At 45.6% G+C, this 1128301-nt stretch overlaps 20 protein-coding genes and 8 long non-coding RNA genes across 80 annotated transcripts; 10 read left to right on the forward strand and 18 right to left on the reverse strand.

Annotated features, from left to right (window-relative positions):
- Window positions 1-11206: 11206 nt before the first annotated feature.
- On the reverse strand, window positions 11207-34059 carry LOC101943731 (complement component receptor 1-like protein). Its single transcript, XM_065594584.1, has 8 exons — window positions 33840-34059; window positions 32370-32555; window positions 28343-28436; window positions 26705-26790; window positions 24930-25124; window positions 23693-23872; window positions 19109-19138; window positions 11207-12096 (listed from the first exon to the last, which is right to left on the reverse strand). The coding sequence occupies exons 1-8, from the start codon at window positions 33919-33921 to the stop codon at window positions 12041-12043; spliced, it is 909 nt and encodes a 302-aa protein (XP_065450656.1). The 5' UTR covers window positions 33922-34059; the 3' UTR covers window positions 11207-12040.
- A 6883-nt stretch (window positions 34060-40942) lies between these two features.
- LOC101943449 (complement receptor type 1-like) lies at window positions 40943-471973 on the reverse strand. Its single transcript, XM_065594544.1, has 49 exons — window positions 471814-471973; window positions 471243-471428; window positions 469412-469505; window positions 467412-467497; window positions 466363-466557; window positions 308293-308481; window positions 303820-303919; window positions 300326-300408; window positions 299314-299508; window positions 295750-295938; window positions 292883-293071; window positions 291232-291331; window positions 289015-289097; window positions 279447-279540; window positions 276164-276249; window positions 275126-275320; window positions 226669-226857; window positions 223797-223985; window positions 222158-222257; window positions 218868-218950; window positions 215723-215911; window positions 212829-213017; window positions 210458-210557; window positions 207038-207120; window positions 202814-202907; window positions 201737-201822; window positions 129693-129887; window positions 126681-126774; window positions 125605-125690; window positions 124569-124763; window positions 121541-121634; window positions 120465-120550; window positions 119429-119623; window positions 116417-116510; window positions 115341-115426; window positions 114304-114498; window positions 113009-113203; window positions 112012-112080; window positions 59717-59779; window positions 57376-57444; window positions 56458-56499; window positions 55580-55648; window positions 52616-52684; window positions 51244-51312; window positions 50075-50122; window positions 48393-48521; window positions 46704-46749; window positions 44003-44061; window positions 40943-41087 (listed from the first exon to the last, which is right to left on the reverse strand). Exons 1-49 carry the CDS (start codon window positions 471893-471895, stop codon window positions 41065-41067), a joined length of 5718 nt encoding a protein of 1905 aa, XP_065450616.1. The 5' UTR covers window positions 471896-471973; the 3' UTR covers window positions 40943-41064.
- Window positions 43293-43996, reverse strand: LOC135983354 (uncharacterized). Its single transcript, XR_010600944.1, has 2 exons — window positions 43622-43996; window positions 43293-43454 (listed from the first exon to the last, which is right to left on the reverse strand). It is a non-coding gene; the product is annotated as an uncharacterized LOC135983354 (long non-coding RNA).
- LOC135983355 (uncharacterized) lies at window positions 175482-184458 on the reverse strand. Its single transcript, XR_010600945.1, has 2 exons — window positions 184282-184458; window positions 175482-182371 (listed from the first exon to the last, which is right to left on the reverse strand). It is a non-coding gene; the product is annotated as an uncharacterized LOC135983355 (long non-coding RNA).
- Window positions 178671-182262, forward strand: LOC122172920 (uncharacterized). Its single transcript, XR_010600938.1, has 3 exons — window positions 178671-178685; window positions 180446-180634; window positions 182133-182262. It is a non-coding gene; the product is annotated as an uncharacterized LOC122172920 (long non-coding RNA).
- Window positions 252792-259947, reverse strand: LOC135983351 (uncharacterized). Its single transcript, XR_010600939.1, has 2 exons — window positions 259807-259947; window positions 252792-252975 (listed from the first exon to the last, which is right to left on the reverse strand). It is a non-coding gene; the product is annotated as an uncharacterized LOC135983351 (long non-coding RNA).
- Window positions 254068-257822, forward strand: LOC135983350 (uncharacterized). Its single transcript, XR_010600934.1, has 3 exons — window positions 254068-254210; window positions 255950-256138; window positions 257643-257822. It is a non-coding gene; the product is annotated as an uncharacterized LOC135983350 (long non-coding RNA).
- On the reverse strand, window positions 269618-381116 carry LOC112060902 (complement receptor type 2-like). Of its 3 annotated transcripts, XM_065594578.1 has the most exons (14): window positions 370442-370897; window positions 365340-365528; window positions 364202-364405; window positions 362977-363171; window positions 361521-361703; window positions 359802-359984; window positions 358155-358202; window positions 355498-355566; window positions 354325-354372; window positions 351985-352053; window positions 350814-350861; window positions 349345-349392; window positions 347637-347691; window positions 343186-344339 (listed from the first exon to the last, which is right to left on the reverse strand). In XM_065594578.1, the coding sequence occupies exons 1-14, from the start codon at window positions 370518-370520 to the stop codon at window positions 344318-344320; spliced, it is 1440 nt and encodes a 479-aa protein (XP_065450650.1). In that variant the 5' UTR covers window positions 370521-370897; the 3' UTR covers window positions 343186-344317. The 3 variants fall into 3 exon arrangements, with proteins under 3 accessions (XP_065450651.1, XP_065450650.1, XP_065450652.1); XM_065594580.1 differs by lacking the exons at window positions 350814-350861; window positions 351985-352053 and having other exon boundaries at window positions 343250-344339; XM_065594579.1 differs by lacking the exons at window positions 343186-344339; window positions 347637-347691; window positions 349345-349392; window positions 350814-350861; window positions 370442-370897 and adding exons at window positions 269618-270632; window positions 380661-381116.
- Window positions 323702-332710, reverse strand: LOC135983349 (C4b-binding protein alpha chain-like). The gene is made up of 5 exons (XM_065594585.1): window positions 332537-332710; window positions 331936-332121; window positions 328198-328392; window positions 325204-325403; window positions 323702-324554 (listed from the first exon to the last, which is right to left on the reverse strand). The coding sequence occupies exons 1-5, from the start codon at window positions 332622-332624 to the stop codon at window positions 324399-324401; spliced, it is 825 nt and encodes a 274-aa protein (XP_065450657.1). The 5' UTR covers window positions 332625-332710; the 3' UTR covers window positions 323702-324398.
- Window positions 381264-387839, forward strand: LOC112061431 (complement component receptor 1-like protein). Its single transcript, XM_065594586.1, has 6 exons — window positions 381264-381468; window positions 381839-382018; window positions 383438-383467; window positions 384525-384600; window positions 385805-385889; window positions 387057-387839. Exons 1-5 carry the CDS (start codon window positions 381393-381395, stop codon window positions 385884-385886), a joined length of 444 nt encoding a protein of 147 aa, XP_065450658.1. The 5' UTR covers window positions 381264-381392; the 3' UTR covers window positions 385887-385889; window positions 387057-387839.
- Window positions 405213-411302, forward strand: LOC135983353 (uncharacterized). Of its 2 annotated transcripts, XR_010600943.1 has the most exons (5): window positions 405213-408580; window positions 409035-409224; window positions 409378-409827; window positions 410238-410381; window positions 410929-411302. It is a non-coding gene; the product is annotated as an uncharacterized LOC135983353 (long non-coding RNA). The 2 variants fall into 2 exon arrangements; XR_010600942.1 differs by having other exon boundaries at window positions 409378-410381.
- A 9669-nt stretch (window positions 471974-481642) lies between the features above and the next one.
- On the reverse strand, window positions 481643-578597 carry LOC103306413 (complement decay-accelerating factor-like). 5 transcript variants are annotated; one of them, XM_042848973.2, is made up of 15 exons: window positions 578019-578592; window positions 577265-577453; window positions 575788-575976; window positions 574405-574504; window positions 571492-571574; window positions 570279-570473; window positions 568947-569015; window positions 566839-566886; window positions 565737-565805; window positions 564975-565022; window positions 492634-492702; window positions 491462-491509; window positions 489974-490021; window positions 486656-486710; window positions 481643-484435 (listed from the first exon to the last, which is right to left on the reverse strand). In XM_042848973.2, the coding sequence occupies exons 1-15, from the start codon at window positions 578107-578109 to the stop codon at window positions 484414-484416; spliced, it is 1323 nt and encodes a 440-aa protein (XP_042704907.2). In that variant the 5' UTR covers window positions 578110-578592; the 3' UTR covers window positions 481643-484413. The 5 variants fall into 5 exon arrangements, with proteins under 5 accessions (XP_042704907.2, XP_042704908.2, XP_065450654.1 ...); XM_042848974.2 differs by lacking the exon at window positions 564975-565022 and having other exon boundaries at window positions 578019-578436; XM_065594582.1 differs by lacking the exons at window positions 564975-565022; window positions 566839-566886 and having other exon boundaries at window positions 578019-578437.
- Window positions 502440-640715, reverse strand: LOC103306410 (complement receptor type 1-like). 5 transcript variants are annotated; one of them, XM_065594547.1, is made up of 21 exons: window positions 640599-640715; window positions 639851-640038; window positions 598165-598356; window positions 597060-597159; window positions 593679-593761; window positions 592791-592985; window positions 547609-547702; window positions 545612-545697; window positions 544313-544498; window positions 543566-543748; window positions 537740-537928; window positions 530672-530860; window positions 528604-528792; window positions 527857-528039; window positions 521186-521374; window positions 519403-519591; window positions 516852-517040; window positions 516101-516283; window positions 505916-506104; window positions 504173-504361; window positions 502440-503444 (listed from the first exon to the last, which is right to left on the reverse strand). In XM_065594547.1, the coding sequence occupies exons 3-21, from the start codon at window positions 598226-598228 to the stop codon at window positions 503404-503406; spliced, it is 2910 nt and encodes a 969-aa protein (XP_065450619.1). In that variant the 5' UTR covers window positions 598229-598356; window positions 639851-640038; window positions 640599-640715; the 3' UTR covers window positions 502440-503403. The 5 variants fall into 5 exon arrangements, with proteins under 5 accessions (XP_065450619.1, XP_065450617.1, XP_065450618.1 ...); XM_065594545.1 differs by lacking the exons at window positions 639851-640038; window positions 640599-640715 and adding exons at window positions 599026-599214; window positions 599782-599941; XM_065594546.1 differs by lacking the exons at window positions 593679-593761; window positions 597060-597159; window positions 639851-640038; window positions 640599-640715 and adding exons at window positions 599026-599214; window positions 599782-599942.
- On the reverse strand, window positions 602877-670328 carry LOC135982814 (complement receptor type 2-like). Its single transcript, XM_065591018.1, has 31 exons — window positions 670102-670328; window positions 661911-662099; window positions 660752-660955; window positions 659619-659807; window positions 658172-658354; window positions 655800-655979; window positions 655188-655391; window positions 653626-653814; window positions 651923-652105; window positions 649554-649733; window positions 647748-647930; window positions 646645-646830; window positions 645756-645935; window positions 644413-644612; window positions 643527-643678; window positions 633901-633983; window positions 633072-633263; window positions 623826-623875; window positions 621995-622226; window positions 617977-618165; window positions 616821-617021; window positions 615665-615853; window positions 613911-614093; window positions 612156-612344; window positions 610699-610881; window positions 609319-609498; window positions 608665-608847; window positions 607495-607680; window positions 606113-606292; window positions 604298-604497; window positions 602877-603538 (listed from the first exon to the last, which is right to left on the reverse strand). Exons 1-31 carry the CDS (start codon window positions 670178-670180, stop codon window positions 603383-603385), a joined length of 5457 nt encoding a protein of 1818 aa, XP_065447090.1. The 5' UTR covers window positions 670181-670328; the 3' UTR covers window positions 602877-603382.
- Window positions 670329-671256: 928 nt separating this feature from the next.
- Window positions 671257-701736, reverse strand: LOC101943703 (C4b-binding protein alpha chain-like). Of its 12 annotated transcripts, none has more exons than XM_065594559.1 (17): window positions 699996-701736; window positions 696213-696364; window positions 695860-696019; window positions 694438-694623; window positions 693812-693911; window positions 691542-691627; window positions 690374-690586; window positions 688610-688792; window positions 687785-687973; window positions 686990-687172; window positions 682234-682422; window positions 681409-681597; window positions 680748-680930; window positions 676414-676602; window positions 675135-675320; window positions 673547-673746; window positions 671257-672286 (listed from the first exon to the last, which is right to left on the reverse strand). In XM_065594559.1, the coding sequence occupies exons 3-17, from the start codon at window positions 695945-695947 to the stop codon at window positions 672125-672127; spliced, it is 2526 nt and encodes an 841-aa protein (XP_065450631.1). In that variant the 5' UTR covers window positions 695948-696019; window positions 696213-696364; window positions 699996-701736; the 3' UTR covers window positions 671257-672124. The 12 variants fall into 12 exon arrangements, with proteins under 12 accessions (XP_065450631.1, XP_065450634.1, XP_065450630.1 ...); XM_065594562.1 differs by having other exon boundaries at window positions 695860-695979; window positions 696213-696417; XM_065594558.1 differs by having other exon boundaries at window positions 696213-696417.
- A 689-nt stretch (window positions 701737-702425) lies between these two features.
- LOC135983352 (uncharacterized) lies at window positions 702426-706183 on the reverse strand. Of its 2 annotated transcripts, none has more exons than XR_010600940.1 (4): window positions 706110-706183; window positions 705719-705848; window positions 704315-704486; window positions 702426-702628 (listed from the first exon to the last, which is right to left on the reverse strand). It is a non-coding gene; the product is annotated as an uncharacterized LOC135983352 (long non-coding RNA). The 2 variants fall into 2 exon arrangements; XR_010600941.1 differs by lacking the exon at window positions 706110-706183 and adding an exon at window positions 705992-706103.
- A 5917-nt stretch (window positions 706184-712100) lies between these two features.
- On the reverse strand, window positions 712101-758282 carry PFKFB2 (6-phosphofructo-2-kinase/fructose-2,6-biphosphatase 2). 11 transcript variants are annotated; one of them, XR_010600947.1, is made up of 18 exons: window positions 745483-745650; window positions 744687-744825; window positions 741179-741304; window positions 740198-740294; window positions 738063-738129; window positions 737856-737930; window positions 731138-731194; window positions 729942-730066; window positions 729330-729537; window positions 725590-725736; window positions 724177-724281; window positions 723463-723592; window positions 721749-721811; window positions 721062-721135; window positions 718189-718383; window positions 716932-717003; window positions 716256-716505; window positions 712610-715910 (listed from the first exon to the last, which is right to left on the reverse strand). XR_010600947.1 is itself a non-coding variant. In XM_005306457.5 (17 exons), exons 2-17 carry the CDS (start codon window positions 744781-744783, stop codon window positions 715853-715855), a joined length of 1647 nt encoding a protein of 548 aa, XP_005306514.1. In that variant the 5' UTR covers window positions 744784-744825; window positions 745483-745658; the 3' UTR covers window positions 712101-715852. The 11 variants fall into 11 exon arrangements, 10 of the variants coding, with proteins under 10 accessions (XP_005306514.1, XP_005306516.1, XP_005306515.1 ...); XM_005306457.5 differs by lacking the exon at window positions 716256-716505 and having other exon boundaries at window positions 712101-715910; window positions 716981-717003; window positions 745483-745658; XM_005306459.5 differs by lacking the exon at window positions 716256-716505 and having other exon boundaries at window positions 712101-715910.
- On the forward strand, window positions 746258-752161 carry YOD1 (YOD1 deubiquitinase). The gene is made up of 2 exons (XM_005306456.5): window positions 746258-746544; window positions 747818-752161. Exons 1-2 carry the CDS (start codon window positions 746337-746339, stop codon window positions 748522-748524), a joined length of 915 nt encoding a protein of 304 aa, XP_005306513.1. The 5' UTR covers window positions 746258-746336; the 3' UTR covers window positions 748525-752161.
- Window positions 758283-761634: 3352 nt separating the features above from the next.
- C4H1orf116 (chromosome 4 C1orf116 homolog) lies at window positions 761635-771323 on the forward strand. 6 transcript variants are annotated; one of them, XM_024109349.3, is made up of 4 exons: window positions 761635-761736; window positions 766265-766416; window positions 768282-768459; window positions 769036-771323. In XM_024109349.3, exons 2-4 carry the CDS (start codon window positions 766324-766326, stop codon window positions 770406-770408), a joined length of 1644 nt encoding a protein of 547 aa, XP_023965117.2. In that variant the 5' UTR covers window positions 761635-761736; window positions 766265-766323; the 3' UTR covers window positions 770409-771323. The 6 variants fall into 6 exon arrangements, with proteins under 6 accessions (XP_023965117.2, XP_023965113.2, XP_023965112.2 ...); XM_024109345.3 differs by having other exon boundaries at window positions 761669-761848; XM_024109344.3 differs by lacking the exon at window positions 761635-761736 and adding an exon at window positions 761867-762062.
- Window positions 771324-800753: 29430 nt separating this feature from the next.
- On the forward strand, window positions 800754-816372 carry LOC135982901 (polymeric immunoglobulin receptor-like). Of its 2 annotated transcripts, XM_065591491.1 has the most exons (12): window positions 800778-801111; window positions 806035-806188; window positions 807390-807770; window positions 808113-808442; window positions 808617-808946; window positions 810229-810424; window positions 810548-810670; window positions 810792-810914; window positions 812751-812869; window positions 813578-813712; window positions 814969-815034; window positions 816054-816372. In XM_065591491.1, the coding sequence occupies exons 2-11, from the start codon at window positions 806152-806154 to the stop codon at window positions 815028-815030; spliced, it is 1836 nt and encodes a 611-aa protein (XP_065447563.1). In that variant the 5' UTR covers window positions 800778-801111; window positions 806035-806151; the 3' UTR covers window positions 815031-815034; window positions 816054-816372. The 2 variants fall into 2 exon arrangements, with proteins under 2 accessions (XP_065447564.1, XP_065447563.1); XM_065591492.1 differs by lacking the exon at window positions 810548-810670 and having other exon boundaries at window positions 800754-801111.
- On the reverse strand, window positions 800789-829429 carry LOC135982902 (uncharacterized). Its single transcript, XR_010600380.1, has 5 exons — window positions 829321-829429; window positions 824584-824697; window positions 821940-822008; window positions 805012-805084; window positions 800789-800919 (listed from the first exon to the last, which is right to left on the reverse strand). It is a non-coding gene; the product is annotated as an uncharacterized LOC135982902 (long non-coding RNA).
- PIGR (polymeric immunoglobulin receptor) lies at window positions 819828-850089 on the forward strand. Of its 9 annotated transcripts, XM_065591486.1 has the most exons (13): window positions 819937-820138; window positions 822725-822850; window positions 834752-834837; window positions 835733-835828; window positions 837040-837378; window positions 839659-839988; window positions 841938-842261; window positions 842812-843126; window positions 844179-844293; window positions 845059-845177; window positions 845859-845987; window positions 847468-847526; window positions 849418-850089. In XM_065591486.1, the coding sequence occupies exons 3-13, from the start codon at window positions 834831-834833 to the stop codon at window positions 849493-849495; spliced, it is 1911 nt and encodes a 636-aa protein (XP_065447558.1). In that variant the 5' UTR covers window positions 819937-820138; window positions 822725-822850; window positions 834752-834830; the 3' UTR covers window positions 849496-850089. The 9 variants fall into 9 exon arrangements, with proteins under 9 accessions (XP_023965109.2, XP_023965110.2, XP_065447557.1 ...); XM_065591485.1 differs by lacking the exon at window positions 834752-834837 and having other exon boundaries at window positions 819836-820132; XM_042848982.2 differs by lacking the exon at window positions 834752-834837 and having other exon boundaries at window positions 819847-820138.
- Window positions 850090-853575: 3486 nt separating this feature from the next.
- On the reverse strand, window positions 853576-853900 carry LOC101936674 (small nuclear ribonucleoprotein F-like). Its single transcript, XM_005306452.2, has one exon. It carries the CDS (start codon window positions 853853-853855, stop codon window positions 853601-853603), a length of 255 nt encoding a protein of 84 aa, XP_005306509.1. The 5' UTR covers window positions 853856-853900; the 3' UTR covers window positions 853576-853600.
- Window positions 853901-854208: 308 nt separating this feature from the next.
- Window positions 854209-869318, forward strand: FCMR (Fc mu receptor). Of its 2 annotated transcripts, none has more exons than XM_024109338.3 (7): window positions 854209-854523; window positions 856294-856626; window positions 856969-857073; window positions 859938-860145; window positions 860327-860445; window positions 861367-861528; window positions 868521-869318. In XM_024109338.3, exons 1-7 carry the CDS (start codon window positions 854487-854489, stop codon window positions 868565-868567), a joined length of 1011 nt encoding a protein of 336 aa, XP_023965106.2. In that variant the 5' UTR covers window positions 854209-854486; the 3' UTR covers window positions 868568-869318. The 2 variants fall into 2 exon arrangements, with proteins under 2 accessions (XP_023965106.2, XP_065447565.1); XM_065591493.1 differs by having other exon boundaries at window positions 861403-861528.
- Window positions 869319-899644: 30326 nt separating this feature from the next.
- LOC101942319 (interleukin-20) lies at window positions 899645-906090 on the reverse strand. Of its 2 annotated transcripts, none has more exons than XM_065591496.1 (6): window positions 905601-906090; window positions 904961-905157; window positions 904199-904264; window positions 901691-901843; window positions 901141-901215; window positions 899645-901037 (listed from the first exon to the last, which is right to left on the reverse strand). In XM_065591496.1, the coding sequence occupies exons 2-6, from the start codon at window positions 905117-905119 to the stop codon at window positions 900960-900962; spliced, it is 531 nt and encodes a 176-aa protein (XP_065447568.1). In that variant the 5' UTR covers window positions 905120-905157; window positions 905601-906090; the 3' UTR covers window positions 899645-900959. The 2 variants fall into 2 exon arrangements, with proteins under 2 accessions (XP_065447568.1, XP_065447567.1); XM_065591495.1 differs by having other exon boundaries at window positions 900827-901037; window positions 904961-905123; window positions 905601-905741.
- A 45373-nt stretch (window positions 906091-951463) lies between these two features.
- Window positions 951464-958757, forward strand: IL10 (interleukin 10). The gene is made up of 5 exons (XM_005306473.3): window positions 951464-951681; window positions 952967-953029; window positions 953597-953749; window positions 955213-955278; window positions 956795-958757. The coding sequence occupies exons 1-5, from the start codon at window positions 951523-951525 to the stop codon at window positions 956885-956887; spliced, it is 534 nt and encodes a 177-aa protein (XP_005306530.1). The 5' UTR covers window positions 951464-951522; the 3' UTR covers window positions 956888-958757.
- A 22964-nt stretch (window positions 958758-981721) lies between these two features.
- On the reverse strand, window positions 981722-1062672 carry MAPKAPK2 (MAPK activated protein kinase 2). The gene is made up of 10 exons (XM_005306451.4): window positions 1062086-1062672; window positions 994977-995116; window positions 992052-992116; window positions 991284-991363; window positions 989306-989432; window positions 988259-988334; window positions 986906-987030; window positions 985349-985434; window positions 985136-985216; window positions 981722-983872 (listed from the first exon to the last, which is right to left on the reverse strand). The coding sequence occupies exons 1-10, from the start codon at window positions 1062356-1062358 to the stop codon at window positions 983729-983731; spliced, it is 1197 nt and encodes a 398-aa protein (XP_005306508.1). The 5' UTR covers window positions 1062359-1062672; the 3' UTR covers window positions 981722-983728.
- A 42248-nt stretch (window positions 1062673-1104920) lies between these two features.
- DYRK3 (dual specificity tyrosine phosphorylation regulated kinase 3) lies at window positions 1104921-1124972 on the reverse strand. 4 transcript variants are annotated; one of them, XM_005306449.4, is made up of 3 exons: window positions 1124524-1124972; window positions 1122004-1122119; window positions 1104921-1112100 (listed from the first exon to the last, which is right to left on the reverse strand). In XM_005306449.4, the coding sequence occupies exons 1-3, from the start codon at window positions 1124561-1124563 to the stop codon at window positions 1110529-1110531; spliced, it is 1728 nt and encodes a 575-aa protein (XP_005306506.1). In that variant the 5' UTR covers window positions 1124564-1124972; the 3' UTR covers window positions 1104921-1110528. The 4 variants fall into 4 exon arrangements, with proteins under 4 accessions (XP_005306506.1, XP_005306507.1, XP_065447571.1 ...); XM_005306450.4 differs by lacking the exon at window positions 1124524-1124972 and adding an exon at window positions 1123738-1124453; XM_065591499.1 differs by lacking the exon at window positions 1124524-1124972 and adding an exon at window positions 1120465-1120575.
- Between the last annotated feature and the right edge of the window lie 3329 nt (window positions 1124973-1128301).

Raw genomic sequence — 1128301 nt, forward strand, 5'->3', positions numbered from 1 at the left:
GCCTGGGCTCTTCCCTAATTCAGCTGTAAGGCCTCACCAGTTCTGGAGGGAGAAAATACTGGCTACAAATTTCTGTAATTAGCTACCACTAGAACTACAGAGCTATCTGTGCTCAAGTGTCAGAAATTGCTAGTTCATCTCCTGCTGATGAGCTAAATAAGGGGTTGTTATAGTTGCATGCAATAAAATTTTCAAAAATACTAGGAAATTGTATTCAGTAAGAACTCCTGCAGCATATAGGGACTGCAAAGGGAATGGTGTAGTCCGCACAGGAATTCCCCCAGTGCAGGGAAAGCATATGCTGGCATACGCAGCCTGAAAGCTGCCTCTCATACACCCCCTGGTGTAGGGTACTGCCAAAGGCATGAAGAGAAGTGGCCAGAGCACTTCATGCTTTGGAATTCTTGGCTGCAGGGGAACCCATTGGCAGCGGCCATGGGAAAGCTGCTGAGGGTTATGTGGGGGTTGTGACTATTCCAGAAACAGGTGGGACCTGTGTGGGCGCATAGTGCTGTAACATACACAGGAGGCTGCACATGCCCTCAGAGCCTGAGAAGCCCAGAATCGGAGAGGTATGAAGGGGGCTTAAAGCCCCGACGTCCTGATCACAAGAGGCGTGGCACACAAGGCGTTGAGCAGCAGCAGCACAGAGTCTTGCTCATAGCTTTCAGTTGCAGCACTTCCTGTCAGTGAAGGTTTGAACTGTTAGTGGTCATGACAAGGCATTTCTGTTCTGGCTCTGAACACTCACCTTCTACGTTAGTGACTCTCAATCTTACCAGACTACTGTACCCCTTTCAGGAGTCTGATTTTGTCTTACATAACCCCAAGTTTCACCTCACTCACTACTTGCTTACAAAATCAGACAAAAATATAAGGGTGTCACAACACCCTATTACTGAAAAATTGCTGACTTTCTCATTTTTACCATATAATTGTAAAATAAATCCATTAGAATATAAATATTTTATTTACATATCCGTGTATAGTATACAGAGAAATAGAAACAAGTTATTGTCTGTATGAAATTTTAGTTTGTACCGACTTCGCTAGTGCTTTTTATGTAGCCGGTTGTAAAATTAGGCAAATATCTAGATGAGTTCATGTACACCCTGGAAGACCTCTGTGTACCCCCAGGGGTATGCATACCCCTGGTTGAGAACCACTGTTCTACATCATCTAGGAGAAAACGTACATTGAGGTGCCAAAGTAGCTTTTAGCTTTCCACAAAGGTATGTACACAGTCTGCTCCCCAGGGCCGCCCAGAGGATTCAGGGGGCCTGGGGCAAAGTGGGGAAGCTGCGGTGCTTGTACTTACCTGGCGGTGGTCCAGGTCTTCGGCGGCATTTCGGCAGCGGGGTGTGTGGGGGGGGGAGAATTCAGTCACTCTGCGTCTTCGGCAGCACTGAAGGACCCGCCGCCGAAATGCCGCTGAAGACTCGGAGCGACTGAAGGGTCCCTCGCCGCCGAAATGCTGCCGAAGATCTGGACCACTGCCAGGCCAGGGCTCGCGGGGCCTGGGGCAAATTGCCCCACTTGCCCCCGCTCTGGGCGCCCCTGCTGCTCCCTCCCCTCTCACACATTCCTAACACAGCCAAGTTCATGAAAGAGAATTCCATGCGTAAAATATTCACCAATCAGTCATTTTGAGCACCAGGAAGTTGATACTTTTTCTTTATATTTCTAGTTAGTTTTAATAAGGAACTTGGAATTCCATCGGCATTGAGGGCGTTCGGGGTCAGACTCCCAAGGATTGTCTACATTAGAAAGTTGTGCCAATTTAACTATATCAGCACAGGTAGAGTCCCATAGTGCACACTCAGTTATATCAGTACAAAGGTGTTTGCTTATAGCAGTAGAGCAAATCTTGTATGGGCAAGAGAATAAGTTATGCCACTGTAACGGCATCCATATTAGAGCTTTTACCAGTGTAACTATTCTGCTAACACATCACACATCTAATGGAAATAGCTAGACCAGTCAAACTTTGGACCAAACTGTAGTGCAATGTACACCTAGGGATGGGTGATGAGGCCAGTTGCCCTGAGTGCCAATTTCCAGGCAATTTCCTGCCTCTCTCTCTCTCTCCTTAAATTTGTATCTATGGCCTTTCACATAAAAATACATATTTCCAAAGCCACCATACAAGAGGGAGATACTTGGACCATAATGGCCTTAGTTTATTGACCATTGGGGCAGACTGCAAGGCTCTTTTTCCCTAGCTAGAAGTAGTTTTGGGACTGTTTTCAGAGTTCCAACCTTCTTAACATTTGTTTTTTTGCCACTGCATAGCAAAGAAACACCTGGAAGCAGGAGAGAAATTCATCTTAGTTCACTGAACTCCTCCTAGCTGCAGTCTAGTGCATAGGACCAAAATTTAGTTGTTTAAAACAAATACATGGATGGGCCCCTGGTCTGCCCCATTATGTGGGGAGCCCCATCGGGAGCAGGGATGTTGTGTGAGGGCCAGGGGAATAGGTGGGGATGCGGAGGGAACCAGGGTGGGGAACATGTATATTCCTTTTTGATGTCTCCCCTGCTCTAGGGGGAGAGCTGCCTCTGTCTGACAAAGCCTGTGTTATGAATGCCAGGATCTTCTGCAGAAGTAGCTCTAAAAAAAGAAGAACAGGAGTACTTGTGGCACCTTAGAGACTAACAAATTTATTAGAGCATAAGCTTTCGTGGACTACAGTCCACTTCTTCGTATGCATATGAGTACAAGTAGCTCTGTGGCATCTCGCCTTGTCAGTTCACACCCTAACGGGAAGTGAGGGTGGGGGAAGGACTGCAGCTGTAGTTAACGCCATAGCACTGATCTCAGCTCTGAGCAGTGGGGTCTCCTTCCTCTGACAGCGATCCCGCGGGAGTCTGGCTAGACAGAACTGAGTCAACTTCTGACACATGTTATGAAAATCCTTCCACTACTAGTAAAGATACTTATCTGCAAGAGGAAAGGAGAGAACTTCTTTCTGTTCTGTAACCAGCTAGCGATTAGATGAGAGCACAGGGCTAGATCTCAATATCACTTTTAAATAGTTAATGAGACAGTTTCTATTAACAGGTATGGAAATAATATCAGGATGCTGGAGTCTTTCTTCAGTATCCCTTTTATTTAGGAAAAGGGCCTATTCCAAATAAGACATGGTAAATAACACAGATATCTTCAATTATAGTATTTTCAATAGTTGTAAATATTTCTTATTGCTAAATAAAACTCAATGCAGCTTGCAGTCACAAAAAAGGGTGTAAATAACATTGTTATCTGTTTTATAAGATTTAAAGATTTAAAAAGTGTTTGATTATAAACACCCTCTCTCAGCAGCAGTGAGAGACATTTCCTGAATATAAAAAAGCTTATATTAAGATCTACAAAGACAGCTTTTGACAACTAACATATAAAAATAATGTGGGCACTAAACCACTGGAGAACTTCTCAGGAGGACACTTTTGATCTTACTGCTTACTTCTAATAAGAAAGTGCTAGAGAATTGCAAGGAAACAAACATGATTTCTTATTCTCACATTGAGAGAATTTTTAGCAAATCAGTAGTGAGTATTCTGAGCATCTTTGGAACCACACGTAAATTCACATTACTTTTAATTTTCTTTTGGGGGGAGACACACTAGATATCAAGTTTGTGGTAAGAATACACATTGTGGAGCTGGTAACAAAAGTTAAAAAAATCTGTAGATGGAGAGTAAATTTGAAGAAAGGTCACATGAAAGCCAAAACTATAACTGGGTTAAAAAAAGAATGAGATAAGTACATGGAGGATGGTCAGGGATCAGGGCCGGCTCTAGGCACCAGCGCTCCAAACATGTGCTTGGTGCGGCTCTTTCCAAGGGGCGGCACTTGGGCTCCTTTTTTTTTTTTTTTTTTTTAATTGCTTGGGGTGGAAAAAGCCAGGAGTGGCCCTGAGCAGAGGTGAGCTGCAGCAGTGGGGGGTGCAGGGAGGGCCGCAGGAAGTAGCCCCGGGGAGGGGGGGGCAGAGGAACTGCCCCCCACCGCCGCAGCTCATCTCCGCTCCGCCTGCTCCCCTGAGCACGCCGCCGCCGCTCTGCTTCTCCCCCCTCCCTCCCAGGCTTGCCGCGCGAATCAGCTGTTTTGAGGCAAGCCTGGGAGGGAGGGGGGAGAAGCGGAGCGGCGGCGGTGCGCTCAGGGGAGCAGGCGGAGCGGAGGTGAGCTGCGGCGGTGGGGGGCGCAGGAAGGGCTTCAGGAAGTAACCATGGGGGGGGGGGGGCAGAGGAACCGCTCTAAGGTGCCACAAGGACTCCCGTTGTTTTTACTGATACAGACTAACATGGCTACTCCTCTGAAACCTATCAATGTCAAACACATTCAGTATATTCCATTGATATCACAGATGGCAGTGAATGATCAGTCAGGAAAGGTAACAGTGACAAACCATTTTTAACAGGAACAGCAAAGTGAAATGGACTAGAGATTGATCCCTCTATTTAACCACATTTACTTCTTACACTTCAAAGGCTTAGAAAAATTAGCCCATGGGGCTGCTTGTGGAGTGAAGTATTACTCAATCTGAGTAAGGGTGACAGGATTGGACCCAGAAGAGTGGGGTAGGTAGTGCACAAAATGATTGGTAAAGTGTGGCCTCTAGTGGTAGATGGGCACATAGAAAAGATCACATTGCCTACCTTCATCCAGGACAGCACAGGAAAGCAGCCGTGATGAGAAGTCAGAGGCTGTGGGTCAAATTCAACTCAGTCTCTGCAATTAGAGGGACTGCCTGGGTGTGCGGGCTCATGGCAATGCGATGCTGCAGAGGACAGGTGAGACAAGCAGCCAGAACCCCCCAAAACAGAGCTAAGCAGCCAGAGACGGAGCTTGGATGTGCTGAGTCAGTGCAACTTCTGGGCTGAACTCCTAGGATCCCCGGGATGGATTTAAATTGCTTCCTGCTCCCTGACACCACTAGCTCTCCCAACAGCAAGTCACCCCTGCCCCGCTCTGAGCTCAGTAGTGCTCACAAGTCCAAGGAAACAGAAGCTTCCCGCACCCGCAAAGGCTGAGTCTGCAGGTTATTTCTCTGCTGCTGTTCTTTTTCCATTCACTGCTCCTGGCTTTATACAGCTAAGGGTTCTCACTGGAGGAGACGGCAGCACTGTTACATTTCTGGCATAGGGACAGTCACAAGTGACGTTATTCTCAGAGCAGCGCTATGCTATCCCTTCCTGAGCAAAGCCTCCACTGCAGCAATGATTTCTGAGACAGAATCATTTACCAGCCATGTTTCCTACTTATCCTATTGGCCAAATTAATCCCTGCTGTTACCCCAGGAATGTAGCTGAATCTGTGACCCCCGTGGGTCCATCAACAGTTGTAAAAAAAAAAAAAACCCTAGAAACTGGCATGCCCCCCTTATTCCACAGGACAAGCTTCCCTTCCACCACCTTGCCAGTTCAATCAACCCGGACCACTCTAGGTGTGACGGGAAGAGTCAAACTCCATGGGCAGACTCAGACTAATCACTGGGCTATAGGAAGAGGAGGAATTAGTTCTTCACTCACAGTGAAAGGATCCTTTAAACACGCTGGGCATCTGCCTGCCTTACAGCCAAAGGGACAAAGTTTTAAAAACAAAGACAATCAGCAGCTATTACAACTGGATTTTATTGTAGCCCTGAAGAGCAGGAATAATTACTTGATCACGAGGTGTATGTTACAGAACACCCCTATTGTTTATTGGGGAAATGGCTCTGATGATTGCTTCTCTACACTTCAGGTTGCTATCATCTACTCCTAATGCGTGTGTGGCTGAGTACAGCTATAGAAGTGCCATGGGTGATAGCAGATTTCAAAAATAGCTCTGTTCAGTTTGGCAAGGCTGAGTGTCCCTAAAAGGAAGCATCCTGCTGACCTTGTAATTGAGCAGACAAGACAGACAAGGCTTTTTTCAGCCCCTACACATTTTTAGAGTGGTGCAGGAATTTATTAACATCACTGCTCTTAAGGTGTGGGGAAATCGGGCATTTAAATACCCATTCACCACTTTGAATGTGTACGTTTTGATGCATTAAAGTTAAATGTCAACAGTAAGTTAGTCTTGAGTTTCTTTTGCATAGGAGCTAAAGCTCATATCAACTGATAATTTGCTTCCATGCTACTTGGTTAACCTACCTGAGGAAAACCAAATCTCAACTCAATCCTTCACTATCACTATAACCTCTAAAACCTGTGTGAGGACTTGAAATCCCTAGTTTATCATCGAGTGGAAAATGAAATTTGTGAAATTCAAGGGGAAAGAACAAAAAAATCCTAAAAAATGGTGCCTAGGAAGGAAATCTGATCCCTGATTTACTGCCTATTCCGAGTTATTAGCTGTATTAGCAAGTTCTATGAAATCAGTAAGAATGAGCCTGTGTGTAGTGTAATTATATAAACTGCATCCAAAGGGGAGACAGTTTAATCACAATATGGATCGCAGGTCTCACTAGTCATTGTGACTTTAGCTCCTGCTTCAGTTTCTCAATCTCCAGATACAGTTTCTGCTGTATTACTGTTTGTAATAGGGAAGTTTTCCTCCTGTTGTGATTTTTACCCTCCAAATTTACTTTTTGCATGGAGCAGCTACTATAAAAGGAAGATGGCTTTTTTTAAAAATAAGAGATGGGTGTAGTGAGGGATAATTTGTTTTGTTTTCAGATAAATATGGTTTTTCACCATATGGTGTATCAGTGGCACATGTCCCTACCCAATCACAAAGACCTCATGAAGTTAAGGCTTTGCTTCATTAAATCAAAGCATGGTTTCTACTATCCTTTATATTAGAAATTGGGCAGGGTGCATCAAGAAACCCAACTTGGCAGTGATACTTACACTTTGGTAATGCTGTCCAGCTGCTGTCCGCTAAACAGGTAATACTAAATCTGTCTTTTGCAGGCAGGTGGGAATGGCTTGAAAACTGGTACCCAGGAGAGCATTTGAAAGGAATGGTTTCATTCACACTGTACCCCATTTTTTCATCCAATGCATTGACCATGTCTCCATTTTGCACCTCTGGCTTTGGACACCCAACTGAAAAGAAAATGCAGAAGAGAAGGTAGTTCACTGAGAGGAGCAGATGCACTGTGAATGCTGGTTATTGCTCGAAATGGAAGAGAACAGATACACCCAAGACCCTTTACCCACAGTTTATTTCACTGCTGTTGTTCTGGTTTATAAACAACCCATAAAATCAGCTACCCTGTGAATCTCTCTCTCAATAGAGAAAGAGGGTCTATGATTGAGTGTGGAGCCAACCATGAAGTGAATTGGAATAGCAGGTGTTCAATACCTTTCAGGGTTCAGCTCAGAGCGAGTATCAAGCGATCCAATCAACACCTTCAATGAAGCATTCGATTCCAGGCCCACCATTCTACAAAACCAAGACCTAAAGAAAAGCATTTGAGTTAAACACAGAAATCCCATCTAGTATTTTATTGACTGGCATTTCGTGGAGGTGTCACCAGCTGGGGCAGCAGAGCACAGGTGGTTTTTGGGATCGTTAACATGCAGTTTGTTCCTGTGCACACTTGTGTAAAAACTTCTTCCCGTTATTGCAGTCGGACTCCTCTGCAGCAAGGGACAAGTGCACGCAAGTCAATGGAGTCACCTGGGATTTCACTGGTGGAATGAAGAGCAGAACTTGCTCCTTAACAGTGTCTTACACTCCTATAGTGACTTTCATCTTGAAGGATCCCAGGGGGCTTTTCTAGATACTACACGGGTTTGCACTTTACAGGAGCCCCTTCCCCACTGAAATGCAGCCTCTTCTAGGGCAGGGCACAGAATCCAAGCAGACAGAGGTTCATGTTAAGTCTGGGACAAGGAACAACCAAAGCTAGTGCACTTATGGCAGCTGACCTATTTCCCAGGCAACTCACACTGAAAACCCTGCCACACAGGAACAGCAGACTAAAGCTTAACCTCTTACTAGAATTTTTCCTTAAAAAAAAAAAAAAAAGTTTCTTCCTGCCCTGGATTTTCAATGATGTTGGGACGACTGGCAGGTTATTCCCACTTTTTGGAGTCAGGCTGTTTCACAAACTCCCTGATGTTACATCCAGACGGCACCAGATACTTCAAGGGATGATACCAGGAGAGCTGAGTTGGGAAACCAGAAACCTGGAGACGGATGACAGGCTGACCATATCCTGGACAAACCGTATGGAATTAAGATTAATTTAATTCAATGACGTTTAATCTTATTGAATTAGGGTTAATACCTTTCGGGTCCATTGTATTTAAACGCAATTGTGAATGTGTAGTGGCATTGCATGTACCTTCTCTAGAGGAAGGGGGATGCTAGTGTACTTCCTCGGTTATCAGCCTTTGAAGTCAGCCCCCAGAGAGATGGATATATTAGTTTAAACTGGAGTCTCCAGGGACTGACAAAGAAAGCGTTTTTGGATAGATAGCTTGTTTGGTTTTTTTTTTTTTTTTAAAACAACCTCAGGGCTTTCTTCCTCATCCAGCAAATGGATAGGACCCCTTGTCCATGGAGGGCCCCAATCCTTTAGAAAGGGTTGGAAGGATCAGGTGCTTGTTCTGAGCTAGAGCTGTGAGGAATTAAGAACCAGAAGGAATCCCCCTTGGGTGGGAGATGAAGGACTGTGCCTGCCAGAATGCAGAGATGTGGTTGGGTTAAATCTGGGAAGCTTATTAGCATGCATGTTGTTCTCTCTGTAATGCTTTTTAAACTTAAAAATAAGGTAGACCTGCATAGGAAGAACTGTGCGGTATGTATAACTGTAGCAATTATACCTGTTAAAAACCCTCTGAAGAGAAAGCAAGCAGATGTCCCTGGTCAACCTGTCTGTGCTGGGAAATATATGGTGAAAGGAGGGTACTGTGCTGCCTGTAGATACTCCAGTCAGAAGGGACAGAGACACAGGTCTTCATCCAATAGGCAACAGCTGAGGTGCTCTAACCTTTATACCTTCACCTACATGGTGCGAGGGCATCCAGGGAACAGACACCACCCCAGTGGACACTGCTACTCAAAAGATCCTGTCTTGCACACATGGGGCTCATGCACTCCACAAGTGCAATCTGTGTAGATAATCACTCAAACAACATTTAACATCAATTACACTGCAGCATCTCCAGTCGTGGACTGTTCTTAAAACCATTAAAGTGAGCTTACATTCACATTCCTGCTTTTGGGAGCTTTATATTACACAGTGAAGTTAGCAACCCACCAAACCATGCCTCTAAAAGCCTCAATCCCAGTTGTTAAGATGGGCAGCCATCAAGAATAAGCCCAAGATGGTGGAGCTGCTTGGATACCAACTATATAAACATAGTTAGCTAAATGCAGTGTGTGAATGAACACGGCCCTGCAGTCACCAACATGAGGATTGCACAATGACCTTTATTCCCCCAAAGAAGTATGAGCCTTCACTGCCAAGGAGCCCTCCCAGAGAGTTCTGAAAAAGAGGGTTGCCAAACAATCTTGGTTATATGTCTTCCCCTTCCCTTTTCCCCTTCCCTCTCCCCCCCTTCAGCACTCAAATAGCAGGGCACTGGCATAAAAGCAAAACCTTAGTTTAAGAGTTTTGTTCTACTTAAAGTCAACTATCAGAGGGGTAGCCGGGTTAGTCTGAATCTGTAAAAAGCAAGAGGGTCCTGTGGCACCTTTAAGACTAACAGAAGTATTGGGAGCATAAGCTTTCGTGGGTAAGAACCTCACTTCTTCAAATGCAAGTAATGGAAATTTCCAGAGGCAGGTATAAATCAGTATGGAGATGACAAGGTTAGTTCAATCAGGGAGGGTGAGGTGCTCTGCTAGCAGTTGAGGTGTGAACACCAAGGGAGGAGAAACTGCTTCTGTAGTTGGATAGCCAGAGTCTTTGTTTAATCCTGATCTGATGGTGTCAAATTTGCAAATGAACTGGAGCTCAGCAGTTTCTCTTTGTATGGAAAGTTGTGAGCAGAATCACTATGCTACAGAACAGAGTCAGGCAGCTAATATGACTCACATCAACTCCCCTTCATCTCAAGTCAGCTCCCAACAACTTTCAATAGGATTTTTCCTCCTTAACTCACTTAGGCTCTTGAAAATACCATTGTGTTTAAAATGCCAGTAGCACCCACTGGCCCATCTACACTAAGCTTCCCAATGCTACCACCATTGGTAGTCTTGTGTACACTGAGGGGTGGTCTACACTAATGCTGTAAGTCAATCTGAGTTATGCAAGTTACGTAACTGAAGTTGACTTAACTTGGGTTGACTTACAGCAGTGTCTACACCGCGCTGCATTGATGGAAACGCTTTCCTGTTGATGTCTGTACTCCACCTCCCTGAGAGGCAGAAGCTGTGTCAACAGGAGAGTCCTCTCCCATCAACTTAGTGTCTTCACTGGACCCAGTAAAATCGACACCGCTGCATCAATTGCAGCAGTGCCGATTTAGCCGGTAGTATAGACATGGCCTGAGCCTTTGTCCTGCTTTCATCACTAGTGGTCTGACACCAATATAGCTCCATCAGTGCTCAGCCACAGTGTAGACAGGAAAACTGCTATAAACTGCAGTTTGCACTAGTGCAGCTTACACCTACCCATGCTTGAAAACATAAGCTGCACTAGTGCAAAACAAGGCTTGATAGAGGAAACCTGATGCTATGCTGGGGATTTGAACTGCTAACTGAAAATCAGGACACATCCCCACTGTAGCTATGACCTTAGCAACAGTGGGAAATTAAAACATCTAAATCCAGTCACATCCTTCAGGTAATCTGAGCAAAGGCAAAGCATCATTAAACATCTTTGCAGTTTCTAATGAGTATCAGAAATCTGTTTCTATCACATAGATCCTAATCCTATTGTAACGCAGGCAGGATCGGACTGACTGCCTGTTAGCTAAGGCTGTGGACCAGACTCATTTTAGGTCTCTAAGTGGTCTTGGTGCCACTAGATGGGTCAGACCACCACACCCAGGAGATGTGTGGGTTATACTATCACGCTAGCATTCAGTTTGAATAGTATTTTGTAGTACATGGCAGTGCGTTGTTACAAGGCTGACAAAGTGCTACCCCTTGCTAGAAAGATCCATGCCCTAGGAAATCAGATTTTTGGGGGGGCGGAGTGGGGTGCAAAAAGTAGTACTAGTTTCATCTGCTCTGGAAAGCAGTTAGTGACCAGATCACAATAAAGGAGTAGATTTCAACCACATTTTTACATCGCTATTGAGAGTCAGGATGCTATAGTTTCTACAATATTCCTTTTATTCAGAGAAAAGGCTTAAGTACAACACAGAAATTCCAGTTTTTTCATTTGATAAATATGCAGATTGCCAAGTAAAATTCTGTACAACTTGTATAAATACAAAATGATAGGTTTTCAGTGATAGTGACAAAACAGCATTTGGTGATGCACACCTTCTCAGAGCAGAGAATTATTTCCTGAATGGAATAAGCTTGCTTTAAATGCTACCAAACTTATTTTCAGCTACTGAAATATAAAAATAAAGACATTTCATTTAGGCACGGAATCATAGAAGAATTTGCTCACAAGTATAACCATTTTATTGCTTACTTATCAGAAAGTGCTCATAAGGAAACTGAGGTAATTTATTTTGGCTCTCAATACTGGCTTAAAAATTTGATAGTGTGGATTCTGAACACCTGAGTCAGACAGACATCCGCACACTTCACTCTGGGATGCCACACTGAGGACACACTAAATACAAGACTTGGGGTAAGAATAGTTTGGGGTTGTTTTTGTTATTGTTGTTTCTGGAGTTTTTTGGACATGAGAGCAAAGGAACACGGATTATTCTGGAGATTTGAATTAAAAACAGAGGATACATTTGAATTAACAAAAGCCTACAGCAGTTCAATGAGTATCTTTGGCATCATTAATCTGTATTTTAAAAGGGATAATAAGAAACCTCCAAATAGAAATCTCAAAAGGCTCTTGCTCGCAACAGCAAAATCCACAACCCCGAATACAATTGTAGTGGGAGGACTCTGGGATCACGAGAGACGTTTAATGCTATCATATGAGGTTTCCCTCAATTTTTCCATTTTCTTCCAATATGTTCACTGTCTGATGAACAAGTTAGTCATCAGCACTGCCAGAATGACAGGCATCTTTCCTGCAAAACCAAAATAAAGAAAGTTAAAACCAAAGTAAAAATGCACAATATCTTGACTTCACTCTAGATGTTTAGGATAACGAGATTTTTCATTTTATGTTCTGTCTGAAAGATTTGTTTTGTTAATTTTAGAGAGTTACATTAACACAATTATAAACTAATTTCCAATTAAAGCAGAGTTCATGCTGTTTCTTCTCAGAGGCCATGTCCAAAACAGAAAAGAGGCAGAAAAAAATTCATGAGGTTTAATCTGTAATCAAAGTTAGCAAACAGTGATAAGTTAGGTATTACATATCCTAAATACAGGAGAACTGGACTATCTATGCTCCCTCCCCGCAACGCTCAACTGTTTGAGCACTGGAAAGGCGAGGGGGTCATCTATAACATAACGCTGTTTTAGGACATATTAGTTTCTTCCACTGACTAATCACATTATAGAAGAATCTTATTCAACTGTACACCTCAAGAATACTATGTAGAGTACTGTTAAAAAGAGTCAACAGAACCTTTGTAGCACTGTCAGGGCCTAGGGTTTCACAGTGAATCCACAATGAAACACCAACACCTGCTGAGCTCTTCAGCAGAGATTTGTTTAGCATTTCCGGCCTGCTGTATATAAGCTCCACATATACAATTATATTAACTAAAACTTGTAGCATATAGACTTTATATTACTCCTCCTCTACCGAACGAAGTCTCATATTAAGGATATAATCACAGCCTTACACCAGAAATGAAAATCCAAGATGGGCTTTGTATCATTAATATTCTTCTGGAGAAAATATTTGTTCTTATATTATCAAAATGGTAATATACTGAAGTAACGTTTATATATTAAGACAGAGCTGTTATGATAAGTAACATCACAAGATAAGGCACACAATGCATTCGTAACCGCTGTAGTTGACAAAATGGTTACATAGAAATGGAGAATTTAGTAGATATTCACATGTGTCGCATTCAACATATCTGTTCAGGCCAAAGAAGAAAGGTAACCTAAGAAAGTAATTTATAGTCTCAATTTGATATGCTGCATAGTTGTATTATGTTCTTGCAGATAATGGTTCATCAGAACCTCACCATCTTTTCACACTGAAGTAAATATTTTCTGTAAAACCCCTTTCAAGATCCAAGTTAGGTTTTTCCCCCACGTTCCTGTAGATCACTGAAGTGCTGATTTGCATCATATGGGCTGAACAGCAGGAAAGGAGAGAAACTAATTCAATAAAGTATGACTCCAGAATTCAAGAGTAAAAATCAAAGTTGCTTTTGCTTCCTTAAAAGGAGGCTTTTTATATCATTAGAACTCCCAAGAAAACTGATACTGAATATTAGGAAATGTTTTGATGGCAATGGATTTTTTTTTGGAGTGGGGGGGGGGGGAGGGGCAGGGGGAAGTAGTGTAAGCCCTATTACCTGAAACTTTTAAAACTAGCATGGACTAAAATAGTAGAAAAAGTACTGTAGAGAAAAATCCTGCCTTTGCAGGGCCAGGATGATTCAACAGATCCTCTCTCTCTCACACACTTCTATAGTCATCAGGTTAACTGGTTTAAAAAAAAAATCCTTGTTATTTCCATATCATTAGATGATTAACAAAGTGAAAGATTTTTTTTTTAACTAGTTAATGCTATTTACGTCTGCATTTCTTTCAATGTACATAGGGATTTTTTTTTTTAAACTTTCCAAGCACTAGCACAATGAAGCATAGCAGTGTTGCAAACTCTAAGAGAATGTTTAAATTCAAAATTTTTCTAAAATTGTACGTACAATTTTCTATTAAAACTTAATTGTGAAAGAAATCCCATACAAGGTAAAATATATATGCAATCTATCCAGCGGTGCCCCTTTTAAAGGAGGACAGTTTTCCCTTAAGCTTCCTATCAATATTTATATTCATATTTCTGCCAAACATCCCCAGGGGACTGCAGCAAACAGAGGTGTCAAGCTTCAGGTTCACATGATTGGGTGTATAGGATTAATTTATAATTAGTGTGTGCGCTAGTACCCCTTTATTGAACGAAGTCTCAGATTTATTTGAGCATATTGCTCTTCTAGAAAACAGTCAAAAGAGCTATTAATAGTTTGACAAGAGATTGGTCAATATGCAATTTAATTAAAGACAAGTATAAAGCTTTTAAAAGTGTTTCCTAAAAACTGAAGTTAAATCATTGGAAAAACCTATGGCTTTAAATTTTCAGATAACTTAATCGCAGAGACAGTTTTCCAACACAAAAACAATACATGATTTTTTGCTCTAATGTGCGCCCTCTATTTAATAGATAGTTCTGGTTAAAATGTATAGGAGGACAACGAGTTACCTCATTTAAATCCTAGCAAGTCAGTATTTTTCATAGTCTGAGAAAGACTACATAGCAACATGTTACTTGCAAGTCATCTTAATATTGGATTTGTTTTATTCTGGCAGTAAAAGCCCATTTTAAATGCAAGTATCTTTTCTTGTGAACCTCCAACACTAAATATTATTCAAAAATTTTACTAATTGGGCTTCTGAATACAATATGACCTTCAACAAGCACCAGGCTTGACGATCATGACAAAAATGCAACACGTCACAAGCAGCATAAGTGTTGCTTCAAAGGGATAATGTCTAATAGCTCACGACTTGAATTATATTGTGCTTGAGTGCAACTGGTCAATGTACCTCTTCTAAAAAAGCATTAAAGGATATCGAAAATAAAAGGAAAGCTGAAAGTGATACAAAGCAGAAAGGATCTCTAAAGTCAGTTACCTGTGTAGCTGGAGACAGCTACAAATTAACAGTTGTAGGATGCTGCGCATTTCATTAGCTTAAGACATGACATGGGACACCAGGTGTTGTTAAAGGCTTATGATCACTGGCCTTTGCTTACATATGAAGGACAAAATAACTCTCATTTACCCTACAAAAGATATTAGGCAGGTGCTTTGTTGAAATGTCCTGTAAGCTAAGAATGTTTATTATGTGGATGGGAAGATTTGAGGCTCTGCCTACAGAGGTAACAAGCAATACTGTCATTTCTAAGAATGGGAATACAATAAAAAGCAGGTTTCACAGCATCAAGGTGTCTCTAGCAAAGTCAGGGCTAAACACAAAGAAATTTAGATTGAAACTAGATCTTGGGTGCAAATGAAAGACACTTCAGAATCAATGGAACACAAGGGAACTTTAATTTAAATGGCAGTTTTTCATTTTAAAAAGCTTTTACACAGTGTTAATTAGCAGCAAGACAAAATCTCCACTGTGAACGCTGTAGCAAGCAAATCTTGAACAGCAGATCAACAGGATTATGTTTTTAAGTGAGCCATATTCACTTTTTACAAGCTTGAAAATGTTACAGACGATTCTGAAGACTTTCTGGGCCTGAATCTCGGGAGGTCCAGGGGAAAAAGCTCTGAGTCACACACCTAGTTTGTGGATAGCTCAAGTATTCCTATTTTGTTAATGGGAGAAGAAAATCAAAATCGAGAAGACACTTTGGATTGGGGGATTAGGACAGATACACTAAGGCTTGGTCTACACTAACCCCCCAAATCGAACTAAGGTACGCAACTTCAGCTACGTGAATAACGTAGCTGAAGTTCGAAGTACCTTAGTTTGAACTTACCTCGGTCCACACGCGGCAGGCAGGCTCCCCCGTCGACTTCGCGTACTCCTCTCGCCGAGCTGGAGTACCGCAGTCGACGGCGAGCACTTCCGAGTTCGACTTATCGCGTCCAGACAAGACGCAATAAGTCGAACCCAGAAGTTCGATTGCCAGCCGCCGAACTAGCGGCTGGGTATAGACGTACCCTAAGGGTAGGTCTATACTTACGCGATGGTTCGGCGGCAGGCAATCGAACTTCTGGGTTCGATTTATCGCGTCTTGTCTGGACGCGATAAATTGAACCCGGAAGTGCTCGCCGTCGACTCCAGTAATCCTGCTCGGCGAGAGGAGTACGCGGAGTCGCCGGGGGACCCTGCCTGCCGCGTCTGGACCGCGGTAAGTTTGAGCTAAGGTACGTTGACTTCAGCTACGTTATTCACGTAGCTGAAGTTGCGTACCTTAGTTCGAATTGGGGGGTTAGTGTAGACCAGGCCTAAGGCTATGTCCATACCGGAGCTGGAGATGTAGTTTGCAACTCAGGTAGACATAGCCCAGTGCTAGCGTGCTAAAAACAGAAGTGTAGCTGTGGCGGCACGAGTGGCAAGACAGCCTTCCAAGTACAGCACCACTGCAGCTACACTTCTGTTTTTAGCATGCAGGCTCAATCCGAGCTAATGCAGGTATGTCTACACCTGAGCTCAAAGTTACACCTCCAGCTCCAATGTAGACAGACACTAAGTCTCAAACCACCAGACACCGCTCCTTCCCTCCCACTGGCCAAGCTGAATGTGCCCTGATTTTTCCTTTTTACATGGATCTACAGTGTAAAAATGGAGCTTTAATTGTCCTTGGTTGTACAAAGGGAGTGATTTGTAGAAGCTGAAAAAGCTCTAGTGTTCCACTTTTAAAAGACTGCTATGTTGACAGGACAGAAATTGATTTCTATTATCTTAGAAATAAGATTAAGGTATATAGTATGAAAAGGAGTGCGAGCAAAGTACATCAATTCCCTACATTATAGCTGGGGACAGAGGAAAATGAGGTAGTGTAGAACCTTTTTGTACAGTGCTTTTGGGCTGCCTGTGCAGAATTTTGGATCATTTATTCATTTTTCTATCTGTACTGATTTTAAAGTAATATTCTGAAAATTTAATCTAACTGCTGAACTTACTAAGTTGTGCAAAAGGAACTATATGCAGTAAATCTCTGCCATGTTTTCCCCTCCCCCCTCCCCCCCAGGCTGCTGAGGAGATGGGCTGAGGGTTAAATGGATATTTAAGGGCAACTCTTCATAGTATTACACACAAAAGTTCTACGTTAAACATCCTATGTTAAAGGAACATTAATAAGGCTGCAAAGTCAAGCACTCCGTTACAAAAGGCAAGAATTAAGGTTGCCTGTACAACATGAGTAAAGCCCCCATGTCCATACGCATGGTGATCAGTCTTTAGTTATATGATCACCCGCTGTTTTCTCCCCACAGGACCCTTGCCTCACTCAGTGCATAGGACAGATATTACTCACTTAAGGAGCAGCTTATATTTTGTTTAGAAATACGCTTAGAAAAGAGAAGACTAACAGGGGATATGACGGAGGTCTCCAAAAATCACGAACAGTATGAACAAAGTGTTATTTACCTCCCCTCCCATAACACAAGAATCAGGGGTCACCCTATGAAATTAAGAGGCAGTAGGTTTAGCACCAACACAGAGTCAACCTGTGGAACTTGTTGACAGGCCAAAAGTTTAACTGGGATCACAAAAGAATTATGGTAGTTATGTTCATGGAGGATAGTTCCATCAATGGCTATTAGCCAAGATGCTTAGGGATGCAAGCCCATGCTCTGGGTGTCAGCACACCTGCCAGCACCTGAGACTGGGCAACAGGGAATCAATCTCTTGAGAATTGCCCTGTTCTGTTCATTCCCTCTGAATCAACCAACAGTGGCCACTGTAAAAAGACAGAATATTAGACTAGATGGACCATTGGTCTGACCCAGTATGGCCATTCTTATGTTGTGTTTTCTCCTTATTGTACAGCTGTGTCCCCAGGACTTATTTACTTCACTCTTCAAACCCTGCTCTGAAGACAAACATTAATTCTGTTTCTGAATCACTTGGCTACACAGTTGTCACAGAACCTCTGTGAGATAAGGGTGTGGAAGTGCTGACAGGATTGGGGCTTGAGTTTCCACAGCCGTAGGGCTGGGTTTTTTTTGGGGGGGGGGGGGGGGGGCAGGGAATGGTTCAGGCAATTAAGCATGTGTTAGTTTTGCTTTATGTAAGGTGGGGTTACTACGCTTAGCAAGACACATTCAGCTGTAAAGATATAAAACAAAAAAAATGCAAACCAGTTCTATCCTAAACTTTCAGCATCCAATACCGATCTCTGCACAACACAGGATGTCTTCCAGCAAAAGCAAATACAACAAATGCGGTATTCAGCAGCACACTTCACGTTGTTTTTCTTAATGCAGAATAAATTTTCCTGGAATGGCAAAGTAGCATTACACGAAGCATGGGAGAGTTAGAGAAAATAGTCCATTTCAATCACTTAGAAGGTTCTGCACTTGGCTGCTGGTAAAAATTTGAGATGCGATTCTAGAAAAGCCTCTATGTATAGTTGGGAAGTGTCACTGCTTCAGAGCTGCAGTTGTGGAGAGCCATGCCTTTGCTTTCTCCTGGCATGCAAGTAAGAAAAGACGCAGGCTGCTAAACTAAATAAAAATCAGGTAAAACCTCAGAATATATAAGTGCCGGCAGCACTTGAACTACGATAGGAAAGAAAAGGTGAACGACTCTGAAGAATTAGTGAGACATCAGGATCTATTTTGGTAGATTGAATCTGGAGAAAACTGAGGGAGAAGCAGGTCAGAGTATAACAGCCATTAACATATTTGAATAAAGAGGACAATGATCAATTGTTCCCAATGTCCACTGGAAGGCAGGACAAGAAGTAATGGGCTTAATCTGCAGCAAGGGTGATTTAGATTACATATTAGGAAAAACTGTAATGGAAGTTAAGCACTGATTAAGCTTCCAAAGGAGACAGTGGAATCCCCATCACGGGAGTATTTTAAGAAGAGATTGGACACATCTTTCAGGGATGGTCTAGGTGTACTTGGTCCTGCCACAGCACAAGGGCTGGACTTAAAAATGACCTCTCGAGGTCCCTTCCAGCTCTATATTTCTTTGATTCTTTAAGTCAAGCATCTGCCTCATGAGCTTTTATATAGCACCACTGGACAGAACATAATACAAGAAGAGACAAACTAGCTGCTTGGAGTAGATTCCTCACATAGTGAAGCAGTGGGGAAAAAATGGTATGAGATTGAGAAAGTGGAACATTAAATATCTTACGCTATTACTGCATCTTACTATGTACAGTCTGTGCATTGAATTATTTTTAAAGTTTATATTACTTACCAATAGCAATCGTGGTACCAGTGTTCTGCCCTAGAAAGAAAAAACGCAATGTGAGCTGAAGTGTGAAGTTATATGAATGCCAGCTAACTATAGGAATCCATTCATTCATATTGGTGCAACATTTAGTATCTTAAGCCACACGCTAAATTAAATAAATGGACTCAAATTAATACCATCATGCAAATTACAGAATTTATAAAGTATATAGGAAACCATGATCTGATCCCTAGATCTTTCAATATTGAAAGAAGAAAGGCAGCTTTTCCAGGTATTCTATTACTTGTACATTGTAATAGAGGCATGCTGACAGTCCTGAGAATTGATCGGGCAAGTCCTCTATAAAGATTTTCTCTATTTTGAATGAATGCTCTCATTTGCAGAATTCTTGCGCACCTTTCTGAGACCAGAGGGCCCTCCCCTCCAGACACTGTCAGGATCTCATCTGCCAAATTCTGCACTGACCTGATGAACAGCTCTGGGAAAGCTTGAAAGCTTGTGTCTCACCAACAGAAGTTGGTCCAATAAAAGATATTGCCTTACTCACTTTGACTTTCTAATATCCTGGGACCGACATGGCTACAACAAAACACTGCACACAAATTCTGCACTGGTCAGCCACATTTTTACCTACAGCAAACGTCACTAGAGGTGGAGTGTGTGAAAGTGAAATGAATTATATTAAAGAAATAGAATGAATTAAAGAATGCTGTATGTACCTTTAAGTAGAAATGAGAAATGCTGCAAGCTAGGGGGCAGGAAAGCAGACATTAACTGCTTAATGAATTGCCCCACTTAAGGGCCATTGGTGAAGCATTAGCCTCGGATTGATAAGAGTTAATAAGGAAGCAGGATATGCATATTGTGCCCCATGCAAATTTTACAATTTTGATCTCTGTCTCTTTGTTTAGTTCGCACCCTTTTATCTGTATAAATAAGACTGTTTGAATCTTGCATGGAGGCTCACATTATCTGAATGTATTAGCAGAGCGCTGTGCTAATAAACAGAGTGGTCTTGACAAAATTGTGAGTCCTGATTCTAACTTTGACAAGTGTTTGGATCAGCTACCATAAAACATGTAACCACAGGATTAGTGACATCAAGTTATCTGCCAACCTGTACTTATTTGGGAGTAGAGAAGCAGAAACAAGAGAAAAGTGGTATTTTTATTTTGATACTCCTGCTGTCATTACCAGAGGATCAGTGAACTCAAGCCTAACCATTACTTACAGAAAAAAAAGTGAACTGAGTAGACATCTCATCGGAGTGTAGTTTGACACTTGACTACCAGTTAAGCCTGTAGTTGCTTGTGCCATTACTGTGCAGAATTTGGATTGATGGTTTCCTACAGCTGACATTTTATACAGATATACTGAGTGAGCGGGCATCAGCAGGTGGGTATTACTATACACAGACCAGTGGGGGGAAAAAAGTAGCAAAGGAAGAGATAGTTCTGGGTGGGAGACAAGACTACTACAGAGGTACAGAAAGTAATTCTAGCCTCAGGCTTATAATTCACACCTGAGCATATGGGGCATTCAGGTGACCACTACCGTACTTTATGAAGCACTACATATTAAGTGCAAATTGAAGTGCAATAATTGAATGCTCCAGTTCAATGTGTCAACCAAAGTCTCTGCTATCCACCATGAGGATTCTAGGTATCTGATCACAGTGGTTTTTCGCTCCCTTTATAGTCATCAGGTTTACCTGGACTCTTTAGGGCCACTTGGGGTTGCGTTCAAAGTAGGTTCTGCATAAAAAGGAGACTTACAAGAGGATACAGGAGCAACCCACTTCTCTGAATGTGCTGAACAAAGCCACGCCACGCATGGAAAGACCTCAAAGGCGACAAGACAACTAGAGTGATTTTACAATGTTAGTTTGCAACAAAACATGCTAAAAAGACCCAGTCCCAAGATTGCTCCTTTTCTCTCCCATCAAAGGATCGAGCACTACCTCCTAGCACACTACTGACCTACAAAACACAGACAAGCTATTTTGCCCATTTTGTTTTCCTTAAGATTTCTGTTGAGTTTGCACAGTGAAAAAAAAGTGTCCACATGCATTAGGTATATTACTCTTACAGCCATGCCAACAACTAACTCTTTGAACCAGAAGCCATCTACTCCTACAAAAAACAATTAGTACAGTTTTTGAGATGATTATCTTCGGCCAAGTCAACATGCCTGGAGTGCCACACCTCGCTTGGTACATGGTCTGCCCCATTCTCAAAAGCCATCCTCTCATCCCACCTATCCCTCCAAACTGTTCCCCTACCTCCCTTCGTTTGTAAGTTCTCCCAACACACCCCTGCCTTGTGTTTCTTCACTCCAACACCATCCTTCACCCCCTCCAACCTGGTTTGTCCCCTTCATTCCATCCCAACTTCTCCAACCAAGCTTTTTAACTGCTCCTTCCCAGACCAGTCTCAGGCCTGTACTTCGCTCCATCCTCCTCTTCCTGTTGGACCCAGGTGATCCTATCAAGGCTGTTTAACCTGGGCATCTACAAGACTGTCACCCCTGTCTCTTTCCCCTCTGGCTGCCTCAGCCGAGTCTCTTGCAGGTTCCGCCTCTTCCTTTTGACTTTGGCTTCGCTCTGGACTCATGCCCGCAGTGCTATGCAATGACTGGAGAAGCATATCAGCTGCCACTGGACATGGTGTGAGGAATGCCAGGAGTTGGGAGTCTTGGTGCCACAGGTGATTAATACAGATCATGCTATCATCACTCCAAGAGCTAGAACCATACTGGAGAGGATCCTGAAGATGCCATCCGCTGCCAATACATGGAAAACCTGAAACAGAAGCCAGACCAGGGCAAGACATTCGAGAGGACGTGCAAGTGGGACCCCAGCAACCACTTCCTCCCTGGGGGCAGCTTCACCCGATTTGCCGACTGGAAGTTCATCCACAGGGCCCAGCTCAACTGCATCCCACTGAATGGGGCTGTCCGGGACAAGTGATGAAGGAAGCATGGCTTCGCCAATGAGACGCTACCCCACGTCCTGTGTAGCTGCAAGACCCATTCAAGAGTTTGGCAGCTGTGACAACGCCATCCAAGATCGCCTGGCCAGGGCCATCCCACCGCCCCTGGGGAAGGTTGCCTTGAACTCGGCTGTCAGTTCCGGGGATGGCGAACTGCGACCAGACATCGTCATCACCAACGAGGACCGAAAGATCAGCATGGTGGACATCACAGTGCCCTTCAAGAACAGGACCCCGGCCTTCCACAATGCTCGAGTCCGAAAGGTAGAGAAATACGGCCCTCTGGCTGAAACCTTGAGCGCTAAGGGTTACCAGGTCCTGACACATGCACGGATAGTCGGAGCCACGGGCACATGGGACCCCAGTAATGAGCGAGTGCTAAGAAAATGCAGAATCGGTCAATGCACTTGGCTGATGTGGCAACTCATGGTGTTGGATGCCATCAGGTGGTCGAGGGACATCTACATAGAACACATCACCGGACATCGGCAATACCAGGAGAGAGGAGCTGAAGTGCTCATGAGAAGCGCAGTCAGGAAAGTAACAAATCCTTTCCTCATGGACTGTATTTTCTAAATGGACAACCAACTTAATTCTCAAGTACTGAGGGACAGCCGCCATTCATTGATATATTTCGCTTTTCACAACCAAATCTCTGTACAACTTTTCATGAGTGATGTACCCGAGTACTAATATCTAAACTGTATTGTTAAATCTACTCACCTAAGTTTGGGTTATTGCTGATTATGTGCTCGATGTATCATATGACTTTTAAAAACTAACTTTATATTTGTGGATAATCTAAGCACTATACCCAGACGTATTAGCAGGAGTATTGTAAGCAAGACACGAGAAGTAATTCTTCTGCTCTACTCTGTGCTGATTAGGCCGCAACTGGAGTATTGTGTCCAGTTCTGGGCACCACATTGCAGGAAATATGTGGACAAACTGGAGAAAGTCCGGAGAAGAGTGACAAAAATGATTAAAGGTCTAGAAAACAGGACCTATGAGGGAAGATTGATAAAATGGGGTGTGTTTAGTCTGGAGAGGAGAAGACAGAGGGGACATAACAGTTTTCAAGTACATAAAAGATTGTTACAAGGTAGAGGGAGAAAAATTGTTATTCTTAACCTCTGAGGATAGGACAAGAAGCAATGGGCTTAAATTGCAGCAAGGGTGGTTTAGGTTGGACATTAGGAAAAACTTCCTATCAGAGGGTTAAGCACTGGAATAAATTGCTTAGGGAGGTTGTGAAATCTCCATCATGGGGGGTTTTAAGAGCAGGTTGGACGAACACCTGTCAGGGATGGTCGAGATAATACTTAATCCTGCCGTGAGTGCAGGGGATTAGACTAGATGACCTCTCGAGGTCCCTTCCAGTTCTGTGATTGTATATACAGACTTTTTCCAAACTATGCATTAAATAATTTTTTTTAACATTTAACATTAGTGTTAATAAAATTTGTGTGTGTTATGCCTATGACAAAAAGGGGACACAGACACTCAAACTTTACTTTTGAGTAGCCATGTTATAATGATGTAATAAGCTTCCTAGACATTAGCATATAAAATGTTCAACACAACTGCTTATACTTACGTAGACAGGTTGGCAAAGATGGAAACCATGAATTGTTAGCTTCACATTTAACTGAACTGCTACCCTTCAGAGTGTAGCCAGAATCGCATTCAAATATTACGGTGTTTCCATATGAATAATGGAGTCCATACCCAGATTGCTTTTTTCCATTTTTGACTTCTGGCTCTGGACACTTGACCACTGAAAATTAAAAGTACCAGCATAAGAATGTTTTGCACAGGAAGCATTTTTTGGAGGGGGGGGGGGAGAGAAGAGGAGGAGAAGGGGGTAGAGGAAAGAAGAAAAAGCCCTGATACTTGACTACAGCAGGTAAAATATATTTTAAAATGCAGTTATACAACTTTGGATCTTTCCGTTTAAAAAGATGTTAGTCTACATACAGCACAACACCCAACTGTATGGGTATCAGCCCTCCCTAGTAAACTGCACGAGTTAATCATCATCATTTTATGAAGCCATCAGGAATTTGGGTCAAGCTACAAGAGATCTACATACAATGACTTTCTGGAACTGAACTTCGCTGCTTTTGGGGGAGTTAACATTAAGTAGCCATGTGACCAACCTGCCTAATGCCTCTGAAAAAGCCTCCTTCCCAGCTGTTAGACTGGGTAACTCAGCAAGAATAAAAGCAAGTTGTTGCAGCTGCTTGAATATCATTGTACATAAATGCTTTGTTAGCTAAATGCAATAGTGTGCGTGAGCACTGCCGTCCCCCAAATGAGGATTGTACAATGACCTTTATTTCCCCCTCCTAAGAACTTTATGGCTGTGGTATGAACTCACAGAAGCCTGAGCCTTCACTGTCAAGGAGCCCTCCCAGAGAGTTCTGAAAAATATGGTTCCCAAACAATCCTGCTTCTCAGGCTCTCTCTCCCCATCCCCTTTAGCACTGAGTAGTAGGGTACTGGCATAAAAGCAAAACCTTAGTTTAAGAGTTTCTCTCCACCTAAAAATAAACTCTTTGTGACATGAGAATTAAATGCAGTCTTGGAACACTGAAGGGAGACAAAAAAAAATACAAGATATATTAGAGGCAAAAATGGTTTCCAGGAGTGATTTATGAACTGTCCGTCATTCTTTAATTTCCAACAGTAACTAGTTATCATGATACGTATTTAGGGGGACTAAGCACTAGCTGAATTTCCTCAGGTTTATGGGTTTACTTAACAATCAAAATATACTTTTTCCTGGAAGGAGATGGTAGAATAAGAAGAGGAAAAAAACAGATGCTACTAACCTTTGCATTCAGGAGCAGGTCCACTCCACTGTCCATTGACATTATCTTTTGTTGTACAATGAATGGAGGCCTCTCCAATAAGAGAGAAGCCCTGGTCACATTTGTAAGTTACCGCTGAGCCAAAGGAAAACTCTTGTACAGTCTGACCAGTATGGGATCCATGGGTGATACCAGGAGGTGGAAGACAAGGTATTGCTGAAGCAAAGAATGTCAACATGAAAATTAAAGTTTACATTGAAGGTGAACTGAAAAGAGTTTCACTAAGAAAGTTGTCTCAGCTCCCCCCAGAAAGCTATTTAGCCATTTGGAAGGGTACTTAACATTGCATTTTAACATTTGAAGTAAGACCCCTTTCAGATTCTGAAGGTTTTTCTGCTTTTAGGCTTGACCGAACCTACTACGTCCATTGCTCAAGGAGGATGCTCCATAAAACACCAGCTCTGGAAGAAGACCTTAACCGAGTGTGCCCCTTCCCAACATTAGCTTCAGGGAGCCAGAACCTCTTGCCCAGCATCTCTAGAGGTAGTATTGTTCCACCAGCAGAAAACTAAGCTAGGACACTGCTTGTAGCAGCAGCTGATTCTAGACTGGACGTCAGCAGCATGATTGAAGTTAGAGGCAAATTAATTGTGATTCACTCCCAAAGAGCCTCAGATTAAGTGGACAGTCAGGTTTGGGAAGGGTCAAAACTTCTTGAAGTCATTATCATGCCTTTTACTTAGGGCTTGGCTACACTTGCAGATGTAGAGCGCCAGGAGTTAAACCAGCCCTCAGAGACAGCAGCAGGGAAAGCACTGCTGTGTGTTCACACTGTCAGCTGCAAGTGCAGTGGCATGGCCAGGCCACATTAGCAGCTCTTGCAACGCCACAGAGAGCAGAGCATTGTGGTAGCTATCTCAGTGTGCAAGTGGCTGCAGCGTGCTTTTCAAATGTGGGGGAGAGGGGAGTGTGACAGGGAATGTGTATGTGGAAGGAGAGACTGTGTTTTGGGGGACAGAGAGTGTGTCAGCATGCTGTCTTGTAAGTTCAGACGACAGCAGCAGGGGGAAAGGGGAAACCCCGACATCAGCCCCCACTCCCTGCCTCTCTCACATGCACACGCCTGCCTCTGCAGCAGGAGCATCCCACAGTAATGTTTTGCCATGTGTCCTGGAGCAGATAAGCATGCCGGCTGTCAGAAACGGAGCTTTGAAAGGGGATATCCACATGCCTGCAGCTGAGTTCAAAACGATGACGAGAGTGGCCACTTGACTTCAAGGGATTATGGGATGTTTCCGGAGGCCAATTACAGCACAGTAATGGAACACACCCTCCACACTGACACCCCGGCATTTCAGCCAGGTCGCATCAAGCTCTATGCTTCTCATGGAGGTGGATTACCAGGGGTGTTCCAGCTCTAACTGCCTTGCCAGTGTGAATACCTCAGGAGTTAGGGCGCCCAGGACTGATTTAATGCGCTCTAACTTGCAAGTGTAGACACGGCCTTTGTGAACAGCAGGATTACACAGATACAACAGTGAAGAGGAGCCATGAGGCCTGTTGGATTATGTATATTAAACAGTGCCAGGTGAACAATCTGAAAGGGACTTTAAAAAAAAATTGATTCTGTAGGAGTCATCCAAACACCATGAAGAACCACAGTATAATTTCATTCCTCCCCGAAGTCAACTGCCATTTGGATTAAATGGCAAAGAAACAGAGACTCCTCGGAAGCACCAGCTATGCTGCACCATCTCCAGACATGAACCGTTCTTAAAACCATTCGATTAGTTTACCTTCGCAATGTGGAAGCTCCTTATCCCAATCAACTCCATTTCCCACAACCACACATTGGGCAGAAGTCGGTCCATTTAATCTGTACCTAAAGCAAGAAAAAGGGTTCAAGTTTGTTACTCATGTAAGCAAAGAGCTAGTTAACCATCCAGAAAGATGGAACATGGTTTCTTTCTGCCAGTAGGTGGAGACAAACCATTGAAAAAGGGACACATCTAACACCATAGGACCAAGGAACACTAAGGCCAGGTCTATACTACCCATGTATATCGGTATATATACACACACACACGGTTTCTGCCTGCCATCTTTCTGTGAGGAACAGTCACCCAATAGTAGTTGAGGGGGCAACTAACCTAGTTTGAGAGAGAGCCAGGCAAGTTTATGGGTGCAATTATATGATGGGGTTGCTTGTGATGGCAGGGCTCCGCAACCCCAGGGTGTGTTTCCAGTGTGTGTGTTATGTTCCTAACAGCTCATGCTTCAGGATTTTAGCTAGTCCCCTGCAGCAGTCAGGCAGGGATTCCCCACCCAATGTATTCTGAGTTGGTTTCTTTTATCTCCTTCCTTTGAACCATCAGGGATGGCCATGGCTGACGATGGGACACTGGATGGGGAAGGCCAGGACTTGGAGGTGGCATCAAGGACTCTCACCTCAGTGCTTGGCTTGCTGGTTCTTGCTCACATGCTCAGGCTCTAGTATGTGGGGTTGTTAAGTGATTTCCCCCAGGTCAGATTGGCAGTGACATTGGGGTGAGTCTTTTTGCCTTCCTCTGTAGCATGTGAGTACAGGTCACTCGCCAGGATTATCTCATATCTCACTTCAAAATCTCTCTGCCATGACAGGGGCCCAAGGAATTTGTACATTTAAGGCCTCCTAGTCTCTGCCCATAGCACATAATGGTCTAAGCTCCGGTGGGCTGTAGCATTTTAGACTAATTTTGGTTGAGTTTCGTATGTGGGTCCCTGGGAAGCGTTGGTGGCCTGTGATATACAAGAGGTCAGACTGGAGGATCTGATGGTCCCTTCTGGTCTTAAACTTTGAGACCTCAAAAATCCAAAACACCCCTGCTCAATGCAATGAAGTCACAAGCTATTTTTGATTCCCCAAGGCTTGGCACATTAACCCATAGGGACAAATGCAACAAATGCACCCGAGGCTATCCTGGGTAATACTGACATCTACAAGGGAGGTACAGACAAATATTTGCTATTGTAGAGCAGGAAGAGGTCAATATTCTGCCACTAGCTCCCAGCACTCAGACAGAAACCCCTGTAACAAGGGAGAGATGGCACAGGTCAGTAAGTGCCACATGACCCCTGAGGTGGGACTCTCAATCTCATAAAACAACCCCTGCTGGATGATCCCCTGAGGGCTCTAGGCTGGGATCTTCAAAAGCACCTGAGCGAGTCAGGTGCCCATCTCCCATTGCATGACAACCGCAGCTGGGTGGCTCTCTTCCTTCAACTCCTTTGAAAAAAATCACAGGTGTAATTCTTGATACAGATTTATAGCACACCACTCACTTCTGTCCTTGAAGTTAAGCAGGCTTTCTAGTCTCATTTTGCCAGATGTCACCAGCAGTTTCACACCAGTCTAGAGTCTGTTAATTAGTCAAAAGAAGCAACTTGCCACTCACCCTTCATTACAGGAGAAGTTTGCTGTTGCACCAAACCGGAGATCCATGAAATGAACTCTGCCATTTTCTAGTTCTAGTTGTTTACATGGTCTTCCTAGAAGAGAAGAAGACTAATATTAGCGTTACCTCATATTACCTTAACGGGAGAAAGGGGATATGTTAACTTGCACCCCCTAACATAGCAAATACCATGGCAGATCAAAGCCAATGGTATTGGAGTCCACTATTTGTCCTGTACAACAGCGGTCAGCACCAAAGGCTACAGAGGAAATCTTACAACCCACATTATGGATAATTTTGTAACATGCCCAGGGGAAGTGAGGACAAGTGGAAGTGGGATGATGCTTCCTAATCCCACACAGAGAATGGTTGCCTTATATCCTGAATCAAGATAATTAAGTTCCCCTTGCAGATTTAGCATAAGTGCAAATATTCCTATTGTCGGAGAATAACAGAGGAGGGGGAATGTACAGCAAGTCAGATACTTTATTTTCTCTAACAATTGCTTAGAGAGAGAGAGCGCGCGCTAAACAGGTCTCTCTACAAGTAAACAATTAAAGCAAACCTTTATACCTTTCATTACAGACAATAATAAGCAACAGGTGCATTTTGTTTATACATAGGTCATCTTGATATCTTCTTTTTCTCACTTGTTTTGACTCTAGTCTACATACAATATTTTCTACACAAGGTCGCAACAACATCTCACACAGTTCTTTCCCACTCACCTCACACAATCCTCGCTTCTACAAATCTCGCGTTATTAGGGTTACAGTTAGTTCGTTAGCAAGAGTCAGGCTGTCATGCATTGCATCCCCTTCCTGACAGTTCTTTCTCTGCTTCCACACTATTGTACCTCCTAAAGACCAGATCCTGAAAACTCATATGCATAACTATATTCATGTGGGTAGACCCATTGACCTCAACCGGCAGCAATTACAAATAAAAAGCAACATAATACATGGAAAAAAGGATAGATGGCATAAGTTACGAAATGTAAAAATTGATATGGGAAGCTAAAGACATCAGTGAAAGAGTCACAACTGGCATGGTTACAGACAATAAGGAGAAGGTTTTGCAGTTCCTTAGGAACAAAAAAAATCCTACTGTAAGAGAATGTACACATGTCCACACCCTAGAGACTGCTGTAATAACCTTTGTACAAAGTATGCCTTGTGAGGTATCTGAAAATGTAGAGTTTACTGGTCAATAGTGTCCTGATAAAATGCATGGCAACACTGTATGTGAAGTTAAAAGATTTCCCTGTATAATGTTTACTTATGTTGCAAACCACAGCACAAGTTGGCAAACAGGTCTGTCTCAAAGGAATGTGTGCTCTGCTTAATTTGCATTTAAGCAGTCATCAAGCAAGGAAAAGCAGCAGGGAAGATCTTCCTCTATAGACTAGGGTGACCAGATATCCCCATTTTATAGGGACAGTCCCGATTTTGGGGTCTTTATCTTATATAGACTCCTATTACCCCCCGCTCCTATCCCGTTTTTCCACTTTTGCTGTCTGGTCACCCTACTATAGACCTTTTGTCAGCTTGGAATGTTTTCCAAGGGGCAGGACTGACACCATAATAAAGGAGGGACAAACACTCCCAGGCACCCCTCCTCCCTCTCACTCTGTCCATCGAATCACTGCACTAGAAGAGACAAAGGAAGCAGCCACTAAGCTGAAGAAGGGGTCCTCAACTAAGAAGTTTGGTCAGTAAGACTGCTGGGAGCATGTGGTAAGAAAACTTTTATTTTGAGTTTAACATAGTTCGTTAACTTGGGCACCAGTTGTATTTTATCTTGACTTCTCTTGTAACCATTTCGGACTTATGCCTCATTACTTGCCTTCACTTAAAACCTCTTTGTAGTTAATAAACTTGTTTGATCTAATCCAATGTGTTTAAACTGCAGTGTTTGTGAAACTCTATTTGGGTAACAAGGTGTTAACATATTTCTATTGAAGAAATACAGACTTGATATGAATTTGTATTGTCCAGGAAAGGGCTGGGCAATACAAGACCTACTTCTCTGGAGGGAAAAAAGACAAAATGAATACTAGGAGTTTGTTGGGGTCACCCTGCAGTATAACCAAGGCTGGTGAGAGCCAAGGTATGACTGGCTGAGACACAGCCTCCAATGTACAAGTAACTCCCAGCTGTTTGTGAGCAGTCCAGACTGGAGCTACAGCAGCAAAGCATTGTAAAGGGCACCCAGGTTAGAGGACAGAGGTGACATTCTCATTCGTCTGGATGATACATTGAGTATACCACGCCTAGTTACTAAATGGAGATGGTAAAACAATTATGATGCAGGAAAGGCAGGAGTGTTCAGTAATTATTTCCCTTTTGTATTTGGAAAGAAGCATGACAACATAGTCTCATCATAAGAGTATGATGAAGTACTTTCATGTCTATTAGTAATTAAGGAGGAAGTTAAACTACATCTACTAGGGATAAACATTGTTAAATCAAAATCTTGGGATAACTTGCACCCGAGCATTCTAAAAAGTTGGCCAAGGAGATCTCTAGTCCACTGATTAACTTCTAATAAATCTTGGAGTACCAGGAAATTGAAGAAGAATGGAAGAGCGCTGATCTTGTGCCAGTATTCAAAAAGGACAAGCAGAATGACCTAGGTAACTATGTACTAGTCAACATGATCTCACTCACAGGCATAATAATGTAAAGGTATTGTGGGATTCATCAATTCTAAGGGCAAATGTATTCTGACCTCTTGAGCAGTGTAGGCAGGGCCAGCTCCAGGCACCAGCGTAGCAAGCAGGTGCCTGGGGCGGCCAATGAAGAGGGGGGGTGGCACGTCCGGCCACGGGGCCGTCACTCCCTCTCAGAGCGAAGGACCTGCTGCCGAATTGCCGCTGTAGAATGAAGTGGCGGTAGAGCTGCTGCCGAGCACGGCTTTTTTTTTTGGGGGGGGGGGGGGGGGGTGTTGCAAAAACGCTAGAGCCGGCCCTGAGTGTAGGGCCAAATTTTCCCAATTCATAAGGAATTAAGAACAGAAATATAATTAATACCAATCAATATGGTTTTATGGAAAATCAGGTTTGTTTGATAAACCTGACCTAGTTCTTTGTAGTTACAAATTTGTTCGATAAATGTAACTGATGTAATATACCTAGACTTTTGTAATCTGTTTGACTTAGTACCACACAACATTCTAATTAAAAATTAACACTTCAGTATCAATAGAGCACAAGTTAAGTGGAATAAAAGTTGGCTAAGAGGGTGAGGTAATATCTTTTATTGAACCAACTTCTGTTGGTGAGAAACTTTCAACTTTTCACAGAGCTCTTCTTCAGATTTGGAATACATTTCCAGACGAAGAATTGTGGCGTGTAAGCTCGAAAGCTTGTCTCTCTCACCAACAGAAGTTGGTCCAATAAATGATATTATCTCACCCACTTTGTCTCTCTAATATCCTGGGACTGACATGGCTACACCACCACTGCAGGGAATATAGCATATATAGTCTTGAGATGAGGAAACTTGCAAATATCTTATTGTACTCTTAGCAATGAAGCCAAGAGAAGTATTCTCTAAGTTTTGTTATTAATTAGTATTTTGTCCAAGTTTGTAACACACATTATTCAGTAATGGGTTTACTTTTAGTACAGTGAATTCAGTATATTTCCTTATCAGGGATACAGCAACTACAATTTTTCAAAAAAGACAGACACTTGCCACACCAACGTGTTTTACTTTATTCTAACAGGTTTCAGAATGGTAGCCATGTTAGTCTGTATCAGCAAAAACAACTAGGAGTCTTTGTGGCACCTTAGAGACTAACAAATTTATTTGGGCATAAGCTTTCATTGGCTAAAACTGACTTCATCAGATGCATGGAGTGAAAAATACAGCAGAGAGGTATAAATACACAGCATATGAAAAGATGGGAGTTGCCTTCTTTTCATATGCCAACAGAAGAGAGATACCCAATAGAAAAGAGATTCCTAACTGTGTCAAGATGTCTTGCACATCAATTGAAATGGAAAAGCAACAAAGATACTCACCTACACAAAACTCAGGGTCTACTGACCATGTTGAATTTGCAAGACATGTAACATAAGGAGACTTTCCAGAGCCCAACATGTATCCTGGGCGACAGGAGTATTTCAGTTTGGTCCCAACAGGATAGGAATTGTTCACTACCCCAGGCAGCTCAGCAAAACTCAATCTTGGAGGAGAATCACAAATGCCTAGCAATAGAGACAGACAAGGAAGGGAAAAAGTTAACTACGAAAGACATTCAGTAGTTTGTTGTAACGGAACACTTGTTTTTGAGAAGCCACAAATGATTTTATTGGGGACAATTTGGATGTACTTGTTTTCATTAGAGCCTTGAAGCTAGTTTACTGAATGGCCTTGATACAAAACTGCAGTACATTCAAATTTTACATTATTTACCATGTATCCTTCACCCTGGGCATGTAAGGTAATGCAAGGTAAGTACATTGTGCAAAACAGGACATTCCTCCACCTCACAGAGCTTATGATCTAATGCAGGACAGGCTCAGCGAGACTGTTGCAACCATACAGAGTGACATGAAAGAAGGTGACGTACAGGACAAAAGAGACCAAGAGTACATGAAACATGTATGGGGTTAGAAACAAGTGAGAACAGCTGGTGGAAAGCTCTCTCTGAGACAGCGGACTTTCATATTTCTCATGAGATGCATGGAAACTGTATGACAGGCATGAGGACAAGTGCCAATGAGAAGCAAAGTCAGGAAAGTAACTGAAATTCTTCCCGATGTTCTGTATTGTATTGTCTAAGGGGCAACCGATCCTAAATTCTCAATTACTGAGGGACAATCTTTACTCCTTACTATATTTGCTTTCCACAAGCTACTCTTAGTATAACCTTTTATGGGCAATGTACCCAAAGAATTGGATGCTAATACCTTAATCGTATCACTGAATTTATTAACCTTAATTTGGGATACTGCAGATTATGTACTATATGGACCTTATGACTTTCAAACCAAATTTTGTAATTTGGGGTAATTTAAGCGATATACCCAGATGTACAGACACGTTTTTCTTACCCTGTGTATTAGATCATTTTAACATTTGCTTTAATAAAGTTTTATATCTATTTCTGTACAGTCACAAACCTAAGACTACAACAGGGGAACTTGCTCATTTTATAATCTTTAGGCGTTTTATACCCCAAACTTCGTTTTACTGACACTGGTACAGCTACAACAGCTGCACCTTTACCTGCTGTTCGAAGTGGCTTTCCCCCGCCCCAACCACGGACAGGAGACACCCCCAGCAACAGGCTCTGGGCATTAACACTCACCAACGGGGCAGAGTTTAACCTCCCAGGCTGAGATGCGGAGCCCGCCCCAGGTGCCGGGCGGGGACTCTGGGCTCCGCTCCCCGCCCGGCACCGATGGAGGGGCAGGCGGAAGAGAACCGAGGGGATTCTGTGCCCGGGCAGGGGCCGCCTGTGGCCCCCTCCACCAAGCCCCACTCACCGCGAGCCCGAGGCAGGGGCAGCAGCAGCAGCAGCGCCAGGAGCCCCCAGACGCCCGGCGGGCAGCGCAGAGCCGAGACCATGGCGGGGCCGGCGGGAGGAGATGCGCAGTGAAGGCGACGGAGCGGACCCAGGACGATGCTGCTTCGACGACGAACCCGCGGGGACTGACTCAAGAAGCGGCCCCGGCGCCTGCCGTCAGCTGAGCCAGCGGGGGCGGGGCCAGCAGCGGGGGGCGGGGTCTGCAGGCTGCGGGGCGGGGCCTGTGTCGCTGCTCACACCGGGCGCTCGCTGCCTGTGCCGCGGGGCGGGGCTGCGGGGTCAGCCCAGCGATCGGCGCCCGCCCCGGGCTCCAGCCCCTGCACCCACCGCCCCAGCTCGGCCGCCGCCAGCAGCCGCCGCCGCTCCCCCGGGCCGCTCCGCCCCATCGCCTCTCACGGGCACACACGGCCCGGCTGTGTCCCGTGGCGGGCCGGCGCCACTTCCCCCTGTCCCGGCGCTAGCGCCGAGGAGCCCCGGGGACAAGCGCTAGACCGCAACAAACCCACCTCAGCGCGCTTTGCTTTCATAGAGGAGGAGTCGGGCAGCCCGGCCGAAATGCTGTTTGTTTAAATAAATATTGGCTTTGGCAGACTGGGCACACGCTACTTAATCCCGTACAAACATTGGTGCCACACCTGGAGATTGCGGTTGGCCAATACAAGGAAACGGGTAGCTGATCAGATTTTGTATATATAAACAAGCTACTTCCCCCTTTGCTTCTAGCGAATGTAACGCCCAGGTTACACCACCAAGGAGCGAGTGGAAGAAAGGGACCGGCCTGGGTGATGGTGATTGAATCACCACTGACGCATTTTCCCCCCAACAGCTCAGTGTTTGTCATGGAGGAGTCAGGCTCTGATCTCAGAGCTGTGGCGCTTCCAAAGTGCTGGGGTTTGCTGCTAATCCGACACAAGGGGCGAAATCAGTAATTCTCTTTTGTACCGGTGACCCCCTTTCCCGCAGCAAGCCTCCGAGTGCAACTCCCCTTATACATTAAAAACACAGTTTTTTACATTTAACACTATTATAAATGCTGGAGGCAAAGCGGGGTTTGGAGGCTGACAGTTCACAATCCCCATGTAATGACCTTGTCACTCCCTGAGGGGTTATGACCCCCCAGTTTGAGAACCCGTGGGGTAAATCCAGAAATCATTCCTCAGCCTTTAATCGGGCAAGAATCATTGACTGCAATGGGATTGAGTGAAAAGCAAATGTAACCCACACACCTCCTGGGTGTGGTGTTCTCACCCATCTAGTGGTGTTGAGACCACTTAGCAAGAGATTAGTAAATCTGGCTTTTAGCTCATGCAGTAGAGGTTTGTGCATTATTCCCGGCTCTTTGAGCTCTGGTCTACTCCGGTTTCTCCTCAGCTCTAGAGGTCCTAGGTTCAATCCCACCTGCCAACAATCGGGGTCTGTTGGTGTTACACAAAGACAGGAAGATTTGCCCCCATCTCTGCAAATGGATCATACAGATTGTCACTGAGAACATGATATTTATGTCATCCACATGTGGGTTGGGGAGGAGGAATAGCTCAGTAGTTTGAGCATTGGCCTACTCAACCCAATATTGTGAGTTCAATCCTTAAGGGGGCCACTTAGGGATCTAGGACAAAAATCAGTACTTGGTCCTGCTAGTGAAGGGAGGGAGCTGGACTCAATGACCTTTCAAGGTCCCTTCCAGTTCTGTGAGCTAGATAGGTATATCTTCATATATTTTAGATGCTTGTCTAAGACACATCAGCCCTCTGCTGCCAGAGGCTTGACCCTTTGCAGCACTGCGGTTGGTTTCAGTGGGGCTCCATGCATCTACCGGGTCTGCTCACACAGTACAGTTTGCAGGAATTGTGCTCACATTTGTTTTATGTTTTAAATAAAAAGCATATCATATTTTACACATCTCCTTTCTGCAGAACTCAGAGTGGGGTCATTACTTTGATCTGGCCACAAAGGCTAGCCACAGTTAGGCAAAGCATAACCTGGTAATTGTGAAATAATTATTTACAGTTAGGACACCTGTTCCCTTTATTTCACTACAGACAGAGCTGCTGGTGACCCCTATATGAGGGTAGCCATGTTTTTCTATTACAAAAGAGTCTTGTGAAGTTAGATTTTCTCAACCATCGCCATTGTTTGCAGCAGCCCTTTGAAATTCAGCAGGCAGAAAGCGCTCAGGTTAGAGATGTGCCTTTTTTTTGTGTCCCTTCCCAGGCAATTCCATTCATGGTTGGCTGAGATATCAACTTAAAAAAAAAAAAATCACCAGAAAAATGTTGGCAGCCTGCCAAAAAAACCCCCAACACAAATCTTTTAAGTCCTACACTATGCCATTACAGCAGCAAGACGCTTCACTAGGAGTGCCTGGGAGCTACAATGGGGTTGTGGCAAACACTGGGTCTGGGGCCCCAACCAGCCCCCATAGGTAGCACATGTGTCGTGGTAGAGCGTCTCCCACTCTGGGGGCACCACACTAGGCAGGAGTAGGCATAAGTGAGGAAGCCAGGCCTGGGCTCTTCCCTAATTCAGCTGTAAGGCCTCGCCAGTTCTGGAATGAGACAACACTGGCTACAAATTTATGGAATGAGCTGTGTAGCTCTAGTGGCAGCGATCTGTGCTCAAGTGTCAGATATTGCTAGTTCATATCCTGCTGATGAGATGTATAAGGGGTTAGAGTTGCACACAAATTTTTCAAAAATACTAGGAAATTGTATACAGTAAGAACTCCTGCAGCATATAGGGACTGCAAAGGGAGTGGCGTGGTCCCCAGAGGAATTCCCCCAGTGCAGGGAAAGCATATGCTGGCATAAGCAGCCTGAAAGCTGCCTCATGCAGCGCCTGGTTTAGGGTACTGCCAAAGGCATGAAGCGAAGTGGCCAGAGCACTTCATGCTTTGGAATTCTTGGCTGCAGGGGAACCCATTGGCAGCGGCAGTGGGAAAGCTGCTGAGGGTTCTGTGGGGTTGTGACTATTCGAGGAACAGGGGGGAGTGGGACCTGTGTGGGCACATAGTGCTCTAAGCCTAAGGTACACAGGAGGCTGCACAGGCCCTCAGAGCCAGAGGAGCCCGGAATCGGAGAGGTATAAAGGGGGCTTAAAGCCCCGACGTCCTTGTCAGTGCCTTGTGTGCCACGCCTCTTGTGAACGGCAGCACAGAGTCTTGCTCATATCTTTCAGTTGCAGCACTTCCTGGCAGTGGTCATGACAAGGCATTTCTGTTCTGGCTCTGAACACTCACCTTCAACATAAGTGGCTCTCAACCATACCAGCCTACTGTACCCCTTTCAGGAGTCTGATTTTGTCTTACATACCCCCAAGTTTCACCTCACTTAACTACTGGCTTACAAAATCAGACAAAAATATAAGGGTGTCACAGCACACTCTTACTGAAAAATTGCTGACTTTCTCATTTTTACCATATAATTGTAAACTAAATCCATTAGAATATAAATATTTTATTTACATATCCGTGTATAGTATACAGAGAAATATAAACAAGTTATTGTCTGTATGAAATTTTAGTTTGTACCGACTTCGCGAGTGCTTTTTATGTAGCCTGTTGTAAAATTAGGCAACTATCTAGATGAGTTCATGAACACCCTGGAAAACCTCTGTGTACCCCCAGGGGTATGCATACCCCGGTTGAAAACCATTGCTCTACATCATCTAGGAGAAAGCGTACGTTGAGGTGCCAAAGTACCTTGTAGCTTTCCACAAAGGTATGGAAACAGTCTCCTCCCTTGCCTCTCACACATTCCGAACACAGCCAAGTTCATGAAAGAGAATTCCATGTGCAAAACATTCAACAATCAGTCATTTTGAGCACCAGGTAGTTGATACTTTGTCTTTATATTTCTAGTTAGTTTTAATAAGGAACTTGGAATTCCATCGGCATTGAGGGCGTTCGGGGTCAGACTCTCAGGGATTGTCTATATTAGAAAGTTGTGCTACTTTAACTATATCAGCACAGGTAGATTCCCATAGTGCAGACTCAGTTATATCAGCACAAAGGTGTTTATAGCAGTATAGCAAATCTTGTATGGGCAAGAGAATAAGTTATACCACTCTAACTGCATCCATATTAGAGCTTTTACCAGTGTAACTATTCTGCTAACACATCACACATCTAATGGAAATAGATATACCAGTCAAACTTTGGATCAAGCTGTAGTGCAATGTACACCTAGTGATGGGTGAGGGGGCCAGTTGCCCAGAGTGCCAATTTCCAGGCAATTTCCTGACTGACTATCTCTCTCCTTAAATTTGTATCTATGGCCTTTCACATAAAAATACATATTTCCAAAGCCACCATAGAATAGGGAGATACTTGGACCATAATGGCCTTAGTTTATTGACCATTGGGGCAGACAGCAAGCCTCTTTTTCCCTATCCAGAAGAAGTTTTTGGATTGTTTTCAGAGTTCCAACCTTTTTAACATTTGTGTTTGCCACTGCATAGCAAAGAAACACCTAGAAGCAGGAGAGAAATTAATCTTAGTTCACTGAACTCCTCCTAGCTGTAGTCTAGTGCACAGGACCAAAAATTTAGTTGTTTAAAACAAATACATGGATGGGCCCCTGGTCTGCCCCACTATGTCGGAAGCAGGGATGTTGTGTGAGGGCCAAGGGAATAGGTGGGGATGCGGATGGAACCAGGGTGGGGAACATGTATATTCCTTCATTGATGTCTCCCCTGCTCTAGGGGGAGAGCTGCCTCTGTCTGACAAAGCCAGTGTAATGCATGCCAGGATCTTCTGTAGAAGTAGCTCTGTGGCATCTCGCCTGGCCAGTTCACACCCTAACGGGAAGTGAGGGTGGGGGAAGGACTGCAGCTGTAGTTAACGCTATAGCAATGATCTCAGCTCTGAGCAGTGGGGATCTCCTTCCTCTGACAGCGATCCTGCGGGAGTCTGGTTAAACATAACCGAGTCAACTTCTGACACGATGCGAAAATCCCTTCCACAAGAGTAAAGATACTTATCTGCAAGAGGAAAGGAGAGAACTTCTTTCTGTTCTGTAACCAGCTAGTGATTAGATGAGAGCACAGAGCTAGATCTCAACATCACTTTTAAATAGTTAATGAGACAATATCTTATTGCTAAATAAAACTCAGTGCAGCTTGCAGTCACAAAAAGGGTATAAATAACATTTTAAATCTTTAAATTTTGTAAGACAGATGCCAAATGTTTGATTATATACACCTCTTCTGAGCATCAGTTGAAACATTTCCTGAATATAAAAAAGCTTATTTTAAGATCTACAAGGACAGTTTTTGACAACTAACATAAAAATAATGTGGGCACTAAACCACTGGAGAACTTCTCAGGAGGACACTTTTGATCTTACTGCTTATTTCTTATAAGAAAGTGCTAGAGGATTGCAAGGAAACAAATGTTATTTCTTATTCTCATATTGAGAGAATTTTTAGCAAATCAGTAGTGAGTATTCTGAGCATCTTTCGAACCACATGTAAATTCACATTACTTTTAATTTTCTCTTAGGGGAGACACACTAGATAGCAAGCTTGTGGTAAGAATACACATTGTGGAGCAGGTAACAAAAGTTGTTTTTTTTCTGTAGTATCACTTAAAAAAAAATCCGTAGATGGAGAGTGTCATAACTATAAAGGGAAGGGTAACAGCTGTCCTGTGTACAGTACTATAAAATCCCTCCTGGCCAGAGACTCCAAAATCCTTTTCCCTGTAAAGGGTTAAGAAGCTCAGGTAACCTGGCTGGCATCTGACCTAAGGGGACAAGATACTTTCAAATCTTGGGAGGGGGGAAGGCTTTTGTGTGTGCTCTTTGTTTTGGGTGTGCGTTCGCTCTTGGGACTGAGAAGGACCAGACATCAATCCAGGTTCTCCACATCTTTCTAAACAAGTCTCTCCTATTTCAAACTTGTAAGTAAATAGCCAGGCAAGGCGTGTTAGTTTTCCTTTGTTTTCTCAACTTGTAAATGTACCTTTTACTAGAGTGTTTATCTTTGTTTGCTGTACTCTGAAGCTAAGACTAGAGGGGAGTCCTCTGAACTCTTTAAGTTTGATTACCCTGTAAAGTTATTTTCCATACTGATTTTACAGAGATGATTTTTACCTTTTTCTTTAATTAAAAACCTTCTTTTTAAGAACCTGATTGATTTTTCCTTGTTTTAGATCCAAGGGGGTTGGATCTGTATTCACCAGGAGTTGGTGGGAAGAAGGAGGGGGAATGGTTAATTTCTCCTTGTTTTAAGATCCAAGGGGTTTGGATCTGTATTCACCAGGGAATTGGTGAAGGTCTCTCAAGGCTTCCCAGGGAGGGAATCTATTGGGATGGTGGCAGCGGACCAGAGCTAAGCTGGTAGTTAAGCTTAGAAGTTTTCATGCAGGCCCCTACATTTGTACCCTAAAGTTCAAAGTGGGGATACAGCCTTGACAGAGAGTAAATCTGAAGAAACGTCACATGAAAGCCAAAACTATAACTGGATTCAAAAAAGAATGAGATAAGTTCATGGACGATAGCCAAGATGGCCAGGGATACACCCCCATGCTCTGAGTGTCCCTAGTCTCGGATTGCCAGAAGCTGGGACTGGCTGACAGGGGATGATGGGTCACTCGATAACTGCTCTGTTCTGTTCATTGCCTTTGAAGCACCTGGCTAGATGGACCATTGGTCTGACCCAGGATGGATGTTTTTATGAAGAATCTACGACATTCCACCTAGTGTCTGGCATCTTTACATTTGTGTTTAAAGAGTAATACGCACTCCATGATGGGAGCTTGTAAGTAGGGATCTGAAGAGGTTCTCTTGCTGTCTGCAGTTACAGCCACAACTCACAATCCAAACCATGCCATGCTCTGATGGTGACTATGTTCTTTAAGGGGAAACATTTAGCACTATGGAGAGACCAAATAAGCAACCAGCTGCATGTTCGGAAGGGCAAGTAATTTTGATGCTGCCAACTGCCTTGCTTGCTTCAGAAGCCATTTTCAAGGGCAAGAGCAATGATCTCTCCGGTCTTTCTGCTTTACTCAAATGCAGTGGATTCCTACTACAAGTCCAGCTCAATGGAAGAAAGAAGTTGTAGTGAAAGTTACCTGAGAAGGGTTTTATTTTCACTAAAGAAATTTCAGTACAAATGTAGGACATTTATCTGCTAACTTTTCCATGATTTTCTTCCAATGTCTGTTAATGTGTAAACCAGAGCCATCAGCCAGCATCAGTCATGTATCCTGCAAAAGGAAGATAAACAATTAAAATGAAAATAGTTCTATACTTCAGTCTTACACACATCTTTCTTTAGACTTCAAAGTATTCATTTAGACTAAACTTTTCATTGGTTGTACTTTTCAGTATTGTCAGGAACAAATACTTGTTCTTGTATTACGTGTAACTGCATAGAACAGAAACATTTTAAACTCATTTCAGGTTAAAGCAGAGGTTATGGCATTTTTTTCGTAGTGCAAAATCTTAGAAAAAGCAGGAAAAAACACGCATTCTGATGTCACAGGGCTAGGGTTAATTTTTCAGCAGAAGTAGTAACTGCAAGGGACAAACAACAAAAGGTGACTGATGACAAGTGTTGATAATTACACAAGCTAACTAACGGAGAACTAGGCTGTCCATGAATCTGCTCTTCTTCCCACTATAAAACAAAACTAAGCTGAAGCATTCCTCTAGAAGTTCCGCTCTGCTCCAGGAATGGACACCTACAGAGATGTTCATTAGGGGGAGGGATAGCTTAGTGGTTTGCGCATTGGCCTGCTAAACCCACAGTTGTGAGTTCAATCCTTAAGGGAGCTATTTAGGGATTTTCTCTGGGGAGAAAAAAACAAAAACTGTCAGGGCCAGTACTTGGTACTGCTAGTGAATGGAGGGGACTGGACTCAAGGTCCCTTCCAGTTCTATGAAATAGGTGTATCTCCATATATGTATATAAACAACATTTTTATAGCAGGATATTAGTTTCTTCAGTGTCTAGTCACATTGAATATTCTTATTTAACAATGGACCATGTGTATGCTATGCAAAATACTGTCTAGTCCTTATGAAGCCCACGTGAGATTCTTTATCGTATATATTCAATGCAATTAAGCAATTACTTTAGTTCACATACCTGTTTTAAAGCACCATGTACTGTAACTACACACTCAGAGCACCATATCATCCATCTGAGGAACTAGCACATGCAATGCTGCCTCCTTATAGATGAAATCTTTTATTTGCTTATAATCTTTCTGGTTTTATATATTTATTTTTCACCCAAAGAACAACATATCATTTTCTCCTTCATTCTTAATAGAGGACTATGGAAGGCTACTGGGAGCACATCAGAGCTCTCCTCTGCGCTCCACACTGGCTCAAAGCAGCAGAAGCATGACTTGAAAAGCTGGGGGGCTGAGGTTTGAGTGGGGGGCATGTATCAAGGAGTCAAAGGTTCAGAGGGTTCGTCTACACAGGGTAAAGGGCGGACCCAGGATGATGTTGCCTTGGTGACGCACCCACAGGGTCTGACTTGGGCTTCTAGCATGGCCGTGGCTGGCCCATGTCAGCTGACTCAGGCTTGGGGGGCTCTAGGACCTTCGCAGAGCCCCAGCCAGAGCCCACACAGCAATTTTTCAGCTCCAGAGCCTGAGCCCTGCGAGCCCCACTCAGCTGACCCAGGCCAGCCACCAGATTTTTTATTCCTGTGTAGACATTCCCAGAGAGAGCCTGGGCAGCAGGGCAGGCACTCACCTTGGCATGGCAGGCTAAGGAAATGGTCAGGACAGTGTCCCTGGTCCTGCTTCCCTACTCTGGGCACCCTAAGCAAATGCTCGCTCAGCTCCCAGTCTTCTGCTCCTGAGAGGAAATGCCGGCCCCCCTCAAAATGATGTGGCTTCGCTCAGCCAAGTTCCATTCCCTGCCTCCAGGTATGTCCTCTGCCCAGTGCCCAGGGGGTGGGGACACAGGAAGAGGAAAGCCCGGGCTGCCTGATTTCACACTCTCCCCAGGCACTGAGGAAATATTGCTCGGGGGGACGGGGAGGACATAGATCAGCCCCCGCAATATTTCCACTGCAGAAGCGCTAGCCCCCACTGGCCCTCCAGTTCCGCCACCCCAGTACTGCTTTCCCAGAGAATACCGGATCACATTCAAGGTTTCTGTCCTTATCGTCAAGGCACTCCGTGGCCTGATATCTACAGCACTGCCTAAGGCCCCAGGACAAAAATCATGTTTGACAACTACACTCCTCTCTACAATAAATATCAAGCTCCTCTGCATGGGAGACGTAACTTTCTCTGGAGCTGGGCTGAGACTGTGCAATGAACTTCCCCAGAAACTACACAAACCTTATCACCTTCCACTCCAAGTGAAAGACGCATTTCTTTGACCTGCCGTCTCTAACAGATACATAACAGAATTCACGTTAAAAAGCCACCACGTATGCTCCCCGCCCTCCAGAGAAAACCTACCAACAAAAGATAGTCCACTGGACTCCTTTCTCCCCTCAGGGAGAGGATCAGAGAATAAACACTACATGACAAATGTTAGTCACGATGCTTAATGTGCTAGCGGAAGGTGCTCAGATACGACGTTGATAAGCAGGGTATAAGAACCTATATCATAACAGAAGTAATGAAATGGAAATAACATTTATATTAGACAAATACCTGTTTCCAACATACTGCATTTAACAGACAAAGCACACAAAGTCTTCAAGTTTGCTGTGGTTGCCGAAAAACATAGGCATGCAGTGTTTTAGTAGATAATCAAATATTATTACATCAAATATTTTTGCATGCAGTGTAGTTGTAGCTATCTCAGGCCCAGGATATTAGAGAGACAAGGTGGGGGAGGTATTATCTTTTATTGGACCAACTTCTGTTGGTGAGAGAGACAAGCTTTCAAGCCACACAGAGCTCACCCACCTTCTCTCTCCAAAGAAACATTTTTGTTCATGACATGGAAGAAAAAAGAAGAAATAACCCATAGAAGTAATTTATATTCTCAATTTGTATTTAGTATTTTAAACTTCTACCCTACTCTCTCAGATGACATTTAAACAGACGACCACCACACCACCTGCATACTTTTGGGTACAGGAAAATATTTTTGTATAAAAATAGATACCTTTGAAGATCAAATTACATTTTGTTTCACTCACCTTGAAATCGTGTTGTTGTAATTTGATGCTTTGAGGAATCCGGATTTACATTGTAAGAACTGAATAGCAAGAAAGGAGAGAACATTTGCTGAATAAAATATGATCACATAACAAACAACTTGAATTTAAAGTAGTTTTTTTTTTTTAAAAAGATGAAGCCTTTTTATAAAACTAGAACTGTTTAAATAAAAAATTGGAGGCTGAATATTAGGAAAATATTTCGATTGTAAGATGTATTAACCAGTAGAATTCTCTAGCAAGCGCAGTGGTAGAAGCATTACCGTTCTGGAATTTTACAGCTAGCAAGGACAAGATAATTAAAACATTGTGTCCTTCTGTAAAATGCTTCTCAAAATAAAACAAACCATGTTTGCAAAATCTTATGTCCCTTATACTTTTCAAGAACGTAAAAAATTCTCACAGGGATTACGTTTTAACAATACAGAAAAACAATATTCAGCATCAAGCATTTAGTTTTTAGGTGTATGTGTGTACCCTTTATAATTGTCCTTCACCAAGAGGGGTAAGTATTGTACAAGTAATTTCACAAAACTAGCAATATTTTTGCCATTGGAACGAGGTCTCTTAGTCAGAATGTTATTCCCACACAGAGTCACTTCTGTATAAGTATAATTTATCTTGCAGACTCAATAGCTCAATAAAAGCAAGAACAGATTAGTATTTAATTTTCTTTTTTTGTCTGATAAGCATGTTTTGCTGCCTATATTTTGCCAGCAATATACAAACAAGACTTCAGTAACCACATTTAGGTCAGTTCTCTTTCAATATTGTTCACAGTGAAATTCTAGCACCCACTAGATTTCATAGCATGGAAGAAATTGCACATGACAACATGACGCATGTGAGTCAACAACATTGGATTACTTCTACTACAATAAAAGCCCATTTCTGCTGGGTGAGTATCTTCGCTTATGAACTGCCAACACTGGATATTTTATTCAAATAACATTGCAAACTGGGCTTCTGAATATAAAGCTTATCTTAACCAAGCTACCTGCTTGATGATCATGACAAAACTGAACAGGATTGCATGATCATAAACTTCACTTCAGTGGGATAAAGTCCAATAGTCCACACTATTAAATAAGCCTCCTTAAAAACACTCACTAGAATGAAACATATAGTGAGAAATGAGAAGGCAAGTTGGAAATTCTAGAAGTCAGAATGGATTTCTGAAGAATTTCGTTCTACATATTTAGGAGGGCATTGGACCAATGATTGTTTGTAGGTTGCTGCAGTCTATTAGCTTAGTCAGGGCTTGGAAATTAAATTTATTTTAGAAGCTTAACATCACTGGCTTTACTTGTATGGATTCCAGGGAGTGTTGTACTAGAAATCTCATTCACCATAGAACAATACCGGGCAGGTGCTTTTTAAAATTAAGTTGTAAGCCATGTTTATGTGGGAAGGCAAATATGCAAATCTTTTCACAACAGTTAATAAAAGATGTGTCACCTAGAAGGAGTAACCAAGTTAATCAGTAAAAGGCAGACTTCACACAATCCAACATGTCAATAGCAAAATTAATCTTTAATTAAAATAAAAATTAGATTAAAAATAGACTAGATATTAGGTGCAAGTCAAAGGCATCTCAGTATAAATGAACCCCAGGGGAATATTATTCAAGTGAATATGTTATAAAGCAAAGCAACTATTTAAAAAGCCTTTACACAATATTATCTGGCAGTGATACAAAGAAAGCCTGTACTGTGAGAACACAACTTCCTGAGCAGTTCTATACAAATCCCAGTTTGGGTTTTTAATTTGCCATATTGATGTTTTGCAGGTTTGAAGACTGAGATGCCCCTTATGAGAAACATTCCTGAAGGTGCACACTTTGGGCCTTAGCCATAGCCACTCCACGTGCAGAATTCCTGCTGAAATAAACTAGAGTGCGGCTACGGGGTTGTGTCCCAAGGTGGTGCAACTTAAGGAGCAGACAGGGAAGGGTCAAAGGAAGCAAAAATTTGAAGAAGGAGTTTTGGACCAAACCACAGCAACAAAGAATTTCTAAATCTATCAGAGATATTTGTATTTTCATGGTACCTGGAGCAGCCCAACACACATCCATGGCTCTGTCTTGTTTTCGTGACCTGCAGTCTTATTTATAGCATCTTTTCCTTCTTGTGCATTTAAGACTTATGCATTGATGAAGCACAATGGTCATGTGTTGGATCACAGCATCAGCTAGTCCAACAATTTTCAAACTATGGTCCATGGAGCATTTTGCAGGCAGTCCATGGAGAGCTAACCGTTACATGATGCAGACTCTCATTCTAGTTTCAAACTGTTAAATCACAGTGAAAGACAGCTCTGGGACTCCGAGAGAGGGCAGGATCCCACAGCTTGGGCTCCAGTCTGAGCCTGAACGTCTACACAGCAATTTTCAGTCCTGCAGCCCTTGCCCTGCGAGCCCATATCAGCTGAGCTGGGCCAGTCGCGGCTGTGTTGTGGTTCTTTTATTCCAGACCAACTAAACAGCATTCCTTCAATGCTGCATTTTCAGAGCACCATATATGTAACTTTTCCTGACATCCAGGTACAGGCAAGAAAAGACAAACTTTGCTGAGAAGGTAGAGTAAATCTTAGAAGGAAATACCTGTTCATGCAGTAAGGAAATGCCATGAGGATAAGTTGAAAATGAGTAAAGAATAAAAATAAATATCTTCAATTAGCTTACCTTTTTTTCTTTTGGTATTGTATGATCAAAACTGCAACTATTCCACCTTGAAGAAAAACAAAAAAAACAGGAATCAGGCAATGAAGTTATATTTTATTTAACATTTTGGTAAACACAGCTAGCAAACTTCACAGATAAGTAGTATGGAAAAGTCTCTTGTATCTCAGATCACAAATCACGAGAAGCCTTTACTTATCCAGAAAATGGTTCTGATGTTGGATCTCCCAATTTAATGTGTCTATACACTGCTGAATGTTTAGATTTTTAGCTCACTTGGAATGTTTAGTATTCAATCTACTTAACATTCAAGATATTCAAGCTTTCCATCATCTGTTTCCCTTCAAGCACCTCCAAGCTGTTTAAGGAATTTTCTCAACCAAATAGTCATAGGATATATTCTAATGTCCAAGGCTTAGTTTGGCTTATTTAATTTCTTCCTTGACTGATGAAATATTTAAAAAGAATAAATAAAAAATAGAAAATGTATCCCTCTGCATGTGTCAGATTCTCTCAATCTTGAACTTGAAATGAAAACCTCTAATCAGACTTGGCTAGCAAAAAATACATTGAAATTCTGCTATTGAGATTTCAGCACAGTTTTCCCTGATTAGCACACAGGGGCTGTTACATCTTAGAACCATTCAACAGGAATACAGACTGCACAGTAGTTTGGGTTTGCATATTCTCCGTCCACGTGGATCGGGAAAACTGCTAGAAACCTGCTTGTAACAGCCGCCTCTAGCATTGCTGTGCCCCAAACACACAGGGACCGTACCCGCTGCTTGACAAAGCTGCTCTATGGCTCCAATTTAACAAGTCACTTAAACACAAACTTAAAGCACATACTTAATTCTGATTGACTTCAGTGGGATTTATACATACGCTTAAGTGCTTTGACGAATTGGGGCCTATACAGTGAAAAAATAGTTCACAAAGGTGAAGCTACTACAGCCTTTGTGGGAATTCTTTGGGAAAAGGTTGCACGTGTGTTCAGAATTTGCTAGCGTGATGACAAAACACCCATGCTCTGGTAAGTGGAGCCCTTGAAGACTGACTAACTAAATGGTGGGAACTTCATTTATATAAGTAACAATTTTCTTATTCCCACGATGCTAGACTGTCAAATCCAACCTAGGAAGGGCTTGCTTGGATCTCATGACAATTTCCCTTCCTGGCTTCTATTCTTTCCATTGTTGGTGAGCACCAGACAAACACACGGTCCTAAGTGTGGAGGAAGTATTCTCACCCAAGACAGAATTACAGAAGTGAAACTTTTCTTGAGGGAGCAGGGGGGAAATGAGATTTTTCACTCCCTTTTCGTTCCCCAATATTGTGCACACATATTTAAGACAGAATCACAGCAGGTTTCTTAGCTCAGGAAAATATTGTGAATAAATTACAAACCTACAGACAGAGAAAATAACGAAGAGTATTAATACAGGCGTCTCTCCAGGGAACGGCAGTGCAATCTCAATCATGGGCATAGATTTTACATGGAACCCAAGGACAAAAAGTTAGTCAGTGGCAGAGAAATCCAAGAATCCTAAATCTAAGGACCTTTAGGAGTTAAGCAGGGGGCGGGAAATGAGACAGAGGAAGTGCAATACTCAAATAGCCTGGATTGTGGACCTCAAAACACAGTCATAGCTTTAGTGTATCAAATTATTTTTTCACTATTAAGTTACTTACAAATGGCGATGCAGACGATGATGGCGATGCCGGCGATGATGGCGATGATGGCGATGCCGGCGATGATGGCGATGCCGGCGATGCTAAGGCCGATGCCGGCGATGCCAAAGGGTGTATCAATGCCAGGCCCTAAAGAGAACAAAAATGTGAGCTAAAATATGAATCCATATTCATGTCAATAACCTACAGGAACTCATCCACAATCCATGCATATGAAGCCTCACTTAGTACCCAAGATTATACCAGAGATGAGTGAAAAATCAATGGAGTATAATAAAAATCTACATTATAAAATAAATAATCATTAGCTACTGGAAACCATGATCTGAGCCCTCGAGAACTTCCCAAAGAAGAAAAGCAGCTTTGCAAGGGATTGCATACATACATATCTTCTAATGCAGGCAGGAAAGCGATTGCAAAAATGGAAGAACCAATCTCAGTTTAAAGGCTTTCTACAATATAAACCAAGGGATGTTTACTATTCTCTTACACATGCTTCTAGGCTCTCATTTTCCAAGCCTGCACTGGCCATCCATGTGTTTGCCAAAACACTGAGTAAGCACAGAATCATTACATGTGGGCTGTCTAGATTGGGTATCATGCCTGGTTTCTTGGGCTAAGGGGCTGTTTAACGGTGATGCAGATATTTGTTGCATCTTCTTGTTAATCTGGATTTTGAGTTCTTTAGGGCAGTAGTTTTCAATTTTTTTTTCTGGCGACCCAGTTGAGGAAAATTGTTGATGTCCGTGACCTAACAGAGCTTGGGATGAGGGGTTTGGGGTGTGGGAGGGACTCAGGGCGGGACAGAGGGCTGGTGTGTGGGGGTGAGGGCTGCAGGGTGGGGCCAGGAATGAGGGGTTCAGGGTGAGGGAACAGGCTCTGGGCTGGGGCATGGAGTTGGGGTGCGGAAGGGGGTCAGGGCTCTGGGCTGGGAGAACATGCTCTGGGCTGGGGATGAGGGGTTTGGGGTGCAGGAATGAGCTCAGGGTTGGGGGGGGGTCAGGGCTGGGGCAGGGAATTGGGGCATGGGGTTGGGGCACAGGCTTCCCTCGGTCAGCTCCCTGTCAGTGGTTTATGCCTGTTCTGGCACCGTGGACCGTGCTGCACCCTGGAAGTGGCCACCTCACAGGGTCCTAGAACTCCTAGTATGATAAATGGAGTGTACATATTCACTTGTAACCATATTGTTCATCATAACTGTAGGTGTAGGACTCAGGTTTACCTAATGGCTTTAGTGTTGGCAGAAACACACAATTTGGGTTCTTTTTTGTTGTTCCTGTATAAGTAAAGCTAAATGAAAAACATTTCAAAAACCAGGCAGGAAACTGGCTAATAGAGAAAAAAGAGTTAGAGGGGGGAAAACGCACAGAAAGAAATCTAGCTGATTTAGAAACAAATGTATAGTTGCGGTCTCCCTAAGTTACTGACTAGAAGGGAATTTTTATTTAATTTCTTCATTTTTGGCAGAAATTCAATGCGATTCCAATCTCATGCACATAACTCAGCCACATGGATCAGCAACGTTAACGGGTTCCTTAGTGTGATAGATTTGAAAAACAATTGAAAGGATGTGGCCAGCTCCAGTTCTGAAGCTCCCAACAGCCAGGCTTCCCTGCTCACCACACACACTGCGCTCCCCAGTCTAACAGCTCAAGTGTTTCTCTCTCCCCTCAGTACCTCACCTTCCCCTTCAGGTACAGTAGAGTTGCCAGCTGTGTTCAGTGCAGAACCTGTACAGAAAAGAAAGTTTTATAAAATACTTGACGTGCTCTCACCACAACTGACTATTTTAAATACCCAAAAGCCGGCAGAGATTCCAGGCACGTAAAGACATCAACACCCATAAATAGACTGGAGTGAAGTTCATCTTGCCAAGCAGAGGACAAAAGATATTGAATTTTAAAGAATCAATTCCACAAATGCTAACATTGTCTCCCCAAAATATTTGAAGAAACCCCCCCAAGCATGCCAGTGAAAGCACTGTCAGGCTCAATAACTGCTAGAGTCAACCCCCTCCTGGTGTTTTACCCACTTGATTTTCTCTAATATTTCGCTCTGTTGGGTATACCTTCAAGTCTGCACAAAGCAGAAGATCCACATGCATTAGGTGCATTACCCCTATCGTCATTCCAAGAACTAATTCTCTCAGCTGTAAATTATCTACTCCTGAATTCTCATCCTTGGGATAACCGTATGGATTTGGGGACTAACTGTCTTTGTCCCAGTTAAATCTACACCAAAGTAAGAGAGTTTGTGCCACTGAAATGATCAGAGCTTGGATGCCATAGAGTGATAGAAGATTTTCACACACCAGCCCCTACTGCAGCCACTAGTGTTGTTATTAGTTGTGCTGCAATAGCGCGTGAGGGCTCAAGTCATGATTCAGGGCCCCACTGTGCTAAGCGCTGTAGAACCACACAACAAAAAGGAGGTCCTTGCCCCCATCGCTCTCATCAGAGCTGCCATCAATCAGCACGGACAATAATATTCCTTACCCACAGTATTGGCCACATCACTCTCCTTTTGAAAGGAATCAGAGGAAAGGGTCAAGGTCAGAGCACTGTGGGAATCCTTTGGAAAGTGGAAGCGGGAGAAGGACCAACCAAAAGGCTTTGATAACCAAAAGAAATGGTCCAGGAACAATGAGAGAGGTAGGAAAACCAGGAGAGCATGGAGTGTGCAAATGAACAACGAGCTCTCTGTCAAGTTTGTAGGCAAGCAATAATAGCAGCGTGAATAGCAGAATTATAGAAATTAAATGACTTTCACACTGTACATTTCATTTTTATTCAAGTGGAAATTTGAACCCAAAACTCTAGACTTTAAGCAAATCCAAGTTCTTCCAATTTACCTGAGGAAGTACCAGCTACTTCTCCTCCTTTGGGGGGGACAGTTGTGGGTTTGTCCTGGGTAATTATGTCTAAGGCAAAAAGAAGAGGAAAAAGCAGTTATGAACATTACATCAGTCTCCCATCACCAGCTGGCCACTCAGATGTGAAAGGCTCAATGTGGTGTCTCTTGCTGCCACCATGAGTTACAAACTGCCAAAATCTGTCATTTCCCTTCAGTTTTACTCATCAAAACTTCCTACAGGGACTTCTAAAACCCCTGAACATGCTGTTCTCACTGAGCATTCTCTGCAAGGTGTTGCCATGTGCAACTCAGAATTATGCATCTCCATTCCTCACATCAACATACCCTTTGGCCTAGGAGAAGGTGCACCGTGTTGGGAACCAGGAGATGATGAGTTCAATACTCATTATTTCTACTGACTGGTGTTAACAATCCTGTGCCCTTCAAAACCGAAGTGTGGCGGGGTCAGACCACCCCGCCTTATCCCGGACCAAGTTAAGCCCCAGGGATGGGCAGCGGAAGTTCCGCCTCCCTGGGAAGACTGGGCATGCTCCAGGTGCTACAGGAGTATAAAGGGAGGGAGACCAGCTCATTCTGGGCTGTAGTCTGTAGGAGAAGGACCTGCTGGGGGGAGCTCCTGCGGAGGGCCAGCCACAGCCGCTGACTGCACCGGGAAGCGACGCCGTCCACGGCCCGCCTGCACCCCGGCGATTGGAGGAGACCCGGGAGACGACCGGATCCGCAGAGTACCGAGGACCCGACGACTCCTGGGAGACCCCAACGGAGAGCCGGGTAGGAAGTGTCACCGGGAGGGTGACAGAGTGGTACCTTCCCCCCCTGGGGAAACTCAGCGTATTGCTACCAGGGCTGTGACATCCCAACGATAAAGACTCTGGCCGCTAGGCCACGCTACCCTCCACCAAGGTTCGCTTTATGCACTCTAGCTGGTAGGCCCTACTGCCCTGTAGCCAAGGGCCATATTATACTGAGTAAACACAGAATCATTACACGTGGGCTGTCTAGATGGAGTATCATAATATTCACCCTCGCATGTTGTCATAGGTTAGTGTTAGGGTACGTCCACATTGCAATTCTAAGCCTGCAGCTGGCCCATGCTTGGTTTCTCGTCACTCTCCTATTGAGAGGAATCAGAGGAATGGACCAAGGTCAGAGCACTGTGTGCAAATGAACAACGAGCTCTCTGTCAAGTTTGTAGGCAAGCACTAAGCGAGCATCATCATATTTGCATCTGTGAATAGCGGAATTATAGAAATTAAATGACTTTCACACTGTACATTTCATTTTTATTCAAGTGGAAATTTGAACCCAAAACTCTAGACTTTTAGCAAATCCAAGTTCTTCCAATTTACCTGAGGAAGTACCAGCTACTTCTGTTCCTTTGAGAGGGACAGTTGTGGGTTTGTCCTGGGTAATTATGACTAAGGCAAAAAGAAGAGGAAATAGCAGTTATGAACATTACATCAGTCTCCCATCACCAGCTGGCCACTCAGAGCCAGGAGCTTGCCAAACTAATGTTTAGGAATCTTCATCTTTAGTGAGAAGACAGACTTATCCCAATTACACGTTGTCACAGCGAGAGCCCCTGTACTATCAGCTGGGCTACCCCTGCAGACTGCTGCTGGGATCCCATTCAGATATTCTAGGGGAAGCCCATAGCAACCCCTACATTGAGCTGCCTACCACTTCCCTTTATAAAAATTCTCTCTCTCTCTCTTTTTTTTAAGAGCTCTAACAGTTCCGTGCTTTGCAGCAGGGATGTGAAAGGCTCAATGTGGTATCTCTTGCTGCCACCATTAGTTACAAACTGCCAAAATCTGTACTTTCCCTTCAGTTTTACTCATCAAAACTTCCTACAGGGACTTCTAAAACCCCTGAACATGCTGTTCTCACTGAGCATTCTCTGCAAGGTGTTGCCGTGTGCAACTCAGAAGTGTGCATCTCCATCCCTCACATCAAAATATGCTTTGGCCTAGGACAGGGGTCGGCAACCTATGGCACGCGTGCCAAAGATGGCATTCAAGCCGATTTTTAATGGCATGCTGCTGCCTGCCGTGCCATTAAAAATCCTGCCTGTCCCGGCCCGCTCTTCTCCCCCTCACGTCCGGGCAGGGGGCAAGGGGCAGAAGCTTGGTCCTGCTGGCTCCCCTGCCTCTTCCCACAGTGTGCTGGGTTCCTGCCCCTCCTCCTCTCCGTCCCTCCCTGCCGGCCAATCAGCTGATGGCCCTTGCGAGGGAGGGGGTCGGGGAGGAGTGGAGTCACAGTGCTTGCTGCCCCTGGAGCAGGCAGAGAAGAAGTGGGGGCAGGGCCTTGGGGAAGGGGGGGGGTGGAATAGGGGCTTATCCCCTCCAGCCCCCTGCGTGAGCACGCCACGACCCCCCCTCACACACACCCATCCCTCTGCCCTGAGCCCTGCACCCCCGCACACACCCCAGGCCCGTGCCCTGAGCCCTGCATCCCGCACACACACCCCAGGCTCCTGCCCTGAGCCCTGTACACCCCTCACACACATCCAGCCCTCTGCTTGACTCCTTCACCCCCCCCCACCCAAGATCCTGACTCTGACACCCCCAAACATATCCAGGCCCCCCCACACTCCATGCCCTGACTCTTGCACCCCCACATACCCAGCCTTCACACACCCCATGCACCACCCACATCCTCAACTCTTGAACCCCCCACATCGCCGCCCCCACCCTGAGCACCAAACGGGAGCTCCTGCACACCCCCCCCACATTCCCACCTGCACCCCTCGCACCAAATGGGAGTTGCCCAGGTAAGCGCTCCACACCCAAACCTCCTGCCCCAACCCTGAGCCATTCTAGCTCCTTGCCAGACCCTTCACCCCCAGCCCTGTGCTCAGTGCACTCCCACCCTCAGCTCAGTGTAGAGAGAGAGGAAGAGAATGGGCCAGAACCAGGGAGAAGGTAGGTACCTACTGTATGTGGGCAGAGCTGAGACCCCAGACCAGCAGCGGGTTGAGTGGGTCCCGCAGCCGGGATCCTGGCTGGCAGGAGTCGGCGGATGGAACCCCTGAGCGGCAGCAGGCTGAGCCACTCAGCCCACTGCCGGTCTGGGGTCCCGGCCACTGGCCCTGCACAGCCCTCTGCCGGTCTGGGGATCTGGCTGCTGGACCCTTGCCAGCCGGGGTCACGGCCACAGGCACCGCTCAGCCCGCTGCCGGCCTAGGTGAACAGAACCCCAGACCAGCAGCGGCTTGAGCGGGCTGGTGGCGTAAGTTCAACATTTTAATTTAATTTTAAATGAAGCTTCTTAAACATTTTGAAAACCTTGTTTATTTTACAATACAACAATAGTTTAGTTATATAATATATACACTTACAGAGAGAGAGAGAGACCTTCTAAAAAACATTAAAATGTATTACTGGCACGTGAAACCTTAAATTAAAGTGAATAAATGAAGACTCGGCACACCGCTTCTGAAAGGTTGCCGATCCCTGGCCTAGGAGAAGGAGCACCATGTTGGGAACCAGGAGATGATGAGTTAACCTCTCATTATTTCTACTGACTAATGTTAACACCCCTGTGCCCTTCAAAACCCTAGTTATCACTGAACAATCCATCCTCTCTGAATGAAAGTCACACAAGCTAGGAAGAGCACCCAGATCTCTAATATTGCAGAACCAAGTCTCATCCACTTGACCTAACCAAAAGAATTTGCCAAATCTAAATACTTGGCTACGCGGTTTGTACAATGAGGTTATTCAAGCATATATAATCCAATGTTTTAGTGTGTTGGGCATCCTCCTCTAGTGGTTGGTCCATATAACAATCTACTCCTGCTGCCACCTATTATAATTACTTCTTTAACTTGATAGAGCTCTATGCTACAGTACCTTAGGCCCAAGTGTCAAACTTCAGTGACACATGGAGGTGGGGGATGGGACATTAGTTTCACATAGACTTCTTTTTTCTTTTTAAAAAGGCCAGAAGTTACATAAAGCCCACGTTATTGGCCACATCACTCTCCTTTTGAGAGGAATCAGAGGAATGGGCCAAGGTCAGAGCACTGTGGGAATCCTTTGGAAAGTGGAAGGGGGAGAAGGACCCACCAAAAGGCTTTGATAACCAAAAGAAATGGTGCAGGAACAATGAGAGAGGTAGGGAAACCAGGAGAGCATGGAGTGTGCAAATGAACAACGAGCTCTCTAAGTGAGCATCATCATATTTGCATCTATGAATAGCAGAATTGTAGACATTAAATGACTTTCAAACTGTACATTTCATTTTTATTCAAGTGGAAATTTGAACCCAAAACTCTAGACTTTTAGCAAATCCAAGTTTTTCCAATTTACCTGAGGAAGTACCAGCTACTTCTGTTCCTTTAGGAGGGACAGTTGTGGGTTTGTCCTGGGTAATTATGTCTAAAGCAAAAAGAAGAGGAAAAAGCAATTATGAACATTATATCAGTCTCCCATCACCAGCTGGGGTCTGTCTAGATGGGGTATCATAATATTCACCCTAGCATGTTGTCATAGGTTAGTGTTAGGGTATGTCTACATTGCAATTCTACACCTGCAGCTGGCCCATGCTTGGTTTCTCGGACTAAGGGGCCGTTTAACGGTGATGCAGATATTCGGGCTCGGGCCTGCGACCCTCCCACCTCGCAGGTCCTAGAACTCCTAGTATGATAAATGGAGTGTACATATTCACTTGTAACCATATTGTTCATCATAACTGTAGGTGCAGGACTCAGGTTTACTGATGGCTTCAGTTTTGGCAGGAACATACAATTTGGGTTCTTTTTTGTTGTTGTTGTATAAATAAAGCTCAACGAAAAATATTTTAAAAACCAGGCAGGAAACTGGCTAATAGAGAAAAAAGAGTTAGGAAAACAAAACAAAACAAAAAAACCCACACAAAGAAATCTAGCTGATTTAGAAAAAAATTATAGTTACGGTCTCCCTAAGTTACTGACTAGAAGGGATTTTTTATTTAATTTCTTTATTTTTGGCAGAAATTCAACATGATTCCAATGTCATGCACATAATTCAGCCACATGGATCAGCTACATTCAGGGGTTCCTTAGTGTGATAGATTTGAAAAACAAACAAAAGGATGTGGCCAGCTCCAGTTCTGAAGCTCCCTACAGCCAGGCTTCCCTGCTCACCACACGCATTGCACTACCCAGTCTAACAGCTCAAGTGTTTTCTCTCTCCCCTCAGTACCTCACCTTCCAACTCAGTAGAGTTGCCAATTGTGTTCAGTGCGGAATCTGTACAGAAAAGAAAGTTTTATAAAATGTTTGAGGTGCTCTAAACACAACTGACTATTTTAAATACCAAAAAGCCGGCAGAGATTCCAGACACATAAAGACATCAACACCCACAAACAGACTGGAGTGAAAATTATATTGCCAAGCACAGGACAAAACATATTGAATTTTAAAGAATCGAATCCACAACTGCTCCCCAAGACATTTGAAGAAAAGCCCGCACGCATGACTGAAAGCACTGTCAGGCTGAATAACTGCTAGGGTCAACCCCCTCCCAGTGTTTTACCCACTTGATTTTCTCTAATATTTCCCTCTGTGGGGTATACCTTCAAGTCTGCACAAAGCAGAAGATCCACACGCATTAGGTGCATTACCCCTATCGTCATTCCAAGAGCTAATTCTCTCAGCTGTAAATTATCTACTCCTCAATTCTTTTCCTTGGGATAACCATATGGATATTAATAATAATAAGCCAATTATAATAAGACAATAATATTCCTTACCCACAGTATTGGCCACGTCACTCTCCTATTGAGAGGAATCAGAGGAATGGGCCAAGGTCAGAGTGCTGTGGGAATCCTTTGGAAAGTGGAAGCGGGAGAAGGACCCACCAAAAGGCTTTGATAACCAAAAGAAATGGTGCAGGAACAATGAGAGAGGTACGAAAACCAGGAGAGCATGGAGTGTGCAAATGAACAACGAGCTCTCTGTCAAGTTTGTAGGCAAGCACTAAGTGAGCATCATCATATTTGCATCTGTGAATAGCGGAATTATAGAAATTAAATGACTTTCACACTGTACATTTCATTTTTATTCAAGTGGAAATTTGAACCCAAAACTCTAGACTTTTAGCAAATCCAAGTTCTTCCAATTTACCTGAGGAAGTACCAGCTACCTCTGCTCCTTTGAGAGGGACAGTTGTGGGTTTGTCCTGGGTAATTATGACTAAGGCAAAAAGAAGAGGAAATAGCAGTTATGAACATTACATCAGTCTCCCATCACCAGCTGGCCACTCAGAGCCAGGAGCTTGCCAAACTAATGTTTAGGAATCTTCATCTTTAGTGAGAAGACAGACTTATCCCAATTACACGTTGTCACAGCGAGAGCCCCTGTACTATCAGCTGGGCTACCCCTGCCAAAGATGGCATTCAAGCCGATTTTTAATGGCATGCTCCTGCCTGCCGTGCCATTAAAAATCCTGCCTGTCCCAGCCCGCTCTTCTCCCCCTCACGTCCGGGCAGGGGGCAAGGGGCAGAAGCTTGGTCCTGCCGGCTCCCCTGCCTCTTCCCACAGTGTGCTGGGTTCCTGCCCCTCCTCCTCTCCGTCCCTCCCTGCCGGCCAATCAGCTGATGGCCCTTGCGAGGGAGGGGGTCGGGGAGGAGTGGAGTCACAGTGCTCGCTGCCCCTGGCACAGGCAGAGAAGAAGTGGGGTCAGGGCCTTGGGGAAGGGGGGGTGGTGGAATAGGGGCTTAACCCCTCCAGCCCCCTGCACGAGCACCCCACGACCCCCCCTCACACACACTCTGCCCTGAGCCATGCACCCCCGCACACACCCCAGGCCCGTGCCCTGAGCCCTGCATCCCGCACCCCCCCCCAGGCTCCTGCCCTGAGCCCTGTACACCCCTCACACACATCCAGCCCTCTGCTTGACTCCTTCACCCCACCGCCCAAGATCCTGACTCTGGCACCCCCACACATATCCAGGCCCCCCCACACTCCATGCCCTCAGTGCGGAATCTGTACAGAAAAGAAAGTTTTATAAAATGTTTGAGGTGCTCTAAACACAACTGACTATTTTAAATACCAAAAAGCTGGCAGCGATTCCAGACACATAAAGACATCAACGCTCACAAACAGATTGGAGTGAAAATTATCTTGCCAAGCACAGGACAAAACATATTGAATTTTAAAGAATCGAATCCACAAATGCTAACATTGTCTCCCCAAAATATTTGAAGAAACCCCCCCAAGCTTGACAGTGAAAGCACTGTCAGGCTCAATAACTGCTCGAGTCAACCCCTCCTGGTGTTTTACCCACTTGATTTTCTCTAATATTTCCCTCTTTTGGGTATACGGTCAAGTCTGCACAAAGCAGAAGATCCACGCGCATTAGGTGCATTACCCCTATCGTCATTTCAAGAGCTAATTCTCTCAGCTGTAAATTATCTACTCAATTCTCCTCCTTGGGATAACTGTATGGATTTGGAGACTGTCTTTGTCCCAGGAAAATATACACCTACGAAATAGAGTTTGTGCCACTGAAATTTAAGACAGAATCACAGCGGGTTTCTTAGGGCAGGAAAATCTTATGAATAAATTAACTGTGTGTTAACTATTCTCTTACACATGCATCTAGGCTCTCATTTTCCAAGCCTGCACTGGCCAACCACGTGTTTGCCAAAACATTGAGTAAGCACAGAATCGTTACACATGGGTACTGTAGACGGGGTATCATAATATCCACCTTAGCACGTCATCATAGGTTAGTGTTAGGGTACGTCTACATCGCAATTATACACCTGCAGCTGGCCCATGCTTGGTCTCTCGGGTTAAGGGACTGTTTAACGGTGATGCAGATATTCGAGCTTGCGCAAGGTCATACAACCCCGGCTCAAACCAGAGCCCAAACAGCTGCAAAACAATTAAACCATCCCTTAGCCTGAGCCCCGTGAGTACGGATCAGCTGGCACGGGCCAGCCGCAGATTTCGAAAAATCAGTATTTCAAAATTATCCATCAGTATTTGAAAAATCAGATTGTTTCAAGAGACACACTTTTGCTGTCCTTACTAGAGTAAAGTCATTTAGTATCTTCCATAGCTGCTGATTAGACATTAAATGGGTAACTCCTTGCCACAGATTGAACAGAACCACAGTCACTGATGTCAATGAGTTTTGCATTTAGAAATCAGACCCATGTAAAAGCAATGCTCAGACTAAGATTTTTAGGGTAACTGTATGAAAGATTATATAACAGTAACAGCGAGGGTAAAGAGTGCTCTGAAGTGGCCTTTCAATGGCTCCTGGAATTACTGAACCTATTTGCCCTTAGATCTGAACCTATTCACCCATGAGATCTTAATTTTTCCTCTGTGTGTGTATGTGAAGCGAGAGCAATTTTTTAAGGATTACATTTCCAACAGCAACCTAACTGTGGAACCTGGGGGCAGGGGAGATAGCTCAGTGGTTTGAGCCTCAATCTTCGAGGGGGCCACTTACTTCTACCAGCTACTTCTACTCCTTTAGGAGCGACAGTCTTGGGTTTGTCCTGGGTAATTATGACTAAGGCTAAAAGAAGAGGAAAAAGCAGTTATGAACATTATATCAGTCTCCCATCACCAGCTGGTCACTCAGATGTGAAAGGCTCAATGTGGTGTCTCTTGCTGTCACCATGAGTTACAAACTGCCAAAATCTGTCATTTCCCTTCAGTTTTACTCATCAAAACTTCCTACAGGGACTTCTAAAACCCCTGAACATGCTGTTTTCACTGAGCATTCTCTGCAAGGTGTTGCCATGTGCAACTCAGAACTGTGCATCTCCATCCCTCACATCAACATATCCTTTGGCCTAGGAGAAGGTGCACCGTGTTGGGAATCAGGAGATGATGAGTTCAACTCTCATTATTTCTACTGACTGGTATTAACAATCCTGTGCCCTTCAAAACCCAAGTTATCGCTGAGCAATCCATCCTCCCTGAATGAAAGTTACACAAGCTAGGAAGAGAACCCAGATCTCTAATATGGCAGATCTAAGTCTCATCCACTTAGCCTAAATGAAAGAATTTGCCAAATCTAAATACTTGGTTACGCAGCATGTCCAATAAGGCTATTCGTGCATATAGAATTCAAAAATATCTATATGACTGACAATCTAAATTGAGTGAATATAAAACACACATGAAAGGTCTGTAACAGTTACTCTGCAACAGCTCCAATCAGGCGTTCTTCTTAAAGCCATAAAAATAGCCTGACCTTCACAAGTTGGAAGTTGACTCCATTCAACTTGATCCCCCTTCAGCGTACATTGGATGAAAGGCCTCCCACGTAATCTGAACCTAAAGTAAAGAGAAAAAGTTTCTTACCTAACTCTCCAGTTGCTCCTGTAATAGTCCAGAACTTGGGAAAAGGGGTTCTTTCTGCCAGTAAGTGACCCTGTAGGGTCATTCCTGCTGTAAGTACCAACATGAATCCTAGGACCAAGGAATGCTGAGCGGTTAAAGCCAATGTAGAACAAGCAAATAGGTGGGTATAAGATTGCAGAGACCATGTTAGCAGGTGAAATCCTTCCCCTTAAAATCTATACTAGCTAGATGCTTGGGAATTTCTGGGCAATATCTTTGTTGAACCTTAGCAAAGGGAAACAAGTAAGTCTCTCTTATCCACATTTTTAATGCTGATTTCTTACATCCCCAGAAGGTGGAAGAAGTCCCTAAAGAAGTTCCATTATTTGAAAAATACTAAGGAAATTAGTAATTTTCCAGACCGTTAATCTTCTCAGAGTGTTCGCATGTGAAAGACGTTTGGCTTTGCAGAATGGAGACTGCGCCACATCTCCCTCATTCCAATCTGCAGAACGGTGCTCGGGATGTGTGCTGCTGGCATTCTACACCTTGGATTACTGTCCCAGAGAAATGGGGAGCAACTTACTAAAAGGGGTGTCTCTGTCACTCTGGAAGTTAGTAGCTCAGCCTGCTTAGTGCCATCATTCCTCTTCCTATTTTAATTTTGCTCTTCTACCAAAGAGTTGGCAACAGTCCACATCCAAGACCCACTTAGCTAGACCTCTAGCTAATTCTTGCACAGGGAGTTCTGCATAGTGGCAATGCAGTCACTTAGCCTCCGCTACTTCCTTTAACACTACAGGCTAAAGGTCATGGCCTTATTTATTTGTCAAGGAGGTTTAGAGAAACAGATGAAAGGTGCACCTAGTAAAGCTGGTCTCTGCAGGTTCTTTAACCGGTCTGCTGAAAGGACAGGGGCCACCAAGGATAGACATGAACATCATGTGTGGCCAGGTGGCTACCACTTTTCTTCCAACTTAGAACATTACACCCAAAGGCCACTTGTGCTGACAGCAACAACCGGGAGAGAAGACAGCTGCCCAAGGGCTGTCCCACTGCTGCCACTCTTTCAAAACCTGAACATCTCAATGTCCAAACCTAATCAGCCCATTTAAACCCAAAGCTTTTGTTGGCGGACACAATTCCAAGGTGTGCAGCTTCTGTACTCTTCTGCATAGGAAAATGTTAAGTATCACAACAATAGCTTGGACAACAAGGAGCCCTTGTGGCACCTTAAAGACTAACACATTTATTTCAGCATAAGCTTTCATGGGCTAAACCCCACTTCATCATTATTAGCCTACGAAAGCTTATGCCACAATAAATGTGTTAGTCTCTAAGGTGCTACACGGACTCTTTGTTGTTTTTTCTGATACAAGCTAACACAGCTACGTCTCTGAAACAACAGCTTGGACATTCTTGTGGGTGCAACTCAGCTGCAGTATTGCCTAGAGGAAAAACCACTGGATTGGGACTCAGGAAACTTGGATTCCATTCTCATTTCTGCCTCTGGCCTGTGGGTGACCTTGGGAAGTCACTTCCCCTCTGTGCTTCAGTTTCCCCATCTGTGAAATGGGGATTTGATATCTGATAACAGCTAGTTTTTATTACATCACCTGAGAAGAACGTAAGAACGGCCATACTGGGTCAGACCAAAGGTCCACTGAGCCCAGGATCCTGTCCTCTGACAGAGACCAATGGCAGGTTCTCCAAAGGGAATGAACAGACAGGTTATCATCAAGTGATCCATGCCCTGTCACCCAATCCCAGCTTCTGGCAAACAGAGCCTAGGGACACCATTCCTGCCCATCCTCACTAATAGCCATTGATGGACCTATCTTCCATGAATCTATCTAGCTCCCTTTTGAACTCCGTTATAGTATTGGCCTTCACAACACCCTCTGGCAAGGAGTTCCAGAGGTTGACAGTGTGTTGTATGAAAAAATACTCCTCATATGGAAGCCGTTCTATACCCCTAATCATTTTTTGTTGCCCTTTTCTGAACCTTTTCCAATTCTAATATATCTTTTTAGAGATGGGGCGACCACATCTGCATGCAGTATTCAAGGTGTGGGCATGACATGAATTTATATAGAGGCAATATGATATTTTCTTATTATCTATCCCTGATGGCTCAGCTACAGGAAAAGACATTCTCTTTGTCTCCTAATCCCTGTGGGGTTTGAAGACAGAGAATCATAGGACTGGAAAGAACTTCGAGAGGTTTTCTAGTCCAGTCCCCTGCACTCAGGCAGGACTAACTATTATGTAGACCATCCGTGAGAGGTGTTTGTCTAACCTGCTGTTAAAAATCTCCACAAATTCCCTAGGCAATTTATTCTATAACCAGCCGCTCCCAATCATCCTGATCCCAGCACAGGGAATTTAACCCTTGTTGCCTGCACAAACAACCTAAATGGGTGACACAGTGAAAAACAAAATGATATATCAATTAAAACAAAGACATCCATGCTCATGGCATGTGCTTCCCTGTTCAATTACTCTGATGTCCTGAAAGTACCTGCACTATCCAATGAAACCAGAACCCAATCACATATTATGGTAGTTTTTTCCAACAGCAGCTTGATGAAATTGAAGCGCACCCCATGATACCGTAGCTGCACCAGCTTTCTCCCAACTTAATCTTTTAAATTAGATCGAAATTTCTATTATTAATTTTCCACTGTTCACCAAACTAAGCTCTGTGACTTAATCAGCACCGGTTGCCCAACACTCACCCTTCATCACAAATGATGTTTACTCTTGCACCATACAGGTAATTTGTTGTATCAACAGCTCTGCCATGCTCTGGTCCTTTTGGAACACCACACGATTTCCCTAGCACAGAACAAGATCAGTGTTAGCGTGTTATGTTGATGCAACAAACTCTAACAGACTTCGAAGAGACTATAGCCGGGGTGGCCAAACTGTGGCTCACAAGCCGCATGTGGCTTTTACACAGTGAAAGTGCAGCTCACAGAACCCTCCTACCAGACTTGGGGTGGGGGGGGGCAGCGTGGGACCTCTGCCTTGGAGCAGGGTGGTGTGCTGGGGGTTTCTGCCCAGCAGGGAGGCAGGTTTCAGGGCTTCAGCAGGAGTGGGGCTGAAGCCCCGAGCACCAGCAGGTGCCTCCTGTTCCGGCTCTTGAACTTCTGAAGATTGTTGTATGCGGCTCGAAGGGTCAGTAAGTTTGGCCACCCCTGGACTATGGCAATGGCAGACTAGCAGTGCAGTTAGTTCACTCTCCTCTCTGGGGGTTTTTCCTACTTAACTGTGGATATTCTTATTGTCCATATTAAGTGTTGAATTCTATCACTTTGTCAACTTCAATGGCAAAGACTCCTCCTACCTGGTACAGGGAGTTATTTGTGATGCTTCCTCTGGTGCCAGGCACTTATTACCAGACAGAACACACCATCAGCCATTCACCATGTCCACATGCCAAACAGAAGAGACATGCTGCATTCAGGGACCACAGAGAAAGCTACAAACAGCACTAATGAGTATATTGGGAAAACATCTCTGTCCTTGATGTGGATAAGGATTTTTGCACATCAAAATATATGGCCTGTTATATACATGAAGTATTTTCCTAATCAGGCATGCCAGACTACTTGAGTCTAAGCCCTGGTCTACACTACGAGTTTAGGTCAAATTTAGCAGCGTTAGGTCGATTTAACCCTGCACCAGACCACTTGACCAAGCCTGTTTTGTCGACTTAAAGGTCTCTTGAAATTGATTTCTGTACTCCATTTGTGTGATGAATTAATAAAGAATGCATGATTTTGGAACAATAATGACTTTATTGTCTCTGAAAGCAGTGATCAAAGGGGGGAGGGCGGTTGGTTTACAGGGAAGTACAGTCAACCAAGGGGGTGGGTTTTCATCAAGGAGAAACAAAGAGAACTGTCACACCGTAGCCTGGCCACTCATGAAACTGGTTTTCAAAGCTTCTCTGATGCGCAGGGCACCCTGCTGTGCTCTTCTAATCGCCCTGGTGTCTGGCTGCGCGTAATCGACAGCCAGACGATTTGCCTCAACCTCCCACCCCACCATAAATATCTCCCCCCTACTCTCACAGATATTGTGGAGCACACAGCAAGCAGCAATAACGATGAGAATATTGGTTTAGCTGAGGTAAACTGCGCCAGCGAGCTTTTAAACATCCAAATGCACATTCTACCACCATTCTGCACTTGCTACGCCTATAGTTGAACTGCTCCTTACTACTGTCCAGGGTGCCGGTGTATGGCTTCATGAGCCATGGCATTAAGGGGTAGGCTGGGTCCCCAAGGATAACTATAGACATTTCAATACCCCCAACGGTAATTTTCTGGTCTGGGAAGTAAGTTCCTTCATACAGCTGTTCAAACAGACCAGAGTTCCTCAAGATGCGAGCGTCATGCACCTTTCCCGACCATCCCACGCTGATGTTGGTGAAATGTCCCTTGTGATCCTCCAGTGCTTGCAGCACCATTGAAAAGTGCCCCTTGCGGTTTACGTACTGGCTGCAAAGGTGGTCCAGTCCCAAGATAGGGATATGCGTTCCGTCTATCACCCCACCACAGTTAGTGAATCCCATTGCAGCAAAGCCATCCATTATGACCTGCACATTTCCCAGAGTCACTACCCTTGATAGCAGCATCTCAGTGATTGCATTGGCTACTTGGATCACAGCAGCCCCCACAGTAGATTTACCCACTCCAAATTGATTACCGACTGACCGGTAGCTGTCTGGCGTTGCACGCTTCCAGAGGACTATCGCCACTTGCTTCTCAACTGTGAGGGCTGCTCTCACCTTGGTATTCTGCTGTTTCAGGGCAGGGAAACTCAAGTCACAAACTTCCATGAAAGTGCCCTTACACATGCAAAAGTTTCACTGCCACTGGGAATCATACCAGACCTGCAACACTATGCGGTCCCACCAGTCTGTGCTTGTTTCCCGGGCCCAGAATCGATGTTCCACGGCATGAACCTGCCCCATTACCACCATGATGTCCAAATTTCCAGGGCCTGTGCTTTGAGAGAAGTCTGTGTCCATGTCCTCATCACTATCGTGATCACGCTGTTGTTGCCTCCTCGCCTGCTTTTGCGGGTTCTGCACATACTGCAGGATAATGCGAGAGGTGTTTACAATGCTCACAACAGCAGCGGTGAGCTGAGCAGGCTCCATGCTAGCTGAGTGGGCTCCATGCTAGCCGTGGTATGGCATCTGCAGGAGAGCAGGAAAGCAGAGCTTCAGCGGAAGCAGTGGATGACAACGGATGACATGAGAATAGATATTTATACCAAACGACGAGAGGACCTGAGAGGTGGATTCATGGCACCAGGAAAGCAGGAGAGCAGAGTTGCAGCGGAAGCGGTGTATGACGATGGTTTGAAGACCTACTGCACAGTCTGCTGCCAGCAGCACCCAAGACACAACAGTGGCGGTGTCGGTGAGCTGAGCTGAGCGAGCTGCACGCTTGCCATGGCATGGCGTCTACGCGGAAAAAAGGCGCGAAACGATTGTCTGCCGTTGGTTTCACAGAGGGAGGGGAGACTGACGACATGTACCCAAAATGACCCTTGACAATGTTTTTTGCCCCATCAGGCATTGGGAGCTTAACCCACAATTCCAATGGGCGGTGGAGACTGCAGGAACTGTGGGATAGCTACCCACAGTGCACCGCTCCGTAAGTCGATGCTAGCCACGGTAGTGAGGACGCACTCCACCAACTTAATGCTCCTTGCGCCTCTTGCTCCCAGCTCCTCACACTCTCGCACTACAAACTGAAGTGAGCTCCTTTTAAAACCCCGGTGCCCTGATTAGCCTGCCTTAATTGATTCTAGCAGCTTCTTCTTAATTGGCTCCAGGTGTCCTAATTAGCCTGCCTGCCTTAACTGATTCTAGCAGGTTCCTGATTACTCTAGTGCAGCCCCTTCTCTGGTCACTCAGGGAACAGAAAACTACTCATCCAGTGACCAGTATATTTGCCCTCTACCAGACTCCTGTACCCCACTGGTCTGGGTCTGTCACATAAGATATAGCCTATGTTTGTCAAACAGAATATAAGACAGACATGCAAGGAGCTGTGGTTAAGGGTGATCACTCAGTTGGCTCCTTCCTCTCACCCTGTATTGATGTAGGTTTTTAAATGGAATACAAGAGATACAGACTCAATATGGGTAGCTTTGCCAAAACTTATGGCATTATTCACAATGCAGGCCATTCATCATTTAAATTTTGTTATGTATTTTGGGGTATTTGAACAACTCTGCCATGCATATAGTTATTAAATATTGCATTTATGTTTTAATACGGTGAGTCAGTTTGGTTGAACTGTATGCTGAATGAGCGCTCTCTGAGGCTAGAATTTTTAAATGTGTGAATTTTAACAACAAAAATAATACACCTCTACCCCGATATAACGAGACCCGATATAACATGAATTCTGATATAACGCGGTAAAGCAGTGCTCTGGGGGGGGGGGCGGGACTGCGCACTCCGGTGGATAAAAGGAAGTTTGATATAACGCAGTTTCACCCATAATGCGTTAAGATTTTTTGGCTCCCGAGGACAGCATTATATCAAGGTAGAGGTGTACTATTATTCTCCTTCACATGTAGTTTCCAGGGATACTGTGCTCACCATTTTTAAATGGATATTTACCACAGCATGATATTAACTTTTACTTCATTATTTGTGATTTCCTATTGCTGCTGGGAAGCACAACGAACACAATGAAAAGCTTAACTACTGCAAGCGCTGTCTAACGTTCAATAGTACTCACATTGATTTCTCTCTCCATTTAAAGCTTAATTGAAATTTTACATCAAAACCTGACAAAAAGGTTTTTCAAACTAACATTGACAAGCCAGTACTGAAATGTGAACCAGCTGCTTAACACAAAACACTCCTATCTGCTCACAGAGGGCCACTCGCTCAATGGAGAGAGAAAAGTGACAAAAAAGACACCCACCTCTACAGAACTCAGGGGCTTCTGACCACGTTGAATTCTCAAGACAAGTAATGACAGGTTTCAGTTCGGTGCTCTCATATCCTGGACGACAGACATAACTCACAGTGGCCCCATTAGCATGGAAATTCTTCTTCTTATCTTCCTCACTTAAGGCAGCAGATTTTAACCTTGGTGTGGCACCACAGCTAGCTAGCAAGGAAAAAAAAATAGGCACAAAAATGGTACTTTTAACTTTCTATGTATATATAAATACACACACACATATATATATTAAAAAAAAAAAAACAGAAACACTAAGTGTGCACAACTCTGTAACATAAGTGAAGGGTACCAAACAGGTAACAGGTACCCTGCCCAAACATTTATGATTTAGAGGCAGCAGCAGCTATTACAGTACAGCTACAGAACAGCATATGAGCATTAGAGCAGGACATGTTGGGACTGTTGCCTGGAGATCTGGAGAAAAGTGGACGATGGATCCTGGCTTCACTGGGGTTTTCTTGGCGGAGGCCCCAGATGCCATCCTTGGTTGGGCCCCGGCGTCAGCGCCCTGGAGGAAGCGTGAGGATGACTTGCAAGGGATCCGGGAGACCCAAGAGGGACTATGGGAGGGGCAGTGGGCCTGCCACAAACAGTTGGTGCAGCTGGAAAGGGAGCAGCGAGCCCTGGTAAAACTCCTCCAGAGGGAGTTTCTGAGGAGCCGCTGAGAGCGTGACAAAGTCGAGCACCAAGGCCAGGAGGCCTGGGGCTAAGTGCTGGACTTGTTATGCCTGTGGGTGTCAGGGACATTTGAGATGGGACTATCCCTACTGGGTTGGGGGCAGGGAGACGTACCCAGAATAGGGGAAGGGACAAGACCCTGAGAAACACTGTTGGGTGAAGAAACCCAAGAGGGGATCAACATGTTGGGCCTCTGGGCAGTGAGGGCACCTGTGGAGGGATTGCCCAGAACCAAGGAACACGGCCCAGGCAGCCCAGAGAGAGCTAGGCCCGGGAAGGACTGGAAAAGGCCCAAGGCCGGGAGGAGGCAAGGAGCTTGCTTCTTCTGCCAGGAGAGGGGCCATATTAGGAGACACTGCCCCTTCAAGGGACGAGGGGTGCAGGGCGGGATACCCAAGGACCCTGGTGGGGGTGTGTGTGTGAAGGCCGGCAGGGTCAACACTGCAGTGGGAGCAGTAGACCTACCAGGGGGCCAGACCCAACGGAATGTATCCGAGAAAGGTACTGCGACAGAGTGGGTCCAGCAGGAAGCGGGGGCCCAGACTGACAGAGAGCAGGCTACAGCGGGAACCCAGACCCTGAAGTTAGAGGGCCTGGGGGATGTTAGCCTAGGTATGCGACTGATGGCAGCAGAAGAGGCCCGCCGGACAGCGGAGGTGGAGCTACAAAAAGCCGAAAAGGGGAAGGAAGACCCAGCCTTAAAACTGAAGGACAGTGAGGAGAGGTGAGTGCAGCTGGCGGGACATCTCTGGGCTGCACAGGCTAGAGGACCCCCCTTCCCCCAGGCGTGGGATTTTGAGGAGGGTGTGGGTAACGGGGCAGTTACCCTGCTCCTGAGAGAAAAGGCTGGGCTGATGGGGAAGCAAGGACAGCTGGGGCCACGCCCCAATTAGGCCACAGCTGGCTCTAGCTAAGGGCTGTGAGCCAGGGGCTGAGTCAGTCTCTGCAGAGGTGAAAGTGAGCTGGTACGCTGTGCCGGACCGGACCGGACCAGACCAGTTTCCCCAGGCTGGTGCTTTAATGGGCCCAGGGCTCCCTGCAGCAGCAGGAGCCCCGGGCCCTTTAAATCGCCTCCAGAGCCCCGCTGCTGCTATCCCGGGGCTCAGGAGCCCCCGGGTAGCGGTGGTAGGGCTCTGCTGGCGATTTAAAGGGCCTGGAGCTCCGCTGTGGTAGCGGCGGCCAAAGCCCCGGGCCCTTTAAATCGCCCCTTAGTCCCAGAGCTCTGTAGCTGGTAGCTCTGGGGGTGATTTAAAGGCCCCACCTCTTCCATGCTCCCGCTCAGGACTCCAGCATACGAGTAAGTCCTTTAAGTTACTTTCACCCCTGAGTCTCTCTCTAGGTGTGGAGAGAGAAGGGCCTGGCTGCCTGGGAGAAAAGGGTATTTGAACTGGAGCAGGGCAAGGGAGATGGGGCGCTCCAGTCTGGTAAACCCCCAGGCTGCAGGCCTTATACAAGGCCTAAAGAGAGGTACTGGGGTTAGGCAGAGGCAGCTGGTCCAAACCCCCTTTGCCAGTAATGAGTGGTTTAGAGACTGCAGTGAGCAGGGGCTAAGTGATGACTGGCAGTTGCCACTGAGGCAAGGTGGGGATAGGGGGCTCGGGGTTCCGCTGGGAGGGGAGACCCAGAGCGGGGGTACTGCAGGGGAAGAACCCCGAGGTAAAGGGCACCAGGGTCCAGGCGGGACATGGGGCCTGATGCAGGTGAGCCACCGACTTGCAGAGTATCAGAGGGGTAGCCGTGTTAGTCTGAATCTGTAAAAAGCAACAGAGGGTCCTGTGGCACCTTTGAGACTAACAGAAGTACTGGGAGCATAAGCTTTCGTGGGTAAGAACCTCACTTCTTCAGATGCATCTGAAGAAGTGAGGTTCTTACCCACGAAAGCTTATGCTCCCAGTACTTCTGTTAGTCTCAAAGGTGCCACAGGACCCTCTGTTGCGACTTGCAGAGGGCGCTCCGGGCTGAAGTCGAGCTAATTCCCAGGAGCACCAGCAGGAGGCGCCGCGCCGATGAGTCTCACTTCACTACAGGGACAAACTGTCTCTTTATTACATATGTACAGAGCACAGCACAAGGGGCCCATGATACCCAATTGGGACCTTTATGCAATATTGGAATATAAGTGGTACTATGCAGGTAAATCATTTCTGAAAGAGCTTTATTTCATATTTACCTAGTGATGCAGGAAAACTGTCTGAGCATCCCAACCTATTTCTGTGCAGTCAAAACTCAAATATAAATTTACTTCCCATTCCTGTCGGTCTAAACCGAACATTCCTGAATCAAACACAAGTCGTCTCACTGATGGATGTTCCCAGATTGCTTTGCAACAAGATTCTTGAATAAGCAGGTTAATTGGATATTGTCACTGATCCAGCAAGGAACTTGAAACTAGTTATTAAAGCTAATTTTGAGTAGACCTATTCAGTGGGGGAAAGTCTGACATTTCCATCAGCGAAGGGTGGCCTGAGCAAATTTGTTCCAGAGAAAATAAAATACTTACAACCACAAAACTCTCCAATGGTTGACCACTCAGAGTTTGAAAGGCAAACGAGTGTGTCTGACTGTCCAGGGATTTTAAAAAAGCCGTCACGGCACCTGTATGTCACTTCTGTGCCGACAGGGAAGCCCTCTGTGCGACTAGTATCATGGTGGACGGCACGACTGAACGTTGGCGGGGCCCCACACAGACCTATCAGAAAAACATAAGAACAGACTCTCATTTAATAGGAGAGAGATTTATTTTAACTAATTTCACACAGCTGGCTTCGTTGAAAAGGATCCTGACATGCCTTAGATGCTACAGGGACCTGCCACAGGCCAGGTGAGCCCCGTTCTGGGGGGTTCCTCATTGTTGTGTATTTGGTTGTCGTGGTTTTTGTTCCTATGGAAACTGAGTTAGATTATTAGGGGATGGCCCAGCCAGTTTTGGCTGGTTAGGTCAGCTCAGTATCTGTAAATAAATGGTTGCTTTGTAAGCTTGCTGCTCTCTAGTCTCAAGTGATTTCTTCCTAAACCTGCTACCCGCAAGGATATAACAAAGTGGCGACGAGGGTGGGATACCTGTGCTGCCCCAGCAACAGAAGGAAGTAAAAGTCAAGGTAAACAAACACAAACAAACAAACAAACAAACAAACAAACAACTGCTTGTTGGCACGCACTCTAAGCAAAGCAGAAACTAACTATGCCCAAATCGAACGTGAGGCATTGGAAATCGTTTTTGGAATTCAAAAGTTTCATCAGTACCTGTTTGGGCGGAAGTTTACTCTTCTCACAGACCATCGACCTCTGACGTCAATTTTTGGACCCTACACAGGCATTCCCCCATTAGCTGCTAGTCGTATGCAATGTTGGGCACTGTTACTTTCAGCGTGTAGATCAATCTCTGATAATTTTCACATGACTCTACATTGTGCCTCTTCATATAACCTTGTGGTGGGTCTACCCACGTGTGACCTCTGTTTTCATGGAACTTTGTATCAAAGCCTCATTTAGAAACTTTGCATTGCCCTTGGTATAATATTATAGCCCCTAAGGATAGAATAAGATAGAAGAAAAATTTCTTTTTGCTAGCAGTAGAACAAGAGCTCTCCCCCCCGCCTCCACTCTTACTCAATTGCCTTGTTGAATGAATGAGGTGTGGATGAGCAAGGCATGGAAGGCAGCACCTCCAGACAGCCTCAACTGTTGGAGAGGGGCTGGGAGCCAGACCCAAGGACAATAAAACGTGTCAAGTGGGCTCATTAAAGACAAGCAGACATACTGACGGCCTCGGGGGTTAGAAGCAAGCACCTTCTTTTGAAAACACCCTCTTTGCAGCATTGGAACAACACTCAAAAGAAAGCAGCACAAAGGACCAATGGACACAGACACAGAGTTTGAATCTGGTATAGATTTGCATGAGAAGAAAGCTGCTATAAAAGTGAGGTGTCTTGCAGAAGACCCCGGGTCTCGTCTTGTCAACATGGGAGCATCGATCCGGATCGGCAGAAGCCCGGCTCCACCCCCTCCCTCATCTAACTCACCTGGCCAGTGAAGTTAAGGGGAGCAACTAATTGGTAACAACAAGATGGAGTGTGTTTGTGTGTGTGTGTGAGTGTAAGTGTAATATATTATATGCATATAATACAGTGTTAATGAATACATGTATTACTAATAAATGTGGCGTTTTGTCTTATTCCCCCTGAAAAGATCCTGTGCAGTACTTTAAGTACAACAAGCGCACACACATAAAATCAAATATCGAAAATCCACTCTGCACGGCAATGCAGATGGCCTCTCAAGGGTGCCTTTGCTGGTCAAACATCAAGATAGTGCCCAAAAGAAAATCTTCTATTTTGAACAGGTAGACAACACATCCATCACTGCTACTCAAATAAAAAAGGCAACTCGCGTTGACCCAGTATTGTCCCAAGTTATGGACCTGGTGATGCATGGAACATCTCGACGAACCTCTTCGGTCTCACCCAACCTTGTTACCTACATGTCCAGGAGGACGGAGTTATCAATCCAATCTGGTTGCTTGTTGTGGGGGAGATGTGTCATTATCCCACCACTACTGAAATCACAGATGTTAAAACAGCTAAATTCTGGTAACTGTGGAATAGTGCGCATGAAGGAAATTGCACGAAGCTATTTTTGGTGGCCTGGATTGGACAGTGCTATTGAAGAGAAGGCAAAAGCTTGTATGTCATGTCAGGGTGTGAGAAATGCACCCCAGTGGCACCCCTACACCCATGGGACTGGCCTGAAAACCCATGGCAATGTATTCACGTTGACTTCGCTGCCCCCCTTAAAAGAAGCATGTTCTTGGTGGTGGTAGATGCCCATTCTAAATGGCCAGAAGTCTCTATAATGCAGTCCACTACTGTAAAGTGTACTATCCAAAAACTATGGGAACTCTTTAGTCGTTTCGGTCTGCCAGAACAACTTGTGAGCGAGAATGGACCGCAGTTTGTCTCTCAGGAGTTTCAAAATTTTATAAAGGCAAATGGAATACACACATCACTTCAGCACCATATCATCCATCCACCAATGGATTAGCTAAAAAATTTGTGCAAACAATGAAACAAGCTTTAAAATCGGCAAGGGGACAACACTCCATTCAAAAGCATCTGGATACCTTCTTACTTTCCTACAGAAACACACCTCATGCTACGACCAAGGCATCCCCAGCCTTTCTAATGATGGGACGACAGCTGCGCACTTGCTTTAATCTGCTAAACCCTTCTGAACCTTGACAAATTGTGCAATGTCAGCAATAATATCAAGTCATCAGATGGGCACCCAAAGCAAAAAACCTAACCTTTAGCTCGGGACAGCCAGTTTTGGCTCGAAATTATACTTCTGGAGCTAAATGGGTCCCTGCCACAATCTTCACTCAAACAGGACCTGTTTCCTACACAGTCCGGACTGCAAAAAATCTCACCTGGCGGCAACATGTAAATCAGCTGTCGCCAGGTCATGCCAGTCCTCAGAACACCTCTTCAGTTAAGTTGTCTGACTTCACCTCTTCTGGCAAGACACCAAATCAAAAATCACCTGTTCCTAACTGTTCTCCTCCATTACTGCCGGCGGCTGAGATACCCCTTTGCCCGGCACGAGCTGATATCACCTCCTCACCCGTTCGCGCTGTGAACCCATTGTCAGGCCTGCGCGCAAGGTACTTTTGGGTGCAACAGCACCAGAAGTTCACCATAATCCATCTAGAGACAAAAAAACTCCTCAATGGCTGGATCTTTAGCTAGGGCGAACCCACGGTTATGGGGCAAAATAATCCCCAGGGTTTAGCTGGGAATGGTGACAGTCTACCCTCCTTCTCTAGTCTAGTGTTTGTTTTATTTAGGGAATGTTCTTATTAAGGGGGGAAGAATATGTTGTTTATTTGGTTGTCGTGGTTTTTGTTCCTATGGCAACTGAGTTAGATTATTAGGGGATAGCTCAGCCAGTTTGGGCTAGTTAGGTCAGCTCAGTGTCTGTAAATAAATGGTTGCTTTGTAAGCTTGCTGCTCTCTAGTCTCGAGTGATTTCTTCCTAAATCTGCTGCCCCCAAAAATATAACATGCAGGTTTTCCAGCAGCCTATGAGAACAGAAAAGGTTCCCACAGCCCGGGCTTTAAATTAAATGCATCTTCACGGCTGTGCTAGGTGAAGTTATCTAAACAGGAATTAGCCGAGCAAGACCAACCACGCTGCACAATAACTGTGGAGGTGGAGAGAGTGATTGGATTAGCAGCACCGAGTAGCTGAGTCCCCACTGCATGACGAGCTCCAGCCTCAGCAACTCTCAAGCTCCCACCCACACTCCAAGTGCGCCAGCTAGTGGCCAACTCAAGCCGGAGAGATTCGTCCCTTAAACAAAGCTTCTTTTGACCACCATGAATCCTGTGTTCAGAGCTAGACTGGATATTTCTCCCCCTTACACTCACCAGATTTATTTGGGGGTTTTCAGGGGTGCCTGGGATTCTTTTCAGCATATAAAAAGGAATTTTGCAAAAGGAAAGATCGTCAGTTCACTCATCTGACTGTTCTGAAAATCATATAAACAGCCACGCCACTCACAGAAAGACATCAGATGCCACATGATGACTAGAGTGACTTTTACATTGTTAGAATCTGACAAAACAGGCTAAAAGAAAAGAGGCCCAATCCCAGAATTGCTCCTTCTCTCTCCTACAAATATTTCGAAGCTCTGCCTCCTAACACACGTGAAAGTACCACTGAACAACATCGCTAAGATAAACAAACAAAAAAAGCAACTAATTTTACTCATTTCATTTTCCTTAGTATTTCTGAGACTGCACAGTGCAAGATGTCCATATGCATTAGGTGTGGCCACACCACCTGTCAAGGCTGCTTCCCCACTCTGAACTTCAGGGTACAAATGTGGGGGCCTGCATGAAAACTTCTAAGCTTAACTACCAGCTTAGATCTGGTCCGCTGCCACCATTCCCAAAGCTAATTCCCTTTCCTGGGAAGCCTTGAGAGACTCTTCACCAATTCCCTGGTGAATACAGATCCAAACCCCTTGGATCTTAAAACAAGGAGAAATTAACCATCCCCCCTCCTTCCTCCCACCAACTCCTGGTGGATCAAGATCCAATTCCCTTGGATCTAAAAACAAGGAAAAATCAATCAGGTTCTTAAAAAGAAGGCTTTTAATTAAAGAAAAAAGGTAAAAATCATCTCTGTAAAATCAGGATGGAAAATAACTTTACAGGGTAATCAAACTTAAAGAGCTCAGAGGACCTCCCTCTAGCCTCAGGTTCAAAGTACAGCAAACAGAGATAAACACTCTAGTAAAAGGTACATTTACAAGTTGAGAAAACAAAGTAAAACTAACACGACTTGCCTGGCTATTTACTTACAAGTTTGAAATAGGAGAGACTTGTTTAGAAAGATGTGGAGAACCTGGATTGATGTCTGGTCCCTCTCAGTCCCAAGAGCGAACGACTTCCCAAACAAAGAGCACAAACAAAAGCCTTCCCCCACCCAAGATTTGAAAGTATCTTGTCCCCTTATTGGTCCTTTGGGTCAGGTGTCAGCCAGGTTACCTGAGCTTCTTAACCCTTTACAGGTAAAAGGATTTTGGAGTCTCTGGCCAGGAGGGATTTTATAATACTGTACACAGGAGAGCTGTTACCCTTCCCTTTATAGTTATGACACGCCCCCCAAATCACAGATAGTGTTGGACAGCCAGTTCCACACTGGCTGTGATTTCTTCCTGGAGCTCTAGGAGAAAACAGAGTTAATAAGACACATGCACCTTTAGACATACTACTGATTATATAAAAACTAACAATATGTTCCTCATTCCAAGAACAATTTTTAACCAGTTGATTCTGGGAAACTTTCCCGGGAGAGTGCATCAGCCACTTTGTTAGAAGCCCCTGAAATGTGTTTTATTTCAAAATCAAAATCTTGGAGAGCTAAACTCCACTGAAGAAGTTTTTTGTTATTCCCCTTGGCGGTATGAAGCCACTGTAGCGCAGCATGGTCTGTTTGTATTTGGAAACGCCGTCCCCAAACATATGGGCGTAGCTTTTCCAGCACGTACACAATGGCGTAGCATTCCTTTTCGCTGATTGACCAGTGGCTTTCCCTCTCAGACAGTTTCTTGCTGAGAAACACGACAGGATGGAATTCTTGATCCGGTCCCTCCTGCATTAAAACTGCTCCTACGCCCCGCTCGGACGCATCTGTGGTTACTAGGAACGGTTTGTCAAAGTCTGGGGCCCTTAGCACAGGGTCAGACATGAGTGTCGCCTTAAGCTGGTGAAAGGCCTTTTGACACTCATCAGTCCACTGAACTGCATTTGGCTGTTTCTTTCTGGTTAGGTCTGTCAGCAGGGCGGCGATTTGGCTGTAGTGTGGTACAAATCACCTATAATATCCGGCCAAGCCTAAGAAGGATTGGACCTGTTTCTTTGACTTTGGAACCGGCCACTTTTGGATAGCATCCACTTTGGCCTGTAGGGGATTTATAGTTCCTTGACCCACCTGGTGCCCCAGGTAAGTCACTCTGTTTTTGCCTATTTGACACTTTTTAGCCTTAACAGTTAGTCCTGCCTGTGGGATGCGCTCGAAGACTTTTTCCAGGTGCTCCAGGTGTTCTGTCCCTGAGTCAGAAAAAATGGCCACATCATTGAGGTAGGCAACTGCAGATTCTCCCAATCCCGCTAGGAGACCATCTACAAGTCTTTGGAAGGTGGCGGGTGCATTTCGCAACCCGAAAGGGAGTACATTGAATTCATACACCCCTGCTTGGGTGACGAAGGCTGACCTTTCCTTAGCGGGTTCATCTAGTGGTACTTGCCAGTACCTTTGGTTAAGTCTAAAGTAGAGATGAATTGGGCATGTCCCAATTTCTCCAATAGCTCATCTGTGCGTGGCATTGGATAGTTGTCAGGACGAGTTACAGCATTTAGCTTATGGTAGTCCACGCAAAAGCGTATTTCCCCATCTGGTTTGGGAACTAGAACCACTGGAGATGCCCATGCACTATTAGAGGGGCGGATTATACCCATCTGTAGCATGTCCTGGATCTTCCTTTGTTTAGCAGTTTGGGCATGAGGTGACTCCCGGTAGGGTGGGGTTCTAATTGGGTGAGCATTACCTGTGTCAATGGAGTGGTATGCCCATTCGGTACGTCCTGGAATGGCTGAGAAAATTGGTGCAAAGCTTGTGCACAGCTCCTTGATCTGCTGTCGCTGCAGTCGTCCAAGGGTTGCGGAGAGGTTCACCTCTTCCACGCCGCCATCCCTTTTTCCTTCGTAGTAGACACCTTCAGGCCACTTCGCGTCATCTGTTTCCTGGTCTGTAAACTGGCAAACATTTAATTCTCTGGAATAAAAGGACTTAAGAGAATTAACATGGTATACCTTAGGCTTTATGTTGGAGGTGGGGGAGGCTATGAGATAGTTAACAGCTCCTAGGCGCTCCTGGACCGTGAATGGTCCTTCCCTCGATGCTTCCATTTTATGGGCCTGGAGCGCCTTTAAGACCATGACTTGGTCTCCTACTTTGAAGGACAGTTCTCTGGAATGTTATCATACCAGGCCTTTTGCTCTTCCTGAGCATCCTTTAGGTTTTCTTTAGCAAGGGCTAAGGAGTGTCGGAGGGTGCTTTGTAGGTTGCTTACAAAGTCTAGAATGTTAGTTCCTGGAGAAGGCGTAAACCCCTCCCATTGCTGCTTCACCAACTGTAATGGCCCCTTAACCTCGCGGCCATACACAAGTTCAAATGGTGAAAACCCTAAACTGGGATGTGGTACAGCCCTGTAGGCAAAAAGCAACTGCTGCAACACTAGGTCCCAATCATTGGAGTGTTCATTTACGAATTTACGTATCATGGCCCCCAAAGTTCCATTAAACCTCTCCACCAGGCCATTGGTTTGATGGTGGTAAGGGGTGGCAATCAAGTGATTCACCCCATGAGCTTCCCACAGGTTTTTCATGGTCTCTGCCAGGAAATTAGTTACCGAATCGGTAAGGATGTCGGAGGGCCAACCTACCCTGGCAAAAATGTCTGCTAATGCCTGGCACACACTTTTAGCCCTGGTGTTGCTTAAGGGTACTGCTTCCGGCCATCGGGTAGCAAAATCCATGAAAGTCAGTATGTACTGCTTTCCTCTGGGTGTCTTCTTTGGGAAAGGACTCAGAATATCCACAGCTACTCGCTGAACTGGGACTTCAATTATGGGTAGTGGCTGGAGAGGGGCTTTAACCTGGTCTTGGGGCTTTCCCACTCGTTGGCACACCTCACAAGACCGGACATAATTAGCAACATCCTTGCCCATTCCCTCCCAGTGGAAGGACTTCCTCAACCGGTCTTTGGTTCTGTTCACCCCAGAATGGCCACTGGGATGATCATGGGCTAAGTTCAAGAGCTTTACCTGATACTTAGTGGGAACTACCAACTGTCTTTGAGGATGCCAGTCTTCCTGGTGCCCACCAGAAAGAGTCTCCTTTTATAAAAGTCCTTGTTCTACAACAAACCGGGATCGGTTAGAAGACCTGAGAGGTGGTGAGGTGCTCCGTGCTGCCGCCCAAGCTTTCTGAAGGCTGTCATCTGCTTCCTGCTCAGCCTGGAACTGTTCCCTTGAGGCTGGAGACATCAGTTCCTCCTTGGACTGTGGACTGGGGCTTGGTCCCTCTGGAAGCGATGCAGGTGCTGGGGCTGTTTCCATTGACTGTGAACCCCTGTCCGCTGGTGCACTATGTGGTATCTCAGGCTCTGGCTGAGCCTCTTGGGTAGGGTTATCTGCTGCTTCCGCCAGGTCAGACTCGCTGGTGCCCTCTGGCATTGGAGTTGTAGATGGGTTTGCAAGCGCTGGACTCAGTGCTGGCAATGGTTCTGGTGCCGGTTGCGTTGCCAGTTCCGGTTCTGGGACTGCCTTTGGCTGGGTCTCTGGGATTGGATCCACTACGGCTGTTGCAGTCGTTGGCAGGGGATCCGGTTCCACCACCTTTGTCTGGGTCTCTGGTAACACAGATGGGGCCCTGGTGGACGGCTCAGGAACAGGGATGGGGGTGAAAGCTGGCTTAGCCTGGCTGCGGGTGACTATTCCCACCCTTTTGGCTAGCTTCACATGGTTGGCCAAGTCTTCCCCCAGCAGCATGGGGATGGGATAATTGTCATAGACTGCAAAAGTCCACATTCCTGACCAGCCCTTGTACTGGACATGCAACTTGGCTGTAGGCAAGGTTACAGACTGTGACACAAAGGGTTGAATTGTCACTGGAGCCTCTGCGTTGATGAGTTTGGGGTCCACTAGGGATTGGTGGATAGTTGACACTTGTGCCCCAGTGTCCCTCCAAGCGATAACTTTCTTTCCGCCCACTCTCAAGGTTTCCCTTCGCTCCGAGGGTATGAGAGAGGCATCTGGGTCTGGGGATCTTTGGTGTGATTTTGGTGTAATGAACTGTAATCGGTTGGGGTTCTTGGGGCAGTGAGCCTTTATATGTCCCAGTTCATTACATTTAAAACATCGCCCTGCTAAGGTATCACCGGGGCGATGTTGGTTGGTGGAGACTGGTGTGGTGGGGTGAGAAGGCGTCTGGGGTTTCCCTTGGGCTGTGGGTGGGGCCTTGGGTTGTCCCCGGTGGTAAGGTTTTGTTTCGGCTTGCCCCTTCTGATACTCGCTCCAACTGCTACTAGTTTTTTTCTTTTCTGCCACCTCCACCCATTTGGCTCCAATCTCCCCCGCCTCGGTTACAGTTTTGGGCTTCCTATCTAGGATGTACCTTTCTATTTCCTCAGGAACACCCTCTAAAAACTGCTCCATTTTTACTATGGAAACCAGATCTTCCAGAGATTTAACATTTGCTCCTGATACCCAGGCATCACAATTTTTGTCAATGTGGTAGGCATGCCGGGTAAATGACACGTCTGGTTTCCACCTTAGGGCTCTGAACCGCCGACGGGCATGCTCGGGTGTTAGCCCCATTCTGAGTCGGGCCTTGTTTTTAAAAAGTTCATAACTGTTCATGTGTTCCTTAGGCATTTCAGCCGCCACCTCTGCTAAGGGTCCACTGAGCTGCGGCCTCAGCTCTACCATGTACTGGTCTGTAGTGATGCTGTATCCAAGGCAGGCCCTTTCAAAATTTTCTAAGAAGGCCTCAGTATCATCGCCTGCCTTGTAGGTGGGGAATTTTCTGGGATGGGAAGGGGTACCTGGAGAGGGGTTGCTAGGATTGGCTGGTGTACCCGGCCTAGCTCATGCTAATTCCAGTTCATGCTCCATTTCTTTTTCTCTCAGCTCCATAGCTCTCTTGTGGGCCTCCTCTTTGGCTTTTTCTTCTTTTTCTTTCAGCTGCATAGCTCTCTTGTGGGCCTCCTCTTTGGCTTTTTCTTCAGCTTCTCGCTCGAGTTTTTTTAATTGAAGCAGTCTCTGATGTTTTTTCTCATTTTCTTCTGCTTCTAGTTTGGCCAGTTCTATTTTGTTAGCTACTTCTTTGGTAGTCATTTTCCTGTTTTCTTGTGCTAGGCCACACCCCTCTGCAGTTGCCTAGGGAGGTTGTGGAATCTCCATCTCTGGAGATATTTAAGAGTAGGTTAGATAAATGTCTATCAGGGATGGTCTAGACAGTATTTGGTCCTGCCATGTGGGCAGGGGACTGGACTCGATGACCTCTCGAGGTCCCTTCCAGTCCTAGAATCTATGAATCTATGAAACTGGGATGCACTCAGATCAGGCTGCTGCTGAGGTAACAGAGACTTTCTAAATAGCTATTTCCGAGGAGTTAGAAAGAAAAAAAAAACAATTCAGCTTGTAAATTCCTTTTACCAACTGTTTGCTCATTGATTGAACCCTTCTCTTAACAAAGGCCCTTTCTAAAAAAAACTTAACACGTCTGCCTTCAGGCAAGGAGAGAGAAGATATGCATCTACCTTCAGCTCTGCTTTCCAAGCAGCTAGAAGGAAAAAAAAATCTTACTGGCTTTTGGGTTTAAAATGAATCCCACCGCTCTGCCACCATGTCAAGGCTGCTTCCCCACTCTGAACTTCAGGGTACAAATGTGGGGGCCTGCATGAAAACTTCTAAGCTTAACTAGCAGCTTAGATCTGGTCCGCTGCCACCATCCCAAAGCTAATTCCCTTCCCTGGGAAGCCTTGAGAGACTCTTCACCAATTCCCTGGTGAATACAGATCCAAACCCCTTGGATCTTAAAACAAGGAGAAATTAACCATCCCCCTCCTTCCTCCCACCAACTCCTGGTGGATCAAGATCCAATTCCCTTGGATCTAAAAACAAGGAAAAATCAATCAGGTTCTTAAAATGAAGGCTTTTAATTAAAGAAAAAAGGTAAAAATCATCTCTGTAAAATCAGGATGGAAAATAACTTTACAGGGTAATCAAACTTAAAGAGCTCAGAGGACTCCCCTCTAGTCTTAGCTTCAAAGTACAGCAAACAAAGATAAACACTCTAGTAAAAGGTACATTTACAAGTTGAGAAAACAAAGTAAAACTAACACGCCTTGCCTGGCTATTTACTTACAAGTTTGAAATAGGAGAGACTTGTTTAGAAAGATGTGGAGAACCTGGATTGATGTCTGGTCCCTCTCAGTCCCAAGAGCGAACGACTTCCCAAACAAAGAGCACAAACAAAAGCCTTCCCCCACCCAAGATTTGAAAGTATCTTGTCCCCTTATTGGTCCTTTGGGTCAGGTGTCAGCCAGGTTACCTGAGCTTCTTAACCCTTTACAGGGAAAAGGATTTTGGAGTCTCTGGCCAGGAGGGATTTTATAATACTGTACACAGGAGAACTGTTACCCTTCCCTTTATAGTTATGACACCACCCTTGTAGTCACACCACCAATAGTTCTTTGAACCATACAATCTATTCCTGTGCACAACAGTGAGGATTATAGTACAATTTTAGAGATGGATAATCTTTGGCCCATGCCTGGAGTGCCATTCTCAATAGGAGACCCCTGACACATTAGCATCTCACTAGAATCACATGTGAACAAGCTCTGGTCTTCCCCAGTCTCAAAAGCCATCCTCTGATCCCACCTATCCCTTCAACTATTGCCCCACATCCCTCCCTCCCTTCCCTTAACATCAGTGAACATGATGTTGTGAAGGCCAAAAGTATAACTGAGTTAAAAAAGAATTAGTTAAGTTCATGGAGGGCAGGTCCATCAATGGCTATTAGCCATGATGGTCAGGGGTGGAACCGCATGCTCTGGGCGTTCTTAAACCTCTGAGTGCCAGACTCTGACACTGGACCACAGGGGATGGATCACTCTATAATCACCCTGTTCTGTCCGTTCCCTGGGAAGCATCTGGCACTGACTACTATCAGAGACAGGATACTGGGGTAGATGGACCATTGGTCAGACCTACTACGGCCTTTCTTAAGGTCACTGCCTTGTGTTTCTGCCTTCTAACAGTATCCTTGCTCCTCTCCAGTTCTATAACTGCTCCTTCCCAGACAAGTCTCCTCCTTCTCCTCTTGTCTGAGCTCACTGATCAAATTATCTTTCTTAATCCTGTCTGATCTGGCTCCCATTAGCCTGCACTCCCCTGCTGATCCTGTCCTCTCTTGGGACCATCTCATCAGCTCACAAGACTTCAGCTACCAGCTCTGTGCTGATTCCTTACAAGACATCCAGGTGCTGGGGGCATCGTCCCTGGAGCCAACAACTTATTCTCCCCACTTCACAGTGAGACGGTGGCAGGATGAATTACACTAAAACCAGGTTGAGAGGCCGCATCACCAATAGAGGAACCAGCACAGCCGGAGTAAAGCCAGGGGCCGGGTGAGCAAAGGGCTCCACGCACAGTTATCTGGGGTCCCACCCCAGACCCCGGCCCCGCACAGCCCCGCTGCAGACGGTGAGTTGGTTTCCCAGGCCGGGGGACGGGCACTGGGGAGCTCCGGGCTTGTCTCTCACGGGCAGAAGCGGGGCCAAGACAAGACATCGCCCCGGCGGGTCTCTGGCAGCGGAAACACCCGCCCCGACGGGCCGTGGGGCCAAGCCCGCTGCCCCGCCCGCTCACACCTGTCCCCCGGCCCGGGCTGTCCCGCGGCCGCTCGCTCCCCAGGGCCCCGACTGGCCGGGCCGAGCCCCTGCGCCCGCAGCCAGTGGGGCGGTGCCGCCTCGGGCGGGGCTCGCTGCCCCCCGCTCCGCACCCCGCGCAGCCAGTGCGGGGCAGCCGCAGGTCCCCGCCCGCCGGCCCCGCACAGCCCGGGGCACCGCCCGCTGCTGGGGCCGCCGCGACTCACCGCGAGCCCCGGGCAGGGGCAGCAGCAGCAGCAGCGCCAGGAGCCCCCGGGCGCCGGGCCGGTAGCGCGTAGCCGAGACCATGGCGGGGCCGGCAGCGGAGTCTCAGGGGCGCGACCGCTTGCTCCGGCTCTGCCTGCACCGTCGGGGGCCGGAGTTCGGGGACAGCAAGGAAAGGGGGCGGGAGCAGGGGCGTGGCCATTAGTCTATGGGGGCGGGGCCTGAAACTGGGGGCGGAGCTTGTGTCACTGCTTTGGCCCCAGGCGCTGTCCAGGGAGCAAGTGCTGGGGCGGGAGGGGAGAAGAGGCTTATCTGCAAGGCCATTCCCCCAATTTCCCCCTCTTGACATCTACTTCTGCCATGATGCCTACAGGGAACGAGCTAGCTGATCATGGCAAGTTCAAGAAATTATTGGCATTACATAGCATCCAGGGCCCACCTTTGGCCATCTTAAGTTTAAACTATAAGCGAAATATCCACCAGGAAGTGTCGGAAAGAAGAGCTGAAATGCAGGATTGGTTGGTGGGAGACAGGTTACGATTACGCTGGTCTACAATTTTTGAGACGTCGTCTGCTTCAGAGATAAAATATGCTATTTATTATGTATAAATAATAATGTGATGTGCTGAATTCAAAGATGACAATTAAAACAACTGATCGGCTACTGTTTTGAAGATATTTAAGTTTTTACATTTTATGTCTATGTATATTGTGTAGATAGTAGAGTTTTAATCATAAATTGTAAACCTAGGTCTTTTCATGTGTTTATGGTTGCTTTACATGATAATATTTCACCTGTCCTGTTTATGTAACACTTTAAAAATCAGCAAAAGGGTTATATAAATAAAATTTATTATGAAACAAAAGGCAAAAAACTATTATGTACATAATTTAGTCCTATTCAGTGTCTACTTGGCGCTTCTTGGCTTGTCTCTTTTATTCATTCAATGGAGCATCTCTTGTCACTGTCCAGCAATAGTCTGCAAGTATTGAGGGGCTCCATTTGCCCTGATAGCGTTTCTCCATTGTTGCAATGTCCTGGTGAAATAGCTCGCCATGTTCGTCGCTCACTGCTCCGCAGTTCAGTGGAAAAAAATCTAGATGAGAGTGCAAAAAATGTATCTTTAGTGACATGTTGCAACCAAGGCTTTTGTATGCCTTGAGGAGGTTTTCCACCAACAACCTGTAGTTGTCTGCCTTGTTGTTTCTGAGAAAATGTATTGTCACTAACTGGAAGGCTTTCCATGCCGTCTTTTTCTTGCCACGCAGTGCATGGTCAAATCCATCATCTCGAAGAAGTTCACGAATCTGAGGACCAACAAAGACACCTTCCTTTATCTTAGCTTCACTTAATCTTGGAAATTTTCCACGGAGGTACTTGAAAGCTGCTTGTGTTTTGTCAATGGCCTTGACAAAGTTCTTCATCAGACCCAGCTTGATGTGTAAGGGTGGTAACAAAATCTTCCTTGATTCAACAAGTGATGGATGTTGAACACTTTTCCTCCCAGACTCCAATGACTGTCGGAGTGGCCAATCTTTCTTGATGTAGTGGGAATCTCTTGCACGACTATCCCATTCGCAGAGAAAACAGCAGTACTTTGTGTATCCAGTCTGCAGACCAAGCAAGAGAGCAACAACCTTCAAATCGCCACAAAGCTGCCACTGATGTTGGTCATAGTTTATGCACCTCAAAAGTTGTTTCATGTTGTCATAGGTTTCCTTCATATGGACTGCATGACCAACTGGAATTGATGGCAAAACATTGCCATTATGCAGTAGAACAGCTTTAAGACTCGTCTTCGATGAATCAATGAACAGCCTCCACCCATCCGGATCGTGAACGATGTTGAGGGCTGCCATCACACCATCGATGTTGTTGCAGGTTACAAGATCACCTTCCATGAAGAAGAATGGGACAAGATCCTTTTGACGGTCACAGAACATGGAAACCCTAACATCACCTGCCAGGAGATTCCACTGCTGTAGTCTGGAGCCCAACAGCTCTGCCTTACTCTTGGGTAGTTCCAAATCCCTGACAAGGTCATTCAGTTCACCTTGTGTTAGGAGGTGTAGTTCAGAGGAGGAGGATGGGAGAAAATGTGGGTCCTGTGACATTGATGGTTCAGGACCAGAAGTTTCATCCTCTTCCTCTTCCTCGTCTGACTCAAGTAAGAATGATTCTGGTGCATCAGGAACCGGCAGTCCTTCTCCGTGGGGTACTGGGCGTATAGCTGATGGAATGTTTGGATAATGCACAGTCCACTTTTTCTTCTTTGACACACCTTTCCCAACTGGAGGCACCATGCAGAAGTAACAATTGCTGGTATGATCTTTTGGCTTTCTCCAAATCATTGGCACTGCAAAAGGCATAGATTTCCTTGTCCTGTTCAACCACTGGTGAAGATTTGTTGCACAAGTGTTGCAGCATATGTGTGGGGCCCACCTCTTGTCCTGATCTCCAATTTTGCAGCCAAAATAAAGGTGATAGGCTTTCTTAACCATAGTGGTTATACTGCGCTTTTGTGATGCAAAAGTCACTTCACCACAAACATAGCAGAAGTTATCTGCACTGTTCACACAAGTACGAGGCATCTCTGCTCACTTTGGCTAAACAGAAATGTGTCCCTTTGCAAAATCAAACACTGACAAATAAGAGAGCACGACACTGTATGATTTCTAGAGCTGATATAGGGCAATTTGTTCAGCAGAGTGATGTAAGCTTCGTTATGATTGCATCATCCATGACTTCTAGGAATAACATGATGCAATTCCTATCATGTATGACGCAATACCAGCATCAGATTGCATCATTCATTGTTTTGCCTAAAAAGCAAGTACTGTCCAATCCCAGTCATAGATTTATTCATAGATCCAGTCAAAGATGTATTTTAGTCATTTCTGGTTTAAATTGAGATCCCTTCCCTTTATAACTCACTTATCCTCCGCCATTTCCAAGTCAAGGGTCGTATATACTGACCCAATAGCATATCTTGAAAACTAGAGCCAATCAACAATTTTAAGCATCATTTTCATTCTCAGTGACCCAGAATTAGTAAAGCTTGACTACATTTATTTCAGAAGCATTTTGGCTGTAGAGCAGTGTTAGTAAAGTAGATTTGAGAATCATCAGGATAAAGAAGGTAGCTAACACCAACCATGTCAACAGATGAGATCATTTAGCTAAGAGGCGCAGAGAGAAAAGAAAAATGGGCCAAAGTGAGAGTGCTGGATCATTATTAGCAATTGGTTTTACAGCTGATCCTATGACGAGATTACACGTAAATACACTAAAAATGAAGATGCCATGGAATTAATCGAAATAACCAAAGAGCACCACCTTTTCTCTATTCCCTCTTCTCCTGAGCTACAATCAGAGAACAAAGGCTCCAATCCAGAGTCACATAGAGCCTACCTAAAATAAGCAAGCTATATTACATACCTATACTTTTAGAGGAGTAAGCACAGGCCCTGCGGCTTCCTAATATTATTCGCCTGAAGACCAACATCCAGTTTGCATTGTCGGTGCAGGGGGTGATACAGTCCCAGCCTGGGAGGTGAGATTGTGGGTGTGCACAGGTCTTTTCTGCACACCCAGCAAGGCTCAGCCCAAGAGAGCTCTGAACAGATCTAAAACCAACCTCATTTTCTAATAAGGTATATTCCTCTACTCATCCTGTGGGACCCCCAAAACACCAAGCTAAAACTCCTGCAGGCTAGTGGGTCAAGCTCATCAGCCCTACTCCAGAATCTGAGAAGGGGGCCATATACTCAACGCTATTGGGAAGTGTGGGGGTTTTTGCCTCATACTGGGAAGGATTATAGCATTTGATCACTCCTTGGCTCTGTTCCCTTAGGACACAACCACCTCCCCTTTGCATCTCTGTGCTCTAAAGCAGCCTTCCTATGTTCCTCTTTACCGCCTTCCTTTTCCATTTCCTTTCAAATGGCCAAGTGAACATAGATCTACTGAGCTCCACCAGGACAAATACGTAACTGGCAGCTGTACGTTTTGATAGCAGCACTGGGTCTGTTCCGATGAAAGAGTCTATGACAACATGTTTTAGCCTGCTTGGAAACTCCTTTGCCCAGCCCAGATGTTCTCCCAGAGATAAGTTGAGTAAAACAGATCAGGCCAGGCAGATGTTAAGGGGATAAAAATGAAAGCAAGTGCAACACAAACAAGACCCCTTTTTGAACTACATGCCTGATCTCCATTCTACCATGCCTAGGAGCATGATCAGATGCTACCTAGCATAATGATCTGATGAACAAAAGCCTTGGAGTCCCTGAATTCTGCTATTAACTGTAGAGCTCAACCTCCTTGCTTAGGGTCAGATGGTGATCTCCTCTTGAGTGTAACATTGGGGTTATTCCATAGATTTCACTGGAGTGATCACCAGCTTTACGCCAGTGTAAATATAAATCAGAATCTGTCCCTTGGCATATAACGGGTAAGGCTGGACCTGTTAGTTTTAGTGGGGGATGCAGGGCACAGTCCTGTAAGATGCTGGGCACCTTATGGGAGCTGCTTAGTGTCCTCCACTCCCAGTGGAGGGCACTGAGCATCCTGCAGGACTGGGCCCTCAATGTCTGCAGCCAGGCCCTGGTTGCCCATCAAAGACATATCACTCTCACCTGCTATGTTATCTCCAGTGATTAACAACTCTGTATTATCAGATGTGTGTGTGTGTAGAAACAAAGATCCTGAGAATGCCACAGACAACAGCATAGATCCTAGTGTAAAGTGTTGTCTACGTTAATGCAGATCATGTAAACCAAGGCCGGTGGTGCTCTCCACTCCAGTGCAGACGATGCAAAGTAAGTCTGACTTGCCCTGGCTTTTACAACAGCCACAGTGACAACTAGCAAAATTTCTGCAGCAAATCAGACATGTCAGCAAGGCCCTGCCCAGAGTTTGAACTCTGTTGCGAGACTCTTGATTGCTAGGGTGTCATCAACTGTGACATAAGGGACACAGTCTGGCCACATTGCTAGTCTTGCCCTCCCCCTCCCCCTCCCCTAGCAGAGGCACTGGGCAAAGGGCATAGGCACAGTTGCTTGGTATTTATTTCTCTGTGGGTACAATCAAGCCCTTATCTCATTTATTTTGCTCCAGTGGCACAGGAAGCTAGAGGACTGTGATGGGGTGTGCAGATCTTTGGGAAACCCTGGTAGGGGATCTGAATCACACCCCACACCGCACCCATGTGGTGTCACTTGGAGGAGATCCTGAGGAGCCAACCAGCAGCCTGGTGCCATGTGGGTTAATGCCCAGCCAGGCTACAGGGGCAGATCAGGAAGCTAAGGGCAGCTGAGCTTCTTTAGGCTGAAAGCCCTGCAAAAGAAACGTGTGACTCTCTGGCCATGGCCGCTTTAAGAAAACTACTCACTGCTGACAATGACCATGGTCTCTGAAATGGTACCGAAACCACAATTTGCCTCAGTTATACTTACAGTTAACCATGCTCAACACTGATTCAGCTGCACATACTGCTGCCACCTATTCTCAGCAATGGATACACCAGGCTTCAAAGAGGGGAGAGAGAGAAGGTGGCTGTGCTGACCACAACCAGGGCAGGGAGCTCAAGGGAAGCATTTGAGCTACCAGGCTACATGGTTTCTACATCTGGTTTGGTTGTTTTGAGTTAACTGCATGGCAGAAATGTGCCTCTACAGACCTTTGTCAGATCAGTGTCAGTTCAGATCAAACCCAACCTAGAGAGGTGATTTCTATGTTCATAAGTCAGTCTCAGGTGGACTCTGTTTTAAGAACTGAGTGTCCAAGTGAGACATGGTTTTAACAGCAGCATGTCTTAGAGTGTCAAAAGCAAATGAGATGTGGAGGAAGACAGATCAGAGGCCCTAAAATTTGGCCATAAAGAGGCTGTTGAAAACAAAAGCACTTGAAATCCTATCAGACTGCCACGTGCGCAGGGCATATCTACTCTGTACCATGGTCATACAGCTGTACGTTCAGCTTCATGAATGCAAACCTCACATTTAAAGAGATTAAAAGTGGGGCTTTTTTTTTTTAAACTTGGGTCATTATTAGCAATTGGTTTTACAGCTGATCCTATGACAAGACATTACACGTAAGTACACTAAAAACAAAGAGGCCATGGAATTAATCACAATAACCAGTGAGCACCACCTTTTCTCTATTCCCTCTGCTCCTGAGCTACAATCAGAGAACAAAGGCTCCAATCCAGAGTCACACGGAACCTACCTAAAATAAGCAAGTTATATTACATACCTATACTTTTAGGGGAGTAAGCACGGGCCCTGCAGCTTCCCAATATTATTGGATCAGAGACCAACATCCAGTTTGCATGGTCGGTGCAGGGGTGATATTGTCCAAACCTGGGAGGTGAGATTGTGGGTGTGCACAGGTCTTTTCTGCACACCCAGCAGGGCTCAGCCCACGAGAGCTCTGAACAGATCTAAAACCAACCTCATTTTGTAACAACGTATATTCTCTACACCCTCTCATCCTGTGGGATCCCAAGACACCAAGGTGCCCTAAAGCTCCTGCAGGCTAGTGGGTCAAGCTCATCAGCTCTTGTACAGAATCGGAGAAGGTGGCCAGATACTCAACGCTATTGGGAAGGGTGGGGGTTTTGCCTCATACTGGGAAGGATTATAGCATTTGATTCCTCCTTGGCTCTGTTCCCTTAGGACACAACCACCTCCCCTTTGCACCTCTGTGCTCTAAAGCAGCCTTCCTATGTTCCTCTTTACCTCCTTCCTTTTCCATTTCCTTTCAAATGGCCAAGTGAACACAGATCTACTGAGCTCCATCAAGACAAATACGTAACTGGCAGCTGTGCGTTTTGATAGCAGCACTGGGTCTGTTCCGATGAAAGAGTCTATGACAACATATTTTAGCCTGCTTGGAAACTCCTTTGCCCAGCCCAGATGTTCTCCCAGAGATAAGTTGAGTAAAACAGATCAGGCCAGGCAGATGTTAAGGGGACAAAAATGAAAGCAAGTGCAACACAAACAGAACCCCTTTTTGAACTACATACCTGATCTCCATTCTAAGATGCCTAGGAGCACGATCAGGTGCCAACTAGCATAATGACCTGATGAACAAAAGCTTTGGAGTCCCTGAATTCTGCTATTAATTATAGAGCTCACCCACCTTGCTTAGGGTCAGATATGGATCTCATCTTCAAAAGTGTAACAATGGTGTTATTCCATAGGTTTCGCTGGAGTTAGCACCGGTTTTACACCAGTGTAAACATAATCAGAATCTGTCTCTTGGCATATAATGGGTCAGGCTGGACATATTAGGCCAGATTCCAGGCTGCTTTGTGCCACTCCTGCAACATATAGGGACTGCAAAGGGAGGGGTGTGGTCCCCAGAGGAATTCCCCCAGTGCAGGGAAAGCATATACTGGCATATGCAGCTCGAAAGCTGCCTCTCATGCAGCCCCTGGAGCAGGGTACTGCCAAAGGCATGAAGAGAATTGGCCAGAGCACTTCATACTTTGGAATTCTTGGCTGCAGGGGAACCCATTGGCAGCGGCAGTGGGAAAGCTGCTGAGGGTTACGTAGGGGTTGTGACTATTCCAGGAACAGGTGGGACCTGTGTGAGTGCGTAGTGCTCGAACGTACACAGGAGGCTGCACAGGCTCTGAGAGGCAGAGGAGTCTGGAATCAGAGAGGTATAAAGGGGGCTTAAAACCCCGGCATCCTGGTCAGTGCCTTGTGCGCCACGCCTCTTGTGCATGGTAGCACTGAATCTTGCTCGTATCTTTCAGTCGCAGCACTTCCTGTCAGTGAAGGTTTGACCAGTGATCATGACAAGGCATTTCTGTTCCACCTCTGAACACTCACATTCTACATTAGTGGCTCTCAGTCTTTCCAGACTACTGTATCCCTTTCAGGAGTCTGATTTTGTCTTACATACCCCCAAGTTTCACCTCACTTAACTACTGGCTTACAAAATCAGACCTAAAAATACAAGAGTGTCACAGCCCACTCTTACTGAAAGATTGCTGACTTCCTCTTTTTTACCATATAATTGTAAAATAAATCAATTAGAATATAAATATTTTATTAACTTATCAGTGTATTGTATACAGAGCAATATAAACAAGTCATTGTATGAAATGTTAGTTTGTACTGACTTTGCTAGTGTGTTTTATGTAGCCTGTTATAAAATTAGGCAAATATCTAGATGAGTTGATGTACCCCCTGGAAGACTTCTGTGTACCCCCAAGGGTACCCAGACCCCTGGTTGAGAACCACTGTTCTACATTATCCAAGAAAAAAAATGTACTTTGAGGTGAAAATTAGCTTTTAGCTTTCCACAACGGTATGTACACAGTCCGCTCCCTCCCCTCTCACACAATCCTGTCCTGGGCCTTAAAATAACACAGCCAAGTTCATGAAAGAGAATTCCATGCAGAAAACATTCACCAATCAGTCATTTTGAGCCCCAGGTAACTGATAATTTTTCTTCATATTTATAGTTAGTTTTATTAGGAAACTTGGAATTCCATCGGCATTGAGGGTGTTCAGGATCAGACTCTAAGGAATTGTCTATATTAGAAAGTTGTGCCAATTTAACTATATCACAGATATAACTGAGTCCCGTAGTGCAGACTATCAGTACAAAGGTGCTTATAGCAGTATAGTAAATCTCGTATGAGCAAGGGAATAAGTTATACCACTCTACATCCATATTAGAGCTTTTACCAGTGTAACTATTCTGCTAACACATCACACATTTAATGGAAATACCTAGACCAGTCAAACTTTGAACCAAGCTGCAATGCAATGTTCACCTAGGGATTGGTGATGAGGGCAGTTGCCCTGAGTGCCAATCTCTCTCCTTAAATTTGTATCTATGGCCTTTCACATAAAAATACATATTCCCAAAGCCACCATATAAGAGGGAGATACTTGGACCATACTGGCCTTAGTTTATTGACCACTGGGGCAGATTGCAAGGCTCTTTTTCCCTATCTAGAAGAAGTTTTTGGATTGTTTTCTGAGTTCCAACTTTCTTAACCTTTGTTTTTTGCCACTGCATAGCAAAGAAACACCTGGAAGCAGGAGAAAATTCATCTTAGTTCACTGAACTCCTCCTAGCTGCAATCTAGTGCATAGGACCAAAATTTAGTTGTTTAAACAAATACACGGATGGGCCCCTGGTCTGCCCCATTATGGTGGGAGCCCTGTCGGGAGCAGGGATGTTATGTGAGGGCCAGGGGAATAGGTGGGGATGCAGCGGGAACCAGGGTGGATAGTATGTAGATTCCTTTGTTGATGTCTTCCCCTGCTCTAGGGGGAGAGCTGCCTCTGTCTGACAAAGCCTGTGTTATGAATGCCAGGATCTTCTGCGGAAGTAGCTCTGTGGCATCTCGTCTGGCCAGTTCACACCCTAACGGGAAGTGAGGGTGGGGGAAGGACTGCAGCTGTAGTTGATGCCATAGCACTGATCTCAGCTTTAAGCAGTGGGGATCTCCGTCCTCTGACAGCGATCCCGTGGGAGTCTGGCTAACAGAACCGAGTCAACTTCTGACACATGTTATGAAAATCCCTCCACACTAGTAAAGATACTTATCTGCAAGAGGAAAGGAGAGAACTTCTTTCTGTTTTGTAACCAGCTAGCGATTAGATGAGAGCACAGGGCTAGATCTCAACATCACTTTTAAATAGTTAATGAGACAGTTTCTATTAACAAGTATGGAAAAAATATCAGGATGCTGGAGTCTTTATTCAGTATCCCTTTTATTTAAGAAAAAGGCCTATTCCAAATAACACATAGTAAATAGCACACATCTTCAATTATAGTTTCTTCATTTGTGGAAAAGATTTCTTATTGCTAAATAAAACTCAAAGCAGCTTGCGGTCACACAAAAGATGTAAATAACTTTTTAAAGCTTTAAATCTTATAAAACAGATGACAAAGTGTTTGATTATAAACACCCCCTCTCAACAGCAGTGAGAGACATTTCCTGAACATTAAAAAAAGCTTATTTTAAGATCTACAAAGACAGTTTTTGACAACTAACATATAAAAATAACGTAGGCACTAAACCACCGGAGAACTTCTCAGGAGGACACTTTTGAACTTACTGCTTACTTCTTATAAGAAAGTGCTAGTGGATTGCAAGGAAACAAATGTGATACCCAAGATCGATAGCCAAGATGGCCAGGGATACAACCCCATGCTCTGAGTGTCCCTAGTCTCGGATTGCCAGAAGCTGGGACTGGCTGACAGGGGATGATGGGTCACTCGATAACTGCCCTGTTCTGCTCCTTCCCTTTGAAGCACCTAGCCAGGGCCGGCTCCAGCATTTCTGCTGCCCCAAGCCAAAAAAAAAAAAAAAAGCTGCGGCAGGTCCTTCACTCCTAGAAGGAGTGAGGGACCTGCCGCCCCAGAATTGCCACAGGTGCCGCCCCTCTCCCTTAGCCGCCCCAAGCACCTGCTTGTTAAGCTGGTGCCTGGAGCCGGCCCTGCACCTAGCTAGATAGACCATTGGTCTGACCCAGGATGGATGTTTTTATGAAGAATCTACGACATTCCACCTGGTGTCTGTCATCTTTAAATTTGTGTTTAAAGAGTAATACACACTCCATGATGGGAGCTTGTAAGTAGGGATCTGAAGAGGCTCTCTTGCTGTCTGCAGTTACAGCCACAACTCACAATCCAAACCATGCCATGCTCTAATGGTGACTATGTTCTTGAAGGGGAAACGTTTAGCACTATGGAGAGACCAAATAAGCAACCAGCTGCATGTTCAGAAGAGCAAGTAATTTTGATGCTGCCAAACTGCCTTGCTTGCTTCAGAAGCCATTTTCAAGGGCAAGAGCAATGATCTCTCCGGTCTTTCTGCTTTATTCAAATGCAGCTCAACAGAGGAGAGAAGTTGTAGCGAAAGTAACAGCAGTTACCTGAGAGGGGTCTATTTTCACTACAGAAATTTCAGTACAAATGTAGGACATTTATCTCCTAACTTTTCCATGATTTTCTTCCAATGTCTGTTAATGTGTAAACCAGTCATCAGCCGGCATCAGTCATTTATACTGTAAAAGGAAGATAAACAATTAAATCAAAATAGTTCTATACTTCAGTCTTACACACATCTTTCTTTAGACTTCAAAGTATTCATTTAGACTAAAGTTTTCATTGGTTGGATTTTCAGTATTGTCAGGAACAAATACTAGTTCTTGTATTATGTGTAACTGCACATAACAGAAACATTTTAACTCATTTCAGGTTAAAGCAGAGGTTATGGCATATTTTTCTTAGTAGCAAAACCTTAGAAAAAGCAGGAGAAAACATGCATTGTGGATGTCACAGGCTAGGGTTAATTTTTCAGCAGAGGTAGTAACTGCAAGGGACAAACAACAAAAAAGTGACTGATGACGAGTGTTGATAATTACACAAGCTAACTAACGGAGAACTAGGCTATCCGTGAATCTGCTCTTCTCCCCACCATAAAACAAAGCTGAGCTGGAACATTCCTCTAGAAGTTCCGCTCTGCACCAGGAATGGCACCTACGTAGATTTACATAAACAACGTTTTTAAAGCAGGATATTAGTTTCTTCAGTGTCTAGTCACATCGAATATTCTTATTTAACATGGACCATGTGAATGCTGTGTAAAATACTGCATAGTCCTTATGAAGTGCACGTGAGCTTCTTTATGATATATCCTAAACACAATTAAGCTCTTCATGATATATACTAAATGCAATTAGCAATTACTTTAGTTCACATATCTGTTTTAAAGCACTGTGTACTGTAACTACACACTCAGAGCGCCATATCATCCATTTGAGGAACTAGCACATGCAATGCTGCCTCCTTATAGATGAAATCTTGTATTTGCTTATAATCTTTCTGGTTTTATATATTTATTTTTCACCCAAAGAACAACATATGATTTTCTCCTTCATTCTTAATAGGGGACTATGGAAGGCTACTGGGAGCACATCAATCCTGTCCTCTGCTCTCCACACTGGCTCAAAGCAGCAGAAGCTTGACTTGAAAAGGTGGGGGGCTGAGGTTTGGGTGTGTGTGGGGAGGTGCATCAAGGAGTCCAAGGCTCAGAGGGTACGTCTACACAGGGATACAGGGCTTCTAGCATGGCTGTGGCTGGCCCACGTCAGCTGATTCAGGCTTGGGGGGCTCGGGCTGCAACCTGAGCTCTAGGACATTCCCCCTTCACAGGGCCCCAGCCCAAGCCCAAACATCGACACAGCAATTTTTCAGCTCCAGAGCCCGAGCCCTGGAAGCCCCACTCAGCTGACTCAGGCCAGTCAAAGTTTTTTATTCCTGTCTAGACATTCCCAAAGAGAGCCTGGGCAGCAGGGCAGGCACTCACCTTGGCATGGCAGGCTAAGGAAATGGTCAGGTCAGTGTCCCTGGTCCTGCTTCCCTACTCTGGGCACCCTGAGCAACCGCTCACCAAATTCCCAGTCTCCTGCTCTGGAGAGGAAATGCCGGCCCCCCCTCACAATGATGTGGCTTTGCCCAGCCCAGTTCCATTCCCTGCCTCCAGGTACGTCCTCTGCCCAGTGCCCAGGGGGCGGGGACACAGGAAGAGCAAAGCCCGGGCTTCCCTATTTCACACTCTCCACAGGCACTGAGGAAATATTGCTCAGGGGGGAGGGGAGAATATAGATCAGCCCCCGCAATATTTCCACTGCAGAGGCATTAGCCCCCACTGGCCCTCCAGTTCCGCTACCCCAGTACTGCTTTCCCATAGAATACTGGATCACATTCAAGGTTTCTGTCCTTATTTTCAAGGCACTCTGTGGCCTGATATCTACAGCACTGCCTAAGGCCCCAGGACAAAAATCATGTTTTACAACTACGCTCCTCTACAATAAATATCAAGCTCCTCTGCATGGGAGACGTAACTTTCTCTGGGGCCGGGCTGAGACTGTGCAATGAACTTCCCCAGAAACGACACAAACCTTATCACCTTCCACTCCAAGTGAAAGACGCATTTCTTTGAGCTGTCATCTCTAACAGATACATAACAAAATGTACCTTAAAAAGCCATCACATATGCTCCCCGCCCTCCAGAGAAAACCTACCGACAAAAGACAGTCCACTGGACTCGTTTCTCCCCTAGGGGAGAGGATGAGAGAATAACCACCACATGACAGATGTTAGTCACGATGCTTAACACGCTAGCAGAAGGTGCTCAGATATGATGTTGATAAGCATGGTATAAGAACCTATATCATAGCAGAAGTAATGAAATGGAAATAACATTTATATTAGACAAATACCTGTTTCCAACATACTGCATTTAACAGACAAAGCACACAAAGTCTTCAAGTTTGTTGTGGTTGCAGAAAAACATAGGCATGCAGTGTTTTAGTAGATAATCAAATAATATTACATGAAATATTTTTGCATGCAGTGTAGTTGTAGCTATCTCAGGCCCAGGATATTGGAGAGACAAGGTTGGTGAGGTAATATCTTTTATTGGACCCAGGACCGGCTCTAGGCACCAGCGTTCCAAGCATGTGCTTTTCAAGGGCGGCATTCTGGCTCCTTGGGGGACGGCACTTTTCAAGGGGCGGCACGCGGCACGCCGCCTTTTTTTTTTTTTTTTTTGCTTGGTGTGGCAAAAAACCTGGATCTAGCCCTGACTGGTGAGAGAGACAAGCTTTCAAGCCACACACAGCTCACCCACCTTTTCTCTCTCTCCAATGAAATGTTTTTGTTCATGACATGGAAGAAAAACGAAGAAATAACCCATAGAAGTAATTTATATTCTCAATTTGTATTTAATATCGTAAACTTCTAGCCTACTCTCCCAGATGACATTTAATCAGAAGACCACCACACCACCTGCATGCTTTTGGGTACAGGAAAATAATTTTCTATAAAAATAGATACCTTTGAAGATCAAATTACATTTTGATTCATTCATATCGAAATAATGTTCTGTGGTAATTTGATGCTTTGGGGAATCCGGATTTACACTGTAACAACTGAATAGCAAGAAAGGAGAGAACATTTGCTGAATAAAATATGTTCACATAACAAACAACTTGAATTTAAAGTAGTTTTTTTTTTTTTAAAGATGGAGCCTTTTTATAAAACTAGAACTGTTTAAAGAAAAAATTGGAGGCTGAATATTAGGAAAATATTTTGATTGTAAGATGTATTAACCAGTGGAATTCTCTACCAAGCACAGTGGTAGAAGCATTACCGTTCTGGAATTTTACAGCTAGCAAGGACAAGATACTTAAACATTGTTTCCTTCTGTAAAATGCTTCTCAAAATAAAACAAACCATATTTGCAAAATCTGATGTCCCTTATACTTTTCAAGAACGTAAAAAATTCTCACAGGGATTACGTTTTAACAATACAGAAAAACAATATTCAGCATCAGGCATTTAATTTTTAGGTGTATATACCCTGTCACCAAGAGGGGTAAGTGTTGTACAAGTAAATTTCACAAAACAAGCAATATTTTTGCCATGGGAACGAGGTCTCTTAGTCAGAATGTTATTCCCACACAGAGTCACTTCTGTATAGTATAATTTATCTTGCAGACTCAACAGCTCAATAAAAGCAAGAACAGATTAGTATTTAATTTGCTTTTTTTGTCTGATGAGCATGTATTTTGCTACCTATATTTTGCCAGCAATATACAAACAAGACTGCAGTAACCACATTTAGGTTGGTTCTCTTTCAATATTGTTCACAGTGAAATTCTAGCACCCACTAGATTTCATAGCATGGAAGAAATTGAACATGACAACACAACGCATGAGAGTCAACAACATTGGATTACTTCTACTACAGTAAAAGCCCATTTCTGCTGGGTAAGTATCTTCGCTTATGAACTGCCAACACTGGATATTTTATTCAAATGACATTGCAAACTGGGCTTCTGAATATAAAGCTTATCTTAAACAAGCTACCTGCTTGATGATCATGACAAAACGGAACAGGATTGCATGATTATAAACTTCACTTCAGTGGGATAAAGTCCAATAGTCCACACTATTAAATAAGGCTCCTTAAAAACACTCACTAGAATGAAACATTTAGTGAGAAATGAGAAGGAAAGTTGGAAATTCTAGAAGTCAGAATGGATTTCTGGAGAATTTCGTTCTACATATTTAGGAGGGCATTGTATAAATGATTGTTTGTAGGTTGCTGCAGTCTATTAGCTTAGTCAGGGCTTGGACATCACTGGCTTTCCTTGTATGGATTCCAGGGAGTGTCATACTAGAAATCTCATTCACCATATAAACAATACTGGGCAGGTGCTTTTATAAATTCAGTTGTAAACCATGTTTATGTGGGAAGGCAAATATGCAAATCTTTTCACAACAGTTGAGTAACCAAGTTAATCAGTAAAAGGCAGACTTCACACAATCCAACATGTCATTAGCAAAATTAATCTTTAATTAAAATAAAAATTAGATTAAAAATAGACTAGATATTAGGTGTAAGTCAAAGGCATCTCAGTATAAATGAACCCCAGGGGAATATTATTCCAGTGACTATGTTATAAAGCAGAGCAACTATTTAAAAAGCCTTTAAACAATATTATCTGGCAGTGATACAAAGAAAGCCTGTACTGTGAGAACACAACTTCCTGAGCAGTTCTACACAAATCCCACTTTGGGTTTTTAATTTGCCATATTGATGTTTTGCAGGTTTGAAGACTGAGATGCCCTTATGAGAAACATTCTTGAAGGTGCACACTTTGGGCCTTAGCCATAGCCACTCCACGTGCAGAATTCCTGCTGAAATAAACTAGAGCGCGGCTACGGGGTTGTGTCCCAGTGCGGTGCAACTTAAGGAGCAGACAGGGAAGGGTTAAAGGAAGCAAAATTTTGAAGGAGTTTTGGACCAAACCACAGCAACAAAGAATTTCTAAATCTATCAGAGATATTTGTATTTTCATGGTACCTGGAGCAGCCCAACACACATCCATGGCTCTGGCTTGTTTTCGTGACATGCAGTCTTATTTATATAATCTTTTCCTTCTTGTGCATTTAAGACTTAAGCATTGATGAAGCACAATGGTCATGTGTTGGACCACAGCATCAGCTAGTCCAACAATTTTCAAACTATGGTCCATGGAGCATTTTGCAGGCAGTCCATGGAGAGCTAACCGTTACATGATGCCGACTCTCATTCTAGTTTCAAACTGTTAAATCACAGTGAAAGACAGCTCTGGGACTCCAAGAGAGGGCAGGATCCCAGAGCTTGGGCTCCAGTCTGAGCCTGAACGTCTACACAGCAATTTTCAGTCCTGCAGCCCTAGCCCTGCGAGCCCATATCAGCTGAGCTGGGCCAGTCGCGGCTGTGTTGTGGTTCTTTTATTCCAGACCAATTAAATATCATTCCTTCAATGCTGCATTTTCAGAGCACCATATATGTAACTTTTCCTGACATCCAGGTACATGCAAGAAAAGACAACCCCTGCTGAAAAGGTAGAGTAAAACTCAGAAGGAAATACCTGTTCATGCAGTAAGGAAATGCCATGAGGATAAGTTGAAAATTAGTAAAGAATAAAAATAAATCTTCGGCTAGCTTACCCGGTTTTCTTTTGCCATTTTTTATTCAAAGCTGTATACATTCCTTGAAGAAAAGCAAAAAAACAGCGATAAGGCAATGAAGTTATATTTTATTTAACATTTTGGTAAACACAACTAGCAAACTTCACAGATAAGTAGTATGGAAAAGCCACTCTTGTATCCCAGATCAAAAATCATGAGAAGCCCTTTCTTATCCAGAAAATGGTTCTGATGTTGGATCTCCCAATTTATCACATCTTTAATGTGTCTGTACACTGCTGAATGTTTAGATTTCTAACTCGTTCAGAATAATGTTTAGTACTCAATCTAATTAACAGTCAAGATGTTCAACCGTTACATCATCTGTTTCCCTTCAAGCGCCTCCAAGCTGTTTAAGGAATTTTCTCAACCAAATAGTCATAGGATATATTCTTATGTCCAAGGCTTAGTTTGGCTTATTTAATTTCTTCCTTGACTGATGAAATATTTTAAAAGAATAAATAAAAATTAGAAAATGAATCCATCCATATGTGTCAGATTCTCTCAATCTTGAACTTGCAGATGAAAACCTCTAATCAGATTGGGCCAGCTAAAACCACATTTTAATTACACTTAAGATTTCAGCACAGTTTTCCCTGATTAGCACACAGGGACTGTTGCATCTTAGAACCATTCAACAGGAATACAGACTGCACAATAGTTTGAGTTTGCATATTCTTAGTCCACATGTGTGATAAATAAAGTGGGGGATAGCTCCCTTTGATGGATATCCAGCCAGCCACTTAGCTGTTAAAAAAAAAAATTAATGGAGATATCCCATCTCCTAGAACTGGAAGGGACCTTGAAAGGTCATTGAGTCCAGCCCCCTACCTTCACTAGCAGGACCAAGTACTGATTTGCCCCAGATCCCTAAGTGGCCTCCTCAAGGATTGAACTCACAACCCTGGGTTTAGCAGGCCAATGCTCAAACCACCGAGTTATCCTCCCCCCATCTTGGTAGCTGTTCTTTACTGGCTTTACCTGTAAAGGGTTAAAAAGTCCCCCAGATAAAGAAGAAAAGTGGGCACCTGACCAAAAGAGCCAATGGGAAGGAAGAACTTTTTAAAATTGGGAAAGAAACTTTGCCTTTGTCAGTTGCTCTTTGCCTACAGGGCTGTACCACACCCAGTTTGGGATTTTCACCCTTTGAACTTGTTTATGGCCATGAAGTTAAGGGGCCATTACAGCTGGTGAAGCAGCAATGGGAGGGGGTTACATCTTCTCCAGGAACTAACATTTTGGACTTTGTAACCAACCTGCAAAACACCCTCAAAGGGTCTCTAGCCCTTGCTCGAGAAAACCTACAGGATGCTCAACAGGAGCAAAAGGCCTGGTGTGATAAACATGCCAGAGAGCGTTCCTTCAAAGTAAGTGACCAAGTCATGGTCCTGTAAGTGCTCCAGGCCAATAAGATGGAAGCATCGTGGGAGGGGCCATTTTTGGTCCGAGAGTGCCTGGGAGCTGTTAATTACCTCAGAGCGTTCCCAGACCCTACCCTAAAACCTAAAGTATACCATGTTAATTCTCTAAAGCCTTTTTATTCCCGAGAAATCAAGGTTCTCCAGTTTACAGCCCAGGAGAGAGATGACGCTGAGTGGCCTGAAGGAGTCTACTACGACAGAAAAAGCAATGGTGGTGTGGAAGAGGTGAGCCTTTCCATGACCCTTGGGCATAAGCAGCAACAGCAAATCCAGGAGCTGTGCACTAGCTTCGCGCCAATGTTTTCAGCCACCCCAGGACGGACAGAACGGGCGTACCACTCCATTAACACAGGTGATTCTCGCCCAAGTAGAGCCCAACCCTACCGGATGGCTCCTCAAGCCAAAACCACATTAGAAAGGGAGATCAAGGACATGTTACAGATGGGTGTAATCTGCCCCTCTGAGAGTGCCTGGGCCTCTCCAGTGGTTCTGGTTCCCAAACCAGATGGGGAAATCCCCTTTTGTTTAATGTTGCTCTCTGGGCTGAAGAGAAGGGGCAGCAGGAATGCTCTGTAAAGTTTGAACCAGATATGAAAATCATCAGATCACATCTAGAACTACTTTTAACAACCCAAAGGTGTAAGTAGATCAGAATGTTTAGCTAGATGCGATCAGGTTTATTTCTGTTTATTTTCGTTATTTTGGCTTGTGGAGCTCCTCTGTGCTAACCCCAGAAGCTTTTGTTTGCTTGTAACCTTTAAACTGAACCCCAAGAAAGCTATTTTGGGTGCGTGATTTCTGGAATTGCTCTTTTAAAACCTAGAAAAAGCCTAAGTTCCAGATGTATAGTCTTTCTTTTTGTTTTTAATAAAATTTACCTTTTTTAAGAACAGGATTGGATTTTTGGTGTCCTAAGAGGTTTGTGCATGTTGTTTAATTAGCTGGTAGCCATAGCTAATTTCCTTTGTTTTCTTTCTCAGCTCTTCCCCTGAGCGGAGGTGAAAGGGCTTGAGGGTACCCCACAGGGAGGCATTCCCAAGTCCTCCTTCCTGGGTTCAAAGGGGTTTTTTTTTGCATTTGGGTGGTGGCAGCGTTTACCATGCCAAGGTGAGAGAAAAGCTGTAACCTTGGGAGTTTAATACAAGTCTGGAGTGGCAAATATTTAAATCCTTGCGGGCTCCCACTTACTGCACTTAGAGTGACAGAGTTGGGAATCAGCCTTGACAACATGGATCAGGAAAACTGCTAGAAATCTGCTTGTAACAGCCGCCTCTAGCATGGCTGTACTCCAAACACACAGGGACCGTACCCGCTGCTTGACAAAGCTGCTCTATGGCTCCAATTTAACAAGTCACTTAAACACAAACTTAAAGCACATACTTAATTCTGATTGACTTCAGTGGGATTTATACGTAAGCTTAAGTGCTTTGATGAATGGGGGCCTATACAGTGAAAAAACTGTTCACAAAGGTGAAGCTACTACAGCCTTTGTGGGAATTCTTTGGGAAAAGGTTGCATGTGTGTTCAGAATTTGCTAGCATGATGACTAAACACCCACGCTCTGAGAAGTGGAGCCCTTTGCACTGCAGACTGACTAACTGTATGGTGGGAACTTCATTTATCATAGAATATCAGGGTTGGAAGGGACCTCAGGAGATCATCTAGTCCAACCCCCTGCTCAGAGCAGGACCAATCCCCAGACAGATTTTTGCTCCAGATCCCTAAATGGCCCCCTCAAGGATTGAACTCACAACCCTGAGTTTAGCAGGCCTATGCTCAAACCACTGAGAGTAACAACTTTCTTATTCCCACAATGCTAGACTGTCACATCCAACCTAGGAAGGGCTTGCTTGGATCTTCTGACAATTTCCCTTCCTGGCTTCTATCCCTTCCATTCTTGGTGAGCACCAGACAAATACTCAGTCCTAAGTTTCAGAGTAGCAGCCGTATCAGTCTGTATCCGCAAAAAGAAGAACAGGAGTACTTGTGGCACCTTAGAGACTAACAAATTTATTAGAGCATAAGCTTTCATGGACTACAGCCATATGCATATGCATCCGAAGAAGTGGGCTGTAGTCCACGAAAGCTTATGCTCTAATAAATTTGTTAGTCTCTAAGGTGCCACAAGTACTCCTGTTCTTCAGTCCTAAGTGTGGAGGAAGTATTCTCACCCAAGACAGAACTACAGAAGTGAAACTTTTCATGAGGGAGCAGGGGGGAAATGAGATTCTTCACTCCTTCAGTTCCCCAATATTGGGCACACAAATTTAAGACAGAATCACAGCAGGTTTCTTAGCTCAGGAAAATATTGTGAATAAATTACAAACCTACAGACAGAGAAAATAACTAAGAGTATTAATACAGGCGTCTCTCCAGGGAACGGCAATGCAATCTCAATCATGGGCATAGATTTTACATGGAACCCAAGGGCAAAAAGTTAGTCAGTGGCAGAGAAATCCAAGAATCCTAAATCTAAGGACCTTTAGGAGTTAAGCAGGGGACGGGAAATGAGACAGAGGAAGTGCAATACTCAAATAGCCTGGATTGTGGACCTCAAAACACAGTCATAGCTTTAGTGTATCAAATTATTTTTTCACTATTAAGTTACTTACTGACGGTGATGCCGGCGATGCTGGCGATCATGGCGATGCCGGCGATGCTAAGGCCGATGCCGGCAATGCCAAAGTGTGTATCAATGCCAGGCCCTAAAGAGAACAAAAATGTGAGCTAAAATATGAATCCATATTCATGTCAATAACCTACAGGAACTCATCCACAATCCATGCATATGAAGCCACACTTAGTACCCTAAATTATACCAGATATGAATGAAAAATCAATGGAGTCACATAACACACCAGAGTATAAAATGAATAATCATTAGCTACTGGAAACCATGATCTGACCCCTTGAGAACCTCCCAAAGAAGAAAAGCAATTTTTCAAGGGATTGCATACATATGTATCTTGTAATACAGGCAGGAAAACCGTTGCAAAAATGTATGAACCAATCTCAATTTAAAGGCTTTCTACAATATAAACCAAGGGATGTTAACTATTCTCTTACACATACTTCTAGGCTCTCATTTTCCAAGCCTGCACTCAGGGCCGGCTCCAGGCACCAGCTTGGCAAGCAGATGCTTGGGGCGGCCACTCCGGAGAGGGGCGGCAGGTCCAGCTATTCGGCGGCAATTCAGTGGATGGTCCCTCACTCCCGCTCGGAGCGAAGGACCTTCCACCGAATTGCCACCGCAGATCGCGACTTTTTTTTTTTTTTTTTTTTTTTTGGCTGCCAAAACCCTGGAGCCAGCCCTGCCTGCACTGGCCAGCCATTTGTTTGCCAAAACACCGAATAAACACAGAATCATTACACGTGGGCTGTCCAGATGGGGTATCAGAATATCCACCCTGGCACGTCGTCATAGGTTAGTGTTAGGGTACGTCCACATTGCAATTCTACACCTGCAGCTGGCCCATGCCTGCTTTCTCGGGCTAAGGGGCTGTTTAACGGTGATGCAGATATTTGGACTCAGACCTGTGACCCTCCCATCTCGCAGGGTCCTACAACCCCAGCTCGAGCCTGAGCCCAAACATCTACAGCACAATTAACAGGTTTCAGAGTGGCAGCCGTGTTAGTCTGTATCAGCAAAAAGAACGAGGAGTCCTTGTGGCATCTTAGAGACTAACAAATTTATTTGGCCATAAGCTTTCGTGGGCTAAAACCCACTTCATCGGATGCATGGAGTGGAAAATACAGTAGGAAGATATATACAGTAACTCCTCACTTAACGTTGTAGTTATGTTTCTGAAAAATGCGACTTTAAGTGAAACGATGTTAAGTGAAGCCAATTTCTCCATAATAATTAATGTAAACAGGGGGGTTAGGTTCCAGGGAAATTTTTTTTTGCCAGACAAAAGGCATTATATACAAGCAATTTAATACAGGTATAAGTTTTAAACAATTTTAAAGAAACAATTTAATACTACAATCACCACTGCTGAGTATGAAGCTTGGTTGAGGAGGTGGAGTCAGAGAGTGGAAGAGGAAGGATTGTCCGGCTGCGCCTCTTGCTGTTCTTGCAAGCACAGGCACTGACTTTGCCGGGGGCAGGGAGCTCAACCCTCGGCCCATCCACTCCCCCCTTTCCCCAAACCCCCACCCTTGACCCACTTCTCTCCCCGCACCTCCTCCCCAGGGCCAGGGCAAGGATATTTTGCGCCCTAGGCGAAACTTCCACCTTGCGCCCCCTCCCCCAAAACATCGGTTCATTGAGGGGCAAATCCCAAGGAGTCTTTATAGACCCCAGGGGCCAGCCATGCCCAGAGGCTGCTCCCCAGACCAAGTTCCCCCCTCCCTGCCCCCTGAACTCCCCTGGAGGGTGCACAGCCCCCCCGCGAGCCCTCCCCACCCGACCCCAGCGGCCCCCACCCCGAGTCCACTCACTGGCTTTGCCGGGCTTGGGCCGCTGCAGCAGCTTGGCAGGGAGGAGCCGCCTTCTGGGGGCTCCTGCAGCAGATGCATGCGGGCGGCGGCCACCGTGTACCCCCTTAGCTCCCCCCTCACCACGCTCGGGCTCTGCGGCTCCCAGGAGTGTGAGTCACCACCGCCACTGCCCCTCCTGGAGCAGGCTCAGGGCCCCGCGCCCCAGCGGTGGCTCACATGCCCGGGAGCTGCAAAGCCCAAGCGTGGCAATGGGGAAGCTGGGAGGTGCACGAGGGCCTCTGCCTGCATGCATCTGCTGCAGCCTGCAGGAGCCCCCCAGGGGGACGCCAGGCCGGAGCCTGGGCAGGAGGGGCGGGGCTGCTCCCTGTTAGCGACGCCGCTGCCTCTGCAGGGCTCCTGCCCCCCTGCGCTGTGCTGGCTCCTCCATGGCTGGGGCTCACCGCCCCCGCAAGCTGACGCTCTGGCTCTCCGGTGCCTCTGGACGGTGGCTCCTTCCTGCCAAGCCAGGACACCGCTTTTTGGTGCCCCCAGGGCCGTCCTTAGGATTTATGGGACACTATGCAGTATTATTAAACTGGTGCCTCTATGCCCGACGGCAGCCTGAGCTTGCAGCCCGACAGGGGCGGAGGGACAAAGCAGAAAGAACAACAAGATGCCTGGCCCGCCTCACGGTGGCGGAGAGTCACAGTTCCCCACAGAGACCCCTGTACCCTCTCCCTCACGCAGAATGGACATGCAGAAGGGACCTAATTAAAAGCACAAAACTTGGCAATAAAAAAATGTCAGTCACAGGTTTTTTGATATGCCCTGAAGTTTGTCAGAAATTTATTTGCAAAAACTTTGTAGTAAGGGTGAGTCAGCTGTCTTGCTGAATACAACATTAAATATTATGGAATACATGATGCAGCTCTTCTCTGTTTTACATTTTCTTAATCAGTATTTCTAAGCTGATTGTATATTTTAAATGTACTCTTAAGCCTTCATAAAGTAATCATTCCAGATTACTACGTATTTAACTCACTCAGACATTATTTTAAATTAATCAGTCACAGAGGTTGAGTGTGGTCATAACAGTGTTCATTGCTTTTAGAAAAAGAGAACACTAATTTACTGTGTGTGATCTCCATAACAATACACATGTTTATGAAATTTCATCAACTTTAAAAAATATGTTTCCAAAGATTTTAGGCATAACAAAGGATTTTATATCTTACTAAGGTACTGATTTTGCTTAAAACTAGTTCATCAGATAGTCAGAAGTAAAGAAAGGGAAACTCTTTGTCCAGCTATCTGGAAGCAAAGGGCTGTTGCTTCCTTCAATGGGAGGGGAGAGAGGAGGGGAGAGGGGGTGAAGGGAGAAATGGAGGACAGAAAGGACAGGAAGACTTTGGAAGTAAGTTTTTTTACTATAGTAATTAAAATGTGTATTTTAGATAAGGGTGGTCTTTTGAAGAATTTATTTAAAAAACCGTATGTCTGAAGATCCACGCATTTAAGGCTAATGATGATTGTGCATCTGAAAAATCTATGCAAGGATTTTTTAGAGATGTGATTTTATAATCTTCACCAACTCACTAATGAAATATCTTTAAAGCAAATTTTAAACTAAGGTCCTGTAGACTGACATGTCCTGAGTAAACTTAGATAATTTTTTCACATCTTAGCTCATAGAGCCAAGACGCTTGATCTGCTTGCCGAGGAGCAATGCACAACTGTTTTTGTCAGTACATTCAGAAACTGACAGTAGATACCTCCGGCTTGGCAAATGCCTGTTAAATGTCTTCATTACCCCTTAAATGGCTCTTTAACAGTTTCAGTGTTGTGCTAATAGGTCTGGCAGGCTGGAGACTTTTTCTCTTTTAACTAGTAGATCCCCTTCCCAGGAAGACTCAGAGCCTGCCGGAAGGGTCAGAACAGGGATAGGAAAACCAGGGGGGTGGACACTAAGACCCAGCAGTGCTCCACCCAGCTGCCCATGCCTGAGGACAGCCCTGGGTGCCCCCAACCACTTGCCGCCCTAGGCGACTGCCTAGTTGGCCTAGTGGTTGCACCGGCCCTACTCCTCCCCCTTTACTTCGCAGGCCTTGTCCTCGCTCCTCCCCCATCCCTTCTGAACGCTGCAAGCCAGCTGATTGCTGCAGGCAGGAGGCAGGGGAGGAAGGGGGGAGGCGCACCAAGTCCTTGTTCCTCCCCCCTCCCTCCTGCCCGGGGCAATCAGCTGGCTTTCCATGTTCGGGAGGCAGGGGAGGGAGGAGGAGCCTGCGTGCTGAGTCCTCGCTCCCCCCCCCCGCCTCCCAAACGCTGAAAGCCAGCTGATTGCCCCGGGCAGGAGGGAGGGGGAGGAGCAAGGACTCGGCGCACAGGCTCCCCCTCCCTCTCCCCCGCCTCCTGCACAGGGCAATCAGCTGGTTTTCAGTGTTCAGGAGGCAGGGGAGGGAGGGGGAGCCTGCGCGCCGAGTCATCGCTCCTCCCCTCCCTCCTGCCTCCTAAACGCCGCAAGCCAGCTGATTGCCGTGGGCAGGAGGGGGGCTGGGAGGAGGGGGACGGCGCTGATCTGCGGGGTCTGCTGGCGGGTGGGAGGTGCTGGGAGGGAGGGGGGTGTAGGGAGGCTGCCAGCTGTGGAGAAAGCAGGCAGCCAAACAACGCAAGAGTGGAGCATTGCACAACTTTAAATGAGCATGTTCCCTAATTGATCAGCAATGTAACAATGAAACAACGTTAACTGGGAGTTACTGTATACACAGAGAACATGAAAAAATGGGTCTTGCCATACCAACTATAACAAGACTAATCAATTAAGGTGGGCTATTATCAGCAGGAGAAAAAAAAACTTTTGTAGTGATAATCACGATGGCCCATTTCCAACAGTTGACAAGAAGGTGTGAGTAACAGTAGGGGGGAAATTAGCATGGGGAAATAGTTTTTACTTTGTGTAATGACCCATCCACTCCCAGTCTTTATTCAAACCTAATTTAATGGTGTCCAGTTTGCAAATTAATTCCAATCCTGCAGTTTCTCTGTTTTTGAAGTTTTTTGGCTGGAGAATTGCAACTTTTAGGTCGGTCACTGAGTGACCAGGGAGGTTGAAGTGTTCTCCAACTGGTTTTTGAATGTTATAATTCTTGATGTCTGATTTGTGTCCATTTATTCTTTTATGTAGAGCCTGTCCGGTTTGGCCAATGTACATGGCAGAGGGGCATTGCTGGCACATGATGGCATATCTCACATTGGTAGATGTGCAGGTGAACGAGCCTCTGATGGTGTGCCTGATGTGATTAGGTCCTATGATGGTGTCCCTTGGTCTCGTTATAGACAGTATGGCAACACCCATTTTTTCATGTTCTCTGTGTAGAGATATATATATATATATATATATATATTCCTATTGTATTTTCCATTGCATGCATCCAATGAAGTGGGTTTTAGCCCACGAAAGCTTATACCCAAATAAATGTGTTAGTCTCTAAGGTGCCACAAGTACTCCTTGTTCTTTTTGCTGATACAGACTAACACAGCTACCACTCTGAAACCTGTTACTAGAGTAAGGTAATTTAGTATCTTCCATAGCTGCTGGCAAGGCCAGCTCCAGGCACCAGCCGACCAAGCACGTGCTTGGGGCGGCACCTGGTAAGGGGCAGCCAATCTTGGGTTGGCGGTGGGGGGAGCTCAGGGTTGGTTTTTTTGGGGTTCGGTCGGGCGGCGCTGGTGGTGGGGTGGGTTGTTTTTGTTTCGGCGGCTGGGCGCGCGGGGGCGGGATTCGGGGTGTGTGTGGCGGCGAGGCTCGGCGGTGGGAGTGTTTGGCGGGAGATGTGTGTGGCGGCGGGGGGGGGGGGGGGTTCGGCAGCGCGGCACTCGGCAGGGGGGTTCAGCAGCACGGCGCTCTGCAGGGGGTGTTCGGCGGCGCCCAGCGGCGCTCCGCAGGGGGGGTTGGGGAGTTCGGTGGCGCGGCGCGGGGGCGGTGTCTTTGGCGGCACTCTGTGGGAGGCTGGGGGGTTCGGCGGCGTGGTGCTCTGCAGGGGGCTGGGGGTGTTTGGCGGCGCGGCGCTCCGCGGGGGGGGTGGGGGGTGGCGGCGCGGTGCTGAGCATGTGTGTTATGGCGGTGCTATGGAGGGCGGCACTCTTCTTTTGCTTGGGGCTGCAAAACAGTTAGAGCCGGCCCTGGCTGCTGGTTAAACATTAAATCGGTAATTCCTTGTCACAGATTGAACAGAACCACAATCACTGATGTCAGTGAGTTTTGCATTTAGAAATCAGACTCATGTAAATGCTATGCTGAGACTAAGATTTTTAGGGAAATTGTATGAAAGATTACAATAGTAGCAAAGAGTGCTCTGAAGTGGCCTTTCAATGGCTCCTGGAATTACTGAATCTATTTCCCTCAGGAAATACATCACTGACAAATTTATAGTCTCAAATGTAAGAATGTTAGTATGACAAATGGAATGTACATATTCACTTGTACCCATATTGTTCATCATAACTGTAGGTGTAGGACTCAGGTTTACTCATGGCTTCAGTGTTGGCAGAAACACACAGTTTGGGTTCTTTTTTGTTTTTGTATAAATAAAGCTCAATGAAAAACATTTTAAAAACCAGGCAGGAAACTGGCTAATGGAGAAAAAAGTTAGGAAAAAAACAAAAAACAAAAAATTTAAGCTGATTTAGAAACAAATGTATACTTGCGGTCTCCCTAAGTTACTGACTAGAAGGGAATTTTTATTTAAATTTATTTATTTTTGGCAGAAATTCAATGTGATTCCAATGTCATGCACGAAATTCAGCCACATGGATCAGCAACATTCAGGGGTTCCTTAGTGTAATAGATTTGAAAAACAATTGAAGGGATGTGGCCAGCTCCAGTTCTGAAGCTCCCTACAGCCAGGCTTCCCTGCTCACCACATGCATTGCGCTACCCTGTCTAACAGCTCAAGTGTTTTCTCTCTCCCCTCAGTAGCTCACCTTCAACTCCAGGCTCAGCAGAGTTGCCAGCTGTGTTCAGCGCAGAACCTGTACAGAAAAGAAAGTTTTATTAAATTCTTGAGGTGCTCTCCACATAACTGACTATTTTAAAAACCAAAAAGCCGGCAGAGATTCCAGGCATGTAAAGACGTAAATGCCCACAAACAGACTGGAGTGAAACTTGTCTTGCCAAGCACAGGACAAAACATATTGAATTTTAAAGAATCAAATCCACAACTGCTCAGAATCTCTCCCCAAGACATTTGAAGAAAAGCCCCCAAGCATGCCAGTGAAAATTCAGTCAGACTGAATAACTGCTAGCGTCAACCCCCTTCCCAGTGTTTTACCCACTTGATTTTCTCTAATATTTCTCTCTGTTCGGTATACCGTCAAGTCTGCAGAAGATCCACACGCATTAGGTGCATTACCCCTATTGTCATTCCAAGAGCTAATTCTCTCAGCTGTAAATTATCTACTCCTGAATTCTCATCCTTGGGATAACTATATGGATTTGAAGACTAACGGTCTTTGTCCCAGGAAAATCTTCACCTAAGAAACAGAGTTTGTGCCACTGAAATGATCAGTGCTTAGATGCCATAGAGCAATAGAAGATTTTCACATGCCACCCCCTACTACAGCCAACAGTAGTGTTGTTAGTTGTGTCGCAATAGCGCGTGAGGGCTCAAGTCATGACTCAGGGCCCCACTGTGCTAAGCGCTGTAGAAACACACAACACAAAGGAGGTCCCTGCCCCCATCCCTCTCATTAGAGCTGCCATCAATCAGCCCAGACAATAATATTCCTTACCCACAGTATTGGCCACGTCACTCTCCTATTGAGAGGAATCAGAGGAATGGGCCAAGGTCAGAGCGCTGTGGGAATCCTTTGGAAAGTGGAAGGGGGAGAAGGACCCACCAAAAGGCTTTGATAACCAAAAGAAATGGTGCAGGAACAATGAGAGAGGTAGGAAAACCAGGAGAGCATGGAGTGTGCAAATGAACAACGAGCTCTCTAAGTGAGCATCATCATATTTGCATCTGTGAATAGCAGAATTATAGAAATTAAAATGACTTTCACACTGTACATTTCATTTTTATTTAAGTGGAAATTTGAACCCAAAATTCTAGACTTTCAGCAAATCAAAGTTTTTCCAATTTACCTGAGGAAGTACCAGCTACTTCTGTTCCTTTGGGAGGGACAGTCGTGGGTTTGTCCTGGATAATTATGACTAAGGCAAAAAGAGGAGGAAAAAGCAGCTATAAACATTACATCAGTCTCCCATCACCAGCTGGCCACTCAGAGCCAGGACTAATTGCCAAACTAATGTTTAGGAATCTGCATCTTTAGAGACATGACAGACTTATCCCAATTACACGTTGTCACAGCGAGAGCCCCTGTACTATCAGTTGGGCTACGCTGTAGACTGCTGCTGGGATCCCATTCCTATATTCTAGGGGAAGCCCATTGCAATCCCTACATTGAGCTGCCTACCACTTCCCTTTACAAAAGTTCTCTCTCTCTCTCTTTTTTTTTTTTTTTTTAAGAGCTCTAACTGTTCCGTAGTTTGCAGCAGGGATGTGAAAGGCTCAATGTGGTGTCTCTTGCTGCCACCATGAGTTACAAACTGCCAAAATCTGTAATTTCCCTTCAGTTTTACTCATCAAAACTTCCTAGAGTGACTTCTAAACCCTTAAACTTGCTGTTCTCACTGAGCATTCTCTGCAAGGTGTTATGTGGAACTCAGAACTGTGCATCTCCATCCCTCACATCAAAATATCCTTTGGCCTAGGAGAAGGTGCACCGTGTTGGGAACCAGGAGATGATGAGTTCAACTCTCATTATTTCTACTGACTGGTGTTAACAATCCGGTTAACAGAAACAAGTTATTACAATTGCAAAACACTAAGAATTTAGGAAACCACAGAGTTAAGGTTACCCATGGAGATCTTAATTTTTCCTTCTTGTGTGTACGTGCAGTGACAGCCACTTTATAAGGATTATGTTTCCAACAGCAACCAGATTTCCCACAAGTTATATCTTTAGATGATTAATGCCAAACTGAATTTCCTTATGTTTATGGGTTTGCCTAGCAATCAAAATAGTTTTTTTCTGGTGGGAGAAAGTAGAGCAAGAGGAAGATAAAAACAGACAGTCACCTTTGCATTCAGGGGCAGACCCATTCCAGACTCCATTGATGTTATCTTTAGTTGTACAGTGAATGGAGGCCTCTCCACTAAGTGAGAAATTATCATCACATTTGTAAGTTACCGATGAGTTACAGTCAAAGATTTCCATGTTGCTGCCATTGTGCATCCCATTGGCAATATTAGGAGGAGGAGCACAAGTAATCGCTGAAGGAAAAGAGAACGGCATCATGAGTATTAATGCACATTTCAGTTAAAGGAGAACTGTAAAGATTAAGTAAACATTTGTTTACAATTCCTCCCAAAAAGGGGGAAAAATTCAACCATTTGAGAGTGTAAATAGTACTGTGCTTTAACAAAACGTGAGGCACATCCGTTCAGCTAGAAGATTTTGGCTCCATTAAACAAATCCCGGATAACAGCCTTATCAGAACACATCCCTCCCCCACATTATATATAAGGAGCTGGGACTCTTTGATTGACATCCTTGAAAGACAACAGTTGCACTTCTACAATGTTCCAGAAGCTGAATGCTTAAATTAGAACTTTCCTCCTAACTGTAGCTGCTTCTAGACCAGATGGCGAAAGCCTGGTTGACAGATCCACCCCAGGTAGTGTCCAAAAGGACAAAAAAGTTAAAGCAAATAAATTGGGAAGAAGTTTTAATACTGGGTTTCACTCCAAAACAGCCTCAGATTTTGAGTGTGGAGTCCAGGGTCGGTTGGTTGGTTTTGAGGGAAAGGGAAGGGAATAGTTAACAGGGAGGAATTACACTAAATAAAAAAAAGTTGGATGAAAGACTTCAAAAGCAGCAGAGATTATTTGGTGAGGAATGAGAAACTAATCGAACCCCACCATCTACGTGTTCAGGGTTCAATTGTGTTTAGGTCGTTAGTTGGGCTGGAATCTATACACCAGACAGCAAGCTCTAGGGGAATGTTCTGTAGGGATAGAGAGTGCTCTGGGTTTCTTTTGTTTGTTTGAAATGTGGCTTCTACAGAAGGAACCAGCAACACAATGGATCCTCCTACACTTTCATCATGTCTCCCCGCTCCCAAAAATATCGATATGATCGACAAATGAAAAATATGATTTCCAAACAATCCTGCTTCTAAGGCTCGCTTATTTATGAAGTGTTAGTCATTCTTTACTTTCCCAACAGTAACTAGTTTTCATTATACGTATTTAGAGGGACTAAGCACTAACTGAATTTCCTCAGGTTTATGGGTTTACTTAGTAGTCAAAACACAGTTTTTCCTGGGAGGAGATAGTAGAACAAGAAGGGGATAAAAACAGACGCTACTAACCTTTGCATTCAGGGGCAGGCCCACTCCACCCTCCATTGACATTATCTTTCATTGTACAATGAATGGAGGCCTTTCCAATAAGAGAGAAGCCCTGGTCACATTTGTAAGTTACTGCTGAGCCAAAGGAAAACTCTTGTACAGTCTGACCAGTATGGGATCCATGGGTGATATGAGGAGGTGGAGGACAAGGTATTGCTGAAGCAAAGAATGTCAACATGAAAATTAAAGTTTACATTAAAGGTGAACTGAAGAGAGTTTCACTAGGAAAGTTGTCTCAGATCCCCCCAGAAAGCTATTTAGCCATTTGGAAGGGGACTTAACATTGTATTTTAACATTTGAAGCAAGACCCCTTTCAGATTCTGAAGGTTTTTCTGCTTTTAGGCTTGACCCAGCCCAGTACGTCCATTGCTCAAGGAGGATGCTCCATAAAACACTAGCTCAGGATGACGACCTTAACAGAGCATGCCCCTCCCCAACATTAGCCTCAGGGAGCCAGAACCTCTTCCCCGCCATCTCTAGAGGTAGTGTTGTTCCACCAGCAGAAAACTAAGCTAGGACATTGCTTGTAGCAGCAGCTGATTCTAGACTGGACATCAGCAGCATGATTGACAGACCAAGCCCAGAAAGCATCCAAGAGATCAAATTAAGGTAGAGGCAATTTAATTGTGATTCACTCCCAAAGAGCCTCAGATTTTAAGTGGATAGTCAGGTTTGGGAAGGGTCAAAACTTCTTGAAGTCATTATCATGCCTTTTACTTAGTGAACTGCAGGATTACACCAGATACAACAGTGAAGAGGAGCCATGAGGCCTGTTGGATTATGCATATTAAACAGTGCCAGGTGAACAATCTAAAAATTGATTCTGTCGGAGTCATCCAAACACCATGGTGAACCACAGTATGATTTCATTCCTCCCCCCAACTCAACTGTCATTTGGATTAAACGCCAAAGTAAGAATAGAGACTCCTCTGAAGCCCCAGTTATGCTGCATCATCTCCAGACATGAACTGTTCTTAAAACCATTAGATTAGTTTACCTTCGCAAAGTGGAAGCTCTTTATCCCAATCAACTCCATTTCCCACAACCACACATTGGGCAGAAGTCGGTCCATTTAATCTGTACCTAAAGAACGAAAAATGGTTCAAGTTTGTTACTCATGTAAGCAAAGATCTAGTTAACCGTCCAAAAAGATGGAACGTGGTTTCTTTCTGCCAGTAGGTGGAGACAAACCATTGAAAAAGGGACACATCTAACACCACAGGACCAAGGAACACTGAGGCCAGGTCTACACTACTCAGCTATATGGGTACAACTATGTTGCTCGGGGTGTGAAAAATCCATACCCCTGAGTGACAGTTACACTGGCCTAACCCCGCCAAGTAGACACCGCTTTGTCGAGAGGAGAACTCCTGCCAACATAGCTACTGAGTCTTGGAGAGATGGATTAACTATGCTGACAGGAGAGGCTCTCCCATCAGTATAGGAGCATCTTTATATACAACAGTACAGCTGTGCCGTTGTACATGAAGACCGAGCCCTGTGTAGTTAAAGGCAATTAAGAGCTACAAACCAGAAGATAGAGCTCCCAAAAGCATTAGCAGGAGAGAGTCCTCGCTTCTGGGCTATGCTTATCAGATGTTTGGGAATACTTGTTAATCCTCGGCAAAGGGGAACAAATTACCCCTCTTCTAAATTAGAGATTTTTGCACTCCTATCTCCAGTAGGTGACAGGAGGCCCTACCACCTCTGCTACGGAACTCTTCAAATACCCAGAAAACTAGTTAATTTACAGATCACATGACCCAACCCCTACTGGATGATCCTGAGGCCTCTAGGCTGGGATCTTCAAAGGCACCTGAGCGAGTTAGGTGCTCATCTCCCACTGAAAGCCACCCAGCTACGGTTGTCAAACTTCCTTCAACTCCTTTGAAAAAAATCGCAGGTGTAATTCTTAAAAAGGGCCCAGCCCGTGGCTATAGATTTATAGCACACCACTCACTTATGTTCTTGAAGTTACGCAGGCTTTCTAGTCTCATTTTGCCAGACTTCACCAGCACTTTTACTGCAGTCTAGGTTCTGTTAATTAGTCAAAAGAAGCAACTTGCCACTCACCCTTCATTACAGGAGAAGTTTGCTGTTGCACCAAACCGGAGATCCGTGAAATGAAACCTGCCATTTTTTAGTTCTAGTGATTTACATTCCATTTCTAGAAGAGAACGAAGCTAATATTAGCGTTACCTCATATTACCTTAACGGGAGAAAGGGGATATGTTAACTTGCACCCCCTAACATAGCAAATACCATGGCAGATCAAAGCCAATGACCTTGGAGTCCAGTATCTGTCCTCTACCACAGCGGTCAGCAGCAAAGGCTGCAGAGGAAATCTTACAACCCACATTATGGATAATTTTGTAACATGCCCAGGGGAAGTGGGGAGACGTGGAAGTGGGGTGATGCTTCCTAATCCCACACAGACAGTGGTTGCCTTATATCCTGAATCAAGAGAATTAAGTTCCCCTTGCAGATTTAGTATAAGTGCAAATATTCCTATTGTACATGTTAAGGCCCAGATCCTGAAAACACATAGACATAACCATATTCGTGTGGGTAGATCCATTGACCGCAACTGGCAGCAATTACAAATAAAAAGCAACATAATATATGGGAAAAAGGATAGACAGCATAAATTATGAAAGGTAAAAATCGATATGGGGAGCTAAAGACATCAGTGAAAGAGTCACAACTGGCATGGTTACAGACAAGAAGGAGAAGGTTTTAAGTTCTTTTGTTCCTAAAGTAATCCTCCTGTAAGAGAACATACCTGCGTCCACACTCTAGAGACTGCTGTACTAATTTTTGTACCGAGTATGCCTTGTGAGGTATTTGACCATTTATAGTTTAATGGTCAATACTGTCCTGATAAAATGCATGACAACACCGTTATAAGTTATAAGATTTCCCTGTATAACGTTAACTCATGTTGCAAACCACAGCACAAGTAGGCAAACAGCTCTGTCTCAAAGGAAGGCGTGCTCTGCTTAATTTGCATAGAAGCAGAAAAGCAGTCATGAAGCATGAAGATAAAAAAACTCCAAAAAAAGCAAGGGACAGCAGCAGGGAAGATCTTTCCCTATAGACGTTTTGGCAGCTAGGAATGTTTTCCAAGGGGCAGGGCTGACACTATAAAAAAGGAGGGACAAACACTCCCAGCCACTTCCTCCCTCTCACTCCATCCACTGCACTAGATGAGACAAAGGAAGCAGCCACTAAGGGGTCCTCACCTAAGAAGTTTGGTCAGTAAGACTGCTGAGAGTATGTGGTAAGTAAAAGCTTGATTTTGAATTTAACATAGTTCATTAACCTGGGCACCAGTTATGTTTTATCTGGACTTCTCTTGTACCCATTTCGCACTTATGCCTCATTACTTGCCTTCACTTAAAATCTCTTTGCAGTTAATAAACTGGATTGATCTAATCCAGTGTGTTTAAATTGAAGTGTCTGTGAAACTCTATTTGGGTAACAAGGTGTGTGCATATTATTTCTACTGAAGAAATGGAGACTTTTTATGAATTTGTATTGTCCGGGAGAGGGCTGGGCAATACGAGACGTAGGTTTCTGGAGGGGAAAAAAACAAAACGAATGCTAGGAGTTTGTTGGGGTCACCCTGCAGTATAACCAAGGCTGGTGAAAGCCAAGATGTGGCTGGCTGGGACATAGCTGGGAGTGACTTGCACATTGGAGGTTATTTGTCAACAGTCCAGACTGGAGGCTAAAGCAGCAAAGCATTGTAACGGGCACCCCAGGTTAGAGGGCAGGGGTGACAGATTCTCCTTAGTCTGGATGATACATTGAGTCTACCACGCCTGGTAACGGTACAAACCTGTTACTAAATGGAGAGGATAAAACAATTATGATGCAGGAAAGGCAGCTGTTTTCAGTAACTATTTCCCTTTTGTAATTGGGGAGAAGCACGACAACATAGTCTCATCACAAGAGTATGAAGAAGTACTTTCATGTCTATTAGTAATTAAGGAGGAAGTTCAACTACATCTGCTAGGGATAAACATTGTTAAATCAAACTCTTGGGATGACTTGCACCCAAGCATCCTAAAAAGTTGGCCAAGGAGATCTCTAGCCCACTGATTAGCTTCTAATTAATCTTAGAGTACCAGGAAATTCTTCCATTCTTCTTGAGCGCCGATCTCGTGCCAGTATTCAAAAAGGGCAAGCAGAATGACCTAGGAAACTATACACTAGTTAACATGATCTCACTCACAGGCATAATAATTTAAAGGTATTGTGGGATTCATTAATTCCAAGGGCAAATCTGTTCTGATCTCTTGTGCAGTGTAGGCCAAATTTTTCGCAATTCATAAGGAATTAAGAACAGAAATATCATTAATACCAATCAATGAGGTTAAGCACATTTGTGTTTGCCGGACCAGGTTCTAAGTGTCTCATCCTTTTTTGAATCCTACCATGTTCTTTGCCTCCATTTTCTGGCAGTATGTTCCATAGGCTTGTTATGCATTTTGTAAATATTTGTTATTAGTTTTCTTGATACATGAATCCTGATTTTAGACAGCTAAAAACTGCACGTTCCTCAGTGAAGCTCAGTGGAAGAGCTTTTCTTTATAATGACCTTTATTTCCCCCTCCTAGGAACTTTATGGCTGTGAGATGAACTCACAGAGGCCTGAGCCATCACTGCCAAGGAGCCCTCCCAGAGAGTTCTGAAAAATATGGTTTTCAAACAATCCTACTTGTAAGGCTCTCTCTCTCTCCTTCCCCTTTAGCACCGAGTAGTAGGGTACTGGCATAAAAGCAAAACCTTAGTTAAAAATCAACTGTTTGTGACATGAGAATTAACTGCCACCTTGAAACGCTGAAGGGAGACAAAAAATACAGGATGGATTAGAGGCAAAAATGGTTTCCAGGAATGATTTATGAAGTGTCCGTTAATCTTTAGTTTTCCAACAGTAACAAGTTTTCATGACACGTATTTAGGGGGACTAAGCACTAACTGAATTTCCTCAGGTTTATGGGTTTACTTAGCAATCAAAATATAGTTTTTCCTGGGAGGAGATAGGAGAACAAGAAGGGGATATAAACAGACGCTACTAACCTTTGCATTCAGGGGCAGGCCCACTCCACTCTCCGTTGACATGATCTTTCGTTGTACAATGAATGGAGGCCTCTCCAATAAGAGAGAAGCCCTGGCCACATTTGTAAGTTACCACTGAGCCAAAGGAAAACTCTTGTTCACTCTGACCAGTACGGGATCCACGGGTGATATCAGGAGGTGGAAGACAAGGTATTGCTGAAGCAAAGAAGGTCAACATGAAAATTAAAGTTTACATTGAAGGTGAACTGAAGAGCGTTTCACTGAGAAAATGATCTCAGATCCCCCCAGAAAGCTATTTAGCCATTTGGAAGGGGACTTAACATTGCATTTTAACATTTGAAGCAAGATCCCTTTCAGGTTCTGAAGGTTTTTCTGCTTTTAGGCTTGACCCAACCCAGTACGTCCATTGCTCAAGGAGGATGCTTCATAAAACACCGGCTCTGGAAGATGACCTTAACAGAACGTGCCGCTTCCCAATATTAGCCTCAGGGAGCCAGAACCTCTTGCCCAGCATCTCTAGAGGTAGTGTTGTTCCACCAGCAGAAAACTAAGCTAGGACACTGCTTGTAGCAGCAGCTGATTCTAGCCTGGACATCAGCAGCATGATTGACCGACCAAGCCCAGAAAGCATCCCAGAGATTGAATTAAGGTAGAAGCAAATTAATTGTGATTCACTCCAAAAGAGCCTCAGACTTTAAGTGGGTAGTCAGGTTTGGGAAGGGTCAAAACTTCCTGAAGTCATTATCATGCCTTTTTACTTAGTGGACAGCAGGATTACACAGATATAATAGAGAAGGAGCAGCCATGAGGACTGTTGGATTGTGCATATTAATCTGTGCCAAGTGAACAAACTAAAATGTACTTTTAAAAAAACCTGATCCTGTAGGAGTCATCCAAACACCATGGAGAACCAGAGTACGATTTCATTCCTCCCCTCAACCCAACTGTCATTTGGATTAAACGCCAAAGTAAGAACAGAGACTCCTCTGAAGCACCAGCTATGCTGCATCATCTTAAAACCATTAGATTAGTTTACCTTCGCAAAGTGGAAGCTCTTTATCCCAATCAACTCCATTTCCCGCAACCACACATTGGGCAGAAGTCGTTCCATTTAATCTGTACCTAAAGAAAGAAAAAGGGTTCAAGTTTGTTACTCACGTAAGCAAAGAGCTAGTTAACCATCCAGAAAGATGGAACGTGGTTTCTTTCTGCCAGTAGGTGGAGACAAACCATTGAAAAAAGGGACACATCTAACACCATAGGACCAAGGAACACTGAGGCCAGGTCTACACTACTCAGCTATATTGGTACAACTACGTTGCTCGGGGTGTGAAAAATCCATATCCGAGTGACAGTTACACTGGCCTAACCCCGCCACGTAGACACCGCTTTGTCGAGAGGAGAACTCCTGCCAACATAGCTACTGAGTCTTGGAGAGATGGATTAACTATGCTGACAGGAGAGGCTCTCCCATCAGTATAGGAGCATCTTTATATACAACAGTACAGCTGCGCCGTTGTACATGAAGACCGAGCCCTGTGTAGTTAAAGGCAATTAAGAGCTACAAACCAGAAGGTAGAGCTCCCAAAAGCATTAGCAGGAGAGAGTCCTCGCTTCTGGGCTATGCTTCTCAGATGTTTGGGAATACTTGTTAATCCTCGGCAAAGGGGAACAAATTACCCCTCTTCTAAATTAGAGATTTTTGCACTCCTATCTCCAGTAGGTGACAGGAGGCCCTACCACCTCTGCTACAGAACTCTTCAAATACCTAGAAAACTAGTTAATTTACAGATCACATGACCCAACCCCTACTGGATGATCTCCTGAGGCCTCTAGGCTAGGATCTTCAAAAGCACCTGAGCGAGTTAGGTGCTCATCTCCCACTGAAAGCCACCCAGCTACGGTTGTCAATCTTCCTTCAACTCCTTTGAAAAAATTGCAGGTGTAATTCTTAACAAGGGCCCAGACCATGGCTACAGATTTATAGCACACCACTCACTTATGTTCTTGAAGTTAAGCAGGCTTTCTAGTCTCATTTTGCCAGACTTCACCAGCACTTTTACACCAGTCTAGGTTCTATTAATTAGTCAAAAGAAGCAACTTGCCACTCACCCTTCATTACAGGAGAAGTTTGCTGTTGCACCAAACCAGAGATCCGTGAAATGAACCGTGCCATTTTCTAGTTCTAGTTGTTTACATGGTCTTTCTAGAAGAGAAGAAGACTAATATTAGCGTTACCTCATATTACCTTAACGGGAGAAAGGGATATGTTAACTTGCACCCCCTAACATAGCAAATACCATGGCAGATCAAAGCCAATGACCTTGGAGTCCAGTATCTGTCCTGTACCACAGCGGTCAGCACCAACGGCTACAGAGGAAATCTTACAACCCACATTATGGATAATTTTGTAACATGCCCAGGGGAAGTGGGGAGACGTGGAAGTGGGGTGATGCTTCCTAATCCCACACAGACAGTGGTTGCCTTATATCCTGAATCAAGAGAATTAAGTTCCCCTTGCAGATTTAGTGTAAGTGCAAATATTCCTTTTGTACATGTTAAGGCCCAGATCCTGAAAACTCATATACATAAAAATATTCGTGTGGGTAGATCTATTGACCGCAACTGGCAGCAATTACTAATAAAAAGCAACATAATATATGGGAATAAGGATAGATGGCATAAATTATGAAAGGTAAAAATCGATATGGGGAGCTAAAGACATCAGTGAAAGAGTCACAATTGGCATGGTTACACACAAGAATGAGAAGGTTTTGAAGTTTTTTAGGAACAAAAGTAATCCTCCTGTAAGAGAACGTACCTGCGTCCACACCCTAGAGACTGCTGTACTAATTTTTGTACCGAGTATGCCTTGTGAGGTATCTGACCATTTATAGTTTACTGGTCAATACTGTCCTGATAAAATGCATGACAACACCGTTATAAGTTATAAGATTTCCCTGTATAATGTTAACTCATGTTGCAAACCACAGCACAAGTAGGCAAACAGCTCTGTCTCAAAGGAAGGCGTGCTCTGCTTAATTTGCATTCAAGCAGTAAAGCAGTCATGAAGCAGGAAGAAAAAAAAAACTCCAAAAAAAGCAAGGAACAGCAGCAGGGAAGATCTTTCCCTATAGACGTTTTGGCGCTAGGAATGTTTTCCAAGCGGCAGGGCTGACACTATAAAAAAGGAGGGACAAACACTCCCAGCCACTTCCTCCCTCTCACTCCATCCACTGCACTAGATGAGACAAAGGAAGCAGCCACTAAGGGGTCCTCACCTAAGAAGTTTGGTCAGTAAGACTGCTGAGAGTATGTGGTAAGAAAAAGCTTGATTTTGAATTTAACATCGTTCATTAACCTGGGCACCAGTTATGTTTTATCTGGACTTCTCTTGTACCCATTTCGCACTTATGCCTCATTACTTGCCTTCACTTAAAATCTCTTTGCAGTTAATAAACTGGATTGATCTAATCCAGTGTGTTTAAATTGAAGTGTCTGTGAAACTCTATTTGGGTAACAAGGTGTGTGCATATTATTTCTATTGAAGAAATGGAGACTTGATATGAATTTGTATTGTCCGGGAGAGGGCTGGGCAATACGAGACGTATGTTTCTGGAGGTGAAAAAAACAAAACGAATGCTAGGAGTTTGTTGGGGTCACCCTGCAGTATAACCAAGGCTGGTGAAAGCCAAGATGTGGCTGGCTGGGACGTAGCTGGGAGTGACTTGCACATTGGAGGTTATTTGTCAACAGTCCAGACTGGAGGCTAAAGCAGCAAAGCATTGTAACGGGCACCCCAGGTTAGAGGGCAGGGGTGACAGATTCTCCTTAGTCTGGATGATACATTGAGTCTACCACGCCTGGTAACGGTACAAACCTGTTACTAAATGGAGAGGATAAAACAATTATGATGCAGGAAAGGCAGCTGTTTTCAGTAACTATTTCCCTTTTGTAATTGGAGAGAAGCACGACAACATAGTCTCATCACAAGAGTATGAAGAAGTACTTTCATGTCTATTAGTAATTAAGGAGGAAGTTCAACTACATCTGCTAGGGATAAACATTGTTAAATCAAACTCTTGGGATGACTTGCACCCAAGCATCCTAAAAAGTTGGCCAAGGAGATCTCTAGCCCACTGATTAGCTTCTAATTAATCTTAGAGTACCAGGAAATTCTTCCATTCTTCTTGAGCGCCGATCTCGTGCCAGTATTCAAAAAGGGCAAGCAGAATGACCTAGGAAACTATACACTAGTTAACATGATCTCACTCACAGGCATAATAATTTAAAGGTATTGTGGGATTCATTAATTCCAAGGGCAAATCTGTTCTGATCTCTTGTGCAGTGTAGGCCAAATTTTTCGCAATTCATAAGGAATTAAGAACAGAAATATCATTAATACCAATCAATGAGGTTAAGCACATTTGTGTTTGCCGGACCAGGTTCTAAGTGTCTCATCCTTTTTTGAATCCTACCATGTTCTTTGCCTCCATTTTCTGGCAGTATGTTCCATAGGCTTGTTATGCATTTTGTAAATATTTGTTATTAGTTTTCTTGATACATGAATCCTGATTTTAGACAGCTAAAAACTGCACGTTCCTCAGTGAAGCTCAGTGGAAGAGCTTTTCTTTATAATGACCTTTATTTCCCCCTCCTAGGAACTTTATGGCTGTGAGATGAACTCACAGAGGCCTGAGCCATCACTGCCAAGGAGCCCTCCCAGAGAGTTCTGAAAAATATGGTTTCCAAACAATCCTACTTGTAAGGCTCTCTCTCTCTCTCTCTCTCTCTCTCTCCTTCCCCTTTAGCACCGAGTAGTAGGGTACTGGCATAAAAGCAAAACCTTAGTTAAAAATCAACTGTTTGTGACATGAGAATTAACTGCAACCTTGAAACGCTGAAGGGAGACAAAAAATACAGGATGGATTAGAGGCAAAAATGGTTTCCAGGAATGATTTATGAAGTGTCCGTTAATCTTTAGTTTTCCAACAGTAACAAGTTTTCATGACACGTATTTAGGGGGACTAAGCACTAACTGAATTTCCTCAGGTTTATGGGTTTACTTAGCAATCAAAATATAGTTTTTCCTGGGAGGAGATAGGAGAACAAGAAGGGGATATAAACAGACGCTACTAACCTTTGCATTCAGGGGCAGGCCCACTCCACTCTCCGTTGACATGATCTTTCGTTGTACAATGAATGGAGGCCTCTCCAATAAGAGAGAAGCCCTGGCCACATTTGTAAGTTACCACTGAGCCAAAGGAAAACTCTTGTTCACTCTGACCAGTACGGGATCCACGGGTGATATCAGGAGGTGGAAGACAAGGTATTGCTGAAGCAAAGAAGGTCAACATGAAAATTAAAGTTTACATTGAAGGTGAACTGAAGAGCGTTTCACTGAGAAAATGGTCTCAGATCCCCCCAGAAAGCTATTTAGCCATTTGGAAGGGGACTTAACATTGCATTTTAACATTTGAAGCAAGATCCCTTTCAGGTTCTGAAGGTGTTTCTGCTTTTAGGCTTGACCCAACCCAGTACGTCCATTGCTCAAGGAGGATGCTTCATAAAACACCGGCTCTGGAAGATGACCTTAACAGAACGTGCCGCTTCCCAATATTAGCCTCAGGGAGCCAGAACCTCTTGCCCAGCATCTCTAGAGGTAGTGTTGTTCCACCAGCAGAAAACTAAGCTAGGACACTGCTTGTAGCAGCAGCTGATTCTAGCCTGGACATCAGCAGCATGATTGACCGACCAAGCCCAGAAAGCATCCCAGAGATTGAATTAAGGTAGAAGCAAATTAATTGTGATTCACTCCAAAAGAGCCTCAGACTTTAAGTGGGTAGTCAGGTTTGGGAAGGGTCAAAACTTCCTGAAGTCATTATCATGCCTTTTTACTTAGTGGACAGCAGGATTACACAGATATAATAGAGAAGGAGCAGCCATGAGGACTGTTGGATTGTGCATATTAATCTGTGCCAAGTGAACAAACTAAAATGTACTTTTAAAAAAACCTGATTCTGTAGGAGTCATCCAAACACCATGGAGAACCAGAGTACGATTTCATTCCTCCCCTCAACCCAACTGTCATTTGGATTAAACGCCAAAGTAAGAACAGAGACTCCTCTGAAGCACCAGCTATGCTGCATCATCTTAAAACCATTAGATTAGTTTACCTTCGCAAAGTGGAAGCTCTTTATCCCAATCAACTCCATTTCCCGCAACCACACATTGGGCAGAAGTCGTTCCATTTAATCTGTACCTAAAGAAAGAAAAAGGGTTCAAGTTTGTTACTCACGTAAGCAAAGAGCTAGTTAACCATCCAGAAAGATGGAACGTGGTTTCTTTCTGCCAGTAGGTGGAGACAAACCATTGAAAAAAGGGACACATCTAACACCATAGGACCAAGGAACACTGAGGCCAGGTCTACACTACTCAGCTATATTGGTACAACTACGTTGCTCGGGGTGTGAAAAATCCATATCCGAGTGACAGTTACACTGGCCTAACCCCGCCACGTAGACACCGCTTTGTCGAGAGGAGAACTCCTGCCAACATAGCTACTGAGTCTTGGAGAGATGGATTAACTATGCTGACAGGAGAGGCTCTCCCATCAGTATAGGAGCATCTTTATATACAACAGTACAGCTGCGCCGTTGTACATGAAGACCGAGCCCTGTGTAGTTAAAGGCAATTAAGAGCTACAAACCAGAAGGTAGAGCTCCCAAAAGCATTAGCAGGAGAGAGTCCTCGCTTCTGGGCTATGCTTCTCAGATGTTTGGGAATACTTGTTAATCCTCGGCAAAGGGGAACAAATTACCCCTCTTCTAAATTAGAGATTTTTGCACTCCTATCTCCAGTAGGTGACAGGAGGCCCTACCACCTCTGCTACAGAACTCTTCAAATACCTAGAAAACTAGTTAATTTACAGATCACATGACCCAACCCCTACTGGATGATCTCCTGAGGCCTCTAGGCTAGGATCTTCAAAAGCACCTGAGCGAGTTAGGTGCTCATCTCCCACTGAAAGCCACCCAGCTACGGTTGTCAATCTTCCTTCAACTCCTTTGAAAAAATTGCAGGTGTAATTCTTAACAAGGGCCCAGACCATGGCTACAGATTTATAGCACACCACTCACTTATGTTCTTGAAGTTAAGCAGGCTTTCTAGTCTCATTTTGCCAGACTTCACCAGCACTTTTACACCAGTCTAGGTTCTATTAATTAGTCAAAAGAAGCAACTTGCCACTCACCCTTCATTACAGGAGAAGTTTGCTGTTGCACCAAACCGGAGATCCGTGAAATGAACCGTGCCATTTTCTAGTTCTAGTTGTTTACATGGTCTTTCTAGAAGAGAAGAAGACTAATATTAGCGTTACCTCATATTACCTTAACGGGAGAAAGGGATATGTTAACTTGCACCCCCTAACATAGCAAATACCATGGCAGATCAAAGCCAATGACCTTGGAGTCCAGTATCTGTCCTGTACCACAGCGGTCAGCACCAACGGCTACAGAGGAAATCTTACAACCCACATTATGGATAATTTTGTAACATGCCCAGGGGAAGTGGGGAGACGTGGAAGTGGGGTGATGCTTCCTAATCCCACACAGACAGTGGTTGCCTTATATCCTGAATCAAGAGAATTAAGTTCCCCTTGCAGATTTAGTGTAAGTGCAAATATTCCTTTTGTACATGTTAAGGCCCAGATCCTGAAAACTCATATACATAAAAATATTCGTGTGGGTAGATCTATTGACCGCAACTGGCAGCAATTACTAATAAAAAGCAACATAATATATGGGAATAAGGATAGATGGCATAAATTATGAAAGGTAAAAATCGATATGGGGAGCTAAAGACATCAGTGAAAGAGTCACAATTGGCATGGTTACACACAAGAATGAGAAGGTTTTGAAGTTTTTTAGGAACAAAAGTAATCCTCCTGTAAGAGAACGTACCCGCGTCCACACCCTAGAGACTGCTGTACTAATTTTTGTACCGAGTATGCCTTGTGAGGTATCTGACCATTTATAGTTTACTGGTCAATACTGTCCTGATAAAATGCATGACAACACCGTTATAAGTTATAAGATTTCCCTGTATAATGTTAACTCATGTTGCAAACCACAGCACAAGTAGGCAAACAGCTCTGTCTCAAAGGAAGGCGTGCTCTGCTTAATTTGCATTCAAGCAGTAAAGCAGTCATGAAGCAGGAAGAAAAAAAAAACTCCAAAAAAAGCAAGGAACAGCAGCAGGGAAGATCTTTCCCTATAGACGTTTTGGCGCTAGGAATGTTTTCCAAGGGGCAGGGCTGACACTATAAAAAAGGAGGGACAAACACTCCCAGCCACTTCCTCCCTCTCACTCCATCCACTGCACTAGATGAGACAAAGGAAGCAGCCACTAAGGGGTCCTCACCTAAGAAGTTTGGTCAGTAAGACTGCTGAGAGTATGTGGTAAGAAAAAGCTTGATTTTGAATTTAACATCGTTCATTAACCTGGGCACCAGTTATGTTTTATCTGGACTTCTCTTGTACCCATTTCGCACTTATGCCTCATTACTTGCCTTCACTTAAAATCTCTTTGCAGTTAATAAACTGGATTGATCTAATCCAGTGTGTTTAAATTGAAGTGTCTGTGAAACTCTATTTGGGTAACAAGGTGTGTGCATATTATTTCTATTGAAGAAATGGAGACTTGATATGAATTTGTATTGTCCGGGAGAGGGTTGGGCAATACGAGACGTATGTTTCTGGAGGGGAAAAAAACAAAACGAATGCTAGGAGTTTGTTGGGGTCACCCTGCAGTATAACCAAGGCTGGTGAAAGCCAAGATGTGGCTGGCTGGGACGTAGCTGGGAGTGACTTGCACATTGGAGGTTATTTGTCAACAGTCCAGACTGGAGGCTAAAGCAGCAAAGCATTGTAACGGGCACCCCAGGTTAGAGGGCAGGGGTGACAGATTCTCCTTAGTCTGGATGATACATTGAGTCTACCACGCCTGGTAACGGTACAAACCTGTTACTAAATGGAGAGGATAAAACAATTATGATGCAGGAAAGGCAGCTGTTTTCAGTAACTATTTCCCTTTTGTAATTGGAGAGAAGCACGACAACATAGTCTCATCACAAGAGTATGAAGAAGTACTTTCATGTCTATTAGTAATTAAGGAGGAAGTTCAACTACATCTGCTAGGGATAAACATTGTTAAATCAAACTCTTGGGATGACTTGCACCCAAGCATCCTAAAAAGTTGGCCAAGGAGATCTCTAGCCCACTGATTAGCTTCTAATTAATCTTAGAGTACCAGGAAATTCTTCCATTCTTCTTGAGCGCCGATCTCGTGCCAGTATTCAAAAAGGGCAAGCAGAATGACCTAGGAAACTATACACTAGTTAACATGATCTCACTCACAGGCATAATAATTTAAAGGTATTGTGGGATTCATTAATTCCAAGGGCAAATCTGTTCTGATCTCTTGTGCAGTGTAGGCCAAATTTTTCGCAATTCATAAGGAATTAAGAACAGAAATATCATTAATACCAATCAATGAGGTTAAGCACATTTGTGTTTGCCGGACCAGGTTCTAAGTGTCTCATCCTTTTTTGAATCCTACCATGTTCTTTGCCTCCATTTTCTGGCAGTATGTTCCATAGGCTTGTTATGCATTTTGTAAATATTTGTTATTAGTTTTCTTGATACATGAATCCTGATTTTAGACAGCTAAAAACTGCACGTTCCTCAGTGAAGCTCAGTGGAAGAGCTTTTCTTTATAATGACCTTTATTTCCCCCTCCTAGGAACTTTATGGCTGTGAGATGAACTCACAGAGGCCTGAGCCATCACTGCCAAGGAGCCCTCCCAGAGAGTTCTGAAAAATATGGTTTCCAAACAATCCTACTTGTAAGGCTCTCTCTCTCTCCTTCCCCTTTAGCACCGAGTAGTAGGGTACTGGCATAAAAGCAAAACCTTAGTTAAAAATCAACTGTTTGTGACATGAGAATTAACTGCCACCTTGAAACGCTGAAGGGAGACAAAAAATACAGGATGGATTAGAGGCAAAAATGGTTTCCAGGAATGATTTATGAAGTGTCCGTTAATCTTTAGTTTTCCAACAGTAACAAGTTTTCATGACACGTATTTAGGGGGACTAAGCACTAACTGAATTTCCTCAGGTTTATGGGTTTACTTAGCAATCAAAATATAGTTTTTCCTGGGAGGAGATAGGAGAACAAGAAGGGGATATAAACAGACGCTACTAACCTTTGCATTCAGGGGCAGGCCCACTCCACTCTCCGTTGACATGATCTTTCGTTGTACAATGAATGGAGGCCTCTCCAATAAGAGAGAAGCCCTGGCCACATTTGTAAGTTACCACTGAGCCAAAGGAAAACTCTTGTTCACTCTGACCAGTACGGGATCCACGGGTGATATCAGGAGGTGGAAGACAAGGTATTGCTGAAGCAAAGAAGGTCAACATGAAAATTAAAGTTTACATTGAAGGTGAACTGAAGAGCGTTTCACTGAGAAAATGGTCTCAGATCCCCCCAGAAAGCTATTTAGCCATTTGGAAGGGGACTTAACATTGCATTTTAACATTTGAAGCAAGATCCCTTTCAGGTTCTGAAGGTTTTTCTGCTTTTAGGCTTGACCCAACCCAGTACGTCCATTGCTCAAGGAGGATGCTTCATAAAACACCGGCTCTGGAAGATGACCTTAACAGAACGTGCCGCTTCCCAATATTAGCCTCAGGGAGCCAGAACCTCTTGCCCAGCATCTCTAGAGGTAGTGTTGTTCCACCAGCAGAAAACTAAGCTAGGACACTGCTTGTAGCAGCAGCTGATTCTAGCCTGGACATCAGCAGCATGATTGACCGACCAAGCCCAGAAAGCATCCCAGAGATTGAATTAAGGTAGAAGCAAATTAATTGTGATTCACTCCAAAAGAGCCTCAGACTTTAAGTGGGTAGTCAGGTTTGGGAAGGGTCAAAACTTCCTGAAGTCATTATCATGCCTTTTTACTTAGTGGACAGCAGGATTACACAGATATAATAGAGAAGGAGCAGCCATGAGGACTGTTGGATTGTGCATATTAATCTGTGCCAAGTGAACAAACTAAAATGTACTTTTAAAAAAACCTGATTCTGTACGAGTCATCCAAACACCATGGAGAACCAGAGTACGATTTCATTCCTCCCCTCAACCCAACTGTCATTTGGATTAAACGCCAAAGTAAGAACAGAGACTCCTCTGAAGCACCAGCTATGCTGCATCATCTTAAAACCATTAGATTAGTTTACCTTCGCAAAGTGGAAGCTCTTTATCCCAATCAACTCCATTTCCCGCAACCACACATTGGGCAGAAGTCGTTCCATTTAATCTGTACCTAAAGAAAGAAAAAGGGTTCAAGTTTGTTACTCACGTAAGCAAAGAGCTAGTTAACCATCCAGAAAGATGGAACGTGGTTTCTTTCTGCCAGTAGGTGGAGACAAACCATTGAAAAAAGGGACACATCTAACACCATAGGACCAAGGAACACTGAGGCCAGGTCTACACTACTCAGCTATATTGGTACAACTACGTTGCTCGGGGTGTGAAAAATCCATATCCGAGTGACAGTTACACTGGCCTAACCCCGCCACGTAGACACCGCTTTGTCGAGAGGAGAACTCCTGCCAACATAGCTACTGAGTCTTGGAGAGATGGATTAACTATGCTGACAGGAGAGGCTCTCCCATCAGTATAGGAGCATCTTTATATACAACAGTACAGCTGCGCCGTTGTACATGAAGACCGAGCCCTGTGTAGTTAAAGGCAATTAAGAGCTACAAACCAGAAGGTAGAGCTCCCAAAAGCATTAGCAGGAGAGAGTCCTCGCTTCTGGGCTATGCTTCTCAGATGTTTGGGAATACTTGTTAATCCTCGGCAAAGGGGAACAAATTACCCCTCTTCTAAATTAGAGATTTTTGCACTCCTATCTCCAGTAGGTGACAGGAGGCCCTACCACCTCTGCTACAGAACTCTTCAAATACCTAGAAAACTAGTTAATTTACAGATCACATGACCCAACCCCTACTGGATGATCTCCTGAGGCCTCTAGGCTAGGATCTTCAAAAGCACCTGAGCGAGTTAGGTGCTCATCTCCCACTGAAAGCCACCCAGCTACGGTTGTCAATCTTCCTTCAACTCCTTTGAAAAAATTGCAGGTGTAATTCTTAACAAGGGCCCAGACCATGGCTACAGATTTATAGCACACCACTCACTTATGTTCTTGAAGTTAAGCAGGCTTTCTAGTCTCATTTTGCCAGACTTCACCAGCACTTTTACACCAGTCTAGGTTCTATTAATTAGTCAAAAGAAGCAACTTGCCACTCACCCTTCATTACAGGAGAAGTTTGCTGTTGCACCAAACCGGAGATCCGTGAAATGAACCGTGCCATTTTCTAGTTCTAGTTGTTTACATGGTCTTTCTAGAAGAGAAGAAGACTAATATTAGCGTTACCTCATATTACCTTAACGGGAGAAAGGGATATGTTAACTTGCACCCCCTAACATAGCAAATACCATGGCAGATCAAAGCCAATGACCTTGGAGTCCAGTATCTGTCCTGTACCACAGCGGTCAGCACCAACGGCTACAGAGGAAATCTTACAACCCACATTATGGATAATTTTGTAACATGCCCAGGGAAAGTGGGGAGACGTGGAAGTGGGGTGATGCTTCCTAATCCCACACAGACAGTGGTTGCCTTATATCCTGAATCAAGAGAATTAAGTTCCCCTTGCAGATTTAGTGTAAGTGCAAATATTCCTTTTGTACATGTTAAGGCCCAGATCCTGAAAACTCATATACATAAAAATATTCGTGTGGGTAGATCTATTGACCGCAACTGGCAGCAATTACTAATAAAAAGCAACATAATATATGGGAATAAGGATAGATGGCATAAATTATGAAAGGTAAAAATCGATATGGGGAGCTAAAGACATCAGTGAAAGAGTCACAATTGGCATGGTTACACACAAGAATGAGAAGGTTTTGAAGTTTTTTAGGAACAAAAGTAATCCTCCTGTAAGAGAACGTACCCGCGTCCACACTCTAGAGACTGCTGTAATAATTTTTGTACCGAGTATGCCTTGTGAGGTATCTGACCATTTATAGTTTACTGGTCAATACTGTCCTGATAAAATGCATGACAACACCGTTATAAGTTATAAGATTTCCCTGTATAATGTTAACTCATGTTGCAAACCACAGCACAAGTAGGCAAACAGCTCTGTCTCAAAGGAAGGCGTGCTCTGCTTAATTTGCATTCAAGCAGTAAAGCAGTCATGAAGCAGGAAGAAAAAAAAAAACTCCAAAAAAAGCAAGGAACAGCAGCAGGGAAGATCTTTCCCTATAGACGTTTTGGCGCTAGGAATGTTTTCCAAGGGACAGGGCTGACACTATAAAAAAGGAGGGACAAACACTCCCAGCCACTTCCTCCCTCTCACTCCATCCACTGCACTAGATGAGATAAAGGAAGCAGCCACTAAGGGGTCCTCACCTAAGAAGTTTGGTCAGTAAGACTGCTGAGAGTATGTGGTAAGAAAAAGCTTGATTTTGAATTTAACATCGTTCATTAACCTGGGCACCAGTTATGTTTTATCTGGACTTCTCTTGTACCCATTTCGCACTTATGCCTCATTACTTGCCTTCACTTAAAATCTCTTTGCAGTTAATAAACTGGATTGATCTAATCCAGTGTGTTTAAATTGAAGTGTCTGTGAAACTCTATTTGGGTAACAAGGTGTGTGCATATTATTTCTATTGAAGAAATGGAGACTTGATATGAATTTGTATTGTCCGGGAGAGGGCTGGGCAATACGAGATGTATGTTTCTGGAGGTGAAAAAAACAAAACGAATGCTAGGAGTTTGTTGGGGTCACCCTGCAGTATAACCAAGGCTGGTGAAAGCCAAGATGTGGCTGGCTGGGACGTAGCTGGGAGTGACTTGCACATTGGAGGTTATTTGTCAACAGTCCAGACTGGAGGCTAAAGCAGCAAAGCATTGTAACGGGCACCCCAGGTTAGAGGGCAGGGGTGACAGATTCTCCTTAGTCTGGATGATACATTGAGTCTACCACGCCTGGTAACGGTACAAACCTGTTACTAAATGGAGAGGATAAAACAATTATGATGCAGGAAAGGCAGCTGTTTTCAGTAACTATTTCCCTTTTGTAATTGGAGAGAAGCACGACAACATAGTCTCATCACAAGAGTATGAAGAAGTACTTTCATGTCTATTAGTAATTAAGGAGGAAGTTCAACTACATCTGCTAGGGATAAACATTGTTAAATCAAACTCTTGGGATGACTTGCACCCAAGCATCCTAAAAAGTTGGCCAAGGAGATCTCTAGCCCACTGATTAGCTTCTAATTAATCTTAGAGTACCAGGAAATTCTTCCATTCTTCTTGAGCGCCGATCTCGTGCCAGTATTCAAAAAGGGCAAGCAGAATGACCTAGGAAACTATACACTAGTTAACATGATCTCACTCACAGGCATAATAATTTAAAGGTATTGTGGGATTCATTAATTCCAAGGGCAAATCTGTTCTGATCTCTTGTGCAGTGTAGGCCAAATTTTTCGCAATTCATAAGGAATTAAGAACAGAAATATCATTAATACCAATCAATGAGGTTAAGCACATTTGTGTTCTAAGTGTCTCATCCTTTTTTGAATCCTACCATGTTCTTTGCCTCCATTTTCTGGCAGTATGTTCCATAGGCTTGTTATGCATTTTGTAAATATTTGTTATTAGTTTTCTTGATACATGAATCCTGATTTTAGACAGCTAAAAACTGCACGTTCCTCAGTGAAGCTCAGTGGAAGAGCTTTTCTTTATAATGACCTTTATTTCCCCCTCCTAGGAACTTTATGGCTGTGAGATGAACTCACAGAGGCCTGAGCCATCACTGCCAAGGAGCCCTCCCAGAGAGTTCTGAAAAATATGGTTTTCAAACAATGCTACTTGTAAGGCTCTCTCTCTCTCCTTCCCCTTTAGCACCGAGTAGTAGGGTACTGGCATAAAAGCAAAACCTTAGTTAAAAATCAACTGTTTGTGACATGAGAATTAACTGCCACCTTGTAATGCTGAAGGGAGACAAAAAATACAGGATGGATTAGAGGCAAAAATGGTTTCCAGGAATGATTTATGAAGTGTCCGTTATTCTTTAGTTTTCCAACAGTAACAAGTTTTCATGACACGTATTTAGGGGGACTAAGCACTAACTGAATTTCCTCAGGTTTATGGGTTTACTTAGCAATCAAAATATAGTTTTTCCTGGAGGAGATAGTAGAACAAGAAGGGGATAAAAACAGACGCTACTAATCTTTGCATTCAGGGGCAGGCCCACTCCACTCTCAGTTGTCATGATCTTTCGTTGTACAATGAATGGAGGCCTCTCCAATAAGAGAGAAGCCCTGGTCACATTTGTAAGTTACCGCTGAGCCAAAGGAAAACTCTTGTTCACTCTGACCAGTACGGGATCCATGGGGGATATCACGAGGTGGAAGACAAGGTATTGCTGAAGCAAAGAAGGTCAACATGAAAATTAAAGTTTACATTGAAGATGAACTGAAGAGAGCTTCACGAAGAAAGTTGTCTCAGATCCCCCCAGAAAGCTATGTAGCCATTTGGAAGGGTACTTAACATTGCATTTTAACATTTGAAGCAAGACCCCTTTCAGATTCTGAAGGTTTTTCTGCCTTTAGGCTTGACCCAACCTACTACGTCCATTGCTCAAGAAGATGCTCCATAAAACACCAGCTCTGGAAGGGCGTGTCCAAAAGGACAAAAAAGTTAAAGCAAATAAATTGGGAAGAACTTTTAATACTGAATTTTACTCCGAAATAGCCTGAGATTTTGAGTGCGGTTGGGTTCGTTGGTTTTGAGGGGAAGGAAGGAGAATAGTTAACAGGGAGGAATTACACTAAATAAAAGAAGTTGGATGAAAGACTTCAAAAGCAGCAGAGATTATTTGGGGAGGAATGAGAAACTAATCAAACCCCATCATCCCCGCGTTCAGGGTTCACTTCTGATTAGGTCGTTAGTTGGGTTGGAATCTATACACCAGATAACAAGCTCAAGGGGAATGCTCTTTAGGGATAGAGGGCTGAGGGTTTTTTTGGTTTGTTTGAAGTGTGGTTTCCACAGAAGGCTCCAGCAACACAGTGGATCCTCCTACACTTTCATCATGTCTCCCCCTTCCCAAAAATATCTAGATGATCGACATAATCTACATCGAGTGAACATAAAGCACACATGAAAGCTCTGCAACAGTTACTCTGCAACAGATCTGATCATGAGTTCTTCTTAAAATGGTAAGAATAGCCTGACTTTGACAAGTTGGAAGGTTACTCCATTCAAGTTGATCTCCCTTCAGCATGCATTGGATGAAAGGCCGCCCACATAATCTGAACCTAAAGAAAAGAGAAAAAGTTTCTTACTTAACTTTCCAGTTGTTCCTGTAATAGTCCAGAACTTTGGAAAAGGGGTTCTTTCTGCCAGTAAGTGACCCTGTAGGGTCATTCCTGCTGTAAGTACCAACATGATTCCTAGGACCAAGGAATGCTGATTGGTTAAAGTCAATGTAGAACAAGCAAATAGGTGGGTATAAGATTGCAGAGACCATGTTAGCAGGTGAAATCCTTCCCCTTAAAGACTATCCTAGCCAGATGCTTGGGAATTTCCAGGCAATATCTTTGTTAAACCTTAGCAAAGGGAAACAAATAAGTCTCTTTTCTCCACATTTTTAATGCTTCTTATATCTTACATCTCCAGAAGGTGGAAGAAGTCCCGAGATAAGTTCCAGAATTTAAAAAACACTAAGGAAATTAGTAATTTTTCAGACTGTTAATCTTCTCAGAGTGTTCGCATGTGAAAGAGGTTTGGATTTGCAGAGTAGGAGGCTGCGTCACACCTCCCTCCTTCCAATCTGCAGAACAGTGCTCGGGATGTGGGCTGTTGGCATTCTACACCTTGGATTACTGGCCCAGAGAAATGGGGAGCAAAGTACTAAAAGGGGTGTCTCTGTCACTCGGGAAGTCAGTAGCTCAGCCTGCTTAGTGCCATCATTCCTCTGCCTATTTTAACTCTGCTCTTCTACCAAAGAGTTGGCAACAGTCCACACCCAAGACCCACTTAGCTGGACCTCTAGCTAATTCTTGCACAGGAAGTTCTGCATAGTGGCAATGCAGTCACTTAGCCTTCGCTACTTCCTTTAACACTACAGGCTAAAGGTCATGGCCTTATTTATTTGTCAAGGAGGTTTAGAGAAACAGATGAGAGGTGCACCTAGTAAAGCTGGTCTCTGCAGGTTCTTTCACCGGTCTGCTGAAAGGACAGGGGCCACCAAGGATAGACAAGAACATCATTTGTGGCCAGGTGGCTACCGCTTTTCTTCCAACTTAAAACGTTACACCCAAAGGCCACTTGTGCTGACAGCAACAACAGGGGGAGAAGACAGCTGCGCAAGGGCTGTCCCGCTGCTGCCACTCTTTCAAATCCTGAACATCTCAATGTCCAAACCTAATCAGCCCATTTAAACGCAAAGCTTTCGCTGGCGGACACAATTCCAAGGTGTGCAGCTTCTGTACACTTCTGCATAGGAAAATGTGAAGTATCACAACAACAGCTTGGTCATTCTTGGGGGTGCAACTCAGCTGCAGTATTGCCTAGAGGAAAAACCACTGGACTGGGACTCAGGAAACTTGGATTCTATTCTCATTTCTGCCTCGGGCCTGTGCGTGATCTTGGGAAGTCACTTCCCCTTCTGTAAAATGGGGTAAACAATACTGCCCTCCTTTGTAAAGGGATTTGATCTCTGATAACAGTTAGTTGTTATTACATCACCTGAGAAATAGGCTGACGGCTCAGCTACAGGAAAAGGCCTTCTCTCGGTCTCCCAATCTCTGTGGCGTTTGAAGACAGAGAATCATAGGACCGGAAGGAACCTCAAGAGGTTTTCTAGTCCAGTCCCTTGCTCTCAGGCAGGACTAAGTATTATCTAGACCAGGGGTCTCAAACACGCAGCCCGTGGGCCACATGTGGCCCGCGGAGCTCTTCCCTGTGGCCCGTGGAGATCCCCACACCTCCCCCCATTACTTCCTGTCGCTGCCAAACTCCCCTCACCCCCGCCCCCTTGAGTTATTTTCTGTGCCTGTTAAGCTCCCCGTGCGCTGCTCCCCAATGTTTGGGGCACCTGCCACCCCCACACGCTCCCCCGCCCGGAGTGTCTCCTGGCCCCCACTTGCTGCCTCCTCACTGCCCCGGAGCCTGGAGTCTGCAGCACACGTTGAATCCGCTCCGCTCTGCAGGCTGCGGGCAGGTCCTAGTATCCCTCTTCACTAGGGCCAGGGCAGGCTGCCCTTCCCCTGCCCTTCTGCCCTAGTCCTGAGCCTCTCTCTTCAGGGAGGTGCTGCCACCCTGGAGTCGCTCTAGGTAAGCGGCGCCAGGCCGGAGCCCGCACCCCGCACCCCAACCCCCTGTCCGGAGCCCCCTGCCACATCCCACACCCTCCCGCACCCCAACTCCCTGCCCTGAGCCCCCTGCCACATCCCACACCCTCCCGCACCCCAACTCCCTGCCCTGAGCCCCCTGCCACATCCCACACCCTCCCGCACCCCAACCCCTGCCCTGAGCCCCCTGCCACATCCCACACCCTCCCGCACCCCAACTCCCTGCCCTGAGCCCCCTGCCACATCCCACACCCTCCCGCATCCCAACTCCCTGTCCGGAGCCCCCTGCCACATCCCACACCCTCCCGCACCCCAACCCCCTGTCCTGAGCCCCCGCCACATCCTGCACCCCGACCCCCTGCCGCACCCCGCACCCCTCTTGCACCCCACACCCCAATTCCCTGCCCTGAGCCCCCTGCTGCACACCTCCTGCACCTCAACTCCCTGCCCTGAGCCCCCATCACACCCCGCACACCTCCTGCACTGCCTGGGGGCAGAGAGGGGGCAGAGTTGGGGTGAGGACCTCGGGGAAGGGGTTGGAATGTGAGCAGGGAAGAGGTGGAGCAGGGGCGGGGCCTCATGGAAGGCGTGGAGAGGGGGCAGGGCTGGGGGCAGCAAGGGGTGGGTGTCAGTGATGCAGCCCTCGGGCCAATGCACTAGTCCTCATGCGGCCCTCGTGGTCATTTGAGTTTGAGACCCCTGATCTAGACCATCCCTGACAGGTGTTTGTCTAACCTGCTCTTAAACATTTACAATGACAGAGATTCCACAACTTCCCTAGGCAATTTATTCCATAACCAGCCCCCTCCCAATCATCCTGATCCCAGCACAGGGAATCTAACCCTTGTTGCCTGCGCATACCACCTACATGGGTGATACAGTGAAAAACAAAATGATATATGAATTAAAACGAAGACATCCATGCTCATGCCATGTGCTTCCCTGTTCTATGACTCTGATGTCCTGAAAGTACCTGCACAATCCAATGAAACTAGAACCCAATCACGTATTATGGCAGTTTTTTCCAACAGCAGCTTGAACAAATTGAAGCGCACCCCATGATACCATAGCTGCACCTGCTTCCTCCCAACTTAATCTTTCAACTGGAGGACTGAGGCATCATGAGCCACACCTGGCCAAATTCAGCGTGAAGGTTATACTTTTTCAATAGGGCCCTGAGGCCAGGACAGCAGATCTGTAGCACTTGCTTAGATTAGGTTTTTCAATTAGATCGGAATTTCTATTATTAATTTTCCACTGTTCACCAGTAGTTCTACACCAAACTAAGCTCTGTGAATTCATCAGCACCGGCTGCCCAACACTCACCCTTCATCACAAATGATGTATAGTTTTGTACCATACAGGTAATTTGTTGTATCAACAGCTCTGCCATGCTCTGGTCCTTTTGGAACACCACACGATTTCTCTAGCACAGAACAAGATCAGTGTTAGCGTGTTATGTTGATGCAACAAACTCTAACAGACTTAGAAGAGACTATGGCCGGGGTGGCCAAACTGTAATTCGCGAGCCGCACGTGGCTCTTTTACTGTTAAAGTGCAGCTCACGGAGCCCCCCTACCAGACTTGGGTTGGGGGAGAAATCTTGGGACCTCAGTCTTGGACCAGGCTGGTGGGCTTCTGCCCAGCAGGGTGGCGGGTCTCAGGGCTTTAGCAGGAGCGGGGCTGAAGCCCTGAGCCCCAGCAGGTGACTGCTGCTCCGGCTCTTGATTGTTGTATGCAGCTCAAAGCGTCAGTACATTTGGCCACCCCTGGACTATGGCAATGGCAGACTAGCAGTGCAGTTAGTTCACTCTCCTCTCTGGGGGTTTTTTCCTACTTAACTGTGGATATTCTTATTGTCCATATTAAGTGTTTAATTCTATCACTTTGTCAACTTCAATGGCAGAGACTCCTCCTACCTGGTACAGGGAGTTATTTGTGATGCTTCCTCTGGTGCCAGGCACTTATTACCAGACAGCACACACCATCAGACACTCACCGTGTCCACATGCCAAACAGAAGAGACATGCTGCATTCAGGGACCACAGAGAAAGCTACAAATAGCACTAATTATTATATTGGGAAAACATCTCTGTCCTTGACGGGGACAAGGATTTTTGCACATAAAAATATATGGCCTGTTATATACATCCAGTATTTTCCTAATCAGGCATGCCAGACTACTTGAGTCTAAGACTGCACAAGAAATTCACATCAGTATTAAGACATATTCTGTTTGACAGAAATAGGTTATAACACCTACATACAAAGAGCTGCGGTTAAGGGTGATCACTCCGTTGGCTCCTTCCTCTCACCTTGTATTAATGTAGATTTTGCACGGAATACAACAGATACAGACTCAATACAGGGAGTTTTGCCAACACTTATAGTATTCTTCACAATGCAGGACATTCGTCAGTGAAGTTTTGTTATGTATTTTGGTATTTGAACCACTTTGTCATACACATAGTTATTAAATATTACATTTATTTTTTAATACGGTGATTCAATTTGGTTGAACTGTATGCTGAATGAGTGGTCTCTGAGGCTAGAAATTTTAAATGTGTGAATTTTAACAACGACAAAAATAATACCATTATTCTCCTTCACATATAGCTTCCAGGGATACTGTGCTCACCATTGTTAAATGAATATTTACCAGAGTATGATATTAACTTTACTGCGTTGTTTGTGATTTCCTACTGCTGCTGGGAAGCACAACGAACACAATGAAAAGCTTAGCTACTGCAAGCGCTGTCTAACGTTCAATGGTACTCACTTTGCTTTCTCTCTACATTTAAAGCTGAATTCAAATTTCAAATCAAAACCTGACAAAAAGGGTTTTCAAACTAACATTGACAAGCCGGTGCTGAAATGTGAACCAGCTGCTTAACACAAAACACTCCTATCTGCTCTCAGAGGGCCACTCGCTCAATGGAGAGAGAAAAGTGACAAAAAAGACACCCACTTCTACAGAACTCAGGGGCTTCTGACCATGTTGAATTCTCAAGACAAGTAATGACAGGTCTCAGTTCAGTGCTCTCATATCCTGGACGACAGACATAACTCAGAGTGGTCCCAGGAGGACAGTAATTCTTCGTCGCATCTTCCGCACTTAAGGTAGCAGATTTTAACCTTGGTGTGCCACGACAGCCACCTAGCAAAAACAAATGAACAACAAACAAAAACATGGTCTGAAAGATTTAGCTATAGAGATAGGCATAAAAATTGTACTTTTAGCTTTATGTTTATAAATAAACACACACACACACACACACACGTATTTAAAAAAAAAAACAGAAACACAGCTCTGTAACATAAGTGAAGGGTACCAAACAGGTACCCTGCCCCAAAAGTTTATGATTTAGAGATAGGGTGACCAGATGTCCCATTTTTAAAGGGACAGTCCTGTTTTTTGGGAATTTTTCTTATATAGGCGCCTATCCCCCCCCCCCCCCCCGATCCCCTACCCCCTGTGCCGTTTTTTCACAGTTGCTCTCTGGTAACCCTATTTAGAGGCAGCAGCAGCTATTACAGTACAGCCACAGAACTGCATATGAGCATTAGAGCAGGACACTTTACAAAATATGTAGGGGAAGGGAGATTTTAAAAAAATTATTTTTAAGGAAGAGAGGCAAGCAACTTCAACAAAGTTAACTGGGTGCTGCTCCAAATAGCGGGTGGTACGAAGTAAGGAGTAAAAAAGAAAAGGAAGGAGCTAAGAGAGAGAGAAACGAATTAGTAGATTAAAGCTGCAGAAAGAGAGAGATTTTCACCTGCACTCATCTCCAATTCTAACTGAACGTTCTGTTTACAACCACTGTGTTGGGGTTACTATGCCTGCCTGAGCCAGAGTTCTTCCATGTTTAAACTCTGTTCTTCCATGTTTAACTCTGATCGACCTTAATAACCAAGGACAGGTATTGGAATGTGTAAATAGCTAGTTAGCAATTATGACCTTGCTCATTTCAGGTACCAAACAATAATGATGAGGTTTGCATGTTTCTAGCTGGGGAAGGGGTAATAAACTAAGGGTAAACAGGACCAAATAACTGTTTAGAGAGAAGTTACTAACAAACTAGATTTATAGCCCTAGAATGATTTAGTTGCTTAAATGTATAAACATGCCTTCGGTAGAGAGGGGAGGGGGAGTAGAGGGGGGTGGTAGAGAGGGGGAGAGAAGGGGGGCTTAGTTGTAAAATGTATAAAAAAGAGAGAAACTGGTTTTGCTGGTGTGCTCGATTTGAGACTTGCCTGTCTCCTTGCACCACTTTGAGATCTCAAATAAACTTTGATTGTTTCTCCACCCCGGTACGTTTATTGGCGTGAAGCACTCCGGGCACCAAACCTCACTGTTGCTATCCTCGGGCCCCTGTGCCGGCAACAGTCTTGGCGTCCCTGGGTGGGCTCGAGGCTGAAATTTAGCCTTGTCCGGATCCCTCCTGGTGGCCGACGGATTACGGCGACGACCAACGCCCAGCGCGCACCGGTGACTTCATCGGGGGCCTCGGCGGAGATGTGATTTGGTCGACCCCGGAGGGCACAACGCGCTTGATTAGTGGAGAAACAGCTGTGGGCGACGGTGCAGAACCGGACCCTTGGATAAGGTAGGAACAGTCCAGTGGGGACTTTACCTGTTTTGACCTGGGGACGCCCAGTGTCTCCCTAGAGTATGGGGCAGGGACAGAGTACTGCAGGCAGGGCAAGGTGTACACCCTTGGAATGCATTCTGGTGAACTGGAAAGTGTTTGGATCGGATCCGTTGATTAAAAGTAAATTAAAAAGATTCTGTACAGTAGACTGGCCTCAATATCAGCTAGAGGACCAGGAAAGGTGGCCACCGGAGGGATCACTTAATTATAATACGATCCTTCAATTGCTTTTGTTTTGTCAGCGTATGGGTAAATAGAATGAACATATGTATGTACAGTTGTTTATGTTGTTAAGAGATAGATCAGATCTTTTGCAAAAGTGTAATTTGACTCAGACAGGTTCGGAAGTAACTATTGTTAGTCCTCAGAACCCTCCCCCGGTTGTAATGGCAGAGTCGGTGTCCCCTTCGGCTCCAACACCCCCACCGTATAAAGATAAGGTGCCTCAGGTCCCAGAGATTGCCCCCTCGGTGGGATTCTATCCATTGATTACTGAGACTCGGATAGCCCATACTGGAACAGACAATCGCCCAGCCACTACAATGCAGGTTTATACCCATGTGCCTTTTAACCCAGTGGACCTAGCAGCTTTTAAGGCACAGGCAGGGGAATTCTCTACGAATCCAAGCAAGTTTATCTCGGTCTTTGAAGGGTGTCTGGCTAGCCATAAGCCTGACTGGGATGACTAATGTCCTTATGCGGACCCTGCTGTCTGAGGTGGAGCATAATCAGGTTGTGTCTAAGGCACGAGAGGAGGTACAGCTTAGACATGAGGCAAACGCAGCAAACGTTCCTGTTGCTGCAGTTCAGGTCCCTACAGCAGACCCCCGGTGGAATCCCAACGTGCCGGCAGATCTCACCTGTCTCACTGTATACAAGGAGCTCCTATTACATGGTCTCCGACACTCAGCTGTCCGACATAACAATTGGGCTAAGCCGTATGAGCTAGTACAGGAGCCAAAAGAGAGTCCGGTTGCTTTTCTGCAGCGTATTCGGGATACTATCAGGCAAACTACTAATGCAAACCCCGATGATCAGGCTACTGAGGCAATAATGAAGGGTATCTTTACCAGCCGTGCCGCCCCTGATATTAAAAGGAAACTACAGAAAAAGGAGGATTTGATGGGCATGACCATGGCACAGATTTTGGAAACTGCAAACAGGGCTTACAGCCTTAGGGAGGGAGAAAAGGAAAAGAGGCAAGTGAAAATGATGGCTGCAGCAGTACAGGCTGGTGGCAGGGGAAGATTTCAGGAAGGTGGAAGGGGCCGGGGAATGAGAGGACGTGGACGTGGCGCCTTGGCTCACAGGAAAAGCGTCTGGGTCGCAACCAGTGTGCTATATGCCGAAAGGAGGGACATTGGAAAAATGAGTGCCCCGAAAGGGAAGGTACCCCTATGATGGCAGCGGAGGATCAAGAATAGGGGTGTCAGGGGAGACGGACTATCCTGCCCCCGGAACCCCGAGTAAAAATGCGGGTGGGAGATTCAGACATAGACTTTTTAATAGACTCTGGAGCTGCACAAACTGCTGTAAAACAACCCCTTCAGCTGCCTGTGGCAGATTCCCTCACTGTGGTGGGAGCCACAGGGAAAGGAACTAAGTGCCCAGTATATGCTCCAGCGGAATGTGCTTTGGGAAACAGAACTCTATCTCACAGACTGGTTTACCTCCACGATTGTCCAACGCCTCTATTAGGACGGGATCTGCTTTGTCGCTTAGGTGCCACCCTGCATTTCACTCAAGATGAAATAAGTCTCACCTTACCTCCAGAGAATGCCTGGATAATGACGCTTGCAATTGAACCCTCAGCCATGCAAGCCCCAGAGTGGAGACAGTGAGAGAAGTGGGTTTTTCCTCTGGTATGGGCATCAGGGATCCCAGGAAAGGCAGCCCATCATACTCCTATTACTGTTCAGCTCTTGCCAGGAAAAGGTCCAGTGCGAATTAAGCAGTATCCGATCAAAAGGGAAGCCAGAGAGGGATTGCAGGAAACTATAGACCAGATCCTAAAGTGTGGGGTACTTCGAGAATGCCAGTCAGCTTGGAACACTCCAATCTTGCCTGTACAAAAGCCCAATGGCACATACCGGCTGGTCCAGGACCAGAGAGCAGTTAATGAGAGGGTTAAGACTCTACACCCCCTTGTTCCAAATCCGTATACACTGTTGGCCTCTATAGGGGGGCAGTACACCCATTTTTCAGTCCTGGATTTAAAGGATGCTTTCTTCACGATTCCGGTTGACCTCCAGTCTCAGGAGATTTTCTCCTTCGAATGGGAGGACAAAAGGAGGGTTAGAAAGCAGCTTTGCTGGACAGTGTTGGCTCAGGGATTTAAAAATTCCCCCACCCTTTTCAGCCAGGCCCTGGCTAGAGACTTGGAGGAGTGGGACAATGAGGACAAAGTCCTCCTGCAATATGTGGATGACTTGTTAATTGCTGCAGTGGGTCTAACCTCTTGCCTTAAAGCCACTGTGAGCCTCCTGAACTTTGTTGGACTCCGAGGATATCGAGTAGCACAGAGTAAGGCTCAGATTGCCCTTCCAGAAGTTCACTACTTAGGATTTTATATAAGGCAGGGGGAACGTCAGCTGTCAAACGAAAGAAAGGAAGCTATCTGTCAAATTCCTATCCCAAGCAATCGTAAGCGGCTCAGGGCATTTCTGGGCATGGCAGCTTCTGTAGGATATGGATCCCAGAGTTTGGACTGTGGGCTAAACCCTTGTACGAATGTGTTAAGGGAGCGGATCATGACCCCTTTCACTGGTCCCCAGAAGCCGACAAGGCATTTAAGGTTTTAAAAAGGAAACTGATGGAAGCTCCAGCCCTGGGTCTGCCAGACCTCTCTAAGCCATTCCAACTGTATGTCCATGAAAGGAAAGGAGTGGCCCTAGGAGTGCTTACTCAGTTATTAGGCACCTGGAAACGTCCCGTGGCATATTTCTCTAAACAACTGGATCAAGTTGCTAAGGGATGGCCGGCATGTTTGCGAGCGGTCGCAGCAACTGCCCTAATGCTTGGGGAAGATGAGAAATTGACACTGGGAGGAATTGTGCAAGTGTATACTCCCCACATGGTTCAAGCCCTGCTGGATACTAAGGGTGGTCTCTGGCTTACACGGGCTCGAGTTGCTCGGTATCAGGCAAAGCTTGTAGAAAATCCTGAAGTTACCTTACAGACCTGTCCCTCCCTTAACCCAGCTACCCTGTTACCGGAGACAGAGGAGCAGGAACATGACTGTTTGGAGGTCATAGATGCCCAATATTCTAGCCGCCCAGACTTGAAAGATCAGCCTCTCCTGAATGCTGATTATGAGTGGTATACAGACGGCAGTAGTACAGTTGTAAATGGGCAAAGGAGGGCTGGCTATGCTATTGTATCTCTCCATGAAACTGTGGAAGCAGAGAGTTTACCTGCTGGGGCATCAGCCCAGCTGGCTGAATTGGTAGCCTTAACTCGTGCACTTGAACTGTCAAAAGGGAAAAGAGTTAACATTTTTACTGATTCCAGATATGCCTTTGGAGTACTACATGCCCATGCTGGTCTATGGAAGCAACGAGGAATGTTGACAGCGCAAAGCTCTCCTGTCAAACATGGACCCCAGATTCTCCAGCTTTTAGATGTGGTACAGCTCCCCACAGTGGTAGCAGTGGTACATTGCAAGGCTCATCAAAAGGGAGATCAAGATGTGGCCAGAGGTAATGCTAGGGCAGATAGGGAAGCTAGGCGAGCTGCTACCCTGGAACCACTAGAAGCTGAAGATGCCCATATGCATGCCCTCATCCCATCAGTGGGTGAGCTCCCGACTCCTCAGTACTCTGACGAAGAAAGGGATCTGGCCGACAGACTCGGTCTCCAGGAGAAAGGGGGGTGGTTCCACTCCCTGGAAGGAAAGATCCTACTACCAAAGAGCCTAATTCGGTCAGTGCTGCAGAAACTACATCAAACCACTCATGCAGGGAGAGAGGCTCTCTCTCAGCTAATGGGTAAATATTTTTTAACCTCTGGACTTAGGCCTCTGGCGTCCCAGGTGCAGACTGAATGTTTAGTCTGCCAAAAGAACAACCCTCGACCGGGAGTGTCAGTACTGCCAGCCACTCTGGAGCCTACCCCAGGCCCGGGACTGGTGTGGCAAATAGATTTTACTGAGTTTCCCCGGACCCAAGGATTCAGATACCGCCTCGTCTTGGTAGATCGATTCAGCGGATGGCCTGAAGCCTTCCCATGCCGTAATAACACTGCCAAAACAGTGGCTCTTAAATTTGTTAAAGAGATCATTCCTCGCTTCGGACTCCCCCAGTGGATGGAATCTGACAACGGAACACACTTCACATCCCAAGTCGTTCAAAAGATATAGGATGCCCTACAGATCCCCTGGAAGCTTCACACGCCATGGCGACCGCAGGCCAGTGGGGTAGTGGAGCGTACAAATCAGACACTTAAGCGGCACCTCTCAAAGGTTTGCCAAGAGGCTTCCCTTAAGTGGCCTGATGCTTTGCCCCTTGTTCTGCTCCGCATTCGCGCTCTCCCTAAGGGCAGGTTAGGGCTCAGTCCCTTCGAGATTATGTTTGGAAGGGCATGGCCTATGAATGGTACACCGGTTCTGGCAGGGGAGTGGGAACTGGGGTGTGGCTTCTTATCTCAGTATATGTGCTCTCTGTCTGCTGTTCTCTCCACAGGTATACCAAAGATTTGCAACCTCTCCCGCTGGATGCCCCGATCCACTCCCTGCAACCAGGCGATTCCGTACTCGTCCGGACCTGGAAGGACGAGCCTCTCCAAGAGAAGTGGAAGGGACCCTACACCGTCCTGCTGGTCTCCCATACAGCAGCAAAGGTTGAGGGACACAAAAACTGGATTCATCACTCTCGTCTGAAAGCAGTGCCTGCTCCTGAACAGTGGACCGTCCAGCCTGCAGAGAAGACTGCCAGCGACGATTTGGGACTTAAGCTGTTATTCAGACGACAATAGTGTCTGCTGGGAATGCCCTGTGATCTCTGTGGACAGTCACAGCGCACTCCCTGCGAGACCTCTGAGCGTTGGTTGTGTTTGTTTTCACAGGGCCGGCCTAACCTGGTGGCCTGGTCCCTTTTGTTTTAATCTGCTTACTATTGGTAATTGTTATTTTGTGGGTATTTGGGGAATTGTGATTGTTGGGCCCTAGGATCACCTGCCTAATATGAGTTCAGATCCAGGGTCTGCCATAGTGGTGCTCTTTGCCATAGGGACACTCCTCTTGTTAACTCCCGTTTCCCCCCAGGTACATGCGGGATGGAAAGGAATCCCTACTAACTTAGAGACAAACACATATGAGTCCCTGAAGGTTTGCTTTGCCCAAGAGTTTAACCTCTCCAACTGCTGGGTATGCTCCCAAATCCCACACCATGCTGCAGGGTTACCCTGGAGGGTGGTTCCCCAGAAATCCCAGCATTCTCTCTCATTGAGAACCCCAGCTCCATGGCACTCAATCGTATTTTGTCTACAGAATATGAGAAAACTCAGCCAAAAGCTTGTTGAGTATTCTCAAAGGAGGGAACTGTTGGGGTTACTATGCCTGCCTGAGCCAAAGTTCTTCCATGTTTAAACTCTGTTCTTCCATGTTTAACTCTGATCGACCTTAACAACCAAGGACAGATATTGGAATGTGTAAATAGCTAGTTAGCAATTACGACCTTGCTCATTTCAGGTACCAAACAATAATGATGAGGTTTGCATGTTTCTAGCTGGGGAAGGGGTAATAAACTAAGGGTAAACCGGACCAAATAACTGTTTAGAGAGAAGTTACTAACAAACTAGATTTATAACCCTAGAATGATTTAGTTGCTTAAATGTATAAACATGCCTTCGGTAGAGAGGGGAGGGGGAGTAGAGGGGGGTGGTAGAGAGGGGGAGAGAAGGGGGGCTTAGTTGTAAAATGTATAAAGAAGAGAGAAACTGTTTTTGCTGGTGTGCTCGATTTGAGACTTGCCTGTCTCCTTGCACCACTTTGAGATCTCAAATAAACTTTGATTGTTTCTCCACCCCGGTACGTTTATTGGCGTGAAGCACTCCGGGCACCAAACCTCACTGTTGCTATCCTCGGGCCCCTGTGCCGGCAACAACTGCATGGGTGTCATTTTCAACTGCAACCTTGTGGCCCTCTCTATTCTCTGTCCACTCTCTCCACTTTATTGAAGTCTCACACAATTCCCAGGGCCTCTACCCCACCCCATTCTCCTTGACCTCTCAGTGCCTTGGACACCATCAAGCATTTTTACTTCTTTTAATCCCATCATCTGCTGGCTTTTGTCACTCCATCCTCTCACAGTTTTCCTCCAGACTCTTCCATCTTGTACTTTCAGGTCTGGTTTGGGGGATCCTCTAACTCTCCCCAAGCCCCACCCCATCAGTGAGAATCTGCCAGGATTCTCTCCTTGGCCCACCCTCTTTTTCTTGTGCACCTGTCTTTGGGATCCCATCTGCTCTCACAGCTTTGGATGTGATCGTTATATCGACAACTCACAAAATTCCCGTTTGGATTCCTTGCCAGTAGCTTACAGTGCACATGGCAAAAACAGAGCATGTTCCCTTGCAAATCTTTCCTTCTCTACATCCTCAGTTACCACTGATTGAACAAAATCATCCTCCCCTCAGCTGCTCAGGCCTGGCAGGGAATTGGGGCATGGGCTTACATGAGGCGGCTCCCTGTCAGCGGTGCAGTGGGGATGCCAGGACAGGCTTCCTGACTGTCCTGGCACCGCGAACTGTTCTGTGCCCCAGAAGCGGCCAGCAGCAGGTCCAGCTCCTAGGCGGAGGCACGCAATTGGCTCCACGGGACTCTCTCCTGGAGACACTGCCCTCCCCCGCCAGCTCCCAGCCAGGATGCTTATGCAATTTTGTAATATAAGTGAAACTATGCAGTAAATCATTTTCAAAACAGCTTTATTTCATATCTACCTGGCAATGTAGCAAAACTGTATGAGCGTCCTGAGGATGAAAGCATCCCCACCTAATTCTGAGCAGTCAAAACTCAAATAGAAAATTACTTCCCATTCCTGTCCATCTAAACCACACATTCCTGAATAAAGCCCAAGTCGTCTCATTGATGGATGTTCCCAGATTGCTTTGCAACGAGATTCTTGAATAAGCAGGTTAATTGAATATTGTCAGGGTAACAACCCTCCTGTATACAATACTATAAAATCCCTCCTGGACAGAGGCACCAAAATCCTTTTACCTGTAAAGGGTTAAGAAACTCAGGTAACTTGGCTGACACCTGACCCAAAGGACCAATAAGGGGACAAGATACTTTCAAATCTTGGATTGGGAGGGGAGAAGGCTTTTGTTTGTGCTCTTTGTTTTGGTGGTGTTCGCTCTTGGGACGAAGAGGGACCGGACATCAAACCAGGTTCTCCAAATCTTTCTGAACAAATCTCTCCTATTTCAAACTTGTAAGTAACAGCCAGGCAAGGCATATTAGTTTATCTTTGTTTTCTCAACTTGTGAACTTTTCCTTTGCTAGAGGGAGGTTCATCTCTGTTATGTTGTAACTTTGAACTAAGGCTAGAGGGGGTTCCTCTGGGCTCTTTGAATCTGATTACCCAATAAAGTTATTTTCCATCCTGATTTTACAGAGATGATTTTTACCTTTTCTTTTTAATAAAATCCTTCTTTTAAGAACCTGACTGATTTTTCCATTGCCCAAAGACCCAGGGGGTTGGGTCTTTGCTCACTTTGTAACCAATTGGTTAGGATATTATTCTCAAGCCTCCCCAGGACAAGGGGTGTAAGGGCTTGGGGGGATATTTTGGGGGACGAGGAACTCCAAGTGGTCCTTTCCCTGTTTCTTGATAAATCACTTGGTGGTGGCAGTGTACCAGGTTTTAACCTAAGCTGGTAGAAATAAGCTTAGGGGGCTTTCATGCGGGTCCCCACATCTGTACCCTAGAGTTCAGAGTGGGGAAGGAACCCTGACAGCTTTGCAACAAGATTCTTGAATAAGCAGGTTAATTGTATATTGTCACTGATCCAGCAAGGAACTTGAAACTAGTCATTAAAGCTAATTTTGAGTAGACCTATTCAGTGGGGGAAAGTCTGACATTTCCATCAGCGAAGGATGGCCCGAGCAAATTTGTTCCAGAGAAAATAAAATACTTACCATTACAAAATTCTTCAATGGTTGACCACTCTGAGTTTGAAAGGCAAACTACAGTGTCTGACTTTCCAGGGATTTTAACAAAGTCATCACTGCACCTGTATGTCACTTCTGTGCCGATCGGGAAGTCCTCTGTGCGACTAGTATCATGGGGGACGGCACGACTGCGCGTTGGCGGGGTCCCACACTGACCTATCAAAAAAACATACTCTCATGTTAATAGGAGAGTGATTTATTTTAAATAATCTCACACAGCCGCCTTCGCTGAAAAGGATCCTGATGTGCCTTAGATGCTACAGGCACCTGCCACAGGCCAGGTGAGCCCCATTGTGGGGGTTCCTCAGGTTTTCCAGTAGCCTATGAGAACAGACAAGCCTCCCACAACCAGGGGTTTAAACTAAAGGCGTCTTCACGGCTGTGCTAGGTGAAGTTCTCTAAACAGGAATTAGGCGAGCGACAGCGACCGCGCTGCACAATAACGGTGGAGGTGCAGAGTGATTGGATTAGCAGCACCGAGTAGCTGAGTCCCCACTGCATGACGAGCTCCAGCCTAAGCAACTCTCCAGCTCCCACCCACACTCCAAGTGGGCCAGCTAGTGACCAACTTGAGCTGGAGAGATTCATCCCTTAAACAAAGCTTCTTTTGATCATCATGAATCCTGTGCTCAGAGCGAGAATGGATATTTCTCCATCTTACAATCAGCAGTTTTATTTGGGGTTTTTTTCAGGGATGCCTGGGATTGTTTACAGCACAGACACTGTAGAAAAAGGAATTTTGGGAAAGGAAAGATCGTCAGTTCACTCATCTGACTGTTCTGAGAATCATATAAACATCCAGGCCACTCCCGGAAAGACATCAGATGCCACAAGATGACTAGAGTGACTTTTACAGGGTTAGTATCTGACAAAACAGGCTAAAAGAAAAGAGGCCCAATCCCAGAATTGCTCCTTCTTTCGCCTATAAATATTTCAAATCTCTGTCTCTAACACACAAGTGAAAGTACCACTGAACAACATAGCTAAGACAAACAAAAAAATGCAACTAATTTTACTCATTTCATTTTCCTTAATATTTCTGAGACTGCACAGTGCCAGATGTCCACACGCATGAGGTGTACTGCCCTTGTAGCCACACCATCAATTAACTCTTTGAACCGTAAACAATCTATTCCTCCGCACAAGAGTGAGGATTATAGTTCAGTTTTAGAGATGGATAATCTTTAGCCCTGTCAACATGCCTGGAGTGCCATTCACAATAGGAGATCCCCTGACACATTGTCATTTCATGAGAATCAAATGCAAACAAGCTTTGGTCTCCCCCAGTCTCAAAAGTACTCCTCTGATCCCACTAATCCCTTCAACTATTGCCCCATATCCCTTCCAACATCATTGAACATGATGTTGTGAAGGCCAAAAGTATAACTGAGTTGAAAAGAGAATTAGTTAAGTTCATGGAGTGCAGGTCCATCAATGGCTATTAGCCAAGCTGGTCAGGGGCACAACCACATGCTCTGGATGTCTTTAAACCTCTGACTGCCAGACTCTGGCACTGGACCACAGGGGATGGGTCACTCTATAATCACCCTGTTCTGTTCATTCCCCGTGTAGCATCCGGCACCGACTATCAGAGGCAGGATACTGGGGTAGATGGACCATTGGTCAGACCCACTACAGCCATTCTTATAGTCACTGCCTTGTGTTTCTGCCTTCTAATAGCATCCTTGATCCTCTCCACTTCTATAACTGCCCCTTCACAGACAAGTCTCATCCTCCTCCTCCTCTTGCCTGAGTTCACTGATCAAATTCTCTTTCTTAATCCTGTCTGATCTGGGCTTCCATTAGCCTGCACTCCCCTGCTGATCCTGTCCTCGCTAGGGACCATCTCATCAGCTCACAAGACTTCAGCTATCAGCTCTGCGCTGATTCCTTACAACACATCCAGGTGCTGAGGGCATCATCCCTGGAGCCAACAACTTACTCTCCCCACTTCCCAGCGAGACGGTGAAGGGGTTAATTACACTAAAACCAGGCTGTGAGGCCACATCACCAATAGAGGAACCAGCACAGCCGGAGTAAAGCCAGGGGCCGGGTGAGCAAAGGGCTCCACGCACAGTTATCTGGGGTCCCACCCCAGACCCCGGCCCCGCACAGCCCCGCTGCAGACGGTGAGTTGGTTTCCCAGGCCGGGGGACGGGCACTGGGGAGCTCCGGGCTTGTCTCTCACGGGCAGAAGCGGGGCCAAGACAAGACATCGCCCCGGCGGGTCTCTGGCAGCGGAAACACCCGCCCCGACGGGCCGTGGGGCCAAGCCCGCTGCCCTGCCCGCTCACACCTGTCCCCCGGCCCGGGCTGTCCCGCGGCCGCTCGCTCCCCAGGGCCCCGACTGGCCGGGCCGAGCCCCTGCGCCCGCAGCCAGTGGGGCGGTGCCGCCTCGGGCGGGGCTCGCTGCCCCCCGCTCCGCACCCCGCGCAGCCAGTGCGGGGCAGCCGCAGGTCCCCGCCCGCCGGCCCCGCGCAGCCCGGGGCACCGCCCGCTGCTGGGGCCGCCGCGACTCACCGCGAGCCCCGGGCAGCAGCAGCAGCAGCAGCAGCAGCAGCAGCAGCGCCAGGAGCCCCCGGGCGCCGGGCGGGCAGCGCGGAGCCGAGACCATGGCGGGGCCGGCAGCGGAGTCTCCGGGGCGCGACCGCTCGCTCCGGCTCTGCCGGCTCCGTCGGGGACAGCAAGGAAAGGGGGTGGGGAACAGGGGCGTGGCCAGGAGAGATGGGGCGGGTTCTGATAAGTGGGGGTGGGGCGCAAGGGGCGGGGCTTGTGTCGGGGGGAGGAGGCTGCGGTGGGCCCTGAGTTATTGGTTGGCCCCAGGGATCAGCATCGAGCCTGTGTCCCAAGAGGCAGGGGGAACTACCCAGGCACATACATGGAGGGGGCCGGCTCGCCCGCGGCACCTGTGTCTTTGGGGGTGTAGCCGTGGGCACATTACACGGAGGGGCAGCTGCTCCTGGGGTCACCCACCAGATCTAACCCCCGTTTACTTTTGTTCATTAGAGTGTAAAATTGAAACATTTAGAGCCCTCCACGGGTTTCCCTTCCCGTCTGTATTCCTGAGTGCAACAGCCTTCCCCGGGACTGCTTCCAAGAGCAGACTTCCTACCGCTGGCTAGAGCTGTTTCTTTCAAAAGATATAAAACCCATTGTTTGTACTAACCTAACTCTGTTCACATTTTTTCCTTTTGTGAACAACCTGTACGACACTGTTATTATATCAGGTCGCAAGAATCTGAGACAGGGCGCTTAGACAGGGACTGTGTTATTTAGAATTTTTTATTTAAAAACAACTTCCTCTTTGACCGAAACTCAACCATCAGGTACGGCTGGTATTTAATCTGAATATTGATGCATTTCCCACAAAGGCTCAGTGTTGAGAGAGGTGCGGGTGGAAGGAAGAGGAAACAGTCCCCTAATGCATAGACCTGGTCCATTCCACACGGCTCTATTTAGTTTCTGATCCAATACAGTAGGACACATGTCTGACATTCTGTTTTTGTTAGTTTTCCTTTTTTAAATTATTCTCGGTAAAATCAATATAAACGGTGAGTCACTACGATTGGAGAAAATGTTGTATAGCACGGAAAACATGTAGTGCTTCATAGCTGAATAGCAAGGTCTTTTTCCCCACAAAGTTTACAATCTAAGGCCGTTTCTGTACGCGGCTCAGTGCTGCTGTTCTGGGCTGAACTCCACCCATCTCTCTAGGAAAGTGGCCTTTATCATCCTGAAATTCTTTCTCAAATGTCTGTCACCACCACCATTCTGTCACACCAGTCAGAGCTGGTTTGCCAAGGCCAGAAAGGGTGCTCAGTGGAGCGAAGCTGCTCCAGGAAAGCTTCTCACAGTTACCCTTCTCTATGGCACTTGCCTCACAGGGCAGTGATGGGCTTCTGAGCCACCCACGTGTGTGATTCCAAATACCTGTTGTGATATGGTGAGGTGAGGGCTCTGTTACCCCCGTCCTGCACCCTAGGATGCCTTACAATGCCTTGTGGAAGTAACGCCCACCTGGGCCATCCACAAACAGCCTTCCTTCGTGCAAGTCACAAGCTGCCAGCCACACCTGGGTTACACGCTGGCTTTTATCAGCCTTGGTTACTTTTTCAGGGTAAACCTAAGACACTCCCACTCCCAGATTTACCCCCTCCCTCCCAAAAAAATTTCTGGGCAGTCCAGAGATAGTTCTATTGTCCTTTTAAGGTAGGTGTGAATAAACTACGGCCTGCAAGCCATTTTAAGCAGGCCCCCAGGCTTCCACTGGAGCTTGCCCCACTCCCGTGCTCCAGCTGGGGTGCTGGGGCGGGGGCTGCACCACACGACTCGCCCCCGCTCTGGCACTCCAGCCAGGGCACTGGGTCAGGGGGCTCCTCCTGCGTTCCAGCTAGGGTGCTGGGTTGGGGGCCACACCACACGGCTCCCAGAAGCTGTGGCATGGCCCCGCTCCGGTTCCTACGTGCTCCGATGGCCCCCTCCAGGGCTCCAATGGGAGCTGTAGGGGTGGTGCCTGCAGATGGGCAGCGTTCAGATCCACCTGACTGTGCTTCCATGTAGGAGCTGGAGAAGGGACATGCCACTCCTTCCAGGCTGCTTGGAGCCTGCACCCCCGAGCCTCTCCCTACACCCCAAACCTGTCCCAGCTCTGATCCCCCTCCTGCTCTCCAAACCCCTTGATCCCAGCCCAGAGCACCCTCCTTCACCCCAAACCTCTCATCTCTGGCCCTACCCCAGAGCCCACACCCCCAGACAGAACCTGCACCTCTTCTCGTACCCCAACCCCAATTTTGTGACCATTTATGGCCCGCTGTACAATTTCTATTCCCCGATGTGGCCCTCGGGCCAGAACATTTGCCCACCACTGCTTTAAGGGAACAATACACAATAATTTGTCACCTCAAATTGAGTTACCCTGACAATTTAACTTCATTTCCATAAAAGAATAAAAACAGATTTATTTAAACTACAAAGAGAGAGATTTTAAGGAAGTACAAGAAATGGTGCATGAAAGTTAGAAATGGTTACATGAAAAATAAAGATAAAAAGCTTCCTGGTACTTAACTTAAACTATACTTGATTCAAAAGTGAAGTCCTTACCCCATCCTATCAGCATTACAGACTGACCTCTTCCAGTCAGGACACCTCCCTCATGTCCAGCAGCTGTTTCTTCTGGTCTTCTCCGGTACAAACACGGAGCTGGACAGGGAGAGAGGAGTGGCTTGGGGTGTTTGCCCCTCACTTTTATATTTCATTTACCCCTTGGAAATGCAAGCCCTTGAGAGCACTTTCTAGTACAAATTCCTTCCATGTGAGAGCCAGGCAGAAAAATCTCCTGGTAAAAAGTCCCATGCTGTTTTTTCTCACCCCTGTTTGCTGAAATGCAGACCTCTCTTGTCCTCTGCCTTCCCCCTTTCACTGTCCGAGGACTCTGTTTACATGGAAATTTGAGGTAAACCCACATCCCTTTAAAACCTGCTTGACCTGTTTTGCCTAACTATTGTGGAGTTTGAACATGCCCCATCAATGCCATGCAGGGGGAAATTCATAACTTTACATATAATGCCCCGCACACATTTTACTATGATATTGACCAGTGAATTATAAGTTTTCAAATGATACCTTACAAGGCATCCTTTGTGCAAAGATTATTACAATAGCATGTAGGGTGTGAATACAGGGTGTATTCGGTCACACACGTGCATTAGCCTCTACGCATTAACAAGCGCCTGGCCCCCAGTGTCCAGCTATGCCTCCTTCATGCTCTTTGATTCCATGCGCTGACTCACCAAACAGCTGAATGATGGAATGTGAGCAGAGGAATCCTGGGACTTTGGATGAGTTATCAACTGCTAAAAATGTCAGTGAAACATGCCCAGGAAAATGTTTAACTTGTCACAATAATGGAACAGGGCTCTTCTAAGACTCAGCCCATGCATTGGGAATGGCTGGGAGCTGCCACAGGGCAAGGAAGGAAAGAAGCAGGCTGAGCTCGATTCAAATCACTCATAGACTCTCTCAAAGTCAGTACAGGACCACCTCCCTCTTGTCCCCCAGGACATCCCTCAAGCTGGGGGAACCAACCCAGGCAGGCGCAGCCCCATTTCATGGAGGAGGTGATGGTTGTGAGAGGCAGAGTTGGGCTGAGTTCCACCCAAATCAGCCTACGAACCCAGTGTCTGAGGAGCTATTCTGGGATAACAACCTTCTCCTGCTGCCAGCTAACAGAGTGAGTTCTGTAGATGAAGTGGTAGCTCTCTGTGGTAGTGTGTGCAGGGGCAGGGCCGGCTCCAGGCACCAGCTGAGCAAGCTGGTGCTTGGGGCGGCAGACTGTTGGAGGCGGCATTCTGCCCAATCCTAGGGCGGTACGGAGAATCAGAGAATTTTTTTTTTCTTGTTCCACTCTGGCCGCCTTGTAGGGGGCGGCGGCACGGAGAATCAGAGTGCCCTGCAGGGCAGTCCTCTTCCTTCCCTCCCCGCTGACCGGAGCGGAGCCCTAGTGGCTGGCGGCAGAAGGCGGCGCAGCAGGAGGGGTCGCGTGGCAGCACCCCTGCTGTAGCCCTGGCCTCCCCCTTCTCTCTCTCTCCCACCCGCTCCCTCCCGCTCCCTTCCCCCCAGCCGGTCCCGCGCCGCAAGGTTTTTTTTTTTTTTTGGCTTTGCCGTTCTGGCCGCCCCATTTTTTTGTTTTGTTTTTTTTTTGCTTGGGGCAGCCAAAAAGCCAGAGCTGGCCCTGGCAGGGGAGAGATTTGCAGTTGTACATAACAGAATTAGTTAGCTGTTTAAAAATACTAGGAAATTGTATTCAGTAAAAATTGATTTAGGTTGCAAAGTCAAGCACCAAGGAGTTCAATCCAGCATTTCTTAAGATTGCTCATGCGTAACACCAGACTGGAAGCTGCATTTAAACAGCACCTAGGACATGGAGGCCCTCTACTAATACAAATAAAGAATGCAACGAATCTGTGGTAGACCCAAAAGCAGAGCTGAAAACAGAACCCACAACTTCTGACTATTATGCTGATGCTTTAACCATGTAACCACCTTCCTCCCTCACACCCACTCATCTCATCCTCTGTGGATCCTGGATGTGAAGGTCTTATCTGTAACGGCAAGTTGTCAAGTTTAAAACTTTCACTGTTTAACTACCCCAACGGGATAATATCTTAATCACAAGGAAATGCCCCTACACCCCCTTTTCTGGGGAGGCTTGAGAATAATATCGTCACCAATTGGTACAGGTGAACACAGACCCAAACCCTTGGATCTTAAACAATGAAAAATCAATCAGGTTTTTAAAAGAAGAATTTTAATTAAAGAAAAAAGGTGAAAGGAGTACCTCTGTAAGATTAGAATGGAAGATAATTTCACAGGAAAATCAGATTCAAAACACAGAGGGGTTCCCTCTGGGCAAAACTTTAAAGTTACAAAAAGAAAACCAGGAATACCCTTCCTCTCACACAAGGGAAAACACAAGCCAAAATAAAGGTAAATTAATGCATTTCCTTGCTAAATACTCACTAACTCTATAGGCATTGGATTGCTTGCTTCCTTGATTTGTGTCCAGCAAAGCACACACACACACACACAGACAAAGACTTTCCTCCCTCTCAGATTTTAAAAGTATTTTGTTCCCTTATTGGTTCTTTTATTCAGATATCAGCTAGGTTATGAGCTTCTTAACCCTTTACAGGCAAAAAGGAAATTAACCCCTAACTATATGTTTGTAACACCTATATTTTCCCTATTTAGAAAAAATGGCATTGTTTTCACAGTGCCAACCTCCTTAACATTCCTTTTCATAATCTAACAGGTGGTAGGGAGAGTAGGAGAGAGGCAGCTGAAGCCAGAATAGGGTTCTGAGCTCATTTTCAGTGGGTTCTTCTTCGGACATCCTGTGGGACATGGACCAAAGAGGAATATTCATCCAGATTACATCCTTTCTGACTGGTTAGGAAATCCGTGCACTCTAGTACAGTTGCTTACCTGCAACAGCAAAGAGGCAAACTTCCTTCTGTTCTGTGAGCAGCCAGTGATTGGATCAGGGCTGAGCGCTAGATTTCAACTTCACTTTTAAATAGTTAACCAGACAATTTCTAGTAACAAGTATGAAAACAGAGTCAGGATCTTTATTCAGTATTCCTTTTATTTATTTATTTATTTTAAAAAGGACATCCCAAATAAGACATTGTAAATCCCACAGATTTCTTCAACTATAGTTTCTTCACCTGTGGAAAGATTTGTTCATATTGCTAAACAAAACTCAGTGCAGTTTGTGGTTGGCCCCAAAAGAGAAACAAACACGTTTTAAATCTTACAAGAAAAATGCACCTTTATAATCAACACCCCCTCCGTAGCAGAGAGAATCATTTCCTGAATTTAAAAAGCTGGTTTTAAGATCTCCAAAGAGTTTTTAACGACTAAAATATGAAAATAATATCACTATAGTCACTACATAGTCTCTATACCACTGGGGAATTTGCTCTGGAGAAGTACACTTTTGATCTTACTGTACTTCTTATCAGGAAGTGCTTGTTGATTGTATGGATTGTAGTTTTGATACTCCACACTGAAAAACTAGTTTCAGAAGCAAGCATGAGGAAGAACAGGACATTTTATACCACACAAACGTGCGTTAGGTGTTTGTCTAAAGAGGCATTGACCCTGTGCTGCCAGACCCTTGAGCCTTTGCAGAACCTTTGTTGATTTCAGGAGGGCTCCACACAACCGCAGGGTCTGTTCACACAGTGCAGCTTGCAGAAGTAGAGCTGAGATCTGTTTTTAACTAAAAATACCATCTTATTCTGGACTTGTGCTTTCTGTGGAACTCAGGGTGGTGTCATTACTATTAGCTGACCACAAAAGTTAAGCACATTTAGTAAGACAGGGTGTAACCCGATAGTTATGAGATATGGGGAAATGGTGTGTTTACGGTTTCACAGCCTGTTCCCTTTATTTCTAACTCACAGAGGGAGCTGGTAGTGACCCCTGTGTGAGGGTGGCGATGTCTTTCTATTACAACAGAGTCTTGTGAAGTTAGATTTTCTCAAACATCACCATTGTTTGCAGCAGCCCTTTGAAATTCAGCAGGAAGAAAGCGCTCAGGTTAGACAGGTTCCTTTTTTGTGCCCCCTCCCAGGCAATTCCATTCAGGATTGGCTGAGATATCAACTTAAAAACAAACAAACAAATAAATAAATCCCCATTTCCCGTCTCACTCACGGTTCCAAAAATGTTGGCAGCCTGCCAAAAACCAACACAAATATCCCAAGTCCTACACTATGCCACTACAGCAGCAAGACGCTGCACTAGGAATGCCTGGGAGCTGCAACACTGGGTCAGGAGCCCCAAGAGCCCCCTTAGCTAGCACATGGGCCCCTATAGATCATCTCCCACTCTGGGGGCACCACACTGGGCAGGAGCTAGAGGCCAGTGAGGAAGCCCTGGAGCCCACCAGTGAAAGAACTGTCAACCGGAAACGTTAGTAGCAGAGGTGCTGGAACAATGTCTATAATGGGGGTGCTGTGAGCCATTGAACCAAACTGTAAACTCTGCATACAATAGAAACTACTTCAAGCCAGGGGGTGCAGCAGCACCCCCAGCACCTCTAGTTAGTAGAGAAAATCCCTTCTTAATGTTTTTCCCACTTCATTGTCTCTAATATTTCTCTCTGTTGTAGGGTTACCAACCCTCCCGGTTTCACTGGGAGTCTCCTGGAATCAGGCCCTATTTCCCGGAGGCTACTGCAGCCAAACCGGGAGATTTGGGGCGCTAGCAGTCCAGCAGCTCAGCGGGGCTAAGGAAGGCTTCCTGCCTGCCCTTGCTCTGCACTGCTCCCGGAAGCAGCTGCCATCGTCCCTGCGGCCCCTGGGGGGTAGGGGTGGAGGCAGGGATCTCCGCACGCTGCCCCCGTAACTCCCATTGACCAGGAACTGCGGCCCATGGGAGCTGCAGGGGTGGTGCCTGCAGGCAGGGGCAGCATGCAGAGCTCCATGATCACCCCCATGTCTAGAAGCCGCTGCCAGAGGGATGTGCCGGTCGCTTTTGGTAGCTGCCCAAGGTAAGTGCTGCCCCCCTCACCCCCTCCCGCATCCCAACCCCTGCCCCAGCCCAGAGCCCGCATCCTGCGCCCAAACTCCCTCCCAGAGCCTGACCCCTCCCACATGCAAACTCCCTCCCAGAGCCCACACCCTCTCCTGCAGCCCAAGCCCCTCCCCTGGGCTCAGCCCAGAGCCACCTCCTACACTCTGAACGCCTTGTCCCCACCCCCCAGCCCAGAGCCTGAACTCCCTCCCGCACCTCAACCCCCTGCCCCAGCCTGGTGAAAATGAGTGAGGATGTCACTTCCATCAGCTCCACAGCATCAAGTTCAAGCTTCTACCAACTGACTACAGAGACCTGCCTAACTCAGCCCCTTCCTTCTGCTCTGACCTGGTTTTGCATTGCTCTCTGCCCTCTCAAAACCAATCTGTGCCTTTCCCCACACTAATATGCCCAAAGACCCTCAATGAGCTCATCTGCAAGGCCATTCCCCAATTTCCCCCTCTTGATGATCTACTTCTGCCATGATGCCTACAAAGAACTAGCTAGCTGATAATGGCAAGTTCAAGCAGTTATTGGCATTACATGGCATCCAGGGCTCCCCTTTGGGCACGTTAAGTTTAAACTATTAGCAAAATATCCACGAGGAAGCGTCAGAAAAAAGAGCTGAAATGCAGGATTTGGTGGACTGAGACAGGTTATGGTTGGCGAAGTAGATCTGAGAGTCATCAGGATAAAGATGGTAGCCAACACCAACCATGTCAACAGATGAGATCATTTATCTAAGAGGCGCAGAGTCAGAGTGCTGTGGGAATCCCGTAGAAAGTGAAAGCGAGAGAAGGACCCACTCCCGGCACCAAAAAAAAAAAAAAAAAAAAAAATAGTGAAGGCACAAAGAGAAAGGTAGGAAAATCATGAGTGAACACCAAGGGAGGATACTGTTTTAAGAACAGCATGTCTTAGAGTGTCAAAAGCAAATGAGATGTGGAGGAAGAAAGATTAGAGGCTCTAAAATTTGGCAACAAAGAGGCTGTTGAAAACAAAACAGCACTTGAAATCCTAGCAGACTGCAGTTTGCACATGGCATATCTACTCTGTATCATGGTCATACAGCTGTGTATTAAGCTTCATGAATGCCAACCTCACATTTAAAGAGATTAAAGGTGGGGCTTTTTTGTTTTTTAAACCTGGATCATTATTAGCAATTGGTTTTAGAGCTGATCCTATGACAAGAGATTACACATAAGAACACTAAAAACAAAGATGCCATAGAATTAATGAAAATAACCAAAGAGCACCACCTTTTCTCTATTCCCTCTTCTCCTGAGCTACAGAGAACAAAGGCTCCAATCCAGAGTCACACGGAACCTACCTAAATTAAGCAAGCTATATTACATACCTATACTTTTAGGGGAGTAAGCACGGGCCCTGCGGCTTCCTAATATTATTGGACTGGAGACCAACATCCAGTTTGCATTGTCGTTTCAGGGGGTGATACAGTCCCAGCCTGGGAGGTGAGATTGTGGGTGTGCACAGGGCTTTTGTGCACACCCAGCTGTAGCCCAGTGGGCCAACTTATTTGTATTATATTTATTGTTTTGTTAACGATGATTAAAAACTCGAGTTCAGTGCACCTTTCTTTGATGTTTGTCTGTGTTATGGCTTTCTCTTCCTTACTAAGAAAAGTGGACATAATAGACTAAAGGCAAAGAACCAGAAGAGAGGAACAACAGCTGAGTGGAAAAAGAGGAAGTTCCCCTGCTGAGTTACACTGAGTGTTTCTGACAGGCACCAACTTCTGACTGAGAGGTTGCCTGGATTTTTCATTTAGATTCTGATTTAGAATTTTCAAAGATGAGTTACCTATCCCGGGTAGGTAGGTTACCCCCTGTGTGCCACTCGGAGTCCCATCTGCGGTGCCATCTGTAGCCTGACCCAAAGTTGGGTCTATATAATTGTAATTTAAGGATAAACAGGTTTTTGTTCCAAGATTAGGCCTAGTAAGATTATTGTAAAATCATCATATAATTTGGGAACCCCGATGTGCACAGGTGCAACACTCACACTATAGGAACTTTTCCTATATATAAATATATGATTTATTAATAATTTAGCAAAGATTATACACACACTTAAACTTAATAAGGCAGATAGAGATAATACAGAAAGTACATTTGGACGTCTATACTTACACCCTTATCTTTTATACTTAACTATTATCTTTCTTATTACCATTATCGTCCTCATTTTCCCGGTGGCCATTATTTTGGCCCCTCCCAAGGCCTACATCTCTCCAACCTATTTGCTGCCCTGGGATGTTACTTTTATAGTAGGTTACGCTGCCGCTGCCGTGACCAATGCCTATTTAATAGAGGTTCTTATTTGTATTTACTCCCCTTAAGGTATCCATTTTTATAGGTTAGTATATGTATGATGTTACCCTATTAGCATATACGTTAATTTGCTGTCACGGTCAGAAGTTCTGTTCGGAACCTTCCAGATGCTGATGTCAGCAATGTTCTGTGCTGGTGTCGCCTATGTTTTGTGGGTGGCTGATATCAGTATTTCGGACAAAATTCTCCCTCTGGCATGCCACTTTTAGTTCCCTATAACTTATGAGAAACTTAGTATAAGGCTTGAGGCCGATAAACTTATCCACTAAAGCCAAATCTTATAAAAGCCTGTAGGTTCCTTGCATCACTACTAAATATAATAAAGCAGGCTAGCAAAGCAATGACTGTAATACAGGTAAGCTGGCCCACTGGGCTACAGTCCCCCTGCCCCTTTGATAGGGTGATTGCCAATGAACCCTGTCACTTAAATTAGGGCTTTACTGTATGTTTAAAGTCTGTGCCTTACATACATTAGATGACTGATGGAAGCACCACCTGCCCCATTAAGATGTGAGTAAAAATGCCTATGGAGTGTAACAAAATTTAATGTGCCCGTACCCTTCAATTGACCATAATTTTTTTTTGATATTTGGTCATTGCCATACTCGCCACTTTCGATAAATGTTACCCTCTAGATACTTGGTTAACCAGGTGGGTTACCAATTATGAAGATTACGACGGATTTCGTTGGTACTTCCTTCTGGCCACACTGCTGTGTGTTCACCTCAAACATTACTCTGATATACTGATTCCCTTATTAGAACACCAGGCCATCAGTGAAACTTTTCACCTTGGGAGAAATACTACCAGAGGAGGTACTTTGCTGTGATAGTAGTAGACATTATTTTTCAGGTGACCTACTGAGTGGAGCTGCCAAGTGACCAAATACATCCTCATCTGGATTGGACCCAGTTAACGAGGTACCATATTGCCATCTTAGTTAAATAAGAGTTTTAATTAGGATATAGTATTACAGATCCCCTATTTGAGCTGCCCTCCATAGAAAGCTGTGGCATTTTTCAATAAGGATTAGAGCAAGTGGCTCTTCTTGTTTTATATTTAAAACCAACTTTAATATTACTATATTGCAACTACATATTTTGGATTAAATGTGGGGGGGTTTCAACCCATAATTATGTGTATACTGTATGCAGAAATGTGATATATGACATGGTTTTTATGATCTCTTTGATATAAGTGTAGCCACCTCCCACACTGGAGTTATTGATGAGAGGATAGTTTTTTTTCAGGTTGCTATAGGTGACATGGTTACATTTGTTAGCTGAGGGTTACACCTTTACCTGATATACCCTTTTACCATATGTTTAGTTTTTATACATATTGTAATTCAATACATATATACACACACATCGATATTATTCGTTTAGGCAATAAACTTAATACTGTCAGTTTTGATTATTAATTTTTTCCAGGTTTGATATACTGGGGATGAAATTATATGGCTTCAAGGCAGGCACCAATATACCAAAGACTGTTCTTGCACCAGAGCAACAAAAAGTGTTCTTATATTAATTCTTAAGCAAAACCACCAAAATATTTTACAAGGGCAAATTCACAAATAACAAATAGTTATTTGTTATATTATTATACTATTTGTTGAATAGTTAACAGGATTAATTTTTACTAGACATATATTAAAGCCAACCTCATTTTGTAACGACGTCTATTCCTCTACACCTTCTCATCCTGTGGGATCCCAAGACACCAAGATGCCCTAAAGCTCCTGCAGGCTAGTGGGTCAAGCTCATCAGCCCTACGACAGAATATGAGCAGGCGGACAGATACTCAACACTGTTGGGAAGAGTGGGGGTTTTGCCTCATACTGGGAAGGATTATAGCATTTGATTCCTCCTTGGCTCTGTTCCCTTAGGACACAACCACCTCCCCTTTGCACCTCTGTGCTTTAAAGCAGCCTTCCTATGTTCCTCTTTACCACCTTCCTTTTCCATTTCCTTTCAAATGGCCAAGTGAACATAGATCTACTGAGCTCCACCAAGAAAAATATGTAACTGGCAGCTGTACATTTTGGTAGCAGCACTGGGTCTGTTCCGATGAAAGAGTCTATGACAACATGTTTTAGCCTGCATGGAAACTCCTTTGCCCAGCCCAGATGTTCTCCCAGAGATAAGTTGAGTAAAACAGATCAGGCCAGGCAGATGTTAAGGGGACAAAAATGAAAGCAAATGCAACACAAACAGAACCCCTTTTTGAACTACATACCTGATCTCCATTCTACCATGTCTAGGAGCACGATCAGGTACCAACTAGCATAATGACCTGATGAACAAAAGCTTTGGAGTCCCTGAATTCTGCTATTAATTATAGACCTCGCCCTCCTTGCTTAGATTCAGATGGTGATCTCATCTTCAGGAGTGTAACAATGGGGTTATTCCATAGATTTCACTGGAGTTAGCACCGGTTTTACACCGGTGTAAACGTAATCAGAATCTGTCTCTTGGCATATAATGGGTCAGGCTGGACATGTTAGGCCAGATTCCAGGCTGCTTTGTGCCACTCCTGCAGCGCACAGGGACTGCAAAGGGAGTGGTGTGGTCCCCAGAGGAATTCCCCCAGTGCAGGGAAAGCATATGTTGGCATATGCAGCCCGAAAACTGCCTCTCATACACCCCCTGGTGTAGGGTACTGCCAAAGGAATGAAGAGAAGTGGCCAGAGCACTTCATGCTTTGGAATTCTTGGCTGCAGGGGAACCCATTGGCAGCGGCCGTGGGAAAGCTGCTGAGGATTCTGAGGGGTTGTGACTATTCCAGGAACAGGTGGGACCTGTGTGGGCGCGTAGTGCTCTAACGTACACAGGAGGCTGCACAGGCCCGTAGAGCCTGAGGAACCTGAAATCGGAGAGGTATAAAGGGGGCTTAAAGCCCCGATGTCCCAGTCAGCGCTTTGTGTGCCAAGCCTCTTGCAAGCAGTAGCACTGAATCTTGCTCCTATCTTTCAGTCGCAGCACTTCCTGTCAGTGAAGGTTTGATCAGTGATCATGACAAGGCATTTCTGTTCCACCTATGAACACTCACATTCTACATTAGTAGCTCTCAACCTTACCAGACTACTGTACCCCTTTCTGGAGTCTGATTTTGTCTTACATACCCCCAAGTTTCACCTCACTTAACTACTGGCTTACAAAATCAAACATAAAAATACAAGTGTCAAAGCACACTCTTACTGAAAAATTGCTGACTTCCTCATTTTTACCATATAATTGTAAACTAAATCGATTAGAATATAAATATTTTATTTACATCAGTGTATAGTATACAGAGAAATATAAAGAAGTTATTGTCTGTATGAAATTTTAGTTTGTACCAACTTTGCTAGTGCTTTTTATGTGGCCTGTTGTAAAATTAGGCAAATATCTAGATGAGTTGATGTCCCCCCGGAAGACTTCTGTATACCCCTGCTTGAAAACCAACGTTCTACGTCATCCAAGAGAAAACGTACATTGAGGTGCCAAAGTAGCTTTTAGCTTTCCACAAAGGTACGTACACAATCCGCTCCCTCCCCTCTCACACATTCCTGTCCTGGGCCTTAAAATAACACAGCCAAGTTCATGAAAGAGAATTCCAGGAGAAAAACATTCACCAGTCAGTCATTTTGAGCACCAGGTAGCTGATAGTTTTATTAGGGAACTTGGAATTCCATCGGCATTTAGGGCGTTCAGGATCAGACTCTCAGCGATTGTCTATATTACAATTTAACTATATCAGCATAGATAGTCCACACTACAGGACTCAGTTATATCAGTACAAAGGTGCTTATAGCAGTATAGCAAACCTCGTATGGGCAAGGGAATAAGTTATACCACTCTAACTGCATCCATATTAGAGCTTTTACCAGTGTAACTATTCTGCTAACACATCACACATCTAATGGAAATAGACATAGCAGTCAAACTTTGGACCAAGCTGTAATGCAATTACACCTAGGGATGGGTGAGGGGGCCAGTTGCCCTGAGTGCCAATTTCCAGCACATGCAAATCAACATCTGGGTTGTGTGCACCCTTTAATTTTGCTCTGACTTTGCTTTTTGCTTATCCATTTGCAGGGGATCAGAAAACGAAACACCTAGGGCCAGCCATAGGAATGAACCACTATTTAAACACTTCTTTCTTGGTTGTGGTATCATTACCTGGACATCTCAACTAAATCTAGTTGTAAAATTTGATGTGAGGTGCTCTAACTAGCACACACATTAGTAAATGCAGCAATACCTGTGTGACCTTGCACTCCATATGTTTTATGGAAATATGCTTATGCGTGTAAATATAATGCAACTGGAATATGGTGTATGCAAAAGTCTTTTGTAAGGTATCATTACAAAGCTTATAATCTACTGAGTATGTTCATCCTATTTGTATGAATGTATCATTCCTGTATCTGAAGCTAGAAATATGAAGTATTACTCTGAAGTCCTATTGTAACTATGCAAAATGTGGGCCATTAATGATGGCTTGGAATCTTGATGGCTCCCATTAACTGGGACAATTGGTTGTGAACAGCTCTGTTTTCTCGCAAACCTTCCTGGGTACTGCAGGCCAGCCCTGAAAGACTGGAGAATAAGGTCTTAGATTGACATGTGATCATGTCACCTGGTAGTGAAATCCATCTTAAACTTGGTGCTTTTCCATTTTGAAGGAGGGGTGGGAGCCCAGAGAGACAAAAGATTACCGCCTTGTGCCAAAGCGATAAAAGGGGGTGGAAAAGAACAAAGGGGGCTCCCAGTCATGGGAAATCCCCTGCTTTTCACCTAAGATGCCTGCTGGGACTAACAAGGTCTGTACCAGGGGAAAGGATTGGGCCCAGACTAGGAAGGAGTCTAGTCTGTGAAAGAAGCTTATTGGAACATCTGTGGGGGTGAGATTCACCTGTATTCAGTTTCTTAATGGATTATGCTTAGACTTGCGTGTTTTGTTTTATTTTGCTTGTTAACTTACTTTGTTCTGTTATTACTTTAAACCACTTAAATCCTACTTTTTATACTTAATAAAATCACTTTTGTTTATTAATTAACCCAGAGTAAGTGATTAATACCCGGGGGAGCAAACAGCTGTGCATCTCTCTGTATCAGTGTTATAGAGGGCAGACAGTTTATGAGTTTACCCTGTATCAGCTTTATACAGAATAAAAGGGATTTATTTGGGGTTTGGATCCCATTGGGAGCTGGGTGCTGGAGACAGGAGTACTTGCTGAGGTGTTTTCAGTTAAGTTTGCAGCTTTGGCGGCATGGTTCAGACCCTGGGTCTGTGTTGCAGCAGGCTTGCATGTCTGGCTTAACAAGACAGGGTTCTGGAGACCCAAGTTGTCATGGAAGACAGGCTCAGAGGTAGTTTCAGGAAATCAGGTGACAGTCCCAAGGAGGTCTCTATGACCGAACCCGTCGCAACCTGTAGGTCAGATTTTCACCAGACACTGAGTGCAGTGTAGAGACTACAGACTGTTGCCACTATTATTAATTATATTGCAAAACATAAGCCAAAACACATCAGTTGAGGAAGCAAAATACTTGTTGAAAGAAAAATCCTGTGATCAAGCACTGGCCAATTATTTAACCTACTAACCATGGGAGAATTAGGTGCAATGAGCATTAAAAATGATATTTATAGAGGGAAACAAAATTGCAGCACCATAAGATATTAAAAAAATAATTGTTTGGGTAATCTGAAAATTCTATATTTTTGTATGTGTGTATTTCTGCAAGGCTTCCAGGTACAATTCAAAAAGGAAATGGAGAATAAATGCATCCCCGATATAATTTTAGCTATAATTTCAGTGTAGTAATTTCTAGGCAAACAGAAGAATTCCTCTGCTATTGTAAAGGCTTCAAGAAATCACTCAACTAATAGCATGTAGAGTTAAATCCTATTACAGGATTTAGTTTGAAAGGAAGGTGGTATGATGATTTCAGGAAACACATCTAGCCAGTAAAAATAATTCAGAGTGAAACATTCTCTTTTTCATAGCAGGAAGACAAACACTTGTCACATGTAGCACCTTTCTTCATGAGGGACCTTAACATGCTTTAGAAATTATATTAAACTTACACACCATTACCATATAGAACATTAAGAATTCTAATGACATGTTGACACCTATAGAGTGGAAGGCAGCAATGGATACACCAGGCTTCAAAGAGGGGAGAGGGAGAGAGAGAGAGAGAGAAGGTGGCTGTGCTGACCAAAACCAGGGCAAGGAGCTCTAGGAAAGCATTTGAGCTACCAGGCTACATGGTTTCTACACACACACTGCTTACTGTATTTTTCACTCCATGCATCTGATGAAGTGCGTTTTAGCCCACGAAAGCTTATGCCCAAATAAATTTGTTAGCCTATAAGGTGCCACAAGGACTCCTCGTTGTTTTTGCTGATACAGACTAAAATGTCTACCACTCTAAACGCTATAGAGCCTCATCCAAGACTTTTGCATCAAGTGCATAACTTCTAGTGGAGCTACAGCATCTCTTTAGAAAGATGTCCAGTCTTGATTTTTAAAAAAAGTTAGGTGATGGAAAATCTGCCACATCCATAAGTAGATTGGTCCACTGGTTATTTACCCTCAGTTAAATATTTACACCTTATTTCTACTCTGAATTTAGCCTTATTTTGTGTCCAGCTTCTCACTTGTCCTCTTCAGTAGCCACTTAGCTTCCCATTAGCCTCTTCTGTTTGTAGTTAGATATTCCCAAATTATCAAATTTTTAAAAATAAAAATACATCAATGTGCATAACGGTGCCCCTTAGACATTACACAGAGGGATAAGCGTTGATAAACAATGGTGTTTGGCAGCACATTTGTTTATTTGTTTTCAGTGTCAGACCGCCCCGGTAATTTTGAACACTTTGGTACAACCCTGGTTAGAACCTAATAGATCAAAGGTGGCACAATTAAAAGTGATCAGTCTCGTTAAACAACCATTCTGTGTACCACATTCAGCCCTTGGACTAGCGAGAGATTCATCAGTGTAAAAGAAAGTTCCCTCTTCGATGGAAAAACAAGCAACAAATAACTATGTAGCCATCTAGTTTAACTCAGAGGAAATTTAAACAAAGACACAAATGACGGGACATTTGCAGCATGGTCCACAGGGGCTAAATGTAACTCCCCTTGACAACCATGGGAGAACACGTAGCAGCCTACTCAACTTGTTAAAAATACAGCTCAGTTTGGCACCTTAAGTGCTTTGTTTACCAGAGAAATAAGTCTGATCATGTGCCCATTGAAATCAATAGCAAAAGTACCTATGACTTCAGGATTGGGCCTTTGGAAAAGAAAAGCCAAGGAATAATAGACCCATTAATTAGATAGTGACAAATAAATGCCCATGAAGGGGCAGATGCTGAGAGGTGATCAACAGCTGCATTTTCCATTGATGGCGATGGGAGATGTGGTACTTAGTAACTAATCATTTCAATCCTGCTCCCATTAACGTCAGTTGCAAACCTCCTGCTCGGTGTGAGACACTCAGATTTTTAAGGTGGTGGGGCTGGGGAGCCCTTGCCCCCTCCAAATTTGCATTGTTCAGCATATACTGGTACAATTCACAGGCTCACCTATAGCATGTGAATTACTTAAACAAAAAATCAGAACAAAATGTCCATGTTATTACTCTCCAAGTGAGATGGAAAACCCAGAGGCCTCTAAAGTAGGCACCGACTGACATCAGTTACAAACCTCCTACCACCAACCAGAACGTTTAGTTGGTGAGAGTTATCACTGGCCCTGAACCACTAAGGGTGGCTCTAAGTCATCTCTAAGCAATGAGCTATGTACATAATGAGTTTTGCATAGTTAGATACAAAGTTACGATTTTCACAAATGAATCCTAGGGAGTGTTTGAATCTCTGCCTTCTTCATATTTCACAATACTTAAGACAATAGCCAGCCCTCAAGCAAGGTACCTGGAAATGAGTTTTCCTGAGATTCCCCCCATTCAAACCTGTCATTTTCTGGATCGGACTACAACAAACCACACTGCCTGAAATAAAACATTCTTCCGTGGTAACAGATGCTTTGCAGACCACAACTTACTGACATACACACACACACAAAAACAGGAAACTGTCCCCGCCTATATGAGCTCAAACAGACTCAGTTCCTGATGGTTGAAAGTTTCTCTGCAAGGTGTCATGTGTCTGGTTCAGAAAGCGATGCAATGTTCTCAAACTCAGTTTCTCAGAACTGGCACAACAGGAAGTATGAACTCATTTGTTATCAGCATTGAAACATGATGCTTAGTGTATTACAAATGGGAAATAGCTTATCTATGCATTTCTAATGGCTTATTTTTACTTGAAGCTCTAGCTAGTCTCTGCTATATTTCATCATAAAACTACCCTGGGGATGTTAAAATGGCAACATTAATTCCAGTAACTCTTGTGTAGTTCTAGGGGAAGTTTCAATTTGCAAAACACAAAACCCAAGCTGGTAGTCCCAGCAGTAACCAGGGGCTGAATGGGCCATGGACATGGAGCTCCCATCTCATCGAAGGTAGTCCCTACAGGGCAGGATTTAGGACATGTTGCCAGGGGCAGCGCAGGGAAGCTTACAGTGCTGCTACCCTTGCTGTACTTGTGCTGAGAATGAAGAACTTCCCTCTCCAGGGCTGGCCATGTAACATTTCAATAGCAATGAACAGGTCACTTCCTTCCCCATCTATTCTGTTCCAGCCTGCTTCTGAGCCTTGACCCAGCGGTTAGATGCCACTGTGATGAATGCTGAATAAATACCTGAGAGATATGAAAGCTCTTTGGGGCTGGGACAGACTCTGGATTTACATCATGTACAACACTGAGCAAACAGCTGACAGATTTTTTTGGAAAAAAAAAATCCACCTTGCTGCCATCCTGAACCCTGAGTTTGGTTAATTAGTGATGTTTATACTACCAATATTCAGCCCAGGTCATACAAGCATACATCAATGTCAAACACATTCAGTATATTCCCTTGATATCACAGATAGCAGCAAATGATCAGTCAGGAAAGGTAACAGTGACAGCTTTGATCAGAAACAGCAAAGTGAAATGAGCTAGAGATTGATCCCTCTATTTAACCACATTTACTTCTTACACTTCAGAGGCGTAGAAAAATTAGCACATGGGGCTGCTTGTGGAGTGAAGTATTACTCAATCTGAGTAAGGGTGACAGGATTGGACCCAGAAGAGTGGGGTAGGTAGTGCACAAAATGATTGGTAAAGAGTGGCCTCTAGTGGTAGATGGGCACATAGAAAAGATCACATTGCCTACCTTCATCCAGGACAGCACAGGAAAGCAGCCGTGATGAGAAGTCAGAGGCAACGGGTCAAAATCAACTCAGTCTCTGCAATTAGAGACACTGCCTGGGTGTGCGGGCGTGTTGCGATGGGATGCTGCAGAGTACAGGTGAGACAAGCAGCCAGAACCCCCCAAAGCACAGCTAACAGCCAGAGATGCAGCTTGGATGTGCTGAGTCAGTAACTTGTGGGCTGCGCTCCTAGGATCCCCGGGGTGGATTTAAATTGCTTCCCGCTCCCTGACACCACTAGCTCTCCCAACAGCAAGTCACCCCCTGCCCCGCTCTGAGCTCAGTAGTGCTCACGGGTCCGAGGAGACAGATTCTCCCACCTGCAAAGGCTGAGGCTGCAGGTTATTTCTCTGCTGTTCCAAGTGTTTTCTCGGCCCCGCCTGTCTCCAGCCACGGACAGGAGACACCCGCAGCCCCCCGCCCTGGCCATTAACTCTCTCACCAGCGGGGCAGAGTTTAGCCTCCCAGGCAGAAGCGCTCCCGGGGGCTCGAGGCTCGCAGAGGGGCGGGACCCGCGACCCGCCCCAGGTGCCGGGCTGGGGCAGCGGGGACCTGTCGCTGCCGCGGCGTCTGACTCAGCAACGCATCTGCCGCCAGGTGAGCCAGCGGGGGCGGGGCCAGCAGCGGGGGGCGGGGTCTGAAGGCTGCTGGGAGGGGCCTGTGTCCCTGCCGGGCGCTCGGGCGCTGTCCGGGCAACAGGTGCTGCCTGAGCCGGGGGGCTGCGGGTTCATTCACTAACATGAGCATAATTATCCGTTTCCCTTTGTGTTTGCAGGAGTGGCGGGCCGGGAGAGGTGCGCTACACCTCTGCCGGGCTGACCCTGCAGCTATCCCCTCACTGGAGCTTACACCATCCATACAGGCACTGGGATAACGCCCGTTACAGCTGCAGACATGGATTTCTCCGCCCAGGCTCCGGAGCGAGAGAAAGGTTTATCCCCATGTTCGAGAGGAGGAACTGGAGCCCCAGAAAGGGTAGGACCTGGATGCACAAAAGGAGTTAGGCATTGCGATGCTGAGCACCTGGAAACGTTCAGGTCCCTTGACAATCGCTGTGATCCACAAAACCCGAATTAGGCACCTCAGGTTCTATCAAAGGAACAGAGGGCGACAGGCACCTTAGACTGTGATCCACCAAAGCCGGCGCGCAAAGCCGGGAGCCACCTCAGCTGGCCAATGGGCGATGTTGAGGAGACACGGCTCTTCAGCCCCCCCCCCCGAGATAGGCAGCTAGCTTCGGGGACTCCTCCTCTGGAGTCAGGCAACTTCACTTTCTTACCGGAATGAGATCGGTGCCTGCCTCACTCTGTGTAAAATGGCTGGAGGTGGCATTAGCTGCACCCACCTGATAACATTTAGCCCCATAGTGAGCTGCTGGGATGTGGGGAGACCCAGGTTCAATTCCCCAATCAGGCACAGGGGGAGAAAGGATTTGAACACAGGTCTCCTACGTCTCTCAGCAGAATGCTGTAACCACTGACTATGAGCTATTCTGATGGGGGCTCCCTCCGTCTATCCACTTGAAGCTGCTGCACTGTGGGGAAACAATGAAAGTGACTGGAGCTAGTATCTCTCATCACCCAGATGACCATCTGCTCCACCCGACTACAGAGTCTCTCTGGCTCTATGACTATTGAAGTACGTACCTAGAGTGGAAAACTGAGCTAAAAGTGATAAGGGGGCACTGGCACCACCACCTCCTCCTCCTTCTGAGGGTTAGGTGGAATGGGTTTGGGCATCACAGAGATGCTGAAACCAGGACTTAGGCATGTACAGCAGGGCCTCGGGCACCTAATTCCTTTTGTGCATTCTGGCCCATGTGACTTACCCGAGGCTGTACAAAGAATCTGTGGGAGAGACAAAACCAGCTGAAAACAGAACCCACATAGCTTCTGACTCTTAGTCCTGTGCTTTAAGCACACGAGCTTTCTTCACCCCCTTCCCTTTGCCAGCTTTTCCTGTGGAACCTGTATATGAAGGTTTCATCTGTGACAGAAAGTTGGAGTATTTTGTAGCTACTTAAATACCCCAAAGGAGCAGCACCTTACTCAAGGGAAGTGACTCAAAACCCTTTTTTACAGTCTCTGCCTATCCCTCTCCTTAAATTTGTATCTATGGCCTTTCACATAAAAATACATATTCCAAAGCAACCATATAAAAGAGAGATACTTGGACCATAATGGCCTTAGTTTATTGGCCACTGGGGCAGACTGCAAGGCTCTTTTCCCCTATCTAGAAAAAGGTTTGGGACTGTTTTCAAAGTTCCAATCTTCATTTGTTTTTGTCACTGCATAGCAAACAAACACCTGGAAGCAGGAGAGAAATTTATCTTAGTTCACTGAACTCCTCCTAGCTGCAGTCTAGTGCACAGGACCAAAATTTAGTTGTTTAAAACAAATACACGGATGGGCCCCTGGTCTGCCCCATTATGTGGGGAGCCCTGTTGGGAGCAGGGATATTGTGTGAGGGCCAGGGGAATAGGTGGGGGATGCGGAGGGAACCAGGGTTGGGAGCATGTATATTCCTTCTTTGATGTCTCCCCTGCTCTAGGGGGAGAGCTGCCTCTGTCTGACAAAGCCTGTGTTATGAATGCCAGGATCTTCTGCAAAAGTAGCTCTGTGGCATCCCGCCTGGCCAGTTCACACCCTAACCGGAAGTGAGGGTGGGGGAAGGACTGCAGCTGTAGTTAACGCCATAGCACTGATCTCAGCTCTGAGCACTGGGAATCTCCATCCTCTGACAGCGATCCCACGCGAGTCTGGCTAAACAGAACTGAGTCAACTTCTGACACGTTACGAAAATCCCTCCACACTAGTAAAGATACTTATCTGCAAGAGGAAAGGAGAGAACTTTTCTGTTCTATAACCAGCTAGCGATTAGCTGAGGGCACAGGACTAGATCTCAAAATCACTTTTAAATAGTTAATGAGACAGTTTCTATTAACAGGTATGGAAAAAAATATCAGGATGCTGGAGTCTTTATTCAGTATCTCTTTTATTTAAGAAAAAGGCCTATTCCAAATAAGACATTGTAAATAACACATATCTTCAATTATAGTTTCTTCATTAGTGGATGTGACAGGATTGGGACTCACCACCTGGCGCCCCCTGATGGATGTCTCCGGGAATTAGCTCTGTCCAGTGGAGTGCCCCCTCCTGGTGGTGTCCCGTCCATCATCTCGCCCTCGGTTGGCATCTGGACCCGCATTGCTCACAACTCTCGGTGTCCTCTTCCGGACCACTGCCCTCCGGCAGTGCCCCTTAGTCCATCCACACCCCCTTCCGAGGGGGGGCAGGGTTTCATACGCAGTCTCTCTACGCCCCAGCCACCATGTCCAACCACACACCCTAAAGTCTAATCCCTCTTATCAGGGATCTGGCGTAGTCTTTGATGGCCACTCCCTACGGCCAATGGCTGGGTGTACTGCAAAGGGGGGAACCCAGGGCCACCCACTACTCTGGGACCCCAACCCAGGGAACCTCTAATGTCAGCCGTCCTGCCCTCCTTCTCTCCCTCAGTCTGTCCACGTCCCTGGGCCGATTCCCCTTCGGCCCCTCACACCGGCTAGGCCCTTCCCCTAAGGGCCTGCAGCCTGACAGACACCAGGCTGGAGTTACCTTCTGCTCCCCTGGGCCTGCCCAGCACGGCGCTGTCCCAGGTGCTAGTCTCCCAGCTCTGGAGACAGACCTTCCCCTCTGGAAGGCCTGGGACAGACGCCCTACTGCACTTCTGGGCAGCCCTTATATAGGGCCAAGCTGAGCCCTGATTGGCTGTCCCCAATCTCGTCCCTGATTGGCCCTCAGTAATTCTTTCCTGATTGGCTGCCAGCCTGCGCAGCCTCTCTGGCCTACTCTAGTCTCCTCTCACATGGGAGTGGGGCACTAGCCCCGCCACAGTGGAAAAGATTTCTTCTTATTGCTAAATAAAACTCAATGCAGCTTGCGGTCACAAAAAAGGTGCAAATAACATTTTAAATCTTTAAATCTTCTAAGACAGATGACAAAGTGTTTGATTAGAAACACCCCCTCTCAGCAGCCGTGTGAGACATTTCCTGAACATAAAAAAGCTTATTTTAAGATCTACAAAGACAGTTTTTGACAACTAACATATAAAGATAATGTAGGCACTAAACTACTGGAGAACTTCTCAGGAGGACACTTTTGATCTTTACTGCTTACTTCTTATAAGAAAGTGCTAGTGGACTGCAAGGAAACAAGTGCGATAGCCAAGATCGATAGCCAAGATGGCCAGGGATACAACCCCATGCTCTGAGTGTCCCTACTCTCGGATTGCCAGAAGCTGGGACTGGCTGACAGGGGATGATGGGTCACTCGATAACTGCTCTGTTCTGCTCATTCCCTTTGAAGCACCTGGCTAGATGGACCATTGGTCTGACCCAGGATGGATGTTTTTATGAAGAATCTATGACATTCCACCTAGCATCTGGCATCTTTACATTTGTGTTTAAAGAGTAATACGCACTCCATGATGGGAGCTTGTAAGTAGGGATCTGAAGAGGTTCTCTTGCTGTCTGCAGTTACAGCCACAACTCACAATCCAAACCATGCCCCAGATGGTGACTATGTTCTTTAAGGGGAAACATTTAGCACTATGGAAAGGCTGAATAAGGAACCAGCTGCATGTTCAGAAGAACAAGTAATTTTGCTGCTGCCAAACTGCCTTGCTTGCTTTGGAAGCCATTTTCAAGGGCAAGAGCAATGATCCACCTCCGGTCTTTCTGCTTTACTCAAATGCGGTGGATTCCTGCTACAAGTCCAGCTCAACAGAGGAGAGAAGTTGTAGCGAAAGTAACAGCAGTTACCTGAGAGGGATCTATTTTCACTACAGAAATTTCAGTACAAATGTAGGACATTTATCTGCTAACTTTCCCATGATTTTCTTCCAATGTCTGTTAATGTGTAAACCATAGCCATCAGCCGGCATCATTTATACTGTAAAAGGAAGATAAACAATTAAATGAAAATAGTTCTATACTTCAGTCTTACACACATCTTTCTTTAGACTTCAAAGTATTCATTTAGACTAAAGTTTTCATTGGTTGGATTTTCAGTATTGTCAGGAACAAATACTAGTTCTTGTATTATGTGTAACTGCATAGAACAGAAACATTTTAAACCCATTTCAGGTTAAAGCAGAGGTTATGGCATATTTTTCTTAGTGGCAAAACCTTAGAAAAAGCAGGAGAAAACATGCATTGTGGATGTCACAGGGCTAGGGTTAATTTGTCAGCAGAGGTAGTAACTGCAAGGGACAAACAACAAAAAAGTGACTGATAACAAGTGTTGATAATTACACAAGCTAACTAACGGAGAACTAGGCTATCCGTGAATCTGCTCTTCTCCCCACCATAAAACAAAGCTGAGCTGGAACATTCCTCTAGAAGTTCCGCTCTGCACCAGGAATGGCACCTACGTAGATTTACATAAACAACATTTTTATAGCAGGATATTAGTTTCTTCAGTGTCTAGTCACATCGAATATTCTTATTTAACATGGACCATGTGAATGCTGTGTAAAATACTGCATAGTCCTTATGAAGTGCACATGAACTTCTTTATGATATATCCTAAACACAATTAAGCTCTTCATGATTTATACTAAACTCAATTAAGCAATTACTTTAGTTCACATACCTGTTTTAAAGCACCATATACTGTAACTACACACTCAGAGCACCATATCATCCATCTGAGGAACTAGCGCATGCAATGCTGCCTCCTTATAGATGAAATCTTGTATTTGCTTACAAACTTTCTGGTTTTATATATTTATGTTTCACCTAAAGAACAACATACGATTTTCTCCTTTATTCTTAATAGGGGACTATGGAAGGTTCCTGGAAGCACATCACACCTGACCTCTGCTCTCCACACTGGCTCAAAAGTAGCAGAAGCTTGACTTGAAAAGCTGGGGGGCTGAGGTTTGGGCAGGGAGGATGCGCTAAGGAGTCCAAGGCTCAGAGGGTTCGTCTACACAGGGGTAAAGGGCTTCTAGCATGGCCGTGGTGGGCCCTTGTCCCCCATGATACTAGTCGCACAGAGGGCTTCCCTGTAGGCACAGAAGTGACATACAGGTGCCGTGATGGCTTTGTTAAAATCCCTGGAAAGTCAGACACTGTCATTTGCCTTTCAAACTCAGAATGGTCAACCATTGGAGAGTTTTGTAATGGTAAGTATTTTATTTTCTCTGGAACAAATTTGCTCAGGCCACCCTTCGATGATGGAAATGTTAGACTTTCCCTCACTGAATAGGTCTACTCAAAAGTAGCTTTAATAACTAATTTCAAGTTCTTGCTGGATCAGTGACAATATACAATTAACCTGCTTATTCAAGGATCTTGTTGCAAAGCAATCTGGGAACATCGATGAGTGAGAGGATTTGTGCTTGATTCAGGAAGGTGTAGTTTAGATGGACAGGAATGGGAAGTAATTTTCTATTTGAGTTTTGACTGCCCAGAATTAGGTGGGGATGCTTTCATCCTTGAGATGCACATACAGATTTGCTACATCGCCAGGCAAATATGAAATAAAGCTGTTTTGAAAATGATTTACCTGAATAGTACCACTTATATTACAAAATTGCATAAACGTCCTGGACAATGGGAGCTGGGGGTGCAATGCCTGCGGGAGAGAGTCGCGCGGAGCCAATTGCGCGCCTCCGCTTAGGAGCTGGACCTGCTGCTGGCCGCTTCCAGGGCACAGAACGGTTCGCGGTGCCAGGACAGGCAGGAAGCCTGCCTTAGCACCCCTGCTGCACTGCTGACAGGGAGCCGCCTCAGTGCCCCAATCCCCTGCCAGGCATGAGCAGCTGAGAGGAGGATGATTTTGTTCAATCAGTGGTGACTGAGACTTGGAGAAGGAAAGATTTGCGAGGGAACACAAGCTCTGTTTTTGCCATGTGCAGTTTAAGCTACTGGCCGGGAATCCAAACAGAAGTTTTGTGAGTTGTCAATATAACGATCGGATCCAAAGCGGTCAGAGCAGATAGGACCCCAAACACAGGGTGCACAAGGAAAAGAGGGTGGGCCAAGGAGAAAATCCTGGCAGAGTCTCGCTGATGGGGTGGGGATGGGGGAGAGTTGGAGGATCCACCAAACTGAAAGTACGAGATGGAAGAGTCAGGAGAAAAACCATGAGAGGATGGAGTGACAAAAGCCAGTAGATGATGGGATTAAAAGAAATAGAAATGTTTGATGGTGTCCAAGGCACTAAGAGGTCAAGGAGAATGGGGTGAGGTAGACGCCCTGGGAACTGTGTGAGACTTCAATAAAGTGGAGAGGATGAACACAGACTAGAGAGGGACACAAGGTTAGAGTTGAAGAAGACAACCGTGCCGTGGTTGTAAACAGAATGTTCAGTTAGAATTGGAGATGAGGAGCAGGGAGAAAAATCTGTCTCTCTCTTTCTACATGCTTTAATCTACTAATTCCTTTCTCTCTCTTAGCTCCTTCCTTTTCTTTTTTACTCCTTAGTTCGTACCACCCGCTACTTGGAGCAGCACCCAGTTAACTTTGTCCAAGTTGCTTGCGTCTCTTCTTTAAAAATAATTTTTTTAAAATCTCCCTTCCCCTACATATTTTGTAAAGTGTCCTGCTCTAATGTTCATATGCAGTGCTGTGGCTGTACTGTAATAGCTGCTGCTGCCTCTAAATAGGGTTACCAGAGAGCAACCATGAAAAAACGGTACAGGGGATGGGAGGGTAATAGGTGCCTATATAAGAAAAAGTCCCAAAAAACAGGACTGTCCCTTTAAAAATGGGACATCTGGTCATCCTACCTCTAAATCATAAACTTTTGGGGCAAGATACCTGTTTGGTACCCTTCACTTACGTTGCAGAGCTGTGTTTCTGTTTTTTTAAAATATATGTGTGTGTGTTTATATATAAACTGAAACCGAAAAGTACAATTTTTATGCCTACGTATTGCTAGGTGGCTGTGGTGCCATACCAAGATTGAAATCTGCTGTCTTAAGTAAGGAAGATGAGAGGAGGAATTACTGTCCTCCTGGGACCACTGTGAGTTATGTCTGTCGTCCAGGATATGAGAGCACTGAACTGAGACCTGTCATTACTTGTCTTGAGAATTCAACATGGTCAGAAGCCCCTGAGTTCTGTAGAGGTGGGTGTCTTTTTTGTCACTTTTCTCTCTCCATTGAGCGAGTGGCCCTCTGTGAGCAGATAGGAGTGTTTTGCGTTAAGCAGCTGGTTCACATTTCAGCACCGGCTTGTCAATGTTAGTTTGAAAACCCTTTTTGTCAGGTTTGGATTTGAAATTTGAATTCAGCTTTAAATGGAGAGAGAAAGCAAAGTGAGTACCATTGAACGTTAGACAGCGGCTGCATTTTGTTTTGCATTAAGCTTTTCATTGTGTTCGTTGTGCTTCCCAGCAGCGATAGGAAATCACAAACAATGCAGTAAAGTTAATATCATACTGTGGTAAATATTCATTTAAAAATGGTGAGAATAATCGTATTTTTGTTGTTGTTAAAATTCACACATTTAAAAATTCTAGCCTCTGAGATGACTCATTCAGCAAACAGTTCAACCAAACTGAATCACCGTATTAAAAAATAAATACAATATTTAATAACTATATGTATGGCAGAGTTGTTCAAATATCAAAATACATAACAAAACTTCAATGACAAATGTCCTGCATTGTGAAGAATACTGTAAGTTTTGGCAAATCTCCCTGTATTGAGTCTGTGTCTGTTGTATTCCGTGCAAAACCTACATTAATACAGGGTGAGAGGAAGGAGCCAACTGAGTGATCACCCTTAACCGCAGCTCCTTGCATGTATGTATTATATTCTGTTTGAAAAACAGCCTATATCTTAATACTGATGTGAATTTCTTGTGCAGTCTTAGACTCAAGTAGTCTGGCATGCCTGATTAGGAAAATACTTGATGTATATAATAGGCCATATATTTTTATGTGCAAAAATCCTTGTCCACATCAAGGACAGAGATGTTTTCCCAATATACTCATTAGTGCTGTTTGTAGCTTTCTCTGTGGCTCCCTGAATGCAGCATGTCTCTTCTGTTTGGCATGTGGACATGGTGAATGGCTGATGGTGTGTGCTGTCTGGTAATAAGTGCCTGGCACCAGAGGAAGCATCACAAATAACTCCCTGTACCAGGGAGGAGGAGTCTTTGCCATTGAAGTTGACAAAGTGATAGAATTCAACACTTAATATGGACAATAAGAATATCCACAGTTAAGTAGGAAAAAAACCCCAGAGAGGAGAGTGAACTAACTGCACTGCTAGTCTGCCATTGCCATAGTCCAGGGATAGCCAGACTTACTGACCCTTCGAGCCACATACAACAATCTTCAGAAGTTCAAGAGCTGGAGCAGGAGGCACCTGCTGGGGCTCGGGGCTTCAGCCCCACTCCTGCTGAAGCCCTGAGACCCACCTCCCTGCTGGGCAGAAGCCCCCAGTCCACCACTCTGCTCCAAGGCAGAGGTCCCAATCTCCTCCACCCCCAAGTCTGGTGAGCTGCACTTTCACTGTAAAAGGGCTACAGTTTGGCCACCCCGGCCATAGTCTCTCGTAAGTCTGTTAGAGTTTGTTGCATCAACATAACACGCTAACACTGATCTTGTTCTGCGCTAGGGAAATCTTGTGGTGTTCCAAAAGGACCAGAGCATGGCAGAGCTGTTGATATAACAAATGACCGGTATGGTGCAAGAGTAAATATCATTTGTGATGAAGGGTGAGTGTTGGGGAACCGGTGCTGATTAATTCACAGAGCTTAGTTTGGTGAACAGTGGAAAATTAATAATAGAATTTCCGATCTAATTTAAAAACCTAATCTGAGGCACGACTGAGCCTTGGCAGGGCCCCACACAGACCTATCAGAAAAACATAAGAACATACTCTCATTTTAACAGGAGAGAGTTTTATTTTAAATAATTTCACACAGCTGCCTTCGTTGAAAAGGATCCTCACATGCCTTAAATGCTACAGGGACCTGCCACAGGCAAGGTGAGCCCCGTTGTGGGGGGTTCCTCAGGTTTTAATAATAATATAATATATGGAGACATACCTATCTTCTAGAGCTGGAAGGGACCTTGAAAGGTCATTGAGTCCAGCCCCCTCCCTTCACTAGCAGGACCAAGTACTGATTTTTGCCCCAGACCCCTAAGTGCCCCCCTCAAGGATTGAACTCACAACCCTGGGTTTGGCAGGCTAATGCTCAAACCACTGAGCTATCCCTACCTCCTTTTAGTAGTCTACGAGAACAGACAAGCTTCCCACAGCCAGGGGTTTAAACTAGCAACATCTTCACTGCTGTGCTAGGTCAAGTTATCCAAACAGGAATTAGCCGAGCAGGATGGTGGAGATGCAGAGAGTGATTGGATTAGCAGCACAGAGTAACTGAGTCCCCACTGCATGAGGAGCTCCAGCCTAAGCAACTCTCAAGCTCCCACCCACACTCCAAGTAGGCCGGCTAGTGGCCAACTCGAGCTGGAGAAATTCGTCCTTAAACAAAAGCTTCTTTTGACCACCATGAATCCTGTGCTCAGAGCTAGAATGAATATTTCTCCACCTTACAATCACCAGTTTTATTTGGGGTTTTTGTCCGGGGTGCCTGGGATTGTTTTCAGCATAGACACTGTAGAAAAAGGAATTCTGCAAAAGGAAAGATTAGTTCACGCATCTGACTGTTCTGAAAATCATATAAACAGCCAGGCCACTAACAGAAAAATATCAGATGCCGTAAGATGACTAGAGTGACTTTTACAGGGTTAGTATCTGACAAAACAGGCTAAAAGAAAAGAGGCCCAATCCCAGATTTGTTCCTTCTCTCTCCTACAAATATGTCGAAGCTCTGCCTCCTAACACACACGTGAAAGTACCACTGAACAACATCGCTAAGACAAACAGGAAAAAATGTAACTAATTTTACTAATTTCATTTTCCTTAATATTTCTGAGACTGCACAGTGCGAGATGTCCACATGCATTAAGCGTACTGCCCTTGTAGCCACACCATCAATTAACTCTTTGAACCTAAACAATCTATTTCTGCACACAACAGTGAGGATTATAGTTCAGTTTTAGAGATGGATAATGTTTGGCCTAGTCAACATGCCTGGAGTGCCATTCACAAAAGGGGATCCCCTGACACGTAGCCAGCTCACTAGAATCAAATGTGAACAAGCTCTGGTCTCCCCCAATCTCAAAAGTCTTTCTCTGATCCCACCTATCCTTCAACTATTGCCCCATATCCCTTCCCTTAACATCAGTGAACATGATGTTGTGAAGGTCAAAAGTATAACTGAGCTCAAAAGAGAATTAGTTAAGTTCAGGGAGGGCAGATCCATCAATGGCTATTAGCCAAGATGGTCAGGGGCACAACCACATGCTCCGGGTGTCCTTAAACCTCTGCCTGCCAGGCACTGGACGACAGGGGATGGATCAATCTATAATGGCCCTGTCCTGTCTTCTGCAGCGGAAACACAGCGGGTCTCTGGCAGCGGAAACACCCGCCCCGACGGGCCGTGGGGCCAAGCCCGCTGCCCTGCCCGCTCACACCTGTCCCCCGGCCCGGGCTGTCCCGCGGCCGCTCGCTCCCCAGGGCCCCGACTGGCCGGGCCGAGCCCCTGCGCCCGCAGCCAGTGGGGCGGTGCCGCCTCGGCCGGGGCTCGCTGCCCCCCGCTCCGCACCCCGCGCAGCCAGTGCGGGGCAGCCGCAGGTCCCCGCCCGCCGGCCCCGCGCAGCCCGGGGCACCGCCCGCTGCTGGGGCCGCCGCGACTCACCGCGAGCCCCGGGCAGGGGCAGCAGCAGCAGCAGCGTCAGGAGCCCCCGGGCGCCGGGCCGGCAGCGCGGAGCCGAGACCATGGCGGGGCCGGCAGCGGAGTCTCCGGGGCGCGACCGCTCGCTCCGGTCTGCCGGCACCGTCGGGGGCCGGAGCTCGGGGACAGCGAGGGAAGGGGGCGGGGAGCACGGGGCGTGGCCAGGAGAGGAGGGGGCGGGGCGCGCTCAAAAGGGGCGGGGCGTGTCACTGCTTTGCACCCAGGCGCTGTCCGGAGAGCCAGTGCTGGGGTCGGGGGAGGGGAGAAGAGGCTGCGCTGGGCCCCGAGTTATTGGTTCACCCCAGGGATCAGCATCGAGTCTGTGTCCCAGGAGGCAGGGGGACCTGCCCAGACACATACATGGAGGGGGCCGGCTCGCCCCGCTGCACATGTGTCTTTGTGGGTGCAGCCGTGGGCACGTTACACGGAGGGGCAGCTGCTCGTGGAGTCACCCACCAGATCTAACCATCATTTGTTTTTGTTCATTAGGGTGTAAAATTGAAACATTTAAAACTCTCCACGGGTTTCTCTTCCCGTCTGTATCCCTGAGTGCAACAGCCTTCCCCGGCGCTGCTGCCGGGAGCCGGCTTCCTACAGCTGGGCGGAGCTGTTTCTTTCAAAAGATATAAAACCCATTGTTTTTAAATAAGTCTAGTGCTTTGAATTAGGTACCTTCTGCATGTCCAGTCTTCATCTTCTGGCTTGCAGTGGAAAAGAAATCACAGAAGAGTGGGGTTTTTTTTAAAATGTCATTTGCTTCATTTGGGTTCAGGAATTTGGCCGGAAGGGGGTGATCAGGGAGCGGGAGGGAGACAGTGGGGAGAGGGCGGGGCCTGGGCAGAGTAGGGGCAGGGCCTGGGGCAGAGCAGGGCTGGAGTATGGGCGGGGCTACAGGTGGGCTGGGGAGCAAACCTCCCCAAGCGGCTGCTTCACCCACAGCCCATAACAGCAGGTAAGAGCAGTTCGTCTCCCACATACCCTGCAGTCTCCTTAGGCAGGGGCTGTCCACGCCACACATTCTGCGTGAGGGAGAGGGTACGGGGGTCTCTGCGGGGAACTGAGACTCTCTGCCACCGTGAAGCCGGGCGGGTGGCTTGGTATACTTTGCTGCCTCGTCCCTCTCTCCCTCCCCCTCCCCCGGGCTGCGAGCCCAGGCTACCATCGGGCAAAGGGGCACCAGTTTAATAATACTTTATAGGGTCCCATAAATCCTAAGGACAGCCCTACCTGCCAGCCACACTTGGGTTACTCTCTGCCTTTTATCAGCCTTGGTTACTTCTTCAGGGTAAATCCAAGACACCCCCACTCCCAGATTTCCCAGGTAATCCCAAGACACTCCCACTCCCTTCCCACCCCCACCCCCAAAATGTTCCGGGCTGTCCTGAGATAGCTCTGTTCTCCCTTTAAGGCAGGGGTGGGCAAACTATGGCCCATGAGCTGTTTTAAGACGGCCCCCAAGCTCCCGTTGGGGAGCAGGGTCTGGAGATTGCCCCGCTCCGGTGCTCCAGCCAGGGCTCTGGGTCAGGGGGTGGACTACGCAGCTCCCAGAAGCCACGCAATGGCTCCTACATGCTCCAATGACCCCCTCCTGGGCTCCAATGGGAGCTGTACGGGCGGTGACTGCAGATGGGGCAGCATGCAGAGCCACCTGGCTCTGCTTCCACGTAGGAGCCAGAGAGGGACATGCCCATGCTTTCAGGAGACATTTGAGATAAGCGCTGCTCTAAGCCTGCACACCTGAACCTCTCCCCACACTCCAACCCCCTGTCCCAGCCCTGCTCCTCCTTCCGCTCTCCACCCCCCTCGATCCCAGGACGGAGCACCCTCCTTCACCCCAAACCTGTCATCTCCAGCCCCACCCCAGTGTCCGCACCCCCAACCACAGCCCTTACCCCAACCCCAATTTTGTGAGCTTTCATGGCCCGCCATACAATTTCTATTCCCCAATGTGGCCCTCAGGCCAAAATGTTTGCCTACCCTTGCTTTAAGGGAACAATAACTCAATTTGCCACCTCAAATTGAGTTACCCAGACAATTTAACTTAATCAGACTGGATTAGTTTCAATTAAAGAATAAAAACAGGTTTATTTAAACTGCAGATAGATTTTAAAGAAGTACAAGTAATGATGCATGAAAGTTAGAAATGGTTACATGAAAAATAAAGATAAAAAGCTTCTTGGTGCTGAACTTAAAGTGTACTTGAATCAAAAGTGAAGTCCTTACCCCATTACAGACTGAACTTTTCCCATCGGGACACCTCCCTCATGTCCAGCAGCTGTTTCTTCTGGTCTTCTCAGGTACAAAGAGGGAGATGGACAGGGAGAGAGGAGTGGCTTGGGGTGTTTGCCCCTCACTGAATAAAGACTGGGAGTGGATGGGCCCCTTCTTGTCAACTGTTGAGAATAGGCCACTTCCACCTTGATTGCATTGGCCTTGTTAGCACTGACACCCCACCCCCTGCTGACTTGGTAAAGCAACTCCCATCTTTTCATGTGCTGTATATATATATATATATACATATACACACACACATACACACACACACACACACACACACACACACACACTACTTACTGTATTTTTCACTCCATGCATCTGATGAAGTGCGTTTTAGCCCATGAAAGCTTATGCCCAAATAAATTTGTTAGCCTTTAAGGTGCCACAAGGACTCCTCGTTGTTTTTGCTGATAAGGACTAACATGTCTACCACTCTAAACGCTATAGAGCCTCATCCAAGACTTTTGCATCAAGTGCATAACTTCTAGTGGAGCTACAGCATCTCTTTAGAAAGATGTCCAGTCTTGATTTTTTAAAAAAAGTTAGGTGATGGAAAATCTGCCACATCCATAAGTAGATTGGTCCACTGGTTATTTACCCTCAGTTAAATATTTACACCTGATTTCTACTCTGAATTTAGCCTTATTTCGTGTCCAGCTTCTCACTTGTCCTCTTCAGAAGCCACTTAGCTTCCCATTAGCCTCTTCTGTTTGTAGTTAGATATTCCCAAAGTATCACATTTTTAAAAATAAAAATACTTCAATGTGCATAACGGTGCCCCTTAGACATTACACAGAGGGATAAGCGTTGATAAACAATGGTGTTTGGCAGCACATTTGTTTATGTGTTTTCAGTGTCAGACCGCCCCGGTAATTTTGAACACTTTGGTACAACCCTGGTTAGAACCTAATAGATCAAAGGTGGCACAATTAAAAGTGATCAGTCTCGTTAAACAACCATTCTGTGTACCACATTCAGCCCTTGGACTAGCGAGAGATTCATCACTGTAAAAGAAAGTTCCCTCTTCGATGGAAAAACAAGCAACAAATAACTATGTAGCCATCTAGTTTAACTCAGAGGAAATTTAAACAAAGACACAAGTGACGGGACATTTGCAGCATGGTCCACAGGGGCTAAATGTAACTCCCCTTGACAACCATGGGAGAACATGTAGCAGCCTACTCAACTTGTTAAAAATACAGCTCAGTTTGGCACCTTAAGTGCTTTGTTTACCAGAGAAATAAGTCTGATCATGTGCCCATTGAAATCAATAGCAAAAATACCTATGACTTCAGCAGAAGCAGTTCAGAGATAGGCATTTGGCAGGAGCTAGTACTATGATTAAGGACTCCCCAGCAGGTTAATGAAGCAGACTCACTAGCTTAGCCTGGCAGAGAGTAATAATTGGCACACAAGAGGTTGGCTGTCCTTGGGCTCCTACACAGAAAGTCACGGTGATGAAAGGCGGTTGCTTATAGAGAGAGTTCCTAAGTTCCTTCATTTAAACCTACCCACGTTCTGTAGAAAACGAGAATAATAAAAGGTGTCATGGAAGCACTGACTAAGCTAACACTTGAACTTTGAGGCTTTTGTGTAGAGAAAAAACAAGTGCAAGGAATTTTAAAAAAAAGCGGTTGCCAGAGCAAACCTTGGTTTGAAGGATCACGCTTTGAAAGGGAGAGCGAAGGGTTAACTCTACATAGCTTGGAGGTGACAGCTGGTGTTCCAGACTAACAAATTGCATTTTGATTTGTCTGCTGAAATTTATATCAAGGTCCAAGCCTGCGAATTGTTCTTGAGTGACTTAATTTTACCATCATACAGAGTCTTTCATCCAACTGGATCCAAAGTGATTACACAAACTAGACATGTAAGAATAATTTTACCCTGAACCCCCAGCCGAGAGCAGCCATCTCTGGGAAGCAAAGTGATTCCCGTTAAACAGCACAAAGCAACTTTACATAATAAGTTTAGGGCAGGGACTGAAGACACCAGATTTAATGCTTTTAGTCTTGCACAAATGGCCACTAGCAGTGAAGATCTTGGCTTTACCTCTCATCTGAAATCTAGCACCAGCCAGCATCATGCAAGGATTCATGGGGCACATCCAGAGGGAAGAGCACTAGCATTATTTCTTGCAACAAATGATTTTCCAGGTCCCCTATCCAAGTAATAACCCAGATCCAACACTGTGTAGTTGGTGAGATCTGACGAGCTCTTTAGTATCGGAGAATGCAATAAAATAATTGTGACTAATATTGATTGCTAACTGTTGCATGCGTCCATCAAGTAATGGGTGCATACATTTTCCCAATAATCAACAATCTCCAAGATGAAATCGGAGTGCTATTCAGAAAGGTACAGAGGACACAAGTAACATTAGATACTAAGGAATCTGTGAGCAAGATGTATTTATACAAATGCAGGAGATCCACATCTGACTTGGCAAGTTAGCCAGTGACAACCAAGCTGAGAACGTCTTTTATACATGCAAGTGAAATTGTCTTCATTTAAAATTAGATGCATTTCACGTGATTTCCCAATTCTAAGTTGGTCCTGGGAGGTATAAGCCAAACCATGAACAGCAATTATAACCGTTGGGCTAGTTACGGCAACAGGTCTGTGTTGCTAAAACAAGTAGGGAGATGGACAGTGGAAACTCCCCAGAGAAGCTGCTAGTGACACTGTAGAGCCCTTTTGGAATCTTTGAAGCCAGCCCTAGAGGCTTCTGAGGAAATAGCTCTCAACCCCCTGCTGATTGCCATCCTCGGGGAGACGCTATTATACACCAAGGACTACATCCATTTAACACACATGGATCACACTGGAGCAACACCTTGTGCATGTTAATCTGTTGGCTATAACCACAAACTACAGATCAAACCATCTCAGTTGTACAATTAATACGTATATTAAGTACTCAAGGAACTCAGGGGCAATGGACTGGAGCATTTTCCTTACTTTTTTGTGGAAATCTGGGTTCTAAAGCCAAGCCAACCCACCCACCCCTACCCCCAAAAAATCTCATGTGTTTCATCCCAGTCCCATTTATGCAATCCATCACAACACTACAAACATCAGCATGGCTGGTAGTTTCTCCAGAGAAGAGGCCCTGGATTAAAGAGGAGAGAGTGCTGGTAAGAATCCCATTCTTTGGGTAAAACAGGGAGTGGAAAGAGGGATTTACTGTTAAATAGAAGGGTGTGTTGTAGATAGAATTAAGGAGCGCTGACACAGCCCCGCAGGAGCTCCTGCCAGGAACAGCAGGGGATTGAAGGTACTGACAAAGCTGTGTGGGGGAAGATTGCACTGTGCCTGGCTGTACGTGCCTCTGCTCAGTGCTATTTTTCCCTCCCTTTAAGCAGCACTAAATTGACTAACCAACAAAAAGTAAAAGCCAGTTGTTGCTTAAGCAGCAGGAGTGAAATTCTATCGAGCCTCTCCTGCTCTGAGCAGAAACAGCATTTTGCCACGTTTTGTGCCAGTTGAAGCACATTTTCAAACTCTTGGTAAAAAGATACTGAAGACTTGAGTTACTTGGTACTCATACATTAGAGATGATATTTGGGTTGCCTGAAATACTCAGAGTTGCTAAGGCTGATGTCGCTTGTCACTGAGTGTGTGAATACAGTTTTATTCCTTAGCCTGAGCCACTAGTCTTGCAAGGTGTTTAACTTGAGGAGAAGAAACTGATAGGATTTGGATATAGTCTTTGGTGAAGTCCTGTTTACAAAGAACGTACACCAAATGCTTTTCCCCTGAACACAGTACAAACAGAAGGATGTTTCTCATTATTTCCAAGTCTGCCTCTCCAGGGTGTCCTCTGCCCAAGATGCTCGGTGTCTCAGCTCCTTCTCACAGCCCTTTCTGCCTCTAACACATACAGCTTACTAAACACAGTCCCCTTCCCCTGCATTTGCAACCATTCCCAGGGGAAACCCTTCTTAATTTCCTGAGGTTACATTTTTATTTGATCTGGCCTTGCAATGTGGCCCATTGCCTTGGGCGGTAGTTTCTGTTGTTTCCAGCTACCTCACTACATAAAAGGAGCATTTCATTGTTCCTACCATTTAGCCTGAAAAAAAGCTTTTACCACACATACGTTTTAACCAGATCTGTGATTGATTTATAGACAAAGACCCACTTAAGCACCGCCAACACCTTCCAGCACGACAGCATCGCCACACTGGTGAACATGCAGATCATCTCCTCCATCAGAGCAAGTGCACCTACTGACAAAGTGAACCACATAGTCCTAAAAGCACCACTTTGAAGCTGAATTTGTCTGTTATGATGAACACAGGTGGAGACTTGGTCTCGCATCTCCAGCAAAACACAAAAGCAACAACAGAACTGACATACCAAAACCAAACAACACTGTGGATTTTGTTCCTTTGCTGACTGCTTCCTGATAAAAGGTTTTAGCTTTGGAGCAGGCAGGTACTTGGCAGAGAGGCATACGTTACACAATGTCTGTGTCTGTACTGAGACGGGAAATGGAATGGCTTCATTTAGATGGGGATGGGGGAGACTTGTCCAGAGAAGTGCCAAAAGAATTGGGATTTTTACGCAAGATGAAAAAGGGGAGGGGAAGTGCAAAGAAGGTTCCTACGTAATGTGAAGACGCCGAAGTCTGAATTTGGGAGGAGACGGAAACTACAGTGCAAAGAGTGTCGCCTAAATTCACGGTCGATATAAACTGGCCTCACCCTAGTGCAGTTAGAGCTGTGCCTATTTACATGAGCTGAGAATCTGGCCCTGTGTTCACAGTGTAGGAAGCTCACAGGCCATCAGAGGTGTAGTAGGAAGGGAGAGCCTGAAACATGAGGCCTGGTATCAGAGCCCTGAGGCCTGAACTAAAGTAGTAGTCAGGCCCTGCTGATACAAAAACAAAGTTAGCAAATGTGATCTGGCCCTGTTAAGAACAGATTTAAAAATTTTATTAAGATGATGTTAAAAAAAAATAGTGAACAGCGTTTGAGCATAGAAGTTTCTGGTTATCAGGGAATAACATACAGATTATAGAGGGTGCAAAGTTTGGTTTAAGATAAAGTGGCATGAGGAATACATAATCTGCAATATCCCCGATTGGGGGGTAAAGGATGATGGGTCAAAGTACAGACATTGAGATATGAGGGTATGAACTTCATAAAGTGGCTATGTTCGGCTGTGGATTATAATGAGTGGATATGATGATGAGGATGGATGGACCCTCATTTGGTGAGATTTAATGTTTAGTGAGTTTATGGTTCCAGTTCATATGATCCAACGGAGAAGGTCACTTGGTCCCTTTCTCGTAGTGGGAGAACGATGTCGCTTGCAAGCTCACAGAACCTGAAAGAACAGGGCTGGTATTGCAAAACCACACACATTCCTAAGAAATGACAGGACACTCACAGAAACACATTCCAGAAGGGTGGTACCAGAACACCCCATATCAAGTATGCTACAAACGCACTCCCCAAAGATAAAAGGAACATGTTCACCTCTGTTAAACAGGTAAGGAGATAAGGTTAGGATGACACTGATGGAAAGAGGTGTTTGATTGAACCAGCACGTACCAGGTAAAGGGTGCTAACTAACCATGTCAGAGAGGCAATACGTAATATGTTTGTATCGGTGTATAAAGAATGGTCTCAGAGGGAGTGTCTTTGTCTGGCTGAGGAGGGAACAGAAAGTCATAAGAATAGCCATATGGGATCAGACCAAAGGTCCATCTAGCCCACTGTCCTGTCTTCCAACAATGAGCAATGCCAGGTGCCCCAGGGGGAATGAACAAAACAGGTAATCATCAAGTGATCTATACCCTGTCTCCCAGTCCCAGCTTCTAGCAAACAAACAGAGGCTAGGGACACCATTCCTATCCATCCTGGCTAATAGCCATTGATAGACCTATCCTCCATGAACTTATCTAGTTTTTTTTAATCAACATATTCTGGCAATGAGTTCCACAGGTTGACTGTGCATTGTGCGAAAAAATACTTCCTTTTGTTTGTTTTAAATCTGCTGCCTATTTAAGTCCTGCCATTCAGTGAGCTGGTCTGTTGTTATAGGCATACATGTGCTAGTGTAACTGAAGACATTGATCGGGGGCGCGAGGACCATGCTTTGTCAACAGTAAACCTGGCTAGGTGCCTTTGCTACTGAAACGGGGCTGTGGTTTTATTGGGCAATTCGATGGAGGTCTGCTGTGTCCCCTAGCTGCACAGAGCTGGGACAGCACACTGAAAGAAAACACACACACAGCCAACAGGCAGCCTACCCTGCCATAAACTATTCTCGTAGCTGAAGTTGCGTATCTTAAATTGATCCCCCCCCCAGGGTAGATCAGGTATGTATCCGCAAAAAGAACAGGAGTACTTGTGGCACCTTAGAGACTACCAAATTTAGATGGGCACATAAAAAAGATCACATTGCCTACCTTCATCCAGGATAGCCCAGGAAAGCAGCCGTGATGAGAAGTCAGAGGCTGTGGGTCAAATTCACCTCACTCTCTGCAATTAGAGAGACTGCCTGGGTGTGCGGGCGTGTTGCAATGGGATGCTGCAGAGGACAGGTGAGACAAGAAGCCAGAACCCCCCAGAGCACAGCTAACAGTCAGAGACGGAGCTTGGATGTGCTGAGTCAGTGCAACTTCTGGGGTGAGCTCCTAAGGATCCCAGGGATGGATTTAAATTGCTTCCTGCTCCCTGACACCACTAGCTCTCCCAACATCAAGTCACCCCTGCCCTGCTCTGAGCTCAGTAGTGCTCCCAGGTCCGAGGAGACAGAAGATTCCCCCACCCGCAAAGGCTGAGTCTGCAGGTTATTTCTCTGCTGCTGTTCTTTTTCCATTCGCTGCTCCTGGCTTTATACAGCTAAGGGTTCTCACTGGAGGAGACTGCAGCACTGTTACATTTCTGGCATAGGGACAGTCACAAGTGAAGTTATTCTCAGAGCAGCGCTATGCTATCCCTTCCTGAGCAAAGCCTCCACTGCAGCAATGATTTCTGAGACAGAATAATTTGCCAGCCATCTTTCCTCCTTATCCTATTGGCCAAATTAATCCCTCCTGTTCCCGCAGGAATGTAGCTGAATCCGTGATCCCTCTGGGTCCATCAACAGTGGTAAAAATGCTAAAAACTGGCACGTCCCCCTTATTCCACAGGACAAGTTTCCCTTCTACTACCTTGCCAGTTCAATTCAACCCGGACCACGCTAGGTGCGAGGGGAAGGATCAGTCTCCATGGGCTCGCTCAGACTAATCACTGGGCTGGAGGAGGAGGAGGAATTAGTTCTTCGCTCTCAGTGAAACGATCCTCTAAACACGCTGGGCATCTCCCTGCCTTACAGCCAAAGGGACAAAGTTATAAAAACAAAGACAATCAGCAGTTATTACAATTGCATTTTATTGTAGCCCTGCAGGGCAAGAATAATTACTTGATCACAAAGGTGTAGGTTACAGAACACCCCCATCATTTATTGGGGAAATGGCTCAGACGGTTGCTTCTCTACACTTGAGATTGTATCATCTACTCCTAATGCGTGTGTGGCTGAGGACAGCTATAGAAGTGCCATGGGTGCCAGCAGATTTCAAAAATAGCTCTGTTCAGTTTGGCAAGGCTGAGTGTCCCTAAAAGGAAGCATCCTGCTGACTTTGTAATTGAGCAGACAAGGCAGAGAATAGGCTTTTTTCAGCCCCTACACATTTTTAGAGTGGTGCAGGAATTGATTAACATCACTGTTCTTAAGGTGTATGGAAATCAGGCATTTAAATACCCATTCACCACTTTGAATGTGTACGTTTTGGTGCATTAAAGTTAAATGTAAGCAGTAATTGTGGGATGTCTACAAAGCTGAAGTTAGTCTTGAGTTTCCTTTTGCATAGGAGCTAAAGCTCGTATCAACTGATAATTTGCTTCCATGCTACTTGGTTAACTTACCTAAGGAAAACCAAATCTCAACTCAATCCTTCACTATAACCCCTAAAATCTGTATAAGGACCTGAAATCCCTAGTTTATCATCAAGTGGAAATGCAAATTTGTGAAATTCAAGGGGAAAGAACAAAAAATTCTAAAAAAAGCACCCAAGATGGAAATCTGATCCCTGATTTACTGCCTATTCTGGGTTATTAGCTATATTAGCAAGTTCTATGAAATCAGTAAGAATTGTAATTATAGAACTGTAATTATATGAACTGCATCCAAAGGGGAGACAGTTTATCACAATATGGATCACAGTTTTCAGCTATTCATTGTGACTTTAGCTCCTGCTTCAGTTTCTCAATCTCCAGATACAGTTTCCGCATTTCCAGCAGAGTTCTCAGTTTCTCCAGAGGCACACCACACTCTGTGAACTCTCTGCTCTCCAGAACCATCTTACACACATCAGAAGTGCTTTGCTTGTTCTGTAAATCAAAGAGGGAACATGGTTATGCTGCAGAAGAGAAGGACTTACCCTCTCAAGTATGCTTGCTGCTTTGAGTCTGAACCATCATCCAGTGCGTTACATGTATCTGCCTCGGGCCTGAGCATGCTGCGCACCCTCACATCCTAGTCAGTTCTACAGAAACTGACTGTGCTAAGCAACAGTGATGAGGTTTTGAGCAACATAAGGTTCTGGCACATAGATTAGAAACACATTGGGGAGGAACCAGCCTTCCTTTTACATAGAGCTGAGCACACTGCAATCTCTCACTAATTAGTAACTACACACTTGAATAGTAACACACTCTCCAGTGATTAACAACTCTATATTATTGGATGTGTGTGTGTGTGGCAGGGGGAATGGAGGGAGTAATAGAAATGTAAAGATCCTGAGAATGCCGCAGACAATAGCATAGATCCTAGTGTAAAGTATTGTCTACATTAATGCAGAGATCTCCTTGGCCAACTTTTTAGAGCTCAAAACGTATCCTGGGCGACAGGAGTATTTCAGTTGGGTCCCAACAGGATAGGAATTGTTCACTACCCCAAGCAGCTCAGCAAAACTCAACCTTGGAGGAGAATCACAAATGCCTAGCAATAAGGACAGACAAGGAAGGGAAAAAGTTAACTATGAAAGATATTCAGTCATCTGTTGTAACGGAATATTCCTTTTTGAGAAGCCACAAATGATTTTATTGGGGTCAATTTGGAAGTACTTGTTTTCATTACAGCCTTGAAGCTAGTTTTCTGAATGGGCTTGATACAAAACTGCAGTACATTCAAATTTTACATCATTTACCATGTATACATCATCCTGACCATGTCTGGTAATGCAAGGTAAGTACATTGTGCAAAACAGGACATTCCTCCACCTCACAGGGCTTATGATCTAACGCAGCACAGGCTCAGCGAGACTGTTGCAACCATACCGAGTGACAGGAAAGAAGTTGGCGTACAGGGCAAAGGAGACCAAGGGAGCCATCTATAGAAGAGTACATGAAACATGTCTGGGTTTAGAAACAAGTGAAAAGAGCTGGTGAAAAGCTAATCTCTGAGACAGCTGACTTGCATATTTCTCATGTGATGCATGGACACTGTAAGACAGGCATGAGGACAAGTGCCAATGAGAAGCAAAGTCAGGAAAGTAACTGAAATACTTCCCGATGTTCTGTAATGTATTGTCTAAGGGGCAACCGATCCTAAATTCTCAATTACTGAGGGACAATCTTCACTCGTTGCTATATTTGCTTTCCACAAGCCCAGTTCCATTCCCTGCCTCCACAACTGCACATATTCTCTCCCAAAAACATTTGAAGAGCCCCCCAAGCATGCCAGTGAAAGCACTGAGGATAAAGTGCTAGAGTCAACTCCCTCCCAGTGTTTTACCCACGTCATTGTATCTAATTTTCCCTCTGTGGGGTATACCTTCAAGTCTGCACAGAGCAGAAGATCCACACACATTAGGTGCATTACCCCTATCGTCATTCCAAGAGCTAATTCTCTCAGCTGTAAATTATCTACTCCTGAATTCTCATCCTTGGGAGAACTGTATGGATTTGGAGACTAACTGTCTTTGTCCCCATAAAATCTACACCTAAGAAACAGAGTTTGTGCCACTGAAATGATCAGTACTTGGATGCCATAGAGCGATAGAGTAGCCACTCGCTACTGCAGCCAGTATTATCAGTTGTGTTGCAATAGCGATGTCATGACTCAGGGCCCCACTGTGCTAAGTGCTGTAGAACCACACAACAAAAAGGAGGTCCCTGCCCCCATCGCTCTCATTACAGCTGCCATCAATCAGCCCAGACAATAATATTCCTTACCCATGGTATTGGCGACATCACTCTCCTTTTGAGAGGAATCAGAGGAATGGGCCAAGGTCAGAGCACTGTGGGAATCCTTTGGAAAGTGGAAGGGGGACAAGGACCCACCAAAAGGCTTTGATAACCAAAAGAAATGGTGCAGGAACAATGAGAGAGGTAGGAAAACCAGGAGAGCATGGAGTGTGCAAATGAACAACGAGCTCTCTGTCAAGTTTTTAGGCAAGCACTAGGTGAACATCATCATATTTCCATCTGTGAATAGCAGAATTATAGAAATTTAAAAGACCCTCACACTGCACCTTTCATTTTTATTCAAGTGGAAATTTGAACCCCAAATTCTAGACTTTTAGCAAATCCAAGTTCTTCCAATTTACCTGAGGAAGTACCAGCTACTTCTGCTCCTTCGGGAGGGACAGTTGTGGGTTTTTCCTGCGTAATTATGTCTAAGGCAAAAAGAAGAGGAAAAAACAGCTATGAACATTACATCAGTCTCCCATCACCAGCTGTCCACTCAGAGTCAGGAGCTTGCCAAACTAATGTTTAGGAATCTGCATCTTTAGAGAGAAGACTTATCCCACTTACACATTGTCACAGCGAGATCTCAGTTGGGCTACCCCTGCAGACTGCTGCTGGGATCCCATTCAGATATTCTAGGGGAAGCCCATAGCAACCCCTACATTGAGCTGCCTACCACTTCCCTTTACAAAAGTTCTCTCTCTCTCTCTCTCTTTAAGAGCTCTAAGAGTTCCATGGTTTCCAGCAGGGATATGAAAGGCTCATCAAAACTTCCTAGAGGAACTTCTAAAACCCCTGAACATGCTGTTCTCAATGACCATTCTCTGCAAGGTGTTGCCATGTGCAACTCAGAACTGTGCATCTCCATCCCTCACATCATAATATTCTTTGGCCTAGGAGAAGGTGCACCATGTTGTGAACCAGGAGATGAGTTCAACTCACATTATTTCTACTGACTGGTGTTAACAATCCTGTGCCCTTCAAAACCCAAGTTAGCACTGAGCAACCCATCCTCTCTAAATAGAAGTTACACAAGCAAGGAAGAGCACCCAGATCTCTAATATGGCAGACCCAAGTCTCATCCACTTAGCCTAACCGAAAGAATTTGCCAAATCTAAATACTTGGCTACGCGGTGTGTACAATGAGGTTATTTGTGCATATATAATCCATTGTTTTAGTGTGTTGGGCATCCTCCTCTAGTGGTTGGTCCATATAACAATTTACTCCTGCTGCCACCTATTATAATTACTTCTTCAACTTGACAGAGGTCTATCCTGCAGTACCTTAGGCCCAAGAATCAAACCTCAATGACACATGGAGGTGGAGGACAGGACATTAGTTTCACATAGACTTCTTTTTTCTTTTTAAAAAGCCCAGAAGTAACATAAAACCCACAGCAGACACAAGTTATTAAAATTGCAAAGCACTCAGTAGTTAGGAAACCACAGAATTAAGGTTACCCATGAGATCTTAATTTTTCCTCCTTGTGTGTATGTGCAGAGACAGCCACTTTTTAAGGACTATATTTCCAACAGCAACCACGTTTCCCACAAGTTATATCCTTAGATGATTAATGGCTAGCTCAATTTCCTCATGTTTATGGGTTTGCCTAGCAATCAAGATATTGTTTTTTCTGGTGGGAGAAAGTAGAACAACAAGATGATAAAAACAGACAGTCACCTTTGCATTCAGGGGCAGACCCATTCCAGACCCCATTGATGTTATCTTTAGTTGTACAGTGAATGGAGGCCTCGCCAGTAAGTGAGAAATTATGGTCACATTTGTAAGTTACCGATGAGTTACAGTCAAAGATTTCCACATTGCTGCCATTGTGTATCCCATTGGCAATATTAGGAGGAGGAGAACAAGTAATCGCTGAAGGAAAAGAGAACGGCATCATGAATATTAATGCACATTTCAGTTAGAGGTGAATTGTAAGGATTAAGTAAACATTTGTTTACAATTCCTCCAAAAAAGGGGGAAAAATTAACCCTTTGAGAGTGTAATTCATACTCAGTTTTAAAAAAATGTGAGGCATTACCATCTTTAGATTTACAAGCCTTTCTGCTTTCAAACTTTTCTCCACTCCCAACATCCATTCATCTAGAAGATTTTTGGCTCCATTGAACAAATCCCGGATAACAGTCTTATCAGACCACAATGACAAAAGAGTTAAAGCAAATAAATTGGGGAGAAGTTTTAGTACTGGGTTTCACTCCAAACTAGCTTCAGATTTTGAGTGTGGAGTCCAGGGTTGGTTGGTTTGTTTTGAGGGGAAGGGAGGAGAATTGTTAACAGGGAGGAATTACGCTAAATAAAAAAGTTGGATCAAAGACTTCAAAAGCAGCAGAGATTATTTGGTGAGGAATGAGAAACTAATCGAACCCCACCATCCCCGTGTTCAGGGTTCACTTGTGTTTAGGTCATTAGTTGGGTTGGAATCTATACACCAGACAGAAAGCTCAAGGAAAACGATCTGTAGGGATAGAGAGGGCTGTGGGGTTTTTTCTTTGTTTGAAACATGGCTTCTACAGAAGGCACCAGGAAACAATGGATCCTCCTACACTTTCATCATGTCTCCCCCTTCCCAAAAATATCTATATGATTGACATAATCTAAAGTGAGTAAATATAAAATACACATGAAAGCTCTGTAACCAGGGCCGGCTCAAGGTTTTTTGCCTCCCCAAGCAAAAAAGAAAAAAAAAAAAAACCAAAAATCAAAATATTATACATATATTATATACATATAGATATTATAATATACTTGATATATACACACACACATATCAAGTATTTTTCTAATCAGGCATGCCAGACTATTTCAGTCTAAGACTGCACAAGAAATTCACATCAGTATTAAGATATAGCCTGTTTGTCAAACAGAATATAATACATACATGCAAAGCCTGATACTTGACTACAGCTGGTACCAACATGTATTTTAAAATAAAGTTATATAAGTTTGGATCTTTCCCTTTAAAAAGATGTTTCCCATACAGTTGGGTGCTGTGCTGTATGTAGACTATGAGGCCCCGCCCACATCCCCCTCCAGTATACCGCATGAGTTAAACATCATCATTGTATGAAGCCATCAGGAATTGGGGTCAAGAGATCTACATACAATGACATTCTGGAACTGAACTTCCCCACATTTGGGAGAGTTAATATTAAAGTAGCGAGGTGACCAACCTGCCTAATGCCTCCGAAAAAGCCTCCATCCCAGCTGTTAGGCTGGGTAATTCAGCAAGAATAAAACTAAGTTGTTGCAGCTGCTTGAATACCAAGTACATAAATGCATTGTTAACTAAATGCAATAGTGTGCGTGAGCACTGCCGTCGCCCAACTGAGGACTGTACAATGACCTTTATTTCCCCCTCCTAAGAACTTCATGGCTGTGAGATGAACTCACAGAGGCCTGAGCCTTCACTGCCAAGGAGCCCTCCCAGAGAGTTCTGAAAAACAATCCTGCTTGTAAGGCTCTCTCTCTCTCTCTCCCTCCCCTTTAGCACTGAGTAGTAAGGTACTGGAATAAAACCAAAACCCTAGTTTAAGAGGTTATCTCCACCTAAAAATAATCAACTGTTTGTGACATGAGAATTAACTGCAACCCTGGAACACTGAAGGGAGACAAAAAATACAGGATGGATTAGAGGCAAAAATCGTTTCCAGGAATGATTTATGAATTATCAGTCATTCTTTACTTTTCCAACAGTAACTAGTTTCCATGATACGTATTTAGGGGGACTAAGCACTAACTGAATTTCCTCAGGTTTATGGGTTTACTTAGCAATCAAAATATAGTTTTTCCTGGGAGGAGATAGTAGAACACGAAGGGGATAAAAAACAGACACCACTAAACTTTGCATTCAGGGGCAGGCCCACTCCACTCTCCATTGACATGATCTTTCGTTGTGCAATGAATGGAGGCCTCTCCAATAAGAGAGAAGCCCTGGTCACATTTGTAAGTTACCGCTGAGCCAAAGGAAAACTCTTGTACAGTCTGACCAGTATGGGATCCATGGGTGATATCAGGAGGTGGACGACAAGATATTGCTGAAGCAAAGAATGTCAACATGAAAATTAAAGTTTACATTGAGGTGAACTGAAGAGAGTTTCACTAAGAAAATTGTCTCAGATCCCCCCAGAAAGCTATTTAGCCATTTGGAAGGGGACTTAACATTGCATTTTAACATTTGAAGCAAGATCCCTTTCAGGTTCTGAAGGTTTTTCTGCTTTTAGGCTTGACCCAACCCAGTACGTCCATTGCTCAAGGAGGATGCTTCATAAAACACCGGCTCTGGAAGATGACCTTAACAGAGCATGCCCCTCCCCAACATTAGCCTCAGGGAGCCAGAACCTCTTGCCCAGCATCTCTAGAGGTAGTATTGTTCCACCAGCAGAAAACTAAGCTAGGACCCTGCTTGTAGCAGCAGCTGATTCTAGCCTGGACATCAGCAGCATGATTGACCGACCAAGCCCAGAAAGCATCCAAGAGATCAAACTGAAGTAGAGGCAAATTAATTGTGATTCACTCCCAAAGAGCCTCAGATTTTAAGTGGACAGTCAGATTTGGGAAGGGTCAAAACATCTTGAAGTCATTATCATGCCTTTTTACTTAGTGGACAGCAGGATTACACAGATACAATAGAGAAGAGGAGCCATGAGGACTGTTGGATTGTGCATATTAATCTGTGCCAGGTGAACAAACTAAAAGGTACTTTTAAAAAAAATTGATTCTGTAGGAGTCATCCAAACACCATGGAGAACCAGAGTACGATTTCATTCCTCCCCTCAACTCAACTGTCATTTGGATTAAACGCCAAAGTAAGAACAGAGACTCCTCTGAAGCACCAGCTATGCTGCATCATCTTAAAACCATTAGATTAGTTTACCTTCGCAAAGTGGAAGCTCTTTATCCCAATCAACTCCATTTCCCACAACCACACATTGGGCAGAAGTCGGTCCATTTAATCTGTACCTAAAGAAAGAAAAAGGGTTCAAGTTTGTTACTCACGTAAGCAAAGAGCTAGTTAACCATCCAGAAAGATGGAACGTGGTTTCTTTCTGCCAGTAGGTGGAGACAAACCATTGAAAAAAGGGACACATCTAATACCATAGGACCAAGGAACACTGAGGCCAGGTCTACACTACTCAGCTATACTGGTACAACTACGTTGCTTGGGGTGTGAAAAATCCATACCCCTGAGTGACAGTTATACTGGCCTAACCCCGCCACGTAGACATGGCTATGTCGAGAGGAGAACTCCCGCCAACATAGCTACTGCCTCTTGGAGAGATGGATTAACTATGCTGACAGGAGAGGCTCTCCCATCAGTATAGCAGCATCTTTATATACAACAGTACAGCTGTGCTGCTGTACATGAAGACCGAGCCCTGTGTAGTTAAAGGCAATTAAGAGCTACAAACCAGAAGATAGAGCTCCCAAAAGCGTTACAGGAGAGAGTCCTCGCTTCTGGGCTATGCTTATCAGATGTTTGGGAATACTTGTTAATCCTCGGCAAAGGGGAACAAATTACCCCTCTTCTAAATTAGAGATTTTTGCACTCCTATCTCCAGTAGGTGACAGGAGGCCCTACCACCTCTGCTACAGAACTCTTCAAATACCCAGAAAACTAGTTAATTTACAGATCACATGACCCAACCCCTACTGGATGATCTCCTGAGGCCTCTAGGCTGGGATCTTCAAAAGCACCTGAGTGAGTTAGGTGCTCATCTCCCACTGAAAGCCACCCAGCTACGGTTGTCAATCTTCCTTCAACTCCTTTGAAAAAATTGCAGGTGTAATTCTTAACAAGGGCCCAGACCATGGCTACAGATTTATAGCACACCACTCACTTATGTTCTTGAAGTTAAGCAGGCTTTCTAATCTCATTTTGCCAGACTTCACCAGCACTTTTACACCAGTCTAGGTTCTATTAATTAGTCAAAAGAAGCAACTTGCCACTCACCCTTCATTACAGGAGAAGTTTGCTGTTGCACCAAACCGGAGATCCGTGAAATGAACCCTGCCATTTTCTAGTTCTAGTTGTTTACATGGTCTTTCTAGAAGAGAAGAAGACTAATATTAGCGTTACCTCATATTACCTTAATGGGAAAAAGGGGATATGCTAACTTGCACCCTCTAACATAGCAAATACCATGGCAGATAAAAGCCAATGGTCTGGGAGTTCAAGATTTGTCCTGTACGACAGCGGTCAGCAGCAAAGGCTACAGAGGAAATCTTACAACCCACATTATGGATAATTTTGTAACATGCCCAGGGGAGGTGGGGAGACGTGGAAGTGGGGTGATGCTTCCTAATCCCACACAGACAGTGGTTGCCTTATATCCTGAATCAAGAGAATTAAGTTCCCCTTGCAGATTTAGTGTAAGTGCAAATATTCCTTTTGTACATGTTAAGGCCCAGATCCTGAAAACTCATATGCATAATTATATTCGTGTGGGTAGATCTATTGACCGCAACTGGCAGCAATTACAAATAAAAAGCAACATAATATATGGGAAAAAGGATAGACGGCATAAATTATGAAAGGTAAAAATCGATATGGAGAGCTAAAGACATCAGTGAAAGAGTCACAACTGGCATGGTTACACACAAGAAGGAGAAGGTTTTGAAGTTTTTTAGGAACAAAAGTAATCCTTCTGTAAGAGAACGTACCCGCGTCCACACCCTAGAGACTGCTGTACTAATTTTTGTACCGAGTATGCCTTGTGAGGTATCTGACCATTTATAGTTTACTGGTCAATACTGTCCTGATAAAATGCATGACAACACCGTTATAAGTTATAAGATTTCCCTGTATAATGTTAACTCATGTTGCAAACCACAGCACAAGTAGGCAAACAGCTCTGTCTCAAAGGAAGGCGTGCTCTGCTTAATTTGCATTTAAGCAGTAAAGCAGTCATGAAGCAGGAAGAAAAAAAAAACTCCAAAAAAAGCAAGGAACAGCAGCAGGGAAGATCTTTCCCTATAGACGTTTTGGCAGCTAGGAATGTTTTCCAAGGGGCAGGGCTGACACTATAAAAAAGGAGGGACAAACACTCCCAGCCACTTCCTCCCTCTCACTCCATCCACTGCACTAGATGAGACAAAGGAAGCAGCCACTAAGGGGTCCTCACCTAAGAAGTTTGGACAGTAAGACTGCTGAGAGTATGTGTTAAGTAAAAGCTTGATTTTGAATTTAACATAGTTCATTAACCTGGGCACCAGTTATGTTTTATCTGGACTTCTCTTGTACCCATTTCGCACTTATGCCTCATTACTTGCCTTCACTTAAAATCTCTTTGCAGTTAATAAACTGAATTGATCTAATCCAGTGTGTTTAAATTGAAGTGTCTGTGAAACTCTATTTGGGTAACAAGGTGTGTGCATATTATTTCTACTGAAGAAATGGAGACTTGATATGAATTTGTATTGTCCGGGAGAGGGCTGGGCAATACGAGACGTATGTTTCTGGAGGGGAAAAAAACAAAACGAATGCTAGGAGTTTGTTGGGGTCACCCTGCAGTATAACCAAGGCTGGTGAGAGCCAAGATGTGGCTGGCTGGGACGTAGCTGGGAGTGACTTGCACATTGGAGGTTATTTGTCAACAGTCCAGACTGGAGGCTAAAGCAGCAAAGCATTGTAACGGGCACCCCAGGTTAGAGGGCAGGGGTGACAGATTCTCCTTAGTCTGGATGATACATTGAGTCTACCACGCCTAGTAATGGTACAAACCTGTTACTAAATGGAGAGGATAAAACAATTATGATGCAGGAAAGGCAGCTGTTTTCAGTAACTATTTCCCTTTTGTAACTGGAGAGAAGCACGACAACATAGTCTCATCACAAGTGTATGAAGAAGTACTTTCATGTCTATTAGTAATTAAGGAGGAAGTTCAACTACATCTGCTAGGGATAAACATTGTTAAATCAAACTCTTGGGATGACTTGCACCCAAGCATCCTAAAAAGTTGGCCAAGGAGATCTCTAGCCCACTGATTAACTTCTAATTAATCTTAGAGTACCAGGAAATTCTTCCATTCTTCTTGAGCGCCGATCTCGTGCCAGTATTCAAAAAGGGCAAGCAGAATGACCTAGGAAACTATACACTAGTTAACATGATCTCACTCAGAGGCATAATAATTTAAAGGTATTGTGGGATTCATTAATTCCAAGGGCAAATCTGTTCTGATCTCTTGTGCAGTGTAGGCCAAATTTTTCGCAATTCATAAGGAATTAAGAACAGAAATATCATTAATACCAATCAATGAGGTTAAGCACATTTGTGTTTGCCGGACCAGGTTCTAAGTGTCTCATCCTTTTTTGAATCCTACCATGTTCTTTGCCTCCATTTTGTGGCAGTATGTTCAATAGGCTTGTTATGCATTTTGTAAATATTTGTTATTAGTTTTCTTGATACATGAATCCTGATTTTAGACAGCTAAAAACTGCACGTTCCTCAGTCAAGCTCAGTGGAAGAGCTTTTCTTTACAATGACCTTTATTTCCCCCTCCTAGGAACTTTATGGCTGTGAGATGAACTCACAGAGGCCTGAGCCTTCACTGCCAAGGAGCCCTCCCAGAGAGTTCTGAAAAATATGGTTTCCAAACAATCCTACTTGTAAGGCTCTCTCTCTCTCCTTCCCCTTTAGCACCGAGTAGTAGGGTACTGGCATAAAAGCAAAACCTTAGTTAAAAATCAACTGTTTGTGACATGAGAATTAACTGCAACCTTGGAATGCTGAAGGGAGACAAAAAATACAGGATGGATTAGAGGCAAAAATGGTTTCCAGGAATGATTTATGAAGTGTCCGTCATTTTTAGTTTTCCAACAGTAACTAGTTATCATGATACGTATTTAGGGGGACTAAGCACTAACTCAATTTCCTCAGGTTTATGGGTTTACTTAGCAATCAAAATATAGTTTTTCCTGGAGGAGATAGTAGAACAAGAAGGGGATAAAAACAGACGCTACTAATCTTTGCATTCAGGGGCAGGCCCACTCCACTCTCCGTTGTCATGATCTTTCGTTGTACAATGAATGGAGGCATCTCCAATAAGAGAGAAGCCCTGGTCACATTTGTAAGTTACCGCTGAGCCAAAGGAAAACTCTTGTTCACTCTGACCAGTACGGGATCCATGGGTGATATCAGGAGGTGGAAGACAAGGTATTGCTGAAGCAAAGAAGGTCAACATGAAAATTAAAGTTTACATTGAAGATGAACTGAAGAGAGCTTCACTAAGAAAGTTGTCTCAGATCCCCCACAGAAAGCTATTTAGCCATTTGGAAGGGGACTTAACATTGCATTTTAACATTTGAAGCAAGACCCCTTTCAGATTCTGAAGGTTTTTCTGCTTTTAGGCGTGACCCAACCCAGTATGTCCATTGCTCAAGGAGATGCTCCATAAAACATCAGCTCTGGAAGGGCGTGTCCAAAAGGACAAAAAAGTTAAACCAAATAAATTGGGAAGAACTTTTAATACTGAATTTTACTCTGAAATAGCCTGAGATTTTGAGTGCAGTTGGGTTGGTTGGTTTTGAGGGGAAGGGAGGAGAATAGTTAACAGGGAGGAATTACACTAAATAAAAGAAGTTGGATGAAAGACTTCAAAAGCAGAAGAGATTATTTGGGGAAGAATGAGAAACTAATCAAACTCCATCATCCCCGAGTTCAGGGTTCACGTCTGATTAGGTCGTTAGTTGGGTTGGAATCTATACACCAAATAACAAGCTCAGGGGGAATGCTCTATAGGGATAGAGGGATGTGCTTTTTTTTTTTGGTTTGTTTGAAGTGTGGCTTCCACAGAAGTCACCAGCAACACAATGGATCCTCCTACGCTTTCATCATGTCTCCCCCTTCCCAAAAATATCTATATGATCGACATAATCTAAATCGAGTGAATATAAAACACACATGAAAGCTTTGTAACCAGGGCCGGCTCTAGTTTTTTTGCCTCCCCAACACAAAAAAACAAAAACAAAAACAAAAAACAGAAAACCAAAACCAAAACCGAGAGCGCAACTGCCAAAGCAAAAGAAATAAAAAACCACCCGGAATGCTGCCCCTGGAATTCTGCCACCCCAAGTACGTGCTTGGTTTGCTGGTGCCTAGAGCCGATCCTGTCTGTAACAGTTACTCTGCAACAGCTCCAATCAGGAGTTCTTCTTAAAGCAATAAAAATAGCCTGACCTTCACAAGTTGGAAGTTGACTCCATTCAACTTGATCTCCCTTCACCATACATTGGATGAAAGGCCGCCCACGTAATCTGAACCTAAAGAAAAGAGAAAAAGTTTCTTACCTAACTCTCTAATTATTCCTGTAATAGTCCAGAACTTTGGAAAAGGGGTTCTTTCTTCCAGTAAGTGACCCTGTAGGGTCATTCCTGCTGTAAGTACCAACATGATCCCTAGGACCAAGGAATGCTGAGTGGTTAAAGCCAATGTAGAACAAGCAAATAGGTGGGTATAAGATTGCAGAGACCATGTTAGCAGGTGAAATCCTTCCCCTTAAAGACTATCCTAGCCAGATGCTTGGAAATTTCCGGGCAATATCTTTGTTAAACCTTAGCAAAGGGAAACAAGTAAGTCTCTTTTCTAAACATTTTTAATGCTTCTTATATCTTACATCTCCAGAAGGTGGAAGAAGTCCCGAGATAAGTTCCAGAATTTAAAAAACACTAAGGAAATTAGTAATTTTTCAGACTGTTAATCTTCTCCGAGTGTTCGCATGTGAAAGAGGTTTGGATTTGCAGAGTAGGAGGCTGCGTCACACCTCCCTCGTTCCAATCTGCAGAACAGTGCTTGGGATGTGGGCTGTTGGCATTCTACACCTTGGATTACTGTCCCAGAGAAATGGGGAGCAAAGTACTAAAAGGGGTGTCTCTGTCACTCGGGAAGTCAGTAGCTCAGCCTGCTTAGTGCCATCATTCCTCTGCCTATTTTAACTCTGCTCTTCTACCAAAGAGTTGGCAACAGTCCACACCCAAGACCCACTTAACTGGACCTGTAGCTAATTCTTGCACAGGAAGTTCTGCATACTGGCAATGCAGTCACTTAGCCTTCACTACTTCCTTTAACACTACAGGCTAAAGGTCATGGCCTTATTTATTTGTCAAGGAGGTTTAGAGAAACAGATGAGAGGTGCACCTAGTAAAGCTGGTCTCTGCAGGTTCTTTCACCGGTCTGCTGAAAGGACAGGGGCCACCAAGGATAGACATGAACATCCTGTGTGGCCAGGTGGCTACCGCTTTTCTTCCAACTTAGAACATTACACCCAAAGGCCACTTGTGCTGACAGCAACAACAGGGGGAGAAGACAGCTGCGCAAGGACTGTCCCGCTGCTGCCACTCTTTCAAATCCTGAACATCTCAATTTCCAAACCTAATCAGCCCATTTAAACGCAAAGCTTTCATTGGCGGGCACAATTCCAAGGTGTGCAGCTTCTGTAACACTTCTGTATAGGACAATGTGAAGTATCACAACAACAGCTTGGTCATTCTTGTGGGTGCAACTCAGATGCAGTATTGCCTAGAGGAAAAACCACTGGACTGGGACTCAGGAAACTTGGATCCCATTCTCATTTCTGCCTCGGGCCTGTGCGTGATCTTGGGAAGTCACTTCCCCTTCTGTAAAATGGGGTAAACAATACTGCCCTCCTTTGTAAAGGGATTCGATCTCTGATAACAGTTAGCTGTTATTACGTCCCCTGAGAAATAGGCTGATGGCTCAGCTACAGGAAAAGGCCTTCTCTCGGTCTCCCAATCTCTGTGGCGTTTGAAGACAGAGAATCATAGGACTGGAAGGAACCTCAAGAGGTTTTCTAGTCCAGTCCCTTGCTCTCAGGCAGGACTAAGTATTATCTAGACCAGGGGTCTGAAACACGCGGCCAGTGGGCCACATGTGGCCCGCGGAGCTCTTCCCTGTGGCCCGTGGAGCTCCCCACGCCCCCCCCGTTACTTCCTGTCAATGCCAAACTCCCCTCACCCCCGCCCCCTCAAGTTATTTTCTGTGCCTGTTAAGCTCCCCGTGCGCTGCTCCCCAATGTTTGGGGCACCTGCCACCCCCACACGCCCCCCGCCCCGGAGTGTCTCCCGGCCCCCACTTGCTGCCTCCTCACTGCCCCGGAGCCTGGAGCCTGCAGCACACGTTGAATCCGCTCCGCTCTGCAGGCTGCCGGCAGGTCCTAGTATCCCTCTTCACTAGGGCCAGGGCAGGCTGCCCTTCCCCTGCCCTTCTGCCCTAGTCCTGAGCCTCTCTCTTCAGGGAGGTGCTGCCACCCTGGAGTCGCTTTAGGTAAGCGGTGCCCAGCCGGAGCCCGCACCCCGCACCCCAACCCCCTGTCCGGAGCCCCCTGCCACATCCCACACCCTCCCGCACCCCAACTCCCTGCCCTGAGCCCCCGCCACACCCTGCACCCCGACCCCCTGCTGCACCTCTCACCACTCCTGCACCCCAACTCCCTGCCCTGAGCCCCCGCCACACCCTGCACCCCGACCCCCTGCTGCACCTCTCACCACTCCTGCACCCCAACTCCCTGCCCTGAGCCCCCGCCACACCCTGCGCCCCGACCCCCTGCTGCACCTCTCACCACTCCTGCACCCCAACTCCTTGCCCTGAGCCCCCACTGCACCCTGCACCCCGACCCCCTGCTGCACCCTGCACCCCTCCTGCACCCCACACCCCAATTCCCTGTCCTTAGCCCCCTGCACCCAACCCCCTGCTGCATCTCTCACCTCTCCTGCACCTCAACTCCCTGCCCTGAGCCCCCATCACACCCCACACCCCTCCTGCACCGCCTGGGGGCAGAGAGGGGGCAGAGTTGGGGTGAGGACTTCGGGGAAGGGGTTGGAATGGGGGTAGGGAAGAGGTGGGGTAGGGGCGGGGCCTCATGGAAGGGGTGGAGTGGGGGCGGGGCCGGGGGCAGCAAGGGGTGGGTGTCAGTGATGCAGCCCTCGGACCAATGCACTAGTCCTCATGCGGCCCTCGTGGTCATTTGAGTTTGAGACCCCTGATCTAGACCATCCCTGACAGGCGTTTGTCTAACCTGCTCTTAAACATTTACAATGACAGAGATTCCACAACTTCCCTAGGCAATTTATTCCATAACCAGCCCCTCCCAATCATCCTGATCCCAGCACAGGGAATCTAACCCTTGTTGCCTGCACATACCACCTAAATGATATATGAATTAAAACGAAGACATCCATACTCATGTCATGTGCTTCCCTGTTCAATGACTCTGATGTCCTGAAAGTACCTGCACAATCCAATGAAACTAGAACCCAATCACATATTATGGTAGTTTTTTCCAACAGCAGCTTGAACAAATTGAAGCGCACCCCATCATACCATAGCTGCACCTGCTTCCTTCCAACTTAATCTTTCAACTGGAGGACTGAGGGATCATGATCCACACCTGGCCAAATTCAGCGTGAAGGTTATACTTTTTCAATAGGGCCCTGAAGCCAGGACAGCAGATCTGTAGCACTTGCTCAGATTATGTTTTTAAATTAGATCGGAATTTCTATTATTAATTTTCCACTGTTCACCAGTAGTTCTACACCAAACTAAGCTCTGTGAATTCATCAGCACCGGCTGCCCAACACTCACCCGTCATCACAAATGATGTTTACTCTTGCACCATACAGGTAATTTGTTGTATCAACAGCTCTGCCATGCTCTGGTCCTTTTGGAACACCACACGATTTCCCTAGCACAGAACAAGATCAGTGTTAGCGTGTTATGTTGATGCAACAAACTCTAACAGACTTAGAAGAGACTATGTCCAGGGTGGCCAAACTGTGGCTCGCGAGCCGCATGTGGCTCTTTTACAGTGAAAGTGCAGCTCACGGAGCCCCCCTACCAGACTTGGTTTGGGGCAGAAATCTTGGGACCTCAGTCTTGGACCAGGCTGGTGGGCTTCTGCCCAGCAGGGAGGTGGGTCTCAGGGCTTTAGCAGGAGCGGGGCTGAAGCCCTGAGCCCCAGCAGGTGCCTGCTGCTCCGGCTCTTGATTGTTGTATGCGGCTCAAAGCGTCAGTACATTTGGCCACCCCTGGACTATGGCAATGGCAGACTAGCAGTGCAGTTAGTTCACTCTCCTCTCTGGGGGGTTTTCCTACTTAACTGTGGATATTCTTATTGTCCATATTAAGTGTTAAATTCTATCACTTTGTCAACTTCAATGGCAGAGACTCTTCCTACCTGGTACAGGGAGTTATTTGTGATGCTTCCTCTGGTGCCAGGCACTTATTACCAGACAGCACACACCATCAGACACTCACCGTGTCCACATGCCAAACAGAAGAGACCTGCTGCATTCAGGGACCACAGAGAAAGCTACAAATAGCACTAATGAGTATATTGGGAAAACATCTCTGTCCTTGATGGGGACAAGGATTTTTGCACATAAAAATATATGGCCTGTTATATACATGAAGTATTTTCCTAATCAGGCATGCCAGACTACTTGAGTCTAAGACTGCGTAAGAAAGTCACATCAGTATTAAGATATAGGCTAGGTTTGTCAAACAGAATATAACACATACATGCAAAAAGCAACAGAGGGTCCTGTGGCACCTTTGAGACTAACAGAAGTACTGGGAGCATAAGCTTTCGTGGGTAAGAACCTCACTTCTTCAGATGCAAGAAGTGAGGTTCTTACCCACAAAAGCTTATGCTCCCAGTACTTCTGTTAGTCTCAAAGTTGCCACAGGACCCTCTGTTGCTTTTTACAGATTCAGACTAACACGGCTACCCCTCTGATACTTGACAGTCTCAAAGTTGCCACAGGACCCTCTGTTGCTTTTTACAGATTCAGACTAACACGGCTACCCCTCTGATACTTGACATACATGCAAGGAGCTGCGGTTAAGGGTGATCACTCAGTTGGCTCCTTCCTCTCACCCTGTATTAATGTAGGTTTTGCATGGAATACAACAGATACAGACTCAATACAGGGAGCTTTGCCAAAACTTACAGTATTCTTCACAATGCAGGCCATTCGTCAGTGAAGTTTTGTTATGTATTTTGGTATTTGAACAACTTTGCCATACACATAGTTATTAAATATTACATTCAGGGCCGGCTCTAGGCACCAGCAAAACAAGCTGGTGCTTGGGGCGGCACATTTTTAGGGGCGGCATGGCCGGCGCCAGAATGCCGCCCCTAAAAATGTGCCCCGGCCGCCCTAGCTCACCTCCGCTGCTGCTGCCACGGCGCACGAAACAGCTGATTCGCGCACCGCTACTCGCCCTCCCTCCCAGGCTCTCAAACCTGGGAGGTAGGGGGAGATCCCGAGCGGCTGTTTTGCGCGCCTCTGCTCCCCCTCCCTCCCAGGCTTGGGAGCCTGGGAGGGAGGGGGAGAAGCGGTGCCCGCGCCGCGGCCACTCGGAGTCTCCCCCTCCCTCCCAGGCTCTCAAACCTGGGAGGGAGGAGGAGACTCCGAGTGGCCGTGGCGCGGCGCCGTTTCTACCCCTCCCTCCCTCCCTCCTAGGCTTGAGAGCCTGGGGGGAGGAGGCAGGGCTGGGGATTTGGGGAAGGGGCGGAGTTGAGGAGGGGCTGGGGGTGGGGTAATTAAAGAACGGGGGCGGCCAAAATTGTTTTTGCTTTGGGCGGCAAAAATCCTAGAGCCGGCCCTGATTACATTCATTTTTTAATACGGTGATTCAGTTTGGTTGAACTTCATGCTGAATGAGTTGTCTCTGAGGCTCGAATTTTTTAATGTGTGAATTTTAACAACAACAAAAATAATACCATTATTCTCCTTCACATATAGTTACCAGGGATACTCTTGCCATTTAAACTTAATTGAAAATTAATGACAAAACCTGACAAAAAGGGTTTTCAAACTAACATGGACAAGCTGCTGCTGAAATGTGAACCAGCTGCTTAACAGAAAACACTCCTATCTGCTCACAGAGGGCCACTCGCTCAATGGAGAGAGAAAAGTGACAAAAAAGAAAAAAAAAGAAAGACACCCACCTCTACAGAACTCAGGGGCTTCTGACCATGTTAAATTCTCAAGACAAGTAATGACAGGTCTCAGTTCGGTGCTCTCATATCCTGGACGACAGACATAACTCACATTGGTCCCAGGAGGACAGTAATTCTTCTTTGCATCTTCCGCACTTAAGGCAGCAGATTTTAACCTTGGTGGGGCACCACAGCCACCTAGCAAAGAAGACACAGGGTCTGAAAGATTTAGCTATAAAGATAGTTAAAAGTACAATTTTATGCCTTTCTATTTATATATGAACACACAGACACACACATATATATATTTAAAAAAAAACAGAAACACTAACTATGCCCAGCTCTGTAACATAAGTGAAGGGTACCAAACAGGTAACAGATACCCTGCCCCCAAAGTTTCTGATTTAGAGGCAGCAGCAGCTCTTACAGTACAGCCACAGAACTGCATATGAGCATTAGAGCAGGACACTTTACAAAATATGTAGGGGAAGGGAGATTTTTTAACAATTATTTTTAAGGAAGAGAGGCAAGCCACTTGGACCACGTTAACTGGGTGCTGCTCCAAGCAGCGGGTGGTACGAACTAAGGAGTAAAAAAGAAAAGGAAGGAGCTAAGAGAGAGAAAGGCATTGGTAGATTAAAGCATGTACAAAGAGACAGATTTCCCCCCTGCTCCTCATCTCCAATTCTAACTGAACATTCTCTTTACAACCACGGCACGGTTGTCTTCTTCAACTCTATTAATGAATCATAGAATATCAGGGTTGGAAGGGACCTCAGGAGGTCATCTAGTCCAACCCCCTGCTCAAAGCAGGGCCAATCCCCAACTAAATCCCCAAATGGTCCCCTCAAGGATTAAACTCACAACCCTGGGTTTACCAGGACAATGCTCAAACCTACTTTGTGACCCTCCCCAGTCTGTGTCCATACTCTCCACTTTATTGAAGTCTCACACAATTCCCAGGGCCTCTACCCCACCCCATTCTCCTTGACCTCTTAGTTCCTTAGACACCATCAAGAATTTCTACTTCTTTAAATCCCATCATCTACTGGCTTTTGTCACTGCATCCTCTCACGGTTTTTCTCCTGACTCTTCCATCTCGTACTTTCAGGTGTAGTTTGGTGGGTCCTCCAACTCTCCCCCACCCCCACCTCATCAGCGAGAATCTGCTAGGATTCTCTCCTCAGCCCACCCTCTTTTCCTTGTGCACCTGTCTTTGGGATCCTATCTGCTCTCACAGCTTTGGATGCGATTGTTATATTGACAACTCACAAAACTCCCGTTTGGATTCCCTGCCAGTAGCTTAAAGCGCACATGGCAAAAACAGAGCTTGTGTTCCCTCGCAAATCTTTCCTTCTCCACGTCCTCAGTCGCCACTGATTGAACAAAATCACCCTCCTCTCAGCTGCTCATGCCTGTAATCTGGGCATTAGTTTTGACTCAGGCCTTTCTATGGACCCTCATGTCCTGGCTACATCCAAATCTTGCCATTTTCCCTTCTTAACTTCTCCAAGATCCAGCTTTTCTCAGTCCAGACTGCCAAAGCTCTCATCCAGTCCCTTATATTCTTCTCTATGGACCTGGCTTTTTTTCAGGTTATGTCAACCCCTTTTCTGTGCATCCCTCCACAGGGACTCCCTTCTTTACCACATCAAAAATAAGTTTCGTATCCTCTCTTTCAAAGCACATCTCATCACAGCCCTGCCTTAACTCCAGATGTCTCATCTCATGATGTCAACTAGCAACTGAGCTCTACCAACATACCCAACCTTCATCGCCTCTTAAGCCAGGTCTCCTAGAGAACCTCCAGGCTTTCTTCCTTACCTGTCAGACAGGCTCCCTGAAAAAATTCATAGCCGCTCACTTAACCTCTAAAATAACCTATCCAAAATGAGGCAAGCCACACTGCACGCACAGCTAATCTACATGAAAACATGCTGCCCTCCCTCCCCACCACCTTCTCCCATTTGTTGCATCTTGTTGTTAATCTGGATTTAGAATTCTTTAGGTCAGTGGTTTTCAAATTTTTTTTTGGCAACCCAGTTGAAGAAAATTGTTGATGCCCACGACCCAACAGAGCTGGGGATGAGGGGTTTGGGGTGTGGGAGGGGCTCAAGGCTGCGGGGTGGGGCCAGGTATGAGGGGTTCAGGGTGTGGGAGGGGATTCTGGACTCGGGGGCGGAAGGGGGTCAGGGCTCTGGGCTGGGGGTGCAGGCTCTGGGATGGGGGTGGGGATGAGGGGTTTGGGGCACAGGAATAGGCTCCGGGTTTGGCGGGAGATCAGGGCTGGGGAAGGCGACTGGGGCACAGGCTTACCTCGGGCAGCTCCCTGTCAGCTGGGGTGCAGCTGGGGTGCTAAGGCAGGCTGTGCTGCACCCCGGAAGCGCCAGCAGCAGGTCGGGCTCCTAAGCGGAGGCGCACAAGCGGCTCAGTGTAGCTCTCGCCCACAGGCACTGCCCCCCCCAGCTACCATTGGCCAGGACCTTTATGCAATATTGTAATATAAGTGGTAGTATTCAGGTAAATCATTTTTGAAACAGCCTTATTTCATATTTGCCTGGTGATGCAGCAAAACTGTATGAGCAACCCAAGGATGGAGGCATCCCCACCTATTTCTGTGCAGCCAAAACTCAAAAATAAAATTACTTCCCATTCCTGTCGATCTAAACCGCACATTCCTGAATCCAGCACAAGCGTCTCACTGATGGATGCTCCCAGATTGCTTTGCAACGAGATTCTTGAATAAGCAGGTTAATTGTATATTCTCACTGATCCAGCAAGGAACTTGAAACTAGTCATTAAAGCTAATTTTGAGTAGACCTATTCAGTGGGGGAAAGTCTGACATTTCCATCAGCGAAGGGTGGCCCGAGCAAATTTGTTCCAGAGAAAATAAAATACTTACCATTACAAAATTCTTCAATGGGTGACCACTCTGAGTTTGAAAGGCAAACTACAGTGTATGACTTTCCAGGGATATTAACAAAGCCATCAAGGCATTTGTATGTCACTTCTGTGTTGATCGGGAAGCCCTCTGTGCGACTAGTATCACGGGGGACGGCACGACTGAGCGTTGGCAGGGTCCCACAGTGACCTATCAAAAAAACATAAGAACATACTCTCATGTTAATAGGAGAGAGATTTATTTTAAATAATTTCACACAGCTGCCTTAGTTGTAAAGGATCCTGACATGCCTTAGATGCTACAGGGACCTGCCACAGGCCAGGTGAGCCCCGTTGTGGGGGGTTCCTCAGGTTTTCCAGTAGCCTATGAGAATAGACAAGCTTACCACAGCCAGGGCTTTAAACTAAAGGCATATTCACTGCTGTGCTAGGTCAAGTTCTCTAAACAGGAATTAGCCGAGCGGGAGCAACCGCGCTGCACAATAACGGTGGAGGTGCAGAGAGCGATTGGATTAGGAGCACAGAATAGCCGAATCCCCACTGCATGCATAGCTCCAGCCTCTGCAACTCTCCAGCTCCCACCCACACTCCAAGTGGGCCACATTTGAACCCAAAATTCTAGACTTTTATCAAATCCAAGTTCTTCCAATTTACATGAGGAAGCACCAGCTACTTCTGCTCCTTCGGGAGGGACAGTTGTGGTTTGTCCTGGATAATTATGACTAAGGCAAAAAGAAGAGGAAAAAGCCACTATGAACATGACATCAGTCTCCCATCACCAGCTGGCCACTCAGAGACAGGAGCTTGCCAAACTAATGTTTAGGAATCTGCATCTTTAGAGACAAGACAGACTTATCCCACTTACACATTGTCACTGCTAGAGCCCAAGTACTATCAGTTGGGCTACCCTGTAGACTGCTGCTGGGATCCCATTCAGATATTCTAGAGGAAGCCCATAGCAACCCCTACATTGAGCTGCCTACCACTTCCCTTTACAAAAGTTCTCTCTCTCTCTCTCTCTAAGAGCTCTAACAGTTCTGTGGTTTGCAACAGGGCCGTGAAAGGCTCAATGTGGTGCCTCTTGCTGCCACCATGAGTTACAAACTGCCAAAATCTGTCATTTCCCTTTAGTTTTACTCATCAAAACGTCTTAGAGGGACTTCTAAAACCCCTATACATGTTGTTCTCACTGAGCATTCACTGCAAGGTGTTTCCATGTGCAACTCAGAACTGTGCATCTCCATCCCTCACATCAAAATATCCTTTGGCCTAGGAGAAGGTGCACCGTGTTGAGAACCAGGAGATGATGAGTTCAACTCTCATTATTTCTACTGACTGGTGTTAACAATCCTGTGCCCTTCAAAACCCAAGTTATCACTGAGCAACCCATCTTCCCTGAATGGAAGCTACATAAGCTAGGAACAACCCAGATCTCTAATATTGCAGAACCAAGTCTCATCCACTTAGCCTAACCGAAAGAATTTGCCAAATCTAAATACTTGGCTACGCGGTGCAAATAATGAGGCTATTCATGCATATATAATCCATTGTTTTAGTGTGTTGTGCATCCTCCTCTAGTGGTTGGTCCGGATAACAATTTACTCCTGCAGCCAATTATTGTAATTAGTTCTTTAACTTAATAGAGGTCTATGCTACAGTACCTTAGGCCCAAGAGTCAAACCTCAATGACACATGGAGGTGGAGGATGGAACATTAGTTTCATATAGACTTCATTTTTCTTGTTAAGAAACCCAGAAGTTACATAAAACCCACAGCAGAAACAAGTTATTACAATTGTAAAGCACTCAGCAGTTAGGAAACCACAGAATTAAGGTGACCCGTGAGATCTTAATTTTTCCTCCTTGAGTGTACGTGAAGCAACAGCCATTTTTTAAGGATTACGTTTCCAACAGCAACCAGGTTTCCCACAAGTTATATCTTTAGATGATTAATGGCTAACTGAATTTCCTCATGTTTATGGGTTTGCCTAGAAATCAAAATATTGTTTTTTTCTGGTGGGAGAAAGTAGAACAAGAGGAAGATAAAAAGAGTCAGTCACCTTTGCATTCAGGGGCAGGCCCATTCCAGACTCCATTGATGTTATCTTTAGTTGTACAGTGAATGGAGGCCTCTCCAGTAAGTGAGAAATTATCATCACATTTGTAAGTTACCGATGAGTTAACAGCCTTATCAGAACACATCTCTCCCCTACATTATATACAAGGAGCTGTGACTCTTTGATTCACATCCTTGAAAGACAATAGATGCCCTTCTACAATGTTCCAGAAGCTGAACGCTTAAATTAGAAATTTCCTTTTAACTGCAGCTGGTTCTAGACCAGATAGCGATAGCCTGGTTGACAGATCCACCCCATGTAGTGTCCAAAAGGACAAAAAAGTTAAAGCAAATAAATTGGGAAGAAGTTTTAATACTGGGTTTCACTCCAAAATAGCCTCAAGATTTTGAGTGTGGAATCCAGGATTGGTTGATTGGTTTTGAGGGGAAGGGAGGAGAATAGTTAACAGGGAGGAATTACACTAAATAAAAAAAAGTTGGATGAAAGAGTTCAAAAGCAGCAGAGATTATTTGGTGAGGAATGAGAAACTAATCGAACCCCACCATCCCCGTGTTCAGGGTTCACTTGTGTTTAGGTCATTAGTTGGGTTGGAATCTATACACCAGACAGCAAGCTCAAGGGGAATGCTCTGTAGGGATAGAGAGGCCTGTGGGGTTTTGTGTTTGTTTGGAATGTGGCTTCTACAGAAGGAACCAGCAACACAATGGATCTTCCTACACTTTCATCATGTCTCCCCGTTCCCAAAAATATCTATATGATCGACAATCTAAATCGAGTGAATATAAAACACACATGAAAGCTTTGTAACCAGGGCCGGCTCTAGTTTTTTTGCCTCCCCAACACAAAAAAACAAAAACAAAAACAAAAAAACAGAAAACCAAAACCAAAACCGAGAGCGCAACTGCCAAAGCAAAAGAAATAAAAAACCACCCGGAATGCTGCCCCTGGAATTCTGCCACCCCAAGTACGTGCTTGGTTTGCTGGTGCCTAGAGCCGATCCTGTCTGTAACAGTTACTCTGCAACAGCTCCAATCAGGAGTTCTTCTTAAAGCAATAAAAATAGCCTGACCTTCACAAGTTGGAAGTTGACTCCATTCAACTTGATCTCCCTTCACCATACATTGGATGAAAGGCCGCCCACGTAATCTGAACCTAAAGAAAAGAGAAAAAGTTTCTTACCTAACTCTCTAATTATTCCTGTAATAGTCCAGAACTTTGGAAAAGGGGTTCTTTCTTCCAGTAAGTGACCCTGTAGGGTCATTCCTGCTGTAAGTACCAACATGATCCCTAGGACCAAGGAATGCTGAGTGGTTAAAGCCAATGTAGAACAAGCAAATAGGTGGGTATAAGATTGCAGAGACCATGTTAGCAGGTGAAATTCTTCTCCTTCAAGTCTATCCTAGCCAGATGCTTGGGAATTTCAGTGCAATACCTTTGTTAAATCTTAGCAAAGGGAAACAAGTAAGTCTCTCTTCTCCACATTTATTAATGATTCTTACTTCTTACATCTCCAATAGGTGAAAGAAGTCCCTAGATAAGTTCCAAAATTTGAAAAGCACTAAGGAAATTAGTAATTTTCCAGACTGTTAATCTTCTCAAAGTGTTCGCACGTCAAAGAGGTTTGGATTTGCAGAATAGAAGGCTGCGTCACACCTCCCTAGCTCCAAACTGCAGAACAGTGCTCGGGACGTGTGCTGTTGGCATTCTACACCTTGGATTACTGTCCCAGAGAAATGGGGAGCAAAGTACTAAAAGGGGTGTCTCTGTCACTCTTGAAGTCAGTAGCTCAGCCTGCTTAGTGCCATCATTCCTCTGCCTATTTTAACTCTGCTCTTCTACCAAAGAGTTGGCAACAGTCCACACCCAAGACCCACTTAGCTGGACCTCTAGCTAATTCTTGCACAGGAAGTACTGCATACTGGCAATGCAGTCACATAGCCTTCACTACTTCCTTATATATTTGGCCGTGGTCTTATTTATTTGACAAGATGGTTTAGAGAAACAGATGAGAGGTGCACCTAGTAAAGCTGGTCTCTGTAGGTTCTTTAACCGGTCTGCTGAAATGGCAGGGGCCAACAAGGATAGACATGAACATCATTTGTTGGTGGCTACCGCTTTTCTTCCAACTTAGAACATTACACGCAAAGGCCACTTGTGCTGACAGCAACAACAGGGGGAGAAGACAGCTGCGCAAGGGCTGTCCCGCTGCTGCCACTCTTTCAAATCCTGAACATCTCAATGTCCAAACCTAATCAGCCCATTTAAACCCAAAGCTTTCATTGGTGGGCACAATTCCAAGGTGGGCAGCTTCTGTACACTTCTGCATAGGATAATGTGAAGTATCACAACAACAGCTTGGTCATTCTTGTGGGTGCAACTCAGCTGCAGTATTGCCTAGAGGAAAAACCACTGGACTGGGACTCAGGAAACTTGGATTCTATTCTCATTTCTGCCTCTGGCCTGTGCGTGATCTTGGGAAGTCACTTCCCCTTCTGTAAAATGGGGTAAACAATACTGCCCTCCTTTGTAAAGGGATTTGATCTCTGATAACAGTTAGTTGTTATTACATCCCCTGAGAAATAGGCTGATGGCTCAGCTACAGGAAAAGGCCTTTGCTCTGTCTCCCAATCTCTGTGGCGTTTGAAGACAGAGAATCATAGGACTGGAAGGAACCTCAAGAGGTTTTCTAGTCCAGTCCCTTGCTCTCAGGCAGGACTAAGTATTATCTAGACCAGGGGTCTCAAACACGCGGCCAGTGGGCCGCATGTGGCCCGCGGAGCTCTTCCCTGTGGCCCGTGGAGCTCCCCACGCCCTCCCCCCCGTTACTTCCTGTCCCTGCCAAACTCCCCTCACCCCCGCCCCCTCGAGTTATTTTCTGTGCCTGTTAAGCTCCCCGTGCGCTGCTCCCCAATGTTTGGGGCACCTGCCACCCCCACACGCCCCCCCCCCCCCGGAGTGTCTCCCGGCCCCCACTTACTGCCTCTTCACTGCCCCGGAGCCTGGAGTCTGCAGCACATGGTGACTCAGGAGCCTATAGCACACATTGAATCAGCTCCGCTCTGCAGGCTGCCGGCAGGTCCTAGTATCCCTCTTCACTAGGGCCAGGGCAGGCTGCCCTTCCCCTGCCCTTCTGCCCTAGTCCTGAGCCTCTCTCTTCAGGGAGGTGCTGCCACCCTGGAGTCGCTCTAGGTAAGCGGCGCCAGGCCGGAGCCCGCACCCCACATCCCAACCCCCTGTCCCGAGCCCCTGCCACATCCCACACCCTCCTGCACCCCAACTTCCTGCCCTGAGCCCCCGCCACACCCTGCGCCCCGACCCCCTGCTGCACCTCTCACCTCTCCTGCACCCCAACTCCTTGCCCTGAGCCCCCACTGCACCCTGCACCCCGACCCCCTGCTGCACCCCGCACCCCTCCTGCACCCCACACCCCAATTCCCTGCCCTGAGCCCCCTGCTGCACACCTCCTGCACCTCAACTCCCTGCCCTGAGCCCCCATCACACCCCACACCCCTCCTGCACTGCCTGGGGGCAGAGAGGGGGCAGAGTTGGGGTGAGGACTTCGGGGAAGGGGTTGGAATGGCGGTAGGGAAGAGGTGGGGTAGGGGCGGGGCCTCATGGAAGGGGTGGAGTGGGGGCGGGGCCGGGGGCAGCAAGGGGTGGGTGTCAGTGATGCAGCCCTCGGACCAATGCACTAGTCCTCATGCGGCCCTCGTGGTCATTTGAGTTTGAGACCCCTGATCTAGACCATCCCTGACAGGCGTTTGTCTAACCTGCTCTTAAACATTTACAATGACAGAGATTCCACAACTTCCCTAGGCAATTTATTCCATAACCAGCCCCTCCCAATCATCCTGATCCCAGCACAGGGAATCTAACCCTTGTTGCCTGCACATACCACCTAAATGGGTGATACAGTGAAAAACAAAATGATATATGAATTAAAGCAAAGACATCCATGCTCATGCCATGTGCTTCCCTGTTCAATGACTCTGATGTCCTGAAAGTACCTGCACAATCCAATGAAACTAGAACCCAATCACATATTATGGTAGTTTTTTCCAACAGCAGCTTGAACAAATTGAAGCGCACCCCATGATACCGTAGCTGCACCTGCTTCCTTCCAACTTAATCTTTCAACTGCAGGACTGAGGGATCATGAGCCACACCTGGCCAAATTCAGTGTGAAGGTTATACTTTTTCAATAGGGCCTTGAAGCAGGACAGCAGATCTGTAGCACCTGCTCAGACAATGTTTTTAAATTAGATCAGAATTGCTATTATTAATTTTCCACTGTTCACCAGTAGTTCTACACCAAACTAAGCTCTGTGAATTCATCAGCACCGGCTGCCCAACACTCACCCGTCATCACAAATGATGTTTACTCTTGCACCATACAGGTAATTTGTTGTATCAACAGCTCTGCCATGCTCAGGTCCTTTTGGAACACCACACGATTTCCCTAGCACAGAACAAGATCAGTGTTAGCGTGTTATGTTGATGCAACAAACTCTAACAGACTTACAAGAGACTATGGCTGGGGTGACTAAACTGTGGCTCGCGAGCCACATGTGGCTCTTTTAGAGTGAAAGTGCAGCTCACGGAGCCCCCCTACCAGACTTGGGTTGGGGGAGAAATCTTGGGACCTCAGTCTTGGACCAGGCTGGTGGGCTTCTGCCCAGCAGGGAGGTGGGTCTCAGGGCTTTAGCAGGAGTGGGGCTGAAGCCCTGAGCCCCAGCAGGTGCCTGCTGCTCCGGCTCTTGATTGTTGTATGCGGCTCAAAGCGTCAGTACATTTGGCCACCCCTGGACTATGGCAATGGCAGACTAGCAGTGCAGTTAGTTCACTCTCCTCTTGGGGTTTTTTTCCTACTTAACTGTGGATATTCTTATGTCCATATTAAGTGTTGAATTCTATCACTTTGTCAACTTCAATGGCAGAGACTCCTCCTACCTGGTACAGGGAGTTATTTGTGATGCTTCCTCTGGTGCCAGGCACTTATTACCAGACAGCACACACCATCAGACACTCACCGTGTCCACATGCCAAACAGAAGAGACCTGCTGCATTCAGGGACCACAGAGAAAGCTACAAATAGCACTAATGAGTATATTGGGAAAACATCTCTGTCCTTGATGGGGACAAGGATTTTTGCCCATAAAAATATATGGCCTATTATATACATCCAGTGTTTTCCTAAGCAGGCATGCCAGACTACTTGAGTCTAAGACAGCACAAGAAATTCACATCAGTATTAAGATATATTCTGTTTGACAGAAATAGGATATAACACCTACATACAAAGAGCTGCGGTTAAGGGTGATCACTCTGTTGGCTCCTTCCTCTCACCCTGTATTAATGTAGGTTTTGCACGGAATACAACAGACACAGACTCAATACAGGGAGCTTTGCCAACACTTATGGTATTCTTCACAATGCAGGCCATTCGTCATTGAAGTTTTGTTATGTATTTTGGTATTTGAACAACTTTGCCATGCACATAGTTATTCAATATTGCATTTTTTTTTAATACGGTGATTCAATTTGGATGAACTGTTTGCTGAATGAGTGGTCTCTGAGGGTAGAATTTTTAAATGTGTGAATTTTAACAACCACAAAAATAATACCATTATTCTCCTTCACATATAGCTTCCAGGGATACTGTGCTCACCATTGTTAAATGAATATTTACCACAGTATGATATTAACTTTACTGCATTGTTTGTGATTTCCTACTGCTGCTGGGAAGCACAACAAACACAATGAAAAGCTTAGCTACTGCAAGCGCTGTCTAACGTTCAATGGTACTCACTTCGCTTTCTCTCTACATTTAAAGCTGAATTCAAATTTCAAATCAAAACCTGACAAAAAGGTTTTTCAAACTAACATTGACAAGCCGGTGCTGAAATGTGAACCAGCTGCTTAACACAAAACACTCCTATCTGCTCACAGAGGGCCACTCGCTCAATGGAGAGAGAAAAGTGACAGAAAAGACACCCACCTCTACAGAACTCAGGGGCTTCTGACCATGTTGCATTCTCAAGACAAGTAATGACAGGTCTCAGTTCGGTGCTCTCATATCCTGGACGACAGACATAACTCACATTGGTCCCAGGAGGACAGTAATTCTTCTTTGCATCTTCCGCACTTAAGGCAGCAGATTTTAACCTTGGTGGGGCACGACAGCCAACTAGCAAAAACAAACAAACAAACAACAAACAAAAACATGGTCTGAAAGATTTAGCTATAAAGATAGGCATAAAAATTGTACTTTTAGCTTTATGTTTATAAATAAACACATATGTTTAAAAAAAACAGAAACACAGCTCTGTAACATAAGTGAAGGGTACCAAACAGGTACCCAGCCCCAAAAGTTTGTGATTTAGAGATAGGGTGACCAGATGTCCCATTTTTAAAGGGACAGTCCTGTTTTTTGGGAATTTTTCTTATATAGGCGCCTATCCCCCCCGACCCCCCACCCCCTGCGCCGTTTTTTCACAGTTCCTCTCTGGTAACCCTATTTAGAGGCAGCAGCAGCTATTACAGTACAGCCACAAAACTGCATATGAACATTAGAGCAGGACACTTTACAAAATATGTAGGGGAAGGGAGATTTTTAAAAAATTATTTTTAAGGAAGAGAGGCAAGCCACTTGGACGAAGTTAACATGGTGTTGCTCCAAATAGCGGGTGGTACGAAGTAAGCTGTAAAAAAGAAAAGGAAGGAGCTAAGAGAGAGAGAAAGGAATTAGTAGATTAAAGCATGTAGAAAGAGAGAGACAGATTTTCTCCCTGCTCCTCATCTCCAATTCTAACTGAACATTCTGTTTACAACCACGGCATGGTTGTCTTCTTCAACTGCAAACTTGTGGCCCTCTCTAGTCTCTGTCCACCCTCTCCACTTTATTGAAGTCTCGCACAATTCCCAGGGCCTCTACCCCACCCCATTCTCCTTGACCTCTCAGTGCCTTGGACACCATCAAGCATTTTTACTTCTTTTAATCCCATCATCTGCTGGCTTTTGTCACTCCATCCTCTCACAGTTTTCCTCCAGACCCTTCCATCTTGTACTTTCAGGTCTGGTTTGGGGGATCCTCCAACTCTCCCCCAGCCCCACCCCATCAGTGAGAATCTGCCAGGATTCTCGCCTTGGCCCACCCTCTTTTTCTTGTGCACCTGTCTTTGGATCCTATCTGCTCTCACAGCTTTGGATGTGATCGTTATATCGACAACTCACAAAACTCCCGTTTGGATTCCCTGCCAGTAGCTTAAAGTGCACATGGCAAAAACAGAGCTTGTTCCCTTCCAAATCTTTCCTTCTCTACATCCTCAGTTGCCACGGATTGAACAAAATCATCCTCCCCTCAGCTGCTCAGGCCTGGCAGAGAATTGGGGCACGGGCTTACATGAGGCGGCTCCCAGTCAGCGGTGCAGTGGGGATGCCAGGACAGGCTTCCTGCCTCTCCTGGCACCGCGAACTGTTCTGCACCCCAGAAGCGGCCAGCAGCAGGTCCAGCTCCTAGGCGGAGGTGCACAGGCGGCTCCGCATGGCTCTCTCCTGCAGGCACTGCTCTCCCCCACCAGCTCCCATTGGCCAGGACGCTTATGCAATTTTGTAATATAAGTGGAACTATGCAGTAAATAATTTTCAAAACAGCTTTATTTCATATTTGCCTCGTGATGTAGCAAAACTGTATGAGCATCCTGAGGATGAAAGCATCCCCACCAAATTCTGAGCAATCAAAACTCAAATAGAAAATTACTTCCCATTCCTGTCCATCTAAACCACACATTCCTGAATAAAGCCCAAGTCGTCTCATTGATGGATGTTCCCGGATTGCTTTGCAACGAGATTCTTGAATAAGAAGGTTAATTGAATTTTGTCAGGGTAACAACCCTCCTGTATACAATACTATAAAATCCCTCCTGGCCAGAGGCACCAAAATCCTTTTACCTGTAAAGGGTTAAGAAACTCAGGTAACTTGGCTGACACCTGACCCAAAGGACCAATAAGGGGACAAAATACTTTCAAATCTTGGATTGGGAGGGGAGAAGGCTTTTGTTTGTGCTCTTTGTTTTGGTGGTGTTCGCTCTTGGGACGAAGAGGGACCGGACATCAATCCATGTTCTCCAAATCTTTCTGAACAAATCTCTCATATTTCAAACTTCTAAGTAACAGCCAGGCAAGGCATATTAGTTTCTCTTTGTTTTCTCAACTTGTGAACTTTTCCTTTGCTAGAGGGAGGTTCATCTCTGTTTTGTTGTAACTTTGAACTAAGGCTAGAGGGGGTTCCTCTGGGCTCTTTGAATCTGATTACCCAATAAAGTTATTTTCCATCCTGATTTTACAGAGATGATTTTTACCTTTTCTTTTTAATAAAAGCCTTCTTTTAAGAACCTGACTGATTTTTCCATTGCCCAAAGACCCAGGGGGTTGGGCTTTGCTCACTTTGTAATCAATTGGTTAGGATATTATTCTCAAGCCTCCCCAGGAAAAGGGGTGTAAGGGCTTGGGGGGATATTTTGGGGGACGAGGAACTCCAAGTGGTCCTTTCCCTGTTTCTTGTTAAATCACTTGGTGGGGGCAGTGTACCAGATTTTAACCTAAGCTGGTAGATATAAGCTTAGGGGGCTTTCATGCGGGTCCCCACATCTGTACCCTGGAGTTCAGAGTGGGGAAGGAACCCTGACAGCTTTGCAACAAGATTCTTGAATAAGCAGGTTAATTGTATATTCTCACTGATCCAGCAAGGAACTTGAAACTAGTCATTAAAGCTAATTTTGAGTAGACCTATTCAGTGGGGGAAAGTCTGACATTTCCATCAGTGAAGGGTGGCCCGAGCAAATTTGTTCCAGAGAAAATAAAATACTTACCATTACAAAACTCTCCAATGGTTGACCACTCTGAGTTTGAAAGGCAAACTACAGTGTCTGACTTTCCAGGGATTTTAACAAAGTCATCAAGGCACCTGTATGTCACTTCTGTGCCGATAGGGAAGCCCTCTGTGTGACTAGTATCACGGGGGACAGCACGACTGAGCGTTGGCAGGGTCCCACACTGACCTATCAAAAAAACATAAGAACATACTCTCATGTTAATAGGAGAATGATTTATTTTAAATAATCTCACACAGCCGCCTTCGCTGAAAAGGATCCTGACATGCCTTAGATGCTACAGGGACCTGCCACAGGCCAGGTGAGCCCCGTTGTGGGGGTTCCTCAGGTTTTCCAGTAGCCTATGAGAACAGACAAGCCTCCCACAACCAGGGGTTTAAACTAAAGGCGTCTTCACGGCTGTGCTAGGTCAAGTTCTCTAAACAGGAATTAGCCGAGCGACAGCGACTGCGCTGCACAATAACGGTGGAGGTGCAGAGCGTGATTGGATTAGCGGCACCGAGTAGCTGAGACCCCACTGCATGAGGAGCTCCAGCCTAAGCAACTCTCCAGCTCCCACCCACACTCCCAGTGGGCCAGCTAGTGGCCAACTGGAGCTGGAGAGATTCGTCCCATAAACAAAAGCTTCTTTTGATCACCATGAATCCTGTGCTCAGAGCGAGAATGGGTATTTCTCCATGTTACAATCAGCAGTTTTATGTGGGGTTTTTTCAGGGGTGCCTGGGCTTGTTTTCAGCACAGACACTGTAGAAAAAGGAATTTTGCAAAAGGAAAAATCATCAGTTCACTCATCTGACTGTTCCGAGAATCATATAAACAGCCAGGCCACTCCCAGAAAGACATCAGATGCCACAAGATGACTAGAGTGACTTTTACAGTTTTAGTATCTGACAAAACAGGCTAAAAGAAAAGAGGCCCAATCCCAGAATTGCTCCTTCTTTCGCCTATAAATATTTCAAATCTCTGTCTCTAACACACCAGTGAAAGTACCACTGAACAACCTAGCTAAGACAAACAAAAAAATGCAACTAATTTTACTCATTTCATTTTCCTTAATATTTCCGAGACTGCACAGCGCGAGATGTCCACATGCATGAGGTGTACTGCCCTTGTAGCCACACCATCAATTAACTCTTTGAACCGTAAACAATCTATTCCTCCGCACAAGAGTGAGGATTACAGTTCAGTTTTAGAGATGGATAATCTTTGGCCCTGTCAACATGCCTGGAGTGCCATTCACAATAGGAGATCCCCTGACATGTTACCAGCTCACTAGAATCAAATGCGAACAAGCTCTGGTCTCCCCAATCTCAAAAGTACTCCTCTGATCCCACCAATCCCTTCAACTATTGCCCCATATCCCTTCCTGCGTCCCATCAGTGAACATGATGTTGTGAAGGCCGAAAGTATAACTGAGTTGAAAAGAGAATTAATTAAGTTCATGGAGCGCAGATCCATCAATGGCTATTAGCCAAGATGGTCAGGGGCACAACCACATTCTCTGGATGTCTTTAAACCTCTGACTGCCAGACTCTGGCACTGGACAACAGGGGATGGATCACTCTATAATCGCCCTGTTCTGTTCATTCCCCGTGTAGCATCTGGCACCGACTACTATCAGAGGCAGGATACTGGGGTAGATGGACCATTGGTCAGACCCACTACAGCCATTCTTATAGTCACTGCCTTGTGTTTCTGCCTTCTAACAGCATCCTTGATCCTCTCCAGTTCTATAACTGCCCCTTCCCAGACAAGTCTCCTCCTCCTTCTCTTGCCTGAGTTCACTGATCAAATTCTCTTTCTTAATCCTGTCTGATCTGGGCTTCCATTAGCCTGCACTCCCCTGCTGATCCTGTCCTCTCTAGGGACCATCTCATCAGCTCACAAGACTTCAGCTACCAGCTCTGCACTGACTCCTTACAATATATCCAGGTGCTGGGGGCATCACCCCTGGAGCCAACAACTTATTCTCCCCACTTCCCAGTGAGACGGTGACAGGATGAATTACACTAAAACCAGGCTGAGAGGCCACATCACCAATAGAGGAACCAGCACAGCCGGAGTAAAGCCAGGGGCCGGGTGAGCAAAGGGCTCCACGCACAGTTATCTGGGGTCCCACCCCAGACCCCGGCCCCGCACAGCCCCGCTGCAGACGGTGAGTTGGTTTCCCAGGCCGGGGGACGGGCACTGGGGAGCTCCGGGCTTGTCTCTCACTGGCAGAAGCGGGGCCAAGACAAGACATCGCCCCGGCGGGTCTCTGGCAGCGGAAACACCCGCCCCGACGGGCCGTGGGGCCAAGCCCGCTGCCCTGCCCGCTCACACCTGTCCCCCGGCCCGGGCTGTCCCGCGGCCGCTCGCTCCCCAGGGCCCCGACTGGCCGGGCCGAGCCCCTGCGCCCGCAGCCAGTGGGGCGGTGCCGCCTCGGGCGGGGCTCGCTGCCCCCCGCTCCGCACCCCGCGCAGCCAGTGCGGGGCAGCCGCAGGTCCCCGCCCGCCGGCCCCGCACAGCCCGGGGCACCGCCCGCTGCTGGGGCCGCCGCGACTCACCGCGAGCCCCGGGCAGGGGCAGCAGCAGCAGCAGCAGCGTCAGGAGCCCCCGGGCGCCGGGCGGGCAGCGCGGAGCCGAGACCATGGCGGGGCCGGCAGCGGAGTCTCCGGGGCGCGACCGCTCGCTCCGGCACCGTCGGGGTCCGGAGCTCAGGGGCAGCGAGGAAAGGGGGCGGGGAACAGGGGCGTGGCCAGGAGAGATGGGGCGGGTTCTGATAAGTGGGGGTGGGGCGCAAAGGGCGGGGCTTGTGTCGGGGGGAGGAGGGTGCGGTGGACCCTGAGTTATTGCTTCGCCCCAGGGATCAGCATCTAGCCTGTGTCCCAGGGGGATCTGCCCAGGCACATACATGGAGGGGGCCGGCTCGCCCGCGGCACGTGTGTCTTTGGGGGTGTAGCCGTGGGCACATTACACGGAGCGGCAGCTGCTCCTGGGGTCACCCACCAGCTCTAACCCCCTTTTGCTTTTGTTCATTAGGGTGTAAAATTGAAACATTTAAAGCCCTCCACGGGTTTCCCTTCCCGTCTGTATCCCTGAGAGCAACAGCCTTCCCCGGCGCTGCTTCCAAGAGCAGACTTCCTACCACTGGCTAGAGCTGTTTCTTTCAAAAGATATAAAACGCATTGTTTGTACTAACCTAACTCTGTTCACATTTTTTCCTTTTGTGAACAACCTGTACGACACTGTTATTATATCAGGTCACAAGAATCTGAGACAGGGCGCTTAGACAGGGGCTGTGTTATTTAGAAATTTTTATTTAAAAACAACTTCCTCTTTGACCGAAATTCAGCCATCAGGTACGACTGGTATTATTCTGAATATTGATGCATTTCCCACAAAGGCTCAGTGTTGAGAGAGGTGCGGGTGGAAGGAAGAGGAAACAGTCCCCTAATGCATAGACCTGGTCCATTCCACACGGCTATATTTAGTTTCTGATCCAATACAGTAGGACACATGTCTGACAGTCTGTTTTTGTTAGTTTTCCTTTTTTAAATTATTCTCTGTAAAATCAATATAAACGGTGAGTCACTACGATTGGAGAAAATGTTGTATAGCACGGAAAACATGTAGTGCTTCATAGCTGAATAGCAAGGTCTTTTTCCCCACAAAGTTTACAATCTAAGGCCATTCCTGTACGCTGCTCGGTGCTGCTACTCTGGGCTGAACTCCACCCATCTCTCTAGGAAAGTGGCATTTATCATCCTGAAATTCTTCCTCAAATGTCTGTCACCACCACATTCTCTCACACTTCTGAGCCACCCATGTGTGTGATTCCAAATACCTGTTGTGACATGGTGAGGTGAGGGCTCTGTCACCCCTGTCCTGCACCCTAGGATGCCTTACAATGCCTTGTGGAAGTAACGCCCACCTGGGCCATCCACAAACAGCCTTCCTTCGTGCAAGTCACAACCTGCCAACCACACCTGGGTTACACTCTGGCTTTTATCAGCCTTGGTTACTTTTTCAGGGTAAACCTAAGACACTCCCACTCCAAGATTTACCCCCTCCCCAAAAAAAAATTTCTGGGCAGTCCAGAGATAGTTCTATTGTCCTTTTAAGGTAGGTGTGAATAAACTACGGCCTGCAAGCCATTTTAAGCCGGCCCCCAGGCTCCCGCTGGAGCTTGCCCCACTCCCGTGCTCCAGCTGGGGTGCTGGGTTGGGAGCTGCACCACACGGCTCGCCCCCGCTCTGGCACTCCAGCCAAGGCACTGGATCAGGGGGCTCCTCCTGCGTTCCAGCTAGGGTGCTGGGTTGGGGGCCACACCACACGGCTCCCAGAAGCTGTGGCATGGCCCCGCTCCGGGTCCTACGTGCTCCAATGGCCCCCTCCAGGGCTCCAATGGGAGCTGTAGGGGTGGTGCCTGCAGATGGGCAGCGTTCAGATCCACCTGACTGTGCTTCCATGTAGGAGCTGGAGAAGGGACATGCCACTGCTTCCAGGCTGCTTGGAGCCTGCACCCCAGAGCCTCTCCCTGCACCCCAAATCCCTGTCCCAGCTCTGATCCCCCTCCTGCTCTCCAAACCCCTTGATCCCAGCCCAGAGCACCCTCCTTCACCCCAAACCTCTCATCTCCGGCCCTACCCCAGAGCCCACACCCCCAGCCAGAACCTGCACCCCTTCTCGTACCCCAACCCCAATTTTGTGACCATTTATGGCCCGCCGTACAATTTCTATTCCCCGATGTGGCCCTCGGGCCACAACATTTGCCCACCCCTCCTTTAAGGGAACAATACACAATAATTTGTCACCTCAAATTGAGTTACCCTGACAATTTAACTTCATTTCCAAAAAAGAATAAAATCAGATTTATTTAAACTACAAAGAGATAGATTTTAAGGAAGTACAAGAAATGGTGCATGAAAGTTAGAAATGGTTACATGAAAAATAAAGATAAAAAGCTTCCTGGTACTTAACTTAAACTATACTTGATTCAAAAGTGAAGTCCTTACCCCATCCTATCAGCATTACAGACTGAACTCTTCCAGTCAGGACACCTCCCTCATGTCCAGCAGCTGTTTCTTCTGGTCTTCTCAGGTACAAAGACAGAGCTGGACAGGGTGAAAGGAGTGGCTTGGGGTGTTTGCCCCTCACTTTTATATTTCATTTCCCCCTTGGAAATGCAAGCCCTTGAGAGCACTTTCTAGTACAAATTCCTTCCATGTGAGAGCCAGGCAGAAAAATCTCCTGGTAAAAAGTCCCATGCTGTTTTTTCTCACCCCTATTTGATGAAATGCAGACCTCTCTTGTCCTCTGCCCTCCCCCTTTCATTGTCTGAGGACTCTGTTTACATGGAAATTTGAGGTAAACCCACATCCCTTTAAAACCTGCTTGACCTGTTTTGCCTAACTATTGTGGAGTTTGAACATGCCCCATCAATGTCATGCGGGGGGAAATTCATAACTTTACATACAATGCCGCACACATTTTACCATGATATTGACCAGTGAATTATAAGTTTTCAAATGATACCTTACAAGGCATCCTTTGTGCAAAGATTATTACAATAGCATGTAGGGTGTGAATACAGGGTGTATTCGGTCACACACGTGCATTAGCCTCTACGCATTAACAAGCGCCTGGCCCCCAGTGTCCAGCTATGCCTCCTTCATGCTCTTTGATTCCATGCGCTGACTCACCAAACAGCTGAATGATGGAATGTGAGCAGAGGAATCCTGGGACTTTGGATGAGTTATCAACTGCTAAAAATGTCAGTGAAACATGCCCAGGAAAATGTTTAACTTGTCACAATAATGGAACAGGGCTCTTCTAAGACTCAGCCCATTCATTGGGAATGGCTGGGAGGTGCCATAGGGCAGGGAAGGAAAGAAGCAGGCTGAGCTCCATTCAATCACTCTCTCCAAGACAGTACAAGACCCCTCCCCCTCCGCCCCCAGGACATCCCTCAAGCTGGGGGAACCAACCCAGGCAGGCGCAGCCCCATTCCATGGGGGAGGTGATGGTTGTGAGAGGCAGAGTTGGGCTGAGCTCCACCCAAATCAGCCTACGAACCCAGTGTCTGAGGAGCTATTCTGGGATAACAACCTTCTCCTGCTGCCAGCTAACAGAGTGAGTTCTGTAGATGAAGTGGTAGCTCTCTGTGGTAGTGTGTGCAGGGGCAGGGCCGGCTCCAGGCACCAGCTGAGCAAGCTGGTGCTTGGGGCGGCAGATTGTTGGAGGCGATATTCTGCCCAATCCTAGGGCGGTACAGAGAATCAGAGAATTTTTTTTTCTTGTTCCGCTCTGGCCGCCTTGTAGGGGGCGGCGGCACGGAGAATCAGAGTGCCCTGCAGGGCAGTCCTCTTCCTTCCCTCCCCGCCGACCGGAGCGGAGCCCTAGTGGCTGGCGGCAGAAGGCGGTGCAGACGGAGGGGCCGCGTGACAGCACCCCTGCTGTAGCCCTGGCTGCCCCCTTCTCTCTCTCTCCCACCCGCTCCCTCCCCCCCCCCCCCCAGCCGGTCCCGCGCCGCAGGTTTTTTTTTGGCTTTGCCATTCTGGCCGCCCCATTTTTTTTGTTTTTTTTTTTTTGCTTGGGGCAGCCAAAAAGCCAGAGCTGGCCCTGGCAGGGGAGAGATTTGCAGTTGTACGTAACAGAATTAGTTAGCTGTTTAAAAATACTAGGAAATTGTATTCAGTAAGAATTTATTTAGGTTGCAAATTCAAGCACCAAGGAGTTCAATCCAGCATTTCTTAAGATTGCTCATGCCTAACACCAGACTGGAAGCTGCATTTAAACAGCACCTAGGACATGGAGGCCCTGCTCCATGACTAAGGCTCCTTGGCTCTCTACTAATACAAATAAAGAATGCAATGAATCTGTGGTAGACCCAAAAGCAGAGCTGAAAACAGAACCCACAACTTCTGACTATTATGCTGATGCTTTAACCATGTAACCACCTTCCTCCCTCCCACCCACTCATCTCATCCTCAGCGAATCCTGGATGTGAAGGTCTTATCTGCAACGGCAAGTTGTCAAGTTTAAAACTTTGACTATTTAACTACCTCAACGGGATAATATCTTAATCACAAAGAAATGCAATTCAAAACCTTTATGCACTCATTGCCTATCCCTTCTTACATTTTCTGTTATGGCCTTTCAGTTAAAGATACCTTTTAAATATCTGGTAGCTTTGGAAATACATATCATAATAGCCTGTTTATTGACCTCTTGCCCACAATAGAGTGCCTGTTGTTAGGGTTCCCTCCCCACTTTGAACTTTAGGGTACAGATGTGGGGACCCTCATGAAGACCCCTAAGCTTATTTTTACCAGTTTAGGTTAAAAACTCCCCAAGGCACAATTTTCCTCTTATGCTTCGGATTAGGTAATTGCTGCCACCACCAAGTGATTTAGACAAACATTTAGGGAGAGCCACTTGGAGTTCTGCCTTCCCCAAATATCTCCCCAAGCCCCTACACCCCCTTTTCTGGGGAGGCTTGAGAATAATATCGTCACCCATTGGTACAGGTGAACACAGACCCAAACCCTTGGATCTTAAACAATGAAAAATCAATCAGGTTTTTAAAAGAAGAATTTTAATTAAAGAAAAAAGGTGAAAGGAGTACCTCTGTAAGATTAGAGTGGAAGATAATTTCACAGGAAAATCAGATTCAAAACACAGAGGGGTTCCCTCTGGGCAAAACTTTAAAGTTACAAAAAGAAAACCAGGAATACCCTTCCTCTCACACAAGGGAAAACACAAGCCAAAATAAAGGTAAATTAATGCATTTCCTTGCTAAATACTCACTAACTCTATAGGAGTTCGATTGCTTGCTTCCTTGATTTGTGTCCAGCAAAACACACACACAAACACACACACAGACAAAGGCTTTCCTACCTCTCAGATTTTAAAAGTATTTTGTTCCCTTATTGGTTCTTTTATTCAGATATCAGCTATGTTATGAGCTTCTTAACCCTTTACAGGCAAAAAGGAAATTAACCCCTAACTATATGTTTGTAACACCTATATTTTCCCTATTTAGAAAAAATGGCATTGTTTTCACAGTGCCAACCTCCTTAACATTCCTGTTCCTAATCTAACAGGTGGTAGGGAGAGTAGGAGAGAGGCAGCTGAAGCCAGAATAGGGTTCTGAGCTCGTTTTCAGTGGGTTCTTCTTCGGACATCCTGTGGGACATGGACCAAAGAGGAATATTCATCCAGATTACATCCTTTCTGACTGGTTAGGAAATCCGTGCACTCTAGTACAGTTGCTTACCTGCAACAGCAAAGAGGCAAACTTCCTTCTGTTCTGTGAGCAGCCAGTGATTGGATCAGGGCTGAGCGCTAGATTTCAACTTCACTTTTAAACAGTTAACCAGACAATTTCGAGTAACAAGTATGAAAACAGAGTCAGGATCTTTATTCAGTATTCCTTTTATTTATTTATTTATTTATTTTAAAAAGGACATCCCAAATAAGACATTGTAAATCCCACAGATTTCTTGAACTATAGTTTCTTCACCTGTGGAAAGATTTGTTCATATTGCTAAACAAAACTCAGTGCAGTTTGTGGTTGGCCCCAAAAGAGAAACAAACACGTTTTAAATCTTACAAGAAAAATGCACCTTTATAATCAACACCCCCTCAGTAGCAGAGAGAATCATTTCCTGAATTTAAAAAGCTGGTTTTAAGATCTCCAAAGAGTTTTTAACGACTAAAATATGAAAATAATATCACTATAGTCACTACATAGTCTCTATACCACTGGGGAATTTGCTCTGGAGAAGTACACTTTTGATCTTACTGTACTTCTTATCAGGAAGTGCTTGTTGATTGTATGGATTGTAGTTTTGATGCTCAACACTGAAAAACTAGTTTCAGAAGCAAGCATGAGGAAGAACAGGACATTTTATACCACACAAACGTGCGTTAGGTGTTTGTCTAAAGAGGCATTGGCCCTGTGCTGCCAGACCCTTGAGCCTTTGCAGAATCTTGGTTGATTTCAGGAGGGCTCCACACAACCGCAGGGTCTGTTCACACAGTGCAGCTTGCAGAAGTAGAGCTCAGATCTGTTTTACGTTTTAACTAAAAATAGCATCTTATTCTGGACTTGTGCTTTCTGTGGAACTCAGGGTGGGGTCATTACTAGTAACTGACCACAAAAGCTAAGCACATTTAGTAAGACAGAGTGTAACCCAATAGTTATGAGATATGGGGAAATGGTGTGTTTACGGTTTCACAGCCTGTTCCCTTTATTGCTAACTCACAGAGGGAGCTGGTAGTGACCCCTGTGTGAGGGTGGCGATGTCTTTCTATTACAGAGTCTTGTGAAGTTAGATTTTCTCAAACATCGCCATTGTTTGCAGCAGTCCTTTGAAATTCAGCAGGAGGAAAGCGCTCAGGTTAGAGACGTGCCTTTTTTTGTGCCCCCTCCCAGGCAATTCCATTCAGGATTGGCTGAGATATCAACTTAAAAACAAATAAATAAATAAATCCCCATTTCCCGTCTCACTCACAGTTCCAAAAATGTTGGCAGCCTGCCAAAAACCAACACAAATATCCCAAGTCCTACACTATGCCACTACAGCAGCAAGACCCTGTACTAGGAATGCCTGGGAGCTGCAACACTGGGTCAGGAGCCCCAAGAGCCCCCTTAGCTAGCACATGGGCCCCTATAGATCATCTCCCACTCTGGGGGCACCACACTGGGCAGGAGCTAGAGGCCAGTGAGGAAGCCCTGGAGCCCACCAGTGAAAGAACTGTCAACCTGAAACGTTAGTAGCAGAGGTGCTGGAACAATGACTATAATGGGGGTGCTGTGAGCCATTGAACCAAACTGTAAACTCTGCATACAATAGAAACTACTTCAAGCCAGGGGGTGCAGCAGCACCCCCAGCACCTCTAGTTAGTAGAGAAAATCCCTTCTTAATGTTTTTCCCACTTCATTGTCTCTAATATTTCTCTCTGTTGTAGGGTTACCAACCCTCCCGGTTTCACTGGGAGTCTCCTGGAATCAGGCCCTATTTCCCGGAGGCTACTGCAGCCAAACCGGGAGATTTGGGGCGCTAGCAGTCCAGCAGCTCAGCGGGGCTAAGGAAGGCTTCCTGCCTGCCCTTGCTCTGCGCTGCTCCTGGAAGCAGCTGCCACCGTCCCTGCGGCCCCTGGGGGGTAGGGGTGGAGGCAGGGATCTCCGCATGCTGCCCCCGTAGCTCCCATTGACCAGGAACTGCGGCCCATGGGAGCTGCAGGGGTGGTGCCTGCAGGCAGGGACAGCATGCAGAGCTCCATGACCACCCCCATGTCTAGAAGCCGCTGCCAGAGGGATGTGCCGGTCACTTTTGGGAGCTGCCCAAGGTAAGTGCTGCCCCCCTCACCCTCTCCCGCATCCCAACCCCTGCCCCAGCCCGGAGCCCGCATCCTGCGCCCAATCTCCCTCCCAGAGCCTGACCCCTCCCACATGCAAACTCCCTCCCAGAGCCCACACCCTCTCCTGCAGCCCAAGCCCCTCCCCTGGGCTCAGCCCAGAGCCACCTCCTACACTCTGAACCCCTTGTCCCCACCCCCCCAGCCCAGAGCCTGAACTCCCTCCCGCACCTCAACCCCCTGCCCCAGCCTGGTGAAAATGAGTGAGAATGTCACTTCCATCAGCTCCACAGCATCAAGTTCAAGCTTCCACCAACCGACTACAGAGACCTGCCTAAGTCAACCCCTTCCTTCTTCTCTGACCTGGTTTTGCATTGCTCTCTGCCCTCTCAAAACCCATCTGTGCCTTTCCCCACACTAATATGCCCAAAGACCCTCAATGAGCTCATCTGCAAGGCCATTCCCCAATTTCCCCCTCTTGATGATCTACTTCTGCCATGATGCCTACAAAGAACTAGCTAGCTGATAATGGCAAGTTCAAGCAGTTATTGGCATTACATGGCATCCAGGGCTCCCCTTTGGGCAGGTTAAGTTTAAACTATTAGCGAAATATCCACGAGGAAGCGTCAGAAAAAAGAGCTGAAATGCAGGATTTGGTGGACTGAGACAGGTTATGGTTGGCAAAGTAGATCTGAGAGTCATCAGGATAAAGATGGTAGCCAACACCAACCATGTCAACAGATGAGATCATTTATCTAAGAGGCGCAGAGTCAGAGTGCTGTGGGAATCCCGTAGAAAGTGAAAGCGAGAGAAGGACCCACTCCCCACACACACACACACACACACAAAATAGTGAAGGCACAAAGAGAAAGGTAGGAAAATCATGAGTGAACACCAAGGGAGGACACTGTTTTAAGAACAGCATGTCTTAGAGTGTCAAAAGCAAATGAGATGTGGAGGAAGAAAGATTAGAGGCTCTAAAATTTGGCAACAAAGAGGCTGTTGAAAACAAAACAGCACTTGAAATCCTAGCAGACTGGAGTTTGCACATGGCATATCTACTCTGTATCATGGTCATAAGCTGTGTATTAAGCTTCATGAATGCCAACCTCACATTTAAAGAGATTAAAGGTGGGGCTTTTTTGTTTTTTAAACCTGGATCATTATTAGCAATTGGTTTTAGAGCTGATCCTATGACAAGAGATTACATGTAAGAACACTAAAAACAAAGATGCCATAGAATTAATGAAAATAACCAAAGACACCACCTTTTCTCTATTCCCTCTTCTCCTGAGCTACAGAGAACAAAGGCTCCAATCCGGAGTCACACGGAACCTACCTAAATTAAGCAAGCTATATTACATACCTATACTTTTAGGGGAGTAAGCACGGGCCCTGCGGCTTCCTAATATTATTGGACTGGAGACCAACATCCAGTTTGCATTGTCGTTTCAGGGGGTGATACAGTCCCAGCCTGGGAAGTGAGATTGTGGGTGTGCACAGGTCTTTTGTGCACCCCCAGCTGTAGCCCAGTGGGCCAGCTTATTTGTATTATATTTATTGCTTTGTTAACGATGATTAAAAACTCAAGTCCAGTGCACCTTTCTTTGATGTTTGTCTGTGTTAGAGCTTTCTCTTCCTTACTAAGAAAAGTGGACATAATAGACTAAAGGCAAAGAACCAGAGAAGAGGAACAACAGCTGAGTGGAAAAAGAGGAAGTTCTCTGCTGAGTTACAGTGCGTGTTTCTGACAGGCACCAACTTCTGACTGAGAGGTTTGCTGGATTTTTCATTTAGATTCTGATTTAGAATTTTCAAAGATGAGTTACCTATCCCGGGTAGGGAGGTTACCCCCTGTGCGCCCCTCGGAGTTCCATCTGGGGTGCCATCTGTAGCCTGACCCAAAGTTGGGTCTATATAATTGTAATTTAAGGATAAACAGGTTTTTGTTCCAAGATTAGGCCCAGTAAGATTATTGTAAAATCAGCATATAATTTGGGAACCCCGATGTGCACAGGTGCAACACTCACACTATAGGAACTTTTCCTATATATAAATATATGGTTTATTAATAATTTAGCAAAGATTATACACACACTCAAACTAATAAGGCAGATAGAGATAATACAGAAAGGACATTTGGACGTCTATACTTACACCCTTATCTTTTATACTTAACCATTATCTTTCTTATTACCATTATTGTCCTCATCTTCCCCACTAGCCATTATTTTGGCCCCTCCCAAGGCCTACATCTCTCCAGCCTATTTGCCGCCCTGGGAAGTTACTTTTATAGTAAGTTACGCTGCCGCTGCCATGACCAATGCCTATTTAATAGAGGTTCTTATTTGTATTTACTCCCCTTAAGGTGTCCTTTTTTATAGGTTAGTATATGTATGATGTTACCCTATTAGCATATATGTTAATTTGCTGTCACGGCACCTTTGCGGTCAGAAGTTCTGTTCGGAACCTTCCAGATGCTGATGTCAGCGATGTTCTGTGCTGGTGTCGCCTATGTTTTGTGGGTGGCTGATGTCAGTATTTTGGACAAAATTCTCCCTCTGGCATGCCACTTTTAGTTCCCTATAACTTATGAGAAACTTAAGTTTATCGGCCTCAAGCCTCATACTATCTACTAAAGCCAAATCTTATGAAAGCCTGTAGGTTCCTTGCATCACTACTAAATATAATAAAGCAGGATAGCAAAGCAATGACTATAATACAGGTAAGCTGGCCCACTGGGCTACAGTCCCCCCGCCCCCTTGATAGGGTGATTGCCAATGAACCCTATCACTTAAATTAGGGCTTTACTGTATGTTTAAAGTGCCTTACATACATTAGATGACTGATGGAAGCACCACCTGCCCCATTAAGATGTGAGTAAAAATACCTATGGAGTGTAACAAAATTTAATGTGCACGTACCCTTCAATTGACCATAATTTTTTTTTGATATTTGGTCATTGCCATACTCGCCACTTTCGATAAATGTTATCCTCTAGATACTTGGTTAACCAGGTGGGTTACCAATGATGAAGATTACGACGGATTTCATTGGTACTGCCTTCTGGCCACACTGCTGTGTGTTCACCTCAAACATTACTCTGATATACTGATTCCCTTGTTAGAACACCAGGCCATCAGTGAAACTTTTCACCTTGGGAGAAATACTACCAGAGGAGGTACTTTGCTGTGATAGTAGTAGACATTATTTTTCAGGTGACCTACTGAGTGGAGCTGCCAAGTGACCAAATACATCCTCATCTGGCTTGGACCCAGTTAACGAGGTACCATATTGCCATCTTAGTTAAATAAGCGTTTTAATTAGGATGTAGTATTACAGACCCCTTCCTTTTCCATTTCCTTTCAAATGGCCAAGTGAACACAGATCTACTGAGCTCCACCAAGACAAATACGTAACTGGCAGCTGTGCGTTTTGATAGCAGCACTGGGTCTGTTCCGATGAAAGAGTCTATGACAACATATTTTAGCCTGCTTGGAAACTCCTTTGCCCAGCCCAGATGTTCTCCCAGAGATAAGTTGAGTAAAACAGATCAGGCCAGGCAGATGTTAAGGGGACAAAAATGAAAGCAAATGCAACACAAACAGAACCCCTTTTTGAACTACATACCTGATGTCCATTCTACCATGTCTAGGAGCACGATCAGGTGCCAACTAGCGTAATGACCTGATGAACAAAAGCTTTGGAGTCCCTGAATTCTGCTATTAATTATAGACCTCGCCCTCCTTGCTTAGATTCAGATGGTGATCTCCTCTTCAGGAGTGTAACAATGGGGTTATTCCATAGATTTCACTGGAGTTATCACCGGTTTTACACCAGTGTAAACGTAATCAGAATCTGTCTCTTGGCATATAATGGGTCAGGCTGGACATGTTAGGCCAGATTCCAGGCTGCTTTGTGCCACTCCTGCAGCGTATAGGGACTGCAAAGGGAGTGGTGTGGTCCCCAGAGGAATTCCCCCAGTGCAGGGAAAGCATATGTTGGCATATGCAGCTCGAAAGCTGCCTCTCATACACCCCCTGGTTTAGGATACTGCCAAAGGCATGAAGCAAAGTGGCCAGAGCACTTCATGCTTTGGAATTCTTGGCTGCAGGGGAACCCATTGGTAGCGGCCGTGGGAAAGCTGCTGAGGGGTTGTGACTATTCCAGGAACAGGTGGGACCTGTGTGAGCGCGTAGTGCTCTAACGTACACAGGAGGCTGCACAGGCCCGCAGAGCCTGCGGAGCCCGGAATCGGAGAGGTATAAAGGGGGCTTAAAGCCCCGATGTCCCAGTCAGCGCTTTGTGTGCCAAGGCTCTTGCAAGCAGTAGCACTGAATCTTGCTCCTATCTTTCAGTCGCAGCACTTCCTGTCAGTGAAGGTTTGAACTGTTAGTGGTCATGACAAGGCATTTCTGTTCCACCTATGAACACTCACATTCTACATTAGTGGCTCTCAACCTTACCAGACTACTGTACCCCTTTCTGGAGTCTAATTTTGTCTTACATACCCCCAAGTTTCACCTCACTTAACTACTGGCTTACAAAATCAGACATAAAAATACAAGTGTCAAAGCACACTCTTACTGAAAAATTGCTGACTTCCTCATTTTACCATATAATTGTAAACTAAATCGATTAGAATATAAATATTTTATTTACATCAGTGTATAGTATACAGAGAAATATAAAGAAGTTATTGTCTGTATGAAACTTTAGTTTGTACCAACTTTGCTAGTACTTTTTATGTAGCCTGTTGTAAAATTAGGCAAATATCTAGATGAGTTGATATCCCCCCTGGAAGATTTCTGTATACCCCTGCTTGAAAACCAACGTTCTACATCATCCAAGAGAAAACGTACATTGAGGTGCCAAAGTAGCTTTTAGCTTTCCACGAAGGTATGTACACAGTCCGCTCCCTCCCCTCTCACACATTCTTGTCCTAGGCCTTAAAATAACACAGCCAAGTTCATGAAAGAGAATTCCATGCAGAAAACATTCACCCATCAGTCATTTTGAGCACCAGATATAAAGAAAAAGTATCAACTATTTCTAGTTAGTTTTATTAGGGAACTTGGAATTCCATCGGCATTGAGGGCGTTCAGGATCAGACTCTCAGCAATTGTCTATATTACAATTTAACTATATCAGCATAGATAGTCCACACTACAGGACTTAGTTATATCAGTACAAAGGTGCTTATAGCAGTATAGCAAACCTCGTATGGGCAAGGGAATAAGTTATACCACTCTAACTGCATCCATAGTAGAGCTTTTACCAGTGTAACTATTCTGCTAACACATCACACATCTAATGGAAATAGATATACCAGTCAAACTTTGGACCAAGCTGTAGTGCAATTACACCTAGGGATGGGTGAGGAGGACAGTTGCCCTGGGTACCAATTTCCAGGACATGCAAATCAACATCTGGGTTGTGTGCGCCCTTTAATTTTGCTCTGACTTTGCTTATCCATTTGCAGGGGATCAGAAAACGAAACACCTAGGGCCAGCCATAGGAATGAACCACTATTTAAACACTTCTTTCTTGGTTGTGGTATCATTACCTGGACATCTCAACTAAATCTAGTTGTAAAATTTGATGTGAGGTGCTCTAACTAGCACACACACAGTAAATGCAGCAATACCTGTGTGACCTTGCACTCCATGTTTTATGGAAATATGCTTATGCGTGTAAATATAATGTAACTGGAATATGCTGTATGCAAAAGTCTTTTGTAAGATATCATTACAAAGCTTATAATCTACTGAGTATGTTCATCCTATTTGTATGAATGTATCATTCTTGTATCTGAAGCTAGAAATATGAAGTATTACTCTGAAGTCCTATTGTAACTATGCAAAATGTGGGCCATTAATGGTGGCTTGGAATCTTGATGGCTCCCATTAACTGGGACAATTGGTTGTGAACAGCTCTGTTTTCTCGCAAACCTTCCTGGGTACTGCAGGCCAGCCCTGAAAGACTGGAGAATAAGGTCTTAGATTGACATGTGATCATGTCACCTGGTAGTGAAATCCATCTTAAACTTGGTGCTTTTCCATTTTGAAGGAGGGGTGGGGGCCCAGAGAGACAAAAGATTACCACCTTGTGCCAAAGCGATAAAAGGGGGTGGAAAAGAACAAAGGGGGCTCCCAGTCATGGGAAATCCCCTGCTTTTCACCTAAGATGCCTGCTGGAACTAACAAGGTCTGTACCGGGGAAAGGATTGGGCCCAGACTAGAAAGGAGTCTAGTCTGTGAAAGAAGCTTATTGGAACATCTGTGGGGGTGAGATTCACCTGTATTCAGTTTCTTAATGGATTATGCTTAGACTTGCGTGTTTTGTTTTATTTTGCTTGTTAACTTACTTGGTTCTGTTATTACTTTAAACCACTTAAATCCTACTTTTTATACTTAATAAAATCACTTTTGTTTATTAATTAACCCAGAGTAAGTGATTAATACCTGGGGGAGCAAACAGCTGTGCATCTCTCTGTATCAGTGTTATAGAGGACAGACCGTTTATGAGTTTACCCTGTATCAGCTTTATACAGAATAAAAGGGATTTATTTGGGGTTTGGATCCCATTGGGAGCTGGGTGCTGGAGACAGGAGTACTTGCTGAGGTGTTTTCAGTTAAGTTTGCAGCTTTGGTGGCATGGTTCAGACCCTGGGTCTGTGTTGCAGCAGGCTTGCAAGTCTGGCTTAACAAGACAGGGTTCTGGAGACCCAAGTTGTCATGGAAGACAGGCTCAGAGGTAGTTTCAGGAAATCAGGTGACAGTCCCAAGGGGGTCTCTATGACCGAACCCGTCGCAACCTGTAGGTCAGATTTTCACCAGACACTGAGTGCAGTGTAGAGACTACAGACTGTTACCACTATTATTAATTATATTGCAAAACATAAGCCAAAACACATCAGTTGAGGAAGCAAAATACTTGTTGAAAGAAAAATCCTGTGATCAAGCACTGGCCAATTATTTAACCTACTAACCATGGGAGAATTAGGTGCAATGATTATTAAAAATGATATTTATAGAGGGAAACAAAATTGCAGCACCATAAGATATTAAAAAAATAATTGTTTGGGTAATCTGAAAATTCTGTATATTTGTATGTGTGTATTTCTGCAAGGCTTCCAGGTACAATTCAAAAAGGAAATGGAGAATAAATGCATCCCCGATATAATTTTAGCTATAATTTCAGTGTAGTAATTTCTAGGCAAACAGAAGAATTCCTCTGCTATTGTAAAGGCTTCAAGAAATCACTCAACTAATAGCATGTAGAGTTAAATCCTATTACAGGATTTAGTTTGAAAGGAAGGTGGTATGATGATTTCAGGAAACACATCTAGCCAGTAAAAATAATTCAGAGTGAAACATTCTCTTTTTCATAGCAGGAAGACAAACACTTGTCACATGTAGCACCTTTCTTCATGAGGGACCTTAACATGCTTTAGAAATTATATTAAACTTACACACCATTACCATATAGAACATTAAGAATTCTAATGACATGTCGACACCTCTAGAGTGGAAGGCAGCAATGGATACACCAGGCTTCAAAGAGGGGAGAGAGAGAGAGAGAGAGAGAGAGAAGGTGGCTGTGCTGACCAAAACCAGGGCAAGGAGCTCTAGGAAAGCATTTGAGCTACCAGGCTACATGGTTTCTACACACACACTGCTTACTGTATTTTTCACTCCATGCATCTGATGAAGTGCGTTTTAGCCCACGAAAGCTTATGCCCAAATAAATTTGTTAGCCTGTAAGGTGCCACAAGGACTCCTCGTTGTTTTTGCTGATACAGACTAACATGTCTACCACTCTAAACGCTATAGAGCCTCATCCAAGACTTTTGCATCAAGTGCATAACTTCTAGTGGAGCTACAGCATCTCTTTAGAAAGATGTCCAGTCTTGATTTTTTAAAAAAGTTAGGCGATGGAAAATCAGCCACATCCATAAGTAGATTGGTCCACTGGTTATTTACCCTCAGTTAAATATTTACACCTGATTTCTACTCTGAATTTAGCCTTATTTTGTGTCCAGCTTCTCACTTGTCCTCTTCAGAAGCCACTTAGCTTCCCATTAGCCTCTTCTGTTTGTAGTTAGATATTCCCAAAGTATCAAATTTTTAAAAATAAAAATACTTCAATGTGCATAACATTACACAGAGGGATAAGCGTTGATAAACAATGGTGTTTGGCAGCACATTTGTTTATGTGTTTTCAGTGTCAGACCGCCCCGGTAATTTTGAACACTTTGGTACAACCCTGGTTAGAACCTAATAGATCAAAGGTGGCACAATTAAAAGTGATCAGTCTCGTTAAACAACCATTCTGTGTACCACATTCAGCCCTTGGACTAGGGAGAGATTCATCAGTGTAAAAGAAAGTTCCCTCTTCGATGGAAAAACAAGCAACAAATAACTATGTAGCCATCTAGTTTAACTCAGAGGAAATTTAAACAAAGACACAAATGACGGGACATTTGCAGCATGGTCCACAGGGGCTAAATGTAACTCCCCTTGACAACCATGGGAGAACATGTAGCAGCCTACTCAACTTGTTAAAAATACAGCTCAGTTTGGCACCTTAAGTGCTTTGTTTACCAGAGAAATAAGTCTGATCATGTGCCCATTGAAATCAATAGCAAAAGTACCTATGACTTCAGGATTGGGCCTTTGGAAAAGAAAAGCCAAGGAATAATAGAGCCATTAATTAGATAGTGACAAATAAATGCCCATGAAGGGGCAGATGCTGAGAGGTGATCAACAGCTGCATTTTCCATTGATGGCGATGGGAGATGTGGTACTTAGTAACTAATCATTTCAATCCTGCTCCCATTAACGTCAGTTGCAAACCTCCTGCTCGGTGTGAGACACTCAGATTTTTAAGGTGGTGGGGCTGGAGAGCCCTTGCCCCCTCCAAATTTGCATTGTTCAGCATATACTGGTACAATTCACAGGCTCACCTATAGCATGTGAATTACTTAAACAAAAAATCAGAACAAAATGTCCATGTTATTACTCTCCCAGTGAGATGGAAAACCCAGAGGCCTCTAAAGTAGGCACCGACTGACATCAATTACAAACCTCCTACCACCAACCAGAACGTTTAGTTGGTGAGAGTTATCACTGGCCCTGAACCACTAAGGGTGGCTCTAAGTCATCTCTACGCAATGAGCTATGTACATAATGAGTTTTGCATAGTTAGATACAAGGTTACGATTTTCACAAATGAATCCTAGGGAGTGTTTGAATCTCTGCCTTTCCTTCATGTTTCACAATACTTAAGACAATAGCCAGCCCTCAAGCAAGGTACCTGGAAATGAGTTTTCCTGAGATTCCCCCCATTCAAACCTGTCATTTTCTGGATCGGACTACAACAAACCACACTGCCTGAAATAAAACATTCTTCCATGGTAACAGATGCTTTGCAGACCACAACTTACTGACATACACACACACACAAAAACAGGAAACTGTCCCCGCCTATATGAGCTCAAACAGACTCAGTCCCTGATGGTTGAAAGTTTCTCTGCAAGGTGTCATGTGTCTGGTTCAGAAAGCGATGCAATATTCTCAAACTCAGTTTCTCAGAACTGGCACAACAGGAAGTATGAACTCATTTGTTATCAGCATTGAAACATGATGCTTAGTGTATTACAAATGGGAAATAGCTTATCTATGCATTTCTAATGGCTTATTTTTACTTGAAGCTCTAGCTAGTCCCTGCTATATTTCATCATAAAACTACCCTGGGGATGTTAAAATGGCAACATTAATTCCAGTAACTCTTGTGTAGTTCTAGGGGAAGTTTCAATTTGCAAAACACAAAACCCACAGCTGGTAGTCCCAGCAGTAACCAGGGGCTGAATGGGCCATGGACATGGAGCTCCCATCTCATCGAAGGTAGTCCCTACAGGGCAGGATTTAGGACATGTTCCCAGGGGCAGCACAGGGAAGCTTACAGTGCTGCTACCCTTGCTGTACTTGTGCTGAGAATAAAGAACTTCCCTCTCCAGGGCTGGCCATGTAACATTTCAATAGCAATGAACAGGTCACTTCCTTCCCCATCTATTCTGTTCCAGCCTGCTTCTGAACCTTGACCCAGCGGTTAGATGCCACTGTGATGTATGCTGAATAAATACCTGAGAGATATGAAAGCTCTTTGGGGCTGGGACAGATTCTGGATTTACATTATGTACAACACTGAGCAAACAGCTGACAGATTTTTTTGAAAAAAAAATCCACCTTGCTGCCATCCTTAACCCTGAGTTTGGTTAATTAGTGATGTTTATACTACCAATATTCAGCCCAGGTCATACAAGCATACATCAATGTCAAACACATTCAGTATATTCCCTTGATATCACAGATAGCAGCGAATCATCAATCAGGAAAGGTAACAGTGACAACTTTGATCAGAAACAGCAAAGTGAAATGAGCTAGAGATTGATCCCTCTATTTAACCACATTTACTTCTTACACTTCAGAGGCGTAGAAAAATTAGCACATGGGGCTGCTTGTGGAGTGAAGTATTACTCAATCTGAGTAAGGGTGACAGGATTGGACCCAGAAGAGTGGGGTAGGTAGTGCACAAAATGATTGGCAAAGAGTGGCCTCTAGTGGTAGATGGGCACATAGAAAAGATCACATTGCCTACCTTCATCCAGGACAGCACAGGAAAGCAGCCGTGATGAGAAGTCAGAGGCAACGGGTCAAAATCAACTCACTCTCTGCAATTAGAGAGACTGCCTGGGTGCGCGGGCGTGTTGCGATGGGATGCTGCAGAGGACAGGTGAGACAAGCAGCCAGAACCCCCCCGAGCACAGCTAACAGCCAGAGATGCAGCTTGGATGTGCTGAGTCAGTAACTTCTGGGCTGCGCTCCTAGGATCCCCGGGGTGGATTTAAATTGCTTCCCGCTCCCTGACACCACTAGCTCTCCCAAGAGCAAGTCACCCCTGCCCCGCTCTGAGCTCAGTAGTGCTCCCAGGTCCGAGGAGACAGATTCCCCCACCCGCAAAGGCTGAGGCTGCCGGTTATTTCTCTGCTGTTCCAAGTGTTTTCTCCCCCCCCCCGTCTCCAGCCACGGACAGGAGACACCCGCAGCCCCCCGCCCTGGCCATTAACACTCTCACCAGCGGGGCAGAGTTTAGCCTCCCAGGCAGAAGCGCTCCCGGGGGCTCGAGGCTCGCAGAGGGGCGGGACCCGCGACCCGCCCCAGGTGCCGGGCTGGGGCAGCGGGGACCTGTCGCTGCCGCGGCGTCTGACTCAGCAACTGGCCCCGGCATCTGCCGCCAGGTGAGCCAGCGGGGGCGGGGCCAGCAGCGGGGGCGGGGTCTGAAGGCTGCTGGGCGGGGCCTGTGTCCCTGCCGGGCGCTCGGGCGCTGTCCGGGCAACAGGTGCTGCCTGAGCCGGGGGGCTGCGGGTTCATTCACTAACATGAGCATAATTATCCGTTTCCCTTTGCGTTTGCAGGGGTGGCGGGCCGGGAGAGGTGCGCTACACGTCTGCAGGGCTGACCCTGCAGCTATCCCCTCACTGGAGCTTACACCATCCATAGAGGCACTGGGATAACGCCCGTTGCAGCTGCAGATATGGATTTATCCGCCCAGGCTCCGGAGCGAGAGAAAGGTTTATCCCCATGTTCGAGAGGAGGAACTGGAGCCCCAGAAAGGGTAGGACCTGGATGCACAAAAGGAGTTAGGCATTGCGATGCTGAGCACCTGGAAACGTTCAGGCCCGTTGAAAATCGCTGTGATCCACAAAGCCCGAGTTAGGCACCTCAGGTTCTATCAAAGGAATAGAGGGCGACAGGCACCTTAGCCTGCGATCCACCAAAGCCGGCCCGCAAAGCCGGGAGCCACCTCAGCTGGCCAATGGGCGATGTTGAGGAGACACGGCTCTTCAGCCCCCCGAGATAGGCAGCTAGCTTCGGGACTCCTCCTCTGGAGTCAGGCAACTTCACTTTCTTACCGGAATGAGATCGGTGCCTGCCTCACTCTGTGTAAAATGGCTGGAGGTGGCATTAGCGGCACCCACCTGATAACATTTAGCCCCATAGTGAGCTCCTGCGATGTGGGGAGACCCAGGTTCAATTCCCCAATCAGGCACAGGGGGTGAAAGGATTTGAACACAGGTCTCCTACGTCTCTCAGCAAAGTGCTGTAACCACTGACTAGGAGATATTCTGATGGGGGCTCCCTCAGTCTATCCACTTGACGTTGCTGCACTGCAGGGAAACAATAATGAAAGTGACTGGAGCTAGTATCTCTCACCACCCAGCTGACCATCTGCTCCACCCGACTACAGAGTCTCTCTGGCTCTATGACTATTGAAGTACGTACCTAGAGTGGAAAACGGAGCTAAAAGTGATAAGGGGGCACTGGCACCACCACCTTCTCCTCCTTCTGAGGGTTAGGCGGAATGGGTTTGGGCATCACAAAGATGCTGAAACCACGACTTAGGCATGTACAGCAGGGCCTCGGGCACCTAACTCCTTTTGTGCATTCTGGCCCATGTGACTTACCCGAGGCTGTACAAAGAATCTGTGGGAGAGACAAAACCAGCTGAAAACAGAACCCACATAGCTTCTGACTCTCAGGGTACATCTACACTACAGGGGGGAGTCGATTTAAGATACGCAAATTCAGCTACGTGAATAGCGTAGCTGAATTTGACGTATCGCAGCCGACTTACTCCGTTGTGAGGACGGCGGCAAAATCGACTTCTGCGGCTTTCTGTCGGCAGCGCTTACTACCACCTCCGCTGGTGGAGTAAGAGCGTCAATTCGGGGATCAATTGTCGCGTCCCGACGGGACGTGATAAATCGATCCCCGAGAGGTCGATTTCTACCCGCCGATTCAGGGGGGTAGTATAGACCTAGCCTCAGTCCTGTGCTTTAAGCACACGAGCTTTCTTCACCCCCTTCCTTTTGCCAGCTTTTCCTGTGGAACCTGCATGGGAAGGTTTCATCTGTGACAGAAAGTGGGGGTATTTTGTAACTACTTAAATACCCCAAAGGAGCAGCACCTTACTCAAGGGAAATGACCCAAAACCTTTTTTTACAATCTCTGCCTATCCCTCTCCTTAAATTTGTATCTATGGCCTTTCACATAAAAATACATATTCCAAAGCAACCATATAAAAGAGATACTTGGACCATAATGGCCTTAGTTTATTGACCACTGGGGCAGACTGCAAGGCTCTTTTCCCCTATCTAGAAAATGGTTTGGGACTGTTTTCAAAGTTCCAATCTTCATTTGTTTTTGCCACTGCATAGCAAAGAAACACCTGGAAGCAGGAGAGAAATTTATCTTAGTTCACTGAACTCCTCCTAGCTGCAGTCTAGTGCACAGGACCAAAATTTAGTTGTTTAAAACAAATACACGGATGGGCCCCTGGTCTGCCCCATTATGTGGGGAGCCCTGTTGGGAGCAGGGATATTGTGTGAGGGCCAGGGGAATAGGTGGGGATGCGGAGGGAACCAGGGTGGGGAGCATGTATATTCCTTCTTTGATGTCTCCTCTGCTCTAGGGGGAGAGCTGCCTCTGTCTGACAAATCCTGTGTTATGAATGCCAGGATCTTCTGCAGAAGTAGCTCTGTGGCATCGCGCCTGGCCAGTTCTACACCCTAACGGGAAGTGAGGGTGGGGGAAGGACTGCAGCTGTAATTTACGCCATTAGCAGTGATCTCAGCTCTGAGCAGTGGGGTCTCCTTCCTCTGACAGCGATCCCGCGGGAATCAGGCTAAACAGAACTGAGTCAACTTCTGACACGTTACGAAAATCCCTCCACACTAGTAAAGATACTTATCTGCAAGAGGAAAGGAGAGAACTTTTCTGTTCTGTAACCAGCTAGCGATTAGATGAGGGCACAGGGCTAGATCTCAACATCACTTTTAAATAGTTAATGAGACAGTTTCTATTAACAGGTATGGAAAAATTATATCAGGAGGCTGGAATCTTTATTCAGTATCCCTTTTATTTAAGAAAAAGGCCTATTCCAAATAAGACATTGTAAATAACACATATCTTCAATTATAATTTCTTCATTAGTGGATGTGACAGGATTGGGACTCACCACCTGGCGCCCCCTGATGGATGTCTCCGGGAATTAGCTCTGTCCAGTGGAGCGCCCCCTCCTGGTGGTATCCCGTCCATCATCTCGCCCTCGGTTGGCGTCTGGACCCGCATTGCTCACAATTCTAGGTGTCCTCTTCCAGACCACTGCCCTCCGGCAGTGCCCCTTAGTCCATCCACACCCCCTTCCGAGGGGCGGCAGGGTTTCATAAGCAGTCTCTCTACGCCCCAGCCACCATGTCCAACCACACACCCTAAAGTCTAATCCCTCTTATCAGGGATCTGGCGTAGTCTTTGATGGCCACTCCCTACGGCCGATGGCTGGGTGTACTGCAAAGGGGGGAGCCCAGGCCCACCCACTACTCTGGAACCCAACCCAGGGAACCTGTAGTGGCAGCCGTCCTGCCCTCCTTCTCTCCCTCAGTCTGTCCACGTCCCTGGGCCGATTCGCCTTCAGCCCCTCGCACCTGCTAGGCCCTTCCCCTAAGGGCCTGCAGCCTGACAGACACCAGGCTGGAGTTACCTTCTGCTCCCCTGGGCCTGCCCAGCACGGCGGTGTCCCAGGTGCTAGTCTCCCAGCTCTGGAGACAGACCTTCCCCTCTGGAAGGCCTGGGACAGACACCCTACTGCACTTCTGGGCAGCCCTTATATAGGGCCAAGCTGAGCCCTGATTGGCTGTCCCCAATCTCGTCCCTGATTGGCCCTCAGTAAGCCCTTTCCTGATTGGCTGCCAGACTGCGCAGCCTCTCTGGCCTACTCTAGTCCCCTCTCACATGGGAGTGGGGCACTAGCCCCGCCACAGTGGAAAAGATTTCTTCTTATTGCTAAATAAAACTCAATGCAGCTTGCGGTCACAAAAAAGGTGCAAATAACATTTTAAATCTGTCATCTGTCTTAGAAGATTTAAAAAGTGTTTGATTAGAAACACCCCCTCTCAGCAGCCGTGTGAGACATTTCCTGAACATAAAAAAGCTTATTTTAAGATCTACAAAGACAGTTTTTGACAACTAACATATAAAGATAATGTAGGCACTAAACTACTGGAGAACTTCTCAGGAGGATACTTTCTTATAAGAAGTAAGCAGTAAAGATCGAAAGTGTTAGTGGACTGCAAGGAAACAAATGTGAAAGCCAAGATTGATAGCCAAGATGGCCAGAGATACAACCCCATGCTCTGAGTGTCCCTAGTTTCGGATTGCCAGAAGCTGGGACTGGCTGACAGGGGATGATGGGTCACTCGATAACTGCCCTGTTCTGCTCATTCCCTTTGAAGCACCTGGCTAGATGGACCATTGGTCTGACCCAGGATGGATGTTTTTATGAAGAATCTACAACATTCCACCTAGTGTGTGGCATCTTTACATTTGTGTTTAAAGAGTAATACGCACTCCATGATGGGAGCTTGTAAGTAGGGATCTGAAGAGGCTCTCTTGCTGTCTGCAGTTACAGCCACAACTCACAATCCAAACCATGCCCCGGATGGTGACTACGTTCTTTAAGGGGAAACGTTTAGCACTATGGAGAGACCAAATAAGCAACCAGCTGCATGTTCAGAAGAGCAAGTAATTTTGATGCTACCAACAGCCTTGCTTGCTTTAGAAGCCATTTTCAAGGGCAAGAGCAATGATCTCTCCGGTCTTTCTGCTTTACTCAAATGCGGTGGATTCCTGCTACAAGTCCAGCTCAACAGAGGAAAGAAGTTGTAGCAAAAGTAACAGCAGTTACCTGAGAGGGGTCTATTTTCACTACAGAAATTTCAGTACAAATGTAGGACATTTATCTGCTAACTTTCCCATGATTTTCTTCCAATGTCTGTTAATGTGTAAACCAGTCATCAGCCAGCATCAGTCATGTATCCTGCAAAAGGAAGACAAACAATTAAAATCAAAATAGTTCTATACTTCAGTCTTACACACATCTTTCTTTAGACTGCAAAGTATTCATTTAGACTAAAGTTTTCATTGGTTGGATTTTCAGTATTGTCAGGAACAAATACTAGTTCTTGTATTATGTGTAACTGCATAGAACAGAAACATTTTAACTCATTTCAGGTTAAAGCAGATGTTATAGCATATTTTTCTTAGTAGCAAAACCTTAGAAAAAGCAGGAGAAAACATGCATTGTGGATGTCACAGGCTAGGGTTAATTTGTCAGCAGAGGTAGTAACTGCAAGGGGCAAACAACAAAAAAGTGACTGATGACGAGTGTTGATAATTACACAAGCTAACTAACGGAGAACTGGGCTATCCGTGAATCTGCTCTTCTCCCCACCATAAAACAAAGCTGAGCTCGAACATTCCTCTAGAAGTTCCGCTCTGCACCAGGAATGGCACCTACGTAGATTTACATAAACAACATTTTTATAGCAGGATATTAGTTTCTTCAGTATCTAGTCACATTGAATATTCTTATTTAACATGGACCATGTGAATGCTGTGTAAAATACTGCATAGTCCTTATGAAGTGCACATGAACTTCTTTGTGATATATACTAAACACAATTAAGCTCTTCATGATATATACTAAACTCAATTAAGCAATTACTTTAGTTCACATACCTGTTTTAAAGCACCATATACTGTAACTACACACTCAGAGCGCCATATCATCCATCTGAGGAACTAGCGCATGCAATGCTGCCTCCTTATAGATGAAATCTTGTATTTTGCTTACAAACTTTCTGGTTTTATATATTTATGTTTCACCTAAAGAACAACATACGATTTTCTCCTTTATTCTTAATAGGGGACTATGGAAGGCTACTGGGAGCACATCACACCTGACCTCTGCTCTCCACACTGGCTCAAAAGTAGCAGAAGCTTGACTTGAAAAGCTGGGGGGCTGAGGTTTGGGCAGGGAGGATGCGCTAAGGAGTCCAAGGCTCAGAGGGTTAGTCTACAGGGGTAAAGGGCTTCTAGCATGGCCGTGGTGGGCCCTTGTCCCCCATGATACTAGTCGCACAGAGGGCTTCCCTGTAGGCACAGAAGTGACATACAGGTGCCGTGATGGCTTTGTTAAAATCCCTGGAAAGTCAGACACTGTCATTTGCCTTTCAAACTCAGAATGGTCAACCATTGGAGAGTTTTGTAATGGTAAGTATTTTATTTTCTCTGGAACAAATTTGCTCAGGCCACCCTTCGCTGATGGAAATGTTAGACTTTCCCACACTGAATAGGTCTACTCAAAACTAGCTTTAATAACTAGTTTCAAGTTCTTGCTGGATCAGTGACAATATACAATTAACCTGCTTATTCAAGGATCTTGTTGCAAAGCAATCTGGGAACATCGGTGAGTGAGAGGATTTGTGCTTGATTCAGGAAGGTGTAGTTTAGATGGACAGGAATGGGAAGTAATTTTCTATTTGAGTTTTGACTGCCCAGAATTAGGTGGGGATGCTTTCATCCTTGAGATGCACATACAGTTTTGCTACATCACGAGGCAAATATGAAATAAAGCGGTTTTGAAAATGATTTACCTGAATAGTACCACTTATATTACAAAATTGCATAAACGTCCTGGCCAATGGGAGCTGGGGGTGCAATGCCTGCGGGAGAGAGTCGCGCGGAGCCAATTGCGCACCTCCGCTTAGGAGCTGGACCTGCTGCTGGCCGCTTCCAGGGCGCAGAACGGTTCGCGGTGCCAGGACAGGCAGGAAGCCTGCCTTAGCACCCCTGCTGCACTGCTGACAGGGAGCCGCCTCAGTGCCCCAATCCCCTGCCAGGCATGAGCAGCTGAGAGGAGGATGATTTTGTTCAATCAGTGGTGACTGAGACTTGGAGAAGGAAAGATCTGCGAGGGAACACAAGCTCTGTTTTTGCCATGTGCAGTTTAAGCTACTGGCAGGGAATCCAAACAGGAGTTTTGTGAGTTGTCAATATAACGATCGGATCCAAAGCGGTCAGAGCAGATAGGATCCCAAACACAGGGTGCATAAGGAAAAGAGGGTGGGCCAAGGAGAGAATCCTGGCAGAGTCTCGCTGATGGGGCGGGGATGGGGGAGAGTTGGAGGATCCACCAAACTGAAAGTACGAGATGGAAGAGTCAGGAGAAAAACCGTGAGAGGATGGAGTGACAAAAGCCAGTAGATGATGGGATTAAAAGAAATAGAAATGTTTGATGGTGTCCAAGGCACTAAGAGGTCAAGGAGAATGGGGTGAGGTAGACGCCTTGGGAATTGTGTGAGACTTCAATAAAGTGGAGAGGATGAATACAGACTACAGAGGGACACAAGGTTAGAGTTGAAGAAGACAACCGTGCCGTGGTTGTAAACAGAATGTTCAGTTAGAATTGGAGATGAGGAGCAGCGAGAAAATCTGTCTCTCTCTTTCTACATGCTTTAATCTACTAATTCCTTTCTCTCTCTTAGCTCCTTCCTTTTCTTTTTTACTCCTTAGTTCATACCACCCGCTACTGGGAGCAGCACCCAGTTAACTTTGTCCAAGTTGCTTGCCTCTCTTCCTTAAAAATAATTTTTTTAAAAATCTCCCTTCCCCTACATATTTTGTAAAGTGTCCTGCTCTAATGTTCATAAGCAGTTCTGTGGCTGCCTCTAAATAGGGTTACCAGATAGCAACCGTGAAAAAACGGTACAGGGGATGGGAGGGTAATAGGCACCTATATAAGAAAAAGTCCCAAAAAAGAGGACTGTCCCTTTAAAAATGGGACATCTGGTCATCCTACCTCTAAATCATAAACTTTTGGGGCAAGGTACCTGTTTGGTACCCTTCACTTACGTTGCAGAGCTGTGTTTCTGTTTTTTTAAATATATGTGTGCATGTTTATATATAAATTGAAAGCTAAAAGTACAATTTTTATGCCTACGTATTGCTAGGTGGCTGTGGTGCCATACCAAGATTGAAATCTGCTGTCTTAAGTAAGGAAGATGAGAGGAGGAATTACTGTCCTCCTGGGACCACTGTGAGTTATGTCTGTCGTCCAGGATATGAGAGCACTGAACTGAGACCTGTCATTACTTGTCTTGAGAATTCAACATGGTCAGAAGCCCCTGAGTTCTGTAGAGGTGGGTGTCTTTTTTTTGTCACTTTTCTCTCTCCATTGAGCGAGTGGCCCTCTGTGAGCAGATAGGAGTGTTTTGTGTTAAGCAGCTGGTTCACATTTCAGCACCGGCTTGTCCATGTTAGTTTGAAAACCCTTTTTGTCAGGTTTTGATTTGAAATTTGAATTCAGCTTTAAATGTAGAGAGAAAGCAAAGTGAGTACCATTGAACGTTAGACAGCGCTTGCATTTTGTTTTGCATTAAGCTTTTCATTGTGTTTGTTGTGCTTCCCAGCAGCGATAGGAAATCACAAACAATGCAGTAAAGTTAATATCATACTGTGGTAAATATTTATTTAAAAATGGTGAGAATAATCGTATTTTTGTTGTTGTTAAAATTCACACATTTAAAAATTCTAGCCTCAGAGACTACTCATTCAGCAAACAGTTCAACCAAACTGACTCACCATATTAAAAAATAAATACAATATTTAAGAACTATATGTATGGCAAAGTTGTTCAAATATCAAAATACATAACAAAACTTCAATGACGAATGGCCTGCATTGTGAAGAATACTATAAGTGTTGGCAAAGCTCCCTGTATTGAGTCTGTGTCTGTTGTATTCCGTGCAAAACCTACATTAATACAGGGTGAGAGGAAGGAGCCAACTGAGTGATCACCCATAACCGCAGCTCCTTGCATGTATGTGTTATATTCTATTTGACAAACCTAGGCTATATCTTAATACTGATGTGAATTTCTTACGCAGTCTTAGACTCAAGTAGTCTGGCATGCCTGCTTAGGAAAATACTTGATGTATATAATAGGCCATACATTTTTATGTGCAAAAATCCTTGTCCCCATCAAGGACAGAGATGTTTTCCCAATATAATCATTAGTGCTATTTGTAGCTTTCTCTGTGGCTCCCTGAATGCAGCATGTCTCTTCTGTTTGGAATGTCTACATGGTGAATGGCTGATGGTGTGTGCTGTCTGGTAATAAGTGCCTGGCACCAGAGGAAGCATCACAAATAACTCCCTGTACCAGGTAGGAGGAGTCTCTGCCATTGAAGTTGACAAAGTGATAGAATTCAACACTTAATATGGACAATAAGTATATCTACAGTTAAGTAGGAAAAAAAAAACCCAGAGAGGAGAGTGAACTAACTGCACTGCTAGTCTGCCATTGCCATAGTCCAGGGATAGCCAGACTTACTGACCCTTCGATCGGCATACAACAATCTTCAGAAGTTGAAGAGCTGGAGCAGGAGGCACCTGCTGGGGCTTGGGGCTTCAGCCCCACTCCTGCTGAAGCCCTGAAACCTGCCTCCCTGCTGGGCAGAAGCCCCCAGCCCACCACCCTGCTCCACGGCAGAGGTCCCAACCTCCCCCACCCCCAAGTCTGGTGAGCTGCACTTTCACTGTAAAAGGGCTACAGTTTGGCCACCCCGGCCATAGTCTCTTCTAAGTCTGTTAGAGTTTGTTGCATCAACATAACACGCTAACATTGATCTTGTTCTGTGCTAGGGAAATCGTGTGGTGTTCCAAAAGGACCAGAGCATGGCAGAGCTGTTGATATAACAAATGACCGGTATGGTGCAAGAGTAAACATCATTTGTGATGAAGGGTGAGTGCTGGGGAACCGGTGCTGATTAATTCACAGAGCTTAGTTTGGTGAACAGTGGAAAATTAATAATAGAAATTCCGATCTAATTTAAAAACCTAATCTGAGGCACGACTGAGCCTTGGCAGGGCCCCACACAGACTTATCAGAAAAACATAAGAACATACTCTTATTTTAACAGGAGAGAGATTTATTTTAAATAATTTCACACAGCCGCCTTCCTTGAAAAGGATCCTGACATGCCTTAGATGCTACAGGGACCTGCCAGAGGCAAGGTGAGCCCCGTTGTGGGGGGTTCCTCAGTTTTTAATAATAATATATGGAGACATACATATCATCTAGAGCTGGAAGGGACCTTGAAAGGTCATTGAGTCCAGCCCCCTCCCTTCACTAGCAGGACCACGTACTGATTTTTGCCCCAGACCCCTAAGTGTCCCCCTCAAGGATTGAACTCACAACCCTGGGTTTAGCAGGCTAATGCTCAAACCACTGAGCTATCCCTATCTCTTTTTAGTAGTCTATGAGAACAGACAAGCTTCCCACAGCCAGGGGTTTAAACTAGCGACATCTTCACTGCTGTGCTAGGTCAAGTTATCCAAACAGGAATTAGCCGAGTGGGAGCGACCACGCTGCACAATAACGGTGGAGGTGCAGAGATTGGTTGGATTAACAGCACAGAGTAACTGAGTCCCCACTGCATGACGAGCTCCAGCCTAAGCAACTCTCAAGCTCCCACCCACACTCCAAGTGGGCCAGCTAGTGACCAACTGGAGCTGGAGAAATTCGTCCTTAAACAAAAGCTTCTTTTGACCACCATGAATCCTGTGTTCAGAGCTAGAATGGATATTTCTCCCCCTCACAATCACCAGTTTTATTTGGGGTTTTTGTCCGGGGTGCCTGGGATTGTTTTCAGCATAGACACAGTAGAAAAAGGAATTCTGCAAAAGGAAAGATCAGTTCACGCATCTGACTGTTCTGAAAATCATATAAACAGCCAGGCCACTAACAGAAAAATATCAGATGCCGTAAGATGACTAGAGTGACTTTTACAGGGTTAGTATCTGACAAAACAGGCTAAAAGAAAAGAGGCCCAATCCCAGATTTGCTCTTTCTCTCTCCCACAAATATGTCAAAGCTCTGCCTCCTAACACACAAGTGAAAGTACCACTGAACAACATCGCTAAGCCAAACAGGAAAAAATGTAACTAATTTTACTCATTTCATTTTCCTTAATATTTCTGAGACTGCACAGTGCGAGATGTCCACATGCATGAGGTGTACTGCCCTTGTAGCCACACCATCAATTAACTCTTTGAACCTAAACAATCTATTTCTGAACACAACAGTGAGGATTATAGTTCAGTTTTAGAGATGGATAATGTTTGGCCTAATCAACATGCCTGGAGTGCCATTCACAAAAGGGGATCCCCTGACACGTAGCCAGCTCACTAGAATCAAGTGTGAACAAGCTCTGGTCTCCCCCAATCTCAAAAGTCCTCCTCTGACCCCACCTACCCTTCAACTATTGCCCCATATCCCTTCCCTTAACATCAGTGAACATGATGTTGTGAAGGTCAAAAGTATAACTAAGCTCAAAAGAGAACTAGTTAAGTTCAGGGAGGGCAGATCCATCAATGGCTATTAGCCAAGATGGTCAGGGGCGCAACCACATGCTCCGGGTGTCCTTAAACCTCTGCCTGCCAGGCACTGGACGACAGGGGATGGGTCACTCTATAATGGCCCTGTTCTGTCTTCTGCAACGGAAACACAGCGGGTCTCTGGCAGCGGAAACACCCGCCCCGACGGGCCGTGGGGCCAAGCCCGCTGCCCTGCCCGCTCACACCTGTCCCCCGGCCCGGGCTGTCCCGCGGCCGCTCAATCCCCAGGGCCCCGACTGGCCGGGCCGAGCCCCTGCGCCCGCAGCCAGTGGGGCGGTGCCGCCTCGGGCGGGGCTCGCTGCCCCCAGCTCCACACCCCGCGCAGCCAGTGCGGGGCAGCCGCAGGTCCCCGCGCGCCGGCCCCGCGCAGCCCGGGGCACCGCCCGCTGCTGGGGCCGCCGCGACTCACCGCGAGCCCCGGGCAGGGGCAGCAGCAGCAGCAGCGTCAGGAGCCCCCGGGCGCCGGGCCGGCAGCGCGGAGCCGAGACCATGGCGGGGCCGGCAGCGGAGTCTCCGGGGCGCGACCGCTCGCTCCGGTTCTGCCGGCACCGTCGGGCCTGGAGCTCTGGGACAGCGAGGGAAGGGGGCGGGGAGCAGGGGGCGTGGCCAGGAGAGGAGGGGCGGGGCGCGCTCAAAAGGGGCGGGGCGTGCCACTGCTTTGCACCCAGGCGTTGTCCGGAGAGCTAGTGCTGGGGTCGGGGGAGGGGAGAAGAGGCTGCGCTGGGCCCCGAGTTATTGGTTCGCCCCAGGGATCAGCATCGAGCCTGTGTCCCAGGAGGCAGGGGGACCTGCCCAGGCACATACATGGAGTGGGCCGGCTCACCCCGCTGCACATGTGTCTTTGTGGGTGCAGCCGTGGGCACGTTACACGGAGGGGCAGCTGCTCGTGGAGTCACCCACCAGATCTAACCATCATTTGTTTTTGTTCATTACGGTGTAAAATTGAAACATTTAAAACCCTCCACGGGTTTCTCTTCCCGTCTGTATCCCTGAGTGCAACAGCCTCCCCCGGCGCTGCTGCCGGGAGCCGGCTTCCTACAGCTGGGCGGAGCTGTTTCTTTCAAAAGATATAAAACCCATTGTTTTTAAATAAGTCTAGTGCTTTGAATTAGGTACCTTCTGCATGTCCAGTCTTCATCTTCTGGCTTGCAGTGGAAAAGAAATCACAGAAGAGTGGGGTTTTTTTTTAAATGTCATTTGCTTCATTTGGGTTCAGGAATTTGGCTGGAAGGGGGTGATCAGGGAGCGGGAGGGAGACAGTGGGGAGAGGGCGGGGCCTGGGCAGAGTAGGGGCAGGGCCTGGGGCAGAGCAGGGGTGGAGTATAGGCGGGGCTACAGGTGGGCTGGGGAGCAAACCTCCCCAAGCAGCTGCTTCACCCACAGCCCATCACAGCAGGTAAGAGCAGTTCGTCTCCCACATACCCTGCAGTCTCCTTAGGCAGGGGCCGTCCACGCCGCACATTCTGCGTGAGGGAGAGGCTACGGGGGTCTCTGCGGGGAACTGAGACTCTCTGCCACCGTGAAGCCGGGCGGGTGGCTTGGTATACTTTGCTGCCTCGTCCCTCTCTCCCTCCCCCTCCCCCGGGCTGCGAGCCCAGGCTGCCATCGAGCATAGGGGCACCAGTTTAATAATACTTTATAGGGTCCCATAAATCCTAAGGACCGCCCTGCCTGCCAGCCACACTTGGGTTACTCTCTGCCTTTTATCAGCCTTGGTTACTTCTTCAGGGTAAATCCAAGACACTCCCACTCCCAGATTTCCCAAGTAATCCCAAGACACTCCCACTCCCTCCCCACCCCCAAAATGTTGCGGGCGGTCCTGAGATAACTCTGTTCTCCCTTTAAGGCAGGGGTGGGCAAACTATGGCCCATGAGCTGTTTTAACATGGCCCCCAAGCTCCCGTTGGGGAGCAGGGTCTGGAGATTGCCCCGCTCTGGTGCTCCAGCCAGGGCGCTGGGTCAGGGGGTGCACTACGCAGCTCCCAGAAGCCACGTAATGGCTCCTACATGCTCCAATGATCCCCTCCAGGGCTCCAATGGGAGCTGTACGGGTGGTGCCTGCAGATGGGGCAGCATGCAGAGCCACCTGGCTCTGCTTCCACGTAGGAGCCAGAGAGGGACATGCCCATGCGTTCAGGAGACATTTGAGATAAGCGCTGCTCTAAGCCTGCACACCTGAACCTCTCCCCACACCCCCACCCCCTGTCCCAGCCCTGCTCCTCCTTCCGCTCTCCAACCCCCTCGATCCCAGGACGGAGCACCCTCCGTGACCCCAAACCTGTCATCTACAGCCCCACCCCAGTGTCCGCACCCCCAACCACAGCCCTCACCCCAACCCCAATTTTGTGAGCTTTCATTGCCCGCCATACAATTTCTATTCCCCGATGTGGCCCTCAGGCCGAAATGTTTGTCTACCCTTGCTTTAAGGGAACAATAACTCAGTTTGCCACCTCAAATTGAATTACCCAGACAATTTAACTTAATCAGACTGGATTAGTTTCAATTAAAGAATAAAAACAGGTTTATTTAAACTGCAGATAGATTTTAAGGAAGTACAAGTAATGATACATGAAAGTTAGAAATGGTTACATGAAAAATAAAGATAAAAAGCTTCTTGGTGCTGAACTTAAAAACTGTACATGAATCAAAAGTGAAGTCCTTACCCCATTACAGACTGAACTTTTCCCATCAGGACACCTCCCTCATGTCCAGCAGCTTTTTCTTCTGGTCTTCTCAGGTACAAAGAGAGAGTTGGACAGGGAGAGAGGAGTGGCTTGGGGTGTTTGCCCCTCACTGAATAAAGACTGGGAGTGGATGGGTCACTACAAAATGTAATTTTCCCTCTCTTGATATTCACCCCGTCTTGTCAACTGTTGAGAATAGGCCACTTCCACCTTGATTGCATTGGCTTTGTTAGCACTGACACTCCACCCCCTGCTGACTTGGTAAGGCAACTCCCATCTTTTCATGTGCTGTATATATATACACACACACACACACACTGCTTACTGTATTTTTCACTCCATGCATCTGATGAAGTGGGTTTTAGCCCACAAAAGCTTATGCCCAAATAAATTTCAGAGTAACAGCCGTGTTAGTCTGTATCCGCAAAAAGAAGAACAGGAGTACTTGTGGCACCTTAGAGACTAACAATAAATTTGTTAGTCTCTATGGTGCCACAAGTACTCCTGTTCTTCTTTTTCCAAATAAATTTGTTAGCCTGTAAGGTGCCACAAGGACTCCTTGTTGTTTTTGCTGATACAGACTAACATGTCTACCACTCTAAAGGCTACAGAACCTCATCGAAGACTTTTGCATCAAGTGCATAACTTCTAGTGGAGCTACAGCATCTCTTTAGAAAGATGTCCAGTCTTGATTTTTTAAAAAAGTTAGGTGATGGAAAATCTGCCACATCCATAAGTAGATTGGTCCACTGGTTATTTACCCTCAGTTAAATATTTACACCTTATTTCTACTCTGAATTTAGCCTTATTTCGTGTCCAGCTTCTCACTTGTCCTCTTCAGAAGCCACTTAGCTTCCCATTAGCCTCTTCTGTTTGTAGTTAGATATTCCCAAAGAATCACATTTTTAAAAATAAAAATACTTCAATGTGCATAACGGTGCCCCTTAGACATTACACAGAGGGATAAGCGTTGATAAACAATGGTGTTTGGCAGCACATTTGTTTATGTGTTTTCAGTGTCAGACCGCCCCGGTAATTTTGAACACTTTGGTACAACCCTGGTTAGAACCTAATAGATCAAAGGTGGCACAATTAAAAGTGATCAGTCTCGTTAAACAACCATTCTGTGTACCACATTCAGCCCTTGGACTAGCGAGAGATTCATCAGTGTAAAAGAAAGTTCCCTCTTCGATGGAAAAACAAGCAACAAATAACTGTGTAGCCATCTAGTTTAACTCAGAGGAAATTTAAACAAAGACACAAATGACGGGACATTTGCAGCATGGTCCACAGGGGCTAAATGTAACTCCCCTTGACAACCATGGGAGAACATGTAGCAGCCTACTCAACTTGTTAAAAATACAGCTCAGTTTGGCACCTTAAGTGCTTTGTTTACCAGAGAAATAAGTCTGAGCATGTGCCCATTGAAATCAATAGCAAAAATACCTATGACTTCAGCAGAAGCAGTTCAGAGATAGGCATTTGGCAAGAGCTAGTACTATGATTAAGGACTCCCCAGCAGGTTAATGAAGCAGACTCACTAGTTTAGCCTGGCAGAGAGTAATAATTGGCACACAAGGGGTTGGCTGTCCTTGGGCTCCTACACAGAAAGGCACGGTGATGAAAGGAGGTTGCTTATAGAGAGAGTTCCTAAGTTCCTTCATTTAAACCTACCCACGTTCTGTAGAAAACGAGAATAATAAAAGGTGTCATGCAAGCACTGACTAAGCTAACACTTGATCTTTGAGGCTTTTGTGTAGAGAAAAAACAAGTGCAAGGAATTTTAAAAAAAGCGGTTGCCAGAGCAAACCTTGGTTGGAAGGATCACGCTTTGAAAGGGAGAGCGAAGGGTTAACTCTACATAGCTTGGAGGTGACAGCTGGTGTTCCAGACTAACAAATTGCATTTTGATTTGTCTGCTGAAATTTATATCAAGGTCCAAGCCTGTGAATTGTTCTTGAGTGACTTAATTTTACCATCATACAGAGTCTTTCATCCAACTGGATCCAAAGTGATTACACAAACTAGACATGTAAGAATAATTTTGCCCTGAACCCCCAGCCCAGAGCAGCCATCTCTGGGAAGCAAAGTGATTCCTGTTAAACAGCACAGAGCAACTTTACATAATAAGTTTAGGGCAGGGACTGAAGACACCAGATTTAATGCTTTTAGTCTTACACAAATGGCCACTAGCAGTGAAGATCTTGGCTTTACCTCTCATCTGAAATCTAGCACCAGCCAGCATCATGCAAGATTCATGGGCCACATCCAGAGGGAAGAGCACTAGCATTATTTCTTGCAGCAAATGATTTTTCCGGGTCCCCTATCCAAGTAATAACCCAGATCCAACACTGTGTAGTTGGTGAGATCTGACGAGCTCTTTAGTATCGGAGAATGCAATAAAATAATTGTGACTAATATTGATTGCTAACTGTTGCATGCGTCCATCAAGTAATGGGTGCATACATTTTCCCAATAATCAACAATCTCCAAGATGAAATTGGAGTGCTATTCAGAAAGGTACAGAGGACACAAGTAACATTAGATACTAAGGAATCTATGAGCAAGATGTTTTTATACAAATGCAGGAGAGCCACATCTGACTTGGCAAGTTAGCCAGTGACAACCAAGCTGAGAACGTCTTTTATACATGCAAGTGAAATTGTCTTCATTAAAATTAGATGCATTTCACGTGATTTCCCAATTCTAAGTTGGTCCTGGGAGGTATAAGCCAAACCATGAACAGCAATGATACCCGTTGGGATAGTTACGGCAACAGGTCTGTGTTGCTAAAACAAGTAGGGAGACGGACAGTGGAAACTCCCCGGAGAAGCTGCTAGTGACACTGTAGAGCCCTTTTGGAATCTTTGAAGCCAGCCCTAAAGGCTTCTGAGGAAATAGCTCTCAACCCCCTGCTGATTGCCATCCTCGGGGAGACGCTATTATACACCAAGGACTACATCCATTTAACACACATGGATCACACTGGAGCAACACCTTGTGCATGTTAATCTGTTGGCTATAACCACAAACTACAGATCAAACCATCTCACTTGTACAATTAATACGTATGTTAAGTACTCAAGGAACTCAAGGGCAGTGGACTGGAGCATTTTCCTTACCTTTTTTGTGGAAATCTGGGTTCTAAAGCCAACCCCCCCACCCCCCAAAAAATCTCGTGTTTCATCCCAGTCCCCATTTATGCAATCCATCACAACACTACAAACATCAGGATGGCTGGTAGTTTCTCCAGAGAAGAGGCCCTGGATTAAAGAGGAGAGAGTGCTGGTAAGAATCCCATTCTTTGGGTAAAACAGGGAGTGGAAAGAGGGATTTACTGTTAAATAGAAGGGTGTGTTGTAGATAGAATTAAGGAGCGCTGACACAGCCCCGCAGGAGCTCCTGCCAGGAACAGCAGGGGATTGAAGGTGCTGACAAAGCTGTGTGGGGGAAGATTGCACTGTGCCTGCCTGTACCTGCCTCTGCTCAGTGCTATTTTTCCCTCCCTTTAAGCAGCACTAAATTGACTAGCCAACAAAAAGTAAAAGCCAGTTGTTGCTTAAGCAGCAGGAGTGAAATTCTATCGAGCCTCTCCTGCTCTGAGCGGAAACAGCATTTTGCCATGTTTTGTGCCAGTTGAAGCACATTTTCAAACTCTTGGTAAAAAGATACTGAAGACTTGAGTTACTTAGTTCTCATACATTAGAGATGCTATTTGGGTTGCCTGAAATACTCAGAGTTGCTAAGCTGATGTCGCTTGTCACTGAGTGTGTGAATACAGTTTTATTCCTTAGCCTGAGCCACTAGTCTTGCAAGGTGTTTAAGTTGAGGAGAAGAAACTGATAGGATTTGGATATAGTCTTTGGTCAAGTCCTGTTTACAAAGAACGTACACCAAATGCTTTTCCCCTGAACACAGTACAAACAGAAGGATGTTTCTCATTATTTCCAAGTCTGCCTCTCCAGGATGTCCTCTGCCCAAGATGCTCGGTGTCTCAGCTCCTTCTCACAGCCCTTTCTGCCTCTAACACATACAGTTTACTAAACACAGTCCCCTTCCCCTGCATTTGCAACCATTCCCAGGGGAAACCCTTCTTAATTTCCTGAGGTTACATTTTTATTTGATCTGGCCTTGCAATGTGGCCCATTGCCTTGGGCGGTAGTTTCTGTTGTTTCCAGCTACCTCACTACATAAAAGGAGCATTTCATTGTTCCTACCATTTAGCCTGAAAAAAAGCTTTTACCACACATACGTTTTAACCAGATCTGTGATTGATTTATAGAAAAAGACCCACTTAAGCACCGCCAACACCTTCCAGCACGACAGCATCGCCACACTGGTGAACATGCAGATCATTTCCTCCATCAGAGCAAGTGCACCTACTGACAAAGTGAACCCCATAGTCCTAAAAGCACCACTTTGAAGCTGAATTTGTCTGTTATGATGAACACAGGTGGAGACTTGGTCTCCCATCTCCAGCAAAACACAAAAGCAACAACAGAACTGACATACCAAAACCAAACAACACTGTGGATTTTGTTCCTTTGCTGACTGCTTCCCGATAAAAGGTTTTAGCTTTGGAGCAGGCAGGTATTTGGCAGAGAGGCATACGTTACACAATGTCTGTGTCTGTACTGAGACGGGAAATGGAATGGCTTCATTAAGATGGGGATGGGGGAGACTTGTCCAGAGAGGTGCCAAAAGAATTGGGATTTTTACGCAAGATGAAAAAGGGGAGGGGAAGTGCAAAGAAGGTTCCTACGTAATGTGAAGACGCCGAAGTCTGAATTTGGGAGGAGACGGAAACTACAGTGCAAAGAGTGTCGCCTAAATTCACGGCCGATATAAACTGGCCTCACCCTAGTGCAGTTAGAGCTGTGCCTATTTACATGAGCTGAGAATCTGGCCCTGTGTTCACACTATAGGAAGCTCACAGGCCATCAGAGGTGTAGTAGGAAGGGAGAGCCTGAAACATGAGGCCTGGTATCAGAGCCCTGAGGCCTGAACTAAAGCAGTAGTCAGGCCCTGCTGATACAAAAACAAAGTTAGCAAATGTGATCTGGCCCTGTTAAGAACAGATTTAAAAATGTTATTAAGATGATGCTAAAAAAAATAGTGAACAGAGTTTGAGCATAGAAGTTTCTGGTTATCAGGGAATAACATACAGATTATAGAGGGTGCAAAGTTTGGTTTAGGATAAAGTGGCATGAGGAATACATAATCTGCAATATCCCCGATTGGGGGGTAAAGGTTGATGGGTCAAAGTACAGACGTTGAGATATGAGGGTATGAAGTTCATAAAGTGGCTATGTTCGGGTGTGGATTATAATGAGTGGATATGATGATGAGGATGGATGGACCCTCATTTGGTGAGATTTAATGTTTAGGGAGTTTATGGTTCCAGTTCATATGATCCAACGGAGAAGGTCACTTGGTCCCTTTCTCGTAGTGGGAGAACGATGTCGCTTGCAAGCTCACCGAACCTGAAAGAACAGGGCTGGTATTGCAAAACCACACACATTCCTAAGAAGTGACAGGACACTCACAGAAACACATTCCTGAAGGGTGGTACCAGAACACCCCATATCAAGTATGCTACAAACGCACTCCCCAAAGATAAAAGGAACATGTTCACCCCTCCTAAACGGATAAGGAGATAAGATCAGGATGACACTGATGGAAAGAGGTGTTTGATTGAACCAGCACGTACCAGGTAAAGGGTGGTAACTAACCATGTCAGAGAGGCAATACTTAATATGTTTGTATCAGTGTATAAAGAAGGGTCTCAGAGGGAGTGTCTTTGTCTGGCCGAGGAGGGAACAGAAAGTCATAAGAATAGCCATATGGGATCAGACCAAAGGTCCATTTAGCCCACTATCCTGTCTTCAAACAATGAGCAATGCCAGGTGCCCCAGGGGGAATGAACAAAACAGGTAATCATCAAGTGATCTATACCGTCTCCCAGTCCCAGCTTCTAGCAAACAGAGGCTAGGGACACCATTCCTATCCATCCTGGCTAATAGCCATTGATAGACCTATCCTCCATGAACTTATCTAGTTTTTTTGAATCAACATATTCTGGCAATGAGTTCCACAGGTTGACTGTGCGTTGTGTGAAAAAATTCTTCCTTTTGTTTGTTTTAAATCTGCGGCCTATTAAAGTCCTGCCATTCACTGAGCTGGTCTGTTGTTACAGGCATACATGTGCTAGTGTAACTGAAGACATTGATCGGGGGCGCGAGGACCATGCTTTGTCAACAGTAAACCTGGCTAGGTGTCTTTGCTACTGAAACGGGGCTGTGGTTTTATTGGGCAATTCGATGGAGGTCTGCTGTGTCCCCTAGCTGCACAGAGCTGGGACAGCACACTGAAAGAAAACACACACACAGCCAACAACAGGCAGCGTACCCTGCCATACCTACCTGAATATCCTGTTATTCTCATAGCTGAAGTTGCGTATATTAGATCGATCCCCCCCCCCCCCAGTGTAGACCAGGTATGTATCCGCAAAAAGAACAGGAGTACTTGTGGCACCTTAGAGACTAACAAATTTAGATGGGCACATAAAAAAGATCACATTGCCTACCTTCATCCAGGATAGCCCAGGAAAGCAGCCGTGATGAGAAGTCAGAGGCTGTGGGTCAAATTCACCTCACTCTCTGCAATTAGAGAGACTGCCTGGGTGTGCGGGCGTGTTGCGATGTGATGCTGCAGAGGACAGGTGAGACAAGCAGCCAGAACCCCCCAGAGAACAGCTAACAGCCAGAGACGGAGCTTGGATGTGCTGAGTCAGTGCAACTTCTGGGCTGATCTCCTAAGGATCCCAGGGATGGATTTAAATTGCTTCCCGCTCCCTGACACCACTAGCTCTCCCAACAGCAAGTCACCCCTGCCCTGCTCTGAGCTCAGTAGTGCTCACAGGTCCGAGGAGACAGAAGCTTCCCCCACCCGCAAAGGCTGAGGCTGCAGGTTATTTCTCTGCTGCTGTTCTTTTTCCATTCGCTGCTCCTGGCTTTATACAGCTAAGGGTTCTCACTGGAGGAGACTGCAGCACTGTTACATTTCTGGCATAGGGACAGTCACAAGTGACGTTATTCTCAGAGCAGCGCTATGCTATCCCTTCCTGAGCAAAGCCTCCACGGCAGCAATGATTTCTGAGACAGAAGCATTTACCAGCCATCTTTCCTCCTTATCCTATTGGCCAAATTAATCCCTGCTGTTACCCCAGGAATGTAGCTGAATCCGTGATCCCTCTGGGTCCATCAACAGTGGTAAAAATGCTAAAAACTGGCACGTCCCCCTTATTCCACAGGACAAGTTTCCCTTCCACTACCTTGCCAGTTCAATTCAACCCGGACCACTCTAGGTGCGAGGGGAAGGATCAGTCTCCATGGGCTCACTCAGACTGCTCACTGGGCTGGAGGAGGAGGAGGAATTAGTTCTTCGCTCTCAGTGAAACGATCCTCTAAACACGCTGGGCATCTCCCTGCCTTACAGCCAAAGGGACAAAGTTATAAAAACAAAGACAATCAGCCGTTATTACAATTGCATTTTATTGTAGCCCTGCAGGGCAGGAATAATTACTTGATCACAAAGGTGTAGGTTACAGAACACCCCTATTGTTTATTGGGGAAATGGCTCAGACGGTTGCTTCTCTACACTTGAGATTGTATCATCTACTCCTAATGCGTGTGTGGCTGAGGACAGCTATAGAAGTGCCATGGGTGACAGCAGATTTCAAAAATAGCTCTGTTCAGTTTGGCAAGGCTGAGTGTCCCTAAAAGGAAGCATCCTGCTGACTTTGTAATTGAGCAGACAAGGCAGAGAATAGGCTTTTTTCAGCCCCTACACATTTTTAGAGTGGTGCAGGAATTTATTAACATCACTGTTCTTAAGGTGTGGGGAAATCGGGCATTTAAATACCCATTCACCACTTTGAATGTGTACGTTTTGGTGCATTAAAGTTAAATGTAAGCAGAAATTGTGGGATGTCTACAAAGCTGAAGTTAGTCTTGAGTTTCCTTTTGCATAGGAGCTAAAGCTCGTATCAACTGATAATTTGCTTCCATGCTACTTGGTTAACTTACCTAAGGAAAACCAAATCTCAACTCAATCCTTCACTATAACCCCTAAAACCTGTACAAGGACCTGAAATCCCTAGTTTATCATCAAGTGGAAAAGCAAATTTGTGAAATTCAAGGGGAAAGAACAAAAAATTCTAAAAAAAGCACCCAAGATGGAAATCTGATCCCTGATTTACTGCCTATTCTGGGTTATTAGCTATATTAGCAAGTTCTATGAAATCAGTAAGAATCATCCTTTCTGTACTGTAATTATATAACCTGCATCCAAAGGGGAGACAGTTTATCACAATATGGATCATAGGTCTCAGCTATTAATTGTGACTTTAGCTCCTGCTTCAGTTTCTCAATCTCCAGATACAGTTTCCGCATTTCCAGCAGAGTTCTCAGTTTCTCCAGAGGGACACCACACTCTGTGAACTCTCTGCTCTCCGGAACCATCTCACACACATCAGAAGTGCTTTGCTTTTCTGTAAAACAAAACAGAGGGAATATGGTTTGCTGCAGAAGAGAAGGACTTACCCTCTCAAGTATGCTTGCTGCTTTGAGTCTGAACCATCATCCAGTGTGTTACATGTATCTGCCTCGGGCCTGAGCATGCTGCGCACCCTCACATCCTAGTCAATTCTACAGAAACTGACTGTGCTAAGCAACAGTGATGAGGTTTTGAGCAACATAAGGTTCTGGCACATAGATTAGAAACACATTGGGGCGGAACCAGCCTTCCTTTTACATAGAGCTGAGCACACTGCAATCTCTCACTAATTAGTAACTATACACTTGAATTGTAACACACTCTCCAGTGATTAACAACTCTATATTATTGGATGTGTGTGTGTGTGGCAGGGGGAATGGAGGGAGTAATAGAAATGTAAAGATCCTGAGAATGCCGCAGACAACAGCATAGATCCTAGTGTAAAGTACTGTCTACATTAATGCAGAGATCTCCTTGGCCAACTTTTTAGAGCTCAAAACGTATCCTGGGCGACAGGAGTATTTCAGTTGGGTCCCAACAGGATAGGAATTGTTCACTACCCCAAGCAGCTCAGCAAAACTCAACCTTGGAGGAGAATCACAAATGCCTAGCAATAAAGACAGACAAGGAAGGGGAAAAGTTAACTATGAAAGATATTCAATCGTCTGTTGTAACGGAAAATTCCTTTTTGAGAAGTTACAAATGATTTTATTGGGGACAATTTGGATGTACTTGTTTTCATTACAGCCTTGAAGCTAGTTTACTGAATGGCCTTGATACAAAACTGCAGTACATTCAAATTTTACATTATTTACCATGTATCCTTCACCCTGACCATGTCTCGGAATGCAAGGTAAGTACATTGTGCAAAACAGGACATTCCTCCACCTCACAGGGCTTATGATCTAACGCAGCACAGGCTCAGAGAGACTGTTGCAACCATACCGAGTGACAGGAAAGAAGGTGGCGTACAGGGCAAAGGAGACCAAGGGAGCCATCTATAGAAGAGTACATGAAACATGTCTGGGTTTAGAAACAAGTGAAAACAGCTGGTGGAAAGCTCTCTCTGAGACAGCTGACTTTCATATTTCTCATGCGATGCATGGACACTGTATGACCGGCATGAGGACAAGTGCCAATGAGAAGCAAAGTCAGGAAAGTAACTGAAATACTTCCCGATGTTCTGTATTGTATTGTCTAAGGGGCAACAGATCCTAAATTCTCAATTACTGAGGGACAATCTTCACTCGTTGCTATATTTGCTTTCCACAAGCCCAGTTCCATTCCCTGCCTCCACAACTGCTCATATTCTCTCCCAAAAACATTTGAAGAGCCCCCCAAGCATGCCAGTGAAAGCACTGAGGATAAAGTGCTAGAGTCAACTCCCTCCCAGTGTTTTACCCACTTCATTGTATCTAATTTTCCCTCTGTGGGGTATACCGTCAAGTCTGCATAAAGCAGAAGATCCACACACATTAGGTGCATTACCCCTATCGTCATTCCAAGAGCTCATTTTTTCAGCTGTAAATTATCTACTCCTGAATTCTCATCCTTGGGAGAACCAGATGGATTTGGAGACTAACTGTCTTTGGCCCTGTAAAATCTACACCTAAGAAACAGAGTTTGTGCCACTGAAATGATCAGTACTTGGATGCCATAGAGCGATAGAGTAGCCACTCGCTATTGCAGCCAGTATTATCAGTTGTGTTGCAATAGCGATGTCATGACTCAGGGCCCCACTGTGCTAAGTGCTGTAGAACCACACAACACAAAGGAGGTCCCTGCCCCCATCGCTCTCATTAGAGCTGCCATCAATCAGCCCAGACAATAATATTCCTTACCCACGGTATTGGCCATGTCACACTCCTTTTGAGAGGAATCAGAGGAATGGGCCAAGGTCAGAGCACTGTGGGAATCCTTTGGAAAGTGGAAGGGGGAGAAGGACCCACCAAAAGGCTTTGATAACCAAAAGAAATGACGCAGGAACAATGAGAGAGGCAGGAAAACCAGGAGAGCATGGAGTGTGCAAATGAATAACGAGCTCTCTAAGTGAGCATCATCATATTTGCATCTGTGAATAGCAGAATTATAGAAATTAATTAAAATGACTTTCACACTGTACATTTCATTTTTATTTAAGTGGAAATTTGAACCCAAAATTCTAGACTTTCAGCAAATCAAAGTTTTTCCAATTTACCTGAGGAAGTACCAGCTACTTCTGTTCCTTTGGGAGGGACAGTCGTGGGTTTGTCCTGGATAATTATGACTAAGGCAAAAAGAGGAGGAAAAAGCAGCTATGAACATTACATCAGTCTCCCATCACCAGCTGGCCACTCAGAGCCAGGAGCTTGCCAAACTAATGTTTAGGAATCTGCATCTTTAGAGACAAGACAGACTTATCCCAATTACACGTTGTCACAGCGAGAGCCCCTGTACTATCAGTTGGGCTACGCTGTAGACTGCTGCTGGGATCCCATTCCTATATTCTAGGGGAAGCCCATTGCAATCCCTACATTGAGCTGCCTACCACTTCCCTTTACAAAAGTTCTCTCTCTCTCTCTCTCTTTTTTTTTTTTAAGAGCTCTAACTGTTCCGTAGTTTGCAGCAGGGATGTGAAAGGCTCAATGTGGTGTCTCTTGCTGCCACCATGAGTTACAAACTGCCAAAATCTGTCATTTCCCTTCAGTTTTACTCATCAGAACTTCCTAGAGTGACTTCTAAACCCTTAAACTTGCTGTTCTCACTGAGCATTCTCTGCAAGGTGTTATGTGGAACTCAGAACTATGCATCTCCATCCCTCACATCAAAATATCCTTTGGCCTAGGAGAAGGTGCACCGTGTTGGGAACCAGGAGATGCTGAGTTCAACTCTTATTATTTCTACTGACTGGTGTTAACAATCCTGTTAACAGAAACAAGTTATTAAAATTGCAAAGCATTCAGTAGTTAGAAAATCACAGAATTAAGGTTACCCATGAGATCTTAATTTTTCCTCCTTGTGTGCACGTGCAGGGACAGCCACTTTTTAAGGATTATGTTTCCAACAGCAACCAGGTTTCCCACAAGTTATATCTTTAGATGATTAATGCCTAACTGAATTTCCTCGTGTTTATGGCTTTACCTAGCAATCAAAATATTGTTTTTTTCTGATGGGAGAAAGTAGAGTAAGAGGAAGATAAAAACACACAGTCACCTTTGCATTCAGGGGCAGACCCATTCCAGACTCCATTGATGTTATCTCTAGTTGTACAGTGAATGGAGGCCTCTCCAGTAAGTGAGAAATTATCATCACATTTGTAAGTTACCGATGAGTTACAGTAAAAGATTTCCACGTTGCTGCCATTGTGCATCCCATTGGCAATATTAGGAGGAGGAGAACAAGTAATCGCTGAAGGAAAAGAGAACGGCATCATGAGTATTAATGCACATTTCAGTTAAAGGAGAACTGTAAAGATTAAGTAAACATTTGTTTACAATTCCTCCCAAAAAGGGGGAAAAATTCAACCATTTGAGAGTGTAAATAGTACTGTGCTTTAACAAAACGTGAGGCACATCCGTTCAGCTAGAAGATTTTGGCTCTGTTAAACAAATCCCGGATAACAGCCTTATCAGAACACATCCCTCCCCCACATTATATATAAGGAGCTGGGACTCTTTGATTGACATCCTTGAAAGACAATAGTTGCGCTTCTACAATTTTCCAGAAGCTGAAAGCTTAAATTAGAACTTTCCTCCTAACTGTAGCTGCTTCTGGACCAGATGGCGAAAGCCTGGTTGACAGATCCACCCCAGGCAGTGTCCAAAAGGACAAAAAAGTTAAAGCAAATAAATTGGGAAGAAGTTTTAATACTGGATTTCACTCCAAAACAGCCTCAGATTTTGAGTGTGGAGTCCAGGGTCGGTTGGTTGGTTTTGAGGGAAAGGGAAGGGAATAGTTAACAGGGAGGAATTACACTAAATAAAAAAAAGTTGGATGAAAGACTTCAAAAGCAGCAGAGATTATTTGGTGAGGAATGAGAAACTAATCGAACCCCACCATCTATGTGTTCAGGGTTCAATTGTGTTTAGGTTGTTAGTTGGGCTGGAATCTATACACCAGACAGCAAGCTCTAGGGGAATGTTCTGTAGGGATAGAGAGTGCTCTGGGTTTCTTTTGTTTGTTTGAAATGTGGCTTCTACAGAAGGAACCAGCAACACAATGGATCCTCCTACACTTTCATCATGTCTCCCCGCTCCCAAAAATATCGATATGATCGACATATGAAAAATATGATTTCCAAACAATCCTGCTTCTAAGGCTTGCTTATTTATGAAGTGTTAGTCATTCTTTACTTTCCCAACAGTAACTAGTTTTCATTATACGTATTTAGAGGGACTAAGCACTAACTGAATTTCCTCAGGTTTATGGGTTTACTTAGTAGTCAAAACACAGTTTTTCCTGGGAGGAGATAGTAGAACAAGAAGGGGATAAAAACCAGACGCTACTAACCTTTGCATTCAGGGGCAGGCCCACTCCACTCTCCGTTGACATTATCTTTCGTTGTACAATGAATGGAGGCCTCTCCAATAAGAGAGAAGCCCTGGTCACATTTGTAAGTTACTGCTGAGCCAAAGGAAAACTTTTGTACAGTCTGACCAGTATGGGATCCATGGGTGATATGAGGAGGTGGAGGACAAGGTATTGCTGAAGCAAAGAATGTCAACATTAAAATTAAAGTTTACATTCTTAGTGAAACTCTCTTCAGTTCACCTTTAAAGTTGTCTCAGATCCCCCCAGAAAGCTATTTAGCCATTTGGAAGGGGACTTAACATTGCATTTTAACATTTGAAGCAAGACCCCTTTCAGATTCTGAAGATTTTTCTGCTTTTAGGCTTGACCCAACCCAGTACGTCCATTGCTCAAGGAGGATGCTCCATAAAACACCAACTCTGGAAGATGACCTTAACAGAACGTGCCCCTCCCCAACATTAGCCTCAGGGAGCCAGAACCTCTCCCCCGCCGTCTCTAGAGGTAGTGTTGTTCCACCAGCAGAAAACTAAACTAGGACATTTCTTGTAGCAACAGCTGATTCCAGACTGGACCATCAGCAGCATGATTGACAGAACAAGCCCAGAAAGCATCCAAGAGATCAAATTAAGGTAGAGGCAATTTAATCGTGATTCACTCCCAAAGAGCTTCAAATTTTAAGTGGGTAATCAGGTTTGGGAAGGGTCAAAACTTTTTGAAGTCATTATCATGCCTTTTACTTAGTGAACTGCAGGATTACACCAGATACAACAGCGAAGAGGAGCCATGAGGCCTGTTGGATTATGTATATTAAACAGTGCCAGGTGAACAAACTAAAAATTGATACTCTAGGAGTCATCCAAACACCATGGTGAACCACAGTATGATTTCATTCCTCCCCCCAACTCATCTGTCATTTGGATTAAACGCCAAAGTAAAAACAGAGACTCCTCTGAAGCACCAGCTATGCTGCATCATCTCCAGATGTGAACCGTTCTTAAAACCATTAGATTAGTTTACCTTCGCAAAGTGGAAGCTCTTTATCCCAATCAACTCCATTTCCCGCAACCACACATTTGGCAGAAGTTGGTCCATTTAATCTGTACCTAAAGAAGGAAAAATGGTTCAAGTTTGTTACTCATGTAAGCAAAGAGCTAGTTAACCACCCAAAAAGATGGAACGTGCTTTCTTTCTGCCAGTAGATGGAGACAAACCATTGAAAAAGGGACACATCTAACACCATAGGACCAAGGAACACTAAGGCCAGGTCTACCCTGCACATCTATATCGGTACAACTACGTTGCTCAGGGGTGTGAAAAATCCATACCCTTGAGTGACAGTTATACTGGCCTAACCCCCTCACGTAGACGGCGCTATGTCGACAGGAGAACTCCCGCCAACATAGCTACTGCCTCTTGGAGAGATGGATTAACTATGCTGACAGGAGAGACTCTCCTATCAGTACAAGAGCATGTTTATATACAACAGTACAGCTGTGCCGCTGTACGTGAAGACCAGGCCCTGTGTAGTTAATGGCAATAACGAGCTACAAACCAGAGGATATAGCTCCCAAAAGCCTTAGCAGGAGAGAATCCTTGCTTCTGGGCTATGCTTAGCAGATGCTTGGGAATACTTGTTAATCCTCGGAAAAGGGGAACAAATTACCCCTCTTCTAAATTAGACATTTTTGCACTCCTATTGCCAAGAGGTGAAAGAAGACCCTACCACCTTTGCTACAGAACTCTTCAAATACCCAGAAAACTAGTTATTTTACAGATTACTTCTCACAGTGCTTTGACATGGAAAAAGGGTTTGGATTTGCTGAGTAGGAAGCTGTCTATGTTTCTAACATGTAGGAGGACGTGTTGGAGCCGCTGACATTCTGCACCTTAGAGTTACTCTGCTTTTCTCTGCATAAGAACTAAAAACCTCTTCTCTGCCCTGTTGTGTCAGGCTGGCTCAGCTGAAGCAGCTCTTGTTACATTTTCTCCTACTTTTACCAATGCTGCCCCTGCTGGGCAGCCAGAAGCACTGCATCTCCAAGTCCATTTAGCAGAAGGTCCAGCTAAACCCAGCACACAAAGTTGTGAACATACTGGCAAAGCTACACTTGGTCTTCACTACAGAACACATTAAGCATTCGATTACATTGAAGTGAAAGAACTTGAAGAAATCAATTTCCTGTGAAGGCAGGGAAGAGAGAGAGAGAGAGAGAGAGAGAGAGAGAGAGAGAACGAACAGATGGCAGTCAAGCAGGTGATAGTTTGTAAAATAGAATTACACCCACAGACAACCTGCCGACAGCAGCAGTGGGAGACAAGACAGCTGCCCTAAGCTGTCACCCACTTGCCATCGCCTTGTTCCATATTCAAAATTCAAGCATCTGAACTGTCCAAGATCTAACCAGTGTCTTTAAACCCAGAGCTCTCATAGGCCTGCACAATTCCAAAGCCTGAGGCCCCTATAGCCTACTGCACAGAAAGTCACCAAGTCCTTCAACAAGAGCTCAGAAATGTCTGTGGATCAAATCTACTTCATCCAGAAGACAGGATAATGACCAATCTAGAGGATAAACCAAGGGATTTAACTCCCACCTCTGTGGAGACGGAGAGCCAGCCTTGCCCCAGGGAGTTACCTCCCCACGCCCAGATACATCTAATTGAGACTGGGCCTTGACATCTCCCCCCACCCCAAACATCCCTTGGGAGTCCAATCTCTGCTGCTTGGACAAGCCACCTAAAGTTGTGATACAGAAAAACAAAACTCTACACAACACCAACATTCATGTCATTTGTGTGCCCATGAAACGCAATCCATTCAATTAGCGGGGAGGGTGAAGAGATATTTAAATCAAGTACAATGCTGCCACAAGAACAAAGGGTAAAAACTGGCCATGAACAACTTCAGGCTGGAAATTAGGTTTCTAACCATCGGAAAGATGGGGTTCAGGAGCAGTCACCCAATAGTAGTTGTGGGGGCAACTAACATAGTTTGAGAGACAGCGCGCCAGGCAAGTTAATGGGTGCAATTATATGATGGGTTGCTTGTGATGGCAGGGCTCAGCAACCCTGGGGTGTGTTTCCAGTGTGTGTGTTATGTTCCTAACAGCTCACGCTTCAGGATTTCAGCCAGTTCCCTGCAGCAGTCAGGCAGGGATTCCCCACCCAATGTATTCTGAGTTGGTTTCTTTTATCTCCTTCCTTTGAACCATCAGGGATGGCCATGGCTGAAGATGGGACACTGGATGGGGGAGACCAGGACTCTGAGGTGGCATCAAACACTCTCACCTCAGTGCTTGGCTTGCTGGTTCTTGCTCACATGCTCAGGCTCTAGTATGTGGGGTCGTTAAGAAATTCCTCCCCACTCCCGGTCAGCTTGGCAGTGACATTGGGGGTTTTCTTGCCTTCCTCTGTAGCATGTGAGAACAGGTCACTTGTCAGGATTATCTCAATATATCGGACTTCAACATTTCCCTGCCACGACAGGGGCGCGAGGAATTTATGCACCTCAGGCCCTCCTATTCTCTGCCCATAGCACATAATGGTCTAAGCTCCTGTGGGCTGTAGTATTTTAGACTAATTTTGGTTGAGTTTAGTATGTGGGTCCCTGGGAAGTGTTGGTATATATGGGATATACACTTCTGGCCTTTAACTTTGAGACCTCAAAAATCCAACACACACCTGCTCAGTGCAATGAAGCCACAAGCTATTTTTCATTCCCCAAGGCTTGGCAACATAACCCATATGGACAAAGGCAACACATACACTTGAGGCTATCCTCGGTAATACTGACATCTATAAGGGAGGGAGAGACAAATATTTGCTATGGTAGAGCAGGAAGAGGTCTGCTTCTACCTGGTGCGGCATTTTATGGGCAATATTCTGCCACTAGCTCCCAGCACCCAGACAGAAAACCCTGTAACAAGGGAGAGATGGCATGGGTCAGTAAGTGCCACATGACCCCTGAGGTGGGACTCAATCTCATGACCCAAGATCCAACCCCTGCTGGATGATACCATGAGGGCTCTAGGCTGGGATCTTCAAAAGCACCTGAGCGAGTTAGGTGCCCATCTCCCATTGCATGACAACCGCAGCTGGGTGGCTATCTTCCTTCCACTCCTTTGAAAATCGCAGGTGTAATTCTTAACAAGGGCCCAGCCCATGGATACAGATTTATAGCCCCCATTCACTTGTGTTCTTGAAGTTAAGCAGGCTTTCTAGTCTCATTTTGCCAGATTTCACCAGCACTTTTACACCAATCTGGGTTCTGTTCATTAGTCAAAAGAAGCAACTTGCCACTCACCCTTCATTACAGGAGAAGTTTGCTGTTGCACCAAACCGGAGGTCCGTGAAATGAACCCTGCCATTTTCTAGTTCTCGTGATTTACATTCTCTTCCTAGAAGAGAACGAAGCTAATATTAGCGTTACCTCATATTACCTTAACAGGAGAAAGGGGATATGTTAACTTGCACCCCCTAACATAGCAAATACCATGGCAGATCAAAGCCAATGACCTTGGAGTCCAGTATCTGTCCTGTACGACAGCGGTCAGCACCAACGGCTACAGAGGAAATCTTACAACCCACATTATGGATAGTTTTGTAACATGCCCATGGGAAGTGAGGAGAAGTGGAAGTGGGATGATGCTTCCTAATCCCACACAGACAGTGGTTGCCTTATATCCTGAATCTAGAGATTTAAGATCCCCTTGCAGATTTAATATAAGTGCAAATATTCCTATTGTACATGTTAAGGCCCAGATCCTGAAAACTCACATACATAACCATATTCATGTGGGTAGATCCATTGACCTCAACTGGCAGCAATTACAAATAAAAAGCAACATAATGCATGGGGGGGGGGAGGAGAGGGGAGGATAAATGGCATAAGTTATGAAAGGTAAAAATTGATATGGGGAGCTAAAGACATCAGTGAAAGAGTCAGACAATAAGGAGAAGGTTTTGAAGTTCATTAGGAACAAAACAAATTCTACTGTAAGAAAATGTACCCGTGTCTACCCCCTGGAGAATGCTGTAATAATATTTGTACAAAGTATGCTTTGTGAGGTATCTGAAAATTTATAGTTTACTGGCCAATGTTGTCCCAATAAAATGCATGGCAACAGTGTATGTGAAGTTATAAGATTTCCCTGTATAACGTTAACTCATGTTGCAAACCACAACACAAGTTGGCAAACAGCTCTGTCTCAAATGAATGTGTGCTCTGCTTAATTTGCATTTAAGTAGTAAGAAGTCCTCAGGCAGGAAGAAAAAACAAATTACAAAAAAAGTGAGGAAAAGCAGCAGGAAAGTTCTTTCCCTATAGACTTTTTGTGAGCTGGGAATGTTTTCCAAGGGGCAGGACTGACACTATAAAAAAGGAGGGACAAACTCCCAGACACCCCTCCTCCCTCTCACTCTGGCCCCCAAATCACTGCACTAGAAGAGACAAGGAAGCTGCCACTAAGCTGAAGAAGGGGTCCTCACCTAAGAAGTTTGGTCAGTAAGACTGCTGGGAGCATGTGGTAAATGCAAAATAAAACTTAACATAGTTCGTTAACTTGGGCACCAGTTGTGTTTTATCTTGACTTCTCTTGTAACCATTTCGGATTTATGCCTCATTACTTGCATTCACTTTAAAGTCTCTTTGTAGTTAATAAACTTGTTAGATCTAATCCAGTGTGTTTAAATTGCAGTGTCTGATAAAATCTATTTGGGTAACAAGGCGCGTGCATATTATTTCTATTGAAGAAATACAGACTTTAAATGAATTTGTATTGCCCAGACCTCTCCCAGACAATACAAGGCATACTTCTCTGGCGGGAAAAAAACAAAACGAATACTAGGAGTATGTTGGGGTCACCCTGCAGTATAACCCAGGCTGGTGAGAGCCAAGGTATGGCTGGCTGAGACATAGCCTCCAATGTGCAAGTCACTCCCAGCTACCTGTGAACAGTCCAGACAGGAGCTACAGCAGCAAAGCACTGTAATGGGTACCCCGGTTACAGGTCACGGGTGACAGATTCTCAGTAGTCTGGATGATACATTGAGTATACCACTCCTAGTAATGGTACAAACCTGTTACTAAATGGAGATGGTAGAACAATTATAATACAGGAAAGACAGAAGTGTTCAGTAAATTTCCCCCTTTTGTATTAGGAAAGAAGCATGACAACATAGTCTCATCAGAAGAGTCTGATGAAGTACTTTCAGGTCTATTAATTAGTAATTAAAGAGAAAGTTAAACTACATCTGCTGCTAGGGATAAACATTGTTAAACCAAACCCTTGGGATAACTTGCACCCAAGCGTCCTAAAAAGTTGGCCAAGGAGATCTCTAGCCCACTGATTAACTTCTAATAAATCTTAGAGTACCAGGACATTCAAGAAGAATGGAAGAGCACTGATCTTGTGCCAGTACTCAAAAAAGGGAAAGCAGAATGACCTAGGTAACTATACACTAGTTAACATGACCTCACTCACAGGCATAATAATTTAAAGGTATTTTGGGATTCATCAATTCCAAGGGCAAATCTATTCTGACCTCTTGAGCAGTGTAGGGCAAAATTTTCCCAATTCATAAGAAATTAAGAACAGAAATATAATTCATACCAATCAATATGGTTTTATGGAAAAAATCAGGTTTGATAAGCGTGACCTTTTCTTGGAAGTTACAAGTTTGTTTGATAAATGTAACTGATGTAATATACCTAGACTTTTGTAAACTGTTGGACTTAGTACCACAAATTAACACTTCAGTATCAATAGAGCACAAGTAAAATGGACTAAGAATTGGCTGAGAGGGTGAGGTAATATCTTTTATTGAACCAACTTCTGTTAGTGAGACACTTTCAACCTTACACAGAGCTCTTCTTCAGGTTTGGAATACATTTCCCAGACCAAGAGTGGTGCGTAAGCTTGTCTCTCTCAGCAACAGAAGTTGGTCCAATAAATGATATTATCTCACCCACTTTGCTTCTGTAATATCCTGGGACTGACATGGCTACACCACCACTGCATACAAGAACTGGCTAATGGACATCTCAAAGAGCAGTTATCAGTGGGAATCATTATCAAACAAACATGTTTCTAGTAGGATTCTGCAGGGATTGGTACTAGACCTGATGCTATTCAACATTTTAATCAGTTGTCTGGAAGTATACAAAAATCACTCCTGATAAAATCCACAGAGGACTCAAAGATTGGGGGAGTGATAAATGAGGACAGGGTAGTCCTACAAAGCAAGCTGGATCCCCTGGGTCCGTTCAAACAAAATGCATTCTTGTATCGTATAATGGAAAATTATACATCTAGGCACAAGAAATGCAGGCCCTGCCGAGAGAACGGGGAAACTATATCCTGGAAAGCAGCAAGTCTGAAAAGGACTGAGGTGACAGCAGACAATCAACTGAACATGAGCTCCCAGTGGGATCCTAGGGCAAAAAGGGCTAATGTGATCCTTGATGTATTAACAGGGGAGCAGGAATAGGGAGGTGATAGCAATGTATACAGCACTGCTGAGACCCATACGGGAATACTATACCCAGTTGTGGTGTCCACATTTTCAAAATGATGTTGAAAAACTGGAGATGGTGCAGAGAAGAGCCACAAAAACGTATTCATGGGCCTGAGAAAATGCCGTACAGTGAGAGACTTAAAGAGCTCAGTCTGTTTAGCTTGTCAAGAGAGACTGTGAGGCGACTTGATTACAGTGACTAAGGACCTTCACAAGGGGAAGATACCAGGTACTAAAGGGCTTTTTAATCTAGCAGAGAAAAGCAGAACAAAAACCAGGAACTGGAAAGTGAAGCCAGACAAATTCAAAATGGAAATAAGGCAAAAGTCTTTAATAGTGAGGGTGACTAACCATGGGCAAAAATTACCAGAGGAAATGGCAGATTCTCAGTCTCTGCAAGTCTACAAATCAGGACCGGCTGTCCTTCTAGAAAATATGCTTTAGTCAAAAACAAGTTTTGGGGCTCAGTAAAGGAATAACTTGCTGAAATGTAAGTAGCCTGTGATGTAACAATCCCTTCTAGCATTAAAGTCTATGACGCAGCAGACTATTCACACGAGCAATGTAAAGCACATTTGTGTTTTCTGGACCAGGTTCTAAGCGTCTCATCCTTTTTTGAATCCTACCATGTTCCTTGCCTCCATTTTGTGGCACTACATTCTACAGGCTTGTTATGCATTTTGTAAATATTTGTTATTAATTTTCTTCATACATGAATCCTGATTTTAGACAGTTAAGAACTGTGTGTTCCTCAATCAAGCTCAGTGGAAGACATTTTCTTTGCCCTACAAGAGTTATTCGTGATGCTTTTCCCCCCGCAGTAGACTTATTCCCACGAAGAATGAACTGTATCAAAAATTCACCATATCTCTATGGAGTTCAATATAGATATACTGTAGCCATGCAAAGATAAAAAGTGCTAACTTTATGACTGTACTGGGGAAAAAAATTCTCAATGCAGACAAGGCATGTAAAAATTGTGACCTATTTACTAAGGCCTGATCGATTCAGCAAAACAAGTCCCGCTGAAGTCACTGGGACTTAAGAAGGCACTAAGCGTTTTGCTGAATCAGGGCCTATATATAAAGTATTTTCTCAAGCAAGCAGGCCAGAGTAGGTGAGTCTAAGGCTATTCAAGAAAGTCCCATCAGTATTCAATACGACAAATTAAATCATAATTTAAAAACATATGCACAAGGAGGCAGAGTTAAGGTTCATCAGTATCCAATTGTATATCTCTTTACTAGTTACTGTAGTACTGCATTGACTAGGGACTTCTGCATCGTATATAGCATATATAGTCTTGAGATGAGGAAACTTGCAAAAATGAAGCCAAGAGAAGTATTCGCTAAGTTTTGTTACGAATTAGTATTTTGACTAAGTTTGTAACACATTATTCAATACTTTTAGTACAGTGAATTCAGTATGGCTAAATTCTACAATTCGTTATCAGGAATAGAGCAACTACAGTTTTTCAAAAAAGACAGACACTTATCACAAAGTGTTTTACTTTATTGCAGTACTTTTGATGCCCCCTATACTAATCAACAGGAAATACTATGAACACGATGAATTTAACCGCACCAAGCTGTAGTTGTCCAGTGTTCTGTGGCACCCACTTTAATGAAGTTAAAAGATGTGAGATGGTAAGAACCAAGATCATTAGGGAAACTAAAGAGGGTTAAAGCTTAGATGTCTTTTATTTTATACCTCCATTTAAAGCTGACCAGGGTAGGTAGAGTATCAAATTCCAGTAACTTCACTGGTGTGCACTGAACGCCTCCCAGTCACAGGACCATTATGTGGGCAATGGGGTCTCTGGTAGAGAAGAACGGCACTATTCTTAAGTTTAGATCTACTACATTTCTGTACAGTTACAAACCTCATGTGTGAGCAAAAAATATAGCTGTTACTATCATTTTAGATGCAGTTGTGATAAAAAATAAATAGCTGAAATAGGCAGATCTTCCTTTTACAATTTCACCTTTAAAGTAGTACTGAGTGTCAGTGAATTCAATGAGGAATACTAAGTGAGCAGCATGGTAATAATAATTAAATAACTGCATTGACTTATTTTGTTTAGGAGAATCCATCCTCAATATACAGGATTCTGAAGACTATCCACCTTTGAGATCACCATCATTTTCTATACTTTCAGAGTTATCTGCCAATGATAGGTTTCAGAGTAGCAGCCGTGTTAGTCTGTATCCGCAAAAAGAACAGGAGTACTTGTGGCACCTTAGAGACTAACAAATTTATTAGAGCATAAGCTTTCGTGCATCCAAAGAAGTGGGCTGTAGTCCACGATAGCTTATGCTCTAATAAATTTGTTAGTCTCTAAGGTGCCACAAGTACTCCTGTTCTTTTTGCCAATGATAGTGTTTCAGTCACATCATGTATGTCACATAGCCACAGTATATCACCTGTAGCAAAAAAACAAAAACAAAACACAAACAAAAAACCTATCACACACACACTCCATCATCCAGAAACAACCATAGGTACATTTGTGATAAGAATCAGCAGATTACAAAAAGAGGTGATTGATGAAAAAATTTGCCGTTTGTTTATGCAACACATTCTCCTTTCAGTGTGATTGAGAACCCACACTTCATTAACATGGTTCAGTCATTAAGACCAGGATACAGTCCACCAAAGATAGCAGATGTCACAGGCAATTTGCTGGACAAAGTGAATGAAAGAGAAATTGAGCAGTGTGCAAAAGGTCTAGAGGTTAAAATTGTTAACCGGAGTCTTGACGGGTGAGCAATGTCCACAATGATCCTGTTGTACGCGCTTGTGTGACAATAGAAGAAGGGAATGTCTTCCTTACAGAAACAACTGATACATCAGGAAATGAACACACAGCAGAACACTTACAAGAAGTAGCACCCTCCACCCCCCACCCCGACCCACTCACCGCGAGCCCCAGGCAGGGGCAGCAACAGCAGCGTCAGGAGCCCCTGGGTGCCAGGTGAGCAGCGCACAGCCGAGACCATGGCGGGGCTGGCAGCAGAGTCTCAGGGGCATGACTGCTCGCTCCAGCTCTCCCAGCAATGTCAGGGGACTGGAGCTCGAGTGAGGCTGAGGAAATGGGGCGGTGAGCAGGGGCATAGCCTGGAGAGGATGGGGCAGGGCCTGAGAAGTGGGGGCAGGGCATGTTCAAAAGTGGGGCTTCTGTCACTGTTTTGCACCCAGGCACTGCCCGGGGAGCAAGTGGTGGGGTCATGGGAAGGGGAGAAGAGGCTGCACTGGGCCCTGAGTTATTGGTTCACCCCAGGGATCAGCATCGAGCCTGTGTCCCAGGAGGCAGGGGGACCTGCCCAGGCACATACATGGAGTGGGCCGGCTCGCCCCGCTGCACGTGTGTCTTTGTGGGTGCAGCTGTGGGCACATTACATGGAGGGGCAGCTGCTCATGGAATCACCCACCAGGTCTATCCCTTGTTTGCTTTTATTCATTAGGGTGTAAAATTGAAACATTTAAAGCCCTCCACGGGTTTCCCTTCCAGTCTGTATCACTGAGTGCAACAGCCTTCCCCGGCGCTGCTGCCAGGAGCGGGCTTCCTACAATGGCCGGAGCAGTTTCTTTCAAAAGATATAAAACCCGTTGTTTGTACTAACCTAACTCTGTTCACTTTTTTTCCTTTTGTGAAAAAAGCTGCATGTCACTGTTATTATATAGGCCAAAAGAGTCTGAGACAGGGGGCTTAGACAGGGATTGTGTTATTTAGACATTTTTATTTAAAAACGACTTCCTCTTTCTTTGATGGAAATTCAACCATCAGACATGGCAGGTATTTAATCTGAATAATGATGCATTTCCCGCACAGTCTCAGTGTTGAGAGGAGTGCGGGGAAGGAACAGGAAACAGTCCCATAATGCATAGACCTGGTCCATTCCACACTGCTATATTTAGTTTCTGATCCAACAGAGTAGGACACATGTTCTGACATTCTGGCAAGAGTCACTCAGAGCCAGGAGTTGCCAAACTAATGTTTAGGAAACTGCATCTTTAGAGACAAGACAGACTTAGCCCACTTACACGTTGTCACAGCGAGAGCCCCTGTACTATCAGTTGGGCTACCCCTGCAGACTGCTGCTGGGATCCCATTCAGATATTCATGGGGAAGCCCATAGCAACCCCTACATTGAGCTGCCTACCACTTTCCTTTACAAAAATTCTCTCTCTCGTTTTTTCTTTTTTAAAAGAGCTCTAACAGTTCCGTGGTTTGCAGCAGGGATGTGAAAGGCTCAATCTGGTGCCTCTTGCTGCCATTATGAGTTACAAACTGCCAAAATCTGTCATTTCCCTTCAGTTTTACTCATCAAAACTTCCTAGAGTGACTTCTAAAATCCCTGAACATGCTGTTCTCACTGAGCATTCTCTGCAAGGTGTTGCCATGTGGAACTCAGAACTGTGCATCTCCATCCCTCACATCAAAATATGCTTTGGACTAGGAGAAGGTGCACCGTGTTGGGAACCAGGAGATGATGAGTTCAACTCTCATTATTTCTACTGACTGGTGTTAACAATCCTGTGCCCTTCAAAACCCAAGTTATCACTGAGCAACCCATCCTCCCTGAATGGAAGCCACATAAGCTAGGAACAACCCAGATCTCTAATATGGCAGACCCAAGTCTCATCCACTTAGCCTAACCGAAAGAATTTGCCAAATCTAAATACTTGGCTACGCGGTGCATATAATGAGGATATTCGTGCATATATAATCCATTGTTTTAGTGTGTTGTGCATCCTCCTCTAGTGGTTGGTCCGGATAACAATTTACTCCTGCAGCCAATTATTGTAATTAGTTCTTTAACTTAATAGAGGTCTATGCTACAGTACCTTAGGCCCAAGAGTCAAACCTCAATGACACATGGAGGTGGAGGATGGGACATTAGTTTCATATAGACTTCATTTTTCTTGTTAAGAAACCCAGAAGTTACGTAAAACCCACAGCAGAAACAAGTTATTACAATTGTAAAGCGCTCAGCAGTTAGGAAACCACAGAATTAAGGTGACCCGTGAGATCTTAATTTTTCCTCCTTGAGTGTACGTGAAGCAACAGCCATTTTTTAAGGATTACGTTTCCAACAGCAACCAGGTTTCCCACAAGTTATATCTTTAGATGATTAATGCCTAACTGAATTTCCTCATGTTTATGGGTTTGCCTAGAAATCAAAATATTGTTTTTTTCTGGTGGGAGAAAGTAGAGGAAGATAAAAAGAGTCAGTCACCTTTGCATTCAGGGGCAGGCCCATTCCAGACTCCATTGATGTTATCTTTAGTTGTACAGTGAATGGAGGCCTCTTTTCTCCACTCCCAACATCCATTCAGCTAGAAGATTTTGGCTCCATTAAACAAATCCCGGATAACAGCCTTATCAGAACACATCTCTCCCCTACATTATATACAAGGAGCTGTGACTCTTTGATTGACATCCTTGAAAGACAATAGATGCCCTTCTACAATGTTCCAGAAGCTGAACACTTAAATTAGAACTTTCCTTTTAACTGCAGCTGGTTCTAGACCAGATGGCGATAGCCTGGTTGACAGATCCAACCCACGTAGTGTCCAAAAGGACAAAAAAGTTAAAGCAAATAAATTGGGAAGAAGTTTTAATATTGGGTTTCACTCCAAAATAGCCTCAAGATTTTGAGTGTGGAGTCCAGGATTGGTTGATTCGTTTTGAGGGGAAGGGAGGAGAATAGTTAACAGGGAGGAATTACACTAAATAAAAAAAAGTTGGATGAAAGAGTTCAAAAGCAGCAGAGATTATTTGGTGAGGAATGAGAAACTAATCGAACACCACCATCCCCGTGTTCAGGGTTCACTTGTGTTTAGGTCATTAGTTGGGTTGGAATCTATACACCAGACAGCAAGCTCAAGGGGAATGCTCTGTAGGGATAGAGAGGCCTGTGGGGTTTTGTGTTTGTTTGGAATGTGGCTTCTACAGAAGGAACCAGCAACACAATGGATCTTCCTACACTTTCATCATGTCTCCCCGTTCCCAAAAATATCTATATGATCGACATAATCTAAATCGAGTGAATATAAAACACACATGAAAGCTTTGTAACCAGGGCCGGCTCTAGGTTTTTTGCCTCCCCAAGCAAAAAAAAAAAATAAAATAAAAAAAAACCAAAACCAAAAACAGAAAACCAAAACCAAAACCGAGAGCGCAACTGTCAAAGCAAAAGAAATAGAAAAACACACGGAATGCTGCCCCTTGAATTCTGCCCCCCCAAGTACGTGCTTGGTTTGCTGGTGCCTAGAGCCGGTCCTGTCTGTAACAGTTACTCTGCAACAGCTCCAATCAGGAGTTCTTCTTAAAGCCATAAAAATAGCCTGACCTTCACAAGTTGGAAGTTGACTCCATTCAACTTGATCTCCCTTCAGCGTACATTGGATGAAAGGCCGCCCACGTAATCTGAATCTAAAGAAAAGAGAAAAAGTTTCTTACCTAACTCTCCAGTTGCTCCTGCAATAGTCCAGAACTTGGGGAAAGGGGTTCTTTCTGCCAGTAAGTGACCCTGTAGGGTCATTCTTGCTGTAAGTACCAACATGAATCCTAGGACCAAGGAATGCTGATTGGTTAAAGTCAATGTAGAACAAGTAAATAGGTGGGTATAAGATTGTAGCAACCATGTTAGCAGGTGAAATCCTTCCCCTTAAAGTTTATACTAGCTAAATGCTTGAGAATTTCTGGGCAATATCTTTGTTAAACTGTAGCAAAGGGAAACAAGTAAGTCTCTCATTTCTACATTTTTAATACTTCTTATTTCTTACATCTCCAGAAGGTAGAAGAAGTCCCTAAATAAGATCCAGAATTTGAAAAACACTAAGGAAATTAGTAATTTTCCAGACTGTTAATCTTCCCAGAGTGTTCGCATGTTAAAGAGGTTTGGATTTGCAGAGTAGGAGATTGCGTCACACCTCCCTCCTTCCAATCTGCAGAACAGTGCTCGGGATGTGGGCTGTTGGAATTCTACACCTTGGATTACTGGCCCAGAGAAATGGGGAGCAAAGTACTAAAAGGGGTGTCTCTGTCACTCTGGAAGTCAGTAGCTCAGCCTGCTTAGTGCCATCATTCCTCTTCCTATTTTAACTCTGCTCTTCTACCAAAGAGTTGGCAACAGTCCACACCCAAGACCCACTTAGCTAGACCTCTAGCTAATTCTTGCACAGGAAGTTCTGCATACTGGCAATGCAGTCACTTAGCCTTCACTACTTCCTTTAACACTACAGGCTAAAGGTCATGGCCTTATTTATCTGTCAAGGAGGTTTAGAGAAACAGATGAGAGTTGGACTCAGTAAAGCTGGTCTCTGCAGGTTCTTTCACCGGTCTGCTGAAAGGACAGGGGCCAACAAGGTTAGACAGGAACATCATTTGTGTCCAGGTGGCTACCGCTTTTCTTCCAACTTAAAACATTACACCCAAAGGCCACTTGTGCTGACAGCAACAACAGGGGGAGAAGACAGCTGCCCAAGGGCTGTCCCGCTGCTGCCACTCTTTCAAAACCTGAACATCTCAATGTCCAAACCTAATCAGCCCATTTAAACCCAAAGCTTTCGCTGGTGGGACACAATTCCAAGGTGGGCAGCTTCTGTACACTTCTGCATAGGACAATGTGAAGTATCACAACAATAGCTTGGACATTCTTGTGGGTGCAACTCAGCTGCAGTATTGCCTAGAGGAAAAACCACTGGACTGGGACTCAGGAAACTTGGATCCCATTCTCATTTCTGCCTCTGGCCTGTGGGTGATCTGGGAAGTCACTTCCCCTCTGCGCTTCAGATTCCCTATTTGTAAAATGGGGTAAACAATACTGACCTCCTTTGTAAAGTGATTTGATATCTGATAACAGCTCTTAAAATTCATAGGAATAGAAGGAATCTGGAGAGGTTTTCTAGTCCAGTCCCTTGCACTCAAGCAGGACTAAGTATTATCTAAACCATCCCTGACATGTGTTTATCTAACCTGCTCTTAAAAATCTCCGATGACAGAGATTCCACAACTTCCCTAGGCAATTTATTCCATAACCAGCCCCCCCCAATCATCCTGATCCCAGCACAGGGAATCTAACCCTTGTTGCCTGCACATACCACTTAAATGGGTGATACAGTGAAAAACAAAATGATATATTAATTAAAACGGAGACATCCATGCTCATGCCATGTGCTTCCCTGTTCAATGACTCTGATGTCCAGAAAGTATCTGTACAATCCAATGAAACTAGAACCCAATCACATATTATGGCAGTTTTTTCCAACAGCAGCTTGAACAAATTGAAGCGCACCTCATGATACCGTAGCTGCACATGCTTACTTCCAACTTAATCTTTCAACTGGAGGACTGAGGGATCATGATCCACACCTGGCCAAATTCAGCGTGAAGGTTATACTTTTTCAATAGGGCCCTGAAGCAGGACAGCAGATCTGTAGCACCTGCTCAGATTAGGTTTTTCAATTAGATCAGAATTTCTATTATTAATTTTCCACTGTTCACCAGTAGTTCTACACCAAACTAGGCTCTGTGAATTCATCAGCACCGGCTGCCCAACACTCACCCGTCATCACAAATGATGTTTACTCTTGCACCATACAGGTCATTTGTTGTATCAACAGCTCTGCCATGCTCTGGTCCTTTTGGAACACCACACGATTTCCCTAGCACAGAACAAGATCAGTGTTAGCGTGTTATGTTGATGCAACAAACTAACAGACTTAGAAGAGACTATGGCCGGGGTGACCAAACTGTGATTCGCGAGCCGCACGTGGCTCTTTTACTGTTAAAGTGCAGCTCACGGAGCCCCCCTACCAGACTGGTGAGGGGGGGGAAAGAGGAGCTTGGGACCTCTGCCTTGGAGCAGGGTGGTGGGCTAGTGGCTTCTGCCCAGCAGGGTGGCGGGTCTCGGGGTTTCAGCAGGAGCGGGGTGAGGCCCCGAGCCCCAGCAGGTGCCTTCTGTTCTGGCTCTTGAACTTCTGAAGATTGTTGTGTGCGGCTCGAAGGGTCAGTAAGTTTGGCCACCCCTGGACTATGGCAATGGCAGACTAGCAGTGCAGTTAGTTCACTCTCCTCTCGGGGTTTTTTTCCTACTTAACTGTGGATATTCTTATGTCCATATTAAGTGTTGAATTCTATCACTTTGTCAACTTCAATGGCAGAGACTCCTCCTACCTGGTACAGGGAGTTATTTGTGATGCTTCCTCTGGTGCCAGGCACTTATTACCAGACAGAACACACCATCAGCCATTCACCATGTCCACATGCCAAACAGAAGAGACCTGCTGCATTCAGGGAGCCACAGAGAAAGCTACGAACAGCACTAATGAGTATATTGGGAAAACATCTCTGTCCTTGATGGGGACAAGGATTTTTGTACATTAAAATATATGGCCTGTTATATACATCCAGTATTTTCCTAAGCAGGCATGCCAGACTACTTGAGTCTAAGACTGCACATCAGTATTAAGATATATTCTGTTTGACAGAAATAGGTTATAACACCTACATACAAAGAGCTGCGGTTAAGGGTGATCACTCAGTTGGCTCCTTCCTCTCACCCTGTATTAATGTAGGTTTTTGCACAGAATACAACAGACACAGACTCAATACAGGGAGATTTGCCAACACTTATAGTATTCTTCACAATGCAGGCCATTCGTCATTGAAGTTTTGTTATGTATTTTGTTATTTGAACAACTTTGCCATACACATAGTTATTAAATATTGCATTTATTTTTTAATACGGTGATTCAATTTGGTTGAACTGTTTGCTGAATGAGCGCTCTCTGAGGCTAGAATTTTTAAATGTGTGAATTTTAACAACGACAAAAATAATACCATTATTCTCCTTCAGATATAGCTTCCAGGGATACTGTGCTCACCATTGTTAAATGAATATTTACCAGAGTATGATATTAACTTTACTGCATTGTTTGTGATTTCCTATCGCTGCTGGGAAGCACAACGAACACAATGAAAAGCTTAGCTACTGCAAGCGCTGTCTAACGTTCAATGGTACTCACTTTGCTTTCTCTCTACATTTAAAGCTGAATTCAAATTTCAAATCAAAACCTGACAAAAAGGGTTTTCAAACTAACATTGACAAGCCGGTGCTGAAATGTGAACCAGCTGCTTAACACAAAACACTCCTATCTGCTCACAGAGGGCCACTCGCTCAATGGAGAGAGAAAAGTGACAAAAAAGACACCCACCTCTACAGAACTCAGGGGCTTCTGACCACGTTGAATTCTCAAGACAAGTAATGACAGGTCTCAGTTCGGTGCTCTCATATCCTGGACGACAGACATAACTCACAGTGGTCCCAGGAGGACAGTAATTCTTCGTCGCATCTTCCACACTTAATACAGCAGATTTTAACCTTGGTGTGGCACCACAGCCACCTAGCAAAAACAAACAAACAACAAACAAAAACATGGTCTGAAAGATTTAGCTATAAAGATAGGCATAAAAATTGTACTTTTAGCTTTATGTTTATAAATAAACACACACACATATATTTAAAAAAAAAACAGAAACACAGCTCTGTAACAGAAGTGAAGGGTACCAAACAGGTACCCTGCCCCAAAAGTTTATGATTTAGAGATAGGGTGACCAGATGTCCCATTTTTAAAGGGACAGTCCTGTTTTGGGGGACTTTTTCTTATATAGGCGCCTATCCACCCCCCACCCCCTGTGCCGTTTTTTCACAGTTGCTCTCTGGTAACCCTATTTAGAGGCAGCAGCAGCTATTACAGTACAGCCACAGCACTGCATCTGAGCATTAGAGCAGGACACTTGACAAAATATGTAGGGGAAGGGAGATTTTTAAAAAATTATTTTTAAGGAAGAGAGGCAAGCAACTTCAATCAAGTTAACTGGGTGCTGCTCCAAATAGCGGGTGGTACGAAGTAAGGAGTAAAAAAGAAAAGGAAGGAGCTAAGAGAGAGAGAAAGGAATTAGTAGATTAAAGCTGCAGAAAGAGAAAGACAGATTTTCACCTGCACCTCATCTCCAATTCTAACTGAACGTTCTGTTTACAACCACTGCACGGTTGTCTTCTTCAACTGCAACCTTGTGGCCCTCTCTAGTCTCTGTCCACCCTCTCCACTTTATTGAAGTCTCACACAATTCCCAGGGCCTCTACCCCACCCCATTCTCCTTGACCTCTCAGTGCCTTGGACACCATCAAGCATTTTTACTTCTTTTAATCCCATCATTTGCTGGCTTTTGTCACTCCATCCTCTCACAGTTTTCCTCCAGACCCTTCCATCTTGTACTTTCAGGTCTGGTTTGGGGGATCCTCCAACTCTCCCCCAGCCCCACCCCATCAGTGAGAATCTGCCAGGATTCTCGCCTTGGCCCAACCTCTTTTTCTTGTGCACCTGTCTTTGGGATCCTATCTGCTCTCACAGCTTTGGATGTGATCGTTATATCGACAACTCACAAAACTCCCGTTTGGATTCCCTGCCAGTAGCTTAAAGTGCACATGGCAAAAACAGAGCTTGTTCCCTTGCAAATCTTTCCTTCTCTACATCCTCAGTTGCCACGGATTGAACAAAATCATCCTCCCCTCAGTTGCTCAGGCCTGGCAGGGAATTGGGGCACGGGCTTACATAAGGCGGGTCCCTGTCAGCGGTGCAGTGTTGGATGCCAGGACAGGCTTCCTGCCTCTCCTGGCACCGCGAACTTTCTGTGCCCCAGAAGCGGCCAGCAGCAGGTCCAGCTCCTAGGCGGAGGCACGCAATTGGCTCCACGCGACTCTCTCCTGCAGGCACTGCCCTCCCCCCCCAGCTCCCAGCCAGGACGCTTATGCAGTTTTGTAATATAAGTGGAACTATGCAGTAAATCATTTTCAAAACAGCTTTATTTCATATCTACCTGGCGATGTAGCAAAACTGTATGAGCGTCCTGAGGATGAAAGCATCCCCACCTAATTCTGAGCAGTCAAAACTCAAATAGAAAATGACTTCCCATTCCTGTCCATCTAAACCACACATTCCTAAATAAAGCCCAAGTCGTCTCATTGATGGATGTTCCCAGATTGCTTTGCAACGAGATTCTTGAATAAGCAGGTTAATTGAATATTGTCAGGGTAACAACCCTCCTGTATACAATACTATAAAATCCCTCCTGGACAGAGGCACCAAAATCCTTTTACCAGTAAAGCGTTAAGAAACTCAGGTAACTTGGCTGACACCTGACCCAAAGGACCAATAAGCAGACAAGATACTTTCAAATCTTGGATTGGGAGGGGAGAAGGCTTTTGTTTGTGCTCTTTGTTTTGGTGGTGTTCGCTCTTGGGACTAAGAGGGACCGGACATCAATCCATGTTCTCCAAATCTTTCTGAACAAATCTCTCCTATTTCAAACTTGTAAGTAACAGCCAGGCAAGGCATATTAGTTTATCTTTGTTTTCTCAACTTGTGAACTTTTCCTTTGCTAGAGGGAGGTTCATCTCTGTTTTGTTGTAACTTTGAACTAAGGCTAGAGGGGGTTCCTCTGGGCTCTTTGAATCTGATTACCCAATAAAGTTATTTTCCATCCTGATTTTACAGAGATGATTTTTACCTTTTCCTTTTAATAAAATCCTTCTTTTAAGAACCTGACTGATTTTTCCATTGCCCAAAGACCCAGGGGGTTGGGTCTTTGCTCACTTTGTAACCAATTGGTTAGGATATTATTCTCAAGCCTCCCCAGGAAAAGGGGTGTAAGGGCTTGGGGGGGTATTTTGGGGGACGAGGAACTCCAAGTGGTCCTTTCCCTGTTTCTTGTTAAATCACTTGGTGGGGGCAGTGTACCAGATTTTAACCTAAGCTGGTAGAAATAAGCTTAGGGGGCTTTCATGCGGGTCCCCACATCTGTACCCTAGAGTTCAGAGTGGGGAAGGAACCCTGACAGCTTTGCAACAAGATTCTTGAATAAGCAGGTTAATTGTATATTGTCACTGATCCAGCAAGAAACTTGAAACTAGTCATTAAAGCTAATTTTGAGTAGACCTATTCAGTGGGGGAAAGTCTGACATTTCCATCAACGGAGGGTGGCCCGAGCAAATTTGTTTCAGAGAAAATAAAATACTTACCATTACAAAACTCTCCAATGGTTGACCACTCTGAGTTTGAAAGGCAAACTACAGTGTCTGACTTTCCAGGGATTTTAACAAAGCCATCAAGGCACCTGTATGTCACTTCTGTGCCGACAGGGAAGCCGTCTGTGCGACTAGTATCATGGGGGACGGCACGACTGAGCCTTGGCAGGGTCCCACACAGACCTATCAAAAAAACATAAGAACAGACTCTCATGTTAATAGGAGAGTGATTTATTTTAAATAATCTCACACAGCCGCCTTCACTGAAAAGGATCCTAACATGCCTTAGATGCTACAGGGACCTGCCACAGGCCAGGTGAGCCCCGTTGTGGGGGTTCCTCAGGTTTTCCAGTAGCCTATGAGAACAGACAAGCCTCCCACAGCCAGGGGTTTAAACTAAAGGCGTCTTCACTGCTATGCTAGGTCAAGTTCTATAAACAGGAATTAGCCGAGTGACAGCGACCGCGCTGCACAATAACGATGGAGGTGCAGAGAGCGATTGGATTAGCAGCACTGAGTAGCTGAGTCCCCATGAGCTCCAGCCTAAGCAACTCTCCAGCTCCCACCCACACTCCACATGGGCGAGCTAGTGACCAACTTGAGCTGGAGAGATTCATCCCTTAAACAAAAGCTTCTTTTGATCACCATGAATCCTGTGCTCAGAGCGAGAATGGGTATTTCTCCATCTTACAATCAGCAGTTTTATTTGGGGTTTTTTTCAGGGATGCCTGGGATTGTTTCCAGCACAGACACTGTAGAAAAAGGAATTTTGGGAAAGGAAAAATCTTCAGTTCACTCATCTGACTGTTCTGAGAATCATATAAACAGCCAGGCCACTCCAGGAAAGACATCAGATGCCACAAGATGACTAGAGTGACTTTTACAGGGTTAGTATCTGACAAAACAGGCTAAAAGAAAAGAGGCCCAATCCCAGAATTGCTCCTTCTCTCTCCTATAAATATTTCAAATCTCTGTCTCTAACACACAAGTGAAAGTACCACTGAACAACCTAGCTAAGACAAACAAAAAAATGCAACTAATTTTACTCATTTCATTTTCCTTAATATTTCTGAGACTGCCCAGTGAGAGATGTCCACACGCATGAGGTGTACTGCCCTTGTCGCCACACCATCAATTAACTCTTTGAACCATAAACAATCTATTCCTCCGCACAAGAGTGAGGATTACAGTTCAGTTTTAGAGATGGATAATCTTTGGCCCTGTCAACATGCCTGGAGTGCCATGCACAATAGGAGATCCCCTGACATGTTACCAGCTCACTAGAATCAAATGCGAACAAGCTCTGGTCTCCCTCAATCTCAAAAGTACTCCTCTGATCCCACCTATCCCTGCAACTATTGCCCCATATCCCTTCCTCCGTCTCATCAGTGAACATGATGTTGTGAAGGCCAAAAGTATAACTGAGTTGAAAAGAGAATTAGTTAAGTTCATGGAGCGCAGGTCCATCAATGGCTATTAGCCAAGATGGTCAGGGGCACAACCACATGCTCTGGGTGTCTTTAAACCTCTGACTGCCAGACTCTGGCACTGGACCACAGGGGATGGATCACTCTATAATCGCCCTGTTCTGTTCATTCCCCGTGTAGCATCTGGCACCGACTACTATCAGAGGCAGGATACTGGGGTAGATGGACCATTGGTCAGACCCACTACAGCCATTCTTATAGTCACTGCCTTGTGTTTCTGCCTTCTAACAGCATCCTTGATCCTCTCCACTTCTATAACTGCCCCTTCCCAGACAAGTCTCATCCTCCTCCTCCTCCTCCTTTTCTTGCCTGAGTTCACTGATCAATTCTCTTTCTTAATCCTGTCTGATCTGGCTCCCATTAGCCTGCACTCCCCTGCTGATCCTGTCCTAGCTAGGGACCATCTCATCAGCTCACAAGACTTCAGCTACCAGCTCTGTGCTGATTCCTCACAACACATCCAGGTGCTGAGGGCATCACCCCTGGAGCCAACAACTTATTCTCCCCACTTCCCAGTGAGACGGTGAAGGGGTTAATTACACTAAAACCAGGCTAGAGGCCACATCACCAATAGAGGAACCAGCACAGCCGGAGTAAAGCCAGGGGCCGGGTGAGCAAAGGGCTCCACGCACAGTTATCTGGGGTCCCACCCCAGACCCTGGCCCCGCACAGCCCCGCTGCAGACGGTGAGTTGGTTTCCCAGGCCGGGGGACGGGCTCTGGGGAGCTCCGGGCTTGTCTCTCACAGGCAGAAGTGGGGCTAAAACAAGACATCGCCCCGGCGGGTCTCTGGCAGCGGAAACACCCGCCCCGACGGGCCGTGGGGCCAAGCCCGCTGCCCTGCCCGCTCACACCTGTCCCCCGGCCCGGGCTGTCCCGCGGCCGCTCGCTCCCCAGGGCCCCGAGTAACCGGGCCAAGTCCCTGCGCCCGCAGCCAGTGGGGCGGTGCCGCCTCGGGCGGGCTCGCTGTCCCGCAGTGGCTGCGCGGGGTGCAGAGCAGGTCCTCGGCCCCGGGCAGCCCGGGGCACCGCCCGCTGCTGGGGCTGCCGCGACTCACCGCGAGCCCCGGGCAGGGGCAGCAGCAGCAGCAGCGTCACATCAGTATTAAGATACAGCCTATATTTGTCAAACAGAATATAATACATACATGCAACGCCTGATACTTGACTACAGCAGGTACCAACATGTATTTTAAAATAAAGTTAACCAAGTTTGGATCTTTCCCTTTAAGAACATGTTACCCATACAGTTGGGTGCTGTGGTGTATGTAGACTATCAGGCCCTTCCCCCACCCCCTCCAGTACACTGCATGAGTTAAACAGCATCATTGTATCAAGCCATCAGGAATTTGGGTCAAGAGATCTACATACAATGACATTCTGGAACTGAACTTCCCCGCTTTTGGGAGAGTTAATATTCAAGTAGCGAGGTGACCAACCTGCCTAATGCCTCTGAAAAAGCCTCCATCCCAGCTGTTACGCTGGGTAACACAGCAAGAATAAAACCAAGTTGTTGCAGCTGCTTGAATACCAAGTACATAAATGCATTGTTAGCTAAATGCAATAGTGTGCGTGAGCACTGCCATCGCCCAAATGAGGATTGTACAATGACCTTTATTTCCCCCTCCTAGGAACATTATGGCTGTGAGATGAACTCACAGAGACCTGAGCCTTCACTGATAAGGAGCCCTTCCAGAGAGTTCTGAAAAATATGGTTTCCAAACAATCCTACTTGTAAGGCTCTCTCTCTCCTTCCCCTTTAGCACCGAATAGTAGGGTACTGGCATAAAAGCAAAACCTTAGTTAAAATCAACTGTTTGTGATATGAGAATTAACTGCAACCTTAGAACGCTGAAGGGAGACAAAAAATACAGGATGGATTAGAGGCAAAAATGGTTTCCAGGAATGATTTATGAAGTGTCCATCATTCTTTAGTTTTCATGATACGTATTTAGGGGGACTAAGCACTAACTGAATTTCCTCAGGTTTATGGGTTTACTTAGCAATCAAAATATAGTTTTTCCTGGGAGGAGATAGTAGAACAAGAAGGGGATAAAAACAGATGCTACTAACCTTTGCATTCAGGGGCAGGCCCACTCCACTCTCCGTTGACATGATCTTTTGTTGTACAATGAATGGAGGCCTCTCCAATAAGAGAGAAGCCCTGGTCACATTTGTAAGTTACCGCTGAGCCAAAGGAAAACTCTTGTTCACTCTGACCAGTATGGGATCCATGGGTGATATCAGGAGGTGGAAGACAAGGTATTGCTGAAGCAAAGAAGGTCAACATGAAAATTAAAGTTTACATTGAAGATGAACTGAAGAGAGCTTCACTAAGAAAGTTGTCTCAGCTCCCACCAGAAAGCTATTTAGCCATTTGGAAGGGTTCTTAACATTGCATTTTAACATTTGAAGCAAGACCCCTTTCAGATTCTGAAGGTTGTTCTGCTTTTAGGCTTGACCCAACCCAGTATGTCCATTGCTCAAGGAGATGCTCCATAAAACACCAGCTCTGGAAGGGCGTGTCCAAAAGGACAAAAAAGTTAAAGCAAATAAATTGGGAAGAACTTTTAATACTGAATTTTACTCTGAAATAGCCTGAGATTTTGAGTGCGGTTGGGTTGGTTGGTTTTGAGGGGTAGGGAGGAGAATAGTTAACAGAGAGGAATTACACTAAATCAAAGAAGTTGGATGAAAGACTTCAAAAGCAGCAGAGATTATTTGGGGAGGAATGAGAATCTAATCAAACCCCATCATCCCCGCGTTCAGGGTTCATGTCTGATTAGGTCGTTAGTTGGGTTGGAATCTATACACCAGATAACAAGCTCAAGGGGAATGCTCTGTAGGGATAGAGGGCTGAGTTTTTTTTGTGGTTTGTTTGAAGTGTGGCTTCCACAGAAGTCACCAGCAACACAATGCATCCTCCTACACTTTCATCCTGTCTCCCCATTCCCAAAAATATCTAGATGATCGACATAATCTGCATTGAGTGAACATAATAGTTACATCGAGGTCCTGTCTGTAACAGTTACTCTGCAACAGCTCTGATCATGAGTTCTTCTTAAAACTGTAAGAAAAGCCTGACCTTGACAAGTTGGAAGGTTACTCCATTCAACTTTATCTCCCTTCAGTAAACATTGGATGAAAGGCCGCCCACGTAATCTGAACCTAAAGAAAAGAGAAAAAGTTTTTTACTTAACTTTCCAGTTGCTCCTGTAATAGTCCAGAACTTTGGAAAAGGGGTTCTTTCTGCCAGTAAGTGACCCTGTAGGGTCATTCCTTCTGTAAGTACCAACATGATCCCTAGGACCAAGGAATGCTGATTGGTTAAAGTCCATGTAGAACAAGCAAATAGGTGGGTATAAGATTGCAGAGAGCATGTTAGCAGGTGAAATCCTTCCCCTTAAAGACTATCCTAGCCAGATGCTTGGGAATTTCTGGGCAATATCTTTGTTAAACCTTAGCAAAGGGAAACAAATAAGTCTCTTTTCTCCACATTTTTAATGCTTCTTATATCTTACATCTCCAGAAGGTGGAAGAAGTCCCGCGATAAGTTCCAGAATTTAAAAAACACTAAGGAAATTAGTAATTTTCCAGACTGTTAATCTTCTCAGAGTGTTCGCATGTTAAAGAGGTTTGGATTTGCAGAGTAGGAGGCTGCGTCACATCTCCCTCGTTCCAATCTGCAGAACAGTGCTCAGGATGTGGGCTGTTGGCATTCTACACCTTGGATTACTGGCCCAGAGAAATGGGGAGCAAAATACTAAAAGGGGTGTCTCTGTCACTCTGGAAGTCAGTAGCTCAGCCTGCTTAGTGCCATCATTCCTCTTCCTATTTTAACTCTGCTCTTCTACCAAAGAGTTGGCAACAGTCCACACCCAAGACCCACTTAGCTAGACCTCTAGCTAATTCTTGCACAGGAAGTACTGCATACTGGCAATGCAGTCACTTAGCCTTCACTACTTCCTTATATATTTGGCCGTGGTCTTATTTATTTGACAAGATGGTTTACAGAAACAGATGAGAGGTGCACCTAGTAAAGCTGGTCTCTGCAGGTTCTTTCACCGGTCTGCTGAAAGGACAGGGGCCACCAAGGATAGACATGAACATCATTTGTGGCCAGGTGGCTACCGCTTTTCTTCCAACTTAGAACATTACACCCAAAGGCCATTTGTGCTGACAGCAACAACAGGGGGAGAAGACAGCTGTGCAAGGACTGTCCCGCTGCTGCCACTCTTTCAAATCCTGAACATCTCAATGTCCAAACCTAATCAGCCCATTTAAACCCAAAGCTTTCATTGGCGGGCACAATTCCAAGGTGTGCAGCTCCTGTACACTTCTGCATAGGACAATGTGAAGTATCACAACAACAGCTTGGTCATTCTTGTGGGTGCAACTCAGATGCAGTATTGCCTAGAGGAAAAACCACTGGACTGGGACTCAGGAAACTTGGATTCTATTCTCATTTCTGCCTCTGGCCTGTGCGTGATCTTGGGAAGTCACTTCCCCTTCTGTAAAATGGGGTAAACAATACTGCCCTCCTTTGTAAAGGAATTTGATCTCTGATAACAGTTAGTTGTTATTACATCACCTGAGAAGTAGGCTGATGGCTCAGCTACAGGAAAAGGCCTTCTCTCTGTCTCCCAATCTCTGTGGGGTTTGAAGACAGAGAATCATAGGACTGGAAGGAACCTCAAGAGGTTTTCTAGTCCAGTCCCTTGCTCTCAGGCAGGACTAAGTATTATCTAGACCAGGGTCTCAAACACGCGGCCCGTGGGCCACATGTGGCCCGCGGAGGTCTTCCCTGTGGCCCGTGGAGCTCCCCACGCCCCCCCCCCCATTACTTCCTGTCGCTGCCAAACTCCCCTCACCCCCGCCCCCTCGAGTTATTTTCTGTGCCTGTTAAGCTCCCCGTGCGCTGCTCCCCAATGTTTGGGGCACCTGCCACCCCCACACGCCCCCCCCCCGGAGTGTCTCCCGGCCCCCACTTGCTGCCTCCTCACTGCCCCGGAGCCTGGAGTCTGCAGCACACGTTGAATCCGCTCCGCTCTGCAGGCTGCCGGCAGGTCCTAGTATCCCTCTTCACTAGGGTCAGGGCAGGCTGCCCTTCCCCTGCCCTTCTGCCCCAGTCCTGAGCCTCTCTCTTCAGGGAGGTGCTGCCACCCTGGAGTCGCTCTAGGTAAGCGGCGCCAGGCCGGAGCCCGCACCCCGCATCCCAACCCCTGTCCGGAGCCCCCTGCCACATCCCACACCCTCCCGCACCCCAACTCCCTGTCCTGAGCCCCTGCCACACCCTGCACCCCGACCCCCTGCTGCACCTCTCACCACTCCTGCACCCCACACCCCAATTCCCTGCCCTGAGCCCCATGCACCCAACCCCCTGCTGCATCTCTCACCTCTCCTGCCCCCCAACTCCCTGTCCTGAGCACCCTGCACCCCGACCCCCTGCTGCACCTCTCACCACTCCTGCACCCCACACCCCAATTCCCTGCCCTGAGCCCCCGCCGCACCCTGCAACCCGACCCCCTGCTGCATCCCTCACCTCTCCTGCACCCCAACTCCCTGCCCTGAGCCCCTGCCGCACCCTGCACCCCGACCCCCTGCTGCACCCTGCACCCCTCTTGCACCCCACACCCCAATTCCCTGCCCTGAGCCCCCTGCTGCACACCTCCTGCACCTCAACTCCCTGCCCTGAGCCCCCATCACACCCCGCACCCCTCCTGCACTGCCTGGGGGCAGATAGGGGGCAGAGTTGGGGTGAGGACTTCGGGGAAGGGGTTGGAATGGGGGTAGGGAAGAGGTGGGGTAGGGGCGGGGCCTCATGGAAGGGGTGGAGTGGGGGCAGGGCCGGGGGCAGCAGGGGGTGGGTGTCAGTGATGCAGCCCTCGGGCCAATGCACTAGTCCTCATGCGGCCCTCGTGGTCATTTGAGTTTGAGACCCCTGATCTAGTCCATCCCTGACAGGCGTTTGTCTAACCTGCTCTTAAAAATTTACAATGACAGAGATTCCACAACTTCCCTAGGCAATTTATTCCATAACCAGCCCCTCCCAATCATCCTGATCCCAGCACAGGGAATCTAACCCTTGTTGCCTGCACATACCACCTAAATGGGTGATACAGTGAAAAACAAAATGATATATGAATTAAAACGAAGACATCCATGCTCATGCCATGTGCTTCCCTGTTCAATGACTCTGATGTCCTGAAAGTACCTGCACAATCCAATGAAACTAGAACCCAATCACATATTATGGCAGTTTTTTCCAACAGCAGCTTGAACAAATTGAAGCGCACCCCATGATACCATAGCTGCACCTGCTTCCTCCCAACTTAATCTTTCAGCTGGAGGACTGAGGGATCATGATCCACACCTGGCCAAATTCAGCGTGAAGGTTATACTTTTTCAATAGGGCCCTGAAGCCAGGACAGCAGATCTGTAGCACCTACTCAGATTATGTTTTTCAATTAGATCGGAATTTCTATTATTCATTTTCCACTGTTCACCAGTAGTTCTACACCAAACTGAGCTCTGTGAATTAATCTGTGAATTAATCAGCACCAGTTGTCCAACACTCACCCTTCATCACAAATGATGTTTACTCTTGCACCATACCGGTTATTTGTTATATCAACAGCTCTGCCATGCTCTGGTCCTTTTGGAACATCACAAGATTTCCCTACCACAGAACAAGATCAGTGTTAGCGTGTTATGTTGATGCAACAAACTCTAACAGACTTAGAAGAGACTATGGCCGGTGTGACCAAACTGTGATTCGCGAGCCGCATGTGGCTCTTTTACTGTTAAAGTGCAGCTCACAGAGCCCTCCTACCAGACTCGGCGGGGGGGAGGGGGAAAGAGGAGCTTGGGACCTCTGCCTTGGAGCAGGGTGGTGGACTGGGGGCTTCTGCCCAGCAGGGAGGAGGGTCTCAGGGCTTCAGCAGGAGCGGGGTGAGGCCCCGAGCCCCAGCAGGTGCCTCCTGTTCTGGCTCTTGAACTTCTGAAGATTGTTGTATGCGGCTTGAAGGGTCAGTAAGTTTGGTCACCCCTGGACTATGGCAATGGCAGACTAGCAGTGCAGTTAGTTCACTCTCCTCTCTGGGGGGGGGGTTTCCTACTTAACTGTGGATATTCTTATTGTCCATATTAAGTGTTAAATTCTATCACTTTGTCAACTTCAATGGCAGAGACTCCTCCTACCTGGTACAGGGAATTATTTGTGATGCTTCCCCTGGTGCCAGGCACTTATTACCAGACAGAACACACTATCAGCCATTCACCGTATCCACATGCCAAACAGAAGAGAGCTGCTGCATTCAGGGACCACAGAGAAAGCTACAAACAGCACTAATGAGTATATTGGGAAAACATCTCTCTCCTTGATGTGGACAAGGATTTTTGCACATAAAAATATATGGCCTGTTATATACATGAAGTATTTTCCTAAGCAGGCATGCCAGACTACTTGAGTCTAAGACTGCACAAGAAATTCACATCAGTATCAAGATATATTCTGTTTGACAGAAATAGGTTATAACACATACATACAAAGAGCTGTGATTAAGGGTGATCACTCCGTTGGCTCCTTCCTCTCACCCTGTATTAACGTAGGTTTTTGCACGGAATACAACAGATACAGACTCAATACAGGGAGCTTTGCCAAAATATATAGTATTCTTCACAATGCAGGCCATTCGTCATTTAAGTTTTGTTATGTATTTTGGTATTTGAACAACTTTGCCATACACATAGTTATTAAATATTACATTTATTTTTAATACGGTGATTCAATTTGGTTGAACTGTATGCTGAATGAGTGGTCTCTGAGGCTAGAATTTGTAAATGTGTGAATTTGAAAAACAACAAAAATAATACCATTGTTCTCCTTCACATATAGCTTCCAGGGATACTGTGCTCACCATTGTTAAATGGATATTTACCAGAGCATGATATTAACTTAACTGCATTGTTTGTGATTTCCTATTGCTGCTGTGAAGCACAACAAACACAATGAAAAGCTTAGCTACTGCACACGCTGTCTAACGTTCAATGGTACTCACTTTGCTTTCTCTCTCCATTTAAAGCTGAATTCAAATTTCAAATCAAAACCTGACAAAAAGGGTTTTCAAACTAACATTGACAAGCCGGTGCTGAAATGTGAACCAGCTGCTTAACACAAAACACTCCTATCTGCTCACAGAGGGCCACTCGCTCAATGGAGAGAGAAAAGTGACAGAAAAGACACCCTCCTCTACAGAACTCAGGGGCTTCTGACCATGTGAAATTCTCAAGACAAGTAATGACAGGTCTCAGTTCGGTCTCCTCATATCCTGGACGACAGACATAACTCATAGTGGTCCCAGGAGGACTGTAATTCCTCCTCTCATCTTCCTTACTTAAGACAGCAGATTTCAATCTTGGTATGGCACCACAGCCACCTAGCAATAGGTAGGCATAAAAATTGTACTTTTAGCTTTCAATTTATATATAAACACGCACACATATATATTTAAAAAAAACAGAAACACAGCTCTGCAACATAAGTGAAGGGTACCAAACAGGTACCCTGCCCCAAAAGTTTATGATTTAGAGATAGGGTGACCAGATGTCCCATTTTTGATAATTTTTCTTATATAGGCGCCTATCGCCCCCCGCACCCCTTGTACTGTTTTTTCACAGTTGCCCTCTAGTAACCTTATTTAGAGGCAGCAGCAGCTATTATAGTACAGCCACAGAACTGCATATGAGCATTAGAGCAGGACACTTTACAAAATATGTAGGGGAAGGGAGATTTTTAAAAAATTATTTTTAAAGGAAGAGAGGCAAGCCACTTGGACCACATTAACTGGGTGCTGCTCCAAATAGCGGGTGGTACGAACTAAGGAGTAAAAAAGAAAAGGAAGGAGCTAAGAGAGAGAAACGAATTAGTAGATTAAAGCATGCAGAAAGAGAAAGACAGATTTTCACCTGCACCTCATCTCCAATTCTTACTGAACATTCTGTTTACAACCACTGCACGGTTGTCTTTTTCAACTGCAACCTTGTGGCCCTCTCTAGTCTCTGTCCACCCTCTCCACTTTATTGAAGTCTCACACAATTCCCAGGGCCTCTACCCCACCCCATTCTCCTTGACCTCTCAGTGCCTTGGACACCATCAAGCATTTTTACTTCTTTTAATCCCATCATCTGCTGGCTTTTGTCACTCCATCCTCTCACAGTTTTCCTCCTGACTCTTCCATCTTGTACTTTTAGGTCTGGTTTGGGGGATCCTCCAACTCTCCCCCAGCCCCACCCCATCAGTGAAAATCTGCCAGGATTCTCTCCTTGGCCCACCCTCTTTTTCTTATGCACCTGTCTTTGGGATCCTATCTGCTCTCACAGCTTTGGATGTGATCGTTATATTGACAACTCACAAAACTCCCATTTGGATTCCCTGCCAGTAGCTTAAAGTGCACATGGCAAAAACAGAGCATGTTCCCTTGCAAATCTTTCCTTCTCTACATCCTCAGTTGCCACGGATTGAACAAAATCATCCTCCCCTCAGCTGCTCAGGCCTGGCAGGGAATTGGGGCACAGGCTTACATGAGGCGGCTCCCTGTCAGCGGTGCAGTGGGGATGCTAAGGCGGGCTTCCTGCCTGTCCTGGCACCGCGAACTGTTCTGTGCCCCAGAAGCGGCCAGCAGCAGATCCAGCTCCTAGGCGGAGGCACACAATTGTCTCTGCGCGACTATCTCCTGCAGGCACTGCCCTCCCCTCAGCTCCCATTGGCCAGGACGCTTATGCAATTTTGTAATATAAGTGGAACTATTCAGTAAATCATTTTCAAAACAGCTTTATTTCATATTTGCCTCGTGATGTAGCAAAACTGTATGAGCATCCTGAGGATGAAAGCATCCCCACCTAATTCCGAGCAATCAAAACTCAAATAGAAAATTACTTCCCATCCCTGTCCATCTAAACCACACATTCCTGAAGTCCATATTCCAAGTCGTCTCATTGATGGATGTTCCCAGATTGCTTTGCAACGAGATTCTTGAATAAGAAGGTTAATTGAATATTGTCAGGGTAACAACCCTCCTGTATACAATACTATAAAATCCCTCCTGGCCAGAGGCACCAAAATCCTTTTACCAGTAAAGCGTTAAGAAACTCAGGTAACTTGGCTGACACCTGACCCAAAGGACCAATAAGGGGACAAGATACTTTCAAATCTTGGATTGGGAGGGGAGAAGGCTTTTGTTTGTGCTCTTTGTTTTGGTGGTGTTCGCTCTTGGGACTAAGAGGGACCGGACATCAATCCATGTTCTCCAAATCTTTCTGAACAAATCTCTCATATTTCAAACTTGTAAGTAACAGCCAGGCAAGGCATATTAGTTTATCTTTGTTTTCTCAACTTGTGAACTTTTCCTTTGCTAGAGGGAGGTTCATCTCTGTTTTGTTGTAACTTTGAACTAAGGCTAGAGGGGGTTCCTCTGGGCTCTTTGAATCTGATTACCCAATAAAGTTATTTTCCATCCTGATTTTACAGAGATGATTTTTACCTTTTCTTTTTAATAAAAGCCTTCTTTTAAGAACCTGACTGATTTTTCCATTGCCCAAAGACCCAGGGGGTTGGGTCTTTGCTCACTTTGTAACCAATTGGTTAGGATATTATTCTCAAGCCTCCCCAGGAAAAGGGGTGTAAGGGCTTGGGGGGATATTTTGGGGGACGAGGAACTCCAAGTGGTCCTTTCCCTGTTTCTTGTTAAATCACTTGGTGGGGGCAGTGTACCAGATTTTAACCTAAGATGGTAGAAATAAGCTTAGGGGGCTTTCATGCGGGTCCCCACATCTGTACCCTAGAGTTCAGAGTGGGGAAGGAACCCTGACAGCTTTGCAACAAGATTCTTGAATAAGCAGGTTAATTGTATATTGTCACTGATCCAGCAAGGAACTTGAAACTAGTCATTAAAGCTAATTTTGAGTAGACCTATTCAGTGGGGGAAAGTCTGACATTTCCATCAGCGAAGGGTGGCCCGAGCAAATTTGTTCCAGAGAAAATAAAATACTTACCATTACAAAACTCTCCAATGGTTGACCACTTAGAGTTTGAAAGGCAAACGACAGTGTCTGACTTTCCAGGGATTTTAACAAAGGCATCACTGCACCTGTATGTCACTTCTGTGCCGATAGGGAAGCCCTCTGTGCGACTAGTATCACGGGGGACGGCACGACTGAGCGTTGGCAGGGTCCCACACTGACCTATCAAAAAAAATAAGAACAGACTCTCATGTTAATAGGAGAGTGATTTATTTTAAATAATCTCACACAGCCGCCTTCGCTGAAAAGGATCCTGACATGCCTTAGATGCTACAGGGACCTGCCACAGGCCAGGTGAGCCCAGTTGTGGGGGTTCCTCAGGTTTTCCAGTAGCCTATGAGAACAGACAAGCCTCCCACAGCCAGGGGTTTAAACTAAAGGCATCTTCACTGCTGTGCTAGGTCAAGTTCTCTAAACAGGAATTAGCCGAGCGACAGCGACCGCGCTGCACAATAACGGTGGAGGTGCAGAGAGCGATTGGATTAGCAGCACCGAGTAGCTGAGTCCCCACTGCATGACGAGCTCCAGCCTAAGCAACTCTCCAGCTCCCACCCACACTCCAAGTAGGCCAGCTAGTGGCCAACTCGAGCTGGAGAGATTCGTCCCGTAAACAAAAGCTTCTTTTGATCACCATGAATCCTGTGCTCAGAGCGAGAATGGGTATATCTCCACCTTACAATCAGCAGTTTTATTTGGGGTTTTTTTCAGGGATGCCTGGGATTGTTTACAGCACAGACACTGTAGAAAAAGGAATTTTGGGAAAGGAAAAATCTTCAGTTCACTCATCTGACTGTTCTGAGAATCATATAAACAGCCAGGCCACTCCAGGAAAGACATCAGATGCCACAAGATGACTAGAGTGACTTTTACAGGGTTAGTATCTGACAAAACAGGCTAAAAGAAAAGAGGCCCAATCCCAGAATTGCTCCTTCTCTCTCCTATAAATATTTCAAAGCTCTATCTCTAACACACAAGTGAAAGTACCACTGAACAACCTAGCTAAGACAAACAAAAAAATGCAACTAATTTTACTCATTTCATTTTCCTTAATATTTCTGAGACTGCACAGTGCCAGATGTCCACATGCATGAGGTGTACTGCCCTTGTAGCCACACCATCAATTAACTCTTTGAACCGTAAACAATCTATTCTCCGCACAACTGCGAGGATTATAGTTCAGTTTTAGATATGGATAATCTTTGGCCCTGTCAACATGCCTGGAGTGCCATGCACAATAGGAGATCCCATGACACGTTGCCAGCTCACTAGAATCAAATGTGAACAAACTCTGGTTTCCCCAATCTCAAAAGTCCTCCTCTGATCCCACCAATCCCTTCAACTATTGCCCCATATCCCTTCCTGCGTCCCAGCAGTGAACATGATGTTGTGAAGGCCAAAAGTATAACTGAGTTGAAAAGAGAATTAGTTAAGTTCATGGAGCGCAGGTCCATCAATGGCTATTAGCCAAGATGGTCAGGGGCACAACCACATGCTCTGGATGTCCTTAACCCTCTGACTGCCAGACTCTGGCACTGGACCACAGGGGATGGGTCACTCTATAATCGCCCTGTTCTGTTCATTCCCTGTGAAGAATCTGGCACCGACTACTATCAGAGGCAGGATACTGGGGTAGATGGACCATTGGTCAGACCCACTGCAGCCATTCTTATGTTCACTGCCTTGTATTTCTGCCTTCTAACAGCATCCTTGATCCTCTATAACTGCTCTTTCCCAGACAAGTCTCATCCTCCTCCTTTTCTTGCCTGAGTTCACTGATCAAATTCTCTTTCTTAATCCTGTCTGATCTGGCTCCCATTAGCCTGCACTCCCCTGCTGATCCTATCCTCTCTAGGGACCATCTCATCCGCTCACAAGACTTCAGCTACCAGCTCTGTGCTGATTCCTCACAACACATCCAGGTGCTGGGGGCATCATCCCTGGAGCCAATAACTTACTCTCCCCACTTCCAGCGAGACGGTGACAGGATGAATTACACTAAAACCAGGCTGAGAGGCCACATCACCAATAGAGGAACCAGCACAGCCGGAGTAAAGCCAGGGGCCGGGTGAGCAAAGGGCTCCACGCACAGTTATCTGGGGTCCCACCCCAGACCCCGGCCCCGCACAGCCCCGCTGCAGACGGTGAGTTGGTTTCCCAGGCCGGGGGACGGGCACTGGGGAGCTCCGGGCTTGTCTCTCACGGGCAGAAGCGGGGCCAAGACAAGACATCGCCCCGGCGGCTCTCTGGCAGCGGAAACACCCGCCCCGACGGGCCGTGGGGCCAAGCCCGCTGCCCTGCCCGCTCACACCTGTCCCCCGGCCCGGGCTGTCCCGCGGCCGCTCGCTCCCCAGGGCCCCGACTGGCCGGGCCGAGCCCCTGCGCCCGCAGCCAGTGGGGCGGGGCCGCCTCGGGCGGGGCTCGCTGCCCCCCGCTCCGCACCCCGCGCAGCCAGTGCGGGGCAGCCGCAGGTCCCCGCCCGCCGGCCCCGCACAGCCCGGGGCACCGCCCGCTGCTGGGGCCGCCGCGACTCACCGCGAGCCCCGGGCAGGGGCAGCAGCAGCAGCAGCGTCAGGAGCCCCCGGGCGCCGGGCGGGCAGCGCGGAGCCGAGACCATGGCGGGGCCGGCAGCGGAGTCTCCGGGGCGCGACCGCTCGCTCCGGCTCTGCCAGCACCGTCGGGGGCTGGAGCTCAGGGGCAGCGAGGAAAGGGGGCGGGGAACAGGGGGCGTGGCCAGGAGAGGATGGAGCGGGACTTGTGTCACTGCTTTGCACCCAGGCGCTGTCCGGGGAGCCAGTGCTGGGGTCGGGGGAGGGGAGAAGAGGCTGCGCTGGGCCCCGAGTTATTGGTTCGCCCCAGGGATCAGCATCGAGTCTGTGTCCCAGCAGGCAGGGGGACCTGCCCAGGTATACACATGGAGGGGGCCGGCTCGCCCCGCTGCACGTGTGTCTTTGTGGTTGCAGCCGTGGGCACATTACACGGATGGGCAGCTGCACCTGGAGCCACCACCAGATCTAACCCTCGTTTGCTTTTGTTCATTAGGATGTAAAATTGAAACATTTAAAGCCTTCCACGAGTTTCCCTTCCAGTCTGTATCCCTGAGTGCAACAGCCTTCCCCGGCGCTGCTGCCAGGAGTGGGCTTCCTACAGCTGGCGGAGCTGTTTCTTTCAAAAGATATAAAATCCATTGTTTGTACTAACCTAACTCTGTTCACTTTTTTCCCTTTATGAACAAGCTGCATGTCACTGTTATTATATTACGCCACAAGAGTCTGAGACGGGGGCTTTGACAGGGGCTGTGTTATTTAGAAACTTTTATTTAAAAACGACTTCCTCTTTCTTTGATGGAAATTCAACCATCAGACATGGCTGGTATTTAATCTGAATATTGATGCATTTCCCGCACAGTCTCAGTGTTGAGGGGGTGGAGGGAAGGAAGAGGAAACAGTCCCATAATGCATAGACCTGGTCCATTCCACACGGCTCTATTTAGTTTCTGATCCAACACAGTAGTACACATGTTTTTTCATTCTGGCAAGAGTCACTGACTGAAAGGGGTGTTTAAAGAGGGCCCGAGTAAGTACTCAGTAACGACTGCAGGACCTGGCTAAAGTTTTTATTAGTTTTCCTTTTTAAATGATTGTGAATTCAATATAAACAGTGAGTCACTACGTTTGAAGAAAATGTTGTACTAGCTGACTAAGAGGCAGGGTCTTTGTCCCACAAAGGTTACAACCTAAGGCCCTGTTTCTGTACGCTGTTCTGTGCTGCTGCTCTGGGCTGAACCCCACCCCATCTCTAAGAAAGTGGCCTTTATCATCCTGAAATTCTTCCTGAATTTTCTGTCACCACCACCATTCTGTCACACCAGTCAGAGCTGGTTTGCCAAGCCCAGAAAGGGCACTCAGGGGAGCGAAGCTGCTCCAGGAAAGCTTTATACACAATTCGCTTCTCAGAGTTATCCTTCTCTATGGCACTTGCCTCACAGTGCAGTGATTGGCTTCTGAGCCACCCATGTGTGTGATTCCAAATACGTGTTGTGACATGGTGAGGTGAGGGCTGTGTCACTCCTGTCCTGCAACCTACGATGCCTTACAATGCCTTGTGGGAGTAGCTCCCACCTGGGCTATCCAGAACCAGCATTTCTTCATGCAAGTCACAACCTGCCAACCACACTTGGGTTCCACTTTGGCTTTTACCAGCCTTGGTTACTTCTTCAGAGTTACTGAAGCCTTGGTTACTTCTTCGGGGCGCTGGGTCGGGGAGGGAGGGCGCACCATGCAGCTTCGGGGCACTGGGTCAGTGGGCTGCTTCAGTGCTCCAGCTATGGCACTGGTTGGGGGCCGCACTACGTGTCTCCCAGAAGCCGCGGCATGGCCCCGCTCTGGCTCCTACATGTTTCAATGACCCTCTCTGGGGCTCCAATGCCTGTGGGTGGGGAAGCGTGCAGAGCCACCTGGCCGTGCTTCTGCATAGGAGCTGGAGAAAGGACATGCCACTGCTTCTGGGAGTCGCTTGAGGTAAGCGCTGCTTGAAGCCTGCACCCCTGAGCCTCTCCTAATGCCCCAACCCCCTGCCCTGATCCCCCTCCAACCCTCCATGTTTGACTCCATGCGCTGACTCACCAAACAGCTGAATGACGGGATGTGAGCAGAGGAATCATGAGACTTTGGCTGAGTTATCAACTGCTAAAAATGTCAGTGAAACCTGCCCAGGAAAATGTTTAATCTGCTACAATAATCGAACAGGACTATTCTAAAACTCAGCCCATGCATTGGGAATGGCTGGGAGCTGTCACAGGGCAGGGAAGGAAAGCAGCAGGCTGAGCTCCATTCAATCACTCTCTCAAAGTCAATACATGTCCACCTCCCCCTCCGCCCCCAGGACATCCCTCAAGCTGGGGGAACCAACCCAGGCAGGCGCAGCCCCATTCCATGGGGGAGGTGATGGTGGTGAGATCAGGGTTGGGCTGAACTCCACCCACGTCAGCATACGAACCCAGTGGCTGATGAGCTATTCTGGGATAACAACCTTCTCCTGCTGCCAGCTAATAAAGTGAGTTCTGTAGATTAAGTGGTAGCCATCTGTGGTAGTGTGTGCAGGGGAGGGGCTTCCAGTTGTACATAACAGAATTAGTTAGCTGTTTAAAAAATACTAGGAAATTGTATTCAGTAAAAATCGATTTAGGTTGCAAAGTCAAGCACCAAGGAGTAGAATCCAGCATTTCTTAAGGTTGCTGATGCATAATAGCAGACTGGAAGCTGTATTTAAACAGCACCTAGGACACTGAGGTCCTTCTCCATGACTAAGGCTCCGTGGCCCTCTAATAATACAAATAAAGAATGCAATGAATCTGTGGTAGACCCAAAAGCAGAGCTGAAAACAGAACCCACAACTTCCGACTCTTATGCTGATGCTTTAACCAGGTAACCATCTTCCTCCCTCCCACTCACTCATCTCATCCTCTGCGGATACTGGATGTGAAGGTCTTATCTGCAACGGCAAGTTGTCAAGTTTAAAACTTCGACTATTTAACTACCTCAAAGGGGTGATATCTTAATCACAAGGAAATGAGATTCAAAACCTCTATGCACTCATTGCCTATCCCTTCTTACATTTTCCGTTATGGCCTTTAAGTTAAAAATACCTTTTAAATATCTGGTTTCAAAGTAGCAGCTGTGTTAGTCTGTATCCATAAAAAGAACAAGAGTACTTGTGGCACCTTAGAGACCAACAAATTTATTTGAGCATAAGCTTTCGTGGGCTACAGACAGTTTGACAAGAGGTGTGAGGATACTTAACATGGGGAAATAGATTCAATGTGTGTAATGGCTCAGCCATTCCCAGTCTCTATACTAGAGATTATACTCCTGGTCTTTTAAAATATCTGGTAGCTTTGGAAATACATATCATAACAGCCTGTTTACTGACCTTTTGGCCACAATAGAATACCTGTATTTTTCCTATTTAGAAAAAATAGCATTGTTTTCACAGTGCCAACCTTCTTAACATTCCTGTTCATAATGTAACAGGTGGTAGGGAGAGGAGGAGAGCTGCAGGTGAAGCCAGAGTAGGGATCTGAGCTCATCTGCAGTGGGTTCTTCTTCTGACACCTTGTGGGGCATGGACCAAACAGGAATACTCATCCAGATTACATCCTTTCCGACTGGTTAGGAAATCCATGGACCCTAGTAAAGTTGCTTACCTGCAACAGCAAAGAGGCAAATTTCCTTCTGTTCTGTGAGCAAATGGTGATTGGATCAGGGCAGAGAGCTAGATTTCAACCTCACTTTTAAATAGTTAACCAGACAATTTCTAGTAACAAGTATGAAAACAGAGTCAGGATCTTTATTCAGTATTCCTTTTATTTTTTTAAAAAAGGACATCCCAAATTAGACTTTGTAAATCCCACAGATTTCTTCAACTATAGTTTCCTCACCTGTAGAAAGATTGATTCATATTGTTAAACAAAACTCAGTGCAGTTTGTGGTTGCCCAAAAAAGAGAAACAAACACGTTTTAAATCTTACAAGAAAAATGCACCTTTATACTAAACACCCCCCGTCAGGAGCACAGAATCATTTCCTGAATTTAAAAAGCTGGTTTTAAGATCTAAAATATGAAAATAATATCACTATAGTCACTACATAGTCTCTGTACCACTGGAGAATTTGCTCTGGAGAAGTACACTTTTGATCTTACTGTACTTTTTATAAGGAAGTGCTAGTTGATTGTGCAGATTGTAGTTTTGATGCTGCACACTGAAAAACTAGCTTCTGAAGCAAGCATGAGGAAGAACAGGACATTTTATACCACACAAACGTGCGTTAGGTGTTTGTCTAAAGAGGCATTGACCCTGTGCTGCCAGACCCTTGAGCCTTTGCAGAACCTTTGTTGATTTCAGGAGGGCTCCACACAACTAACGGGTCTGTTCACACAGTACAGCTTGCAGAAGTAGAGCTGAGATCTGTTTTATGTTTTAACTAAGAATAGCATCTTATTCTGGACTTGTGCTTTCTGTGGAACTCAGGGTGGGGTCATTACTGTTAACTGACCACAAAAGCTAAGCACATTTAAGACAGGGTGTAACCCAATAGATATGAAATATGGGGAAATGGTGTGTTTACGGTTTCACAGCCTGTTCCCTTTATTTCTAACTCACAGAGGGAGCTGGTAGTGACCCCTGTATTGACGGTGACTCTGTCTTTCTATTACAAAAAAAGTCTTGTGAAGTTAGATTTTCTCAAACATCACCATTGCTTGCAGCAGCCCTTTGGAAATTCAGCAGGCAGCAAGCGCTCAGGTTAGAGATGTGTCCTTTTTTGTGCCCCCTCCCAGGCAATTCCATTCAGAGTTGGCTGAGATATCAACTTAAAAATAAATCAATAAATCCCCATTTCCCGTCTCACTTATAGTTCCAAAAAAACTGGCAACCTGCAAGAAAAAAAAAAAAAAAAAACCAGCACCAATACCCTAAGTCCTACACTATGCCACTACAGCACACGATGCTGCACTAGGAATGCCTGGGAGCTGCAACACTGGGTCAGGCGCCTCAAGAGCCCCCTTAGCTAGCACATGGGCCCCTATAGATCATCTCCCACTCTGGGGGCACCACACTGGGCAGGAGCTAGAGGCCAGTGAGGAAGCCCTGGAGCCCACCAGTGAAAGAACTGTCAACCTGAAACGTTAGTAGCAGAGGTGCTGGAACAATGCCTATAATGGGGGTGCTGTGAGCCACTGAACCAAACTGTAAACTCTGCATACAATGGAAAGTATTTCAAACCAGGGGGTGCGGCAGCACCCCCAGCACCCCTAGTTAGTAGAGAGAATCCCTTCTTAATGTTTTTCCCACTTCATTGTCTCTAATATTTCTCTCTGTTGTAGGGTTGCCAACCCTCCCGGTTTCACTGGAAGTCTCCTGGAATCAGGCCCTATTTCCCAGAAGCTACTGCAGCCAAACCGGGAGATTTGGGATGCTAGCAGTCCGGCAGCTCAGCGGGGCTAAGGAAGGCTTCCTGCCTGCCCTTGCTCTGCGCTGCTCCCGGAAGCAGCTGGCACTGTCCCTGCGGCCCCTGGTGGGTCGGGGGGGTGGGGAGGTAGGGGTCTCTGCACGCTGCCACTGCCCCAAGCGCTGACTCCGCAGCTCCCATTGACCAGGAAGTGCGGCCAGTGGGAGCTGCGGGGGTGGTGCCTGCAGGCATGGGCAGCACGCAGAGCTCCCTGGCTCCCCCGCACCTAGAAGCTACTGCCAGAGGGATGTGCTGGTCACTTTTGGGAGCTGCCCAAGGTAAGCACTGCCCCCTCACACCCTCCTGCACCCCACCCTCTGCCCCAGCCCAGAGCCCGCAACCTGTGCCCAAACTCCCTCCCAGAGCCTGACCTCTCACCCCCTCTTGCACACAAACTCCCTCCCAGATCCCACACCCTCTCCTGCACCCCAACCCCCTGCCCCAGGCTCAGCCCAGAGCCAGCTCCTACACTCTGAACCCCTTGACCCCACCCCTCCCGCACCTCAATCCCCTGCCCCAGCCCGGTGAAAATGAGTGGTGGGGGGGGAAGAGAGCAAGCGAGCAATGGAGAGAGGGGGGCTGGAGTGAGCAGGGGGTAGGGCCTCGGGGAAGGGGCAGGTCAAGGGCGTTTGTGCCATTAGACAGTTGACAACACTACTCTGTTGGGCCCGCTGTCAAGTCTGCACAATGCAGAAAATCCACATGCATTAGCTGCATTACCCTTGTAATTGTTCCAAGAGCTAATTCTTTACACTCTAGTAAGCTATCCACTCCCAAATTCACATCCTTGAGATAATTGTATGGATTTGGAGACACTAGCCCATTAAGAAGCAAGAAATGTAAGTTTTGTCTCGCTTAGATGATCAATGCTTGAATAGGTCAGTGTTAAGGTTTTCAGTCAATGCTACTTTTACAATTGATTATTTCTATTGCCGTAGTGCATAGGGGCCCCGGGAGGATCAGGGCCCCGCTGTGCTAAGCAGCGTAGAACTACACAACAAGAAGCTGGGCCCTGCCCCCATTAGTTCTCATTAGCGCTGCCAGGGTGGGCAGCGTCGAAAAGAGCTCGATGAGACGATTTGGTTCCAAAATCTGTCCCTTAGTCTCACATTTGAGTGCAATGCAACTGAAAGGAGAAAATTCACAAAGGGTCAGGTGCAGGCCAGCTGTGTCAGCTCAAGGGCCACATGAGGCAAGATGAACACTTAAGCTGATCACCTAAATTAAGCAGGCAGAGAGTACAGGGATAATGAGAGCTCCAAGAAATTAACAGCTTCCATGAAGGAGAAGCACATTACATAGAAAGACAAACCCACTGAAAATCCTCTCCGACTGCTGCCTGCATGTGACAGACGCAGCAGCTCCGTAATGTGGTCACAAAACTCACAAGGACAAAACAGGTTTTTTTAACCCATATCACGTTTACTAGTTTCTTCTGCTGTGCTTACAGTTGGTTCTGTACCGAGAGAAATACTTTCACATGCTCCTATTAAACATTAAAGTTGGACTAAAAAAAATTAAGAGTTTTTTCCTTAGCATCATTCATTCCTTTTCTTTCTACCCCTACATCCAAATCTCTCATCCAAGTCTTCACTTCCCCTCTCAACTATGGCAACACTCTCCTCTCGGGCCTGCCTGACACCTACCTTGCCCCTTTCTAGTTTATTCAAAAAGCAGACGCTAAGATAGTGTTCCTTGCCCACGTATGGACTATGTCACCTTCCATTAGCCCAACAGCATCAAGTTCAAACTTCTAACCAACTGACTACAGAGGCCTGCCTAACTCAGCCCCTTCCTACTTCTCTGACCTGGTTTTGCATTGCTCTCTGCCCTCTCAAAACCCATCTGTGTCTTTCCCCACATAATATGCCCAAAGACCCTCAACAAGCTCATCTGCAAGGCCATTCCCCAATTTCCCCCTCTTGACGATCTACTTCTGCCATGATGCCTACAGGGAACTAGATAGCTGATAATGGCAAGTTCAAGGAATTATTAGCACTACATGGCATCCCGGGCTCCCCTTTGGCCACAATAAGTTTAAACTATTAAACTATATGTTAAATTAATATCCATGAGGAAGCATCAGAAAGAAGAGCTGAAATGCAGAATTTGGTGGCGGGAGACAGGTTACGGTTGGCGAAATAGATCTGAGAGTCATCAGGATAAAGATGGTAGCCAACACCAACCATGTCAACAAATGAGATCATTTAGCGAAGAGGCGCAGAGAGAAAAGAGAAGTGGGCCAAAGTCAGAGTGCTGTGGGAATCCCGAGGAAAGTGAAAGCGAGAGAAGGACCCACTCCTTTCACAAAAAAAAAAAAAAAAAAAAATAGTTGAAGGCACAAAGAGAAAGGTAGGAAAACCATGAGTGAACACAAAGGGAAGACACTGTTTTAAGAACAGCATGTCTTAGAGCAGGGGCCAGCAACCTTTCAGAAGTGGTGTGCCGAATCTTCATTTATTCACTCTAATTTAAGGTTTCGCGTGCCAGTCATACATTTTAATGTTTTTAGAAGGGCTCTTTCTATAAGTCTATAATATATAACTAAACTATTGTTGTATGTAAAGTAAATACGGTTTTTAAAATGTTTAAGAAGCTTCATTTAAAATTAAATTAAAATGCAGATCCCCCAGGACTGGTAGCCAGGAACCGGGCAGTGTGAGTGCCACTGAAAATCAGCTCGTGTGCTGCCTTTGGCACGCGTGCCATAGGTTGCCTACCCCTGTCTTAGAGTGGCAAAAGCAAATGAGATGTGGAGGAAGACAGATTAGAGGCCCTAAAATTTGGCCATAAAGAGGCTGTTGAAAACAAAACAGCCCTTGAAAGCCTAGCAGACTGCAGTTTGCACATGGCAGATCTACTTTGTACCATGGTCATACAGTTGTGCTTTAAGCTTAATGAATGCAAACCTCACATTTAAAGAGATTAAAGGTGGGGCTTTTTTAAAAAAACCTGGATCATTATTAGCAATTGGTTTTACAGCTGATCCTATGACAAGAGATTACACGTAAGTACACTAGAAACAAAGATGCCATAGAATTAATCAAAATAACCAAATACACCACCTTTTCTCTATTCCCTCTTCTCCTGAGCTACAATCAGAGAACAAAGGCTCCAATCCAGAGTCACATGGAACCTACTTAAAATAAGCAAGTTATATTACATACTTATACTTTTAGGGGAGTAAGCACAGGTCCTGCCGCTCCCTAATATTATTGGACTGGAGACCAACATCCAGTTTGCATTGTCGTTTCAGGGGGTGATACAATCCCAGCCTGGGTGGTGAGATTGTGGGTGTGCACAGGTCTTTTGTGCATACCCATCTGTAGCCCAATGAGCCAGCTTACCTGCATTATATTTATTGCTTTGTTAACCTGCTTTATTATATTTAGAAGTAATGCAAGGTAATGCAAAGTAATGATGATTAAAAACTCGAGTTCAGTGCACCTTTCTTTGATGTTTGTCTGTGTTACTGTTTTCTCTTCCTTACTAAGAAAAGTGGACATAATAGACTAAAGGCAAAGAACCAGAGAAGAGGAACAACAGCTGAGTGGAAAAAAAGGAAGTTCTCTGCTGAGTTACAGTGCGTGTTTCTGACAGGCACCAACTTCTGACTGAGAGGTTGCCTGGATTTTTCATTTAGATTCTAGTTTGGAATTTTCAAAGATGAGTTACCTATCCCGGGTAGGGAGGTTACCCCCTGTGCGCCCCTCGGAGTCCCATCTGGGGTGCCATCTGTAGCCTGACCCAAAGTTGCGTATATATAATTGTAATTTTAGGATAAACAGGTTTTTGTTCCAAGATTAGGCCCAGTAAGATTATTGTAAAATTATCATATAATGTGGGAACCCCGATGTGCACAGGTACAACACTCACAGTAAAGGAACTTTTTCTATGTATAAATGTATGATTTATTAATAATTTAGCAAAGATTATACACACTCAAACTAATAAGGCAGATAGAGATAATACAGAAAGTACATTTGGACGTCTATACTTACACCCTTATCTTTTATACTTAACTATTATCTTTCTTATTACCATTATTGTCCTCATCTTCCCCGGTGGCCATTATTTTGGCCCCTCCCAAGGTCTACATCTCTCCAATCTATTTGCTGCCCTGGGATGTTACTTTTATAGTAGGTTACGCTGCCGCTGCCATGACCAATGCCTATTTAATAGAGGTTCTTATTTGTATTTCCTCCCCTTAAGGTGTCCGTTTTTTATTGGTTAGTATATGTATGATGTTACCCTATTAGCATACACGTTAATTTGCTGTCACAGAATCTTTGTGGTCAGAGGTTCTGTTCGGAACCTTCCAGATGCTGATGTCAGCAATGTTCTGTGCTGGTGTCGCCTATGTTTTGTGGGTGGCTGATGTCAGTACTTTGGACAAAATTCTCCCTCTGGCATGCCACTTTTAGTTTCCTATAACTTATGAGTTACTTAAGTTTATCTGCCTGAAGCCTCATACTATCTACTAAAGCCAAATCTTATAAAAGCCTGTAGGTTCCTTGCATTACCACTAAATATAATAAAGCAGGATAACAAAGCAATGAATATAATACAGGTAAGGTGACCCACTGGGCTATAGTCACCCCCTTGATAGAGTGATTGCCAATGAACCCTATCACATAAATCAGGGTCTTACTGTATGTTTAAAGCCTGTGCCTTACATACACTAGATGACTGATGGAAGAACCACCTGGCCAATTAAGATGTAGGTAAAAATGCCTATGGGGTGTAAAAAAATTTAATGTGTCTGTACCCTTCAATTGACTATATATATATATTTTTTTTTTAAATATTTGGTCATTGCCATACTCGTCACTTTCGATAAATGTTACCCTCTATATATTTGGTTAACCAAGCGGGTTACCAATGGTGAAGACGATGGATTTCGTTAGTATTTCTTCTGGCCACACTGTGGTGTATTCACCTCAAACATTACTTTGATGTACTGATTCCCTTGTTAGAACACCAGGGCCATTAGTGAAACTTTTTATGTTGGGAGGAATACTACCAGAGGAGGTATATTGCTGGGACAAAGATTCAACTACTATGACAGTAGTAGACATTTTTCAGGTGACCTACTGAGTGGAGCTGCCAAGTGACCAAATACATCCTCATCTAGCTTGGAGCCAGTTAACGAGGTACCATATTGCCATCTTAGTTAAATAAGAGTTTTAATTAGGATGTAGTATTACAGACCCCCTATTTGAGCTGCCCTCCGTAGAAAGCTGTGGCATTTTTCAATAAGGATTAGAGCAAGTGGCTCTTCTTGTTTTATATTTAAAACCAACTTTAATATTACTATATAGTGACTATATATTTTGGATTAAATGGGGGGGGGGTTTCAACCCATAATTATGCTATATGTTTATACTGTATGCAGAAATTTGATATATGACATATGTTTTTTATGATATCTTTGATATAAGTGTAGCCACCTCCTACCCTGGAGTTATTGATGAGAGGATGGGTTTTTTTTCCAGGTTGCTACAGGTGACATGGTTACATGCGTTAGCTGAGGGTTACACCTTTACCTGGTATTCCCTTTTACCATATGTTTAGTTTTTATACATATTATATTTCAATACATATGTATACACATTGATATTATTTGTTTAGGCAATGAACTTAATACTGTCAGTTTTGATTATTAATTTTTTCCCAAGTTTGATATAGGGGGGATGAAATTATATGGCTTCAAGGCAGGCACCAATATACCAAAGACTGTTCTTGCACCGGAGCAACGAACAGTGTTCTTATATTAATTCCTAAACAAATAAATGCCCATGAAGGGGCAGATGCTGAGAGGTGATTAGCAGCTGCATTTTCCATTGATGGCTATGAGAGTTGTGGTACTTAGTAACTAATCATTTCAATCCTGCTCCCATTAATGTCAGTGGCAAAATTCCTGCTTGGTGGGAGACACGCAGAATTTTAAGGTGGTGGGTGATGAGGAGCCCCCCCACTCCAATTTTGCATTGCTCAGCATATGCAGATACAATTCACAGGCTCACCTATAGCATGTGAATTACTTTGTGTATATATACACACACACACACACACACACACAAGGGAACAAAAAGGCCATGTTATTACTCACCCCGTGAGATGGAAAACCCAGAGACCTCTAAAGGAGGCACAGACTGACATCAATTACAAATCTACTACCAACCAGAACATTTATTTGGTGAGAGTTATCACTGGCCCTGAACCACTTCAACAGTTTTGATAGCTGCCTTTAGTCTCCCCCTTCCCAGGGAGAGCTTGGTTTTGTTCCTTTGACCATAGTGGAGTGGAGTGAAGCATTACTCAATCTGAGTAAGGGTGACAGGATTGGACCCAGAACAGTGGGGTAGGTAGTGCACAAAATGATTGTTAGAGAGTGGCCTCTAGTGGTAAATGGGCACATAGGCAATGTGATCTTCTCTCTCTTCACCCAGGATAGCACAGGAAAGCAGCCGTGATGAGAAGTCAGAGGCTGTGGGTCAAATTCACCTCAAAGAGACTGCCTGGGTGTGCACGTGTGTTGCAATGGGATGCTGCAGAGGACAGGTGAAACAAGCAGCCAGAAAACTCCCAAACAGAGCTAAGCAGCCAGAGACGGAACTCGGATGTGCTGAGTCAGTGCAACTTCTGGGCTGAGCTCTTAAGGATCCCCGGGATGGATTTAAATTGCTTCCTGCTCCCTGACACCACTAGCTCTCCCAACAGCAAGTCACCCCTGCCCTGCTCTGAGCTCAGTAGTGCTCACAGGTCCGAGGAGACAGATTCCCCCACCTGCAAAGGCTGAGTCTGCAGGTTATTTCTCTGCTGCTGTTGTTTTTCCATTCGCTGCTCCTGGCTTTATACAGCTAAGGGTTCTCACTGGAGGAGACTGCAGCACTGTTACATTTCTGGCATAGGGACAGTCACAAGTGACGTTATTCTCAGAGCAGCGCTATGCTATTCCTTCCTGAGCAAAGCCTCCACTGCAGCAATGATTTTTGAGACAGAAGCATTTACCAGCCATCTTTCCTCCTTATCCTACTGGCCAAATTAATTCGTGCTGTTACCCCAGGAATGTAGCTGAATCCGTGATCCCTCTGGGTCCATCAACAGTGGTAAAAATGCTAAAAACTGGCACGTCCCCCTTCTTCCACCGGACAAGTTTCCCTTCCACCACCTTGCCAGTTCAATTCAACCCAGACCACTCTAGGTGCGAGGGGAAGGATCAGACTCCATGGGCTCACTCAGACTAATCACTGGGCTGGAGGAGGAGGCGGAATTAGTTCTTCACTCTCAGTGAAACGATTCTTTAAACACGCTGGGCATCTCCCTGCCTTACAGCCAAAGGGACAAAGTTATAAAAACAAAGACAATCAGCCGTTATTACAATTGCATTTTATTGTAGCCCTGTAGGGCAGAAATAATTATTTGATCACAAAGGTGTAGGTTAGAGAACACCCCTATTGTTTATTGGGGAAATGCCTCAGATGGTTGCTTCTCATCTACTCCTAATGTACGTGTGGCATTTTTAGAGTGGTGAAGGAATTGATTAACGTCACTGCTCTTAAGGTGTATGGAAATCGGGCATTTAAATACCCATTCACCACTTCGAATGTGTATGTTTTGGTGCATTAAAGTTAAATGTAAGCAGCAATTGTGGGATGTCTACAAAGCTGAAGTTAGTCTTGAGTTTCCTTTTGCACAGGATCTAAAGCTCGTATCAACTGATAATTTGCTTCCATGCTACTTGGTTAATTTACTCAAGTAAAACCAAATCTCAACTCAATCCTTCACTATAACCCCTAAAACCTGTACAAGGACCTGAAATCCCTAGTTTATCATCAAGTGGAAACTCAAAATTTGTGAAATTCAAGGGGAAAGAACAAAAAAAAAAAAATCCTAAAAACAGCACCCAGGAAGGAAATCTGATCCCTGATTTACTGCCTATTCTGAGTTATTAGCTATATTAGCAAGTTCTATAACATCAGTAAAAATTATCTTTTCTGTAGTGAAATTATATAAACTGCATCCAAAGGGGAGACAGTTTATCACAATATGGATCACAGGTCTCAGCAATTCATTGTGACTTTAGCTCCTGCTTCAGTTTCTCAATCTCCAGATATAGTTTCTGCACTTCCAGCAGAGTTCTCAGTTTCTCCGCAGGCATACCACACTCTGTGAACTCTCTGTTCTCAGGAACCATCTCACACACATCAGAAGTGCTTTGCTTGTTCTGTAAATCAAAGAGGGAACATGGTTATGCTGCAGAAGAGAAGGACTTACCCTCTCAAGTAGGCTTGCTCCTTTGAGTCTGAACCATCGTCCAGTGTGTTACATGTATCTGCCTCAGGGCCTGAGCATGCTGTGCACCCTCACATCCTAGTCAATTCTACAGAAACTGACAGTACTAAGCAACAGTGATGAGGCTTTGAGCAACAAAGTTCTGGCACATAGATTATAAACACATTGGGCAAGAACCAGCCTTCCTTTTACATAGAGCTGAGCACACTGAAATCTCACTAATTACAGCAGTAACACACTTGAATTGCCTAGAAAAATCTGACTGTTTGTAATAGGGAAGTTTTCCTCCTATTGTGATTTTTACCCACCAAATTTTACTTTTTGCATGGAGCAGCTGCTATAAAAGGAAGATTGCTTTAAAAAAAATAGGAGAAGATGTAGTGAGGGATGATATGTTTTGTTTTCAGATAAACATGGTTTTTCACCATATGGTGTATCAATGGCATGTGTTCCTATCTGATTGCAAAGACCTCATGAAGTTAACCCTTTGCTTCATTCAATCAAAGCATGGTTATTACTATTCTTTATATTCCAAATTGGGCAGGGTGCATCAAGAAACCCAACTGGACAGTGATACTTACACACTTTGGTAATGCTGTCCACCTGCCGTCCTGTAAACAAGTAATACTAAATATGTCTGTTTCAGGCAGGTGGGAATGGCTTGAAAGCTGGTACCCAGGAGAGCATTTGAAAGGAATGGTTTCATTCACACTGTACCACATTTTTTCATCCAATGCATTGAGCAGGTTTCCATTTGGCACCTCTGGCTTCAGACACCCAACTGAAAAGAAAATGCAGAAGAGAAGGCAGTTCACTGAGAGGAGCAGATGCACTGTGAATGCTGGTTATTGCTCGAAATGGAAGAGAACAGAAACTGCGGGTAAAGGGTCTTGAGTGTATTTCACTGTAGTTCTGGTTTATAAACAACCTGTAAAACCAGATACCCCGTGAATCTCTCTCTCAATAGAGAAAGAGGGTCCATGACTGAGTATGGAGCCAACCATGAAGTGAATTGGAATAGCAGGTGTTCAGCACCTTTCAGGGTTCAGCTCAGAGCGAGTATCAAGCGATCCAATCAACACCTACAATGAGGCATTCGATTCCAGCCCCACCATTCTACAAAACCAAGACCTAAAGAAAAGCATTTGAGTTAAACACAGAAATCCCATCCAGTATTTTATTGACTGGCATTTCGTGGAGGTGTCACCAGTTGGGGCAACAGAGCACAGGTGTTTTTTGGGATCGTTAGCATGCAGTTTGTTCCTGTGCACACTTGTGGTAAAAACCTCTTCCCTTTATTGCAGTCGGACTCCTCTGCAGCAAGGGACAAGTGCACGGAAATCAATGAAGTCACCTGGGCTTTTCACTGGTGGAATGAAGAGCAGAACTTGCTCCTTAACAGTGTCTTACACTCCTATAGTGACTTTCATCTTGAAGGATCCCAGGGGGCTTTTCTAGATACTACACGGATTTGCACTTTACAGGAGCTCCTTCCCCACTGAAATGCAGCCTCTTCTAGGGCAGGGCACAGAATCCAAGCAGACAGGGGTTCATGTTAAGTCTGGGACAAGGAACAACCAAAGCTAGTGCACTTATGGCAGCTGACCTATTTCCCAGGCAACTCACACTGAAAACCCTGCCACACAGGAACAGCAGACTAAAGCTTAACCTCTTCCTAGAATTTTTCCTTAAAAAAAAAAAAAAAAAAAAAAAAAAAAGTTTCTTCCTGCACTGGATTTTCAACGATGTTGGGACAACTGGCAGGTTATTCCCACTTTTTGGAGTCAGGCTGTTTCACAAACTCCCTGATGTCACATCCAGAGGGCACCACATACCTAAAGGAATGATACCAGGAGAGCTGAGTTGGGAAACCAGAAACCTGGAGACAGGTGACAGGCTGACAATATCCTGAACAAACCGTATAGAATTAAGATTAACTTAATTCAATAAAGTTTCATCTTATTGAATTAGGGTTAATACCTTTCGGGTCCATTGTATTTAAACGCAATTGTGAATGTGTAGTGGCATTGCACGTACCTTCTCTAGAGGGAGGGGGATGCTAGTGTACTTCCTCGGTTATCAGCCTTTGAAGCCAGCCCCCAGAGAGGTGTATATACCAGTTCATACTGGAGTCTCCAGGGACCGACAAAGAAAGCGTTTTTGGATAAATAGCTTGTTTGGTTTTTTTTTGACAGCCTCAGGGCTTTCTTCCTGATCCAGCAAATGGACAGGACCCCTTGTCCATGGAGGGCCCCAATCCTTTTGAAAGGGTTGGAAGGATTAGGTGCTTGTTCTGAGCTAGAGCTGTGAGGAACTAAGAACCAGAAGGAATCCCCCTTGGGTGGGAGATGAAGGACTATGCCTGCCAGAATCCAGAGACGTGGTTGGGTTAAATCTGGGAAGCTTATTAACATGCATGTTCTCCCTGTAATGCTTTTTAACTTAAAAATAAAGTTGACCTGCATAGGAACAACTGTGAGGTACGTATAACAGTAGCAATTATACCTGTTAAAAACCCTCTGAAGAGAAAGCAAGCAGGTGTCCCTGGGCAACCTGTCTGTGCTGGGAAATATATGGTGAAAGGCGGCTACAGTGCTGCCTGGAGATACTCCAGTCAGCAGGGACAAAGCCCTGGGTCTCCACCCAATTTACAACAGCTGAGGTGCTCTGACCTTTATACCTACACCTACATAGTGAGAGGGCATCCAGGGAACAGACACTGCCCCAGTGGACACTGCTATTCAAAAGATCCTGTCTTACACACATGGGGCTCATGCACTCCACAAGTGCAATCTGTGTAGACAATCACTCAGACATTTAATATCAGTTACACTGCAGCATCTCCAGTCATGGACTATTCATCAAACCATTAAAGTGAGCTTACATTCACATTCCTGATTTTGGGAGCTTTATATTCTGTAGTGAAGTTAGCAACCCACCAAACCATGCCTCAATCCCAGTTAAAATGGGCAACCCATCAAGAATAAGGCCAAGATGGTGGAGCTGCTTGGACACCAAGTATATAAAGGCATTGTTAGCTAAATGCAGTGTGTGTGTGAGCACTGCACTGCAGTCACAACATAAGGATTGCATAGTGATCTTTATTTCTCACACTGCCCCCACCCCACCAAAAAAGGCATGAGCCTTCACTGCCAAGGAGCCCTCCCAGAGAGTTCTGAAAAAGAGGGTTGCCGAACAATCCTGCTTGTATGTCTTCCCCTTCAGCACTCAAATAGTAGGGTACTGGCATAAAAGCAGAACCATAGTTCTCTTTAGGTAGAGAGAAACTCTTAAACTGTTTGACATGAGAATTAACTGCAGTCTTGGAACACTGAGGGGAGACAAGACAACCACAGGATGTACAAGAGGCAAAATGGTTTCCAGAAATCATTTATGAAGTGACATTCCTTCTTTAGAGATTGGGTTTCCAACAGTAGCTAGTTTTCAAACTATGTATTTATAGGAAATAAATATGGACTTTTCTAAGGTTTATGGGTTTGCTTAGCAATCAAAATATAGTTGTTCCTGGGAGGAGATAATAAATTAAGAGGAGGATGAAAACATATGCTACTAACCTTTGCATTCAGGGGCAGGTCCACTCCACTCTCCATTGACATTATCTTTCGTTGTACAATGAATGGAGGCCTCTCCAATAAGAGAGAAGCCCTGGTCACATTTGTAAGTTACTTTTAAGCCAAAGGAAAAATCATCTCCAATCAGAGCATTATTGGATCCATGGGTGATATCAGGAGGTGGACGACAAGATATTGCTGAAGCAAAGAATGTCAACATGAAAATTAAAGTTCGCATTGAGGTGAACTGAAGAGGGTTTCACTAAGAAAATTGTCTCAGATCCCCCCAGAAAGCTATTTAGCCATTTGGAAGGGTACTTAACATTGCACTAACACATTTGAAGCAGATTTCCCCTTCAAGATTCTGAAGGTTTTTCTGCCTTTAGGCTTGACCCAACCCAGTACGTCCATTGCTCAAGGAGGATGCTCCATAAAATACCAGCTCTAGAAGATGACCTTAACAGAGCGTGCCCCTCCCCAACATTTGCCTCAAGGAGCCAGAACCTCTTCCCCACCATCTCTAGAGGTAGTGTTATTCCACCAGCAGAAAACTAAGCTAGGACATTTCTAGTATCAGCAGCTGATTCTAGAAACTGGACATGATTGACAGACCAAGCCCAGAAATCATCCAAGAGATCGAAGTAGAGGCAAATTAATTGTGATTCACTCCCAAAGAGCCTCAGATTTTAAGTGGGTAGTCAGGTTTGGGAAGGGTCAAGACTTCTTGAAGTCAATATCATGCCTTTTACTTAGCGAACAGCAGGATTACACAGATACTATAGTGAAGAGGTGCCAGGAGGTCTGTTGGGACGGGGGGGCTGGGGCCTGCTGCCCCCACTCCGGGGCCGCCGCGGGATAGCACCAGCTGGGCAGCAGCCCAGACGCGACTGACCAGGGGCTGGGCCCAGCGTGCGCGCTGCTGGGTCCCCGCAGCAGGCCCCGGCTCGGGGGGTTCGGGGGCGCCAGAGCTGCAGCCGCGGAGCGCCATGGCCGCTTCCTGCCCCCGCGGCAGTGGGAGCTGCAGCCGCGGCTGCTCCCGAGTCCCGCTGGCCGGGGGTGAGAACAGCCGCCGCCTGGCCCCACGGGTCGCCCCCCTCCTCTCCCAACCACCCAACTTAGTCCTGCCTGCTCGGGGCCAGGCCGGACTGTTACTCACCCCGGCCCCGTGCTTCCCCTGAGTCTCCCGGGCCTCCCTCCAGCGCTTGCGGAGGAAGGTTTTTTTTTTGCCCCCCCGCGTCCCGATATTTGTCTTGGGTGATCTGGTCACCCTACCCACAGTGGTGGTTCCTGCAGTTCCTGTGCCAAGGGGCTAGCTGAGTTGGTCTCTCTGCTTCAGTCGTTGCAGCCTCCAGGATTGTAACATCACTACGGTTTGGGCCCTGCCCCTCGACTGGACCAAATTTGGGAGAGTGGAGATGTGACCTGGCTCATGGGGTTGCAGTGCCACTCAGTTTTGGCCTATCCACAATGGCACATTAGCCACTGACCCAACGGGGCCCTGGCCCAGTGACCCTGGCCAATTGGGGCACCCCAGAAAAATAGGTGCACGTGCACCCCGACCCACTCCATGCACCTGCCCAGCACTTCTGCTGGGGAGCAGGGTCAGGGTGCAGGGTCTTGCAGGAGTGCCGGTGGGCAGGGCAAGCTTCCGTGCCCCAACCCCACTCCCCGGCTGGAGCACCTGGGGAGGAAGATGGGGGACTGCAGGTAGAAGGGGTGGCATGGGGCCCCCACTTGCTCTGGCCCAGGGCCCCACAAACCCCTAATCTGCCTCCACCTATCCAGGCTGTTGTCATCTTGGCAGCTGGGCCAAACCTGAGTGGGGCTGGAATCCGGGAGTTTTATTATTATGAATTAGTATTTTACCAAGTTTGTAATACATTGTTTCACAATACTTTTAGTAAAGTGATTTTAATATGGCTAAAATCTATATTCATTAGTTTTCTAAGATAATAACCAATAATAAATAAATAGTTTCTCCTCACATAGGCATTAGGGAATAGAGTAACTTCAATTTTTCAAAAGAGATAGTACACCAAGGTTTTTCACTTGGTTGCAGAATTTGTGATGTTCCCTAAGCCAGGAATGGGAAATCCAATGAACATGATGAATTTAACTGCAGCGAGTTGTAGTTGTAGCTGTATTTGAGTATTTGCATAGAACACTGGACAAGCTGTCACATGGTAAGAACCAAGATCATTGGGGAAATTAAAGCAGGTTAAGGTTTAAAATGTCCTTTGTTTTATACCTCCATTTAAAGCTGACTAGCATAGGTAAAATACCAAAATCCAGCAACATCACTGAATGCCTCCCAATAGTCATAGGAACATCATATGGACAGTGTGGTCTCTGGGAGATAAGCAGTGCCGGGTTTACAATGGCGCCAGTGGCATCATGAAGTCAGCCCCATGCTCAGAAGGGATCCCGGCCTGCTCTGCTTGCACTGTGCCCTGAGACCCCACCAGCCCACTGGCTCCCTGCTGCCCATCACTTGCTCCTCAGGCCAAGGGATCCTCTCTGCCCCCTGGCTCCACCCCATTCTCTTTCCCCCTGGCCAGACTCCAGTGCACCTCTGGCTCTGGGCAGTCTCTACTTCCCACCATCTGTGGGGCCCCACCTGTCTCCCTGGAGCTGAACCCCCTGGAACTGGTACAGAAGTCTGGGTAGTCTCGGCCAGTTGCGGGGGTGGAGGGGACAGTTGGGGGAGCTTGGCTGGGCCCCTCCAGGCAAGTGTGTTTTGAGGGAGCCTGGCTGGGGCAGGCCCTGGCCTGGCTGATCGCGCCACTCCTGAGGGGATGGAGCGATTCCCCATCCTGGGACCAGCCTGGCTGTGGGGCCAGCTCAGTCCGGCAGACAGTCAGCTCCCAGAGGGCCAGTGAGTGTGGCTAGGAGGCAGGGTATGGGGGAATGGGTCTCTGGTGGGCCTGATGGGGGTGCTCGGCTGTGAGGGGACAGGGAAGATCTGTGTGGGCAGAGGGCACTGGGTAGGGGTGGTGGTGTGCAGGGCGCTGTGCATTTGTGGCATAGCGGGTACAGGGGGCTCTATCCATAGAGAATCGGGAGGGGGGGGGGGTTCCAGTGTTGGGCAGGGAGGGGCTGTAATGCAGTATGGGACCACCCGGAGGGGAAGGAGCATGCTGGCAGCACAGGGCTGGGAGGGGCCTTTATGCATCTGGCAATGGCTGCTTTGTAAATAGTGCCCTCACACTGGGCTGGGCAGAGTGGGGTCACCCCTCCCATGCCCTTGGCTGGCCCCTGGCTTCAGGGACCAACCCCCCCACCATGCTCCATTGCCCCCATGGGGGCCCACAAATATGCTTGGTACCAGGCCCACGAAAGGTTAATCTGGCCCTGTGACAAGAAATGCATTATTCTGACATTGCTGTCTAGGGTCTATAACATGCTGATGCATAAAAAGGGTGAAGAAAGGTGGTAAATCTATCCCTCCTCCAAGCCTGAGAGCAGTCGACTCAGAAAACAGAATTGACTGGAAGCTGGTATGTCAGCTACTCTTAAAGTGACCTGCCAAGTGCCAAGACACAAGTGTTGGGAATTTTAAACAAACATGTTATTAAAAAACCCAGCTATTAATTTAAGAAAGAACCAACTAAAGGTGATTTAGAAAGTGTTCATGGAAGCCAGTGGTTAACAGTGAACAGGTTACAGAATTGGGACTCCCTTGTTTTGGGGAAAAGATGGCTTGTAAATCAATTGAGACACAAAAGCAACAAAGACACTTACCTACACAAAACTCAGGGTCGAATGACCATGTTGAATCTGCATCACATATAACTACAGGAGACTTTCGAGGGTCCAAAGTGTATCCTGGGCGACAGGAGTAGCTCAGAGTGTATCCAACAAGATAGCGACTCCACTTTTTCCCGGTTACCTCAGCAAAACTGAGCCTTGGAGGAGAACCACACTGGCCTAGCCATAGAGACAGACAGAAGCAGGGGGGAAGCAAGTCAGCTAGAAAAGATACAGACTCTACGAACTGGGCAATCCCTGTAACTCGTTTCCTTGGGGACAATGTGGCTGGATTGTTCCCATCGCCGCTTTGAAGCTGGTTTGCTGGAGGGTTTGGTACAAGAGTGTCACTGTCACACCCCAGCAGGAGCGGGCACCGCCGTGCAAGCCCCCAGGCAGACTGTGCACGTTACGGACCATCCCGCTGTACCGATCCCAGCCGGCCATGAGCCGGTTCCGCTCCCGCGGCCAGGCACGGTTTCTAGGGGCGGGACCAGCCTGAAGCGGGACAAAACCGGCAGCTGAAGCGCTGCCCGCGGCGGGGAAGGCTCCGAAACCAGCGAGCCAGGGGGGAGGCGAGTCCCGCCCCACTCACCGCGAGCCCCGGGCAGGGGCAGCAGCAGCAGCAGCAGCAGCGCCAGGAGCCCCCGGGCGCCGGGCGGGCAGCGCGGAGCCGAGACCATGGCAGCGGCAGCGGGGGTCGGGGAGCACTCGCGGGGCGAAGGCTGCGGCACGTCTGTGGCAACCCCAGAGCTGGCCACACTCAGGGCTAAGGGGGCGTGGCCATGCGGGAAAGGGGCGGAGTCTCAGCCGGGCGGGGGCGGGGCTGGTGTCATTGCTGGGCACCCACGTGCTGTCCGGGCAGCAGGTGCCTGACCCCGGGGGCTGCGCTTGGCCGGGGTCACTGGTTCGGCCCCGGGGTCAGCGCCCAGCCTGCACCGTGGGAGGCCCTGCCCGAGCCCACGCGCGGCCGTGGGCCCATTACACGGAGCGCGGGCAGCAGTTCGTGGGCTCCGTGGGCGGCGGATCTAACCTGCGCCGGCTTTGGAGCGTCCAGTCCCTCAGCCCCCGGGCTCGGAGCGGCTGTTGGGCTTGTGCGCATCAGGGTGAGTGTAAATGACGTGCCCGGCCCAGCCGGCCGCGGGTTTCCCTTCGCTCTGTGTCCCCCGCGGAGCGCAACAGCCTCCCCCGTCCTCCGCAGCCATCGACCCCCTGCGTCTCCCACGCGTGGCTCCGCCCTCCAGCGACAAACACCTGTCGGGGCTAGTTCAATCCTCTCTCCCCCGACCCAGGGCCATTGCCCGCTAACCGTGTTAGAGCCAAGGGGGCAGCGTAAGGGGGAGTAGGAATAAAGCCGCTTAAAATGGGGCGGGTTCAGTTCCCTAAGTGGGCAGCACAACTGAAATAGGATCCAGGTTTTATCTATAGTCACTTGGACGACAAATCGCTGTACAAACATTCGTTTATCAGCTAAGTGGAAGGAAGTGGTTACCAAGGAATGTAAAAAACACACTCACCCCTCGCTCTTGGGTTCTGGGGAATTCAACCCTCAGCTTATGCCAGTCCTGAGCTCATGGGAGAGGAGGAGGGGGTATGACTGGTCTCTAGCAAACAATCTGAATACTGAGGCATTTTCCCCAGAATCACAATAACCTTTCTGCAGTGAAAGTAGTGTCACCAATCCTTCCCCCCGACAATCCTACCTTGTTTTGAAGAAGCTGCTTCTGCATCACTGCAAAATGTTGGCACCCACAGGCACCCAAAGGAAATCTCTTGCACTTGCTAAACCTGTTGGCCCACTGATGACCAAGACTGGCAACCACTAATTTTTTTCCATGGGTGCTCCAACCCTGCAGCCCTGGGAGAAGAGTTTGTGCAGGCAGAGCTCCAATCCAGCAGAATAAACACTGACATGTTTGCCAAGATTGTGCGGGCCGTAGGGGAAAAGGGCTACACCAGGGACACGCAGTAATGCTGCGTGAAAATAAAGGAGCTTCGGCAAGCGTACCAGAAGACAAGAGAGGTAAAGAGTCATTCTGGTTCTGCCCCACAGACATGCCGCTTTTATGAGGAGCGGCATGTGATTCTCAGCAGCGACCCCACCACTATCCCAAAACGCTCTGTGGATACCTCCCAGGAGCCCCGGGTGACCTCGAGCAACAACGTGGAGACATTGTTGATGAGAAAGAGGAGGAGGAGGATGTGAGGCAGGCAAGCAGAAGATCCATTCTCCTCAACAGCCAAGAACTGTTTTTTACCCGGGAGCCCATCTCTTCACAGGACCAATTGCCGGCACAGCGTGATGCTGGGGAAGGCACCTCTGGTGCTTACACATTTCCAGTCAAACCGTAGAGGTTACATGCTATTATTTTTAATGTTTACTTTCAACAAAAAGGTAGGTGTAGTGGGTATCAATGACCACTCCATCTATGCACAGGGTGCTCTCTGAAAAAGTCTGTTTATGTGCACTGGGATGGCCCAGGAATCCTCCATAGAAATCTCTAGGAAGCTTTCATGGAGGTACTCTGCAAACCACCGTGGTAGGATATTTTCCCACACCACTCCGGTATTAACTCATTTGGCATCATTGCGGCACACAGCATTGCAGCATAAAGACCAGGTTTGTACCCAGACGATTTCAGCATCTGCTCCCTTCCTGCCTCTGTTACCCTCAGGAGAGTGATATCACATATGGCCACCTAGGGGAAACGGGTGAAGTTTTCAGTGCTAGCCCTTAAACTGCAATCAATTCAACAAGTAATTCACCCCTGTTTGGTGAAATCTGGGACACACAACCACGATTTCCCAAGTGTGCCATGGTTGTGGTTGAAAGGGATCACCGTTTATTGCACGGGTGGGCAAACTCCGGCCTGCCAGACCTTTTTTAAATTAAATTAATGGAGATATCCCATCTCCTAGAACTGGAAGGGACCTTGAAAGGTCATCGAGTCCAGCCCCCTGCCTTCACTAGCAGGACCAAGTACTGATTTTGCCCCAGATCCCTAAGTGGCCCCCTCAAGGATTGAACTCACAACCCTGGGTTTAGCAGGCCAATGCTCAAACCACTGAGCTATCCCTCCCCCCATGAGGTTATTTTAATCCGGCCCTGGAGCTCCCGCCGGGGAGCGGGGTTGGGGGCTTGTGCTGGTCCGTCACTCCAGCTAGGGAGCAGTGTCGGGGGCTTGCCCCATTCCGCGTGGCTCCCGGGAAGCAGCCAGCATGTCCCCCCTCTGGCTCCTACACGTAGGGGCCGCCAGGGGGCTCTACAAACAGCCCACCCACCCCAAATCCCACCCCTGCAGTTCCTATTGGCTGGGAATAGCAGACAATGGGAGCTGAAGGGGCGGTGCGTGCGGACGGGGCAGTGTGCAGAGTCGCCTGGCTGCGCCTCCATGTAGGAGCCTGTGGGAGGACATGCTGTTGCTTCCGGGAGCTGCTTGAGGTAAGCGCTGCCAGGAGCCTGCACCCCTGAGACACCAGTCTCCCTTCCCCAGCCCTGATCTCCCTGCCGCCCTCTGAACTCCTCGATACCAACCCAAAGCACCTTCCTGCTTCCCAAACCCCCTCATCCCCAGCCCCACCCCAGAGCCCACCTCCCCAGCCAGAGCCCTCACTCGACCCCATGTCCAGCCCCCCTACCCCAGCCCTGATCCCCCTTCCGCACCATGAACTTGTCATTTCTGGCTCCATGCCAGAGCCCACACCTCCAGACAGAGCCCTCACGCCCCTTCCCCCCCCCCCCCCCGCACTGTTGCACCTAATTTTGTGAGCATTCATGGTCCACCATACAATTTCCATACCCAGATGTGGCCCTCAGGCCAAAAAGTTTGCCCACACGGTGTATTTCAACCAGCATTTGAAAAAAAGGGTATTGGGGGGGGGGGGGGGGTCAGCTTCCTATTTTTCTCCCTTCCTGCCCAACCCGGTGCCGCTTTTGTAAAAATCAAACTATTTGGGGGGCTTTACACTGGTGCCTGTCCTCAAGCACCATCCAGGTTGCTAGAGGACAGGGGGCTTTTCTGAAGTTGCAATCAGTGATCCCAAGGATGTCTTCACAAAAGCTACAACACAGGCCTCATGGCCTTATTCACCGCATGGAACAATGTGATGCCACACAAGCAGCCCTGCTGGAAGACAGAGAGTGGAGCAATTTGCAGACAGTCACACATCACCTTGACAGGGAGCTCTTCGATGTGCTCTTCTTATTGCCCTGGTGTCTGGCTGCTCAAAATTGGTTGCCGGGTGATCTGCCTGAACCCCCCCACCCCGCCGGAAGCTTTTCTTCTTTTGTTTCACAGATATTATGGAACACACAGCACACAGCAATAACAATGGGGATATTGCTTGAATTGAGGTCTAACCTAGTAAACAAATAATGCCAGCGGCCTTTTAAACGTCCAAAGGCACATTCTCCCACCATTCTGCACTTGCTCAGCCTATGGCTGAACCCATCCTTACTGCTGTCCAGGCTGCCTGTGTCCGGCTTCATGAGCATGGGAGCAAGGGGTAGGTTGGATCTCCTAGGGTCACGATTGGCATGTCAGCATCACCAATGGTTATTTTGCAGTCTGGAAAAAAAGTCCCTGCTTGCAGCTTTCTGAACAGACCAGAGTTCCTAAGATGCGTGCATCATGCACCTTTCCCGAACATCCCACATTGATGTCGGTGAAACGGCCCCTGTGATCCACCAGTGCTTGCAACACCATTGAGAAGTATTCCTTTCAGTTTATGTACTCTTTGGCAAGGTGGTCTGGTGCCAAGATAGGTATATGCATTCTGTCTATAGCCCCACCGCAATTAGGCAAATCCATTGTGGCAAAACCATCCATTATGTCCTGCATGTTGCTCAGAGTCGCTAACCTTAGCAGAAGTCTGTTGACTGCCCTGCAAACTTGGATCACAACAGATCCCATGTTAGATTTACTCACTCCGAATTGAATCCCCACTGACCGGTAGCAGTCTGGGGCTCCAGGGTTCGGGAAAGCTCTTCACACAGTTCCTGGAAAGTGGCCGTACGCATTTGAAAGTTCTGCAGCCACTGCTCATCATCCCATAGCTGCATAATGATGCGGTCCCACCAGTCAGTGCTTGTTTCCCAGGCCCAGAAGAGGAACTCAGCCGTGTCAAGGTGATGCGTGACTGTCACCAGCAACTGTGAATTGCTCTTCTCTCTGTTTCCAGCAGGGCTGCTTGCGTGGCATCACATTGTTCCGTGCGGCAGCGCCTGTATCGGCTGTGTGAATACCGCAGGATAAGGCACGAGGTGTTTGTAATGTTCACAACAGTGTATAGCTGAGCGGGGGCCATGCTTACCGTGCTATGGCATCTGTGCAGGTAACCCAGGCTTATGAAAAAAAGCACGAAAAAGGCTTGGTTTGTTTGCTGTTGATTTCAGGGATGGGAAGAAGGGAAGTGCATCCTGGGAGGCTAACGCCTTGTTCCCATAAGCACCCGTGCAAATGTTTTGCTGCCGTGAGGCATTGCAAGCCCAACCCAAAATTCCACTTGACTCCATGCACAGTGCAGTGCTCCGTGCATTGGTGCAAGCCCTGCTCGTGAGGATGCACTCCGCTGACACAATGAGCATAGTGGGGATATGCAAGCTTGACTTGCTTAAATCGGAGGCTGGATGTCGACTTGACTTAACTTTGTAGTATAGACATGGCCTAAGTGTAGACATGGCCCCATAGACTGAGTTTACAATCTCAGGTTCTGTTCCTGTAAACCAGAGGTCGGCAACCTTTCAGAAGCGGTGTGCTGAGTCTTCATTTATTCGCTCTAATTTAAGGTTTCGCGTGTCAGTCAGACATTTTAATGTTTTTAGAAGGTCTCTTTCTATAAGTCTATAATATATAACTAAATTATTGTTGTATGTAAAATAAATAAGGTTTTTAAAATGTTTAAGAAGCTTCATTTAACATTAAAATAAAATGCAGAGCCCCCCCGGACCGGTAGCCAGGACCCGGGCAGTGTGAGTGCCACTGAAAATCAGCTCGCGTGCCGCCTTTGGCACACGTGCCATAGGTTGCCTAACCCTGCTGTAAACTGTTGTATGTTGCCAGGATCATGAGACTTCACAAACCTCCACTGATTTCACTGGCGCTCTGTAGAGGTGCAGGACTATGCTCACCCAGCACAGCTTGCAGACGGGAAGCCCAAATTCTTATTGACAATATAAAATAGATAATGAAGATAGTAAAAAGAACAGGAGTACTTGTGGCACCTTAGAGACTAACAAATGTATTAGAGCATAAGCTTTCTTGGACTACAGCCCAAGAAAGCTTATGCTCTAATACATTTGTTAGTCTCTAAGGTGCCACAAGTACTCCTGTTCTTTTTGCGGATACAGACTAACATGGCTGCTACTCTGAAATGAAGATAGTGTTCTAGACTTTTCCTTTCAGTGGAACGGAGTGGCCAGATCACAGCAATGGCCATGTGATCTAAGAGGATGTGGGCTGGTATTTATCAAACTGTGACCAGACTTATTTTTTCCTTAACAGGCTATTTTATTTATTTCTAAGTTAGAGAGGGAGCTGGCAGTGATTCATATTTAGGTTGCCTAAATGTGCCAACCTGTATAAAAATACTTGTGAACTTCTTTGGGAAATTCTAACACCTCCATTGCTTACAGCGGACCTCTGAGGTATGACAAGAAGAAAGCCCTCAGATCATAGGAGCACCTTTTCCTTTCAGCTTTGAAATTCCATTCAGGTCTGGCTGACTTATTACCTGCTAGAAATTACCATTTCCCTTCTCTCACGGGCATCTCCAGGAAAATTGCTGACAGCCTGCCAAAATAATAATTGTACCAGACACAGCACTGGGAACTGCAAGAGGGCAGGGGAGAAGAGAGAACCAGGTCATGGTCTACACAACCATCCTCCTGTTGTCTCTGAACGCTGTCCTGGCTCTGCGCAGGTACCCAGCTCAGCAGACCTTGATAGAACTGCCCAGAAAAATCATAGACTCGGTTCAGAGGCAAAGGTGCTCCACCAGGTTTATTGTCAACAAGGCACGGTCCTAGCGCCCGACAGATGCCACAGGGATACGAACACAGGTATGTCCGGGCCCTTCTGCTGCCCCCTAGACTGGACAAAGATGCTGCTCCTACAACTCTTCTTTTCTACATTGATACAAACAGGTTACATATTGCACTCCTGATGTGTGACCAACGTGTTACTGACTCTACCTGCTGGTTCGAACAAAACATCTCTAGCTATTGTCCTGTCGTCCTGTCCTTAGCTTTGGAGGGGTCAGTGTGTCCCTATCTTTAGGGAGTATGTTTATGCCATGAATCTATGTCGGGTTGTATCTGTGCAAGCCTTCTGGAATGTGTTTACATAAATACCTAGTGCCTAGTACTTCGGGTGTCTGTGTTTTAACAATGCCAGTCCAATTTTGCCAAGTTCATGTACTGGACAAGGAACGTGCAACACGGCCTGACTTTTGCTCAGAGTATGGCTTTTGCTGACTTTGATTCAGGCCTCAGGCCTTGTACCAGGCCCTGGGCTCCAGGCTTTCTCTTACTACTACACCTCCCAGAGCCAGGGGGCAGGAGCAGCAGCTGTCCATGGGGAAGATGGTGGAGGAGAGAGGGGGAGCTGAGCCATGCTTCCCTCATCCATTTGGAGATAACAACTTTCCACTGCTGTGAGTTAATGTAGTTAGTTCTGTAGCTCAAGTGGTAGTAGCCTGTACAGCCATGTAGCCGGGTGAGAGTTCAGAGGGAGTAGGTGTTAGTTATATAATAAAATGCCTTACATTTAAGAAAAAATACACTGGGACACTTCATACAATGAGAGCTCTGCTCATATTGATTTTGGCTGCAAAGTCAAGCAGCTAAAAGTTAGGACATAGCAGAGATAAGGCTGCTCATACACAACAGCAGAGCTCAGAGAACAACCCACGCAGCCTCCCTGCCAGTCCTGTGCTGCACCCACAACATGCACAACTGCAACCCTGGAATCTAGTGCAGGGGGACGAGTAATCCCAGAATAGTAGAGACCGGGGTTCAGTTTTTCTCTCGGCCTCATGGGAAGGGCTCTGAACAATGACAGCCTTGAGGCCTTCATGTTGTGCCACTTGAATTTTCTGTTCATTGGGCCAAAGCAAGAGCTCATTATGGGATGCCGTCTCTAGGGCAGTGGTTAGGGTGCTTCCTTGGGCTGTTAGCAGTCCTGGTTCAAGTCTCCTGTCTACCAGTTAGTGCAGCAGGCTTTGAACAGGGGAGCTGCTCTGGCTTTTTTGTTGAAGCTGTTCCACTTCAACTATTAATTAGGCCAAAACAAGACTCAACAGTAAGATGCCCTCTGCAGCACAGTGGCTGGGCTAAGTACCTGGGATGGTAGAGACCCTTGTTCAGCTCTTCTCTGGCCTTTCTGAGATGGGATCTGAACACTGACAGCCCTGAGGTTTCCATATTGACACTGGTCCACTTTCAGTATCTGTTAATTGGGCCAAAGCAAGACTTAGGCCAAAGAAGCTCTCTATAGTGCAGTGGTTCCATTACTTGCCTGGGGTGCTGGCCTGCTTGGTTCAAGTCCCCCATCTAATGCCAGAGATGTTTCATTTGAACAGGGATTTCCCTTAGTCTTGCTTGTTGGAGCCATTCTCCTTTACTTAACTAGGAATTGGGGCAGGAAAAGGGCTAGGATCGCTCTATAGTCCAGCAGTTGGGTGTTTGCTTAGGAAGTGGGAGATGTTTGGATTTCCTGGTTCAGAATCCTCCCTCTTCCCCGTTTGAATGGGGAAATCCCAGGTGGCAGATTCCTGTTTAGCTCACCTCTGCTTTACAGGAGCCCTTGTCTTCCTGGGAAAAGGAGGGGTCTTAGACAGGGGTCTCTCACCTCTAGATGGGTGGGGCAGGTGGATGGGGAGGGGAGTTGAAGAGACGGGTGGGGCAGTCCCTGGGAGGTAGGAGAGCCCTGTTCCAATCCCTTCACAGAAAGGGGATTGGAAATGGGATCTCCCACTGCCTGGGCAGATAGCTGATTGCAGGGGGCAAAAGAGTGATTCCTGTTTTATTAAAAGTGCCCAGAGGTGGCAAATACTTTTCCAAAAGCCCTTCACTTCCGCAGGCACAGAGGAGAACAGAACTCACAGGTTTGACAGCCCAGGTGAACACCCAAAGCACTGTGCTATGGAGGGCTTCTTACTCTTAATACTTGCTCAGGCCCAATCAATAGTTTAATTAAAGTGGAACAACTTCAACCAGTGAGCTTAAATCCCTTCTCAGCAAATAGAAGGAGGATTTCTCCCATGGAGTGGGACAGGGAACTTTGGTCTGCAGGGCTGTTAACCTGGCACCATTCAGTAACACTGAATTCAGATTACAATTGTAAAAATTTAAGGTTCCCCTTGAGATATAATCAAGGCAATTATGTGATAACAAAACTGAAGTTAGATCCGTAAAGGAAACATCTAGTGAGTAAACAGCCTACAGCCGCACTCACTCAGGCCCCAGGAAATACTCCGTTCATGTTATAGACATACAAAATGTGAACAAGTTTATAGGAAAATATGCCAGAGGTATATAAGAAATACAGTGACTGGTGTGAACATGTCCAAATACAAAATGATTGGGAGTAGTACTGCTGTGTCTCTTTTCTACTGTAAAGCTTTAGTGACCTTGGTTTTGAGTCAATACTGTTATCTTGTTTGACCTGAGCAGTTAGCCAAAATTTGGGGTCTTGGAGGTTGTTCCAAATGGGGAGGAGAAATTGATGATGGAAGTCTGGTACCTTTGGTGCAATCTTGTTTATTTACAAAGAACGTACAAAGTCCTGTTTCCTTCAACACAGGAGGAAGCAAACTGTGTGCCCCTTTCCTTTCTCGCAGAACCAAACCTATTTCAGCTAGCAGAGTACCCCCAAAACCTCCATTTTCTAGGCTTTTCTCAGCGTAGTTACCAGCTGATGCTGTCTTGGTTTCTGCTCTGTCTCTCCCTTTGTGCTGTGTTTCTCATACACATCCATAGACAAAACAGTATGTAGTAAAGTCCCTCTGTCCAAAACGCCAACATTCGGGATGCATAGTTCTTCATTTCCGGCAGCGAGATGTGCTTACCTGCTTTGCAGCTTTCTTAAGTGAAGGGTGGTGGTGAATTCTAACAGTATAATTTCACAGTAACCCAAGCTGAACAGAAAAATCCTTTTGCAGAATCTCATCCTGCAAGGTACTAAGCACTGTCCACTCCTTGTAGCAGAGGGTGCTCAGCACACTTGCAGGATCCAGCCTTCAAGAAACATCTACCACCATTTAAAACAAGCAGCTGCTTCTCAGGTGTGCAGTCCCTAAGGAGCCATTTGAACCAAATCCAGCTTTCAAATGGGACGTGGAGTGCAGTGAAACAAGCATACACCACATACGCTAACGGAAAGTACAGCAATACAATGACCAAGACCAGTGAAACCTTGTTTTCATGTGCAGACCCCTAAATAATTTGGAATGGAAATGCGGCCCCCTTTGGAAATTCTAGACAGTCTGCGGACCCACAGGTTGAAAACCTTTGACCTAGACTGACTGGACAGGGGGTATTGACGTAGCTACAACAGACTGGTTGTTGTTCGGTGTTTGTGCTGCACCTCGCACAATGGAGTCCTGGTACACAAATGGAGCTCTTCGGTGCTACTGCAGTACAAATAAATAAAGCAATTTGCAGTAGAGCCAAAAGCAGAGTTGGAAACACCCGCGTCTCTCTACTCTTCCTGTAGTTTAAGTACCACACAAGTGTCCTTCCTCAGTCTTATGATCCCTTCCTTTTGTCATTTCCTTCCCTGTGGAACCTGCATTTGAAGGTCTCATCTGTGACCGAATGTGGGAGATATTTAAATAGTTACACATTTCAAAGCACCTCATCAAAGGAGAGACACCTTTGATGGGAAATGAGACTCCAAAATCTCCTAGTCACTGCCCATCCCTCTCCTTAAATATTCCTTCTTGGCCTTTCAGAGAAACCTAATTCCAAAGCCACCAGATTAGAGAGACACACTTGGATCACAATAGCCTCGTTGTGCCCCTTGGGACAGACTGCAAGGCTCATTTTCCCTAACTAGAAATAATAAGAGATTGTTTTCACAGTTCCAACATTCTTAACCTTTCTTTTTGCTACTTCATTGCCAAAAAAATCAGCAGGACTCGTAGCTGAGGTCTAGTGACTGGATCAGGATAGAAGGCTAGATTTCAACATCACCTGTAAATAATCAGTTTATAGTAATAAGTATGGAAAAAGACAGGATATTAGAATCTTCATTCAGTATTCCTTTTATTTAAAAAACACATTAAAAAGATTACATAAATCCCACAAATTCCTTCAGTTACAGTTTCAAAGATTGATGCATATTGCTAAACAAAACTCAACATAGTTGTGATTATAAAAAAGAATATAAACAACATGTTTTAAATTATAAAATAAATGTATAATAATGTATTGGATTACAATCACCTCTATTTTACCAGCAGAGAGTGCCATTTCCTGAATTTAAAAAGCTTGTTTTCGGACCTCCAAAGACATTTTTTGATGACTAAAACATAAAATTAATTTAGTCACTAAACCACTGGAGAACTTGCTATGGAATACACTTTTGATCTTATTGCTTACTTCTTATAAAGTGCTAGTTGATTGTAGGGAAAGAAACAGGATGCCTTATTTTCAGTAAATTTTATTAAAAACTCAGTGATGAGTATTCTGAACATCTCTGGAACCCCATGTAAATTCACACACGTCACTCTGATATATAGTGTCTCCCCTAAGAGAAAATTTGTAAAAAGAAACCAAAGCTATAGAGCTGGGAACAAAAGGTGGATTTATCTGAAGAGATTCTCACTTCAACAAAAATCTGTAGATGAAATCTAAATCTGAAGAAAGGTCACATCAACATTCCATTTAGAGTCTGGCATCTTTACATTTGGGTTTGAAGACTAGTATTACACACTTCATGATGGAAGCCTGTAAGCAGGCATCTAAACAGGCTCTCTTGCCACCTGCAGCTAAAACCCACAATCCAAACTATGCCACACTCAGATGGCCAACATGTTCTTTAACAGGTGAAACATTTAGCACTATGGAGAGGCAGAATAAGGAGTCAGCCGTGTGTACAGAACAGCAAGTAATTCTGATGCTTTTGCTTGCTTCAGAAACCAGTTTTTAAAGACAAAAGGGATGATCCACTTCCCTTTTTCTTTTTGCTTTTTTCAAATGTAGTGGATTCCGATTACAATTCCAGTTCAGAGGAGAAAAGTTGTAGTGAAAGGAACTCTGGTTGCCCGAGAGGGGTCTATTTTCACTACAGAAATTCAGTGCAAATATATGAAGCTCATTTCCTAACTTTTCCATTCTTTTCTTCCAATATTATGTCTGTTAATTTGTAAGCCATTAGCTAACATCGACCTTCATCCTGGAAAAAAAAAAGATAACGGTTAAAATCAAAATAGTTATAGATTTTAGTCTTCTACAGCTTTAGACTTCAGTCTATAGGATACTTTAAGCTTTTCATATATTGTACTTTCCAGTACGTTCAGGAACAAACATTAGTTTTTGTATTAAAAAGTCGGTAGATGTTAACTTTTTAAATGAAAAAAAAAATTACCTGATGTGTAACAATAGCATACAATAGAAATATATTTTCAAATGATTTCATGTTAAAGCAAAGTTCGTAATATTTCTCTAACGATAGAAAAAGTAGGAGAAAACATGTATTATGGATATGACAGAGGCTAGGGCTAATTAGTAAGCAGAGTTAGTAACTGCAAGGACAAACAATGAAAAACGTTATTTACATAAAAGAACCAAACTCTTCCTGGGCCCCCCATGTCCCCCCTCCTCACTATAAAATAAAGCTGAGCTGAGGAATTCCTTTGGAAGTTCCCCACTGTGTCAGGAGTGGACATCTACATAGATTTATGTAAACTACATTTTTAAAGAGGGATATTAGTTTCAGTGACTAGTCATATTGAATATCAATCTTATTTAACAATGGCTAGTGCAAATACCGTGTAAAGTACTAAAGTCCTTATGAAATCAACTTCTGAACCTCTTTAGTATATATCACAAAGAGAGCAAAGCTCTTCAGGGGATGAATTTGACTAGTTTACCCTATCTGTATAATCCATTTGATGAACTGCTAGTACATGTCCCCCATACGGGATAAAATCTTATATTTGCTTATAATCTTTATTGTTTTAGGAATTTATTTTTCACCTAAAGAACAAAATTTGATTTGCTCCTTCAATCTTAAAATGGACATATGGAAGTAATGAAATAGAGATGAGATTTACATGTTAGACAGATACCGGTTTTCAATCAACTTCATTTAGAAAGAACACACAATGTTCAAGTCTGTTGTGTTTGCAGAGAAAAAACATTATATTGAAGAAATCTAGTATTTTAGTGGTTAACCCAACAATGATGTCACATGCAACGTTTCAGTTCACGTCAAGAAAGAAAAGGTTAGAAAAAGTAAGAGCCTATAGATTATATTCTCAATTTGAATGTATTGTATAATTCTACTCTGTTCTAACAAACAACATAGAATCAGAAGACACCATCTACATATTTTTAGGTGGAGGAAGATATTTTTCTATTACAAAATATGCCTTTCAAGACCCAGTTTAGATTTTGTTTCACCCTCTGGTAGTTCATATTTTCTTGGAAATTGGTGCTTCAGGGAGAGAACGCTAATTGAATAAAATATGTTTGCAGAAATAAAAGACAGAAAATAAAATAAAATAAAAGACAGAAAAAATTAATAGTTTCTAAAAGGAGAGCTTTTATAAAACTAGAATTTTTAAATGAATTAAGTTTAAATTTAGGCTATTAAGAAGACATTTTGATGGCAACATGCATTAAGCTGTCGTATTCTCTACCGGCAAAGTGGTGGAAATTTAAACAGTAGCAAGAGCAAGATATTATAAAACATTGTTTTTCTTTGTAAAACTTCCTCCAAATTACACCAAAAACATATTTGAAAAAAAACCGTATGTCCCACACTTCCAAGAAATTAAAATATTCACTGGGATTGTGTGGTGTGTGTGGGAAACCTGCTAATGCTGAGGGGGAAAGCTTTGGACTTCACCTTGTTTGGGATCAAATCAAGTATTGCTGTTTTATTGATACTCAGAGGAAGCAACCAACAATGACACATTTTGGGGGACATCATATAATATGAAAACAATTTATCCTCTGTACATTTTTCTCTTTAGACCAGAGGGATAAGGTGTTGCTGAGGGGGAAGGAGTTGTACAACTCCACAACCATGTTTTTGTAATGTGTTTGTGGGCTGATTTTCCAGAATTTTGTGTCGCTGTTTTAAAAATAAGGATTTTTTTTTAAAGGTTTCTGTTTTCAGGAATTTTTTTATATTCAGTTGCTGAATATACCAAGTAGTAAGAAACATGCATAACGTTTAAGGAAGTTGTGAATTCACCGGTGCAGAAGGTTATTGAAGTAATAGTACAGATACATTTCAAGAAAAAGACAATTATAAGATCCACCATTTGTTACTTAGGAATTCTAAGAGAAGGGACAATGAGCTATCATATGTCAGCTGTAATATGACAACCTCAGGAGTCAAATTTTCCTCCTGTTTCCCTCCCGCAATCTATGCATACTTTTGCACAACTCAAGAGTGGTATTATAGTAGGTGTTTTTTTGCATGCTTTTTGGAACCATCAAGTATGGGAAACCATCAAGTATGGGTAGCTGGTTGCAGGAGAAGCTAGATAATAGTTTGGTGCCCTGAAGCAGATCCTGCATTTACGACGCAATGCAAAACAAATCTTCATGGTAACTAGTCCGTTCCCCCACAAGTCAATTGGAAGCATGAGTTAAACTTCCCTTGTGAATTCACTGCTGCAGGAGGTTTTTCAAGTTAGTACAGATACATTTCAAGAAAAAGACAATTATAAGCTACACCATGTGTTACTTAGGAATTCATGAGAAAGGACAATGAGCTATCATATGTCAGATGTAATATGACAACCTCAGGAGACAAATTTTCCTCCTGTTTCCCATCCCCCATCCATGTATACTTTTGCACAACTCAACAGTGGTATTACAGGATGCAAGAAAATCTGCATGGTAACTAGTCCATTCCCCCACAAGTCAATGCAAAGCATAGGTTAAACTTCCCTATTATATTGCAAAGTAGTGTTATTATTTTGTTTAGCAAATGAAATTTAGCTGTATGTGTATAAAGCAATTGACAACATAGTTCTATTCTAAACACTTATTATTCAATAGACTGATTTTCTCACAATACATTACTGATTTCTGCATAAACAGAAAATGCTTATTTTCCAGCAAATGCAATAGATAAACATAGTTATCTATTAACAAATGTTTAGGACAAAGGCAAGCAGCTCTCTTAATACTAGTGTTCTTTAATACAGAATAGATTTTCCTGGGAGTATCCAACAAGCATTAGGTGAAATAACAGGGTCAGTGGAGAAAGCAGGCCCTTTAAGTTGCTTTGTGACTTCTCTATTTTTGCTCGTGATAAATTTTAGAGAAGTAATTGTAGACACCGTCTTCATTTAACGACTAAATGCCATCTCTTCAGTGCCGTATGTTATTGCAATGTTCAGAGAACCATACACGTTATTTTTTCTGACATCAGCTACATGCAAGAAAAGTCTCAGTCATCTAAACAGAGTAAATCTCAAAAAGGAAATACTTGTATCTTGGGCTGTCTTACCTATTTTTCTTCAAAATCGCCGATGCTATAATTGCAGGAACTGCACCAAGAACTACTTTAAAGAAAACAAAAACAAAAAGAGGAGCAATTTAGTAACAAGGTTAAATAAAACATAACATTTTGTGAAAAGATAAGTCTGAATCTCCACAGTTCTGGAACTTGCTCTCATCATCACTGACAGATTATCTGCATCATAGGACACAATTTTTTTCCCCTTAGGATGATAAATAAGCCCCTCTCATATACCAGCTCAAACAACACAAGAACTCTCTACCCTAATCCAGAAAGAGGTTCTGATGTTGGATCTCCTAATTTATCAAGTCTTTAATGCTTCTGTGTACAGCTTAAGGATTGTCTAGATTCCTAGCTCATCCAGAGTAATGCTCAGTATTCAATCTACTCCAAGATGTTCAAGCTTAAATTCAACTTCTTCCCTTCAGTCCCCTGCAAGGTGTTGAAGTTCTCCACCAAAGCGTCATAGAATGTATTATGTTCAATCTCTAGTATGGCTTGCTTGATTTCTTCCCCAATTGATCTAATATTTTAAACTGATCAATAAAAATTAGAAAAAGAAGCGACCAAATTCATCAGATTCTCTCTCAGTCTTGAACCTTAAAATGAAAACTTCTACCAATCTGTCTACTTTGGGGTCACACTGAGCCAACTAAAACCATGTTTCAATTCTGCTATTGAGATTTGAGCACAGTTTCCCCGATCGGCACACACCGGGTCAGCTGCATCTTAGAGCCATGTGACGGGGATGTAGGTTACAGAATGGTTTGGGTTGGCATATGCTCAGAAGCCTGATCAATGGAGACAGTGGTCAAGCAAGTGCTAGAACCCTGCTTGTAATAGCTCCAAATGAACAGTGGTCTTATGATCTGCTCCTTGACAATGCTACTCTAGGACCGAATGCCTATTAACTTCTGTGGGACTTAGGCATGTGCTGAAGTGCTTTGATGAACAGGTGCATACATAGGGAACAGTCTGCTCCCTAAAGTTAAGCTACATCGTCTGTGGGAATTCTGGGAGAGAAGGGGTAAATGTGTTCTCAATAGCCGAGCATGATGACTGAACAATCAAGATCTGTTTTGTGGAGACCACTGCAGGCTGACTAACTCTGGATGCCGAGAACTTCAGTAACAGCCTTCTAATTTCCTGTATAATATGAGACTATCAAATCTAACCTACAAAGTGATTTCTTGGCTGTTTTTATAACTTCCCTTCCTAGCTTTTGCCCTTTCCATTTTTGGTAAGCACCAGACATACATATACAGTCTTAAGTGGTGAGGAAGTATTCTCACCCAAAACAGAGCTACACAATTGAACCTTTTCTTGATCTCCCTGGGGATAAAGAGGAAAATGAGATTCTTCCCTCCCCTTTTGTTCCCCAATATTGTGCAAACACATTTCAGATAGAATCACAGCAGACTGCCCAGCTCAGGCAAATATTGTGAATATGCAGAAAGAGAAAACAGCTAGGAGTATGAATACAGGCTTCTCTCCAGAAAATGGCAGTGCTTTTACATGGCACCACAGCATGTTAGAAATGGCAGAGAAGTTCAAGGACCCTAAATCCCAGGGTCTTTAGTAATTAAGTAGGGGGAAAACATTATGAGATGGATAAAGGGCAATATTAAAAAAGCCTTGACTCCAGGTCTTAAAACCGTCATAGCTTTAGTGCATTGAATGATTTTAAGTTACTTACCGATACCAATACCGGTGCCAATGCCTATTGCAATGACTATGACAAGCCCTAAAGAGAGAAACAAAAAATGTGAGCTAAAATATGAAACCAAGTTCATGTCAATAACCTACAGGAACTCATCCACAATCCATGCATATGAAGCTACACTTAGTACCCTAGATTATACCAGCTATTAATGAACAATTAAGGTAGTCACATAAACACCACCATTGTAAAATGGATAATCATTAGCTGTTGGAAACCATGATCTCACCCCTAGAGAATCTCATAATGAAGCAAAGCAGCTTTTCAAAGGATTGGACACATTTGTACCTTGTAATACCAACAGGAAAACCATTGTGTAAATGGAGGACACAATCTGGGTTTAAAGGTTTTCTGGATGTTAAGGGTTCTCTTGCACATGCTTCTAGGCTCTCATTTCCCAAGCCTGCACTGGCCAGTCGTACGTTTGCCAAATTGCTAAGCAAGGCCAAAATCATTATACTCAGCTTGTCTAGACCAGGTACCACAATTTTTGCCCTAGCATATCATCATAGGTTAGTGTTATGTTATCTGGTATCACAGATATAAAGAGTGCTGTAATCTGTGTTTCTAATTACCCAAATAGATTGTTTCAAGGGACAGACTTTTGCTGTTCTTACTAGAATAAGATCATTTATCGTCTAACCACTGGCTGTGGAAGATACTGAATAGCTAATTAATCCCTTGTCACAGACTGCTTAGAACTACAATCACTGATGTCAATGAGTTTTGCATTTAGAAACCAGACTCATGTTAAAGGAATGTTCAGACTAACAGTTTAAGGGAAACACATGAAAGATTAAAATAGCACTCCTGACCTTCATTGTTACTGTGAAGTGGCTTTTCAATGGCTCCTGGAAATTTTGAACCCTATTTACCCTCAAAAAATACAACACTGACAAATGTATAGCCATTAATGTTAATATGAAAAATGGAGTGTACATATTCATGTATGCCCATATTGCTCATCATTACTGTAGGTTTCATAGTGTTGGTAGAAATATGTAGTTTGGTCATTAAAGTTTTTTTTTTTTTTTTTTTTGTGGTTTAAATAAAGCCCAATGAAAAACATTTTAAAAACCAGGCAGGAAACTGGTTGTTGGGGGAAAAGGAGGTAGAAAAACACCATTACCACATAAAAAAATCCAGTTGAGTTAGAAACAAATTTGTAGTTGTTGTGGTCCCCCTAAACTACTGACTAGAAGCGAGGGCTTTTTAGTTCGCTTTTGGCAGAAATTCAGTGCAATTCCAATGTGATGCACATAACTCAGCCACATGGATCAGCAACATTCAGGGGTTCCTTAGTGTGATAGATTTGAAAAACAATTGAAAGGATGTGGCCAGCTCCAGTTCTGAAGCTCCCTACAGCCAGGCTTCCCTGCTCACTACACACACTGCGCTACCCAGTCGAACAGCTCAAGTGTTTCTCTCTCCCCGCAGTACCTCACCTTCCCCTTCAGGTTCAGCAAAGTTGCCAGCTGGGTTCAGCACAGAACCTGTACAGAAAAGAAAGTTTTATAAAATACTTGAGGTGCTCTCCACACAACTATTTTAAACAACAAAAAGCTGGCAGAGATTCCAGGCACGTAAAGACATCAACACCCACAAACAGACAGGAGTGAAGTTTATCTTGCCAAGCACAGGACAAAACATACTGCATTTTAAAGACTCAGACCCACAGCTGCTCATATTCTCTCCCCAAGACATTTGAAGAAAAGCCCCCGAGCATGCCAGTGAAAGCACTGTCAGGCGGAATAACTGCTTGAGACAACCCCCTCCCAGTGTTTTACCCACTTGATTTTCTCTAATATTTCGCTCTGTGGGGTATACCTTCAAGTCTGCACAAAGCAGAAGATCCACACGCATTAGGTGCATTACCCCCATCGTCATTCCAAGAGCTAATTCTCTCAGCTGTAAATTATCTACTCCTGAATTCTCCTCCTTGGGATAACTGTATGGATTTGGAGACTAACTGTCTTTGGCCCAGGAAAATCTACATCTAAGAAAGAGAGTTTGTGCCACTGAAATGACCAGTGCTTGGATGCCATAGAGCGATAGAAGATTTTCACACGCCGCCCTCTACTGCAGCCAATAGTGTTGTTAGTTGTGTCGCAAGAGCCCTCACGTGCTGAAGTCATGACTCAGGGCCCCACTGTGCTAAGCGATATAGAACCACACAACACAAAGGAGGTCCCTGCCCCCATCCCTCTCATTAGAGCTGCCATCAATCAGCCCAGACAATAATATTTCTTACCCACGGCATTGGCCACGTCACTCTCCTATTGAGAGGAATGGGCCAAGGTCAGAGCGCTGTGGGAATCCTTTGGAAAGTGGAAGCGGGAGAAGGACCCACCAAAAGGCTTTGATAACCAAAAGAAATGGTGCAGAAACAATGAGAGAGGCAGGAAAACCAGGAGAGCATGGAGTGTGCAAATGAACAACAAGCTCTCTGTCAAGTTTGTAGGTAAGCACTAAGTGAGCATCATCATATTTGTATCTGTGAATAGCAGAATTATAGAAATTAAAATCATCTTCACACTGCACATTTCATTTTTATTCAAGTGGAAATTTGAATCCAAAACTCTAGGCTTTTAGCAAATCCGAGTTCTTCCAATTTACCTGAGGAAATACCAGCTACTTCTGTTCCTTCGGGGGGGACAGTTATGGGTTCGTCCTGGGTAATTATATCTAAGGCAAAAAGAAGAGGGAAAAGCAGTTATGAACATGACATCAGTCTCCCATCACCAGCTGGCCACTCAGAGCCAGGAGCTTGCCAAACTAATGTTTAGGAATCTGCATCTTTAGAGACAAGACAGACTTATCCCACTTACATATAGTACATGGGCTTTTGCTGTGACAATCAGTTGGGCTACCCTGCAGCAGGGATGTGAAAGCTCAATGTGGTGCCTCTTGCCGCCACTATGAGTTACAAACTGCGCAAATCTGTCATTTCCCTTCAGTTTGACTCATCGGAACTTCCTAGAGTGACTTATAAAACTCCTGAACACACTGTTCTCATTGAACATTCTCTGCAAGGTGTTGCCATGTGCAACTCCGAATTATGCATCTCCATCCCTCACATCAACGTATCCTTTGGCCTAGGAGAAAGTGCCTTGTGTTGGGAACCAGGAGATGAGGAGTTCAACTGGGATTATTTCTACTGAGTGGTGTTAACAATCCTGTGCCCTTCGAAACCCAAGTTATCACTGAGCAACCCATCCTCCCTGAATGAAAGTTAAACTGTCTAGGAAGAGAACCCAGATCTCTAATATGGCAGACCCCAGTCTCATCCACTTAGCCTAACCGAAAGCATTTGCCAAATCTAACCGTGGTTATGCGGTGTGTACAATGAGGCTATTCGTGCATATATAATCCATTGTCTTAGTGTGTTGTGCATCCTCCTCTAGTGGTTGGTCCATATAACAATTTACTCCTGCTGCCACCTATTATAATTAGTTCTTTGACTTGATAGAGCGCTATGCTGCAGTACAATCCCTTAGCCCGAGCCCTGGGAGCCCGAGTCAGCTGGCAGGGGCCAGCCATGAATTTTGAATTGCACTGTAGACAAATTCTTAGACCTAAAAAGCATTGTAATCAGTTTTTCAAATTATCCATATAGACTGTTTCAAGAGACAGACTGTAGCTGTCCTTACTAGAGTAAGGCCATTTAGTAGCTTCCATAGCTGCTTATTAAACATTAAATGAGAGTCCAGCGGAGGGCAACAAAAATGATTAGGGGGGTGGGGTACATGACTTACGAGGAGAGGCTGAGGGAACTGAGGTTATTTAGTCTGCAGAAGAGAAGAGTGAGGGGGAAATTGATAGCAGCCTTCAACTACCTGAAGAGGAGGGAGGGGTTCCAAAGAGGATGGAGCTCGGCTGTTCTCAATGGTGTCGGATGACAGAACAAACAGCAATGGTCTCAAGATGCAGTGGGGGAGGTCTTGGATATTAGGAAACACTATTTCACTAGGAGGTGGTGAAGCACTGGAATGGGTTTGGTGGTGGAATCTCCATCCTTAGAGGTTTTTAAGGCCCGGCTTGACAAACCCTTGGCTAGATTGATTTAGTTGGGGTTGGTCCTGCTTTGAGTACAGGAGTGACTAGACGACCTCCTGAGGTCTCTTCCAACCCTAATATTCTATGATTCTATGAAAAGGGTAATTCCTTGCCACAGATTGAACAGACCTGCAATCACTGATGTCAATGAGTTCTGCATTTAGAAATCAGACTCCTGTAAAAGCAATGCTCAGACTAACATTTTTACGGAAATTGTATGAAAGATTACAATAGTAGCAAAGAGTGCTCTGAAGTAGCCTTTCAATGGCTCCTGGAATTACTGAACCTATTTGCCCTTAGGAAATACATCATTGACAGATGTATAGTCTTTAATATTAATGTACCCGTATTGTTCATCATAACTGTAGGTGTAGGACTCAGGTTTACTGATGGCTTCACTGTTGGCAGAAACACACAGTTTGGGTTGTTTTTTGTTGTTGTTGTTGTATAAATAAAGCTCAATGAAAAACACTGAGCTTTATTTATACAACAACAATAAAAAACCAGGCAGGAAACGGGGTAATGGAGAACACACACACACACACACACACACACACACACACACACACACACACACACACACACACACAAAGACATCTAACTGATTTAGAAAAAAATGTATATGCGGTCTCTCTAAGTTTCTGACTAGAAGGGAATTTTTATTTAATTTATTTATTTTTGGCAGAAATTCAATGCGATTCCAATCTCATGCACATAATTCAGCCACATGGATCAGCAACATTCAGGGATTCCTTAGTGTGATAGATTTGAAAAACAATTGAAAGGATGTGGCCAGCTCCAGTTCTGAAGCTCCCTACAGCCAGGCTTCCCTGCTCACCACACGCATTGCGCTACCCAGTCTAACAGCTCAAGTGTTTCTCACTCCCCGTAGTACCTCACCTTCACCTTCAGGTTCAGCAGAGTTGCCAGCTGGGTTCAGCACAGAATCTGTACAGAAAAGAAAGTTTTATAAAATACTTGAGGTGCTCTCCACACAACTGACTATTTTAAATACCAAAAAGCCGGCAGAGATTCCAGTCATGTAAAGACATCAACACCCACAAACAGACAGGAGTGAAATTTATCTTGCCAAGCACAAGACAAAATATATTGAATTTTAAAGACTCAAATCCACAGCTGCTCATATTCTCTCCCCAAGACATTTGAAGAAAAGCCCCCGAGCATGCCAGTGAAAGCACTGTCAGGCGGAATAACTGCTCGAGACAACCCCCTCCTGGTGTTTTACCCACTTGATTTTCTCTAATATTTCGCTCTGTGGGGTATACCTTCAAGTCTGCACTAAGCAGAAGATCCACACGCATTAGGTGCATTACCCCCATCGTCATTCCAAGAGCTAATTCTCTCAGCTGTAAATTATCTACTCCTGAATTCTCCTCCTTGGGATAACTGTATGGATTTGGAGACTAACTGTCTTTGGCCCAGGAAAATCTACATCTAAGAAAGAGAGTTTGTGCCACTGAAATGACCAGTGCTTGGATGCCATAGAGCGATCGAAGATTTTCACACGCCGCCCTCTACTGCAGCCAATAGTGTTGTTAGTTGAGTCGCAAGAGCCCTCACGTGCTGAAGTCATGACTCAGGGCCCCACTGTGCTAAGCGATATAGAACCACACAACACAAAGGAGGTCCCTGCCCCCATCCCTCTCATTAGAGCTGCCATCAATCAGCCCAGACAATAATATTTCTTACCCACGGCATTGGCCATGTCACTCTCCTATTGAGAGGAATGGGCCAAGGTCAGAGTGCTGTGGGAATCCTTTGGAAAGTGGAAGCAGGAGAAGGACCCACCAAAAGGCTTTGATAACCAAAAGAAATGGTGCAGAAACAATGAGAGAGGCAGGAAAACCAGGAGAGCATGGAGTGTGCAAATGAACAACAAGCTCTCTGTCAAGTTTTTAGGCAAGCGCTAAGTGAGCATCATCATATTTGCAACTCTGAATAGCAGAATTATAGAAATTAAAATGATTTTCACACTGTACATTTCATTTTTATTCAAGTGGAAATTTGAGCCCCAAATTCTAGACTTTTAGCAACTCAAAGTTCTTCCAATACCTGAGGAAGTACCAGTTATTTCTGCTCCTTCGAGAGGGACAGTTGTGGGTTTGCCCTGGGTAATTATATCTAAGGCAAAAAGAAGAGGAAAAGGCAGTTATGAACATGACATCAGTCTCCCATCACCAGCTGGCCACTCAGAGCCAGGAGCTTGCCAAACTAATGTTTAGGAATCTGCATCTTTAGAGACAAGACAGACTTATCCCACTTACATATAGTACATGGGCTTTTGCTGTGACAATCAGTTGGGCTACCCTGCAGCAGGGATGTGAAAGCTCAATGTGGTGCCTCTTGCCGCCACTATGAGTTACAAACTGCGCAAATCTGTCATTTCCCTTCAGTTTTACTCATCAGAACTTCCTAGAGTGACTTATAAAACCCCTAAACATGCTGTTCTCACTGAGCATTCTCTGCAAGGTGTTGCCATGTGCAACTCTGAATTATGCATCTCCATCCCTCACATCAACGTATCCTTTGGCCTAGGAGAAAGTGCCTTGTGTTGGGAACCAGGAGATGAGGAGTTCAACTGGGATTATTTCTACTGAGTGGTGTTAACAATCCTGTGCCCTTCGAAACCCAAGTTATCACTGAGCAACCCATCCTCCCTGAATGAAAGTTACACTGTCTAGGAAGAGAACCCAGATCTCTAATATGGCAGACCCAAGTCTTATCCACTTAGCCTAACTGAAAGAATTTGCCAAATCTAAATACGTGGTTATGCGGTGTGTACAATGAGGCTATTTGTGCATATATAATCCATTGTCTTAGTGTGTTGTGCAGCCTCCTCTAGTGGTTGGTCCATATAACAATTTACTCCTGCTGCCACCTATTATAATTAGTTCTTTGACTTGATAGAGCTCTATGCTGCAGTACCTTTGATTAAAGAATCCCTTAGCCCGAGCCCTGGGAGCCCGAGTCAGCTGGCAGGGGCCAGCCATGAATTTTGAATTGCACTGTAGACATATTCTTAGATGTAAAAAGCATTGTAATCAGTATTTCAAATGATCCAAATAGACTGTTTCAAGAGACAGACTTTAGCTGTCCTTACTAGAGTAAGGCCATTTAGTAGCTTCCATAGCTGCTGATTAAACATTAAATGAGAGTCCAGCGGAGGGCAACAAAAATGATTAGGGGGCTGGGGCACATGACTTACGAGGAGAGGCTGAGGGAACTGAGGTTATTTAGTCTGTAGAAGAGAAGAGTGAGAGGGAATTTGATAGCAGCCTTCAACTACCTGAAGAGGAGGGAGGGGTTCCAAAGAGGATGGAACTCGGCTGTTCTCAGTGGTGGGAGATGACAGAACAAACAGCAATGGTCTCAAGATGCAGTGGGGGAGGTCTTGGATATTAGGAAACATTATTTCACTAGGAGGTGGTGAAGCACTGGAATGGGTTCGGTGGTGGAATCTCCATCCTTAGAGGTTTTTAAGGCCCGGCTTGACAAACCCTTGGCTGGGATGATTTAGTTGGGGTTGGTCCTGCTTTGAGTACAGGAGTGACTAGATGACCTCCTGAGGTCTCTTCCAACCCTAATATTCTATGATTCTATGAAAAGGGTAATTCCTTGCCACAGATTGAACAGAACTGCAATCACTGATGTCAATGAGTTTTGCATTTAGAAATCAGACTCCTGTAAAAGCAATGCTCAGACTAAAATTTTTAGGGAAATTGTATGAAAGATTACAATAGTAGCAAATATCAGAGGGGTAGCCGTGTTAGTCTGAATCTGTAAAAAGCAACAGAGGGTCCTGTGGCACCTTTGAGACTAACAGAAGTACTGGGAGCATAAGCTTTCGTGGGTAAGAACCTCACTTCTTCAGATGCAAGTAATGGAAATCTCCAGAGGCAGGTATATATCAGTGTGGAGATAAGGAGGTTATTTCAATCAGGGAGGGTGAGGTGCTCTGCTAGCAGTTGAGGTGTGAACACCAAGGGAGGAGAAACTGTTTCTGTAGTTGGATAGCCATTCACAGTCTTTGTTCAATCCTGATCTGATGGTGTCAAATTTGCAAATGAACTGTAGATAGTAGCAAAGAGTGCTCTGAAGTAGCCTTTCAATGGCTCCTGGAATTACTGAACCTATTTGCCCTTAGGAAATACATCATTGACAGATGTATAGTCTTTAATATTAATGTACCCGTATTGTTCATCATAACTGTAGGTGTAGGACTCAGGTTTACTGATGGCTTCACTGTTGGCAGAAACACACAGTTTGGGTTGTGTTTTGTTGTTGTTGTTGTATAAATAAAGCTCAATGAAAAACATTGAGCTTTATTTATACAACAACAATAAAAAACCAGGCAGGAAACGGGGTAATGGAGAAAACACACACACACACACACACACAAAGAAATCTAACTGATTTAGAAACAAATGTTTAGTTGCGGTCTCTCTAAGTTTCTGACTACAAGGGAATTTTTATTTAATTTATTTATTTTTGGCAGAAATTCAATGTGATTCCAAACTCATGCACATAATTCAGCCACATGGATCAGCAACATTCAGGGGTTCCTTAGTGTGATAGACTTGAAAAACAATTGAAAGGATGTGGCCAGCTCCTGTTCTGAAGCTCCCTACAGCCAGGCTTCCCTACTCACCACACACATTGCACTACCCAGTCTAACAGCTCAAGTGTTATCTCTCCCCTCAGTACCTCACCTTTAACTTCAGACTCAGTAGAGATGCCAGCTGTGTTCAGCACAGAACCTGTACAGAAAAAGTTTTATTAAATACTTGAGGTGCTCTACACACAACTGACTATTTTAAATACCCAAAAGCCGTAGGCATGTCAAAAAGAGAAGTGCAGAGTCCTGCACTTAGGAAGGAAGAATCCCATACACTGCTACAGGCTGGGGACCAACTGGCTAAGTGGCAGTTCTGCAGAAAAGGACCTGGGGATTACAGTGGACAAGAAGCTGGATATGGGTCAGCACTGTGCCCTTGTTGCCAAGAAGGCCAATGGCATATTGGGCTGTATTAGTAGGAGCATTGCCAGCAGATGAGGGAAGTGATTATTCCCCTCTATTCGGCATGGGTGAGGCCACACCTGGCGTACTGCATTCAGTTTTGGTCCCCCCACTACAGAAAGGATGTGGACAAACTGGAGAAACTGCTTATTAAACATTAAATGAGAGTCCAGCGGAGGGCAACTAAAATGATCAGGAGGCTGGGGTTCATGACTTACGAGGAGAGGCTGAGGGAACTGGGGTTATTTAGTCTGCAGAAGAGAAGAGTGAGGGGGAATTTGATATCAGCCTTCAACTACCTGAAGGGGGGTTCCAAAGAGGATGGAGCTAGACTGTTCTCAGTGGTGGCAGATGACAGAACAAGGAGCAATGGTCTCAAGCTGCTGTGTGGGAGGTCTAGGTTGGATATTAGGAAACACTGTTTCACTAGGAGGGTGGTGAAGCACTGGAATGGGTTACCTAGGGAGGTGGTGGAATCTCCTTCCTTAGAGGTTTTTAAGGTCAGGGTTTACAAAGGCCTGGCAGAGCTGATTTAGTTGGGGATTGGTCCTGCTTTGAGAAGGGGGTTGGACTAGATACCTCCTGAGGTCTCTTCCAACCCAAATATTCTATGACTCTATGATCCCATTCACAAGATGATAAAGGAAAATTTAATCTACTGTCACCTATGCATTGGCTTTCTTTGCTGCCGTTGACTAGGGAGCTACACTGTCACAGGGATACCTCAAGGTGGTGTCTCATTTGTAAAATGAAAGTCACAGGTGCTTTCTTGCTCTCTTGTGTGAAAGGTGTTTTCTTTGTCCTCCCCGGAGCTGGGAAAGGACAGGCACCAAAACATTCCATAAACAAAAACCCAGATGTCAAAATCCAGCTTTTCCACTCTGCAGTCCTCCCAGTTTAGTGCCTGCAGATGAAGATTAACTGCCCCAGCATTTGAATTACCTCCCAAACCCAGAGCTGTTTTTATCTGGTGTTGACTGGCCTCAGACTCTGCTCTCCGCAGCAAGCCGCACCTGGTCTTTCAGTATTAAACCTGGGCAATTAGCCCCTGTCTTTTCTCACCAATTGCTTTTCCCTGGGGTCTGAACTCTCTAGTGTTCATTGATTCTCGAGAGAAAGTGAGAAAGGAACTTCAACAGAAAAAGGCTGCAGCCTAAATAGACATAAAATGGAAGAAAGGAAGCTGGGGGAAAAAGACAGACAGATAATCTAATACACACTATCCTTATCACATTCATTCAATCATATCATATGCAACATAATGAGTTTGATAGGCTATAGAAAGTTGCCCCAATATAGACACCCCACAGAGCATCACCCTACTCTGTCACACACTTACCTGGGCCACAAACGGGTAGCTGCGGATACCACTTGCCATCAGCTTGGCATTGAATCTTATCAGCGCCCTTGAGGACGTAACCAGGATCACACTGAAACATTACACTGGTTCTGTAGGTATAGTTATGTGGAAGTGGAGATTTCAGGCTTCCATGTTGAATATGTGGGACTGGACACTGAGTCTCTGCAAAACACCAAACAAGGCTTTCCAGATCCTTTTATTACTTAGAGCACATCTTTTAAAGTACCGATTAATCCTCCCCACACCTCTGCAAGGCAAATAAGGAAAGAAACGATCTTACAAACAGAGAAACTGAGGCAGAGCAGCAAAGAGACTTGCCCAAATCCTGAGAGGAAGACAGTGGCAGGATTAAAACTCGGAGGTCTCAATTGCCCGGCCATGTGCTGGCACCGCACCACCTCTCCATACATTGTAGTTATTCAGTATCTGAGCGTGCGTGTCAGAGAAGTGGTCAGAGCATAGCCCATCATTATATACACCCCACTCACAAGCTGATACAGGAAAATTTCATCTACTGTCACCTACGCACTGGCTTTCTTTGCTGCTGTTGACCAGGTAGCTTTTGTTACAAGAAAACTCAAGAGGGACACTAGATGTAAATACAAATATTTTTGGAGTCATCCTTCCATTTTCAACCACTGAGGGAAACAGCAAAGATGTTGGTGCTAAGTCTAAAACAGGGAACAATGAAAGCCAAGGCATGTAGAGGACTGCTGGATCTATCTTCCAAGCAATCTGAACATTGTGAAAACACATGGCCACAAAACATCATATTTTCTTAATTTTGCTGTTGACCTTTGTGTTTAAGGAAAGTTCTTAATTCCACAGGCAATCCCAACAGATCATATCTTATTGCACTGGATTTGTGATGAAATTTGACTATTGGCAGGTCTCGGGGGGGGGGGGGGAGGATTATGGGAATACTGGAGATGGGACAATGCAGCATTCAATACATGAACCTTCCATGCTGTCCAATATTTTCGTGCTAAGTCTAAGACAATGAACAATGAAAGCCAAGACACTTAGAGGACTGCTGTCCTCTTCTAGACTGTCACAGGGATACCTCAAGTGGCATGTGTAGCTTTTGTAAAATGAAAGTCAAGGCGCTTTCTTGCTCTCTTGCGTGAAGGGTGTTTTCTTTATCCTCCCCTGAGCTGGGAAAAGGACAGGCACCAAAACACTCCATGAACAAAATCCCGAAGGCAAAATCCAGCTTTTCCACTCTGAAATCTTCCCAGTTTCGTGCCTGCAGATGAAGATTAACTGCCCCAGCATTTGAATTACCTCCCAAACTCAGAACTGTTTTTATCTGGTGTTGACTGGCCTCAGACTCCGCTCTCCGCAGCAAGCCTCACCTGGTCTTTCAGTATTAAATCCGGGCAATTAGCCCCTGTCTTTTCTCACCAATTGCTTTCCCCTGGGGTCTGAACTCTCTCTTTTGGGAATCAAATGAGCACCAAAGTAAGAAAGGAACTTCAACAGAAAAAGGCTGCGGCCTAGACATAAAATGGACATAAAATGGAAGAAAGGAAGCTGGGGGGGGGGAGGGGGAGGGGGAGACAGGCAATCTATTACACACCATTCATATCACATTCACTCAAAGATACGACATGCAACATAATGAGTTTTATAGACTATAGAAATTTGCCTCAATATAGACACCCCATAAAGCATCACCCTACTCTGTCACACACTTACCTAGGTCACAAACGGGTAGCTGCGGATACCACTTGCCATCAGCTTGGCATTGAATCTTATCAGCGCCCCTGAGGATGTAACCAGGATCACACTGAAACGTTACACTGGTTCTGTGTGTATAGTTATGTGGAAGTGGAGATTTCAGGCTTCCATGTTGAATATGTGGGTCTGGACACTGAGTCTCTGCAAAACACCAAACAAGCCTTTCCAGATCCTTTTATTACTTAGTGCACGTCTTCTTAAAGTACTGATTAATCCTCCCCACACCTCTGCAAGGCAATAAAGGAAAAACTATTTTACAAACAGAGAAACTGAGGCAGAGCAGCAAAGAGACTTGCCCAAAGCCTGAGAAGAAGACAGTGGCAGAACCAGGATTAGAACTCGGAGGTCTCCATTGCCCAGCCACGTGCTGGCACCGCACCACCTCTCCATACATTGTAATTATTCAGAATCTGAGCGTGTGTGTCAGAGAAGTGGTCAGAGCATAGCCCATCATTATATACACCCCACTCACAAGCTGATACAGGAAAATTTCATCTACTGTCACCTACGCACTGGCTTTCTTTGCTGCTGTTGACTAGGCAGCTTTTGTTACAAGAAAACTCAAGAGTGACACTAGATGTAAATACAAATATTTTTGGAGTCATCCTTCCATTTTCAACCACTGAGGGAAAACAGCAGAGATGTTGGTGCTCAGTCTTCGACAGGGAACAATGAAAGCCAAGACACGTAGAGGACTGCTGGATCTATCTTCCAAGCAATCTGAACATTGTGAAAACACATGGCCACAAAAGAACATCACATTTTCTGAATCTTGCTGTTGACCTTTGTTTTTTAAGGAAAGTTCTTATTTCCACAGGCAATCCCAACAGATCATTTCTTATTGCACTGGATTTGTGATTAAATTTGACTATTGGCAGGTCTCTGGGGGGGGGGGATTATGGGAATACTGGAGATGGGACAATGCAGCATTCAATACATGAACAGCTTCCATGCTGCCCACTCCTCCCTGCAGCTTCCTGCTACTAAATCAAGCCATTGGGGTATTTCAACTTTTTGGAGTCAGACTGTTCCTGCAAACGTACTGCTATTGCAGACAGGGAGGATTATAGGCTTAAGGGGACGCTGTCAGGACAGCTGTACTGGGAACCAGTAGCCAGAATAGGGGTCAGGCACAGGTGGTGGAGAAACCAGTGTGAAAGGAGGACAAGCATTAGCTTGGATGTGGGTCAAACAGCAGATCACATATATGGGTGCTGGGTGAGACAGGAAACTGGCAGCGTGCGTCTCAGGGAGTAGGTTGCTTGGAACATTTAAGGCACTGCAAAGGAGTGGTCAGCAATGGGATGGCAGAGGGTGTATGGGTTATGGGGACACATTGCGCAAAATCATTCAAAAAAATCTTTTCTACCCTTTCCCAATACGAGTCCATTTAGTGTAATTCAGAATGAGTTACCTTCGCACTGAGGGGTAGGCTCGCTCCAGGTTGGAGTGACCTCATCACCAGCGATACACTGAATGGAGGCATTTCCAACAAGTGAGAAGCCTCTGTCACATTTGTAAGTTACCGATGAGCCAACAAAAAAAACTCTCTTGCCCCAGTCACTGTGCTGGCCGTGGGAGATGTTCGGGGGTTGGGCACAAACTAGAACTGAAGAGAGAAAAATACATTTATACAGTAGATAAAAATCTCTAAAAACAAAAGGAGGTGACAGATTCCCAGCATTTCCTGATGCAATTACAGCAAAAAACAGTCTTTCCATAATACCTGAAAGAACCCCTCAGGTATGTCCAACAACCTGCTATCTTGGTGTTCATCTCTTGCTGTGCATGGCATCAGGACAGCATGCACAAAAATGATGAAAAGATGGTTACGTGCTTATGTGGCCATTCGGCTGCTGTGACAGTCATTCACATGCTCCGTGAACAGCACTGAAACATGGATGATGATGATCCAGAGAGATGCTGAACACCCACAGCTTCCATTGACTAGAAGGTCAGGCCTTGACTCAGTAAATTGGCCGTTACACTTCCACTTCTCCAAATCCAGATCTGAACCTCTTCCAGCTGCTCAAAACTCTCCCAGCTTCCCAATCTTCCTCCAAGCTACCAAACCCTCCAAGTCCCCCAACAAACACCTCAGCCGCACCCGCACACCTCAACCTTCTCTGTAGATAAACAGAGCCATCCTTATCTCTAGCTGCCCATCTCTTCCAAACTAGCGAAAGGGGAGGTTAGTTAGGGTGACACAAGGGGGTAGCACTAGGTCTGAGGGTTAATATAGTTTTTCTTAGTGGTTGGTTTTAGTCGTTGGAGGTCACCCATGGAATTAATACACATTTTCATTGCATGATGGTAAACTAGTCCCAGGGCTGCTCATGTATTTACACCCACAGTTCGGAAATGCCTTTGAGTGACTAAAATCCTCACAAGGCTTTTGGAAAAATAATTAGATGCCTAAAACTCGTTTCAGGTGCTGAGCATTTTGAGACCTGATCCCCTCCACCCCTCAGACACAGAGCCGCAGTTTGCACTTGCACCACTATCCTCCCTGTGAGAGACTTGGGCATACTCAGGCTGGCCTAGCAGTCACAGCTGGGCTGAGGATTGCCTACCAGGGACAGGAGTCCGGTACCGGGCCAGAGCTGGAAGAATGACAGTTCTCCACCCTTTTTACTGACCTGGTTCACAAACTGGTATGGCAGGATCCCATGTGCCATCATGTTTGCAACTAATCTGAGCATTTCCGATGATACTGCCTTTGATATCATATCCAAAATCACATTTAATTGTAACTCTGTCCCCAAACGCATAGGTCTCCTCTCCAGGTCTAGGCATCGGTGTCTGTGTTCCTTTGTTAACATCTGGAGCTGGACAACGAACTTCTGAGAAACACCAACAACAGCAACAGCGTTAAATCACAGCAAAGGCAATTGTGTAGCTGCAGATTCATTTTACCAGGTGTATCTGAAAGCTTTGCAAGCTATAGAAAATTGGCATTTCCTTGACATTGCTGAAGAGGTTTGGTTTTAGAGAAAGTTTTATCTCCTGGGCCTTCATTTTCACTGTTCTTATGGGCAGCTGTTCTGATTGCAGCTGGCAGGGTATTTTTGGCCTTCATCACAGATAGACTCAGTGAGTAGCAGCTGCTGTGTTATAGCCATACTATGTATAAGAAAGCAGGTGATATGCTGTGATCTATCTTGATTGCTATCTACTTTAGGTGCAGATGGGGATGGTGGATGGGGGCAACAGATCTGTCCGTAAGCATAGAAATGTAAAGGTGGCAGATTTTAAGAGGCACAACAGGGAATTCATAGCCCTGGGGTGTATGCAAACTTTAAGCTGCCTTTGTACCTTCCAGTACTGGACTGCTCCACACAGACAGCCCTGGGGACCTGTGCGCAGCTGCCTACGGGTTTGGCTTCAGCTTTACCCAGAATCTCTGCAGGGCTATGTGCTGTGAAATGCCCCAACACACCCCTCCCACTGGCACACCACTTACTTCAAGCCTTGCAAGAGGATTCTGGGAAGACAGCCCTATTGTTGTCTTCGGGTAGAGTCCTCTTCTGGACGGATCCGGGGCATTTAAAGACCTGTTTTTTCACTCTGGACCTTTTACTTGGGAGTGAGGATCACACCTCAAATTGCTAACCATAATCCCCAGTGTTAGCAGGGAGACAAGACCCTGACTATCCCTCCTTCTCTCTCACCCCATCTCTACACTTTGAACCATACACACGCTGACTAGAAGCACAATCTCCCTATTGGTGTTAAATTTGCTCAATTAAAACAAAGATAATTTAGCCAAATACTTACTCTGACAAAAGTTCGGCGCTGAAGACCATGTCGAATTTTGAAGACAAGTAATACGCCCTTGCCTTAGTCCAGCGATCAGCTTATAACCTGGGTGGCAGCCATATTTAATCACCATCCCAGCTGGAATCAATGTGCCAACCCTAGTCTTCCGAACAGCATTGGGAATGTCAGGTGGATCAGCACAATAACCTAAGGGTAAAACATGAAGCATATAAGGACATACTTAGCCAGGAAAACCTATTGAGGTGAAATCTCCTCGACAAGAATGTGATGTGAGAGACATAGCTGGGGAAAATCAGAGGTCCATATTCTACCCTCTCTCGCTCAGATCCATGCAATCCCATTGCTCAGAATTTAACTCAAGTCATTGCAAGGAAACTGCATAGAAAATACAAGAAAAACAAATGGGAATATGGGTGGCAGTCACTACATGATTCTAGCCTGCGTTTGGAATTAGAAAGGGAAATGCAAGGCCCTACGCTAAACCAGACAGTGTTTCTGTTTGTCTGTAACATGCAGTGTTATTGTAGTCATCATGGTCCCATGATATTAGAAAGAGACAAGGTGGGTGAGGGAATGTCTTTGATTGGTGAGAGACACAAACTTAGAGCTTGCACAGAGCTCTTCTTCATGTTGGTAACATGATAACTTCTGAACACCACATCCAATCAATTCCAAACGTTCTAGGCATCAGTAGGCAGAAGCCTATTGATTTTGGTGGAATGTGGACAATCGGAAAAGGGACGAGGAGCAAACAGAGCTTCTTGCATCTGGTAATTGTCAATAGATCAAAGAAGTGGTTGATCTCATCCATTAACACCTTCTAGCATAATACCTGACATGTCAACACTGCCTGTTCTCCCAGTACCATTTAAAACAGGGGAGGGCAAACTATGGCCCGTCAGGGCTTTCAATCCAGCCCATGGGAAACAGAGCGGGGTGGGAGGGTGGCTCACAGGGATCTCGTGGTGGAGAATGGAGGAACGAAAGAAGCCCAGTGGTGTGTGCAATGAGCTCAGCCTACAGGAGTAACCAAGTGTCCAAACCTCTAGCTAATTTCAAACTATAGAATGGTTTAAACTAGAATCCCTGTTTTCAACCGTGAAGTCATTTAACGGAAGCACCATGGGGCTGTCTCAGCTCAGTGAGATTCAGGCTTATACTGCCGTGACAATTTCCTCTTTTTTTAAAAAGAGAACATGAAACTGGTTGCACCACTGCACTGGGTGTCAGTTCCGTGCACATCCCCACAGGCAAGCCAGAAGCAGTCCTGTTCCTGAGCCAACTTGTACACCTAGCCTCAGTCAGGCTGGGCAGACTGCGCACTGCAGATCCCGCATGGAGAGTCTCTCACCAAGTCAGTTATGCTCAGTAGTAATTACATTAGCAGTGGTCCTATTCCGGTCACAATCACACTGATCAGGCACCAGGGAAATGCTGGTCATTGTTAGAAGTTAGAACCCCCTATTCAAACAACACCTGGCACAGACCTGTCATTCACATCGTTCAAATTTGTGAGTGGCTGGCCTGTTAATCCTGGTAATAATCCTTCATTTCAATAACACTATTATGAAGGAGGTTGGGTGACCCTCACTGAAGCTGGTGGGCATGACCACAGCTGCCCTCCAACCAGGATAATTGTCAGACACAGTTAAGCTCCTTTATAGAGTAAGATGGATGAAACTATACATAAGAACATAAGAATGGCCACACTGGGTCGGACCAAAGGTCCATCCAGCCCAGTATCCTGTCTTCCGACAGTGACCAATGCCACATGCCCCAGAGGGAGTGAACCTAACAGGTAATGATCAAGTGATCTCTCTCCTGCCATCCATCTCCACCCTCTGACAAACAGAGGCCAGGGACACCATTCCTTACCCATCCTGGCTAATAGCCATTAATGGACTTAACCTTCATGAATTTATCTAGTTCTCTTTTAAACCATGTAATAGTCCTAGCCTTCACAACCTCCTCAGGCAAGGAATTCCACAGGTTGACTATGCGCTGTGTGAAGAACTTTTTTTTTATTTGTTTTAAACCTGCTGCCCCTTAATTTCATTTGGTGGCCCCTAGTTCTTATGCTATGGGAACAAGTAAATAACTTTTCCTTATTCACTTTCTCCACACCACTCCTGATTTTATATACCTCTATCACATCCCCCCATAGCCTCCTCTTTTCCAAGCTGAAAAATCCTAGCCTCTTTAATCTCTCCTTATATGGGACCCATTCCAAACACCTAATCATTTTAGTTGCCCTTCTCTGAACATTTTCTAATTTCTAATGCCAGTATATCTTTTTTGAAATGAGGAGACCACATCTGTTTGCAGTATTCAAGATGTGGGCATACCATGGATTTATATAAGGGCAATAAAATATTCTCCGTTTTATTTTCTATCCCTTTTTGAATGATTCCTAACATCCTGTTTGCTTTTTTGACTGCCGCTGCACACTGCGTGGACGTCTTCAGAGAACTATCCACGATGACTCCAAGATCTCTTTCCTGATTAGTTGTAGCTAAATTAGCCCCCATTGTGTTGTATATATAGTTGGGGTTATTTTTTGCAATGTGCATTATTTTACATTTATCCACATTAAATTTCATTTGCCATTTTGTTGCCCAATCACTTAATTTTGTGAGATCTTTTTGAAGTTCTTCACACTCTTCTTTTATCTTAACTATCTTGAGCAGTTTAATATCATCTGCAAACTTTGCCACCTCACTGTTTACCCCTTTCTCCAGATCACTTATGAATAAGTTGAATAGGATTGGTCCTAGGACTGACCCTTGGGGAACACCACTAGTTACCCCTCTCCATTCTGAGAATTTACCATTAATTCCTACCCTTTGTTCCCTGTCTTTTAACCAGTTCTCAATCCATTAAAGGATCTTCCCTCTTATCCCATGACAACTTAATTTACATAACAGCTTTTGGTGAGGGACCTTGTCAAAGGCTTTCTGGAAATCCAAGTATACTATGTCCACTGGATCCCCCTTGTCCACATGTTTGTTGACCCCTTCAAAGAACTCTAATAGATCAGAAAGACATGATTTCCCTTTACAGAAACCATGTTGACTTTTGCCCAACAATTTATGTTCTTCTATGTGTCTGACAATTTTATTCTTTACTATTGTTTCAACTAATTTGCCCGGTATTGACGTTAGACTTACCGGTCTGTAATTGCCGGGATCACCTCTAGAGCCCTTTTTAAATATTGGCGTTACATTAGCTATCTTCCAGTCGTTAGGCACAGAAGCTGATTTAAAGGACAGGTTACAAACCATAGTTAATAGTTCCACAATTTCACATTTGAGTTCTTTCAGAACTCCTGGATGAATGCCATCTGGTCCCGGTGACTTGTTACTGTAAAGTTTAATTCCAAAACCAAGAAGTGGGCTGTAGTCCACGAAAGCTTATGCTCTAATAAATTTGTTAGTCTCTAAGGTGCCACAAGTACTCCTGTTCTTCTTTTTACTTCAATCTGTGACAATTCCTCAGATTTGTCACCTACAAAGGATGGCTCCGAATCTCCCTAACATCCTCAGCCATGAAGACTGAAGCAAAGAATTAATTTAGTTTCTCCGCAATGACTTTATCGTCTTTAAGTGCTCTCGATCGTCCAGGGGCTGTACTGGTTGTTTAGCAGGCTTCCTGCTTCTGATGTACTTAAAAAACATTTTATTATTACCTTTTGAGTTTTTGGCTAGCTGTTCCTCAAACTCCTTTTTCACTTTTCTTATTACATTTTTACACTGAATTTGGCAGTATTTATGCTCTTTTTTATTTACCTCACTAGGATTTGACTTCCACTTTTTAAAAGATGCCTTTTTATCTCTCACTGCTTCTTTTACATGGTTGTTAAGCCACGGTGGCTCTTTTTCAGTTCTTCTACTAAGTTAATTTGGGGTATACATTGAAGTTGGGCCTCTATTATGGTGTCTTTGAAAAGTGTCTATGCAGCTTGGCACTGCCCAAACACAGGCTGCACGCAAGGCTGGTCTGTTTCGTTTGAAGGCTCTGTGCACATATGTTCGTGAACAGAAGCACCCAGGGACAGGGCCACCCAGAGGATTCAGGAGGCCTGGGGCAATGCAGGGGAACGGATATAAAAAAAGGCACCACCCGCTGTGGTGTTTGTACTTACCGGGCAGCGCGCCGAGTCATTTGCGGCGGTGGGTCCTTCACTCGCTCCGCGTCTTTGGCAGCACTGAAGGACCCGCCGCCGAAGTGCCGCCAAAGACCTGGACCGCCACCAGGTGAGTAAAAATTAAAAAGGTGCCTCTAGCCAGGGAAGGGATTCTCGGCCAGGGCTCGTGGGGCCCTTGCAGGGCCCTGAGCCTAATTGCCCCACTTGCCGCCCTTCTGGGTGGCCCTGCCCAGGGAACAGACAGAGAGAAGCTGCCCAGGCAGCCAGAAGCAGACAAAGGAGGAGCAGGAAAGCCAAGGAGATGGCAAGAAATGCACTGGCAATGTGGTCTGAGAGAAAACGGAGAGCGCGAGCTTTTCAGTAGTGTGCTGGCAAGAACGAGGCTTCGAACGGTGAGCAAAAAACCTGTCTCCGGTGTGATTCCTGCGGTTTCGGGGAATCAGGACTTGCCTGCTTTCTCTGTGAATAAACAGGATTGCATCAGAGAAACACCGAGCTCGATCATCAATTTCTCCTCCTAACAGAAACAGCCGGCAAGACCCTGTGCACTGGCTAACCGCTCAGGCCAAACAGTACTTTTCAACCTGTCGCGTCCAAGCATTTACAGTGTGAGCTCAACTTGAAACATGGGAGTCGCCCCATGGAAGTCAACACAACCTGTGTGCTTAAAGTTAAGCACGTGCTCAAGAGCTGTGTGGAACGGGGCCTTAAGGAAAGAAAAGCACCACCTCCATTTGGAACTGCAGGAGAAACGTAGCACGGCAGAGCTGGAATTTGGCCAGGAAATTAGGATCAGAGCGGTAAGGATGGCATGGGATCTTCAGCGACCACAAGCACCCAGGAGCTTGCCAGAGGGAAGCAAAGGGAGAGTCAAGGGGTGCGGGCGAAGGGGAAAGCCAGGAGAGGGGAGAAGGTGGGGATGGGATTGAAGGGAGAGACTCATCCTCCTACTCACTGAGAGCTCCCCCGGGAAGCAGCATGAGTACCAGGGTCCCCAGGAGCCGCAGGGTCCAGCCAGAGGGAAGTGATGTCATGGTGCCAGATGAGTTCCCAGAGAATGGTGGTGACAGCGCAGTCCAGGCAGGGCTGCAGCCGCTCCTCAGCCCGCGCACTGTGCAACACGGACCCCAGGCATGGCCACCCGTAGGCACATGAGGCAAGGGGAAGTGGGAGTCCGTGCGCTGCACCTGCAGGGGCCCAGGAAGGGGGTGGGCAGAGTGTGCACATGCTGCCCAGCCCCCACTGTAGCGTAATGCTCATGGCACAAAGGGCAAGTGGTAGAGCCGGATACAGCTGCAGTTAGTACCGTAACACTGAGCACCGTACAGCTAAGGTTTCTCAATGGAAGGGAAATGCAGCATTCTTATTTTTTTACTCTGGGGACAATCACAAAGTTATTCTGATACAGCTGCACAACGCCCCCCTGTGCTGATCAGCACCCCCAAACAGTGATGATTTCTGAAACACAAGAGACAGTCCAGTTACCAAAGGATCCTTTCTACTCATCCCTGCTGTTACTCCATCCACCTCCGCTAATGTCATTACACCGGCGATGTATCTGACTCAAAGCTCTAACAAACGCAAACCGAACCACGCTAGATACGGACCTTCCCCTGTCATTCCACAGAACAGGTACCACTGGCAGCAGTAGAACAAGCTGCCCCCTAAGCTACCTGGCTAAATACGTTTCAACTCTAACCATCTCTAGGTGTGAGAGGAGGGGCTGTCCCATGCCCCTTCGAGTCCCTGGTGTGACAGTTCACTGGCCTGTGGGAGATATTGGTGCTTCATTCATCCGGAAAAGGAGCGTTTAAACATGCTGGGCATCTTCCTGTCTTACAGCCAAAGGGAGAAAATTATAAAAACAAAAGACAATCGGCAGTTTTTACAGTTGCATTTTATTGTAGCCCGGCAGGGCAGAAATAATTGCTTGATCACAAAGGTGTAGGTTAGAGGACACCGCTATCATTCATTGGGCAAGGGGGAAATGGTTAGCGGGTTGTTGTCTACAGTTAATTTTCGCCATCAATTCGTGGGAGTGTGAGAGAGGATATAGAAATGCTACAGATGAGATCAGCACTGATGTCAACCAAAAATAGATGTGTTCAGTTTGTGAAGGAAAAAACTGCCAACTTTTTTAATAAGAGATTAGGGCAGAAATTGGCTTTTTTAACCTTTACATTTTCAGTGGGGCAGAGGGATTTGTGAACAGAGTTGCACTTAAGGTTCATGGAAATCAGGCAGTTAAATAGCCATTCACTACTTTAAATATGTTTGGGTTATAATGCATTAAGGTTAAATATATGCAACAGCTGGGTGATTTCTGAAAGTTCAAGGTTGTTGGTGTATTCTGCATAGGGTCTGAAGCTTGCGTTAACTGAAGGTTTCCTTCCGTACATTTTAATCTAGTTTCTCTCAACTTGCTTTCCCTTTCTGAACTGAAAGGAGTCTGAATTCAATCCTTTTACTATAGTCCCCACAAACATATAAGAGGATGAAATCCCTAGTTTATCAAGTAGGGACTTACATTTGTCAGATTGAAAGGAAAGAAAAAAAACCCAACCGCTGGCACACAGCATGAAAAAAATCTGATTCCTGAGGTACTGGCTAATCTCTTCCTCAATCACTAGATGTACTAGCAAGTTCTCTGCAAATAGTAACAATCATCATATGTACAAAGTAATTATACAAACTGTCTCCAGTAATGGGTCACAGATTTCAGCTATTCCTGGTATTTTTCTAGGTCCCGCTTAAGTTTCTGAATCTCCAGATACAGTTTCTGTGCTTCCAGCAGGGTTCTCAGTTCTGTCAGAGACACACCACAGTGGAGAAACTTTACACTCTCGCGAACCATGTTGCACAGGGGAGACATTATTTACTTCTCCTGTAAAACAGAAACAGAGGGACTGTGATTACGCTGAAGAAGATAAGGAACTATCCTCACAAGCATGCTTGGTCCTTTTTGATCTGAGCCATTATCCAGCTTGTTAAATGAGTCTGTCTCATACAGTCTGTGTCTGACACATGATCCTGAAAGGTGTTGCACATTCTCAATTAGAGCTGGCCAGAAAATGAAAATTTCATGTGAAATATATTGTGCTTTTTAAATCAGTTTCTTCCTGACCCAGAACAAAACAAAAGTGACCCTGAAATTTTTCATGGAAAGGGATTTCAAGAAAAATTCTACTTCAAAAGACCCATATGAAGAAGTGGGTTTATTACTCAAGAAAATTTATGCCCTAATAAATCTGTTAGTCTTTAAAGTGCCCCCAGACTCCTCGTTTTTGTAGATACAGATTAACACAGCTACCCTCTGATACTTTTCATCCTGCGGGATGCCAAAGGCTTTGTTTAGATACCACCATAAGTTAGGGCATAGGTCAGGGCAGATCATGTGTACAAGTGCCAGGGCAGTGAGGACACTGGCAGTGGGCATCCCAGCTGGGAGTGTTTGGTCTGCTGCAAAGGAGGAATCTGCAATGAGTTGGCCCCATGGCTCTACATATTGTCAATACTTAAGGGCTAAGATGTTAAATAGCCCCCAGGTCATTGCAATGGGCCCTCCACTCTTTTCCTATCTCAGTCATTCTAGTGTGATGAAGAAATGAATCACCTTTGCACTCACGGGCAAGTGCATCTCAGTGCAGAGTTCCCCCCTCACCAGCTATACATCGAATGGAGGATACTCCAACAACTGACCAACCACGGTCACATGAGTAGGTCACATTTGAGCCAACAAAGAAATCATTTTTCCAGCTGCGGTCGTCCCGTCCATTAGAGATACGTGCAGGTGGCTCACAGGCTAGAATAAAAGGGGAAAATACAGCATTGACACAAAACGGGAAATCTCCTAAAAGAAGGGAGGCAGCATAAATACCGGGGGGTTTCCTGACACTACATTTCCAAAAAAAGGTGTTTGTAGAGGCACCAGTGTCTCATGCCTCTGACAATCTGCCAGCACTTTGTTAGTTAGCATCATACCCATGGCATTGGGAGAGCAAAGATAAAAACAGCAAAATGCAAAACACTCTTAAAATGGCTCTTTGACCTGTAGGGTCCCCAGGGATCGTTGTTCACATGCTGACAACACTGAATAACTGCACTGAATTACTGAGAATTACAGCCAGACCCTGAGAAGTACTGAAGGCCTGCCGCTCCCATCAACATCAACAGTAAGGTCCACCTGCATGGCTCCCTGAGTCATTAAACTGGTCCTGCTACATCTGCACCACCAAATTCCAGATCTGAACCCCTTCCATAGCCACTGAGTTCTGCCAGAACCCCCTGAATGAATATGCCAAGCCTCCTCCAAGTAATGAAACCCTTCTGGAGTCCCCCAAGTTCCTCACCTATCCCCACTAGCTACTGAACTGTCCCACCACAGCACCCTCCCAGTATAATGAACCATCCTTTCCCCATATGTCCATCCCTCTTGAACTGGTGAGGAGGACGACTGTTTAGGGTGAAAGAAGGGGACAGAGCTGGTTCTAGAAGGCTATGTAATTTTTCATAGTGGTTAGTTTTAGTCTTCTGACACTGTTCTGGGATAGTCACACATTTCCGATGGTAGCCAGAGTGACGTGTAAAGCAGTCCCAGTGCTGCCCGTTGAAACAGGCCTACAGTTCTGAAAATGCTCGAGTAACTAATCATTCCAACAACAGATATTACCCCACCCCCCAGTCTCTCTAATCCCTCCTCTGGCTTTTTGAAAATTCAAGGATGCTTACATTTCTCTTTTCATGTGCTCAGTGTTTTGAGAATTGACCCAACACTGATGCGGATGCCAGGAGCATTTGTACCACTGCTCCCACTCAATGGTTGCACGGGGGGATGGCAACATTAATCTGTGACGGGATTGTCAAAGTTAGACTCATGACTCAGCTTGTCAAACCACTCTGTTTTATTAGCAGAGCGCTATGCTAATAACACACACATAATGTGAGCCTCCATGCAAGATTCAAACAAACAGTCTTATTTATACAGATAAAAGGGTGCGAACTAAACAAAGGGACAGAGAGAGCAAAACTGTAGAATTTGCCTAGGGCACAATATGCATATCCTACTTCCTTATTAGCTCTTATCATCTAATGCTTCACCAAATCGCCCTTAAGTGGAGCAATTGATTAACAGTTAATGTCTACTTTCCTGCCACCTGGATTGCAACATTTCATACAGCATTCTTGAATTCATTCTATTTCTTTAATATAATTCATTTCACTTTCACAAAATCTTTATAATGGTCACAGTGAAGCTGGCTGCTAAGGGAGGCACAGAATCATTGTATGCTCTAGGCATCCCAGCCATCCTCTGTCTCACCCAGCATCATCTACACTTGGGACAATGTTGTCTGGTCTCTGGACCACTGGGGGAACAGGGCACTGTTAATCCATGGCAATCTTTCTGCAGAAGCCTTTTTAACTCAGGGCTTGTCCTTAAAGGTTTAGAGCATATTTATCTTCAAGAAATCTGAACTGCAAAAGGCATTTATTTGTACGGACATATAGTCCAGGCACTAACTCCAATAAACAGCATTCGTTAAATGCTGGCTAATGAAGAATAGATATAAAGTACTGGGAGACTTTATGGGAGACTGAAAATACTCCCACTCAGTTAATAAATCAGTTGCTGACAAGCAGATACTCTAGATGGGGTAAATACTAACCTGCAGGAAAGGAGAAAAGGATCTTCTTAAGGTATAATCACTAGTTAAAGGTTTGATATGTAATTGTGCTAAGAATGATGCAATGGGAGAGACCCCATACTTTCTATGTTTGGCAGACATCCTTTGCTATCAACGGATTTGTACTTTGAAATCCAACAGCAAAGGAAAGCTGTGGTAACCTATCAGCAGCATGTGTAGGACCTGAGATGCTAAATTACATGCATAGCAAAGTCTGCTAAGAAAACAGAGAAACATCAGTTGGCAAACAAGTGGTGATGGTATGCCAAGGTAATCATGTCTACTGTAGAACTGGGAGCTAGATGTATTACACAATCTTAGTCCCACAGTAAATGAGAAAATTGCAGATAGGTGGGAGTCAGTCTATATGGTACCACAGCAATTGGAAAGTGAATTACATATCTACAAGGTACAGGCAGAGTTGGGAGAAGGTGTAGGTTTGGATGGAACAGAGACATGCTTTGTCCTTGTGGATTCATTTTTGCTTCCAAAGCGATGGAGGTAGAATTGTGGAAGACATTCCAGTAATCTGGAAAATTTGATTAAAAAGTAGCTAATACAAGCGTACAAATTGAAAGAGGTGAATCTTTATACGATTCCATTCTACAATCAAACTAAATCCGGTAGCAGGGGAATACTTCATTCCATGAAGATCAAAGTGAAGAAGCACAAACACCAGGAAATTCAGCAGATGAGCTCTGCACTGGAGCTGGGGTGAATTTGCCTAATTCTATCAACAACATCTGTGAGAAGTTCTATAGAGGTGCCTAGCAGAAGTAGTAAAACTAGAAACCAATCTGCAGACCATGTTCTTAATTTTGCCATTAGGGAGAAAAGGCCCACAGGCAATACTCACTCACTATGTGCACGCCGATAGCCACAGAAGATAAAATTGCCTGTCATAGCTATCACACTGCCAGGACATCAGTCATTTAGGTCGGGGAGAATGTACCGCACATAGAATTGTAGGACTGGAAGGGACCTGGAGAGGTCATCTAGTCTAGTCCCCTGCACTCATGGCAGGACTGAGTATTATCTAGACAAACCCTGGGAGGTGTTTGTCTAAACTGCTCTTAAAAATCTCCAATAGAGATTCCACAACCTCCCTATGCAATTTATTCCGGTGCTTAACCACCTTGACAGTTAGGAAGTTTTTCCTAATGTCACGTCCAGCCTAAACCACCCTTGCTACAATTTAAGCCCATTGCTTCTTGTCCTATCCTCGGAGGTTAATGAGAACATTTTTTCTCCCTCCTCCTTGTAACAGTTTTCAAGTACATAAAAGATTGTTATGTCCCCTCTCAGTCTTCTCTTCTCCAAACCCAATTATTTCAATCTTCCCTCTTAGGTCACGTTTTCTAGACCTTTAATCTTTTTTGTTGCTCTTCTCTGGACTTTCTCCAATTAGTCTTTCCTGAAAAGCAGTGCCCAGAACTGGACACAATACTCCAGTTTAGACCTAATCAGCATGGAGTAGAGCGGAAGAAATACTTCCCCCAAGGTTTCACACCCAGCACAATGTAGGGTGACCAGATCGCAAGAGTGAAATATCAGGAAAACATTGGGCGAGCGGAGGGAGGGGAGGGGAGAGGACGACAATGACAGACACAGGTGCACAGAGCCATGAGACGGGGCCCTAGGAAGCTGCGAGAGGGGTTGTACGGCCCCTGCTGCAGCCCGCACCACAAGCCACAGGACGAGGACACCTATTGAATTCAATGAGAATTTTGCATGTGAATTGATGTACCTAGTTCTGAGATTATAAAGCCAGAAGGGATTCGGTGATCACCTGGTCTCACCGCCTGTATAGCACAGACATAGAACTTTCCCAAAATAATTCCTAGAGGATAGCTTTTAGAAAAAGCTTTTAGATAAACACCATAACCCTTAGTATATTGTTAATCGTTAATTACTCTTACCATTGAAAAGGTATGCCTTATACCCAGTCTGAATTTGTATAGCTGCAACTTCCAACCGTTGGCTCATGCTTTACCTTTCTCTGCTAGACTATTTGTTCCCCATGTAGATACTTACAGTCTATAACCAAGTCACCTCTTAACCTTCTTTTTGTTAAGCTAAATAGATTGAGGTCCTTGAGTCGATCACTATAAGGCATGTTTTATAATCCTTTAATCAGTCTTGTTACTCTTCTCTGAACACTCTCCAATTTATCAATATCCTTCTTAAATTGTGCACCCCAGAACTGGACACAGTATTCCAGCAAAAAGAACAGGAGTACTTGTGGCACCTTAGAGACTAACAAATTTATTAGAGCATAAGCTTTCGAGGGCTACTGCCCACTTCTTCGGATGCATATAGCGTGGAACATATATTGAGGGAATATATATACACTCATACAGAGAGCATGAACAGGTGGGAGTTGTCTTACCAACTCTGAGAGGCCAATTAAGTAAGAGAAAAAAAATTTTTTTTGCACCAGTGCCGAATACAGAGATAAAATAACCTCTCTACTCCTGCTTGAGATTCCCCTATTTAGGCATCTGGTCACCTTATTTCTGTATGCATTTCCCCAGGTTTTTTTGTAAAAATCAAAACTGAACTGCCCCAGAAATTCTGGCATGTGGAATCATCGTGAAACTCGCATGGCTCCAACCCTGCCGATGAACGTTTAGATCCACTGCACAGACTTCTGCCACTTGAGCTAATGGAGTAAGTGATGGCAGAGGCAGTAGGTTGTCATCCTATATGTGATAGATCAGCTCTATAGGGGGATGAGACACTTTTTTTGCCACTGGGTTTCACAGATATCTGCTGACAGAAGAGGAACTGTGAAACTCAGGAATCCTGGGTCTATTCCAGGCTTCTGAATGGAGTGGTCTCTAGTAGTCAAAGACCCTTCTTCCCCGTCCCCTCCAGTCTATGTCTATCCTATTGCTGTCTAACCCGCCCCAGCTCCTCATCTGATTTCAACTGCCCCCCACTACTGCTCTGGATTCCTTGTCCCAGTTTCCTGGTCCTGTCTCACTCTCCTCTCTCCCCGCCCCCATCCCTCAGATGGGATGTTCGTTCCAGACTGGCAAAATGATAAGGCTTCCCAACATTTCAACACTTCCCATTCTAAATTTTCGGTTGCTTAACTATAGGCTAGCTCTGCCTACAACAAAGCATATTCAGAACCTCTGATTAAAGGGATTATAAGTGTAGCAACCTCCATTATAGCTAGTCACCAAAGATTGAACCTGAGCCATCCAGACTTAAAAGCATGAGCTTCTACTACTTGAGTTCAAGATATAACTCCCTTAGCTGGTAGCTATACAGTTATCCTCTAAAAATCCACCAGAGGAGGGCACAAAACACATGTTGGACAGTGAATTACAAAAGTGCCAAATATTATTATTAGACCTGCAATACTTTTCACAATGAACATCAGCGGGGGATAAACTGGGAGTTTAAGAATATTTGGAAAACAATTTTAGAATAATATTCAGTGCTGTGGTTTAAAAGAAAAAAAACCCTGTTAAAACTCATAACTTAGCAGTATTCAGTGTTGGAAAAAAAAAAACTTTTAGGAGCTATGGGATACAAGTTAAGAATGTTGAAACAGGAAGATGTTCTGCTTAGTTACCACTTGGGCAAGGCGGCGTGCTATGTAATACTTGCAAGATTTCATTGTAATGTTTTACAATATATAGCAGCACAATGCTGATTCCATTGATATTGTTGGGCAATTCATGCTGATTTTATTTCAGCCCACATCTTAATAGTTTTGAATACCATAGATCACAATTTTCAGCTCAGTTGGTCTGAACATGCAGAGCTTTAAAACTGCTATGCTCTAAACTGTATATTAACTACAATTTGATAAACCTGCATGTCAGAGAACTGTGTGCCACTACTACTAGACAGTGGCACAAGGCAATTCAGTGTGAATCACAGCAAAGTAGGACTGGAAGGGACATCAACAGGTCATCTAGTCAAACCCCTGCACTGAGACAGGACTGAGTATTAACAACACTAGACCATCCTTGACAGGTGTTTGTCTAACCTCTTAAAAAACTCCGACGACTGCTATTCCATAACCTGTCTAGGTAATTTGTCCTGTGCTTAACTACCTTTACAGTCAGGAAGTTTTTCCTAATGTCTAACCTAAATCTCCCTTGCTACAATTTAAGCCCATTGCTTCTTTTTCCTGCATGTCCTGAGTGGGACGGGGGTGAGTCCAGGCAGTGGGATTGGGGGGAGGTCGGTCAAGGAAGTCGGTGGGTGTGTGGGGATGGACCAGGGGAAGCAGGGTGCAGGAACTGAGGGGGACAGGACTGGGACTGGGGAAGTCAGGGGGGCTGAGGGGGATGGGACGGGACTGGGATGGGGGGAGCAGGGTAGGGGCTGAGGGGAGCATGAATGGGACAGGGTAGAGAGCTGTGTAGAGTGGGGCGGGGCGGGGTAGACAATGCGGCTGGGCTGGGGAGGGTCGGGGGGTTGGGGAGAGGGACAGGGTCTGGAGGGGATGAGAGAGGGGAGCAGGACTGGAATGGGGGGAAGTTGAGGGGTGGGACAGCAGGGGGAGCGATGGGGGTGGAACGACGGGAGAGGCTGAAGAAGAGATTTGGGGTAGGGCAGGGACTGAGGGCAGTGGGTTCGGGGTGGGACGTACAGGGGGGACTGCGGGGGAGGCTGAGGGAACGGGGTCAGGGTGGGGGCCGAGGGCAGTGGGTTGGGTTTACACTGGCACCTCTCAGCATTGCTGTGCCGGGCGGCAGACCTGCGCCAGCACTACCCTGGCAATGGAAGAGTCCTCAGTGGAAATGCAGACTTCATGACACAGACCCTCCTCGTCACTTCAAACCTGATGCTGCTCTGGTCAGTCGCTAGGCTCTTGTCACTTTCAAACCCATGCAGGGTATCTGGCTCTTTTTCAGTTCTCAGGTTAAGAAAAGCTGCTGCATTTTGTGAGGGCTTCAGCATTCACATTCCTACTTCACGAACTGTCTGCCTGACACATTGCTCCCAGGGCATTCATCTTTATTCATTATCGGCAGGTCCATCAGATTAACGAGCAACACAATGGGGTCAAGGATTTTTAATTTTTCAAACCACTTTGGCCTCAACAGGGATAACAGCAAATCTGGACAGAGCAGATGGGTGTCAGGATGGGTTTGGGTATTTATTTATTTATTTATTTATTTTTTTAAAAGTGGAAATGTTTGGGTCTGAGCAAAGGCTGCAAACTTCCCTTTGGAAACCTTTGCTGATCTTTTGCCCCAGGGGCTAATGACAGCCTGGAATCCGGGACAGATTTCCACATCCATGCAGGGTGAGATGATGGGGGGAGGGGAGGGGAGGGACTGTGGGGGAGGCTGTTGGAACAGGGTCAGGGACTGAGGGCAGTGGATTGAGAGTGGGGGGCACAAGGGGGACACTGCGGGGGAGGCTGAGGGAACAGGATCAGGGTGGGGGCTGAGGACAGTGGGTCTGAGGGGAGCCCCCCCAGAAGGACCTGCCAGGGGGCCAGGTGAGCCCAGCGGTGCTTACCTGGAGCGGCTCCCAGGAAGCATCCAGCAGGCAGGTCCCGCTCTGGCTCCTAGCCTAGGGGGGGTCGCGTCGCTGGCGGGTCAGGTCTGGTCACGTCAAGGGGGGCGGGGGGGACTCAGTCTCTCTGCCCGCTGCCGGCGTCTACAAGCCCCGCCCCCCCAGCATGCAGCCGAGCTGCGGAGAATTCCTCCCTGCCTCACTCCGTGTGTGCCTCGGGCTGCTGCTGCAGTCGGTGGGGTCCTGCCGGCTGGGAGCTCAGCTGTGCAGCGCTGCCCCAGGGGCCCCAGAAGAACAAGTGAGTGGCGCCGCTGGCCGCGGTCCCCCGGATATCGGGACGCGGGACAAGTCCCCTAAAATCGGAACTGTCCCGTCAAAATCAGGACGTCTGGTCTGATTTCAACAGGGCCTGGGTTTCACCCCGTGCTTCCTCCCACGTTTTATGGCCCAGACCCCCGTCTGCACGTTGTAAAATCCCCGCCCTTGGCGGGAGCCGGGAATGCACCTGCCGCGCCTGGTGCAAAGCTCACGCTGAGGGGTGGCGCACGGGGCCCGTCTCGCCCTCCCCCGAGGGGCAGCCGGGGCAGCGCTAGTTCCCCTCACGCCGCCCGCGGAAAGCTCCCGCTTGGCACCGCCGCCTCGCCCTGGTCCCTCCCCCGGGGCGGAGGCGGCTGCCAGGATATCCCCGCCGGCCCCGGGAGCCCCGCACTCGCTGCCGCGCGACGGGGCGGGAGGATGCGCCGCGCCTTGCTCCTCCTCCGCCTGCTGGGCGGCTTCGCTGAGCTGTTGGCTGCTGCCGCCCGGGATGCAGGTGAGGGGCCGATGCTGGAGCCCTGCCCGTCCCTTTTGTCTACATTCAATAAATGACATGTGTCATGCCCTGTATGTCTACATTCCTCCAGCAACAAGGCAGCAAATTACACCTTGGTACAGGAATAGGATTACATGTTTGTTCTTGTCACTTTTATAAGTGAATATAACTACACCCAGAGCCGTCCCTTGGGTACGGCGAATTGGGGCGACCGCTCTGGGCCCCACAGGCTGGTGCGATTGGCCCGGCGCGGTCAGTCCCACCCCCCTAGGGATGGCCCTGACTACACCTAAAAAACCTGCAATCTCATCTTCTGCAACTTACTTTCCTCCTCTTCTTGAAATATTGTTTTTGCTGACCTTTATTTCAGAGATCAGATGTGCGTTCCCAGAAGTTCAAGGTGGCAAGAAGGCAGTAGCAGGAACTACATATCGATTTGGAATGAATGTTACTCTGGAATGTGACAGCGGTTATGTGCTGGAAGGCAGCAGTCTGATACAGTGCCAACATGACTTTACCTGGGATCCTCCTGTACCAGTCTGTAGATCCAGTATGTATAGAATAAATGGGAAAAATCCATGCCCTGTGTTAGGTTTCCACCTAGTGGTCAAATGAAAATAGAGGTTGAAATGAGATTTGCCCTTTGCAGAATCTGCAACACAACCCCCCTGTCTATTTTGAGGCCTGCTTTACACAGAGATTTCCAACACTAGACAGATCTTTTTTTAAACCCAATTTAGTTAAACCGGTGCAAGTTTGTGTGCAGACAAGATAAAATGTTTCTTTGGCTGCGTAGACAGTACCTATCTAGGATAAAAAAGAGATTGTATGTAAGGTTTTCAAATTTTTATTTGAACAAAGCTACACTGTTACGCAAAATGAACTCAGTGTGTATATGTCTCCTGACTATATCTGCATCAGTTGTTTCACGACACACACAATGTAAAGACTAATTCCTGGTCCCCACACACAGTTGCAAGGGCTTAACTAAAGGTGCTGTTTTTTTATTTTTATTTTTAAAAGCAGATTTAATCATACTAGTGCAACTTTGTATGTGGGCACTGAAAGGAATTCCAACCTGGCTTATATCAATTTAGCCTGCACCTATAAATTATGAATGCAAGCTAAACTAATATAAGAATTTTCAGATATAAGCGTGCCCACACAGGGGCTTGCACCAGGTTAACTACATTGATTTAAAGTCTGATTTAACTTAAACCAGTGTGATTTTTGTGTGTAGACAGGTTCTAAATATGGGAAGGTAAAAATCAAACTCTCTCAACTTGAGGCCTATCTAAAATGTAAGATGATGTCCTAATATGGTTTGAGTTTTTTGACTGTGTAGAGACCACCAATCAGTGTTACAACCATGGCTTTTGTTTTGCTGTGCTGATTGGCTCTCCGAGGGAGCTTTTCACGACAGTTATGTTATTCTGGGTAAAACTCACTGCATTTAGGTTGGAGTTTTAAAATATGCCTAAGGGAATTAGGTGTTCCCTCAGGCATTTTTGGAAACCGCATACTTATTCTCTACTTAAAATGCTTAGAGAACTGCCTTTTACTGATAGGGAGAAACAACAACTTTGTCCTTCCAGCTTAACTCACTTGTGTGTGTGACGTGCTCCCAAGACCCTCACAGTTGATATGTGATTGATTTAGCAGGTGAACTGAAAGAGATTATTTCTTGCTCAGCCACTCAGTACTGTGCTGAGCTTTCTCCTGTGTTGGAAGAGGCAATTGGGTTACAGTGGTTTATCTCCCTTTAAAAGTTGCAAGGGCCTTTCTATATAGCTGGCAATATGGGGAGGACTTTTAATAAATGTTGCTTTCTAGCTCTCACCAATAAAATCTGTGACATGCCTGAGATACAGAAAATGTTTGGATAAATATTTGAGGAAATCATATGGCTGTGATTCATTCATATTATAGTAGTTCAATTTTTTTTCTTCCCTCTCCCCTCCCATTCTAGGTTCCTATAACTTCATCTCAGGAGTCCTCGGTAAGTAGTTTACTAAAAAGACTTGGGGTCAGATTCACAACTGGGGTAGATAGACAGATAGATGCTGATTTACCCTAGTTGAACATCTGGCCCATTGTTTCTAAACTTTCTTTATGGAGTCAGTTTCCCAGCTTTCAAACCTTTCCTTCTCCACAAGACTGCATGTGAACCAGGAAAAGTACAGTACCTCCATCATCAGACTCTTTAAAAACCTCACTTCCTGGTGGAGCTCCCTATGGTTTGAGATTCCATTGTCTAGAAACCAACAACTATTTTATGTCCAAAAACCGTATGCACCAAAGCCACTTGGACTAAGATTTTTGTCAGCTTTGTTAGCATTCTTCAATTTTGCTGCAGGGCTTCCTCTAGAGCACCTGGCACAGGTCTGGTCTACACTAAAATATTAGCTCGGTTTCACTGTCAGTAAGGGGTGTGAAAAATCCACACCTGAATGGAGTTGGTAAGCCGACCTACGTCCCTGCATAGACAGTGCAAGATCAATGGAAGAATTCTGCCATTGACCTGGCTACCACCTTTTGGGGAGTAAATTACTTATGCAAATGGGATAGGTAGCGTCTACACTAACGCGCTACAGCGGCGCAGTAGCTTGGGTTTTTCATATACTAGAACATAGTTGATCTCCTCATTTCAAGCAATCTGAAGAGCTCTAGGTTTTAGACAGTGGGTTGTGAATGGTGACCCATTTGTGCATGATGTAAATCTCCTTTTGCTTGTGCCACTACGAATCCACATATTATATTTAAACACTAATAGATGGTCTTATTCACAGTGAACTTTTTGAATGCAGTAATGTTATGTTTTTGCCTAAAGATCAAAACCTGAGAAGAGTACAATATGAAATGTTAACTTTGTAAACACAGACAATAACTCAGGATTCAGAAACCCTTGTGGTACAGATAGAGGAATGCTGTCACCTCTTAACTTTGTTTGGGATTTTGTGAGTTAATTATAAATCTGCAAAGGCTAGTAATACTATTTCTGTGTTTCATAAGGCCATTTGTCCGACTAATTCAGTTCTCTTCTTGTTGTCTCTCAGGGATTGTAGGTGGCGTGCTGCTGCTTCTCCTGGTTACCATCATTATCTGGAGGATTATGTCTAAGCAGAATGCAGGGTGAGGGATTTTTCTAAATTTCCATTCATTTCAATATGTGTATGACCTGTTCTTTGGTTCCACCATTTAATGCTGGCCAAACATTTCATTAAAAGAATCATGATCTCCATATGCAACAATGGGGCAAAAGAAATAGGTAATCACTAGTGTAATTTTGTGAGTCTGCAGGTGGCGATAGTTTAGTGTTCTTCACATACCAATCTTTATATATAATATTTAAAAAACTCTCCCTCCTAGGCTCTTTGCTCTGGAAGAAGCATTATTATAATGTATTTTTACAAAAATAAACAAACCCAAAACATTCTTTTCTGTCACCAGGATATTAGCATGATACAAAGAAATAAGGCTCATGATGGATTTTTCCCCTTTAGATCCAAAAAGATTTTTTTTCTTCTCTGTAATAAATACTAACATCTGAAAAGAGCAGAAAAGGGATGTAAAGGTGTGTGTGTGGGGGGTTGTTTTTATTTTTCCTTTTTCCCCTGCTGTTTTTTTACCTTTGAAATATCAGCGATGTAACATGGTTCTCTCAGGTTTTGTTGGAAGACTTTCTGGGACTAGGAATGGAAGTCTTGTTGAGAATGTGTATTTTGAGCCCTCAAACTTTAATTGCAGGGGCAGAAGGTGTTTAAAAAAACAAAAACCCTTTCTCTCCCTTATCCAAACTGTCAGACAATAGACTTAAATAGTTGTAAACAAAGTGTCTTAAAGAGTCTGGTCCAAAATCCTTTCCACTCTCTCACTTGCTCTATGTTCAGTTTCTTGCGATGTCCTACGGTAGCCTTATTATTTCTCTAGTTGCCAATAACTGAATTTCTAATAATAAAACCATTGAGGCTGCTCGGCTATGTAACAAAACAGCATTAAAGTGGAATAAGCCCTATTTTTTCCTATTTTGCATATCACCTTTAAATGAAGATTTCCCTCCCCACTCACACCAGCCCTCTTATATCAGAAGGCTTTAATATCAGAACCCTCCTCATCTTTTGTCTTGGTAAATTAATTAATCTTGGTGTCCTCTGATGTTATCAGTGAAACCTCAAATATCTTCAGATCAACTTTCCAAACTTCAACAGCCATAACACTCTAAAAAATTAGATTTGAGGCAAAATATAAATTTACTTCCAGTCTCTCCTTTTAAAAGAAACGAAATAAGAGTTTTCCTTTGAAAATGTAACTTTTATTTTTCTTCTCCACTGTTCAGCAATTACTATACACATGAAAACAACAAGTACCAGATGCCTTTGGCCCACATAACTGAACAAAAAATTTCATTTGCACCATAGCAGGTATGGGCTTATTTTAAATCACTTTCTTCAACGTAAAAATGTCAAAATTGTGGTAAATGATATCAGCTCTAACTTACTGTAATGCAGTGATACTCAGACTGAGGCCTGAGAGCTGTAAGTGGCTCTTTAATGTGTCTCCTGTAGTTCTTTGCAGCACATAATATTAAAAGTTATTAACCAATCAGGATGCTTTTACTATGTTAGCCAATTACCAACTTGCACTGAGTTATTAACTTATTTGCTGTGAGAATAATCATAATTTTCTATTACTGTGGCTCCTTTGGGTAATGATGATTGCTAATTTGGCTCCTGAACCACAGAGATCTGAATATTACTGCTCTAATGCAAAGACACTATGTTGAATGGAAAATTGACTACTTTTCTCCCAATCTTCTTGCTCCTCCGTTGCTTGAATAAAAATAGGGCCTGCTGTAACCACAAACACTTGTGGTTTGTCTAAGCTTTTGTTTGCAGCAAATGAGCAGATCACATTTGCAATGTCATACCCCATTTTTGGAAGCTAGAACAACAGAATTGGTTCTGAAGCATTACTTGCATATAATTGTGTTTCCATCTAGTACAAAGGAAGATGGAAATCATGGGTCAAATGTTACCTAGCTTTGAAACCATGTTTTGTTTGTAAAGTTGTGGGGCAATCTGCTCTCTATACAACGTACTTCTAACCACACTAGAAGAAGGCTCAAACAGTTCTTTAGGTCTGTCTGCTTAAATGCATGTTGCGGTGGCTGCTCTGCTTACAGTTTAATCCGCATTTAGTCCTGTGGCTGTCGCTGTCCATAATGCAAACCGACTTTTGCTGGTGTTGCTTCGCTTTAGAATGCTGACACTTAACACAATGGCACCAACAGCTATCTGCCTTTATCCTTCAAATATACCTACCACCTCATGAATTTACATTGTACAGCATGAAATACAGTCTGACATGAACAAGTTTACAATGTGCTATTTATTTTGACTTGTTGTAAACAGATTTTTTTTTTAAAGTAGGCTGATCTGAGAATCTTTCCCCAGGAAATGTAAAATTTTCAAAAAGATTGCTTTTTGTCCAAGTGAAAGTAATAAAATTGCAATAAAATGTTTCTAAACATTGGTAGGAGCATAGAAGAACCTAGTTTTCTTTTAACATTGGTGTATCCCTTTCTGCAGGCAGGAAACCGCTTCTCTTCATGGTCGAGGATTTTGCCTGGAGAACATGGAAGCATTACCTTCACCTTCTTTGTGGGTAATTTACCTTCTTGCAACCAAGTTCTCTAGGGGAAAATGCAAAGCCATAGCATATAGCGGACGTTGTTACTGCAGCTGCTTCCATTAGATGCTTATAGCAGTTGAGTTCATTAAGTTCAACTTTACACAGCACCAGACTGTAGCTTTTAGGCCTCCTTCCTGCCCTCCTGCTGTTTGTCCATGAAAATGCCTTGCATGCGGACTTCTGAGATGAACAAGACACGCTGCAGCATCAAGGATGCTTACTCCTCAGATTATGCTCTGGCCTTCTTTCCCTTTCATGGAAATTCTTGTTTCTGAGCAGTTGACTAAGTAATCTGTCACCTGGAGGAGGAGAAGACAAGGGCTGCTGAGCCTGCCTTGATTAGAAACTGCAAGCACAAGACTCTGAACTTCCTCCTGAGCATGCTTCATTGACTGCCACAGCTGTCTTCTGGAAACGTTTGGGAAGGTTGTGTGTGTGTGAAAGGAACCTTTAATTTTGAGGAGTTGATGGATTTTATAAAAAGGGCTTCATGTTGCTCTTCACAGACATAGCACTTAATGTCCTTCACCTTATAGTAGAGATACAATCAACTTCTTTTACAACCCTTTGTAATTTTTAACCCATTTTGCCTTCAATATTTAATTTTTTCTTCTTGGATCACTTACTTTAAAATAACTTAATAGGCATGAAACTACAGATTAAACTTTTTAAATACTGATTTTAAATCAAAAGCTTTCTTTAAAATGTTGTTTGGAATTTATAATATATTACTATAAGGGGGGGAAATATTTGTTTAGAAAGGAGATTTGTGAATTTACAGCAACACATCTTTAAAAACAATCTTGATAATTTTGTGATGCAAGATACACTGATGACGCCTCCATCTTTGGAGACCTTGCCATATTTTTGAGCAGAGGTTCCTACGCTGAACTTCTAATCTGAACTACAATTAAAATAACCTGCACACAAAGTACTAGGTGAAGGGACTGATCTTGCAGTCCTGTAAAATAATCTCTCAATTGATTGAAGGCATTTGTGAATGCCAGCTACAGTACAAAGGTGTTATGACTCATTGTGTCCTTGATCCAGGGATTAAGAATGGGCAGTTTCGCAAACCAGGTGTCAACTCCAAGACTCTTGTGCTACCAGGGGAAGACTTGTAACAATGGTAGTGGGGTTGTCTGATAGTGGTAAGTAGCCTAATAGCTTTTTTACATGGGAAAATTGACTGGTATAACTATAGCAGAATAGCTGTTCTGGAACACATGTATTCCAGTATAACTCCCTTACGTGGACACACTATTCTGGAATAAAAGTGACTTTATTCTAGAATAATTGTTTACTTTCAAAGTAATTATTTTGAAATAAGAGGACTCTTTCACAATGAGTGTCCACGAGGGAATTATATCAAGAGTTATTTTGCTACAGCTATGCCAATCAATTTCCTCACACAGGCAAGCCCTAAGTGACATTTTTTTATGATTCAAAAATGAAACCCCGAAACTGTCAGTTGAAACCAAAGACAGTAGATTTCAGTCTAAATGCTGGTCCCAGTGGAGTTACTGGCAAAACTCCCATTGATCTCACTGGGCTCAAGCGTTGGCCTTCAGTATGCAGCCTTTTCTTTCTATGCTTAATGCATTGAATCCATTGACTGTGCACTGTTTTCTATAAGCAACAATTAAGGACTCTAAAGTGCACCATACATTTTACAAGCATTTGGATTTACTTCAGACCTTACTATTCCTCTGGTGTTTACACAGTGTCCTAGGTTTGTGTGATGCTTTTGGCAAGTGAAACAGGTCTCTACACTGAAGAGCTCACAGACTAAGAGATGCTGCATAGAAATGTCATCAGGCAATGGGTGAGAGTCTCTAGACAAAAAAGCCTTTTACTATTTAAGCCTTGGGATACTTATTTTTGCTTTGATTATGGGCTTCATATTTTTCTTCAACATCTTGAAACAGTATGAAGCTGGAATGTGGGTCAGCATTGCTGAAAAGTATCATTGTAAATGCAAAGTAGTTTCAAAACATCAGACAAATGTGCAGTGACTTACATTTAGGTTAAATTGTGGAGAAAATGGCCAAAGTGACAGGACTGTTCTGTACACACAGACAAGTGCATTAGTCTGTTCACTCTTCTCCACTTTTTTAAAAATCTGGCTTCACAGCTTCCCACTGTTCACGGGGAAGGTAAGTCAGCTCAGCTTCTCTCTGACACAAATATTCTACTATACACTTCAATATGCAAATCTGTGGCTTTAGTTTTTAAAAAGGAACAAAAGCCTCGTTACTTGTTTCCTGAATGGGTGCGACACTCCATCTTTCAGCCCATGTTCAATAACAGATGCAGTTAAGACTATAAAACTGCTTGGAACAAGCTAGAGAGTCGTATGGTTGACAAGCACTCTGATAAGTAAAACTAAAAGAGTGGCTTCAATAGAATGTCTGTACTGCAGCCAACCTCACAAACTAAGTGTGGTGGTTAGGATTGGGACAATGGGAGAAGGGTGGTTAAGATACGGGGAGTTTTCAGCTTGGAAAAGAGATGACTAAGGGGGGATAGGATAGAGGTCTATAAAATGATGACAGGTATAGAGAAAGGAAATAAGGAAGTGTTATTTACTCCTTCTCATAACACACAAACTAGGGGTCTCCCAATTAATAGACAGCAGGTTTAAAACAAACAAAAGGAAGTATTTTTTCACACAACACATAGCCTATCTGTGGAACTCCTTGCCAGAGGATGTTGTGAAGGCCAAGACTATAAAAGGGTCCAAAGAATTAGATAAGTTCATGGAGGACAGGTCCATCATTGGCTATTAGCCAGGATGGGCAGGCATACAAAACCATGCTCTTGAAGTGCCCCTTGCCTCTGTTTGCCGGAAGCTGGGAATGGGCGACGGGATGGATCGCTTGATGATTGCCTGTTCTGTCGATTCCCTCTGGGGCACCTGGCATTGGCCACTGTAGGAAGATAGGATTCTGGGCTGGCTGGACCATTGGTCTGATCCAGTATGGCTGTTCTTATGACCAATAGAGGGGAGTCCCAACCAGCAATATTTATATTGGGTGCACTGAAAGGGCTAACTTTCCAAGCTGACCAAAAGGATGAGTGAAAGTGTTTTGGAGAAAAACACTAAACAGGACAATGTGAATGAAAATTGGGAGCTATTGTTTAAGGAGCTTGTTAGATGGGGCATAAGTCACATTGCATAATTAGCTGAGCTTGCAATGGCCTTCCACTCAACTCGCTGACATTTCTCCATCTGCAAATGTGGGAACTGTTTTAAAATCTAGATCCAATCAATTACAACACGTCAAGGAAGATTCTAGGCATCAATGATCTGATCATTGGGTTGATGGCGATAAACAAGAGATTCCCATCAGGCTCCCTCTCTCCCTCTTCCCAAGAGCCACCCTCATCCTCTCTCCCCTTTCTGCTCCCTCATCCTCTGCAAACTTTTGAAGACGGATGCCTCATGATGGCCTTCGCTCCTGGGGATGTTGCCTAGTGGTCAGGGTTTCGGCCGGGGGGGGTGGGAGGGCACAGCAGATGGTGGGGGAGCCCAGGGCCTCCCACTGGGCTCTGACCCAGGACACTCTGGGGGCAACACAAGGGGGTGACACTTCCTAGCACCCCGCTATTGTCCAAAGTTCACAGGTTATCACAGGAAGCTCTGAAGGGTGCTTGGCACCTCTTCGCGGCCGGGCGTGGCATGGCAGCTCTCTCCTTCTTGGGATGGCAGCTGCCTCTGTAACGCTGACAGATCCCAGTTGTCGGTGGCCAGGATCGAACCGGGGATCTCTGGAGCTTAGTGCATGGGCCTCTACAGCATGAACTAAAAGCCACCTGGCTGTTAGCTAAGGCTGTAGAGAAGACTCGTTTTATCTCTCCCTCTAAGTGGTCTTGGTGCCACTAGCTGGGACACACCACCACACCCAGAAGGTGTGTGGGTTACATACTTCCCCTAGCTGAGGAAGCGTGTCCTGAACTTCAGAGACTTCCCAGTTGGAATCCTGGACGACCCCTGTAACGATGCGGCCTCTGGAGGGACACTACTGAGAGTATCAATTCCAGACAAATTGCTTGGAGCAGGGCAGTCACAGCCCAAGGCTGGGTGTCCTTTACTATTAAAGCACGCCACACCACCCATGCAGAGAGGACTTTGGTTTTACCCCACTGGCTAATCGGACGTCATACAAGCAATTTCCTCAGAGATTCCGGTTCCCTTGTATTACCACAAGCACTACTCCTTATGGGGATGAACGGTTATGAAAACCAATACCCCAGTAAAAGAAAAAAGGTTCTCTCAAAGGACCCAGACCCACATCCAGGTCAATAGACAAGTCAGATCTTACCCACAAATCACGCTGTTGCCAATCCTTTAGAATCTAAAGGTTTATTCATGAAGGGGAAAAGATATAGATGAGAGCTAGAATTGGTTAAATGGAATCAAGTACATACAGTAATGGCCAAGTTATTGGTTCAGGCTTGTAGCACTTGTAGCAGCAATAGAATAAACTGCAGGTTCAACTCAAGTCTCTGGAGTACATCCACAGCTGGGATGGGTCATTCTGTCCTTTGTGTAGAGCTTCCGTTTGTAGCAAAGTCCCTCCAGAGCTATGAAGCAGGATTGAAGACAAGATGGAGACGAGGCATCAGCCTTTTATGGTCTCTTGCCCTGTGGTCTTTGCTTTCTTTGTCCCAAGGACACTCTATCCAGCACATGGCATAGAAAAACCTTAGAGTTCTGTCCATAGGCAGGTCCCTGCATACCTTGCTGAGTCACAGGTGTATCTGCCTTCTCTCAATGGGTCAATTGTATAGCTCATGGTCCTTAGTGGGCCATCAAGCAGGCTAGGCAGAACTGACACCAACTTGTCTGGGGTGTTCCCCGGAAGCATAGCACAAGTTTGAAATACAGACAGTATAGAGCCAATATTCATAACGTCAACTACAAAACTCATACACATATACAGATAGCATAATTATAATCAGCCAATCATAACCTCTCCATAGACCCCTTCCACGGCAACCTTTATACAATATTGGCTGCAAATATATAACAGTGGTTGCAAAGGTGATCTATTCAGTTACAGATTATGTCAATAACGTCACAGGAGGTGACACGGCATCAGTGAGACTGATATTGGAATACTGCCTCCAGTTTTGGGGTCCTGCTTTGAAAAAGATGTTGTGAAATTGGAGCTGGGGCAGCAAAGAGCCACCAAAGGTTCTGAGGGCTGGAGAAAAATGCCTTCTAGTGAGCGATTGAAAGAGCTCAACCTCTTTAGCTTATCAAAAGAAGATTGAAAGGTGACTTCATGGAAGTGTTGAAGTGCCTTAATGGAGAGAAAAGATTGGGTCTTAAAGGGCTCTTTAATCGAGCAGAGAAAGGCAGAACAAGACCCAGAGGCTGGAAGGTGAAAAGAGACAAATTCATATGACAAATAAGGCACAAATAGTCAACAGCGAGGCTGATTCACCACAGGAACAAGCTACCAAGGAAAGTGGTGGGTTCTCCATCTCTTGCTGTCATTTAATGAAGACTAGATGGCTTTCTGGAATGTGTTTGCCCCAAAAGTAGCTATTGTGTCATACGGGAGGCCTGTGACATGCAGGGGGTCAGATTAGATGCTCTAAAAGTCTACTAATTTCTGAAAAACTGAGTGTAGCATTGGAAGCAGCGTCTGAGGTTTTACTGTCTAGCCGGCTTGCTTCCTAGAATGAACACTCCTTGAGTGGGGTGATCCACAGGGAGTAGCTCAAACCTCCAAAGTGCCTGGCCAGCAGCAGGACATTAGCACAGCAAGGGAGGGGTGTGGCAGTGACATAACAAAGGCCTTTTGCAGGACCTCCGACTATTGGTCAAAGGTGGTGGGGAGGTGGTGACCTCACAGAGAGATGCTGACATCAGCAAGGCAGGACAGGGGCGAGGGGCCAGGGAAAGCTCAGAGACTCCTGTGGCTTTGCTTCAGCAAGTCTCTGTCTCGAGGTCTCTCTTTGAGGACTGAGAGAACATTCGGGTTCACGTACGTGAGCGGCAGGAGGAACCTCTGTCGAGTTTTCTCCTTCCCTTTTCGTGATTTCGCTAGAAAGCAGACGTCCCTGTATAGAAGGTAAGAGCCTCCTCGAGGTTTGAAACCTGTTCAGTCTGATCCATCGGGTGAGAGTTGAATTCTAGGCATGGAAAACACGAGCTTAAGGAGGCAGAATTTTATTCCGCACCTGGGATTTTGTCCCTTAGAATCACTGGGGACATTGGGGTTTGTCCTTTTTGTTTCACCTTTTCCTCCAGCCCTCCCTCCTTTCTTTTCTTCTCTTGCTTCTTTTGTCCTTTCCCCTGTTCCCCTCCCAGCACCAGGGGGTGTGTGTTTGTGTGTCGCGGGGGAGTGCTCTGCAGCTCCCACGGTGGGAGGTCCACCGAAAAATGTGGGGCTGAAATAGTGCCCCGGCAGTGATCCCCACCAGTAGCGTAGCTGGGGGGGGTGCAGGGGAAGCAGCCACTTCCCCTCAGCACATTTTCCAAAAGTGGTGCCTTAGTCAGGGGTTACCATGGCGCCAGCGGGAGGGGCCCACACTCCGCTCTGAAGCTTGGCCTGCCCGGCCGGCGCTGACCTCCTGCACCCAAAGGGGGGACAGCACGGCCGGAGGAGCCATGAGGGGGGGCCACGGAGGCGGAACGGCACGGCCGGAGGAGCCATCCTTTGGGCTCTCTGGTGAGAACCCTCAGCCTCTACCCTGACTGGCTAAGCAGGGGATTGTTGACAGGGAGGAGACTCAGGTCCTTGTTCTCTTTTAAGACCAAGTAAATAAGTCATAAGCAGTTCTATGTTTGATTAATTTTGCTGCTTCTCTGCATTAATTGTCTCTGAGCAGCTCATGATTCTCTCTAACATTGCAGTTCTCCTAAAATACTTGCTGAATAATTACTGTGCACTGTTGATGGTCTGGAATCCATCTGAGAGCACTTTATTCAGGAAATTCAAGATCCGATAGTTAGTTTGAAAATCAGGGCTCTTGGGTCCTATTCCCAACTCTGCCACTGACTGGCTGTGTGACCTAAGACAACTCAATTCTCCTTTCTCAACCTTAGCTTCTCCGTCTTTCAAGTAGGGATAATAATGATCCGCTCCTACTTACCTCACGGTGGGTGGAGGATGGAGATCCATTGGAGAGTGTCACTAGGAGGAGTGCATAATATGAGGTGTCCTATCACGTTTACTCAGATCAGATTGTGACATAATAGAATAGCTGAAATAGTTTATTTTATTTTGAAATTGATAAGAGCAGCAACTACTTAGCTCAGACTGAAGCATCTTATCTAATTTTCGAGATCTAAGGGTCTCCTCTTGGTGTGCGAGGAGACAATTTAACACACTGTGACAAACAGGAGATGGTTTTGTTTTGCAACAAAATATTTTTGCAAAGAACTTTCATCCCACTTGTTATGAGTTCAAGAAACAAACTGGTTTTCGTCTGAATGGGATTTTCTGACAGAAACGGTTTCAATGAAATTTCCCCACCATCTTGATTCCTGGGCTCTATCCCTGCCCAGGGGGGAAAGGAACTTAAAGGATTTACCATTCCGCCGGAGTCCTGAGCGGGGGTGTGGCCTCAATTGGAAGAGGCGGGGCCTTTCAAGATTTAAAGGCCCGGGGCTCCAGCTATGTCTGGGAGCCCCAGGGCCTTTAAATCACCCCGAAGCTACCAGCTGCAGAGGCGGCTGGGAGCCCCGGGGCTCAGAGGCGAATTAAAGGGCCCAGGACTCCGGCCACCGCGGAGCTCTGGGCCCTTTAAATCACCGCGGGAGGGGCCGGGGGCCGGCGCGGTGCTGGGCCGGTGGTGCGGGCACTTGGCCGGGGGCCGGCGTGGTGCTCAGCCAGGGGCCGGGGCCGGCGCGGTGCTGGCCTGGGGGCCAGGCCGGGGGCCGGCACGGGCACTTGGCTGCGGGCCGGCAGGGGCACTTGGCCGGGGACCGGTGCGGTGCTCGGCCGGAGGCGGGGACACATGGCCGGGGAGCCGGCGTGGTGTTCGGCCGGGGGCCGGGTGGCCGGCGTGGTGTTCGGCCGGGGGCCGGGGGCCGGCGTGGTGTTCGGCCGGGAGCCGGGGGCCGGCTCGGTGCTGGGCCGGGGGCCGGGGGCCGGCGCAGTGCTCGGCCAGGGGCCAGCGCGGTGCTGTGCCGGGGGCCGTGCCAGGGGAGTGGGGCCGGGGGCCAGCGCGGTGCTGGGCCGGCGGTGCGGGCACTTGGCCGGGGGCCGGCACGGTGCTCGGCCGGGGGCCGGGCCGGGGCTGCGGGCACTTGGCCGGGGGCTGGCGCGGTGCTGGGCGGGGGCTGGCGCAGTGCTGGGCGGGGGCCAATGCGGTGCTGGGCCGGAGGCCGGAGGCCGGCGCGGTGCTGGGCTGGGGGCCGGGGGCCGGCTCGGTGCTGGGCCGGGGGCCGGCGCGGTGCTGGGCTGGGGGCCGGCGCGGTGCTGGGCCGGGGGCCGTGCTGGGGGCGTGGGGCCGGGGGCCAGCGTGGTGCTGGGCTGGCGGTGCGGGCACTTGGCCGGGGGCCGGTGCCGTGCTTGGCCGGGGACCGGGCCGGGGGCTGGTGTGGTGCTCAGCCGGGTACCGGGGCCGGCACGGTGCTGGGCGCGGGCCGGCGTGGTGCTGGGCCGGGGACCGTGCCGGGGGCTGGTGCGGTGCTCGGCCGGGTGCCGGTGCGGTGCTGGGCCTAGGGCCATGCCGGGTCCGGTGCGGTGCTCGGCCGGGGCCTGGTGCGGTGCTGGGCTGGGGGGCCGGCGTGGTGGCCGGCCGGGGGTTGGCGCGTTGCTCAGCCGGGGGCTGGCGCAGTGCTGGGCCGGGAGCCGGGGGCTCGGGCACTTGGCTGGAGGCCGGCGCGGTGCTCGGCCGGAGCCGGGGGCGGGGGCACTTGGCCGGGGGTCCGGCGTGGTGTTCAGCTGGGAGTCGGCGCGGTGCTGGGCCGGGGGCCAGGGCCGGCGCAGTGCTCGGCCAGGGGCCAGCGCGGTGCTGTGCCGGGGGCCGTGCCAGGGGAGTGGGGCCGGGGGCCAGCGCGGTGCTGGGCCGGCGGTGCGGGCACTTGGCCGGGGGCCGGCACGGTGCTCGGCCGGGGGCCGGGCCGGGGCTGCGGGCACTTGGCCGGGGGCTGGCGCGGTGCTGGGCGGGGGCTGGCGCAGTGCTGGGCGGGGGCCAGTGCGGTGCTGGGCCGGAGGCCGGAGGCCGGCGCGGTGCTGGGCGGGGGCCAGTGCGGTGCTGGGCCGGAGGCTGGGGCCGGCGCGGTGCTGGGCTGGGGACTGGCGCGGTGCTGGGCCGGGGGCTGGTGCGGTACTGGGCCCGGGGCCGGCGCGGTGCTGAGCCGGGGGCCATGCCGGGGGCTGGCGCGGTGCTCGTCTGGGGACTGGCGCAGTGCTCGGCCGGGGGCGGGGGCACTTGGCCGGGGGCCGGTGCCCCAGGGCCCGAGCCGGGCAGGAGACCCCGGGGCCAGAGCCTCTTGGCCTGGGTCGGCCAGCCACCAGAGGGAGCCGCTCGGCCAGGGGTGCCAGACTGAGCCGCGCTGCACCCCGCCCCAGCCTACCTGCTGCCTCCCTGTTTCAGGCTTCCTAGGAACATTTGATTCGCGGGAAGCAGGGGATGGGGAGGAGCAGGGGGCGGAGCGTTCAGGGGAGGGGGCAGAGTTGGGGCGCAGCTGGGGGCAGGGAAGGGGCGGAGTTGGGGCGGGGCCCCATGGAGTGTCCGCCTTTTTAAAAATTAAAATATGATAACCCTACCAGTGAGCATGGACTTGTCAAGAACAAATCATTCCAAACCAATCCTAGCTCCTTCTTTGGCAGGGTTATAGGCCTAGTGGAGGTGGGTAAACAGTAGATGTGATCTCTCTTGGTGTTTCTAAGGCTTTTGACACAGTCCCATGGGACATTGACACAAGCGAACAATGTGGTCTAGATGTAATCAGGGAAATGTGAGTGCAGAGCTGGTTGAAAGCCCAGACTCCAAGAGCCCTTCTCCATGTCTGGCTGTCCAACGGAGAGGGTGTACCTAGTGGGTCCGGCAGGGATCAGTCCGGGGGCCGGTACTATTCAATATTTTCCTTCAGGATTTGGAAAATGGAGTGGAGAGCATGCTTCTACAATTTGCAAATGACACCAAGCACTTTGGAGCACAGGATTGGAATTCAAAACGCCCTTAACAAATTGGAGAATTGATCTTCTTGAGCCAGACTCCATGGCTGGGCCCCTCTCTCTAGACTGGGCTGAAGTGAAACCCCAGAGCCAAACCCTCCTCCTCCTGGGCAGTGCGCTCCCACCTTCAATGGGCAGATGCTGCTTAGCGCTGTCAGAGCAGCTTTTGCTGGGGGCTTCTCCCAGCACTTTCCAATAGTGGGAAAGTATGAAATCCCCGTTTGACTGCTGGGGACAGAGCCAGAGAGGGGGGAGCAACTTGCCCAAAGTCCCACAGGAAAAGGAAAACAACCATCAGTGGAACCAACAGGAAACCCAGCAATGGAACTCAGGAGTCCTGGCTCCCAGTCCCCTGGTCCAGTCACTCCAGCGGAGCACACTCCCTCTCAAAGGCAGGGGGAGTGGACATGGGGGCCTGGTTGTAATTGCCAGCTGTGGGAGGGAGTGTGCAGCAGTGGTTAGCGAAGGGGCCTGGAAAGAAGGCCTGCTGGGTCCCATCCATTCTTCTGACACTTGGTGTGACCTTGTGCCAGTAGCTTCCCCTCCCAGGCCTGGTTCTCATCAGTGGGGTTGGGGTCGCAGTCCCAACAGCTCAGGAGGGGTCGCAGTCCCGACAGCCCAGGGGGGTTGGGAGGCTCCAGGAAGGTGTGTAAAGTGCTGCAATGTCGGGATCCCGGAGGCGCTGTCACCACCATACTAGGGCGGTGTTCTGCACCCTCTGCTGCTGGCCGAGTTTCTCCGTCCCTTGGCAATAAGACAGACTCTTGTTTTCACAGCCAGCCGATCGCCCCGTGCCATCACCCTGCCTGCTTGCTGGGCAGGGTAACTCCTCAGGTCACCACCACCCTCTCCAGCCTGCCTTGGGCTTGGAGAGTGAGGAGAAGGGCGAGGGACGACCCTGAACATCCTCCATCCATCTCTCCGTCACCAGAGCAAGTGAGTGGCATTGGGGTTCCTCAGGGGCGTCCCCTGTCTGTCTGGGGAGAGGCAAAAAGACGGGGAGAGAATCTCTCCCAAAGGAGATTGGATTTGCAAACAGCCCCCAGGACCCTCTCGCACTCAGACCGGGAAGGGGCTTCTCCAGAGCCGTCTCCAGTGTGTTTGGCAAGGACCCAGCAATGGGACTCCCAGCCCTTCCCTTGTGGGAGACTGTTCCCCAGGCTGAGAGTCTGTGAGCTGGGCCAGACCCAGTGAGCTGCTGAGCATGGAAATCAATGGGAACCGAGGGGGCCCTGGCCTTGCTATGCCTAGGGACTTTGAAGTGGGGAATGGTTTCCCAGGAGAAGACCGGACTCCTGGGTTCAGGGCCGGCTTTAGCAAGTGCGGGGCCCGATTCCTGGGGCGGCACTTCGGATTGCCGGCTGGGGGAGGTGGCCCCGCGGGGCTGACGTGCTCCGGATGGCGCTCTGGCCAGGAATGCAGGGCCACGGGGCTTGCCGCGGTCCGGCCGACGGTCCGGCCGGGGTCGTGGAGCTGCATGGCTGCTGCGGTCCGGCTGGGGCTGTGGGGCCGCGGGGCTGGCCGGAGCTGCAGCCAGGGTCGCAGGGCCGTGGGGCAGCCATGCTCTGGCCGGAGCTCCTGCCGGGGTCGCGGAGCTGCCGTGGTCTGGCCGGAGCTCCAGCCAGGAGAGCAGGACTGCAGGGCTGGCCGCGATCCGCCGGAGCTCCAGCCGGGGTCACGGGGTCACACGGCTGCCGCGCTCCGGCCTGGGTCGCGGGGCCACCGGGCTGCCACGCTCTGCCGGAGCTCCAGCCCGGAAAGTAGGGCCGCGGGGCTGCCGCGCTCCGGCCGGCGCTCTGGCAAGGGGAGTGGGGCCCCCGAAGACGACTGCCGCCGGGGTGAGTGTGCGGGGCCCTCTTAGGCGCGGGGCCCGATTCTGGGGAATCGGGCAAATCGGCCTAAAGCCGGCCCTGCTTGGGTTCTGTTCCTTCTCTAGCCTGGGCGGGAGGTGGGGGGGTGTGAGTGTGGTCTGGGGTCGCAGGAGGGAGCTGCTTGTCCAAAGTGACCAGTTTCTTTGTGACTGACCCCAGTGTTTGAAAAGGACGAGACTCCCCAGTTCTTGCAGCCCCAGGGATGACGAGGGGGAGCGTTGAGGGGGAGCAGATCATGCAATGAACTCCTGTCAGTGTGTGTAGTTTGCCCTCCCTGTACCCCCGTGGGGGGAGCAGGAGCTGCTCTGGCTGGGGCAGGGATGGGGAGGGACCAAACAGGCTGGTTAGTGAGAGGCTGCCTTGACCCCAGACTCACGCCTGCTCCCCGCTGCTTTCCAGGATGGCCAGGCTCCTGAGGATGTTCAGGAAGAAGGCTCTGCAGGTGGCCCCAGAGCCTGAGGGAAGCAGCCACCATCTTCCCCAGGAGCGGAGCGGCCTCTCCGTCCCCGCTGGAGGGGAAGAAGCTCCCGGCCGCGCCAGGAGGTGGAAGTGCAAAGCCTTCTGGCGGAGGAAACCCACTCCCGGTACAGGCGCCGAGGTGGGAGCATCACCTCCCAAGCCAAAATGGAGCTGGGCCAGGCTGCGGCTGGGCAGGCAGGACCCAGCCCAGGGGCGGAACCGGGCAGGGTGGCTCTGGGGCTTGTTGTTGTGTGGGCAGCAGCGGCCCCAGGAGCCCAGCCCCAACTTCCAACAGGGGGCATCGCCCTGCTTGGTCAGTGAGGACCTTCCAGCCTCCCCAGGGCAGGAGGTGGAGGATCCCTCTGCCAGCCCCAGCAGCTCAGGCCGCTCGCCATCGGACAACAGCAGCGCCTGCGACGCGGACAGCAACCTGGCCGACGGACGCTTCTGCTTTGTTCTAGGTGAGGAGCCAGGCTGGGCTTGGGGAGGGGTGACGAGGGGCCTGTGAACAGCCAGGGACCAGGCCCTCGAGCAGTGCTATGGGGGCGGGTCTCCAGCCCAGGTGTCTGGCCTGAGCCATGTGAACCCCACGGACACTAGATGCTGCCACTTTGGTCCTTGGTGCTCCATTGGGCGGGGGTGGGGGGCGGCACCTCCAAGGGAGTCCAGGACAGTGGGGAGGGTCTCTTTGCTATGGGCTCCTGAAGGAGTTGGGGGCTGATGCCATCACTGAGAGGGGGGAGTGTGGGGCCCAATCTGCCCTATGTCCCGGAGGTGGGAAGGGGACACATTGTCCCACCATGCCCCTGTCCTGCCCCCGAGTGGCAGCAGGAGTCACCTTGTCCCCTTCTCTCCCTGGTGCAGCGTCCGCCAGGGACTCCGAGGACGATGAGGAGAAAGAAGAACGGGTAGACTTGGTAACCGAGGAGGCTGCTCTCATAAACATCCGAGAGCAGCTCTATGCCCGAGAAAAGGTACAAAGGTTCCCCAGATGTGCTGGAACTGAGATTGTCCTGCTCCTTCCCAGCATCCTGACCCCTTGCAGAAGGTCTTGGCCCTAATGGGGACCTTTCTCCTTCATGATCTGGGACCCCCAAGATGGGGGTGTTTGTCACACACCAACCGGGATCTCCTCCCCCCACAGGCACTGTCCCAGTTTCTGACCCTGATTGTGGAGGAGTCGTGGGTGATTTGAACAATAGGCGGGTCCCCACTATCCCCCATTCAGGCCTAAGTCCTGCAGCTGGTGTGGCTGGGGCAGGGAGGTCCCTGGCTAACTGGCTCTCTCTCCCCTAACCCCACTCCTGGTGGGCGCAGGACGAGGCGCAGCAGCTCGAGTTCCTGCACGCCATCTACCCTGCGTGCCTCGCTGCCAAGCAGAGAGGGGACTACACGTTGGAGCCACACTGCTCGAAGGCGGCTGTGGTGGAGAGGATTGTGGTGAGTGAGACACGACACCCAGGAGCTGGAGGGTGGATAGAGACATGGAAGGGGCAGGGGTCTCCCCGGGCCGAAGGTTGGGGGATGGCTGGTGCTGGAGGGCAGCTGAGAGCAGGGATTACTAGGGCTGAAGACTGGGGAGAGGAGACGGGAGAACTAGTGGGGAGGAATCGGAGGAGCGGGAGGCAGCTGGGGGGATCCTGCTGGCTGTGTAATCTCCTCCTTGGGGAGTGTCAGTGAGGCCCAAATCTCACACGCTCCTTTGTCTCCTTTGCGTCTCACAGGAGCTCATTGAGGAGCTTCCTCCTAACTCTCCACCCAACGCCGTCCTGGCCAACTCCCTCATTGCTGTGGCCAACCTCAGGTACCGAGACCCTCCCGCCCGGTTCCCCTAACCCTGGTGCTGCTCAGGCCCGTGGCTGGGACTCACTGCCCCTCCCACTCCCAGGTCACCTCCCAAGGGGGGCTCCTCTGGCAGAGGTGGCAGGAAGGGTCACTCCCTCTCCTGGCTGCTCTGTTCTTTTCACTCCAGTCACATTGCAATGGCTTTGGGGAGAGGCTGACTCCCAGGATCAGATACAGGAGGGGCAGCAGGGTCCAGGGAACAGGCGCCATTCCTGCCCTGCCACTGTCGGTCTGGGAAACCTTGGCCTTATCATTCCCTGGCTCAGTGCCTCAGTTTCCATTCTCGCCAGCCTCTGCCTATTTCCCTGCAGTTTCACGTCCGTGTTGGTGCCAGTCCCACCCCCGCACTGCACAGTCTAATACCGGCTCCTCTCTCTTGCCAGCACCATGACACCTGCCCTGGAGCCGGATCTGGAGACCCACCTCCTCCGAGCCACCCTGCACGCTGTCTTCACCCTGGGCACGCAGACGGACACCAACCTAGTCCAGGTAGATCAGCCAGCTGTTATCCTGCCCGAATCCTTGCTAATTGCCGGCAGTGGGATGTGAATGAGAGAGGCCAGGATATGTGTTTGGGGGTCTCACCAGTGCTTCCCAGAGACTCCTCTTCCCATCCTGTGGCAGGTGTAGCCCCAGTTTCCCTAAGTCTGACCCATGGCTCTCCCTTGCTTTGCAGGATCTGCATAGGGTCATTCCAGACCTCCTGGACACCATGCTGGGGAAACTGCTGGCAAAGACCCCAGACACGGACAAGCTCCACTACATCTTGGAGGTGAGCCCGATGAGGGGGTGGGGGCAATTTTACCTTAACTCTTAGATCCATTTTCCAGTCTGTCCTCCTAGCTGGGCCCCCAGTGGCCGTCCTTGGTCAGGGCAGTCAGTGCAATGCAGGGTCAGGCCTTTCCTCCTTGAAGGACAGAGGAAGGAGCTGGGACTTCAAGCCAGAGCTCTGCCTGCTTGTGTTGAGCACTAACCACGGGGCCCCCGGCTGGCTTGGGGAATGAGAGTCTGAACCCCTCCTGGGAGATCCAGAAGATGGTCCTCAGAGAAGAGCCACAGCCTCATTCCTAGAGAAACAGGAGGGCCCCAGAGAATCAGCCCTTGTCTCTGATGGGCCCCGAGATTCCTGGGGGGATTGTGCTCACACTCAATCCCTTCACCCAGCCAAGGACTTGAGAGCCAGGGATGGGGGAGGGGTCTGTCTCCTTCCGGGGGAGCTTTTCAGGAATCAGGAGTTCAGGGAGGATGGGACCAGCCCCGACACCGAGCATTGTCCCAATCTAGAGACACAATGACAAGTTGTGACCTGCAGGATACAAGCATCGTCCTGGGGGCAAGAGTCCCCTTCTAAAGCTCTGCAGTCAATGAATCAGATAATCCACCCCCACCGCATGCAATGTCTCAGCCCCCTTGGGATGGGGGGGGCCATTAGCACTACACATGTACCCCCCATCAATCCTGAGCTGCCTCCTTTCCCCACAGCACATTAACTACTGGACCGTGTCCAGGGTGCCACGAGAGAGAGCCAGGGCCATCAGGAGCAGCGCGGCCCTGCTCACGTCTGTCATCACCCTCCCTGACTTTGACGTAAGTGGCCTCTGAGCCCAGCTTCCTGACTACAGGCGGAGGGGGGCTGGCTCCAACGGGCTGGAGGATCTGCTGCTGCAGGGGCTGTGGGTTAGCAGTGTTCCTATGGGGGAGGCAGAGTCAAAGCAGAGAATGAGCCTGGCTTGAGTCAAGTTCTTCTTGTCCTGGTTAAGTGCCGACTCTCGCTTGTAAGGGGAGCAGGCTCCAGGTTCTTGCCTTCCTGTCATCCTGGAGCAGCTGGGGAAGCAAATCCTCCTGGAGGGTCCTGCCCGCATCCCTGTTCTCCGGGCTCCCTTGCGGGCAGAGATAATTAAGGATCCAGCTCTAGCTCCTATCCTCTAGCATCTCCTGCAGAGGGGCTGAGGGGAAGGAGAGTCCTGGCCCCGGTGGAGACTGGGAGCTGACAGGAAAATGCTGATGGAGTCCCCTCTCCCTCTCCCTTCCATTAGATCTCAGCCGAATTCCCCAGGATGGGTCACCACGTGGCCCAGCTGGCTCTGTCCATCAGTGACCCAGATGAGGACATCAGCCGGCAGGCCAGGGAGGGGGTTTACCGGCTCTACCAGCTTGTGCTGCGCCAGAGAGGTAAGGAACCCGGCTGAGAACTAGCACCCGCTAGACAAGTGAGACTGGGACCCCAGCCAATTTCTCTCCGAGTGACCCTGGCTGGCGGATAAGTCTCTCTCTATCTCTTTCTGTGTTCTCCACCACCCCTGCAGTTCTGTTGGGCTCTGCCCACTGTGCAGCCACCAATGGGATTGGAAGGACACAAGCCCTGCAACCAGAATGACCAATGTGTATGTGTCTCTCTCTTTCCCAGAGCTGACCATCCGTGAGGTCGAAGACCTGTGGGTGTGCGACTGGCACCAGGACAGCAGGCTCCTGGGCTACAAGAACACCGCCAGGGTCGGGGAGGTAAGGACACTCTGCCAGGGCATGGCACAGCTCTGCAGGGCAGGTGGCTGCCTCCTGGAGCCACGCGACGGAGTTGCCGTTCTAGGCCAGGATTTGGAGCCTGGTTCGGGGCAATCTGCTGAAGCCTCACATCTGGTTGGTTTCAGGTTTTTGCCAAATTTTTCTCAGAGGGGCAGAGAAGATTCTTCCTGCAGACAGCAGTGCTGGCCATGCACGACCCCCTGCTGCGTGTCAGCCAGGCTGGGCTGCTCCTCACTTACTCCCTCCTGGGGCAAGCCGAGCAGCTGATGGGGAGCAAGGTGAGCAGCTGCATTAGACTCAGGAGATTGGGGCGGGGCCCAGGCCTCATTCCCATCCTCTGGCCATTCGCCGGCCTGGCAGCAAGGCGACCGGTGGGGAATGAGAGTGAGAGCAGCTGCTCCTGGGAAGGGAGATGAATTCACCTCCATGAGCAGGAGGGAGCCAGCTTGTCCCCGGAGCAGCTCCAGCCCAGCTCTTTAGCAAGGCTAATGAATGACAAGCATTGCCTCAGCACGGACTTCTGTTCTTGGGAAGGGCAGCAGAGTCCTCTACGTGCCCTCTGCGAGCCTCTCCTGTCACCTGCGCCACCACCCAGAGTTGTTCCCGTCACTGGCAGCCTGGGAGGCCAAGGACTGAGGGGTGATGGCGACTGACCGGGCAGTTCTGAGGCACATGGGCGGGGGAAGCTCGTCCTGCTGCCGGAAGGGCTCGACTCGCTCTAGAGAGAATGGGAGGATTCAGTCAGCAGGGGCTGCTGATCTGCCCCATTCACCAGGGCTGCCATCCTGAGGCTTCAGCCTCAGTGGCTGGGATGACTTGGGGAAAGGTCTCAAGCTCCCCACATCCCACTTCACTGCTGCCAGAATCCCTCCGCCCCCCGCCCCGCTAGAGCCCCCTCCCTGCCCAACCTGGGTGGGGGTGGAGGAGAGGGGTCAGAGAACTTGAGCTGTGGATTGGAGGTGGAACAGCTGTCAGGGGCACTGGGTGGGAGGTGGCAGGAGCTCCTCCTACAAGGAGGTTGTTGGCACTGGAGGTCCCTTGAAAGGAAAACAAGACTCCATTCTGGGGGTCAGGAGGGGGACTTCATCCCTCAGAGGTGCGCGGGTGCTGGGTGGAATTGCTGCTGGTCCCAGGTGCCCTTAATTCCCCCTGATTCCACGGGGGCGTCTGAGTCTCTGACAGGTCCTCGTTCCCTTGCAGAATGAGGTCGTCACGGCCAACATAATGAACCAACTTCACATCATCCGGCACTTGCGCCAAGTGCCGGAGGCGCTGCAGGAATTCTGCCTCCAAGGCCACCAGGAACTCCCGCTCCCTCTAAACAGGGAGTGTAGTGAGACTGAGTGGCCTCCCTCCGAGCAGGAGAGCGAGGGCCCCTCTACGCGCCCCTTGGAGGTCGGAGCCTATATCGCCCCGCCCCCTTCGCCTGTTGGACTGTTTGTTGGCTGGCCACCAGGGCCTCTGGTGGACTCTGTTGAGACTGAGCCGCCTCCCTCAGAGCAGGAGAGCGAGGGACCCCCTACACGCCCCTTGGAGGGCGGAGCCTATATCGCCCCGCCCCCCTCACCGTAAGGACCGGGGCGTGGCCGGAAACATAAAAGGCCGGCCCTGCACCACAGTTGGGGGACAGCCTGCAACAGAGGAGGACACTTGGCCTGTTCTCCAGAGGCCCCTAACCCTAGACATGGACGAGCACTGGCCCGGAGTACCCGCTGCGGTTTACCCTAAGGAGCAGAAGAGGCCTGGAGGCCGCAGGTACCAAACCCCGGGGAGGCAGGAAGTAGCCCAGGGGCAGCCCGGGAGCTGCTGGCTGCAGAGCCCGACGCAGCTCAGTCGGCGTGTTGCGGCTGGATCCCCGCCGACGCAGGGGCAACTAATCCTGCCCCTGCCAGCGCCTTGGGCTGGGACGCGGGGGAGGAGGGTGGGACCGCGTCCCCCTGCCACCCCACCCTGGGTGGCTGACCCCCTACACGGTGCAAGGAGGCTGTAGCCCAGGACAGGAGCTGTTTGTTGGCTGGCCACCGGGGCCCCGCCCAGGCTAGAGCCAGCCCTGTCAAGTCCGTCTGTTTGCTGGCTGCCAGGGTTCCACCCAGGCCAGGGCCCGCCCTTGAAGTCTGGTTGTTTGTGGGGTGCTTGGGCCCCGCCCAGGCCTGAGCCACCCCCGATACACTGTGTTGAGGAGCTGACCACTTGTGCGACCTCAGCTCAGCAGGGCCGGCTCTACCATTTTTGCTGCCCCAAGCAAAATAAAAAACAAAACAATGCTCGGACTGCCAAAGCGAGCAAAAAGAAAACCAGAAAAACCCCAACCACTTGGACTGCTGCCACCCGAACTGCCGAAGCAGAAAAAAAAACAACAACGCTCAGACTGCCGCCGCCCAAACTGCTAAAGTGCAAAAAACAAAAAAGTCGCCCGGACTGTGCTGCCCCAAGAATGGACAAACGCCACCCCAGGCATGTGCTTCCTCCGCTGGTGCCTGGAGCCAGCCCCGCAGCCCAGGCCGCAGCCTGGTTGCGACAGCTGATCGCTGAGGTGGGGCGACTGCTCCACCCCCATGCAAGAGGGCGCTAGAGTAGGCCAGAGCGGCTGCACAGGCTGGCAGCCAATCAGAGAAGGGCCAAATGAGAGCCAATTAGGGCCGAGATTAGAGCCAGCCAATCAGGGCTAAGCTAGGCCCTATATAAAGGCTGCCCAGGCGAGCAGTGGGCAGTATCCTGCAGACCTTCATAGGAGAAGGTCTGTCTTCAGAGCAGGAGACCAGCATCTCCGAAAGAGCAGTGCTGGGCAGGCTCAAGGGAGCATACTACAGCTCTCGCCCAAGACCTGCCAGACTGCGGGCCCTGATAGAAAGGGCCTAGAGGGGAAGTGGCCCAGGGACAGTTGGACAAGGGGAGAGCAGGGAGGCTGCCACTAGAGGATCCCTGGGTGGGGACCCAGGATAGTTGGTGGGCCTGGGTCCCCCCGTTCCCTCTTGTACTACACCTGGCCATGCGGTGGCTGAGTCAAACTGCAACCGGCCCTTGAGACAAGGGGCTAGACTTTGGGGGTTTTGGTTGGCCACTGAGGCAGGTGCAAGGACTGTTGCTAACCTGCTTCCCCGCTCCCCGCTGGAAGGAGATGAGGATGGATTAGGGGCACTGCTGGAGGGAAGTGGCCTGAAGAAGGACACCGTCAAGCAGACTAGGCAGATTGTGCCACATGGAGAGACCAAAATGGTGGAGAAAAGAGACTTCTATTGGAGGGCCTGGGTGGCTAAGCTTGCCGAACAGCAGAGGGAGTTGTTCTTGCTGCTGTGGAGGTCAGCACCCAGACCAAACGAGATCCAGCATCGAGGGCCAGAGGCCAGGGCTGGGAATGCTGAACTGCTTCGCCTGTAGGCAACAGGGACACTAAAGGAGGGAGTGTCCCTCTGGGAGGGGGCAGAGAGGCCCCACCCAGAAAAGGCATCCCCTGTGAGAGTAACAGGGGGGCCCCCAGCTTGTTGGGTCTGTGGGGAGCCAGGGCACCTGAAGAGAGAGTGCCCCTACAGGACTCCCAAGGCCCGGGCCAGCCCAGAAGGAAGGGCTAGGGCCCCAACAAGCAGGAGTAGGGATGTGGCAGGGGGAAGACCCAGAAAGTGCTTCCACTGCCACCAACGGGGACGTTTAAAGAGGCACTGCCTCCTGAGGCAGAAAGGGGGAGTGTCTGAGACCAGCCACAGAGAAGAGGTGGTGAAGACGGAAGCCCCTAGAGAGAAAGGGGCTGGGGCAGAGAGGCCCCACCGAAATGAGGGAACCCACATAGGAGCCAGGAGGGCCCATGTGGGAACCCAAACAGAAGTAGGAACCCACGTAGGACCAGGGCATTCTACAGTGGGAACCCAGACCCTACAGGTGGGAAGCAGCTGGCTCCAGACTTTGGAGGGCCTGCGAGAGGAAAGGGATGTCCTGCAGGCCCCACTACGAAGGAAGCTGGGGTGATAGGGACCCCTTTCCTCCCCTCCCCCGTGAGCATTTTTTAAGGGGGAGGGTTTGTGGTGGGACGGCTGCCCCACCCCCACGTGAGAGGGAACTAGAGTAGGCCAGAATGGCTGTGCAAGCTGTCAGCCAATCAGGGAAGGGCCTACTGAGAGCCAATCAGGGCCGAGATTAGAGCCAGCCAATCAGGGCTAGGCTAGGCCCTATATAATGGCTGCCCAGGAGAGCAGCAGGTAGTCTGTCCCAGAATTTCATGGGGGAAGGTCTGTCTCCAGAGCAGGAGACCAGCATCTCGGGCTGGGCAGTATTGCATCTGGCCATCCGGTGGCTGAGACAAATTGTAACCGGCCCTTGAGACAAGGGGCTAGACTTTGGGGGTTGTGGTTGGCCACCGAGGCAGGTGCAAGGACTGTTGCTAACCCCCGCCCCTGGAATGGGGTGAGGATGGACTAGTGGGCACTGCTGGAGGGGCAGTGGCCTGCAGGGCAGTGTCAAGCAGTGAGCAACGCTGCTCCAGATGCCAACGGAGGACAAGAGACGGATGGGACGCTGCCAGCAGAGGGCGTTCCCCATGGACTGAGCTCATTCCCAGAGCGACCAGCGGGAGGCGCCATGCTGGTGAGTCCCAACCCCGTCAAAACCGCCCAACCCTATTGTGGGCCCACTACTACCCTGCGGACTCTGGTCAGGACCAGACTGGGCCAGCTGGAGTGGCCTCCCTCTGATTGGGAGAGCGACAAGGGGAAATGGAGCCCCCTGGCACTCACAGAAACTCTCTCCCCTCTCTGTGGAGCAGGGTTCTTCCCTCTGCCCCCCAAATTCCTTCATATGGGGCAGGGCCTCTTTCCCTTGCACCCACTCCCCTCCCCCCTTTCCTTGGTCTACCCCCCCTCATTCCCGCTGTGCCTGGGCAGAGCTCTCCCTGCCCCATATGGTGCAGAAAAGCCCTTGTGTCAGGGCCACAGCCCCACTGGAGCTCGGAAAGCTCCACTTTTGAGGAGGTGGGGGTGGGACAGAGGCTCAGGGCTAGCTTCACCTTCTGCCCTTTATTCTCCCCTTGGCCCTTCTATAGGGTCTCTGGGTGTGACAAGAATAGGAGTCTCCTTCCAGCTGTCTTCCAGGCCCTGGGATCTGGCACAGCCTTCCAGACGGGCGCTTCCTGTAGCTGAGCCACGTCAGGGAGCAGTGGGGACAGGTCACCTCGTCCCAGCAATGCCGGCTCTCAAAGAGGCTTAGATGGAAGACCCCAGTCCCTCCTGGAGGTAAGAGCCATTTACTTCTTGGGGCGTGTGGGTCTCTTGGGGGAGAAATGGCATCCCCGATGCATAGCCTGCCTGGGAGCTTTCCCTGTCCCTGGATCCCAGCCCTGGTACAGAGCCCTATTTCTCATCCTGATATCCTCATTTTATTCTCAGAGGCGGTGTCCAGGATCCTGGAGACTGTTTCCTGCTGCAGGAGGTTTGAATGGGGAGAGATCACTCACTGTCACGACCCAGGGGTCTCCAATCCAGGTCTGCAGGGTTCATGGGAGCAGCCACACTCCAACCCTCCACCTGGAAGCCTGCTGAAAATTGCTTACCTTGGACCCATGAAGTTCAGCCCCAGTTTGAGGTTCCACTCGAGGTCCTATTGGAGGAGTCCCAGGAAGGCTCACTGGCTCCCTGGCCCTGCGTAAGACAGCAGCAGGAACACGAAGCTGACTGAACACCAGGCCTGCTCCCGGTTCTGGACCGTGTGCTGCCTGGTTCTGCTGCCGCTCCCCCGGCTTGATTTCCTGGCATCTGAGTTGTGGTGGTGATAGCAAGTTTGTCTTTTGCTGCTGATCTTCCAGTATCCTGACCTGGCTGACTCTCCACTCCTGTCATGTGAGTGTGGACTCTGGCTCTGACCAGTAGGTCTGGCTGCCCTTGACCCAGCCGTGACATTGACTCTGGTACAATTTCTCCAATGCCCCTTTCTGATCTCCAGGAAGATACACCAGTCCCTTGGCTCCCAAAGTCCCAGTTGCCCGCTATTCAAGGGCTGAGGGGTAGTGCTTGTATCGCCCCACCCCCACCCCGCCTGCTTTTCCTAGGGGAATCTCCCTAGAGCAGAGGAGAAATCTGCTCTTCTCTTAGCATCAGTCCCACCCTGGCCTCAGCTCGGCTACTTTGTTTACCTGGGGTCAGGCACCACTTTTGAAGCCCTTAGCGTGGGGGTGGAGGTGGGAGCAGAGGCTGAAGCTCCAGCAGTTTCCACCAAAGAACACCCCCCTGTCTTTCTATGGTCCGGCTAGGGCTCCCCATCCATCCTGGAGCTGAACCCCAGATGGGAGCTGATGGATTATCCTTGGTGGGCCATCTTCTTGTGTGTGATGAGAGGGCCAGGAGCAGATGCACCACGCCTGGCCGGGACCGGGCTAAGCAACCTGTAATGCTAGGTGAGTCAAACCATGGCCACAATACAGACACCCTGGACATCCATGGGGACTGAATCTGGGCCCTTCACTACCAAGAGCACAACTCCTTCCAACTTGAGTCATGATGCTGGTGACCCCCGCCAGCCCCTCTGCGGGGGGTCAGTATTATCCCTGTTCCTGGGGCATAGAGATAGAAAGCAACTGGCTGCAAGGTCACACACGACGTCCCTGACAGAGGCAGGAAGGAAGCATGGGACTGATACCAGTCCAGCTCCAACCACTAGACTCCACCCATTTCCAAAGTCAGAGAACCCAGGAGCCCTGACTCTGACACTAGGCCTTAAATGACAAGACCAACCTCCCTCCCACTCAGGAAGCCATAGAAGGGACCATCTGCTGCGCTCCCCTTGGCAATGCCGCTGTCAGAGACCATTGCTAGTGGGTGCCAAGTGACTGAGCAGGGAACTCCTTGAGAGCCTCCTAGAGATTCGCAGGTGTTTCACTGTGACCCTCAGGGAGCCGTGGCAAGAGCCTCTCCGGCTCTAACAAAGGGTTTCTGTTCTCCTAGACAGTCAGCCCGTGAGGCCAGTTTGCAGAATGTGGAAGAGCCCTTTGGCGAGGCGTTGGAGGATTCACCATGAAGGCGGCAGCAGCGGCAGTGCCTGGGGTCCCCATGGGCCAAGCCTCAACTCCTGCCAATCCAGGCTAATCTCCCCCTGCTCTCAGTGGGGCTTGGCTTTAGCTGCTGGGCCTGTGAGCCTAGCCCAGGGGTCTCAAACTCAAATGACCACGAGGGCTGCATGAGGACTAGTTCATTGGCCCGAGGGCCGCATCACTGACACACCCCCCTCGCTGCCCCTGGCCCTGCCCCCAGTGGGGGCAGGAGGGGTGTGGCAGGGGCTCAGGGCGGGAGTTGAGGTGCAGGGGGCTCAGGGCAGGGAGTTGGAGGGGTGAGGCAAGGGGTGCAGGGTGCAGTAGGGGGCTCTGGGCAGGTGGTTGGGGTGTGGGGTGCAGTAGGGGTGAGGGGTGCAGCAGGGGGCTCAGGGTAGGGAGGTGGGGTGCAGGATGGATTTAGGATGTGGCTGGAGGCTGAGGGCAGGGAGTTGGGGTGCAGCAGGGGGTTGAGGTGCAGGCAGGAGGCTCAGGGCAGGGGGTTGGGGTGTGGGGTGCAGGAGGGAGTGCGAGGTGTGGCAGAGGGTTGGGGTGCAGGCAGGGGGCTCACGGCAGGGGTTTGGGGTGCAGGATGGCATTGGGCTGTGGCCTGGAGCCGCTTACCTAGAGAAATAGCCCCAAAGGCTGCGTGTTGGAGACCCCTGGCCTAGACAGAGCACTCAGGTATTTCCATCAGCCTGCTCAATGGCGAATGCAGCCACCCAAAGAAGTGAAGAAGAATGGAAGTGGAAGAGTAAAGCCGGACCATCCGCTGAGCTGCTGCACTCAAGTGAGCAGAGCCGGGGAGAGAAGAGGGAGAACTCGAAGGTGGTTGGCGGCAGTAGGGAGGAGAAGCCGTTTGGGAGCCAGGAAAGGAGAAATAAATAGTTAATAACAAATGCTGCCGGCTTTCTCTTGTGTGGTGAAGGGTTGAAAAGGGGTCTCTTTACTATCAGGCTAAACTTTAAAATAGCTGTGTATGATTGGGGGGGGAGGGGTCTATAAAGGTAAGAGGTCACTCTAGGGGCTTGAAGCCCCAGATTCTGGGGCTATTGCCTCCTTCTACCAGCTGATCTCAACCCAGCAACTCCCTCAGGTGGTAGCAGTAGTGAGCGCTTGTCCTCCTTTTCCGGACTAGCCACCAGAAAAAGGACACGATACATGTGGCCAAGGAAAGACAGAGGCAGTGTTGCCTGTTAACATTGCTCTTGTGGGGGAGCACAGCAGTTTACTTTGGACTAGGGTTACCATTCGTCTGGATTCCCCCGGACATGTCCAGCTTTTTAAGCTAAAAATAGCGTCCGGGGGGAATTTGTAAATGTCCGGACTTCCCTCTCTCCCCTCCCCCCCCCCCCCCCCCCATGCAGAGCACGCGCGGCTAACAGTGCAGCCGGCCGGATGGTGCCACTTACATGGGGCTCCGACACTCAGCCAGAGAGAGCATGTCGTCGTCCTCCTCCTCCCCCCTGCAGCAGAAATCACTCCCTCCCTCCCTCCCTCCCTGCATCGCAAATCGGCTCCGGCAGTCTGGAGCTCCTCCCCCACTGCTGCCCAGCGTGCTGGATGAGCGGCTCAGGCAGTTCCTGAGCAAGTTCACCGAGACATTAGGCGAAGAAAGGCCAACAACAAGGGGGCCAGGGGGTTGGAGAAGGGGCAGGGAGGTTTTGGAGGGGGCAGTCAAGAGACGGGGGGGGGGGGTCGGGAGTTTTGGGGGGGCTTTCTGGGGGTGTGGATAAGGTTTTGGGCGGTTAGGGTACAGGTAGGGGGTAGGGTCCTGGGGGCATTGGGGGGGGGTCTTAGGAGGGGGCAGTTAAGGGACAAGAAACAGGGAGGCTTAGGTAGGGGGTGGGGTGCTGGAGGGCAGGTAAGAGCAGGGGTCCCAGGAGGGGGCAGTCAGGGGACAAGCAGCGGGGGGGGGGTGTTTGGAACTTGGGGAGGGGGGCCTATCAGGGGGCAGGAGTGGGGAGAGCTATTGGAGCAGTCAGGGGACAGGGAGCAGAGGGGTTTAGATGGGGCGGGAGTTTGGGGGGGGGCTGTCGGGGTGGAGAGTGGTTGGATGGGGCGTGGGAGTCCCAGGGGTCTGTCTGAGGGTGGGGGTGTGGATAAGGGTTGGGGCAGTCAGGGTACAGGTAGGGGGTAGAGTCCTAGGGGGCCAGTTAGGATGGGGGGAGGGTCTCAGGAGGGGGCAGTCAGGGGACAAGGAGCGGGGGGAGGGTTGAGGGTTCTGAGGGGGGGGAAGTGGGAGGGGCAGGGGCGGGGCTCCTCCCGTCCTCTTTTTTGCTTGCTGGATTATGGTAACCCTACTTTGGACTAGGTAGGAGCCACATGTCTCCAAACCTGCACCTCCCGAGGCTCCAGAGACTTCGCTCCCGATCCCAGAGCGTCCTCAGAGTCCTAAAGCGCCAGATGGAATCTGGCTTCTCCCCCCACCTCAGCAGTCCAGAAAAAGTTATTTGTAGACATGTTCTGTGTCTTCTCCTGCCATACTCCCCTGTTGGCGACTAATGCAGTCACAGAATCCAGGCTTGGATAGTAGGGAACACTATTTCACTAGGAGGGTGGTGATGCACTGGAAGGGGTTACCTAGAGAGGTGATGGAATCTCCATCCTTAGAGGTTTTTAAGGTCAGGCCTGACAAAGCCCTGGCTGGGATGATTTAGTTAGTGTTGGTCCTGCTTTGAGCAGGTGGTTGGACTAAATGATCTCCTGAGGTCTGTTCCAACCCTGATATTCTATGATGTCTCTGTCCCTCTTTTATACTCTCTTTCAGTTGCTAGAAAGATTGTTGCTGTGTCATGGGGGTCAGGCAAGCCCATTGGTCAGGCAGTACCCCACTGACTAAGTGCCCTCTCCAAGGAGTCTCTCAGAGAGTGGATTCTTCCTGATGGGCCATCAACACCTTTCTGGCCCTCCTTTGTTTCTACTGTAAAGCTGGCTCTGGGCGTCTCCCAACCTCACAACGTATTTCAGAAACGCACATAGAGCATAACTTGCCATACAATGACAGCACCTCCAATCCAACAGGTTATTAATGTTCAACAGATCCAGACATTTTACATACCACCTCACAAGGCATGCATAATACAAAACATCTCATAATCATATCACAGTGGTGAATACTGTGTGCTACTGAGGGATACAGGGTTCCAGAGTGTCAGTGTATCATGGCCAATGGAGTAAAAGCCCAAAGGAGATGCTCCCCTGGAACAGCCTTTGGTGACAGCAAGGTCCCCACTGAGAACTTCAGTGTGACTCTGCAGCTGTTACCCAGCTGTCCCACCCCAGCATCAGCTGCAACTCAGTGCTTTTTGAGTGGCTTCATGCTGGCTGCATGCCTAGACAGCAAACAACCTAACTGGCTTCAGGACTGAGCTTGATAAATTTATGGAGGGGATGGGATGATGAGATTGCCTACCATGGCATGTAGCCGATCTGTAACTGCTAGCAGCAAAAATCTCCAGCAGGCGGTGATGGGACACTAGATGGCGAGCCATCCCCATGTAGTGTTGCTGTGCTGCTGTTCCTCAGCTGTTTCACCCCAGAGGTGATTGCATCTCAGTCCCAGGTGACCATTACCCAGCAGTGGAAAGAGTTGAATATTTGCTAAGGGTTTTTGTTTTCAGTTCTAACAAATACCTCATTTCTGAGAAGAGGCAGTTGGGATGTCATTTCTGGACGAAGAGACAATGGTAACATCCAGAAATTCACAAGGGGGTGTATCTCTGGCCAAACTGTCCCCCTCCTTCTCTCCCCCCCCCACAAGGTTGGTCACAGTTCCTGGCACTTTCAGTGCTCTTTAAAGCACATGCACTTCCAGACCCTGCTGCTCCGAAGAGCCCGTGGGGGGATCTGGGGAATGAAGATTCTCTGCACCCTCCAGTCTCTGTCACTTGCTTTTCCAGCCTGGCCCCACCTCTCTGGGCCCCTCTGTGCTCCCCTCCCACACACACACTGCCTCCCACCCCCTCGCACTACAATGTGAGAGCAGGGCCGTCCCACCCACCTTCAAACCCCCACCAGCTGGGCTGCTGGAAGGATAAGACACAGGGAGTTACGCTTTTGTTTCTCAGACAAAATTTTGCCTGCACGGAGAGAAGCGGAGATTTGGCCGGCTAAGAGCAGGGGGCGGAGGGGGGAGGGCATGTGGAGGGTTTTTGCCCCAATCTAGTCCATCCCCCTCAAGGAGCAGGATTGTCCCCCCTACTCTATCCCCCCCGCCAAGGTGCAGGATCGTCCCCTCTGCTCTATTCCCCCAGGTTGCAGGATTGTCCCCCGCAGTCTATCCCCCACCCATGGGGCAGGATCATCCCTGTTTGTTCCCCATATTTCACCCTCCCTAACTGTGCTAGGGCATTGCCAAGTCACATGAGAAGTCTTGGCTCTCTGTGGGTGGAAATTCCCAGCAGCTGGGGGTGGGGGTGTGGGACAGGGGCAGTTCGGACCTTGCCCTCTGTCCAGCAGAAAGATAGGCTCAGACAGCAGCTAATCTACCCCCAACGCTGGGTCTGGTTCATGGCATGATTTGAAACACTGTCAAACTCTCACCAGTTCAACCAGCTAAAACCCGGGCAAACCCCTGGGCCTGTGGAATCCCCTAGAACAGTGGCTTGTCTTGCGTTAGCCGCGATCAGGACATTTACAGGCACAAGCTAATCTATGGAAGGAGAGCCGGCCCCTCAGATGTTCACCCCCCCACACACACACACAAAAACAAGGGGTTCTATATATTTGCTTGCTGGTCTTTGGAGTCGCTTTTCCAGCCCTTGCCACTGGAGGGAGAAGCTTGAAAAGGGGCTCCAAAGACCAGCAAGCAAATATATAGAACCCTTCTTTTTTATTGGGGGGGTGAACATCTAGGGGGCTAGCTCTTTCTGTGGGTTAGTTTGTGCCTGTGATGCGCACTGCTTTGCCTTATCACAGCGCAGCAATCCCATGCCTCCAGCAGCTGGGGATTGCAGGAAAACCCCAACTGCCCTGTGAATCTGGCAACTTTTCGGTGGATGAAATCCTGATAGATTATGTCCAAAGAGGGAGGGAAACAAAATTCCCATTTTCTATCTTGACCGGGGGGGGTGGGGTCCACTTAGGATGAAAAAACGAATTGGGCTGGCCCTGGTGCTTGCTCAGGAGACATCACTGATGGTAGGACAGATAGAGCCGGTCCCCTTTGGGGCCCATTGGTGGCTGGGAGGGATTCCAGGGTGGGAAACTGGGGAGTCTCCAGCAGAAAAAGAGGAGACTTTGGTGCTCCGGGACCAGAGCCCAGCGTTAGCAGAGCGGGGTTGGGCCAGGGCGTGTTCTTTCCCTTTTCTGTGCCTCAGTTTCCCCCATCCAATGCCCAGGGCTCTGTGGGGGTGAGAAGGTGAATTTGCTCTCATAGACTCATAGACTTTAAGGTCAGAAGGGACCATTATGATCATCTGGTCTGACCCCCTGCATGCTGCAGGCCATAAAACCGTCCCTACCACTTCCCTGGACTCTGCTGTTGAAGTCCCCAATCCTGTTTTTACTGACTGCAATCGGCAGAGACCCTCCTGCTAGAGATCCCTGCCCCATGCTGCGGAGGAAGGCGAAAAACCTCCAGAGGCTCAGCCAATCTGCCCTGGAGGAAAATTCCTTCCCGACCCCAAATGTGGCGATCAGTGAGACCCCGAGCATATAGGCAAGAGTCTCCAGCCCGACCCCGTTAGCCATTATACTATTTACCCACCATTGCTTGGCTTTCCTTGACTACTATGTTTTACCATTAAACCATTCCCTCCATAAACTTATCTAACTTTATCTTAAAACCAGACAGGTCCGTCGCCCCCACCGTTTCCCTCGGTAGGCCGTTCCAATATTTCACCCCTCTGACGGTCAGAAACCTTCGTCCAAATTCAAGTCTGAACTTCCCCACGGCCAGTTTGTATCCATTCGTTCTGGTATCCACGTTAGTACTAAGCTGGAATAATTCTTCTCCCTCCCTTGTATTAATCCCTCCAATATATTTAAAGATAGCAATCATATCCCCTCTCAGCCTTCGCTTTGTCAGACTAAACAACCCAAGCTCCTCTAGTCTCCTTTCGTACGACAGCTTTTCCATTCCTCTGATCATCCTAGTGGCCCTTCTCTGCACCCGTTCCAGTTTGAGTTCATCTTTTTTAAACATGGGAGACCAGAACTGCACACAGTACTCCAAATGAGGTCTCACCAGCGCCTTGTACAACGGAAGCAGGACCTCCTTATCCCTACTAGATATACCTCGCCTAATGCATCCCAAGACAGCATTGGCTTTTTTCACCGCCACGTCACATTGTCGACTCATAGTCATCCTGCGGTCTACAAGAACCCCTAGGTCCTTCTCCTCTTCCGTTACTTCTAACCAATGCGTCCCCATCTTGTAACTAAAATTGTTATTAGTCATCCCCAAATGCATCACCTTACACTTTTCACTATTAAATTTCATCTTATTTCTGATACTCCAATTCTCAAGCTCATTCAAGTCTCCCTGCAGGATATCCCTGTCCTCCTCCGAATTTACAACACCTCCCACCTTCGTATCATCCGCAAATTTTATCAGCCCACTCCTGCAATCGGTTCCGAGGTCAGTTATAAATAGATTAAATAAAATGGGTCCCAAAACCGAACCTTGAGGCACTCCACTAGTAACCTCCCTCCAACCCGACAGTTCACCCTTTAATACAACCCGCTGCATTCTCCCCAGTAACCAATTCCTTATCCACTTCTGGATTTTCATATCGATCCCCATGTTTTTCAGTTTAACCAATAATTCCTCATGGGGTACAGTATCAAACGCTTTACTGAAATCCAGGTATATTAGGTCCACCGCATTTCCCTTATCTAATAAATCTGTTACTTTCTCAAAGAAGGAGATCAGATTCGTTTGGCACGATCTGCCCTTCGTAAAACCATGTTGTAATTTATCGCAATTGCCACTACCCTCCAGGTCCTCAACTAGTTTCTCTTTCAGAATTTTCTCTAACACCTTGCACACTACAGATGTTAGACTAACAGGCCTGTAGTTACCCGGATCACCTTTTTTCCCTTTCTTGAAAATAGGAACCACATTAGCTATTCTCCAGTCTAACGGGACCACCCCCGAGTTTACAGATTCATTAAATATTATCGCTAACGGGCCTGCTATTTCCCTCGCCAATTCCTTCAATATTCTTCGATGTAGATCGTCCGGTCCTCCCGACTTAGCCCCATTAAGGCGTTCAAGTTTTGTTTCCACCTCGGATACGGTAATCCCCCATCCCGAATGCCCCTCTATAGTGGTGCTAGTATCCCTAATACCTTCATTGGCCTCATTAAACACCGATGCAAAATATTCATTAAGATATTGCGCCATGCCTAGATTGTCTTTAATCTCCTCTCCGGCAATAGACTTCAGCGGTCCCACTTCTTCTTTCTTTGCTTTCTTCCTATTTATGTGGCTGTAAAACCTCTTACTATTGCTTTTAATTCCCCTCGCTAGGTCCAACTCTACACGGCCTTTGGCCTTTCTCACTCTATCTCTACATTCTCTGACTTCACTTAGGTACATTTCCTTACTGATCCTTCCCCTCTTCCACTCTTTATACGCTTTCTGTTTTTTCCTAATCGCCCCTTTGAGTCGGTCGCTCATCCAGCTCGGTCTAAATCTCTTGCTTAGTAATCTTTTTCCCTTTTTTGGAATACAGGCCTCTGACAGCTCATGCATCTTTAACTTAAAGTAATCCCAGGCTTCTTCTGCTTTTAAATCCATTAATACGTTTGCCCAGTCCACTTCCCTTACCAGTCCCCTTAGTTTGTTAAAATTGGCCTTTTTAAAATTATAAACCCTAGTCTCACGCCAGCTGGAGGAAAGCTCGGCCAGTCAGCACCCAGCTCACTGCATGATGGGAAGGAAGCTATTTCCTTGTTAGGCCCTGAGCGTGGCCTTTCCTAAGGCCGAGCTCGGTGCCTCCCGGATTCGGGCTCCAGGAGCCCCTGTGTCTCCCCAGCTGCCCTCGGCAGCGAGTCGGACTGAGATCAAACTCCTCTCAGAGGCTTGTGCCCCTGCCGGGCGTGGCACTGCCAGTGATTAGCCCCTGGCACATGGCGTCAGCCAGGCTGTAGGCAGCAGAGAAAAGTCCAGTGTCACCAACAGCCCCAGCGCTAGGGTAGACTGGGCACAAGCCAACAACACGCGCTGTGATACAGCCAAAGAGCATCGGCCATGCTCCCAGCCCAGTGGGGGGTGGGGGGGTAGGTGTCTCTCCAGGGACACAGAGACGCTGACAGAGTGTAGGGGGCCATGGGGGATAATCAGCTGGACGTGAGCCCCGGTGCGACAGTGTGGCCAAAGGCGCTAAGGATGCCCAAACAGGGGAATCGCGCGTAGGAGCAGAGAGGTCAGTTTACCTCTGGATTTGGTGCTGGTGCGACCGCTGCTGGGGTCCTGTGTCCAGTTCCGGAGCAGTCCAAGAAGGATGTGAATATATTGAAGAGGGGGCAGAGGGGGGCCAAGTGAATGGTTAAAGGATTACAAAACGTGGCCTGGAGTGATAGACCCCAGGAGCTCAAGCTATTTAGCTTAGCAAAGAGAAGCTCCCACCTCCCGGGGTGACTTGACTCCAGTCTAGAAGCACCTACACGGGGATCAAATATTTAATAATGGGCTCTTCAGGCTAGCAGAGAAAGCTCTAACGTGACCACATGGCTGGAAGTTGAAGCTGGACACATTCAGCCTGGAAAGAAGATATCCGTGTTTACCAGGGAGGGGAATTAACCATGGGAACAATGTACCAAGGAGTGCGGTGGATTCTCCCTCGAGGTGGGATGTGTTTCTAGGAGATCTGCTCTCGTTCAAACAGGAATTAACTGGGGGCAGTTCTCTGGCCTGTTATCCAGGAGCTCAGCTTTGGTCCCTCCTGGCCTGGGAATCTACCAATCTCCGCCATGACTTCTTGGAATTCATCTTCTCGCTCTGGTGCTGCCCGGTGGACAGGGACACAAAGTGGGCAGGTAAACTGAGTCACACAGCTTGTTCACAGAAATATTCCCATGTTATCTCGCTCCTCCCCAGACTCCTGCTGCCAGGAAGGGGGCACACCTGGGCTAGAGATCAGCCGTCCTCCAGCAGAGCCCTACTGCTCCGGGTGCCAGGTCCTGCCACTCAGTGGGTCTAGAGAGATGGATCAAGTCCAGGAGGACATCACCTGCTCCATCTGCCTGGATGTCTTGGACGACCCCGTCTCCATCGAGTGCAGCCACAACTTCTGCCAGGGCTGCCTCGTGGCTCACTGGCGCGGGGTCTCGGCCCAGGGCTACCAGTACCCCGAGTGCCGGACTCCCTGCTCCAGGGACAGGATGACCCCAGACACGCGGCTGAGAGCCCTGGTGAAGAAAATCACAGAGCCCCTGCGGGAAGAGATGGAGCTGGTGAGACCAGACAGGCTGAATCAGGGGAAAGGGGCGCAGGCTCTCACAGGCCCCAGGGCGGGGACTGGCTGGATCAGGGGGTGGGGAATGGGACACGGGGCCTTTCCTCTCTAGGGGGCGCAACCTCTGATTTGGAGGGCAGGGGACTGGATGGCTCACGGGGGGGTGGAAATGGCTCAAGAGAATCTGATCTGAGGGGCAGGGTCTAGTTGGTTCAGGGGATGGGAATGGGGCACGGGGCTCTCATCCAGAAGCAGGGACTGGCTGGCTCTGGGATGGGGTCCGGGCTCTGACCCTGCTCTGTCCCTTCAGCAGGGACGGGGGCTCAGCCAGAGCCGGGGCGCCCGGTGCAGCTGGTTCGTCTGGATGACAAAGGCAGCCTGATCCTGTACGAGGAGGCCCTGAGCCTCTGCCTGGAGCAGGGTGGGGTGGGGGACGCACCCGTCTGCCTGGTGTCCATCATCGGGGAGCAGCGCCGGGGGAAATCCTTCCTGATGAACTGCCTGCTGCGCCGGCTCCAGAGCCCGGTGTGTGGGGACAGGAGCCCCAGCTATGACCCCATCGCCTGAACCAGAGACCCCACCCACCCCAGCCAGGGCCCTGCCCCTTGCAACACAAACCCCACCCACCTCGGCAAGGGCCCCCTCCCCATCCACGACTGGCCATGCCCCCTACAGCAAAGGTCCCCTCTCCCCAGGCAGGGCCCTCCCGCTGTACCAGGCCCAGGGCAGAGCAACTGAGGCCCCACCCTGCAGCCATGGTCCCTCCCTGTGCACCAAAGGCCCCACCCTCTGGTCGTGGCCCCTTCCCCTGCACCACAGGCCCCACCCGCCAGCCATGGCCCCTCCCCATGTACCACTGGTCCCATCCTCCAGCTGTAACCCCACCCCCAGACCCTTAGAACTCCACCTAATCCCCCAGTGTCCCACCACCCTGCCCCCTGAGAATGCCAGACCCAATCCCCGTTCCCTTCTGACCTTGCCCTGGTCACCCCCTACAGGAGGCTGTGGATACGTCATGGATGGGCCGAGAGGACGACGCCCTGGGGGGGTTTGAGTGTCGCAATGGGACAGCGACCGTGATGAGGGGCGTGTGGATGTGGGACCAGCCCCTCTGGGTCCAGGCCCAGGGGAGGAGGGGGAGTGGGGCAGGGAAGCAGGCAGGGAAATGGGGGATGGGGCAGTAGGGGAGGGGAAAGAGAGTGGTGTGGGGGGAAGATTCTAAGGGGAGCAGGGGGCTGGAGTAGTGGGGAGGGGGGAGGGGAATGGGGGAGTCTGGAGGGGGCAAAGTCCTGTGCAGGGGCAGGGGGACGGGAGGGGCTGGAGGAGGGGGGAAAGAAATGGGTAGATGGGGATAAGGTCCCAGCCCTGTAGTTCCCTACAGACACACTGGGATGGAGTTGGGGGTGGGGGGTGTTCACAGCTTGAACCTCCTCCCCCAGGGCCTGTCTCCAGCCAGCGTGCCCAGGGCCGGCCCCAGGAAGCCGGGCAGCGGAGGAGCCAGGGCTGGGCAGGGGCAAGGGTGGCGTCAGTGCAGGGCACTCATCGCTGTGGCTGATGAATCTGTCCGTGTGTCTGTCCCTGCAGGTGGCCGTGTTCCTGGTGGACACCGAGAGCTCCCTGGACCTGCAGCGCCGTATGGAGACCAGCATCAGGCTCTCCGTGTTGGGCATATTGCTCAGCTCCTACTGGGTGGGGGAGCCGTGCTGCAGGGGACGGGACTGAGGGCTCTGCAGGGGGTGCCGTGCTGTGGGGAGCGGGTTGAGGGGGCCAGCAGGGGGGCTGTGCTGCGGTGGGGTGAGGTGTGGAGTTGGCAGGGGGGCTCACCTTTTCTTATTATTATTTTCCAGATCTTTAACATTTCCAGTACGTTTAAGCAGACGGAGGCAGATTATTTGGAGGTGGGTGGGGCAGAGGATACACACAGCTCTACTGGCACGGACCTGCCAGCCAGGTCTCTGCTGGGGGGACCCAAGACCCTGGGTGATGTAGGGATTGGAGGGGGGCAGTCTAGAGGCTGTTATTGATGTTTAGAAAGTCCCAGAGATCTTGCCCCAGGCTGGGATTCGAGCAATGAGTCTGAACAGTAATACGTGAGCAGTAATTAATCAAATATTTGTGACTGTCATATTTCTGGTTCTTTATCATTACCTGGTGGCTATTTGTCATTAACCGATTAGCTCTGGTTCTCACTGCTGAGTGCTGGACCTGCTGGGGGGCTGGTGGAGAAGAGACTTTTGTGTCCCGGTTCACTCCCCTAAGTGATCTGAAATGCTCCTGCAGACTCAGGTCTCCGGGAGGGTCAGGTAGCCTTGTGGTAGCTTTGGTGACCCAGAGCTGAGGTGGGTGGAACCAGGGCTGACGAGGGGGTGGGGGGAACCGGTACAAATTACCGGGACCTGGCGGTCCGGAAGGGGGTCTGGAGTCCAGCTTCCCCCCCCTCTCGTTGGCCCTGTTTAGCCGGTCCGCCCTTGCTGGGGGGCCCGAACCCGCTCTCGGTGGCCCTGGCACCATGTCACCGTGGAGCAAGGGGTAGCCCAGATACAGGTGCCCCCAGAAATCAGGATTTCTCACAGAATGTGCCCAGCCAGAATATCGTGCTCAGCCAAGCCAGGGCCAGCAGAGTTAAGGGAAATGCCCGCCCAACCGTACCTCGGCCTTCTTGGGCTGGCGCTCCAATATACCTGTGGCACCCAGCCCTGCTCCCTGCCTGTGCCTCATATGGGGCAGGAGCCACCTGCACATGCCCTGCACCCAGACACTGAGTCTGGATGGGCAGGAGCCAGCCCTGGGCACCCTGCATCGCTCTGCGTTAGTTAAGGGTTTGCGATGGGAAAAATGTTCCATTGGAATCTTTCCAACCAGCCCTAACCCTAAACCTATGTCCCATCCCCCAGCCCCACCTCTGTGTGTGCTTCATTCCCCCTCCCCCCATGCCAGGGGTCGATGTGCCCCCCATTCTCCCTGCTCAGCCCCCAGAAGTCCCTGCTACCTTCCTTGCCCAGAGTGATTGGCTCATTGGCTGCTGATGCTACTCACCAGATCTAAATGGAAATTGGGCTTTCCCGTTTTCCAATTTCCCCCGCCCCCAGGTCAGTAGCGTTCTTTCAACTGTTGCCCAGCGTGTCCCCTGAAATTTGGGAATTGATCAGATGTGGTCTCAAAAAGTGATCACGATACAGACAGACAAAGAGAAATGCCATCCGGTTGTCTTTTTGGCCTTTTACTTCACTTAGCCAATTAACTAACTTGTATAATTGGTTATTTTATATTCATTAATAGCTGCCAGTTATTGATTATTTGTGAGTCACTACTGGCTATTAGCTGTTTGTTATTTCGTACCCACCATTAGTTGTCAGTTGATTTCATAGTGACCATGTGGGGAGATGGAAAATAAAAGTTTTATTGAAAAATGGAAAGCTGACAAAATCAGAATGTTTTCATGCCAATTTCCACTTTCAAAGAACAGCCAAATGTTAGCATTTCTTGGGTTTCTCTCTGCACGTTTTTGGGTTCCACTCATTGTTTCTCAGGTTTCGATCTATGATTTTCAGCCTTTGGTTTTCAGTTCTCGTTCATTGTGTTTTGGTCCATGCTTGTCAGTTTTGTGGCTTTAGTTATCACCACTCCCATGTCATTTATTGGGTTTCATTCTTTGATTGTCAGATTTTGATCTCACTGGTTTGGGGGGAGCGATTCATTATTGGTTTTCTGTTTTAGGTATTGGTTTTCTGATTTTCATTACTACTTTTCTGGCTTTGATGATTGGACTTCTGCATTCAGTTATTGCTTTTCTGATATTGATTACTGATTTTCTGTCTTTCACTTTGGGGTACAGTATTTTGACTTTGATATCTGGTTTTCTGACTTGCATTGCTGGTTTTGACTCTCTGACTATTGGTTTTCTTATTTCAAATACTTATTTTTTATTGTTGGCTTTCAGACGTTAATTCCCGCTAACTTGCTTTGATTACTGTTTTTCTGACTTGGATAAATGCTGGTTTTCTATTTTTGACCATTGGTTTTATGGCATTAATTATTAGTGTGTTGATTTTGTTAAGTGATTGTGTGATTTATTTCACTGCTTTTCTAGTTTCAATCATTGGTTTTCTGATTCCAATGACTAGTTTTCTTCTTTTCATTATTTCTTTTTGGTCTCCAATTGTTGGCTTGATGAGTTCGATTTTTGGCTTTCTGTGTCTTCTGTGACTGCTTTTCTAGAACCAACTATTGGGTTTTCTGAATTCAGTTATTGCTTTTATATCTTTGATTACTGCTGTTGAGTTATTGTTGTTTGAAATTATGTTTTCTCTCTTCATTTTGTCAATTTTTCTCTCTTCAATGATCAGTTTCCACTGAATGTTGTCTGGGATCCCTTTAGTTTCAGTGGCATTTATTTCACTCGTTTATTTTGCATTGCCAATCATGATTGGTCACATGTGCGGGGATGGTTTGTTCAAGATGGAAAAATGTTGCCTTCTCTCTCTCTCTCGCTCTCGCTCTTTCTGCATCTCAGATGTTCATTCAGGTTGCGAAAAAGGTTGGAGGGACCTGCAATCTGGCCCCAATCCAGGTGGGTCCTTGTTTCCCATCACCCCCCCATATGAGGATATAATGCTTGTTCCACCCCCCGCCAGTCCTGTTATCCCACCCGATTCTTACTATTCCTATTTACTGTCTCTATTGCCAGAGCACCTCAGAGCCCCAGTCCTAGACCCAGACCCCATTGTTCCAGGTGCTGGACAAACCCCAAAGAAACAGCCAGTCCATTGTTCTCCCTCCACGCCCACATCATGCCCAGGGTCTCAGTGTCCGTGGCTGGGTTGGACAACAGCCTCCAGCTCTGGTCTCCTCTCTGTGCCCCCAGCCCCAGTATGACCCTTCTCCTGTGCTCTCTGTTGCAGCACCTGGACCTGTTGGTGCGAGATTGGCAGCTCTCGGGAGCCTACGGCGCGGACGCGGGGCAGGAGTAGAGAAATCACAGGTAATGATCAGATACCACGTGTGTTCATGGAAACAGCAAACTTTGGGGCGGAGCTGAACGTTTCCACAGCGGGTCTGATTCCCTGCTGACGGCCACAAATGTTGCTTTGACTCCCGCAGGACCTGGAGGTCTCTGCTGAGCAGCCCCTGGTGTTGGAAGCCCTGAGGGCGAGTGGCACCCGGTGCTACCTGTTGCCCCACCTTGGCACTCAGTTCACCAGGAGCAGGGCAGGGACGCCAGATGGTAAGAGACCCTCATCTTCTCCCCTCTCACCCCCTGCTCTGCTCCCCCAGTCCCCACCCCCTCCTGCACTGCCCCCACCCTCTTCCCTGCCCCCATCCCCACCCTCTCTCCTCTGCTGCCCCTTTCTTCCCCTCTTGCGCTTCCCCCACCCCAAAATCCCAGTGCCCAGCTCACCCCCCTTGACTTAGAATTGACTCTACTGCCCACTGCACAGGGGCACTCGCTGGGTCACAGCATCTGTGTGGGAGGGGAGAGGGACATGGGGCGGGGGTCACTGCTGGGGTCCTGGTCTGCTAGGGGAATGCTGCTGGTGTCCCCCTGTTGGGTCTTCATGGGTCCCCCTGGCACCACCCAGTGGAGACTGCTGTCTCCCCACTGCAGCCTCTCCTTGCCCCCTCATGCCTCTCCCCCATTTTCCCCCAGGCAGTGGGGTGGGGGGTGTTAAGCAGCTGTTGCCCAGAGATGGAATCTCATTTCCTGTGGCACAAACTAGCCCACCCAATCGCATTTAACGTGTGTCCTACCCTGGACACCCAGATCCCTCCCGGATGCCTGGGTCCTTTTCCCCTCTGCAGACATGGACGAGGATTTCCGGCAGTGCCTGTGTGACTACATCAGCACTGTGGTGCGCTCAGCAGGGACACACATCCGGACGGACCGAGCCGGGCAGGTGCTGATGGGGCTCAGCTGGCTGCCAGGATCAAGGTGGGAGAGTGGGGGCTGTTAAAGGGGGGGGCTGGATGGGAGACAGCAAAATGGGCCGCAAGGCGGGGACAGGGATTCAAGGCGGGGTGCCATTCTGCAGGGAGCGGGGCAGGGTGCTCAGTAGGGGGCGCTGGGCTGCAGGGAGCGGGAAGGGGCTCAGCGGGGGGAAAGGGGCTGAGCTGTCCCTGATCCCAGTTCCCCCGGGCGTTATTCCCTGCAGGGCGTCTCCCGATATTGGAAGACCCAACGCTACGACTTCTCCTCACCCATGAAGGTACCAGGTCACCCCTCCCTCCGCCTCTCTCTTTCCAGCCTGGATTTGGGGGGGCGGGGGGCTGGTTCTATTGACCCCAACCCCAGGTCCCTCCTGACATTGGCCAATCACACTAGCCCAGAAGGGGGCACCACAACAGCTCCACCAAATGTCCTGATCAAGGACTCCTAGCACCCAAGAGATAAGGGGACCTGCAGGAAGCCCTGCCAGAGAACCAGCCCCTCCACTGGGGTGGCAGCAATGTGGTCATGGCTGTGGGGTCGAGGTGCTGCCTTCTGGCTCTATTGAAATGTGGGGGGTTGGGGACCAGTTCGGAGGTGATAGCGAGGAGCAGGTCCTGTACGAATGTGGGGAAGGTGGTGACTGTGGGGGGGCTCCTAGTTCAGAGATGGGCCCATCCCATCCGCACCCCCAACCCCGTTCCCTCTCCCCACACAGATGACTGAGGCGTTTGCAGTGATGAGACAGGAGTTAAACAGGAGAGCAGTAGAAGCCACCAGGAGGGAATATGACCAATTTGTGCAGGAGCTGGTGAGTGCAGAGGGGCTGTGGATTGGGAGTGAGGGGCACCAGCATACCTGGGGGGAGGCAAGGCTGAGGTAGCAGGGGGCTGTGTATCGGGAGTGAGCGGGCTGCGGGTGTGTGAGGAGGCGGCGCCCCCTGTGGCTGGGTAACGCTAGTGCTCGTCCCTAATGGCCGATCACTCCCCCATCCCGGCAGGACCGTGACCACCAGAGCACGAGCAGCTGCCTGAGGGTGAAGCCCCTGGAGATGCAGCGACGCCTGGAGGGGAAACGCCAGGAGCTGCTAGAGCGCTGCCGGGGGGAGCTGCGGGGCGAGGACCCCCAGAAACAGGCGGCCCTGGAGGAGCTGAAGAAGGAGCTGGACAAGCAGATGGCGGAGTTCCTGCCGCGATATGAACAGCGCTTTAAAGTGAAGAAGGCCGAGTGGTTGGGCCTGTACATTGGGCGGGGGGGTGTTCTGGCAGTGGTGGGTGCGGGTATCGGAGTAGGTATCAGGGCGAGTGTAGTTGTAGTGGGGCTGGAGGAAGCAGTGGCCATTGAGGTTCTGGCTGGGGGCTTTGGCCTGATTTGGGGGGGGGAGGATTGGGCAGCTGGGTGGGCCCCAGTTTGGATGGTAGGTGGCCTCGAGCAAGACAGGCACCAACACCCTAGGTCAGGGGGATGAGCGGGAGAGCAGGGCAGCGTGTTCAGATCAGGAGCCCCTTCTATGGAGGGACACACAGCGGGAAGGGACCATCACACCTCACTCTGGTAAAGGGTCTGTCCCAGCCCTCAGCACTGGGAACCTCTGTATGCAAGGGTATAGATAGATAGATAGATAGATAGATAGATAGATAGATGGGGTGGATGGGGATAGATAGATAGATAGTGTTGGAGAATAACAGAGTTCTCACTTTTTGTTTGGGTACAGCAAGTCAGATACTTTATTTTCTCTAACAATTGCGTAGAGGAAGAGAGCTAAACAGGTCTCTCTAGTGGTAAACAGTTACAGCAAACCTTTATACCTTTCATTACAAACAATAATAAGCAACTGCTGCATTTTGTTTATACATAGGCCATCTTGATATCTTATTTTTCTCACTTGTTTTGACTCTAGTCTACATACAATATTTTCTACACATTATCTACACAAGGTCGCAACAACTTCTCACACAGTTCTTTCCCACTCGCCTCACACAATCCTCGCGTCTACAAATCTCGTGTTATTAGGGTTACAGTTAGCCTGACTCTTGCTAACAAACTGTCATGTATTGCAATCCCCTTCCTGTCAGTTCTTTCTCTGCTTTCACAACCCCCCCTTTTGTACAACAAATATTTTTAAATTTTTATTTGCATTAAGTTTTGGAATTTAGATTTTACATTGGATGCTTTAATCTTAGGAGTTTTGATTGGATGTAATGATAATACATGATGAGCATGGACATGAAAGGTATTATTATTATGTTTTTTACAATAATAATAACATACTTTTACACTAGCTAACAACAATACAAGCAATAACATTTTATAGCGATAATATGATGGGGTTGTTGTACATTTTTCGTTATAAAACATAATATATTATATTTAGTACATAAGGTGGACATTTTATAAGCTGTATGAAAGACATACTTTTTAACTTGATATATATTTTGAAGCATGTGAATTTGCTTTTGTACTTTAGAGATTTTTTTGGACCTTTGGTAACAGTGAAAGCAAATTTTGAAATTGATTTGGTATTAAACTAGTTTAATTAAAGGGTATTTGGAACTTAAGGGCTATTTGCAAAACTTTATTTGCAGGCCAGTAGATAATATGATTGCCTGCAGTAGTAGTGAGATTAAAATGTATGTCGTGCAATGTGGTGGCATTAATATACACACAGCTATTATTAGCTTGGAAAAGTAAATGTTTTGTTAGGCTAGTTTTTTGTTTTTTATTTTTTTAGCAAACGTAATTATGAACAGTGACAACTTTTTTTGGCTTTAGTTTACGTATACACTGAAGCTGTGGGGGTTTTAACGGCCAAAATGTCCATTGACTTTCTAACTTTATTTAAATGTCAGGTGTAATTTTAGGAGCGCTGACTAAAAATTGATTGGGCATACCAGGTAGTTTAATCTTTTAGATGTTTTGGTGAATTACCCAATTCCACATGCATTTTTTTCATGGACCCGGCAGGATTCGGTATGTGGGAGCCCACACCCCCCTAACCGGTTCATATGCTTGGAAGGATCACTGAGAACGTCCGCACTTTCACCCAGAAAGTCTCCAAGTATGTTTTTATGGCCACAGATCAGATGGTACTTCTGATGTGTCTGTAAGGGCAGTGGGCCAAGCCTGATGCTCAAGATCATTTTGAATGGCCATTAGCTGGTTATTTAGGAAATTCTGAATTTTTGAACTTGCTAGATTTTATGCAATGCCTTTTTAGCCTTAGTGATATTTAATATATCACTTTTAGACTCCACATCCGAGACTTGTGGAGTCTCTTTGTTGCTTTCTTTTTTCAATAGACAAATTGCTCCCACTGTGTATTAGAGGCTTTTGGCGAAGCCAGAGTTTTTCTGAGATATGTAAGTTTATTTAAATTGAAGGTACCTTCTAGTGGGCATTGTTTAGATGGATTTGCATGCGTGTGAAGATTTCAATTCTCTAAATACCTGCAGGTTTTCGGACCATAATGTATGTACATGAAATAAGCTGGGGTACCCTTAGGGGGTGAGAGGGAATGCTTAGACTGTTCCCCACCCATTTTTTAATTACACACACAGGGAGGATGCCCTGTCCGCGCTAGCGGCTCAGAAACTAAGGATCTCTCCCTACAGGATACTCACACAGGAGAGGCTAACGAGGATGGCCACGACCCTGCTACACCTCCCTTCAGCAAAGAGCGTCGTCTCGTCTCTGAGAGATGGCACCGCTCATTCTCTTTGCATCCAGTGAGATGATCAGACTGTCAGTGGCTCACACAGAGAGGAAAGGGGAGGGAAGATGGGTTCACACACTCCTAGACTCAGGTAGCTTCCTTGCCGGACGATGCCAAGCCGAGTTAGCCCACCGTGGGTCAGATCTCCTAAAAGATCCTCTAGTTACCGGGCTTGCGTTAGAGTAGTTCTGGTCACGAGCCAAAAGACTTCGCAGAGTACTCTGGGCGTCTTCTGGTAACTCTCAATTCGCAGTGGTGTGTACACACACACACACACACACACGTACACACACACACACACACACACACACACAGGCCTCTATTTCCAAATACCACGATGCATATGGGGGCGGCCAAACTAACAGGTCCCCAGAACCACATACAACTACCTTATTGGGGGCGGCAAAACAATTCCCCAGAACCGCTCTGCGTCTGATCTTGCTGCACAGTCAATAAGTTCGGATGGCGTGAGCCCAACAGGGACAGACGGATCCACAGACAGTCCTTCCTTGACACCCCAATAGAGATTTTAAAAGGTCTCTTACCTCTATTCTGGCGCCATGGGGTTCGAAGGGGAACGATCCGTAGCAGCTGCCGGTACCTCTGCGGGCGTTGCCATCCCGGACGAGCGCCCACATTGTCAGAGAATAACAGAGTTCTCACTTTTTGTTTGGGTACAGCAAGTCAGATACTTTATTTTCTCTAACAATTGCATAGAGGGAAAGAGCTAAACAGGTCTCTCTACAGGTAAACAATTACAGCAAACCTTTATACCTTTCATTACAAACAATAATAAGCAACAGCTGCATTTTGTTTATACATAGGCTATTTTAATATCTTATTTTTCTCACTTGTTTTAACTCTAGTCTACATACAATATTTTCTACACATTATCTACACAAGGTCGCAACAACTTCTCACACAGTTCTTTCCCACTCACCTCACACAATCCTCGCGTCTACAAATCTCGTGTTATTAAAGTTACAGTTAGCCTAACTCTTGCTAACAAACTGTCATGCATTGCAATCCCCTTCCTGTCAGTTCTTTCTCTGCTTCCACAATAGATAAGAAGGTTGTGTGGGGATAGATAGATAGATAGATAGATAGATAGATAGATAGATAGATAGATAGATAGATAGATAGATAGGGTGTATGGGAATAGATAGATTAGATAGATGAGGGGGTGGATGGGTGTAGATTGATAGATGAGAAGGTTGTGTGGGGATAGATAGATAGATAGATAGATATGAGGGGGTGTAGGGGGATAGATGGATAGATAGATAGATGATGAGGTGTGTGGGGATAGATAGATAGAGGGGGTGTGTGGGGATAGATAGATAGATAGATAGATAGATAGATAGATAGATAGATAGATAGATAGATAGATAGATAGATAGATAGAGGGGGTGGATGGGGATAGATAGATAGAGGGTGTATGTGGGGATAGATAGATTAGATAGAGGTGGTGTATTGGGAAGAATGGGGAGAAGGTGAGTGTCCAAAAGGACACATAGGTTGATTGATTTACAGCGGGGTCACCGAGATCAGAATCCAGCCCTGACCCCATCGACGTCAGTCAATAAATAACCCGGTCCTGGCTCCTGCGCCCCGAGCTACCCCCTACATCGCTCAGTGACAAATTTAATTGGTTTTCATTTTCAACAAGTAGGAGAAAAATTGATTTTCATATTTTGTGTTTGTTTTAAAGATTTTCTCCTCCCCTGATACAGTCCGTATGTGTAGAGGGGACAATTTTGGGTGATTCCCCTCATTTCCCCACTGATTTGAAAACAATACAAAGGGGTTAGGGAGGTCTGAAAGCCCAAATCCCAGTCCGACAGTTTTCAGTTCATTCTCACCCCAGGTCCACCCGCCATTGGCCAATTGCACTAGGGGGCCAGGAGGGGGCACCACAAAGGGGGCACCAGTGGGGCACCAGTGGGGGGATGACAGCAGCAAGCAGGGTCCTGGAGGAATTAGGAGAAGGTGAGTGGGGGAAGGGGGCTCCCAGTTCAGAGGGGATCCCATCCCCACCCCTACCCTTTTCCCTCTCCCACCACAGATGGCGGAGATGGCAGAGATGAGAGAGAAGGCAAACAAAGGAGCAGTAGAAGCTGCCAGGAGGGAATATGGACTATTTGTGAAGCAGCTGGTGAGTGCAGAGGGGCTGCGGGTCGGGAGTGAGGGGCACCGACAGGACTGATGGGGGGCAGGGCTGGGCTAGCAGGGGGCTGTAGGTTGGAGTTGAGGGGGCTACAGGTGTGTGAGGCAGAAGTTCCCCCTGTGGCTGGGTAATGCTAGTTCCCGTCCCTCATGGATGATCTCGCCCCCCTCCCGGCAGGACCGTGGCCCCCAGAGCATGAGCAGCTGTCTGAGGGTGAAGCCCCTGAAGATGAAGCGACGCCAGGAGGGGAAACGCCAGGAGCTGCTGAAACGCTGCCGGGGGGAGCTGCAGGGCGAGGAACCCCAGAAACAGGCGGCCCTGGAGGAGCTGAAGCAGGAGCTGGACAAGCAGATGGACGAGTTCCTGTCGGCCTACGGGCAGCGCTTTAAAGTGAAGAAGGCCGAGTGGTTGGGCCTGTACATTGGGCCATCGCCAGCTGCCACCGTGCGCCGGGCACGGGCTCGCCCCCACTGGCCCGCGCACCTGCCAATCAGCAAACGGCTCCGGCCCATTGGCTGCCCCTTCAGGAGGTGGGATGGGGGGAGCAAGGGATTCTGGGACTTGTAGTTTTATGTACCCAGTGGAGGAGAAGGGGGAGCTATGGCGCTTATGGGGAGGAGTCTAGTGCTTGGACCAGAGCCCTGGGGTAGCAGGGGGCTCCGGGGGCTATTTAAAGTGCCGGGGCTCCAGCTACCTCTGCTGCCTCGGTCCTCTAAATAGCCACGAGAGCCCCGCAGCTTCCCCAGGGCTCTGGCAGTTATTTAAAGGGCCAAGGTGGTAGAAGCAGGGGGGGCCCTGCCCTACCTGCAGCCAGCCCCTGCTGAACCCCCTGCCCTGCCTCCAGCCCCGCACCCCCTGCCCCCTCCAGCCCGTCTCCAGCCAGCCCCTGTCTGCAGCCAGCCCCTGCTGCACCCCCTGCCCGCACCAGCCCCGCACCCCCTGCCATGCCTGCAGCCAGCCCCTGTCTCCAGCCAGCCCCGCACCCCCTGCCTGCAGCCAGCCCCTGCTGCACCCCTGCCCACACCAGCCCTGCACCCCCTGCCCCCACCAGCCCGTCTCCAGCCAGCCCCTGCCTGCAGCCAGCCCCTGCTGCACCCCCTGCCCACACCAGCCCCGCACCCCCTGCCCTGCCTGCAGCCAACCCCTGCCTGCAGCCAGCCCCGCACCCCCTGCCTGCAGCCAGCCCCTGCCTGCAGCTAGTCCCGCACCCCCTGCCTGCAGCCAGCCCCTGCTGCACCCCCTGCCCTGCCTCCAGCCCCGCACCCCCTGCCCCCACCAGCCCCTGCCTGCAGCTAGTCCCGCACCCCCTGCCTGCAGCCAGCCCCTGCTGCACCCCCTGCCCTGCCTCCAGCCCCAAACCCCCTGCCCCCACCACCCCGTCTCCAGCCAGCCCCTGCCTGCAGCCAGCCCCTGCTGCACCCCCTGGCCTGCCTCCAGCACCGCACCCCCTGCCCTGCCCGCAGGCAGCCCCACACCCCTTGCCCTGACTCCAGGCAGACCCTACCTCCAGTCAGCCCCTGCCCTGCCCCTGCCCTGCCTCCAGCTAGCAATGTATGTAATATACAATTTTTATTTTATTTATGTAGTTATGCAAAGTAAATAATACATGGAAGAAATAAAAGGGCGTTTTTTATGTGTTTTTTTTTTTTTAGTCATCCCTGTCGGGGCCCCGCCTAAAATGTTCAAATTGGGCCCTGCACTTCCTAAAGCCAGTCCTGCATACAATAATGGCAAAGTTCTTGGTTCAGGCTTGTAGCAGTGATAGAATAAACAGCAGGTTCAAATCAAGTCTCTGGAGTACATCCACAGCTGGGATGGGTCATTCAGTCCTTTGTATAGAGCTTCCTTTTATAGCAAAGTCCCTCCAGAGCTATGAAGCAGGATAGAAGACAAGATGGAGATGAGGCATCAGCCTTTTATAGTCTCTTGCCGTGTGGTCTTTGCTTTCTTTGTCCCAAGGACACTCTATCCAGCATGTGGCATAGAAAAACCTTAGAGTTCTGTCCATAGGCAGGTCCCTGCATACCTTGCTGAGTCACAAGGTATATCTACCTTCTCTCAATGGGTCAATTGTATAGCTCATGGTCCTCAGTGGGCCATCAAGCAGGCTAGGCAGAACTAACACAAACAAGACCCAGTGGCTGGAAGGTGAAAAGAGACAAATTCATATTACAAATAAAGCACAAATATTCAACAGCGAGAATGATTCACCACAGGAACAAGCTACCAAGGAAAGTGGTGGATTCGCCATCTCTTGCTGTCATTGAATGAAGACTAGATGCCTTTCTGGAATGTGTTTGCCCCCAAAGTAGCTATTGTGTCATACAGGAGGCCTGTGACATGCAGGGGGTCAGATTAGATGCTCTAATGGTCTCTTCTGGCCATCAAGTCTACTAATTTCTGAAAAATGGAGTGTAGCATTGGGAGCAGCGTCTGAGGTTTTACTGTCTAGTCGGCTTGCTTCCTAGAATGAACACTCCTTGAGTGGGGTGATCCACAGGGAGTAGCTCAAACCTCCAAAGTGCCTGGCCAGGGGCAGGAAATTAGCACAGCAAGGGAGGGGCATGGCAGTGACATCACAAAGGCCTTTTGCAGGACCTCAGACTATTGGTCAAAGGTGGTGACCTCACAGAGAGATGCTGACATCAGCCAGGCAGGACAGGGGCGAGGGGCCAGGGAAACCTCAGAGACTCCTGTGGCTTTGCTTCAGCAAGTCTCTGTCTCGAGGTCTCTCTTTGAGGACTGAGAGAACATTCGGGTTCACGTACGTGAGCGGCAGGAGGAACCTCTGTCGAGTTTTCTCCTTCCCTTTTCGTGATTGTACTAGAAAGCAGACGTCCCTGTGTAGAAGGTAAGAGCCTCCTCGAGGTTTGAAACCTGTTCAGTCTGATCCATCTGGTGACAGTTGAATTCTAGGCATGGAAAACACGAGCTTGAGGAGGCAGAATTTTATTCCGCACCTGGGATTTTGTCCCTTAGAATCACTGGGGACATTGGGGTTTGTCCTTTTTGTTTCACCTTTTCCTCCAGCCCTCCCTCCTTTCTCTTCTTCTCTTGCTTCTTTTGTCCTTTCCCCTGTTCCCCTCCCAACACCAGGGGGTGTGTGTTTGTGTGTCGCAGGGGAATGCTCTGCAGCTCCCACTGTGGGAGGTCCACCCAAAAATGTGGGGCTGAAATAGTGCCCCGGCAGTGATCCCCACCAGTAGCGTAGCTGGGGGGGGTGCAGGGGAAGCAGCCACTTCCCCTCAGCACATTTTCCAAAGGTGGCGCCTTAGTCAGGGGTTACCATGGCGCCAGTGGGTGGGGCCCACGCTCCGCTCTGAAGCTTGGCCTGCCCGGCCTCCTGCACGCAAAGGGGGGACAGCACGGCCGGAGGAGCCATGAGGGGGGGCCACGGGGGCGGAACGGCATGGCCGGAGGAGCCATCCTTTGGGCTCTCTGGTGAGAACCCTCAGCCTCCCGTCCTCAGCCTCTACCCTGACTGGCTGAGCAGGGGGTTATTGACAGGGAGGAGACTCAGGGCCTTGTTCTCTTTTAAGACCAAGTAAATAAGTCATAAGCAGTTCTATGTTTGATGAATTTTGCTGCTTCTCTGCATTAATTGTCTCTGAGCAGCTCATGATTCTCTCTAACATTGCAGTTCTCCTAAAATACTTGCTGAATAATTACTGTGCACTGTTGTTTGTCTGGAACTCATCTGAGAGCACTTTATTCAGGAAATTCAAGATCCGATAGTTAGTTTGAAAATCAGGGCTCTTGGGTCCTATTCCCAACTCTGCCACTGACTGGCTGTGTGACCTAAGACAAGTCAATTCTCCTTTCTCAACCTTAGCTTCTCCCTCTTTCAAGTAGGGATAATAATGATCCGCTCCTACTTACCTCACGGTGGGTGGAGGACGGGGATCCATTATAGAGTGTCACTAGGAGGAGTGCATAATGTGAGGTGTCCTATCACATTTACTCAGATCAGATTGTGACATAATAGAATAGCTGAAATAGTTTATTTTATTTGTATTTTTTTATTTTGAAATTGATAAGAGCAGCAACTACTTAGCTCAGACTGAAGCATCTTATCTAATTTTCGAGATCTAAGTGTCTCCTCTTGGTGTGTGAGGAGACAATTTAACACACTGTAACAAACAGGAGATGCTTTTGTTTTGCAACAAAATATTTTTGCAAAGAACTTTCATCCCACTTGTTATGAGTTCAAGAAACAAACTGGTTTAGTCTGAATGGGATTTTCTGACAGAAACGGTTTCAATGAAATTTCCCCACCATCTGGATTCCTGGGCTCTATCCCTGCCCAGGGGTGAAAGGAACTTAAAGGATTTACCGTTACGCCGGAGTCCTGAGCGGGGGTGTGGCCTCAACCGGAAGAGGCGGGGCCTTTCAAGATTTAAAGGCCCAGGGGCTCCGGCTGTGGCTGGGAGCCCCAGGGCCTTTAAATCACCCCGGAGCTACCAGCTGCAGAGGTGGCGGGGAGCCCCGGGGCTCAGGGGCGAATTAAAGGGCCCAGGGCTGCAGCCACCGCGGAGCTCTGGGCCCTTTAAATCACCACAAGAGCCCGGCTGCCGGAGCTCCAGCGGCGCTTTAAAGGGCCCAGGGCTCCCTGCAGCGGCTGGAGCCCTGGGCCCTTTAAATCACCGCCGCGGAAGCCGGTCCAGTCCGGCACGGCGTACTGGCTCTTGCCGGTACGCTCTACCGGACCGGACTGGTTTACTTTCCCCTCTGCCGTGCTTCTGCGGGGTTTGTTGTCCATTAGAACAGGAGACAGGACTGGTGGCTTCTCTTTCTGGCTCTGCCACCGCCTTGCTGTCTAGGCGTGGTGCTCGGCAGGGGCTGGGGCCAGGGGCGCGGGGCCGGTGGCCGGTGCGGTGCTGGGCCGGCGGTGCGGGCACTTGGCCGGGGGCCGGCGCGGTGCTCGGCCGGGGGCCGGCGCGGTGCTGGGCCGGGGCACGGGGCCGGTGCGGTGCTGGGCCGGGGGCCGGGGCCGGTGCGGTGCTCGCCCGGGGGCCGGCGCAGTGCTGGGCCGGGGGCTGGGCCGGGGACTGGGCCGGGGGCCGGCGCGGTGCTGGGCCGGGGGCCGTGCCGGGGGCGCGGGGCCGGTGCGGTGCTGGGCCAGCGGTGCGGGCACTTGGCCGGGGGTCGGCGTGGTGCTCAGCCGGGGGCCGGGCCGGGGGCCGGTGTGGTGCTCAGCCGGGGGCCAGCGCGGTGCTGGGCCGGGGGCCGGGGCCGGCGCAGTGCTCGGCCGGGGGCCGGCGCGGTGCTGGGCCGGGGGCCGTGCCGGGGGCTGGCGTGGGGCTCGACCCGGGGCTGGCGCGGTGCTGGGCCAGGGGCCGGTGCAGTGCTTGACCGGGGGCTGGTGTGGTGCTGGGCCGGGGGCGGGGGCACTTGGCCGGGGGCCGGCGCCACAGGGGCCGAGCCGGGCAGGAGACGCCGGGGCCAGAGCCTCTTGGCCTGGGTCGGCCAGCCGCCGAAGGGAGCCGCTCGGCCAGGGGGGCCAGGGGGGCTGCACCCCGCCCCAGCCTACCTGCTGCCTCCCTGTTTCAGGCTTCCCGCGAACATTTGATTCGCGGGAAGCAGGGGAGGGGGAGGAGCAGGGGGTGGAGCATTCAGGGGAGGGGGCAGAGTTGGGGCGGGGCTGGGGGCAGGGAAGGGGCGGAGTTGGGGCGGGGCCCCAAGGAGTGTCCTCCTTTTTAAAAATTAAAATATGGTAACCCTACCAGTGAGCATGGACTTGTCAAGAACAAATCATTCCAAACCAATCCTAGCTCCTTCTTTGGCAGGGTTATAGGCCTAGTGGAGATGGGTAAACAGTAGATGTGATCTCTCTTGGTGTTTCTAAGGCTTTTGACATTCTCACAAGCGAACGAGGGAAATGTGGTCTAGATGTAATCAGTGAAATGTGAGTGCAGAGCTGGTTGAAAGCCCAGACTCCAAGAGCCCTTCTCCATGTCTGGCTATCCAATGGAGAGGGTGTACCTAGTGGGTCCGGCAGGGATCAGTCCGGGGGCCGGTACTATTCAATATTTTCCTTCAGGATTTGGAAAATGGAGTGGAGAGCATGCTTCTACAATTTGCAAATGACACCAAGCACTTTGGAGCACAGGATTGGAATTCAAAACACCCTTAACAAATTGGAGACTTGGTCTTCTTGAGCCAGACTCCATGGCTGGGCCCCTCTCTCTAGACTGTGCTGAAGTGAAACCCCAGAGCCAAACCCTCCTTCTCCTGGGCAGTGCGCTCCCACCTTCAATGGGCAGATGCTGCTTAGCGCTGTCAGAGCAGCTTTTGCTGGGGGCTTCTCCCAGCACTTTCCAATAGTGGGAAAGTATGAAATCCCCGTTTGACTGCTGGGGACAGAGACAGAGAGTGGGGAGCAACTTGCCCAAAGTCCCACAGGAAAAGGAAAACAACCATCAGTGGAACCAACAGGAAACCCAGCAATGGAACTCAGGAGTCCTGGCTCCCAGTCCCCTGGTCCAGTCACTCCAGCGGAGCACACTCCCTCTCAAAGGCAGGGGGAGTGGACATGGGGGCCTGGTTGTAATTGCCAGCTGTGGGAGGGAGTGTGCAGCAGTGGTTAGCGAAGGGGCTGGAAAGAAGGCCTGCTGGGTCCCATCCATTCTTCTGACACTTGGTGTGACCTTGTGCCAGTAGCTTCCCCTCCCAGGCCTGGTTCTCATCAGTGGGGTTGGGGTCGCAGTCCCAACAGCTCAGGAGGGGTCGCAGTCCCGACAGCCCAGGGGGGTTGGGAGGCTCCAGGAAGGTGTGTAAAGTGCTGCAATGTCGGGATCCCGGAGGCGCTGTCACCACCATACTAGGGCGGTGTTCTGCACCCTCTGCTGCTGGCCGAGTTTCTCCGTCCCTTGGCAATAAGACAGACTCTTGTTTTCACAGCCAGCCGATCGCCCCGTGCCATCACCCTGCCTGCTTGCTGGGCAGGGTAACTCCTCAGGTCACCACCACCCTCTCCAGCCTGCCTTGGGCTTGGAGAGTGAGGAGAAGGGCGAGGGACGACCCTGAACATCCTCCATCCATCTCTCCGTCACCAGAGCAAGTGAGTGGCATTGGGGTTCCTCAGGGGCGTCCCCTGTCTGTCTGGGGAGAGGCAGAAAGACGGGGAGAGAATCTCTCCCAAAGGAGATTGGATTTGCAAACAGCCCCCAGGACCCTCTCGCACTCAGACCGGGAAGGGGCTTCTCCAGAGCCGTCTCCAGTGTGTTTGGCAAGGACCCAGCAATGGGACTCCCAGCCCTTCCCTTGTGGGAGACTGTTCCCCAGGCTGAGAGTCTGTGAGCTGGGCCAGACCCAGTGAGCTGCTGAGCATGGAAATCAATGGGAACCGAGGGGGCCCTGGCCTTGCTATGCCTAGGGACTTTGAAGTGGGGAATGGTTTCCCAGGAGAAGACCGGACTCCTGGGTTCAGGGCCGGCTTTAGCAAGTGCGGGGCCTGATTCCTGGGGCGGCACTTCGGATTGCCGGCTGCGGGAGGTGGCCCCGCGGGGCTGACGTGCTCCGGATGGCGCTCTGGCCAGGAATGCAGGGCCACGGGGCTTGCCGCGGTCCGGCCGACGGTCCGGCCGGGGTCGTGGAGCTGCACGGCTGCTGCGGTCCGGCTGGGGCTGCGGGGCCGTGGGGCTGGCCGGAGCTGCAGCCAGCGTCGCAGGGCCGTGGGGCAGCCATGCTCTGGCCGGAGCTCCTGCCGGGGTCGCGGAGCTGCCGTGGTCTGGCCGGAGCTCCAGCCAGGAGAGCAGGACTGCAGGGCTGGCCGCGATCCGCCGGAGCTCCAGCCGGGGTCACGGGGTCACACGGCTGCCGCGCTCCGGCCTGGGTCGCGGGGCCACCGGGCTGCCACGCTCTGCCGGAGCTCCAGCCCGGAAAGTAGGGCCGCGGGGCTGCCGCGCTCCGGCCGGCGCTCTGGCCAGGGGAGTGGGGCCCCCGAAGACGACTGCCGCCGGGGTGAGTGTGCGGGGCCCTCTTAGGCGCGGGGCCCGATTCTGGGGAATCGGGCGAATCGGCCTAAAGCCGGCCCTGCTTGGGTTCTGTTCCTTCTCTAGCCTGGGCGGGAGGTGGGGGGGTGTGAGTGTGGTCTGGGGTCGCAGGAGGGAGCTGCTTGTCCAAAGTGACCAGTTTCTTTGTGACTGACCCCAGTGTTTGAAAAGGACGAGACTCCCCAGTTCTTGCAGCCCCAGGGATGACGAGGGGGAGCGTTGAGGGGGAGCAGATCATGCAATGAACTCCTGTCAGTGTGTGTAGCTTGCCCTCCCTGTACCCCCGTGGGGGGGAGCAGGAGCTGCTCTGGCTGGGGCAGGGATGGGGAGGGACCAAACAGGCTGGTTAGTGAGAGGCTGCCTTGACCCCAGACTCACGCCTGCTCCCCGCTGCTTTCCAGGATGGCCAGGCTCCTGAGGATGTTCAGGAAGAAGGCTCTGCAGGTGGCCCCAGAGCCTGAGGGAAGCAGCCACCATCTTCCCCAGGAGCGGAGCGGCCTCTCCGTCCCCGCTGGAGGGGAAGAAGCTCCCGGCCGCGCCAGGAGGTGGAAGTGCAAAGCCTTCTGGCGGAGGAAACCCACTCCCGGTACAGGCGCCGAGGTGGGAGCATCACCTCCCAGGCCAAAATGGAGCTGGGCCAGGCTGCGGCTGGGCAGGCAGGACCCAGCCCAGGGGCGGAACCGGGCAGGGTGGCTCTGGGGCTTGTTGTTGTGTGGGCAGCAGCGGCCCGAGGAGCCCAGCCCCAACTTCCAACAGGGGGCATCGCCCTGCTTGGTCAGTGAGGACCTTCCAGCCTCCCCAGGGCAGGAGGTGGAGGATCCCTCTGCCAGCCCCAGCAGCTCAGGCCGCTCGCCATCGGACAACAGCAGCGCCTGCGACGCGGACAGCAGCCTGGCCGACGGACGCTTCTGCTTTGTTCTAGGTGAGGAGCCAGGCTGGGCTTGGGGAGGGGTGATGAGGGGCCTGTGAACAGCCAGGGACCAGGCCCTCGAGCAGTGCTATGGGGGCGGGTCTCCAGCCCAGGTGTCTGGCCTGAGCCATGTGAACCCCACGGACACTAGATGCTGCCACTTTGGTCCTTGGTGCTCCATTGGGCGGGGGTGGGGGGCGGCACCTCCAAGGGAGTCCAGGACAGTGGGGAGGGTCTCTTTGCTATGGGCTCCTGAAGGAGTTGGGGGCTGATGCCATCACTGAGAGGGGGGAGTGTGGGGCCCAATCTGCCCTATGTCCCGGAGGTGGGAAGGGGACACATTGTCCCACCATGCCCCTGTCCTGCCCCCGAGTGGCAGCAGGAGTCACCTTGTCCCCTTCTCTCCCTGGTGCAGCGTCCGCCAGGGACTCCGAGGACGATGAGGAGAAAGAAGAACGGGTAGACTTGGTAACCGAGGAGGCTGCTCTCATAAACATCCGAGAGCAGCTCTATGCCCGAGAAAAGGTACAAAGGTTCCCCAGCTGTGCTGGAACTGAGATTGTCCTGCTCCTTCCCAGCATCCTGACCCCTTGCAGAAGGTCTTGGCCATAATGGGGACCTTTCTCCTTCATGATCTGGGACCCCCAAGATGGGGGTGTTTGTCACACACCAGCCGGGGTCTCCTCTCCCCACAGGCACTGTCCCAGTTTCTGACCCTGATTGTGGAGGAGTCGTGGGTGATTTGAACAATGGGCGGGTCCCCACTATCCCCCATTCAGGCCTAAGTCCTGCAGCTGGTGTGGCTGGGGCAGGGAGGTCCCTGGCTAACTGGCTCTCTCTCCCCTAACCCCACTCCTGGTGGGCGCAGGACGAGGCGCAGCAGCTCGAGTTCCTGCACGCCATCTACCCCGCGTGCCTCGCTGCCAAGCAGAGAGGGGACTACACGTTGGAGCCACACTGCTCGAAGGCGGCTGTGGTGGAGAGGATTGTGGTGAGTGAGACACGACACCCAGGAGCTGGAGGGTGGATAGAGACATGGAAGGGGCAGGGGTCTCCCCGGGCCGAAGGTTGGGGGATGGCTGGTGCTGGAGGGCAGCTGAGAGCAGGGATTACTAGGGCTGAAGACTGGGGAGAGGAGACGGGAGAACTAGTGGGGAGGAATCGGAGGAGCGGGAGGCAGCTGGGGGGATCCTGCTGGCTGTGTAATCTCCTCCTTGGGGAGTGTCAGTGAGGCCCAAATCTCACACGCTCCTTTGTCTCCTTTGCGTCTCACAGGAGCTCATTGAGGAGCTTCCTCCTAACTCTCCACCCAACGCCGTCCTGGCCAACTCCCTCATTGCTGTGGCCAACCTCAGGTACTGAGACCCTCCCGCCCGGTTCCCCTAACCCTGGTGCTGCTCAGGCCCGTGGCTGGGACTCACTGCCTCTCCCACTCCCAGGTCACCTCCCAAGGGGGGCTCCTCTGGCAGAGGTGGCAGGAAGGGTCACTCCCTCTCCTGGCTGCTCTGTTCTTTTCACTCCAGTCACATTGCAATGGCTTTGGGGAGAGGCTGACTCCCAGGATCAGATACAGGAGGGGCAGCAGGGTCCAGGGAACAGGCGCCATTCCTGCCCTGCCACTGTCGGTCTGGGAAACCTTGGCCTTATCATTCCCTGGCTCAGTGCCTCAGTTTCCATTCTCGCCAGCCTCTGCCTATTTCCCTGCAGTTTCACGTCCGTGTTGGTGCCAGTCCCACCTGCGCACTGCACAGTCTAATACCGGCTCCTCTCTCTTGCCAGCACCATGACACCTGCCCTGGAGCCGGATCTGGAGACCCACCTCCTCCGAGCCACCCTGCACGCTGTCTTCACCCTGGGCACGCAGACGGACACCAACCTAGTCCAGGTAGATCAGCCAGCTGTTATCCTGCCCGAAACCTTGCTAATTGCCGGCAGTGGGATGTGAATGAGAGAGGCCAGGATATGTGTTTGGGGGTCTCACCAGTGCTTCCCAGAGACCCCTCTTCCCATCCTGTGGCAGGTGTAGCCCCAGTTTCCCTAAGTCTGACCCATGGCTCTCCCTTGCTTTGCAGGATCTGCATAGGGTCATTCCAGACCTCCTGGACACCATGCTGGGGAAACTGCTGGCAAAGACCCCAGACACGGACAAGCTCCACTACATCTTGGAGGTGAGCCCGATGAGGGGGTGGGGGCAATTTTACCTTAACTCTTAGATCCATTTTCCAGTCTGTCCTCCTAGCTGGGCCCCCAGTGGCCGTCCTTGGTCAGGGCAGTCAGTGCAATGCAGGGTCAGGCCTTTCCTCCTTGAAGGACAGAGGAAGGAGCTGGGACTTGAAGCCAGAGCTCTGCCTGCTTGTGTTGAGCACTAACCACGGGGCTCCCAGCTGGCTTGGGGAATGAGAGTCTGAACCCCTCCTGGGAGATCCAGAAGATGGTCCTCAGAGAAGAGCCACAGCCTCATTCCTAGAGAAACAGGAGGGCCCCAGAGAATCAGCCCTTGTCTCTGATGGGCCCCGAGATTCCTGGGGGGATTGTGCTCACACTCAATCCCTTCACCCAGCCAAGGACTTGAGAGCCAGGGATGGGGGAGGGGTCTGTCTCCTTCCGGGGGAGCTGTTCAGGAATCAGGAGTTCAGGGAGGATGGGACCAGCCCCGACACCGAGCATTGTCCCAATCTAGAGACACAATGACAAGTTGTGACCTGCAGGATACAAGCATCGTCCTGGGGGCAAGAGTCCCCTTCTAAAGCTCTGCAGTCAATGAATCAGATATTCCACCCCCACCGCATGCAATGTCTCAGCCCCCTTGGGATGGGGGGGGCCATTAGCACTACACATGTACCCCCCATCAATCCTGAGCTGCCTCCTTTCCCCACAGCACATTAACTACTGGACCGTGTCCAGGGTGCCACGAGAGAGAGCCAGGGCCATCAGGAGCAGCGCGGCCCTGCTCACGTCTGTCATCACCCTCCCTGACTTTGACGTAAGTGGCCTCTGAGCCCAGCTTCCTGACTACAGGCGGAGGGGGGCTGGCTCCAACGGGCTGGAGGATCTGCTGCTGCAGGGGCTGTGGGTTAGCAGTGTTCCTATGGGGGAGGCAGAGTCAAAGCAGAGAATGAGCCTGGCTTGAGTCAAGTTCTTCTTGTCCTGGTTAAGTGCCGACTCTCGCTTGTAAGGGGAGCAGGCTCCAGGTTCTTGCCTTCCTGTCATCCTGGAGCAGCTGGGGAAGCAAATCCTCCTGGAGGGTCCTGCCCGCATCCCTGTTCTCCGGGCTCCCTTGCGGGCAGAGATAATTAAGGATCCAGCTCTAGCTCCTATCCTCTAGCATCTCCTGCAGAGGGGCTGAGGGGAAGGAGAGTCCTGGCCCCGGTGGAGACTGGGAGCTGACAGGAAAATGCTGATGGAGTCCCCTCTCCCTCTCCCTTCCATTAGATCTCAGCCGAATTCCCCAGGATGGGTCACCACGTGGCCCAGCTGGCTCTGTCCATCAGTGACCCAGATGAGGACATCAGCCGGCAGGCCAGGGAGGGGGTTTACCGGTTCTACCAGCTTGTGCTGCGCCAGAGAGGTAAGGAACCCGGCTGAGAACTAGCACCCGCTAGACAAGTGAGACTGGGACCCCAGCCAATTTCTCTCCGAGTGACCCCGGCTGGCGGATAAGTCTCTCTCTATCTCTTTCTGTGTTCTCCACCACCCCTGCAGTTCTGTTGGGCTCTGCCCACTGTGCAGCCACCAATGGGATTGGAAGGACACAAGCCCTGCAACCAGAATGACCAATGTGTATGTGTCTCTCTCTTTCCCAGAGCTGACCATCCATGAGGTCGAAGACCTTTGGTGCTGGGACTGGCACCAGGACAGCCGGCTCCTCGGCTATAAGAACACCGCCAGGGTCGGGGAGGTAAGGACACTCTGCCAGGGCATGGCACAGCTCTGCACGGCAGGTGGCTGCCTCCTGGAGCCACGCGACGCAGTTGCCGTTCTAGGCCAGGATTTGGAGCCTGGTTCGGGGCAATCTGTTGAAGCCTCACATCTGGTTGGTTTCAGGTTTTTGCCAAATTTTTCTCAGAGGGGCAGAGAAGATTCTTCCTGCAGACAGCAGTGCTGGCCATGCACGACCCCCTGCTGCGTGTTAGCCAGGCTGGGCTGCTCCTTACTTACTCCCTCCTGGGGCAAGCCGAGCAGCTGATGGGGAGCAAGGTGAGCAGCTGCATTAGACTCAGGAGATTGGGGCGGGGCCCAGGCCTCATTCCCATCCTCTGGCCATTCGCCGGCCTGGCAGCAAGGCGACCGGTGGGGAATGAGAGTGAGAGCAGGTGCTCCTGGGAAGGGAGATGAATTCACCTCCATGAGCAGGAGGGAGCCAGCTTGTCCCCGGAGCAGCTCCAGCCCAGCTCTTTAGCAAGGCTAATGAATGACAAGCATTGCCTCAGCACGGACTTCTGTTCTTGGGAAGGGCAGCAGAGTCCTCTACGTGCCCTCTGCGAGCCTCTCCTGTCACCTGCGCCACCACCCAGAGTTGTTCCCGTCACTGGCAGCCTGGGAGGCCAAGGACTGAGGGGTGATGGCGACTGACCGGGCAGTTCTGAGGCACATGGGCGGGGGAAGCTCGTCCTGCTGCCGGAAGGGCTCGACTCGCTCTAGAGAGAATGGGAGGATTCAGTCAGCAGGGGCTGCTGATCTGCCCCATTCACCAGGGCTGCCATCCTGAGGCTTCAGCCTCAGTGGCTGGGATGACTTGGGGAAAGGTCTCAAGCTCCCCACATCCCACTTCACTGCTGCCAGAATCCCTCCGCCCCCCCGCCCCGCTAGAGCCCCCTCCCTGCCCAACCTGGGTGGGGGTGGAGGAGAGGGGTCAGAGAACTTGAGCTGTGGATTGGAGGTGGAACAGCTGTCAGGGGCACTGGGTGGGAGGTGGCAGGAGCTCCTCCTACAAGGAGGTTGTTGGCACTGGAGGTCCCTTGAAAGGAAAAGAAGACTCCATTCTGGGGGTCAGGAGGGGGACTTCATCCCTCAGAGGTGCGCGGGTGCTGGGTGGAATTGCTGCTGGTCCCAGGTGCCCTTAATTCCCCCTGATTCCACGGGGGCGTCTGAGTCTCTGACAGGTCCTCGTTCCCTTGCAGAATGAGGTCGTCACGGCCAACATAATGAACCAACTTCACATCATCCGGCACTTGCGCCAAGTGCCGGAGGCGCTGCAGGAATTCTGCCTCCAAGGCCACCAGGTACTCCCGCTCCCTCTAAACAGGGAGTGTAGTGAGACTGAGTGGCCTCCCTCCGAGCAGGAGAGCGAGGGCTCCTCTACACGCCCCTTGGAGGTCGGAGCCTATATCGCCCCGCCCCCTTCGCCTGTTGGACTGTCTGTTGCCTGGCCACCAGGGCCTCAGGTAGACTCTATTGCGACTGAGCGGCCACCCTCCGAGCAGGAGAGCGAGGGCCCCCCTACATGCCCCTTGGAGGGCGGAGATTATATCGCCCCATCTCCCTCGCCTGGAGGACTGTATGTTGGGTGGCCACCAGGGCCTCTGGTGGACTCTGTTGAGACTGAGCCGCCTCCCTCAGAGCAGGAGAGCAAGGGACCCCCTACACGCCCCTTGGAGGGCGGAGCCTATATCGCCCCGCCCCCCTCACCGTAAGGACCGGGGCGTGGCCGGAAACATAAAAGGCCGGCCCTGCACCACAGTTGGGGGACAGCCTGCAACAGAGGAGGACACTTGGCCTGTTCTCCAGAGGCCCCTAACCCTAACCCCAGACATGGACGAGGACTGGCCCGGAGTACCCGCTGCGGTTTACTCCAAGGAGCTGGAAGAGACCTGGAGGCCGCAGGTACCAAATCCCGGGGAGGCAGGAAGTAGCCCACGGGCAGCCCGGGAGCTGCTGGCTGCAGAGCCCGACGCAGCTCAGTCGGCGTGTTGCGGCTGGATCCCCGCCGACGCAGGGGCAACTAATCCTGCCCCTGCCAGCGCCTTGGGCTGGGACGTGGGGGAGGAGGGTGGGACCGCGTCCCCCTGCCACCCCACCCTGGGTGGCTGACCCCCTACACGGTGCAAAGAGGCTGTAGCCCAGGACAGGAGCTGTTTGTTGGCTGGCCACCGGGGCCCCGCCCAGGCTAGAGCCAGCCCTGTCAAGTCCGTCTGTTTGCTGGCTGCCAGGGTTCCACCCAGGCCAGGGCCCACCCTTGAAGTCTGGTTGTTTGTGGGGTGCTTGGGCCCCGCCCAGGCCTGAGCCACCCCCGATACACTGTGTTGAGGAGCTGACCACTTGTGCGACCTCAGCTCAGCAGGGCCGGCTCTACCATTTTTGCTGCCCCAAGCAAAATAAAAAACAAAACAATGCTCGGACTGCCAAAGCGAGCAAAAAGAAAACCAGAAAAACCCCAACCACTTGGACTGCTGCCACCCGAACTGCCGAAGCAGAAAAAAAAAAACAACGCTCAGACTGCCGCCGCCCAAACTGCTAAAGTGTAAAAAACAAAAAAGTCGCCCGGCCTGTGCTGCCCCAAGAATGGACAAACGCCACCCCAGGCATGTGCTTCCTCCGCTGGTGCCTGGAGCCAGCCCCGCAGCCCAGGCCGCAGCCTGGTTGCGACAGCTGATCGCTGAGGTGGGGTGACTGCTCCACCCCCATGCAAGAGGGCGCTAGAGTAGGCCAGAGCGGCTGCACAGGCTGGCAGCCAATCAGAGAAGGGCCAAATGAGAGCCACTCTGGGCTGAGATTAGAGCCAGCCAATCAGGGCTAAGCTAGGCCCTATATAAAGGCTGCCCAGGCAAGCAGAGGGCAGTATCCTGCAGACCTTCATAGGAGAAGGTCTGTCTTCAGAGCAGGAGACCAGCATCTCCGAAAGAGCAGTGCTGGGCAGTCTCAAGGGAGCATACTACAGCTCTCGCCCAAGACCTGCCAGACTGCGGGCCCTGATAGAAAGGGCCTAGAGGGGAAGTGGCTCAGGGACAGTTGGACAAGGGGAGAGCAGGGAGGCTGCCACTAGAGGATCCCTGGGTGGGGACCCAGGATAGTTGGTGGGCCTGGGTCCCCCCGTTCCCTCTTGTACTACACCTGGCCATGCGGTGGCTGAGTCAAACTGCAACCGGCCCTTGAGACAAGGGGCCAGACTTTGGGGGTTTTGGTTGGCCACTGAGGCAGGTGCAAGGACTGTTGCTAACCTGCTTCCCCCCTCCCCGCTGGAAGGAGATGAGGATGGATTAGGGGCACTGCTGGAGGGAAGTGGCCTGAAGAAGGACACCGTCAAGCAGACTAGGCAGATTGTGCCACATGGAGAGACCAAAATGGTGGAGAAAAAAGACTTCTATTGGAGGGCCTGGGTGGCTCGGCTTGCCGAACAGCAGAGGGAGTTGTTCTTGCTGCTGTGGAGGTCGGCACCCAGACCAAACGAGATCCGGCATCGAGGGCGAGAGGCCAGGGCTGGGAACGCTGAACTGCTTCGCCTGTAGGCGACAAGGACACTAAAGGAGGGAGTGTCCCTCTGGGAGGGGGCAGAGAGGCCCCACCCAGAAAAGGCACCCCCTGTGAGAGTAACAGGGGGCCCCCTGGCTTGTTGGGTCTGTGGGGAGCCAGGGCACCTGAAGAGAGAGTGCCCCTACAGGACTCCCAAGGCCCGGGCCAGCCCAGAAGGAAGGGCTAGGGCCCCAACAAGCAGGAGTAGGGATGTGGCAGGGGGAAGACCCAGAAAGTGCTTCCACTGCCACCAACGGGGACGTTTAAAGAGGCACTGCCCCCTGAGGCAGAAACGGGGAGTGTCTGAGACAAGGGCTCGGTCAGAGACTAGCCACAGAGAAGGGGTGGTGAAGACGGAAGCCCCTAAAGAGAAAGGGGCTGGGGCAGAGAGGCCCCACCGAAATGAGGGAACCCACATAGGAGCCAGGAGGGCCCATGTGGGAACCCAAACAGAAGTAGGAACCCACGTAGGACCAGGGCGTTCAACAGTGGGAACCCAGACCCTACAGGTGGGAAGCAGCTGGCTCCAGACTTTGGAGGGCCTGCGAGAGGAAAGGGATGTCCTGCAGGCCCCACTACGAAGGAAGCTGGGGCGATAGGGACCCCTTTCCTCCCCTCCCCCGTGAGCATTTTTTAAGGGGGAGGTTTTGTGGTGGGACGGCTGCCCCACCCCCACGTGAGAGGGAACTAGAGTAGGCCAGAATGGCTGTGCAAGCTGTCAGCCAATCAGGGAAGGGCCTACTGAGAGCCAATCAGGGCTGAGATTAGAGCCAGCCAATCAGGGCTAGGCTAGGCCCTATATAATGGCTGCCCAGGAGAGCAGCAGGTAGTCTGTCCCAGAATTTCATGGGGGAAGGTCTGTCTCCAGAGCAGGAGACCAGCATCTCGGGCTGGGCAGTATTGCATCTGGCCATCCGGTGGCCGAGACAAATTGTAACCGGCCCTTAAGACAAGGGGCTAGACTTTGGGGATTGTGGCTGGCCACCGAGGCAGGTGCAAGGACTGTTGCTAACCCCCGCCCCTGGAATGGGGTGAGGATGGACTAGTGGGCACTGCTGGAGGGGCAGTGGCCTGCAGTGCAGTGTCAAGCAGTGAGCAACGCTGCTCCAGATGCCAACGGAGGACAAGAGACGGATGGGACGCTGCCAGCAGAGGGCGTTCCCCATGGACTGAGCTCATTCCCAGAGCGACCAGCGGGAGGCGCCATGCTGGTGAGTCCCAACCCCGTCAAAACCGCCCAACCCTATTGTGGGCCCACTGCTACCCTGCAGACTCTGGTCAGGACCAGACTGGGCCAGCTGGAGTGGCCTCCCTCTGATTGGGAGAGCGACAAGGGGAAATGGAGCCCCCTGGCACTCACAGAAACTCTCTCCCCTCTCTGTGGAGCAGGGTTCTTCTCTCTGCCCCCCAAATTCCTTCATATGGGGCAGGGCCTCTTTCCCTTGCACCCACTCCCCTCCCCCCTTTCCTTGGTCTACCCCCCCTCATTCCTGCTGTGCCCGGGCAGAGCTCTCCCTGCCCCATATGGTGCAGAAAAGCCCTTGTGTCAGGGCCACAGCCCCACTGGAGCTCGGAAAGCTCCACTTTTGAGGAGGTGGGGGTGGGACAGAGGCTCAGGGCTAGCTTCACCTTCTGCCCTTTATTCTTCCCTTGGCCCTTCTATAGGGTCTCTGGGTGTGACAAGAATAGGAGTCTCCTTCCAGCTGTCTTCCAGGCCCTGGGATCTGGCACAGCCTTCCAGACGGGCGCTTCCTGTAGCTGAGCCACGTCAGGGAGCAGTGGGGACAGGTCACCTCGTCCCAGCAATGCCAGCTCTCAAAGAGGCTTAGATGGAAGACCCCAGTCCCTCCTGGAGGTAAGAGCCATTTACTCCTTGGGGCGTGTGGGTCTCTTGGCGGAGAAATGGCATCCCCAATGCATAGCCTGCCTGGGAGCTTTCCCTGTCCCTGGATCCCAGCCCTGGTACAGAGCCCTATTTCTCATCCTGATATCCTCATTTTATTCTCAGAGGCGGTGGCCAGGATCCTGGAGACTGTTTCCTGCTGCAGGAGGTTTGAGCGGGGAGAGATCACTCACTGTCACGACCCAGGGGTCTCCAACCCGGGTCTGCAGGGTTCATGGGAGCAGCCACACTCCAACCCTCCACCTGGAAGCCTGCTGAAAATTGCTTACCTTGGACCCCATGAAGTTCAGCCCCAGTTTGAGGTTCCACTCGAGGTCCTATTGGAGGAGTCCCAGGAAAGCTCACTGGCTCCCTGGCCCTGCGTAAGACAGCAGCAGGAACACGAAGCTGACTGAACACCAGGCCTGCTCCCGGTTCTGGACCGTGTGCTGCCTGGTTCTGCTGCCGCTCCCCCGGCTTGATTTCCTGGCATCTGAGTTGTGGTGGTGATAGCAAGTTTGTCTTTTGCTGCTGATCTTCCAGTATCCTGACCTGGCTGACTCTCCACTCCTGTCATGTGAGTGTGGACTCTGGCTCTGACCAGTAGGTCTGGCTGCCCTTGACCCAGCCGTGACATTGACTTTGGTACAATTTCTCCATTGCCCCTTTCTGATCTCCAGGAAGATACACCAGTCCCTTGGCTCCCAAAGTCCCAGTTGCCTGCTATTCAAGGGCTGAGGGGTAGTGCTTGTATCGCCCCACCCCCACCCCGCCTGCTTTTCCTAGGGGAATCTCCCTAGAGCAGAGGAGAAATCTGCTTTTCTCTTAGCATCAGTCCCACCCTAGCCTCAGCTCGGCTACTTTGTTTACCTGGGGTCAGGCACCACTTTTGAAGCCCTTAGCGTGGGGGTGGAGGTGGGAGCAGAGGCTGAAGCTCCAGCAGTTTCCACCAAAGAACACCCCCCTGTCTTTCTATGGTCTGGCTAGGGCTCCCCATCCATCCTGGAGCTGAACCCCAGATGGGAGCTGATGGATTATCCTTGGTGGGCCATCTTCTTGTGTGTGATGAGAGGGCCAGGAGCAGATGCACCACGCCTGGCCGGGACCGGGCTAAGCAACCTGTAATGCTAGGTGAGTCAAACCATGGCCACAATACAGCCACCCTGGGCATCCATGGAGACTGAATCTGGGCCCTTCACTACCAAGAGCACAATTCATTCCAACTTGAGTCATGACGCTGGTGACCCCCGCCAGCCCCTCTGATGGGGGTCAGTATTATCCCTGTTCCTGGGGCATAGAGATAGAAAGCAACTGGCTGCAAGGTCACACACGACGTCCCTGACAGAGGCAGGAAGGAAGCATGGGACTGATACCAGTCCAGCTCCAACCACTAGACTCCACCCACTTCCAAAGTCAGAGAACCCAGGAGCCCTGACTCTGACAGTAGGCCTTAAATGACAAGACCAACCTCCCTCCCACTCAGGAAGCCCTAGACGGACGGGACCATCTGCTGAGCTCCCCTTGGCAATGCCGCTGTCAGAGACCATTGCTAGTGGGTGCCAAGTGCCTGACCAGGGAACTCCTTGAGAGCCTCCTAGAGATTCGCAGGTATTTCACTGTGACCCTCAGGGAGCCGTGGGAAGAGACTCTCCGGCTCTAACAAAGGGTTTCTGTTCTCCTAGACAGTCAGCCTGTGAGGCCAGTTTGCAGAATGTGGACGAGCCCTTTGGTGATGGATTGGAGGATTCACCATGAAGGTGGCAGCAGCGGCAGTTCCTGGTGTCCCCATAGGCCAAGCCTCCATTCCTGACACTCCAGGCTAATCTCCCCCTGCTCTCAGTGGGGCTTGGCTTTAGCTGCTGGGCCTGTGAGCCTAGACCAGGGGTCTCCAACTCAAATGACCACAAGGGCTGCATGAGGACCAGTTCATTGGCCCGAGGGCTGCATCACTGAGACCCCCCATCGCTGTCCCCGGCCCTGCCCCCAGAGGGGGCAGGAGGGGTGTGGCAGGGGCTCAGGGTGGGAGTTGAGGTGCAGGGGGCTCAGGGCAGGGAGTTGGAGAGGTCAGGCAGAGGGTCGGGGTACAGTAGGGGGCTCTGGGCAGGGGGTTGGGGTGTGGGGTGCAGCAGGGGGCTCAGGATAGGGAGCTGGGGTGCAGGGTGCAGGAGGGAGTGTGAGGTGTGGCAGAGGGTTGGGGTTCAGACAGGGGGCTCAGGGCAGGAGGTTAGTGTGTAGAAGGGGTGGAGGATGCAGCAGGGGCCTCAGGGCAGGGAGTTGGGGTGCAGCAGGGTGTTGAGGTGCAGGCAGGAGGCTCAGGGCAGGGGGTTGGGGTGTAGGGTGCAGGCGGGAGTGCAGGCAGGGGGCTCATGGCAGGGGGTTGGGGTGCAGCAGGGTGTTGAGGTGCAGGCAGGAGGCTCAGGGCAGGGGGTTGGGGTGTGGGGTGCAGGCGGGAGTGCAGGCAGGGGGCTCATAGCAGGGGGTTGGGGTGCAGAACAGCATCGGGCTCTGGCCCAGAGCTGCTTACCTAAGAAATAGCCCCGCAGGCTGTGTGTTGGAGACCCCTGGCCTAGACAGAGCACTCAGGGATTTCCATCAGCCTGCTCAATGGCAAATGCAGCCACCCAAAGAAGTGAAGAAGAATGCAAGTGGAAGAGTAAAGCCGGACCATCCGCTGAGCTGCTGCACTCAAGTGAGCAGAGCCGGGGAGAGAAGAGGGAGAACGTGAAGGTGGCTGGCGGCAGTAGGGAGGAGAAGCCGTTTGGGAGCCAGGAAAGGAGAAATAAATAGTTAATAACAAATGCTGCCGGCTTTCTCTTGTGTGGTGAAGGGTTGAAAAGGGGTCTCTTTACTATCAGGCTAAACTTTAAAATAGCTGTGTATGATTGGGGGGAGGGGTCTATAAAGGTAAGAGGTCACTCTAGGGGCTTGAAGCCCCAGATTCTGGGGCTATTGCCTCCTCCTACCAGCTGATCTCAACCCAGCTACTCCCGCAGGTGGTAGCAGTAGTGAGCTCTTGTCCTTTTCTGGGCGAGCCACCAGAAAAAGGACACGATACATGTGGCCAAGGCAATAGAGGCAGTGTTGCCTGTTAATATGGCTCTTGTAGGGGAGCATGGCAGGTTACTTTGGACTAGGTAGAAGCCACATGTCTGCACATTCCGAGGCTCCAGAGACCTCTCTCCAGCGCCCAGAGCTTCCTCAGAGTCCTAAAGAGCCAGATGGAATCGGACCTCTCTCCCCCCGCCGCAGCAGTCCATAAAATGTTGTGTAGACGTGTCCTCTCCCGCCACACTCCCCTGTTGGCTACTAATGCAGTCACAGTCCAGGCTCGGTGTCATGCATTCCTCTGGGCTGGGACAAGCAGGAGGACATGAGCTGCAATGGATCCTCCTGTGCATGGGCTGAGTGGGCAACCTCTCTCCTGCCATCTCTGGTTTCCAGCCCACAGACAATGAGGAGAAGGTGATGCACTTACCCCAAAGGTGGGGGTGGGAAGAAGCAGAGTGAAGAGGAGATCAGAGCGCCATCCCATAGCATTCCTCCTAGAGTCTCTCCAACCACCACCTGCCTCTTTCCTGCCATAGGCCACAGCCCCTAGGTTCCACAGGGAATTTCTGAATTAACCCTCTAGAAAGCTGCCTCTGGCTTCCTACAAGCTCTCACACGGCCCTGTCACGAGAGGTAAGGAATAAGGTCCTGCCTCCCCCAGCTGCTCGGGGGAATCCTCTCAGAGAATCAGTGCAGGGCTTTATGCAGCTCAACAAACAGATCCCTTTGTGTGGTGGTGTCAAGAAGCTGCACCCCCCTTGGCAGCTCTTTTTAGAGCAAGTACGTTATGTAACTTGCATAACTGACTTACAGTATTAATGTAGACCAGCCCTCAGTGTACACAAGGCCACCAATGGTGGTAGCATTGGGAAGCTTAATGCAGATGGACCAGTGGGTGCTATAGGCATTTTAAACACCATCAATAGTATTTTCCAAAGAGATTGAGTTAAGGAGGAAAAGTCCTATTGAAAGTTGTTGGGAACTGAGTTGAGATGAAGGGGAGTTGATGTGAGTCACGTTAACTGCATGTCTCTGTTCCATAGCATAGTGATTCTGCTCAAACTTTCCATACAATGAGGTTATGAAATGGAAAAACCACTTTTAGATGGAGTTGAGGCCTCTCAAACTGCAGGAAAAGAACCATTTTTTCATAAAATGTGTAGACATGCACCAAATTTGGTAAAGGTTAGTGGGGGGCTGGGATAGTGAAGTAAACAATATAAAATTAATATAAGAAGTTGGGAAAAGAGCATGTATACAGCTGGGTATAGTGCTTAGATTATCCACAACTACAAAGTTTGTTTTTTAAAGTCATATGATACCTAGAGTACATAATCAGCAATAACCCAAATTAAGGTGAATAGATTAAATAGTTTAGGTATTAGAATCCAACTACTCGGGTACATCACTCATGAAAAGTCGCACAGAGATTTGGTTGTGGAAAGCGAAGTAGCTCAAGGAGTGGCATTGCTAGTTCAGCCTGGCAGTGATGGGTGCTTAGACTAAGGTTTCTGCAGGCAGTAGGTGCTGGGTGTGTGGCTCATCTCTCTTGCTGGTCACCCTGTGCTGCAGCTGTGTGTGATATATAGACAGGTGGGAGAGAGAGTTTGATTTTTTAACATGAATCTGCAGGAGAAGATTAAGGTCTAGCTAACCCAGTGCCTGCAGTTTTAAATATGGGATAGAAACTTCAACCTTGTGCATGTTCCTTGATAATTAACAGGATGGGTTTTAGATACCTGCCTCTTGTACTGATCTTCAGGAAGGAGAAATGTGTGAAAGGAAATGCAACTGAAGCCCCAGATAGACAGCATGCTCCTTCAGCTGGTTCCACAGCACCAGCACTAGTGAGGGACTTATGAGCACCACCTATAAGTGCCACATCCCTCCAGTTGCTCATGAACTGCACAATTCTAACTCACTTGCTCATAGATGAGGAAAATCCTCCTAGCTACACATTTACCTTAGTTTGTTCTTGTGCCTTTTTCTGCCATTTGCATTGTCTCTGCTTCCTGCCTTGTACAGTTTACAGTCCTTTGGGACATGGGGGTTACTTATGACCCTGCTAAGAGGGTGCTCTGGGAAGGAGGAACGAGCCCTTCTTGGTAAATTCACAGGTAACCACCTTCTTTGTTCTGTTGAACAAGGCAATCAGAGTAAACACCTGTGACCTTGCAACAGCTGAGCAACTTCTTTTTGCAGCAATAATAGAGAATTCACTCTGCAAAAATTCCTTTCTTTAAACATAGCCCCCCCCCCCATACAGTAGTTTAGTGAGACCCACCAGGTTGTTCTCTTGAATTTCCAAGCTTTTTCAAATGTTAATTGGCAAACGTAAATGCCACCAGCAGTGACAGAATTGCCAAGCCCAAGTCTTTAAAAAACCCCACTCAGGCCTCCAAAAACAGAGACTGCTTTTAAAAAGCCTGAGATGATGCTTTATAAAGTACACTTTTTATGGGGTTGGTGCTTTTGGTCACTCAAGCAACTATGAGTGTTTTAATTACAGGTCTGTCGCATCTTAGGTGCATTTAACATGCGCGATTTCAGCTTTACATGGTCGACCCAAACAAAAACAAAACAAAGAGAAAAAGAACAATTTAAATACTGTTTCTGTAGTGCAGGCGATTCCGCCCGCCATTACACTCAATGTAATTTTGACTATATGGGATTTTCGCTTTAGGCGCTGACTGCGGAACGTAACCCCAGCCTAAGATGAGACAGACATGTATCAACTTCTGTTTAAAAGAAAAAGTGTCTCATCACCACTTGTTTGCAGGAGGTGGAGGATGTGAGAACACCCACTCCTGTGAGACTTGTGATAAAGCGGCACATTAATGGCTGGTTGGATTTTATGGGACCTTGGATCCTGACGGAGTCCTCTGTGTGCTACCATAATATAAATATGCAGCAATTCCATTGTTTGGGAGTAGGTCAGGGATAGCAGCTCACCACCTCAAAGTAAATCAGAGCAGAAACAATTCTGTTCATTCATTTACAAGGAGCAGCGGAATATTTTGCTAGCTATAGAAAGTCAGCATTTCCTTCACATTTTTGAAGAGGCTGGTTTTAAGTGGAAGTTTTATATAATCGACAGACAGCAAATCATTTCTTCTTGATGTAAGGGTTAGTAGGTGTGCCCCATGGATTGAGGAGTCCCCTTTCCAGTTTTCTTCTGGGAAACGATATGAATTGATGTTGGCAGGATATTTTGGTTTTCAGCAGGGTTCTAAACAACACCGATTGCTGTGTTACAATAAATTTTGTATAGAAACCACCTTGATTATAATCTGCTTAAGGTAATATGAGATTGTGGGTGGGAGCAACAGAGTTGTTCATGAATGTGTAAACTAAACTATTAGTCATGACCCTGCTTCCTATTGTTAAAGAAGTCTCAGAAGACTGAAAAATTTATTAGAGCCTAAGCGTTCGTAGGCTACAGCCCACTTCTTCGGATGCATATAGAGTGGAACTATATGCATCCGAAGAAGTGGGCTGTAACCCACGAACGCTTATGCTCTAATAAATTTGTCAGTCTGGAAGGTGCCACAAGTACTCCTGTTCTTTTTGCGGATACAGACTAACAGCTGCTACTCTGAAATCAGAAGACACTCTCACTTTGAACCACATATTGACTATAGAGTACAGCTTCCTAAATTTATGTTAATTTTGTAGCTCAATTAAAACAAAGAAAGCTAAACCAAAGATTAATATGCTTACTCCGACAAAGTTCTTGATGTTCAGACCATGTAAAATGTTTTTGACTGGTAACACTCACAGGATATTCCAGGGATTAACTCATAACCTCCCACACAGTTATATTTCAATACAGTCCCAGCCAGAAACAAGTTGCTGGTACAATGATCTCAAAAAGTGTTACGAATGTAAGATGGGTCATCACAGCTACCTAAGAATAAAAATAGAAGTTTAAGGACATACATAACCAGGAAATCTTACTGGGAAATAATTCTCCTCTACAAGAATGTGACATAAAAGACATGTATATTTATAAACCCCCCCCCCAAATCTAAAACCCTATCACGAAACAAGAAACTCCACTGCACATGCTTCTCTCCCGAGACGATGAGAGGAAAAAGCCACACACGTCAGGTGCAGTTACATTATTTAATGCAATACTGGAAGGCACTCAGATATTCTGGTGATGAGTGCAGTTTAAGAACTTATACGATACATAAACAGCAATACATAGCTCTTCTTCAGTAGATCTCAAAGCACTTTACAAAGAACCTCAGTATCATTATTCCCATTTTACAGGGGAAACTGGGCCACAGAGTGAGGAAGTGACTTGCCCAAGATCACTCAGCAGGGATAGGACCCAGGTCTCCTGAGTCCCACTTCAGTGCTCTATCCACTGAGCAACACTGCCTGCGATAGAATAAAACTGGAATCCCTGTTTTCAGCATACGAGTCATTTAACCGAAGTATCATGGAGCTGTGTCAGCACAGAGGCATGCAAGCTTACACAGCAGTCACTATTTCCTCTCTTAAAACAAAGGAGACATCAAACTGGCTGTCCCTGAATCTTGGGCGACCAAGGGCTGCAGAGTCAGATTGAAGGAGGTGGTCATCACCATATGACACTTCGCTCACAAACTGGTAACTGAGGATCCCATCTACTATTTTCATTGCAATGAAGTACATTACTGCCTTTGAGGGTGTAGCGGTGGTCACACTCAAACAGAACAGAGGCTCCGTAGGTGTATACCGGACTATATCCGGTCATCTGTTTTCCATGGTCAACTCTTGGCTGTTCACAGCGAACGACTGTGTAAGAAAAAACAGTGTCAGCTTGGGAGGTTTACTGTTAAATCCAGAATTGGGAACCAAAGTGAAGATACTTCTGTGGAATCAGATCTATTTACCAGGGGGATATGAACAGATTTGAAAGCAAATACACAAGGCCCTGCAGAGATCATGACATGTCTGAATGCTCCTGTCCCTGTCTTCCCCCCCCAAATCCACCCCAGAAACCACCTATTTGAAACATCATGTTAAGGAAAAGCAGGAAAGTATCAGTGGGTCTGATGCCATGTTCTCAAATTCCTTAGGGGCAGCGGTTTTGATAGAACCTAGTAGGCAAGATTTAGTCTTCATCTAGCCTCTTCTTAACTCAAGTCAAGTATCAAACTACCCCTGCTGAATTAGTGACCACCTGCAATGGCAGTTCTGTCACAGGCAATTGTGGGGCTATGGGGTTGGGAGGGGAGGGGGGGGGGGAGAGAGAGCATGCACACACACAATTACAGTCTTTGACAAGAGATGTTTCATTGGGCAGCAGGAGCTGTTGGAACTGCCCCGTCTTCTTGCTTATCATTTGTGGACATTATAAAGTCATTTCTCTAGAGTTCCAGCTGTGCTTATAGCTGACACAGACATTCAGATCTGGTCTCCCGTGAAGAAGATAGGCAGATATGCTCCAGGTTTACCTGCAGAAACCTTAACAGGAATAGTTTCTAGAGTGAGCAAACAGATGCGTTTCCCACATACATCTTATCAAAAGATATGATAAATTAAAAAAAAAAACCACAATCACCACCCATAAAATGGGGTTTTCAGTAGATTCCATGGCCATTTCAACAACATTTTATGACAGTTGTTGGGGGTGAGGGGAAGAACATTAAAAACAAGGACATGAAAAATAAAACACAGTAATGTGGACAGTTTTTCACAAAGTGCTTTTTAAGCAAAAAATTAAGACTTTTTCAAACAAAGTTCTTATGTCAATTCCGATCAGCTCTAGTATTCTTCTTCTTCTGAGGACTCTAAGTGAGGACAGAAGCTGAATAAACTCCACTTCTCTATCCTTCTCTCCTCCCTCACCCGGCTCCAAGCCCTGCTCCATCCCCTGTCTTGGCACAGCTTCTCCCTTTGAGAAGCAGAAGATCTTGTCCGGCTCTCCTCCGTGTGAGTAGTCAGTCTCGTGTTGCCAGCCTGTCTCCCCACATGGAGATTTTCCAGGATTCCATGTCACTTCCTCCTCTCATACTGAGAGTAACTGCCTCTTCTAGCTTCCTGGCTCCTTGCCTGAGGGAGGGGTTGGAACAGAGTGTGGACAGGCAGCAGTTCTTGGCAGGGTGCATGGGAACTGGGGCCATCTGGACACAATAAGTGCAGTTCCCTGCACCCCTTAGTGTCTCTGCAAATCTCAAACTGGGCTCTATTCTCCTATGGGTGTGACTAACATGTGCTGAGGGGTGGGAATAAGAGTGCCCCCAGGACTCCTAATCTGTTTAGCAGTGGTACTGTTACGATTTATGTTGCTAATGTGTATGTACACACTGCCACCTTGTTTTACAGTAATTGGATCCCATCACCTTTGCATTCAGGGGCAGGCCCGCTCCAGTCTCCATTTACATTATCTGTGGATGTACAGTGAATGGAGGGCTCTCCAATAAGTGAGAAAGGAACCTGTCCTCTCTCTACAGTGTCACACTGGTAAGTGATAGATGTCCCATAATTGAATTCCTCCATCGTTGTCCCAGTATGTGTCCCGTGCTCTATTTCTGGAGGAGGCAGGCAAGCTATCACTGGAGAAGAAAAAAAAGGAAAGGGAAGGGAAGCAAGAGAGAATTTAACTTGTCATATCCAAAGTCTTATGAGAGAAGAAGAGGCTGAAATGCAATGGACCAAAACCTTAGATTGTCTAAAATCAGTGCAGCGCCATTGACATCAAGGGAGTACCACTGATTCACCAGCAGAGGACCAAGCCTATTGACTACACTGGAGTTATGCCCGTTTACCAGCTGTGGATTTGGCCCTATGAGAGACAAGATTTTTAAGACTAGAAAATGGGGAACGTTTCCTAATGTAGTTATGCCGCCAGGGCGTGTGGGAGTGGATGCACAGACTGAAGGGTCATGAAAGCCGAAGAAGGGAGGAGAAATCAAATCAAGGTCTTGCCCATTCAAGTGTATTAAGGATTCTATGGCACTTCCTCCAAAGGGAGGAGTTAGCTATTTTGCTAATTAATCCCGCCTCCTTAAACTCTGCCTGCAGTTTCAGTGGAGTCCAGAATGCTTCACTCCCTGTCCTAAACAGTTACTGCTCTTTACTGTGAAACGCACCTGTCACTTTCCATCCTAGGGATAGCTGCGTATGAGTGACAGGCAAAGTTATCCCTAAATATAAAAATATCTGTGAAGTGCTTAGAGATTGTGCTATAAGCATGTTAATACTATATCTGAAGAGCAAGGGTCTGATTCAGTTTACACCAGCTGGGGATCTGATCCAAGCTCTGTTAACCAAGAATCTGAGTCTTTTGTGCTTCTACCCCACAGAAGAATTTGAAAGCGAATGGTTTTCTACAGCCTGGTGCAAGAGGAAAACAAAAAACTTAAGCGTTCAAGAATTTAGTATGCAGTGAAATGATAAAGGAGTTGTATTTCAGAATCCATCCAGCAGGACAAAGTACGCTTTTCATTGTCTAACCCGGATTACACTTTCCCCATAAAGCTATTAAGAGTCTCTACTCACATTGACAGTATGGAATATCTTTGTCCCATATAACTTGTGATCCTTCAAGCACACATTTTCTTTGTGCATGTCCAATTAGTCTGTACCTGAATAAAACAGTGGGGGAAGGGAATTTATACAATACAAACTCAGATTGATGCTGGACTAGGCAAGACATCCAATAAGGTTTTGATTCTCTTACATCATTAGTAGTGTTGGTCAACAAATTGTCATCAAAACTATTTTTCGATAGTAAATTGGATTTTCAATTAAATGTTTTGTTTTTTTAAAAAGCATCTGCTTTCCGCAGGATTTTTCCATGTTTCATGGAAAAATAGAATGCCCCCAAACTGAAATATTTTAATCCCAAAATGCTATCATGGTGCCACATTGGAGCTGTAGCTTGGATGCCTCATTCTCCTAGATAGGCTTGTTTCCTTGGTGAGGCTACGTCCCCCATGATTCATCATGGCCTTTGCAAGAGGAGGTAGGATCATGGGAATCTGACTTGGTTGCTTCTAGGCCCAGGACAAACTATTGCCAGGTCCCTAGTTAGGCCACCATCTGCAGCAGACTTACTCAGCTCCAGCAAGGTCACTGGTGACAAATCCAACAGTCCTGTGTCATGCCCACATTCCTTCAGGGAAGCCCTGGCAGGCAGCTGTCTATCAAGCCATTCCTGGCCTTATCCAGGCCTCTCTCAGAGTGAGAGCTGGAGGTCTGCTCTCCTTCCCAGTCTGCCCCCAGCTGAGCTGTGTGCTCTACTTTTAACTCCTCCCTCCAAACCTGACACCTACAGCAGGTGTAGCAGGGTGGGGCTGACTGAGCTCATTAGCCTTTTCCTGGGGTTTGTATGCCCCATCCCAGAGTCCCTCGCTGGTTAGCCTGACATTGATCCCAGGCAGTCATGGAATGGCTGATATGGGGTGCGATCAGTAAAGGATGGCAACTTTCATGGTTTCATGGAAAATAAAGGTTATGAAACAAACTTGATATTTTTCCCCCATTAGATTAGAAGTTTGGTTGATTTAATACTGCATGCTGTTCTAACTAAAAAAAATAGCACTATAAAAAAAAAACACCCAATGTTGCACTTATTAAATAGATTAAAACTGGTTTAACTGATAGATCTCAAAAAAGTCATTATAAATGGGAGGATCCTTGAAGGGGTCATTTCTACTGGGATTCTCCAGGAATCTGTTCTTGGCCCAGTGCTATTCAATATTTGTATCAATTATCTGGAAGAAAGTATCAAACCATTGCTATTGAAGTCTGCAGATGACAGATGGATGCAATGGTAAATTATGATAAGGCCAGGTTAGTTCTATAGCGTTATCTGGATTGCTTGGTCAACTGGGCTTACCTGAACACCATGCATTTTAATACAGCTAAATACAAAGGTCTAGGAAAAAAGAATACCGGTCACAGAATGAGGAGACTATTCTGGAAAACAGTGGTTCTGAAAAAGGACTTGGGGGTCGCGGTGGATAAACAAGTGAACACAAGCTCCTAGTGAGATGCTGTGGCTAAGAGGGCTAACGCGATACTGAACTGTCCCCTGCTGGTGTATCCATGTATGAGTCAGAGGTGGTATTACCTTTATATACAGCAGCCATGAGACCACCACAAATACTGAATCCAATTCAGCTGTTCACACTTCAAGCAAAGATATTAAATTGGGAAGAGTGCAGAAACGCTACAAGAATGATGATTTGAGGCTGGGAAAATCTGGAGGAAGCTCAACCTATTTAGCTTTTTGAAGAGAAGGTTAAGAGGTGACTTGATCACGGACAGTCTGTAAGTACCTGTAGGGCTAGAAGATTTCAAAGAGGCCTCTTTAATTTAGCAGAAAAAGGCATAGAAAGATACAACAGCTGGAAGCTGAAATGAGATTTGTGCCTTGTGTGTAGCCAGAATTTAACAGTGGAGGTAATTAACTATTTGAGCAACATACCTAGGGATGTGGTGAAATCTCCAAATCAAGGTTGGAATTTTCTAAAAATATATGTTCTAGCTCAAATACAAATATGGGCTTGATGCAGGCATCAGTGGGTGAAATGTTCTGGGCTGTGTTATACAGGAGGTCAGACTAGATAATCATAATGGTCCCTTTGGGAATTAAAAACCTATACATCTATCAGCACAAGCTGCCCATTACTCACCCCTCTTCACAGATGAAGTTTATTGTTGCACCAAACATGAGATCTGTTAGAACAACAAGTCTGCCATTTTCTGGCTTTCCAGGGTGAGGGCATGATCTTGCTAGAAAGAAATAAAACTGGAATTAGTCTCTGTGTGTCTAGACTCTGTAAAATGTAACCAAAAAAGAACCAAAGATTCTGTCTCTAGCAAGTATCAGAGGGGTAGCCGTGTTAGTCTGAATCTGTAAAAAGCAACAGAGGGTCCTGTGGCACCTTTGAGACTAACAGAAGTATTGGGAGCATAAGCTTTCGTGGGTAAGAACCTCACTTCTTCAGATGCAAGTAATGGAAATCTCCAGAGGCAGGTATAAATCAGTGTGGAGATAACGAGGTTAGTTCAATCAGGGAGGGTGAGGTGCTCTGCTAGCAGTTGAGGTGTGTCTCTAGCAAAACTCTACTCACTTTTTGTCAGCCCAGGATACAGAGAGTCTAATGCTTTTTAAACTTAAAAATAAGGTAGACCTGCATAGGAAGAACTGTGAGGTACGTATAACAGTAGCAATTATACCTGTTAAAAACCCTCTGAAGAGAAAGCAAGCAGGTGTCCTTGGGCAACCTGTCTGAATTGGGAAATATATGGTGAAAGGAGGGTACTGTGCTGCCTGTAGATATTCCAGTCAGAAGGGACAGAGACATGAGTCTTCACCCAATAGGCAACAGCTGAAGTGCTCTGACCTTTATACCTTCACCTACATGGTGAGAGGGCATCCAGGGAACAGACACTGCCCCAGTGGACACGGCTATTCAAAAGAGCCTGTCTTGCACACATGGGCACATGCACTCCACAAGTGCAATCTGTGTAGACAATCACTCAAAGAACATTTAACACCAGTCACACTGCAGCATCTCCAGTCATGAACTGTTCTTAAAGCCATTAAATTTAGCTTATGTTCATATTCCTGCTTTTGGGAGCTTTATATTAAGTAGCGAAGTTATCAACCCATCCAACCATGCCTCTGAAAGCCTCACAATCCCACTGATTATGGGAAACCCATCAAGAATAAGCCCAAGGTGGTGGAGCTGCTTGGATACCAAGTCTATAAACACATAGTAGAATCCTCATGTTGGTGACTGCAGTGCAATGTTCATGTACACATTGCATTTAACTAGCAATGGCCTTTATTTCTCCCCCACCCTCACAAAATAAAAATAAAGAGTTAATTTTGCAAGTTAACTGTGACAAATATTTAAGAAAATAATCCCAATGGGTCAATGAGTGCTACAAGTTCATTAGAGGAAAAATCCTGTGTGCAGAGCTCACTGGAGACTGACTACTCACCACAGGCAGTGAGAAATAGCTGACAGGAATGAGGGAAGATCAGTAGGGTAATGAGGCAGCTCAGGGCACATGCACTGCTCCAGTGGGTACCACTATTGCAAACTCTCTGGCTTCAGACAAAGCCCTTACACACTGAACGTGCAATCACTTGAAAGGAGGGGAAATCAGAAGTGCGTTGAAGAAATTTAGAAGCTGTTACAAATCTGAAGCCAAGTCCTTGTTTGAATGCATCACTATCCTCAGGTGGCCAGCTGCTAAACCTCTCCTGAATGCTTCACCCTATGGGCCCTCATGAGGAAATTTACACATGCTCACAGCTCAGGACAGCTAGTAAGCTGTTTCAAGTGCTTTTGAGAAGAGCATGCAAGGAAGGGTAGAAAAAAAAAATATGTAGTGCCCTAAAACCCGAGGGAGAACATTGCTTACAGTAGCAATTGTGGATGACAAAATTCCAGAACATAGAGATGAAATTTACTTTCTGAATTTCACACTTCCATTTTCAGTCTTTTAGAATCTACATGCTAAAAATCTGGAAGCTTTAAATAGCCCCTCCCCAAAAGTTCTTCCAACTCACCAGAAGTATCTTTTATCCCTCCTGAAGGAGAAGTCTGTATTATGCCTACGACGAAAGAGGGACACAGACACTCAAACTTTATATCACTGTAAAATGGCTACTCAAAGGCAATAAGCTTCCTAAACATCATATAAAAGATTCCACACAACTGCTTATACTTACGTAGACAGGTGGGCAAAGATGGAACCCATGAATTATTAGCTTCACATTTAACTGAACTGCTACCCTTCAGAGTGTAGCCAGAATCACATTCAAATATTACAATGTTTCCATATGAATAGTCAGGTCCAAACCCAGAGTGTTTTTTTCCATTTTTGACTTCTGGCTCTGGACACTTGACCACTGAAAATTAAAAGTACCAGCATAAGAATGTTTTGCACAGGAAGCAGAGTGTGTGAGAGAGACAAAAAAAGCCCTGATACATTTTGATGCCTGCTGTAGTCAAGTATTTTAAAATAAAGTCACACAACTTTGGAATTTTCACCTTTAAAAAAAGATGTTAGTCCACATACACCACAGCACCCAACTGTATTAATATCAGGCCCCTTCCCCACCCTCCAGTAAACTGCACGAGTTAAACATGATCATTGTACGATGCCATCAGGAATTTGGGTCAAGCTACAAGAGATCCACATACAATGACTTTCTGGAACTGAACTTCCCTGCTTTTGGGAGAGTTAATATTAAAAGTAGCGAGGTGACCAACCTACCCAATGCTTCTGAAAAAGCCTCCATCCCAGCTGTTAGGCTGGGTAACTCAGCAAGAATAAAACCAAGTTGTTGCAGCTGCTTGAATACCAAGTACATAAATGCATTGTTAGCTAAATGCAATAGTGTGCGTGAGCACTGCCATCGCCCAAATGAGGATTGTACAATGACCTTTATTTCCCCCTCCTAAGAACTTTATGGCTGTGAGATGAACTCACAGAGGCCTGAGCCTTCACTGCCAAGGAGCCCTCCCAGAGAGTTCTGAAAAATATGGTTTCCAAACAATCCTGCTTGTAAGGCTCTCCCCACCCGCTTTAGCACTCGAATAGTAGGGCACTGGCATAAAAACAAAACCCTAGTTTAGAGTTTCTCTCTACCTAAAGTCAACTGTTTGCAGTTAATTCTCACATCACAGTCTCGGAACACTGAAGAGACACAAAATGTACATGTACAAGAGGCAAAATGGTTTCCAGAAATAAGTAAGTGACATTCCTTCTTTAGAGATTGGGTTTCCAACAGTAACTAGTTTTCAAGATATGTATTTATGGGAAACAGACTTCTCAAAATATAGTTTTTCCTGGGAGGAGATAGTAGAATAAGAAAGGGATAAAAACAGACGCTACTAACCTTTGCATTCAGGGGCAGGCCCACTCCACTCTCCATTGACATTATCTTTCGTTGTACAAAAAACAGAGGCCTCTCCAATAAGAGAGAAGCCCGGGTCACATTTGTAAGTTACTTTTAAGCCAAAGAAAAACTCTTCTCCACTCAGAGCATTATGGGATCCATGGGTGATATCAGGAGGTGGAAGACAAGGGATTACTGAAGCAAAGAATGTCAACATGAAAATTAAAGTTCAAATTACAGGTGAACTGAAGAGAGTTTTCACTAAGAAAGTTGTCTCAGATCCCCCCAGAAAGCTATGTAGCCATTTGGAAGGTACTTAACATTGCATTTTAACATTTGAAGTAAGACCCCTTTCAGATTCTGAAGGTTTTTCTGCTTTTTAGGCATGATCCAACCCAGTACATCCATTGCTCAAGGGGGATGCTCCATAAAACACCAACTCTGGAAGATGACCTTAACAGAGCGTGCCCCTTCCCAACATTTGCCTCAGGGAGCCAGAACTTCTTGTCCAACATCTCTAGAGGTAGTGTTGTTCCACCAGCAGAAAACTAAGCCAGGACATTTCTTGTAGCAGCAGCTGATTCCAGACTGGACCATCAGCAGCATGATTGAGGGACCAAGCCCAGAAAGCATCCAAGAGATCAAATTGAAGTAGAGGCAAATTAATTGTGATTCACTCCCAAAGAGCCTCAGACTTTAAGTGGGTAGTCAGGTTTGGGAAGGGTCAAAACTTCTTGAAGTCATTATCATGACTTTTACTTAGTGAACAGCAGGATTACACAGATACAATAGTGAAGAGGTGCCATGAGGCCTGTTGGATTTGAATATTAAACAATCTAAAAGGGACTGTTTTTAAGCATTGATTCTATAGGCGTCATCCAAACACCACGGGGAACCACAGGCTGATTTCATTCTCTCCCCAACCAAACATACATCCTCAAGTTTTACTCTTATTTGGATTAAAAGACGTAAGAACAGAGACTTCTCTGTAGCGCCAGCTATGCCGAATCATCTCCAGTCATGAATGGTTCTTAAAACAATTAGTTTACCTTTGCAAAATGGAGCCTCCTGATCCCAATCAACTCCATTTTTCACAAGCACACATTGGGAAGAAGTCCGGCCAATTAATTTGTAACTAAAGAAAAAAGATTCAAGTTTATTACTTGAGTAAGCAAGTAACTAGGTTACAGTTCAGAAAGATGGAACATGGTTTCTTTATGCCAGTAGGTGAAGACAAGTGATTGATCAGGGTCATCTCCGCTATAAAACAGGATATGTCTAACACTATAGGACCAAGGAACACTAAGTAATTAAAGGCAATCTAGAGCTATTAACTGGTGAGTATAAGCTTGTACAACTGTTAGCAAGAGAATGCCCTCACTTCTCGTCTACACTAGTCAGATGCTTGGGAATGCTTGTTAATTCTCTGCAAAGGGGAACAAGTGATCCTTCTTCTAAACTGGTGATACAAGTAGTAATGAGAGCAAATATCTCTAAAGGATGGAAGAGGGCTCTAATCATCCCTGCTATAGAACTTAATAAATGCCCAGGAAACCATGTTATTATAGACATGACTGGTCTGCTCACGGTGCTTTCACGTGGAAAAAGGGTTTTGACTTCCTGGGTAGGGGGCTGTGCCTCATCTGATGTTTCTAGGATGTAGGAGAGTGTTTGAAATGCGAGCTGCCGCCATTCTACACCTTAGAATTACTGTGCTTTTATCTGCAGCAGTACTAGACATCGCTTCTCTGAATGCCCAGTTGTGTTACCCCAGTTGTCAATGACTCAGCTTAAGCAGCTGCCCTTACCTTTCCTCCCCAGCAATGTTTTGTAAAATAAAAATCAGACCTAAAGACAACCCATCCTGACAGATGCGACGGAGAGAAATCAGCTGCCCTGAGCTGTCACCCACCTGACCCCATCTCCCTTCCATATTCAAAACCTGGGCATCTTAACTGTCCAAGACCCAACCTCACACTAAACCCAGGGAACTCCTGGGCCTGCACAAATCCAAGGCCTTCAGTCCATGTAGGCCACTGCAAAGAAACCCTACCTCCACAAATCCTTCAACTGTGGATCAACCTACTTCACCCAGAAGGCAGGCTGACAACCAATCCACAGAAAAAGGCATTTAGATTGCCAAACCCCATGCAGCCACCATCAGGGAGTTACCTCCCCCACCATCTCTTCTCACTCAAACTGAGGGTCAGCTGCCACCCAGAGACATCTGACTGCTCTTCACAGAGAGCTTAACTTTAGAGGGCTTGACCTGGCAGCAGGGGTTGTGATATACTGAAGAGGAGAAAAAAAAAAAACACCACAACACACACCACACACACCTGCATTTGTTGGTTGCGTTTTTCGGTCCCCATGCAATGCGATCTATTCAGTTATCCCAACCCCCAGAAAGCACCTGCTCAGTGGAATGAAGCCAAAACCCATTTAGGATTCCCCCAAGGCTTGTCACATAACCCACATGGAAAAAAGCAACAACTGAACTGGACACTGCCCTGATATCAACATCTATCATGAAGGGACAGAAATATTTGCTGTTGTAGCGTAGGAAGAGGTCTGCTTCTATCTGGTGCTGTCTTTTATGGGCAATATTCTGCCCTACAATCCCAGCATCTATTCAAGATGCTAAGACTGACCAATAACAGTCCCTGTAACATGGCAGAGATGGCACCGATCAGTGAGTGCCACATTACCCTTCAGGTGGGGCTTTCCCTTAGGACTCATGATCCAGCAGCAGTTGGGATGACCTGTTGAAGGTTTAGGCTGGGATTTCCAAAAGCACCTGAGTGAGTTAGGTGCCCATCTCCCACCAAAGAACAGCCATAAATGGGTGGCTAGCTTCCTTCAACACCTTTGAGAATCGCAGGTGTAATTCTTAAGGGCCCAGCCCATAGCTACAGATTTATAGTACACCACTCACTTATGTTAAGTGAAGTTAAGCAGGCTTTCTAGTCTCATTTTGCCAGACTTCACCAGCAGTTTCACACCAGTCTAGGTTCTGTTAATTAGTCAAAAGAAGCAACTTGCCACTCACCCTTCACTACAGGAGAAGTTTGCTGTTGCACCAAACCGGAAACTGGTTAAATGCACTCTGCCATTTTCTAGTTCTAGTGGTTTACATGGTCTTCCTAGAAAAAACCAAGACTAATATTAGTGTTCCCTCATGTGACCTTAATGGGAAAAAGAAAAAGGGATATGCTAACTTGCTCCCCCTAACATAGCAAATACTATGGCAGATCAAGCCAATGGTCTAATCCAGCGGTTAACCTTTTTTGGACTGAGGACCCATTTTTAAATGTTTATGGCCTGTCATGACCCAGTAAATAGTGTGTGCATGGAGGTCCTAGGGTGGTTTCGGTCAGGTCCTATATCCCAGGAGGGTTGGACCTTACTTGGCACTCACCCCACAGTTGTGGTTCCTGCAGTTCCCGTGCCAAGGGGCTGGCTGAGCTGAGCTGGTCTCTCTGCTTCAGTCGTTGCAAGCTCCAGGATTGTAACGTCATTACGGTTTGGCCCTTGCCCCGCGACTGGATCAGATTTGTGAAAGTGGAGTTGTGACCTGGCTCATGGGGTTGCAGTGCCACTCAGATTTGGCCTACCCACAGTGGCAGATTAACCACTGACCCAACGGGGCCTTTGCCAATTGGGGCCCCCCAGAAAAATGGGTGCCCCTGCACCCCGACCTACCCAGCGCTCCTGCTGGGGAGCAGGGTCAGGGCACATGGTCTTGCAGGAGTTCCGGCAAGTCTCCATGCCCTGACCCCACTCCCTGGCTGGAGTGCCCAGGGAGGAAGATGGGAGCCTGCAGGTAGAAGGGGTGGGAAGGGGCCCCACCACTTGCTCTGCCCCATGTCCCCACAAACCCCCTAATTCTCCTCTGCCTACCCAGGCTGCTGTCATCAGGATGACTAGGCCAAACTTGAGTGGTGCTGGAATCCAAAGGAATTTTATTATGAATTAGTATTTTATCAAGTTTGTAATACATATTGTTATTCAATACTGGGTTTACTTTTAGTAAAGTAATTTTACTATGGCTGAATTCTATATTCATTAGTTTTCTAAGATAATAACCAATAATAAATAAATAAATCATTCCTCCTCACATAGGCATTAGGAATAGTGAGACTTCAATTTTTCAAAAAGAGACAGTACACCAGGGTTTTTCACTTGGTTGCAGAATTTGTGATGTTCCCCAAGCCAGGAATGAAATCCAATGAACATGATGAATTTAACTGCAGTGAGTTGGAGTTGTAGCTGTATTTGAGTATTTGCATAGAACACTGGACAAGATGTGACATGGTTAGAACCAAGATCATTGGGGAAATTAAAGCAGGTTAAGGTTTAAATGTCCTTTATTTTATACCTCCATTTAAAATGGACTAGCATAGGTAAAATATCAAAATCCAGCATCATCACTGGTGGGCACTGAATGCCTCCCAATAGTCACAGGAGCATCATATGGACAATGGGGTCTCTCGTAGACAATAAATGCATTATTCTGAAGTTGCTGTCTAGGATCTGTAACATGCTGATGCATAAAAAGGGTCAAGAAAGATGGTAAATCTATCCCTCCTCTTATGACCATCTGAGAGCAGTCGACTCAGAAAACAGAAATGACTGGAAGTTGGTATGTCAGCTGCTCTTAAAGTGACCTGCCAAGACACAAGTGTTGGGAATTTTAAACAAACATGTCATTAAAAAAACCCAGCTATTAATCTAAGCAGGAACTGACTAAAGGGGATTTAGAAAATGTTCATGGAAGCCAGTGGTTAACAGTGAACCGGTCACAGAATTGGGACTCCCTTGTTTTGGGGAAAAGATGGCTTGTAAATCAATTGAGACGCAAAAGCAACAAAGATACTCACCTATACAAAACTCAGGGTATAATGACCACGTTGAATCTGCATCACATGTAACTACAGATAACTTTCGAGGGTCCAAAGTGTATCCTGGGCGACAGGAGTATCTCAGACGGGATCCAACAGGGTAGTGACTCCACGTTCTCCCGGTTACCTCAGCAAAACTGAAGCTCGGAGGAGAACCACACTGGCCTAGCCATAGAGACAGACAGAAGCAGGGGGGAAGCAAGTCAGCTAGAAAAGATACAGACTCTACGAACTGGGCAATCCCTGTAACTCGTTTCCTTGGGGACAATGTGGCTGGATTGTTCCCATCGCCGCTTTGAGGCTGGTTTGCTGGAGGGTTTGGTACAAGAGTGTCACTGTCACACCCCGGCAGGAGCGCGCACCGCCCTACGAGCCCCCAGGCAGACTGTGCACGTTACGGACCATCCCGCTGTACCGATCCCAGCCGGCCACGAGCCGGTTCCGCTCCCGCGGCCAGGCACGGTTTCTGGGGGCGGGACCAGCCTGAAGCGGGACAGGGAAGGCTCCGAAGCCACCGAGACAGGGGGGAGACGAGCCCCGCCCCACTCACCGCGAGCCCCGGGCAGGGGCAGCAGCAGCAGCAGCGCCAGGAGCCCCCGGGCGCCGGGTGGGCAGCGCGGAGCCGAGACCATGGCAGCGGCAGCAGGGGGCACTCGCGGGGCGAAGGCTGCGGAGCGTCTGCGGCAGCCCCCACTCAGGCTATGGGGCGGAGCCATGCGGGAAAGGGGCGGAGTCTCGGTCGGGCGGGGCGGGTGTCATTGCTGAGCACCCACGTGGTGTCCGGGCAACAGGTGCCTGACCCCGGGGGCTACGCTTGGCCGGGGTCACTGGTTCGCCCCTGGGCTCAGCGCCCAGCCTGCACCGTGGGAGGCCCTCCCTGCCCGAGCCCACGCGCGGCCGTGGGCCCCTTACACAAAGCGAGGTCAGCTGCTCGTGGGCTCCGCAGGCGGCGGATCTAACCTAAGCCGGCTGTTCGAGCGTCCCGTTCCTGTGCCCCTTTCACCCCCCCCCCCCCGCCTCCTCGCCGCGCGGACCCCCCGCAGTGCAACCGCGCCGGTCCGCCCCCGGGTTCGGAGCAGCTGCGGGGCGTGTGCGCTCCGGGGTGAGTAAGTGACGTGCCCGGCCGGCCGCGGGATCCTTCCACTCTGTGCCCCACCCGCGGAGCGCAGCAGCCTCCCGAGTCTGTGCAGGCAGGGGGGGGGGGGGGGTCTCCCACGCGGGGCTCCGCCCTCCAGAGACAAACACCTGTCGGGGCTAGTTCAATCCTCTCTCTCCCCCGACCCAGGGCCATTGCCCGCTAACCGTGTTAGAACCAAGGGGGCAGTGTAAGGGGGAGTAGGAATAAAGCCACTTGAAATGGGGCCGGTTCAGTTCCATAAGTGAGCAGCACAACTGAAACAGGATCCAGTCTTGTCTATAGTCACTTGGACGATACACCGCTAGACAAACTTTCTTGGATCAGCTTGGAAGTGGTTACTAGGTTATGTAAAAAAACCCACACACCCCTCACTCTTGGGTTCTGGGGAATTCAACCCTCAGGTTATGCCAGTCTTGAGCTCATGCGAGAGGATATGACTGGTCTCTAGCAAACCATCTGAATACTGATGCATTTTCCCCAGAATCGCATTAACCTCTCTGGAATGAAAAGTGTTACCAATCCTTTGCCCCGACAATCGTACCTTGTTTTGAAGACGCTGCTTCTGCATCACTGCAGTTGCTAAACCTGTTGGCGTCCAACATTGGCAACCAGAAGGCTGTAACCCAGGGGTGGGAAAACTTTTTGGCCTGAGGGCCATATCGGGGTTGTGAAACTGTATGGAGGGCTGGGTAGGGAAGGCTGTGCCTCCCCAAACAGCCTGGCCCCCACCTCCCTATCCATCACCTCCCACTGCACCCCAACTGCCCCCTCTTAGAACCACCAACCCATCCAACCCCCCCACTCCTTGTCCCCTATGTGCCCCCTCCCAGGACCCCCCACCCCTAACAGCCCCCCAGGACTCCACCCCCATCTAACCCCCCACTCCCTGTCCCCTAACCACCACCACCCACCCCCTGACCCTAACCATCTCCCTGTTCCCCATCCCCTGACTGCCCTCCCAGAACCTCTACACCATCCAACTGCCCCTGTCTGCCTTCCAGGACCCACCCCTTATACAACCCCTGAGCCCCAGCCCACTTACCAAGCTGAGCAGCACGTCTGGCTGCTGCACCAACCGGACCTAGACTCGCTGCAGCTCCGCTCCGCGAGCTGCACAGCTCCGCTCCGCGAGCTGCACAGCTCCGCTCCGCGAGCTGCACAGCTCCGCTGCCTAGAGCGCTGCCCACACCATGGTGTGGTTGCAGGGCAGGGGGAGGAGGAAAGACAGCTTCCCCAGCCCGGAGTTCAGGAGCCAGGGAGGACAGTCCCACAGGCCAGATGTGGCCCACAGGCCATAGTTTGCCCACCTCTGCAGAACCCTAATAATTTAGTTGGAAAATAATTGGACTGGTGGGTTTAGTGAGGGGACTGCAAAAGGGTGCCAGGAGGGACTGACACCATATCAAGGGGTAACCTCATCACTAGTGGTACCTCCTCCAAGCAATCACAGGTATTAGCTGAGGCCAGGAATTGTGCCCTCTTATAGCAGGGTCTCTATCATCATCTGTTACTCTGGGAATCTTTCCACTCCAGGAAAGTCATCTGCCTCTTCATGACTTAACCTCCTGGCCCAGTCCCCATGTGTTCCCCCCCATCTGGGTTTGCAAACACTCATGAGAGATGGTCTCAGGCAGTCTTACTACTCACTGCCCAGCTAGTACCACTTCCTCAGTAGCTAGTAGGGGGACCTAGGTCCAGCCTCTATTACAGGGGCCCCCTCATCAGCAGCTAAGGTTTGACCTACTCCATACCTTGTTGCTTTGCCTCTGGACCTTACCTGCCTCTCCCCCTTCTCTGGGCTAACCAAGCCACACATCCTTCTCCTAAAGGATAACCATAAACTAGTGGCATTTAGTTCCCCATACACTTCCCTTCTTCTAGAAAGCAACTGAAGACTCCCTTCTTCCAACCCCTTCTATTGCTAGCTTCCTGGTTTATATAGGCCCCACCTGTTCCTACCCAGTTGCACTTGATCTACTTAAATCCCAGTCTCCTCCAGGTGCAGATTGGGCAGTTAATTGGTCCAATTAGCCATATTAACCCCTCCAGGCCTTGTGTGAGGGTGAACACAGCTGAAAATATTTACTGAAATGACTACTTTCCCTTTTGTTTCTGGGGAATTCAACAGTCAGTTGACTCCAGTAATGAGCCCCTGGGAGAAGAGAGGGGCATGAGTGATAGTTAACAAAGAAGTTGAATACCAGTGTGTTTTCCTCAGTGTGTTTTCCCCAGGCTCTGGATATCCTTCCCAGGGTAAAGCAGGCCCTTAGCCCGGCCACCTGTTCCTCATCCCAAACAATAGGCCAACACCTGAAAACACCCCTCAATCCTTAAATTAAGCAAGAGTTGTTGACTTTGATGGCTGTTTAGTTAGTACATATCCAGTCCTTATTTAAAGACTGCAGGATTCGCCCCAAAGATCTTTACTAATTTTTCCATTTTTACTGACTCTCTGCAAAGTAAATATAAATGTTGTCATGAAAAGTAAAGACAGTGGTATTTTATAACAACCAAACAGGCTAGGTCTACGCTACAAATTTAGGTCAACATAGGCCGCGTTAGGTCGATTTAATAATGCGTCTACACTACTGGGTCCCTTCCACCGACGTAAGTGGCTTCTAATGTCGACTTCTGTACTCCGCCATGGCGAGAGGCATTGCGCTTGATTCGACATCCACGGATCAACATGGGGATAGTGTAAACCCCGCCGCTGTGTAATTCAAATGAATTGGCCTCCAGGAGGTGTCCCACAGTGCTCTGCTGTGACCGCTCTGGAGAGCACTTTCAACTCCACTGCACATCAGCCAGGTACACAGGAAACAGCCACTTCCCCGTTAAAGCCCCAGGAACTTTAGAATTTTCATTTTCTGTTTGATCAGCGTGGAGAGCTCGCCAGCACAGCTGATCATGGAGACTCAAAGCCACAAACGTGCTCCAGCATGGAGTACACAGGAGATGCTGGATCTTATTGTTGTGTGGGGAAAAGACATAGGTGCTGGCTTCCTTTGGGCCTGGAGGGTGGTCAACCCCCCCGCTCTGCCCCAGGCCCTGCCCCCATCTGCCCCCTTCCCCCAAGCCCTCATCCAATCCTGCCTCTTCCTGCCACCACTCCGCCTCTTCCCGCCCAGTTACACTCCCTCCCCCGAGTGTGCCCTGTCCCAGCTCCTCCCTCTTTCTCCCCGAGCCTCCTGCACGTTGCAAAACAGCTGATTGAGGTGGAGAGTAGGCCCTGGGAGGGAGGGGGAGGAGTTGATTGGCAGGGCCGCCAGTGGGCGGGAGGCGCTGGGTGGGAGGAGGGGAGCTGACTGCCGGTGGGTGCTAAGCACCCACTCATTTTTTTCCGTGGGTGCTCCAGCCCTGAGCACCCACGCAGTTGGCGCCTATGGGAGAAGAGTATGTGCAGGCAGAGCTCCGATCCAGCAGAAGAAACGCTGACATCTATGCTAAGATTGTGCGGGCCATAGGGGAGAAGGGTTACACAAGGGACATGCAGCAATGCCGCATGAAAATAAAGGAGCTTCGGCAAGCGTACCAGGAGACAAGAGAAGCAAATAGTCATTCTGGTTCTGCCCCACAGACATGCCACTTTTATGAGGAGCTGCATGTGATTCTCGCAACGACCCCACCACCACCCTAAAACGGTCTGTGGATACCTCCCAGGAGCCCCAGGCGACCTCGAGCAACACCAAGGAGAACATTGTTGAGGAGGAGGAGGGGGAGGAGAATTCAAGACAGGCAAGCAGAGGATCCATTCTCCCTGACAGCCAAGAACTGTTTTTTACCCGGGAGCCAGTCCCTTCACAGGACCAATTGCCAGGGGTGAAAGTAAGTCCAGTGACTTACCGGTATGCTGGGGTCAACTCTGGCCCCCGGAAGGGGCGTGGCCTAGGGCAGAAGGGGCGTGGCTGAGGGAGTCAGAGCCAACCCCAGCACACACTGAAAGGTAAGTGCCCCCCCCCACTGGGGTAGCAGCAGCAGCCCGGGGCTCTGGGGGCTATTTAAAGGGCCTGCAGCTCCCCAGCTTCTACTGCCCCAGCCCTTTAAATAGCCGCCAGAGCCCTGGGGAAGCGGCGGGGCTCCCGCGGCTATTTAAAGGACTGGGGCGGCAGAGGCATCGGGAGCCCTGGACTTTTTAAATAGCCCCCAGAGCCCCGCAGCCCTACCCCAGGGCTCCAGCAGTGGGGCTCTGGTGGCAATTTAAAGGGTCGGGGGCTCCAGCCCCTTCTGGGAGCCCTGGGCCCTTTAAATTGCCCCCTGGGGAAGCCGGGCCGCCCCAGTGCAGCGCACTGACTCTTGCCGGTACGCTATACCAGGACGTACCGGCTTACTTTCACCTTTGCCAATTGCCGGCGCAGCGTGATGCTGGGGAAGGCACCTCTGGTGCATACACATTTCCAGTCAAACCGTAGGGGTTACATGCTATTATTTTTTTGAACAAAAAAGTAGGTGTAGTGGGTATTGGTGGCCACTCCAGCTATGCAGAGGGTGCTCTCCGAAAAAGTCTGTTTATGTGCACGGGGATGGCCCGGGAATCCTCCATGGAGATCTCTAGGAAGCTTTCATGGAGGTACTCTGCAATCCTTTGCAGAAGGTTTCTGGGAAGAGTGCTTTATTTCATCTACCACGGTAGGACACTTTCCCATGCCACTCCGGTATTAACTCGTCTGGCATCATTGCAGCACACAGCATTGCAGCATAAAGACCAGGTTTGTACCCAGACGCTTGCAGCATCTGCTTCCTTTCCGCCTCTGTTACCCTCAGGAGAGTGATATCGCATATGGCCACCGAGGGGAAACGGGGGGAGTTTTCAATGCTAGCCCTTAAACTGCAAACAATTCAATAAGGAATCTGCCCCTGTTTGGTGAAAACTGGGGGACACAACCACGATTTCCCAAGTGTGCCACTGTTGTAGTTGAAAGGGATCACCGTTTGTTGCAGGGGTGGGCAATCTATGGCCCGTGAGCCGCATCCGGCCTGCCAGACCTTTTAATCCAGGCTTGGCGTTCCCACTGGGAAGCAGGGTTGGGGGCTTGTCCTGGTCCGTCGCTCCAGATGAGGAGTGGTGTCAGGGGCTTGTCCCACTCCGCGTGGCTGCCGGGAAGCAGCCAGCATGTTCTGCTCCGGCTCCTCTGCACAGGGGCAGCCAGGGGGCTCTGCACACAGCCCACCCACCCCCGCAGCTCCTATTCACAGGGAACAGCAGACAATGGAAGCTGAGGGAGAGGTGCCTGTGAACGCGGTAGTGTGCAGAGCCGCCTAGCTGTGCCTCCATGTAGGAGCCTGTGGGGGGATATGCTCTTGCTTCCAGGAGCAGCTTGAGGTAAGCGCTACCATGATCCTGCACCCTGACCCCTCCCCATCCCTCTTCCCCAGCCCTGATCTCCCTCCTGCCCTCTGAACCCCTCGATATCAACCTGAAGCACCCTCCTACACCCCAAACCTCTCATCCCCAGCCTCATCCCACAGCCCACCTCCGCAGCCAGAGCCCTCACTCCCCGCTGTGTCCAAACCCCCTGCCCCAGCCCTGATCCCTCTTCCACCCTCCGAACTCCTTGGTCCCAGCCTGGAGCACCCTCCTGCACCCCAAACCCCTCAGCCCCACCCCAGAGCCCACACCCCAGCCAGAGCCCTAACCCCACCCCTGCACCGCAGCCCCCTGTCCCATCCCAGAGCCCCCTCCCACACCCTGAACTTGTCATTTCTGGCCCCACCCCAGAGCCCACACCCCCAGACAGAGCCCTCACCCCCCGCACTGCTGTCCACCATACAATTTCCATTTCCAGATGTGGCCCTCAGGCCAAAAAGTTTGCTCATGCTGGTATATTTCAACCAGCCTTTTAAAAAAAAAAGGGGGGGGTTATGTTTTTCTCCCTTCCCACCCAACCCGGTGCCGCTTTTGTAAAAATCAAACTGTTTGGGGGGCATTACACTGGTGCCTGTCCTCAAGCACCATCCAGGTTGATAGGGGACGGAGGGCTTTTCTAAAGTTGCAACCAGTGATTCCCAAGGATGTCTTCACAAAAGCTGCAGCACAAGACCTCTCGCCCATGCCATGGCCTTACTCACCACGCAGAACAATGTGATGCCACACAAGCAGCCCTGCTGGAAGACAGAGAGTGGAGCAATTTGCAGACAGTCACACATCACCTTGACACGGAGCTCTTCGATGTGCTCTTCTTCTTGCCCTGGTGTCTGGCTGCTCAAAATTGGTTGCTGGGCAATCTGCCTCTATCCTCTACCCCTCCAGAAACTTTTCTTCCTTTGTTTCACAGATATTATGGAACACACAGCGCACAGCAATAACAATGGGGATATTGCTTTAATTGAGGTCTAACCTAGTAAACAAACAATGCCAGCTGCCTTTTAAACGTCCAGAGGCACATTCCACCACCATTGTGCACTTGCTCAGCCTATGGCTTAAGCGGTCCTTACTGCTGTCCAGGCTGCCTGTGTCCGGCTTCATAAGCATGGGAGCAAGGGGTAGCCTGGGTCTCCCAGGGTCATGATTGGCATTTCAACATCACCAATGGTTATTTTGCAGTCTGGAAAAAAAGTCCCTGCTTGCAGCTTTCTGAACAGACCAGAGTTCCTAAAGATGTGTGCGTCATGCACCTTTCCCGACCATCCCCCGTTGATATCATTGAAGCAGCCTCTGTGATCCGCCGGCGCTTGCAACACCATTGAGAAGTACTCCTTTCGGTTTATGTACTCTTTGGCAAGGTGGTCTGGTGCCAATATAGGTATATGCATTCCGTCTATAGCCCCACCACAGTTAGGGGGTCCATGTTTACCGTGCTATGGGATCTGCGTGGGTAACCTAGGCTTACAAAAAAAGGCTTGATTTGTTTGCCGTTGATTTCAGGGATGGGAGGAGGGAAGTGCATCTTGGGAGGCTAACGCCATGTTCCCATAACCCCCGGTGCAAATGTTTTGGTCCCATGAGGCATTGCAAGCCCAACCCAAAATTCCACTTGACTCCATGCACAGTGCAGCACTCCGTGCATTGGTGCAAGCCCTGCCTGTGAGGATGCACTCCGCCAACACAATGAGCATAGTGGGGATATGCAATGTTAGGGAGCAGCAGCTGTCCATGGGGAAGATGGTGGAGGAGAGAGGGGGAGCTAAGCCATGCTCCCTCCATCCCAGGGTAATGCCTATTTGAAGATAACAACCTTCCACTGCTGTGAGTTAATGTAGTTAGTTCTGTAGCTCAAGTGGTAGCAGCCTGTACAGCTATGTAGCAGGGTAAGAGTTCAGAGGGAGTAGGTGTTAGTTATATAATAAAATGTCTTACATTTAAGAAAAAATACACGAGGACACTTCATACAATGAGAGCTCTGCTCATATTGATTTTGGTTGCAAAGTCAAGCAGCTAAAAGTTAGGACATAGCAGAGATAAGGCTGCTCATACACAACGGCAGAGCTCAGAACAACCCACGCAGCCTCCCTGCCAGTCCTGTGCTGCACCCACAACATGCACAACTGCAACCCTGGAATCTAGTGCAGGGGGACGAGTAATCCCAGAGTAGTAGCGACCGGGGTTCAGTTTTTCTCTCTGCCACATGGGAAGGGCTCTGAACAGTGACAACCCTGAGGCCTTCATGTTGTGCCATTTGAATTTTCGGTTCATTGGGCCAAAGCGAGAGCTCATTATGGGGAGCCCTTTATAGGGCAGTGGTTCGGGTGCTTTCCTGGGCTGTTAGCAGTCCTGGTTCAATTCTCCTGTCTGCTAGTTAGTGCAGCAGGCTTTGAACAGGGAGCTGCTCTGGCTTTCCTGTTGAAGCTGTTCTCCTTCACTTAACTAGGAATTGGGGCAGGTAAAGGGCTAGGATCACTCAATAGTCCAGCAGTTGGGTGCTTGCTTAAGAAATGAGATTTCCTGGTTCAAATCCTCCCTTTGCACCTTTAGAAGAGGTTTAAAAGGGGAAATGCCAAGGTGGCAGATTCCTGTTTAGGTCCCCTCTGCTTTGCAGGAGCCCTTGTATTCCTGGGAAAAGGAGGGGTCTCAGACAGGGGTCTCTCAACTCTGGGGGGGGGGGAGCCCTGTTCCAATCCCTTCACAGAGGGGGGATTGGAACTGGGATCGCCCACCGTCTGGGCAGGTAGCTGGCTGCGGGGGGGCAAAAGAGTGATTGGCATTTTATTAAAAGTGCCCAGAATGACAAATACTTTTCCAAAACCCTTCACCTCAGCAGGCACAGAGGGGACTAGAACTCACAGGTTAACAGCCCAGGTGAACACCCAAAGCCCTGTGGTGTGGAAGAGGCTTCCCACTCTTAATACTTGCTTGGACCTAATCAATAGTTAATTAAGGGGGCTCAGTTTTAACAGGCAAGTCTAAGGGCACATGCTGTTCTAAGGTGACCCAGGGTCTCCCCTGTTCCAGGTACTTACCCTAGCCCCTATGCTACAGTGGACTTCTTGTTTCAGACTCTAATTAACTAGTGATTGAGTCAAAGCAAAAGTAGAACAGCTTCAACAGAAAAGAGTGGGGTGCCCACTGTTTTAATCCAGCCCACAGAAAACTTGAACCAGGGTCTCTAACAACCCAGGGTGCTTAACTGAGCTACCGTGCTCTTGACTTGTATTTGGGCCCAATCAATAGTTAATTAAAGTGGAACAACTTCAACAGGCAGGACTAAGGGAGCCCCACCTGAGAATACCTCAAAGCCCAGCCCTTAGCACATTCACTTGAGATATAGAACTCTGCTTCAATCCCTTCGCAGCAAAGAGGAGGAGGATTGAACCAAACTCTCCCCTAGTTTGGGACAGGGAACTTTGCTCTGCAGGGCTGTTAACCTGGCATCATTCAGTAACACTGAATTCCGATTACAATTTTAAAGTTAAAATTTAAGGCTCCCCCTTGAGATATCACATAATTTCCTTGATAATAATTAACCTGAAACTAGATCTGTAAAGGAAACATCGAGTAAGTAAACAGCCTACAGCCACACTCACTCAGGCCCCAGGAAATACTCCGTGCATGTTATAGACATACAAAATGTGAACAAGTTTATAGGAAAACATGCCTGAGGTATTTAAGAAATAGAGTGACTGGTGTGAACATGTCCAAATACAAAATGATTGGGAGTAGTACTGCTGTGTCTCTTTTCTTAAGCTTTAGTGACCTTGGTTTTGAGTCAATACTGTTATCTTGTTTGACTTGAGCGGTTGGCTAAAATTTGGGGTCCTGTAGGTTGTTCCAAATGGGAGGAGAAATTAATGATGGAAGTCTGGTATCTTTGGTGCAATCTTGTTTATTTACAAAGAACGTACAAAGTCCTGTTTCCTTCAACCCAGGAGGAAGCAAACTGTGTGCGTCTTTCCTTTCTCGCAGAACCAAGCAGAGTACCCCCAAAACCTCCATTTTCTCAGCTTTTCTCAGTGTTGTGTTACCAGCTGATGCTGCTTGTACAGGCTGTCTTGGTTTCTGCTCTGTCTCTCCCTTTGTGCTGTGTTTCTCATACACATCCATAGACAAAACAGTATGTAGTAAAGTCCCTCTGTCCAGAAGGCCAACATTCCTGATGCATAGTTCTTAGTTTTCGGCAGCGAGTTGTGCTTACCTGCTTCGCAGCTTTCTTAAGTGAAGAGTGGTGGTGAATTCTAACAGTATAATTTCACAATAGCCCAAGCTGAACAGGAAAATCCTTTTGCAGAATCTCATCCTGCAATGTACTAAGCACTGTCCACTCCTTGTAGCAGAGGGTGCTCAGCACACTTGCAGGATCCAGCCTTCAAGAAACGTCTAACACGTTCCGAAGGAAACGGTGGGGGCGAGGGACCTGTCTGGTTTTAAGATTAAGTTAGATAAGTTTATGGAGGGAATGGTTTAATGGTAAAACATAGTAGTAAAGAAAACCAAGCAATGGTAGGTAAATAGCATAATGGCTAACAGGGATCAGGATGGAGACTCTTGCCTATATGCTCGGGGTCTTACTGATCGCCATATTTGGGGTCGGGAAGGAATTTTCCTCCAGGGCAGATTGGCTGAGCCTCTGGAGGTTTTTCGCCTTCCTCCGCAGCATGGGGCAGGGATCTCTAGCAGGAGGGTCTCTGCCAATTGAAGTCACTAGTAACAGGATTGGGGACTTCAGCAGCAGAGTCCAGGGAAGGGGTAGGGACGGTTTTATGGCCTGCAGCATGCAGGGGGTCAGACCAGATGATCATAATGGTCCCTTCTGACCTTAAAGTCTATGAGTCTATGAGTCTATAAAACAAGCAGCTGCTTCTCAGGTGTGCAGTCCCTAAGGAGCCATTTGAACCAAATCCAGCTTTAAAATGGGATGTGGAGTGCAGTGAAACAAGCATACACCACATACACTAACGGAAAGTACAGCAATACAATGACCTAGACCAGTGAAACCTTGTTTCCATGTGCAGACCCCTAAATAATTTGGAATGGAGATGCGGCCCCCTTTGGAAATCCTAGACAGTCTGTGGACCCACAGGTTGAAAACCTTTGACCTAGACTGACTGGACAGCGGGTATTGACGTAGCTACAACAGACTGGTTGTTGTTCGGTGTTTGTGCTGCACCTCGCACAACCGAGTCCTGGTACACAAATGGAGCTCTTCGGTGCTACTGCAGTACAAATAAATAATGCAATGTGCAGTTGAGCCAAAAGCAGAGTTGGAAACACCCGCGTCTCTCTACTCTTCCTGTAGTTTAACCACACAAGTGTCCTTCCTCGGTCTTATGTTCCCTTCCTTTCATCATTTCCTTCCCTGTGGAACCTGCATTTGAAGGTCTCATCTATGACTGAATGTGGGAGATACTTAAATAGTTACACATTTCAAAGCACCTCATCAAAGGAGAGACACCTTTGATGGGAAATGTGACTCCAAAATCTCCTAGTCACTGCCCATCCCTCTCCTTAAATATTCCTTCTTGGCCTTTCAAAGAAACCTAATTCCAAAGCTACCAGATTAGAGAGACACACTTGGATCACAATAGCTTCAGTGTGCCCCTTGGGACAGGCTGCAAGGCTCGTTTTCCCTAACTAGAAATAATAAGAGATTGTTTTCACAGTTCCAACATTCTTAACCTTTCTTTTTGCTACTTCATTACCAAAAAAATCAGCAGGACTCGTATCTGAGGTCTAGTGCATAGGACCAAAGTGTAGTTTAAAATTAGTATATGGATGGGTCCCTGATCTCCCCCATTATGTGTGTGGGGGGGGGGAGGGGGAGGGAATGGAAGGGAAGAGAGCGGGGAATAGTCTGGACTGGAGAACTTGCTATGGAATACACTTTTGATCTTATTGCTTACTTTTTATAAAGTGCTAGTTGATTGTAGGGAAAGAAACAGGATTCTGAACATCTCTGGAACCCCATGTAAATTCATACACTTCACCCTTTTCTCTTAGGGGAGACACTATATATCAAATTTGTAAAAAAAACCCAAAGTTATAGAAAGAAACCTGGGAACGAAAGGTGGATTTATCTGAAGAGATTCTCACTTCAACAAAAATCTGTAGATGAAGACTAAATCTGAAGAAAGGTCACATCAAGAACCTACAACATTCCTTTTAGAGTCTGGCATCTTTACATTTGGGTTTGAAGACTAACATTATGCACTTCATGAGGGAAGCCTGTAAGCAGGCATCTAAACAGGCTCTCTTGCCACCTGCAGCTAAAACCCACAATCCAAACTATGCCACACTCAGATGGCCAACATGTTCTTTAACAGGTGAAACATTTGGCACTATGGAGAAGCAGAATAAGGAGCCAGCTGCGTGTACCAAACAGCAAGTAATTGTGATGCTGCCAACTGCCTTTGCTTGCTTCAGAAACCAATTTTTAAAGACAAAAGGGATGATCCACTTCCTTTTTGCTTTTTTCAAATGCAGTGGATTCCGATTACAATTCCAGTTCAAGGGAGAAAAGTTGTAGTGAAAGTGCCTGAGAGGGGTCTATTTTCACTACAGAAATTCAGTGCAAATGTATGAAGCTTATTTCCTAACTTTTCCATTATTTTCTTCCAATATTACATCTGTTAATTTGTAAGCCATTAGCTGGCACCAACCTTCATCCTGAAAAAAAAAAAGAAGATAACAATTAAAAATCAAAACTGTTATACATTTTAGTCTTCTACAGCTTTAGACTTTAATTTATATGACACTTTAAACTTTCCATATGTTGTACTTTATGTACCTTCAGGAACAAATATTAGTTTTTGTATTAAAAATTCAGTAGATGTTAACTTTTTAAATGAAAAAAAAAATTACCTGATGTGTAACAATAGCATACAATAGAAATATATTTTAACTGATTTCATGTTAAAGCAGAGTTCGTAATATTTCCCTAACGATAGAAAAAGTAGGAGAAAACATGCATTATGGCTATAACAGGGGCTAGGGCTAATTAGTAAGCAGAGTTAGTAACTGCAAGGACAAACAATGAAAAACGTTATTTACATAAAAGAACCAAACTATTCCTGGGTCCCCCATGCCCCCCATGTTCTTTCAAATAACATTGAATCAGAAGACGCCATCTACATATTTTTAGGTGGAGGAAGATATTTTTCTATTACAAAATATGCCTTGCAAGACCCAGTTTACATTTTGTTTCACCCACTGGTAGTTCATATTTTCTTGGAAATTGGAGCTTCAGGGATCTGGATTTCTAAAATAAGAACTGAACATCAGGAAAGGAGAGAACGCTAATTGAATAAAGTATGTTTGCAGAAATAAAATTAAGAGTTTCTAAAAGGAGAGCTTTTATAAAACTAGAACTTATAAAGGAACTAAGATTAAATTTAGGCTATTAGGGAGATAATTTGATGTCAACATGCATTAAGCTGTCGTATTCTCTACTGGGGAAGTGGTGGAAGCCTTACTACTTGGAAATTTTAACAGTAGCAAGAGCAAGATATTATAAAACATTGTTTTTCTTTGTAAAACTTCCTCCAAAATACACCAAAAACATATTTGAAAAAACTTATGTCCCACACTTTCAAGAAATTAAAATATTCACTGGGATTGTGTGGTGTGTGGGGGAAACCTGCTAATGCCAAGAGGGGAAGCTTTGGACTTCACCTTGTTTGGTATCAGATCAAATATTGCTGTTTTATTGATACTCAGAGGAAGCGACCAACAATGACACATTTTGGGGGACATCATATAATATGAAAACAATTTCTCATCTATACATTTTTCTCTTTAGACATGAGGGATAAGGTGTTGCTGAGGGGGAAGGAGTTGTATAATTCCACAACCTTGTTTTTGTAACGTGTTTGTGGGCTGATTCTCCAGAATTCTGTGTTGCTGTTTTAAAACTAAGGGTTTTTTGTTTTGTTTTTTTTAATAGAGGTTTCTGTTTTCAGGAATTCTTTTATACAGTTGCTGAATATACCAAGTAGTGAGAAACATGCATAACGTGTAGGGAACTTGTGAATTCACTGCTGCAGGAGGTTTTTGAAGTTAGTACAGATACATTTCAAGAAAAAGACAATTATAAGCTACACCATGTGTTACTTAGGAATTCATGAGAAGGGACAATGAGCTATCATATGTCAGATGTAATATGACAACCTCAGGAGACAAATTTTCCTCCTGTTTCCCATCCCCCATCCATGTATACTTTTGCACAACTCAACAGTGGTATTACAGGATGCAAGAAAATCTGCATGGTAACTAGTCCATTCCCCCACAAGTCAATGCAAAGCGTAGGTTAAACTTCCCTATTATATTGCAAAGTAGTGTTATTATTTTGTTTAGCAAATGAATTAAGCTGTATGTGTATAAAGCAACTGACATAGTTCTATTCTAAACACTTACTATTCAACAGACTGATTTTCTCACAATACATTACTGATTTCTGTATAAACGGAAAATGCTTATTCCAGGAAATGCAAATGCAATAGACAAACATAGTTATCTATTAACAAACATTCAGGATAAACACAAGCAGCCCTTTTAATACTAGTGTTCTTTAATACAGAATTGATTTTCCTGGGAGTATCCAACAAGCATTAGGTGAAATAACAGGATCAGTGGAGAAAGCAGGCCCTTTAAGTTGCTTTATAAAACTTCTACATTTTTGCTCATGATAAATTTTAGAGAAGTAATTCTAGACACCCTCTTCATTTAACAACTAAATGCCATCTCTTCAGTGCCGCATGTTATTGCAATTTTCAGAGTACCATACACGTTATTTTTTCTGACATCAGCTACATGCAAGAAAAGTCTCAGTCATCTAAACAAGCAGAATAAATCTCAAAAAGGAAATACTTATGTCTTCAGCTTGCTTACCTATTTTTCTTCAAAACTGCCAATGGGATAATTGCAGCAACTGCACCAAGAACTACTTTAAAAAAAAAAGAGGAGCAATTTAGTAACAAAGTTAAATACACATAACATTTTGCTAAAAGACAATTCTGAATCTCCACAGCTCTGGAACTTGCTCTTATCATCACTGACAGATTATCTGATCATAGGACACAATTTTTTTTCCTTATGCTGATAAATAAGCCCTTCTCATATACAGATCAAACATCACAAGAACTCTCTACCTTAATCCAGAAAGAGGTTCTGATGTTGGATCTCCTAATTTATCAAGTCTTTAATGCTTCTGTGTACAGCAGGGGTCGGCAACGTTTGGCACGTGGCTCGCCAGGGTAAGCACCCTAGCGGGCCGGGCCAGTTTATTTACCTGCTGACGCGGCAGGTTTGGCCGATCGCGGCCACCACTTGCTGCGGTTCACCGTCCCAGGCCAATGGGGGTGGCGGGAAGCGGCGCGGGCCGTGGGACGGCGAACCGCAGCAAGTGGGGGCCGCGATCGGCCGAACCTGCCGCGTCAGCAGGTAAATAAACTGGCCCGGCCCACTAGAGTGCTTACCCTGGCAAGCCACGTGCCAAAAGTTGCCGACCCCTGGTGTACAGCTTAAGGTTTGTCTAGATTCCTAGCTCATCCAGAGTAATGCTCAGACCAGAGATTGGTGGGGACTTGGGATAACAAATGCACAAGGTCAGGGCTAAGAGTTGTTGGTAATTTAGCCGGCTTTGCTATGTGGAGTGTAGCCAACACTAGATTAGTATTCTTATTAGGAACTTGTAAGAATACGCTGTTTGGTGTGCATTAGATAGTACAGCCTAATTTACATAAAATATATATATATATATTAGCAGATTCACAGGAGAGGAGGGGCTTAGCAAAAATGCGTGCTTCTTAGCAAGGGGCCCTAGTGAAACCGCAAGGGGTTTTGTGACAGGATGCGAAACAGGTTGATTTGAAATGCCAACGGCATTTACAGACAAAGTTGACAAAGGAACAGAGGGAAACTTTGAGGATTTTAAAGCAGATTTACTGGCTTTAGTATTTACAAGACAAGCAACAGATTGTTCTGCAATTTTACAATTTATATAGGGGCCTTTTTGATTAATAGGAAATAAAGGATTTATGATGCAGGTATGTTTCTTTAGGTTGTTTTAGTAAGAGATATTTTGTGGGGTAAAAGCAGGCGCTTTAGGATTTGGGAAAGGAGGTGGAGGGTTTTGAGACAGTCGGTTTGGGCACGTATTTTTTTAGTGTTCCTTTTGGCCACAAAAGTGGCATGCAGTGTTTTTTGTCAGGGCAGGATACGAGGGACCTTTCCCTTTTTCTTGCTTGTGACCTTGTTTTTGTTTTTATTTTTATTTTTTTTTATGGCTTTTGTTTTGATAAGTTTTTAACTGCAAGGCTAAAAATTTTGTTTTCGTTTTTTTGGGGGTTTTTTTTGCTTTATGCAGGCTGCATAATGATTGGCGACTGTTACCAATTCAGAAAGGGGTTTAGTTTGCTAGCCAATAAAGATCGTTTTTAACTGCTGCTGAACCTTTGGTAAGAGTCCCTGAACGAAAGCAGCCCCTACTGCTTTTTTGGCATTTTTAGCTGGCTGAGCAATTTTTGAATGTTGTCCCTGTGTGTGTAATTAAAAAATGGGTGGGGGACAGTCTAAGCATTCCCTCTCACCCCCTAAGGATACCCCAGCTTATTTCATGTACGTACATTATGGTCCTAAAACCTGCAGGTATTTAAATAATTGGAATCTTTACATGCATGCAAATCCATTGAAACAATGCCCACTAGAAGGTACCTTCGATTTAAATAAACTTACATATCTCAAAAAAATGCTCAGTATTCAATCTACTTCACATCCAAGATGTTCAAGCTTAATATCAACTTCTTCCCGTCAGTCCCCTGCAAGGTGTTGAAGTTCTCCACCAAAGAGTCATAGAATGTATTATGTTCAATCTCTAGTATGGCTTGCTTGATTTCTTCCCCAATTAGGGTGACCAGATGTCCCGATTTTATAGGGACAGTCCCGATTTTTGGGTCTTTTTCTTATATAGGTTCCAATTACCCCCCACCCCATGTCCCGATTTTTCACATTTGCTATCTGGTCACCCTATCCCCAATAGATATAATAAAGAAGCTACCAAATTCCCCAATATAATAAAGAAGGTACCAAATTCATTAGATTGTCTCTCTGTATTGAACCTTAAAATGAAAACTTCTACCAATCTGTCTACTTTGGGGTCACACTGAGCTAATTAAAACATATTTCAATTCTGCTATTGAGATTTGAGCACAGTTTCCCCGATCGGCACACACCAGGTCAGCTGCATCTTAGAGCCATGTGACAGGGATGTAGGTTACAGAATGGTTTGGGTTGGCATATTCTCAGAGGGAAATTACTGTCTCCATTGATCAGGCAAGTGCTAGAACCCTGCTTGTGACAGCTCCAAATGCACAGTGGTCTTATGATTTGCTCTTTGACAATGATACTCTATGACCAAACACCTATTGACTTCTGAGGGACTTAGGCATTTGCTGAAGTGCTTTGATGAACAGGTGCCTACCTAGGGAACAGTCTACTCCCCAAGGTTAAGCTACATCATCTGTGGGAATTCTGGGAGGGAAGGGGGAAATGTGTTCTGAATAGCTGAGCATGACAACTGAACAATCAAGATCTGTTATATGGAAAACACTGCAGGCTGACTAACTCTGGACGCCGAGAACTTTAGTAACAGCCTTCTAATTTCCTGTATAATATGAGACTATCAAATCTAACCTACAAAGCGATTTCTTGGCTCTTTTTATAACTTCCCTTCCTAGCTTTTGCCCTTTCCATTTTTGGTAAGCACCAGACATACATATGCAGTCCTAAGTGGTGAGGAAGTATTCTCACCCAAAACAGAGCTACACAATTGAACCTTTTCTTGATTTCCCTGGGGATAAAGAAATGAGATTCTTCCCTTCCCTTTTGTTCCCCAATATTGTGCAGACACATTTCAGATAGAATCACAGCAGACTGCCTAGCTCAGGCAAATATTGTGAAGAGAAAACAGCTAAGAGTAGGAATACAAGCTTCTCTCCAGAGAATGGCAGTGCTTTTACATGGCACTACAGCATGTTAGAAATGGCAGACAAGTTCAAGAATCCTAAATCCCAGGGTCTTTAGTAATTAAGTAGGGGGAAAACATTATGAGATGGAGAAAGGGCAATATTAAAATAGCCTTGACTCCAGATCTTAAAACCGTCATAGCTTTAGTGCATTGAATGATTTTTTCAGTTTTAAGTTACTTACCGATACCAATGCTGGTGCCAATGCCTATGTCAATGCGTATGCCAAGCCCTAAAGAGAGAAACAAAAAATGTGAGCTAAAATATGAAACCAAATTCATGTCAATAACCTACAGGAACTCATCCACAATCCATGCATATGAAGCTACACTTAGTACCCTAGATTATACCAGCTATTAATGAACAATTAAGGTAGTCACGTAAACACCACATTCTAAAATGGATAATCATTAGCTGTTGGAAACCATGATCTCACCCCTAGAGAACCTCATAATGAAGCAAAGCAGCTTTTCAAAGGATTGTACACATTTGTAACTTGTAATACCAACAGGAAAACCGTTGTGTAAATGGAGGACACAGTCTGGGATTAAAGGTTTTCTATAATATGAACCACTGGATGTTAAGGGTTCTCTTGCATATGCTTCTAAGCTCTCATTTACCAAGCCTGCACTGGCCAGTCATACGTTTGCCAAAATGCTAAGCAAAGCCAGAATCATTATACTCAACTTGTCTAGACCAGGTACCACAATTTTTGCCATAGCATATCATCATAGGTTAGTGTTATGTTATCTGGTATCACAGATATAAAGAGTGCTGTAATCTGCATTTCTAATTACCCAAATAGATTGTTTCAAGAGATAGACTTTTGCTGTTCTTACCAGAATAAGATCATTTATCATCTAACCACTGGCTGTGGAAGATACTGAATAGCTAATTAATTCCTTGTCACAGATTGCATAGAACTACAATCACTGATGTCAATGAGTTTTGCATTTAGAAATCAGACTCATGTTAAAGGAATGTTCAGACTAACATTTTAAAGGAAACACATGAAAGATTAAAATAGCACTCCTGACCTTCATTGTTACTGTGAAGTGGCTTTTCAATGGCTTCTGGAAATTTTGAACCCTATTTGCCCTCAAAAAATACAATGCTGACAAATGTATAGCCTTTAATGTTAATAATGTTAATATGAAAAACGGACTGTACATATTCATTTATGCCCATATTGTTCAGCATTACTGTAGGTTTCATAGTGTTGGCAAAAATACGTAGTTTGGTCATTAAAGTTTGTGTTTGTGTGTGTGTGTGTTTTAAATTAATCCCAATGAAAAGCATTTGAAAAGCCAGCCAGGAAACTGGTTGTTGAGGGAAAAGGAGGTAGAACAACATCACCACATCCAAAACAAATCCAGTTGAGTTAGAAACAAATTTGTAGCTGTGGTCCCCCTAAAGTACTGACTAGAAGCGAGGGCTTTTTAGTTCGCTTTTGGCAGAAATTCAATGTGATTCCAATCTCATGCACATAACTCAGCCACATGGACCAGCACCATTCAGGGCTTCCTTAGTGTAATAGATTTGAAAAACAATTGAAAGGATATGGCCAGTTCCAGTTCTGAAGCTCCCTACAGCCAGGCTTCCCTGCTCACCACACACACTGCGCTACCCAGTCTAACAGCTCAAGTGTTTCTCTCTCCCCTCAGTATCTCACCTTCCCCTTCAGACTCAGCAGAGTTGCCAGTTGTGTTCAGTGCAGAAGCTGTACAGAAAAGAAAGTTTTATAAAATACTTGAGGTGCTCTCCACACAACTGACTATTTTAAACAACAAAAAGCTGGCAGAGATTCCAGGCACATAAAGACATCAACACCCACAAACAGACGGGCGTGAAATTTATCTTGCCAAGCACAGGACAAAACATATTGAATTTTAAAGATTCAAATCCACAACTGATCATATTCTCCCCCCAAGCCATTTGAAGAAAAGCCCCCAAGCATGCCAGGGAAAGCACTGTCAGGCAGAATAACTGCTAGAGACAACCCCCTCCTGGTGTTTTACCCACTTGATTTTCTCTAATATTTCTCTCTGTCAAGTCTGCACAAAGCAGAAGATCCACACGCATTAGGTGCATTACCCCTATCGTCATTCCAAGAGCTAATTCTCTCAGCTGTAAATTATCTACTCCTGAATTCTCATCCTTGGGATAACCCTATGGATTTGGAGACTAACTGTCTTTGGCCCAGGAAAATCTACACCTAAGAAAGAGAGTTTGTGCCACTGAAATGATCAGTGCTTGGATGCCGAAGAGCGATAGAAGATTTTCACACGCCGCCCCCTACTGCAGCCAATAGTGTTGTTAGTTGTGTCACAATAGCGCGTGAGGGCTCAAGTCATGACTCGGGGCCCCACTGTGCTAAGCGCTGTAGAACCACACAACAAAAAGGAGGTCCCTGCCCCCATCGCTCTCATTAGAGCTGCCATCAATCAGCCCAGACAATAATATTCCTTACCCACCATATTGGCCACGTCACTCTCCTTTTGAGAGGAATCAGAGGAATGGGCCAAGGTCAGAGCACTGTGGGAATCCTTGGGAAACTGGAAGCGGGAGAAGGACCTACCAAAAAGCTTTGATAACCAAAAGAAATGGTGCAGGAACAGTGAGAGAGGTAGGGAAACCAGGAGAGCATGGAGTGTGCAAATGAACAACGAGCTCTCTATCAAGTTTTTAGGCAAGCACTAAGTGAGCATCATCATATTTGCATCTGTGAATAGCAGAATTATAGAAATTAAAATCATCTTCACACTGTACATTTCATTTTTATTCAAGGGGAAATTTGAACCCAAAATTCTAGACTTTTAGCAAATCCAAGTTCTTCCAATTTACCTGAGGAAGTACCAGCTACTTCTGTTCCTTTGGGGGAGACAGTTGTGGGTTTGTCCTGGGTAATTATGACTAAGGCAAAAAGAAGAGGGAAAAGCAGTTATGAACATGACATCAGTCTCCCATCACCAGCTGGCCACTCAGAGCCAGGAGCTTGCCAAACTAATGTTTAGGAATCTGCATCTTTCGAGAGAAGACAGACTTATCCCAATTACACGTTGTCACAGCGAGAGCCCTGTACTATCAGTTGGGCTACCCTGCAGACTGCTGCTGGGATCCCATTCAGATATTCTAGGGGAAGCCCATAGCAACCCCTACATTGAGCTGCCTACCACTTCCCTTTATAAAAATTCTCTCTCTCTCTCTTTTTTTTTTAAAAGAGCTCTACAGTTCTGTGGTTTGCAGCAGGGATGTGAAAGGCTCAATGTGGTGCCTTTTGCTGCCACCATGAGTTACAGACTGCCCAAATCTGTCATTTCCCTTCAGTTTTACTCATCAGAACTTCCTCGAAGGACTTCTAAAACCCCTGAACATGCTGTTCTCACTGAGCATTCGCTGCAAGGTGTTGCCATGTGCAACTCAGAATTATGCATCTCCATCCCTCACATCAAAATATCCTTTGGCCTAGGAGAAGGTGCACCGTGTTGGGAACCAGGAGATGATGAGTTCAACTCTCATTATTTCTACTGACTGGTGTTAACGATCCTGTGCCCTTCGAAACCCAAGTTATCACTCAGCAACCCATCCTCCCTGAATGAAAGTTACACTATCTAGGAAGAGAACCCAGATCTCTAATATGGCAGACTCAAGTCTCATCCACTTAGCCTAACCGAAAGAATTTGCCAAATCTAAATACTTGGTTACGTGGTGTGTACAGTGAGGCTATTCATGCATATATAATCCATTGTCTTAGTGTGTTGTGCATCCTCCTCTAGTGGTTGGTCCATATAACAATTTACTCCTGCTGCCACCTATTATAATTAGTTCTTTGACTTGATAGAGCTCTATGCTGCAGTACAATCCCTTAGCCCGAGCCCTGGGAGCCCGAGTCAGCTGGCAGGGGCCAGCCATGAATTTTGAATTGCACTGTAGACATATTCTTAGATGTAAAAAGCATTGTAATCAGTATTTCAAATGATCCAAATAGACTGTTTCAAGAGACAGACTTTAGCTGTCCTTACTAGAGTAAGGCCATTTAGTAGCTTCCATAGCTGCTGATTAAACATTAAATGAGAGTCCAGCGGAGGGCAACAAAAATGATTAGGGGGGTGGGGAACATGACTTACGAGGAGAGGCTGAGGGAACTGAGGTTATTTAGTCTGCAGAAGAGAAGAGTGAGGGGGAATTTGATAGCAGCCTTCAACTACCTGAAGGGGGAAGGGGTTCCAAAGAGGATGGAGCTCGGCTGTTCTCAGTGGTGGCAGATGACAGAACAAACAGCAATGGTCTCAATATGCAGTGGGGGAGGTCTTGGATATTAGGAAACACTATTTCGCTAGGAGGTGGTGAAGCACTGGAATGGGTTCGGTGGTGGAATCTCCATCCTTAGAGGTTTTTAAGGCCCGGCTTGACAAACCCTTGGCTGGGATGATTTAGTTGGGGTTGGTCCTGCTTTGAGCAGGGGATTGGACTAGATGATCTCTTGAGGTCTCTTCCAACCCTGATATTCTATGATTCTATGAAAAGGGTAATTCCTTGCCACAGATTGAATAGAACTGCAATCACTGATGTCAATGAGTTTTGCATTTAGAAATCAGACTCCTGTAAAAGCAATGCTCAGACTAACATTTTTAGGGAAATTGTATGAAAGATTACAATAGTAGCAAAGAGTGCTCTGAAGTAGCCTTTCAATGGCTCCTGGAATTACTGAACCTATTTGCCCTTAGGAAATACATCATTGACAGATTTATAGTCTTTAATGTTAATGTACCCGTATTGTTCATCATAACTGTAGGTGTAGGACTCAGGTTTACTGATGGCTTCACTGTTGGCAGAAACACACAGTTTGGGTTCTTTTTTGTTGTTGTTGTATAAATAAAGCTCAATGAAAAACATTTTAAAAACCAGGCAGGAAATGGGGTAATGGAGAAAAAAAAGTGTTAGGAGGAAAAACATTTAATAAAACTTTCTTTTCTGTACAGGTTCTGCGCTGAACACAGCCGGCAACTCTACTGAGTCTGAAGTTGAAGGTGAGGTACTGAGGGGAGAGGAACATTTGAGCTGTTAGACCTGCTATCTTGGTGTTCATCTCTTGCTGTGCATGGCATCAGGACAGCATGCACAAAAATGATGAAAAGATGGTAACGTGTTTATGTGTCCATTCGGCTGCTGTGACAGTCATTCACATGCTCCGTGAACAGCACTGAAACATGGATGATGATGATGATCCAGAGAGATGCTGAACGCCTGCACCTTCCATTGACTAGAAGATCAGGCCTTGACTCAGTAAATTGGCTGTTACACTTCCACTCCTCCAAATCCAGATCTGAACCTCCTCCAGCTGCTCAAAGCTCTCCCAACTTCCCAATCTTCCTCCAAGCTGTGACGTTATTGACATAAACTGGGACCATATAGATCATGGTTGCAACCAAGGTCCTATAGTGGCACCCAAATCTTGTATAAAGGGGGTCAAATGGGGTGTCTAAGACAAGGTTATGGTTTACTGGTTATGATTATGCTGTCTATATGTGTGTATCAGTTTTGTAGTTAAAGTTATGAATATTGGCTCTATACTGTCTGTATGGCAAACTTATGCTATGCTTCTGGGTGACATCCCAGACAACATGGTGTTAGCTCTGCCTAGCCTGCTTGATGGCCCATTAAGGACCAGCAACTATACAATGGACCTATTGAGAGAAGGCAAATATGCCTTCAGACTCAGCAAAGTATGCAGGGACTGGCCCATGTGACCCCAGACTCCATTTTGCTGTAATTTTCCACAGTAAGAACAAAAAGAGGTGTTCTTACACCTGGAAAAGACTATATAAGGCTGATGCCTCGTCTCCATTTGGTCTTAAATCCTACTTATTACCTCTGGAGAGACTTTGGTACAAACTGAAGCTCTGAACAAAGGACTGAGGACCCATCCCAGCTGGGAATGTACTCCAGAGACTTGATTTGAACCTGCAGTTTATTCCATCCTGCTACAAGCCTGAACCAAGAACTTTGCCATTACTGTATGTAATTGATTCCATGTAACCAATTCTAACTCTCATCTCTATCTTTTTCCTTTTATGAATAAACCTTTAGATTCTAAAGGATTGGCAATAGCGTGATTTGTGGGTAAGCTCTGATTTGTATGTTGACCTGGGTCTGGGGCTTGGTCCTTTGGGATCAGGAGAACCTTTTTTCTTTTACTTGGGTATTGGTTTTCATAACCATTTGTCCCCATAGCGAGTGGTACTGGTGGTAATACTGGGAAACTGAAGTGTCTAAGGAAATTGCTTGTGAGACTTGCAGTTAGCCAGTGGGGTGAGACCGAAGTCCTCTTAGTCTGGCTGGTTTGGTTTGCCTTAGAGGTGGAAAAACCCCAGCCTTGGGCTGTAACTGCCCTGTTTTAGCAATTTGTCCTGAATTGGCACTCTCAGTTGGGTCCCGCCAGAACCACTTTGTCACACAAGCTACCAAACCCTCCGAGTCCCCCAAACACCTCAGCCGCACCCCCACAAATGAACCTTCTCTGTAGATACACAGAGCCATCCTTATCCCCAGCTGCCCATCTCTTCCAAACTAGCGAAGGGGGAGGTTAGTTAAGGTGACACAAGGGGGTAGCACTAAGTCTGAGGGTTAATATAGTTTTTCTTAGTGGTTGGTTTTAGTCGTTGGAGGTCACCCATGGAATTAATACACCTTTTCATTGCATGATGGTAAACTAGTCCCAGGGCTGCTCATGTATTTACACTCACAGTTCGGAAATGCCTTTGAGTGACTAAAATCCTCACAAGGCTTTTGTAAAATAATTAGATGCCTAAAACTCTTTTCAGGTGCTGAGCATTTTGAGACCTGATCCCCTGCGCCCCCCAACAGATACAGAGCCGCAGTTTGCACTTGCACCACTATCCTCCCTTAAGAGGAGCATAGGGGGATAGCATCTTTAATCTGTAGCAGGAGCTTCATACAACCCCCAGTAACAAAGGCTGCTATGAGATGCTCTGAATCTCAGGGTCCCAGCCTGTAGGGGACTGGTGCATACTCAGGCTGGCCTAGCAGTCACAGCTGGGCTGAGGATTGCCCACCAGGGACAGGAGACACCAGGGCAGAGCTGGAAGAATGACAGTTCTCCGCCATTTTTACTCACCTGGTTCGCAAACTGGTACGGCAGGATCCCATGTGCCATCATGTTTGCAGTGAATCTGAGCATTTCCGTTGATACTGCCTTTGATATCATACCCAAAATCACATTTAATTGTAACTCTGTCCCCAAACGCATAGGTCTCCTCTCCAGGTCTAGGCATCGGTGTCTGTGTCCCGTTGTTAACATCTGGAGCTGGACAACGAACTTCTGAGAGACACCAACAACAGCAACCGCATTAAATCACAACAAAGACAATTGTGTGGCTGCAGATTCATTTTACCAGATGGAGCTGAAAGCTTTGCAAGCTATAGAAAATTGGCATTTCCTTGACATTGCTTGTCAAGGCTGTATCCCCACTTTGAACTTTAGGGTACAAATGTGGGGGCCTGCATGAAAACTTCTAAGCTTAACTACCAGCTTAGCCCTGGTCCGCTGCCACCATTTCCAATGGATTCCCCCCTGGGAAGCCTTGAAAAAACCTTCACCAATTCCCTGGTGAATACAGATCCAACCCCCTTGGATCTAAAACAAGGAGAAATTAACCATTCCCCTCCTTCCTCCCACCAACTCCTGGTGAATCAAGATCCAAACCCCTTGGATCTTAAACAAGGAAAAATCAATCAGGTTCTTAAAAAGAAGGCTTTTAATTAAAGAAAAAGGTAAAAATCATCTCTGTAAAATCAGTATGGAAATTAACCTTACAGAGTAATCAAACTTAAAGAGCTCAGAGGACTCCCCTCTAGTCTTAGGTTCAAAGTACAGCAAACAAAGATAAACACTCTAGTAAAAGGTACATTTAGAAGTTGAGAAAACAAAGGAAAACTAGCACGCCTTGCCTGGCTATTTACTTACAAGTTTGAAATAGGAGAGACTTGTTTAGAAAGATGTGGAGAACCTGGATTGATGTCTGGTCCCTCTCAGTCCCGCGAACACACTCCCAAACAAAGAACACAAACAAAAGCCTTCCCCTCCCTCCCCCCCCCCAAGATTTGAAAGTATCTTGTCCCCTTATTGGTCCTTTAGGTCAGATGCCAGCCAGGTTACCTGAGCTTCTTAACCCTTTACAGGGAAAAGGATTTTGGAGTCTCTGGCCAGGAGGGATTTTATAGTACTGTACACAGGACAGCTGTTACCCTTCCCTTTATAGTTATGACATTGCTAAAGAGGCTTGGTTTTAGAGAAAGTTTTATCTCCTGGGCAGAAACAGCATGTGGGTCAAGGGCCTTCATTTTCACTGTTCTGATTGCATCTGGCAGGGTATTTTTGGCCTTCATCACAGATAGACTCAGTGAGTAGCAGCTGCTGTGTTAAAGCCATACTATGTATAAGAAGGCAGGTGATATGCTGTGATCTATCTTGATTGCTATCTACTTTAGGTGCAGATGGAGATGGTGGATGGGGGCAACAGATCTGTCCGTAAGCATAGAAATGTAAAGGTGGCAGATTTTAAGAGGCACAACAGGGAATTCATAGCCCTGGGGTGTATGCAAACTTTAAGCTGCCTTTGTACCTTCCCAGTACTGGACTGCTCCACACAGACAGCCCTGGGGACCTGTGCCCAGCTGTCTATGGGTTTGGCTTCAGCTTTACCCAGAATCTCTGCAGGGCTATGTGCTGTGAAATGCCCCAACACACCCCTCCCACTGGCACACCACTTACTTCAAGCCTTGCAAGAGGATCCTGGGAAGACAGCCCTATTGTTGTCTTTGGGTGGAGTCCTCTTCTGGACGGATCTGGGGCATTTAAAGACCTGTTCTGTCACTCTGGACCTTTTACTTGGGAGTGAGGATCACACCTCAAATTGCTAACCATAATCCCCAGTGTTAGCAGGGAGAGAAGACCCTGACTATCCCTCCTTTTCTCTCTCACCCCATCTCTACACTTTGAACCATACACAAGCTGACTAGAAGCACAATCTCCCTATTGGTGTTAAATTTGATCAATTAAAACAAAGATAATTTAGCCAAACACTTACTCTGACAAAAGTTCGGCGCTGAAGACCATGTCGAATTTTGAAGACAAGTAACACGCCCCTGCCTTAGTCCAGCGATCAGCTCATAACCTGGGCGGCAGCCATATTTAATCACCATCCCGGCTGGAATCAATGTGCCAACATTAGTCTTCCGAACAGCATTGGGAATGTCAGGTGGATCAACACAATAACCTAAGGGTAAAACATGAAGAATATAAGGACATACTTAGCCAGGAAAACCTATTGAGGTGAAATCTCCTTGACGAGAATGTGAGGTGAGAGACATAGCTGGGGAAAATCAGAGGTCCATATTCTACTCTCTCTCACTCAGATCCATGCAATCCCATTGCCCAGAATTTAGCTCAAGTCATTGCAAGGAAACTGCATAGAAAATGCAAGAAAAACAAATGGGAATATGGGTGGCAGTCACTATAGGATTCTAGCCTGCGTTTGGAATTAGAAAGGGAAATGCAAGGCCCTACGCTAAACCAGACAGTGTTTCTGTTTGTTTGTAACATGCAGCGTTGTTGTAGTCATCATGGTCCCATTATATTAGAAAGAGACAAGGTGGGTGAGGGAATGTCTTTGATTGGTGAGAGACACAAGCTTAGAGCTTGCACAGAGCTCTTCATGTTGGTAACATAACTTTTGAACACCACATCCAATCAATTGCAAAATATCTGGGAGCGTTCTAGGCATCAGTAGGCAGAAGCCTATTGGTTTTGGTGGAATGTGCACAATCGGAAGAGGGATGGGAAACAAACAGAGCTTCTTGCATCTTGTAATTGTCAATAGATCAAAGAACTGGTTGATCTCAGCCATTAACACCTTCTAGCATAATACCTGCCATGTCAACACTGCCTGTTCTCCCAGTACCATTTAAAACAGGGGAGGGCAAACTACAGCCGTCAGGGCTTTCAATGCTGCCCGTGGGAAACAGAGCGGGGTGGGAGGGTGGCTCACAGGGATCTCGTGGTGGAGAATGGAGGAACGGAAGAAGCCCAGTGGTGTGTGCAATGAGGTCAGCCTACAGGAGTAACCAAGTGTCCAAACCACAAGTTAATTTCAAACTATAGAATGGTTTAAACCGGAATCCCTGTTTTCAAAGACAAGTCATTTATCAGCAGCATCATGGGGCTGTCTCAGCTCAGTGAGATTCAGGCTTATACTGCCGTGACAATTTCCTCTTTTTTTTAGAGAAACAAAACATGAAACTAGCTGCACCACTGCACTGGGTGTCAGTTCCGTGCACATCCCCTCAGGCAAGCCAGAAGCACTCCTATTCCTGAGCCAACTTGTACACCTAGCGTCAGTCAGGCTGGGCAGACTGCGGACTGCAGATCCCACATGGAGAGTCTCTCACCAAGTCAGTTGTGCTCAGTAGCAATTACATTAGCAGTGGTCCTATTCCGGTCACAGTCACACTGATCAGGCACCAGGGAAATGCTGGTCACTATTAGAAGTTAGAACCCCCTATTCAAACAACACCTGGCACAGACCTGTCATCCACATTGTTCAAATTTGTGAGTGGCTGGCCTGTTAATCCTGGTAATGATCCTTCATTTCAATAACACTATTATGAAGGAGGTTGGGTGACCCTCACTGAAGCTGGTGGGCATGACCACAGCTGCCCTCCATCCAGGATAAATATCAGACACAGTTAAGCTCCTTTATAGAGTTAGATGGATGAAACTATAGGAGCCACTGCCCAAACACAGGCTGCACGCAAGGCTGGTCCGTTTCATTTGAAGGCTGTGTGCTTGTATGTCTGTGAACAGAAGCACCCAGGGAACAGGCAGAGAGAACCTGCCCAGGCAGCCAGAAGCAGACAAAGAAGGAGCAGGAAAGCCAAGGAGATGGCAAGAAATGCACTGGCAATTTGGTCTGAGAGAAAACGGAGAGTGTGAGCTTTTCAGTAGTGTGCTGACAGGCAGGGCCGGCTCTAGGATTTTTGCCGCCCCAAGCAAAAAAATTCCCACCCCCCCTTTTTTTGTGCCCCTCTGCTCCCGGCCCTGCCCCAACTCCTCCACTTCTAAACCCCTTCCCCAAATCCCCAGCCCCGCCTCCTCCCCCGGGCGTATCGCATTTCCCCCCCCTCATTGCTTCCTGGGGGCCCCCGCAACCTCCCGCCCTAGCTCATCTCCTCTCCGCCTGCTCCCCAAGGTGTGCCGTTGCTCCGCTTCTCCCCCGTCCCTCCCAGGCAATACTGGCTAACTGCTCAGGCCAAACAGTACTTTTCAACCTGTCACATCCAAGCATTTACAGTGTGAGGTCAACTAGTAACATGGGAGTTGCCCCATGGAAGTCAACACAACCTGTGTGCTTAAAGTTAAGCATGTGCTCAAGAAATTTGTGGAACGGGGCCTTAAGGAAAGAAAAGCACCGCCTCCATTTGGAACTGCAGGAGAAACTTAGCACGGCAGAGCTGGAATTTGGCGAGGAAACCAGAATCAGAGCGGTAAGAATGACATGGTATCTTCAGTGACCAGGAGCTTGCCAGAGGGAAGCAAAGGGAGAGTCAAGGGGTGCGGTGTGCGGGCGAAGGGGAAAGCCAGGAGAGGGGAGAAGGTGGGGATGGGATTGAAGGGAGAGACTCATCCTCCTACTCACTGAGAGCTCCCCCGGGCAGCAGCATGAGTACCAGGGTCCCCAGGAGCCGCAGGGTCCAGCCAGAGGGAAGTGATGTCATGGTGCCAGGTGAGTTCCCAGAGAATGGTGGTGACAGCGCAGTCCAGGCAGGGCTGCAGCCGCTCCTCAGCCCGCGCACTGTGCAACACGGACCCCAGGCATGGCCACCCGTAGGCACATGAGGCAAGGGGAAGTGGGAGTCCGTGCGCTGCACCTGCAGGGGCCCAGGAAGGGGGTGGGCAGAGTGTGCACATGCTGCCCAGCCCCCACTGTAGCATAATGCTCATGGCACACAGGGCAAGTGGTAGAGCCGGATACAGCTGCAGTTAGTACCGTAACACTGAGCACCGTACAGCTAAGGTTTCTCAATGGAAGGGAAATGCAGCATTCTTATTTTTTTACTCTGGGGACAATCACAAAGTTATTCTGATACAACAGCACGACGCCCCCCTGTGCTGATCAGCACCCCAAACAGTGATGATTTCTGAAACACAAGAGACAGTCTAGTTACCAAAGGATCCTTTCTACTCATCCCTGCTGTTACTCCATCCACCTCCGCTCATGTCATTACACCGGGGATGTATCTGACTCAAAGCTCCCCCTGCCTAACAAACACAAACCGAACCACGCTGGATACGGACCTTCCCCTGTAATTCCACAGAACAGGCACCACTGGCAGCAGTAGAACAAGCTGCCCCCTAAACTACCTGGCTAAATAAGTTTCAACTCTAACCATCTCTAGGTGTGAGAGGAGGGGCTGTCCCATGCCCCTTCGAGTCCCTGGTGTGACGGCTCACTGGCCCGTGGGAGATATTGGTGCTTCATTCATCAGGAAAAGGAGGCTTTAAACATGCTGGGCATCTTCCTGTCTTACAGACAAAGGGAGAAAATTATAAAAACAAAAGACAATCGGCAGTTTTTACAGTTGCACTTTATTGTAGCCCGGCAGGGCAGAAATAATTGCTTGATCACAAAGGTGTAGGTTAGAGGACACCCCTATCATTCATTGGGCAAGGGGGAAATGGTTAGCGGATTGCTGTCTACAGTTAAATTTTCACCATTGATTCGTGGGAGTGTGAGAGAGGATATAGAAATGCTACAGATGAGATCAGCACTGATGTCAACCAAAAATAGATGTGTTCAGTTTGGGAAGGAAAAAACTGCCAACTTTTTTAATAAGAGGTTAGGGCAGAAATTGGCTTTTTTAACCTTTACATTTTCAGTGGGGCAGAAGGATTTGTGAACAGAGTTGCCCTTAAGGTTCATGGAAATCAGGCAGTTAAATAGCCATTCACTACTTTAAATGTGTTTGGGTTATAATGCATTAAGGTTAAATATATGCAACAGTTGGATGATTTCGGAAAGTTCAAGGTTGTTGGTGTATTCTGCATAAGGTCTGAAGGTTTCCTTCCGTACATTTTAATCTAGTTTCTCTCAACTTGCTTTCCCTTTCTGAACTGAAAGGAGTCTGAATTCAGTCCTTTTACTATAGTCCCCACAAACATAAGAGGATGAAATCCCTAGTTTATCAAGTAGGGACTTACATTTGTCAGATTGAAAGGAAAGGAAAAAAAACCAACTGCTGGCACACAGCATGAAAAAAATCTGATTCCTGAGGTACTGGCTAATCTCTTCCTCAATCACTAGATGTACTAGCAAGTTCTCTGCAAATAGTAACAATCATCATATGTACAAAGTAATTATACAAACTGTATCCAAAGGAGACAGTTTGTCACAGTAATGGGTCATAGATTTCAGCTATTCCTGGTATTTTTCCAGGTCCCGCTTAAGTTTCTGAATCTCCAGATACAGTTTCTTTGCTTCCAGCAGGGGTCTCAGTTCTGTCACAGACATACCACAGTGGACAAACTTTACACTCTCACGAACCATGTTGCACAGAGGAGAATTGATTTGCTTCACCTGTAAAACAGAAACAGAGGGAATGTGATTACTCTGAAGAAGACAAGGACCTATCCTCACAAGCATGCTTGGTCCTTTTTGATCTGAGCCATTATCCAGCTTGTTAAATGAGTCTGTCTCATACAGTCTGTATCTGACATATGATCCTGAAAGGTGTTGCATATTCTCAATTAGAGCTGGCCAGAAAATGAAAATTTCATGTGAAATATATTGTGCTTTTTAAATAAGTTTCATCCTGAACCAGAACAAAACAAAAGTGACCCTGAAATTTTTCATGGAAAGTGATTTCAAGAAAAATTCTACTTCAAAAGACCCATCTGAAAAAGTGGGTTTTTTACCCATGAAAGCTTATGCCCTAATAAATCTGTTAGTCTTTAAGATGCCACCGGACTCCTCATTTTTGTGGATACAGATTAACACAGCTACCCTCTGATACTTTTCATCCTACAGGATGCCAAAGACTTTGTTTAGATACCACCATAAGTTAGGGCATAGGTCAGGGCAGATCATGTGTACGAGTACCAGGGCAGAGAGGACACTGGCAGTGGGCATCCCAGCTGGGAGTGTTTGGTCTGCTGCAAAGGAGGAATCTGCAGTGAGTTGGCCATTGACTCCACATATTTTCAATATTTAAGGGCTAAGATGTTAAATAGCCCCCAGGTCATTGCAATGGGCCCTCCACCCTTTTCCTATCTCAGTCATTCTAGTGTGATGAAGAAATCAATCACCTTTGCATTCAGGGACAGGTGCATCCCAGCGTGGAGTTCCCCCATCTCCAGCTATACATCGAATGGAGGATACTCCAACAAGTGACCAACCACGGTTACATACATAGGTCACACTTGAGCCAACAAGGAAAACAGGTTCCCAGCCACGGTCGTCCCGTCCATTAGAGACACGGGCAGGTGGCTCACAAGCTAGAATAAAAGGGGAAAATACAGCATTTATACAGAACGGGAAATCTCCTAAGAGAAGGGAGGCAGCATAAATACCGGGGGGTTTCCTGACACTACATTTCCAAAAAAAGGTGCTTGGAGAGGTACCAGTGTCTAATACCTCTGACAATCTGACAGCACTTTGTTAGTTTCTGGCTGTGAGTTAGCATGATACCTCTACGGCACTGGGAGAGCAAAGATAAAAACAGCAACATGCAGAACACTCTTAAAATGTCTCTTTGACCTGTAGGGGCCCCAGGGATCGTTGTTCACATGCTGATGACACTGAATAACTACACTGAATTACTGAGAATTACAGCCAGACCCTGAGAAGTAATGAAGGCCTGCATCTCCCATCAACTTCAACAGTAGGGTCCCCCTGCATGGCTCCCTGAGTCATTAAACTAGCCCTGCTACATCTGCACCACCAAATTGCAGATCTAAACCCCTTCTATAGCCACTGAGTTCTGCCAGAACCCCCTGAACGAACATGTCAAGCCTTCTCCAAGTTATGAAACCCTCCTGGAGTCCCCCGAGTTCCTCACCCATCCCCATTAGCTACTGAACTTTCCCCGCACACCACCTTTCCAGTATAATGAGCCATCCTTTCCCCATATGTCCATCCCTCTCAAACTAGTGAGGAGGAGGACTGTTTAGGGTGAAAGAAAGGGATAGAGCTGGTTCTAGAAGGCTATGTAATTTTTCATTGTGGTTAGCTTTAGTCTTCTGACACTGTTCTGGGTTCGTCACACATTTCCGACTGTAGCCAGAGTGATGTGTAAAGCAGTCCCAGTGCTGCCCGTTGAAATAGGCTTAAAGCTTTGAAAATGCTTGAGTAACTAATAACTCCAATAACAGATATTACCTTACCCCCCGTTCTCTCTAATCCCTCATCTGTCTTTTTGAAAATCACCTTAGTCCTTCCAGAATCAGTGAGGCAAACATCCCAACCTTCCTGCAACCTACCAACCCTCCCTGAGTCCCCCAATAAGTGCCTCGGTCCCTCTGCTGAACCATCCCACAACGTCTCCCTTGCAGTGTAATCGCTATCCCACCGCCACTGCCCATCTGTACCTGTGAAGAAGGGGGAGAATTGTTCAGGATGTTACAAGGGTGCTGAGCCAGGACAAACATACTGACACCACACACACACACAGAAGGGATTCTACATTAAAAGTGCCACCATCAGGATAGCTGGATTGGGAACCACAAATCAAGAGATGGGACAGGTGTGGAGTGTGTCTGAGGGAGAAATTCAGCAAGGTGGAAATTGGATGATCAAGCATAAGTTCGGGCATAGGTCAGGGCAGATCATGTGTCCGAGTGCCAGGACAGAGAGGACGCTGGCAGTGGGCATCCCAGCTGGAAGTGTTTGGTCTGCTGCAAAGGAGGAATCTGCAGTGAGTTGGCCCATGACTAAATATTTTCAATACTTAAGGGCTAAGATGTTAAATAGCCCCCAGGTCATTGCAATGTGCCCTCCACCCTATCCTAATCTCAGTCATTCTAGTGTGAATGAATGAAGAACTGAATCACCTTTGCACTCAGGGACAGGTGCATTCCAGCGCGGAGTTTCCCCATCACCAGCTATACATCGAATGGAGGATACGCCAACAAGTGACCAACCACGGTTACAGAAGTAGCTCACACTTGAGCCAACAAGGAAAACAGGTTCCCTGCCACGGTCATCCCGTCCATTAGAGACACGGGCAGGTGGCTCACAAGCTAGAATAAAAGGGGAAAATACAGCATTGATACAAAACGGGAAATCTCCTAAAAGAAGGGAAGCAGCATAAATACCATGGGGTTTCGTGACACTACATTTCCAAAAAAAGGTGCTTGGAGAGGCACCAGTCTCTAATACCTCTGACAATCTGCCAGCACTGTGTTAGTTTCTGGCTGTGAATTAGCATCATACCCATCTCATTGTGAGAGCAAAGATAAAAACAGCAACCTGCAGAATACTCTTACAAGAGCTCTTTGACCTGTAGGGCCCCCATGGATTGTTGTTCATATGCTCACAACACTAAGGCCTGGTCTACACTACGACTTTAATTCGGATTTATCAGCTTTAATTCAAATTTACCCTGCAACCGTCCACACAACGACGCTATTTATTTCGATGTAAAGGGCCCTTTAAATCAATTTCTGTACTCCACCCCGACGAGCGGAGTAGTGCCAAAATCGATTTTAACATGTCGAATTAGGGATAGTGTGGCCGCAATTCGATGGTATTGGCCTCCGGGAGCTATCCCACAGTGCATCATTGTGACCGCTCTGGACAGCAATCTAAACTCGGATGCACTGGCCAGGTAGACAGGAAAAGCCCCACGAACATTTGAATTTCATTTCCTGTTTGCCCAGCGTGGAGAGCACAGGTGACCACAGATAGCTCATCAGCACAGCTAACCATGCAGGCTGATAATCGAAAAAGAGCACCAGCATGGACCGTACGGGAGGTACTGGATCTGATCACTGTATGGGGAGAGGATTCAGTGCTTGCAGAACTTCGTTCTAAAAGACGAAATGCCAAAACTTTTGAAAAAATCTCCAAGGGCATGATGGAGAGAGGCCACAATAGGGGCTCAGATCAGTGCCGCGTGAAAGTCAAGGAGCTCAGACAAGCCTATCAAAAAACAAAGGAGGCAAACGGTCGCTCCAGGTCAGAGCCGCGGACATGCCGCTTCTACGCCGAGCTGCATGCAATTCTAGGGGGGGCTGCCACCACTACCCCACCTGTGATCGTGGATTCCGGATCGGGGATAGTCTCATCAGCTACACCTGAGGATTCTGCCGATGGGGGAGAGGAGGAGGAGGAGGAGGAGGATGAGCTTGCAGAGAGCACACAGCACTCCGTTCTCCCCAACAGCCAGGATCTTTTTCTCACCCTGACTGAAGTACCCTCCCAACCCTCCCAAGCCAGTACCCAAGACCCTGACCCCATGGAAGGGACCTCAGGTGAGTTGACCTTTTAAAATACAAAACTTGTTTTAAAAGCAAACAGTTTTTAATGATTACTTTGCCCTGAGGACTTGGGATGCATTCACGGTCAGTTCAGCTACTGGAAAAGTCTGTTAACGTGTCTGGGGATGGAGCGGAAATCCTCCAGGGACATCTCCCTGAAGCTCTCCTGGAGGTACTCCAAAAGCCTTGCCACAAGGTTTCTGGGCAGTGCATCCTTATTCCGTCCTCCATGGTAGGACACTTGACCACGCCATGCTTGCAGCAAGTAATCTGGTATCATTGCCTGACAAAGCCTGGCAGCATATGGTCCCGGTGTTTGTTGGCATTCAAGCAACATCCGTTCTTTATCTTGTTGTGTAATCCTCAGGAGAGTGATATCACTCATGGTAACCTGGTTGAAATACAGGAACTTAATTAAGGGGACAGAGGTGGCCGTTCCTACTGGGCTGTTTGCCTGTGGCGGAAAATAAATCCTTCCCTGCAGTTAGCCAAGCACAGATGGGAAATTGGCCCTGAGCTTTTCGTGTTTGGCTAGCAGGGATCTTCCCTGTTACCAGCCACGCGGTGGGGGGAGGGGTACAGCGATCATCCCAGAGAATTCATGGCGGGAGGTGGGGGTGGGGTGGTTAGTTTGTTTTCTGCTGCTGCTGAATGTTAACAGAAAAACCGCAGCACTCTACAGGCTATGCTTGGTATATGGGAAAGGAGGGCGCAGAAGCTGTAAGACAATGGCTTACCATGGCCGCATGCAAGCCGAATTCTGTTGCCCAGACCTGTGATCTCTAGCAGCAAAGCCACAGGCACTCAGCATTAAGAGGCAAAATGCGACCTTGCACAGAAATCACATGTGCTATGTAATGTGAATAGTGTTGGTCACCGTGAAAGAGTATAAGCATTGTTCTGCAAAAAGTATCTTTTTAAAACAATTCTCTCTTTTTTCCCCTCCCTACAGCAACTGCAAATTCCTCAAGCCTCCCTCCTCCATCCCGAAGGCTATCACAGATAAGGCATTGTAAGAAGAGAACGCGAGACGAGATGTTTTCTGAAATTATGGAATCCAGCTGCAGTGACAGAGCTCATCTGAATGAGTGGAAGGAAACGGTTGCAAAGTATAGGAAAGAAGCTAGTGAACGTGAGGAGAGGAGGGACCAACGTGAGGAGAGGAGGGACCAACGTGAGGAGAGGAGGGACGCTCGAGATGAGAGGTGGCGGCAGGAAGATCAGAGGAGGCAGGATGCAACGCTGGGGCTGCTGCGTGAGCAAACAGACATGCTTTGGCGTCTGGTGGAGCTTCAGGAACGGCTGCAGGAAAACAGACTGCCGCTACAGCCCCTGTTCCCCCCTCCCCATGTTCCGTATCCTCCTCACCCAGACGTGTAAGAACGCGGGGGAGGGGGGGAGGATCCGTACACCTTCCCATTCCATCCCAGTAGACAGCCCAAGCAAAAGGCTGTCATTTTTTTAACCTTTTTTTTAGTGGCCTTTTCCTTCCCACCGATCCTCCTCCCAAATCCCACCCGGGTTCCCTCCCTCTTTTTCTAATCTATTAATAAAGAATAAATGATTTTTAAATGATAGTGACTTTATTTGGTTTGAAAGAAAGCTGGGGGAAGGGGGAGGGTGGGTTCCTTACAGAAAATGAGTCAATAAAGGGGGCGGGTTTTCATGATGGAGAAACAAAACAGATATTTCACACTGTAGCCTGGCCAGTCATGAAACTGGTTTTCAAAGCTTCTCTGATGCACAGTGCTTCCTGGTGTGCTCTTCTAATTGCCCTGGTGTCTGGCTGCGCGTAATCAGCAGCCAGGCGATTTGCCTCAGCCTCCCACCCCGCCATAAAGGTCTCCCCCTTACTTTCACAGAGATTGTGGAGCACGCAGCAAGCAGAAATAACAATGGGGAGATTTCTTTGGCTGAGGTCAGAGCGAGTCAATAATGATCGCCAGCGACCTTTTAAACGGCCAAATGCACATTCTACTACCATTCTGCACTTGCTTAGCCTGTAGTTAAACAGCTCCTGACTCCTGTCCAGGCTGCCTGTGTATGGCTTCATGAGCCATGGCATTAAGGGGTAGGCTGGGTCCCCAAGAATAACTATTGGCATTTCAACATCCCCAACGGTTATCTTCTGGTCCGGAAAGTAAGTCCCTTGCTGCAGCCCTTTAAACAGAGTAGTGTTCCTGAAGACGCGAGCGTCATGAACCCTTCCCGCCCAGCCCGCGTTGATGTTGGTGAAACGTCCCTTGTGATCCACAAGTGCTTGCAGCACCATTGAAAAGTACCCCTTGCGGTTTATGTACTCGGTGGCTTGGTGCTCCGGTGCCAAGATAGGGATATGGGTTCCGTCTATCGCCCCACCACAGTTAGGGAATCCCATTGCAGCAAAACCATCCACTATGGCCTGCACATTTCCCAGAGTCACTAACTTTCGTAGCAGCACCTGAGTGATTGTTTTGGCTACTTACATCACAGCAGCCCCCACAGTAGATTTGCCCACTCCAAATTGATTCCCGACTGACCGGTAGCTGTCTGGCGTTGCAAGCTTCCACAGGGCTATCGCCACGCGCTTCTCAACTGTGAGGGCTGCTCTCATCTTGGTATTCTGGCATTTCAGGGCAGGGGACAGCAAGTCACAAAGTTCCATGAAAGTGCCCTTACGCATGCGAAAGTTCCGCAGCCACTGGGAATCATCCCACACCTGCAACACTATGCGGTCCCACCAGTCTGTGCTTGTTTCCCTTGCCCAGAATCGGCGTTCCATGGATAGAATCTGCCCCATTAACAACATGATCTCCAAAGCACCGGGGCCCGCGGTTTCACAGAATTCTGTATCCGTGTCCATGTCCTCATCATGCTTGTCGCTGCGCTGCCGCCGCCGCTGCCTCCTCGCCTCGTTTTTCTGGTCCTGGCTCAGCATAAACTCCACGAGAACGCGTGAGGTGTTTACAATGTTCATGACTGCTGTCTTGAGCTGAGTGGGCTCCATGCTTGCCGTGGTATGGAGTCTGCAGTGTTCACCCACCCAGGAAAAAAGTCGCGAAATGGTTGTCTGCCATCCGTTGCTTTCATGCAGGGAGGGAGGGAGGGAGGGAGGTGAGGCTGTACCCAGAACCACCTGCGACGATGTTTTTTGTCCCATCAGGCACTGGGATCTCAACCCAGAATTCCAATGGGCGCGGGAGACTGCGGGAACTATGGGATAGCTATGGGATAGCTACCCACAGTGCAACGCTGCAGAAATCGACGCTAGCCCCAGTACTTGGACGCACACCGCCGAATTAATATGCTTAGTGTGGCCGCATACATTTTGACTTTATACAACCTGTTTTCCAGATTCGAATTATATAAATTCGGATTAATCCCGTAGTGTAGACATACCCTGAATAATTGCACTGAGTCAACTGCATTGAATTATTGAGAATTAGAGCCAGACCCTGAGAAGTACTGAAGGCCTGCAGCTCCCATCAAATTCAACAGTAGGGTCCCCCTGCATGGCTCCCTGAGTCATTAAACTGGCCCTGCTACATCTGCACCACCAAATTCCAGATCTGAACCCCTTCTATAGCCACTGAGTTCTGCCAGAACCCCCTGAACGAACATGCCAAGCCTCCTCCAAGTTATGAAACCCTTCTGGAGTCCCCAGAGTTCCTCACCAATCCCCACTAGCTACTGAACTTTCCCACCACACCACGCTCCCAGTATAATGAACCATCCTTTCCCCATATGTCCATCCCTCTTGAACTAGTGAGGAGGACGACTGTTTAGGGTGAAAGAAGGGGACAGAGCTGGTTCTAGAAGGCTATATAGTTTTTCATAGTGGTTAGTTTTAGTCTTCCAACACTGTTCTGGGATTGTCACATTTCCAAAGGTAGCCAGAGTGACATGTAAAGCAGTCCCAGTGCTACCCGTTAAAATAGTTACTCAAGCATTTTCAGAGCTGAAGGCCTAATAACTCCAACAACAGATATTACCTCACACCCCCCCCCCCCCCCGGTCTCTCTAATCTCTGGCTTTTTGAAAGTTCATGGATGCTTAAAATTCTCTTCATGTGCTCAGTGTTTTGAGAGCTGACCCAACACTGACACAGATGCCAGAAGTATTTGTACCACTGCGCCCACTCAATGGTTGCATTGGGGGATGGCAACTTTAATCTGTGACAGGATCTTTATAATGGTCACTGTGAAGCTGGTTGCTAAGGGAGGCACAGAATCATTGTATCCTCTGGGCATTTCAGCCACCCTTTGCCTCACCCAGCACCATCTACACTTGGGGCAATGTTGTCTGGTCTCTGGACCACTGGGGGAACAGGGCATTGTGGATGCCTTCTCACATCAGAGCTCCCTTAATCCAGGGCCATCTTTCTGCAGAAGCCTTTTTAACTCAGGCCTCATCCTTAAAGGTATGGAGCATATTTATCTTCAAGAAATCTGAACTGCAAAAGGCATTTATTTGTATGGACATATAGTCCAAGCACTAACTACAATAAACAGCATTCTTTAAATGCTAGCTAATGAAAAATAGATATAAAGTACTGGGAGACTGTGAAAATTCTCCAAATACAGTTTAATAAATCAGTTGCTGACAAACAGCTACTCTAGAGGAATACCACCCTATACTGGAAACCTACTGACCGCTACACTTACCTACATGCCTCCAGCTTCCATCCAGGACACACCACACGATCCATTGTCTACAGCCAAGCTCTAAGATAGAACCGCATTTGCTCCAATCCCTCAGATAGAGACAAGCACCTACAAGATCTCTATCAAGCATTCTTAAAACTACAATACCCACCTGCTGAAGTGAAAAAAAAACAGATTGACAGAGCCAGACGAGTACCCAGAAGTCACCTCCTACAAGACAGGCCCAACAAAGAAAATAACAGAACACCACTAGCTGTCACCTTCAGCCCCCAACTAAAACCTCTCCAGCGCATCGTCAGAGATCTACAACCTATCCTGAAAGATGATCCTTTACTCTCACGGATCTTGGGAGACAGACCTGTCCTTGCTTACAGACAACCCCCCAACTTAAAGCAAATACTCACCAGCAACCACACATCACTGAACAAAACCACTAACCCAGGAACCTATCCTTGTAACAAAGCCCGATGCCAACTCTGTCCACATATCTATTCAAGTGACATCATCATAGGACCTAATCACATCAGCCATACCATCAGGGGCTCGTTCACCTGCACATCTACCAATGTTATATATGCCATCATGTGCCAGCAATGCCCCTCTGCCATGTACATTGGCCAAACCGGACAGTCTCTACGCAAAAGAATTAATGGACACAAATCTGACATCAGGAATCATAATACTCAAAAACCAGTGGGAGAACACTTTAACCTGTCTGGTCATTCAATGACAGACCTGCGGGTGGCTATATTACAACAGAAAAACTTCAAAAACAGACTCCAACGAGAGACTGCTGAGCTGGAATTGATATGCAAACTAGATACGATCAACTCAGGATTGAATAAGGACTGGGAATGGCTGAGCCATTACAAACATTGAATCTATTTCCCCTTGTAAGTATTCTCACACTTCTTATCAAACTGTCTGTACTGGGCTATCTTGATTATCACTTCAAAAGTTTTTTTTCTCTTACTTAATTGGCCTCTCAGAGTTGGTAAGACAACTCCCACCTGTTTATGCTCTCTGTATGTGTGTATAGATATCTCCTCAATATATGTTCCACTCTATATGCATCCGAAGAAGTGGGCTGTAGCCCACGAAAGCTTATGCTCTAATAAATTTGTTAGTCTCTAAGGTGCCACAAGTACTCCTGTTCTAGAGGAATAGTTGCTAGTTAAAGGATTGGTATGTAATTGTGCTAAGAATGATGCAATGGGAGAGACCCCATACTTTCTATGTTTGGCAGGCATCCTTTGCTATCAACTGATTTGTAGTTTGAAATCCAACAGCAAAGGCAAGCTGTGGTAACCTATCAGCAGCAAGTGAAGGACCTGAGATGCTAAATTATATGCATAGCAAAGTCTGCTACTAAGAAAACAGAAACATCAGTTGGCAAACAAGCAGTGATAGTATGCCAAAGTAATCATGTCTATTGTAGAAGTGGGAGACAAGAGATGTATTACACAATTTTAGTTCCATAGTAAATGAGAAAATTGCAGATAGGTGGGAGTCAGTCCATATGGTACCACAGCAATTGGAAAGTGAATTACATATGTACATGGTACAGGTAGAGTTGGGAGAAGGTTCCATCCAACCCTGCACCAAAACATATTTTGTCCTTGTGGATTCATTTCTGCTTCCAAAGCTATGGAGGTAGAATTGGTAATACTCCAGTAATCTGGAAAATTTGATTAAAAAGTAGCTAATTCAAGCATACAAATTGAAGAAGGAGGTGAATCTTCATATGATTGCATTCTACAATCAAACTAAATCCTGTATCAGGAGAATACTTCATTCCATGAAGATCAAAGTGAAGAAGCACAAACACCAGGAAATTCACCAGAAGAGCTCTGCACTGCAGCTGGGGTGAATTTGCCTAATTCTATCAACAACATCTGTGAGAAGTTCTATAGAGGTGCCGAGCTGAAGAAGTAAAACTAGAAGCCAATCTGCGGACCATATTCTTAATTTTGCTACTGCCATTAGGGAATAAAGGCCCAAAGGCAATACTCGCTTATTACGTGTACCTTTTGGTACTACTTGAGTATGCCGATACACACAGAGAAGACAAAATTGCCCGTCATACATATCACACTGCCAGGACATCAGTCATTTAGGTAGGGGAGAATGTACCCCACATAGAATCATAGAATTGTAGGACTGGAAGGGACCTCGAGAGGTCATCTAGTCCAGTCCCCTGCACTCTTGGCAGGACTAAGTATTCTCTTGACAATCCCTGGCAGGTGTTTGCCTAAACTGCTCTTACAAATCTCCAATAGAGATTTCACACCTTCTCTAATCAATTTATTCCGGTGCTTAACCACCCTGACAGTTAGGAAGTTTTTCCTAATGTCATGTCCAACCTAAACCGCCCTTGCTGCAATTTAAGCCCATTGCTTCTTGTCCTATCCTCAGAAGTTAACGAGAACATTTTTTCTAGCTCCTCCTTACAACAATTTTTTATGTACTTGAAAACTGTTATGTCCACCCTCAGTCGTCTTCTCCAGACTAAACAAACCCAATTATATCAATCTTCCCGCATAAGTCATGTTTTCTAGACCTTTAATCTATTTTGTTGCTCTTATCTGGACTTTCTCCAATTAGTCTTTCCTAAAATGCGGCGCCCAGAACTGGACACAATACTCCAGTTTAGACCTAATCAGCATGGAGTAGAGCGGAAGAAACACTTCCCCCAAGGTTTCACACCCAGCACAATGGGACCTTGGATCCTGACTGAGTCCTCTGTGTGCTACCATAATATAAATATACAAGTACACAGCAATTACACGCTGAGTGTTAGATGTTCCTTTCAAAAATCAGGACTGGAAGGTCACTGTATCAGTTCTTCATCATTTATACAAACTGGTTTGCAAACTGTAACAGCCCCTTAAAATAGAGATGAACCTGTAATGTGAGATTCAGTCAGATTGATTTAAAGAGCTAAAAAAATTCAAAGAAGGGTAATGGATGGACACCAAGAAAAAAAGTGTGTGTGTGAAATTGGAGCTGACTAATAGCAGTGTGGGGTGATGCCTTCTTTGGGTGGAAGGAAAATAGTGATACCCTCCAACCACTTTTTGAACCGGATGGAGTCAGGGGGTCACAAAGCCAGTCCAGCTACAAGCACAGGGATCTTGTTTTCTGTGTGTTTACAGAGTGCTGTGTGTACTTAACAACTCAAAATAAGGGATCTGTCATGGTCACTCATACATCTACTCTCCCTGCAGATTTCTTCAGAGGAAACTCAGCCTGCCCCCTGCAGACCCCAGCCTTCACCAGTTCCTTTTCTCCTCTTTTACCAGAGATCTGCTGACACCCCACTGGCCACATACCCTGGAATGAACCAAAGTGGGGTGTTGTTGGTGTCAGTTTAGTAAGCTCATGCAGTGCCATTCACCAACTTTGTTCCGTCTGTGCTGTTAACAACATACATTGACTCCTTTGGTGTGTCCTCGCCTCATGATGGAAGAACGGTAGAGAAAGGGAGCAGAAAGCACGTTTGTGAAATGTCTCGGTGCCAGTAGCATTTGGCCTGCCTGTCAGTCACTGTAATGACCCTGCATTTCTATCACACTGTTCAACCTGTTACGCCCAGAGCTATTTCATCCACCAGAGAAATGCAGCTACTTCTCCGAGGTCCCAATTCAGCAAAGCACTTGAACACGTGCTTAATGTTAAGCATGGAAGTGGCTCCACTGAAATCAACACTACGCCCCTGCTTAGAGTTAAGCATGTGCTCGAGGACTTTGTGCAATGAAGAAAAACACCACATCCTTTTGAAACTGCAGGAGAAACAGAGGGAGGCAGAGTGCAATGGCAGAGCTGGAATTTGGCCAGGAAACCAGGGTCAGTGTTCTAAGAAGGACATGGGATCCTCAGGACCTTTCAGGAGAGGACTGAAGGGGGAGAAGAGGTTCAGGGTGCTAGAGGCAGAAGAGGGGAAGCTAGAAGGGAGGAGGTGGGGGTGGAAGCGAAGCGAGAGCCCCGCTTTCCCCACTGGGGCCTCCATGTGCTACCATAATATAAATATATAACTATGCAGCAATTACATTGTTTGGGAGTAGGTCAGGGATAGCAGGTCACCACATCACAGTTCTTTATCATTTATACATACCTGGTTCGCAAATTGGTAACGGCGGATGCCATGCACCATTACGTTCGCACTTAATCGATCCATAATTGTCTTTGAGGGCGACGCCGGGATTACATTCAATGCGAATCTTGTCCTCATACTCATAGGTTGCTTTTCCAGGTATTGCTCTTCCATTGCGAATGTTTGGAAATGGACATCTAATTTCTGTGAAACACCACCACCACCACCAGTGTTAAATCAGAGCAAAAACAATTCTGCAGATTCATTTACAATGAACATTTTGCTAGCTATAGAAAGTCAGCATTTCCTTCACATTTTTGAAGAGGCTGGTTTTCAGTGGAAGTTTTATATCACTGACAGACACAGCAAATCATTTCTTCCTGCCATGAGTGTTAGTGGGTGTGCCTTGGGGCTTGAGTACGACCCCTCCAGTTTTCTTCTGGGTAACTATTTGAATTGAGGTTGGCCGGATATTTTGGTTTTCAGCAGGGTTCTAAACACTGATTGCTGTATTACAATAAATTTTGTGTAGAATCCACCTTGATTATAATCTGCCTTAGGTAATATGGAGATTGTGGGTGGGAGCAACAGATCTGTTCATGAATGCGTAAACTATTAACTATGACCCTGCTTCCTACTGTTAAAGTAAGAATTCCCAGAACAAACACACGCTTAGAATCACATATCGACTATCGAGTACAGCTTCCTAAATTTGTCTTAATTTTATACCTCCATTAAAACAAAACGCTAAACCAAAGATTAATATGCTTACTCCGACAAAATTCTTGATGTTCAGACCATGTAAAATCTTTTTGACAGGTAACACTCGCAGAGGATATTCCAGGGATTAACTCATAACCTCCCACACAGTTATATTTCACTACAGTCCCAGACGGAAACAAGTTGCTGTTAGAAGGATCTTGAAAAGTATTACGAATGTAAGGTGGGTCACCACAGCTACCTAAGAGTAAAAAATAGAAGTTTAAGGACATACATAACCAGGAAATCTTATTGAGAAATAATTCTTCTCTACAAGAATGTGACATGAAAGACATTTAAAAAAACCCAAAACCTAAAACCCTATCACATGCTTCTCTCCTGAAGAGAGGATGAGAAGGGGAAAAAGCACACCTGCCTGGTGCATAGTCACATTATTTAATGCAATACTGGAAGACTCTGATATTATGGTGATGAGAGCAGTATAAGAACTTATACCATACATAAAAAAACAACACTACATAGCTCTTCTTCAGTAGATCTCAAAGCACTTTACAAAGAACATCAGTATCATTGGGAATTGGGAAACAAAGTGAAGATACTTCTGTGGAATCAGATTTATTTACCAGGAGAATATGAACAGATTTGAAAGCACATACACATGGCCCTGCAGAGATATGACGACATGTCTGAACACTTCTGCCTGTCCCCCCCAAATACCACTTATTTATTTGAAACATTGTGTTAAGGAAAAGCAGAAAAGTATCAGTGGGTCTGATGCCATGTTCTCAAATTCCTTGGGGCATCCGTTTGGATAGAACCTAGTAGGCAAGTTTTTGTCTTTATCTAGTCTATTCTTAACTCAAGTAAAGATTTCCTGACACTACATTTCCAAAAAAAGGTGCTTGGAAAGGCACCAGTCTCTAATACCTCTGACAATCTGACAGCACTTTCTGTTAGTTTCTGGCTGTGAATTAGCACCATACCCATGGCATTGGGAGAGTAAAACAGCAACATGCAAAACACTCTTAAAATTGCTCTTTGACCTGTAGAAGCCCCAGGGATAGTTGTTCACATGCTCATGACACTGAATAATTGCACTGAGTCAACACCAAACCCACAGTGCATCTCTGTCTCTCTCTCTCCAGAGAAACAAACATGAGTTCAACATGAAAAGGGTGTGAGTGAAATCCCATCCTGTACTGTGTATCATGGGGATTTCACAGAGGCATCGGCAGCTGAAAGTCCACACGTCGAGCAGCAGAGCACAGGTGCTCTGTTGGTTCATTTAAGGAAGTCTTATTGGCAGTCTTGGGACAACTGTGAACGTGCAGTTCACTCCCAGGCACATTTGTGGCCTTTTATAACATAGCCTTTTTGGTCTATTGCAGAATTAGCCTCCTGTACAGTGAAGGAGAAGTACATGGAAGTCAGTGGTGTTACTCTGTATTTATACTGGTGGAACCAAGAGCAGAACTTGGTCCTTAACAGCGTCTTATGCTTCTATAGTGACTTTCATCCTGCAGGATGCCAAAGATGCAACAGTGACTGGCACAGTACAAACATCTTAGACAGACAAATGTAAGGCTTGATTGCCCTCTCACTTACTCCACTGAGAACGAGGAGTGGCTTCAGGGAAGCCAGAGAAGTTACAGAAGAATCCAGTACTTGCTGTTTAAAGTGTAGATAAATTCTCTTTAAGGGGAGCTGCTGATGGATCAAGCCCCACGTCAGTAAATTAACCAAACCACCTTCCTACGGCGCTTAGTCCTTCCAGAATCACCGAGTCAAACATCCCAACCTTCCTGCAACTTACCCTCCCTCCCCGAGTCCCCCAACAAGTGCCTCAGTCCCACTGCTGAACCATCCCACAATGTCTCCCTCGCAGTGTAATCGCTATTTTCTATGCAATCCCAACTCTTGGAGAACACATGGCCATAACATAACAGCAGCAGATTTTCTCAACCGTGCATTCCAAGAAAATTCTATTTCCACAGGCAGATGTGGCAAATAATTTCTTCCTGCACTCAAGTCACGGTGACATTGGCACTGCTGGCAGATCTCCCCGGGGATTATGGGAATACTGCAGATGGGGCAATGGAGTGGCCAGTGCATTAACATGCGGCTAGCTGCCTCCACTCCAGCTTCCTGCTGCTAAATCAAGCCACTGGGGTCTTTCCAACTTGGACTCAGATTGTCCCCACAAACATACTGACACCATACACACGGAGGGGATTCTACATTAAAAGTGCCACCATCAGGACAGCTGGATCGGGAACCACAAACCAAGATACAGGTCAGGTGAGGGGTGGGTCCAAGGGAGGAATTCAGGAAGCTTGGAATGGGAGGATCAAGCATAAGTTAGGGCATAGGTCAGGACAGATCATGTGTCCAAGTGCGAGGGCAGAGAGGACACTGGCAGTGGGCATCCCAGCTGGCAGTGTTTGGTCTGCTGCAAAGGAGGAATCTGCAGTGAGTTGGCCCCATGGCTCTACATATTGTCAATACTTAAGGGCTAAGATGTTAAACAGCCCCAAGGTCATTGCAATGGGCCCTCCACCCTTTCCTAATCTCAGTCATTCTAGTGCGATGAAGAAATGAATCACCTTTGCACTCAGGGGCAGGTGCATTCCAGCGCGGAGTTCCCCCATCACCAGCTATACATCGAATGGAGGATACGCCAACAAGTGACCAACCACGGTCACATTCGTAGGTCACACTTGAGCCAACACGGAAAACACGTTCCCAGTCACGGTCGTACCGTCCATTAGAGACAGGGGCAGGTGGCTCACAAGCTAGAATAAAAGGGGAAAATACAGCATTGACACAAAACGGGAAATCTCCTAAAAGAAGGGAGGCAGCATAAATACCGGGGGGTTTCCTGACACTACATTTCCAAAAAAAGGTGCTTGGAGAGGCACCAGCGTCTAATACCGCTGACAATCTCACAGCACTTTCTGTTTTTGGCTGTGAGTTAGCATCATACCCATGGCATTGGGAGAGCAAAACAGCAACATGCAAAACACTCTTAAAATGGCTCTGTGACCTGTAGAGGCCCCAGGGATCGTTGTTCACATGCTCACAACACTGAATAATTGCACTGAGTCAACACCAAACCCACAGTGCATCTCTCTCTCTCTCTGGAGAAACAAACATCATGAGTTCAACATGAAAAGCGTGCGAGTGAAATCCCATCCAGTACTGTGTATCATGGGCATTTCATAGAGGCAGCGACAGCTGAAAGTCCACACATGGAGGAGCAGAGCACAGGCGCTTTGTTGGTTCATTTAAGGAAGTCTTATTGGCAGTCCTGAGAGAACTGTGAACGTGCAGTTCACTCCCAGGCACATTTGTGCCCTTTTTTAAATAGCCTCTTTGGTTTATTACAGAATTAGCCTCCTCTGCAGTGAGGGAGAAGTACATGGCAGTCAGTGGAGTTACCTCGGATTTATACTAGTGGAACCAAGAGCAGAACTTGGTCCTTAACAGCGTCTTATGCTTCTATAGTGACTTTCATCCTGCAGGATGCCAAAGATACCACACTGACTGGCACAGTACGAACACCTTAGATAGACAAATGTAAGGCCTGATTGCCCTGGTTCTCAGTGGAGTAAGTGAGAGGAGTGGCTTCAGGGAAGCCAGAGAAGTTACAGAAGAATCCAGCACTTGCTGTTTAAAGTGTAGGTAAACTCTCTTTAAGGGGAGCTGCTGAAGGATCAAGCCCCACGTCAGTAAACTAGCCACACAACCCTCCTACAGTGCTTAGCCCTTCCAGAATCAGTGAGGCAAACATCTCAACCTTCTCGCCACCTACCAACCCCCCCCCCTCCCCCGAGTCCCCCAACAAGTGCCTCAGTCCCACTGCTGAACCATCCCATGTCTCCCTCGCAGTGTAATCGCTATCCCACCGCCGCTGCCCATCCGTACCTGTGAAGAAGGGGGAAAATTGTTGAGGATGTTACATAGGGGCCGAGCTGGGAATCTTTGTATCCTCTGGGCATCCACACACACTGAGTGGATTCTACATTAAAAGCGCCACCATCAGGACAGCTGGATTGGGAGCCACAAACCAAGAGATGGGTCAGGTGAGGGGTGGGTCTGAGGGAGGAATTCAGGAAGATTTGAATGGGAGGATCAGGCAAAAGTTAGGGCATAGGTCAGGGCAGATCATGCGTACAAGTGCCAGGACAGAGAGGACACTGGCAGTGGGCATCCCAGCTGGCAGTGTTTGGTCTGCTGCAAAGGAAGAATCTGCAGTGAGTTGACCCTCGACTCTACTTATTTTCAATACTTAGGGGCTAAGATGTTAAATAGCCCCCAGGTCATTGCAATGGGCCCTCCACCCTTTCCTAATCTCAGTCATTCTAGTGTGATGAAGAAATGAATCACCTTTGCACTCAGGGACAGGTGCATTCCAGCGCGGAGCTCCCCCATCACCAGCTATACATCGAATGGAGGATACTCCAACAAGTGACCAACCACGGTTACAGGAGTAGGTCACACTTGAGCCAACAAGAAAAACATTTTTCCAGCCACGGTCGTCCCGTCCATTAGAAATGCGTGCAGGTGTCTCACAAGCTGTAATAAAAGGGGAAAATACAGCATTTATACAGAACGGGAAATCTCCTAAAAGAAAGGAGGCAGCATAAATACCGTGGGGTTTCCTGACACTACATTTCCAAAAAAAGGTGCTTGGAGAGGTACCAGTGTCTAATACCTCTGACAATCTGACAGCACTTTCTGTTAGTTTCTGGCTGTGAGTTAGCATGATACCTCTATGGCATTGGGAGAGCAAAGATAAAAACAGCAACATGCAGAACACTCTTAAAATGGCTCTTTGACCTGTAGGGGCCCCATGGATTGTTCTTCACATGCTGACGACACTGAATAATTGCACCCCAGAGCTTGAGATATACTGAAGGCCTGCAGCTCCCATCAACTTCAACAGTAGAGTCCTCCTGCATGGCTCCCTGAGTCATTAAACTGGCCCTGCACCACCAAATTCCAGATCTGAACCCCTTCCATAGCCACTGAGTTCCGCCAGAACCCCCTGAAGAAGCATGCCAAGCCTCCTTCAAGTTAAGAAACTCTTCTGGAGTCCCCCACGTTCCTCACCCATCCCCACTAGCTACTGAACTGTCCCACCACAGCACCCTCCCAGTATAATGAGCTATCCTTTCCCCATATGTCCATCCCTCTCGAACTGGTGAGGAGGAGGACTGTTTAGGGTCAAAGAAGGGGACAGAGCTGGTTCTAGCAGGCTATGTAATTTTTCATAGTGGTTAGTTTTAGTCTTCCAACACTGTTCTGGGATTGTCACAGATTTCCAACGGTAGCCAGAGTGACGTCTAAAGCAGCCCCAGTGCTGCCTGTTAAAATAGGCCTACAGCTCTGAAAATGCTCGAGGAACTAATAACTCCAATAACAGATATTACCTTACCCCCCAGTCTCTCTAATCCCTCCACTGGCTTTTTGAAAATTCATGGATGCTTAAAATTCTCTTTTCCTGTGCTCAGCATTTTGAGAACTGCCCCAACACTGACGCAGGTGCCAGAAGCATTTGTACCACTGTTCCCAGTCAATGGTTGTGTTGTGGGATGACAACTTTAATCTGTGACAGGATCTTTATAATGGTCACAGTGAAGCTGGCTGCTAAGGGAGGCACAGAATCATTGTATCCTCTGGGCATCCCAGCTACCCTCTCCCTCACCCAGCATCATCTACACTTGGGGAAATGTTGTCTGGTCTCTGGACCCCTGGGGGAACAGGGTATTGTGGATGCTGTCTCCCATCATAGCTCCCTTAATCCAGGGCAATCTTTCTGCAGAAGACTTTTTAACTCAGGGCTAGTCCTTAAAGGTTTAGAGCATATTTATCTTCAAGAAATCTGAACTGCAAAAGGCATTTATTTGTACGGACATATAGTCCAGGCACTAACTCCAATAAACAGCATTCTTTAAATGCTGGCTAATGAAGAATAGATATAAAGTACTGGGAGACGTTATGGGAGACTGTGAAAATTCTCCCAATACAGTTTAATAAATAAGTTGCTGACAAGCAGATACTCTAAATGCAGGACCGGCGCCAGCTTTTTTGCTGCCCCAGGTGGCGCCAAGGACGGAAGAGGAGAAGCTGCCGCTGAAATGCTGCCGGTGGCCGAAGATCCTGCTGCCGAAATGCCGCCGAAGAATGGGGCGGCCGAAGACAGCATTGCCGTCAAAATGCTGCCGAGGGACCCGAAATGCCGCCCCTCAAATCCTGGTGCCATAGGCAACCGCCTAGGTCGCCTAGTGGTTGCGCCGGCCCTGTCTAGATGGGGTAAACACTAACCTGCAGGAAAGGACAAAAGGATCTTCCTCAGGTATAGTTGCTAGTTAAAGGATTGGTATGTAATTGTGCTAAGAATGATGCAATGGGAGAGACCCCATACTTTCTATGTTTGGCAGGCATCCTTTGCTATCAACTGATTTGTACTTTGAAATCCAACAGCAAAGGCAAGCTGCGGTAACCTATCAGCAGCATGGGAAGGACCTGAGATGCAGACGTTGCTATGCATATAATTTAGCTACTAAGAAAACAGAGAAACATCAGTTGGCAAACAAGTGGCGATGGTATGCCAAAGTAATCATGTCTACTGTAGAAGTGGGAGATAGAGACGTATTACACAATCTTAGTCCCACAGTAAATGAGAAAATTGCAGATAGGTGCGAATCATTAGTCTATATGGTACTACAGCAATTGAAAGTGAATTACATATCTACAAGGTACAGGCAGAGTTGGCAAAAGGTTCCATCCAACCCTGCGCTGGGACATGCTTTGTCCTTGTGGATTCATTTCTGTTTCCAAAGCTATGGAGGTAGAATTGTGGAAGACACTCCAGTAATCTGGAAAATTTGATTAAAAAAATAGCCAATGCAAGCATACAAATTGAAGGAGGTGGTGAATCTTCATATGATTCCATTCTACAACCAAACTAAATCCTGTAGCAGGAGAATACTTCATTCCATGAAGATCAAAGTGAAGAAGCACAAACACCAGGACATTCACCAGATGAGCTCTGCACTGCAGCTGGCGTGAATTTGCCTAATTCTATCAACAACATCTGTCAGAAGTTCTATAGAGGTGCCTAGCTGAAGAAGTAAAACTAGAAGCCAATCTGCCCAATCTATGGGCCATGTTCTTAATTTTGCTACTGCCATTAGGGAGTAAAGGCCCACAGGCAATACTTGCTTATATGCACCTTTTGCTACTACTTGAGCATGCCAATAGACACAGAGAAGATAAAATTGTCCGTCATAGATATCACACTGCCAGGACATCAGTCATTTAGGTCGGGGAGAATGTACCCCACACAGATTCATAGAATTGTAGGACTGGAAGGGACCTTGAGAGGTGCAGTCCCCTGCACTCATGGCAGGACTAAGTATTCTCTTGACAATCCCTGGCAGGTGTTTGTCTAAACTTCTCTTAAAAAATCTCCAATAGAGATTTCACACCCTCTCTAGTCAATTTATTCTGGTGCTTAACCACCGACAGTTAGGAATTTTTTCCTAATGTCATGTCCAACCTAAACCGCCCTTGCTGCAATTTAAGCCCATTGCTTCTTGTCCTATCCTCAGAGGTTAACGAGAACATTTTTTCTCCCTCCTCCTTGCAACAATCTTTTATGTATTTGAAAACTATTATGTCCACCCTCAGTCTTCTTCTCCAGACTAAACAAACCCAATTATATTAATCTTCCCGCATAAGTCATGTTTTCTAGACCTTTAATCTTTTTTGTTGCTCTTATCTGGACTTTCTCCAATTAGTCTTTCCTGAAATGCGGCACCCAGAACTGGACACAATACTCCAGTTTAGACCTAATCAGCATGGAGTAGAGCGGAAGAAATACTTCCCCCAAGGTTTCACACCCAGCACAATGGGACCTTGGATCCTGACTGAGTCCTCTGTGTGCTACCATAATATAAATATACAAGTACACTGCAATTACACTTTGAGTGTTAGATGTTCCTTTCAAAAATCAGGGCTGGGAGGTCACTATATCAGTTCATCATTTATACAAACTGGTTTGCAAACTGTAACAGCCCCTTAAAATAGAGATGAACCTATAATGTGAGATTCAGTCAGATTGATTTAAAGAGCTGAAAACATTCAAAGAAGGGTAATGGATGGACACCAAGAAAAAACGTGTGTGTGTGAAATTGGAGCTGGCTAATAGCAGTGTGGGGTGATGCCTTCTTTGGGTGGAAGGAAAATAGTGATACCCTCCAACCACTTTTTGAAACGGATGGAGTCAGGGGGTCACAAATCCAGTCCAGCTACAAGCACAGGGATCTTGTTTTCTGTGTGTTTACAGAGTGCTGTGTGTACTTAACAACTCATAGACTCATAGACTTTAAGGTCAGAAGGGACCATTATGATCATCTGGTCTGACCCCCTGCATGCTGCAGGCCATAAAACCGACCCTACCCCTTCCCTGGACTCTGCTGTTGAAGTCCCCAATCCTGTTTTTAGTGACTGCAATCGGCAGAGACCCTCCTGCTAGAGATCCCTGCCCCATGCTGCGGAGGAAGGCGAAAAACCTCCAGAGGCTCAGCCAATCTGCCCTGGAGGAAAATTCCTTCCCGACCCCAAATGTGGCGATCAGTAAGACCCCGAGCATATAGGCAAGAGTCTCCAGCCCGACCCCGTTAGCCATTGTACTATTTACCCACCATTGCTTGGCTTTCCTTGACTACTATGTTTTACCATTAAACCATTCCCTCCATAAACTTATCTAACTTTATCTTAAAACCAGACAGGTCCGTCGCCCCCACCGTTTCCCTCGGTAGGCCGTTCCAATATGTCACCCCTCTGACGGTCAGAAACCTTCGTCTAATTTCAAGTCTGAACTTCCCCACGGCCAGTTTGTATCCATTCGTTCTGGTATCCACGTTAGTACTAAGCTGGAATAATTCTTCTCCCTCCCTTGTATTAATCCCTCTAATATATTTAAAGATAGCAATCATATCCCCTCTCAGCCTTCGCTTTGTCAGACTAAACAACCCAAGCTCCTCTAGTCTCCTTTCGTACGACAGCTTTTCCATTCCTCTGATCATCCTAGTGGCCCTTCTCTGCACCCGTTCTAGTTTGAGTTCATCTTTTTTAAACATGGGAGACCAGAACTGCACACAGTACTCCAAATGAGGTCTCACCAGTGCCTTGTACAACGGAAGCAGGACCTCCTTATCCCTACTAGATATACCTCGCCTAATGCATCCCAAGACAGCATTGGCTTTTTTCACCGCCACGTCACATTGTCGACTCATAGTCATCCTGCGGTCTACAAGAACCCCTAGGTCCTTCTCCTCTTCCGTTACTTCTAACCAATGCGTCCCCATCTTGTAACTAAAATTGTTATTAGTCATCCCCAAATGCATCACCTTACACTTTTCACTATTAAATTTCATCTTATTTCTGATACTCCAATTCACAAGCTCATTCAAGTCTCCCTGCAGGATATCCCTGTCCTCCTCCGAATTTACAACGCCTCCCACCTTCGTATCATCTGCAAATTTTATCAGCCCACTCCTGCAATCGGTTCCGAGGTCAGTTATAAATAGATTAAATAAAATGGGTCCCAAAACCGAACCTTGAGGCACTCCACTAGTAACCTCCCTCCAACCCGACAGTTCACCCTTTAATACAACCCGCTGCATTCTCCCCAGTAACCAATTCCTTATCCACTTCTGGATTTTCATATCGATCCCCATGTTTTTCAGTTTAACCAATAATTCCTCATGGGGTACAGTATCAAACGCTTTACTGAAATCCAGGTATATTAGGTCCACCGCATTTCCCTTATCTAATAAATCCGTTACTTTCTCAAAGAAGGAGATCAGATTCGTTTGGCACGATCTGCCCTTCGTAAAACCATGTTGTAATTTATCGCAATTGCCACTACCCTCCAGGTCCTCAACTAGTTTCTCTTTCAGAATTTTCTCTAACACCTTGCACACTACAGATGTTAGACTAACAGGCCTGTAGTTACCCGGATCACTTTTTTTCCCTTTCTTGAAAATAGGAACCACATTAGCTATTCTCCAGTCTAACGGGACCACCCCCGAGTTTACTCAAAACAATGGGATCTGTCATGGTCACTCATACATCTACTCTGCCTGCAGATTTCTTCAGAGGAAACTCAGCCTGCCCCCTGCAGACCCCAACCTTCACCAGTTCCTTTTCTCCTCTTTTACCAGAGATCTGCTTACACCCCTCTGGTCACGTACCCTGGAATGAACCAAAGTGGGGTGTTGGTTTCAGTTTAGTAAGCTCATGCAGTGCCATTCACCAACTTTGTTCCGTCTGTGCTGTTAACAACATACATTGACTCCTTTGGTGTGACCTCGCCTCATGATGGAAGAACGGTACAGAAAGGGAGCAGAAAGCACGTTTGTGAAATGTCTCGGTGCCAGTAGCATTTGGCCTGCCTGTCAGTCATTGTAATGACCCTGCATTTCTATCACACTGTTCAACCTGTTACGCCCAGAGCTATTTCATCCACCAGAGAAATGCAACTACTTCTTCGAGGTCCCAATTCAGGAAAGCACTTGAACACGTGCTTAATGTTAAGCATGGAAGTGGCTCCACTGAAATCAACACTATGCCTGTGCTTAGAGTTAAGCATGTGCTCGAGGACTTTGTGCAATGAGGGCCTAAGTGAAGAAAAACACCACATCCTTTTGAAACTGCAGGAGAAACAGAGGGAGGCAGAGTGCAATGGCAGAGCTGGAATTTGGCCAGGAAACCAGAGTCAGTGTTCTAAGAAGGACATGGGATCCTCAGCACCTTTCAGGAGAAGACTGAAGGGGGAGACAGAGGTTCAGGGTGATAGAGGCAGAAGAGGGGAAGCTAGAAGGGAGGAGGTGGGGGTGGAACCGAAGCGAGAGCCCCGCTTTCCCCACTGGGGCCTCCGTGTGCTACCATAATATAAATATATAACTATGCAGCAATTACATTGTTTGGGAGTAGGTCAGGGATAGCAGGTCACCACGTCACAGTTCTTTATCATTTATACATACCTGGTTCGCAAATTGGTAATGGAGGATGCCATGCACGATCACTTTCGCACTTAATCGACCCATTCTTGTCTTTGAGGGCGACACTGGGATTACATTCAACGCGAATCTTGTCCTCATACTCATAGGTTGCTTTTCCAGGTATTGCTCTTCCATTGCGAATGTTTGGAAATGGACATCTAATTTCTGTGAAACACCACCACCACCAGTGTTAAATCAGAGCAAAAACAATTCTGCAGATTCATTTACAATGAACATTTTGCTAGCTATAGAAAGTCAGCATTTCCTTCACATTTTTGAAGAGGCTGGTTTTCAGTGGAAGTTTTATATCATTGACAGACACAGCAAATCATTTCTTCCTGCCATGAGTGTTAGTGGGTGTGCCTTGTGGCTTGAGTACGACCCCTCCAGTTTTCTTCTGGGTAACTATTTGAGTTGAAGTTGGCAGGATATTTTGGTTTTCAGCAGGGTTCTAAGCACTGATTGCTGTGTTACAATAAATTTTGTGTAGAATCCACCTTGATTATAATCTGCCTTAGGTAATATAGAGATTGTGGGTGGGAGCAACAGATCTGTTCATGAATGTGTAAACTATTAACTATGACCCTGCTTCCTACTGTTAAAGTAAGAATTCCCACAACACACACACGCTTAGAATCACATATCGACTATCGAGTACAGCTTCCTAAATTTGTCTTAATTTTGTACCTCCATTAAACAAAAAGCTAAACCAAAGATTAATATGCTTACTCCGACAAAATTCTTGATGTTCAGACCATGTAAAATCTTTTTGACAGGTAACACTCGCAGAGGATATTCCAGGGATTAACTCATAACCTCTCACACAGTTATACTTCACTACAGTCCCAGCCGGAAACACGTTGCCATTAGAATGATCTTGAAAAGTATTACGAATGTAAGGTGGGTCATCACAGCTACCTAAGAGTAAAAATAAAAGTTTAAGGACATACATAACCAGGAAATCTTATTGAGAAATAATTCTTCTCTACAAGAATGTGACTTGAAAGACATTTAAAAAAAACCCAAAACCTAAAACCCTATCACATGCTTCTCTCCTGAAGAGAGGATGAGAGGGGGAAAAAAAACCACACCTGCCTGGTGCATAGTCACATTATTTAATGCAATACTGGAAGACTCAGATATTATGGTGATGAGAGCAGTATAAGAACTTATACAATACATAAGCAACCAACACTACATAGCTCTTCAATAGATCTCAAAGCACTTTACAAAGAACATCAGTATCATTGAGAATTGGGAAACGAAGTGAAGATACTTCTGTGGAATCAGATTTATTTACCAGGAGAATATGAACAGATTTGAAAGCACATACACATGGGCCCTGCAGAGATATAACGACATGTCTGAACACTTCTGCCTGTCCCCCCAAATACCACTTATTTATTTGAAACACTGTGTTAAGGAAAAGCACTAAAGTATCAGTGGGTCCAATGCCATGTTCTCAAATTCCTTGGGCATCGGTTTGGATAGAACCTATTAGGTAAGTTTTAGTCTTTATCTAGCTTCTTCTTAACTCAAGTAAAGATTTCCTGACACTACATTTCCAAAAAAAGGTGGTTGGAGAGGCACCAGTCTCTAATACCTCTGACAATCTGACAGCACTTTCTGGCTGTGAATTACTCTGTATTTATACTACTGGAACCAAGAGCAGAACTTGGTCCTTAACAGCGTCTTACGCTTCTATAGTGACTTTCATCCTGCAGGATGCCAAAGATGCCACAGTGACTGGCACAGTACAAACCCTTAGACAGACAAATGTAAGGCCTGATTGCCCTCTCACTTACTCCACTGAGAACGAGGAGTGGCTTCAGGGAAGCCAGAGAAGTTACAGAAGAATCCAGTACTTGCTGTTTAAAGTGTAGGTAAATTCTCTTTAAGGGGAGCTGCTGATGGATCAAGCCCCACGTCAGTAAATTAGCCAAACCACCTTCCTACGGTGCTTAGTCCTTCCAGAATCACCGAATCAAACATCCCAACCTTCATGCAACTTACCCACCCTCCTCGAGTCCCCCAACAAGTGCCTCAGTCCCACTGCTGAACCATCCCACAATGTCTTCCTCGCAGTGTAATCGCTATTTTGTATGCAATCCCAACACTTGGAGAACACATGGCCACAGCTATATAACAGCAGCAGATTTTCTCAACCATGCATTCCAAGAAAGTTCGATTTCCACAGGCAGATGTGGCAAATAATTTCTCCCTGCACTTAAGTCACGGTGACATTGGCACTGCTGGCAGATCTCGCCAGGGATTATGGGAATACTGCAGATGGGGCAATGGAGTGGCCAGTGCATTAACATGCGGCTAGCTGCCTCCACTCCAGCTTCCTGCTGCTAAATCAAACCACTGGGGTCTTTCCAACTTGGACTCAGATTGTCCCCACAAACATACTGACACCACACACAGGGAGGAGATTCTAATTAAAAGTGCCACTATCAGGACAGCTGGATTGGGAACCACAAAACAAGACATGGGTCAGGTGAGGGGTGTGTCTGAGGGAGGAATTCAGGAAGCTTGGAATGGGAGGCTCAAGCATAAGTTAGGGCATAGGTCAGGACATATCATGAGTGCGAGGGCAGAGAGGACACCGGCAGTGGGCATCCCAGCTGGCAGTGTTTGGTCTGCTGCAAAGGAGGAATCTGCAGTGAGTTGGCCCATGACTCTACTTATTTTCAATACTTAAGGACTAAGATGTTAAATAGCCCCCAGGTCATTGCAATGGGCCCTCCACCCTTCCTAATCTCAGTCATTCTAGTGTGATGAAGAAATGAATCACCTTTGCACTCAGGGACAGGTGCATCCCAGCGTGGAGTTCCCCCATCACCAGCTACACAGCGAATGGAGGATACTCCAATAAGTGACCAACCACGGTCACATTCGTAGGTCACACTTGAGCCAACAAGGAAAACATTTTTCCAGGCGCGGTCATCCCATCCATTAGAGATACGTGCAGGTGGCTCGCAGGCTAGAATAAAAGGGGAAAATACAGCATTGATACAGAACAGGAAATCTCGTAAAAGAAGGGAGACAGCATAAATACCGTGGGGTTTCCTGACACTACATTTCCAAAAAAAGGTGGTTGGAGAGGCACCAGTCTCTAATACCTCTGACAATCTGACAGCACTGTGTTAGTTTCTGGCTGTGAGTTAGCATCATACCCATGGCATTGGGAGAGCAAAGATAAAGATAACAACATGCAAAACACTCTTAAAATGGCTCTTTGACCTGTAGAGGCCCCAAGGATCGTTGTTCACATGCTCACGACACTGAATAATTGCACTGAGTCAACACCAAACCCACAGTGCATCTCTCTCTCTCCGGAGAAACAAACATCATGAGTTCAACAAGAAAAAGGTGCGAGTGAAATCCCATCCAGTACTGTGTATCATGGGCATTTCACAGAGGCATCGGCAGCTGAAAGTCCTCACATGGAGCAGCAGAGCACATGCGCTCTGTTGGTTCATTTAAGGAGGTCTTATTGGCAGTTTTGGGACAACTATGAATGTGCAATTCACTCCCAGGCACACTTGTGGCCTTTTTTAAAATAGCCTCTTTGGTCTATGCAATCCCAACACTGAGAACACATGGCCATGGCTATATAACAGCCAACAAGTGCCTCAGTCCCACTGCTGAACTATCCCACAACGTCTCTGTCATAACCACCTTCCTGTATACAGTACTATAAAATCCCTCCTGGTCAGAGGCACAAAATCTTTTTACCTGTAAAGGGTTAAGAAGCTCAGGTAACCTAGCTGGCGCCTGACCAAATGGACCAATAAGGGGACAAGATACTTTCTAATCTGGGGAGGGGGAAAAGGCTTTGTTTTGTCTGATCTTGGTCTGTCTGTTCTGTGTGCTTGCCGGAGACAGATCAAGAAGGCAAGCAATCCAACTAAATTAGAATTAGTAAGTAATAATAAGGGAATGCGTTAGTTTGTGATTTTCCTTATCTAGAGGGAGGTTTTGTCTAGAGGGAGGTTTATCCCTGGATTTGTAACTTTAAGGTTTTGCCTAGAGGGGAGATCCTCTATGTTCCTGACTTTTGTTATTCTGTAAATTACTTACCATCCGGATTTTACAGAGGTAATTCTTCTCCCTTTTCTTTAATTAAAATTCTTCTTTAAGAACCTGATTGTTTTTTCATATTTTAAGATCCAAGGGTTTGGATCTGTGCTCACCTGTACCAATTTGTGAGGATATTATTCTCAAGCCTCTCCAGGAAAGGGGGCGTAGGGGTTTGAGGGGATATTTGGGGAAGATAGGGCTCAGGAAAAAGATCTTGGAGTCATCATGGATAGTTCTCTGAAGATGTCCATGCAGTGTGCAGAGGCGGTCAATAAAGCAAACAGGATGTTAGGAATCATTAAAAAGGGGATAGAGAATAAGACGGAGAATATATTATTGCCCTTATATAAATCTAGGATATGCCCACATCTTGAATACTGCATAGAGATGTGGTCTCCTCATCTCAAAAAAGATATACTGGCACTAGAAAAGGTTCAGAGAAGGGCAACTAAAATGATTAGGGGTTTGGAGAGGGTCCCATATGAGGAGAGATTAAAGAGGCTAGGACTTTTCAGCTTGGAAAAGAGGAGACTAAGGGGGGATATGATAGAGGTATATAAAATCATGAGTGATGTGGAGAAAGTAGATAAGGAAAAGTTATTTACTTATTCCCATAATACAAGAACTAGGGGTCACCAAATGAAATTAATAGGCAGCAGGTTTAAAACAAATAAAAGGAAGTTCTTCTTCACACAGCACACAGTCAACTTGTGGAACTCCTTACCTGAGGAGATCGTGAAGGCTAGGACTATAACAGCGTTTAAAAGAGAACTGGATAAATTCATGGAGGTTAAGTCCATTAATGGGTAAGGAATGGTGTCCTTAGACTCTGTTTGTCATAGGGTGGACATGGATGGCAGGAGAGAGATCACTTGATCATTACAAGTTAGGTTTACTCCCTCTGGGGCACCTGGCATTGGCCACTGTCGGTAGACAGGATACTGGGCTAGATGGACCTTTGGTCTGACCCAGTACGCCCATTCTTATGTTCCAAGTGGCCCTCCCTAAATGTTTGTTTAAATCACTTGGTGGTGGCAGCATTACTTAATCCAAGGAATAGGGGAGTTTTTAACCTAAGATGGTAGAACTAAGTTTAGGGGGTCTTCATGCGGGTCCCCACATCTGTACCCTAAAGTTCAGAGTGGGGAAGGAACCCTGACAATCTCCATCACAGTGTAATCGTTATCCCACCGCCGCTGCCCATCCGTACCTGTGAAGGGGGAGAATTCTTGAGGACATTATAAGGGGGCTGAGCTAGGACTAATAGGAGGAAATTAAGAAAAGGAAATTTTAGGCTGAACGCTAGGAAGAAGCCTCTTGAGAGTGAGATCTCTCTTGAATAGTCTCCTAAGAAAAGGGATGTGAAGCTCTTTTGACTGGCATATTTAAGCTTTGATTAGAAAGAGCCCTGGAGATTAGTCTATAGGGAACAGATCCATCTCTCCCCGAGATGGATGAGGTCATTTCATAGAAGACAGGGAGGGAAAAGGCCTTTATGAATCAATGCCCCATGGGGATCCTTCTAATAGACCCCCACCTAGAAACAGATCTGATGGGTTTGCATCTTCTCTGAGGCGGTTTCTAGGTTTTATAGGAGTCTATTTTTTCCTCAGCAGGATGCTTTAGTTGTGTTTATATTTACCCTTAATACAAAATCGCACTGGAGAATTTTGTTCAAACATCTTTATCAATGATCTGTATGATGGGATTAATTGTACCCTCAGCAAGTTTGAGGATGACACTAAACTTGGGAGAGAGGTAGATATGCTGGAGGGTAGGGACAGGGTCCAGAGTGACGTAGACAAATTGGAGGATTGGGCCAAAAGAAACCTGATGAAGTTCAACAAGGACAAGTGCAGAGTCCTTCCACTTAGGAAGGAAGAATCCCATACACTGCTACAGGCTGGGGACCGACTGGCTAAGCAGAAGTGCTGCAGAAAAGGACCTGGGGACTACAGTGGACAAGAAGCTGGATACGAGTCAGCACTGTGCCCTTGTTGCCAAGAAGGCTAATGGCATATTGGGCTGTATTAGTAGGAGCATTGCCAGCAGATTGAGGGAAGTGATTATTCCCCTCTAGTCGGCACTGGTGAGGCCACACCTGGAGTACTGAGTCCAGTTTTGGTCCCCTCCTACAGAAGGGATGTGGACAAATTGGAGAGAGTCCAGCAGAGGGCAATGAAAATGATTAGGGGGCTGGAGCACATGACTTACGAGGAGAGGCTGAGGGAACTGTGGTGATTTAGTCTGCGAAGAGAAGAGGGGGGATTTGATAGCAGCCTTCAACTACCTGAAGGGGGTTTCCAAAGAGAATGGAGCTAGGCTGTTCTCAGTGGTGGCTGATGACAGAACAAGAAGCAATGGTCTCAAGTTGCAGTGGGAGAGGTCTAGGTTGGATATTAGGAAACACTATTTCACTAGGAAGGTGGTGAAGCATTGGAATGGGTTACCTAGGGAGGTGGTGGAATCTCCATCCTTAGAGGTTTAAGGCCCGGCTTGACAAAGCCTTGGCTGGGATGATTTAGTTGGTGTTGGTCCTGCTTTGAGCAGGGGATTGGACTAGATGACCTCCTGAGGTCTCTTCCAATCCTAATATTCTATGATTCTAAATCCCATTGGCCTGGCATTCGATCGACTCGCTGCCTTTGAGGATGTAGCCAGATTCACCTTGAAACTCAACATGGTTTCCATTTGTATATTCAGTTTCACTTATAGAGATCTGTTCTCCATTTTCAATCACCAGGTTTGGAGAATGAGGAGTCTGAGAAACACCAACAAAGGGTTTAAGATGTTTTTGTTCAGACTAAGGATTTGTCTGCATGGGAAATTCATGGTGAAATTAGGGTGAAATAGCAAGGCTGTGAATTAAAAGGGCAATAGCTAATTCCACACTAACTCTTCCCATGGACACTCTTACTCCACACTAAGAGGGCTTCTTTGTGAGTTAGGTAAATTTTCTTCCAAAGTCAAAGTAGAGACACTTTCCATGGGGGAGACTTGTTCATTGGGAGAGTCACTATTCCATTTCAAACCGTAGGCCCGTGACAGCAAACCCATGAGGAGAAATGACAAACATCTAAAATTTTAGTGTTAAGTCTAAGATGTTCAAAGCCACAACATTTATACGGCTGTTGATCCATTATCTATGCCAGTGTTTCCCAAACTTGGGCCGTCGCTTGGTCAGGGAAAGCCCCTGGCGGGCCGGGCCGGTTTGTTTACCTGCTGCGTCCGCAGGTTCAGTCGCTCGCGGCTCCCACTGGCCGCGGTTCGCCGCTCCAAGCAGCACTGGAGCGGCGAACCGCGGCCAGTGGGAGCCGCGAGCGGCCGAACCTGCGGACGCAGCAGGTAAACAAACCGGCCCGGCCCGCCAGGGGCTTTCCCTGACCAAGCGACGGCCCAAGTTTGGGAAACACTGTTCTGTGCAATCCCAACACTTTGAGAACACATGGCCATGGCTATATAACAGCAGCAGATTTTCTCAACCGTGCATTCCAAGAAAGTTCGATTTCCAGGGGCAGATGTGGCAAATAATTTCTCCCTGCATTCAAGTCACGGTGACATTAGCACTGCTGGCAGATCTCCCCAGGGATTATGGGAATACTGCAGATGGGGCAATGGAGGGGCCAGTGCATTAACATGCGGCTAGCTGCCTCCACTCCAGCTTCCTGCTGCTAAATCAAACCACTGGGGTCTTTCCAACTTGGACTCAGATTGTCCCCACAAACATACTGACACCACACACAGGGAGGAGATTCTAATTAAAAGTGCCACCATCAGGACAGCTGGATTGGGAACCACAAAACAAGACATGGGTCAGGTGAGGGGTGTGTCTGAGGGAGGAATTCAGGAAGCTTGGAATGGGAGGATCAAGCATAAGTTAGGGTATAGGTCAGGACAAATCATGTGTCCGAGTGCCAGGGCAGAGAAGACACTGGCAGTGGGCATCCCAGCTGGGAGTGTTTGGTCTGCTGCAAAGGAGGAATCTGCAGTGAGTTGGCCCATGGCTCTACATATTTTCAATACTTAGGTTTCAGAGTAGCAGCCGTGTTAGTCTGTATCTGCAAAAAGAAGAACAGGAGTACTTGTGGCACCTTAGAGACTAACAAATTTATTAGAGCATAAGCTTTCGTGGACTACAGCCCACTTCTTACTCCTGTTCTTCTTTTTTCAATACTTAAGGGCTAAGATGTTAAATAGCCCCCAGGTCATTTCAATGTGCCCTCCATCCCTTCCTAATCCCTCCGCCATGGACAGTGTCCAAGTCTCTGGCAGTAAGTTCCGGGGGAGGGTGTGACAGCGTATCCCATAAGGCTTTATGGGGGGGTGTTTATAAATGTATGTATGATATAACTGAAATATGTTTTGTGCTGCCTGTGCCACGTAACATATCTCCGTAAAGGTTATGGTCTACTATATCTATGCATCCTATTTGTACATATATATCATTTTCTACTTGAGGTTAAGAATATGGGCTGTATGCTTGCTTGATTTCTAAGTAAGCTTTGTGAGGCATTTGGTCAGCTTCTTTAGGAAGGAATTTGCCAGGTTAAGTACCTGATCAGAAAACACTTGGGGAACAATGCATCTTGGAATGCTCCAATCCACATGAGAAGTCTTCCTGGAGACATGCAAGATACCATGTGGACAATGGCGTCGGCCTGTAAAGACTGAGTCATGCAGGGGCAGGTGACTTGCCCAGGTGACTCCAAAACTCCATCTTGGAGCTGGACTTTGCATAGGAGGGAGGAGGGGGGTCTCCACCCACAAGAGAGAGTCTATTTAAACCTGTGGGAGACCCCTCCATTTGGTCTTCAGCTGGCTAAAGAAGGAGCCTCTCCACACACCCCCCCCCCCCCCCAGGATACTTGAAGGAGACTGAAACAAAGGACAGTAACTACAGGGGGTGTGAGTGATTGCTGGACCCAGGCTAAAAGGAGATTAGCCTGTAAAAGGGAGTGCTCTGGAACTGGTGAGGAAATTATCTGTATTTAGTTTGGTTAGACATAGATTTGCGCATTTTATTTTATTTTGCTTGGTGACTTACTTTGTTCTGTCTGTTACTACTTTGAACCACTTAAATCCTACTGTCTGTATTTAATAAAATCACTTTTTAATTTAGTAATTTACTCAGAGTATATATTAATACCTGGGGGAGCAAAAAACTGTGCATATCTCTCTGTCAGTGTTATAGAGGGCGAACAATTTATGAGTTTGCCCTGCATAAGCTTTATGCAGGGTAAAATGGATTTATTTGGGTTTAGACCCCATTGGGAGTTGGGCATCTGAGTGCTAAAGACAAGCACACTACTGTGAGCTGTCTTCAGGTAAACTTGCAGCTTTGGGACAAGTGATTCAGACCCTGGATCTGTGTTAGAGCCAGACAGGAGTGGCTGGCTCAGCAAGACAGGGTGCTGGAGTCCTGAGCTGGCAGAGAAAACAGAAGCAGGGGTAGTCTTTGCACATTGGGTGGCAGCTCCTAAGGGGGTTTCTGTGATCCAACCCATCACAGCTTGGAATGGGAGGACCAAGCATAAGTTAGGGTATAGGTCAGGACAGATCATGTGTCCGAGTGCTAGGGCAGAGAAGACACCGGCAGTGGGCATCCCTGCTGGGAGTGTTTGGTCTGCTGCAAAGGAGGAATCTGCAGTGAGTTGGCCCATGACTCTACTTATTTTCAATACTTAAGGACTAAGATGTTAAATAGCCCCCAGGTCATTTCAATGTGCCCTCCATCCCTTCCTAATCTCAGTCATTCTAGTGTGATGAAGAAATGAATCACCTTTGCACTCAGGGACAGGTGCATCCCAGCATGGAGTTCCCCCATCACCAGCTATACAGCGAATGGAGGATACTCCAACAAGTGACCAACCACGGTCACATTCGTAGGTCAGACTTGAGCCAACAAGGAAAACATTTTTCCAGGAGCGGTCATCCCGTCCATTAGAGATACGTGCAGGTGGCTCGCAGGCTAGAATAAAAGGGGAAAATACAGCATTGATACAGAACAGGAAATCTCCTAAAAGAAGCGAGGCAGCATAAACACCGCGGGGTTTCCTGACACTACATTTCCAAAAAAAGATGGTTGGAGAGGCACCAGTCTCTAATACCTCTGACAATCTGATAGCACTTGTGACAGTGTACCCCATAAGGCTTTATGGGGAGGGGGTGCTTATAAATGTATGTATGACATAACTGGAATATGTTTTGTGCTGCCTGTGCCATGTAACATATCTCCGTAAGGGTTGTGATCTACTATATCTATTCATCCTATTTGTACGTATATATCATTTTCTACTCGAGCTTAAGAATATGGGCTGTATGCTTGCCTGATTTCTAAGTAAGCTTTGTGAGGCATTTGGTCAGCTTCTTTAGGAAGGAATTTGCCAGGTTAAGTACCTGATCAGGAGACACTTAGGGAACAATGCATCTTGGAATGCTCCAATCCACATGAGAAGTCTTCCTGGAGACATGCAAGATGCCATGTGGACAATGCAAAGACTGAGTCATGCAGGGGCATGTGACTTGCCCAGGTGACTCCAAAACTCCATCTTGGAGCTGGGCTTTGCAGAGGAGGGAGGTCTCCACCCACAAGAGAGAGTCTACTTAAACCTGTGGGAGACCCCTCCATTTTGTCTTCAGCTGGCTAAAGAAGGAGCCTCTCCACCCCCCCCAGGATACTTGAAGGAGACTGAAACAAAGGACAGTAACTACAGGGGGTGTGAGTGATTGCTGGACCCAGGCTAAAAGGAGATTAGCCTGTAAAAGGGAGCATTCTGGAACTGGTGAGGAAATTATCTGTATTCAGTTTGTTTAGGCATAGATCTGCGCGTTTTGTTTTATTTTGCTTGTGACTTACTTTGTTCTGTCTGTTACTACTTTGAACCACTTAAATCCTACTGTCTGTATTTAATAAAATCACTTTCTATTTAGTAATTTACTCAGAGTATGTATTAATACCTGGGGGAGCAAACAACTGTGCATATCTCTCTATCAGTGTTATAGAGGGCGAACAATTTGAGTTTGCCCTGCATAAGCTTTATGCAGGGCAAAACGGATTTATTTGGGTTTAGACCCCATTGGGAGTTGGGCATCTGAGTGCTAAAGACAAGCGCACTACTGCGAGCTGTTTTCAGGTAAACTTGCAGCTCTGGGACAAGTGATTCAGACCCTGGGTCTGTGTCTGGAGCCAGACAGGAGTGTCTGGCTCAGCAAGACAGGGTGCTGGAGTCCTGAGCTGGCAGGGAAAACAGAAGCAGGGGTAGTCTTTGCACATCGGGTGGCAGCTCCCAAGGGGGTTTCTGTGATCCAACCCGTCACAGCACTGTGTTAGTTTCTGGCTGTGAATTAGCATCATACCCATGGCATTGGGAGAGCAAAGATAAAAACAGCAACATGCAGAACACTCTTAAAATGGCTCTTTGACCTGTAGGGGCCCCAGGGATTGTTGTTCACATGCTGACGACACTGAATAACTGCATTGAATTACTGAGAATTGCAGCCAGACCCTGAGAAGTACTGAAGGCCTGCAGCTCCCATCAACATCAACAGTAGGGTCCCCCCGCATGGCTCCCTGAGTCATTAAACTGGCCCTGCTACATCTGCACCACCAAATTCCAGATCTGAACCCCTTCCATAGCCACTGAGTTCTGCCAGAACCCCCTGAACGAACATGCCAAGCCTCCTCCAAGTTATGAAACCCTTCTGGAGTCCCCCGAGTTCCTCACCCATCCCCACTAGCTACTGAACTTTACCTGCACACCACCTTTCCAGTATAACGAGCCATCCTTTCCCCATATGTCCATCCCTCTCAAACTAGTGAGGAGGAGGACTGTTTAGGGTAAAAGAAGGGGACAGAGCTGGTTCTAGCAGGCTATATAATTTTTTATAGTGGTTAGTTTTAGTCTTCCAACACTGTTCTGGGATTGTCACATATTTTCGAAGGTAGCCAGAGTGACGTGTAAAGCAGTCCCAGTCCTACCTGTTGAAATAGTTACTAGAGCATTTTCAGAGCTGTAGGCCTAATAACTCCAACAGATATCACCTTGCCTTCCGGTCTCTCTAATCCCTCAGGTGGCTTTTTGAAAATTCATGGATGCTTAAAATTCTCTTTTCATGTGCTCAGTGTTTTGAGCACTGCCCCAACACTGACGCAGGTGCCAGAAGCATTTGTACCACTGCTCCCAGTCAATGGTTGCGTTGTGGGACGGCAACATTCATCTGTGACAGGATATTTATAATGGTCACAGTGAAGCTGGCTGCTAAGGGAGGCACAGAATCGTTTTGTCCTCTGGGCATCCCAGCCATCTTCTGCCTCAGCCAGCATCATCTACGCTTGGGGCAATGTTGTCTGGTCTCTGGACCACTGGGGGAATAGGGCATTGTGCATGCCTTCTCCCATCATAGTTCCCTTAATCCAGGGTAATCTTTCTGCAGAAGCCTTTTTAACTCAGGGCTACTCCTTAAAGGTACAGAGCATATTTTCAAGAAATCTGAACTGCAAAAGGCATTTATTTGTACAGACATATAGTCCAGGCACTAACTTCAATAAACAGCATTCTTTAAATGCTGGCTAATGAAGAATTGATATAAAGTCTGGGAGACTTTATGGGAGACTGAAAATTCTCCCAATACAGTTTAATAAATCCGTTGCTGACAAGCAGATACTCTAGATGGGGTAAACACTAACTGCAGGAAAGGACAAAAGGATCTTCCTCAAGTATAGTCGCTAGTTAAAGGATTGGTATGTAATTGTGCTAAGAATGATGCAATGGGAGAGACCCCATACTTTCTATGTTTGGCAGGCATCCTTCGCTATCAACTGATTTGTACTTTGAAATCCAACAGCAAAGGCAAGCTGCGGTAACCTATCAGCAGCATGGGAAGGACCTGAGATGCAGACTTTGCTATGCACATAATTTAGCTACTAAGAAAACAGAGAAAAATCAGTTGGCAAACAAGTGGTGATGGTATGCCAAAGTAATCATGTCTACTGTAGAAGTGGGAGATAGAGACGTATTACACAATCTTAGTCCCACAGTAAATAAGAAAATTGCAGATAGGTGGGAGTCGTTAGTCTATATGGTACTACAACAATTAGAAAGTGAATTAAAGATGTACATGGTACAGGTAGAGTTGGGAGAAGGTTCCATCCAACCCTGCACCGGGACATGCTTTGTCCTTGTGGATTCATTTCTGCTTCCAAAGCTATGGAGGTAGAATTGTGATAGACATTCCAGTAATCTGGAAAATTTGATTAAAAAAATAGCCAATGCAAGCATACAAATTGAAGGAGATGGTGAATCTTCATATGATTCCATTCTACAATCAAACTAAATCCTGTAGCAGGGGAATACTTCATTCCATGAAGATCAAAGTGAAGAAGCACAAAACAGGAAATTCACCAGATGAGCTCTGCACTGGAGCTAGGGTGAATTTGCCTAAATCTAACAACAACACGAGTGAGAAGTTTTATAGAGGTGCCTAGCAGAAGTAAAACTAGAAGCCAATCTGGCCAATCTGTGGACTACGTTCTTAATTTTGCTACTGTCATTAGGGAGTAAAGGCCCACAGGCAATACTCGCTTATTACGTGTACCTTTTGGTACTACTTGACCATGCCAATAGACACACAAGATAAAATTGCCCATCATAGATATCTCACTGCCAGGACATCAGTCATTTAGGTAGGGGAGAATGTACCCCACATAGCATCATAGAATTGTAGGACTGGAAGGGACCTCGAGAGGTCATCTAGTCCAGTCCCTTACACTCATGGCAGGGGTAAGTATTATCTAGACAATCCCTGGCAGGTGTTTATCTAACCTGCTCTTAAAAATCTCCAATAGAGATTCCACAACCTCCCTATGTAATTTATTCCAGTGCTTAACCACCCTGACAGTTAGGAAGTTTTTCCTAATGTCACGTCCAGCCTAAACCACCCTTGCTGCAATTTAAGCCCATTGCTTCTTGTTCTATCCTCGGAGGTTAATGAGAACATTTTTCTCTCTCCTCCTTGTAACAATCTTTTATGTACTTGAAAATGGTTATATCCCCCCTCAGTCTTTTCTTCTCCAGACTAAACAAACCCAATTTCAATCTTCCCTCATAAGTCATGTTTTCTAGACCTTTAATCTTTTTTGTTGCTCTTATCTGGACTTTCTCCAATTAGTCTTTCCTGAAATGTGGCGCCAGAACTGAACACAATACTCCAGTTTAGACCTAATCAGCATGGAGTAGAGCAGAAGAAATACTTCCCCCAAGGTTTCACACCCAGCACAATGGGACCTTGGATCCTGAGTTCTCTGTGTGCTACCATAATTTAAATATACAAGTACACAGCAATTACACATTGAGTGTTAGATGTTCCTTTCAAAATTCAGGAAAGGGAGGTCACTCTATCAGTTCTTCATCATTTATACAAACTGGTTTGCAAACTGTAACAGCCCCTTAAAATAGAGATGAACCTGTAATGTGAGATTCAGTCAGATTGATTTAAAGAGCTAAAAGAATTGCCTTCTTTGGGTGGAAGGAAAATAGTGATACCCTCCAACCACTTTTTGAAATGGATGGAGTCAGGGGGTCACAAAGCCAGTCCAGCTACAAGCACAGGGATCTTGTTTTCTGTGTGTTTACAGAGTGCTGTGTGTACTTAACAACTCAAAATAATGGGATCTGTCATGGTCACTCATACATCTACTCTCCCTGCAGATTTCTTCAGAGAAAACTCAGCCTGCCCCCTGCAGACCCCAGCCTTCACCAGTTCCTTTTCTCCTCTTTTACCAGAGATCTGCTGACACCCACTGGCCACGTACCCTGGAATGAACCAAAGTGGGGTGTTGTTGGTTTCAGTTTAGTAAGCTCATGCAGTGCCATTCACCAACTTTGTTCCGTCTGTGCTGCTAACAACATACATTGACTCCTTTGGTGTGACCTCGCCTCATGATGGAAGAACGGTAGAGAAAGGAAGCAGAAAGCACGTTTGTGAAATGTCTCGGTGCCAGTAGCATTCGGCCTGCCTGTCAGTCACTGTAATGACCCTGCATTTCTATCACACTCTTCAACCTGTTACGCCCAGAGCTATTTCATCCACCAGAGAAATGCAGCTACTTCTCCGAGGTCCCAATTCAGGAAAGCACTTGAACACGTGCTTAATGTTAAGCATGGAAGTGGCTCCACTGAAATCAACACTATGCCTGTGCTTAGAGTTAAGCATGTGCTCGAGGACTTTGTGCAATGAGGGCCTAAGTGAAGAAAAACACCACATCCTTTTGAAACTGCAGGAGAAACAGAGGGAGGCAGAGTGCAATGGCAGAGCTGGAATTTGGCCAGGAAACCAGGGTCAGTGTTCTAAGAAGGACATGGGATCCTCAGCACCTTTCAGGAGAGGACTGAAGTGGGAGACAGAGGTTCAGGGTGATAGAGGCAGAAGAGGGGAAGCTAGAAGGGAGGAGGTGGGGGTGGAACCGAAGCGAGAGCTCCGCTTTCCCCACTGGGGCCTCCGTGTGCTACCATAATATAAATATATAACTATGCAGCAATTACATTGTTTGGGAGTAGGTCAGGGATAGCAGGTCACCACGTCACAGTTCTTTATCATTTATACATACCTGGTTCGCAAATTGGTAATGGAGGATTCCATGCACGATCACTTTCACACTTAATCGATCCATAATGGTCTTTGAGGGCATAACCGGGATTACATTCAATGCGAATCTTGTCCTCATACTCATAGGTTGCTTTTCCAAGTATTGCTCTTCCATTGGGAATGTTTGGAAATGGACATCTAATTTCTGTGAAACACCACCACCACCAGTGTTAAATCAGAGCAAAAACAATTCTGCAGATTCATTTACAATGAACATTTTGCTAGCTATAGAAAGTCAGCATTTCCTTCACATTTTTGAAGAGGCTGGTTTTCAGTGGAAGTTTTATATCATTGACAGACACAGCAAATCATTTCTTCCTGCCATGAGTGTTAGTGGGTGTGCCTTGTGGCTTGAGTACGACCCCTCCAGTTTTCTTCTGGGTAACTATTTGAATTGAAGTTGGCAAGATATTTTGGTTTTCAGCAGGGTTCTAAACACAGATTGCTGTGTTACAATAAATTTTGTGTAGAATCCACCTTGATTATAATCTGCCTTAGGTAATATGGAGATTGTGGGTGGGAGCAACAGATCTGTTCATGAATGTGTAAACTATTAACTATGACCCTGCTTCCTACTGTTAAAGTAAGAATTCCCACAACACACACACGCTTAGAATCACATATCGACTATCGAGTACAGCTTCCTAAATTTGTCTTAATTTTGTACCTCCATTAAACAAAAAGCTAAACCAAAGATTAATATGCTTACTCCGACAAAATTCTTGATGTTCAGACCATGTAAAATCTTTTTGACAGGTAACACTCGCAGATATTCCAGGGATTAACTCATAACCTCTCACACAGTTATACTTCACTACAGTCCCAGCCGGAAACACGTTGCCATTAGAATGATCTTGAAAAGTATTACGAATGTAAGGTGGGTCATCACAGCTACCTAAGAGTAAAAATAAAAGTTTAAGGACATACATAACCAGGAAATCTTATTGAGAAATAATTCTTCTCTACAAGAATGTGACTTGAAAGACATTTAAAAAACCCAAAACCTAAAACCCTATCACATGCTTCTCTCCTGAAGAGAGGATGAAAGGGGGGAAAAAACCACACCTGCCTGGTGCATAGTCACATTATTTAATGCAGTACTGGGAGACTCAGATATTATGGTGATGAGAGCAGTATAAGAACTTATACAATACATAAACAACCAACATAGCTATTCAGTAGATCTCAAAGCACTTTACAAAGAACATCAGTATCACTGAGAATTGGGAAACAAAGTGAAGATACTTCTGTGGAATCAGTTTTATTTACCAGGAGAATATGAACAGATTTGAAAGCACATACACATGGGCCCTGCAGTGATATAACGACATGTCTGAACACTTCTGCCTGTCCCCCCAAATACCACTTATTTATTTGAAACACTGTTAAGGAAAAGCACTAAAGTATCAGTGGGTCCAATGCCATGTTCTCAAATTCCTTGGGCATCGGTTTGGATAGAACCTATTAGGTAAATTTTAGTCTTTATCTAGCCTCTTCTTAACTCAAGTAAAGATTTCCTGACACTACATTTCCAAAAAAAGGTGGTTGGAGAGGCACCAGTCTCTAATACCTCTGACAATCTGACAGCACTGTGTTAGTTTCTGGCTGTGAGTTAGCATCGTACCCATGGCATTGGGAGAGCAAATATAAAATTAACAACATGCAAAACACTTTTAAAATGGCTCTTTGACCTGAAGTCATCATGACTTTTACTTAGTGAACAGCAGGATTACACAGATACAATAGTGAAGAGGTGCCATGAGGCCTGTTGGATTTGAATATTAAACAATCTAAAAGGGACTGTTTTTAAGCATTGATTCTATAGGAGTCATCCAAACACCACAGTGAACCACATTATGATTTCATTCTCTCCCTAACCAAACATACATCCTCAAGTTTTACTCTTATTTGGATTGAAAGATAAAGAACAGAGACTCCTCTGAAGCACCAGCTATGCTGCATCATCTCCAGACATGAACTGTTCTTAAAATCATTAAATTTAGTTTACCTTGGCAAAGTGGAACCTCCTCATCCCAATCAACTCCATTTCCCTTAAGCACACATTGGGCAGAAGTCGGTCCAATTATTTTGTAACTAAAGAAAAAAGGTTCAAGTTTGTTACTGAAGTAAGGAAAGAACTAGGCTACAGTTCAGAAAGATGGAACATGGTTTCTTTATACCAGTAGGTGGAGACAAATGATTGACCAGGGTCATCTCTGCTTTAAAACATGATATGTCTAACACTATAGGACCAAGGAACACCAAGTAATTAAAGGCAATCTAGAACTATAAACTGTTAGCAAGAGAATGCCCTCACTTCTTGTCTACACTAGTCAGATGTTGGGAATGTTTGTTAATTCTCTGCAAAGTGGAACAAGTGATCCCTCTTCTAAACTGGAGATGCAAGTAGTAAGGAGTGCAAATATTTAACAAGTGGAAGAGGGCTCTAATCATCCCTGCTATAGAACTTAATAAATGCCCAGAAAATCGTGTTATTTTAGACACAACTGGTCTGCTCACGGTGCAGTCACATGGAAAAAGGGTTTGGCCTTGCTGGGTAGGAGGCTGTGCCTCATCTGATGTTTCAAGGATGTAGGAGAGTGTTTGAAATGCGAGCTGCCGCCATTCTACACCTTAGAATTACTGTGCTTTTATCTGCAGCAGTACTAGACATCGCTTCTCTGAATGCCTGGTTGTGTTACCCCAGTTGTCAATGACTCAGCTTAAGCAGCTCCCCTTACCTTTCCTCCCCAGCAATGTTTTGTAAAATAAAAATCAGACCTAAAGAGAACCCAGCCTGACAGAAGCAATGTAGAGAAGTCAGCTGCCCTGAGCTGTCACCCACCTGACCACATCACCCTTCCATATTCAAACTGGAGCATCTTAACTGTCCAAGACCTAAGCAGTATCCTTAAACCCAAGGAACTCCTGGGCCTGCACAAATCCAAGGCCTTCAGTCCATGTAGGTTACTGCAAGGAAACCCTGCCTACACAAATCCTTCAACTGTGGATCAACCTACTTCACCCAGAAGGCAGGCTGACAACCAATCCACAGAAAAAGGCATTTAACTTGCATGGGGTTTGGCAAGCCAGCCACCATCAGGGAGTTACCTCCCCCACCATCTCTCCTCACTCAGATTGGGGGGTCAGCTGCCACCCAGAGACATCTGACTCCTCTTCCCAGGACTTAACTTTAGAGGGCTTGACCTGGCAGCAGGGGTTGTGATATAGTGGGGCAGGGGGTGGGGAAACAAAAAACAAAACAAAACAAAAAAAACCACCACACACACCTGCACTTGTTGGTTGTGTTTTTGTCCCCATGCAATATGATCTATTCAGTTATCTCAACACCCAGAAAGCACCTGCTCAATGGAATGAGGCCACAACCCATTTATGATTCCCCAAGGCTTGTCACATAGCCCATATGGACAAAAGCAACAACTGAACTTGACACTGCCCTGATAACTATCGACAGCTATAACAAAGGGATAGACAAATATTTGCTGTGGTAGAGTAGGAAGAAGGCTGCTTCTAGCTGGTGCTGCCTTTTATGGGCAATATTCTGTCCCACAATCCCAGCACCGATTCAAGACGCTAGGACTGACCAATAACAGTCCCTGTAACACGGCAGAGATGGCACCAATCAGTGAGTGGCACATTACCCTTCAGATGGGGCTTTCCCTTAGGACTCATGGTCCAGCAGCTGCTGGGATGACCTGTTGAAGGTTTAGGCTGGGATTTCCAAAAGCACCCGAGTGAGTTAGGTGCCCATCTCCCACCAAAGAACAGCCATAAATGGGTGGCTACCTTCCTTCAACACCTTTGAAAGTCACAGGTGTAATTCTTAACAAGGGCCCAGCCCATGGCCACAGATGTATAGCACACCACTCACTTACATTCTTGAAGTTAAGCAGGCTTTCTAGTCTCATTTTGCCAGACTTCACCAGCAGTATTACACCAATCTAGGTTCTGTTAATTAGTCAAAAGAAGCAACTTGACACTCACCCTTTACTACAGGAGAAGTTTGCTGTTGTACCAAACCGGAGATCGGTCAAATCAACTCTGCCATTTTCCAGTTCTAGTGGTTTACATGGTCTTCCTAGAAGACAACAAGTTTAATATTAGTGTTCCCTCATGTGACCTTAATGAGAAAAAGAAAAAGGGATATGCTAACTTACACCCCTTAATATAGCAAATACTATGGCAGATCAAGCCAAAGGTCTAATCCAGTGGTTAACCTTTTCTGGGCTGAGGACCCATTTGCAAATGTTTATGGCCTGTCGTGACCCAGTAAATAGTGTGCGCATGGAGGCCCTGGGGTGGTTTCGGTCAGATCCTGTATCCCAGGAGGGTTGGGCCCTGCCGGGCACTCACCCCACAGTGGTGGTTCCTGCAGTTCCTGTGCCAAGGGGCTGGCTGAGTTGGTCTCTCTGCTTCAGTCGTTGCAGCCTCCAGGATTGTAACGTCACTACAGTTTGGCCCTTGCCCCTCGACTGGACCAAATTTGTGTGAGTGGAGTTGTGACCTGGCTCATGGGGTTGCAGTGCCACTCAGATTTGGCCTACCCACAATGGCACATTAGCCACTCACCCAACAGGGCTTGGCCAATTGGGGGCCCCCCAGAAAAATGGGTGCACCTGTACCCCAACCCATTACATGCACCTGCCCAGCACTCCTGCCATGGAAGGGGCCCTCCATGTAGGGGCCCCACAAACCCCTAATCTGCCTGTGCCTACCCAGGCTGCTGTCATCATGACAGCTGGGCCAAACCTGAGTGGCACTGGAATCTGGGAGTTTTAGTATGAATTAGCATTTTACCAAGTTTGTAATACATTGTTATTCAATACCGGGTTTACTTTTCGTAAAGTGATTTTACTATGGCTGAATTCTATATTCATTAGTTTTCTAAGATAGCCAATAAATAAATAGTTTCTCCTCACATAGGCATGAGGGAATAGAGTGACTTCAATTTTTCAAAAAGAGACAGTACACCAAGGTTTTTCATTTGGTTGCAGAATTTGTGATGGTCCCTAAGCCAGGACTGGGAAATCCAATAAACATGATGAACTTAACTGCAGCGAGTTGTAGTTGGAGCTGCACTGGAGTATTTGCATAGAACACTGGACAAGATGTGACATGGTAAGAACCAAGATCATTGGGGAAATTAAAGCAGGTTAAGGTTTAAATGTCCTTTATTTTATACTTCCATTTAAAGCAGATATAAAGTACTAGCAGAGATAAAGTACCAAGTTCTAGTAACTTCACTGGTGGGCACTGAATGCCTCCCAATAGTCATAGGAACATCATATGGACAACAGGGTCTCTGGTAGACAAGAAATGCATTATTCTGAAGTTGCTGTCTAGGATCTGTAACATGCTGATGCATAAAAAGGGTCAAGAAAGATGGTAAATCTATCCCTCCTCTTATGACTATCTGAGAGCATTCGACTCAGAAAACAAATGACTGGAAGTTGGTATGTCAGCTGCTCTTAAAGTGACCTGCCAAGACACAAGTGTTGGGAATTTTAAACAAACGTGTCATTAAAAAACCCAGCTATTAATCTAAGTAAGAATTGACTAAAGGGGTTTTAGAAAGTGTTCATGGAAGCCAGTGGTTAACAGTGAACCGGTCACAGAACTGGGACTCCCTTGTTTTGGGGAAAAAGATGGCTTGTAAATCAATTGAGACACAAAAGCAACAAAGATACTCACCTACACAAAACTCAGGATATACTGACCATCTTGAATCTGCATCACATGTAACTACAGATAACTTTCGAGGGTCCAAAGTGTATCCTGGGCGACAGGAGTATCTCAGACGGGATCCAACAGGATAGCGACTCCACGTTCTCCCGGTTACCTCCGCAAAATTGAACCTTGGAGGAGAACCACACTGGCCTAGCCATAGAGACAGACAGAAGCAGGGGGGAAGCAAGTCAGCTAGAAAAGATACAGACTCTACGAACTGGGCAATCCCTGTAACTCGTTTCCTTGGGGACAATGTGGCTGGATTGTTCCCATCGCCGCTTTGAGGCTGGTTTGCTGGAGGGTTTGGTACAAGAGTGTCACTGTTACACCCCGGCAGGAGCGCGCACCGCCCTACGAGCCCCCAGGCAGACTGTGCACGTTACGGACCATCCCGCTGTACCGATCCCAGCCGGCCACGAGCCGGTTCCGCTCCCGCGGCCAGGCACGGTTTCTGCGGGCGGGACCAGCCTGAAGCGGGACAGGGAAGGCTTCGAAGCCACCGAGCCAGGGGGGAGACGAGCCCCGCCCCACTCACCGCGAGCCCCGGGCAGGGGCAGCAGCAGCAGCAGCAGCAGCGCCAGGAGCCCCCGGGCGTCGAGCGGGCAGCGCGGAGCCGAGACCATGGCAGCAACAGCAGGGGGCACTCGCGGGGCGAAGGCTGCGGAGCGTCTGTGGCAACCCCGGAGCCACCCCAGCTCATGGCCAAGGGGGCGTGGCCATGTGGGAAAGGGGCGGAGTCTCAGCCGGGCGGGGCGGGGCTGGTGTCATTGCTGGGCACCCACGTGCTGTCCGGGCAGCAGGTGCCTGACCCCGGGGGCTGCGCTTGGCCGGGGTCACTGGTTCGGCCCCGGGCTCAGCGCCCAGCCTGCACCGTGGGAAGCCGCGGCCGTGGGCCCATTACACGGAGCGCGGGCAGCTGTTCGTGGGCTCCGCGGCTTTACCTCGCGCCGGCTGTTGGAGCGTCACGTCCCTCGGCCCCTTTCACCCGCCCCCAGACCCCCCCAGCGCGGAGCCCGCATAACCCCGCAGCGCAATCGCGCCGGGCGCCTCCGGGTTCAGAGGAGCTGCGGGGCTTGGGCGCCTCAGGGTGAGTGTAAGTGACGTGCCCGGCCGGCCGCGGGTTTCCCTTCGCTCTGTGTCCCCCGCGGAGCGCAACAGCCTCCCCCCTCCTCCGCAGCCATCGACCCCCTGCGTCTCCCACGCGGGGCTCCGCCCTCCAGCGACAAACACCTGTCGGGGCTCGTTAAATCCTCTCTCTCCCCCGACCCAGGGCCATTGCCCGCTAACCGGGTTAGAGCCAAGGGGGCAGCGTAAGGGGGAGTAGGAATAAAGCCGCTTAAAATGGGGCGGGTTCAGTTCCCTAAGTGAGCAGCACAACAGGATCCAGGCCTTGTCTATAGTCACTTGGATTATACATCCCTGTACAAACATTCGTTTATCAGCTAAGTGGAAGGAAGTGGTTACCAAAGAATGTAAAAAACACACTCACCCCTCGTTCTTGGGTTCTGGGGAATTCAACCCTCAGCTTATGCCAGTCCTGAGCTGCGGGGAGGGGGGGGGGTACGACTGGTATCTAGCAAGCAGTCGGAATACTGATGCGTTTCCCCCAGAATCACATTAGCCTTTCTGGGGTGAAAAGTGTTAACAATCCTTTGCCCCGACAATCCTACCTTGTTTTGAAGAAGCTGTTTCTGCGTCACTGCAAACGGTTGGCATCCACAGGCACCCAAAGATAAACTCTTGCCGTTGCTAAACCAGTTGCCCTGCTGGTGACCATTGGCAATCAGCAGGGTGTAACATAATAATTTAGTTGGAAAATAATTGGACGGGTGGGTTTAGTGAGGGGACTGCAAAGGGGTGCCAGGAGGGCCTGAGAGCATATCAAAGGGTAACCTCACCACTAGTGGTGCCTCCTCCAAGCCATCCCAGGAATTAGCTGTGGCCAGGTATTGTGCCCTCTTATAGCATTGTCTCTTTCATCATCTGTCACTCTGGGGATCTTTGCACTCCAGGAACCCCAGCCTTCTCTTCATGACTCAGCCTCCTGGCCAAGTCACCATTTGTTTCCCCAGCTGGGTTTGCAAACTCTCCCATGAGAGATGGTCTCAGGCAGTCTTACCACTGACTACCCAGCTGATACCACTTCCTCAGTAGCTAGTAGAGCAGTGGTTCCCAAACTGGGGTTCGAGAATCCCTGGGGGTTCACAAAAAGTTACAGGGGATTCTCGGGAAAAAATTCCCTAATGGCAGACAGAGCTGTCCCTAGGGACCCCGGGCAGCACGGGGCCAGCAGCCCGGAGCCCATGGACTTCCAAGAGCTAAGAGGATCAAAGCAAGCAGATCTATCACACTGAGATTTAAACTTCAACTCCTTATAAGAAATGGAAAGGGGGGTGGATATTTTTTTACTGTTTTTAAAATTAAATAGGCAGCTAGTATTTTTAAAATTATTATGACAAACAAGTTTGAGCTTTGTTGTAATGTGTGTTGTTTGTCTGGACTGCTCAAGACCTGAATGCCTGTGTAGGAGGAACTCTTTGAGTGGTTTTCTTAAATACCTTCATGCTGTTTCATATCTGATACTCTTTGATGAAACATGGGAGCCTTGTATAAGACAAGCTATGAAAGTGAAATCTTGGAAAAGTGTTGCCATTTTCATAATGTAATAAAAATACTGTAACGATAAATAAGAACATAAGAATGGCCCTGCTGGATCAGACCAAGGGTCCATCTAGCCCAGTATCCTGTCTTCCGACAGTGGCCAGTGCCAGGTGCCCCAGAGGGAATGAACAGAACAGGGAATCATCAAGTGATCCATCCCCTGTCACCCATTCCCAGCTTCTGGCAAACAGAGGCCAGGGACACTTAATAATAATTAGCATGTAATAAGCATGTTATAAAAACAAATTTTATATTTCCAAGATCTCTGCTTTTATAACTTATACTCAGGGTAAAGGAGAAAAATCCCTGGAAATATTCATTTTTACGAGGAGGTTCATGAGACTTGACATTTTAGTGAAAGGAGTTCACAGGTTGTTAAAGTTTGGGAACCACTGTAGTAGATGGACCTAGGCCCACCCTCTCTTCCAGGGCCTGGCTCAGGGGCCCTGTCATCAGCAGAGAAGGTTTGACCTACTCCATACCTTGTTGCTTTCCCTCTGGGCCTTACCTGCCTCGCCCCCTTCTCTGGACTCACCAAGCCCAGGGCCGGCTCCAAGCACCAGCCCACCAAGCATGTGCTTGGGGCAGCATCTGGAGGGGGTGGCACGGAACTCCAGCCCGAGAGTGGGGCCGCGACCGGGCTCGCCGCCCTCCCCCTGGCGGTCCGGCCGCCGGGGAGAGCGGAGCCCCGGCCGGGCTCGCCGCCCTCCCGCTGGCGGTCTGGCCGCCGGGGAGAGCGGAGCCCCGGCTGGGCTCGCCGCCCTCCCGCTGGCGGTCTGGCCGCCGGGGCGGGGACGCAGCTGGAGGCTTTTTTGCCTGGGGTGGCAAAAAAGCCAGAGCTGGCCCTGACAAAGCCACACATCCTTCTCCCAAAGAATAACCATAAACTATTAGCATCAAGTTCCCCATACACGTCCCTTCTTCTAGAAAGCAACTGAAGACTCCCTCCTTCCAACCTCTTCTGTTGCTAGCTTCCTGGTTTATATGGGCCCTGCCTGTTCCTGCCCAGTTGCACTTGATCTACTTAAATCCCAGTCTCCTCCAGGTGCAGACTGGGCAGTTAATTGGCCCAATTAGCCATATTGAGCCCTCCAGGCCTTGTGTGAAGCTGAAAATATTTACTGAAATGACTACTTTCCCTTTTGTTTCTGGGGAATTCAACAGTTGACTCCAGTAATGAGCCCCTGGGAGAAGAGAGGGGCATAAGTGATAGTTAACAAAGAAGTTGAATACCAGTGTGTTTTCCTCAGTTTGTTTTCCCCAGGCTCTGGATATCCTTCCCAGGGTAAAGCAGGCCCTTAGCCCGGCCACCTGTTCCTCATCCCAAACAATAGGCCAACACTTGAAAACATTCCTCAATTCTTAAATTAAGCAAGAGTTGTGGACTTTGATGGCTGTTTAGTCAGTACATATCCAGTCCTTATTTAAAGACTGCAGGATTCGCCCCAAAATCTTTACTAATTTTTCAGTTTTTACTGACTCTCTGCAAAATGAACGTAAACATTGTCATGAAATGTGAAGACAACAGTATTTTATAACAACCAAACAGGCTAGGTGCTTGACAGATGACTAAGGCCTGGTCTACACTACAAAGTTAGGTCGACATAGGCCGTGTTAGGTCGATTTAATAATGTGTATACACTACCGAGTCCCTTCCGCCGACCTAAGTGGCCTGTAACGTCAACTTCTGTACACTGCCTTCGTGAGAGGCATTGCACTCGATTCGACATCCACTAGTCGACATGGGAATAGTGTAAACACCGCGTTGTGTAATTCAAATGAATTGGTCTCCAGGAGGTGTCCCACAGTGCTCTGCTGTGACCGCTCTGGAGAGCTCTTTCAACTCCACTGCACATCAGCCAGGTACACAGGAAACAGCCACTTCCCCGTTAAAGCCCCAGGAACTTTAGAATTTTCATTTTCTGTTTGATCAGCGTGGAGAGCTCGCCAGCACAGCTGATCATGGAGACTCAAGGCTGCAAACGCTCTCCAGCAGGAGGTGCTGGATGTTATCGCTGTGCGAGGAGAAGACATAGGTGCCAGTTTCCTTTGGGCCTGGGGGATGCCCAACCCCCTGCTCTGCCCCAGGCCCTGCCCCCATCCTGCCTCTTCTCGCCCAGTTCTGCCCCCTCCCCCGAGTGCGTCCTTTCTCAACTCCTCCCCCTTCCTCCCAGAGCCGGCTGCACACTGCAAAACAGCTGATTGCAGCAGAGAGTAGGTGCTGGGAGGGAGGGGGAGAAGTTGATCAGCAGGGCCACCAGTGGGCAGGAGGCGCTGGGGGAAAGAGGGGAGCTGGCTGCCGGTGGGTACTAAGCACCCACTAATATTTTTCCAAGGGTGCTTCAGCCCTGCAGCATCCACGCAGTTGGCACCGATGGGAGAAGAGTATGTGCAGGCAGAGCTCTGATCCAGGAGAAGAAACGCTGACATCTATGCCAAGGTTACAGGGGCGCCTTTTCCTTTCAGCTTTGAAATTCCATTCAGGTCTGGCTGAGTTATTAAGTGTTAGATGTTACCATGTCCCTTCTCTCATGGGCATCTCCAGGAAAAATGCTGAGAGCCTGCCAAAATAATAATTGAAGCAGACACTGCCCTGGGAACTGCACGAGGGCAGGGGAGAAGAGAGAACCAGGGCATGGTCTACACAACCATCCTCCTGTTGTCTCTGAACGCTGTCCTGGCTCTGCGCAGGTACCCAGCTCAGCAGACCTTGATAGAACTGCCCAGAAAAATCACAGACTCGGTTCAGAGGCAAAGGCACTCGACCAGGTTTAGTGACAACGAGACACGGTCCTAGCGCCGGCAGACGCCACAGGGATACGAACACAGGTATGTCAGTCACTATGGAATTGGCTCAATCGGCAGCGGGACCTTCTGCTGCCCCCTAGACTGGACAAAGATGCCGCTCCTATAACTCCTCCTTTCTACATTGATACAAATAAGTTATGTATTGCACTCCTGTGTGACCAACGTGTTACTGACCCTACACCCCGTACCTGCTGGTTCAAACAAAACATCTCTAGCTATTGTCCTGTCATCCTGTCTTTATCTTTGGAGGGGTCAGTGTGTCCCTATCTTCAAGGAGTAGGTTTATACCATAAATCTATGTTGGGGTGTATCTGTGCAAGCCTGCTGGAATGTGTTTACATGACTACCTAGTTTATAGGAAAACATGCCCGAGGTATTTAAGAAATAGTGTGACTGGTGTGAACATGTCCAAATACAAAATGATTGGGAGTAGTACTGCTGTGTCTCTTTTCTACCGTAAAGCTTTAGTGGCCTTGGTTTTGAGTCAATACTGTTATGCCGTTTGACCTGAGCGGTTAGCCAAAATTTGGGATCTTGTAGGTTGTCCCAAATTGGAGGAGAAATTGATGATGGCAGTTTGGTACCTTTGGTGCAATTTTGTTTATTTACCAAGAACGTACAAAGTCCTAGAGGGTCCTGTGGCAGCTTTGAGACTAACAGAAGTATTGGGAGCATAAGCTTTCGCGGGTAAGAACCTCACTTCTTCAGATGCGAGTCTTGCATCTGAAGAAGTGAGGTTCTTACCCACGAAAGCTTATGCTCCCAATACTTCTGTTAGTCTCAAAGGTGACACAGGACCCTCTGTTGCTTTTTACAGATTCAGACTAACACGGCTACCCCTCTGATACTTTGTACAAAGTCCTGTTTCCTTCAACCCAGGAGGAAGCAAACTGTGTGCGTTTTTCCTTTCTTGCAGAACCAAACCTATTTCAGCCAGTAGAGTGCCCCCAAAACCTCAATTTTCTAAGCTTTTCTCAGTGTTGTGTTACCAGCTGATGCTGCTTGTACAGGCTGTCTTGGTTTCTGCTCTTTCTGTCTCTCCCTTTGTGCTGTGTTTCTCATACACATCCATAGACAAACCAGTATGTTGTAAAGTCCCTTGGTCCAGAACGCCAACATTCCTGATGCATAGTTCTTAGTTTTCGGCAGCGAGATGTGCTTACCTGCTTTGTGGCTTTCTTAAGTGAAGGGTGGTGGTGAATACTATCACAGTATAATTTCACAATAACCCAAGCTGAACAGGAAAATCCTTTTGCAGACTCTCATCCTGCAATGTACTAAGCACTGTCCACTCCTTGTAGCAGAGGGTGCTCAGCACACTTGCAGGATCCAGCCTTCAAGAAACATCTACCACCATTTAAAACAAGCAGCTGCTTCTCAGGTGTGCAGTCACTAAGGAGCCATTTGAACCAAATCCAGCTTTAAAATGGGACGTGGAGTGCAGTGAAACAAGCATACACCACATACACTAACGGAAAGTACAGCAATACAATGACCTAGACCAGTGAAACCTTGTTTTCATGTGCAGACCCCTAAATAATTTGGAATGGAGATGCGGCCCCCTTTGGAAATTCTAGACAGTCTGCGGACCCACAGGTTGAAAACCTTTGACCTAGACTGACTGGACAGGGGGTATTGACGTAGCTACAACAGACTGGTTGTTGTTCGGTGTTTGTGCTGCACCTCGCACAACCGAGTCCTGGTACACAAATGGAGCTCTTCGGTGCTACTGCAGTACAAATAAATAACGCAATGTGCGGTAGAGCCAAAAGCAGAGTTGGAAACACCCGCGTCTCTCTACTCTTCCTGTAGTTTAACCGCACAAGCGTCCTTCCTCAGTCTTATGTTCCCTTCCTTTCGTCATTTCCTTCCCTGTGGAACCTGCATTTGAAAGTCTCATCTGTGACGGAATGAGGGAGATACTTAAATAGTTACACATTTCAAAACACCTCATTGAAGGAGAGACACCTTTGATGGGAAATGTGACTCCAAAATCTCCTAGTCACTGCCCATCCCTCTCCTTAAATATTCCTTCTTGGCCTTTCAGAGAAACCTAATTCCAAAGCCACCAGATTAGAGAGACACTTGGATCGTAATAGCCTCAGTGTGCCCCTTGGGACAGGCTGCAAGGCTCATTTCCCCTAACTAGAAATAATAAGAGATTGTTTTCACAGTTCCAACATTCTTAACCTTTTTGCTGCTTCATTACCAAAAAAATCAGCAGGACTCGTAGCTGAGGTCTAGTGCATAGGACCAAAGTGTAGTTTAAAATTAGTATATGGATGGGTCCCTGATCTCCCCCATTATGTGGGGGGGAGGGGAGCGGGGAATAGTCTGGACTCAGGGAACTGGGATGGGAAGCAAGCATATTCCCACCCTTCCCTCCCATATTGCTCCAGAGCAGGAGATGCATCCAGCCAGCAAAAAGCTCTTGTCCCTGTTAGACTGTGACCCCGTGATGAATGCACCACAGCACCATTTACAGCTGCTCCTCAAAGTGCTTATTCACACTAACAGGAGGCAGGGTCCAGGGGGAAGTTGTGGCTGTAGGTGATGCCAGAGCAGTGGGATCTCCTTCTGACAGAGATCCGGTGGGACCCCGGACAAAGAGGAATTATTCAACAAAATGACACCCCTTTCACATTTGTCAGGAAAAATCCCTGTACCCTAGAAAAGAGAGCTGCTTATTTGCAAGAGGAAACACACATTTTCTTCTGTTCTGCGAGCAGCTAGTGACTGGATCAGGACAGAGGGTTAGATTTCAACATCACCTGTAAATAATCAGTTTATTGTAATAAGTATGGAAAAAGAGGATACTAATCTTCATTCAGTATTCCTTTTATTTAAGAAAAATACATTTAGAAAGATGACATTATAAATCCCACAAATTCCTTCAGTTACAGTTTCACCTGTGGAAAGTTTTATGCATATTGCTAAGCAAAACAACATAGTTAATGATTGTAAAAAAGAATATAAACAACCGGTTTTAAGTGATAAAATAAATAATAATGTATTGGATTACAATCACCTCCATTTTACCAGCAGAGAGTGCCATTTCCTGAATTTAAAAAGCTTGTTTTCAGACCTCCAAAGACATTTTTTTGATGACTAAAACATAAAATTAATTGAGTCACTAAACCACTGGAGAACTTGCTATGGAATACACTTTTGATCTTATTGCTTACTTCTTATAAAGTGCTAGTTGATTGTAGGGAAAGAAATAGGATGCCTTATTTTCAGTAAATTTTATTAAAAACTCAGTGATGAGTATTTTGAACATCTCTGAAACCCCATGTAAATTCACACACTTCACTCTTTTCTCTTAGGGGAGACACTATGTATCAAATTTGTAAAAAGAAACCGAAGCTATAGAGCTGGGAACAAAAGGTGGATTTATCTGAAGAGATTCTCACTTCAACAAAAATCTGTAGATGAAATCTAAATCTGAAGAAAGGTCACATCAACATTCCATTTAGAGTCTGGCATCTTTACATTTGGGTTTAAAGACTAGTATTACACACTTCATGAGGGAAGCCTGTAAGCAGGCATCTAAACAGGCTCTCTTGTCACCTACAGCTAAAACCCACAATCCAAACTATGCCACACTCAGATGGCCAACATGTTCTTTAACAGGTGAAACATTTGGCACTATGGAGAGGCAGAATAAGGAGCAAACTGCATGTACAGAACAGCAAGTAATTTTGATGCTGCCAACTGCCTTTGCTTGCTTCAGAAACCAGTTTTTAAAGACAAAAGGGATGATCCACTTCCTTTTTTCAGATGCAGTGGATTCCGATTACAAGTCCCATTCAAAGGAGAAAAGTTGTAGTGAAAGGAACTCTGGTTGCCCGAGAGGGAACTATTTTCACTACAGAAATTTAGTGCAAATGTTTGAAGCTTATTTCCTAACTTTTCCATTCTTTTCTTCCAATATTATGTCTGTTAATTTGTAAGCCATTAGCTAGCACCAACCTTCATCCTGGAAAAAAAAAAAAGATAACAGTTTAAATCAAAATAGTTATATATTTTAGTCTTCTACAGCTTTAGACTTTAGTCTATATGATACTTTAAACTTTCCATATGTTGTACTTTCCAGTACGTTCAGGAACAAATATTAGTTTTTGTATTAAAAAGTCGGTAGATGTTAATTTTTTAAATGAAAAAAATTACCTGATGTGTAACAATAGCATACAATAGAAATATATTTTAACTGATTTCATGTTAAAGCAGAGTTCGTAATATTTCCCTAACGATAGAAAAAGTAGGAGAAAACATGCATTATGGCTATAACAGAGGCTAGGGCTAATTAGTAAGCAGAGTTAGTAACTGCAAGGACAAACAATGAAAAACGTTATTTACATAAAAGAGCCAAACTATTCCTGGGTCCCCCATGTCTCCCTCCTCACTATAAAATAAAGCTGAGCTGAGGAATTCCTTTGGAAATTCCTCACTGTATCAGGAGTGGACATCTACATAGATTTATGTAAACTACATTTTTAAAGAGGGATATTAGTTTTAGTGACTAGTCATATTGAATATCAATCTTATTTAACAATGGCTAGTGCAAATACCATGTAAAGTACTTAAGTCCTTATGAAATCAACTTCTGAACCTCTTTGGGATATATACTAAAGAGAGCAAAGCTCTTCAGGGGATGAATTTGACTAGTTTACCCTATCTGTATAATCCATTTGATGAACTGCTAGTACATGTCCCCATACGGGATAAAATCTTATATATGCTTATAATCTTTATGGTTTTAGGAATTTATTTTTCACCCAAAGAACACAATATGATTTGCTTCTTCAATCTTAAAATGGACATATGGAAGTAATGAAATAGAGAGGAGATTTACATGTTAGACAGATACTGGTTTTCAATCAACTTCATTTAAAAGACTGAAAGAACACACAATGTTCGAATCTGTTGTGTTTGCAGAAAAACATTATATAGAAGAAATCTAGTATACTAGTGGTTAACCCAACAATGATGTCACATGTAATATTTCAGTTCACGTCAAGACAGAGAAGGTTAGAAGAAATAAGAACATGTAGATTATATTCTCAATTTGAATTTAATATTGTATAATTCTACCCTGTTCTCTCAAATAACATTGAATCAGAAGACTCCATCTACATATTTTTAGGTGGAGGAAGATATTTTTCTATTACAAAATATGCCTTGCAAGACCCAGTTTACATTTTGTTTCACCCACTGGTAGTTCATATTTTCTTAGAAATTTGAGCTTCAGGGATCTGGATTTCTAAAATAAGAACTGAACAGCAGGAAAGGAGAGAATGCTAATTGGATTAAATATGTTTGCAGAAATAAAAGACAGAAAAAATTAATAGTTTCTAAAAGGAGAGCTTTTATAAAACTAGAATTTATAAAGGAACTAAGATTAAATTTAGGCTATTGGGAAGATATTTTGATGGCAACATGAATTAAGCTGTGGTATTCTCTACCGGGGAAGTGGTGGAAGCCTTACTACTTGGAAATTTTAACAGTAGCAAGAGCAAGATATTATAAAACATTGTTTTTCTTTGTAAAACTTCCTCCAAAATACACCAAAAACATATTTGAAAAAACGTATGTCCCGCACTTTCAAGAAATTAAAATATTCACTGGGATTGTGTGGTGTGTGTGGGGAAACCTGCTAATGCTGAGGGGGAAAGCTTTGGACTTCACCTTGTTTGGTATCAAATCAAGTATTGCTGTTTTATTGATACTCAGAGGCAGCAACTAACAATGACACATTTTGGGGGACATCCCATAATATGAAAACAATTTCTCGTCTGTACATTTTTCTCTTTAGACCAGAGGGATAAGGTGTTGCTGAGGGGGAAGGAGTTGTACAACTCCACAACCTTGTTTTTGTAAAGTGTTTGTGGGCTGATTTTCCAGAAATTTGTGTTGCTGTTTTAAAAATAAGGATTTTTTTTAAGAGGTTTCTGTTTTCAGGAATTCTTTTATACAGCTGCTGAGTAGTGAGTAGTGAGAAACATGCATAACGTGTAGGGAACTTGTGAATTCACTGCTGCAGGAGGTTATTGAAGTAATAGTACAGATACATTTCAAGAAAAAGACAATTATAAGCTACACCATTTGTTACTTAGGAATTCTAAGAGAAGGGACAATGAGCTATCATATGTCAGCTGTAATATGACCACCTCAGGACTCAAATTTTCCTCCTGTTTCCCTCCCCCAATCTAGGTATACTTTTGCACAACTCAAGAGTGGTATTATAGTAGGTATTTTTTGCATGCTTTGGAAACATCAAGTATGGGGAAACTGCAGGTAGCTGGTTGCAGGAGAAGCTAGATAATAGTTGGATGCCTTGAAGCAGATCCTGCATTTCCGATAGGATGCAAAAAAATCTGCATGGTAACTAGTCTGTTCCCACAAGTCAATGTGAAGCATAGGCTAAACTTCCCTATTATATTGCAAAGTAGTGTTGTTATTTTGTTTAGCAAATGAATTAAGCTGTATGTGTATAAAGCAATTGACATAGTTCTATTCGAAACACTTACTATTCAACAGACTGATTTTTCACAATACATTACTGATTTCTGTATAAACGGAAAATGCTTATTCCAGGAAATGCAAATGCAATAGACAAACATAGTTATCTATTAACAAACATTCAGGATAAACACAAGCAGCCCTTTTAATACTAGTGTTCTTTAATACGGAATAGATTTTCCCGGGAGTATCCAACAAGCATTAGGTGAAATAAATGGACTGTTTTCTCCACTAACCCTCTTAAGTTGCTTTATAAAACTTCTCTCAAATTTATCACGAGCAAAAATGTAGAAGTAATTCTAGATGCCATCTTCATTTAAAGACTAAATGCCATCCCTTTAGTGCCTCATGTTATTGCAATTTTCAGAGTACCATACACGTTATTTTTTCTGACATCAGCTACATGCAAGAAAAGTCTCAGTCATCTAAACAAGCAGAGTAAATCTCAAAAAGGAAATACTTATATCCTTGGCTTGCTTACCTATTTTTGTTCAAAACCGTCAGTAGTGTCATTGCAGCAACTGCACCAAGAACTACTTTAAAAATACAAAAAAAGAGAGCAATTTTAGTAACAAAGTTAAATAAAACAACATTTTGCGAAAAGACAATTCTGAATCTCCACAGTTCTGGAACTTGCTCTTATCATCACTAACAGATTATCTGTATCATAGGACACAATTTTTTCCTTATGATGATAAATAAGCCCCTCTCATATACAGATCAAACATCACAAGAACTCTCTACCTTAATCCAGAAAGAGGCTCTGATGTTGGATCTCCTAATTTATCAAGTCTTTAACGCTTCTGTGTACAGCTTAAGGATTGTCTAGATTCCTAGCTCATCCAGAGTAATGCTCAGTATTCAATCTACTCCAAGATGTTCAAGCTTAAATTCAACTTCTTCCCTTCAGTCCCCTGCAAGGTGTTGAAGTTCTCCACCAAAGAGTCATAGAATGTATTATGTTCAATCTCTAGTATGGCTTGCTTGATTTCTTCCCCAACAGATATAATAAAGAAGCTACCAAATTCATCGGATTCTCTCTCAGTCTTGAACCTTAAAATGAAAACTTCTACCAATCTGTCTACTTTGGGGTCATACTGAGCTAATTAAAACCATATTTCAATTCTGCTATTGAGATTTGAGCACAGTTTCCCCAATCGGTACACACCGGGTCAGCTGCATCTTAGAGCCATGTGACAGGGATGTAGGTTACGGAATGATTTGGGTTGGCATATTCTCAGAGGGAGATCACAGTCTCCAATGATCAGGCAACTGCTAGAACCCTGCTTGAACAGCTCCAAATGGATAGTGGTTTTATGATCTTCTCCTTGACAACGATACTCTATGACCGAACACCTATTGACTTCCATGGGACTTAGGCATTTGCTGAAGTGCTTTGGTGAACAGGTTCATACATAGGGAACAGTCTACTCCCCAAGGTTAAGCTACATTGTCTGTGGGAATTCTGGGAGAGAAGGGGGAAATGTGTTCTGAATAGACGAGCATGATGACTGAACAATCAAGATCTGTTATGTGGAGAACACTGCAGGCTGACTAACTCTGGATCCCGAGAACTTCAGTAACAGCCTTCTAATTTCCTGTAAAATATGAGACTATCAAATCTAACCTACAAAGCGATTTCTTGGCTCTTTTTATAACTTCCCTTCCTAGCTTTTGCCCTTTCCATTTTTGGTAGGCACTAGACATGCATACACACTCCTAAGTGGTGAGGAAGTATTCTCACCCAAAACAGAACTACACAATTGAACCTTTTCTTGATCTCCCTGGGGGATAAAGAAATGAGATTCTTCATTCCCCTTTTCACCCATCAATACTGTGCAGATATATTTCAGATAAAATCACAGCAGACTGCCTAGCTCAGGCAAATATTGTGAAGAGAAAACAGCTAAGAGCAGGAATACAAGCTTCTCTCCAGAGAATGGCAGTGCTTTTACATGGCACCACAGCACGTTAGAAATGGCAGACAAGTTCAAGAACCCTAAATCCCAGGGTCTTTAGTACCAGTAATTAAGTAGGTGGAAAACATTATGAGATGGAGAAAGGGCAATATTAAAATAGCCTTGACTCCAGATCTTAAAACCGTCATAGCTTTAGTGCATTGAATGATTTTTTTCAGTTTTAAGTTACTTACCAATACCAATACTGGTGCCAATGCCTATGTCAATGCGTATGCCAAGCCCTAAAGAGAGAAACAAAAAATGTGAGCTAAAATATAAATTCATATCAATAATCTACAGGAACTCATCCACAATCCATGCATATGAAGCTACACTTCGTACCCTAGATTATACCAGCTATTAATGAACAATTAAGGTAGTCACATAAACACCACCATTCTAAAATGGATAATCATTAGCTGTTGGAAACCATGATCTCACCCCTAGAGAACTTCATAATGAAGCAAAGCAGCTTTTCAAAGGATTGTACACATTTGTAACTTGTAATACCAATAAGAAAACCATTGTGTAAATGGAGGACGCAATCTGGGTTTAAAGGTTTTCTATAATATGAACCACTGGATGTTAAGGGTTCTCTTGCACATGCTTCTAGGCTCTCATTTCCCAAGCCTGCACTGGCCAGTCGTACGTTTGCCAAAATGCTAAGAAAGGCCAGAATCATTATAATCAGCTTGTCTAGACCAGGTAGCACAATTTTTGCCCTAGTATATCATCATAGGTTAGTGTTATGTTATCTGGTATCACAGATATAAAGAGTGCTGTAATCTGTATTTCTAATTACCCAAATAGATTGTTTCAAGGGACAGACTTTTGCTGCTCTTACTAGAATAAGATCATTTATCATCTAACCACTGGCTGTGGAAGATACTGAATAGCTAATTAATTCCTTGTCACAGACTGCTTAGAACTACAATCATTGACATCAACGAGTTTTGCATTTAGAAATCAGACTCATGTTAAAGGAATGTTCAGACTAACATTTTAAGGGAAACACATGAAAGATTAAAATAGCACTCCTGACCTTCATTGTTACTGTGAAGTGGCTTTTCAATGGCTCCTGGAAATTTTGAACCCTATTTACCCTCAAAAAATACAACACTGACAAATGTATAGCCTTTAATGTTAATAATGTTAATCTGAAAAATGGAGTGTACATATTCATTTATGCCCATATTGTTCATTATTACTGTAGGTTTCATAGTGTTGGCAGAAATATGCAGTTTGGTCATTAAAGTTTGTTGTTGTTTTTGTGGTTGAAATAAAGCCCAATGAAAAACATTTTAAAACCAGGCAGGAAACTGGTTGTTGGGGGAAAAGGAGGTAGAAAAGCACAATCACTGCATAAAAAGAAATCCAGTTGAGTTAGAAACAAATTTGTAGCTGTGGTCCCCCTAAAGTACTGACTAGAAGCGAGGGCTTTTTAGTTCGCTTTTTGCAGAAATTCACTGTGATTCCAATCTCATGCACATAATTCAGCCACATGGATCAGCAACATTCAGGGGTTTCTTAGTGTGATAGACTTGAAAAACAATTGAAAGGATGTGGCCAGTTCCAGTTCTGAAGCTCCCTCCAGCCAGACTTCCCTGCTCACCACACGCATTGCGCTACCCAATCTAACAGCTCAAGTGTTTCTCTCTCCCCTCAGCACTTCACCTCCACCTTCAGGTACAGTAGAGTTGCCAGCTGTGTTCAGTGCAGAACCTGTACAGAAAAGAAAGTTTTATAAAATACTTGAGATGCTCTCCACACAACTGACTATTTTAAATAACAAAAATCCAGCAGAGATTCCAGGCACGTAAAGAAATCAACACCCACAAACAGACTGGAGTGAAATTTACCTTGCCAAGCGTAGGACAAAACATATTGAATTTTAAAGAATCAAATCCACAACTGCTCATATTCTCCCCCCAAGACATTTGAAGAAAAGCCCCCAAGCATGGGGGGGCCCCACTGTGCTAAACGCTCTAGAACCACACAACAAAAAGGAGGTCCCTGCCCCCATTGCTCCCATTACAGCTGCCATCAATCAGCCCAGACAATAATATTCCTTACCCATGGTATTGGCCACGTCACTCTCCTTTTAGAATCATAGAATATCAGAGGAATGGGCCAAGGTCAGAGCGCTGTGGGAATCTTTTGGAAAGTGGAAGGGGAAGAAGGACCCACCAAAAGAAATGGTGTAGGAACAATGAGAGAGGCAGGAAAACCAGGACAGCATGGAGTGTGCAAATGAACAACAAGCTCTCTGTCAAATTTTTAGGCAAGCACTAGGTGAGCATCATCATATTTGCAACTGTGAATAGCAGAATTATAGAAATTAAAATGACCCTCACACTGTACATTTCATTTTTATTCAAGTGGAAATTTGAACCCAAAAGTCTAGACTTTTAGCAAATCCAAGTTCTTCCAATTTACCTGAGGAAGTACCAGCTACTTCTGTTCCTTTGGGAGGGACAGTCGTGGGTTTGTCCTGGATAATTATGACTAAGGAAAAAGAAGAGGAAAAGGCAGTTATGAACATTACATCAGCCTCCCATCACCAGCTGGCCATTCAGAGTCAGGAACTTGCCAAACTAATGTTTCCTTTACAAAAGCTCTCTCTCTCTCTCTCTCTCTCTCTTTTAAGAGCTGTAACAGTTCCGTGGTTTGCAGCAGGGATGTGAAAGGCTCAGTATGGTGCCTCTGCTGCCACCATGAGTGGCAATCTGCCAAAATCTGTCACTTCCCTTCCGTTTTACTCATCAAAACTTCCTAGAGTGACTTCTAAAACCCCTGAACTTGCTGTTCTCACTGAGCATTCTCTGCAAGGTGTTGCCATGTGCAACTCAGAATTATGTGTCTCCGTCCCTCACATCAAAATATCCTTTGGCCTAGGAGAAGGTGCATCGTGTTGGGAATCAGGAGATGATGAGTTCAACTCTCATTATTTCTACTGACTGGTGTTAACGATTCTGTGCCCTTCAAAACCCAAGCTATCACTGAGCCACCCATCCTTTCTGAATGAAAGTTACACAAGCTAAGAAAAGAATCTAGATCTCTAATATGGCACACCCAAGTCTCATCCACTTAGCCTAACCGAAAGAATTTGCCAAATCTATATATTTGGCTACGCGGTGTGTACAATGAGGCTATTCGTGCATATATAATCCATTGTCTTACTGTGTTGTGCATCCTCCTCTAGTGGTTGATCTATATAACAATTTACTGTTGCTGCCACCTATTATAATAGTTCTTTAACTTGATAGAGCTCTATGCTGCAGTACCTTAGATTAAACAATCCCTTAGCCCGAGCCCCTGGCAGAAATTCAATGTGATTCCAATCTCATGCACATAATTCAGCCACATGGATCAGCAACATTCAGGGGTTCCTTAGTGTAATAGATTTGAAAAACAATTGAAAGTATGTCGCCAGCTCCAGTTCTGAAGCTCTCTACAGCCAGGCTTCCCTGCTCACCACACGCATTGCGCTACCCAGTCTAACAGCTCAAGTGTTTTCTCTCTCCCCTCACTACCTCACCTCCACCTTCAGGCTCAGTAGAGATGCCAGCTGTGTTCAACGCAGAACCTGTACAGAAAAGAGTTTTATTAAATACTTGAGGTGCTCTCCACACAACTATTTTAAATACCAAAAAGCCGGCAGAGATTCCAGGCATGTAAAGACATCAACTCCCACAAACAGACTGGAGTCAGATTTACATTGCCAAAACATACTGATTTGAAAGAATCAAATCCACAACTGCTCATATTCTCCCCCCAAGACATTTGAAGAAAAGCCCCCAAGCATGCCAGGGAAAGCACTGTCAGGCTGAATAACTGCTGGAGTCAACCCCCTCCCAATGTAATATCCACTTCATTGTATCTAATTTTTGCTCTGTGGGGTATACGGTCAAGTCTGCACAAAGCAGAAGATGCACACACATTATGTGCATTACCCCCATTGTCATTCCAAGAGCTAATTCTCTCAGCTGTAAATTATCTACTCCTGAATTCTCATCCTTGGGATAACCATATGGATTTGGAGACTAACTGTCTTTGTCCCAGGAAAATCTACACCCAAGAAAGAGAGATTGTGCCACTGAAATGATCAGTGCTTGGACGCCATAGAGCGATGGAAGTTTTTCACACACCGCCCTCTACTGCAGCCAATAGTGTTGTTATTAGTTGTGTTGCAATAGCGCGTGAGGGCGCAAGTCATGACTCAGGGCCCCACTGTGCTAAGCGCTGTAGAACCACACAACAAAAAGGAGATCCCTGCCCCCATTGCTCTCATTAGAGCTGCCATCAATCTGCCCAGACAATAATATTCCTTACCCACCATATTGGCCACGTCACTCTCCTTTTGAGGGGAATTGGCCAAGGTCAGAGCGCTGTGGGAATCCTTTGGAAAGTGGAAAGGGGAGCAGAACCCACTAAAAGAAATGGTGCAGGAACAATGAGGTAGGAAATCCAGGAGAGCACCAAGTCACCAATGCCAAGGGAGGACACTGCTTTATGAATGGCATAACTGAGAGAAAGAGGACAGATTAGAAGCCCTAAAATTCAGCCATAAAGATGTCCTGGAAGACTAAAAGCATCAAAGAGCTTGAAATCCCAACTGCCGTTTGCCCCTGGCAGTAAAACATGGGTCACACAGCTTTGCTTTAAACTTCCCAGATGCAAACCTCCCACTATTTAAGAAGTCCCCCCCACACACACACACACACACACAAATCATTTTTAGCTGTTTGTTCTGTTGGTTTACATCTGCTTCTGTACTTATGGGTATGACCTCTTGCCAGACATGTAAGTATACTAAAAACAAAGAGATGCCATAGAATTAATCCAAATAACCCAAAGCCAAGCAGCACCTCTTTTCTATTCTCTCTGCCACTGAACTAAAACCACAGAACAAAAACTCCATTCTTGAGTCACACGGAACCTAACTAAAACAAGCACGCTAAACGAAATGTTTATACTTTGTTGGGGGTAAAAATCGTGAAATCTGCACTAATAGGCAACAGTGTCCAATAGTGGTTACTTTAAATATCCTTAGTCTGTTTCCAGGGCAATTTCTTTCAGCCTTTAAAGAATCATCTCTACCAAGTGACCAATTTTTGCATGGACACTTATGACTCATTTCACTTAGGTTGCCAGCATCCAAACCTGCCAATAGCTAGTGACAGAACATGGTTTTGGTTATGGTTAAACTGTACATTCACTGGGTTAAAGTGAATTTCTTCTTTAGACTGTTCTTTCCTCTCTTATTAGTGCAGGTTGAGAGCTTTTATGATTCTGGACCCATTTATTTGGGGGCAGGAATGCATCACTACCTACATTGTCAGCTGCTAAACTCTTCTTCTGACGTGCCTATCTGAGTAAACATACAAATGCTCACAAACCAAGGAAGGTAGTACGCTATCTGGGAAAAAAGACGTAATCAGTGCTGGGGTTAATGTGCAAATGAACAACAAGCTCTCTGTGAAGTTTTTAGGCAAGTACTAAGTGAGCATCATCATCTTTGCACCTGTGAATAGCTAAATTATAGAAATTAAAATGACCCTCACACTGTACATTTCATTTTTATTCAAGTGGAAATTTGAACCCAAAATTCTAGACTTTTAGCAAATCCAAGTTCTTCCAATTTACCTGAGGAAGTACCAGCTACTTCTGCTCCTTCGGGAGGGACAGTTGTGGGTTTGTCCTGGGTAGTTATGACTAAGGCAAAAAGAAGAGGAAAAAGCAGTTATGAACATTACACCAGTCTCCCATCACCAGCTGGCCACTCAGAGCCAGGAGTTTGCCAAACTAATGTTCAGGAATCTGCATCTTTAGAGACAAGACAGACTTATCCCACTTACACCTTGTCACAGGGAGAGCCCCTGTACTATCAGTTGGGCTACCCTGCAGACTGCTGCTGGGATCCCATTCCTATATTCTAGGGGAAGCCCAAAGCAACCCCTACCTTGAGCTGCCTACCACTTTCCTTTACAAAAGTTCTCTTTTTCTTTTTTTTTTTCAAGAGCTCTAACACTTCCATGGTTTGCAGCAGGGATGTGAAAGGATCAGGGCGTCACCTTTTGCTGTCACCATGAGTTAGATGTTAACAGTTTGTGTCATTTCCCTTCAGTTTTACTCATCAGAACTTGCTAGAGTGACTTCTAAAGTCCCCTGAACATGCTGTTTTCACTGAGCATTCTCTGCAAGTTCTTGCCGTGGGCAACTCAGCACTATGCCTCATTCTCTCTTGCATCAAAATACCCTTTGGCCTAGGAGAAGGTGCACCATGTTGGGAACCAGGAGACGAGGAATTCAACTCATTTTTTTCCACTGACTGATGTTAACAATCCTGTGCCCTTCAAACCCCAAGTTATCACTGAACAAGGCATCCTCTCTGAATGAAAGTTACACAAGACAGGAAGAGAACCCAGATCTCGTAAAATAAGGCTACTCATTCATACAAAACTCATTGTTTGAGTGTGTTGTGCATCCTCCTCTAGTGGTTGGTCCTCAGATAACAGTTTACTCCTGCTGCCACCTATTAAAATTTGTTCATTAGCTTATGTGATATGCTGCAGTGCTGTAGGTTCAAGAGTCAAACCCTGATGACACATGGAGTCAGAGGATGGTGTATTATATTTACATATAGATTTATTTTTTTATAGAAAGCTCAGAAGTTACGTAAAACCCACAGTAGAAAAGGGTTATTCAAGTTGTGAAGTGAGCACTCAGAAGTTAGAAAATGATTAAATTAAGGTTACCTATGCAATCTTAACTCTTCCTCCTTGGGTGTATGTGAATTGTCAGCATTCTTTAAGGATTAAAGTTTCTAACAGCAACTACGTTTCCCACAAGTTATATATTTAAATGATTAATGCCTAACTGAATTTCCTCATGTTTATGGGTTTGCCTAGCAATCAAAATATTGTTTTATCTGGTGGGAGAAAGTAGAATAAGAGGAAGATAAAACCAGACAGTCACCTTTGCATTCAGGGGCAGACCCGTTCCAGACTCCATTGATGTTATCTCTAGTTGTACAGTAAATGGAGGCCTCTCCAGTAAGTGAAAAATTATGGTCACATTTGTAAGTTATCGATGAGTTATAGTCAAGGCTTTCCAGGTGACTGCCATTGTACATCCCATTGGTAATATTAGGAGGAGGAGAACAAGTAATCACTGAAAGAAAAGGGAATGGCATCATGAATATTAATGCACATTTCAGTTAGAGGTGAATTGAAAATATTGAGTAAACCTTTCTCCATGATCTCCCCTAAAAGGGAAAAAACATTTAGCTATTTGAAAATATAATTAGCACTGTATTGTAACATAATGCAAGGCATTATCTCCCTCAGAGTCTGAGGGCTTTCTGCTTTCAAGCTTTTCTCCAAGCCAACTCCTTTCTTCTAGCAGATTTTGACCCTATGAAACAAACCTCAAGAGACAACCTTATCAGAACATACACCCCCCTCTAATAACAGACAGAAGGAGCTGGGGCTCCTTGACTGACATCCTTGAAGGACAATGTTGCGCTCCTACAAGTGCCAGAAGCAGAAAGCTTAAATTAGGACATTTCTTCTAGCTGCATCTGGTTCTAGACCAGATGGCAATAGTCAGGTTGACAGACCCAGCTCAGGTAGTGTCCAAAAGGACAAAAACAGTTAAAGCAAATAAATTGGGAAGAGGTTTTAATATTGGGTTTCATCCCCAAATAGCCTCAGATTTTGAATGTGGAGTTCAGGTTTTTTGGACAGGAAAAGAGGAGAACAGAACAAGGAGGAATTACACTAAATAAAAAAAAGTAGGATGATAGACTTTAAAGGAGGAAGAAATTACTTAATGAAGAGTGAGAAACTAACCAAACCTCACCATCTCAGTATTCTGCATATAGTAATGATTAGGTGACATTAGACCAGCTAAATTCTGTACAGGAGATGGTGCCAGAAGAACTATTTGAAGGGAAGGAGGGGACCCATGGGGTTGTGTTTGTTTTTAGTGTTAATTCTACAAAAGGCATCAGCACCATGATGGATCCTCAGACATTTTCAGCCTCTCTCTCCACTCCCAACAATATCTACAAGATTCTCTCATAATCCAAATTAAATAAGATTAAAGACAGATGAAAGCTCTCTAATGGGGTATTTCTGCATTATCATCCAGTCATGAGCTCTTCTTAAAACCATGGTGATTGTCTTACCTTGGCAAGTTGGAAGTTTACTCCATTCAACTTGATCTCCGTTAAGGAAACACTGGATGAAAGGTCGCCCGCTTACTCGGTATCTAAAGAAAAGAAAGAAAAAAAAAAGTTTCTTAGTTCTCTAAGTGCTCCTGTAATAGTCCATGAATTTGGGAAACGGGTTCTTTCTGCCAGTAAAAGAAGGCATTAACTACTGAGTAAGGTGATTCCTGCTCTAGAAGAACCAGCATGATCACTGTAACCAGACAATGCTGAGTAGCAATCCCAAGTAATTAAAGCCAATTTAGAACAAGCAAATCGGTGCATATAAGATTGCAAAGACCAAGTTTACAGGAGAAATTTTTCACCTTAAAGTCTATACTAACCAGATGCTTGGAATTTCTGGGCGATATCTTTGTTAAATCTTTAACAAGTGAAACAAATAGGTCTCTCTCCTCTCGGTATCATTTTAGCGCCTCTTATTTCTTGCATCTCCAGCAGGTGGAAGAAGTCCTTAAACCAGTTCCTGAATTTGAAGCATGTCAAGTGAACTAGCAGTTTTTAGACTGTTCATCTTCTCAAAAAGTTTTCACATGGGTCAAAGGGGTTTGGACTTGTGAGTAGGAGAATGTCTCTCCTCTTAGTTCCAATCTGTAGAACAGTGTTCAAGAGGTGTGCCATTAGCATGCTATACCTTCACCATATAAATGGAGGTGGGACTCCTTGGCTCAGACTGCTAAATTCCACCACTCCTCCTCCTATTTTACATCTGGTATTCTACCACAGTCAACAGCGCTCCATTGCCAACACCATTTAGCTAGACGTCTAGCTGATTCCTAGCCAGGAAGTATTGAATACTGGCAATTAAGTCATTTGGTTTTCACTACGTTTTACTTTTTAACACTGTAGGCTAAAGGTCGTGGCCTTCTATGCTAGAGTTTTAGAAAGGAGATTTAGAGGGCCAGGTGAGGGTTTACCTATTAAAGATGTACATCAGAAGTGGGATGTAGCCCATGAAAGCTTATGCTCAAATAAATGTGTTAGTTTCTAAGGTGCCACAAGTACTCCTGTTCTTTTTGCAGATACAGACTAACACGGCTGCTACTCTGAAACCTATTAAAGATGGTTTCTTCTGGTTCTTTCACCAGTCTGGTGTGAAGGCAGGGACCAGAAAGGATGGACACGAACATCATTTATGGCCGAGTGGCCACTGGTTTTCTTCTAACTTAAAATGTAACAACCAAAGACAAACTTTCCTGACAGCAATGACTGGGCGAGGAGACAGCTGGCCAAGGGCTGTCCCCCTGCTGTCACTCTTACACAACCTGAAAATTTTAAAAGGTCCAAAGCCTAATCAGCCCATCTAAACCCAAAGCCTTCACTGGCAGACACAATTCCACAGTGCACAGTCCCTGTATGCTACTGCATGGGGAAATGATGAACATAACAATAGCTTGGATGTTCTTGTGGGTGAAATTCAGATGAAGTATTGCCTAAAGGCTAAAGAACTGGACTGGGACTCAGGAGATTTGGATTCCATTCTTGGTTCTGCCTCTGGCCTGTGCATGACCTTGGCCAAGTTATTTCCCCTCTGTGCTTCAATAGCTCCAGCTGTAAAACAAGTATAATGATAATGACCTTCTTTGATAGCTGATAAAAGCACTATTACACGGCTAATTGTCATGATTATATCAGCAGGAAAGAAGGTCGATGGCTAACCTACGGGGAAGGGCATTCTGTATCTCTCAATCTGTGGGGTTTGAAGAGAACTCTGATCCCATCACAGAGAATCTAACAAAACCATATCAATTTTTACCATGATACTCATGCGTGTATCATGTATTTCGTGCCAGTAAAAGACCATCTGTTCAACTGTTTCAAGTCCAGAAAGTTCTTCCACAATCTAATGATGCTACAACTCACCATATACCACAATAGCTTCTTAAAATAACTACTTGAACAAACTGAAGTAAAACTCATGATACTCTATGTCACGATGCCAGGTTTCCCACACCCTGGGCTTGGATAACTGCTACTACCGCCAAACTTTGCACATGGAAGTTTTATACTGTGTCACCTCTCACTTTGCTCCCATATTCCAAGGACCCGGTTCCCAGGAGCTGATAAATATAGTAGATGCTCTTTGAAGGCCACGGAAGGAATAACCAATCACCAGTCCAGACTTGTTTAACAAACTCTTGCTTTATTAATTACAAGTAAACCCATGAACTCATTTACTGTTCAACTAGAGGTGCCCTCTCAAGCACAAGGAATGTTTTTTTTTTTTAATAGATGACAACTCAGACTTTCTTCTCTCAAGCTACTGGGTCCCTTGTCTTTCAAAGTCTCAACTACTCGTTCTCAATAGCCTGGACTCCTATAGTCCCCCAAGAATTAGTCTCTGGCATCTTGAGAATCCTCTCCTACCACCTCCTGCAAAGTGCCAGAAAAACCCACTTCTAGCCAGCACATCTCAATTCTCCCTTCCAAAGGTCCTCACCCAATTGCTGGAAATTGAACCAATATTCCATGATGGCTCCTAGCAACCAAATGGGCCTTGACAGAGTTATCAGCTGTTAAATCACTGTCATGTTCAACCCCATCTTACTTCCCACAACCTCATACATAAAACAACATTAACTGAGCAAGTTACCCAATGTTTTCCACACCATAGCTCTTCCTTCTTCCTCCCAACTTAATCTTTCAAGAGGGGGCAGGAGGGAGGGATCATGAACCATACTTGGCTAACTTAGTTTGAAGGTTCTACTTTTTAAACAGGTACCCCAGGCCAGGCCTGCACAACTGTAGCACTGGTTCAGAATAAGTTTTGAAAGTTAGACCATACTTTCTAGTCTTAATTTTCCAGTCCTCACCAGAAGTTCTACACCAAGATAAGGTCTGTGAATTAATCAGCATCAGTTGTCCAACACTCACCCATCATCACAAAGTATGTTTACTTTTGCACCAAACCGGTTATTTGTTGCATCAACAGGTCTGCCATGTTCTGGGTTTTTTGGAACACCACAAGATTTTCCTAGTAAAGAACATGATTGATATTAGCATATTATGATGTTGGAAAAACCCCTAACATATTTAGAAGAGAATAGGGGAATGTCAGACCAATGATCTGGCTACTTCAGTATCGTTTCTTTTTTTATCCTATTTCATTTAACGGTGGATATTCTATTCACATTAAATGTCTAATCATATCACCTTCTCAACTTCAGTGGCAGAGATTCCCACTGCCTCTGACAACAAATTACTTGTGATGCTCTCCTCCAGCAAAAGAAACTAATTACCATAAAGATCGCACTATCAGAAATTCAGCATCTCCACATACAGATCAACACAGACATGACATGTTCAGGCAGCCACAAAGAAAGATGCAAGGAACACTTCCGATTATACCGGTAAACATCTCAGCCCTGATGCACAAAAAGTATTTTGCACAGAAAATCATATGGCCTATTATGCACATAAAGTATTTTCTTTATCAGGCAGGCCAGAGTATTTGTGTTGAAGGCTACATAAGAAATTCCCACAGTATTATATTCCGTTTGACAAACAATAAGGTATAATCCAATACTCAAACACGAGGAGACAGAGCTAAGGTTGATTATTCAGTTGGCTAGATCCTCTAACCCTGTATTAATAATGTAGGTTTTTGTACTGAATTTAACAGATGCAGTCTTGATATAGGCAGGTTTGAAAAAATTTACAGTGCTCTTCACAATGAAACGCAGGTTTTTTCTTTATGTTACTATGTATTTTGGTATCTGATCAGCATTGCCCTACATAATGTTATTGAATACTGGATTTAGTTTTAATACTATGATTCAGTTTGGTTGCATTGTATACTGCATTAATTGTTTCTGAGGGTAGAATTTTTCAATATGTGAAATCTAACAAAAACAGATAGTATGACTTAGTCTATCACACGTAGGTTTCCAGGATACAATGCTTTCCATTTTAAAATGGACACTTACCCATCCTGGTATTAACTTTACTGCATTATCTGTGATATTCTACTCCCATTACGGAACAGGGAATGGAAAAGGCCACAAACACAATGAGAAGTTTAACTACGGGAAGTACTAACTGTCTAGTGCTCAGTGGCACCCATTTAACTTTTCTACTTCCATTTAAAGTTCAATTTAAATTTACAATCAATTGACAAAAACAAAAACATATTTCAAACTACAAGTCACAGAAGCCAGAGCTGAAATGCGAACCAGCTGCTTAACATAAGACAAGTCCTAACTGCCCAAAGATGGCTAGCAGAGCAATGGAGACAGAAAAGTAATAAAAGATACTCACCTAGACAAAACTCAGGGGCTTCCACCCATGTTAAATTTTCAAGGCAAGTAGTAACAGGACTCAGTTCAGTTCTCTCATAACCTGGGCGACAGACATAACTCACAGTGGTCCCAGCAGGATAGTAATTCTTCCTCAAATCCTCATCACTTAACACAGCAGACTTTAACCTTGGTGGAGCAGGACAGCTGCCTAGCAATAAAACAAACAAAACAAAAAAACAAGGACTGAACTATTTAGCTCTAAAAGCAGGTAAAAATAAAATCTGTACTTTTAGCTTTCTGTTTATATGTAAAGCACACACAACACTCAGTGCACATGACACTAACATAAATGAAGGGTGCCAAACAGGTAACACGTACCCAGCCAAAAAGTTTATGAGCTGGTGGCGTCAGCTGTACAGTTACAGAATGGCGTATGATCATTGTACTTGAGACACATCATACAATGTGTCTGTGTGGAGAGGGGAATTTAATTTATTTAAGGAAGAGAGGCAAGCACCTTGGGCAGTTATTTGGGGCTGTTCCAAGCACAGCAGATGGCACAAAATAAGGAAGAAGAAGAAAAAGGAAACAGTCGAGAAAGAAGGTATGGGTGGAAGGCAGCATGAAGAAAGACAAGGAGAGATTTCCCTTCTCCCCTTGATCTCCAACCTAACTGATTATTCCGTTTACAACCGCTGCACAGTCTTCTTTTCCCAGCTCTAACCCTTAGACCTCCGCCAGTCTGAATCCATGCTCTCCAGTCTACTGAAGCATCTCTCACTGAAGTGTCCTGCATCTTCCTTCTGTCTCAGTTCTAGAACTTCTATTCCATTCTCATCCTCCTGTTGACAACATTGTCCACCCCTATTATTGGCTGTCGTCATGATCATCTATTTTTTTTTTCATTCCATCCTCTCACGGTTTTCCTATTATTTCTTCAGTCTCATACCCTGAGGTCCAATTTGGTGGATCCTCCCAATACCACTTCAGCAAAACTTTGATTGGGTGTACAATGAAAAGAGGGTGGGCTGAGGAGAGATCCTCTCTCTCTCTCTGTGATCATTTATACCGATGATTCAAATCTCCCTTTTGGATGCCCTGTCAGCAGCTTCAACGATTCATGGAAAAAAAAAAAAAAAGAGCCCTTGTTCCCTCCCAAACCTTTCTCCTCTCTCCACTTGTAGTCACCACTGATTAAAAAACTCACCATCCTATCAGCTGCAATGTGGTCATCACTTTTGACTCAGATCTTTTTACGAACTCTCACACCCTGGTTGTATCCAAATCTTGTCCCCTCCCATTTGTAACTTCCCCAAGATCCCAGCTTTTCTTTGTCCAGACCACCCACAGCTCCCAGCCAGGCCCTAGCTTGGATCCTCCTCTTTGGACTTGGCACTGAATTTATTAAAGCAGTTTTGAAAAGACCTATTCAATGGGACACGACTTGACATTTCATAAGCAAAAGGTAGCCTAAGCAAAGAAAAGAAAATACTTACGACCACAAAACTCTTCGATGTTTGACCACTGTGAGTTTGAAAGGCAAACGACAGTGTCCGACTTTCCTGGGATTTTAACAAAACCCTCAAGGCACTTGTATGTCACTTGTGTGTTGATGGAGAAGCCCTCTGTGCGATTAGTATCAGAGGGGAGGGCATGACTCAGCCTTGGCAGGGCCCCACACTGACCTGTAAGAAAAACAAATTCATTTTAATAGGAGATATTTATTTTAAATAATTTCACAACACTGCCTCCAGCTGTGCCTTAAACCCTCCAGGGACCTGCCACAGGCCTGATGAGCCCCAGCTGGGGGTGAGGGGGCGGGTGTTCCCCAGTACCCTGTGGGAACAGGCTGGCTGGCTTCCCACAGCCAGGGGTTTAAACTAGGAAGGGGTGCAGGACCCCTCAAGAGAAATCTGGGGCCCAGCCCATTGTGTCTGCTGGGCCCCACCCCATTCATGTCAGTTACTAAGGTTTTGGCCCTGATCCAGACAAGTGTCCCCCTTTCCCCCTTGACAGCCCGGGGATCCCCACAAGGCCCCAGCAACAGCTAGAGACAACCTAAGGGCCAAAGCCAGCCTCTGGGGAGCAGCTCCCTGCGTGGTCCGGCAGAGTCCCAGTGAGGGCATCCCCTGGGGGGCTCAGGCTGGGATCGTCCACAGCCCCCAGAATGCAGGGAGCCCTGCCCGGCACGCTGGGGTCTCTCGGCCCCTCAGGGGTCCCAGCACAGCCGCCCCTGCCCCAGACACTCACCGCAAGCCCCGGGCAGCAGCAGCGCTACAAATCCTAGGAGCCAGAGTGGGTGGCAGCGGGCCGGCCTCGCAGCAGTGGCGACAAACACCATGAGAGGCCCGATTCTCCAAGCCGAGACCAAGCAGCTGTCAAGCGAACAACAGGGCAGGGCCGCTTCAGAGAGCACGAGAGCCGCACTGGTGCCCCCTCTCTCTGCTCCTCTGGCGAGGTGCCCGCGTGCAGCGCTGTAATTACACAGCGGGCTACACTGGCCCTCAGAGGAACCCAGCAACCAGATGGTGCAAGGGGAGCTGAAAATCTCCCCCTTCCCTGCCAGCGCCTTCGGTGTGACAACGTTTGGCAGCTGCAGCCTTGCCCAGCTCTCCTGAAGTTGTAGAACTTCTGGGTGGCTCAAGATCAAAGTGTGCGATTGTGCTCATGAGTAACGCATTCCTGCCTCACACAAGGATCCTCCCTCTCCCGGCGCTGGGTCACTGCATCCTCACCTAGGTGAGGTGGCCAAGGAGCGTTTACTTTACCCTGAAGGAATGCACAGTACCCTCACCCTGCTCTCTCCTCTCATTCCTGTCCCGATGGCGTGAAGGGGGTGGGGTGGGGGGGATGATCTAGTGCGGGAGACAGGCAGGGCCATAAAACAACACAGCCAAGTGCACAAAGGAGAATGTCAGTCAGAAAACATGCAGTGACTCTAAGCACTACATCGCTGATTTTAGTTTCATCCATGCTTTGTGCCTGTTGTTTGTTCTGTTACTGAGTTTGACAGTCCCTGAGCAGTGAGGGTGTTCAGCACAGCACAGGATCAGACTCTCAGGAGTTGTTTACAGTAGAAAAGTTGTACTCCCTTTAACTACAGCAGTAGAGCGAACGTTATACAGTCTCCCCTACTGTGGGCTCAGCTATATCAGAAAGATGCTTATAGCATTCTAGTGACTCTTGTAGGGGCTGGGCAATAAGTTAAACCAGCAAAAGTCACCTTTTGTCCACTATAACTACATCCATAGTAGGACTTTTTACCGGTATAACTTTTTCTTTTAAAGTGAAAATCACTCCCCTAACAGAAATAGTTAGACTTGTAGTGCTTTTAAGTGTTCACTAAGACTTGGTGTAACATTCACCATTGTTTGAGCAATTTCCTTCATGGTTGTCCACTCCCTAAGTGGCCCTTTAACTCCAGTTGTAAAATGTGATGGAAAGTGGACTGTAACGACATATTCACTGTAAACGCAGCAACGCAATTACTCTGTGGTCAGACTTCCACCAGACAGCGAGTACAGTGTAGCCACAACAGACATACCACTATGGTGAAATACACTGTAAAATATGCAAATCAGTTAAGGAAATAATTACCTGTTACATGGAAAACAAACAAACCCTATGAGGAAGCACTGATAACTGTGACGTACTGAACATAGGAAAATTAGCTGCAGTGAGCATTCAAATTACTTGGACAGAAACCAAATCACAGCAGCACGACCTAAGCTATGAAGTCAGTGGCTGGGTAATGTGAAAGTACCGTATATTTGTACGAATGCATTTCACAGCATAGCACAAGGTGCAAAACACACAAGCAATGGTCTCAGCCTGGGACCAATCTCCTCAGTTCAAGTCTTTGTCTTCCCAACGTTCTTGATCCCGTCAGTGTAGGTGAAGGAGGAGAGAGGTAATCGCATGATATCACTGTCCCCCACTTTATACCCTCAGTGCATGACCCTGGAAAAGACTAGCCCAGACATGTCCTGGTGGGCTTTGCTGAGTCCCAGAGTTGGGCAAAGCGCAGCGTGTGGTGACTGCGCAACTCTCCTACAGAACTGTAAATCACAACTCCACTGCTGATCCATGGTCACCCAACCCCCACCCGGCTGTGGATCACCTCCCTCACTGTCACTGGAGAAACAGCAGTGGGTGACTCCCAAATTCACAATATATTTCAAAAACAACCGTAACAGAATCTCAAACTTCATACAGACCAATGATATACATACCTTGACAGAACAATGGGCTTCAGCAGATCACAACCTTCCATATGATCTCTCACCTGACATGCCTTGTATGAAATATCACCACCATATATAAAAGATGAATATGGGGGTTATAGGGTGCTACTTTAAGGTAGCGTGTGTCATAGTGGGGTCTCAGAGAAGCTCTATTGCCCATAAACTAAAACAAATGACTGGTAGGAGTTTACGAAAAACTAATTCTCATTTTCTGAGCCAGAGCAATGAGTCGTCATGCAGCGACACACAAGCCAGGTGTTGTAGCACATACATCTGCCTACTTGGGGTTTGTTGGGGGGTTCTCCACCTACCAGGGGAACTGGGATTTTAATCATGATGCAGCTCGTGGGTCTGAGAGATTTTTCAGGATCTGGTCAGAACTTCTGAAAGATGGTTAGTTAGGAATTCACATTTCAGGTCTGTCAATCTTGCTGATGTGTCATTTAGCGCTGGACTTCAGGCACAACCCTGCAAGGTGTAAGGAACCTTATGGGAGCTGCTGAGTGTCTTCAACTCCCATGGACTTCAATGGGAGTGGAGAGCACAGCACTGAGCACCCTCAGGGAGTATGTGTACACTGTGTCAGAAAACCTGTTCCACCGAGTCTCAGAGCACAGGTCAGCCTGACTCCCTCCCCAGTTCTGGGCTCTCTGAGCCCAGGCTTCAGCCCAAACCCAAATGTTTACAAAGCAATTTCATAGCCTCACAGCCCGTATCCGAAACAACTGACCTGGGCCAGCCACAGCTGTACTGTGGGTCCTTTATAGCCCTCCCACAATGCAGCCACCTTTGGGGAACAAAGTAACTCCTGTTTAACAGCACACAGCAACTTTACATAAGTTTAGGGCAGGAACTGAGGACACCAGGGTGAACGCTTTGACTCTTGCAGGAATGGCCTTAGGATCTGCAATGACCACTAGCAGTCAAAATCTTGGTTTTACCTCTCATCTGAAACAGCACCACTCGACATCATGCTCGGCTTCATTGCTACATCCAGAGGGAAGAGCGCTGCCTACTGAAGCACTAGCATAATTTCTTGCAGCAAATGATTTTTCCAGGTCCCCCATCCAAGTAATAACCCAGATCCAACACTGTGTAGTTCATGAAGTCTGAGGCGTTCACAGCTTGCATGGTCACAGATACTAAAAAGAATTAATCAAATACTGGTGAGTAATATTAGCAATATTGGTTGCTAACTTTTGCAATGCTTCCATCAAATTACCGGTGCATACATTTTCCCAATAATTAACAAGTTTTAAGATGAAATCTGAGAGCTATTCAGAAAGGTACAGATGACACAAGAAACATTAGATGCTAAGGCATCTATGGGTAAAATGTATTTTTATACAAATGCATAAGAGCCAAATTTGACATACTGCATTTACCCAACTGGCTAAGATGCCTCAGTGATGAACAAGCTGAGAACATGTTTTATACACGCAAATGAAATTTGCTTCATTAAAATTAAATGTATTCCCAATTCTAAGTTGATCCGGGGATGTATAAGCCAAAACATGAACAGCAATTATAAAGGCTTCCTTTCAATGGGCTAATCATTATGGCAACAGGTCTATGTTGCAAAAACAAGTAGAGAATCATACAGTAGAAACTCCCCAGAGAAGTGACTAGTGACACCATATAGCCCTTCTGGAGTCTTTGAAGCCAGCCCAAAAGGCTTGTAAGGAAATAGCCCTCAAATCCCCCGTTGATCTCCATCCCCATGGAGAAGCGGTTATTACACAAGGACTATGTCCATTCCATACAAATCACACTGGAACACTTGCACATGTTGATCTGTTGGCTAGAGCCACAAACTAAAGACCAAACCATGTTGGTGCTAATTAACATTTGCGTTAAGGACTCTCAAGGAACGCAGAGGGCCAGCGGATTACAGCCTCTCCCTTGTGCTTTTAGAGACCCGGATTCAGGATCTAGAGCAGGGGTCGGCAACCTTTCAGAAGTGGTATGCCGAGTCTTCATTTATTCACTCTGATTTAAGGTTTCATGTGCCAGTAATACATTTTAACATTTTTAGAAGGTCTGTTTTTATAAGTCTGTAATATATAACTAAATTATTGTATGTAAAGTAAATAAGGTTTTTAAAATGTTTAAGAAGCTTCATTTAAAATTAAATTAAAATGCAGAGGCCCCCGGACCGGTGGCCAGGACCTGGGCAGAGTGAGTGCCACTGAAAATCAGCTCGCGTGCCGCCTTTGGCACGCGTGCCACAGATTGCCTACCCCTGATCTAGAGCAAAGTGACTATTAGTGGGTTTCATCCTAGTCCCTATTCATGCAATTCACCAGGCCCCTGCAAAATTCAGCTGGACTAGCTGTTTCCACACACCAGAGTCCCTGGACTGAAGTAGGCGAGAGCATCACGGGCAAGAATCACTTTTTATTTTGCCTAAACTGGGGAGTGAAGGGAGGGATTAATTGTTAAGTAGAAAGGTGTAATCTAGATAGAATTAAGGGGCAGGTGCCAGGAGAAGCGGGGGAATACTCAGCTCAGGAGTGAAGAGGCTGACAAAGCTGGGTGAGGGGAGTGTGCCCTGGGCGTAGGTGTAGCTGCTCCGGCTCTGTGCTATTTTCCCCTCACTTTGACAAGCACTCAATTGACTCAAGGAAAAAAAAAATCAAAGCTAGATGTTTATTACAGCAGGAGCGAAATTCTACAAAGTTTCTCCTGCTGCAAGTGGAAACAGTATTTTGCCATTTGGCGTGTCCGCTCATGTGCATTTTCCAACACATATATACTTAAAGGTAGCCTTAATACCAGCCTGAATCTCACTGTACTAAAAGTGCCACTTCAAGGCTGAATTAGTCAGTTACAAAGAAAACTGTCAGGGGGCTGGTCTTCAATGTTTTTAGGAACACACAAAAGCAGCTGAAGGACTGAAGGGCCAAAACCAAACAGCGTTGCAGATTTTTCTTCCTGGGCTGACACTTCCTGAGAAAGGGTTTAGCCCTGGAGCACAAAAGAAGTGACACAAAAGCTATTTGGCAGAGATGTGTACTTTACACAACATTTGTGTCTGTACTTGGATACGGGAAATGGAATGACTTAATTTAGAAGGAGAGAGGCAAGATAGCTGCCCAGAGAAGCATAAATCATGTTGCTTTTGGCACAAGGTGAAAATGGGAGGGGAGGGGGGTGCGACTGTCCCTGTGTAATGTGAAGAAGCTGAAGTCCGAGCTTGGGTGGAGATAGAATCAAAGGACAGTGCAAAGAGTGGGTCTCAAATTCACTGTTGGGGTAAAACTGGCTCTACTAGATGAAGTCAGGTTTATGCCCATTTACACCAGCTAAGTATTTGGCCCTGTGTTCACAATATAAGCGGGAAGGCCATTATAAGCAGACCCTGCTCTCAGCAGGAAATGCCTACTTTGAATAATTCACCCACTCTCAGCTCTAAGTGACCCATCAGAACAACCAACAGAACTTGCTTCTCATTAGCGCCTCTCAGAAAGACTCCCTGACCCTGCCTTGCTTGGCTGTGTTCTCCAGCACCTCTGTCTGTTCATCTACTCCAGCCCCACTGCCTTAGGGCTTGGCCTTGCTAGAGTTGCACTGTGAGCTGTCTCTTTCCAGCTCTTCCATTGTGCATTCAAAACAGCAGCACTGATCTGCACATTATCTCCCCCAAGGTACTTGGTCAGTTTTAATTCTGGCCTCTGCTGCCCTCTGGCCCAGTCTCCTTCCTCTTACTGCAGCACCAAAGCAGATATGTACAGATATGTACATCCTATCCCCTAACCAGGCTCTTTTCTCTACCTTCCACCCCGTGGCAAAGGCCCTGGGGAAAGCTGTGCACACACCTGACTCCAGTTGTATTACTCAGTGCTGAGCTTTCTGTTGTGGCAAGTATGGAGTCCTGAATATAAAACCTGGCCTCTAGACCCTATTTAAAAGTGGAATTAAGCGCTGTCCACAGCGTGAGTTGGACATTCCTGCGGCACAGCCTAGCTTCACTAACGCATTACAGCATCATAGAAATTAGGGCTGGAATTTACCTCAGGAACTCGTGTTCTCACAAGGAAAGCAAGCTTGACAATAGAAGTCAGGGTCATACCAAGCATAGTTGTGGACTTACTGAGCTATTATTGACCTCCACTTATGACTGTAGTGGAGCACTTATTTGTTCCCACTGTTAAGCTATAAACTGTCAAAGTTTGTCTTTTTACACCTATTGAAAGTAAGCCTATAACTGATTCAACTGAGCACCCCTCAAAACAATCTAGAGGAATGGTCTACACGGCCCCCATTCGATTTTGCAATTTGTCTTTCTGGAGTTAGAGAAATTAGAACTTCCCTTGTCCCATTCTTTTCCTTATTTTAAGCACAGGCAGAATAGCGTGTCTGGAGTTGGAGTGAGATTGCACGAGTGACATAAGAAAACAAAAATCAATGGAGCCTTGTATTTTGTCATGAAGGCAGTCAGGCTTATTGTTCTTGTCCGTGGTGGCCTGGGCCAGTGACTGACTGGGATGTGTTTCCTACTTGCATTAGTCTCGCCCTACCCAGTGAAGGTCTCATTTTGCACAAGAATAGCCACTGCCTGGAGAGGTCGTGCAGGCATAACTACAGAATCATCTTCCTCGGCAACCTCTGGTTAGAACAGAAGAGTACTCAAACAGTGTTCTTATACTTCAATTCCCTGTACAATCATCTTTGCTTAGGCTACCCAGCCTCTTAAGAATCCAGCCAAAGTTAACTGTAAAACAGAAAACTTGAGGAAATTAAAAGGAACCGTAACTTTAAAAAACACTCCCATTGTTATCCAGGGTTTTCCAAACCCAAAACTGTGGTAACTTAACCTGTTTTCTCCAGGTGTAGTCAGGAATCAATGGGGGGACAGCACCTCCCTCTGATAAATGACTGATACAAACAAGAGTGCTTTCCCCCAAATCATCTTCTTTATTGAATCTCAAGCACACACATGCATGCAAGAGCAATAGCTTTAGAGCATCCCCAACATAGTTACCCAAAGTCAGAAATGGTTTCAAGTGATCAACAGCTGTGCTTTTGGGGGGGCTCCTTACATCCAGCTGCTGGGGAGAAGAGGTCAGTCTCCCCCCAAATAAAAGCTCCTCTGAACTGCTCCAAAGTGTATTCTTTTAAAGTTTTATTGCTAACTCTTAGTGACTCCTACTAGTCACCGTAGTAATTTCCCTAGCTTCAGCAAATTGCTTCTTATCAGCAAAGCATTTCTAGCCATAATTCAACTTATGTCAGGGACGCTCAAAGCCAAGGTTGCCTATCCCCACACTCCCTTCCAGTCTCATGCTCCATTAACTGTTCCATCCTCCCATTTGGATTAGCAAAATTGCAACCATGCAGCTATTTGGCCTAGCCTCTCAGAGTCCTAACAATATGGTATTTGCTTCTCAGCTAACAGTGGCTGGATACAAAATGGTTGCAGTAATGTTGAGTTTCATTCTCCCATAACACCGCTTCTATCAGATTTTAATCCTACTATTGTTACTTGTAGCCTAAATTATTGAGGATGACATTAGAGAAGACAGCTCAGTATTTGCTTAATTTACTTTGTCACCTTTGTGGGTTCTCCCCTGTCACAAGAACCAGAGAAACACATTTAGATATACCACAAAGAAATTCCACAGATAATCAGATTGTAAAACCACAGACCTTGGAAGGGGGACTCCAGAACCCATGTAACAACGGAAACTATTCTACTTCTCTGCACATCCCTCCCCTATTGACTAGATTTACACACACACACACACACACCCACCCCCTGAGGATCCTTCATTTGTTTTGCTCTTACTAAATCTTTCCATGGCTGTGACGTGTTGGATCACAGAAACCCCCTTGGGAGCTGCCACCCAATGTGCAAAGACTACCCCTGCTCCTGTTTTCCCTGCCAGCTCAGGACTCCAGTACCCTGTCTTGCTAAGCCGGACACTCCCGTCTGGCTCCAGACACAGACCCAGGGTCTGAATCACTTGTCCCAAAGCTGCAAGTTTACCTGAAAACAGCTCACAGTAGTGTGCTTGTCTTTAGCACTCAGATGCCCAACTCCCAATGGGGAGTAAACCCAAATAAATCCGTTTTACACTACATAAAGCTTACGCAGGGAAAACCCAGAAATTGTTCGCCCTCTATAACGCTGATAGAGAGATATGCACAGTTGTTTGCTCCCTCAGGTATTAATACATACTCTGAGTAAATTACTAAATAAAAAATGATTTTATTAAATACAAACAGTAGGATTTAAGTGGTTCAAAGTAGTAACAGACAGAACAAAGTAAGTCACCAAGAAAAATAAAATAAAATGCGCAAATCTATGTCTAATCAAACTGAATACAGATAATCTCACCCTCAGAGATACTTCAGTAAGCTTTTTCTCAGACTGGACACCTTCCAGGCCTGGGCACAATTCTTTCCCCTGGTACAGCTCTTGTTCCAGCTCAGGTGGTAGCTAGGGGATTCTTCATGATGGCTCCTCCCCGCTTGTTCTCTTCCACCCCTTTATATGTCTTTTGCATAAGGCTGGAACCCTTTGTCCCTCTGGGTTTCCACTCTCCCGCCCCTCCCCGGAAAAGCACCAGGTTAAAGATGGATTCCAAAACTTCATTACTCACTTGCCAGCACACACATATACAGGAAGACTCACGGGTAAATACAGCCATCTTCAGACAATGGGAGTCATCAAGATTCCAAACCATCCTTAATGGCCCACACTTTACATAATTACAATAGGCCCTCAGAGTAATATTTTATATTTCTAGTTTTAGATACAAGAGTGGTACATTTATACAAATAGGATGATCACACTCAGATTATGAGCTTTGTAATGATACCTTACAAGAGACCTTTTGCATGAAGCATATCCCAGTTACATTACATTCACTTATATTTTTATAAAACGTATGGACTGCACAACGTGACAATGGCATTATAGGCAAATAACTACTTCAGCCCCACAGAAATTCAAGTATCTTACAGTGGCTTTCTACAATTAAGGCAATATTGGTTTGAGATTGAGAAAGTGAAATATTAAAAAAACTGAAAGCTTAAAAAATGTTTTTATTTGCTTACCAAGATAATGGCTAGTCTCAATATAGAGAGAAGAAATTAAAGTCAACTGAAATAGAAAACTCATGAATATCAGTTAACAGATCCCAGGAACAAGCCATACATATGGAAGCAGCACGTAATACCTTAGTTTATACCAAATATTATATTTGGAAATTAGCAGTAAGAGTACAGCATGGATGAGGCAACTGAGCTGCTCCGAGATTATCTAACATTGAAGGCAGGCAGGTTTTTCAGGGCTCTTTCATGTTTCAGACATGAAGAGAAAGGTGTTTGGATGCGACAAGTCCTTTGTAAAAATGTCATGGGAGCATCAGAACATCTGTTTGCATAGTTCTTCTGCAATCTTCAGGGATCTCGCATACGTGTCTAGGCTCCCCTCTACCAAGCTGTACTGTCCAGTTTACCAGAAGAAGACTAAGCCCATTTCAACTTCAAGGTGGAGGTGCAGCATGCACTGCAAATAAGCATTAAATAGGTAACATTGGAGTATTGTCAAAAGTTTGTACGTATGTGAATAACGGGTCAGATGCATCTTTTCAGGGCATGGACTGTCATTTACCCAGTGTTTATACAGCACCTAGCATAAAAGGACCCAACTTGGTTGTTGCCTTCAGGAGCTACTGCAATTTAAAATGTTAAACAATGATTATCCTTATGTATTAATCCACAGGACATTAGGTGCTTTTTGACTCAAGGAATAGTGAAAAGAGAAAGGAAAGAAAGGTCCGGGAAAAAGAGGTATGCCAGAAGAGATCCATTTAAAACGTAATGATTTAGGCATGTGTCCAAATTCAGTTGAAGTCAGTCCACTAGATAATCCATAAGAGCTAAACATATATCTTAACTCAGCGGTTTCCTAACTATGGGTCACGATCCCACTTGAGGTCATGCCATCAGCAGTCGAGTCACAACCCCATGTGCGGAGGATACCATTTTGCTTTACAAAATGGTATCCCCTATGCTGTCTGGGATCGCTGGAGCAATCAAGTCTGTGGGGACCACCAAATTAACTCAGTGTTTTCTTTGACTTTGATTTCCATCAGTTACAAAATGTACTTTACACAAATTTCACAGAGTAGAAAACATGCCTTTTAGTATTATCAAGGGGAAGGATGACCATGTGACAAATCAGGGTTTTATAATTCAGGGCCACATCCATGTCTTCATACTAACAAATCTGCATAACAGGGTGACAACGACACATATAAAATAATCTGGATGACACTCAAAGAATGCATTAGATGTGCATGGTTTGCCCACTATACTACACAAGTGGTAGTGGGTTTAGACCCTTAAAGTCTACAAACCCTTGAGCTCTATTTGACTAGGATCTAACATATGATGTTGCTTCTCTAAGCAGGGCTAAAAAAATAAGCCCTCCCTGAAACTCTACTCAAGCCACTCCTAACTTGTTTTGTTTACTCTGGGAATTTTCTTTCAGATGTGTAGAGAGAGAAAACAAATTGCTCTTGGGGAATGAATAAAGATCACCCAGAACACTGGTGGAAAATACTGGGGTGAACAAAAAAAAAAAAAAAAATAATCAGCAAGAGGTCTCAACATCCTCCTGTGCATGGAGCAAGATTAAAGAACGTTTTACTCCTCCCACCCACCCCCCCTTCCAGGAAGTTGGGGGGTTGGTATTTCCAGATTGGCATAACCGTTGTTAGGCTTTGCAAAGGAGAAACATATCAAGCGTATGGTGAAAGCATGGTCCTGAGGCTGGCCTACATTAGGGATTTACATCAGCATAGCTATGTCTCAGGGCCATGGATTTCTCACACCTGAGACACGCAGCTGGGCTGACCTAACCCCTGGTGTGGTTAATAGTAGGCTGACAGAAGAATTCTCCTGCTGACTGCCCCTCGGAGAGGTGGATTACCTACGTGGATGGGAGAACCTCTCTCGTCGATATAAGTAGTGTCTACGCTAAGTGGCGCACCTGCAGCCCTTCAGCCATGCCACCGTAGCAGTTTATATAGTGTAGTCATGCCCTGATCTGAGATGTGTCTCAGAACTTTAAAGTACGGAAGGAAAAAAAAAAAATGCAGGCACTAGGAGAGGCAGAATTGCTCCCAAGAAGTTATTTATGGTGGATCAGCTGTTCTATAAAGCTTAAGCTTCCAACAAGGTCAGTTTTAAAAAGATATTTATTGAGATGTTTAAGATAAATGTGAGGAAATTGGTCCTTTTAGGTCCTTGCCTAGTAATTAATACTTTTCCTGGTGCATGACAGTAGAACGAGAGGCAAATACTAAATGCTAGTCGCCTTTGCATTCAGGGCAGGCCAACGCCAGAGTACATTTGGTTTTTTATTGTACAATAAATGGATGCCTCTTCAATGAAAGGCAAAGCACGGTCACATCTATGTTGCTGCAGACGCACAGGCAAAGCTTTCGACATTTCTGCCATCTATTCCATTAGGGATAGCAGGAGTCTAAAGTAAAGAGGAATTATTACATTTAATATTAAACAAAAAAAGTTTCAGTTAAGAGTTTATTAGTTAAAAGGCTTTTTGTTATTTGTCCCAAATTCCAAGAGGGAAGGGTATTTAGTAATTTGTTAGTGTAATTACTTACCGTATTTTAGAAAGATCTGAGGCATTACCGCTGTCAGATATTAGACACTTCTCAAGTTTTGCCTCACCCTTTCCCAAGCACTGCTCATTGCCTCAGACTCCAGGCTGACAGCACAGACCTTGAGACACTGTCTCAGAGCACATACCTCCACTACATGAGTCACAGGTGAACACAGCTGCTTGACCTGCATCCTCGGGGGACAGCATTAAGCTCCTTAAGCATTACAGCAGCATAAAGCTAAGCTGGAACTTTTCCAATAGCACAACTGGTACAAGACCAGACACCAGGCTGTGGATTTTTTACAGATCCTCCCTCCTCAAGAAGGGTCCAAAAGTTTGTTTGTTTGTTTTTGGAAGTTTACAGAAAGCTCACTGGGAAAAGAGAGAGAAGATTTTTTTCATTCCAAAGGAACTTTAGATTTTAAGCATGTAGTCAGAGTTAGGGGAAGGAGGGACTTTACCGATAAGGGTTACTAGTCTTTCACTCTCTGAAAAACAATCTATGTTACTTCTAACCTCAGCTCCATACCAAAGCCAACATCTCTGGGCACGAGCTCATTTTAAAGCTACTACGAGCTCGTTTTAAAGCCATTAGATTGGCAAGCTGAAAGCACCTTATTCTACACAACTTTTGCTTCCAGACATTTGGGAAGAAATGGTCCAATTAACTTGTACCTGAATAAAGAAGAATAAGATCATGTTTATCTGGTTCCTTGATTACTTGTCCAATAGTCCAGAAATTTGGACTGCATTTCTGGCCATAAAAAGTAACTGTCAACCTAATCAATACTAGCATGACCGGGGAACATTACATAGCAAGAAACAACTCTCACTACAGCAGTAGGCAAAATCCTTCATCATTGTTCTATTGATCTCAGTGGAGCTATGACTGTTTACATTAACTCAAGATTGGCACCCAGAAGTTTTGGAATCCCTTTTAGTATCTTTCTTGTTTCCTTTTATAAACAAGATTCTCTATCATCTGTTTCAACTCGAGATCTAGGCAGTACAAATCCTCCTAACAAGCCAATATTTTAGCAGCCTAGACTTCAGTGGGCACAAAATCCAGAAACTCTGCACTAAAACCTGGGACAGAGCTGGGTTCTCGTTTGAGGTGTGGAAGGCCGGGAATCACAGCCCATCCTTGGTCCAGTTCAGTTTTAAAGTTCTGCCTATGAGTATTTGGTTTTGTAGCACGAACCTGGAGTAAGTTTGAGCTTACCCTTTGATGCTCAGTTTCCAGAGTCAGCCAGCAGCTCTAAGTCATTCTCCACAGCCTGATACTCGCCCTTCTTCACGGGTGAAAGCCACTCTTGCACCGAATTGGAAATCTGTTATAGCAGCAGCTCTGCCATGCTCTTGTTCTCCTGGATAGCAAAGATCTCGCTAGTATAAAAGGAGATTAATATTAGGCCATTGCCTCATTGTCCATGGAGAAAGAAACAGGTTTTCATGTGTATTGTATAAAGTTCTCTTGCTTTTGGATACAGTATCAAGAGGGTCAATCGGGCTCTCCTATTTATCCTCTCATAATAGAGCAAGGAGACATCCAGTGAATTGAAAGCAAAACATTTAAAACAGAAAGATATTTCAAGATGTTAAGATCATTGCAGCCAGGACTGAACTCTGACCCAGCCGCTAAACGGAAGACTATACTAACTCACAAGAATGTCTTGTAGATCAATTGAAACAGAAAAGGAAAAAGACTCACTTCCACAGAACCCTGGGACTTCTGACCATTTTAAGTTTTGAAAGCACGTGGCGCTGGGTAATACTCCAGAGATTCCCATGTAACTTTGGCGGCAAATAGATCTTTCCTTGGTTCTGACAGAACAATAGTTCTGATTAATGTACAGTGGTACAGCAAATCTGAACAGTGGTGGAGTAATCCAACTACCTAACAATAAAGAAAAATATGTGAGAACTGAAAGCTTTAGCTGTAAGCCTAGGCATGAAAATTCACTTCCTCCCTCTAGTCTGCCAGACCCCAGATTTGGTGACCTTCAAGATAAGGCACAAAACTCACCTCGTGTCCTCAGGTCACCTCTGGGAAATGAGGAAGAATGGGAGGAAGTGATGGTGAAATGTTTGTTTTGGAATTGTGATACATAATACGGTCTTTTTATTCTCTTTTTCTTATGTTTCTCAAGTACCGTGTTATTGGATGCCTTATTAGAACCTGAATAGAATAAAATGGACTAAAGTTGGTATTTTTAACATCCGCCCAGTTTTGATAGGGGAAAAAAAAAAATCAAATACATCAAAGAAGATTACATCTAACCAAATACATTATAGGATTTCTAAAAAACAAAATTAGTTTTCTAGCAGTTAAACAACTACCACCAAATCACACTTTTGTTTATTCGTGTTCAACTATTGGGGGAAATGTTACTGTGTACTTAGAGAGTTTTGCAACATGTGTATGATATCAGCTCTACAGGCTTCAGTGAAGCTATGACAATTTATACTAGTTAAGAATCTGTTCCAAAGCAAATACCTTCTCTTAAAGACTGTTCTAACCTCCGTCAGTGCACTTCCAGACCTTATATTATTCTGAACCCATTTATCAGTATATTACTGACCTCAGACAGCACCTATTAAACCCCTCCTGTATTCTTCACCCATCATCTTATGTTCACAAAGCCATGCATTTAGTAAACTACCTGCACTGTAAGACGTGCTTGGGAGTAAGGGGCAGATAGGTAACCAAGTTCGCTCCCAAAATTTCACAGCAGGGTTACCACTAACATTTTCAAAAATTATACAAGTTAGATCATGGATATAATGAATGAAAATGTAGTGTACAGTGTGAAATTGTGGAAACTACATCTTTAAACAAACCCAAGTTCTTCCAACTCACCTGAGAAAGTACCACTTGTTTTATTTCCTTTTAATAGGTCATGTGCAGTTGTGTCTATAGCAAAAGGAGGGATAAAAAAACCAAAGTGTCACATCGTTCTTTTATGAACAGCCCCTCTCTGACAGTTTCCTAAATATCAGTGCATATTAAGATGAAACATTGTTAATGTCTTTAAAAGTTGGTCATGCAACTTATACTTAAGTTATTTTGTGCCTAGCACTAGTAGTTTTACCTGGTGCAAAAAAGTAGCAGAGGAAGACACTAAACACATTACTCACCTTTGCATTCAGGAGCAGGTCCACTCCAGATTCCACTTATTTTATCTTTTGTTGTACAATGAATGGAGGCAGCTCCAATAAGCCGGAACCCAGGGTCACAGCGGTAAGTTACTGTTGAGTTGTAAGCAAAATTTTCTACACCCCTGCCATCGTATGTCCCATTGGCAATGTAAGGAGGGGAAGGACAAGTAATCACTATAGGAAAAGAGAAGGTCATGAATATGAATGTTTGAGCGTTGTTATAGCTGTGTTAGTCTTAGGATAGGAGAGAGACAATATGGGTGAGGTAATATTGAGAGCCCTATGTAGCTTGAAAACTTGTCTTTCACCAACAGAAGTTGGCCCTAAAGAGATGATCTCACCAACCTGGTCTCATTAATATTAATAAAAGTTTCAGTTAAGAGTGCAAACATTTACTTAACAAAAAGTTGATCTAAGAGCCCTAAAAGAAGAAAAATATTTAGCCATTTGGAAATGTAGTTAGTATTGTATTTTAACCAAATTCGAGAGAGTTTCCTCCCTCCGATTCAGAAGTCTTCCTTCTTCCAAGCTTTACTCCATCCTCTTCTAAATGTTATCATGCAAACTGGCACTAGTCCCCATGACATAGGACCCTGGCAAACTCTCTCACCAGAGCACACCCATTCCCAAACATTACTCATAGGAAAGGAGGATTTCATGACCTTGGGGAACAGTGATAAGGTTTTCAAGTATTCCACAGTAGGAAAATTAAAACATTTCTCATAGGAACAGCATAGCCGACAGCCCCTCCACATAAGTATCCAAAACAGGAGAGAGGCAAATGGACTGTGAGAGATTTTAGAGAGTAAGTCCTACTCCAAAGAAACCTCAGATTTAGGCGTATAGTGAAGGTTGGATTAGTCTTACCTTGGCAAGTTGGAAGTTCACTCCATTCAACTTCATCTCCCTTAAGTCTACATTGAATGAAAGGCCGCCCAATCAGTTTGTACCTAAATAAAACACACACACACACACACACGCGCGAAAGAAAGAAAGAAAAAGAAAAAAAGAAGAGTATCAAGTTTCTGACCTAGTGCTTTGATTGCTTGTGTAACTGTCTGGCAATTTGGAAAATGGATTCTTTCAGTTTACAAGTGGTGACTTATGACCTGGATGAAGCCTTATTATGGGTTGAGTTAAAACCTCGTTGAGATTGATGGGTGTCAATGTAACCTTCCATTAATAAAAAGAACGAGGAGTATTTGTGTCACCTTAGAGACTAAAACTTTTTTGGGCATAAGCTTTTGTGGGCTAAAACCCAATAAATTTGTTACTCTAAGGTGCCACCAGTACTCCTCGTTGTATTTGCTGATACAGACTAACACGGCTACCATTCTGAAACCTTCCATTAATATAATTGTCACAAGTCCATCACAATGCCCCACTTAAAAACAGAAATAATGTGAACCCACTCAGGAGTTTTGCACTGTGTGGGTGGGAGGATTTTTGCTGAGAGGTGGGTTTTTTTGGGGTGCTGGGGTCACAAGGCAGAACACAACCAGGGCGACTGACACAACCTGAACAAAGCCAAGCAGAAGCTTGTAAGCACGGTGTGACCCTGAAAGAAAGGCTGTGGGTCAAAGGTGCTGGATGAAAAGAAGCTTGGGCATGTAAGCTTAAAAAAAACAAAAACAAAACAAACAAAAAAACCATTCCTTTGCCTTTGGTTTCTCCTGCATTTGGAGAAGCGGGACTTTCTACATTCCTTGCAAATAAGCAAGGCTACAAAGAAAATACCCGATTCCATCAGCAATTTCCACTCCCAACTGAAACATCACCAGGGATCTGAACTTTGACCAGCCACTTGGTCAAAGAGACAAACATTAAGTAAGATCATTCCTGCTGTGAAAGTACCAGCATGACCAAGGCACACGGAGTAGTAAAAGGCAATTTAAACAAGCAAATATTTGGATACAACACGCTCTCTGCAAACTTAACGGGTCTATACGGAATCAGACACTTGGGAACAGTCATTAATCCTCTGCACAGCAAAACGGTGGATTCTCTCCCCTCTAACTCGCACATTGTAGTGATCCTTCCTTTTTCATTGCTAGAGAAGGCAGAAAGAGTCCCTAAACCAGTCCCAGTTACTCAGTGTGATGAATCCCCAAAGGACTAGTAATGTTAGATACCGTCAGCCTGTTCAGAGTGCTTTCACATGTGAAAGGGTTTAGACTTGCTTGCTACAAGCCGACAACTACTGTTGTGGTCCCATCCTGTGGAACCGTTCTGAATGGAACAACCTGGCATTCTACACCTTTGATAACTGCCTTGTTATCCGGGGTAGTCAAGAATTAAACATACTGTCCACTCTGACCGTACGCTTCACTCCGAAAGTCAGTGGTTCAGCCCAAGCATCTCTAGGCCACCACAGGGGAAGGCAACAGAGGCAGTTTGCCCCAGGCCCCCGCTTTAAGAGGGCCCCCAAACTGAGGGATGTTGCAAGCTCAGCACACCAGGTTGCAATGCAATGACAGAGGGGCAACAGGGCCAAACCTGAGCAGTGCTGCAACCTCATGTGCCAGGTCTCACCGCCCAGGGCTGGTCCCAGCCTGACAGGACAGGAGCCACTTCCGTGGGCTCACTCCCCGCTCATCCCCCACCCGGGCAGTAAGTTATTTTTGGAAGAGTGGAAGCCTCAGTTCCAGATTTTGCCCCAGGCCTTCCAACGTCTGTGCAGCCCTGGCTACCCCTCCTCTGTCAGCAGCATTCCATTTCCAAAATTGTGTCACCTTTAAAAGATGCTTGCATAGAAATTAGTTAATGGGGTATGCGGCCACATAGCCTTCCCTTCTAACGAAGTGGGTATTCACCCACGAAAGCTTATGCTCCAATACTTCCGTTAGTCTATAAGGTGCCACAGGACTCTGTCACCTTTTACAGATCCAGACTAACACGGCTACCCCTGATACTAGCCTTCCCTACTGTATTTCCTCTAGCACTGCAGGATAAGGCAACATCTATACTACAGGGACTATACAAACATAGCTATGCCTGCAGAACACTACAGCGTACATGCAGCCGACATTTTTTTCTGTCGCTGCAGAAACACCACCTCCCAGAGGGACAGTCCTAGGTTGACTGACACATTCTTCTATGGATCTAGCTGCATTTACACCAGGGGTGTAAATGCATAGCTATGGTGCTCAGGGGTATGGATTTTTCACACCCTGAGTGCCATACTTAAGTCTTCCTATATTAAGCAGAGACCAGGCCTAACCATGTGTGTTTGGAGTTAGGGGGTGTTAAGGTTTTAATAGGAAAGAGACGAAGAACAGTTTTTGGTACAGAGCTGTTTTTCATTTCGCAACTAAAGATCTTTTCCAGTTCTCTAAACCCTGATTAAAACCATGCATGCAAAATCTGAACCAAGTTACAGATTGATGGAAAGCATGGTTCATACAAGTGCTTTGTAGCTGCAAAGGCAACTGATAATCCAATTGTACTGGGGTCGTTTTTTCAAATAGACACTTGAACCCCCACACCTTCTATGCAGTACTTCCTTAAAAAAAAAAATTATATTATATAATATATACACACACACACACACACAGAGTCATTTTATGCTCACCTATTTGTCTAGATACCTACCATAATTTGGACCTACTTTCTATTGTGTGTAAAAGCTTAAAAATATTTGTGCTAATTTTAGTTTGTGATAGAAGTTATACTTAGGCCTGAATCACACCCAGGGCCCATGCTACAAAATTTAAGGCATCCGAGAAATATTTCAGCCAGGAAGTGTTCTGCCTACCAGAAGCCAGGCCACTGAGAATCTCTCTCACCACCTATTGGATAATTCCACCTGACAACATTTGCATTCCATGTGGAAAGATTTAAGTTCAAGCCCAGCTGCATGTGAACTGGGACATACTGGGCCTGATTTTAGACTTGTTATAGACTCTGTAGCACTACATAACCCATCTGGACAGGATCTGGTGTTCACTGAACTATACCGGGTGCAAAAAGTAAAGGCACCACAGCAAATCCCTATTCTCCCTCCTCTATACACAGCTGGGACTTCTTCCCATTTCAACTTCTTCATTAAAGGGGAGTGTGGAGTCAGAATCCATACTACCAAACTGTTTGAAAGCTCTACTTCCAAATGAGAACCCACCCCATCACTGCAGTTGATAGCACTATCCCCAAGTATGGTTTTGAAGTTAGACCATGCATTATTTTGCAGTTAGCCAGCAATTGTACACCAAAGTTCTGTGAATTAACTACCAGAGGCACCTTGACACTCACCCATGTTCACAGAGGACGTCTATTTTTGCACCATATAGAAATTCTGTTATATGAACAGCTCTGCCATGGAGTAGTTCTCCTGGATGACCACATGATTTCCCTAATAGAGACCAAGGCTAGGATTAGCATTAATTTGTGTTGTCATGATGGAAACAGAAGAGCTAACAACAACAACATACTTCGGAAGACTATAGCTGCATATCCACTCAGACCACTTTATATAGTAAGTGTCACACCAAACCAGATCACAGGGTCTTTTAGTCCAGTACCGTCTCTCGGACAGTGGCTTTGAACACACGAGTAAGACCCACACGGGGCTCAACCATACCAGTGGCAACTGAAGGTGCTCCACCCCTGGCAAGCTGTACCCTGCACAGGTGTCCAGACCAAAAGAGGTAATTATGCAATAAAATGCCCACTGGAGCCAGGGGTGGAGAGTGGAAGGACAGTTTATCAAAACCCCAGTTAATGGCTGACTTGTGTCCCGAAGGTAAAATACCCCTGATGTCTTTTTATCCTTATTTATGCATGGTAAGTGTACAATGCTCAAACCACTGAGCTATCCCTCCCCCATGCATTTTAAGTGTACAATCTTTTTTTTTTTTCTTTAATCCCACAGAATTCTTTGATTCAGTATTTAGTGGCAGTAAGTGCCACAAGTTACCAAGCATTGTGGAAAAAATACTCCATCCATGTCATTGATTTTAATGAAGACAGACAAGAAACCTCCCATAATCCTCAGGGAAGCTCAATGGCAGAAAGTCCTCTTCCCCCCCTACAACAAGTAATTTACCAGGGTTATTCTAGTTGAAATGTACTGCATTAGAAATTGACTTTCCATATGAAATTCCAAGCAGACATACTGTATTCATACAGCCAGTGCTATCCTGGTACTTGATCTTCTCCCGTCAGTTTTAAGAACAGCTAAATATTCCATGGAAATACAGCTATTGCAATTTATCCTAGGAAAAAACCTGGCTAAACAGCCCTTCAAACTAAATATCAATTAAGCTAGCAAACTGGGAGCCAGCTGCCTAGTAGTCTTAATTATCAAAGATGTTTTCAGATCAAAGGAGACCGAAAAGTAACAAAAAAAGATACTCACTTCTACAAAACTCAGGGGCTTCTGACCATGTTAAGTTTTCAAGACAAGTACGAACAAGAAGCATTTCCGTGATGTTTTCATACCCTGGGCGACAAGTATATCTCACAGTGACCCCAACAGGATGGTAATTCTTGCTCTCATCTTCCTTACTTAAGGCAGCAAACTTTAACCTTGTTGGGGCACCACAGCTACCTAGCAGTAGAGACAGACATTAGATCTGAAAGGTTTGACTATGAAGACAGGTATAAAAACAGTCTGTTCTAACAATACACCAAAACTCAGTGTTTAGAAAACAAATTACTCCCTTAGCAGTACTTTAGGGAGGTTACTAACAATCACATTTGGATGCGCTTTGTTAAAATAGACCCCATGCTGAATGGGCCCCCCAATAGAAAACTTTTTATTGTATTCTAATTTTTGAAAATTGGTATTCCATTGGTAAGTATAACACTTAATTAACTGGAATATTTGATTAACCTGTACCCCCCATTCCCTCAACATGCTGGATAACAAAGCTTTTACTGTATTATAAATCCAGGAAATTCAGAGTTAAGGTTACTCTTACCATCTCCCCAAAAACATGTTTAAGTATGGAAATGCAGAGTTAGGCCACCCAAATAACCCTAGTAGTGATGCCAAGAAATAAGCATACAACTAGGATTCCTGCATTTCAGTGTTCATATTCCCAGACTAGATGAAAGACATTAAACTTCACGTAAATTTTTTCCCCTTCCCTTTGGGTATCATTACAGAGCAGAGCTATTTTTGACTATACCTACTACACTACATAGGAAAGGTCTTATCTTTTCATAAGTGAAAGGCAACCCAAGGAACTTTATTCCCGAGAAATAAAATACTTACGACCACAAAACTCATTGATGTTTGACCATTGTGAGTTTGAAAGGCACACTACAGTGTCTGACTTTCCAGGGATTTTAACAAAGCCATCACGGCACCTGTATGTAACTTGTGTCTCAACAGGGAAGCCCTCTATCCGATCCATATCAGAGGGGATAGCATGATTCAGCTTTGGCAGGGGCCCACAGTCACCTGTGGACAAAACAAAAGCCCGTTTTAACAGAACATATTTATTCTAGTCACTTTGCACACTAGAAGGATCCTGAAGCCACCAGATGTGAGAAGAGGGAACTGCGACAGACCAAGTGAGCCCACCAGGGAGGTTACTCCGATTTCCCAGACCCAGACAGCCCCACCCACCTCGGGGGGTTAAACTGGGAGCTGAAAACGTGGCCAGCAGCAATAGCCACACAGCTGGGGAACACAAGAGACATAAATCAGGGCCAACCCTCGCATGCATTTCCCCCATGGCGGGAACCCGGAGAACAAGGGAACCCCAGGGACAGGCGGCAGTCCCCGGGCTGCGTGCACCGGGGACGGGGCTCAGGGGGACCCAGCGCACAGAACAGGCAGAGAGGCTCCCCTTTGCCTGGAAGGGACCCCCCCCCCAATGACAGGAAAGGCCAACCCACGGGCCCGGCCCCAGGCAGCCCCTAGCTCATGCGCTGGGGGACCCCCACACACCGGGACTGTCCGCAGCCCCCCAGCCCTGGGGAGCCGCCCTGCACACAGAGGTGCTTTGCCGAGCCCCCAACTCACCGCGAGTCCCGGGCAGCAGCAGCGCCAGGAGCCCCAGAGCCAGCGCGGGGCTGGGGAGCCCCGGGGACATGGCGAGGGCGAACAAGAAACTCCGAACCGCAGCCTGCGCCGTGCTCGGCACAAGTGTGAAAGGCGGCGGGTCGGGGCGTGAACAGCGCCTGAATTGTTGGAGGAGGGGGGGCAGGACCGAAGGGGCGGGGCCTGCATAGCGCTGAGAATGGTTGGAGGCGGGGTTAGGAGGGAAGGGGCGGGGTCTGCATAGCGCTGAGACTGGTTGGAGGCGGGGTTAGGAGCGAAGGGGCGGGGCCTGCATAGCGCTGAGACTGGTTGGAGGCGGGGTTAGGAGGGAAGGGGCGGGGCTGGCTGAGGCTGAATCCAGTTGGTTACAGCAAACACAGGCGGAGGTTGATCTTAATGGCACTGTTAACACACGCAGCAAAGGAACTGAAATTCCAAAACACACACCCTTGGGCTTTATTTTCAAAAGAGTTCAGCACATTGAATATCACTGTGAAGACTTGAACATCTGTCCTCACTTAGGAGATTTTTTTTTCCATTGGAGCAATCAAACATTTGGCAGAGAGATGAGAAAACAAAGCTTTATGTAATGTGTGTGTTACAGGCTCAGAAACTGGATTGTCTAATTTAGCAGGGGACGGGGATGGGCCATAAACGTTCATGTTTTGACGCTGTGTTTCCTTTGGCAAAAGTGTAAATTGGCAAAAGAACCTGAGAGCACTGCAGCTGTAGCTGCGGCCACAGACATGCAAGCTTGGGAGAGGCTAGACAGTTCAATACAATCACTTTTTGCAACATGGGAAGGAGGTGTAGTTATAGGCCACCTCGCATATGGTGATAGATTGGCAAGATCATGGGCAGTCTTTTTAAGGTGAGGGAAACACAGACTTAGCAGAGGTGTGCGCTTACCCCGAGCACTTAGCGCATAGCTTTCTTTTTTTTTTTTTTCATTTGCAGACCCCTAAAAAATTTCAAACTATGCTGCAGACCCTTTGGAAATTTCAAATGGAGGTGCGGACGCCTTCGGAAATCTATTGTCTGTATATATAGTTGAATTCTGATGACTTAGTTTTCAGTCTGTCTTTTGCGGACCCTTTAGACATTGTCCGGAGCCCCAGGAGTACATGAACCACAGGTTGAAAACCATTGACCTAGAGGCACCATGCCCGCTGCTGGCCTCCATAAGCATGAGGGGCCTAATTCATCCCTGTGCTTCATACAACTTTTGTGCCTCAGCTATTCTGGGTTTGACTGCACATGGTTCAGCTCCAACATGGGTCAGAGCAGCCCCCTGGCTTGTCTGCCCGCCTATGGGTGCAATAAATGGTTTCAGAAACCGTGAATAAGTGTTTAGTGCAGTAGCGCTTCGGCCACACATCCATAGCCTTGGAAATATTCCTAGTGCACATGCTGTGTTGGAAGTTCCTGCAGGAACAGTAGTGGGGGAAGTAGAGCTGTCAGATCCCAGGAAAATATGGCTGAGAAGCGCAGGGATGAATTGGGGCTATTGAGTCCAGTATCTCTGGTATGCTTCCGCAAGGGTTACAGTTCACCACACAGCAACATGCTTACACAACAAAACCCATAGCTGGCGATCCCAGCAGTGGCCAAGGACTGAATGGGCTATGGGGCTGGAACTCCATTTCACCCCTAAAGGTAGTCCCTACAGGTCTGGTTTGTGACACGTTGGCAGAGAGCAGCATGGGGGCAGGGGGAGTGTGCAGTGCTGCTATCCGTGCTGTATTGGTGCTGAGGATAAACGAAGAACTTCACTCTCCAGAATTGTCTGTGCACATTTCAACAGCGAGGAACAGATCGCCCACTTCACATTCCTCTCCATCTCTTCTGCTCCAGCCTGCTTCCTAGCCTTGACCCAATGGCCAGTGGCGTAGCCAGGTTCTAAGAGGAGGGGGAACAAATATAAAAAAGGCACCCCCCTTGGCTGGCTCCTCCGGGTCACCGCCCCTTCCCCCCCATGGCTCCTCCGGCTGTGTCACCCCCGCAGGCCCCCCCCCCGCTCCTCCGGCCGCGCCTACCACCCCCCCATGGTTGCCAGCTGTGCTGCGGACCGCCAGCCTGCACCCCCGCCCTTGCTCCTCTGGCCGCCATGCTGCGCCCCCCGCGCTCCTCTGGCTGTGCCCACTGCCCCTCCATTGGCTGCCGCCGGCCGCGCTGTGGACCACCATGCTGCGCCCCCCCCTCGCTTCTCCGGCTGTGCCGCCCCCTCCCCATGGCTCCTCCGGGCGTGCTGACCCCCTTGTCTGCAGGAGTTTTGCGCCGGCCGGCAGGCCAAGCTTCAGAGCGGAGCTTGGGCCCCGCCCGCTGGCGCCATGGTCACCCCTAACTAAGGCGCCGCTTTTGGAAAATGTGCTAAGGGTAAGCGGCTGCTTCCCCTGCACCCTGCTACCCTCACTACTGCCAATGGCTATATACCACTGTGACGAGAGTTGTAAATATCCAGGACAGATGAATAGAAAAGCTCTCTTTTTACATCTTGCTCAATGCAAGATGCTCTCTAAAAAATCCAGGTGGCTGCCATTCAGGGTTCTGCATTTGGTCAGTGATGTTAATACTACTAATAAATATTCAGACTGATTTACATAAGCATGCACATTTTAAATTTCAGAGCACACGCGGTATGTTACATTCATCAGAGATAACTGTTTGCCCTCTCTTTTTTCCCTGATCTTTCACTACTGAGAGTTCAAGTAGCACAATTTTTAACAGGAATAAACCCTAGTAATCAACCCCAGCTGTGTTATAGGCTAGAGATTGAATCCCTCTGTGTAGCCACATTTCCTCTTTAACTTAAAAGGTCTAGAAAATTAGTCTCTAGAGCTGCTTACAGTGTAATTGTAACACTGACAGACACCAGTAGACAGGATTAAACATAGGACCTTGATTGAGACAGTTTTTCACTCCTAAGAAAAGGAGCCTTTAAACACAGTGGGGATTTTTAGGTCTTGTAGCCAGTGGGATAAAGTTATAAAAAACAAAAAACCACACAAACCACCAGCAATTATAACAATTGCATTTTATTGTAGCCCTGGAATGCAGGAATAATGACTTGATCACAAAAGGTACAGGTCAATTTATTGGGCAACGGGGAAATGGCTTAGCAGGCTGTTTCTCTACAGTTAAATTTCTACCATCTACTCTTGAGTGTGATTAGATATAAAAATGCCTCAGGTGATAACACTGGTATCAATCAAAACTAGATCTGGTCAGACTGGGAAGAAAGTCTGCTGAGCTGAGTTTAAATCCAGAGGACAGGGAAGATTGCTTTGCTATCCCTTAGATTTTCAGTGGTGCACAGGGAGTTATGAACATCACTGCCCTTAAGGTTAATGTAAATCAGACAGTAGAATGGCCATACACCCACTGTGAACGTATGTGTTATAATGCATAAAAGTTAAATGTAAGCAGCAATTATGGCAAAGCTGAAGGTTGTTGCCGTAAATTTCCAGCTGCACAGGGTCTGAAGCTTGTATGAAAATAAACCTTCGGTTCATACATTCCGATCTAGTTCCTCTACTTACTTTCACTTTCCTAACACAATGAGGATCACAGATTTCAGCAGTCATTACAATTTTTTAATCTCCCGCTTCAGTTTCTGAATCTCCAGATACAGTTTCTTCAGTTCCAGCAGGGTTCTCAGTTCCGTCAAAGGCACATCACAATGGAGAAACTCTTTACTCTCACGTGCCCCTGCACATTCTTCAGTGTTGCTTTGCTTTTTCTATGAAACAGAGGAAGAGGGACTGGGATTATGCTGCAGAAGAGAAGGATTTACCCTTTGAAGTATGCTTGCTCCGTTTTGGATTTGAACCCTCAGTCAGTGGGTTACCTATATCTGTATCATACAGTCTGTCTGCCACAGGCCTGATACTGAAAAGGCCTTCACACCCTCAATTCTTATTGACGTCTATAGGGGCTGATAGTTCTAAGCAACTTTGAGAAGGTTCTGAACACCTTGCAGAATCAGGCACTTGGATTGTCAATTCCTTGAGCCACAACCAAGCCTCCATTTACATGTTCACAGTGCTAAGTACACTGGCAACTACTCATTAAAATAATCATAAATTTGCTTTTTACTGTGCCCTAGCCCAGCAGAAAATATGCCATGTCCACACCCTAGACTGCATTGGAAGCCTGTCTATTTTATAATATGGCCAAGTTTTCATCCTGTGTGATTTTTACCTACCACATTTTACCTACCCCACCCCCGCATGGAATAGGTGCTACAAAGGCAGAAAATCTCCTACTTCAAATCATGAGAAAGGATGGGATGGAGGAAGGACATTCTTTTGCTTTCAGATCAATAAAATGTCCCCTTCTATTGTATCAATGGCACATCTCCCTACTTGGTCCCATTGATTCATTGAAACAATGAGGACTAAGACTTTAGAAATGCAAAACACTGTTTTGTTATTACTTTTTTTTTATTTTACACTAGAAATTGGGCAGAGTACAAATCCAGCTGGAGTGTCCTACTTACACATTTGGGTAACGCTGTCCAGTTGCCGTTGGCTGAACAAGTAATACTAAAGCTGTCTGTTGTAGGCAGGTACCAATGGTCTGAAAATTGGTACCCAGAAGAGCATTTGAAAGTAATGCTTTCATTTACGTTGTACCACATTTTCTCATCTAATGCATTGACCATTCTTCCATTCTGCACGTCTGGCTTTGAACACTGAACTGAAAGGAAAAAGCAGACGAGAAGCAGTTCAGTGAAAGGAGATGCACTGTGAGTGCTGCTTATTGCCTGTAATGGAAAGAGGCAGCTCTACTTAAGACCCCGTGCCCTTGGTTTACAAACTGCAGCTGTTTTGGTTTAATCAGAGAAATAAACTACTTGTAACATCACACCCACAGTGACTCTCTGGAAAAAAACAAACATCATGAGTTCAACAAGAAAAGGGCGTGAATGAAATCCCACCCAGTACTGTGTATCATGGGCATTTCATGGAGTCATCGGCAGCTGGAAGTCCACCCTTGGAGCAGCAGAGCACAGGTGCTTTGTTCGTTCATTTAAGGAAGTTTTATTAGCAGCCTTGGGACAAATGTGAATGTGAAGTTCACTCCCTTGCACACTTGTGGCCTTCTTCTAAATAGCCTGTTTGGGGTACTGCAGAATTAGCCCCCCACCCCCGTTGCACTGAGGGACAATTGCAAGTCAGTGGAGTTGCCTTAGATTTACACAGGTGGAACCAAGGGCAGAACTTGGTCCTTAACAGTGTCTTATGCTTCTATAGCAACTTTCATCCTACAGGATGCCAAAGGCTTTGATTAGATACCACAGTGACTGGCTCTGTACAAACCCCTTAGATAACTGTAAGGAACCCCTTCCCCAGTGAAACAACCACCTCTGGGGGCAGTAAGCATGAAGGGTTGTTTCAGGACTGTCTACAGAATGCAGACATGAATGGAAAACCAGATTCTCATGCCCACTAAAACCTCCGGCATTAGAGAGGGGCTGGAAAACAGCCCCCACCACTCCTTCATCTCACCTCCCACCCTCACAGAGCAAACTCTACAGAACTGAATGTGTCTACCTCTGAAGGAAGAAAGGTTGAGTCTGCCTTGGTGAGCTTCAAGTCTGTGACTGTGGAGCCAGACTTGTCAAACCTGAGGATTCGCACACACAGCCATTCTGGCCAAGGAAGGGCTGGTCAATATCAAATTGATTAAAGGGCAGTCAGAAGGTTTGGGTTTTTGTTTTTTTTTTGCAGGCTCGGAAGTCATGGCTGTTCATTGGCACTGACTCAGTTGAGGAGTACAAGGCACCACTTTTTCAGATTTTGGTACTAGCAGCCTGGGGTCCTTGATAAGCACCTTTTCTAAACTGGAAAAATCCATCATTAAAGCTGGTCCACTCCTGAAGAAAGCTACTTGGACCTAAACACCGGGGGTGCTTGGTCCTTATCCTATTAAATATATATTGCGTTGATAAATATTTGCTTCTTTGGGTTCCCTTCCACAGTATAGCCAGGGGAGTGTCAGCGATGCATGTTTAGACATAATTAGCATCTGTCTTTGAAGTACTTTCCTAATTAATCCTCATAACACCTCTTCAAGGTAGCTGGGATACACGATCTCCATTTTTACAGATGGGAAATGGAGGCAGAGAGGAGAAATCCCTTGCTCAAGTCACCCAGGGAGACTGGCCCGGGGCAGGAAGAGGGTAAGAACTCAAGGTCTTCGGTTTCCAGAGCTGTGCTCAGACCACCTCTCCCCATATGGTGCCGTTCCTAGGTCTCAGCGTGCACGTGCCAGACCAGTCCCCATACCTCAGTTCATCATTTACACTGACCGGGCTGACAACGTGGCACAGGAGGATTCCAGGTGTTGTCATCCTGACACTGACTCACTCGACTGCCATGGAGCAGGTAGCCTTCCGGGCAAGAGAACCGAACAGTGACACCGTATGTGAACGCTTGCCTTGTAGTCGTCACTCTTCCATTTCCAATCTCTGGCCTCGGACAGCGAACCACTGAGGGAAAACAACAAAACGGTTAGTGCTACATCTGAGACAGGGAACGAATCAAGGCCAATACACTTCAATAGCAGCTGATCTGTTTCCAGGCACATGAAACATGGGGGGTAAAAAAACACAACTACATAAGAATATCAGATTCTTGACCTTTTAGCAGACGATTCACAATGACATTGAGACTATTGGGAGGGGGGAAACTTTATATGGCAGGTTCGGTATGTGGGTGAATGCTTTCAATGCTGTTCTCTTTTCCCAGCTTCCGATTGCCAAGTCAAGGCACCAGGGTTATTCCATTTTTTGGAATCAGGCTGTTCTCTCAAACGCTCTCTGATGCTGCATCCAGAGGGGCCCACACCTAAAGGGATGATTCCAGGACAGCTGGGTTGGGAACCAGATCTAGAAGATGGGTCAGTGGGGTGGGGGAATAAGTCACTGGGGGTGAGACTCACACATCAGCTGGAACACAGGTCCAGTGGCTGGTGGCACTGGCCAGTGAGGAAATCAGTAGGGAGTAACTATTATATGTTTGACAACAAGGCTGTGTGGTGGAGGAGGTTCAGTGGTGGTTCCAGGCCAACAGTTTAGGTGGGGCACTGTAACCCTATTTAGCTGCTCTCTAGCTCTGCCTGGGGCTAGTATCTCAGAGCCCATTCACAAATCCCCTGATGCGCCTGCCAGGCTGTACATGTTAAGCATCTCCTGCATGCAGGGGAATCCTGCTGCTCCTATAGTGCTCACTATTCCGTGTGGGCTGCAAGAACAGCTGCCCCTGCTGGGATCCTTCACGTGGAAGTTGGAAGATGTACCTGGTTATTTTAACAGCTGTGGGATCTATTCAGCTCTGGCAGTTTGCAGCTAACACAGCAGTGGAGCCATCTGCACTCCAGGGTGGGGTTTGCCACCAGACCAGGAGGGATAATGCACCTCCCAAAGCTTTAGTTTCCACCCAGGGATCCATACGGATGGGAATACCTGGGGTCAGTGCAGCCTGAGTGCCATAGCCACACCCCCTCCTGGCTTTTCACCACCCACATCAGCGATAATCCTGGACTTCAAAGAGGATTGTGGGAGGGATTAGGAGCGGCAGACAGCTCTGCTCATTTTCAGCCCCACTTACAAAAAGTGTTGGGACATTATACCTGGGTCTCCGGAAAGTACCCTCTACCCTTTGTAATTTAGAGTCATGGGGAATGACTTACCTTTGCACTGCGGGGCAGGTCCGCTCCACATCATATTTACCCCATCAGTTGTGCAATAAATGGAGGATTCTCCAATCAGTGATAAACTGTCTCCACAGCTATAGGTCACTTGAGATTCATAGGGGAAATATTCCTTCATCCCACCATTGTGCAGCCCGTTCATGAGAGTTGGAGGTCGGCCACAGGCTACAAATGGATAGAAACAATGTAAGGCCTGATGCTCCTCTCACTGACTCAGGCAACAACTAGGGCAGCCCATGAAGTTACAGGGGAATCCAGCACTTGGTATTTAGACCTCAGGTAAATTCTCTTTAATGGGGGCTGTTGATGCTCAGCTGCTTGAAAGATCAGTATATTGGTCAGACCCGCCCGCCCATAGTGCTTAATCCTTCCAGAATCGCCTAGGGAAACATCCCAACCCTCCTGCAACCTACCAGCCCTCCCTGAGTCCCCCAACACGGGTCTCGGTCCCACTGCCCACAACATCTCCCTCAGTGTAAGAACTACCCCACTGCTCCCGCCCATCCATACCGAATGAAGAAGGGAAGTGATTGTAGAGGATGTTATAAGGGTTCTGAGCCAGGACTAATGGGAGGAAATTAAGAAAAGGAAATTTTAGGCGGAACATTAGGCAGTGCTTAATTTGTAATTAAAGATGTGCCAGGGCTCAAAGAATTGTTTTTTTACTTTCATAACTGATGCAGCAAGACCAAAGGTGCTGGGGCTCTGAACTGCCAAGCCCAGAGGTGCCGGGGCTCTGAACTGCCAAGCCCAGAGGTGCCGGGGCTCAGCCCTGGTGCAAATTAAGCAATGACATTATGAAAAAAAAAAACTTACTGAAAGTGAGATCTAAGACTCTTCAATAATCTAAGAAAAGGGGTGAGAGTCCCTTCAGCTGGCACTTTTAACCTTCAGCCAGAAGCAGGCCTGGAGATTAGACTGTAGGGAACACTTAGCTGTTGATCTCCCTCCCCCAGAATTGGATGAGGTCATTGGATAGAAGACAGATGAAAAAGCCCTTTGGCTATTTATTAATGACCTGTGAGGACCCTTCTAATAATCCCCAACTAGAAGTTGAGATGTAGGGAGGCAGCCTTCCTGCTGCTGTTACTACGATAAGTGGCAGCATATTTCTTCTGAATGGTAGGTTCTCTTCTTGTTTATACTCACATTTATCACAAAATGGTACTGGAGGGTGCCACATCCCGTCGCTCCGGCACACAATCCCCTCACTGCCTCGGAGGATGTAGTCAGGATCACATTGAAACACAACACGGTTGGCATATGTATATTCAGTTTTCACTGGAGAGATTTGTTTTCCATTTTCAACCACTGGCTTTGGACAACGAGTCTCTGAGCAACACCAACAGAGTTTGAAATGTTTTTGTTCAGAATAAGATAGAAGAAAAAAGTCACATTTGCCACATTATTTAAAGTTATGTATGTAATATACGTGTGAGAGTGTGAGTGAGATGTTTGGGGCTGCTTATAAAATTGGGATGTTCAAAGTTCTATCTGATTAGGGCTAGTGGGCAGAGGACAGCTGAGCAGGTGAAAAGTTGTACAGGAAATGCAGTTCGTCACATCACACTGGTATCACCATGTCTACGGTACAGACACATTCACACAGCCAATTGCTCAGTGTGTCCTGGACCAGATTTTTAGAGGTACTGAGCACCCACAACTCCAGCTGCAGTCAGATCTGCAGGTACTCAGCAACTGGGGGCCAACCAGGCCCCAAAGTGCCCCCCCCATAAGCTCTTAAATTGCTCTTACATTTGTAGATCAGCTAAAGCAAAGAAAATTCAGCTGAAAATTACTTACTCTGACATAGTTCTGAGACTTTAGACCAGGTAAAATTTGTAAAACAAGTCACATGAGGAGATACTCCAGGGATGCGTCTGTAACCTGGTTTGCAGGAGTAGGTCACTACGGTACCAACTAGAAACTCTCTCTGATCGCTTCTGTCAGCGTACGCAAGTACTGGCGGGTAGGAACATCTCCCTAACAATCCAAAACAAGACAGGGATCTGTAAAAGTCATTTAAACCTGAAACCTATGGCGAATGAAGCGCTCTTATAAGAATATGGCATGTAAGACCCAGCTGTGGAAATCAGTGGCCTACATTCTGCTCACCACTGCACTGAGCACAGAATTTGGTTCAGTAACCGCAATGATACAAAACACCTAGGGCTGAATTGTGGGCTGGGGTACGCGACAATGCAGAGCTATGAGGGGACACAAACTGCAATGACTACCTGCTTCACAGGGGACAGTAATAGTAAGCAATGAGAAACATGAATAGCAGTAATGTGTAGTGAAGTGGTGTGATGCTAGCCCCTGCATGGAATTAAAAGGAGAACTGTTACATTGTTAAATACATCACCAGGCTTGAAAACAGTAAAATTTCCCCTATGAAGAAATGGATTAAAGAGTTAGGGTCTTATAGCAAATTTCCATTTGTATAGCACCATTTCTTTGGACCTTTATAAACATCGGTGAGTGAAATCTCATCATACCCTTGTAGAGGTAGATATATGAAAATAAGGAATCTCCAATTTCAATACTGTCACAGGGACACTGCTTGTGGCATGTTTAGTTTTGTAAAATGAAAGTCACAGGCGCTTTCTTGCTCTCTTGTGTGAAAGGTGTTTTCTTTGTCCTCCCCGGAGCTGGGAAAGGACAGGCACCAAAACATTCCAAGAACAAAAACCCAGATATCAAAATCCAGCTTTTCCACTCTGCAGTCCTCCCAGTTTAGTGCCGCAGATGAAGATTAACTACCCCAGTGTTTGAATTACCTCCCAAACCCAGAGCTGTTTTTATCTGGTGTTGACTGGCCTCAGACTCTGCTCTCCGCAGCAAGCCGCACCTGGTCTTTCAGTATTAAACCTGGGCAATTAGCCCCTGTCTTTTCTCACCAATTGCTTTCCCCCGGGGTCTGAACTCTCTGACGTTCATTTGATTCCCAAAAGAAAGTGAGAAAGGAACTTCAACAGAAAAAGGCTGCAGCCTAGATAGACATAAAATGGAAGAAAGGAAGCCGGGGGGTGGTGGGGGAAAAGACAGACAATCTATTACACACCATTCATATCACATTCACTCAATCATACCACATGCAACATAATGAATTTTATAGTCTATAGACATTTTCTTCAATATAGACACCCCACAAAGCATCACCCTACTCTGTCACACACTTACCTAGGTCACAAACGGGTAGCTGTGGATACCACTTGCCATCAGCTTGGCACTGAATCCTATCAGCACCCCTGAGGATGTAACCAGGATCACACTGAAACGTTACACTGGTTCTGTGTGTATAGTTATGTGGAAGTGGAGATTTCAGGCTTCCGTGTTGAATATGTGGGACTGGACACTGAGTCTCTGCAAAACACCAAACAAGGCTTTCCAGATCCTTTTATTACTTAGCGCACATTTTTTTAAAGTACCGATTAATCCTCCCCACACCTCTGCAAGGCAAATAAGGAAAAACTATTTTACAAACAGAGAAACTGAGGCAGAGCAGCAAAGAGACTTGCCCAAGGCCTGAGAGGAAGACAATGGCAGAACCAGGATTAAAGCTCGGAGGTCTCCATTGCCCGGCCATGGGCTGGCACCGCACCACCTCTCCATACATTGTAATTATTCAGAATCTGAGCGTGCGTGTCAGAGAAGTGGTCAGAGCATAGCCCATCATTATATACACCCCACTCACAAGCTGATACAGGAAAATTTCATCTACTGTCACCTACGCACTGGCTTTCTTTGCTGCTGTTGACTAGGCAGCTTTTGTTATAAGAAAACTCAAGAGTGACACTAGGTGTAAATACAAATATTTTTGGAGTCATCCTTCCATTTTCAACCACTGAGGGAAACAGCAGAGATGTTGGTGCTCGGTCTAAGACAGGGAACAATGAAAGCCAAGACACGTAGAGGACTGCTGGATCTATCTTCCAAGCAATTTAAACATTGTGAAAACACATGGTCACAAAAGAACATCACATTTTCTTAATCTTGCCGTTGACCTTTGTTTTTAAGGAAAGTTCTTATTTCCCCAGACAATCCCAACAGATCATTTCTTATTGCACTGGATTTGTGATGAAATTTGACTATTGGCAGGTCTCGGGGAGGGGGGAGGGGATTATGGGAATACTGGAGATGGGAGAATGCAGCATTCAATACAAGAACAGCTTCCATGCTGCCCGCTCCACCCTGCAGTTTCCTGCTGCTAAATCAAGCCACCAGAGTCAATTCAACTTTTTGGATTCAGACTGTTCCTGCAAACGTACTGCTATTGCAGACACGGAGGATTATAGGCTTAAGGGGACGCTGTCAGGACAGCTGTACTGGGAACCAGTAGCCAGAATAAGGGTCAGGCACAGGTGGTGGAGAAATCAGTGTGAAAGGAGGACAAGCATTGGCTTGGATGTGGGTCAAACACTAGATCATATATATGGGTGCTGGGTGAGAGAGGAAACTGGCAGCGTGCGTCTCAGGGAGTAGGTTGCTGGGAACATTTAAGGCACTGCAAAGGAGTGGTCAGCAATGGGATGGCAGAGGGTGTATGGGTTACGGGGACACATTGCACCAAATCATTCAAACATCTTTTCTACCCTTTCCCAATACGAGTCATTTTAGTGTAATGCAGAATGAGTTACCTTCGCACTGAGGGGTAGGCGCGCTCCAGGTTGGAGTGACCTCATCACCAGCGATACACTGAATGGAGGCTTTTCCAACAAGTGAGAAGCCTCTGTCACATCTGTAAGTTACCGATGAGCCAACAAAAAAAACTCTCTTGCCCCAGTCATTGTACTGGCCATGGGAGATGTTCGGGGGTTGGGCACAAACTGGAATTGAAGAGAGAAAAATATATTATTTATACAGCAGATAAAAATCTCTAAAAAGAAAACGAGTTGACAGATTCCCAGCATTTCCTGATGCCATTACAGGAAAAAACAATCTTTATATAATACCTGAAAGAACCCCCCAGGTATGTCCAACAACCTGCTCTTTTGGTGTTCATCTCTTGCTGAGCATGGCATCAGGACAGCATGCACAAAAATGATGAAAAGATGGTTACGTGTTTATGTGGCCATTCAGCTGCTGTGACAGTCATTCACATGCTCCGTGAACAGCACTGAAACATGGATGATGATGATGATGATCCAGAGAGATGCTGAACACCCACAGCTTCCATTAACTAGAAGGTCAGGCCTTGATTCAGTAATTTGGCCCCGTTACACTTCTACTACTCCAAATCCAGATCTGAACCTCCTCCAGCTGATCAAAGCTCTCCCAGCTTCCCAATCTTCCTCCAAGCTACCAGACCTGCCAAGTCCCCCAAATACCTCAGCCCCACCCCCACAACTGAACCTTCCCGTAGATAGACAGAGCCATCCTCATCCCCAGCTGCCCATCTCTTCCAAACTAGCAAAGTGGGAGGTTAGTTAGGGTGACACAAGGGGGTAGCACTAGGTCTGACGGTTAATATAGTTTTTCTTAGTGCTTGGTTTTAGTCATTGGAGCTGACCCATGGAATTAATACACATTTTCATAGCATGATGGTAAACTAGTCCCAGGGCTGCTCATGTACATACACCCACAGCTCAGAAAATGCCTTTGAGTGACTAAAATCCTCACAAGGCCGTTTGAAAATAATTGTATGCCTAAAACTCTGAGGACCTTTCTGAGGAGCTTTATAAACATCGGTGAGTGAATTCTCATCATACCCTTCTAGAGGTAGACACATGAAAATAAGGAATCTCCATCTTCTATGCTGTCACAGGGGCACCGCAGGTGGCGTGTTTAGCTTTTGTAAAATGAAAGTAACAAGCGCTTTCTTGCTCTCTTGCGTGTAGGGTGTTTTCTTTGTCCTCCCCTGAGCTGGGAAAGGACAGGCACCAAAACATTCCAAGAACAAAAACCCAAAAGTCAAAATCCAGCTTTTCCACTCTGCAGTCCTCCCAGTTTAGTGCCGCAGATGAAGATTAACTGCCCCAGCATTTGAATTACCTCCCAAACCCAGAGCTGTTTTTATCTGGTGTTGACTGGCCTCAGACTCTGCTCTCCGCAGCAAGCCGCACCTGGTTTTTCAGTATTAAACCCGGGCAATTAGCCCTTGTCTTTTCTCACCAATTGCTTTTCCCAGGGGTCTGAACTCTCTGACATTCATTTGATTCCCAAAAGAAAGTGAGAAAGGAACTTCAACAGAAAAAGCCTACAGCCTAGATAGACATAAAATGGAAGAAAGGAAGCCGGGGGGTTGGTGGGAAAGACAGACTATCTATTACACACCATTCATATCACATTCACTCAATCATACCACATGCAATATAATGAGTTTTATAGACTATAGACATTTTCTTCAATATAGACACCCCACAGAGCATCACCCTACTCTGTCACACACTTACCTGGGTCACAAATGGGTAGCTGCGGATACCACTTGCCATCAGCTTGGCATTGAATCTTATCAGCGCCCCTGAGGATGTAACCAGGATCACACTGAAACGTTACACTGGTTCTGTAGGTATAGTTATGTGGAAGTGGAGATTTCAGGCTTCCATGTTGAATATTTGGGACTGGACACTGAGTCTCTGCAAAACACCAAACAAGGCTTTCCAGATCCTTTTATTACATAGTGCACATCTTCTTAAAGTACTGATTAATCCTCCCCACACCTCTGCAAGGCAAATAAGGAAAGAAACTATTTTACAAACAGAGAAACTGAGGCAGAGCAGCAAAGAGACTTGCCCAAAGCCTGAGAGGAAGACAGTGGCAGAACCAGGATTAAAACTCGGAGGTCTCCATTGCCCGGCCATGTGCTGGCACCGCACCACCTCTCCATACATTGTAATTATTCAGAATCTGAGCGTGCGTGTCAGAGAAGTGGTCAGAGCATAGCCCATCATTATATACACCCCACTCACAAGCTGATACAGGAAAATTTCATCTACTGTCACCTACGCACTGGCTTTCTTTGCTGCTGTTGACTAGGCAGCTTTTGTTATAAGAAAACTCAAGAGTGACACTAGATGTAAATACAAATATTTTTGGAGTCATCCTTCCATTTTCAACCACTGAGGGAAACAGCAGAGATGTTGGTGCTCAGTCTAAGACAGGGAACAATGAAAGCCAAGACATGAAGAGGACTGCTGGATCTATCTTCCAAGTAATCTGAACACATGGCCACAAAAGAACATCACATTTTCTTATTCTTGCTGCTGAACTTTGTGTTTAAGGAAAGTTCTTAATTCCACAGGCAATCCCAACAGATCATTTCTTATTGCCCTGGATTCGTGATGAAATTTTGACTATTGGCAGATCTCCTGGAGGAATTATGGGAATACTGTAGATAGGACAATGCATAGGGGCGGCTCCTGGTACCAGCGTGCCAAGCGCGTGCCTGGGGCGGCAAGCCGCGGTGGGGGGGCGGCCTGACGGTCGCCGTGAGGGAGGCAGTCAGGCTGACTTCGGCGGCATGCCTGCGGGAGGTCCGCCAGTCCTGCGGCTTCGGCGGTAATTCGGCGGCAGGGACGCCGAAGGGGCGGGACCGGCGGACCTCCCGCAGGCATGCCGCCGAATTCGCATTACCAGCGGACCGCACGCAGGCGCGCCACCGAAAGCCGCCTGCCGGCTGTATTGGGGCAGCAAAATACATAGAGCCGCCCCTGACAATGCAGCATTCAATACATGAACAGCTTCCATGCTGCCCACTCCTCCCTGCAGCTTCCTGCTGCTAAATCAAGCCATTGGGGTATTTAAACTTTTTGGATTCAGACTGTTCCTGCAAACATACTGCTATTGCAGACAGGGAGGATTATAGGCTTAAGGGGACGCTGTCAGGACAGCTGTACTGGGAACCAGTAGCCAGAATAGGGGTCAGGCAGAGGTGGTGGAGAAATCAGTGTGAAAGGAGGACAAGCATTAGCTTGGATGTGGGTCAAACAGCGGATCACATATATGGGTGCTGGGTGAGACAGGAAACTGGCAGCGTGCGTCTCAGGGAGTAGGTTGCTGGGAACATTTAAGGCACTGCAAAGGAGTGGTCAGCAATGGGATGGCAGAGGGCGGATGGGTTATGGGGACACATTGCACCAAATCATTCAGAAATCTTTTCTACCCTTTCCCAATACGAATCATTTTAGTGTAATGCAGAATGAGTTACCTTCGCACTGAGGGGTAGGCTCGCTCCAGGTTGGAGTGACCTCATCACCAGCGATACACTGAATGGAGGCTTTTCCAACAAGTGAGTAGCCTCTGTCACATTTGTAAGTTACCGATGAGCCAACAAAAAAAACTCTCTTGCCCCAGTCATTGTACTGGCCGTGGGAGATGTTCAGGGGTTGGGCACAAACTAGAATTGAAGAGAGAAAAATACATTATTTATACAGTAGATAAAAATCTCTAAAAAGAAAAGGAGGTGACAGATTCCCAGCATTTCCTGAGGCTGGGAAAAAACAGTCTATATATTACAGGGAAAAAACAGTCTTTATATAATACCTGAAAGAACCCCCCAGGTACGTCCAACAACCTGCTATTTCGGTGTTCATTTCTTGCTGTGCATGGCATCAGGACAGCATACACAAAAATGATGAAAAGATGGTTATGTGTTTATGTGGCCATTCGGCTGCTGTGACAGTCATTCACATGCTCCGTGAACAGCACTGAAACAGGGATGATGATGATGATCAAGAGAGATGCTGACCGCCTGCAGCTTCCATTAACTAGAAGGTCAGGCCTTGACTCAGTAAATTGGCCCTATTACACTTCCACTCCTCCAAATCCAGATCTGAACCTCTTCCAGCTGCTCAATGTTCTCCCAGCTTCCCAATCTTCCTCCAAGCTACCAGACCTGCCAAGTCCCCCAAACACCTCAGCCCCACACCCACAACTGAACCTTCCCATAGATAGACAGAGCCATCCTCATCCCCAGCTGCCCATCTCTTCCAAACTAGCGAAGGGGAAGGTTAGTTAGGGTGACAATAATTGGATGCCTAAAACTCTTTTCAGGTGTTGAGCATTTTGAGACCTGATCCCCTCCACCCCTCAGACACAGAGCCACAGTTTGCATTTGCACCACTATCCTCTCTTAAGAGGAGCATAGGGAGATAGCATCTTTAATCTGTACCAGGAGCTCCATACAACCCTCAGTAACAAAGGCTGCTCTGAGATGTACTGAATCTCAAGGTCCCAGCCTGTAAGGGACTGGGGCATACTCAGGCTGGCCTAGCAGTCACAGCTGGGCTGAGGATTGCCCACCAGGGACAGGAGACACCAGGGCAGAGCTGGAAGAATGACAGTTCTACACCATTTTTACTCACCTGGTTCACAAACTGGTACGGCAGGATCCCATGTGCCATCATGTTTGCAGTGAATCTGAGCATTTCCGTTGATACTGCCTTTGATATCATACCCAAAATCACATTTAATTGTAACTCTGTCCCCAAACGCATAGGTCTCCTCTCCAGGTCTAGGCATCGGTGTCTGTGTCCCGTTAACATCTGGAGCTGGACAACGAACTTCTGAGAAACACCAACAACAGCAACAGCGTTAAATCACAGCAAAGACAATTGTGTGGCTGCAGATTCATTTTACCAGGTGGAGCGGAAAGCTTTGCAAGCTATAGAAAATTGGCATTTCCTTGACATTGCTGAAGAGGTTTGGTTTTAGAGAAAGTTTTATCTCCTGGGCCTTCATTTTCACTGTTCTTATGGGCAGCTGTTCTGATTGCAGCTGGCAGGGTATTTTTGGCCTTCATCACAGATAGACTCAGTGAGTAGCAGCTGCTGTGTTAAAGCCATACTATGTATAAGAAGGCAGGTGATATGCTGTGATCTATCTTGATCGCTATCTACTTTAGGTGCAGATGGAGATGGTGGATGGGGGCAACAGATCTGTCCGTAAGCATAGAAATGTAAAGGTGGCAGATTTTAAGAGGCACAACAGGGAATTCATAGCCCCGGGGTGTATGCAAACTTTAAGTTGCCTTTGTACCTTCCAGTACTGGACTGCTCCACACAGACAGCCCTGGGGACCTGTGCGCAGCTGTCTATGGGTTTGGCTTCAGCTTTACCCAAAATCTCTGCAGGGCTATGTGCTGTGAAACTCCCCAACACACCCCTCCCACTGGCACACCACTTACTTCAAGCCTTGCAAGAGGATTCTGGGAAGACAGCCCTATTGTTGTCTTTGGGTGGAGTCCTCTTCTGGACGGATCCGGGGCATTTAAAGACCTGTTCTGTCACTCTGGACCTTTTACTTGGCGTAAAGGGGCCAGACTGGGAGTGAGGATCGCACCTCAAATTGCTAACCATAATCCCCAGCGTTAGCAGGGAGAGAAGACCCTGACTATACCTCCTTTTCTCTCTCACCCCATCGCTACACTTTGAACCATACACACGCTGACTAGAAGCACAATCTCCCTATTGGCGTTAAATTTGCTCAATTAAAACAAAGATAATTTGGCCAAATACTTACTCTGACAAAAGTTCGGCGCTGAAGACCATGTCGAATTTTCAAGACAAGTAACATGCCCTTGACTAATTCCAGCGATCATCTCATAACCTGGGTGGCAGCCATATTTAATCACCATCCCGGCTGGAATCAATGTGCCAACATTGGTCTTCCGAACAGCATTGGGAATGTCAGGTGGATCAACACAATAACCTAAGGGTAAAACATGAAGAATATAAAGACATACTTAGCCAGGAAAACCTATTGAGGTGAAATCTCCTCGACAAGAATGTGATGTGAGAGACAAAGGTGGGGAAAATCAGAGGTCCATATTCTACCCTTTCTCGCTCAGATCCATGCAATCCCATTGCCCAGAATTTAGCTCAAGTCATTGCAAGGAAACCGCATAGAAAATATAACAAAAACAAATGGGAATATGGGTGGCAGTCATTATATGATTCTAGCCTGCGTTTTGAATTAGAAGGCCCTACACTAAACCAGACAGTGTTTGTGTTTGTCTGTAACATGCAGCGTTGTTGTAGTCATCATGGTCCCAGGATATTAGAAACAGACAAGGTGGGTGAGGGAATATCTTTGTTTTGTGAGAGACGCAAGCTTAGAGCTTGGACAGAGCTCTTCTTCATGTTGGTGACATGATCACTTCTGAACACCACATCCAATCAATTCCAAACTTTTCCGGGAGCAGAAGTCTATTGGTTTTGGTGGAATGTGGACAATCGGAAGAGGGATGGGAAACAGAGCTTCTTGCATCTGGTAATTGTTAATAGATTAAAGAACTGGTTGATCTCAGCCATTAACACCTTCTAGCATAATATCTGCCATCTTAACACTGCCTGTTCTTCCAGTATCATTTAAAACCAGGGAGGGCAAACTACAGCCATCAGGGCTGTCAGTGCAGCCCGTGGGAAACAGAGCGGGGTGGGAGGGTGGCTCACAGGGATCTCGTGGTGGAGAATGGAGGAACGGAAGAAGCCCAGTGGTGCGTGCAATGAGCTCAGCCTACAGATGTAACCAAGTGTCCAAACCACAAGTTAATTTCAAACTATAGAATGGTTTAAACCGGAATCGCTGTTTTCAACCGTGAAGTAATTTAACGGAAGCATCATGGGGCTGTCTCAGCTCAGTGAGATTCAGGCTTATACTGCCGTGACAATTTCCTCTTTCTTTTAAAACAAAACATGAAACTAGCTGCACAACTGCACTGGGTGTCAGTTCCGTGCACATCCCCACAGGCAAGCCAGAAGCACTCCTGTTCCTGAGCCAGCTCGTACACCTAACCTCAGTCAGGCTGGGCAGACTGCGCACTGCAGATCCCACATGGAGAGTCTCTCACCAAGTCAGTTATGCTCAGTAGTAATTACATTAGCAGTGGTCCTATTCCGGTCACAATCACACTGATCAGGCACCAGGGAAATGCTGGTCACTATTAGAAGTTAGAACCCCCTATTTATCTCGCGTCTTAGTCTCCTCTTTTCCAAGCTGAAAAGTCCTAGCCTCTTTAATCTCTCCTCATATGGGACCTGTTCCAAACCCCTAATCATTTTGGTTGCCCTTCTCTGAACATTTTCTAATGCCAGTATATCTTTTTTGAGATGAGGAGACCACATCTGTATGCAGTATTCAAGAAGTGGGCCTACCATGTATTTATATAAGGGCAATAAGGTATTCTCCGTCTTATTCTCTATCGTTTTTTGAATGATTCCTAACATCTTGTTTGCTTTTTTGACTGCCGCTGCACACTGCGTGGACATCTTAAGAGAACTATCCACGATGACTCCAAGATCTCTTTCCGGATTAGTTGTAGCTAAATTAGCCCCCATTGTATTGTATGTATAGTTGGGGTTGTTTTTCCAGTGTGTATTACTTTACCTTTATCCACATTAAATTTCATTTGCCATTTTGTTGCCATATCACTTAGTTTTGAGAGATCGTTTTGAAGGTCTTCACAGTCTGCTTTGGTCTTAACTATCTTAAGCAGTTTAGTATCATTTGCAAACTTTGCCACCTCCCTGTTTACCCCTTTCTCCAGATCATTTATGAATAAGTTGAATAGGATTGGTCCTAGGACTGACCTTTGGGGACCACCACTAGTTACCCCTCTCCATTCTGAGAATTTACCATTTATTCCTACCCTTTGTTCCCTGTCTTTTAACCAGTTCTCAATCCATCAAAGGATCTTCCCTCTTATCCCGTGACAACTTAATTTACATAAGATCCTTTGGTGAGGGACCTTGTCAAAAGCTTTTTGGAAATCTAAGTACACTATGTCCACTGGATCCTCCTTGTCCACATGTTTGTTGACCCCTGCAAAGAACTCTAATAGATCAGTAAGACATGATTTCCCTTTGCAGAAACCATGTTGAATTTTGCCCAACAATTTATGTTCTTCTATGTGTCTGACAATTTTATCCTTTACTATTGTTTCAAGTAATTTGCCTGGTACTGACACTAGACTTCTCAGTCTGTAATTGCCAGGATCACCTCTAGAGCCCTTTTTAAGTATTGGCATTACATTAGCTATCTTCCAGTCATTGGGAACAGAAGCTGATTTAAAGGACAGGCTACAAACTACAGTTAATAGTTACACAATTTCACATTTGAGTTCTTTCAGAACTCCTGGATGAATGTCATCTGGTCCCGGTGACTTGTTACTGTAAAGTTTATCAATTAATTCCAAAACCTCCTCTAGTGACACTTCAATCTGTGACAATGCCTCAGATTTGTCACCTATAAAGGACAGTTCGGGTTTGGGAATCTCCCTAACATCCTCAGCCGTGAAGACTGAAGCAAAGAATTCATTTAGTTTCTCTGCAATTACTTTATCGTCTTTAAGTGCTCCTTTTGTATCTCGATCGTCCAGGGGTCCCACTGGTTGTTTAGCTAGCTTCCTGCTTCTGATTTACTTAAAAAACATTTTGTTATTACCTTTTGAGTTTTTGGCTAGCTGTTCCTCAAACTCCTTTTTGGCTTTTCTTATTACATTTTTACACTGAATTTGGCAGCGTTTATGCTCCTTTCTATTTACCGCACTAGGATTTGACTTTCACTTTTTAAAAGATGCCTTTTTATCTCTCACTGCTTCTTTTACATGGTTGTTAAGCCACGGTGGCTCTTTTTCAGTTCTTTTACTGCATTTTTTAATTTGGGGTATACATTGAAGTTGGGCCTCTATTATGGTGTCTTTGAAAAGTGTCTCTGCAGCTTGCCACTGCCCAAACACAGGTTGCATGCAAGGCTGGTCAGTTTCGTTTGAAGGCTCTGTGCATATGTCCGTGAATAGAAGCACCCAGGGAACAGGCAGAGAGAACCTGCCCAGGCAGCCAGAAGCAGACAAAGGAGGAGCAGGAAAGCCAAGGAGATGGCAAGAAATGCACTGGCAATGTGGTCTGAGAGAAAACGGAGAGCGCGAGCTTTTCAGTAGTGTGCTGGCAGGAATGAGGCTTCGAACGGTGAGCAAAAAACCTGTCTCCGGTGTGATTCCTGCGGTTTCGGGGAATCGGGACTTTTGTCTCCTTTCTCTGGGAATAAACAGGATTGCATCAGAGAAACACCGAGCTCGATCATCAATTTCTCCTCCTAACAGAAACAGCCTGCAAGACCCTGTGCACTGGCTAACCGCTCAGGCCAAACAGTACTTTTCAACCTGTCGCGTCCAAGCATTTACAGTGTGAGCTCAACTTGAAACATGGGAGTCGCCCCATGGAAGTCAACACAACCTGTGTGCTTAAAGTTAAGCACGTGCTCAAGAGCTGTGTGGAACGGGGCCTTAAGGAAAGAAAAGCACTGCCTCCATTTGGAACTGGAGGAGAAACGTAGCACGGCAGAGCTGGAATTTGGCCAGGAAACCAGGATCAGAGCGGTAAGGATGGCATGGGATCTTCGGGGACCACAAGCATCCAGGAGCTTGCCAGAGGGAAGCAAAGGGAGATTCAAGGGGTGCGGCGGGCGGGCGAAGGGGAAAGCCAGGAGAGGGGAGAAGGTGGGGATGGGATTGAAGGGAGAGGCTCATCCTCCTACTCACTGAGAGCTCCCCCGGGCAGCAGCATGAGTACCAGGGTCCCCAGGAGCCGCAGGGTCCAGCCAGAGGGAAGTGATGTCATGGTGCCAGGTGAGTTCCCAGAGAATGGTGGTGACAGCGCAGTCCAGGCAGGGCTGCAGCCGCTCCTCAGCCCGCGCACTGTGCAACACGGACCCCAGGCATGGCCACCCGTAGGCACATGAGGCAAGGGGAAGTGGGAGTCCGTGCGCTGCACCTGCAGGGGCCCAGGAAGGGGATGGGCAGGGGGCGTACATGCTGCCCAGCCCCCTCTGTAGCGTAATGCTCATGGCACACAGGGCAAGGGGTAGAGCCGGATACAGCTGCAGTTAGTACCGTCACAGAGGCAGGCTGTGGTCACCCCCTCAGTATAGGAAACACCTGGGGGTGACAGCATTTCCTCCCCCTACCCCCTTCCAAGGGCTGGGCGGCATCAGAAGAACGAGACAGAGGGGTATTTATGTCTAGCACCCCCGCAGGCTGCACACGATTGTTCTTTCTTTACAGAGGGAGCTGCTGGCTGGTGTAAAGTTTGCAGAGAGAAGCACCTGCCATTGCAGCGCTGTACAGCTAAGGGTTCTCAGGGGAAGGGAAACGCAGCATTGTTATTGTTCTGCTCTGGGAACAAAGTTATTCTGATACAGCAGCACGACGCCCCCCTGTGCTGATCAGCACCCCCAAACAGTGATGATTTCTGAAACACAAGAGGCAGTCCAGTTACCAAAGGATCCTTTCTACTCATCCTGTGGGTCAAATTCATCCCTGCTATTACTCCATCCACCTCCGCTAATGTCATTACACCGGGGATGTATCTGACTCAAAGCTCCCCCGCCTAACAAACGCAAACCGAACCACGCTGGAGACTGACCTTCCCCTGTAATTCCACAGAACAGGTACCACTGGCAGAAGTAGGACAAGCTTCCCCCTAAGCTACCTGGCCAAATAAGTTTCAACTCTAACCATCTCTAGGTGTGAGAGGAGGGGCTGTCCCATGCCCCTTCGAGTCCCTGATGTGATGGCTCACTGGCCTGTGGGAGATATTGGTGCTTCATTCATCAGGAAAAGGAGCCTTTAAACATGCTGGGCATCTTCCTGTCTTACAGCCAAAGGGAGAAAATTATAAAAACAAAGACAATCAGCAGTTTTTACAGTTGCACTTTATTGTAGCCCGGCAGAGTTGCTCTTAAGGTTCATGGAAATCAGGCAGTTAAATAGCCATTCACTACTTTAAATATGTTTGGGTTATAATGCATTAAGGTTAAATATATGCAACAGTTGGGTGATTTCTGAAAGCTCAAGGTTGTTGGTGTATTCTGCATAGCAAGTGAAGCTTGCATCAACTAAACATTTACTTCCGTACATTTTAATCTAGTTTCTCTCAACTTGCTTTCCCTTTCCGAATTGAAAGGAGTCTGAATTCAATCCTTTTACTATAGTCCCCACAAACATATAAGAGGATGAAATCCCTAGTTTATCAAGTAGGGACTTACATTTGTCAGATTGAAAGGAAAGAAAAAAACCCCAAGCACTGGCACACAGCATGAAAAAAATCTGATTCCTGAGGTACTGGCTAATCTCTTCCTGGATCACTAAATGTACTAGCAAGTTCTCTGCAAATAGTAACAATCATCATATGTACAAAGTAATTATACAAACAGCATCCAAAGGAAACAGTTTGTCACAGTAATGGGTCACAGATTTCAGCTATTCCTTGTATTTTTGTAGGTCTCGCTTAAGTTTCTGAATCTCCAGATACAGTTTCTGTGCTTCCAGCAGGGGTCTCAGTTCTGTCACAGACACACCACAGTGGACAAACTTTACAATCTCGCGAACCATCTTGCACAGGGGAGACATTATTTGCTTCTCCTGAAAAACAGAAACAAAGGGAATGTGATTACGCTGAAGAAGATAAGGCCCTATCCTCACAAGCATGCTTGGTCCTTTTTGATCTGAGCCATTATCCAGTGTGTTACATGTGTCTGTCTCATACAGTCTGTGTCTGACACATGATCCCGAAAGGTGTTGCACATTCTCAATTAGAGCTGGCCAGAAAATGAAAATTTCATGTGAACTATATTGTGCTTTTTAAAACAGTTTCAGCCTGAACAGGGGAAAGAAAAAAACCAAAAGCAAGAACGACCCTGACATTTTTCATGGGAAGGGATTTCAAGAAAATTCTACTTCAAGAGACCCCCAAATAGAAATGTTTTGGCTTCGTGGCTGATCACACCAGCCAGCAGGCAGAGACCCTGGCCACACAGACTCCATCCAAGCTCCAGCAGCTAGAGAGCCTGGACACTCAGACTCCTCCTGACTCCAGTGCCAAGGAAACAGAGCAACTGGGCTCTCTCCCTCTCTGGCCCTGGAGACAGTAGGTGTGGGTGGCAATGGCTGAGAGGCCGAGAGACAGGGTGCTCAGCTTTGGCGGCCATCTTGGGAAGGCTTTTGGACATTTACAATTTCTGGACATACATATATTACATGTGTCTGTCTCACACCGTCTGTGCCTGACTTAGGGTCTGATCCCGATAAATGCTGAGTGCCCTCAATTCTTAACTTCTACAGGCTCTGAGACTGCTAAGCAACGTTGAGGAAGTTCTGAGCAACTGTAAACTCCTGGGACAGGAACCAGGGCTCTATTTACACTTGTACAATGCTGAACACCCTGGCAGTTGCTCACTAAAGCAGTCAGTCATGATATTTGCTTTAGACTGTGCCCCAGAACAACAGAAGATACATCACGTGTCACACCACTGACTGCTTTGAAAATCTCTCTCTTTCTCTGAGTATATTTATATTTCATAATAGTGCAGGGAGAATTTATTTGCACATCTGCCTGTGGAAATCGAACTTTCTTGGAATGCACAGTTGAGAAAATCTGCTGCGGTTATATAGCCATGGCCATGTGTTCTCCGTGTTGGGATTACATAGAAAATGGATCAACAGCCGTATAAATGTTGTGACTTTGAACGTCTTAGACTTACCGCTAAAATTTTAGATGTTTGTCATTTCTCCTCATGAGTTTGCAGTCACGGGCCTATGGTTTGAAATGGAATAATAACGACTCTCCCAGTAAACAAGTCTGCCCCCACGAAAGTATCTCTACTGTGACTTTGGAAGAAAATTTACCTAACCCACAAAGAAGCACTCTTAGGGTATGTCTACACCCGGACACTAATTCGGCGGCTGGCAATCGAAGTTCTGGGTTCGACTTATCGCATCTTGTCTGGACGTGATAAGTCGAACCAGGAAGTGCTCACCGTCGACTGCGGTACTCCAGCTAGATGAGAGGAGTACCGCGGAGTCGACAGGGGAGCCTGCCTGCCACGTGTGGACCGAGGTACGTTCGAACTAAGGTACTTCGAACTTCAGCTACGTTATTCACGTAGCTGAAGTTGCGTACCTTAGTTCGATTTGGGGGTTTAGTGTAGACCAAGCCTTAGTGTGCAATAAGAGTGTCCATGGGATGAGTTAGTGTGGAGTTAGCTATTGCCCTTTTAATTCACAGCCTTGTTGGACACACTTTTCAAGTTTTGCCCCACCCTTTCCCCAGCACTGCTCATTGCCTCACGGTATGTCTACACTACGGGATTAAGCCGAATTTACAGAATTTGATTTTTGGCAACCGATTGTATAAAGTCGAGTGTATGCGGCCACACTAAGCATATTAATTCGGCAGTGTGCGTCCATGTATCGAGGCTAGCGTCTACTTCCGGAGCGTTGCACTGTGGGTAGCTATCCCATAGCTATCCCATAGTTCCCGCAGTCTCCTCCGCCCATTGGAATTCTGGGTTGAGATCCCAATGCCTGATGGGGCCAAAAACATTGTTGCGGGTGGTTCTGGGTACATCCTCCTCCTCCCTCCGGGAAAGCAACGGCAGACAACCATTTCACACCTTTTTTCCTGGGTGAACAGTGCAGACGCCATACCACGGCAAGCATGGAGCCCGCTCAGCTCAAGACAGTAGTCATGAACATTGTAAACACCTCGCACGTTCTTGTGCAGTTTATGCTGAACCAGAACCTGCAAAACCAGGCGAGCAGGAGTCAGCTTCGCACTGCGGCGACGAGAGTGATGAGGACATGGACACAGAATTCTATGAAACCGTGGGCCCCAGCGCTTTGGAGATCATGCTGTTAATGGGCAGGTTATAGCCGTGGAACGCTGATTCTGGAAACAAGCACAGACTGGTGGGACCGCCTAGTGTTGCAGGTCTGGGACGATTCCCAGTGGCTGCGAAACTTTCGCATGCGTAAGGGCACTTTCTTAGAACTTTGTGATTTGCTTTCCACTGCCCTGAAGCGCCAGAATACCAAGATTAGAGCAGCCCTCACAGGTGAGAAGCGAGTGGCGATAGCCCTGTGGAAGCTTGCAACACCAGACAGCTACCGGTCAGTTGGGAATCATTTTGGAGTGGGCAAATCTACTGTGGGGGCTGCTGTGATGCAAGTAGCCAAAGCAATCACTGAGCTGCTGCTACCAAAGGTAGTGACTCGGGGAAATGTGTAGGTCATAGTGGATGGCTTTGCTGCAATGGGATTCCCTAACTGTGGTGGGGTGATAGATGGAACCCATGTCCCTATCTTGGCACTGGAGCACCAGGGTAGCCAGTACATAAACCACAAGGGGTACTTTTCAATGGTGCTGCAAGCACTGGTGGATCACAAGGGACGTTTCACCAACATCAACATGGGATGACTGGGAAGGGTCCATGACGCTCGCGTCTTCAGGAACACTACTCTGTTTAAACAGCGGCAGCAAGGGATTTACTTCCCAGACCAGAAAATAACCTTTGGGGATGTTGAAATGCCTATAGTTATTATTGGGGACCCAGCCTACCCCTTAATGCCATGGCTCATGAAGCCATACACAGGCAGCCTGGACAGTAGTCAGGAGCTGTTCAACTACAGGCTGAGCAAGTGCAGGATGGTGGTAGAATGTGCCTTTGGACGTTTAAAGGGTCGCGGGCACACGTTACTGACTCGCACAGACCTCAGCCAAACCAATATTCCCATTGTTATTGCTGCTTGCTGTGTGCTCCACAATCACTGTGAGAGTAAGGGGGAGACCTTTATGGCGGGGTGGAAGGCTGAGGCAAATCGCCTGGCCGCTGATTATGCGCAGCCAGACACCAGGGCGATTAGAAGAGCACACCAGGAAGCACTGAGCATCAGAGAAGTTTTGAAAACCAGTTTCATGACGGCCAGGCTACGGTGTGAAAGTTTGTTTGTTGAAAACCTGCCCTCTTGATTGACTCATTCCCTGTAAGCAACCCACCCTCCCCCCTTCAATCACAGCTTGCTTTCAAAGGAAATAAAGTCACTATCATTTAAAAATGATGTATTCTTTATTAATTGATTATAAACATAGGGAGAGAACTGACAAGGTAGCCCGGAGGGGTTTGGGATGAGGATAGGAGGAAGGAAAAGGCCACTAAAGTTCAAAATAATGACAGCCTTTTGCTTGGGCTGTCCACTGGGGTGGAGTGGGAGGGTGCACGGAGCTATGAGGAGGCTGGGTGAGGAGGCTATGGAACATGGTGAGGGGGAAGGGAGGTTAGAGAGGAGATGCAGCGGCACTCTGTGATCCTGCTGCCATTCCTGAAGCTCCACCAGACGCCGGAGCATGTCTGTTTGATCACGCAGCAGCCCCAGCATTGCAGTCTGCCACCTCTCATCTTGAGTGTCCCTCATGGCCTCACGTTCACTGGCATCTTTCTTGTACTTCGATACCGTGTCCTTCCACCCATTCAGATGAACTCCATTGCGGGTCAATTCCATGATTTCAGAGAACATTTCATCTCGTGTCCTTTTTTTCGCCGCCTTTTTCTAAGATTGCCTTCGGGACGGAGGAGGGAGGCTTGAAAAATTTGCAGCTGTGGGAGAGAGGGAAAAAAGGTAAAGAAGTATTTAAAAAGATACATTTTACAGAACAATGCTTATACTCTTTCACGGTGAACAACACTATTCACATTACATAGCACATGTGATTTCAGTAGAAGGTCACATTTTGCATCTTAATATTGAGTGCCTGCGGCATTGGTGTTAGAGATCACAGACACAGGTCCAGGCAACAGAATTCGGCTTGCATGCGGCCACGGTAAGCCATTGTCTTTCGGCTTCTGCAGCCTTCCTAAAAGCAGCGCCCTCCTTTCCCACATACCAAGCAAAGCCCATTGAGTGCTGCAGTTTTCCTGTTAACGTGCAGCAGCAGAAACCAAACTAAGCCCCCCCATCCAATTCTCTGGGATGATCACTTTATCCCTCCCCCCACCGCATGGCTGGTATCAGGGAAGATCCCTGCTAGCCAAACACAAAAAGCTCAGCGCCAATGATTCTTGCCCCCCCTTCTCCCCGCTTGGCTAACTGCAGGGAAGGATTTCTATTCAGCCACAGGCAAACAGCCCAGTAGGAACAGCCACCTCTGTCCACGTATTTTAACTAGGTTACCATGAACGATACCACTCTCCTGAGGATAACAGTGAGATAAAGAATGGATGTTGCTTGAATGCCAGCAAACATTGGGACCATATGCTGCCAGACGTTGTAATGCAATGATACCAGATTACTTGCTACTAGCATGGCGTCGTCAAGTGTCCTACCATGGAGGACGGAATAAGGCTGCACTGCCCAGAAACCTTCTGCAAAGGCTTTTGAAGTACCTCCAGGAGAGCTTCATGGAGATGTCCCTGGAGGATTTCTGCTCCATCCCAAGACACGTTAACAGACTTTTCCAGTAGCTGTACTGGCCGCGAATGCATCCCAAGTCCTCAGGGCAAATTAATCATTAAAAAAAGCTTGCTTTTAAACCATGTTTTATATTTACAAAAGTACACTCATCAGAGGTCCCTTCCATGGCTTCATGGTCTGGGATAACACCTTAGGAGGGCTGGGAGGGTACTTCAGTCAGGCTGAGAAAAAGCTCCTGGCTGTTGGGGAGAACGGAGTGCTGCATGCTCTCCGCAAGCTCGTCCTCCTCCTCCTCCTCCTCATCTTCCCCGTCCACAGAATCCTCAGGCATGGTTGAGATTACCCCCTCCCTGGAACCCGGGGTGGGGTAGTAGTGGCGGCCCCCCCACAATTGCATGCAGCTCAGCGTAGAAGCGGCATGTCTGTGGCTCTGACCCGGAGCGACCGTTTGCCTCCTTTGTTTTTTTGATAGGCTTGTCTGAGCTCCTTAACTTTCACACGGCACTGATATGAGTCCCTATTGTGGCCTCTCTCCATCATGCCCTTGGAGATTTTTTCAAATGTTTTGAGCTCTCCACGCTGGGCAAACAGGAAATGAAATTCAAAAGTTTGCGGGGCTTTTCCTGTCTACCTGGCCAGTGCATCCGAGTTCAGATTGCTGTCCAGAGCGATCACAATGGTGCACTATGGGATAGCTCCCGGAGGCCAATACCGTCGAATTCCGGCCACACTAATCCTAATTCGAAATGGCAATGTCGATTTCGGCACTACTCCCCTCATCGGGGAGGAGTACAGAAATCGATTTTAAGAGCCCTTCATTTCGAAGTAAATGGCTTCATTGTGTGGACGTGTGCAGGGTTAATTCGATTTAATGCTGCTAAATTTAAACTAAACTCATAGTGTAGACCAGGCCTCAGACTCCAGGCTGACAACACAAACCTTGAGACACTGCCTCAGAGTACATACCTCCACTACATGATTCACAGGTGAACACAGCTGCCTGACCTGCATCCTCGGGGGACAACATTAAGCTCCTCAAGTGTTCCAGCAGCATAAAGCTACGCTGGAACTTTTCCAATAGCACAACTGCTACTAGACCAGACACCAGGCTGTGGATTTTTACAGATCCTCCCTCCTCAAGAAGGGTCCAAAAGTTTTGGTTTTTTTTGGAAGTTTACAGAAAGCTCACTAGGAAAAGAGATTTAAGATTTTTTCATTCCAAAGTCATTTTCCACAGCCTGACACTCTCCCTTCTTCACAGGTGACATCCACTCTCGCACCGAATTGGAAATCTGTTATAGCAGCAACTCTGCCATGCTCTTGTTCTCCTGGATAGCAAAGATCTCGCTAGTATAGAATGAGATTAATATTAGGCCATTGCCTCATTGTCCATGGAGAAAGAAACAGGTTTTGATGTGTATTGTATAAAGTTCTCTTGCTTTTGGATACAGTATCAAGAGGGTCAATCGGACTCTCCTATTTATGCTCTCATAATAGAACAAGGAGACATCCAGTGAATTGAAAGCAAAACATTTAAAACAGAAAGATATTTCAAGATGTTAAGATCAATGCAGCCAGGACTGAACTCTGACCCAGCCGCTAAACGGAAGATATACTAACTGCACAAGAATGTCTTGTAGATCAATTGAAACAGAAAAGGAAAAAGCCTCACTTCCACAGAACCCTGGGACTTCTGACCATTTTAAGTTTTGAAAGCACATGGCGCTGGGTAATACTCCAGAGATTCCCATGTAACTCTGGCGGCAAATAGATCTTTCCTTGGTTCTGACAGAACAATAGTTCTGATTAATGTACAGTGGTACAGCAAATCTGAACAGTGGTGGAGTAATCCAACTACCTAACAATAAAGAAAAACAGGTGAGAACTGAAAGCTTTAGCTGTAAGCCTAGGCATGAAAATTCACTTCCTCCCTCTAGTCTGCCAGACCCCAGATTTGGTGACCTTCAAGATATGGCACAAGACTCGCCTCACATCCTCGGGTCACCTCAGGAGAATGAGGAAGAATGGGAGGAAGTGATGGTGAAACGTTTGTTTTGGAATTGTGATACATAATACGGTCTGCTTTTTATTTTCTTTTTCTTATGTTGCTCAAGTACCATGTTATTGGATGCACTATAAGAACCTGAATAGAATAAAATGGACTAAAGTTGGTATTTTTAACCTCTGCCCAGTTTTGATAGGAACAATCACACCAGGGGTTATGTCAGCATAGCTATGGCGCTCAGGGGTGTGGATTTTTCACACCTTGAGTGCCATACCTACGTCAACCTATATTAAGCAGAGACCAGGCCTAACCATGTGTGTTTGGAGTTAGGGGGTATTAAGGTTTTAATAGGAAAGACACAAAGAACAGTTTTTGGTACAGAGCTGTTTTTCATTTCGCAACTAAAGATCTTTTCCAGTTCTCTAAACCGTGATTAAAACCATGCATGCAAAATCTGAACCAAGTGACAGATTGATGGAAAGAGTGGTTCATACAAGTGCTTTGTAGCTGCAAAGGCAACTGACAGACCAATTTTACTGGAGTACTTTTTTCAAATAGAACTTTGAACCTTCTATGCAGGACTTTCTTAAAAAAAAAAAAACACTTAGTCATTTTATGCTCACCTATTTGTCTAGACACCTACCATAATTTGGACCTACTTTCTATCGTGTGTAAAAGCTTAAAAATATTTGTGCCAAGTTTAGTTTGTAATAGAAGTTATACTTAGGCCTGAATCATACCCAGGACCAATGATACAAAAATTAGGGCATCCCACAAATATTTCAGCCAGAAAGTGTTCTGCCCACCAGAAGCCAGGCTACTGAGAATCTCTCTCACCACCTACCGGATAATTCCACCTGACAACATTTGCATTCCATGTGGAAAGATTTAAGTTCATGCCCAGCCGCATCTGAACTGGGATATAATGGGCCTGATTTTACACTTGTTATAGACTCTGTGGCACAACATAACCCATCTGGACAGGATCTGGTGTTCAGTGAACTACACCGGGTGCAAAAAATAAAGGCACCACAGCAAACCCCTATTCTCCCTCCTCTACACACAGCCAGGACTTTTTCCCATTTCAACTTCATCGCTCAAGTGGTGAGGGTGGAGTCAGAATCCATACTACCAAACTGTTTGAAAGCTCTACTTCCAAACGAGAGCCCACCCCAAAGCTGCAGTTAATAGCACTACCCCCAAGTATGGTTCTGAAGTTAGACCATGCATTATTTTGCAGTTAGCCAGCAATTGTACACCAAAGTTCTGTGAATTAACTACCAGAGGCACCTTGACACTCACCCATCTTCACAGAGGAAGTCTATTTTTGCACCATACAGAAATTCTGTTATACGAACAGCTCTGCCATGGAGTAGTTCTCCTGGATGACCACATGATTTCCGTAATAAACACCAAGCCTAGGATTAGCATTAATTTGTGTTGTCATGATGGAAACAGAAGAGCTAACAACAACAACATACTTAGGAAGACTATAGCTGCATGTCCACTCAGACCACTTTATATAGTAAGTGTCACACCAAACCAGATCACAGGGTCTTTTAGTCCAGTAGCGTCTCTCTGACAGTGGCTTCGGACACATGTGTAAAACCGAAACAGGGCTCAATCGCACCAGTGGCAACTGAAGGTTCTCCACCCCTGGCAGACTGTACCCTGCACAGGTGCCCAGACCAAAAGAGGTAATTATGCAATAAAATGCCCACTGGAGCCAGGGGTGGAGAGTGGGAAGGACAGTTTTGTCAAAACCCACAGTTAATGGTTGATTTATGTTCCGAAGGTAAAATAACCCTGATGTCTTTTTATCCTTATTTATGCATGTTAAGTGTACAACCCTTATTTAATGTCACAGAATTCTTTGATTCAGTATTTAGTGGCATTAAGTTCCACAAGTTACCAAGCATTGTGGAAAAAATACTCCATCCATTTCTCCATTTTAATGCAGACAGACAAGAAACCTCCCATAATCCTCAGGGAAGTTCAATGGCAAAAATTCCTCCTTCCGCCTACAACAAATAATTTACCAGGGTTATTCTAATTAAATTTCTAATGCAGTACATTTCACTTTTCATATGAAATTCCAAGCAGACATACTGTATTCATACAGCCAGTGCTATCCTGGTACTTGATCTTCTCCAGTCAGTTTTAAGGACAGCTAAATATTCCATGGAAATACAGCTATTGCAATTTATCCTAGAAAAAAACCTGGCTAAACAGCCCTTCAAACTAAATATCAATTAAGCTAGGAAATTGGGAGCCAGCTGCCTGGCGGTCCTAATTGTGAAAGATGTTTTCAGATCAAGGGAGACTGAAAAGTAACAAACAAACAAAAAAAAAAAAAAAGATACTCACTTCTACAAAACTCAGGGGCTTCTGACCATGTTAAGTTTTCAAGACAAGTACGAACAACAAGCATTTCCATGATGTTCTCATACTCTGGGTGACAAATATATCTCACAGTGATCCCAGCAGGATAGTAATTCTTCCTCTCATCTTCCTTACTTAAGACAGCAAACTTTAAGCTTGTAGGGGCACCACAGCTACCTAGCAGTAGAGACAGGCATTAGATCTGAAAGGTTTGGCTATGAAGACAGGTATAAAAACAGTCTGTTGTAACAATACACCAAAACTCAGTGTTTAGAAAATAAATTAGAAAACAAAAGAGATGATCTCACCAACCTGGTCGCATTAATACTAACAAAAGTTTCAATGAAGAGTGCAAACATTTACTTAACAAAAAGTTGATCTAAGATTCCCTAAAAGAAGAAAAATATTTAGCCATTTGAAAATGTAGTTAGTACTGTATTTTAACCAAATTTGAGAGTTTCCTCCCTCCTTTCAAGCTTTACTCCACCCTCTTCTAAATGATATCATGCAAACTGGCACTGGTCCCCATGACACAGGACCCTGGCAAACTCTCTCACCAGAGCACACCCATTCCCAAACATTACTCATAGGAAAGGGAGGGTTTCTTGACCTTGGGGAACAGTGATAAGGTTTTCAAGTATTCCACAGTAGGAAAATTAAAACATTTCTTATAGCAACAGCATGGCCAACAGACCCTCCACATAAGTATCCAAAACAGGAAAGAGGCAAATGGACTGTGAGAGGTTTAGAGAGTGAGTTCTACTCCAAAGAAACCTCAGATTTAGACGTATAGTGAAGGTTGGATTAGTCTTACCTTGGCAAGTTGGAAGTTCACTCCATTCAACTTCATCTCCCTTAAGTCTACATTGAATGAAAGGCCACCCAATTAATTTGTACCTCAAACAAACAAGAAAAGAAAAAAAGTGTCAAGTTTCTTATCTAGGCTTTGATTGCTTGTGTAACTGTCTGACAATTTGGAATATGGATTCTTTCAGCTTACAGGTGGTGACTTATGACCTGGGTGAAGCCTTGTTATGGGTTGAGTTAAAGCCTCGTTGAGATTGATGGGTGTCAATGTACCTACCATTAATATAATTGCGAGAAGTCCATCACAATGCCCCACCTAAAAACAGACATAATGTGAACCCACTCAGGAGTTTTGCACAGTGTGGGTGGAAGGATTTTTGCTGATAGGGTTTTTTGGGGGGGGTCAGGGGTCACAAGGCAGAACAGAACCAGGGAGACTGAGACAACCTGAACAAAGCCAAGCAGAAGCTTGTAAGCACGGTGTGACCCTGAAAGAAACTTAGATGCTGTGGGTCAAGGGTGCTGGATGAAAAGAAGCTTGGGCACGTAAGCTAAAAAACCCCATTCCTTTGCCATTGGTTTCTCCTGCATTTGGAGAAGCGGGACTTTCTACATTCCTTGCAAATAAGCAAGGCTACAAAGAAAATACCCGATTCCATCAGCAATTTCTACTCCCAACTGGAACATCACCAGGGCCCTGAACTTTGACTAGCCACTTGGTCAAAAAGGGACAACAAACATTGAGTAAGATCATTCCTGCTGTGAAAGTACCAGCATGACCAAGGCACACGGAGTAGTAAAAGGCAATTTAAGCAAGCAAATAGGTGGATACAACATGCTCTCTGCAAGCTTAACAGGTTTATACTGAATCAGACACTTGGGAACAGTCATTAATCCTCTGCACAGCAAAACGGTGGATTCTCTCCCCTCTAACTCGCACATTGTAGTGATCCTTACTTCTTCCATTGCTAGAGAAGGCAGAAAGAGTCCCTAAACCAGTCCCACTCACTCAGTGTGATGAATCCCCAAAGGACTAGTAATGTTAGATACCGTCAGACTGTTCTGAGTGCTTTCACACGTGAAAGGGTTTAGACTTACTTGCTACAAGCCGACAACTACTGTTGTGGTCCCATCCTGTGGAACCGTTCTGAATGGAACAACCTGGCATTCTACACCTTTGATAACTGCCTTGTTATCCGGGGTAGTCAAGAATTAAACATACTGTCCACTCTGACCATACGCTTCACTCCGAAAGTCAGTGGTTCAGCCCAAGCATCTCTAGGCCACCACAGGGGAAGGCAACAGAGGCAGTTTGCCCCTGGCCCCCCCTTTAAGAGGGCCCCCAAACTGAAGGATGTTGCAAGCTCAGCACACCAGGTTGCAATGCAATGACAGAGGGGCAACAGGGCCAAACCTGAGCAGTGCTGCAACCTCATGTGCCAGGTCTCACCGCCCAGAGCTGGTCCCAGCCTGACAGGACAGGAGCCACTTCCGTGGGCTCACTCCCCGCTCATCCCCCACCCGGGCAGTAAGTTATTTTTGGAAGAGTGGGAAGCCTCAGTTCCAGATTTTGCCCCAGGCCTTCCAACGTCTATGCAGCCCTGGCTACCCCTCCTCTGTCAGCAGCATTCCATTTCCAAGATTGTGTCACCTTTAAAAGATGCTTGCATAGAAATTAGTTAATGGGGTATGCGGCCACACACCCTTCCCTACCGTCTTTCCTCTAGTACTATGGGAAAAGGCAACATCTATACCACACGGACTATAAAAACATAAAAAGAAGAACAGGAGTACATGCATATGCATCCGAAGAAGTGGGCTGTAGTCCACGAAAGCTTATGCTCTAATAAATTTGTTAGTCTCTAAGGTGCCACAAGTACTCCTGTTCTTCTTTTTGCGGATACAGACTAACACGGCTGCTACTCTGAAACCTATAAAAACATAGCTATGCCTGCAGAACACTACAGTGTACATGCAGCCTACATTTTTTTCTGTTGCTGTAGAAACACCACCTCCCAGAGGGACAGTCCTAGGTTGACTGACACATTCGTCTGTGGATCTAGCTGCATTTACACCAGGGGTTACGTCAATGATGCTCAGAGATGTGGATTTTTCACACCCTGAGTGCCATACCTATGTCAACCTATACTAAGCATATACCAGGCCTAACCATGTGTGTTTGGGGGTGGGGGAAAGTGTTAAGGTTTTAATAGGAGAGAGACATAGAACAGTTTTTGGTACAGAATTGTTTTTCATTTCACAACTAAAGATCTTTTCCAGTTCTCTAAACCCTGATTAAAACCATGCATGCAAAATTTGAACCAAGTGACAGATTGATGGAAAGTGTGGTTCATACATGGGCTTTGTAACTGCAAAGGCAACTGACAGACCAATTTTACTGGGGTAGCTTTTCCAAATAGACACTTGAACACCCACATCTTCTATGCAGTACTTCCTTCAAAATAAATACATGTTTATAGTCATTTTATGCTGACCTATTTGTCTAGACACCTACCATAATTTGGACCTACTTTCTATTATGTGTAAAAGCTTAAAAATATTTTTGCCAAGTTTAATTTGTGATAAAAGTTATACTTAGGCCTGAATCACACCCAGGACCAATGCTACAAAATTTAGGGCATCCCACAAATATTTCAACCAGGAAGTATTCTTCCCACCAGAAGCCAGGCCACTGAGATTACCTCACCAAATACTGGATAACTCCACCTGACAACATTTGCATTCCATGTGGAAAGATTTAAGTTCAAGCCCAGCTGCACGTGAACTGGGACATACTGGGCCTGATTTGATACTTGTTATAGACTCTGTGGCACTACATAACCCATCTGGACAGGATCTGGTTCACTGAACTACACCGGGTGCAAAAAGTAAAGGCACCACAGCAAACCCCTATTCTCCCTCCTCCACACAGAGCCGTGACTTCTTCCCATTTCAATTTCATCACTCAAGTGGGGAGGGTGGAGTCAGAATCCATACTACCCAACTGTTTGAAAGCACTACTTGCAAACAAGAGCCCACCCCAACGCTGCAGTTAATAGCGCTACCGCCAAGTATGGTTTAGACCATGCATTACTTTGCAGTTAGCCAGCAATTGTACATCAGAGTTCTGTGAATTAACTACCAGAGGCACATTGACACTCACCCATCTCCATAGAGGAAGTCTATTTTTGCACCATACGGAAATTCTGTTATACGAACAGCTCTGCCATGGAGTAGTTCTCCTGGATGACCACATGATTTCCCTAATAAAGACCAAGGCTAGGATTAGCATTAATTTGTGTTGTCATAATGGAAACAGAAGAGCCAACAACAACAACATACTTAGGAAGGCTATAGCTGCATGCCCACTCAGACCACTTTATATAGTAAGTGTCACACCAAACCAGATCACAGGGTCTTTTAGTCCAGTACCGTCTCTCTGACAGTGGCTTCGGACACATGTGTAAAACCGAAACAGGGCTCAATCATACCAGTGGCAACTGAAGGTGTTCAACCGCTGGCAGGCTGTACCCTGCACAGGTGCCCAGACCAAAAGAGGTAATTATGCAATAAAATGCCCACTGGAGCCAGGGGTGGAGAGTGGGAAGGTCAGTTTTGTCAAAACCCCACAGTTAATTGTTGACTTATGTTCCGAAGGTAAAATATCCCCGATGTCTTTTTATCCTTATTTTTCATAGAAAGTCAAGGTTGGAAGGGACCTCAGGAGGTCATCTAGTCCAAGCCGCTGCTCAAAGCAGGACCAATCCCCAGACAGATTTTTGCCCCAGATCCTTAAATGGCCCCCTCAAGGATTGAATTTACAACCCTGGGTTTAGCAGGCCAATGCTCAAACCACTGAGCTATCCCTCCCCCATGCATGTTAAGTGTACAACCTTTTTCTTTCTTTAATCCCACAGAATTCTTTGATTCAGTATTTGGTGGCAGTAAATTCCACAAGTTACCAAGCATTGTGGAAAAAATACTCTATCCATGTCATCCATTTTAATGAAGACAGACAAGAAACCTCCCATAATCCTCAAGGAAGTTCAATGGCAAAAATTCCTCCTCCCTCCTACAACAAGTAATTTACTAGGGTTATTCTAGTTGAAATGTACTGCATTAGAAATTTACTTTCCATATGAAATTCGAAGCAGACATATCGTATTCATACAGCCAGTGCTATCCTGGTACTTGATCTTCAACAACTAAATATTCCATGGAAATACAGCTATTGCAATTTATCCTTAGAAAAAACCTGGCTAACAGCCCTTCAAACTAAATATCAATTAAGCTAGGAAATTGGGAGCCAGCTGCCTGGTAGTCTTAATTGTCAAAGATGTTTTCAGATCACGGGAGACCGAAAAGTAACAAAAAAAGATACTCACTTCTACAAAACTCAGGGGCTTCTGACCATGTTAAGTTTTCAAGACAAGTACGAACAACAAGCATTTCCGTGATGTTCTCATACCCTGGGCAACAAGTATATCTCACAGTGATCCCAACAGGATGGTAATTCTTGCTCTCATCTTCCTTACTTAAGGCAGCAAACTTAAATCTTGTTGGGGTACCACAGCTACCTAGCAGTGGAGACGGGCATTAGATCATAAAGGTTTGGCTATGAAGGCAGGTATAAAAACAGTCTGTTGTAACAATAGGCCAAAACTCAGTGTTTAGAAAACTAATTACTCCCTTAGCAGTACTTTAGGGAGGTTACTAACAATCACATTTGGATGCCCTTTTTCAAATAGACCCTATGCTGAATGGGCCCCCAATAGAAAACTGCAGAATGCATATTATGATATACTTTACTGTTTTTGTTTTTATTATATTCCCAGATAAAAACTAAGTTAATTTTTATTGAATGTCAAGAGTACATATCAGTAATTTAGAGTAAATTAAATGAGAGCGATTTAGTTAGCCCCAAAACAAGTACAGTAAAAGCTGTGTTATCCGACACTTTACTGACCAGAAAGCTCTATTAACTGGTTTTTCTGATATCTCCTAATACAAATCTTCAATCTAGTAACCGGGACTAGTATACTGCCCAGGAGATTATGCAATTGCACATTCTGCACTCTACTTTTATGCAAGAGACAGAAGACAAATAAGCAAGCTGAAATCAGTGATTTATTCAAAAAAGCAGCTTCCATGGTGTGTCTTTGGGTCATTACAGATTCAGCCCAATCTCCTACACCTTCTACATCTACGATGATAATTGACGTTGATAATGATGACCCTGAGCCATCACAAGATCCTGAAGTGCGTTCTGAATCATCAAAGATTAAATTATGTTCAGTACAGTTTTAGTGTTAAGTGTATTTTTAATTATCTAGGTGTATTTCATGTGCTGCCCATAGTGATATGTAGTGTCATAAGATTACAGGTAAAGTTTTCCATATGGTAGGTTTATACCTAAGTGCTTCAAGAAACCAACCACTCTGCAGTCCAGTACTACTACTGGATTGACAAGTACCTGTATATTATTTTATACTTTATTCATTTTATTGTATTCTAATTCTTTGAAAATTGATATTCCATTAGTAAGTATAACACTTAATTAACTGGAATATCTGATTAACTGGCACCTCCCATTCCCACAACATGCTGGATAACAAAGCTTTTTCTGTATTATAAATCCAGGAAATTCAGAGTGAAGGTACTCTTACCACCTCCCCAAAAACATGTTTAAGTATGGAAATGCAGAGTGAGGCCACCCAAATAACCCTAGTAGTGATGCCAAGAAATAAGCATACAACTAGGATTCCTGCATTTCAGTGTTTGTAGTCCCAGACTAGATGAAAGACATTAAACTTCATGTAAATTTTTTCCCCTTCCCTTTGGGTATCATTACAGGGCAGAGCTAATTTTGACTATACCTACTAAATAGGAAAGGTCTTATCTTTTCATAAGTGAAAGGCAGCTCAAGGAACTTTATTTCAGAGAAATAAAATACTTACGACCACAAAACTCGTTGATGTTTGACCATTGTGAGTTTGAAAGGCACACTACAGTGTCTGACTTTCCAGGGAATTAACAAACCCATCACGGCATCTGTATGTAACTTGTGTGTCAACAGGGAAGCCCTCTATCCGATCCATATCAGAGGGGATAGCATGATTCAGCTTTGGCAGGGACCCACAGTCACCTGTGGACAAAACAAAAGCCCATTTTAACAGAACATATTTAGTCTAGTCGCTTTACACACCAGAAGGATCCTGAAGCCACCAGATGTGAGAAGAGGGAACTGCGACAGACCAGGTGAGCCCAAGCAGGGAGGTTACTCCGATTTCCCAGACAGCCCCACCCACCTCGGGGGGTTAAACTGGGAGCTGAAGACGTGGCCGGCAGCAATAGCCACACAGCTGGGGAACACAAGAGACATGAATCAGGGCCAACCCTCGCATGTATTTCCCCCATGGCGGGAACCCCAGAGAACGAGGGAACCCCGGGGGCAGGCGGCAGTCCCTGGGCTGCGTGCACTGGGGAAGGGGCTCAGGGGGACCCAGCGCACAGAACAGGCAGAGAGGCTCCCCTTTACCTGGAAGGGACCCTCAGTGACAGGAAAGGCCAACCCACGGGCCCGGCCCCAGGCAGCCCCTAGCTCATGCCCTGGGGGACCCCCATTCACCGGGACTGTCCGCAGCCCCCCAGTCCCGGGGAGCCCCGCCCTGCACACGGAGGTGCTTTGCCGACCCCCCAACTCACTGCGAGTCCCGGGCAGCAGCAGCGCCAGGGCCAGCGCGGGGCCGGGGAGCCCCGGGGACATGACAGGGGCGCGCAAGAAGCTCCAATCTGCAGGCTGCGCCGTGCTCGGCACAAGTGAGAAAGACGAAGAGGCGGGACCCAAACAGCGCTAAGACTGGTTGGAGGCGGGGTCAGGAGAGAAGGGGCGGGGCCGGCATAGTGCTGAGACTGGTTGGAGGCGGGGTCAGGAGAGAAGGGGCGGGGCCGGCATAGTGCTGAGACTGGTTGGAGGCGGGGTCAGGGGAGAAGGGGCGGGGCCTGCATAGTGCCGAGACTGATTGGAGGCGGGGTCAGTAGAGAAGGGGCGGGGCCTGCATAGTGCTGAGACTGGTTGGAGGCGGGGTTAGGAGGGAAGGGGCGGGGCTGGCTCAGGCTGAATCCAGTTGGTTACAGCAAACACAGACAGGAGGTTGATCTTAATGACACCGTTAACACACGCAGCAAAGGAACTGAAATTCCAAAACACACACCCTTGGGCTTTATTTTCAAAAGAGCTCAGCACATTGAATATCACTGTGAAGACTTGAACATCTGTCCTCACTTTGGAGATTTTTTTTCCCATTGGAGCAATCAAACATTTGGCAGAGAGATGAGAAAACAAAGCTTTATGTAATGTGTGTGTTACAGGCTCAGAAACTTACACAACACAACCCATAGCTGGCGATCCCAGCAGTGGCCAAGGACTGAATGGGCTATGGGGCTGGAACTCCATTTCACCCCTAAAGGTAGTCCCTACAGGTCTGGTTTGTGACACGTTGGCAGAGAGCAGCATAGGGGCAGTGGGAGTGTGCAGTGCTGCTCCCCGTGCTCTATTGGTGCTGAGGATAAATGAAGAACTTCACTCTCCAGAGTTGTCTGTGCACATTTCAACAGCGAGGAACAGATCGCCCACTTCACCTTCCTCTCCCTCTCTTCTGCTCCAGCCTGCTTCCTAGCCTTGACCCAATGGCTATATACCACTGTGACGAGAGTTGTAAATATCCAGGACAGATGAATAGAAAAGCTCTCTTTTTACATATTGCTCAATGCACATTTCCTCTTTAACTTAAAAGGTCTAGAAAATTAGTCTCTAGAGCTGCTTACAGTGTAATTGTAAGACTGACAGACACCAGTAGACAGGATTGAACATAGGCCCTTAAGAGCTTAGTGTATGAGCCTCGACCACATGCGCTAAAGGCCAACTGGTGTTAGCTGAGGCCGTAGAGCAAACTAATTTTTCTCTCTCTTTAAGTGGTCTCAGTACCACTAGATGGGACAGAACTCCACGCCCAGAAGGTGTATGGGTTACATAATGTATTACTCAGCTTCAGAAATGGTGATTAGAGGCCCAGGCTGACTTGGTTCATGCCACCTAAATGGATCGCTACTGAATGGCCTCTGCTGGTCTTTGTCTACAGAGAAAAGCTAAGTTGTATTATGATCCACGGGTAGAAGAGTAATAGAGAGAGGCGTCATAAACTAAGGTAAATTAAATTCAGAGTCCCTTCATGGTGGTAGAAACTGGTTTGGAGCAGGGAGTCCTTCTCCAGAGTATAGGGGGGCGACACAGGTAGCTAGTGTCACCCCAAAAGTAGGCTAGGCAGCCTGAGTTGCACTGATTCAGCACACCCAAGCTGCAGCTTCTAAGGTGAACTTCTATGGAGCCCCTAATGCAGAATTCAGCTGCTTTCTGTCCCTTGTCCCCACCTCATCCTTCCCGGAAATACAATTTGCTCTACCCTGCGAGAGTATCATGCCCCCTTAGAGCTCAGTAGCCCTCAAAGCTACAATTTTGAGGTGGAGGGAACTTCTGGGCCTATATGTTACTTCTCTGCAGCTTTCTTTCAATCGGCTCCTCCTGGCTTCATACAGCCACTGATTCTCAGGGAACGGGAATGTAACACTCGTTTTTCTGGCCAACACAGTGTTAACAGTTATGAAGGGATCCTTTCTACTCATCCTCTGAGTCAAATTCATCTCTGTTATTTTGGGGATCTGACTCGCTGGCTCCATAAACAGGAGTAAAGATACCAGCATAACAGTGCTGTAGACCGATGTTTTCTGATATTCCACAGAACAGGTACAGCACTGTCCACAGAAAGGCAAGCTGCTGTCTCCTATGCTACTTCCCCAGTATGCTTCAACCATGAGCTCCTCCAGATGTGAGAGGAAAAGCCAGTCTTCACTCCTTCCCCTGTCCTTGCAGTCCCTGCTGAGACTGTTCACTAGATTGAGATAGTTTTTCCCTCCTAAGACAAGGAGCCTTTAAACACACTGGGGATTTTTAGGTCTTGTAGCCAGTGGGATAAAGTTATAAAAAACAAAAAACCACACAAACCACCAGCACTTACAACAATTGCATTTTATTGTAGCCCTGGAATGCAGGAATAATGACTTGATCACAGAAGGTGCAATTTATTGGGCAATGGGGAAATGGTTTAGCAGGCTGTTTCTCTACAGTTAAATTTCTACCACCTACTCTTGAGTGTGATTAGATATAAAAATGCCTCAGGTGATAACACTGGTATCAATCAAAACTAGATCTGGTCAGACTGGGAAGAAAGTCTGCTGAGCTGAGTTTAAATCCAGAGGACAGGGAAGATTGCTTTGCTATCCCTTAGATTTTCAGTGGTGCACAGGGAGTTATGAACATCACTGCCCTTAAGGTTAATGTAAATCAGACAGTAGAATGGCCATACACCCACTGTGAACGTATGTGTTATAATGCATAAAAGTTAAATGTAAGCAGCAATTATGGCAAAGCTGAAGGTTGTTGCCGTAAATTTCCAGCTGCACAGGGAGTGAAGCTTGTATGAAAATAAACCTTCAGTTCATACAGTTCAATCTAGTTCCTCTACTTACTTTCACTTTCCTAATACAATGAGGATCACAGATTTCAGCAGTCATTACAATTTTTTAATCTCCTGCTTCAGTTTCTGAATCTCCAGATACAGTTTCTTCAGTTCCAGCAGGGTTCTCAGTTCCGTCACAGGCACATCACAATGGAGAAACTCTTTACTCTCACGTGCCCCTGCACATTCTTCAGTATTGCTTTGCTTTTTCTATGAAACAGAGGAAGAGGGAATGGGATTATGCTGCAGAAGAGAAGGATTTACCCTTTGAAGTATGCTTGCTCCGTTTTGGATTTGAACCCTCAGTCAGTGGGTTACCTATATCTGTATCATACAGTCTGTCTGACACAGGCCTGATACTGAAAAGGCCTTCACACCCTCAATTCTTATTGACATCTATAGGGTCTGATAGTTCTAAGCAACTTTGAGAAGGTTCTGAACACCTTGCAGAATCAGGCACTTGGATTGTCAACTCCTTGAGCCAGAACCCGGCCTCCATTTACATTTTCACAGTGCTAAGTACACTGGCAACTACTCATTAAAATAATCATAAATTTGCTTTATATTGTGAACTAGCCCAGCAGAAGATATGCCATGTCCACACCCTAGACTACATTGGAAGCCTCTCTATTTTATAATATGGCCAAGTTTTCATCCTGTGTGATTTTTACCTACCACATTTTACTCCCTCCCCCTCCCCCCATGGAATAGGTGCTACAAAGGCAGAAAATCTCCTACTTCAAAGCATGAGAAAGGATGGGATGGAGGAAGGATATTTCCCCTTCTATTGTATCAATGGCACATCTCCCTACTTGGTCCCATTGATTCATTGAAACAATGAGGACTAAGACTTTAGAAATGCAAAACACTGTTTTATTACTTTTTTTTTTATTTTACACTAGAAATTGGGCAGAGTACAAATCCAGCTGGAGTGTCCTACTTACACATTTGGGTAACGCTGTCCAGTTGCCGTTGGCTGAACAAGTAATACTAAAGCTGTCTGTTGTAGGCAGGTACCAATGGTCTGAAAATTGGTACCCAGAAGAGCATTTGAAAGTAATGCTTTCATTTACGTTGTACCACATTTTCTCATCTAATGCATTGACCATTCTTCCATTCTGCACGTCTGGCTTTGAACACTGAACTGAAAGGAAAAAGCAGACGAGAAGCAGTTCAGTGAGAGGAGATGCACTGTGAGTGCTGCTTATTGCCTGTAATGGAAAGAGGCAGCTCTACTTAAGACCCCGTGCCCTTGGTTTACTTCACTGCAGCTGTTTTGGTTTAATCAGAGAAATAAACTACTTGTAACATCACACCCACAGTGACTCTCTGGAAAAAAACAAACATCATGAGTTCAACAAGAAAAGGGCGTGAATGAAATCCCACCCAGTACTGTGTATCATGGGCATTTCATGGAGTCATCGGCAGCTGAAGGTCCACACTTGGGCAGCAGAGCACAGGTGTTTTGTTCGTTCATTTAAGGATATTTTATTGGCAGCCTTGGGACGAATGTGAATGTGAAGTTCACTCCCTTGCACACTTGTGGCCTTCTTCTAAATAGCCTCTTTGGTGTACTGCAGAATTAGCCCCCCACCCCCGTTGCACTGAGGGACAATTGTAAGTCAGTGGAGTTGCCTTAGATTTACACAGGTGGAACCAAGGGTAGAACTTGGTCCTTAATGGTGTCTTAGGCTTCTATAGTGACTTTCGTCGTGCAGGATGCCAAAGGCTTTGATTAGATACCACAGAAACTGGTTCCGTACAAACCCCTTAGATAACTGTAAGGGACCCCTTCCCCAATGAAACAACCACCTCTGGGGGCAGTAGTCATGAAGGGCTATTTGAGGACTGTCTACAGAATGCAGACTTTGGGTTTGCTTCTTTGCGTTCCCTTCCTTATCCTATTAAATATATATTGCATTGATAAATATTTGCTTCTTTGGGTTCCCTTCCACGGTATAGCCAGGGGAGTTTCAGCGATGCATGATTAGTCATAATTAGCATCTATTTTTGACGTACTTTCCTAATTAATCCTCATAACACCTCTTCAAGGTAGCTGGGATCCACAATCTCCATTTTTACAGATGGGAAATGGAGGCAGAGAGGAGAAATCCCTTGCTCAAGTCACCCAGGGAGACTGGCCCGGGGCAGGAAGAGGGTAAGAACTCAAGGGCCTTGGATTCCAGTGCTGTGCTCAGACCACCTCTCCCCCTATGGTGCTGTTACTAGGGCTCAGCGTGCACGTGCCAGCCCAGTCCCCATACCTCAGTTCATCATTTACACTGACCGGGCTGACAACTTGGCACAGGAGGATTCCAGGTGTTGTCATCCTGACATTGACTCACTCGACTGCCATGGAGCAGGTAGCCTTCCGGGCAAGAGAACTGAACAGTGACACCGTATGTGAACGCTTGCCTTGTAGTCGTCACTCTTCCATTTCCAATCTCTGGCCTCGGACAGCGAACCACTGAGGGAAAACAACAAAACGGTTGGGGGTAATTTTTATATGTTTGACAACAGGGCTCTGTGGTGGAGGAGGTTCAGTGGTGGTTCCAGGCCAACAGTTTAGGTGGGGCACTGTAACCTTCCTTAGCTGCTCTCTAGCTCTGCCTGGGGCTGGTATCTCAGAGCCCATTCGCAAATCCCCTGATGCACCTGCCAGGCTGTACATGTTAAGCATCTCCTGCATGCAGGGGAATCCTGCTGCTCCTACAGCGCTCACTATTCCGTGTGGGCTGCAAGAACAGCTGCCCCTGCTGGGATCCTTCAGGTGGAAGATCTAGCTGGTTATTTTAACAGCTGTGGGATCTATTCAGCTCTGGCAGTTTGCAGCTAACACAGCAGTCGAGCCATCTGCACTCCAGGGTGGGGTTTGCCACCAGACTAGGAGGGATAATGCACCTCCCAAAGCTTTAGTTTCCACCCAGGGATCCATACGGATGGGGATACCTGGGGTCAGTGCAGCCTGGGTGCCATAGCCACACCCCCTCCTGGCTTTTCACCACCCACGTCAGCGATAATCCTGGACTTCAAAGAGGATTGTGGGAGGGATTAGGAGCGGCAGACAGCTCTGCTCATTTTCAGCCCCACTTACAAAAAGTGTTGGGACGTTATACCTGGGTCTCCAGAAAGTACCCTCTACCCTTTGTAATTTAGAGTCATGGAGAATGACTTACCTTTGCACTGCGGGGCAGGTCCGCTCCACATCATATTTACCCCATCAGATGTGCAATAAATGGAGGACTCTCCAATCAGTGATAAACTGTCTCCACAGCTATAGGTCACTTGTGATTCATAGGGGAAATATTCCTTCATCCCACCATTGTGCAGCCCATTCATGAGAGTTGGAGGTTGGCCACATGCTACAAATGGATAGAAACAATGTAAGGCCTGATGCTCCTCTCACTGACTCAGGCAAAACTAGGGCAGCCCATGAAGTTAGAGGGGAATCCAGCACTTGGTATTTAGACCACAGGTAAATTCTCTTTAATGGGGGCTGTTGATGCTCAGCTGCTTGAAAGATCAGTATATTGGTCAGACCACCCCCCCCCCCCATAGTGCTTAATCCTTTCAGAATCGCCTAGGGAAACATCCCAACCCTCCTCCAACCTACCAACCCTCCCTGAGTCCCCCAACACGGGTCTCGGTCCCACTGCCCACAACATCTCCCTCAGTGTAAGAACTACCCCACTGCTCCCGCCCATCCATACCGAATGAAGAAGGGGAGTGATTGTAGAGGATGTTATAAGGGTTCTGAGCCAGGACTAATGGGAGGAAATTAAGAAAAGGAAATTTTAGGCTGAACATTAGGCAGTGCTTAATTTGTAATTAAAGAGGTGCCGGGGCTCAAACAATTTTTTTTTTTTTACTTTCATAACAGATGCAGCAAGCCCAGAGGTGCCGGGGCTGAGCCCTGGCACAAATTAAGCAATGACATTATGAAAAAACTTACTGAAAGTGAGATCTAAGACTCTTCAATAATCTAAGAAAAGGGGTGAGAGTCCCTTTGGCTGACACTTTTAACCTTCAGCCAGAAGCAGGCCTGGAGATTAGACTGTAGGGAATACTGAGATGTTGAGCCCCCTCCCCCAGAATTGGACGAGGTCATTGGATAGAAGACAGATGAAAAAGCCCTTTGGTTATGTATTAATAACCTCTGAGGATCCTTCTAATACACCCCCCTAAATGCTGAAATAGCCTTCCCACCATTGTTACTACGATCAGTGGCGGCATATTTCTTCTGAATGGTAGATTCTCTTCTCTTCTCGTTTATACTCACATTTATCACAAAATGGTACTGGAGGGTGCCACATCCCATCGCTCCAGCACACAATCCCCTCACTGCCTCGGAGGATGTAGTCAGGATCACATTGAAACACAACACGGTTGGCATATGTATATTCAGTTTTCACTGGAGAGATCTGTTTTCCATTTTCAACCACTGGCTTTGGACAACGAGTCTCTGAGCAACACCAACAGAGTTTTAGATGTTTTTGCTCAGAATAAGACAGAAGAAAAAGCTCACAGTAGAGACATTTTCTACAATAGAGACTTTATCAGCAAGGTCTGAACCCTTTACAAGAATCTGAACACTGACACTAACATCAATTTCCTTAACTTTTTTTTTTATTTATTTAAAGACCCTAGTTTCTAAAGGAAGTTTTGTTTCATGGGTGTCACAGTAAAAGGAAGATGGCTTCTAAGAGTGTCTTCTCCGAAAGCTCTGTAGAATATACCAGAAGGTCACTGCAGGATGGTGCAGTGACAAGGTTTTACCGTTCTGAGTTTCGGATGGTTGAGTGAGACTCTTGAGTGGCACAGCCACACGTTACTTACACAGGCCATATTCAATGCTAACAGAGCCTTTATACCACAGCACACTGGCTTGAATTCGGGATATGCCATGGGTTACGGCTAATCATTTAACTGGTGCTGTTTTTATTTTATTTATCTTCCATCCGTAAAACCAGGATCTTAGACTATGTCTACACGGTGAGAAAAGACCCTTGGTGTGGCTATGTCTGGCTTGGGTCAGTTGACTCAGGCTCATTCTGGTGCTTGGGCTGTGGGGTATAAAATTGCAGTGCAGGGGTTTGGGTTTGGACTGAAGCCTGGGCTCTGAGACCATGCGCGGAGGGAGAGTCTCAGAGCTTGGGCTCCATCCTGAGCCTCAAAGTCTACCCTGCAATTTTTAGTCCCATAGTCTGGGCCTGAGTCAGCTGACCCAGGCTGAGACTTGGTTATGTGGGTGTTTTTTAATCACAGTGTAGACATACGCTCTTGCAGAACATCTGATCCATGATACTAACGGTAAGTAACCTCAAAATTACCTAAAATAGCTAATGTAACTACATAGATAAGGCTGATATCTCAGGACCTGGTAGGTCCTAATAGTAAGTGTTTGTCCCACTAGAAAGGGGGATTCTTGGATTTTAAACCATATCTAGCACCCACCTATTTCTAGCCCCGATAGCTTACCAGACATTCTACTTCAATCCTTTCAGTGGTGCAGAACTGAATTTTTATTATTGCCCATCCTGAGCCTCAAGCCAGTGTAATCCTGAGGGGTTGGAGGGGCTTGGAAATACCATATTTTGGGGGGGAAGGAACATTTGCCACAGTATTTTAAGTTATGTATGTAATGTGTGTGTGTGTGTGTGTGTGTGTGTGTGTGTGTGTGTGTGTGTGTGTGTGTGTGTGTGTGAGAGAGAGAGAGATGTTTGGGGCTGCTTATAAAATTGGGGTGTTCAAAGTTCTCCTATCTGATTAGGGCTAGTGGGCAGAGGAGAGCTGAGCAGGTGAAAAGTTGTACAATAAATGGAGTTCATCACATCACACTGGTACCACCATGTCTACGGTACAGACACATTCACACAGCCAATTGCTCAGTGTGTCCTGAACCAGATTTTCAGAGATGCTGAGCACCCACAACTCCAGCTGCAGTCAGAGATCTGCAGCTGCTCAACACCTGGGGGCCAGCCAGGCGCCAAAGTGTCTCCGCTCGCCCCGCAAGAAGGTATTAATAGCTCTTAAATTTAGATATCAACAAAAGCAAAAAAATTCAGGCAAAAATTGAGTTACTTACTTTGACAAAGTTCTGAGAGTTTAGACCACGTAAAATTTGTAAGACAAGTCACATGAGGAGATACTCCAGGGATGCGTATGTAACCAGGTTTGCAGGAGTAGGTCACTACGGTACCAACTAGAAACTCTCTCTGATCACTTCTGTCAGCGTACGCAAGAACTGGCGGGTAGGAACATCTCCCTAACAATCCAAAACAAGACAGGGACCTGTAAAAGTCATTTAACCCTGAAACCTATGGAGAATGAAGCGCTCTTATAAGAATGTGGCATGTGAGACCAGCTCTGGAAATCAGTGGCCTACATTCTGCTCACCACTGCACTGAGCACAGAATTTGGTTCAGTAACTGCAATAATATAAAACATGTAGGGCTGGATTGTGGGCTGGGGTACGCGACAATGCAGAGTTATGAGGAGACACAAACTGCAATGACTACCTGTTTCACAGAGGACAGTAATAGTAAGCAATGAGAAACATGAATAGCAGTAATGTGTAGAGAATTAGCGTGATGCTAGCCCCTGCATGGAATTAAAAGGAGAACTATTACATTGTTAAATACATCACCAGGCTTGAAAACAATACGTTTTCCCTTATGAAGAGATGGAATAAAGAGTTAGGATCGTACAGCAAATTTCCATTTGTATAGCACCTTTTCTGAGGACCTTTCTGAGGAGCTTTATAAACATCGGTGAGTGAATTCTCATCATACCCTTCTAGAGGTAGGGTCAGCAATGTTACCCCCATTTTACAGATGGGGGAACTGAGGCAGAGAGAGATTAAAGTCAAAAACTTCAAGTCTGACAGCTAATTAAGGATAGACAACTTGGGACCCCTAAGGATCATGATGTAATTACTCTATGTGTCTCCTGTGAAGGCAGGGAATTGATATCACCATATCAGAGTTCATACGAACAGAAGACAGTATTGGTATTTAATTATTGATAAACCATTGCATATGATATAAAATCATATGGTCACAGGGGGAACTAGCCTAATTAAGAAGGAAGCCCTGTCCATCTGTGCTTTGTTAATGGCCTTCTAAGGGGACTGGAGAAAAGACACACAGTCTACCTAAAGGGGCCAGTAGCAATTGGTAAGGGTAGGTAGTAAGGGGAAGCAGAGATTGGGTCAGAGTTCTTGAGAGAACTGCTGGAGTTCTCTACAGCTTGCAGAGGAGAACTGGCTAGGAGAGCAGTGCAGGGAAGTTTGCCTATTGATCTCTTCCAGCCAAGAAAGAAGATCCAAGGAAAACATCTTGTGGGTCAATGTTTCAAATTAGAAACAGCGAGCTGAGGAAAAACCCAGAAGGGCATTAGGAATATGAGCACAAGGTGAGTGGCCGGGTTACTTTGCATTTTTGTGAAGGCCAGGGTAGGTGGACACTGCTTACTCTACTTGATTTGGGTTTTGAGTTCAGGTAAGGGATGTTGCGGAGAAATGTAGGAACCTGGCACTCTGTCTGAAGAGGGACGCTAAAGAAGAGGCTGTTTTTGGTATTAGAGATGTACTATGCTGTGACATTGCTATGACTTTGGATGGGTGGGACAGATATTCTGAAGCATTCATGTTAGTAAATTAGCCCTCAGCAGGGGTATTATCAGACTGAAAAAGAATTGCTGCAAGAATATTAACAAGGGGAAACTGAGGTAGGGTGCCTGTAGGGCCACTTCTAGTCAGGAGGGGCACTTCAGGAGGCCTGTCTTGTTACCACATATGACAATAAGGAATATCCATCTCTTATACTGTCACAGGAATACCTCTGGTGGTGTCTCATTTCTAAAATGAAAGTCACAGGCGCTTTCTTGCTCTCTTGCGTGAAAGGTGTTTTCTTTGTCCTCCCCGGAGCTGGGAAAGGACAGGCACCAAAACATTCCATAAACAAAAACCCAGATGTCAAAATCCAGCTTTTCCACTCTGCAGTCCTCCCAGTTTAGTGCCTGCAGATGAAGATTAACTGCCCCAGCATTTGAATTACCTCCCAAACCCAGAGCTGTTTTTATCTGGTGTTGACTGGCCTCAGACTCTGCTCTCCGCAGCAAGCCGCACCTGGTCTTTCAGTATTAAACCTGGGCAATTAGTCCCTGTCTTTTCTCACCAATTGCTTTCCCCTGGGGTCTGAACTCCCAAGCGTTCATTTGATTCCCAAAAGAAAGTGAGAAAGGAACTTCAACAGAAAAAGGCTGCAGCCTAGATAGACATAAAATGGAAGAAAGGAAGCCAGGGGAAAAAGACAGGCAGATAATCTAATACACACTATTCATATCACATTCATTCAATCATACCACATGCAACATAATGAGTTTTGTAGACTATAGAATCTTGACCCAATATAGACCCCCACAGAGCATCACCCTACTCTGTCACACACTTACCTAGGTCACAAATGGGTAGCTGCGGATACCACTTGCCATCAGCTTGGCATTGAATCTTATCAGCGCCCCTGAGGATGTAACCAGGATCACACTGAAACGTGACATTGGTTCTGTATGTATAGTTACGCGGAAGTGGAGATTTCAGGCTTCCATGTTGAATGTGTGGGACTGGACACTGAGTCTCTGCAAAACACCAAACAAGGTTTTCCAGATCCTTTTATTACTTAGAGCACATCTTTTAAAGTACCGATTAATCCTCCCCACACCTCTGCAAGGCAAATAAGGAAAGAAACTATTTTACAAACAGAGAAACTGAGGTAGAGCAGCAAAGAGACTTGCCCAAAGCCTGAGAGGAAGACAGTGGCAGAACCAGGATTAGAACTCGGAGGTCTTCATTGCCCGGCCATATGCTGGCACCGCACCACCTCTCCATACATTGTAGTTATTCAGTATCTGAGCGTGTGTGTCAGAGAAGTGGTCAGAGCATAGCCCATCATTATATACACCCCACTCACAAGCTGATACAGGAAAATTTCATCTACTGTCACCTACGCACTGGCTTTCTTTGCTGCTGTTGACTAGGCAGCTTTTGTTACAAGAAAACTCAAGAGTGACACTAGATGTAAATACAAATATTTTTGGAGTCATCCTTCCATTTTCAACCACTGAGGGAAAACAGCAGAGATGTTGGTGCTCAGTCTTCGACAGGGAACAAAGAAAGCCAAGACACATAGAGGACTGCTGGATCTATCTTCCAAGCAATCTGAACATTGTGAAAACACATGGCCACAAAAGAACATCACATTTTCTGAATCTTGCTGTTGACCTTTGTTTTTTAAGGAAAGTTCTTAATTCCACAGGCAATCCCAACAGATCATATCTTATTGCACTGGATTTGTGATGAAATTTGACTATTGGCAGGTCTCCTGGGGGGGGATTATGGGAATACTGGAGATGGGTCAATGCAGCATTCAATACATGAACAGCTTCCATGCTGCCCACTCCTCCCTGCAGCTTCCTGCTGCTAAATCAAGCCACCAGGATGATTTCAGCTTTTTGGATTCACTGTTCCTGCAAACGTACTGGTATTGCAGACAGGGAGGATTATAGGCTTAAGGGGATGCTGTCAGGACATCTGTGCTGGGAACCAGTAGCCAGAACAAAGGTCGTGCACAGGTGGTGGAGAAATCAGTGTGAAAGGAGGAAAAGCATTAGCTTGGATGTGAGTCAAACACCAGATCAAATATATGCAGGGCCGGCTGCAGCGTTTTTGCCGCCCCAAGCAGCGAAGAAAAAAAAAAAAAGCTGCGATTGGCGGCTGCTTTACCGTGCCGCTTCATTCTTCGCAACGGCAATTTGGCGACCGGTCTTTCCCTCCGAGAGGGACTGAGGAACCCGCCGCCGAATTGCCGCTCAAGACCCGGACATGCCACCCCCTTCCATGGGCCACCCCAAGCACCAGCTTGCTGACCTGGTGCCTGGAGCTGGCCCTGCGTATATGGGTGCTGGGTGAGAGAGGAAACTGGCAGCGTGCGTCTCAGGGAGTAGGCTGCTGGGAACATTGAAGGCACTGGAAAGGAGTGGTCAGCAATGGGATGGCAGAGGGCGGATGGGTTATGGGGACACATTGCGCAAAATCATTCAAGAATCTTTTCTACCCTTTCCCAATACAAGTCATTTTAGTGTAATGCAGAATGAGTTACCTTCGCACTGAGGGGTAGGCTCGCTCCAGGTTGGAGTGACCTCATCACCAGCGATACACTGAATGGAGGCTTTTCCAACAAGTGAGAAGCCTCTGTCACATCTGTATGTTACCGATGAGCCACCAACAAAATCTCTCTTGCCCCAGTCATTGTACTGGCCATGGGAGATGTTTGGGGGTTGGGAACAAACTAGAATTGAAGAGTAAAAAATACATTATTTATACAGTAGATAAAAATCTCTAAAAAGAAAAGGAGGTGACAGATTCCCAGCATTTCCTGATGCCATTACAGGAAAAAAAGAGTCTTTCCATAATACCTGAAAGAACACCCCAGGTATTTCCAACAACCTGCTATCTTGGTGTACATCTCTTGCTATGCATGGCATCAGGACAGCATGCACAAAAATGATGAAAAGATGGTTAAGTGTTTATAAGGCCAGGGCCGGCTCCAGGGTTTTTGCCACCCCAAGCAGCCAAAAAAAAAAAAAAAGAAAGCCGTGATCTTGATCTGCGGCGGCAATTCGGCGGGAGGTCCTTCGCTCTGAGCAGGAGTGAGGGACCATCCGCCAAATTGCCGCCGAATAGCTGGACGTGCCGCCCCTCTCTGGAGCGGCCGCCCCAAGCACCTGCTTGCCAGGCTGGTGCCTGGAGCCAGCCCTGTATGAGGCCATTCGGCTGCTGTTACTGTCATTCACATGCTTCGTGAACAGCACTGAAACACGGATGATGATGATCCAGAGAGATGCTGAACGCCTGCAGCTTCCATTGACTAGAAGGTCAGGCCTTGACTCAGTACATTGGCCCTGTTACACTTCCACTCCTCCAAATCCAGATCTGAACCTCTTCCAGCTGCTCAAAACTCTCCCAGCTTCCCAATCTTCCTCCAAGCTACCAAACCCTCCGAGTCCCCCAACAAACACCTCAGCTGCACCCCCACACCTCAACCTTCTCTGTAGATACACAGAGCCATCCTTATCCCCAACTGCCCATCTCTTCCAAACTAGCAAAGGGGGAGGTTAGTTAGTCCTATCCCCTTCACCCTATGTCTGATGGTTAATATAGTTTTTCTTAGTGGTTGGTTTTAGTCGTTGGAGGTCATCCATGGAATTAATACACATTTTATAGCATGATGCTAAACTAGTCCCAGGGCTGCTCATGTATATACACCCACAGCTCGGAAAATCCTCTGAGTGACCAAAATCCTCACAAGGCCTTTGGAAAATAATTAGATGCCTAAAACTCTTTTCAGGTGCTAAGCATTTTGAGACCTGAGCCCCTCCGCCCCCGAACAGACACAGAGCTGCAGTTTGCATTTGCACCACTATCCTCTCTTAAGAGGAGCATAGGGGGATAGCATCTTTAATCTGTAGCAGGAGCTCCATACAACCCCCAGTAACAAAGGCTGCTCTGAGATGCACTGAATCTCAGGGTCCCAGCCTGTAGAGGACTGGGGCATACTCAGGCTGGCCTAGCAGTCACAGCTGGGCTGAGGATTGCCCACCAGGGACAGGAGACACCAGGGCAGAGCTGGAAGAATGACAGTTCTCCACCATTTATACTGACCTGGTTCGCAAACTGGTACGGCAGGATCCCATCTGCCATCATGTTTGCAGTGAATCTGAGCATTTCCGTTGATACGGCCTTTGATACCATATCCAAAATCACATTGAATTGTAACACTATCCCCAAATGCATAGGTCTCCTCTCCAGGTCTAGGCATCGGTGTCTGTATTCCGTTGTTAACGTCTGGAGCTGGACAACGAACTTCTGAGAAACACCAACAACAGCAACCGCATTAAATCACAACAAAGAACTGTGTGGCTGCAGATTCGTTTTACCAGGTGGAGCTGAAAGCTTTTCAAGCTATAGAAATTTGGCATTTCCTTGATATTGAGCATGTGAAAAGTTGTACAATAAATGCAGTTCATCACATCACACTGGTATCACCATGTCTACGGTACAGACACATTCACACAGCCAATTGCTCAATGTCTCTTGGACCAGATTTTCAGAGGTGCTGAGCACCCACAACTCCAGCTGCAGTCAGATCTGCAGGTGCTCAGCAACTGGAGGCCAACCAGGCCCCAAAGTGCCCCCCCATAAGCTCTTAAATTGCTCTTACATTTGTATATAAACTAAAGCAAAGAAAACTCAGCTGAAAATTGAGTTACTTACTCTGACATAGTTCTGAGAGTTTAGACCACGTAAAATTTGTAAGACAAGTCACATGCGGAGATACTCCAGGGATGCGTGTGTAACCTCGTCTGCAGGAGTAGGTCACTATGGTACCAACTAGAAACTCTCTCTGATTGCTTCTGTCAGCATATGCAAGTACTGGCGGGTAGGAACATCTCCCTAACAATCCAAAACAAGACAGGGACCTGTAAAAGTCATTTAACCCTGAAACCTATGGAGAATGAAGCGCCCTTATAAGAATGTGGCATGTGAGACCAGCTCTGGAAATCAGTGGCCTACATTCTGCTCACCACTGCACTGAGCACAGAATTTGGTTCAGTAACTGCAATGATATAAAACACCTAGGGCTGAATTGTGGGCTGGGGTACGCGACGATGCAGAGTTATGAGGGGACACAAACTGCAATGACTACCTGCTTCACAGGGGACAGTAATAGTAAGCAATGAGAAACATGAATAGCAGTAATGTGTAGAGAAGTAGCGTGATTCTAGCACTTGCATGGAATTAAAAGGAGAACTGTTACGTTGTTAAATACATCACCAGGCTTGAAAACAATACGCTTTCCCTTATGAAGAGAGGGAATAAAGAGTTAGGATCGTATAGCAAATTTCCATTTGTATAGCACCTTTTCTGAGGACCTTTCTGAGGAGCTTTATAAACATCGGTGAGTGAATTCTCATCATACCCTTCTAGAGGTAGGGTCAGCAATGTTACCCCCATTTTGCAGATGGGGGAACTGAGGCAGAGAGAGATTAAAGCCAAAAACTTCATGTGTGACAGCTAATTAAGAGTAGACAACTTGGGACCCCTAGGGATCATGCTGTAATTACTCTATGTGTCTCCTGTGAAGGCAGGGAATTGATATCACCATATCAGGGTTCATACGAACAGAAGACAGTATCCGTATTTAATTATTGATAAACCATTGCATATGATATAAAAGCATATGGTCACAGACAGGACTAGCCCATTTAAGAAGGAAGCCCTGTCCATCTGTGCTTTGCAAATGGCCTTCTAAGGGGACTGGAGAAAGGACACACAGTCTACATAAAGGGGCCAGTAGCAATTGGTAAGGGTAGGTAGTAAGGTGAAGCTGAGATTAGGTCAAAGGTCTTGAGAGAACTGCTCAAGTTCTCCAAGGAACAAAAGTGGTTAGCAGCTTGAGGAAGAGAACCAGGAAAAGCTCAAGGCTAAGAGAGCAGTGGAGGGAAGTTAGTCTATTGACCTCTTCCGGCCAAGAAAGAAGATCCAAGGAAACCATCTTGTGGGTCAGTGTTTCAAACTAGGAACAAGGAACTGAGGAAAAACCCAGAAGGGCATTAGGAATATGAGCACAAGGTGAGTGGCCGGGTTACTTTGCATTTTTGTGAAGGCCAGGGTAGGTGCACACTGCTTACTCTACTTGATTTGGGATTTGAGTTCAGGTAAGGGATACTGCGGAGAAATGTAGGAACCTGGCACTCTGTCTCAAGAGGGACGCTAAAGAAGAGCCTGTTTTTGACATTAGAGATGTACTCTGTTATGACTTTGGATGGGTGGGGCAGATATTCTGAAGCATTCATGTTAATGAATTAGCCCTCAGCAGGGGTATTATCAGACTGAAAAAGCATAGCGGCAAGATCATTAACAAGGGGAAACTGAGGTGGGTGCCTGCACAGCCACTTCTAGTCAGGAGGGGCACTTCAGGAGGCCTGTCTTGATACCACCTATGACAATAAGGAATCTCCATCTTCTACACTATCACAGGGATACCTCAAGGTGGTGTCTCATTTGTAAAATGAAAGTCACAGGTGCTTTCTTGTTTTCTTTGTCCTCCCCGGAGCTGGGAAAGGACAGGCACCAAAACATTCCATGAACAAAAACCCAGATGTCAAAAATCCAGCTTTTCCACTCTGCAGTCCTCCCAGTTTAGTGCCTGCAGATGAAGATTAACTGCCCCAGCATTTGAATTACCTCCCAAACCCAGAGCTGTTTTTATCTGGTGTTGACTGGCCTCAGACTCTGCTCTCCGCAGCAAGCCGCACCTGGTCTTTCAGTATTAAACTCGGGCAATTAGCCCCTGTCTTTTCTCACCAATTGCTTTTCCCAGGGGTCTGAACTCTCTGACGTTCATTTGATTCTCGAGAGAAAGTGAGAAGGGAACTTCAACAGAAAAAGGCTGCAGCCTAGATAGACATAAAATGGAAGAAAGGAAGCTGGGGGAAAAAGACAGGCAGATAATCTAATACACACTATTCACATCACATTCATTCAATCATATCACATGCAACATAATGAGTTTGATAGACTATAGAAACTTGCCCCAATATAGACACCCCACAGAGCATCACCCTACTCTGTCACACACTTACCTGGGCCACAAACGGGTAGCTGCGGATACCACTTGCCATCAGCTTGGCATTGAATCCTATCAGCGCCCCTGAGGATGTAACCAGGATCACACTGAAACGTGACATTGGTTCTGTGTGTATAGTTATGTGGAAGTGGAGATTTCAGGCTTCCATGTTGAATATGTGGGACTGGACACTGAGTCTCTGCAAAACACCAAACAAGGCTTTCCAGATCCTTTTATTACATAGTGCACATCTTTTAAAGTACTGATTAATCCTCCCCACACCTCTGTAAGGCAAATAAGGAAAGAAACTATCTTACAAACAGAGAAACTGAGGCAGAGCAGCAAAGAGACTTGCCCAAAGCCTGAGAGGAAGACAGTGGCAGAACTGGGATTAGAACTCGGAGGTCTCCATTGCCCGGCCATGTGCTGGCACCGCACCACCTCTCCATACATTGTAGTTATTCAGTATCTGAGTGTGCGTGTCAGAGAAGTGGTCAGAGCATAGCCCATCATTATATACACCCCACTCACAAGCTGATACAGGAAAATTTCATCTACTGTCACCTACGCACTGGCTTTCTTTGCTGCTGTTGACTAGGTAGCTTCTGTTACAAGAAAACTCAAGAGGGACACTATATGTAAATACAAACATTTTTGGAGTCATCCTTCCATTTTCAACCACTGAGGGAAACAGCAAGGATGTTGGTGCTCAGTCTAAAACAGGGAACAATGAAAGCCAAGACACGTAGAGGACTGCTGGATCTATCTTCCAAGCAATCTGAACATTGTGAAAACACATGGCCACAAAACATCATATTTTCTTAATTTTGCTGTTGACCTTTGTGTTTAAGGAAAGTTCTTAATTCCACAGGCAATCCCAACAGATCATTTCTTATTGCCCTGGATTTGTGATGAAATTTGACTATTGGCAGGTCTCGGGGGGGGGGGGGGGGAGGATTATGGGAATACTGGAGATGGGTCAATGCAGCATTCAATACATGAACACCTTCCATGCTGCCCGCCCTCCCTGCAGCTTCCTGCTGCTAAATCAAGCCACCAGGATGATTTCAGCTTTTTGGATTCACTGTTCCTGCAAACGTACTGGTAGTGCAGACACGGAGGATTATAGGCTTAAGGGGATGCTGTCAGGACAGCTGTGCTGGGAACCAGTAGCCAGAAAAAGGGTCAGGTACAGGCGGTGGAGAAACCAGTGTGAAAGGAGGACTAGCATTAGCTCGGATGTGGGTCAAACAGCCGATCACATATATGGGTGCTGGGTGAGAGAGGAAACTGGCAGCGTGAGTCTCAGGGAGTAGGTTTCTGGGAACATTGAAGGCACTGGAAAGGAGTGGTCAGCAATGGGATGGCAGAGGGCGGATGGGTTATGGGGACACATTGCACCAGATCATTCAAGAATCTTTTCTACCCTTTCCCAATACAAGTCATTTTAGTGAATGAGTTACCTTCGCACTGAGGGGTAGGCTTGCTCCAGGTTGGAGTGACCTCATCACCAGTGATACACTGAATGGAGGCATTTCCAACAAGTGAGAAGCCTCTGTCACATCTGTAAGTTACCGATGAGCCAACAACAAAAACTCTCTTGCCCCAGTCATTGTACTGGCCATGGGAGATGTTTGGGGGTTGGGAACAAACTAGAATTGAAGACAGAAAAATACATTATTTATACAGTAGATAAAAATCTCTAAAAAGAAAAGGAGGTGACAGATTCCCAGCCTTTCCTGATGCCATTACAGGGAAAAAACAGTCTTTCCATAATACCTGAAAGAACCCCCCAGGTATGTCCAACAACCTGCTATCTTGGTGTTCATCTCTTGCTGTGCATGGCATCAGGACAGCATGCACAAAAATGATGAAAAGATGGTTAAATGTTTATGTGGCCATTCGGCTGCTGTGACAGTCATTCACATGCTCCGTGAACAGCACTGAAACAGGGATGATGATGATCCAGAGAGATGCTGAACGCCTGCAGCTTCCATTGACCAGAAGGTCAGGCCTTGACTCAGTAAATTGGTCCTATTACACTTCCACTCCTCCAAATCCAGATCTGAACCTCTTCCAGCTGCTCAAAGCTCTCCCAGCTTCCCAATCTTCCTCCAAGCTACCAAACCAGCCGAGTCCCCCAAACACCTCAGCCCCACACCCACAACTGAAGCTTCCCGTAGATACACAGAGACATCCTTATCCCCAGCTGCCCATCTCTTCCAAACTAGCGAAGGGGAAGGTTAGTTAGGGTGACAATAATTGGATGCCTAAAACTCTTTTCAGGTGTTGAGCATTTTGAGACCTGATCCCCTCCACCCCTCAGACACAGAGCTGCAGTTTGCATTTGCACTACTATCCTCTCTTAAGAAGAGCATAGGGGGATAGCATCTTTAATCTGTAGCAGGAGCTCCATACAACCCTCAGTAACAAAGGCTGCTGTGAGATGCACTTTATCTCAGGGTCCCAGCCTGTAGGGCCTAGGGCATACTCAGGCTGGCCTAGTAGTCACAGCTGGGCTGAGGATTGCCCACCAGGGACAGGAGACACCAGGCCAGAGCTGGAAGAATGGCAGTCATCCACCATTTTTACTGACCTGGTTCACAAACTGGTACGGCAGGATCCCATGTGCCATCATGTTTGCAGCTAATCTGAGCATTTCCGTTGATACTGCCTTTGAGATCATACCCAAAATCACATTCAATTGTAACTTTGTCCCCAAACGCATAGGTCTTCTCTCCAGGTCCTGGCATCGGTGTCTGTGTTCCGTTGTTAACATCTGGAGCTGGACAACGAACTTCTGAGAGACACCAACAACAGCAACCGCGTTAAATCACAGCAAAGACAATTGTGTAGCTGCAGATTCATTTTACCAGGTATATCTGAAAGCTTTGCAAGCTATAGAAAATTGGCATTTCCTTGACATTGCTGAAGAGGTTTGGTTTGAGAGAAAGTTTTATCTCCTGGGCCTTCATTTTCACTGTTCTTATGGGCAGCTGTTCTGATTGCAGCTGGCAGGGTATTTTTGGCCTTCATCACAGATAAACTCAGTGATTAGCAGCTGCTGTGTTATAGCCATACTATGTATAAGAAAGCAGGTGATATGCTGTGATCTATCTTGATCGCTATCTACTTTAGGTGCAGATGGAGATGCTGGATGGGGGCAACAGATCTGTCCGTAAGCATAGAAATGTAAAAGTGGCAGATTTTAAGAGGCACAACAGGGAATTCATAGCCCTGGGGTGTATGCAAACTTTAAGGTGCCTTTGTACCTTCCAGTACTGGACTGCTCCACACAGACAGCCCTGGGGACCTGTGCGCAGCTGCCTATGGGTTTGGCTTCAGCTTTACCCAGAATCTCTGCAGGGCTATGTGCTGTGAAATGCCCCAACACACCCCTCCCACTGGCACACCACTTACTTCAAGCCTTGCAAGAGGATTCTGGGAAGACAGCCCTATTGTTGTCTTTGAGTGGAGTCCTCTTCTGGACAGATCCGGGGCATTTAAAGACCTGTTTTGTCACTCTGGACCTTTTACTTGGCGTAAAGGGGCCAGACTGGGAGTGAGGTTCGCACCTCAAATTGCTAACCATAATCCCCAGCGTTAGCAGGGAGAGAAGACCCTGACTATCCCTCCTTTTCTCTCTCACCCCATCTCTACACTTTGAACCATACACACGCTGACTAGAAGCACAATCTCCCTATTGGTGTTAAATTTGCTCAATTAAAACAAAGATAATTTAGCCAAATACTTACTCTGACAAAAGTTCGGCGCTGAAGACCATGTCGAATTTTGAAGACAAGTAATACGCCCTTGCCTTAGTCCAGCGATCAGCTTATAACCTGGGTGGCAGCCATATTTAATCACCATCCCAGCTGGAATCAATGTGCCAACACTAGTCTTCCGAACAGCATTGGGAATGTCAGGTGGATCAGCACAATAACCTAAGGGTAAAACATGAAGCATATAAGGACATACTTAGCCAGGAAAACCTATTGAGGTGAAATCTCCTCGACAAGAATGTGATGTGAGAGACATAGCTGGGGAAAATCAGAGGTCCATATTCTACCCTCTCTCGCTCAGATCCATGCAATCCCATTGCTCAGAATTTAACTCAAGTCATTGCAAGGAAACTGCTTAGAAAATACAAGAAAAACAAATGGGAATATGGGTGGCAGTCACTATAGGATTCTAGCCTGCGTTTGGAATTAGAAAGGGAAATGCAAGGCCCTACGCTAAACCAGACAGTGTTTCTGTTTGTCTGTAACATGCAGTGTTATTGTAGTCATCATGGTCCCATGATATTAGAAAGAGACAAGGTGGGTGAGGGAATGTCTTTGATTGGTGAGAGACACAAGCTTAGAGCTTGCACAGAGCTCTTCTTCATGTTGGTAACATGATCACTTCTGAACACCACATCCAATCAATTCCAAACGTTCTAGGCATCAGTAGGCAGAAGCCTATTGATTTTGGTGGAATGTGGACAATCGGAAAAGGGACGAGGAGCAAACAGAGCTTCTTGCATCTGGTAATTGTCAATAGATCAAAGAACTGGTTGATCTCATCCATTAACACCTTCTAGCATAATACCTGCCATGTCAACACTGCCTGTTCTCCCAGTACCATTTAAAACCGGAGGGCAAACTACAGCTGTCAGGGCTTTCAATCCGGCCCGTGGGAAACAGAGCGGGGTGGGAGGGTGGCTCACAGGGATCTCGTGGTGGAGAATGGAGGAACAAAAGAAGCCCAGTGGTGCGTGCAATGAGCTCAGCCTACAGACGTAACCAAGTGTCCAAACCACAAGTTAATTTCAAACTATAGAATGGTTTAAACCGGAATCCCTGTTTTCAACAGTAAAGTCATTTAACAGCAGCATCATGGGGCTGTCTCAGCTCAGTGAGATTCAGGCTTATACTGCCGTGACAATTTCCTCTTTTTTAAAAAACAAAACATCAGACTGGTTGCACCACTGCACTGGGTGTCAGTTCCATGCACATCCCCACAGGCAAGCCAGAAGCACTCCTGTTCCTGAGCCAGCTCGTACACCTAGCCTCAGTCAGGCTGGGCAGACTTCGCACTGCAGATCCCGCATGGAGAGTCTCTCACCAAGTCAGTTATGCTCAGTAGTAATTACATTAGCAGTGGTCCTATTCCGGTCACAATCACACTGATCAGGCACCAGGGAAATGCTGGTCACTGTTAGAAGTTAGAACCCCCTATTCATCTCCCCCCTTAGTCTCCTCTTTTCCAAGCTGAAAAGTGCTAGCCTCTTTAATCTCTCCTCATATGGGACCTGTTCCAAACCCCTAATCATTTTAGTTGCCCTTCTCTGAACATTTTCTAATGCCAGTATATCTTTTTTGAGATGAGGAGACCACATCTATACGCAGGGCCGGCTCTACCATTTTTGCCTCCCCAAGCAAAAAAAAAAAAAAAAAAAAAAGAAAAGCTGCTCGGACTCTGCCGCCCCTTATCATGTGCTGCTCCAGGCAAGTGCTTCCTCCGCTGGTGCCTGGAGCCGGCCCTGGTTACTGCCCTGCATGGATGGGAGCAAAACATGTTGCTTTACTGTGTAAAGACCAGGGCTGTGGCATGGTTTGGTACAAGCTGCTGGACAGATGACACCAAATGCACTTTATAACTTGGTCAGCTCGCTACAGTATGATCCCTGGCACAATAGAGTTGGAAGCATAGTGGGTCCTTTTGTTTTCAACATCAGATTTTCAACTCAAATGTCTCATGATTTCTCAAACTGAAAGACACACTGGTTTTTAGATGAGAAATCTTTGATGTTATTTTAGCCTGGCATTTGTTTTCAGTCGTAGTTTTTATCATCATATTTTAAAATATTTAAAAAGCATATATTGAAGGGCACCAAAAATAATGCTGGTTTGGTCCTTTTACTTCTTTACTTGGTTTTCATTTATATTGTACACACACAGTGCCCATTCTAAACTCGGTACCCTCAATGCTCATTTTAAAAATATACAACATAACACTCTGCAATCAGATCCCCAATTATCCCAGCACAGCACTCAACAACAAAAACCCACTCAAGCCCTTCAACAACAAAAACCTAGCATTGCTCCCATTACACAGTTTCTCAAATTTCCTTTTAATTCTAGCAGCATGAGAGATCACCTCAAAGTTGAAATTGACAATCCGTATTTCATTTAATAACAGCTCCTAAAAGCCAGATATATTTCTGTTACAGAAAATGTTGCCAAGAAAGATACTTACGCACTTTATGTGCACATTTACTACTTTTTTTGTCAGTTGAATGGGCTGTACAAATAATATGTCTAGATTAGGACTAGCTATGCCTACAAAATTCTCTCTAATAGGCCTAACTACTCTTTTTATTTAAGTTACCTCAAGGGTTTGTTCAGTTCTTACACTGTGAATTCTGAGCAAAGATTATCTCACTACAAGCCTGATCCAAAGCCTATTTAAGTCACAGGAATATTTCCATTTGCATTCGATATGTTTGGACAACATCTGGTCCAAATTGCAGGCACTACTATAATACTTTAGTATTTCTTTACTCTATGAGTCTTCACATTTTTGTTTACATTCTGATGTCCCTCTGAGCCACACAAATAATAGGAAAAAAAGTTAACATGTTGTTCAACTGGAACTTTATAGCCTAAACAGATGTGATAGCTATTGTCGATGGCAGCTTTTCTTTGGGTTCCAGCTAATATCAGACTAACAGGTTCAGAAACAAATGCAGATTTAAAGATTGTCATTCAAATCTCCTTTTCAGATTTTCTTCCCTGGGAAGCCAATACACTAGATATGTTAACTATTTCCTTGTATTTAAGTCAGACAGCTTCATTATTTTTCTTTACAAAAATCACGTACATTAAAATGTTGATGAAAAATAGAAACATTTGTGAATACATTTAAAATGGACTTTAAAATTGAATTTGTAGCCATTCCCTAGCAATTAAAATATGGATATCGTTTCACATTTGACAGTGACCAGAGATCTACATTGTTTAGGCCTAATCCTATGGATATTTAAGTACCTGAGTAACTTTTTGTACATGAGTATGCCCACTAAGTCAATGACATTACATGTGTAAAGTTGCACATAGACATAAGTATTTGCAAGACAGGGAATTGAGTATAGCTAAGCAAAATGTTAAGCATATGTATGAGCATGGTATGTAAAATTAGGCTCAAACCATCTAATTTAGCATTATCCCTGAAGCATCTAAATCTGTTCTTCTGTGTGTTTTAAATTTTACTTCAGGTACTACAAAGAAATAGCAAGTCCTCCATTATGGTACGTTGCTTTTAAAATACCTTAGTATATTTCTCTACATTAAATATAAAAGATTAATTCTGTGTTATACTCTGTATTAGAATTCTGTGACCTGTACTACAAATTAAAAACATTTATTTCAGCGCTCCTTGAAACGTAGTGAAAAAAAATGAGAAATTATTATTTTCAGTTGCTGAAGGGTTCTTTTTAAGCACACTAGAAAAATATATCTGTCTTAGACACTTAAAACTACTCCAGCAGCCTGGTAAGTCAGCCTGTAGCACTCAGCGATATAAAATCAACATGCTGCAGCCATTCAGTTGTGCCACACTGCATACCCAAAAGAAAAATAACATAATTATGTGAGAAAGCAGACAGACAGGAAGATTTAGAGGTATTGGGTTTGTTTTGTTATTTTTTAATCCTTCCCATCACACCGTTCAATGTACTTTGTGAAAGAGGGAAGTGAGAAAACCCATCATGGATAAATTATAGAAACGAAGAAAAACACAGCTGTCTTAAGGTAACACTGTTCATTTCACAGTTTCTTAGCATAATCTGGTTTTATATATATTTATTTCCCCCCCTTATTTTAATTAGCATGAACAGCAGTATGATGGAACCATGCTCAAGTCTCCATAGTTAAATTGTGATAACCTCTTTTTTCAGCTCCATATAATTTTTGGTTAGAAAAAATTGAACTAGCCTGAAAATTGCCAGGTTTACTATGAAGACAAAAGAGTTTTGTCTATGAATTCTGAAGAAACTTGGTCATGCTGCTTTTTGAGTTACAAGGTCACTAAAATTACCACAACTTGAAACATTGGCCTTACAGCTCAAAATGTCTTGTCTCTGCACATTTGAGCATTCCATCCCCTTGCAAACTAGTATGAAAGAAGTATGCGAAGAAAAATAAGTTGCAATTAAATAAAGTTTAAATTGTTGCATCTAGTGAGTGTGCTGCCTATACGTACAGACATGGACAAGTTTTGCCCTGTAATGGCTGATTGCAAGTTAAGAAGACAATGAGTCCTTACACTCTTCGCAGCTAACAAAGAGTCCCCTTTGACTCAGGCAGCAGAAACCTGTGGCTTTGGTGCTGAAGCACCAAGGATCTTGTCCCAGCTTTGCAGGAACATATGATTTATCTAGTAATATGTGAGTTTATTTGCAGCAAAATGATTGCAGGGGTCACATCCTGCCCCAGTATCGCACTGAATGGACACCAGTCTGCTGTGAGTGGCCCCAATCACTGGTTCCCACATGCTTCTAAACTCACTGGCTGTTAGGGTGACCAGACAGCAAATGTGAAAAATCGGGACGGGGGTGGGGGGTAATAGGAGCCTATATAAGAAAAAGACCCAACAATCAGGACTGTCCCTGTAAAATCGGGACATCTGGTCACCCTACTGGCTCTAGATAGACTCTAGTTACGTTTCTAGCTCTGGGTCTTTAGGCACGCTCCCAGGCTCAGACCTTCTGTCCGAGCTCTTCCTGGGGATGTAGGACTCCTCAGCTCAGCTGCCGTAGACCCTGAAATCAGTGAATCAAACCTCCCAAATTCTCCCTTCCCCAGTCACTTGCACACAGTCCCTCAGGGTTCCACCTGGCTGTGGGCACTCTGGGCTTCTAGTTTAACCCCTTCAGGCAAGGAAGCAAGGAGCACAGGCCTTAACAACGGAATTTCTTTGCCACAGTCACTTTATTGTTAAAAGAAACCTAGAGAGAGGCACAGATCTTTGCAAAACAACAGAAGTTCTGCGATGTCCCCTTTAGTCTGATCTCACCCCTTCTGCGAGTCCAAGGTTTGTCAGTGTTTCAAGCTAAGCAGAGTCCCTCCTGCCTTCTCTCTCTCTCTCCAGCCAGACCATCTTACATGTGCTGATGGCCTGCCCCAATGCTCAGAGAAGCACCCCTCCCCTTAATTATAGTTTCTTTTGCCATGTGCATATTCTGAGAAGCTGCAGATCCACCAGCCATGCTGGTACCCCTGTGTAGAAAAAACATTGTTCCCTGGGGTTGGGCCAGCAGTTAAGAGACAATCAAAGTTGATGGCTCCAGATTGCTATGGTGGCTTCTCAATGATGATCTTTCAACCATGTGTTAAGCATCTTTCCTGGGAAGGTTGGCTATATGGAAAGCCACTTAATAACTTTGTCCAAGGCAAGGTTACAGGGCCGGCGCCAGGGTTTTTGCAGCCCCAAGCGACGGAAAAAAAAAAAAAAAGCTGCGATCGCGATCGGCGGTAGCTCCACAGCGCCGCTTTCTTCTTCGGTAGCAATTCGGTGGCAGGTCCTTCCCTCCGAAAGGGACCAAGGGACCCACCACCGAAGAGCCCGACATGCTGCCCCTTCCCCTTGGCCGCCCCAAGCACCTGCTTGCTGAGCTGGTGCCTGGAGCCGGCCCTGTCTATACGCAGTATTCAAGAAGTGGGCCTACCATGGATTTATATAAGGGCAATAAGATATTCTCCATCTTATTCTCTATGCCTTTTTGAATGATTCCTAACATCCTGTTTGCTTTTTTGACTGCCGCTGCACACTGTGTGAACATCTTCAGAGAACTATCCACAATGACTCCACGATCTCTTTCCTGACTAGTTGTAGCTAAATTAGCTCCCATTGTATTGTATGTATAGTTGGGGTTGTTTTTTCCAATATGTATTACTTTACATTTATCCACATTAAATTTCATTTGCCATTTTGTTGCCCAATCATTTAGTTTTGTGAGATATTTTTAAAGTTCTTCACAGTCTGCTTTGGTCTTAATTATCTTGAAGCAGTTTAGTATCATCTGCAAACTTTGCCACCTCCCTGTTTACCCCTTTCTCCAGATCATTTATGAATAAGTTGAATAGGATTGGTCCTAGGACTGACCTTTGGGGACCACCACTAGTTACCCCTCTCCATTCTGAAAATTTACCATTTATTCCTACCCTTTGTTCCCTGTCTTTTAACCAGTTCTCAATCCATCAAAGGATCTTCCCTCTTATCCCGTGACAACTTAATTTACATAAGAGCCTTTGGTGAGGGACCTTGTCAAAGGCTTTCTGGAAATCTAAGTACACTATGTCCACTGGATCCTCCTTGTCCACATGTTTGTTGACCCCTGCAAAGAACTCTAATAAATCAGTAAGACATGATTTCCCTTTGCAGAAACCATGTTGAATTTTGCCCAACAATTTATGTTTTTCTATGTGTCTGACAATTTTATCCTTTACTATTGTTTCAAGTAATTTGCCTGGTACTGACATTAGACTTCTCAGTCTGTAATTGCCAGGATCACCTCTAGAGTCCTTTTTAAGTATTGGCATTACATTAGCTATCTTCCAGTCATTGGGTACAGAAGCTGATTTAAAGGACAGGTTAAAACCATAGTTAGTAGTTCCATAATTTCACATTTGAGTTCTTTCAGAACTCCTCGATGAATGCCATTTGGTCCCGGTGACTTGTTACTGTAAAGTTTATCAATTAATTCCAAAACCTCCTCTAGTGACACTTCAATCTGTGACAATGCCTCAGATTTGTCACCTATAAAGGACAGCTCAGGTTTGGGAATCTCCCTAATATCCTCAGCCGTGAAGACTGAAGCAAAGAATTAATTTAGTTTCTCCGCAATGACTTTATCGTCTTTTCTTATTATATTTTTACACTGAATTTGGCAGTGTTTATGTGCCTTTCTATTTACCTCACTAGGATTTGACTTCCACTTTTTAAAAGATGCCTTTTTCTCTCTCACTGCTTCTTTTACATGGTTGTTAAGCCACGGTGGCTCTTTTTCAGTTCTTTTACTGTGTTTTTTAATTTGGGGTATACATTGAAGCTGGGCCTCTATTATGGTGTCTTTGAAAAGTGTCTCTGCAGCTTGCCACTGCCCAAACACAGGCTGCACGCAAGGCTGGTCAGTTTTGTTTGACAGCTCTGTGCGCGTGAACAGAATCACCCAGGGAACAGGCAGAGAGAACCTGCCCAGGCAGCCAGAAGCAGACAAAGAAGGAGCAGGAAAGCCAAGGAGATGGCAAGAAATGCACTGGTAATGTGGGCTGAGAGAAAATGGAGAGTGCGAGCTTTTCAGTAGTGTGCTGGCAGAAACAATGCTTGGAACTGTGAGCAAAAAACCTGTCTCCGGTGTGATTCCTGCTGTTTCGGGGAATCAGGACTTTTGTCTCCTTTCTCTGGGAATTAACAGGATTGCATCAGAGAAACACCGAGCTCGATCATCAATTTCTCCTTCTAACAGAAACAGCCTGCAAGACCCTGTGCATTGGCTAACGCTCAGGCCAAACAGTACTTTTCAACCTGTCGCGTCCAAGCATTTACAGTGTGAGCTCAACTTGAAACATGGGAGTCGCCCCATGGAAGTCAACACAACCTGTGTGCTTAAAGTTAAGCACGTGCTCAAGAGCTGTGTGGAATGGGGCCTTAAGGAAAGAAAAGCACCACCTCCGTTTGGAACTGCAGGAGAAACGTAGCAAGGCAGAGCTGGAATTTGGCCAGGAAACCAGGATCAGAGCGGTAAGGATGACATGGGATCTTCGGCGACCACAAGCACCAAGGAGCTTGCCCGAGGGAAGCAAAGGGAGATTCAAGGGGTGCGGCGGGCGGGCGAAGGGGAAAGTCAGGAGAGGGGAGAAGGTGGGGATGGGATTGAAGGGAGAGGCTCATCCTCCTACTCACTGAGAGCTCCCCCGGGCAGCAGCATGAGTACCAGAGTCCCCAGGAGCCGCAGGGTCCAGCCAGAGGGAAGTGACGTCATGGTGCCAGGTGAGTTCCCAGAGAATGGTGGTGACAGCGCAGTCCAGGCTGGGCTGCAGCCGCTCCTCAGCCCGCGCACTGTGCAACACGGACCCCAGGCATGGCCACCCGTAGGCACATGAGGCAAGGGGAAGTGGGAGTCCGTGCGCTGCACCTGCAGGGGCCCAGGAAGGGGATGGGCAGAGGGTGCACATGCTGCCCAGCCCCCTCTGTAGCGTAATGCTCATGGCACACAGGGGAAGGGGTAGAGCCGGATACAGCTGCAGTTAGTACCGTCACAGAGGCAGGCTGTGGTCACCCCCTCAGTATAGGAAACACCTGGGGGTGACAGCATTTCCTACCCCTGCCCCCTTCCAAGGGCTGGGCAGCATCAGAAGAATGAGACAGAGGGGTATTTATGTCTAGCACCCCCGCAGGCTGCACACGATTGTTCTTTCTTTACAGAGGGAGCTGCTGGCTGGTGTAAAGTTTGCAGAGAGAAGCACCTGCCATTGCAGCGCTGTACAGCTAAGGATTCTCCGGGGAAGGGAAACGCAGCATTGTTATTGTTCTGCTCTGGGGACAAAGTTATTCTGATACAGCAGCACGACGCCCCCCTGTGCTGATCAGCACCCCCAAACAGTGATGATTTCTGAAACACAAGAGGCAGTCCAGTTACCAAAGGATCCTTTCTACTTATCGTGTGGGTCAAATTCATCCCTGCTATTACTCCATCCACCTCCGCTAATGTCATTACACCGGGGATGTATCTGACTCAAAGCTCCCCCTGCCTTACAGACGCAAACCGAACCACGCTGGAGACGGACCTTCCCCTGTAATTCCACAGCACAGGTACCTCTGGCAGCAGTAGGACAAGCTGCCCCCTAAACTACCTGGCCAAATAAGTTTCAACTCTAACCATCTCTAGGTGTGAGAGGAGGGGCTGTCCCATGCCCCTTCGAGTCCCTGATGTGACGGCTCACTGGCCCGTGCGAGATATTGGTGCTTCATTCATCAGGAAAAGGAGCCTTTAAACATGCTGGGCATCTTCCTGTCTTACAGCCAAAGGGAGAAAATTATAAAAACAAAGACAATCAGCAGTTTTTACAGTTGCACTTTATTGTAGCCCGGCAGGGCAGAAATAATTGCTTGATCACAAAGGTGTAGGTTAGAGGACACCCCTATCATTCATTGGGCAAGGGGGAAATGATTAGCGGGTTGCTGTCTACAGTTAAATTTTCACCATCGATTCGTGGGAGTGTGAGAGAGGATATAGAAATGCTACAGATGAGATCAGCACTGATGTCAACCAAAAATAGATGTGTTCAGTTTGGGAAGGAAAAAAACTGCCAACTTTTTAAATAAGAGGATAGGGCAGAAAATTGGCTTTTTTTAAGCTTTACATTTTCACAGTGGGGCAGAGGGATTTGTGAACAGAGTTGCCCTTAAGGTTCATGGAAATCAGGCAGTTAAATAGCCATTCACTACTTTAAATATGTTTGGGTTATAATGCATTAAGGTTAAATATATGCAACAGTTGGGTGATTTCTGAAAGCTCAAGGTTGTTGGTGTATTCTGCATAGGGTCTGATGCTTGCATCAACTGAACATTTACTTTCGTACATTTTAATCTAGTTTCTCTCAACTTGCTTTCCCTTTTCGAATTGAAAGGAATCTGAATTCAACCCTTTTACTATAGTCCCCACAACATGTAAGAGGAAGAAATCCCTAGTTTATCAAGTAGGGACTTACATTTGTCAGATTGAAAGGAAAGAAAAAAAACCCCAAACACTGGCACACAGCATGAAAAAAATCTGATTCCTGAGGTACTGGCTAATCTCTTCCTGGATCACTAAATGTACTAGCAAGTTCTCTGCAAATAGTAACAATCATCATATGTACAAAGTAATTATACAAACAGCATCCAAAGGAGACAGTTTGTCACAGTAATGGGTCACAGATTTCAGCTATTCCTGGTATTTTTCTAGGTCCCGCTTAAGTTTCTGAATCTCCAGATACAGTTTCCGTTCTTCTAGACGGGTTCTCAGTTCTGTCAGAGATATACTGCAGTGGAGAAACTTTACACTCTCGCGAACCATCTTGCACAGGGGAGACATTATTTGCTTCTCCTGTAAAATAGAAACAGAGGGACTGTGATTACGCTGAAGAAGATAAGGCCCTATCCTCACAAGCATGCTTGGTCCTTTTTGATCTGAACCATTATCCAGTGTGTTACATGTGTCTGTCTCATACAGTCTGTATCTGACACATGATCCCGAAAGGTGTTGCACATTCTCAATTAGAGCTGGCCAGAAAATGAAAATTTCATGTGAACTATATTGTGCTTTTTAAAACAGTTTCATCCTGAACCGGAAAAAAAAAACCAAAAGCAAGAACGACCCTGACATTTTTCATGGGAAGGGATTTCAAGAAAAATTCTGCTTCAAGAGACCCCCAAATAGAAATGTTTTGGCTTCGTGGTTGATCACACCAGCCAGCAGGCAGAGACCCTGGCCACACAGACTCCATCCAAGCTCCAGCAGCTAGAGAGCCTGGACACTCACACTCCTCCTGACTCCAGTGCCAGGGAAACAGAGCAACTGGGCTCTCTCCCTCTCTGGCCCTGGAGACAGCAGGTGTGGGTGGCAATGGCTGAGAGGCCGAGAGACAGGGTGCTCAGCTTTGGCAGCCATCTTGGGAAGGCTTTGGACATTTACAATTTCTGGACATACACACAGTCTATTACATGTGTCTGTCTCACACCGTCTGTGCCTGACTTAGGGTCTGATCCCGATAAATGCTGAGTGCCCTCAATTCTTAACTTCTACAGGCTCTGAGACTGCTAAGCAACATTGAGGAAGTTCTGAGCAACTTGCAGAATCAGGCACTGGACTGTAAACTCCTGGGACAGGAACCAGGGCTCCATTTACACTTGTACAATGCTGAACACCCTGGCAGTTGCTCACCAAAGCAGTCAGCCATGATATTTGCTTTAGACTGTGCCCCAGACCAACAGAAGATACATCACGTGCCACACCACTGACGGCTATTACTTCATAATAGGGCATAACATTTTCTTCCTGTTGTGATTTTTAACGACCACATTTTACCTATTTTATATTATTTTGGGCATGGAGCAGCCACTCCAAAGGACGAAAACCTCCTCCCTTAAAATACAAGAAAGAGATGGGGTGGGGGAGTGATGGGATTTGTTTGCTTTCAGGTCAACTTATTTTTTCCACTTAAGTTGTATCAACGGCAGATCTATCTTCCTCGCCAAACAGACCTCATTATTTTAAAGAAGCAAAGATACATTCAGACAGTGTTATGTTTTACTCTAGAAATTGGACAGGGTGCATCAAGAAACCCAAATGGACTGTGATGCTTACACACTCGTGTAACACCTTCCAGGTGCTATCAGCTGAACATGTAATATTCAAGCTGTCTGTTGTAGACTGATACCAATGGTCTGAAAATTGGTACCCAGGAGAGCATTTGAAAGTAATGTTTTCATTCACGTTGTAACACTCTTTTTCATCTAACACATTGACCATTCTTCCATTTTGCACATCTGGCTTTGGACACCAAACTGAAAGGAAAAGGCAGAAGAGAAGACAGTTCAGTGCGAAGGGGAGATGCACGGTGTATAGGGCTTATTGCCAGTAAATCATGCCCTTAGTTCACTTCATTGCAGCTGTTTTGGTTTTTCAGAGAAATAAACTGCTTGTAACACCAAACCCACAGTGCATCTCTCTCTCCGGAGAAAAAAACATCATGAGTTCAACAAGAAAAGGCTGCGAGTGAAATCCCATCCAGTACTGTGTATCATGGGCATTTCCTGGAGAATTGGCAGCTGAAAGTCCACACGTGGAGCAGCAGAGCACAGGTGCTTTGTTGGTTCATTTAAGGAAGTCTTATTGGCAGACTTGGGACAACTGTGAACGTGCAGTTCACTCCCAGGCACACTTGTGACCTTTTTAAAAATAGCCTCTTTGGTCTATTACAGAATTAGCCTCCTCTGCAGTGAGGGAGAAGTACGTGGAAGTCAATGGAGTTACCTTGGATTTATACTAGTGGAACCAAGAGCAGAACTTGGTCCTTAACAGCGTCTTACGCTTCTATAGTGAATTTCATCCTGCAGGATGCCAAAGATACCACAGTGACTGGCACAGTATGAACACCTTAGATAGACAAATGTAAGGCCTGATTGCCCTGGTTCTCAGTGGAGTAAGTGAGAGGAGTAGCTTCAGGGAAGCCAGAGAAGTTACAGAAGAATCCGGCACTTGCTGTTTAAAGTGTAGGTAAATTCTCTTTAAGGGGAGCTGCTGATGGATCAAGCCCCATGTCAGTAAATTAGCCAAACCACCCTCCTACGGTGCTTAGTCCTTCCAGAATCACCGAGGCAAACGTCCCAACCTTCCTGCCACCTACCAACCCTCCCTGAGTCCCCCAACAAGTGCCTCAGTCCCACTGCTGAACCATCCCACAACGTCTCCCTCGCAGTGGAATCGCTGTCCCACCGCCACTGCCCATCTGTACCTGTGAAGAAGGGGGAGAATGTTGAGGATGTTACAAGGGGGCTGAGCTGGGACTAATAGGAGGAAATTAAGGAAAGGAAATTTTAGGCTGAATGCTAGGAAGGAGCCTCTTGAGAGTGAGATCTGAGAGACTCTTCAATAGTCTCCTAAGAAAAGGGATGTGAAGATCTATTGATTGGCATATTTAAGCCTTGATTAGAAAAAGGCCTGGAGATTAGTCTATAGGGAACAGATCCATCTCCCCCGAGATGGGCGAGGTCATTTGATAGAAGACAGGGAGGGAAAAGGCCTTTGTAAATCAATGCCCAGGGGGATCCTTCTAATAGACCCCCACCTAGAAACAGATCTGCTGGCTTTGCATCTTCTCTGATGCGGTTTCTAGGTTTTATAGGAGTCTATTTTTTCCTCAGCAGGATGATTTAGTTGTGTTTATATTTACCCTTAATACAAGATGGCACTGGAGGATCCCACGTCCCATTTGCCTGGCATTCGATCGACTTGCTGCCTTTAAGGATGTAGCCAGATTCACATTGAAACTTAACACGGTTTCCATTTGTATATTCAGTTTCACTTATAGAGATCGGTTTTCCATGTTCAATCACTGGATTTGGACAACGAAGAATCTCTGAGAAACACCAATAAACAAAGGGTTTAAAATGTTTTTGTTCAGACAAAGGGTTTGTCTGCATGGGAAATTCTTTGGAAAATTAGGGTGAAATAGCAAGGCTGTGAATTAAAAGGGCAATAGCTAACTCCACACCATCTCATCCCATGGACACTCTTATTGCACACTAAGAGGGCTTCTTTGTGGGTTAGGTAAATTTTCTTCCAAAGTCACAGTAGAGACACTTTCCGTGGGGGAGACTTGTTCATTGGGAGGGTCATTATTCCATTTCAAACCATAGGACTGTGACAGCAAACTCATGAGGAGAAATGACAAATATCTAAAATTTTAGTGTTAAGTCTAAGACGTTCAAAGCCACAACATTTATATGCTGTTGATCCATTTTCTATGTAATCCCAACACTTTGAGAACACATGGCCATAGCTGTATAACAGCAGCAGATTTTCTCAATCACCCATTCCAAGAAAGTTCCATTTCCAGGGGCAGACGTGGCAAATAATTTCTCCCTGCACTCAAGTCACGGTGACGTTGGCACTGCTGGCAGGTCTCCCCGGGGATTATGGGAATACTGCAGATGGGGCAATGGAGCGGCCAGTGCATTAATATGCTGCTAGCTGCTTCCAGCCCAGCTTCCTGCTGCTAAATCAAACCACTGGGGTCTTTCCAACTTGGACTCAGATTGTTCCCACAAACATACTGACACCACATACACATGCAGGGGATTCTACATTAAAAGTGCCACCATCAGACCAGCTGGATCGGGAACCACAAACCAAGATACGGATCAGGTGAGCGGTGTGTCTGAGGGAGGAATTCAGGAAGCTTGGAATGGGAGGATCAAGCATAAGTTAGGGCATAGGTCAGGACAGATCATGTGTCCGAGTGCCAGGGCAGAGAGGACACCGGCAGTGGGCATCCGAGCTGGGAGTATTTGGTCTGTTGCAAAGGAGGAATCTGCAGTGAGTTGGCCCCATGGCTCTACATATTTTCAGTATTTAAGGGCTAAGATGTTAAATAGCCCCCAGGTCATTGCAATGTGCCCTCCACCCTTTCCTAATCTCAGTCATTCTAGTGTGATGAAGAACCGAATCACCTTTGCACTTAGGGACAGATGCATTCCAGCGCGGAGTTCCCCCATCACCAGCTATACATCGAATGGAGGATACGCCAACAAGTGACCAACCATGGTTACATACGTAGCTCACACTTGAGCCAACAAAGAAATCATTTTTCCAGCCCCTGTTGATCCGTCCATTAGAGATGCTTGCAGGTGGCTCACAAACTATAATAAAAGGGAAAAATACAGCATTTATACAGAACGGGAAATCTCCTAAAAGAAGGGAGGCAGCATAAATACTGTGGAGTTCTGCCAGAACCCCCTGAACGAACATGCTAAGCCTCCTCCAAATTAGGAAACTCTTCTAGAGTCCCCCAAGTTCCTCACCTATCCCCACTAGCTACTGAACTGTCACAGCACCCTCCCAGTATAATGAACCATCCTTTCCCCATATGTCCATCCCTCTCAAACTAGTGAGGAGGAGGACTGTTTAGGGTGAAAGAAGGGGACAGAGCTGGTTCTAGCAGGCTATGTAATATTTCATTGTGGTTAGCTTTAGTCTTCTGACACTGTTCTGGGTTCGTCACACATTTCTGACGGTAGCCAGAGTGACGTGTAAAGCAGTCCCAGTGCTGCCCATTGAAATAGGCCTACAGCTCTGAAAATGCTCGAGTAACTAATAACTCCAATAACAGATATTACCTTACCCCCCAGTCTCTCTAATCCCTCAGGTGCTTTTTGAAAATTCATGGATGCTTAAAATTCTCTTTTCACGTGCTCAGTGTTTTGAGAACTGACCCAACACTGACGCGGGTGCCAGAAGCATTTGTACTACTGCTCCCACTCAATGGTTGTGTTGTGGGATGACAACTTTAGTCTGTGACAAGATCATTATAATGGTCACAGTGAAGCTCACTGCTAAGGGAGGCACAGAATAATTGTATCCTCTGGGCATCCCAGCCATCCTCTGCCTCACCCAGCATCATCTACACTTGGGGCAATGTTGTCTGGTCTCTGGACCACTGGGGGAACAGGGCATTGTGGATGCCTTCTCATATCAGAACTCCCTTAATCCAGGGCAATCTTTCTGCAGAAGCCTTTTTAACTCAGGGCTAGTCCTTAAAGGTAGAGAGCATATTTATCTTCAAGAAATCTGAACTGCAAAAGGCATTTATTTATACGGCCATATAGTCCAGGCACTAACTTCAATAAACAGCATTCTTTAAATGCTGGCTAATGAAGAATAGTTATAAAGTACTGGGAGACTTTATGGGAGACTATGAAAATTCTCCCAATACAGTTTAATAAATCAGTTGCTGACAAGCAGATACTCTAGATGGGGTAAACACTAACCTGCAGGAAAGGACAAAAGGATCTTCCTCAGGTATAGTTGCTAGTTAAAGGATTGGTATGTAATTGTGCTAAGAATGATGCAATGGGAGAGACCCCATACTTTCTACGCTTGGCAGGCATCCTTCGCTATCAACTGATTTGTACTTTGAAATCCAACAGCAGAGGCAAGCTGCGGTAACCTATCAGCAGCATGGGAAGGACCTGAGATGCAGACTTTGCCATGGATATAATTTAGCTACTAAGAAAACAGAGAAACATCAGTTGGCAAACAAGTGGCGATGGTATGCCAAAGTAATCCTGTCTACTGTAGAAGTGGGAGATAGAGATGTATTACACAATCTTAGTCCCACAGTAAATGAGAAAATTGCAGATAGGTGGGAGTCGTTAGTCTATATGGTACTACAGCAATTGGAAAGTGAATTACATATCTACAAGGTACAGGCAGAGTTGGGAGAAGGTTCCATCCAACCCTGCACCAGGAGATGCTTTGTCCTTGTGGATTCATTTCTGTTTCCTAAGCTATGGAGGTAGAATTGTGGAAGACATTCCAGTAATCTGGAAAATTTGATTAAAAAGTAGCTAATGCAAGCATACAAATTGTAGAAGGAGGTGAATCTTCATATGATTCCATTCTACAATCAAACTAAATCCTGTAGCAGGGGAATACTTCATTCCCTGAAGATCAAAGTGAAGAAGCACAAACACCAGGAAATTCACCAGATGAGCTCTGCATTGCAGCTGGGGTGAATTTGCCTAATTCTATCAACAACATCTGTGAGAAGTTCTATAGAGGTGCCTAGCTGAAGAAGTAAAACTAGAAGCCAATCTGCCCAATCTGTGGACCATGTTCTTAATTTTGCTACTGCCATTAGGGAGTAAAGGCCCACAGGCAATACTCGCTTATATGCACCTTTTGGTACTACTTGAGCATGCCGATAGACACAGAGAAGATAAAATTGCCCGTCATAGATATCACACTGCCAGGACATCAGTCATCTAGGTCGGGGAGAATGTACCCCACACAGAATCATAGAATTGTAAGACGGGAAGGGAGCTTGAGAGGTCATCTAGTCCAGTCCCCTGCACTCATGGCAGGACTAAGTATTCTCTTGACAATCCCTGGCAGGTGTTTGTCTAAACGTCTCTTAAAAATCTCCAATAGAGATTTCACACCGTCTCTAGTCAACTTATTCTGGTGCTTATCCACCCTGACAGTTAGGAATTTTTTCCTAATGTCATGTCCAACCTAAACCGCCCTTGCTGCAATTTAAGCCCATTGCTTCTTGTCCTATCCTCAGAGGTTAACGAGAACATTTTTTCTCCCTCCTCCTTGTAACAATCTTTTATGTACTTGAAAACTGTTATGTCCCCTCTCAGTCTTCTCTTCTCCAGACTAAAGAAACCCAATTATTTCAATCTTCCCGCATAAGTCATGTTTTCTAGACCTTTAATCATTTTTGTTGATCTTCTCTGGACTTTATCCAATTAGTCTTTCCTGAAATGCAGCGCCCAGAACTGGACACAATACTCCAGTTTAGTCCTAATCAGCATGGAGTAGAGCGGAAGAAACACTTCCCCCAAGGTTTCACACCCAGCACAATGGGACCTTGGATCCTGACTGAGTCCTGTGTGTGCTACCATAATATAAATATACAAGTACACAGCAATTACACTTTGAGTGTTAGATGTTCCTTTCAAAATCAGAGCTGGAAGGTCACTATATCAGTTCTTTAACATTTATACAAACTGGTTTGCAAACTGTAACAGCCCCTTAAAATAGAGATGAACCTATAATGTGAGATTCGGTCAGATTAATTTAAAGAGCTAAAAACATTCAAAGAAGAGTAATGGATGGACACCAAGAAAAAGTGCATGTGTGAAATTGGAGCTGGCTAATAACGGTGTAGGGCGATGCCTTCTTTGGGTGGAAGGAAACTTGTGATACCATCCAACCACTTTTTGAAATGGATGGAGTCAGGGGGTCACGAAGCCAGTCCAGCTACAAGCACAGGGATCTTGTTTTCTGTGTGTTTTCAGAGTGCTGTGTGTACTTAACTCAAAACAATGGGATCTGTCATGGTCACTCATACATCTACTCTCCCTGCAGATTTCTTCAGAGGAAACTCAGCCTGCCCCCTGCAGACCCCAACCTTCACCAGTTCCTTTTCTCCTCTTTTACCAGAGATCTGCTGACACCCCACTGGGCAAGTACCCTGGAATGAACTGGGGGGGAGCTGGAATGAACCAAAGTCTTACAACAACAACATCCCACTAGTAAGCTCATGCAGTGCCATTCACCAGCTTTGTTCCTTCTGTGCAGCTAACAACATACATTGACTCCTTTGGTGTGACCTCGCCTCATGATGGAAGAATGGTAGAGAAAGAATGTTTGTGAAATGTCTCGGTGCCAGTAGCATTTGGCCTGCCTGTCAGTCACTGTAATGACCCTGCATTTCTATCACACTGTTCAACCTGTTACGCCCAGAGCTATTTCATCCACCAGAGAAATGCAGCTACTTCTCCGAGGTCCCAATTCAGCAAAGCACTTGAACACGTGCTTAATGTTAAGCATGGAAGTGGCTCCACTGAAATCAACACTACGCCCTTGCTTAGAGTTAAGCATGTGCTCGAGGACTTTGTGCAATGAGGGCCTAAGTGAAGAAAAACACCACATCCTTTTGAAACTGCAGGAGAAACAGAGGGAGGCAGAGTGTAATGGCAGAGCTGGAATTTGGCCAGGAAACCAGGGTCAGTGTTCTAAGAAGGACATGGGATCCTCAGGACCTTTCAGGAGAGGACTGAAGGGGAAGACAGAGATTCAGGGTGATAGAGGCAGAAGAGGGGAAGCTAGAAGGGAGGAGGTGGGGGTGGAAGCGAAGCGAGAGCCCCCCTTTCCCCACTGGGGCCTCCATGTGCTACCAGAATATAAATATATAACTATACAGCAATTACATTGTTTGGGAGTAGGTCAGGGACAGCAGGTCACCACGTCACAGTTCTTTATCATTTATACATACCTGGTTCGCAAATTGGTAATGGAGGATTCCATGCACGATCACTTTCGCACTTAATCGACCCATTCTTGTCTTTGAGGGCGTAACCGGGATTACATTCAATGCGAATCTTTTCCTCATACTCATAGGTTGCTTTTCCAGGTATTGCTCTTCCATTGGGAATGATTGGAGATGGACATCTAATTTCTGTGAAACACCACCACCACCACCGTTAAATCAGAGCAAAAACAATTCTGCAGATTCATTTACAATGAACATTTTGCTAGCTATAGAAAGTCAGCATTTCCTTCACATTTTTGAAGAGGCTGGTTTTCAGTGGAAATTTTATATCACTGACAGACACAGCAAATCATTTCTTCCTGCCATGTGTGTTAGTGGGTGTGCCTTGGGGCTTGAGTACGACCCCTCCAGTTTTCTTCTGGGTAACTATTTGAATTGACGTTGGCAGGATATTTTGGTTTTCAGATGGGTTCTAAACACTGATTGCTGTGTTACAATAAATTTTGTGTAGAATCCACCTTGATTATAATCTGCCTTAGGTAATATGGAGATTGTGGGTGGGAGCAATAGATCTGTTCATGAATGTGTAAACTAAACTATTAATTATGTGCCCTCCACCCTTTTCTAATCTCAGTCATTATAGTGCGAGGAAGAACCGAATCACCTTTGCACTTAGGGACAGGTGCATTCCAGCGCGGAGTTCCCCCATCACGAGCTATACATCGAATGGAGGATACGCCAACAAGTGACCAACCACGGTCACATTCGTAGGTCACACTTGAGCCAACAAGGAAAACAGGTTCCCGGTCACGGTCGTCCCTTCCATTAGAGACACGGGCAGGTGGCTCACAAGCTAGAATAAAAGGGGAAAATACAGCATTTATACAGAACAGGAAATCTCCTAAAAGAAGGGAGACAGCATAAATACTGTGGAGTTTCCTGACACTACATTTCCAAAAAAAGGTGCTTGGAGAGGCACCAATCTCTAATATCTCTGACAATCTGACAGCACTTTCTGTTAGTTTCTGGCTGTGAATTAGCATCATACCCATCTCATTGTGAGAGCAAGGATAAAAACAGCAACATGCAAAATACTCTTAAAAGAGCTCTTTGACCTGTAGGGCCCCCATGGATCGTTGTTCATATGCTCACAACACTGAATAATTGCATTGAGTCAACTGCACTGAATTATTGAGATTTAGAACCAGACCCTGAGAAGTACTGATGGCCTGCAGCTCCCATCAACTTCAACGGTAGGGTCCCCCTGCATGGCTCCCTGAGTCATTGAACTGGCCCTGCTACATATGCACCACCAAATTCCAGATCTGAACCCCTTCTATAGCCACTGAGTCTGCAGTGAGTTGGCCCATGGCTCTACATATTTTCAGTATTTAAGGGCTAATATGTTAAATAGCCCCCAGATCATTGCAATGTGCCCTCCACCCTTTTCTAATCTCAGTCATTTTAGTGCGATGAAGAACTGAATCACCTTTGCACTTAGGGACAGGTGCATTCCAGCGCGGAGTTCCCCCATCACCAGCTATACATCGAATGGAGGATACGCCAACAAGTGACCAACCATCGTTACATACGTAGCTCACACTTGAGCCAACAAAGAAATCATTTTCCCAGCCACTGTTGATCCGTCCATTAGAGATGCGTGCAGGTGGCTCACAAACTATAATAAAAGGGAAAAATACAGCATTTATACAGAACGGGAAATCTCCTAAAAGAAGGGAGGCAGCATAAATACTGTGGAGTTTCTTGACACTAAATTTCCAAAAAAAAAAAAAGGTGCTTGGAGAGGCACCAGTCTCTAATATCTCTGACAATCTGACAGCACTTTCTGTTAGTTTCTGGCTGTGAATTAGCATCATACCCATCTCATTGTGAGAGCAAAGATAAAAACAGTAACATGCAAAATACTCTTTTAAGAGCTCTTTGACCTGTAGGGGCCCCATGGATCATTGTTCATATGCTCACAACACTGACTAATTGCATTGAGTCAACTACACTGAATTATTGAGAATTAGAGCCAGACCCTGAAAACTAGTGAAGGCCTGCATCTCCCATCAACTTCAACAGTAGGGTCCCCCTGCATGGCTCCCTGAGTCATTAAACTGGCCCTGCTACATCTGCACCACCAAATTCCAGATCTGAACCCCTTCTATAGCCACTGAGTTCTGTCAGAACCCTCTGAACGAACATGCCAAGCCTCCTCCAAGTTATGAAACTCTTCTGGAGTCCCCCACATTCCTCACCCATCCCCACTAGCTACTGAACTTTCCCCGCACACCACCTTCCCAGTATAATGAGCCATCCTTTCCCCATATGTCCATCCCTCTCGAACTGATGAGGAGGAGGACTGTGTAGGGTGAAAGAAGGGGACAGAGCTGGTTCTGACAGGCTATGTAATTTTTCATTGTGGTTAGCTTTAGTCTTCTGACACTGTTCTGGGATCGTCACACATTTCCGACGGTAGCCAGAGTGACGTGTAAAGCAGTCCCAGTGCTGCCCGTTGAAATAGGCCTACAGTTCTGAAAATGCTCGAGTAACTAATAACTCCAATAACAGATATTATCCCACCCCTCAGTCTCTCTAATCCCTCATCTGGCTTTTTGAAAATTCATGGATGCTTAACATTCTCTTTTCATGTGCTCAGTGTTTTGAGAACTGACCCAACACTGACGCGGGTGCCAGAAGCATTTGTACTACTGCTCCCACTCAATGGTTGTGTTGTGGGATGACAACTTTAATCTGTGACAAGATCATTATAATGATCACAGTGAAGCTCACTGCTAAGGGAGGCACAGAATAATTGTATCCTCTGGCCAACCCAGCCATCCTCTGCCTCACCCAGCATCATCTACACTTGGGGCAATGTTGTCTGGTCTCTGGACCACTGGGGGAACAGGGCATTGTGGATGCCTTCTCACATCAGAGCTCCCTTAATCCAGGGCAATCTTTCTGCAGAAGCCTTTTTAACTCAGGCTAGTCCTTAAAGGTAGAGAGCATATTTATCTTCAAGAAATCTGAACTGCAAAAGGCATTTATTTGTACGGCCATATAGTCCAGGCACTAACTTCAATAAACAGCATTCTTTAAATGCTGGCTAATGAAGAATAGTTATAAAGTACTGGGAGACTTTATGGGAGACTATGAAAATTCTCCCAATACAGTTTAATAAATCAGTTGCTGACAAGCAGATACTCTAGATGGGGTAAACACTAACTGCAGGAAAGGACAAAAGGATCTTCCTCAGGTATAGTTGCTAGTTAAAGGATTGGTATGTAATTGTGCTAAGAATGATGCAATGGGAGAGACCCCATACTTTCTATGCTTAGCCGGCATCCTTTGCTATCAACTGATTTGTACTTTGAAATCCAACAGCAAAGGCAAGCTGTGGTAACCAATCAGCAGCATGGGAAGGACCTGAGATGCAGACTTTGCCATGCACATAATTTAGCTACTAAGAAAACAGAGAAACATCAGTTGGCAAAAAAGTGGCGATGGTATGCCAAAGTAATCCTGTCTACTGTAGAAGTGGGAGATAGAGACGTATTACCCAATCTTAGTCCCACAGTAAATGAGAAAATTGCAGATAGGGGGGAGTCATTAGTCTATATGGTACTACAGCAATTGGAAAGTGAATTACATATCTACAAGGTACAGGCAGAGTTGGGAGAAGGTTCCATCCAACCCTGCACCAGGACATGCTTTGTCCTTGTGGATTCATTTCTGCTTCCAAAGCTATGGAGATAGAATTGTGAAAGACACTCCAGTAATCTGGAAAATTTGATTAAAAAATAGCCAATGCAAGCATACAAATTGAAGGAGGTGGTGAATCTTCATATGATTCCATTCTACAATCAAACTAAATGTGGTAGCAGGGGAATACTTCATTCCCTGAAGATCAAAGTGAAGAAGCACAAACACCAGGAAATTCACCAGATGAGCTCTGCACTGCAGCTGGGGTGAATTTGCCTAATTCTATCAACAACATCTGTGAGAAGTTCTATAGAGGTGCCTAGCTGAAGAAGTAAAACTAGAAGCCAATCTGCCCAATCTGTGGACCATGTTCTAAATTTTGCTACTGCCATTAGGGAGTAAAGGCCCACAGGCAATACTCGCTTATATGCACCTTTTGGTACTGCTTGAGCATGCCGATAGACACAGAGAAGATAAAATTGCCCGTCATAGATATCACACTGCCAGGACATCATTTAGGTAGGGGAGAATGTACCCCACACAGAATCATAGAATTGTAGGACTGGAAGGGACCTCGAGAGGTCATCTAGTCCAGTCCCCTTCACTCATGGCAGGACTAAGTATTCTCTTGACAATCCCTGGCAGGTGTTTGTCTAAACTGCTCTTAAAAATCTCCAATAGAGATTTCACACCCTCTCTAGTCAATTTATTCCGGTGCTTATCCACCCTGACAGTTAGGAAGTTTTTCCTAATGTCATGTCCAACGTAAACTGCCCTTGCTGCAATTTAAGCCCATTGCTTCTTGTCCTATCCTCAGAGGTTAACGAGAACATTTTTTCTCCCTCCTCCATGTAACAATCTTTTATGTATTTGAAAACTGGTATGTCCCCTCTCAGTCTTCTCTTCTCCAGACTAAACAAACCCAATTATTTCAATCTTCCCTCGTAACTCATGTTTTCTAGACCTTTAATCTTTTTTGTTGATCTTCTCTGAACTTTCTCCAATTAGTCTTTCCTGAAATGCGGCGCCCAGAACTGGACACAATACTCCAGTTTAGACCTAATCAGCATGGAGTAGAGCAGAAGAAATACTTCCCCCAAGGTTTCACACCCAGCACAATGGGACCTTGGATCCTGACTGAGTCCTCTGTGTACTACCACAATATAAATATGCAAGTACACAGCAATTACACGTTGAGTGTTAGATGGTCCTTTCAGAATTAGAGCTGGAAGGTCACTGTACTTTACCATTTATACAAACTGGTTTGCAAACTGTAACAAAAGCCCCTTAAAATAGAGATGAACCTATAATGTGAGATTCAGTCAGATTAATTTAAAGAACTAAAACCATTCAAAGAAGAGTAATGGATGGACACCAAGAAAAAGTGCATGTGTGAAATTGGAGCTGGCTAATAACCATGTAGGGTGATGCCTTCTTTGGGTGGAAGGAAAATAGTGATACCCTCCAACCACTTTTTGAAATGGATGGAGTCAGGGGGTCACGGAGCCAGTCCAGCTACAAGCACAGGGATCTTGTTTTCTGTGTGTTTTCAGAGTGCTGTGTGTACTTAACAACTCAAAACAATGGGATCTGTCATGGTCACTCATACATCTACTCTCCCTGCAGATTTCTTCAGAGGAAACTCAGCCTGCCCCCTGCAGGAGCCTTCACCAGTTCCTTTTCTCCTCTTTTACCAGAGATCTGCTGACACCCCACTGGGCAAGTACCCTGGAATGAACTGGGGGGGAGCTGGAATGAACCAAAGTCTTACAACAACAACATCCCACTAGTAAGCTCATGCAGTGCCATTCACCAGCTTTGTTCCTTCTGTGCAGCTAACAACATACATTGACTCCCTTTGTGTGTCCTCGCCTCATGATGGAAGAACGGTAGAGAAAGGGAGGAGAAAGAATGTTTGTGAAATGTCTCGGTGCCAGTAGCATTCGGCCTGCCTGTCAGTCATTGTAATGACCCTGCATTTCTATCACACTGTTCAACCTGTTACGCCCAGAGCTATTTCATCCACCAGAGAAATGCAGCTACTTTTCCAAGGTCCCAATTCAGGAAAGCACTTGAACTCGTGCTTAATGTTAAGCATGGAAGTGGCTCCACTGAAATCAACACTACACCCTTGCTTAGAGTTAAGCATGTGCTCGAGGACTTTGTGCAATGAGGGCCTAAGTGAAGAAAAACACCACATCCTTTTGAAACTGCAGGAGAAACAGAGGGAGGCAGAGTGGAATGGCAGAGCTGGAATTTGGCCAGGAAACCAGGGTCAGTGTTCTAAGAAGGGCATGGGATCCTCAGCACCTTTCAGGAGAGGACTGAAGGGGGAGACAGAGGTTCAGGGTGATAGAGGCAGAAGAGGGGAAGCTAGAAGGGAGGAGGTGGGGGTGGAAATGAAGGGAGAGGCCCTTTTTCCCCACTGGGGCCTCCGTGTGCTACCATAATATAAATATATAACTATGCAGCAATTACATTGTTTGGGAGTAGGTCAGGGACAGCAGGTCACCATGTCACAGTTCTTTTATACATACCCGGTTCGCAAATTGGTAATGGAGGATTCCATGCACGATCACTTTCGCACTTAATCGATCCATAATGGTCTTTGAGGGCGTAACCGGGATTACATTCAATGCGAATCTTGTCCTCATACTCATAGGTTGATTTTCTAAGTATTGCTCTTCCATTGGGAATGTTTGGAAATGGACATCTAATTTCTGTGAAACACCACCACCACTAGTGTTAAATCAGAGCAAAAACAATTCTGCAGATTCATTTACAAGCAGCAGCAGAACATTTTGCTAGCTATAGAAAGTCAGCATTTCCTTCACATTTTTGAAGAGGCTGGTTTTCAGTGGAAGTTTTATATCACTGACAGACACAGCAAATCATTTCTTCCTGCCATGAGTGTTAGTGGGTGTGCCTTGTGGCTTGAGTACGACCCCTCCAGTTTTCTTCTGGGTAACTATTTGAATTGAAGTTGGCAGGATATTTTGGTTTTCAGCAGGGTTCTAAACACCGATTGCTGTGTTACAATAAATTTTGTGTAGAATCCACCTTGATTATAATCTGCCTTAGGTAATATGGAGATTGTGGGTGGGAACAACAGATCTGTTCATGAATGTGTAAACTAAACTATTAACTATGACCCTGCTTCCTATTGTTAAAGTAAGAATTCCCAGAAGACACACTCACACTCTCTCTCTCACACACACACACACACACACACTTTGAACCACATATCGACTATAGAGTACAGCTTCCTAAATTTGTGCTAATTCTGTACCTCCATTAAAACAAAAAGCTAAACCAAAGATTAATATGCTTACTCCGACAAAATTCTTGATGTTCAGACCATGTAAAATCTTTTTGACAGGTAACACTCGCAGAGGATATTCCAGGGATTAACTCATAACCTCTCACACAGTTATACTTCACTACAGTCCCAGCCGGAAACAAGTTGCCGTTAGAATGATCTTGAACAGTATTACGAATGTAAGGTGGGTCATCACAGCTACCTAAGAGTAAAAATAAAAGTTTAAGGACATACATAACCAGGAAATCTTATTGAGAAATAATTCTTCTCTACAAGAATGTGACTTGAAAGACATGTATATTAAAAAAAACAACCCCAAAACCTAAAACCCTATCACAAAATAAGAAACTCCACTGCACATGGTTCTCTCCCGAGGAGAGGATGAGAGGAAAAAAGCAAAACAAAATAAACACATGCTAGGTGCATAGTTACATTATTTAATGCAATACTGGATGGCACTGAGATATTATGGTGATGAGTGCAGTATAAGAACTTATATAATGTGTGGGGAATCTGGGCCACAGAGTGAGGAAGTGACTTGCGCAAGGTCACTCAGCAGGGATAGAACCCAGGTCTCCTGAGTCCCACTTCAGTGCTCTATCCACTGAGCAACACTGCCTGCAATAGAATAAAACTCGAATCCCTGTTTTCAGCATACGAGTCATTTAACCGAAGTATCATGGAGCTGTGTCAGCACAGTGGCATGCAAGCTTACACAGCAGTCACTATTTCCTCTCTTAAAACAAAGGAGACATCAAACTGGCTGTCCCTGAATCTTGGGCGACCAAGGGCTGCAGGTTCAGTTTGAAGGAGGTGGTCATCACCATATGACACTTACTTCGTTCACAAACTGGTAACTGAGGATCCCATCTACTATTTTCATTGCATTGAAGTACGTTACTGCCTTTGAGGGTGTAGCGGTGGTCACACTCAAACAGAACAGAGGCTCTGTAGGTGTATACCGGACTATATCCGGTCATCTGTTTTCCATGGTCAACTCTTGGCTGTTCACAGCGAACGACTATGTAAGAAAAACAGTGTCAGCTTGGGAGGTTTACTGTTAAATCCAAAATTGGGAACCAAAGTGAAGATACTTCTGTGGAATCAGATCTATTACCAAGAGGATATGAACAGACTTGAAAGCACATACACATGGCCCTGCAGAGATATCATGACGTGTCTGAACACTCCTGCCCCTGTCCCCGCCAAATCCACCCCAGAAACCACCTATTTATTTATTAGAAACATCGTGTTAAGGAAAAGCAGGAAAGTATCAGTGGGTCTGATGCCATGTTCTCAAATTCCTTGGGGCATCGGTTTTGATAGAACCTAGTAGGCAAGATTTAGTCTTCATCTAGCCTCTTCTTAACTCAAGTAAAGTATCAAACTACACCTGCTGAATTAGTGACCACCTGCAATGGCAGTTCTGTCACAGGCAATTGTGGGGCTATGGGGTTGGGAGGGGAGGGGAGGAGAGAGAGCATGCACACACATAATTACAATCTTTGACAAGAGAGGTCTCATTGGGCAGTAGGAGCTGTTGGAACTGCCCCGTCTTGTTGCTTATCATTTGTGGACATTATAAAGTCATTTCTCCAATCAGAGTTCCAGCTGTGCTTATAGCTGACAGACACTCAGATCTGGTCTCCTGTGAAGAAGATAGGCAGATATGCTCCTGGCTTACCTGCAGAAACCTCAACAGGAATAGTTTCTAGAGTGAGCAAAAAATTAGATTTGTTTCCCACATACGTCTTATCAAACATATGACCAATTTTTAAAAAAACACCCATAAAATGGGTCTTCAGTAAGTTCCATGGCCACTTCAATAATATTTTATATGAGTTTGTTTGGTTTTTTTGGGGGGGGGGGACATTACAAACAATAACATAAAAAATAAAACATTTTTAGTAAAGTTGACAGTTTTTCACAAAACAATATGCTTTTGTCCAAAAAAGCACTTTTTTTACATAAAAACTTTGTTGAAAAAATTTCAATCAGCTCCAGTATTCTTCTTCTGAGGACTCTAAATGAGGACAGAAGCTGAATAAATTCCACTTCTCTATCCTTCTCCTTCTCCTCTCCTTCCCCACCCAGCTCCAAGCCCTGCTCCATCCCCTGTCTTGGCACAGCTTCTCCCTTTGAGAAGCAGAAGACCTTGTCCGGCTCTCCTCCGTGTGAGTAGTCAGTCTCATGTTGCCAGCCTGTCTCTCCACATGGAGCTTTTCCAGGATTCCATGTCACTTCCTCCTCCCATACTGACACCAACTGCCTCTTCTAGCTTCCTGGCTCCCTGCCTGAGGGAGGGGTTAGAACACAGAGCATGGGCAGACCAAGAAAGCAGGCAGCAGTTCTTGGCAGGGTGCGTGGGAACTGAGGCCAATCTGGACACAATAAGTGTAATTCCCTGCACCCCTTAGTGTCTCTCCAAATCTCAAACTGGGCTCTGTTCTCCAATGGGTGTTACTAAGAACATGTGCTGTAGGGTGGGAATAAGATTAGGAGTCCTGGGGACAATCTGTTAAGCAGTGGCACTGTTACGACTTACGTTGCTAATGTGTACGTGCACACTGCCACTTGTTTTACAGTAATTGGATTCCATCACCTTTGCATTCAGGGGCAGGCCCGCTCCAGTCTCCATTTACATTATCCGTGGATGTACAGTGAATGGAGGGCTCTCCAATAAGTGAGAAAGGAACCTGTCCCCTCTCTACAGTGTTACACTGGTAAGTGACAGATGTCCCATAGTTGAATTCCTCCATCGTTGTCCCAGTATGTGTCCCGTGCTCTATTTCTGGAGGAGGCTTGCATGGTATCACTGAAGGGGGCAGGAAAAAGGAAAGAAGGGAAGCAAGAGAGAATTTAATTTATGTCATATCCAAAGTCTTATGAGAGAAGAAGAGGCTGAAACGCAATGGACCAAAACCTTAGATTGTTTAAAACCAGTGTAGCGCCATTGACATCAAGGGAGGAGCACTGATTCACCAGCAGAGGACCGAGCCTACTGACTACAATGGAGTTATGCCCATTTACACCAGCTGGTGCTGTGGCCCTATGGGAGACAAGATTTTTAAGACTAGAAAACGGGCAACGTTTCCTAATGTAGTTATGCCGCCAGGATGTGGTGGGAGTGGATGCACAGACTGAAGGGTCATGAAAGCCGAAGAAGGGAGGAGAAATCAAATCAAGGTCTTGCCCATTCAAGCGTATTAAGGATTCTATGGCACTTCCTCCAAAGGGAGGAGTTAGCTATTTTGGTAATTAATCCCGCCTCCTTAAACTCTGCCTGCAGTTTCAGTGGAGTCCAGAATGCTTCACTCCCTGTCCTAAACAGTTACTGCTCTTTACTGTGAAACGCACCTGTCACTTTCCATCCTAGGGATAGCTGCCTATGAGTGACAGGCAAAGTTATCTCTAAATATAAAAATATCTGTAAAGTGCTTAGAGATTGTGCTATAAGCATGTTAATACTATATCTGAAGAGCAAGGGTCTGATTCAGTTTATACCAGCTGGGGATCTGATCCAAGCTCTGTTAACCAAGAATCTGAGCCTTTTGTGCTTCTACCCCACAAAGAAACAGATTCAGAAGCTAACAAGGTTTTCTACAACATGGTGCAAGAGGAAAACAAAACTTAAGCGTTCAATAATTTAGTATGCAGTGAAATGATAAATGAGTTGTATTTCAGAATCCATCCAGCAGGAGAAAGTACGCTTTTCATTGTCTAACCCGGATTACACTTTCCCCATAAAGCTATTAAGAGTCTCTACTCACCTTGACAGTATGGAATATCTTTGTCCCATATAACTTGTGATCCTTCAAGCACACATTTTCTTTCTGCATTTCCAATTAGTCTGTACCTGAATAAAACAGGGGGGAATGGAATTTATACGATACAAACTGAGATTGGATGTCTTGCCTAGTCCATCATTAATAAGGCTTTGATTCTCTTACATCATCATTAATAGGGTTGGTCAACAACTGTTCATCAAAACTATTTTTCAACGGTAAATTGGATTTTCAATTAAATGGTTTTTTTTTTAAAAAGCATCTGTTTTCTGCAGAAATTTTCCATGTTTCATGGAAAAACAGAATGCCCCCAAACTGAAATATTTTAATCCCAAAATGCTGCCACGGTGCCGCTTTGGAGCTGTAGCTTGGATGTCTCATTCTCCTATATAGGTTGGTCTCCCAGGTCAGGATACATCTCCCATGATTCATCATGGCCTTCGCAAGAGGAGGTAGGATCATGGGAATCTGTGACTGGGATGCTTCTGGGCCCAGGACAAACTATTGTCAGGTCCTTAGTCAGGTGTAAGGAAACAGCAGGTATTTTATTTATCTGTCGCCCCCTTCTGGCAGGCCATCATCTGCAGCAGACTTACTCAGCACCAGCAGGTAGGTCACAAATCAAACAGAGTCCTGTGTCATGCCCACATTTCTTCAGGGAAGCCCTGGCAGGCAGCTGTCTCTCAAGCCATTCCTGGCCTTATCCAGGCCTCTCTCAGAGTGAGAGCTGGAGGTCTGCTCTCCTTCCCAGTCTGCCCCCAGCTGAGCTGTGTGCTCTACTTTTAACTCCTCCCTCCAAACCTGACACCTACAGCAGGTGTAGCAGGGTGGGGCTGACTGAACCTACATCAGCTCATTAGCCTTTCCCTGGGGTTTGTATGCCCCATCCCAGAGTCCCTCGCTGGTTAGCCTGACATTGATCCCAGGCAGTCATGGAATGGCTGATATGGGGTGCAATCAGTAAAAGATGGCAGCTTTCATGGTTTCATGGAAAATAAATTTTATGGAACAAACTTGATATTGTTTTTTTCATTAGATTAGAAGTTTGGTTGATGAAGATAACTCATTGATATAATAATATACTTAGACTTCTGTAAGGCACTAGATTTAATACTGCATGCCGTTCTGACTAAAAAACTAGCACTATACAAAAAAAATCAAATAGATTAAAACTGGTTTAACTGATATCGCTCAAAAAAAGAGAGAGTATGGGAGTGGGAATATCCTTAAACTGGTCATTTCTACTGGGGTCCCCCAGGAATCTGTTCTTGGCCCAGTGCTATTCAATATTTGTATCAATTATCTGGAAGAAAGTATAAAACTATTGCTATTGAAGTCTGCAGATGACAGATTGGTGCAATGGTAAATTACGATAAGGCCAGGTTAGTTTTATAGAGTTATCTGGATTGCTTGGTCAACTGGGCTCATCTGAACACCATGCATTTTAATACAGCTAAATACAAAGGTCTAGGTCTAGGAAAAAAGAATGCCGGTCACACAGAATGGGGAGACTGTATCCTGGAAAGCAGTGGTTCTGAAAAGGACTTAGGGGTCATGGTGGATAAACAAGTGAACATGAGCTCCTAGTGAGATGCTGTGGCTAAGAGGGCTAATGCGATACATGGATACGCAAGCAGGGGACAATTCAGTATGAGTCGGGAGATGGTATTACCTTTATATACAGCAGCCATGAGGCTACCACAACAATACTGAATCCAATTCTGGTGTTCACACTTCAAAAGAAGATATTAAATTGGGAAGAGCGCAGAAAAAGGCTACAAGAATGATTTGAGGCCGGGAAAATATGCCTCATTAGGGTGGAGGAAGCTCAATCTATTTAGCTTTTCAAAGAGAAGGTTAAGAGGTGACTTGATCATGGACAGTCTGTAAGTACCTACACAACTAGAAGATTTGATAATAGAGGCCTCTTTAATTTAGCAGAAAAAGGTATAAAAAGATCCAAAGGCTGGAAGCTGAAATGAGATAACAGTTTGTGCCTTGTATGTAGCCTGAATTTTAACAGTGGAGGTAATTAACTATTCGAGCAACATACCTAGGAATGTGGTGAAATCTCCAAATCAAGATTGGAATTCTTTCTAAAAATATGTTCTAGCTCAAATACAAATATGGGTTTGATCATCAGTAGGTGAAATGTTCTGGGCTGTGTTATACAGGAGGTCAGACTAGATAATCATATGGTCCCTTTGGAAATTAATAACCTATAAATCTATCCGCACAAACTGCCCATTACTCACCCCTCTTCACAGACGAAGTTTACTGTTGCACCAAACGTGAGATCTGTTAGAATAACAAGTCTGCCATTTTCTGGCTCTCCAGGGTGACGGCATGATCTTGCTAGATAGAAATAAGACTGGAATTAGTCTTTATTTGCGTGTCTTGACTCAGTAAAATGTAACCATAAAAGAACTAAAGATTCTGTCTCTATCAAAACTCTACTCACTTTTTGCCAGCTCAGAATACAGAGCCGGTCTTAACTTGGAATTTGTATATGTGCTTATTTAAATCAAACTCTGTTCCATTACCATGTGTGCATGTGAATATTTCACCTGTGACAGTTAGAACATCTTCTAGCCTGGAGTAGTCTTCTATTTGAGGTTCAAAATCCATTTTTAGCATTGTGTTTTAAAGCTTCAGAGCAGAAGGAAACCTTTGTAGACATCTTTGGAGTTGCCCATGAAGATCAAGGAGCAGCAGGTTTCAGATACGAACTGGTAATTTAGTGGTGAAAGCCTACATATCACATCAGTGAACTTAACCCCTCCCTCCAGGCATACAGTCCCTCATTATGCTCTATAATCAAAAAGGGCTGATGAAAATAAATTAGTTTAAAAAAAGAAAAGTAAAAAAACAAAATACTCACCCTTGCAAAACTCTCCGGCATCTGACCATCGAGAATATTGCATGCACTGAAGAGTGGATCTTTGTACCTTGCTATAACCTGGGCGACAGTTGTATTCCACTTTGTTACCAGCAGCAAACTTATTCTGATTTCTGAACTCCTCCTTCAGCTCAGCAAAATTAAAACGCGGTGGCACACCACAATCACCTAGTGACAAAACAGAGGTGTCAAAAATATGTAACTAGGAAAATGTGCTATAGTCCAGACCTCATTTACTAAAGTGACCTTTCTTGGAATACTAGAAGGGTCGTAAAAAAAAAATACCTGAGTTCTCCCTCCTAACTGACCCCTGCTACTCCACCTGGTTCTCTCAAAGATTTGGCTTAAAAAACATTTTTGGCATCAAACTAAGCTAAGTTCTCCTTAAAGTCAGGAAAACAATCTTCCTATCTGTAAGGGGAGGATAAGGATGCAAGAATTATTTTCTCTGCAGTTTGTCTGGACAGAACATAATATGTCCTTCCCCATCATCACTGTGATGGTTGCTGCGGCTCCAGCTGTGACACAAAACACTGCAGGCTGGGTCCTAGAAGGTGGATAAGCATCTGGACTAGAGCTGCTAAGGTAGAACCAAAACTAGTACCCTTGTACCCAGTTTATTCTACACTTTGAATCCAGCTGGGAAAGGGTAAGTTATTGGAGGTGACGCAGACCTGGTGCTTGTTACGCTATTGGCACCAGCTGATGGACAAAGAGGAAAGGAATGGCCAAAAGGTGTGTGTCGGGGGAGGGGGGGGGGGAAGTGCTAGAATCAACTCAAAAAGAAACCATTGTTGTCCTGCTTAGATCCTTAAAACGCGAGGAGAACTTTGTGCCCTACTCTTGCCACCAGTCATCCCCCCAGTTATAAGCACCCATGATGAGGGAGGCCTCAAGTGTCCTGCGATCTTGGATGCAACCCTGAGAAATCCTGAACATCAAGCCACCAGCACGGATTGTTCATCATCCCAAAATATGCACATTTATCCAAGCCTCTTACATCTCAAGAACTTGAGGAGGGTCTCCAGTTAACTGTTGCCTCACACCTTGTGCACTCAGTTACACCAGTGCAAAGTGGATGTATTGCACTATAATCCTCATTTGGAAGCACTTTACACCCACTTTGCACTGATGTAAATGAATGCAAAAGGTGTGGAAAAAACATCAAGCCCTAAGGGCATTGGGAAGATTCTCGTCTCTTGTGAGACTTTTGATAAACTTCTAGTGGGATTTTAGACTGTCCAAGGCCCAGAAGTGCAGAGGCAGCAAGAAAAACGATCAGAGGGAAACAACAAAGTTATATGAACCTCCAAAAAGAAGTTCCTCACACTGAGATCTCACTGGATGTTCAGGCTGGTTCTTATTTTACCCAGATGGATTTGCCGGATACTCATGTTTACTCACTGTTTACAGCAACAATGAAGGCAGCAGCAAGTAACAGTGGAATGGCTGCTATGTAAGAACGCTGTTTTCCAGGGTTTAGAGATATCATCTTTCTTTATGTCACGTTCTCTTCTTGCAGACCTAACAAGGAAATTAGCACATCTCTTTCCAGGCCAAAGATCTGTAACAATATGGGGATGGGGGGAGTAAAGTGTTTCATTTACATTTAGGATAAACATAAACTGTAAGCTCCTTGGGGCAGGGACCATCTCTTTGTCCTGTGTTTGTACAGCAGCTAGCTCCTAGGGTCCTGGTCCATGACTGTGGCTCCTAGGAGCTCGATCATACAAGTAATAATAAACATAATACAATACCTAGCTCCTGTATAGTGCTGTTCATCAGTAGATCTCAAAGCATTTTACAATAGAGATCAGTTAGCCACATCCTCAGCAGATGTAGGCTGGGGTCATTCTATCGAAGCCGGTGGAGTCACCTTGATTTACACCTGCTGAGAGTGTAGCCTAGGCTATTAAAAACAGAAGCAAGGTGGGGAAAGTTGAGAGGTGAAGTCAAACATCCCTGCAATAAGAAAACAAGGGTTTTAAATGATCTGGAGAAAGGGGTAAACAGTGATGTGGCAAAGTTTGCAGATGATACTAAACTGCTCAAGATAGTTAAGACCGAAGCAGACTGTGAAGAACTTCAAAAAGATCTCACAAAACTAAGTGATCAGGCAACAAAATGGCAAATGAAATTTAATGTGGATAAATGTAATGTAATGCACATTGGAAAAAATAACCCCAACTATACATACAATACGATGGGGGCTAATTTAGCTACAACTAATCAGGAAAAAGATCTTGGAGTCATCGTGGATAGTTCTCTGAAGACATCCATGCAGTGTGCAGCAGCAGTCAAAAAAGCAAACAGGATGTTAGGAATCATTAAAAAAAGGGATACAGAATAAGATGCAGAATATATTATTGCCCTTATATAAATCCATGGTACGCCCACATCTTGAATACTGCGTACAGATGTGGTCGCCTCATCTCAAAAAAGGTATATTGGCATTAGAAAAGGTTCAGAGAAGGGAAACTAAAATGATTAGGGGTTTGGAACAGGTCCCATATGAGGAGAGATTAAAGAGGCTAGGACTTTTCAGCTTGGAAAAGAGGAGACTGGGGGGGATATGATAGAGGTATATAAAATCATGAGTGGTGTGGAGAAAGTGAATAAGGAAAAGTTATTTACTTGTTCCCATAATATAAGAACTAGGGGCCACCAAATGAAATTAATGGTCAGCAGGTTTAAAACAAATAAAAGGAAGTTCTTCACACAGCACACAGTCAATCTGTGACACTCCTTGCCTGAGGAGGTTGTGAAGGCTAGGACTATAACAGGGTTTAAAAGAGAACTAGATACATTCATGGAGGTTGAGTCCATTAATGGCTATTAGCCAGGATGGGTAAGGAACGGTGCCCCTGGCCTCTGTTTGTCAGAGGGTGGAGATGGCTGGCAGGAGAGAGATCACTTGATCATTACCTGTTAGGTTCACTCCCTCTGGGGCACCTGGCATTGGCCACTGTCGGTAGACAGGATACTGGGCTGGATGGACCTTTCGTCTGACCCAGTACGGCCATTCTTATGACTGCAAGTTTCACATAATTCCTACAGGCTTTAATCAGACACATTTCTTTGCCTTCATTTGAAGTCATGTTTTTTCTTTAAATGAAAAATAAAATCCCAAATGAATAGGAAGTTATTTAATTTTTCGATCTACTGAAACCTGCCTCACATCTCACTTTCCCAGGGCACATTTATAGCACGGTAAACAGAAATGCCTGAATCTTGGCACACTTCAGGGTTCAACAACACACCCTGCGTTAACCTCATAAGTTATGTGATTAACATGGCTCAAGCCAACCTCCAATCCTCAAGTCCTACTATGTCTGATAATGGAGAGCAGAGTGGCTTAAAGGAGACAGCAGTGGCCTAGGACTCAAGAGATTTGGGTTCTATCCTTGACTGTGCCATTAACTGGCTGTCACAGCCACAGGCAAGTAACATCACTGCTCTGTGCCTCAGTTTCCCCATCTGTACCCATTGAGAGAAACAGTCATGAATAGATAAAGAACAAACTGTCAAAGGCATTTGTTTTGGTCAATTGTATTGTGACAGATATTGCAACTGCATGAATTACCTTTGGGGACCAGATAGTGTTCATTTTATGAATGGGTTATGTATCACTCTGGGCCAGGGATTGTTTGCCACTTTGGTGTGGGGGAAGGTTACTACAGCTCCTTCAGAAACCAAAAATAATGTGTGTGGGGGGAGGGTGATGAAGGTGAATCACTCAGGATGAGAACACCTCCCTGGGGAGCTTCATATATACTAGGTCAAACTGGATTTTCCACAGACAAAGAAAGTGATTCCGATATAAAAAGGCTGAGTTTAAACTGACTCCTGTGGCCTCCTTTTGATTCACCAAATGGACAGGAACCTCTGTCCAAGGGGAGACCTCAACCCTTACGAAAGCGTTGGAAGGACTTTAGCTTACTAGGGTCCCATAAGACTGATGGACCTCTGGATCCTTTTACCGTACGTATATGAACTTTTATTTATTTTTGTATGTTTACTCTGTAGTGCTTTTACCCTAAGAATAAATGCATTTGGCTTTGTGGAGGCTGGTTGGTAGTTGGTATAGACTGTAGTAGCCCCTGGGAAAAGGTTAATTACAGGCAATCTCAGCAAGGTGCAGAGGGATAGCAAGCCTAAACTCCTTGCCTGGAGGGAAAGAGATGCAGGTCTCCACCGGAGAGAGGTGATGGCAGGGAGCCTGAAACCTTAAGAGGCAGTTAACTCTGAAACGGCGACACCACAGTCTCTCACCCCTGGATGGGGCTAATGAAGCACTCCAACTAGATGAGGGAGAGCATGAATGCTACCTAAGTCTCATGGGTCTCTTACTGGTGATTAATGGAAAGGCTTATGTTAATTTCTACTCCCCTATTAAACAATTAAATTAGCTAGTTACGTATAACCACTGTACAACACGTAGCTGATATTTGCAGTAACAAAATAAGGTAAAACATACCTGAAAGAAGGATTCAGACTTAAGAATGATTGCAAATTGTTTTATAAGAATGTGACTTCCTGTGTCTGTTTGGAAGATTTATTGTATCTCTTCAGACCCTTTTTGTTCTTTGCATAAAGCGATATGACTCCTCGGTTAACAACTGAGCTTTCCGCATGATAAAAGGTAACAAATTCACCTCCCAAAGCACAAACCTGTCCCCAAAATACATGCCGACTGCTTATCAGTTTGTCAGGCTTTGTTATTGCCAGGACATTGGCACTTTCCAGCCAGGCAGCCAAATTAATGCCAGAGGGACATAAATTGATCTGCACTTTCCAGAGAATTTATATAGTCCTCAAAGTCCATTAGAATACTCTGACAGAAAAAAAATTGCTCTATTCATAAATCTCATGGAACAAACCCTATTAGACATGGACAGGTAAAGCTCCCTCTGGAGTCAGCACAACTGCTGTGCAATATATTCTACCCAGAGGTATGTACAGGTGTGTGAAAAATACGTAGTGTCAATTGGAGTTTTGTACAAGTCAGTAGCGCGTGCCTGAGTCCCATTTGCAAAAGTGCCTTCGGCATTTATGGGCTTGAACCTGCTCCCCTGGAAGTCAATGGCAAAACTCCTATTGATTTTAATGATTCAGGATCAGACCCTAAGTGCCTAAAGTCACTTTTGAAAACGAGCTTTAGCCCCTCGGGAGCCTTTGAAAACAATCTTACCTCATGACTACAAGATGTGCCCCATGTAGACAACTGCAAGAGACTCCTGTTGAAGTTATTAGCTTCCAACTAGTACTTCTTTTGTAAATTCACCTAGTCACTTTCTTCGTCTCCCTCTCCCCGGTTCCCTTAAACCTAATACTTCTTGCTGTTATTCTGCTTTGCTAGCTCCCCCTCTTCTGCGAAGTCTGGCTTTGTTTACTAATATCGGTGCATATTTGCTAGAATCGATTATATTGAGGTTTAATAAATGGTTCTGGATTTCCTGCTTCCCCCCAGCCCATTTTCCCTGGGCTTCCCTCAGAGCAATGTTGCCTTAAGTAGCTGGCTGCAATCACAGTCAACTTACCGGTAGGTTTGTCAGCAGGAGGCAGAGTGCGCTCAGGTCTATTTGGTTACTGAAGGATGAAATGGGATCTCTGACTTTTCCAGTCTAGCAGGTCCTGCACCCAGGGATCACCATGCTAAACAAGAAGCTAGCACAATATGCTTACACATACAGAAGTGCGGAGATATGGTGAAATTGAGATGAGGTTTCAATCTGGGGCAATGGGGGGGAAGGTTGGTGCACCAGCTTATCTATAAATGATTAACTCCTCCTCTAAAATGACAAGGAAGTAAATTATTCAACCTGCAATCAAATGTTAGATAATTCATTTCACCGCAAGCAGATGTCGAAATTGTTTACTTACTGCGCTATTCTGCCAACTCTTTACTGAAAATGACATGACTACAGAGTTCTCTGGAATTTGGTTGAATAGTTCATTGTTCCAAGAGCAAACAAAGACTGGTGGACTCACCAGCTGGTATATAACTACTGTACTATAAAGGGCTATCTGTTTTGCATTTATGAAAGGGAAATTTACGAAAGTGGAAAACCCACAACAGTTTGTGTATATCATGAGTAGACAACTCCTGACCTGATGGTATTTTATGATGGAGGTTTTTCCAATAGTTTCTCCAAGTGTGTCTGAACTCATTCAAAAACGATACAGGCTGGAATTTTCAAAGGCGCTCAAGGGAAATGGGCCCCCAAATCTCACTGAATTTCAGTTGAGCACCTCCCTCCCCTTAGCCCTTCTGAAAATACCAGCCACGCTGCCTATAATGCCAAATGCTGTACTTTGTCTCCTGAATCAACTGTGTGATGCTGTTGCAAAAAAAGGCAAACAACCTTTTGGTGTGTATTAACAGGAGTTTGCTATGTAAGACAGAGGAGGGAATTGTTCCACTCTACTCAGGGCTGCTGGAATCTCACCTGGATTACTGGGTCCTGTTTTGGGGACCACGCTCTAAGAAAGAAGTGAACAAATTGGAAAGACTCCAGAGGAGAGCAACAAAAATGAGAGGTTTAGAAAACATGAACTATGAGGGGAAGATGAAAGAATGGGACATGCTTAGAGTAGAGAAGGACATGCCCGGGGTGTGTGGGGGGGGGGCGGGGGCATGAGATCAGTCTTCAAATATGTAAAAGATTGCTGTAAAGAGGACGATCAATTGTCCACTGAGGATAGGACAAGAAGAAATCGACTTAGTTTACAGCAACAGAAAAATTAGGTTAGATATTAGGAAAAGCAATTATTGGAACAGATTACTAAGTGAGGTTGGGGAATCCCTGTCATGGGAGGTTTTTAAGAATTTATTAGGCACACCCCTGTCAGGGATGATTCAGGTATACTTAATCCTGCCTCAGCACAGGGAGATGGACTAAGTGGCCTCTTAAATGTGCCTTCTAGCCCTCACATTTCTACGATTCTCTGATTCTGGATCAAATCCCGGAGTCCTGACTTGGTTCTTAGTAGATCTGTAAGGTAAATGCTCACTGACGTTCATGGGTGTTTTGACTGAGTAATGTCTCCAGCATATGGCGCTTCTGTGCCTGTTTCTTCCTCCTCAGACTGGTTTCATTTTGGGCATGGTTGAGTTTTTAAATGGGCAGCTCATTTCTTACCCCTTCAATCCTGGCATCTTAAGACAACATAAGAATTGTCAAAACTGAATAACCAATAGCCCTGGATCTTGTCTCCAGCAAGGAAGCAGTTTATTCAGCCAATGCTAGGTTAACCAGAAGACATTAACTCATCCACTGTGCAATGTTACACCACAGGGGCTGAGGATTCACCTTCTTGGTTGTGCTCTTTGCTTCTGCTGGTCCGGAGAACCTGTTAAAATATGCATGTGCAATGGTCTAGTTATTACTTAGTCCTGTCTTGAGTGCAGAGGACTGGACTAGATGACCTATTGAGAAGTGTAGGATTGGAAGGGACCTATCATTTTATGCTGGTGTCTGCTTGTTCCTTTCACTGCTACTCAGGAAAAGGGTTAGAACACCCAACTACCGTCAGCATTTACACTGCCGGGCTTGGACTGACTGCTAGGTCACCTGGTTCCATACTGGAACCATGTCACTGATGAAGAGTTATTACCAGAGGATGGCTGTTGGGGTAGCCTAGCTGAATTGAGTTGTGGGTGTCTTTCTAGTTCACAGTGGACTGGGATCACCACTACACAAACAAAATTCGAACTGGTACTAACTGACTCCCCTTTTCCCTCAGTTTGTCAGTCTCAGCCAAGATGTTAAGGACAGAACAGGCCATGGAGATAGAACAACCCTCCTGCCCCTAGACGTGGTCCTTGCAAAGAAGGGTTGAAACACCTTGGGGCAGTGTTGAAGAAGTTTGCTCTGCAGCTGCCCACACTGGTCCTGTCTTATCTAGCGCCTTTCACTGGCACCAAATTCACATGAAAACTTAAAAAGGAGGCAAACCAAACCAACAAGTGGGGCAAGTCATTTATTTAGGTCTCTTTTGCATACATCGGTTGGTTGCCTTGCCCTCTCTCCAGCTGGAATTTTAGCTTTTCCAAGCGGAGTTTCTCCATTTCCATCATACATTTGGTTTCAATCCAGTTCATCCCACATGACAGGGACTCTGCCATCTTACGCACATCCTCGCAGACAGCAGCATACAGGCTTTGACTTTTCTAAGAGACACACAATAGAAGGCACATCACTAAGCTAGAGAGAACTCATACTTGATTGTGGTTTTAAATGTGATCAAAGTGCCAAAAAGCCCCATCGCAGGGTTTTAACCCATGACCTCTGACTCTAAGAGCATGAGCCTCTATTGCCAAAGATGAAGGACCAGATCTATTATTCCAGAGTACACCAAATCCATGAGCTTCTACATGACATCTACCAATGGGGGTGGGGCGTGGACAAAGAACCACATTGTATTGGTGTAGTACATACTCTCCTTGGCCTGGGAAGCGTCTCCAGAGCATCAGAGGTTTGCAGCAGTTCAAATTCCCGTATGGGCCAGCACATTACAAGTTGCAGCCTATGTGGGGAATTGAACTACTGTGAACCACTGACCCTTACAGTACACAAACACAGCAATGTACATCATCAATGCAATTATGCAAAAGTCCTAATATTCACACAATGCACCAGTGAAAAATAGGGCTTGTACAAGAGCAATTTACCAGGGAGGGTCATACTCGTGCAAGTTTCATCTCATACCAGTGCAGCACATCTCCACAGGAAGTTTCCATTGGTGTAGCTATCTTGATATAGATACTTGAATGCAAACAACCCTATTTGCACTGCATCATATAGTTGATTCAGGGCCTTAGGTCAGGCCAATAATGTGGAATTTTCAACCCAAAGTTAAAAACTTTTCTTTTGTTGTTGTTTTTTCCCCACTTGGGGTGAGGGAGGTGCGGCAGCAGTAGAATTTGCTGTTTATCTCCTCCGCTCTCTTATGTGCTTACTAAGCAGTTGATAACTCCAGCAGCACAGACATTGTTGCCTCTTACCACAGCTGTAGAAATAGTCTGTGTTATTTTCTCCGTTACTAATGCTTCACTTTCTTCATCTTTTTTGTCTGGTGACCAAAGCTGCACATGAGTTCCAAAGTTCTGGAACTCACAGCTGGAAGGACCATGCACTGTGTTGACAGAAATTAAACAATGTTTTACAAACATGAATTAAGTCGTGCAACACCCCTGTGGCAAATATTAATCTGACCCTTTTGCAGAATGAGGGAACTGAAGGGCAGAGAAATGAAGTCACCTGCCCAAGGGCATCCAGCGAGTCTATAGCGGAACTGGGAATAGAAGATTTCAAATCCTGTGACTTAAAATCTACCCTTTATCTTCCACAAAACTATTCTTCCTCCCATCCAACCTACAGACAGAGATACAAAGGAGGCCCAAGTGTATACAGCATTACAGGTACAACTCAGGTGCTGTGGTGGATTGGGTGTCTGGACCGTGCCTCATGTGCAGCTTTGGTCACCTCCTCTCCAGAGACACTGAAGAAAGAGGACCGTGCAAGGGCTATACAACTGAATAATGGCCTACAGCCAAGGTTTCCCAAAGTGACTCTGAACGCCCAAGTTGTGAAACTTTAAAAGGGACCTGGTTTGGTTTGGCTTGGCTTTTATTAAGAGGGAAGGTGCGCAATATTTTTGGAAAATTAGACTCCTCCAAGACATCTCCAGTTGGACCTCTAAAAACACCGGTCACCTTTTAAACTCTTGCCTAATGATTCTGCTTGGGTAATAAGTGTCACGGGATCAGGCCTAGCCCTTCAAAAGGCTAAACATACCTGGATGTGACTCTCAAAACAACAAAGCGGGAGGGAGGGAGGGAGGGATGGTGAGTTACCTTTACAGATGGGTGCAGGTGCATGCCACTCCTGGGAAGACGTACAATAAAGATTTTTTTCTCCAAAAAGACGGTAACCATTGGCACAAGTGTATGACTTGTATTCCCTCATCAGCTCCCCAACTAGACGCAATGCTGTTGTCAACCTTAGGACTAACTCCACAACTTTCAGCTTAAAAAGAAAAACAAAACCCAGCACAACTGTAAAACAATCAGGAAGTTCTCATTCCCCTGTGCGGAGACAGACGAGATGGTTGGCAAAAAAAAAAAAAAAAAAAATCACCCCCTGCAAGAAGGAACATGCCCCTTTACTGTGCAATATTAGCATAGGATCTGTGCTGTATAAAAGTAATTATGCAGTGCTGGTTTCTTTTGCAAGTGGGATTAACTCTAGGCTTTGCAGAAGCAGCCACGTCAAAGGACAGGGTGCCAAGGACTTATTGCTAAGGTTACAATGGCTGCTCACTATAGCATCCATATCTAACACTAGCCCCTGCAGCACTATATGTAACCCAGTTACACTGCAGAGCGATTGGAGATCTCGCTCGTCTACTTAATTAGATTTCTCAACTCGTATACTCGAGCAGATGGAGCACAGATCTCTGAGCGCAGGGGCAACTAGCCACTTGAGGGTTCTTGTGCATATCAAAACGATGAGCTTAGCTCGGGTTATAGTGAGTTGCACTTTTTTTTTTTTTAAGCCTGCCACTGTGGGAGCGGTTCTTTTGTAGTCAGTTAAGTGCTCTTGCAAGGTGGTGGGCTGGGTTAGGGCACAGGCAGCAGCACTACAGGCCTACCAGACCCTCACTCCTTAGGTGCTGCATCCTAACTTAAAAAGACCTACTCCTATAGGCAAGATAGGATCCCACTGGCCTCTTTGCTTAGCTACTTCCTGTACCAAAGCCAGCCAGAACTAATTATGGTGGTTACTATGGTATGGTCACCTGTCCACTGAGAACTAGCCAGAGGCAACCAGATCATTTGACTCTGACCATCTATCACATGGTAACTACTCTAGAACCAGAGCTGGATTTCAACCAGCCACCTAAGAGGAAAAAGCTCCCTATCCCATTACAAAATCCCTGAGCCACATCTACACAATCAATTTTTTTTATACCTCAAAATAAGATCTAGGTCCTGTTTGATTTGGAGATTGGGAAGGTTCAGACTGGGGCTCTTGTTTTTTTCTCACGCCTTTGTTCATCATATCCACTGGGCAGGAACATTTAGCAAACAAGGCAAAAAACAAAATTCGTAATAGGGTTTGAAATGCCAAAAAAGTTAGTAAGTTTGAGCTCCCTGAAAGCTTCTTTACAAAGCCCCTCACTGTCAGTCCCATCGTCTGTGTTACAGTTTTCTTCTGCATTTCTGGTATTACTCTGCAAGTAGATTTAATGGACTTACTGAACAGAATAGGAAGCCAGGTGGCCAGATTGAATAACATTAGCCATATCTTCATCTTTTAATTCCCTTCTTGTCCCAAAGGCTGGATTCCCAGCGTATCACACAGCAGAGGAAAAAGATCCTGTAAGATCTAGAAACAGGAGACAAAACCAGGAGCAAGAACCAGTGAAAGAAGTAGAGTTTAATAAAAGCTTCCTGGAAATGGGGTAAACAACACAGGTTAAGGTATCCTTCTCCCATATCCCCCACTATCCACGGAGAAAATGTTCTTACAAATTGCGGTTCGTGATCAAGGAGATATTTAGGCACAGAAACAAAGCAAATTAGGAGCAAAAGAGCCCAGCAGCAAAGGTTTAAAGAAATCAGGAGTGGAACTGATTTATTTTTTTACCTGAGCCCAGGTTAAAAAAAAAAAAAGCAAGCAGAGAGTCTGGGTTAGTTTTCACTTTGTAGATGCCTTTTTGCATATTGGCTTATTTTGCTGAGCAAGTTTGGGCAAGCTCTGCTTTGCACAATAGAGGCATTGACCTCAGTCAATATTTAATCACTAGTCCTCTACAGGAACCAGGTTCATGTCAAGCACACACCACAGGCCTTCCCCTCAATTTTCAGATAGCACAGACTATAAACAGCTAAAGAATTATTTTGTGCAGCATGTCACCTCTTGGGAGTCTGTCCGACAGACAATAGCCTCCATGCACCTACTGCAGGACCCAGTAGCAGGGAATAAGGTAGGTTCCAAAAACACCTAGACAAAAACATGTCCCGACTTTGGCAGGCACAGAGCATCATGCAGTTTCCTTAATCCACGGCTCTGCATCAGGCATTTATACAGTGGCTGGTGCGGGGGGGTCGGAGGGAAGGGTATGCATCTGAAAAGGTGGTGTTTTTTACCCACGAAAGCCTATGCCCAAATAAATCTGTTAGTCTTTAAGGTGCCACCAGACTCCTCGTTGTCCCATTTCTTACAGCTCAACAGCTTCCCAGCCAGGGAACTAGTGTTGGCTGTTATGATGGACTGTTACTCCAGCCTACAGTTTCAAGACCAGTGCAGGGCTGCCCCCTTGCATTTCTCCAGGAATTTCACAAGTAAGTTGCTGAAGCTGGGCGGCTACCAGACATCAGGGGACTTAACAGAGTTCCCTAAAGAGCCCCTCCCGCTAAAGAGTTATTGTGTAACTGACACCATGAGGCAGGAGGTAAAGAACACCTAGGATCTGTGCTCCCACTATGCAGGGAGGTAGCGACTTCTTGGGGTTACAATGCCAAGTCACTCCTTCTACCAAATAAGTTCGCCTGTGCAATGCTGCTTAACTTTCATAACCCTTCCAAATCAAACACAGCATGATATCCACAAACACGCCCACACAGGTCTTCCCAGTCTATCCCACTGCTAGAACAGCTCACTTGAAAGTTTATTTATTTTTAGTTAATTTTTAAAATGTAAACCACACCTTGATATAAATACTCAAGGTCAGATTTTACATTTGAAAGAAACAAATATTTTTCAAAACCATGATTAGAAAAACCCTCACTGACCTTCCCCCCAAGCCAACTATATACCAGCCCACCAGCACCCTCACTCAAATGTTGGGAGGAAATCTGAGCCTTGGCTTGTGTGTGAATATTAAATAGACTTGGGTTGTCAAACTAATGGGGAAAGTCAATTTCTGAGTCAAAGAACCCTCCACTGAGCGCTCCTGGCTGCCAGCTGCAGATGTTCAAATCTTGGGACTCTCAGTGTGGTTAACGCTCATGATTTTATCACAAGTCTTGTGATACCGGTTGTTTTTCTTGAAGTCCCCTCTCCTGGAATCATGTGATTATATGAGACTCTAGGCTTTCCTAAAAAAACAGTTTATAATCCTTATAGTTGTAGAGAAAACTTGAATATGTGAACGCTAAATGCTCGAACACCAGAATGCAAGTAAAAAGATCCCACTGTTTTTTTTAAATTATGATTTTAAGCCAATTATAATTTTTGGGGAATTATTGCAGTGAGGGTATAAGGTGTGGATGCAATAACTACTTAATGTCATTCTCAAACCTTACCAATAATTGATCCACTTTGCATAGACCAGTCTTGTCTCCTTTATACATGTTAACTGTTACTCTCTTAATGGTTTCCACAGACTTTATATATTCCCAGACATTATTATGGTGCTATGATGCCTGCATACAATATGAACCCCAAACTGTCAATGGAGGTTTTGCCCATTACAGCAAACACTGGAGGGAAAAATCACAGGGGAAACAAGATTTGTTTGTAGAGACCCTTTATTATAAACAAACATTTGTGAATGTCTGTGTGTAATTGCAACCAGCACACAGAAAATATATCCAGGTAGGTTTGCAAATACTGTACTCTTCTACCTGAACATAAAATTAAAAAGCAATAAAGTACCAAAATTCCAAGTATTCTTGGAACAAACATCTCATAAGATATGTAAAAAGGACATAAGTGCAACATACATGCTGTTTTCCTGATCCTGCACTTCTGATACAGACAAAATTGGGAGGGATAGCTCAGTGGTTTGAGCTTTAGCCTGCTACACCCAGGGTTGTGAGTTCAATCCTTGAGTGGGCCATTTAGGGAACTGGGGGGGAAAAATCTGTCTGGGGATTAGTCCTGCTTTGGGCAGGGGGTTGGACTAGATGACCTCCTGAGGTCCCTTCCAACCCTGATAGTCTATGAAAATTCTGACTGCACAAGGACAGCAGAATTGGGCCTCACAGCATCCTTTCAAAGCCAAATAACTATGCCTGTGACTTCATTCAGGACAGGAACCTCTGTTGTACAGCTTGGTGCAACCCCTCCCTCCCATTTATGTATTTGTTGCAAGTATCCAAGATCACATCAAGCACACACAAATGTAAGTTACCCAGCCTGATTTAATTTGTTTTTATCTCCGTAAGCCTTTTTCAACATTCTAATTACCCCTGACACCTCATAGCTAAGATGGAAAAGATTTCACACAAGTGAAAACAAACATTTTTCTTTTTTGAAAACTATCATTAAAAGAAAGACATGAAAAAAAAATTGCAACTCACCAAATGTAAAAGAAGACAGCAATTGCATCTTAATGCAAGGTTCTGAGGGATAGACGGTGCTTATTTCATAGTGCAGGATGCAGTGCCTTGTTGTGTATTAACAGCTACTGGACATAAAAGCTAGTGAAAATTAGATGGAAAAAAAAAATCTAGCCTCTGGGACAATACCAGGGAAGTCAATGAAACCACTTAGTCCCTGGCTAAGCTGACTCCTGACAGAATATCAAACTGGTGCAAATGTAGCGTGCACCTATTTTGCAGGCACTGGCATGAAAATGGTGTAACTCCTTTGCTGCTTGTTTTCGGACAGGCTTACACAGCAAAATGTAACTTTCACCACTAACAAATTTGTTCCTTAGGAACGTACCAAGGCTAGATTCAGCTTTGTTACATCCGTGTGGAGTAACTCAACTGGCTCAACTGACAATGGAGTTACCTCAGATTGAAAAAGGTGTAACCAGTGTGTAATGGTCCCCGCTCGGGGTTTGGTTGGGAAGTGTGGCCTAGTGGTCACAGCCACAACCCCGGACTGCCAAGGGGGCTGTGGGGAGGGGAGCCCGGGTCCTCCCACTCCATCGGACTCCAACCCAGGGCTCTTCAGGCTACCAGTAACCTGGCAACCATGGCTACTTGCGGCTGTCCTCCCTGGGCCTCTTCCACTCATCACCCCCTCTGGAGTCAGCTCAGTCCAAGGCCTTTGCCGGTGGGGAAATCCAAATCAACAGAAACAAGAGGAAGTTGCCACTGTCCAGGGCCACCGGATACTTCCCTCTTTGCTTGTCTCTACGGTGGGTCCTCCCTTCCCTTAAGGAGGGCCCCTTTGGGCAGCTGTGTCAGAGCCTTTAGGTTTCCCTCTGTTCTCTTCTGTTCTACTGGAGCTGTGGGCTGCTCACTTTCAGCACTGCTCACCAAATGAGCTAATTCGCTGCCTTTTAATTCCTCCAGCAAATGGAGCATTTGCTGCCCGCGTGGTGGGGCGGGGCTGGCTGAACCCAAAACAAGCCCTTGTTGTTCAATGTGGGGTTTGTACACCCCATCGCACAAGGCCAGAATACTTAATCTTTAAGTAGGGCTAAGATAGTGCAACCCGTCCTCATGTTGGAGCACTCACTCACATGGGTAGCACTTAATTAAGAGGTGAAAGAGACAGCATGAAAAATTATATCGCTGGGTTCACCTCTCAGTTAATAATGACAAAACTCTGAACTCGGCCTGAATAACTCTGGCACCAGCCAAATACGTACATCAGTAATGGCTCGAGGCAAGAATGCATTTGTAAGTTTAGCTGTGCCAAGACGTATTCCTACATCTAAAAGCACATTTTATCATCTATTCTGTTATTCACCTATACCTAGGTGCAGAGTATAAGAACTTCATTGTAGAAGAAAGCTCAATACAACGTTGCCGGTACTAATATATTTATAAAATTATATATCCCTTTTGCAAGCTGAATTTAAGGTCAAACATTGATTGACAAAGATATCTGACTTAACTTAAACACAGGGGGCCACATTCTGACACGTTCTACACATGCTTGTTAGCGCCTTATCCTGCAAACAGGGGGACTACTGGCACAGTAAGGGTACCAGACCCAACTTCCTAAAACACGTTTCTATTGTGGAACCGATAAAAATAAATAAAATAAAAATAAATTAATGGAGTTATCCTATCTCCTAGAACTGGGAGGGACCTTGAAAGGTCATTAAGTCCAGCCCCCTGCCTTCCCTAGCAGGACCAAGTACTGATTTTGCCCCAGATCCCTAGGTGGCCCCCTCAAGGATTGAACTCAACCCTAGGTTTAGCAGGCCAATGCTCAAACCACTGAGCTATCCCCCCCTCATTAGTATTGATTAAAAAGTTACAATGTCAATATATTAGCAGCAACATTCATACATTCTGGCAGGTAAAAAAAATACCAGTTATCTAATGATGCGCCCAAAAGCTCATCCATAATAGAAAAATAATTAACTTCACAATGTTGTGCAAAGTGATTACAGCCTATTGTGCGTAGTTAAATTACAATACATTGCTATTTAACTTTACTTTGCAGTGTTATTTTAATCCTATGAAAGCAAGTAAGCAAATGGTAGATTTGGATGAAAGCTCATGCATTTAGACAGGAAGTGACCAGGGATGCAAATGTGCGACAGCCCACAAGTCTCTTCCTCCAACATGCTTTCTCTTCCTCATTTTTGTGACTTGTCTCTAATTCACTAGATATCTTTCATAAATAAAAACAGGGGAGCCTGCTCTCACAGAAGTCAAGGGCAAAGCTGCACTGTAGGGTCAGGCCCATGTCAAATACTAAATGGGAGTGTTTGTTTTAATTCAGAAAGTGTAAGATTACGTTAGGCATCACACTCCCACACACAGTTACTTTAAAAGGGGCTTGATAAATTCCCAAGGTGAGGCTTCTTCTGCCCCAGCTGTGAATCATTCTAGCATTCGCAGCCAGGAACACTTTTATCATTTTTAAAGAGAGCTGAAAACATGTTACTGGCCCAAAGTGCGTAGTTAACTGGCTCACTCTACTTCCATGTCCGCAGAGGCAGCTCCAGCCAACATGTTGACTCCAAGAGATTGGCAATGCATTCTAATTCCACGATGAGATTGGTCTTTTCAAGTGTCCATTAAGTTTTCAGCCAAGTTTATGATGGAACCAAGACCTCTACAACATTAACTCAGACTTCCTCTAGAAATGAGAAATCAAAAAGGCACAAATTATAACTGTGCAAAGCTGAAAGGAGATAAGCCATTGAAATCACTCTGGACAATGGAGCTGAGACTACCTATAGCTAAGTATAAAGGATGATACTTTAATAGTATGAAATACAGAGCCATAACGTCCCAGCACTTTTTAAGACCATTCCTATTAATTTCAGAGGGGAGTTTTGCTGGCAGCACATGACCCATGACAACAACAGAGGTAACCCATTTTCTCTTCTAGGAACAAATATCTTCCACACCACAATCTTGTGCTCATTAAGTCTCTCCTTCAGATACCTCTCGGTTTCAAATCGTAACATCTCTGCACATTTCCCATAGTGTTCTTCCTCTAAACTTACTACATGTAATTCTCTTCTGGGCTATGACAACACAACTATAGAGTTGGTGCCTTCAAGTGTTACAGTTAAAGGACACAGTTTTACTTGGGAAATGATGGAAGCGAACTTTGGGCATATACAGCTCAAGTCTCCACCAACTCGCACTTAGCATCATTTTTTATCACTGTGCAAAGTGGGTATAAATCAGAATGTTGGCATTTCACACATGGAGTGTAGAACAGTTTATTGGAGCATGCAATGAGAAGAAAAACAATACTGAAGCAGTCTAGTGGTTCAAAGTTACTTAATTTTATTTATCTGATCCACAAGAAAGTTTACAACACAAATATTCAGAAACAACATTACAATATCTATTTTGCAGGCCCATATTTGCAAAAAAAAACAAAAATCAACCTCGTGAAACACTTTGCTGGTTTTACAACTATGCTCCTTCCATACAGGAAATGTACTAATGATGGTCTGATGCATTTTATAAAGAGAATGCATTCATGTGAGCAAAACTAGCAGGTAACTTTACAGACACGCAGTTATATAAACTAAAATACAAAGGCCAAGATTTTCAAAAGTGACTAATGTATTTAGGTGCCCAATATGAGTCACCTTAAAGAGGCCTGAATTGCAGAAATTGCTGAGCATTTGCTCTTCAGACATAAGGGGCACTTCTGAAGATTGTGGCCCAATCTTGTAAAGCAGTCTGTGCCATTTTATTTATGGTTAATCATCAGTGTTTTGCAGTAAAGAGACGCAAACTAAGTCATTGATTCAATGACGAAAATCACCAAAACACATTTACTCTTTTGAAAACAAAACATTCAGAAAATCAGACACGACATTTTTCCATGTGTGATTTACAAACAAATCAGATTTGATTAAAAATAAAACTTCCCCCACCCCAAAAAAACACAAACAGAAAAAACAAGCAACTTTTTATAACGAACCAATGCCAGCCTAAGATGCTAGTATTCTATAAAGAACGTGTCTATAGCAACACATTCACACTGAGCTTTAATGCAAAATAAAACCATTAGAAAGAAAAAAAAAAAAGGATGTTGTAGACTAAATTTCACGAAGTGTTGGACTAAATTCCATCAGTTTGTTTGCACCCCCCCTCCACCAGCTTCTTCATATAGGGACTCGAGCTTAAAGTGCGATTATGGTTAGAAAATAACATTGCTAAAATGGCATTTGGGGGCGGGGGAGGGCTGCAGGTTTATTTCCTCAGGGTACAATTAATTTCTGTGCAAATACCAGCACAAAGGCCAGGCATAGGCAGCACGCAGACCTTGTTCCTCAGTCCAGGGGTGAATTTCACCGTTGTTGATCAGAAATCTTATTTGCTCAGTTTACAAGTGAAAATGACAATTCACCTTGTTGCCAGTGACACAAGCTCCCACCTGGAGACCTAGCTGGGACCCTTCTGTCTCACCTCATCCCCAGACTACAGACTCTGCAACTGGACCTTAGCCTGACCATTCCATTGGGCCTTGCTCCTCTGAATGTGTCACGGCAAAACTCTCACCGACGTGAGTGGGAACAGGATCCGCCCCACAGCGAGGGTCGGAGAATAAAATCCATCTTGCTCTCCCATGAGTACATGTTTGTGTCAGGAAAGTCCACAGATGAGACGAAGAGACACACAGGGAGCGAACTAAGAAGGTGCCATTTCTGCATAACAACTTTGCTGACAATTCCCAAAACATTCACTCAGTATCTAGCAACATCCATTGACATTTTGTGCGTTATTGCAGCTTGGGTAAAACAGTCACAACATCACTTTATCATTTAAATAAAACTTTTCTGTATCTGTTATTTAAAATCTATGTTACGATAGAGAGAATAAAAGACAAAACAAGGCACGTTACCCTGAAACCCACAGCATAGTCATTTATCCTAAGGAATGTATGCCTATAAAATGCTGGTTACGAACAGGGAGGCTACGTAATCACAGTAAAAGTGCTAAAGATATTCACTTTCATTACAAAGTGCAATTAAATTCAAAATCCTTTTGTTAGAAGATGAGTTACAAACAGCTCCTGGATAGATCACTGTGTGGTAACTACAAGTTCTGATTGTGCCTGTAGATGCATGTTCATAACGTCTGTAGACATTCATTGGAAGTTGTTCAATTCTGAACGGAAGTTGTGCTTGTCTTGATTCAACACAAAGTACAGCCCTCCCTGCTTGAAAGAGGTGTTTAAGTGACATCTGGAAACAGCAAGACCCAAGTCTGACTGTAGCATTCCTTTTTTTGGTACTGTCTTTGAGAATGAAATATGAATGGAGTCTCTTTTATGAAACCCTAATTTTCCATTCTTACTATGTGTGTTAGATGTCTGGAAAATAATTGAACCAGCAACCATTTTCTTTTCCATCTGCAGAACACAGTTCTACATAAAGAGAGAATTGGCATACGATTCGTAAGTGCAAACTGTAAGTTAAGGCAACTTAGCAAATGACAATTTAAAAAAGCAGTTTCAATACAGCTCGAAAAGGAAGCTGTCAAATAGGACAAGGCATCTAACTTCAGTGTCACAGGGAAAAAATGCATTTCTCCCTCCCATTTTTTTTTCCTACCAACGAAACTGAAAGACAAGTGCATTGCCTATAAAATGGAGAAGGCCATAGAATATCTGTTTCTCAGAACATAATGTTGTCAGTATCAAGAAGTATTTGCAACTCTGATGAATTGCAAACATAAATTTCTATAGGGTTAAATTCTGTCTTGGGTGTGTGGGAGGGAGGGAGTGCATTAGGTCCATGTAATGACTGGAACACCCAAGAGGAATTGTCTGGAAGAGTGTAGTCTGTACTTCCATCTGCATGGGGTAGTTCCTGGCCACTGGATCCATGAAATGAAAAAAAAAAAAAACTGACGTGTTTTAACAAAGTTAAAAAGAATAACTGACCTCCACGGTCATCTTGACAGTTTGACATGCAACACCAGATTGAGACGATCCCCATTAGAAAGCCTTGGAAACCAGAGTTTTTAAAAAGCTGTTTCAAGATCAGTTTTCTAATTTAAAATCAATAGTTAAAATGAGCTCCCCTCAAGTCCACGACAATGATATTTGGCACTTACATAGCACCTTTCATCGGATGATCTCAAAGCACTTTATAAACATGGGTACTATCCCCAGATGGGAAACCAAGATACAGGGAGATTAAATGACTTGATCAATGCCATAAAATTAGTCAATGTGGAACCCATGGAATGGAACCCATAACTTTTGACTCCCAGACCCCAATTCTAAAACATTCCTCTCTGGCTGCCAAGGTGGTCAACAAGAAGAGACAGTTTTTTGAAGGCCTTGTTCTAATGCAAACATTTTTCAGCTTCTTTTGAGAATATTCCTTTAAAGCAAAGTCACTTATACAATGTAGCATCAGTAACATTGTTGAGTATAGAAGTGCGTTCCAGGCACAGTCAAAAATCAGTGGAAAGAGAAAGAGATTTCATGCCAAATGGCTACAACTGGGCATAAAACAACTTCCACTCCATATCCACATGGTGGCAAGCAACCACAATGGGTAAAGCTCTCTAGGCAAAGAGTATTCAACAACTAGCAAATAAGCAATACCACAGGCATTTAAATGGAGTTGCAACAAATGCGTAGGGGAAAATGATACCACTCCCCAGAGGAGAAAGCAAAAATGCTGTGATAACATTAAACACACACATACAAAACCCAAAGAGACACCTACTAAGAACCACAACGAAATTAAATAAAACCAAATCTCACATTGCACAATCCGTTTCACAAATAAGGTAAATAAAATGCAAGGTCAAAGTTATAGAAGTCAATTTCACAGATAAGGTATAAACTGAAACATCAAGTACATCAAGACATATTTGTATTAACATTTGCAGTGACATTCACGCAGGCATTTAAAGCAGGGACAAGAAAGGGCCTCATGGTCAGCAAGGTTGGATCTGAGCAACACAGGCACAAAGGGAAGTACGGGTAATTTCCTGGCCATTCTGTACAGTGTGACACTAAATTCCTCTCGCTCGACAGCCTCACTTGGTGGCTGAGACAGAAACCAAGGACTCACAGGTGATGTTGTTTGCTGGCTCCCTGGAGAGAAGGGATAATAGACTATTTATGTCCTCTCTCACTGGATGTGAGAAACAGAGATGCTACAGTATCCTTCAGCCCCATCCAATTCACCCCTCCAGTAGGATTATGGGATCTGATAGTTAGTGAAGATTAATAATTATACTTAACACTAACAGAGCACTCTTCACTGTCTAAGCACTTTACAAAGTTCACAATCCTATGAGGGACCAAGTTTCTCCTGTAAGGTGGGAAATTAATTCAACCCCCCACTTGAAGTCAATAGATGTTGAGGGTTTTCAGCACCATTTGGGACTAGGCTATAATTAAATAACCATCACAAAAACTCTGCGAGATAATACTTGCCTATCACATAGGGGGGACTGAGGCAGATAGGGTAAGAGATTTGCCCAAGGCCTCATAGAGTTGGTGTCCCAGCAGGAATTAAAACTCAAGAAGTTCCTGGCTCAGGCTACTAGACGTCTGGCAGAACTTTCCCTCCTCCAATTTATTAAAGTCTTCATGTAAACGGTTCTGAAGTCCTGCAGACTAGGGCTGCATCATGCCATCCACCTCTGTGTGTAACTCGCCATTTATTCATCTCGATAGGGAATTTCTAGCATGGATCAACAACAAAACTACAGCTACTAGCATCTTGTGCTATAGACAGACACCTAGGGCCAAAATCTCCCCTGGTGTAATTCCACTGAATGATTTCTATGGGGTTACACCCAGAACGTATTGGGGCCTGATACACCATTCATCTATCCCAGTAATCTTGCTGATCTGGGGTGAAATTCACCCCTCTGCAGAGGGCCAGCATGAAGCCTATGCATCATTAAATTCCATTTCAACCCTCACACTTGCCTCTGCAGATGATGAATTTCACCTATGATAAATAGATTCTCCACCAACAATGGTCTTTCTTTGATTTGCTGGACTATTATGTGACAAATGATTTCCTACTGCCCCAAGCATTCATTGTTTCCCCCCTCCCCCCAATGATTGCCATGCAATTATAATTAAGAGAATTGCTACTTACTAAACAAACCCAGAGAGAATGCCTACAGGCTATGTTCAGTGATACTCACAAGCAAGCACTTCCCATTTGAAGCTGCAAAGAAAAAAGAAACAGCACAGGATAGCTCATACTGCATTTTAACAAAGACTAAAAAATAATAATGTAAAAGCAGAGCAGCAAACAAGGAAAAACTGAAACAAAGCCCCTGAATCTCTTGTGAAGGAGGGACCATTGCAGGCTTGTATAAGAAACAACTACCTCATACAAGCCATGGAAACTGCATCCTAAAGCAGCAATGAAGTCCAGCCAGTCAATCAGCTTCTTGGCTGAACGCTCATTTAAATGACTCTGTCCAGCCCAGTGTATTCCATATTGATAAGCTGCAATGTTAATGTCAGTACAGGGAGAAATGGTTTTTAGTACTAAGTTTAAAGGGATGTTTTCGGGTTTTAAAACATACTCTATGTAGCTCAGATTTTCAAAAGTGACCAAATATTTTGAATGTCTCCATTTTCAAGTGTCCTCTGAAAATCAGGCTCCTTTGAAGTGTCTTAAAATTGGGTATCCCAAATCTGTCACTTTTGAAAATTTAGACTTGTGTTTTACTATTACCACGGTAGAATTATTAGAACTGAACTGGGGCCCAAACTGTCACGTTACCGCTATTCTTTTTTGCTTGTGGAAATCAGCGAAGCAACACCAGTGTGAAAGCAGAGATACACTGGTCAGTCAGGACCTCAGCTTTAAAAGTGTTACATGCAATTCAGTATTTATGCAGTGTGAAGTGCAAAAACTAAGCATCCAGCGCGGACCAACAAAAACCGATTAATCCATTTCAATTTACAAAGAGGCAGAACTATTCCTCCCCGCAACAAGATCATGCATGCAAAGCTGCCGATCAGTTTCACTTGGATCAGAGGGTCACTTTGTTGCATATACCTTATGACATTCGGGCAAGCAGAGAGTCCCTTAAAAATCCACCTGTCTGTCTGGAAAGGGCAATCGTATTTTAAAAACACAAACCAGGAACTCATTCTTATTCAATGGCATTCACTCTGCAGGGAGCAGGGCATTTTATGCTTACACGATTGCAGCTGCACCCCAATTTGCTGACTCTAAGGAATCTGAAGCTATTTTAAAGCAGGGATGGTGATAAGGCATTTAAACTTCAAGACATTTCATTTGTGCATTGCACAGGACCATTGGAAAACAGGAGTAATTGTTTGGCCATTAGTTCTGTGTTTGACCAGGGGGAGAGGAGTAAGATAGAGGAGTTACCACTTGAACACCGACTTGTAGCTTCTGCGGATCAGCCCCACCTCGAGCCTCTGGGAATAGCAGAGACCCCAGTGGGTTGAGAGGCCTGCTCCCAACACTGTAATTTCGTGTGCGCTTTATTGTGTCCGAACTGGCCAGAGGCGTAAAGCTGTTTCTTCTCATCCTTACAGGGGGTTGGTTCTTTGGAAGGTTGTTCTGATTGAAAATGAAGGATATTACAAGGAATGAAAAGCAGAACCACAATCTGAAATCAAAGTTCATGCCAAGATATTCCTGATGCCAGAGACACTTTCCACTTACCATAACCAGAAACCTAATCCTGCTTCTGCTCTGCAGGCAGATCTCCCATTCAAACCAATTGAGGCCTAATGCAAAGCCCATGGAAGTCAATAGAAAAATTCCTCTGTGCAGAGAATCAGCACAAACTCTGTGCGCCACTGAAGTCCTATTTTGAGAATTCACATGGTGCACAGGTGTTGTGCTAAATTTAAACTTCTGGGTGGCTACAGATTCAGGCCCCTCAACTATAAAATTTCACCTGCCACCTTCTTCAAAGTTATCCATTTCTAACTATTCCCTTTACCTTAGACCCACTGCACAGAGAAGAGTTGAGATACTGCTTTAGTCTAGTAGCTGCTGTTAAAATGCTCTCTTGTCACTGCACTGTAACAGCTTTATTTCCCTTATCTCTGTGGGTTCAAGATTTTTTTTAAACAGGATGCAGAGAAAAAAAATTGTATTGATAGTAAAATTTCCCCAAGCACTTGGATTTATTTTCAGAGCTGCTGTATCTTGCCAGGGAAGCAAAGAACCAAATAGTAACAGCTCCTACTGTTTTCATGGAGGAAATGCTGAGTATCACACAGGAACAAAGTCGCAGTGTTAGTGCAATTTGAGGGCAAATTATAAAACGCCAAAATTGAACTCGCCACTGAAATTTTGCTGAATCTCCTCAGAGTGTCCATTTCAATGCAGGTGTTGCCTTTGCATGACACCTTCAAAACTTTTTGCCCGTCTACAACTTCCAAATTTGTCAATCTAGGATTCTTTTGTCATCCTGTAGCTCAATAAACAGACAATTTAGATGCCACAAAAAGTTCAACAAGATTAGAAATAGGTATTAATGACAATCATCTTCACAGCACTTTACATACGCTTTGCAAAGCACAGAGAGGTAAAGGCCCAAGTTTTCAAAAGCGTGTCTAAATGTAATGGCATCACTTCCGATTTACACCAGTCTAACTGAGCCAGATTTGGCAGGTGGCCTTTAACTCTGAGTGCTGCAGTTTTTGAGTGCTCGACATGAACACGCAGAGCCTGATTGTCAAAAGATGGCGAACACCTGGACCCTAGCGGTTGCAAATGATCAGCACCTCTGAACTATCAGGCCCTGTGTCAGCATGTAAAGGTGGACACTCAATAACTGAAGCAACTTGAAAATTTGGGCGTAAGGCCTCAATTCAGCAGACAATTTAAGCATGTGTTTAAGTGCTTTGCTGAACAAGGGTAGGATGCTGAATGTGGGCCTCGAGGTATGCTTACATAACCCGTGGAAGGGCGCTTCCCAGCCCAGGTCGACAGACGTGGGATAGCGGGGCTCGTGCTAGCACTCTAAAACTAGCTGTGTAGACAGCACTTTGGAGTTATGTCTCAGGCTGGAGCTTGGGCTCTGAAGCCTACGGAGGGGGTGGGGACAGCAGCAGAGGCCATTACACATTCACTGCTGTTCCAACATCTGCATTTCAGTAGAGGTGCAACCGCCCACACCAGGGCTGAATTTGGCTCTCACACTGCCACTATCTTCTGTTCCGTAACATACTGATGGCTAAGGTTGGTGTTCATATCCACTTTATAGTCATAAGGGGTCATTCCCCACTATCTGTGCCTAAGTTTCTGTGTCAGAATGTCCTTATTTGCACAGAATACGTAGATGTGTCTTTATTAAATTTAAGAGTATCAGTATGAAGAGACCAGGGTACAAAAAAACCTCTCTAGTTGCCTCAGATAACGACATATATCTGTATCAGAGGGGTAGCCGTGTTAGGCTGGAACTGTAAAAAGCAACAGAGGGTCCTGTGGCACCTTTAAGACTAACAGATGTATTGGAGCATAAGCTTTCGCATGCGTCTGACGAAGTGGGCATTCACCCACGAAAGCTTATGCTCCAATACATCTGTTAGTCTTAAAGGTGCCACGGGACCCTCTGTTGCTTTTTACATATATCTGGATCATTAGCTGAACCAACAGCAATAGCACAAATGCACTGATGATGGTGCCTTGAAAGTTTAGCTTTCCAGGCAGATCACAGTTACAGCAGTGACCTTGACCTTTCCACAGCATTTTAGCTCTTGTGAACCAGAGTTAAAGCCAACCGAGAAGTTTATTTAAGGCTTTTGTCCAATGCTATTTATAACTTTAGAAATATGAGAGAGAGCTCACATTAAAGAATTATAGAATGAGCACCTTAAAAAGACAGATCATAGCAATAACAATGGGGGAAATGCATCATTACACATTGGAATGATCACCCTAACGCTTAAAAAGGCTGCATTGATAAACTTTGCATTCAGTTTTCCTAATATGATTATTTAAACAGTTTTAAAAATAAACTCTCTCCCATTCATGTTTGGAAACAACAAACTAAATATCTGGAAATGTATACCTGCAATAGTTCTGCTCAAAGAAGGTAATTATCCTTATAGGGGCAATACTTCAAAAGCAGTTTTTGTGATTCCATCCTGAAATGGATGGAAGATTTCTAGCAGGCACTCCACAGGGACTGTTCAGATTTGCAATATTATCTTTAATGCAGGCTCTAGTTGTGTAATTTGCCAACCCCGAATCAAGGGCAGGGATTTTCAGTAAAGACTTACAGTACTCCCAGAAGGCTTGTCTCGATGGGTATTCACTGCTTCAACATTCAAGGTGATCGTTTCCACTTTGCACCCTTCACCAAATGAAAAGAGGAACTTCAAAAGAGGAACTAGATTTTCTTTTAAAATCAATTATTCTCATTACTGGCAACTGGACTCAATTGTTTGCAGAGACAATAAATAATTCAGTTTATTCTTTTGTACAGAACTTGTACATAGACAGTACTTTAAATTTAATATTAATCATGGATTCTACATGAGTGTGTCAAAGGCAACATTTTAATTACTTTCTCCTGTAGATGTTGCTGCAGAAGTGCAGCTAATAAACAAGGGCAGCCTTCACACAAAGATACATGCTGTATGGATTACAATTATTGACATGAAAACTAGTTCAAGTTCAGTTCATTCCCAGGTAAGAGTTCAAATCTCGCGGGAAAAACTGGTTTCCCGGTTAATAAATATAATCCAGAGATAATGGGTCTCTTTTAGAAGAAACTGGTTGTTACTCATTTTATAAAAATATAACGTTCTCTCTCATTTGGCCTCCCCCTTATTTTCTTTTAACTTTTATAATAAATGTAGCACTTAAATGCTTAACAGGACATAATTTTCCATGTGTATTTTGATATCAAATTGCCCAGCAAATTCATAAACATTCAGCTAAGTGAGAAAAAGGGAAATATTTACCGTAAGCAACTGGAGTGAGCTTGAATATGGTGTGAAGGGGGCACTTCAGATATGGCAACTCGTCTGAAACCAGACAAGGAGAAGTTAAACACGGCATGTACTGGCACAGTTTGGATCTATGAAGGAATTTTGTGGTTCCTCAGTTTGGCCTGGATCTTGCAAGGACTTACACACATGCTTAACTTTAAGCCCATGAGAAGTCCCATGGGGTTCAAGAGGATGGCTCACTTGTTTAAAGTTAACGTGTGTGAGTAAGTCTTTGCAGGATCAGGGCCTTCGTTTTCTGAAAAGCAGATGTAGAAGGTAATCGCCTCATAATTTATTTGACATCCCTTTATCTCTCCTCTTGAGTGTACTGCTGCAGTCCTGAGGGACATCCTAGAATCAGCTTTGTGCACTTCCCTCCTGCTTCAACTCTTCCCCGCCCTGAGCCACCAAGTCACAGTCCAGTCATTCCATCTAAGGGCACATTACTGCTGCTATTCAGTCTGCCAGGAGAGTTCCTCCCACCACAAGTTCTGATCACTCTGCCTTTGCAAGTGTCAGTCTCTGCTGCCAGCTTTGAAACCAAGAGACCAGGAGCTGAACCTAAGGGCTGAAATCCCAGCTCCACTGAAATCAACGGGAGTTTTACCACTGACTTCAGTGGGGCCAGGATTCCTCCCAAGGTCCCTCCCGCATGGCATGGCCAGCAACACAGTCCCAACAGACAGGTCTTGAACTTAGATAGGGATTTTTTTCTTTTGTTCCTAACCTGCCACCCAGTGGAAATAGCTTTCAATAGCAGACACAGACATCCCCAAAAACGGAGGCTTATAGCAAAAGTCCTCAGAGACCCACCCACTTCGGGTATGTCTATACTGCAATGTCTACACTGTGCCAGCTGACGTGGGCTCACAGGGCTTGGGCTAAGGGGTTGTTTCACTGCAGTGTGGACGTTTGGGCTCGAGCTGCAACATCTACACTACAGTTAAAGTGTCTCTTAGCCATAACCCTGCGAGCCCGAGTCAGCTGGCATGGGCCGGTCGTGGGTGTCTAATTGCAGTGTAGACATAGCTTCTTGCAGCCACAGGACTCTAAGGGTATCTGCCTGGTGGATCTTAAAGATCGTGGCAAACACTCCAGAAGTTTAAGAGTTCACCTCCATGTCCTCGGCTATAATTACCCTTCTCTGTGCTATATCTAGTCCCACTGCTTTCCAGAAATTGGCTAGGTGATGCTTTCGCTCTAAGTACTTACATGACCCTCATCACCACTGTATCTGAGCACCTCACAATCATTAATGGATTTTATCTTCCTCGCATCCATCAGGTAAAATGGTATCACCCCCCCATTTCCAGATGGGAAACTGAAACACGGGGTTGATTAAGTGACTTGCCCAATGTCATAGAAGTGTCTGTGGCAGAGACAGGAACTGAAACCCACATCTCTCAAGTCCCAATAACAGGGCCTATCCAGAATAACCTTCCTAAACTCACATGCCCGAAGTGGCTGCATTTCAGTGGCACTGCAAGGAGAACTATTTGTGAAGCACTTACAGATACTCCGGGCTAAAAGAGGCTTGAGAAGTGTAAAGTACTATATTACTGAATATTTTTTTTTTCAAAAAGTTCTGTTTTTGTAAAAATTAAATGAATAATGCAAATCTCCCTTCCAGAAGCTCTGTGATGTAACCGGCAAACCCCACCCTAACACAGTGAATTTACTTTCATACCTGCGCTCTTGTCAAGGAAGTAGGCCAACAGGCATCGCATAACAGCCTGGTGAGAAATAACCAGAACACTGCCCTGACGCTCCAGCTCCATAATCACAGCTTCCAAACGCTGGACCAAGTCTTGGTACGACTAGAAATCAAGGGAAAGATTCAACAGCATAAGGATGTTTCGGGGTTTCACAAGCATGCGGAGATGCCAGAACCAAGAGCAGGGCTTAAAATTGCTTCACGTGAATCAAAACACAGGTTAAAAATCTTAAAATATGGAAGATATAGAAGAACCGATAGCGTGGGGGGGGGGACTAGATATATTTTTGGACTGGTAACTGGCCCCTAATTTTGTGGAGATAGTCAGGTCTCTAGCAACATTTTCAACAGATGTAAATAAAAATAAATAATAAACTAAAATAAATAATCACGTCTATGGCTCTCTCCCTGCAATGAGCTCCACGTAGAAGGACCCCTATGTTTGCCCACAGCCCCAAGGAAATAATACAATAACCCTCATACATTTTACAAATATGATCAAGTGGTATCACTTGCATGGCACCATGAATGAAATAGTCACTGATCAATAACCCACTGTATTACAATTACATTTGGGATGCTACCATTAGGTCTATTGCCATTTCCCACATAAATCTAATTTTGTTTTAATTATTCCCTTCTTTCCTATCTACACATACTCAGCTACATTACTTTAAACCTGCTCACCTCTCCTCCAGGATAACGATAAAGATATTTCTCTTGATCCCTCAGCGCAAACTCATCTGGGTACTGAGTTTCAATTTCTTCATATGTCATCTCTTCACACACTCCCTGGTGGAAGAGGAGTTTGTTACAAAGGAATTCACTGGGGGGAAAAGGATTGAACACAGAAGATTCTGTGCCTATGTGACGACTGTTTTACATTTCAGAACAGACAGGAGTAATTCTAACACAGCACTTCACACCTGAGAACCATGGAGCGGGCTTGCAAACATTAATTCCTTAAGCCTCGCACCCCTCCTGAAAGGCAAGCAAGCATGGGGGGAAGGGATAGCTCAGTGGTTTGAGCATTGGCCTGCTCAACCCAGAGTTGTGAGTTCAGTCCTTGAGGGGACCACTTAGGGATCTGGGGCAAAATCAGTACTTGGTCCTGCTAGTGAAGGCAGGGGGCTGGACTCGATGACCCAAGGATCCTTCCAGTTCTAGGAGATAAGATATCTCCATTAACATCCTCATGACGCAGGCAGGCTAGCTCATTTGGATGACCATGAGACTCAACCTCTGCACTGTGGGATTGAGCCCCTCTTTGGAAACTAGTTTCTTGAGATTTTTTTTTTGGCCTGTGTTATGTGGGATATCAGACCAGGTGATCACAATGGTCCCTTCTGGCTTTGGAATCTATGAATACAACAGAAATGACCTCAGCAAAGGAGCAAATGTTCCTCCACAAATAACTGCAATGTGTTTTCTAATTTGAATTTTAAACCCAAACCTTTATGTTCTATGGCTGTGGTTTTGGTTGGTTTGTTTTTAAATCTGCAAATACACTTCTACCCCGATATAACGTGACCCGATAGAACACGAATTCGGATATAATGCGGTAAAGCAGTGCTCCAGGGGGGCAGGGCTGCGCACTCCAGCGGATCAAAACAAGTTCGATATAACGTAGTTTCACCTATAACACGGTAAGATTTTTTGGCTCCCGAGGACAGCGCTATATCGGGGTAGAGATGTAATGGAAACAAGTATTTATTTCCAGGTTATTATCTTTATAGCTTATTTGCATGAAAGATTTACAGTGGGAACCACTGAAAGCCCAACATATGCCTGTTGTGCTGTAGTTGGTTGTTGCAGGTACCTGGGACCTTGAATGTTGAGTTTTTAATGGTATCTGCTGTAAAGAGCACTGGGATACTTAGACGGGTAAAATCCGTAGGCATTTTCAATTTTACACCAAGCAGTTCTATAGCTCACTGAGGTGAGGGGTGCAATAGAAATACATAGTGTTCTGAAGCGTAATTAATGCTCAGAAAGTGTTTAGATGGGAGGGGAAAGACATTATTTCATGTTCACTATTCTTATTTACAACCCCCCAGAAGTTCAGTGTATAGCTTTGGACCATTTCCCCACTGTACTCACAGCATCGAGCTCGTTCAGAATCTTCCACTGCTCATAGGGGACCCCCAAGAACTCGGCTGTCTGGATGGTTCTCTTCAGCTGGCTCGTCCAAACCTTCAAATCCACAATCTCCTGCTCGGCAATGAATTTTTTAAGGGCTTGAGCGAACTAGAGAAATTGAAGCAGGTTGGGACATGATAAAAGTAACCATTCTGAATTCACTCTTCATTGTGAAAGAACATGCTAAACTTCTCACCAGACTGGCATTAACTGATGCCATCCAAAGCCAATTTCTGCCACTCTGGGTTTAGAGTTAATATGTTCACAGTTGTGAGCTGTATAGATGTCAAACATGCCTTGAATACATGTTGGCAATAAGTTACCATAGCTCCCTCTCAGGCCCCTTTTAATCTGGAAGCTAAACACGGCAACTAGAATTACAACTAATCACTGCATACGGGCTCCCAACTTTAGCTTCCTTTCAGGACTAAAGACAATGGGAATCAATCTGCACATCCAAATGTGTGGGACATCTTGTCTGGGAAGCATCAGTTAAGCTAGAGCTGAAGTACACATTCCTCAGGAAAGGAAAGCTCAATGCTTGTTAAGGAGTCTTCCAGCTATTAGACTCTGAAACCAAAGACTCCCATAATTTGCTTGTGGATAAGACTTCCATCTCTCTTGGTCTAACTAAAGAGAGCCCCCACCAGATGACAGACAAGAATTTCTTGTTTTCCTCTGCAGAGTACTCAACTGTTTCCTATCAAGAACCAGAGCTGTGTGTAGAAACGGAGTTACACCAGTTAAGAATGCTTCCTAGGCGACCTATAGAAATATGAAGAACATATATAGGTCAAGCTTCCTGATACCCCAAGAAATCCAAACCAACAATCTTTATCCCAAATTAGAAACTGCACATTTATCTGCTTTATGAATTAAAGGTACCATCTCTCTAGATGTGATTACCCTGTCTGTCTTTTCAAAATTATGTTTCTTGTTCCACTACAAGCCCTGAAAGATGTGAAATAAAAGGTATTGGATATAATCAAAGAATGTATGGACTAAGTCCACTACATTTAGAGGAGCTGTAAAGAGATTTTGTTTGCTTTCTTTCTAAATAATTGCTGAATTAAGCGGTATGAACTGTATGGCACTCAAAGGAAAAAGAACATGGAAAGATACATGCAGTGTTGTTGGTCCCAAGATATTAAAGAGACAAGGTGGGTGAGGGAATATCTTTTATTGGACCAATTTCTGTTGGTGAGAGAGACAAGCTTTTGAGCTACAGGCCAGGACCTGAAGAAGAGCTCAAATCTTGTCTCTCTCACCAACTGAAGTTGGTCCAATAAGAGATATTACCTCACCCACCTTGTCTCATTGAAAGATATAAGCAGCTAACCAAGGCATAACTTTGAATCTGAGCAGAGATTCCAATTCACAGTATAGATAACACAGAAAAAAAAACAGATAAAAAAATCTTTGAAATGAATGAAACATTGAAGTCTTCTACGGATTGAAGAAATTTGTTATACGCTAGCGTCATCTGCTGGATATCAATGGAAACAATGGAGAACGAGAGCTGAAAGCCATTCGGCAAGTGGCCAATAGAAACTGCGTTTCTCAAATGCGGCTTGGCCACCAGGCTTTTCTTACGGCCACAGCCTCCTGGGCACTGAGGGGGGAGGGGGGAGGAGAGAGAAGGGACCAGCAGGGCGTGGGCCTTGCCCCCCTGAGGATCCACAAACGCTCGAGGAGCAGGCAGATAGTTAGTTCCCCACCTTCCTGGGAGCAGTGAGGCTCAGATTTCAGGCCTCAGCCCTGGAGTGGTGGGTAGCAGACTCCGGTCGTGGGCCTTCAGGCTCTGGCCCTGGACCCCGGCCGCAGGTGCAAGCCCTTAGCTCACCCTCCCCAACCCCGCATCTAGGGTTGCCAACTTTCTAGTCGCACAAAACCCAACACCCTAGCCCCGCCCTTCCCTGAGGCCCGGCCTCTTCCCCAAGCCCCCACCCCACACTCACTACATTCCCCCTCCCTCAGTGGCTCGCTCTCATCCACCCTCACTCATTTTCACTGAGCTGGGGCAGGGGGTTGTGGGTGCGGGAGGGAGTGAGGCCAAGGGCTCTAACTGGGGGTGCAGGCTCCGGGGTGGGGCCAGAAATGAGCGATTCAGAGTGCAGGAGGAGGCTGCAGGTTGAGACGGGGGTTGGGGTGTGGGAGGGGGTGAGGGCTCTGGGCTGGAGGACTCTCTTCACAATTCCTCTGGGGTTGACCCTTTTTCCAGGGCTAGCATCCCAGGGCTTATTGTCGTCCCCCCCGGTTTCCTCCTCCCTACTTCTCTGCTTCCAACAAGTGACTGCAGGCTCTCCCCTACAAATTCAAACTTCCTTTCTTTAGATTCCCTACCCAGCTTCTCCCCAGCTAGGCTTCACCAGCCATTAGGCCTTCATCAGTCCCTGGCTCTCCTCCAGGTGTAGCCTATAAGGTTAATTGGCCTATTTTATCTGTTCAGACATTGTGTGGGGTGGACAGCCTGTCACACTGCCAAGTAACCAAACAGTGGATTTTAACTAAGTAATGCTAAACATGTGTTTCTCCTTTGTAAATCCAAGCACACTGGCCTCAGAACTTCAAAAAAAGAAATGTAAGCAATTGCTTTTGATGTTTCAAACTAGTCCCTATCAAACCAAACACGAAATAGAATCATAGAATATCAGGGTTGGAAGGGACCTCAGGAGGTCATCTAGTCCAACCCCCTACTCAAAGCAGGACCAAGCCCCAACTAAATCCCCAAATGGCCCCCTCAAGGATTGAACTCACAACCCTGGGTTTAGCAGGCCAATGCATAAACCACTGAGCTATCCCTCCCCTAATTAGCAAGGATGAAATTCATAAGAGAGAGTACCCTAAGACAAGGGCATCCTTAGTCTTCGAGAGAATTATTTGAAGGGTGATAAATGCATTAGAGATGATAAAGAACTTAAAACTGGTGACAATCAGTAAATGTAATAAGATTTAGGGTGATTTGTTTTGTTCCTCGGAATAGTTGCTGGATCCCAACACTGGGTCTGTGTTACTCACACAGAAGGCTGCATGTGTATTTTGCATTTAGCATACGCTACAAGATTTGTTGTATCCACACTTGATCAATCAATTGTTGTTTATATACCAATGAGGTTCTAGGTGAATTAATAAACTGCTGATTGGTTAAGAATAACAAAATATCCTGATCTCAGAAATACTGTCTAAGATAAAAGAAGACCTGAAAAGAACCTAGTATTAAAATTAGTAAACTAGCACTCCCTGGATTCAATAAAGAGGAGTTATCCTAATTAAACTGCATCCCAGCGTTGGCAGTAACATTTCTCATATTGGCAAATCTATTCTATTACATTTCAGCTTTACAATCTAAGTGGCACCTTGGCAATCCATAAAAATTTACACCCATTCTTGTTTGCGCAGTAAAGAATGAATCCTTTGCAGAATGAACACCCCTCATTGGCAGGGAGCATTGCTACAAGGGAGCAGGGAGAGTGACTACTGAAGGTGCATGTGGGGACTTCAACCCCAGGACGAAGAGAAGTCACACAACCCTGACAGTCAGATTCAGGCCAATTTATCTGCTGGCATAAATGAGCAAAACTCTGTTGAAGTCCATGGAACTGAGCCCATTTACACCAGCAGACAATCTGACCTAAATCCAGGTTCCTATTATACTGACACACTTTAAAAGGATGTCAGTCCTGACACTGCCAAGAACATACCTGCTTCCCACGCGGCGACAGGCCAGAATCCCCACCGATCTTGCCAACAAGGTTAAAGTCGCTTTCGCCATGCCGGCAAAGGTAGATGGTGCGTGGCTGGACGTGAATGTTCATTAGGTAATAGACGATTTTACTCTGGATGTAATCCCGGACACGGTTTACCAGGAACCGCTGTCCCACATTGATCACTTTAATGAAGGAAAGGTCTCTACGGTCAACACAAAACAAGGACACTCATCAGCATCTTTAAAGCAAAATGTGTGTGTGTAGGTGTGTATTCTCGTAATACTGATACTGCTGCTACCACTTGGCACTGAGGTGCCTTATAAAACTCTTAGAGAGAAAGAACAGACTATTACAATGTAGTATAGTTTTCTATTTAAACATTCCCATTTTATACACTATGGAGAAATCCTTGCAAATCATGTTGGACATAATTCTGCATGCCTCACACAAGCAAATCTCCCATATTGCAAAGTCAATGAGAGTATCGCCAGCATAGGGACTGCAGCATGTTAGGTTAGGGAACAAAACTGGCAAAAAAAAGCAGCCCATGTGTCTGTTTCCACAGCATATCCAGTATGCAACATGCTGCTAAATCTCGCCTCTTACTGGTCATAATTATCTGGATCAAGGGGCTGATATGTGACTTTATAGCACTCTATTCTCTTCAGGAAATCATCCATCACATACTCTCGATTTCTCTCTGGGTAGTCAGGGCTGGAGACCTTCACTTCCTGAACAAGAGAGAGAGATTTTATAAAAGTTAAACAAACTTTGTATAAATCAGAATAAGTGACATCATTCTTCAATTTTCAAACAAAACAAACAAACAAACAAACAAACACTGTTTACATTTCCCCTTCCCATCTGCCCTGTGAAGAACCTGCTCCTGAAAAGGAAACAAAGAACAATTCCAAATGTCACAGGGTAGCATTTGGCCTGGGGACGGAGACAGATGGCTTGACTTTTGCCTTTCCACACAAACCACTTACTGCAGATCTTCCCATGAAAATAAAATCAAGCTCCGAGATAAAATGCTTCATGGCTTTAGTTTGGTTTCCAAGTTCCCACATAAATAACCCATCTGTCTTGGTTGCCATGCATCTGCAAATATTAACCACTTATTTCAGAATTGAAACATCAGAACAAGCCTATCAGAACTACATACAGTATTGCAAAGGGCACCCCACCCCAGGCAGTTTATTCAGGGATAGGACTGCACCAGAATCAGAACTGCAGAGTTACACTTAAGCAGTTCAGTTTCAATTTCTTTCTGCCTGGTGAGATAACAAAGTCCAGTTTTTCTGATCCTGGCATAAGCTGCACTAAAGCAGGGTAAGGGAATATTGGGTGAGTTTAACCTAGGATGCCCTTTGTGATTGCAGAAAGGAAAATCAGAATGAAAGTTAGAACTCAGTCTTTGAGCCACACTCTGATCTCTCTTAGGACAGCATAAATCCAGAGTGACTCATTTTACTTCAACTGGGTTATTCTGAATTTACACGGGTGTAACAGAGATTAACACCAGGCCCAACCAGACACCTGAGTGTAGAACACTCAGTACGACTTCACAGAATCACCTGCCCACAGGCAGGCACAACAGAATGAGGGAGAGTAAAAGCCTTTAAACCTAGAATCCCCTGAGTTCTGTGGATTAGATTTAACTTTACTGTAAGGCTCTCTAATAATAATGAATCTCAGCTGTTACTGTGAGCCACTAGAATAGTCTGTGACCTTCCCTGACAAACATCAAGTCTTCTACAGAAGGATGTTACAGACTGAGCCTATGAACATTCAGCACCCACCAGGATATTGGCAGCAATGACTTCTGGATCATCACAGACAGACTCCACAAAAAACACCTAGAGAGGAGGCAATGAAGCATGTTTAGTAGAATTAGGAGCCTCTAGAGTAATGTAAATAGGTCATATTAATTTCCAGTATAGCCACAAATGAAGTCAGCAGAGTTACCCAAGGGATAGATTTAGTCAGATATGCTTTGTGAGAAACTAACCTTAACAGGAACCCACTGTGAGGGGCATCTGTCTGTGACGGAGCAGGGAGCAGGGCAGATTTGACCTGGGAATGTTGCAGGGGGGTTGCAGTGGGGATGTGGGACTTCCCTTGAAGGAAGCTACCTGAGCTGTAACCTGAGCCAGGAACGGGGGTGGGGAGAATTAACACCTTCTGCCCGGGAGACTGAACAAAGGAGAGGAGCAGCGGGAGGGGCTTTGAGTTTAGTTTCGGTTGGGGCTGGGTGGTGCAACGCAGGGAACCCCAAGCTGGGGTCTAAGCTCCCTGAACCTCCCAGAGGGACCTAATTGAGGGGGTCTGGTCGTACCTACACGCTCTGCTTGAGACTGTGTTCCTGTCCTTAAATAAACCTTCTGCTTTACTGGCTGGTTGAGAGTCGCAGTGAATCTCGGGAAGAGGGGTGCAGGGCCCTAACTCCCCCACAATCCGCAACAACTGGTGGCAGCGGCGGGATCTACTGCACCCCGTGGACGGCGCTTCCTGCAGTAAGTGACTGGGGAGCAGTAAAACGAAGGGGGATTGACGGGGACCAGGCGTGCTGAAGAGTGAGAGAGAGACGGTTATTACCCCTGGGAGTGTGTGACCAGCGAGAAGGACTTTTGCAGTAACAGGGTCCCCCGGGGGGATCGCAGCGAGTGGTCCCAGGGGCGGAGGAGTCTGCAGCTCGACCCTGGCAGAGAGGCGGTGACCTCGAGAAGGGCTGGCACACTAGGGGGCCCCCTGGGAACTGTGGGGAGCTGTGAGCACACAGGCCGGTGAGTGGCCAGCAGGAAGATGTATTCCAAGCGGCTTAAGAGCGACCTGGTGGAGCTGTGCAAGCAGAGGCGGCTGCGCATTGGGAGGCTCACCAAAGAACAGCTCATTGCCCAGCTGGAGGCGGAAGATCGCGCAAATGAACTGATCCCTGTGTCTCAGGGAAGCAGCCTGGCAAATGCAGCGCAGGCACCAGTGTCTGTCCCAGCTGGGAGTGGTCAGCCGGCTGCTGAGGGCTTCCCGAGACCCCTCCTTCCTATGCCTAGGGGAAGGGTGGGGAGGAGCCCAGCAAATACCGAAGGCGCCGTGACCCCCCCGGCCAGCAGGGGGTCCCCCCGGCGAAGCCCGCCGGCCAGCAGAGGATCCTCCCGGCGACATTCGGCATCCGGGGAGCGGAATTGGCTGGAATGGGAGAAAGAGCTAAAACTGAGGGAGCTGGAGGATCGTGAACAACAGAGACAGCATGAAGAGAGACAGCGTCAGCATGAACGGGAGGAGAAAGAGAGACAGCATCAGCGTGAACGGGAGGAGAAAGAGAGACAGCATCAGCGTGAAGAGAGACAGAGACAGCATGAACGGGAGGAGAATGAGAGACAGCGTCAGCATGACCTGGAACTGGCGAGATTGAAGGGCAGCGAACCCCCGGCTGCGGTGAGTGAGGGGGGACCCAGGACTGCACGGAGCTTTGATAAGTGCATCATGGCCCCATACAAGGAGGGGGAGGACATGGATGACTTCCTGGAGGCCTTTGAGACGGCCTGCGAGCTGCACCGGGTGGATCCCGCGGACAGACTCCGGGTCCTTACCCCCTTACTGGACCCCAAATCCGTGGCATTGTACCGCCAACTGGGAGAGGCAGAGAAAGGGGACTACGAACTATTCAAAAGGGCCCTGCTACGAGAGTTTGGGCTGACTCCTGAGATGTACCGGGAAAGGTTCCGGAGTCAAGATAAAACCCCTGAGATCTCATATCTGCAACTAGCCGTCCGCATGGAAAGATACGCCAGCAAGTGGGCTGGTGGGGCCCAGACGAAGGAGGACCTGATTAAACTGCTGGTACTGGAGCAACTGTATGAGCGGTGCCCATCCGACCTGAGGCTGTGGTTGGTGGACAGAAAGCCAGAGAACCCGCGACACGCCGGGCAGCTGGCTGATGAGTTTGTAAAGAGCCGGTCAGGGGGTGGCAGGGAGGAGCCCCAAAGGAACAGGCCCGCCGCGATGCAGAGAGAGAGTCACCCTGGGACCTCCCAAAGGGGGAATATGGGGAATCCCCTCCCACGGGGAATGCCCAGCATCAGGGACAACCGACCGGCTCGAGGGGACCCACGGGACCTGAGCTGCTATTACTGCGGCCGAAGAGGCCACGTTCGGGCCCAGTGCCCCAAGCTCAAGGACAGACTGAGCAGACCGAACCCGCACCGGGTTAACTTGGTAGAGGCCCAGACGGACGAGGGGCAGGCTTCCCACGCAAGAGGGGCTGGCAGCTTATCAACTGCTCAAGAGAGAGAAGGGCCCCCGGCCAGCTTCTCTGGGGGGCCAGATGCTCCGGATTCAAAGTTCTCCGTTTACAGGGTTGGCGCGGGGCTGTCCCTGCGGAGCGAGTGCCTTGTTCCCCTGGAGGTGGATGGGAAGAAAGTTTATGGATACTGGGACACGGGCGCAGAGGTGACACTGGCCCGGCCCGAGGTGGTGGCCCCAGATCGGGTGGTGCCCAACACCTTCCTGACCCTGACCGGGGTGGGCGGGACCCCATTCAAGGTTCCCGTAGCGAGGGTACACCTGAAATGGGGGGCCAAGGAGGGCCCCAAGGACGTGGGAGTGCACCACCATTTGCCCACTGAGGTGTTGATGGGGGGGGACCTAGAGGACTGGCCAAGCAGCCCCCAGACCGCCTTAGTCGTGACCCGTAGCCAGAGCCGGCGAGGGGCACTACGCCCTGACCTTGGGAAGGATGTCCCACCGGAGGCACCGAACCCTTCCCGGGTGGGGAGGGAACACCCAAGGACAGGCCGCGGGGTGGCTGGGGCTTCCGACCCAGCCGACGAGAGGGAGCAGGTCCCCATCCCTTCCCCAGCCGCCGAGTTCCAGGCCGAGTTGCAGAAGGACCCCTCCCTGCGGAAGCTAAGGGGCCTGGCTGACCTCAGTGTGGTACAGACCATGAGGAGAGGATGCAAGGAGAGGTTCCTGTGGGAGAAGGGGTTCCTGTACCGAGAGTGGGCTCCCCCGGGGGAAGTGGAGTCGTGGGGGATCAGGAGACAGCTGGTGGTTCCCCAGAAGTTTCGCCACAAGCTACTGTACCTGGCCCATGACATCCCTCTCGCAGGGCACCAGGGGATCCGGCGCACCAGGCAGAGGCTGCTACAGAACTTTTACTGGCCCGGGGTCTTCACCAACGTCCGGCAGTACTGCCGATCCTGTGACCCCTGCCAGAGGGTGGGGAAGGCCCGGGACAAGGGGAAGGCAGCATTGAGACCTTTGCCCATCATAGAGGAGCCTTTCCAGAAGGTGGCCATGGACATAGTGGGACCTCTCAGCAAGACGACCCGGTCTGGGAAGAAATACATCCTGGTGGTGGTAGATTTCGCCACCCGCTACCCCGAGGCAGTGCCCTTATCGTCCATTGAAGCAGACACTGTGGCGGATGCGCTGCTGACCATTTTCAGCCGAGTGGGGTTCCCCAAGGAAGTCTTGACGGACCAAGGGTCCAACTTCATGTCGGCCCTACTCCGGTGCTTGTGGGAGAGATGTGGGGTCCGGCACAACTGGGCCTCAGCATATCACCCCCAATCCAACGGGCTGGTGGAGAGGTTCAATGGGACGCTAAAAATGATGCTGAAAACATTTATGAATCAGCACCCGCAGGACTGGGACAAGTACTTACCTCACCTGCTGTTTGCGTACAGGGAGGTACCCCAGGAGTCTACCGGGTTTTCGCCTTTCGAACTGCTATATGGAAGGCGGGTAAGGGGGCCCCTGGACCTGATGAGAGACGAATGGGAGGGGAAGGCCACTCCTGACGGAGAGTCGGTGGTGGAGTATGTCCTGACCTTCCGGGAACGACTTGCCGAGCTCATGGGCCTGGCCAGGGAGAATCTGGCCAGGGCCCAGAGGAAGCAGAAGGTCTGGTATGACCGCACAGCACGGGCCCGCGCCTTCGCCACTGGGGATCAGGTGATGGTCCTCATCCCCGTGAGGAAAAACAAACTCCAGGCCGCCTGGGAAGGGCCCTTCAAGGTTGTCAAGCAACTAAACGAGGTAAACTATGTGGTGGAGCTGTCGAACCGGGCACACCACCACCGGGTGTACCATGTGAATATGATGAAGCCATATTATGACAGGGGGAATATGGTGTTGGCCGTGTATGGACAGTGGGAGGGGCAGGGAGATGACCCTTTAGTAGATCTATTCCCTGGGACAAGAGTTGGCTTCCCCCTGGAAGCAATTCCCCTCTCTGATCGGCTAACCCCTGCCCAGCGAGCTGAGATCGGAGGGGTGCTGCATCTGTACCAGCAGCTGTTTTCCAACCAGCCTGGACGCACTAATCTGACTGTCCACCGGGTGCAGACAGGATCGCACCCGCCTATAAAATGCTCCCCCTTCCGAGCCACAGGGAAAACTGCTCAGGACCTGGAAAGAGAGGTCAATGACATGCTGGCTGTGGGGGTGATCCAGCCGTCTTCCAGCCCTTGGGCCTCGCCGGTGGTGCTGGTCCCCAAAAAGGACGGGTCGATCCGGTTCTGTGTGGACTATCGGAAGCTCAATGCCATCACTGTAGCCGATGCCTACCCCATGCCCAGGCCGGACGAGCTCCTAGACAAGCTGGGAGGTGCTCGGTACCTTACCACCATGGATCTTACAAAGGGCTATTGGCAAGTGCCGCTGGATGCAGATGCCAGGCTGAAATCGGCCTTTGTCACCCCTCTGGGGCTCTATGAGTTCCTGACCCTGCCCTTCGGCCTCAAGGGAGCGCCGGCCACCTTCCAGCGCCTGGTGGATCAGCTACTGAGGGGGATGGAGAGTTTTGCCGTGGCGTATATCGATGACATCTGTGTCTTTAGCCAGACCTGGGAGGACCACATATCCCAGGTTAGACAAGTGCTGGACCGACTCCAGAAGGCTGGGCTGACCGTAAAACCGGAGAAGTGCAAGGTGGGGATGGCTGAGGTATCCTACCTAGGCCACCGGGTGGGAAGCGGCTGCCTAAAGCCGGAACCAGCCAAAGTGGAGGTGATCAGAGACTGGCCCGCTCCTCAAACCAAAAAGCAGGTCCAAGCCTTTATTGGGATGGCAGGGTACTATCGGAGGTTCGTGCCCCACTTTAGCGCCATAGCCGCCCCCATCACTGAGCTGTGCAAGAAGGGGAAGCCAGACAAAGTGGTCTGGACCGAGGAGTGCCAGGAGGCTCTCCGGGCGCTGAAGGAGGCTCTGGTCAGTGGCCCAGTTCTGGCAAACCCAGACTTTGACAAGCCCTTTATGGTGTTCACCGACGCCTCAGACACAGGACTGGGGGCGGTGTTAATGCAGGAGGATGAAAAGGGGGAGAGACACCCCATCGTGTACCTGAGCAAGAAGTTGCTACCCCGGGAGCAGAACTACGCGGCCATCGAGAAGGAATGCCTGGCCATGGTGTGGGCCCTCAAGAAACTAGAGCCATATCTCTTTGGGCGTCACTTCACCGTGCACACCGACCACTCTCCCCTGACCTGGCTGCACCAGATGAAAGGAGCCAACGCCAAGCTCCTGAGATGGAGCCTGCTCCTGCAGGATTATGACATGGACGTGGTCCATGTGAAGGGACGTGACAACCTGATAGCGGACGCGTTGTCCCGGAGAGGGAGCCCTGAACTTCCCCAGGTCACTGGTCAGAGTGACCCCGCTCAGTTCAGTCTCGAAGGGGGGAGAGATGTGACGGAGCAGGGAGCAGGGCAGATTTGACCTGGGAATGTTGCAGGGGGGTTGCAGTGGGGATGTGGGACTTCCCTTGAAGGAAGCTACCTGAGCTGTAACCTGAGCCAGGAACGGGGGTGGGGAGAATTAACACCTTCTGCCCGGGAGACTGAACAAAGGAGAGGAGCAGCGGGAGGGGCTTTGAGTTTAGTTTCGGTTGGGGCTGGGTGGTGCAACGCAGGGAACCCCAAGCTGGGGTCTAAGCTCCCTGAACCTCCCAGAGGGACCTAATTGAGGGGGTCTGGTCGTACCTACACGCTCTGCTTGAGACTGTGTTCCTGTCCTTAAATAAACCTTCTGCTTTACTGGCTGGTTGAGAGTCGCAGTGAATCTCGGGAAGAGGGGTGCAGGGCCCTAACTCCCCCACAATCCGCAACACTGTCTATTTAGGAATGTGTGCCACACACATCCTCACGATCTCTGAGCTCCAGAGAGATAAGAGCTGATGAGGGCAGAATATTTTGTTTGGGATATCCCAACAGCCAATTCATTAAACAGGGTACTTCCCAAATCAGACATACGCATAGAAGGGTGCTGATTCCCCCCTACTTTGCACCTTAAATATTCATTGACACCAGAGCAGAGTGGATGAAAAACACCACCAGAACAGCATTTCAAACCAGCTTTGCAGAGGTGGAAATGATGACACAAGCCCTGAAACTATAGCAGCACTGTACAAAGATAAGGGCCCAAAACTGCCATCTGATGCTACTGACGCTAATGGCAATGGGATACACCCAAGGGAGGCATTCACTCCTACAGTCCTTATCCCAGATCAACGAAAGTCACCTTATAAGCATTCTCTTTAGCAAAATTTAAGATCAAGTCCCTCCTCTCTCGAGTCGTGTTGGTTGCATCGAACACCTAACAGAAAAAAATAATCCCAACAACATTAGCTACAATTTTTAAAGCTGCCAGAAGGGTTTGGATGAAAATCTCAGGCTTTGATTTAATACTCTTTTGATTTAAACTCGGTATAATCAAGTGTTATCTTACAGCTATCTGCCCGCACTCCTCCGTGACATAAGCTTTCACATCTTCCAGAGCCACCAAGGCACACTGTCTGTAAGGAGAGAAATTGGCAGCATTGCAGACCGTGCAAAGTGTTCAGATTCCAAGCCTCATGAACCACGGCTCCAAAGCTCAAAGTGGGATAAGTTACAGAGCCAACCCTGTTTAAATCCCTTTTCCACCTCCACACCTCTGTTCTGAGCACTCTATCTTTCCAGCTCAGGAGTCTGTTGCCATCTTTCCTTAAAGGAACAAATGGGTCTCTGTGGAGTCATATTCTTTGGGGACAGGTGTGCTGCCTGCCAGGGAAGATAGATTCTAGGAGCAGAAGCTGAATCTAGGTCTCCCAACTGGTCACTAAATGGGACAATAAGGACTTTTTAATCCATCTGCTTTTTATTTGTATTACATGCCTCTCTTATCATCTGAGTTTTGTCCCTTGGGCCCCATTCTGACAAAATTCCCACTGACTTCAATGGGAGCAGGTTTAGACCCTTTATTAGATTTATTGTTTTAGCATCATTTGACATCTCTCCCCAGGACGTCTCCTGTTGTTAAACAACCACTACTGTACCCCTGGTGTGAAATCCTGCCCTCCACCCCATGAAAGTCAATGGGAGTTTTGCCATGGACTTCAGCGGAGCAAGGATTTCACCCTTGGCATTCATCTATAAGGATAGGTTTCAGAGTATCTATAAGGATAAACTTTCCTTAAAAGAACATATCTATGCTACAGTCAAGGAGGTGAGAGAGCACGGCAGCTTGTAGACATGCCCATACAAGGACCAAAGGGCACTTTCTTGGAAGGATAGTTATATCTCTGCCAACTTGTTAAAGAGGATCTGAAGTTTGTTACCTACTCATGAGCAGGAGGCCTCATGCCCACCCTGAAGACCCAGCTTCTAGGGCAGCTGTTTTAATGGCATGAACTGAATACCCAACAGAGCACACAGCGTGTGTCCCCTCTGCCCTGATGTGTGAATTTTATGGAATAAGGCTGCTTGTCACCTTGAATTCATACTATAGTGTTGGTGCCCTGCTGTGCGCAAATGTCTGTAAGAAAACTGATCTGGAGCTGGGAATTGTTTATTCTGGTGGAGAAGTGCAAAATCAAAGCAGAACCCTGGAACAGCATGACTTTTAGACTGACCTAGAGGTAACCTGAGTTCAGAAGCAAATTCCAGAGCAACGCAGAATTCAGAAAAATGATCAGTCACTAAGCCTTGATCTTAACAGCTACAGAAAAAACATAATCCTGCTGCCATTATAATCAATGGGGGTTTTGCCACAAATACTCGTGGGAGGATGAAGCCCTAAATATTTTATCCTATTGGAAGGTATAGAGAAATACACAGAGATTTATAGGGGCTATAAAATGGTATATGTTAGTATGCCTGAGACCATACAAAAGTCCAAATTACTAGAGAGTTTAACAACAATATCTCTCTCCTTTGTAAGAGCCACAAGCAAGCTCACATGCTTGGAAATTTCCACCTGCACTGTCTGCAAAATTAAATTACCAGGTAGGGTTAATTTACTTTCTCCCGATATAATTCCAGGTATTCATTTAAAGATGTTCTTGGAGTTTCTAGTACCCCTAAACCTGTATAGTGACAGCTGTATCGTCAACTGGGCAAGGGTCAACTGCCTTTTTTTCCCCCTTCTCAAAGTGCCAGCAACCAGGAGAATGGAGGTGGGGAATATGAGGATTTAATGAAAAATATATCTATTTTTGAAGAGCACTAGTCTACACAAAATTAAATTCTGTCACATGCTCCCAAAGCAGTTTTTAAAATTTGTAAAATAATCTGGAATTTCCTCAGGTAGAACAAATTATTAATCCACTCCGCAAAAGATTCACTGCAGGCCCAAATCTGCTATCTTTACTCACCTTACTCTGTGAGTAGTCTCTATTGAAATCAGTGGGAGTACTGATGCAATAAAGTCCTTCTCAACCTAAGCAATGGTGGCAGAATTTAACTCCATATTTGTCTGTTGACATTAAATGTCACTTCCTACAATCAGAGGTATAGTCTGAAACCAGCTGCACAGACTTTAGAATGACATGAACTTTTTCCTCTACTATTCAAGTTGGGTTTCACCCTCTGACACAGACTTACTTCCGAATCTTCATGGCTTCTTTGTTATCATGCCTGAAAAAATCATAGGACTTGTACGACTGCACTGCTTCACGACGATATACTCCTAGATTAAACACTTCACAAAAAACAAAGACGTGTGATTTGCAGCATTTCACAAATACGTGTTACCCGGTTGTGAGCCAAGAGGAGAATCACATCCTTATCTTGATTACAGCAATTTATGAGCTATCCCTCCAACTAAAACCTTCCAGCAATTTTACTTCAAATTAACTTTTGCAAACACCACGAGAATTCCTTATGACTGAAATCTGAAAAACTTAAACTGCACCATAGAATTTCAGAATATCTGATTTTCCATGTGTAACTTTTCCAAGATCTCCTCAAATTAATGCACATTTTTGATAACTATCCTCCTAGTTATCAGTATATTCATGTGCAATCCCTATTCCCGTTAAGCAGGATTATATGCACTCACTGAAAAGAGAAGAGGCCCAAGTCAAGCAGAAGGGGCTTTATAATATCTCATGCACTTTGCTAAAGAAAAATTTAGTTCTCAGAAAAGATACCAAATTTGGCAGCCCTGGCAGCCTCTGTCTGAAGCACTTAAGACCTACTTCGAGGACTTAAGTAACGCACAGATTTTGTGCTGGCCCTCTGCATAGGGATGATATTCCCTCTATAAGCACAGAATAGATACAGCTTGAGTAACACTAGTTAAACTTCCCCGACATACTGACTCTTTCCAATCTGCCTGGAGAAACCACCTCTAAGGGTTCAAGTGGAATTCAGTTGCTACGGATAACTGAATCTTAGGGCTCTTTATTGGCACTGCCAATAAGGTTTTATGCCGTAGGCGCTTGTTCACCAGGGACAACACTGATCAAGTTATGACAACTTTCAGTGACTATAAACCTGGGCTGGATTAAAACAAATGTCTCATTGCCAGTTCCATGACCCATCCATCACTTTAAGCTACCAGGTACAAAAATCCGTACAGACCTTTCGTAGGCACACCAATCCAGTTGAGATAGCGTGTTAATTTCTTGGCCATATAAGTTTTGCCCCGGGCAGGAAGGCCAATCATTACAATCAAAGTAGGGGAGTTGGTCATATAGGAAGCCCATGCTGGAAAGAGGAGGCGGTGAAATCATTAAACTAATTAAAACAGCTTAGAACAAAAACCAAGTCAGAAGCCAAATTCATTTCTGGCGTAACCCACTGCCTCTGCCCATCTACCAGCCACACAAAAGGTTACTTACTGTATGAAACACACAGTGGATTCATTATCATGCCCTTCCATCCAATTAAACGTTAATAGCAATCACTGGACCACAGCATGGCTCTCTCGGGTGTTAGCTAATGAAGTAGGTTAACGACTGATCAGCCACCGGGGAACAGGGAAAATAACGTGTGACTAATGTGTCAGCCAAAATACGTCAGCCAGAGTTAAAAATATTTAACTATTAAGGAGTAACTGTCAAGGACATAGGAAAAATTCTTTAATGAAAGAGATCATATTTCTCTACTGACAGCAAACAGGAATCTAATTTCCTTCCTTAACATACTCAACAAATGATCTGAGAAACTAAATTAGTAATGTTTAGCCTGTTGCTGAGAAGCAGGATTTTTTTTACCATTAATGTTTTTGCATAAAGTTTCTTGTTTCTTAAAAAAAAAAGTCACGTAATTTCCCAAAAAAACAGATTAATTAATTAATCCACTAATTAAGTAAAACTGAGTTTTATAGAACTACATGAAAGACACTGATTATAAGACAGGGACATGGGAGCATGTGTTGCTATAATTAAACTGGTCAAAGCAAGTGAATATAAACTGAATGGAACACAGAATGGACAAAATAGGACTTAAAGTCTTTTCCATATCTAAATGACCTGTTGAGATGGTTTTGCCACACAAGATAAAATGCAAATCTAACTGAAATATTGACGAGGCTTTGTCAGCTGTAAATCTAGTCAGTTTCAAATACTTTGTTAAAGGTATATCTGTGCACTACACCTGCTCCCAAACCCCCATGCCAATTTTTTTTATAATTTTATAGCCATTTTGGTCTATTATTAGGACTGTTCTTCTCTCACTTGTTGCTGTGCACAAAAACCCAGCACAAACAACAGGGAAACTGACTTTGGGGAAGCCATCTGTACCAAGTGCTGTCAAATACACAAAGTAAACAAATGGGAAAAAATAAATATTTTTCCCCACAGTCTCTTCCAGTCATAGTCATTTTAAGGATTATTTGCAACAATTGTAGGTAAAACATTGTCAAACACAAGCATAACCTTTAAAGCTTTATAAAGAATCTGGAGGAAGAGGCAAACAAGATGTTAAATTTTAATTCCCAGAGTGACCTAGATCGGGAGGCTTTGAAAAATCAGTAAAGACACTGTGTTATGAGATCCAGAATGGTTAGATATATAAGCAGGAAAAAACAAAATGAGTGTAATCTGTATAAGTGCAACTAGTACATGTGGAGAAAAAGTAATCCCTAATAAAGATATTCAATGGCAGTGAAAATCAATGGGGGAGAGATACTTGGAAAGCAGTAAAAATCAAAACAGACCTTCAGTGATTATGCAGCCCTAAATCATAGTATTGTGTGTGTGCATCCTTCCTACTGAGCAAATATCTTTGGGATTCTTTGCTGAAATCTGTTCCTGGCCTATGACAACAGAAGATTGGAAGAGCTAGATTAAAAGAGTTCAATGGAGATTGGTAGACACTAGTTTTGGCATTAACACAACATATCAGGGATATGGGTAGGGGTAGGGTCCAGAGTGACCTAGACAAATTAGAGGATTGGGCCAAAAGAGATCTGATGAGGTTCAACAAGGACAAGTGCTGAGTCCCGCACTTAGGAAGGAAGAATCCCATGCACTGCTACAGGCTGGGGACCGACTGGCTAAGCAGCAGTTCTGCAGAAAAGGATCTAGGGATTACAGTGGACGAGAAGCTGGATATAAGTCAGCAGTGTGCCCTTGTTGCCAAGAAGGCCAACCGCATATTGGGCTGTATTAGTAGGAGCATTGCCAGCAGAACAAGGGAAGTGATTATTCCCCTCTATTCGGCACTGGTGAGGCCACACCTGGAGTATTGCATCCAATTTTGGCCGCCCCACTACAGAAGGCATGTGGACAAATTGGAGAGAGTCCAGCGGAGGGCAACAAAAATGATTAGGGGCTGGAGCACATGACTTGTGAGGAGAGGCTGAGGGAACCGAGGTTATTTAGTCTGCAGCAGAGAAGAGTGAGTGGGGATTTGACAGCAGCCTTCAACTACCTGAAGGGGGGTTCCAAAGAGGATGGAACTAGGCTGTTCTCAGTGGTGGCAGATGACAGAACAAGAAGCAATGGTCTCAAGTTACAGTGAGGGAGGTCTAGGTTGGATATTAGGAAACACTATTTCACTAGGAGGTGGTGAAGCACTGGAATGGGTTACCTAAGGAGGTGGTGGAATCTCCATCCTTAGAGGTTTTTAAGGCCCGGCTTGACAAAGCTCTGGCTGGGATGATTAGTTGGCGTTGGTCCTGCTTTGAGCAGGGGATTGGATTAGATGACCTCCTGAGGTCTCTTCCAACCCTAATATTCTATGATTCTATCACAGATGTAACATGCCCAGATCACTGCCTGATGAAGCACATTAGACAGAAATATGGAACAATGTTTCATAGTGGGCTATTTCAAACCACTGTTCAGTACATTTGTGCTACTTGTTGCCTACTACATGTGGGTGGCTTTCAGGAACAGAGATTACATTAAAACTCTAATCTACATTAAAATAGAGTTCCTTTTTAAACAGCTGAATTGCAAAACATTATTAACTTGAAAGATAAACATTTGCCCAGAAGAGCAAAACGTGTAACAAATATAACTGGATAGAAGTGATACAAACAAGAATTGTAAACAGTTATAAACTCGTGAAGTACTACTTTAGGAGCCCACATGAAATTATTTCTGATGATCTCAGTTCCAAGTGGACATCATAAAAACACATCACAATTGTTCCCCTTGTTGGCAGCCTCAGCAGAGAGGCCAAGAACTGCCTGGGATGTACAAAATGAACAACCCTCCAGATCAGAGCTGAAGCACTTTGGGGAGGTGACATGGGGGAAGCCAGCACTGCCACTGTTGTACTTGTACTGAGGGTTGCATGGGGGGCACAATTCAGCTATCGAGTCAGAAAAAGTAAAATCATTCAAGATGTTTATGTTAAAGACTTAAAAACAAAAATTGTGCATGTTAAAAAAAAGATCCTGGTCCTGCACTTATGTGCAGCTCATTTCAGGATTCGGGATAGGCCTAAATTCATTCCTGGTGTAATGACACTGAAGTCTATAGAGTTGCACTAAGGATGAAATTGTATTTGTCTTTACTACTGCACTGAGCTAGAAGGAATAAAGCATGACTGACTACCTCTTTTTATAAACAGGTAAAAGAGAAATTCATTGCAAGACACAAGATCTATTTTCTTCAAGACTGTTACAAATACTCACAGCACTTTTTTTCTGAGACTCGCATATTTGAAGTTTTGTTTTCCTGGTTGCTGTTGTTGTTGTTCTGCTCTGGGACTAATGCTGTATGTCCTGACATTGCTGCTAATCTCACACTTGGTCAGTGTTGGACCTTCAGGCTCTTGGAAAAGAAAAGAAGAACCAAGAAACAAATCCTTGTGAAATCCAGTAGACAGAATAAAAGAAGATGCATAGCAACTTATCAGTGCTGTTCCTGGTGGGAGGGAAAGGAAGCCATATAACGATCTCAAAGCTGTAGTCCAAGGTCAACAGCAGGTCGTAACATACATAGGTCGTAACATATGTAGTTGGCACGAGATAACGCAAAGCACAGAAAAATGAAGCAGAGGGGGAAAAAATATATCCCTCACCTGGGACATTAATGAACCATCTCAGCCAGGGAACAGAAGGATTAGAGGGGAGTGTACCTACTTTTGCCCCTTGCCTTTTGTAAGTACTACAAATATAAAGGAACAGCCTTCCCCCAACCTCCCAAAGTCATTATGCAGCTGCTAGGCACTTTTTTAGGGGCCAGCCCCCGAGATGCCAAGGCTGGGAAATAATCCCAGCTGGTTTGACAGCATCCTCTGAGCAGGGGACTGGGCAGGTCTCTCAGCCAGGCACTCCCAAGCCCCGCTCCAGGATTTCTGCCATTCATCGGGTACCGACCTGCAGAGCCCCCCGGACACACCCGCTCGCAGCGCGGGGGAACTGAGGCGCAGAACCCCCCAGCCTTCTTCAGCACGAGCCCGGGACCGGGCTCCGCGCTGAGACGTACCACGAAGCGGTGGGAAGCCAGGCGGCTGCTGCACCTGCCAAGCGCTGCGAGCCTCAGACACCGGCCAGGAGCCTCCCGCAGCAGCCAGGACTTGGATGAACCGGCCGGCTCACGCGATCCCGCACTGCAGCAAGGTAGCCGGCGCGGAGCCCGCGCCCCCCCCCGCGCGCTGCCCAGGTGACACCAGCTGCCGGCTGAGGCTGGCGGACCGGCAACGAGATGCAAAGGGTATGCTAATGTGGCGCCCACGTGACTAAGACGCAACCCTGCAGCTGTGCTGGGGAAGGATGCGCAGGGGGAGACCGGTGGAACCAGAGGAGCGGGACCAAGCTAGGCAAATGAACGGGAACAATTAGACTAGGTCTAGACATGCAAACGGGGCGTACACGCGCCCATAGGCACAGGGTGCAAATGAGATGCAAATACGTTCACAGATAAATGGCATGTAAATGAGCTCAGACACTCAATTAGTTTCCCCTGAACTGCGAAGGAGTAAAAGAACAGGTACGTCTGATACGCAAATAAGATGCAAGTATGCAAATGAGGTTATACTAGAGCCCCGCCCCCACCAGCTCCTATTCCACCTTGACCGCGGGGAGGCAGAACGCGGTGACGTGTCCCCCCTCGACTGTGAGATTCTCCGTGTGCGTGTGACGGCATCAAGGGCGTCCCGAGCGTTCCACCCCCAGCCGCGGATTGGCTGCGCCGCGGGCACGCGGGGAGAGACGCGGGTTGCGGCGTGGGGCCCGCAGCCAATAGCGAGGCACGGCGGAAGCGTCGCGAGACTTGGCGGGGCAGCTGCCCCGGCCATTTTGCTGGGGCAGCAGAGTTGGGAGCCCCGGCCCCGGAGGAGGATGCTGCGGCTGCGTTGCAAGGCTCGGAGCGGCTCCCACCCGCTGCCCGGCCTCACGGCGCATTCCCGCCTCCGGGAGCTGCAGGCCGCCCTGGCCGCCCTCACCGGGGTGCCGGCCCCGGCCCAGCGCCTCCTGCTCGGCTTCCCCCCGCGGAGCCTTGACCTGAGCGACGGGGAGCGGCGGCTGGGGGAGCTCGGCATCCACTCAGGTGAGGAGCGTGGGGACACCGCGCCCCCCCTCCCTGGCGGGCGGGGCCGGGGGGCTGCCTCTGCCTGGGCTCAGGCTGCCTCCATCGTGGGCAGGGCAGCTCCCCTGGACAGCGCCTGCTGGGGGCTCAGGCTGCGGGTCAGCGTCTCCTCACCCTAGGGCGCGGGCAGGGGCGTAGTTCCTAAAGGCTGAATCCGGCCGGGAGGAGGGGACAATCCAAGTGCAGGGAGGTTGCTGTCCCCCCTCCCCCCCCCCCCCCCCCCCCACACACACACCGGTCAAGGCTGGTCTAAGAAGGAGATACTTGCCCTCGAGTGCTCAAGATGCAGCGAGAGCAGACCCAGGATAAAACGAGTGGAGGAGAGAGGCTCACGCATAGAAGCATGTATTTTTTGACCCTTTTGAATGGATGTTGTAGAGACTGCTGGGTTAAAAGTATGTTCAGGTTGCCCCTATAAACTCATCTGATCATGCTCATGGCTCACTGAAATCGTTATGGATTACTATGCATTTCCTTTCTATAGCTTATTTCATTCTCTCTGCAAATATTAAAGCCTTATGAGCCTGCTTCAACACAGTGTAAAGAACATATAGCAAAAGCTGTAGTCCTCTCTGGCGTAAAAGGCACTAGGTGTTTAAAGACACAAGATTAATATTCTGCAGCATATAGTGTTGTTCCACCGCGCAAGACAGGAAGAGCAAAAGAATGCCATACCTAATTGAAACTGCATTTTAGCAGACTATAATTACCTTACCTGAAACTTGGTTGGGACATTGGGGCTACCACCCTTTAATAAAAAATTGATTGCAAAATAGTGCTGTCAGTGACTGTCCAACCTGTTTATCAGCTTCTGTAAATGTAAACATCTTCTATTTCACTGCCTCTAAAGTGGGTTTTCAAGAGACTCTAAAATGAAAGGAATTGAGTATCACTCATGTTCCAGATTTGGACAATAAACTTGAAAACATTAACCACTGTGCTAATTTGGAGACTTCAGTACAAACACTGTGTCTTTATGTGAACCAGCAATATACAGTGAGAGCCCAAAGCTACAATCTGCTGCAGCTTCTTATGTAATTTATTTAAGTGGTAATGCTTTCTATTGTGCTGATCTGATTCTGTCAGAACTGAGGCATGATATACTGGAGGCTTTAAATGGTTTGCTTCTCTGTATTTGTAGTTTTTCCCTTTCTGTTCGTAATGCACTTTGGTGACGCAACACTGCATTTCATCTACCTAATCCTCATAATTCTTGTTTTTTTATTTTTGACAGGTGATACTCTAATTGTTGAAGAGGACACAACCAAACCCAAGAATGAGTCACCTGTAATTGCAAAAAGGAGTGTCCCTACTTTGGTCAGGGAAGCACTGCCTGTACTTGCAAGGAGGGTTGTTCCAGCAGATAACTCCTGTCTCTTCACAAGCATATTCTATGTGGTAGAGGGAGGCATTTATGATCCAGCATGTGCTCCGGAGATGCGCAGTCTTATAGCCCAGATAGTGGCAAGTGATCCAGAGTCCTATTGTGAGGCAGTACTAGGGAAAACCAATGAAGAGTATTGTGAGTGGATCAGAAGAGAAGATACATGGGGAGGCGCCATTGAAGTATCCATTCTGTCTAAGTTTTATCAGTGTGAAATCTGTGTAGTGGATACACAGACAGTCAGAATTGACCGTTTTGGGGAAGATGCTGGCTATGCTAGGCGGGTCCTTCTGATTTATGATGGGATTCATTATGATCCACTTGAACGTAAAATCCCTGACTCAGACGTCCCTCCCCTGACCATTTTCTCAACAAATGATGATGTTGTTCTTGCACAAGCATTGGAATTGGCAGATGAAGCCAGACGAAAGAGGCAGTTTACTGATGTAAATCGCTTTACACTAAGATGCATGGTGTGCCAGAAGGGGTTAACTGGACAAGTGGAAGCCAGAGAACATGCCAAGGAGACTGGGCATGCGAACTTTGGAGAAGTGTGACATCTACATGAGGATGGTTGCATCTACTACCTCACTGCCCCAGAATAAGATTCTGGGTTTTCAGATAAGCTATATGTAAGCATAAAAAACTCCCTTCGAAGCTTGAAAAGCCCTCTTAACTTAATGAATGAGATGCACAGGTTTGTTATGGATAGTGTGCAGGTTTACAGATAGGTATGCGGTAGTGACACACTTTTCCCAACTAGTTTGAAATAGGTAACTTCTTGCATGCTGATTTTAAAGTAACTGGCAGCTGTTTGTTGTATGTTAGCAGCTAAAAGTCCTGACTCCTGAAGAACCTTATTTTCTGATGGAGAAGCTGCTGTGTGACATGGCTGGACATGCATACAATACTGTACCTAGAGTTACATAGACTTAGAGTAACAGTTGCAATCTAAACTCTGAATTATTGGGTTTAGTTATAATCTTTCAGTACTTGTAAACTGGTCTTAGTTTGGCATATTCATGTGCCTATCAGCATTTTGTACGAAGAGTTACATAGTAACTCTTCTATATTCAAGCGATTTTTGCAACAGAGATGCCTATAGTGCATACTTCATATAGAAATGGTAACACCAAAGTTGCCCTGTATTAGGTCACAATGAACAAAAGTAGAATGTACAGTCTGATAGTGGCTGTAGTGAGAGCCTTTTTAAAATTAATGAGTAGATAGTTAAGTACCCAATAAATTTAATATTTTTCCATAGATACTACTTGAAATGTAGTTTAGTTGCTTGAAAATTAACTGTCAACCCCTCTGTTTACACTGCATCAGGATGTTGGCATGTTTCTTGAAATACTTGGATCCTTGGTAACAATATGATCTCAATTCCAGCAAGAAGGAATTACAGTAATTGAGATTCAAATTACAGATTGTATTGGTTAAACATTAAAATACAGTTTTGCTTAAATGTGGCTGTTCTTGTGGCCACTGAAAGTGTTAGTAAGCTGTACCGGGCTCCAGATATTGTGTTAGCACTTTTTAATCTTTGGTTCTCACTCTTTTACAGTTCAAAGGCTTGTTCTTTTTTCAGAAGGTCAGAGCATTTATCCAAAAGGGAAAAACTTGAAGTTTTTGTTTGCATTCTGCCAGGTGCCCTTTAACTTGCTTGATTTCTCCCCAGGGATTAAGTAGCAAGACCTCTATTCTAATAGGGAATGGAGCAGTTTTTCACAACAAAATAAGCTAGGTAAAATGCTCTACTTCTGAAATGACAAAAGCAGGGATGTCAAAACTGGTACAATAAAGAAATCTCACTTTATGGGGGAGTGTGAGGCTTAATGTAGAGTGCTTTGATATCATCTAAATTAAAGATGCTGTAAATGTGCTTATTACTGAAATTATTTCTTAGAATGCCTCAACACGTGTGTGTTAAGGCATTTAAACTCTTTTAGCCATGTTTTGTTACTTTTGTTCTGGGTCTGAAATGCCTTCTGAATGCTTGTGCAAATGGGGAACAAAGATACACATCTTCATAATAAAGTAGCAATGTGTCAGCTTCAGGAATGGAAACTTCTAGTTATTCAAAGACAAACAATTTACTACGGCTATCCTGACTAAAGCCCTGATTCAGGAAAGCCCCCTTAAGCATCTACTTAAGTAATTTCCTGAATTGGCGCCCTCATGCATATCTAAGTATAGGGATAGTTCTATGGACCCTCCTTGGAACGTGCCTGTAGTTACATGTGCATAGGGTGTCTTGCTGGATTAAGGTCTATACAAAGTAGTATATAAATAGTATAATCACCAAGAGTATAACGGACCAGAATTCTTTTGCTCAGTATTAAGTTACATTGCACTCATGAGTTTGTTACAGAAATCAAGTTAGCTGCCAGTGTTAAACCGACTTAGGTTTTAGACTTGTTTTAAACTGTTTTTAATGCTCGACTAGAAGCAGATGCTTAAAGCTAGGAACATGAAAGATACTGTATTATAAACACTTGAGATGGAACTTGGATTACTGACTAGACCAAGGGACTATCAGACTCCTACATTATATTCCCAACTTTGTCAGTGAACGGGTGACACACCCTGGACAAATTGCTACACCTCAGTCTGTATATTCATCTATAAAATGGCTATAATATCTACCTCACAGAAGTATTGTGAGGCTAATGGATTGATGTTTGTAAAGTGCTTGGATGAAAGGTGCTACATAAGTGCAAAGTACTATTATTGTGTGCCATGTTAGCAAACTTATTCTTGGCTTTTGGGAACATAACTTCTGTACAGCAAAATCCTTTAGTTTTGTGCTCTGGAATCTGCAATATAAGACTTGATAAATCTTTGCATATGTTGTAACCAAGTCCAAACTATCTGCAGTGGATCTCTAAAGTGGATAGCATGGTCACAAGTGTTTATTTGCCCTGGTCTAATACTAAAAAAAAAGTCTGCTTTATTTAATTGAATCTTCTATATTGTATTTAATGCAAGTGTCATTCTCATTGCTTGAATGTGTTTTTAGTTACCTAGAAAATCAGATGATTTGGATCTGAAGTCACAACTGAACTGCTGTAATACTTGTTCAGATTTTTTTAGTGTAACAATTAACTTTGAAAAATTAAGACATTGAATTTTAACAGAGCAGAGTAATTTACAGAATCTAAGAGATGGAAAGTGGTCAGTTACCTTCCTCCCAAGCAGAAAATCTAAATTTTCTGGGGGGATAAATTGTAAAATATATTTGAAAAAGCAACTTCACATGTTTTCTCTTATGGTAAGACCTTATAAATTTGTGCTAGCTTCATTATGTCTGATTACTACTAGCATGTGTGTGCCCTTTTTTTACAGTACAGACATGGAAATCTCTCGTATTTCCTTATCTCAGGGGAATTAACCTCTGACTTTTTCAACACCTCTGTTAATTGACTTGCACTGAAGCATTACTACTTGAGGCTCCAAGATACTAATTGTGGACACTTCGTAAAATTAGTTTTTCAAGACCGCATGGAACTTAAGCTCAGGTAACTGGCATTTGGGGATGAAGCTTGTCATCTGTCCATAATGACCCCAAAAATACCATCAGATATGGATGGATGTCTTTACAACTCCCTCCAAATATTATTAGCACTAATTTCCATGCTGAAAGTTTCAGCTGAGACTAGAGATTGAATGGGCCATGGAAACTGAACTTCCTACCCCTAGAGGTAGATTCCTTGGTAAAGGTTGAAGCACACTACTATCCTTTTGAAGCTGGCCTGTGCGGGACTAGTTCTGATTAATTATAGGACTTCAGCTTCCATGTTGCCAATCTGGCCCTTTTCACCAGCACTCAATTCCTTTTCCTGAAGAAGGGAGGAAAGAAGCATAACAAACTAATCATGTGGCCTTTCACAAACATTTTATATTGCATGAAGAAATGCACATCTCATGATTTTCACAGCACTTTAAAAGCTTGTCAAAGTTTACATGTTTAGCAGTGTTTTGCAGGGACCTAGCCTGATGTAAGTTTGGTGTTGCAGTAAAATAACAGTGAACAATTTCTAAAAATCTTGTTACTAAAAACATACCCATGTATTCCAGTGACATAACATCCTGTTGTTGTTTTATCATTAGCACAGGTTATTTAAGTATTTCTTAAAACATGTGCCCTATATTGCAAAACATTATTGCATCAATAAAAGTGTGATTTATGCATATTTTTGATGTGTTCATTTGTGGCTCGGGTCTTGGGGTTTAGTTACAGTGGTGGAAATACCTGATTAAGTGAATGGAGCATCAATTAGTCTTCACAAGCCACTAACAAACACTTGGCCCCTTGCAGTTAACTAGTTCCAAAGGCAAATAAGCGCTTGTAATATAGCTTTTCTGTGGAATTCATGGGCAAGTAGAGTTTTGAGACAAAGTCAAACACTACAGTATTCGTGTAAGGTCTATTAAAGTGTACATGACATTCCACAATGTAAAATTGTTTTTTCAGTGTACAAAAAAGAAATCACTTCTAAAGGGAAGTGCAATTAATATGGTCTCAACCAGGGGTTTGGAAGTGCAATTAGATCAACTTTTGAAACTTGGACTCTGTAAATGGAAAATGTGTCTAATTCACTATGGAGCAATGTAGCTTAGTTGTTAACACATGGTTAACGGGTGGGTTTTTTTTTTTTGTGGCACTTCAGTTCAAAAAGCACTTTGTGTAAAGTCACTGCATTCAGTCTCAATCTTTAGTGTTTCAGTTAGACTACTAGCTTTGATACTTCAAAAGGAGTTTGTTTTGGACAATAAGAATCAAAAGACATGCACAAGAGAAGACTCTTCCAGAAGCCTGAAAAACTGATGCCTACAGTGCAAAAACCATGGGGTAAGATCATACCTTCAGTAATGGCAATGCAAGTTTTATCTTTGACTTTAATGGAGGTGTGATTTCACCTACGGTTGCTATATTGTGCCATGATATGTCTGTACAGTATGCTTCAGACTAAGAGCATGAAGCGCTACACAACACCGGAGCTTCAGTAATATACAAAGGACAAAGTTGTATAATTGTTTCCCACTCTTGGGCCAGGTCTACACTAACCCCCTAATTCGAACTAAGGTACGGAACTTCAGCTACGTGAATAACGTAGCTGAAGTTCGAAGTACCTTAGTTCGAACTTATCTTGGTCCACACTCGGCAGGCAGGCTCCCCCGTCGACTCCGCGGTACTCCTCTCGCCGAGCTGGAGTACCGCAGTCGACGGCGAGCACTTCCGGGTTCGACTTATCGCGTCCAGACTAGACGCGATAAGTCGAACCCAGAAGTTCGATCGCTCGCCGCCGAACTACCGGGTAAGTGTAGCCAAGGCCTTGATTGCAAGAGATTTAATATACAGTAGTTAAATTAAAAAATAGAATACATTTTACCAGCCCGATTAGACAATGTAACCTTTAGCAAATAAATTCAGAATACTGTAGAAAGGATATTGAACTGAAAGGAGCATAGGATGTAGTTAAGGTAGAAGGGCACGGTTGTCAGAAGCTGAAGAGAGGAATCCTGTCCAAGATGGCAAGAGACAGAAGAGGATTTTGGTGTCTCAAAATATAGTGTTAGTAACTTGAGTCTATCTTCTATGCACACAAGTTCACATCAGAATCCTGTCATTACTTGTGGCATATTGTTTGTCCAATCATATTTTCCAGCATTCTCAGTATGTCATTGCTGTGAGGACTATACAGAAGACAACTTGTAAGTCTTCTGAAGCCATTTGAATTTGCTATTTTGAACATTGCATTATTCTACTTTTAAATCTGTATGATTAAGTGATGCTACATTCACTTTGCTTATAGTGGGGGGGGGGGGAGTGAACACTGTCAGGTAAACCATTTGTCTTCTGCATAAGATTTTCACTGGTTGCTTGGTGTACAAAAACCCATGTAATGGTTATACAGTAGTCCAGGGGTCAGCAACCTTTCAGAAGTGGTGGGCCGAGTCTTCATTTATTCACTCTGATTTAAGGTTTTGCATGCCAGTAATACATTTTAACGTTGTTAGAAGATCTTTGTATAAGTCTATAATATATAACTAAACTATTGTATGTAAAGTAAATAAGGCTTTTTAAATGTTTAAGAAGCTTCTTTTAAAATTAAATTAAAATGCAGAGCCCCCCGGACCGGTGGCAAGGACCCGGGCAGTGAGAGTGCCACTGAAAATTGGCTCGCGTGCCGCAGGTTGCCTACCCCTGCAGTAGTCAACTCAATTTGAGGTCTATTTTCTAAAGGATCAGCATACTTGGTCAATCTCATGCACTCGATGTATTTCTCATTTCTTAACACCAGAGGGGGATGTTAATGCATCTTCCCATTCAATTTGTAAATTTTATGCATATGAATGATGAATAGTCTTTGTGCTCAGTCTATCTGAAGTAATACATTTGCAAGATTGTTTACCCCAACTGAGTACTGTAGTTTGACAAGTAAAAATCCCTCTCTTCCCCCAAATCAGGATCTGAATGACTAGATACTGGGCTTAATCGGATTAGTTTTCATGGCCATTTTGCAAGGCTAAACAAGTACTAGAAGGTATTAAATTTTGCACTGCAACTATATTAGGGCACCTATTCTCCCTTTGGTGCACAGGTGGTTTAACACTAACGAGCTTCCAAAAACTACATACGTTCTTTTATGGCCTTGTCTTCAGTAGGAGAAAAGGTATGTTTAACCCATGTTAACTAACCACATATTACAAAGCTTGTGAAGACAAGCCAGTTGCAGTTTTAACTCATTTTAACTGGCTTTGGTAAACCCTATAGGGGAATCTGTCGGTTGCCAGGGAGTCCCTATTTTCCTTGCAGCAGAAATCAGTTAAGTGCTGTCTTTCATGTGTTGAAAGTGATATTTGCACTAAAACCCATTCTCTAGTCAAGAGTCTTACTATATTTCTCTAGTTGACTGCCTACATTGTCCTGAAAAACACAGTACAGAGACAAAATGGGATGTCTGTGGGGGAGTGATATACTAGTGATGGTCAAAACATTTCCTCATGCATTACTATATTTTTGTAGCAAGGATTGTATTGCCCACCAAAATTAAGTCTCCATTTTGATTGAACATCCTAGGCAGTTAGCTGCCCCACAAAACATTGGGAACTAGCTGCTATTTCTAGTATAACTGTCATTCCGTGACTTAAATGTTTGTTTTCAGAAATGTCCTTTTATTTTTGTACAATATATTAATAAAAGCTGCATTGCCCTTTAACAGGACATAACTTGTTTTGCTTGCATTTTAGGCGTAGCTACAATTTTCAATCTTTCATACTTTCGGTTTTAAATGAGATTGGGCCTCTAATTTTCACTATTACCTTCCTGTTCTGGCTTGGACCGAGTGAAGTAAAACTACAATGGAGAGGTGGGGAAATCACTGCTTTTCTACTCTGACTCAAAGCACCATGAAGCTATTTGTAATGAATGACTGGCAACCAAGCAGTTAATAAACTTCCCAGCCTGACAATGGCTGCAGTGTCCTTTGTACTATGGGAAAATAGGAGGGGGAGAGATTTTAACTGTATCTCTAATACTCACTACTTCTGACCTTAGGCAAATCACTTAAGTTCTCTGCCTTATTTTATTCCTTCTGTAAAATGGGGGAACTTAAATATCTCACAGCTGGGTTAAGGTTCAATATTGTAATGTATTTTGAAAATGTGAAGTGCTATATAAATGCTATCTGTTAATTAGCATTTTGCCTAATTAATTAGTTTGTTGGTAATGAACTGTACACAGCTGACAGGAGAAAAGTACCTGACCATCCTACAGAGTCAAGTGGAAATAGCACTACATGTAGGTGACTAGCCCAGCCTGGTAAGATACCTTATCGACAAGCGCATTTTAATCTCACCCCACCCCCCGCAACACACCCTCAGTGTCGATACCGAATTATTTGTATTTATCAATAGGGTGAGGTACATTGAACTTGTTAACACGGCCAAAGTCCTTTTGTGTTGGGAGTGGGGTGTTTGCCTATAGCATTGTGTGTGCTTCATACTGTATATATAAAATCACACACCGCTTTAGATTGCCCCTGCCTATATTGTTGGAGGAAGGACATGAAAATAACTCAGGTTCTCACTAATTCATTATCTCATGGATAGGGTCTTTAGTTTCTGTGCAGTCAAATGGGGTCTTTTTATAGGCCTACTCCTTAGGGGTGCTACGCATTTGATACTTTAATGGGAGGTAAGAGTGCTAGGCCCCTGGCAGATCAGGACTTAAATTAATAGATGTTATGACATGTTTAATTCACACAGAGGGTATCAGGCTGCGAGGGGTTCTATTTTCAAGTAGTTAGAACTATTTTGAGTCCTCCTGCTAAATCAGTAGAGGTGCTGATAGCATAACACATGCCTCGGAATATCTACAAAACAAAATTCTATTTGCACTTGCAGTGGGTAAATACACTTTTCTGATTACTTAACTTGCCTGCATAGAGAGGAAAAATAGGCAAGAACCAGCCAGAAGCTTGTCATAGAGCAAATCACCTAAACGGAATGTCCTTTAACTTGTTGAGCCACATATTTTTGACTATATTTTGGGAGTGCATATCAAGTGTTAAAATAGGTCATGTTTTTATTCAAAGGTGATTAATATAAAACAGATATTTATAGATTTAGTACGGTCAATGTTTGTGCCTCTTCCCTCAGAGGAACCTTTTTGTTAATTATTAAGCAAGGAGAATGTGCAGCTTGTGGAAAGCTGCTGTGTATTCTATTTTATTACCAAACCCACAGTAATGGGAAGAAAAATATCAAGTAAAAGGCAGAGGAATTGTAAGCAGTTTGTTTTTCCAAATGCTATTTTACTCACAAGAAAACTGCCAAACTGCTGAAAGGTAAAATTATTTGAAAAAGTTTTCCAAAATTTAAGAATTTCCATAAACCACCTTCTAATTAAGGGGATTAGGAAGAAACTGTACCTAGGGACAGGTTATTCCATGACTGTCCACTACAGACTTTTTTGCATCTTCCTCTAAAAAAAAGTATCTGGTGCTGGCGGCTCTTGGAAACAGCAAACTGCACTAAATGAGCCACTTATCCAGTCTGGCAATCCTTATTTTCCTAACTAGAAAGTGACTATAAACAAGAGGGATGTAAATCTAATTCATTCATTATTGAAATGCAAATACATTTTTAAATATAATTTGCTATCTGATATTAGAACTAGAGTGAAGGGATTTTTTTTTAATAAACTACTTTAAAGCAAGTATGATATTGCAGATGGAACACTTGTATATGTCAGTGGAAGTTTCATGACCCAAGGACTACAGGATTGGACCACAATTAGTGTCCTTTGGCTGTAATGGTGTATATGGAATAGTGTGGCCTTCAAGTGCCTGTGTATGGAACAACACTGCTGCAGACAATATGAATCCTGAGTGTGCATAATGTATATTTACAGCTGTGTTGCATACCACCAAGCACGTGTCCGCCTGAATTTGTTTACACACTAACATTAAATGTTACATAGTAGTAATTGTAAGAAAAATATCAACTCTGCTACAATCTTCTGCTCAAGATGAGGCAAGATACTGTTTACAGCAAAATAAAATAAGCAGCTCAGGACATTTTGAACAGAGACATATTGCCCTTAGTTTTAGGGCATCCGAAGAAGTGGGTTGTAGCCCACGAAAGCTTATGCTCTAATAAATTTGTTAGTCTCTAAGGTGCCACAAGTACTCCTGTTCTTTTTGAGGATACAGACTAACACGGCTGCTACCCTGAAACCTGGTAAAATGTATAAACATTTTCAAAAGCACTCAGTGTTGGCTTAATTCTGCTCCCAGTGAAGGCAATCGGAGTTTTACCATTTACAGTATTTCAGTAGGAGCAGTGTTAGGTTAATGCTGAGTATTTTTCAAAATCCCACCCCATACTTTTAAAATTATATTAATTTTCAAGACCATGTTTATGAACTGAGCAATTGGTAGGTAGATGGGTGAAATCTTAGGTTTCTTACATACAACCAACACTACAACTCTTTCCTCTATGGATCATCTTTATAGAACATGGATGCATAAAATGCCAATTATATACCAGGGAAGGAACATAAATGTCAAATCCACTCAATTATACAGGCTAGTGGTGTTTTAGGGGTAAAACTGAGGACCAGCAACTCTGACATCCAGCCGGATTCTCTTCCCAGGGATAACCGCATGGATCTCTCACCTGGTTTTAATGCTGAAATGACATTCATTTCTGCAGGTAACTCTGCAACTGTCCCTGGGGTCTCAGCCATGTGGCAGCAAGCTGTATCCATTGTGTTCGTGTGGAGGGATGTCCCTTCTCTTTGGATCCACGGCTTTAGGAGACTGCTCCTCTTCCTTGCTCTCTGACCCCCACACCCTCTCCCATTTGATTGGAGAATGACCAGGATGACCTGAGGCGAATCTCTGTGCCTCTTTGCCTTAGTTTTTTCTACATGGCTCTGAATGGCTAAATAACATTTCCACCTAACTATTCAGGGTAGTGTTAAGGGAATACATGTTGTAATAGGAGCAGCTCCTTTATTTGATAACTGAAGCTTGTACCCCTGAGTGAGCCAGTCAGCTAGTGGATTTGAGTGATGAGAGTTTGCTGCTGGGGTTATTCTTGGATTTTTTTCGTGGCTGGATGTGGCAAACCTCATGGAGCAGATGTGAGCAGCAGAAATAAGCCCCACACTGCTCGCCAACCAGAAGGGGTGTAACTTTAATAGTAGCCTCAGATCCTAAAGTCAGGGAAGCAGAAAAGGACAAATAATTTCTTATTCTTTTAACAGCTCCTACTGCACAGCACAGAGTCAGCTGAGTGATTCAAGAGATGCCTCGATCTGAAAATAATATCTGGACTCTGTATCTGCCTAGACTGCAGAGGTGACATGCTTGTTCGTGGAGGTGAAGATGCTACCAAAGGAGATGTCTTTTCACTTCAGATGACGACAAGTGGCTTTGAATGAGAAGTGGAAGGTGTTTGGGCAGGAGAGGGAGTGAAACCCTGGGAAGTAGAGAAAGTATCATGGGCAGCAGGGGCAGCTCTATGTTTTTTGCCGCCTCAAGCACGGCAGTCAGGCGGCCTTCAGTGGCATGCCTGCGGGCAGTCACGCGAATTCGGCGGCGTTTCTGCGGGTGATCTGCCAGTCTGGGGGCTTCGGCATACCCGCCGCCGAATTGCTGCCGAAACCATGAGACTGGCAGACCTCCCACAGGCATGCTGCCGAAGGCCGCCTGACTGCCACCCTCACAGCGACCGGCAAGCTGCCCCCCCGCGGTTTGCTGCCCCAAGCACGCACTTGCTGCGCTAGTGCCTGGAGCTGCCACTGATGGGCGGAGGGAGTCAGGAGGATTGAGCTTTGCACAGGACCCATGGCTCAACATTCAAACCTTCTTTGTTAGGAAAAATATTTCTGTGCTCATCACCATCTGTGAGTGCTGTGAGAGTGTTTTAATGGCATTTGCAAATAGTTTTTTTTTCCTTTTGCAGTCTGTAGAAAGCACTAATGCAAACGGTAGAATCATGATGGAAGGTGTGTGTGCTCACACTTACTCTCCTTCCTCTCCCGCAAAAATAAAACACAGTAACTCAGTATGCACTGTGCCAGGGCTAACACTGCGCCTCAATCCTGCATGTGCTCTGCCTGTGAATTCCCACTCGGCCAAGGTCCCCCTTGACGTAACTGTTGCAAGTCAATGAATGGCTTGCACTTAGACTTGAGTCTGCAAGCCCTTATGCACGTGAGTAGCTGTTACTCACAGCAATGACACCACTGAGATCAGGGCTACGAGCAAGAGTTGGCAGAGTCAGACCCTCAGACTCTAATCCTGTTCCTGCTGCAGTCACTGGGAGTTGAAGGCACACGGCAGAGTCGATACACAAGGTCAAATTAAAGTCACTGATTTCAGTGGCATTACCAGCCTGAGTTGCTTGACTCCAGCAGCAGCTGTTACAATAGCTTGAGAGAAAGGTGCTATTGTCTACGAACAATCAGTTGCTTATATGGCTGAGGGAAAGTTTCCCCTGCTTGATTGGTGTCGAGGTTCACAAAACAGTCAGGGAACAGGAACGCATATTGCATGAACTCATTGCTGTGGGTGCTAGGCTTGCTACAAAAACTGTTAATGGAGATGCAGATGACTGGGATATCTGTAGGGGTGGTCCAGTCTGGGAAGAAGCCTTTCGTAGAATATCAGGGTTGAAAGGGACCTCAAGCGGTCATCTAATCCAATCCCCAACTAAATCATCCCAGCCAAGGCTTTGTCAAGACTGACCTTAAAAACCTCTAAGGAAGGAGATTCCACCACCTCCCTAGGTAACCCATTCCAGTGCTTCACCACCCTCCTAGTGAAAAAGTTTTCCCTAATATCCAACCTAAACCTCCCCCACTGCAACTTGAGACCATTACTCCTTGTTCTGTCATCTGTTATCACTGAGAACAGCTGATCTCCATCCTCTTTGGTTCCCCCCTTAAGGTAGTTGAAAGCAGCTATCAAATGCCCCCTCATTCTTCTCTTTAGTGATACATAGACACAAGCTTGTTTCACTAGCAATGCACACTTTTATAGCTGTGAAAAATAAATCATTCTATTAAAGCTCTTCTGCAGTGAGCTGCAAAATCTAAGCTACTTAACCACATAAGAGAATAAACTTGCTGAGAACTAATATATTCACTGCCACATACCACTAGACACCTCATAAGAGAGCTAATTATTATGTACACACACATTTTGGTCAAGGCTACGAGTTTGACTCCTCCAAATGTCACTAACTATGCAGAAGAACAGGATGCCAGATTAGGGTGTCTCCTGTGAGACCTATTTAACACGTTTAAGACAGAGGCAGGAAGTTAGAGGGATGGGGGGGCAGCAGAAATGAAAGGGCTGCTCAGTGACCTGTAAGAAGTGACTTGGTTGTCTCCGTCTAGTTGAGAGAGGATAGGTGATCTTACAATAAGAAACACCATAGCAACTGGCATGCCTGTTCAGTCTCAGCAAAAGTTGGAAGGCAATGGGTCTATTCACAAAAGACAAGGGACAAAAGGGGAAAAAAAACAAGGAGTCAGGACTTCGGAGTTCTTTTCCTAGCTCTACCACGGAGTCACTTTGCCTCAGTTTCTCCAGCGATAAAAGAGTGATGCTAGTACCTTTCTCCCAGGCATAATTAGGGAATGTTCATAAAGGACTTTCCCTCAGATGAAAGTTGCTCTAGGCATGCGAAGTATCAGCATTCTGAAAGGATTATGTCACCCTGCAACTGACCTCCTTAGGTCCAAGCAAGAGGCATTTTGTTGGCATTGGGAGATGGGGAGCTTGCCCCACCTATACCTGTTCTGTGGACAGAGGACTAAAGCATCCTGAGTTAGCCAGTCGGCACATCTCAGTTGTACTAAGCCATTGACAAAGGAAAGGGGAGAGAAAATTGCCCCACTTAGGAGCAGCGAAGAAGCTTCTCATGACAGTTGAGAAATTAGTTTAACTTACATTTGTTCACCTGTCTGTTTAGCCTCCCCCCTTCCCTCAACTGACTACCAGAGCCCTTTTTGCTGCACTCAGCCCCTCTCAAGCTGCCACAAGGTGTACCCCACCCTCCGATCTCATTGGCTGGCACGGTGTGAGGCCAAGAGCTTTGATTGGTGAAGATGACTTTCATCCCACCCCCACATCAAGCCCCTCCCTCCCTCCTTACTTTTGAGAACAGCTGGAATGAGAAGTTGGGAGGAGGATTTGTGATTGGGTGGCAGTCAACAGTCGGGTGGGTGAGGCATACCTGTCCAGGTAAGTCAGTGATAGGTCATAAGCAGAACAGAATAGGAGGAGTTTGTTTGGGGTTTCAGTTCCTTGCTTAGAGAAACAGACTTTTGATCCTGCTCTCTCTCTCATAGTTAAGGTGAGTTAATCTCTAACTGAGCTGTATTTGTTTAACATAAAGTGGAGAGATTCCGGGACAGTTGAGGGGAGGAGTAGGGTGGAATAGGAGTTTGGGAAAGGGCCTTTGAGTCTTACTCAGATTTCCTCCCTGCCATTTCAATATCTGCTGCTGCAATCTGCCTGCTCTGCAGGGGCTGCCGACCAGGTGAAATCCCTTGGGGGTAGAATTTCTGGTAAAGCTTTCTAGATTTCTCACTGCTTCGTTATTCGTGCTGGGGAAAGGTTCCTCTGCTACCAGCTTTGGTGACAGAAGTTAAAAGCGTCTAATGAGTGACAAGTAATAGTTTATTCTGCCTGGTTTCTAGGAAGAAGGCTGGTGAGAGTGGGAGATAAAACTTACAAGGGTGGAATGTAAATCCCATTGACTCCAAGTCAAGATTTTACTCTGGGTTTTTAGCTTCTAGACCCTAAAAATTAAAATGGTTTTATGACCAGTAGTTTGGGAGGTGGGGGGAGTCTTTAATTTCTTCTAAGTTAGAAGCACCTGGTGTTCTTAACAGTTTCCTATGCTAGTTAGAAGCAAACAAGAAAAACTTATCAATTAGATCTATTTATGTAACCAAGAGGAACTGGTGTGACAGTAGCTCCCATCTCCTTTCAGCATGAGCCTTGATACCTCTGATCCTGTTGTTGTAGAACTAAAAGGAGTTGCACCTTTAGCTGCCAAGATTTTTAGTTAAACTTTTTTGTGCTTGTGGAAGTGGTCTGTTGAATGGGATCATGCCCTTTGCACCTGTGTGTAAAGTGCATGTTTTGTGTACTTGCTCTGCCCTAGCCAAAAAAAGCTTCATGAATGTGTTGCTCAAATAGTTGTGTCACTAATACTCGTGTTAGTAGCTGCATTAAAAACTGCCTTGATATACAGAATTAAGTGTTGCATTGCGGGTCAAAGCTTTGAAGGGTAGTTGTAGCAATACAGCTAACTGCATTTATTTATTTGGATTTTTATGGTTAAACTTGATTCTTGTTGGGAAAATGGCTTTTTTTCCTCAAACGAAAAAAAAGTAGAGAAGTTGGGTATTGTTGAAATTTAGTTTCTCATAGTTTTAAAAAAATCAAAATGGTTACAGAAATGTAGTTTGCTGGTCCCTTTTTTTGGGGGGGGTGTAAATGGGAAAGTTTTTGATAACTATTTTGAACCTTGCTAAAGGGGGGAAACATGTCTCAATTTTTCTTGTCACTTTTTGACCAGCTATAGTGAGTTGAAGTTCATGATGTAAGATCATGGGGGGGAGAGAACCTAGAAGGTAAACTCAAATTATTGTTCTTTCCATTTTTGGCAGCTTTGATCTTCCCCGTAAGTGTGTGTGTGTGTGTCTTTGGTAGTCCAGAATGCTTTTCTTCCCCAGCTTTGCCCTAAAGAACAAATGAGACCATGTGTGGTAATCATGCAACTCTGTATGGTGGTTAGTTGTATATTTTTGTAAATGCCATATTTGTGGCTGTGATACAGATCCAGGTGAACTTTTTGTTCCTAATAATTAGATGAATTTAGGCCTCTTCACAAAGAGTGACTTATACCTCTTTATATAGAACCTAAAGCTCTTGTGTTCAAGTTTGGAGAGCCTGTATTTTGTTGTTTGTGACATGTAACTGGTCACAGGGCATTGTTTCTGTTGAAGCTGGCTTGAACTAGCCACTTCAGGTTTCAGCCATCACACAAGTCGGTGTAAGACTTTGACTTCCCACAAAAACCAATTCACTCCTAAATGTTTATGGGTGGGGAACTAATGAAGAGGTTACAAGTACCACTGAAGCAAACTTGTGGGTCTCATTCAAACTAATGTTAGCATGTGGCTTCTTGCATTGTTAGCATTACTAAGTCATAGATCCCATAATGTCCTAGGGTCCCTTACACTCAACCTTGTCCTCATACTGCCAAACTGTTGGACAGCTGGCTGTAAAAACTACCTGCTGTCCTAGACCAAAGGGTGGTGTTTTATTTAAAAGAATACTTTATCAAACATTAAATTGAGAATTTTTTAGTGTTTCCTGAATAAAGATAGAGAATAAATTCCAATACACACCGTAGGAGATATGATCTCTCAAGGCATACAGCAGTCTCAGTCTGACTAATCCTGTATTACTAGATGTGGCTTCCTGATGCTGTTTTAAAAAAAGCCAGCTGCCACATTGCTGAAGGCCACACCAGGTTACACTACAAAGAATTGCTTTGCCTTTTCTTCTGGTGGGTAATACCGGCTGTGGTTTTTAGTGGATTAAGTATTTGTGGCCCCGCCCTTTTCCTCTCTCTGAAGAACAGGCAGTATGCATCTGGAAAATATGTATCACTCTCTTTTAAATATGCAACATCACTGAGCTGTGTTTCAGAACGTTAATATTTAATGTCTCAGATTTTATGGCTATAAATAACTACACCTTTTTTAAGCTAAACTTTTAGCCTTTTTTTAACCTGAGTTTCACACCCCCTAAATCCTTAGCAATGCATTCTAGTGTTAAGCCTATGAAAGGCCCTCTCATTCTCAGTCGACATTTGACCTCCATTTCAAATTTCATGGCTTCACTTTTGCTGAACTACTTAGTGTTTTCTCTGCCTCCATAAAGCGTTGTCACTGGATACTGTACATACAAACTTGTCTAAAAGCAACATGTTTAAAACAACCCACTCGTCTGAACTTGCCACCAGGTGTAAGGAGCTGGAAGTCTCTTGGGAGCCAATTACTGATAACGATACACTTGAGTTTAGCCTCTATCTTAAATCTATTAGCCTAGAAACCTTCAAATACCTGCTGGTATCAGGGGAAGAAGTGACCTCTAGAAAAGCAGCCATTGCATATGGGCTGTGTATCCATCAGTTATAATTTCCTAGCTATTTCTATTAGCTGTGACAATGTCTCTGCAGTGGTCATTTTGGCATGTTGGACTTAGAGGGCTTGTCATACAATAAATCACAAAATAGGCAATATCAGTAACACATTGACTGTCATGGTCCTAACAAATGTGAGTTAGAGATCTGATTTTAGTCTCAAGACCAGTTGCCCATGATGGGAGGAAACGATATTGATCAGTGGCTGGATGACGTTTAGAATGTGTAGAGGGTGGGGTTGGCAATAAGTTTTATGATGCAGGGCTGGTCACAGATTTAATTATGGAGTTTGTGACCGTGTGGTCACAAGGCAGCATGGTCTAGTGGCTAGAGTAGGGAGAGAAACCATTGTTCCATTCTCAGCTCTGCTACTGCCTTGCTGTGGGACTTGAGCAAGTTGCTTAGCCTCTGATCCTTTATGTGGGAAAAGGGGGATAATTTACTCCCACTCTGTACAGTGCTTTAAATCCTAGGATGAAAGAGGAGTTCTATGTTTTGTACGTAAATGGAATTTCACTGATTCAAGGGAAAAAGTACATCTGCATATGTCTCTGAATTCCAACTTCCATAATTTTTTTTCCCCAATCAAAGCTCTCACTACACCCACAGTCCCATTAAATGAGTTACTACAGTTTATCTGGACTTCCTAATCCAGTTTCACAGAGACCCTTAGCAATCTTGCGCTGTCTGAAGCAAAACCCTTTCCTCTTGGCATTACTGGCATGTCTCTTTCTCCAGTGAGAACAAGGAACCTCTGTGAGGTGCTCTTCTTTGCACAGGCTATGCCATGAACACACCCACCCAAACGCATGACTTAGGTAAACAAGCACCTCTCCCTGTGGCAGCTGACAAACTTGCATCATTTGGAGGTGTGGGGTGGAAGAAAACTAGCACCTTGCAAAGAGGAAGCTCATGGCAAAGCAACGTGCTGCTAGTTCAGTTAGCAGGCTGGTAAGATTTACGCCTCACCTGTTAAACTCTTCAAAATACCTTGGCTATGTTTTTTTTCAGTCTTGTCTATGCTACGAATTTTACCCTCTTCTGCCAATGGATGCAGTTGAACCAGCACTAAAAAATGTTCAAACAGCAAGTGGTGACAAGGACAAAGTGGTCAGCACAATTTCAGAAATTGCTTCATCCCATCCCAGCACGTGGACTGAGCCGAGCGGAGAACTAACCATGGCATTGCTTTTACTCTCTGGCTTTCTTTTCTCTTGCCCGTTAATCACTACCTTACCCATGTTGCAGAGACCCCTAGACTGTCAGTGGATAGAGATGGGCTTGATTTGAATTGGTGGCCTATTGGTGGCATTTACCCTATTACACATCTATTGAGCTCTAGAGTCTTCCAGGTGACTTCTATTTTTTTTTTAAGTCACTAACTTGTGAACAGTCTTTCAGAACAGAAGGCTGGCCAAATCAAACCGATCTGAAGTCCTCATTGCTTCCTTAGAGTTGAATGCTAATATTGCTGATGCGTCTGAATTGGTGCAAGCAAGTTCTGGGCAGAACTAATGCAACACTTAACACATCATGCTCTTTCTGCAGCTTGAGTTGGAACTACGCTACACCTGCTCCTGGAAGTTCTTGCCGCAGTGATTTGTGTTATGCCGAAAGAGGATTTGTGGCTAGAGACAGCTGGTCAAGATTCTGGCAGTTGTGACAGCATGGTCAGCACTAACTCAAGCCACTCTGAATTTGTAAGTAAACATTTTAAAGTAACCTTTATTTTTCATGGCTAGCAGCTGTGGCGCCCTGTAAGTTCTGAAGGAGGGATTCTAGGTAGGCAGAAAGTGCTCTGTTCCATTTTTTTTTAAATACATATTTATACTGGAGTAGCATGAAGAAGCCCCTGTGATGGATCAGGACCCCATTGTATTAGTTACTGTATAAACATGGAACAAAAGGATGGTTCCTGCCCCCAAAGAGTTTAGTTTTTTCACTCCATGCATCTGAAGTGGGTTTTTTAGGCACAAAAGCTTATGCCCAAATAAATCTTAGTCTAAGGTGCCCCCTGACTCCTCATCGTTTTTTCATGCTCTCTCTCAAACCATTGTGCAGCACAAACACAGGCGATCTCTTAGCCTAAGCAAAGGGAGTGAAGCACAGTCCTATAAAAGACTCATCACCACAGGCACGAATCAGTACAGCTGAATTATGATGCCAAACTCCTTCTCTGGCTCCAAAGCAATCTTAACACTTGGCAGTTGAACTGCGGTGGTATTGCTCAAGATCTATACGTTATGGAGCTCCCAGATGGTAGTACAATGGGAGAGTGTAGGGAAGATCTATCAGTGGCAAACTTAAGTTTACAAAACAAGCCGATCACCTGCTCCCAACTGATGTGCAGGTTGGCTGTGTTTGCCGATGTGCTGAGCTTTGTGTAGCTCAGAATGGCTTGGCCAGTGGGGACTATCATTTTGCCTCTTCTGAATTGCTAGAGCCTTGAATCCAGAGTGGGTTGTGTCAGGCGGCAGGGCCCACACACAGTTCATTGGGTAGGAGGAGTCTAGCTGGCTAGATCTCCTGAGAGGGACCAAAGTGTGACTAACTCTAACAAATTGATGCCAAGTTAATCTAAAGGAGACATGAATTAAACCACACTCCACTTTGATTTAATTCCAACTAAGTCAGTAATGAAACCAGTGATGAATTTGGCCCATTAGACAGTGAAAATCATTTGCACCCATCCATTAGGGCTAGTTTGTATCAAACACATTCCAGGATTAGGGAGACCAATTATTCCTCTTGGACTTGGAGCATATTGCAATGAAGTCACTGCAATTCTGTACTGAACAGACCCTCCATGCTATTGCACACCAGAAATAGACCTGTTTATAACTAATAGGGATGGGCAAATAGTTGCTGTATGATACCAGATCCAGCTTGATGCCTTTTTCTAAAATAAGGGAGTTTTTTCCAAGGTGGAGACTTGTGTGTCATGCCTAATGCAGTTTTCCCCCTTCCATGCCTTCAATTTTATAGGCCTCTAACGATGCGTTAGAGTCGAATAGCATCTTACCTTGGCCCGGACACTAAGGCTTGATGTGACGCAGAAGAAGAGTTGCTTACAGTCCAGTGATAACTGAGCCGGATCCTATCGTGCTTGTTGAAAAGGGGGTGGGGGGGGGGGTTAGAGAGCATGGAGAGAAGCCATCATACTCATAAGACCTCTGAATTTCTGGATGCTTAGACAAGTTTCCAAAATTCAATATGGCTGATCCATACAAATGTGGCTTGTCCAGAGTACAACTAGCCAGCCAAATGTGTTACGGGATTACTGATGCTTCAAAGGAAAGTTAGTGGCTGCTGCCGGGAGCATGATTCTAATTGCTTGATTGGGAATGCCAAATCCTCAGAGGCTGTTTGATTATATTGCCAAATGAGGTTGCCCTTAAGTAGTGCTTCTGGTGGTGAGTGGTTGTCACTAGGCAGACTGGCAGTTTCTGGGTATTCAACAGTTAGATCCTGCGGGAGAGAGCTGTCCTTGGCTTAATTTAAACTAGAAATACTATTGTAAGTAGCATTATGCCTAATTTCCCCATTTGTGGTTTGTTTTTTTTAGAGTGATAACAGCTATGACTACTTATCTGTGGAGGAAAAGGAATGTTTGATGTTCCTAGAAGAAACTATTGATTCTCTGGATACGGAAGCAGACAGTGGGGTTTCTGCTGATGAGATCAATTATGCTGAACGTTCTAAGCTCCCCAGGACATGGCCGAAGAGAGATGTTGTTCCAAAAAGTAAGGTTAAAACTTGCATTCTGAACCCCAGAGAACTCAGGGCCTGGACTGTGGCCAGGACTGAAAGCCCTGTGATGCAGAAAATCTTAGTAGGGGGGGACAGAATGTTGTCCCAGCTTCCCTCATACAGTAAACACCTGGTAGTACACAATTGACTAGAAAAATCTGTGCTGGGGTGGGGAGAAGGGACTAAAGGTTTTTGTCTCTCCAGTGCACCTAGTGTAGGTTACCCTTGGAGAAGAGCCTGCTGGTTGTCCTGGTAAAGGTAAACAGCTAGTCTGCAAAACTGTAGGACAAAATATCTATATGCTGTTGACACTGGAAAATATTGAATGTTAATCTCTAGGACTCATCAGGCAATGTGTGTGTCACTAACTGCAAACTTACTATCTTTGCAATAAGAAAATATTAGCCTCCCTACCGCTAACATGCCCCTAGTAAGTCTTTTAAGTTGGGTATCTTGGCTCTGTTCCATTGGCAGCCCTATTAAAAAGGTTAGCTCTGTATGTAACTAGTGGGTGGTCTTGATACACTGCTCTGCATATAGCTGCACGCTTAACTTATTTTTTTGTCTAGATTTGGACAGTAGGTCTCCCGCTGAGAGTTTTGGTCAGCGACATGAAGTAGAACATGGATCTCTTCTCTCAAGTTCTGCTCCAGTGGGGGTTACAAGCTCAGGCTACCGCAGCCTTCCAAGGAGTGTCAATGCAGGAAGTGCACAAACAACCATCAAGGTTTCTGTCAGCAAAGCAGCTGACGTCCCTGATGGTCCAATTCCAACAGCTCAAGAACCAGGGAAGTCTTCATGGAAGATGCCCAAGAAAAGGGGGGTTGAGGACAAGTCAAATCACCAGCCCAGCATGAGTACTCAGATGAAGCCATCAGACTTGGAGTCTATAATTATCTGCCCCCCTGAACCCTTCCAGGATTCCAGAAGCAAGGGGTCTGGCAATGGCAGTGAAGATGAGCTACTACCTAATAATTTGGAGGTAAAGGGAAAAGCTGAGGAAGCAATGGGGAATGAAGTTGAAGTTGCATCACAGCATTCTGCCCCAGAGAATGCAAGGCTGCCACTGAAAGAGGAAAAGAAACATCGTGAGCAGGGAAGAGAAGGAGCCCCTGATCTTCAAGGAAACCAAGAGAAATCACCCTCAAAAGAAGCTTCTCTGGATTCAAACATCAAGCCAGGGCCTCCCACAGCCCCAAAGCCAAGAAAACTGCCACCAAATATTATCCTGAAACCTAGCAAAATCAGCCCAGCACCACTCGTAGACCCCCATCACAATAGAAAAGGGCCTTCTCCATCTTCACCCAAGCACAAATCCAACACCAGTGACTCTTCTGTGGAAAAGCAGGAAAGGGCAAGGTGGGAGGCGTTGGAGAAGTTGGGACTCCTACATGATAAAGGAAGGGAATCTAAAGTCCATGTTGTCAGACCTCCTACTGCTCCCAAACCAAACCCTGTCCTCATTCCTAGGGCTGGTAGTAGGGATAACTTAAACAGTGATGATGGAACTGATGTTCCTGTGAATGGGAAACCTGATCAACAACATGCTCCAGGTTTAAATCCAGCAGAGAGCACTGCTCCTGGCTTGAGACAGACCATCAAATCCAGGACCTTGGAGCGTTCAGGCATAGGTCTGAGCAGCAAGGACCAGAACATGGACAGCAGCTCACTTGGCAAAACATCCGTCCTTAAGATGGCGGCTCCCAGTGTTATCAGGAATAACCGAACACGCCCAGCTTCCCTCGGCACAAGGGAAGACTTTATCGAACTCAAAGCATCCAAAACTGATAACGAGGAGCCAGGGAAAAGTGACAAGCGCAAATCTTACCCGTTGCTGAAGTTTCCCCGGCCTACTTGTGTCAGTGTAAAAATCACCCCTAAAGGAGCTACAGATGAAAACCGGCGGGAAGCTCTGAAAAAACTTGGCCTACTGAAGGAATAAACAATTGAACACTTTGTGCAAATTCACTTATGCTTTTATGCTATGAATACAGGAACTTCTGTCCTTCCTCTTAAGCAAAATGGGACAAACTGTGGGTGAATACAGGAAAGTCTTGTAACAGGGTTCTAGGCACACTTAGATTAATTCTGCACACTCTGAACTGACAGTATGAAAATGAGCATCTTCACAGTTTGATTTCTACCCCTCCAGGGCCTCAGGAGGGCAGGCCTGAATTAATACTGCCATTAGAATTATTCAAAGCTTCATGCTAAATAGACATCACATGTATATAGTGTATATAATTATTTATATGTAATGGGAATAAGTATATGGATGGGAACATTCCCCTAAATGTTTTATTGCATTTGCTCCCCTAAATGTTCACTGTTTGGAAACCATGAACTCCTGGCATGTGGTGGCTGGGTGGGGTGGGGGGAGCCAATCTGGGAAAGACAGGATGGCAGGATTTGACTCAGATGTGTGTGGGGTTTTTTTTTTTTAAATTACTATAAAACATTTATTCAAAGCTTTCTGGGACCTGATCATCACATTGGGCACATGCACGTACCTCCTGAAGCCAATGGGAGGGATGCATATGCAACTGCCAGCATGAACAGGATCTGGATATTTTAGCCTGGATAGCAGTAAGTGTGCCTGATGTGGGTCTGCCTGAGAGATGACTGGCAATAGAACTTGTATAGGTATCCGATTCAGAACTGCTGCCCAATATGAGGAAAAATACAGATGAGCAGAAGTTGATTTTTGTTGTTTGCTTTCATGAACTTTTATCTGACATCTGGTTTATTATATCCAGCTGTATGAGCAAACTACTGCTGATGCCTTGTCAGCTTTTATGTTATGCACCTTTTATCTTAGAGGTTTTTTATTTTGGTAATAAACTATTTTAAATGGCCAGATGACTGTATATTGTGGATTTCCTCTTTAAAAGACAGTATGTTTCAACAGTAAGGTGTCGGAGGGTGGGAAGAACAAGTTTTATTCTTAAATATCTCAACCTGGAGCAGTGAACCAATGCGGAAACTGTTCCCTCTGCACTTGAGTGGCAGAACCTGAAAAGTTGCACTATTTTAATGTGGTATTTACTTCCATTTCTATAATATGACAGCAGTTACTGGTCTTGCTGTGATACGAAGTGTAACCCACTAAAGTAAGCAGGGTTGCGTTGGATGGTAGCCAGAGCAAAACTTGAGTCAATTTCTGAACTGACCTTGATAGGGTCAGTTAGTTATTCTAGCACATTAGACTCTAGAGAAGTGGTAGATTTAGCCTTAGTGGTAGCTTTCTCTGCTATGGGCTTGGCCTCCTCTCCAAGTTCATCGCATACAATACACTTTTAAAATTGTATAGGTTAATTGGATCTATTCACGAGCAATGAGCCTGAGCAATGACGCCTTGCCCTGACTTGGCAAAACTTGCAATGATGCATGTATCCAGGAGCAACATAGTCAACCCTTAATTAATCATTGGGCACATTGCTGGCAGGATGCTATGTCCCATATGGTTATACATCAGTTACTATGGAAGACCATATTTTCCCTTCAGTGGATGTAGCTGCCTGAGGTTAGAGGAAGAGTTGCTCATGCTTCTGGGTGATCACATCAGCGCTACAGAAAATCCTGGGAGGCCTGAGCTGGTGAGCATGACAACTACAGTTTAGGACTTTCTGATCTCCACTCTACAGCACGAACCTTTGTACGATCAGAACCGTGTGTTTGTGTTACACTCAGATGACCTTCGTGCAGGAGAGAGAGAAACGTGTGTTACACAATGTCACAGCTGAGCCAAGAGCAACGCCTGCCCCTCCAAACTGACTCTAGGTACTGACCGGAGCACAGGTAGGGACCAGTCAGAACCCACATTCTCCTGGCTGGCCAGTGGCGGGATGCTCCGCCACACCTCTTTTAAGTTTCCTGCTTCTAGAAAGTGGAGGTGAAATTTCAACAAAAAGGCAGCTGCAAATAGATTTCTTCCCCCACCCCCAGCTCTTCTTCAGTTACTCATCACTTATTCTACACAACTAAACTAAAATTCTCTGGTTATATAGTGCATCACCATTTTAACTCTGATGAACTTCTGCGCTCAGCCCAGAATTTTTTTTTTTTTTTTTTAATCTGGAGATCAGGACCTTAGACAACTTTTGAGCCATGACAACAGCTATGCATAGCCCACGTTATTAGAATAGCAAGATCCAGGTAGTGTGGCAGAGAGCTGAGACCCTTAAAAAGCTGGTGGGCCAGCCTGCTTCCCTTACCAATTCAGGATTGAATGCTACTCTGTACATTTTTATTTAGGAGGACCAGCCTGGACAGTCTGAGGAGGTTGCCTGCAATAGCAGGGAGCTGGACTTTAACCCAGGAGTTCCCTTCCACTCCTCTATAACTCATTAGTGCCAACCAATTCCTTGGAAGACTATTCTACATTTTAATGATGTCACTGGGGGAAGATTTTTCTCCCCTTGTCAGCCTTGAGTTAGTTTAGTCGTTCTCTTTCCCTGAAGGGATTTCTCTGATATTTCACAGTATCTAGCTAGTGTCTGTATGTTCCTGGGGCTTGCCTCTATTATTGTAAGCTCTTCCAATTACTGTGGCCTGGCTTTTTGTACAGAATGCTGCAACTCGCTGTAAAAGAACTGAACAGAAATGGTTGTAGTAGCAATAAAAAAATTGCTTCAGATTTACAAGCTCAGACAAGCTGATGCCATCAATGGATATTTCAACTTTATTACATAAAAAGCATCCTTCTGTCACGGTGAGGCCCTGTTACTTGTTCAAGTTATGGGAATTTGAGACTCCGCCTCCCAGATGTAAAAGGGGTATTTAATACATTTACTCTACTGCTGGCCTTCCCTTGCCATCCTCCCCTCCCCCAAGAAGTGTGGTGCAGGGAGAGCATGGTAAACAGGTGTCAGATTACTCTTCAAGCCCCTGAGGCTAATACACATTTCCTCTCAGAGCTGAAAGTCATAAACTGTACCTGTCACACTGATCCCCTTAGGCTTCCTGGGATCTTCCGCTGCTCTAATGTGAACACTTGTAAGCCTGAGCAACTCTTCCCATAGCCTTAGGCAGCCACATTTGTTGGAGGGGAAATAGCATCTCCCACAGTAACTGATGAGTGACCTTATTAGTGCCAGAAATGCAAGGTTAAAGAGTTCCTAGAGTAGAAGATGGCTGGAATGAGGCCTGCATGCCCTTCTATACCAGATACCACATCCTTGTCTTCAATGTGCATATCATTTCCTGTGTCTTTTCAGCCACCCACAGATGCTTTGTTCTGTGAATGCTACAGACTTTTTGCTCCTATGGTGCTCTCCTCCCACAAACAACTCTGCTTTTCTCTGCAACCTTTTTGTCCCCAGCAGGGCTGACCAGAGGATTCAGGGGGCCTGGGGCAAAGCAATTTTGGGGGCCCCTTCCACAAAAAAAGTTGTAATACTATAGAATACTACATTCTCATGGGGGCCCCTGTGGGGCCTGGGGCCTGGGGCAAATTGCCCCACTTGCCCCTCCCCACCCTGGGCGGCCCTGCCCCCCTAAAAGTTCATCTGAGTCTGTTTGTTCTGCCACCCAGGCTCTGCTACAGACTTGCTTTTTTAGCTAGCCTTCCATCACCAACCTCTGCTCCGCCAATCATACTTTCTTGTATGAGCTTACTCCTCAGTCTATACGTGTAATTAATGAATTTATTAAAAGTATGGAACTAAAAGAACTAAAGAGATATGGATAGCAAGAGTATCTCATCTCATTTTACCATAAGCTTTGTTTGCTTTGCCCAGGCTATTCTTGTCGAAAAGGAATTAAATTGGATGGGCCCTTTTGAAGGTTTTCTCCTTTAATACATTGGTCCTGATTTTCAAAGGGACCGAGCTGCTGCATGTCCTATTGGCTTCACCTCTGAAAATCAGGCACAGTTGGGCAGTCACAATCCATGACCACTTTTGCAAAAATTTGGCCAGTGGGAGTCCTGCCATTGGTGCCCTAGGGGTCAGTTAAAATGTCTCCTTTCTTCTGACGAAAGGAGAAGTGGGCCCCAAATGACCACCTTTGCTGATGAGGAATGTTGGTGTTTTGAGGACACACCACCCAGCAGCATACAAGTGCCTCTTTCTGCATGTTACAGTTTGCTCACAGGGAAGTCTTGTTCTCAAGTTTTTGCATTTTTAAGATTCAATTGGGTGAATAAAGCAAGTGTCCTTATTCCAGCAGGAAATTTAACAGCTACATGTCATGCAGCCTAACAATACCTATGTCAACTGCATGCAATATTTACAGAAAGTCACAGGCCAGAGATAAGACAGCTAACCTGGCAGTGAAATTAAGCAATCAACATTCCTTGTAAGGTCAATATTATGCAAATAGGCCCAGATTTTTCAAAGGTGTGTAGGCATTGCCAGTTTTGCAAATGACACTTAGGGCCTTAAGCCACTTAGACCATGTACTGCTGGTTGGAACATGATTAAATATTGGTAAACAGCTGGGCCATGGTGTTTTAAAAACGTAGAGAAGGGTGCAGGCTACAATATTCAGAGCAAGGTTTCTAGTCACTCCAAAGTTTAGGGGGGGGGGGGAAATTAGGAGCTAGGATTTTGAATTGGGACCATCTTTCTTTTAAAAGTGTTTTTCCTGCAAACCCCACCAACGGGTCCAGCTCCCTACCCCTTTAAAAACCCTCCACAAAATAGAGCAGAAAAAGAAAGCAAACAAAATAATATGAATAAAAGAAAAGTATCATCCCTTGGAAAGAATCCAAACAATGTCAGAGAAAGATGCTTGAGAAACTACTGCTTATGAAAACAAAGTTGGTTTGCAGGTAAGCTATTATCTTAATTGGTAGTGGGCTGGTCAGCATTAACCCAAACCCACACACTGTCGAGAGGAAATGAAGCAGGTGAGTTATACTGAACAGTGCCTAGCTGGAAACCTTTCTGGTTTGCCCAGTATGAAATATCCTGCAGACACACTGGATCCCACTGGAGGAGCTTGTGAATTTTCCTAAAGCTCTTTGGCCGGTGTGAAAATCCTGCTACTGAATTTTGAACCTGGAATCAGGCCTACTATGAGCCCATTCCAGGTATAGCAAGTCTAGGGGTCCACATTGCTGTTGCCTTGTGATATGCTGGTCCACAGGGGCTGCAAAGCAGCCACGGAGCCTCCTGCTGCAGCCCTCTGTGTCAGATGCATATTGGAGGCAGGCACGGATTCTAAGTGGTAGGGCTGGGACAGCTCTTCTCCAGCGGTTACAAGGCCCGTAAGAGACTTGGGCAACTGGGCACAAATTATGACTGCTTTAACCTATTGAACTGGCCCATCCCTTTCTCAGTCCCGGCACCAGTAAGGGATGAGTTTAGTCCTTGGATTCCATTTTCCTACTACAAGTGGGTCATGTGACAAGTTATTTGTATTGGAGACCCACAATGCAACCTCCTAAACTACCTGATGATCTTGGCTTGGGGACGTGCCTCTGGGCTCATCCTGAGCAGGGATCAAGGGAAGATGTGGTCTGTTTTCCTAAACCCTGTATTCACATCAGTCCCACCCCACCCTTGTCCTCCTCATGCCTCTCCTAGGAACAGATCGCACCCAGCCATGCTGGTCTGAAGCCATGTGTTCTGTGCTGGAGTCACGCTGGATCAAACTAGAAGTAGAGAGGGCAGATTGGTCCTGGGGAGCCCTTCCTGGCTGTTGAAATAACATCACCGGAGTGGCTCAGCTCTACCCTGCCTGCTAAAGAAGAATTCACTTATCAACACTGATTACACACACGAGGGCTTAACTCCAGGTGGCACCATGCAAGAATATGTGCCTGTTGTTCCAATGTCCCAGCTCTGGAAGCACAGACACAGTGGGAGTAGGATGACTTGTGGGGATAAATAATTTGGTTGCTAGTGACCCTATAATATAAACTGGCCTCCAAGTTGCCCCAGTTTGTTTGAAGGATAGAGGTAGCAGCTGCTGCCAGGCTGGAGGTACAAAACACCCACAGCCACCCACCCATGATAAGAATCGGGATCTAATTTACCCCATTGACAGCACACAGACAGCTAGAGTTCGTGCAGAGGAGACGCTGTGGCACCTCTTATGTTGGTGTTAAGCGGTCATGCTTTTACTTTATGCAGTTCCCTTTCAGTTTACATCCCATGGGCCAGATCCACAGCTGTTGTAAATGGGCATCTCTGCACTGAAGTGTCAGCATAGTAGTGTAAACTTTGGACATGCAATCTCTCTCCGGAAACTTAACCGATACTTTGCCACACTGCATGACCGATATGATGCCATAATATCCCCCGGGAGTTAATTAGACGGAACGTTTTGCACCTAAGATATTTCCTTTATCCAAGATCATTTTGGAATGGTGCCTCTGTTTCAAAATCACGCTGATAACCAAGCAAAGGTTTTGTTTGACACAAAAGCTCTTTGAGCAATACTGGCAGACTCCACCTTTTTGCTTAGATAAACAAGATCAGATTGCCTTTAGGTTAAAGCTGCCTAGGTATCTGTTAAAATAGGTCTAATAAAACAACACTCTTTTTAAGATGCATGACATACGAGTCATGGATGGGTACAAACTCCTTTACAGAACCCCAAACAATATTCAACTGTTTTACAGTGCTGGAGGAAGTCTGCAGAAGAACTGGACTAACAAGAAAACAGTTCAGGTCAGCCTCTTTTAGTACAAAGTGGGAGAAGCGTAACGCTCAAGGCCTGAATCTCCATTGTCCTGCCCCTTGTGTGATCATTTGCACTGCTGCAGTAAAATGCTACCTTTCTGAGTGGAGGGCTTTTTTACATCCTCTTTGCACAGGTGCAAATGACTAGAGAAGGTGCAAGGTAGTGGTGAATTAGGCCCAGAGTGATTTAAGAGGGGAGATTGAGATGTGTATCTTCTGAGCCCCTCTTAGAGCTGTGTGAATTCTTTTTTTCCTTTACTAAATTAAAACAGGGGACTGGGATTCCTGCCCTAAAGTTTCTGCTCTTTCACTCATGCACTTTGTAATCTTCATCTAGCCACAAGACCTCTGTTCACCTTAGTATGTCCATCGGTAAAGTGCCTATCTTACGGGTTACCTAGTGTAGGGCGGAACTAAATATTAGTAAACGATTTGACACCCCGGGAGGAAGGATGTGGGAGAAATGCCGAGGGTTTTCACTCCATGGGGGAGGTATCAACAACGTTTCTGCTGGAGCCCATCAGCGCTCTCCCACAAATCTGCTGCTGTGTGTCACCAGAGGGCGGAGCAAAGCGCTATCAGGCTGCGTCTTATTTTAAGTGCCCTTTCCAGTTTACAGTCATTGGGCCAGATCCACAGCTTGTGTAAATGGGTGCAGCTCCACTGAAGCATCAGCCCAATCGTGTAACCTTTGGACGTGAGGCTCCCAGCCCACTGGTAGCCAAGGGAACACCATGCTGATGATAAAACATCAAACCTGCCTGATTTCCCTTATTTACTGGGGTTTAAAAGGTAAACGAAAACCATCCTGGTAAAGTGCCCTCGTGTGATCAACCCATCAGGGTGGACACAGCTCTGGGAGAGAGAGCTAGATTCCATTCTGCCTTACATTTCCATCACCAAAGATGCCAGCTAAATTCTGCCTGCAGGATCTCTATCACTGGTGATAATGTAAGAGAAAGGCAGGACCCATCTTGATTTTTCAGATCCCAGGTGGGGAGGGAGCAGATAACATCTTTGGACTTGTAAAGTGAGGAAATTTGCCTGGACACATGGGGAGTCAATACAGATGGAGCCACCTGATATCATCTTGAGAGAGTCACGTTTCAGAGCATAACTGTGTGTTAATACATCCTGACAAACGCAGTCTGCACCATCCTAATTTCTTCTCCTCTCTCTCGGTTAACTTGCTGCCTTTTCATTTAAGAGAACCATTTGCACTTCAAAGTATATGGCGTAAAGAGTTCATAACTGGGTGGAAACTTCTTTTGCTGCTATTTGTGCCCCAGACTAGTTTAAACCTGCTGGGTCAGAAGACAGTTTACACACAAAGCAACAGATATTCTTTCAATGATGTTTACTGTAGGGGCTGGGAAATTTAGCATCCGTCATGACATTCTTTCACTTACATTCATTGATGTAATTGTTCCATAAACACTGGCAGGATGAGTTGCTGGGAGCCAAAAGAGTTTTTTTTTAATATCCCTTATGCAACTCATAATCCTTACATGTATAGAATGAATTTACCTTCACTCTAACCTATATATTTGCCTATCTGGGTCACTCTTTATTTAACAAACTTCATAAATTAATTATTTTTAACTAGAATATTCTGATCAAATATTAATTCAAACCTTGTTTGATGCCACGGGGGAAATAAATTGCAGGATTATAAAGGATAAAGCACCACTGGTATGAAAAACTACACACTATCATAGATAGATATTTATATCTATCTATGTATTACAGATTATATTAGATTAGATAATGAGTTGACATTCCCGTCTCAAAGTGTTTTACAAACTAATGATTCTAGAAGCTACAGGAATCACCTCTAATGTCACTGAAATGCAGCCACCTCTGTGTTGAAATGCAGCAACACTGCACTGCAGCTTAGGAGAGAAAGTAAAAAGGGATACTGTTTCCTACTACTAAGAACAATACTTTACATTTCTATAGAACCTTTAGAGATCTCAAAACCCTTCCCAGACATTCTTAAAGTAGCTTCATAACACCTCTGTGAGGTAGGTAAGTATTAGCCCCTTTTTACAGATGAGGAAACTGAGCCACAGAGTGGTTAATTGACTTGCTCAGGTACATTCATGAAATGGACAGCAGAGGCAGGAATAGAAATCCGGAATGTCTCCTTATTCCTGGTTTTGTGTCTTAAGGACGAGACTCTGAGCAGAGTCCGAGTTGGCATTTGGCCAGGTTACTGGGGTGAAGGGAGAATGTAATGAAGGATCACCCAAAGAACTGGTGAATGTAACCTCAACAGCTTTAATATACTTGGACAAAGTAGGGACATCTCATGGTGGGCAGCAAGGTTCTCCCTATGAATTAGAATAAATGCTGTCAGGCAATTTGATTTTAATGCCTTGCAGGGATTGTGTACTGACCCATCAGGGCTATATTGGCTCAGACAGGTAGTTTCCGTTTCTTATGTGAATTTACCAAGACTTATCACCCAACTGAACAACGCAGCTCAAATCCAGGATAAGCGGTTTATTAAAATCAGATGACATCAAAGATGATGCCCTTATATAATACAATCTGGAAGTTCAATCCTGATTCCCTCTTGATTCCAGATTGTATTAATGGCTATTAGCCAGGATGGGCAGGGATGGTGTCCCTAGCCTCTGTTTGCCAGAAGCTGGGAATGGGAGATGGGATGGATCACTTGATGATTACCTGTTCTGTTCATTTCCTCTGGGGCACCTGGCATTGGCCACTGTTGGAAGACAGGATTCTGGCTAGATGGACCTTTGGTCTGACCCAGTATGGCCGTTCTTATGTTCTTAGTACTTAAGGAACCTCATAAAGCAACTGGCATCAGTAAAAAATGCATTAAAATCACCAACCTAGTTGTAACAACAAGGAGTCCGGTGACACCTTAAAAACTAACAGATTTATTTGGGCATAAACTTTCATGGGTAAAAAACCTCACTTCTATAGATGCATCCATTGGGTTTATCCCAGAGTAGCTGGCATCCTCCAGGATGAAATGCTATCTGAAGAAGTGAGGTTTTTTACGCACGAAAGCTTATGCCCAAATAAATCTGTTAGTCTTTAAGGTGCCACCGGACTCCTTGTTGTTTTTGTGGATTCAGACTAACATGGCTACCCCCTGATACTTGACAACCTAGATGTTCCACAATCTCAATGGGAAACTGTTACAACTTCTACTACTTTGGAGATTTCTCAATCTCGACACTAGACAACGTAATAAATCTGTCCTGTGAGAAACATGTTTTAGCTGGATTCTTTACAGCTGCTTGTTTTGAATCTGAGACATGGGATAATGTCTGTGGCTTTTTAATGGAGCATATATTCCAGTATGGATTGAAATATTCTGGCTTAGACATACTGTTAGTTTATCACATTATAGGGCAGTTCATTAGCTGTTGTGAATTGTTGCAGCTCCGTTGACTTCACTGGAGCCACGACAATATACCAGCAGAGGTTCTGCCCCTCTATATACATGCATGTCAGAAACGGAAAACTGCAGGTCTGAGCTGAAATTATAGATAGGCTCCCCTAGCTTCACTTTCAGATCTGCCATATCGTCCCAACCCAGACACTAAGAGCCAAGTGCCTGCTGGGTTGTTAGGTTCACACAGCAGGGAAAGACGCCTACCATCCTCTCACGTGTGTTAGAGCACTGATGATCTATTTCAAAGCTTGGCCATTTTTTAATTTCACTAAAGTTCTTCTTTCTCACTGGCCAGGGACTGAGCCTGCAAATGACCTGGAGTTCAGCAAAAGACATAGTCCCTGGTAAGGAAGCCAGTCCCTGTACCCGAGAAGAAAGACACGCCTGCACCCTTGCCTTAAGAGAGTGCATGTCAGCTGTGGAGTAGATCATGCTATTGGTAGTGTTAGCTAGTAGTTAGGAATCCAAGTCCTGATTCAGGAAGCACATGTAGAACTTTAAGCACCTGTGTAGTCTCATTTACTTCAATGGAGGTGACTTCAGTGTGACACTTTGAATGCTTTGAGCACCTTGCTGAATTACAGTCCTAAATTGCAGGACCTCCTGGAATCGGTTTCCCAGCACTGCTCATTATACAACCCTAGGCAAGTCACTCTTTGTGCCTTAACCTACCCCTGTGTAAAATAGGGATAATTATACCTTCCTCCTGGGATAATCGTGAAGCTTACTTAATGCCTTTAAAGAGCTTTGAGATCCTCTGCTGCAAGACACTGTATAACTAGAGCATATTATTATGATTAATAATCATTTCTCACTGTGATTGTAGCTCAGGATATTCTAGGACTTCTTTGTATTTGGCCAGTCATGTGAGACTCTTTGAGTGGCCACCATATAAACACAGTTTTGAACCAACATGAAATTAGACCTTTACTCCTCACTTAGAGAGCAGCAGGGTCTCATGTTTGATTCTAATAAGCCAGTTGTGCTGGATCTGAGCAAGGTAATACAAGGCCGATGTGGTATATTTTGTTGGGTGATAAGTCCTAGTAAACTCACACGGATAAAAAAAATTACACGTCTAAGGAGTGTAGTCCTGATGGGGCAGTAGATAGTGCCTGTAAGGCACGGAGATTACATTTCCTTTCAGCCTTGCTGGTAACAGACGGCTTTGCTGCCCAAAGTGAGATGGCCCCTCTAGCAATTTGTCCAAGTGTAATGAGGTGTTGGGGTTACATTCACCAGTTCTTTGGGTGATTGACAAAAGTATGATGCTAGTTTAATGTCAGAGGGGAGGTTAAGGCACAAGCTATCATGTTTGTACAGGCTCTAGCAGCGCGGGAACACCATTTCAGCTGGAACATCTGAGTGGTACTGTCATACAAATGGTTAATGATTATATCCATGTTGCTGCTGTTACAGCCTGCAACTCTCTTGTCAGCTTCCTTACACAAAGTAGGTTTTGTTGGGTCAGCCCTTGAATGAGAGAGCACCCAGGAAAACCCAGGTGGTGTAGGATGGTGATTCACAGTGTGTGACCCTGTCTCCTGGGCCAATGCCTTTTCAGAGTGCTAGGGCAGAGGTGCTATGTTTTAGATTCAACATAAACCAAGGCCTGGGACAACTTGTGGTCATTAGGGACCCTGTGGCATTTTTCAGAGGAAGGTGCAGCAAACTCTAAAGTGAGCAAGTATGGAATGACCGTCTCATAAACGAAGTTTCTTCCTATCCCTCTTCTAAATGCTCCTGCTTCCGGGGCTGACTGATCTCTTCCATCCTTTTCAAAAATGTAATGTAAACATCGGTGTTCAAGCCACCCAAGTCTCCACACCTCTTCTAACTCCTGCTATGTTCCTGGTCCTGATAATGTCTCATGGTAGAGAGTTCCACATGCTAACTCAGCACAGGAGAGTGCATTGTGGAACTCAGCACATGTTTGACATTTCTCTCCAACACTTTTTCCCCCCTTGTTTTTTGTTCTAAGTGAGATTCAAAGGTACTAAAGAAAAACAAAAAGAAGAACAGGAGGACTTGTGGCACCTTAGAGACTAACAAATTTATTAGAGCATAAGCTTTCGTGGACTACAGCATACAGCATATGCATCCGAAGAAGTGGGCTGTAGTCCACGAAAGCTTATGCTCTAATAAATTTGTTAGTCTCTAAGGTGCCACAAGTCCTCCTGTTCTTCTTTTTGCGGATACAGACTAACACGGCTGCTACTCTAAAGAAAAACAGTCACTCTGAAGTTCCCTTTCTGTTAGCAGTGGGGCACTTGGAAAATGCAGCTGTCGTTAGGCGAGATTGTGAACATTGATGAAGGACATTGTGGGTTTCAATGCAGACTGTTCCTGATCAAAGACACTCAAGGTTACAAGTCAAGCCATGGTTTATCAGCCTGGAATCTTAATACTAAACTGGATTCCTTTGCCCTCATTTCTGGTAACAGAATCCATGTTCTGACCTGGCCCAACCCCTTTAGATTATGGCATCCAATTGGATTATCATGACATAAATTGTGAGTCAACTCTGGCAAGCAGAAAATGAACTCGGTTTATGTTAACTAAATGCAGCTGCATTTGGCTTGTAATGCCCTATAACTTTGCAGCTCAATAGAGACAGGAGGGGTAGCTGTGGTGTGTTATGCAGGAGACTTTGCAGAACGATAATGTATCTGGGTTGTTTTGCAAGAGCACCTCTTTGGCTAGGATTTCATTTTTAACTCTTACTGGATTTGCAAAACTGGTAGGAGGTTGCTTTAAAAGCTGCAGAGCACTGAAGGTCAGAGGTGGGATGTGCTGATAACATGGCCCTGACAACTACATATAGTTAGCAAGTGTTGGCTATAGATTCAGTGTAATGCCCCATGCTGATATTATGGGCCCCACATATTGCCTTGTTGTTTTACTTCTGGTAAAAGAACAGATTCACTTGTCACCAGCTGCTCATTCCATGAATGAAGGTAATTTCCATAATGAAGAAGGTCTGTTTGCGCAAATTGTTACTCACCTATAACATAGCTCTTCTATGATGCACACAGCAAGCTGCAACCAAGTAGTGATTACACCTCCTCACTCTCTAGGCATTGCACACCTCCCATTATTGTTGTTAGCCTGTCGTCCCCATCTAGCACTCCAACCTGCTTGATTGTCTCATAGAAGGCCAGAAGAGACCATCATGATCAGGTCACAGAACCTCGCCCACCCACTCCTGTAATAGACCCATATCCTCTGGGTGAGTTACTGGAGTCCTTAAATCACAATTAAAATACTTCAAGTTATGGAGTCAACCACTGATACTCTCTTAAAACGGCAAGTGACCCAGGCCCTATGCTGCAGAGGAAGGCAAAAAAAACCCATGGTCTCTACTAGTGGAAAATTCCTTCCAGACCCCAAATATGGTGACCAGCTAGACCCTGAGCATGTGGGCAAGACCCAGCAGCCAGACACCCAGGAAAGAATTTTCTTTAGTAATTCACAGCCATCTTCATCGAGAGTCCCATCACCAGCCTTTGATGATATTTGCTACTAGCAGTCGCATGCCATTGTCTCATCTACCTGTTACGTCTTATCTTGTAGATTGAACTATTTGGGCCAGGGACTGTCATTTACTGTATGTCTAGTGTGATAGGGCCCCGATTTGGTTAACCTCTAGGCGCTCTCTCTCTTTCTCACTGTACATAGATACATAGATTAATAGAGTTTAAGACCAGAAGAAACCATTAGATCATCTAGTCTGACCTCCTCTTGTTAATTAATAAATTGCAATCTTCAGGAAAAAATCAAATGTTTCTAAAATGTATGTTGCACCATCCTTTGCAGGATGTTGAAGGCTCCCTGAGCAGTTTGTGGAGTCCCACAGCCAATTACTGTATTAATAACCCTGGTGGAAAATATTCTGTGGCACTGTGTCTGCGTAATGCTTTTGTTGCCCCAACCATTCAGAATCTGACCTGCCTGTTTTCACCAGCTCACTGCATGATGGAGCAGACAATAAAGGATTCATGATGTAACACGACGCCTGCCCTGCCTTACTTGAGAACATAGGAACTGCCATCCCGCTAGCTTAATATTCTGTCTGCAATGGGGTCAGTCCCAGATTTTTCAGAGTGACGTGCAACCCTGCCACAAGATACCTGGTTGTACCATATTATGCCATGGGGGCAGGGTAGGGGTGTGTGTGTGCAGAATAGCGACTAGTATGGTTGACTACAGAATCTGTCTGTTATTTACAGGCATATGCTGCTGAATGATCAAAATAAGGAAACAGAAGAAGCTGCTCTCTTTTTATTAGAGATGGGGTGAACCAAAGCCCTAGCGCTGAATGCCCACAGGAAACCAGATCTCAATTTGAATTTTCTGCTTAAGCCCCATTTTTGACTTTTAACTTTCAAGACTAAGGGAAGAGTCCATTGAACCAATGCTAATTTTAGGGACAACTCTTGGCTACAAATAAATATGCTCAAGTCTGTTTGCGCCACATTCCTGTTAGCGCTGGAGTGGTTTTACAAATGTCACTGGGAACATGTCTCATGTTCCTCCCAGTATTGCTGCTGCTGGTTTTTAAAGTATTTTAAATATTTGATCATCCTAATTTCTACTCCAAAAGCAATCTGACTCCACCCTAAGGACCTGGCCATATCTACACATTGTGTTCTTTTTATGATCAGGCCCAACTGACTTTTGCTAGTCAAGCAAGTTTGACAGCAATCCTTACCGGCCATCTCTCAACACCTGTGATCCTCTCCCACATAGACAGAAAGGAAGTCCTGTTGCAAAACCCTGCTTTCAATTGACTCTCCTTTCAATTGATTCGGCTTCCAGGGGGTTGTACAGCCCGGGAATGTGCTCTGAGGTCTGCACAGTACATACTTCACAATGAAATGAATCTAGATCCCAACACCCTGAACCTGTGGGAAGTTTGGCTCTAAATCCAGACCCATCCCTGTGTCGGGTTCCTTTCATTGCTATTACAGGGCTTTGGGTAGCACAAGCTGCTCTTCTTCTTATCCCAGAGGCTACCATCGGTCTGGATTTCCCCCTCATTTTCCAATGAAGCTGCACTTCTCCCCCTATGTGCTGACTATAGGGTGGGAGTGGGGGTGGGAGGGGTAAGAAGTGCTGCTGAGTTTCGAGCCAGCGGGCTTGGGAAGGCAAGGTATTTGGCTGCGGACGTAGCACCTCGAGCTGCGCTCTCAGCAGATCTCATACGCAAATCAGAGCTGGGCTAGGTCCCTACCTGAATGGGAAGTGTTTAGAGAAAACTCAGGAATTGGTGGGCCTGGTGCTCTATCTCCTTGCACCCAGTGAAGATCATTTACATGGGCAAAATCAAAATGCAGTCACCCTGAGCTGGCAATGTACAGGTGTAAACAATGATACAGCACCGGAGCCAGTACCTAACCAGTGCTCCAGCATGGTGATGGTGCCACCTTTCGGCGGACATGTAAAACCCTATGTTGTCACTAAAGTTCCCACTGCACTATTTTCAGGAATAGGAACATTCACCGCTATGTCCTGGCCAATTTTCAGTCGCATTCTGCTACTCTCAATTCCCTCCTGCAGTTTGAGACAGATACGTTATTCTTCACTTCTCCTAAACACTGTTGCTTTCTGAGGATGGTGAAGAATGGCTGCCAGGGTCCACCCCAGGAGTGGGTGTATTTCCGTCCTAGCATGTTAGGATTCTTTGAGATAGAAGGCTCTGCTCTGCCATCATGTGATTCAAAACACACACTGCAGTGGAAACCCAGCTCTCTGTGTCTGATGCACAGGAAATGTCATCATTAATTTTGATCTACCTTACCCAGTACCTTTACACACAGAGAGAAGCAGTGTCGTGTCTATCTTGTGAGGGCAATTCAAATAAATGACTGTAGCAAATTATTGATTGCATCTCTGCTAAGGCAGATGGCACTATGCCTGCCAACTTGCCTCAAAGTACCAGCACATAGTGGGTGTACCTGGCACCACTCCATGAAGTCCACTAGGGACTTTGCAACTGTTATTGATTTTACACAGAAGGCACCCAGATATTACAGTAATGGGTGGCAGTATAAAACCCTAAGGTTTTATAGATAGAACTTTCAACAGCAGGACAGGTGTCTAATTTCTTGCGTGTTCCAGATAGGAAATATCTTGGATGTTTTATCATTCTTGCCTCCCACAAACTAAGCACTCCATTGTAAATGTGCAGGAGACACAGACACAGAGCAAAGTCCAACGCCCCTGATCTGAACACTCCTGAATTGGAGTGGTTTGGAATCTGGCTCTGAATTTTGCATCTCAACCTCACGTCTAAATACAAATCAATGAAACAATATTCTAGAAACAAGCACTGAATCTCAAATGCCTGATCCGTGAAGAACGAGTGTTGTTGTAGCCATGTCAGTCCCAGGGCATTAGAAACACAAGGTGGGTGAGGTAATCTCTTTTATTGGACCAACTTCTGTTGGTAAGAGAGGCAAGCTTTCACACTTCGAACACAGAGAGGAGGAGAAGAAGGACCTTTAAAAATCTGCTCCCCATTAAGGGTGCTGTACCCTTTGGGGGGGGAAGAAAAAAAACTCTAGCTCCAAGTGTACTTATTCAGTGTAAACAACTGCATCTTAGCCTCCTTTTCTCCATGCCGCATAGACCAAAATTGTTTATTAATGACAATTCAAGATGGAGCTGAGTCAAAGCTTGGCTCCAGACCCAGAGGTCACCAATGTGCGCATGTGGAAGGGGTAGGGGCACCAAATCCAGTCTAGTCTAATATTAGACTTCATTAATATTTATTTTTTCATCTTTACAAAGGCCCACTCATCCTGAAGAATTCTGCAGTGCTTTACAATCTTTTATTATTCACTAAGTTCCTGCAATGTGTGGCCTCCACAGTCCATAAAGGAACATGGCCTCTGCCCCCAAAGGCTTGCAGTGCAGTCTAACATGCAGCACCACAGGAACGAACCCGTCTAGTCAAAGACCTTCCCCTTGCAGTCAGAAGGAATTTTCAAGGGCCAGGACACTCGTTCTGAAGTCGGTCAGAGCATTGACACAGCCTCTCTCTGCAGTTTTTCACAGCTCTGTTCTGCCAGCTTTGGAGGTGTGCCAGCAGGTGCAAATGAGCCCTCATTGCCCCAGGCAGAATTCAGTCAGGGGGCAAAATAGCAGCTTTGTTACTTAAAAACAGCTCATTTCCATCACTGACCTAACAGGCCCCTCCTGACAGAGTCAAGCTCTGACCCTAGAATCTATTACTGTTCACTAGGTCTTTACCCCTGAGGGTGCTCTGAGTGTGTCACATACAACAGGAAGCACATTTATTGCGCATGCCCGGGGTAAGAGGCAGCATTAATCACCCTGTGCCTTGCTGCTGTCCTCCCCAGCTGCATTGCCAGCTCATTAGTAATGAAATGCTGCAGGGGGAATTTGCAGCAAGATTCACTTAAGTTCCGCTTTTTCTTAGCCTAAAACGTTTGCAAGGAAAATTGCATCTTTGCAGCTTGGGATACTTGGTGCTTAGAAACCCAGGCGATAGGCTCCTTACATAGGCTGATGGGCAAATCCTCCATGGGGTGGAGGGACCCCACAAGAGGCCAAATACAGAGATACCATAAATGGTGGTGTAAGGTACACACAGGTGGTGGAAGGGGATAGCAAGAAACGCAGCCATGAAGGGGTGTGACAAAACAGGGAAGGACTCTCCTAGGGTTGTTTTCCTGCCACTTTCCTCTCTTTTGCCCCTTTGCTTGTCAGGTAAAGCGGTTTCCACCCCCACTCTGGGTTGGCCCCGGATGTGGCTCTGATGTAGACTGTGCCCACATGTCTTGAGTTTGCAAAACAAGGTTGGAGATTTCACCAGGCCAGGTTTGCTTGTGAAATTCCCAGTGCTACGACCTGCTTCCTTCAAGATTAGCCTTGTGGTGAGTGGATGGCTCAGGAGAGCAGTAATGGGATGTATAGACTATTTTCTTCTCCACGCAGCTGCTTCACCTCCAGCCCATGTTAAGAGTGGCAAGTATTTGTCATCACCCGAGGTCTGTTTGGCTGGTCTGTGTGTCATGAGTTTGGTCAGTCTCAGTCCATCGCAGCAGCCAGGGGTCCACATCCTAGAAGTTACTGTTGCTCTGGGCACACTGGCTGGCAGCCTTAGCCCAGAGAGCAAGGATTGAAAGTACCAGAGAGACCAAACTGCCTTGTCAGCCCATTGTGCCCAGGAATCAGACTGGTGGAACAGTATGGGAGGAAACTTGCCTGGCCTTGCCCAAGCTATGCTTGTTCTGTAGAGAAACATGGGAACTCCAGTCCCCAAGCTGTCACTGCAGAACCTGTTACCTAAAACCACATGAACGTTTAGCTGCAGCACTCTGCTTGTATGATGAGAGGATCTGGGGCACACACAGCTCTTGGTGCACCTGCCTGCCTCGTCAGGCACCATTTGTTGCATGACATAAATGACAGCGACGATCAATAGTAACAACATCCATCCTCTCGTGTCCTTACTAGACGTGCACAGATTCCCTTTGGTCAGAGGATGGTTTACTGGCACCGGTCAGGGGATTTATGATGCAGTGAAGAGCTCTGGGAAGAAGTGTCTCTTTCTTGGGCCAGAGGGTGGCAGTGTTGTTCTACAATTGAAACTGTCCAAAGGACAACGCTACGTGGCAGAGCATGGCTCAAGCAGCCACTTGGAACCCCACAGACCTGTGCAGAACAAGCTTGTACTGATGGGACTCCTACATGTGCCTGCAGACCTGTACACATGTGCTGCATCTCTGGCTTGCTGTATTAGGAGTTCCTTGTGGAAACAGGAAGGGAAGGCAAGTGGTCTTCAAACAGCCAGTTCTGGGATCTTGTCACTGCCTTTGGGAGACTATTCCACACTCCAATAGATATGATTTTTTTCTGCCCACAGTACAATTCAGCCTACATTTGCCTTTGCTCCCGTTATTTCTGCATTTGCTGGCTACACTGACCAAGTTCCGTGTTGTGAGGACGGATCCTTAATTTCAAAGTTCCTGGTTTTGGTCTGTCTCATTCAGACCCAGGGTTACTTCTATGTATTTTTTTGGTATTGGTTACAGATAGTTTAAGCTTTGAATCATGCAGTAAATCTTAGTTAGGAATGTCCTCTAGGCTGGTTGTTCAGCTTCTGACTGGATGTTTCCAGCTAAACCTTCAACTAAAGATAATCACAGCTAGAGGGGAAAGCGCAGCAAGAGCAGGTAGCCAGCAGAGGACACAAGTCTGCTTTCGCCACCTCTTGCTTAGAAACTGCTACTTGATTAAACAAAATGGTGTTGTCTAATCTGAAAACTAAGACATAAAGGCTGATGAGACAGATGATATTTTAGAAGCCAGGGCCCCTGCCCTGTTTTGCATCTGTTGATCCAAATTGATCGTGCCTTGACCCTATTTCTTGGCTCAGGACAAATAAAGTATACCTGCTGGCCACAAGGGTCCCCAGAACAGTGTCCTATATGAATGTAATAAAGCCTATGCTTGGAACACAGACAGGCCTAGGCTGACAGAGAGCACATCCCAAATGGAACATGTACAGGGCTTTGGCTTACTTGCCAGCAGGGACTGGCAACAGAGCGATACTGATGCTTGATGCTACAGAGATCAGCAAGGGGCAGAATCAGATAGAGAAGAGAGAAACCAGTGCTTTAAATGTTTAAATATTCTCTGACTCGAGTTGTGGGGTGCCAGCCACTCAGAAGGCTTGGAAACCCTAGCTGTGAAGAGGTCAGTTCTGCAAATGGCGTTGCTAGCAGGCCATTTCCAGTTAAACATACAGAGTGAGGGTGGCCTGGGGATAAAAGGAAGGGGCAGTTGGATACTGGCAGTGTCAACCTGTGGAACTCCTTGCCTGAGGAGGTTGTGAAGGCTAGGACTATAACAGGGTTTAAAAGAGAACTAGATAAATTCATGGAGGTTAAGTCCATTAATGGCTATTAGCCAGGATGGGTAAGGAATGGTGTCCCTAGCCTCTGTTTGTCAGAGGGTGGAGATGGATGGCAGGAGAGAGATCACTTGATCATTACCTGTTCTGTTCATTCCCTCTGGGGCACCTGGCATTGGCCACTGTCAGTAGACAGGATACTGGGTTGGAGGGGCCTTTGGTCTGACCCAGTATGGCCGTTTTTATGTGAACAGGACTCTCTGCCTGTGCTAAAACCAGCTGCTCAGATGCAGGAGCAGAACCACCACCCAAACCCAGCCAATTACTCCCAAAGCGAATACCAGCCCCATCACCACGCTGTGGAGGGCATTTCCTTTGTAGTTACACCACCAATGAGGACAATAGGCCATTAAGTGAGAGGATGGGAGAAGTGGGGGGCATTGCACCTTTTGAACAAAACTTCCCTATTTGCTTCACACAGCTGCAATGAAAAGCCTATGCCCACGTGGAGGCAGCCTGCTTTCCCCTGGCCCATGCTGCACCTGTTCAATGGATGGCTAAAGGACGTCACCCCAGCAGCGTTCCAGCTCTAAATTCAGTCCAATCATTTAAGAATGGAGACGCGCTAGAAGGGGAAGCCTGGCTGCTAGTTTGGCATCACAATGAAAGTGAACTATTAACAGTATCGAAGAAATAATTAGGCTTTGCTTTATCGGAGGCAGTAAGAGAATTATGATAGCAACCTTTGAGCATATCCAATACTCCCCAAGAGGAGTAAATAATAAGGAAAAAGAACAAAGGAGTCCGGTTTGTCAGCAGGTCTCTATGATGTGTCACGGAGGCCAAAGGCTGTTAATTGTAGCTTGGCACTTATCTGTGACACGTACATGCCCCCCGTTTCTGTAATATCTTGCACCTCATGATGGTGAATGTATTCATCCTCACGGCACCCCTGTGAGGTAGAGGAATGCTGTTTATTATGGCCACTTGCACAGGGGGAACTGAAGCACAGAGATGCTACGTGACTTGTCCAAGGTCATGCCAGCAGTCTGTGACAGCAGGGAATTGTACCCACATCTCTGGCTAACACCCAACTCACGGCACCATCCCCCCCCCCCCCCCCCCCCCAGTGCGACTCATTGGGGGCTCTGGTGAGAATAATGAATTAGTCACAAGTTACAGTCTGTTGAGGGAGCAAACTCACATGTGCTCTGCAGGACAGGCTGGAAACAACAGGGTGGGACAAGGAAATTAGAAAGAGATTTCCCCAGTGGCTCAGTGCCATATGAGGGGTATCATGGGAAGGCTGGAAATGGGACAAAACAACGGGTGTTACAACATGACATCTCTCAGCAACACCAAAAACCAGCTTTCAACTGACTGGGCCTTTGGACACTTCACTCCCTTCTCACCACGGGAGCCCATCTCCCCTAGGGGCTATGTTGAGGCACATTAGCAGACATGAGGTAAGCTCCCCCAGCTGTACCCCTTAGGTGGATAAAGACCACAATTAGTGCAGGCACAGAGATGAGGAGCAAATTGTGGCTCCACTACTCTAGGGCCACACTTGGCTGCAAGATGCAGTCCTCAAGCGTGCTCTACCGAGGCTGCAATGGCCTCTGAGGGCCATCATGAGCATTATTCCTTGTATTTGTATTATCAGAGCTCCCAGGAACCCCAGCCATAGAACAGGACCCCAGTGTGGACGGCGCTGTACACACAGAACAAAAAGACAATTTTGATCCACTTCAGAATAGCCAGGGCATAGGAACAACTTCACCTCCACCTCACCCACTCCCCACACCAGCATGCCTCTGGGTTCAGGACTGTCAGTCCATTCTTTGGGTTAAGAATTGCTCGGTGCACAAGACAACCATACTCCACCCCTCTCCCTGTTTGCAAGACCACATTGTTCATTTTAGGCCCAAATTCACCTCCATCCCCACACAGAACTGGTATTATCTGTAAATTATCGACACCAGAAATGCCAAGTCATGAAACTGAAGTGAAAAGGAATCTTTGTGCGTATTAAAGAAAGGAACCACATACTGTCCCCAGCTTCCTCTTCTGCATTGTGCTGTGGGGTCTCATTGGGAGGTTTAATCACGTATTTCAGGCTCAGCACTAGGACTCCCAACGGCAAAATGCAGAAATGACCCTCAGAAGAAATGAAATCTTTGCATCGGTCTTCACTGCAGAAGATAGGAGGGAGAATCCCACACCTGAGCCATTCTTGTTAGGTGACAAATTTGAAGATCTGTTCCAGATTGAGGTGTCAGTAGAGGAGGTTTGGGAACAAACTGATAAACTTAATAGTAAAAAGTCACCAGGATCAGATGGTATTCACCCAAGAGTTATAAAGGAACTCAGATATGAAATTGCAGAACTACTAACTGTGGTATGTAACCTATCATCACTTAAATCAGCCTCTAGTAGCAGGTGACTAGTGGACATAGATAATACAACACTGATTTTTTTTTTAAAGGCTCCAAAAGCGTTCCTGGCAATTACAGGCCGGTAAGCCTAATTCCAGTATCAGGCAAATTAATCAAAACTCTGATAAAGAACAGAATTATTGGATGTAGATAAACACAATATGTTGGGGGAGAGTCAACGCAGCTTTTGTAAAGGGAAATCGTGTCTCACTGATCTATTAGAATTCTTTGAGGGGATCAACCAACAGGTGGACTAGGGTGAAACAGGGTATATACTGTGCTTGGACTTTCAGTAAGCCTTTGACAAGGTCCATCACCAAAGGCTCTTAACCAAAGTAGGAATGGGATAAGAGGGAAGGTCATTTCATGGGTCAGTAACTGGTTAAAAGATGGGAAACAAAGGGTAGGAATAAATTATCAGTTTTCAGAATGGAGAGAGGTAAATAGCAGGGTCCCCCAAGGATCTGTACTGGGACCTGTGCTATACAACATATTCATAAATGAACTAGCAAAAGGGGTAAACAGTGAGGTGGCAAAGTTTGCAGGTGATACAAAATTACTCAAGCTAGTTAAGTCCAAAGCCGACTGCAAAGAATTACAAGGGGATCTCACAAAACTGGGTGACTGGGCAACAAAATGGCAGATGAAATTCAATGTTGATAAGTACACAGTAATGCACATTGGAAAATATAATCCAAACTAAGGTAAGTAATGTAATGGGTTCTAAATTAGCAGTTATCACTCAAGAAAGAGACCCCGGAGTCCTGGTGGATAGTTCACTGAAAACATCAGCTCCTTGTGCAGCATCAATCAAAAAAGCTAACAGAATGTTCGGCACCATTAGGAAAGGGATAGATAATAAGACAGAAAATATCGTAATGCCACTATATAAATCCATGGTACGCCCACACTGCATGAAAACTGCAGGAAGTTCAAGTCACTCCATCTCAAAAAAAAAAAAAAATTAGAATCGGAGAAAGTACAGGGAGGGGCAACAAAAATGATGAGGGGTAAGGAACAGCTACCGTGTGAGGAGAGAGAGTAAAGAGACTGGGCCTGTTCAGGTTAGAAAAGAAATGGAGAAGAGGGGATATGATAGAGATCTAGAAAATCACATCACTGGGTTTGTGCCACTCACTGTTGTGTCGCCTCCTGGGGATTAGCTCAGCGCTGGTTTGATGCCTCCTCGTGTGGTTTCTCAGCCCCTTGTCCCAAACTCTCACTTGGCAGCCTCTCGCACACACCACACGCTGCGGCGCTTCCTCTTCATAGCTTGGCCCTTTGACCAGGTCACTATAGTTTCCTCCTTTTGGACCTCAGACAGTCTTCAAAGTTCACTTCCCTGTTTGAGCCACTTTCCCGGGCCCATCCCTTACACTGGGTTCCAGCCTGGAGACCCTGTACTCAGCAGCTAAGGTCCACGCAGTCTCACCCTTGCTGCTGTTTTCTCTAGGTTTCTTCCTACTCATTTTTTTTTCAGCTTTGAGAATGACTGCAGACTCCTGCCCCCTGAAGCCCCTTGCTGCTCTTCTCTCCCTGGCTTTATAGAAGCCCTTCCTTCTCCTGCCCAGCTGGGCTTCAGGTGCAATTAGGGCTGTATCTCTAACCTTCACCTCACCCAGGTGCGGCCCATCCTATCCAGTAGTCCTTTCTGAGCCATTTTAACCCATTCAGGGATGGTGTGGGGTGAACATCCCATCACAAATTGTGAATGGAGTGGAGAAAGTGAATAGGGGAGTGTTATTTACCCCTTCACACAAACACAAGAACCAGGGGTCACCCAATTAAATTAACAGGCAGCAGGTTTAAAACAAACAAAAGGAAGTATCTCTTCACACAACGCACAGTTTACCCTGTGGAATTCATTGCCAGGGGATGTTGTGAAGGCCAAAAATATAACTAGTTTCAGATAACAATTAAGTAAGTTCATGGAGGATAGGGCCATCAATGGGTATTAGCCAAGATGGTCAGGAATCCAACCCCATGCTCTGGGTGTCCCAAAACATCTGACTGCCAGCAGCTGGGACTGGATGACAGGGGATGGATCATGTGATAAATTGCCCTGTTCTGTTCATCTGACATCAGCCACTGTCAGAAGACAGGATCCTGGGGTAGATGGACCATTGATCTGACCCAATATGGCCAATCTTACATTCAGCTCCCAGCTGCTCTCTGTGTCTTTTTCAGGGCATTGATAGCCCATGGAAAGCCATCCACAGATTGTTGGCTAGTTCACCGATAGGATGTATTTATATCTCATGTGATTAGTCAGAACCAAGAACTAGAGGTCACCAAATTAAATTAATAGGCAGCAGGTTTAAAACAAATAAAAGGAAGTTCTTCTTCACACAGCACACAGTCAACTTGTGGAACTCCTTACCTGAAGAGGTTGTGAAGGCTAGGACTATAAAAGCATTTAAATGAGAACTGGATAAATTCATGGAGGTTAAGTCCATTAATGGCTATTAGCCACAATGGGTAAGGAATGGTGTCCCTAGCCCCTGTTTGTCAGAGGGTGGAGATGGATGGCAGGAGAGAGATAACTTGATCATTACCTGTTAGGTTCACTCCCTCTGGGGCAACTGGCATTGGCCACTGTTGGTAGACAGGATACTGGGCTAGATGGACCTTTGGTCTGACCCAGTACGGCCGTTCTTATGTTCTTATGTTCTTATAACCCAAGAATTCCAAATTTCAGAAGTTACTACTGATTTTGGTAGCCCAACTTGAGACCTTAAAGCGGCTTCATTTTCAGAGGGTGGATGCTCCACACTGGGGAAAAGCAATCCCCTTTAAAGTGGGCACAGAAACAGAGACATTCAAAATCACTGGGCACATTTGAAAATTTAGGCCTGTATATATGATAAGAGCTTACACACGAAGGTATAAACCCCAAGGTGAGAGGGAACTGCTTATCATCCCACAGGATAGAGCTAGGAGTAATGGAGTGAAATTAAGAAAAAAAAAATTCAAGCTGAATACCGGGACATAATCCCTAGAATTTGAGGAAATTTCTCAGCATGCAGAGAGCTAGCACAAAGCACAGGCCCCACTTAAACCCTCAAAATAGGGCTTAAATGTTGCTTACGTTCTTCTGCACGAGGCGAATCTTACTCTGAGAGATCTGTTAGACTGTGGAAGATATTCCTAAGGGAAGTGATAGAAGCCCCAACTCTAATGCAATTTAAAACCAGATTGAGCAAAAATCAAAATATCTATTACAAGGCACATCCTGCACGCCCAGAGTGTGGTCGAGAAGTGAACTGAGCTCTGGTTTGCATCTCTAATTTCAGTGGGGGCAAACTGCTCAGCTGCTTACGCACTCAGTCAAGGCTTCAATTGAAGATTCAGGAGTTTGCCAGTCAGGACCAAGGGAGAATTGAGGCAGTGGCTCGAGGATTTGGCCCTTTGGTTCAATGTTTGATTATCCATTTAGCAAATCCCCTCCCCTCACAGATGCTTTCCCCTCCCTTCTGGGTTACTTGCCTGTGCTGCAACAGCTGCAGGGAGAGATAGGGAACTTCACTCTTTAGGGCTGTCAACTCAGCACTAATTTAAGAAGGGAATAGTCTGTGCTTGATTCTCCTTTCAGATACACTGGTTTAATTCCATTGACTTCCAGTGACCTCAGCGGGACATCTCCTTATTTGCACTAGTGGAAGGCACCCCGTGCACATAATGAAATGGTATCTGTGGAGTGCTAGGACTGAAAAGTATCGCTGTAGAAAGAGAGCTGTTGGCCTGGGGAACTCAAAGACCTGCATGTTCCCCATCCAGCCACCATGTTGGGTTCCCTACAGGTGTGTTGGAAGAAGCTCCCAAAATGGATAGCGTGACTAGGTGGGTCCTACAGAGCCCTGTCAAACGCCTGTGGTTTGTTCGGTGTGTATGCCACACTAAGGACTGGACTAGGGTTGCCAATTTTGGTTGGATGTATTCCTGGAGATTTAATCACATCACATAATCCTTAATTAAAGATTAATCTTTAATTCCTGGAGACTCCAGGCCAATCCTGGAGGGCTGGCAACCCTAGACTGTACATAGAACGTGATGGGGAACAGTGGGTCAATCTCTATTGTCTCTTATTGCTCCACAATTTATGGAGCAATAAATTGTTTGAGGGTGAATAGTTGCTGAGCTGTTTAATCAATTTCGAAAGCTGTTTATTGTGCAGATCCAGCACAGAGCAATAGAGATTATTGCCGCGGTAGAACTAATCATAACATGATAAAGAATGCAGATCTGCTTAATGAAGATTTGCCTTCATCTCTCAGGGTTCCAAAGATCTTCATAGACTGACTTGCAAACAATGTGGACTCAGTTTTCAGTGGGCCTCCAAAATGAGGAATGCAAGATCAGGACCTTTAAAATCCTTTTACCACTTAAAAAAAAAAAAAAAGAACAAGCCCTCTAATAGATAGATCATGTTAACTCTTCCATGTGTCTCATGAATGAGAATTCTGGGCCATTTCTGACATCACTGTTGCTACACACCTCATGAAAATACAAAGTGTCAGGGCCACATTTTACTCTGGAGCAGTCTCAACAATACGTCTGATTGACTTTTTCTATTCCCACATTTTCCCTTGAAGAAATCACAGCTGAAAATCTCCAGGGAAAGAATCTCGTGTGCACACACACACATCTTAGCTACTTTTCCCTTCTTAATTAAGGCAATTTATTTAGAGCTAATCTGAAATTATGTGGGTATGAATGACTCGTTCTTAATTCTCTCTCCAATTCCCAGTAGGAAATGAGTATTATCATTACTCTAGCTGCAACCACACATTAAAATTTACCTATCAAAACCAAATTGCAGTAGTAACCATGTTAACCCTGGCATTATAAATGTCTGAACTTTGTCACTGCAGAGCAGTAGCAGTCACCTTGGTTTTAATTTTCTTTGCATGGCACCTTTTTACAATGTGACCCATCCCACAAAACAACATTAAAGCCACCAAACAAGCAACATATAAAATGCACCATGATAAAAATTACATGAATAATTCAAACTCAGTTACTGAGCCAGGCAAAAGATATTTTCAAATGAAGTCCAGGGCACTTTGGGATTATGCTCTTTGCTTCTCTTGTTTCTTAACCCTGTCTTCTGGCGATTGGTTCAGTTGGGCTATGTTTCAATGCTCTAATATGATTTTATTTCATTAGCATGTCTGTAACTGACTAGCCTGGAATGCACAAGTCTTCCCCACCTGCCATGGGATGGCTGCAGGCAATTGTCTCATGTTGTTGAGATTGTGTGGCTTGCACTTCCCATAATAAATAGAAGTGACTGAGGAACGTTGATTGTCTCAGGCTAGGTCTATACTACCCGCCTGAATCGGCGGGTAGAAATCGACCTCTCGGGCATCGATTTATCGCGTCCCGTCGGGATGTGACAATCGATCCCCGAATCGGCGCTCTTACTCCACCAGCGGAGGTGGGAGTAAGCGCCGCCGACAGAAAGCGGCAGAAGTCGATTTTGCCGCCGTCCTCACAACGGGGTAAGTCGGCTGCGATATGTCGAATTCAGCTACGCTATTCACGTAGCTGAATTTGCGTATCTTAAATCGACTCCCCCCTGTAGTGTAGATGTACCCATGATTCGCCATCAGTCTCTGTCCATCGCCAAACATTCCTGGGGGTTTCTTTGGTGGCTGCTTGGCTGAGTTAAATGGTTATTTTAATGCTGCTAGGAGTTTATTGTATTATTAATGATGTGATAGAGCACCTGGACCCTTGGATAGAGGTCTTTTAAAATTATTATTTAAATCTGAACAAATCTGGAGGTGGGTTACGTTCTCCCTGGAGATGCCCTTGGAATGTTGACTAAAATCACAGAAATGAGATGGAAAAGACCTGCTACATCATCTTTTTCATCCCTCTAATATTGCAGGATTGTTCCTTATAGCATTTTATCAATTATTTTATTTTAAATTACTCAAAGACGGGGGCTTCCTTTGGGAGACTATTCTACAGTCTAACCGATCTCACTGTTAGAAAAAATTTTGGTGACATATTGACTGAATTTTACTTTGCTTAATTTCATCCAATAATAAAAAAATAACACTTAGCTCTTCTATTGTGCTTTTCATTAGTAGCTCTCAAAGCACTTCATAGTCTTTAATGTATTTATCAAAGGTCCATCCAGGGCCAGCTCCAAGCACCAGTGTAGCAAGCTGGTGCCTGGGGCGGCCAATGAAGAGGGGGCAGCACGTCTGGCCATTCAGCGGCAATTCGGCTGCGGGGCCGTCACTCCCTCTCGGAGCGAAGGATCTGCTGCCGAATTGCCGCCGTAGAATGAAGCGGCAGTAGAGCTGCCGCCGATCGGGGCTTTTTTTTTTTTTTTTTTTTTTTGCTGCTTGGGATGGCAAAAATGCTAGAGCCAGCCCTGAGTCCATCAATAGCTAATAGCCAGGATGGGAAGGAACGGTGTCCCTAGCCTCTGTTTGCCAGAAGCTGGGAATGAGTGACAGGGGATGGATCACTTGATGATTCCCTGTTCTGTTCACTCCCTCTGAAGCACCTTGCATTGGCCACTGTCACAGACTGGATAGTGGGCTAGATGGACCTTTGCTCTGACCCAGTAAGGCCATTCTTATGTTCTTATCCCCACAACATCCTGGGGAGATGGGTCTAGTACCTTAGTATCTAGTATTTACAGATGAGGAACTGTTAGTCCAGGGACTTCATCCTATGATTCCCCTGGAACCTCTCTAAATAATTTTTCTGTCTCCTTGGTATTTAGACAATGCAGTTGCTGACTCCCTGTGAGCAGATGGCAGCTCTGCAGAGGGACTAGCAGCACAGGGGAGGGGGAATGGTTTTTACCAGTAGTACAAGCACTGGTTGTACATGAATCTAATAGTCAATACTTATACTACTGCATGGATTACAATGTCAAGGGGGACAAAGAGTCCTGTGGCACTTTATAGACTAACAGAAGTATTGGAGCATAAGCTTTCGTGGGTGAATACCCACTTCGTTTGATGCATCTGACGAAGTGGGTATTCACCCATGAAAGCTTATGCTCCAATACTTCTGTTAGTCTATAAGGTGCCACAGGACTCTTTGTCGCTTTTTACAGATCCAGACTAACACGGCTACCCCTCTGATACTTAATGTCAAGGGGATGTCCTCTTGTTGAGTAAGACTGACATGCTAAACCCTAATCGCTCATTAGTTTCAATTTAAGGATTTCACTCAATATTCTTCTGGGTGTGCATTAAAATTCCTTTAGAGATTACTCACCAGGAGATCAAATGAATTTACCAGGAATTTCAGTTTTGATCTGCGGGGCATTTGCATTTGGTTTAGATTGGAAACCTGCACTTGGATGCTAGACATGCTTAAAAATAGGCTCAAATTGCTCAGTAAAAGGGATTGTTTCCAGGTAATTGTGTTTGTTATGCAGCATCTATGATATCAAGAGGCAATATTCATGCTGCGCTCTCAATGTAATAGTCACTCTACTTAGATTGTGAGCTCTTTGGGGCAGGGACCATCTTTTTGTGCTGTGTTTGTACAGCACCTAGCACAGTGGAATCCTGGTCCATGACTAGGGCTCCTAAGTGCTACCACAATAACAATAATAATGGTGCACTTTAGAAAGTTAATATGTTCTCTTTCATTTGAACTGCAAATTTGAGGAAGGGGGGCAGAGAAAAGATGCTAAAAGGTTCCATTAAAAGAAGTTAATGAATGAATTCACAATAGAATCTTGGTTGGTAACATATCATCAGATCTAAAAGGATATTAGACTTACTTTAACTCTGTGCTATGGAGAAGACCAGGCTGCTTCATGTTAAAATGTTTGCTTGTTGCCCAGAAAGCAGGGGAATTCCTCTCCTTCATCCTAGCTGTTTCTGATCATAACTTCTCTTTTTTTTTTTAAATTTATTACCTCATTAACACTTGTGAACAAAGGAGCTGAATACATAAGAAGTAGTTTGGGGTTCCATATTCCATGCGCGGATGGCACTTCTCGCATTCCTGTCAAGTTCTTCAATCACTTCTGATACCTTCTTGGTGTCAAATCTGTGACAGCAGCCTGGAAAGGAAACTATTCCAGAGGCCTGAATGTGAGAAGAAGAAAAGCTTAATAGGTCCATATGTAAGTTTTGGACATTTATAAAAAATTGGAATAAACATCAAGATCTGAACACATACTAACCGGGCTGCCAGGTGGGAGAGCCCTCAGGTGACTAAAGCCAGCTTGGGATGTGGCATAGGAGAAAGTCTACAGTAAAGATTCATCGTAACTTAAGGTAGGTAAAATCATTTTACTCTTGGAGCAAAGTGTTAATCTACTGCCAATCTGTATAGAAGAGCGTTTCCTTAGGGTAGAATGTTAGGTGCTGTCTACTGTATTCAATGCACCATTATTTCTAGCTGCCACTATAAATTGGCACTCCACGTGTCACTTTCACCTACACATGTTTGGGTCTTACCAGCCATCACTAACTGTAGTTATACAATATGAAACAGATATGAAACTAATGATGATACTGCAGTGATGTGTACAATATAGAGAGAAATATAAATAGACAGATAGATCATTGTAAACTCCAGTAATGGCACTATAGTGATTTTTAATGCAGTTTGCTAAAAATTACCCTGATACAGGGCCGGCTCCAGGCACCAGCTAAGGAAGCAGGTGCTTGGGGCAGCCAATACAAAGGGGCGGCACTCCGTCTGCTATTGGGGCGGCATGTCCGCTGCCGAAGTGCTACCGGTTGGCTTTTTTTTCCCCCCCCTCCGCTGCTTGGGGCGGCGGACAACCTGGAGCCGGCCCTGCCCTGATACTGGAAGTGCTTGTGCAAAGCATCCTACAGAATTACTAAATGTCACTGGTGCTGTGCAACAAAAAGAAGACATGGCTTATTTTGGATGGTAACATGATTCCCATTTTGTCAGGAAGACTAAGTAGGGTGTCTCTCTCTCTGCCTGTAAACTCATCCCTTTACTTCCTCTCTTGGTAAAGGACTGTCACCCTTTCCGGACCCCAAGACTGGTGATCATCATGGCGTGGGATAAAATTCATACTTTTGATTAATTAGCTGGCTATTCCTGTAGCAAGGGGTTTCCGACTATTATGATTTTTTCCCAGTCACCCATTTTGCTGAGCCGTACTAGTTTAAACTTGTTTATTTATAAGCCAGTTGTGAGGTGCCCAGTTACCATGGCAATAGGCACCAAATCAGAATTTTAATAAACAGACCATGCCAGTATGTGATAGCTTCATCAAACATGAACAAAATAACAGTGGCTACTCTCGTGAGATTTTGCAGCAAATCTCAACAGATCTTCAGCTGCAGTTGGGCCCAAACCAGAACCTTGCATCTGAACCTGCTGAACTTTGGGTGCCTTTGAAATCTGGATATGAATTGGGTGTCCTTGGTCTGTCTCTATTAGCAATACACTTTGTGGTAACGACCAAGTGACTCCTGCAGCGATGCTGCCAGACCAGCTTTGCAATGTCCAGTGTTAGGGACCAGGGGCTAACGTCTGGTCCTGTTGAAGTCAATGTGAGTTGACACCCGTTGGACCACAATTTGGCCCATGGTGTTTTATACATGGCTCAGGGTTACTCATGAAACAGCCTTTTGATGTTGGTTGGTATCATAGATTTCAATATCAGAAGGCACCATTATCATCATCTGCTTTGACTTCCTGCTTAACGCAGGCCAAAGAACCTCACCCAGTCGGATTCATTTCTATTAAAATTGGTGCACCCTTCCCCCGCAGGCTACTATGAACTTGGACTTCGAGGTTGTTGAATAACTTGGGCAGCCGCGTAATTTTGTTTGGATGAAAATGAGGTTGATTTTGCCTCATGTACTGAAAGCTCCCCGGGGCTATTTACCTTTGTACTGAAGGCAGTACTGGCCCAGGAGAGAAACAGAGAGAGATTAAATGAAATGAAGAAATAGGTGGCCAGTGGAGCTGTATTTGGTGTCTCATGAACTGCGAACTAGGGGTTAAGTAAGGATGATTCCTACTCCCTGTGCCAGCTGCCTCATCACAACCAATTCAGCATGTGGCCTAAAAAGAGAAGAACACATTTCCCCAGCCCCATTGCACATGGTTCATTGGTTTATTACAGTGTAGCAAGAGCTAAGTTCACATGACTGAGCAGGAGCAACATGCATGCCAGGCAGCACTTATTGCTGATGGCAGTATAGGAGCTGCGTGGCTTGGTGGGGACATGGATCCTACCCTCTAGACCATGTGGCATAGAATATGGTAACTGGTGCCTCAGACTGGCCCAGCTCCTTGCATTCTCCTATAGACCCAGGACCCTGCTCCGCTGCTTTTATGTGGGGTCAGACTCCCTATAGTATGTCCCTTCCCACGTCTTGTTGCCATTATAGGGAGGGACTTGGATTGGGCCCTAGCACAGCAGAGGGCAGGACTGAGCCCACAACGTCATAAGAGAAGAAAACAAGACACAAAAATCTCATCTGGGTTTTCAAAGTTCAGTGGTGTTCAGACCCAGAGTTTTGGCTGAGTCCCATCTTTATCTGTAATACTCCTTCATCATCACCACCACCACCTGTTCTGCAATCTTTTTGTACCTGCCTAAGGATCTCAGAAGAGGAAGAGGTTAATTTTGCTGTTGTATTCTACCTGAATTTTTAGCTAAGTGAAGCTAACTGATAAATATTTTTAATCTGCCTGCATTCTAACAACTTGCACCCTCCCTATCATTGGTGGTTGCAGGAAATTCCATGGGCAAAGAGGCAGCAAAGTCTAATGGTTAGAGCATAGACTTGGGGGTCAGAATTCCTGGGTTCTATTCTCCATTCGGCAACAGGCTCTAGGCAAGTCACTTTACTTCTCTGTGCCTCAGTTTCCCCCTTTGTAAACGGGCATGATAATACTTAGCCACTTCACTGCTGTGTTCCAGTCCTGTACTGGAACATGTGATGGAGTTCCTTTATGGCACTGATATTCTATTCATGTTTCAAAGAGACATGCCTAGAACACAGCAGATACCTGCCGTGAACAATCAGAAGATCCATGAGCCTTTAGAACTTTTCGTGACAACTGCTTTACAGAAGTGGCTAAATAGTTTTGCAGTAGCCCAAACCCATGGTTGGTTTCAACTATGGATTTAACAACTTTTTCATTTCCCTTTTCTTGCCTCCAGAAATGCTTTGAGGTGACCCAACTAACCTCACAACTACAAATGTGCACCTTCATTGTGCGCCTGTAGGAAGCGGTGTTTTTAACCGCACTGATTGAGCAACTCCTGAGCCAAGAACTGTAACAAAGCCTGTTCAGAACGAAACACCACCAAGTGAATTTTTAACTCAAGTGGGGAAGTAACTCCAAACGCTGTCTGCCCCAAAGCGGGGAGTTGGATTCATGAACAGTGTCTTGATTCAGAGCTAAAAGTGGCAGCAAAGCTGTCCAAAAAATTCCAACAAGAAGTGAAGGGGAGGAAGAGAGTCATTTTTTGCAGATCATAAATAAAAGACAGTCTCCCCTTGGTACGGAACTTTTGGGGAATCCCAAAGCACCACCTGCTGTTTCTGCTGGAATTTGCTGAGCTGATAAAAATCTTTAATTTCTTCTCTACAGCTTTGGCTGCTCGTGGACTCAGAAAGGCCAGTTAGAGCCCTTATTTAGGCAGATTTGTGCTTCCCTGAGAAACTGAACATCACTCAATGCCAGGATCATACAAGTTCAACCTGTTTGTCTCTCACTGTTCCAGGGCTGTTCTATAGTATTGCAGCTTTTTTTTATGGAAGGGGCCCCTGAAATTGCTTTTCCCCAGGCCCCCTGAATCCTCTGGGAAGACCTGCACTGTTCTCTCTTCCTGTCCTAAAACAACCTCCCATCCCAAGGTGGTCTAGTGGTTACACCACTGGACTGAGACTCATGAGATCTGGGAGCTAGTCCTGGCTCTACCACTGATCTGCTGGATGATGCCCTCTTGTGCCTCAGTATCCCCATCTGGAAAATGGGGATAATGATACCTGGTCACTCTCTGGATGTCTTATACAAAAGCATTGTATAAGAGCTAGGTATTATTATTGTTCAATATTCACCAGGCCTCATCTCTCGCCTTCAGAACAATACTGAAAGCTCTCTGATTCTATACCGCTATGCTGCATTTGTTCAGTATGTGTGGTACTGTGAAAGGCAGTACCAGCTCTTACCCTCACTTTGTAAATCCTCCGCCAGGGGTTTAGTTCCTGGTTGGTGGCGTTGGCCTATTGTCCACGTCCATCACTGTACAAATAATAAAGGTTGTTTATTTTCTGAACTGAGCATGCAATAAGACTTAGAATCTGGTCTAGGGATTACAGCACTGGACTCTGTCAGGATCCCAGCTACTGGGGCACAGGTCAAGGCCAGGGCCTGGGTTGGAGAGGACTTGAGAATGGGGTCCAAATTCAGTCTAGAGGGTCAAGGCCAGACGCAGCAATACCTATCAGTCTCATGCCATAAGATCAGGTCTGAGTTGAGGTCGATGAGCTGGGTCGGAGCCATTTGAGCTTGCCGAAGCTGGGTTAGTGGAACAGAGAGACGGTGAGGGGTCAGGTGCAGAGCAAGGGACCGGGGTCTGAGGCTAGGTATCAGGAACCAGGAGCAAGGCAAGGGATCGGGAGCATGCAGTAAGGTCTGTTGCAGCTGCAAACCAGGGAGCCCACTAGCTGCACAGACAGTCTCCAGGTGTTTTCCCTAAACCTAAAATAGTGTGTCAGGGCCCATCAGAGAACACAGTAGGCTCCACCAGTCATGACTGCCATGGGTGGGATAGCTGGTGGTGCTTGAAACTGTAGGGCTCATAGGCTGATGTTCCCTATTTCACTGCAGGTGGCTGTGCGGACACGCAGCTGTCCAGGAGCTAGCAGACCCATGGAGCCTCAGAGACTGGCATGCAAGTTCTAGTCCCAGATCTGCAACTGGCTCACGGTGTGACTTTGGGCAAGTTGCTTCTCTAGGCAAAAGGCTCTGAGATCCTTGCATGCAAGTGCAAAAGCATTATCATCTTCAACAAACGTCCTCCCATTGGGTCTGTGACATTTCACACTGGCTCGTATTTTCAGATCCCTATCGGGGAGTTAGATGTCTGGCTCCCGTTGAAATTTCAATGCAGTTTGGGTGCCTCACTTCCATACAGTCCCTGGAAAATCCCAGTAACACTTTTATCTGTTTTTCCTTACGGTTGATGACAGGTAAAAGGAAAAAGTCAGGACTTCAGATTTCCACCTGAATCTGAAAGGACATCTTGAGTTAAACATCCAGAGTCAAATTCAGATGTCTGCCTTGTGAACGCTTTTTGGAGATTAAACATGGCTGTCTTCATTGTTTTACTAACTTTGCTACAAGGTGAGTAGCTGGGAACTACATTCCTGATGCAAATCACCGTAATAAAAGTGAGAGAACACCACACTTGCAGGGGACAAAGGTAAATCTGGCTTTAAAATGAGGGAACATTAAGCCTTATGCAGGGCTGCTGGAGTCATATGTCCCCATTGCACAATGGATAAAAGATACACCTACCTGTCCAACAGGGGTGTTGTATGCAGTGTTGTTGTAGCTGTGTCACTCCCAGGATATTAGAGAGACAAGCTGGGTGAGGTAATAGCTTTTCCTGGACCAACTGTTGTTGGAGAGAGAGAGAGACAAGCTTTTGAGCTACACATAGCTCTGGAGAAGAAGTTGGTCCAATACAAGATATTACTTCACCCACCTTTTCTCTCTAACAGGGGTGTTGTGAAAATTAGTTAATTGTAAAGTGCTTTCAGGATTAAATGCCTGATTCTCCACTGCCCTGCACCTCGTGCAGCCGTTAATATCAGTGCAAAGTGAGTGCAGAGGCGTATGAAAAGGTTTCAGATCAGAAGGATAATTTACAACCGGTGTAAATTACTACATAAGATGTGGGGTAACCGGGCAGCAAGCCCTGTATCTCCATTTGAGGCCTGACCAAAAGCCCACAAGCCAATGGAAAGATACATTTGCAAAGTAGGTGTAAAATGCTACTACTGCCATGAATGGAGAATTCAGATTTGGAAGCATTTTATACAGATGTCAATGACAACACAGGCTGCAAGGCAGGGGCACAACAGGCCTTGTAAATACTAACTATTTATGATTATTTTGGGATTTGCTCATCACTAAATATAGGCCATAATCTGTATGGCCAAAATACTGCATGCATCACTCAGCTTTTAACTCAGGGAAAATTCCTGTTGGCATTAATAGGAGTTTTACCTGGCTAAAGACTGTGCAATATTTGATTAGGAGCTCAGAGTTTTTGGCTATGTGCTGATACGCAATGCAAACAAGGGGTTTTATCCAACCTTTTATCCTCTAAAGCAAAGTTTAATAAACAGGAGATTTGAGAGACCTGGATCTGATCTACAGTAACATACATTATCCAGAATAACTATTACACTTTCTGGGTCAGATCGTCAACTGGTGAAAATCAGTAAGACTCCACTGACTTCCATGCTGTCTTACACCAGCTGAGGCTCTGGCCCTCTAATTGGCTAATGCATGTTCTACATTTTTTTTTTTACAACAGTTTCAAGTGCCTTATATGGACCAAAGTTTTTGACAGGTCAGGTTGGAGGATCAATCACTATCAAATGCATCTATCCACCCATTAAAGCCAACAGATATGACAGAAAATATTGGTGTAAAATATCAGGAACCAGAAGAGTTTGCAACACCATCATTTCTACCAACAATTTCATCTCTAAAGACTACAAAGGCAGAGCATCCATCACCGACTTCCCTAAAAATGGCACGTTCACAATACAAATGACACAGCTGGTGCAGAATGACGCTGGGGCTTACAGATACGGCATCGGTAACAACAATAAAGCCTTATTCGTCAGCATGAATCTAACCGTTTTGGAAAGTACAGTAGCTGGGGACCTTCACAACAGGCTGATTGCAAAAGGTACAGACCCAAATCTCTCTTCTGAGTCTGCAACACCAGACTTGAAATATTCTGGTGCCACATTTACAGAGTCGTTTGGCTCCACTGTCCTAAGTGTTGAACTCCTGAGCATTTCAACCTAAGACAGTGGTTGTTGCACCAACTTTGACTTCTTATTCATACCTTCCCATCCCCTTGTTAAGACCCTGTTATTTACCTGTAGGATTAGAACTTTTTTTTTCTCCAAAGCACTCAGATTTTACTGAAACAGCTGTTAAGAAATTTAAAATGAAGAAAAAGGGAAATTGTTCCACATGAAATAGGAGTTGCATTAAGATGTTTTGGTATGTTCTATTTAAACAGGTTCTAATGTATCTGAATCACCAGAGCTTGTGCTTGGGAAGCTCAGAGGGTCAGTGACAATACAATGCCAACCTGAAAATGTCAAAGGCGGTGGAAAGAAATTCTGGTGCAAACTGGGAAAAACTGGCTGTTCTGTCATAGCGGACTCTGATGGTTATGTGGCCACGAATTACGAGGGAAGGATCTCTATTAACCCTGAAGAAAGCTCTGGTACTTTCAAAATCTTGATAAACAGACTAAAAAAAGAGGACTCTGGACTGTATAAGTGTGGGATGGCCATGCCTGGTGACTCTGAAAGTGCAAGAACCATAGATCTACAAGTGACTGAAGGTAAGTCTAGAAAGAAAGACCAATTAATTTTTAGAAGGTGCTGTACACAGAGATTTGCTAGCAGCACTGTATTTGCATTCAAGGTCCCAAAAACCAACATGTGTTTGTTGGAAATTCACAGCAGTATCAGTTAAAGAGTCTGTAAGGCTAACCCAGTATATTCTCAACCTGTAGAGTCAACCCTTCCCAGGGAACCCAGGCTCCTGAATGGATCTGAAGGAGGCTTGGTGTCTGCCAAGTGCCACTATGATCCACAACGGAATTATGAGATGAAATACTGGTGCAGCTGGAAGGAAGCGGGATGCTCCCTTTTGTCGAATACCAGTGGATTTGTACAGGATGCATTTGAAGGAAGAATTCGGATAATCAGTGATAACCAGGACAATGGGACTTTCACAGTAGTGATGAGCCCTCTGGAAGAAACGGATGCAGGATGGTACTGGTGTGGGGCTAAAGATGGAGACACAGAGCAAACATCCTCCATAAAGTTACTCGTTCAAAACGGTATGTGATTTGAGGGGCTTTACCCATTGGGATTAATACCTCCTTCTTTCTCTCTCTTTTATTCTCGCCTTCCTCCGCAGCATGGGGCAGGGATCTCTAGCAGGAGGGTCTCTGCCGATTGAAGTCACTAGTAGCAGGATTGGGGACTTCAGCAGCAGAGTCCAGGGAAGGGGTAGGGACGGTTTTATGGCCTGCAGCATGCAGGGGGTCAGACCAGATGATCATAATGGTCCCTTCTGACCTTAAAGTCTATGAGTCTATGAGTCTATGAGAATCATAGCCCATGTGTCCCTCCCAGCCACAGGTGATAAGAAAAGTCATCACACTGATTAATAAGCTTTGCTCAGCTTAATTCTTATCCTGTTGCTGATCAAAGAATAGCAGCCTAATGATAGACAATTAATGGACAGAAATGGAGATGTTTGGTAAAGTCAAGACTAAGGGGAAGATTTGCAAATGCACAGATTGGAGTTTGGTGCCCAATTCCCACTGGCTTTCAATGGAAGTTGGATGTTTATCTATACTTGATGCCTTTGAAAAGCTCTCCCTAAAGAGAAATCATATTAAATATTGTTATTATTTAGTTCTTATATTATTGTAGTGCCCTGTCATGATCAGGGTTCCACTGTGGTAGGTGCCAGAGAAACACAGAGATAGACACAGCTCTTGCTTCGAAGATCACCTGACAAACTTATTTCTCAACCTCAATTTTTTAATAATTCCCCTATTGGATCAGTGAGTTAGTTTTTTTCACCTCCACACCCCCAGTTTAAGGCATAAACAACACAAGTTTTGTCAGAAAAATACTTTTCAGTCTTTAGACCCTCAATGTAGAAAAAAGATAGCGATGTTTCCCAGCCTTTGGATATTGGATCCTACAGTAAAAAAAAACCCCAAAACAACCAATAACTGAGGTCACTACTTCAGCAATAGGGATGCTGTATCCATTTTACATTTCTACATAACAGATGGTGTCTTTATGCAGTCTCCAGAGTTTACAAGGTAGAAATAGCGACCATTGGCAAAAGTGTCTGACTTGCCAAAAGTGATCATGGATTTCATTAATACTTATACGTAATATTCTGTACAGTCAAAGGCCACAGTGAAAAAGACGTGGTCCCTTTTGTGCTGCATGTTTGTCCATGACACAGATTGAAAGGTGAAATGAAAGGGGTGGAAAAATGTTACCAGGAAGAATGCACTGTGCATTTCACAGGTAAAAAATGTCAGACGTGCAAAGGGTAAATATTCAAGCCCCGAAATTATCTATTTTCTTTGTTAGAATCATTCTCTTCACTAGCTCCAGTACCATCTGCATCTGTGAGGCCAGTATCACCAACGTCTGCTCTCCACAGCATCCCCAGTCATGTAAATGTCATAAGTCAGACATATCCCATGAGCAGAGTCACGGAGGGAATATTGGAAAAAACAACCCCTGAAGACAGATTTATAACCTTTAGCAATGTAGTTTATGAAAGGTAAGTTAACGAACATGTTTCTTACCCCAATCAACATGGACAACGTCAACTTACACTACGTCTATTCAGATTCTTTGGATTCACTTCATTTAAAATACTTTTGTCAACGTCTGCTCTCCACAGCATCCCCACTCATGTAAATATCATAAGTCAGACATATCCCATGAGCAGAGTCACGGAGGGAATATTGGAAAAAACAACCCCTGAAGACAGATTTGTAACCTTTAGCAATGCAATCTATGAAAGGTAAGTTAACAAACATGTTTTACCCCAATCAACATTGACAACGTCAACTTACACCAAGTCTATTCAGATTCTTTGGATTCACTTCATTTAAAATACTTTTGTCAACATCTGCTCTCCACAGCATCCCCACTCATGTAAATGTCATAAGTCAGACATATCCCACGAGCAGAGTCACGGAGGGAATATTGGAAAAAACAACCCCTGAAGACAGATTTGTAACCTTTAGCAATGCAGTTTATGAAAGGTAAGTTAGCGAACATGTTTCTTACCCCAATCAACATGGACAACGTCAACTTACACTAAGTCTATTCAGATTCTTTGGATTCACTTCATTTAAAATACTTTATATGAAGAAAATAGAAAAATATTTGATCCTGCAGCAATTCCACCTTGTGCTAGGAGATCTGATGGGATAAGAAACTAAGCAGGACTGGACTGGAAAAGAAATGACTAATAAGGGATATGATAAAAGTCTATAAAATAATAAATGGTCAGAGGAGGTTGATGGGGAGAGCTTCTAGTCTCTCTGTCTCAGAACACAAGAACCAGGGGACCTTCAATGAAACTAAAAGGTGGCAAATTCAAAATTGATAAAAGGAAACACACATTGTGTGAAAAAGTAATTAGACTGTGGCATGTCTCACCACAGGATGTTGTTAAGGCCAAATAAGTTAGCAAGATGTAAAAAAGGGATTGGACATTTATACAGATAATATAATATAATTAATGTGAACCAATTTTAAAAGAGATATAAAACCTCATACTTGAGGGCCTAAGCCAATCTCTATAATGGATTAAGAGGAGACCTAATATGGGAGGCAGATTATCCCATGTCCTCCGACTGCAAGGTTCTTGCATCTTCCTCTGAAACAACTGCAGAGGACCAGAGACAGGACAGTGGATCGGATGGACCACAGGTCAGATCCAGTCTGGCCATTCTTATGTTCCTGTGATTAGTACTGGGAGAGGAAATCTGCAGGGAAACTTCAGTGCTGCAGGAAGTGATGTGGGTGATTCAGTAGGTGCCACGCCTCAATTTGAGTGAGTAGCCAATCAATACCCCACTGGGGTGCTGGAGGAGGCTGTGTTGTGGCAAGCACTGGTTTTGGAGGCGGTGCCACTGTGGTCAGCAATGAGTCCATGTCACTTTTCTGCAGTTGCTAAGACCAGTGCCCAGGCTAAGTTTCTGCTTCCTTATATCCTCCCAATAATTTTAACTGGGTGCAAATATTTTGCTTCACTTCCTGTCCCAAACTGTATATGTAATGTTGCTGTGAGCAGCTGTTACATTTCGGTGGTGGGTGAATGGATTTTCCTCCTGTACTTTGTTTATCTGTTTGTAAGGAGCTTTGGGGATTCACCAGGGAGAAAATATATATTAGCATTACATGCGCAGTACCCAAAAGGATTGAGGCAAGACCACATTGTATAATAAAATGTAACACAGACAGAGCCTCTCACCACAGCTCCTGCTTCCCCTAGAGCTGAATACAAGCAGCGCCATCTTCCAAAAGAACACTCTTTCCATTCCCATACCCCCTGTGTGATTGGGGGTAGTCCATTATCGTCTATAGGCAAGATGTCATTCTGATGGATTGAAGTCCCAGATTTCTGTGTAGTAGCAAACGTAATTTACTCTGTGCATATGGAGCTCTTGAGATTTCCAGTCTGACTGTAGCCCTATAGATTTTGCACAGAGACGGTAGTCAGGGGCTGTCTGATACCATGGTGATGGGAACTGTAAGAACCTATAAAGAGAGAGCTGTAACCAAACCTGGGAACTTGTAAAACAGGAGCCATGAGATTGCATTCTGCAGGATGTAATTCAGCCAGCACTATAAATTCCACTGAGTGGGGCACAGCCATGAGTAGCTACTCCAGATCTAATGGCTTATTTGCCACTTGGCCTTGTTGACTGTTCTCCTTCGATTCGGGTTGAGTGTTTACCACTTTTTTGGTTCACGTTTCAGCCTGCAGCAAGCAGCTGTGCTACATGCAAACCCAGCCAATGTTAAGGCACCTTAATGCGCACAATCCCTGTCACTAAATCGCATTTAATCCTGGTACTTTATCTTTCCAGCTCATCAACAAGTGAACTGCAACTGCTTCCAGTTGTGATCCCAGCCCTCATTGTGCTGCTGCTTCTTGTTGCTATTATTACTCTTATATTTATTAAAGTCAAGCTTCACAAGAAGAAGGGTAAGTCAGAGCGGCAACCTTCTGCTGATGGTTTTTGGGTTGTGTTTAGCCATGTGCCTTGGTTTTGTGAGTGCAACACTTCTAAATCTCTCAAAACTGCCCTCGGCAGAAACCGGCATTTTGTATTCAGCTCAATGCAGCCTGTCACAGCAGACACATACACAGTGAACTCTGCCAAGGAGACTTCACTTTTGTTCTTTCTTGCTTTTAATCGAAAGTGAAGATCATTCCAAACGGAAAGCAAAGCCTGCTCTTCATGCAGGGAACAAACATCACAGCTTTATTGTTCCATCGTCATTTGGAAAATTAGGAGTATAAAGGGCTCGATCCTTCACTTATAGGAGTCAATGACAAAAGCTCCCATTAAAGACATTTAATGGTGCAGGATATGGGGCACACCGCTTGCTCTTTGATACAAACCCATAGCGTAGCAGCTCCTTTCCCAATGGTGCAAAGGTTTACTAGAATAATCATTACCTGCAGATGTTCTGTGTTGGTATCCTTCACCAGGACACGAAAATGCTGTTAAATCTCACTGAAGAATCGATTGTCTTATAAGAGATGAATTTAGAAACTGAAAGAGAACTTTAATGAATGCAGCGTCTGGCAGCTATATCTTATTCAGTCACAAGGAACACAACAACAAGAAACTATAGGCCTGAACATATGTCTACTGAAGTCAACAGGCATCTTTGTATCTCTTTTTAGAGATGAACGGAAGTTCTGTGAGAAACCTTGAAGCAAAAGTAACCTTGACTGATTTAAAGTGCTTAGAAGAGCAAATGATGGAGGAAAACGTGGATCCAGCAAAGCAATATGAACCTGTGTGGGGCCATGACAAAGGTAGACACATATTCTGGATTCTGTGCTCAAATATCCTCTCCCTGGTTAGAGGACAGTTAAAAACAAAGCTAAAGTCTGTGCAAAAGGCACGGTCAGTGAGAGTCAGGGAGAGCTGGTCAAAAAAATGCAGAAACATTGTCACATACACGCACTCATGCGCACGCGTACACAAACACAAGACCACAAACTCACCCACAAAACTTTTCAGGAATTTTTTCATTGAAATTTCAGGTTTTTTTAAAAATGTGGACCATTCCATAAGTGAGTTGAAAAAAAAAAACTAAACAAATTTTTTCTTGCAAAAGTTTTTATTGAAATATCAAAAGCTTAACATTTTTTACCACCTTGAGTATCTTGGAATTCATTCTGCTTTTTGCCTGATCATATTTGCCTGATTCCACTTCTGATTATTGATATATTTTAATTTATCCCCACATTTACCGGTCAGGCACTCAAATCGCATTAATTTCAGTGGGAGCTAAATGAAATCACTTGAACTCTTTCCCCCAACCTTAGTATCTGTCTAGCTATTTTAGGATTTTCTGTAGCACTGGGTATGTGGTGTCCCATACTATATTGTGGGTGTTTTCCCCAGTTTATAGACAAGAAATATATCTAAGGGTAAAATTCTCCTGGAAGTATAGGAGTAATGGGAGTTCCATGTTGAGGGTTTGCCGGATTAGACCTTAATTGAATATCCTATATTTGTACTCATACAGAATACAGGTTTCAGAGTAGCAGCCGTGTTAGTCTGTATCCGCAAAAAGAACAGGAGTACTTGGGGCACCTTAGAGACTAACAACTGTATTAGAGCATAAGCTTTCGTGGACTACAGCCCGAAGAAGTGGGCTGTAGTCCACGAAAGCTTATGCTCTAATAAAGTTGTTAGTTTCTAAGGTGCCACAAGTACTCCTGTTCTTCATACAGAATAGTCAGTAGATGTCTACATACAGCAGGTAGAGTGCTGGTCCAGGAATATAATTTTGTATCCTGAATAGAACAAAAAAGACTTCCTCATTTCTTTGCCTAATTATATGGCTTTAAGCCATCGACTTTAACAGGCTTTGGAACAGGCTGCTTGTTAAGATTATAAATGTATTGCTGGATTGCTTACTCAAAGCCAGTGAGTTCCCTGTTTTCTTGTTTGCAGTCAATTAAAAATATTTGATTGCTCATGACCTATCACAGGGCTACACAGAAACCTTTTTTGTTCATTATGTTGCAATCATTCCAACTCTTCTGTTCCGTGTGCGCAGAACATGCTTCACGACTGTTGAAAGATCCGGGTGACCCAGATGAAATCTCTAAGTTTTTCTAACAAGGTAACAAACGGTGGGGTTCTCTCAGAATGTTAGCTGAGACAATTGAAAAACCTTAAGAGATCCCCATTTTGTGGCATTTGATATCAGTAAAATGTACTCTTCTCCACTGAGGAATGGTCAAAACAGGAAGAAAGTTATAGTGATTTGATGACATTTTGTGAAAATATATAGGGCCCAATTCCATACTAGTGTAAATGGGTGAAACACCAAAAGAGTTGTACCATTTATACCAGCAGAAAATTTGGCCCAGAGAGTGCAAAATTTCATTAGACTGACCCAACCATAGATTTCAGGCAAACAATAGAGGCCTGTTCATGTTTGCACTTCCAATGAAGCCAATAGCAAAACGTCCACTGACTTCAATAGAAATAGGTAGCAGATCTTCTATTGATGTATGCCAAGATTTTCAAAGCTGTTTAGGGAGTCTGGAGACATAATTCCTATTCCTTTCAGTGGGAATTAGCCATCCAAATCCTTTGAAAATGGCTTTGGAAAATGTCAGTCATGATGTCGGAAATCTAGAAAATAATGCAGATGGTAACATAAACCTGAACAAAAATGTACAAATTACAATAGTTTGTGGGCCCTTATTTTAGAATAATATAGTATTTTTTACAAGGGATTTTTATTCAACCTAATGTTTTTAGGTTTCTAATATATAAGAGAGAATTTATTTGCTTAAAATCTAGGGCTTTGGGGGGGGAAGCAATCAGTAGCAAAAGCAATTATCACATTTAACAGTTTGAGAGTCCAAAAAAGTATGAACAGAGGCCAAGAATTTCAAAAGTTCTCATTGATTTTGGGTGCCCATCTTGCAATAACTTAAAAGGGCCTGAGTTTTAGAGGGTGGGTGCTTAGCACTTTCTGAAAAATCAGGCCCCATAATACCCAGCTCTTGTACAAGTGCTTTTTAAAAGGTATCTCAGGTTGGGCACCCACGGATAGAAGCACCCAAAATCTTTTCTGAAAATATTAGCCAGAGACGATAGCAGCTAATATTTTTTCCTCTGTTTTTGCAGGGATCCAATGGAAAATGTTGCTCTCCCAATGACATCTGCCGGCTACACACAATGAAGTACCAGTTGCTGAAGTCTCAAGGGAAATAGGGCAGGATTCCCTATCTTCCAAATCAGGGTATTCACAAACTCAGCAGCTGACTTACAAGATAGACATCGCTATAAATTGCAGATCGCACAGCTCAACTCTTAGCTTATTCCCATCCGCAACAGGATGCATTTCATTTAACTGCACATTATATAAAGTGCAGAAGAACTACAGACTGCACATTTAGTTGGATTGTTTGCTAAACAGAGAATAAAATGTCTATTTTACAGCCAAGATATTTATGTAACTCTTATTGAGCAACATGTCTCTTTTATATGTATACTTCAGGCAAAACATTAACGACTGAAGGCTCTATGTAGGGACTGCAAGGGGAACACAGAAGCATCCATGTGGCACATTAGCCATGATGAATGTGTACGGGTAGCAAGCCCGAATGAACGTCAGACTGAAACACTGTTTATTTATCTTGGAGATGGGCAAAAACGGAGGAGTGGTTTTGGCTTTTGAAAATCCTCACCCATCAGGTTTTGTATTGCAAAACTAAAACCAGAGGCGGTTGAGATCTGAGACTCATATCTAAGTGCAGGGGATCTGGATAACTGGCCCTGGTTTTAATCCATCTCTACCTCAGAGCTACCCATTATCAAACCATTTTAGCCTGACTTTAGCTCAGATCCAAATAAGGTCCTTGGTTCTAATGGGTGAAGTAGGTGCTATGTTATACACCATACTTGGGACTGAGAAGTAACAGCTAAGGTTTGTTGTCTGAGAAACCAGAATGCATTGGAAGCCTGTAGTTTGGCAGGAGGACGCTTCCTTGTCAGTTAAAGCCAGGTAAATATGCTCATGTAATTCCAGCTCATTTAGAGTCACCAGGCCAGTTTCTGGGTTAGTTTTCCAGCAACAACCCTTTCATACCCCCGCCGTGTGCATTGCATTCATTTTGCACACTCTTCAAATGCCAAACTAGTGCCAGTTACAAACTATTCAGTCACAGATGCTCTTAAAAACTCTATTCCTCAGGGCAAACAACGACGAGAAGGAAAGACAGCATAGGGCAGTGGCACGTAGACATCCAAAACAAAAGAGATTGATTGGAAATGTCTACAGAGAAATAATGAGCCCAGATTTTGGTAAGACTGAAACCAAACAAGATGGCCTACATGTTGTTTAAAAATTAACCAGTGCTCCCCTTGTGTGGTGACAATTCCTCTGCTACATCTGGGCAACTTTCTGCTTATAGCTCTCTGGAAATGAATAGTGAAAGTTTAGGGTTGCATTTCAGCTTAAAGGAAATCATGGTTTAAAAACAATTAGTCCATACCGAGAGCAAATTAATGATTGATCCCTCACAAAGGGATACTTTATCATTTTAGTTTGCCATGTGGTCGGGTTTCCGATGGCACCTTACTTAACAAGAGATCTTTGCCTAATCCCTCCCTCTCATGAGGAACAGTAAAGACTCCATAGTTAAGATGGCAGAAGAGTTTTTGTTTATTTCTTTTCAGTTGTTAAACGCTCACAAGGTGCTCATCACTGAGACAATGCAAGTAAGGACAATCTCTGTCTGCCTATGGGCTATGTGGGTGGGTAGCCTTGCACCCCTGCAGAGCCTTGCTGATTTGGAAGGGCGATCTACATGGGTCTTCTTGGAAAAGACTGAAAGACATTGTTTTCTGAAGAGCTGAAAAATTTGATTCCTAGCAAATGTAGATCTCCTAATTTTCTCAGCACTGAGCAGTGGGGCTGGAAATGCCCAAAGGTGACTAAGCAGTATGAGTTCCATCAAGTGCACTTCATATAAACTGCTGGTAACTTGTCTTCATGAAAAAAATAACCTGCTGGCACAGGTTAATTCCCCCCTTCTCTTCTTCCCTGTCTCTCTCCCCTCTATTTCCATCTCATCTTGTTATTCTTTGAGGCTGCTCTGCCACCAGCTCCCCTCTTTGCTGAATGACAGCACCATGACACCAAAGGTGAGTCATGAAGATCTCAGCTCTATGAGCTTCCACATAGTACACAAGGGCTGAGGTGTGAGGGTGCAAGTTATTTGGATGCAGAGGGGGAAATGTATTTGATTGAACCGCTAGCAGCGCATCAGTTCAGGACTGCACCGCCCCAATCTCCAGAAGGGCCTGTGTTGTAAAGATGTGTGACATTGCAAATACCAAGGCCCACCAGGAGGAAGGGACTGGCTGCTTCCCAAAATTGGAATAAAAGAGCACTGTACCATTGAGCTGATCCAGCTCCCATAGAAGTCTTTGAGAATCTCTGTACCTAGGATTTCAATTGAGCCTTTTAGGACCTGATCTTTAGATCAGGGAATCTCAGACTTTTTTCATAGCATGGGCCACTATGGAAAAACTGATCCATGGACACATCCTATCCCATTCATGATGAGGAATCCACTTGCCTTCCCATGGCTAATCAATTAACAGGCCCCTGGGAACTTCAGCAGTTGCTTACATGTGACTAACATTAGGAAAGTACGTACGTACTTTTAAAAAAGGCTCCAAAGGTGATCCTGGCAATTATAGGATGGTAAGCCTAATTTCTGTACCAGGCAAATTGGTTGAAACTATAGTAAAGAACAGAATTTTCAGACACAGATTAACACAATTTGTTGGGAAAGAGTCAACATGGCTTTTGTAAAGGGAAATCATGTCTCACCAATGTGTTAGAACTCTCTGAGGGGAACAATAAATATGTGGACAAGGGTGATCCATTTGATATAGTGTACTTGGATTTTCAGAAAGCCTTTGACAAGGTCCCTCACCAAAGGCTCTTAAGAAAGGTAGGCACTCATGGGGTAAGAGGGAAGGTCCTTTAATGGATCAGTAAAGGGTTAAAAGACAGAAAACAGAAGGTAGTAATAAATGGCCAGTTTTCAGAATGGAGAGAAGTAAATAGCAGTGTCCCCCAGTGACCTCTCTGGGTTTAAGGACACTGGTTAAATCTTGGAAAGTTCAGGTGCTCAGGTTTTGAACATGGAAGGGGGATGGAAAGATAGCCATTGATGGACCGATTAGCCAAGATGGTCAGGGATCAACCCCATGCTTGGAGTATCCCTAGCTTCTTGTTGCCAGAAGCTGGGAATGGGCGACAGGGGATGGATCATCTGATGATTCCCTGTTCTGTTCAGTCCCTCTGAAGCTCCAGGCATTGGCCACTGTCGGAACACAGGATACTGGGTTAGATGGACCTTTGGTCTGACCAGCTATGGCCGTTCTTATGTTCTTAATGTATTTTTAAGCTTATTTTAATCCAGTTTAGCTGCTTGAAATGAGAAAGAGGAACCACACACACCATGTGGTCAGTCAGCTCTCTGCAGGCCACCAGCATGTGCTCCATGGGCCCCCATTTGAGAACTCCAGTGGCAGATGAAAGAAGGCAAGCCATTTTCCTGCAGCTGGCCCAGAAAAGCCTGCACCTATGGGGGAAAGAAGGTGGCTGGACATTGTTGTGTGGGTGGCCCATTTAAGTCCACGCTTTGGGAGCCTATCCAGCAAGCAGCGAGCAAGAGGAGAGGCCTAGGAATTTCTTTAAGTCTGGCTCAAAAACCACTCCAAGATTCTTTCCCCTGATCATGGGCGTCAAGAGAGGGCTGGTCACAAACATGCACTCTCCCACACCTGGAGTAATCACATAGTCCAATAATAACTGCATTGCCACCAGAGTACTATTGCACCATTTAATCAAAAAGTAAACGACAATGTAAATAAACAAACACATCAGCAAAACTAAAATGAGACTTGAACAAAAGTCACATGGGATATTCCTACCTGCCTGCATTTTTAGAGGATATTCCTTTAAGAAGGCTCAACAGGTAGAAGTTCAGGGCTAGAGTTAAGAGGAGTATTTAAATCACTTTCAATTCTTACAGAATTCAGTGTCCTGTTGACTGCACAGAGGGAGGCAGGACATACCCACACACACAGGATCCTCAGAGGTCCGGTTGCTGAGATGGAAGCAGAGTTAAAGTGACCAGACTGACAGAGAAAAGAAGTCACCCAAATAGTCTGCAGACCCAACAGTGAGTGTGAGTAATGTTTATTATTTGTCTCCCTAAAATATGAAATCCCTTGTAAGCTACACGTGGGGCATGGAGAAGCAGAATAATTTACAGCATGATTTCCAGTGTGAATAAATTCAGGGAGCCTTATTCATAGATAAATCTAGATAGACAGACAGAGACACTGTGGATTTCAATGGGGTTTTTTGGTTTGTTTTACAGAAGTCAGGACTGCAGGATTGGCCCCAAGATTTTTATTGTTTCTTATCTGCAGGGAAATGTACAAAATACTTCTTTATTTAAAAAGTGCTATTGTATTCTACAGTAATGATCTAAAACATTGTAGATCATTATCAGATTATTAAAGCATTTTGGATCATTAGTGTAGAAAGGGCCAAGATTTTAAAGCCAACTAGGGAGTTTAGTTATCCAGCTCTTGCTAATTACAGTGGGAGTTGTGTAGCTAATTCCCTTGGTGGGCTCTAAAAATCAATCATGTTTGCACAATAGGCAGAGATATGGGAAGTGGTGGAAACAGTCAATGGATGGGTAATACATTATTATCCCTAAGCCATGAAAATAGAAAGTTTACTGCATCCTCTACCATCATATATCCCATTTATACCACATCAGAGAAGGGCTTTTTCTGCACAACAACATTTTGACTTTGCCCAGCAAATATGCTAATAAAATTATTAGTCCGCGTTATCATTTAGAGTACGTAGAAACAGCGTCTACCTTTATTTAATCCTAAAATATTTGCACTGGTGCAATAGCTACTTTTGTCAACCTTTATATTGTGCAATCAGTAGCAACACAGCAAGTATTTTTGGATTAAAAGAACTTCTTGCTTGACATTTTAATGGCATTCAACTATCATTCTATTCCCTTTGCAAGTAAGGCAGCTCAAATCCAACGAACAGAAAACTAGAGACATGTGAACTGTAAGAATCCCGAATATCTGAGACATGGCAAAATGGTATATTGCTGTGTGACACATTTTAGATTAAACACGAGACCAAATCATCTGAGAGCTTGCCCTCCTGGTACTGTGAATTTCAGTCTTTGTCTGACGTTAGTCACTTGATATTCTATGGTGAAAATCTTCTGAGTGTAATTCCTAAAACATGCTATGATGATTATACATGTTACAATGATTCCAAACATTAGGATGTGTATTTTAGCACACAGTGTGTAGATACTAAGGTCCTGGGTGCTATAGAAAACCCTAAGACAGGCAAATAGTCAATTTTAGCATAAATCCTGGGACACTTTCTGTTTAGCGCATCACAATTTCATGATGATTATTTATTTTCTATTCATTCAACACCATAAAGGGACATATTCAGAACCTGAAGTATTTCCTCGTTTCTAAAGGTGCTCAGGATGGCTGTGATTGCTCAGGATGGCAATGATGAATTGCTCACTCAGAGTGCCATAAAATGCATTAGAAATGTTCTATCTCTGTGGACTTGCTGCATTTCCTTTTCCAGCCAATAAAAGTTAATCATTCTAAATGCATATGGTGGTGATCCCACTGAAATATCTGCTATATTAATATCTGATTTACATTAATACAGTACATTAATTACATTAATACATTAATATCTGCTACATTAATATCTGAATATTGCCAATGCAGCCTATTGGCTGAATTCTCACAACCTAAGAATGTAACATTGCATGGGATGTGGTCTAGTAATTATAATCCAGAAACGGGAGTCAAGCTTCTTGGGTGATCTACCAGTGGCTTCCAATGCGACCATGAAAAAGTTACTACCACTTTGTGCTTCAGTTTTCCTATCTGTAAAATGGCTGTAATATTTACCTTCAAAGGAGTGCAGATATTCTCCATGTGTGCATAAGAAACCCGTTGAGATCCTCCGAAGAAAAGGCACTACCAAATACAGAAGTGCTAGACGTTAGTCACATTGTAAAAGGAGACAGAATGAAATGCAGCTCTTGCTTTACCGGGTTCTCATTGTCTTGTTTCTGCTTACAGTTTTACCGTCTCACCATCAGCAAACTTACCCTCCTACTCTCTTCATGCCACTGATTCTCCTGACCCCGAGGTCCCGTCTTATTTAGTCAGTTTTTTCATTATCTCTTTTGTGAAGTGGCTCTGCTGGAATACTCTAATTCTTAGTAAATTCAAGGGAACCACTAAATTTTACAGTTGTTACTAAGGCAAAATCCCATTGACTTCAATGAATGTTTTACCTAAGTGAACTCTGCTAAGGTGTGACTAAGGCATTCAGCATTTGGTTCTGGGTTTTTAGCCCCTATTCTCCTGTAGGGCTGACAAATGTGAGTCTTCGATAGTCAGTTATTTGTTATAAATCCATTGTAAAAGCAAAATTTTGTTTGCTAAATATAAAATTAAACTTGTGGTGAAGTCAAAGCCTCTCTCGGAGGCTGATTTGGGTCAAGAATGTTCCCTTATCGCACTTCAATCTTCTTTTTAGTTTGCTTGCAAACAGATCAGTTGTATCCACTGAATTTGGCTACTCACCCAAGTAAAATCTACTTGGGCTAGTAAAGATTTGCAGGGTCAGACCCTCGGCTTGGGTTTTCTTCCTTAGTTATCATCCTGCTTCCTTTTTTCTTTTGCAGCAAAAGGACTCTACAAGGCAGCTAAGTAATCAGAATCCTTCTGTACACAAGAGAAGTCTAGATCTGCACACTTCTGGTGACTTTGCATGGGCAAAGTGAAGAGCCTGTGGCAACTTTCAAAAAAGGGTAGGGAATAGCCCCTCAATATCCCTACTCATTGACTAAGGTTACGATTTTGTCACGGAGGTCACGGAAGTCACGGCATCTGTGATTTTCAGAGACCTCCGCAGCTCCCCATTGGATATTTTGAGTAAAAGTTAGGGACAGGTCACGGGCTTCTGTGAATTTTTCTTTATTGCCCATAACTTTTCCTAAAAATACCCCTGACAAAATCTTAGCCTTACTCATGATATAACCTCTGAGGATGCATATAGACTATGGCTCAGCAAAAGAGGTCACTATCTGTGTCTGTACCAGGCAACTGCATTGCTGTGTCTTACTCATTGCTTTGTGGTACACATTGGTTTAAAAGGCAGTGGAGGGGAGGGAAGGGGAGAAACATTCTTATTCTATTGTATCTCTTATCTCAACCATTTTGAGTTATGTTGAAGGAGCCTACAAACTCAAGAATGTCTAGAAGTAGCTTTATCCATTATATTCATAAAATCACATTAGACTGACTTTGTCTGGAACAGGTCTTGCTTTGGAAAAAAGAGTGAAAGACCAACGGATGCTACTACTTTGTGATGCACCCAAAAATTCATTTTTCCTCATACTCTTTCAAGGTGCAATACAGCACAACTTCCATTTTCACCTGAGGCAAAAGTGAGGGAAGAGAAACAGTCTGATTTAGAAAACACTCACAAAATTCAGCAAAACGCGATGATCTTTCCCACTAATAATTTTTAAAAGCTCAGGAAAGTTGCCACCATCATGATTAGCTACTCAATGCTGGGAAGCTTTGCTGCAGCCATTAATGCCTCTTTCCAACTCACGCGCCTCAATACTTTAGAGCAGATACAAAAAGTCCATTCCAAATGGACAATAAAGAAAACCCTTCCTCTACACGGAGGTGACTAATTCTGGTCATGTTTCTGGTGAATGTGACCAGCTTGAGAGCAGCAATTTTTTTTTTAAAGTGCATTTGGTAAAATTACAAACTGTACACTGTATTTTTAATGCTTTAATGATCAAGTAATGTTCCCTTGACATTAGCCATTGTTAAGAGCAATAGTTAATGACTAATGGATTAGACTGCTGGCCTCAGGCTATCTGTACTGCTAGCATATACCAGTTCCTTAGGGTTCATTCACAGAGCTGAGTCAATGGAATTTGGAAGGAGCTCTGGCACTTTCCTCTGCAGCAAGAGCAGCTGATTACCAGTTCTTATGAAATCCTGGGGCTAGATCTTGATCTCAGTTGCACCAGTGCAATCTGGAGCATCTCCAATGGTGTCAATGGAGTAATAATGGTATAATTGAGATCAGATCAACCCTGGGAGCAACTTTTTAAAAAGATTTCTTACTGTTTTACTTGAGCAAGAAGAAAAATACAAAGATAGAAAGAACTACAAAGTTAAAAGCAAAGAAAGATTCATATTCCCACTTCTACAGTATTTTTAAACTGAGAATCTGAAAGCACTTAAAAATATTAGTGAATTCAGACTTGCAACATGCCTTGCGGGAAGGTAGTCTATTCTTAGCCAGCCCTTTCAGATTCTTATACTACCTACATCAAGTATGCATTACTGTTCCCATGTTACAGATGAGGAAACTGAGGGACACAGATGTATCCACAGTTGCACACAAAGGCAGTGGCAGAGCTGAGAAAAGACAGGAGTCCTGACACCCAATCCCTTGCTCTAACCACAGAAACACACTCTTCCTAAATCTCTAATCAGATCTAATGAGCAGGGCTACCTTCCATGCAGCTCTTCTTTCCAGTTAAAAGCTGTACTGCTGCTTTCCAGGTGATGCCTTCACATTTTTCTTTCATCCAGTTTTCTCCACTGGCTACATTTATTGTATTGTGCCCTGGAAGAGGTGACATAAAAACATAAGAATCAAAGGGCCATCTAGCCAAGTATCCTGTCTTCCGACAGTGGCCAATGCCAGGTGCCAGAGAGGGAATGAACAGAACAGATAATCATCAAGTGATCCATCCCCTGTCACCCATTCCCAGTTTCGGACACGTCTATTTCTCGTGACTGCGGCCCAGAAATCTGCCACATAGGGGAAGTGGGCCTAAAGCAATTGTAGCATTCTTGGGATCATGGAGACCTCACTCGCCACAAAGATTCCAGGAATGGTGCAGCTGAACTGTGGGCAGTAGACCATCTCAGTTGCTTTAAACGCACCTGCAATTCAAAAGATACAAACTTGGGGGGAGGGGGTTCTGAAAAGTGGCATATCACACTCAGAGACCTTGAGTCACACATCAAGTTGCTAGTAAATATTTATGTCCCACTGGTACTAAAAAAGCCTTGAAGATAGTGCTTCTAATAGCGCTGCTGATAGAACCTATCATTTTAGTGGTACATATGGGCCGCTAATGTTTTAATGAGGGAATTAGCCTTTTTTGGCTAATAGATTAATGAGCGGTTTTAATGCAAACACATATCTAGAGGCTGTTCTCACAGGTGATCAGCATCTACAAGGATGGACACCCTACAAGAGCCTAGATAGATTAATTCTTTATCAGCAGTAGTAGTGAAATCCCTGAGTTTCACGCAAGGCTGGTTTAATATTGGGGGGGGGGGGCGGTTTGATTAGGTCCCAGGCCTACACAGGGATTGTCTTTTTGTTCCGTGTTTGGGGAGCTGGTCCATCAATGGGCTCGGACACACTAATGCAATATAAATAATAATTAACAAGCAGAACATGGACAATAACCGGAAACAAAGATTTTCAGATGATTAATATATGTTTCATGCAAATGTAAATTTCATTTTGGCTAAGGGGGAATTCAGTGACAGATTCTCCCAGGTGAACAATCATTGGAAGGTAGAAGTACACAGTGTGCAGGTCCAAATGTACACCATGAGAACCCCGTGGAAGGTAACAAAATCCTTCACAAAAACTGCTCTTGTATCTCCACGTACATGGATAATGCACTTTTCAATATTAAGAAACTGTCTGGACTGGAGTCCAAATTCTTGCCCTTAACCAGGAAGAGATCAGAAAGTTTTGTATGCAAATATCTAATCGGCTTTTTGCCTTCTTCCAGAGTAGAATAAACTTCAGTCTAATCCAAGTAAAACAGTGCAAAGAGGTATTTTACAGGCCATTATAATCATTATAACCATTGGCTCACATCAATGGTCTAGTCTGTTTAACAAGAGTGACTCATTCTCCTTATGATAGCATTTATGTGTCCTTGGTGAGGTCTATATTGGCTGGCCATGGGGGTGAAGCTGTTAACATTCTTGTTTGCCTTTTTGCTTGATTTCCTCTGGAGATCTCAGGATGGTGACAATTAGAAATCATCCCAGAGCATTAAGAAAAGGATAATGGAGGACGAATATCAGAATAAATCTATTACCGTGTGGAACAGAGGCATATTAGAAGCCCTTTCCAAAAGAGGTGGTGGAGAGGTCATTGCTTGGTGTGTTTAAAACTAGATTGGTCAAAGCAATAGAAAATACACTGTCAGGAACAATCCTGCACTGGCCAGGAGGGTGAGCGGGACGGACTAGATGACCCAACGGTCTGATTCTTGTTATTAATATTACAATAATGTCCAGAAGCCTCAATCGGGATCAGAGCCTCATTGTGCTGCGTGCTTTACATACACATATGAAGAAATAGTGCTTGCCTCATCCTGTTGCATGAATCCAAAGCTTTGGTATTTTGGCCTTGGAAAATGCACAGTTCTGGGGTGGTGCCATGGTTGTAATGCAATTAACTCGTTAAAATAAAAGCACAATCCGATTCCCCCCTCCACCTTAATAGCAAAACACAAGCCGTATCCTTTAATAAAAATTATGGGCCACATCTTTAGCTGATGTAAATGAGTAGATGATTTACTTCAATGAAGCTTTGTCAATTTAGATCAGCTGAGGATTTTGACCTTTGAATTTTGCAGAGGGGAATTTACAGACAGGGCCAGCACACACCTGTGACTTGCTAGATAAAACAAGCCTACCCATATGTTTTTTCCCATGCCAGTTATTTGCTGAGAGAGACAAAGAGTATCAGTGGGAACTGGCACAGCTTGTTTTTTCTTCAAACGTTTTGCTTTCTGTTTATATATAGAGATAGAGAGAGAGAGCAGCTTCAGTCCGCTGCACATCCAGGCAGTGCAAACCAGAAGAAAACACTAGAGAATGCAGACAGACCTGCAGGAGAGCAGCCCCGGAGCTGACGCTTTCTGCACCACAGCTTCCTCCTGCTGCATTGTGCATATATTGGTGGCATTTCCCTGCACAGTGGCAGCCCTGCTGTCTCCCACCACAGTGGGGATACAAGATCTTTTCATTTCATCCCTTCCTTACCAGCCTCTTTCTAGGGTTACCATACGTCCGGATTTTCCCGGACATGTCCGGCTTTTTGGGCTTCAAATCCCCGTCCGGGGGGAAATCCCAAAAAGCCGGACATGTCCGGGAAAATCGGGACATGCGGGGCCGGCGGTGCTAGGCCGGGGGCCGGGGCTGGGCCGGCGGTGCTGAGCCGGGGGCTGGGGCCGGCCCGGGGGCGCTGAGCTGGGGACCGGAGCTGGGCCGGCGGTGCTGGGCCGGAGCCGGGCCGGCGGTGCTGGGCCGGCGGTGCTGGGCCGGGGGCTGGCCCAGGGCCGGCACCCCAGGGCCCGAGCCGAGCCAGGCTGGAGACGCCGGGGGAGCCAGACTGGGCCGCGCCTCCTCTCCCCACCCCCCTTACCTGCTTCAGGCTTCCCGCGAATCAAATGTTCGCTGGAAGCAGGGGAGGGGGCAGAGTTGGGGCAGGGACTTTGGGGAGGGGGCGGAGTTGGGGCGGGGCGGGGTGGGGGGGCGTGGGCGGGGCTGGGGGCAGGGCCCGGGCCCCATGGAGTGTCCTCTTTTTGAACACTCAAAATATGGTAACCCTATCACTCCCTCCACGCAGATTCTCTCTGTGGTTTTAATATTTCTACTTTTAAGTGCATTTTGACAAGTGATTTTTAATGCTGGTGGAAGATTCTTGGATTGGCAGCCCTGGAGCCCAATATCCTCAATCCGTATGCATAGATACAGCACAAGCAGTGGCAGTCCAAGCTTCCCCCCAACATACCACCCCCCTGACATTTCTCACACCTGGCCTAGAGTGAGCCCATCAGTGGGAGACAGCAAAGTCCAGCCTCCAGGGTCCATTCAATCCTGGGCCTCTTCGCTGAAACGGTCCACAAAGGGGGCAGGTATGGCAGGTGGGCTGCATGCTTTTCTCCACCAATAACTGGACTGAGCCCCTCCCCAGCTCATTGCACATGAGCCACCAAATTTTTGGCCAGTCCCAGCCTAAGATGTATTTGACCTGATGACCCATGGGTGAAGGGGTCTATCCCATTCACAATTCCTTGGGCCACCCTGATCTGCCAAGAAGTGCTCTTCCTTATCTGAGAAAGATCAGAATCCCTCTGGAGAAGTGGTTGGTCTGGACAGGGGTGTTATCTCTAAGGAGGAGCTGGGGTAAGAATGAGAAAAATAAAGGGCTATCCCATTTAATTACACAGCACCGGCCTATTGCAACTAAACTCACATGAAATGTCAATAGACATAATTGAAGTTTGCAGAGTGCCTTGAGACCTTTGGATCAAAGTGCAAAGTAGAGTTGTTAATTATACGTATAACCATTTCCAAATCTCAGCACAATCAAGGTCATCTTTCACCTGAAACATTTGGAAGGGATATAAGCCCTCATGCTTCAGGGCATAGGCCAACCTCTAATGAGGGGTTAGGCAGAAACTTCCCCTGTGGACACGTGATCCCATCCCTGCCTACTGCAGGGTTTTTTGCTCCTGCCTCTGAAGCAGCTGGTGGTGGCGACTGTCAGAGTCAGGATATTGGACTGGATGGGTCCTCGGTCTGATCCAGTCTGACAATTCCTATGTTCACAACAGAGGTGCAGATGACACTATTTTGGAGCCGTGGCATGAAATCCTGGCTCTAATGAAGTCAATGGGCATTTTACTATTGACTTGAGCGGGGCCGATTTCATCCTGATACGTACTATCAAGGAAAGACTATTTTTCTCCTCTTGTACTCCTGAAAACCCATGATAAAAACCTTTACGAGATGCCTATGCAGATGGGCTGTAGTGCACAGACTGGGCACAAACAAACACCTCACTAGACAGAAACCAGTCTCAGTACTCTACCATGTTCATTAGGCTTAGTCGAGTGTTCGAGTCGGTGCACTTCTCAATAGATGTCAAATTTATGTAAGTGCTGCAGCGGCAGCAAGAACAAACGTTTAGAGCATACTCATTGTTCTAAACCAAACACGCACCGTGGATGTTATAAACCCTGTTCATCACCGCTCAGAATGCAATATATATGGCATATCACTTTGCTTTTAGTCCTCTGAAGTCCCTTGGACAGTGCCCGGCAAACAGTCACTGATTGCTTCATCTTCTGACCCTCTCTCCCCTTCAAGTGCCTCTTGTCTGCACAAGCAGTAAAGTTTAGTGAATTTCAATGGTACTTACTTGCATTCTCCTTCACACCAGTACTATATTAATTTCCCTTCTGCGGGTGGCCTGAGGTTCAGTCTCACACTGTGCTGCAAATCCAGCAGCAAATGGTCTTCGGAAGCAACATGAAGGAAGAGCCCTGTCAGCAACAAAGGTCTGATAAAATTCTCTTCCAGCATCTTGGATAGCGCCTGGGTCTTGTAGACATAGCAGCAAAGCTGGTTTGTGCCATTTGTCTGGACCTGGGAAATGGCATTCTTCCTGGGCGCAGTGCATAATATGCAGCAGGAAAAAAGGGGGTTTCCAGTGAGATTAACCTCAGACCTATCTTCACTCTTGCCGTGGAGGTACCAGACAAAGAGCAATTTACGCAACAGCTGATTGTACTTGCTGGGGCTTGTTCCTTGGGGGAAATTTTCTCCATAAATGCCATGTTTGCAGTGAAGGAATCAAACTAAGGCTCTAATAGGATTTGACTGCCAGTAACCCAGTGGATGATTTCAGTGATCACAACTGTGTTTGCCTACACGTGTGAGCACAACTATTCACACAGGAACGCACACACGTGCACTTGTGTTGATATGGACGCATGGATGCTTGCATGATCTTATGCACACACATGCAATTTAACACACATGCACAAACCAGAATATGCTCCTACATTCTAGCTGTCCTTGAACAAGGCTACAGCTGTATTCCAAAGAGCTCACAGACCACAGTTGATGTTCCTTTGTTACCTAACAACAAATATTGACCATAAAGAACCACAGAATGATTGACTATTTGCAATGAACCCAGCCTAACTTCTGACTCCACAGAGGTTTTTCACCTCTCTCACTACCTCTCCCTTTGGGCTGTTTAATCTTTTTGTAAAAGGAGGAGGAGGAAGGGTGAGGGGTCCTGGCCTTTCGCCACCTCTCCTAGGCTGGAAAGGCCAGCTCCAATAAAACACAGTCACTGTTGCAAAAAGCAGGGCCCATTTTTGTGTTGGTTTTCTGCAGCTGAGTGGGTCATGTTTATTTTACCAACTTCTTCTGGGGGTGGCTAGTTAAGGAGATTTTTCATGTTCCAGGAGTTAATTATTAGTTACAGACAAGTAGCCATTGAGCAATTAGATATCACAGCAAAAGAAAGAAAGCACAACAGAACACCTTTTATCTGAAGGAGGAAATAAAACCCTCTCTTTGCTGGGAAAAACCCCTTATAAAATAAAGCCTGTCACCTGATGCCCAGAAAATAAACCAGTCTGGCTATTTGCACAAACTTTTCTTGGCACCCATCATATTCTTGGTAACTGAACAATGAAACACGACAGGTACCTGGATTAGTTGATGGGTCATTGATCATGCATTGCCTGCGCCACACACACACACACACACACACACACTCACTCACTCACCCAGTGATAGGCAAGCTGGTTTAAAATATTAAGAACCCCAGTTCCCTCCAGCCCATCACTCAAAAGCCCATCCAAACCATTAAAGGTTTGGGACATATGAAGGTTTGAGAAACATATGAATTATAGACAGACTCAGATTAAGATGTGCACAGTTTGATTAGGAGTGTTTTAATGTCCCGATGTTTGGCATTTGGATCCTTGACACCTGGTTTCATTTTTGGGGCCCTACTCTGTCTTCCCCTGGCTGGATGCTATGTAGCAGTGGACACAGTATGGTAGATGGGGTGTGACCGGTACTCTGCAGTTTAAACCTAATTCTCAGAAATGTTGAGTACCTGCATCTCCCGTTGACTCATCAGAAGTTGAGGAGGAAGGGGTGGGGGAAAAAAGGACAATTTTGTTTAGATCTGCACCTGTGATTGAAAAAGGAAGAAGGAAAAAGGAAGAAGACCAATGGTCAGAAATCCAATATAGTCTTACGGGAGCTATGGAAGCAGGTTTTTAAGGTACGGATTTGGCAACCAACGTGATGCCAAGTGAACAATCTTTCTTCCTGCTGGGTGAATAATGTTAAAAAGCAGAAGGGAGAAACTGAGGCACCAAACTCTTGAAAAGGGGCTTTGTTCCAAAATGGGCCCAAGTTGAAGAGTTTGGATCCAGATCCCAGTCGGACTTCCCTACTCTCACCTTCCCCCGCCCCTTCAAAGTTCAGAGGTGTTTGGATCTAGGTTTGCGTTCAGCCCATAATAAGGCTAGGAGCCATCTGAAAAGTGTGGGTCTAGATTTTGCTTTGGATTTTAAAACCTAAAACATGGGGGAGGGGGTTAGATCTGGCCCATTTGTCCTTTGGAGAAGACTGAGCCCTGGTATGCCCTACCCCGATGTTGGTATAAGTCCGTCGGTGAGGGGTGTGGAAAATAGACATCCCTGAGCGATGCAGTTATCCTGACTCAACTCCTGCTCTGGTCAGTGCTATGTGGACAGGAGAGCTTCTCCTGTTGATATACCTACTGCCTCTCAGGGAGGTGGAATACTTGTGCTGATAGGTGAAGCTCTCCCATTGGTGTAGGTAACATCTCCATTAAGTGCTACAGCTGTAACGCTGTAAGTGTCAACAAGCCCTAATTCTTTGCTCTGAGCAGTGGTTTAGCATAATGATGTCTATACACACACACAGGAGGTTTGAGGTGATCTTCATAACAAAAGAACTAAGAGGGGCAGAAGGGAACATGAAGCAAGGTAATTCCATATCAGAGGGGTAGCCATGTTAGTCTGGATCTGTAAAAAGCAACAGAGAGTCCTGTGGCACCTTTAAGACTAACAGATGTATTGGAGCATAAGCTTTCGTGGGTGAATGTTTGCGTCTGATGAAGTGGGCATTCACCCACAAAAGCTTATGATCCAATACATCTGTTAGTCTTAAAGGTGCCACAGGACTCTCTGTTGGTAATTCCATAGTGCAGGCTGCCATCCTGAATACAAGACTAGGACTTACAAATACTGAACTGTTGTAGAAAAGTATTGGCTTTTACAGACTGTTTGGGGTTACAGAATCCAGGTGTCTCACTCATTCTCTGTACAGAGAGTGTCTCCAGAACAGAAAACGCCACCAGATGAATCCATTCTCCAAACAAAGATTGTACCAAGAGTCAAAAATAATTAACATCACATTGTGGAATGCTGTGGTCCAAGCCTTGTCCTCCAGAGTAAATTATCCATGGGAACCTTCAACTGGGCAGAGATCTACAGTACATTTATTCTCATAGAAACTTATGTGCTAACACTGCCCAGACTGGATTGTTTTAGAATGCCATTGCACCGTAGATAGGAATATACACTAGATGGTACTTTCTGTATGATACCACTGCCCTCTAATGGATGGAAGTCAGACCTTTGCAAACAATCTTTCTTGTAGCAGGCCTACAAACTATAGTGACTTTTATGCAAAGATAATAAAGAATTTAACACATTAAATCATTTAGCATAGCAATACCCCAAAGGAGGCAGGTAAATATGATTATCCCCATATGACTCTAAGAACATCCTGATGCCAAATGGCTAGAGGCCTAATGGTATCAGGCTAGGTGTTTCAGCTGGCCTGATCAATTCAGTGTACCCCGACTCAACCATGATTACAATCTGTATCTAAAAAGGTTAGGTATCATTGGAAAACCAATAACTCACTGAGCATTAATATTCTTGGCATGATGTATACACAGGGTTTGTGCAAAATGTTATGAATATGAGCTAAAATTATATTCTTAAAATGTGTGTGGCTAGCAATGCATAAGTACTGTGTACCTTAGACAAAGGAATGGCCACTTGATTCTCTGACCAGCCCTGTCTTCAGGCAGAGACAATGAAGGCCCATTTTTACATATCAGTTTGTGATGGGGCACTCCACTCACCACAGGTCTGGCACCTCCTCCTGGCTGTTCTGGGGAATAGCTCGCCAGGTCAATGCTACTTCCTCGGTTGTATGCCATCACTCTCTCTCTCAATCTGGTCTGTAGCCCCTTTCTTGCTCTCCGTGACTCAGCCCTCCAGCCAGGTCACTCGGTGTTCTCCCCTTCCAGGAGCAGGGCTGGCGCTTCCATTTAGATGACCTAGGCGGTCACCTAGGGCACCAGGATTTGGGGGGGGGGGCATTTTGCCGCCCTCGGCAGCAATTCGGCGGCGGGGGGGTCCTTCCGCGCGCCGGGTCTTCGGCGGCAATTCTGCGGCGGGTCCTTCACTCGCTCTGGGACCTGCTGCCGAAGTGCCCCGAAGACCGGGAGTGCGGAAGGACCCCCCCCCCCGCCGCAGAATTGCCAACAACGACCGGGAGCACGGAAGGACCCCCGCCTAGGGGACCAAAAACCCAGGCGCCACTCCTGTCCAGGAGATAGTTCTTCAAAGACTCTGTCACTCGCAAAGTGACCCAGGCAGTCTTCCATTCACTGCCCCACCAGTGCCACTTCCCCAGTGGCAGGTAAGGGAACCCAGGCCCATCCTCTACTCCGGGTCCCAGCCCAGGGATCCTACCACACACAACCAAGGTCAGTTCAGTCCCCAACCTTGCCGCTAGGCTGCTTCTTACCCTGGCACTCCCCTATCTCTGGGGTTTACCAGCCTCTCTATTCCCTCCTCCTAGGGAGTCACCATTAGCTACTTGTCTCTATAACCCCCAAATCCAAGGGAGTGACAATAGACTACCTCCCTACAGTCCCCTGCCTTCTCTCAGCTCCCTGGCTTTATAGAAATCCTCCTGTTCCTGCACAGGTGAGCTTTCCCTAATTAGAGCTTTCCTCTCGGCCTTCAGCCTAATAGGTTAATTGGCCTATCTGGCCTCCATTAACCCCTTCAGGGCACGTGTGTGTGTGTGTGTGGGGGGGAACGACACCCCATCACACAGATAAACAAAGCTACCAAGCAGGCAAGGACATAGCAGAACATCTATGCCCACCCCCAGCAGGAGAGAGAAGCTTGGTCTGGGTTTTTAGTTTCCAGAGACTACATTGTGAAGGTTCACTGGTCTATAAAGATGGGGGGTGGGGGTGAACCTCAAGTGATAAGCAACTGAATCAACTGATGGTATACAATATTATTGTATTATTAAAGTGTATCAAGTAGGTGTTTATGAAAACTAATGACACACTGGTGTTTAATATCATCATAAAATGTATGTATTAAAACTATATAAGGAATTATGGATACTCATTGATATAAGGCTTTACAGTCTATGTCCAAACAAAGGGAGAAACAGGTCTCTCCTGGACAGGAGGGAACGTAATAACTATTTATCTATTTCCTATGTAAAGTACACTTGGTGGAATCAAGACAATGGAAGTTCTGTTTACATACAGGGAGATGGAAAGCCCATAGGAAGGGAAGAATGAAGTCATCCTGTCTCTTGAAGCAAAGTCATTATATTTTGGGAGATATAAGCAGAGATATGCAGACAAAAGGGAACAGAGCTCTTGCGAACTGAGAAGGATGGTCCTTCAACCAGGGTGGGTTGAAGTCTCTAGGAACTGAATTCCACTTAGGCAAATATCTTTCACCTAGGAAGACAAGGGAAGCCAGCCTCTTGTACTTCTGTGGAAGGTCCTGATAGAAAAAAAAACAGCCTTGGCTGGGAAGGAGAATGATTGGTGAGACAAAACATTTTAAACAAAGCCTATACCTTGGTAGATTAAGTTTGTCTTTTAGCTATGTGTTTTTCACTTGTGTTTGTTGGTAACCCTTTCTAACTTTATTCCTTTTACTTGGCATCACTTAACCTATGTCCTACTGTTAATACAGTTGGGGTTTTTTTACTATAAACTAACTCAGTGCTGTGTTTAAATGGAAGGGTGTATTTGCCCCAGTGAAGTTTATAAGCTATGATATTCTTTTGTGACTTTAAATAAACATTGTTTTTTCTGAACTGCCCAGGAGAGGACTGGACATTACAGAGCACATGATTTTGGAAAATTCAGGACTGGGAGTGTGCTGGGGTCACTCTACAAGTAGCAACCAAGGCTGACAGAGACCAGGAGTGTTGCTGGCAGACTGCTGGGTTCAAGTTGCTGGATCAGAGCTGCCATTAGAGAGACACTCAGGGTGTGACCTGCATGTTTGCTGCTCACTGTGAACATCTCAGGCATGGAGTTACAGTAGCATATCACTTGAGGCACCTACGATTACAGGGCAGGTAGTGACTCAACCCCTCACTGATCTGGATTGCACCCCACACAACCTGACACCCCCTTTTACGAAGAAGGAAACTAGGGTCCGGGGATATTAGGTGACCTATTTCTAGTCAACGGTAGAGCCAAGAACACAAGTTCCCTGAGTTCAAGTTGCCTGCTGTGAACCCTAGATCATACTGTTTTTCCTTTAGTACAAATGGCTATAGGCCTACGTTTCTGGTAACACTCCATGCACGTGCCTTAACTCACGACTCAAAGTGTTTGTATCATGGATCAGTTCAATGGGTGGTTTTAAAAAAAATTTAAATATCCAACTAAATAAATAATGTGACCTTCCGAATGTGGTTATTTACAGATTTCAGGAGATTGGGGAACCAGGCATTTGAAAGGAAAATGACTTTCTTGGTGTTCATCTTCTTGCTCTCCTTCCTCCAAGCTGAGTCTGCAAGAAGTAAGTATCTAATAGTGACTAAGTTAAGAGTGTGAGACATGCCGACATTTAGCACAGTCAGTGTAAGGCTAATCTTATATAGCAGATATCAGTGAAGACCAAATAGTTATGACCAAATAGATGAATGTTCTTTATAGCCCTTGCTGATCTCTTGAGACCATTCGGATTAGAGGCAAATCAGCTGATATATCCGATTTCCTGGCTTTCCCATTCCTTGGTCTCTCTCTCTTTGGTGTGGTATTTGGTCTGAAATCTCCTGGGAACAAGAGCTGTGTGATGCACTGCAGTTTTTGTCCATGGGGGCTCACAGAAACCTTTCTACCATTTTGTGGTTTGGATTCCACACCCCAAGTTTCACTTTGAGTTTGGGGTTCAAGTGGACCTAAAATTTCAATTTAAAACTTAGCCCAATCAATTTGCCTGAGTTTGGCTCAAAATAATATAATACCCATCGTGTTTAGCATTGTTTCTTTTAAAAGATAAAATCAGCCCCAGGGATCTCTGCAAATTCAGCCCCTCCCCCGACCCCTCAAAGGTTCTTGAACCTCAGTGAAACTATGGGCAAAACCTGAGTTTGGGGTTTGCAACAAAACTAGCAGATGAAACCATCATTAAGGAAGAGTTGCCTAGCTCTGACAGGGACCCACTGCCTTGCAAGATTTCAGATATATGCTTCTTTGAGCCAGGATGGAATAATCAGAGCAGTGACTATTTTCACAACTATTTAGTATTTCTGCCTATGATTGAAATCCAAGGTTGCAAGAAAATTAAAAGAACGTTAAAAAGCCAAGTCAGCTAAAACAGTGAGGTTCATTTCAAGTTTGGCATGAAGGTTTGAACTGGTTCTTACTTCATCCAAACCAGTTTAATCATCACTAGTAACTACCACTCTATATTGCCACAGACATTTCACAGCACTTTCAGAAACAAAGAGGGGTTTGTGGCTAAGGCACTAGATGGAACACAGGAGATTAATTTTTGGCTCTGCCATAGACTCCTTGTGTGACCTTGGGCAAGTCATTTAATTTTTCTTTTGTCTGTCCTGGCTATTTTGACTGAAATCTCTTTGGGGCAGGGATTGTCTCTTACTTTGTGTTTGTAGCTATGTGCCTAGCTCAGTGAAGTCCCTATCTCCATTGGGGCCTGACAGTGCTAGTGTAATAATGACTTGACGTGTGGTGAATAACATGAAACATGTTTCCTCTTGCCAGTTTCAAGTTCAAGCCCCATATTCGGACCGAGGCAGGTGACCGGTTTGCTGGAAGGATCAGTTACTGTGAAATGCTTCTACCCTCGCACCAGTGTGAACCGACATGACAGAAAGTACTGGTGCAAGGAATCAACACGGCAATGTGTGACCGTCATTTCTTCCAGTGGCTACACTGCTCAAGACTTCGCTGGCAGAGCGACAATCACAGACTTCCCAGAGCAAGGCATCTTCACCATTGAGATCTCAAAGCTAGTGGAAAAGGACATCGGCTTTTATAAATGTGGCATTGGTCTCGTAAATAGAGGTCTTTCCTTCAGAGTGAAGCTGGATGTTTCCAAGGGTAACTACAGCCTGGGGGCTTCTTATATTATTATTACAAAAGAAAAATAATTGTGTTTGGGAAATCTATCCATCGACAATATCCAAGAGAGCAAGGTGATTGGTACCTTGAGTAATAACCAAGATCTCTGCATTTCTAGCACCCCCATCGTTGTAATGTAAAGGTACCATATAAAAATGGAGATGTACACTAATTCTGATCAAGGCAGCCAAAAGTCCTTGATTTATCTACTCTCCTGAGTGGAAAGTGTTAACTCAGCAAAAATAAAGGTTGTAATTTACAACACCATATGCGATCATGTGGTGCAGCATAGCATAGTACAGGACACTACAATCTGGTCTACTGTAGTATGGGAGAGTAAACAGTGCCATATGACATAGTGTAGAAGCATATGATATGGTGCACAGAAGCATGGTGCATTAGGATATCCTGCAATGCAGGGCATATGAGGTGGCCTGGTACCAAATCATAGAATCATAGAATCATAGAATATCAGAGTTGGAAGGGACCTCAAGAGGTCATCTAGTCCAACCCCCTGCTCAAAGCAGGACCAATTCCCAGCTAAATCATCCCAGCCAGGGCTTTGTCAAGCCGGGCCTTAAAAACCTCCAAGGAAGGAGACTCCACCACCTCCCTAGGTAACGCATTCCAGTGTTTCACCACCCTCCTAGTGAAATAGTTTTTCCTGATATCCAACCTGGACCTCCCCCACCGCAACTTGAGACCATTGCTCCTTGTTCTGTCCTCTGCCACCACTGAGAACAGCCGAGCTCCATCCTCTTTGGAACTCCCCTTCAGGTAGGTGAAGGCTGCTATCAAATCCCCCCTCATTCTTCTCTTCTGGAGACTAAACAATCCCAGTTCTCTCAGCCTCTCCTCATAAGTCATGTGCTCCAGACCCCTAATCATTTTTGTTGCCCTCCGCTGGACTCTTTCCAATTTTTCCACATCCTTCTTGTAGTGTGGGGCCCAAAACTGGACACAGTATTCCAGATGAGGCCTCACCAATGTCGAATAAAGGGGAACGATCACGTTCCTCGATCTGCTGGCAATGCCCCTACTTATACAGCCCAAAATGCCGTTAGCCTTCTTGGCAACAAGAGCACACTGTTGACTCATATCCAGCTTCTCGTCCACTGTGACCCCTAGGTCCTTTTCAGCAGAACTGCTACCTAGCCATTCGGTCCCTAGTCTGTAGCAGTGCATGGGATTCTTCCGTCCTAAGTGCAAGACTCTGCACTTGTCCTTGTTGAACCTCATCAGGTTTTTTTCTGCCCAATCCTCTAATTTGTCTAGGTCCCTCTGTATTCGATCCCTACCCTCTAGTGTATCTACCACGCCTCCTAGTTTAGTGTCATCTGCAAACTTGCTGAGAGTGCAGTCCACACCATCCTCCAGATCATTAATAAAGATATTAAACAAAACCGGCCCCAGGACCGACCCTTGGGGCACTCCACTTGAAACCGGCTGCCAACTAGACATGGAGCCATTGATCACTACCCGTTGAGCCCGACGATCTAGCCAGCTTTCTATCCACCTTACAGTCCATTCATCCAGCCCATACTTCTTTAACTTGGTGGCAAGAATACTGTGGGAGACAGTATCAAAAGCTTTGCTAAAGTCAAGAAATAACACATCCACTGCTTTCCCCTCATCCACAGAGCCAGTTATCTCATCATAGAAGGCAATTAGGTTAGTCAGGCACGACTTCCCCTTCGTGAATCCATGCTGACTGTTCCTGATCACTTTCCTTTCCTCTAAATGTGTCATAATTGATTCCTTGAGGACCTGCTCCATAATTTTTCCAGGGACTGAGGTGAGGCTGACTGGCCTGTAGTTCCCCGGATCCTCCTTCTTCCCTTTTTTAAAGATGGGCACTACATTAGCCTTTTTCCAGTCATCTGGGACCTCCCCCGATCGCCATGAGTTTTCAAAAATAATGGCTAATGGCTCTGCAATCTCACCCGCCAACTCCTTTAGCACCCTCGGATGCAGCGCATCCGGCCCCATGGACTTGTGCACGTCCAGTTTTTCTAAATAGTCCCGAACCACTTCTTTCTCCACAGAGGGCTGGTCACCTTCTCCCCAAATAATGCAGGGTTGAAAAGTATGGGAATGTGTATAGAGATATGATACCGTAGGGTATACCTTACTGGAGTAGACTCTGGTACAGTCTGGGGAAGTATAGAAGAGTAGGATTACTGCAATGGTACAGAAGAGTGTTGTAAACTGCAATACAGTCTGGGTTCTGGATACTGACTTGGACTATCATTCACACAGGTCCAAATGTGCCCGAAGAAGCCGAACTCTATTACATCGAGCTGGGAGGTTCTGTGACCATCAACTGCGCGTTTGGCACGGAATACGGTAGCGAGAGGAAGTACATGTGCAAAATGGGGAAAATCGGCTGCTCTAATGTCATCGATACCTACGGGAATGTTAACGAAAACTACAAAGGGAGAGTTTTGCTGAGCCCTCAGGAGCTTGCTGGGTCATTCAGCCTCTATATAACCCAGATGAGGAAAGAAGATTCAGGTGTCTATTTGTGTGGGGTTGGGGCTTACGGAGAGAAAGGAGAATCCAAAGAACTGGATGTGCATGTCTACCAAGGTGAGCGATGGGCAGGGTGTGTAGATTTCAGCCATTCCAACAGTCTGAAGAGATTAATATTTTATTTCCTAAGGGTCTGAGTTTCCCTTGAAAATCTCACTGATACTCTTAATTTTATCTAGAGAGAATAAGAATTGTGCTTGTTGTTCTTTTATGTTTTCATCTATTTAGCTACCAACAGTGTCCTATGTGCGTCACAGACAAATAAGAAGACAAAAGTCCCTTTCCTAAAGACTCTATGTTGCAATCTCCATTGTGTGTTGACAGCAGGGGTTTAAACCCGAGTCTTCATCAGAAAAGCCATCGCTTGAGTTGAAGGAGTAACTCCATTAGTAGGTAGCAGTGATAGGCTGTAATCCTCTCTGTGAACCAGCCTTTAGAGAAGGTCATGATGGCCCATGCAAAAGGCAAATTCTCTTTACAAATTTGGGATGAGCAAAGGTCCTGCTTGGCCCATTTAACTGGCTTATCTTAAATGCAGACTGTAGAAGAAAAGAAACCCAGACACATTTTCCTAACCAGTAGACTGCCCTGCCTAAGCAATTTTTAGAAATAGTGATCCAATATGAAGAGAAAGAACTACAGAATTTAGAAAAGGTTAGAGCCCATACAGTTTACCCCCTCAGTCATCCCAGGATCGCTCCCTACAATCTATTCTCCAGTCTAGTTTTAAATGTCTCCCACGATGGGGCTTCCACCACTTTCTTAGGGAGACTACTGCATGTTGGAATAGATCTCCCTTTGCATAATCTGCCTGCTGCAAATTAGCCTCATTGCTTCATTCTGGATTAGTTTCCGAAGCACAAGTGCAAAGAGTAGATGCTATAGGCAATAAGCCAAAGGTATTTCTATGCTCAGTTGGATGCACTAACAGTCTTAGGGCAGGTCTACACTACCGCTTAAGTTGATCTAACTTACGACGCTCAGGGGTGTGAAAAAGTCCCCACCCCACCCTCCGAGTGATGCAAGTTTTGCACTGTTCACACCAGCGGTATGTCAGCAGGAGACACTCTCCTGCCAACATAGTTTACACCACTCGCCAGGATGGAGTAATTATGCCAATGGGAGAGCGCGTCTTCTGTCTTCACTTGACGTGCTACAGCGGCGCAGCTGCACCGATGCAGAGCTTGTATAGACTTGCCTTTAGTGGCTGCTGTTCCTCTTGAGATATGTGTGGCTCTTATTGCTCCACTTGTGTTTGGGTTCCCGGATGTTTGTAGAAGACATTGTTTGGCCTGATGCCATGCCATTGTGCCCCGGATTTCTCCACAGGTTCCAAGTGAAGGGGACACCAAAACTTCTCATGAACCAGTCATGCTAAACCTTAATCAACAAGGAAATGCCCATTATCGTTGGTGTCCTTGCTGGCTCTCTTGACAGAACGACAGGTCTGTGGAGGACTGAACTACTCTCTGGCTTCTAGGGGGGTCCCTCCAGTTCAGGATTGAGGCACAAGGGCCAGATCCAAAGTCCACGGAAGTCAGGGGAAAGACTCTCATTATTCCACTGGGGGCTGGCAGGAGGCAGTGTCTGAGGGAAACTTGAGCTCTCACTGGCCAGGCTGTGACTATTCTGTTCTGCAGTCACCAGCGTTGTCAGTCTGTTATACCCCTCTACCCTGATATAACGCGACCTGATATAACACGAATTTGGAAATAACGCAGTAAAACAGTGCTCCGGGGGGGGCAGGGCTGCGCACTCCAGTGGATCAAAGCAAGTTCGATATAATACGGTTTCACCTATAACGCGGTAAGATTTTTTGGCTCCCGAGGACAGCGTTATATCGAGGTAGAGGTGTATTTCATCCCTGCAATTAACTTTACTTTAAAATGTTTTTTTTATAAGGAACCTACCAAACAACCACATGAGGCACATGCAGCATGCATGTTATCACAGCATGAAATGTGTGAGAGGAGTCTAACAGAACGTGTTCCATTTTGTATCTCCAGAGACATCTGTCCCCCAGGGACCACATGTAATAAATGGAGTCATAGGAGGTTCAGTATCTGTCGAATGCCACTATGATCCACGGGGGAATTACACTATCAAGTACTGGTGCAAATGGAGGAAGAATGGATGCAATCAGTTAATAACCAACCTTGCGAGTATGATAGATTCGTATGAAGGAAGGATAGTCCTGCATGATAACCCGGAAAACGGAACATTCACGGTAATAATGAACCAGCTGACAGCAGGGGATGCAGGATATTACTGGTGTATGACGGATGGAGATATGGAAAGGAAATCTACGAAGGAGCTGAAGATTATAGATGGTATGAAAGCGCATGTAGAGATTAGTGTCTCTGCCAGCACAAGCAATTATCTTTGTTCCTCCCAAAGCAGCATCAAAGAGCAGAGCTTTGTTTTCCTGAGAACTATTTTCTAATTCTTAGCTTCATAATCTTAATGGGTAAAGCTTGACATTTCAAGGTACAAATTAGAGCTGGTGGAAATTTTCAAAAAAGTACAAGATTTCAACAGAAACTTTTTTTGGACAACGTTTGAAATTTTTTGGCAAAGTTTTCACTAATTTCCCACCAAACATTTTCACTGTTTTTCAAGCTTTTCTGACACAAATGCTATTTAAATGCCATATATACACTATAAAGTACATAGGGATATATGTATCCAAACACATATATAGTACATTTAAGTGTTACGAAAGCAATATAAGGTGCATTTACCCTCATAGATACACTCCGTACCATGTAGTTACATAGTAATTATATATTCCTGTTAACACCTTGTTGATAACAGTACTTCTGCATATTAATTGTTCAAGTCATTAATATCAGCCTCACTGTTTTGTTTCCCTTCTAACAGGGCAACCTGGTTTAACAGGACTGAAAAAGATTGATGCAGTCATTGGTACACAGGTCACTATATCATGCTCTTATCCATGCAAATATTATTCTTACCAGAAATATTGGTGCAAGTGGCGTAATACTGGCTGCCAAACTCTCATCTCCTCTGAGCAAAACCAAACCGGCCTGGTTGTCAACTGTGACAAGGAGAAGAGGACGCTCTACCTAACTTTTGACCAAGTAATACAGACAGACCAAGGGTGGTATTGGTGTGGAGTGAGCCATTCTGGTCACTATGGGGAAACCATGGCAGTGTTTCTGACAGTAAATGGAGGTGAGCTTCAGGATTTATTGCAGGACAAAACAGGCAAGGTTTTCTCTGTAGCCACGATGCTCAGCCATAATGGTGTCATTCCATTGAGAGGCACTATCTCAAAACAACAACCATAATCTCCTCTGCCTAGGACAGACCACACTTTCTGTTTCACTAAGGATCTCACGGTATTCACAACGTTTATCGCTGTAACTTTCATTCACACATTGGTTACAACATTCTTCCGTTTTCCAGTCACTGTAACAAGTCTGGAAAAAGAATTGAGTCTGCACCACTTTTACATTTCAGCCCCCTATTATTTATTAATTATTATTATTATTTATATTTCACCAGCACTGAGAAGGCTTGGCCAAGACCAGGGTCCCTTTGAGCTCATAAGAGAGACTCCCTGCCCCAAAAAGCTTACAGTTTACATAGAGAAGAGCACAGGGAACAAGAAAATAAGGACTATTGTGCTATTTAATAGAGGGGGAACTCGATTGCTCAACTCCATCTCAGTACATTTAAAATACAGATGATTTTTTCTTGGGATAGAGGGTTGGAGGAAGTTGGGGGCAAACACAATCATGTGGTGTTGGAAACCTAAACCCAATATCCTTGTGTTAACTAATGCATGAGAACCAGGAAGAGCACCTGGCTAGAAATGAAAGGGAACCAGTGTCCTTGCTGAGTGAAATGCAAAAAGTAACATGCAATATAAATGGTGATACGCATATCAAATATTTGAATCGTATTCTGGAGCATACTAGTAACACAGCTAGGGATTAAAAACAATCTTTTTAATACATGGCTAGGAAGACCACTCAAGATTTTCTTATGAGGTCATTTGGTAAAAGTGACTCCTGTTTTAAAAAGTCACTTAGGAATCAAAGTCTCATTGAAAATCAATGGGAACATTTTGAAAAAGAGATTTAGGCACTTTTGAAAATGGTCTTATTTATGAATCAAGTGCTGACAATATATTGGTTTCTCTCTCTCTCTCTCTCTCTCTTTGCTGTGATGCTGGATGCAAATAACCCACCACTCCCATCTACTACTGTTTGAAACTAAAGATGCAATCTCTCCCAATGCAAAATCTGAAGATGCTGCTATTTCCAACACAGGCTCTGAAAATAGTAATGATCCCCAAAACAGAGGCGGGGTCATAGATAACAACTCTTTACCAAGGTCAGTCCATCGAAGACTTTGTTCCAAAGTGGTTTGGAAAAGAATAAGAATTCCCCTGCGCCATCCAACCTGTCCATTTTTACAACCAAACTTTGTTTATAGTTCTCATGTATTCTGATATGTTCAATTCCAATGAGTACTAATTACTGTCAGAAACTGTCCGTTCATGTTTCCCAGCAAAATTTTGCCCATATCAAAATTTTGGCTCAGCTTTGGGTAACCATCCAAACTCTGAATGTTTATCCACTCTGAACTCCAATTTTTTGACTTTTGTCCATCATTTCTCATAATGCCATTTGGCAAATACTCATTCTTCTAAGGCTTCTGTTGGTACAAAGGTTGCAATATGTTCTAGTAGCTAGAACAGCACACTGGGGTCCAGGAACCTGGAACGCTCATTCCCTTTGGGATCGGGAGAAGCCAGTTCACCCATCCCAAAATGGGGATAAAGATATTTATCTGCCTCATTGGGATGTCAAGATGCTTTATTAATTGTTTATGAATAGCTCTGACATCTGTAGATGAATATCACTACGTGAATGCAATGATGATTTTGTTCTAGAAAATCCCACTTGATTCTGAATTTTGAATTCGGCCATCCATGATTTTGCCATTGTGAAGCATTTCTGCATACATAACTGTGCACAAGCTTTCTATATAGATCTTCTAGGCTATGCTGGTTCATCTGTGTTATACAGCCCTGTATAGAGCAATATAAAGTCACAAGGATCACAAATGTATATTGCTCAATTGCTCCCTTTCCAGCTCTGAGGAACATGACAGCTCTAAGGTGATTCTCTCGGTCCTGCTCCCCATTGCTGCTGTGTGTCTGCTCCTTGCTACAGTCTTTGTGGTTGTTAAATTTAGGCTCCTGAAGCGCACAGGTGAGTCCTAACTTTCTTTATTGGCCTTCCAGGGGGCTTAGGGAATACTGTAGATTTGGAGGTACAGGGTGTATGACATGTACAACAATCTCTGTACTGGTATGGGCTGCTCCTATGAGCCTCCCCCTGTCAGAGCACTCATATAGGAATGGTGGGAACAGCATCCCAGCCTTTTGCCCCAGAACAAAGCAACGCCATATAAAACATTGTTGGCAAAGTACATGTATGGCTGGACTCAATAATATTTTTGTACCTCAGAGCACTTTACATCTAGCTGATTGACCCTCCCACCATCCCATTTTACAGACAGGGAAAATGAGGCTATAACGGGAGCCGTATCTTCCTGGCATTAGAACGTCCGCTCCGCCAGCCCTGTGCTCAGATCTACTGCCTTCTCTCTCTAAAAATCAGGCAGTAGCAGAAAGCTTGAAGAAAGCCTGTCCTCCTGAGACAGGCTTCCTAGCCTGGTTTCCATACCAAAGAGGCTCAGATAAATATCTGAGTGCTACTAGCCTCAGAATCTGTTGCAGGTCATCCAGTGCTAATAGACGTGTGCGTGGCTGGGGAGGGAGAGAGTCTGGCTACTAGTGAGACATTTACCTTGAAAGTATAAAACAAAAGAGCTCATTGTATTAAATAATGTTGTGTGCGTATGTCTGTTCCCTGCCTCCCTTTTAACAGATTTGGTTTCGGTTGGAAGCTACAGAACAAACATTAGCCTGTCAGAATTTGAGAATTCCAGAGATTATGGAGCGAAGGACAACGTGGGCATACATGGTGCTCAGGAGACCCAGCTGGGAGGAGTGGATGGTAAGTTCCATATTTACCACCCATAACGTATCTTGAGGTAAAGAAATGACTGGCCTAGGGGATAGTACATATAAGGAGGAGTCTGCATTGAGGCTGCTGGCTACAGAAAAGATACTGGGATCTTTTCTCACTTTGTTGTGCAAAAGCAAAACTTAAAAAAAAATGTATCTAGCAAGCAACTGCAAACTGGATGGTTTCTACAATGGACTAAAAGTATTACATATAAAACAGGTTCTCCCAGAAGTGCTTACAATGTTAAATGCAAAGTAATGCATATTTGAAAAAATAATCTCAACTACACACACAAAACTAGCTAAATTAGCTGCTAATACTCAAGAAAGAGATCTTGCATTCATCATGGATAGTTCTCTGAAAACTGCAGTGGCAGTCAAAAAAAAAAAGCTAACAGAATGCTAGGAACCATTAGAAAAGGAATAGATAGTAAAAAAGAAAATATCTTAATGCCACTATACACATGCTTGGTACGCCCACACCTTGAATACAATGGGCAGTTCTGCTTGAATAAGGATGTGTTATTTACCCCTTCACATAACACACTAGAATTAAGGGTCACCCAATTAAATTAATAGCAGGGTTAAAACAAACCAAAAGAAGAACGTAGTCACACAATACATAGTCAACCTGGGCAACTTGTTGACATGGGATGTGGTGAAGGCCAAAAGTATAATTAGGTTCAAAAGAGAATTAGTTAAGCTCATGGAGGATAGGGTCATCAATGGCTATTAGCCAAGATGGTCAGGGATGCAACCTCATGCTCCAGGTGTCCCTAAACCTCCAACGGCCAGAAGCCGGGATGACAGAGTGCATCACTTGAAATTACCCTGTTCTGTTCATTCGCTCTGAAGCATCTGGCACCAGCCACTGTCAGAAGACAGGATACTGGGCTAGATGGACCATTTGTCTGACCCCCTATAGCCATTCTTATATAAAAGCACAAATAGGAACAATAGAGACTTGGTCTCTGATCTCAGCATCTTTCACAAGTACTAAAGTCACAAGAAACAGTTAATATCTCTTTTATCTTTTTGGTAGTTGGGGTTATTGTTTGAATGACAAGCCTAAAAGTTCCAGTACCTCGACCGTCAAACTCAGTGTGTGGGCAGTAGAGTCACTGGTGATTGTCATCTTTGGAAACAGAAAATAAAACTTTTTTAAAGAAACATCAAAGATGTTTGTTCTCCCCTAGAAATCTAGAGGCTTCCCTGGCTCAATACGCAGGGATGCTTAGCACGTAATGCAGGTGCAGCACAGCTGGTTCATGGGAAAGGCGGTGTCGAGGGTACATTTGCAAAAGCTTTACAGTGCTAGTGCTTCAGCCTGACATCCCTCCCAGAGAAGAAGTTGTACCCTGAACATCAGCAGCAGTTTAGTGCATGTAGAAGCTACTGAATAAGTGGGGCTTGGCCTACACTGCATGATCTCCCATGCAGAGTACCCTAACATCTCCTATGCTTTTCAGAATTTATAACTACCCCTGGCAATGCTGAAGGTGCAGAAGAACCACCGAAGGTGAAAAGGGTAAGAACTGCTAGAATATATAACCCAAGGTGCTGCATGCAGCCTAGTCTTTCTTTCCGGCAGTAGAGCATCAGCAGCAAAAGCTCCTCTTTCTCCTGTATGCCCTATTTCTGGTCAACTATTTCTCAATTAGCAGCCTATTAAGAATCACACCTGCAGCCTCTCCACTGGAGTTTCTAACCCTTTACTGCACCTACATCATTAGAGCATAGAACTTAACAGCAGTCACTTAGCTTTGATTCGTGGTTTCAGCTCAGCTGGAAATATTAGCAGGTGTTATTGTTCTGGAAGCCTGAGTCTAGGTGAGGAGACTGATAAATCCAAAACTGTCAGATTTACTGGATCAATGGAAGCTGTGAGCCTGCCACAGGGATCCAGCTGCTTTCGAGTTCTTCCCTGTTAAACCAGGTAGTTCTCTAACGCTGGGAAGGAGTGCTGTATGGTCAGGGCCGGCTCCAGGCACCAGCTTCTCAAGCAGGTGCTTGGGGCGGCTGCTCCGGAGAGGGGCGGCAGGTCCAGGTATTCGGCGGCAATTCGGCAGACGGTCCCTCACTCCGCCTGGGAGTGAAGGCCTCCCGCCGAATTGCCGCAGCAGATCGCGATCGCGGCTTTTTTTTTGTTTGTTTTTTTGTTTTGTTTTGTTTTGTTTTGTTTTGGCTGCTTGGGGCGGCCAAAACCCTGGAGCCGGCCCTGTGTATGGTGGTTTTAGTAGAAGAACTAGAAGCCTGGATTCCTGTGTCTTTTTGCAAAGTCTACTGCTGACTGTGTGTGTGATTGCAGGTAAGTCACTTTAACCAACTGTAAAATGAAATAAAGGTACTCTCACCTCCCGCCCGAGTGCTGTAAGGCTTAGTTACAGATTAGTGTTCCTCAAGCTGTCAAGAACTATTAAAAAAAAGTCCACAACAAATAGTTCTAGGTGCCCTAACAATTAATGGTGCCAGGAGCCCAACCAGTAAATCAAAGCATAAGAAAAGCCCCTTACACCTTTAGGAACTTGCCCCCCAAATCGTTAGAGAATAAATTGGCTTTTGCAGCATTGCCAGAAAGCCACATTTGGGCTATTTTAGACCAAGAAGGTGAGAATAGGGAACAAGTTCCAAAGTTCTCATGAAGAATGCCCTTCTAGTATCTTTGAATTCTCTGGTTTGTAAATTTCTTTGAGATCCTTAGCTGAAAGTCACTCGGGAAGTACAAAGTGTCTTTATGATATGAGAAAATTTTGGAAATACAGCAGCTTATGACACTTCCTTTAGAACAGGCAAATCTTATGTCAGTTTCAACAGAACTAAAACAGGCTGCAGTGAAGGGCACATTGCAAAGAATTCCAGGTTTCCAAAACTTGGGACACTTCTCTGAAGTTGATCCAAAGGACCTGAACCTCTTGAGTAGGCAACAGTATGACAAAAGGATTCTCTCAGTGGTAGCAATGTTGGGTACCTTGTTCGCATTGGATACATTGGTTTCTTTACACATTGGCTCTGCATAGCACCTTCAGTGTCTGTAGGAAGACTTGTGGCACCTTAGAGACTAACAAATTTATTGGAGCATAAGCTTTCATGGACTACAGCCCACTTCTTCGTGGACTGTAGTCCACGAAAGCTTATGCTCCAATAAATTTGTTAGTCTCTAAGGTGCCACAAGTACTCCTGTTCTTTTTGCGGATACAGACTAACACGGCTGCTACTCTGAAAAGTGTCTGTAGGGTGACCAGACAGCAAGTGTGAAAAATTGGGATGGGGTAGGAGGTAATGGGCATCTATATAAGAAAAAGCCCCAAATATCGGGACTGTCCCTATAAAATCGGGACATCTGGTCACCCTAAGTGTCTGCTGCCTCCTTGGTTCTTCTGGGGAAGTCTGAATAATGTGATTCCTCTTCTTTTACTCAGGGCTCCAAGGAGGAAGCCGATATTGCTTACAGCACATTCCTGCTTCAAGCTAACAAAGTAGCCCAGGGAGAGGCTTAGCAAGTTCCTCGACTGTCCCAGTACAATCGCTTCTGAAGATGGTACAAGGAAAAAGCAATAATGATTGAAAACACTTCTGTGTTCTGAATCAGTGAACAACAGAGCTGCACGTTGCACTATTTCTTACTGTCAAGCAAACATTTTAATGCATCTAGATCTTTCAGTTCCTCAAAGATTTTTAATGAGGTTGTGAGTGGTGATATAATAAGAATCTTCTGGCCAAAAATAAGTTGCCTTGGGGAAGTTGAACCCTCAGAAGTTTGATTTTTTTCTTTTTTTAGGGCAAAGGATCTCGTTTCAAGCAGATTTGAGGTGAAATATCAATAAAGCTCTAATGCCTTTGCTTTCCTGCAGGCTGAGCTCACACCTTTTGGAGTTCACCAAGCCCCAAGGATGGCAATAACCTAAGGATGCATTTCAGATTCACATCTCATTTGATTTTAAAGCACCAGGAGATATTTTAGAACAATGTGAGTCTCTCTTTTGATTCCTGTGAGCTTTTTAATCTATAAGGTAGTAGCTGTAGGGCAGACAAGTAGCCTGAAATTGTTTTTTCTTCACAGCCAATAAAGAATCTGATTGTATTTTAGCAAATCAGTAATTCTGTTCAATTTCTGATACCACATGGAGTGAATGCCATGGGAAGAGGCACATTTTTGCAAGGGGCTGGCCAGGGATAAAAAACACTTGGGATTTGGGATCATCTCCTAGTTTTTGTCACTCAAAACCAGAAACCTCTGGAGATACCAGGTACATTTATGCCATACTGTAATACATCCAGTTAGGGCTAGATTCTCTCCTGTGCTGGGATCTGCTCATTATAATGAAGTAAGAATGCGGGTTGTCTGGGAGCCAGTCAAGATCTCAGGGTAAATTACAGCAGCACACGGGGATTAGAAAAATTGGCATCTAACTCTTATCTCTTGTTGGTCCATCTTCTAGGTGCCAAGATCACTCATAACAAGCCCTCCTATGTTCCTCCCAGGGTCTGCACTAACATAACTGGTCCTCAAGGAACCGTACACTAACTGAGAATTGGTAGAGCACAACTGTGCTCAGCTGCCCATTCTCTCCTGTCCCCAGCACTTCCCCTACACCAGGGATAGGTGATTACTGGCACAGGAAATGGAGGTGCCTGGCTTTTCACCAAGGGGGTTCTCATCTGGCCCGATTCTGGCTTCTTTATGCCCCTTGCGCGGTGCAAAGGAGCGGGTTTGAGGAAGAAAATCTGACCCAGATTAAATCCTTATCTCTTGCCATCCTGACTTCTAGGTGCCAGGATCCCCTCTGGTTGGGCCTTCTCATCTCCCTTCTGAGATCATCAGGGTAACAGGCCACCGGCACTGACTGTCAATTGAACTCCAGTGGCTATCTCAGATATGGAGATGGGCTAAAGCAGAGGGAACAAACAGCTTCACACTCGCTATCAATAGAATCCTTCATCCAGAGAACCAAAAGATCTGGTTAGGATCGTGAGGTAGGGATACTGACCTCCCTCATTCCATAGCGTTTGGTACAGAAAACACACCTGACCAGCCAGCAATCTATTGACATAGGCTCCCGTCTCATCGCAGTGAAGGGCAGCTGGGGCGGCAGCAAGTTTAGGGCAAAAAGACCTTGTGTTTGGGACATTTTGAATTATTTCATGCTCACTGCAGCATCTGGGGCCCTGTGTGCTGGTTTCTGTGCTGCTTCTGAGACTTGGAAAAGCCATGGGAGAAATTAATAAAAAATAGCACAACGTACAAACAAGTCTGAGTCCTTTGGTTGGTGCCAGATCCTTGTACTTCTATAACCAACCTGTTCTCTTGCTGCCTTATTTGTGAACTATTAAAAGTTTTATACATTAACTATTATTTCTATGACAGTACTCCTAGGGACCACAGTCATGGGTCAGGTCCCTCAAAGAGCTTACGATCTGAGTATAAGAGGAGAGACAAGAGGTGGAGACAGACAGGGGAACAAAGTAACAACGAGACAAAACTGGTCAGCATGAAAAGCAGGTGATCTCAGCCAATCAGCTGCCTAAGCACTGTCCTTACCCAGAGCAGTGAATGAACACATTTCACTTTGCTGAAAACATTAGATAGGGCCTTTGCCGTAATGAGGTTCCAACCAAACATAGACAAATACAAAACATGGGACGGTGGTTCACACATGAGCGGGTACAAGGGAAAAGGTTGGAAAGTTTCATGGAGGGTTTTCAGAAGGGGGGTGCTTGACACGTGGAAAGCGGGAGGCTGTTTCAGGGAGAGGAGGCATGAGACAGAGTGGGAGAAAAAGGAGAAGTGAAGAGTTTTAAACCCCACTCAGACATTTAGAACATGGGTCCTGATCCAAAGTCCATTGGAGTCAATGGGAGTCTTTCCAATGACTTTGATGGGCTTTGATTCAGATCTATTGGGTCTGACTCTCCTCTCAGTAACACCAGTATAAACAAGGGGACGTCACTGCCCTGAAGTCAGTGGCATTGCCATGATGTGAAACTGGTGTAAACAGGAAGAAAATCAGGCCCATAGTCTTCATGTTAAAGAAAATGTTCTGACAAGTTCTCGGTTCCACAGGGTTCCATGACGACACCCGCAGTGCAGGCAGTGTTATTTCCTGACCTCGCCACCCGCCTACTTCAGAGAAAGCCATTGTGGTTTGTCAGAGCTGGGAGGAAGCATGAGAGCTTTGCTAGGAGGGGACGATGCTAGCGATAACACTGAAACTAGCAAAAGGGGCAGACCCTGCCTCACACCACCTGCTCGGAGATGCATGAACGCTTCCTCTATTACTGTACCACACACTATAAGCAAAAATAGGCTGGTTTTTTTTAGAGTAACACTGACTGGGTTCTCACAACCTATAAAAGGGATATAAATACATATTGGCCAAAGGAAGGGTTTGCCTGCTATGGGCCACTCATGTATCACCCTATTACAGGGTGACCAGATAGCAAGGGTGAAAAATTGGGACGGGGTTGGGGGGGTAATAGGCACCTATATAAGACAAAGCCCCAAATATCAGGACTGTCCCTATAAAATCGGGACATCTGGTCACCCTACCCTATTAATTCCTTCAGTGAAAGCACTGATTGGAGGTCAGTGATGCTACATGTCTTTATTTTAATAATGTGCGGCTGAAAGGTACCAGGCGGACAGCCCTGGAGACCGGGAACCATGGAAGAGTTCCAAGAAGGACAGCAGGAAAGTCAGGCTGCCTCTCTCCACAAGCCCTATGCACCTCAGCTCGAAGGACCAGGGGAGAGAGAGAGAGAGAGAGTTTGCTCTCTGTATCTAGGCTCCTTCCCTTTGTTTTTTCACCCTCCCTCACTGTCTTCCCCAGCTTTACTCATTGTTTTTTCCCACCGGATTGTCTCTTCACTTCCCCTTGGTGCTCCCTTTCCCACACTCTTGCTCAAGCAGAACATGAAAGCAGGAACATCCAAGATCAGCCTGAACTCTGGGACTCCGGTAGTTCAAATAGGGTTGAAATAACCTCATGCCATATTGGTTATGCTAAGCATAATAGGCCTGACTCTACAGGCATGTCTACACTGCAGAGGTGTCACTGCAGCATGTGTAGACATACCCCAAATAGATATCTAGCTAGCGCCAAAAATGATAGCAGTGAAGCCATGGCAGAACAGGGTGCAGCGTGGGCTAGTCACTCGAATACATGAAGGATTCTATTGATAGCGAGTGTGAAGCTGTTTGTTCCCTCTGCTTTAGCCCATCTCCATATCTGAGATAGCCACTGGAGTTCAATTGACAGTCAGTGCCGGTGGCCTGTTACCCTGATGATCTCAGAAGGGAGACGAGAAGGCCCAACCAGAGGGGATCCTGGCACCTAGAAGTCAGGATGGCAAGAGATAAGGGTTTAATACATATCCAGAGTCCTGGATGGGCTTTCGCAGCCCATGCTGCCACCCGTGCTTTTGTGGGTGTTTCTGGAGCAAGCTAGATCAAAGCTAGCTCAGGTATGTCTACACATGCTGCAGCTTCCTTTGACTCAGAGTGCCTTTGTGTGCATTAGCTTAACTTTGGGTGTGCTGAGGGCACTGTTTGTTTTGTGGGTTTTTTGTGAAAAACTGATCTTTATTTTCCAGAAATATACAAGCTTATTCTCTCACTTCTCCATCTTCTTCTTCTACTCCTCTGATGCACAGGACGTTGTTACAGCTTATCAAAACTTCACCAAGGTGTCCTGACAATGCACCACCTATGTATTCTTCTGTGTTTGCAAGCTGCATGTTCATGTAGCCATCGACAGACACCCGGTAGCCCTTGTACTCCATCCCCCACTTCAGCTTCACCATCACCAGCTTCCCCTGCAGCCCATTCAGGAAGGGCTTGCGGTTCAGGGGCAAGCTCATGGTAACGAGGCCTGGCACAAGGCAGCGGTAAAAACAAAAATTACTCGCAGCACTGTTAGCAGGCAGGCAGAGCATCCACACAGAGTAGCTAGTGAACACTAGCTAGTGCACAGCAGCTACTCTGGGCTTTTCCCCCGTGTAGACAAGCCCAGGGTGTAAAGGAAGGTTTACGCTGCATTGATCACAGGACTGATGATCAGATGACATACGTTAAGAGGAACAAGTGCTGCTGCTTTGGGTTGGTTTTTACTTTGCATCTCCTGTGTTTTTAACTGTACGTCTAAAGCACCCAGAGCTTTGGATGGTGGGGGCGGAGTGCCCTTTGATGTGGGGCTCAGATCAGACAGAAATCTAAATAAAGAAAGAAAATCATTCAGTCCAGGTGCAACCTCACAACAGGGTTACAGCTGGGATGAATTTGGTCCAATATGTTTTGAAGCCTCCTATAAAACTTCCTTTATGGTTTGCATACCATTTGTATTTGTAGCGCGAGAAAGGATCTGATACAGGACCTCAAGCATAGCGAGTTCTTTTTGTTGCTTTCCTCCTTTCTGTTATTGGAAATACGTGCCACAGGAAGCAAGCAGCCATCACTGAATGTGCTCTAACTCCTGTTTTACAAAGGGAGAAGATGGAGTTCATCAGTATGTTACTTTTCTTGCTGCAAGGTAAGAGTTGTATAGATTTAAAAAGCGCATCACGGAGTCCAAATGGAGATAGCAGGTAAGAACAAAGAAGATGTTTGAGCTTTGTTTTTAGACTTGGGGCATCTACAGTTAAACAGTTTACTGGGCCTGTTTGCTTTTATCATAAATTGCAGAGGGTTTTTACCCTCCAAGAACGTCCAATGTGATTTGTAAAACTGGGGGGGGGGGGGGGGGAATGAAGGGTCTGGCAGGTGAGTAAACCTGAAATGTCAGGAATTGTTCAACGCTGGACCATGAAATATTTCTGTGGCTTTCCAAGAACATTGAATAGCTGGAGATGCTTTAATTCTGCAGAACAAAAGAACATTTTCATTTTAGAGATGTTTATCATGTGAGCCTTGTTTCTAATCCAGAGTGATTTACAAACCTAAGTTAGTTAATTGGGCACACAACGTTAACTTAATGTTAGCTAAGTTGGGATACTGGGCACCTAAAAGCTTTCAAGTGAACTCATGTTTGTAAATTGGATCCAGTATGTTAAAGATATAGGGGTGAAATCCTGAATCCATTGAAGTCAATGAGAGTTTTGGTATTGACTTCAAAGGAGCCAGGATTTTACCCAGAGGGTCAAGTCCAGCCAGCCATCCTTACTCAAGCAAAACTCATATTGCAATCAAGTTTTCCATCTGGAAGCAACTCCTTCCCATACTGCATCAGAGACTGCTGGATTTTGTGCATAATTATAAGCACTCCTACAGCATGTTGTTTTGTGGTTAGCAAGCCATTAGCTTCCTCACTGTAGTAATGTCTGCTATTTTTACCAAGCTAGGCCCAGGAAAATAGATCACAGCAAGGGATTACTGCACAGATAGATGGATGGATGGAGAACCCTGCCCATACCCAGATGTTTTACTTTATTGAATTATTCATTGATTTATAAACTGTGCCCTCCCTTCCTTAGCTCAGGACACATGAATAACATGCAATAAAAACACAGAGCCTGATCTTACATGAAGCCTGTTGGGTCTTTGTGCTCCAGAAAATCAGTCTTCACTCCCAAAAAGCCAACAGAAAAGGGCATTACCCAACCAGAAAACAATTCCCGCCCATTCAGATCAACCCTCCCTCAGGCAAACATTGAACAGAAGGTCACTGCTGTATATGCTGAAGGACGACAGACCTGGGCACTGTTACACTAGAGGGGGACTGAATTCCAGAGCTGGGAACCTTCATGTTTAAATACAAGGAGAATTCAAACAGGTGCCCTAGCGGAACTCAGACGTTGCAGTGACAAACAGGATGGAAGGATCAGGACCCTAGCCATTCAGAGACATATAATGTTGATCAAGTGAATGCTGTGAACCGCAGCCACTCGGAGCTGTGGGCGACCATGCCTGCGGATGGTCAATGTAAATAAACTGTCTCACAACCCACCAGCGGATTACCCTGACGGGCCGCAGGTTGCCCACCACGATTGTAGAGTCTCTGTCTTTGGAGGTTTTTAAGAACAGCCGTTAGACAAACACCTGTCAGGAATGGTCTGGTTATTTTGTAGTCCTGCCTTGAGCACAGGGGACTGGACTAGCTGACCTACTGAGGTCCCTTCCAGTCCTACACGTCTATGATTCTATAAAGGGGCCTAAGACCTTGTCTTCACTCATATTTTACCTTGTGTGAGTTATTACATGGTCAGGACCCACCTTTTTGCCTAGTGAAGACAGTGCCTTTGTGTGACGCCCCTTTAGCATAAATGTGACTCAGGCCCTGTGACTTCTTTCTCTGTGTCATCAGTTTCAGGTGCAGCAAGACGACGCATTCAAGTGACTGGTGAGGTTGGAAGATCCATCACCATAAAGTGTCCTGTGAAGGACATTTCCAGTCGAAAATTCTGGTGCAGGGAGCTCGAGACAGGGGCCTGTGGCACCATCATCTCCACCACTCCATACATCAGTGAGAATTACAGGAATAGAATATCCATCACCGAGGCGCCTCAGGAAGAAATATTTCAAATTACAATCACAAGGCTGGAAGAGGAGGACACGGGGCTGTACATGTGTGGGACAGGATTTCTAAACGACAAAGGCAGTGGAAGGACCCTCCAAGTGGAGCTGAAGGTTTCTAATGGTACGGGATCACTCCATAGTTACTCTGTACAGTATCTCTCTCTCTCTCTCTCTCTCTCCAGTGCAGTATCATGCAGGGGTACCATGTCACTGATGCTACAGTATCACTCTGACGGAATGGTGTCACTGCTAATTCAATATCACTCTGTACAGTATCACTGCAGACACAGTGCCACTGAGGCTATGTGATCACTCTGTACAGGATCATTCCGGTTGTACAGTGTCACTGGTGATGCCTGATCACTCTGTGCAGTACCTCTTACAGTCTAGCTTTAGTAATGAACATTGGATCGTGACTTTTTATCATGTGCTCTAGGAACACATCTGGTTCTGTTCCATGCAGGGAATGCTCCCCCCAGAATGGGCCTGTTGTCTGCTGAACCCCTGAGACGTGACAGACCTATTGTGGTACCAACAGAGTCTGGCAACAAAGGTGCTGACACTCAAGGTGAGGTTTGCTGCATCCCTCTCTATAGCCTCACGGGAGGAGAGGGAAGGGAATTGGCACTGACTGGTCCCCATCTCTCCCTCAGAGTGGGGGAGATCTCTCAAGTTCACACTAATGAGGTGATGCACATATGCCACAGCTGCCTGGACTGTGCCTGTTTGATAGCTTTCAGGGCACCTTTCACCAGCACTGGATTCACTAATGTATAATTGTCTATCTAATCTAGGAATTTATCTGCTTCCCCCTCATCACTGTGGTATCAGAGCGCCTGACAATTGTTAATGGGTTTTATCCTCACAGCCTCCCTGTGAGGTGGAAGTATCCTCCCTACTTGACAGATGGGGATCTGAGCCCCAAGGAAGTCTACGTGACTTGCCCACGCTCACACAGGAAGGCTGTGGCAGACTCAAATCTCCTGAGCCCCAGTCTGCTGATTTCCCTGTGAGATTTTCTTTCCTCTCTAAAAGAAAATCATCAACCAATCCTAAATACTGAGGCATTTATTTTTGAATGTTCCTATCAAGATTAAGCCTCTTAGGACTCAACAAGTTGTTGTAGTTTTTTGTTACCCTCTCTGACTAAATTTATAAACACGTGGCAGTTGTCGCTGCTAATATATTCAGAATACCAGGCTCCTGGATCTTAGTTAATAGGGCTTTAGATCTTCCCTTGTATGAGTGCACAGGCACGAAGGCCAGACCATGCTGTGTACCACACATCCCTTCTTCTCGTTCTTTTAGGACTGGGGCTTGTTTCCTCCATTCCTTTCCCTGGGGTTGTTGGCTTGTATTGCCAGAACTAGGACAATATGGACCTGGCTGTGCTGTAATGGTTATATTCAGTGTGAGTCTTGATTTGGCTCTCAGTTAGACTGGAGTGTGGAGTGACTGCATTAAAATCAATGAAGTCATATTTGTGGACAATGGGTGTAAGGGAGAGGCAGTGCGGCCTAATGAATAGGGCATTGGATTGGGGCTCTGGAAACTTGAGGCAGGTCTTCAGCTGGTGCATAATAATTTATGCCAGCTGTAGATCTGCCGCTCTGGTTCTCTTCCCAGCTCCACCACAGGTTTGCTGGGTGACTTTGGACAAGTCACTTCATCTGTGCCTCAACTTCCCCAGCTGTAAAATGGGGATAATAATACTGACTTCTTTTCTAACATGTTCTCAGCTCTAAAGAATGTACATTTTTAATGAGGTAGGTATGTTAATTATTATTATTAATTATCCCTCCGTATTAACAATGGGGATGGTTGTTTTTTAAACAAACAGCTTTCAAAACATAAAAGATCTTTAAGCTTAAAAGGGGAAAGCTGCTGTCTAAAATTTATCCCCAGGAGTCATAATAAATCCTGACCACAAACTGACTCTGTTGGCTTGAGTAGTCAGGAGTTTTGTTAAACTTTCTGCAGAATTCCTGCATTTTAGGTGCTCAGATGCACTGGTTCTCCTATGACTTGCCTTAAAATTCTCAAAAAGAACAGGAGTACTTGTGGCACCTTAGAGACTAACAAATTTATTAGAGCATAAGCTTTCGTGGACTACAGCCCTAAATTTGTTAGTCTCTAAGGTGCCACAAGTACTCCTGTTCTTTTTGCGGATACAGACTAACACGGCTGCTACTCTGAAACTTAAAATTCTCACAGTGCCTAAGAGCGCTGACTTCTGGAGGTCACCGATCGGGATGTATTGCATTCCTAATGTATTCCTGAGCTGCTCATTCATACCCTGAGGAATTGCTCCAATAATCCCTGGGATTGTCTTTGTTCTAGTTTTCCATAATCATTCCACTTCATGGGAAAGTTCTTCAAACCTCGCTATCTTCTCGTCTTGTTTCTTTTTTTATGTTTTTTTGCTGGTATGACCATATCAATTATCATTGCCTTATTTGTCTTCTTTTCTACAACACCTGTGTTCAGCCCGTTTGCCTGCTCTATTCTGTCTGTGCCAATGGCCCGAGTCCATAAAATCTTAGCCTCTTCATTCTCTAGAGGGTTTTCAATTTGGTAGTCATAATACTACATTGGGGTGTTTAAATCTGTACTTGCCACAGAGGCTCCAATGCAGACACTTGGCAAGGTCATTGTGTCTGTCCATATATTCTCTCCCAGCCAGACTCCAGCCTATTATATTATTAATTAATGATGAATGATTAATTACTCTTATACGAGAGCAGAACCATGTCCGCTGTGTTCAAGAATCTAGATTTTTTGCAGTAAATGTCTATTTATCATGGATCATCAGTAATATCCTTCAAAGATAGTGACCGGCTCCAGTCCTACAATTAGCATCTTTGATCCTCAAGGGCAAACAAAGACTAAATCCTAACCACAGCTATGCCCACCTACTGAATACAGTATGAGGAAATGAGAGCACAATATTGCTCAAGAGCTTTACAGTTTAAAAAAACAAAAAGCCCACGCCAAATTTGGGTCTCACTCGTACTGGTGTAAATCAATGATTCTCAAACTTTTGTACTGGTGACCCCTTTCACCCAGCAAGTCTCTGAGTGTGACCTCCCCACTTTATGAATTAAAAACACTTTTAAATATATTTAACACCATTATCAATGCTGGAGGCAAAGCGGGATTTGGGGTGGAAGCTGCCAGCTCATGACCCCCCCACATAACCACCTCATGACCCCCTGCGGGGTCCCGACCCCCAGTTTGAGAACCCCTGGTGTAAATCCATGTAATTTCACTGAAGTCAATGGAGTGTCTCCAGATCGATATAGGTGTGAGATCAGCATTTGCCCCTCGCATTCATCCCTAGTTTTGACTTTGAAACTTGCTTTATTGGAAAAGATACACGTGTTCAAGAATGGGAAATGTAGCAACAGTTCATTTTAATATGCTTTCCCCCAGGAGTCACACAACCACAGATGACTAATGGAGCACGGGCAAAATATACCTCCTATGCTGCACCTGGCATCAAATTCCCTGAAAATACAATAATTACGCCTGCAGACGTCATTGGCACCACTGTTACCAATGCAGAGTCTGAAAGTATAACAAAGGGGATTCCAAAGACTTCCAGGACAATCGGCTATGCACATCCCAGGCATACAAAGCGGTGAGTTCCACAAACTTTCCCCCATCTGTGATTTTCCAGCATGAACTCTCCCCTAGCTTATTTCATTTCCTCTCAAGCTTACAAATATTACCGGGTCAACCACGCTGTTCGTGTGAGGAGTGGATCTGCATGTCAGAACTGGCAGTAAAACCACTTCCCCCTTTGACTCAATATTTTCCAGCCTCTTGAGAAGCAATTATGGGAATGATGTCTTTCAAATCCTGATACCAATTCTCCTGATAATGCTGCTGCTTGTGGCTTCTGTGATAATTGTTAGAAAACAGCTACGAGGGAAGAAAGGTAAGAGAAAGGTCACCTACTTCTTATACCAGTCGGTGGTACCTGCCACTCTGTGGTAAAAAGAAAGGACAAGACAGTTTCCACAGTCGGAGAACTATAAGTTCTCTTTGAAAAGGATTGATTTCTGCTTTGGATAAATTCACATAATTCCTTGCCTCTTGCAGAAAATAATGTTTTTATTTTTCACTATGAAACCTGCAGGTAGCTGCAAAAGCAAAACGGTAAAGTGGATCAAATTCACGAATACGCGTGAAAATAGCTGATGTTTGCACAGATAGTTTATTCTATTCTATTTTGGTTCTTGTGCCATACCCACCACACTTGCACCTATCACATCAAGGGAAAAATTACCAGTCAGCTGGCTTCATTTCTAGGGAAAAAACCAAACAAACCAAACAGCTAGATAGGCAATAAAACAATTTCAGTTGAAACATAAAACCTACGTTGTGAACATCCATATCTGATGACTGAGTGTTAGTTGCCATGTCCCGGCCAAATTCTAATTTGACTAATTACATTCTGCCTGCATAAAATTGCCCTATAGTTTCAATTCGTGCTTTTTCGTTTACTTAACCTGTTTCATTTGCTCACCTGAATTGTTGTGTTATGTGGCTATACGCCTGCCTTCCATCCCAGAGGAGGCTGCATTTCAGTGAAGACAGTGTAAGCAACTTGTCATCCATTTTGTAAAGTCTGGTGAGCAGAATCTTTGGCTGTAAGTTGCTATAGAAGCACCATTATTATAACTGCTTTAGAGTCTGATTGACAGAGGTGCTAACAAGGCACATTTCCACTGGTGGGAGGTGCATACACTCAGCACTCTCAAAATCCAGCCATTAGTTTATTTCAGGGCGACTATAACAAATCACGAATGTTAAATGTATTGAGCCTGTAGATCTGCTGACTGCCGTTGGTTTATAGGCATTACAATCTACATGTTTGGATGTTTTGGAGAAGCAGCTTCCAGTGAAACCTATGGAATAAATCAGAGGTTGAGTGCGCTCGAACATGGCCAAGGGCACATTCCAATGGAAAATATCTACAGCGTGTTACCCCGCAGGCTCGAGGGAGCTGACAGGAACAGTAAGTTCACCCACAACTATTCAATCCCTAATTCTCCACCTATGGTCTTTCCAATCTACAGCAGATGCTCACTAATGTCGGAGGGCAAGATTCTACTCTCATTTACAACAGTCTAATGTTAGCGTAAACCCACTGAAATCCCTTGACTTACTTTGGATTTTTACTTTGCACTATTCTATTCTATGCAGGTTCTCATACTGGGCTAATCTGGGTGCCTCCCAGTAGTGCATTAAACCTCATGACCAACATCTGTCACCTGTTGTTTGTTCTGTCATCCTCTCCCCAGCGGGAGAAGCATATGCAGCGCAGTGTCTTGTTTTGGTAGGGTTTTAAGTTTGTTTGTTGTTTGTTTTTAAACATACCCGTTGCTGTGAATTTATGTTAGAGAAAGCGAGGTCAAAGAAACACACTTTGCACTTGGAGTGAAAAGTGATGAGGTTTGTGAAGGCCCTTAGTTCCTGGAGGAGTTTATTCCACAGTATTGGACCAGTCCCCAAGAAAGTTCCGTCTCCCACACAGCCCGGCTTTACCCTTATCGTGCTAAAAGCAGAATTGGCCTCATTGTCTAATGTTACTCATGTTACATGCACCACTGACTGAGGACAGTTCCGTAATCATATCCTGGAAGCTCTCAGCCCACACGCCCATCAGACACCCCTGACAATCCCATTCCCTTTGGCTTATGTAACACACACCTCCATTGTGCTAGTAACGCACTTGGCTGCAGTGCAAGATGCTCCCAGGTTCAGCATTAGCCTTGTGAATCCTGTCTTGCTCCTTCCCTTCCCTGCTTTTTGTTTGCCGGGGCGGGGGATGGATTTACAAAAATTACTGGAGTAAAGTTGCGCAGCTGGACAAACAAGCATCAGTGCAGTGCTAAGGAAAATGAAAGTGGCAAGTCTAGTGATACCAATGTGTTTCTACAGACTGCAGGAACATCTCAAATGGTGGGTTGGGACCCCAAAGTGGGTCATGACCCTGGTTTAATGGGGTCGCCAGGGCAGAAGTTAGATTTCCTGGGACCCGGGGATGAAGCCAAAGCCAAAGCCTGAGCTTCACCATCCCTAGCCAAAGCCCAAGCGCTTCAGCACTGGGTGGCGGGGCTCAGGTTACAGGCTCCCCACCTCCTTGCTGATGCTTTTGGGTTTTGGCCCCCCACCCCTGCCCTGGATGGTGGAGCTCAGGTGTTGCCCCCTCCCATTTGGAGCAGTGGGGTTTGGGCTTTGGCTTTGTCCCCCCGCCCACAGGTGACGGGGCTCAGTCAGGCTCAGGCTTCGGTCCCCTCTCCTGGGGTCATGTAGTAATTTTTGTTGTCAGCTTACCCAGGCAGTGTAACCGTGCAGAGCACAAACAATTCGGATACAGGATCAGCCTCTGCAACAGACGCAAATCCAAAGGGCCTCTGTGGGGTAATCCTGGGAAATGAAGCCTGGTCTCCTGCATGTTAAGGCAGAGCATTAACCAATAGGCGACTGCAGTCCAGGATGTTGATCTTAAATTAATTTAGGGGGCACATGTATACAGTGTTCACTAGCAATACACAGGCTAACAAACACAGACCCAGACTGACTTCTGCTCCTTCTTACATTATCTAATCACTTCCTTAGGCAAAGCCCTATGCAAACAGACAAACCTTGCATCAGGCTCTGAAGGGCAGCAAACTCAGGCTCTGTTTGATCAACAGAGGGAATAAATTCCAGGACTCACCACTGAGAATTTCAGAATTTCTGGGGGCTGACAGTAAAAGCATCCCAGCTAATGTTTCCTGTCTGGATGACGCACAGGGAGGCAGGCTGTTAGCCAGGTAGGCAAACCATCTTCATAGCTCAGTTACAACAGTTGGAAACACACAGGAAGCCAGTGAAGTCTTGGTAGAGCTGGGCTAATGTGTTCCAAATGGCACACTACTATGGAACTGGGCAGACTTGGTCTGCACCAGCTATGGCTTGTGTGCATAGGCTAGACATGGGTGAGCAAGAGACCATCCAGGGCTGGCCCTAGGGAAAATGGCACCCTGGTCAAACTTGTATTTTGGTGCCCCTGACTCCCTACCCATTGCTCCCAGGCCCAACTGTCTCCTCTCACACATTGCTCCAAGCTCCCATCTGCAGCTTTGCATCCCAGGCCTGCCTCACTCCTTGCTTCTTGACCATGGCATTTCCCTGACCGCAGCGTTCACCCGTAAGGCCAGCCCTGAGACCATCAAACATTCCTGATGGGACCCTATTGCGGCAGCAATCTGGATGAGACAACCTTGTGGTGATGGCCCAAACTAAAAACCTTGGGTGGTCATATTGACTGAAAGAGCTGTTGATGGGGGTGAAAAGGGAAACAGAGTGAAATGTGTTAGCAGTCAGGTTGGACTCTCAACTCTGAGTCATTATAGCAAGTTGCTGCTTACTACATGGTTGCTTTGTTCAGCAGGACTTCAGTACTGAGCCTCATACTTGAGTTGAGAACTATCATGAAAGGACTATGAGCATGGGGTGCTAGGAAATCCAGTTATTAGATAGCTGAACTTAGATCACCAAGCCATTTCCCTTGACCGACCCACCCACCCCAAGAAAGAAATAATATGGACACTGCAGTAGGTGTATAAATAGGTGAGCTGTCTATTTTAAGACCTTTCTCTCTCTACCACTCCTTCTCCTCTCAGTAGGAATTTCTCTCTGATATATAATTAGGCTGATAAAATCATCCACAATTACCTGAGCTGTCAGTTCAAGCTGCCTGATGATAGCCAGATGTTTTGGCCTTTCATCAAAGCCGTTCCCATGTCTGAAGCTTTTCCAACAAGGCATGCCGCAGTTTCTGCATTGCATCACCCACACTGTTCCTTCAGATGAGAATGACATTTCATCGCGAAGCTCGGAAGCTACAGAGATGTCAGCAACCTGGCAATCCTTTCCACGCATAAAAGAGGTTGGAATGAAGGACACTGCAGTCTGCTATTCCATTCCATCCAGGGAGATGGAGATTAGAGCTACAGAAGTTGCCATGCATTATGGGACTTTGCATGGTGAATCAGACAGCAAATTCACAGAGAACAGAGTCCTGGCTTAATCAAGTGAAACTCCATTGATTTCAGTGAAGTTATAGCCACTTATACTGGCTCTGGATTTGGCCCCAGATAGCCAATTAACTGGGAGTCAACTTAACAAACCATTCACTGGGCTAAAAATACAGCTCATCCGATTGACCATGTCCAGCCTCTTGTTAGCCAAAGTGTATATTACATTTTTCATACTTTGGGCCCAATCCATCCCTGATGTAACTCCACTCAAGTTACACTAGAGGTGAATTTGATCCAACAATGCTAAATTAACAATACGTTGAAAAAGTTAGGTTAATTTTATTCCCCCACACCTCTCCCTTTAATTTTCATGTCTTCTCCTGCCTCTGCACTGATTCCAACTGGAAGCAGCAATGGAAGAGCTGAAATACAGCGTGAGATTCTTGTGAGATTTCTAGCCCTGATTTCCAGACCCAAAAGGTTTGGCCACTTATCCAAATGGAATCTGCAAACATTTTGGGGTTCACCCAACGGTACATGCAACTTAAATCCACACCTATTAACCCCACCTTTTAATACAGCTGTCAAGAGTACGTCCACCTGCAGACAATGATTAACTCCTGAGGATGCCTTCTGAGGACATGTCTGCTTAATAAAGGGGATAAACAAGAACACTTTGCATTCATATATCCAGGACCCAGTGATATAAAAGCCAGTTACATAAGACTCCCCTCTCGGTGCTTGTTATTAGCCCCTTTTTGCAGCTGGAGAACCCGGAGCACAGGGAGGTGGAATGATTTGCCCAAGAACACACAGAGCTCAATGGCAGCGTTCAGAATAGAATCTAGGGGTGAGATTCGGTGCTGTGCCGCTAAGAAGCACAGCACAGAACTCCCAGGCCAGAGGGAAGTGGGGCTAAGGACGCTTTTGGCAGCTTTAGTACCTTGCCAGGCTGCTCTGAGGGCTGGAGAGGCCTGTCTAGGTTACAGCAACCTCTCCAGGCTGCCCTATGAGCTGCAGCGCTGCCCCAAATCTCCCACTGCAACATACCCTTCCGGCCCTCTGCATGTCCCCTACAATAGGGCTTATGATGGGGTCCTCAGAAGGCAGGCTTATGGCTGTGTTCTGCAGTGCTGCCTGTCCTGGAGCAAGCATATGTCTATGGGTATCAAGGCTTTTAGAACTGCTTTCCATTATACCTAGCATGAAGGGGCTGGAGAGACCGTTAGGCTCTAATTCCAGGTCCTTTTTTCCAGGCGCTAACCACCACATACGTTCCCTCTTGTTGAGGTGCTAGGGTTAATGTGTATTTCAGGCCCATGGAGAGGGTGCAAGAGAGGGAGAAACAAAGAGACAAAAAACACTCAAAGAGCACTTTCTTTCCTTTACTACTGCAAACGACCCATTAGTAATTCCAACTGCGCCTTCCTCTCACCAGCCATCTCAGTGCAACCAGCCCCACATATCTAAGACCTAACAAATCTCATCTCTCGGCAGTAACAGAAGGGAAGCCAGGTTCATGCTTATACCTCCTTCCTCGCTAGGGGATGACTAGTTCCATTATCCTCTTCTAGAGAAAAGTTCACCAGTCATCAACAACAACAACAAAAGAGAGATAATTTTGGCATGATATATGGCTTCCCAGTGGTGAGTTCAGCTTACGTAATAAACAGCAACACTAGGAAGTAACTTGCAAGACGTGACTTAACTAACTGTTTATTTTTGTCTGACAGGTTTAACCTTTATAATGCTGCCATTTTTCAGGCTGCTAGTCAGAGCAATGTCTCAGTGGGTATAATACCTAGCCCTTACATAGGGCTTTTCATCTGTAGATCTCCATGCACTTTACAAAGGAACTCAGTGGGGAAACTGAGGCACGGATCTGTATCATGGAAATTAGGGATAGCTTGGTTACCTACTTCTGGCACAGGATACTTATTGGCTAGCACAGGGTACATTTTTAAAGAATTTTTCTAGTCTTGTTTAAATATCCCCAATGACAAGAATGTTATCTTTTCTTAAGCTATTCCACTGCCTAATAGATCTCCCAGTGAGGCCATTTTTCCAATACTCAGACTCAGTTTCTCTTTTTAAATGTCATCCTCTTCATATAGCCCCTTGGAATGCCCAAAGTAGGCGTCCATGTGTGGAAAACTATTAAATAGCAAACCTAGAAAATTGTAATAAAATAATGACCTCAATTAATATAACTGACCCATAAATATAGGAGTGCTACATTAGCGCTGAAAGACATAGTGGCATGGATAGATGATGATCACCATAAAGATTGTGACCATGGATATTTTCAATGTTAGTTTACAGGCAGGGGTATTTTCAATGTTAGTTTACAGGCAGGGATATAATAGTCCGTACTTAACAGGGCAGGCTCAACAGGGCAAACACACCCTATTCCTTTATTCTTTTGTCCCAGTCAAGCTGGATACATGTTCAGGTAGTGATGCTATGAGCAGACACAGCAGGAAATGCTTTCATTTGGGAAATGCACATCACTTGCATAATGTACAAGACTCAGCATTTTTTGCTGGCAATAATTGAAAGAAGGTGCCAGATAACTGGATGTTCAACGAGGCTTTTTAGGCATTGATGAAACAGGTGAGAGACCTGCCTTTTCAGAAAATTGTGAGGCAAGCTGGAAAAATGCAGTTAAATTTGCTTGGGGAGTTGTAATTTGTGTCGTCATTTTTTTTCTTTGCAGGCTTGGCTATTCAGACATTCAGTGGATATTTCCAAATTTGCAAAACCCTGTAATAGTTACATCATCTTGGCAGGGAGGCAATGTGCCTATGGGTTAGAGCACTGGACTGGGATACAGGAGACTTCTGTTCTATTCCCAGCTCTGTCACTGGTCTACTGGGTGACCTTGGGCAAGTCGCTTCTTCTCTCTGTGCCTCAGTTGCCCCAGCTGTAAACAGGGAGAATGAGTAACCTCGTTTGTAAAGTGCTTTGAGCTCTACTGTTGAAAAATGCTGTATAAACGTTATGATGCTGCTGCTGATTACGTCTTTCCAACCGCCAAGGCACACTAGTGCCAGGAATCTTTACTGAGAGCCAAGAGTTGCTTCAGATTAACTCATTAGACTGTGTTCCCACTACAATACACAGTTATCCTGGCTCTCTCAGACCACTTTAAAAAACAACAACTAGGGAATAAGCTCAGGCTCCATCAACCCTAAAGGCAGGATTTTCAGAAGCACCTAGGTCACTTGGGCACACTGGTTCCGCTGGATGTCAGTGGGATTTTGTGAGGAAGAGTTTCAAAGTCACACATGGCAGTAAGATGAGCTCCCTCGTAATGCCTTTTAAAATAGTCAGTGGCCATCTCTGCCTGTGGTCCTAAGTCACTAAGGCCTGTGCTACACTTACACGTTTTATGACATAACTACATTGACGAGAGATGTGATTTTTTTTTTTTTTTGGCCAAAATAGTTTTACCTCTATAACCGCTCTCAGGGGCAGTGGAAACTGGCAGGGATCCATTCCTGCGTAAACTCACCCCCAGAGAGGGGCACAGAGATCAGAGCAGGACCCAGAGGGGCTGGTGCATCTGCCTTGGGGCCTGGGATTGGGCTGGGAAGAAGGGCGTGGGATCCAAAGGAGCTGGAGCAGTACCTTGGCACCTGGGATCAGTCCAGGGAGGAACCCCAGGATTCTCCTGCCCATCCTGGAGCACCCTGTCCCGCTGAATCTCAGTACTTTACCTCACCCCCCCTTCTGTCCATGCAACCCCTTTTGTGGTGACTTTACCAGTATAACCCTGCCCTGCTTACAGGAGTCTGCAGTGCAAAAGGCTGAGAATCTATTCCACTACCTCTAGTCATAACGGAGCTGAGTAGGTAGTCACAGTATTCCTCCCTGCCTCCTACCACTGCATTACCCTAGACCCGTTGCTAGATGTAATATTTTATAAAAAAAAAGACACTTGTCTCATTACCACCTACTGTCTATGGTTTTTTCCTAGGTTCTCATGTACCTCATGACTCATATCACTGCAGAGTTGACTTATAAGAGCTGCTGTGACAGCACATCGGTCACCAGGCACAGCTGAGGAAGGACTTGAGGCACACACAAAGCCGCCTCCAATCAGCACCTGAACCCTACATGTCAAAGCATTCCTTTGATGCTGTGACCACGCTGCTCTGCAGAAGCTGGTCTACATGCTTTCTCCACACAAAGTGCTAATGCTAAGTTTACAAAGGTACAATGGATTTGCTGTGATTGTTTAAATGTGATTTTTCTAGTTTGCTCTGCAGATCTTGGTCTTGCTTTGCAGAGCTTGGTCTGTACAGATGGTTGCCAAAACACGCAGGTTCAGGTAAACATTAAAAGCAGAGGTAAACTTTTCCCCTCAATATTTATTGACTGTGGATGAAGATTTCTCCTATGCAGAGGGCCCGTGCAGGACCGAAGCACCACTTAAATCCTCAAATTAGGTTAATAGACTGAAGTGTTGTCTCGGTTTTGTGCTCTTTGCACAAGAAAGGATTTCACCCTATAAGCTCATTGGCATTTTGATATAGCATTAAAGTTCATCTTCATTGTCAGCTTGAACTAGGTGAATATAGTTGGTAATCCAGTGCCCAGAAAAAGAAGAAGGAGAATTGTTTTGCAACAATTTCTCGTGTTTCATCAAGTGTATTTTTGGTGCTAAATTTCTGATCAGCTATGAAACTGGATGGAAAACAGAGTTTGTTTTTTTTCCTTTCCAAATACTTTATACACGTTTTTCATTCAAATAAATAAAAATGTTTTGGAGAAATGTTTAGGGAGTGCTTATTGTTATTGAGACTCCGGGCCTGATCCCAATTTAACACTGATGTGAATCCACTGACATTAGTGAAGTTATGTTTAATTCCAACGCGTTACCCTTTCTGCTTAACAATCTGTCCCAATTTATATTCAGTTCCAACACTCCGCTTCCTTCCCCAGGTCTAAAGAAGAACTCTGTGTAGCTTGTACCTTCTACCAGCAGAAATTGGTCCAATAGAAGATATTACCTCACTCAGGGGAGTGTCATTTTTAATTTATAGCAGTATAAGTGAAATCAGATTCAGACCCTAAACTAACATCACAGGCCTAGAGATGTCCCTCCGTGTATACCCCTACTAGTGTGGTGGGGTGGGGGAGCTTATACTGCTACGGTCCAGGCAGAAGGTATCATCCCAGACTACTTCACAGTGACCTTCACAGTGATACTGGATCCTGTTCTCTAGTCACCATTCCCTTCCATGACTTCGGACTCCTGGCCAGGACTAAGTATGACCCCCACGTGGGTACACTGGACAGAATGGGCTGTGTTAGTCTGGGAGCGAAAGACAACCACAGGGCCCATCTGTGTCCGGTAGCGTCAATAAGTAATCCTCCTTATATTTCTCATGGCTAAGTCCTGTCTGTTCTGAAGACAGGAGGACAACACAGGCCCTCTCCCACTTCTCAGATGCTGCCCTTCCCCTAACATCTGTAAAAAAGAAATGAACTACGTCTGTTTTGAAATGAACTATTAAACTTTTATTAGCTGCGAAAAAGCAAAGAACTTTGACCATACATCTTAAATACAGTTAGACATTTAAAATATTGCAAGAACAAATATTGTCATTACACCTGATGTCAGTTTCTCAATGATATTATTCACCGCTAGTAGCTTGTACAATATGTACATACTGAATAACAGACAATACGATCATGCCATATTAGTTATATAAGAACAGATACACCTTAAATACATTTAATTATAAATACATCTTAAATAAAACAGATTATTTAAATAGAGATTATTTAAAATAAATAACATTTGGAACTTGCAAAGCACTTTCATTAGAGATCTCAAATGAGTGTTATGATGGAAATGTAGTTTTAGTTCTAAGATATTTTACAAGTTAGTGTCTGATAAGCTCTTGTCACTTATACCTGTGGGTAATGTGATGTGGGAATCTCAAAAAGTTCCGCTTTAGGTGAATACTTATCTAAGTTTATCTAAACCTCTTGGGACTAATTCTCATCTCACTGACACCAGAAGTGAAGTCCTGGCCCCTTTCAAAGCCAATGGCAAAACTCCCATTTGACTTCAGTACAGCCAGGATTTCACCCCAGATATATAGATACACATCTCTATCTACTACCGTGGGGTTTCTCCTGACCTACATGGATGTAAGTGAAAGGAGAATAAGGCCACTTGAACTGGAAAGTGTGGTGCCTGATCTTGTACTCAGAGAATCAGTCTCATTCAAATGAACAGGACCATTCAGGGGAGTAAGGGTTACAGTTTTGAGGACGACCTTCAGATGGAAAGAAAAGGGGCTCTTGTGAGTTTTCTGGTACCTCCTCCTTCCAGATAGGCTGGAAATGCTTTTGGAAGAGTGTTTCTCACAGTACTCAGGTGCTTCCATTTCTAGCCCTGATTGGGACTAAGCAGTACAGAGGCAAAGAACAATTTAAAAAATTGTCTATCGAAGCGGTGAGTGAAGATTCTGGCTTCTTAATGTAACTGGTGCAACAATATGGCTGAAAGAGATGCTCCTGAACTGATTTAGATCCAGCGTTTGGTTCAGGCCCATCGTTAATAGAAAGTACCAGACAAGTAGTGATATAGTGTTGTTGGGCCCTGTGAAATGGAAACAACATCCGTTTGTTCCTGATGTGACATCTCCACTCCACTCCCACGGCCTGGGGCTGAGACGCAGTGAGTGCTCACAATTCCAGGATCGGGCAATCGGCTTTAGCTGTGCAGCTAAAAGGAAAAGTAGCTAACACCCTACATCACCAGATCCCTTGAGATTCTAAAGATCAGGATCTTGGGGAATTTCTCCTAGAGCCATGCAGACATCTGCCTTTTTCAGTCACAAACCATTAACATACACAGGACCATCGTCACCTAATGTACACTGTCAGACCTCCCTGGGCTTCCATGGAACTACATCCGTTTACTCTGTATTACCGAAAGCAAAAACAACATGAAGATTTGTAAATAATTTTGAAATAAATAAGTTACTGAAATAAAAAATAGGCTGTGTTCTTGATTTTCTCCGTGTTCTTAGTTCTTAATCCCTTCCATCCAGACGAAGAGAACGTCCAGCTCACCCAGTGCTTTGTTTGCTGCAACGTTTCTATCCAGCTAAAGAAATAAAACCAAGTCATGCTGTTAGTGCCTTCATAAAAAGCTGTAGATAAAATTAAAGGTTGATCATAGTGATTTGGTTTTGCATATACCCGTTTGACTTATGTAATCAATGTTATCTCCTTTACTAAAGGAGCTCATTTTAATTTTTTGAACTGATTTTCTCTTAATCTTATAAATTGAAGACTGGAGACTGAAATGGTAGCCACCGTCATTCATGATTTAGCCAATAGGCATCATACAATTACCACAGTTAATTTCTAAGTAAAATCTGGAGGAAAACTGGTATCTTAGACATCAGTGTGTGGCAACTATTTGCAAATTCTGATTCTTAAAAACAATGGGCAAAATTTTCAAAAAAACCTAAGGGTACGTCTACACTACCCGCCGGATCAGCGGGTAGAAATCGATCTATCGAGGATCGATTTATCGCGTGTAGTGTAGACGAGATAAATCGACCCCCGATTGCTCTCCCATCAACTGCTGAACTCCAGCTCGGCGAGAGGCGGAAGCAAAGTCAACGGGGGAGCCGCGGGCATCAATCCCGCGCCGCGAGGACGCGAAGTAAGAAATTCTAAGTTGATCTAAGATACGTCGACTTCAGCTACGCTATTCTCGTAGCTGAAGTTACGTATCTTAGATCGATTTCCCCCCCCCCCCGCCCCCAGTGTAGACCAGGCCTAAGAGTTGTAGGAGTCTAATTCCCATTTTCAAAAATGACTTGGGCAACAGTTGATGGGATTTAGACTCCTAAAGTGCCTAGATCCTTTTTAAAAATGAGATTTAGGCTCCTAAATCAGTTAGATGTTGCAACACCGAGTACAACACCACTTGAATACCTTTCAAAATCTGGACCTAAGCTCTGTGGGGCAGGGTCTGTCTTGCCCTGTGTGTCTGTGTAACGTCAAGTACAGTGGGGCCCTGATCTTGGTTGCAGCCTCCAGGTGCTACTATAATACAAATTACTAATAATGAGCTGGTGTGCTGTTTGTTCCCTCTCCCCCACCCTCACAGAGACAGAAATCAATTGTGCAATGGATGATGGGAGAATCCCCCAAGTTACCTTTTCATATTCCTCTCTGATGAGTTGAAATCTACTGTTTGACTCTTCCCCACAGGAACACTTCCTCTGATCATGCTATGTAAAAGAAAACAAATACATTGTTAGAACTATTGGGCAAAGCAAGCAAATTTGCTTATTGCCTATTTTTGGGAACAGCTTAGAAGCAGCCCTGGAGACTGACGTCCATGCTCTGGAGCGAAGCAGGCTACCTTATATTGCCCCCACCCTGGCTTGCAGAAGAGAAAGCTTGCTCAATCTCCACGGCCCAGTCAGCCCTTTCCTACTTTGCTTAGGCTGCAAAAGAATGGGAACTAGCACCAGTTATGATGCTGTTTTTCTCAGCAATGTCCACTAGGAGCTAGACAGAGATCCACCCACTCATTTCAGAAAAGCTGTCAAACCCATGGTCAGTGTTTACCAATAGGTAGCCTAGAGGTGAAAAGCTTTATGGCCCAGATCCTTAAAGGTATTTAGGCACTTAACTCCTATTAAAATCAATGAGACTTTAGGTATCTAAGTACCTTTGAGGATCTGGGCCTATTGTCCCATTTCTAATTCCAGAATCATTCAGTCACCCAGCAGGTAGGTGTTATTCGAACACACAGCACAGGCGGCGCTAGCTTATTTTATTCAAGGTTTTATTTTTTAAACATATTTCACACACTGTTCTTATAACTACTGGAGCCAAGGCTCCATCTTTTCGTGATGTTATTGGCCCCTGTTTCATGGCATTAAAGAAACCTGATATAGGCTCCATGCTTACACAGTATTTCAGTTTCCCCTTAATGCTGAGGAAGGAGTTAGACAGCCTACTGGTTCTTCTGCGAAGTAGGGAGCTTGTTGCTTCATGGTGCTTGAAAACGCTTTCAATGTAGAACCTCAACAGATGGCGGAGTAAGCAGCAGCTCTCTGAAATCTAAGGCAAGAGGAGAGGACATGAGGCTTATCGCAGTGTCCAAATATCCTATGTCTCTTATTCATTTGCATGCGAAGTCTCTTGTTATATGCATTAACTTAAATGAAAGATACACACGTATATTTGCAAAGTAAATCTTGAAATCATAGGCAATTCAGCACAATGCTCAAGCAGTTGAACTCCATAAAGTGGTTCCTCTGTCCACACTGAGCCCTGGGTGCCAGGCCCGTTTTCCAAGATTATTTTCCATTGCATTCACTCTCATGTTTCATCTAGCAAGCTCTCAGCAGGCTTTTGTCCATGAGATCATTGCAACGTAAGCTGGACAAAATGCTTCTCTCTGAGCTCAGCTTTGGCTCTATTGTGACTAACAGTGGTATCGGATCTGTAGTCTCATGCCAGACATGCACACTCCAATGGAGGCCAATGGAAGTTCTGTACAAAGCAGGAGAGCAGAATAGGAAATAGTTCCAGGGGCAGCTTGAAGAGGAGGATATCTGCTCTTTATACTGTATTCTTCATAGAATGCATGAAGGGGAAACACTCAGAAGGCTAAACTGCAGAGGCAGCTCTTAGAGTGAGATCTTTAGATTACAAATGACACAGGGTCTTGGAGAGAAGGGCTTTAGGTGTAGACAGAGTTGCAGAAATGAAAAGACCACATTCAGATGTGAAGAGTCACAGGCACAGGGCAGGACATTCTGGAGGAAGAGGGAAAGCAGGTGTGGGGGTGACCTGTGTAAGCTAGATGTTTGGGATGAAAAATGACTCCAAGATTTCCGGTCTTGAGGGCAAAGTAAGAGGCAAAGGACAAGGAGAAGAGGCTGGTGTGAAAGGAATAGAGGGTGATGGAATCTTGAAGGCCTCCTTCGGGGAAGGGACAAGAGGAAGATATGAAAAGCGCCACTAGAAATGAAAAAAAGCTTGTGTGTGTGAAGGTGAATTCAAACCAGGAGGAGAGAGGGCAGGAAATTTCCCTACTCTGAGCATCAGGATTTATTAACAAATTACAGCATTTACCGGGACTCCTTGCAGAGCAACTCTCTTCAGCAATACAACGTCAGTCATGCGGTCTTCGGTTTGCTGCAATTACAAAAAGAAGAGACATCATTTGAATGAAGGTAGGGTGATCAGATGCTAAGTGGAAAATATCAGGACCGCCGCAGGGGGGCACCCTTTTAATTGTTACACTCACCCATCTGGGTCTTCGGCGGCAATTCGGCGGAGGGTCCTTCAATGGCTGATGGTCTTCAGCGGCGGGTAATAAACCTTGTGCGAAAGGCAGAAGCATCCGCCGCTGAAATGCCACCAAAGACCGTCAGCAACTGAAGGACCCTCTGCTGAATTGTCGCCGAAGACCCAGACGGGCGAGTGTAAAAAAAAAAACAAGCCCGAAACAAAATATTGGGACGCGGGACAAACTCCTCAAAATCGGGACAGTCCCGATTTTATCAGGACATCTGGTCACCCTAAGTGAAGGGATGAAAAGGGGAAATCAGTTTCCATTATTTTTGGCTTAAAATTATAGTCAGCCACCTGAGAGTTTTGCTCGGGGTCACTGTTTCTTTTTTACATTGGTTTCAAATGACATTGAACTGGGCATTTGTTCCAACCTAATGACTACTATAAATGGTAAAGAAAGCAGAACGTTGGTTCCAAATTCCTTTCATTTTCTATAGGAATAAGTCAATGTGGTGTTCAGTTCATCTGAGTCTGCAGCTATTCTGCCTCTGAATTTGCTTCTAGATGTCATGTTAGCCAATGCTCTGATTGGTCTCCTTTAATTCAGACTTCTCAATATGCACTTGTGATTTCCTGTGAACAGATTGGAAGCCAACAAGCATTTCCAGGTGGTACTTACGGTGGCTCCTCTGATTGCACCAAAGTAGTCCCTTAGTTCCTGGAAAGACACACCACTCAGTTCACAGTCACCAAAGCGGAGCCTTCCTCCTTCCACCGTTAGAATCTCACCAAAGAAAAATGGAAGCAAAACCAGGCAGCAGAAACGCCTCATGGTCATCATCATTCTACAAAACAGACAGTCCAAACTGCCCCTGTTAAAAAGAAATGGGGGTTGCAATGTTACATTCATGTTGAGACTGATTTTCAGAAGTGTTGAGCACCTGCTGCTCCCACTGACTTCAACTGGAGTTACGGGTGATTGGCACCTCTGAAACCCAGTCTTTTGTTAGCATAATTAGCTGTTTATACAAGTATGATTCAATGTGTTCTCCACTTGATCCTTTCTCTCTGTAATGCCTTCCAAATGTATCCCACTTTGCAATTTTCAATTGTCATTAGAAATGAATGACTCAATTTCTTTCAAGTATGCAGTGTTGTTGTAGCCTCACCCACCTTCTCTCTCAATTTCTTTCCTTATCTTCTCATCTTTCTTTTGATAGTTTCTTCAGCCTATTGACTCAATGGGACAGAGCCTAATCTAGTAGAAGTCAGCATAGTAATATATAAGATACTTAAACACTTGGCTGAATAGTGATGGAGTAATATATGTGCTTATGGACTTTGTTGAATCACAGTCTTAAGTCAAGTGATGGGACTTCTATCGGTTCCCTGGAGCAACTGTGCCATCCATTTTGCTCACCAAGTCTAAAACTCTTAAATGTTATTAAATGCCAGGTATGTTGTTTATGGAAAACATGAACAAAAATGACCATGCTACCAACTAGAGTGAGTTTGTTTAATTTTAAGAGTAATGGGCCAAATTCACCCTTGTCACCACCATTTTCATTCCATTTTACTTGGGTTCTGAAGCTTCTATAATCCAGAGGGACATGAATTTATTCTGTAATAATACTTAGCCCTTCCTGAGCACTTTATATACCAGGATCTCAAAGCACTTTATAAACATAAATGAATGTGCCCTTAAAACACCTCTGAAAGGTATGTAAGAATTCTACATGTGGGGAAACAGAGGTTTACTGACTTTCTGAACAGGTTGTTTGTGGCAGAACTGGGAAATAGAACCCAGAAGTTTCATAGATTTCAAGGCCAGAAGGGGTCAGCTAGTCTATCGTCCTGTATATCACAGGCCATAGAACTTCCCCAAAGTAATTCCTAGAGCAGAGCTTTTAGAAAAGCATCCCATCTTGATTTAAAAATTATCAGTGATGGAGACTCCACTCTGACCCTTGGTAAATTGTTCCAATGGTTAATTACTCTCACTGTTAAAAATTTACACCTTATTTCCAGACTGAGTTTGTCTAGCTTCAACTTCCAACTATTGAAGCGTGTTAGACCTTTCTCTGCTAGATCGAAGAGACCATTATTAAATATTTGTTTCCCAGGTAGGTATTTACAGACTGTAATCAAGTCACCCCTTGAAGTTCTGATTCCCAATCCTCTCACTTGACCACAAGATCATCCTTCCTACTTTCATATTAAATATAAGAGAACAATGGGATCTCATGCATAGTCCACATGAATAGCAAACCCTCCAAGTAATCAGTGTCATTATTAATGACCTACTAATTATTCTAAAGGTTATTTAAAATGACCTTTCTAGGCTCTTTGTATGTGATTTCATATAGGAAAATAACATTTAGATGTCATTCTAATTCTTCCCTGTGTATAAATGGTCAACTGTAGAATCTAGATTGTGCCGGGGCAAAAATATGATCAGTCACAAAATTTGATTTCATGTTCAAGAAGGCGGGTTTTTTGCCTGTTTTTCAAGCATAGTTTAAAATTGTTTTTGTTGCTACAGAAAGTGTTCATAGACTTAAGTGAAATAATTTAATTCCTCTAGAGTCTAGACTGTAGACAATCCATGTTCAATGTCTAAACCCATTTAAAATAAACAACAAGAAATCTTCTGCTATTATATAGCTCTTTTCATCCAGATATCTCAAAGTACTTTACAAAGATACATCAGTAACATCACCATTTCACAGATGGGAAAATGGAGGCATAGAGAAATGGAAGACACTTTCCCATCATCACGTGGCAAGTCAACAGTAGTTGGGAATAAAACCCAGGTTTCTTGAATCTTTATCCCATACTCTAACCACTAGACCATGCTGGTTTTTAATATACAGTTCATTAAAAATATAGCATCATTATTTTTATGTTAGCATAAAGCAGAATACTCAGTTCCATTTCTTACCTGAATTCCTTGGAGACTGTAGCTTGGTGTTTATGGATTTCTGCTTCTAACTGCAGGTTTCTGGTCCTTTTTATACAAGTGAAAGGAAATTTCCTGCAAACCCTTTCAGCTGTTAGGTACACTCGCGTGGGGGTGGCTTCTCCTACCTTCCTGTCTAGGCTTCATTTGCATATTTCAACAGTTTCACAAAAGCACCCCCCAAAAAAATACCCTAGTCATGAGTAATTAGAAAGTGACTTCATGCACTTGCAGATTTATAATGATTTTGAAATTGAATAGAAGGTGGGTTCAGGACCTACTTCCTTTGCAATAATGCAGTGCCTAAGTTTCACGCCATTGCTCCTTTTAACAAAAGACTGTAACTAAACAGATGTTTTACTAAGTTTTTATTAAAGATAAACAGAATTGCTGACAGTAGAAGTTAGTTTTTTATGTGGTTGCTGAAAGAGAGGGTGAGAATAAAAATGGACAACAGTAATTGACAAGAAGATTAACTTATTCCAGAGTAAATAACTGGAAATGATCTTCAGAGTTCATTGGAAAGTTTCTGCAACATCAGAAATTCAAAGTGAGCAAACGAATCTAAAACCTCCACCATGGTAAGCAGAGCCGGCTTTAGGAAGTGCGGGGCCCGATTCGAACAGTTTTGACGGGGCCCCGGCAGGGATGACTGAAAAAAAAAACACGTAAAAAAACATGTGGGGCTTGTTCTCACCGGGCGGCACTCGTAGTCTTCGGCGGTTTGTCCTTCACTCGCTCCGGGTCTTTGGTGGCACTGAAGGACCTGCTGCCGAAGTGCTGCCGAAGACCCAGAGCGAGTGAAGGACCCGCTGCTGAAGTGCCGCCGAAGACCCGGAGCGCTGCCGGGTGAGTAAAAATTAAAAAGGAGCCTCTAGCCAGGGAAGGGATTCTCGGCCACTTGCCCCCACCCTGGCGGCCCTGCCACTGGGCGCGGGGCCCTCTTAGACACGGGGCCCGATTCGGGGGAATTGGTGCAATTGGCCTAAAGCCGCCCCTGATGGTAAGAAGACAACAATGGACATACTTAGGACACGCTTTAAAGATGCCACCAACACCATTTTCACAGCAAGTGATAATATGGACACCACTTGAAAAGAGGGTGACCTAGAGAAACATGATGCAGAACTAAAGAGAAAGAAGCCAAATCTATCAACATGTGTCTCAGAAGCCTCAACAGACCAGCACAAGACCAAAATAAATGCTGGAAACTGGTGGATGCCCTGTGCACCTGAGTATGCAGGAGGGTAATGAAAGATAAAGACAAAATATTTACCTTAGAAAGAGGTTCCAAGAGCATAGCATATAGTTTATACTGATGTGTAAATGGATTAGGTATAAGATGATTATCTCTATCTAAATGACACAGAGGCCAAGAAGGTGAGTTGGTTTGTTTCATTTTTAAAAATGTCTGCAGACCAAGACCTTGATTCAGAAAAGTACTTAAGAACATGCTTAAGTCCATCCCTATTAGAGAAACACTTACGCATGTACTTTAGTCCTATTGAAGAAAATGTTGACCCAGGGCCCAAGCTAGGGAAAAAAGTGATATAACCTGCTAGTCCTTGTGCAGTACACGGAAAGGAACCACAATAAAAGTCAAAAGAATAACCAAAATTGCCATAAAGACTTTAGTAAAGCTGCAGAAAAATGGATTTTTTGGTTCACTGACAATCCTGAACAATAAAAAAATTGTTTTTGGGTGAAATCAAAAATATTTTTTTCCAACATTTTCAGCAAATCAAAATGTACAAAAAACATATTTTGTAATTTGACCCAAACTAAAATATTTCATTTCAATTTTGAGCAGTTTTTAACATTTTTAAACGGTTTTTAACATTTCAACATTTCCAACTATACATATAAAATGATGGGGTCTAAATTAGCTGTTACCACTCAAGAAGGAGATTTTGGAGTCATTGTGGATAGTATCAGAGGGGTAGCCGTGTTAGTCTGGATCTGTAAAAAGCGACAAAGAGTCCTGTGGCACCTTATAGACTAACAGACGTATTGGAGTATAAGCTTTCATGGGTGAAAATAATCTACTCAATGTGCAGTGGCAGTCAAAAAAGAGAACAGAATGCTGGGAATAATTAAGAAACGGATAGCTAATAGGACAGAAAATATCATGTTGCCTCTATATAAATCCATGGTATGCCCACAACTTGAATACTGTGTGTAGATGTGGTCACCCCATCTCAAAAACAATATATTGGAATTGGAAAAGGTTCAGAAAAGGGCAACAAAAATTATTAGGGGTATGGAACGGCTTCCGTATGAGGAGAGATGAATAAGACTGGGACTTTTCAGCTTGGAAAAGAGACGGCTAAGGGGAGCTACGATTGAGGTCTATAAAATCATGACTGGTGTAGAGAAAGTAGATAAGGAATTGTTGTTTACTACTTCTCATAACACAAGAACTAAAGGTCACCAAATGAAATTAATAGGCAGCAGGTTTAAAACAAATAAAAGGAAGTATTTCTTCACACAACGCACAGTCAACCTGTGGAATTCCTTGCCAGAGGATGTTGTTAAGGCCAAGACCATAACAGGGTTCAAAAAAGAACTAGATAAATTCATGGAGGATAGGTTCATCAATGGTTATTAGCCAGGATGGGCAGGAATGGTGTCCCTATTCTCTGTTTGCCAGAAGCCTGGGAATTCGGTGACATCATTGGGATGGATCATTTGATGATTACCTGTTCTGTTCATTCCCTCTGGGGAACCTGGCACTGTCCACTGTCGGAAGACAGGATACTGGGCTAGATGGACCCAGTAGGGCCATTCTTATGTTCTTAAGCAATTAAATTTTGAAACAATAAATTGTTTCAAATCAGAATATTGGAAACATTTGATTTTTTCCCAATTTCCCCCCCCCCAAAATGATCAATTTGGCAAAAATCGACACAAATTCACAACATTTGTTTCAGTGTGGCTGAACCTGCAATTTTCACAGAAAAAAGCTGTGGTCAAAAAATTTCACCCAGTTCTAGTCTTGAGCCCAGCCGCTACAAGAGACTAACTAAAGCCTCCCTTAAGAGCTCCCCAGGCTAGCCTGACATTCTCGTAAGGTTTCTTATATTCCAACAGTGTCCTACAGGTTCTGAGTGATTCCCAGTATGCTGCACCTGCGACTTAGTCAAGGAGGAACAAATCAGCCCCATTAGCAACTGGGCAGCCACCAGCACCCAGACTCCTTATTTATTTATTTAGACATAAAATTATTAACAAAAATTGCCTCTCCAAGGCTCTAGGCACCTGAACACCTCCTTAATTATACTACGTAATGAAATCCCAGCAGCAATGAAATAATCATTTCACCAGAAACTCAGTCAGCCAGACACCTGTAGAAACTCCTTTCCACTCCATTATCATTACGGGATATTACTCAGGAATATTTATTTACATATTAGAGCAAGATTTTCAGATGTGCTTAGCACCCCGTAGTTTTCCTTGTGACACTTACAGCCAGATTTTCGAAAGAGCTCAACTTCAGCACTTTGGGTCTTGAGTGTTTCTAAAAATCTGACCTTTAGCGTATCAAGCATGTGTTGCTTTAGTGCAGAGGTAGTCAATCAGCTGTCCATGGGCCAAATCCAGACCGCCAGATGCTTTTGAACAGACCGCAACATCTTTTTATTTACTTATTATCATTATTGTTATTGTTTTTGTATTATATTCTCTGGAGTCTGGACCATGACAATACCTTGACCAAGAAATGTGGACCTTGACAAACAATAATTGATTAGCCCTGCTTTTGTGCAGTTCCACAATCTAATTTAGGGCAGTTCCACATTCTAATCTCTTTTCTTGACCCCAGGTGGTGCTGAAGTTCTGAGACACCAAAAACCATTAAAAATACAAGTGATTCTCATAGCTCCTGTCCTGGCCTTACATCAAAAAAGGGTAGGGAGGCATGAAGAAGCAATTTATCAATGCACAGGTTTAAAAATAGCTGTGTTTACACTATTATCTTGTCAATGAGATGGTGGGGTAGATAGACAGAATGGTCTGTAGATAACGCAAGTTAGGAAATAGCCCTGATGAAATAGTTTCAACAAAGCTGGGACGTAAGTTTCTCTGGGATGCAAGTTTTTCAGTTTATGTTTCTAGAACAAATGGGAGGTTGTGGAGTCTGATCCGCTGGTGAAAGTTTGGTGGAGATGTCAAACAAGGGGCAGAGGTGTTTGAGCAGTAGGATAGTAAGAAATTCATATTCCCATATCCCACTGGACTCACTCTGTCTTTATGATGTATACATCTGACAGACTATGATGGGGTAAACTAAAGAGAATAGGGTACGTCTAGACATTCTCTGGAATTATTTTTTAAAATAATCTGTTAAGCGTTTTACGTGAATGGTACCCTCCCTAAGTGTATTATAAAATGTTATGGAGACTGTGTGACTTTTAATTCTGTGTCTATGTGTGTGTGTGTTTGTGTGTATATTTACACACAGGAGAGAGCGAGTGTGTGCGTATATATACACAATATGTGTATAGATATCGACACAAACACTTATAAGCACATGCACATTGAGATGTTAGGCTTGGTCTACACTACCCCCCTAATTCGAACTAAGGTACGCGACTTCAGCTACGTGAATAACGTAGCTGAAGTCGAAGTACCTTAGTTCGAACTTACCTTGGTCCACACTCGGCAGGCAGGCTCCCCCGTCGACTCCGCGGTACTCCTCTCGCCGAGCTGGAGTACCGCAGTCGAGGGCGAGCACTTCCGGGTTCGACTTATCGCGTCCAGACTAGACGCGATAAGTCGAACCCAGAAGTTCGATTGCCAGCCGCCAAACTAGCGGGTAAGTGTAGCCAAGGCCTTAGTAAAAAAGAAAGAAAGAAAGAAAGAAATTCAGCCACTGATGATTTGTCCGCTGTTTTCTTCCAAAGAGTCAGGGTGGGTGCGGTAATATCTTTTACTGAACCAACTTGAGTTTGGTGAGAAAACAGAAGTTGGTCCAATAAAAAAATGTTACCTCACCCACCTCGTCTCTCTAATATCCTGGGACTGACATGGCTACAACAATACTGCATACAACAATGGAAGATATTTCTTTCTAAAGTCAGGGTTCTGGGATTTCAGCATTAAGACCCACATGTGGAGCCTTTCTTGAGAGTGGAAGTCAGAGCCAAATTAATTCCTGAGTTTACTCCTCTGGCTTCACACCTGAGAGGAGTCTGGCCCATACTGAATAGGACTGTACTGATTAAACTCTCTTCTTTGAAAATAGTTTGAATGTTAATTGTGTGTTTTCCCTTTACCAGCCCTTCCCTTGTGGCCTCAGGGCAGCTTTACATCACAGTTGCGTTAGTTGTCCCCTAAGCTTATCAATGCAGCCATTTGTAAGGTCTAGTAACATCCAGGAATAAAGAATATAGGCCATACTTATAGGATGGGGGACTCTATCCTAGGTAGCAGCGATTCTAAAAAAGACTTTCGGAGTGATGGTGGATAATCTCCGTGCGATGCTGTGGCCAAAAGGGCTAATGTGATCCTCGGTAATATGAACGGGGGACTCTCAAGTAGGAATAGGGAGGTTATATTACCTCTTTATTTGGCACTGGTGCAACTACTACTGGAATATTGTGTCCAGTTCTGGTAGGGTGACCAGACAGCAAGTGTGAAAAATCGGGATGGGGGTGCGGGGGGTAATAGGAGCCTATATAAGAAAAAGACCCAAAAATCGGGACTGTCCCTATAAAATCGGGACATCTGGTCACCCTAAGTTCTGGTATCCGCACTTCAAGAAGGATGTTGAAAAATTGGAGAGAGTTCAGGGAAGAGCCATAAGAATAAATAAAGGATTTGAAAACATGCTGACAGTGAAAGACTCAGGGAGCTCAATCTATTTAGCTTATCAACCAGAAGGTTCAAAGAGTTATACAGGGATGAATTTGTCCCATTCCTTATGGAAAAGTCCTATAGAATTTAACAAAAACTTAAATCCCTTCTATAACATTCCCCAAAACCTACTGAATGGTTAGCATTTTCTATTGAAATCTATAGGAGTTTAGAGTCATTTCTGTAAAACCCTGCTGGTTTCATCCCTATTGAATGAATATTAGATTAACTCTAATTTCTATAGAACTCTGTTGTTTTCACCCTATAAAATCCTATCGATCTGCCATGATGCCAACCTCTTCAATTTCTATTAAATACTACTGTTCCTGAATGTAGCTAAAAAAAAAAGTGACAATACTTAATCTTTTCAATAGAAAAATTATATATAAAATCTATATTCCCTATACTTCTCCACAAGGGGAGACTGCTGCTTGGACCGGTTTCTCTTGTATCACTATGTTTTCACTTGTTGTAAAAGGACCTAATGGACTAAGTACTTAGATACAGAAAGGAATGAGTGGGGTGACAGGCCCAAGCCTGCACAGAGTTGCTGGAAATGAGCAAATGGCTCTGGTGCAACGGAAAAAGGTGTGTACATGGAGAGTGTCCCCCGGGGAGTGGCAAGCAAGGAAGCTGGAGGGAAGTGCTTAAGGTTGGGAATTTCCTGAGAAGGAAAAAAAAAAAAAAAGTCGGCTCCATCCTCAGCCCACCTGGAAACATCTCCCTCTCTGCCCTGTTCTTGCCCACACTCCTGTGTTGTGTCACTCTGCAAAAAAGAGCGTGAACATTACCTAGCCCTAAGTTCGGTCATTGACTAAGCATGGACTCAAAAGAAGAAAGTGCCAGTTACTGAACCACTAGCAGAACTTCCTTCTAAGTCTCCATTAAATTACTCACCTTGCTTTTCTATTGCCTAGCATTTGACATACAATGGGAGCAGAACACCAAAGATACTGCAGGCAAATAAAACTCATGCAATTACACTGCAAGCAAAGGGGAATTATAGTATCAGATAGCGCAGTTCTCTAGAGCTGCGTGAATTTTTTTGGTTGAACGGTAAAGTCCCAAAAACGCAATTTTGGGGCAACAGAAACTATTCACAAATATGGGTCAAATTTGGTGAATAATTTCAGCCAAATGGAAAACAAGGATTTTTTTTGAAAAAGCCAAAACAGTTTGTTTCTATGTTTTCTAAATGAACTGTTTTGACATTTCACTTCCAAACAGTTTCATTTTGAAATGTCATTTTGAAACCACACTGAATACATTTTGTTCAGCCCTAATGAAAATTGCTTGATTTTTTTGTTTCAGCAAGAAAAAAAAAATCAGCATAGGTTCAAAATGAAATGAAAACAACACATATTTGGGTTGTCCCTCCCAAATCAAACAATCAATTATTCACTCAGCTCTGTTTGACACTGCTTTAACACCTAACACATGTACTTTATGAATGGGAGTTTATTACTTTTCCCAGCATCCGAGGGAAGTAAGTTTTTTTTTTTCAGATGGGTGAAACTGATGCACATGAAAATGTACAAGTTATTTCCACAAAGTATCACAGGAACACGTCAACAGAGCCCAGGAATCCTGTCTTCAAATCCCTCCATCTAAAACTTGGACTCACTCACTGATTGTGCATGTGTCCAAATATATTTAGTGTGATCTCATTACAGATGATAAAAAGGCATATGACACTACACAATCTTTTAAACAATAGTTTAACATTTCAATCTCTACCTAGGGCTTCTAAAACTCTTAGAGCTGCCCAGGGAACGACAGTTCTGTTGTGTGACAAGTTTCTAACTTTGTTTTTGTTCTGCATTGGAATGAAAACACAAGGACATATGATCTGTAAACTGATGGGGTTAGAGTACCGACCTGGGCTGTAGCAGAGCCAGGTTCAAGTCCCTGCTCTGCCTGAATCAGACCAGAGCTTTTCATCCCAGATCACTCCAAGCCATGTAGAACAGGGATTTGAACCTGCTTCTCCCACATCCCAGCCACTACCCGAGCTGCCCAGTTTTAAGGTATGTCTACACTTCAGCTGGAGATACTATTCTCAGCTCAAGGACATATACCTGTGCTAGCTGTGATCAAGCTAGTATGTTAAAAATAGAGTGTAGCCATGACAGCACAAACGGCTGGACAGGTTAGCCACCCCAAGGAGGTGCCTAGCATCTCAGATGGGCACATTCTCCCATTGTTCCCACTGCCGCGGCTATACACTATTTTTAACTTGTTAACTCGATGAGAGCTCATGTGAGTACGTCTCCTCCAGCTGAGAATCACACCCCCAGCGCCAAGTGTAGACCTACCCTTAGAGAGACTCTCCCTCTCCCCCACCCCGGCTAGACCTAAAAACCTTCTCAACAAAACTTTTGTGGAAACCAATAAGTCTCCACAAAACGGTTCAGCTTCACTGAAATACCATATTCCAACCAGCTCTATCCCTACCTGCGACTCTCAAGGCCTGTTATCAACATTAGTGGGTCAAGCCTCACAACCCCTCCCCCATCCGTGGTTGGGGAGAAATACAATCCCCATTTCACAGAGGGAGAAACTGAGGCACAGAGAGAGGAGGTGACCTGTCCCAAGGAAGCCTGAGACCAGGAATTGAAGCCAGATCTGCTGATTCCCAGATTTGTGTGTCTGCCCCAAGACCAGCAAGGAGTCCGGTGGCACTTTAAAGACTAACAGATTTATTTGGGCATACGTTTTCGTGGGTAAAAAGGTTTTTTACCCACGAAAGTTTGTGCGCAAATAAATCTGTTAGTCTTTAAGGTGCCACCGGACTCCTTGTTGTTTTTGTGTATACAGACTAACACAGCTACACCCCCTGATACTTGCCCCAAGACCATCTTTCTTCCCAATGGATTAAATCAATTTAATCTGGTGAATGATATTAATGCAAAAATATTTTAATTAAGTGTATTGGACCCTGAGAGGAATTCAGTCCGTACTATGAATGTGTGGCCCGCCAAGATGCGAGGCCCAATCCTGCAGTCCTTGCTTAGCTGATCCAAAGCCCACTGAAGTCAATGGAAAGACTCTCACTTTCCATTGGATCAGGCCAATACAGAAGCAGTCCCATTGCTTTCATTGGAACTGTTCTCAGGAATCAAGAACCTGATCTGGATTTATTCTGTGACAAGCAGCTTTACCTGAAGATGAAGTGATTAAGTCACCACCCCATTCATGTTTTGTTGCTCTGACTTGAAAACAGGAAACATGTGACGAATATAATCGTATAAGCTGCCCTCAGGCACCGCAATGCTGAACACCGACTCTGGGAAGTGATCTCAAAGCACACGGGGGTGAAAACACCCATTCTGGATTGAGACACTATTGTACAGTACGTTGACAGTGAGACAAGTGGAAGAAAAAATACATAGACCTGTTTGTGACAAGACAGATTACACACAGCATCAGAGGAGGTAACCCCAGGCAGGGTCCAGTTTGGCATAGGAAACTATTTGAAGAAGAAAAAGAGTAGTTTAGGAGAGCAGAAATTCAGATTTAATGCTTATATATGAAGAAATCTAGCTAGCTACCTAGATATTAAATGAATTTTTGTGTTAATTTAGTGCTGGCAAATGATGCTAGGCCACTAGCTCCTGAGAGTGAAGTCTTCTGCTTATCTCCAGGGTAGAACCAGCATAGGCAGTGGCCATGCAAACTTCTTCCACCACTCACCCCGACCAATGTTTTGCAAATCTGCCCTGTTTGTACAAATCTACACTCTCATACCTGCTCTCACCTGATATCCTCTGGTCCATGACACACCTTTCTGTTCATTTGTATGCTGTGTGATAATAGGGAAAGAATCAGAAGTAAACTCCTGACCTGCAACATATTGCAAACAAAATCTGTAGTTAAAAGAAATGCATAATTACTGCGAGACAAAGCCAATGCTATGTACAGTAAGGGCCAGATTTTCAAAGGTATTTAGGCACCTAAAGATGCAGATAGGCATCTATTGGGATTTTCAAAAGCACCTAAGCAGCTTAGGTACCGAACTCCAATTGATTTCAATAAGGCAGCTCTTTGTAGTTTACCATTGTAGTGTATTTGGTGAGCAACAAAAATCATATCTGCTGTTCCATGTCCCAAGCAAAAGCCACAATGTTAGTGGTTTGAGCATTGGCCTGCTAAACCCAGGGTTCCGAGTTCAATCCTTGAGGGGGCCATTTAGGGATCTGGGGCAAACTCAGTACTTGGTCCTGCCAGTAAAGGCAGGGGGCTGGACTAGATGACCTTTTAGGGTCCCTTCCAGTTCTATGAGATAGGTATATCTCCATATATATTATTTAACCAACTTAGGAGCTTTTGAAAATCCCAATAGTTGCTTATCTGTATCTTTAAATGCCTAAATACCTTGACAAATCTAGCCTGAAGCTCTGTAAAGCAGGGTTTACAGGCCAGATCCTGTTTTCAATTACACCAGCAATAAGCTGAAAATCCATGGAGTTACAATGGTGGAAAAGGAAGCAATGTTTGGACTCATGTTCCCTTCTGAGCGCACAATCTGCACTCAACTAATCTTTTCAATTTGAATTATTGCAACATCAGGATTGCCATTAGATGGCAGCATTGTATGATTTTTTTTAAGTATTTTTATATCCTCTCTTTAACTATTGACTAACTTCAGAGATAATGACCACAATGCCAGCAATGTCTAGTACAGAATAATGGCCCATCCTGCAACCCTTATTCATATGGATAGTTTTTAGTCAACTACATAGTCCCAATGAAGTCAACACAAGTCAATGGGGCTACTCACACAAGTAAGAATTATTTTGTGTGAGTAAGGGCTGTTGGACTGGACCCCATGTGTGAACAGCAAGGTTATATAGAGTCTATATACCACAGTGGGGGAATGGGGTGGGATATGGTGGATAGAAATGCTGACTTAGCCAGAATAATTACAGGAACTTTTAATCTAAAAGAGAATGGGGAGTTTTCGAGGCAAATTATGACCACATGCTTCCTTAAAATGATTAAAAATATCTTGCATGTTGTGTTTCATTTCCAATTTAGACATAAGGACATTTCAAATAGGATTTTAATAGTTATAATCATATATTTATCTATCTATCCACCTTAACATCTTGTGCTGTTTATATTGCAGGAGCTCTGGGCATGTTGTCCTGGGTGCTGTACAAACCCAGAACAAAGAGATGGTCCCTGCTCCATCTTTCTGAGCTTCCAAAAGGACTTGGTCTCAGGTTCGGAATGTCTTTGCTTTAAGCTTTTCCTTTTTAAAACGAATCAGAGTAAAGCCCAGTTAGCGTGACATGCGTTCACACAAACACTTATGAGTAGCAAAGGCATCCTTAGAAATCGGAGTCAGTTTGAAAACAGAAAAAAAAGAGCCTTCTTTGCAGCAAACGATTCAGTTGGCTCCAGTTAAAAATCTAACTGCACCTGCTACAAGGACCCAAAACGTACGTGGAGAGGCAGTGCAGCCTAGATGCACACAGGATGGATGAGGTCTTTGCTGGACTCTCTTGGGATTGGGCTGACAGTGATGAAATCACAAGCATTAGGCAACTTCTGTTTAATGACATGGGAAGCTTATTTCCATATGGCATGGATAGAATTACACAACTCTGTAAAATAGAGTCTTCCCTGCAGGAGCAGTGAGGAGGATAAGAAACCACTTGAGGAAGAGCCCCGGAAAACCACCTCTATGGCCTCACTAGAGACTGCCTTTGCCAGCAGCAGGCCAACCAATGGAGCAGCGGAGGTGGGGAAGACTTTGGTGACTAGGGTTATCCTCTGGTTTGGAAGATACTTTATCGGCCCATGAAGAGTGAGGCATTGTGGGAAGAGAGGGGCAAGGCGTGAAAAGGAGGCTCACATGAACCTCAGCACTTTAATGGTAGGAACTGACAATGTTATTAATGGTGCTGACTGCAGTCCCTGAGGCCAGTGCGGGGCACTGAGCCCTTTCCAAAGGCTTCAGTATCTGGGGGTATTAATTGGCAAAGTCCTGTCTCAGTGCTCCAGTGCTTGGTTGTGTAGGGTCTCTTAACAAACAGTGTTGCCAACCCCAAATGTTCAAAAATCCCAGTTGAGTCCAGTCCCCCAAAATCATGTGAGTTTAAAAATGAGGTTTTCCCCCCCTCCAATAAATATTGGGGTCTTTGTATTTGTCTTCTGACTTTTCAGCTGCGAGGTTGAACTTGCTTTATTTTTCCAGTTTTATTCCCCCCCCCCCCGGGGGGGGGGGGCGGCCTAGGGTGGCAAAAAAGCCAGAGCCGGCCCTGTCCGGGGCTTGGTGACCATTTGAGTACACTGGCCAGTTACCCAGAGAAAAGGAGACACTGCAAAATGCAAACCTCCATCTCATGAGGGTATGTGCAATGCTGAAGTGGATCTGATGGATGACTGTTTAGCTGCTGGAACCATCCTAGTCACTGTGCCATCCAGCAGTCTCTGAAAACTGAGAGGCAAGGAAAGATCATTCTCTTCCTGTCCCAGGAAAAGCAGCCTAGCCTTTTGGTATAAGAGGCATGTCTTATTCTAGATGGTTTTTGACGTGAGCTTTTCCTCTGCAGAACTAAATGGGCCAAACCCAAACCCAAACCCCGGATGCTGCTCCCACCCCTGAGCTGAACTTTCCAGCATGGGACAAGTTCAGTAGGGGGAATTTCAACATCCTAAACTACAGTGATACCAGGAACATAAATTACATGAGTGTTCTGGCAAAATGCCAGTGATAATCTGTTACACACACTTACCACAGGCCTGAAACCACAAAATGCCTATGGGCCGCATAGGAAGCATGCTCTCATGGATGCCCTAAATAAATGAAACTGGGTTCATCTTGACTCATTTATTAATGCATTATAGCAGGAAGGCACTCCAATACCATGGTGATGAAAGTGGTATGAATGCCTACCCAGATGAGAGATGTCAGTGCTATTTCTTCAGGCAGCCACTTTTTGATTGGTTAGATAAGGACATGAGTGGAGACATTTGGGGGACACTAGCGGATAAGCTTATGTTTAAAACAATGGATGAAAGTTAGGACACTTAGGTTCTTTTTCCAGCACTGCCAGAACCTTCTTGTTTGACTTTAAACAGTCACTTCACTCCTCTGCCTCTACTTCCTCACCTGTAAATAGTGAATAATCTTACCTTGCCTAAACAGGGCTCTTGGGATGCTTAATTCATTTATGTTTGTAAAGTGCTTTGACCTCTTTGAATGGATGGTTCTATATAATCACAGGCTGTTATTAATCGCTGTATTATTGTTTGGGGTTTGGCTAAGGGACATTTTCACACGCAGGCTAGGCACAATATCATCATTCCAGTACTTTTTATTTCAGAAAAGCGGGAGGGGTTCGTACAATACGCGCCTGTCCGATGCCCCACAAATGTAACACAAATGGGGAGCACACCGCGCTTGCTGGCTTTAACAATAAGTTAAAGGTACATTGTATATAAATTTAGCCCAGAACAACACTAAGCTGGAGGGCCAATAAATAAAATTAATACAAATTAATTAATTAATTATTAAATCATAAAAACTGGGGGGGGGGGGAAATCTGCATTGTAGAAAATATTTTTCTATCATAAGAAATTATAAAAGCCAATTGCATGGCATGATAAAAACGAGGTAAAACAAGGACTGGGTCACGCAGCTTAATTAGACCTGAGGGTTACACCTGAGCTGAACTGGGCCCACAGGCCCCCATCCTGCTGAACACTTAAGCAGGAGCACAGAGGTCTTCCCTAGGACTATTCACATGCTTCAAGTTACACAGCTGCGTTTGTTGGACTGGAGCCACAGAGGTTCTGGGTGTGATCATGTAGGGTGCTGAGTGCCTTCTCCTGTGAGGTGCTGGGCACCCTCAGCTCTGCCGATGAAAGGCCTGATCCTGTTCCTACTGAGGTTCACAGTTACTCTCCCATTGACTTCAATGGAAGCAGGATTTCAGGCCATGAAAGAACTCTTTAGAGAGCCTGATTTAGGACCCAATCCTGTGTCTTACTCATGCTGTATTCAATGAGAGTTTTCCTAAGGTGGCAAGATGGAGCCCTGCAGGATGGCAGTTCTAGATTTCCACCTAATCAGCCTTGTCCATCCAGTCCAATAGGATATCCAGCTCCCCAAGTGCCTTCAGACCTGCAGAGGCTACGTCCATCTGAAAGGGAACGGAGAGGATTGCTCGCTGAACAGCTAGTTCAGTTATAACAACAGAGGCTCATTTTTAAAGGGCCATTTGGTTTCCCAACAAGGCCCTAGAACCAGTGTCTGCAACCAAGACAGCAATAAATATTCAGTTGCCACTCTGACAAACGGATGAAAATAACTCTCACACGTGCTCTCGTGCATGTGCGTGCGCTCACCCACGCCCTCCCCATCCTCACACTGAACCTCAGCTGCTTGTTTCCTCTTCTTCTCTTTTTTTATTTTAAAGTTAATTTTAGTGCTGGGGAAAGGTGCCAGCCTATTTGATGACTGGCTTTGGGAGGCAGAGCTCCACCAAAGCAACAAAGGTCTTCCCTACCCGGTGAGGGTGAGGCCACAGAACCCAGAAATCAACCAAGCCTGGGAAATCAACAACGAACAAACAAGGCTGAGAGTGAAGGTCGTAGGATCAGAAGAAGGGATCCAGGAGGGGACACTGAGCGGAGAACCCCAGACAACACGCACTGCTCTGAAGAGTCTGTGGGTGCCACCTAGAGGAACTCAGCGCATTGACAGCTCTGAGGACTAATGGCTTTTTTACATAACACAGAATAGTTACAGCCTGGGCAGCCGCAGAGCAAGAGAGTCTCACAGGGCACTTTTCACAGTGGTGCTCCAGAGAGGAAAGATAGAATCCCAAGTCAGCATCATTTCAGCTGTCATCTAATAAAGCCAGACTCCTGCTTCCAGCATGAGAAGCTCTCTGCACATGCATTAGCTATGTCAGAAAGCAAAGCATGATTTACCTTTTCATACTGGCTCAGGATTTGTCCACATTTGTGCTTCACATCCTCTCCACAGTGGCACATGCTGACTTCATGCTGGACAGGGATAAAGGGAAGGTAATTAATGACAGATACGCAGGCATGAACAATACCTCATTGTAGAGCCAAGTTCTGCTACCCTTACTCACACTGAGTAGTACCATACTTCTCAAGTAATCCCATGGGATTCCTCCCAGAGTAAGGAGCTACTCAGGGCAAGTAACGGGGGTGGAATCTGGCCCATAATTAGAATTTATTCTATATATTATTGGCCAGATTTTCTACCTCAGTGTAAATCCAGAGTGATTCTATTCACTTCAGTGGCTTTACTCCAAGTTTGCACTGGTGTGGCTGTGAGCAGAATTTGGCCCAGTCCCTCTGACTTACACAGAGCCTCAGGTCCTTCTTGATGCTGAGAAAGGAGTTGGCTATGCTGCTGACCCTCCTGCTGGCACGGGGACTGGATGCCTTGCAGTGGCTGAAAACAGTAGCCAGATAAAATCTTAACAAGTGACGAAGGAAAAACACCCGTCCATAGGCTAAAAAGAAAATCATCTCAGTACATAGGGCAAAAATCCTTGTTAAAACCAAGGAGTCATGTATTATGTAGCCATCTGTCTACATGATACCCAAGTATATGGATGGAATTCACCCTTGCTACACGGGGACTTAAATGTTGCATTGGTCTTATGCTAACCCTCTGCACATGTATGAATTTAACCCTCAGCAAACTGTGCCTCACTTCACTTCTAGTCCTAGACCCTCACTCATACAAGTAGTCCTTACTCAAATGGGTAGACCTTTGACATCAGTAGGACTACGTCTGTGAATAAGGTCACTACACCGCAAATGAGCACAGTACAGCACAATGTACAACAGGTGCTCTGTATTGTATCTTAGGGTTTTAAACTGCTGTCCTTCACCATAGTATCTGCGCACCTGACTCCTCTATGGTCACTCGGGCTGGATCCTCAATGAATTCTAGGCCGATTTTGGGGGGGAAGGGAGAGGTGCGGATAGATATGGAGGTTTGAGCATCAAAGAAGGTGCAAATCAAGACTAAACAACAGGGTGTGGAGAAGAATCCAAGCCAGACCCTCTTTCAAGGGCTGTTACCCCTCAAATTCCATCTTCCCCCTCTCCAAACTCACCTGGCCAGTAGATAGAGATTGAACGTACCGCAGTGTCTTGCAAAGAATATGATTTGTGTAAGATTCTGATGTCAGAACATTCATCTTTAGATTGCTGAAGAGGAGGGGGAAAGAAATAAAAAGCATCAGATAGACGTCATTGCGGGAAGGTTTGCTTTTACAAGTGATCTTTCAATAGCGCTGCTCAGCATGATTCTGAGCTACCGCTGCAGATGCATTTCCAAATAGTCCATACTCACAGTCATTTCTTTAATGGCTGCAAAGCTGTGCCTTATTTCATGGCTATTCACAGAGATCACACAGTGGCCCAAGTGGTGTTTTTTGAGGCTGGCGCTGAGTTTCAGACACAGCAGAAGTGCAGCAGAGTTGACAAAGAGGCAAGAACTTTTCATTTCTCTGCAGGTTACAGACTCTCGCTTCTAGCCATGACAACTGTTCAGTAGGAAATAAAACATTGCTCATTGGGTTACATAGTCAAATCATTATTTTGCAACGTAGAAAACCGATGCTGTAAACACTGGGATTCAAATTCAGAGTGGAGTCCTAGAGGGAGATTAAGTTACTGTAGGCTAACCCATCTTCGTCCCTCCTTTCCTTCCAACATACATGTTACACCTGCTAAGACATTCTCTACATTCACATAGACTCACCTCAATTCATCCATTTACCAATGTGCCACTGACATGCCCCTTTAGACATCACTTCTACATTTGTAACCCTGAACTTAGATAGACGGATGAATGGAAGGAAAGCCAGAGAGAAAGAGATGCAGAGACCATGGCAATTATTTCAAGGGGTGATAGAAATGTTTGGTTTATTGACTGTTTCTTGCTTGTATTTCAATATAAGCACCTCGATCTGAAATTAGGAGACTGCATAGAAATGAAGGGCTGGAAGGGACCTAGAGAGGTGTCTTATCCATCTCCCCCATGCTGAGGCACCAAGTTTCTGTTGCTCCCCAGGAAGGAGAGTGAACACCTCAGAACCCCATAACAGTGTCATACAAGGAAATTTAAACTTATGGCACCAAATTCTCTAAGCACCTGTATGTGCTATCTATTTCAATGGGAGCAGGTCCCGAATGGACTGTGAGGAACAGCTAAACACTCAAAGCTATGAATGCATCCATTTATTTATTTTTTTTGAGACATCATAAACCCCCTGAAAGCAGTTAGGGAATTTGTCACCATAAGGTTTTATTTCCTTGTATAACATTGTCACAGTTCATCCTCCTCCCTGGGAGGAACAAAAACTTGGTGAGTAAGTCACTGCCCCATGATTCATGGTGTAATGGAGATAGGCAAGTGGACGAGTTGATGGAATGAAGGTGAAATTCATCCCTCCTGGAGTACACCAGAATAAAGCTTACCACCACTCCCGTGCTGTTTTGGTTTGGGGCCCTCTTCACAGGATTCCATTGCCTCTCATGCGGCTGAGTCATTTTTATTGACATTTTACACAAAGCATTAAGACTTTTAAAAATAAATGGTGAGGTGGATTCATTTAGAAGCCACCTCATTCTGCAGGTACTTGGGGAGAAGGATTAGATGAGGAATGGAGGGGGTGCAAGATGCCAAAATAAGGCTGAGTCTATATTACAGAGCCCACTAGTTAAGGGCTACTCTACACCAGTGGTTTTCAACCTTTCCAGACTACTGTACCCCTTTCAGGAGTCTGATTTGTCTGACATACCCCCAAGTTTCACCTCACTCACTACTTGCTTACAAAATCAGACATAAAAATACAGATGTGTCACAGCACACTGTTGCTGAAAATTGCTGACTCATTTTTAACATAGAATTATAAAAAATCAATTGAAATATAAATATTGTACTTACATTTCAGTGTATAGTACACAGAGAGCAGTATAAACAAGTCACTGTATGAAATGTTAGTTTGTACGGACTTCGCTAGTACTTTTTATGTCGCCTGTTGTAAAACTAGGAAACTATCTAGATGAGTTGATGTACCCCCGGAAGACCTCTGCATACCCCCAGGGGTACATGTACACCTGGTTGAGAACCATTGGTCTACACTACACAGGCGTTGCCAATACAGCTATACTGGTATACTATATAGGCATAGCCCTCGAGTCCTTTGCAGAAGTTCTTCTGCTGACACCTCCCCGGAAGACATTGACTATGCTGACGGAAGCATTCTTCTGTCAGCATAGTTGCATCTACATCAGGGCGTTTGCAGCATAGCTATGCTGGCTGGGAGCATGGTTTTTTCACACCCCTGACCAACATGGCTATGCCAACAAAAATGCATAGGGTAGACCTTGATGTAGATAAGCCCTCATTCTCTCTGTTTACCATCTGTAAAATGGGAACAACAGCACTAGCCTACCCCACAGGGGCATTGTGACTGTTGTGAGATGCTACCGGTGGGGTGCTTCTGCTTTCTCCTGTTGATATCACTCGGCTGCGTGCGTGTGTTCCCTCTGTGTGCTGCCCCAGCTCTGCAGATAGCTGACACAGCAAACCGGACAAGAACCCCCAATAACCACAGAGTCTAGTAAGGTACAAAGGCACCTCGGCCAGGTTTATTGCGACCCTGACACAATTTCAGTTCCCCATAGATTACTTAGTCTACCGGGCATACTGCTAGAAAGTGCCGCTCGGCAATGGACTCAGCTCAGTGGCGGGACTTTCCACTGCCCCCTCAGCCGGACAAAGACACCACCCCAGGGATACATTCTTATACACAGGTACAAACAAGTTACACATCACTCCTGACGTATTGAGGTGCAACCCCTCTACGTAGCAAGGTACGACCCCTCTACGTAGTAAGGTGCCGCCTCTCACCTTGTACATGTTGGTTCGATCAAAACAACTCTATCCATCATTTTACCCTTTTGCTCCTGTCATTGGGATGGGTCGGCCTGTTCCCTGTTATCTGTGGAATGTTCCGGTATAGTGTATCTTGGTACCATGTTTATACTGTAACTATGCTAAATGAATATATATTTATGCAACATCAGCCCTTTCCTTGCCAGCTTCTGTGAGCAGGGCCTGCCTCTGGCTCACAGCTTAGTTTTGCTTTATGTTAGCAAAGTCTTGAACGTTACTTTGGTTCAGGCCTTAGGCCGCATACCGGGCCTCTGATACCAAGGTTTATATCTCAGGGCCTCCTCTTACTACAGTGACCATATGTATATAATACAAATTGTGAAGTGTTCAGTTACCATGGTGAGGAGGGCCATATAAGTACTGTAGATAGACAGTCATGTCTAGTCCTATATTCAATGGAACAAATCCATCTGTTTTAACGCTACTGAAGTCACACCAAGGCTGAATTTGGCCTAGTGCATAAGTCTAATGCGTGTTTATACCTAACCGGTGTGTTTATGGATAATTAATACATGAACTACACAGAGCTAGTAATGTAAAAGGATATATTGGAGAAAAATCTTTTACCTTGTTTTAAGATGGGTTCTATCTTGTCTTGTGATATACCGTCTCTCCGACGCTGCTTCCCATTTATATACAGGTGAGAAAAGGAAATGAAATTAAAGGTGGAATCCCCATGGGATTTCTGCTTTGCCTTTGACCATCCATTTCCTCACTTGGCTTACATTCAGTATCTTGGAAAGGTTCATATATTTTGCACCAAGATATCAAGCACCTTAAAACGTTTGCCCGGCAAAACGTTTCGTGAGAGTGCCCATCTTCCCAGTCCTGCCCATTGGAGGCTAAAGTGACTTGCTTCCCCATTCCCCTTAGAAGGAAAAACAACACATTGAGATACAGTGGCCACCGTAGACTACAAATCAACAGCAGCAAGCTGAAGCTAAACATTCCAGACATCTCATCAATATCTCCTTTGGATTTCCAGCTTGCAGCACCAGTGGCATGCACCTAAATGCCCTTACGTTCTTTGGAATCGCTTATTTCTTCTCTTCTACCAGTGACACCGGTATCATACGCAAGTGGCACCAATGGACCCTGGCCACTATTCCAGCCCCTAGCGGGAATAACAGCTGAAGGGAACTGCATGGTACCCTGGACCTAGGTTGGGACAGGGTGAATTCCATCTTCACAACCTCCCTGCACTCAGCCTGCACATAGACCCCAGATACTCAGGCTGCGTGTGGTTGGAATGAATCTGGCTCATCTACACATGTGTAATAAATACCCCCTGCACAGGTCAGACATCAATAGTTAGCTATTTTGGTCACCTTTATAACCCCACCTGTCATCAGGCCACTGTACCCACTCCCCCACTAGGGACTAGTAAGGTTGAGTGAAATATTCATTTTTTCCATTGCGATCAGCATTACAGTAAAGGAGTACGAGCTGGTTTTTCTCTCAGGATGGGTAACATTTCATGGCCATTGTATAAGGCTGCAATGGACCATGCCATCCTCCAGGTATGCATCCCCCAGGAACAAATTCCCCCATTGCAAGTCAATGAACAATCCCTGTGAAAACATACTGAGTACATATACTGTAAGTTGCAGTGGGTGAATTTTTTCCCCAGGCAAAGCCCCAATGTAACCACAACCACCATCTGTGCACCATTTAAGTCTCACCTAAATTCTACTCTGAGCACTTCCGTGGGACTCAAGAGCAGCAAAGCCCTAGTGCCAGCTCTGCACCAGCTGAATTTTACCTCATTTCTATGCCAGCTGCATCTGTGAAGGGAACAATACACAAACCATCTGCAATGCATGGGACCTTATCATTTGCACTGTTGCTAACTCTTGCGACTTCATAGTAAGTCTCCTGATATTTGCAGTTGATTTTGTAATTCCAGCTCCTAAAATCATAATTATGAAAGACTCGGTTTTCATGTAAACAAAGTTTCTAGCCCTTATGACTGGAGTCAAAAGTTTGAAAAACATGATACCTAAAGGCTCAAAACCCAGAAGGCAAATAAGAATCCAGTGTTCATTATTTTTCAAAGTGTCATGGCTTTAAAAACCACTCTCATTGGGACTGTGTGACAGGGTGCGCCACTCACCGCTAAGATGGCACCTCCTCCTGGTGACTAGCTCGTCAGATCAACACCCATTCCCACACCATCACTCTGTCATTCTCTCTGGTCTGCATCCCTTCTCCCTCTCCAGGAACCACAGCATCCTCTTCATGACTCAGCCCTCCAGCCAGGTCACTCAGTGTTATCCCCACCCCTTCTGGGGTATATCAAAGTCTTTCTTTCAGCTGTCCTAGGCATTCTTCCCATTCACTGCCGGCTCCAGGCACCAGCGCAGCAAGCAGGTGCTTAGGGTGGCTAACAGAAAGGGGCGGCACGTCCAGCTCTTCAGCAGCAAGGCCCTCAGTCCCTCTCAGAGGGATGGACCTGCCGCTGAAGTGCTGCTGAAGAATGAAGCAGTGGTAGTAGAGTTGCCGCCGAAGTGCTGCTGATCATGGCTTTTTTTGTTTTTGTTCCCCCCCCCCGCCACTTGGTGGCAAAAACCCTGGAACCAGCCCTGGCTGGTAGAGGAAACCAGGCCTCCCCTCTACTCCAGGTTCCAGTCCAGGGATCCTCAACCCAGCAGTTCTGGGCTTTACACTCCGAGCCCTCATTTCTCCTTCCCTGGACTGCTTCCTACCATTCCTGGTTCCCCCCATTCCTCTGGGAGTATCAGCTCCAAACCCTCCTCCCAGGGAGTGACTGCTGCCCCGTCTGTTGCTAGCTTCCTGACTTTATAGGCTGCCTCTGTTCCTGCCCAGCTGAGCCTGCTGTCAATCAATTCCCTGCTCCCAGGCTCTACTTGGCCATCTTAACCCCTTCCAAGTGTTGTGTGAGGTGGACACCCCATCACAGACTGACTCAGAAATTTTGAATGGGTGGGGCTGGCAATAGTGAATGTGCATCAAAGAAAACATAAATAAGTCACAAGCAAGTTTCACAAACACAGACCAGGTTGAATTAGCATAATTTTGAATAGTGTTTATTTAAGATGAGTGCAATTGATCAGTACAATATATACTTATTGAGTGTCTTGCAGATAATACATATGGGAAGAACAGTTCTGTCTGAGAATAAGTTATCTTACATAGAAAATGGTTTCACATGTAGAGACACAATGACACTAAGCATTATTTCAAGAGACAATAGTAATTCTTTTGTGGTTTAAAAAGAAAAAAATAGGGGATTGTGATGAGGCAGCTGCCCCTCACTGGCTGGCAAAGGGTTAATAGCAGCCCTTGTAGCAACTGTGCAGAACCCAGCCAATCAGAGGAAGGCTTAGATGCAGCCAATAAGGACCAGGCTGGGCCCTATAAGAAGGGCTGCAAGGAAAAGAGGAGCTCATTCTCTCCCTGGAGCTTGAGGGAGAAGGCCTGGTTGCCTGTAGAGAGAAGTACCTGGGACAGAGTAGTGCTGGGCAGGGTCAGGGGAGCAAGTGGAGCTCCAGTCTCGCTGGCTCCCAGATTGAGGCCTTGACACACAGGCCGAGAAAGTGCTGGGGCTACAGGGAAGTGGCCCAGGGAACACAGGTAGCAGCACAAGGGAAGGAGAGGCAGTGAGCAGCTGCCAGCTATAGGGTCCCTGGGTTGGGCCCCCTCCCCTTTGCCCCACTGGCTGCCAAGGGAAGTGGCCAGCCAAAGGACTGCAGTTTGCCCCTGAGCAAGAGTGAGACACCACCAGGGGGGCACCCTGCTGCTGGACAGAGCTAATTCCTGGAACAACCAGCAAGAGGCGCCACGGTGGTGAGCACAACCCGTTACAGGGACCAATCCTGCAAGCCTTCCCTAGGCTGTACTCCTGTTAGCTTCAATGGGCGTTCACAACCTGAGGGGGTCTTGTAAGATTGAGCCCTAGAGTTGTAAGCATCATTCTTTACTAATATCTAGATTGAAGTAGCTCCCAAGGTGTGCTTTCCAAAACACAGATGAAGATACAGTCCCTGTCCCAAAGAGCACACAATCTAACCAATTTCATTACATTGCTACAAGAGACTCATCTAACCACAGTTAAAAAGAATAATTAAAAACTACCCTTAATAGCAGAGAAAGGGTTTCAAGGCTAATCAGGAATATAAGTGCTGTGGTTTGAAAAACCACGTGAGCTTGAAATAATTCATTATTTATGCAAGATGATGTCTAAACATTTAGATTGCCAATTCAAGTCAATAGGAAGATCGTCAAAGAAAGTTGGATTTAGATCTTATTCCACACTCATCACCATGGCAGCTGAACAATTTTAAAGGACCTTTAAAAATAGCATGTTGGTTATTGTATTCTGTTCTCTAATGAGCCTTTTCCATCCAGTCTAGTAGGATATCCAGCTCCCCAAGGGATTTCATTGCTGCAGAAGTGGTGTTCAGCTGGAAGTAGATTGAAAGAAATATTTGGTAAATAATGACGGCAATTTGAAATGAGCAAAAAGGAACCAGAGTCTTTGCATTAGCGAATAAAGTCTCAATTTACCTGTCCATAATTGCTGAGAATTTGTTTATATTTCTCTATTGCTTCCTCTCCACAATTGCACACATTTTGTTCATTCTAGAAAATGAAGACCAAATTCATTAGGCTTTTCTCTTTTAACAAGCCGTAGCTTTCTGATTAATATGGAGACGCTTATAGGCTAGCTCTTGCTAAACTGTGCAAAATACGTCATTCCCTTAACTCAGACTGCCTCGTCTAAGGATGAAATTCACCCCTGTATCGAGGGCTAGCCCAAAATCCCAATTAAATACAATTTAGCAGATTCAAATAGGAGCTATGTGGTGCAAGGGTAAATCTCAAAGATTCCCAACGACGAGTACATGTGAACAATTCTTTTCACGGTGTTTTGATGCTTCTGTTCCTTGTTGAAGCCCCTAGCGGTATGAACTCTCTCTTAAGCAAACTTTTTGGAACCTCAGGAAATGTTCCGGCTGATTTATTTAATCTATATCAAGTTTGTTCATATCCCTCATGTTAATGGATTTAACATACATTTTAGAGATAACGGATAATTTATTGAAACCTGACATACACATTGTCTGAATTTCTTCTTGACGCTGAGGAAAGAATTGGCTATGCTGCTGATTTTCCGGTTGACATGAGAATCCTCAGTCTCACAGTGTTTGAAGACCTTGTCCACGTAGAATCTTAAAAGGTGATGGATGATGCAACATCTATCGGCAGACTTAAGAAAAAGAAAAGATATTATTTCTAAGTGCTTTAGAAAGTGCTATTTAAAACACCACAACACACACCACACCTATAATCAGTGACCACTTCACCCATCACGAAAATGCAGCCATCTTTGGTGCTAAACATGGCAGTTGCATGGATAATATTTTTTTTTAATTCTGTTTGATACATTTTGCTACAATGTTTACACTGGATTTGGGATAGATTTTCAAAAGAACTCAGCTCCCAAGAGGACTGTCCTAGGGCAGCCCCTGCCTGGAGCGACTCTCCTGCAGCAGGCCACAGCAGGATAGTCACGCCTGCCTCAGTTTCCCCTTCAGAGACTTCAGTGACTCTATGCAAGCTCTCTTGACACACATGTACCCTCCTCAGGGCTGGTTTATAATCAGACATTGGGAACACCATCCAAACAAGTCCCAAACACATGTAGTTCATTTCTCATCCCAGTGCAAACAGTCATTAAGATCACCCGACATCTTGTCTCACGATGCCCCACATATCACACACCAGCACCTCTGACCATGCCCAGATTCTTCAGCTGTCCTCTTCTGTCCTTGTACCAGGACAGCCACCCCAACCCTTCCTATTGGAGTGCAACTTCTACTCTTCCTAGTGGGAGCCCACAGTCTCTCTGCTGGGAGATCGTCTTTACCAGGGGAGCATCCCTCACTCCCCCAGCCCTCTCATGGCTCTTCTGGGTCCAGCTCTCTGATCCTGGAGACATCAGCAGGCAAGCTCCTTCACTGCTCCCCTGCTTTCTTTCCTCGGTTCTGGCTCAGAGCCAGTAGGTAACTCCCTCTGCTGTTCCTTCAGCCTTCTCCAGTCCTGCCTCTCTGGCTTTGCAGGGACACCAACCTGCAAATGCCTCTTGCTGTCTCCTGCCTTCAGCTTTCTCCCAGCTCCTAAGCATACAGTGTCTGTGGCAGACCTCACCTGCCCCGACTCCCACTAAGGCAGCTCTGATTCAGCATGTCTTGCTTATTGGGTCTCCCGGTCTCTGATTTGCCCTAGTTTTTTATAGCCCCTAGGTGCTGCCTTGCCCTCCTAATTGGCCAATGGGATCACCTGTCCTGGCACAGGGGAACTAGACTGACTTCATTCATGAGGGATGGTGTGGAGGGGACATAGCCACCCTGTGACAAGGACCCATTAAGGCACCTAAACAAGTTGCCTGACTTTCAAAAGTGAACAATAAGAGCTGTTGGGTGATGAGCCCTTTTGAAAATATGTCCCTTCGTTGCTGCAATGTGCCTGGAGCTTGGGAAACACACAAACCTTAAAATCTCCCAGCAAGTGAAGAATACGACTGAAATTGGTAGGGAAATGTAAGTGTGAAGAAGGGTATTACTCAAGCTGGAATGTGATAAAGTTGCCAGGGTTATCATCCATACCTATTAGGAAAAGTTCTATAGGATTTTAATATCAACAAGCAGCCAAGAACTTGGCTACGTGTCTCTTCCAAAAGAGGATACCTCCAGCTGTAACCACCTTCTAATACGTCTGAGACTACTTACTATATTATCAGCACCAACACCTTCCTGCAGCACCTCTGAGTAGCCTCCCATCCCAAAGGCTGATCTAGCCTGAGGCTCCTTCACTTGTGGGAGCTGAAGAGAATCACACCCAAACAGATACAACTACAGGAATATACTGAGCAAAATGGTTTTGTCCCCTGTTCATTATCCAATACTATCAACATGAAATCTTGTTTTCAAAAGAGCTGGCTACAGAAAGAGGCAGTCATTTATCTTTATTCATGTAATCAGCCCATATTAGTCCACTTAGCTATGTGCTGTACATGTATTCATACTACAGCTGTGTGGGGACCAGAATTTCTGCTTCAAGGTAAATTCTGCAATTTTGAAATTTGTTTTCATTCTGAAGCAGAACAAAATGTTCATTTCTAAATTTCTTGTGAAACAAAAGTAAAAAAAAATTTGATTGTTTCAGGTCAATCAAAATGTTTCAAGTGAAACATTTTGATTTTATCCATTTCAACTTTTCTATTTTAAAATATTTTATAACAAAATATAAATTTTGAAATAAAAATACATTCTGAAACAAACAAAAATCAAAATATTCTGTTCCAAAAAGGTCACTTTGTTTTAATTTTTCTTTTTCCCCCAAACAAAATGTTGTTGAAATCACAGTCCCATGGAAAATGTTTGAGTTGACAAAACACTAATTTTCTGATGGAAAGAGGTTCCCTTGGAACCTTTCAAACAACACTAATTCACAACTCTGTGGAATTTTACAGTCAGCCTTGAGAAATGGCCCACTTAAAATTAGCTGTAAAGGATAAATTCAACAAAGAAAAATTGTACGGAGAGGCAATAATGGTACCTACATTGAAATTGTGCAGAGAGTATGGGTATGACAAAATGCTTATGGTTCGGATGGCGTCTTTGGCTTGCTAAACAGAAAGAGAAAAATACAGTGATGTTAATGCATATCAGCTACCGGGATGTTTAGACAGCTAATGCATACAGCATATAAACAGAGCTTTTCTTCTTAAAAACTGAAAGTGAATTACATGTTGGTGACTGATGATCTCTGGAGAGCGAAATCTGCTTGAAAAATCAGATTCAGCATGCTCATCCACACATCTCAACCCTGACTTGGAGGGACCAGTGGGGAGAGGAAGAGTTCAGTCTCCAAGGCTTGTTCTGTCCTTGGCCACTTTGCTGAGACTGTCCAATGAACTGTTTTGTTCTTGTCTGTGGTGTGTGGCTACTTTTGGTTTTTTAAACTCAAAAGGAACTGAACTGAGAACCACCAAAACTCATTTCACAAATAAAGCACTTGAGACATCAGATGGGGACAACTTTGGGGGCCTGATTCTCCATTACCCTGCACCTCATGTTGGCATTTATACCAGTGTAAAGTGCTAACACAGCTGAACGGTAGCATTATACACCCACTTTGCACTCACGTGGTGATGTAAATGACTGCACAAGGAAGAATCCATCCCCGGGTCACTACTAAAGCTCCATATTGCAATCTCCTGAGCCACCCAATCCCCAGATAACTGATTTTAAAGAGCTATTGGTTGGTCAAACCATAACTGCCCAGGCCTTTCTACAGCTACAGCGCACAGGGCAATACTTACAATGGTTGCTTTGATCGCTGTGAAGCTGGCTCTAATTTCATTAACGTTCATTGAAATCATGCAAGGTCCAAATTGGAAGATTTTGTTCCCAGTTGTTGGTGTCGAATACAACCAGCACATTGTAGAAAGGAGGCAGAGGGAAAGGCAGGAGATCTTCATATTGCTGCAGAATAAGAAACTTTGACTGGCTGGGATAGCTGATCAATGGGGAGAAAAATATTTCATCATTATCCTTCAGCTACACAATTTAAAAAATACACTCTCCGACTCTTCGGGTTTTGTACTAGGGTGAACGCCTGCCCCTCTCACCCCCCAAGTCAACAACAAAACTCCCATTGGCATCTATGGGACAGGATTGCATCCCTGATCCTCCTTCAGCATAATATCTGAACAGGAGTTTGCTTAGGAGTGGTTTTTAATTTTAAAATCTACTTCCCTAAAAACAGTTAGCCAAGCCATTAGGCCTCAAAGGCATATTCCCGTGAACACTTCCAGTTTTCACATTTTTCAGTATCTACATGAAAAAAAATATTTGGTGGATAGGAAAGGAAATACAAGTGTATATTAGATAGATTCATGTTACATGTTTATCATACAACATGAGTGCATATATATGCATGTAAGGATTGTGCAAACTCACCCCTGCGGTGCCTCCTGCTGGTCTTCTCAGGGAATTAGCTCTCCAGCTGTTGGAGCGCCCTCTGCAGGCAGGTGTCCCGCTACTGCTTGGCCCCTGCGTCCCTCCCAGGACCCAGTGCCCCTTTATCTGGGGGGATGCCCCTTGGCAGTAACCCCTTTCTCTTTGGGTCTCCCCTCCCCAGGGAACCCCCCAACCCTCTATCTCCACCTTGCCTCAGTCGTGGGCTACTGCCAGTCACCAACTAGCCCCCATGCCCTGGGGCAGACTGCAGCATCAGCCACTCATCATAGGCCAGGTTGGGTTTGGACCTGCTGCCTTTGCCTACCCCTGGGCTGCCCTCTGCAACCCCCAGTACCCATGGGCCCTCTGTTAGGCCACAGCCTGGGCTTTCTAGGCTGAAGCGTCCCCAGTTCCTCTGCCTTTCCCCAGCCCTGCTCTACTGAGGTACTCTACAGCCAGGTCCTTCCCTCTCAGAAGCTAAAGGGAGTCTGTTTGGGGTCCTAGCTCACAGCCTTTTTTATACAGGCCAGCTGTGGCCTGATTGGGGCGTGGCCCAGCTGCAGCCACTTCCCAATCCGCTCAGTTTAGCAGCTCCCAGCCACAACCGTCCCCTCAGGGCTGTTTTAAGCCCTTCAGGGCAGGAGCAAGGTAACTACCCCACTACAATGTGCAATATATATAGTATATTACATATAGCATAGATGTGAATATTTATAAATGCTATTTTTATATATCTATATATATACACACACACACACACACACATATATATATATATATATATACACACACTTATATAGAGAGTTGGTTAAAAGTTTTTAATTAACAATTTTTTTTCAGTGAGAAATGGCTTTTCAAAGGCAATGACCATTTCTGTGAAAAAAAAAATTTTTTTTAAATACTTTGATTAAATGAAAGTAAATTGAAATGTTCATTTCATTTATTTCAAAGTTGAAAATTTTTGTTTTGTTTTATTTGTTCGTTTGTGTTTCCTCCCTTTTCTTTGGTTTTCCCCCATTTCTTTCTTTTCCCCCCCGGTAAGGGAGAGAAGGAAAACCAAAACTGAAATAAAACAAATTTTGATTTCAAATTTACCAAAACAAAAACCTTCCTTTTGATTTGTTCAGTCCAAAAATTGAAAAAATCCATAATTTATTTTGAATGGGAAAAAAAAGTGTCTTCTCAAATAAAATTTGTCATGGAAAAATTCATGTAGCCCTAATTACATATTTCAAACTGTTTTGAACTCAAAAGCAGCTGGATTGGAGGCAATTGCCAGAAAATTTCCCCAGACTGATAGTCGTGCTGAGACCAAGAATAGATACTTGCATCCAAAAGAGAATTTTTTTCCCCTCAGAAAATTAGGAGCAACTGAAAGCAAAAATAGTTCTGATACCTTAACTATTGTTTGATACCACTGAAAATTAGCTTATTTATGAACAAAATCTCATAGCTATGTAGGCATATGTATGTATATACACATGGATATACATATATACCTATGCAGAGCATGTGAATATAAATATATGAATTGTAGACAGGTACAACAGATGGCTGCATAGATAGACAAATATATTGGTGCCTTACCTTATTCTGTAATACGTATTCGCTTGCTTCTTGATGTGCTGTCTCACCTGGAGAGTGCTGATCATTTTTATGCAGGAGTAGGGAGGAAACACCTCTGGATCAACTTTTGGGATTCTTCCCACTTTTCTCATTTCTTGATTTCCCTTTGTAATTTTATGACTTAATTGGTTAATAAAAGGGGCCAAGTTTCTCTCCCACAGGGGGTGTTATTCCTGCACATGGGAGTGGAAAGTATTGGAGTTTCCTTTGTCCTTTGCGGGGGAGAGGCAGGGCTTTGCATAGGTGTTACGTCGATTAACCTGCAGATCGTAAGGGATCTGATGGAGTCCGGGGGCTGACAGCACCCATCCCTTTCCCCTTCCTTTGGCTTCCTCCTGTCTTGGAGGAATAGTGCTGCCAGGGGCTTTCTGAAAAAAGGCTGCCCCTGGACTCCTTTAGGGGACAAGGAGTTTGTGTGTGGGATGGAGACAGCAGAGCTGGAACTGCTGAAGGCTGGAGCTTCTGGTGTCATGGCGAGATTGGCTCCAACTGAAATTGCGTGACTCATGAGAATCATGAATCATGAGAGTTGGCCATGCTGCTCCCAGCAACTGTTCATTTGGCCGTGTAGGTCATGGTGGTCATATGATGCACAGGGGGGCCTTCACTCACTGCTATAAGGGAGCCCTTGCCCTCAGGTTTGCAGGCCAAATGGACAGACAATGGGATGCCTGACAGCAGCTTTCTTGCCTCACTCAGAGGATGTCTACACTGAAGATGGAGGTGTCATTTCCAGCCTGGGTACATATAGCTGCACTAGTTCTGATCAAGCTAGTGTGCTAAAAATGGCAGTGTGATTGCAGCTGCCCGGGTGACGGGAGGGACTAACTGTCCCCCAGGTAGGGTCTCGGATTGGATTGTGCTAAGGACGGCTACCTTGCTATTTTCAGTACACTAGCTCACGCAGAGCCAGCACAGGTATGACTACTCAAGCTGGAAATGCCAGCTCCAGCATATACATACCCCTAGGATCCATTTGCATTTCGTTCTCACCCAGAGAGGGGAAATTTCCAGATCCATAGTGAGGCCAGAATTTTCAGAAGAACTCAGCTCCCCTTTAAGCACCGGAATAAGTGATCCTATTTTCAGGCAAGCCAGCCCTTTGGGTGCATGCTCCGCACAACCCAAAAGGTTACCCACAGACGTGTAATTATTCCTGGGTCATCTTTTCACTAGTATCAGAGTTAGAGTTCTGGTCACATCAGCCAAGAGAAAATCCACCCACTTCTTAGAAAAGCTCCCAACCCAGCAGCATCAATGCAATTTTTGCCAAAAGCAGAGATTAATATGGTGACATCTGTCTTAAACAACCACCCAGTGGCAAATAGTGGCTGTCTTTCGGCGAGAATGATCTTTATATTTAGGGCCCTACCAAATTCACAGTCCATTTTGGTCAATTTCATGGTCATAGGATTTTAAAAATCATAATTTTCATGATTTCAGTTATTTAAATCTGAAATTTTATGCTATTGTAATTGTAGGGGTCCTGATCCCAAAGGGAGCTGTGGGGTGGTCACAAGGTTATTATAACAGGGGGTCTCGGTATTGTCACCCTTACTTCTGTACTGCTGCTAGTGGCGGTGCTGCCATCAGAGCTGGGAGGCTAGAGAACAGTGGCTGCTGGCTGAGAGCCCAGCTCTGAAGGCAGCGCCACTGCCAGCAGCAGCGCAGAAGTAAGAGTGATATGGTATGGTATTGCCACCCTTACTTCTGTGCTACTGCCTTCAGAGCTGGGCTCCTGGCCAGCAGCCACCGCTCTCTCGCCACTCAGCTCTGAAGACAGCAGCGCAGAAGTAAGGGTGGCAATAACCTGACCCCCCTAGAATAACCTTGCAACCCCCTGCCACAAACCCCTTTTGGGTCAGGACCCCCAGTTTGAGAAACGCTGGTCTCCTCTGTGAAATCTGTATAGTATAGGATAAAAGTACAAAAAAGACCAGATTTCACGGGGGAGATCAGATTTCATGGTCTGTGACGTGTTATTCACCGCCGTGAATTGGTAGGGCCCTATTTGTATTTTAGAGAGTGCTGTCCTGTGGGAACTGAGCCTAAATACAGGTTTCACTGTATTCATTGGGAACCAAACCTTGACCTCCTTACTCAAGTTTGACTCAATCCTTAAATTTAGCAAGAGTTTTGACTGAGTGAAAGCTGAGTAAGCAGTTATGTGTGGCCTTACATCAGGCAATTTATTAACTGCTATGGAAATCTAATTGTTCATCACTTTCTTGTAAGCCATTTGAATATTTGGCTTAGGTCCATGATGCAGGTGTAAAGAGACATGATGCAGGAAGCGCAGGACAGTTATAGACCTGGAAATATCCATTTGATCATCTGATTGAACATTCCATGATGTGGAAACACAGTGGCTCACGTAGGGTTTGCTGGGCACTCAGTACAGAACAAATGTCTTTGAAGGAGCAGAAATTCACACAATCAAAGGAGTTAGAAGCAGACAAGCCAGTTAGCTCACCCAGGCTGTTCCCCTAAGGGTCAGTGCACGATTCATCCCTATCCTGTAATCTACAGGACTCAGAGCTTTAAACATCTCAGAAGACGACCTTTCACTTGGGAGATGTCATGCAATTAAAGCAGAAATAACACACTGTACAAGGCAGGACAATATCTAATCCACTGATTACTAATTTCCAGGGGGTGATTAAGGATTTGGTTCCTCCTATAAAGTCCTAAATGGTTTGGGACCTGCCTAACTTGAGACTGTTTCCTTCTGCCTTACTTGAAAGATAATAAAGGTCTCAGTAGTGACAGTGCAGGATTTGGGGAGGCAGCAAGTGCCATGGAGCTGAATCAAGCAAGGAATCCATGATCGAGAATGATGATTGTTAAGACTAGGACCACTGGAAATGGACAATTCTCTTTCACTAGCCATAGACATGCCCAGCCTCCTCTAAAGGTAGGTCTACATAGCATCTCGCAGCCTGCAAGAGCGAACCTCCCAGCCTGGGTCGACAGACTCAGGCTCGCACTCTACACATCTGTATCGACAGCTATTTGGTATTGCAGCTTGGGCTGGGGATCAGTTTATAGATTCATAGATTCCAAGGCCAGAAGGGGCCGTTGTGATCATCTAGCCTGACCTCCGGTATGGCACAGGACCTGGGTGAGTAATTTTTTTTGATGAGCAAGTTAAAGCTCTTCAGTATTTTCATCCACATGGTAGGATTATACAAGTAGATTTTGTGCCCAGGCTGGTAAATTCTCTTGACAAACGTACAAGGCTGACTTACACCCATTGTGATGTCAGGCACCCAAGTCTTCCTCCAAGTGCCTGGCACAAGCCTACCTTACTCTTCTACCAAGTGCTCCTCAAGACCATGTTGATGGAAATGTGGAATAGGAGTTGCAGCTGAGATCCCCACCGATCCATAGAATCAATGCCTCTCACCATCCCTGTTATTCTGCATGATAAGGAAAAACAGTTAGTGCAACTAGAAGCGGAAATAAATCTGAAGCAGGTTGTGGTTTCCCCTTACCGAGGTGCTGGAAAGCTTCCCTGTAGCCTGCAGCATTGTTGCACAGTGCACTCCTCCCTGGGTTCCCGGCTGCTGCCTGGCAAATGCAATGGAAACATCTGTTCCACTCGGAGGAAGGGAACGGGCACTTGCTAGGTGCACTTGACCAAATCAGTTTCCCCATGCGCCCCCCCAGCTTTCCCAAACCACTCCCAAATCCCAGTAAGGAAATAAAGAGGGAAATTGTTACTCAGTAATTATGTAAATTGTGGATGAAAAGAAGGGAAATTTTAAAGCTGAATTGACTATTCAAAAAGCAATTAGGCCAAGTGCTAATAAAAGAAAAGCATTAGTGGGTCCACTAAACACTGGCCAGGCAAGCAGAGGAAGGACAGTTCAGTGATTAGAGCACTAACCTGGGACACTGGCGATCTGGATCCAATTCCCTGCTCCACTATAGACTTCCTTTGTGACCTTGGGCAAGTCACTTAGTCTCTCTCTGCCTTAGTTCCCCATTTGTAAAATATCTTATCTTACAGACATGTTGTGACGGGTTAGATCACAGAACCCCCCTTGGGAGCTACCAACTGATGTGCCAAGACTACCTCTGCCCCTGCTTTCCTGCCCTGGCAGCTTAGGACGTCAGTGCCCTGCCTGGTTTGAGCCAAACTTGCTAGCCTGCTGCAAACCCAGACCCAGGTCTGAACCACGTCCCCTAACAGCTGTAGGCTTGTCTGAAAACAACTCACAGAAGTGTTCTTGTCTTTAACACTCAGATGCCCAACTCTCAATGGGGTCTAAACCCAAATAAATCCGTTTTACCCTGTATAAAGCTTATACGGGGTAAACTCAAATTGTTCACCCTCTATGACACTGATAGAGAGATATGCACAGCTGTTTGCCCACCCAGGTATTAATACATACTCTGAGTTAATTAATAAGTAAAAAATGATTTTATTAAATACAGAAAGTAGGATTTAAGTGGTAGTAACAGACAGAACAAAGTAAGTCACCAAGCAAAATAAAATAAAACATGCAAATCTATGTCTAATCAAACTGAATACAGATAATCTCACCCTCAGAGATGCTTCAGTAAGTTTTTTCCTCAGACTGGACACCTTCCAGGCCTGGGCACAATTCTTTCCCATGGTACAGCTCTTGTTCCAGCTCAGGTGGTAGCGAGGGGATTCTTCATGTTGGCTCTCTCTTTGTTCTGTTCCACCCACTTATATATCTTTTGCAAAAAGCAGGAATCCTTTGTCCTTCTGGGTCCCCACCCCTCCTCTCTGGAAAAGCACCAAGTTAAAGATGGATTCCAGTTCAGATGATATGATCACATGTCACTAAGACCCCAAGCCTTCATTCCTCCCAGCCTGACTCACAGGAAGGCTTGCCTGCAAACAGAGCCATCCACAGTCAATTGTCCTGGTTGATGGGAGCCATCAAGATTCCAAACCACCATTAATTGCCCACACTTTGCATAATTACAATAGGCCCTCAGATTTATATTTCTTATTTCTAGTTTTAGATACATTTATAGAAATAGGATGAACACACTCAGTAGATTATAAGCTTTGTAATGATACCTTACAAGATATCTTTTGCATGAAACATATTCCAGTTACATTATATTCACTCATTAGCATATTTTTATAAAATCATATAGACTGCAACAGCACACATGTTATCAGCATAAATACATTACAAGACTGTATGGTGCTCAGATACTATGGTGAGGTGATGGGGGCCATAAAAGTACCTTAAATACAGACAGACACACAAAAAGATTGCTAATATTTCATTACGAGTGGATAAATCAGATACAAATGTAAGAAATGTACAAGCAAAGATAACCGAGCCAGGCTCATCCCATGGGGTCTCACCATAGTAGAGATGGCTGCAATTTTTCAAATGCAACTTATTTTTTTTTCAATCAAAAACAAAAAATGTATCAAAATATTTTCAGAGTTTAATGTTTGGCCAAAAAAAATGTCATGGCTTTCTTCCAACATTTTAATACAAAACGTTATTGAAAGTGTTCTAAAAATGGTTATGAACATTTTTCCTTTACTGAAGACCAGATTTTGGGCCAATGAAATTTTTGAAAAAATTTTTCAATTACATTATATAGAATATATAAACATTTTCAAAACAACGTCAAAAAACTGGAAAACGAGTCCATTTCAAACACTTTGTAACGGAAAAAACTTCAAAATGTCAACTTTTTTGGTGAGGAATATGTTTTCATTTTTCACTCAGCTCTGCTATTCCGCATTTAATAAACTCCTCAATGGATGTCCCAATAACCATGACAGCAAAAATCATCCACTTTCATCTGCAGCTGGCTGGATAATTGCTCCCTAACCTATCAGAGATACACCTTGCCTTGGTGAGCTATGCATTGGTGACATTCGAGGGCTTGGTTATTGCAACTCCTCAGATCGAGAAATCAACCCTGCCTGCCTGAAAAACATACAGCTGGCAGAAAATGCAGCAGCAAGGGCTGGTCCTAAGATGCTGAGTATTTTCTGTGAAAAGTTTAGAATGAGGTTTTTCCTGGACATTTAATTTTGATGAAAAATCGAAAATTAAACAAAAAATAATTTCAATTTAATTTGAAGCAAATTAAAATTGTTCTGGCTTTCTTTTGGGTGGGGAAAATGGAGGGAAGGGAAAAGGGGACTAAAAATCAAAAATGTAATTGCATATAAACAAAAAATTTCAAAATAAAAATAGTTGTAGTTTGATGAAAAAAATTGTTTTTTAAAATAAGCCATTTTTGGTCCAAAATGTTGAAAAAAAGACTACCCATCTGCTTAGCAACACAGGTTGCTATGAATGCAGCCCTCAACTCCAGTTCTCTACTCTCGGCATTGGTTCCCCAATCCCCAGTGAGTGCAGAGTCCATTTCTAGGGTGCGTTCCTGATATTCAAAGCCCTGGTTACCTGAGATATGTCCTTTCCTCCACAGCTGTGACCTCCCATGACAGCTATATTCTGCTAGAACAATGAAACACTCAAGCTGGGAGGGCTGGTGAGTGCAGGAGACAGAACTTTCTCAGGTGTTGGACCTTGACTATGGAAGTCTCTTCGGCAAAAGATAGGAATGTTCATCACTTTCAGAACTAAGGCCTGGTCTACACTTAGACTACAGTTAGGTCAACATAAGCACATTAGGTCGATTTAATAATGTGTCTACACTACCGAGTCCCTTCCACTGACCTAAGTGGCCTGTACCGTCGACTTCTGTACTCCACCTTCATGAGAGGTGTTGTGTTTGACTCGACATCCACAGGTCGACATGGGGATAGTGTAGACACTGCGTTGGGTAGCTCGAATGCATTGGCCTCCAGGAGGTGTCCCACAGTGCTCCGCTGTGACCGCTCTGGAAAGTGCTTTCAACTCCCCTGCATGTAAACCAGGTACACAGGAAACAGCCACTACCCTGTTAAAGCCCCAGGAACTTTTGAATTTTCATTTCCTGTTTGATCAGCGTGGAGAGCTCACCAGCACAGCTGATCATGGAGACTCAAGGCCACAAACGCGCTCCAGCATGGAGTACACAGGAGGTGCTGGATCTTATTGCTATGTGGGGAGTTTGTGCAGGCAGAGCTCCGATCCAGCAGAAGAAATGCTGACATTTATGCCAAAATCACGCAGGCCAGAGGGGAGAAGGACTACCTCAGAGACACGCAGTAACGCCGCGTGAAAATAAAGGATCGTCGGCAAGCGTACCAGAAGACAAGGGAAGCGAACAGTTGTTCTGGTTCTGCTCCACAGACATGCCACTTTTATGAGGAGCTGCATGCGATTCTTGGCAGTGACCCCCACCACTACCCCAAAACGCTCGGTGGATACCTCCCAGGAGCCCCGAGTGACCTCGAGCAACAACAAGGAGGACATTGTTGATGAGGAAGAGGAGGAGAAGGGGGAGGAGGAGGAGAATGTGAAGCAGGCAAGCGGAGGATCCATTCTCCCCAACAGCCAAGAACTAGTTTTTACCCGGGAGCTAATCCCTTCACAGGACCAATTGCTGGTGCAGCATGATGCTGGGGAAGGCATTTCTGGTGAGTACACATTTCCAGTCAAACTGTAGGGGTTACATGCTATTATTTTTATTGTTTAATCTGAACAAAAAGGTAGGTGTAATGGGTATAGGTGGCCACTCCAGCTATGCAGAGGGTGCTCTCTGAAAAAGACTATTCATGTGCACGGGGATGGCCCAGGAATCCTCCATGGAGATCTTTAGGAAGCTTTCATGGAGGTACTCTGCAATCCTTTGCAGAAGGTTTCTGGGAAGGGGGCTTTATTTCATCTACCACAGTAGGACACTTTCCCAAGTCACTCCTGTATTAACTCATCTGGCATCATTGCAGCACACAGCATTGCAGCATAAAGACCAGGTTTGTACCCAGACGCTTGCAGCATCTGCTCCCTTTCCACCTCTGTTACCCTCAGGAGAGTGATATCGCATATGGCCACCGAGGGGAAACGGGGGGAGTTTTCAATGCTAGCCCTTAAACTGTAAACAATTCAACAAGTAATCCGCCCATTTGGTGAAATCTGGGACACATAACCACGATTTCCCAAACGTGCCGTGGTTGTGATTGGAAGGGATCACCGAGCATTACAAACAGCTTTTTTTTTTTTTTTTTAAAGGGGGGGGGATGGCTTTCTGTTTGTCTCCCTCTTCCCTCTCCCCCCACCCCCTGCCAATCCCATGCTGCTTTTGTAAAAATCAAACTATTTGGGGGGCTTTACCATGGTGCCTATCCTCAAGCATCATGCAGGTTGCAGAGAAAAGAGGTCTTTTCTCAAGTTCCAACCAGTGATCTCAAGGATGTCTTCACAAAAGCAGCACCACAAGACCTCTCGCCCATGCCGCATGGCCTTACCCACCATGGCTGGAGCAGCAAACTGTTGTGCCTTGCAGGGAAGTGCAGTGGGGGGGTGTTCTTGTTTTTTATAAAAAGCATTAACCTTGCACTAGAAATATATGCACTGTCAGTGCTACTCTTCTGTTTTGTATTCATAGAATTCATAGAATATCAGGGTTGGAAGGGACCTCAGGAGGTCATCTAGTCTAACCCTCTGCTCAAAGCAGGACCAATCCCCAACTAAATCATCCCAGCCAGGGCTTTGTCAAGCCTGACCTTAAAAACCTCTAAGGAAGGAGATTCCACCACTTCCCTAGGTAACCCATTCCAGTGCTTCACCACCCTCCTAGTGAAAACGTTTTTCCTAATATCCAACCTAAACCTCCCCCACTGCAATTTGAGACCATTGCTCTTTGTTCTGTCATCTGCTACCACTGAGAACAGTTTAGATCCATCCTCTTTGGAACCCCCTTTCAGGTAGTTGAAAGCAGCTATCAAATCCCCCCTCATTCTTCTCTTCTGCAGACTAAATAATCCCAGTTCCCTCAGCCTCTCCTCATAAATCATGTGCTCCAGCCCCTTAATCATTTTTGTTGCCCTCTGCTGGACTCTAATTTTTCCACCCCCTTCTTGTAGTGTGGAGCCCAAAACTGGACTTAATACTCCAGATGAGGCCTCACCAATGCTGAATAGAGGGTAATGAACACGTCCCTCGATCTGCTGGCAATTCTCCTACTTATACAGCCCAAAATGCCATTAGCCTTCTTGGCAACAGTGTGCCATTAGCCTTCTTGGCAACAAGGGCACACTGTTGGCTCATATCCAGCTTCTTGTCCAATGTAACCCCTAAGTTCTTTTCTGCAGAACAGCTGCCTAGCCACTCGGTCCCTAGTCTGTAGCGGTGCATGGGATTCTTCCGTCCTAAGTGCAGGACTTAGCACTTGTCCTTGTTGAACCTCAGCAGATTTCTTTTGGCTCAATCCTCTAATTTGTCTAGGTCCTTCTGTATCCTATCCCTACCTTCCAGCGTATCTACCTCTCCTCCCAGTTTAGTGTCATCTGCAAACTTGCTGAGGGTGCAATCCACGCCATCCTCCAGATCATTAATGAAGATATTGAACAAAACCGGCCCCAAGACCGACCCTTGGGACACTCTGCTTGATACTGGCTGCCAACTAGACATGGAGCCAGTGATCACTACCCATTGAGCCCGATCTAGCCAGCTTTCTATCCACCTTATAGTCCATTCATCCAGCCCATACTTCTTTAACTTGCTGGCAAGAATACTGTCAAGGAAGACCTTATCAAAAGCTTTGCTAAAGTCAAGGAGTAACACATCCACTGCTTTCCCCTCATCCACAGAGCCAGTTATCTCATCATAGAAAGCAATTAGGTTAATCAGGCTTGACTTGCCCTTGGTGAATCCATGCTGACTGTTCCTTATCATTTTCCCTACCCCACTAGAAACTTTTCTCCCTTTGTTTCACAGATATTATGGAGCATTCAGCAGACAGCAATAACAATTGGGATTTTGCTTTCACTGAGGTCTATCCTAGTAAGCAAACAACTCCAGTGACCTTTTAAATGTCCAAAGGCACATTCTATCACCATTCCACACTTGCTCAGCTTATGGTTGAACCCATCCTTACTGCTGTCCAGGCTGCCTGTGTACGGCTTCATGAGCATGGGAGCAAGGGGTAGGCTGGGTCTCCCAGGACCATGATTGGCATTTCAACATCACCAATAGTTAGTCTGTAGTCTGGAAAGAAAGTCCCTGCTTGCAGATTTCTAAACAGATCAGAGTTCCTAAAGATGCACACATCATGCACCTTTCCTGAACATCCCACATTGATGTCGGTGAAACGGCCCCTGTGATCCACCAGCTCTTGCAACACTCTTGAAAAGTATCCCTTTCAGTTTATGTACTCTTTGGCAAGGTGGTCTGGTGCCAAGATAGGTATATGCATTCTGTTTATAGCCCCACTGCAGTTAGGGAACCCCCTCATGGCAAAACCATCCATTATGTCCTGCATGTTGCTCAGAGTCACTACCCTTCTTAGCAGAAGTCTGTTGATTGCCCTGCAAACTCACAACAGATCCCATGGCAGATTTACCCACTCCAAATTGATTCCCCACTGACTGGTAGCAGTCTGGCATTGCAAGCTTCCACAGAGCTATCGCCACTCACTTCTCCGCTGTCAGAGCAGCTCTCGTTTTAGTAGTGCTGGGTTTTAGGGCTGGGGAAAGCTCTTCACACAGTTCCTGGAAAGTGGCCTTACGCATTTGAAAGTTCTGCAGCCACTGCTCATCATCCCATAGCTGCATAACGATGTGGTCCCACCAGTCAGTGCTTGTTTCCGGGGCCCAGAAGCGGCACTCAACTGTGTCAAGGTGATGTGTGACTGTCACCAGCAACTGCGAATTTCTCCACTCTCTGTCTTCCAGCAGGGCTGCTTGCGTGCATCACATTGTTCCGCACGGCGGCTCCTGTATCAGCTGTGTGAATACCACAGGATAAGGCATGAGGTGTTTGTAATGTTCACAGCAGTGTACAGCTGAGTGGGGTCCATGCTTACCTTACTATGGCATCTGCGTGGGTAACCCAGGCTTATGAAAAAAGGTGCGAAAAAGGCTTGGTTTGTTTGCCATTGTTTTCAGGGAGGGAGGTAAGTGCATCATGGGAGGCTAACGCCATGTTCCCATAACCACCCGTGCAGGTCCCATAAGGCATTGCAAGCCAACCCAAAATTCCACTCAGATACATGCACTGTGGGATAGCTACCCACAGTGCAGCGCTCCGTGCATCGATGCAAGCCCTGCTAGTGAGGATCCACTCTGCTGCCACAATAAGCATAGTGGGGACATGCAAGATCGACTTGCTTAAATCGGAGGCTCGATGTCGACTTATATAAAATTGACTTAACTTTGTAGTGTAGACATGGCCTAAGAGTCTGACCCAATGTCCACTAAAATAAATGGAAACGCACCCATTAATTGCAAAGAGCATTGGAGTGGGCCCAGAATTCAAAGCTCACACAGACACAAAACAAAGACTTCCTGATCACGGACATAAAAACATAAAAAAATACCTCAAAAAAACTTATAAAGCCATTTCTCTCACAGGCTGGGAAGGAAGGGGAAAAAAATCCCAGATAATAGGCGTTCCTGGAACATGCTGGAATGACAATACATATAGAGCACTGAATGGTAAAATGGGAATTGGCACGCTGAGGCTAATGATAAAAGCACTTATGTATAGTAAATGGAGCAAATCAGCAAGCAAATTTTATGTTCCTCAGCAACATTCAGTATCGTGTTGAAATTCTCTCTCCCCCGTGACTGCTGTTTAGACTAGTCAGAACTAATTGGGGAAACTCCTCTATGAAGTCTTTATAATAAAAGTTGTGTCTCAGCCATGTGATGGGCAATTTCAGGATTGCAGTTTATTGAGCCCGGGGCCCATCGTGACTTCAAGATGTACTAGGCTGGCTGAGAAATCATTTCTCCTTAAAAGATGGGAGTAAACATTCTACAGTTCTCACAGGAGTCACACCAAAAATAGAGAACTTAATGAGAAAAAAAAATAATTTTGTCTGCAGACAGATGTCAAGGGAGAGAGTTCATTCTGCACCCTGGGAACTGCAAAGGGGACTGCAAATACTGTGGCGGGATCCGTCACAGCTAAATGGTGTCAAAACATAAATACCCATCTGTGGGAGACTCCACCAGGGCCTACAATATTAAGGGCTTTCATCAGCGTGTGTGTGGGGGGGGATGGGAGGGGGTTCTTCATAGAACAAAGTTTTTCTGGACACATGTGAATCAAAATAATTGTTCAAAAAATAGTTCCTGAATCCAATCCCACTAGGTAGCGCTAGAGGGCAATAAACTATCAACCATGGCTTGATAATTTAGGGCTCTGTTTTGTCTGAGACCATGTCATGCACAGGGAAATTTGCATGCTTCCAATACAGCTGTGCTGCATCAATGCCAAAAGGGGCTTGCTCTTATGCCACTGCAAATTCCCCTAATCTAGACAAACCCTAGGGGCCAGTTCCCAAGCCCAGTGCGTGCGTGCATGCGTGGGGGGGAGTAATCCTCCTCCCATGCCAGGAGATTCCCTCCCCGGTGATTAACGTCACCTCTCTGGCACTTACTTGTTCCCCCGTGGATTGGAGGATGGGAGGATCCATGAAGTGCATTTAGAATTAAGAGAGGTGCCATGTATTAGTTTAAATAACTAAAAGAGAGTTTTGGTGACTTGCCCAAGATCGCACACAGAGTAGGTAACGGACAGAATTAGAAGTCAGGGGATCCTACTCTACGGTGCCCAGAATGTGAGACAACTCCCAGAGTCCCTGGCTCTGAGCCTCATGCTCAGGCCACAGGACTACAGCGCATCCCTGCTGCCCAGCAACTGAGCAGCAGAGAACATAACATGACAGCACTATGCAAAGCATCGAAAGCTGAAATGAAAGATTGAAATAAAACCACGAATATGATAGAGCACCTGAGTTCATTCCTCCCCCCCCTGCACCGCACTCTCAGCTGCCTACACATGCACACGCAAAACTAGAGTGTCATTACTGAAATGTGGGCTCTTAGTTTCCCTTCTAACGCTGCGTCAGTCACAAACTCTCCTTAGTGTAGTTTCCTTTGAAGTGTCCAGTGTTTCTTTCTTTTCCAGTGACATAAATGATGCATTCACCTTGCTAGCATATCCTTCCCTACATGATACTGTGAAGTGCTGTCACCCTCTGGAAAACAACCTTTAGAGACTACTCCTGTTCCTGCACCCCACCTCCCTTACCTATCGATATCATCTCCACAGTCATCTCCGATTAGTGCGGTGACTAAAGTGTTTATCGTTAAGTGTCATCAGCACTCCAGAGCAAAACAGGCTGCTCAATTCACGTCACTGTGAAAATGGCAAAAGCAGCATCACAAGGATGTCGACAAAAATAATTGCAGTCATTGTAGAAAAGGCTACAGTCATGCATAATGAATGACTGGATGAATGACTGAATGAGCCGAGGGTGAAGAACCAAGCGACCGTCTCCTGGGGAGCACAGTGGGAAAGCGAGACAGAAAGACACCTATGTTCAGGGAAATTCAATAATAAAGATTAACATAGATCCCAATCTGGCATTAATGTCAATGGGATTCTGCATAAGGGATCCATGCATGCGGAGTCCTTTGCACTAGTGGGGGTATAGCCATTACAACCCCCATACTATGCACTCCAAGTTAATCAAACTCTGTTTTATCAAAAAACCTCCCTGGGAATAGCTGAGCTCATGCAAATTTTAGATTTCAGATACAATTTTCCAAAACACCTACATGATTTAGGAGCCTCCCATTGACTTTCAATTATACTCAGGCTCCTAAGTCACTTTTAAAAATGGTGCTTTGACTCTTAAATCACTTCAGCATTTTTGAAAATTGTACACATCAGCCGCATTAGTATACTCTTTCATGGGATATTTGATTGATCGGCACTTCATATCAATTGCATTACATGGCAGTTTCACTCCAAAATACAGAAATGAAAACATTTTACTAAACATTTCTGGTTTGCAGGTTATTTCAGGTTTCCCCAATTTTATAGAAAAGGTTTAGGGGTGTCCCTTCCCTGAGACCTATGTAAAATTGGGTAATGGTTTGCACTGGGATCTCTGGATAAGAAGACATTTATTATAAATATACTTTCATTAGTTTTAGTGAGACACAAGCAAAACCCAAATTGAATGATCTTAAGGAATTGTTTGCAAAATACTTCTGGCAAAGATCCACGAGAACCAGTGCAGATGCACTGCTAAGGAAAATTGGGAGAAAAAGATATCAAGCCTGAAGAACATACCATGTTTTAGTAAACCAGAATTTTCATCTATTTACACTGCTCTTGGGAAAAAGGGATATAGGGTATCTTTCAGATCTTCCAGTGTAAGTCAGAAGTAACTCCACTGAAGACAGTGGGAACTGCTGGGTACTCAGCATTTTCAAAAAAAAAAAAACAGTTCACTTATTTAGGTGCCTGACTATGGATTTAGGAGCCTAATTTTAGGCATTGGGGTTTGGAAGTCTTGGTCTAATTTACCTGTTTCAAGATGCAAATGTATTGGAATAACCCTAATCCTGTTTTTCTTCTTTTTGTTTTTCATGACCACACATATTTAACAACATTATCAATGACTCCCAGGTAACAAGCAACAAATCTCTTGGATTTGCCAAGAGATTTTAGTTCTGAGGGTTTATGGGAACTGCTTCCATTACAGATTGGGGGATTAAAAGTAGAATTAATGACCTGATTCTTTAGTGCTTGCTTGTTTCCTTAAATCTGCCACAGAAATTAACAAACTATACTAGACTCATAATTATAACAGGTGCTTCCTTATGTTCAGTATTAATAATTCTTTCCCAGAATTACTGCTTTAATCTGAAGCTCTTAGTTCTGACGGCCTAAAAGTGGAGGTTTAATGGTCATGAAATTAATCATAAAAGAAAATTAGATCCAAAGCCCAATTCTGATCTCTCTTTATATCAGTGCAAATCAGGAGTAACTCTACTGAAGTCAATGAATTTACACTAGGGTCCATGAGATCAGAATCAAATCACTTTACATTTACTCCATCAATAAACTTCCACGCTGAAATTGCTCTATGTACAAGATGGAATCACATTTTTGGACTGCTGGTTCTTCTGCTCACTCCGGCCTTCAGAAAAATCTGGCTGCATTCTGTTCTCTTTTCCTTGGCACAGTACGTTATTAACAGCACCCAAGATTCTGTCATCAGAATACAGTTGCCAATCTTAATGCTCAAAGTAAGATATGGCTCACATACCCACAGCTCTGCAAGGCTGCTGACAGAAGGAGAAAATTGTTTTTCTCAGTAAACTGAGCAGATATGACTCAGAAGACACGCTGGGAGCTGATATGGGCTGATAGGTATGATACAAACAGTGCCGTCTTTGCAGTCACGTTTCTGACCATAACCACTTTATTAATTCTGAAAATCAAACATGACCCATTGCATTCTGGAGATTCACAAAGCTCACTCATGGCTAACCTTAAGAAAATACAACTCTTATTCAGCACAGGAACGGATATTCTAAAGAGCGAGAGATAAAAACAGCAGTTGAATCAGCTTACAAACCTGGAGGAGTCCTTCCTCAAAAGCTCTCTCACTGCTTTTCTACCCAGCATGGAAAAGCACGTGTTCCCTGAAAGCTAGGACCTTATTTACAAGAATGCTATAGACTGAAGGGTGCTCCAGAAGTGAGAATGCTACACTGGGATATGGACGAGTAGGGTTCAATTCATAGCTCCACTACAGATGTAGTGTGTGACTTTGGGTAAACCAGGGGAGTTAGATGCCTAAATACCTTTAGAAATCTGGTGCTTTGTCTCTGTGTGCCTCAATTCCCCATCTGTATAATGAGGATAACAATGTCGACCTCATAAGTGTGTGGTGTGGGTAATTACATTAAAGATTGTGCCATGCTCGAGTACTAGGAAGACGGGGGGGGCATATAAATACTTACGATTGATAGAGGGAAAACAGTCAGCTGGGATGAAATCCTGGCCTCGCTGAAGTTACTGGGAGCTTTGCCATTGACTTCACTGGGGCCAGAACTCCACCCCTGGTATGCAATAGACTCAAAGATCATTAGCCCTTTAGTTATAGCCAAAATTCAGATGCTTATTTCAGACTTATGCAAAGTTTATAAAAGAACTCTTTTGCAAATCAAAAAATATTTCACGTTCTAGCTGAATATTGAACAAAATCTTAGTTTGCTTCTTTTTATTTCTTACATCCCAACCAAGATAAGGATATCATTGTGCACAGGATTATACAGACCCATAGCTCCTTCCCCCAAGAGCTTACGGCATAAATAAACAAGATGGACCAAAAGGTGGGAGACAAGAAGTATTATTATCCCATTTTCCAGTTTGGAAACTGAGGCACAAAGAGGCGGAGTCTGGAATGAGCTTGAAATTGAACTCAGATTTCCTGAGTCCTAGCCCAGGGGCTTATTCACTTCTCTACTTCTCATATCCACATCCATCTCTGCTAATTACTAATAATTAGTTTCCAACATATGCAAGCAACAGAGGCAAAAGGAGTCTGAAGTAGCTCTGATCTGGTTCAGCAGTGCTGCAAATCTGCCCAGGGCACCAGTCCCTCAGCTTGGCACAAAATAAAACACTGTTGGAAAAGTTATATTTGTGTTTAAGGCACATTATTCTACAGCTGTTAATTACAGCTCAGCAGGCATGGCAGAATGTGTGCGTTCAAATTCTACCTTACCGAGGAAAATGGATGGCCTGAGGAATAGGTGATGGGATTTAGAGTCTTTCAGTGCAAGGTCACTGGTCACCATTTCTACTAAGGTGCCCAAAAGCTGTCCCCATTGGTGGCCTATAGGAAATTATTTTGATGGCTCTCAGTCCAGGTCCTAAGTGGCCAGGTATCCACGTCACAAAAATCACCATCGCAATTGATTGACTTCCTCACAGAAGGTAATAGAGACATGCAGTGAAATCCTGACCCATCTTAATAGCCAAGTTCCCAGTGGGGTCAGGATTTCCTCTATGCAACAAGTTTAAATACTCCAACCCCTTGAAGATTTCCCCTTAGGGGAAGCTTCCATTGCCACTACTTGTGCTGTATCTGTTCTGTGGATAAACACAGGAATTGAGTCTTCAGGAAGGAAAAATAAAATTGAAGATGGAGTAATGGCTTCCACAGCGGTGCTAAAACTTGAGCTCATTATTCTGATAACCACAGCTGGCATCTTTCGCAAAGAGAAATGCATGTTGAATGTCTTTACAATTTAACCTTACATCACGTCAGGTGGTAAAAGGACATATTCATAGATTTCACCTGAAACATACATCACATGGACTGGAATAAGGACCCACTCTCTTTGTCAGGGTCCTGATCCAGCGAAGCACCTAAGCACATACTGAACTTTTAACAGGCAAGTAGTCCAACTGAAGTCAATGGGACTTCCTGTGTACTTCAAGTTAAACATGTGCTTAAGTGCTTTGCTGGATTGGGGCCCAAGATGAGGGAGTTCAATGAACTTCTGCTAATTTAAAGAGCTGGACGCATAAAATATTGTTTGGTCTTGTGAAATTTTCACACAAGAACTGCAACATTCCGGGAATTTTCCAAAGGGTTTAACTTTCACCCGACTGGGGTGAATTTCGCAGTTTGGCAATCATTTTCATGTAATTTCACAGGCTATGGATTTTGTTGTCATTTTTGATCATTTTAATTAAACTTGTCATTTCAGCAAAAACGAGGAAGAAAATGTGAAAAAATAACTGCTTTGTAATTGAATACGGCCAAAAGCTTTCTGATAAAAAGTGCAAAAAACCCCAATGACCTCAGATGCCGAGGTTTGCACTACTTGGCAAACACACATGCTCTGTAGAGTCTCTCTACTCCACTGGCAAGATCTTAGATACTAGCTTAATCACAAACATGTTTCAGTTTTCATAAAGTTTAGGAATTCTTTTGATGTGGGGATCTGACATTTTGGTATTTGGGCTTCTAAAGGTAAACGGCAGCGATGGTGAATGAAAAATGAAAACCAGACAATTTTCAAAAAGGTTTGTGATCCTCAGGGTATCGTAAGTCCCAGAAAGTACCAGATCTTGGTTCAGCAAGAGATCCAACTATTTAATAGAAAGGATAAAAACTTTCCTGGGTGCCCTTTCTAGGAAAGAATGTTGCAGTCAATGAGTGAGAAGCTCATTTTGCATAGATGAATTTTAAGGTTCTTCAAAGCCCACAAAAGCCACCTACATACCATATATCCTTCCTTGGATGATTTACATTTGCTTACCAGCCAAGGCATGAATTTTGAATCCAGAACTTTGTCGCTTTCTCACAAGTAAAGCTAGATGTATAATTCATCAGAATTATTTATTTGTTAACTTACTTTCAGCAGGTCGGTGACAGAGCCAGGATTCAAAGGGAATAACTTATTCGAAGAATGTTGTCGCTTTTACTGCTCATATATTACCCACAGCCAGCTTGTGATATCTTCAAATTTATCCTCCATTTCTGAATTATTTGTTCAACAATTTGCAAATAACTCTGGGCCTGTGGTTCATCTGCAAGCAGCTTGTTGCAAGTATTTGAGGTTCAGAATGTGAAGGGAATTCATTTAAGCATTTGATCCAATTCTCACAGAATGTTTATTTTACATCATTTGTCTGACTCTGCCCACAACAAACAGGTATTATGGGGGGGAAAATTAAGCAGTGAGTCATTTAAAAATGATTATAACTAATTATCTTATTCTGTATATATAATAAATAGGATGAGGGATTTTGAAAGAGGTTGGCGAGGGGCCCGCATTCACATTAAGCATCAAAATTAGCTGTGCCTTTATGAAATACAGTGAATTACATGTAATATCTAATGCTTCAGGCAGGCAATAACCTTGAAGGTCCTGTCTTTTAAAGTGATCAGTTGCATTCTCTGCCACTCTTTTTGTCTTAGGACAATGGTCAATGAATAAACATCAATGGCACTCCATTCAAATAGTCCTCAATCACTGCAGTACATTCGGGTAGAATTTACAGCAAGCAAAGTTCTCCTGTGATGACAGGTAGAGTAGCAAGTATCCTTAGCAATAGGTGTATATTGAAAAAGAATATTAGGTTTACAGTGAGTCAAGGCTTCAGTAATGAAACTGGGGATGCAACTGCAAATTGCAGAAAGCTCATCAAAAGATTATCTAACACAATCTTAGATATTTTTACACTACCAGTCAGTTGAATCTCAAGGGACTTGTTGAAATAGAGACCTATGTATTGGACAAAGAGTACAGCTGGGTATTCCCTCCGACTGCATTTCTGAGTGCCAGTGGAATTATCCACTCATTGCACTAACCACTCCTCGACCCGTCAGTTAAATTAGAATCTGCAAGGTTTAAGATTGCATTTCATTCAAAATGGCCCATTTTCACTCAGTTTGTTTTCACTGCTAAAAGGGGCCATTTTCCAAGCCAAAAAAATTTGCATGAGCTGGTTGTTTTTTCAGCAGAATAGACTCATTTCTGAGTCTGTAATGAAATGGAGAAAGTCGCCTTTTGAGAAGTTTTGCCTTTCTTTGCAATTATTTTGCATTTACCATCTACCTGATAGCCAGAGACTCCAGGTGCTTTAAAGTCTCCCTAGAGATACTCTACATTGCAACAACGTTCACCCTATTGAAAGCACTGATGTGGTTTCCATTTTGAAATCCCAGTAGGCAAAAACAGGTGTGTCATTTTTTGGCTCCAGGTGAAAAGCTCATTGGCTTCAATGGAATTGTACTCACTTACACCAACAGCGAACTACAACCCCAGTCATCTTAATTAACAAATCATTACTTATTAATCATTATTATTATTAATTTGTATTGTGGTAGTGTCTAGGAGCCCCAGTCCTGGACCAGGATGCTGCTGTGTTAAGTGTTTATATATATGGAGATATACCTATCTCATAGAACTGGAAGGGACCTTGAAAGGTCATCGAGTCCAGTCCCCTGCCTTCACTAGCAGGACCAAGTACCATCCCTGACAGATTTTTGCCCCAGATCCCTAAATGCCCCCCTCAAGGATTGAACTCACAACCCTGGGTTTAGCAGGCCAACGCTCAAACCACTGAGCTACCCCTCCCCCAACACAGAACAAAAAGATGGTCCCTGCCCCCGGAAGAGCTGACCACATAAGTAATCCACATCATTTGGACTCAAGGGATGAGGAAGAAAACGACAGTGACTTGGATAGCAATAGTATTTCAGGATATACATCGTAGACACACAGACTTTAGAAGATCATAGTGGTCCCTTCTGACCTCAGGCTGACCTCCTGCACAACGCAGGCCACAGAATCTCACCCACCCACTCCTGTAACAAACCCCTGACCTATGCTGAGCGATTGAATTCCTCAACTTGTGGTTTAAAGACGTTAAGGTGCAGAGAATCCACCAGCAAGTGACCTGTTCCCCGTGCTGCAGAGGAAGGCAAAAAATCCCCATGGCCTCTGCCAATCTGCCCTAGAGGAAAATTCTTCCCCGACCCCAAATATGGCGATCAGCTAAACCCTAAGCATGTGGGCAAGACTCACCAGCCAGACAGGAGAGAATTCTCTGTAGTAACTCAGATCCCACCCTCTCTAGTGTCCCATCACAGGCCATTGGGCATATTTACCGCTAATAGTCAAAGATCAATTAATTGCCAAAATTAGGCTATCCCATCATACCATACCTGGGACTAGTCTGGTAAAATTCCCTTTCAACTCTGTTTCGTGACTCTGGGCTCAGACTCAGTGATTTCTGCTCAGATGTGCAGTATATTGATCCAGTTGCCCAACAAAAAAGGGGGTCAGAGCAGAATTTTCTGGGGGACATATGTACTTTTGGGTGCACTGCCTAGCACAGATCATTGCTGGGATTAGCTAGCATCTCTTACATGATCCATCCCCTGGATCTTAGCACTGGTAGACCCTGAGGCTTCCTATCTTTTGTTTCAAAGTATCTGTGCTCTGGTCTCAGAGAATAGCTCACATGATGCTTTGGCCATATAAATGTCCAATCCTTCTTCAGATTCTGCTAGACTCTTGCCCTCTGTGATATCTTGTGGCAATGAGTTCCACAGTTTAACTATGAAGTATTACCAGCCCCAGACATTCAAAACTCATGAGTTATCCCCCCCAAAATCTTGAGGTTGGCTTAAAAATTATGAGATTCTAAAAAAATGAATACATATTACCAATAACTCCAGGGCACAACGAGTGCAAAGCGGGTGTAAAACCCTAGGATTCTGACTTGATACACTCACTTTGCACTGTCCCAAAGGATTGCACAAGGCACAGAGGAACAGAGAATCAGGCCCCAAACATACCATTATTACTGCATAGTCCAGCACAGTTAGCAGCTGTCTGAGCTCAGGAGAGGCTGAAAGAGAAAAGGTGCGCAGGGGAATTGAGATCTGCATGGGAAGACCACACACAAGACCCTGCTCAAACATGTCCCCCAGCAATCACTCTCCTCAAGCCCTTAGCTCACAGTGCACGACAAGCAAATAAATAAATTAAATCCCCAAATGCAAAAATGAAGACTAGCAGAGGCGATGGGAATCACAACAGTCACACGCTGCTGATATTGTCTGAGGCTGCAGAAAACCTTGTTATGTGTTAAAATGACTGGGCCTTGGCTAACCGTGGAGAGTAAGAGCACACACTCTGGGCCCCATTAGTCATCTCTGTGGGTCTTCAAAGCCTGCTCCTACCAGTAAAGGACTAACACCAGCAATACAACCGTCTCTCCACAATGCAGCTTTCGTTTGCTTAAGAGGTTTGGAAAAAAAATATGCTGATGATGCATACAATAAATGGTGCCTAATAGAGGGGAAACTGCCTGTTCACTGCTCTCTTGGCTTAATTTCTGAAATATCTCAGAAGTGAATGAATCATCCAATAGCCAGTCAGAGCCCTAATAGATTTAGCTTTCACCAAAACCAAAACTTACTGATTCAATCAGTTGCCTGCACATGCAGAATATAACTCAGCTCTCAAATATAAGTTTCAGTTTTGCTGGACAGAAATTGTCCTGAACGCATTTGAAATAATTGCTTGGATCAGTGCCAGTTTCACTAGAGGGGGATGAAAACTGGTTTCACTGGTGCTGGATGTATAAGAATTAAAACGGAAGTGGTTTCAAAGGTGGGGGTGAGGAGTGTGGTTCATTCACTTCAAAGAACCTGGGAGGGGTACAGGAGTGAGAAAGGGAATGCAAAAGGGTTTTTTATGCAAGCAAGTCTTGGCTTTCCTGCTTCCTGTATTATCTGATAGGTGCAATAGCGGCCAACACAGGGCCCAGTCCTGAACCGCCCCAGAGTCAAATGGAGCCACACAGAGAATAATTTGAAGATGCCTTCTTCTGCTTTCCCAATTGCTCCCTCTTATATAACTCAATACCTGGTAGACAATTGCCAGGTGAAGATAATTAGCCTCATCTGTTCTCACGTGTTACACTTGGGAAGCCTTGGCACGTCTAGCCAGTTCTATCCCAGACTTAGAAGGCTGCATTCCTTCCCCTAGACAATTAACTCCTTTGCCTGCCAACCTTTCAAGTTATGACTTGCTTACCTGGAGGCAGCCTACACTGTTCCCTATGGAAAAGTCCTATAGAATTTGACAGGGATGAAACCATATGGTTCCATAGAAATCACGCTAAAACCCCGTAGGGTGAAATCCTGGCCACACTGAAGCCAGTGACAAGATTCCCATTGACTTGGAATGTATTGAAAATATTAGTACGGCACCAACGTCCCCCGCCTGGGTGACCTGTGCAATGTCACGGTGATCACCCACGCCTTCTGCCTGCTGACATGTCCCGACGCCACGGTGAGGAACATGGCGGCGAACGCCCTGCGTGATGCGACAGAGAAGCGGATCGGCAGAGGCCCCTCGAACCAAGACATCGCCACCTTCCTGAGCGGCTCCCTGGATGGGGAATTCGGACCGGACGGGCGCGACATTGCTTCACTGTGGTCCCGCACTCGCAACGCCACGCGTCGCCTGGGGAAGCGCATCGTCTACCGCTGGGAGTGGTGCGAGGAGCGCCAGGAGCTGGGAATCCGGGTGCCGCAGATCAGGTCCGACGACAACACCGTCGTTACCCCCGACAGCCAGGGGCTTGCTGGAGAGGACTCTGAAGGCCGCCATCCGCTCGCTGTACGTGGAAACCCTGAAGTGTAAACCGGACCAGGGTAAAGCCTTTGAGTTGACCAGCAAGTGGGACGCCAGCAACCACAGGGGCAGCTTCACCCGTTTCGCCGACTGGCGGTTCATCCACCGTGACCGGCTCAACTGCGTCCCGCTCAATGGAGCCGTCCACCACGGGAACCAAGACAAGCGTTTCAGGAAGTGCAGCTACCCCAACGAGACCCTGCCCCACGTTCTGTGCAGCTGCAAACCCCACTCCAGAACCTGACAGCTGCGCCACAACGCCATCCAGAACCGCCTGGTGAAAGCCATCGCGCCACGCCTGGGGGAGATCTCCGTGAACTGCACCATCGCCGGTACCGACAGCCAGCTACAGCCTGACGTGGTCATCACCAACGAGGCCCAGAAAAAGATCATCCTCGTCGACGTCACGGTCTCCTTTGAGACCAGGACCCCAGCATTTCACGAAGCCAGAGCTCGTAAGCTGGAAAAGTACGCCCCCCTGGCCGACACCCTGAGAGCGAAGGGCTATGAAGTGCAGATGGATGCCCTGATTGTCGGAGCCCTGGGCGCCTGGGACCCCTGCAACGACTGTGTGCTGCAGACCTGCGGGATCGGTCGACGCTACGCACGTCTCATGTGGCGCCTCATGGTCTCAGATGCCATCCGATGGTCCAGGGACATCTACATCGAGCACATCACCGGCCACCGACAGTACCAGGAGGTGTGAGCCAGAGTGACATCGTTCTCCCACTACGAGAAAGGGACCAAGTGACCTTCTCCGTTGGATCATATGAACTGGAACCATAAACTCCCTGAACATTAAATCTCACGAAATGAGGGTCAATCCATCCTCATCATCATATCCACTCATTATAATCCACACCCGAACATAGCCACTTTATGAACTTCATACCCTTATATCTCAATGTCTATACTTTGACCAATCAACCTTTTACCCCCAATCGGGGATATTGCAGATTATGTATTCCTCATGCCATCTTATCTTAAACCAAATTTTGCACCCTCGATAATCTGTATGTTATTCCCTGATAACCAGAAACTTCTATGCTCAAACTCTGTTCACTATTTTTTTTTAACATCATCTTAATAAAAATTTTAAATCTAGTATGTGATAGAGAACAAGATCTTTCCTGAACCATTCTATAAAATTCATAGAATCATAGGACTGGAAGGGACCTCAAGAGGTCTTCTAGTCCAGTCCTCTGCACTCATGGCATGACTAAGTATTATCTACACCATCCCTGATAGGTGATTGTCTAACCTGCTCTTAAAGATCTCCAATGATGGAGATTCCACAAAACTCCCTAGGCAATTTATTCCAGTGCTTAACCACCCTGACAATTAGGAAGTTTTTCCTAATGTCCAACCTAAACCGCCCTTGCTGCAATTTAAGCCCATTGCTTCTTGTCCTATCCTCAGATGTTAAAGAGAGCATTTTTTCTCTCTCCTCCTTGTAACAATCTTTTATGAACACCTCTACCCCGATATAACGCTGCCCTCGGGAGCCAAAAAATCTTACCGCTTTGTAGGTGAAACCACGTTATATCGAACTTGCTTTTATCCGCTGGAGTGCGCAGTCGTCCCCTCCCCCCCGGAGCGCTGCTTTACCGCGTTATATCCAAATTGGTGTTATATCAGGTCGCATTATATCAGGGTAGAGGTGTATTTGAAAACTGTTATGTCCCCCTCAGTCTTCGCTTCTCCAGACTGTAGCAGGGGTAGAATTCTCCTTTAAATTCTATATTGTGGCTCAAGAAAATCTACAGGAAGATTTCTACTATAGAATCATTTTCTACTAAATTCGATAGGATTTTTCCAAAAAGATGCATCTACAAGGGACACCATAATTGCCAGAAGCCCCCTCCATGTAAGCAGGGTCAGCTTGTGATGAAAGAGAGGGTCCCTGTCTCAGTGATTGCAGGATTTACCTCAGGCTAACTGGAAAGATAGAACCACTGCAGTAGAAAACTAGGTGGCTTGCCTATATGATAGACAAGCCCTAGGATAAAATATGGAGCAAGCCTAGCGAACGACAGTTACCAAGCAACTGTGGAGGAGGGGAATCAGAGTGGGAAAGACCAATATTCTAATGAAAAAAGGAAATACTCAAGAGAAGGGCCTAAGCTCATATCTGGATCTGAACTTCCCCCAAAGCACAAGGGTATTTGGATTCAGGGTTTTGGCTCATCCCATCTCTGAAATACAGCCCTGCATTTAAAAACAGCCTGGCAAGCATCTACTTGCCCATCCACTTGGAGATAATCACTTCTTTTGCTGGAGAAGGACAATATCATGACTTCTTTTCATCCTCATCAACCACCAGGTCATGATTTAGTGCCTGGGATGGTAAATTTTATGACATTTTTGCCAGGCTGGGTTAATTTTTCCAGACCAATATGCCCCCTCTATCAAGTTACTTCAAGGCATGAAAGATCATGTCAGACATCCTTTGTCAGCTCCGCACAATTGGACTGGGTGCAGAATTTGGTTGAGGATTTTATCACTCATATCATCAATCATATTGATGATGATAGAACTGTATTAGCATGTGGTTCCTTCTGGCCTTAAATGCTATGACTGTATGAGGGCAAGTGTGCAGTGAAACTGAGGTGAAGAGACTGTGAGGGAGAGGGTTGGAGCAAATAGCCAATCAGCACAGGGCAGAGAAAGCCCAGTCAAAACGGTAGAAAGTTGTGTGAACATTCAGAGCTCCCTGCTTTGGTTGCTTCTGCTCCCACCAGCTGGAGCAGGTCATGCAGGAAGTGGCACTAGTGATTCACTCTCTAGTTCAGGGGTAAGCAACTGGCGGCACGCAAGCTGATTTTCAGTGGCGCTCACACTGCCCAGGTCCTGGCCACCGGTCCGGGGAGCTCTGCATTTTAGTTTAATTTTAAATGAAGCATCTTAAACATTTTAAAAACCTTATTTACTTTACATACAACAGTAGTTTAGTTACATATTATAGACTTATAGAAAGAGACCTTCTAAATATGTTAAAATGTATGACTGGCACGCGAAACCTTAAATTAGAGTGAATAAATGAAGACTCGGCACACCACTTCTGAAAGGTTGCCTACCCCTGCTCTAGCGCTTTTCCCTCCGAGTCTGCCCTAAGCCAATACCCTCCCCCCACCATGCAGCTGGCTGGCACCCTGCTGGTGAAGGTAACTTTTGAATAAGATGTAAAACTGACTCCCTGACCACTCATGCTCATTAAAGATCCCATGGGACATTTGTCCAAGCTAGGATGGCTAAATTCCAGTTTGAGTAGATTCTGCCTAGAATCCCTTCAGGGTGTTGTGTGCTGCCCCTTCCCACCCCCAGAAGTGGATGCATTTCTGAGGTGCGTGAAGGGATAGGCCCAGGTGTTTTGCCAACTATCTTAAGTGATACATATATGTGTATTCTTATTATATACCTGACAGCTCTCCCACAGCAGGGCAGGCATCTGAGCTATGAGAGCAAATTGGAAGGTTTGTGTCAGAGCTGAGACCTAGCCTGGATTCAGAGCAGAACTTTCCCAAACTGGTTCTGGGGCTAGGATTGCGGAAAGATTCCCATTCCCCAAGTGTTTTAGACATAAATAAAAACAGGAAGAATTAAATAATTGTGAGTGATCACATTTGGCACTAAAAAATCAGAGAGAAAGATACACGTTGGGCAGAAAGGGCTGCCTGCCAGAACTGCTTTTTCTGGGGACAGAAACAGTAAACTGCAGAGCCAATACAAGGGAGTTAAAGTCTAGCAGAGGAAGCTTGGTGGGTTGTTTTTTTTTTTTTCAATTTTCTTCCCCCCCCCCTTTTTTTTTTTTTACATTATCATACCTAGCTCAGTGATAGGGATTTTCCAGACTTCATATTCATCTGCCACTTCCCACATTACAAAACTCAAAAACAGCACCAAAACTCCAATAAACGAACACAGGGCCTGATCCTGCTGCCACTGAAATCAATAGCAGAATCCCCATTGCCTTCAGTGAAAGAAGAATTGAGCTCACACTGCATCCAAGCGCTGCCTCCCTATTATGAAACCCCCAGGATTCACCTCCTAGCCCTCTGCTTTTCCATTGTTACAACCAAGACAAAAATAGCGGAGATCAAGCCAGAGTGGGGATCACGGTTACTCTGTTAATGTATTGCCTAAAGACAGGGAGACATCACAGCCACAATTCCATAAGGGAAAAAGGAAATACATGCTCAGCAGATTCATCCTAACTTTGCTATCTATGAAAAATAACGAGGCGTCCTTGGGGCACTTTAGAGACTAACAAATTTATTTGGGCATAAGCTTTCATGGGCTAAAACCCACTTCATCAGATGCATGGAGTGGAACATACAGTAGGGAGGTATAAATACACAGCATATGTAAAGATGGGAATTGCCTTACCAGGTCGGGGGTCGGTGCTAACGAGCTGATTCAATTTAAGTTGGAAGTAGGCAATTCTCAACAGTTTACAAGAAGGAGTGAAAATAAGTTTTGCTCTATGAGTTGCTATCTGAGGCATTCTATACATGCAGAAGGATTTCCAGAGCAACGTATTTACTTGTTCTGTAACAAAAGCTACAGTGGTAGAAAATGCAGCTTATCTTTACAACAGACCTCATAGTCTACTCTATCCATGCATCGGGGGAAACCCAAATCTTCTCTTCTCCTTCTTTATGTATATACACCTGCTACCAAGTTACACCTGCAAACCTAAAACTGCCATGCCAGAACTTTTAACTCTTTGATGCATTAGACAGCACATCCCCTACACATAGCAAGATATCAGGCTGCAGACCAGACAGTCAAGTGCATTGAACATTTATTTTATACCTGAAATGAGAGACAGAGCTGATAATACCTCCTAAGGGCCATTTTGCTTCAGTAAGGGTGTAATATGATTCTCAGTCATCAAGATCAACTGCTAAACCCTCTAGCCTTCATGCTGAGGTTCATTTTCTTCTCCCTTCTATTTAGTATTTAAATGACAAAGTCTGAATTTTAAGCACATCTCTAATTAAGCTATAGCACAGTAATAATACATGTATTTAATCTGAAGATCCCCATGTACCTTAGCAACATGGATAAGTTTACAAACCTATGAAAACAGAGGCACAGAGATTAAGACCATTTATGTCTTTGTATAAGATTTGTTTAAAGTGTAATTTATTATTGAAAATTTCTATTTGTGCACGAGGGGTCAAATCCATTTCCGCCCACCCCACAAATCATGGAAAATGAAAATACAGTTTTGTGCTAAAGCGCTAGTAGCCAGTTGCTGCCCTCGACGCTTTTCTGATCCAAGTGTTCTAAGCTGCAAATGCGGCGGCTCGTTGTCAGCCATATAAATAAAAATCACACTTTAAAAAAAAAATGTAGAGTTTCAGGAAACCGTTATTCCGGGAATCCATATCACAAACGTGCTCTTTTTGCCTTTCAGATAGACCGTGTTTAGAGTGTTAACAGACACATTCAAATGTCAGATTTGAATAGATACTTGCGTGCTGATCCATTTTCCTATCTGGGTGAGTAACACTTGAACCCAGCAGGGTGGTTTAGTTTTTACAGAATTCTTCACTAGGGAATAGCAGAGGGAGAGTCCCTCGGAGGCCACCATTATAACACACACTCAGATAATTTTAAAAGCAGGGAAAACCCCTTCTTACAAAACTGTTACTGATATTTAAGCTCCTGGGTTACCCTGTAAGGTCTTGTGATGACCCACCCCCATCTGTGCTGTCCTATGTGTCACTTACTGCTGCCCATGCTCACAGTCATGTTATAAAATGAAAAAGGAAGTCCAGGATTTCTCAAGCACACAATAGGGTGAGCCACTTTGTGTGTGCGCAGAAGGAACCTCTTCATAATCCCACTAGCAATCTTCAAAGGTCTGAAAGAATGAAACAAGAACAAATCAATCAAGAGCTTAGCATTTCCACGGGTGGCAATGGCAAAGCCTTTGTAAATCAGCAGAGATATTTCTATGAACCTGTTTGAGCTGCAGCTGACCTTGATTATGCCAGCTTAATTTTAAACTCAGCACCCACATCTGGAGCTAGGCACATCTGAAAAATCTAGCCCAGATATAGATGCTTAAATGGGAGTTGAGTTCTTTGGAAAATCTGGCTCCATTTGCAAGTGTTGAGCACTTGAAAATACGACCTTGATAGATCAGGGAACTCAAAGTCAGAACTTCTGCATTTTGTTGCCATCTCTGCCACTGGCTTGCTGTACCACTATAATCAAGACACATGAGGATCAAATTTCCACCAGCTTTGGGTGCCTCTGCTGCTGGGTGCCCAACTTTAGATAAAGTCCCTGATTTTCAGAAGTTCTGAGCACCTGCAGTTCCCACTAAGTTCAACAAGTCTGAAACTGTGTCTACGCCGCAGTTAGAAGTGAGCCTCCCCGCCCAAGTAGACAGACTCGCTAATGGGGGTCGAGCTAGTGCACTAAAAATAGCAATGTGAACATTTGCAGCTTGGGCTCTCAAGCCCATCTGACTCCCAGGCTTGAGAGACTGAGCAATGCCCTGCTATTTTTAAAACTCCTAGCTTAAGCCTTTTTAGTGCAAATCTGTCTACCCAGGCTGGCAGCCTCACTCCCAGCAGCAGAGTCGACACCCTGAAACTGAGACCCAAGGATGTCGAACTGGGCACCTGAAAAGCAAGGCACTCAAAATTAAGAGACACTTCTGCAAATATTGGCCCTGAACTCTGAATGAGGCAGGGATCCTGTGGAAAAAATAGCTTGTGATCATGTAATGAAAAGGTTCTATCATAATGCATATGCACAAGGGGGCTGAATTAAGTTTGTGCAGGCAACTTAATTCTGACGTTCCCTACTTTGAGTCCTCGACTTTGCAGCCTTAACAATTTTCTGTGTCAGTTTTTGTGTGTGATTTCCTAGGTTTTTTTAAAAGCAAATTAAATTCCACCATGTGGAACCATATTGAGCCTCACCTGGGTTGTCAGCAGGGCTTGGACCTTTAGATCCACAGTAAAGTCCTCTATATATTCAGCTAACAAAGTAACGGATAGCAGTTGTAGGCTGTTATCCTCTATGTGGTCCAGCCTCTAGATGGGGATAAGAAAACAGTGCTCACATTATTTCCAGATCAGGTCCTCTGTACTCCCCACTTTTTACCTTGTGCTTATATGCACAGCAATCTTCATCTGTGACAGGGTCTGGCCCCAAATGGGAACAACACTTACCTGCATCTCAGAGGTGTCATGGCCAGGCTTAATTAGCACCTGTGAAGCATATTTTGATACTCAGATGGTTAGTACTATAGATTCATAGATTCACAGGCAATAAGGTACCATTATGATCATCTAGTCTGAGCTCCTGCATAACACACCAGAATTTCACCAAATGGTTCCTACATCAAGCCCATATCCACTTAGAAGAGGTCTTAGAAGAATATCCAGGTTTGATTTAAATACTTTAAGTGATGGAGAATCTACCATATCCCTAAGCATAACTACTATACCAGTGTAACTAAGTAGTTAAGTAGTAGGGGGGAGGGATAGCTCAGTGTAACTAAGGAGACTCATGAAATAGGAATTATGAAAGGAACCCTCTTGTAAGGGGTGTCCAAAGCTCCTACAATGCCCGACATAGCCACACAAAGCATAAGACATTAGTAGAGCTGATATGTAATTCATGATGGATCATTTATTCAGCCTGTTTTTTTTCACTGTTCATAAATTGCCTGCAAACAGTTCACAAACTTCTCAGATGGATCCCTTTTCCTGTTGAAATGCAAAATTCAACCCTGCCCTTGCACAAAGCCACACAGAGCATATCAATGACATCGTTTTCAAAATGCACACAGCATTGGCCTAACCCTGCTCTCATTGAAAGAGTATATTAAGTCTGAATAAGCACATAGTGTTACCTCTATATATGGCATTTGAGAGACCACTGCTGGAATAGTGTGTTTCTGATGTCTACACTTCAAAAAAGGATGTTGAAAAACTGGAAAGGGCTCAGAAAAGAGCCACAATAATGATTTGAGGTGTGGAAAACTTGCCTTATAATGAAAGACTTAAGAAGCTCTATTTAATTTACCCAAGAAAAGGTTAAGAGGTGATTTGATCACAGTCTACACGTACCTAGATGGGGAATTTCTGATAGTAGAATCTAGCAGAAAAGGGCACACCAATATCCAGTGTTTGGAAGAAGCTAGGCAAATTCACACTGGGAATCAGGGTTAAACTTTTCACAGTGAAGGTAATTAACATCTGGAATAACTCACCTAGGGATGTGGTGGATGCTTGAAGTCTTTACATTGTTGGCTGTCTTTCTAAAAGAGATTCTATGACTCAAACAGAAGTTATGGGCTTGATGCAGAAATTATTGGATGAGGTACTCTGTTAGGTCCTCTACCCGTTAAGGAGATCAGTCATGTTGCTAAATTCAGAGCAAGACTTCTAAAAAAGCAGGTGTCTAGAAGTGAAAAATCTCATGTGATGCTTGCAGAAAGAAAGAGATCCCCTTTATCTTGACCCCACCAGGAACTGTTAGTCATCAGAACACAGCTGCAGATAGGGCAAGCAAGATTGCTTAATTAATGCCATTCACATCAGATGAACAACAAGGACTGTGAGTCTGTATGAGTTTCCCCATGAGTGTCACAATTAAAGGATGGGATTTCACACATACACAGAGATGCGAAACGGGGGATTTTGGGAAAGAAAAGGAAGAAATATCTTGATTTGCTAGTCTGGAAATCTAGGGGTTTAACAACAGTACGTATACAACATACTGCAGAGTCAGATGACTAATTAATACATTAGAAATGACATGCAGTGACAAGTTTCCCTGGTGTGCGCACAATAAGATTACTTAGCAGTTACCTGTTCCCGCCATATTGTATGGATTATTAGAGAAATAGAATCAACACAGATCAGCAATGTCTGTGCTTCAAAAATGTATTAGGGTGGGATTTTCAAAGGTTCTTAAAGGAATCAGGTGCCCAACTCCAATTAATCTCAGAGGTAACATTTTCAAAAGTGCTTAAGTGACTTAGGTGCCTGATTCCAAAATCAATGGAAGTCTCTTAAGTGCCTGTGGGCCATGTTTTGGAAGGTATTTAAGATGCAAATAGGCACCTAATGGGATTTTCAAAAGCACCAGGCACTTAATTTCCATTTAAATCAATGTCAATTAGAAATCAGTGGGAGTTAAGTGCCCAGGGGCTTCAAAAATTTCTACTGGGCACCTGTCTGCACCTTTTGGTGCCTAAATACCTTTAAAAATCTAGTGCTACACCTCTTTTGATAATAGGATTTAGGTGCTTTTGCAAATGTTACCTGCCCTTTAGGTGCTTTTCACAATCCCAGCCTTAGCTGTCAAGTACCCATGGCTGACATGGATTATAATTGTCCCTTCAGCAACGCTTATGCATTCAGCTCACTAGTGAAAGTCAGCATCATTCTCCTAGCCCCATCAAGAGTAGTGGAACTGGAAAAATTTCCCTCATTAGTTTATCCACTCCAGAGCCCATAACAAAATTTAGCTTCTTTCTAAATGTTACTGGTTTGAGTGAGATGGGATTAAAATGGGATTATTCACCTGAGTAAGGGTTCAGCAGCATAAGGAAAGGATGCACAATCAGGGCCACAGTATATGTACACTTCATTATGAGCAGGGTCAGAGCACCACTTGCTTGCAGTGCACAATGAGATGTATAGCGAGACATAGGAGTGAGCTTGTTCAGGAAGGACAGGCGGGGGGAAAAAACAGAGGAGGTGTTGCATTCTACATTGGGAATATATACACTTGTTCTGAGGTCCAGAAGAAGGTGAGAGAGAAACCAGTTGAAAAAGTCTCTAGGTAAAGGTAAAAGAGGGGGAAATAGGGGTGATGCTATGGCAGGGGTCTACTATAGATCACCAAATCAGGAAGAGGAGGTGGACAAAGCATTTCTAGAACTAATAGAAATATTCAAAACACAAGGCCTGGTGCTAACAGGTGACTTTAACTACCCAGACATCCACTGGAAAAGTAATATGGCAAAAAATAAAATGGCCCCAAGTCCTTGGAATGTACTGAGGCCGACTCTTTGTTTCAGAAAGCCGAGAGAAAAAACAGGAAGGCCGCCATTTTAGATCTGATTTTGAGCAACAGGGAGGAATTGGTTGCAAATCTGAAGGTAGAAGGCACCTGGGTGACAGCGTACATGAAATTGTAGATTTCACTAATCTAAGGAAAGGAAAGAGTAAGAGCACTAGAATAAGAACAATGGACTTCAAAAAGCAGATTTTAACAAATTCAGAGAATTGGTAGATAAAGTCCCATAGGAAGAAAATCTGAGGGATAAATTAGCTCAGGAGAGCTGGCAGTTTCTTATAACGACAATATTCAAGGCACAACTGCAAACTATCCTGATGTGAAGGAAGAGGACAACATGGCTCCATCAGAAAGCTCTTTAATGACCTGAAAGAAAGAAACCTACAAAAAGTGGAAACATGGACAAATTTGCTAAGGAGAAGTACAAATGGAGAGCTACCGCACAAAATGAGAAACACCTAGCCAGGGACATAAAAGTCAAAAAGAGAGGTTCTTTAAATACATTAGGAGCAAGAGAAAACTGAAGGAAAGTGTAGGTCCCACTTAGAGGAGAAGGAGAGTGAATAACTGATGTCAACAAAAAGGCTGAGATGTTTCATGCCTATTTTGCTTAGCCCTGGTCTACACTGGGGGGAGGGGGAGGGAAATCGATCTCAGATACGCAACTTCAGCTACAAGAATAGTGTAACTGAAGTTGACATATTTAGGTCAACTTAGCGCAGCGTCTTCACGGCGCTGAGTCAACTGCTGCCGCTCCCTCGTCGACTCCGCCTGCGCCTCTCTGGAGTCGACAGGAGAGCGCTCGGGGATCGATTTATCGCATCTAGACTAGACACGATAAATCGACCCCTGATAGATCAATCGTTACCCGCCAATCCGGCGGGTAGTGTAGACCTGCCCTTTGTCTTCACTAAAAAAGTTAAGAGCGACCAGACATTTAACACAAATAATATCAATGAGGGAGAAGGAACACAAGCCAAAAATAGGGAAAGACAAGGTTAAAAAAATATTTAGATAAGTCAGATGTATTCAAGTCAGCAGGGCTAGATGAAATTCACCCTAGGATAACTAAGAAACTAGCTGAAGCAATCCTGGAATCATTAGCAATTATCTTTGAAAACTCCTGGAGGATCGGTGAGGGCCCAGAGAACTAGAAAAGGGCAAACATAGTAACTACCTTTAAAAGGGGCAACAGAGAAGAACCAGGAAATTATAGGACAGTCAGCTTAACTTTGGTACCTGGATACTGGAGCAAATTATTAAACCATCAATTTGTAAGCACTTAGAGGATAATAGAGTTATAAGGAATAGCCAGCACAGACTTGTCAAGAATCGCACCAAACTAACCTAATTTCTTTCTTTGGCAAGGTTACTCACCTAGTGGATGGGGAGAAGTGGTAGACAGGATATATCTTGATTTTAGTAAGGCTTTTGACACAGTTCTACATAACTTTCTGATAAGCAAACTAGGGAAATGTGGTCTAGATGAAATTACTTTAAGGTGGGTGCAGAACTGGTTGAAAGACTATGTAAATTGTAGTTATCAATGGTTCACTGTCAAACTGGGAGGATGTATGTAGTGGAGTCCCACAGGGGTCAGTCCTGGGTCTTGTACTAATCAATATTTTCATTAATGACTTGGATAATGAGGTGGACGGTATGCTTATAGAATGTGCAGGTGACACCACGTTGGGAGGGGTGCAAGCTCTTTGGAGGACAGGATTAGAATTAAAAAGGACGTTGAAACATTGGAGAATTGATCTGAAATCAACAAGATGAAAATCAATAAAAACAAGTGCAAAGTCCTGCATTTAGGAAGGAAAAAATCAAATGCACAACTACAAAATGGGGACTAACTGCCTAAGCAGTAGTACTGCTGAAAAGGATCTGAGCTTATAGTGGATCAGAACTAGAGGAAGAGTCGGCCATGTGATGCAATCACTAAGGCTAACATACCCTCTGTTCAGACTTGACGGAGACCTTCACTTTGTCTCTGTATCATCAGAAGTTTCCTTTAATCCTCTGGTTTCTTTATTAGTATCGTTTACTCTAAAGCCTGTAGCAGTTACATGAATTGTGGCTTTACATGTAGTCTTGACATCAAAGTGGTGATAAGCAGTTCAACCAGTATACCACTTTTCAAAGCCCAGCAAAGGTCAGCTGTTTCTCTCTGAAGCCCCAAGTCAATTTCCAACTGGCCTGGCTCTGCTCAGGAATGCTTCAAACCACCAAAATAACAGTCCTGACCCCCGGAAATGTCATTTCCAGGAGCAATTATTTATTTGGAGATGGCACATTTTAGTAGCTAGAGTAGTGTACCAGGAATCAGGACACCTGCATTCTTTTCCCTACTCTGCCCCTGGCTCACAGTGTGATCTCGCACAAAAACACTTAACCTGACGTTGGCTCAGCTTTCCCATCAATAAAAAATGGAAGGATACTGACCCACCTTTGTAAAGCAATTGGAAATCTTTGTAGCAAATGCTCTGTATAAATACACAATGCTATTGCATTTCAGGAATGATAGCATGGAATAAAGATACTGCAACATCTGTATATTTACAGTATTACTGTATATTACCCTGGCTGGTGTGCAATATGATCAGTGTTTTAGGCAGCCATTGTGCAATATTACCCATGCTGGGCTCAGCAGAGGTGGAATATCTGCCAGACAGCATAGTGTAGGGGAATACTATTATTCCCCTCTGTATATCAGGGGTGCAAGATAGTACTGAACATGAGTGCAATTTCTCCTGTTGTATACTGCAAGGCCACCGCATTTATTCCCCATGCTGCATTCCTCAGGTGTGCAGGACCATACATGATGTACTGCAGGGGTTTACTATTCCCCTAACTGCAGTATCTTGCAATGCACACTGCAATGCATCTTGCAGTGAGCAATATCGCTGGGTTGTAGCGTATCGCCTATGCACAGGGAAGTTCTTAGAAGATTGTGGGAAATGGAGCAGAAATGCATGAATGACTTTTCAGTAACATTCTTTCCTTCCTGAAAATGTCTTGTTGGCAAACGTAAAATCTATTTCCTAAAGATTTAGAGATACACCCACATCCCTGGACATACATTCATTCATTCAACCACCACGTAGTAGTGCGCAGTGAATGTGTTTCCATAGCACTAGGCAAGAGCGAGTCAGAGTGAAACTGCACGCTCAAGATCTCGGATGCAAGTCTCTGCAAAACGGAAACAGAGGTAAACACAAAGCAGCATTTCACACAGAGGAGCTAGTTTCCTTTATGGAATGGACAAAGCACGGGCTCGTCCTGCAGTCTTTGTACAGGAAGAGGCCAAATGCTGCTCTTAGTTACAACAGTGTAAATCTGGAGCAACTAGAGGTCAACCATAACTGGGGGTAGATCTTCAACTGGCGTAATCGGACATAGCTCCACTGATTTCAATGGAACGGTAACAATTTACACCAGCTGAGATCTACCTCTGCCCTTTACATGTCCATTAAGAGTCTTAATCCTGTTCCCATTGAAGTCAAAGGTAAATCTCTCCATTGGCTTAAATGGTGCAGAATTGGGATTCAGACTTGCTCAAGGTCCCATCTCTAGATAATGCTGCACAAAGAAACTACTAAAGAAAAATAAATAGGCCAACTACTTCCTCTGGGGCTCATGTTCTGAGGCTAAACCAGACCTGGATACGGGAGACTCTCCGGGGCAGAGAGGCCTGCATTTGACAGAGGATTAGGTCTTGCACTGAAATAACTAAATCAGTTTTAATTCACACCTTTTGTCGTTTTGGTGCAAGTCTCTGTGCGGACACTTATTCTGCAAGAGTGCCCATACCTAGACTTGCACCAAAGCAGCCATCCATTTCAGTGTAAGTTTTGCATATAAATTAGCCCTGAGACATTGTCTACATCAGAAAGTTGCACTGTTTAACTTAAGGTGTAAATTTAAATTGATTCAATGAACTGGTGCTAATTCCCACACACTCCTGTGTGGTTTAGTTTCAGTTGATTGGGGACAGGTTTCAGCCATCCCAAAGTAAGCTACTCTTAAACTGAAATATGAGTATCCACATGTGGGGCTGCACTGGTTTAATGAATCAGTTCAAAAAGCTCTCTCCTGTAGGCAAGATCTTAGATATTGGTCTTTTCTCTGTCCTCGTCAGCTTCCTCATTCCGTCTGTCTCTGGCTACGTCAGAGAATGGGAAAAGAAATGGATTCTAAAATGACTGATATAAGAGATGATTCAGATCATGTCCAATGTCCAGGGCAATGATTCATTAGAAATGCCCCTGCTCTTGTCTTTTGAAAGTGTGTCACCCATTCAAAAAAACCCACAGGCATAGATAGGTATTGTGACAAAGTTCCTCCTCGATCTTGCTGGTTCCTGCGCTTATTGGCGGATTTTCTTGCCTCAGAGATTCACCATGTGGGTTGGGGAACAGCCCAGAGACCTTTCCCTCTGGAAGAACCCACAGCCCAGGTCAATTGGGAGGTTTGGGGGGAACCCGGGCCCGCCCTCTACTCCAGGTTCCAGCCCAGGGCCCTGTGAACTGCAGCTGTCTATAGGGCCTCCTGTAACAGCTGCATGACAGCTACAACTCCCTGGGCTACTTCCCCATGGCCTCCTCCAAACACCTTCCTTATTCTCACCACAGGACCTTCCTCCTGGTGTTTGATAACGCTTGTGCTCCTCAGTCCTCCAGCAGCACACCCTCTCACTCTCAGCTCCTTGTGCCTCTTGCTCCCAGCTCCTCACACTCTCACCACAAACTGAAGTGAGCTCCTTTTAAAACCCCAGTGCCCTGATTAGCCTGCCTTAATTGATTCTAGCAGCTTCTTCTTGATTGGCTCCAGGTGTCGTAATTAGTCTGCCTGCCTTAACTGGTTCTAGCAGGTTCCTGATTACTCTAGTGCAGCCCCTTCTCTGGTCACTCAGGGAACAGAAAACTACTCATCCAGTGACCAGTATATTTGCCCTCTACCAGACTCCTGTACCCCACTGGTCTGGGTCTGTCACAGTATCTTCTCCATTAGAGGGGAAATTGTCCCATTGCAATCTTCCTATTCTCTGTTTCATTCCTTTGTTCCTAGTCAGTCATGCCCTGGGGCCAACTATCAATTTGCTTCCTTCATGTGTATCTCCCTGAATTGCAAAGATACTAACCTTAATATAGAATACTTCTCATTAATAATTCTTTGGGCTTCGCTAGCATCTTTGCTTCAAGGCCCTCTAAGGGGTTTTCCAGCACAAACTAATTGCGTTTCATAGAGAACTGTAGAACAGAGAGGTGAAGTGACTTATCCAAGGTCATGCGATGAGTCAGGGCTCACAGTAACACGGCGGTTTCCAACCTTTTTTCATTTGCGGACCCCTAAAAATTTTCAAATGGAGGTGCAGATCCCTTTGGAAATCTTAGACATAGTCTGCAGTCCCCCGGGGTCTGTGGACCATAGGTTGAAAATAGCAAATTGCTTCAAAACAACACCTGCCCTTAAAAAAACAAAAAACAAACGTTAAGGTTATTTCTACTTTCTCTTTCCTAAATACAAGATGTTCTGACAACTATTTTGAGCCTTTCTTGCAATGACTCAGAAAAAAAAAAAAAAAAACACACAAAAAAAAACAATAACAAAAAGAGAGACGTCCTGATAGGAAAGCGGAAACGGAAAGAAGTGTCAGAGGAAATATCTTCAGCACCGAAATGGTTATTTTTCTGACTGCCGCTGTGATAATTTTCACGATGTGATACCATTACGCCCCAGTTCATGCAGCCAGCACGAGTCGCCGGTGTAAGGTTATTGTAAGGGTGTCCATTTCCAGGAAGCCAAGCAGGACTGAAGCAAGCCAGAAACACAAATACCCACAACTCATTGATGTATTTTAACCCCAAACCTTAGTGCTAAGCACAGGCTTCCATGACACACATGCCCAGTTGGTCCCACAGATACAGCTGCCAAATGAGAAAACACTTGGGCACCAGCTCAATCATAATAAACAAATGCTGCTCCTTACAGACCATCTATGAAGCTGGTCAGGTTAGAATAAGACAACCCCACAATCCCTAATACCAAAGGTGCCACCTATTAGAATCATAGAATATCAAGGTTGGAAGGGACTTCAGGAGGTCATCTACTCCAACCCACTGCTCAAAGCAGGACCAATCCCCAGACAGATTTTTGCCCCAGATACCTAAATGGCCCCCACAAGGATTGAACTCACAACCCACAGTTGCAGTGCTGTTAATCTGGAGCCCAGTGGTGTTGGGAGTTCTGGTCTCTGAGTTGTTTTGCAGGTAGGTACGTGAGTGTTTGCAATGAAAGAAGCAATGGGTTATATTTATCCCTGCCATGAGCACCATGTGGGCAGTCCTCTGTACCTGCAGGGAGCCCCACTGAAGTCAACTTGACTTCTCCTCTCTACTGGATTGTAGCCTTATATTGGAAGCTTTCCATCGGAAGAAGCCATATTCATCTCTGGGTCTGTATGGCACACAATGCAATGGGAGATGAATCCTGTGACTGCGGCCTTTGGAAGCAACCACAACAATGATGATTTAGATCAGGGGTTCTCAAACTGGGGGTCGGGACCCCTCAGGGGGTCATGAGGTTATTACATGGGGGGGTCACGAACTGTCAGTCTCAACCCCAAACCCCACTTTGCCTCCGGCATTTATAATAGTGTTAAATATATTTAAAAGTGTTTTTAATTTATAAGGGTCTCACTCAGAGGCTTCCTATGTGAAAGGGGTCACCAGTACAAAAGTTTCAGAACTACTGATTTAGATAATCTGGGCACTTTACCTACAATGGCTCCCAGACTATTAAGAGTGGATTGATTCTATTCTCGGCTCTGCCACTGACTGTCTGGGTGACCTTAGGCAAGACACTGCCTCAATCTGTGCTTCAGTTTCCCCATTTGAAATGGCAATAATGATACTTTGTCTTCCTTTGTAAAGTTCTTTGAGAGCCTCAGGTGAAAAGTGCCATAAGTGGTAAGTACTGTTGTTATATCGGTGGAAATGAGACACACGTCTCCAGTGGCTGGGATGCTCAAAGCTTGTGACCCTCGAAAAGCCACATTGGCAACTGGCCAGGAGCCCAATAGTTGCACCTTAGCAAAAGTAAATGCAAGACTACCATAAAATGTCCTTTACAGATCTAGAGCTTTGTTGAATTAAAACAAAACAAAATGTCATGAGCCAAAATTCTAACCCCCAAATAAAATCATTTTTATAAAACCAACAGAGTCTCCATTTATTCTGATCATGTGAATTTATTCAAATGTATTTTCCTTGGAATGTCAAGCCATATCTTAGAGTTCGGAAATCAGATGTAGGATTGTATTAGGATGGCCTGCCATCGGATATCCAAATCCTATATTTGGTCGCTTAGATCAAAATATAAGTGCACAAATTGGACAATTACTTACCAAACTGAGGATGATTCAAATGCAGAATCTGGATGTCCTATAAAAGTGCCTGAAAAATTAGGCTCTATAGGCTTAATATATCTCATTGACTTCAGAGAGTTATAGCAGGGATTGGTTTGGCCCTATGTTTCTTAATTATGCAAACTTTTCTTTCTTCCTTTTTAAAATGTTGATTGAAAGAGCATTTGAATTGTCAGACTGGGTCAGACCCATGGTTCACCCAGCTCAGTATCCCATCTCTGACAGCGGCCAGCACCAGATGCTTCAGAGGAAGGTGTAAGAACTCCTGTAGCAGGCAGGTGTTCCTGTCGTGTCAACTTCTTCCACTGCAGAACCATTCACAGCAGTGAGCAGCTCTTTACTTGTTCTTCTGTTCCCTTGAACTTTGCAGACATTATTTACATATCCCTGAAAAAAATAGACCAAAAACTGATTGGTTCTTGCCAGTTTGTTCCCCTCATTTGTTCTTGTCTCATTAAACTAGTTTCCTAAAAGCTTCTGAGATGATAGTATTTGCATAAGTCCTATATGCTTTGAGTGATAAATTTAAAACAACACAGAGCAGTGGCTTTAAAGGGGAAGGAGGAGTTTTCTTTAAACTTCAAAGAAATAAAGTTAACTAGTAGTAAAAAGCATACATTTGTCTGGTGGCAACTACAATAGATCCTGCAAGACCTACTACATGGTTTTCCTGCAGTCTAATCACACATTTACTTCACTACCTCTGTCCGTATATTACAGATATAATGCAGCTAGGGTAAGGGTATCTATTAGTGATTAGCCCACACTATAAAAATAGGAACATAAGTATTGCCATACTGGATCAAACCCACGGTTCATGTAATCCAATATCCTACCTCAGACACTGGCAGAATTAGATACTTCAGAGGAAGGTGAAAAGAAAACTAGAAGTGAATAATTCTGAAATAGCCTGCTGTTAGGGTAAGTTTCTTCCTCAACTTTCTCAGTTAGAGGTTGACTTATTCAACTCCAAAGTTGGAGGGTGTTCATAACTGGGCTTCTGGTCCAGACCAATCTCAAATAACCTGCACATACTATGACGTTGTACCCCATAATGCTTTATGGAAATATGCTTATGAGTGTAAATATGACATAACTGGAATAGGTTTTATGCTAGATATGCCATGTAACATATCTTTGCAAAGGTTATGTTCTTCTGCATGTATTCATCCTATTTGTAAGCATGTATCATTTTTTTAGTCGAAGTTATGAATATGTGCACTTGTTTAATTTTAAGTAGCCTCAGTGAAGCAGTTGGTCAGCTTCCTGAGGAAAGACTATTCTCAGTAAGTATCCAATCAAGAAACACTTAAGCCAACAATGAACTTTGAGATGCCAATCCACATCTGAGCTTTCCTGGGAATGTGGCCTGGCTTGTAAGGAACTGAGTCATGCATGGACATGTGACTTGCCCATGTGACTCCAAAACTCTATCTTGGAGCTGGATTCTGCATAGGAGAGGAGAAGGGGTTTCCACCCACAAGAGGAAGTTTATTTAAGCCCCTGGAAACCCCTCCATTTTGTCTTCAGCTGGCTCAAGAGGTAGCCTCTCCACCCCCAAAGGAAACCTGAAAGAAACTGGAACAAAGGACAGTAACCACAGGGATGAGAGTGATTGCTGGACCCAGAATAGAAGGAGGCTAGTCTGTAAAAGAAGCTTACTGGAACATCTCTGAGGGTGAGCTTTCATCTGTAATCCCTTTCTTACTGTATTAGGTTTAGACTTGTGTGTTTTATTTTATTTTGCTTAGTAATTCACTTTGTTGTCTGTTATTACTTGGAACCACTTCCCTACTTTTTGTATTTAATAAAATCACTTTTTACTTATTAATTAACCCAGAGTATGTATTAGTACCCGGGGAGGGGGAGGAACAACTGTACATATCTCTCTATCAGTGTTATAGAGGGTGAACAATTTATGATTTTACCCTGTATAAGCTTTATATAGGGTAAAACGGATTTATTTGGGGTTTGGACTCCATTGGAAACTGGGCATCTGGGTGTTGAAGACCGAAACACTTTTAGGTTAAGCCTGCAGCTTTTGGGGGATGTAGTTCAGACCTGGGTCTGTGTTTGTAGCAGGCTAACGTGTCTGGCACAACCAGGCAGGGTTCTGAAGTCCCAAGCTGCCAGGGAAAATGGGCCCGGGGTAGTCTCAGCACATCAGGTGGCAGTCCCAAGAGGGTTTCTGTGATCCAACCCATCACACAGACCTCCTATAGTTTTTGCTTGAAAATCTGGAAGATGCCAAAGTTATACAGGTTCAATCGCTTCACTCTTTGTACGAAAAGCAATAAAGAAACTAAAAATGAGGTGGCTGAAAATGAAATAGCCTAAAGATACGAGGAACATCCTTATTTTAAATGAGCAGAAAAGGGAAAACTATGACCATTTTTAAAAGATTAATGGGAATAGTTGGTATTTATAAGCCCTTTCACCCAGAAACTCTTAAACTTAGATCAAATTCTCTTCAGTGACCCACACTGCAGTTCTCCCTTAAAAATGCTGCACTTACATAGAATTTGGGAATTGTATCTGAAGACTAGGAATCAGAGCCAATGCTTATTGATTTGAAGACAATAGGAAGACTTCCATTGACTTCAGTGGGCATGGGATCAGACCCTCAACTCCCATGATGTTAACACTACTAAAATTACTATTACACATATTTATAAAGTGCATGTCACTGTGGTATCTGAGCACACACCAAGGGCCTAGTTGAATCCAAGAGGAGAATATTGCTGTATATTGTCTGCATGTGTGTAATAAAGACAAGAGTTATTCCAGACACCCCTGCCACACAATGCCCTGTAAGAGAACTTGGCAGCTATTTAACAGTGCACAGCAATGCTACACAAAAAGATGGTGCAAAGTGAAGAAGGTTACTATAAAGAATACTCTGTTCAATTGAAACAAACTGGATAGCGTATTTGAATGCTGAACGGGAAGTTGCAATTACTACAACTGTTGGGATTTAGCCAGACATACTTTTGGAAAAAGTCAGAAGGGATTTCTGTAATTGCTCTGTACTGATTTCCATAAACCCCAGGTAAGATTTTATTTATTTCCTCATAAGAACTTTTATTTGTTTATTGATAAAAGGTTTATTTTCACATTGAAAGGACCCAGAAATGGGAATTCATACTTCTTGGTGATAAGGGGTGAATATTTCCCTGTTCAAAAGGCTCAATCGCCATTTAAATGACATTTGCTTGGTGGTGGTGAACTAGAAAAATTCTAAATTAGGTAAATGCATTACAGAGATTTAAAAATGGAAACACTTCCCCCACCCCACCACAGGTCTTTCATGTAAAAATAGAAAATACCAATGAGAATGCAGAAGTGTCCTCCATACCACACCTTTTCATGTTCAAATTCTTTAGCCACATTCAAATTTACAAGAAGCAAGCTATGTAAAAAAAAAAATGCAGTGTCTAACACAAACGATTTGATGGGGTATGGAAAGGGGAGGGAGGGCCAGAGCACAGGAAGCCTCTTACTGGAAATTCTTGTGACCTTTGGTTTTAATGAATGACTTAAAACCCCAATATTAGTCCCCAGGAAATGGGAAAGGAAATTGAGAGCATGTCTGGAGAGTATAAAATCAGGAGCTCCATCAAGGTGAAGGCATTCAGATCTGGCTTTTTTGCCTCTTGTGAAATTGAACTAATAACTGGACCACAAGAAAGAAACTCAGCTGAGAAATGAAACTTCTCACAGCACTCATTTTCCTAGCCCTGATTGCTAGCATCAAACAGGCCAGCTGCCAGCTCTCTGAAGAAAGCTGCACAAAACTCGCCAATCTCCTGCCCCTTCGGCTCAAAGACCTGCGGATTGCATTTGATGAAGTTAAAGATTATTTTGTGAGTATGACACCTGTTAAAGCCTGTCGCCTTCTGTCTACTGCTTTTGCACTTTCCGTGATTTGGCAAACCCACACACAGGAGACAGGCTCCTTTGGGCAGAAAAGATTTAGATGCAGGCATACTGTGTTTTGTGTTCACTGCTGTGGGTGAAATAAATAGTTTAGTTTCATCACTTGCTAAGGGGAGAGAAAATGTGCAAAGATTTTTTGTTATCCAGTCGCAGTTACAGAAAAATCAGCAGCTTTCACAGTGAATTTTAAGGCATTTTAATTTTTTTGACATTGCATTTAAAGTGATTCCTTTACTGACGGGGATAAATTCAACTCTGGTGTAAGTGGGTGCAACTCCATTGAAGTTAATGAGGGATGAGATGGAAATATTTCACTATAGCTTTCAAGTTGTGTTAAAGAACAAACATTAAGCTACAACCAAAGCCAGAAAGACATTATTCTGTGTCTAGAGAATTTAGTGCACATTTCCCTCTCCTGCATGGGAATGCTATCTGTGAATAGATTGCCCGGGTGGCATTAAACCTTTGTGGTGGGAGATGTATTGGAATGGTCTTGCTGACAGCTGAGCAAAGTAATCATGCAAAAAGGGATGCATAGCATTTGTAATTGTATTAGTACCAATATTGCCTTAAATGCATCTAAATTGCAATATAAAATCAATGGCATTATGTACTAATGATATAAAAAAATGAGATGTCATCCCTCTAGGTTAAATCACCGAATAGTGGCATTGTGTTTGTATTATCAGCCAAATTAACATGACAGTTGGTAGGTATATAGGATTTAAGACTTTAAATCAGAGTTTGCTACAAGTCTCTGAGTGAAGTGCTGGTAACAGGATCAAGTAGTTCCTTAATAGACCTGTTGTTATATATCACAGTAATTTTGGGTGCGGTTATGTGCACACTATCTGAAGTTAAAAGAAAGTAAGCAGGGTTTGAAAGGCAGGCTAAAGAAATTAAACATGTCAAATAAATCACCCACAATGTGATTTCATTTTTTCTGTCTTCTTTTGACTTCAAGCTAATTGCACAGACGTGGGACAGTATCAGCACCTGAATGTTATTACTGTGTGATGTTGTGTATCAACACACAAAACTTCTCTATGTTCAGATGCTTTTATTTCCAGTGTTTGCCTTAAGACGACAAACACACACACTCAGGCAAACCAGACAGTTTGATGAACTGAAGTACTTTTACACAGTAGAAATGAAGATATTGTAGGCTGCCTACCTTGGTAAAACTGACATTTCCATTGCATACTTTTACAGCAAGCCAAAGATGATGAACTTGACATCTTATTGCTAAAGGAGGATTTACTGGAAGATTTTAAGGTGAGAACTTTGTTGTACACTGTGACTCTAATTCTAAGCTAATGCCATTCTAACAGAGGCAGCTGGAAGTACTATACAAAGTTTAAGGTGTTTTTAAAACTGGTAGTATGATAAGAATATCATACCTATGAAAACTGGTTTCATTGTATCTTTGCCTGTATAACATCTGTCTAAGATAGTCACTCCCTTTGAGATTGCTCTGTTTCTGTTCTCATGCTTTTGTTGGGGGGGGGGGGGGGAGGACTAGTGGTCAGCGCACAGGACTGGGAGTCTGAACTCTGGATTTCCAGGATGCTGTTGCTGTCTGTGGGCTTGGGCAAATAGCTTTACCTCTCTACATCTCAGTTTCTCCATCTTTAAAGCAGGGATAATAATGCTTATTTACCAACCTCACAGGATGGCAGTACAGCACTGTGGAAAGCACTCTGTAAGGTGCATTGCATAACCCATAGAACCAAACCTCTGGTCAGTGATGACGACTGAATGACTGATTCTGACAGCTGTTTATGCCGTTTCCTGACATTTGTGGTGGCATGTCATTAACGCAACTCACTCCTCTTCCTCCAGGGTTATTTGGGCTGCCAGTCAGTGATAGACATGATCCGATTTTACCTGGATGAAGTCTTACCGAAGGCGACCAGCAGCAGCACACACACCAAGCGGAGCGTGGCCAATATTGGCATCATGCTGCTGGACCTGAAGCAGACACTGACGCGCTGTGTGAGTATTGGTCCCATTTCGCAGGTCACTTGCCAAGTTCCCAGGGAGCTGAACACAAGCTGGTATCCCAAGCAAAGCTGCAGCATGAAACCTCTGCAGCTTGATGGAGAGCTTCTTAAAAGTTCTTTGCCACCGGCGCTGCGGGGTTGCAGTACAGGTCAACAGTGAAGAGAGGGGTCTGCAAATCCATTGGTGCCATGACTCAACAAGAAGCTAAGGGTGGTGTTATAGGGGAGAAGGCCTACAAAGGTTTTGCCAAGCTACCTTCAGACTGATCCTGCACCACTGAGGTTGATGGGAGCTTGGCCACTGATGTCAGTGTAGACAGCACAGTGACAGGCACATTAAAAATACAGCCCAGCTGGACTCTGGGGACTGACATCCTGGTCATTACATAAAAGGGAGGCAGAACTTTACTCATCATGGGGAAGATTTCACCGTATATAGACCAGAGATAGATGGACACACACAGACTGCAGCTGGGGAATGTCAGACTGGGTGACCCAAGCAGTCCCTTCAGGCCCCTGCTATCTAGGAATCTATGATTTGTATCATCAAGATTCAGTTGTAAAGTTTTAGAAACAATTATTTATTTTTTAAAGGCCAGCCTGCAGCCCTGTAGTAAACACTAATCAAAGATGAATTTAAAAGGGTTCATCTGAAGCCCTTACCTGAAAGGAGCTGCTCTCACAGGCTGGGACGGCAGAACTAAAGCTGAATGCAGCCTCAGCTCCTGGAACTGCCTGGCTGTGGTGTCCTGACTCTGTCATCTGGTGGTGAAATGACTCAGTCAGTGAGCAAGCAGTTCAGCAAAGGGGAGGGTGAACCCTCCCTGAGAGAGCATCACACAGACTGTTTGCTGAGCTGGGTTACTAGAACTCCTCGAACATAATGGCTATTGGTATCCGCATAGGGGTAGCATCTGGAGGTCCCAGAATGGATCCAGCCACCTTTGGGTAGGGCACGGTACAAAGTCGCCACAGTCCCTGCTCCAGAGAGCTCACAATCTAAAAAGACAAATGAGGGCTGAGGGGAGGGGGAAAGGATACAACATCCCTAGCAAGGGGGCCACTGGGCTAGTCCCCTTGAGAATAAATATCTGTTAATGGATTTCATTTATATCTATCACAAAAGCTTAATTTTGAAGGGCACCCATGGCTGACATGGGGGAGATGAGGGGAATTTTCAAGGAAGCGAGAGAAATGGATGAGGGGAGAGGAAAGCTGGTAAAAAGCGGGAGAGCACAGCCTTGTGGGCAAGTGGGGCTGGGGAGCTGAGGAGCTGCCGTGGCAGGAGGAGTGGGGATAAAGGATTCAATAATAGTTTCCCAAGCACACACCCTATTTCCAGAAAGACCCCTTTGTGCACTGGCTGGGCTGGGGCAGCCTGTCTCTCACCCATCCAGAGCTGTACCGTAAAGGAAGGATGTTTTGTTAAAAATCCCTGGTTGCTTTCCTCCACAGCACAGATTCTTCACTTGCGAGAAGAGGAACCAAACCATAAAACAGATCAAGGAAACATACGATAAGGTAACTCTCCTGTCCAACTGCTAACCATGTCGTTCGGGAGCAATCCGTCATCCCATTCAAGTCAATAGAGTTTGGCCAATGACTTCAGTTGGAGCAGCATCAGATCCTTATGGGAAAACTCTGGGGTTGGCAATACTGAAAACATGAGAAAGTGGCAAAAAAAAAAAAAAAAAGCATGGGGGTGGAGGGAATTCCAATGCAGGTACTCATAAAATAAGTATAAATAAATAAATAACCCAGCCCCTGAAACCTGGCCCACTATTGAAACCAGATTTTTTTTTTACGAGGATCATTTGCTTTTGCATTTCTGGCCTGTATTGGGATCAGAAATGCTGCAACACCATAACAATGGTCCATTCGAGCTTCATACTACACCCCCCTCCACACACACACACACACACACACACACACACACACTTTTTCACGTTCAAGAGAGTTAGACTTTTCAGATGAGGGTTGGAGAAGTATCAAAAGTGATGATTGGTGAGGCAAACTGAACCTGGACTCTCGGGTTTGGCTAACGCTAATACCAAAGCGAAGGACATGTTGACTCTAGAACAGTTAACTGTTAGAGGGGAAAGATAGCCCAGCCTCAGATTTTGGAGAGACATGTTCCAGTTCCTGCTCTACCAGAGACTCCTGTAAGACCTGGGGCATTCTCTGGGCCTTGATTCCCTATCTGAACAATGGGGATAAGAGCACATCCCTACCCCACCATTGTTTTGCGAAAATAAGTACACTAAAGATTATGGGGCACTCAGTAAGCACATGACTATGCAATGGGGCTGGGTCAGATAGATACAGTAACTGCATTAGCCAGAGCAACTGCAGGAAAACAGTTTACATTGTAGACGGAATTATAGTGTGTACAAATTATCTAAACAAACATCAGTATGGTCTATTCTACAACCACAAATGAGTTAGTCATGAGTCTATCAGTTCACATTGTCCAAAAGCTGGTATTACGAGTCCTGTTGCAGCTGGGCAAATGTTGCATTAAAAAAATCGGCAGAGGTTTGGGTTGTTTTTTTTCCAAAACCATTGTTTGCTTTGAGTGTGTTTGCATTACTTCGGTTTCTTATCCTTGAATATTCTGTCAAATGAAAGTATTTTAAGCAAGTCAAGCAGGATCGTTGTGGGAAGCCAATTTTGACTTCCTAATCACAAGCATTCCCATTGGAAACTGATCCTAAACGTTACATTCAGCCAATCAGAGAACAGAAGTATATCATAAGAGCTACATCTCCAAACAAAGCAATTCAAATTTGGAATACACTTAATGAATTGCTTGCAAACTACATATCAATTCTCCCATCACCTATGAGTTAGCTGTGATTCAACATTTGTGGTTTAATGAGAATCTGAGTAACATTTCCACTCACTCTATGAATTGTGCATCTAGGCTTATCAGGCTTTAACTTAAATTACCTTGTGATTTATTAGACACTTAATTACTAATGTGTAAAATTAATTGATATTAAGTAATTTATTTTCTCTGCTCCTCCCCTCCCCCTAGTTACAAGAGAAAGGAATCTATAAGGCAATGGGAGAATTTGACATCTTCATTAACTACATTGAAGAATACTTGATGAAGAAGATGGGAAAGTGAAACCCCAAAAAGTTCTGCATCTTTCACAACAAGGAAACTGCTGTTTTATAAAAGTAACATTAGACTCTCCAAACACATGAGACAGAGAATAATCTTATGGTTTGGGCCAAGAGTTATGGCTGAACAGTATTAATACTGTACTTTAAAAATCATATTGTGCCTACCATATTAAGTATTTATTACCTCCAATACCTCATTGTTTACATTTACAGATGTCTTATTTTTTTAAATAGGAAGAAGCAATGTCATTTTTAAACTATTATTTATTGTTTGATATTTGTACATTGTATGATTGTGCTATTTTTACACTTAGCTTGGAAATACCAAAACTTATATTTCAGGAAATACTCTTGAGGGAGAAAATAATGAGTCATACTCATCCCTGGTGTAATCCCATTGAAGTCAGGGTCTGTCTAATCAGGAGTTCTAGGCCCCAAATCCAGCAAAGCACTTCTACTCATGTGCTTAAGGTTAAGCACATGCTTAAGGGCTCTGCTGAATCAGGGCCTTACTCCCTGAGCTAAACAACTGTAGACATTGTCTCTGTTCTGTAATTCAGAAAGGGAACTAACCTGTTCTCTAGAATGAGAGCTCTCAAGCATTAAAATAGCCCATTAATTATAGCTAAAACAGAGGGCTTTTTCTTTCCCAAAAAGGCTTTTTGGTCAGCTTTTACATGAAATGAAATTTGGGGGTGCAGGGTTTACATTCAAAACCTTAAATTCTCTAGGAAACACCAGCGGATGATGTAACAAACAACAGACTCTGATCAACCTGACCTCAGTTTAAATCTTAGCTCACTATCATAAGAAAAAATAGTATTTGCAATGAAATGCTTTGGTTCTAATAGAACTTAATTTTTAACTGCTACTAGCCATTTAATCACCTGACTTTCAGAGCTGCTGGGGGCATCCACAGTGGTCCTTGAAGCCCAAGGGAGCTGCAGGGGCTCTGCACCTTTGAAAGTCAAGCTATAGTGCCTTAACCTTCAGTCTATGACTGGGATTAACTCACTGACTGGTTAGGGCTACGGGGGATAATTTAAATTATTACCCACCATTTTAAGGTGGATTTGGTAATTTGCATTCAAATGCATGAAGCTGCACATAGGGCTGGCAATGGTTTGTTTTGCTTTTCTTCTCACATTATGAACCAGGAGCTGCAACAGGCAAATGCTACACTAGAAATGTTACAAGCAATGCTGGTTCTATATACCTATAGAGTCAGTATTCTCTGTATGTCAGCATTTGATTCCCCCTTGTTTCATGGGCTTAATATGCAGAGAATAACAGAGAGTGAAATGCTGTAATGTTTGGGAGCGGGGTTCTAATATTTAGAAGCACTAGGATGCTCCACTGTAATGAAACACTGTCAGTTTGTCATTCGTGTTACTGTGCTTTGTAAGTTACCATTACAAAAAGAGAGAAGGAGATTTATACTTAGCTTGTATTTTCAGAGCTAACGCCACAAGGGCGGGGATTGTGTCCCCGTCCTGGGAACGCGTTACAGTGAAGCTGGTTATGCAACAGAAGTAACCAGCCCAACTGCAACAGTGCGGTTCTGCAACTCAAAGGGCTAAAATTCACTTAGAGACGGTGCCTAAGTCAGAGTAAGGGTAGGCGTTGGTGTAAACAGGTGTAAAATTCAATCAGGCTTCTGCAAAAGTCTGCCCCTTTTTGCATTAAACTCCTGTCAAGCCAACTCTGCACTCTTAGTCCAGCAAAACTCCCTTTGGCTTGAGTGACGTCACAGGGCTGTGAACTGGGCAAATGGGTTACAGCTACGGCAACCAGACTCAAAAGGTCCATCTCGCCAGCTGCAATTTCAGTTCTGCAAGACGTGTTGCTGTTTAGAGAGCAATGCCTTTGCTAAGTGCTCTTTTAATGTGTTCGTGTGCATGACTGCAGAATTTTCATCTGTTTTTATGTGTATGTAAAAATAAACTTTTTATGTTTTCTAACAGCAATCTGATCTATTCTATTCTTTCAGTTTATTAACACGGTTATGAAGGTGAAATATTGCTCACCACCTAGAGGAATGGCATTTATTTTGGTGTTGTAAATAACATTCTGCCTTCCTTGAGCGGCTCACATTAGGATACATGATCATAGATAGTCCCCCCTCATCCAGAGGGATCTGCTAGGGCACTCTGAATCAGTGGGACTCAATGTGGACAGAAAGGGATGAATCCCTTTGCAGAGCCTTTTTAGTAGCCATTGCTCACATGGGGCTCACACCTGAATTAACATGGTGATTAAAGAAACAGTCAAATACAGATCCCTGTGTGACCTTGGCCAGGTCAATTAGGCCCTGATTCAAGAAACCCTTTAAGCATATGCTTAAATCTTCCCTATCCAGGCCAGCACTCAAACAGGTATTGAATTATAGGCATGTGATTAAATTCCAGTGACTACAATTGGGATCTAATCTACTGTACCTCCTCCATTCCTCATCTATAAAATGGGGACTTCCTTTGTTTGCCTTGTCTAAATAGACTGGAAGCTCTTTGGGGCAGGGGCTGTCTCTTAGTATGTTTGTACAGCACCCAGCACAATGCAGTCCTGATCGTAGCTGCAGCCTCTAGGCACTAGCACAATAGAAATAGTATTAACAACCCTTATTGTTTATCTCCTTTACAAAGCTACACCCATCGCTACAGCCTCTCAACACCTAGCTATAAAGAATACATGTATACATACAGATGTCAGTGTTCTCTACCCCTGTTACTAATAAACCCTGATTAGAACAATACATGTCCATTTTGCATTCCTCCATTGAAGCCCAGCCATTTATGGATTTCAATCAGCAAGCTTATCAGTTTCACTCCAATTTCCAGTCACTTTCACTGGCATTCTTGTTTTTAGGCACACCATGGTTCCGAACATTTTTTTTTAAAACCAGCATAAAAATATTTGTAGGCCACGAGATAACATCGGCAGTGTTCTACCCGTGCATCAATAGGGTTACAGGTCAATGTGGTTGCACAGAATTTGGCCAAGTAGATTTTTAATCAAAGCTGCATTTTTGGCATAATGCATCTTTGTCAGATACTCATTTTTATACCGTGAAGATACAGGAATGGCCTGTATGAAATGCACCTGGTACAACTGCAGCGCCAGTGTTTCAAGCAATTCCCTTATTTCATACTCCTTTAGCTTTGGTCCTGACAGATACTGCTACCCTGCTTCCTTTCTTGGACACATCATTCCCCTGCTATATAACTTGTCCCTCCTCAGGGACCAGGGAGTGCAGTTTAGTGCACTAGCTTTTCACCACTGGGAATCTGGATTCATATCCCAAACAAGGTAGCCCCTGACACCAAGCACAGCAGGTGTTCATCTTCATCCCTAGTTGGCATTGCTCTGCACTGCAAAACCGCTATGCAAAGTAGCAGTGTGGGCAGCTTGTGCGAAGGAGAACCAAGAGGTTTTGCAAACCAGTTTTGAGGAGCAGTGACAGAGTAGTTGGGTGTATGGCACGCTCCAGTACTTGAATAACAAGGGCTCTTACAAGGATACTGACGTCTGAGAGGCACTGACTGAGCTACCGTGATGGGGACCCCAGTCCTAGGACACTGCGGGATGCTGGAGATTAGGATTGAGATATATTAGAGCTGAAGGGAGTCTGAAAGCCTACACTGGAGCCAGAGCCATAAATTAATCCTCTTGGTCTCCAATACATTCTGACTTCTCCCAAATGGGATTTCAGTTCTCCTTGCCACTCTAGCCTATTGGCACAATAAGACTTTTGCAACCTGACTTGGATTCACTGTCCTCTGCAAAGAGAACGCCTCTTTTGTCTGCTAGGCTGTGGTCAGTTTTTCAGTAAGACTCAGTCATTATGGTTAAAGTAACCAAAGGAAGGAAGCAGACCGGATGCCTCTTGCTGTACAGATAAAAAAAGATTTCCAGTTACCTGGTGCCACAGGAGTAACTCGATGCAGAAAGAAATGAAGATATTGACATGAGCTTTTTGGGGGAAGGATGGCTGCTCGCTGTGATAGCAGATGGATTATTGTTGAATGGGAACACAGTAAGGTGAGCTGAGAGAGAGAAACGGACATACGCACCTTTGCGTTTCAGCCAGGGCCAGAAGAGGAAGTACTCCGAGAGATTTATCTTGCGGGATTCCCAGCAGAGGAAGCCGGTTGGCTGGGTGGATGATGAGAGATGAGCCCTAGCCACAAAATGGAGACGCTGAGAGCTAAATCTGCAGGCAAACTTTGTTCCCAAGTTGCAGGGGTGTTTAGATCCATGGTGCAGAGATGATTGGAATATCTTAAACACACACACTTGGTAAGCATAAACACATACATGTGCCTATTTCCATGTACATGATCTCCAGAAGTTTTCCAGACTGGTATTACTGAAATACAAGAAAAAGCCCTTGCCCTGTCATCTGGGCAGAGGAGGTGCTACTGAAAGAAGTGTTTGCTTGTGCAGGGTGGTGGGTACTATGTGCCCATTCTGGCTATCCCTTAGGGCAGGCTACTTCAGGATGGGAGGGGACAGCAAGGTCCCCGGCAGTCCCTCTTCACACGGCTGCACAGTTTACAGAGCAGGCTACCAAGCTGACACACTTAGAGCACCATTAGAAGTCATCCCCATGACTCACGACACCTACATCAAACCAGAATCACAGCACAAGCGTCTTCTAACCTTCCTTTTGGCTCGCCTTCATCTCGCCTAATCTTTGTCTCAATCAGAGAGCGGCTTCACGTGTTGGATGCGGATTACAGTTCCGTGGTTCCCGCAGGGCTTCCGGGCTCCAAGCGTGACCGAGCCCTCTGACCTACAATATACCTGCTCACACGCACCGAGAACACTAGAGATGAAAACAAATCGTCTCCCCAGCATGGCACGCAACTGCAGTTACAGTGCAGGCTGCGAGCATGCTATCTAGGTTAAGTTTGCAATGACAGCCTATGGAATGAGCTCACAGACAAGAAGGGTGACCTTGGGGTTAAGGCATTAGACTTGGATGGAGGAGACCTGGGTTCACAGTTCCTGGCTCTGTCAAAGACTTTCTGTGTGAATTTAGGAGTAGGGTGACCATACATCCCATTTTGGCTGGGACAGTCCCTTTCTTAAGCCCTGTCTTGGCCATCCTGACCTTTTTGGCAAAAGTAGGCATTTGTCCCACTTTCTCTTGCCAACTGATCAAGTTGGCAGGAGCACATGGGACAAATGCCTACTTTTGTCAAAAAAGTGGGCTGCAGAGGAATGTGCCGGGGGGATGGGGGAGGAGCAGGGAGCCCCGTGCAGGGGGGAGGCAGGACTCAGGCAGGGGGCATATATTGCTTGAGTGAGCAGTGACACCCGCTCCAGCTTTTACTAATCCACTGCTCATTCTTACTGTACAATGGTTTGGCAAGGGGTGTGCTGACATTGCCACTTATTAAGCTAAGCAGGCTTCTTTCACAGCTTACCCCTCCTCATTTATCATTTTATCCATCACCGGTGGTTGTCTCTCATTAGATGTATAAACTGACCTCTCTTTGTGGGAGGGCCTGTCTTTTTATTAGTTCTGCACAGTGCATAGCGCAACAATCTGACCCCTGATGGGACCTGTAGATGCTGGTGCCACAGAAATAATAAAAGTCATAATCATTGCATCTATTATGTTGCATCACTGCAGGCAAGTTTAAGTTCCTGACAATCTTCACCTGCCTTCCCTTGTTACAGTAATACCTGGCAAGCGTTACACAACTAAGAAATGGTGTTTTTTTATTTTTTTCCCCACATAGAATATGGTTTCTTTGCTGGGTATCTTCTTCCTGACAGCTAACCCTGCGCATGCTCAACTTCCTGACACTTACCCCCATTGCACAGCCAGCTAGCTCCAATTCATTCACTACGTTTTGGCCACTGAAGCTCAGCTAAAGGGCCTGAAACACACTGGAAGTGCTTAACCCCCTTCTGTCCACTGTCCCGTACACCCTGCGCCCGACCCTGCAGTCATCACCCAGACAAAATTCCTATTGAAGCACTGCAAGGACTAAGGATTGCAGAGTTGGGCCCAGTTAAATCACCCTGGAGTGGAGGGGGGCAGGGACTGGGTTTCAATATTAGGGAAAAAAGAGGTTGAACATTTGTTCTAGTTTTGCAAACCTAAAGTACACAGTTCATGCAGTTTGGAAGCCACTGAGCTCCAACAAGTTCACCAGTCCCTACTGAAAACACCGTGGCCCTGGAACAAGCTGCCAAGCAAGGCATAGGTTCACCCACCAGGCTAGAATACATACCCCTGAATGACAAACTGAGTAGCAAGATCCACCCTGCCATAATGCAGACAGCACTAGACAGACAATGCCCAGGAGCGGTCCTTTCTGACTCCGACAATTGTGTGACTCACAAGTCCATGTGCCGAGCTCTGCCTCCCACTGGACATTAATGCTGAGGCACGACTGATGGTTGTCACTCTTTTCTTGCGCACCCAAATGACACTCATTTCACATACCACGCTCGGTCTGTGGTTTAAGCTGCACACTTCCTACCGATGAATGTGATGGAGCAAGCAGTGGGTTGACCATGTGGCAGAATCCGGGGACAATCCTCCTAAAGCCACAACAACAAAGTACAGACTTGCACAATTGTGCAGTCACGCCAGGCTGGGACTTCCATGGTGAAGCGAGTGGCTGACATGCAGCGGATGAATCACTGGAGTGTGTGAGCTGTTCGGAAGGAAATGCCGGAGAGAAAGCCATAGTAGAAGTGAAGGGCAGGCTGAAAAGTGCCCTCTGTTAGTCAAACACTCACAAGGTGTTGCTGCAAAGATAAATGTTTCAGCTACTCCATCACCCCTCTCAACATATTGCTCAGCTGGGGTGAAATTCACCCCAGCGCACTGGGCCTGCATGAGACTGACACACCACAGATGTCCTTCCTTTGGAGAAGCATCTGAAGCTTAGTAGGAAAATAGGACACAGGCTCTGAAATAAGAGGGGCCGCACAAGGCATTTGCGCTGATTCAACAACCTAGGTTTCAAAGCTGCTTTTTAAATCAGAGCAGATGGAACATCTGAGGACTTACATAGCGCCTAGGCCTGGTGTTGTCCCTCTGCATGCTTCGCCCCAAATGAGGAACAAGTTAAGAGGGGTCACAGCTGACCATTCCAGGGAGTGTAGGAGCAGTGCCTTCTGCTTTTTGTGTGTGCGCGCACGTGCAGAAGTTTGCTTGAACGCAATATATGTCCCCCTACTGAACAACCTGTCCTCTCTGAGAAGGAAGCCATTCAACATCTTAGTCATCGCCTCATTGACAAATGTGGGAAAGGCAGCCAGGATGGACGAGTGGGGGCAGGCGGTGGAGGTTACTCACCAACCTGGCTGCAGCAGAGGGCAATGCAGCACAAACGAAGGACGGGGACATCTCTAGGCTTTTCGACGATCAGACTCCAAACGCCATCTTCTTCCTTCTTCTGAGAAAAAGGGGAAGCTGCTGCTTTCAGCTTAAACAGCAGATTTATCAGGAATTTGTGCCTTTCACTTAATGTGATGGGTATTAAAACAAACAGTGCTTTTATTATTACTTTAATTATTAGTTTTCTTCTAAAACCTTAACAACAAACATCCCAGGGCCCCATAAAAAAATGGCCCCAACTCTCAGTGGACTGTACTTGGCACAGGATCGGGAAGGAGGGCAAAGATGAATTTAAGCAGTGCTCCTCTAAGTCTGGCATTAGGCAGGGGCCTGCCTAGCCCTCAGTGGAAGGGAGAGCAGCCTCATGGCTACTATAATTTATGCTTTGCTTCCTAAAGCCCCCAGGGACAGAGAATAGCCATAGTGCAGAGTACTCCAGCTATTCTTCCTCCCTGCTACTGACACACCCATTCAATGCTGGGGGAATGGGAAACTGGCCTGTTTAGGGCTGATCTGGCAGCTTCATGCTAGCAGAGGAGTCCCATATGCAGCAGGTGTTTGCTGGGGGTCGTTTCTACCACTTTCGCTTTGACAGAATGGCATAAAGGGGCCTTAACACAACTGAGGATCAGGTACCAGATCTCTAGCAGCATCAAAGAGCTGGGGCTGGGGGTATTCGTTTTTTAAAAATCTAATGAAGCGTTTTAATATTGCATATTTTTTAAAAAAACCTATTTATTTCATGGGGGTTTCATTTGAGGTCATTATTGCCTCTTAAATTGTCTGTGCCCCTGGCTCCAGGCTAACATGTCTCCATGCCCTAGATTTTAATACGACTATTCTAAAAGGCTGGGGTTTGTGGTAAAGGAGGTGGAGTGTAAAAATGAAAATGGAGCAGACAGTTCTGGTGTGGGTTTGGTGCATTCATTATGGTAACAGAGACAGAAGGAGGAGGCCCCCGGCCATGCCACAGCTTCACAGACAACCACTTTCCTACTCCAGCTATATCTCAGTGTGATGAGCCTGACTAAGATCGGTTGGTGAGGAAACAACAGGATTACTAAAGCTAAGAGTGCTCATGTTGCCACGGCTAAACTCTCACAACCTCATTTGCAAAAGTGTTTGCTATTTCTAAGCGTCTCCATTTCTGGGGCCCAGATCCTCAGAAGTGTACGTAGCCTCTGAATGTCCATTGAAATCAACTGAAGTCCATCGCTGAATGAAAGAACCTGGCTGGATCATCAATGGAAGTTGGGAGCCTAAATACATTTGAGGCTCTGGGTGCCCGATGTGAGAGTCCTATGCCCGACATCCAGAGGTGCTGAGAGTCCCCGGGCAGTCTGTCCTAGCATTGCAGGAAGCAGGATACCAGACAAAATGGCCAGTGTTCTGTTCCAGCAGCACAGGAGACAGGACACCAGATCTAACAGTCCTTTGGTCTGTTTACATCTGGCAGTTCCTATGGGCTACAGACAATTCACACCCTCTGCCCCAGGCCTCATTTTCAATATTTTTACAAATGAAAACTGGTTCCTACACTTATTCATTTTCACTCCCTCTCTACCCGTAAAGTGTCGGAGCAGCAGCCGCCGCTGTCTCATAGCGAGACAGTAACACAGGTGCGGTGCCTAGCCACAAGGTGGGTTCTGACGCATGTGAGGTGTGAGTGGGCAGCCAACCACAGAATTCTCTACCCTGTCTCAGAATTACTAGGGCTGTTTGCACTACCAGTTATAATCAGTCTTCATTTTACTGGACACGATAATATTGTATTCTGGGCCCTAATAGCTGGCACTCGAGGGTGAAGGTCAAATAGACAACCATTTGTATTACTATAGCTCCTAGAAGTCCCAGTCATAGATCAGGACTCCCACTGCGTGAGGTGCTGTACAAACACAGAACAAAGAGACAGTCCCTGTCCCCAACAAGCTTATCACAGCAGCATTGACTTAGCCTTTCTTCCCTCTAATAGCAAAACAGAGAATAGTGCACTTTACAGCATACATGGTTTTGTGCTGGGATCTTAAGGATGGGATTTCGAAAAGCTCCTAAGAGAATTATGCACATAACTCCCATAGAAAGCCAAGAGAAGGTGGGTTCCTAACTTGCTCTAGGCTCCCTTGAGAACCACAGTCTAAAAATCTAGATCCAATCAGTTTCTTACAGACTAACATCCAAAGGCATATGATACAAACACAGATTTTGAGCTGGTGCCATAGGGCAAAATTTCCCATTTCTCCCCTAATGCTGTGTGCTGTTCTATGCACTGGTTCTTTTCTAATCTAGCCAGGTTCTTTCTCACATCCATCACCATGGTATCCGAGCTCCTGCTGTCCTTCTCCCCCCCCCCCCCCCCCCATATGTCAATGACACGGTAGGTCGCAAAGCACATCGGAATTCTCTGTGATTAAAAAATGCCGTATGCTGGAAAAAACCCCGATTGTTGTACAGTTACTGTGATGTCACTTATATTCCATTTCAGTGTTACTGATGACACCATTTAACAACAGCCTTGCATGGTCCTTTTGTAGCACTTCACAAACACTGAACCTCAGTAGCTACTTTGTGAGGTCAGTCAGTGGCAGCAGTGGCCCCATGCTGTATCCGTTAGATCAGGTGCTCCCAACCTCAGAGTCAGATACAGGTATCAGGAGAATGTCAGCACCTGATCTTCCCATAATAAATGGGACAGGGATTTTTACACACTGGGCAGGGGCTTGTGGAGGGGCCCTGGCATGAAAATAGTGAGAAGCACTCCACCCCACTAAGCCACGCTGATTCTCTAAGTACTGGTTGGGAATGAGAACTGAAGATGAATTGCAAACAGTTTGTGGATCTTGCAAGGCCAAGCAACTCCAACTAGCTGCACCTGCTGCCTGTGAAGCGAGGCCATGCAAGGCTGCTGAGACGTCTGGGAGGCAAGTGGCGCTTCTCAGGAAGGTATCTGGTTTCAATGAAGTTATTTTCCAGTGCAGCAAGCCATAGCTCAGCCTCGCCCTGCCCCCTCCCAGGACCTTGGAATCAAGCCCTGAGGCTTTGGTCCCCCACTCATCTTAACAGAAAGCAGAAGCATGTTGTGTCTCCCCTCTGGCCAAGGGAGGTTTCACAATGACTGGGGGAAGGTTACCTCAGCGAAAGGGACCTAGGGCAGCCCTGCAAGGTTGTTATCCCACAGAAACAAGTGCTGTTTGCTTTTCCTTTCCTTACAAATGGTTTTATCCAGACATAGTGCAAGACTCTCCAAGGACATAAATCCTGACATCAAAGCTGGGCAACTGGCAGTTTTTAAAAGGTGTTGATTGGAAAGTATGGAGAGCAGATTGTCAAGATCTGCCCAGGAGAGATCCAGGAGCCCGGAGACATTTATTGTTCATATTACATGTTAATTAATCGAATAATATTATTACATATTACCTTGTCTTCAGCAGGTCGTCTAATCAGCACAACGTCCATTGACTTCTTTGGAGCTACACTGATTTATGCCAGCTGAGAACCGAGCTCAGGGTGTGGAGACAAAATTTGTATTGGCCAAGGGCATGAATTAGATGACCCAAATAATTTTTTTCCATCTTCGCCTTCTATGGGCTGCTTTTTTTTCCCCCTTCAGAGGTCTGACCCCACCCTTTTATCGCTCACCGCAGTAATAGAGTATTTCTTTGCTTTCGACAGTTTGCTATTTCCAAGTTCCAGCTACCAGGTTTATTTTCTTGCAGTAATATCAAAGCTCACTCTCCTTTCGCTCTGATTTCCATATCCTGAATCTTTTACAATGCCGTCACCAGCCAGCCCCTGCTGCGGATACATCTGGGACACTCCAGCCCGTTCACAGTTTCCCTTGCCAATGATGCTCAGGAGTACTTTGATTTGCTCTTCAAAGCAACGAGGAAAGGTTTTGTCTTCCTTGCCTGAGACAGGTGCGGAGAACTTTTGAAATAGGTTTTCCAGTTGGTATATTGTAAGATCTTTTCTAGCCAGGTGCATTTTGGGTTACCCAGTTTTCAGTGAAGAGAACACCTTGGCCTCTATGGTTTTTCCAAGGGCAGAATGTGAATTAGGTCCCATTAAAGTTGTAAATGATTTTATTTTTTTACTACAAACTCACTGGCATACACCCTGGTCTAATTCCTCAGAGGGGCTGCGACACAGCTGCTGATCTGAGATGGGAATAGGACATAATCACAATCACGGTGGGAGGAGGCATAAGAATGTCTGTAGGACCCCACTTGATTCCCAGGTACAGGCTTGGTGAATCCCATGAGAATACCCTTTGTGGTCCAGTTCAGGCTGTCTGGATAGTAGGGTTGCCAACTCTCCAGGTTTGGTCTGGAGTCTCCCAGAATCGGCATCAATCTCCCGGTGACTATTGATAACATATCCTATTAAAATCTCCCGGATTGCTAAGAAAATGACATTATGTCATGTCGCGGGGCGGGGGGGCTTGGGGAATCTCCCAGAATAGCTTCAGTCAGAGTTGACAACCCTGCTGGATAGAAGTGCACAGTCATATGATTGCAGTGCACCAGGGGAAACACTACATGATGGGGTTTTTCCTCCCTTTTCCATATCTTTTAAACTCTGGTTTGGAAATCTAAGTTCTGCTCGGTCTGGATGAATCAGCATTAAGAAGCCTAGATTATAAGATTTCATCCACAAATAGCATTGAGGACTTCGAGAAATACCCTGTGCTGCCTCATCAGAGTCATCCTTCACCACTTCTGCCTTTCAGAGGAGCTATATTTAATCTAGAGATAAATGAGATTGATCAAAGAAAATTTCAGCTGGTCTAGAAAGCAGTTACCACAACTTCTATTGTGGAGAGTAATTTAGTGCTGGCAAAAGATGCTGAGTTGATTACCTGAGAGACTGCAGACCTCTGTTTAGGCACAGGACAGGTGTAGCACTGACAAGAGCAAAGCAAGCTTCCTCACAGTTGTTAAGAGCTGGTATAAATAGCCGCACAAAGGAAGCTATTTGGAGTGCACAACTTCAGGAAGTTGTATTGGTCCTTCAGAACCCTGGCAGTATACCACATAGTTTTGCGCACCACCTACCGGTACTTTATTAAATATTTACATATATACAGACATAGAGCAGTCTCGTAACATCACCCTTCCTCTAATAGAAACTGAATAATTTCAGTTAACTATATGGTCTTTGAAATTAATAGGCAACCTGATGACTCTCCCATTTGGTGTGGTTTTATTTTGAATCCCTTGCTTCTCTGGTTGATTGCCTTCGACATGACCGTCCTGTTAGATTTCCTGAAATCACCTTTGCCGATTTCTCAGGGTTGCAGATAGTCTGTAGGTGAATATCCTTCATGATCATCACCACTCTCCCCTACATCTACATCCATCAGGGACTCATTTGGGTCATCCTTCAAGGGCAATTGTTCCTTACCACAGCTGGCCTTACTACTGTTCTAATGGAGGTGGTGGGAGAGTTGAGCAGCCTTGTAACAACACTGTTCAACCAGTGTGCCCTAAAACTCCACTTAAGTGCTCAGCTCCTAGGAGGAGTGGGGAAATAAAATCCATGGGCCGTTCACGGTCCTTGGCCTCTCTGCCAACAAGAGTGGCAATTACTGCCAGCAGTGAAAGACTAGGAAACAGAGAGTTCCCCCCAATTCATCTTATGCAGATCTTAACGAACCTGGGATCAGATGGTAACAAACTGACTATCAACCTGGATTGGAGCCAAACCTGTGACCAAAATCAACAATCATTCACTGGTAGTGAGAAATGGATATTTTTGCTGCGCAGGAAATTTGCTGCTAAAAATAAAGGAGTGGGGTGACAGGAGAAGCTTTTTTATTTCCTGCAAACTATTAAAAATTTTAAATGTTGCGGTGAACCTTTCATACATTCCTCTAGAGTCAGCAGGTCACAGGTACAGTCCCACGGGTTTGCTTGAGAAGTGCCATGTAGACGTATCACGTCACAGTTGCACCCCCCCCCCCCAAACCCCTTTACCCAACACACACTGGTTACATTTGGTGGAGCTGGTTTTTAAGGGGCTTCCATTCTACTGTCTCATTTCCACACCTGCAAGTCATTGTGGGCCCACATGATGGCATGCAGTTGTCTAAACAATGCACCAGCTATGAGGAGAGACTGGTAGACAGACATCTTCAAGCCATCATTTGCCAATGCAAAACAGCACCCACAATTATTTGTGTGTGCAAAATGGAAGACTGGCTCTAAATGCAAGTTTGTAATTAAATGTGGCCTGTGACAATGTGTGGAAAATGTTTTCCTGCCTTTAACAGTAGTTACCTGAAGCCTACTGCTCTGCACATACCCTCCTTACATTACAATTTCACTGCAGTAAGAGACACTCTCAATTCACATATACAGCGTGCCCTAGACATTAAAATCAAGAGTGTTCAGGGATAACCAAGTATCACACAACTGAGTTACTTACGTCTTTTTTGCTTCAGTGGATGCTCTATTTGAGTAACTGTGTCCTTGGATCATTGAAAGTCTTTACTTAACACACCAAGGTTCACTATTAAGGTTAGAAACAAGCAACATTATTGAGTGTATCACCTGACCTGGAGTTCTCCTTAGAACTAAAGAAAAAACTCAGAGAGGGTTTGGGTCCCTGTGTGCTCTGGGTCTTGTGCAAAATTTGGGAAGGAGCATTCTGGAGCAGTCTCCAAACTCCAGGTCCAGAACGGAGAGTGGAATGTTCCAATGGACGTTACAACAACCAACTGTCAAATAGCATCATCGCGGAGGCTATATTTGCTGGGCAGGGGGTTGACAGTTGAAAGAAAAAGTCACATCCAGTTTGCATAAATATTCCCAGCAGGAGAGGCAGGGTTTAGCATTATATGCAAGTATTCCATGTCTTGTTTGGACAAGACTTCATCATACGGCACATGGCAATGCATGGAAGACTTATTCCTGCATTTAACTGTAGTTACCTACATCCCATTACTCTGCAAATACCTTCCTTATATTACAACCAGACAATCACTACGCTCTCAAATGAAGTTAGACAGGAAAATGATAGAACACAAGAACACCCTAGCACCTGTGGGTGAACACTTTCCACAAAGCGATCACACCAGGTCTGACCTATCAGTCCTCATCCTCAAAGGAAACCTGCACAACGCTTACAAAAGACGAGCATGGGAGCGTAACTTCATAACTTTGCTAGACACCAAAAATCATGTTCTTAATAAAGATACCGGATTTATGGCTTATTACAACAATCTGTAACCCCATAGCCCTCATTTTCATCCTAAAACTAAAGGGTATTAATGGGATTGAATGGTTCTTAGAATGTGATAACTATTTATGCTAAACTATCTGTTCGATCTTGTACGCTGGGTACCTTTACCAGACCTGAAGAAGAGCTTTGTGTAGCTCAAAAGTTCTCTCTCCCCAACAGAAGTTAGTCCAATAAAAGATATTACCTCACCCACCTTATCTCGCTCTCCTTGGACCAACATGGCTACAACCACCAGTGCATACAGCATTGTTCACTGTCAGTGTCTTTGCAGCGAGAACCTGTCCTGCTTTGTTTCTGGTTGAGCTTTTCAGACTGGAGCAACAGAGGATGCCCTTTTTAAGCACAAAGGGAGTCTGAGATGAGGATGGTCTCACTACCTAGGGGGCAGGGTGGGAATAGCTTTGTTTGCAGTGGCTAATTAGTTTCTGGGCCAAGCCCTGAATTCTTCAGAATTGTATTGAGATTGGCCAAGTCACTGGGGCTAGGAAAGTGAACGTTACCATGTGGGGGGCGTGCACGTGCTGTGTCCTCCCTACAGAGCCATGCTATAATCATCCTTTATATCACTAGCCATCATTCCCACAAGCAGCACTTTTCACCCACTCTGCAGAGAGGCCAACGCACTGGAGACCACAGTGCTGATCATCTGGGTGTGAAAGCACAGATTATCCTGTGATAATCTTGTTCCAGTCATAGTTGTAGGATAAAACATTTCATCAGAATTATCTGTACAATCACTCCTGGTTTCCAGTTATGCTTGAGGCATTTGCAAAAACAAATTTAGCAACTGAGGTTGTCATGTTCTTGTCTTACCGCCACTTATCTTTGTCTCAGATCGTGAACTTCCAGTTGAAACCAAAAAAGAATGGCTTCTTGTAAGGCCAATAAGAGGTCAGAGCAAACAGGGTCATATCGGAACAGGTGTATCATTAGAACTTGCTGTATTGCTATTAATCAGTTAAAGCAGCACCGTAAGCATTCATCGCACTTGATGTAGTTCCAGTCATATCCCCTGCTTGCATATCTCTACACTGCAAAGTTAAGCTGAATTAAGTTACGTTGACATACTGCCACTGCTGTAATTAAACTGCTGTGGCATGTCCACATTATGCTCCTTGTGTCAATAGAGCGCATCCACCATAGCAGCTCTTGCATCTACACAGAAAGCAGTGCACCATGGGTAGCTATCCCACTGTGCAACTGTCCGTAGGGTGCTTTGGGAAGAGTTTGCAATGCCTCATGTGTGTGTGGGGGGGGGTTTCCGGGTCACATGACACCAGTTTCTCAATCCCATCATTCCATGGGCATCCTACTAAGTTTCCACAAAAACAACAAGGAGTCCAGTGGCACCTTAAAGACTAACAGATTTATTTGGGCATAAGCTTTCGTGGGTAAAAAAACCTCACTTCTTCAGATGCAGGTTCTCACTTCTTCAGGTGAGGTTTTTTACCCAAGAAAGCTTATGCCCAAATAAATCTGTTAGTCTTTAAGGTGCCACCGGACTCCTTGTTGTTTTTGTGGATACAGACTAACACGGCTACCCCCTGATACTAGGTTTCCAGCCGCTTTTCAACTACCCTGGTAACCTGCCAGCCAACCATTGTGTCAGAAAGCCTGGATCCTGCACTGCTCTTCATCACTATGCTGTGTGTTATGAACACAAGGCTATAAGAGGAGCTGAATGGAGGGGGTTATTCACCACCACCTGACCCCAGCCAGCCCCCTCCTTGTAGAAGTGGCATGTCTGCAGCTCTGCACCAGAAGCAGCTATTTCCTTCCCTTGCCGCCTGCCACAGCTATTTGATTTTTACACGGCACAAGTGCATGTCCCTATTGTAGCCCTTCTCCTCCAGGCCCCAAGCAAGTTCCTGAGGCTGGAGCGGAGCTGGGCTTGCGCAGCCTGCTCTCCCCACAGACCCAGGAGATTCGCCACCTCCCGTGTACTCCAGGCAGGAGCGTTTGCCGCCTGGAGCCGGCCTGCTCAGCTGGACAGCTGCTATGTGAGCTCTCCACACTGAGGAAAACAGGGAGAGCAAGTTTAAAATTTCCTGGAGCTTTAATAGGCGGGGGGGGGGGGGGCGGCGGCATTCACCTGTGTACCTGGGTGCAGAGCAGCAGAGTTCACAATGGTGACCAGAGCGGTCACCGTGGGCATTTGTGGGATGCCTCCTAGAGGCTACTTAGGGCAACGTAAGCAACGCAGTGTTTACACTGACACTGCGTCGCTCTGACTACATCGCCCTAAGCTCTATGCCTCTCGTTGAGGTGGTTTTATGATGTCAGCATCGCGGGTGAGTTAAATCGGCGGGAGGAGCATTGCAGTGTGTACACCTCCATAGTTAGGTCAACGTAAGCTGCCTTATGTCGTCAAAACTGTGTCGTGTAGACACGGCCTAAAGGGGCCTTCCGACCATCTGGCTGCCTAACAATTCATATGACTAGACCTGGCAAAAGTATTTGAGCTCCTCCCAAACACAGTAGTCAGTGGAGTTTACTTCAATTCACAGCAACAGATGGTCTTTGCCAGGAGATCCCATCTCCAGCTGCCGCCACAGTCTGATGTTGTGTAAACCCATCTCATTTATAGTAGTGCAGTACACTAGAAAACAAAGGGCAAATTCTCAAAGGGATTGGTTTGGGGAACTATGGGAGAAAGTTTAGAAGCACATCCACATTTTAAAACATTTGTCCATCCCTCTTTGAAACACTCTCCAATTACTATTGTTCGTATTATAATATTACCTACAGAGCCCACTGTGGTAGATATGGTACAAACACATAGTAAGAGTCAGTCTCTGCCCCAAAGAGCTTACACTCTAAACAGACAGTCATTATCCCCATTTCACAGATGAGGCATTGAGGCACGGACAAATTAAGTGCCTCATGCAAGGTCACATGGAGTATGTGGAACTGGAAATCAAAGCCAGACCTTATGAGGCCCAGTTTAATGACTTAACCACAAGACCTCCTTTCCCCTCACATCCCCTCTGCAGGTTTTTGCTAAAGCAGTTACGTAGGTTTTGCCTCATCTCTCCTGCAACCAACCCACTCACCCCATACAAACCAGTGCACTGGCGGGGGGATGAGGGGATACCATGCCTTTCCACCCACAGAAGATGTGCACATGGATATCCCTGAAGACCTAGACTGGCCCTTTCTTTTCCTATTCTATTTATTTACAATGTTTTTGTTTGCTAGGGATTTTTTCTTCTTTCAAACCAGGAGGAGAGCGCAATAGTGCCTTGCATGAGTAAGAATCTGTTCTCACCAACACCCACACGTTGACACAGCGATTCCTTTTAATAGCTGCATCTTTACAGAAAACAGATCTGTGCTCTTTTTCTGGGGCCCCCCCGCAATACATATATGTGAGCGAGAGAGGTGCTTATCCGGTGTGAGGAAGGCACGGCCTTCCTGGAGTAATGTCTAAGACTTTGTCTACACCACCGCTTTTGTTGGTAAAACTTTTGTTGGTCGGGGTGGGGAAAAAAAAACACACCCCTGACTGACCTAAGTTTCACTGACAAAAGTGCTGGTGTGGACAGCGCTATGTCGGAGGGAGAGGTTCTTGTTGCTGGTGGTTTAATTATGCCGGCAGGAGAGTGGCTACACGGGAGACCTTACAGCAGCACAGTTGCTGCAGTTCGGTCCGTAGTGTAGACATAGCCGAATAGAGAAGGAGAAGCCAAAGTCGTGGGGTGGAGGGGAAACTGTGGGTGGAGAGGGCAGTGGTGAAGACCCAGTAGGGTATGTATCGTTGGAGTGGCAAGATGGGGAAAGGAGCTCTAAGACCAGACAGAGCCTGGCTGGAAGTGCAAGGAGGAAGAGACGAATAGAGATTGGCTAGAGTCGTTCCTGGTGGGGAAGACAGGACGTTGCTGGGAGATACAGTAGGGACAGGCTGGATTAAATCAGGCCCCCTCAAGTGGCCCTGCTGTCAAGCGGCTACAAGATTCTCTCAGACTATTCCTGCATTCAGAGCAGTCCATCAGTGGGCACCAAGTTCCACCCCACTTGCTGCAAGTCTCACGTGGCCAATCAGGCCCCGGTTATTTCCCTTCTCTTCTTTGCCCCTCGCCCATTCCTCCCTCAACATACTGGAAAATATTTCCAGGCCAGAAATCTTCATGCTGGAGTTGAGATTTGTGCGAATGAGCACTGTGATTTAAACAAATAAAAGGCTTTCCGTAGGAAATGTGAACCTCAGACTCTCCCCTCAGAGCCGGGGTGGGGTTTTTTATTGCTCATTTGGTATTTGTTTATATGAAATAATTTTCCAAAACGCAGAGTTTGCGCAAGCGCTTCATGCTAACGGCAGCCGTGGGCCGAGACCCTGGAAATACCTGCTTACATTTCACACATCTCTCTGTGCTGTGCGTTGGTACAGTCCCACATTTCCGCTTCAGTACAATAACCACAGCACCAGATCATCAAGCAAAAAGGACATGATTTACTGTTAGGTTCGACTAAGGGCTCGCCCTTTTGGAACCCAGCAACTGGAGGAAGTGACTCCTCCTCACACCTCTCCTGGGAGGAGCGCTTGGAGGAGGTACACTGCTGGTGCACTTCCCTTTGGTCCCCTCCCTTTCTGCTCAGCACAGCGGTACTGGCAACCCCTTTCCAGGAACCCGTGCAAGTTGACATCGTGCCTTTATTTCCTTCACGTTGTAATACATAGTACAAAGTGACATCTAACATGTCCTGCCACCTCCTAGAACCAGAAAGAAACTGAAGGACTGTTCTGTGGTTAAAGCACTGGATGGGGACACAGGACACCTGGATTCAGATCCTGGTTTTATCACAAACTCCTTGGGCAAGTCACTTGATCGCTGTGTGCCTCAATTTCCCACTCATGATACTAATTCCCTAGGTCAAAGGGAAGAGGTAAGAAAAAAAATCAATTAAGGTTCAGATACATAAAGCACTCATCATCATTGTAAGTAGAAAGATCGCAGATGGGCATAAGCCAGATCTCAGACTTGGGGGGATGCCAAATCCTCATGCCATTCTACAGCCCTAGCTTAGCGCTGCTCTCTCCAATCTAAAATAACTTCCTTGTAACTAAAAGAAAGTCCTGCAAGGAAAACATTAAAGCATTAAACTGGAAAAAGTAATACATATAGCCAGAAGCTGCTGACTAATTCTTTCATTAGCCCCTTTTGCTGCTGGGATGTGAAACACAATCAGAAGATACAAGACTCTGAGCTCAAACCACCATAGAATCGGATACTATCTGGGGCCTGATCTTTTAATATCAAGTGCACCCTCTCTCTCTCTCACACATGAAACATGAGCATGCACAGGTTGGCATATTGTACATGCTCATAACTAGACACAGGCATCAATTTAGTCCTGAGGGCATAACAAATAACCTGGTTTTGCACATGGAAAGTGTGCATGAAAAAAATAGATGAAGACCACCAGCCTCTACTTTGTAACAATCAGGCCCTGGTGTATGCTCCCGGTAGGTAGGTTGCACACCCTACATTCCATAGCTCACCAAAGCAGCTAAGCACTTTGCTGGAGATCAGTGGACACAAGAATTAGTTTGAGCACTTGCAACAGCAAACACGAGGTTTCTCTGGCTGCCTGACTCACAGAAAGAGAGTTCAGCTTTTCACCCCAGTCAGATCTCGGGGTTCAGCTCATGGCCGCTCACTTGACATACAGAGATTATGCAAATTTTAAATGTTTTGCTAGCTTCTTGCCTTCCGGGAGTGCAGCTCTAAACCACAATGTTTCTGGACGGTTTTAATATGAGTTGTCATCACACACTACAAGCACATGGGTGAAACGCTCCAAGGCTATCTATGCAGCATCTGGTCTATGGAAACCAAAAGCCTGGGAACGGGAGAAGGAGATGCACATTGTGAGATATTTCTAATATTCCCTCGACTCCCCCACCCTTCAGCATCCACTGCTTGGCCTAATGAAATCATATGCACAGCAGAAAGCTATGATGAAATGCTAACATGAAACATCATGCCCAGAGAGTGATAGAGCAGGTCCTTAAGGGGCTCAGAAGTCAATGGGAGTAAGATGGGGCAGGAGTGCTAAGGGAAGAGGTGTGTCTAATGGTTAGAGCAGGAGATGGCCAGTCAGGACTGTTGGGGCCAAGGTTTTCAGAAGGCACCAGTAGTTTGGGGAGCTTCACTTGAGACATGTTAAAGAGGACTGACTTCCAGAAATGGCTGAGCTCCCACTCTGAAAATCTGGCCCCTTTCTGGTGTTTTAAGTTGGGCTCCCAAAACTTGAGGCCCCCTGTAAAATCACTTGTCACTTATGGAAATCTTGGACCAGGACTCTGTTCTCACGTAGCAGCATTGGCCAAGCCATTTTCCGTCTCTGTGCCCCGTTTTCCCATATGTAAATTGGGGGAATATTTAACAATGGCACAAATGGGTTGTGAGGCTTCGTTTGTTAATATTTGGAGATAGAGGAAAAGTGTTACGTAGGACGTAGTCTTTACACAGCAGGAATATCGCTGCTCATCTTCAAAGCAGTGTCCTGGTATTCAGTTAACGAGTTTCTACAAAGCATTGAGAGATCGGTCATTGACAGGCTAAGAGGGCCAGGTATGTGCCATCAGCAGCACTTAACAACCAGCGAGCCCCTCAAGTCAGGTAGAATCCAAGATTGGGAAACTTCTGTCTCCAACTGGACCCAGGTGTAAGAATGAAGCAACATTGCTCAGAAGGGAGAAAAATGCTGTGAAGAACCACAGTCCTCCCCCTTCCATTGAAGGTGCAGAGGGACCCCCCCCCACTGAACCTCACCCCATTTACTCAAAGTCACAGGAACCCTTAGAATCCTTTTCAACTGAAGACCAAGCCCAGCCAAAAATGTTTTTCTACCTCCAGCTGGCTAGGAACCTTCTCCTCTCCCTCCTTGTTGAGGTCCTGAACACAGTGACTCATACACTCATCACCTCCAGCTTAAGGTATTGCAACTCACTGCATCTGCGGCTGAAGGTGGAAGCAGTGCACCGCTTGATGGACCACCAGCAGCATATGTGCTCCAGTCCCATGATGGGCATCCATCACTAGTCCAAGGCCTTGGAGAACTGATCTTCAAAGCCTTTGATGGGTCAAGCCCCACCTGCATCCCAGTCCATCAACCACCAAGACACCTGCCCTCTTCTGGGTCAAAGCAGAGCACAAAGCCCAGTAGGAAGTTTGAGAACTGGAACCATTCCCAGCAGGTCAAACTGAGTTGAACTGACCTCAGAGTAGGTCAGACTAACCCAGAGCTTGGCCATCTCTCAGGACTGAGAAAGATTTCCCACCATAACATTTATATTTAGATATGCCAAGCACAGCTCCATATAACCAGGGAAGGCAGGAGACTCCACTAGATCCCTTGTGCTGCTGATCTAATTTAGTTGGGAAGTGTTTAGTTACCGGGGCGGATGGGTGTAATAGAAAGACCTAATCAGATTTAGAGGAAACAGATTCCATCTGTTATTTAACAGGTGATATCAGAACCTACGTCAATCTCTGCTGGCTGGAACGGAAAAGAAAGAAGTCACCAGCCTCCAAAAGTGAAATCATACAAATCACGTAAAGCCCTTTGCGTTGATTCCTCCCACCGTATCTGCTCTCTGTGGTTTGGCAAAGCTCATGGGCAGCCCTTTCGTGTACCCACGCTGGCAAGTGCTCACCCACAGCTACAAGACTTGGGGTGGAGACTAAAAACTCCCGCCAGGCAGGTACTGACGGCAACACCTCCAGAAGCTACGGAATGAGGAAAACGAACATGAGCGTAACAGGTCAGCACGGAGGTGCAGTCACACAGCTAGCTGTGTGGGGGCCCAACAACAAAAGAGCAAGGGTGTGTAGGCTTGAATTAAGGTGCATTAGGTGTCCCTTGATGACAGCATCCTGTTACTCTGGTCAAACCAGAGCTGCCTAAATCCCAGCTGTGCAAGGACCCATAGGATGCCAAGGGGTGCTGCAGGTCCAGGATTTAGATGGATTAACTGAGTTGTAGGGGCGTTGCAGGTCAGAATCAAGGTGCAATGGAAAAGCTGTAGGGGGGGGCCGGGGCTGGATTAGCAGGACGTGCTCTGGGTCAGGTGCGAGATGCAGTGGCAGGAGGTGCATGGAACAGCCCAGATCATGTTCTGAGCCTCTCTCGAAGTTCAGAGGTGTTCAGATCTGGAGGCTGTGTTTAGTGCCATGTCTGGTTCATACAGTGTAGGGAGCTCTCCCTGCATCGGGTCCAATGTCCTGCACTGGGCTGGCTGGGGGCCATTATGAGGAAAACCTCACAAAAATAAAAACCGAAACCAAACACCACCCCCCAACCCCTCGCCCCCCCTCCCCCGACCAAACACACTTCAGCCAGCGGGAAGCTGAAAGTCAGAGTGAGTGGGGGGCTGTTCTCGCCCAAAGCCTTCCGCAGAGCTCATACCCATGGACCTCTGATAGTCCACTGCATTGTGCCAATGGGCTCTCTGCCCTACACCACAACCACTGCTGCTCCCTGCCCTGAACTTCTGCTTGGTGCCTTCTTATAAAAACCCAGCACTGCCAAGCTGGCCTTTGTCCCATTAGTTTCCTCAGAATTTACTGACGGAAGCAAAGAACTCAAGTGGCAGGTTCAGATTAAAAAGCAACGGTTGGGAGAGAAATAACCATGCCATGAGTAGGTCACCCCCCCGTCTCTTAGGTACCTGTGTACCTCCCATTACCATAGCCTCCGAGTGCCTCACCATTGTTAGTATGGTTAGCCTCACAACACTGTTATTGGCTGAAGCCCAGGAGGGCGTTGGTGGACCCCGGGACTTTCTCCTCTTCACATCATTGGCCGCAGCAGGAAGACTCAGCAACCGCCAAAAAAGCAAAAGGCAGAGAGAGCTGCTGCAGAGGCAGCCCCAGGGTTGTGTGCATGGTGGTGCCTGCCTCACTGGCAGAAGCTGAGCTGTGGCAGCCTCCGAAGGTTTGAGAGTTTCCGAAGAGCTGCATAGCACGAGGGGCCACGTTCGCCCGCCAGCAGAGCCGGTCACTTTGTTCAGACCCCCTCAGCCCTCTCCCAGCAGAAGGAAAGACCAGCACCAACTGCACTGCTAACTGCCTTTGCTGTCCCGGGATGTGTCCATCTCCAATAATCAATACAAAGAGAGCGGGCAAATGAATCCCAAAAAGGAAAGGAGCTTTTTTTCCCAGGATCTGCCGCTGGCCTGTGAGCATCTGAGACCCTCTTCCGGTGCACGGTTAGTCCCCTTCCCTTTTCTATACCTCAGCTTCAGATGTGGCTGAAAATCAAACCAACGTTGGATGAACAACGTTGGATGAGCCAACGTTGGATGAACAACTCCCTCTGCTGGCTCTTCTGTGTACTACTTGCCGATGCCACGTCCCATCAAGCCGCCACTTCCGAGTCCAGCCCCTGTCCCACCGTGGGGTGGGTGAACTAGGAAGCCACTTGCAAACACTTGGTAAGAAAATGAGTGCATACAACTTTCCCCTCCCCACGCCCTCCATTTCACAATAATCGGATCAGAACTTCGCACTGGGCCCCAAGTCACTCAGCCCCCAACCCAAAGCGTTTTGGCAGCGCAATGTTCCATGCACAATGACAAGGGAGAGGGACGATTCTGAGCTAACCCACCCCTGTAATTCTACTGCTTTGAACACCAGCCGCGAGGACTGTCCTCACCTCTGAGCAAAATCCATCCCCACTGCAAAGGGGGGTGTGGGGGGAGGAGGGAATCAGAGTCCAGGGGCGCAGTATGATGTAGGAAAAAAACAAAAACATTTTGAACCAGTGTTTGTTTAGCCAGGGTAAATGAAGACACTTTGGCCTGAAACCTGCTCTGAGCTCCACATGGGCTACTGGAGTCCCCCCTGCACAGAGCAGTGACAATGGCCACATCAGGGACTGATTTGCAGGGAAACCAAGCACCCGCACAGCTCCCACTGAAATCAATGGAGTAAAATCCACCCTGTGCAAACAGGCAGAGCAAGGTCTATGCACTCTCCAATCCCACTCAAGCCATCAGTGCATAGGCCCTGTGCCTGGAGAGCTGGAGCCAGAGTCAGTGCGTTTTTGCCCTGGACTTGCCTCGGCTTACGCTCAGACACAGGGTGAATCCCACCCAGCACTGTGCTCAGCCCCTCTGGGGAAAACAGGAAGCCCTGAGTTCTGCCCTGTGAAGATCACCAGAAGCCAATCTGGAGTAACAAGCCGCTTTCCACTCTACCACACACGCAAGAAGGAGGAAGACTGTGGGACGCATGAAGTGTCTTTAATCCGAAAGAGGGAAAAGCAGACCAGAAGGATTAGTATAAGCCAACAGACAAAAAAATAAAATAAAATAAAAATAAAATAAAAAAAACTTGTCTTGAAAACAAATTCAAATTCCATACAGTGCCTAAAATGTCACCTAAAAACTAAACATTTCCATAAAAAATGTTTGTTGTTTGAACACATTAAAACGCAGTGAAACAATGTGACAAAAGGGGGGAGGGGAATCAGACTAAAGAATTTAGGGTAGCTATTCTGCTCCCAGGAGTAGAGACTGGTTGCAAACACCACCAGGAGCGGAGAGGTGGCGGGGGCGCAGATGAAGTCAGGGACTGCCTTCCCCTTTGGTAGCACGTGGGGAAATAGGGATGGGATTCAGAGGGGAGCTCGCTGTGAGCCTGGGGTGCCAGGGAGAGGAGAAGGAAGAGAAGGGCTCAGTGCTCAAGCCCCAGCTGAAGCTTTGAACAAGACTGAAGCCCAACTGATCTTTTAGATACATTCCCAATTTCTCCCATCCATGCCTGAGTCAGCTGGTTTTCTTGGTGGGACCTTGATCGGCTTCTTCCCGTAGTGAATTCTTGGCACAGGGGGTAAGTAACAGCCGAAGCGCTTAAGGAAATGCCGCAGCACTGCAGGAACTGAAATCCACAGCAGTCACCAGGCAGATGGCTCAGAAAGGGGGTGGAGAGGAAGTGCCCCATTTGACTCCTGCTTCCCCGATGCGGGGTAAGTGTGTTTCCCACATCAGAGTGGGGCAGTAATAGGTTAGTTGGGGTGAGTGAAATGGCTTGGCCTCCCACAGGCTCAATGGTAAGTGCTGGGGCCCCCTGAGGAGGGGGGGACTTGCAGGGGGGCTTGTCTTTGTCTGCTTTCACCTCTGCTGCAGGTTTAGAAGAGGTGCAACTTGATGCTAAGTGGTAGTTCTGGACTGCCGTGCTCAGCACAGCAAGCCAAGGGTACGGGAGCCCAGAGAAAGACAGGGCAGGACCCTGCAAAAGGCTCGGCGCTCACAGCATGGGACAGTAATGAAAACTGGACAATGGGGCATCTGCTTTAGGTGCTTCTGGTCTAATCCCACGAAGGCTGGGGTGGCTGTAGTGAATTTGTTAGCGGCATCGTCATCCCTCCCCCAGAAAGTCCCCTGAGATCAGAATTGAATTCCAGGCATGTTACAGACCCCACATATTCATCCAGAAAGAACACCCCAGTGCGTGCATGGACTCACATACAAACTACACTCCCCCCAGACGTATACACACACACAACCCAGACACACACAATGGTAATTGAAAATAACCCTGTGCATGCACCGTTAGAGCCAAGGCTTCCTGTTTAGTGAGGATTTGTGCCACGACGCCTTTAAAAAGAAATTTTCCAGGCCTGAAAAGGTGCTCCAAATCCACAGGCTCTCCCAAGACCCCCCCAAACCACCAGCCCCTGAAGAGAAATTAAGAAAAGGAGCGTGGAAGGGACTAGAAGCCACACAGTATGTTCCTATCCCTGAGCCTCTTTGCTTCAGCCTGTGTTTACCAGAGGCTCACCTGAGGGGTTAATCCATCAGCACTAGGCAAAATAGCCCAGAAGCCTTCGTCTCTAGCCAGCGCTTCGCACGGGAAACATACTGTCTGGGTTTCAGCATTACAGTAGTTTTAAAAAATATTTATATATTATATACCCTAAAAAGGTTGCCACAGGAATTTCCATGTCTTTGTAAGGAAGAAGGAAAAAAATATTTAACCCCCCCAAAAAAAATACAAATTACCGGAGCTGTTCAACTCTCAGGCCAAAAATAAAGATGTGTGTATCTCACAGGGGCCATCTCCTCACCTGCGCCAAAAAGGCCAGAAACATGGGTGGGTAGCTAAAAAACAACACGTCTGGTATAAATGTCGGAGTTCCACATGTTTGATGAAGTCCGTCTTTGTCCTTTTCTTAAAAAATATATATATACTATTGCTTTCTCGACGGCCAGGCAGGGCTCAGAGGGGGCCCTCAGTGGGGGAGTGCTGTCGGCTCAGAAGGGTTCGCTTTCTTTCGTCTCTTCATGAGCAAAGGGTTGGAGGAGTCTTCGATTTTCTTTATCTTAATTTGTTCATAATCTACTCTCATGGTGGCCAAGGCACTCGTCATCTCCTCCTAGAAACACCAAGTAAAATACAGGGCCTGGTTAGCAATGGGGGCATCTGACATTGGTGCTAGAACCTCTGGGCTTGGGCCCATGCCCATGCCCATTGTCCATGCCCATACACACGTGTATCCCTACCCAAGACATTCAAAAATCCTAAGGCTAGACAAGACCACTGTGATCATATGACTCCCCGTATAGCACAGGTCAGAGACTTTCACCCAATGGTTCTATTCATATGTCATTGAACACACACATCATTTTAGAAAGGCATCCCCAGTTTGATTTTAAGTCTAGCGATGGAGAATCCACCACGTCTCTTGGGAAGCTGTTCCAATGGTTCATTACCATCATTGTTACAAATCTGTGGTTTGTTTCCCACTTTAATTTCTCTAGCTTCTAACATCCACCCATTGGCTCTTGTTCACCCTATAATCTAGGTCTTGTTCCTTGGACCAAATGATTTCACACACCACTAAACATTCCAACTTGGTGGTCTGTGGCTCAGTTGCTAGTGGCCCTTTCCAACACAACACCGTGCTAGCCGTTCCCCAACCTGATCCCTGTTACTATCCAACAGCGGTCTAGCGGTCCATAGCAAGTGAGATTAGCTGGTTGCCTCCATGCAGTTCTTCATGCTCACATCACAGACAGAAACACCTTTATTAGCAGCCTCAGCAGATGTGCAGAGGATTGAAGAGGCCACAAAGACAATCATCCACTCATGCCTCCAGGTCAGGGTGGAAACCCAGCCAAAAAACCATGCTACAGTAACAATACAGTCATTACTAGCGCAGCCAGGGCCAACACCACACCAAGGCTGCTGGCGGGAAAGAGTGGAGAAAAGGCTTTGCACGGCCACTAATCACGAGTTTACACTTTTTCTTTTTTTAGCGTGTGGATACAAAATTATTGCAGCCCTTTGATTTCTCTAATTCCCTATTTCCAGGGCTCAAATAGAAACGTGCTGTGAAAAGCAGCTCATCCCTCCCAATACTCTCTTCTCTCCCATGCAGGTTCTGTGTACGGAAGCTTTATTAGCACTAAATTTGGTACAGCAAATCAAGGCCCTGATCCTGCAAGCTATTCCAGGTGGGCGCAGGGTACAGCTGGCAGGGGCCAGTGACCTGGCTCCAGTTCCCAAAGGCTCCCCGCAGCCTCGCCAAGCATGATGTTTATGTCCACTGAGATGAGGCACTTGGAGAGCAGGCTGTACCAGCTGTGCCTCCTGGAACAGAGGTGGGTCAGGGGCAGAAGTGATTCAGAGTTTTTACCTTGACGTCCTCCCACAAGTCTTTCTCTTCTTTCAAGACTCGACTAGTGTGCAGTGGCGTCTGGGGCACCTGCATCGATTGCTTTAGAGGGGAGGGTAAGAGAGACAAAGGATGAGCCTCCAATAAAAGTCCCTGCCGTCCCGCTTCTCAGTTCCAGCAGCTACCCCATTTCTGGGGGCTCCGTGTCTCGCCTCTAGAAAGCCTCGCACTTACCATGATCCAGGGGTGGTTCATGAACTCCGTTATCGTCATGCGCTGGGTCGGATCCGTCTTCAGCAGGTTCCGGATCAACTGTTTAACTGGAGAGGGAGATGGGGAGGTGTTAATAAAAAGCAGCACTTAGGATATATATTCTCCCCAAGGGTACGCTATGCCCAAGCAACCACCAGAACCTCTGCTGGTCTCTTCGGCCTGGTCTATACCAGGGATTTGCACCAGTTGAAGCCATGGGTGCTGTGACAGACTGATAGCATCTTGTAATATCCTGGACAAACCTTATTAAATAAGGGTTAATACCTTTGGAGTCCACTGTTATTAAACAGGGAATCGTGTGAATGTTACTGTAGAATTGTATGTACCTTCTCTAGGAGGAGAGGAATGCTAAAGTAACTCCTCTCCTTATCAGCCCCTTGAAGCCATCCCCCTGGAGAGGTGCACCTATACTAGTCCTGACTGGATTCTCAAGGGACCAAGAAATAAAGAAAGGATTTTTGGATAAATAGCTTCGTTTTAACCAGGCTTAGGGCCTTTCTCCTGATCCAGCAATCAGACAGGCCCCCTGGTCCACAATCCTTAGTGAAGAGTAGGAAGGACTGGGCCCATCAGACTGTGTGCTTGTTCTAAGCTGTGGTGAACTTGAAGCCACAAGGAAACCACTTGGTTGGGGTGCTGAAGGACTGTTCCTGCCAGAACCCCTGTTTGGATTGGGGTGAACTCCGCTAAGCTTATAGTGTGTGTGTGTGTGTGTGTGTGTGTGTGTGTGTGTGTGTGTGTGTGTGTGTGTGTGTGTGTGTGTGTGTGTGTGTGTGTGTGTTGGGGGGAGAGGGGGGGGGGCGGAACGTTTTGTTTTTAACATGTTTTCCCGGGGACATTTTTACCTTAAGAATAAAAGACACTTGCAAAAAAGAGCTGTGTGGTATCTCCAGCCACACTGTTAACCATCTCTGGAGAGACGGCAGACAACTGTGCTTGGCCAGCCTGTCTCTGCTGGGAGTAACACGATGAAAGCAGGGAGCCATTCAGCCTGGAAATACCCTAGTCAGGAGGAAGACAGACACGGGTCCCCTCAAGAGAGGTGATGGCCAGGGGAGCCAGGAACCGGAGAGGGGGTGCCCTTGGAGGACCATAGAGGGGGAATATTAATGCAGCAGCCCTGAACTGTGACAGGTGCTAAGCCCTAGTATAGACAGGCAAAGCCACTGTTCAAATGGGATCTACGGCACCAGCGTAAGTTACAGCTTCACCTGTCTACACTAGGGACCTGCACCCGTACGGCTATACTGCTGGCTGCAATAGGGCAAATCCCCACGTTAGGCAAGGCCTTGTACTACAACTGGAGATTGCAGGCACACACAGGCTGAGCTTTCCCATTGGGCATTATAGCTACAAGCCTGACACGCCCCAGGAAAGGGAAACCACATTGCCAATATCGGAACACCCAGTCCCTGGGGATTTCACCGCAGGGGGTCCAGGCACGGCTTCTGCCATTATGTTCGGGTAGCGGGGGGGACACACACGCTCATGGAGCAGACACTCGGCCACAGCTTTTACCTTCTTCCGACACTTCTGACCACTCAGGGTTGGGAAATTCATACTGGCCCATTCGGATCCGTTTTTTCATGCCTGGAGAAATGGCCAGACCGTGGTTGGAATAGAAAGGGGGATACCCACACAGCCTAAGCCAAAGAGAGAGAAAGTAATGAAGTGATCTGCAGAGGGGAAATCCTTTAGACTGCGTTAGAAACGTACTAGATCAAGTTTCCTTGCTTGTATTATAAGCGGAGGTCAGTTCTGGCTAGTTTGCCCAACAGCATCCTTGGACAGCTGAAGTGGGTTATCCCTACCTCTATGAGGGTAATGAGATCAATCTAAGAAAGGGGAAATTTTAGGCCTAAAACAAGAAAAACTCCCCAGCAGGGAGATCTGTTAGTCTCTGGAATACTTCTGCAAGGGGCGCGCGGGAACCCCACTGCTTTGCAAATAGGCCGGGCCGAGCACTAGACAGACCCTGTACGACAAGGAACAATCCTGCACTGGCTTGGTCTAGAGAGACTAGGGGCCAGATTTTTAAAGGTATTTAGGTGCCTAAATATGCAGATAGGCACCTAGTGGGATTGTCAAAAGCACCTAGGCACCTAACTCCCAGTAATCTGAACAGGAATTAGGAGCCCAGGTGCTTTTGAAAATCCCATTCGACTCTTCTCTGTGTTTTTAGGTGCCCAAATACCTTTAAAAGTCTGGCCCTAAAGGTACGACTACTCACGGCTGGCACAGCTCCACTGACTCAGGCTCGCGGGACTGGGGCTACGGGGCTCTGAAATTGCTGTGTAGACGTTTGGGCTTGGGCTGAAGTCTGAGCTCTGGGACCCCAAGAGAGGCGAGGGGTCCCAGAGCCCGGCTCCAGCCCGAGCCCAAACTTCTACACAGCAGTTGATAGCCCCGTACCCCATGCCAGCTGTCCCCAGACAGCCACGGCCGTGCCGCAGGTCTTTTATTCCAATGTAGACGTGCCCTACGTGACCCAATAGGTTTGCCTTTGTCTCTAATATTCATGTCATTTCACTGCTCTAGAGAGTCATTTGTCCTGGGTAGGTCTGGGTCAGTCCGCATGCACTGAACAGCAAGGCGGGGTCCACAGGGAACCATCCCAGGCTGATGTCTTTCTGCAGTGGAGGAGGAGGAGAAGGAAGTCAGATGTTCACGCATGCACCTAGTGCAGCCTTCCCGGCACGCTGCTTGGCCAGACTCCAGGAAAGGACATTGCAGGTTTCACCCAGGGAGCGCCCTGTGAGCGCCCTGCGAGCCTGCTTGGGGACAGATACTGAGAGGGTGGAAGCTGCAGCTCCCCTGGGTTATGCATGAGCGATGCTCATCAGGATGGTACAGGGGAAACCGCTCACTTACAAAATGTACATGATGACGCCCAGGGACCACATGTCACAGGACTTGTCGTACTTCTCCGGGCCCAGCACCTCCGGGGCTGGGGAAAGAAAGAAAAATTCACAAGGCAGTCAGAGACGTTGTGCAAGGAGGCTACGGGGTTAAACACAGAAGTGATGCCTCTGGAGGGAGGAGCTCTAACGCAGGCTGAGACCATGAGTTTGATGGACCAATCACCCCAATCCTGAGCCATTTGACAGTAGACGCAGCTTAGCACAGTTGATGAACTGCTCCAGAGAAGTCCTCCTCTTGGAAAGGACCTAATTATACAGGTTCCCTCACCACGCTGTGCGGGGGGAGCCAGGACTAGACTAGCAAGGGGTGCTACACATCAGGCCAGAGGGGCATTCACAGAGCTGTGTGGGGCAAGTGCCAGGAAGAGTCTCACGTGCCCATACTGTGAATTGCTTATACAATGCCCTGATGTGTGCGAGGTGCATTGCAGAAAGAGGAGATACACATGCCCCTGCCCGGCTTACCTCACCTGGCACGGGACCTGGGATGGCATTTGCAATACACCTGGCTGTAATTGTCACCATCAGCTCCTGAGCAGGGACCACAGAGGAACAGATCTCCAGGCCATGTCTGCCATCAAACCAGTCCCCTGGGTTGCCCAGCTGAGGAGTTTGGATTTTAACACGGCAGCAGGGCTGGGAACCCACAGCCTTTCCAGCTCTGGAGCCCAAACCAAAACTTCAGATCCAAACGCCCCAAAGCAATGGGACTGTCTGGATCAGAGTTCTGCTTCTCAGGCCCAACCCTACACCCCATTACAGCTATAGTTCAAATTGAAGTTATGGGCCTGATGCAGGAATTACTGGGTACAGTTCTCTGGCTTGTGTTATATACAGGCGACCAGACTAGATGGTCCCCTTCTGGCCTTCCAGTCTCTGAATCCACAGCTCCAGGCCTTCCCTGCACAAAACAGCAGCAATACCGGGAGATTCTGGATGCCTGCAATCCCCATTCCCTGGAGGGGGGCGAGGCATCTCAGCTTCCCCAGTGACTTACCCACGTAGTAAGGTGTGTAGCACGGTGTGGCCAGGGAGTTGTGTGTGGTGGTTTCTTTAGCAAAGCCGAAATCGGTGAGTTTCAGTACAGTGTTGGGCCTTTTCGAGGTGTACAAGAGGTTTTCTGGCTGTGAAAACACAATGAATAAAAAGCAAACTAAGCGCTGGCCAAGTCCTCCAGGCTCCTACCGCTCGCATAGCCAGGGGCAGCATTAGAACAGTGCCAGCATGTCCGAGTCACTGAAGATTTGACCATGAACATACCAGCGGGAGCCATGTGGTTCGAAGTTAGCCAGAGAGGATTCCCTCCACCCCATTGCAGCTCAACTCTCAGCACTTTGCTGCCTGATTTCCTTCCTTCCCCCCCCCCCCGGGCAAGACCTGATTTGTAACAGCTGAAGTGGGTCACATATCAGAGATCCCAGAATCATCCCTTCTCTCCCCACTCGCACCCCTCAGCCTTCCAGATCCTAGCTGGGTCCAGAAGCAGAAGTGTGAAGATATGGCACAGTTAGTGGGACTTCCAGGCCAGTTCTATAAACCCCAACACATTCAGGTAAGGATCTACAACTTCTGAGATGGGTTACAAGCCAGTGAGCGAGACCTGGGATATTCTGCAGAGAGCACTGTCTCCCACACCAATTGATACTGAAGAGCTAACAGGAGGGGTGCAGACATTGGCAGTGTGAAGTTGTATAATCAATAGGGAAGGGCAAGTCTCACAAAGCCCTTCCTGAACCCATCCCTTGCCCCAGGGGCTTGGTACTATTCAGACAACTTGCACTGATTTTCCCAACACAATTTTAGATCTTCCGTCTTCATGCTTCTCTTGACAGCTCTCTCTCCGCCCCTTCCCACACCATAATCTCCTCAACCAGGAAGCTGCATCTCTCAGGGAACTGCGTGCACCTTTGCAACTTTTAAATCTGTTGCCAACTGGGGGTGTTTAGCCCCAATTCTCTGGAGAAATGCCAATCAAAGTAACTATATTCTGCCTCTGCAAAATTCCCTGTGGTTTCATTGGGACGTGGGACTCCTCTTCGCTTCCTGCCCTGGGCAACAGTGTCGTGCGACTGCAGAACAGCTGCTGTGGGGTGGCTGCATTTCAGAGGTGGATGGGGGGTTTTTGTTTCTCAACGGCACCACGCCCCAGTATACAAAGCTCTTTGGGATGACAGATGCTATATGAAAATACAAGACCGTATGAACAAGGAAGTCTTGCCTGCTTACAAGTGAATTCTAGAACAATACAAACCTCACCCTTTAAGAATTCTGCTGCTCTTACAGAAAGGAAATGCCATTTTTACAAGACCTCACTGATTCAATGGACTTCACCCTATAGGGCAGGGGAAATGATAAGGGCCAGGTCCATACACCAGAGTAGAGGAGACTTCAATTTCAGCAAGTTATCCACTTCCCCCTAAGCCAAACCAGCCACCATCTCACCGTCTCCATTATGGGCTCTGATTGATCTCTGCAGGTAGCCTGCAATGAAACCCAAAGGCCAGCCGGAGCTGAAGTGGGTTGGCTTTTTCCCCAGCTGACCTCTGCTTTCACGGAGGCCGTTCCCATAGACAGGTACAGAGAGACGGTGCCCAGACCGAAAACCTATGGTCCAAACACCCCCACCTTGGAAGGGTCCAGCTCCTGATCCGAAGTGTCACGTCTCCACACTGACGGAGGCAGAAGTACAAGAGCACAGTGGTCAGCTCTTGTTTGAAAGGAGCCAACAGGAGCCATGAGCCACACTGCTCTTCCTCCCCATCCCGCATTCTCCTGCCTTTCAAAAAGCACGAGTTACTTGAGGCTGGTTAACCTCAGTGGGCCTCTTAAATGCAATCTAGGGAGTGGCTGCAGCACTCCTCTGGATTGTACAATGTTATGTGGGCCAAGACACTGGGGGTCGTGCAAGCAGAGGGCCCTCCGCTAGGGGCAAAGACCTTGGAAACACTCTCTAGCATCCGCTAGGCGCACAGTACCTTAACATCCCGGTGTGCTATGTTAATCGAGTGCAAGTACTGGATGGCTTCTCCAATGCTCTTCATTATTTCTGAAGCCTCTAGAGGAGTTAAAGAAAATTTAAAAGTATTTAAACCTCAGCAATTCAAAGTAAAGCCACCCCCAAGGTGATACAAGTGCATCCCTGAAGGCAAGAGCTGGAGAGCACCGCAGAGAAACCCTCTGAGAGTCAGAAAGCAAAGAAGCTCTTGGGCCTGAAGTCTCCCTTTCCGAGCAGGGTTCTTCACATGGGACCTGCCTGCGAAGAGAGTAGACCTGCTACAATCACTCCCAATAAGAGGGATTTGGGGGAACACCAGCTACTGGCTTTGACCCTAGACTGTTTAGTTGGCTGAGTCTCAGTACGGCTAACAGAGACCACTGCCTGCCACTTCGGGACGTGGGGAGAGGAAGGGAATTGGATAGTCAGAAGCTCGTCTCTCACACTTAGCTGCAGGGTGGCTGGAGAGTGCCAGTGCTGGGAAACTATCTTGCCTCCCTTCCCAAGGAAAAATTTCCGTGAAAATGGAAATTTTTTTCCTTTCCAACATTTTTCTGGGGAAAAGAATCAGGTTCTCTTAAAATTACCCACAACGTTTTAGTGAGAGAGAGAGAACGAACATTTCTTTGACAAACTCTCCATTTTTCAGTCAAACGTCTGGTTGCAGAAGTTCCAACCAGGTCTAAGGCAAGACATTTTCACTCAACCAACATAAAACAGCCAAGGGGTTAAAAAAAAGCCTCCATACCCCGTTCCGTGAAGGCCTGGTCTCCCCTATCTTGAATTCGACTGAAGAGCTCCCCACCATCCAAGCTGAAATACAGAAACAAGTGGAGTTAAAGGTCTAGCCGCTACCTCCCCCACCCATCAGGCCTCTCCAGCGGGCCTTCAAAATCCTCACTGATCATTCCAAGCCAAGCACGGCCAGGAGTCACTGCACCGAGCTTTGGGGAGAAGCCCCAAAACACATTGCAAGGGGTGAGAGATCTTGCAACATTTCTGGCTTTGTTTCCAAGTTCAGGGAGATTAGCCTCCCTTCCTCCCACACCCCGCCTCCAGGTTTGCCCCTTTTGCACCCCCTCCATTTCCAGGCCTCTCTCTCTTCTCCAGAAAGCAGCCAAGAGAGACTGCACTGCAGAGGACTCCCTCCGCTGCAGGCAGGCAATGGGCCAGCACCTGCGGATTTCCTGGCCACATGAGAGCAACCGTACAGAGGCACCTTTACAATAAAGAGAACAGATTGCTCTAGAAACGCCGAAAGTTCCCAGCCTCACTGGCCTACTTTTCAGCAAAAGCCACCGGAGGTACATTCAACCACACAAGCAAGGAGGCATTGAACTCAGAGTTCCACCCAGCCTGTGCACTCGGTCACACCACAGCACAAGCTCCTATGCCAATCAGTCACCTGACACGCTGGGTGGCCGGCAGTCGGCAGACTGACTGAGCACAAGGGCAAATGGGACAAAACACAGCAGCACCCGGGTGCTCAAAGAAGCTCTGCCCCCGGCAGCTCCCACTGATTTCACAGACCCCAGGCCTCAGCCCGGGGGCTTTGGTCTCCCTGAAGAGTTCTGGCTTTTGAAGCCACTAGCCCAAGTTATGCAGAGTGAACGATGCAGCTAAATATTTGAATACAAAACTAACTTCCATATTCCTCCAACAGCCAGATGGATACAGAGGTCTTGGGGCTAAAGCCCTGGCTGAGGACTCAGTTCCCAGCTCTACCAGACTCCTTGAGTGACCTTGAGCAAGCCACTTAGCCTCTCTGTGCCCACGCTCCCCATCTACAGGAAACGAGGTTTCCTCTCTTTGTCTTGTCTAGCTCTTTGGGGTAAGGACTGTCTCTTGGTACGTGTCCACATAGCGACTAACACAATGGGGCCCAAATCTCAAACAGGCTTCTCGGCACTATCCCCGATACAAATAATGACCACGGAGCTGAGCTATGTGATAGAGGGTACAGAAAAGGAGAGAGAATGTGTGTCCATGAGAAGAGCTTCACAGCCAAGTACTGAGTTACAAATGCCCCGGATCTGAACGGAGACACGAACAGACCTGAGTCACAGGGATGTATGGGACACTGCAACCGTGTGTGTTTCCTCTCTGGTTACTTTCCATCTTACACAGGGCCCATCCTGGCAGTATCTCAGCCTATTCCAGTCCATCACGCTCAGGCTAGCTTTAAAATAGCAGGTGGCTATCAAAGCAATGCTTCAACTGGTTTCACACGCGCATTTGACAGCACAATGACTGGCTTACTATTGTTCATTCAGACGTCGCTGTCTCCCCACGCGTACAGATGAGCTGCTCAAACCTCCTCTGCCTGCGGACACCTGGGATCTCAGCACGAGTGTCGGAAGCATCTTCCCACACAGAGAACTCAGAAAGCTCTTACGCAACATAGCAGCAGCCTAACCTTTGCAAACCCTGAACTGCTCCTCCGTCTCCCCCTCCCCGCCCCTTGACAACCTGTTGGCCTCTGCCACGGGAGAGGTTTTGGCAAGGAAGCTGCATTAAAAAAATCACAGCTGCGGTTGGGATGTGGTTTCGATACTTTCCCCTTCATTCCTCCCTCCTCGTATCAAACTTCTGAGAGCACCAGACTCGCTCAGACGTTGCTGTGAACACCAGCCTGTCACTCTCTTCGCTGCTCTTTGGTGTACCCCTGGTTTGACAGCCACTGCTGCCCAACGACTAGTTCAGCCTCACACATGACCGCACGGCTGGCACTTCAAAAGTTACCAACACCTTTTTCATGGCAAAAGCAGGTCTGGTTTAGGAGTTCTGTTACAACAAGAATAAGGATCCCTGGGCCATACGCCTGCTTACCTCGCTCCAGGTTTTCCAAATGACTCCACAACCAGCAGCTCACACTCCGGCCCCAGTTCTGGGTGCTGAGCACTTGGGAAATCTGGCTCTTGAATGCCGAACTACTACACCTCTCAGTGGCTTTGTTTTTCCCTGAGCATAGAAGACCATTTCCCCCCTACCAACGCCGCCTCAGTCATTACAAGAACTCCCCCTACACACTGAGGTTAGAAATCAAACAGCCCCTTCCCACCTCATACATAACAATTCTCAAGGGCTATAATAAAAAATATCGTGCATTTCTATAGCAAATTCCATTTCAGTTCAAAGATCATAAAGCATTTTATGAACGTTAAGGAATATTTTCACGCCGAGAGGTGAACAGGTATAAAAAAAAACCCAAAACCATATGACAGATGAGGAAACTGAGGCACGGAGAGGTAAAATGACTTGCATAGAACCACCCGGGGTGTCAGAGCCCAGGAATTCCTGGCCCTCAGCCACGTACTCTGACCAATACATCATGCTGCTTTCAAAATGGTTGAATTAATGTGATGGCAGGGTCAGAGGTAAATCCTGTGAATCCATGGGACATGGCCTTTCCAAAAGGCACATGGCCCAGCCTTCAGCTACCGATACTTAGAAGTGTTGGCGGCCAATCATTCACATGCTCAGAACACACATGGTATGAGGCACTGGGAGCCTGGGCACCAGGTCTTTCTAGATTATCCCTGATATCCTAAGATTTCCCAGGCATTTTCCACAGGTTGCAGAGATCTCTAGAGCGACGGCCTCCCCTGAGAGAAGTGAAGCGGTCAAGTGGGAGGAGGGATTTGGCTCGTTTCTTCTCTCACACAACACTTACCACTCCATGATTATAAGCAGGCACTTCCTCCCCTGGTACAGGTTTTCATAGACATCAATGATCTTTACAATGTGGGCACACTGAGATGCCCTCCAGTGGAGTTCGACTTCCCTGCGGGCTTTGGGGCAGTCCTGCAGCATCTAAAAGAAAGAAGGAAAATTCAGTCTTTTCTCCCCCATGCAGCAAAATTTCCAGAATCACAATTTTGTCCAAGACACTTGAACAAAAGGTTCTGGATTCAAAAGGTCTGAGATGTTGCCATAACACCATGATATTCTGCTAATAAAGCTTTCATGTGATCTCTATTAGACCTCTGCAGATAGATCAGGGAAAGATACAACTAGGGGCATGAAAGACAAAGTAACAGAGACTGATGCACTCTCATCCATTATTATTCGGTATGAGAAAACAACAGGTGAGTTAAGTCTAGCCCTATACAATGCCTGGAGCGCCATCTAGTGGAGGATATATGCAATTCCAGCCATTTGGTTTCTCGCCAACGCAAAAGCTATTAGAGGTGTACAGTTGTGTCAAGAGCATTAATTCCTGCTTGAGCGTAACTTGGGAAATAGGTGCCCTTAAATTAACCGAACTTGCAAGTAAAGGCCAAAGACATCTATACTAGCAGCAGGAGGCCTGCACTTACTACATCTTTAGATCGACAAGGAAATAATAATCAACACTCTCTAGGGAAAGCCAGACCCTGCCTTAGGGGTTAGTTAATTTTTATTGGGAATAGACACTGCAACCGTTCACACCCAACAAAGGCAGGTGACAACGTTACCCTGGTACGTTCTGCTTTCTCTCCCAACACTTAGCTGTGAAGTCAGGGCCAGAAGTGCCACATCTCAGCCCACCACTGGGACGCATCGCAGGATGGGTGCAACGGGACCCTTGGTACTGACCGTCCGTGATGAAAGGACAGGACAAGTCAAATCACATGCGGGGGGTAGAGGTGACATTTTGGACAGCGCTTCCCTGGCAAATAATTTGAATCGCTAATTCACAAGGCTCCTCCTCTGGGGTCCCACATCAGAGTCTACCCCCCCACCCCCTGCGCTTTGGCAGAGGGATGCTCAATGCTCCCTTCAACGACCCCACACATGCAAGGATGGGGAGGAGGAGGTTTGCTTGAGCATAGTATGCAACACCCCTCCCCTTTTGGAGGCAGAGGAAGCTACCTCCACCGCATTCCCAGCCTGTCTGCTCAGGGAGCAATAAACTCTGCCCCTGCTAGCAGCAGACTTTAAGGTTGGCCAGAAAAAAAATCACTCACATAACATCAGCACCTGACATATTAACGGGGTTTACGGTCTGTCCATACACAGGACTGATGGCCCTTTGGAGCCCATCCCCTCTGTGCAGCACACGCTGCATAAATGGAGTCCAGCAGAGAGCAGCTGTTTGCATTCTCTGGCAGACGGTGCCATCTAGTGGCAAAAAGTGGCTGCATAAAAATTCTTGCCGTTCTGTTGATCTGAAGTACACACAAGCACATGTAGGTAGAGGAGCTGTGCATCACGTCACTCCCAGGGGCCTGAGCTTTGTATTGGTCAAAGAAATCAATCTACATTATAAACATCTGCAAAATCATAGTGACTTTTTTTTTAAGTCACGCTTTGCACTTATGCCGCGCCTTTCCCCTGAGGAGCTCAAAGAGCCATACAAACCAGAGCAAGCTAAGGCTATTGTCTACACTACCGGGGTAAGTCGACCTACGCTACACAATTCCAGCTACGTGAATAACCGCGGAGTCGGGGTGGAGTACAGGGGTCAACTGGAGAGCGATCTGCAGTCGATTTGGCAGGTCTTTACTAGATCTGCTAAATCAACCGCCAGTGGATCGATCCCCACGGTAGTGTAGACCTGCCCTCAAGCCTCATCACGCTTCTTTGAGGTATGCCATGATCATCATCATCCCAATCTTACAAATGGGGAAACTGAGGCATGGATAAGAAAAGTGATTTTCCCAAGATCGCACAGTGGGTTAGTGATACGTGGGGGATGGTTCACGCTTCTGACCTCATGAAACAGGTCTCTCCGCTGGGCTTATTCAGTCCATTGGATCCAAATTAGAGCAATGTTACAGACAAATCAACAGTAAAGGCCAATTGATAGATACTGAATCCATCAGCTATACCATTAAACGCCTGAAAAAGGGTACAGGAGGAGGGTCAGAGGAGAGTATTACTATTCAATGACTTGAAAGGTCATCATGGATTGGTCCATTTAGGATCTTGCTGAGTTGCACGAGTCTGGTTTCCTTAATTACATCAATTTATCAATTTACCCAATAATTGCTCTTAATAAAATAGTTCTCTGGAGCACATTAACTAACTTCCTCATCCAATTACGGTTATTGGAGCACTGGCTACTGAAGGACATTGGCTAAACGTTTCCCTTCATGCATTTATGAGGCTGGACTTAGAGTGGTGGAGGGGAACTATGCTTTTGGTACATAGGGAACTGTGCTGGCATCCACTAAAGTCGAAGGCAAAATGCCCCATCAGTTCAGTGGCAGAAGTATCAAGCCTCTACATAATAATTAGAGCTGGTTATAAACAGCCAAAAATGCCAGTGTGAATTTAAAATTCTTTTTATTGATTTTTCAAAGTTTCAAAAATACAGCAACAAAATATTTTGATCTCTGAAAAATTTAGAGCTCTATGGCTGGTTAAAAAAAAAACAGACACACACATACACCAATGAAAGTTTACATATCAACATTTTCCAAGGGGGTTGTTCTAGTCAAAAATTAAAATTTCCAATTTCCATGGGACCTTTGAGGATCCGGGCCTGTGTGTTCAGTGCTACTGCTGATGTTTCCCGGCTTAGAGGGACACAGGCAGGTTAACCATGCTTTTAAAAAACAAGCTTCTTTATCTATGTAACTAGCATCACCTCAGATTATTAGCAGAGCAGGGCATAAGACCATACCTGCTTTGAGCAGTTCTGCCCATTAACTGTAACAGCCTGCTACATTCTCACAGTTAAGTGGGAGATAGCAAGGTCCACTGGACTGGGAGTCAGGAAACCTGGGTTCTTCTTGACTCCGCTGCCGTGAAACCTGGGGCAGGTCCCTTTGAGAGATGCAATGACATGTACAATCATCTAGTGGAAGTGATAAATGCCTCAAATGCTGCCAAGGAATGGCAGAAAGAATGAAAAGTTTGGAAGGGGAGGGAAAGATTTAATTTTAATTTTCTGAAGACATTTTCTCTTGGAAATATTTGCAATTACAGATGGGACGTTTGAGAGGGTTCCTTTAGCTGCTATGGATCCCTTTAAAGATTGCTACGCTGGATGTGGAACATTAAATATCCACAATTAAGAGCCCTGGGATATCCCAACTGGGTGCTATGGACGCCTCAACCATACAGAATTCATGTTGGTTGGGGAACATGCACAGCCTGAGCTCACACCTCAGCACCACACAGAAAGCCCATTAGCTACACATCCCCCAGAGATTATAAAAAAAAAAAAAAACATCCCATGCCTGGGGAAGACAAAATAAATAAGCAAGATTCTCTCTAAATAGTACATTTCTCAGCTTTTCCAGCAGGAGTCAACAGTCCTTTAAGGAGTCCCCTGACTTCCACAAAGGCTGCTCACAGCTCTCCGGTGCTGGAAAGATTTGCTAGTCTGCCAAAGTCTAGTAATTACCATGTTTGTCAACATAAACAAACAGCCTTAAATACCTGCAGCAGACTCCTAAATACAAGACAACAAATGTGTCTTACACAAAGCCACATTCCCACCCACCCTCCCTCCCTGCCTCCAGCAAGTATTTCAAGGCTCATTGTTGTGTGCATGCTGTTAGCGTAGTTGTCTCGCTGATTCTGCATCCAGGCTCTTGTTGGGGTCTGCGTTTCAGTTTAATGGCAAAGTTTAGCCCCAGAGCTGGGCAACCCAGGAGGAGAGGTATCTACCTAAGCTTTCCTAGGAAACTCCCATGTGTGGACACTCAAATGCCTAGCTCAGCTCCGTTCAGATTTACACGCTGCCCATCTAATTTTATCTCCTTCGGCACCCCATGGCCTCAGATCGAGAATAAAGGCACAAGCTAGAACAGGGGTCCCCAACGCGGTGCCCGCGGGTGCCAGGGCACCCGCCGGGGCGTCTAAATGCGTCCGCATACTGGCCAGCGGACGAGCATCCGCCGAAATGCCGCTGAGAAGCAGCGTCATCCAGAGGCATCGCTGCCGAAATGCCACCGATTTTCGGCGGCAGCGCCTATTGACGTTGCCACTTGTCGGCGACATTTCGGCAGATGCTCGTCCGCCGCCACAGTCCTCCGTGGCTCATCATCTGGCGAAAAAGGTTGGAGACCAATGAGCTAGAACATCAATGGTGTACTGGTGTGTGCTTAGGTGTGTAGCAGCAAGCCAGACTGTATTACACCCTAAGGGAAGAGACTCCCTGTGGGGGATAGAACAAGCTTAGGGACATACTCTGGGACTTTTCTTTTACCAGAAAAAAAAAAAGCAATTTTGGCTTCATTTTACAACAGGAATAATAAAACTACCTCCCACACTCCCTCTCTCAGCCAATACGGTACAGTTGGAGAGGGCCTGCATCCAATCAGTTTCCCGGGCTCAAGCCAGCCTCACCAAGCTGCACCACCTCTAGCTCTTCGGTTCACACATGGTCGAAAACGATGTTCTAATCTCATCCAGGTTTCCTCAAGCAAGCCTGTCAGAACCGCCGAGAGGCCTTTTAGTGCTAAGCTCACCTACAGACTGGGTCATGAGCAGCTGACTCACACCACCAACAGAATAACCAACTCCGGCCACCCTCAAGGCAAAAATGGCACCCTGGGCTTGAAGAAGGCTTAATTATTTTTTCCGCAACACTTTTGGAATAACAACGATGCATTCCCGTGATGGCTTTCATCCAAAGAGCCAAAAGACCTTTGCCAGGTTAAAGCCAAATATCACCCCTCCACACACAGACAAGAAGCAGCAGTTATCCCCCACTTTACAGAGGGTGATACCAACAGCACATAAGGCAGTGTGGTCTAATGGACAGCGCATTGGACTGGGAGATGGGAATCTATTCCCAGTTCTGCCACTAACCCTCTCTCTGTTCCGCCGTTTCCCCTCCCAATCTCAGTCTGTCCTGTCTGTTTGGATTGCAAGCTCCTCGCTATGTATTTGTACAGAATCCAAGACAACAGGGCAGTAGATGTTATTGTCATTTAGGATGACCAGACGTCTTGATATTATTGGTACCATCCCAATATTAGGGGCTTTTTCTTATATACACACGATTCCCCCACCACCCCCGAAAAAAGAAATGTCCCAATTTTTCACACTTGATATCTCGTCACCTTACTGTAATACAACAGTTAAGCCATTTGCTCAAAGTCTGACACAGTCAGTGGTGGAGTGGAGGATAGAACCAGGGAGTTCCAGCTCCCAACCCCCTGCTCTAACTACAAGGTGACACTGCCTCCTACCGCTCTAGTTACAAGCCAAAAGTTTTCAGTTAAAGGCTCTGCACAGAAGCCAGCCAGAAAAGCTTCCATGAAACCCAAGCTGCGACTGGCAACTCGGTGTCAGCAAACAGCATGACAGCTCCCGGAAAGAATGCAGCACCAAGCCACAGCCTACCCAGATACAGCCAGCCACCGTGTATACACACACTCAGCACAGAGCTGGGGGCCCCAGCTGAGGCCAGGCACATTCCACAGACTGTCAAACCTGCATTCCAGGCTCAAAGAGGTTCCCCGAGGGGGAAAGGAGAAGAAGAGGAAACAAAAGGAAAAGCCACTAGCCTAGGCTGGCTATTAGACAGAACTGCATGGTGCATTCCTGGCTTGGGGGCCAGGGAGCAGCTAAGAAAACAAAAGAATCACTGCGGATTTCCCAGGCACAGTCAGGGAGCAGACAAATGCCACCTCTTACGGACACATCCTCATGAATGTAACAGGATAGGAATCCTGAAGCCCTATCGAGAGCGAGATCCTTGTTATGAGTTTTCAAATCATCTTACCGAGTTTCTAGAGCAGGAATAAGATTCTCCATTAGTTACTGCAGGACATTGCCTCAAGAGGCAGTTATTGCTTCTCTACTGTACAGAGAGAGAAGACAGCAACTCTTGGGCATGTAAATGAATGTGCTTTGGTTTTGTTTTTAACCTCTCTCTCTCTCTCTCTCTCACACACACACACACACACACACGCCCCATATTTGCATGTGTTTGCGTGTGCCCTGATAGATGAATGGGTCCACTCTACAAATGTTTGCTGGCATAGCTATGTCAGACAGGGTGGGCAGAGGTGTGATCCCTGACTGACAGAGCTGTGCCAGCAAAAACCCCGACTGTAAATGCAATTATACCGGCCAAACTCTTTGCCTCTACAGTTTATTTCACGGGGTGGGTGAGGCAAGAGGGGAAGGGATGTGTGGAACAAGCTATCCTGCTGAAAGTGCCATTTTGCCAGTATAAATGGAATCCTCGCTAGGAGCACTTTGCCAGGGTAATGTACCAGTCTCCAGCAAACCGCTCCTAGTACAGATCTGGCCTGGTAAGTTTACATTCCCAACCTGCAATAAAAACCTGTACTTCATTACAGGGAGAGGGGAGCCAAGAGCCGCTCTTTGGCTATCTGGCCTCTAATTCCATTAGCCTGATTACTCATAACTTGGTCACTCATACCTCAGTATCCAAGGCCAATCCTGCCAGAATGTGGCAGTGAGAACTGGTGAACATGGAGGCAATTCCACTGGGATACTTGACCTAAATAGCTAAACTAGGAAGCGGGGGGATCTTTGCTTTCCCCGCCTGGCCTTTAAACAGCAGCCCTCTCCAGAGCACGATGTATGGAAGTCCAGACGTTATTCCCAGCTACACATCATAGAAATAGGATTGAATTTATCATTTGTATTGCAGTAGCACCTAGGAGTCCCTGTCATGGTTCAGGGCCCCATTGTACTGTACAAGCACAAACAAAACCAACAAGGCTATATCTACACTACAGAGCCTTCTGTCAGCATAGCTGTGTCTACACGGTGGGTTTCATAAGCATAGTGATGTTTCCGGTTAGACAGACACCTGTCAGGGATGGCCTAGAATAGATAATATTCTGGGCAAGAAGACCTCTTAAGATCCCTTCCAGTCCTACACGTATGATTCTAAGGGGTGTGGGTTTTACACCCCCTGACTGATGTGTACATGCCAGTATAACTTTTAAGTGCAGACCAAGCCCAAGAGACCATCTCTGCCCCACTTTGGATTTCAACAGCATGGGTACTCTCTGGAATTGTTTCTAGCCTAGAAATAAAATCATATTGCACCACAGGGCCAATTCTACCACACGCACCATCCATTCACAAGCCCCTTAGCACAGAAGCCCAGTGAACTACAGAAAGGATAACCCATTTTTGCGATAAACTCACCTTTTCCTTTTAGGGCACTAGTCCAAATAAAGAAATAAAAAATTGAAACCAAGTTCAAAGCTGCTCTTTCTATATGCCAGGCTGCCTCTAATTCATTCATGAGTGTATAAAACCATCACGCATGCTGAGGGATTTCAGCGGCAACTGGCACCAAGAAAGTTCGCTGCCTCAGTACTATACCTCTAGGAATCAGAGCACAGCAACGCTCCCCAAAGCATCTCCAGCCTGTGCTGACCAGATCTCACTTTAAAGAACAGAAATGCACTCCAGTGCATGCTGCTTTCTGACATTACATTTGGGTATTTTTGGTAGGGATTGGGGGAAAACCTCTGCTCATCCCCCTCCTCACCTTGTTCTCCCACGCCATCAAAAAAGAAAAGTGCCCTTGCTGACAATCCATATGCATATCATAACCAAATCCACGGTCACTGAAGACACCATGGCAGCGAGCAAGTTCAGAACTCTGATCCTCCTTCTTGAGTTAAAGGAAAGTCTCTGTTAGCAGTAAAGGGCCCATGCCAGAGTTCACTTCTGCTGCTCGGATTCTAACCAGTAGAGGGTGAGAGACACCAGGCAAAACAGCTGTTTTGACAGGAGTTTTTTGGCACCAGCCAAACTGGAAACTCAAAGTAAAGCTCTGGGAGGGGTACAGGTCGCCCCTGGTCAATTCTCATCAGTGAGCCCACTCCGATGACACGATACACACAGCTCTGATATTTGTCCATTTCCTCTCTCTCACACCACACTCTCTACCAACCCCCTTTATTGAGAAGAAAATCTCCCACACAGCACAGCAGGACTGGACTGGAAAGAGCATGAGATTTCCCCCGTGGGTGACCTGGTACCCTGGGGACATCAGGCTGGCTTGGGAACCTCCAGTTCTCACGTCACCACTGTCGGTTTCCCACGAGCGCTCCGACGCTGCAACAAAACCCAACTGGCATCAAACAAGCCCCATGTGACAGGAGGGCAGATGCTCTTGTTTCTCTGAAGAGGCAGCCATGACATTTTAAAATACACAGAATTTAAGGGGGGGAGGGAATAGCCCACCCCAAAAAACTATTATCGCTTCCACCCCTCCCCCTTGCACGCACTTGCTCGGGGGTGCTGCTGAGGCCGATAAAAGAACAGGAAGCACCAACACTATAAACAGCAAGGAAATAACAGAGTCATGAGAGACAAGAGGAAGCCAGTGCAGAGGCTCCTTTCAGTGTCTGAAATAGATCGGTCCCCACCGCCCACCCATCCCCGCCTGTGACCTTTGAAGATGGAGTTGCCAGAATTGCCCCGTTGCTATTAATGGCTTACAGTGCAGAGCTGATCTTACCCTCCCCCCCGGGGCCCAAGCATATGAAAACAGTGGGCCTGTCTACGTGCAACGGGGGTATTACAGCTGGAGAAACGCTAAAGAGGATTTGAGTTTTTAAGTTGCCTGGCTCACTGATGGGGCGGGGACGTGTTAAATTGTGTTGTATGTACTTGGGATTTTTTTTTTTTTGGTGAAGTTTTGTCAAGTGCACCCTGAGCCTATGGTTTCTCGCACCTCTAAATAAACTCTCTCACACACACACACACACACACGTGGTCGACAGTATCTCACAATATATTTCACTGGGGCACACACAAATTCATTTCATCCAATGCAGTTGCCTCTGGGGCAGAACGTGGCAGCCGCTTAATATCAATGCAGCACAGGGGGTAGGGACAGAAGTCAAGCAGAACAATGTAGGACACTGAAAACACAAGGGGGCAAAATGAAACTTGGAATTTTGCCAGGACATAGCATTTTAACAACCCTACGGTTGCAAAAAGGATCACAGGATCTACCATGAGCCTAAGCAGTCAGAGCTCAGGGAACGGCACTTGTATTCCCCTCTATGATACAGGAAGGGCACCACCAATCAGGATTCTGGCCCCCCTGCCCATCACTGCTTGGGTGGAGACACACATCTCTTTGCCTTCTGACTCAGGTATTCCCAGGCTGAACAGTTTCCTGCCTTTACTGTGTTGTTCCCAGCAAAAGACATTCTGCCTAAGCAGACCTGCTTTGCTTCTCACCTCTGACAGCACATAGTGTCACTGGACAAAGAAGCAATGAGACAACATTGGTCAGCATTGCAGGCGGTAGTCTCAGTAGCCTAACCATCGTCAAGTTTGTGTTTTTTCTTGCAGGCATCACAGCAAAGGAGAAATTTAAGGGGAGATTTGAAGGACAATGAAGTAGTTTTGCAGGTGTTTATGGGAAGCTCCTGGCAAGTATGAGGAGCAGCCCAGGAGAAAGACAAGGTACATGCAACACACAAGATAGGGGAATAGCAAAGGAACCTCCCTTTGAATTCTTCCAATAGTTTATTTCCATAAAAACCCATCTCTTCTGACATTTTAAGAAACTACTATTTGCAGGACCCACAGTTAGACAGTGTGCTGTCTGCTGCAGCATTGCCACTATGAGAGATACTAGTGCATTAAAAAATAATCTGGGCAAGATCACCACACAATACAGGAGCTGTGACTTATTTTTTAAAAGCTCTATTATTTACAGCTGTTTCCAAAAAGCCTGGTGGAGCAGGGGAGCGGCAGGAAAAGAAGAATCATCTGCAATCGCCAGCTAGAAAAAAGTTAGACGGCAGGAAATAATTTCATGTTATTCTGACTATAAAAACAGGGGAGGGTATAAATAGATCTATCTACTTTTTAAGAGGTAACTCAGAATCCTTTTAAAGCAGCTCAGAGTATTACTAATGAAATCAGAGCCGTGGCCCCTATAACATGCACAGGTACAGCAAGACCACAGTGACATTTGCCTTTGTAATATCCAGACACCCACACAGGCAAGTAAACAGCTGCTCCGTCTTTCAAAACACCCTATCTGCAATTCAACTAAATAAATACTCAGACCCCCACCACCACCGATTTCCTGTTTCCCTGGGGAATGGGGAGCAGTCCATTTTGGGATGGGAGAGGAGAGTGATTAACTCTTGATAAGGTAATTTGTTCCATTTCAGGAGGCTTTTCTGATAGCAGAATGAAGGTCACAGCAGTGAGATGTTTTAACAAAGGCCAGATTTAATCAAGTTTCTTTCATAGGCAGGCTTTTATTGCTGGGGAATATGCCAGGCAGACTGAAGGAGCCCTGAAAGAAAAGCGAACAGCTCTGGTTCTGAGATTCAAGACATTGACAAGAAGGCCATGCAGAAGCCAGGCAAAAATCACTCCATGGCATCTGGCCTTGAGGCAGAAAGATCTCAACACTTAGAGATGTTCCTAATTCCCAAGTGGAAACACCTGCAGAGTAGGAGTATTTGGCAGTCCAGGGAAGGTCAAATTGAGCAGCTGGAAATGGGGGCGGAAGAAAAACAGGAGAGAGAGATCAAGGAGGGATACTTAGAAGAACAGATTTAAAAATTGTATTAAGATGATGTTTATTACATGCACACACGCATCGCAGCTGCATTGCTAAGGGCTACAGACACCTTTGACCTGCTGCATAGACCAGGGATATAAACCCATTCTGGGAGAGGGCTGAATTTCATTGTTAATTATGGTCCGGGGTTAAAGCTGCCATCTCCATACTCCTCCCAACCCACAGTGATTCTCGGCTGGTGCCCGTAGGAGGTCTTCACAGAGCTCCTGGGGAACTCCTTTGTTTAGTAAATGAACTTGGCGAGTATCATCGCTTGTTCAGTACCATATTGCTGCATTCGGCTTCACTCGGTGCAAAAATACGCTCGCCTTCAGGACCATCACAATTTCTGCCCTTTGGTTCTCCTTCCTCCACCATCCCCCTTTCTGTTTCCCTTCCTCTTCTCCCTGCGTTTCCTTCCCTACCGTAATTCTCAATTCCCCCCACTCACAGGTTTCACCCCCACTCATTCCTCCAAATAGTTCATGCTGACTTTTCAAGTGTCCTTAGGCTTCAGAGTCAATACCCCAAGGAGGCTAATGACAGGCAGGGGAGTTAACACCCTCAGAGTCCTTGTTTCGGGCCGTGTGCAGACTCAGGTAGACCACCCTGCATTGGTTACATTTGGAGGCCACTCTCTGCAACCATGAGGTTACTTTAAAAAAAGAAAACTTAGATTCTAAATATTCATGTGGGCCACATGAATACGTCAGACAGGCCACGTGTTTGACAGCTCCCGAGGTAAGCACAGCACTGCCAAAATACACCCATCTTTGGAATGGGGTGGGGGCGGGGGCGCAGCAGCATGCAACATAACAGTAAGGAAAAGGGAGGGAAATTTTGGCCAATGACAAGGATAATGCCGCCCCCTGCATCCCACACACACCCTCTCTCGGGAGGCAGCGTCTCCTCTCCATCCTCCTTCCCCGTGCTCCAACACTAAGAGCCATCACCATCAGAACCATGAGCCCCCAGACAGTACCCCCACTTGAATTCATCTCCAGCAGCGCACCCAGCATTAGATCTCCCCTCTCCACCCCAGTTTCAAGCACGAGAGAGTCTAACAAAACCGGCATTTGCGTCGTCCTTCCGAATCAGCTCAGCCTTTCAACGCTTTGGGAGTGTGGGGGTAAGGAGACAGCAGGGTACTCATTCCCTCCTTATCCCAAAGGCCTCTGGATGTAACTGGACCCAGAAAGGGCAAGAAACGTGCTAATGAGTTTCAGTGCTGTTATCATTCCTATTCTTAGTGTCACTTCTCATGCCTCTTCCACTGGCCACTTACGTCAGGTGACAAATAGCAAACCCAGGCAGAGAGCTTCCATTAGTCTCCAGGCTGCCATCTGAGGACACTCCCACCCACCAGTAACAATTCTGATGAAACTAGGGAAGGGTCTCGTGCAGTGACACTCAGTGGTCCACGTGCCAAATTAGCCATCGACATTATCCAAAAGAGCCACAGTAATGTGAACTCGTGGTTTCATTTAATATTGACATTTTATATATGGGGGGGGAGATGGTGGAGAAAGGAGAACCAAAGGGCAGCAATTGTGATGGTCCTGAAGGCGAGCGTATTTTTGCACAGTGAAGCCAAATGCAGCAATATGGTACTGAACAAGCGATGATACTCGCCAAGTTCATTTACTAAACAAAGGAGTTCCCCTGGAGCTCTGTGCAGATCTCCTACTGGCACCAAGCGAGAATCACTGTGGGTTGGCAAGAGTATGGAGACCGCAGCTTTAACCCCGGACCATAATTAACAATGAATGAATGAATAAATGAATATATATCTCGCAACAAAATGACGGATCAAGTATTCTACCATGGGTTAATAACCTAGTAAAAACATCCTGATAGGTTAATAATTAACTCACACATTGTCTTAATATCAGGTGCTGCAAAGAGCCACAGGAGACACATTAAAGACCCACTTGCAGCTCCTGAACCTCAGTCTGACTATCACTGGTCTAGTAGGTAGGGCACTGGACTAGGAGTCAGGAGATCTGCGTTCTGTTCCCAGAGGTGGCCTACTGTGTGACCATGGGCAATTCACTTCCCATCGCTGCGCCATTTGCCCCTGCCACCCTCTGTGACCATCTTGTCTATTTATACTGTAAGATCTTCAGGGAAGGGACTATCTCACCAGGTGCAGACACAGTCCCTAGCACAACGGGGCCTGATCTAAGCTGGGGCCTCAGATTCTACTAGAATGCAAAGATAAATTAATAATAGATCATGAGGACAGGGGGATGGGAGAAGAGGAGAGAAGCACCCTATGCCATTAACCTACTCTTCTTTTACCAGTGATGTGTTTTTTACCACCTGGATGAAGGGAAAAAGACAGAGCAAGTTTAACACCCAGGGATGGAGAGACATAAAAGCATTTCTGTCTTTGTTCTGCATTGGCAGGTAGGGGTGCAACTTGAGTGCAGAAAGGAAGGGTAGTCTTGTAGTTAACGGCACATCTTATTGTGAAGTCCTGTGGCATTTAAGTGGATGAAGCCAGCAGGTTTCTACGGAGATTACGCTACAAACCTATAGGATTTGATCGAGATTTAGATCCCTTCTATTTTTAGCTATCTTATAAAATTCTATCGCGCAGATCCAATGATTAATTTCCATAGGATGTTTCAACAACCCTTTAGAATGCAAGGTGGGTAAGGTAATATTTTTTTATTGGACCAACTTCTGCAGGTGAAAGAGACAAGCTTTTGAGCTCACAGGTCTGAAAAAGAGCTCTGGGTAGCTCAAAAGCTTGTCTCTTTCACCAACCAAAGTTGCTCCAATAAAAGATATTCCCTCACTCACCTTGTCTCTCTAATATCCTCCAAGCAACATGGTTACAATGACACTGCAGAGAAGCCTTTAGAAATGTTACATTCTACAGGATGATTTTTCCATAAGAGGCAGGGCTGGGAGTCAGGAGATCTGGGTGTGGTGGGTTGGACTCCTTGGGAAGTCACTTGATGTGCTGAGATACCACTGAGTCTACCTGTTCTGCCAGCATGGGTCCCCTTTAACCTGTCTTGCTGAGCCAGGCTCTTAAAACCTCCTCTCTCACACACACACAGCTCTGGGAAGACTCAGTTTAAGGGACTTGCTCCAGCACTCAGATGTCCACCTCCCTTGGAGTGCAGACCCAAAGATATATTATATTCGCCTCTTCCCTCAATGTGGAAGAGAGTATGCACAATTTCCCATTCTTTCCTCCACCCCCCAGTTAGAAATCACATAAACTGGGTTATATTATAAACCAGAAATAAATGTATTAACTATAACAGATGTATTTTAAGTAGTTAAGGAGATAGCAGACAGAACAAGGCAGATTACTAAGGAAATAAAACAGAGCACGCAAACTAAGCTTAATACACTAAAGAAACTGGTTACATGCAAGTTCTTCTCACCCTAAATGTGGTTCTAATAATCTTCTTCACAGGCCAGACGCCGTTCCAGCCTGGGTTCAGTTCTTTCCCCCAGTTCAGTCTTAGTTGTTTCCAGCAGTCATCTTGGGTGGGGTAGCAGGGGAGAACGGATGGCCTGGATTACCTCACTCCCCACCCTTAAATAGGATTTGCATAATGCCAGAGTCCTTTGTTTCCTAGTTTGATCCCACTTCCCTTACAGTGGAAAATTACAAGAAGTCCCACATAATGTTTTTGTATCAGGTAACAAGACTAAAATGACTCTGCAGGGCCCTTGTAACCATTCTTCACAGGCTGACCCACAAGTTCACAGGAAGACTAAGCTCTTTTCCAGTCCATATTTTCATAAAGAATATGGAATGACATGTCACACGAGGTTCCATCCCCAGCTCAATACATGGCAGGAGGAATTCCACTAATTGCTGTGTGGATCGGTTTCCCCTTACATTAACAAACAGGGATCATAATACCCTACTCTCAGAAGATTAAAATCATTCACAACCTTAAGTATTTTGAAATCCTTGGATGCAAGGCTCGGTGCAATTAATAAAACCATCACCCCCTAGCAGGCACATAGCTTTTATATATACATACTTATATCAACGCATTTTATAAAAACATCACTAGGCAAAATAGCTTGCCACAGGTCCCCCTACAGATCAGTAAGGCAGAGCTAGGACTTGAACTCAGGCCTCCCAGTGGCTAGCCCAGTGCCTTATCCATTGCTCCCTAGTCACTATTTATGCTACTTTATCAGTGTGAATCAAAAATATTTTGCTGTAACCCACAGCATGCGCCAATCACTTGGACACTGTGTCTAGTGTGTTCAAGTGCATCGATTAGGAAGCACCCCCCATGTCCCTAATTTAGTTCCAATGCCTTGGCAGCCTACAGCTGGGGCAATGTTTGTCCTTCCTGTTTTACCTTGAGCGGGCTGGGGGGGAAGAACCCTTTGTGTTGGGTCAGGGTACAGAAAGGGTTAATTGATCACTGCCCACTCCTGTGTTTCAGCAGCACACACTGACCGCCTCACGCAGAAAATGCTCCCATCATGGGTTAGAATGCTTTAGGTTGCAGGGGGGTTGGCTACCAAGATACAAGCCTTCTAAATACAACTTTTAAGAGAACAGCTGGGGTGAGGAGTAACTTTCCTAACTCAGAGTTTGGGGAAAGAGGGGTAGAGGAATAGCCAAGAGGAAGATAACCAATATGAAGACTGCCAATTTGCAGTAAAAACCCTACAGGAAGCAGCTATTTTCACTTCAGTTTTTTCCACCTCTGCTATCTCTGGTTCCCCTTCTAAACTAGGCCTTTGCTGAGATCACACTACTGATATGACAAGTGGGAAGGATAACAGGGGAATCCAAGGGGATCTCGATCATCTTCATTTCTGGCTAGCAAAAGGATATCCCCACGGTATTTAAGTTAGCAAGGACTCCACTCTGCCCCGCCCTGAACATCTGCAAGGATAAAGACACGTGGGGAACACATTCTAGTTTGCTGACTCCCCAAGGCTGAGATAGACTAGAGACAACCAGCACAGCACATGAAATTGGTCTTGATGGCATGCACCAAGCAGTATATTGTAGGTCTTTACTCCCCATGCCCACAGCGGCACAGAACCACCTCCTCTCTCTTGCATTTCAAACCTTTGTTTGAAGGAAGGAAGCAATGTTTGGCGGAATTAAACTGCACTCTCCTCCTTACTAGAGTGCTCCCACCATCTCCCGATTCCCTTCCCTAAGCTTAGTTTAATGGTCTCTCAAGCATGAATGGCTTTTACTCACTTCTGCTTTACTCCAGTCAGCATGGGATTCAACAGTGGGAAATTGTCAATGAGGAAGGTAGATGGAATATGCAGAACAAGTTGTTCCAAAAATGAGCTCCTAGGTACAGAAGACTGATCCAATTTACAGGGTACAGGAAGTATTTTTATGGTTATTGATTACAACAGAGGCACATCCAGTTTTTAAAAAGAGCCCATAAACAGGGAGTGCTGCAGTGACAAACAGCCCCAGAGAAATCTATAAATCATCAGAGAACAAGACAGTCACCCAACTTCAGACAATCAGATACATACATACACACACACACACACACGGGCATGCAGCAGGGGCACAGGGCCCCCCAGTAATCAGCAGGAGCACAGAACTCCTCTGGCCTCAGGGCCCCCGTGGGGAGAGCGAAATCCTCTGGCCCGGGGACTGCGGCGAGGACATAGAATGTGCCCCTCCAAAAGCTGGGGAATTCAAATTCCTGCACACGCCAATGCGCGCGCACACACACACACACACACACACACACACACACACACAGTCTTGATACTGGAAAACAGCAGGAAAAGCTCATTGATGGGCTGACAGGCCTGAGTGGTTGCAGCTCCCAAACCTATTGGGGAAAGCCGACCGCCCACAGAGCTGCCTGCTGAGCAAAACCCCCAAAAGCAGGAAGCAGCAATGACAAAGCAAACCCCAGGAGGTTTTAGAATCACTTGACACGAGACTCTTGCCAGACTATATCAAAGGGCATCAGATAAGATGAAAGGTACAATAAGTCTCAGGAAGACAACTAAACCCTCCCCACCCTGGGCAAAATAAAAAAACAAAAAACAAAAAAACCCACTAACAGACAATTTATCTCTCTTCCTTCCCAAACTCTCTCTCTCTCTCCCCCACCCCATCCAAGTTTTCTTCACATCGCCAATGTGATGGCTGCCATCTTGGCAGACACATGGGGGTCTGAACTAGGGCCCTCCAGAGCTAAAAACATCAACCAGCTACTGCTAAAGCATCCCTAGCTAGAGCTTTAATTTACTCATATCCTCTGGCAATTAGGCAGAGAGTGGGGCCTCCAACATGAAGACACAGACACCCACATCAACTCTCTACCATGGTATAACTGGAAGCGAGGTCATATGATCCACTGGGTTGTAGCACAGCTTGGAGCCGAGCTCCAGATTTCTAAACCCACCATAGCTTTGAATAAGTCACTTCACCTCTCCAACCCTTGGTTTATTCATCTGTAAAATGGGGATGCTACCTACTTCACAAGGAGACGTAGTGAGTGAATGCTTGAGGAGCAAGGTTCAGAGCTGCATAGGCTCTTACCCAGAGCCTTTCATTACAGTCTCAAAGGGGGCGGGGGGGGGAGTATTCTTCTTGTTCACAGACGGGGAAATTTGGCAGGGAGAGACTCAAGAGCTTTAACATCGGGTGTGGGAGTTTCTTCAGTATGAGCAAAAAGGCAGGTGACTGTCCAGCTATCCAGAGTGGCATTTGACGTTCATTTGCTATCAAGATAGGTGAATTCCAGGGCCAGGAGCCATGAGCCTCTTTATACGAAGGGACTTGTAGATACCAGTACTGCACCTTCCATGCCAGACATTTACAATGTCCGACCTGGACAATGAAAGTCAATCATGTTCCAGTCTGGAACATTCCTCTGAAGCTAGCAATAGGATTTGGAACAGGCATTCACTCCCATCTGCTCAGAGCAGGCTGCACAAAGCCAGACCACCAAGTTTCCCTAAACTCTGATATAAGAAGTTACTGTCAAACAACCTTGAAGCCATATCAGAAAGGCAGGCATGACGTGCAGTAATTAGATCCTGGAGTTATGAAAGCGTCCCCTTGACAGAGGACAAGGGCAGTGCTGCAGGGCGGAGGCTGAAACACAATCATTCTGCAGCCACAATGGTCTGAGAAAAGACAGAGGGTCCCCAGTTTCTTCATGAACATCATGGTTTAGAGAAAGCCCTTGGCTGGAAGCCTTGAAGAGGAAGTCTGGTGCCATACACAAATAAGTTCCTAAGGCTTGGTCTACACTACCCCCCCTAATTCGAACTAAGGTACGCAACTTCAGCTACGTGAATAACGTAGCTGAAGTTCGAAGTACCTTATTTCGAATTAGTTGAAACTTACCTTGGTCCACACTCGGCAGGCAGGCTCCCCCGTCGACTCCGCGGTACTCCTCTCGGCGAGCTGGAGTACCGCAGTCGACGGCGAGCACTTCCGGGTTCGACTTATCGCGTCCAGACTAGACGCGATAAGTCGAACCCAGAAGTTCGATTTCCAGCCGTCGAACTTGCCGGTAAGTGTAGCCAAGGCCTAAGTCATACTGGTTTGCTAGTGGAGGTGTTGGACAGCTGGTGTTTCCTCCTTCAGGAGGGGTGTGATTTATTTCAGTATAAGTATGGACTGTCCCTATTTAGAAAGGACCATTATTTTATTTTTGTTTATTTTTAGCACAATATTCATTTTTCCTGATCCATCCTTCCCCCAAATGCCCCATGTCCCATTGAACCTCACTGGAGTCAAAAGGGATAAACCTGTTTTTTAGCATTCCTGTTTGCAACGTTCAGTTCTTGGCAGCTTTGTATCAAAAGAAGCATCACAGCACTCTCGTTCTGATGATAAATTGACCTCTGAAGCTGCATTTTAAAAATAAAAGCTGAAGGTCAGGTCATACTTTGGGACCAACCAAAATTTAAATCAAGGCCTTCAACTAAATGTGTGGAATTCCATGCTGTGTTTTGCGAGACTACTTACAACCCATAGCCTCCAAACATATCCAAGACCCAGTTAGACAACACCCTCATTTTTTACTCTATATTTCCTTTTCTACCATTACAGTAAAGCATCTACGGTATAAAAGACATACAAATATCTTGCTGGTCACTTTGCCACATACCATCAGAGACATCCAAGGCTAGTGTTCCAGGCAGCAGTTTAGTCACACCTGGGAAGCAAACTCCCTTGTAAAGCTCTGGATTGCAGCCCCACTGAAGCAGTCAACCAGGGGAAGGAGGAGGAGGCGGCTGATTAGAAAAGTGAAGATGCTTCTATGTTTACACAAAATATTTTGGAGGTTTAAAAACAAAAGTAGGAAAGAAAATAGAGACAGCTGGACAGAAACAGGTGTTTGCTGAAATACGCTTAAAAACTGCAAAGGTCTCCAAGTAAAACGCACAGTTTCAGTAACTTATACCCATTACACAGAAGACACCATGGAAAAGACACTCATGCACTCCTCACATCAAGAATATTCATTTCGTTTGCTATCCGGCATCATCTCTGAAGACATCTTCAAATCTGGGGTGGGAAGAGAGATGGGGAGTGAGAGCTTGAAGGACTTCCTGGGGTAGGTCAACCATTGTGGCCACAGCTAGTTTAAAGAGAAACAAGCCAGGAAGCCAGTCCTCCTCAAATACGGTTCTATTTTAGGAGATCCACAAGAACCCCCCATGGGTTTGGCCTCAAACAGCTGCTAGCACAAATAAACCTTCTTGGCCAAGTAGCAGCCTCAAAGGATGCAAGTGGGGAAATCCCTGTGCTAATTTTGCTCCAGCTCCACTAGGGACTTCCCGTAATAGGCTCCTAATTAGACACAACAAGTAGGGAAGAGGCCGCAAAATTATTCAGCCTAACTCGCCAGATGCATCCCATCCCAGCAGCATTCAAAGGAGAAAAAAATGCAGCTATTTTGATTATGCTAAGATTGTGCCAGATACATGGGTGGGGAATGAAATATTGGATAGCAATGGGGAAAAAAGTAGCAGTGAAGGATGACAAGAGATGTGCTCTTTAAAAGGAGTGGTCTGTGGGATAAAAGCAGAACAGTGAAAGATGATATCCCAGTGAAAGATGAGTGCCTTGAAATTCACCCTACTTACAGGAATTTTCTCCTCATGTTCATCTCTAATAGAATGCAGATTCCTACATCACTTAACCAAAAACAAATTAGGTTCCTGGTTTTTATCTAGGTATATGACCCCAGTGCTGCAGCATTTGAGTACCTCCCCGGCATGAATGAATTTATCCTCACAACCTCTCTATCATTATCCCCACTTTACAGATGAGGAACTTAAGACAGAAAGAATGTAAGTAACTTGTCCAGGGTCACCGAAGGAATCAGTAGTAGAGACTCCTGAATTTCAGTCCAGTGCCTTAACCACTAAGCCATCCCCTTCCTCTAGACAATTTGTGCTTCTGGAAAGAATGAAAGGTGGGGATGGAGAAGTGCCTCCTTTGTCAGCATTAGGTGGTATAGTAAAGCAATGGTTTACCTGCTATATCATCATGTCATTGTCTCTCACACACATACACACACACACACACATCCACAGTGTGAAGCAGATGGCTTTTGCTGGCACTGTGTCTATTGGCTCAGTTTAGATCCCTCAGGAGCCATTAGGCAGCATGAAAGAAATTAGTTACACACCAAGCTAAACACACTTGCTAGCTTCACTGAAATCCTCGGGCTAGATGCTGGACACTTAAATATGCGCCATTGTCTGAGCTTCGAGACCACACACTGAACAGCTCAGCCTTCCCTACCACATTTATTTAGTGGGCCGCTTGGCAATGGGAGCTTCAGAGCCTGGTTTCCAAAGGGGCTGAATGCTCGCAGCTCCCGTGATTCCAAAAGGAGCGGTTGGTTCACTGCACCTTTGCAAAATCTAATCAGAGACCCACCCTGGCTCTCTTGCAGAGGCAGTGGAGAAGCCCACACATCACACCTTGCCAGTTGTGCCAGTTCCTTCCAATTGGCCATGTTTAGTATGATGAGTGGGACTGGAGCTAGAGGGTAAGATTCCAGGAGGGATCCAGTCTGGTGTTACACCTGGAGCTCAGCACACAAGCTGGGCCAGGCTGCTACTAGACAAAATACAGGCCTCTCCACATGCAGCCCTGGCCTCTCAGCATGCTCAGTAGAGATCTTTTCTCCTGCAAGTCTGGCTGTGTGCCTCCCGCATCACTTATTGCCAACGACACAGTCACATTCCCTCCTGTACTTCACAGAACAGCAACGCTATCTGGGTCTGCCCATATGGTTGTGACAGAAAAGTATCAGCCCTCTCCCCAACTCCCAGCTATGAACATGGCACCCAGAAAGGGTGTCCTGCATTAGCTTGGCACTTACCCGACAGCCAGATTCTGAGCAGTGTTCTTAAAAACCAGCATCCCTACAAGAACAATATGGATCCCACCCGTCCCCTTCTCACCAGACCTCCACCGGGCATTTCAGGCACAGGCTGAAGCCTTTGCCATTCTCTTTGCACTGAAATCTAGGCAGATGGGAGGGATACTAGAGAAGACAGGCAGCTGGGATTACACACAATAGTATTAGGAAATTAAGTTATGTACTCAGACACCACTGCACTGACTCAGTCTCACCTCCTCCTCAGGTTGTGATTTGCCATGAATCACTCCAGGACTCACCCAGGAAGTTTCCACCAATTCCACAAACTTTGAAGCTCCAGAATTCTCTCTCCCCTTCACAGCAACCCATTCATAGGTTACACTGATCCCACGCCCCATCCCCCAAGAACAGCACACATGATTTGTACAGAGAAGCCGATCAGCCAAGCAGAAGGGAAATCTGTCCTAAAGTCTGCTTTACGCAAGCACGCACGCAGGCAGGAACAAAGAGACCCAGACTGGAGAGTTTACGAGTGAAATGCCACCGACAGTCGCAATTTCGCTGTGAACATGTTGCTAGGCGAGGGGCAGACTGGGTGTGAAGTTAAGACCCATTGCAAATACAGGTTGCAATTGAGGCCATGGGACAAATTGGGTTTGAGGGGCAGAGGGCTGTGAAGGCTGGTGTAGAGAAAGGTGTTGGTATTTGGCGAGGGGGAGGTATCAATCACATTCTGGACACTTTAAGACATCCCCAGATTTCTGGAGGGTTTACACCTTCTATTCACAGCACTGCCAACTGAGGGGCAGACATTTCTTGTCCAATCTGGGGGCAGAACAAGCCTCTGATTTGCTACCTTGCTCCAGTCGCCTGCCTAACGGTCTGGCTTCCTGATGAATCTCAGATGCCCTGTTGTCTCTACAGCTCAGATGACCCAATATGTTTGCCACAAATGATCCACCTATTGTCCCAGGGGAGCAGCGCTTCTGCTGGAAACTGATGAGTCTCTCATGACAGCCCTGTGAACGGGAACCAGAGAGACTGGCACCCTCCCTTCCGCCTGGCGAGCAAGGTGGGAGAAAGAAAAAGCTTCCCTCAGAATGTGACCACACTAGGGAAAAAAGGTGTGCTCTTACCTCATGCTAATTAACATGAGGTGAAATCCTAGCGAAAGGCAAGGCAGTCTGTTCTCACACCTGTTAGCAGGTCTAGGTAAACCTTAGCCTCCCCCTCCCCCACGCCTGTACCTGGATTTGCTAACATGTGAGAACTGCAAACTGCCTGTATTCGCTTGGATTTTACCTCATAGTTGCTAAAATGAGGTAAGAACAGACCTTTTTTCATAGTGAAGACAAGGCCTCAGAGGCTTGTCTTTGCTAGACTTTACCTCAAGTTAACCAATTGCCAATTAACTCAACATACTTTACACATTAGTAAAGACTAGTGTGGAGACTCTCATGTTTGCTCTTCAGCTGAGGAATCGGCCTAGAGAGGCAATCAAAGAGATTTCCCATCATGATAATCAAGAAGCGTATTCAAATGACTCGGGCATACTCTGAGTGCTGCTACATGGAGTTCCAAACTGGCTTATGGTGATCAACAACGAACTGCAGCACACAGAGTTGCAGGGAAAGAGATGGGGAGAAACGAGTCTAGCAGGGAGCCAAAGGGATGGAGGTGAAAACAGGTCATGTGGGACATCTTTGTTAATGATCCGGAAGAGAGAGCCAATTGGACACTAATGAAATTCACTGAGGAGATGCACATGTGAGGGAGGATGGTGAAAAAAATGCATGTAACCAAGAGTGGTTACAAATACAGGCAGGAAATGAAGGCGAGAGAGGGAAACCAAGCGAACACATCTGAGGGGGAATGTTCTGAAGTGAAGGAATTCCGTGGGAGGGAAATACACAGAAAGCAATTGATGGACATGCACACAAAAATATAGGCCCATGGATTTTGAAATGCATATACAGAGTGTTACGCTGCACAGAAGGGAAGAGGGGGCACCTCCAGATGGTTCCAGACGTCCACAATTGGAATATTGGGTTTAAGATCTAGGCTCTGCTATATTCGAAATGAAGACAGCAAGCACTCAACATTCTGACCTGATCCAGCAAACACTGAAGCATGTGAAGTCACTAAAGTCAATGGACCTACTCATGCATTTAAACCTAAGCATGTGCTTGATGGCTAAGTATGCAGCTTTGGAAACAACTATCACGCCGTATTCCAGGAAGAACAGGAAGTATTAGTACATAAGCTAAATTATGAATTAACTGGCGTAGCAGACACTTGGGGGGATAAATCTCCTAATTGGAATATTGGTATAGAAGTGTATGGCTTGTTCCGGAAAGACAGGAAGGAAAAAAAAGGGAGGTGTTGCATTATACATCAAGAATATATCCATTTGTTCTGAGGTCCAAGGGTGATGAGAGGCAAACCAGTTTAAAGTCGGTGGGTGAAAATAAATGGGGGGGAGGGGAAAAAAAATCAGTGGAGAGGTCATGGCAGGGGTCTACTATAGACCAACAAATGAGGGGAAGGAGGTGGCCGAGACATTTCTAGAACAAACAACAGAAATATCCAAAACACAAGAGCTGGTAATAATGGGGGACTTGCACTACCCAAACATCTGTTGGAAAAGTAATATGGCAAATCTCAAGATACGTACTTGGACTGTATTGGAGCCAACTTTTTGTTTCAAAAAGTTTAGATAGCTCAGTGGTTTGAGCACTGGCCTGCTAAACCCAAGGTTATGAGTTCAATCCTTGAGGGGGCCATTTAGGGATCTGGGGCAAAAATCTGTCTGGGGATTGGTCCTGCTCTGAGCAGGGAGTTGGACTAGGGTCCTGAGGTCCCTTCCAACCCTGATATTCTATGAAAGTAACCATGGTGACAGCCATTTTAGACTTGATTCTGAGCAACACGGAGAAACTGGTTGTGAATCCTGAAGTGGAAGGTAATTCGGCTGAAAACAATCATAAAATCATAGAATTCGTGATTCTATGGAAAGGAAGGAGTGAGAGCAGCAGAATACGGAAAATGGAAAGCAAAGTAACAGTCTCGGAGAACTGGTAGGTAAGGCCCCAGAGGAAGAAAAGTCTGAGGGATAAAGAAGTTCAGGAGAGCCAAGAGTTTCTCAAGAAGATAGTATTAAAGGCACAACAGCAAACTATCCCAGCACGAAGGACAGCTAGGAAGAATAGTAAGAGGTCAATATGGCTCCATCAGGAGTTATTTAATGGCCTGAAAATTAAAAAGGATTCCTACAAAAAGTGGAAACACGGACAAATTGCAAAGGATGAATACAAAAGACTATCACAAGCAGGTGGGATAAAATCAGAAAGGCTAAGGAACAAAATGAGTTACACGTAGTAAGGAACACAAAAGGCAGTAAGAAGAGAATCTTTAAATACATTAGGAGCAAGAGAAAAACAAAGGAAAGTGTAGATCCTCTCCTCGCAGGCAAGGAGAGCTAATAACAGACACTAATTAAAAAGACTGAGGTGTTCAATGCCTATTTTGATTTAGTCTTCACCGCAAGTGAATGGTGACCAGACACTCAACACAATTAATATTAACAACAAGGGGAAAAGGAACACAAGCCATAGTAGGAAAAGAACAGGTTAAAGTATATTTAGATAAGTTAGATGTTCGCGTTACTTAAACAACTAGCTGAGGCATCTCTGAACCTTAGCAATTATTGTTGAGAAGTCAGAGGATGGATGAGGTGCCAGAGGACTGGAGAAGGGCAAACATAGTACCTGTCTTTAAAAAGGAGAACAAAGAGGGCCTGGGGAATTATAGACCAACCTTTCTTTGATACCAAGAAAGATACTTGAATAAATTAAACAATCAGTTTGTAAGCTCCTACCTAGAAGATAATAGCCGACATGGATTTGCCAAGCACAAATCATGTTAAACCAACCTAATTTCCTTCTTTGACAGCATGACTGGCCTACTGGATAGGGGGAAGTAGTAGACATGATCTATCTTGATTTTTGTAAGACTTGAGACACATTGCTTATGAGAATGTCATGTGGGAAACTAGAAAAGTGTGGTCTACGTCAGACCTCAGTGGCACAGGAGCCAAATTAGCAGTCAACATTATGCTGAAGAGCCACAGCAGTGTGAATTCATTGTTTCATTTCGTATTTATTTACATTTTATTCTCACAGCAACATGACTGACCAAGTATTCTACAATTGGCTAATAACATAGTAAAAGCAACCTGACTGGTTAATAATTAAAATCACACAGTGTTTTAATATCGTGTGCTGCAAAGAGCCGCAGGAGACACATTAAAGAGTCACTTGCAGCTCCCAAGCCTCAATCTGAGTATCACTGGTCTAGATGAACTTACTGTAAGATGGGTGCAAAACTGGGTGAAAGACTGTACTCAAAGAGTAGTTATCAAATGTTCGCTGTCAGGGCCAGCTCCAGGTTTTCTGCCGCCCCAAGCAGCGGGGAAAAAATAAATAATAATAATAATAAGCCAATCGGCGGCACTTCAACGGCAGCTCAATCGTGCCACTCCATTCTTCGGCAGCAGTTCGGCGGCGGGTCCTTCACTCCCTCTCTTCCTCTTCGGGGGCAGCTCAAAGAGGAAGAGAGGGACCCGCCGACGAATTCCCACAGAAGACCCGGCCGTTCCGCCCCAATAGCGGATGGAGTGCCGCCCCTTTGTATTGGCCGCCCCAAGCACCAGCTTCCTTAGCTGTTGCCTGGAGCCGGCCCTGTTCGCTGTCAAACTGGGAGGGTGTATCTAGCAGGGTTCTAAAAGGGCCAGTCCTGGGTCTGGTACGATTCAATATTTTCATTAATAATTTGGAAAGTGGAGTGGAGAGCACGCTTATAAAATACACGCACTCCCACACCATGCTGGGAGTGGTTGCTAGCACTCTGGAGGGCAGGATTAGAATTCAAAACATCCTTGACAAATTGGAGAATTGGTCTGAAATGAACACGATGAAAATCAATAAAGACAAGTGCAAACAATAACTAAATGGTGAATAACTGGCTATTATATTATCTGTCTTGTCTCTCTCATACCCTGGAACCAACATGGCTACAACACTGCCCAGAATAACTGGCTCAGCAGTAATACTGCTGAAAAAGATCTGGGAGTTACAGTGGATCACAAACTGAATTTGAGCAGGCTTGGAAGGATTTGACTTTTATTGGTAAGTGTCATTAAATGTCAATATCACTGTACACACAAAAAAGTGGCAAAAAAAATATGTCCATCAGTAATCACTGAAATGTACAGATAGGTGAGGTAAGAAAAACGCTGCTTGAGTATTGAGAGTCTCATTTAACGATATTTACTTTGTGTATTTTGATGTGTGATGTTGACAATTTGTGTTCTAACAGTTATAAAGCTTTTACTTTTTGAATCGCAGCATCTATTGTCATTAAATAACAATGGTCTGACCCCCCCCCCCATAGTTTGACCCCTCGTAATTTCCCGCAATTGAAAATTTAAAAAAATAAAAATTTTAAAGAGGCTTTAAAAATAAACATTGATATTAACCATCGAAATTACAAAATATAAATCGAATTCTGCCAAGCTGAAATATGACTCAACAATGTGATGCAGTTGAAAAAAGGATAAATATTAACAGGAGTGTCGTATGTAAGACATGGGAGGTAATTGTGCGGATCTACTCAGCACTGGTGAGGCCTCAGCTGAAGAACTGTTTCCAGGTTTGGACACCAGAATTTTGATGTGGACAAATTATGAATAGAGTCCAGAGGAGAGCTACAAAAATGATAAAAGGCTTAGAAAATGTGACCTATGAGGAAATGTTAAAAAAACTGGGCATGTTTAGTTATGAGAAAAGAAGACTGAAGGGGAACCTGATAATTCCTTTGTCTGAGTTTTCACAGATTGTGAATGAGGCAAGATCCAGGTCAGTTAGTCAGCAATTTCATCACTCTGATGTTGCTTTAAAGAAAAAGGTCACACTTTGTATTAATTTGTTTTGTATCACAGGGTAAACAGTGAAGTGGCCAAACTTTGCCGACGATAAGAAATGATTTAGGTTACAAGACTGTGAGGAACGTCAGCTGCATCTAAAGGTTTATCTACACATGGAGTTAATCTACTGGATTACTGCCAGCAGGAACAAGGCACTCTTATTCTGGAATAAGAGCGTCCACACACAGAGTTATTCAGGAACAGCTAAATCACAGCCTACCTTTAACCTTAAGCAGCATGACAGCACATGACATGGTGTTGACAAATGCAAACTGTCACACATTGGAAGGAATAATTTGAATCACTCAGCCACATTCTTGGGTTCTAAATTAATTATAGTCACTCAAGAGAAGGCCTGGGTGTCACTGTGGATAGACAGACTAATGAAAACCATCTCAATGTGCAGCAGCAGTCAAAAAAAACCCAGCCCTCAAATGCTAGCTTGCTTAAGGAATAGGATTAAGAACACTGCTAATACCGTTCTATCACAAGGGCATGCCTGGTCGGTGCTTTTGACTGGGCACCAGGGTCACCTTGTTTCTATTCTCGGCTCTGCCATTGACCCGCTGTCATTTCACCTCTTGGTTCCTCTGTTTCCCTGCCCACCTTCTCTCTATCTGGTCTATTGGTGTAAGCAGGGCCAGCGCAACCCATTAGGCAACCTAGGTGGTCGCCTAGGGCGCTACAATTTAGGGGGCGGCGACCGCAGCGGTATTTCGCAGCAGTATTTCGCAGAAGGTCCTGCCGCCTCTGTGGGGGGCGGCATTTCGGGGCGGGACCTTCCGCCACCTAGGGCGGCAGAAAAGCTGGCGGTGCTCCTGAGCGTAAGGAATATACAGTGTGTGCAAAACAGCCCTCCCCTACCCTGCTGTAATATAAATAATATTTACATCAGAGGTACATCCTGATATGGAACGTTGTTCAGCTTTGGTCTCTTTCACTCAAGGGTGTAGAAACAGAAAGGGTAGTTCAATGTGATTAGAGGCATAGTGAGATCTCCATAAGAGAAGAGACTGAAAATATTGGGATTGTTTATAACTTAGTGAGGAGATGAATCGGAGGGGACATGACAGAATTATACAAAATAATTAACAGGATAGAGCTCATGCGGATGTTTCTATTCACCTTCCCATATAAACACAAGAATAAGGAGACCGTCCGTGAAACTGAGAAGTAACAAGTTGGTATTTTATACCCACTCTAGACTTAACCTGTAGAACTCATTTCCCGTGCAGGTAAATTATCCCACCATTGTCCAAGATGGAGTTTCTTGCACCTTTCTCCAAAGCATCTTGTATAGTCCACTGTCGGAGAGCTAGGAATACTGAAGATCACTATTCCATTATTTAAAAAAAAAAAAATCTAGCCCCTCTGATTACACTGCTCTACAGCCAAAATGCTTCTGAAATAAATGTAGTCAAACTTTACTAATTCTGGGTCACTGAGAACGAAAATGATGCTTAAAATTGTTGATTGGCTCTAGTTTTCAATATGCTATTGGGTCAGTATATACGACCCTTGACTTGGGAATGGCGGAGGATAAGTGAGTTATAAAGGGAAGGGATCTCAATTTAAACCAGAAATGACTAAAATACATTTTTGACTGGATCTATGAATAAATCTATGACTGGGTTTGGACAGTACTCGCTTTTTAGGCAAAACAATGAATGATGCAATCTGAAGCTGGTATTGCATCATACATTATATGAATTGCATCATGTTATTCCTAGAAGTCATGGATGATGCAATCATAATGAAGCTTACATCACTTTGCTGAACAAATTGCCCTATATCAGCTCTAGAAATCATACAGTGTCGTGCTCTCTTATTTGTCAGTGTTTGATTTTGCAAAGGGACACATTTCTGTTTAGCCAAAGTGAGCAGAGATGCCTCGTACTTGTGTGAACAGTGCAAATAACTTCTGCTATGTTTGTGGTGAAGTGACTTTTGCATCACAAAAGTGCAGTATAACCACTATGGTTAAGAAAGCCTATCACCTTTATTTTGGCTGCAAAATTGGAGATCAGGACAAGAGGTGGGCCCAACACATATGCTGCAACACTTGTGCAACAAATCTTCGCCAGTGGTTGAACAGGAAAAGGAAATCTATGCCTTTTGCAGTGCAAATGATTTGGAGAGAGTCAACAGATCATACCAGCAATTGTTACTTCTGCATGGTGCCTCCAGTTGGGAAAGGTGTGTCAAAGAAGAAAAAGTGGACTGTGCATTATCCAAACATTCCATCAGCTATACGCCCAGTACCCCACGGAGAAGGACTGCCGGTTCCTGATGCACCAGAATCATTCTCACTTGAGTCAGACGAGGAAGAGCAAGAGGATGAAACTTCTGGTCCTGAACCATCAATGTCACAGGACCCACATTTTCTCCCATCCTCCTCCTCTGAACCACACCTCATAACACAAGGTGAACTGAATGACCTTGTCAGGGATTTGGAACTACCCAAGAGTAAGGCAGAGCTGTTGGGCTCCAGACTACAGCAATGGAATCTCCTGGCAGGTGATGTTAGGGTCAAAAGGACCATCAAAAGGATCTTGTCCCATTCTTCTTCATGGAAGGTTATCTTGTAGCCTGCAACAACATCGATGGTGTGATGGCAGCCCTCAACATCGTTCACGATCCAGATGAGTGGAGACTGTTCATTGATTCATCGAAGACGAGTCTTAAAGCTGGTTTACTGCATAATGGCAATGTTTTGCCATCAATTCCAGTTGGTCATGCAGTCCATATAAAGGAAACCTATGACAACATGAAACAACTTTTGAGGTGCATAAACTATGACCAACATCAGTGGCAGCTTTGTGGCAATTTGAAGGTTGCTGCTCTCTTGCTTGGTCTGCAGACTGGATACACAAAGTACTGCTGTTTTCTCTGCAAATGGGATAGTCGTGCAAGAGATTCCCACTATATCAAGAAAGACTGGCCACTCCGACAGTCATTGGAGTCTCAGAGGAAAAGTGTTCAGCATCCACCACTTGTTGAATCAAGGAAGATTTTGCTACCACCCTTACACATCAAGCTGTGTCTGATGAAGAACTTTGTCAAGGCCATTGACAAAACACAAGCAGCTTTCAAGTACCTCCGTGGAAAATGTCCAAGGTTAAGTGAAGCTAAGATAAAGGAAGGTGTCTTTGTTGGTCCTCAGATTCGTGAACTTCTTCAAGATGATGCATTTGACCATGCACTGCGTGGCAAGGAAAAGACGGCATAGAAAGCCTTCCAGTTAATGGCAATAAATTTTCTCGGAAACAACAAGGCAGACAACTGCAGGTTGTTGGTGGAAAACTTCCTCAAGGCATACAAAAGCCTTGGTTGCAACATGTCACTAAAGATACATTTTTTGCACTCTCATCTAGATTTTTTTTCCATCGAACAGCGGAGCACTGAGCGACGAGTACGGCAAGCGATTTCACCAGGATATTGCAACAATGGAGAAACGCTATCAGGGCAAATGGAGCCCATCAATGCTTGCAGACTATTGCTGGACAGTGACAAGAGATGCTCCATTTAATGAATACAAGAGACAAGCCAAGAAGCACCGAGTAGACACTGAATAGGACTAAACTATGTACATAACAGTTTTTTGCCTTTTGTTTCATAATAAAATTTATTTATATAACCCTTTTGCTGATTTTTAAAGTGTTACATAAACAGGACAGGTGAAATATTATCATGTAAAGCAACCATAAACACATGAAAAGACCTAGGTTTACAATTTATGATTAAAACTCTACTATCTACACAATATACATAGACATAAAATGTAAAAACTTAAATATCTTCGAAACAGTAGCCAATCAGTTGTTTTAATTGTCATATTTGAATTCAGCACATCAAAATACATAATAAATAGCACATTTTATCTCTGAAGCAGATGACTTCTCAAAAATTATGTAACACTGGTCTACATGGCAAATGGGGCTTGCGGTTCTACATTTTTATAGCAATATTGCTACCGAAAGCTCCAGACACTGACCACAATGTCATACAGTTAAGGATCTTGCCACCTGTCAGCACAGTGCAGAGTTGGTAGGCAATTTCACAATGAGGCAGTGGAGAAGGGAAACCCAAAGTGAACAGAGAGAAATGCAGCTGTTGCATGAGAAAGCCTTCATAAGGAAGTCTGCATCCTGAAGGCCGAATGATCACTTAAACAGGAAGCGGCCCTGAGTCACAATGGTTGCACAATCTTCTGGTACCCTGCAAAAGCTGGAGACAGCTTAGGGCCAAGGACGAGCTGTTTTAAGAAGTTGGCTGCACCCATGGTTGGTGAAGACTCTTCAGCTCTGTGTCTGCCCTTTCCAGCACCCTGGACATGCATTCAAAGCAGCATTTGCATAAAACTAGGAATTAAAAGTTTCCCGCCTTGAGCCTTCGAATGAGGTGCTCAACAGGCTATTAAGGAGTTAGCTGCACATAAGGGCAATACTAGTCTCCTCAGGAAGATACTGGATTTAAAGTCTATCCAGATCTACTGCTCTTGTGGGTAAAGCTGGTAGGTAAATATCCCCATTTTACTGATGGAGACAGAGGTGATGGAACTCTGCCACGAACTCAGCGTGTGAGAACCAGGGTGAGTTCATTGCAGAACCTAGATTTCCTAATGCCCAGCCCCATGTTCCACCCACAAGACAATTCTGCCTCCTTTCACGTGGCCTCTGAAGTGCCACTTACACCTACCGTGCTAGTAAGGAATCCCCACGGCACGTCATAGGGTCCTGGCTTCCCTGCATGGTGAGCATCGCCTGCCACTGACTGGAAAGCAAGTGCACTCCCCGCCCCACTTGCTGCACCTGCCTAAGAGGCAGCGTGGTCTAATGGATAGGGTACCACCCCGGTGTTCTCTTCCCAGTTTTGCTACCAACTGGTTGGCTGACCTCCAATGAGCCACTTCCCCTCGCTGTGCCTCTGGTTCCCCCTCCCATTCGGTCTGTTTGGCGAAGGGACTGCCCCAGTGGAGCCTGGATTTCAGGCGGGGCCACTATGCGCTATACATAATAAAAAAGTAAAGGCGATTACGAGCGTCCCACTCTTATGGACGCTGCCTCCCAACAGCTCTTAAATCTTCCAAATGACTGGCAGGGTAAGAGCCTACTGCAGTGCATTTACACTGGGTGAAGGCAGGAGAGGAACATCTTCTCTCCAGCACATCTATCAGAGATGCTCTCCTCTTCACCCTGCTGCGTGCAGCCAGCAGCTGCCAGGCTGTAAAATGCCAGCAGGCCCTTCCCTTAGATACACGTGGGACGCAGCGTGTCTCTGCAATCCCTGAGCCAGCCCTTGGCCAAGCAGGGCATCTGCCGAGTATTTATCCAAACGGCCGCTCTCCTAGAATGACAGATGTGGCAGCTATTTGGTCCTTTCAGATGGGAACAAAAGCCCTCTCCAGAAGCACAAAGGCAGACAGCGAGAGAGAAAGCCTGAGCTTAAACCGGAGCCACCTGCCAGAGGCCCTCATTCCCCCTCCCTGCATAGCCAAACCTGGGCCTGAGAATTGAAACTGTTTGTGTAAGTGAGGGATCACTTCCGCCCAACCTGCCTTTGCTTAGGGAACTCACGTCATTGGCAGAGTGGGGAAACCAGCCCTGTCACCCAAGTGCATCCGGTATTCCTGGCACATTTTATTTTCCCTACCTTGCTAAAAATAAAATGCACATCATGTTTCCAAGCAGGTAATCAAGAGCACTTTCCTGAGACACAGGAGAAAAGCACACAAGCCAGCGAGGCCACAACGTGTGAGCAACAACGTGCGATAAACGTAATCAGAGGGGGCAGCAAGCGAGAGGGGGGGTGGGATTGTGAAACTGAATGAATAGATCAAATCAGGTAAAGGGCAACATGGAGGCAGCACTAATAGTCTCAACTGACTCACTGCTTCACAGTGACAAACAAACTGCAGGGTTGCGGGGGAGAGGGGGGGCGGGAGGGGAGATTATGGTTTTGTAGGAGATCGGCCTGAGCCGCAAGCTTCTGATCAAAAAATTCTGGACTATTCAGGCCCAGGGATGTGGTTTGGGATCATCTCATGCTGACTGCTTAAAAGTCTACTGACCGTGGTTTTGGAGGCTGACCCATTCCTGTTCTTCCCAAAAGGTGGTTGGTTGGGTTGCAGAACTTTGAGAGAATGTGGCTTGGGAGGAAGAAAAAAGAAGCGGGGGGGGGCGGGTGCAGGGAAGGTTAAAGACACGTATACTGGAGATATTAGTGCAGGTGTAGCTAGGCTGATCTAGTCACATCAGGGCTACAACAGTGCAAACCCCAAGCACAGATACCCTGCACTGGTGTAATGCAGGGCTTGCCCCAGGCATTTCGCCCTGAGTAAGTGCTGCTATCCCAACTGGTACAGAGATCCTCATTAGAAAGCCCAGACTCTGCCACCCTTTCTTACATGGAGTAGTCCCTTGCTTCATTCACAAACAGTCCCTCCCATTTCAGTCGGATGTATAGTACTAATCAGGATAAGGAGAATGGCAGAATCCACCCCAAAGCGAGCAGTGGGTTTGAGGTGTATTGCTGTAGAGTGGTTTTCTGAAGTCTAGGATGGAACATAGGCCGAGTGACGACAATAAATGCAGCAAGGACCAAGAACAGAATGATAAAACAGGACTTGCAACCAATCCAATCAACTCCATGTGACTTTTAAAGAATCCAGGTTGAGTTATGCCCAGGTTCACACACACCACCAACTCCAGCAATTATTGCCTGCCAACCTACCCTCTGCATGCAGTTCCAGCTGGGCAAGTTACTCCCCTTCCTCTCCAACTTCAAAAAATCCCTCCAGGGTAGGCTTTGCTGCAGCAGAACGCTTATTCCATTTCCACCCACGTGGAGGCTACATCTCTATACACACCATCCGTGAAAATACTTCAGGACTCTCTGGGATAAGAGGTGTTCTAGAAATGTAAGCAGTGACCAAACAACAAAGCTCTTCCCCTGCCATTCAACTCTCACCTCACAGCCACCCTCCTGCTGGCCAAGCAGAACAAAGGACTCCCTACAGGCACCCGCTGAGGATACCATTTGAAAAACAGCCAAAGGTGTTGCTGTTGGGATGCTCCCTGAGTTAGGAGGACAAAGAAAGGCCGGGAAATACACAGCCTTTGCAGCCTAGTGTTCAATCAGGGCATACTTCTGAGTTAATAAGCACTTCTGTTATTTTAGATCGGGGTAGGCAACCTATGGCATGTGTGCCAAGGGCAGCACGTGAGCTGATTTTCAGTGGCACTCACACTGCCTGGGTCCTGGCCACCAGTCCGGGGAGCTCTGCATTTTAATTTAATTTTAAATGAAGCTTCTTAAACATTTTAAAAACCTTATTTACTTTACATACAACAATAGTTTAGTTATATATTATAAAATAATAGAAAGAGACCTTCTAAAAACGTTAAAATGTATTACTGGCACGCGAAACCTTAAATCTGAGTGAATAAATGAAGACTCGGCACGCCACTTCTGAAAGGTCGCTGACCCGTTTTAAAAGATTCACCATGCTATGCTCCAGCAACATGATGAACGTGGCATGGATCAAGAGAGACAAACAGACACTGTCACCCTTAACACTTCGCCTGACATAATGAACATGCCACATGAGGTGTAGAAATCTGAGCAAAGAAGTGGCTGGATTGTGGTGTCACTGCTCTGTGCTTTGAGGTATTAAACAGTGAGAATGGATTAATTGGGAATCATGCCATCCTAGAAAATCCCGCTGCTGTCCCACTCTCGCCCTCCTCCAAAAAAGTCTGAAGAGGTAGAGTTCAATGCAACAGCAGATTCAACTCCATACGCCACCCTGTTCATTCTGGGCCGAGACAGAGAGATTACTATAGATGAGTACTTTTAAACTGGGTTAGGGTTAGAGAGCTTCTCCGTTTGAGCTAGCCAGCTAACCACAGCAGCCACTGTCACCACTCACTGGAAATGGCTGCAGGACTACATTATAAACTCTTTGGCGGCAAGGACCATCTCTTTGTTCTACATCTGTACAGCGCCTCGCACAATGGGGTCCTGGTCGATGACCAGGCACTACCACAATACAAATGGTCGCTCTATGTAGCATTTGAGCTAGGAGGAATGAGACTTCATATATATATTTCAGGATTTTCATAAGACTAGTTCTAGTGCAAACAAGTCACTCTGGTCTGTTGCCTGTTACCAACTGGCAGTGAAGTAGGCAAGTGAAAGTGTCCTGATCATACAGCAGACAAAGCAATTTTTGCAGCGTCAAAGAAACTGAGTGACAACTCCTGGATTTTCCCCAGTCACAGGAAGGAAACCTCCCACTGCATCTGTCAAGTTCTTTACTCTTTATTATACATGGGAGAGTCCCCTCTTCAGAGTACACAAACGGCTGCTGACTTCAGAGAACACAGCATCACCAGGAGATTAGAACAAACTAGCATCTGGCGCCAACAGTGAATAATATCAGGTGGTCGCTTCAAGGAAAGGCCTTATCCCAGCCCACCACCATAATGCAATACTACTACTAGCAAAGGTACGGACTGATAGACCTGACCTTGCTATGTGGTCCAGGCTAGAAAGAAGAGGATGCTAAGGAACAGTGGCCCATGTTCTGCAGTCTCTTCTATTCTATTCCGCATTCACTACCTTATTCAAAAAGGCCGAGTCTGTTTGTCTTATCAAAGTTATTAGTCTCAATTATACCATGCAGCATGGAGTTCCACTGATTATATTACCTGAAAGAAAAGGTATTTCTTTCCACCCATTTTTAAATTTGATGGAGACACAGGATTTGGGGGGCGGGGGCGTGAGGGGAGAGTCCTCTTCTTCACTCAAGTGACTTACTGACTTTGAATTATGAGAAAGGGTAAACAGTAGCTCCCAACTGGCCTCTACTGGAATATTGTTTCACATACCGCTAGCAATTCCAGAGGGTAAGGCACTGGGCTGGAGCTCTATTCTCAGCTCTGCTATGGGCCCGCTGGATGACTTTGGGTACATCGCTGCACCACCCCATGCCTCAGTTTCCCCCTCTCCCTTCTTCCCTCCCTCCTCCCCCCCTCCCCCGTAAAACAGGGATAAGGATACTTTCCCTCCAATTTAAAGTGCTTTGAGATTTATGGACGAGAAGCACAATTAACAGCTAGAGTTACATGGGATTATTATTGGGAGAGCAAGAGCAGACAACATTCACGTATGTTCCTAGGCCTATACGCAGAATCATTCAGAGTCTATCGATCCCAAATGGCTCGTGGCAGGAGAGTTTGACCCATCGCATTGCGCAACTGGGATGACAAACGCTTCCAGCGTGCCAGCTACTCACGGATCGCAGTGGCAAGGGGAGGTCAGTCAGCGCTGGGAAGGTAAAGCTTTCCCTATGCTTTGGATAGTCAGCAATCGGTGTAGCTGTAGTGATGCTGACCCCTACGTGGAGACAAGGGCAAGGCTGGGTTTGCACTGATGGAGGTCCCATTAACACCCCGTCAGACTGATGCACTCCCCCCATCTTACCCTTGTCCATACATGGAGTAGCTGCGCTGGGGCCAAGCCCTAAATGCTGACCCTGGGCTGTTCCTGAGCAAGGGAAAGACAGGAGTTTCAGAAGTGGCATGAAAACAGGAGGGTGCGAGACAAACTTCTTCAGAGAAACCGTCCAAACCGGGGAGGACACGGCGGCCAGGGGAAAACCAAAGGAGAACACAGATCAGAGCTAATTAACCCCGGAGAGGGGGGTGGGCGGGGCGACGCAGAGGGAGATTGAAGGGCTATAAGCAACCAGTTGTGTCAGCTGGTTATTTATAGAGCAATAAGGAGAGAACAAGAGCAGCTGACACATTACTGGGGACATGCAGGGGGTGGGGGAGGGCTACCAAACCTCACCACCTGAACAACGAAAGCCTGGAGCTAACGGAGGCTGGACAGAGCATCCAGGTCCTGTGTGTGCTGTGCAGCAACAGGAGCGACCAGAGCTTTGTCCGTCAGCTGTAACCATCAGGCCTGGGTGTCCTCTGGCTGTGCTTCCACTGCCCCCTTTCTATTTCCTTCCTCAGACAGAAACTTTCGCAAGAACCATATTCAGCCCCCGCTCCCCCCAGGTGGAAAGAAGCTACAAAATTGCCTCCATATGGTCAGTTTGGGGCTGGTCTCTTCCTGCAAGAGGACTCAGCCATGCGAGAAGAGAAAGGCAAATTCTCCTCTGTGCATCAACCTCTGTTCCCTTTTCACCAGGCTGCCTATTGCATTTCACCTCCCATCACTCTGCATGCTTAAGCCGTTTGCAGCTCTTCCTTTCCAAGGGGTCTCGAGGTTTCAGCTGGGTGCACAGAAAATACAGCTTCAGCACATGGTTAGCAAGGCCCCCGTGATCCCTTTTATGTAGGATTATATGGACTGTAGAGACATGAGCGAGTCTGATTCAGAGACATTCATTAACTGTTCAGTGCCAACTGGACACACTGACAAATCCCACCACTGAACACGACAGGGTTAAGAGAAGAGAGGCCTTACAAAAACCCTAAGATGAAATTTAACCTTGGCACAGAGCTGTTACCATTCCAGGGCTGCAAGGTTTCCTCACTCAGCATCCTTGCCAATTTCCCCAGGGGAAAGAGCAGCAGATTACAAGGACGAAGCATTTGAAAAGGCAAGACAGGACCCTCTGTAGTTGCTGCCTTGGCTCCTTGCACCCAATCCACTGTCCAACTTTGGGATCATTCCAATCCAAGTGTGATCTTCCCAGCTCAGGCTCAAAGGCTAATACCTTCCAAGCATTCCTTCTTTAGCAAGGCCATCCCTTTGAGATTTAGACCCATCCCACACAAGCATGGTCATTCCCCCACATTTCCACCCAACTGTTACTGTGAAATTACATCAAACGCAGGAGGATGGAAATGGGGACTCTAGAAACAGCGTCTTGTTAATCTCATGTCGTTTTTCATTCCTGATACCAATGTTCGCTTGCGTCAATTTGGACCTTGGAGAGAAGGGAGAGATGCGACTCTGGAAGAGGCATCCAAAAGGGCTTCTCTTATGCAGGTGATGGGATAAGTGCATCACTGTGCTGTTGGGAAAGGAAAACACCCCAAACACTTTTCACTGAGTCATGGCACAGGCATTTAACGAGTGAATGCATGCAGCTGGCCACGTGACATGCTCCAGGGATGTTGTATCTCCTCCATGGGGACAGGAGAGAGATGGATAAATCAGTTCCCAGTTAGGCAGTGTGTCTTGGCAATGCAGAACCTGAGTTATGGAGCTAGCAGGTTACCTAGTGGAACTAGCTAGCCAGGGCTCAGGGAGAGAGGTGCAAGACAGACAGACAGAAGGACATGAACAAGATGTTTCTACAGCTAAAATGCACCGATTGAGCCCATCCCTCCCTTGTGATGTAATTTCCTGTTGGAAACAAACAGGAATCAGAAGTGGCAGGTTTACGTTTGAAAGGGACTGGCTGGCCTAAGGTGTTAGTAATCAGACACAGAGCCTTTCACCTCTAGGGCACTGGCTCAAATCTGGCCCAGGATGACAGGGGACAAAATCAATGCTACAATAGCTCTGTGTTGGCAGGGGGGTCTCAATCCACTTCCTAGCAAACAGATCCCCACCTCATAAAAAAACGCCACAACTCCCCAGAGGCACCAACACATGGATGGGACATTGATTCAAACAGCTCTCCTGCCCCTATTCGCTGAGCAAGGGATAGTCACAAGGTCTATGCAGGGCCGGCTCCAGGCACCAGCGCAGCAAGCTGGTGCTTGGGGCGGCCCATGGAAGGGGGCGGCACGTCTGTGTCTTCGGCGGCGAGTCCCTCTCAGAGGGAAGGACCGGCTGCCGAATTGCTGCCGAGAACCAAGTGGCGCGGTAGAGCAGCCGCCGAAGTGCCGCCGATCGCGGCTTTGGGGGGAGCGGTTTCCCTTCGCCGCTTGGGGCGGCAAAAAAGCTGGAGCTGGCCCTGGGTCTATGCAATACCTGAATAAAGAGTGTGCTTCAATCGCCAGGACTGTCACTCCGGCCCCTTTCGACAGCAGCACAGAGTAAAAGGAAAATTAATTAAATATCACCAGAGAAGGGAGGGGTGAATATTTTCAACCTAAATACACACAGTTGGCTGAGACCAGCAGTCTATTTCATACAAAATTCTCTCAGTCTGGACCCATGACAGAACCAAGTCCCTTTGAGGCTCATTTCAGTTCTTCCTTCCAAATCCCATTCCCCTAAGCCTCTGTAGTTAATTATATTTCCTATCAGGGCTGCTGGATTTGTGAATGAGCATGTGTATGTGTTTGTACTATAGGAAATGAATTGATACTGGCAGTCACATTTAATTTAAAGGTAAACACCACTGTAAACCATTAACTCAGCAGTGACCTCCGTACTTTGCACAGTACCGCAAAATACATACATAAGCTTAAAATGAACCCCTGCTTAAATTAATCATACAGGCTGAATAGTCCATCCCAGGCACCTGCGAGCCAGCTACATGCGTAATAAGCAGGTGTCATTTCCTGTTTTTCTTTGCAAGATGCTTCTAGGATTTCCTTCGCCTATCAGATAAGACTGGCCAGCTTTAGTCTCCATGACGTGACCAGATAGGCCACCTGGCTTGCTGCGATGGTCATAAGCCATTTAACAATAAGTTTGTCATGTTGGTACCTGGATATGCCAGAGTCAAATGTAAACATTTGCACCACGTCGGCAGGGTTCAGGGCAAATGAGGATGAAACATGTGGGGGAGGGAAGAGTTAGACTGAACCCCCATGCCCCACAATAGGTGGCGCCTCGCTCCCAATAGCCCGACATTATTTTGAATGCCATAGGGTGAATCTGCAGTGAGTCCCAGAGGTGCAGCTGGCCCTCAGTGAAAGCAGCACCATGGCACAAACCTTGGGTGGGTTTATAACCAGAGGGCAGGGATTAAGGGTCAGGTTTTCACGTACGCCTAAGGAGTTCAGTGCCCAATTCCCATCGACCTCCTTCAGGCTTCTTTGAAAATCCCAGCCTGTATCTCGACCTTTCAGTTTGCAAAAGGCTAAAGAAAAGGGCGGGGGAGAAATCTCAACATTATACCCTTCTGGTACAATTTACCACTTCCCAAGACTATCAATAATTCATTTGGGCAGTAGCAGCTTCAGAAGCACAAGCCAAGTAGCAGCTTCTAATTGAAACCGTGGTTCTTTTAAAATCGCTTTTCTTTATTTATAGGTGAATTTACCACTGGCAAAAGGCTCTGACAGCCTTGGAGTCTGAAATCCTCTATCCAGAGAAGAGGGGAAGCACTGACAGTGGCTATGTAAGCTCCCCCCACTCCACCTGTGTGTCCCAGCCATAACCAGGGGTAACTGCCTCTAGGGCCACGAGGGATAGGCACAGCCTCCATGATCTAACAAACATTTGGCCTCTCCAGTAGAGCTGCCAACTAGTGGGACAATTGACTGCAAATGTGGATAACTTGCCCTTTAGGAACAGGGCTGAGGCCCAGCAAAACTCATTTCACACAGGCCAAACAGCCAGCAGATAGTCATGACCAGTGGTTACTACCAACCTGGGCTGGATTTGATTTTACCCCAGTGACTCTTGGGTGGAAGACTCTGCAGTCCTCTACCAATCCCCCCAGCTCTCCTGTCTGCTCCACGGACCTGGTCCAAAGCCCAGTGAAGACAGCGTGAGCCTTTCCACGACTCCCACTGACTTTAGTGGGCTCTGGAGCAGCTCCAAGATGAAGTACTTCTGTTTCCTTCAACGAGAAAACTATAGGAGTTGCACCCAGCCCTACTAAGGCCAAAGGGAATCTAGATTAATGAATTCAGAGACTAAGAAAATTCCCCCTCAGCACACACAACGCTGCAACACATCTCTCCAGCAACGTGAGCTACTGTGAGCCCATCAAAACGAGTCCCGGCTCGCCACACTGGCTTCCCATACAATAGAGGCTCAAGATCGCAGTCCCCATCTTTAAGGCGCTCAATGGCCTGTACCCAGCATATCTCAAAGATCCTAAAGCTCCGGGATGAGGACTGTGGTTTATGACTCTGCTCTTCAGGTACCACAGAACTTAGAACCATCAGGATAAAGCTCACTTGTGCCAGAGATGGAGCTTTCTCGGGGGCTGGTCTGAGACTGTGGAATGAACTCCCCCAGGAACTCAGGACATCACAAATCTCCCCACCTCCTGCACCAAGTACCCAGCACAGCTCTTTAACCTGCCTTCTCTATTATAAACACAGAACAGTATGGGCATTAAAAAAAAAAAAAAAACCACACACACACACATAATTCTCCCTCGGGAGAGAATGAGCCACACATGACAGATGTTATCTGTGTTGCTTAATGCACTATTAAAAGGTGCTCAGATACTTTGGTGATGAGGTTAGATTAAGAACATATATAGAATAGAGACACCTGCCCAGCCCTCCTTTCCCCATGCACTCTGCTAGCACTTCCATGAAAGGGACCTTCAACCCCCCCAAGGAACAGAGATAAACAGCAAAGCAGCAGCTCTGGCAGCCTGTGGCTCTTAAGCCATTGCATATTTTTATTCCATCATTGCAAGCTTGAGAGAGGGGGGTTTATTTACACGGTCCAGACGTCCATTGAAGTCCAGCAGATGGGGAGTTCTTAATGTCATTTTGTCCTTTCCTCAGATATATGTTTACAAGGATTTTACCATCTCCACAGGCCCAGTAAACACCTCCTTGAAAAAGTCCAGGGAAACACTCTGGACTTCGTGCCTGCGTGCAGAGAACCCCAGCTTAATCGACTAAATAAGTGACAGGCTACATGTTAGATATTACTTGACCAGAACCCATTAGACTCAGGCACTCTGCATTTCTTCAGCAATCAGCATAATGTGGGTGCCCACAGAAAGGTGAGTGTGAGAGGTGGCACAGAAGTGTCAGATACTCCTCTTCTCCTGCTTCAGGGCATGAACTAACCTCTAGCTGGGAGAAGGGGAGGGAGAAAGAAGCTTTTCCTGAGGGGAGTTTCACAGATTTTAAGGCCAGAAGAGACCTTAGTCGGACCTGCTGCACAACACAGGCCAGAAAACTTAAATTAAATGACCTGTTTCAACTCCAATAACTGTGCTTGAACAAGAGCACAGATTTTAGAAAAAACAGGTAATCTTGATTTAAAAGCTTTCAGTGAGGGAGAATCCACCACATTCCTAGGTAAGTTGCTCCAATGGTTAATTACCCTCACTGATAAAAATGTGCACCTGATTTCTAGTCTGAATTGGCCTATCTTCAGCCTCCAGCCACTGGATCTTGTAATAGCTTTGCCTGAGAGACTGAAGATCCCCATAATTGACGACTGCAGAGTTTCCTGCACTTTCCTTGGAAGCAATTGGTACTGGCCACTGAACCAAATGGACCCCCAGTGTGCCCCAGAATGATAAGACCCATGCTCCTCTGGATTTCTTCATAATCTTGGAGATATCAGGACTGCTTCCCAAAGAGAAATTAATTTTGATGTCTGGGCTAATGGACTGATGTCCAAAAGCGCCCCTTCCCTTCCCCCGCCCCCGACTCATTCACATCCCTCCTTCAAAGAGCAAACAGCGAACACACACTTATTCCACAGAGTGGAATTCATCTACCAAGCAGATGACAGGAGATTGCAAGCTCTTCAGGGCAGAGTCCTCGCCTTCACAGCAATCTGTAAAGCAGCTAGGTTGGCGTTCTAGATAAAAATAATTTACATACCACTATGGGACTGGACCCTGTGCGATCACATCTACCCGACCTGCATTCATTTAGATTGTGAGCTGCTTCGGATTGTGAGCTCCCCTCTACACTGGTGCAACACAGAACTATCATCTGCCCCCAATTTTTCACATGGGAAAAAGGAGGCCCAGAAAGGGGAATGACTTGCCCATGGATGCAGTGCAAGTCAGTGGTCAGGTTCGGGATAGGACCTGGATCTGACATCCTACCCTGGGTTTGAGTCACAAGATGATCCTTTCACTCGAATGGCACCTTCCAGGGTTACTGCTTCACTGAGAGCTGGGCAGGAGCAGCAGATGAGGTGGGAAGTCTCTCCTAGATATTGTTTACACAGATACCCGGAAGCAAGTGTTGGACATTAAAGAAACCTAGACATTAAAGATGGAAGGAGACCTATTACATCCCATCTATCACAGCATTTTCTACAGCATCCATCATAGCAATGTCTAATCTAGCCACCCTTTGTCAGTGCAGGATTGTTCCCCAAAGAAAGCCAGAAAGAGATAACCACTGTAAAAAGCTCCCGAGATTGCCAGAACCTCAGAGCAGGGACCTGAGTGCTTTTCAGAGTGCTGCACTATATAAACAGCTCCTAGGGCTCCTCTGGCTTTATTGAAAGAGGGTTTTGGTTTTGGGGAGGGGGATAAGAGGAACATGAAGATTTCATAACATCCTTTTGTCTCCACAGCCTCTCAGGCAAACAGGGCTGACCCATCTCTCCCCTCCCCCAGCTGCACAAACAAATGTACTTCGACAGATAAAAATCACAGTTTCTACTCTGCTTTGTTCTCTTTACCTCTGACAAGGGAAAAGTGGGGGGGGGGGGGGGGGGAATCAAAGCACTTTTCTTTGTTTCCCCGAAGACATTTTGCTCTGATGCGGCTTTCCCTGCTGCAGGGCCCCTTTCAGAAATACAGCTCCTAGTTCTCTGGGCAAGAGAGACTAACCTTACGCTTTGTGCCCATCACCTGGCTCCTGACCAACTGGCTGTGAAAGAAGCAGATCTGCAGTGGACACACACAATTAGAACAGACGCTAATGGAGAGGAGGGGGCAGGGCACTGCACGAAAGGAGAGGATTCACATTACGTTTACGTTTCTGGGGTCTGCTGCCTGACTAAGGGGAAGCTCATATATCTATCTATCACACACACACACACACACACACACACACACACACACTTCTATTACTTAGATGAATCCATTGTCTACCAGCAGCATATCAGGGCAGGTGCTGTGGAACTGTCAACTGGGAGCCAGGATTCCTGGGTTCTATCCCCAGCTGCCCCCCCTCCACTAGCTGTACTACCTTGGGCAAGATCATTTTTCACTGACTGCTTCTAACAATGCCCTAGTTTGCAGCGGTGTTGTTAGCCTCAAGTGTTTGGTACAAATCAGCATCAGAGTGATTAATACAGTTAGTGCGTCTGCCGTCGTTATTAGGGTTAAGAGTTAAACAGCAACCAAAAGACCATGCCTCTTTGTGCCAACATTTCAGTCCTGCCAGCTCCAGACTCAAGTCCAATATCTACAGAAGTGTATTCCATTGAACTGAAATGGCTAGAAATATTTTACGTGAAAGCTTAGATTCTGAAGGGACGCAATAAAAAACACTCACAAAGGCTGTAAATCCTCACAGTTGGCAGATTTTCCAGCCCCACAGATCTCTCTCATCCCTGAAAATGACTTTGGAAATTGAATGAGGGCTTTGAGAACCCCTGTCTGTTGCTAGGCCGGGGTCAGGAGAGGGAGACTAGATCCTTCTATAACATGATACCAACACCTCCAACCCCGAATGCACATGGATGTGTATGTGCACACAGCCCAGGTGATACCAGCCTGGCAAACTGAAACAGCCCTATTTTATTCTCAGTCAAACTCTGTAATTGATCTGCATCGTATTTCCACAGAATGCACTGGACATCAGCTTTTCCCTCCATTCCCAGGGCGACAAGGCTCTTCTACAGATCCCCCGATTCACAGAGCAGGCAGGCGTCTTTCCCCTCCCGTCCTGCAGACAGGAAAAAATAGCCACACTCCTATTTAAAAGGGGAATCAAGGACCTCTTCTCACCCGGCTTGCACTTCACTATAAGACTCAGCAGACACAGTTGCTAAAATCAGACTCCGGCGTTCAGATAGGTGTTAATACGGCGCACTCTGGTGCCACCCAGAGCCTTAAAGCAACACGCTAACACTAATCAGTTAAGCCTCAACACCCCTTTGAGGCTGTTATCTGCACTGTACACCTGGGGAAACTGAGGCAAAGCAGCTTGCCCAAGGTCACACAGCAGTCAGGGACATAGCTAGGGACAGAATCCATATCTCCAGAGTCTCAGATCGGTGTCCTATCCACTACACCGTATTGCCTCAAAATATATCACCCGAGAAGCCTGCCAGGTGCTTTGCAAACAAAGAGACAAAGCACCTGCCCTCCCTGCAGAACACGGGGGCTTTTCACCGCCCCCTCCACAAACACTAACCCCTTACTTTAAGATCTGCTTTCACTGAGGTACTCTGAGCTCCCCGCTCACCACAAATAGCCGTAGAGCCAGGAGTCAACAACACAGCTAGAGCTAGTAAACACTCAAACCCCATTTTTTGTAATTAAAACGCAGGCATCAGGAAAGGTTTGCTAATCCTTTTAAGCAGCATGCCCAGCGGCCCCCTGTTAATCAGTTCACAGCACATGGCTCCCCACTTGGTTACTAGATAAATTTAATAACGAGGGTTTGGGGTGCACAATGGCTCTGATTTTACACACACACACACACACACACACACACACACACACACACAGACACACCCCTCCCTCCCTACCCCTGCCACCCCAGCCCTCCTGACTGGAATCCACCTCCCCTCCAGCCACTGGGGACTGTTCACCTCAGACATTTCAATAGCCAGTCTTCAAAATAAAATTCATTTGACAGACCTCCTTATGGCTCCCAATTAATTTTGTTCAACAGAGGTTAACCGCTAGAGCATCCCAGGGGGACAGAGACAGCAAGGGAGGATTTCACCCAGCCCCAGGGCACCGGCTGAGCAAGGTGAAAGTGCACACCAAGCAGGCCAGAAGGAATCCCAGATCTTGCTTTGCAAGAGTTTAAGCTTCTTCAATCCCACTTATACAAGCAGCATTATGAAAAGAGCTTAGGGCTCAAGGAACAGTGGGACCAGCCAACTTTCAGACAATCCATCCTCTGTGCCTCTCTCCGTACTCCCCAGTTCCAGAAGTCTAAAGGTTTATCCAAATGCAAAGCCAGCTCCCTGCAGTAAGAAGAGGCTAGTTTATAAAGGCACTTAGCACAGCTATCGCACTTCCAGGGCCCGATTCTCCTCTCCCTTACGCTGCCTTCACATCATGGCAGCTCCATGGAGTTCAATAGTCGCCCCAGATTTACATAGGTGTCAATAAGAGAGAAAGAAACAATCAGGCTCTCAGTCTTCAAACGTTTTTTTTGAATGCTTAGTTAGTCACAACTCTCACACCCCCAGCAAGTAGCTAGGTAGGTAAGTATTACTCCCACTTTTCTCCCCATTGGCAAATTGAGGCAGAGAGAATTTTAAGTGACTTCCCCAAGGCCACTGAGGATGTCTGTGTCAGAAGCAGGATTCAGGAGTTCCTTGCTCCTAGTCCTCTGCTCAGAGCATCTCTCCTCCCGCCACCAAAATGGGGAGACTGAGGGCTTGTCTACAGAAAACTGTTCCTGATTAACTCCATGTGTGGACACTTACTGCAGAACAATAATGTCTTGTTTCTGTTAATGCACTCTTGTTCTGGATTAAGAGTGTCCGCACATGGAGATATTCATGAATAGCTACCGCACTTTAAATGCAAACCAACTTTCAAGTGTAGACAAGCCATAAGAAAGCCAAAGAACTGGAATTATATAATTTCTCTCTCTCAAATGATTTGAGAATTTTACTGTGTCCCTAGTGGACAGCCCTGAACTGAGCTTTATAGTTTAGTCAACAACCCTAGTGAGTGTCCCAAGTCAGAAGGCACTTAAATACATCATTACAGGTATTCTCCAGATGCTGGATTTATGCAGAAGATAATCACTGTGCTTGAATGCCGAGTAAAAGCAGCTAAGAACCCATTTTTCGTTTATAAAGCCTCTATGGCTGTGAGCCTTGGGTGACCGATAGAAAACACCAGTAACAGCACTTTCTTTGGAAGAGCCTCACCATAAAGTGGGAGGATCGTCGCACTAATGTCAGTGTCCTCATAGAGACTAATATCTTCAGCACTGAGGCCCTGATTATCCAGCACCAGCTGAGGTGGAGCGGGCACTGTGTGCACATGCCTGATGTACGCCCACCAAGGCAACTGCCGTACGCCCAACTCACCAAAGGAGAAAGGAAAAGGGGAGGCCAAAAGAAACGCTTTAAAGACACCCTCAAGATAAACATCAAGAGATGTGGCATTGACACCGCACACTGGCAGACAGCAGCCCAGGGTAGGGATAACTGGCAAAGATTTGTCAGAGAAGGAACGTTCACTTTTGAAGAAAATCGCCCTGTCCTGGTCGCAGAAAAACGCCAGAAAAGAAAGACAACGGTCATGCAGCAATCGTGGCCCAACCCTGTCTTCCAACACCACCTGCAACGTCTAACAATGAACCTGTGGCTCAAATCAGATTCCTCAGTCACCAAAGGACCCATGAAAATAAAACCTGTGAAAGATCATCCTCGACCTCGAGGGATCACCGATGATGATGAACCCGTTTCACAGCCAATAAAACATGTTTTACTCTAGAAATCTGGGAACCCATCGGACCGCTCTTACAAGGGAAACCAGTCTGGTCATTTCAATCAAGTCCTGGGTAGATACAAACACAGAAGAGGGTATATTAGAAACAGGGTGACCAAATGTCCCGATTTTATAGGGACAGTCCCAATATTTGGGGCTTTGTCTTATATAGGTGCCAATTACTCCCCCGCCCCGATCCCGATTTTTCACCCTGGCTATCTGGTCTGTAGAAAGAGCTACAAGCATCTGACCTGCTGAACATAAGATCCTAACGAGACCTAGCAGAATTTGCCAACCGTCAGAATTGAAACACTCTGTAAGGGCATTGAGTCAGGAAAAGAGGAGGATTGTTTGCAGCTGCATAGAAAACAGCCAAGAAACCCTTCTCAGTCTCACTTGCTGAATTTTACAAGGTCAGAGTCTCTTCTGCCCTTCGGCTCCTCAAGGTAAAATCCATAAACACAAATGCCAGCAAAGAGCACTGCATGCGCACGCAAACGTACTAAAATGACACGGGAAGCATTCATCTTCTTCCATAGAGAAACTTCCAGGAACCCTCCCAAAAGCCCTGAGTAGGAGGGTTGTTTTCTTTGCTTGCTTGAAAGGTCCTAAGCTAGCAGCCCTCGAGTCTGAAGTCCCTTGGTCATAGGGCAGCAACATGGCACATCTTAAACCACCCTCTCCCCTTTGCACTGGAGGGAACCACAGTAGTAGCAAGAGCTTGACTCTACAGTCACACTCAACTGTGGCCAGCAAGGGACCCTTCAGTGCCAACTCCATTGGTTTTGCAAAGCGGACTCTTTCACAATGGAACCAAGCTCATGTGATGACATTAGCATGTCTCTCCTCCCGCTGCCATGCATTAGAAGGGACAAGGGCATGAGCTCAGGGCAGACCAAGAAGAAGGGGGAGAAGGAAGAGGAGGAGAATAACTCCCCGGGGGTGATATCAAGATAGTAGTGTGCTGGCAAGAGAGGCACAGTTCTAAGATGGCTGCAGACCAGAAAGTCGGTAATGCGGAATCACACCCGTCACTAACTTGGCTCCGATCAGGAATAGCAAGCTGCATGATCCTGCCTGAATTTGTACGTATAACCTAGGAGACAAGCTTCTTCCGCGGGAAGCACCAACCCCGCCTCCTTTAAAATAAATCTCAGAAGAGCATCATTTCTTTTGTGTTCTCCAGATACTACTGCTCCCTACTGGAGGGAATCAGAGCAGCTCAGCGATGTGTCCCAGGCCTTGTGCCGCTAATGGAGTTTCTCCCCAAAGACCTTGGAACTGGGCGCTTTCTATGCTCACTGTCACCATGAGGTTCTGTGTAGCCATGATCTGCAATACGCAAGATGTTGCTTGACAGCTGTGAAGCTATACGTAACTATGGATTTTTGGCAAAGCTTGCTTTCCTGCCTTTCACGGGCAGTGATTTTACGCCCAGGTCCTGTTTGGGTACATTCCTGTATTTTACTGATGCAGTGACAACAAACAGCAAGGAGAGACAGGTAAAGTCTGTGTATGTCCCGGACAATTGGTCCAATACAGGCAAGTGTTCTATTGGTTATTAAATTTACTCTTCGAAAACTTAAAGGGTCTTAGTGACAGGACAGCAAATCTAGCTTTCACCACCCCGACCCTCCAAGAGTCTAGGAAGCCATGGGATCTGTCGCACAGCACTATGGCATGGCCCTGTTTTATTCTCAAGCTCATAACCACCTGATCAGGACTGTGACACTGGCCATGAAATTTGTGTGTCCCTTTCAGAGAACTCTCCCGTCATCCTTCAACACTGAGGAAAGACAAAGGGATTCCAGAAGCATCTCTGCCCTTACAATGGCCAGCCCATGAGTTCATCAGAGCAGATGATGCTGGGAACTAGGTTGGGCAAGGGGAAGGAAACAGGGAGGCAGACGGTTATAACTTTACATCCAGGCTTCCCCTAGAAAGTCTGACTGGGTGGCTGCCCAAGGGGTTACTGCACCACTCCCAAGCTCCCCAAAACAGACCCCTCCAGCACAGAAACCAGCACGCCTCAGAGATGCACAGCGAGCTGCCCTCAAGCGACCCAACCAAAAATGTGAGCCATGAGCTGCAGTATATACACATCTGCTGAAAGCCGCAGTGTCACTATTTCTCTAGGATGATGATGTCGTTTGAATAATTATACCAATGTTAACATTGGCAGACTCCACCGCAAACCCACACAACAGAGTCTTCGGCAGAAGAATTACTCATCCAAAAAGCTGGCAGCGCAGTTCTGATGACTTCTAGGAGACATCCCAACTTAAAAATTACTGGCAAATTCTCATCCCAGGAGAAAGAGAGGTCTGGTGGAGGCCAGCTAATGCAGCAAAGACCAAGTGACTTCTGCAACACCCGTCAGTGTTTTCCTGGCAGCCTGCTGTTTATATGTGCAATGGAATGAGAGGGGGTGGGGGAGTCACGCTAATGCATGTAACCAGGATTATTGGCAGAAGTAGGATAATAGGCACCGTTACTCAGGAAGCTCCATTTGGTCCAGCTACGCTACTACTGGAAGAGCGTGTCACTGAGGCACGGGCATAGGAGTTCAGACATCTGTTCCTAGCTCTGACGCTGACCTGCTGGGCGACCTTGGTCAACTCACTCAATCTTTCTGTGCCTCAATTTCTCCCTCTGCAAATAGCAGCAATCCTTATCTTCCTGCGAAGGGGAATAAAGATTTCATTTGTTAATATTGCTGTGAAGTTTTTAGTGGTTCAGATGAAGGATGCGATAGAAATATTACTACCAAAAAAAAAAAAAAAAAAGTGTTCGCTGAAGCAGGATTTCTAAAATCAGATTCAAGTCGCATGGATTTTTTGCAGCATAGATGAGGCCCACACGCCTGGGGTTCTGCAGCCATTTCTGAGCGGCAGTTTGTGACAGGCGCCCCCCATCAGTCTCTTGGATTCTGAGAAACAATGATCTGCAGCTGCCAGGATGCCTTGCCAAACTTCCACAGAAGTTCCCAGCTTGAGTTCAGACTGGATTTCCCTGAACACACACATTTTGGCAGGAAGTCTAGGGGGGCTTTTCAGGAGACCACGACGGCTGGATGTGTCACTCCGTGACCGAAGGACACTGCAAAGCAGTGGGAGTTGGGAGGCTTGTTGCTTAGTTTTCAGACTGCTCAGATCTAACCACCCACCCTTCTCCACCAGACACCCCAGGAGACTGTAGCTTGCCAGAGAGCTATAGATAAGAGACAACGCAATGCCTCAACCTCCTCACCAGATGCATGGGTTTGGGGCTCTTCAGATCGCTTCTAGCAGGTAGCACAAGTCCTCAGGAAGGGGAATGGTCACCAAGCCCGGAAGAAAATGGCAATTCAACAGGAACTTGAGTGTGGAGAAAGGAAAGAAGGAAGCACAGATATAAGCAGGCATGAGCAGAGAAAGATGCAGCTTTTTCTCTAATGTAGGGAACAAAGCCACCCCAACTTCAGGGCTTCCATTTCAACAACACCTCTTACAGACCAGAATCCTCCACACCCACATAGATTTATCCCACTAGCCCCAGCTACTCATCCTGCATTGCCAGTAGCTCCTCCCACCTCTCCCAACCTCCAAAACACCCCTGCAGCTCAGGACTTCTGTGGGCCAGTGGCTGCTCCATTAGGACAGACTTGAACCAGGCTCAGGGCACAGACTTGATGGGCTATGCAGAGTCAGCAGGGAAAGGCACCGTGTTATCATGATCCCACAACCAGTTTAAGTCTGCAGCAGCATGGAAAGGAGACATCATGGAATAAGCTGAACATGCAAGAGTGGGACAACGGGTGTTCGCTACAGGAGTGGATGGAGGAGCAGCATAAGGGCCTGGGGGTGAAGTCTAAAGCCTAGCCATAGAATAGAATATCAGGGTTGGAAGGGACCTCAGGAGGTCATCTAGTCCAACCCCCTGCTCAAAGCAGGACCAATCCCCAGACAGATTTTTGCCCCAGATCCCTAAATGGCCCCCTCAAGGATTGAACTCACAACCCTGGGTTGTGCCTTGCTCACAAAGCAGGGCAAGGATGTCTTGTGTGAAGAGAGCTGCAAAATTCAAGTCTGGCTCAAAACTTCCACAAAGGTCAGACGCATTCAGATCTGGGATTTCAGTTTGGAGCCCATCTCTAGTTTAGGCTACAGCTTGCTGGACAGCAAGAGAGTCACCTGCATCCCTTACACCAGAGGCTTAAATGATCCCATTATACATAACGGGCCCAGGCAGCTACAAGAAACCTGCACGCTGGCTCTCGCTTACTTAAGTGCCAACAGCACGCTTGGTGCTGTACAAACAGAGGAAGATGCTGTCCCTGCCCCCAAACAGCTCCCAACCTAATACAGGTCAGACAGTTCTTGTGCAGTTATTGCACAGACAAGCCGCACCACACACCAGCACTCCCCATCACCCTCTCCCACCACAAACATCCAGGCAGCAGCTCTCACTACCCACCACGCGCAAGACAGTCAGTCTGCCAGGGGTGGCATTTTCATGCTTCGTGGCACCTCATGAAAGATTCAGCCTTGGTATGTTTCAGACCATCTCAGGTCAGTGGGATTTAACAGCATGTGGGTCCTTAGTCCCTGCCTGAGGCCACTAAGAAGCTGTAGGGGTTAATGCAATTCCTCAGCCTGCTGGTTACCAGGGTGGATAAAAAAAAAAATCATTGATTTTTTTTTTTAAATAAAAAAAATTGGATTTTTTTAATTTAAATCAGATTTTTTTGATAAAATGCTTTTTAAGGAAAAAAGCAATCTAAAGATCATTTTAATTAAGATACATTATAGCTCAAAGATATCATCTCATCATGCAATAGGGATTATAAATTCTAATTCTTTAGTATGAAACAATATATTCATGTGATGTTATATTGTAAATGAGTTCCAATGGGATTAGGGACCCAATCTTATGGGGTTCCAGGGGCTTCTGTATAGATTATTTAGGTTAATCTTTCTATCTACCCAATGGGACTCAGCGTTCAGTCTAGAAGATACCACCAGAGATACTTAGTTTTGCAGTTCTCAAACTGTGGATTTCTGTCTCCAGAGGTAACATGCGTGTTAACAGCAAAAATGTTTTTAAATAAATAATATATAGAGGTGAGAAATAACAGACCTCAACCTTATTGTCCCTTTGCAAATTTGTGTGCAGAGTCAATCCCTTACTGCTCTCTAAAAGTGCAAAGTTTCAAAAAGTTCAATTAATAGAAGATTGTTGGGGGCAGAATAGATCTGGACAAGGAGAAGCCTGGAGATAAATGTGAGAAGGGAAGGACAGGCAGTAGAAACAAAAATGAAATTGTTTGAGCAGCATATTCCAGAAGTCTTGAGGTATTTCTGAGTGTAGCCTTCATTGATTTGAGATCTACTATACCATTCTCTCACTAGAAGGGAAAACCTAAAATGGCAGCAGGCCGTAAAAGAGACCCAGTTTGGGAATGTTTGCCAATGATGTTTTAAAGCAAGTCACACTGGTGAACGTCAATTAAACTTGGATTCAGAGACTGTTGAAGTGATAATTCACTTTTAACAGCAGTAGCTTCTTCTGCTGGTGGAGAGAGAATATTTTCTTCCTTTGGACTAATTCATTCCAAATTGAGAAATTGTTTGGGACCTGAAAAAGCAAGAAAGCTTGTTTTTCTTTTCCAGATTATGAACAAACAGGAAAATGAAGGCGAAGACGACTGAGTTACCTGCAGAAGCCAATATTTTAAGTTTCTCATGTTGACCTGGCTGACATAGTCAGTTTAAATTATTTTTTTTTAATATTTCATTTAACTATTTTAGTTAAAAAACAATTTTAACAAAAACAAACCTGATTTTAAAAAACTTGAATGTTTAACTAAATTCAAAAATCCATATGCTTGTTTTGTTAAAATATTATAGGTTTGCTGTTGAAGAAAAAAATCCAGAAACCATAACGTTGTTGTTTTAGCTAAATAAAACAATTTAAATGTCTGTCTGTGAATTTAAATGTCTGTCTGGTGATGTTCTCCTCCTAATACAGCACGGCAAGCAAATCCTCCAAATATTAATGATTAACCTGTTGAAGACAGTTCACCTCCCAATGCCTTCATAAATATCTGCTTCAATTACCTTTGGTAAATGAAATAACCAAACAATCGTTCATTTTCTGATATAGCTATAAAACTAATCTGAAAGGTTTTCAAAATAAATCACTTTAAAAACGTATAGCATGTACCTTCTAAAAATGAAACCTACATCTCTGAGTTGTGAAGAATATGTATTAAGGTTATAACAACCAATAAGAATGCACTTTTATGTAGAAATCCATGATTAAATCGACTCTTCCTGACTAGCGATTTAAATCAAATCCACCCTGCTGGTTACTAAAACCCTTAACTCCAAAAGGTTGAAACCTTTGGAGTGACTCAGCCACCAGGTATGAGAGAACAGAGGCTTCAGTCTCCTAATGCTCCATGCGTTTGGATTCAGTTGCACACACCCCACTCTAATCCATCTGAGCTGTTCCCTCGCCACCTCCTTAGGTAAGTTAAAGATCCAAGCCAGAGCCCTTATTAAGGAAACCTACCTAGGACACAGGGTACAGAAAAGCTAAGGAATTTCTCACCACGCATGTCAGGAGCGGATCCGTAGCCCATGTCAGCGCTGAAAAGGAGCTCATTATGGGTAGCTGTGCATGAAAGGACCTGCTGGAGCATCTCAGGACATGAAATTCCTTTGGCCCCATCCATACTGAAGCTCCAGTCACGGGGAAGAACGATGTTCCAGCTGAGCCTCGAACACAGCTCCAGCTCTAACGTGGATTCACCAGGTGATGCGGACTGAGCCGGTGTTAGAACCAGGTCCTGCTGGCCTAGGTCCCTAATGTGGTTCAAAGGAATTTGTACCAGGATCCCAAATTCAGACTGAAAGGCTAGCACAGCACGGTGCTTCTCAAGAACCAGCATTGCTCTAGGGGCCTTGGTTTTTGCACCTGCCTAGCTACTCTGTTGCCTCTGTGGCCCCGGCCCCACCCCTTCCACCTGAGGCCCCAGCCCCCGGCCAAGCCAGAAGCTGGAGCGGGCCGGGAGCTGGGATCCTCCACCTGCCCAGGGTGGGGGGCCGAGAGCAGACCCCAGCCCATGTCCCCGCCTTACGGGCCCCTCCTCCCAAGGTAGGTGGAGGGTTCACGGCTCCCACAGCTGCCCACGTGTCTCTTACCCAGCTCCAGCCCGGGCACGGGGCCTTGGAGCCGCAGCCTGGCCCTGGTAAGAGTCGTGCAGCCAAGCAGCTGTGAGGAGCTGCGGACCCTCCACTTGCCCTGGGCGGGGAGCCCAGGACCGGGAACACAGGCCAGGGACAGTTCTGGCCCCTCCACCCCCCACCCTGGGCAGGTGGAGGGGCCGTGGTGTGGTGCCCCTTGCTGCCCGGGCTCCCCCGCCCCGGCCTGGAGAAAAGTGGATGGGCCAGGCCTGTTCACCTGTTCTCCTGGCCCCCCTATTCTGGCGTTGATGATTGATGTAGTCTTGTTTCAAACAGAACTACATTAACATGCACTAGGTACCTTTTAGTGCTTGCCAGCAGGGTCTCCACGGGGCAATCAGAGCGCAGTAGCGTAGAGTGCTCTATAATTCACACCCAATATGTTGCCATGTAGACAAGCTCTTAGGCCCAGCCCTTGACATTCACCAGCCTCAGATATCTTGGGCTATTGTAGCAAGAGACATATCACTGTCAAAGACGCCAGAATTTATGATCCTTCCAGGGATGCCAGCTCTCTATGTTGAATCCAGTTGAATAGCAGTATTCACCTCTGTCCCCACACAGTTAGGTCCAGCAAAAAGGACTTTGGGGGTTCTTAGTCTAACTCCCCATTTAGAAAACAATTTTACCCGTAGTCTTTTGAAAGCACGTAAGGGGCCTAAGTCCCATTGGAAATTTGGGCCCTAAATCACGTAGGCACTCTTACAAATGTTACCCCACAAAGCGAGTCAGCATGGCTGGCAGGGCGTGTCTGAGAAGAAGAGCAGACGGGAGGGGAAGGGAGCTCCATATTGCATTCCTGAACTACACCTGGCTGCAGCCAGTACCAGCAGTCCCAAGCGTTTTCAGCGCATATGGAACATGCCCAGACCTCACTGACATCAAGTGATCCGAACTGGAATAATTTATCATCTTTGGTACTTCCAGATTTCCTGCTCCCTTCCAGAAACCACCCCTCAAGCCTTTCAGTACCAAACTAGCAGCCCATCCTCCTGGTGCTTGAAGCAGACAGGACTCTCACCCTAGAAGGAACTTCACCAGCTGAGCCACATTCCAAGCATGCTTCACTCATCCTATAAACAGTGCCTGACTCAGACACATGCACCGGTAGGTTCTGATGACAAGAATTCACAACTCCAGAGAGATGGGGCAAGACTGCCCAAGAAACCCCAGGCTAGCCGATAATTTAGGGGCAAGGAGAGAGCAGAAGATTTGCGCTCTAGGGATCAGCCCTTGAGCTATGTTAAAAATTCTATGGCGAGCCTGGTGGCAGGGCCACCTTATCAGCGCTGAGCCAAGTGGATCCACATCACCCCAAAGAGAAAAAAAGCCTGCAAGCTCATTCTGGCCTGGAAGAGGCTTGCACCCCATTCCCTGGGGAGCGCTGCCTCACATTCGGCTACCTAAATCCATCCCACACAAGCGGGAGAGAAAGACAAAGTGACATACAACCTGTCAGCAGTCCCACTTTCTCCCCATCCCACATCAGGTGAGGACTTCTTGCCTTGGGGGGTTCGGCTGGAGGGGGGGGGGCACTGCCTACCACACTACGCCCACTAGCCTCTCCAAGCCAAGGATGCTCATGGACGCGGCAGTAAGGCACTCTCCTGCTCTGCAGACAACTATGGCAAGGCAAAACGGGAGGCAGCGCGGTATTCTTGGAAGCTGGGAGGTGAGCTCATGCAGTCTGAATGCCGCAACCTGAAGCCCCACACAGGGCCGGCTCTGCTTGGAGAGAAGCCGGCATTAAGAGAGGGAGAGAGCCAGACAACAGCTCAGAAAAGACTCTCAGCTGATTCGACTGGCAACAAGGGAAATATTTCTCAGAGAAAGAGAGGGGACCTTCCCACTGCATTCTCCCACCGTCACCTTAACACAGAGAGCGAGTCTAGATCAGAGAAAGCCCCCAGGGTCTGATGCAAACATAGCACCGAAGAGCAACTCAGCATGGAAACTGCGTCTAGCCAGGATCCATATTTCCTATTTGGGGGGAGGGTGGCTAACAGACCCTCATGGAGTGGGGGGGCCTCAGGCCTAAACAACACTGGGGGATACCAGCCACCAGTGCAAGCCCCTCACACTGGCACATCACTGAAATGTCAAGAAGAGGCTAAGCAGCAGCAGTGCTAACCCTGGCTTGTGGCAGTCACGTCTGTCTACACTAGAGATTTGCACCACTGGCTGTAACTGGGGGAATCCCAATGCAGATAGGGACTTAAAAAGGAGCCCCCCCCCCAGCTGTAGCTATTATTGCAGGGTTCTCCTCTCCCTGCCCCAATCTGCTTTGCCCATTGGATTTAGCAAAACGCCCTCCTTTCCTTCCGAACAAGGCACAGGTCTGCTATTCCTGGCCTGTCCCATCAGCGTCCCTTGGACAATAGAGTCCAAGGCCATAACAGCAGCTAGTCACCGATGCCTGAAAAATAAATGAAATAAATAAACCAGCGATGCTGCAGTCTGGATGTTTCCGTGGTGGGAAGGTGTATAAACAGGCTGGTGAGTTTTTGTTGCTGAGACACTTAGTGCAGTGACCCTTTAACCCCACGGGGTGCCAGACAGCAAGTAGCCCAGGTACCTAAATTCCAGCTCCCCAACCTCCAGCACTAGCTCGCTCACTGCCATGCACACTCGCACTGTTGCAGTGCCATTAGAAGGGTTACTTTGAACCACGTATACCTAAGGATGCTTTAGTCATCACTATTCAAAAGCCGTATGTAGGCTTACGTATACACATCACAAAATCGCCGTCACGATTGAACACTCTTGCCAGACTCGGAGGAAGAGACCAAAGAGGGAATGAGCACAAGGAACTACCCCCTTGCTCCCAGGAGTGGCCCTTCGCAAAGGCAGGCACACGGCTAGGGGATCCTTGCACTGCACTGCGTCGTGAAGATTTCAGGGCGGTCAGTCTAGAACCTAGCACTTATCTCTAAAGAACAGGGAGGAAAGGGTGAAAACAAGTCCGTAGTGCCCTAGCCTACGTCAAGGGAGCTATTTGCTCCCTTCAAGAAGGAGGGTCCAACCCTGCCCATTCAGAACAACTGGCCAAGATCAGTAGGCTATTACAAATCTTCTCTTTCACATCAGAATTGCAAATTAATGGAAGTTTTAAAAAGGGAAGATGAGAAAGCCAGGAAATTCAGACAAAAGGAAGCATGATGCAACAAAGATCTGTTATAACACAACATGCTATATGACCCTTACGGTACTGCACAAGTTAGAGGAAAGGTCTATTAGATTATCAAGGCCCATCTCTCCTGGATAGTGCAGGACCATTCCTTAATGGTGCATTTTCTACTATTTTGTGAAGTCTAGGTTTAGACGTAAGGTGACCAGATGTCCCTATTTTATAGCGACAGTCCCGATATTTGGTGCTTTTGCTTATATAGGCACTTATTACCCCCCACATCCTGCCCCGATTTTTCACATCTGCTATCTGGTCACCCTATTTAGATGTCCCAAGCATAGTCCAGTGGACAGGGTACTGGCCTAGGAGAGATGGGAATAGAACCTGAGTCTGCTACCAAACTCCTGCATAGCCTTGGGAAAGACACTTCATCTCTCTGGGCATCAGTTTCCTTCATCTGCAAAAGGCGGGTAAACATACTGATCTTCCTTTGTAAAATGCTTTGAAATCTACCATCACAAAGCACTAGAAAAGAGCCAAGTATTATAATTAAGAGGCTGAGTTTCCATTGTTTCTTTAGGGTCCCAATTCCTGAGCACAGAGCAACAGTCAACCCCCCGTGGCCTGGCTCTTGTCAGTTTAACTCAGACACTTTCAAAACAAGGAGATGAGTGGCTGCCATTTATAATAATTTAGAAGGGATATGACAACTCCTCAATTACTGATATGAACTCAGAACCCAAATCAGCAGAAACCTTCAGGCAGTGAGGTAATAAACCACTGCCCTGGAAAAAAAACTCTAATCATTGGGTTTGTCACAATTTTAAAAAAAGAAAGAGTTACATGAGGATATTTTTGGTTTTCCAAACTACACAGTGAGGCAAAAAAAAAAAAGAAAAGAAAATTCCCATCAAGGCCAGGGTATCAGAAGTGCTCTGAACAGATCACCCCTGTGGCAGGTCATCAGAAGGGAGATATCTTCACCCATGAGCTCTAGCCCCAGACATTCATATATTCTAAGACTTAGGGGTTTAATAGTTGGGGACTGGGAGTTTCAAAGGAGTAAGGTGTCCAATATCCCAATTGAAATTCAAATGGGAACCAGGTGCTTTACTCCCTTGAGCAACTTTGAAAAATCCCGCTCTTGAAGGAAAACTTTCACAGTGGAAACAACGTGGTTATTTGCAGTGTCTTGCAGGTAGTGGAAGGGGCCAGGATTCTACTTTTCAGCTTCATGCTCCTTAGAGCAAATAATCAAGAGAAGATTGGGGGGAGAGGGAGGAGGCGCTGGTGTATTATCTATTTTTTAAAGACGGAGAAGGCTTTCAAAATAAAACCTTTACAAAACGAAGTTCAATGAGCATAACATGAAGTGAGGGAACAGCAGAGCATTTTCCAGAGTTCTCCCGATCAAAAGCAAGGCCCAGCGACTCCTTGCTAGAGAAGACCCTTCTGTTAACATTCTGCACAGAACTGAGTCCTGCTGGAGGCTAATTATAGCTTCAAGGGAACTACTGGATCATGTTCCATAACGTTTATTGTATGACAACATAAGGGCCATTGACAGATTCACTACCTGGTTAAGGGGAAAGACAACACCCATAGAACCCTCTCTGCACTGCAGACAAAGAAAAATCGAGTTGGATCCATGATTACTTCGAGGAACGGCTCATAAAGGGCAGCTCTAGAAGGCCCGTAGAAGTTACTAAGGATCCGAAAGGTGAAATGAGAAACTAGTGTGTTTGGGTTGGGAAGAATTTAATGGACATTTCAGCTGAACCATAGTGGAAACAAGAGGAAATGTGCAGCTTTTTCCATTCATTTGGTAATGTTAAGCAATACACAGCTGCTCCTTTAGGGAGTGGAAGGATGTACAAGGGTCCCAAGAGCCGTGACGAGACAAAGAACCCTGCCAACTTCTGGTCATGTGTTCTATAGAGGAAGAAAGAGTTCAAGAGCTGAAGACTGACAAATCAATAGATCTCAAAACACTTGACAGAGGGTGGTGGGTTTCATGATCCCCACAGCACATAAGGAGAACAGCAGCACAGAGGAAGTAATTTCCCTAACATGACACAGTCTGTGGCAGAACCTGGACTAGAAACCAGTCTTCCATCACCTAGTTTTCTGCCCTCCACCCCCAGACCATGTTGCCTTTGTAAAGCATACCCAGACACTATGGTAATGGGCATCTCCCAAGTGCAATACCATTCATGTATTTGGACCTTGCCCCTTTTATTCCCACAGAAGCCATTCCACACATGTAACCTGATGGACTCAAACTGCACTACAGGCGATGCATTTACTGGCATAAATTTACTATGAAGAACTGATCCACTTCAGTCCATTTTCAGTGGCTAGAGGCATTCATGGAAACGAGTCCCATGGAGAAGCTTCCAAAGCACCACAGATGCTAGTGAGTTACCTTTGCAGGTATGACATTCCCAAAGATACTGTTCTGTGCGCAGTCTTCATGGCGACGGCCAGATGACAACTACCTAGAGTTGAAGTTAGAGGTTAGGTTTCATAAGCAGAATCTTGCTCTGCATCCTAGAGCCCCAATTGAAACACATGGCAGAGAAAGCGATTCACAAGGAAAGCTATTCACTAATGTCCATCCAGCATTAACTGAGCCTCCAACCCAGATTACCTGCAATTTCTTTGTAAAAAGCTGCATTAAGGCAGACAGCCATTGATCCAGATCTCATCTGAAGATTAGGCTTAAAAGTACATCTAGGAGTAGAATTTACAGTATGCAACATAGAATTAGGTCTTGCCCGCTATCCAGCGGCGGCTCCTGGCACCAGCGCTCCAAGTGCGTGCCTGGGGCGGCAAGCCACGGAGGGTGCCCTGCCGGTCCCTGCGAGGGCAGCATGCCTGTGGGAGGTCCGCCAGACCTGCGGATTTGGCGGCAATTCAGCGGTGGGTACACCGAAGCCGTGGGACCGGCAGACCTCCCGCAGGCATGCTGCCGAAAGCGGCCTGCCTGCCATGCTTGGGGCGGCAAAAAAGCTAGAGCCGCCCCTGCCGCTATCCTACCTCTGCAATCTGCTTCACATAATGCCAACAGCCCAACTGCAACAAAGCCAAGTAAAGTCGGCAGTGACCTACATACAATACGTTTTCCAGAAATTTCAAATCTAATTTTCTTCTAATAAGAAATCACACCAAGCTAGGAAAATATATACCCATATACACACCACCTCATGTTTCCTACTGCTCACCACAGCTGCATTGCCCTTCGCTCTCAGACTGCCAGATGTTGATGAGCAAATCACTGAACAATCCACAACAGGCCTCACGCTGCTTGCTGACAAGAGCTTTCCATGAGTTGCCGAGCTCTGACACTTCCCACTGGGGCTATCACCCAGCACCTTATGGGACTGAGCCCCTAAAGGAGAAAGCATCCAAACCTAAAATCCTATTAAGAACCAAAGCTAATTCACCGTTTTAAACAATGCTATGCCTATTTAATACTGGTCAATTTATGGATTCCACTTGAGATGTTTTTCTGCTGCAGTGATCAGTAAAACACTAATCAATTAGACAATAACTACTGATAAGTCAGAAGTTAAAGAGTATCTATTGTTTTTAACTAGACAGTGTATTCAAACGAGACTATAGTCCAGTAACTTACAAACATGCGCTAAAAACATACTTTATTTTATTAAGCAATCAAATGCCTCTGCTAAGCACTCACGCACTAGATGAGGAATGAAGAAATTAGCCCAATTACATTTTCTGTTACTGAAGTTTATATATCTCCCACTGAACTCTAAACGGTCACATTATAGCAGTGGATCTCTAACTGAAATCCTAACAAAGTATCTAAGACCTTGGAATAGAGAGATTTTATAATACTGTACGTGGTTTTACAAAATTCCTGAGGGACAACATTCCTGAGCACACAGAAGCAGAAGTCTTTAATATTAATGAGATTGACAGTTGTTTCCCCATCACTGTAAGATTGCATTAATACATATGACCTTTTGGACATGAGATATAAACAGAAAAGTTTAGAATAGAAATGCTCGCCTTAAAACCTAACAGCACAAAGCAATTTCACCTTTGGCTTCTGGCTATGGGCCTCTTGCATTCTTTTTAATGTCACCAGAAACAGCAACACCTGATGCAATCAGTTCTTTGTATCCAAGTTATTCAGTTATTCCTCTTACTCTGATGCAGATAATGAGTCATAAGAACGTAAGATCAGACCACTAGTCCATCTAGCTCAGTATCCTGTTTTCAACAGTGGCCAGCACCAGATGCTTCAGAGGGATTGAACAGAACAGAGCAATTATTGAGTGATCTATCCCCCATCATCCACTTCCAGCTTTTGACAGTCAGAGGTCTAGGGACATCCAGAGCATAGGGTTGCATCCCTGATTATCCTGGCTAATAGCCACTAATGGACCTATCCTCCATTAACTTAATGAAATAGTTTTTTAACCCAATTATACTTTTGGCATTCACATTATCCTCTGGCAACAAGTTCCACAAGTTGATTGTGTGTTGTGTGAACAAGTACTTTGTTATGTTTGTTTTAAACCTGCTGCCTATTAATTTCATTGGGCGATACCTGGTTCTTGTGTTATGTGAAGGGGTAAATAACAATTCACTTTCTCCACACCATTTGTGATTTTGTACACCTCTATCATTTCCTCCCTTAGTCTTCTCTTTTCTAAGATGAACAGTTCCAGTCTTTTTAATCTCACCTCATATGGAAGATCTTCCATATCCCTAATCATTTCTGTTGTCCTTCTTTGTACTTTTTCCAATTTTAATATATCGTTTTTGAGATGGGGTGACCAGAACTACACACAGTATTCAAAGTGCGGGCGTACCATGGATTTATATAGTGGCATTCTGATATTTTCTTTCTTATTCTCTATTCCTTTACTCATGGTTCTTAACAGACTGTTGGCTTTTTTGATGGACACTGCACAATGAGCAGATGTTTTCAGAGAATTATCCACAATGACTCCAAGATCTCTTTCTTGAGTGGTAACAGCTAATTTAGAACCCATCATTTTGTATGTATAGCTGGGATTAGGTCTTCCAATGTGCATTACTTTGCATTTATTAACACTGAATTTCATCTACCATTTTGTTGCCCAGTCACTCCGTTTTGTAAGATCCCTTTGTAACTCTTCCCAGACAACTTTAGACTTAACCGTCTTGAGCAATTTTGTATTGTCTGCAGACTTCGCCACCTCACTGTTTACTCCCTTTTCCGAATCATTTACGAACACGTTGAACTGCACAGGTCCCAGTACAGATCCTTGGGAGACCCCCAATACTTAACTACCCACTGTGAAAACTGACCATTTATTCCTACCCTTTGTTTTCTATCTTTTAACCAGCTACTGACCCATAAGAGGACCTTCCCTCTTATCCTATGACAGCTTACTTGGCATAAGAACCTTTGGGGTGGGACCTTGTTAAAGGCTTTCTGAAAGTCCAAGTACACTATATCAGCTGGATCACCACTGTACAGATGCTTGTTGATCCCCCTCAAAGAATTCTAATAGATTGGTGAGGCATGATTTTCTTTTACAAAAGCTGTGTTGACTCCTCCCCAACAAATGGTGTTTGTATGTCAGATAATTCTGAGTCATTCAGAAGTTCTGAACAACACTCTACAGGTTTATAAACAGATCCACCCCCAACTAACAGAAAGCAGCATTTAGATCTATACACACACTACATTTGAGCAAAAACATCCTATTAATGAGGTTTACCTTTTAGGCCTATATCTTGACAGGGAGTATCCGAAACTCATTGGACAAACAAAGAGCATGTCACATACACTTGTCAGTGTGAGATCGACAGAGTGTAGTTTGCTCTGCTAAGACCCTGAGCTAACAGCACAGCACTTTCTACTGGGCTGTAAGGAGTTGTTTACAGCAGCAACTGTGCTGCCCTTTGAACTGACACGTTCGATGGCTCAGCTAAACTTTTTCCTCGCTATAAGAACATGGGCAATGGAAAATCAAAATTTAAAAACTTACCAAAGGAAAAATTCAGAGATGAATTGAATACATCAGCCTCTGTGAATTGATTCTGCACTTCCCTCCTGCATTGTTACATAACTCATAAGCAGGGAGATTTGACCACACACATTCGCAACTGTCCATCTTAATATGTCCCTCATTATATGGTAAAGAGCTAGTGAAACTGAGCAAGGGACAAGATCTGAGCAAAAAGTGAGAGTCTGTGATTTATGTTCCATTCTTAATATACACCTCTACCCCCATATAACGCTGTCCTCGGGAGCCAAAAAAAAATCTTACCACGTTATAGGTGAAACCGCGTTACGTTGAACTAGCTTTGCTCTGCCGGAGCGTGCAGCCCCGCCCCCCTGCAGCACTGCTTTACCGCGTTCTATCCGAATTCGTGTTATATCGGGGCGCGTTATATCGGGGTAGAGGTGTATAGAAATCCTGTGTTGTAAAAGGCACTTTAAGTACATCCATGTAAATAATATATCAAACCTAGATCCTGAACATGTCTATTGTATCACACTCCGGTACTGACAAGATAATCAGAGCTCAGAGGCTATGCTATTATCTCAGCCAATATTTTGATATGGGGAGACTCCTGACCCAAGCTGTCCCTTTCCCTATGCCGTACCCTCTAGTTCTTCTGCTTTTGTTATTTCACACAGGAAAGAATTAGCAACTGCTATTTAAGTCATTGAGTCAACTTTAAATGTAATGGAGGAAAAAAGCGTGTCTGTCAAAACAGAGGCTGATCCCGCTCATTTACAACATAAAGGAAAAATTACCGTGTCTGTGTCTTCCTCAAACATAACACTGCAACTAATGAGAAACTTCCATATTTCCAGACAAAAAAGGGAAATATCTGCCATTCAGTTGATTAACTTGAAGAACTTTTTTCCCCCCAAGAAAATGTATTTGTCTTAATAACTTATCCCCCTGCAGGCACCTCAATTCTGAAGGGGGTTCATAGCTGACAGAAGAATTTTTTGTCAAAAATCTACTTCTTTATTATTTTAGGATTAGTGACTTGTTGGCTTTAAGCAGATGTGTTGGCTTAAAAAAAAACAAAAAAACGCAGTCAAAACAGCAGGTTTTGGGGGGGGGGGTTAATCTTCACAATTAACAGGATAACGTATAGTGTTTCTGAACAGCTAATGTGTGGGAGCAAATTGTGCCTAAGCTATGGAATGTTCAGCTTCACTGGAGGAGAAAAATTGTACCCATCTTTCCTAGTACTTAGCATTACCTATATCAAAGGATCCCTCTAACAGAGAAATACCCTCCCCCACTCCAAAAAAAATAATAATTTGAAAACAGGGAAACTGTCAAGTTATTTAGATGCAAAATGTATATTTTAGTACAATATCTTATTTATTGGAAAACCTTTCAAACAAAGGCATGTTACGGATTACCGCATAGAGATATAGCACCACAAACATAGCCACATCTGGGGTGGAGAACAGTAGCAGATTGGTGTACAGTACACTGCACAACAACTGGGGAGCAGGGAGGGTAATTAAACAGGGAAAACCAGACAAACGTCTATGCTTACACAAAGTGCAATGAGATCTTTAGTGCCCACACAGAGGACCTTGAATTTTAAAGGGCTTATCCAGAAAGCACAGAGAGTAAACTCACTGGATCAAATCGACAAGTCCGGAGGTTTCAATGGATTTCAAACGTGATGCTTAGGTCACTAAGGCATCCCTTTCCCATGTCATTTTGCTTTGTTTTAAATTAAAATGCCATACAACCTAATTTTGTCTTTCTTAATGAGAATGGTTTAAGGGGAAACTGGACATTCCTCTAAAGTGATGGAAACACAGAGCAGTAACAATGGAGTGCAGTAAAGCCAGAAAGTGAAACTGACTATCCTGTTTCATTGTCCCAGCTGAGTGCAATAAAAACAAATAAAACGCATATTTGTTAAAAAGTTCATTTGATTTTTTTTAATTATTTATTTTTATTATTACACTCCATAATATGATCATCTCTCTACAGCATCCCTTCAAAGCACTGAATTACTGGTTCTGCCCCGGTCCAAGAGACCACTTGTCTTTAAAACAGATTCTGCTTTTTGTATTTACATTCCTTGTCAAGCCCTATCTGGTGCTGGTAAATTTCAAGTTCTCTCTTTCTAAGCCATATCAGTCAGGTCAGACCTCTAAAGGGAAAAATCACTAGTAATTCCAGATTTGGAGTAAAGAGTCTGGGGGGGCGAGGAGGCAGAAAAGGGGAAAGGAACCTAAACTAGTGCAATCAAAGACACTACCACAAAAGAGGGTGGCAGTTGTGTTCTCAAAACCACAATAGAATTTATTTCTCTTACAAGATATAATCTTCCCTGCAGTGATCACTGAAGTGCCCACAGGCCTTAAGGGCAGCTGTGAAGTTACGGAGCTCCTTTCTCTTTCTTCTCCCCTTCCCACCACCCTTTTACCAAAATAATGGCTCTGGAAAGAAATCAGAGCACACTCTCTCTCCTCCCTCTGCAAACACAAACTGCTTTGACCAGTAGATCCAAGGAAACCACGACTAACATACACACACAGAGATTGGGGGGGGGGGGGGGGAAGAGAAAGGGCCCTATCAAACGCAGTCAATGTGAACAGGCCTAGGAGGCTCTGGGGGGGTTTCTCCTCTCCCGCTGGGAAGTCCTGTTTTGCAAGGGGGAGGGAGGGGAATTAAATGCTGAGTTTCATTTTTTAAAAGGCAGAGAGATTAGATCATCCAACAACCCCCTCCACCCACCGCACCCACCCACCCTACGGAAAAAAAGAGCAGAGGTAGAACTTCCCCAACTAGCCCTTCGCAGTGAGTAAGTGGGGAATTTGTGCCCACACCGCGGCAGGGGGAAGAGATTCACAACTGGACTCAGCGATATCTGCCTAGGCCAAAGTTAAAGCACCATTTTTTCTGTCGGCCAGTTTTAGGTACCTGTAAATAATTCTGCCGGTAATTTTACACGGAGCAACCATGGATCAATCCCCACCCCCCAATAACTGCAGGTACCTTCCCCTCTACTCTAACAGCACAATAACTTCGGTGTCACTCCTCCAAAAACAGTCTGAGGCAAACTTGGGGGAGGAAATAAGGAATGTGGGATCAGAGGCGGAAAGATGGGCGTGGGCACATCAGCCCCCGCACACCCCTTTCCCTTCCCCCTGCACACTTACCTTCAGAGCAAATTTCTCTCCAGTCTTCTTGTTAAAGATTTCCAAAACTTTCCCGTTGATGCCCAGCCCCAGCACTTGCGTGGTGACCTTGTAATCATCCGTGATGGCATTTTTCTTGATCTGGAGGCCTGATTTCACGTTGAACTGGGGGAACTGTTGCTGGACGGGAGGGTGCTGCTGGGGCGGCGGCTGCTGATGGGGGGGCGGCGGGGGCGGAGGAGGGGGGGTGGGGAACAGCACCTGGGGATTCGGGTTCGGAGAGTTGGACAGCATTGTAGCAAAGCCGGGGCAGCCACAGCGGTTCCTTCCCTTTGCTCCGAGTCCCCTCCTCCCCCCACAGTGGGAAGTTTGATCTCAACAGGCGGAGGGGAACTAAATCCCCCACAGCTTTGGAAGGGGGGGGGGAGAGGGGAAACAATCGCCCCTTCTCCTGGGGAAGGCTCGGAGCCCTCCGAGCTGCTGCTCACCCCCCGGGTCTCCGAAGGGGAGACGCTGCTGCCCCCCGCTCAACCCCCCACCCCCTCCCCAGGCTCGTCCCCGTGCCTGGCTCGTTCGCTCTTTGGAACGCGAAGACAGGAAAAGGAATCGCTACAATGTATCGACCTCGGTCCCTCCCCCGGGTCAGTTTCACGGCACTGATGTCACAGCCTCGCCTTGACTGGCTGCCTCCCCCTGAAGGGGCGGGGACTCAGAGGAGAGAGGGTAGAAGGAAGGAAGGGAGAAGAGATGGGGAGGGAGGAGGAAAGAAAGGGGGGAGGGGAGAGAAGTTAAACTTTGGGAAGGAACCGAAGAATGGAGGGGAACGGAGAAAGTCTGAGGAGGTTGGGGTGCGTGTTTACCTCCATCCTGCCACCCACAGGCGAGGAGATTGGGGAGAGGATCCCCTCAGAGCCCTCCCCCAGGCCCACACAGACCTGCCAGCTTTCCCCTGGCTCTCTGCCTCTTCCAACATCACCAGAATTCCTTGGGATCCCCCCGCCCATTCTAAGGAATAAAGCATTTGCAATGAGATCTGTGCTTCCTGGAGACTGACCTTCATCTGATCAAACCATTCCACATCTGAATTGTACCATGGTCCTGATCCTGCAACCAGCTTCATGCCATCAGACCCCTTGGCCCCGTGCTGAGCTCCATGGGGATGGTAACAAGGTGATCACTCAGTTGCTGGGATTTGGGCAACTATGAAAGCTTGAAGAAGAACAGGAGTACTTGTGGCACCTTTGAGACTAACAAATTTATTAGAGCATAAGCTTTCGTGGACTACAGCCCACTTCTTCGGATGCATATGAAAGCTTGGGAAATCTTTAGCAAGAAGACTGGAGATAAATTTGCTCAGGGGAAGCAGAGGAGGAGGGAGAGCCAAGGTATGGGGTGGGCACCGACTTTTTGTTCTGGGTCTGGTACAGCGCCGAGCACAATGGGGTCCTGCGCTATGACTGGGATTCCTTGGTATGGTAATAAGAAAACAATACACAAAAGCAAACTTAGAATAAGAACCCCTCCTCATATGCCTACACTGCCTCGTCCAAATACAGAGATGTTCACCATTAAATGGACAACAACAACAACAACAAGGAGAGGGTAAAACTGACCCTTGTTCAGAAAGCCTGTATGACTACTATGCATCACTTCTGATCTCAAAATAGGACTTAAAGGGGACTTAAGAGGTGCATAGACTTTGTTCTGGGCCCCAGCATAGGGATGAATTTCACCCCCAAATGCATGAGTGCCATGAACCTTTCATTCAAGTGTCTCCACAGTGAAGGACCAAAATCCAGAGAGCTGGCTGAATCAGGATGAGTTTTGGGGAGCCTCTGAAAATAAGCGTATGTTGATTAAAAATAAGTGACATTTGATATAGAAAATGCCCATCGTGCAAAGATGCTTCCCTTATGCCGACACAAAGAATGCATAAGGCAAATATTAAAAGCTCTTATGCCATTTCCCCCAGGCCTTTTGCATTTTGGAAAGGCGATTTTTTAGAATAGGCTGGAGCAGGTGGGGAAAGAATACCACATATTTGCACACATGCTATTACAGGAGAAGCTGGAGAGGCCATTGGTAGTTGTCAGCTCTGCTCAGCCATCATAAACAATGTTGTTCAGTTTGTGGCTGAGTGCTTGACATGGAAAGAACAGCCATGAGCACTGAAGATGCTCTATTATTCCACACAGGAAGCTGGCAGGATGGAACAACTGCAGGAGTAAAAGTTCCGTATGAAGAGACTAGAGAGAAGAGTCTTTTCTGTGGAGACCAGACCAAAGCATGCACCCATAATTGCTAATGAGAGTCAGCACAGAGGCACAGGACTTCTGTGTAGATGACCAGAGCTTCTGCCAATCGCTGGGGATCCCCCAGGTTTGGGAGAGGGCCCTGCAGCTTATTTCAGGGTGGTAGTGTGGTGGCAGGGAGCCTCACCAAATGTTGCTCCCTTAGAGGTCTTTTTTTGGGACCCGGTCCAAACCTAAGCTAATAGTCCTTAGGAGAAAGGCTTTGAATCTAATTTAGGTAGGAAGGATGGTCTTGTGGGCAGAGCACCAATCAGGGCTTGAGGAGCTAAGGGTTCAACTATCAGCTCACCCACAGATTTTTCTGTGTGACCTTGGACAAGTCACTTAATCTGCCCTGTGCCTCAGTTCCCCATCTGTCAAATAGGGAAAGTATTTCTCTACCTCACAAGAGTGTTCTGAGGCAGTCAGATACTACAGCAGTGAGGGCCTTATTGTTTATTATTTGTACTATCATATTGCCTAGCACATCATCAGCCATCTTGCCACCCTGAATGTTCTTTTGTTGTTTTTCTACTTCCCATATAAAGCGGGAAACAAGAAATAGTGAAATCAGGGGATATTTTGCTATTTATCGGATAAAAGCAAAACGCATGGTGAGAGTTCAATGCACTGCAGGCTTCCAAATCCTCGCCACTGAGAGCCAGTTAACAAGCTTCACATCATTTGGCGCTTCTTCCCTGGATCCTGAAGGCATCCACAGCGTGACAAATTAAAACGTCAATGGGTAAATAAATTGCATTTGCCAAAATGCCCTGTTTTTTGATGAGCGTTTATCTATAATCAATTCCCATGAAGAGAAGAGACATGAAAAATGGAGCGGGCAAACTGAGTGTCAGGGAAAGGACAAGAGGCAAAGAAAACTGTTCTTCAAAGGACATCCCACTGATAGCAAATTAACCTGCGCTTCCACGTTCAGTCCAGAATTCAATAAAGAAACTAACACACCTCAGAACTGGGCTAAACAGATAAGGAATCCTTGCTGAGAGCCAATTTATCTTAGCAGCCTGGCATCTGGCAAGAGCCAATGAAGAACTCTTTAGTCGGGGCTAAGGGGAAGGAAAGTAGAGATTTTTCCTTTATGGATGTGAAATGGATTGTACATTAGCAGCATTCGATATGTGGCGGCTATAGAAGAGTCACTGTCAAGTTCCATCTAAGAAACGCCTTATCTGAGTCACTAATAATACCTAACTGTATTTATCTATTAATTCATGTATCGGATTTACTCTGGCACTCATCACTGTGGTGCCTGATGCTCTCACCAACATTCGTGAACGTACCTAACTGTGACACAGGGAAGCATGAATGTACAGAGGGGGGAAATGAGGCAGAGAGCGTTGTGGTGACTTACCTAAAGTCACATGCAGTAAGAGGTAGAGCAAAGAAGAGGCACAGATGTCCCAGTCCAGTGCCTTAACCACAACACTATCTATGGTCCTTATGTGACCCTCATTGCCATAGTCTCTGAGCACCTCACAGTCTAATGTCTTCAGCCTCACAACACCTCTGTGAGGCAGGACAGTGTTATTATCCCCATAGTACAGATGGGTAACTGAGGCACACAGCACAGAGAAACTAAGACTACATTTACACTGCAGCTGGGGGTGTGATTTGCAGCTCACATGGATGTACCTGGGCTAGCTTTAATCTAGCTGGCTCACTAAAAAGAGCAGTGAGAATGCAGCACTGTGGTCCGCACAAGCCGACCTGACCCCCTGGTATGTCCTCACTTGTGCAGCCTGCGCTGCCGTGTCCTCAGTGCTCTTTTTAGTGAGCCAGCTAGATTAAAGCTAGCCCAGGTACGTCTACAGGTGCTGCAAATCACACCCCCAGCTGCAGTGTAGATGTAGCCGAAAACACTTGCCCCAGGGCCAGGGCCAGGGCCAGCTCCAGGCACCAGCCGACCAAGCACATGCTTGGGGCGGCACCTTGTAAGGGGCGGCCAATCTTTGGGTGGCGGGGGGGCGCTCGGGGTTTTTGTGGGGGTTTTTTGGTTTGGCAAGGCAGCACTCGAGGTTTTTTTGTTTGTTTGTTTCAGTGGCGCAGTGCTGGGGGGGGTTGTTTCGGCAGGGCAGGGCGGCGCTCGGGGGGGGTTGTTACAGCGGGACAGGGTGGCGCTCGGGGGGGTTGTTACAGCGGGACAGGGTGGCGCTCGGGGGGGTTGTTACGGCGGTGTGGCGTGGCGCTTGGGAGGGGGTTGTTTCAGCGGGGCAGCGCGGCGCTTGGGGGGGTTGTTACAGCAGGGTAGGGTGGCGCTCGGGAGGGGGTTGTTTCAGCAGGGCAGCGCGGCGCTCGGGAGGGGGTTCTAACGGCGGCACAGCGCTCGGGGGGGGTTGTTTCGGCAGAGTGGTGCAGAGCCAGCCCTGCCCAGGTCACACAGGGAGTCTGTAGCAGAACAGGGAACTGAAGCCAGGTCTCCTAAGTCCCAGGCTAGAAATATTGGAAGATTTGCTGTAAAATCATAAAAGCTGGCAATACTTTGGATAAGAATCAGAGAAAAGGCTCCGGGATTTTGGTACTGGAACCCACGATTATAGTATCCAAAGTAGTTTGCATAGAGAGGGAATGTCACCCAAAGCAGAGAGCCAGCCCAAGGCCTATATGGACCACTTAACTCCCATTTGAGCCCTGTTTTGAGATCTTAGGCTTTGGGCTGGGCTCTGCACAGCAGTGAATTACGATGGGTTATACGAAATGGACGGACATTCCATTGCACTGTTTAATATTACATTTTTCTTGTCACAAAATGAATTGTAGATTCCATTTTAGTTCAATGCACCATCGGCCATTATTAATATCTCCCATCCCTGCTGTGCTAGGTTACACCCGAGGCCCCTCTATTACACGCAGCGTCAGAAAAGATTAATGGTTACAAAGAAGAGCTGCGCCCACAGGCAAGAATAGCATTAGGAAAGCAAGAGCAGAGCTGTGACAAAGCACACCTTTGGAAAAGTTCAAAAGCAGCTGGACATGCACAGAAGTTCAAATAAGGTGATAATCATAGGGGTGTCTTACATCCATTCCTTGCCTACATTATAGGCTGCCATGTTCCTTATTAAGGCCTTTATCCAGCAGAGTATGTAAGCATGTGCTTAAAGTTAAGCACGTTTATGTCCCTTTGAAGTCAGGTAAAATTTTCAACATTTAGGTCCCATTTTCAAAAGGGACTTAGGCATTTAAGAGCCTAAACATCATTGAAAGTTAATGGAGCTTAGTGTCACAAACTGCAACATAGGCAGTCATGCCTCATGGTTGGAGCAAGAGTCAGCACTGGATTCAGGAAGCCAGTAACCAGAGCCAAGGGGTTCCTGGAGGCAGGAATCACAGCCAGCAGTCAGAGCCGGGAAGCTGGATCAAGGCTGGGAACAAGGCAGGCTCAGGGCTAGAGCAAGGCAAACAGGAGAGATCACAGCTGCAGGGGCAGGCATTAAGCTACCAGAGATCAGATGCTGGGCTTGAGAGTGGGCTGGCTGACTTCCTCAGCCAATCAGGCAGAGTGGTCAATCAGGCAGTCCTGCTTAGACTCAGCTGTGTTCATAGACTTCCTGGAGACTGGGCAGATGGAGCGGCCAGTCCTAATTCTTGACAGTGAGGTATCTATGAAATCAGTGGAAATTAGGAGCCTAAATACCTTTTGAAGATCTAGGCCCAAGTCACTTATGAAAATGGACTTTAAGAGCCGAAGTCACTTAGGCACCTTTGAGAGTTTTACCCAGTGAAACTACTCCCGTGTTTAGATATACATGACTCCTCAATGCTTTGCTTGATCTGGTCCTCTGTGTCTAATGTTTTTTTTTTTTAAAACACTGTCGGAGTTGCTCACAGACTTCATGAAAACAATGCATGTTGCTAAATTGTTTTTACAGGAAGCTTGAACCTCAGTGACTTGTCATCCCTAAACAAGGGTGCATCACTAAATGGGATTTGCATCTGATTCCAGCAGATGGAACCACTGTCAGCCACTCGTCCCACAGGATCACTATTATTCGCTGAAACATGAAACAATAAAACACTCATCCTTAGTTATAAAGCGTAAGTTTGTTCAGTTATCACCCTGGTCGATAGTGCACAAAAGTTATAGCAGTCTGCTGGCCTGTAAGAAGTGTCTCACGAGGGTCCATTTCCATGTGGACATGTATCTGTATCACAAAAAACAGTCACTGGCTGCACCCAAGTTGGCAGTCTCAGGGACAGATGGGGTCATGGAGACCAAACTTCGCACTTACATCCCCAACTCAGGTGCTATACACCTCTACCCCAATATAATGCAACCCGATATAACACAAATTCGGATATAACGCGGTAAAGCAGCGCTCCGGTGGGGGGGAGGGTTGCGTGCTCCAGCGGATCAAAGCAAGTTTGATATAATGCGGTTTCACCTATAACGCGGTAAGATTTTTTGGCTCCCGAGGACAGCATTATATCCAGGGCCGGCGCAACCCATTAGGCGACCTAGGCCGTCGCCTAGGGCGCTAACATTCGGGGGGCGGTGACCGCGGCAGCCGGATCTTCGGCCGCCCCGGTCATCGGTGGTATTTCGGGGGCGGGACCTTCCGCCGCCTCTGTCGGGGGCGGCATTTTGGGGGCAGGACCTTCCGCTGCCTAGGGCGGCAAAAAAGCTGGCGGTGCTCCTGGTTATATCGGGGTAGAGGTGTATTTAACCAGACATAGAGAGCACATATTTCCAATCTGAATGACTTTTATATTATTTTAAACTGAGGGGAAACAACAGCATGAGAAAGAACAGAAGTAAAGTCTCCATGAGAGAGAGCACAGTGTGCCTGTCGCCTTTGCAACATGCTGCATCTGAACTGAACCCAAAATGGCAGCTGCTTCCAGGAGAAAACAGACATCTAGAAAGTTAAAGGAGACAGGAAACCAAACTGTAGCTTACGCAGCTACATACACTACCTCATGACAAGAGAAGCTTGCATTTCCTATGCGCTACCTGTCCTGTAAACAAATTTCCCATTACTGTCAACTCAGCACCTTCCATGAACAATACATTCCTCCCAGGTTTTAAAACCACACCAATAAAATAAATCCACTGATTTGTAAAGATGTATTATGCTTTTACAAAAGCCTGACTTTTCCTAGAAAAGCTGATCTATGATTGGCTGAAGCAAACAACAGGCCTAACCTCATCAAAATGCATCATGTCAGTAATGACAGACTGAGCAGCTGTCACTCCATTGCAGCAGCTTCCATGGGCTGTCCGAGGGATTAAATCTACACCAGTCACTGGGCAGCATTATAAATAAGATCTTTGTCAGGGAATCAGTGTCTTCTGCTTTGAAGATCTGGGTTTTGCCATGAAATCTACAGAGCAGCAGGAGAATATCACCACTTAAGTGAATTTTCACCTACTGGGAAACCTGATTAATTCCAAGTTTGTAGCTGTCTTACAGAATCTTTGTTTCAATCAAGATTTTTTTTTCTGCTTCCTTCACCCTATCAAGTTTTTTTATTGTTTTGTCTTGTTTTGTTTTTTGGGGGGGCGGTTAAATGTCAACTGACTTTATAGCAATGCAATTTAGAGATTAAAGACACTTTAAAGACAGTTCACTGGGTTTTTCCTGCTGTCTGCCTCCCTTGAGTCAGACTACTTTCATTAGATGCTGTGGGAGTTATCCACGGAGCCAAAGTTTCTCTTAGTAAAAGTATCTGGGGGCGAAGAAAACTGATTGACTCACTTCCCTTCCTCCGCTCCCTCAATCCCCAGCTACACTTACCTTTTATTCAGATCAATAGCCTGTCCCAAAGATCCAGCTCTATTCAAGGTACAGTTTGGGAATGCAGGGTTTGCCTGAATGGATAGACCCTTGATTAGTATTTCTAGACCCCACCCAAGCACAGGGCCCCGTTGTGCTGGGTGCTGTACTTACACATAGAAAGAGCACACTCCTGCCCTAAACAATTTATGATCTTAATTCAGACAAAGGGGGTGAGGTGGGAGGTATTATCTCCCCCAGTTTACAGATGGAGGATGGGGATACTAGGAGATGAAATGACTTGCCCAAGGTCACCCAGGAATCTATCACAGAGCCAAGAACTGAATCCACGTCTCCCATGTCCCAATGCTGTGCCTTAACCACGTGACTATCCTTTCTGCCATTGATCCAGCACCTTACCTCCATCCGTGGCTGTGCTGATGCTTCCGAGGAAGGGGAAATGCATCCAGGATCCAGGTGCCTGCTGACTTTAATAAGCCTGCAGGCTGCAGGAGTTTCCTGACGACACAGGCAAGCCTGGAAATGGCTGGCTGCATGAACCGGAGTTTGTATTAATCCCCAACATGCCAGTCCCCATGTGGGATCCATCCACCGCATGACACAATCATAGACTCGTCTTTAAAATTCACCCACAGTATTTGACTGCCTGGCAAAGGCGGCTCCCCCTCCTCGAGGGGATTCTTGCAAAAGCCTCTCAGCATCACGAAATGGATGGTCTAACTGCAATATTTCCACATAATAGAGGGAAGGTGAAGGTCTTTGTTATATCTCTGCCAAGCAATCTCAGTGTGGATGGAGATTTAGATACTGAAACACATGGTCTCTTTCCTTTGTGAATCCATCCACTAGCATCTTTTAAGGAAGAGATAATTTTGCTTCTAAGTTTATGCACCAATGATCACAAGCTAGGAGAGATTTCTGCCAGGGAAACACAAGAATCAGTCACTCACTAGGTATAAAAATCTAAAGACAATGATATCAGAGTGGTTAAAGGGAGAATGGACCCATTGAGTCTGTTCCCATGCATGGTCAGGACTTAGTCCTCTGATAAAGAACATGTCATGCTACTCTCCATCTTGCATTATACAGAACATAAAGGATCCCAAAGCACTTTACAATCAAACTGTACACAGAGCACTCTTCATCCTCTGCTGAAATGTAGCCACCTCTGGGTGGAGCACAGCTGCTGTTTAACAGCACACAGAAACACTACCCAGTGGTTTAGGTTAGGAAGTGAAGAATGTCATAACCAAGGATGATATAGTTAGCTTAGTTGGAATCGGGTTAATATCTCTAGTAATATGTGCCATGGGATATTTAATTATCCCAACTGGCTGTTGCCCCAGATTCACGTCTCATCCCATTACAACCGTTATGGCTTCAGTGGTTAACTAACTATCCACCAGGTGGCACCAAAAAGCAAGCAATGGTGCCCATCAGCATGAGAGAGAGTCAGGAAGGACTTCATCGGCATCACTGTGTTTCGTGTCTGCAGTCATGATAAAACATCTCTCCACCAGCAACATAGAATCCTAGAAATCTAGGGCTGAGCTCATCTTAATCCATCCCCCAGGGCCGTGGCAGCACCAGGACCAGGACCAAGTAAACCTAGACCATCCCTGACAGGTGTTTGTTTAACCTGATCTTAAAAACTCCAGTGACGAGGTTTCTACACCTCCAGAGCTTAACTATCCTTTATGTTAAAAAGATTTTCCTAATATCTAACCTAAATCTCCTTGCTGCAGATTAAACCCATTACTTCTTGTCCTACCTTCAGTGAACATGGAAAATGATTTATCTCTCTCCTCTTTATAACAGCCCTTAACATAGTGGAAGACTATCAGGTCCCCTCTCAGTCTTTGTTTCTCAATACTAACCATGCCCAGTTTTATTAACCTTTCCTCATAGGTCAGGTTTTCTAAACCTTTGATCATTTTTGTTGCTGTCTTTCTCCAGTTTGTCCACCTTTCTTAGTGTGGCGCCCAGAGCTGGACACAGTACTCCAGCTGAGAACTCAGCAGTGCCAAGCAGAGTGAGACAGTTACCTCCTGTTCTCACATACAAGACTCCTGTATATGTATGGCTCTCCCTTCCCCATTACATTGACATCCTAACCCAAAAGAATGACAACAGCACTTCCCATGACTCTATGTTGCTGGTGACCCCATTAACGCTGGACTGGGATTCAGGAATTGCAGCTCATCAGGAGACATAACCAAGCCACAGTGATCTTGGAAAGGGATCTCTCCATTTTATTAAGGGCCTTGAACAACCGGGCTCAACCTGTGGCCAGCCAGTGTCCTGGATGAAGCACTCAATTACTCTGGCCATTTCACATGAGAGTAATCCTACTTGAGAAACCTCCTTCACCCTCCACGATCCTCCCAACCCCTGTGTAATTCAGGAAGAATGAGCATTTCAAGACCTTCCGGATGAAACTGATTCTCTGATGACAAAAGGGGCAGGTCATTTTACTTCCCATTCTGGTTTCACAATGAACCAGAAGCAATTTCCTTTTCTTCCTTCTTGAGTCAGTTCAGGCATCACACTGACCTTTAGCAAGAAACAGCCCAATTTTCTCCAGGGAGGGAAAGGGCAAGGAAGGAGAGGAAGCAGATAACTAATGCTAATAGAAATACAGAACTCACCCACTTTCCAGCTAAGAGTTTTGGAGGGTTCGGTTCCTCGGTGCCTCCAATCAGATGTAGAAAACAGGCATCATGTGATCTGATCCAGATCTCATCCATCCAACATATTATTCATATGTTATATACAAAGACTGTGGATTTTGCTCCCTTCTCCCAGTGATACCATTGACTTAGTTCCACAAAGAATCTAGTAGTGAACTTTTCAGACTGTGCATTTCAGCATGTGTTCCATGCAGCACACATGATAGACAAGTCCCTCTGCTTTCCATCACAAGCCTCTGCCCTTCATGAAATAGTGTGAGCAGACCACAGGAAATCTTGTTGGATGGTTGTCGTGCTGTGCAACTAGAAAGGCCAAGCTCCCGGAACAGTCTGCAGCATGCAGCACAGTTATGTACCACATGCATCTGAAACAAACTGCATGTCGCAGCTCCGGGAACAAACAGCAGGGAAATAGACCTAAAAATAGGAAAACATCCCATGTATACAATTTTCATTTGGACATTAAAACTGCACATCAACTGCTTTAGTTCCTCTTTTGGTTAGCTGTGGGTTCTTTTTTTCTCCCCTTCGTATTGGACACGACTGACTGCAGTTCTCAGTAAAGACCAAGAAGCTAATGGGATGCAGCAAAGTTGTGATTGGGGGGCATGGGGAGGAGGAGGGAATTGTTTGCATGGCTGTGAAGTGAGAGTAAGGATGCAAACTTGGAGATGCGTGTGACTATGTCTGTACGAAGTGTAAGTCTGTATGTGTGTCTATCTAGCCACGTGCCGTGCTCACCACAGTAAGACGCTTACAGTAGGCTGCAGATTGGCCTACGTAGACCATTCCAGGATAGCTTTTATTTAAAGTGCTACAATTTCAGAAGCCAGACAGGAAAAAAAGTAGTGTTTATGGGCTGGCCTGTGTGGGTCCCATATTGCTTCCTATCCTCAGACTAGAGAATAAAACCCTGCAGAAGGTGTGGGGAGTTCACAATATTCTAAACAACTGAGTTACACGGTCATAAAACCTGTGGTAGTTGAGATGCTGCCAACTAGTGGCAGCGGGGAAGGAGAGGATAGTGAAAGAGCCATAGAAGGGAAAATTCTGCTGCTGGTTATACCACTGCTTCCCTACTGAAGTTATGGCACCATGCAGGTAAGAACAGAATCTAGTTCACAGGGTTGGACTGCTGGTAACTTGACTAAAATACCCATCCCTTTGGTCCCCGATGAAAATGCACCAACCTAACACTTGCCGTGTGAAAGCAGTTCATTGGTTCATTAACAAACCATTGTAAAAGAAACAATCCCCAAATAGCAAAGTCAGTTTTCCTCAGTTGCTGTCGGTCCTGCCTCCATCCTCCAGTGCCCTCTGGAAAGACTGGAGGGGCGGGGAGGGGTCTATACCCTAGAGAGCACTCTTACCATGCCTCATTCTTAAAGGGCACTTTTTCCCTGTGGGTGACCACCCAGCCTGAACCACAGAGACAGAAACATGGAGCAAAGATTGATTGGCCAATGCATTGGGGGGGGAAAGGCTAGCTGGTGCTAGGAAAGTGTTCCTCTGCTTGTCTGCTGACTGTGCTACAGGGGCGGGGGGGGGGAAGTCCAGCGGGGGTGGGGACGTGAGGGGGGAGTTATGCCTTGTATTTCCCTGCCTTAGCCCTTGATTAAGTTATTTCCCTGAATAGGAAGAAAATGGCCCCCAGAGTCACCCTGATACAGTCCGGTCATGCGGGGGCTACATAGGCTACTGTAGTAGCCCGTATGTGGTCACAATAAAAGATCCCAACAGATATAAAGCCCCCAGGCTTCCCAGGCTGTCTGCCCCTCTCTTCATTTCAATGGGCAAATCCCTACATCATCAGGGGCAGAGCCTGAACAAATCTTTCCTCTGCTCTTTCCTCCCCAAAGACCCCCAGTAACTGTGCCCCGTGGCACATGATGGGATTGGTGACAGGGCTCCATGGGAACTGTGATTCTCGCTGGGTTCACATGCCCTTTGCTTTAGGATTCAGGGGGCAAACAACCCAAAAGCCTCCCATTCAAAGGAAGCAGAAATCTCAGAGTGTCCCCTGTTCTTGCCACAAAATTACCCTGGTGAATCTCAGGGAGCCTCTTGGCACACCTGGGCTGAGTTTCTGCTTTACAGAAAAAAAACCCGAACAGGATTCAGGTTTTTCAGTTTCTTCCTGCCCCAGCCAAGAATCCCAACAGAATGCCGTTCTCTTACTCTAACCACCAGAGGGTGATATCACTTCAGCTCTGAGACTATCCTATGGTTTTGTGGGATCATTTGGTTCTAGGCGACTTCACCAACACAATCGCTTAAGGAATCATTGCATTATTCAGAAACTGCCTTAAATTTCTTCATGGATTCTAGTTTTACACCTGGTAGACATGAAGCAATCCCAAACCATTTTGACAGTGGGTCACAGGCATCACACAGGAGATCCTCCTTCACACCTAGATGCTAAACTAGCTTATCCCTTTGCCTAGATCTGTCCATACCTGTAGCCCTGGGGACATTTGCCTTCTGTTGATCCACAGAGCAGGTACAATATTATGCAGCAGGTTTGGAGAGGTTCCTTTCCTAGCTCTTGGCAAGGTGCTGACTTTCCAAAGTGCCAGGGGGTGCTCGACCCCTGGCTCTGCCCCAGGCCCTGCCCCCACTCCACCCCTTCCCCCCCCAAGACCCCACCTGCATCCTGACTCTTCCCTCCCCTGCTCTGCCCCAGCCCCATCTCTTCCCACCACGTTCCGTCCCCCTCCCCCGAGCACGATGCATCCTCGCTCCTCTCCCCTCCCCCCAGAGCCTCCCGCATGCCGCAAAACAGCTGATTCTGGTGGGTGGGAGGAGCGGGTAGGGCAGGGCCCGCTGGCGGGCAGGAGGTGCTTCAGGGAGGGGGAGGTTCTGATAGGGGGGCTGCTGATGGGTGCCCAGCACCCACCATTTTTTCCCCGTGGGTGCTCCAGCCCCAGAGCACTCATGGAGTCAACACCTATGCACTTGGGAGCAGATCCTCAAAGGTATTTAGGCACTTATCTCTCATTGATTTCACAGGGAGTTTGGTGCTTCTATTATCTTTGAGGAGCTGGGCCTTAATCTCTCAGTGCCTCTGTTCCCCATCTGTAGAATGGACACAATCATACTCCCAGACTTGTCTTACTATGTGTTTGCACAGTGTGCAGCACACTGGGATCCTGGATCGGCGTTGGGGCCTCTAGGTACTATTGTAATTCAAATGATCACAAGCAGCAACCTTTCCACCACTGTGCCTTAACACACTTCCGAAGGGAAAAGTTCTGCGGGCTGATGGGGGAGTTGAGGCTCCCCATCCCAGACATGCTTTGGCCTCTCTGCTGAGGGGGCCAGCTCTGAGGGGGTTTTCCATGGCACCGGATACCTGGCCACAGCGCAGGCTTCCCAGGTTGGGTGGCTGGAGTAAAATCTGTACCTGCTGCTGTAAATAAGCCCCGAGCATCTCTTTGCATGTCAGTTTTCCCTCCCAAATGTCCCCAGCAAACTGGGAACTGGCCCAACATTATAATTGCTCAAGGCCCAGGGCTGTGGCAGATTAAAAATTCTGACAATTTTGAAATCGAGTGGGGAGGGGAGCAGGGGGGAGTCGGAAAGATATACTCTAGTTCGTGCAAACCAGCATTATTTCGGGACAAGTTCCATGACTGTGCTCTATACAGGAGGGCAGACTAGATGATCCCAGTGGTCCCTTGTGGCCTTAGAACCGATAAATGATTCATCTCAAAGGCCACACCAATCCGCTTTCAGAAGGGAGCACGTGGACTTGATTGGAAGCAGTGCTGGGGAGGTGAAAGGCTCCTAATGCCAAACCCCTGAGCCCTCCAGCCCTCTGCCACATTATTAAGAGCAGTTTGCTCCCTGCGGTAAGCCTAATCCTGCAGTCGGGTTTGAGACTGGGGCAATCCTGAAGTTTGGGGACCTATTTCCAGGTCTCACATAAAACAACCAGGATCTGTCTGTTGCTCAGCTGTGCTCTCCTTCCCCACCCTAAGGAGTTTGAAGCTCTCTGTGCTCCGTTTTTTGCTCTTTTCAAAGTATTAGAAGGGTGGAAGCAGTTACTATCAAACTCTGAAATGCCAAGATACTCTGAAATCTAGCTATCGATGGCATTTCTAATCAGAGAATCCTAGAAGATAGAGCTAGGAAAAAAGCTATTAGATCATCCAACCCATCATCCTGAGTCTACTGCAGGAATGTTTCTTTCAGCACATCCATCCCCAGAATATCGAGCTATTTCGGCCTTAGTTAGTAAAAAATAACCTCCAAACCTCCATCCATCAGTGGCGTCTAATGCCTTATTTCTGAGAGGGGCAATTCTGTACTTGCTCCCGAAGGGTGGGCTGGCTGATATGACAGGTCTTTCCCATCTCTAGCTTCAAGGCTTCTGTGATTAGAAAAATCATAAACAGAGCAGCCTGCCAGGAGATAGATAGGTAACTACTAGGATTCTATTATAGAAATACACCTCTACCTTGATATAACGCTGTCCTCGGGAGCCAAAAAAATCTTACAGCGTTATAGGTGAAACCGCATTATATCAAACTTGCTTTGATCCGCTGGAGCACGCAACCCCCCCCCCCCCCCCCCCCGGAGCGCTGCTTTACCATGTTATATCCAAATTCGTGTTATATTGGGTCGCATTATATCGGGGTAGAGGTGTATATAGAAATACCATGGATACACTGACATATTGGAGGACAAATATACAGATACTTAACTTCTAGGATCCCAGAGACAGAGAGTCAATACGTATCCTGAGAAATGGCTGTATGGGTGATAATTTAATTATCTGATGTGTCTTCCCGCTGGCTTTTTGGACTCTCATCTCAACCTCCACCTCTCCACCCCCTCCATGAGGCCGTTCTGTGCTAAATGCAATTTCATAGAATCATAGAATATCAGAGTTGGAAGGGACCTCAAGAGGTCATCTAGTCCAACCCCCTGCTCAAAGCAGGACCAATTCCCAGCTAAATCATCCCAGTGTTTGTCCCCAGTGATGAGTAAAAACCCCAGCCACACCTAGGAACACAGGAACCAATTGAATAGTGTGACTTCCACTCCATGCCCATTAGAATAATTTATAAGGATGTGGATTTCAATGAGAGGAAGCTATCGTTTCCCGCCTCCCTCTCCGGACTCCCCAGCAGGGAAAAGAAATGGCTGGCGGCAAGCTCAGCTTTTATATCCTCGTCACACAACTGGCTGATTTGCTAAAGCACTTTGCTGGGCGAGCCGTAAACTAGATTATTATCTGATTATAGCAGAGTTATAGGGGGGGGAAGGCTCTTGTGGCTCCGGGTGATGATTATTAAGGCTCCTATCCTTGGGTACGTCTGTGCATGTATGAGGCTGGTGACAAGCTTTCAATGATAATGCATTTAAATAACCCTGCATGCTTTCAGGACAGAGCAAACTGAGTTGAAGAAATATTGTAAAATCCCATTAAATCTATTAAAGTCCTTCTTAGAGTAATGAGAGGATTGAAATGCTGCCACAAGCACAGGAGGTAGTGCTGGGAAAGCTTGCTGGTAAATGTAGTGTCTGTGGTTATCCTTGTTCAGTAAAATCTGGAGAGGGTCATGTAGTTATCTGTGTAAAGGAGAGAAACGTATTCATCCCCGATGCTGCTGTGCCGCCCCGCACTTCCATCTTGTCAGATCTCACAGGCAAAGCAGAGTCTAGATGATTTGTTCCTTGACTATGAGGCTGCCAAAGAACGCTTAGGGCACTGCAAAAAGTGGGACTGGTGAATCAGTACCAAACCAGCCAGCTTCATTCCAATTACTTGCTGCCAAACTAAATTCCCCAAGTTGTTTTAATTGCATACAGCAATTCCTCTTCACCACCTGCTCTAAACTTTTGTGGAGTGTTGCTGCATGCTGTTAAACAGCTGCTGTGTTCCTCCCCAGAAGTGGTGGCATTTTAGTGCTGAGGGAAATGACCTCCATGTATAGTTTGTGTGTCCGTTTAGAAAGAATTTTGGGATGAAAGGAACTATTATAACCTAGACATATTGCCTGGAAAGTAATTGAGACTGACAGATGTATAGAAACACCCTCAGACTAAGAAATGAATCATGAGACCACAGCTTAGCAGGGAGATCTTTTTTACAAAGGAAATTTTTCCTATTATAAAAAACATATTCAAGAGCTTTGGGTTTTTTACTATATATTTGTACAGCTCCTTGCAAAATAAGGCCTCATCCAGTTTGGGGCCCGTCAGTGCTACCACGGTATAAATATTACTTAATAACATCTGATTTAACCCTAAATCTATTTATCCTTATTGTGTGGGTTTTTCCACCATCATTTTTCTTATTGTGTTTGTGCTCTACAAAAGGGGCTTATGTTTGATCACAAGAATGGCAGAAGGGCAAGTACAGTAGTAAACAGCCTCAGCACATTTCCTTTCAGCTCCTGTCCTGTCAGCAGTGCATCAGGTGAGGAGGGCTGAACTTATCAAGACTAAGATTTCCAGAGGGGCCGAAGGGATTTGAGGCCAGATTTTTATAGGTATTAGGAGTTTAAAGATAGGCACATTTAAAAATCCCACTGGGCACTTATCTGCTTCTTTAGGCAACTACGTACCTTTAAAAATCTGGCCCTTAGCTACCCAAATCCCATTGAATTTCAGTGGAACATGAATTCCCTTAAGATCCTTTGAAAAATCCCACTCTTATATTCTTATATTGGCACCTATCACTGTAGTATTTAAGTATTGTGACGGTCTTATTTGGCTGATAGTACCAAAGTAGGGGTTCACTAATTGCTGGAAGTAGTCTATAACCTTAGCCCAGGGGTTCTCAACCTTTTTCTTTCTGAGGCCACCCTCCCCCACTGATAGAGCGCTATTCACACTGTTTCGTGCTCCTGGATTGGAGCAAACAGGATCTACCTGGTCTGACACTAGAGTGAGTCAGCAGAAGTCACCCTGTATGTATACAGTAGCCTAGTACCTGAAATCAGAATGAATCAGAAGCTCCCTGCATCTCTAGGAAGATTCTAGAACAAGATTCCCTGTTATAATGTCTTTCTATGGTTTCTGGAACCTGCAGACTGCATTTTCAGGCACTATACAATAATAATAGACCCTCCTGCTCAACTATTGTAGAATCAGAAAACGTTTCTAGCTGGCATTATTATGCTGTATGCCTCTTGCTGGAAACCCGACTTATTAGGAGGCGCCTCTTTTTTTTTTTTTTTAAACACCATCCTACCATGACAGGATGATAAAGAGAACTGTATGGCTTTGTGTCAGGAACGGTTCTAACAGCAACGGAGTTTGGCTTCTCATCAGTAAATTGGCAAGCTGGCAGAGTCCAGAATTGCTCACATGTCAGAGTAAAATAGTTTGCAGGATTCATCAGGCTGAGCATACTCCGACCGGCTGGCAGAGCCCGTAAGTGAGTGTCATGTCACAGAATATTGTTCAGGATTAAATCCATTTGATTAATGGGTACGAGACTGCGAGAGCATCCTGAATTCCTCTTTCCATGCCCTCTTAGGGAGGCTGTTGCCCTCGCTGCACTTATCTCCTGAATGTGCAGTGCAGAGGATACAGGGAAGGCGTTTGAACTGGTCCAACTGGTCACATTACGCTGACGGTGACTCAAGCTATGCCGCTAATAATGGGAAGTCTCTTAAAGTCCTTATTCAGGACATGTGTATGCTACGGGGACTGTGGCAACATAGCTATGGCACCGTACCTAGGCTGGCATCACCCCATAGTGCGGACACAGAAGAACACCAGCTCCCCAAGCAACGGCAGCTAGGACGACAAAAGCATTCACCCGTCATCCTGCCTGGGGTTAGGGCAGCATAGTTACAGGGCTCAGGGGTGTGGATTTTTCACACTCCTGAGCCTGGAGCTACGTCAGCCTAAATTTTAAGTGTAGCCCAGGCCTCAGGCAGAACATTCCCACTGAGGAAGGACCACGGGGCAAATCCTCAAGTGTTTACTTATTTCTTACTCAAGCAAAACTGCCACTGACTCCAGGGAGAGCTTTACCATAGTCAAAACTAAATACAAAAGAGACAAGGCCCAGTATTAACGGGTGCACTGCTGCTCCCGGTATCACCGAGTGATAGGGATGTGTGTCCTGATTCATTGCTGGCATGGAGTTGCCATCCCAGCACTCACCCCCAGGGCTGAACACGGTGATGCAGCAGCCCTGCCTCAGTTTCCCTGCAATGATCTTCAGCCACTGCGGTGATTGGGCCGATCGGCCAAACAACTTTAGTACGTTCAACCCCTTCCAGGGGAACAGAGTCACTTAGTCCAAATCTAATAAACGTACCAACCCAAGAAGAGACTCCTCGGTCCGTCTGGGTTGAGCCTTCAGCCCTCTTCTTGCAGGTGAGTCCAGCTACAACAGCCAGTCTTTCCACTTAGCAATCCGTCTAATTAACTATCCAGGCCAGGCCTACCCTCCAGCCAACAAGCCACAGTCCTACTATAATCCCTGGTCCAAACCAGCCTCCCAGCTCCACCCAGGTCAGCCTGTCTGCCCTCCTTCACAACTAGCCCCCCACGGCTGGGCATTCCTCCTCTTAAGCCCAATGCTCAGCACAGGTGTAGCAGAGGGAGACTAACTGGGCCCAGGGCTGCTCTTTAACCCCGTCCTATTTGGTGTGGGGGTTTGTCTACCAAATGATCTCTGCTTCCTTAGGTGCTGTCCAGAAAAAATGTATATGTATGTAGGAGGAACATGCGTCATAATCTTTCTTTGATTGCATTGCTTTTTGTGGGAGGGGGTCTATCTGGCATGCCAAAATCCAAATCACACCAAAAAGGAAGACTAAAAGCTTGACACACACCTGCTGATCAGCAGCTTGGATCTACTGATAAACTGTCAGGACTGCTCTAGGTGTGTTTTATTTCGAAACCTCATCTTTTGTTTCAGTCTGTCATAACTATAAAGGGAAGGGTAACAGCTCTCCTGTGTACAGTACTATAAAATCCCTCCTGGCCAGAGACTCCAAAATCCTTTTACCTGTAAAGGGTTAAGAAGCTCAGGTAACCTGGCTGACACCTGATCCAAAGGACCAATAAGGGGACAAGATACTTTCAAATCTTGGTGGGGGGGAAGGCTTTTGTTTGTGCTCTTTGTTTTGGGGGTTGTTCGCTCTTGGGACTGAGAGGGACCAGACATCAATCCAGGCTCTCCACATCTTTCTGAACAAGTCTCTCATATTTCCAACTTGTAACTAAACAGCCAGGCAAGGCTTGTTAGTTTTGATCTTTGTTTTCTCAACTTGTAAATGTACCTTTTTGCTAGAGTGTTTATCTCTGTTTGCTGTAACTTTGAACCTAGGGCTAGAGGGGATTCCTCTGGGCTCTTTAAGTTTGATTACCCTGTAAAGTTATTTTCCATCCTGATTTTACAGAGATGATTTTTACCTTTTTCTTTAATTAAAAGCCTTCTTTTTAAGAACCTAATTGATTTTTCCTTGTTTTTAAGATCCAAGGGGGTTGGATCTTGATCCACCAGGAGTTGGTGGGAGAAAGAAGGGGGATGGTTAATTTCTCCTTGTTTTAAGATCCAAGGGGTTTGGATCTGTATTCACCAGGTGAAGAGTCTCTCAAGGCTACCCAGGGAAGGGAATTAGCACATTGGGAGTGGTGGCAGCGGACCAGATCTAAGCTGGTAGTTAAGCTTAGAAGTTTCCATGCAGGCCCCCACAATTGTACCCTAAAGTTCAGAGTGGGGAAGCAGCCTTGACACAGTCATTTTGAACACAGTGAGCAGACATGGCTTGAAAACTGCCGTGTGGAGGTTAATGAGGTAGCCATAGAAGTTTAGGACCATTTGGGTTAGAGAGAACCTCTAGTGAGCCCTGAAGTGTGTCAACCTGCATCCCATCCCTGTAAAGAATTGATTTTATATGCCAGTCTAGACAGGGGCTATGTAAATTAGCTGCTGGCAGGAACTCAGATTCCTGCCATCAGGAAACATGGAGATTTATCCTGCAAGGAATCAAAATAGTTTTTTTCCTGCCAGAGATTCAACCTCTCTCATCTAACCATTGTCCTTTTGTCTGTCTTCTTTCTACCGTGTCCACCCCCATAATACCTGACCCCTCTACAGCACTCTCCAGGCCATAATCTCAGATGTTTTTAAGTATGACAAATTAAGCATCACACAGTCCCCTACTGTTGTTACTATGGTCATTTTAGGCAGGGAAACTGAGGCACGGAGCAGTAACGTTATTTGATCATGGTCACACAGGGAGTCAGTGGCAGAGCTGCAAATAGAACACAGATTTCCCCTACCTTCCAGTCTCAGGCCTTAACCACAAGACCATCCTTTCTCCAGGCACACTGGTTTGTCTTTCTGTGGGTCTTCTTCGCTTAGGAAAACATTGTTTCAGAGTAGCAGCCGTGTTAGTCTGTATCTGCAAAAAGAACAGGAGTACTTGTGACACCTTAGAGACTAACACATTTATTAGAGCATAAGCTTTCATGGGCTACAGCCCACATTGTGACACCTCCCAGCTACACGGGGCAAGCCCGGCCTCACAGCATCCTTCCCTTTCGCCGGCAATAGCATTTTTTAAGTGATTGCACTGGTTCAACACAACCAAGGAGCAGAGACCTTCATGCTGCACATAAAATGTAGAAAACTGACCTCTTAGATTTTGGAAGCATTTGCTCGTTTGGCTACTTTCCACCGTGAACTCCAGTGCTCCTATTAATTTATGAGCTGAATTTTCTGCAAAGAAAGAATCCGTTTATTTAACAGTTAAAAGGGACCAGCTCCCACCAGTATTTTTTGCCATTTCTTACATTGATGCTACTGAGGATATTGTTTATTATCAGGGCAAACAACTACCATCCTAATACAGGACTTCAAATGAACACATGCTAGTCTGAGTCCTTAAAGAGCTTTCAGTTCCTAAGCCTCGCTGCCTTGATAACCTGCACTCCCTTATCTGTTATCTGTGTATGCAACTTAGCAGCAGCTCAAGGCCAGTGATAGTGGGTCCAAAGTACCTTCCCTAAGTGTTAGGGTACATCTACACTACAGGGGGGAGTCGATTTAAGATACGCAAATTCAGCTACGTGAATAGCGTAGCTGAATTCGACGTATCGCAGCCGACTTACCCCGCTGTGAGGACGGCGGCAAAATCAACTTCTGCGGCTTTCTGTCGACGGCGCTTACTCCCACCTCCGCTGGTGGAGTAAGAGCGTCGATTCGGGGATCGATTGTCGCGTCCCGACGGGACGCGATAAATCGATCCCCGAGAGGTCGATTTCTACCCGCCGATTAAGGGGGGTAGTGTAGACCTAGCCTTAAATAACTCGACACAACTCAAACAGATACAGGTCAGTGTCACCAGGGAAGGCTGTTGGAACAGGTAAAATTCATAGATTTGACATTCAGAAGATGATCATTATGATTATCTAGCCTGGCCTCCTGCAGAACACAGGGAACTATAGCAGATGGAGAACTGAGATGCAGAGAGAGGAAGGGCCAGATTTTTAAAGGTATTTAGGTGTGTAAAAATGCACCTAGGCACCTAGTTAGATTTTTAAAAGTGCTTAACTCCTATTGAAATTGAGGTTAATGCACTAACCACTGAGCCATCCTTGCTCCCCACAGACTTCTGAAGCTGTCAGATCCAGCTGAGGACTGATAGGGCATGACCAAAAATCCCAACATAACTTATTTACTGTAAATGTTCCTTCCTGCCTAACCCATCAATGTCTCTAATTAAGTGAGCGTAGTACCAGTGAAAGGTGCTACCCTGGCAACCCTCGCATCTGAAGTCCTCTTCTGAGCCACAACACAAGTACAAATACAGTGCAAGTGTCCGCACCTGGTCCCCACCACCATGACTCAACTTGAACTGGAGTGACTTTCCCTAATGGCAGGAGGGGTGGGGATCATTCTCTATGAATAATCCTGGGCTTCTCTGCTGAGGCTGCCAACAAGGGGGGAGAAGTTAGTTCCACCTGCACTGTTGGATTCTTGCAATATGGGCACCCGTTCACCAAACTCTAGGCCAGGGGTCGGCAACCTTTCTGAAGCGGTGTGCCGAATCTTCATTTATTCACTCTAATTTAAGGTTTCGCATGCCAGTCATACATTTTAACGTTTTTAGGTCTCTTTCTATAAGTCTATAATAGATAACTAAACTATTGTTGTATGTAAAGTAAAGAAAGTTTTAAAAATGTTTAAGAAGCTTCATTTAAAATTAAATTAAAATGCAGAGCCCCCTGGACTGGTGGCCAGGACCCGGGCAGTGTGAGTGCCACTGAAAATCAGCTCGCGTGCCGCCCATGGCACACTTGCCATAGGTTGCCTACCCCTGCTCTAGGCTGAGGCTCCCTCCCCACCCCAGCTCATTTCCTGTTGCCAATGAACAATCTTCATATGAGAATGGTTCCTACCAACCTGAGCTGCCCTGGAACTGGAGAACTAGGAGTATGAAAGACTATGTCCTATCCCTAATCTCCTGAACCATCCCGTTTCCCAATCTACTGCAAATATGCTGCTATTCTCCTTCGCACTCACGCAAGACAAAAAAAGTGGGAATGTGCTAATAAAGTTTGCAGATGACACAAAGCTGGGAGGTATTGCCAGTACAGAGAAGGACTGGGATATCATACAGGAAGATCTGGATGACCTTGTAAACTGGAGTAATAGTGATAGGGTGAAATTTAATAGTGAAAAGTGTAAGGTCATGCATTTGGGGATTAATACCAAGAATTTTTGTTATAAGATGGGGACGCATCAGTTGGAAGTAACAGAGGAGGAGAAGGACCTTGGAGTATTGGTTGATCACAGGATGACTATAAGTCTCCAATGTGATATGGCCGTGAAAAAGGCTAATGCGGTCTTGGGATGCATCAGGCGAGGTATTTCCAGTAGAGATAAGGAGGTGTTAGTAACATTATCAAGACACTGGTGAGACCTCATCTGGAATACTGTGTGCAGTTCTGGTCTCCCGTGTTTAAGAAGGATGAATTCAAACTGGAACAGGTACAGAGAAGGGCTACTAGGATGATCCGAGGAATGGAAAACCTGTCTTATGAAAGGAGACTCAAAGAGCTTGGCTTGTTTAGCCTAACCAAAAGAAGGCTGAGGGGAGATATGATTGCTCTCTATAAATATATCAGAGGGATAAATACCAGGGAGGGAGAGGAATTATTTAAGCTCAATACCAATATGGACACAAGAACAAATGGATATAAACTGGACATTAGGAAGTTTAGACTTGAAATTAGACAAAGGTTTCTAACTATCAGAGGAGTGAAGTTCTGGACCAGCCTTCCAAGGAGAGCAGTGGGGGCAAAAGACACATCTGGCTTCAAGACTAAGCTTGATAAGTTTATGGAGGGGATGGTATGATGGGAGAGCCTAATTCTGGCAATTAATTGATCTTTGACTATTAGCGATAAATATACCCAATGGCCTGTGATGGGATGTTAGATGAGGTGGGATCTGAGTTACTACGGAGAATTCTTTCCTGGGTGCTGGCTGGTGAGTCTTGCCCACATACTCAGGGTTTAGCTGATCGCCATATTTGGGGTCGGGAAGGAATTTTCCTCCAGGGCAGATTGGCAGAGGCCCTGGGGGGTTTTCACCTTCCTCTGCAGCATGGGGCACAGGTCACTTGCTGGAGGATTCTCTGCACCTTGAAGTCTTTAAACCACGATTTGAGGACTTCAATAGCTCAGACATACGTTAGGGGTTTGATACAGGAGTGGGTGGGTGAGATTCTGTGGCCTGCGTTGTGCAGGAGATCAGACTAGACGATCATAATGGTCCCTTCTGACCGTAAAGTCTACGAGTCTATGATTCTCTAAGACAGTTTGTGATCGGAGAACCCCACCCTCCATGCTTTCAGGGAGATTCTCCACGGCATTCCACCTGATAGACTCATTTGCATCTGTGCAAAGGGAGTTGAAAATGCTACCAAACCAGTTTAGCTTCAGCTCTGTGTAAGCTTGAAAGCTTGTCTCTCTCGCCAAGAGAAGTTGGTCCAATAAAAGATATTACCTCACCCAATACCCTGGGACCGGCACAGCTACAACAACACTGCACCAAACCAGTTTGGCAGTGTTCTTATGCCCATTTGGCACAGGAGTAAATGACCGTACCAGGTGCAACTTAAAGGAGTGGGGAATCAAGCCCACCACACTCACTAAATCTGACTGCGCTTGTGGGAAAGGATGTAATAAAGAGGTGGGAAGCTTTATAGTGCAGAGCATCTACTGTTCAGGCTGCACACACAGGAGAATGCCTTTGGGCAGCCGGCCATCTGTAAATATGCAGAGGGAGCGGAGCTAAGGGTTCTTCACATGCTCATCATCTCTCTACAAATCCTTCTTTGTCAGCAAGCCAAGAAAGAAAGTCAGAGGGGGGAAAAAGGCACCGAGGATTTTCTCTTGTCAGTTTCCATATTTTCAATGCAACAGACTAAACTGAGCCATCAAATGAGCAGTCAATGAAGCAACCTATTGACTAAGCCAAATGATGACAGTAGTGCGTTCTGTTTGTGATCAGATTGCTGGTATTAACAGGGATCTCTTCATGTGCTACTGCTCAGCTTCGCGTCAGCAGTTCCATTATTCCATTATTCAGGGATTTATAGAGCTCAGCCATAAAAAAATTTGCTTGGGTCTAAGTTTGGGCCATGAGGTTTTTACATCTAGAGCAATGTGCTTTACTGAAGTGTCAAAGAACAGTAAGTTAAAAGGTTCTTTAAGGGGAATTTTCTAACAGAGATGTGCCCAAAACCCAAACCACAGGTCTAGCTTGTGTGTGTGTGTGTCAGGGGCGAAGGGGTAACACTCATATGCTGAGACACAAACAGTCTGGCACTAAAATGAGGCGTTGTTTGAAAGGATTGTACTCAGAGGTTCTTGTGAAGCGTCCTTCAGCTTTCCCCTTGTGCTATGTTTACTGATCATGGCACGCCTACTCTAATTAGTGTTCCAGCTAATCCTTAAAGCATGTTTTGTGCACAAAGCCAGGCCCATCAGCTGTCAATTTATACTCAGGAAGCAGGGCCGGCTCTAACTTTTTTGCCGCCACAAGCAGCAAAAAAAAGCGCCGCCCCGCCGTAACACCACCCCCCACTGAGCGCCGCACCGCCAAAACCCCCCCTGCCGAGTGCCGCGCCACCAAACAACCGCCACCCCCCGGCCGAACACCCCCCGCCTCCCGCCGCGCTGCTGAATCCCCCCCCCCACGCGGAGCACCGCCGAACATCCCCCACCGAGCGGAGTGCTGCCGAACAGCCCCCGCCCCTCGCCGCACTGCCGAACACCCCTCGCCCCCTGCCGAGCGCCACCAAACACCCCCCGCCCCCCATGGACCGCTGCACTGCTGACGCCCCCCGTGCGAGCACCGCCAAACACTCCCCGCAAAGCGCCGCGCCACCGAACACCCTCCGCCGAGCGCTGCGCCTCCGGAAGCCCCCCCCACCCCCCCCGCTGAGCGCTGCGCCGCGCTGCCCCCCGCCACCCCAAGATTGGCCGCCCCTTACCAGGTGCCGCCCCACGCACGTGCTTGGTTGCCTGGTGCCTGGAGCTGGCCCTGTCAGGAAGAGGGCACACAGCTGACGATGGGGAGGCTTTTGGGGAAATTTAAGCCGAATCCCTTCAGACAGCATGGAAATGAAATAGCCCAACCAGAAGTGAAACTTCTGAGGTGAGGAGGAGTTGGCGTGACAATCCTTGAGGGTCTAGCCCAGCCTCAGCTCCAACCGCCCTCTGCCTCTGTGCCCATTAGTCAGAGGGTGCAGGGCCATGTCATAATCTAGCTGGGTTTTTATACTATGCTGCTCACCAAGGTATCTGGAAAAACAGGGTGCGTGAAGGGGAAGAAACAGATAGCGATGAGTGTGCTGGGCAGGAGAAAGGATGTGGGAAGGGGAGGCCCAAATTTGAAGCAAGAAGAGAGAAAGAGGACTATGGCCAGCAAGGCCACGTGAAGCAAAGAACTGCCTTATGGGTGCTTGAGGCCTAGAATCCTGAAGCCTGCAGGGGACTCTGGTTCTTAGCACCCTGAAGCAAAGAGAATCTATTTACTGGGTTGGGACCTGCAACCTAAAGCAAAGATGGAGGAGGGTGGAACAGGCTTGAGGCCTTTACCCTAATGCAAAAGGAGGCCTGGGGCACTCATTGGGAATGATTGGAAACAGCCAAAGGAGAGAAGGTTTTAAGGTGACCTGTAAAGGATTTTTTTAAATATTGAGCTTGTGCTCTTTTTTGCTTTGTTCTAATGGCTAAAGAATGCCGGAACATTTGGGAGAGGGTTTTTTTTGCTTGTTTCTTACCTTAGAAATATCAGGTGCGTTGAGTCTGAGTTTTAAATGACGCCAAGCATCATTTCGCTTGTTGGCACTTACGGTTCAACAACGGGTCATTTTTCAGAAAGCTGGAGGCTGTCCATTGGGTCACAGCCAAAGATCTCCCGAGCTGATGCCAGTGCATTTCTGGGCTTGCCAAGTGCCTGTTTTAATGGTGCTAAGAGATCCAGGAATTAAAGGAGGAATCTGCACCAAAGAACACAGCTGTGGGGGGAAATGAATGGCCTTTGCTCTGGGCTGGCAGTAGAGTCTTTTTCCATACATATCAAAGGAATATAGTTTTTGCTTTCAAACATTTCACCTGCACCTCCTAGCAGCAGCCTAAATTAATCCCTGATGTGATTCCCACCTAGCAGAGTTTGACCCGCGGTGAATTTGGCCAGGTAATTGTGACTATTATAGTCCTGGGGGTCTGGGGGGATTGGTAGCCGGACATAGAATCTTTCCGCTCAAGGCTGACTGATTCTATCCATCTCAGCTCAAGCATAACCAAAAGCTGCGACCACCTGCTGTTTGACATTCCCTATGGGAAATGAGTTGGTGTCGCAGTTCTGTTCCCAGCAGACAATTGTCCAAGGGAGAAAAACCTTCAGATGAACAGGTGCTTTGAAAGAAAGTCCACACGCTGTGTTGAGTCCAAACCCACCCCTCCTCCTCTGGTGTCTGGCTTTGTTAACAAAGAACTAACATCAGAAAAGTTCAGCCCAAACTTTCTCCTTGGGCTTGGTTCCTTCTTCAAGACTGGTCAGCCCACACCCTAGATCCCAGAGAGCCACTCCCACCTCCTTTATATCCAGGTGCATAACTAGCCACTTGCCTCAGTTAGCCAGCAGAACCTATTTAACCCTTTTTCAGCAGGATTAACTTCTGCTAACAGGACAGGGTTTCCAGGCAAACACTGGCAGCCTGTTACAGTCCATTGCAACTGACACTATAATTGGCATCCTTGGGCGCTTTGAGCAAAGAGGACAGTTGTGGACTAGACCATGAACTGCCCCTCATCCCCTCAAGCTAATTCCTTCAGGTCAGGGTGGGGCAGGTCAGCACAGTTGAAACTTGCACCACCGCTGTCCATAGCTCCCCTATCATCTTGGTGATCTCTTCCTCAGCTCGCACTATGATATATAACCCTTCCCAGAGCTAAATTCCTAGGGTATCACTACCATCCCCTACATTTGCCCCTTTCCCGTTGCACGAAGGTGGAGCACATATGATGTCATCTGCATATAATCCCAAATCCCTGCCCCTCTGCCAGCAGTGAGGAGGCATTTGTGTGACAAGATTACAGAGATTAGCTCCATTAGCATAAACGATTCCTGGGGCTGGCCCTAATCCAGTGAGACATATGCAGTTGCAGCTCACACAGCAGCATTTATTGCCTTTATTGACATGCCCTCCAGGACACAGTTGGGCTGGAGGAGGTTTTTTCCATTGTTTGTAGGTCAGGCGGGGGACCGAACAACCATGTGAAATCTGCAATCATCCTCTGATTAGCCCAGCCACCCATTAACGGGACACTCTCCCAAGGGCTTTTCTTCTCCACGTATTGTTATTTATTGTTCCTCAAATGTTTCATTCCCTCAGTTGTTGTAATCAGAATAGGAGCTTCTTGGGGCAGGGACCTGTCTTTTTACATCTTTTGGCAAGGCCAATTGGGAGCTACATAAATAAGAGAATGTTTTCAACTGCTTGTAATTAAGACTTTGGTCCCAAGTCTTCCTTACTCTGGTCTTGTGCTTGGTGCAGGAATAAAGATGGCTAGAGGGGGTACCTTTATACCATCTTTGCGTTCCACATATTCTTAGGCTGTGAAGTCCCCAGCATCAGTTAGAGCAGACTCAACGCTGCTTCATCTTATGCTCTGCTTTCCATGGCTCCCTGATGTACATTAAGGGAGCACAGCAGGCGATTCCTTCCTGACCACTATGCCCTGAAGCATGAAACTCACCTACTTATATCTTAATATGTATCAGAGATGGGCCTGAGCTGTGAAGTTCACGTCCAGATTGAATTCTGGGGTGTTCAGTTCAGCCTGTCACAGATGAATGAGCCAGTCCCAAAGTCTGAACCCAGATCCGAATGTCCCCAGAGTGAGGAGTCAAAGTATTGGTTCGGTCCCATCTCCAATGCCTCAGAAGCCTGAAAATAAAAAGCCCGTCTCTATTGATTTGATTTGGTTCCATCTGTCAGACATCGATTTCCTCCTTCCCAGCCCATTTCTAATGGAGTTTGGTTTGGTTTGTTCACTCCTTTATCTGTAGCACATTATATGTGGATGCCATCAGCACAGCCCTGGGCTCTTGCCTGTGTAAAAAGCTTTTCAGAGTACAAGTGAGATGTGCCTTCACATCCAGCAGAGCACTGCATCCCCTAACACCGTCCTGTGACATTGGTTCAGTATGGATTCAGAGGAAAGGGGAGGCCTGGTGCTCGGCCTTTTAGAGCCACTGCTCATTCATCTATAGAGACACTAGGGTTCAAACAGGTCATGAGTGGAAATGAATTGGCGGGTTATAGCATAACTACAGATGACATCATAAAACCACACATGACGCTATCCAACAGTTCCCCTCCTTACTGGAATTTGGGAAAGGCAGCATCAGGGACAGGAGGCTTTATTTGTATTCACCAGTCAGGATTGCTACTTTGCATAGGTAGCCCTACGTCATAAACTAACCTGCTGTATGGGCTGATGTTTTATCTGGGTCTGAGAATACATCCTTCCAGCTGTTTCCTAATTCAAGTGACAGGTGTTGCCATCTCCCCACTAGCGGCTAGTGTTTTTATTTGCAGAGGAGATAGTGATAGGTGACAAGAAGTCGCACCCTGGATGAAATTCACCACTTAAGTCCCACTTAACCTCTCAAGATAGGGCTTAAGTGAGACTTAAGTTGGGTTGTCGGCCTTACGCTGGCCCTCCACATGGGTCCAGAGCTGGTCAGACACAACCATATCTGGACCGGTGGCCCCTAACATCAATCTGTGAGCAGAAACAGCTGCTCTGCCTCTTTGCTCGCGGAAGCTCATTCCCTTGACATGTCCCTTAGCCACCCACTACACATTCAAGGCCACATCCTCAAACATGGTCACGCCACCATGACAATATGTGTGCAAATCCTGCCTGTGTGCATACAACTGGGCTAATTGCACATCACAAAGCGAGCAGTTTTGCATGCACACTGCCTGGTTCGCATGTGCAACAGGATCACTTGCACTGTTAGTAGCCTCCATTATTTGTGATCGAAGCCGCATTGTGCGGCGCGTTGTACAACACACACGCTAAGAAACAACCCCTGCCCCTAAGAGCTTGCAATCTAAACAGCCAATACAAAGGGTGGGAGGGAAACAGACTGTAAATTCCTTAGTCGGGGATCATCTTTTTCAGGGGTGCCGAACCTGTGGGTCCGGAGCCACATGCGGCTCTTCAGAAGTTAATATGTGGCTCCTTGTATAAGCACCGACTCCGGGGCTGGAGCTACAGGCGCCAACTTTCCAAAGTGCCGGGGTGTGCTCACTGCTCAACCCCTGGCTCTGCGCCTACTCCACCCCTTCCTACCCCCTGAGCCTGCAGTGCCCTCGCTCCTCCACCTGCCCCGCCCAGAGCCTCCTGCATGCCACAAAACAGCTGATCGGGAGGTGTGGGGAGGGAGGGGGAGGCGCTAATTGGCAGGGCTGCCGGTGGGTGGGAGGTACTGGGAGCTGGGGTGGGGGAGCTGATGCGGGGCTGCCGATGTATTACTGTGGCTCTTTGGCAATGTACATTGGTAAATTCTGGCTCCTTCTCAGGCTCAGGTTGGCCACCCCTGATCTTTTTGTTGTGTGTTTGTACGGTGCCAGTGGGGTCCTGGTCCCTGTCGCTGTCTCTGAGGCACTGGCACAATACAAATAATCTAACAGTGAGAGGTATGTGGTCACATTTAATGAGTGACTACAGAACACCGCCAGGGGAAATGATTTGCCTAAGGTCATACAGCAGGCAGAGCTGGGAAGGGAACCCAGGTCTCTTGACACAACAGTAACTTTGTCACCTTGTTGCTGCTGACAGAGGATACCAGCTTGCTTTCAAAGTCCTCCGCGGGTGTCATTGATTCATTGGACAAATCTAGGTTCCTTTCCTGATTCCAGCTTAATGGACCCAAATGGGGAAGAGAAGGCAGCAGATGTAGTTCATTTCCCACCCGAAAGGTTGGGCACCTCCCCTACACAGCTTTACTGACTCACACCCAGTCTTTTCCCTGGCCTGTCTTATCTGCGTTCCTCAGCAGGTGTCCACTCCCCAAGAGGTGGGGCGGCACAGCTGATGGAATGTTATCTAGTCTCAGTTGCAGTGGAAAAACACTTGGGCTAGTGAGGTGCCGAAAATGCCCGTCTGCAACTGCCATGGGCCGAGCAGAACAGCTGTTCCGGGGAAATGCTAGAGGAGCTTTGCTCTGAAACCAATGCATCCGCCCCGGTGTGCTTAACCCATAATGTGGGATTACATCGCACCAGGCTATGGCCTGGTATGCAGTGTGAGCCAGAAATAAAACTGTTTACATAGCAACCAGGAGAAATAGCAACAGCAGGCTAAGTGAGGTGTGTCTTCTTTTTTTTTTTTTTTTTTAAATAATCTATTTTGTGTTTGAAGGGCTTTGTTTACATTTCCAGAGAGTTTTGGTTCCAATGTCAATTTCACAGGCGGTGTCCTGGAGCCTAAACATGCTTTACTCTCACCTGAGTGGCTTTGCAAACAGCGTTAGCCACACAGCCTAGCCCTTCACAAGTTCCACACCATATATGCCAGCGGTAGTGTTATTATTAAACATTTAAATACAGTCAAGGATGTGGGGCACTCAAACTATGGTAACAAAGGCCATAAAAGTACCTAAAACAGATACAGCTGGTGTGGTAGTACCTAAAGGCCTCAGCCAAATTGGGCTCCATTGTGCTAGGTGCTGTACAGACATGTTATAACTAACAGTACCTGCCCCAAATAGCTTGCAGGTTTTATTCCCACTTTACAGATGGGGAAATAGAGTCAGCAAGGTTAAGTGACTTGCTAGGGTCACACAGTGGCCAAGCCAGGATTATTACACTAGTGATCCTGGTGGCTAGTCTTGCAGTCTGACCACTAGACAGTTCAAATCCTTGCTCTGAAACTAACTCACACTCTCATAAAATACACAGGGACAGTTCAAGGGTTGGACATGCAGGGCCCCTGCCATGCGCACTGTGCCACGTTGGCTCTTTTTTGGATCTGCTCCACTGATTCCCCAGCTGGGGGTGGGGGGAAGGAAATTGGTTTGTTTGTTTGTTTTTTACTTAACCACTTTGGGGGCAAAACCACTAGATATGCTCCTGATAGTATGTTCTTGATACTGAAAAATTGTTTGAACACTAAACATACCATGGGCATTCATCATAGTCAAAATAAGGCAAAGTGGGGCTATTTTTTAAGATCATAGAGAAAAGTGAGTCCAGAGTGAAAGAGCCTGCCCTGTGCTAGCAGGATGAGAGGTGAGTAAATGGGACAGCAAAGGGATCAGAACTGATTCCATATGAAGACATACAATAGTGATACTGCTTACAAGCAGCTTTGCAACTGGAGATCTCAGAGCACTTTACAAAGGAAGGTAAGGATCTCTGTCCCCGTTTAGCAGATTGGGAACTGAAGCACAGAGAATGACTTGCCCAGGTCACACAGCAGGTCAGTGACAGAGCTAGAAACAGAACTCAGGTCACCTGACTCCCCTTCCAGCTCTTTCCACTGGCCCGCACTGCCTCCTTTCTTATCCACACCAAAAGATTAGTATTTTCCACCTGGCAAAGAGCCCACATAAAGCACCAGGAGAAGACCCTGAACTGGATTTCAGTCCCTGCCTGCAACCACTCACTCTTTAACATATATCCCCAGCTCCTGAATTTGTCATGGCTCTTTGGGAATTAAGTGACCCATCTTTCAGAAAATGCTGGATTCTTGATCAACCCACTGAGGGAAAAAATGAGGTCAGGACTCGCAGAAAATATTTGCACAGGTGCTGACTTATCGACTGTGTATAATTAGATACGGTTTAACTAACAAACAGTCCAAATGATGCATGATCCTGTGGTTTTAATGTAATAGGAAATATGAATCACCCAAAGATATTTATAAAGGCCCATGTTGTTCTCGCAAATCCCATCACACTAGGCTGTGTCAGAGGCTCATGCTTGACCCTGCTATCCACTACAGCTGCTAAAGAGAGGGACGGAAATTGTTGCCATGGACCATATGATCACATTGCCATAGGGAAAAGAGGGGAATCCGGAGGGAGGAATTTGGGGGCTTGGTTCCCCCCACCTTTTCTTGCTATCTTGTTACTTCTCCAAACAACCCGGGTATGCCTCTCACAGTGCAAAATAGAAAGACAAGGGAGCTAGACCTCGGCTACATACACTGTGACTATAGCAGTCACATGTAACTGATCCCTCAGTGGCTTTTCTCCATGCAATTGTCACGGCCGAAAATGTCCTGAATCAGCACCAGCTGGCTGGAAAATGAATGCTGTGCTATGCACTCCTCCCTCTGCCCCCCTCCCCACAAATAGCTGGAGGTTTCCCCATCCCCCTCCTCACCACTGGCAGGGATTTAACCATCATTGGAAACATACCAGGGCTGCAGCCATGCCCAGAACAGGCCAAATGGTGCCAGCAGAAAGGAACGTAAGAAAAAAGAATTACGGGTGAGATTTTCAAAAGAGACTGAGGGAGGCGGGAGCCCTAATCCCATTGAAATATAAGGTGAGTTGGGCACCTAACTCCTTTGAAAGTCACACTCAGACTACAGCTCAGGTTAAAGGACATAATAAATTAAATTACCCTTTGCTCTCTGTAGCAATCTTACTAGAATAGGCTTCCAAGGAAGGTTGTAGAATCCCCATCATTGGAGGTTTTAAGGAGTGTTTCAGGTTGGACAAACACCTGTCAGGGATGGTCTAGGAAGTTTTCTTGGTCCTGCCTCAGCAGAGGGGACTGGATTTCATGACCTTTCAGCCAGACGGTTCTATGAGTCTGTCATTTTATAACCTTTCTGACTTCAGATCTCTCCTCACCTGTGGCAGTTTTTTTCTGTACTGACAATACTGTTACTTTTAGATAATTTGTGCTGAGTGTTTTATAAGGCAAACAGAAAGACTTTCCTGTCTCCAAAGAACTGGCAAGCTAAGTCACCGATCCCAACATCTGGGCCATGCAGATGACCTCTTATGCAGAGCCAAAGCTGACGGCCTGTCCCTATATCTACAAGGAGTCCTCGCCTAAAACAACAAACGAAACCCTAAGTAAGGGCTAGATTGAGATACCCTTATTCACATTGAGTAGAACCTTACTTATCAAGTCATCATACTGAAATGAAAGGGTCTGTGTGGGGAGCAACATAGTAGTCCTCAGCTTCAATAAAAGTTTCAGAATCTAGTCTACCCCGGAAAGTTACACCAATATAAGGCAGAGTGTGAATTTAAATCACTAGAGTTACTTGGATATAAATCTCCCCCCTGCAGACTCTCTTCTCACAGTTCCTTCTTCTGGTTTAGTTTATAGGCGTTTGGAAGTAGTTCAAGTTAAGCTGCAGAAAGCCCCTCACTCCGGAATGAGGGCTGGTTGGCACTTCAAGACTTAGGTCAGTTTAATGACATCGCTCAGGGCTGGGGAAAATGTCATGCCCCATGTGGCGTTGTTAAGCTGACCTAAGCCCCGGTGTGGACACCATTAGGTTGGTGGACAAATTCTTCCATTGATCTAGCCTCTCAGAGAAAGATTTGCTACAGAGACAGAAGAACCCCTTCTGTTGCTGTAGGAAGTGTCTACACAACAGCAATTTAACTACACTGGTATTTTTATACCAGTATAACTGGAAAACTCTCCCATGTAGGCAAGCCCTAAGAGAACAGAAAACCACCCTCCTGAAGAACAAAGGAGCCAGAACAGGGCACTTTCCCAGCCTTTGGGGAAATTAGGACAGGAATAGCTACAAGTTTAATGTCCCTTCCGCCCCAGCCTCAGCCCCAGCCCCCGTTGCTCAGCAACACTGACTTGCAAACACAACTCTTAAAGGGTCAGGGTGTAGTGCCCATCCTGAGATGATTTAGAGTCTCACAAGCGGAAATCAACAAGGCCGGGAACAGGCCCAGTTTTTGTTGGTGTATGGAGTCGGGGCAGGCCATGCAGGAGTCAGTTGGTCAACATGCTAACGGATTGGCCCCCCGGCTGTCTCTGCTGCCCCAGTGGGGCTGCTGTTGCCAGCATCACTCAAACTGATGTGGTGTTCCATGTGTGTCTATTTATAGCAGACACTGCTGAGTATCAGGAGAGTTTTCAGGATGGTGCTGAAATGTGATGGCAAACTCCATCCCTCCCTCTATGGCTGAACAGCTGAGCTTAGTACCCCCAACCACTCGGCAGCCACTATCACTGCTTCGGGGCTGCAGCATAGATGATCAGCACTTCAGACTTCTCTGACCCACCCACCTCAGGCAAAAGCTGGTGGATTCAGATAGCTATGTCCTGGCCACTGGCCAGTCCTAACTCGTACTACACCCCTGCTACCTAGACACCGCCCAGGCCTCAGCACAGTGAGCTCCTATAGAGTTGTGCCCTGGGGCGCACAGGGAGTGAAAACCCCTGCGCTGGATCCTAAGGCCGGGCACTTCTTGAACAGGCAAGTAGGTGATGCTGCAGGCAGAAACCTTGGCTTTGTTCATGCTTTGTTGGGAGCCAGTCAGGTTTAGATTGGGTTTAGGAGGGGGGTTAGGTTGAATCATGGCTAAAGTTCTACCGTAGATTCTAAGGCACCAAAAATCTTCCAACATCCCCTCCAATCTCATGAGATCTGCTGCCCTGGTGAGATTTCTGCCACCTTTGGTCCATGCTTGATGCCTAAGGCAGGCTGCATTTGAAGCTCAGCTAATTCACTAGCGGACAGTAAGCCGCATTAAACAATGTTATCAGCCTGCACAACAGTCAGAGATTCAGTCAGGAGCAAGCCTGGACACTGCTGCTTCTAGGCCCTGGGAGAGGTCAGCGGCAGGACAGCATGGGAAACTTCAGCTGCCATTGCCAGCATCAGGGCCGGCTCTAACTTTTTTGCTGCCCCAAGCAGCAAAAAAATGTGCCGCCTCGCTGAGCGCCACGCCGCCGGAACCCCCCCCAAGTGCCGCGCCCCACGCCGCCCCCCCCCCCCCCCGCTGAACGCCACGCCGCACTGCCGGAACCCCCTCCCGAGCGCTGCGCCGCCAGAGCACCCCCCGCCGAGCACTGCACCGCCGGAGCGCCCCCCCACCCCCTCGTGGAATGCCGCGCCACGCTGCCCCCCGCCACCCCAAGATTGGCCGCCCCTTACCAGGTGCCGCCCCAAGCATGTGCTTGGTTGCCTGGTGACTGGAGCCGGCCCTGGCCAGCATCCTGTGTAGCAGAAACCTGCATGCTTAAAAAAATCTCATTGGCAGCCATATATTTCAAATCTGATGGCGGCTTAAAATTAGCACTGGGTGAGCATACACAGCACAGATCAATGTTTTTCTACATCACAGTCACATTAGCTTATTTAGAGCTCTTTCCCTATCTCCTTCCCAAGACACACCTCCTGGTTTGCACCCCTAGCTCCCAATGACTTCAGCTGAAGTTGTGGTGATGCTGGGTTTTTGAAAAAATCAGGTCCTTGCTGAATATAGACCCTCCTGCTGCTCCATTGAGCCTACCATCAATCAAGCTATTCTCAACAGAAACCTAGAATTCAAGGGATCAAGGATCCAGTTTTGCCAATTCCCGAGCACCTTCAACTTTCATTAAAGCCAAGGTGCTGAATGCTCTCAGTGCAGGAATGAGTCTGAATTGTGATTTTTGTGCACACTGTCCAATCAAACTCCTTTTGCTGCTTTCCAAATTATAGGACATCTTTGTCAAACCAATGTGACACAGTATGTTTCCACTAGAAATAACAACACAAAAAGAGAAGCCTTTATCCAAGCCCATCTTCTTCTTTCGCCCTCATTTGAATGTTGATGGCTCAGGTCCTTTGGAACCTACATCTGTTCTACCCCATTCTGGGGGTTTTGAAAAGCTAAAGATGCAGATAGGTGCTTAGAAGGAGAAAGTGACTTGTTGTGGAACTCCCATTGAAATTAAGGTGCTTTGGAAAATCCCACTGTCTATCTGCATCTCTAGGCATCTAAATATCTTTAAAAATTGGGTCCTAAATGCCTTGCCCACAGTCATACGTGAATCTGTGGTAGAGCAGGAATTAACCCAGGTCTCCAGAGTCCCAGGCTAGTGCCCTAATGACTGCATTATGCTTCCTCTCATCGGCTGTCTTTCAGACCAGTGCATCACAGATCACATTACACGTGTGAGACTAAAGTGTGGAATCTACCAAACAGAAAATTAGGAGTATTCTTTCAGAATTATGTATTACACGTTAGGCTTCATAAGTCTAACAGTTGCCCAAGCTAATATTCTAATAGAACATATATAATGTACTGCATTAGTTCACAATGCAATTATAGAATAAAATACAGAAAGAAATCAAGCTGTATAGGCAAGGTTTTCAAGTGAGATTTGAAGAAGGCTCAAGAGATGCAGGGAGGCTGTTTGAAATGACATGAGCTGCAGGGGCAAAGGCGCTCTCACCGCCATTAATAAGATTGCGAAGGAAGGAACCCAGAGAAGCACAGGCTGTATATGAGTGCTGAGGCGCAGAGAGAGAGAGAAGGGATCTTTACTATTCATGAGCACATTTGCAGAATGTGTACTCGAATATAGCCCCTGTAAAGGGGTTTGTTAGGGTCACCCCTCTCTGGGGCGGCTGGGAGCCAGGCCGCCTCACTACAGCCCCTGACTCTCAAGGCAGACACTGTCTCCATTCCATTTCTACCCCATTTCAAATAAGAGTGGGCAAGTTGCACAACATTAAAATGAATAAATCCTGCATAGCACAACAGTAACAAAGGTGATTTCATGAGGAATATACAACCTACCTTTGTGGGGGGGAGGGCGGAAGCCATCTCTGCTTGCACATATTTATTTTGTGCTTTTTGATTGTCCATTTACTGACAGGTCGAGTGCAGCGAACCACTGGTGTAAATTACTTACATGACCTTTCCTGTTTGATGACATTACAGCCAGTATGTCAGTTACCCAGAGCTCAAATATAATTTCATTTATGTCATCCATCATCAACACCCTGCAAAGATGCTGACAGCTTTTAGTATTAATGCTACTGTAATCAAACATTGTAGCAGAGTTGCTGGGTGGAAGATGGATACTTATTTAAAGGCTTAGAGCATATTACCATTTTAAATTAGTCCACAATGTGCCCAGGGCCGTACTAGACAAATGAGAACAGTCACCCATAATGAATCACATCAGTAACGGTGTCTTATTTTTATATTTCTTCAAGATGCACATTTTTCCCCCCATCCTGTATCTAACTAGTAACCTAGGGATCATCAGATGGAACACACAGCTAGCTCACCCATCTGGCATTGGGTACATCAGTGGCAAGTTGTAACTCCTGTGTTTGTTACCTCATCCTTCCAACCTAGCCCAACTCTGTGTCATCCTCCTATTGCAAACTACCTGCCTCGCAGACTGTGAACTCTCTAAGGCAAGGACTGTCCTCCTTGCTCATTGTCCATAGAGTGTCTAATTCAACCAGGCCCTGATCCCTGACTTGGTCTCCTAGATGGTACAGTAACACAAATAATCAATAATAAGTTAAAGAGCTCCAGTATCCTGTCACTAACAGCTGGATACACCAGAAGAAAATGCAACACTTCTAACCCCCAGTACCAAATCTAGCTGTGTGATCATATACCATAGGGAAGAGGCGTTCCTCCTGACCGCTGCCAGTGGTCAGCTTATCACTGAAGAATGAGGACTGGTAACGGGAGTGGTGTAATTGCAGATGTCTTTCTTCAGATCAGGATTTAACCCATTTTTTAAAAGATCTCACACATTATGCATTATTTCTTTAATTCCGTCTCACTCTTAGATATGCTTTTATTCCCCTTATCCTCTGTGGTAGAGTCATGTCTTTGCGTTCCCCCTCCCCCCCCCCAAAAAGCAAAAACAAAACAAAAATGTGCTGCTCTGCAATCTTCACTTTCAAAGCCAAAGAACATATGGTTTTCAGAGCTAGCAGGAGGAATGCAACTCCTTACATGGTTTCACTCCCTGGCTAGAGGAAGGGGCTGACACTTTGTCATCTTTAAGAGCTGCTCTCGGCAGCCAGGAATTGGCAGAGTTATGTTGGCAAGCATCTCGTGCAGAGGCTGCTGATCAAGAAAAGCATTGTCCTTGCAGACTAAGCAAGCTAATGTGCACATGAGGGAAAATTCATCTGAAGCTTCATTTGAGGGGAAAAGAGGAAAACTTGTTTTGTCAAAGTACCAGTGACTCCGTCCTGCAGTTTTGCATTATCAGTGAAAGACTTCCACTTCGGTTTTACAATCCTTCCTTTGCTTGCATCTCACTCCTTATAAGCTCAGACTGCATGGATTCCTTGCATCACGGATGTCTGCTACTGGCGGCAACTATGTATAGCAAGTAGAGAAATTATGCACATTTATTACCTCGGTATAAACCAGGGGTAGGCAACCTATGGCACACGTGCCGAAGTTGGCACGTGAGCTGATTTTCAGTGGCACTCACACTACCCGGATCCTGGCCACTGGTTCAGTGGGCTCTGCATTTTAATTTAATTTTAAATGAAGCTTCTTAACCATTTTAAAAACCTTATTTATTTTACATACAATAGTTTAGTTATATATTATAGACTTCTAGAAAGAGACCTTCTAAAAATGTTAAACTGTATTACTGGCACGCGAAAGCTTAAATTAGAGTGAATAAATGAAGACTCGGCACACCACTTCTGAAAGGGTGCCGAACCCTGGTATAAACACTGGCGTGAGACAGTGATGGTATAGGTGGAAAACGTTTGGCGTGTATCAAGTTCAGCCAATCCAAAGAACATGTATTCATGCTACTACAACAGCATGATCAACCGAGAAAAAAAGCAATCTTGGGCATCTTTGCTCATGGATTCATCAGAAGTGTTTATAAAACTGTATTTATTAATATGACAGAAGGTAAAAATAGTGCTTAACACCCATTCATTTTCTGTGACCAAAAAGTTTGCATGATTCACCTAAACCTTTTATAACTATGGCTAGAACTAATTTATTTGCTGCTGCCTAAAGCCAAACACGTTATGGGCAAAATTCTCCTTTTCGTTTCAGAGAATCTTGACTCAGATATTCTGCTCTCCCTCCCAGTAGGAACTGTCTATATGCAGGAATCAAGAGCACCCATTGTTATAGGAGACTGCTGACCTGTACCTAGACAGTAGGAACTAAGCAACAACACCAGAACCATTTTCACTTCTACAGAATGTTCTAACTCAAAGTTCTGGGTACTGCTGTGCAGAAGGTATTGCCTGGCCGCCCACTGGTGGTAGTGGGAACATGGGGTCCACCTTTGTTTGGGTGCCTCTGAAACACCACAGGCCCCTTGTAACTGGAGACACCCAAGCCTTGTCTCCACTAGGAAAAGTCTGCAACCATTTCCTACCATTGCTAACACTGATGCAGCTCTAGCAGCATTAGCAATGTTGGGAGCTCGTGGCCCTTGGTCTTTTAAGCACTGCGTCATTGAACCCTATTTAGAGCAGCTCTAATTGGCACAGTCCTTAAAATGCTAGCTGCACCAGTTCACTAGCGCTCCCAACATCACTAGCACCACTGCAGCTTAATCCTTTGGTTGAGGTTTGGACATATCTGCCAGAAATATCAACACAAGAAGTGGCTAGGGATTTTGGGTGCCTATTTTGAGACACCCTAAAGGGGCCTGATCTTTAGAGAGTGTTGAGCACCTGCTCTCTGAAAATTCAGCTCCTTTTAAGATGTCTCAAGTTGGGCATCACAAAAAAACCGAGGCCTCAAAATTACTAGTTACATTGAAAATCTTGGTCCATCTAGATAAATCAGCTAGGCTGCTTTAAATATCTCAACCTATATGCTTAAAAAAAGACACTAAACACCAGGGACTCGAGACAGAGCTGTGCTAAGCAATAACTCACTTGCCAAATTGACTGCAGTTGCATTTTTAAATCACTTTGTGCTAAATGGTCCCACGATGTGTAACAGCAATGCCTTCTTATTATGCAAAGAGTGAAAAGCTGAGCCTATTGAACCCACAGAAATATCGCTAAATGGAAAAATAAATCTTTCCATCTTCTGCCTGCCCAAGTGATCTATGGCTGTCTTCTTAAATGTGTAATTTTTCTCTTTAATAATCCAAGATGAATTAGTGAATGCTAATTTTTCCACAGTGGAAGCACGTATCTCACATTACAAATTACAAGCCAGATTGTGAATTTCTTCCCTATATTGGCAAGTAACTACTCAATTAATTCATTTCACAAAGACAGATCCAGATCTTATGTTGACATTCCTTAATAGGTCTGTTTAAGTGAAGCCCCTACTGCTGTTCAAATGTAGCTTTAGTATTTAATTCCTTGCTTCCTTAAGCTGCAGCATTAAACAAAATTGTTTGCTAGTGTATAGTGCTGCACATTATAATTGCTCTCAATTTCAGAATTTGTCTGATAATATTGTGTCAACACACAGTACGACAGAGTGATGCAAAATATCTTAAGGGACACTATGAGAATACTACAAACTCATGTAATACACTCATTGAAAAACATTGCTAACAGTGAAAGTCCTACCAAAATACTCTTGGCAAACAAGTGGAGCAGGAACTATTTAGTTATGAAAAAAAAATCTAAAATATACTCAAGTTTCAATGGGTATTTATTTTACAACAGGCCTAGGATTGTAAACAGTTTTATTTTAATAAAACAAAATTGTCATTCAATGGAGTTAAATAGTGAAGGAAAATCCACTCACTCTCCCCTGTTATAAAAGTCTCCTAATTGAAGGCTATCCTTAAATCAATCATTAGAGAATTAATATACTTTTCTGCTTTAGTTCAGTTGGTTAAATTGGTCAATAATGGGCAGTGACTGATTCCATGAAAATTAAGTGCTTCTTTATGAAACATGCAAGATTTAATCCTGTATGCTGTAGCTACGTAGGTCTTTTTATGGCAGTGTGACTTCAGCTTCAAACTATTCCAATATCTCACTGGGTAGCCCACTGTACACAAATGTAGGTTTCTATTAAAAGCAAATCTTTCCTAAGTAGCTATTGCTGGATTTTTCCTTCCAGCCTAGGGATTAAAGGGATTCTGCCTCCACAACAAAAACCTCCAATAGATTAAATAAGAAAGTGATGACTCAAGAATGCTATGGCAAAACTTTGAGATGTTCAAACGCAGCACTGCTAATAAGAACATTTGTCAGGTCATTCACGTTTAGCATGAGCATATTGAAATTGTAGATGTCCACAGCACGTTTTCCTCTAGTTCAAGGAGAGGAGATTAAGTATACAGCAAAGGTGAAAACTTCCAGTCTGAAAAAAGATTTTTAGGTTCAGATTCAGGTAGTTGATATTTTAGTTCCTTTCCCTTGCAATTACATTACAGCTTGCTATTTTTATTTGTGGCTGTTGTTGGTTGGTTGGTTTGGTTGCTTCCCTTCTCACTTAATCTTCTCATTCCCTCCCTCTGCACACAAAACATGCCACATTTTACCACGTGGGAAATGTCTCCTTTAAATGCTGACATTTTTCAATTGCACTCTAGTTAAGAACCACAGAGGGTAATAGTGGCCAATGCAAGTTAGATGACTTTTTAAAGAAAGTCAAGTATTTCTTTTAGGAATTTGCAGAGACTGTTGCTAAAGAAAATTATGTATTTATTTAAAAAAAAAAAGAACTGAAGTACAATTTTAGGAAATATTTGTTCATTACATTTACATACAAAGTTTAAAACTGGCTTATTTCAAAAGTGTTCCTTCACAAAGAGAAAATGTTAAGTTCACATGCACCTTACTGTTTTCTACATTTGCCACCATATTACACCTCATAACAATTTACAATAATAAAAAGGCTAACCTGTAAATTCTTTAGACATATGGACATTTAGTATGAACAGCTGCAATGTATAAGAAACCCTGATTAGTAATTTGATTTCACTGAGACAAATGTAGGCTCGTAAAATAATAAGGCACAGTTCTATGAACAGGGAACATGGTTTGTTCTTTCAGCAACCCAGACTTCAACCAGGTAGCTAATTTATAAGGGTGTTATTTGGTGTAAAGTAAATGCACCCCGTTTAAATGCAGATAGAACAATGTTCTCCTATACAAGACTGTTCTGAGGAGCCAAGTGTTTTGCATGTTATGGTGGGAGTTGTAATTAGAAGCTATATTTAATAGGACATCAGGGGAGTTTTATACCAGACTAGATGGGGGTTCTTCTAAGGGAAGTATGATTATATATAATCATACTGTATGTGTATACACATATACACACACACATATGTATACATAAGCTTAATCTCTCTGCCTCCTTATTAAAAAGAGCAGCATGATAAAATCATTGAAAAGAGCAGGGGTATACCTTGTGTATCAGAACTCAGAGCCCAATTTTCACAGTTGCAGAGCACCCAAAATTCCTATGGAAGTTTGAGAGATGTAGGTGCACAGCAGCTCAGACAGGGCAGGTTGAGGAAATCAGATTCACAGATCTGTCTATTAAAAAAAAAGTTTTGGGTACACAACCTCTGTCTTTAATCTTGTTACATAGTGCATTAAAGTACTGCAAATATTTCCATATTATTTTGGCTCTTCACTTCCACTACAGCATTAAAGACTTTGTCAGGCAGGGGATTGGCATCTCTCGTTTTCGACACAGAGCTTTGGGTGCAGAATCAGCCTTTTGCTTGTATGGCTGGGATTAGTAAGACACTGCTGAGATCATCATGTATGTGCTTCACAACCAAAATAGCCATTACTAATGAGGGGGGGATGGTTGTGGTTTGTAGTGGGTGTCTTTTTAAAGGACCCAGGGTTTATTCAGAGGTAATTTTCAGAGGATCACTGTAACGAAGCACCAGTAGTATTAGTTTACATTAAAAAGATACTAATTTTTTTTACCGCCGCCAAGTCCAAAGGGATCACAGTCAAAGTGAACTATACCAGATTTTGACTAACACACCCACAGTTCCCCAAAAATTCTCTCAGAATGCAAACCCCTTCCAATTAGTTTAGATTCTTAAATTGTCACTAGACGAGACGTCTTTCTCAAACTAGGTAGGAAGAAAAAACAAAAATTCTAACAGTAACTGCAGCATGTGGAAAATGACAACTGTATGGAATGATCAGTATAAAAGTGAAAAACACTTTTTCAATAATCAGTATTAGTAAGAGCAAACCTATGAAGGAACATAACATAACCTTGAGTACTAAATGCAAATGTTTGCATCTGTAATGGAAGAGTAATACTCCACTGCCCGCCTGACTTTTAAAATAGAACCACGTTTATCCTTGCATCTTGGATAGTCATATTATGTTTGCCGCAGTGTAAAAGTAAACAGTTGTATGTCACATGTGATGCTTATGTCTTATTATTCAGTAATTTTAATTAAAAATATTGCTAAATTAAATTGCTACAATCCACACTTCTTAAAAGAGGATTAAAAACCACACAATAAACAGCCCGTGTTATTTACAATACAGAGTCTACATTATGTGTTGTAAAACATAATGAACATTATAAGGAAGTTTTAAAAATGAAGTTTGGACTAATCCATTAAAAATTCTTACAAATTTGATGTTATGGTTTTACTATAAACCTCAATAAATTACATTTGTTTTGTGTTAGAGTCACAGGTGAACATGATTTAAATTACAGTAGAACCTCACTAATGCCTGGGAGACCCACTGGGATCTTGCTGATTTGCAAAATAGAGAAAACAACAGAGGACAATGCACCAGTACCAACAAAAAGCTACTTTTTCCATTTTAAACACACTTAACATACTAGGTGATCTGTTTTTCCTCCTCTGCAATGTCTATACAGTCAAAGGCCTTTATCCAACAAGGTACCTAAGCATGTTCCTGATTTTAAACATGTGAGTAGTCCTACTTAAATGGGACTACTCATGTGCTGAAAGTTAGGCATGTGATTAGGTACCTTGTTTAACTGGGGTCAAGGTGAACAAATGTTTCTGGTAAAAGCAGTGGTATTTTTTCTGCCATTGTTATATTTCCTGCTTTATAACACACATTTCAAATGACAGCACTGTATCTATACAAGAAGTGTAACATTAGAGGCCATCTAAAATGGTAGCTATGGTATTTTTGATGAAGTGACACTAAAATAATCTTGTTTCATGCAGTACTTTAACAGATCAAAAACCTCTGGCATCAAGGACCGTGTTCATTGCTCTCTAGAGCAAACACGTTTTCTACTGTATGTATGGTACCCTAATCCTTAAAGGAAGTTTATAGGTGCTATCATAATATAAATAGCAATAATGATAATTTGTCCTCATATACGTAATATTCTCTTTTTCATTTGTCTTGAATATTCTTCCATGGCTCCTGTGGTGTTTCTCCAAAGATTTCATTCACATTGTGCAAATAATTACTCTTGCTTCTGAAGATGCTCCATATGTATTCAATTCAGCTAAAACCATAGGCATCTTATAGCACTTAAAAAAGTGTGCTTGCTTGACTTTCCATTCAAATAAAAAATTACTGTAGCCAGCCATTTGAGGAAGATTGCTATAAAGTGCAACATGACCATATAAGGACCACATGTAGTGGCATTTGAGACATATTAACCAATGTATGGATAAATGCTAAGCTGCATTACTTTCAATTAATGTGATTATTAAGCTTATTGAAGAAAAATTACAACAAAATTTAAAAGGCCATCTACTGCAGAACCCTTAATATAGCCAACTTCCTGGGGAAAGTTTGGAATTTAGAGATCAGAATAAATATATATCCAACTTGTGCTCTGTCTTCTTGAATTTTTACAATGGTATTTACCAAACAGTTTGAGGGCATTTGCCGCCACCACTGAGCCTGATCCAAAGCCCCTTTTTGCCTAATTTTGGTCCTGACCCTGCGATATGCTGACAAACTTGCAGGACTGGGCCTTTTATCATCAAACATTTTACGGATAAATACAACTAAATGCAACAGAGCAAAAAATGCATTTCCATCTTCTCAGAAAGAGTCTGGGATTTAGCTGTTTGGTCAATATATTTTGCAAATCACACCAATAATTCCTTTGGTTTCCCTGTTTTAACATAAACCTGCTCTAGAGAAACTTGTTAAATTTAAAATGCTCTGTTTGTAAAAGCTCTAAAATTGTATTTAAAACTCTGTTCAGACACTTGGCAAGGGATCAGATGTTTGTGTAACTGAATCCTCCCGGATCATGGGGCTCTGAGGAGAACAATCTTGAGAAGTTGTGCTGCTGTCTCTATTGGTCATAACAACATTTCAAATTCTTGCCAGGGGGAGAGAGAGAGAAAGAATATATCTGAAGCACTCCAAACAGCATCTGAGGCATCTCATTCTTTCAGCCACCTGCTAGGACACTGCTAGAAACAGAGCAACTTTCCCCCCATACAAACTTGCATTTCAATACTTAAATTTATTACTCTTTACCAAATCTGACAATTTGTGTTTAAAAAGATTTCAGGCCACTCTTTCAGTGACTAGTCTCTTGTCTCACACATAACCTCTGGTTACAGTCCTGACCCTTAAAAATTCTACTTATCTAGCAAAAAGGAGTGACTATTTTTAAAATGATTTCAATGTTATTCAATGGAATTCACCCTGCAGGACAGAAAAAAAGACTAAGAGCGTAGTACTGTAAACATTTCTAATGGCAAGGGTGCTTTATTTTGGCTGGGCATCTTCATTTTTGGAGGGATGGGGAAAGAATCAGTTAGCAAAAGTGTACATTAAATTAGGGTTACCATACGTCCAGATTTTCCCGGACATGTCCGGCTTTTTGGGCCTCATATCCGGGGGGAACTCCCAAAAAGCCGAACATGTCCGGGAAAATAGGGAGGGGCCGGCGCCGCTGGGTGCTGGGCCGGGAGCGGCGGTGCTGGGCCGGGGGTGCTCGGCCGGGGGCTGGCCCGGGGGTGCGGGGCCGGCGGGGCTGGGCCGGGGGTGAGGGGCCGGGCCCAGCGGGGCCGGGCCCAGCGGGGCTGGGCCGGGGGTGCGGGGCCGGGCCAGCAGTGCTGAGCCAGGCCGGGGCCGGGGGTGCTGGGCCGGGGGCGCTCGGCCGGGGTTTGGCCCGGGGGTGCGGGGCCGGGCCGGCGATGCAGGGTCGGCGGTGCGGGACCGGGGGTGCTGGGCCAGGGGTGCTTGGCTGGGGCCGGCACCCCAGGAGCCGAGCTAGGCTGGAGACGCTGGGGCTGGCCGCCGGAGGGAGCCGCTCGGTTGGGGGGGCCAGACTGGGCCGCGCCTCCTTCCCCCCCCCCCAGCTTACCTGCTGCCTGCTTCAGGCTTCCCGCGAATCAAATGTTCGGAGTTGGGGCGGGGACTTTGGGAAAGGGGTGGAGTTGGGGCAGGGGCATGGGCGGGGCTGGGGCCCCGTGGAGTGTCCTCTTTTTGGACACTCAAAATATGGTAACCCTAATTAAATTTAAGTCAAAACAATGTTTTTAATAGCCCTGAGCAAATTATACTTCATGTTATGATCCAGTTCTGCTCTTGTGCATGCCTGCAACTCCCATTGACTTCAGTGGGGGTAGTGAGTGCATATCCCAGTACAGAAGTTGATCCTAGCAGGTCTACACACAACTGATGTGTCCCTAACTACTTGTATGCTCCTTTGAAAATCCCAGCCTAAGAAATTTAGGAATGCAGCAACTTGGATCCCTATATGCCAGGAGCCCTCCAAAACGTGTAAGGGGAAAGCATTCTGTCGGGAAACCAAATCATTCAAATATAAATTTGAAATTGGCAAGTACCGGTAACATTCTCGCTTTTTAGATTAAAACACTTGTGCTCTTGACAGTAAATCTGTAAAATTTCATCCAAATTTAAGAAGTTCACTTGGGGATTAATTGAAAGCAGAGCTCATTCTATCCAACAGAATACAATTTTAAATGCTTTTTTCTTGCTGTCTTGTGACAAAGCATTTGCTAACTGAAACTGTCCTGATAAGAAATGATTTGATTCTTTTTTAAATAGTGCTATTAAACACAACTGTTAAAGCATGTAATCTCACTGACCAGAACAGATGTGTTGACCTATCAAGTGATGTAATATGCACCACACTGCAACTGAAACAACCTGATAAAACAATTAGCCCTTGAAATGTTTTATATTTTGATTCATCTTTTTTTGTACAAGATTAAGTGTTTAATGAAAAGTAAATCCATTAAAAACCTCTGCATTTCACCACCTGACACGTTTCTAGCAGATAATTAAAATACAAGGTATGTATTCTGGGAATACATAATTTTCTATTAACTGACCAGTTTTGGTAGCACAGTGCATAGAGGTATACTGCCATTTGATTCAGATGTTAAATTAGCCCTCAGTTTGTTTGCCACTCCAACTACTGGAGGCAACTTAGAACCTATTCCTGGGAAGGAGCTTGTGTAGTTAGATATCCGTTTACCCATGCTTTTATCAGTACTGGGTGGTTTGGGCATTCGCTTACAAATCCAAGGGTGTCTTAAAGCTTGACTTGGAGTCATGCGCGCAGAAGGATCCCAGTTAAGACATTCTTTTAAGAATTCTATAAACAAGGGGTCATCACAGCCTTTCAACGCCGTCACCCAGTCTTTGTTGCCTGGAGCACCACGCATTTTACCCCTGCGTGATCTACTGCCATTGAGGATCACTTTCCCATCCGTATGTGTAGTTGCAGTGCAGTAGCGAGGATGACCCTTGGAGTTGATGAAGTTCTTGGCTCGCTTGGATTGATCCAAAAGCTTCTGAGGTGGCATTCCAAGAAGCTCCATCATACAAGCCAGTTGGTCTCCCTCATCTTCTCCAGGAAAAAGAGGATATCCAGTCAACAGTTCCACCAGAATACAACCAAAACTCCACATGTCTATGGGCATCCCATAGCGACTTCCCAGAATGACCTCTGGGGCCCTATAGAATCGAGACTGAATATACGTGTAGACTCTTTGGTGCTCAAAGCAGCTGGACCCAAAATCAATAACCTTGATGCCACTCCGCCCTTGCTGTTTTAGAAGTATATTTTCTGGCTTCAGGTCACAATGTATGATTTTGTTTTTATAAAGAGCCTCCAAACATTGTAATATAGAGTGGGCAAACTTGCGTACCAGCTGCACACTGAACCCTTGAAATTTATTTCTTTTGATCAGCTCATACAGGTTCATGCTCAGGAGCTCAAAGGTCATACATATGTGGTTCCGAAAGGTGAAACTTTCTAGCATGTGAATAACATTCATGCTGCCAGTTTTATCCTGTTTCTTGAGATGCTCCAAAATCCGAATTTCCTCTGCTGCTTGACGGTGAAACCTCTTCTCATTGCGAACCATCTTTAAGGCCAAATGCTGGTGGAGTTTATGATCATAAACTTTAGCTACTTGTCCAAAACTGCCCTTTCCAATTATTTTAAGTACTTCGTATCGGTAAGCCAGATGGTCATGAGGCACATGAATGTATCCACCTTGGTCATCATCATATCCTCCATTGTTGGGGCCACCGACAACTCCTTGCCTCTTTTTTGCATTTGGACCCACAAAGTAAATTTCAGAAAAGTTACATATTTCTTGCTGCTCGTAAGCAGATAACTGATGTTTATATTGCTTCACTGCTTGCTCTGGAGCCTGAGAGATAGCTTTGCGCACTTTTGATGAACTTCCACAAGATTTGGCTGTGCTTAAGCTGTCTATACTTTTATCTTTCGACAGGGAAGGAAGAGATCTTTCGGAACTACTGATTCCTGCAGACTGAAGAGTACTGCTCCTCTTATTGCCAGAGTCCTCAAATAGTTGCTCAACTTTGACCTGACTTCCAGTCAGAGGATGATCTTTCATAGTGAGTTTGTTGCTAGTAACCTATAGGGATGAAAAAAGCCAAATCTTAATTTTTTTTTTAAATGGATAGAAGAAGATTAAAATACCACATAAAACAAAATGCTTTGACATCAGCATTAGGTTTGCATTTATTTTCACAATGCAGACGTATTTTAAATGTACTGCATAAATTATATTGTTATCTATTCTAATCTGAAGTATATGCACTGCCATACACGTGTTTGTATACCAAATGCAATGAACTTTTTGAAAATGGAGTACGTATAAATATACCGTTTCTTCTAGTTCAGAAAAAGGGCAGGTGGTGCAGCCCAGTATTGCTATGTTTAGTCTTGGAGGTGGGTGTGGCAAACATGACCCAATGACAGATGCAGCTTGCACCTGTTTGAGATATGCAACCTAGCATGAATGTGTGCAGGGGGGGGGGGGAGGGGGAAGAATATTACATGGACAAGTGTGCAGAGGGGAGACAAGGGATCTAGAGTAAAAAATCCACGAAGGATGGGGAAAAAGGGACAACAGCAAGCAAGAGGAAGATGACAAAACAAGATAAAATAGGCGGTGTTTATGCTCAAATACGTACCCACAACTCCCATGGACTTTAAAGAGGGTCACATTACTGTGTCGGACTGCAAAACTGGATACAGTGTGTATCCCCACGAATACCAGCTTCCATCAAGTTTCTTTCCTTTTTCCTCCCCTTCTAGTGTTCTAAAACACAACAGTTCTCCACTCACTGCTCTAAGCTAATTTGGGCATAAATATTTTCATCTACCAAGAGATGTTAATTTGTTGCAGACAGAACATTACGACTAGTAGGAAAATATTGCGGAATATATTTAAGACTTGTCATTTTTACAGGATTAAAATTAGCCAATGCTGCACTCCCTGAAATTCCGTCCCTTCCTTTAAAGGCAATGCACTCATTCACGATTATTCCTCCTTTCATTTCCCCAGCATTCTACACTACAAAATCGCATGAGATACTATCCTATGCAATGCTGAAAAAGTCAGGACTAGTGCAGCAACATCTGTTTTCCATTCTGGCCTTTAATCTCAATAAAGATGTGAGACATGTGCCAAGCCCAGTCCCTGAAACTCAAATAGCTGCTTAGCAATCAAGCAAAAGTATAAATAAACCTGTAGCTCCAGAGCAATAACATCCAATTACTTTTTAGTTAAACATACAATCCACCATCTCAACACAGTCAGTAAATAAGAGCAATGATTATGTTTGCCAAAAACAACTTCGCAAATATCCCCCGTCCTCCGTCCTGGTTAAGAGTCAATTTGCTAGCTCTGCACTGAAATGTTAGTGTGCACTTCATGACAGGAGCCTGGAAAATGCAGACTTCCTCTAGGAGCCTGTCTCAGATCAGTGATGATTAGGCCTTTGGAATCTCCCTTTTATTCAGTGTTATGTCTGCCCAGAAATGTGGACAATACATTGTAAGAGACACACCTTTCCAGGAACTCACTGAAAACATACAATAAACACTTTATTCTTTCAGCCTGTGGCTGAACTGCTGAGATAAGAGTGAGAGATACTATAAGATTCTGAATGAAAGGCATAAAGAATGAAGGGCAAAGAGATCAAAATGGTAAATTTGCAAATGAACAGAGAATCCAGACTTGGAACAAGGTTCAGTTTTTGTTTTGGGGTTTTGTTTTCTTTTTGTTAAGATGTCTAAAAAACTGTTCTCCTACCTCCATAGCAGAAATCTTGTGTGTGACCATGTCTTTTTTACTTTGACTGCAATCAGAATTTGATTAAGCACATAGCCCTAGTCCTTGAAAAGTCCACCTGTACTACAGGAAAGGATATTCTTTGTACAAGAACTCTGTGTTATTTAAATTAACTCACCATGCAGGCAGGAAGGATTTTAAAGGGCCAGGACTGTATGTGCTATAGTGAACTTCACTCAATTTCATCTTCCATCAGGCAATGCCTGTTTATCTAGCTTTATGAGGTTCCTGCAAAGTTCCTCAGTCTTCTTTAGACTTTACAAATAATTGTGTGTCATTTGAAAGTTTTGCTGTCTCTCCCTTTTCTACATCATTAATCCTAAATAAATGGTCCTAGAGAAATGATTACGCAAGAGAATTAGAATTTCAGGTGAGGAATAAGCAGCAGGAACAGATGAATTACCCATAATAGTATAGTAAGGGAAGAAAAGCCATTGAAGGAGCACTTCTGACCATATCCTTTTAACAGGAGGCTTTCAGAGCTTTCACTTAAGATAGCAGCAGCTATTTAATGGTCCATTGCAGAATACTTATGTCAGGTGTTTGAAACACTTTATTGGAAAGGTCTTTAAGCCCGCTGAACTAACTTGATTTTTAAAGGTGAAGTCAATTTGAGTACATGATATTATATATTTTACATACACACAAAACTGCTTAGAAAAAGTTCAGTATTTTGTTTCCAGCATGACCTTCATCTGACACGCCTCCCACCAGGATGTAAAAGGAGGTTGGCTGAAAAGCAAAACACTGAACTTACTCTAAATTCAAAAAACATTTGTAAAAAGCAGCAAGATTGGTAGTTAACTCTTTAGTGGCATGTTGGGAACAGCTCAAAAATCAAAGCATTTCACAGAGCCTGACCCTTTGTTGCTCACATCCCTGCATTACTCGGGATTCCTTCCTGCACTTGCCTGCATGCAGCTGCAGTTCCACTCACAAACTACTTGGCCAGTTGCTATGCATTTTTTGTTCTCTTTCGTCCCCTGCCCCCTTCCCAAAATTCATACCTGGAAAACAATTCAGGAATGAAGGTGTTAAGGCAGAGTTTCACCATTTAAAAAAGGCTAATGCACCCGTTAACTTACATTTAAATCTCACATCGATACACTGTCCTGTAGATATCTTATGTTCCTAACCTAGACAAACTCATCAAGATGCCCTAGAAGATAAATAATCAACTTTGCTTTGTTGTCCTGTAACCTAGATCTGTTCACGTGACATCCTAGAATACAAATAGGGCCTTAGAGCACCACACACACTTCTGTTACAGTGCTGTACAATTAGGAACTAGTGCAACACTTTAAGAGCTAGAATTATACTAAATATGGTATAACCATTCTCCAAATGATGATGTACCTCAAAGGGCACTAGCAAATAGTTTTGCCATAACATTTAGGATTCACAAAGAAAAAAAGAGGGGGATAAAAAGGAATACAAAATCTAAAGAGAAATGCTTTTATGAATTCTTTGACTATGGTGATCCCTTGTAGAGCTAGAAACCCAAAAAGCTGCATTGTGCCAGTACTTGAGAACCAGCAGGTGAAACTGACTAATTCAGTTTCATTGAAGCCAGCACTTGAATCATGTGCTAAAAAAACAAAACTCTCCTCCCTCCGCCCCAAAAATAAACAGTAAAAATGGTGAAAAGCGAGATTTATTGATTTACTTGTTTATACTTTCTAGTTTTAAGATGCTACCATGATACTAATAAGGGTAAAGTATTTTTTTTAAAATAGTGAATATTATCCCCTTAATATAGACAAAGGTAGTTAAAAATATATAGTATATACTTGTTCATTAGCCCGTTCGTTTATAAGCCGACCCCCCAAGATGGTTAGGTAAAAAGAGCAAAAACTGTATGACCCTTTCATAAGCAGACCCTATATTTCAGGGGTTGGCAAACTTTGGCTCCTGGCCCATTAGGGTAAGCCGCTAGCAGGCCTGGACGTTTTGTTTACCTGGAGCATTCACAGGCATGGAGCCCCTCAGCTCCCAGTGTCCGCGGTTTGCTGTTCCCAGCCAATGGGAGCTGCGGGAAGTGGTGCGACCCCGGCTCTTTGATGCGTCACTTTTTTACCAAAAATATTCGGCTTATGAACAAGTAGATATGGTATATTGTTTTAATCACCACAAGTGGCAAGGTCTCATCCACAATGTTGTTCGTCCTCATTTACTGGCTGTCTGAGTTATCCTGAAGTCTTCTGACACTTCAGACTACCAATACTGCTGAGGAAATCAGACCTGGTGCATTTATGAGCCCTGCACAACTCACAAAACCCATCTGAGCTTAAAGTTGTGCTGCTATTTTACTACCTGCTACTAGCTTCAACTTAGTGTATTAAAAAACAGTAGTATTTGATCAAAAGTTATAACTACAGAATAATGGCGGTTAAAGGCCTGTCAGATATCTGTGCTGATTCAGTGCATCTCCATGGCAGCCTCAATTTGCAGGGTTCCTCTGGAAAGAGGTACAAAGGGAGCAATTGTACCCCTCTGTACCCAGGTGGGAGAATAAAGCTTTTAAGACTTCAAAAAGATAAAAGAGATGTATTTAAGTCAACAAAGCCTGATAAAATTCACCACAGAGTACTTAAGGAATTAGCTGAAGCAATCTCTAAACCATTAACGATTATATTCAAGAACTCATGGAGGACAGGTGAGGTCCTAGTGGGCCGGAGAAGGGCAAACATAGCACCTATCTTCACAAAGGGGAGTTATACACCAGTCAGCCTAACTTCAATACTCAGAAAGATACTGGAACAAATGATTAAACAAGCAATTTGTTCAAACCTGGAGAATAAGGTGATAAGTAATAGCCAATATGGATTTGTCAGGAACAAAACATGCCAAGCCAAACTAATTTCCTTCTCTGACAGGATAATGGGCATAGTGGATGCATGAGAAGCACTAGATATATCTTGTCTTTAATAGGGCTTTTGTCACAGTCCCATACAACATTCTCACAAGCAAATGGGGAAAATATGGTAGACGAAATTACTATAAGGTGGATGAAGACCACCAAGCTGGGAGGGGTTGCAAGCAGTTTGGAGGATGGGATTAGAATTCAAAATGACCTTGGCAAACTGGAGAATTGGTCTGAAATCAACACATCAGCCTTCTTCCAATGGCTTCATTTTATAAGCCAGGAACTGCACAGTTTACTTTTGCCATAAATTAGCTGTCAGCAGCCAAGAAACTTGATAAACAACACAAATAATACTCCACTGACGATTTCTCACATACTCAGAAAAACTTCATTATGAATAAGAAGGAAATGGCTAACCAGTTTGCTAAATGTTTTGCCCTTCCAAGTGTCTCAACTGTTACTTTTACAAACTAAATTAAAACTATGTGACTCTGAAAACAGAAACGTTTAGTTTACTGTATATAACTAAATCTGAGAAGAGAGACAGTTGAGGGTACCTGGAGTTTTCAATACGAATGCAATTTTATATAGATTCATAAATTCTAGGACTGAAAGGGACCTCGAGAGGTCATCGAGTCCAGTCCCCTGCCCGCATGGCAGGACCAAATACTGTCTAGACCATCCCTGATAGACATTTATCTAACCTACTCTTAAATATCTCCAGAGATGGAGATTCCACAACCTCCCTAGGCAATTTATTCCAGTGTTTAACCACCCTGACAGTTAGGAACTTTTTCCTAATGTCCAACCTAGACCTCCCTTGCTGCAGTTTAAGCCCATTGCTTCTTGTTCTATCCTTAGAAGCTAAGGTGAACAAGTTTTCTCCCTCCCTCTTATGACACCCTTTTAGATACCTGAAAACTGCTATCATGTCCCCTCTCAGTCTTCTCTTTTCCAAACTAAACAAACCCAATTCCTTCAGCCTTCCTTCATAGATCATGTTCTCAAGACCTTTAATCATTCTTATTGCTCTTCTCATAGACTCATAGACTTTAAGGTCAGAAGGGACCATTATGATCATCTAGTCTGACCTCCCGCATGATGCAGGCCACAAAAGCTGACCCACCCCCTTTCCCTTGACTCAGCTGTTGAAGTCCCCAAATCCTGTGATTTAAAGACTTCAAGTCGCAGAGAATCCTCCAGCTAGCGACCCCCGCCCCATGCTGCGGAGGAAGGCGAAAAACCTCCAGGGCCTCTGCCAATCTACCCTGGAGGAAAATTCCTTCCCGACCCCAAATATGGCGATCAGTAGAACCCCGAGCATGCAGGCAAGATTCCCTGGACCCTTTCCAATTTCTCCACATCTTTCTTGAAATGTGGTGCCCAGAACTGGACACAATACTCCAGCTGAGGCCTAACCAGAGCAGAGTAGAGCAGAAGAATGACTTCTCGTGTCTTGCTCACAACACACCTGTTAATACATCCCAGAATCATGTTTGCTTTTTTTGCAACAGCATCACACTGTTGACTCATATTTAGCTTGTGGTCCACTATAACCCCTAGATCCCTTTCTGCCATACTCCTTCCTAGACAGTCTCTTCCCATTCTGTATGTGTGAAACTGATTTTTTCTTCCTAAGTGGAGCACTTTGCATTTGTCTTTGTTAAACTTCATCCTGTTTAACTCAGACCATTTCTCCAATTTGTCCAGATCATTTTGAATTATGACCCTGTCCTCCAAAGCAGTTGCAATCCCTCCCAGTTTGGTATCATCCGCAAACTTAATAAGCATACTTTCTATGCCAATATCTAAGTTGTTAATGAAGATATTGAACAGAGCCGGTCCCAAAACAGACCCCTGCGGAACCCCACTCGTTATGCCTTTCCAGCAGGATTGGGAACCATTAATAACAACTCTCTGAGTACGGTTATCCAGCCAGTTATGCACCCACCTTATAGTAGCCCCATCTAAATTGTATTTGCCTAGTTTATCGATAAGAATATCATGCGAGACCGTATCAAATGCCTTACTAAAGTCTAGGTATACCACATCCACAGCTTCTCCCTTATTCACAAGACTCGTTATCCTATCGAAGAAAGCTATCAGATTGGTTTGACACGATTTGTTCTTCACAAATCCATGCTGGCTGTTCCCTATCACCTTACCACCTTCCAAGTGTTTGCAGATGATTTCCTTAATTACTTGCTCCATTATCTTCCCTGGCACAGAAGTTAAACTAACTGGTCTGTAGTTTCCTGGGTTGTTTTTATTTCCCTTTTTATAGATGGGCACTATATTTGCCCTTTTCCAGTCTTCTGGAATCTCTCCCGTCTCCCATGATTTTCCAAAGATAATAGCTAGAGGCTCAGATACCTCCTCTATTAGCTCCTTGAGTATTCTAGGATGCATTTCATCAGGCCCTGGTGACGCAGGCATCTAACTTTTCTAAGTGATTTTTAACTTGTTCTTTTTTTATTTTATCTGCTAAACCTACCCTCTTCCCATTAGCATTCACTATGTTAGGCATTCCTTCAGACTTCTCGGTGAAGACCGAAACAAAGAAGTCATTAAGCATCTCTGCCATTTCCAAGTTTCCTGTTACTGTTTCTCCCTCTTCACTAAGCAGTGGGCCTACCCTGTCTTTTGTCTTCCTCTTGCTTCTAATGTATTGATAAAAAGTCTTCTTGTTTCCCTTTATTCTTGTAGCTAGTTTGAGCTCATTTTGTGCCTTTGCCTAGTTTCCATTTTTCATATGACTCCTTTTTATTTTTTAGATCATGCAAGATCTCATGGTTAAGCCAAGGTGGTCTTTTGCCACATTTTCTATCTTTCCTAACGAGCGGAATGGCTTGCTTTTGGGCCCTTAATAATGTCCCTTTGAAAGTTGTTTTTCCCCTCAGTCTTGATTCCCATGGAACCTTACCTATCAGCTCTCCGAGCTTACCAAAATCCGCCTTCCTGAAATCCATTGTCTCTATTTTGCTGTTCTCCCTTCTACCCTTCCTTAGAATTTCAAACTCTATGATTTCATGATCACTTTCACCCAAGCTGCCTTCTACTTTCAAATTCTCAACGAGTTCCTCCCTATTTGTTAAAATCAAGTCTAGAACAGCTTCCCCCCTAGTAGCTTTTTCAACCTTCTGAAATAAAAACTCGTCTGCAATGCAGTCCAAGAATTTGTTGGATAATCTGTGCCCCGCTGTGTTATTTTCCCAACATATATCCAGATAGTTGAAGTCCCCCATCACCACCAAATCTTGGGCTTTGGATGATTTTGTTAGTTGTTTAAAAAAAGCCTCATCCACCTCTTCCATCTGGTTAGGTGGCCTGTAGTAGACTCCTAGCATGACATCACCCTTGTTTTTTACCCCTTTTAGCCTAACCCAGAGACTCTCAACACTTCCATCTCCTATGTCCATCTCTACCTCAGTCCAAGTGTGTACATTTTTAATATATAAGGCAACACCTCCTCCCTTTTTCCCCTGTCTATCCTTCCTGAGCAAGCTGTACCCATCCACACCAACATTCCAATCATGTGTATTATCCCACCAAGTTTCAGTGATGCCAACAATGTCATAGTTGTATTTATTTATTAGTACTTCCAGTTCTTCCTGCTTATTACCCATACTTCTCGCATTTGTATATAGGCATCTAAGATACTGGTTTGATCTTTCCTCCCAGTTTTGTCCTGACCCTCCTTCCTCTCTGCCAAGATAGCCCACATTCCCTCTCGTTTCCAACCCATCTCCCAGGTCTCCATGTTCCCCACTTACCTGTGGGCTTTGCTCACCTGTCCCCGTCCTGAACTATCTGTATTTAGAGTGGCAATGGAAAATGAGCAGGCATTTAAATACTGGATAAGACTATCCTTTAAAGTAGGTTCTCTGTAAATATGACGTGGAGGAACCAAAGTCAATAAATTCGTTGCTACTAACAATGGTTGGCAAAATAATTTTTTTTAAATGATTTCTACAGTAATAGACAAAGTTCTGTGACAAAACAGAAAATGTTGAAGAAAGGAAACCAAGTATCTCTTCAATCTAAATGTTTTCCGATAAAAACTGCTTAAGCAGGACACTACTAAGTATTTATTTTGTTTGGCACAAAGACAATGCTTGGCATTTTACAAACAAGTAAGAAAACAAAGTCCTTGTCCCAAAGAACTGACAGTCTAAACAGACAAAATACAGATGAAGGAGAAAAGAAGAGATGTGACACACAAGCAAAGTGATCAAGGGGCTATTTTTGGCATGTGTCTTGTTAGTTCCAGAGTTGATTTTAATACAGTTGTGAAAATGTTTGGATATGTTGTAAGTTAGATATAGCACTTTATATCGCAAGAAAACCGCACAACCATTAATCATTTAAAGGATTATTTAAAGACAGCACTACAGCTCTTTTGTATCAATATGCTCACACATGTCTCTCACATATAGGCACCTCAGTGTTTGAGGAAGAAGGACGGTCAAATTAACTGCTGGCATAAACGATCTCACTCTATTGACTTCTCAATATGTTCATTTTTAAATTTGTCCCTTCATCTATCCCATTTCTTCAATCTGGCTTTTAGCCACAAATTTTCGAGGAGCACAAGATTTCAGACAGAATTCAACTGGAGCCTAAATATATTTCCAGACCATTTTACAGTATGACTGTTACACAGCTGAATATGACTGCTACAGTCCAGCTGAGACAATTAAAGAAAGGATCACGATTCAAAACTTGTTTAAGAAATGTACAACTTCTACAAAAATACAAATTGAACATCAGAAGTCTGTGAAGTGCTATTTTGCTATCAATTAAAGTGCCAGATAATGCTAGTGCTCCCACCAAAAAAAATTTTTTTTTTGTATTTCGTTGGGTGTATCTACAAATCACACATTTGTAAAAACAGAACTTCTGGTTGTGTTCTACTATTATGCCCCTGTTATTTCCAGTACTTTCATGTGAGACAATAAATATAAGTGTGCACTAGTTAAAGTAGAATACAGCTGTGGATTAATAAACTACCATATATATCAGTATGTGATGTGCTATGGCATGAGGTCCCAAACAGGTTGTAAACTAACTTTCTTGATCAAAGCATGGACAATGGATTATAAATTAGCTTATTCAGAGTTACTTAGCCGGTTCATGCAGAACACCATATCATGTTACCTTTTTTATTGCTAGTTAGTAAAAGCAAGTGTGTTAATGAGCTGTGACATGGTTATAATATTTATCTTTATTAATTTACTGTGTGACTACTTAGTTTATATCATTATTTCATTACCAACCAGATCACCAATGCAAGAAGCCAGAAAATTACTCACATTTGATCTCCCAAGTGAAGGAAGTCCAGAAGGGCTGTGTTCTTCATTTGTAGGATCTGGGTACCTAATTTGATCTATTCTCATGTAGGAATCATACAATCCATCTCCAAACCTGGCTGAACATGTCAAATATAGAAGCCAGTTAGTCACAACTGTGTGCACTAATACAGGAAAAGACATTTGTCTCAGCTCCTAAAAATTATCTCATTTGTAATCATTCTTCAAAGTTTTTGCTAAGATAGTCAGCTTTTGCTAATTTATTGGATAAAATGCAGCAAGAGCATCATAGCTAAATATTAATGAGCTACTCAACAGTTTTATTTCTTTTAATGATCCTAAGCATTTAGAAAGCACTGTGCAAACCTTAGTTTCTGATTCTTTATTTTTTTTAAAAACTAGGAGCTTCTCTTAAATTAGACTCATCTGTCATTTTTTTGCAGTGCAAAAACATCCTTAAGAACCTTTAACCTATATCCTATTTTAAGGAAAAAGAAGGATAATCCTGAACTATCTGTATTTAGAGTGGCAATGGAAAATGAGCAGGCATTTAAATACTGGATAAGACTATCCTTTAAAGTAGGTTCTCTGTAAATATGACGTGGAGGAACCAAAGTCAATAAATTCGTTGCTACTAACAATGGTTGGCAAAATAATTTTTTTTAAATGATTTCTACAGTAATAGACAAAGTTCTGTGACTGTGCTTAAAATAAAATTGGCTAAAGCAATTAACATTAAAACTCCAGAGTTTTGATCACCATCTGCACTCATAATGTCAGTGTGAGTTAGACAAAAAGTACTATTTATATCGAAATAATATGACATCCTCTCTCATTGCTATAAATACTGTCCTTCGTATACCAAAACAATGCTCTAAAAAGTTTAACTAATTGGTTTTTCATTTTAATTCTGCTGACAAAATGCAAAACTCAGTCACTTCTCCCAAACAAGCAATCACAACTGGGAAGTTGGAAATTATATTTAAAAATTCCCAGTTACAAGTTCAAGGCAAAATGTGATCAGCTAATTTCGTCTGCCACCAGAAAACATGCTTGTTCACTGCTGTGTATGAAGAATGAACTACATTTTTTTCACAACAATGTATCACCAGCTTCTTTGTAAACTTGTGTGTTATTAGGAATGTTTTGTACAATATACTGATATACGTGAAGGGTGCTCAATAGTAAATTAATGTACATTGTATAAGTCACAGAACTGAATGCTAGAACACATATATTTACAGAATTATATAATGCAGATACTGTACAAAATAGAAGAGTGGGAAAATTGTGTTCCTTTTCTTAATCTCTGGAAACTCTCTAGCTTCCTTTAAACTTGGATTCTGAAAAACTACTCTACTCTGTGGTTACTTTAAAGGATAACAAACACTTCAAGCATTAATTGAAAACACAGTCAAGGATATAAAATAAGTTGCCAAAGGAAAAATGCCAGGAATGTTCCTTTCCTTGTGCAGAGTCTGCCCAAGTCCTGATGAAATCTGGCCTGTTTTGAGTCATTTAATCCACATTTGTTTTCCCGTAAAAACACCAGGGATACTTTAGATGGATGCTATACAGATAAAATGTGTTGTTTTAACAACCAATTGCTGTTTTTGCTGTATTCATCCTCCCCTTTTGGTTTAGCAGAGTGAAATGTACAAAGACATAACAGCTACTAAGTTACCAAAAAAAAAAAAAAGTAGGCACTGAAAGAAACTCAGCATCATTTGAAATCACCACAGAAGGAAGTTTTCTATTGTTTGCATATTTCACGCCTTGTCCAGAACTGGATTGTTCGATACAATCTATTCTCCAGTGCTTTGTCCAGTCTAGTTTCAAAAGTCTCATGGGATGATTAGGCTTCCACTGGTTTCCTGGGACGACGAGTAACTCGCACCCTTAGGAGATGTTTCCCAAGACAGTCTACCTTTCCTGTCATTTGATTTCACTCCCCACCACACTTTAGGTTCCCCCTAGTTATTCCCCCACAGGCGCCTATGGGATCTCACCCCAGTACTCCCCTGCCCTTGATTATACTCCCAGCTGCCCCCTCCCCAGAACCAACCACTTTTCCTTCTTATTTTTATCCCTCTAATCACTCGTCCCCCACCCCCGGGGGGTTTCCATCTGTCTGAGCGGATGGGAAACCCGCCTCCCCCTGCATTCCGGACCCTCCCAGCTGCCCCCACCCCCGGGATCAAACCCCCTCGCCCCGTGGTGTTGTGATCCCTCTACTCACTCCCCCCAGCCCCAGGGGTTCCCCGCCCCGTGCTGCCAATGGCCCCCGGGTCCCCCCAGCAGGCAGCCCCCCGCCCACGTGCATCACCCCCCCCCGAGGGGTGCACCGCTGGGGTGGGGGGGATCCAGGCCAACCCCCCGCCCAAGTACATCGGCCCCCGGCTCCTCCGGGCACATGGAGGCGGGGGACCGTGTCTCATGCCCAGGCCCCGGCACGTGGGACCGAGGCGGGGCTGCGCTGGGGCGGCCCCGAGACCCCGGCCGGGATGCGGGGCCCCGCGTTACCTGCGGTGAGGGGCCCCTCCGGCTTCCTGCTCAGCAGCATCACGGCGGGGGGGCAGCGGGCCCCATCCCCCTCCCGGCCCCGCACACCGCTCCCCCGGGCTGGGGCGGCTCCTTCGCTCGGGCCCAGGCCGCGGCAGCGGCGGGACCCCGGGCGGTTGCTAGGGAAACGTCCTCCCCTCCCGGTCCGGCAGCGGCCGCGTCTGCGCGCTGAGGGACAAGAGGGGGAAGGGAGAGAGGGGGAAAGAGAAGAGAAAATAACCCAGGCTGAACTGGGAGGCGGGGGAAGGAGAATAGGGCTGGGCCTGGGAACCCTGGAAGCTCCCTGCCTGGCCTTGCCCTGTGCGGTCCCTTCTCTGAGACCCCTCCCGGGGAGCAGCGTTTCTGCTTCCCCGCGCAGAGCCCCCAGCCTAGCACACGGTGGGATCTAGGTGTGCCCCCCGCTCCCCACTCTGGTGTGCAGGACCCAGAGCTGCTGCTGCTGCTGCCTGGGACTCACGCAGTGCAAACAAACGTTAACCCCCCCCCCCCCCCGTCACACACACACACACACACACACAGACACACACCCAATTAAAAGATACTGGGGATTGGAAATGGAAAGTTTTCCATTCCATTGACATAACTGCAGCTAAGCAAACACGTTTGTTGCTGGGAGAGGCCCGGCCCCTGGAGTGTAATGGGGTTTGGCTTTTCTTTTTCCCCTTTCCATTCTTCCTTTACATACAGCCCCTTTTAACTGCAAAGCCCTGTTCATTTCCTCCTGTGATGTCTACTGTAGGTTGATATCCTGAGATAACAGGAGAGTGGAAGAGCGGTTAGGGTGCTAAATAGAAACCTGGTTCATTTTTTAGCTCCACTACAGACTCCCTGTGTGACCTTGGATAAGGCTACACTAGAAGTGCTTTTCTGGAATAGCTATACCAGTATATTATACTGGCAAAGTGCTCCTAGTGTGGACACAGATCATACAGGCAAAACTGCACTTTTGCCAGTGGAGTTTATTCTGGCAACCACTCCTCACCAATGAAATAAACTATACCAGCAAAAGCAGTTTTGCCAGGTTTTTTTGCCAACACAGCGATTTTGGTCAAGGATCACACTTCCACGCATCCTGACCAACAGAAGTTTGTAGTGTGGACTCGGCCTTAGACTCTCTGTGACTGTCTTCACTAGCCAAAAAGGCATGTTGTTACTATGGGATAATTAACACAGGTTAGCTACTCCGAGGGAAAAATAGAGCAGAGACAAGGCACTGTGGTTTTACCGTGAGGTGAACTAAGATAAGTCAGCACTATACTGCTGGCTAGGGCTACCTTGTGACAAAAACTACTAGTACCTTGTCTCCATTTAGGATTTTACAGTGAGATAACTAGTATGTATTAGGGATCTTGTACAAAACAAACAAACAAACAAAACTCTTTCTGTTAGTCTCAAAGGTGCCACAGGACCCTCTGTTGCTTTTTACAGATTCAGACTAACACAGCTACCCCTCTGATACTAAACAAAACTCTTGTGTCAGTGAAGACGTCTGACTCCCATCAGTAAAATGAGTCTAATAGCTAGCACTTCCCTACCACACCGGAGTGTTATAAGGATAAATGCATTCAAGATTGCAAAGCACTCAGCTACTACAATAATGGTGGTCAGATAAGTACCTTAGAGAGAGAGAGAGAGAGAGAGAGAGAAACTTTTTAGGGTAGGGAATATGTCTACTCTATGTAAAGTGTTACAGTCCTCTAATGCATGTTTGAACAAAGGAGACATTAATGAGCGTCCTGTGTCCCTGACTCTTGATGAGGGGAGATATGAATAGTGTTGCAAAGGAAAACCTCGAGGAGTCCTTGTGGCACCTTAGAGACCAACACATTTATTTGGGCATAAGCTTTCGTAGAAGTGGGTTTTAGCCCACAAAAACTTATACCCAAATAAATGTGTTAGTCTCTAAGGTGTCACAAGGACTCCCCCTTGTTTTTGCTGATACAGACTAACACAGCTAACACTCTGAAAGGAAAACCTGAGAGCCATCTGGTGTTGGCAGCAGACATCACAACCCTGCCCATATCCCCAGAGGCATGTCATGCATGTGAGAGAAATTGGAGATTCTATTCACACTGAACTGTGATTTATTTTTATAAATCATTATTCAAAATCTTTTAACGTGTACGAGGGCTTCCGTTCTTTTTCCACTGACTGTTCCTGTGTGTGAAGCCATGTGGAATCCTCTATTCACTAACAAAACATGAAAAACAAAAGCTTATGCCTAAATAAATCTGTCAATCTTTAAGGTGCCACTGGACAACTTGTTTTAACAAAACACAGTTAAAGGGAGGGTAGGTTGCCTGGCAATGCCTCATCATACCCTCCCAGAATGTAGAAGTGGCCACCTGACATACACATGCCTGAACATCAGCAAATACACAAAACAAAACACAAACATTAGAAAACAAGGAAATGCTCAGTTAAGATAATGCTTCCCATAGCACTTCCACCATTGCCTTAACCCTCTTCCCCTTTGATCACCACAATAAAGAGTACCTCAGGGAGATCTCAGTGCCTTCCCTTCCCTAAAGTGGGTTGAGTTCAGCAGTTAGGATGAAAAATGGCAGTGTTGGGCTAAGTCAGAGGAAATTTTACATCTTTAAAACCCTCTGATTCCTGCTCTCAAAAGTGCCTCAGGAAAATGGCGTTGCTATACCACTGTGAGGTCTGCCAGTGCCCTACCAGCATCTTCTATCAATGGTGCCACAGAGAACACAATGAAGGTACATAGAAATGTATAATAGGAATGCTGACATGGAGAATTGTGGGCACTATGAAACTATCAGTTTTTGTTAGCCTGGATAAGGTATTGTTATATTCCCTGTGACTAAGGCCATCTCCCCAGTGGCAGAGTTAAGATTGTGTCGCGTGTATGGTCTAGAAGAGGAGGTTACCTTAACTGTGCATTTCCTTGTTCTCTAGGTGGGTCTGTGAGGAGTGCCTCTGCTAGAAGGAGGCAGAAAGGGGGAAGGGACCCCAGAGTCCCTACCCCACCTCAGTGTAGGGTGAAGGGGCTCTGCGTGCTCCTGTGTAGCATAGGAGACTTGCAGAGGTGTGGAATCAAAAAATCCCATGAAGATTAAAATAGCTTGAATGAATAGTTCCAAGGGGTGTGAACCATCCCATTCATTGCTGTTGCTGTGGGTGTTCTCATCCCGCATCTCAACTATGGCATGCACTGAACCTGCTTATTCTCAGTTCCCCTGGTCTCAGCGTGGTGTGACTGTGGCATGTTTGGCGCATGCTCCAAGAGAGGCCCCAGATTCAGTGCTGTGTTCCCATACTGTGCAACAACTTTGCCTGTTTTCAGTTCACCCAACACTTAAGCCCGCTAGTTTCTGCGATGTCCCTTCAATGGGACATCTCACAATGAGTAAAGTGAAGCAGGTGGATAAGTGTTTGCACGATCAGGTCTGTATACTGTCACAATTTTGGAATCCTCTGCAAGTTTATTATGTCTGAACAATATACAGAAGTCTGAATTGAAAACACAGATTTATTTTTTTAAGTTGCAAATGTTTCTCCTAAAATACAGTAAAAGATCTGAAAAATAGTCAGCCTGCACAAAATATAGTATCACCCAAACACAAAAGCACCCATTTCAAAGTGGGAATTATTTGAAGAAAACCAGAAAATTGCTCACACATTTGTTTCCTACATGCATCAGACATTCCCCATTATTCCTTGCATAGAGCAAAATGTGTGACTAATTTTCTGGTTTCCTTCAAATAGTTTCTGT

Source organism: Chrysemys picta, chromosome 4 (assembly GCF_011386835.1).
Source record: "Chrysemys picta bellii isolate R12L10 chromosome 4, ASM1138683v2, whole genome shotgun sequence".
In the NCBI taxonomy this organism is placed as follows: Eukaryota; Metazoa; Chordata; order Testudines; family Emydidae; genus Chrysemys; species Chrysemys picta.

Bases quoted from the DNA above. Each gene is read 5' to 3' on its own strand.
- MAPKAPK2 (XM_005306451.4), bottom strand. From the start codon at position 1,062,358: ATGCTGTCCAACTCTCCGAACCCGAATCCCCAGGTGCTGTTCCCCACC. The intron at 992,117-994,976 runs GTAAGTGTTGTG...TCTGTATTTCAG, and splicing joins CTGCTTATAATCATGGAGTG to CTTGGATGGTGGGGAGCTCT. The intron at 985,217-985,348 runs GTAAGTGCGAGG...TCCCCTCTAAAG, and splicing joins TGAACCACCCCTGGATCATG to CAATCGATGCAGGTGCCCCA.
- LOC135983349 (XM_065594585.1), bottom strand. From the start codon at position 332,624: ATGGTCTCGGCTCCGCGCTGCCCGCCCGGCGCCCGGGGGCTCCTGGCG. The intron at 328,393-331,935 runs GTAAGTGTCTTT...TCTTTGCTTCAG, and splicing joins CGACCCTGAGTTTTGTGTAG to CAATATCTTGTCGTCCACCT. The intron at 325,404-328,197 runs GTTAGTAGCATA...TTTTCTTTTCAG, and splicing joins ACCTGCCCCTGAATGCAAAG to TTGGGTGTCTGAAGCCAGAG.
- PFKFB2 (XM_005306457.5), bottom strand. From the start codon at position 744,783: ATGTCAGGACATACAGCATTAGTCCCAGAGCAGAACAACAACAACAGC. The intron at 723,593-724,176 runs GTGAGCAGGTTT...CTTGATTTCTAG, and splicing joins ATCGTTATCCTGGAGGAGAG to TCGTACCAAGACTTGGTCCA. The intron at 718,384-721,061 runs GTAAGTCTTTAC...ATTTTCAATCAG, and splicing joins ACAAGCCTTCTGGGAGTACT to AACAACCTTCCAAAGAACCA.
- LOC135982814 (XM_065591018.1), bottom strand. From the start codon at position 670,180: ATGACGTCACTTCCCTCTGGCTGGACCCTGCGGCTCCTGGGGACTCTG. The intron at 647,931-649,553 runs GTAAGTAACTCA...GGTGTTGCTCAG, and splicing joins ACTCTCAGAACTTTGTCAAA to AGACTCGTTGTCCAAAGCCA. The intron at 643,679-644,412 runs GTAAGTAGGACA...TCTGTTTCATAG, and splicing joins GGACAGCGTTACCCAAATGT to AAAAAGCAAAGCAATACTGA.
- LOC112060902 (XM_065594578.1), bottom strand. From the start codon at position 370,520: ATGACATCACTTCCCTCTGGCTGGACCCTGCGGCTCCTGGGGACCCTG. The intron at 355,567-358,154 runs GTGAGGTACTGA...TTTTTGCCTTAG, and splicing joins TACTGAGTCTGAAGTTAAAG to ATATAATTACCCAGGGCAAA. The intron at 349,393-350,813 runs GTGAGGTACTGC...TTCTCTCTTTAG, and splicing joins TGCTGAACCTGAAGGGGAAG to GGCTTGTCATAGTCATTGCA.
- LOC103306413 (XM_042848973.2), bottom strand. From the start codon at position 578,109: ATGGTGTTTGTCGCCACTGCTGCGAGGCCGGCCCGCTGCCACCCACTC. The intron at 571,575-574,404 runs GTGAGTGTTGGA...TCTTTTCTTTAG, and splicing joins AACATACTTTGTGATGATGG to ATACCGAGTAAGCGGGCGAC. The intron at 490,022-491,461 runs GTGAGATACTGA...TTCTCTCTTTAG, and splicing joins TGCTGAGTCTGAAGGGGAAG to GGCTTGGCATACGCATTGAC.
- IL10 (XM_005306473.3), top strand. From the start codon at position 951,523: ATGAAACTTCTCACAGCACTCATTTTCCTAGCCCTGATTGCTAGCATC. The intron at 951,682-952,966 runs GTGAGTATGACA...ATACTTTTACAG, and splicing joins ATGAAGTTAAAGATTATTTT to CAAGCCAAAGATGATGAACT. The intron at 953,030-953,596 runs GTGAGAACTTTG...CTCTTCCTCCAG, and splicing joins ATTTACTGGAAGATTTTAAG to GGTTATTTGGGCTGCCAGTC.
- LOC112061431 (XM_065594586.1), top strand. From the start codon at position 381,393: ATGCGCCGCGCCTTGCTCCTCCTCCGCCTGCTGGGCGGCTTCGCTGAG. The intron at 381,469-381,838 runs GTGAGGGGCCGA...CCTTTATTTCAG, and splicing joins TGCTGCCGCCCGGGATGCAG to AGATCAGATGTGCGTTCCCA. The intron at 383,468-384,524 runs GTAAGTAGTTTA...GTTGTCTCTCAG, and splicing joins CTTCATCTCAGGAGTCCTCG to GGATTGTAGGTGGCGTGCTG.
- LOC101942319 (XM_065591496.1), bottom strand. From the start codon at position 905,119: ATGAAGATCTCCTGCCTTTCCCTCTGCCTCCTTTCTACAATGTGCTGG. The intron at 901,844-904,198 runs GTAGGTACCATT...CTTTTTCTTAAG, and splicing joins ACTCTCTGCACAATTTCAAT to TCTGCCGATAGATGTTGCAT. The intron at 901,038-901,140 runs GTAAATTGAGAC...ATCTACTTCCAG, and splicing joins TTCTCAGCAATTATGGACAG to CTGAACACCACTTCTGCAGC.
- LOC103306410 (XM_065594545.1), bottom strand. From the start codon at position 599,851: ATGTCCCCGGGGCTCCCCAGCCCCGCGCTGGCTCTGGGGCTCCTGGCG. The intron at 597,160-598,164 runs GTGAGTATCTTT...GGTCTCTATTAG, and splicing joins AGCCCCTGAGTTTTGTAGAA to GGAAATCATGTGGTCATCCA. The intron at 592,986-593,678 runs GTAAGACTAATC...CTTTTCCTATAG, and splicing joins TGAACTTCCAACTTGCCAAG to TGATTACTTGTCCTTCCCCT.
- C4H1orf116 (XM_024109349.3), top strand. From the start codon at position 766,324: ATGCCGAAAGAGGATTTGTGGCTAGAGACAGCTGGTCAAGATTCTGGC. The intron at 766,417-768,281 runs GTAAGTAAACAT...TGTTTTTTTTAG, and splicing joins ACTCAAGCCACTCTGAATTT to AGTGATAACAGCTATGACTA. The intron at 768,460-769,035 runs GTAAGGTTAAAA...TTTTTTGTCTAG, and splicing joins GAGAGATGTTGTTCCAAAAA to ATTTGGACAGTAGGTCTCCC.
- PIGR (XM_065591485.1), top strand. From the start codon at position 822,811: ATGGGCAAAGTGAAGAGCCTGTGGCAACTTTCAAAAAAGG. The intron at 835,829-837,039 runs GTAAGTATCTAA...TCCTCTTGCCAG, and splicing joins CCAAGCTGAGTCTGCAAGAA to TTTCAAGTTCAAGCCCCATA. The intron at 837,379-839,658 runs GTAACTACAGCC...TCATTCACACAG, and splicing joins GAAGCTGGATGTTTCCAAGG to GTCCAAATGTGCCCGAAGAA.
- LOC101943449 (XM_065594544.1), bottom strand. From the start codon at position 471,895: ATGGTCTCGGCTCCGCGCTGCCCACCCGGCGCCCGGGGGCTCCTGGCG. The intron at 201,823-202,813 runs GTGAGTGGCAAG...TTCTTTCTTTAG, and splicing joins AACTTCTCCTGTAATGAAGG to GTACAGATTAAATGGACCGA. The intron at 119,624-120,464 runs GTAAACTAATCT...TCTTTGCTTCAG, and splicing joins AGAGCTTCCACTTTGCGAAG to CAATACCTTGTCTTCCACCT.
- YOD1 (XM_005306456.5), top strand. From the start codon at position 746,337: ATGCTGCGGCTGCGTTGCAAGGCTCGGAGCGGCTCCCACCCGCTGCCC. The intron at 746,545-747,817 runs GTGAGGAGCGTG...TATTTTTGACAG, and splicing joins GGAGCTCGGCATCCACTCAG to GTGATACTCTAATTGTTGAA.
- LOC135982901 (XM_065591491.1), top strand. From the start codon at position 806,152: ATGGCTGTCTTCATTGTTTTACTAACTTTGCTACAAG. The intron at 808,443-808,616 runs GTAAGTCTAGAA...CTCAACCTGTAG, and splicing joins AGATCTACAAGTGACTGAAG to AGTCAACCCTTCCCAGGGAA. The intron at 810,671-810,791 runs GTAAGTTAACAA...TGCTCTCCACAG, and splicing joins AGCAATGCAATCTATGAAAG to CATCCCCACTCATGTAAATG.
- LOC101936674 (XM_005306452.2), bottom strand. From the start codon at position 853,855: ATGAGCTTGCCCCTGAACCGCAAGCCCTTCCTGAATGGGCTGCAGGGG.
- LOC101943731 (XM_065594584.1), bottom strand. From the start codon at position 33,921: ATGGTCTCGGCTCTGCGCTGCCCGCCGGGCGTCTGGGGGCTCCTGGCG. The intron at 25,125-26,704 runs GTAAACTAATCG...TCTTTGCTTCAG, and splicing joins GGAGCTTCCACATTGCGAAG to CAATACCTTGTCTTCCACCT. The intron at 12,097-19,108 runs GTAAGTAATATA...TTGGTTTTGCAG, and splicing joins TGGTACCACGATTGCTATTG to GAAAGATGCCTGTCATTCTG.
- FCMR (XM_024109338.3), top strand. From the start codon at position 854,487: ATGGAGTTCATCAGTATGTTACTTTTCTTGCTGCAAG. The intron at 860,146-860,326 runs GTGAGTTCCACA...AATATTTTCCAG, and splicing joins CATCCCAGGCATACAAAGCG to CCTCTTGAGAAGCAATTATG. The intron at 861,529-868,520 runs GTAAGTTCACCC...GTTTTTTCCTAG, and splicing joins CGAGGGAGCTGACAGGAACA to GTTCTCATGTACCTCATGAC.
- LOC101943703 (XM_065594561.1), bottom strand. From the start codon at position 695,947: ATGATATCTCTAAACCCTGGAAAACAGCGTTCTTACATAGCAGCCATT. The intron at 688,793-690,373 runs GTGATGGAATCC...TTTCTTACATAG, and splicing joins GCCTGCCCCTGAATGCAAAG to TCGTTCGCTGTGAACAGCCA. The intron at 687,974-688,609 runs GTAAGTGTCATA...TTTTACTCTTAG, and splicing joins GTTACCAGTTTGTGAACGAA to GTAGCTGTGATGACCCACCT.
- DYRK3 (XM_065591497.1), bottom strand. From the start codon at position 1,122,183: ATGTCTTTTCCTGTATTAGTGCACACAGTTGTGACTAACTGGCTTCTA. The intron at 1,112,101-1,122,003 runs GTGAGTAATTTT...TCATCCCTATAG, and splicing joins CTTCACTTGGGAGATCAAAT to GTTACTAGCAACAAACTCAC.